The following is a 1,126,545-nucleotide window of genomic DNA, read 5'->3' as shown; positions in this document are numbered from 1 at the left end:
AAATAGGACTTTTGATGTTTAAACTCAATAATTAATTCTCCCGGAACTTTAAAATCAAAACATGAATTTATAAATGACCACTGTTGTTTAAATAATAAATTATTATAGTATAAGACTAGAGGGAAGACAGCCAGTCATCACCACCTACCACCAACTCTTGGGCTACTATTTTATCAACGAATAATGGGAATGACTGTAACATAATAACGCTCCTACAGCTGAAAGGGCGAGCATGTTTGGTGCGACGAGGATTCGAGCTCGACCCTCAGATTACGAGTCGAGTGCCTAAGATCAGTAGTAGTAAGTAAAAAAGACTAGCTACCTTCCCTCTAGTCTTACATTGCTAACTTAAGGATGGCTAGCGCAGATAGCCCTCATGTAGCTTTGCGCAAAATTAAAAAACAAACAAACAATTTCGTTAAACGATTAGCACACAGAAATAAAACTCTCGTCACTAGACGAGTACATGTTACAACTACTAGTCACATTCACATCAACGGTCTGAGTTTCAGATGTCGTGTTACGTCACTTACCTTTAGGTCAAGATCATCTGAATTAGGACCACGTATTGAACCAATAAGGGTCGGGTTCGGTGTAGGACTCTTCTTCTCTTACCTGTAAGTTTGATATAATTTGGTTTATTTTCAATTTCTCTCAAAGCTAAACGAGAGTTATCTACACTAGTCATCACTAATTTTGCAGTGGTATGACTAGCGAAAAGGCAGCACCACCCATTGCAAACTATTGGGTTACGTTTTACCAACGAATAGTGAGCCTAGCTGTTTCATTTTAACGCAACCACAACTGCTACAAGGGCGTCATGTTTATGATGGAAATTTGACCCATAACTCGAAAATTGTAGTTCGAGTGCGTTAGCCATCAGACTATAATAGGTCCTTTACCTTTAAGAACTTACAGCAAATTAGCTGGAATTTATCTTGGACATCACTGTTTAGGAAAAAGCAATCTGAATGAAGCTTTAATAATGTCTCCCAGGTTTAGTTACTGGAAGAATTGGGCCATTGGACAGACTTTACTCATGTTTGTTTCTTTTTTACCTAAAACTTCATAAAAATTATAAAAGGTTCGTGAATAAAACTATAGCACACAATGTTTAAAACTCGTGTTATTTCTACACGGTACAACAATATGCCTATCGAAATAGTAACCTAATCAAAATTATTAAAAAATATGTAAAAAAATAATTTAAATGTATAACAAAATTTATAAGACAATTTATAAAGCCAAAAGTTATCAAACAGTCAGTTTATAATTAAAGGGTATGAGTTATAAAAAAGTCAAACTTTTGTCTAACATACAATATCTTCCCCTTCTTTCCACTATGGTAGGCACTCGGCTCGTAATCTGAGGGTTGCTGGTTCTAGTCCCCGTCACACCAAATATGCTCGCCCTTTCAGCCGTGGGAACATTATAATGTTCGATAATCCCACTATTCGTTGGTAAAAGAGTAGCCCAAGAGATGGCGGTGGATGGTGATAATTAACTGCTTTCCCTCTGGTTTTACACTACTAAATGAAGGACGGCTAAAACAGGTGGCCCTCATGTAGCTTTGCGCAAAATTCAAAAACAAACAAACAACAAACAACCATACACTGAAATTTTCCTGTTCAACTAAACCACAAGGCGTTCCTGACTATTGTAATACTTAACTCATGTATTGAAGTGGTACCCATTAGCTGAACCACTGATTGTTAACGAATGTAGAGAGATTTAATTCATATTCTAAAGTAGTCGTGATAAACTGAACTGCTCGTCTTTAAATGACCGTACAAAGACCTAGTTCATATACAGCAGTGGTCGTAATAAGCCAGTGGAAACTTATTTCATGCGCTGGAGTGGTTCTGATAAGCTGAACCACTGGTACTTCATGACTGAAATGGTTCTGATAAGCTGAACCATTAGTTGTTACTGACTGTAGTGAACGTAATTCATATACAAAATTGGTTCTGATACCACTGGTTGTTACTGACTGTAGGGAACTTAATTCATATACAAAATTGGTTCTGATAAGCTGAACCACTGGTTGTTACTGACTATCGAGCGGACTTGTTCAATGACTGAAATGGTTCTGATAAGCTGAACCATTAGTTGTTACTGACTGTAGTGAACTTAATTCATATACAAAATTGGTTCTGATAAGCTGAAATGCTGGTTTTACTGGAATTAGCTCAAATGCTAAAGTGATCCTGATAAACTGAACTACTAATTCATTATTTTCATAGTATACTTATATATATTATGCAAAACGTTCTCAAATAATAAAATAGTTATTTAATTACAACCGAATATCCTTCTGATGAAAATTAGAAGGATACATTCACAACCGCAATCCTTTAACAATCTACATACCAAAGTCTTAGAAATGCAATCAAGCACGAATCCTACCGCCATCTTGTGGTGACCAGACAATTATCACAGGTGGTATAATCCTATGTTAAATGAGAATCTTAATTAGTTACTCTACTTTTATTAGAAATAAAGGTGTATGATGAAACGTCTGCATTTACTTCATGAGAGTATTATTATTAGTAAAACATTCCAATTTATTACACCTAGTTTGTGGTAAGAGGAAGGAGAGAACATTTTTTACAATGTTTAATCGAGTTTTAATACTTACCTGGATTGAGATTCAGTCTTCTCTTCTTTTTCTATCTGGTAAAAAACATTAAAGAGTAGTATGGTAAATAGCTTCTCGCTTTTCATACAAATTATGCTCCTATTGGTTTAGTTGAATGAATTATATTTTTATCATTAATATTAATAGTAATCGACATATTAATTATTTTGTTTTACTTTTGTTTAGTTACTCCAGTACAACTATAATGTCAGCCACTGGCTGTAATCCATAACTTCACAACCACTTGTTCGTTTCTGTGCCAGCAACAGTTCCATTTCTCCTGCTGAAAGTTCTACCGAGAACCTTTAAAGCACGTAAAAAATCGTGTTCTAGCTATAAACAGGTTTAGTCCTAATTATCTTTATGGGCGTTAGAAATATTTTTAACTCACCATTTTGGCTCGGCATAGCCAGGGGAGTTAAAGTGTTCGAATCCCCGTCGCACCAAACATGCTCGCCCTTTCAGCCGTGAAGGCGTTATAATATTACGGTCAATTCCACTATTCGTTGGTAAAATAGTCCAAGAGTTGACGGTGGGTGGTGATCACTATCTGCCTTTTCTCTAGTCTTTCACACATGAAGGGCATTCTTACTGAATAACTAATGACACTATGTAATATATGTTTTGCTGACAATTAAGGATCTCTAATTGGATATTTCATTATTGTTTTGGTCCCAGTATGTATTCTTCTACCTTAGAATAAGCGCTTTTTTACCTTCTTTCTATAGCTACATACTCTCCTGGCATGGCTAGAAAGTTAGAGCGCTAGACTCGCAATCTGAAGGTTTTTGGTTCGAATTCCCATCCCACCAAACATGTTCGCTCTTTCAGCTGCGGGGGTGTTATAAAGTTACGCCAATCCCATTTTCTTTTGTAAATGAGTAGCCCAAAAGGTGGACTAAATTAGGGACAGCTAGTTCAAAATAGCCCTGGTGTAGTTTTGCACAAAGTTTACATTTTTTTATAAAAAGTTAAAAGGATTAACATATAAAACGCACTTGAAACCTGTGTGACTCACGTGATCGCACGTGACCTAGTTGTTAGCAAAACAGGAATATTAATACGAAGATTGAATGTTTGTACCCCATTACTAGAGGACGCTCTTTACTGTATGGGGTCGTGTGTACACTGTAGAATGACAGAGGAATCCCACTGTTTAGTCTGATGGTGAATACGGTTGACTGGTTGTCTTCCCTCTAATCTCTTAATTCAAAATTAAGGTTTGACTTGTGCACAAGCTCACTTTTTATAGCTTTGTGTGAAAATTCTGAAACAAGTAAACAAATTATCCTATAGTCTATCAGCTAACGGTTAGGATTAGCTATTTGCAGATACCCTGCGTACGTTTGCACGAAAAATCTAAGAAAAACAAAACTTAGTTAATTACCTCTGAACGTCCTAGGTTACAAAAAGTTGTGCATATTTAATTGAATATATTGCACTGTGTGTATTAATTTAATAAATTATGAGTATAATTTAGAAATTTCTTTCAGATCTTTACTAATTCTACAACTAAATTAACAAAATACTATGATAATAACAGTTTATCTGAGTTATGCCTTAAAAACTAGTGTTTCATTAGAAACAGGGTAGTATTTTAACAAGCTATACATCTCTTTCTTGGCGTAAATTTTAGACTTTACTTTAAAGTGTGATATTTGGATATAAATATTTATTTCATATTTTCTTTAATGTTTAATTTTACTTGAAATTTATAATTTGATCTTTTTGCAACAATATATAATGTTTCACTGCTGCCATCTGTTGCCTAATGTAATAGACCAGTTTGATGTCAACAATATATCTGTTTGTTTCAGAACAAAGCCACATTAGACTATTTGCTGTGTCCATCACGGATACTAGTTTTGAAAGTATGTAAACTTACCATTGTCCCACAGGGGTCAATTTCAGTACTGAAATATGTATACACTTGTTCACTGTAAAACTACACAATTTAGAATAACGTTACTATGTATATTATATATTACTTGAACCAATAAAAGTGGAAATGTTTCTAATATAGCAACTCTTATCGAAAACTTTTAAGAGATAATTAGGTTTTCTTTATACATGTTTAACACAGAAAAAATCTGGAGTATTTTTTTAATGGGAAAATAAAACATTAACTTTCGAAAAGTGAACTTATATTTTTTTTTTGGAATATTTATATAACAAACATTTTTCGTGCTCCAGCAAATAAACCTACTGAAGAACGTGAAACAGGTGCTTGTCTCACCTAACCTATAAAATAACAGTTTAGAATGAAACCAAGTGAAACGACACTTGGATAGGTATTTGTAATAAGAGGAAAAAATACATTAATTAACTTACTTAAGTTACATTACATTAATCGTGATTTTCTCAGTTTTCCCATAAGATTAATCTTTTTCATGTTTGTTTAATTCACGTGGTTCAATCTTTTTTATTTCTCACTTCTTTGAAAGATCGACTCCATCACCTGAGCAGAATGCTTGTTCAAACAAGTTGTTCACTTTTCTATTCATATTTTTATCTCAATGAATATATTTATCATTCAATGTGTCTTTTGATCTCATATAATATCGAAAGTTCATAAAAGCTTAGTCACCAGTTAATCTGTAGAATGGAAACCAATGCCCTTTAATAACAAATTAGTTTATTACCTTGTACATACAAACGCATACATTTTAAACACTTGAAATGTAAATCACACAAGAATCAAAGTCTTAAGAAACAATATTTTGGACTACAAAAACATTATATATTTAATAATGCTTAACAGGAATAGATATTTTAATGATACTTAATAGGCATTACAAAAATTAATATAATCTTGCGTTCACGAAAGTCAAATGAAAATTTTAGAGAAGAAGAGAGTTTTCTTCTTGATTAAAATAAACAACATTTTTATGTATGTATATCGGATTTCAGATACATGATAATTTAAAGTGTATTGCAATGCAGGTTTCTATTCATAGGAGTTTTCCGTGTGCATGTTATTTATTCGTTTGTAAAATAATAATATTGATTTTTCTTTCATTATCATTTTATTCCGGCTCGAGAGATGGCAGCTCATTAGAAAGTTTCAACCACGAGAGAAGTTTAGTAACGGGCAGCTGCGAATACAATTGACTGGACAGAAGAAACAAACATTGAAAAAGCTGCTCATGTTGTTAGAAAAGCAGAGTCAGAGAAGCGCTTATAAAGAGAAAATCGGGGTCTAGAGATGAAAGTAATTGAGCTCACGAAGGGTAAATATAAAGTAATAAGGGAAATATGGACATTATGGTCAGCTCCGGAAAAGACATGAAGTGGTAAAGATGCTCAGCCGGGAGACACGACGTTTCTCTGAGGGGTGAATGATATCGTGGAATAAATTTCAAAAGATGTCGTGTAGGTAAAATATACAGGTGGTAAAGAATTTAATACGTAAAAGTAAGATAATATATGGGACAATGAATGCAAATATAAATATCTCAGATGGCAATAAATAATTTAATATGAAAGTAACGAAAGTGCATGGTGGTCCAAAACCTGTAATTAGTCGTAATTAAATGAAAAAAAAACTAAAGTTTAGATGAAGACCTTATAAATGTAGTAAAACAATGAAGTATTCAAACCTGCTGACAAGGTGTCTGTCAAAACACAGAAGAACGATTTCCTACCAGATAGATTACAATTGCCCCTTTCTCGTAACGTGCTTACATCAAAAATGGCACCCAAATATTTGACTGTATCTGAAAGATGGTGACTTTATCTATGGTAACATTAAACGAGAATCGGTTGCTCAAAGACTGTATCTCTGACGCCTGGGACCAAATATAATGGCTCATATTTTGGCATTATTAAAAATAAAATGCTACTTTTGGTACTAGGAAAGAAATTTGTTGACAGTACGTTTTAGGATTTTGTTAAAGTAACCGTGACTGAATAAATATCCATTAAAACTGTGTGCTTAGCATAATTTTAAAGATGAACAGGAAAAAGAGATTGAGGCGTATCCACAACGTACAGAATACAGAGAAGACAGAATAGAATCGAGCCCATGAGAAACTCCAGATAAAAAGAACCACTTTCTGATGGAGATAGTTGCACGAAAACCATCAAGAAATGAGAGCATCAGTCGGATATATGATAATGGTAAAAATGTACTTCGTAGCTTATAGCTAAGAGTCAAAAACTCTTTCATAATCAAAGCAACTGAAACAGAAGAATATTTTTGCATTAAACTCTGTATGGAAAGTGTTTTGTTTTAGCTTTAGGCTTCACAAAGGGCCATCTGTGTTGTGCCTACCACAGGGATAAAACCTGAAGCTATAGCCCAGTAAACTCTCAAGCATACTGGAGCCACCGGAAAGATAACGCAAATTAAATAAGGCTCAGTTAACTGGCCAAATTAGCAGAGCAGACCAATGCATAATATCTTACGTAATATAAATATTTAGGACCCCCGGTCGCGTAAAAAGTGACCAAAATTTAGAAAAAAAAAAACCGTCATAGCGAAGAAACGGATAGGAGATATTTGATTACGTAACTATAATCCAGTAATACAATCTGGAATACTTCTTCTACTGACTGAAAAAAAATATACTCATAAGTGAAATCTGCAAAATACTTTGTCAGTAATATAAACATAAAAATTAAAGAAACTGTGGCCTTTGTAGATGCTATTTATTTTTGGATTTACATACAGCTGTATTTTATTTTATCATACTTAATGAATTTCAAATCTGGCAAAAGATTCTGAATAGCAGAATCAAATAGTTTACTTACCAACCAGCGCCTTCTGGGACATAATATTTCAAACTTTGGTGTGACGCCTAGAAGGGTCGATTTTTCGTGACTAGAGGTCTTAGGAAACATTAGTTTTATCAAATATATATTTTCCGAAAAGAATATCACGCATATTAGTTAGCACAATATTTATAATTAAAACTGTAAATTAGTCGCATAGAAAGGATAACAATTAGTGATGTCGAGAAACCCACTTGTTGAGAAATTAATATGCAAAAACGCCTCTACATTCCGACACTCAGTTACACAACCCCTTTCAAACATGTGGTCAGCTTCCGGTCAGTTACCTCTTTCTTTGTGAACCTGACGATGACCGAAGAAGGTCGAAACGTTGTTCGCTCTTCTATGTAAAATATTTTCTCAACCCAAACGAGCCGTTTATGCATATAAATGAAAAGATAACAGATTAAACTATAATTTGATACAAAGGGTTTTGTTGTTTTCATCAACCTACCTTGTATTTTAATTTAATATACTTAAATCAAACTTTATTTATATAAATACAATAATACTGTCTTTTGTACGTCCATGTAGCTTCGTCACAGGATCCGGATGGATCTTCACCAAAATTAATATAGAGATTTGCAAGATGTATGTAAGGCACATACTAATTTTCAACTTTGCATTTGTGGGTTTTTTTTGGCGAGTTTTTGCGATTTTTACCACTAATTTGCCCCCTATTGATGGATTTATCACCAAATTTAGCATGAAGATTAGTTGGATCACTAAGGAAATAAATACCAGTTTATGATTACACATTTTGTGTTTTGCAGTTTTATGGACGTTTTCGACAATTACATATAAGGGAAGCAAGTTTTTATGTCCTAAGGTAACCTTTAATTAATCATGAATTTACGTAACTTCCGTCCAGAAGAAGAATATATTAACTATTTACTCATTTATGATAATGTATTTACGTACACAGAATACATAAATGGCGTATCAATGTCTGAACAAAACGAGGTACATATTTATATATATTTACATTCTATCATGAAATAAGTTTTTGGACATGCCTCTCGATGTCTTTTTACGAAATAATTTCTATGGATATTAACACGTAGATGGACAGATAGAAAAATGTTATTGTTCAGAATTACGTATGATGTCTGAAAGTGGAGATATTATGATATGATGAAAGCGTAGAAAAATCGATGGCTGAAATAATCACAATATTTTGTCACACACGATCTTACACGCATGAGACCAGTCAAGATACCGTAGGTATTAATGGTTAACCATTTTAAAATCTTCAGATCAGGAAAAACCGATGTCGAAGTGCGAGAAGCGTATTCACGAATGTTTTAAAAATGTGCAGGTCACGTGTTGTTTTCTTCCAGTCCATAGCGTTATAAAAATTCTTGAAGGTGTTAAATGAAGGTTTGGGTCACAGTTCTCCACTAATACACCAAGGCAACAACCAATAAAGATGCCTGTTCAACTATATGCTTAGAATCGTTTTGCGAGTCACTTTTATGTATGTTGTATTACCTGATCCATAATCATGCGTTTCTTCCTTTCCTACAGAATTTTATACATCAGGTTTCAATTTATTTTAGTCTTGTCAGTATCGAGGAAAGTTAATGAAACAAGATACCAAACATGTTACTTCTGAGTTGCCTTGCATTCTTTTTTCCTTTTTGAAAACAAGAAATGATTGTGTGTGTGTGTGTGTGTTTTACTATAGCAAAGCCACATCGGGCTAACTGCTGAGTCCACATAGGGAAATCGAGCTCCTGATTTCAGCGTTGTAAATCCGTGGACTTACCGCTGTACCAGCATGGTAAAATTATTTTGTATATTACATTTTGATGTACTATTACAAAGTTTCAGTACTTTTGAAAATCACACTCTGGACAGTTTCATTCTATAGTTAGACAAAGTGGAGACTGGTATGTTTTAATTGATTGCACCATATTCGACACAGAGGTTAAACGACCAGGTCAGAGATTCCTATGGTTCAGATATAGCCATTCCTAACTGTGAGTTACTAAACAGAGAGAAGGTTTTATATGCTAAAACAAAACAAAAACTCAACATATTGAGAAACCAAATAAACACAGCCATAAAACTATGTTCACCTGATAAAATTAACGATGAATTAGACAAAATAAAACAATACTTCATCAACATCAATAAGTTTCCTCCACAAACTGTTGAAAAAATTATACGCACACATCTAGACCAACAACAAACAAACAATAATAAATTCCAAGATACAAAAAATTACAAAACCTTACACTGCTGGATTCTATATGTTCCCGACTTCAGAGAAAAAATAACTAACACTTGGAAAAAAACACAACATTCCAGTAAACGCCAAATTTATTCAAAAACCACGTACAAAAAGCAAAGTCTATACTCTATAAAAACTACACTGACCTACACAGGAACTACATTATTTATAAAATACAATAGAACAACTGCTACGACTTTTATATTGTAGAAGCAAGCAGAAAAATGAATACCAGATTCAAAGAACAAAGAAAAACACCTTCACACGATTTTGAACACTGCAACTCAAATAAACACAACATAACTATAGAAAACACACAGATATTAAGTAGGGAAACAAATATAAACAAACGCAAAATCAAAGAAGCCCTACTTATACAGCAACTAAAACCAAAATTAAACCAATATAAAGGAACACCTTTAAACCTATACTAATTAATAACCTAACATCTACCTGCAACGCCCCCTACAATCCCTACACGTTTACATTCTGGTTCCTAAGATATGTGCCGGCAACGGTCATTTTCGAACTCTCTCTTTGTTAAGCTGAAAATAACCTAAGAAGGTCGAAACATAGTTCTCTACTTTATTTTAATTAAAGTGTTAATACCCACACCAGCCGTCTTGAGATACATTTTTACTTCAAGTGAGTTTCTCGTCATTCCGAATTAAACCTAGCTGATCTCCAGTGAAATAAAAATTCGAATATTAAAGTTCTTTGTTTCGTTTTCAGACCATTGCAGTATCCGTTCCCGATACACTGATTCTAGTTTGTCAGGATGTAAATCCCATGTGTATCCTCATTTTGTTATCAAATAACCAAACCGTCACGTTGTGACTGACAGCTATTTCATTATGTTTATATTTTGTTTTTTTCATTTTTTCTGGATATACAATGTCCAATTTTTCCTGAATAAAACTTATAATTATCACTGCGCCTCAAGCGAAATTTTACTTCTCTCATAAAACAATGATTTAAAATAGGATCATTTTAAATATGTGGTTTTGATTCATGAACAATGCTATTTTGAGTAAGTGACTAAGCCTAAAGCTATGTGTTGACTATGATCCAGCTAAAAATAACTCCAACAGCTAGACTACTGTCAGAACTAGCCAAAATATAAAATTATATGATTGTATATGATTTCTTCTTAAAATAGCTAAATAATTCATATTCCGGCATGGTCAGGTGGTTAAAACACTCGATTCATACTGTGAGGGTCGCGGGTTCGAATTCCTCTCACACCAAACATACTCTCCCTTTCAGCCATTGAGGCGTTATAATGTGACAGTCGATCCTACTATTGGTTGGTAAAAGAGTAGCCCAAGAGTTGGCGGTCGGTAATGATGACTAGCTACATTCCCTCTAGACTTACACTTCTAAATTAGGGACGGCTAGCGCAGATAGTCCTAGTGTAGCTTTGAGCGAAATTCTGAGAACAAACAATATTTTCGTTAATAAACATGCCCTATCAATAATAAGCTCAAACCTGTATGGTAAAGGATGATGTTATTGGGGTCTATAAAATAACGTTATTAGCAGTTTATTTGGTAAACTACGTTACGTCATTACTGTCTATAAAACAAAGTAGTTTTCACTTTTATAAAAGTGTCCACTTCTTTGGAAAATGTCGCTGATACGCCAAACTTGAAACGATTTTGTACCGTTATAAGTACGTAGTTTATGATATATTTAATAGGATATCATTACGTTCACAAAGTGATATGATCTTCAATTTATAATACAAACTTATTTTGGAATCACATATAATAAAAAATAGATAAATCACAAAATAAGAATCCGTACAAAATGAGAGCTTTCAATTTATTCTGTGAAACGTGTTCTCGATACGAGTATATTAAATAAATGTATGTTGATAGTGGATAATTGTCATCTCTTTCAATTTCATAGCGTTCGTTTATACTTATGATTTTTAAAATACGTTTTAATATGGTGAATGCAAAAATATATTATGCAAATACTACTAAAATGCCAACATTTTATCATATGAAATGGGCTGATAATTTACACTGCGACTGATGGTCATTCAAACAATCAGAAAGTGTTAGGGTTGTGGAAGACTGAAGTAGAGAAAGTTATAAAATGGCCAGTAGTAGTATGATCCATTTAAAGCTCTTAGAACTTAAATTATAATATTAACCACTACCTTAACCCCCTAGTGTGTTTGGCATAGTACATGAAGCCTTACATGTGATAATTACGATTCAATGCTTAGTGGGCTAAATCTCGTCAGGAGTGAAGGGTCGAATACCTTGCTAACAGAGGATACGTCCAGTCGATAACCTCAGACAAGATTGTCATAAAGGCCTCGTGTAGTTTGCCTGTTTTTTTGTATTTATGGCTGTTATACTATTAGTTGTTGATGTACCCTTCTCATAGACGTTATCACGTAATACCATATGACAAGTGTATAGAAATTAAAGTTTTCACTGATCGAGAAAACTCTGGGAGTTACTGAAATACGATCTCATGCTGCAATTTTTCTTAGCAAGACACTGTTGACACCAAAAGTTGTTGAGGTTAAAGACAAAGGTACAGAAATTACTTAAAGTATCTCAGGGTGTATTCTTTACAAGACAGATGACAGTCGAGTACAAATCTCACTAACGACTTTGCCATAAACTCACTTGTGAATGTTACCTCGAAAACATTAAGATACATATTAATACGAAGTGATTTCAATAGACATGTAGTCGATAGAAAGCTACTGCTAAGTGGAGACGAGCAAACTAAAAGTCTGAAGGAACACTGGACCACAACAAATGCAGTAGACAAAGCTGAAGGGATGTACTCTTTACAGATGAATTAAATCCAAATGATTTGGCAACATTCCATAACATTTTGTTCGAATTGAACCACAAGAACTTAATACCGTGTTATAAAACAGACAGAAATGGAATGAAAACTACTGTCAGATAAAACTGATGGTTTTTAATCATTATGGTTAACAATACACATGGATCAGTCTGTATGTATTGCTCTGTGAATTTCGTCTACGGTAAATCTTCAAGCACTTCTCTTCCATTAAGCCTCACGTCATTACTTCACTGATAACACTGAAAATGTATTTATCTTTTTTCTCTTCGCATCTCTTTTTAACATTGTTTTGTAAACAACATAAACATGAATTTCAGTAACGTCACACTTATCTGTTCTAGCGTTTTTTTATTGCGAGTGTAACTTAAAACCCCGTGTAACATATGGTCGCTACGGTAACAGAAGCAATCATAAATAATATATCGATAAGAGACACAAAAGGAATTATTAATAAGTTTATATGGAAGAATCCAAGGCATATATATATATATATTATCTCTACAAGTTTTACTATTAATATACCTTATAGCACCGTGTACATGTGTTTGAAATTGATACATGTTAAAAATTAGCTTTAGAAAAACAAGATTTGTTAATTAACGTACTGTTCGGAAAGTGAGACACAACCACCCTTTTCTAATCAACTCAAAATGAATAATAAATAACAGAGTGCAATGAATGTTTTTTATAGGTCAGGCAGAAGATACGAACATGAGCCATGATTAATTATTGATACTTTCATGTACTACCATTCGTTTGAGGGTTAACTAGTATCCTTCCTTTTAAAGTAACAAAAACAGATACTTTAGTTCCATATTCCACTGTTATTTTATCTTATTTTAAAAACAACAGCTTGTTCACTTCTTAACCATAATAATTATTTTCAATAAAGAAAAAAAATCGGCATGGCCAGGTGGTTAGGGCGCTTGACTTGTAATATGAGGGTCGCGAATTGGAATCCTCGTCACACCAAACATGCTCGCCTTTTCAGCCGTAGGAGCGTTATAATGTTACTGTCAGTCCCAATATTCGTTGGTAAAAGAGCAGCCCAAGTCTCGCCGGGTCTGTAAAAAAACACAACTATACTTTAAGATTAATTATAACCAAGGCAAAATGATGAAATGTAATCATACCATTAGCTTAATTGGAACTAAAACAAAAAAAAACACACAATCATATTATGAAATTATTAGAAACCCATGAAATAAGAAAAAAAAAACATACTATTGGGTGCATTACAGTGAAGTCAAAGTGCGAGGACACTATTAAATTTTAAAGTTGATTAAAACCAACTGAGCATGAGAAACATGGCATTTTGCTGTGAAGTAAGGAAACCCTTCAGTTAAACCTACATATCGATTATCCTTCATACTTAAGTTAACCGTAAGCTAGATTATATATATATATATACCTTTATATCATTAATAATAACACTAAATGTTATATAATTATTGAAACTTTTCTCTCTTTATATATTTATATGATTAACAGTTCTGCATGGAAATATGTAACAGGATGTCATTTACTATTAAGAGTCATTAATAGCAGTAATAATTACAAATATAAATAACAAATAACTGTAATGAATACTTCTGCGTAATTCTATATATCATATCTATAAGAACATGTAGTTATGTTAAGCACTAAATTGAACTAAATCATATGTATATTTAAATGTTATCTTCTGCTGACGACTCTAATTCTATAACAAAAGCAAAATACTTCTATGTCGTCTAGCATTATTAAACCGGAAAAGGTTTTGGGAACATACTTAGCACAATATAAAAATGCTATTTTCAGTGCTAACACATGTTCAACTTCATGTTATATTTCACCACTAATCTTTTTTCCATCGTTATATCAGATAATTCCATCGTGTGATTTAACGTCCGAAGTCATTTATTCTTGAGCTGTGATTAATAACAAAATGTTTAAAATGTGTTGTATTGTAAATGAATAATGATCGTGTTTTCGAACAAGGTATAAATGAATAATAACAAATAAACTCAGTATAGTTATGGAAGAGATAGGTTTTATTAAAACGGTTTAAGGCCACAGCACCAGGCGTTAACAATAGAGTCTATCCCTTATCGCTTTGACTTACGAGAACCAGGCATAACCAGGTAGTTAGGGTGCTTGACACTCAATCTGGAGGTCGCGGGTCCCACCAAACATGCTCGCCCTTTCAGCCGTGGGGGCATTATAATGTGACGGTCAATCCCACTATTCGTTGGTAAAAGAGTAGCCCAAGAGTTGGCGGTGGGTGGTGATGACTAGCTGCCCTTCCTCTAGTCTTACACTGCTAAATTAGGGACGGTTAGCTCAAATATCCCTCGTATAGCTTTGAGCAAAATTCAAACCAAACCAAGCATACGATGAGCTTCTGTCGCAAGCAATAGGCTGTTCTTAGTTGTGTTCGTTTTGTTGAATTTTGCGCAAATCCATGTGAGGACTATCTGCGCTTACCGTAACCCGTGACCCACAGAATGTGAAACGATAATATTTATATTCCTGGAACCGACCCCTTTTTTACATCACTTCTTCTTGCTTCTTGTGTTGTTTTTTTTCATCTTAGTTTTGTGACTGGGTATTAACACAACATTCGAGTGTTTATCTGATCCGACTTATGTATGCATAGTGTATACTGTCTTCATGTTCGCGAGATTGCTTTAACGTATTTATTAAACTTCTAACTTTCCATTTGTATCATGAATAAGTTCTCATTTTTTTCATAAACTGTTGTTCCATGTATTCAACTTGCTTTTTGAACACCATTAATTCGTTCACTTTCCAAGGGTCATTTATTTTCTTTCCAAGAGTTATAGGAATATCATACGATAAATGTTTTCCATAGATAAGGTTGAAGTAAAATTAGTTTATGAGCAAACATGAGACAGCTTATGTTGGTGTGCATAGCAGTTATCCAAGGGCACGTGGTTCCTTTCTTGTATCGCAAAATCCCACTGTTTGACTACAGCAGCTCCAGACCTGATAGTAGGCGCGAATAATAAGCTGTCTTCCTTCTGGTCTGTTATTTCAAAATCATTGACGGCTAATGCATATTGCACGTGTGTAGCAAATCAAAACTACGAACACAACTGACGCCTGATATTAACTTATGGAATCTAAGGCAAATAATAATTGCCTAGATAACAATAGGAGTTAGAAACGTGCAGTAATTGAGAACAAAATGACATGTTGGAAACTTACCTTTTCATTTCTAAACGTGACAGATAATCAATCAACATTTGACTTTAATTTATTAGAAAACGAACTGATCGATAAAGAAAACCTTTCTGCTTCGTCACACATTTTGAAACAACAATGAACTTTACAATATACTAAAAATTTCATTAATGTGCTACGTATGTCTGCAAACGTTTTACGTATTTTTCGTTTTGTGCGGGTGTAATCACACACGGAGATTTTAATTACAAATATCGTATTACGCAACTTTGCGCTTAACAAAAACGAACCCAAATTTATTTTACTAGCAATTGTAATCCTGGACATCTGTACAATATATATATAAATCTGCAAAGATACATAATGCGCTATCTGGGTTGCCGCAACGGGTGTCGAAACCCGAGTTTTAACGTCATAAACCCGACTTACTATAGAACCACCAGGATCGTTAAGGGAAAACACTTAAAGTTTTAAATGTAACCTTGTAAATGCTTTGATACACACAAACACACACACATGTGTGTATAACATTACAGGTATGTTTAATTATTAATAATTTATATTGCCCTTATTCTACACTTCTTTAACAATATCACATATTTTCTTCCATACTATTCAATTAAAAAGTAATTATACATACATAAAAATGAATATTTAAATGTAAAACCAGACAAACATACTTAAATGATATTTCATTATACTATATCGCCAGATTTGTATAAATTATTCAATACAAACAACAGCTAGATTCAATGTGATATGCAGTACATCCCCTGGTGTTGTTCCTGAGAAATTACAGAGCTATGAACAGTCAGTCGATTTGAGCAATTGAGTTTGGAGCCGGTAGTAAGAAAGCGATCAATAACAAGTTTTGTTAGCTTGTTTCTTTCAAGTTTGTTCGGACTGAAATAGGTAGATTAACATTACTTTTGTTTAACTCTTTCCATAAGGCTTCTAAATGTGACACTCTTTAGAAAAACTGTATTACGTCGATAAAGAAGAAAAACCGGTCAAAAAGAACCTCAGAAAATAAAACCTCTAGAAAAGTAGCCAAATATTAATGTAAATCTAGATTTCTCTGCCTTGAAATTCATTCATTCTAAGGCTTGAGAGACAATAAAACGAGCCCTTGCAAATAGTTATGAATAATACGATGCTGTACACAATAGTATACATACAATTATCACACTGAATTTGCACAACAGAACACACTGTGCAATGAGTACAATACTGACATTTAAACTCGGGAAGATACTGGTACAATATAAATATGAACTATTTTGAATTCACTTTTACTCTAGCGATTCCTAGCAGACCAGGAAACAATTTGAAATTTTCATTAGCTTAAAAGCTTAGTAGTTGATGAGATTAACCTGCCAGGTGTGACACGATGATACGCACGAACTATCAGTTCCATCTCCTATTGCGCGGTTCTGTAGATAGTAAACCAATGCTAAATCGCGCTTTTTCTTTCTCCATCAGGCACCAATCACGAAACTCAACGCAAACTAATATTTAGGTCACGTAACATGACCATTTTCACGGGAAATCAATACAAACACACGAAGACAAAAGGTTTTATCTGGTATTTGTCAAACAAGCAGACCTTGAAACGCGGAAATAATTAGATGAAAATATAATTAGAATTTAGTTGTTAACAAATGATATAATTTGATATTAGACTGAGTCGAAATTTATTTCCACAAGAAGATTTGTGTATTTTCGAATTATATATCCCATAAAAAATATATGTGAACATTTTTTGCCGCTAAATTTTAGGTTAATATTTCTTCACATTATTGGATTATTCTACGAATGTGCAGGTGGAACTCACGTGCAAGAATTGTGTAAAATCCGTAAATACAATGCTAAATTTATTAACGTGTTACATCAAAAAATAAAGTTATATTTACGTCAGGTGCAAAGTAATTTTAACAATGATCAGATAGAATGTAAGAATCGAACCCCTGGTTTTAGCGTTGTAAATCCGGAGACATACCGCTGTACTATGATCAGATAGAATGTAAGATATATAAAAATGTATTCTAATCATAATACCCGTTTTTGAATAATTTGTCACATTTATATGCATTAATATAATACTAAACAATGTTCATTTTTTGAGTGAGTGAAATAAATATAATATAAATAAAAATATTGCAACATTGTTGAACAGTCACAACATAATAGTTTCAGATGCACTGTGATATTTTATTGTAAAAGATCAAAATTTCACCTGTTAGAGTTACATTTTTGGTTGGTCCGGCATGGCCAGGTGGGTTAAGGCGTTCGACTCGTAATCTGAGGGTCGCGGGCTCGAAACCCCGTTGCACCAAACATGCTCGCCCTTTCAACCGTGGGGCGTTATGACGTTACGATTAATCCCACTATTCGTTGGTAAAAGAGTAGCCCAAAAGTTGATGGTGGGTGGTGATGACTAACTAACTCCCTTGCTAAAATAGAGACGGCTAACGTAGATAGCCCTAGAGTAGCTATGCGCGAAATTAAAAAAACAAAAACTTTATTGGCTATAACTGTTTTAGTGTGATAAAGGTTATGACAAGTATTGAACGCAGATTGTTTGCTACATTATCAAGCTAGATAACTAGACGGCTGCGCTGTGCCTAGAGGAGGTTTCGAACCTCAATTTTATTGTTACGCCACTGGAGATTAAATTAAATGTAGACACATCACAATGGTCTGTACCACCTAGAAGTATACAAGTGTTACCCTATACCATTTAATAACTTTTTAAATTATTTCAAGGAACACTTAATCAAATTAAAAGGTTCTTTCCCAATCAAAACCGGATAATTTAGATCTGAACTAAAGTTTTTCGTAACAAAATAATTCTTTATATTCCCTGTCCAAGTTAAACGAAGAATTAAATGTTCATAAAATTGTGACAATTCTTTTTTATGTTTACTTTCGGTGTCAAACAATGAGTTGAAAATTTAGATAATTATAACAAAATAATCTAAAAACAAGATTGTTAAAAACAAAATGTTGTCATTCTAATATGAATAACTTTTTATTTAATTTCGCACAAAACTACACGAGGGTTATCTACGCTATCCGTCCCTAATTTAGCAGTGTAAGATTAAAGTGAAGGCACACAGTCATCATCACCCACCGCCAAATCTTGGGCTACACTTTTATCAACGAAGAGTGGGATTGACCGCTCATTATAACGCCCCCCCGGCTGAAAGGGCGACCATGTTTGGGGCGACAGGGAATCGAACCCGCGACCCTAAGAGTAGAAGTCGAACACCTTAATCCACCTGGCCATACTGGGCCTCTAAAAATATTTTTCACACAATAGTTTTAAAGTAGGTGAGAAAAATAAGTGTTTATCCAAATCGTTTACCATTCACATGGTAATTATTACTTAATCAGAACACTTTGTTCTTATAATTTATTAAGAAATTGACAAGTTCGTGTTATTGTTTTGTTTCATCTCTGAATCATAATCGAAATAAAACATTCAAAAACAATTTCCAATCGAACAGACTAAAATGTAAAAAGAGATACAAAAAAGTCTAAGCACATTCTATTGTTTATTACCTCTTTGTGACACTAGGATCAAACATTTTTACAGCTCATATTACTATGATCCTTTATTACTCTCTTCGACGAGGTTGAAGAACATTTGTGTGTGTGTATATATATCACGCACTCACCGCATAGCGTCTCTGTTGAACGACTTGCGTGTATACTGAATTCCATCGTCAGCTGGTAGGATTCTCACATAGATCTATGGAGATAACGGGGCTTCGTTCACGAAAATATAGAAAAAAAGAATCATAAGAAAAATATTCCATGAAACGATATGAAATACATACTTTTAGTTAGATATAAGTCATGTGACCAAGTCGTGGTTTAATAGAGTTCTTCTAGTATTGGTTGCACGGTAAGATTTTTCTCTGTTGATGTGATGTAATGGTTCACGTGGATTAAAATTCAAGCACAAAAAGCTCGTGCTTTTGTTCATCGCCCACAACTCGGAGATTCCTTTACTAATTCCTCCCATTGAGTAACTTATTCAGTCATAGGTTGGCATATTCCAACCAGATCTACACAAAAATGAAGTTTGGTCGTTTACACGGTATCAGCCGAGTTTTTCGCAAAACAGTTTGTTTAGTCGTTCTAATTCTCATATTTTGTTTCGCATATTTTCTTCAGCCTGAAAAAAACAAGATAAAGATTTGTACAAATGGTAAGTTGTAAGTTGATTATTAATTTTCCTGTACCAAAAATGGATATATGTATTTTTGTATATATTTAATACTTTTACATGCGTAATGAAGACTAAAGTTACATAACACGTGCCTATAGAAAGAGTAAACACTCTAATAATTTACATTTTATACAAAACACTTGCTCCCGAATATCTGTTTTTTAAATGTCAGTTCATTAAAAGAAATATGTACTGTGGACTATCTGTACTCTATCCACTGCGGAGAATCATACTCAAGAATATTATATGAAACTCCATAGAATTACCGCAATACTACCGAGAAACATTAATCAATATACCTAGTTTCTTTTGTAACACCAAAATGTAAAGAAAAATATTAATTAAATTAAAAAGTTAATTTAATTTGTTCGATCGAGAACCGATTTTAAAAATGTTTACTTAAACAGCACAAAGTACTTATGAGCGAACCATTTTGTACTTGGTAAGAGTGCTGTATTATACAATATCTGAATAAGAGTTTTTTAAGTTAAAAGCTGCACGATATGCTATATACCCTGTGTCACAGCAGTGTTTGACTCCAGAATTTTTAGGTTGCAAAAACACACGTGTATTACTGAATCGTAGTGAGAAACTAACTAACGGGCGTTAAAAACATTTAATAATTCTCACAGAATGAAAAAAACATTTTACAAATGTTACGGATGCATTTGCTTGTTTTAGAATTTTCGTGTAAAACTACAAAAAAAGTGGACTGTCTTCATATAACCATCCTTTATTTTCAACTGGAAGACTAGTCGGAAGATAGCTAGTCAAAACACTCAAACTCCTACACTCTTACGTGACAAGATTGGCCCGGCATGGCCAAGCGCGTTAAAGCTTGCGACTCGTAATCCGAGGGTCGTGGGTTCGCATCCCCGTCGCGCCAAACATGCTCGCATTTTCAGCCGTGAGGGCGTTATAATGTTACGGTCAATCCCACTATTCATTGGTAAAAGAGTAGCCCAAGAGTTGGCGGTGGGTGGTGTTGACTAGCTTCCTTCCCTCTCGTCTTACACTGCAAAATTAGGGACGGCTGGCACAGATAGCCCTCGAGTAGCTTTGTGCGAAATTCAGAAACAAACGTGACAAGACAGTGGGAGTTTACTGTTTCTCTTCTTGTATACCAACGGCTCCCTAATTAAAACAACAGAACGCGAACCATTGATCTTTGTATTCTGAGGTTGGGCACATTAATTCTTAAGGCACGTTCGGCCCCATTGCAGTTTTAACTTGTATTAATATATTTTTATATACAAACATAATTGACAGTTGGCGACAAATAATCGTATGAGAATAGTTAGATAAGCTATTAGCTAATGAAGTTATCGATAAATGATTATGAGAATATGTAATTGCATGAGATATTATTTAATAGGTTAATTGACAAATAATTATGAAAACGAGATTCGATTCATTATTATTTAATCAAGTTTCTAGTCACACAATTTCTGTTCGTTCGGCCTGGCAGTTAGCAGTGCCGAGCTGAGGTTCCACGGCTGACGTTGCAGTGCCGCAAAAATAAGATACAGCTCCACATTTTGGGCTGTGGCTGCATTAGAAAAGTGACGATAGATATATAAATAGAGGGTATTTAGTGACATCATGGCCGGGGATCATCCAGTTTTCCGGATAACTCGCTCAATCACACCACCACTCCCGGTTTGTCCTTGAAGAAGAAAGGTCCACCTTTTGAAAGAGCTAGAATTATAGGGTTTCTATTTCATTTTTATCAAGACATATTGAACCTACGTGTTTTTAGAATATCATGATTATAAAAGTGACTGTCAGACCACAGTATTCTGTCTGAGTTGATCGTGTTGGGTAGGTAACTAGCTGTCTATTATTTCAAAATTTCTGATGGTTAGGGAGCCCTCGTGTATCTTTAAACGAAATCCAACAAACAGAAACGTGTACAACTTTTAATTAAAAATATTCAAAATTCCGCTGTTGAAACTTATCACCAAACTTTATCAGCCAACAACATGAACAATTCATTCTTTGTTAGACTTACTTAGAATTATTTTGTATAACCAGATTTTACACACCAGAATTATTCTATATATACCAGATTTTATACAACAGAATTATGATGTATACACCAGAATTATTCCGTATACACCAGATTTTATACACTAAAATTATTCTGTATATACCAGATTTTATACAACCAGAATTATTCTCTATATACCAGATTTTATACAACAGAATTATTTTGTATACATCAGATTTTGGGTTTAATTATTAAAATAACATACTTTTTCATTTTGATAGTCGAATCAATTTTGGTGTGAGTGTTTTTCTTATAGCAAAGCCACATCGGGCTATCTGCTGAGTTCACCGAGGATAATCGAACCCCTGATTTTAGCGTTGTATCTCTGTAGACTTACCGTTGTACTAGCGTGGGACCCAATTTTGGTAATAACAACTACAGACGTGGTTCTATATATGATCGTCAACAAGCTCTTTATAAATATTCTGACTAGCACTGTTCGATAAGACATATTACATTCTACTAAATTTTCGGTATTTTCAACCTAAATTATAACTTGAGAATACGTGGACCAAACGAATAATTCGATAACTCCTAGGTTTAGGCAAATTATGTCTAACTTTCAGCCGTTTAGCAGAGAAAGAATATCTAATAAACGGCATTCGCCATATTTTCAGTCACTTCTAACTATCGTAATTAAAATGCTCTCGAAACTGAATGTACGGAACGTTTCTCGCGATAAATCGCAACTCGAAATTAGCTATAATTTTTATTTTGCGATAATTCGCTATTACAAAATACACGTCCCTGAGGAGCCAAGGGTGTCTTTACACTTAAATTTGTTGAATATTAAAAATAAGTTAAAACCGGAAACTATCAAACGAGTGTTTTTGGATTATCTTTTCGAAACAAATTCGAGACAAATTTTAATTAATGGGTAAATTTTTAAGTGAAAATACAGCTTTCTGAAGTCTCCGAGCTGGTTATTACTAAGATGTACCTGCTGGAAGTAAATTCAGTACATATATCAATAAAGTCACATTCTCAGCATCATTAAGTAACCAACTTCCAACCTTTTATACTTCTGCTGTCACCTTTTTAGTGTAGCTTTCAAGTTAGATACGAATGATTTCACCTGTAATTCGATAGGGAAGGTCGAAGTATCACGATAGTCAGCCGTGGGATAACGATACCTGAATACCTCTGCGTGTCATTTGGAGATTTACAAGCTTTTTTTGTTTTGTCGTTAACTTCGTGACGCACTAACGGATTTCAGTCACCTTACCCCTCGAAATTACTTTTCGCAGCCCCAAAGTTAAAAGAATGCGGAAATTGCCTTCTTTTCACCTAATAAATACGTCCAAAAAATTTTAGCTCAATTTAAGAGAAACCTGATTGAGTACTTTTATATCCCCCACTCACTCATGACGAGCCTGATAAAATTGTGTGATATTTTTATCTTCCCTGTGAATATTTTATTTATGAATATATTTTTGCCTTTTTTTTTCAATCGAAAAATTGCACTCTGTCATTGTCTTTCAGGTCTGTCTTGTTCTACAACCAATCATGTGCCAACAAGGAATCCTGAGTCCACTGATCTTCTTCCGCTGCCTTTAAGGGACATTAAATCAATCTACATTCTGCCTGGAGAAAATAAGCATGCGCAGTTTAATGCAATACATAAAGCATCTGAATTATTGTACAAGACCCATAATTCTGTGACTAAAAGAAAACATATAGTAATACTATCGTACTTACGTGGCGGTGGAACTTTCCTTGGTGAGATTTTCAATCAACATCCTCACATTTTTTACTACTTTGAGCCTTTCTACCTTCTGGACCATAAAGGTCCACATAGTGCGATTCAGCCGTTGTTTCGAAACAATGTTCCGCAAGCTCTCAACTTTCTCATTGACATTATGGAGTGTAAGATTTCTCGAAATAAAGAATTAGTTGAAGGAGATCATGCCCTAAGGAGTAAGGCGTTGAGAGATATATATAAGACGCCATTGTGTTTGACAAATAACAGTACCTTGACAAGCTGCTTGGACAAAGCCTGTCAACAGAAAAACGCATCTGCTACCAAGATAATGCGCCTTTACGTTCAAGATCTGCAGCCTCTGATTGAAGAAAATGACCTAAAAGTAATTGTTTTGCAAAGGGACCCTCGCGCCATCATCTACTCAAGACGTCGGAATAGTCTCGGAGGTCGTTTGGAGTTAGAGGACGATTTTCGTCTTCAAGCTCGCAGTCTGTGTGCTCGGATGTTGCATGACGTAAAGATTGCCGAGAAGATTGCGTCTACTACACATCAAGACTTTTATAGAATTGTTCTTCACGAGCATTTTGTTACAAACCCGCTGAAGGTTGTTGAAGATACCTTTCGGTTTTTAAATATCCCTGTAACCAAGCAACAAATAGAAACTTTTCTTGAAGCCATCCACAACCCTCAACAAATGCAACAAAAATACCCTTCTTTATGGGACTGGAAGACAGAAGCCTTGACAAATGAGGTAATGGCTATAGATAAAGTATGTCGTTACTTCTACAAATATTCTTTCTACCAACCGATTACAGAGGGCGAAGACTTGGGAGATAAACGTGGACTATGCACTTATTGTTGATGGAATCATTATCCCAGTTATGTCTACATGCAAAATGGGTTGACAGTTGAGACGAATAATCATAACAATTGTATATAAGTTTTCTGAAGAAATATTTACATCAATTTTGACCTCCAAAGAAAATTTCAAAATTTAATATGAGGACGTACCATCACTTTTAATGACAATAATATTATTATTATTTACCTACAAAACTCAGACCAATTAAATGTTATTTGCAGAGGATATACAAAGTTCTTTCTCAGTTTTAAAATGTTCAGATACTAAATATGTTGTACAAGGACAGTTAATAGTAAATAGATATAAGTACAACTAGTAGTTTCATCATCACTAGTGGCGACAAAGTTACAATAAAACCAGAACATAGAGATAAATGTAACTCGTAGTTTCATTACCTCTAATAACGATACAATTATAAGAAAGCCAGAACGTAGTGTTAAGTGTAACTAGCAACTTTATTATTGCTGATAGTGTCACAGTTACAAAAGAATCAGAGCGTAGAGATAAGTTCAACTTGTGGTTTCATTACCTCTTGTGGCGACACAATTAAAAAAAAACAGAACGTAAAAATAAGTGTAACTAGTAGTGTCATTACCGATGATTACGACACAGTTACAAGAAAAGTAGAACATAGAGATAAATGCAACTAGTAGTTTCATTTTTAACGGTGGTGACACAGTTGGAGGGAAGCCAGAAATGTGACTACACAAGAGTAAACTCACTCCAGTTTTGCTCCTATGAACGTCTTACGAAGTCTTTTGATGGTTCCAGTCCTGAATCTTAATGCCAGCAATGCGTATCTAGCAGGGGTATAAGTCGAATACTGTAATTGAGCTGTATACACGGTGTAACAGGAAGGTGCTTTTTTAAAGTTATTATGAACATTTTACACTAACTGGTCAATGTGGATAACCACGAAACGGTTCATCGAATTTTTTAAAAATTATTCTCAGGTGTATCTTTATTTTTTTCTAAAGTGACTCTCTTCATATCATATTTGATGCCAAAGTAATATTTATTCTACTAAGTATGTTTTATCATGTTTCAATTATATTCGCCTTGAATATAAATCATAGCTCTAAAATAAAGTTCAAATCAATTATGTCATATAAATCATAGCTCTAAAATAAAGTTAAGATCGATTATGTCATACAAATCGTACTTCTAAAATAAAGTTAAGATCACAGTTGTGTTTAAGTTTTATGTTTCATACAATATTTAGAATAAAATTAATGGTCAGAAACTTATAGAAATTCCAGTTTAAGACTAGATTGTTGTAGAATCAGTTGGTCTAAAGAGTTTTAAAATGGGTGAGGAACATAATTAAACAAATCTTTAAACAATATCTTATCTGAAATACATACATGTGTTAAGACCTCCGCTGGTATAACGGTAAGTCTCCGGATTTACGACCCTAAAATCAAGGGTTCAATTCTTTTCGGTGGACTTAGCAGACAGCCTGATGTGGCTTTGCTATAGTAAAACACATGCACATGTTAAGACAAACTGAGCTTGAAACAATTTGTTCTAAAATTCCCTTGAGATAACTTTATTATGCGGGATATTTTAACACAATATTTTGATCACCTTGGCAGACATAACTCAAATACAGCTTTATGCTGAAACAACCTGCATTTTGTAATGTATTTTACCATAGCGTTAATAAGTTATACTTCAAGGGTACAGTATAAACGCAAATTGAAGGCCGGGTTACGTAAAATCAATGAATTCGCCTTCCTTTTAATAGAATTTAATTTTAAAATTATATTCGAAAGAAATACAGATTAGGGGCTCATTCATAATAAGTATTTCTACATAATACAATATATAATAAGATTTTTCAAGGTAGTAGCCATTGCAGTTTCATCGTGTTTCGAAGTCAAAACACAGTTGTTGAAACTTATGATCACAATGAATGTTATGTGATTGAGTTCTTGTTGTCAGTTGTTATTCAACAAACAAGAAAGCTCACAACTGATTCAACTGAATGGCTAAAAAACGAGAATCTTTAATTTTTCGATATATGTTTATTATTTAGTTTAGGCTAAAAAACGAGAATCTTTAATTTTTCGATATATCTTTATTATTCAGTTTAGGCTAAAAAAACGAGAATCTTTAATTTTTGGATATATGTTCATTATTTAGTTTACCAAAATACCAGGCTCATCATGCGCTTAGATAATTGTAGAAGATTTGGTATTTTTGTTCTAATTGTAATTATATTGAATAGTGTCCAGCACTAAACGTATAAAGTGATGTCTTTTGCCCTAAAAATCGTTCGAAACCATCTATAATTTGTTTTTAACGTAGGTAAATAATAATTTATCGGATCGTCATTAAATATTTATTTTCGGTTTTTAAAAGGTATTTTGAGAAAATGAAATATATTTGAGCCGTTTGACTCACAATATACTCTCTCCTACCTTCTGATGATTGAAATAATGTAGTTAAAAAAATGTCTAAACCACATTTAAAAAATCCCAACTGATAATTTGGTTAATGTAAGCATATTGGTGATCACAGAAAACATCAAGGAGTCTTGGTATATTTTATTTTTTTCTGAATCGCGGGCCCAGGTGGGTTAAGGCGTTCGACTTGTAATCTGAGGGACACGGGTTCGAATTCCTGTCACCCCAAACATGCTCGCCCTTCCAGACATGGAGGCGTTATTATGTTACGATCGATCCCACTATTCGTTGGTAAAATAAAGTGTTGGCGATGGGTGATGATGACTAGCTGCTTTCCCTCTAGTCCTACACTGCTAAATTAGGAACGGCTAGCGCAGATAGCCCTCGTGTAGCTTTGCGCAAAATTCAAAACAAATCGTTTTATTATATTAACATTATTTCATTTTTAAATATACAGAAATGTATATATATTTTTGGAAATCGACAAGAAGACAGAAAACCATAAGTCTTTTTGTTGTTTTATTATTAATAGTTATTTTGACCAAATATACGTGGTTTAATTTCGAAGGTTCCCTCAAGTATTGTCAAACATTTTAATATTATTTACGACAATAAAATCAAGATGATATAAATACAAACGCTCTTCTCGTGGAATATGAATAATTAAAAATATATGAATAGAAGTATGCGTTATATTAAGAAAACAATCCTGGAATGTCACCACTTCATTACAGTCTGTTTCCACATTCCTACTGTTTCGGTCTGACGACCATGCATTTTTACAATAGTATTGTAGCATATATCACATTACAAAATGCTCCGTCGTGAGGCTATCATGTTCAGAGCACACCAATCCTCCATGCAGCTTTCTATAGTCCATCATATGTAAGAGAATAATTGTTTACAAGCCCTTTTATTCAACAGTTCTATCGCTTAGAAATCTATAAACATTGTGTTTTAGCCACTTGATTAGTGTGTCTTCGTATAGAATAGCATGAATACCATTTTATTCTTTAACTGTTTTGACTATGTGACGATTTAACTGATATGTCAAGAAACAGCTTGTATCGCTTTTCATTCTTGACTGTATTGCGTGCGGTTGCATCGGGCATGTGACAACTTTTGTAACTAACCTATGTGTTCTGGATTCTTACTTAATATACAACGTCATACTTTGCTCACCATAGATCAGGTACGACTTGTTGTGAGTGTGTATCTGGATGTTCCTGGTGTATCTCGGTGTATGAATATTTTGCGTCAGAAAGAACTGTTATGTATCATTACCAAAAGTGGTAAATTTTCGATGGTATCCCACTACGCACTGTGCCAATCAAAGTCAAATTGTAGTTATGATATTTTTTGTTACACACACCTTCATATCGGCTGTGGTTGCCGCATGAGTAATTGATATTTTTCTTAACTTCATAATAATGTTAATATAACTTACTCAAACCTATACTGTTAAAACTTTAACTCTGGAACAATGTTTTAAAGCGAGGTTTATACTTCATTAAGCTAATGAACCTAAGAAAGTATAAGTGCATTATACTGAATGTTCCAATGTACGTACAAATGAGTCTGAGAAACAAAAATAATACTGTGGAATTTTTTTAAATAGCTGTTTAATATCTTAACTAACATTTAACTTACCTATAAGTCACAGAAGTACAAAAGATCAACCAGTCGTTTGTTTTTAAACTACGACTGATGAATCAATAAACAAAGTCTATGAAACATGAAGAATATGTTGAGTAATGTAAAGATATTTAATTTATAAACTAAAACCATGTATCATTAGTGGCATACCACATAATCAAATAGATCCAATCAATCATAGTCCGTCAACTGATGAATAGGAGAAAGCTAGACTATACGTGATTTAATTTAAAATGTGTTTTTCCTACGCGTAATATTTAATTTTTGATCACTTTATTATTATTTTTGTACATATATTCTTACTGTGGACAAATAAGTTATGACAGTGATATCCTGTTTGCTAACAGGATTAAAATTAATTAGTGGTCTAAACGCTATTTATTAAAAATTGACAATTTAAGGCTATTAATATTCGGCAGTAACAAATAGTCTGCTTTTTTTTTATTCATATTGTACTATAGTGGTATAAAATAATATAGATGGATGCCAGCCACACGTTATTGAGATTTTTTTTCAGAGAAAGGAAATATTTACGACCGATGTAAATTATCGGAGACTGCCTTAGCTTTCTTATCGGAGCCATTAAAGAACGTAATAATATTTGTAGGTGATAAATATAATGCATCTCGCTGGTCCTCAAAAAGACAAGCAGTGAAGTGCGGTAGGCCTCGAGGCCTACAACATCTCTACATAACGTTATATGAGAAAAGTGTTATAAGAAGATATTCTGTATTCAGTGAATAATTTTATAATTAATAAACTATTGGTAAAATTGCATTTTATTTCCGAATTTAACTGAGCGTGGCCTAATGGTAAACATGCTATTCCCATGATGTCGAGTTCACGATCAAAACATGTTCATATTTCTAGAGTGACATAAGAGTAACAGACAAAAATTGCTGTTCGGTTACAAGCTGCCTCTTCAAGGGACCAGTGCTACCAACTGGCTTCCTTTCATCTAGTCAGCAGTTCAAAATCAAGGACAACTAGCTATTCCTGAACAGTAAGAGTATATTTGACGTGGTCATATATTGTATTGTACGTATGAATATTGTTCAGACAAAAAAAAACTTCCCAAAATGATACTTCTTCTGATTATTACACAAAGACTGTTAATCCTGCCACAAATAGACCTTTCCTTCAGGTAATGATTATTATTACTAAGAGGAGCTCAGCAAGAAAATAATAGAGAAAGAAAGGGGGCGCAGTGTTGCATCAGTGTTGCATCTGGAAATGTAATGAGTGTATGCCATTCAGTCAACGCCAAATAAAATGGTTTTCAACTTGCATGTTGTTTTTTTTTTGGTTTATTTATACGTTTCCCGGGTAACAGCAGTAAGTTAATGGGCTTAAATGCTAAAATCAGGAGTTTGAATCCGCGTGGTGAACACAGCAGATACCTAATGTGGGTTTACTCTAAAATAAACCGAATAGTCTGTTTATATTCTTGTATTGCTTGTTATTATAGGATTTACGTCCTTATAAAACCAGTTATACTTTAATGGGCAATAGTCAATGTTCTTGATTAATTAGAAGAAATGCCAGGTATATAACACACAACAGAATATTTTGTTACCTTATATTTAAGTCAGGAAATAACAACTTCTTTGTCTTATATTATAATTGAAGGAATTTTGTTCGACAGAAAACGAGCAAAATACTTGCAGTTTATACAGATGTAAACAAACATCAACTGTATTACTAAATTATTTAGAAACTACCGTATTTTACGCCTAGTAAGACGCTACGTCGTGGAAGACGCATCCTAATTTTGGAAAGACAATTCTAAGAAAAACATATTTTGGCTCAGCAACCAATACCTTGATGCAGCCTTGACTTTTTGTCAACCTACTGAGTAATTTCAGTCAAATACGTTATATTATTCTCAGTATATCAACAATATTAGTTAAATGGATTATTTATGCTATTGAAAATACTTGTAATTGGTAAGTAATGAGATTACGATCTGTATGAGAGGCTGCTTTGGGTAGGCCCTAAGCTAACCTCTTGCCTTAACCCATCATTTTTGTCTTGGAAGACACATGGGGATTTTTAAGGTATTTTAACAGAAAAAAAAGGTGTGGCATCCAAGGCGTAAAATACGGTACTTCTGACAAAAAACAAACAAGGCTTCAAAGCTCTTCTCCTAAAAGGTGCCGCATAGAAAGAAGTCAGTTTAGTAAGGATGAAGAATAAATAAATTTCGTATTCCAAATAATATTTAATTTTGAAGTCCTCCAAAATTAGTATAGCTCTGTAACACACGTTGACCAAATTGTAGTTTGGACTGGACCTTCTTTGAATTAGACTTCGAAATTAAACAATTTTCGGAATAGTAAGTTTATTTATTATATCTGCTGTTGTACGGTTATGTAATGTAAAGAACTGAATAGTGTATAGGTGTTTTTATAGTGACTACGTAGGGCGTTCCAGTGGCACAGCAATATGTCTGCGAACTTACACCGCTGAAGACCGGGTTTTGATATCTGTGGTGAGCAGATCCTGCTCACAGATAGACCGTTTTGTGCTTGATTCCAAACAAACAAAGCATGTTCACACCAACAGTATTTTTGAAGGATGGATCAGTACAAAAACTTTTGGTGCAATATAAATATAGTTACTGTAAAATGGTTTTAAAATGTAGTGCGCAATCTCTAAGAAAGTAATATATATATCACGTGAATAAAAAAAATAATATCACAAAAGCAGGCTCAGAAAATCGCTATGGTGTAAAAGAAATATATTTATGGCTAGATTTCATGTTTAGGTTATACTCTGATATTTATTTCATTTGAAGGTATATTTCTATGTAATGATATTAAAACAATCTAAGTTGTAAACGAAAAGTGTTGTATCTAAATAAAATGATTTGTTTGTTTGTTTTGGAATTTCGCACAAAGCTACTCGAGGGCTATCTGTGCTAGCCGTCCCTAATTTAGCAGTGTAAGACTAGAGGGAAGGCAGCTAGTCATCACCACCCACCACCAACTCTTGGGCTACTCTTTTACCAACGAATAGTGGGATTGACCGTCACATTATACGTCCCCACGGCTGGGAGGGTGAGCATGTTTAGCGCGACGCGGGCGCGAACCCGCGACCCTCGGACTACGAGTCGCACGCCTTACGCGCTAGGCCATGCCGGGCCAAATAAAATGAGAGTTAGATATGCTATAAATTTAAGTACAGGACAGTGTCAAGCACTTCGTGATGAGAACGCTTAGAAACAGTTGAGCTTTTCTTACTGTTATTGCCCCCAGTGGCTCAGCGGTATGTCTGCGGACTTACACGCTAAAATCCGGGTTTCGATACCCGTGGTGGGCAGAGCACAGATAGCTCATTGTGTAGCTTTGTGCTTAATTCAAAACAACAACAACTTACTGTTATTAACAGTAGGCAATAAACTTTATGACAGTGATTGCTATTTACGTTTATTTAATGACTTCCGACAATAAACATTTATAATTAATCAGTAATATGCAGTGTTGAAAACCAACTTATTATAAGACTTACTGGGCCTATTATATTATTTCTTCTCTTTTATTATCAAGTTCAATCCAACTATATTTGCTGTATTATTTGCCAACGGCCTCGCGCTAGCACAGCGGTAAGTCTAAGGATTTACAACGCTATAATCAGGGGTTCTAGTCCCCTCAATAGACTCAGCAGATAGCCCGATGTGGCTTTGCTATAAGAAAAACACACAACTTTACCAACGGACGACGCGTTTCGCTCAACTCAGAGTTCGTTAGTGCGTTTGTGCTTCACTTAGAGCAAAGTCAGATCGGGCTATCTGCTGAGCCCACCGAGGGCAATCAAACTCCTGATTTTAGCGTTGTAAATCCGTATACTTACCGCTCTACTAGTGGGAAGCCAGAGTTCATTAGACCACAACAAACGAGGCAGTAGTAAGAACGTTATATATATATATATAAACCATTTGTTACAATAAAAATTGTTGTGGTGTGGACATCTTTTTTGTTTATAATTAATTATACTTGTCATTAGCCAATAGTATTAGTCCTATTATACTTCTCATTAGCCAATAGTATTAGTCCTATTATACTTGTCATTAGCCAATAGTATTAGTCCTATTATACTTGTCATTAGCCAATAGTATTAGTCCTATTATACTTGTCATTAGCCAATAGTATTAGTCCTATTATACTTCTCATTAGCCAGTAGTATTAGTCCTATTATACTTGTCATTAGCCAATAGTATTAGTCCTATTATACTTGTCATTAGCCAGTAGTATTAGTCCTATTATACTTGTCATTAGCCAATAGTATTAGTCCTATTATACTTGTCATTAGCCAATAGTATTAGTCCTATTATACTTGTCATTAGCCAGTAGTATTAGTCCTATTATACTTGTCATTAGCCAATAGTATTAGTCCTATTATACTTGTCATTAGCCAATAGTATTAGTTCTATTATACTTGTCATTAGCCAATAGTATTTGTCCAATTATACTTTAAACTCTGTATTCCTTATCTAATCTGTCTAATAAGAAAGTAACAAAAACTTTCTACAAACAATGATATTGGTACCGAAATACATACAATTCTACTTAGTAGGCACATTATTTGTTATTTTGTAAGTAAAGAGATTAAATTTAGTTGCTAAGTTTCGTACAGTCCCACAACAAGGGTAAGAGAAATTGATAAATACATCGTATCACTGGTTAAAACCTGAATTCGATTGAACGTGCTGTGATAGCATTAATCAGAGAGAATATATCTTGGCAGAAGAGATTAATTAAACGCATTCATATATTTATATGTATGTACATTAATTAAGTAAACGGAAACATATGAAAATACAAACATACACATGCATATATATCTCATTATACATATAAATAAGGATAAAAATGTAAAATTAAATAATTTATATCTAAATGAAGTTAAATGAATAAACAAACTCATGAGAAAGTACTGCGTTGAAAAAGCAAATAACAAACTCTGATGAATTATATTATAACCATAAAATATTCAAGCCATAAACCAAGACACACAAACATGATTTCTTTTTAAATAGGCTGCATATTTTTTTAAAGGGATCCTAGGTTGTGTGTGTGTTTTTCATGTAGCAAAGTCGCATCAAGCTATCTGCTGAGTCCACCAAGCGAGAATCCCAGGGTACAAGTTACAACGCGGGATTATATAATGTATTCTAGGTTTTGGAAGGGACTGAGGAAGTAGAACCCACATTGCGGTGGAGATACACCGTCTAACAGTCTTAACATCCAATTCACGAGTCTCACATAAGACAATTAATAGCTAATGGGTTTAATAAAAATTTTTAGATACAATTATTAAATTTATCTGTAATAAATACAAGGAAAATAAAATCAGAGAAATTCTATTGAAAATTACTAAAAACATTTTAGTTAAAAACTTGGCACCACTTTATGCGGATGTACCCTTTAAGCCGCATATAAAAGCCCGACAGTCACAGTAAACTATCACTTTGCTGATGTCATGTTAATCAGTGCCTCTACCATATTGGGGGCAAGAATGTTGACTTCAAGAGGTAAGTTTTATCTTACTTACCCTCAACTCGTAGTACCTTATTTTTACCTTTATTTATTTTTTCTCTTTTTTTTTCGTTTTTTCATCTTTTTATGTTTATCTTTTTCTTATTCTAACTGGGAAGAGCAGTCACCTTTCCACAACTGTCTGCTGGCAAGGAAGGGTGATATAGATGTGGGACGTTGTGGGCTTGAGCACCTACATCTCGCTCTCCTAATTTCTAATTTTCTTATGTGAGACTAGTGAATTGAAGTTTAAGAGTGATAGATAGTGCATCCCTACTACAATGTGGGTCCTACTTTCTCAGTCACTTCTAAAACCTGAGATACATTTTAAAATTCCACGTTGTAGCTTGTACCCTAGGATCCCTTTTTTAATGTGCAGCGTATTTACATTTTTTTAATTTCATGTTAATGTATTTTGGTTTATGGCTTCAACATTTTATGGTCATAATATATATATACATGTATATACTAGCGAAAGAACGCGGCTTTGTTCGGGTCATTAAGTTGACGTATTCCAGTTGACAATGTCAGTGTATGTATTCTGAACCGGTTTTAGCATAAAGGTATTTAACCTATATAATTTTGTTGCGAAGAAATACGGCCTCCCCCGCTAGTACAGCGGTACGTCTCCGGATTTACAACGCACAATCAGGGGTTCGATTCCCCTCGGTGGGCTCAGCAGATAGCCCCATGTGGCTTTGTTATAAGAAAACACACAAACGCTAAGTAATATGGACATAAAAGGCATTGCATTGTTGTAAAGCACTGTTACCAAAACACACTGGATTTTCCAACTGCTATAAAAGAAATCACTTTTTTCTACATGGTTTTTCGTTAATTTTCTGCGTTAAAAGAATTTGCAAGAGCATGCGCTCGTGCACCCAAGTTTTTGTCTATCTGTCTGTGATTTTTATTTGTAATATAAAAACTACTTCCTTTCTACGTGATTTGTGGTCAGTTTGCCTCACTAAACAGATGCGCGCACGTACGGGGATAAGCTAAGCAATATACCAGGTGCACACTCTCAGAGTCCACTTGGTATTTTCTAGGCATTTCCTATTGGAGCTATGGCGGTGACACATACACAGACACGCACAAGTGCACGCGAATGCGTGGCTGGCTGCGATTTCTATTTGTAGTATAAGAAACCACTTCTTTTATCATTAGCTTGCCTCTTTAAAACAATGCGCACGCGCGTACATAAAATAAATAAGAATACCTATCTGTACACCCTCAAGGGACCATTTAGTACGGTTGCAAAATTTTAGGATTTTAGGTTCTTTCCTCTAAAACTTCGGCGAGCATATTTGTTTTCTATATGTTTTATGGCACAAAAAGATGCATACTCAAGCATGCGCGTAGATAATTAATAATATCCAGGTACACACTCTCATGGTACACCTAGTATGAGTGCAAGATTATAAATTTCTAGGTTCTTTGCTCTTTGAGCTATAAACCTAATAACCAGAAGTTGATCGGACTATTAGGTTGATTTATTCATGATGATTATGTCAGTGTTTGTGTATGCTGAACCTATTTTAGCATAAAAGTATAACCTATGTACTTTTGTTGCTCTTTTGTGTGATGTGGCCTGCTAGTGAAGGTCACCTTCATTATGGCTTCTCCTCTAATCTCAAACTAAAATAATAAAAACAAACCCCTTTAATTATTTAAGTATCTAAATTAAAAAAGAAGAAATAACTATTTTCGTAGCTTATACATTTCATTTTATCCTTTTATTGCTCAACAACATAATATAAAAACTACTGTTGGGACACACTGGCGTTTCTATGTATTAGAAACTATAATATAATGAACTATTCATTTTCTATACAGTTTTTTTTTGCTATCTTGCTTTATTAAAAAGATGCCTATGCGCGCAAGCACCTAGGTAACTAATAATACTCAGGTGAAAATACTCAGGGTCCACTTCGTGTGGGTGTGAAATTTCAGGTTTGGAGATTCTTTGCTCTTGGAGCAATGATGATCACTTATTCTTTTCTATGTGGTTTTTCGTTTGCTTACCACATAAAAAGATGTACTTGTGCAAGTGCACACGAACACAAATACGTAATAATACCCAAGTGTACATCCTCAGGGTCCACTTAGTGTGTGTGCAAAATTTCAGGCTTCTATGTTTTTTTTTCTTTTGTAGTTAGTGTGATCGCACAAATACACACAGACACGCCCGTTTATCATTATAAATACATATATTCTAAAATTCAATATTGGATTTACCGACAGCTGAAAAACAAGACTGATTTAAAAACAAAATAATCTGTGAACAAGCATTGATGTAATAGTATTGTAAATCTACAGATTTAATTAAGTCAAATTAATGAACATGTTTTGAGAAAATGCTTGTAAATTATATGTAGAATCGATAACTATTGTGATAATGTCTATAGATTTCAATGAAAAGCTGTGAAACTGCTCGTCAACAATGAACTAAGAATAAGCCTTCTTTTTTCTACGATTTTCCTATCATGTATGAGGAGCTAGACTTATAAATGAATTTCTGTATTTACTTTGTGATTCGAGAAACACTATTCAAGTTCCTTACTTTCAACCAAGTACAGAATGAGTCCTTGTTTGGAAAGAAAATACCAAAAGTACTTTCCTACAATTATTAACAATGGAAATATGAAAGATGGGTTTGTTTTAATTTTACGGACAGATAATATTAGAAAATGATTCAGCAGCCTCGCTACTAAAAAATGTCTAACGAACGATAGAAACCTTTCATTTATCGCGACGTTGAAGACAGAATGATAAAAATATTAAACACATTCGCTTCGTATACGACAGTCAACCTCGCATCGATCTTTCCAATGAAATAAGTTTTGCTTGTTTTAAAATGCTTCATTTTTAATTTCATTCTGAAGTCAAATAAAAGTCAATAGTTTTAAGTGAGATCATTTCATATACATGGTTCGAATATCATGTACTAATACTATTGTGAATGTTATTCAATTGAAGTTCATCACAAACAAATAACGTAAATAACTTAAAGATATATTTTTTGTCTTCAGGCTTATAAAGGGACTTATTATTACGTATAAACCACACATAATTAGTCAATACAAAAACCGAGATGTCGATTCTTTTGTAAACATTTAATTAAACGTAATAGTTCATTTTTACACAATGAGTTAAAATATGGGTTTATTTTTGCATAATGTTTCGATTCTGCGTAGCTGGCCGTTTTTGCATAACAAGTTAACATTGCGTTGAACCTACGTAACAGACAAATTCTATATAATAGGTTACGGTACCTGATTTAACATATTATTTGTAACGTATGGAAATAAATTGAATGAAACGTGAGACAGTTAGCATAATAACGAATGCACCGTGCAGGTAACATGCAAAACGAATAGTATCAAAAGTACGTGAACGTGTCAGTGAAAAACAATCCAAAATAAATTCCAAAAGTACATAAATATTACGTGTAAACAAAAGAAACATTTTGGAAGCTTTAAGAATCAAATAGTTAAAACTTAACGTAAGTAAAACATAAAGTGTATCATTTTGTTTGTACAAATTTCTTACACATTTAAAAAAATAACATCAGATGGGGCTAGTATCATCTACTATTAGTTGTTTGGTTTTATATGTAATTTGAATGTATTTATACTTCGAATATTATACGTAATAATGTCTAATCTTTTGAAAAGTAACGTTGTGCTCAAAAGACATATGTAATATCCTCCGGAAATTTACAATAACTTCTGTATATATTTAGGATTTCAATGAGCACTTTAACTCGTAGAACTGTTATAACGTAACAGTCAATCCCAATATTCTTTCGTAAAAGAGTAGCCCAAGAGTTGGCGGTGAGTGGTGTTGACTAGCTGTCTTTCCTTTACTCTCACACTGCTAAATTAGGGATGGCTAGCGCAGATAGCCCTCGTGTAGCTTTACGCGAAACTAAAAAACAAAACAAACCTTTTTATAATACAATTCCTCACATATGATAGGTTATTACACTCTTAATACTTTTGTTTTGCTATTTCTAGCAACTATTACGAGCACAAACAAAACGTTATGTCAGAATGCATAACATGAATCAGAGTAGTAACACAGCTACATTAAAATAGGTCATAAGAAACAAGAAACAAAACACCAATCTGGGTCCTCATTTAGACCAAACCAAACGTAATTTTACGTTTAAAAAAAAAAGTATTTCATAAATCAGTAACTATGTTAAAATTGTATATTAATAAAGGGGCAGTTCTCCAAGTTTCATATATCTAGAATCAATCAAGTGTGCAAAAGTTACTTATTTTATTATTTTTCCCACGATCATAGGACACTGCACATTTTCCTTTGGTTCAAATCAGACATCTCAAACTAGCACTTGCAACAGATACCTAGTGGTCTGAACAAGGAACGATCTAGGCTTAGTTATGTTCAGGGCTTAAAACATTATTCATTTAGTTCAGTAGACGCTTTCTGAATCATGCATGAGATAACGTTAAGACGCTCGACTCGTAATCCGAGGGTCGCGGGTTTGAATCCCAATCGCACCAAACATGCTCGCCCTTTCAGCTGTGGAGACGTTATAATGTAACGGTCAATCCCACTATTCGTTGGTAAAATAGTAGCACAATAGTTGGCGGTGGGTGGTGATGACTAGCTGCATTCCCTCTGGTTTTACACTGCGAAATTAAGGACGGCCAGCGCAGATAGACCACGTGTAGCTTTGCGCGTAATTCAAAACAAATCAATGTATTTCAAACTGCAATAATTTTAAAGATAGCGCATTTAAACTCTTTCGCTAACACTCACATTCCTATAAAGACTTACAAAATATTTTTTTTTATTCTAGTCTGTTCGAATTACAACGACCTGTAGGAAATAAATATATTATTTTTATTCTGATACGTTTTTATATAGAAATGAGTTTTCTTTTTATTCTGATAATCCTGAATATTGTATTTGTTCAACCATAGCTCAAATAAAGTTGGTATTTTAAAAAGCTTTGGAGGATGAAGAGTGCAAAGTTACTCCTTGTTGGCCCGGCATGGCCAAACGCTAAGGCGTGCGACTCGTAATCCGAGGGTCGCTGGTTCGCGCCCGCGTCGCGCCAAACATGCTCGCCCTCCCAGCCGTGGGGGCGTTATAATGTGACGGTCAATCCCACTTTTCGTTGGTAAAAGAGTAGCCCAAGAGTTGGCGGTGGGTGGTGATGACTAGCTGCCTTCCCTCTAGTCTTACACTGCTAAATTAGGGACGGCTAGCACAGATAGCCCTCGAGTAGCTTTGTGCGAAATTCCAAAACAAACAAACAAACAATACTCCTTGTTTATGTTTTCTTACTTAAGGTAGCTTTATCGGATCAAATGTTATTCAGCAGTATCTGGTATAAAAAGTTCTAATAGATGACGATGCTTGAGACTTGAGCTCCAGTTTTATGGTTCTTGAGGGTAAGGTTGTCGTTTTCAGAACTTTGCACTCCAGTTTCACAGTTCCTGATACAGCAAGTTCTAGACAGTAAAAATTAAAGATTGTCGTTTTCAGAACTTTGAACTCCAGTTCCACTGTTCTTGATATAGAAAGACTTCTAGACAGTAAAAAGTAAAGATTGTCGTTTTTAGAGCTTTAAACACCAGTTTCACAGTTTATAATGTAGAAAGAGTTCTAGTGAGTAATGTTACCGTTTACTAAGCTTTGCACAGTTTCTGATGTAACAAAATATCTATTGTCCAAATTCGCAATATTCATAATTCTCTGTTTCAGTCTCCATTCGGGCCCGGCATGGCTAGGTAGTTAAGACGCTCGACTAGCAATCCGACGGGCGTGGGTTCGAAACTCCGTCACAGCAAACATGCTCCCTCTTTCAGCCGTAGAGACATTACAATGTGACAGTCAATCCCACTATTCGTTGGTAAAAGAGTAGCTCAAGAGTTGGCGGTGGGCGGTGATGAGTAGCTAGCTACCTTCCCTCTAGTCTTACATCCCTAAATTAGGGACGGCTAGCGCAGATAGCCTTTCTGTAGCTTTGCGCAAAATTCAAAATGAATAAAATAAACCAGTTTACATTTAATAAATAAAATTTTAATCAGATTATTAAAAGCAAACAGAGTTTATGGCATATGTCGCTACATCTTCTATCAGCTCATATAGTATATTAAAATATATATATTAAATTATATTTGTGGCTAGTTTTATTTAACACTAACATCGTAGCTTTTTCAACACAATACATAAAACAATTGTAGACCTTCATTCATAAAATGTCACTTGAGAATATTTTAATCAAGTTAATCTTGGTTGTCTAAATCTACAAAATCTCTGTCATCAACGTATTTCTAATTCCCGAAATTCATTTATTTAAGTGTCATTTAATGATGCTTTTATTATATGTCAGTTTTAACAAACAATATTTTCCTAACTCATGCTCTTTCGTGTCTTTCAAACTTAAGAGTGACACCAAAGTGTACCTTGAAATAACAGCTCTTAATCCTAAACTAATGAAGTTTCCTTAAGATTATATTATCTAACTTAAGTACGTAGCTATCAAAACAATTAATTTAACTTTGATTCTTTCAAGATTTACAAGTTGAGGTTGGAAGCATCATCTTTTGAACTTCACTTTTTGACAATATCCACAGTATTTAATTTAGTACGTTATTGGTCATTACTCTTTTCACGAGAAAAACAAAAACAATTACGAACTTCTTGTTAAATATGCCTCAACTTGCAGGAGAACTCTCTTGATATTTCTCTTATGTCTTGTCAAGTAACAAGAAAATTTGGCAGCTGTGAATTTGTTTTTGAATACAGAATACCGTTGTTGTTGTTGTTTGGAATTTCGCACAAAGCTACTCGAGGGCTATCTGTGCTAGCCGTCCCTAATTTAGCAGTGTAAGACTAGAGGGAAGGCAGCTAGTCATCACCACCCACCGCCAACTCTTGGGCTACTCTTTTACCAACGAATAGTGGGATTGACCGTCACATTATAACGCCCCCACGGCTGGGAGGGCGAGCATGTTTGGCGCGACTCGGGCGCGAACCCGCGACCCTCAGATTACGAAGCGCACGCCTTAACGCGCTAGGCCATGCCAGGCCCTACAGAATACCAATGGAAATGTAAAAGCCAGTCGATATTTTCGTAGTCCTAAAATATATGCGTTGCTCTCTGGTCGTGGTACTCCCAAACATACTGATTGCTCGTTCAGCTTCAGTTGTAACCTCAAATAATTTAAGAAGAGACAGAAAATATATCACTGTCATTACGTTTTGCCAGAACGAAACGTGAGCCATGAACCTTTAGATTCACACTCCGACTCTGCTAACCTTTAGTCAAGTGTAATTTGATAATTTAAGTAACTTTTTTCTTAGAATGTTGTCTTTGTCATTTTGTTCAACATTTTCTTATCTTGATAAGACAACAAAAAGAGGGAGACAAAAATGTTTTCTTCTTTTCAGTTGTCCCCGTCTAGTACAGCAGTAAGTCTACGGATTTACAACGCTAAAATCAGGACTTCGATTCCCCTCGGTGAGCTCAGCACATAGCCCGACGTTGCTTTAATATACAAAAACACACACAAGCACGCACATTCATTTCAGTTTTAAAATATACTATTTTATAATGTAGGTATTGTTCAGTGAACTCGCAGTCTTCTAAGTTCGAACGCCATCCAATGGTCAGTGCGTAAGGCTAGGAAGAAGTGGTTTTCCCAAACATTCTTTACTCTTTGACATGTAGGATAATTATAAAAGTGAAATTCAATCCCGTTATTCGATTAAGATAATCCAAGTCAGGTGGCGGGTGCTACCAACATGTTGCCTTCTCTTTGAATCATAGGTGTTGATGGCCTAATTATTTGGCTTATTTTATTCATGACATATCATTTAGGTGATCAAACAAACACTTATTTTTTTAGTAGGTTCAACTGTTCCACCTTCTGATTCTCTGAATGTTAATCTAAACATAAAACACTAGACTAGACTGTGTGTACTCAATGCTTGAAATAAGGAACTGGGAGAATAATTAAATTTATATAGCGTTTATATATGAGTGTAATTCACGCAACGCATTTAATATTAGAATTATTAACACATGACATACAGTTTTGGCCAAAATGTTTGCATGTTGATGTTACTGTCCACACGTGAGGAGTAGTTATTGAGTAAATGTCCGAGTAGTAACAGAGAAGGCAGAATATGATTGCAAAAAAATACACGTACGAGTTGTTATTGTGTGATGTTATGTACGAATTGGTATTGTATGATCTTATGTACGAGTTGTTATTGTATGATGTTATGTACGAGTTGTTATTATATGATTTATGTACGAGTTGTTATTATATGATGTTATGTACGAGTTGTTATTGTATGATGTTATGTACGAGTTGTTATTGTATGATGTTATGTACGAGTTGTTATTATATGATTTTATGTACGAGTTGTTATTGTATGATCTTATGTACGAGTTGTTATTGTATGATGTTATGTACGAGTTGTTATTATATGATTTTATGTACGAGTTGTTATTGTATCATGTTATGTACGAATTGTTATTGTATGATGTTATGTACGAGTTGTTATTGTATCATGTTATGTACGAGTTGTTATTGTATGATGTTATGTACGAGTTGTTATTGTATCATGTTACGTACGAGTTGTTATTGTATGATGTTATGTACGAGTTGTTATTGTATCATGTTACGTACGAGTTGTTATTGTATGATGTTATGTACGAGTTGTTATTATATGATGTTATGTACGAGTTGTTATTGTATGATGTTATGTACGAGTTGTATAATAGTGTGCTTCTGGTGTAATTTTTTCTTCTTTAAATAGATCAACGCGTTATTCAGACAATTTCTCTGTACCTGATGTAGAGTCACACCTCGTCACATGCTAGTAATTACAGGGCGTCAAATTGTTTGACTGTCCAGAAATGGTATGAAGCAAACGGACTTTGCCAGAATAGTAGGGTACTTCCAGTATACTGAATCCAGAATCCTGAAACATCATGGGATTACAGGAAACACTCTTCCAGGAAGGCCTACTGGTGAAGCCAAATCAATACTGCCCGATATGACTGTGTCTTCTTGATGTTAAGACGTCAAGATCAAAAGAACTCTTGCAATACGTTACAACAGAATAGTATGAACAGATTCATTCCAGGATATTTAGAAAAAATGGTGAATAGGAGACTGACCAAACAAGGGTATTTTACGAGAAGGGCTATCTGAAAACCGATTCTAACAAAATTCACTGACGTCACCGTTTTATTTGGGCAAGCAGCATGTCAACATAGAGTCAAAACACAGATGACGTATATCTTTCCGGGTGAGTCCTGTTTCCGGCTTGTTAAAGCTGATGTTAGGATTTCTGTTAGTTATTTGCCTGAAAAAACGTGAGGGAACATACATGAGGTGGTAGAACAAATATTTGGAAAGTATTCATGATAGAAAATCTGCTCTTTATATCTTCTAGGGAAAGGTCAACAGCGCCTGTTACGTATTATAATTTATCTCGGACAAGTCTCCGATTTATTATGTTACGTATTATGATCGTAAACAACCTGGAATTTTAAGTTAGAAGTTAATTGAATATCGATATGTATTAAATTTATGACATTTACCAACAAGATAGATACAAACAATTTTCTTTTTTAACACAAATGCATTTTAATGTACAAACAACAATGCAATTTATAATAACTGTTATTACAAATGGTTCTTACAAATAATGATTATATACAAAAGTTTTCACAAACTTACAAGCAATACTGAGTCTTCTATCTGGTCTAGAACTGAAAAGTCTATCGACGTTTGACCGAATTAATTCTGAGTTGATATTGTTACACTTCTTTTAATGACTAACTAGCTCTCTGTTCTTGGCTGGCCTCACGCCGATTACTAGCTAACCTTTCTCCAACGAAGATATCTAATGTCCTCGTAGAAATATTAACGTCCAAAGTGAATTCATTGAAATTAAACGGTTTGTAATGTTCGAAACCTATAAATAATCCCAGTCAAATATATATAGTTTCCCATTTAATAAGCGGTTATCACAGTTAAAGTTTCCTAGACTATAGCACATTGACTGTAGCAAACCAAATGTAAAACTGTCTTTGGGTGTGTTGGTTTATCAACGTTAAGACGAGACTTTAAAAGTTTCAGTTGGCAATAATGTAAAAGGCATACTGTTGATTCTTACACTCGAGAATATTGTACAAATTTAGAGAACAGGTGGAAATTTAGCAACACATATTTAACACCATAAGCTACATTCATTTCTAAACACATAATAGTAAATCCGTTACACGCCTTACGCCTCCCACAAAAGTAGGAAGCACACATGCAGAAATACACATCTTTCTACAGGTGTCTGATAAAAACGTCTAGCAATGTAAAAATAGCTCATGATTTTCACAGAACCTCTCTCATTATATATACTACAAATATATATGATTTTATAATATACATTTTTCAGTTTGACAACATTACGTGAATTTGTACTACAGCTTAATAATAATGATTATATTTGTTACAAAGTGTGCAAACATTTTCTCCAAGACTATACAAGAGTCCTTCTTATTCCGAGGGCCTGGTATGGCCAAGCATGTTAAGGCGTTCGACTCGTAATCCGAGGGTCGCGGATTCGAATCCCTGTCGCACCAAACATGCTTGCCCTCCCATTCGTGGGGGTGTTATAATATGACGGTCAATTCCACTATTCTTTGGTAAAAGAGTAGCCCAAGAGTTTAAGGTGGGTGGTGATGACTAGCTGCCTTCCCTCTAGTCTTACACTGCTAAATTAAGGACGGCTAGCACAGATAGCTCTCGAGTAGCTTTGTGCGAAATTAAAAAAAACAAACAGAACAAATTTCTTATCCCGACAATGTTAGGTTTATTACCTTTGTCACTCTGTAGAGGGCGTTTTTATGCTCTTTTTTTGATAATGCTCAAAATATACATTGTCTCTAAGCATCAAAATCAACACCTGTTTTTTTAAGCCAATATGCTCAATATTCATGTTGATTTGTTAGTGTTTTTTTTTATTCTTATAATTAGCTGTCATCTGATGGCTAATTAATAGTTTATGTTCTTCCTATTGTATCTCACAGAATCTTCTTATCCCGATATTTCACTCGCGAATTAAATCATAAGTGTATACGTATATCTACAATATAAAGCAGTATGAGAATTGTTCTCCATTGGATTTTATCTTATCTTCCACATTTCCTCTCTGTAACATACAGACTCGATTTCAATATGTTTTGTAGACATTACAGTTTGATATTATGATATAATGCAATGACGCGTCGGTGCAGTTGTGAGCCAACTGGCAAGGAATGACAAGTTTGACTAGAGTGATATGTCAAAGCCTTGTCCAATAAATGAACATTGTATGGAATGAACTTGTTAAATCACGTAGAACCAAACTACGTAGCATACTGAAAGGTAGTGCATTCAGTATTTTCCGTGGAAGCGGTAGAGCTTGCACAGCAAAGTTTTTATGATAAAAAAGGTTTCGCAACCGAATCTCAAGTTAACATGAAAAACGTTCTGATCAGCAAAGTGAAGATTATGGTTACGAAAGAAAATACCTCGACCCAACAACACATTACATTAAACATGGGCATATTTCTAGTAACCCTTAACAAAATAATATACAATAATTAAATCTGGCGAAATCTGACAAGCTTCTAGCCATACCTGTTGTATTCATGAGAAAGGTAACCGAGGAAATTGAAAACACACAAATGGCATCCAACCATATTCTGTTAAGTCCCAACTGTAGTTATAGTGTTGTTTGTATCTTTAGTATTCTTAAATTTGGTTTGGGTATTGATACACAGAAGAGTTTGTCACTCATCTTCCAAGATATGTGTCGATGATTGGCCTCGCCGTCAATAAATATGATTCACTCAGCCCTGTTAAAATAGAAATTTAAATGTCAAGCAATAGTACATGGTCTTCACCATCACACTGACATCGAATCGCAATGGAAGAAGGTAGTCGCAAAGGCAACACGGGACCTGAACTATTGTTCTTTAAAAGTGCAATTAAATACAATGTTTTCTTTTACCTTAACAAAGAAAAATTAACAGTTACGTGTTTTTTTCATTCTTAAGAGTCCCCCAGTGGGACAACAGCAAGTCTTCGGATTTGCAACGCTAAAATCAGGGCTTCATTTCCCCTCGGTGGACACAGAAGATAGCTCTATGTGACTTTGCTATAAGAAACACACATACACATTATTAAAACTTAGTTATGGAAAGTACTTACAGAGGTCTCACAAACGTGGGTTAGTCAGTTTAAGAATGATGGAATCAGTAATTGTTTTCTTTATATATTGAGTTTCTAAACCTAAGCGAAACGATAAACCAATTTAATGACAAAGAATATTTGTCAACTTAAATCGCTGTTGTGTCACATAGCATTAAGTATTTTCAAAGCGAACCGAGAATAAAGAAAGTTTGAGTGATATATATATATATATATGCCTAGTACTGTTCGTTTTTCATTTTAATATTCATTCACTTAGACAAGGTAATTATACTTTGGTATTGTTTGTTAAGACTCTATTTTACTGTATATAGAGTAAAAGCATGTTGATCCATAACGTGTCTGTGGTATACTAACAAATCATATGTTAGATCTCACCTCGTTTCCTGTCCCAGAGTAATAAAACAAACAAGACCCAAGTTATTGATGATGTCTGTCTCTCTGTCTGTTAGGACATTTATTATATGTTATATGGCGGTCAAAAGCTGAAATTAATATTAAATATAAACAGATATGTCTTTCACTCTAAGAAAAATTATAATCACTTTACGAAACTAGATAACTATTTAGGTTTACTTTTTGTTAAATATAATACTATACAGAGGGATATTCGTGTTTTGTCCACCATGAATATCGAAACCTGAATTTTAACGTCGTAAGTATTCAGGGTTATCGATTAGCCACTGGATGGGGAGTGGGGGACTCAACTAGAAAACCAGAAGTTATCTTCACTATATGTTCTACAGAATGTTAAGAAATGTTCCATATCAATGCAAAATGTGCAACCATGATTAGTCTAATGCTTCAACTAGTAAGGTTATTATTTATTATTTAGTTATTCTCAAATAAATAATTTTGTAATATTGTACCGAAATCAAACAATACTTGCTTCATTTTATTGTTGCTCAAATAAATAATTTTGTAATATTGTACCAAAATCAAACAATAATTGCTTCATTTTATTGTTGCTCAAATAAATAATTTTGTAATACTGTACCGGAATCAAACAATACTTGCTTCATTTTATTGTTGCTCAAATAAATAATTTTGTAATACTGTACCGGAATCAAACAATACTTGCTTCATTTTATTATTGCTCAAAACAATAATTTTGTAATGAATTTCTTAGTACCAAACATCAAGATCTGCAGATGAATTACTTTCAGGAACCTCAGAATTACTCCGATATTTTTGAAGAAAAAAAAGCGAAATTGATTTCCTCTATCTGGCTACTTTGTGACAGCCTGTATAAATTATTAATAAAGAACCAGAAAACCTGCACGTACATCGATATTCTGATTAATGCAATTTCCTTAATGTACTGTCTCGTGTGCGTACTGTTCTTGACGTTCACAAACCAGTGTATTGATGTCAAGGACAGAGACGTTAACTTTAATAAAACTCGTTATTAAACAAGGTTTATTTAATTCATAGTGGTGATTTCAGATTAGTTTCATATTTCTCTCTGAAATGTCTTTACAAACTACGATAAACATTACACAGAATGGGAGTGGGAGTGTTGTACGACCAGAAGAAATGTGACTGAAGAGCTATCAAAATCCACATACAATTAATTTGGGAAAAAAATGTAATAAAAAAGAACATTAAACTTCAAAAAACAATGATGATATTAATTAATATAATTACTAGATATTTACATATGTTGCTTTAATATGAGACAAATGTCCATAAGTTCATTAAAACTGTTCATTTAGAAGTGTAATAATACCTGATAAAGTTCAGTAAACTTTAATTAAGTTATTGCAGTGGTAATTTCGTTTATTTTGAATTTCGCGCACAGCTAAACGAGGGCTATCTGTGCTAGCCGTCCCTAATTTAACAGTGTAAGACTAAGAGGGAAAGCAAGTAGTCATTACCACCCACCGCCAACTCTTGACCTACTCTTTTACCAACGAATAGTGGGATTGGCCGTCACATTACAACGCCCCCACGGATTAAGGGGCGTGTATGTTTGGTGCGACGGGAATTTGAACCTGCGATCCTCAAATCCGGGTCTACAGTGGTGGTATACTGCAACAAGAAAGGTAAAGCGTCTCGTGCGACAACATGACTCGGGGTAAACCTCGACTCGCAACCATTCACCTACAGATGCTAACCCTCGAATCCACTGATACACCAAATCCTCGACACTAACATTACAATTAATACACAATGATGTTCAACTGTGTACTTTGATAGCGCTAAAGTATACAAATAGAAAAACATGTTCACAAAAATGTCTTATTAACATAACTTAAAATTTATGCGCAATTGTTTTATTTAATATTATTATGAATTATTTTATGAACGGGCTAATATCTGTAAAAATAAGTTTCTAGATAAACTGCCTGTCTGTGATTGCTAATGACTCTTAAAACATAAATATTTAGTGTGGTGTTATCTGTCTAATATGCAGCAAACTAAGTGACACAAACACGTATCACACAGTTGTTTTTAGAGCTTCAGTTTCTAGACTTCGCAGCTGCTATTTTGATTAGGAATCAATTACATCAGTTCTAAACACATTGAAAATAAAAAGTATCATGTATGGTTGTTCTCAGCTTTCATACTTTTCTGATGAAATTAAAGGCTCAAACGAACTATAATTGAATTAGTTTAATAGTGTTTATATTTCAGTTCTTACAACTTCTCTTTTAACTTCTCAGTTGTAGACTTTTCGTTGAGATAAAAATCTCATGTGCAATTTGCAGTATGAAATCTTACATCCATCAGTGTGCTCTTTTGTACACAGAAATAAACCACTGTTTCTTAATGTTTTCTTAGAATATCATATTCAAGGAATATCTCAAACATTATTGATAACAGAAGAACTGCAGTCGCTCTACACATATAATACTGAGAAAACTCAAACTTTAATAGAGAGCTTGATTTGTAACTTGAGGGTCGTGGGTTCGAATTCCCGTCGCACAAAACATGCTCGCCCTTTAAGTTCGTAAAAGAGTAGCCCAAGAGTTTGTGGTGATGACGAGCTGTCTTTCCTCTAGTCTAGCGCAGATAGTCCTCGTGTAGCTTTGCACGAAATTAAAAAACAAACAAACTGCACAGTTCAAGTAGTGTGAATCTGTCCCTAAGTTCGAACAGCTCTATCCCAGAAAAACTACTATCCGGCAGCAGCCTACTGCCCATTTTATATACATATATTATTTTCTTAATTATTAAATAATTTATGTTTACTTTATCCAATTATGTATTGTTGCTTTTATGTAGATTAGTAAGTATTGCGCTTTTACTATGCACAAGTACAAGTCATAAGTACTAAAATCGATACTAAAGCAAATGCAAGCTCAGCCTAGCATCAACAACCTTACGTATAACTCAACAAATTAATACAAATTAATATTGTATTCTCACAACAAACTGAAATTAATTTAAGTATTTTTATGGAATTCATAATAATAATAATAGTTGTAACTACAGGCATAGAAGAACAAAAGCTTTCCATTCGTTAATATTTTAATAGTTAATGAACACGCCTACTAATTTATCATCTAACGTATCATTTCGGCACTATAGAAAAACCTATTATTTACTATGTGGTGGCCGCTAAAACAACACAGCAAGCAAACCGTAAGTCTAATTTAGAATTAATAATTTAGTGTAAGGTTGCATAATATAATTAAAGTGATTCAAGTTGACTATTGTGTTCATATGTAATTATCAACGTTTACAAGACCAACGCTGGGCATGTTTTGAGACGTGTCGATATTGTAATATTTTAATTTAGATGTGTTAAATTTTTTAATTGAGAGAGTTTTGGCATGATAGAGTGATAAGGCACAACACTTGGAAATTTCCTGAATCTGGCACATGGTTTAAAATTTTCTACAAACTTTAGAAAACAAATATTGTATAAACAAGCTACCCAGTTGTTGATGGAGCTGTAACCATTTAAAGCAAACCACAAGCACCAATAAGTAGCCTTCTAGCTGCTCAAATTCAGTATTGTACATTGTGTAACAATGATATTCTTCATTATTGGACCGGCATGGCCTAGCGCGTTAAGGCGTGCGCTTCGTAATCTGAGGGTCGCGGGTTCGCGCCCGACTCGCGCCAAACATGCTCGCCCTCCCAGCCGTGGGGGCGTTATAATGTGACGGTCAATCCCACTATTCGTTGGTAAAAGAGTAGCCCAAGAGTTGGCGGTGGGTGGTGATGACTAGCTGTCTTTCCTCTAGCCTTACACTGCTAAATTAGGGACGGCTAGCACAGATAGCCCTCGAGTAGCTTTGTGCGAAATTCCAAAAAAACAAAACAAAAGAACAAAAATCTTCGTTATTGTATAATTTTGATTGAATAATTTCTACATTAGTTCATGGTTCATTTACTGTTTCAGTTTTTACGTTTAACTTGTAGTACTTTTTAATTAATTCGTATTCAAGGCCAATTACTTTTTAGTTAATAACACTAACACTTAATACAAGTCCACGAATGCCTTTATTGTTTCTTTTTATACATTAATTGTTGTTAAGTTTTATATTTATTCACGATTTTTTAATTTTTTTGGACAATTCTCTTAGTTTTATCCACTTTATATTTTAATCTATCGGAATTATCTACCGGTAATATTATCCCATATCGTAAGACTTTGTTTGTTTGTTTTTTGAATTTCGCGCAAAGCTAAACAAGGCTATCTGCGCTAGCCGTCCCTAATTTAGCAGTATAAGACTAGAGGTAAGGCAGCTAGTCATCACTACCCACCGCCAACTCTTGTGCTACTCTTTTACCAACGAATAGTGGGATTGACCGTAACATTATAACGTCCCCATGGTTAAAAGGGCGAGCACGTTTGATACGACGGGATTCGAACCCGTGACCCGCAGATTACGAGTTGAACGCCTTAACCCACCGAGCCATGCCGAGCCGACGTTCATCTTTTAAGTAAACACTCTCATTCTGTTGGTGGTGGTGTGTTTTTTTCAAATTGATTTGTATTTATACTGTCTTGTAATTAAACAGTATCTTACACTTTAAGAAGACAGTTCCTGAGCCTTTCATGAACAATACTGTATTCTACATTCATTCGTATACAAAACAAAAACAAATTCGTCACCTAGAAGCAAACTTTGTCAGCAAGTGCATGTGTGTTATTTGAACATTATACAGCGTCATACAAAAATTCACTTTGATGGTACCAGGGCCTAAATATTAACTCAAAATAATTTTATCTATAATAGAGATTCTCGCACGCTTAATTCATTTTTTAGATTAACTTCTTTAAGTATTTGAATCTTATCCCATTGAATATTACGCAAAGAGTTTGACGCGTGTACACCAAGGCCGAATCACTAGTTTTAATTCTTCGACAGCATTTTCGTGAAACTTAAGCATATTTTGACATCAGGAGTATGCTCCAATATGGTCTTGCCAATCATTTCTTTTTACTTCCAAAAGTAACACTCCCTTATAGGTTTGTGTCAGCTCCCATGCAATTACTATAGAAAGATTATGATAGGCTAATAATATTTTAAGTTATATTATAAGTTGAAAACTTATTAAATAATCATACATTTCTAAGTTTATGATAGTATGGATGGATGTTTCTATTAAGCACAAAGGGCCATCTGTGTTATCTCCATCACGGGTATCGAAACCCGGTTTTTAGCGGTATCTGTCCGCAAACATACTACTGAGCGAGCATTTGTTTATAGTAACGTAGTGAGAACTAACTAAACATAAAGTATTTATAATTTGTTTGTTTAAAATTGAGCACAAATCAAAACAATGAACTAGCTAGTATCAAAACCCGAATTCTAGCGTTGCAAATTCGCAGACATACCACTATGCCATTGGGAAGGGGACAAATACTTTCTAAAGTTTTCGTGTTAATTTGTCTTTTTTTCATAATTATCAGATGTTCCTTTAAATACCATGCTCTGGTGTTAAAGGTATATATAATTATATAGTACATTTAACCTGGTGTATGAATCGTTAAATTCGTATGTGTATAAACGTAATTTAACTTACTGGAAATTGTGCACTAACTTTTACGTCTCAAATCTAGTTCCTGGTCGTTTCGCCGTTTACATAACGAATATAAATCTCCAGTCTACATTTAAAATTCTAGAAAGCTTTTAAAGCTAAATATTTCATTTTTCCTTCATGTCAGTAAAATGTAAGGCATCTAATTATTTTCAACGTTTTAACCTATTGTTTATTGCTAGTTAATCTTCCATAAAAAGAAGTTCTAAATTATTCACAGTACGCTACTATAACACACCTGATTTCAATGGCATGAAAACAAAAATAATGATTTAGTAGGCGTTTTTGACAAACAGCAACTAGGATTTCTGAAGCCAGCATTGTTTTTCAGTTGTATTTAATGTCAATTAAACTACAAAAGTTTGAAGAATTTTGATATGTCTTTTCACCCCTTTCAATCAGCTTTCTAAAAGTCTACTTATAAATCAACAAATTGTAAGGACTTTTTTTCCTTTCGACAACGCTAGTACAGCGGTAAGTCTGTGGACTTACAACGCTAAAATCAGGGGTTCGATTCCCTTCGGTCGACTCAGCAAATAGCCCGAGGTGGTTTTGCTGAATGTAAACTCACTCACTCCTTTCAATAATATAAATGAAGATAAAATTAAATGAACAGAAAATGTCAGTTTTTTAGTCTGCAGTTTAAATTAATGTTGTTTGATTCAGTTCAATGGATTTGAAAGAAAAGTTTGAATTATTAAAACAAATCATGAGCTTCGGAACTCAAAACAGTTGACGTCATATTGCAGTCATTAATGCAGCGACAAACAATATAAAGCTAATTATTAGCGCAAATAATAGTCGAACTACTTTTCAGGTTTGAATTTTGCACAAAGATACACAAGAGTTATCTTTGCTAGCTGTCCCTTATTCAGCAGTGGTGGACTAGGAAGAAAGGAAACAGTCGACATCACATACTGTTAATTTTGGGTCTACTCTCTTAAAAAATAATAGTGTAATTGACTGTCACCTTATAACGCCACTGTAGCTAAATTGGATAGCATCTTCGATGACGGAGGATCGAACCCGCAAATCGCAAATTGCGAGTCCAGTATCTTAATCACCAGGCTACGAACTATCAATCCAACTCTACCTCAACCCAAATATATTTGTCTCATACAACAAACACTGCGTGATCTTTCTTTAAAACATACAATTATATATATATATATTCGTAAAGCTAAGAAACTACTCAGCCTTTATAGCTATCTGAATTTAAAATTTACTAATAACTTGAAAGATGGATGCACTTTATTACAAATCTTGTAGTGTTTTAAATTGTAAACTATTTCATCGTGTAGGAATAACACATTTTGCACAAATTATAACCATTAATTTTAGTTGGTTTTTGATACAGCAAATCTTCAGATAAAAGTGTATTAAATAAAAAATCCGATATTCAGTGTTATGATGTACTATAATTTTATTTTCAACCAACAAAAATCTAATAAAATTGGCAGACACTGATACCGACTTATGATTAATACATCTTTATATTGGGAATTAGAGGAGTTGATCTGTTTAAAAACCAGTCTAAAAAGTGTTTAGCATCCCCTGAAGGTAGGAGTTTTGATAAAAAATAACTCATTAGTTTAACTTTTCTGTTTATCTAGTGTTCTATTAACATTAAATTTATCATCAAATGTGACAAATATATGTTTTCTTGATGGGACAGCGGTAAGTTTATGAACTTAGGCGCTAAAATCGTGGGTTGGATTCATTGTGATGAACACAGTAGGTAGCCAACTGTGGTTTTGCACTAAACCAAATACATTAAATTTCAATGAATCATTTAAAATAGTAAATAACCTTCTATGCAAAGAGCAACAACATTTTTTTAGCTCTATCTGGTTTCTAAAGTGTTCAAAAATGTCAACCTCTTTCTTCCAAATATCATCTCCAGTTTTATTGCATGAAAACTTAATAAAGTTACATTAAAAAATATATCTCATACATCTTTCTGTTAACAAGAAAGGTTCAGATCCCATCAGTTGAATAGCAGCTTAAAAACTGACCGAGTTGATTATTTCTAGCGTAAAGCTAAACAATAAGTTGTCTACGCTCTGTCCACCGCAGAGAATCAAACACTGGGTGCTAACACTAGAAGTCTGAAAACTTACCAACGACATACTGAAGGACACCTGATAGAGAAACCAGTAATTTAAGATTTTGAAGCAATAACAAATAAAAGGCATAGAACTCTAATTCTTTCTTCAACTAAAGATAACTGATCATAACTTGTGAATTACATTATCAGAGATATACACAAAATGGCATTGATAACTCTTATACAGTTCTGTTTTATAAATAACCCAGGTTTGCTTTAAACAAAAGTTTCTAATCTTGGAACTGTACATAGCATTAACAGAGAATTAATGAAATGGTGAAAACATTTATTCCAGTACTTAATCTTAACGTTCAATTCAGATTCTAGAAACCTGATAACAGAATAAGAACATTGTACCTACTATTAACACACTACGTTTTAAAGATTTAATTTTAATTTCAAGAAAAGCTAGATAGGAAATTTTCGTTAAGAAATTCATTACATTAAATATATAGTGAATTTTATTTGAGAAATGAGTGATTTATAGTGTGTGTGATATAATGATAAAGCAAAATAAGTACGAGACTAAATAAAAAATATTTGCCAATCCACAAAGGATTTAACCTACTCCAAAACTACTTCGTTATTGCGTCCATTTTTATCTTCATAATACAGAAGTGTGAGTTAAGAGAGTGTTAGGAATATTTCTAAATTTAGTACACTAGACTCAAAACACTTCTCTGCTCTGAAGTTCAGCTCTGGGACAGCGGAAAGTCTTTGAATTTAGAACCTTAAAATCAGTAGTTCGATTCCTCTCGATGGACGTGGCAGATAGCCCGATGTGACTTTGCTATGAGAAACATACACCTACACTCTATTGTGAAATACGTGAGTGTTAGAAACAATAAATACGAGAAAGATCGATACATATATATGTCTATAGCTGAATTTAGTTGTTTTTAAAGATAAAAGTACACCAGGCGTTTAAGCATGGTACAATACTAGAACTATGATACACTTATTGCTGAGATGTATACAAAACTTTATCCTTTAAAATCTATCAAGCAAGTGAGATGTGTTCAATACTCAAAAAATGGGTATCATCAACAATTTATAAACTTATAGAGATGATCTGCATCACTTGTACAGAAAGACATATTACCGGATTGTAAGAGCATCACACAAAACACTGTGCTCTATTGTACAAGTATTCAAACACAGTTTTTGATGTAGTAAGCCTGCAGATTTATAACTCAGCCATTGCGGTGGTAATATATTTATTTATATATGATGAAAACGCGAAACCCTAAACGCAATAATTTACCCTGAAAACCACCAGATGGCCCATTACCCCCTCTTTATCTATTTCAATATTTAAAACTCTGTACTTAGAAATTGAATGTGTAACAACTATTGTAATGCAGTACCAACAGTTGTTGTTGTTTTGAATTAAGCACAAAGCTACACAATGGACTATCTGTGGTTTGCCCACCGTCGAAACCCGATGTCTAGCATTGTAAGTCTGCAGACATAAATAAAATAAATAATTTAATTTACTGAGAAAAGCAGTCATTAAATCTTTATGTTTTCGTTTACTCTTGTTTTATATAAAAAAAACAACACTTGGAGAATCTAAAAGTACACAATAATTTAAAGATTCATGGTTACGTTTGTTTTTATAATTCCACTGATAATATGCTAAGAGCCTAGACTTCAGTAATATTTCAAATGTTTTATCCTTTATTTTAGTTCTTTCGCTCGGGTAATAATTTGTTAGATGTTCTGAAGCTCAAGAACGTGTTCAAAAGGTTTGTTGTTGTTGTTTTTTTTTAAGCACAAAATTACACAGTTGGAGACCAGATTTTTAACTCTATGACTTCTCAGACGTACTGCTAAACAACCGACGGAAAGATGGAGGTTTTTAAGAGGTTTACAAACTTTTCATCAGTCTTCTAGAAGGCAACAACACAACAATGACCAACAGCAAGCTATTAAACAACAGTCAGCCATTCTATCGTTGTTGCTTGGTCTGTTTTCCGTCATAACTCTGTAAAAATAAATAAATGTAAATAAGTACTTTAAACAAGCTGTGTGTAATAAACAAAATCTTTCTTGATGGTATTGTTGATTATGATACTTATATTTCGGGCTTAAACACTCGAACTAAAAATGTATTGCAAAGATAGTTTCTGTCGGTATTAAAAACTTTAAATAAAGTACACGAACAACGTCATCTGTTGAACATTTTGCGAACTACCGTAAATGTTTGTTGAGAAGACACTTAAATGTTTTCCGTTAATGTTCATCATAGAAGCCAGTTAACAAAAAGGTACTAAAGATATTCCATCAATAAATATGTATTTTATATTGATTAACCTATATTAAACGTAATCGGCTAAAATCGTTAACTCAGTGAAAGTAATTGTAGCCATTCGTAATTTATCTTACATTAAAATTATATTTTCAAGGCAACCTTTTTCAAACAATAATATTTTAAAATATACAATTTACCAAAATTACGAGTTTCATAGAAAAACTATATGAAGTTTAATTAATTAAATTTGTTGTCACTAATGTTATTTTGTTCAAAATCATTAATAACGCTTAGAGCATAACGTACAATATTAATGTATTACTTTGCATGGCGCAGTTTGAATCAAACGCCACCACAGAAATGTTTTAATGATAGTATCTTCATAGAACTTAATCTATTACTAACAAATTATCGTCCACCGCTAGTACAGCAGTAGGTCTACGGATTTACAACGCTAAAATTAGGGGGCTCGATTCCCCTCAATGAATTCGGCAGATGGACCGATGTGACTTTGTTATAAGAAAACAGACATCTCTAACAAATTCTTATATCCTTAATTGTTTTCGTAAAACACTACTAAAGTTAAAAATTTATATCAATCCACTATATAAATTTTGCTAGTGTTGTATTCTCTAATGCTTAAGCTTTTATATATTTACAAGTGTCGCTTAGCAACATGCACGTGACACAAAAATGAAGCTGCTACAAGAACAGTGCGGAAACATCTGGTAATTTGATTGGCTCGAAATCTGTCAACGAGAATTTTAGACGCTGTTGATCGTCGAGTTGAGTTCTGAGTGTTGCAGATAGAGATTAGTAAGGACGAGCCCTACCCTTTTTGTGCAAATTATTTAAAATAATGTGACAGACTTAAACAACTGTTACTGAACCATGAGCAAAGGTCAAATTCACAAACTTTAGGTACAAAAAGAACATAATTATAGATAGTGCTACGAATTTAGAAGTATTACGTTATAGTAAAAAAGAAAGTAATTCTAATATATTCTTTCGAATTTTATAGGTTTAGTTAAACTGAACGGAGAAAGTCGTCTTGGAACGAAATGGAGAACATGTCTTAGCAGAAAACCCGTTACTTTTTTTGTTCGAGTTTTTAATTTAACTGTAACACCATTAACTCAACTTAAGATTTACATTATTTTAACTATTAGCTAAAGCAAAATTAGAAATATAAGAGTGTTGTTTAAAATAGACTAAATGCGATGAAATGTTTGTTTTTACCTTAAATAAGAATTGTAATTGTACTGTTGTTGTTTTAATGTGTGGTAACTGTCTGATAATACCAAACGTTTTGTGTGAAGGCAAGTCACAGTTGAAGTTATTGTTAATTTCTCTGTTATGTGGCTAGGTTAGGATATACCTGTTGTATGATATGTTCAGTTGTTGTTTTTTATATATTTTCTGTCCATAATTAATGAAATGCTTGTAAAATGCATGTCAAAAGGTCGAGAAAATATGCTTATAATTTCTCTTAGGTAAAGAGTTTTATATGTGTGTAGACAATAACAGGTATCTAATTGAAGCTTGTACCAATTTCACCCTGTGTCTGTGTTCACATTCTTGAGGATGGAAAGCCCATCTCAAGGGGTAACATATTTATGTGCACATGTTTAAATGGATTGAAAGTTCTTTCCTTTGGCTGTATCATTGTAAATAGCTGTCGATGTAAGTGATCTAGTAGTAATATAATAATTCAATTGAACCTTTATCTGACTTGAAAATGTGATTTAATATTATTCTACTTATCCTTGTCCTGTGAAAATGCGTTTGAAAAGCATTTCCTGCTCCAGCAACCAGTAAGAAGTCAACAGGAAATAAAAACTAATTTGGTTGATGAAACACCAAATATTACTGTGAATAAATATTATTTTCTTTGTTCACTTGTTCTTACTTTTTCATGATTAATTTATTCTCTATATAGCATTACTGAACTTATGTTTTTGTGGATGTCTGACCACCTATTGAATATCGTGTGCCATAGACTAGTAAAAAAGGTTTTGGTTTGGTTTGAATTTCGCACAAAGCTATACGAAGGCTATCTGCGCTAGCCGCCCCTAATTTCGCAGTGTAAGACTAGAGAGAAGACAGCTAGTCATCACCACCCACCGCCAACTCTTGGGCTACTTTTTTACCAACGAATAGTGAAATTAACAGTCACATTATAACGCCCTCACGGTTGAAAGGGCGAGCATGTTTGGTGTGACAGGGATTCAAACCCGCGACCCTCAGATTACGACTTGAGGGTCTTAACTACCTGGCTATGCCAGGCCCAGTAAAAAAGAAGGAAATGATGTGGAAAATATTCTAAACTTTCATGCAAAAGAAGGAATCTCGAGAAATTCCTAGAAATTTCTCGTGCGGTTTGGAACAAAATAGAGAGTATTGATACATAGGTAAAACATTTCATAAATAGATTAACAGAAATGATTTTTCAGCCTAGACAAGTGTATATTAGATGTTCCAAGCCTCTCGTGGATCAGGAAAATCATTTAATGTACTTCTCAAATAAACAGAGTATTAACGAGAAAAAGAACCTTTTCTGTTGAGAATAATTGAAAAATGAAATTGAGTCCAGAAACACTGGTGGCTATTCCAGTTTCCCCTAATCAGTCCAGTGACTCCACCTCCTCTCCACACACAATTCCAAGAAAGAAAATTCATTATTTGTTTCCTAGAGGCTTTGATAAAGTGAAAAGAACAGAATGAATAAGCATAACATCACGATTATCAGCATCCATTGTGTGTTGGAATGGACTAATAACATTGATGCCAATGAAGCAGTGAATGGTATCTCGTAGTGTGTAGAACGTTCTAGGTCTAGGTAAGGCTATAAATACGCATAAAAATGTAGCTCTAGTTAGTTAGCCAGAGTTAATTAAAATAAATATATCTAGACTGTGTAATTGTGAGTTTAGACACAAAGAGCGTATAGTGTAAGTGTTAAAATGAAGTTATTACTAATTGTATTATAATAGCAGAGCGCAGGAAAATAATCCATCTTCTCAAATTGTATTACAAAGTAATTGAACCGACATGTGTGGACTTTGATGAAAAACGACAATTATTTAAAGCTTTAAATCTAGCTGTGATAACCAATAATATAACAAATATTTGTATATATGTTTGACTTGTGGCCTGGCATGGCCAGGTGGGTTAAAGGCATTCGACTCGTCATATGAGGGTAGCGGATTCGAATCCCCGTCGCACCAAACAAGCTCGGCCTTTCAGTCGTGCAGGCGTTATAATGTGACGTTCAGTCCCACTATTCGTTGGTAAAAGAGTAGCCCAAGAGTTGACAGTGGGTGGTGATGACTAGCTGCCTTCCCTCTAGTCTTACATTGCTAAAAATAGGAATGACTAGCACAGATAGCCCTTGAGTGGCTTTGTGCGAAATTCTAAACAAACAAACGTTTGACTTATTTTATTACATATTTTTTTAACACAAGTAACTTGTGTAGTATTTGCTTATTGTTGAAATTTTCACCAACAAGTCACAGACACCTACTGTAAAGAATCAGTCTACGCTTTCATAAAACCCTGACATGTTCACACTGAGATTGTAATAAGAGATATTTCCTTATTAGTATATTGAGATTTTGTACCACTTAATTTGGGTTTCGAGAATAAAAGCTCCGAATATTCTCTTTACAATTAATGAGTTCGAGTCTTTAAGATTAAAAGACTCATAGCGCACTGGAAATGTGTAAAACAAATGAAATATAATATCGGTATCCAGCAAGAAATGATAGTAACTATTATACGATATTTGGTTAGACTTAGCCTAGATTTGAGATAACCCGTTTTAGTGAAAAGTTTGATGGTTTTTCTTCTTTTGGCTTTGTAGACGTAAATATCCCATTCTTTAAAGGTTTCTTTATATTTAGAGCTGAGAACATTACCAAAAAAATAAGATAAATTTAAAACTGAAAATTAGAGAAAACTGTAATCAATATGAGAAAAACTGGATGACTTTTAAAAACTTTTACGAAAATATCTTATTTTACAAACATTTTAAACACATTAAAAATAATTTAAAGCGTAAGTAACCTAAAACAAGTAGATATATATAATACACAATATAATTAATTATTTCACTAATATAAATATCCTCATCTTAAAATTCCTTAATATTCTCTTGTATTTAAGTTTGTTTATAAATTTATTGACAACCCATTAAAAATTATTTGAAGCTAATTAACAATAATAATATTCGCTAATTATCTTTTTTTAGCTGTAATAATTACACATTTTGTATTTCGATGAAACGTGTTTAAAATTATTTTAATTACTCAGTAAAGTTGCCACTAATGTATTATATAGTTTCACTTAAGAGAAACTCCTTTAGAAACTACTGGATGGCATTACGTTAATATACACACACTGCAACTTTATTTTCTTTATCATTAGAGGTAAAATAGTAAAATGGATCTGTAACGTAAAAGCCTAATGCTTTCCCTGATTGGCTCTACCCTCTGTTATGGACTGTAGTTTCGCCTATTCAAAGCTCATCAGCACAACTTAGTCTGGCAAACCAAAAAAATACACTTAGATTACTCATAACAGTGATTTGTATGTATATACATAACATTATAGGGGTTTTTAAGACAAAAAAAGCCTATTAACTGGAATATATTGTTTGCTAAAAGCAGGCATTTATGCTATACAAATGTATCATAGGTTGAGGAACAAAACTGTGGATAAATGCCGTTGTAATTTTTACCATATAGGCTATTTTCATGTAACGAAGCTCAAATGGAGTCAAAATTGGTGTTTCCTAAATTTAATATGAATTAGCATTTATTTCACTATAACCTTAAAAACTAACTTTATTTCACATTAGCAAAAGTATCCGACTTTACTCGGGTTATCGATGTATTCCAGGTGACTACGTTGAAATGTATATTCTGAACCTAATTTAACATCCCACAGGTGGACATAGCTTATTTTGGTTAAAGCGAATGAATTGCAGCCTTTCTGTTTCAATTTTGGCGTACATTAGAATATGCTCATTACGATTTAAATGACAGGGTTTGCAAGAGGTCCGTGAAACCTTGTAAGTACTGTGAGTGTTGGTATGATTTACAGAAATTACTAAATAAGCCTAAAGTAGATGAACGGCGTGTGATAAACTAATCTAGAGGCGAGTGCATAAAATTTATCATGGAAATAAAAATATCAATCCATTTTTAAACTTAAATCATTTCTAAATTAAGCTATTCTCTGTTTTATCACAGATGATTTTGATAAAAATAAACTTCTGTAATCAACAGAGACACCAAATTATGAGATATACAAATATTTCTCCACTTTTGTTGTTTATAAATTTCAGTTTTTATTTTCAGTACATAGAATAACAGCAATATTAAGTTATACTTTAGTTATTAAGCAACATGATATAAAAGCCACTGCTGGAATGCATTGTTACCAAAACACACTGGCTTTTCTGTATATTAGAAGTTGTTAACCTAATTGATATACTACAACTATATTACGATGTAATCCTACTTGCTTCGTCATTTTTAACGGGATATGTGTCTATAGTAAAAGAGCAGGTCTGTATGAGATTTCTATTCGTAATATAAGGAAACATTTTCTTTCTTTGTGGATTTTTGCTAGTTTCCACATTAAAAGATGTGTATACTCTTGCGCGCATGCACATAGATAAGTAAGAATACCTTGGTAAACACCTTCAGGGTCCACTTAGTTTTAGGTTTCTAGATTCCTTCCTTTTGAAGCTATGGTGGTCACAAACACAATGAGACGCCCTTTTATTATTATAGATATCTATGAGTACTAACTACTCGATACAGTCGAGTTTTGAATTCATAATGTTAATGTATAACACTATTAAATAAAAAAGTGCACTTTTTTCAAACTGGAATTATACAAGTTCTAATAGCTTTCCAGGCTTTCAACGTGAGTACTCATATTCATATTAAGTAATGTTTTGGACTATCACCAATTTTTAATTAATCAATTACCTAAGCCTTCTACACATGTGAGAAGTTTACTAAAAAGGAGTTACTTGAGCTGCACCCCTGCTTTCAACTGTGATAAGACTAACTGCTGCTGTACAACTGACCAATAAACTCCCATAGTTTTACTCAGCTGACCAATAAATCTTCAAACATGTACAGTAAAATAAAATCCAAAGGTGTACAAAAAGCTTTATGATCGTACTACAAAGATCTGAAATAACTACAGATACTATAATTACAATGTAAGAAAAATACTTTTTCTTCAATTGTGCTATACATTTATTGAATTAAAAATGAAATTGTTTACTACTTATGGTATGGAAACCTATTTTCTATAAAAATTTAAAATATAATAGATTTCATTCGATTTGAAATTCAGAAACCTCCCCTAACTTTTGTGACTTTGAAATTTAAATTCAGGGCTAAAATCAAAAATGGTGTTCATCCATATCTTTTTTTTCCTTACCCTTTTAGTAATTATCCTAGAGGGGATGCCTACTCTTAACTAACAATGTTAGCACAAACCTAAAATCACATTTTTGCCAGTTTGGAAAGCACAGAAAATAATTTGATTTTTCTATTTACATTACAGACATGATACCATAAGGTTTTCACCCTGTACTATGAAACAGAATCGGCTCTGCACTGTATGACAAACTGTGTCAATTGAAGTTGGAAGACAACCATTTTTCGAAGTGGGGTGACTTGTGGTATGTTGGGTTGCTACCTTTAATTTATTCATTATATTGTTATTAAATTGGAGTAAATATATTTTAAGTATAATTTATTGTTATAATAAATTATACTAACATTATAAGGTTAAAATTTCAGTTAAAGAAAGTTAGAAACTTGTACATAATAGCAGGTAAATAGTTCACTTCTGTCAAGCGAAAACATCCTCTTGAATACTTTAGTACGTACTTTGTATTATATAGGTGGAGATACATATCAACATTACACATTGATATGATTGTACTGTTCTTAATATATGTTAATATTAGAGGCTGTTTTTGACTACCTATTATGTCTATAGTGCATCTAAATGTGTTGTTACAACTTGTTGGGGAACTTACTAACAGTCACTTTAGTTGTCATAGTTGTCACTTTATTACCTCTCTGTAATACTACTGAAATATTACATAATAATTGTTTTATATTTTAAGTAAATTCAACCAAGTTTAAGCCCAGAAGATGATTTAGAAAAAAAAAAAACCTTAGAAAAGCTAAAGAAGTTGAAAATTCTGACATTTTTAGATTATATTAACTTCTAATATAGGCAAGAACAAATACTATCTTTACAATTAAAATTACAGTTTACCAATACATTACAATGCTAAACTTACTATAATTACTCTCTTTACTACACCACATTTTGTTGGCTCAATACACTTTACGATTATCCTAATAATTTAATATCTCGGTCATCATGAGATAAGCAATAATAAATTCATTAAAATATTATAGAATGAAAAGATAATTATATTTACACTGTTGTGTGTGTTGGCTGGTACGCAGGGCCCCATCCAGTGGGATGTGGTGACATAACTGGTTGCTGAGGGAAACTTGTATAACCTTGTGGCCCATATGCTCCATTTCCATCCTGAAGAGGCCCTGATAATTCCCGGAAGGATAAGAAGGAGGAACATTAGGATTCCAGCCTGGTTGTGGAGGTGGATAAGGATAATAAGCAGGTGGAGGTGCTGTTGGCGGGTTTTGGTAATAGCCTTGATAGTGGCTCATCTGAAAATATTGTATATACATTGTCAACAAATCATTTCAAACACAGTTCATCAAACTCAACTTGTCTGCAAAACTTATTTCAAGAAGTTGCACATGTTAACATATAGTGATCCTAGGTACAGAGGTTCAGTATGTCATATCCAAACGATAATGGAACAGTCCTTGTCGCCACGTGCAGTTATACATGTCTGTAATACCCCTTCAGTTTAGCTTCCATTGCAAAGACTCAGTCATAAATCTGACAAGTTCAGATTTTTATGCATAAACACGTATTTATGATCTGAATGTGAGAATATTTTGTTGCAGAAATGGCTGATACATACCTTCCCCAAAAAAAAACAATCAATATTCTGTAGCATCAAACTACCAACAAACAATGTGAAAACATAGTTCTGGTTCACACCATCCCACCGCTAACATAGTTCTGGTTCACACCATCCCACCGCTAACATAGTTCTGGTTCACACCATCCCACTGCTAACATAGTTCTGGTTCACACCATCCCACCGCTAACATAGTTCTGGTTCACACTATCCCACCGCTAACATAGTTCTGGTTCACACCATCCCACCGCTAACATAGTTCTGGTTCACACCATCCCACCGCTACTTTATTTTCGATGTGTTTATTAATGATTTACTCATTTACATATTCCAAATTGTTTTAATATACCACAACCAGTCCTCTGTATATTATCATTTATTTATTTTTAAATATTTAATCACAACGTTCAACCTATTGAAAATTAAATGGAACATATGGTCACCGAAGAATACATGTTCGCTACTCATATTACATCTCTCGAGAGCAAATCTAACATATGATGCTATATATTTATTGTTGTGTACATATAACCATCGTTTATTCGCATTTCTGTGTTAATATTTAGGTCTGATGAATTAATGAAATTTTTATTAGATTTTTCAGAGCAACCACTTTAGTAATTTTTCATTATTGTCCCAAACGATTCCCCACCATCCAGTGGCTCAGCTGTAAGTTTAAAGGATCATTACGGGTACAGCACGAATAGCCTGTTGTGAAGTTTTGTGCTTGATAGTAAACAGACAAGCAAAGTTTAGATAATTAATGTCAAAATATAATAATAAAGAAATACGCTGAAAAATTTCTGTTAACCATGGTTTATGACTGTCAGTTAAGAAGTTAGCTGCACATAAAACTGTTACCAAGAACTGACGATTGCAAAGAAACAGTATCAGATTCTAATAGATTAAAACTAAGAACGGCTATTAGTTTTATTATCAATTGCCATGTTCACTTGTTCTGGGTAGTTATTTTTTTTATTGAATTTTATTAAAAAAGAGCGAATTACCGACGAAGTTTCTTATAATATTATGTAATATCATATTTACCCTATGGCAATTTTTGATACAAGCTTAAACCATCATACACTACCGGTGGTCTTAACTTTCTATTATCCATACAGGTTAGAAGGTTACCCGTGAGACAGAGCTACGTTTGCGCATTTACAACGCAAAAAAATCAGGGGTTAGATTCGTTTCGATGGACACAACAGACAGCCCGAAGAGGCTTTACTATAAAACATATACACAGGGTTAAAAAAGTGCAAGAGCTAAATATAACACAAAACCCACATTTTGTGATTCCTCCTTTACCTTTTGTGGAATTATAAGACAGATTGTTTAGTTGTTGTTATTCTTAACTATTTATGTGATTGTTTAGTTGTTGTTATTCTTAACTATTTATGTAATTGTTTAGTTGTAATTCTTAACTATTTACGTGATTGTTTAGTTGTTATTCTTAACTATTTATGTGACTGTTTAGTTGTTGTTATTCTTAACTATTTATGGATTGTTTAGTTGTTATTCTTAACTATTTACATGATTGTTTAGTTATTGTTATTCTTAACTATTTATGTGATTGTTTAGTTGTTATTCTGAACTATTTACGTGATTGTTTAGTTGTTATTCTTAACTATTTATGTGATTGATTAGTTGTTGTTACTCTTAACTACTTATGTGATTGTTTAATTGTTATTCTTAACTATTTATGTGACTGTTTAGTTGTTATTCCTAACTATTTACGTGATTGATTAGTTGTTATTCTTAACTATTTATGTGATTGTTTAGTTGTTATTCTGAACTATTTACGTGATTGTTTAGTTGTTATTCTTAACTATTTATGTAATTGATTAGTTGTTGTTACTCTTAACTACTTATGTGATTGTTTAATTGTTATTCTTAACTATTTATGTGACTGTTTAGTTGTTATTCTTAACTATTTACGTGATTGATTAGTTGTTGTTATTCTTAACCATTTATGTGACTGTTTAGTTTTGTTATTCTGAACTATTTATGGATTGTTTAGTTATTGTTATTCTTAACTATTTATGTGATTGTTTAGTTATTATTCTTAACTATTTATGTGATTGTTTAGTTGTTATTCTTAACTATTTATGTTTGCATGTGAGTTTAAAAGCTTAAAAAATTCAGTTTTGAAGAAAATCAAATAAACGTAAATCCTAATTTAAAACTACAACAGAATCATGATGTGCTAGTTAATTACTTCAAATGTATATTATATGATAGGCATAGCTATCTTTTTCTTATAACTCTTCCATCTTTTGAACTTACTTGTACGAAATTATTTTCAGCTAATTTGGCAAACCCAAAAGAAACATTTTAAATTGTGTTATAAAATTTATTTAGGAAACTATTATTATTTTCAGTTCACTGTCATGCTTTAATATAAACGTAGTGTTTATATATATATATATATATGTATGTGTGTGGAATACAAATACTCTCATGTTGGAAATAAATCAAATTATTTTCCCTATTCCATTCACCTGTAAGATTCATGTGATGAATTTCCTGGGACAAAAATAAAACATTACTAAAATGGTTGTTTTCTAACATCTGATACACATCTTTTTAATTTGTTGGATCTAATCTTCAAGACATAAGATCATTCATTTTCTCTGTTCTTTCTTACTGTTTCTAAACAAACCTGTTAAAGATAACACAACTAGAGATTTTACCCTCTACTGTAAACATTATGCAAATATGGTAGGAAAAAAATGTTCACCTTTAATGCCTTACTTAGATAACTCTATATCACACTCAATGTGAAATATATGTTGGCGACTAAGAAATGGGTGCGTTGTCCAACCGAGGAATCAATAAAAATAATTTCATGGTTTATTTACACTGTCACCTGGAAGTAAGAACATTCAACTGAAGAACTGAAGCATTCGTACGTATATTAAGCAACAACAAGACGTTTGTTACCTGTATTTTACAATGTACAATAGATAGTTAAAAACTAGAATTGATGTATTTTGTTTGTTTTAGAGTAAGGTCATAACGATCTCTCTCATGTTCTCCACGGAGAATCGAGCCTTGGAATTGAGCGTGCTGTTCTGTCGGAGAACTCTAGAATTGATTGAAAGTAATCGCATTCCTCATTGAAAGTAAAAACAAACCAAAAACAATTACTTCAAATAAAACTTAACGAGCACAAAATATTTATCATTAGTTTAATGTTAAAGTTACTCTAACTAAAGCTTCTAGGACTAATAAAATTATCACAGAAGCAAAAAGAAATCAAGCAGTTAAAGAGCATCTTACCAATATTAACAGCTATCCTTTGCAGAAAGTAGGTAGATGTGTGTGACATGTGCGTTACATTCTATCGCCCTGCAGAAGATGGTGAGGAAACCGATTTTAAGTTGGATAATGGTTGTAGTTCACATTACACCAACCAAAATATTTATACTTATTTATGGAATAGATCATAAAAAGTACTTTCTTTAAACTTTGGAGAATCCGTAAAATATAACGGTATCCATCGTATGTATTCTAGTATATTAAAGATAATCAGATGTATCAATAATTTTAAATACATTTTTGTTTCCCGTTTCTGAATTTGCATTACATTTCAATTGTTACACGTATTATCATTTGTCGATAAATGTAAAAAATTATAATTGTTACATGTATTATCATTTGTTGATAAATCTGACCACATTTCCAAGATAATATTGCCAATTCTTCACAAGAATGATATAATGCGCAACGCATCTTGGGGCTGTGGATGCTTTATAAGAATGACGAAATATAAAACCCTACTATTCAAGTAGAATAGCTCAAGAGTTGGCGGTGGGTGTTGTTGGTTAGCAGACATCATTGTACTCTGTCAGTTCAAAATCCGGGATAGTTTTCATTTGGTTTTGCCCTAATGCCTGTATCAAACTGAAGCACAATCATCCGTGTCTTAATAAATTAATATATTGATATATTAGTGATATCTTAATTGCTAATGGGTTAAATGATAAGGTCAAAGATTTCTAGGGTTCAGATATTACAGTTATTTCTAATTTTGAGTTAATGACCACATTAAAGGTGGTATAGTTCTGACAGAGTACTTTTCATGCACTTTCAGCTTTATCATAACGCAACCTCTTCCGATTCCCAAAATTCTAATCACAAAGTTGTTAAGTAAATTGGTCAATAGATAAAGTAATAATACATACTATATATGTACCATTTATTAATGTAATGCCCAACTGGAAGAAACGACATATGCACTGAATTTCTAATGAGAAGGAACTTGAAATAACCATTGTTAATAATAAAACACATCTGATTTTCCTTAAGTTTCACAATAAACGTGGAAACGAAACCTTAGAAACTGTTTACCAAAATGCCAAAAATAAACTAAGCAAAAACGACTAAGTATAGCAATATCATATGTATTACAAACACAAAAAAAAACACATTGATTTTTAATCAGATAATGAAGTAACGTTTCATAGATTGGTCGATATTCAATGCTCGAAACATATTTTCTCATACAGTTTTTCACATTTGAGAAGACTCATGAACAAGTACTATATAAATATACACAACTAGTTATTTTCAATGCAACTAGCTTCTGATTGCCTAGTTCTCATTGTTTGAACTTTATGGCGGTGTATTCTTTGAAATTATCTTCCATAAATCTTAAACAAATATATTTCGGAATTATGTTTTACTTCCCAGACTTCATTATTATGTTCAAATAGTTGACTCCATAATGGCGCAACGGTAAATCAGTGGACTTTTAACGCTAAAATTCAAGTTTTGATAAAGGCGGTGAGCAAAGCACAAATAATCCATAAGGTATCTTTTCGCATTGTAACAAGTACAAAAACAAGACAAACTGAAATAGTTGCATTGGTCATCGATAGGTGGCAAAGCAGTGGTTTAAAAAAAACGCAAAAATGATCATAAAAACCACAAAACGCAAAATTGAATGTTCTTATATGTCTTTCCATAAATCCAGCAAAGCTTCATATCAAATTTAGTGAAGATCCATTAACAAAAGGCGAAACAGTGAAGAAGCAAAAACGGCCGTAAAAACTGCAAAATGAAAAACTGAAAATTTGTATGTATCACCTAATGGACCTAATAAACATCCTACAAAGCATATATGGCATACAACAGACAGTACTATTACATTTATATAGATGAATATCTCGGGAAATTTGTCAACAAATATTATAAGCCGCCTCCAAGAATTAACGGCTGTTCTTTTAATAAATAACGACACTGTATCGAGTAGTTTTTAAAAAAGAAGTTAAGACATAACATCTGATGTGCAAAATGATTATCAGTTTGTTTTTCAATTTTGTCCGATTTTTATAGGCATACAATCATTTTAATAACAAAAACTTTCTTCAAGTGCATAATATCAGTAATGGAAAGGGTTGGACGGTATTATTTTGACTTGTACATATTTGGTTCATAATTCTGTTTAAAACCACAACATTAATTATTTTTTATGTTTTACTAAGTTGTATAACATACATCATGCCACTTAATACAGAGTATTTTTAGTCACTAAATAAACAGCCCAGCATTTCCAGATGGTTAAAGCACTTGACTTCTAGCCTGAGGATCGCGGGTTCGAATCTCCGTCACACCAAACATGCTCGTCCTTTCAACCGTGAGGGCGATATAAGGTAACGATCAATCCTATTATTCGTTGGTTAAAGAGTAACTAAATTAGGGACGGTTGGTGGAGGTAGCCCTCGTGTATCTTTGCGCGAAATTTAAAAACAAACAATCTTTTTGTGAAAATATATTTCCTTCTATACATTAACTCTTTTTGTCACTATCCCATAACTGCTTATAACCCTTGTTGAAGCTCATTCCCTTGGCTCCGCTGAGGGTGTAAGTGATTCACAGTTCCTTCATCTGGTAAAATATCCATAAATTAGTCCTTGATACACCAAATCTCAATGATTTAACTCGGTGTTTGATACACGACCACATATTTTATTACGCGAGTTGAGTTTGACAGTGTTTACGGTTTAATGAGGAAGTGAGATGTAAAAATAAACTCATGAGAGCTTTCAGACTTGTGTTTACCAGAAGTGAATGCACATGTACACTCAACACTGTTCAGAATGTAAACATGTCTTACGTATAATTAAAAACATTCTCTTTGATGGCAGATTACTTGAGCAGTTAAACATTTTTTTTACTATGTAAGTGCGAGGACATTTTATCACATAAAAGCAACTGATTTAGGTTTTTACTTAAGTATTAATATAGAGTTGAAATAATATTGTTTGGTGTCCTAGTGGGTAAAACACTATAATAACTAAGCCAATCGCAAGAAAATAGCTTAATCTTATTATAACATTTACTTAATTATTTTCCTTAAAAGCGTTTCTCTATGGGATTAATTAATATTGACTTCTGATAAATGCAAGCGACCTAAGCAGCTTAAAACTGTAAAGAAATTCATCAAAGAACAAAGCTGATTCAACATACTGTTTTACGTGCTTACTTATAATGATGAGAAAACATTGTGTCCCATTGTAGAATAGTGGTAAGTTTATGTATTTACAACGCTAAAAACAGGGGGTCAATTCCTTCTGGTGGGCAAATGGCTTATAGCCCATTGTGTATCTTTGCGCAAAAAACACTACAGTGAGAACGAATTATTTCTATAGTTGGAAACCTTCATTGTTAGTAATACGAAAAATTTCTCAAAAGTTTGTGAGATTTATAACAGTCCTACAGACATATATTAAGCTAACAGTGTAAAATAATCTTTTCGAGAATAAATATATAATAATAATGTACTAAATGTAATAAAAACATATATATTAAATATTATATTCAATATCATGAGTGACGTAACACTAAGTAAAGTATAACCTACTTACAGAACACATAGGCACGATCGGTTGACGTATGATAAGGGATCCAAGTGGCTCGAGAAGAAAATCTCACATTGGTTTGAATTTCGCGCAGAGATACACGAGGGCTATCTTAAACATACAAATAGGTTTGTGTTTGTTTGTGTTTTCTTATAGCAAAGCCACATCGGGTTATCTGCTGAGCCCACCGGGGGGAATCGAACCCCTGATTTCAGCGTTGTAAATCCGAAGACATACCGCTGTACTAGCGGGGGGGGCATACAGATAGGATATAAATCTCTTTGGCTCTAAGGTTATGCCTAAAAGTTGTGTAGGTATGGTTTGTTTTGAATTTCGCACAAAGGTACACAAGAGCTATCTGCGCTAGCAGTCCCTAGTTTAGCAGTGTAAGACTAGAGGGAAGACAGCTAGTCATTACCACCCACCACCAACTCTTGGACTACTCTTTTACCAACGAATAGAGAGATTGACCGTCACAGTATAACGCCCCCACGGCTAAAAGGACGAGCATGTTTGATGGAACAGGGAATCGAGTGCCTTAACCATCTGACTATGCCAGGTCAGCTTGACTAGTCCAAATAATAATCACATATATTCTAGATGAATGGACACCTTTATGGTGAATTTAATGTGAAATTAGCTCTGTTCTTTTTTGTCTTTGTTTGAAAAATAGAAATTATGTTAAGATCAGTGAAAATGTCAAGATAAAAGTCAGTCACCTTGTACTTTAAGCCACTGAAATAACAAAAATCCAAAACTTGTAGGCAAAATGGATTACTTTGAAACGTTTTCAAGTAAATACTGCAGATAAGAAAAACGTAACACAGAATCACCTCTATAATGTCTTTACTTAAGTCATTGACCGTGAAGAAAGGCCACAAAGTTCCTTCTAAAATCAGGTAAAATTTGTAGTTTGGTTACTGAGGAAAAACGAAATATTTTACATTCGTGAGCCCACACCTACCATGTTAGTGGTGTGCAAAATGTTTACATTTACAGTCACTAGACAGTTATGTATCCAACATTTTAATCTAGAGTTTTAAAATACGTTTGAACATGAAATCACTGAGTCCAATCACCTGATTTCAGGGCTAAGTTCATGTATAACTAAATGCAATTATCTGATGTATGGGTTAAGTTTATACACAACTGAACTCAGTCACATCATCTGAGGTATGAAGTTATACACAGCTGAATCTAATTACTTGATTTTAGGGTTAAGCTTATACATCGCTAAGTTCAATCATCTAATTTTACGGCTAAGTTTGTACACAGCTGAATCAAATCACCTGATCTGATAGTTAAAACTATATACACTGGGTCCTATCATCTGATGTTAGAGCTAAGCTCAGAACCCTGTCTCTGCCATACCCCTTATCCTATGACACAGTAGAAGTCATCATGTCAAGAATTATGAAGTTGTATACGCGTGTTTATCTTTTTATCTAAGCTATAGACAACTGATCCAATCTGTGGCGCATTTTCTTGTACGTTTTTTTTCTTTCTACACCTTGCCTATTGTTAAGACAACTAGCATATTTGTTGAGCAACATGAAAATCGTATAATTCACTAACTCTGTGCATTGATCAACATTTAACGTAATTAAGCACTGAACTACTACATCTACGTAGGGAACACGTAAATTCTAATCCCTTGATGTATGAACAGTACTGTTTTGTAAGTAAATGTTTTTTTCCCATTGTAAGAATGTTTAGACAAAACTATTTTAAATACAGTAAACGAAAAACTTTACATTCAAGAGCGATATTTTGTATTCAGAACAATTATAAAATTATTATCATAACGCTAGTTAGAAAATACTTCGAGCCGTTTTAGTTATATTTTATAAAAGGAATGTGTCATTGTTATAAGTATTACTACCACCAGGCGGGTGAGTAGTGTCTAAATAACAGGAAAAAGTAGTCAATAAATTCAACAACATATATGAGATTATAGTTATGATTCGAACTTGCGAAAAACGAGGCTTACCTTGTAGATTTCGCCCTCTGTTTCTCATGAAAGAAACCAAATTTTGTTATTCCTAAATATTACAAATAAACTCAATATAAAACAACGTCTGCGAAGGTTTTGTAACTGTTGTATATTAAACGTACTTTACTTCTGCATCCCTGTTACCAGTCTACGACTATTCATCGACAGTCACGCGCTCAAACGTCACGAGATTCATGTTCGGATAGATTTTCCGAAACATTTGTACTCTAGAACACAATGCACCAGTAGTGTATATAACTGTGAAGTAGCCGTACAGTGTTAAAACTCGACAAACATCGGCCAAGAAGTAAACTCTCTTACATCTGTTCACATACGTATTAGAGAAGATATCAAACTTTCAAAATATAATAATTGTCTTATCCATTATAAGAACCATTTATAAAACCTGTGACAGATTGGTTTGCAAGATCATATTATCTGTGACGTTTATTTTAGGTATTTTTTTTACTTTGATATACATTTTTGTTTACAACATAATAGCTATTTGTAAGGCTGTACTCCCTATAATATATATCTGTTCTGAAACGTACATGATGAGTTGTTTTAACAACAGATGGCAGTACAGCACGAAATGCGTAAATATTGTCTAAAACAACTTGTTTGAATGATATTGGTTTGTTTTGTATTTCATGCAGAGCTACACGAAGGCTATCTGGGCTAGCCGTCCCTAATTTAGCAGTTTAAGACTAGAGGGAAGGCATATAGTCATCACCACCCATCGCCAACTCTTGGGCTACTCTTTGACCATTACATTATACCTCCACACGGCTGAAAGGGCAAGCATTTTTGGTGCGACGGGAATTCTAACCCGCGACCCTCGGATTACGAGTGAAGTGCCTTAACCACCTGGCCATGCCGGACCGTTTGGATGGTATAAGCAGAAATATTGGTAAAATTTGATATGTGAATTGATGTATAACAAGGCTAGTGGCAAAATACTTATAAAATGAAAAAAAAGTCAGCTGTAAATGAAAATTTGTTGAAATTTTTCAATTACTCAGAATTACATACTTTAAATCATTGTTTTTGTTGAGTTGATATTTGAATCAAAAAGAAAGTTATTGGAGACTAAAATTTAGCAAAGTTTTCAAGAAAAATTTAATTTATGTCTCAAGCTGAAGCATTGGACAACTTTTTGTTATCTACAAATTTGTTTCAAATATTTTTATCACAATATACCTCATATCTATATTTATTTAGAGATATTGTGTACATGTGTAACAAATTATTATTAACAACATTGCGTATTTTTTATATACAAATCACCATATCCACATTAAAGGTCCTTCATCTTAGATAAAAATAAAACTATGGGCATAAATAAACCACACTTTACTTTACTGGCTCCTTATTAGGGGTTCGATTTAATGAGAAAGGCAGAATATCGGAGGGAAATATTATTCTTTGTTTGTTTTTTTTAATTTCGCGCAAAGCAGCTCGAGGGCAGTATGCGCTAGCCGTCCATAATTTAGCAGTGTAAGACTATAGGGAAGGCAGCTAGCTAGTCATCACCACCCATCGCCAACTCTTGGGCTACTCTTTTACCAACGAATAGTGGGATTGACCGTCACATTATAAGGCCCCCACGGCTAGGAGGGCGAGCATGTTTGGTGCGACCGGGATTCGAACCCGCGACCCTCGGATTACGAGTGGAACGCCTTAACACAATTGGCCATGCCGAGCCTGGAAATATTATTAATTTGAATTTTTTTTGGGGGGAGAGATGGTCTGAGACGTTCCCTTACACTTTCGTGTGTCATTTTAGATTTACTAATTATTGAAACGTAAGAGTCACGTGCTGAAAACTGAGACATCTATTAAGAAAACTCCTTCATTTCAATAGGTTTGCATCTTTGTTTTAAATTAACAAATTCAAATGCAGCTCACCTTGATCGAGCGAAAATGGAACGTACAAAATTGATGCTGGATAATTTGTGAAAAATCAAAGCATGTACAAATTCAATGTGTCATAAAGTTAAATTTATATTATGTAACATAACCAATATAATAGTCTTATTTTAAACCACAGTAATCATTTTATCGACATATTTCTTTAAATGTTCATGTACTCCTACAACCCAACCTTCTAACGCTCTTTTAATGTGCTTTGCTATTTGTATTTCTCATCATGCCTCTTGCAAAAACTAATTTCGAAATGTTATTTGTTTGTTTTTTGCATAAAGCTACACGAGGGCTATCTGCACTAGCTGTCCCTAATTCAGAAGTGTAAGATAAGAGGGAAGGCAGCTAGTTACCAACGATTGACCGTATGTTATAACGTCTCCATGGCTGAAAGTACGAGCATGTTTGATGTGACGGGTATTTGAGCCTGTGATTCATAGATTACTAATCGAGTGCCTTAAACATCTGGCCGTGCCGTGCTTGAATGTTATTTCTAAGCATTAGTACTACTAAAATGACATTTCTATTGCAGCATATTAAAATGTTTAATATTCGTAAAAATAATAAATTTATCACGATCTTATCAGGCTATGTAGTTTTAACTTAAATGGCTACAAAAGTAATTTAAAAACAATAAATGTTATGTGTTGAACAAACAATCACTCATGGCCCGGCATGGCCCGATGGTTAAGGCGCTCGACTTGTAATCCGAGGGTTGCAGGTTCGAATTTCATCACACCAAACATGCTCGTCCTTTCAACTGTGGGGGCGTTATAACGATACGGTCAATTCCACTATTCATTGGTAAAAGAGTAGCCCAAGAGTTAGCAGTGGATGATGATGACTAACTGTCTTCCCTCTAGTCTTACACTACTAAGTTTTTGTTTGTTTGTTTTTGAATTTCGCACAAAGCTACTCGAGGGCTATCTGTGCTAGCCGTCCCTAATTTAGCAGTGTAAGACTAGAGGGAAGGCAGGTAGTCATCACCACCCACCGCCAACTCTTGGGCTACTCTTTTACCAACAAATAGTGAGATTGACCGTCACATTATAACGCCCCCACGGCTGAAAGGGCGAGCATGTTTGGCGCGATGGGGATGCGAACCCGCGACCCTCAGATTACGAGTCGCACGCCTTAACACGCTTAGCCATGTCGGGCCTACACTACCAAGTTAGGGACAGCTAACGCGGATAGCCCTCGTGTAGCTTTGCACGAAATTCAGAACAAACAATAATTTTAACTATGAAAAATGTTTCCTAACTTCAACTTTATAACCTATGTCACAACCTGTACATATGGCTCTGATTACAAACACCAGAGCCTTCTAAGCAGTTAAGAATGTAATCATAGAGACCAATAACAGAAAAAAGCAATGATTTTTGTAGTAGAAGTCCGATATGATTGTTGCAATAATTAGTTAGACTCTTATTTGTAAACAAAAAAAGACAATATATTGCCATTATCATAAAATATCGTATTATTATTTTTTCGATAGTTTTGATGTATCAAGTAGCAAAATAAATTATTAATTACAGATATTGTAATATGTGATTGATTGTTTGTTTGATATTACATACAGAGCTACACAATGGACAATCCGTACTCTTCCCGTCACGAGAATCGAAACCCGGTGTCTAGTGTTGTACCACTGACGGTAACATGAAGTTAAACCTAAACATGTACTATTAACAGCACATAAATGACAAATGTAAACCAATGTGAATTTAAAACATTAAATCCGTAACCCTTTTACTTGCCTTGTTTGGGTTGTAAGTCACTAGTTGTTTATGGTTTAAAATACTTTTGTATTTCACACGTATGCCATGCGTATTATAATTTATAACATCAAATATTCCATTTGTTTGGAAAGCATAAAATAATTATTTTAAACTATATTTTATTCCTCAGAGTCTCCAAAACGTGCTCTGTTTCAAGAGTAAATAAAGCCAAAATTAAGAGTAAGAAATATTTTTATTTCTTCCTTTCAAGCTTCACTTGTCATGTTGTTTTATAGACTACAGAGTGCATAATTTTTCTTGTGATTTATGGCATGCGCACGTTTTACTGATATCACGACAGTACAAATTGCAGCGTTAAGTGCCACTTATGCGACGTCATTTTAGCGTCTACTGATTGACAGACAGACAATACATTACTGTATAGTATTGTGAATGGTTGAAATAGGTAACCCCTTCAGATGGCCTCAGGCCCCCCTTTCGAATAACTTATCTAAGCATCTATAAATGTAGAATTAGAGTTAATTTTCTCTGTCATTAAGCAGTTTGCAATATTTTTGGACGTTTATGTACATACGTAAATAGTTTTTCCTGCATTCGAAACAAACTCATGTGACACTGTAGTCTTAAACTGATAAGCCTACTTACAAGAAATAAAAATCGTATATGAGTCATTTCTGGTACTCAAAACAAATTCCAACGATTAATTTTTATAATAAAATTCATAAAGCAAGTTTGTTTGTTTTTTCAAATTAAATAGGAAGGTAAAAGCGAATGGAAACTAATAATGTGCTAAAACGTGCCTAATCAAACAATCAAAGTGGGTATTTTATTGATTTTAGCCTAATTGAGCATAATAAAAAGGAAATGAAGAAATGAACAACGAAGTGGAATTATTTTGCTTTCCCCTGAATTAATGAACAAAATAAAAAATGAAGAAATAGTGGTAATATACTTGTAATATTGGCCCGGCATGGCCAAGCGTGTTAAGGCGTGCGACTCGTAATCTGAGGGTCGCGGGTTCGCATCCCGGTTGCGCCAAACATGCTCGCACTTTCAGCCGTGGGGGCGTTATAATGTGACGGTCAATCCCAATATTCGTTGGTAAAAGAGTAGCCTAAGAGTTTGCGGTGGGTGGTGATGACTACCTGCCTTCCCTCTAGTCTTACACTGCTAAATTGGGGACGGCTAGCACAGATAACCCTCGTGTAGCTTTGCGCGAAATTCCAAAACAAACAAACAAACTTGTAATATTGTCGTATACATAATGTTTTAACAAAACTGAAAAAAAAATAAAGCAAAAATATTTCTTAATTAATTTTGGACGTTATAATACGTTTAAAATTAGATACTACCTGAGAAAATTAATTTTAGGGCTATATTATGCGTTTTTATCATGTGAACATGTTATAGAAAACATTTATTAAATATAAAACATAATGTCAATAAATAAACTTTAAAAAGAACATATAAGCAGAAATAAAGTTTAAATAAGAAAGAATTAAACATGGATCAGTCTGTCAAACTTTTGTATAGAGAGCTCTGCTACATACAATTTAATAACGTCCACTGAAATCTATATGTGAAGTATTCATATTGAACTAAAGTTGGTTATTTCTCTTAATAGCCTTAATTAAATAAAATGCTATATAACATATGTTAATTATAATATGATGAAGTAATTTTTGCTGTTTCTTTTGTACTTATTAGAAATTATCTTCCAGTCCTGTATGAGTAATTAGATACGTTTTTATTCTATCAGCTGATTTAAAGTAATTTTAAACTCGCTCAAAAATTATATTTGATTAGTTTACTAGCATGTATTGTATTCTCTATTCGTTAATATCCTTATTTTCATTAAAAACAAAGCAAACGTTTCTTCGTACAACGCACAATAGAATACCATAATAGACTATGATGGAATATCTATGTAAAGTAACGTCACTTACTGAGCATGCTCAGTAAGATCAGAAAAAGGTCGTTAGAGAGTAAACAGGTTGAACAGGTGTGTCTGAAAGCCAGGTAAGAAAACTGTCTTTATTTTTTCTGGACTGTTTTAGGCACAAATCAGTTATAATAACCAAATTAACATAAACATATAATTGAAAGATACGCTCTCGAAGCTTGGTTTATGGTGGTCGTTTTTTCTTAATTTGTCAAAAACTTTGAAAACAAGAGAACGGGTTCGGTAGGGAGAGGCTTCAGCATTGTTTAAATTTCGTCGTTAAACTAGTGAGAGGAAGACAACCAGGAAAGGCAGGATTAATTATTTTAGGACCATAATACGCATTGTTTAAATTTCGTCGTTAAACTAGTGAGAGGAAGACAACGAGGAAAGGCAGGATTAATTATTTTAGGACCATAATACGCATTGTCTCCAATCTGTTGTTTATAATTTTGTCTGCTAGGTTAAATACAATTGCTATTTTTATTGTGCTCATTGTCACGTCATTTCTAAAACACTATTTTACGTTTTGTTTTTAAATATAATTTATAATCATAAAAATGTTAAAACGTTATTTTTAAGAAGGAAATATTAACGGCACATTTTAATGGGAAAAGAAACTATAACAGCACAGTGAGAGAGAACTTTGGAGAATATAAATCAAATTGTGATGTATATACCTATTAAGTTAGAGTTAGATATTGTGTGACTGGTCATAACTATAGCTTTTATTTGTGTGATAAAGTTGTCGTTAGTAAACTAAGTAATTAACTTTAGTTTTCGACAATTTTTGACATAAATAACTCAGTTTCTGCTGATAATAAAACTAAGACTAGGTATACCATTAAAGTAATTAACCTAATAATTACTTAGCTATAAACAGGGCTGGTGTCATTGAAGGCAGAGTGTGCTTTGCCCTTTCAATTTGAATCGTGTTCTCCTCTCCTTCCAGTTTTAGGTTCCAAGTGATATGAAAAACATTTTGATGAACATAAACCAAAAACATGACTAAACATAATAATAAGTAGTCCAGACGAAAAGGTTTCTAATAGTATTTTAATAATAATAACAACAGTAAAAAAATATCCGGAAAGTTGTGATAGTAGTAAATACACGTTAGCTGATCAAAACAGCCTTTATCAAGTTCTTCTTTCACCCATCTCTTCCCACAAATCTAGTGCACATGCTCTCGCCAGGACTAGATGTAAGTCTGGTGTCTTTGACAGTTGGTATTCTAGTCTCGAATCGTTGGAAAATGTTGCAAAAGTATCAAAATTATTTCTCAGGCATGAAAATTCCGGCTACGAAATAATGTAAGGATATTTATTGCCTACTCTTTACCATTATGCACAGCCATACGTAAACATTACATAATAATAATAATTCGAGTGGAAAACAATATTGCATAGCACATACAACTATTGCGCGAGAGAAATATTCACAACTAAGCATCAGCCTGGGTTCCAGGTTACGGATTTTTTTAGTTTCCGAATTTGATTTTTTTTTCGTCCATAAAATCAACAAGCAATCATGGATGGCATGATTCCCGTCACTCCCCAGTTATGAGCCACAGATTAAAAAAAAAGTAATGTGGTTACTTTACAAAGACTAATGATCGTTCACAGCCTACTCCTGTGCCCAAATAACATTTGAAAAATGTTGGAAGTGCAGAGTTCGAGTCGAATTCCAGTCGTGATAATGACATCAAATTCGTCCAACAAACACAACAGGCCTAAACTGTCAGTCTAAACAATAATGTGAATTCAAATAGCTTATTATTCGTATGAATGGTGGTGTAAGGTCTCAGGTTTATCTTTTCAGCCATGGAAGACACGTAGCTGTGACAAGTTGTTTCAACGATAAAAGTGCACTATATATGTTTAAAAAAACAAACATAAAATGCTCTATAACAGAGTTACCTCACACATACATATTCTAATAGCTAGAGTGAATAACAACGTACGTTGAAGTTGTAGAAATTTGCTGCAACTATATTTAAAGTATAAACTATCAAAACCTATTCATATTTAACACACCAACTTGATTGCATTGTATTATACGAAACGACACTCTATATATACATACACACGATGTTATACATGCATTTCATACATGTTTATACAGTTAGAAGTATCGTTTTGAGTTTATTTACTGACTTATCACAAAGGAATTTCAAAGAGTCCTGACAGTTTAATAGCCAGTAATTTATGACTCTCCGAAAGCGTATAGACTGATATGTGGGCTGAAATGTAACTGTATATACCCGCTCTCTGGACTGGGTTATAAATTCAACACATGTAAGGTGCTCTTATCGTTTGTTTTACACAAACACGTGTCAGTAACTGTCCGTTTTCATGTAATACAGTTTATTTTATGATAGTTATACTAATATTTGTTTCATGGTCACTGGGGGTTAAATGTACTCCCCTCTTCATATGGTTTGTTTGTCGTTGAATTTCGCGCAAAGCGACACAATGGCTATCTGTGCTAACTGTCCTTAATTTAGCAGTTTAAGACTAGAGAGAAGGCAGCTAGTCATCATCACCCACCGCCAATTCTTGGGCTACTCTTTTACCAACGAACAAAGGAATTGATCGGAACACCATAATGCCCCCACAACTGTAATGGCGAATATGTTTGGTGTAACGGGAATTCAAATCTCCGACCATCAAATTTCGAGTCGAGCGCTCTAGCCATCTGAACATGTCGGACCAGTCTCCATATGGAAAAGGTAAAAGGGCAACACTTTCATGTGCCCATCCAGAATGCAAGTCTTGCAAAAAAAAAAAAAAAAGAATTTTAATGTTGGAAAAAGAAAAAATGTGAACCGTGCATTGATCTTATTTACTGATGTGGTTGATTCTATAATTATTGTAATTAACATCTGAACAGAAGACACAGACTACACAAACCAGAAGTTACAAAACTGACCAAAATCTGGACTTAATGTTGCTAATTTTATAAAACGGAATAACTAGTAGCATCTGGAACAATTCATAATAAAATAAAAACTTATAAAGATTGAATGTATTGATTCATTTTTGGGCACCCTCATAACTTTTATCGATATTTTCTGTTTTAAAAACCCCAATAATATTTTACGAGGTTTGGCCATCTTAAAAAGTTAAATTAATCCTACGCCTACATACGTAGTAAGAAATACAAAATAATCTTCGTAATTACCATTTAGAAAAACAACATAAACGTCTGTTTGTGTAGAATTTTTGCGCAAAGCGTCCCTATTTTTTTACTTGATAGCAGTATGTCTGCAGACTTACAAACCTTGAAACTGAGTTTCAAAACCTTTGGTGGACACAACACAGATAGCCTATTGTGTAGCTTTGTGTTTAACTTTAAACAAGTGAACCAGTTTTCATCGTTTGAGCGAGTAGCGAGATTTGACTTTCAATATGAGGACAGACACGGTTCTAACACTGAACGTACCTGTTATTAACTCACTATTTCACTTTACTCGTATTTATATCGTTCCCTTGTATTTACATACCATACGAACTTTTTAGATTATTACATCATCATGATTGGCTCTCTCTCTGGCAAATAAACATATATATTACATATATATATATATATTACAACAGTAAGATTACTTTGGCATGCATCATAACTGCAAAGTTTTACAACATGTCATAAAATCTACCAGTAATTTAATTTTTCCACGTCTTTATCTTACAAAAAATGGAATTCATGCTTGGAATAAACCAAATCATCATTATTCGGGAAATTTATCATCAACTTTGTGTTACAGTAGTTTTGTGTTAAACCACTGAGTTATATACTGTTATGGATGTATTCATACTTTATGTTGTGTAATGTTAAGACAATGCGCTAACGTAAAACCTAATTGTCTTTAGAAGGCCCGGCATGGCCAGTTAGTTAAGGCACTTGACTCGTAGTTCGAGAGTCGTGGATTTGAATCCCCGTCACATCAAACATGCTCGCTTTTTCAACCGTGGGGGCGTTATAAAGTAACGATCAATCTCACTATTCGTTGGTAAAAGAGTAGCCCAAGAGTTGGTGGTGATGACTAACTGCCTTCCCTCTAGCCTTACACTACTAAATTAGGGACGGCTAGCCCTCTTGTAGCTTTGCGCGAAATTCAAAACAAACAAAACCATTGTCACTATTCATTCTCCCCTGCACTTACTGAGCTGGTGCAGGGAAACAAAATGGGATTTTTTTTTTTTTATTTCTTCCCATCCAATTTTGTTAGTCATTGCACTTCAAACGCATGTACAGTTTTTCTCGTGCAAATTACATTCGGAAAACCGTGTTTATTTAATGTCGTGAGTGTAGTGGTTGAACAAGAGGCCCTCGCCGAGTGGGTGTAAAGAATACAGACGCTAACATTTCTGTCTGTCTTAAGGCGAGGTATGCTGTAACCCACTTTGCGAGTTAGGCTCCTGAGACAAGTTTATACATAAGCAAGCTCGTACAGTGAAACTGAAACAGAACGACAACATTACACCTTACTTCTGTGTTGGAATACTCATCTGAGGTGAGGATCATTACATGCATTTTCCCCTATCTTATCCACAGTAAACTTTATAGTTAAATTAATTAAACTTTACTTAAAAGATAACACTTATGTTTTCTTGGATTTCATTCTCCCCTGGATATCATTGAGATTGTATAAATCTTTCTTGTATATGACAGGCTGCTTGTGTCTGAAGTTAAACTTTAGCTACTCATCCGCCGTTCTCGTGAAATGTCTCTCCTTATGTCGCTAAGTCTTATTCTGCATAAAATTTGTTTGTTAATGTCAATGCTATTAAGTCATTACATTTTAGATCGTATATTTTTTCACGGATAATTTTATATTAAGTTCCACGGGTTGGTATCTCAATGTGTTATGTTGTATTAATAAAATATCGTATCATTCAAAAGCTGTTGTTGGTTGTTTGTTGCTTTTTAAATTTCGCGCAAAGCTACTCGAGAGCTGTCTGCACTAGCCGTCCCTACTTTTGCATTGGAAGATTAAAGGGCAGGCAACTAGTCATCACCACCCATCGCCAACCCTTGGGCTACTCTTTTACCAACGAATAGTGGGATTGACCGTCAAATTATAACCCACCACCCCGGCTGAAAGGGCGATCATATTTTGGTGCGACCGAGATTCCAAACCGCGACCCTCAGATTACGAGTCGCACGCCTTAACACTCTTGGCCATGCCGGACCTCATTCAAAAGCAAAATGAGGGCGAGAGAATTCGAATTATGAAAGAACTTGAAAGGGAGGTTAACACGAATATTTGGATTCTTTGTTATGTGCAAGATTTGTCAGCGGCAAGTAATAGGTGCATATCTCACATAAATAACACTCATTATTAAACATATTCTATCTTTTTCCATTCAGTGCATATGTATTTTATATTGGCGATAAAATGTAGGTATGATGTGTAAGAAATATTAATAACAATAATCCACAACTTTATTAAACAATATTTCAGTGCCTCCAAATATAAAACGTTGGAAAATTTTAAAATGGTAAACCTATGTGTTTCTTTCTGGAACTAACTTGCGTGATTGTCAATGATTAAGATTTCGTAATTTATTTGACTAATATTCAAAAAATTGTCTTAATTTACCTAGCTTGCTTTACAGAGTGGTATTCTTATTTGATTTTAATCGATTTTTTCGTATCATTATTATTTGTTTATAGTCAGATGTCCACAGTATTTTTGTATTTTTTTACTGTTTGTCAATGTTACATTTACCACTATCAAATACTCATAACCACTTGGACCTTTGTTTTATGTATTTCATGGTGATAGTTATTGCATTGCTAAAGATAATATATGGTTAAAAGAAGCTTCTTAGTGTATTTTAATAAAATAACTAACTTACATAAAACCAACTTAAAGTAAAATTTATAAAGATGAAATTTTTTCCAAATTTTATATAATAAATAGTTTGACATTTTCTCTATTATTAATAACGTAGCAAATGTTATACCAAGACACTGCTCGGGGTAGGCCTTGCTGATATTTGCATTGATAAATTATTTAAAAAATCAGAAGATGGTTGTATTTTTCTCATGATACCCATAAAAGTTGGCCGATGTTTAACTGAATAAAAGAATCAAATCAGACTTTTATTTTCAATACGCCCTTCTCAACCTCCCTTTTCTCGATGACTTAGAGCCAAATCTAAGGGCTTATATTCCTAAAATCGGGTTCGATATCTGCCACAGAACAGGGTACATTATAGTGGCACAGCGACATGTCTGCGGACTTGCAACGCTAGAATCCGGGTGTTGGTCCCCTTGTTGGGCAGAGCACAGATAGCCCATTGTGTAACTTTGTGTTTAATTACAAACACCTGCAGTGATTAACCTGTAAACTTTCTGCATTGTTTGCAGGCATTGCTTTGTTTACCTTAAAGATGGGTTCATTTTACTTCATAAATAATTTATTTAATTAGCTGAGTTTATTTAATTTAATACAACTGATTAAAATTTCACACCAAAGATAATTTAACTCAAAAATAATAATTGAGCAAATTTCAATCAACTGCAAATTAACTGAAGAACATTTTGTTTTGACTTACAAATCAGTAAATAGTAATTATTTTACACTGAAATTCAGGATATGGTTTCTTATTATTAGGAAATAATTATACTACCTCATAACTTCAACTGACAATGAATAAATACATAATAGAGGAATCAATGGTTTTTTCATATACGTTAAAATTAATCGGTTGTTGTAGTTCAATTTAACTGCACCTTCATGATAATTAATGTAATAAACTGATGAAATAACTTCGTGAAAGTTAGTTCATTTAATTCAATTCAAACTTATGATTTAACATCTCAAGTTTATTTCCCCATGTATACTTTTGCTAAAACAAAATACTCCCCCCCCCCAGTAGCATAGCGGCAGGTATGCGGACTCTCATAACTAGAAACCTGGTTTCGATATTCGTGGTGAGTAGAACACAGATAGCCCATTGTGTAGCTTTGTTCTTAATTCCAAATAAACAAACAAAATTAATTTTGTTTTGGGGACATTGACTTTAATTTTACATTTTTTACAATATTCTACTGTTTGATTTTATATTAGTTTGTAGTTGTTGATTTAATTAGCACAATTACGAATGAACTGATATTGAAACTTATTACAATAATTAGTCTTTTATACAAATATATATAAACGATATAAAAAATCATATTTATACAATAAGATTTTACTTTGATTGGTTCATTTTTCATTTATAACGTTTTTTCTCCCCAGTGAAACATTTTAGCGTGACATCCTGTAGTTTGATCAAATAACAGTTTATTTTGAATTTAAATAGTATTAAAGTAACGTTTATTATCTTTAACTTTGCGCAAAGCTACTCGAGAGATAACCTGAGTTAGCCGAATACTCAAACTCTTGGGGCGACTCGTTTACCAACGAATCGTAAGATTGATTGTAACTTTATAATGCCCCACGACTGAAAAGGCGAGCATTTTCAGTGATGAAGATCTGAACTCGCAAGATGTGAGTCAAGCGACCTAACCACCAAGCCATCTTAATTAAAGTAACGATTGCATTTATAAAACTTTATTTTTAATTAGTAGGCTTCTGTTTCCAGGAGAGTCGAATGACGTTTCACCTTCAAAACTGATGTTCTCTTCTGGTCGAACTGTCCAAAATACCTTTTAAATAATGACTACATTTTTTTGTGATTCAGTGAGATGTTTAGAACTGCAGCCGATAACGTTGTTTAATGTTTGCAAGCATATTTGGTAAAACAAGATACCTTGAGAACGTAATATTCTGTTTTACTTTGACTTGTATCGCTTTGATGTGTTCCTTGACCGGATTACAAGTAATTTAAGATTGAAGTTGATAAAGTTCAGAATACAAATCAAAATTAGATTTTCATTACTTCTCATAAAATTATTCCAATTAGAATAATTAATTTGTAACTCACTAAACGCCCAGTGTTTGTTTTCTGTAGTGTTTTTTTTTAATTACAGGCGGTATAAACACAAGTATGACTCATGAATTTTAAAGTGTGCGTGAGACGAGAGTTCGAAGACACAGGTCATCGTAACACTTAACCATATATATCGCGTTGCTGATTTTGCGTATTTTTGTGACACTACGACGTTCGTTCATTACAAGCGGAATGACACATAATTATTAATGTTCTTAAAAAAGAAGAATAAATTGTTCATAAGTAATATAATATCCACTTAGAATTCCCAAACACTTTGTAGTTAAGGGCTATACTGTGTTTGTACAGTTTTATACCACTATAGATTAGCTGATAAGAGAATACATTGACGATTCTGTAGGCATTGCCATTATAATTTTAGGAGTATGACCGTTTTTTTTTTTTGTTTTTTGTAATAAGCATATAGGGACCATAAACCTACTAAATGCTCCAAAAGATTTTAAAATAAATTTTAGAAATTTGATTAGCTGCTAAGAGAATACATTGACGATTCTGCAGGCATTGCCATTATAATTTTATGAGTATGACAGTTTTTTGTGATAAACATATAGAGACCATAGGCCTACTAACTGCTCCAAAATATTTTAAAATAAATTTTAGAACTTCGAATTACAGTCGAGTTTTTATTCATTTGTTCTTTTACATACATTTCTCGTTGCACTTTATTAGGGTCAGAGACCGTAATGTGATATACTGATGTGCTTGATTATTTACATTGAAGAACCATATATTTCAGCATAACATTTTGGTATTTTATAGGTTAAAAAAATCAACAAAAATTATTAGATCCTTGGAAAAGTTGCAATATGCACTTGTTACACTTCTTCAGCAATGATATCATACCTCGCCTAAATTATTAAAGCCAAAATTAAATATAAAAATTCGAAGTCTTAAACTATACTTTTTAAACAAAAAAGTAACCAATAACATGAAAATAGGTATTCAAGTCGTAAAATAGCTTTGCGCAAATATACATATTCGTGTTGTTAAATGTCCCCCACATATTATGACGTCAAATAAAATATTCCGTAGAATAATTAATTGTAAAATATCCTAAAAATTCTGTAGGTGTACAGTTTCTAATTCATAAAATATTAAAATTGATCAACTTTGTTTCAGGACACGACAATGAGGGGTTTTATTGTGCTGGTTTTCTGTGTTTGTTTTTCCATTGGGGTAAGGGCTGAAAAGGTAAGAGCAATTTGTATCTATTTTTCATTTTGTCGTTATATTTAAGTGCACAACCTTAAATTTGCATAGTTTTTCCTCACTATTTATACATTCTAATAATGGCATTATCGGAAATATTGTTAAATATTTACCTATTAAGAATTAAAATTATTTTTTAAAGTATTGCACTAAGTTTAAATATTTATTATTTGAAGTTATTTATGTGACATTTAAAGTCGTTGAGAATTATTATTATTATACAAAACAATATTTTCAAGTTGCCAATCAAATTTGAAAACACTATTTTTGAACAGACACTCTTATTAATGTATAAGAAATAAAAAAATAATAAATGCAGTGTAGTAACAGCTGCTGAACGTACTTTATGTGTACAACATTCTTCAGTATATTATTAATGTTTTACACATTATTTTATATGTGTGTGTGGTAATGTTTGGAAGGTTTTTCAGTTACATATATATGTACGTATTTCTGTACTTATCTGAAGATGTTTATATTTTGTTAGAATTAAATATAATTTTGCTTGTAACACTTAGAAGGCTGCTCTGTATATCTTTATAATTAGGTTTAAATTAAAAGGAATAAAATTTATGATACTGAAACAGTGTCATTCCGTAAAAGTAGCATTGTTAACAAAGAAGTGGAGGAACTGCTGTTATAACGTGTTAATTAAATGTACATGCTTTAACTACAGTTTTTCTCATCAGGACGTGTTTATCTATTTAAATAAGGCTGTCTACACTTTTGCTTTAACTACAGTATTTAAATAAGTACATGCTTTAACTACAGTTTTTGCTGCAATGAGTAAAATACTTAGAGTAAAATACAAAATTAAATTTAAATAAGGCTGTCTGACACTTTTTAATTTCAATACTGGGAACAAACTTTTTTTCTTGAAGTGGATGATGCCATATTTTATTAGAGTAAATTACTGGTAATGATGCAACAGCATTGCAAGACTAGCAAAAAGTACATGATATATATTTAAGCACAACAAAAATGTTCACTTTGCAGTCCTGTATCTTTACATGACCAACCAGCAAGTACACAACATACACTGTACTTCTAACACTATCAAAAGGTGCATGGCATCACCCTACTTTGTCAGACAGGAAGAATCAGAATTACTTTCAGTTTTGCTAGACGTATTCCGTCTCTTAATAAGGTGCACAACCCTCTAATATAGAGACTGTGTGAAGGTAAATTATTTGTTAAAAAGACTTGGTAAAAGTTATGATCATTTTATTACTGTTGTGTAATGACCACATTTTGTTCATACTGATATAAGAACAAAATGCATATGAAATAACTTAAAGTCAAATAAATAAATTTTTAAAGGATTTGTTTAATAATAAGTTATCAATATTTAAGGGTTAACTGAGTTATATATTGCATTTACGAATACAATATTTTTATTTTAGGACCATCTTGTTGAAGGAGAAAGAGATGAAATAGACCTCATTGCTGAAGATGATGTTCTTCTGCACAGTAATCCTCGTTTAAATGCTGTGGATGGGCTTGAAGACTTTCACAAAGGTGAGCTTATGTCATTATTTCTCTAATAGAACAGAAAAGATTTAATTCCATACTCGGTTAATAGCATTAATGTTGTTACACTTATTCTTTTTCTGATGTATTTAAAGTTGGTTTTCTTTAAGTGTACTTGTACATTAATTTGTGTACATGGTTTCTGAGAATATTGTATGTTAATATTTTGAATATCTTGCACATTAAATATTGATAGGTAAAATTTACCATTGATTTATAAGTACACACAATTCTGTTGTTTTTCTTTTGTGTTTTGTTTTTTTTCCAAACACTACAACATGAATGTCAGAAAATGAAACAATTTATATTCCAAGACTAGATGAAAAAAACATTCCAGATGTTTCTAAATAATACTTAGTTGGCCTTTTATCATTTATTAAAGAAGATTTATATTATTTGGAATTAGTTTTTCCATAACTTTAATGATAATGGACTTCTGAAGTACCAATTAAATAATCAGTAACTAACATTTGTTTCTTTGCTGTAATTTGTGTGAAAAATGTAATTTGTAATTGTTAAACAAACACAAATATTAATTTTTCCAAGTTTTTTAGCATAGTTATAAATGTATAGATTTTTTAAAAGTAGAATGAAATATGAACCATCTGTTTGGCATTACAGTTTACCGTAAAAAGGACCATGTAACCAAATTATTAGAACATTATTTTGAAGATGTTATTAACTGTTTTTTAATAAGTTTATGAATTCTTTTCACATACCTTTGTATTATGTAATTACACATGTGTAGTTGAAATTAAAATATTTTGATATGAAAGTGTTCTTTCATTTAATGACTTAAATAATAAATATAAAATGTTTAAAGGTATAAGTAAGCTAATGAGACTAGAATGAGTTTATTTATGTTTTTGTTTTGTTTTTACATGCATATGAAGACATACTCAAATTTATTAAGTATTAGTCAGAAATTTGGGTTTACTACTATGATTATATTTTTTTACTGGAGTAGCCCACCTGTATGAAAACTAATAATTTTAAAATTTGTGTATATAAATAGCATTCAGTTGGAAACATAATACAGGCAGCAACTTATTACACTTGAACTTAATGTTCCTTTATTTATAATTTTCATTATTTAATAATTATTTCTGATTGCAAGAATAATATGTAATTGTTTTGAAATCTTTCAGTATCTAAACTGCATATTTTCGAGTTGCATCTTTTTATACTCTATAAAATTAAGTAAAATACTTAAAAATTAATCTGAAATATATCTGATTCAACAGATGTTTGTGCCCACCATCACTGTGGAGCTGGGAAAGAATGTATTGTAAATGACCTTAATAAACCAACCTGTGCATGTGTGAGAGATTGTCCACCAGAAAAAGATGAGAGAAGAAAGGTAGCTTCTATTTTTTAATATGCAAGTGTTTTGTATAAATACTTTTTAACTGAATGATGGAAATGAAAATTGAGCTTGTTTCAATATGTAAATAGATTTATTATAGCAAGGTCTCAAGGAACTAATGAATAATGAACATCTGTCGCATGTGAAGTATGTTTTTTTCCACCAACATATAATTCTCAATATCACCTTTAATCTAGAATAAAAGAAATATTAACTTTCTGTGTGATGGTAAGTATGATATGTTCTAAAGTTAAATACAATAGTTATTTTTAGTTTTTGGAATAAACAAAAACTGAGGAAAATGACCTAAAAAAAACTTATTGGTTACTAATTTCATTTTTATCTGTTACATTTCTTGATATGCTGTAAGTATGTGATGGTTCTTACATACATTAATGCATAAGTAGAAATATTTTGCTTTCTCAGAAGCTTTAAAATGTTTTTCTGTTATAGTTTATTGTTTAACCATTATCAGCTTTTAATGTGCTTATATATGTTTGAGGTAAACAAGGTTAAATGGTGTTAACACTAACAGCTGAAAAGATATAAAGAAAACCGAAACAAAAATGCTTTTAGTTGTGCATATGAACATTTTTATTAACATATATTTTAGTTTGCTGTACATGCAGATGATAAAGGAACAATTAACACTTGGAGCAGAATCTAAACAGTCTAAGAGACTTTAAAGTCACAAATGTGTTAGGCATCTGTTATTATGAAATAAAATTTTGTTACTTTGGTATACTAATACACAATATACAAAAGATCAAGATTGTCAACAGAATGTCATGCAACTCACTGACATAACCCATTATTGATTAAAACAACTTAATATCAAAACTCTAGGTACATAAAGCCTTTCATGCCCACATATGTTGCTAACATTTGAAAGATAAAAATATAAAACTTAGTTGAATCTAAACTTCATCACAAGGATAATTTTAAATAATTTTCAACATTATACATCATTCAAGTAAAATCCTATATAATTATCAGGAACTAAAAGTTTAAAAAGTTGAGAAAATTATTTAGGAATCACAACTAATCTTTTTCAGTTATCTCATATTTTCTGTGACAAAATTAATATAAAAGTGAGAAGTCACAAAAAGAACCTATTATTTACAAATAATTAAAATGTTTGTACCCAAACACAAAAATATTTTATGAAATTCAATTATGCATGCAACTCCTGTTTTGTTTTTTTTACAAGTACAAGGTTTTGCTGTTGGCTTTGGTAAGAAAAATAATTTCGAAGATGAATAAACTAATTTGAAACAAGACAATGTAATACCTCTGGATGGAAAGTAGAGGTCATTGCAATCTCTTCTTTTCCCTGAAACTACAATAGAACTGGTAAGGGAGGTGAAAGTTACATTGTAAAGGTGAATGTGATAAGAAATGGAAATTTCTTATTTTTTTTAGGAAGTATCAAGAAAAATCAAGGCAGCACTACTTAAAAACATCAAAATGAAACCTGACTATAGCTGTTCACTTATCTTCTTCATACTGATAAAGAAAGCAATAAACTCTTGTGATCATTAACAGATAGTTCAACATAATCTCATTCTTACATACCACACACAAATAATTATGCTAATAAAAGAGAAAGAGGGGATAAAAAAAACTTACATGAACAGATGAATGACATACATTTTACTTTTCATACACTATGCAAAACTATTAACACTGATGGACAGCAAACTATAAAAATGTTTACAGTCAAAGATTCTACACTATTAGTAATGTAAATGAAAAGCTAGATGTGAAAAAACAAAAATAATTATTGGAAGTCAAACACAATTGATAAGGCTAGTGAAAGAAAGATTTTGGAAGCTATATCATCGTTTATAACAATATTTTAAGATTTTTATCTAATCGTGATACTAAGAAATGATGCAAGGTCAAACATCATGTGAGTCGCAAAACAAGAAACCTACTAATTTAAGAAGTTTAGGAAGGCAGACTTTCCTTTTTTGGGAGAGAATTAGAAATGAGTTGTAAGTTTAAAGTGTGTAAATCAGACTGAGATCATTTTCATTAAATAGGCATTAAAGTTTAACCAAATTATAGAAGCTGTTACTGGTGTTGATGAGAAACCTACTTGGAGTAAAATATGTATCTCAGGATGGCTGGTATGGGTATTAACACTTACTAATAAAGCATAGTTAACTTGAAGATGACCTATGAAGGTCAAAACTTTGTTCTCTGCTTTATTAGTAAAAGTGTTAATACCCATACCAGCCATCCTAAGATACATTTTTTACTCCAAGTAGGTTTCTCATCAACACGAGTAACAGCTTCTATAATTTGATTAAATTCCTGAGAAGTTATTGCTAACACACTGTTTCCCAAAGTGTGAGCCACGACCCCCTTAGGGTACTGCCCAAAAACAAACGTATTGAATTAATTTTAATTCTAAATAAACAATAAGGTGATAAAAATTATGTTGAGTTAATTAAATAATATGTTATTGTTCTTACTATGGCACTGTTTTTCAATAACCATGCTAAAGGTTTTGGTTGGGAGACCTCAAATATTCTTTTTATTTATATTAAGGAAGCCTCAAACTAAAATAATTTGGGAATCGCTGTTCTATATCATATAATATTATGTGGCTGTTTAATCTTTTATAAATTGCACATTTTAATGCTTTTTTACATTTTTAATAAGGTGAATACCTATTTTATTTATCAACAAAAGTGTAAAGGAAAAAAATGTAATTTGAAAGTTAAAATGAACTAACTTGTGCTTATTTTCTGTTGCAAATACTAACAGTTTTATAAATTCAAGAACAAGGTGGTTTTTTTTCAAAAATTAAGAAATTTATCTTTTTGGTTCCTTTAGGTGTGCTCCAACCACAATGAAACTTGGAATAGTTATTGTGAAGTGTATCGTATGCGATGTCTTTGTAAAGAAGACAGTGAAGAATGCAGTCGGAAGAAGTATAGGCATGTACACGTAGAGTATTATGGAACATGTCGAGGTAATATTATGTTATTTAAATAGGGGTAAAATAGGAAGAAAAAATTATGATTTTAGTGAAACTATAAATAAATTTTTTTTACTTACAAATAAATTTTGACTGAGTTATTTGATAAAGAAAACACTGGACAAATTGGTTATACAATTGTATTACTAAAAATGATGAATAATAACTGTAAATTAATAGATTAATTAATGCTGCCTTATAGAGACAGTTTGGCAACTGTATCAGTTGATCTATTAATTGTACAGTTATATGTATTATTAATATGTGAAACATTATTGTTTGCTTGGTGTGAAGAATATTTATAAGGAACTGAATGAACCAACATATTTGGTAGAGCAACTCAGGTAACCCTAAATATCAAGTTTCGACCAATAATCAATTATATATGCAGTTCTATATATATAAACACACATACAGGTTGTGATCATAAGAATAAGTTTCTGTAAAAACAGTTACTGTATTACTAGTTGAATTACGCTGCACAGGTGGTGTGATTCTGGCAGCCATTTCAGTTTAACTTTCTTAATGCTATGAATGAAGGCTTAATTCAGAAGGATGTCCAGTAGAAAAATATGTGAAGCTGACATCAAACCAGGATCTGCTATGGTCTGTTGGTTAGGGTACTAAATTCACAATTAGTAGGCCTTAGGTTTGAATCCCGTTACCAAATATGTTCACTCTTTCAGTTGTGGGGGACATCATACTATGATGGTTAATCCTGCTTTTTGTTGGTGAAGTGTTGGATAAGAATTGGCAGTGGGTGGTGTGGATAAGTTGTCTTCCCTTTACAAATTAGGGACAGCTGGAAAAGAAAGTTAGTTTTCAAGTAGCTTTGGGCCAAACTTGCAAAATGAAAGTGATATTTTATACCCCATGTAATAGTACAGTACTTTTGCATCAGACAAATGGTTTATGTGTTACAGTTTCAAACAATGGGTTAACCCATGTTCACATTTATAGTATTACATTCTAAGTCCAGTATTGCTCTGGTACTTTTACTAGTATTCTAATGTAAAAGACAACATATAATTTTCCCATGTTGTAGAACTCCAAGAATGTTCAGAGGAGGAGTTGGCAGATTTCCCACGAAGGATGCGAGAATGGTTGTTCAACGTAATGCAAGATTTGGTTCAGCATCATGAACTAAAAGGTTATTACGCAGAGTTGGAAAAGGAAGCTGAAAAAAGTATTACTCGCAAGTGGGTTAATGCTGTGATTTGGAAATTCTGTGACTTAGATACTCATCCTGAGGACAGGTATAGGTCAAAATGTGCTTCATTTTTACATTTGAAATACTCGGATATGATTCCATTTATGTTTGTGATTCCATTTGTTTATTTGTGCTTAATTGGTCATCCAATAACAGTTTACTTGTGCATAACTTGGCATCAACTAACCTACTGTTAAATTATCAATTGTTAGTTCAAGTATTGTTTTTCATAATTTCATCACAACTAAAGCGTATGTGTTTTCTCATAGCAAAGCCACATCGGGCTATCTGCTGAGCCCACCAAGGGGAATTGAACCCCTGATTTTAGCATTGTAAATCCGGAGACATACCGCTGTACCAGCAGGGGGCTTCAGAACTAAAGCAATTTTTATATTTGTTATTAGTATAGATGTAGCTAAGTTGATCTAAAACAAATAATTGTATTGTAGTTATAGGTGATTACTATCACAAAAAAAAAGGCTTAGTAGTAGTCCAGATTATAATAATGACAAATTGACTTTCCTCATTTTCCAATATGGAGAAAAGCTGTACATGTAGAGGAATTTATAATGCTTGTGCCATATTTCTAGAATGCTTCCAAAACTTGTCTCACCTTTTAAGTTGTCACCAGGTAACATTCATAATTACTTGGTAATAAGACTTTATTTGTATGTCAAAGATTCAGTATTAAGGACAGATTAAAAAAAAACGTGTAGTAATCAAAAGTTCAATTAAAGTATACAAGTCTTTGTCTTACACTACAGAGCTGTGTCTCGTCATGAACTCTTTCCACTTCGGGCCCCACTGATGGTAATGGAACATTGTATTAGCACCTTCCTCAACCAGTGTGATGCTAATAATGACAAAATGATTACTTTGACTGAGTGGGGTGTATGCTTGGGACTAGAAGAAAGTAAGTAAATCAGTAACATATGCAGGTGGTGACCACAGAAATATATTTGTATACAAACAGTTACTTTATCACTAGTTAAGTTTAGAAAAATATATTCAAACAAATAAATACAGTGTGATCAACAAAAATACTTAAATATTCTTCTTTGAAATTAATGATTAAAAAACACTTTCTGCCCCAATAAATTCTGACTACATGTGAAGTATGGTAACTTACTATAAATTATATATGAAGTAAAATGAAAACAGAATGACTGAAGAATATTAAGGTTGTTCACTGCTTATATTGTAAACGTCGAACACGGGTTCTCAGAAGTAATGGATATTTAAATATTTTATGCATTGCAAACAGACAACTTTTCTCTGTATAAACTCTGAAGTATTTGTATAACTAGATAAATATTTTAATAATACAGTAATTTTACAGGTATCATAATGAATATGTGTGTGTATATGTACTTACATTATGAGGAAACAATTCAATAAATATAAGGTTGTTTGAGATATAATGGTGGATTTTAAATTTTAACTACAGGGTGTTCAGAAAGTGTCATTGTGCACTTATATATTTATTAACAGACATGTTTCAATATAGAATACAGGAGGTAAATATGAATGACAATTATAAACAATTATGTTGAAAGTGACCCCCATTGGCATCAATACAGGCCTGGATCCTTCTTATTTTGTTTCTAAACACTGCTGTCAGTTGCTGGCTTGAAACAGACTGAATAAAATATGGTTACAAAACTGCACAGTGACTTTCTGAACACCCTGTATAATAAGAAATAAAATAATTCAAAAGCAACTTTAGTAATCAAAATATGAACCTAGTGGAACTTGCACACTTTTACCAATGAGAAACAAGATTATTTATGCCATGGTGATAAAACTCTGAAGTCCTAGAACTCAAAAATTCTTTAAAGCCATTCTCTGCTGCTGCTCTGTTGTTGACTCTTTTGTTCTTTAAAAAGTTTTCCAAACACTTGAAAATGTGATAGTTGGTGAGCAACAGGTCTGAGCAATGAGGAGGATGAGGCAATGTTTCATAGTCCAATTTCTTGAGCTTCTGGAGCATTATCATGAAGCAAGATTGGTTCTCTTTGACTGATTAATGGTGGCATTTTTTAATGCAACTTTCTATTCATTTCTTGACAGTAAACCTCCACAGTGATATTATGGCCCTGGTTGAGCAAGCTGTAATGATAATACTGGCCACAGACCACCATACAGTGACCATAATCTTCTGTTGATGCAACTTTGGCTTTGGGAAGCATTTTAGAGCCTCATCATAGTTGAGCCATTGCAGAGATAGCTTTCTATTGTCATAAAGGATTCACTTTTTGTTGCAGGTGACAATTCAGTCAACAAATAGGTAATTTCTGTTGCTCAAAATCAGCAATAGAGCACAGTTCAAAATGGTGATTTTTCTGATTTTCGCTGGGTTCATGTGGAACCCACTTATAAAATGTTTTCACTTTTCCAATTTGCTCAAGATGGTTAGAAATTGTGGAAATGCCAACACCCAATTCTTGTGCCATTTCTTGAACAGTTTTCTTTCCCCTAATGTTCTCAGTTGATCGTTTACTAACAGCAGTAGGACATCATCTGCCCTTCTTATCTTCAAGACTTACATCTCCATTACAAAACTTTTGGAACAAATGCTGTATTGTATGTTTGGAAACATTCCTTCACCCCATACTTGGTTGGTATTGTGAACTGTTTGTTATGCATTATGACGAAGTTTGAATTCATGTAAAATAGTGATGCACAGTTATTTTTTTCCATCATTAATTCTAAGGATCTGATAAAGTTTTAGAAAAGAATAAAAGCACTAATGATTAGAAGAAAGTCTTAATTTTTTAACGGTACATATAAAGTTATAAAAAAGGCATGTTTCTTGTACTAAAATTGTAATATAAAAATCTGTCATTATTTTTCAAACAACCTGATACTTTCTTCTGAAATATAGTTTGATCATTAACTGAGAACATATATATGTTCATATTTTGGCTTGAGCAAAACTTGTATAATTTAGTATTTTAACTAAAACGTTTTTAAAACATATATTCAATGGAGTTTTGCTTGTGAAACAATCAATTTAGTTAAAATTTGTACAGAGGTTCAAACAGATTCAAATTCTGACAATAATCTTGAAACAACAGAAGCTTACTGTTTAATTTTTAAGACACTGTAGAAAAGTAAGGACACTTTAATTCATACAGTTTAAAGACCTAGAAAGTATGAAGTTAAAAGCAAGCTATTTTTAAGTTGAAAAATGTAGCTGCACTTAGCCATTTCAGTTCTGTAACCTTAATGATATCTACTAAATTTCATTAACAAATAAAATACAATCAAACTTGCATCTTTTTCATCAGTAGTCTTAATTCTTTACATTACAATCATTCATACTCAAGCTCTTGTATTTGTCTTTCTTACCAATTTCACCCATTTTTTTCAAACTATGACAATAATTTTGTAAAATTAAGTTCTGAATCTTGTCATATCTTTCATGTTTCCATATTTCATCTGAGTGAAACGTACAATAAGTACTTACAAGACTTACCTTTCAAAATGTTTTTCTTTCCTTCTTTGATAAGACATGATTTTTCTGGAACTATAATATTTCATTCACATTTCCTAGATGAAATACTAGATAAATGTGCAGCTGTCAGACGGAAGCACTAGAACAGATGGATGTTGCCTCCAGCTTGATGAATGGATATTTATATGCAGATTTAACCTGAGTAATTTTGTAGACTTTATTTACAGTGGACATCCATCATTTTTACTTAGTTTGTATGCCACTGTATCTTTTAGTCAATTAAACCTAAAGCTTTTTAGTGAATTTACTGACAATAATTTGCTTAATTTCAATGAGTAAATGATAATGCAGTTATGTATGACCACTTTGACCTCTTTATTTTAATTTGAATAATCCCAATACATGTGTGTCATACTTCACATGAAATGAAGGACAACAGTGTTATAAAACTGCCAAATAAAAATATGGAATGATCTTAATATAAACTTTGGTCTTTTTACGTATATATTATACAAATGTATTTCATTAATTTTTTTTATTCTTGAACACTTATTTTTAACAAGATAGTGCTTTTACAATGTTATAAGGTCAAGAATTTAAAGCAATACTGTATTGCAAATTTTATACTGAAATAAAGCTTCTTTTCAGCCAAATTTTGATGTTCTAATTTCCTTGCCACACATAAATGTTAAATTCAAAATGATTTGATAAGACTGAAACTCAGAAATAATCTCTCAAATTAAAAAAAATATGCCATAGTTTCAGTTTTGTTCTTTACACATCTTTTAAGATAGATTAAATCACCATAAATAAATACCTTTCTAAATTTTCCATGATCTCCATTTTGAACAGTTTTATACAGTGATAAATTTGTAGTGAATAATGTGTCTGAACTGATAAATTTTGGACAAAAATGTATTATAACTTACAATAAAGTTTTCCTAATGTGAGATTGTTTTAAGTATGACATATCTTGAACATGCAAAAACAGTGATTCTTTCACTAAATTTTGAAATGTTAATAAAGGATTGTATACAGAAATAAGGGGGAATAGACAGATCCATGTGACAGAGTGAAGTGAGTTTAATCCAAATACAGATGATGGTTAACACACACATATTCACTTACTGATATGTATATTTCAATGTGTGCAAAAACTTGTGTTTGGAGTTACGTGCAAAGTTACACGATCGGCTATCTGTGGTCTTCCCACCATGGATATCAAAACCTACTTTTTGTTTTGCAAGTCTGCAAGCATACCACTGAGCCATTAAGGGAGTATCTCGCATTTAAAAAGTATATTTTGTTTACTAGAAATTTTAATTTGTAATTCAAAATAAATTGATGATGGATAAAATTAAACTACAAATGTGTAACAAACTTTGCAACAAAGAAAAAAGCTGGAAACATGCCAAAATAAAAACTACTTTAAAAAACTAGTGTAAATATATATTGAATAGTTATACAGAAAACTCAATTTTAAAAGATGCAAGACAATCCAGCAAACAATGAGAACACTTTTAAAAATTAATTAAAAAAATTATTATACCTACAACAACTAACCACTAAAGGTGTGTAAACCAAACTTGATAAATACATCTGAAAAACAATCTCGTTCTCATGGTTTCCATTTTTCAAATTTATTGTCTTATTGAGCATTAATAAAAAGGAAACCTTAGTCAAAGAAAAATACTTTAATTTGAGTAATGCATTTTCTGAACTGGCATTTTTTGTAAAAAAAATTAGAGTTGTATAGGGTTATTTCATGACTTGCTGTAAAAAAGAAAGAAAAACATAATAGATTACACACATTGATTGCACTATTTAACATAAATTTTGTTCCTGGATATAATGTGTTATTTCTTAATTGCTTATGTTGTAAAATTACAGAAAATTGCCATTATTCCTTTCAAACTTTGCTTTTGTGACATGGCTAATGAAATTTAGAAATTAATGTATTTTCTATGTAAAAACAAGCAAATTTGCACATTTTCATTTACGTAAGGTCTGAATAAAACAACATGAATCAAGATTTACATGTATTTACACTAAAGTGTTTAGAAGTGAGTAGTTTTTTTGAGATTTGCAACTGCAATATAAACCATTTTCATGTGTCAGCCCCCAATTATAGTCTCCCATCATGTTTTCGTTACATGCTCCTTGGTAGTGTTCAAAGTGCAGTACATCTGGGTGAAAGTCCTCGCCTTTCTCCTCTGAGTATACTCCCACATTCTCAAAGAATTTATCAAGATGAGCATCAAGAATATGGACTTACAGGGACATCTTGTGGCCCATCTTGCCATAGTTCTCACCAGAGCCTCAACCAATTACACAATTTTCAGCCTTGTGATTGCCCAAGAATCCCCAAACCACTGTGACAAAGCTGCCCCAAGCTTTTTTCTACTTCCTACTGAACTTCTTGGGGAATTATGTACACTTCAGGATTTTATTTATTTGTGGTCCAAAGAAGACACCAGGGAAGAAGTCTGGAAGGTACTTGAAGGCTGCAGACTCTTTATCAAGAGCTATGACAAATTGTTTCATAAGACCCAATTTTATGTGCAATGGAAGGAACCACACCTTCTTCAGGTCCACTAGTTGCTCATACTTCACATTGTGCGTCCCCACAGAGAACCTGGTCCATTATGGTCAGTGCTTCCTGTTGTAGTGCACTGCAGTCTCAAAGGCAAAGATAACAGGGAAATTTGGTAAAGCCTCCTTGGAGACCCATCAGGAATGTCACCATTTTGAAGTCTCCGATAACCTCCGGCCATACTCATCATACTTTAAGGCACATGCTGTCACAGAGTACTGTTTGCTCTTGTCTTGATAAATTGGCCACATACATAGCAGAATGCATCTGGAGAATACTTACAGCTTCCTGATGCCATCTCTGATAAAATCAAATAGGTCTATGTGCTCACATAGGCAGCTAGAACTAAACTAAAGTGGTGAGCCCCTGTATATATATATTACTATGGAAAGTTCTAGAAAATTCTAAAAGGTTCTTGAAAATTCTGTATCAGCTACTCAGCATTAAATCTACCTAGAATGTTCTGGAAAATGGGCAGTTTTGAGAATTTCATTACCCAAGTCACAAAAGTAAAGTTTGAAGATAGAAATAAATCTTTTCCCATTACTTCAGGCATAAGCAATTGGGAAATAACACTTTCTGCCCAAGAACAAGAAAAAGTGAAAATTTTGTTACATAGTGTTATCAAGCAGTTTAAATCCACCTCATGCATTAGAAAGAATAATGAAATTAATTTTGCATTATGCTCTAAATTCAGGAATGCATTTTGTAAGATATTAATTTTCCTTACATTATTTTGGTTTAATGCAATAATTTTTCACATTAGCTTCAATTTTCAAAAGATTTAGTAGCTCCAATAAAGAAATTCAATGTTATGCAGAAAGTAGAATTTAAAACAAGTAATAATGAAACGTTGAAAAAAGAGTTAGTGTTATTATTTTATTTTGAAAACAAGGATGCATATAGATGACAAACAAAAAAAATAATTTTAGATATACACAAGCTTAACAGTGGAAATTAATTACATGAAAATGGAAACACAAATGTGAAGAATAAATGTATTGGTACAGTCAGAAAAGTTTTCCAAACTGATATTTTGTTGTTGTTGTTTGTTTTAACAAGTCATGGCAAAAATCTGTTACTAAAAAAACAATTTCATACAAATAAGCTTGAATCACTTCTCAAATCCATTCATGGAATCAAAGTTTATTAAGCCTTATTTAATGTTTTGTGCCTCCATTCATCTGAATTAACAGTTCAGTCATCAAAACTGTATAAAATACAACTGTTCACAAGTTTGGAAGCAGACACATTTTGAGATAAAATAAACTTATAATTAAATTAACTGTTTATTAAAGAAATACCAATAAACAAAAAAGGAAGATGTAACCAGTATTACTAGAATTTATCACTTTAGAGACAAACCTAAGAGAAAAGAAAGATATTTCATCTGTTTTGGTACATCAACATCAGGACAACTTAACTCCAAAACACCACGATCATGGAAAACAAGTAGCCCAGAAGTTACAAACTGCAGCTGTGTGTGTGCAATCCTCAGATTTGCTTATCAGATAACAAAAATAGCTAAAAAAATATGAACCTGTAAGCCACATTGGGCTATCTGCTGAGCCCATCAAAGAGGGGAACCAGTAACTAGAATTTATCACTTTAGAGACAAACCTGAGTTTAGTGTTGTAAATCTGAAGACTTACCGCTGTACCAGCAGGGTACAAACACTTGTATGTTGTATCAAAGTAATCAAAATAAAGTATGTAATAAATACTGCACTAACACAATTCCTTTGACAAAAACTTCATAAGATATATAACAAAGCCAATGAAAAGGTAGTTGCACTGTTTCTACAAATGTATAAACATGAATCCATTATTGAAGAGAAAGTTCAATAATGTTTATTCAATGTTAAAATGTATGCATCTTTCTTAGCATATATTTTAATATTTTTTTTATATAAGTGCTCTTCAAAGTAAAAGGCACTCTTGTCCATGTTTCTGTGAAGTTGAACAAGGTTAGAGGGCAGCAAGCAAGAACTATTACTATTCTAACTTGCTGGCATAATACCTAATGAAAATGTTGATTAAGAAAAGGAAAATTTTAAAGTTTGAAAAAACAACAACTGATATTTGTAAGAGGACACAAATGACAGAAGAGCATTCTTCACCATGCATTTATCTAACGTTAAAAATATCACATTATATTTATCCCTCTGTTGTTGTTTTTTTTATCAAACAGTTCTGTAAATAAAATACACTACCATGTAACACATATCCAAAACAAACATTTATCACTTCTTGACAAAGACAATCGGAATAATAAATTAGTTACCACCCATTACTTAAGTAGTTTATTTACTACAATAAAAGGAGATATTCTTCTAAACATAACAACTGGGTTATTTAACCAGTTACAGTTCAACTAAAATAGAAGGCAACAAATTTACAACTAAATATAACAATACATATTGCAGTTTCAGCAGATATTCTCCTAATTTAATAAAGTATAAAAAATATATTTTACAATAAATAATATTATAGCAAAACTCTACAGAAAACATATTCAAATCAATCAAGGAACAATACAAAAATGAAATTTATTGAAATAACTTTCATTCATTTCCACATACACGTTTCTCAGAAATACCTGAAAAATTAGTGTTAAACATATTTGAATTTATTACTGGTTAAAAAAGGAAAGAGAAAGGCAGTTCTTTTACATAGGATATATTTTTACTTCTGTTAAGTTTTCTAAATTCTGTTTAGTTGAAGTCTATACCATATTTAAGTTATTCACATGAGTAAAAATACCAATACAATAAACAAAAGATACTAAATACTGTTAATTTAGTTAGTAATATTTCGTTACATTCTTTCAAGTCCAATTTAACAGAAACAACGGATTATTTTTTACAAAACAAAAATATATGATCATATAAGAAACTCAACAATATTACACATCTACAATGAATAACTAACCAACCACTATGTAAAGAGAATTCATAAAAAGAAATGAACAATAACCCATATTGAGAGATGATTAGAGTATTATCACCTAATAAAATAAGGTCACGTGTGATATGGAAAAGGATAAGGTCATAATGAATATATAACAGATGACAATGGCTAATGCAATGACATTTACTGATTTTCAGCTGACTATACTTCATTTTAACACACAAATATTTTATATTAATGTTGATTTTGCAAGATGCTAATATTCACTCAGTATAACTTATTCCCATGACCAAACATGCCTAAAATCCATACCCCAGCATGTTAGCTAAAAAGAAATTTGTGGTTGAAGCTAAAAATCTTACATACATAACTTCTTTTCTTGAAGATTTATGATGCATAATCACATGTAAACAGTGTAGCTGAAACTCCAATTATGATATTTACAATTTATAATCTCATTTGTATGTACTTGATATGTTTATTAGTAATAATCATTTTATTAAGCTTATAAATCTATAAAAATGTTGCTTGGTATCTTCTTGGATTGAAATACTCAGAAAAATATGTTTTTAACAAGACCTGTATTACAGGAAGTGTCATTCTGGCTGTTCAGTGAAGTCTACATCTTTCATGCAAAACAGTGCAAAATTTTCTATCTATCTTTGTACAGATGTACATGACATATAATGTGAATTCAAACAATAAAACTGTTTCTGTTCCCTTACTTATAACTTTATGCTTAAAGGTTAAAGCTGTCTAGGTTTATTTAAAGAAACACAGTAATACACTTCACATTTAATATGCTACAACAAATAACGTTAATAGCAACATATACATATTTTATTGTTGACTTATGCTACTAGTACTCCATTTGCCAAAGCAGTTGTTATGACATCATCTGAAACACAGAGCAACTTTATTACACAAAAATACACATAAAATATACTTTATATAACACTTATTACAAAGTGATTGAGATTAAAACACTAATATGACCCACAGCAGAATCTCATTATTCAGTGAAAGCCAGGATAAAGATAATAAAAGAATTCTGAATTACATAACTTACTCATTTCTATTAATTTTCTTTTACTTATAAAACTTTAATATTTTAGTTTCTAGGAAACTCAAATTCAGTGTGAATCATATTACTAAAAAGAAACTACAATTTTTAACTAATAAAGTGGTGAGTCACATAAAACAAGTTTCCACAAAGTTTAAACCATTTCAATCAAGTTGTCCATCTTATTCTGTTACAAGTTACATCTATTTTACACAATGATTTTCATGTTTGTGGGGATGACCTCAAGTTGCTATGATAGAGATCACATGTATCATCCTTGTGCGATCTGTCTTTTATTTAGGAATGTTCCAAATTATAGATGATTTTATATTTTAATCAAGTACTTGTTTTTATTTGATTTTGATCCAGTGAATATACACTTAGTGGTCTTTTTCCAACTAAGGTATGTAAGAAACATTTTCTAGCAATATTTAAATATTTAAACTATAACTAATAATTTTCAAGCACAAAGAGTTGTAAAATAGGAAAATAACTGTTTGTAATCATGTTGAGAGGATACTGGGGCACAATCCCCCAGTATTTTCAGTGGGAAGCCTTCCTTAAATTATTCATAAATATTTAATAGTTATTAGGATGTCATAAATATATACCGCTATAAACACAATGGAGATGGCTTACAATGGAATTTATCTAGATCAAGCATAGCCATTGCATTCTTACATTACTGCATCATCATAAGATATTCACGTATGAAAGTTATTTCACAATTATTCATACTTCTGTAGTTACCTAGTGTAGTTACCATTAGTATTTAAACTACATTCAAGCACACCTCCTTATTACCATACAAATTACAAAAAACCTCAAAGTATAAGTATATTAAATACAGGGTGTTCAGAAAGTCACTGTGCAGTTTTGTAACCATATTTTATTCAGTCTAATTCAAGCCAGCAACTGATAGCGGTGTTTAAAAACAAAATAAGAAGGATCCAGGCCTGTATTGATGCCAACGGGGGTCACTTTTAACATTGTTTATGATTGTCATTCATATTTACCTCCTGTATTCTACACTGAAACACGTCTGTTAATAAATATACAAGAGCACAGTGACTTTATGAACACCCTATATATACAATTTAACTTTCTGAAAGGAAGCAATCATCAGCTGGTAGAGGTAGTAACATGAAATCCTGAGTTGATTCACGGATATTAAATGCATCAATGGAAATCAAGATGGCAAAACTTTGGAAACACAAAAATACACCCACAAAACCTTGTGTTGGCAGGCATTTGTGTCAGAAAGAGCAGTTTTGTAAATATGACTTTTGGCAAGAAATATTGTTCAATTCCTAGTTTTATGCACAGTTTTTTTGTGATTAGAAACACTGACCAAAGGCAAAACTCTTGATTTTGCAGTCATACTGAAACCGAAGGATAGTTTGGTTTGACTTAAATAAGCACGTCTACTAAATATCACTAGGTATCAGAAGCTGTTAGAAGGTGTCTTTAAAACAGTGTGTAACCTTTCACTGAAATACAATTACTAAATATCTGACAAGAATAAAAAACTTGTTGAAAAACCTTCAAACTACCTTAAAAACTACTGTTAAGAGTTTCAAGTTTTATAATCACCAAGTGATAGCATTAAAAGAACATATAGATGATTCGACATTAGAATATTTCAGTCAACTTTCACATAGAAGTATATGATGAAATCTTAGATGATCACACCAAAGCATGCAACCTAAAATACACAAAACATGTCAAATGATTTTCCTTTATGCTGTGTTAACGATTACATTCAAGGAGTAGTGAATGAAATCAAATTCAAAGCTATTTTGGCCATTGTGTTCTATCCATGTCAATGAAACATCTGAAACTGCAGAAGGACAATCAACATGTACACATATGGCTAGAATTTATGGTTTGTGACAGTATCAACCAGTGAAACCATTTACTCTAGCACTGTAAAAAATACTGGTCTTTAATGTTGAAGACTGCTGAAGGCACACTTGTGGTGGAAATGCTAGTGGTGGGTAAGCAAAAAGCATACACGGTATTTGGAACTGGCACTTTATTCACTATATTTTTTCTATTCTAGCTGTAATTTGGACTTGTGGTTTGGCTGTAGTGCACTGCATATAGGAAAGGGTTTTCAAATATGACATGAACCCATGATCTATAGTTTCAACCACATCAAGTTAAGATGCAACAAAGGTGATTCAGAAACAAAGTCAAAAATATCCTAGATGGCTTAATACCCAAGGTAATTTCACTGAGCTTCATTGCAGCATTTAAGTACTAAGGTATTTTTTGGATATAACAAATCTCTTAGTGTCCAGCTTTAAGAGATGTAAGTATAATGAAAGGATATACTGAAATATATTTAATTTTTGAGATACTTAAATATAAGTGATGTAAGCAAAGATTTCAGGTCTGTGCATACAGACAAGATAGAAATGGTTAAGTAGACTGATGCAATGTCAAAGAACATACACTAGAAACAAACTTGGAAAGGACAGATTTATGTATATTAACAAGTTGTAGACAAACATGTATATACTTTCTACGGTTTCATGTCTGTATGAAAACGTCATACTTCTCTACGTCTCTTCCCATGCAACATAAACTCACAGAAGAGAAACAAGCCAAAGTCAAAAACTTGTATGAAACTGACCTTCTATCAACTTCTTTTGGTCATGAAATCCATCTTTGAACAAATAAGTGGAAAGGATATATCAGCAATCTTGAAGAACACACTTTGTGATATAGGGAGGTCACACTTTTCAGAATTCCATCAACTTTTTACTATTTTACTGATGGTAAGTATCACAAGTGCTAACAGTGCTGGACAAAACACTTCTCTTTTAAAACATATAGAAAACACATTTAAAAGCATTATGAATGATGACAGACTAAAAGTGCTCTTACTTTTATTTGTTCACTAGACATCTCATTATCCTATGGTGTCTTGATTTAAAAAAATGCAAAACTTAATTAGAAAAGAATGATTTTGATTCAAAATATGGAATGATAATGCATTATTTAAGTACTAAATGACCTGAAAATTGACACTTTCAACACATTTGAAATGGCTGACTTTTTTGTAATCTAGTAAATTAATACTCATTAAGCTTTCAATAAACAAGTTAACATCCAGCTTCAAGGACAGAGTGAGCATCAAAAATCTGTTGTAAAAATACAATATTATGTGCTATCTGGGTACTGATAAATATAATCCAGTATCAGTAATAACCATAAATCTTCCAATCTGAAATAAATTTATGATTCAAATATGCATTTTTAATAAAATCAAATCATAAAGTTTCATGTGGTGCCAATTATAATAAAGTTGCTACTTTTACTGTTTACTGCAATTTCTGGTTCTGTAAATGAAAACTACATCATCTTTAAAATCAGTTTAAAAGCCAATTCATATACACACACACATACACATATATATTTATGCAAATACAGAACGTGTACATAAATCAACACACACACACAGCTGAAGGCCAGACAATTTTCTGAAAGAAATCATTTTACTTATTCACAGATTATTATGACAAAATCACTACAATACAAAACCTCAAATAAAAAATATGAACATTGAAAAATTTGCTTCTCAAATCCCACAGTTGAAACCTTGAGATAATGAGATTCTGCTGTCATTTTCTGTGTATAGTTACAAACATAAACAATATCAATTACTACTTTCCATCCTCTTCACTACCGTGAACACTTTGGTATAAAAAATACATTTCATTTCAATGTTTAAACATTGCCAAACTTCAGAATTTCAAATAAAGTTCGTTATACAATAGCTTCTAGGAGTGATTGTAGTTAAATGCATGTACAAATTACACTAAAAGAGTACTGGAAGGTAGACATTTTTTATTCTTGTGACTCTACCAATTAAGCCAAATTTTGGCATGTCAAAAAATCAAAGTGACTTCTTGCTGAGAACCTCTAATGTGCAATGGACCTGAAAAAACACAAAGAAATTATATTTTAAATGAATGAATTTTTATAATCACAATATATGATAATTACAAAGTAACTGGAAATTGGGTACAATTTCAATTCAATATATTTTTTATTATAAGAACAGTGGCAAATCCAAGTTTCAATCAATAATAACAAGAACGTACCACAGAAAATAAGAACCAGGAATTAACAACAATGAAAAGTATTGACTGACACTTATACTTAGAGTATGTTGGATAATAATATAATAACACTACATAAAAACCTTTATTCTTTTATGAAACTTAATTAAGCCAAACAGTAACTTAAGTACTCACCACACCATATAACATTAGAGTGAATTGAGGATTAAATTAAAACATACTAAACACCAGCATCATTTACTATTGGATAGCTGAGGATTCAAATTAAACATACTAAACAGAATAAATTAAAGCACTGACTGTTGGACTGCTGAGAATCGACATAATATATAAAACTAAAGTGAACTATATCATTTATTGTTGGACTGCTGAAGATATACATTACATATAACATCAAAGTGAAGTTTGTAATACACTGCCAAACTGCCGAGGATTCATATTACACATAACACTAGAGTAAATTACATCATTTAATGTAAGACTGTGGAGGATTCACATAATATACTTAACACTTGAATGAATTATATTATTCACAACTGAAATGCTGAGGGTTCACTTTAGACACATTAAACATGAGAATGAATCATATAATTTACTACTGAATTACTTAAAATTCATGTTAGACATAATAATGCTACAATGAATCATGTCATTCATTGTTCAACAATTGAGGATTCATAGTAAACACTAATGAAGTAAACTGCATCACTACTTGACTACAGAGAAGATTTTTTGCACCAGTTTAGGATTGTTTTCTACATCAAATGATTATATAGCCAAGCAGTTGTAATGTCACTTTAGATTTATGGTTAACCACTAATAATTACAAGAGTTGAATTGAGTGATAATTTGGGAAAGACTGATAACAGTATAACAAGATTTGATATTTTGTTATATGCAGAAATAAAAGTAAGGTAAATGAAATTTAATTTTCTAACTTTTGGAAAGCCAATTTTGAATCCATAGGACAGAAAATTTATAAGTAGTAAATTAGAATAATGAATTAAAAGGTGGTGTGGGACAGACTTTGGAAAGTTTTGAAAAATTAACTGTTTTTAATTCAAGATAGGCATGTTCCTAAAAACATGAAAACAATAACAAAGAAGACAAACTGGCTTACTACAAAGTTAAGGGAGAAAATCAGGGATAAATGTCATTTGTTTAAATAGTTTAAACTGCCAGAAAGCAAAGCTAGAGAAGCAATTAAAAATGAAATCCAAAAGAATCATAAGAAACAACTGGGTGACAACATTAAAATAAACAGCAAGATTTTTTTTTTTTGTTATGGCAAAGGTAAGCAAAGTATTCAAAAAGGAATTGGGTCCTTAAAGAATGTTAATAGAGGGTTTTCTGTTGAAGCCTACATGACAAATGAGATTTTAAATGTTTTCTCTTCTGTTTTTGCAAAAAAAAGATATCAATATTCCTGACTTAAACATTCTATGGAAAACAATGAAACCAGCTTTAATCATGTAGATTAAAAACAGATAAAACATTAGGATGAGACAAGATTTCTCCAGAGTTTTAAAGAATACCAAATATTATAGATGTGAGCTTTTCTCTTTTTTTATAGTTGGTAGGTCAAGAGACAGCATGCAAGTGTCTAAAAACTGGAAATATTCTATACATATTCCTAGGATGGAAAGGTTATTATATGAAAACAGGAAATCTTGAATTTGTCTTCTCTTGAAAGAGTCAGAGGAGATCCAAATGAGGTTTATAAAATTGTTAAGGGAACTGATAATGTTGATGCATCACTTATTTTGTACTTAATGGTGAAAAGCTAGGACTAGGGAATAAGTTTGCTGAAAGGGAAAAAGATTTAATAACCACGTGCACAAATCATTTGGTGTGCCTATACAGCATACTGCTAAATTCCAAACATCCCAGAAGAATGACCAATATTCAAACACTTGAATCAGCTGTGAACTATATACTGTAATAAATGTCTTTACAGGTTCAAAGTGCAATCTTATTACTCTAGGGAATTCTCATTGTAAAAACCTGAGAGCCATTTGCAACATCATCAATGTAAATGTGAAAAACAATCATCCGTTAAAATTTTATTACTACAAAGTAAACACATAACCAGTGATGTAAGGAATAAGAGTATAGGTTTGCTATGCAAGTATTTGTGCTAATGACCTAATGTATGTGATGTATAAATATATGGTAACATTTTGCAAGTATACGAATTTTCATAACTATGGAATAGAAACAAATTTAAGAACATGTTTCTTTGTTTAATTTATTGAATATTTTTAAATAAGCACAAAAACACTTCTTTCATACATGTAACAAGTAAGAAGTGTGCCCTTAATGTCATGGTTCTACTGTATCAGTCCTGCATGCTTAAACTAAACAAAGACATTCATAGATTACAGCATCAACCACTGCCTCCATGCCAGCAGCATCCCTGAAGGGACAGCTAAGGTTCCAGAAGTTATTTTACTATATATTGCTGATCTTATTACAGTTAGTGTTAGAATAATAATAATAAATAGAATGTTCTAGAGGGTATGAAAATAAAATTAGAAATAAGATAAAATCACTTTTAACTTTGACTTTATAAAGGCTACACAAATTCACAGACAAATCTTTATAAAGACACTTGATTACAAAATCTACATATTTCACTCTCTTATTGTATATATTTTGTAGTTACAAGATTATTTAAATTCCATCTGTTCTGATTTTGGAATAAAATAAATCCAATTGAGATTCTGAGCAAATTTCAACTTGAAGTATTACTTTTTTGTAGCTTGACTAGTCAAGAAACTTTTCTGATGTTTCATGATATAGTTCCATTGTGTCTTCATTGATCTTAAATATGGGGGCATGTATTGTGACCATTACATGGAGTAGAGATACTTTCACAGTTTGGTTCCTTTTAAATTGGTTAGATACAGAGAAAATACATACTATGAATGTAGTTTTTGCTAATTCAAGTCAAATTCATCTCAATTTCAAAGATTGGATTATCTAACTTATTTTCTCTTGAGAAAAAAAAATAATTTATTTTAAATTTGCTCCATTATGTAGGAGATTGATAGGATAAAGGTTCATGGAATGAGGTGGTAACTGTCACAAATGGAGGCCCTAACATTAGAGGAGATTAAGAGGATAATCAATGATTTTGTTAAAAATGAAAGGTGGATATGCAGAGGCAGCATTGAAAGACCAAAAAACATAATTACCACTGGAAGAAAACCTGAAGCAAATCTTTCATAGAAATTAATCAATATAAAGGAAATTGAAAACTGTTTTACATATACAAATATAACATGAATTAGCAAAGAAATGATATTACTTTTACTGCATACAGTTTGATCTGTTATTTAAAATTTTAAAAAATGTACTTTTTGCATTAAAGTTAAAACCTATACACAGCAACAGCTTATCTTAGATAACAAGTACAGAAAAAGCACAACTTTTATATAGAGAGATATGTTAAGCTTTAACATTTTACAAACTTACTACATGAATTGTACTTCCAAAGTCAAAACAAATACATTTTTCTACATATTTATAACTTATAAACTCCTTCAAAGGAATAATATGACTATTCAAATATAAACCTTTACCTTAAACACCACTTTTTTCAGAAATTGTATATAATTTTTAACTAAGGTTACTTCAACACCAAACAATCACCTGTTTCTATAATATAATCTATAATATCTAAAAAATTATAGACAACTATTAGATAGCATACCATTCAAACAAACCAGTATTAAGTTACAATAAAGTCATTTATTGGCAAATTATTTACAGCTCATTAACTTACTACATGAATATATAAAACTATTACATGGGAGTAAGAACATGAACAGTAATGTTTTGAGTGAAAATATGACAAAGAATACATAAACTCATACCAAACCTCAAATTTACCAACAAATTTTCATCTCTCCCTTTTAATACCTTTAACAGCCTACTACAACCTTTAACTGTTGTGTTGATAAAAGCAAGGTGAAAGCTGGAGAAAAACGTTTTCTGAATATATAAAAAATCTTTTATGTGTGATGTTTATGAATTTCAATAAAATTTCTAAAGATAATATTCTGAAAGATGATGAAATATGTGAAGTAACAGCATATTTTACTCACCATTTTCCTTAATACATAAATATTTTATCACTGTCATCTGTGTAACTGAGTTTCCAGTAGAGCTTCAGCTGTCATTTTCTCTATCTTTGATATTAACTGTTCTGCCTCTTGATCAAATGTACTCATATACTCAGTTTCGTTACTGTAAAATTCATCTACGTACATTACAATGTATTACTCCACACAACTATTAAGCATAGTTGTTATTAATTTTCAGTAGCTTTATACTAGTATCTTAAAATATTTTAATTAATACATAATTTATATACACAAAGTCTGAACCATGTTCCATAAATTTTTATTACGTTAACAAGATATACTTTTTGCAAAAAACATGTGATTGTTTTACAGTCTTGAAAGTTTTACACATTCTTTAGTAATTCCTGTATGTTGAATCTTAAAATAATATCCATTCTCTCCATTACATTCAGATTTTTCACAAAAGGTCATAATGCAGTACATAAAAGATCACAAAACAGAGTTTTCAGACTAAAATATACAGATTTAAAAATATACATCAGAATGGTTGATGATGTATATTTATTTGGCATCAATGTTCTTCCCTTTTTACAGTTTGTTTGTGTTTTTATTAACAAACATAAAAATAAACAATGGTCTAAGTTGTGTTTTTTATTTCTGATTTGTGAAAAATCCTTACATGGTAAAACAAAAGAATATTATTTTCAAACTATGTATAGCTAAATTAGAAAAAAAATCTGTAATTTAAACAAAAACATCTTTAATGCAGTTTAAGATTGCACATTTGTGTTGTTAGTTTTCTATGAAATACAGAATCATTCAACTAATAAAAGCAATAAGAATATACATACTCTAGAAAAACTTACATGAATTTCAAAAAGTAGGCTTATAAAATATTAACATTATAATTATACACAGTCTACAATTTAGAAATGCAACTCATCCATCTGCACTACAATAAACCAGCACCTCTCAGACACTGCCATGGAAGTTTCTGTGCATGTTACAGGCCTTGAACAAAAGCTCTCACTCCTACATGTCAACATATATTGCATAAACCTATAATGTAATTACCATTAGACTATAGTCCTCTGTCAATTAAGAGGGCAACACATCCTTTCTGACGTAATTCCCAGAAAAACTAGCAGTTGAACATCAACTCATTTTTTCCCTCACCACCATTTGTCTTAATATTCTGTTTTTCCCATTAGATTTGCCACAATTTTTGTTAATATTGAACTTTGGGGGCGCATGTCCCATTGTATGGTCCCAATGTTGAATCCAACATTTCATTCACTATTCTTCAAGGTCATAATCCCACCTAGGCATCACTGATATAACTGGCTTATTTTCTTCATTGTTCAGAAAAAACTTTTTGTACATAAATGCATCAAAACGAGTTTCAAAAAGTAATTGTATTATGCACTAATTTTTCCATGTTTCTCAAATCTCTTTTAACATTCCTTCACAGGAGTTACCTCATACTGTAATTGCAACTGGAGACATTCTCTAATGGTCAGCATATACTACTGCTACTATGCACCACATGGTTGGTTATATACTGATCTCAGATAAAGGACTCCTGATTGTGCTACTGCAGCCAAAATTACATCATTCTGTTTAAATCTTCTTATACATCCAGACACTTTTCTGTCATTCGGTACATGGTTGTTTATCTCATGCTTGAAATCAGTGGCAGTCTTTCTTCTGCCACAAAGACTGCATAAACAAAGATACTTAACATCAGTACCACTGAGTTTAGGTGTTCTGCCTCTTTCTCTCCTACTTTAAAATGTCTCTTTTGTTACTAGTCCGAGTGTAAAATGATTTCATGTTTTGATTAAAAAACTATTCTTCGTACCAAAAATCTCAAATATATTTGTGTAATCAAATCACAAAAACCTACTAAATAAGTTTCAAAAGTTTTTCGGTAAGACTTTATATTTTGTCTGTTATTTTTGATATCATAACTATGTGAGGTATGTTAATTTGACCAATCTCGCAACCACCATAAAAAAATTAGGAAATAAATATAAATTATGCTTTTTTCTTGCTAGAATGACTAGAATTTTATAACACAAAAATACAAATGTTTAGTCTAATTAGCTTAAGTCTCATAATGCTATATATTTAGGTGTATTTATTATTTTTTTTATTATGTTAATCTTCTAGTCATGTTTGGCTAACACTATGCAACTTGCATTGTCACAGTACACATGAACTTATGTCACCATACCCAATTATATAAAACTGATGTTTAGTCTTCATAAAGTTACTCTGTCTTAGCTGTGTCTTAATGGACTATTATTTTGTAATATATAGTAATATATATTTTGTTCCTAGATAGGGTGTGTTATTTCTTAATTGTAAAAAAGTACAGAAAATGGCCATTATTCCTTTCAAACTTTGCTTTTTTGACCAGGATAATGAAAGTTAAAAATTAACCTATTTTCTATGCAAAAACAGGCACATTTGCACATTTTCACTTACATAAGGTATGAATAAAACAAAATATGAATCAAAATATACATGTATTTATACTAAAGTTATACAAAAACGTTTAGAAATTAGTAGTTTTTTGAGATTTGCAACTGTAATGTAAATCACAGTAAATTCCATCTCTGATAAAATCAGATAGGTCTATGTGTTCACTTAGGCAGCTAGAACTAAACTGAAGTGATGAGCCCCTGTATATATATTACTGTGGAAAGTTCTAGAAAATTCTAAAAGGTTCTTGAAAATTCTCGTAAATTCTACAACATTCTTGTAAGTTCGAGAAAATTCTCTATTAGCTACTCAGCACCAAATCTACCTGGAATGTTCTGAAAAATGGATAAACTTGAAAATTTCATTACGTAGGTCACAAAAGCAAAATTTGAAAAGAAAAATAGGTCTTTTTCCATTTACTTTAGGCATATGTAATTGGGAAATAACACTTTCTGTCCAGAAACAACAAAAACTAAACATTTTGTTGCATAATGTTATTACTATCTGGAAATGAACAATAACTAAAGAAGTAAAGCATTATCTCTTCTAGCTATGATCTTTGAACTTTGTTACTGCTGGAAATAGGTTGCTAAGCCTTTTAAAATTTCGAACATGGAGAATATTAAACAATTTTGTTGAATGAAAAAAATCATAAAAAACTATACTAATACCATGGAATTCCACTATAATTTATCAAACTTGATGATTAAGTTATACTAAAGCCTAAAAACAAATGAAACTTCAGGCAGACTAAAGACACAACCCACCTACTTAATATTTTGATTTAAAAGAATATTGTAGCCTTTTAACAGATTAAAATGGCTAAAAAAACCACGTGGAGAACATTCTAAGCTGTCAGTCAGTTATTCATGTGCCACATATTGAAGTAAGTGTATATAAGGGACCATTTACAAAAATGAAAAGATGTGAAAAGGACCACCTCTGTACACAAAACGTATCTGAGCAAAAGAGAGATATGAAGTTCTGATTTTATATTCCAGCTTGTCAATATTCGTAATCTGAGTTCCTAATTCATATAAAATTATAGTTTTATTATTTTGACATAACAAACATCTAAGTTAGTGCTGCATTCAACATATCACATGACTCACAAAAATCAATATTTAAGTGTATTATTTTGATATGTACTTTGAAATTAAGAATTTAACTCATATATGATAAAGTTTGAATTATATCTACCGTTTGATACCAAACATTCTGACATAAATTAATAAAATAGTAATTTGATAAAATTTTGAATGCAAGTCAATAAATGCAATAACATGGTCTTCAACCCATTACAAAAGGGTTAACAATGTACTGAACCAATACTGATATAAAAGAGAAAGGCCAGACTCAACCCAACTAGAGAACTGAGCACCAAATGTGAAACAGTATTAGAAGTATGCTGGTGCCTGTCCTACCAGTATCTGAAAAAAAAAAAAACACCCAAGAGACTTGGATGGCAGGGTCCCCAACTTTGTCTCCTTTTCAAAGAGCAAATAAAAGTCATTTGAATGCTCTGGAGGAATATCCTCTGTCCATCACACTAGCAACTGAAAATCAAGCATGTTAAGGACTCCAAAGCTCCATTAGTAAAAAACAAGAGGGGTAATACACAATGGGAAACACCAAGAAACAATGCTCTGGAAACAGTACAATAGATGGACCAAATTCTCTAAATTTTTTAATTAAATTGACCCTAATTTATGTAATCCACTGATCAGCAGGGATGGGCAGGATCACCTTATGCTTTACTTCTGATAGTTCATGAGTGGTGTTCAGCTTAGTTCAGTAACATCTCCTGGCCTGCCTCTAAGTGGTCTTATGGAATACTTCATATATATAGCCTATTGCAACCTAAATAAAGTATATTGTGTTAGTGGTTGCTAAGAAAGAATTGACTTGACAACAGTTCACCTGACTGTGTAACATTCATCATAGAGTGAGATCCTGTGAAAAAGAGAGGTAAAAGACACTGGAAAGTTAAAGAGATGAAATTAGTAATAAAAATAATCACCCTGATTTATAGTCTAGTTGATGTGGTTAATATAACTACAGGGAGTATTTCAAAACCCTCAAAGAAAAAAATTGCCAGTTCATGCAAATAAGGTGAGATAAAAGTACTGGATGAAATTTACATACAAGCCTGCACAATACCTTCTGGTGGGAAACTCAACCACACTGCAAGGAACATAGAAATATGACGAATCTGATGAGATGTGACTTTCAAGAGTCTCCTCACTTCCAAAGAGTCTAAAATAACCAATATGAAGCAATAAGCAACTTACATACCCACCACGTCAAGATAACCAGGAGCATAACCCAGTAAACTGAAGGATCTCAATGAGAAACATCCATTTTCTAACACCTCTAAAAGTTTAGTGTGGGAAACATAGCAATTCAAGGTCCTCACTGTACATAACAAATAATCTAGATCCAATTAATCATAGCAGTAAGACATTGCTGACAGATGAATAGGTGGAAAAGATTTAATCCCTTCCATGACTAACCCTGTGCCATAGGTAAGAAAGATCTGTCTCAATATGAAAAAAAAACATAAGTGCAAAACATGAACCTTAAGAGAAAGGAAGTTACATGAGGCCAAAGGCTCAATAGGATGTTAAGAAAGAGCATCCAACACCACTTTAATATTCCAATTAAGTAACTAGAAAGGTGATCTGGGATGAGGGACTTGAAATGACTTGGAAGCCAGAGAGCACAAGGGACTCAAAGTATATCTCTCTTAAACAATTGAAAAGCAGCTGATAAGGCCACCTTATGTTGGATGATAGTGAAAGGTGCAAAACCCTTGTCAAAGAGCTAAGCCAGAAACCAAGCTATGATTGACACGTGTGGACAAAGTGAAATTAACCTCCTTGCAATACACCATTGTCTGCATGTGTGCTATTTATTTTGATGAATATCTACCATGGAATGATGCAGAGACTGAGACAGGTACATGGCAAAATTAGAACTTAAACCCCAACAGTGTGAAAAGGACCAGATAATCCCTACACTTGAAGCTTCAGCTCTGGAATGGATGAGTGGCAAGATGTTGGATTGTGGTTGACTCCACAGAAATGGTAAAATAGAAAGAGATGGGTATTCCAGAAGACACCACAGAAACAAAAACCAGGGTTGTACTGGCCAATCAAGTACTGCAAACGGAATGCAGAAATGGGTAGAGTGAACAATGCTAGAGCTCTGGGTAACAGATGAATCTTTGGTAGGCATGTAAGTGCAATCCAGTCCAGTCCTGACTAAATGCATCTGAAGCCAATGCCTGAGGGTAAGATAATGGAGTCCAAAATGCTTGAAGTCGATTGTTCCAATCAATAGCAAATGTACAGATCATTGGTGTTCCAAACTGCAAACAAATCTAATGGAAAACTTTTCAATGAAGCATCCATTCTGATGGAAGAATTGGGTTGGATCAAGACAGTTGATCCAAAGTTATCACTCAAGCTAGTAGGACAATATGATGGTAGTGAGATCCTGACAAAAAAATGCCAACACAGAGTGAGGAATTACTCCATTGTAAACTTTGGAGGATCTAGGAATTGATTTAGATGATAAAGATCAATGATGGTATGCCAACCTCCCATCTTTTTGGGTACAACAAACAGATAGGAATAAAACCCTGGAAGAACTCTCTCCATCATTCCTTTGATCAACAAATCTAAAACAGCTAGTAGCACTCCAATGAAATGGTAGAACTTTATGGGTTAGTTTGGTGTTTTACAGCACAAAGCAGCTAGGCTATCTGCACCAAACTTCATAGATATGAAAAGAATCCATTCTGAACACCAATGACTAAAAAAGGTGATGTTGGAAATTAGGAGACTCAAATAGGGGCAGAACTTTGACCTCCTGAAGAAGCTTTTTAAAGTCTAGAAGGCCATGATGAAAAGGATGAATGTATATGGGAAATATCAACCCCCAATTCCAAAAGACCAAGAATGACTACAAAAATCAAAATTCAAGGAAAAGGAACCTCATGGAGAGTGGCAGCAAGTAGATGAATGCCCTTTAACGACATTCCTCTACCCAACAACATACCAGCCAAGAGAATAGGGAAATATAAAAATGATTGTTTATAGGCTAATGAAAAAAGCTGTAGTGATAATAAATATCTTAACACCATAGTTAGGGTCAGATAAATCATAAAAAAATAGTGATCTATTCAAGATAGCCATATTTTCAGATGCAACTCTAGTGTCTCAGATTCTAAATATGCTTCCATCTGGCAATAATAGGCTAAAATACAAGAGAATAGAGATAGAACTAAGTTCCCACACTTAAACCTTTCAGTCATCAATCAAGAAAGGCATTAATTCAAAAGCAACCGGGGAAAGGTACAAAACATCACACACTCACTTTACCGACTGAAAAAAAGGAGATGAAGGTAGCCAATTTAAACTGGCCTTGTGAGAAGCTGACAAAACAAAAGAAGGTGCTGGAAAAAATGAAACAAAATTCTCTCTAGAATGTCCAGGAATGCCTGTATGTGTAGCCTCAGAGTCCCATATAAAAACACCACTGGAAAAAATGTGACAGCCTCAACCAATAGTGACTCAAGGATTTATTTGAAATATATTTTGAGGTAGGAAAAAATTACATCATTATTTACATGATATGATTTTGTATAGCACAATAATTAGCCTAATCCCTACCTATTAAATTCTCCATCCCATTCTAATTCATTGCCATTTGATGGTGGAGTTGATCTTATAGATCTGCTTGTTGTGTCTGACACAAAAGCTGATATTCCATCATCATCAGGAATAAGCAGGCTTGGAGGTGGTGGTGTGAGACCTGCAGTAAATTCCAAATTAAATTTAGTAAAATTCATAAAAGGAAATTAAGGTAAAACAAAACAAAGTTTAAAAAAAACATAAATGGCATAAAACCAATGTTTACATCTAGTCTACAACGTTAAGAGAAAAACTACAGTAATACAAGTTGTAAAGGACTTTCTGTAGCATAATTGTAATTATTATAAAAAATCAGGAAGACTAACAGGTAAGTACAAAAACCACCATCAGTCACCTGAAGTTGGCCTTTCCAGTCCTGGTTCTGAGTTATTTGACGTAATAGCCATTTTCAAAAAGTAAAGTAATAAAACTTTTAAAAGACGTGTAGCAAAATTTCAATAATAACTCGCCAGGACGACTAATGGGTAGTTCAAACAGCAGCATTATTCACCTGAAGTTTGCCTTTACAGTCCTGATTTTGAGTTATTTGATGTTACAGCCATTTTCTAATTTCAAATCAAATGAGATGGACAGTGATTCTTAAAATCACACTAAAAAAGGTCTAATATATAAATTAAAAAACTTAAATGACATTAAAAAGATTAATGGCCTTTAAAAAACTGAAAACATTTTCAAGGTGAATAGTGTCACCATCATCAATAACACTGTTTAATGTTATGGACAAACCTTGGGACAGAACATGTTTAAAATGATGCCATCATTGAGAGTCATAACGACAGCAAGAAAGTAAAATGTGGCTTATTGTGACTTGAGTGTTACACAGACTACACATTGGTGCATCAGTTCAAGATAAAAGAAAACAATAAGTTAAAAACTGTGATCAATACTTAGTCTAATTAGCACAACTTCCTCTTTAAATCCTTACGGAAGCAACATGGCCAAAGTCTAATATAGGGTTTTATTTGGAAAAACTTGTTTTCACATTGCTCACTCCTAGTTAACTGCCAGCTGGCACAGAGCCGAGCCTTGAATACAAAAACAAAGTCCACATTTGGAACAGGCACAGCAGTGATAGTGCCAGAGCAAATAAATTTAACTGATGTGTAAGTGAGCTTGTTCCCATTAATACCAACGTGGCCAGGGATCCAGAAAAACTGGATAAAAGTAGATGTTAAAGAGAAATGGGCTAGTTGGTTTTGAACATCAGCAAAAACAGGGTGTGAACTAATGTGAAGTGATTCCAGTGCCAGTAGAGAACTAAGTGAGTCAATATAAATAGTGCAGTTTGAGTACTGCTTAGCTTCTATGTGATCCAAGGTAAGATAAATGGCGTACACTTCAGTAGTGAACACGGAAGCTGTAGAAGGAATTCTGTGCACAACCACTGAACCACAACAAACCATGGCAGAACCCACACAGTCACCTGATTTTGAACCATCTGCATAAATAGGAGTGGAAGAATGGTTTAAAAAATGTTCAGCAAATAACAGACAGTATTTCCAATTGAAAGTGTCTACTTTTCTCAGATGACTTAACGATAGGTCACATTTGAGGACTGCAAGAAGCCATGGTGGGATGGGCTGACCAGTGGATACAGCAATGTTATCCAAGGACAGATCCAAATCATCCAACTGCACCTGGATACAAAGGCCAAAAGGAGAAATGGTAAATTATCTGTTCTGAAAAAGTATGGCCCTGTATAAGCTCTGAACTGGGGAAGTGTGGAAAGCCCCAGTGCAGAACTGAAGTCCTTGATGATGAATGGGGTCCAGCATCTTTAAGGTCGAGGTTCTGGCAGAGCCACAGACCAGTATTCCATAGTCAAATTTTGATTGAATAAGAGCACGCTATAACTTTAGCACAGAATATCAATCCACTCCCCAAGTGGTAGAAGAGAGCACAAGGAGGATGTTCAGTGCTCTTGTACTTTTGACCCATAGCTGCTTGATGTGTGGTATAAAGATCAGCTTACAGTCAAAGATTAGCCCCAAGAACTGTGGTCTCAGGGACCACAGGCAGCACAACTTCACTGATATGGAGTTCAGGATCAGGGTGAATACCCTGTTGGCAGCAAAAATGCATACAAACAGTTTTAGAGAGAGAGAAATTAAGGCCATTTGCTGTGGTCCACTTCAGTAAACAATTGAGAGCAGTCTGTAGCTGCCGCTCAATATACCTCATGTTCAACGACTGACATGAGATGTGAAAGTTGTCAAAATAAAACCTGTTTGCAACAGTGAGAGGGAGTTGTTCAGTGATGGCATTAATTTTTTATGATGAAAAGTGTGACACTCAAAACACAGCCTTGAAGGGCTCAAAGTTCCTATAGAAAAGAACAGGAAAGTGTCAAATCCACACAAACTCAGAATCTCCTGTCCATTAAAAATTTTTAATTAAAATGGGCAAATGTCCACATAACCCATATATATATAGAGGTCTTGCAAAATGCCATACCTCCATGTTGTACCATACACCTTCTCAATGTCAAAGAATATTGATACAAGATGTTGTTGTTTGAGAAAGGCTTCTTTGATTGATGTTTGAAGTCAAATCAGGTGGTCCACAGTGGAGCACTGTCTTTGCAACCCACACTTGGTAGGCGAGAGAAACCAAACAAAATGAGCGTTAACCATCCTCTCTGAGGTCTTACAGGGACAGCTCATCAAAGCAATTGGACAGTAGTTTAAAGGAATCTTGGGATCCTTCCCAGGCTTAGAGAAAGGTAGGGCAATAGCCTGGTGCCAGACATCAGGGAAAATATTCTCCTGCCAGATCCAGTTAAAAACAATCAGAAGAATATCAAGAGAAGCAGGAGATAGATGGTGCAGCATTTTATAGTGTATATCATCAGGTCCAACTGATGTACTGCCAGACTGATAAAGGGTCAGTTTGAGTTCCACCAGTGTAAAGGGACAATTATAGTCATAGAGACAATCAGCTCGAAAAGAAAGAGGTGATCACTCTGCTTGAGTCTTGATGGCTAAAAAGGTGGAGGAAGAAGCAGAAGTTCTAGATACCCAGCAAAAGCTTTCACCTAGAGTATCAGTGATGTTCTGGGTATCAGCTACTTCCTAGCCATCAGAGAGCATGATCAAGAGGGGGACAGAATTATATTGCCCACTGACCTGTCGAATATTGTCCCATATGACTTTGGAACTGGTGGTAGAAGATATGCTGGTTGTGAACTTAATCCAAGATTCCCTCTGGCTTTGATGTCTAACCCACCTAGCATGTGCACGAGCCCGTTGGAAAGCAACCCGGTTTAAAAGTGTGGGATATCTACAAAAAGTATCCCAGGCCCGCTTTTGAGCCTTCCGTGCCATGTGGCAGGCAGGATTCCAACACGGATGAGGATATCGTGGAAAACGTGTCAAGGTTTTTGGAATACGTTGAGCAGCTGCTTGTACAATACAGTCAGTTACTGCTGCCACACAGTTGTCTGTTAATGGCATACAGACGATGGCAGGACCAAGTTCTGCGAGAGCAGTGACAGTGGGCATCTTTGCATGATCCAACTTCCACCAGAACATGCGAGTCAGGTGGCATCAACCATGGCCAGTGTATCTCAAAATTATAGGAAAATGATACCGCCTCATGGATTATTGTCAACCCTCCATGAAAAATGGGAGAATAATGAAAGGGAGCAAACTGAGAGATCAATAGCAGTAAAGGACTGACTAGATGCATGAAAATAAATAGAAGAACCAGTATTGAAAAAGAGAACAGTTGTGATCAAAGAGCATACGCTCTACAGAGCAACCCCTCCTATCAATATCAGCACTTCCCGGGGGGATGATGTCCATTAAAGTCCCTCAGGATTAAAAAGGGAGATGACAACTGTTCAATGTGAGCATCAAGGTCTGATTGATCATATGTCTCTCCAGACAACAGGCAGAGAGAACAAACAGTGATGGTATGACCTAAGAAAACATGGATGGCTACAGCCTTCAAGGGTGTGTCGAGTGGCAAAGACAGAGTGGGAACATGCTGATCAACCAACAGTGCCACTCCTCCATGCACTTGTCCACCACACAACCTGTCATTTTTGTACAAAGAAAACTGCTGAAAGGTGACTGTATCAATAGGTTTGAGAAATGTTTCCTGTCAGGAAAGACATACAGGATGGTCAGAAGTAATCAGTGTTTTGATGTCATCCAGATTAAAACGTAAATCTTGACAGTTCCATTGTATCAAGGTGGCCATTTTTACTTATGTGCAGGCAAATTGGGTAGAAAACTCTTCTATTTCTGACCACATCTTTTTTTCTTTACTGTCTTTACTCAAGGGAGGTCTATTGACCTACATGGATACTGCCCTGGGTCGAATGGGCAGGTCTTTGCTGTTGGAAAAGGATTCCAGTGACTGAGAACGTGAACGAATGATCGTTTGGCATCTTGAGGTGGGAGAAGAAGATGTATCTGAGGAAATTCCTGTACCTGGAACCAAAGAAAATGGATCTTGGGATTTGTCAGAATGTATGTAAGGGACAGAGATGGGTGTTGAAGTTGATTCATCAACGTTTTAACCATGGAGGCAAAAGACTTTTCATTTGATTTGAGAACGATTCCTTTGGAGGTACAGAGAGATCTGTCTGCACTCCCACTGTAGTAGTGGAACGAAGTGCAGCAGCATATGTCCGAGATGAAGTGGTGGACAGCAACTTTCGAGCCTCAGGATAAGTGATGTTATAAATTGTTTCTAACACTGCACCTCTTTTCCTTCCAACCATTTAGGGCAAGAACAAAAGTAGGAGAGATGAGAGCCATTGCAACTGACGCAATGTGAGTCTGTTTCACACTCATAGGCATCATGGTCTTTGCAACTGCAACAAGAACACATCAAGGAACCACGACATGACATCTTTGAGTGACCAAACCACTGACAATAGAAATATCGGAGAGGGTTTGGTATGTATGACCATACCCTGCAATTAAGATAACCTGCCTTGATGGTGGCAGGTGGTGATGTAAATGTCAGAATGAGGATATTGGTCGGCACCGTAATTCCATCCTTGCAAGTGGAGATATGCCTCACTGCAGAAACTCCTTGAGTGAAGAAACCAGCTAGAATCTCTGACTCGAGGATGTTCTTCAAATCCCTCTCGACAATAACTCAAAGTAGCATGAGGTGTAACCTCAATAGGTATATCCCCAATTGCCTTTGAATGCAAGAGGAGTTAACTATGTCACCAGATTGAAGGGACTAGAGAGACTTGCCCCTTCTGAATGAAAAAGGAAGACATATGCCCCAAAGGTTTGTCTGAAAGAAAATATAAGACAAGTAAATGAGGTACAACAAGTGTTACAGATGTTGAAGATTGCTGCTAAGAATCTTTGAGACGTAATCATTTACCTGTGGACTATTTTTTCACTATTTTATTTAAGTTTTAATTGGGAGGATCCATAATAAAAAAAGAAATTTCAGTGCTCACTGACCCCACCCACCATGAAACCCTATGAGGGGACACACTACAATGTCAAACAAGGATACTGCAGCAACTCCAGAGTTTTGTGAGCACTATACCCAAACACCAGCATCAGATACAATGCCCACAATACCTGTTGAGAACATCTAACACTGGTACTTGGTTGATCCTAGCCCAAGTGGACCAGACAAATGACCCAAGGGGAGCCACCCCAAGGCTGCCCTCATCTACATGAATTCAAGGCCAAAGTGGTGTGTTAGGGTTGAACCCCTCAACCACCAGGATCCTCTCCGCCCCTTCAGGGGTTGCCACGCACAGCAAACACGTGGGTGGATGTTAAGATCCAAAGGAAGGTAAAGTGAATGAACAGGACCTTCCCTGGGAGGTCCCCTTACCACATACAGGAATCCACATCAAGGGGTAAGGCTTTTTGAAGATTTTAAGTTTTTAAGTTACACAATTCTAAAAGTAAACTTCTGATTTTAAATGTTTTCAGTTTTTATAGAAAACTTAGGTTGTAAACAGCATAACTGTTAATAAGATGATGCTTATCTCTCATAGAAATTAATACTATGAAATTTTATTAACAGCTCTAACCTATGAATATGTTTCTTTAAGTTATAAGGTTGGTAATATTAGGTTGAGGAATAATTCGTGAGCGTTTTTAAATAATTTCATTCAAGCATTACATGCAAGACTATACAATACTTCAATGCATGAACACATTACACCCAAAACATTTATTATGATACTTTATTTCATGTAATACCTAGGTATATAGTATGCATTGCTTTAAACGAAATTGCAAGAAATTAAATACGAAAAGCAGATGGTGTTGAAAATGCTCGATTTTGTCCACTTGACATTCCATTTAATGAGCTGAAAATGAAAGCAAAAATTAAAGACATATGAAAATCAAACACACTATCTATTAGAGCAAAAAATTATCTACCAAATGACATGAAATATTTTGCAAAAGCGTTTCATTTATGAATATATTTTGTTAACTTGAAAAAACGCTCACAAATTATTCCTCAACCCAATAATTTATATGCTGAACTAAACTGGCTAATTTGTGGCTGTAATTTAGGAATGAGTGAGCTTTGTTATATGGAGGCTGTATTCATCATTGGTTTTTGTTGAGATCTTAACACTTTTAATTGACAACTATGTTACATTTACTTAGACAATATACTCAACACACTCAATCTGTTTGGCCTTCTTAAGTTTGCTATTTTTTCATTAAGGTCAATAGATTATTTGTTATGGAATAAATATAACCTTGCTTGCAACAAGGACACAAAAATAAATAAATTACATTTAAAGTGTTCTATGAAGAAATATGAGCTTTATATCTGAAGAAATACTGCAGGAAAAGTCCAGATTTAAATATACATAGCATCTGCATATATACAAAGTAGGATGCATAATTTTAACAACCAAAGAATATTTTCCAATATATATGTATAGCACATGATTAAGTAAACTGGATATTTACAAAGGTTACGTGTCAGAAACTTACCAGGGTTTTGTTTATTCAAATAATCATAAGCTATTTTATCAATCAGATAAATAGTAAAATAAATTTAAAGAAACTTTCTGATTTTGCACAATTACGTATGGAAATTTCCCACATACTTGAGATTTTATAAACATAATGACTTAAAAATTTTGCTAGATTTTCTATAAAGACAATTGATATATAATTTTAAAAATAATACATGTTAAATGTGTTTTCTATATCTTATGAACAATCTTTATGTTCAATAGTTAATTTGATAATTTTGTTTACTTTCTAAATGTTCAAAAACTGAGAAACATTTGTTCCATTTAACAAAATAAAAGTATGATAATAAAAGAGTATTTAATGAACTTATATACTGAAGACAACTGAATCAGATTAGTTTAGCACAAACTGTTACTTCCTCGGTACTGATAACAAGACACTTATTTGACTAACTAGACATGTACTCATCTAAAAAAACAGACTCAATGAAGCATAAAACCTTACGTTACAACCATAATGTGTGTGAATGTTTTTTTTTTTTTTTTTCTTATATGTGAGTCTTGTTTTATAATACTAGCAAATGTAGCCACACTTTGCACACTATCTCTTCTGCAACTCTATTGAATATGGTGATCAACATCTGATAAACTAAAATACTAACCTCTGTATAGCATTAAATATCTCTTTGTTTTGTGCTGAGTTCAAGTAATAAAAACAGTAATGCCACTGAATTCAAAATATTTGTTTAGTTGCTTGTCCATTTATAGCTAATATTTGGGATGATCCACCTGAATTTCTCTACCAGTTCCTCACATCAACTTGCAGATTCAAGAAACCAAATAACTCTGCTTTTGATATATGTAAAGATTCATTTTTGTTACCAGCTAGGTTGAAAACCTTTGCCAAAACTGACGTTAGATTAAGCCTTTTATCATTTTTATGAAAGCAGCTGTAATAATTGTGTTTATTTAAACTGGTTTTAATTTCTCACAATTTAAAAAAAAAAGCTCAAAATCAAATAGAACAAAAATAAACTATTACAAAACTTTTCTAATAATTTTCCAAGTAACAAAATATAGTTGTATAATTTTTAAGAACTTTTGATCAAAAGCAATCAAATTATATAGATCAGGATAATAATAAGTTGTTTGTGTATTAAAGAATGAATGTTCATATCCTCATATTTTGATCCAAATAGTTTTAAATCTACAAATATGTTTTTGTTGTTTTTTATTTATGAGATTTCTACATGGAAATTTAATTTTTCTTTAGTTTTCCTTAGCAATTCTGCTATTTTTGTTCAATCCAAATCAACATGAAAAGATCCAGTACTATAAATTCACTTTTCAATAAACTGAGTTCATAAACTTAGCATGGTTAGTTCCACAAAGGAAAGTTTTATTTTGGAGCTAATCCCAATATTTTTCTGTATCAGTTAGGATTTATTTCAGAGATTCAATATTATTCACATATATTTTCCATGCAACTGGTGAATACTATCTTTTAAAAGTGTGTTTTGCACATTACTAACCAAACACTCTTCCAAGTGGCAGATGTTATTTCTTATATACTAACTTTTTTTTAAGTCACAGACAACATTATATTTCAGACAACTACTCCTTAAAACCTAAGTGAAAGAGAGTTAATATTTATCTAACAACAAAGTTATAAAAATCACAGGTTAACTGGAAAAGTGAAATAAGTATTAATTACAACGTATGCATAAAAATAGAATAAGTACATTACACTAATTATTTATGGTAGAAGATTGTTTCAGAGCTTTTAAGTCTCTCAAAACTTACTTAGTGTGTGAAAAATGTTTGATAATGTTAAACATAATAACTAATAAAAAATAAACTTTATTTGATACAAATGGAGGTCAAATTCTCTCACAAGTACCTGCTTCATCTTCCCATTCTAAGTCTATGGATGAAGGTGGTGTACTGTTGAAAGTTGTAAGTCTGTCTCTTGTCAAGAGATGGTTGACACTAGTGTTCAGGGACGTCTGTCCTGATAAAAATTTGATGAAAGCACTCAGTTTCACATTTGATAAACTAAAAATGAAAAATAATATGCCCTATGCCTGTCAACTATGTATAATCCACACATTTAGCAATTTTTTCTTTTTCTGTGAAAAATATTTTTCAGTGTGTTTTAAGTACATGTAGCTATGTTTTTGATTCTTTGAGAAGATGTCTTGAAATTTTCAGTTTTCTACTATACTTTCAGATCAATGTTTCATTCCCTCATTTAACTAGGTAAGTGAGAATCTTGTTTCAATAAGGCTTAGTTTTCACTTATTTGGAATTTCTGCTCAACCAATTTCTTTTTAAAACATTGGCAGAATTTTTATTTCACAACAGTTTTGTTTTTATTACACACTGTGACATATATATATAAAAAGTCATAAAATTACTCCAGTCTTTAAAGCTAAAAGAAAGCTAATGAACAATAATTACATATGATGTTTACAGAAAGACTGTTTTGCTTTTAAATCAAAAATAAAGCCACAAGAATTCAAAAGAGTGAAACCATAAAGAATCACCACAATTTTGCTGCTGAAGTTCAGGAATGGAGTCATCTATGTGTATAAAGAAATCTTACCATAGCAAAAACATTTTGCATTTCTTTTGAGAAAAAAGTATTTAAAAAAATTCCAACCTCTATTTTTACACTAAGACTAGATGTTAAATGTTAGATCATCTTTTCACTCTCCAAATTTCATATAAATGTAAAAAAGAACTTATTTTTAACAGGATCATTTTAACATTTCTTGTAAGTTGATGTAATTTAAAAAACAGTGATTATTTATTTGTATGGTATAAATAGTATTTTTTGAAGAATACGAAAATAAAAATGAAGAATAATTTTATAAATATATTCTACAGCAGACCTAAAACTACAATAATTTGCACATTTTGAAACTAATACCTATTTATTCTAAGCTTATTTGCAACAAAAGTACCAAAAGGATGCTGTAGGAAAGCATTAATGAAACTTGTGTTGATTTTCCAAAGAGACATAATATAAAATTTGAGAAGAAAACTTCCATAATACACTAATATTTGCACTGTATTTCATAAACTGCTTTCCTTTACATTTCAGAAATAATATTTTGTTTTGCAATATATTAGTTGTTTAAATAACAGAACAAAATGAAATTCAGTACATTGGTTCATGAAAAAATATACAATCCTATGCTTCAAGTTATAGCTACCTATGTTCTTATATCTTTATCAACATACACTTAGTATCCAATAGTAGTAACAATTTAACATACAAATTTGTAAGTACTTACTACTCAGTAGCGTAACTAACGAATCATCTACTTTGGAATGATTTGAAGACGTGTCACACTCTTCATCACCACCACTGTGAATTTCAGACAATGTTATAACTGTCAAGCATCAAGTTAGAAAATACTTTTTAAAGATGCTAGCTCGTGTTTCACACAAGTTAGGAGCTTAACTGACATCAATACACCTAAGACATATCATTTATTCATAAATGAATATCAGTAAAAGTAACGTTTTTTTTATACATGATAGCCAAATTTAACCAAATGCACTGTCAACACTATTTTTCATAGTAGCAATATTCTACCAAGAATTTACAGTGTCATTCACTCATTGTATAAGCCTATTAACCAACAGTTTGGTTTGGTTTGAACTTTGCACAAAGCTACACGAGGGTTATCTGCACTAGCCATCCCTAATTTTGCAGTGTAAAACTAGAAGGAAGGCAGCTTGTCACCACCACCCACTGCCAACATCTTGGGCTACTTTTTTACTAATGCATAGTGGGATTGACCATACACTATATGCTAACAATGGGAATATTTTGTTTCCTTAAGTAATCAACATTGGTCTCCATGACGTGGTTTATCTCCATGAACGAGTTTTTCAGGTAGTAATATTTTACTGTTTCATACATTTTTGATACTGAATTTGTCATGGTATTTTACATCATACATACAATTTTAAAAAGCATTTGAATGTGTAACATGTGTTATGATGTGTGTACCAGCAGTCTTTCGTTACTGTAATGTACACGTCCCGACCGGACAACTACTCTAAATGCAAAGCCTACTTTTATTCCATCTAACTGTAAAACTAAGACCCAACCATGTGACTTTCACTTTACATCTTACCTAAAAAAACAAACATATCTTTAAATGATTGAGCTAAACAAAAGAATGAAGATTTTCATGTGCAAATGTAGAGGGAGGATTTGTGCAAATAGGTGTGCTAAACTTCTATTGGTGGAAGTTTAACTGCATGTGATGTCATCATGTAGTGATGCAAATAAACCTGTTTTCACAAGGCTGGTGGCATGTACGTTTTTCAAGCAGAAAGGAAGACTTCAAGAGGAAAATAATTATCTGTGTATGGGGTGAATGTTTGTATTGAAACTATTGCTTAAAAAATAGTTACTATCAATGTTAAGCTCCTATGTATATGTATCAAAAGTGTTCCTCATGTAAAGATTCTGTTTAAGATATTTTTTCTAAGACAAACTAAAGATAGTATAAGTATTTTGAAATTACTAAAACCATTAACTATAGACTCCACAAAAGTTAGAATAACACTGTAAGAGCTCCAAAGCTGCAATATAGCATTAAAACTCACGGGGATATTACTTATAAAAATTTGAAAACATATGTCTAGAGCTGGAAAGTGTGGAGAAACTAAAATATTGGAGCAAATACCTTTTAACCCTTTATCATTTATGGAAGGATTTTATCCATTACAGTAGCTTTGATCATGAAAAAAACAAACCTAAATATAAGAATATTTTAATAATGCACAAGATATGTGGCAGATATATATTTACACACACACACACACCATGGAAAATTATGTCTAAAACACGTAAATATACAGCTAGAGATGACATATAGCATGCATAAACATACAGGTGGAGATGACATTTAGCATCTACAAATATACAGATGGAGATGATAAAGGATTAAAAGACAGCATATATTATCAATTTGCGACAGTTTGTGTACTATAAACTTCAAAAGTTATAACTGTGATTAGTGCTTATTAACCCTTTCACTACAGGCTCTGTAAAATACGAGTTCATCTACACGTCTGCACATATCAAGTATTTTCACTATAAGTTTTTATACAGCATGTCTGTCTTCACAAAATTTGGTATACCTTTGGTAAATATGAATTTTTAATGAGATATTTTATTAAGATTTGCTTATGAAAATAGTCTGAGTGCAAAGTGATTTCATGTTATTATTAAGAAAACTATTCTTCGTCCTCAAAATCTCAAATATTATTTGCATAATACCTAAAATCTCCCAAATACATTTCAAACACTTGTTTTGATTAACACCTTATATTTTATTTTTATACACTATGTGGGTTTATCAATTACAAACCTTGTTATCTTCATAAAAAATTAGGAAATAAATGTAAATTTTGTTTTTTTCATGCTGGAATGGATTTATAATTAGACACAAAAATACAAATGTTTAGTTTAAGTATTATAACAGTATATATTAAAATATATGTATTTATTATTTTTATTATACTGACCTCCCAGTCATGCCTAGATGGCATTACATAACTTGCATTGACACAGCGCACATGCACTCATGTTATGTATCCAATAATATAAAACTAACCTTTAGCCTTCCCTGTCTTAGATGTGTTTTAGTGGACTAGAATTTTGTAACATACAGTCACATTTCAGTTAATATACATTATACATATATAGAGAAATTACTACTATTAAGAAATAAATTATTAAACTTATTTTTCTTAAAATAGAGAAGAATAAATCTGGATACAAATTTGAAATTTCATTCATGGAGAATATGAAAGAAAATTTTTTTAAGGTTTTATATATGCAGTTGAATAACCAAAAAATCATAAATAACCATACTGATACCACAGAATTCCACTATAATTTATTAAGATTAGTAACTAAGATGCATTTTGATTTTAGAAATATGAAACTTCGAGAAAGCTAGACACAACCTAACTTATTGTAAACTTGGCTTGAAAGAACATGGTAGCCTTTTCACAGATTAAAATGACTGAGAAAACCACACAGGGGATATTCTAAGCTATTTACTAATTATTCACATGTCATATACTGTGGTAAGAGTATATAAGGGACCATTTAAAAACATGAAGAGTTTAATGGGGCCACCATGTTCGAGTCAGTACATAATCCACATCTTAGCAAAATAAAATGATACAAGGTTCTTATTTTATACTCTATCTCAATAATATTAGTAATTTGAGTTCCTAGTTTGGACAAAATTATAGACTTAGTATTTTGATATCACAAACATCTAATTTTAAACAGTACTGCATTCAACATACTATGTGACTCTCTAAAATCTATATTTAGATGTGTTCTTTTAATATTCACTTTTAAATTAAGAAAACTCGCATATAACATGAAAGTTTGAATTATAATCTACAATTTGATTTCAAATTTATTGACACGAATTCATAAAATAGTAGTTCTATAAAATTTTGAATGGAAGTCAATAAACATAATGACTTAGCCTTTGACCAGTGACCATTGTAAAAGGGTTAATCAGGAAACTTTAGATATTTGACCATAAATGTTTATAAATTTCAAACATTACAAACTGTTTAACTTCAACAGATTCACATTGAACATTATATAACTTCAGTAGTGAAACACTCAATGTTTAGCAAAGAGCAAAGAACTAGGTAGCTCCCTGTAAAGTGAATTGTACCTACATCAACTCAAAATGAGTTTGCTCATTTTGAACCCTCAATAAAATACCAAGAAAGTTCCATACCAGAAAGATGGCTCAATACTGTTTGAGTTTGTAAAACTCTTTTACATAGATCATTATTTGTAATAATGGTGACTGTAAATTGTGTTGTTGTTTGTATATTAAAATATATTTGTATTAACACGAAAACTGTGTGTGTTAATCTTATTGGCATGTATCATAAATTGAATACATATAATCAACATTAAATTAATTTCTAAATTTAAATTATCATGTAACTCAGTTTTAGGTTATTTTAAATCATAATAAGTAACATAAATAAGAATATAAAAGTACTACATTATTGATGACATAAAAGGAAAACAACTGACAGCTTTCAAAAATAAACTAAAATTAATTAAAATATTTGAAAACAAAATTACTAAATTTTCTCACAAATTTCTTAATCAAATGCTACAAACCTCATATCATTAGAAAGACCTTTGTCCAAAACATCTGTATACTGGCTTTATAATTCAGAATCTCCTTACCTGTTTTTTGCTCAGTCAAACTTTTCAGAACAAGTATGGTACATGATGGCATGATTTAGAGTTTAATTTTCTATTTGAAACATATTTCACACAAACAACACTTACCCCACATGTAATTTGCTAAAACAAATGAAAATCATACTAAATACAATTTATAGGAGCTTTCTTATGATATTTAGGTGTAAGATATGCATGTACAGTTCATTAAAAACCACATGTTTATCAATTTATGAGCATGCATTCAGATATTTCTGCTTATCAGCCAAGTCTGACTTCATTACTGCTTTACATTTACTTTACACATTGCAATAACTTAGCTTCAATTCACTTCACAAATTGTTACAAATAGATTTTAGCCATTTTTTTTTATGTAAAGGTATCATGAACTAAACATAAAATTTGTGGTAAAAGATACAAGTTTCATGCTTTATTTGTGTGAATCTTTTCTTTCATCTCATAATACTTTGTCATACACTGAATGTTCATAGCTATTTCATACTCTTTACACCATTACCATATACCATTACCTTACTTTATTGTTTACTTTATGTATAGTTTTATTACATAAAGTTACATATACATAAGCATATTTGTTTGATCTGACCATGTAAAATTTCTCAGATAAACCAAGATTTATTAATTTAACACATAATTCCAAGAAGAAAGTTTAGCTCAAATGAAATGGCAGAATAAGGATAATTCATGAAAACTACTACAAATGATTTGCAGGTCACAGCTAATTAAAATATAATACCAATGTTTTGCAAATGCTATATATGCTAAAAAAAATGTGGAAAACAGATAATTAAATTTACATTAAAATATATCCAATATGATACTTTTAAAACTTTAGATATAAATTAAAAGCTAATTTGATTCTATAATTAATTGTCCTGCACTCAAACATACATAATCCAGTTTTGAGGTTCATCTCCTAGCCATCCAAAATGTTCACTATGAAAGACTAGCTTGGCTGGGTTCATGATGTCTGGTGACTGGACAAGTCTTTCCATTCTTGCTGCTTCTTGTCTTGTTTCATTACTCACTGTTATTTCCATTTCCATGGATTCTTCCTTTTGCACAAGCTGAGGTTGTATTCAAATAATAAGCAATATGTCAGTGTTTTACAACTAAATACCAAAGTAAAAAAAAAATAAACAAAATAAAATAAAACCATGCCCACATTTCTTCCACTGAGGACTTAAGCAGTGTATTCAATTTATAAAATGTTCTTTTCTAGACTTTTCCTTCCTTTAGTTCAGTCTTAAAATAAGGTTTTTGGATCAACGCTGAGTACTTCATCATAAAACCTAAAAAACTGTCTTAAAACTACAATAAAAATAATACCAAATCATACACCATAAAAGCTTAATTTTCAAACTGAGATGATAATTGTTTGACATTGTGACAAGTTCCCAAATTTAACACTGAATTTCATGAATAAACCACAGAGCATGAATGAAGAAAGTTAATGAAATAAACATAACTAAAAATGCTGAAAAAATGGCATTATCCTAAAATTTTACATGACTGGTACTTTCTGTTATGTTTTATCTACTGTATATATAATAATGTTAATTCTTACATAAATGAAATGAACAGAGTGTGATTTTTAATAACATAAACAACTTTTAAAATAAAACTACTAATCAGTAGTATCCAGGTAGAGCATTTACAGTTCAATACTAAATTTGGACACATGATAAAAAAGCTGCATTTTTTATGTCTTTATTTCTCCTTTGTGTCTCAGCAGTAAGTGTGATGTTTTTATAATGCTAAGAATTGGGTTTAACTACTACAGTTAAACAACAACAACAAAAATTATCTGTTTAAAATTTTAAAGGGATTTGAAAAATTACAAGCAGCAAATTCAGGAAATAAGCCTTGGGAAAATAAAAACTTGTTACAAAATTAAATACAGTAGATAAGGATGTTGGAGAAACAAAATATGACAAACAAAAAAAGGAAAACAAATCTAACTTAAGTTCAGGTACATTAAAACATATATATAATTGTTATTTTATAGTTTATATGTATATATGTATACATACATAAATAAAACAAGAATGTTTGTAAAAATATTTTAAGAGCTACCTCACTAATATCTTGTTTCCTTTGTTCCTCAATAAGTACATCATATCAATGCCTCTGAAGATATGCCTTTTCAAAAGATGCAATAAAATTGAAAGGAAGTCACCAGCATGCATAAAAATAATTTCAACAGATGAAAATAATAATAATATAACTTATGTAAAGTAATACAAAAACTGAAGGCATTAACAGTCCATTTATAAACAAAAATAAAGTACAAAAAATAAATTTATAATAAACTATAAACTGAACTAAAAAAAAGGTAAGAGCTCACTCAAATATTGTTAAGCATGTAAAAGCAATATATGATTTATAATTTATTGATCAAATTCTCAAATTAGCAATTCTGAGAATATATTAATATATATCATGATAAATGAGCAACTGTCAATTTTTTCATGATTTTAAAAACAGTAAGTTCAATAATAGCAATAAAAAAAATTCAAAAGTATCTGGGTGAATAAGCAAAGAAATAAGGGAATGGTGAAAGATAAAATTACTTTTCCTAGTTAAACAAACTGTGCTAAACTGTCCCATATTTATTACATTTAGTTTTTTAAGAATTTCTAATTCTAGAAAATATAACAATTTGGCAACAACTAGTTACTATACTATTGAAAACGTTCACAACATTGATGATTTTAAAAGAGCCAAACTTCACACTGCCATAACCAAAAAAAAGGCACAAAACATATAATTTCAAACACATGCTCAGAAAAAACAATTACCAGATTCAGCTAACTATGAAGGAAAACTTGAAACCAACAAAAAAAAGTGTGAATATGCAAGAAAAAAATCCCAATCAAATACTACATATCTTTGATTGTCAAGAGACAGACAATCCAGTGATAAGCCTAAGTTGCTTCTCATGGAATCTGGTTCCAAACATGTAAGATTAATCTTTGTATTCATGGAAGTTCCAAAAAACAAAGTATAAAAACTATGTAAAAAGTTTGATATTAACAAAATAAGCCAGATGAAAATAAAATGTTACAAGAATAGGCCAAAGAAAATCTAATAACCCATCAAAAAACAACACCGGGTATCCTTGAAAATGGTCAAGGAAGAACATGTCCATAAAATGGAATGTAAACAATAATAAGTGGAGATCTGTTATTGTGACTGATCTTACACTACTACAAAATATATGATGAAGACATATACATATACAGAGTGTCTGTTAATAAATATATAAGTGAACAGTGACTTTCCAAACACCCTGTATATATCTTACTAATTGGAAGAAGAAAATGTAAAGAAAAAGTCAAATTCTTAGCAAAATCAAAATAAATAAAAAGAACTAACAGCACAAGGAAAATAAATTATAATTTTAGAAATACAGCAACCTTTTCTAAGTAATACACTTATGAAAGATATTTACCTACACTAAAAATGTATTTCTGATAGGTCCTTTCCTCCTTGCTCATAAATAGCTATTCTTATACAGTGCTACCCTTATAGGTAAAAATAATTTTTGTGGAAATCACAAGCCTTGAATCTCCCCCATCTTGAATTGACTGATTTCAATACATCTTGCACACAATTCATCATGCAGCAACCCTCCACAAATAAGAGTGTAACATACTCTTTTGATGCATATGATACACTCTATTCAACCCTACCAAACTATCATTTTTTGAGTTTTGGCAGAAAATGGAAGCACCTGTATTTAGTGAGAAGATAGGGTGAGAAGTACAAGAGAGATAAGTACCTATCAGAAACATATTTTCAGTATAGGAAAATTATAACTTCCTCTCACATAAATAGCTAGAATCCCACACTGAACAGGTGAAGGGAAAGAAAGAAGCATCCTTTGAAAGCATTTGTAGGACACTCTCAAAAAGATCTTTAGAGTCAAAGAATAGATGCAGGAGATTGCACCACTTTGCTCATGTAATCCATGTGTGAGGGTGGGCTAGGATAGGTAAACTTATGAAACAAACCTATTGTGAGGATAAACCTACAAACAATGTTGTGGAACACCCCATCTCTGCAGTGTGCATTACATGGCCAAAATATTATAATGGTTAAGACATCATGGCCCTACAGTGTAGCTTTTACAAGTTTAAGCATGTCTGGATAGGCAGCACTTGCTATAGAGTAAGGTCCCTAAAAAAAAAAAAAAAAAGGAGAGGACAATGCCCCTAAAAATAAGTTATATATACTAAAAGGTAACTTGACATTAAAGTCTTACAACAGAGTGAAGGGTGGCAACAGGGGGATGAGGTACCCTGAAAAGAAATAAAGAAATACCCAAAGTAAAAACTGTAGATGAACATATGAATAGTAGTCCCAGTGCTTGACAGAGAAATACCTCCAATATACAATAGCTTGGATATGCAGGGCTAGGAAAAGTGCATGATCTGAATGAAGACTTGAAGAATCAATGATCAGAAGAAGGATACAGGAATAAAAGGCCAGTCAAATCACAATCCAAACCCAATGAGTCAGGAAGGAAGGGGAAATTACAAAGCAGTTGAGTGAGGAAAAGAAATCATGGGAGATAGATCTAATGGAAAGACCTTAAAAAGAATGAAGCAACACAAAACACATTCTGGACCAGTATGGTCAACTGAAACCAATTAAGAAGAAACATGGAAGATGGTAAGAAATGAACCACAAATCACAAAATGGAGGTTAATAAAAATGATCCAGAACAAAGAAAACAATTGAACTGACACAGCAGAGAAATTCAGGTTTAGAGTGATGTGGGTGAACAAACATTTTTTGGGAAAAAAAACTGAAGAAAATAAAAAACAAACAACTAACTAATATGAGGACCTGGATGTAATCCTGTTTGAGTTTCCAGATAGCCAGAGCAAGGGGATGTTGAACTTGGGGCCAGAAACAAAAAAGAAAATTGCCTGAGAATTGAGAAAACTTCAAAAACTTTATATAGAAGAATATTCCACAGGAGTCACAGCCACCAAAAATTTGAAGAACAGAGGTCACTCCTAGGAAGAAAATATGATGGGACTGGAAAAACAAAGAGAGCAAAAACCTGGAATGCAGCCCTCCAGGCAATGTACATGACGTGCATGGGTTCAAATAGGAAGATCCATTGCCTACCATAAATAGAACAAGAAAGAATGTCCTCTTGATGAGTGATAGAAGCCTTCACGATCAAATAGTCCCAATGAAACATGAGTAGTTAAATCCTCAAAAAATGAAAAGAGTGAACAAAAGTACACTGGACTGGATAAATTGCCAGGGTGTGAAGGGAATAAAACTATCTGCCTGAAGACCATACTCCTGAAGTCTCTTACAGATTAAACTACATCCCTAACCAGTGGAGGTGAGCATCATGGAAGAGAAACAATCCAGAAAAGGGAAGGAAGTAAGAAGTTCAAGTCATAGGAAATAGGAACATCAACTCACATAGAAAAAGGGGAAGAAGAAGAAAATGAATTGATAGTCCAAATAGAAGGGTGTGTACAATACCCAACCTAAAGAGAGGAGAATGTGATGTTGGAAAAAACAGAAAAAGCACATCCAGTTGGAAAAATCCAACAATCCAAACTGACTGTGGAAGGAGTATATGAGTATGTGAAGACTATCCCCATTCAGAAGCAGCTAACCGAAAATACATATCCTGTGCACAGCACAGGTGAAATCACCCCTCAAACAATGGAAGTTGGGTAAAATGCAGACCACCCCACAAAAAACAGATGGCATCAGACAAGTCAATAGGGCAAGTCACAAAACTAGGACCAAATTATATGGTAAAATAACCTAAAATAGTATCGCACAAATTGGAAAATAAGAATGTGTACTGCAGGCATACTCTTAACATGAAATAGCATACCAAAATGTGATCAAAGACTACATATAAAATTGGAGAAGATCCAAGAAGCAATTAAGGTGGGACTGATCAACTGAAAATACCTAACAGTACTGACTACACAAGCTGGAGAAAACCCATATATAAGACAGGTAAAGGATAGAAATTTGCCACACATGCAAAAAAATAAAGATTACAGGGGCAATGACAAATGAGAAGTGATAGTTCAGTGGAATTTAATAGAGGGAGTCGCATGTCAAGAGTATGTCACACTCTTATTGGTAGAGAGTTATCACAAATGCACTGGAATTAACCAATTCTAAATAGGGGAGATTAAAGACTGTGGCATGTGCAAAATTTTTTTTGCATATAAAAGACAGCACTGAACAAGAAGAGCTATTTGTGGGAGAGGAGGTAATGTACCATGTTGGAAAATATAAACACTGACCTGTTTTTAACCTCAATTCACATACTGAAAAATTCTTGGAAGTATTTCAGATAAGAACATGAACAGTTGCCTTTTATAATCACCCAGCACATAAAAGTAAAACAAACAGCTTACCCTTTTCTTTCTGAAGTTCAGCCATGAAGATATACTGAAGAGAAACAGAGCAATTAGCATAAATGTTTTAAAAACAGTTAGTATATATATGCAACTGTTTACTTAATAATTTGTATTATGCAAGATTAGATGCAAGTTAATGACTAACTTAAAGAAGATCGGCATTACTTGTAGATACAGACACACAAAAAATCTATATTAATTATAAAACAAAGTTAATTTATTTTGCTCTAAAAAGTTAGCAACATCAAAATTTAAAATGTGACATTAAATTCCTATATAGTTATATAACAGAGAAATATGATGTGTAACCTTACCATTATTAATACTCATAAACACTAAAGACTTTTAAAATCAAATACTAAACTTGCATGTAACAATGTAACATGGGGAATAATTAGTGTCCATAAATTCACTTAAAAATTTATAACATTAAATTTTCCTACAGCTGTGTAAGAAAGAAAAACACATTATTATACCTCACAAACACATTCAAAATATTTTATTTATGTAACAACAAAATTGAGAATGACTAATTTGCATAACTAAATATATAAATATATAAAAGACAATTTTTTAAATGAATTTAACATACAGAACTACTAGAAACCTATTTTTAATTTAAACATGTTTAAAAAAACGAAAGCATAAAAGTACATTTCAACAATGTAATACAAAAGTACTTCCCAGAAAAATCTAATAAATAAATATGTTAACTTTATCAGCATTGATTTAAGTACATCTATATAAATGAAACATATTGCAGCATCAGTACTTTTACGGAAGTAATGCACGTGTAAGAATAAAACTTTAATTCACTAAGTTAACACAAATTATAAGACGTTTCCTAAGGAAATAATTAGGACTAAATCATGTATTTCACATTAAAAAAAATATATAGAGAAAATCTGCAAAATTTAGAAAAAAGAAATTACAAATAATTAAAAAATAACATTTATAGTATTATGTTACTCACTATGCAAGTTTTTAATGATTTGTAAACATACTGCACTACAAGTATCTGTGTCTTTTAGAGTTAAATATAATAATGTTAGCACATGGATTTTTAAACATATTTGAAAACAAATGTCCTGTTTTAAATACCATATCTAAGAGGCATTTCAAAGTACTTACCTATTTGGTCCCTTTGTGTTCTCCTAATATGTTATAAAAAATTTATATATATTTAACATGGCAAATAAGAATGCATATACATATATTTATCATATAAACAAAAAGAACAAAAACATGACAGCTGTTCATTTTACACCACACAGATACATAAACATACACTGTAACTCCAAAATAAGATATTACTCATGATAAATGGATAGTTATGATTAAACAGCCAGAGTTAACAAATAAAAATGTTACACTAAATATAACTGAATACAATACATATGAAACATTACATGCTAACTACATGCTTAACAGCCATTACCCATATAACATCATACATGTATAATACATCTCTAGCTGCATTACCTATGAAACATCATATGTACAATGCAAGCTTCACACCTATTACCCATGTAACATCATATATACAATTCCATACAAACCTACATATCATACATTTGTCACAATATCTATAAAGCCAGACATTATACATGAACATACATTATCTATACAATATGTACTAGAAACATTACCCATGTAACAGTAGCAAACATAAACAGATATTATAGAAATAAGTATTAGAATCAAATTTCTAGCTGAACAAATACAAAATGCTTAACAAAATACTGAAATAAATCAACTTAATACTACATAGTAAATAAGGTACTGACATATGCATAAACATGTATGCACATAATTACTGTTAAAGAAAAAAAATCACTGAAATACATTTACATACAGTTTATTTCATTGTGTCTATGTTTTGTAAATAAAAGTTAACTTTTGTAAATCATCTTTTCTCATAAATACAGAAAGTACATATGGAAATTAATTCTCATTTAACATTAATCTAAATGATTTTTCACAGTTTCTGAAATTATTAATCAGATAAACTTATCCCTTCCTCAATATAATGTATTGACCATTCCTTCATGAAACTGGCTTTTTAAAGGTGTACAATAGCAATTAGAAATACATAATCTACTAGATAATTTATTAATGAAGCTACTGAGCCAATGCTGCAGCTTAAACACTCAGTGATAAAATATACTTCCACTGTACAGCCACATAGGCAGAAAGTTTTCATCTTTTGCAGCTAATCTTAACATTAAATAACTACATTCTTCCATTTTAATAAATAGGATATTAATCTAGCAGTGCAGTATACAGTACCTTATATAAACAGCCTAATATCACAACAAACAAAATGATTTAAGAAAGTATCACTATTTGTTTACCAATATTCCACATCAAAAATAACAAAATTTAGAATGTTAAACCTAAACAGCTTGTTTAACTCTAGCTGAACCCAAACAATGTAATAGTTTTCAATCACATACTAATAAAATATAATTTCTGGGCCTCTAGCTGGTGTTTGGAAGTGTTTATCTTACCTAATCTTATAAGACAAGGTTATTATTTATGTTAAACAAATTATATCAATGTTTTAACTTTAAACACCATTTAATTAGTCCTTATATATGTGTATGTGTGTGTGTTTACATATACATGTGAACATGCAAAAGTATGTAGCCTATGATTAGAGCAAAATATTTCCATTTTTTAAAATACTTGTTTTGCTTTTTTTGTTATAAAACCTAACCTTCTGCCTCTTTCAAGAACATATTTCACCATCTGGAGATCTTCTGTCTTAGTAGCTTGTTAAGTCATTGTTGAAAATACATGATTGTTTCCATTTAAGTACAGTGTGTTGAACAATTTAGGCACAAGTCAGGTTGTAAATACATAGACAAAATGCACTTTTAATTAGACAGAATATATATATCTATACTATGAGCCTATGAGTTTAGCAATAAAGGATATATATAGTGATTTCTGAATTCATTAAGCACTTTTAGCACTAAAACATTTGTACTTTGAGACCATGCTCATTAAGCACTTTTAGCACTGAGCCATTTGTACTTTGAGACCATGCTCATTAAGCACTTTTAGCACTGAGACATTTGTACTTTGAGACCATGCTCATTAAGCACTTTTAGCACTGAGACATTTGTACTTTGAGACCATGCTCATTAAGCACTTTTAGCACTGAGCCATTTGTACTTTGAGACCATGCTCATTAAGCACTTTTAGCACTGAGCCATTTTTACTTTGAGACCATGCTCTGATAACCCTACCTTTTTCTGATTAAGCAATCGTGCCCCAAAAAATAATGACCCAACATTACTACAATGTATCTGGCTTTCCAATTAAGTTATAAATCTGTTTAAAAACTTCCACTTCTACTCATAGCAATGACTATACTCAACAGACAGAAAAATTGTCTTGCAAACTACTATTTTCACCCATCAAAGCTGAATAAACACAAGATTAATGTAAATTATAATGTGATCTTTCTACTGTATAGACATGTTCATCAGTCAAGTAGTTGTGAACAGATAATTGGTTTAAAATGCACAAATAAATAAGGGGCATTTCTCTGGTAGGTGAGACAAATTCACTGATATCTCAACAAATCAAGAAGGTTGAAGGTTCAAATTTTATATTCTATGTTTTCAGTAAGGGTTGTTTATGTTTCTAATTGAACAGGCACTACAAAATTTGTTTTACTGAAGTTATGAAATATAAATGAGAGAGATCAGAGTACAGATGTGTAAGATGACAGACTAGTGAAGACTGAGAAACTTAAGTATTTTCTTTTGAATATAATTAAAACTTAGATAATATCAAAATTTGATATATAAAAGTTTTCATGTCAATTTAATTAAGTTTTGAAAGTAACTCTGTAAAAAATATGAAGGAAATGACATCGACCTTACAAGATTAATACAATTCCAAGAGCCCATATGCATAAAGTTAATAAATGCCTCTCATATAAAAACACTTAGTTCTGTAGCCTTAAAAAAATTAAAATTTTCAACTTACTAAATGTTTAAAACTTACCACTCTGTTCAGATTTTCAAACTGAAAGGAAAGAAATAATTAATTTAAGTATATGTCATAAATAACAAATTTTGTAATCACAAAATTTACTGTGTAATAATGTATTTATGTTTTCAAGTGTTGCATTACAAAACAATAATTTGTGTTAAAGTACTTTAAAAAGTACAATGAAATCAAATACTAATACTGATTTGTATCCATGGTTATCAGTTTTGTTCAGAACTAAAAAAATGAAACAATACCTTATCTTTTAACTAATTAAAATAATGATAAATAAATAAAATATTGTTAAAATAATGTTGTGCTTCTAATTCTTGCAAGAAATCTAATTCGTAAATAACCTGAATATAAATTGATAATAATTACAATGAATTTAAATAATTCTTATACACTCCCTGACAGTTGTTATTCATGAAAATTAATGATATATATGTATGCATTTATAGCATTTACACAAAATACTATGTTTATTATATCCCAGCTAACCTTCTGAGTCCTGTTTGAGGACACAATAGGTGTGGTAGACATATTGTAACCTATTCCATTTTACTTTCATGCATTGCTCTTTAGAATATACTAGTTCAGTATTTGTCTATTTATAATTTTATTTGTATATGTACACTTGTAGTCAGAAGCGTACAATCATAATTTCTTGGCGTTTCTTTCAGAACAGTAACTTGAACTTGATACAAATCACATTGAAATAATGCCTGAACAAGCTTTAGATACTTACCAAGATGTGTTGTAAACAAAACCTCACATGTGAAAGTATTTAATTACTCAAGTTTGCCTTATTAAAGTATAAATCAGAAGTTTTTACATGCAAGTTTCCCTATATCAAGATATTTGTAAAGGTCTAGCTGATTACAACATAACACTTTAACAAGCACTAATCAGCTGACAACCTTTGAGGTATTCACGACAGCAATATAAACTAAAAATAGACAATCACCACTAAAGATGTTTATACCTTAGATATTTAATTAAATGTGTCACAGTATAATAGTTCATATGGAAGTTTGTTAAATCACAGTGTTGCAATAAGTTGTTATGATAGCTGAGCTAATGCTGACAATATTATTATAACTGTCATTTTGTAAGGTTACAATGACTGTGACTGTGTACAGTCACAACAAAATTAACCTGCCTGTAACTACGCTTAGATAAAATATATGATTTTGGAATAAGCATATTACATTAATAAGTATAAATAATTACATATATACAGACTAGAATTAGATAGCTATTTCATCTATGCCTATAATAACTGTTTCATATTTAATATATAAATGTTACCTTCAGTGGTCAATGTAATATTTGATGAAAGGTTTATTTTATACGAACCTTAGACAATTTTATTCTCTTATTTTCAGAGATAACTGTGAGGCTATTTGTGAACTTAGAAATTTGTAACTACCTGGTTTAAGCTAAATCTTATGCAATTCCAATATAATCAGTTAGAGGTTCTTAAGAGGTTGTTTATTGTAGAGTTATATAAATGTATGTTTCTCATGGTTTTAAACTGATTAAGAGCAACTTAAAACTATCCACAAAAATACTTTCAGCTGTGATATGAGTCTTATAAGTGATTGGAATGAAATTAGTAGGCATTTATTTTACTTGTTTGTTCAAATGACTAAGGGTAGTCAACAGGTAGACAATAGTGATGTTCACAATCAAAAGTAAACTAATTTCAGGTATTGAATCAGGTTTTGATAAGAACACCTATTTTCTCAAGCAGTTCAATACAAATGTTTGAGATGAAGTTGACAAACTTCTAAAGTTATAATTTAAATATTAAGGTTCTGCTTTCGAAGAAGGATCACAAATCTTGCTTTAACTCAAGTGCTTTGTCCTTCTGCAACACATCTCAAAGAAGAGAAGTTTTAAAATTTCCTCTTGTTCTTTTTTGCCTGATTCTTATACACTGTTTTCAGTGCTTCAACTTCAAGCATAATTAAAGTACTTTTATTTTCATGTTGTTCATGTATTATAACTTTACAAAACTTTGATTAAAGTTGTTTTTATTATTGAGTTTTGTATGTTTTACATCAGTAGAACTCACAGGAATAAAACAAAGTTACAAGATGTTGATAAGTATAATATTATCTATACATCACCCGATGACAATTTTAACACAGTCCTTGGTAGGTTGGATAAAAAAAATGTGTGGTATAATTTCTACTGTGCTTGTGAAGTGTTTATTGATGGCTTTTCAATGTTGTGGGCTCAAGAATAAATCTTATTTCAGTGGTGAATTTACATAGCAGTCAAGATTGGTAGCAAACTGACTATATTTGAGTCTTGGTAGCTCCATTGGTAAGAGCAGCAGCCTTAGAACATTAGTGTAAGCTGAAGGACCCAGATTCAAGCAAAGGTCAGGAAAACGTTTTTAAAGACACAATATAAAGTCCCTCTTTCACAGCTCAAACATTATGCACTATAAAATTATATACTTACTTCTATTATACTTCTTAATCCAAAGTATTTTGTCTTGGGATAATATCTGTAAAAGTAGTTTCCATATTAAGAAGCATATCACATCATACAGTATATATCAAAGTACACTTAAACATCAAACTAAATTTCTAATCTACAAATTGCATTCAACTCAGCTGCTAATCCATCACATCATCTTTTGTTCAGTGATATTAAGTGATGATTCTTAGATGAATTAGATGTTGAATGTAAATTTAGTTTTATGTCACATAAATACAATGATTTAATATTTGTAACACCAAGTTGATTTATTTTGCTATATTTATGAAATATCACCTACTATTTGAAGTAAAGTAGAATATTTGAATATTTTTACCCCTCAAGCTTTGTTTGGTTAGATTTCATGTTTTCCTGTGTTTCGTTAAATTAACATTTATTTTACCTAAAATATATTTGTGATAGATACCTTTTCACAGAGAATAGTTTGATCCCTCATACATTTGCCTGTGAGATTTGCATATCACTAACCTTCAGCTAAGTACAACCTAAAAATCACCTTTTATTTGAACTGTCCTAATGCATGATGACATCATACCACAATATCCCCTCCAGTGGTCTTCTTGTGCAGTAACTTCCCCTAAGCACTGGTGATCAAAATAACTTCTTTCTTAGGTGAGAAAAGTGCACAGAAGGTGGAGAGGATGGGTAGGAAGATGTGAGCATCCACCAGAACACCATTTTTAAGTAAAGAAAATTTTAACTTCCAAGATAAGATCTAACCTCTACACACAAAATAACTTCAGTGTGGAGGAGTATGTGCAAACATTAAACCTAGTTGAACTTCCTTCAGAACGTTCTTGAAGGGAAAGCCCATGGAGTTCAACCGTAGCTCACTTTGACCAGAAAATACTTTTACCTCACAAGAAAACAGGGATAAAACAAAGAACCCAGGGTATTGCAAGGGTGAGTGGAATTTTAACATGACCAACCAAACACACACATAAGTAGCTGACAAGCCACAACATGTAGTGTTGTTAAGACATGATCAGATTATGTAGTGTGTAGCCTCAACTCAACCTGACAGATCAAAAAGGTGGGTGATAAACCCATCATGCTTTTTAGTTTTTCAGTGAAAACAGTGCAATAGGTCACCTGCAAAATCTTATTTTTAAAAGCTAACAAGCAGAACCCACAGAGGAGAGCTATCATGCCTTTGGTACCAGCTTTTTCCATAATAATCCATGGAATGGTAGTGTCTGTATATGGCAAATTAGTAATATTGAAACAATAAGTATACTTCCAGTGGTCTTGTGCAACACACCATCTTAAAAAGTGGGTTCCAGTCAAGCCAGTTCAGATGGGTTGAATGCTTTTCATTACCCCTGGCTTGATGCAGATTTTGGGAAATAAGCACACTGTGGAAAGCAACATCAGCTACTTGGTAGAAAAGCAGGATGAAAAAGAAAATTGATTTACTGTTGTGAAAGACAATGTGTAAACTGAAGAACAAGTACTATAGAGCTGAAACCCCACAAGAGACAAAATAGCCAGATGTGTGTGGATTTGTCCATATGCTAGCCCAAAGAATCTCATTCAAGGATTGGTGAAAAAGAGAATCTAGAGAGTAAGACAGATAATGAATTTGATGCAACAAAAAGTGAAAAAAAAACCTGCAAACACCAACACTCAAGGGAGAATACACCAATCAGTGGAGTTGTTAGACCCATCTAGTAAAGGACAAAAAGTGATACACATCTAAAATTAACAGGTTCAAGATGTAAAAGCAGAATGTTCTTGAATAAGTAACATCTTGATTGTTGATATAAAAAAATGAATATGGAATTACTAGAATGAATCAAGATCACCTGATCCAAAAGGAGGAGGGGGATATGGTTGTATGCCTGATTAACTGCAAATACTTTGAGTATGTTGATATGGATTGAGAATTCTACCAGAGCCCATACATCCAAAGTCTTGTCATTACTAAGAGATGTACCCCAACCTGACATAGAAGCACCTGTTAAAAGAATGAAAATCCGATCAGGCAAGTGGCAAGAAAATGTACACTGTGGTATTGGCATGGTTGAGCCACAAAGATAAGTCCTCATGAAAAGGAGAGGAAAAGAAAACTGAGAATGTAAGGTCCAGAGAAAAGTTCCACTAATATCACAATGTTCAGTAAAGGAGGCAAATGTGTATGCAGTGGAAAGGAATGAGTGGTTTTAGAGAAGCCACTATCCCCAAAAGTGACAAAAAATTTCACATGCAGAGTGTAAATGAGAAGCACAAGTCTTGGTAACAAGACATTCCAGTGTTTGCAAACAAAATGGTGAAGGCCGAGCCCAACTGAGATGAGAGCTGATGAACATACCCAGGTTTACAAGATATTTGGCAAGCATACGAACAGACTTAGCATCCTTGACTAGCCAACCAAACTGAGCATCCTCCTACAAAAGAATGTAGGCATGAGAGGAGCTCTTCTGAGGATGGGTGAGGAAAAGCCAATTAACCATGTAATAATTCATAAATATGGCAGGCAAATGCTACAATGACACACATAATGACAAGAAACAGAAAGGATGCAAAAATAAAAGAGAACAAAGATTGAAGACTTGGCTTCAATGGATGAAATGAAGAGAATATCTGAAGAACATATAACAGTAATATACAAAAATGTGTTTTATATGTCAACCTTGGTCATTTACAAACTGGGTGATATGGGTCACCAGAAAGAAAACACTTTCCATCTGGAATTATGAGATGACTAAAAACCAGATGCAAGATGAAAGTTTAATAATTTTAGGTTAGTCCCTGGTCTTCATGGAGACCACAAAGAGACAATAGTATTCTTGGCCAAGAAATCTGAGACCACATCCTCAAAACACTGAAGGTAAGAGAGTTCACAAGCAAGGAAACATGAAAAGAAAAAAAATGGAGGAAAAGATAACCATCAATAAATGGGAAGAAGAAAATGATTGGGCAGCTGAACTGGGAAGGGAAAACATGGATTGTGCAGGCTTAGAAATGGGAAGAAAAAGGTGAGAAAGACAAGAAACCAAGGAAGACAACATGGACTAATGCTAGACTGCTTCAGCCCAGTTTGTACAGTCTCAGTAATGCTCCCAAAAGGCTGCAGTTGAAGTAAAGAAGCCCAACAGAGATCACAAAGGTAAAAGTGGAGCAAGCAAACATTAGTTAGGAGAGCATCCTACCCCAGCAAGTCCCAACAGAGATATCAAGTAAGAAGAGACAGAACAGTAGCAGTATGAGCTAAAGTGGTATAAAGAAGAGAACAAGCCTCTCCAGAAAACCCTTCTGAAGTTTGATGAAAAGGTTGGCAACGGTAAACAGTGTGGTATTGGCATAGTTGAGCCACAAAGATAAGTCCTCATGGAAAGGAGAGGAAAACTGAGGATGTAATGTCCAGAGAAAGGCTCCATTAATTTCACAATGTTCAGTAAAGGAGACAAATGTGTATGCAGTGTAAAGGAATGAGCTACTATCTCCAAGGAGACTAGTAGAAATAGGCAAAAGTGTGTAAACTGTGCACTAGAAAGGAAAATAGAAGTTAAAGTGGTCTATCTCTTAAATAGATAAAATATTTCCAATGATTGGAAACCATGGAAAGGAAGAATGACTTTAAGCCAGAACAAAAGAGTTCAGTAGATGAAGAGAAAAAGGCATATGAATACAGATGTGAAACTGTTCAGAACACATGGGTATATGAACCCTAAAATCAGACAAAGAAGAGAAAACAAAGTAATCTTGAGTATGGATTTCCTCTCTTTTTTATGTATGTACTCTGCCTCCTTGCAATTTCTTTTGATAATGTGTGCAAAGTGAACCAAATACATACATCAAGTAATACAGCAAAATATGCCAGGAACACATAGATAATAGAATATCAATGATGGAGCTAGAAAATAAAAAGCAACAGGTAAAACTGACCATACTACACCATCTGAGAAAACTGGAGAATGCTGACCAAAAGGAGGCAAAAACCATAGGAACATGAAATTGCTCAATGATGCAAGTAATGTGAATTGAACATGTTAGGTGTAGTCCACACACCAACCTACAAATCTCCTTTAATGAGAGGCATCAAGAACAGGCAAAAGAGGCTATAGTGTGGCCATTTTGATCAAAAATTGTATGGTCAGACTCAACTAAAAAGGTGTGTGCTAAACAGAAAACCTAAAACACCTAGCCAGCTAAAATGAAAAGGGACAAGTCCATTGAGGAGGAAGCATGCCATTGTAAAAACAGGCAATAGGAAAAGGGTAGTCTGAGCAAGATAGCAATGAACTGGATATAAAGGTGACTGTGAATAGAGCAATCACATAATAAGAGTTTTAGAGCTTTTGATGATGTGCCACACAAGAGATTACCAAGGGAAATCTTAACCAGTGGAAAGACTAGTAAACTGGAACATAGAATTATTCAATGACAAAAGGCAAAACATTATTAATTAGAGTCTAATTAAACTGTACCTTTCTTACTATTGTGGTGCTTTAAGGGTCAGAGTGTGGGTATTTCTAATTATGTTTCCATTAATGATACTGACAGAGGAATAACTAGTAAATTAGTCAAGTCTGCAGATGACATTAAACTCTGTTATTTCTGGATATTTGATACTTTGAGGATGAAGGTATTACAGAATGACTTGAATCAACTGGTTAGTTTGATAAATATCTGACAAATAACTGTTAATTATAGTAATTGCAAGATGAAGTTGATATATTATAATTTTGTTCATACATGTAATATGTGATATCACACTCAACAGTATAGTAAAAGACAAGGATTTTGGCAAAAGTGGTAAGTTTATTCGAATTATCAAGGTTTTGTTCTGTTGGTATTTGTAAAGATAACAGAATTTTTCATTGTATGATTGCAAGTCAAAACAGATAACTGTCACTTTATAAAAATTACCAGTTAGGACTCTTTGAAATATTGTTTCTATTTTTGGCCTCCTCATCTAAGAAAGATTAGTTATTGTCTTATCAGAAAGGTTACTGAGATAATACTATGAGATGGAAATTGTCATAGTGTGGGAATAAGAAAGATCTCTTAATATATGTTGTCTTAAGAAAAGAAAGTTAAAAAATGATCTGACTGGTTTACAATATTATCTGAACTATCAATAAGATAAAAGACCCCAGTTTATTTCTATTATATTCTGAAATAATAGGATGTGAGGACAAAAGATTTGGAAAAGAAAAGCTAGGCTCCATTTAAATCTTATTTATCCATCAAGGTTACTGGAATTATGGAAGAAGTTGCCATTAGCAGTAGCACAGACTGACACTAAAATAAATGTTGATTTTCAAATTAGTTTTCTCAAGGCTGAAGCTCTCTTATCATCCTTATGTTATGATTTTATCTATATTATGGAGATCAAACTGAAAAGGTATTATCAACATGGCCTAACAAACATACATATACTCTTAAAATTTCCATAAATAAAACCTAGCACCTTCCTAGCTCTTTTGACTTCACCTAAATAAATGGTGTAAGGTTGTAAGTGTAGTGTTACACATGTTAACAATCAAGTTATATTTTATCAGCAATTATCATTTTATTTTAAATTAATACAAGCTCTTTATAAATCCAAATGGCCAACCCTTTTCTGTACATATACGAGTTTGCACTTCGAAATGCTAATATACATTTTTGTCAGTTTCAAGACCACTAACTTCTAAGTTTCTTCTAATAATAATATTCTAAACTGGGAAGAAAATCCTAACTACAGGACCTTGAATTAGCAACATGTGTAATATTCTAACTTTTTAATTCAAATGCTTAACAATACTAATATTAACAGAGTATTAGTCTCATATTAATTAAGCTAATTATGGTCTAAGAAGATGAAGAAATTAAACTTCTAATTTTTTTGTTTTAAAGTAGTTTAGGATTTAATTTTTGAATAAACTAATAAACAGTAACAAAGTCCTACCTATTCTTCTTGTTATTTGGGCAGCATCTACATGTAAGCTTACTGAAGCAATCACCCATTCTGTTTCAAGTCATTGAATTTTGAGAATTTAAGTTATTAGTACAAATACAGCTTTGCATAAATACATTTCTATTGCATTCTAATAACAGTTTCCCCTCTTATTCAAACTAAGTAATTATAATACTAATACGTTAATAGTATTAATCTGCTCATAATACATTGACAACTTATACGATTCACAAGTGAATGCAACTTCACATTTATATTTTTGTGGTCTTACTTCACATTACGTATTTCGAAAATTTGTTTTTAATGTTTATTTAATGACTAAAACTATTATGTTAAAATACTAACATAAATAATACTACAAGTTACTCTTTACATCATCCACATTATCACAACTGAAAAGCGCACGCATCTTTGATAGGTGGAGCAAAAATTGCTTAAACGTTCATTTTTCTCTTTATTAGAATAATATTGTGTTTCCAGAAACAAATTCTTGAAAATAAAATAAAATTCTGAATTATATGAAACATGACAAAGTTACTTATTCCTCATTAAACATAGAGTTTTATACCTGTTATCAACAGCAATCAACATTGTTGTTAAAACATGAAATACAAATGTAATTATGCGCGACCAACTGATTCAAAAACGCATTCTACGCTTTGGGACTTTGGGTGAAGATCATATTCTAGTATTCGATTAGACAAGATTACCATAGCTCAAGATTTAGTGGTATGTATTGTTATAACCGCTTTCCTTCTAGTTTATCTGTTTAGAAATTAGGGGCATATATGAATAGAACACCCTTCTGTAGCTTTGAGCAATATTATAAAACAAACAAACAAATATTTCGTGGGCTATCAGTGTAAGGTCTAGTGGATTCCTGATGTTAGAAAATTCTAAATATCAGTATAAGTTCCAACTAACGGCAAAACAAATATAGTCACTGCAAAATAATGGAGATAAGGCAGGAAAACAATAAGATCAGTTAAAGTTATTTACTATAATTTTATGCTTTCAGAAGTTAATTATAACCGATAGCAAGCTATGAACAGTTATTTGTATATACATATATATATTTTCTAATTTAGTGGACTGTATTACACATGCTTTTTAAATTTTCATATTACACTTACATTCGTACATTTTAAATTAAATGAGTGTCTTTGTAACTAAATTTAGTAAATATACTTACAATACATGTTGCTAAATTATCATTAAGTCATAAAACAAACGTCGTTTATTAAGTTCAAGACTTGAAATTATCGATCAAAATAATTACCATGGTGAAGTAATTCGTTATGCGAAGAAACCCACTTGAGGTAAAAATATATTCTAAAGACGGCCGGTATGGATATTAAAACTTCAATTAAAACAAGGTACAGGACAACCTGAAGATGACTAAAAAGTTCGAAATATTGTTCTGTGGTTTATTTTAATTAAAGATTTGATACCCATACCAGCCATTTTGAGAATACAAATAATTACTACTTTAATTGTGAAATGAAGGAAATATTTGTAAAATGAAAATATTAAAGTTTCACAAATCAGAAACATATATGACATTTCGAACTACTGTTGTTGTCTAAATTATTGTTCCCCAATAGGAAACTCAGTTATATTAATAATCCATTTTAATTTTTATGAGCAATAGCAATCTTTATCAATTTAAAAAATGAAATTTAATATTTTTATTATTAAATCTTACATCAGCCCTCTATAAAATATAGCACATGGTATTTTGATAGACGTATCTTAATGGAGTCATGTTTTGAAAGAAGTTACAGGTTGTATCTAGCACGTATAATATCAGGTGCTTGGTTTTTGTATTTTAAATGTGATTACTGAATTAAAATGGTGAGTGTAATCATTTTTATATTATTTTGTTGTTAAAGAAGGTAGTTGCAATTGGATACTTGGTGTAACCCAAGATCTCTGCAAGTTATAACTTCTATAGCAAATTAGTACAATAATCATGTTCTTTGATAGATTGTTTAGGCGGAGTATTCATGACGAAACTTTGAAGAATGGACGGCAACTGTCTGTTGTGAAGACATAAGTGTAGAGGACGATGTTTCGGAAGGCCATCCATTCTACAAAGTTTAATCAAGAATCACATAATTTAGAATTACTTCGAAAAACGTGTGTAGCTTATAGGTTGAACAATACTGTAGTCTGCGTTGGCCAAAAGAGGAGTATGTAAGGTTCAGGTATAGTTTTGATGCATTTGATGTGTTGATAATTTGAATAGCTAAATATTTAATTTTAATACTAATATTTTAATTATATTTATCCATAATTGAAACATTACCTGTTTAAGTTTGAAGTTATACTGTGGTTAATTTATGCCATTGTACTTGTACTCTTATAAGGTATTGCCTAATGAAAGTTTAATTTTACTGTTCTAATAATATGAAACACTGATGTATAAAAGTAATAAATACAGTTACTTTAAATATATTGTTTAGAGCAGTGGTTCTTAACCTTGTTGGAGGAACTGAACCCCGGAAGTTTCGTACTTGCATTAACTGAACCTTTCATAATTAGAAAAATAAAATATGATTTTTCAAATTCAAAACATAAGTACATATTTTATTTGTGCACAAAATGAACCATGCATCAGTTGCACACAATATCTCTGTGTTCAAAGAACAAAACCAACAAAATATGATTTTCACACAAACATCAAAAACATAATGAATATTTACTGCAAATCAATGTGACTTTTGCTGTTGCATTTCAGAGACAAGTTCAGAAATGCACAGCTTCACCTTGGCAAGTGCCACTCTCATATCATTTTCGCAACAAAGTCTGTTCCTTTTCTTCATTTTTATGTCTACCATTTTCGAAAAGGATTGCTCACAAAGATACGTTGTAACAAATGGTATGAGTATCTCAAGGGCTTTCTTAGCAATAAGAGGGTACGCTATGATTTGGTGACACCAAAACGTTGAAAGCGTTGTTGTTCTGAAAAGTTGCTGTTGAACCTGGCTCTGCTGAAGTTCAATGATTTTGTCGAGGTATTCTTCATTGACATCTGCTGTCGCAACACTAAACATGAACGGCTGTCTCACCCATGCTGGATATGACTCTCTGGTGGGGAAGTATCCGCCAAGAGACTTTGCGAGTTCATCTAAGTTCATGGCAATTGCTTGCTTCAGTTCCCTGGGTACAGAAATGTCTTCGATTTCAGACACATCTTCGATCTTACTTACACAGTCATCCAGCAGGGGAAAGTTTGCAAAGTTATCATTCTCTGTTTGTCATTTCCATGACAGTAGTTTTTTTTAAATGCCTTCAGGTTTTCTTCCGCTTCAATGATGTTGACTTCACCGCCCTGCATCTGTTGATTGAGAGCATTGAAGATATCGGCCATGTACACCAAAATGAGAATGAACTCAGTTTTTTCCAAGCAATCTACATGACAATGTTGGTGCTCTCGCAAAAACAGGGTTAATTCCACATGCATGGCAAAAACACGATTCAGCACCTTTCCCTTGGATAACCACCAAACGTTAGAATGGTACAGAAGTACCTCGAATTCAGAGCCCATTTCATTACACAGCTTGTTGAAGATGTGGTGCTTCAGAGAACTATTTCACACAAAGTTTACACATTCCACTACAATTTTTAATACTTCTGCCAGTTTTGAAGGCAAGATTTTTGTTGCCAACGCATGCCTGTGCAGAACACAGTGCGTTACAATGATGTGTGGTGGATTGGCTTTCACCAGCGCACCGAAACCAGAGTTTTGTCCTAGCATGACTGGAGCTTCATCCGAACAAACTGCAGAAACCATATCCCACGAAAGATTGTTGTCTCTGAAGAAGTCATCTACAAGTTTCTTTATGTCAGCTACCTTAGTTGTTGTTGTAAGAGGCTTACAAAATAAAAAAATTTTTTTTTTTTCATTCTTCACATTGCACAGGAATACAAGCTAGCTTAGATTGGAAACGTCGGTGGTCTCGTTGAATTGAAGGCTGAATTTTGCTGGGTTTGAAATCCAATCTGCAACTACTTGAGCCAAGAAGTCATCGCTCATGTCATCTATTCTGCTGCTGATGGTGTCATTTGAAAGAGGAATTTGGGATAACTTATTTTCAGCAGCTTTTCCCAGCATGATGTTTGCCATCTTCAACGCAGCTGGTTTTATGAGTACTTCACCAATGGTGTGTAGTTTGTCCTGCTTTGCCATTAAGTATGCAACTTTGTACAATGCTATGAGGTTCGGTTTGTTGATGGGTACAAAGCTGAGAACAGGCAAAGTAGCTTTTTCATCGAACCTGGCTCTCTTTACCTTGAATTCAGCAAGCGTTGTGTTCTTGTATTTCCCATCTCCATACAGCTTTAGGGAGTGCTCTCTTAGTTTTGCTGGTGCTCAACTTGGCATTGCAAACCATGCATTGAGGACACTGACTCCCATCATGTTCTGTTATACACATGAATCCATGTTGTACATATTCATCCTACCACTTTTGTTTTGCTCAACATAGTTACTATGAAGTGATTGAAAGATTAGAAAAAAATCGCAAATGACACACAATTACTACAGTCACAAGTCAACTGCTAAGCTCACGAAGTTTCCTGCAGCACAGATATTAAGGCCAAGTGATGTGACAAGATCAACTGCAGCCAATGATGGCGAAGTGGAGCATGACATCACAAATCATACGAGTAGGGTGAACGGAATGGACACACACACAGTGTGTGTGTCTTGACCTCTGCCGAACCCCTGAGACTGACTCATCGAACCCAGGCTAAGAACCATAGGTTTAGAGATTCACACACATAAGAAATGTGTATAGCCTTACCATTATAACTATTGAACACATATCAAATTCATCTTAGTTTTACAACAACAAAATATGTGTGTGTGTATGTATATATTGGTGAGTACAAAATAATTTATGCTTCAAAATATTTCTTAATACCAGACTAGATAATTGGAATTTCAAAGATATTGGCCAGTCTTGTGGCATACTTATCCCATTATAATTTCAGAAAGTTTGTTTGTTCTCTAACTCTTCCTAGGATTTTGCATTTGATCTTCTTGTTTGTGATTTAATCAACTACATGTGATTTGGAATGTGTTGATAAGTCATATTTCTTTTACAATGCATTGGTGTCATAGCTTCATTGCTGGCTAAATTTAGGTCAGTTAGTGGAGGTGGCTATCAGTTGTACTGTTGAGATTTCTTAATTTTCTCTAAATATATATATATATATATACACACACAGTCTATGTACTTTCAATCAGTACTGGCATAGTTAGAACAAAAACAAACATCATTTGCATTTATAAGTGGTAACACAATTCTACAAGTTACAACTGCATTTTCATCTTCAAATTTTCTTAATTGTTTGTGTATTTTCCAGATAGACACATACTGATATTTTAGAGTCATGTTATTTATGGCTTTTTGGTATACAAAAAACAAACTAAAATATAACAAAATATTATATAATCAAGCCATTTAAACATGGATAACTTTATTAATATGTACTTTTAGTATTTATATTGCCACTGGCATTTTATGGAGAAAAATCACACCCAAAACGTTTTCACTATGAAATGCTTGGGTAAATTTTCTAGTTATAATTTGCCTGATATCATTAAGAATATTTTATTGAAATTGCAAATATATATTTTTTTTAATTTTTACATAATTTCAGCCTAAAGGATTAAAACATAAAGTTACCATACAGAAACTTATCCATCCAAACAGTAGAAAAGCTTTACAACTTTCACGAAAAGAACATCGAGGAAGCAAAGTTCAAAGGTGTGTTGCTTTTGTTGGTAGTTATTGAAGAGAAGATTGACTGTTTAGAAAAATATTAAAATGTTATTAAAAAGAATGTATTTTTGAAGTTCTAAGATTTAACTTTTGATGAAAGGACAATGTTTAAATAATTTGTAACAAATCAGTAGCTTATCAATAATATTTATGTAATGCAAAACCATTTTTTTAATTATGTATCTTTAACTGTATTTAAAGTGTTGTCATACCTTTACAAAAAATTTCTGTAAATTTTTTGACTTGTTAAAACTACCAATTATTCTTGAAGAGATCTTGTATGAGGTAAACATGTAAATTAATTGTCACAGAAGTAGTATGTTCTGTAAGTCTGAACAAAACTGCCAAAAGGACAGTGCTAAATCTTAGCAGCAAGACATTATATTTACTGCAGTCATTCAGGAGAAAATATAATGAGATGGTCAATCCCACTATTCATTGGTAAAAGAGTAGCCCAAGAGTTGGCAGTGGGTGGTGATGGCTAGCTCAGATAGCTTTACACAAAAATTCAAAATAAATAGATGAAAATCATGAAACTAATTTATCCCAGATTTCTAAAAAGCATCTATAAGATTGGTTAAAACCACTAAAATGTCAAGCAGATAGTCAAAATTTGTTTGCATAAAAATTTCAATTGTATTTTCAGGTGGAAACTAAGATACAATTGTTAATTACTGTCATAAATTAAAGGGATATCTTTTCACAAATAGGTGTTTGTGTTATTATCTTATTCTGAAAGTATTTTTAAGTACATTGGATATCCTTTCCATGTTTGAGTTATTGATTGCAAAACAATAACTTTATCAGTTATTTTTTTTCTGTGAAATATTCATGCATAATTATAATTTTTTGTCCATTTTTTTATAACTTGTCTTGCAGTAGTTTCGTTTTTGTCTTTTAGGAAAAAAGAAGAAACAAATTTGAAGCAGCAAATTAAATGTACGTAAGTACATCATGTTTGAAAATTATAAAATTCATAAAATGAAATGTCTTTTTAAAAATAGGAATTTTAGGGATTTATATAACTTAGTTATTCAAATGTTCATTTTTTTAAAAAGATAAGGTATTGACTTATAGGGGGTTAAAGATGGAAAATCAGGGTGAATTTATAAAATGTGGAACATAAAGTTGCTAAATAAAAGTACATTTAATTAGTTTACTTTTTGGGATAAAATTTTTTATTACATAACCATTCAGAATTATAATATCTTTGCACATTCTGTGGATGGAAAGATTTTTATTTGAATGTAATTATGAACCTGATAATAGAAACCACTCAGCCTATCAAAATCATCCATTTCTACCAGAAAAAGTAACAAGTCTGTTTGGAGGTTCTTTTAAAATACATTTGTCTACATTTATGAACTGTCTCTGTCAAATGTCATGCCTAAATTTTCGACGTTTATCTCAACAGAATGGCATCCTTGAATTGTAAGGTGCATTAGTTAACAATGCCTTATAAATGGATTCTTTCCACCATTCTAAATACAGATAATTGCAAATTGTTATAATCGGTTCAAATGTTTTGAATGCCTTTTCCAAGTTGGCAAAGTATGGTTGTGATTAATTATACTTATGATACTAATGACATACTTTAAGTACTTTAGCCTTTTTTATTTTTTGTGTAATATTTATTTTTACAGTGAAAAAGCTTTTATGGTTCAAAGAAAACCTTGAAGAGAAAGATTATTTATCACCAGCAGAAGTTTTTCATGTAATTGAGAGGTAAGACAAGAATAAGTGTATTGTGTAATTAGATATAGATAATGTATCAGTGTAGCTGCATCAGATTTGTAGGAAAGTCTTTTCTTTTGTTATCATTAAAAAGTATAGACTGAAGTGACCTCAGAAAAGGAATACTTCTGTGTTATTTCTTAAAAATAAAGCTATTCAACATTTACTACTATGCATGTTAATTGCAAAAGTTGTATATTCTGAAATATTTCCCCTTAAGGTTAATTAGACTGTAACATTGAGGTAAATATATTAGTAACTGCTTGAAGTGTACATAACATTTGGATTTTATTTGAATTAACACATTGGTGTCCTTTGCTTTGAAATGTTATTAACTCCTACTGATATTTTAAGATACTTATTTTTAATTATTATAAGTTGTAGTTTTCTCTGTTTGATCCATGTACTTTTAACCAACAAAAGAATACTAATATTTATTCTGATAGTTATTTTTTAATTTATTGAAAATGTTTTTTTATAACTACAGAATACACTTTGTTTAGAAAAGTTTGATATTTGTCAAGTAAGAATAGACAGTTGTATATATGGTCTTGCATTTAATAATAAAACATTCAAGTAAACTTTAATGACTGAATTGGAAGGAAAGCATTCAGTGGCAGCAGTATAGTATTTAACAGTTTATAAAGATAAGAACTAGAATAAAAACTGAAAATTTTTATTGGTTAATTGAGTTGACTGTTTTTTTAAGTAAAAGTAAACCTAAAATCTTGAGTAAATCAAAATATTAAACTTGAAAATAATTATTTTTTAGCTTAATGTTGAGGAAACTCCAGCAAACAACTTAGGGTGTTTAGCAACTGAATAAGCAATGGATTATTAAACTAAAAAAAATGGAAATACAACATGTAAAACATAAGTAAGTGTGAGGAAAATTAAAGAAACAATAGGAAGGGAAACTAAAAGAAATTCCCACTATCAGCTAACATGTTTCTGGGTTAATGTTTTATTAGTTTGATGTTTGTTGTGCCCACTCAGGTTTCATGCATAGTACAGTATTATTTTTGGTTTTAAAATCCAATGTTCAAAGTTTTTCTTGGACATATGACCAAGTTCCAGTATATGGTCTAAAGAGTATGAATTGAATAGTTAATGTGAAAATATCAGGGACATTTTTTGTTTGTATTTGAATGAAGCAAAACGTTGATATTTTCATGTTGTGAAGATTTAATATTCGAAGAAATCAATTGTTGTTTCCACAGGAATGAGAATTTTACTACAGTAAGTTGTCACTTACACTTTTAGGTGAAAAAAAATTACTTTATGAAAAACTGTTATTTTAATTTTTAGGGTAGAAACCCTATAAAGTTATAAACTGATTGTGAGTGGAATTTACTGATTGTCTCATAAGTTCTGATTGTGTATTAAGTGGAATAATAATTTATTTTTATAACTTCTACAAATCAGGTATCTGCATCGTTTTGATGAAGAAATAGAACAGATTGAAATAATCAATGGCATCAAAGGACGTCAAAGTGGACAACACATCTCCCGAAAAGACAGCATTCGGTTCACTTTAGAGCAAGAGAACAGGGAATTTGAGAGTACGGGTCTTGGTAAGGATTTCAGACTAAATAAAAAGTCTGACTAGTTGTGTTATGCATCATCTACACCACAGTAAAAGATTTATCTTTATGATTCACATAACGTGCTATAATTCCTCCTTAAAAAACTATAACTTAGTCACTTTGATATGTAATAACAGTTTTAAGGAATATCTTTCCACTTTATTAATAATAATATAATAAACTAAAACAAATGACTGTATCGTTAAGAATCATAGTAATATAACAGCCATTTTTGACTAATACAAAATAATAACCAATTACATTGCAGGAACTATTCCACTAAAATATTCACTTTGACTGGTGTTTAGTGGTAATAACTATAAGTTATATTTTTATTTTGCTAGAGTTCAAAAGCTTTGGTGATTGTTTTCTTAATATTATAGTATATTATTATGAAGAAAATATTAATCTATTTTCTATTTGTAACAATACATTTAGGTTGAAGCAGTTTTTAATCTCATTAGAAATATGGACATCGATGTCTACATCTCTTATGGTTGAATAATCGATGTTCTTTGTTTGTCTAGATTTTTATTCTGTGCCTACTTGGTAGAAATCTTCATGTCTAAGTTAGATGAATATTTAATATTGTTTACCTGAAAAGTACTGAAAAGCAGTGAACAATTTTGTAATTGGAAATTACATTTTAAAGGACTTCATTTTAAAATGACAAATATACGCAAGAAGATAACTCTAAATGTTGTATTGTAAATTTACATTGGAAACTAACATCATTAATTCAAATATTGAAATAATTTTGTTATAGTTTCTTAATTTGGCAGAAATAAAGCTATAAACAAATGAGGTAATGTTATTAGGCTGTTGCATATGAAATGCTTGATTTTTAAAAGAAAATGTGAAACAAATACATATTTTTGTTTAATTTAATCAAAATAAGTTCCTTCAGACTCAATACACTTCTACCAATGAGTTGTAAGTTTATAAATGCCATGTTTAAAGAATTGGATGTCCTTTGATGCAATGAAGATTTCAAACACACTTTTAATTGACCTTTGGTTTTCAAACTTTTATCCTTTAAAAAAATGTCCAAATGTTTGAAAAGGTCATAATCTCTAGAGGAAAGATGTGAATATGGTGGATGAGGTAAAGCTTCATACTGAAGTTTGTTTAATTTTGGGTCAATGACACGTAAGTATTGTTATGAAGCAGTAGAGGTTCACTGAGATGTTGCTGGATGTTTTGTACAAATTTTCCATGTATAATTTCATGTTCACAATATTACCACGCTGTCATTGTTTCTTCTGAATTTAAAAATGAATAATGGATCATACCTGTTGACAACCACCAAATGCTAACCATAAGCTTCTCAGAGTGGAAAACTGGTTTTGGCATGCATTTTCATGTGTCTTCATAGTCAAACCATTGTACAGATCATTGTTGATTGTCATAAAGAATACATTTTTCATCACATATGATAATTTTATGGAGAAACAGGCCATTTTTGGTGCTAGTAAGGAACAAATTTTAATTCGTTTTATTTGGTTTTCAGTTAATTCATGAAGTACCCACTGTTTGAGCTTTGTCACCTTATCAATTGCTTCAAGACATAGGGAAACTGTTGAATAATGAACATTAAGTTTATCAGCAAGTTCTCATGATGTGGCATGTATTTTATTCAACTATGGCCTTCAATTCTTCCTTGTTAATGGCTGTCTGAGGGCATCACCAAGGCTCATTCTTAAGGCTTGCTTTAGTAGAGTTAAATCTAAAGCAACTCTGTGCTGTGCCATCACTAAATATGTTTGATATTATGAGCTGATGTCGCTGCATTGTGCCCAAGCTTGAACTTGTATGAGAAAATTAGAGACTATCAATTTCATCCATGGTGACAAAAATTAATATAAATATGACTTACTTTCTTAAATAAGAAAAATAAAGTGAGCTTGAAATGAACCAGACAATATATTATATTCTGACAAATTCAAGATATTTCTTCTCTCAGCCAGTAAAATTCAAGTGTCAAATTTGCACATGAAAGTCAGACATGTCATATGCAACAGCTTGATATCATTATTTGAACATCACTTTCTCTTGACTGTGGCTCATTTAAGTGAATTTGGTAGAGATATTTAGAGAACAGCTGTTGTTTACTTTTATTGTTTCATACAACAAGTGTAATGATAGTTTTATCAAGATATGTTCCTAAATATGAATTATGTACATAGAAATATTTGTTTGTATACATCTTAGCATATTTATCAGAAATTATTATATGATCTTATATTTTAAGCAGTGTTTTATAATTTCAGATTTGGGCTAAATATTAAACTTGCAGTTCAGAAACTGAGAAACAAATAAACATGAACATAATATTTATTTTGTTTGGTAACTTTCAATTTTTCTGTAGAAATACCAGATTTGTTAGACATGAGAGCATATCAGTATTTTAGGTAAGTCTTTTCATATTAATTTAGAATAATGATAAATATTTAAAACTTTATTTTATTAATTCTAGGTAAAATATTAGCATTTTCCTTATATATTTACCTTTGGTTTATTTTTTAAGTTAAGTAACACTGAGCAAAAATTAAAATTGTTTTTTTTTTAACTTTCAATAATTAATTATTGGTTTTTTTTTTAGTTTCACACAAAGTTACACAAGGGCTATCTGCTCTAGCCATCCTTAATTTAGCAATGTAAGATTAAAGGGAAGGCAGCTAGTCATCACCACCTACTGCCAACTCTTGGGCTACTCTGTTTTCAACTAATAATGGGATTGAGTGTCATATTAGAATGCTTCCACAGCTGAAAGGGTGAGCATGTTTGGTGTGATGGGGATTCAAACCCGTGATCCTTGGAATACGAGTTGAGCTATTTAACCTGTTAACCTGGCTGTGATTAATGATAGTAAAATAAAAAGTAATCCAAGGAAAGCAAATTGAATTTCTATGATATGTATAACTGAAAATTTGAAGAAACAAATAATGTACTTTTGGTGAATCCAGGCTGATTTCAAGACCATTAACTGTCATTATGTGCCTGTGTATTTTGACCAACATTGCAACCTCCAAGTAACTATGAAAATATTTATATTGTAACTTTTAAGGTATATATCATCAAGAAATTTTACAGACTTTCATTAAACATTTCAAGTCTTTTGTATTCAAAAATTTTGATTTTTTTATATATTTGCACTAAAGATATACCTTTTAATATACAGAGTCAGTGTGTGACACAGTCTCTAACTAGTTTGAGTGCAAGGTGAATTTTATGTCAACGTTAAAATATTTTTTCCTTCTTGCAGCTTTCAAAATTCATTTCCATCATATCTAAAACCTATTAAGTTAATTTCAGACTTTTGTTTAACCATAAGAACTACTATTTATTTACTATTATTTTCTCTACTTTAACTCCTTAATACTATACAGACTTGGTTGATTTGTAATTGACTTGTAATTAAAGTAAGAAAGAAATGCAAAATAAGTCTAAATTACCCTTTTTTCTTTCTAGAAAGATTGTTGTTTGAAACAGAGAATTACAATCATTTATCCTAAACAGCTTAACGCGTGACAATTTATCTTTTTTTGTTGTTGTTCTTTGTGTAACTAATAATTCTGCCTTACAAGTTGTAAATTGCACAGTGAATGCATAGCTTATGTTGCTGTATTGAATGACATAATGCACACCCTGCTTTTGGGCATACCTCATGAGATATTATTTCTTATCTTGCCTATTTTAACTTTAACTTAAGTTGCTAATTCTTACATTTTAGTAATTCTTATGACAGTAAAAAATATATACATGAAAATAAGAAGTATGGTACTTCCATTTCACATCTTGTTTTTTGGTGTTGGTGGCTGATGAAATGTAAGCCTACTGTTTTGTAATGATGGTACTTGTAGATTAAATATTTATTTATTTCAAATATGCACTTAAGAACAGAATAATGTTCTATAACTATATATATATAGTTATTAATATATATAATAACTAATTATTGTGAGAAACTTTAGAACAAATTACCTTTGTTTCACCTTTATGTGGACACCTACATATCAGATTTCAAAATTTAGTTTAAAATAATAATTCTCATTCTATTTAATCCTGCATTAGTACCATTGCTGTATGGAACTACTTTCATATCATGGGGTTGTGCCACACACCACACCAGAAACAAAACCAAAAAACATTAAGTTTTACTTCATTGTTAATCTCTCTGTGTGTTCATTTAAAGTAAACATATTGTGAATTATTCTGTAAGAATATTGTTCTTTTTTCTTATGTTTTAGTAGTGTTAATTAAGGATTAATGGGAAGTATCAGATATTGATGTGTGATATTGCTTTATCTACAAAAGAAGTACATGATTAAAAAAGTGAAATTATTTTTTATCTAAATACCTTCCTTTGAATTATTTTATCTCAAAACATCATTTGTTGGCCAACATCAATGAAAATGTCTTACATTCAATCTAACCTGACTGCTTACTCAGGATCTTCAGTATCTGATAACACCATTTGACACTGAAATCACTGGATATAAACTTATTGTGCACTGAACATTAATTTCAATTAATGCAGTTTTTTGGGTGAAGTAACACATGATCATAATGACAGGAACTATTTTTTATTATGTGCCACTAAATAATTTCTAATATTGTAGTTAATTTAAAAACAATTTTGGAAGTCTAATTTTATTCATGCCAAAAGTTGTAGAATTCATTGGTCTCTTGGATGTGTAACTATTTTAGTGATGTTTTTATGTGTTTGAAAGCACAAAAAAAAAGTTTCTGAACTGAACCTTTTTCTTAGAAGTAATAAAATTCATCATGGTGTGATGCAATATTACAAACTTTTATTTATCATCTACATATTGTAGTAGGTGTTAAATCTTGTAAAAAAAAATCAAAATCGTTTATAAGCTTGTAAGAAACTACAAACTTTAATTTGGTTGCCAAGAAATGAGTTAATCTCAGGATTCAGTTTCATTGTAAAAGTTTTGTATTGCTTTGTCAGATATACTGTAAACAGCAGAATCAAGTGTATTTTTGTATTAATAATGATGACTTTTGTTTTTTGTCATGAGGAAACAAAATGTAAATATTTCCATTTCATTTTCAGGAGGAAACTATTTTAAAAATAAATTATTCTGATATCCTGCCAATTATATAATTTTCAAAGAATTTTTCTGTCATTAATTTCCCATTAATTTTTAAACCTGACTGTCATATGTATCACTTTATTAGTAAAATCAAATTTAAAGGAAAACTGTTTATCTTGCTCCAAATTTTATGAAAGGTGATTTTTTTTTTCTGAGCATGGTTGTCACTCATTAAAAAAAAATTTCATAATTGTAATTATTTTGAAATTTCTTACTTGTATCTTGTGTATAGCAAAACCATTGAACAAAATTACAAACCTGGTGAATTATTTACTTTATGCAGTATAGGAATGGTTTGACTTGTAGTTTGTATGTTATTTAAAATTATTTTTTAAAAATATTTTACAGATGTTGGAGTGGAGATGCTAAGTATTTACCAGCAATAACATTAAAAAAAGTATCAAAAAAAATTATTAGAAGATCTGATGAAGAATGCAGAAGCTACAACATGAGATCCTGAAAAAGTCCAGATGTAGTTGCTGATAATTTCAGCAAATAATGTCCTACACGTAGCCCAGAACAGTTAGTCTCCAAGTACTAAAGAGTTTTAAAATATGGAAAATAATTAATCTGCAAATATTATTTTCACTTCAATAAAGTTTTAGTGGAAACAATTACAGTTGCTGTCAACAAGGTATCTGTTGGTTGTTTATTTTGAAGAAGAAATTGCGTATACGTTAAAACACACAGACAGGAAAATATCTGAAGCTATTGATATTCTATGAATGTAAACCTTTTTCAACTGATACTTGTGTAATATTTTCAATAGAATACATTTTTTGTTTTGTTTTGAATTTCGAGCAAAGCTACTCGAGGGCTATCTGCGCTCAGAATACATTTATGCCAAATATACTTCAAATGTTTGCATATTTAATTACCTAATATATGTAATTAGTTTTAGTTATATGCACTTATGTGTGTTTCAGTCCACAGTCACGTTTGAGTTGTAAAAAACTACAAGTGTTGTGTGGTGTGATTAAAAATTCAGGTGTAATTCATTAATATAGCTTATGTCTAATCTGGATGGTTAATAAATAAAATGAGTGCACTTGTAAAACTGATACTTCAGGTTTAATATAACAATAATACTTCAATTTAGGGTGTTTATTGCAGGTATATTGAGATCTTATTTATGTAGTTTTTATTCCAAAGCATAGCTTATACTAACTGTGAACATTTCAAAAGTTAATATACATGTCTAATATTTGTATCATTGGTATGCAAATTCTCTATAATTATATAAATTTGGAGTGTTTCTTCAATGTATTTCAATTCTACGTTTTTTTCTTTTTCCGTTTATTATGCAAACACTAACTTCTTTAGGTCCGTTAAGATTAATTTAGTTTGGCCATTGGACATAGGATAATTTAATCCATATGTCATGCTTTGTACATATCTAAGAGAGATAGTCCTACACTTTGAAAAAGCATCCTGAAACATTGTAATCTGTCAAAAGTCCAAACAGCACTGAAATTCTTGTGACCTCAGTAAACATTTACCAAAAATCTACTGAGAAGCAAAAGAGTTAAGTGAGCTAAACTGCACATTGTACTAAACTGTACAGAATACCACATTTGAAACACAATTAGTATAAGGTTGTTTAAGTTAGAATTTGAAATAAATTATATAAGAGTTGAAAATACCTACAAGAAACACCTTAAATTGATATATGTTATATTTAATTTGTGTACTGGTTTTACAAATATACCAAGTTTATGCATTAGTTAGGCAAATCATGCCTAAATTATGTTAATGAATTCCATTTGAAGTAGGCAAGAATGGTTTATAAATAAAAATAATTACGTAAGAATCAGCTGAGAAAAGTTTGTTCCTTCACTCATACCAGAATATCAATGATTTATGAAATTTTCTGTCTAAAATATTTGGTTTCTACAACACTAGGCAGTGTCCTTTTGTTAACAAGTTTTAGTTCCTCGTTATAAAATGAACTACAATTTAATATAAAACTTTAAGATGAGTCAATGTTCACCTGAAATTATCAATTCGATATTTAATGCAAGTACTGAATGGTAGTACAGGGAAAATTAGCACTTACATTGTTTAAATAGATATATGTTCATCAAAATATCTTATTTGAAAACTTCTCTCATGCAAAAAGATACAAATCTAACCCAAGTAATATTTTGAAATCCCAGTCAACAGTGGACAACTTTTTGAAGGTTGTTCAGACTTGTTTTTGAGTTTGAAAGATCTTCCAGATCAAACACTTCAGCTTACCTCTTAGCTCAGTGGTAAGCTCAAGTGTTTGTAAAACTAAAATTTGGGATTTTATCCCTCTGGTAAACATAGTACTTAATAGTCTGTTGTGAAATTTTGCACTTAAGAATAAACAAAGTCTTTCAGGTGTAGTCATCATTATAACAGTTTGTGGTTGGTAGAAAGGAGGCAGATGAATATCTGATGCCAACCATTTAAAAAAACGTTTCATCAGATTGTTTAAAAACTTGGTAAGATTTTTGCTGTATATTATTTGTTACTAAAAGTGTTTCATTAAAGAAAAATACATACAAAGGAAAACTGATAATTTCATATTTGAACTCGTATTCCGACACAACTTGGATCAAGCACGTGGAAAGTAACTTGACCCTAGAGTGACCATAAAAACGTATTGCAGAACTGCTGTAAGCATGTGGTTTTGTTGATTAAACCTATTCACGGCTTATGCTGTTGGCTTCTGAATAGACAAAACTGCTGGGATCCAAAAATCTATCCATGTTTAGTAGTTTTTAAGAAATAGTGAACTCACCTACAGTGTAGACTAGTAACTGTCACTTGTAATTATAAATGCCAGTGTGGCAAATACATAAGAAAACAGTCATACTTGGGGAATTGTTAAGTAGTTTTGGGAACTTTGAAGCACTTGAATGCCAGCCTATACAAAGCAGTTGTATGTGCCTGATTGTAACTTTACCTGGAATGGTTTCACTATCAGAGGAGTTCGGAAATCTAGAAACGTATTTTATATTACTTGGTAGATTTAGTGTAGGCTTAAGATAAACTGCTATACGTCTGAACTTACCAAATGCACAAAGTCATGAAGTTTTTTATTAAATTTCGGCAAAGTTACTCGAGGGCTATCTGCACTCGACGTCCCTAATTTAGCAGCGTAAGACCACTCACTGCCAACTCTTGGGCTACTCTTTTACCAACGAATAGTGGGATTGAACGTAACTTTATAACGCCCCCACGGCTGAAAAGGAGAGCATGTTTGGTGCGACAGAAATGTGAACCCGCGACCCTCGGTTTACGAGTCGAACGCCTTAACCACGTGTAATTGTTTTGTTGCTGTACCTGTAGTAGCATTTTAAAAAATGGAACAATTTAATAATTTAAATATTTCCACGAGTACAATCTGAATTTAGTTACTGTGAATTTTAATTTTTTACGTTGTAACCTGTAGACACTGAACGTAATTTTTTATGCGTATTACGTGCTGTGGATGTTCCTCTTTAGTGATGGTACGTGGTTATCTTCCACGTAAAATTATAGCTCAAATGTTTTATTTTTACGATTTGATCCTTGTAGTGACCAAAATGTCCACGTATAATCGGAGTACCTAGTTCTATACTTGAGTAGAGTAATTCGTGTTTTTCGTTACTTGTACACACAGCAAGTGTGAGCAATGTAATTTTCAATTGTGCAAGATACAACCCTACAGTATGTGTATGTCTATACAGGTATGTAATGTCTAAAATGTGCTAGTTCGAAGGTTGAGTGGCTAACAAAACATTAAAACGTATTATAAGGACAAAAAAATCCAGTAACACATAAAAGAGGGAGGTTTGGAGATTGAGAAAAAGTGGAATTTAAACACTTGACTGTGTCAGTCACCCAGCATTCTGAGTGCAAGTACAAATATAACAACTGTATATAGAACCATCTAGAACTATGCGATATTTTATTTTTTGTCTTGGATGCATGTACAAATCGACTGTAAAGTATCTTCTTTAGCGTTACTGGTGTTCATAAACATGAAACCAACAGTTACAACATTACATACACACCATACATCAATAAATAGATTACAATAAAAGTCTTTATGATATGAATTTCAAACTGGCAATACTTATAGAAGTTTATTGATGCGATTTGCAACATCAGTAAAATAGATGATGTAATTAATTAACAATAAGTTGCCAGAATTTACACACAATATATTCTTAGCTGCTGAAAAAACTTCGTAATCCTTATCAATCTTAATAACGTAAGTACATTTTATCTTATTAGTATTTCGATAAAAAATGTACCTTAACTGTGCTCATGGTAACAGATACACACTAAGGACAAACTTGGCAATATGTGTAAAAATATCACCAGACCCAATTATGTGGCTTAAAATTTACGAAATCAAAATAAAAAAAACTGAAGACATTTGAGACCCATAAGAGAAGAAACGAGAGTTAAAATTCGATTTAAATTTAGTGTTATTTGTTTCGAGAACAGGTTTAAGTCCAAAACATAGGACAATTTGGTATGAAGAAGGAAAGTAGAATTCGACACACAAATAAGAAGTTACTAGATTTCTATTTAAGTGTAATCGTACATGTTGGAAACAAAACAGAAAGGATTTTTCTCTCTTTTAAAAAGTCAACTTCCCAATTGTGCAATTGATATTAAAATAAGCAGTATTTAATAATAAAATGTTTAATTAAGCCTGGGTCACTGACGCTTCACAAAATTGTATTATTCAATCTTCGATGAGAATGATCATGTCTTTGAATGGGGCTGCCGTGTACTAGAACATGGCGAAATTTCTACGAAAACTTACTGCTGGGGGTTTTGGAGCCTTTTAAACTAACGCACACACAAGATTTACAAAACTGAAAAAAGCCAAGACATTTCAAAAATTTAAAAGTTTAGTTAATGGACGGCAGCTCTAGCTTAGCAAAATACATTTAACGCTGTATAAATGGCTTTTTTTTCGATAATTTTAAACGAAAAAGATCACCCAAGTGCACAATATCGTACCTAAAATCACCATTGATTGAAGTAGTTTTGTAGTGTAATATTATCATTTTGTTCGCGATAAAAAAGTTATACCTTTTTCTTTTCAGACGTGATAGAAAGAGCCATAGTGTTACAAATACAAATATTTCTGGCATCTTTTTACAGTTTATTTCTATACTTTTCCATTCCTCACTCTTTGGGATGAACCATCGTTGCAATCAATACCAATGGATTGTACAATTAATGCTACGTTTCTCTATTAAATAAAATGCTTATTTGTCCTCTTCCTACTGTTTACCCTTTAAGTTTCTGTGCTAACTATATCTTCTGCCTTTTTTCTTCTTAACGCTTAAAAGCAAAATTCTTCAGAAGTCTTTATCCCAGCCAGTCATTTCTTCTGGAGGATCTTCAAAGTTTTTCGGGTAAGTGTCAAAATTAGAAGTATCTGTTGGCCCTCGAATCTAAACAATAACCCCAGTTTACTAATCTCTCTTGTTATTGATACAAGACAGTTTTAGGTTTTAAACATGGATAGAATTTATGATTATTATGCTCTCAGTTCATTCATTTAGCCTGTGTTATTTGCTGCTTAACTCTAGAAACACGTTTTAATAAATTGATATCTTGAGAAACTAAACTACATATTCAAGTATATTTAACTTCTTTAAAATATTATAACAAATAACATTTAATATCAAAATGTGAAAAGTCACATCCGGGGTTTTTGTGCAATGTCGTTTGAAACTAAAATAGGTTTTTCTCACACTTACCATATTTTTCAAAACTTCTTCAAAAATATAAAGAATGTTTTCAGTGATGTAAATATCATAGCAGAAACCATCAATAATTTTATTCAATTAGAGGCATAAAAACAATCTAAATATTTTATATAAAAACGATAAATTAAAAATATATACCCAGTATTCCAATCGAAAAAAAACACAAACCTTTGGCAGTATCGGTGGCAATAACGTCCTTGCCAAAAGGCCATCCCAATCAAATCCCTGGAACCATCTGTAGGTTGTTATTATTATTTTAATAAATGAAATAAGTACCAAAACTTGGCAAAATAGCTTTCACTTTGTTTTCTATTTCTTTTAATATGGTTAAAATGCCATGTGACTAAGTTTAAAATAATTACCAAAAACCAAACCTTAATTCATAAATAAAAAAAAATATAAGAAAATAGCTCTTAATGACGTCATGACTGTAATTAATAAGAACAAAAGCTTTAAAGTTCTGGAAAAATTGGTTGGGTCTTTTTAATTATAACGGACCTATATTTCTTTTCCTTTTACAATTTTTCATGTTTAAAGCAAAACAAACCCAACAACAAAAGAGAAATGTTGAATTCATAAGCTAGATAAAATTAGTTGCTTAATTTATATAAAATTTAAAATAATTTCAGTGCATGATGTTGTAAATCAACACTGATTTAAAATATTGGTTGTTTTACATTATTCCTACTTACTTTTATTTTCCTTACATGTTGAAGTACTGTAATAAAGTTTACTAAATTACGCTCAATAAATTAATTAATTTAACGACGTTGTCTTAAACTAATCCGAATAAAATGAAATGTGTGTCTTTAAAAGTACTCCAAAAAACAGTTTTCTCTATTTGTGATTTATCTAATTTTTAATGCTACGATTTTTCTAATTATCACGAATGTCTTTTCAAAATTACACATTTCTTCTTTTTTTTTTTCTTTCGGGGTTGAATTGTAAATGAGTCTAAAGTATAAAAGTTAATTTACTTTTGAGTAACGTTGTTATTGCAATTTGTTTATTGATAAACGTAATGCTATACAAAATGATTACGATGGTTGAATAGTAATTTTCGGTATAAAAAAGAGGGTTTGGTGGAAATGGAGAGGTGCGAAACAAATTTGTTTAAGAATAATTTAACTAAATATTAAGAAACAAGTAAAGCAACATTTCAAAGGTAACGCAACTCTTCAGTATCTTTAATACAAGTACCCGTCCCCAGTGATGGGAAGGTTTTAAGTTAATCTATCGGTTTAAATTATTTCATGGTCTGTGAAATGATTAACTTTTGCACTTTAGGTTTCATTCAGAGCCAAAGTTCTTAGCTACTTGTACCGCGAATAGAAACTGTTGAGCATTTTAGTTTTTCTAAACGCCACACAACAAAATACAGTAAATCTACATTTTTATTTTTTAAATTATGTTACATTTTGAAATGTGAATAATAGTGTGTCTGGTCACTGACAGTTTACTGTAGAATAGCCTGTATGAAAAATAAAATTCGGTAGCAACGTTTCTTATGCCTGTTCTCCAGTCATTATCAAAACTGAATGTTGAACTTTATCTGCGTGCGCAACTTTTCAAATGAGAAGCAGACGAACGCTAGGACAGACATCGTGGTTCCGCAGTCAAAGTAAGTGACAGGGAAAATAAATGTATTTTTTATTATTAAGTTACGTTAATACACGTACTTTTAGAAGGCGCTAGGTATGATAAACAGACCTTTTTAGTGCCCTTTATTCTAAGGTACGTCTTGTTTTTTGTGATCGGGTTATTGAAAATATTGAATCGGGATTTATATATATGATTACTTACGTTTTTATTCTTGTATGGCACCAACAAGGTATTTAGCACAAATCGTTAAACCAACATTACAAATCTGTATGCTGTTATAAAATATTAGCTGAATGTTTGGTACGAACATATTTGCAGCAAATCTTGAAATTAAGGGTGCAGTTACAAAATTATTCAAAAACGCCCGTCTAAGATTGACTTAAACTATCAAACATGGCTATTAATAACACATTTATGTGAAATAGTTAGTTATAAAAAGGCATTTAGTGAGCTTACAACTCGGTTCTTACACAAGATTAATGATACATTTGTCAGATAATAAGCATACTGAAGTTAACACACAAATTTGACTTGACTAATGTTGTACGAGTTAAGGGTTAGGATCTCGACCGAGTAGTTTAAGATCTCACGTTTAATATAAGGTATGTTTGATTTTTATAACACACCAAACAACACTGTTAAATATATATCAATTTTAGTGTGGTTTCGAAACTAGAAGGATATTATAGTACCACTCTTTCAGTTGTATCCGTATTTCTAACATCGAGGGAGGGGAAAGTGAACTATTGAAAACATCTACGTTAACGAAACCACACATAAAATAATTCATTACAACATTTATTTTCATAATATTTATTACTTACTTGTGTTTTTTAATATCAGAGATACCACCTTTCTGGTATCCAAGCCGTTCAGTTGGATTCTCCCGACATAGCCGCTTAATAAGGGATTGGGCATTGCGACTGATATTTCTCGGAAAATCGATCATATCGATACCCTTTAGAATAATATTGTATGTTTTCATTGGGTCTGATGCAGTAAATGGTGGCCTGTAGAATAAATTGATAGTATTGTTATAATTGTAGTTTAGTCAGTTTCAATAAAATGGAGGTAAACTTGAAAAACGTCGGTAAGGCACAAAAAAAATGCTAATTCTTGAATTTCGCGTAAAGCTACTCGAGTGCTATCTGCGCTAGCTGTCCCTAGTTTAGCAGTGTAAGACTAGAGGAAGGCAGCTAGTCATCACCACCCACCGCCAACTCTTGGGCTACTCTTTTACCAACGAATAGTGGGATTGACTGTCACATTATAACGCCCCCACGGCTGACAGGGCGAGCATGTTTGGTGCAACCGGGATTCGAACCCGCGACTCTCTGATTACGAGTCGAACGCCTTAACACACTTGGCCATGCCGGGCCCGGCACGAAAAAAAAGACAACAGAACTGGCTTATTGAACACATACTTAATTGGTGACAGCACATTTCATAAAATTAAAATGATACTATACTTCAAGTATATTTCAATAGCGCTTAAAACTTCAGATTTTCCTTTATTTATCAATATCTTTTTTTTTTCAGAGGTTAAACTTATTTTTGAAGTTACATAAAAGATCACAGTGAAATAATGAAGATTTTCACCGGTAATTTGTATCTGTACTGAAGTTAAGATGTTTTGTAACAAACTTTATTGCAGTCAGATGGAGATAAATGACAATTCTAAACCGATCAATTTTCACAAAGTTCTTCAAATATAAATTTTAATCGTACTCTCTAGATACAAGTCACGTATAATACGAGAAGTTATAGATTTTCCATAATAAACATGATCACTGTTCCTATACCTCTGGCCCGGCATGGCCTAGCGCGTAAGGCGTGCGACTCGTAATCCGCGGGTTCGCGCCCGCGTCGCGCTAAACATGCTCGCCCTCCCAGCCGTGGGGGTGTATAATGTGACGGTCAATCCCACTATTCGTTGGTAAAGAGTAGCCCAAGAGTTGGCGGTGGGTGGTGTGATGACTAGCTGCCTTCCCTCTAGTCTTACACTGCTAAATTAGGGACGGCTAGCACAGATAGCCCTCGAGCAGCTTTGTGCGAAATTTCCAAACAAACAAACCTATACCTCTATCGCCTGAATTACGTACTTTTTAAATTTACTACAACTACATTCTTGTGATGATAAAATATTCAATAAATGTAACACTCACATTCCTGTGAAGAGTTCGTACATCAAAATTCCAATTGACCAATAGTCGACAGCTTTGTCATGACCTTTGTTTAGTATAATTTCTGGAGCTACGTATTCTGGAGTTCCACAAAAAGTCCACGTTTTTTGTCCATTGTTTAATAGTTTCGAAAAACCAAAGTCAACCTATAAACGTGATTTTTAAGAGGTTAATAAATATTTTATTTTCATTGAAGAAAAACAACAACATTTATTTAGTTATCAGAAAAACAACAACTTCTAGCATCATTCATTGACTTTTTATATATTAGGATATTTAGAATATCTACTATTAACGACTCTTGTCACTAAAATTTGCTCTTAGTACTTTTATCAACAATATAAAGATAACTTTTATCTTTTTTATTGCGATCTACTTGCAGAGAATTATTTTTGATAACTTTAGTAAAATCCTCTCTGTATATTTTTTATGATAACTCACATTGTAACACAATTTATATTTTTGGAATATGTTAATAATAACTTACGTTACAACATAATATCTGGTATCTGTTGTTCTAATACTTAAATAGTGATTCTTGTTACAGAGAACTTATTTATTGGACATACTGATGGAGACTCATTATATATATTCAAGAACACAAGTGAACTTAAAAGTACGAATGAAATTATTTTTATTATGTGCACACATATTAGTGTACATAACAATTATACAAACTCTGAAAGACTCAAACCTTTAACATAAATTACAAATTCAAATTGTTATGATATTACAACTAGTAAAATAAGATTAGGTAGAGGCATATAAACTGTAATAGTTATCAAAATGTACAAAGTTTTATCAAAGTTAGTTAAAACTGTTTAGTTTCAGACACAATTCGTAATAAAATCTAATCACAGTATAAGAAACTTGTAACACCTAGATTGTATTAACCCTGTAGTTGAGTGGCTTACTCTGAACTGAGTAATCCATGTATTATATTGTCTTTTAACATATGCTACTGAGACTACAGACGATTATTTCTTGTTAAACTAGGACTTCTACCATATGTTACAGAGGATATTAATTATGGCGTTTTCATAGAATATGAGTTTTAGCATATACTACTAAAACTATAAACAGTTATTTTGTTAGAATAGGACTTCTAGCTTATGTTATAGAGAATATTAATTATGACGTTTCACAGAATATGATTTCTGGCATATACTACTGAGACAACTGATGATGATTTATCATATAACAGAACCGTGAGCATATTTCATTGATACTACTAATGGTGATTTGCAATATAGCAAGATTTCTAGTGTATATCACTGATACTGAAAATGCTATTTCATGGTGTAGCAGAATTTGTAGTAACTTTTACTGAGACAACTGATGATGATTTATCGTATATCAGGATTTTTTATACACTAGCGTATAGCCCGTCAAATGTGACGAGACAAAACTACCACTAACACCCCATGGTATATATATATAACCTAACCTCACATTTTATACCTAACTGAAATAGTTCTCTCCCAGTAGCACAGTGGTATGTCTGCGGACTTGTACTACTAGAAACCGGGCTTTGATACCCTTGGTGGGCAGAGCATAGATAGCCCTTTGTGCAAACAATAATTGAAGTAAATAAACTTTGAAAAATCAAGCGTGACTAACAAAGAGACAGAAACAAATGCAGTCAAGACAGTCAAACGTCGGTAAGTTTCTTTGTGAGCCAATCAAAATTAAGATAATTCATTCGTGTCGTATTCATAGAATACGGGCTATCAGTTAGATCACCAACTTCTGGTATATGGGAAAGGCAGCGCATTTCGGCAACATAATGGCTTTCATGTAATGTTGCTTAGCAACAAAAGTATAATTTGTTTGTTTTGAATTTCGCGCAAAGCTACACGAGGGCTATTTGCGCTAGCCGTCCCTAATTCATCAGTGTAAGACTAAAGAAAAGGCAGCTAGTCATTAACATCCACCGCCAACTTTTGGGCTACACTTTTACCATCGAATAGTGGGAGTGACCGTAACTTTATAACGCCCCACGGCTGATAGGGCGAGCATATTTGATATTACAGAAATTCGAGCCCGCGACCCTCAAATTACGAGTCGAGCGCCCCAAACCACTTGGCCATATTGGGCCCAACAAAAGTATAGCCTAATATTCTTGTTAGTCTATGTACCGAAAGTACAAAATGAAGTGCACAGGTAGCGAAAGAAAAGTGTTTATTGATTTCTTAATTAAAATCTTTCTTGATTAAAGAGGTTTGTTTTTTATTTAAAACATTATGATATAATAGAAAATAGACTAATTCGGAAGTGATTTAAGTTTAAAATTGAATCGATATTTTTGCGGTCACGATAAATCTTATGCACTCGGCTTTAGGCTAGGTGATCTCACACCACGTCTTTACTTGACGCTTATTATACCAATACTTACTACACTTATAATGTTTCACAGCATTCCCCACCCCACCCCCACTCACGACTCCTTTGCGGCTCTGTTTCTAAAATCGTAATAGACAAAGAGTAATCGAACTAATCTGGATAAATATATTTTGGCTTTTATGACTCCTCCTATTTGGAGAAAACAAACGTGACGGCTGATGATAATTTATGTTAAATCATGGCGTCTAGCATATTTTAATGCGACTTATAAATTTAGATTATAGTTGACGACGTGTGGTATAACAGAATTACTTCAATTCAATTATTATTTATAAAATAGAATCTTTAGCGTCTACCTTTGGGATCACCTGATTGCCATACACGATACAGCGAGTCCATACGCTTACATCTAATACCTATTGGTGATTATTTATAACATATTCAATTTTTAAACGTGGATGGGTTTTATAAAAAATATATTCTCAGTGCAGTAGTTTAATCTGTAAGCATTACTCGCGTGTTTAACTCTAGAGATACATTACAATAAAGGTTTTATAATACAATAAAAATGTTTTACACTTTATAAAATGATGCACACAAGTTAATTGAAATGTAGTCTAACAACAAATTCAACAGAACAATTATTAACTTGTACAGATGTTCAGAGAAAATGGCCGGAAGAATACCATTAACTTATGCTTCAGTTGATTATATCACAGAATAAAATTTAAATATAGAAAAGTAAAAAAAACCAAAACCTTATTTGTGACATGCCGCTTGAGTTACTTGAGTTTATTAAAAATTATGGCCAACTTACGTTCCAATTTAATTAACTAAACTCAGATATATAGAACTGCTTTTAGATTTGAAATATGTATTAAACACGTACAAAAAACGTGCTTTTAAGTACTAGTTTTACACAATAATTTTGGAAATCCATAAAGCGAATAAGATCAAAAGTTCACCTGCTTACAAGTTTCGCATAGCCGTGGGAGTCCAGAAGCAGGTTTTCTGGTTTTAGGTCTCTGTAGAGAATGTGTTTACTATGGAGGTATTTCACTGCCTCGACCACACAAGCGGTGTAAAACCTGGTCGTAGCGTCGTCGAAAGTTCCTCTAAGAGAAAACATTGGTAAATTATTACACCTCGTAGGGATTTCAAACTTACACTATCATATTTTCAGACATGAAAGCTGAAAAACTGATCACCCTCAGTACAAGTCAGGTACATGTGAACTCGAATATATTTCATGTTTTATTTTCCGGGATAAAAATCATATTTTAAAAATATTTTGGATATTTACGTCAGTTTCATTAGACCTCAATATATGTTTCAGTAAACCATGACATTTCGTGTTTTTCGAATACCTAAACCTTCAACTATCAACTTGATTTTATTCATATATCAAATAAAAGAGTGATGTCATCTTTCTTTTCTGGTGAATATTCTGATCAGAGTTACCTGTGGTTGTGGTGATTTTTAGGTTTGCTTTATAAATTCTCAGAACCCACAGGTGAAAGCAAAAGAAAATACGTTATAAGTCACTCCCCACACGAATCTACCATATCCAGTACCGATGACATCTTTCGCCCGACATCAAGTTCTCATTAGGCCGGTTGAAACACAAAAGACATAGTAATAGTCTGGACGATATATATATATATATATATATATATATATTGTAATGGATTTACTGTCATACATTTATTTTAATATCTGCGTTTTTTTCAGTTTGACGTATGTGACGTATATTGTTGGATGTGCATTGTGCAAGTCCCGCCTCTTCTCTAAATTTGTAGAAAATTATTGAGAGTTAGAAAAAACAATGCATGGTTTACGAAAGTACTGGTGTATTTCGAATATTGTTGAACTTTCTAGAATCTCGCTTAATGAGTAAAGAATCACACATCGCAAGAGGCTGAGAGATAGTAATAGAATATTGTTTGGTCGTTACAATCAGTATACAATCGGAAGTATAATTGCGATTAACACTTATTAATTGGAAAATTGCAGAAATTTGACCAGGAACGTTTGCAGATTTCGAACATCGTAAACTTCAGTGAATTAACTATGTACGTTAGTATTTCTACTAGGACATCAGGTATTGTCGTCAGATACGTTAGGATTTCTACGAGGACATCAGATACTGTAGTCAGAAAAACTCACGTATGAATAATAAAGTTAGTTAGTATTCCCGCGACGTGTATTTGTGTATCAACATAAAAGTAATTTGCGCCTCGTGGCCACGTAGAAGATTCAGTGCATGTTCGTAAATTTGTAACACTTTTGTACATAAATCATTATTTGTAATAACCGTTATTATAAACTGTTTTGTTATTTGTATATTAAAATATATTTGTGTTAATAAAGAAAATCGTCTGTATATATCTTGTTCGGAAATATCATAAACTTAATACATATTAACATTTAATTAACGTCTTAATAAAAATCAAAATTTACGCCTATTTGAAATCCAAAGTCGTAGAATACGTAACAAAATAATTAGGAGACTCGTCTGAAATAATTATAATGAGTAACAATATTTTCATAACATCAATTTTTATGAACAACGATTGTTGTGGTGAGAACCAGATTAGATCTTCTGTATGACTTCACTCTTTCGAAATAATTTATCAATATTTTTTTGTTAATTAAAGAAATAAAGCATTTTTTCACGCTATCTCTGCAAGTCTTTATCTTCAGGGGTGGTTTGATTTACGTGATATCGTACACAACCAAGGATCTTAATGAGAACTATTTTAGAATTCAGACTGACAAAATTAAAACAGAAAACGCCGTTACACCTCCCTCCGAAATTACATGATGATGTTATATTTATGTTTTAAACTGTTTGGTTAAGTTATTCTAGGCGTACATTTCATTTTATTTTGGAATTGGTTATTTCAATCTTTTCTTTTAAGCACACGTTGTACAATCTGACTGCGATGAGATTTGGAGACCTAGGAATGGTCAAGAAGAAGTATACAAAATATTATAGTAGTCATATTCAACATTAATTCAAGTGTTGTACTGCTGAGGTTCCCCGCTGGGACAGCGGTAAGTCTTCGGATTTACAACGCTAAAATCAGGGGTTTGATTACTCGGTGGTCACAGCAGATAATCCGTTGGGGCTTTGCTATAAAAAACTGCTGAAAAGTATAAAACTTTCTTTAATGTCGTTGTTTTGAATTAAGCACAAAGCTACACAATGGGCTATTTGTGCTCTGCCCACCACGCGTATCGAAACCCGGTTTATAGGGTTGTAAGTCCGCAGACATACCGCTGAGCCACTGAAGGGGGGCTCTTTCTTTTATATTTTCTCTCTTACATTTCGAACTTAATCCCATCGAATTATATTTTAGTTGGTATATTTTTACACACATTTTTTTTTCTCCCCAAACGCAGGAAACAAGCATGTTTGGTAGATGGGGATTCAAACTTGCGACTTCGGCTTGTGAACTGAGCTTCTCACCCGTTAGGTTTGTTTGTTTTGAATTTTGCGAAACGCTACACGAGGGCTATCTGCGCTAGCCGTTCCTAATTTTGCAATGTAAGACTAGAGGTAAGGAAGCTGCTCATCACCACCCACCGCCAATTCTTGGACTACTCTTTTACAAACGAATAGTGTCACACTGTAACGCCCCTTTGGCTGCAAGGGCGAGCGTCTTTGGTGTGACGGGGATTCGAACTCGCGACCCTCAGATTACGAGCCGAGTGTCTTATCTACCGGGCCTTACCCGCTAGGTCATGCCATATCCTACATTTTTTCGCAGATGTAAAAGCATGCCCTGTTATGTAAACATTTACAGTGATCTGAAACTCATTGGTTACCGTTCAGTTTTAGCAGTCAAACTACCGAATCTCGCTAGAGAGACGACAGTAACATTTGTTACCCAACATATATTTATTGTTGAAAAAGAAAAGTACAATAGAAAAGGGATTCTCATGAACCATAAAAGGAGGGATAGGGTGTTTAGAGGTGGTGTCAAGTGATATTTAGACGGTTTGTTGTTTTTTTGTAGTTGAGCACAAAGCTATCAATGGGCTATATGTGCTCTGCCCATTGCGGGTATTGAAACCCGATTCCTAACGTTTTAAGTCCGCAGACATACCACTGTACCAAATGGGAATATTAGTTAGATATGACATAAAACTTACTTTTTTTGTTCGGATTAAATATATTTGTTGTTGTTGTTACGAAGAGAGAACAAATCTCAAAAAGAGATTAATTAATGAAACCTGTACTTCAACAACATAAACACAAATTCGTCCAACCATGCGGTCTAGATGAAATTATAGTCCTTCAACATTTATTTGTTTTTGTGAAGAAATCTTGTTATCTGATTGGTTTATTGATGATAATTTTTTTCTCGTGCTTCACAAGCTTCGCTTTAATCAGTTTGTTTGTTTGTTTTTGAATTTCGCACAAAGCTACTCGAGGGCTATCTGTGCTAGCCGTCCCTAATTTAGCAGTGTAAGACTAGAGGGAAGGCAGCTAGTCATCACCACCCACCGCCAACTCTTGGGCTACTCTTTTACCAACGAATAGTGGGATTGACCGTCACATTATAACGCCCCCACGGCTGAAAGGGCGAGCATGTTTGGCGCGATGGGGATGCGAACCGCGACCCTCAGATTACGAGTCGCACGCCTTAACACGCTTGGCTTTAATCAGAACATCCTCTTTGTAAGCACGTTGTATAGAACCGTTTGAAAGTTTTAAATAATTGATAAATAAGCAAACATTAATTAAATTATTTCTTTGAATTTATATTCTACAAGCTATACGCAAAGTAACTCTGTATCTCAGAACGGCTGGTATGGGTATTAACAAAGGTTAACCTGAAGGACAAACTGACTTTTCTCTTTCCTCCGTGGTACAGCGATATGTCTACGGACTTACAAAGCTAAAACCCGTGGTGGACAGAGCACAGACAGCCCATTGTGTTGCTTTGTGCAACACGACAACTTTATTGTGTTTTCATCACAATTTAACGTGATTCACGACGTTAGTTTATTGTACGGCTCAATAAAATCTCATATTTTTCGTAAATCAACCTATTCTTGTTTTAACTTATAACTCCTAGTTTAAAAACACATAAAACATGGCGGCTCCTTCTTTTTTTGGCCCGGCATGGCCTAGCGCGTAAGGCGTGCGACTCGTAATCCGAGGGTCGCGGGTTCGCGCCCGCGTCGCGCTAAACATGCTCGCCCTCCCAGCCGTGGGGGTGTATAATGTGACGGTCAATCCCACTATTCGTTGGTAAAGAGTAGCCCAAGAGTTGGCGGTGGGTGGTGATGACTAGCTGCCTTCCCTCTAGTCTTACACTGCTAAATTAGGGACGGCTAGCACAGATAGCCCTCGAGTAGCTTTGTGCGAAATTCCCAAAACAAAAACCAAAAACCTTCTTTTTTTAAATAAATTGTTTATTGGTCGTTGTTTATTTTTTTTTAAACTACCATAAAAAGAAGTAACGAAAAAAGTGAGATAAAAACTGTTGGTTTTCGTTTTACAGTTTTATTTGTTATGTTTGAAAAGTTTAATCGTAATGAACTCCTGAATTACAAAAGATAAAAATGTAATATATTATTACCTGTCTCGAAGTATAGTCCAGACTTCGCCTCCTAAACATGCTTCCATCATCATGTATACGTATTTTTTATCTTTAAAAGTCGTGTATAACCTAAAAAATTACGTGTAAAAGAGAGTGCGTGTAAAACGACGCTATTTCAAACAAGATTCTTTCATGCTAATATTAACCAACATATGTATTTTGTTGTTTCATAAACATTATCTTGTTGCACATTCCCAGAATTATAAAGTTGCACTAAATCTTCTATTCAGATAAAGTTAATGACATGTTCATTAAGTTCCAGAATATTTTCTGATTCTTACATAGCCTTATAAAGGAATATTTATCCAACAAAATTAGAATGTATTAGCAAATATTAAACGTAGTAATTAATACACGTCACTTGTATATCATCGATATATCGATTATAATTATCGATTTCAAAAGGTACCTGTTAAAACATCTAATTTAGATTGTATTTGCTTTACATCAAATAAAAAAACGCTTTAAATAAAAATATATTACAGAATATTCAAAGACAATTCATTTGTAACAAACATCTTGTTGAATACCTGCAAATAAATGGATGTCGACATCCCATCATGATTGACTTTTCACTGATAATGTGTTCCTGCTGTTGAGTTTCGACGATGTGGGACTTTTTTAGGCACTTGAGAGCAAAGGTCATACTCTTGTCCAGCGTGTATTGCACCTACCAGATGAAAAGGTCGTGGTGATGCTAAATATGATTGTGAATGGACGTCACAAATGAGATACATAGGTGAGTTGTTAGAGTCTTTTCGTTAGTCATTATCGTCAACAGATGGCACTGATTGCATAAATAGTTTCAACCCTCAATTTTTTCAATAATTTTCAATACTGGTGTTTTCTAAGTACTGTATCACAGGGAGTCATTTTATGTTTGCTCCTGTTATAATAGACAGGTTAAGGGCTAATTAAAGAGAAAATTGTGGAATCACTCATTTTATATGTAAGATACACGGGACATTTCAACAGTAATTAATGCAATTAAGGGCAATATTGATAGTTATTGTTTTGAATTAAGCACAAAGCTACTCAATTGGGCTATCTGTGCTCTGCCCACCACGGGTATCGAAACGTAGTTTATAGCGTTGTAAGTCCGCAGACATACCGCTAAGCCACTGGGGGGTCAATATTGATTGTATTTCTGCTTAATGTCCCCCGCTGGTTGAGCGGTAAATCTACGGATTTACAACGCTTAAATCAGGGGTTCGATTCCCCTCGGTCGACTCAGCAGATAGCCCGATGTGGCTTTGCTACGAGTACACACACACACGTTTCTGCTTAATTTTCTTTTGTGTGATGCATATACTATCGGGATCCTTGTAATCAACAAATTTATGGGTCCATAAGGAAATTGTCGCATTAATAATTTAGAAATATAATTTAAAAAACCCGATGGCGCTTTCATTCACCAGTAATTCTGACAGTTAAGGCTTCAACAAACAAATATTTTAAAAATAATTAAAATGCCGTCGCTTGACATCGGTTTCAGATTAAAAAGCATACGATGCTTTAAATGTTATAATCTTTTAAATAATCTGTTAGAGACAAACAATTGGGATACGTCTAGTACACATCTCACAAAACACTATTTATTTGTTTGAAATTAAGCACAAAGCTACACAATAAGCTACCTGTACTCTGCCCAACACAGGTATTGGTTCCTAGTTTTCTAAGTCCACAGACATATCACTTTACCATTGGGGGGGCTAAAGACATTGAAGAGTTAATAAACAAAACTTCCAGATCATCTTGGCTGGCATTTAAAGAAAAACAACAATATATACACAGTAACCTTCGAATTAATATTGTTCACGTAAATCATGTTCACGCGCGCGCACACATTTACTGAAGAAATTTTGCTTTTCATCTATCCCCTGGCAGAGCAGCGGTAAATTTACGGATTTACAATGTTAAAATCCAGTGTTCGATGCTTCGCGGTGGACACATCACGTAGCCTAACGTGTCTTTGCCCTAAAATAAATCAACTTGTTTTGTTTTTTTAAATTTCGCGCAAAGCTACTCAAGAGCTATCTGCGCTAGTCGTCCCTAATTTAGCAGTGGAAGACTAGAGGAAAGGCAGCTAGTCATCACCACCCACCGCCAACTCTTGGGCTACTCTTTTACCAACGAATAGTGGGATTGACCATGACATTATAGCGTCCACACGGTTGAAAGGGCGAGCATGTTTGGTGCGACCGGGAGTCGAACGCCGTAACACGCTTGGCCATGCTGGACCCAATAAGTCAGCAGCAGACAATCTTCTCACCATGGAGTAATTTCCTGTCAGACAATACAGAACTGACACATAACAAAATGTTTTCTATATACAATTGAACGTGAGTTTTTAAGCTATTGAAATTAATGTGAAAAAATTACCAAAAACTTATGTTATCATACGGATTCGTAATTTTGTTGATAACGAAGTTCAGTCTTGAACTGTGCCCCTAACTCTAGAGTTAATCAATAAGCTTTGCTATAAAACTACGAACATTTAAAAACTTTCTTTTCAAAGATATGCACGTAAAAGAAGTGGAAGACAAGTTGGTTGCCAGTTGGTCTATCGAATGACCAACCATTGACAGCCTGTAAAAGAAACTAGCAGTTAACAGTTTGCCATTCGATGCCCATCTGTCAATTTACCAGTTTGCTTAAATAAATACAATAACAGAAAGAATAAGCTTTAATTTACAGTTTTTATTGGTAAAGACTAGAGGATATAAAGATGGAATAAAAAATCTGCATTCGTTACAGATTATCAGAAGTTAGTTCGTTTGCTGTTAAGCACAAAGCGACACAATGTACTACCTGTGCTCTGCCCACCTAAATTGGACTAAAACAAATATTTGTATCTAAATATTTAAAAAAATTAACACACACATCTATATATGTCTAAATTAAACCTTTTGTTTTTCAATTAAACACATACTCAGTATATTCTTTCACACTTACCAACTCAACCCTTCCAAATCCTCCAATTCCTAATGTAGCTATGACGTCAAGGTCATCCAGTCGTATTTCGGTATATTCCGATATTTGTTCAGTGGGGATTGACGTCACACTGCTAGGCCTACGAATACAGTTACACAATTATTTATTGGAATAATATATTTTCAAGAGATATTTGAGTGGCCAAATATTTAAAAACGCTTGTTCAAAATTTTAAGTTTAAAAACATTGTTCTATTTTAGTCACTGATTCAGACAGAATTTAAAGATATATAATAAACAACAATGTAACGGTTATAGCAGAAAACATTTCTTTAATCTAACGTTTTTGAATTTGTAAATTGAATCATGAAAGAACAGTATTGAAAACAAAATTAAAAATGTGATATAAAGTACATGAATAGTAATTTATATATAAATATCAGTGAAAGTGAGAACAAAAAATTAGGCCTACAACTACTAACACTTATGACTGGGTAGAACAGAGAAATGTTAAATGAAAATAAAGCTAACTAGAAAAATTGCTTGTTTTTGAATTTCGCGCAAAGCTACATGAGCATTATCTGCACCAGCCGTCCCTAATTTATCAGTTAAAGACTAGAAGGAATGCAGCTAGTCACTAATATCCTCCATCAATTCTTGGGCTACTCTTTTACCAACGGAGAGTGGGTTTGATTGTAACATTATATCACCCACACAGTTAAAAGAGTAAGCATATTTGGTGGAACGAGAGATTCGAACTCGCAACTTGCGAGTGGGAAGCTTTAACCATCTGAAAATGCTGCTGGTCCGAGACAAAGGGGAAACTGTACAAGGGCCCTGGCCAATGTTTTTGGTTTTTCTTTGTATGTAGTCGCTTGATACATTAAGAATAATCGAAACAATAATTTGAATAATGATTAATATATGTTGTAACTTTATAGATTTAACAGATATTTATTGTTACTTTTTAACTTTTTAGGCTCATACAATGAGCTAGAAACAGATCCTGCTATGATTTTGCTTTGTTTATCAGCTTGTTTATGTCATAATTTGGGATTTTCTTCTTCGTAAGTTCTTAAAAATGTTAAAAAAGAGAGAGAATGGAGTCCTGGAAAGATGTATTTCCCGGGGCCCGTGCTAGCTCTCGACGGTCCTGATAGTTCATCACGACCAATCATTTCAAAACAAAAACACCTCTTTCGAAATGAAGTGAAAACAATACTACAAAGTGATATATGTAGTGTATTGTTCCACGGTCAGTAGAGAACAGCAGATTCTATCTGTTTCAACTATTTGCAGCCTGTCTTGGGCGATGATAATGTTTCTCGAATGAGGCTTAGAGGTTTCAAAAGCATGATACAATATATAGTAGAACTTGTTCATGCGTACACTTTTTCATACACTTTCATAATGATAGAATGTTACAGACTATTTAGCTTTGTAGCTAAATTTGAGGTGTCTAACTTCTGCCGTGATATAGACTGGTGTATGTTTTAGTCTATACTACTGTTTTGAATAACAAATCTAAAACCGTAAACCCCTTTGTATATAAGTTTCAGATGTCAGTTCTAACCAGTTTAGTTTGATTTATGATAGCAAGTTGACTAAAAAATATTTTCTCTAAGCCTTTTCTCACTGTGCAACAATATGCGAGAGCACATATGAATATTGTTCTAATATAATATTGATATTGTTACAAAGTCTACAGTACTTTTGCAGTCTAAGCATACTTGGTAATCTTAAAGAGTGATGTGGTTATAAATAATTTTGTAATGTAGTATTAGTACTGTAGCTTTAAGCTTATCTGTATCTACAGCAATAATAATTCTAGAAACCTAAAATTAACAAGGTGAAAAAAATCGTGGATTATTTACTTTACGTTTTAATGATAAATGAGAATGAATAAATAACATATTTAATACAGTAGCATTAGCTTATTGTATTTTTACAGGATTTTTTTTAGTTGGTCTCTGACAGTATTAACGAGACTGGGAGTGTTTAATAATCATATTTCAACCAAGCTTTTATCCACTGTTGGAAACACGTTTCGCTCAATACCAGAGTTCGTCAGGCCAGCTGGGATACAATAAACATACTAGTGGTTGGATTTTGTCATAATTACTTCTTCACCAACACACCATAACAAATAATATACTTATCCATATCAGCCTAGTAGGGTCAGCGTTAAGTTTACGGACTATAATAGAACGCTTAAATCCAGGGTGAACAGAGTGCGGATAGATAGATAACTGTGTAGCATTGCACTAATAAAACAACATCAATATGTACTGTTATGGACTGCCTGCTCCAGGCTTTAGTAACCATAAAGTAAATAAATATACAACCATTTTTGGTGTTATAAAATGACGATAAAGGTGTGCTTCTAGGAAATGATGTCAGAATTGTTGCAACTTTGTAATGCCTGATGTTTTCCTGCATTCTAAGGATTATTTTCAAACAAGATTCTAACACAATATCATTATTACTACTGTAGCTTTGCAATGTCTAAGTTTCTCTTGTAGTGAAGCTGCTTCTTTGTTGTTGAACTTCGTTCTATGTTGCTGAGTGCTATCTGTACTAGCTGTTTATAATGTTGAAGTGAGAGGCGAGAGGGAAGGTAACTGGTTGGGTATCACCAATTCTACTATAATTTTAATTAATTTGAAAATCACTTTTATAATGATCTATGGCGCCAAAATGCGGAGCGGTTTTTTGGGTGGAGAAAGATAGTAATGGGGTCTGAACTATGCAATTTCAAATCCACAATTTAACACGTTAGCCAATGGTCCACGTACAAGAAGTTTAGTATATTTAAACTAATTTTTAGCTAAAGTTTGTCCAGAGTATCGCTTGTCATTTGTGTATACTCTAATGTATATTAGTTGTAACGGATTTACTATTATGTATTTCTTTTACTACCTATGTTGTTTTAGTTTAATATATATAAAACTTGTTCTCTAAATTTGTAAAAGATTCTTGAGAGTAAGAATCAACAATGTAATACATGTGTATGTAAAATACTAGTGATTGCCAATATCATTGTCAACTAAATTTTCGAGAAGTTTGCCTAATGAGTATAAAAGGTAGCCATTGCAACTCGCGGAGAGACAGTTTAATATTGTTGGTTTGCTACAGTTGGTATACTGTAAGCATCGGAAGCCATAACTGTGATAAACGGTTATTAATTTGAAAATTACAGAGATTTGACCAGGAACATTTATAGATTTCGACCATTTTAAACCTTTTAACTTCAAAGAATTAACTTCGGACGTTAGTATTTCTACGAAGACATTTTATGACTTCGCGGTAAAGAACACTTACGTGTACCTGTGCATCAATATAGGATCCATTTGCTTCTCGCGAACTGTCGATAAAGATTCAGTTCCAGACCAGATAGAAAACTCAGTATGGTTTGTAAGTTTGTAGAACTATTGTATATAAGCTATTATTTGTAATAACCGTTATTATCAATTGTATTGTTGTTGTACCTTAAAATATATTTGTGCTATAAAGAAAATTGTGTGTATCAATCTTGTAGCAAATATCATAAAGTTGATACTTATTGAGATTTAATTATCCTTTAAGTTTGAATTAAAAGTTAACTCGCTTTCATGCTATTTGAAATCGTAATACGTAACATAGTAAACTGGAATCTTATCTGATATAAATTACAATACGTAACATAGTATATAACTAAGTGACAAAAACAAATGGTAACACCAAGGATGATTTTATTGCACTATTACAGTTAGTTTTGTTCAGCAGAAACAATAAGATATTGTTATTGTAGGCTTTACTACAGTAGATTGTAATGGTTACTCTCTCTCTATGGGAATTTGGGTGATCTTATCATTTTGATGATCATGCAGTATGGGTTGGTATGGCTACTACTTTAGGGTCAGAGTTTACTCAGATCCTTTTCAGGACAATGTCCATGTACTATTTTCATACATTTATCGATATAATTTACCTATCAGTAGGAAGTCTACTTTAATGGTGGCCTCTTTTTTTTTTCTGCCGTTTACATATACATATATATATACATATTATTTTTTATTTTGATTTATTTTTGTGTTTAACACTCCTACGAAAATTGGGGCCTAATAGGCCCCAGAGCAACTTGAATGGTTATTAATATTAGGCTAATAATTTTGTATTTAAATGAAATTGCCATTAACTGATCCTATCCCTTTATATTTTAAGGAGCAATAATATTTTGACTTTTCAGACATTTGCGAAATAATATTTAAATTTTTTTTAAAACATCCACAAAGGGTATTTTGGGGCCTATTAGGCCCCAGATCAAAAAACATAAAAATGACTTTATTTATTTCCTAATAATTCTAGAACAGGCCTGGGCAACCGAAAAAAGCAAATTATAGTAAAAGTATATTAATTTTACAACTTCTTTTCAAAAGATGGATATTTAGGATAATAACTCTACTCCAACAATAATTTTAGACGGTCCTGATTATTGCCTAGTTTGCCCACGCCTGTTCTAGAACATTCTAGAAACTTTACAGAAGTATTTAGAATAATCTAGAATATTCTTGAAGCTTCTAGAATATTCTAGAAGAATCCACAAATCCTATATATATAGGAGCTGAAATCTTCAAACCGTGTCAAAAATGATATCTCTTGATGAAGCTGTACATTTACTGACAAAACCATCCGACGATGAAAGTGAACATGATAATGTCGAAGACTACTCTGAAAGTTGTGTTGATGATCCTTCTGAAGCCGAAAATGATAAACAAATCGCGCCGTACCCTTCTGAAAGTGAAGAAAGTAATCAAGAAGATCTTACTACGATGCCTGTGAACGAACTTTTGTCCAAAGATAAGAATTTTAGTTATTCAACAACACCTTCAAGGATCAACAGGAGAACCGCAGCTCTCAATATATTCAATGGGAACCCAGGCATTACAAGGCAAGCTGCTCCAAGAGTCTCTACACCATTCGAAACATTCAAAATTTTCATTTCTGATAATATGATGGAACAGATCATTCACTCAACAAACACCGTCATGAAAGAACCAATTTTTGAAGAAGACCTCTGGAAATGGATCGCAGCTAATCTTTTCCTTGGAATAAGCAAATCCAAAAATGCATCTATAGACGAAATGGTTTCAACCGAATTTGGTTTGCCATTTTTGCGAAAACTGATTACACAAGACAAATTCAAAAAAATGTGCTCAAAAATCAGATTTGACATCCACTCTCAAAGAAATAGAGAAATCAAAGATGCCGCCATCTCTGGTGTCTGGAATTTTGTTCATTGAAAATTGCAAAAACAGTTACAACCCAAGCGAATACCTGACAGTGGATGAACAACTATGTAACTTCAAAGGAAGAGTTGGCTTCAGAACATACATTCAGACAAAGCCAGGCAAATACGGAATAAAGATTTGGTGCCTAACAGATGCAAAGACAAGTTACCTCCTCAACGCTCAAATTTATACTGGAAAGGTTGGAAATACGACAGAAACAAATCAAGGAGAAAGAATAGTCAGAGAACTGAGTCAGCCATTTCTTGGAAAAGGAAGGACAATAACGACAGATAATTTCTTCACAACAATGACACTTGCCAAGTACCTACGAACAAAAAGACTTGTTGGAACCATACGGAAATCAAGAACCTTCCTGCCTCCTGAAATAAATGCAAAATCTAGAGAGTTATCACCAAAGTTTTTCTACCATGACGACATCACTCTTCTCAGGCACTCAGACAAACCAGGAAAATATGTGCTACTACTGAGTTCTCAGCATCAGTCTGGTGAAGTAGAAGAGAATGGAAAGCCCGAAATCGTCAATCTTTACAATGCAACAAAGGCAGGTGTCGACACTCTCGATCAACTGGTGAGATATTATACAACAAAGAGGCGATCAAAGCGCTGGTCAGTCTGCATATTCTATAACATTCTAGATCTTGCTGCGTACAATGCTTTCGCTCTATACTCGACAAAACATCCAGAATTTCTTCGTCGACATAAATCAAGAGCCTGAAGAGAATTTATACGGCAATTGGTGCTTGAAATCAAAGAAATTTACTGCAAAGATAATGACAAAACAACCTCATGTGAACCGCCTGCAAAGAGGGCAAAAAGAGGACGATGCCATTTGTGCGGCAGATCAAAAGATAGACAGTCGAAAATTGTTTGCTCAAATTGTAAAAAAAATGTTTGTCAGAGCCATTCTAAAGTTGTTTGTAATGAATGTTGCTAAATCACCGTGTTTCTATTGGAAAAATATATGGGGCCTGATAGGCAAGAAAGCAGGCGACAGTGCATTGTTTCTTGTTAAAACTATCTATTATTTCTTCAGTTAGTCTGACTAAGTGGTCAGTTGTTTGTCTGAATTTCTGAAGCCATTTTGTTCTTCAGGCAATTTAGAGGTTATTTCCAAGTGTATGGAATGTTTATTAGTAATTATGCGTTTCAAAATTTTTCCTATAGAACTGGTCAGGCTGATTGGTCGGTAGCTATTAGATTTATTGGCTGGCTTTCCTTTCTTATGGAACATTAATATATTAGCAAGCTTCCAAGATACTGGTATGTATCCTGAGAATAGTGATAAGTTATAAAGTGCTTTTAGGTGTTCAAACAATTTCGGAGTGCCCTTTTTGAGGAGGATGGCTTGTATCTCATCTTCACCTGGGGATTTGTTGTTTTTTTTATTGCTTCATGAAGTTCATGTATAGATATTTCTTTCCTTAGCACTGTGTTTTCATAGTTGGTTATGTGTCTTGTATATGTCTCAGATATACTTGTTGAGAAAATTGGTTCAAATTGTTCTTTATTGTTTAGTACATAATTTGTGACTTTTTCTAAAAATAAGCATTCATATCTGGACCACTATGTGTTTTAAATGTATTCTGTAGCTGGTGTTTGAAAGCTTTCACTTTTTATTTATTTGTGTAAGCTACTACATTATTGTGCTTAAATGTATGATATTTTTTTACGGCTGAATTGTCATTGGTGAGTCGTCTAAGGTGTGTCCAAAATTTTCTCAGTCAGTTTTATCAGTTAATTTTGAAAAAAAAATTGTCCCAATTATCTTGTTTTACTAGTTTTATTTGTGCTCTAATGTGATTTCTTATATTGTTTATTTCTGGTTTGGTTTCTCTGTCTCTTGTTATCATGAATTGTCTTCTCAATTGACTTTGTTTTTTAATAAGCGTTATTATTTGTGTGTTTGATTTCTATGTGTTATTTGTTGTTTTATGGTCTTGTTACGGTATTGTTTTATTTGCCACTATTTGAAAGCACTTCGTTATTATTTGACAATAGTTATCCAATTCTGTATGTTTTTTTACTCCTTCTAAAATGTGTGATAGTTACTATTCAATAGTGATTTTTTTGTTTTGAATTTCGCGCAAAGCTACACGAGGGTTATCTACGTTAGCAGTCCGTGAAGAGGACCCACCGTCAACTCTTTTGCTACACTTTTACCAAGGAATAGTGTGAATGTCCGTCACATTATAACGGCATAACACCCCCATGACTAAGACAGAAGTTCGGATTCGCGATCTGCAGATTGCGAGGTCAACGTTTTAACCGCCTGCTCATGTCATGCCTGTATTGAAAAGTAGTGCAAAATATTAGTATGTTAAATGTTGTTGCAAACTTTACGTACTTCGAGCCCAGTAAAGCATCTAACATGTTTTATTTTCACTTGTTAACCCCCTACCAAGGCCCGGCATGGCCAAGTGGGTTGAGGCATACGACTCATAATCCGAGGGTCGCGGGTTCGAATCCCCGTCGCACCAAACATTACCCCTCTTTCGGCTATGGGGGCGTTATAATGTGACGGTCAATAACCCTATTCGTTGGTAAAAGAGTAGCCCAAACGTTATCGGTGGGTGGTGATGACTAGCTGCCTTCCCTGCAGTCTTACACTGCTAAACGGCTAGCGCAGATAACCCTCGAGTAGCTTTGCGCAAAATTCAAAACAAACAAACCACATAACAGTTTTACTAGCCTTAAGGGTATCGTCTAAAAGACAAATAATATATATAAATTGAAATCGAATTTTTACTTAAATAGAAAAATCTGCGCCAATGCAGGGAATAACATAAACTGACAAGGATAATGTTTAGTTATGACTTACCTATGGTGCCTGACAACATCATCGTATTGTTTGTCTTGTAGCTCTTGTAAGTCTCCAATTAGCTGATTGAATGATCTGGATATTTAAACAACAATTCACTTTACTTGTTTCGCCACTTATTATTTAACATCCATCGCTTACGCTAAAACGTTTCATCTTGGTCTAAAAAAACTACACTAAATTTCAAGCATTATATCATGTAGGTCGCTTTACAAAAGCTGTTGATTAAAGTTTAGCTGATTAAATCAACTCTTAATGTAATTGTTTAATGATCTTTAGGATATTTATTTTTCAGACATTATTTTTTTTTTGTGGGAGATCTTGCTAAAAGTATTGTATTTTATTTTGATAATGTTAACGCATGAGAAGTGAATTAATTTTAAGATAAAAGGCTTAAATTCATTATAGCCTAAACATAATAGAATTATACAAGTTTCTATTAAAGAGTTTATTAAGACGTGAAATTAGACAGGAAAAAATACAATTTCTAATTTTTTTTACCAGTTTAATTAGTTCAAAAACATATCAATACTTATAATAACCTTTGTATAGATCTTTAAATAATCTTTATGTGAAATATAATTCACAAATTGTATTATCTGTTTGAGAGATTATCTTCCAAAAGAAAACATTTTCAACTTCTTTATTATTATTTCCAGTAAGCTTTATTATGTATAGGACTAAATGTTTTAAAAATGAAAAAAATAATATATCAATTTCGTTTGAAATGATTCATTGTAAATAGTACTGAAATAAGTGCACGTTAAACCATAAGTTAATAATCCATAGAGAATAATGAAAATAAGTTAAAAGATCTTAACGAAATCGAAAAACTTAAAGTAATAAAGTTACTTACTCTCTGTCTAAAGCTAAACACTCAACACCTGGCTCCAATGCTACAACGTTGGCTGTTCTTCTTTCTTCCCTGTAGCAACCAAGTTGGATTATAATCCATTTAGAAAATAGAGAAAAAAATTGGATTAATGACAAAATCTTTACTTTCTTCAGTGTTTTCTTTTTGATTTGCTGTTGACATACATATGCCATGAGATCTCTGTACAAAGTTCTAGAATCTTCTCTACTCACTAAACCACATCTTACTTATATCGTGTTGTCTTGTTTCTGTTTTTTTCTGCACCACTGGACCAGTGAGCAGACATATATTCATATGAGTTACAGAGTAGTAATATTAATTTAATGTATACCCTGGGGCAACATTCAGGCCATGTTAGTGGTGTTCTGTATTATCAATTCGTAAAGACGTGCTATAAACAAAAGACATTTCATTACTTTCATATATATTACACTCTGTGTTTGAAACTTTAATCAAGTGAAACGAATGAACCACTTTTTAGATTTTTTAGACGGACAACATATTGAAAGTCACATTTAAAATGATCTTATAATATTTCTATTACAACAACAGACTGCTGTTCTATATTCTAGAAATCGGGTTTCGATACCCGCGGTGCTTAAAAAAGCAAATTCTTTGTTTATTATCGTGAAGACTAGCTGTTATTTTTCTGCAGTATGATTGTTCGAAATAATTGTATCTGATGGACAACTGATATGCAACGAACCCGCCATATTAATATCACATTACATTTTGAGTTAACCTGGGACCTACTGGTTTTCATCCTCTAAACTATTTATATACTTGTCAAACTTTTACTTAAACTCACTTAAATTTACTGTCTCTACAACATCCGAAGGCAACCCATTCCAGAGACCAAACACCCTACTAGAAAAATGAAACTGTCTTAGTTGAAGATGGCTTTCGCCCTGCCAAACTTTATATATGTGTCCCATAGTCCTATTATTCTCACTGTTAAATATGAAAAACGACGAATCATCAACACTATCAGTTCCCTTTACAATCTTAAACACCTCAATCAGATCTCCCTAACTTGTCTTTATATTGAATATTTAAAAATGAAATTTGATCTCTAAAGAGAACAACCATCACGAAATATACACATGTATATACATCGTAAGAATATTTCCATAAGTGTAACCATTACTTCATTATTTATATGTATTATGTAGATTTATTTGTTTGTTTTTGAATTTCGCGCAAATCTACACACGGGCTATCTGCGATAACCGTCACTAATTTAGCAATGTTAGACTAGTCGGAAGGTAGCTAGTCATTATCACCCACTGCCAACTCTTGGGCTACTCTTTTATCAACGAATAGTAGGATTGGCCGTCACATTATAACGCCCCCACGGCTGAAAGAGCGAGCATGTGTGGTGTGACGGGGATTCGAACCAGCAACCCTCGGATTACGAGTCGAGTGCCCTAATCACCTGGCCATTACGGACATTGTTTAGTAGTCGTAATCCTATTAAAAATGGCACGATATTTGTTGTTTTTCTAAACAGTCTTAGATTAAAGGCAATAGAAGTTCGTTAAGTGGTTATTTTATATATTTTGCTAACCAAACTATTTGTTGTCATTTCTATATAAACTGACAGATAGGTACCTACCGTAAAGTGCTTGTTCTCCGAAATATTCACCTCTTCCAAGAGTTCTTATGTCTTCTTCATTCGTTTGTCCGAATACTTTTTGGGTCACTTTCACCTGTTAAACGTATACAATTGGAAAATGATTCTAAAGAATCCACACCCTATTGTTATTGGATAACAATATTTTTAGTTTTCAGTTTAATATCGTGGTAGATGTTATTCGTTTCAATCAAGTCAATTTATTTTATGAAATACACACTTTTACAAGCCAAAAGGACTATTTACTCGGTTTTTATATTCAGATACTAAATATCGTTAACATATCTTGCTCAAAATTCTAACATCGTAATTTTTTCACCGTACGAGTTTAAGGAAAATTGTTTAATTTTGGGAGTTATAAATGGCCTAAAATTCATTTTTATTAATGTCTTCTTTGTAAAACAAAAACAACTATAGTAGAATAATATGAATAGTAAAAAAAAACATAATATAAACACGGAATAGTCACTTGATATAAATTATATAAACACGGAATAGTCACTTGATATAAACTAGATAAACACGGAATAGTCACTTGTTATAAACTAGATAAACACGGAATAGTCACTTGATATAAATTACATAAACACGGAATAGTCACTTGTTATAAACTAGATAAACACGGAATAGTCACTTGATATAAACTGGATAAACACGGAATAGTAACTTGATATAAATTACTTTATAAAGCTGCCATTAACAGTTTTGTGTAAAGAAATAGTCAAAGGGCTAAACGCTTGTACACCTCGGCTAACTCTATCAGTTAGTAACGTATGGCACGATTAAAAATGTCTCAATTTACATGGTATCTCATAAGTAAGATCTGGTTTTCGTGGATTGTTATTTCACGCTTATATTTCCCCGTATAACTTGTTTAATAATATTGTTTGAGTCACGTTCGGCTTTCGTGCTTGAGCTATCTTCCCAGTAATATAGAGGGCTGCGAATTAATATATAGGTATTTGAATAACCACACATCTTCCTTGGCAGTTGGTAGAGATATATAAAAACTCATAGGAGACATATCATATTTATATTTGTGTGTTTGAAAAAAACAACCATTCATATTTTCATATACCTGTACCAACTGTAGGTTGTGTGATTTCTTCACCATTTATACCTTTACACTCAAACGAGTTCGTTGTTTTTTTGCTCACCCAGAGTTCATTTCGTTACTAGATGTTAAAAAAACATCGATTAGTTCGAAATTCATAGTCCGATAGAATTAAGACATTACTAAATTCTACTTTCAGTACGCTGATTGATCTTCTTTGCTCTTGTCAATAACAAAAAATAAGTCACCTCTCTTTCATTATCTAAGATTCAGATGTTGTCAACAGTAGAAAGTTAAGCTACCGTCTTTCATTATCTAAGATTCAGGTGTTGTCAACAGTAGAAAGTTTAGCTACCGTCTTTCATTATCTAAGATTCAGGTGTTGTCAACAGTAGAAAGTTAAGCTACCGTCTTTCATTATCTAAGATTCAGGTGTTGTCAACAGTAGAAAGTTAAGCTACCGTCTTTCATTATCTAAGATTCAGGTGTTGTCAACAGTAGAAAGTTAAGCTACCGTCTTTCATTCTCTAAGATTCAGGTCTTGTCAATAGTAGAAAGTTTAGCTATCTGCCTTTCGTTCTCTAAGATTCATGTTGTTTTTATCGAAACAAAATTAACAATCAGAAGCTAATTATGTAACTTGTTCATCTAGATTGTTAGAGTTATAGATGATCAAGTCTCTGTTACATAAAGAGAAGCTTACAGATAGCACTGACTATTAATTATATTTCGACATAACACGTTAACTCGAAATACAAACCAGAATGATATGAATTTATAATCGACGACATTTATACGATGGATACGGTTTTAACTTTAATTTAGATTTTGAGTAAATTAAGAGTTATAGAACTGCATACAAGTAATTGTAAATTGAGAAACAACTCTTATCTTTCTTTAATAAATAATACACGCAGTCTCATTGTATGTCTGATGTCTCATTGGTAAGTTGCAGTATACGAACCTTTCCATGACTGATGATAAAAAACGTATCTCCTGTGGCTCCCTGGCGTATAATATATTCATGAGCTGGGTAAAAGTCCTGTAATATAAAATTATGGTACTATTAGAACATTTATTTGTATCAAAGTTTACCGACCAGCTTAATGTTCTTTCACAAGGTTAACAGAGACAAATATGAACTCAAAGCTTTCATTAATTCATTGTTTTTCGTACGGTATAATGCAAATCAATTAATTGAACTTTGTCTATGTATATTAGAAAACACTTTTATTTTTCTTAATATTTTTTAGCAAAGTGAATATAAAAACACGACTCAGATTTTAAAGTAATTCGTCTAAACCTTATTAGTGGCCCAGAATATTAAGGAATAGGCCACGTCTGGAACGACGTTACAAGTTGATTTAATTTATGATGTTACTTAGGTAACTTTCAAGCGTTGTATAGCAAAAACAAATCTAATTAATTATCTTACACTACTACTCATATTTCTACATGGAACTGAAAAAAAAACAAAAACGAAACCTAACTATGTTAAAGCATAAACGCCAAACACGTAAAGGAATGGCAGGTAACAATATTATTAATTAATTAATATATAATTATGTATTTCGAATTTTGAATGACAGTCATAATAATGTATATGGATGATGGTACAATACTTTTCTGTTGTATAATAAGCAAAGGATTTTAATATTTTTTTAAAGTGAAAATTAATTGATTATCATAAGTATCAGTAGGAAATTCTTTGTTCACAACTGTTGAACTGGAAGTAAAACAAAAAGGTACAAGTAATTTCTTACCACTTCTAGAACATCAGCCATTTTTGCTAGAATTTCGTTGCTTAGGTGTTGTAATAAAGGCACGCTATAATAAATAGAAATACGGACTGATATATAATTGTTGTAATTTTCTATGAACAAAACGTAGCTTTAAATGATGTAAGTTATGATACAAGATAAGCAGTATGTATGACTTGCACGGTTTATAACATTGAATTACGATAATACAGAGCCAGGCATGGCCAGGGGGATAGAGCGCATGACTCCAAATCTGAAGATCGAGGCTTCAAGTCCCCGTCCTACAAAACATCCTCGCCCTTTCAGCCGTGAGGGTTTTATTACATAATGGTCAATCATGCTACTTGTTGATTTAAAAGTTTAGTCTAAGAGTTGTTGATAGTGGGGGTGATGACTAGTCGCTTTCCTTCTAGTTATTACTGCTGAATTATAGATGGCTAGTGTAGAGAGTCCTCCTGTAGCTTTCCGAGGAATTCAAACCCAATAAAAAACCTCAGTACTTGAATGTAAACACACTAAAATCAAGAAGCATAAATTCCACCAATAAAAATAAAATACTTAAAATAAATTGAAGTTGTTATGGTAAAAATATTAATGATTTACAATATTTGTGGCCCGGCATGGCCAGGTGGATAAAGCACTCGACTAGTAACCCAAGGGTCACGGGTTCGAATCCCCTTCGCCCCAAACATGCTCGCTCCTTTTAGCCGTGTAGAGATCACGATGTTGCGGTCAATCTATTCGTTGGTAAAAGAGTAGCCCAGGAGTTGGCGGCGGGTGGTGATGACTAGCTGTCTTCCCTGTAGTCTTACACTGCTAAATTAGGGACGGCTAGCGCAGATAGCGTTCGTGTAGCTTTGCGCGAAATTCAAAAAACAAGCAATTTCTACATACAAGTGGCCGACTGGTGGTTTTCTTGATGAATATTCTCTAACAACAATTTAACGAAGCTAAAATTGTTGATACGCACGTGACTTAGTACCATACAAACAAAACGTCGAAGAATTGCCCTAATTATTCAAGATACAGAAACAAATCATCTTATTTCATTTAATATTAATAAACTTCGATGTTAGCTTAATGTTATAAAATAGGTAAAACATATTGAGAGGAAGCTATATTTTAAAGTTAAAACTTTAATTATTCACGTCAAAAATTGGTAGAATTAAGAAACACGAGGGCTATCTCGGTCACAATACACATAGCGCCACCTACGAACTAAAAACCTATATCAATCAGAATATCAACATAATTTACTGGAAAGTTGTTGTTAGATTGGCCAAGTGCATTACGTCATATATTTCATTCATAAGCTTTTGTAAATTTCTTTAAAAAGATAAAGAAAGTTTTTGTATTGGTTTCAAAAAATGTAGCTCACCCCTGGTGACAGATAAATTACTTTGTATTGTGGTGAATTGTTTTCACACACATATTGTATCTAGAAAGAATACTAAAATGATGTAGCTAAATCGTTATATAAGTTCCAATAGTCTTATCTACTTTTATTGTACTACTTCAAAGTATCTTGATTAATGTTAAAGGTTTAAAAATGTTACACATCTCTTTTGTTCTTTCTTTATTTAGGAACTTTAGCACAACTTTTCTCGTTTGGTTTTATCCCGAAAACATAAATAAAGCAATAACAGAGAGACGATAGGTACCTTTCATAAATAATAATTTCCAAACAAAGAAGGTCTTCTCATACAAGTTTTACGGATTTCATCATGTTACTTCTCATACAAGTTTTACGGATTTCATCATGTTACTTCTCATACAAGTTTTACAGATTTCATCATGTTACTTCTCATACAAGTTTTACAGATTTCATCATGTTACTTCTCATACAAGTTTTACGGATTTCATCATGTTACTTCTCATACAACTTTTACGGATTTCATCATGTTACTTCTCATACAAGTTTTACGGATTTCATCATGTTACTTCTCATACAAGTTTTACGGATTTCATCACGTTACTGACTAAGCTAGTATAAATATAATTATGTTATGATTTTTTAAAGCTTGTCGAATATCAGATCTAAGTAGAATATTTTTTTGGGTGAACTTATTATCTTCTTTTAGAATTAAGTAAACGAATACCAGAGCTAAACATGTATATTTATGACATTGTATACAGAGCTACATCCATCTAGTAAGTTTGATGAAAAGTAGCCCAAGAGTTGGCGGTGGGTTATGTTGACAAGACGCCTTCCTTCTAGTCTACATTTCAAAATTAGTGGGTTGCTGACGCAAATGGCCAATAAACAGTTTTGTGTGACATTCAAAACAAATCAAACCAAATGAACGCTATAAACGATCCCAGTTAAATTCATATTTTATTATGTCTATTAATAACTCAATTCCTGTCAATAATAGAAAATCTGATCAGTTAAGACCAGCCCTGTAGGCTGTGGGTACTACTGAGTGATTGCAGTTGCTATATACGATGGTTCAAAACTAGGGATGGTTGTGCTTAGGCCATTGAATCTGAATGTGCTGGAAAAGAAAGACTACTATAATTGCTGTCATGCTATTTTAATCAGTTTTGTATAGCAAGAACATTGAAAGCTGTTGTATTGTTGTCTTTAAAGAGTCCTTGTTCATCAGCATTGATATGCAGGATTATGAAGTGGGATTATCAACAATAAAGTTTAGTTACATTTAGTCAGTTATTAATCCTTCTAAATAACCCAGAGGAACCAACCCCTTCCACGTTTTCCATACCATTACACCACTTCCAGCAACTTAGGAAGTTGAAACATCACAATTACGGTTTATGGACTCGTGTGGCTCTTTTATATATGTGTTGGTTTAGTCTTCCGTGAGCACAGGAAACGGTAAAACGTGAAACATGCTAAAGCGTAAAAAATAACAAGAACAATCCATAAAATCTATGAAAACATACAGGTAGCATATTTCACGATATTTACGTTTTGTTAACAAAAAATATGTTTTGGAGCCTTATCAAAATAAAAAATATTTTCCATAATTTTACGAAAATTCTGATAATATAACGTTTTTGTTTGTTTGTTTTGAATTGTGATGCGCTAGCCGTCCCTAATTTAACAGTGTAAGACTGGAGGGAAGGCAGCTAGTCATAACCACCCACCGCCAACTCTTGAGCTACTCTTTTACCAACGAATAGTGGGATTGACCGTTACATTATAACGCCTCCACGACTGAAAGGGTGAGCATGTTTGGTGCGACCGGGATTCGAACCCGTGACCCTCGGATTACGAGTCGAACGCCTTAACACACTTGGCCATGCCGGGCCTAACGTTTTTGTGAACACGAAACTTTTTAATTTGTTGTTCGTTAAAACAAGGAACAAGTTATTGAAAACATTGTGTTGAAACTTGTATCGTAGATTCAACTCAGCAGTATGTCTGCAGACTTACAGTATTAAAAATCAAGGGTTTTGATACTCGTGGGGGGCACAGTATAGATAGCCCGTCTGTGACTTCGTACTTCTCTATAAACAAACAAACCGTACTTTAACCAACCGTTATTACTTTTTACAGTTCACAATACACATTTCCCATCGTTTGTCAACGGTTTGCGAAGTGAGCATCCTTGAAGCCATGTCTTTCTATTTGCATCTCGGATAAGTGGTTTTTGGAACCTGCTTTTGGCTGCTGTATGAGATTACGGTATCGGTTCGATTTGGGATAGTAATATACTGACTAACTTCCTTTGCATTTTACAAGCTTATCATATTGTCCTTTCCCTCTTTAAGTCATCATCAGTTGATGGTAGCAGTTTTTCTCATAGTGGCAGACGTATTTCTTTTCATTTGTGGCCCGGCATGGCCAGGTGGTTAAGGCGCTCGACTCGTAATGTGAAGGTCGCGGGTTCGAATCCCTTTACACCAAACATGCTCACTCTTTCAGCCGTGTGGGCGTTATTTTGTACGGTCAATTCCACTATTCGTTGGTAAAAAAGTAACCCAAGAATTGGTGGGTGGTGATGACTAGCTGGTAAATTAGGGATGACTAACATAGATAGCCCTCGTGTAGCTTTGTGTGAAAATTCAAAACAAACCAATTTTCCTTTGTTGCCACTGATACATTTAGGTGAGGATGTGTCTAAACAAGTGGTTAAAGAAACGATTTGGGTTGAAAATGATTTTGCTGGACCATCGTTGAAAAGGTCCTGGGTTCTATTCACTTTCAGGGCCTAAGCAATTATTTAACAAATTAAGTTTTAACTCAATTTGGTATATGTAAAAACATAGAGAAAAAGTCGTGGTAAAGTGCCATGTCAATACATATTCTTAGAATATTATAAAGAAAAACAAACAAGGAATGTATCTCCATCGGTGTTTTTATTTCTTATCAGGATAAGTCACCAACAGAGAAAATCAAAATAATGGTGGCATTCAGTATCCTATTACTGATGCATTTTAAGGTTTAAGTATTCCGTATGGATATATTTGTTTGTTTGCTGAATTTTGCACTATACTATTCGATGGCTTTATGCGCTAGTGTCCCTAATCGAGAATTGATAGACTGGATGGAATGTAGCTAGTTTCATCACCTGTACGCCAAATCTCGGGCTACTAATAAATAGATGACTGGACCCCAGGTTATAACGTCCTCATGATCGAACGGGCGAGAATATTTGGCAACTTGACTCGATCGAACGACCCATAGATTGAAAATCCAGTGCCCTAACCAACAGACCATTCCAGGACCCATGTGGACATAACAAAGCGTAAATGCATTAAAACTCCACATCTAGAAAATTAAAGTCACAAAACGGTTATATTGGTGTTACACCAAAAACTGATTGACCAAAATCATGCACAAGTTTATCACTACCAACCATAGGAGGTTAAGAAGGATATTTACATACTTTTGTTCTTTATTTTTCAGACATCAGAATTATACAAGTTTATGTTTTTGAACCCATGCTGACGAACGTGCAAGAGCACTGGTTTGTTATATTTTTTCTCGAGACACCGATATTCATATAAGAGACCTTAAAAGCAAAATAATTTTGTAGTTGCCAAAACCCAGAATAGAAATTCGCCGTTAGGGTTGTATTTTCTTTAATTCAAGATTCTTTTGTAATTTCTCATGTCGCCGCTCATTCTTGTTGTATGGATTCTACTAACTGTGGAGAGCCTGTCAAAAGAGACATTCAGGCTCTTTTGAACAAGCACGAGCGCACGTGTTCAAGCCCAAGGAACGTGAGGTTCCATACAAGGGCCAACTACATTAACGACAAACAACGTTGATTACACAACCAACTTTGAAAGCCAAAGAGCAATGTTTGTTACTTCTATTCTAACCCTCTATGGTTTCTATGAAAACATGTTAGCTTAAAACTGACGCCGTTTCGAAACTACTTTCGTAAGACAAAAAGAAAAAGCACGAAAAACTTAAAAAATATTAAAACTACACGACTTAAAAAAGTAGATAAAATGTTACTTGTCTTATTTTGTTTCTTATTTTGTATTATAAGTTGCACAAAGTTTAGATCTGTGAAATATTGTAAAAATACTTTATATTATTGAGTGAGGGCTCTGTAGATGGCTTCTTCCTGGTTGGCTTTTGTTTTTTCTCTGAGTTTAATACTAAAATGATTGAATTATCTAAAGCCTTGTGTTCTTTTACAAAGAGGAAGTGGACTTTTCATACAGACACAAATAATACTTTCCTTCAGTAGTAATCGAAATCTTTAGTATCCATTACAAATACAGTAAAATATGTAATATTTGCCACTTTTTGAGACTTACGATTCGCTATATGGTTCTAGAACAGGTGATACAAATAATTGAAATCACATACAGGTTTAAGAAGGCGGAATTTTAAAGTTATTTCTCATTTGTCGGAAATTATTTAAAATAAAATATGAAAATAAGAAACAAAGATAATTATTTTCATAATCAACACAAATTTAAAATTCAGCATGCAATAATTCGCATAAGAAAACAAATGACTTCACTACACGAAATATTTATGGTTTGTTTGTTTGTTTGGAATCACGTATAAAGCTACACAATAGGCTATCTGTGCTCTGCCCACCACGGGTATCGAAATTCCCTTTCTCGGGGTGGAAGTCCGCAGACATACCGCTGTGCCACTGAGGGCGAAAATACTTATGGTCTTAAATAGTTGTAAGTGCATAACAAACATCTATTAAATAATCTCAAATTTTCTAATCAATTTAGAGACGTTTCAGAATCTTATTACATGTTTATACTAGCTAGAGTACACGTGGCCTGGACGGATGTTATGTTAATTCAGGGTTAATGAAAGATTAGCTTAAGACATGAAAAGTCGCTTCCTTTATATGTAATTAGAAGAAAAAAAAACACTCAAAGATCCATCACTAGGGGGCAAAGTAATAATAAAAGCGCAAAAAGCCCATAAAAACCGCAAAATGCAAAACTGAAAAATTGTTTGTGTCTTTCCATGGATTTATAATGATTTGCTTACAAACTTACCTGAACGTTAGAGAAAACATGGTAGTATAACTTTTAAAAATTATGACCAACTGTAAACTGAAAACTTGATTGGCTTTGTTTCGGCGTTCAATGTTGAAAATATTAGCTAAACGGCAGTAAAAGAAAGATTTAAATATACTTACTTGAGAAAGAACTAGAGTTTCTAGTATAGTAAATATATTCTTACTCTTATGACAACTTGCATTGTATATATCTGTATTGTATCTACATTGTATTGTATATATCTTTACAAGGGATCACAATTTCAAATTATAGACATTATTTCTTAACTACTACTGTTGTTTTGTTGTTGTTGTTTTGAATTAAGCACAAAGCTACACAATGGGCTATCTGTGCTCTGCCCAACCATGGGTATCGAAACCCGGTTTTTCGCGTTGTAAGTCCGCAGACATACCGCTGAGCCACAGGGAGGCTCTTAGCTACTAAATAACGTAATTCGAAAAGACAAGATCAACAACTGAAACTAATAACATGAATATCTGTTCATTTATCTATATTTTAAGCGTAATTACAAACCGGGTAATGGTTAGACTGATTTAAACAGCTCATATAACAAAACTGTTTGTTTGTTTGTGTTGAGAGCTATTTGCGCTTGCCATCTTCAATTTAGCAGTGTAAGACTAGAGGGAAGGCAGCTAGTCATCACCACTCACTGCTAACTCTTGGGCTACTCTTTTACCAACGAATAGTGGGACTGATCGTCACATTATAACGCCCCCACGGCTGAAAGGGCGAGCATGTTTGGTGTGACCGGGATTCGAACCCGTGACCCTCGGATTACGAGTCGAACGCCTTAACACACTTGGCCATGCCGGGCCCAATATAACAAAATTACCAGCACTGTCGGAAACACACTTATGGTTGACTTAATATTATATTTATTGGTATAAGGGCAACTGGATAAATTTATTACAAGACTTAACTTTGATAAAATTTGATTATTAAATATTAATTTTGGAGTACATTATGGTGCATCCGTAAGTAATCTTTCTAAGACAGTTACTAGAATGCAAAAAAATTACTACTTTTGATACATAAATTTTACACGCCTAGTCCCTTCCTTTCAACTACAACATACTCTTAGAGTCACAAGAACACAAGCTTAGAAATTACCCTCTTTTGATAGATAAATTTTACAGGTCTAGTTCCTCCTTCTCAGTTGCAACATACTCTTTGAGTCAAAAGGACACAAGTTTAGAACTGACGCTTGTTTTAACAGCTTACATGATAAGCTGATAGCACTTATTCGAAAGGTGATATATGTAACGTTATTTAAGAATTATTTGAATAATTATCATTATCCAGAAGTAAGGTGTAGTCTGAAAATGAATAAAAATATAAGTTAATGTGTGTATAAAATAGCAGAGGTTTATTGTAATCCAAATTACAAAAAAAAAGAACATTTTAATATATAATTACGTATTGTTGATTTTTGTCTTTGTTAAGATACACAACAGGCTATTCGAAAGGAATCGAATTTCAGTATTTACTGAGTCAGATAACACAATTTTATAACTATTATCATATCAGTTATAATTATTTTATGAAAATATAATCGGTATTTCTGAAAGAAGAACTACAGGTTAAACGATTTTCTTTTGGAGTTTGTATTAGAACTAATGAAAAAACAGGTACTAAGACTTACCATTACCTCACATTAATAGTCCATCACTTTTGAAACTTAAAATATCATTACAACGTTTTCTATTGGCCAGTCAGTTATTGTTCTGAACAGGTATCTGTATTTAAGAATCAACTATGAGGTTGTATCCATAAATACAGTCGGGGTTAAATCTCATTACGATATATAAATATAATTTCAAAATAGCAATGGTTAAAATCACTGTAAGATGGGGCAGTCTCCGCAAAATGTATTTTTTAATGATTTAAACTTTTATAATTAATTTTATAATTAATACTCCTATAAATTATTGTTCTGTTTTGCTGTAATCATTTGTTTGTTACCTTGTTACTCAAAATGCTTTGGGACTAATATCGTTAGCCTACCTAGGTGGCTACAGATTAAAGTGTATTACCCTACCATATTCGACAGTATAAACATCATTCTCAGAAAAAAGTTCTCAGGTGTCTTTATGTCATATAATAGCCAGTATACAGCAATTTACTGACACTGCTATAGTTCAGAAAGAGTCGAAGTTGCTCATCGAAGGAACCATTGTTATATTGATTGAAGTAGTATACAATTATAAGGAAAATATTAAACGTTCTACGTTACGTATTTCAACTTTATTATAAGAAAGCCAGAGTTAAAGTCATTCTTATAAACGTTTCCCCACACGCAATATGAACTAGTATAATTCAAATGTGAATTGACACAGAATAAATATTGAACTATGAGTTTATTGTTTATCGATATGAACAGTGTCGTTTATATTTTAACATCTACGTTGCATGTAAAAGTAATAAGCAACCAGTCCATTTGAACGCATAGATTTTCATGTATATTCACACTCTTAATGAGTTTAAAATGTAAAGGAAGTGCTAACACACATTTTAAACCTTGAGAAATGGATTACTAAAACGTGACTTGACAGTTATACCTTGAGAAATGGATTACTAAAACGTGACTTCACAGTTATACCTTGAGAAATGGATTACTAAAACGTGACTTGACAGTTATACCTTGAGAAATGGATTACTAAAACGTGACTTGACAGTCATACCTTGAGAAATGGATTACTAAAACGTGACTTAACAGTTATACCTTGAGAAAAATGGATTACTAAAACGTGACTTGACAGTCATACCTTGAGAAATGGATTACTAAAACGTGACTTAACAGTCATACCTTGAAAAATGGATTACTAAAACGTGACTTGACAGTTATACCTTGAGAAATGGATTACTAAAACGTGACTTAACAGTCATACCTTGAGAAATGGAGTACTGAAACGTGACTTAACAGTCATACCTAGAGAAATGGATTACTAAAACGTGGCTTAACAGTCATACCTTGAAAAATGGATTACTAAAACGTGACTTGACAGTCATACCTTGAGAAATGGATTACTAAAACGTGACTTAACAGTCATACCTTGAGAAATGGATTATTAAAACGTGACTTGACAGTTATACCTTGAAAAATGGATTACTAAAACGTGACTTAACAGTCATACCTTGAGAAATGAATTACTAAAACGTGACTTGACAGTTATACCTTTAGAAATGGATTACTAAAACGTGACTTGACAGTTATACATTGAGAAATGGATTACTAAAACGTGACTTGACAGTTATACCTTGAGAAATGGATTACTAAAACGTGACTTAACAGTTATACCTTGAGAAAAATGGATTACTAAAACGTGACTTGACAGTCATACCTTGAGAAATGGATTACTAAAACGTGACTTAACAGTCATACCTTGAGAAATGGATTATTAAAACGTGACTTGACAGTTATACCTTGAGAAATGGATTACTAAAACGTGACTTCACAGTTATACCTTGAGAAATGGATTACTAAAACGTGACTTCACAGTTATACCTTGAGAAATGGATTACTAAAACGTGACTTCACAGTCATACCTTGAGAAATGGATTACTAAAACGTGACTTAACAGTCATACCTTGAGAAATGGATTATTAAAACGTGACTTGACAGTTATACCTTGAGAAATGGATTACTAAAACGTGACTTCACAGTTATACCTTGAGAAATGGATTACTAAAACGTGACTTCACAGTTATACCTTGAGAAATGGATTACTAAAACGTGACTTCACAGTTATACCTTGAGAAATGGATTACTAAAACGTGACTTAACAGTTATACCTTGAGAAAAATGGATTACTAAAACGTGACTTGACAGTCATACCTTGAGAAATGGATTACTAAAACGTGACTTAACAGTCATACCTTGAGAAATGGATTACTAAAACGTGACTTGACAGTCATACCTTGAGAAATGGATTACTAAAACGTGACTTCACAGTTATACCTTGAGAAATGGATTACTAAAACGTGACTTCACAGTTATACCTTGAGAAATGGATTACTAAAACGTGACTTAACAGTCATACCTTGAGAAATGGAGTACTGAAACGTGACTTAACAGTCATACCTTGAGAAATGGATTACTAAAACGTGGCTTAACAGTCATACCTTGAAAAATGGATTACTAAAACGTGACTTGACAGTCATACCTTGAGAAATGGATTACTAAAACGTGACTTCACAGTTATACCTTGAGAAATGGATTACTAAAACGTGACATAACAGTTATACCTTGAGAAAAATGGATTACTAAAACGTGACTTGACAGTTATACCTTGAGAAATGGATTACTAAAACGTGACTTCACAGTTATACCTTGAGAAATGGATTACTAAAACGTGACTTCACAGTTATACCTTGAGAAATGGATTACTAAAACGTGACTTCACAGTTATACCTTGAGAAATGAATTACTAAAACGTGACTTAACAGTCATACCTTGAGAAATGGATCACTAAAACGTGACTTGACAGTTATATCTTGAGAAATGGATTACTAAAACGTGACTTGACAGTTATACCTTGAGAAATGGATTACTAAAACGTGACTTCACAGTTATACCTTGAGAAATGGATTACTAAAACGTGACATAACAGTTATACCTTGAGAAAAATGGATTACTAAAACGTGACTTAACAGTCATACCTTGAGAAATGGATTACTAAACGTGACTTGACAGTCATACCTTGAGAAATGGATTACTAAAACGTGACATAACAGTTATACCTTGAGAAAAATGGATTACTAAAACGTGACTTAACAGTCATACCTTGAGAAATGGATTACTAAACGTGACTTGACAGTCATACCTTGAGAAATGGATTACTAAACGTGACTTGACAGTCATACCTTGAGAAAAATGGATTACTAAAACGTGACTTGACAGTCATACCTTGAGAAATGGATTACTAAAACGTGACTTAACAGTCATACCTTGAGAAATGGATTACTAAAACGTGACTTGACAGTTATACCTTGAGAAATGGATTACTAAAACGTGACTTGACAGTTATACCTTGAGAAATGGATTACTAAAACGTGACTTCACAGTTATACCTTGAGAAATGGATTACTAAAACGTGACATAACAGTTATACCTTGAGAAAAATGGATTACTAAAACGTGACTTAACAGTCATACCTTGAGAAATGGATTACTAAACGTGACTTGACAGTCATACCTTGAGAAATGGATTACTAAACGTGACTTGACAGTCATACCTTCGTAAAAAGTTAATGTTTTCTTCTTGTCTCTGGATCCCGGTCCTCATCATGATGACTTGGAACGCGCTGCGGTCAAGTACCCATACTTTGGCGTTTGTAACCGCTGGATATGAAAGCAACAAGCATAACAAAGATTAAATTAAAAAAAAAAGTTTAGGTTGATTAATTTTATCTTTTTTGAATACGTAATTGTAAAAATAATTTGGTATTAGTCTTCAAGTGTATTTAGTTTGCAAGGGCCAGTAAGATCCATTTAGAGCTGTGCAAAAATAATTTTCAAATTTTGAATGGAACGTAAATATATAGAAAGAGACTTAATATAGTTAGCTCAGAAATGAGACACAGTAAGTATGAAATTCAAACGTTTCAATCAGATAATTTCCTGTTTACCTGAACCTAAAAGTGGGTGAGTTAAAAATTTCTGTTAAGTAACATAAACGTTTGTAATATAAGACAAAACTTTCTTTGCATCATATGTCATGATTTATAGCTGGTGGATAAAACTAACAATAATCAAATTACTTTTCTGGCTGAGCATAGTAAGTTACAAAGTAATCTGATAAAACTCAAATTCCTTATTTTATTTCATGTTAACACTGAACTCTTTTTCATTTATATTTTACCAATAATTATAAAATATTATTATCATGTATTAGAATTGTACTTTTATTATAACAACACTTTCAAAATAATTTTGTCGTACGTATTTAAATATCGACATTAGTAGAAAACTATTTTATGTGTGCATATAAAACTAAATTTTCTTGGCATACAGCGTGTTTATGATAAACATATGAACCTAACTGACCAAATACAAATACACTGGCATATGTAAGTCGCTCTGCTATCTATAATAATAGATACGAAAACTTAATTAATGTTCGACTTGTTCGACCACAACTTTGTTTTATTTTCCTAATAGATTAATACGAGTATGTGATTTTGAGCAACCGTCAGTTATTATGATACCACGTTGTAAGTCAAGTAAGTTCGGCTGCACAACCATTTAAAGTAGCTAATAATGCTGCACAAACCTTTGACACTTGCTGTTCGGGTACAGTTGTATAAGATGGCTAGTTCACCAAAAGCTTTTCCAGGACCCATTCTTCCTAAGACTTTACCATCCTTCAAAACTTCCAAATCTCCTTCTGTAAAAAACAACAACAAAAAAAACGTTACAGCTGTTACATATTTTCCAATACATTAGTTTTTCACGTAGACGACAAACCAAGGTTGATTTATTTGAAAAAAAAATAAAACAGAACAGATAGTATCATTCAACTACAAACCATTTTATTCAAAGTTTTATACAAAAATATTTTAATTTTAATTTACACAAAAAACAAATATTAGATCACACCAGTACTTCCTATAGCGTTTTATGCACAATACTAAATCTAAGAAATTAACCATATATTTATTTTTATCTTTTCTTAAGAAGGTTTCTGAATAATTTATTATACTATATACTCTTGACTAGTTATATATATTTGCAGACATTGTAAAAATATGAAATAACCTTTTCAGGTGTAAGGTGTTTGTTGAATGTTTGCGTTCGATACAGAGAACGCACTCAATCTTCAGTTATAATAAATATGATTGGATGTTTTTTGGATTTCAGTCCTAGATGTAACCAGTTTCAAAATATTTCATCTATTCAAAAGCATAAATAGTTTAAAGTAGAATTATTTGTATTTGTATCATTTTGGTGAACATTTAGTTTGAAACAACGTGCAAGTTTATTAAAAACTCCAAAACCACGAATAATCATAAACATCTTTATATAAATCGTTTGTTCACGCTTCAAATGAGCATGTGTGGTACAACATTTGAACTAACCGTACTTTCAAAATGTGTACATTTATATCAAAAAAGTAAAGACTGAAATAGATGATATTTATATCATACTAGGGAAGCAGCTTAAAGCCTTTTATATGTTAATATGATTTATATAGAGGCGTTCAGCCATAGGCAGAATGAATTCCTCTTACCATTAATTATATTACTTAGAAATCAAAGCAGTTTCATGTTTCTGACTCATGTAGAAAACACTATGAATATTCTGTTTCTGAAAGGGATAGTTATTGATTTTTTATCTATTCAAGGTTTTTTCAATGAGTTAGAAAGCCGTTTAACGTTTGAAACACTTCGCGCTGACATGTTACACGATTATGTTTAAACGCCCTTTAACTTATTTAAAATATTTGATAAAATATAACTTATTATCTTTTACACTGAAACAAAACTAAGATGCAGGAATGAATGAGAAAAAATACATTTTTTTTTTCGTTTAACAAGCTTTATAAATGTCGTCGAATATTGCGTTCAGTTGCAAACGTAAAATAATAAAATTATTGTGTGTCACTCCAACTCATGTATTGTACTTCATTATTTGATATTGTTCAAAGGAGATAAAATATTAAAAGATACTTTATGCTTTAAGTTAGACCATTCAACTGCGAGATTCTTCACATATCATAAACCTATTTAAAATAGAAAGTAAGCTTTGGCTGTCATACTTTAACATATTTAAAATAATAAGTCAGCTTTCGTTGTCATACTTTAACATATTTAAAATAATAAGTCAGCTTTCGTTGTCATACTTTAACATATTTAAAATAATAAGTCAGCATTGGCTGTCATACTTTAACATATTTAAAATGGAAAGTCAGCTTTGGTTGTCATACTTTAACATATTTAAAATAATAAGTCAGCTTTCGTTGTCATACTTTAACATATTTAAAATAATAAGTCAGCATTGGCTGTCATACTTTAACATATTTAAAATGGAAAGTCAGCTTTGGTTGTCATACTTTTACATATTTAAAATAATAAGTCAGCTTTCGTTGTCATACTTTAACATATTTAAAATAATAAGTCAGCTTTCGTTGTCATACTTTAACATATTTAAAATAATAAGTCAGCATTGGCTGTCATACTTTAACATATTTAAAATGGAAAGTCAGCTTTGGTTGTCATACTTTAACATATTTAAAATAATAAGTCAGCTTTCGTTGTCATACTTTAACATATTTAAAATAATAAGTCAGCTTTCGTTGTCATACTTTGACATATTTTAAATAGAAAGTCAGCTTTGGCTGTCATACTTTAACATATTTAAAATAGAAAGTCAGCTTTGCCTGTCATAATTTAACATATTTAAAATGGAAAGTCAGCTTTGGTTGTCATACTTTAACATATTTAAAATAATAAGTCAGCTTTGGCTGTCATACTTTAACATATTTGAAATAGTAAGTCAGCTTTGGCTGTCATACTTTGACATATTTTAAATAGAAAGTCAGCTTTGGCTGTCATACTTTAACATATTTAAAATAGAAAGTCAGCTTTGCCTGTCATACTTTAACATATTTGAAATAGAAAGTCAGCTTTGGCTGTCATACTTTGACATATTTGAAATAGTAAGTCAGCTTTGTCTGTCATACTTTAATATATTTAAAATAGTAAGTCAGTTTTGGCTGTGATACTGTAACATACTAAACCAAGTGAACGTAGTCCCGTATTAAAGGAATTCTGTAGATAGAAATCATGTATATAAAGACATTAATATAACTGAAGTAGACGTGTTCATCTATGTAAATTGGCCTAGCGGGTTAAGGCGTGCGCTTCGTAATCTGAGGGTCGCGCCAAACATGCTCGCTCTCCCAGCCGTGGGTGTGTTATAATGTTACGGTCAATCCCACTATTCGTTGGTAAAAGAGTAGCCCAAGACTTGGCGGTGGGTGGTGATGACTAGCTGCCTTCCCTCTAGTCTTACACTGCTAAATTAGGGACGGCTAGCACAGATAGCCCTCGAGTAGCTTTGTGCGAAATTCCAAAACAAACAAAAAAAATCTATGTAAATGAATGTTTTCCATTTGAAGTTTGTTTACAGCAACTTTATTTTCGTTTCAGTCTGATTTTGATTTTTATTGGGTCTAAGTTTTCAGATGGCTTAACCTCATTCATCTCATTACCTGTCTCTGGCAATATAATAGTTTTGAATATGTTGCGCATAGCAATATTATATAAATAATTCATTATAGAATAGTAATTTAGGTAAAAGATGCAAAATGTACAATATTTAAATATGATTGCTTTAATGACATTTTGTTAACCAGTTTTCCATGTTATGTGCATGAAAATAAGAAATATTTTTATGTTCGTTCTATTTATTCAGTTTAACGGACATAACTTCCTATTGTTGTATTATTTTCTAGTAACATAATTTATCCAATTTATTTACTTTGTTATGAAAAAAGTTATTTACTTTATAGCATCTATACATAGATTATTTAATATCAAAACATTATGAAGCATATTCTAGGTAATTTTGTAATAACGTAACAACTTTATGTTTGTGAGTTCGTGGCGCGGCATGGCCAAGCGTGTTCAGGCGTTCGACTCGTAATCCGAGGGTCACGGGTTCGAATCCCGGTCGCACCAAACATGCTCGCCCTTTCAGCTGTGGGGGCGTTATAACGTGACGGTCAATCCCACTATTCGTTGGTAAAAGAGTAGCCCAAGAGTTGGCGGTGGGTGGTGATGACTAGCTGCCTTCCCTGTAGTCTTACAATGCTAAGTTAGGGACGGCTAGCGCAGATAGCCCTCGAGTAGCTTTGCGCGAAATTCAAAACAAACAAACAATACTTAGAGAGTTTGTCATTATTAATGATGTTTGATAAATTTCTGATGTTTGTGCTTAAAACATTCAGTGTTGACTGACTGATAATCCTTGGTAATGAAATATTGTAATCTGTGTAATTAATACGACTGTAAAAACAGAACAACTTTGAATCTATATAAACATAATCGTACTGTCTGGTGTATACTCATGTAACTACTTCGCAGGGTGTGTATAGATCTTCATCCAAATTGTTATAGATGTCCATTGGCTCCCTATAGAGATACAAAAAAATCTGAGGTTTCACATTATGTGTTTTGCAGTTCTTATGCGCGACTTTTACAATTACATATAAGAAAAGAAAATTTTCATGTCATAAGACAACCTTTCATTATTCATAAAATTATATAACTTCCGTCGAGGAAAGGGGTGCTCCAGCTGGTACATAATAAAGTCATACATGGCTTCTTATAAGGTACAAATTTACTGATGCTTATCGGTGTTACGCTTAAGTCGTCTCATGCCAACTGACTAGTTGCTATTGTGTTTATTTCTAAGAATCTATCAAGATTGAAACCTATAATTTCTCTATGACATGCAATTTTTCATAATAAAATGAAAACTTTAATACAGTAGTTTTCCACTTGGTTATTTATATATATATATATATATATATACATGTGTCTTCCGTTAGTACAATGGTAAGTCTATGGATTTACAACGCTAAAATCAGGAGTTCGATTCCCCGAGGTGGGCTCAGCAGATAGCTCGATGTGGCTTTGCTATAAAAAATACACACACACACATAAAGAACATTAAAACTGATAGAACTAAGTAAACAAAATCAAAAGGAAGGACTGCGTAAAAAACAGCAAATCCAAACCTCTGACTAATTATATTAGTTTGTTATAACCAAAAATAAATTCAAAAATAAGAAACAAAAACGCTACACTAAATGAAACGATCGCAGGGTACAAACTATAATGTGGGATATAAAGTAAACTCTAGGTTTTAGAGGTTACTGCGGAAGTAGGAGAGCAGTAACCTTCCTACAATTGTTTGAAGGAGTGAAGGGTGATATAAATGTGGGGAGTTGGGGGATTGAACACCCACATCTCGTTCTCCTTATTTCTGTAACTCTTATTTCTATTGCTATTCCTTTACTTTGTACCCCGCTGGTAGAGCGGTAACTCTATAGATTTACAATGCTAAAATCAGGGATTCGATTCCCTTCGGTGTACCCAGCAGATAGCCCAAAGTGGCTTTGTTATAAGAAAACAAACACTCCTTTACTTAATTTTGTGTGTGTGTGAGACTGGCGAATGGAAGTTAAGACTGATAGACGGTGTATCCACACCGCAATGTAGGTTCTACTTCTTCAGTCACCTCCAAAATCTAGCGTAAATTTTATATCCCACATTATAGCTTGTACCCTGGAGTTCTTTCAATTAGTGCAAGATTTTTTAGTTTTTATTTATTTTGTTTCGACTTGTTTTTGGTTATAACAAACTATTATATATCTATATCTAGAACTGTAATTTTCTGTTGATTAGCGTTATAGCAATGTCTAATCAATCAGTCAAAAGTAACAGAACCAGTTTCAGTGTATTTATTTTCGTAAACCACATCAGTTACTTTTCGATTTGAATCAAGTATGTCCCTTTCAACCATACATGACTAACCTGCACAAAGGTTTACATAAAAGTAAAGCAATGAAGTGTAACGAGCTTGTTAATTAGCCACTTTATCTTAAAAATCTACCACCCGCATGTTACTGTAATTAAAGACAATCTTCGTGTTACGTTGTTTTTCTTATACTCGCATACATAATTTCGAAGATTCAGTCACGAGATGCGCCAGTTATTTATCTTAAAACTTGTTGTTCTTAATATCCTATGATAAAAAGAAAACTTAAGAGCTCCTTTCAAGTTTTGCATTGCTAAATGCAATAAATCACTGATGACTAATAGTTTTCAAACTATTGCTAAGTTTTTCATATTCTGTTTTCCGATCTCAAACTCACCAGGTATCCCATCATTCCAGTTGATCTTAGTTATGTCATCTGTATTTCCCTGTCACAGAGATCATTTCTCAAGGGGAGCCACATGCCCAGGCATGGGCAGGTCTCCATTAGCCAGATGACTTAAAGAAATGTCACATTTAAATATTGTAATAATTCATGGTGAGATGGGCTGACCAGTGGATACAGCAATGTTATCCAAGGACAGACCCAATTTATTCAACTGCGCCTGGATATGAAGGCCAAAAAGAACGATGACAAATCGTCTGTTCTGAAAAGTATGGCCCACCGAGGAAGGAAAACACAACCACAGGTGGGATGCTGTGGTAAGTATAGAAATTTCGATAACCTTTTTGGCTTTTGAAGTTAGGATCTATGATTAGTTCATATAGATTGATTAAAAACTCACAAATTTCCAGCTTTATTATATATATACATTTATCAATTGTCGTAAGGTGATGCAATTTGATATGCTTATAAGTATGAGTATTTTTCACAGTCTCGAATACTGGAAAAGTGCAGAAGTAATTTGCGATCGTCTGACCGCTAAGTTCCTCAAATGTGATTTTTCTGATATGTCATGCAGGTTAGCATATTGTTCACATGTTTGTCGACTTTCACGCAAAGAAACACTAGGGGCTGTCTGCGTCTGTACTTTTACAAGTGATAAACTGGAGAAAAAGCAGTTAGTAAATACCGCCTACGGCCAACTCTTCGGCTACCCTTGCCAGATTGAATAGTGAGATTTGACGGTTATTCTTATAACACATCTAGGATCAAATATCGGAAAGAGATTCATTTATTTTTTGCTGTAAGAGGTTGCAAGCTGTGAACCCTTTGATGGATAGTCTGAGCACTCTAACTAGTAAGCCACACCAGACACATTTATAAGAATTCAATCCCATTTTCTACATATCCTATGCTAAAACCAATGGATATAACCTTGTAACGACAGATTTCCTACCGTGTAATATTCTGTTATGAGCCAGCTGTCACTGCGTAAGTGGGGTTAAATTAAAGCCGTTATGCCCTACAACACTGTTAAGCAAACGTGTGTGTGTGTGTGTTTTTCATATAGCAAAGCCACAAAGGGCTATCTGCTCAGCTCACCGAGGGGAATTGAACCCCTGATTTTAGCGTTGTAAATCCGGAGACATACCGCTGTACCAGCGGGGAGCGTTAAGCAAACGTACATTTAATCAATATAAACGAAGCCCTTTCTATTGTTGTCGTTACTCTACTGACATAAAGATGCCACACTGGCAAAAACCGACGTATTCAACAAATGTTATGTTAAAGTTTTTTGTCAAGGGTCAACTCATAAGTTTAAAAAAAATTTGCTCATGTTTTATAAACTTCGTTAAAACGTTAAATAATTGAAGGAAAAGACACACCTTTAAATGTTTCAGCCTTGCCTCATGAAGTTTATTCTACCCACTTTCAGGTAATCGATTGAGTTTCAATTTAATTTCACTTTGCGTGTTCTTGCTCGAAAAACCTAGTATAATTTGTTAAATATAATACAAAATTGGTAAATCAAAACTTTATTACTGCGAGTTTCATTGAATTGTGGAGAATTTACCGAGAAAGTGTAGTTGAATACACAACTGTCCACTTAGTTATGGGGAAATTTTTAAAAAATGTCGGCCAGAGCAATAAGCCTTACATCAAGTTATATTAACGTTGCTAGGAGTGCCTAACAATTTTACCATTTATTTCCGTAATAATACTCATAAACCGTAACAGTAAAACGAAGCGTTGTAGTCATAATTTCTACGAGTGACACTAAACAGTTTTTTCTTGATGACGAGAAACCCACTTGAAATAAAAATATATCTTTTTTTGTATGCTTCAATAACTATTAGTGACAGCTCTCAGAAAATGTCTTTCATTAAAGATCTAAACAAATGGCCATTTGCAGTAGTTTGTTTGTTTTTTAATTTCGCACAAAGCTACTCGAGGGCTATCTGTGCTAGCCGTCCCTAATTTAGTAGTGTAAGACTAGAGGGAAAGTAGCTAATCATCACCACCCACCGCCCACTCTTAGGCTACTCCTTTACCAACGAATAATGCGGTTGACCGTTACATTATAACGCCCCCACGGCTAAAAGAGGCGAGCATGTTTGGCGCGACCGGGATGCGAACCCGCGACCCTCAGATAACGAGTCGCACGCCTTAACACGCTTGGCCATGCAGCAGTTGCTGTAAAAATACAATTTATTGTTTTATTAAGTTTCCCGAGTATTCAGTGAGAATTTTTTTTGTCCCTTCAAATTTTCTGGTTTCCCCTTTTTAGTACATATACCAATATCGTAAACAGTAGGCGTATACTTACCTTGTTATCTTTTAGGACTACAATAGGCTTTCAATTTAAATGTTTCCTATCTCAGGGGTTTTTCACATTTGGACAGCAGAGTCCTAGAGTACCACAGGTACTCAGTGCCTACTTGCTCATTTAAGAAGGGGTGAGGATCTTAGTTGTAATGTGGAATGTTCTGTGGGTTTTTGTGCCAAGAAAGTTTAGAAATTACTGGGATATTTCATTACATTTTAAAATGCACTTTTTAAAAAAAATTCCTACGAGGGATGAACTATCCTGAAATAGACGAGGTCATATGGAAATAATCATAAACATTTGTACATGAAAATAAACTAGAAAAGTTTATTATGCATTTATTTCGAATTTTGATTTAAGCATGATCACGTCTTCTTTGCTACATGCCTTATGTGCTGGAGAATTGATCAATAGTTCTACTAATGGCATTACGCATAATGGATTATCGTTCTTACTGAAGACGTAGTTGCAAAGTTTCAAAAGGTACGTTTCTCAATTAACCTGCGAAACAATTGATTTACAATTGGAAGTAGTTATTTACACAGCTTAAATTTATGTATACGAAATAAACCTAAAATAGCTAATGGACGTGTTTGTTTGGTATTTATCATAATATGTTTGTATGTATTTGGTGCATCACTTGAGAAGTATTCCACAGTAATGTAGAATTATATTTAAGTTTGAAAATAAAACTTAAAATATAAATAAGTCAATTACGCAAAAATAACACGAAAGCATTATTCCGTTGAAAGAAAGACTGTTTTCTTTAAGTTATATGGAAGGTAGAATTGCATCTTACGATACTGCTACAAGAAATGTAGAAAACTGCTAAATAAAAATATTGTTGTTTGTAATTAAGCACATTGTGTAGGTATCAAGTATCGAGTATCAAAACCCAGCATCTAGCGCTGTAGCCCGCCGCTGGTACAGCGGTAAGTCTATGAAGTTACAACGCTAAAATTAGGGATTCGATTCCCTTTTATGGACTCATCAGATAGCCTTTTGTGGCTTTGCTATAAGAAAACACACACACATATACATTCTAGCGTGGTAAGTCCGCAGACGTTCCGCTGTGCCACTGGGGGGGGGGGGTGGAATTAGTTCGATGACTGTACAGAAATATGGAAAATTGTGATGTATAAGAATGTATCAAGTTTACTGTTCTGTAAGGACCTCTCAGTTACTGTTTTCTGATCAACTGAGGTTAGTGTGCAACACTTCATAAAAATGAAATTAACATTACTAAAATATAATGTACTATGAGCATTGAACATTATTTTTTTTAATACAAATTAATATTTAAGTAATTTGTCATAAAAGTGACTGTATTTATATTTTTACTGCAAAGGTACATGATGGTCTATTTGCACTCTGTTCATTGCAGGGAATCGAATCCTGGTTTTTAACGTTGTAAGTCCTTAAATTTACCGTTGACCCATCTGTGTGAATTATAGGAAATATTTTATTTGTAAGATCAATAACTACGTAGAAAAACCAAAAACAATCACATTTGAAGATTTCATTATAAAGTAATTCCTAATTATATAATTTAGAGCTTGGATTTTGAATGTTAATGACGTTGTAAGCTTGATCGTTTGCAAATTGAATTTCATTTTGTTATGGATTTTGTGGAATAAATAATCCTAACTGGACTTTATGTAAATAAGCTTAAATGGATTAAAATATTGTTCCGTCCAATTTTTACATTTTGTCCGTTCAAATTAATAAGGAACGTGGTATTTTTATCATTGCGTCTGTACAGAGATCTGTATATTCAACTTAACAACTGTTTGCTGTTTATTTATAACTGTTCTATTTTTCGTTTCTTTAGAAATACTTACAGCTCCTTGATTAAGTAGTCCAATTGAATACACAGCATCATAACATATGAAAATTAAATAAAGCATAAATGGTTACAATCACTGTAAACAAAAGTGATGAAATTTGTTTGATCAAATGGCACTTGTCTGCTCTTGATGGAGGTCTCTTGGGCACAACGTCCATCGTATACGTATTTTGCTTTTGTAATAGTTTCATTGCATTGTCAAATTACGAAAACAGCTCATAAAAATCTTGTGTAAGCACTAAGAGTCCTCAAACTTACCGCTGTGCCACTGAGGGCTGATGAACGACACTGATTTCAGTGCTGTCATTGTTATTACACTTCAAATGTTCTCAGAAGAAACTTGATAGGCAAGATAAAGCCTTGAATTTCATCTAATTAAGGAAGTACATAAAGCGTGTTTAAAAACCACACGTAATTCTCTCTTAATGAAATAGGTAGAACTCCCACCTGAAATGGAAAGACTGGCGAGTTTTGCATACTTGCATTACTTTAAATGCTAAAGTATCAATGATATGCAATTATTAAGCTGTTGATATAATCACAAGTCGCCTGAATAATTTAGTATAAATTGTAAAAATAACAAAATCTTTGATATAAAACTACAAAGATCACAACACTTGAGTACAAACATGCAATAACGAGAAATACATTGTTATAAGCCTAAAGAGACGACAAACATTTCGGTACAGACATGCAGAGACGAGAAATACTTTGATATACGTCTACAAAAATGACAAACACTTTTGTATAACCTGAAGATATGAAAAATATAAACATACAGAGACGGCGGACATTTTAGTATAAACAATAGATAAAATAAATACTTTGGTACAAACAGGCAGAGACGAGAAATACTTTTATTTACACCCTACAAAGATGACAAACACTTCCGTACAAACATGCAGAGACGACAAACAGTTTAATTTAAACATATTGAAATGAGAAATAGTTTGATATAAACGTACAGAGACGAGACGACAAATACTTTGGAATGAACCATAAATACGACAAACATTTTGGTACAAACCTGCAGAGACGTACAAGTGGCTGCCTGCGTCGCCTTCTTTAATAACTAACGAGTTTGCTGCAAACTCTCGGGCATACATACAGTCTACAATTTCTCGAACCTGAGACGAGTCTAGGTTTTTCAAGAAGTCGTTATCCGTAATGGCATCTTTTATCAGCTGCTTAGACCTATTGCACATAGAAAAAAAACGAGTTAATTTGAAATATACCAGTCTATCTAGTTATATATCTAACTATTTGCAGATATTTTCAGATATATAAATTTTTATAAAGTATTACTCTAGTGATCAGTTACTAATTATCAAGCTAATCTCGCTCTTGTTTTTCTTCTGTTTGTCTGCCTGGATTATGGAATAGTGAGCCCTAACAATTCACTCTTTTAACTTTTCATAGAAGCAAACTAGCTAACATTTGAAACATGAATGTCATTAAATTTTTACCGCAAATACGTTTATTTCAAAATGTACTTTAGTTTATAAACACCGTACGATTATCTAAATTGTTTTTAGGAACTAGAATGACAATAATCCATTGGCGCTTCTTCGTCTATTTCATTGTGTATACATATTTAAAAATGGTAATACGTAGACTCTAATATGATCTTCCTCCATCACAAAAATACATTCATTGTCACTAAATGTCTTGGTTCTTTGTAAATACCTCTGATAAACATCATTTTGTTGAGAGTAGTGAATATAATTCACAAAAAAATGCTCAGAGCAAATTGTTTTGGTTAGCACAAGAAATAAACTGAAGCGGTTGTGAAGTGGATTGAAAAGCTGTCCATGCATCGATGGAAAAATATATAGAATTTTCTACCAGTTAGATTCAGCATTCTGTCCTTCACAGGAGCTTAATCTGACTATAGTTGAGAACTATGTCGTTTGTCGCCCCTAGTTATTGGTTCAAATACATAGGGGAATCTAGGTTAGCGCGTTTAACTCTCTGAATCTGAGACCTATGGATGCGTTAGAAAAGAATATGAGAATGGGAAATGTCACTATTTGATTAGAATAGCCCAGAAATTGGTGTTGGGTGATGTTAACTAGTTGCTTTTCCTATGAGTCTATGAATTTAAAATTAAGTACAGCTAGAGCAGGTATCCTTCGTTTAGCTTCGTACGAATAATCGAGATAACCAATATATATATATATATATATACGTAGCTGAATAGCTATTAAATTTAAAATACTTTTCCAAACTTTCCTCACTAATTGAACTGTTTAACTTTATATTCGTAACTGGATTAATTTTTATTGTGATCTATGTAGTTAACTTACTATGATTGGACGTTATTGATAATTGTGAGAGAAAAATTACGAAAATTAAACTTATTTATGAGCTCGTTCACATTTATCACCACATACATTGTTTGCTTGTTTGTTTTGAGTTTGGCACAAAGTTACACGAGGGTTTGGTTTGTTTTTAATATCGCGCAAAGCTACTCGAGGGCTATCTGCGCTAGCCGTCCCTAATTTAGCAGTGTAAGACCAGAGGGAAGGCAGCTAATCATGACCACCCACCACCAACTCTTGGGCTATTCTTTTACCAACGAATAGTGGGATTGACCGTAACATTATAACGCCACTACGGCTAAAAGGGCAAGCATGTTTAGTGTTACTGGGGATCGAGCCCGTGACCCTTAGCATGCGAGTCGAGCATTCTAACTAGGCCCACCATATATTATCATAAACGTATGAGCGTACGTTAGGGAGAAGGGATAATGATCCCGTATGATATTTTGTCTTTAAAAAAATATTTTTATGTCAACACAGACGTTTTAAATACACCCCGACTCAGATTACTTTCGTTCCTGATTATTTGTATATAAACGAGTGTGTGTGGAAATGGGAGTGATGGTTGTATCTGATACCCAAACTCGCATCCAACAACACAATCTACTTTTTTGATACAATGCATTACAGTTTGTAGAGAAGCGATTCTGTCACGATATGTCTGTGTAGTAAGATGACTGCAAAATGTCTAAAAGTACAGATGATGTGTCGCTAGAGGGATATAATCAACATATTATTACGAAATAATATTAATATTTAAATAAATATTAAATAGCAAAAAACGCATTCAGAGAAAACTTTACTTTTAAACTCTGAAATATATGAATCACTTTACGTTAGTCATCATGCTGGGAATTGAAAAGGACTCCTTGACATATTTAAAACAATAAAATTACTGGACTTTGTAGTACTTATTTGTGAGTTTGCTCGTCTGTTGTAAGCACAAACCTACAATATGGGCTATACATACTGTGCCCACGAGAAGTATTGAAACCCAGCTGTGATTAATCAGGTTTTTTGCTGAATCACTGGGAGGCTACTTTGAAGCAATTTCATTTTTATTATAGTGAAAAAAATAACAACGTACTTTTTTGTGATTAATAAATATATTTTTAAATATAAGCGCAGCGTTGGGAATGGATTGAAATGTTTCTTGGTGTCTGAACTACATTGTAAAATCACATAGCTTATCTTAACTCTTATCTACTCATAACCAGTCTTCGTTGTCAGAAGTCTTATCAGGTGCTACTTCTCCAGATTTCTGTTAGTTCCTATACTAACTCGTGTTTAGTAATCATTGCCTCGTTTTAACATTTTTCAGGAACAAACGAAAGTGAAATGTACGTGTTGAGTACTATCGTAGACTCACTGGTGGTTGTAATCACCACAATATATCAACATTACATTGTGTAATAGCCAAAATGAAAGGATTTCTGATTTTTCGAAACTTCAACATTGTATCCAGCGATATATTAGAGATGGAATTAGGGTGGTCTAAAATTCTTCACTTGGTTGTGAGAAATATTCGTAATCTGAGCTTGGAAGTTTCTTTAGAAACTAATGGTTTATGTGGAAAAAGAGTGAGTTGTACAATACAGGATAGTTTAAAAATCTGTACATAGCTTCTTCATTTTTTTACAATTATCGTGTAGAATGGTGACTAAATTTGAGCTAATAAGCTACCTGAAAAATAGCATCCACCGCCAGTCTTTGGACTGGTTTTGTCTGACTGACTTATTGGATTTCAACGTTACTTTTATGACACAACCAAGGCCATAGAGTGTGCAGTTGGTTTTTGTAGCTGAAGGACACACACAAACACACACCATGTATTCTCGGGATCCAATCATGTTAACTGCTAGACTTTGCTCGGTCCCATAACAAAGACAAACATATATATTTATTCCCTAGCATTCGTACTTAAGAAGTGCAGCTATAAACATGTATCTATATATTAAGTAGCTAAGAATGTAATAAAAGTAAATGAAGTAAATGGCAGAATAGATGATAGGGAACACATTATATATAATTTATCATCTAGGGGTGAAAATTACACAAAACGATTAATGTATATGAAATCTTAATGGCTGTTATTTTGGAATATGGGTCTGTCATGGGGTGGTGGTTAGGGCGCTCGACCCTTAACCTGAGGGTTACGAGTTCGAATCTCCGTCACTGAAACTGTTCGCTCTATATGTGTGACAACTGTGCCAGTTGCTCGTGGTGTATCAATTCTTGGTCTACAAGAATACCACCCGACCCCATGTGAGTTAGGATTAAGGTCGTACAAGAAAAGAAATACCATTCTGCTGAGAAGAAGCGTTCTTTGTAAGACCCCTCTTCAAATAAAAACAAACAACATCTTATAACTTCTTCTTCAGGATTCAATCAGTTACTTAAACGTTTTTCATTTATTTCGGGAATCGAATTTCAAAGATATATTACAATAGCGAACTTATTACGTTTTTATTACTTTAACACACTATTGCATTACTTACATTTTAACATTATACTTATTACAGTGCTCTTCAGGGCTATTACCTACAACTAGAGTATGAACTTCCAGGTACTTCATAAGCACTTGTAAATTTCTAATATTAACAGTTATTTTTAATGGATTTCTACGATTAATGTGCAAAATTATATTATAACTAGAAAGGAAAACATACCGAAAGTCCTTCTCGTGGCTCTGGATAGTGTAGTTCTCAGCATGAGTTCGAGTGCGGGCGCTCTCTCCAGATACGCCCTGCTTTTTTGTGAGGGCACCCTGCCCAGCCATAGAGTGCTGCTGGTGAAGAGTGGCCAAAATATCCATCTTTCCATTCTTGTTTCGTGACGTAGCATGAAGAACCGACTACGGAAATATAATGAACACTGATAAGAAAATACGAAATATATTCATCAAAAACATATAATTTCTTCAATTTTTTCTCCATTATAACATTATAACACCCCCACGGCTGAAAGTGCGAGCATGTTTGGTGCTATCGGGATTCGAACCTGCGAACCTCGGACTACAAGTCGAACGCCTTAACATGCCGGGCCCTCTTGTGAAGAATCTTTAAATGTGACACTGCATTAACAAACACATAGTAGGCGTAGCTCACAGAGGGTCCAGGTAATACAGTTTCATGTTTTCTTCATTCAGGCATACGAAATACTATCTAAAAATACTGTGTTTTGACGAATAAAAATTTGTTATTTCAGGATGTGTTTAGTGAAGACAAGAGAACAGTCGTTTTGAGTGAGACATGGTGACGTGAACAATAGACTGTATTTTGAGTACAGGTGTGTGTGTGTGCGCCATTTATCTCGTCTTTTAACAGCCCATTAAAGTTAGAACAGTATCTGTATGAAGTGAACTGTAAATAGTAATTAGTCTACCAACATACTACGTTTGAAGAAGCTAAATTTACAAACAAGTTTAATGAATTGTTCCGATATTCCGGGAAGCCATACGTGTTTGTTGACTCTATCTTACGTTTTCTCCCAATACTTTTATTTTCATTTCAAGTAAACAGTTATATAATTATGAACGTTACTTTTTAAGTAATTTTCATATTTTATCCAAATAAATACAACATATATTACGATACAAGATGTTGTAGCACGTTACTTGTATATTTTGAAAGAAATTTGCTGGTAAATGCAATATATAAAGTATGTAATCTCGGATATTCTAACAACTTAAAGCTGTATATTTTGAAAGAAATTTGCTGGTAAATGCAATATATAAAGAATGTAATCTCGGATATTCTAACAACTTAAAGCTGTATATTTTGAAAGAAATTTGCTGGTAAATGCAATATATAAAGAATGTAATCTCGGATATTCTAACAACTTAAAGCTGTATATTTTGAAAGAAATTTGCTGGTAAATGCAATATATAAAGAATGTAATCTCGGATATTCTAACAACTTAAAGCTGTATATTTTGAAAGAAATTTGCTGGTAAATGCAATATATAAAGAATGTAATCTCGATATTCTAACAACTTAAAGCTGTATATTTTGAAAGAAATTTGCTGGTAAATGCAATATATAAAGAATGTAATCTCGGATATTCTAACAACTTAAAGCTAGCTATTTGGGTAACTTGCATGCGACTTCTGATAAGAAACCAAACGTTTACAGCACAACAAACATAAGTATGTAAGTAAAGGGTAAAGAATACTTCGTTAATAAATTAATTAAAAGGAATGTAAAGAATGAATAATGCACTTGTTTTCATATGCACCTTACCGCGTCGCTATTCAAGCTTCTGGATAGTTCCCTTAAATATTTTTGTTTGTTTTGAATTTCACGCAAAGCACAGAATTACACAGTTTAAGACTAGAAGGAAGGCAACTAGTGATCACTACCACAATTAGCTCTTGAACAAATCTTTCACCAACGACTAGTGAGATTTACCGTCACATTATAACGCCCTCACGGCTGAAAGAACGAGTACGTTTGGTGTGATGGGAATTCGAACCCACGACCCTCAAAGTACGTGCTGAGCTCCCTAAATACCAAGCCATGCCGGGCCATTCTGTTGAATAGGTTAAGTAACGTGCTATTTGAATAAAACAACATATAGTTTGAATAGTTTGTTGTTATTTAAAGAAATACATGGACGTAAATTTTGTGATTTCAAAATATCAGTAACCAATCATACATATCTTTACTTTTTATATTTGTAGTTGTTTATTGTTTTGAATTTCGCGCAAACCTTTCATTATTCATAAATTTATGAATAATGAAAGGTTGTCTTATGACATGAAAATTTTCTTTTCTTATATGTAATTGTAAAAGTCGCGCATAAGAACTGCAAAACACATAATGTGAAACCTCAGATTTTTTTGTATCTCTATAGGGAGCCAATGGACATCTATAACAATTTGGATGAAGATCTATACACACCCTGCGAAGTAGTTACATGAGTATACACCAGACAGTACGATTATGTTTATATAGATTCAAAGTTGTTCTGTTTTTACAGTCGTATTAATTACACAGATTACAATATTTCATTACCAAGGATTATCAGTCAGTCAACACTGAATGTTTTAAGCACAAACATCAGAAATTTATCAAACATCATTAATAATGACAAACTCTCTAAGTATTGTTTGTTTGTTTTGAATTTCGCGCAAAGCTACTCGAGGGCTATCTGCGCTAGCCGTCCCTAACTTAGCATTGTAAGACTAGAGGGAAGGCAGCTAGTCATCACCACCCACCGCCAACTCTTGGGCTACTCTTTTCCAACGAATAGTGGGATTGACCGTCACGTTATAACGCCCCCACAGCTGAAAGGGCGAGCATGTTTGGTGCGACCGGGATTCGAACCCATGACCCTCGGATTACGAGTCGAACGCCTTAACACACTTGGCTATGTCGGGCCATTTTATATTTGTAAAGTACATTTCTCACGTTAACTTAACGTACGGTTAATAACATTGTAGAAATGCCACAAACCTATTACTGTAAACTTCTTACATTTATACTCACTCATAGAGCAGATCCAGTTTTCCAGACTTTGATAGTTTTATCTAAAGAATTTACTGTGTTGTGAATCGCTCGAATAGAAGTACATAAAGAAGCTCAGGAAACACTGAGAACTCTGAATTGAGACAATGTCTTTGACCACAGTTCAAGCAAGTTTTCAATTGTGGAAAGAGACAACATGTAATGTATGTACAAAAACGGAAAAATCGTCCAAGTTAATACAGTAGTTCAGGTATTACAAATATCCTGTGGTAAACATTTTATTTTAGAAGGAAGAGAATGGTTCACAAATTAGGCAGCACAATATGCCATCCGTCATCACTGACTGGTTCATTGCTTTTCATTCGAAAATATTTAATGCTCTATTCATAGTATCAACAAAACTACACATACCTAAAAGTAATAAACCTTCTGAAGGTCTATGAACAGTTGAAATATTTATAGCACATTGCGTTTTAAAAATCTAGAACGTTTGGATGCACTTTCTAATTAGAAAGGTCCTCACTAGGGTTAGTCGATTAAATTACCACTGCGGGTTATTCTTACAAAACCGAAGTCTATTACTTTTTAGTATAAACTATATTATAAATAGCTCTGAAGAATAACAATCAAAAGTCTGTTCTCTTGGCCTGCTGATATTAGGGAAGAAACTTAGTTCCTCAATAAATGTAACATACAGATCAAACACATCTCAAAAGAGTCCAAGGAGTAATTCATGCAATAGTTGTTGGATAAATTACTATTAGAACGATGACTTTACTTATGAAGTATAGTTATAAATATAACTGATAGGGAAGTAGGTATAAAAAGTAGTAATGTTTAAATAAATAGCTCTGACTCTAACTGTCGAAAGAGTGACTGCTGACATGAACATAAACTGTTTTTGTTAATGTACTGTAGATACAAATAGTCGGTTATTCGTGAAAAAAGGCACTGTTATCACTCAAGAAGAATTAGAAGTCTTAGGGTCGTTAAGAGAAAACTGCTAGGCAAGATATTATCTTCCCCACTAAAAGTATAATATCAGGCATACCTCAGAGAGTAAAGGGGAACCTAATGCTCTTTAAAATGCAAGGCACAAAAGACCATTCACTGCCTGCTATTGCTTCAAATTAGATAAGTGAAAAAGTTTGGTTAAGGCACGACATAAGTTAGATATATCACAACTACCAAGTTTCGACCACTTGGCCTCGTGGGCAGAAATAGTATCCAAACAAAACTATTAGCGCATATCAGCTTCCCTGCAATATAAAAGAAACGCACCGAGATTAACCGATTGAACTAATGATAAAGAAAAATCAGTCATGTATTCATTACATATTAAATGCATTTTCAGAGTCATATGCTAGGACTATTGGTAATGGTCTTTTGAACAAAAACATTTACTCTCTATTGCTAAGTAAACAAAACTTTAGTAATAGGAAGTAAACGTGTTTCAACGTAGAAATATTATAGGGTTGAAACTTTCATTGATGCTTCAATATCCTCTGTGAGGTATTTAATTAATGTTTGTGTTTTGTTATAGCAAAGCCACACATCTGCTGTTTTCCCCTACGGGAATCGATCTAGTGATTTTAACATCGTAAATCCGAAGAATTACCGCTGTCCCACCGGGAGACATTTAATTGATGAATGATCAGAAAATATTCTTATGATGTTATTTAAAGCGTGATAATATATTTCTATTTATCGATACCATGGAATACTTTTTTTTTTTTTTTTCTGGCTCAGGTATTAAACATTTAGATGTACACGGACCAAAAAAAAACCTACTAAAAACCATGTCACTTACAAATTTATTTTCAAAAACACCAAGGAAAACATTCAAAGTCACTATAATTAAAGTGTAATGCATTTCATTTTGCTAAATATAACATGCAATGATTTAATAAGTTTTATAAACTTCTGTTCCACGATGAAAAATAAAAATGAGCGCCACCATCACACCAACTAATTGAGGTGACACCTCAATAAATAGTCTTAGCATAAGTGAACATATTAAAAACGAACATAAAAAGTCTGAAATGGAAAATTTCACAATTATGTAAAACAATATTTAACAGACGAAAATATATAAAGCGAATGTTACCAGAGTTCAACAAACACTTGCTGCCATTTTAAAAGATGTGTTATTAATAGATTAAATAATCAACATTTATAACTAACCACCTAGTGTCAAATCCTGAAAATATGTGAATTTCATACCAACAACAAAGCGAATTAATGTGTCCCCTTCCTTGTTTTTGTTTACAAAAGTAAATGTATACGATACAAATAAGATCTAAATAAAGATTCTGTGAAGTAAAAAATGTCCTGCAAAATCATTCTTTATGCCACATACTGTTTAGAATATCTATACAAAGATTTTATGAAGTAAAAAAATGTCTTGCAAGATCCTTCTTTAAGCCATATACTGTTTAGAAGATCTATATAAAGATTCTGTGAACTACAAATATCCTGCAAAGTCATTCTTCAAACCACATACTGTTTAGAAGATCAATATAAAGATTCTGTGAACTACAAATATCCTGCAAGGTCATTCTTCAAACCACATACTGTTTAGAAGATCAATATAAAGATTCTGTGAACTACAAATATCCTGCAAATCATTCTTCATTCTAGAAGATCAATATAAAGATTCTGTGAACTACAAATATCCTGCAAAATCATTCTTTTAGAAGATCAATATAAAGATTCTGTGAACTACAAATATCCTGCAAAATCATTCTTCAAACCACATACTGTTTAGAAGATCTATATAAAGATTCTGTGAACTACAAATATCCTGCAAAATCATTCTTCAAACCACATACTGTTTAGAAGATCAATATAAAGATTCTGTGAGCTACAAATATCCTGCAAAATCGTTCTTCAAACCACATACTGTTTAGAAGATCAATATAAAGATTCTGTGAGCTACAAATATCCTGCAAGGTCGTTCTTCAAACCACATACTGTTTAGAAGATCTATATAAAGGTTCTATGAATTACAAATGTCCTGCAAGGTCATTCTTCAAACCATATATTGCTTAGTTTTAGGAATACCTCTACAGTTAACCTTGGTGATTTACAAGATTGTAGTATCACTAATTATAGATTAAACAGTAATTAAGCTGTTCTTTTAACAAATTTTATCAGTATATCAAAAGTAATCAATCTATGCTGAAAAAAGTGTTCGTCTGTGGAAGGATTTCAAACTTAGATCACGTAGCCTCACCTATTTATAACACTTAGATTGTATTGCCAAGAAAGAGAATTATTATTAAAGAGGTATGAAAACTCTGCGTGCTGATGACTTATAAGTATATATACATTGTTTGAATTTCGCGCAGAGCTACACGAGAGTTAGTTGCACTAGTTATCTCTAATTTAGCAGTGTGAGACTAGAGGGAAGGCAGCTAATCATCACCGCCCACTTTTAACTCTTGAGCTACTTTTCCTGCCAACGAACACTGGGAGTGACTGCACCTTAGAACGCCCCCCTCGGCTGAAAAGGTGAGCATGTTTGGTGTGATAGAGATTCGAACCCGTGACCCTCAGATTACGAGTCGAGTGCCTTAACCATCTGGCCATGCCGGATCGTACGTATATTAATAAACTTTACTTATTAGTTCGCAATCACTAGTTACAATTGTATTCAACAATCATTATTATGTAGTCACTGGTTAAAATTTTGTTGAATACTTATTAACCCTTAAAAGGCAGCCATCATCAGTTGATGTTGCTACCTACAACATTACCACTGTTTATAGATTAATTCCTAATCACTAGTAAAAACTCTGTTTAACAATTGCTTATTAGGTAGCACTAATTAAAACTATATTTAACAGTTACTGTTATGTTAAAACTGTGTTTAGTAATTATTATTATGCAATCAATATTTAAAACTGTGTTTAAGAATTATAAAGTAGTCATTAGTTAAAATCACTAGTTAAAAGATGTTTAGCAGTTGTAATTACGTAGTCTCTAGTTAAAATCACGAGTTAAAACAATGTTTCGCAGTTATAATTATGTAGTCACTAGTTAAAATCACTAGTTAAAACGATGTTTAGCAGTTATAATTACGTAGTCACTAGTCAAAATTGTGTTTAGCAGTTATCTGTTCATAATTGACAGTTAAAAATGTTTTTAAGGAGAAAATGTATTTACTTAGTTTATAGACAACATCCTGATACGCGAATATCAGTTCTCTATTCATATGCTGTTAAAACATCTTTTAAATCTTTCCCTGTCTGTTTTAAAGACCAATCAATAGACCACACATTAAAACACATTTTTAGTTATTATTTCAGATTTTCCAACATAATCATAATTTAGTCTGTCTAATATTACATTAAGCTCATTTTAGAATATCATCAAGCCTTTTACTCTAATTTTTTTTTACACATATTTAGAAAGGAAAAACAATAACGAATCCTTTAACTGGTACCAGCTGTTATGTGTTATAAATAATCACATTATAAATAGAAGTCAACCTGGCCAGTTCGTTTTGCCTCCGTTTTAAAAATTAATATAAATATTTTAGTTGTTGAAACGCACACACAGCAGTTAAGTTTATAACCTTCATATTATAAAGTTTGATTTAATGGTCAATTTTTATTTTAATTACAAATAACGTACATAAACGTGTACGCGGCAGCCTCAATTTGTATTTTGCGAAAAACACAAACCAAAAAAAACAGTGAAATCAGCAGTTCACGTTTTATGTGATGCTTGCGCTAAGAACGGAAAAATAAGAGAAGGAAAATAAACAGTACATCGTATAAAATGGACGGTGTAACTACCTATTTCTGAGATCAGGGTGTGTCGGGGGGTGACCAGATGGAAAGACAGCAAATGTCTAGTATTCCGAAAACGGGGCCAGTATTTATTGCTTGGTTTACTTATCTATAAATAAGTTTTCATTTATATATCTAAGTGCGTATTTGTATGTCGTGTAATCACCTTAGTTTTGTTACAAAAACACTCGAGGGTTGAATACAGTGCGGCGATGCCTTAATAGAGACGAGGACGTTGGCCTCCTAAATATCATATTTTATGAGACTTATATAGTTAACTTGTATAGTTGTTAACCTATTTTCGCTCGTATCATCAGCTGGTTTGGTACAAGAAGCGTCTAAAATAGTAGCAGCTCGTAGTTTAGTTTCAACAAATGCCAGGGTGGAGTTGGTTGATCAAACATCCTTTGAACTACGAGAAGTTCGCATGACAGAAGAAAATTACTGAATCTTAGATATCTTAAGAGCGTAATCTTAACTATTTTTAAAACATATTATCTCTGTTTATCTCTCTTCTTAAAGAGACTTTTTTGTTTCAGAGTGATGTAGACATTTTCAATATTAATGTATTTTGTGTAAGCATCTCCTTGCAATAATAGCGGGCAAATACATATATTAACAACACTTAAGATAAATCGTTTAAAGTGTTACTGCGGAAGTATATTGTAACATGAAGATATATGCATTTTTCATTTGCTAATATGTGCAATTATACTGGTGTGGTTTTGATAAAAACAAAACAAACTTGTATCATTAGAGCTTCTGTATTTGTTGTCAAGTGCTGAGTGCAATAATGGGCTGTCTATGCTTTGCACTCCGCAGGGATTGAACATTATTTTTAGCGCTATAAGCACTCAAGGTTTTACACTGAGACACAAAGACGTAGAGCTGTTTTCTGTTATTTTTTTATAAAACGTGTTAATAATAATAATAATACATAGATAACAAGTTTCAATAATTATTTTTTATTCTAAAATTAATTTAGTCTCGAAATATTTAAAAGTAATAAACCAAGTGACCGGATATGGCTAGGTGGATTAAAGCATCGCGTCGTAATCTGAGGGTCGCGGGTTCGAATCTCGGTCGCACCAAACATGCTTGCCCTTTCAGCCGTGGGGGCGTTATAATGTGATGGTCAATCCCATTATTCGTTGGTAAAAGAGTAGCCCAACAGTTGACGGTGGGAGGTGATGACTAGCTTCCTTCCCTCTAGTCTCACACTACTAAATTAGGGACGGCTAGCACAGATAGTCCTCGAGTAGCTTTGTGCGAAATTCCCAAAATAAATAAACAATAAACCAAGTTTCCGTTTTTATACAACAAAAAATAACCTGTGCATAACTATAATTTCAAAAGCTGAGAATCTACATGGATGTGACGCAAAAACAACACACACACTCACATAGTAGTACAGCAACAATGGCCTCCGTGTTTTTAAATAGGGACGAATGTGACGTAGAAACAACACATACATATATTGGAGGAGCTATATTAGCCTCCACTTTTTAAATACTGACAGATATGACATGAAAGGAACAGACTCTCTCTCAGACACACATACTAGTGGAGCTAGATTGGCCTCCACTTTTTAAACTTCTGACAGATGTAACATAAAAACAACACATACATATATTGGAGGAGCTATAATGACCTCCACTTTTTAAATACTGACAAATGTGACGTGAAAACAACAGACACACACATCCTGGTAGAGCTATATTGGTTTTAACTTCTTTGTTCATCCATTTTTGGGTCGAATTCAGTTTCGTTCAAATAAAATATAAATTGTCTTAATAATATTTTTCTGTGTAACGATGATATTGGTTACACTATTGATATAAGCAATAGATATTGGTTGTACAGTAACGATATGTTAATGTACTAGTTTTCTTCAAATATATATTTTTCATATAGTGTCAACTTTCGTTGTACCAGCTTTCTTGAAATGAAGACTTACAATATAATCGTTTCAAAGTATTAGATTTATTGAAATCCGGATTGATTAAACAGGGTCAACGCTTCGAGCTACTAGCTTTAAGAAACATATTGATTGTGTTTAATGAACGATTTGCTGTACCAGTTTTCATGAAATGAAGATACGTTCATGGTATATTCGTTTCAAAGTGGCCTTTTCCTTCGAGTGAAGTGGGTTATACATATTCAGTTTACTGAGCAGTGAAATATTTTCCGGTTGAGGCACGTTATATTAATTTAATGTTACCAAGTAGTATGCGTTTCCAAAAGAAGATTTGTCAAATAAGAACAAAGATTTGAGTATCTGCGCTTTTCCAGATATGGCACTGATACAGAAACAAATGTGTCAAGTTACTCTTCATTTTATAGTAAAGATGTGTTTGATAGGCATTATTACTGCCAAACGTTAAAAACAGGGGTTCGATTCTCTTGGGTGGACATAGCAGATTGTTCGATGTGGTTTTGCTGTAAGAAAACACCTACACACACGCATTATTATTATGTGTAAAAGTGACCTCACGAAAATACTGTTTCAAGCTGTAAGTTATGTAGTGAATGAAACTAAGATATAATCTCTTTCTGTGTGACCTAAAAGAGCAAAATGCTGGTTTGGTTCAGATACTCGTACCACAAAAGAGTTGTACTAAACGTTTCTAATTCTGAAGTGATAGGCTTGAGAGATGGCAAAAACAACTAGTCAACACCATCTACTGTCAACTCTTTTGTTGCATTAATCCAGTAATATAATCCGACGTTCTTTTCATAACATGTTTGGGGTTCTAAAGAACATAGCTTAAGGCAACGGGACGCGAACCATGGGTCATGGACACGCCAATCATCAGGTCACGTACTATAAATTTTTTGCCGAGTTTTCATTTACCCATCTTGTTCCTTTGTTGAAAATCATGCACGTGTCATAAACTTTAAAAAAAGGCTGAATATTTTATTATTTTTGAAGTGGCCCGGCATGACGAGGTGGTTCGGGCACTTGACTCGTAATCTGAGGGTCGCAATTCGTATCCCCATCGCACCAAACATGTTCGCCCTTACAGCCATGGGGGCAATATAATGTGATGGTCAATCCCACTATTTGTTGGCAAGAGAGTAGTCCAAGAGTTGGCGGTGGGTAGTGGTAACTAACTGCTTTCCCTCTAGTCTTAAACTGCTAAATTAGAGATGGTTATTTCAGATAGCCTTTGTGTAGCTTCGTGTAAAATTAAAAAAACAAACAAACAAAACAAACGAGTCTTTTAAACGATATGTTAATTTTAAATACAGCTATATGTTAAATAAAACATTTTCGCTTTCAGTTATAAATATATTTATCTATCATTTCGTACTTTTTATATCTTTTTAAGCACGGTTATAACATTATTTAATTCTTATGAAGTAAAGAAACCCATTAGATAATACTTCGCAATGTTTGTTTCCATTAATTCGTATATAGATAAAACCTCATATAAGACCAGAATGTGTCATATCTGAAGGTTTTGCAATACAAAAAATCTAAATCAAAACGATATCTGTTTTTCAATCCAGCAGTTCTGACCTACTAACAACTTTCATAATATAGTATTTGAAATGAACAATAGTTTATATGAAGTGTTTTTGATACTAAATTTTAATTAGAAAGTGTCTACCTGGAAGTCTCGCAGTTTTCAAAAAGCGTCTTTCAAATCGAACTTCTGAAAGGTTATCTTCTATCGAAAAGTAATGATTATGTTACAGTCATGATAAAAATTTAAATCGAGATGTTTTATGCCCTTGTTTTTATTCGTAATTAGGTCTTTTTTTATTTTCAGTATGTAATATGAGGCTAATTTATCATAATGTGTTTGGTTTTCTTATTTTCAAAAACCCACACTTTCTGCGTAAAATAATAGCCAACAGAAACTTCTCTGTTATTGCATTTGATTTAGTGTAAATTTAGTGTAATCGTTTCCATTAGGTTCAGTGAAAAATTAAAAGTCCAGGTTTAGCAGATGTTTCAATACATATCTCATGGTATGACTCATCTTGTGTAATGCTTACGTAAGCCACTGCTCGGAGCAGGTAGTGGGAGTGATTACGTGGAAACGTGTACTTTGAAGTAAACAAAAGTTATCTAGTGATGGTGTCAGTATAAAAAGAGTAAAATAATAACGATATCGCACGATTTTAAAAAATGGTAGAAAATGAAATCCAGAAGTTTAATGTTGTATTCAGTGAAAGACGTATACGTATTGCTCAAAATATGACACTATCAATGGCCAGCACAATCCGACTGATTATCTTTGCGATGAACTTGAACGCCATCTTTGCCAGCTTAGCTCTCTGTCAACATCTGTAAACCAGCTGTAAGCCATAGCCTATATAAATGAGATACAACTGAAAAATAAGTGTAATGGTGTTTACGCCACGACAGGTACAGACCATCTTAGAAGTGAACGGTGTACAATCCAATGAGATGAGGCTCCTATAAAAAATGGCCATTCAGTGTACATTATCCTTTGATGTAACACTTTAGTTTCGGCATTTCATAAAACTAATATTTGATCTGATGGGCCTCCAATTCGTTTAAGTGTATAATTAAATAATCACAAAAACTTTTGAACAAAGATAATAATAAGTAAATAACAAATTAAGTTAATGTACGGTAAAATAATTAATTAAAAAGTCAAATTATTTTCATTACACAAACGTTATTATGACAGTTGTGTACGTAAATCATTTTCACACAGTTACTAAAAAGGTTTAATTACATTTAAAACAATCTGTACATGTTAATAACGTGGTATCACGGCACATGCAAGCGGTGGTGTCTCCGGCGACACTTGTGGTACATGTACAAAGTGTACATATAGTTCATGGCGAATTCTTAAACATCAACAGTCCAACGCTTCCATGGTGAGCATGAATTTAAAACATGATATTTGTATGTCGACAATGTTAAACATGTTGAGTCAAGGGACTGAAACCTTTGAAAAAATAAGGACCTTAATATTCTCTATGGAAGCAGAGGGAAAAAGGTCACAGAATTACTTTCCAAACTCACATCTGTAAGGAAAAGAACCGACTGACCCTTCAAAAACAAAAGCAGTAGTAATAACGACAGACGTTGTTATGAAGATGTATAGTTCTATAAGAGCAGAAATAATGTTTCCAGCCACATCTCAAAATCAGTTATTGTTCTAACGAGAAAACAAAACTCATATAGCAAATCTCATTAGATCGCATACCTTTCAAGTCCCGTAGAGCAGCTTCAAATGGATTTATGCGTCTTTGCTCTACTTAAAATTGGCCTTGAAAACCGATGTTCATTTACAGTAGAGAGTCTGTGAAATATAACTGTCAAATTATGTGACTTTCGTACTTTGTTATAGTGGGAGATGCGTTGCTGCAGGATACTACAAAATCATGGCCACCAGAACAAGCATGATTTACAAAAGACAAAGTAATCTCACGAGTATCATGAGACTTGAATATCGTTCTTACATCACACGACTAATCTCGGGATAAGTATTCGTTCGAGGCTATGCTGACAAACCGACTAATAAAAATCATTATTGATCAACCAATTTACAAAGTGGAATATATTAAAATTTCTTACAACATGTAAGTAACAGTTTATGTCCAAATGAAGAAGGGCGTATCCGATAGAAACGTTTCTTCCGTTTGCTGTTGTATTTATGGATAAATGTCTATTATTAATCAAACAAATGAATATGTCAGAAGAGGCAAAATACGCAAACAACTATTTCATTTTAAGCCACAATGGGATAGAGTAGAGCATAATGATAGAGTAGAGCCTAATGATAGAGTAGAGCTCAATGATAGAGTAGAGCCTAATGATAGAGTAGAACCCAATGACAGAGTAGAGCCTAAATATAAAGTAGAGCCTAATGATAAAGTAGAGCCCAATGATAGATTAGAGCCTAATGATAGAATAGAGCATAATGATAGAGTAGAGCCTAATAATAGAGTAGAGCCTAATGCCCTTTAAAAACATTTACTTTTCTCTATATATTTTTTACATGGCTATTTAATAGGGCGTTATTTTTCTGTAAATTGTGTGTGCATGCGTCAGTGCACATTGAAAAGGTACGTCGTTGCTATGGCTACTGTCTCTCAACTGTACATAATTTCATATCTGTTTTCTATGTATATTAGTATTTTCGTAAGCATTTTTGGAGTTAGAAATATACTACAGTTTTTGATGTTTATTAAACGAAGGTTAAGAGATTAGCTATACTTTCTTTTCTTGGTGCTGGCTGTTAAATTTTACTTTAATACCAACATATTATCTAACATCCTTTTTGCTGACATGGAAACCACTGCGTGGTACGACTTACGCGCGTGTCAGCTAGCATAAGGGAAGAAGCTAACAGTATGAAGACGCATTAAGAATAAGGTACGATTTTACTCTGCTTAGAGGAGCACTTTTTCTCGTTTTTCTAAAATCGCTTAAGCGTAAAACTGAACGTAGCTTCTAAACTTTACTTAAAATTTAACATGCATATAAACACGTCAATATATTTGTGAATAAAACTAGTGGTGTAAAAGAAAATTGTAAAGGCGGGCCTTATTCTACATTATTACAGGAAATAGAATGAAAAATGTCATTAATACCAAATACTGCCTTTTTATAGCTATTTCTATTAGATGTATTAGGGTTATTTAATTAACGTACTACTATCCAGTACGGTAGGATCAGTGTGAGTTTCGCTCACGTTAATGTATAAGTAACTAGGATACTTAGCAGCTTTAGTATTATTTGGTAGTTCTCGATAAGAACGAATATTTTTCTTTCGTAGTTGCTTGTGTAAATGTTCTCATTTCAAGACTGTTAGGTGAACTTATCTTCGTTTGTTAACCCTAGTTTGTGTGGGTCCTTTGGGCCCCGAGAATGATGTATGTAATATTCCTGTGCGCTGCTAAGCGGTTGGATAATGGTGCAGTCGAGTTAAAAGAAAGGTAAACTAAAAGCCGTCATGTTTAACCAGTTCAAATTAGAGGAAATATGTTTATTTCTATAATGTCAGTGATTTCTTTTCTTTTGATGTGTTTCTTTGTTTTAACACGTATCTTATATAAAATAGCTTTATCTTAGTGGTTCACTTACCGAGTAACACCTTTGTTTTCTTAAATAGTAAGTTCTAAGTTAATAAAAATTTTAATTAGTGTTAGATGTAATATAACATCTTAATAAGACTAATCGTAATTTTAATCACATCTTTTCTTTAGTTCTGGAAAAATCGTAATCATTCGTATTTTTATGTACACTTATGGATTGCCGGCTTAAGCATTATAATTATACATCATAATAGATGTATTTGACTTTATTTTTACATTATTTGAAATGATTTATCTGTTTATTTTAATTGCAAATAAGCACTGTTAAATATTTTCACGATAACGATAACCAGTCCATAACAGTTCCAGAGGTACTCTTTAAATGTAACTTTAGCCAGAATACACATAATAGGTTTGAAAACTTTAACGGATTGCAGATGCCTTTGAAAGAAAGACTGGTTTGGTTTGCTTTGAATTTCGCTCAGAATATCTGCGCTAACTGTCACTATTCTTGCAGTATAAGACTAGAGGGAGGCAGCTAGTCATCATCACCCACCGCCAACTCTTGGGCTACTCTTTTACCAACGAATAGTAGGATTTACCGTCACGTTTTGGTTTATGGCTTGAATATTTTATTATTATAATATAATTAATCAGAGGTTGGGATTTTTTACTGTTTTTAACGCAGTCCTTCCTTATGATTTTATTTATTCATTTAGCTTTATTTAGATATAAATTATTTAATTTCTCTAATACATGTATATGTTTTAAGCGTATTTTTTTTTCGTTTTTGTAGAGATTTCAACAGAATTACTGATTGAGTTTTCTTTCCCAAATCTGCAAAATTTTTACTTACTAATTAGAATATTCTTTTGCATTACAACTTTATTCAAAAAGAGTCTTAAAATTTCTCAAAATGTCGTTGCTAAGAGGCCAAAAACTTACAAGAAATAAAAAAAAAACTGCCTTTGTTGATGGAAGCAAATCTGTCAGCTCAAAAACTCTAGAACTGTTTTCGAGATGCTAAGAGATAAATTTCATAATAATGGCACAATCCAAGGATTCACTAAGAAAATAAAGCGCTAGTTCAGAGTAAAGAAGAACACCTTGAAAGACTTAAAGGTATGCTCATTAGCCAGATACAACCACAGAAATAAAAGCCTGAATCTACCAAAAAACTGGAAAAAAAGAAACCTGGATGTAACACAAAACTGAGTATATACATTCTTATAGAAACTGTTTTTGCAATTTAGATAAAATAACTGCGAAAGCTTTTGGATGTAATTTAAATCAGGAACTAGGCTTTATAGATGATACGTGAATATTGAGAAGCGCCATCTGCAGATAACAACATCCTGCACATATACCACCTCAAATTTACCGTTTAGTTCTGATAAAACCGGGATATTGGTATCTGTGTAAAGATATTTTTATTCCTAAATTATCAAGACTTTGATGAAACTTTGTAGTATTTTCGGCAACAGGACCTGAAAACGAAAGGCGGAAGACTTTCGAAACGTCATCTTCCACACTTGTGTCATCACAACAGACAGTTGCCGTCAATTCTACAAAGTTTCATCAATACTACTCTGCTTAAACAGTCTATCAAAGAATATCAGGACTTATCTGTGGCAGGTTTTCAACGCAAACAAATGAAATATCGTTGGCAAGCAATGACTGCAATACGTAAATGGAACGTTGAAAAACCTTTCAAAAAGAGCAAGAGAACATCGTTTCTGGTTTTTGTTAAAGAAGTATAAAAATATAATACTGTGTTGAATATTCGTGATATTAAGAAAACACATAGACGCCAACAGTATCGGCTTAAAAGAAACCTATATAACCCAAGTCCCTTTGGAAATTTGATATATTTAAAGTCTACCTTCCAAATGTACTTGAGTTGTAATCGGGTTTCTTTTTGCTGCATTTATATAAAACAGAAGTAAAATAGAAAGTTGCGATATCTGGTAACAGGACTGGGTAAAGGCTTACAATATTCCTAATAAAGGTGACATCGTAGATATAAAGGCCATTTCACAAAATGATACATCCATAGAACAGGTGTGTGAGTGCATTGTGAATTGGATAAGAATGTAATTTTTTTATTAGATTTGAGGGTGTCACAGTTACATCTGGACATTTTGATTTGTTCTACTACTATTCAATTTTAATAGAAAACAGACTCCGTGCTTCGTAACTGATCTCGAATTTTATTAGACGAGAAGAAAGTATCAACCGCTTTGAAGCAGTTAACACATCACTGAAAATGTTCCTTTAGAAATACGTAAAATCGGGTAAACCATAAATAAACTCACTATCTATCACCCATGGCATTTATCACTACAGTTAGGTTTGCGAAACATATCCTGAACCATGAAAAAACATGCGACCAAATTTCAACCAGACATAATCAAAGAATTAAAAGTAAAGATATAATTTTTTGGTAATATGTTCCTCAGAAATGGACAAATTTAGCCATTAAAAATGGATTTGTCACTTCAAAATAAATCATTTGATATAAAAGTTAATACAATTCGAACCCGTTAAAGCACTTTAACCATTTGTACTTCACTATATAGATCATTAGTCATTCCAAAAGCTTGTTCAAACTAAAGTTTCTAATCAAATTACCAAATCTGGTGCTACATTCCACACGGGTAGATAAGCGATGTTGATATCTGTATCACCGTTGATTAAACAGAATACACTTAATCAAATTACCAAATCTGGTGCCACATTCCACACAGGCAGATGAGCAATGTTGATATCTGTATCACCGTTGATTAAACAAAATACACCTAATCAAATTACCAAATCCAGTACCACACTGCAGACGAGTAGATGAACAATGTATTATTTAACAACACACATCTAATTGGTTTAGGATACTGAAAGGACTAAAATGTGTATTGAGAGAATAAAGGGTATATATAATTATTTAACACTGTATTTATTATAACCATGTAATGCACAAATGCAGAAATGCAGAATATCTACATAGATATATTTATATATTTCAAAATATTTTGTTAATAAATTACCCTAAGAATAAAAACGGTATCAATATTTTAACTGTTCTTCAACCAAACGATAACAGAGCCAAAATTTTGTTTTTGTTTTTGAATTTCGCGCAAAGCTACTCGAGTGCTATCTGCGCTAATCGTCTCTAATTTAGCAGTGTAAGACTAGAAGGAAGGCACCACCCACCGCCAACTTTCGGGCTACTCATTTACCAACGAATAGTGGGATTGACCGTCACATTATAACGCCCCCACGGCTAGAAGGGAGAGCATGTTTGGTGCGACCGCGATTCGAACCCGCGACTCTCGGATTACGAGTCGAACGCCTTAACACGCTTGGCCATGCCGAGCCGGTGCCAAAATTAAACAATATTTTGGGAGTGCCATTTGTGCAATGAAAGTAGTTATTAAATAAGTTCCGTTGACATCAGGTCAAACGGGCGTGTAGAGATATATAGATATGACTTTTTGAGAGCCATTTCAAGATCTATATGATTTTTCTTTCTGCGTTCTAGATAGTTTAACAATGCTCTGAAAGCATTATACCAGCTACAACTCTGCATTCGAACAGAGTATGTCTCAGCTGCAAGAAATACTGTTCAGTTAGGTCGAAATTGCACGTCATCATATTGTCGCGAAGTAGTTTGCACTGTTAAAATTGCTATAAGAACTATGATCAATTATAATTGTGTTTCCCACGCCACATCTTAACCACCAAAATGGACGTATTTAAACATGTTTTACTGAGCGTAATTGTTCATCTTTGGCTCTCTAGACACGAATCCTTCGATCATTAATAGAGACGTCATGCTTGATTTATACATCCAAGTGCCCTGTGGCATTACTTTTCGTTTTGATGCTCTGAACAAAAGTCCAAACGAACTGTGTGGTTAAATACGGTATTCATGGTCTGAAATCGCACTTATGAAGTCTGATTATCACTGCGGTTGCAATCATAAACTCTATGTAGTTTACAAGGCCGGAGAATTGCTTAGTAGCCATCACTGTGCAACGTGGCTGAACTTCTACGACATTATCCAGGTTGTCTCGTGCACAGACCAACTGTCTGGTAACTTCTTGTCAACCTTCTTTATCATGGACTTGGATACAACAAAATAATGTACTGCTTATCTCTGCATTCGTCTAGTTATCAATATTTGAAATGTTCCGAGAGCTACAGAGTTGTGGTATTTAGGTGCACCAACATACAACAAGTATGTTCAAACGTAGCCACTAAACCTAAGTCTCTGAAATACTATTTAGCTAATAAATCGAAAACGAAGAACAACGATAAAAAAATAAATGCGAATGAACAAATAAAAAAGAAATTATAAATAACACTTGTGTGCTTTTACCTCTACATCAAGTGTTTGTTTCGGACGAAGTATTATTTAAGAAAGAGAATCGACTTTTTGATGTATTGAAGTTGTTGCCAATATAGAAAACATTTAGCCTCACTTGTATGAAGCTTTCTTTGTCTTGCGTCTGACTGACACGCATTGTACCAAACAAAAGTGTACATATGACAACAACTAAAGTGAACAGCTTCAAAAACGTCCTATACCTAGATTAGTTCTGGATGTGTGCATAGACTTTCTTGATGTCATGATGACCCGAAGGGTTCAAAACATTGTTGCTCTTATTTAAAGTAATAAAAGTTTTTATATTTTTGTAAGCAGTTTCTACGATATATTTATTTCAAGTGGGGTCTTCGACTTCATAAATAAAATACGGAAGAATCACAGAGATTTATGTTGTTGGACGGTTTTACAAAATTTATTGTTCTCTTTTCATCATTTCTATACTTAGCAAGAAATCTGTGTAAAAATTCTCATGAAATGTTGGTTACCTTATTTCGTCGGAGATGAGTGTTTTAAAGACGATGACTGGCGCTGCTCTTTCTCTCAACGTCACATGACGTCAACATATCACACTCGCTTAACCATATTGAACAGAAAGACAGCTTTAAATAGCAAAGTTAATTAGAACAAGACAAGTTTTTTGTTTTTGTTTTTCTGAGCCTACTGCTGATGCTCAGACGAAAGCTGTAAGATATGGGAACAGTCCATTAACATTTTAACATTTTTCGGCAAGTTAAAAATAAATTTCTTTCGCAAATCACTTGCGGGATCCCTTTGTAATAAGAAACCCTACAGCCCACATACGTTTATTAGAAACACAAACATTTGACACACGAAATCATAAGATATAAATCTTATATTAGTCATACTTCTACAAGTTATTTGCAAGAGAACTGATTTGTGGTAGTAGTAATTACTTTTAAGGCAAAGGCAACACTCTGTTCACCGCGGGAAATTATTTTGTTTGTTTTTGAATTTCGTGCAAAGCTATCTGCGTTCGCGGTCCCTAATTTAGAAGTGTAATACTAGAGGGAAAGTAGCTAGTCTTCACCACCCACCACCAATTCTTGTGCTATTCATTTCCTAACTAATTGTGAGATTGACTGTTGCGTTATAACGCCCCCATGGCTGAAAGGGAAAGTGTTTGGTGTGATGATTCCAACTCGCAATCCTTAGATTACGAGTCCAGTGCCCTAACCAACTTGGCAACTTAGTGCTGAACCAATGGGAGACGGTTTTTCATAAACTGCTACTTTAGATTTCAACAATTTAAAGAGTAACTTAAATTCAGAAAGACAAACTATTAACATACATCGAGTTAAGATCTCAAAATACGCAACTGGTTTTAAGTGGCATGTCCTTATTAGATTAAAATAAGACTTTAAGTGTTCTGCAAACTTAATTAGTTACATTGAAGGTAATAAAAAAGGCCCTAAATGTACATGAAAAAAATGTTTAACCGTTTCTTTTTTAATTATCACAAATTCTTTTACGTGCTGTGTTTTGAGGATTGTGATTTAAAATATCAGGACAAGTGACGCGAAAGGTGGCATAAATCATGACTCAAAACTTGTATATTCGTAGAAAATGAGTAAAAATGGCCATATACTTGTGTCATTACTTTCTATGTATTACTCTTAAACATTGGTTCAAATTAGCGTTATAATATTTTATTTAGTACCAAGCAGCTATACCGACTGCACCAACCGTATAGTAACTTTAATGTTTTAGGTTACGTTTCTCCTGATATTAGTCTATACTCTATAACTACGGAAGTCCCCGTCCCCCACTGGTACAGCGGTAAGTCTACACATTTACAACACTAAAATCAGGGATTCAAATCCCCTCGATGGATTCAGCTGATAGCCCGATGTCTCTTTGCACACAACTACGAGAAATGTAATTTAAATGCTTTAAACACACTTTTCGTTCTGGTGCCATTTGAAAGCAAATCATTCAAAATTATTATTAATTTTGTGTTTCGTTGATTTTTGACCCACTATTTGTGACCTTCTACCTTATGCACATTTTATTTGTAGTGAGGTTTTCTAGTTAGTCAGTCAGTCAGTGGTAGGCACAAGGGATTATAATGTTAAAGTTCAAGATACGATTCATGTAGTGAGCACAGTTCAGACAGCCCTTCGTAGTTTTGCATTGAAAACAAAGCAAAGTTCCAAATGAACAGAAACATTTCTGGTTGTAAACAATACCTTCCAAATTGTATTATAATAAATATTGTGATGGTTTAGTTTGTTCAAACAACTTGTAGATGGCACTGGCTTTCTCTATTGAAAATTTCTAGTTATTATTTCAGGTTTTATTTCCTATTTTGTCCCACATGGCCAGGTGGTTAAGGCACTCGACTCGTAATCCAAGGGTTGCGAGTTCGAATCCCCGTCACACCAAACATGCTCGCCCTTTCAGCCGTGGGGGCGTTATAATGTTTGGTCAATCCCACTATTCGTTGTTAAAAGCATAGCCCAAGAGTTGGCAGTGGGTGATGATGACTAGCTGCCTTCCCTTTAGTCTTCAGCTGCTAAATTAGGGACAGCTAGCGCAGATAAGCCTCGTGTAGTTTTGTGCGAAATTATCGTTTTGTTTACTTTATTCTGCAATACTTGATTTGTATTTGAGGTTTAATGACACGTTAGGTTATATTCAGCTTTGGATGTCCATTCGTTCACCTAAAACAACTGAAATTTTGTTGGAAGGGTTGGCTATTTCCGATTTATTTTTTCTCTAGAAATCCATATTAACTTTCTTGTAGTTGCAATTTAGCGAAATAACGGTTGTTAATCACTTACGATGAATGCTCCAGTCTACTATACATCTTTCAAAATCCTTCAACGAACACCTGTTGTAAATTTTCAGCTTCACACGCTACATCACGCTCCGTGCATTGCGTCACTGCGTGCGGTTATCATCTCGCGAGTTACAAATACACCTGAATGTTTTCCCAGAGTCTAGTTATTTTCGGTACAGTTTGGTGATATATACCTTCCTTTATTTCAAGGCAGTTATCTGAAAGATCCAAGAGTAAAAGACGGAGAATCATTGGATCTAAGCAATTTTTTGCAAACGTAGAGAACCAGTGCCGCCTAGTGGAAATTATGATAAACTAACAGGAATGCTCGAGATGTCGTTGGACGATTTCTTTGTGCGAGTTCTTAACTACCAAATGTGTTTATTTTAGTGATAAGCTGTATAATAGACTATTTATCCCGTGTCCACCGCGGGGATATAAACCCAAATTTTAGCGTTATTAGCCCTGAAGTTAGTTGTCGATCAACTAAGAGAATGAAAATTAACATACTTAGGCTCAGAATAAATGTCATAATAAAATAAATCACATCAATTCATATAAAATAATTTATAAGCTGTAAATTAAAGTAATTAAAAAAGACACTAAATGAATTAATTTACTTAAAACAGCATTGGAAATCATTAACAAAATGCGCACTAATATAATTGAGCTTCTAATATAAATCATGATTTAACAGTAATATGCATTTTTTAGGCTTAAGAGTTTATAAAATAAACGTATAGCTAGATAAACAAAACTGTATTCCGACGCAATCAACGACGACGTTTCTTCTTTCAAAATTGTTGAAGTAACTTATTTCAAGTAGTTCTGTAAAAACTTAATTGGTCAATTGTTAAGGTTATGTATGTCATTTTATTTACTATAATTAAGTGTTATTTCATGACTGAACTTAAACAGACAAAGAATAATAATAAACGAGCAAAGAATAGGGTCAGGTCGTGAAAATAGAATAAAACTAGATAAACATAAAGAGCAGAAATAAAGGCATACAATGTTTTATCATCATCTGAAAGGGACGTTACTATATCCCATTTTGATGAGAACCATGCTTAAAATTCTTAAATAAAGATTCTTTCATTTCTGTAAAACTAACTGTTCCTGAAAAGCATCAGCTGTTCTCTGATTGCACTTTCGATACTAAAACATCTGCTTAGAATTGATTTTCTCGTCGTGGACGAGGGTCGTCGGTAAAATATTCAGTTCTTTACCGGATATAAACTTCAGTATTGTTTGTAAGTTTGTAAAATTCTTGTATATAAACCATTATTTGTAATAAATATTAATAATAACCATTATTATAAATTGTATTTTTTGTTTGTACATTAAAGTATATTTGTGTTAAAAAAATTGTGTGTATCAATCTTGTTAGCGAATATCATAAATTTAATACATATTAACATTTACTTAACTTCTAAATTCAAATTCAAATTTCCAGCTATTTGAAATTTTAATAAATTGTAATACGTAACATAATAAATTGAAGAGTCATCCGAAATAAATTATAATACATAACATATTTGCCTGGCATAACCAGGTGGATTAAGGCGTTCGACTCGTAATCTGAGGGTCATGGGTTTGAATCCCCGTCACACCAAACATGCTCGCCCTTTCAGCCGTGGGGGCGTTATAATGTGACTGTCAATCTCATTACCCGTTGGTAAAAGAGTAGCCCAAGAGTTGGCGGTGGGTAGTAATGACTAGCTGCCTCCCCTCTAGTCTTGCACTGCTAAATTAGGGACAGCTAGCGCAAATAGCCCTTGTGTAGCTTTGCGCGAAATTCAAAAACAAACAAACATAACATAATTAACAAAAAAAAGTATTTTTGTGTGATATGAACGTGCAAGAAGTTCAATTATTAGGAAAAATTTCAAAAGTGAGGTATTAATAGCTTATATATTATTAGGATGTAAGTTTCACCGCGATATTCAGTTGAAACGCTAGATACATTAATAAAGAAAACTCGTTATTTAAATCATGAGATAAATTGTTTAGTTTTTGCCCATTGGATATAGTCATATTGAACTATATGTAAAGGTTTGTTTGTTTTTGAATTTCGCACAAAGCTACTCGAGAGCTATCTGTGCTAGGCGTCCCTAATTTAGTAGTGTAAGACTAGAGGGAAGGCAACTAGTCATCACCACCCAACGCCAACTCTTGGACTACTCTTTTACCAACGAGTAGTGGGATTGATCGTCACGTTATAACGCCCCCATGGCTGAAAGGGCAAGCATGTTTGGTGCGACGGTGGTTCGAACCTGCGACTCTCAGATTACGAGTCGAACGCTTTAACACACCTGGCCATGCCGGGCCTATATGTGAAGAATACGGAACAAGTAAACATTTTCTGAATGATATAAAAGGTAAGTTGTATGTTCTCTATGATTGACATTTCTTGTCGTGATACAAGTAGTAGCAGTGCTTGTTTGTTTGTTTTTGAATTTCGCACAAAGCTACTCGAGGACTATTTGTACTAGCCGTCCCTAATTTAGCAGTGTAAGACTAGAGGGAAGGCAGCTAGTCATGACCACCCACCGCCAACTCTTGGGCTACTCTTTTACCAACGAATAGTGGGATTGACCGTCACTTTTAATGTAAAACTTGTTTCTTTGTTTGGATGAAAAGCAAGATCTGAAGAGGGAGAGAATATTATGTTAGATGAACGACTTCCTACTTGTATAAAACAGGAGATATTACGAGTACACTTTATTCGATAACCAGTTTTCAGAGGTATAAACCACCAGGATATAAAATTCCAAATACTTCTTTTAGCAAAAAATAGGTAGAGAAATTGAACGTGAGGTTCAAGAGAAAATATAATTTTTACAAGCCCTCTTGTAACAAAAACATCAGAAGAGTTGATCCACAACTTTGGTTTGAAAATCTTACCCTCAGGAGTGGAGGGTACAACGCGTGATAGTTCTTGACACACATTCAACGCGAATTACGACTAATGAAGAAAGTATGAGATGACAGTTGACACGATTGTTAACAAGAGGTTGTAAAATATTTAGAAAGAAAACCAAACCTTAAATTTGTCCAGAAAATTCTCACTTAGCGAAAGCGGGAGCAAAAAATGGAACCATCATTGGTTTCACGATATAAGTTGGACAAGATTTCTCAGTTATCATCACGCTCCACATTTTGCAGCTGGGAAGTGTGAAAGACGATTAGATTCGTCTGTTTGATTAGACGATAATAGCCAATGAGCTAACGGTGAGATCTGTAGACTAAGCGTCTTCTCTTAACTCTATCAGTGCAAAATTTGAAATGTTTATACGCAGATATATCATGTGTAACTTTACGCCGAGTTATTTCTTTGATTTTTCGAAGCTAGTCGAGGGAAATTTGTTTTTGTCGTTCCTAACTTTGGAGTGATAAACTAGGTGGAAGGCAGCTGGGCAAAACAACCAACCGCAAACTCTTTGGCTGCTCTTTATCAACGAAGAATGGGATTAATTATCACATTATAACACTCCCATGGAAAGCACGTTCGACGAGAAGATTGACGTCGCAACCTACAAAATGGGAGCCGAGTGTTCCAGCTACCAAACTAAACACGAGAAAACAAAACAACAATGAAGTATGCTGTAAGACATTGATACTTGGCACAATATACACTGGTGGCCAAAATCTTAAGGCCAACGAACATAAAGAAAAAATATGCATTTTGCGTTGTTAGACTCAACCACTTATTTGAATAGAGCTTCGAAAGATAAAAATAAGAAAAGGGAAAAGAAAAATTAAAAAAAATTAGCATTTAATAGGGAAAATGTGAACACTATGAAATTAGCCTAAATACTAGATGGTCAAAAGCTTAAGACCATACCAAAAAGAAGTCCTAAACAGGGTAGGAAATGCCCAACAAGAGGTCTCAGTAGTGAGTTGCATGGCCGTCATTGCGAATAACTGCAAACATTCGCTTTGGCATGGTCGATATAAGCGTTTGCAGAAGGCTGGCTGGAATGATATTCCAAGTGGTGAAGATGACTTCACGAAGATCATGCACTATTTGGAATTGACGTCCATTTCTATAGACTTTCCTTGCCATCCACCCCCAAACATTTTCAATGGGGTTCAGTTTGGGCGAACACGCTGTATGGTCCAAAAGAATCACGTTATTCGCCATGAAAAAGCCCTTTGTCCTACGGGCATTGTGGATTGCAGCGTTGTCCTGCTGAGAGATCCAGCCATTTCCACACAAGTGAGGGCCTTCAGTCAATAAGGATGCTCTCTACAACATGCCAATGTGGCCAGCTGCTGTTTGAAACTCCTGTATAACCTGAAGCTCCATTGTTCCATGGAAGGAGAAAGCACTCCAAATCATGATGGAGCCTCCTCTACTGTGTCGTTTAGAAAATGTATCCGATGAGATATTCCTATCGTGCCAGTAACGTTGGAAGCCATGTAGACCACCCAGGTTAATTTTTTTTCAGAGAACAAAACCTTCATCCCATGTTTTGTACTTCTCAGCAAAGTTTAACCGAGCTGTTTCGTGGTGGGGAAAAAGGCGTGGCCTTTGAAGACGTTTACGGTTTTTAAAGTCTTTCTCTCGTGAATGCCGTCTTATTGTTCTTGAGCTGCATTTTGCGTCCGTAAGGGCCTTAATCCGGTTCGACGATCGGCTGGTGTCTTGCCAAACAACCTGTCGAATCCTTCTGCTCAACGCTGGCGAAATTTTCTTGGGCCGACCACTTGAAATTTTCATTCCATATACATCAGGGTCTTTTAAGAAATTTACAACAGCAGTTATACTACGCCCAATCTCACCAGCGATGGCATGTTGAAAGAGACCTTGCTTTTGCAGTTCGACAATTCTGCCACGTTCAAACTCTGTCAACTTTGTAGCCTTTGATATGTTTTTACCCAATGTAATGCAGGAGATGCCAGTGGGAGATGTTGACAACACTAATGCTTGAACACAAATGACTAAATTTCGTTACGTGTTTAGAGATTAACGCTTCATTTCAGTGTGGTCTTAAACTTTTGACCATCCAACATTTAGGCTAATTTCATAGTGTTCACATTTTCCCTATTAAATGCTTAAAAGGTTTTTTATCTGATTTTTCCCTTTTCTTATTTTCATCTTTCGAAGCTCTACTCAAATAAGTGGTTGAGTCTAACAACACAAAATTCATATTTTAACTTTGTATTCATTGGCCTTAAGATTTTAGCCAGCAGTGTATTTCGTCAGCTGTAAACGAAATACTTTCGCCATTAAATTTTAAAACGTGACATATGGATAATAATTATATTATTAAGTGTTCATACGTAAAAATATTGCGGAATATAAAACAGTGAAAGCCTCCGATTATTTACTAGGTTTCTTTCCATTGATAGATCGATGAACTCTCAAAAAAATAGATGTTTCTTGTTACAAACCACGCAGAGAAAATGTTTCTTCTTATAACCCATACATGTTTTCAACGAAATCGACTTTTCAACAGATTTCTATAAAATAACAATTCGACAAAAGCGCTAGAGTACAAAATGCAAATATATAAACTAAATCTTGAAAGCGAATAATTGAATAGAAGCGTGTCACATGATATACAAACATATTTCATTTACGAACGCATGTGATCGAACTTTCATTTCGTATTAAAATTGAATTCTTAAAAATAAGTAAGTTGTGAATGTGTTTGTTTTGTTTGTAATTAAGCAAAAGCTGCACAATGGGCTGTTTGTGCTCTGCCCACCACACGCATCGAAACCCGGTTTCTTGCATTGTAATATATTTTAATTTTACAGTTCAATGGCGGATAAAAGTTTTATAATAAAACTACATTAGTTAATATTGAAAAGAATATTATTTCATGAAATAATTTTCATAATATAAGGAAATTGACTTATGAGAAATAACGTTGGACAAGTAGCTGTGCAATCGAGAATTACATTTTTGATATTAGCGCAATCTCAAAATTGTAAACGAGCACGTATAATTTCGTTAATATTTTTTGAAATATCATACCTATGATTTAAAAATATCAATTGCCATTTATTTGAAGACTGATCTTACGAATAACACGAAATTTCATTTTCAAAGCAAAAGGCGATTTAATATCAACAAAATAAAAAATAAAATTTCATTTTCACCCACAATGTTTCATTGTTGAGCACGAGAGCATAAAACCAGTTCTCTTTCTAACTCCTCTATCAACTGCAAGGCCCTGTTACACCAAATATGCTTACCCTTTTAGCCGTGAGGGCGTTATAATGTGACGCTCAATTCTACTATTCATTAGTAAAAACGTAGCCCAAGAGTTGGTGGTGGGTGGCGATGACTAGTTGCCTTCCCTCTAGTCTTACGTTGCTAAATTAGAAACGGCTAGCGCAGATAGCCCACGTGTGGCTTTGCGCGAAAAAAAAACCAAACAAAAATCAAACTTTTGGTCTTTCGAAACATAAAATTCAGGGTTCAGGGAAAGGGCGAGAAACTAAGAAAAAACGAAAAAAAATTGCTTAAAAAAGAAAAGAATACAACAACCTGTTATATACATATATATATGCCAAATTCAAATACTGAATTGAAATGTTTAAATATAAATTCGCTGTATACATACAGAAAAAAGGAGAGAGAAAATCGCCCTTCAAGTTCGGTATAGACATGCTTACTTAGCACTCATGTTTGAAACAAAGCTCTATCATACTAATTTTTACGCCACTACAATTTTAAGGCAGTTAGGATTTATACTTTTTATTTATTTAGAGGCTGAAGTCTGAAATTAGATTTTCAGATTCGAATTCACGTGAGCACTGAAACGTGATTTGAACGTCTATTATAATATGTTAATTAGAATTTCTTAACTAATTATTTTAGGGAACAACAGGTAATGACAAATTGAAGAGAATGTCTCTAAACAGCTTACACGTTTCTGTGTGATCCAAAAGCAACGTTCATGATTTTTCCTACCTGCTTTCATTCGAAACTAAAACAGCGAAGACAACAACATCCAAAACGCTAGTAAACAATATGCAGAAATGGTAAGCTTTGCATACTTGTTTAAATACCTTTTAGGCAGATATTTCCCTATAATGTAGGCTTAACCGAGGTGTGTTCAGCTAGCTGAATTAATAAGATAGGAAGAGAACACAATAAAAAAGTTTTATTAAAGATTGTTATGTTAGGAAATGGCGTACAATACATGACACGGAATGATATTAATATAACTTGGAAGCATAAATTTATTCTCACGACGTTTGGTACAAAATACCCTCCGTCAGGGTTTTCATGCTCATAAAATACAAGAACTTCACATTAAAAGAAAAATAATTTTGTAAATAGATAATTAAATATTCGATTTCAAGTGGTATTAATATTGCACCGTTACTGGAGTCACTGTTGGAGTAGTATACGTAATGTTGGATGATTTATTATAATGTCGTCTTGGAAAAGCTTTTGTCCATCAAGGTTCAAATGTGGTATAGCAGGGTGGAATGCCCGGTAATGGCGTTCATGAACACTAGATAACACTTGCCTTTCTGTGCACCCTTTCGCCTCTTTCAGAAACGTGCGCAACCGTAGAAAGACAAGTAAGGCAAAAAAGTCTGAACTGTGGCTCATCACCTTTCACTGAAGGTATCGAACCCTTATTTTCAGCCCTAGAAGTAAATTTATCGCTGATCTAGAGCGAAGCATAAGGTAGTTAAAAATGTAATAATTAAATATATTCTGCTGTTAGCGATACGGTGTGTATAATACGATGTGTATAATACGACAAGGTATAAATTAGATACCATAGCTCTAAAGACTTAGAAGACTACAATTTAAAGTTAAGAATATTTGCTAATATCAAGTAATAAACACAATTCATAAAATTAGCATCTACACTTTAATTATTCTTTATTTATTAATGACCAAAATTTGACACTTACAAAGATTAAGCAGTAAAAGAAAAAGGCTTATAATTGTTCAGGTAAAAACATGGAGAATTTTGTTTGTTGTTAAGTAAAAAACTACACAATGGGGTATCTGCGCTGGGTATCGAAATCCGATTTTTAACATCGAGAATTTTGACGTAAAATTAATTGCCGTGTTTAACGTTACGCAAAAAAATATAGCATTTACGTTGTTAATCGATTATCATTCTGTTCACTTAGTATTGGTTCAATAAAAATGTTTCAGCTGAAATTTTTTTTTTCACTGAGTTTCGTAGGTATGTTACTAAGCCCCATTCTTATGTTGTAATAACAAAAGTGGTTGAAAGCTTCAATTTTTAGATACACCATTGATTTATAGATTAAAAATATGCAAGAGGGCAAATAGCTACTACTGGTAAACACAACGTACTTTCAACATGAAAGAAAATTATAGCTTTTAAATTGACCAAGAGCGCACTTCATCAGATGTAAATACGTTATTAAAGGAACACTGTAATATAAACTCTCATTATTAAAATACTATACTAGCTTTTGCATTTATAGTCCCACTTTATTCACTGTCTTTTAGAGGTAGTAAGAAAATGAGTAAAATTGACGTGTTTTTGCTTTTTGTTTTACCAAAATAATCCGGATGAAAACAGCTTTATCTGTCGAAAGACGGGCACATCTTGACGTGAATAATGTGCACTCAAGTCATATACATATATCCTTTTATTTCCTAATTTGAATGCCTTCCTCTGTTGAAACAGTTGTAAGTTTACAGATTTACAGCATTAAAATCCAAGATCTGATTTCCCGCAGTGTATATCCCAGTGTGATTTTGCTCTAAAACAAATAAATTATCCTGTTGTACTTAACTTCCTTTAACGAGAATTGGAGTTTGCTGCGAGAGACTTCTCTAAACGCAAATAACGTCATGAGATACATATCCAGATATATTTTTTCCTAGCTCAATATTTGGTTAATGAATAACTGAGCTAGTAAAGATACATTCTGAAGATATAGGTTATGATTTTAGTTACGTTTATAGAAATCCCATTGTAGCCATTAAGGTATATAAATAACTTTTTTGTGTATTGTTAATTAGATGAGTTATTCTAAAAGACTCCACCTGTACAGATTTTTCCCTGCCCAAAACTTTCCTTTCTTAATAATTCGTTTTGGTACTAACTAACTCCTATAGACCTTCAGATCTAATACGGACTGTTTTAGCAGCTTTAAAACAGAAAAACACATATTTTAAACGTCAAGCCATTCATTAATGTCACCATCTTTAGCGTATTTTCTAGATATGTGCAAACAAGGAATGTAACACTTCCTTGAGAAATAATTGTTATTAAACGTCCGTAATATATTGCTTCAAATAAAAAACACTTGAAGCCAAGGAAGCGTATAGGATCTCAGAAATTTACACATAATCGATAAAATTCAACAGCTCAACACACTTGTTAAAGGCCTTTATAACTAAACTCGTGTGCAAGCTTTATGTCTTCATTACCCACATAAATATTACAATACTTTCTAGTCATACTATCCTTGTTCGTGACTCTCTCCAACTCAGATTTCTTTAGTATTTTTACCTCATCTTTCAGCTTCAAATACCTTATTTCTAATTATATCTTTCCAAACTATGCAATATGTACCAATACTCATCTACATTTAGCCATTGTAACTCTTTACGTGTCTTTCCAGAGGAACATCTCTGTCAAATCTGAATCCATTATAGATTTCCAGTTTGTCCTTATCTTATGCTTCTGTTAATAAATCCTTGTCTACTAAGAATTTTCCAGTTTATCTCTCCCTCTGTTTAAAACTCTAACACTGTAATGCCACCACTATAGCTCTATTAAAAACTGTATGTCACATGACCACTACAGCTCTAATAAAGACTGTGCGTCACCTTTTTTAGCAATGACTGATTATTTTCCTTCCTTCTTCTTTTAACTAGAAAAAAAAACTCTCTTAGTAAACTTCAATCTATCATTATCCCTGTTTCTAACCATCTCAATGAAAACAACTCAATCCCAGGCTGTTATGTCCTCCTATTAATTTTCACCGTTAAATGAAACTTTTACTTATCTTGTTGATATTACACAAGATAGACTACATACACAGAAAACATTTTCAGGACTTCAGAAATGCATGAGAAACACTCAGAAAACCATCAACACGCACTGTTTCTTCATAAAACCATACACACTAAACATAAATTATCTATCAAAATGAAAACTCCTATCTCAAAGGAGCAGGTGATTATTGTTCTTTAAAACACATCCTTAAAACCAAACAAAGTAAAAAAATAAACCATCCGCGAGAAATAGCAGTTGTAACATGTCTGTTTGGTTTGGTTTGTTTTGAATATTTGCGCAAAGCTACACGAGGGCTATTTGAGCTAGTCGTCCCTAATTTAGCAGTGTAAGAGTAGAGGGAAGGCAGCTAGTCATCACCACTTACCGCCAACTTTTGGGCTACTCTTTTACTAACGAATAGTGAAATTAACCGTTACTTTATAACGTCCCCACGGCTGAAAGGGCGAGCATGTTTGGTATGACGGGAATTCGAATAATATGTATGTAATTTATTTCTTCTATTAAGAAAACCACGTTACTTGAAACCTAAGAAGGAGATAAGATGTCACAAAATTTGATCAGTAAGTTACAGCAAGTAGCGTAATAATACATTATTAAACTTTATGTGGACGATTATCAAACCATTTGGCCTGGCAGCTAATGTGGATGGGCCGCTGGATCAAGTCAACATACATGTTCGCCCTTTCAACCATGTGGACGCTATAATGTGACTGTTAAACTCACTATCCGTTGGTAAAAGAGAAGGCGGTAGATAGTGTTCATTATCTACTTTTCCTCCAGTCTATCACTGCTAAATTAGGGACTGCTAGTATAGATAGCTCTCAAGTCGCTTTGTGCAAAATTCAAAAGCAAACCACTTGGTAATTAATGTTGATAGCCAGACACCAACTACGTATATCAGCATCAGTGTAACGTTTAACGTGATTATCAACATTTATTTAGTGTAGTGATATATTTGGTATAATACTTTTCGTCAAGTTTCTTAGAGTTTTGGTCGTTTTTCTCTCATTTTGTTGGCCCGGCATGGCCAAGCGTGTTAAGGTGTGCGATTCGTAATCTGAGGGTCGCGGGTTCGCATCCCCATTGCGCCAAACATGCTTGCCCTTTTAGCCGTGGGGGCGTTATAATGTGACGGTCAATCCCACTATTCGTTGGTAAAAGAGTAGCCCAAGAGTTGGCGGTGGGTGGTGATGACTAGCTGCCTTCCCTCTAGTCTTACACTGCTAAATTAGGGACGGCCAGCACAGATAGCCCTCGAGTAGCTTTGTGCGAAATTTAAAAAAAAAACACAAACAAACTGTCTTACACTGCTAAATTAGGGACGGCCAGCACAGATAGCCCTCGAGTAGCTTTGTGCGAAATTTTAAAAAAAACACACAAACAAACTGTTTTTTTTTCTTATTTAAACAGTGGTTCAAAAGGTACTCAAATATAAAATTGATCAAAGTTTACTAATTTTGGCGTTGCATTTAGGAACCTATGTAAAAGTAGACATTTTCATCATTACATTTTGAAACAAACGCGTGAGACTTTGGGTGTTTTTCTTATAGCAAAGCCACATCGAACTATCTGCTGAGTCTACCGTGAGGAATCGAAACCCTGATTTTAGGGCTGTAAATCCGTAGACATTCCGCTGTACTAGGGGGGAACGAATTAAGTTGTACAAACAATTTATACTTAAAAGTGACAACAAATAAAAATAATTTAAGAAAGAAAATGTCGCAATCAAATATATCTTGTGAAGATATTTTACTGACGTGATCCTATTGGTTTATTGTATATTTTACTGACGTGATCCTATTGATTTATTGGATATTTTATTGACGTGATCCTGTTGGTTTATTGTACATTTTACTGACGTGATACTGTTGGCTTATTGTATACTTTACTGACGTGATCTTGTTGGTTTATTGTATATTTTACTGACGTGATCCTGTTGGTTTATTGTATACTTTACTGACGTGATCTAGTGTAAGACTAGAGGGAAGGCAGTTAGTCATCACCACCCACCGCCAACTGTTGGGCTACTCTTTTGCCAACGAATAGTGGAATTGATCGTAACGTTATAACGCCCCCACAGTTGAAAGGACGAGCATGTTTGGTGTGAGGAAATTCGAACCTGCAACCCTCGGATTACAAGTCGAGTGCTTTAACCACCTGGCCATGCCGGGCCATGGAGATATTATACCCTTAGTAATTTATATGCAAAAACGGCTCGTTTGAGTTGAGAAAATATTTTACATAGAAGAGCGAACAACGTTTCGACCTTCTATGTAAAATATTTTCTCAACCCAAACGAGCCGTTTTTGCATATAAATTTCTCAACAAGTGGGTTTCTCGACATCACTGATTATACCCTTAGATTTGTTTAGATAGCCAGTAAAGAAGATTTTTTTACAAACATATTTATTGTGAAACAAAGTATTTATATGTGGCGTGTTGACGAAATATCTTTGGAATGAGTCACTGCAAATATGATGCCTATAGCGACGTGGCAAGGCTAAAAATCGTTTTAATGCAAGGTACTTAACCAATGTATATTATCGTCTACCATATTAGATAAGCAATATATGTCTATTTTAAATTTTAAGACATTCGATCAACAGAGCAAGAAATCCTTTCTTATAAAAAAAAGCTTTTACTTACTCTAGTAGTCACCAGGTGGTTTATCATATCAAATAAAATAGTTGTGAATTTTGTAAGTTAAGTTAAATTTGATCCTCGTCTACTGCTTTGAGTATTAATGCATTCACCTTTAATTTTTATTGCACAATTATAACAGTTTATTGTAACAATTTCATTTTGTCTCTTTCAAAACATTTTCAACATCAGAAAGGAGAACAAATATACTAAAATAGAATGCATTGTTTTTACATTTTTCAATCATAATTGATTTCAAATACCATAATTTAACTTTGTGATTGAAACTAAAAAAATGCTACTTGTTGTTGAAAGGAAACATAAAATAAGCTGAGGAAAAAATATTTTCCAATACTGAATAAAGATAAAAATCTTTATAACTCTGGAAGTGTACAATTGAAGCTAAGTAGAATAAAGCATTTTATGAATTTCTCTTATCAAAGTTAAATTGGACCACAAAAGTCTCACTCTTATTAAAATTAATCACTTCTAAAGTGTCGTTTATATTTTGTATTTTCAACATGTTTGGTACTTTATGTAGCACATAGGCTAAACAACAATGCCCAGGATTCCAGTCTCCCGTTGGGACTGCGATAAGACGGCAGACTTACAACATTAAAATCTCGAGCTTTCTCTTAGAAACAACAACAAAAAAAAAGACGCTGCATATGTTTTGGTGTTCTGTGACACCATTTTCAGGAGTAACGAAATGCGTATAATTAGAGCTTATATACCCACCCCCACTCCCACACACATGAACGTTTACATACCAACAACGACATTTAGGCTTAAACTATCCAGAGTTACAAAATATATATCCAGTATTTTATTATTTTATTATATTTAGCCCTGGATCAGTTTCCTTCGTTAATACGACATATTTGTTGTTGCTTTGTCAAATTCAATAGTTTTTTATATTTAATTAATCAATTTACATTTTCTGATAGGTTGTCAAGGTAAAGAAATTTTCTCAGTTGTAATTAAGTTTCTTTTGTAATTTAGTAGTAGCATATTTAAACAGTAAAGACTGTTTGTTAGTTAGTTTGCTTGTTTGTTTTGAATTTCGCGCAAAGCTACTCGAGGGCTATCTGCGTTAGCCGTCCCTAATTTAGCAGTGTAAAACTAGAGGGAAGGCAGCTAGTCATCACCACCCACCGCTAACTCTTGGACTACTCTTTTACCAACGAATAGTGGGAGTGACCGTAACATTAAAACGCCCCCACGGTTGAAAGAGCGAGTATGTTTGTTGCAACCGCAATTCGAACCCGCGACCCTTGCTGTTTGCTAGTTTTTAGACTATTCACGCAAATCCCACAAATGTGTGTGTGTTCGTGTTTTCTTATAGTAAAGCCACATCGGACTAACTGCTGGGTCCACCGAGAGGAATCGAATGCCTCATTTTAGCGTTGTAAATCCGTAGACTTACCGCTGTATCAGCGGGGGACGACACAAAAGGACTATTTGCGTATAGTCTTCTGTAATTTTGAAACTATAGTTTGGTTTAGATTAAGCACATGTGCTCTGCCCACCACTGGTTTCGAAACCCAGGTTTTAACAGTGTGAGCCCGCAGGCAAACCGCTGTGTCACTGGGGGTGGTATTGAAACTATAGATTAATTAGAAAACAACTGGTCAACAGCACTCGCTCTCATCTCGTCGGTTACTTTCATATACCAAACAGTGGGATTTAGCAGTCACTGTTTCAAAGTGTAAGGTGAGTTTTTTTGCTACAATGGGATGCGAACCACTAGACTGTTTACAATATATTAAGTTAATGTACATACAGAGCAGCGATAATGTTCCATAAAAGTATCAAAATTCATTGTGTAAGTACACTTGTTTTTCGTTCATTTGTAACATAAAATAGAAATATTATTTAAATATTTTGTTCTAAGCCTTTAACATTTCGTTGTTAAAGGGATTTAAAATAGCAAATACATTTTCCAGTTGGACGAATGATTCTGATAAATATTTTTAGTTTTAACAGTCTCTTTTCATAAAGTAATAAATAGCCAATCTAGAAAGCCAGTGGTTCACAAACCTGTAGTATAGTAATATCACAAGTGTATTCTACACTTGAATATAAACCTCAAAATATTGTTTCTTATAGGAAGTTGATCACATCCCGAAAAAAATAAAACAAACTAATTCACAAAAACATGTGGGTAGAAAAAGTATTTATTTTTTATATTGTGAATAAAAAGTATATAGCGTAGATTTTAAATCCATCGTGTTTTTACAAGGTATAATTTACAATTATTAACATGCTTTCAAGAATTATTAAATTTCTCAGAGGATTTATGATGGAAAAAAAAAGACATTTTTGTTATGATATTTATTGTGCCAACGTCACTGTAGTTAAAGCTGATACTTGGAGTTTGTTACAGCTTTCAATTGATTCTGCTGCCTGTTTCATGATATACATCTATTATAATTCACGAGAGCATTTGCAATCAAAAGATAACAGATCAAAAGAACACTCTCTGACAGGATTCAATCTCTATGACAAACACAACACAGACCGCCTAATATGCAGCTAGATATGAACTAAAAAAAAAAAAACAACTAGAACTAGGACATCACGCAAAAACCCATATAGGAACTTCACTGATACAGATGAGCATAACAAAAAAAACCAATAAAGTTACGATTACTATAAAACTAGTTTTATAAGACATCTTTATTTAGGTTAAACAGCGTAATATATTCGAATATGAGAATGTATTTAAAAAGTAAAAAAAACAACTTATATAAGAGCTTTACTGCCAGTTGATAAAGGGTTGATTGCATGACGAAATTGTTCGTCGTCTGACTAGTTTGTGGTATGTAATTCGGCTGCCATTTCACGCCTTCCTCTTTCAGAGTATTATTAGGCGCAGATAACCTTGTTGCTTTGCGCTAATAAATGCCAATTAAATAACAAACTTTGTATTAATTTCGCCATTGTTAGATATCTTTTTCTAGATGTTACAGTTTAATCGAACCAATAGTAACAATATTTGTTTGTTAATCTTCAGATTTATACTTCTATCTTTATTTCAAGGCAACTGAAATACTTATGAACAGCAAACTCTACTAAATTAAGTGTAATTTCGATATTGAGAACTCGTATTTTACAAAGTGCTGCAAAAGTGAAAAGTAAGAGATATTTTATCACAATTCACAAAATACTAACATTATCCCATGTACCAATTCTAAAGAGATACAACGGTTACAGTCACTGTTACTCACACACACAAAATATTTGTTTCACATGAGGAAGGTGTTACAATCCTTCATGTAATGTTCCATAAAACGTTGCTTAGCAACCGTCTAGATAGGCCAAATTCGATTTATTACTGGACGAAACTTTCAACCTATTTTAAGCAACGTGGACGGATTCTTGGTACAGTTTGATACTGTATATTATAAAAGCTCTTCTACCAACCAAGCATTATCTTTCTTCATTCCTGTCAATACAGATAAACGTTTAAGATATTATCATCTACAGCAGTACGTGGTTATCAAGTCAGCTTGAATTTTTAGTGAAGTTCACAAAGCGAATGAGTAATAATTGCTGGTTATAAATTCTCTCGGTTATAAAACATGCTGTTCTCCGTATTTAGAAAAAGAAGATTGAGACTAAAACTTTTTAACAAACTCCACTTTGAACGTTTATTTTTCTCACATTCGCTCCGTGTCCTCTAGTGGCTCACTGGTAGATCTGAAGGTTCATATCGCTAAAAATCGGGTTTTGATACTCGTGGTGGACACAGCATAGATAGCCCATTCTGTAGCTTTGTGCTGAAAAAATCATTCAGTACGCACGTGGAGAATGCCTCATAGGCTAAAGTGTTTACAAATTACACATCTGTGTTTTATATTTTTGGTACTTGTATTACATTATTTGACTACAATGCTTAAATATTACACATTTGTGTTTTATTTTTTGATACTTGTATTAAATCCTTTGACTACAAAGTTTAAAAATTACACATCGTGTTTTATATTTTTGGTACTTATATTACATTATTTGACTACAAAGTTTAAAAATTACACATTTGTTTTATTTTTTGATACTTGTATTATATCCTTTGACTACAAAGTTTTAAAATTACACATCTGTGTTTTATATTTTTGGTACTTGTATTATATTATTTGACTACAACGCTTAAAAATTACACATCTGTGTTTTATTTTTTGATACTTGTATTAAATTTGTTGACTACAATGTTTACAAATTACACATCTATGTTTTATTTTTGGTACTTGTATTACATTCTTTGGCTACAATGTCATTTGGTTAACTCCTTGGTAAGACTACCTCTATTATTTTTTCTACAAATATCTATAAAGATATCGCAATTAACATATAAAAGAAGGCCACTGTAAGAATCATTTTCATAATTTCCATTTTGCATTCATGCACATATTTATGTTTCTTACAGAATTTTTCTGAAGTTCAGAGGTAGTCCGAAGCTTTATGTCTGTTTTTCTTTGTCTACTGTAGATAATGAATACTATGTTTGATATTTCTCGAGAAACGTAATGTAAGATTGTTGAATAATACTTGGAGTCCTTGATAATTCAAGCGCCACCTTTGCGTGAGAAAGATCTACAAGTAAGTACATTTGTTCTCTTATTTAACTATGCAATTATGGTAGTTTATACTTTGTGTTATATTTTCTCATGTCGGAGAATAAGTGTGACTTCCCACATACCAGATGAGTGACAAACCAATAAACCCACTAGTGCTCGTTATCTGTATAACCCTTTGTGTAGCATTGTGCTAAGTTCAAACAAACAAATGTTAAAAGATTACCAACAACTACCACATCCTTCCACTCTTAAAAAGTGGGATTCCCTCTTGGGTCTTATTTCAAGGTCGTAGGAATACCATTAGTTGAGCGTTGGATTTTCAATGATAATCGTTTTTCTTGTATATCATTGGGTTGGTATTGGACAATATTTTAATAAAAACTTTTAGAAATGGATTTAATAAATATACTATAAGCCTAACTATTTATCTAAATAAACGTATTTGAAGACCAAATTAATATATATATATGTTACAGGTTGCTTTTATTTTTTCACTTTAGAAGCCTGTATTTCTTCGGTTTGCTAGCCCAAGCCGTACTGATGAGGCAAAACTATAGTCCACAGAAGAGGATATAGCCAGCCAAAGAATGCATTAAGCCTCTAAGAAATAGATTCGTCTTACAATTTTACATTAATGGAAAATGAAATATTTAATATATAAATATATAAAATCATTGAGCTGTTAGTCTGCTATATAATATTAAATAATGAATTAGACGCAATGTTCTAACATTATTTAAACACCTAAATCAACTTATTCTATGGTAATTTCAAAGGACTTGAAAACTCATAGATATAAATTGAGTGTTTGTTATGTACTTGTCTGTGGAGTATGTTATCAAATATTTTATTTTCCACTCTAACAGTCATTAATATAATAATTTTTTTTCAAGTATGATACTAATCAAGCTTGTATGGAGTTTCATTATTGTGCAGTGTTTGTCGAATTAAGTAATGTATACACACAACTGGAGAATATAATGTGATTGGTTAGTTATTTAACGCAAATTTACACAATGGGCGACCTGCGTTAGGCTCACGGAGGGGGAATGAATCGAATTCCGGGTTTATCATTACAACTCTGTAAACTCACCATTGACCCACGAGAGGGTTTTTGAAGATATTAAAGTTTGTTTCTTTGTTGAATTTTGCACAAACTTACAAAAGGGCTATCTGCGTCGGTCTTCCTTAATTCAGAAGTGATAGCTTAAAGGGAATGGTGCTAGTAAAAATTATCGATTCTTAACTCTTGGGCTACTTTTTAAAAAGCTAGTGGAATTGACCCTACCATTACAACCCATGTTTGGTTATCGAATTCGAATCTGCGAAACGAGCGCTTTCACAACAAGCCCATCGCAGGCCGTCGAGTAAAATTATTTGTAAATATTATTATTTCATGTTATTCATTAACAGATGGCGTTTTGGACTCAGCAGGTTGCTTAGTAACGGTTGACTGAACCCTTGGTACATTGTTGTCTGTGGTTACTTTTAATTAAATTCACCGTACGTGTAACATTAGATAAAAGTGAGTAGCAGATTAAGACAAAATATAGACATGCATACACCGAAAACAAACAACGTGAGACATTTTACCACTGTATTTCTTAAATTATTCTTTAACGATTTTATAGCATTGAATGGCCTTTTTTTATCTCTCAAAGAGTGGTTATTTTTTTGAGGGTTTTTATGTACGAAAATCGTAAACTACTATCCCGATACTTTCATTATTTTTAAGAATATGTTTTTATCAAAACATGGTTATGTTTACATACATCACGCTACTAATTGTACATTAAAGTAGCCACTTGAAGAGATTCCACGCTTAGTTCAACAGGCTGTTTAAACAAACTGAAAAGAAACGTCACATCCTTCTTAACGGTGACATTGTAGCCTGAGCCATAATATGTTTCTAAAGTAACCTTTCTTCTCGCAGAAACTGCGGAATTGTGTTTGAGTGGCAAAGACGTCACACGAGGTTTGTTTGTTCATTACGTTTTAAAAGTGATCAAAGCAAGCACAGTCGAACCTGGCTATGCGTAGAATTTCTTGGACTCAAGTTAAATAATGAACTTCTTTCAGACATTTGGCGAACTAGAAAAATATTTAACTTATAGGCAAGTTCTGGTATTCCCTGCTTTAACGTTTTAACTGCAAGGGGGAGGAGGGTTGTTTATTTATTTGTTTTTGAGTTTCGAGTAAAGCTACACGAAGCCTATCTGCTGAGCCTACAGAGAGGAATCGAACCCCTGATTTTAGCGTTGTAAATCCGTAGACGTACCGCTGATGTGAATGAAAAAACAATGTATTAGGGAAAGTTTGTTTGTTTGTTTGTTTTGAATTCCGCACAAAGCTACACTAGGGCTATCTGCACTAGCCGTCCCTAATTTAGTAGTGTAAGACTAGAGGGAAGGCAGCTAGTCATCGCCATCCACCACCAACCCGGGCCACTCTTTTACCAACGAATAGTGGGATTGACCATAACATTGTAACGCCCCCACTGCTGAAAGGGTGAGCATGTTTGGTATAACGGGGATTTGAACCCACGACTTCCAGATTACGAGTCGAGTTCATTAACCACCTGGCCATGGTGTCAGGGGGAGTAGGAAGGGAGAGATATATTGGAACCAAATTAGATGAATAGATGGCACTGACTTCGAGGGTCAGCAACATTTCAGGGGTTTTACCCACTGAAATCCCTTGCTAGCGCTGCCCCTGAGATCTTGCTGGTTCCGTCTTTTAGATTAGTTTCAACTTAACATAGTAAAATATTTAAATAATACCATACCTTCGGATATTTCTATGTATGAAATAACAAAGACCAATTATGTTTGTACATGATTTAAAATAGTATGATAAAATGAGAAACGTGCAATTTGTTCAAATAAGCAATTTTTGTTATGCATCATAGAACAGTGGAGTAAATAAGTATTTCTACTGTTACGATTTTTACACACTTTTATGTTTAAAATACTAATTATTATAACTGCAGATAATTTTTGGGGTCGTTAATTTCTTGAAGGGTTTTACCCACAATCTGTTATTCAAAATATTCCTAACTTAAACAAATGATATTTTAACATTATACAAACAATACGAATAATATAATTGAACATGAAAACAAAACATTTCATTTTCTTATACTTTATCGATAACGTGTGCCTTATAAACCTGAACCTTTATTATCCTTTGGGAGACTTTCTCTGCTATATTTTTATAAATTGTACAATAGGTGTTGCTGTTATTGTTCCCCTCCTCAAAGTTGTAACTATTTCGTTTCTCTCACTCACACTGCATATACTAGGTTTATAAGTCTTGTTACACGGTTCTTGAACAAATAGACAATTCCACAAATAATAACTAATGGAACAGTTGGATGTTTTTTTTCTTAAGTTCCTACACTGGAGTTTCATTGCGTTCATGTGAATCGAAAATTGCTCATAGTTAGTCCTACACTGTGAAGTATCTATAGCAGGTAATATTCGACAGTTTTTTAAACATAAAGAAAACAAATGTTCTAATATTAACTAAGTCCCTTCTCTTCCCTCGATTACAGCATAAGTTAACACAGTGAGAGTGAATAGCCCACTTGATTTTGCTGCACATTCATGTCAAGTAATCAACAATGTATCACTCCATTAGCTCCCTGCCATAATAGGTAACTAAGCAGATAGGGTAAAACGTAATTTATAAACCTGTGAAATTTATTTTTTTACAAATTGTAACCAAGCAAGTTATCTTCAGTTTATGGCTCCGCTAACTATATACAAAATGTCGTTTGTTTTTTTGTGCTTCTAAAGATATAATATATATAAATTGAATTGTTCCAGTTAGTATTTCATTAAAGAATGTATTTAGTTTAACTTTATAATAATTGACAAATACTACCTTCCTACTTAAATGATAAGAACAAAAGTCCTAACTTTTTCATTTACGGTGCTAGTAAATAAAATTCATTGGATCATGTAGTGCTTATTTGTTGTTGAGGGAAAAGCTGCGCTCTGTATTCTAACTCTTTAACGATTTTGTATGAGCCTTTTTTTTTATGTAACAAGGTTTAAACCGCCTGACGAATAAGGGCCTTTGCATGAAACGTTGTAAATAGTTTTTATCATAGACGTGTGGTTTGGCTATTTTGAATACTTTTTCGTAATTTCATTATTTGTCCATGTCTTGCGGTCTTCCCTACGATGTGTTTTGTTCTACACAAAGGCTGTGCTCACTGCGGATATCGAAACTCGATTTTTAGAGTAATAAGCTCTAATACGTACTACTCAGTGAAGTTTTGTAACACTACCACGAGCCTACTAGCAAACCTCACGATATTGTGTAAAATATTTTATTTGTTCCTTTGAGATTTTCATTCATGAAAACAACAGTGACATCTATATTTAAGAGAGATCAATCGTAAATTTCTTTTAGCAAAAAATAGGATAAACAGTATCGCATTATATACGTAAAACATGTTTCAACTTTACAACGAAAGTTAGGTTTACCCCTTACTCAAATAATCACTCTGGAATTTAATACGAAGAATACTATATCACAGAGAGAAAAACAGGAATTTAAAAACTTTTAATACAATTTTTTTACTATCGTTTAATGATAAATCGAAAACAAAAAATAGTGCCAGATATTTCAGTTTTCTTCATTTTTGGCGATTTTGTCATGTTTTGATGGTTTGTATAAGTTCACTAGTACTGTTTTCACGGACTTATGTATCTATCAAAGCATAAACACCCCAAATTAGACAAATTTCCAGGCAAAAAGGGAAAACGAACCGAGTATAAATACTGTAAAATAAAACGAGTGTATGCGCGTGCTTTCGTGAGTCTATGGATAATCTGCATTAGTCCAGCTGTAAAGAATGTTAGCATGGAATTGATCATTATGTAAACACAGTAAGAATTCAAACTATTCAAATTATTGTTTACATAGTGTATCCATTTCCATTACTAGAATTGTAAAGTATCTGAGATACGCTACGCGATTATTACATACATCGCGAGATCCATTTTCTTTAGTTTAAGTCCTTTAGTGCCGAACGTCGAATGTTTATTTAGCACGTGGGGCCCGGCATGGCCAAGCGTGCTAAGGCGTTCGACTCGTAATCCCAGGGTCGCGGGTTCGAATCCCGGTCGCATCAAACATGCTCGCCCTCCCAACGGTGGGGGCGTTATAATGTGACGGTCAATCCCACTATTCGTTGGTAAAAGAGTAGCCCAAGAGTTGGCGGTGGGTGGTAATGACTAACTGCCTTCCCCCTAGTCTTACATTGCTAAATTAGGGAAGGCTAGCGCAGATAGCCCTCGAGTAGCTTTGCGCGAAATTCAAAAACAAACAAAAAACAACAATTTAGCACATGCAGATTTTATGATGTCTTATAAGTGTATGTATCGCAATTACTAGTGATTAGCTTTCCACGTACAACTTTATTTGGCTTTGTGTGTCAAATCAACACGTTTCGAAATCAGATAAAATGTGTGTTGCGTTTCCTGTTTTATGTTTTTATATTTCGTGTGTCTAGCTAGACAGTTACATTTCCACTGAATTCTCGTTAGAGTTTTTTTTTTTTCACAATTTGTGCACAAAGTTACACTAAGGGCTATCATCTCTTATCCGTTCAGACTTTATTAAGTGATAGACTAAAGGAACGGTACCCATTCAACATAATTCACCGCCAGGTCTTGGGCAATTCTTATTTCTTTAAATCGTAACACTTATAGCGTATCCACGGCCCGAAAGTCCGGAACTGTATTTTTTCCAGCGATGGAAGGCCAACTCGGAAACCTTGAATTCACAGTACGAGCAAGCTAACCAGCAAACTACGCCCAACCCTTGTGATAGAATACTGGAATTTATTTTGTTGTTTCAAAAGCTGAAACACAGCTATTTAAACATTTGAAAAATTACCTTTGCTTTAAGATTGCTATGAAGTTATATTTCTGTTCAAATCTCAATCAAAGATAAAGCAACAGCTACAATAAACGAAAATAAATAATTGCTTGTATCTTACGACAATAATATATACATATTAACCAGTTGATGCAGTGATTGTGTGTGTGATTATATATGAAACTATTGTACGACGTATTGAATTCACACACTGTGTGTCATGTGTTGTGCTCAACACAAAATTCGGTTGTGGCTATGGACCAACTGGATAAGATGGAAAGAAGTGTGAAAGGTTGTACGAAAGATTAGCGAGAGAAAGTGGTGATATGAAACGTAGAGGCATTGTTGCTTTTAACGCAGCCAGTCATTCTAAAGTAACTCGTCGCTGTTAGCGATAAGACATGAGTGATCAAACAAAGGCAGCACGCGGAGCTTGTCACGTATTCAACTGGACATTTTTCCTCATGTTGCAAAACGTAAGAAATGTCCCTTCTTTACATAAAATGTTTTGGGAAAAGAAATCATCAAGTTTACGATTTTTTTAAATATTCTTTTATATTTTCTAATCTTTTAGTCTGAAATTAAGTATAAACCCTTTTGAGTGGAAAAAAAAAACGAACAGTCTGAAACTTCTGATTTGTAAATTGAAATCGCAAATCATCCTGTGGTAGAATAGCAGTGTTTAGTGTTTTATGGCACAAAGCAGCTAGTCTATTTGCGCTGTAGAATAGCAAACATAATGATCTAGCTTGTGTTAGAAGAATAGATAACTTGATCCATTTTGTATTGGAGGAGCAGCCGTATACCCCAATCTATATTGGAACAAACATTACATAGTGCGAACCTTATTGTAAGATTGATCTTATAACCTGATCTATTCTGAATATCTGTCTTATGACTTAATAAATAAACTCAGTGTTCCAAAAATTGTTTAAGCTTGAAGTTTAAGTTCAAGGAATGTTCAGTTCAGTCTACATTTTGATTAACGTGTGTTATTGTGTTATACTGGTTTCGACGAATTCCACTTCTCATCAGTAGCACTTGGACCTATAGTGTGGGGTAACAAGCAAAATGTTGGTGTGAACATGCTTTGTACTCACCATAAGCATGTTCACATCAACAGTCTGTTTGATATCTTATGACTTAACGCGTATTGGAAAAACGATAATTTAGCTAACCTTTATTGGGAGAGCGATCATATGACGTAATATTTATTGAAGAGGCAGTCATTTGACTTAACCTGTATTGCTAAAGCAAGCGTATGACGTAACCATCACTGAAAGAGTATAAGAAGAGCGATGATATGACAGTCTATAAGCAAAGTGATCCAAAAGCATATCTTTTACTAGAAGACCAATCATATAACCTGATCTGTAATGGAAGAACAATCTTACGGTTTAACCTACATGTAAAAAAAAAAAGCAATCATATGACCTGACCTTTAATGACATGGAAAAGCGATTCTATGACTTAAAATGTATCTGAGGAACGATCGTATGGCATAACCTGTATCTGAGAAGCATCCTGTCTATTATTATTTGTCACTTCCTACATTTAATGAGCATGTATTGTATGGTCCTATAGTTCTCACGTGCATTGGAAATTACGAAGCTCTGGCTGCATGGTCTTCCTTTAATGAAAACCGTACCTTTTTAGTCACGCGACCTTTCTGTGCTGATGGAGCACGTGTTTTACACTTTTGTAAAATGTCACGGACAAATTCTGGAAAAATACTTAAAACTCCAAATAAATATTAGTTTAGAAAGTCGTCTATAAAATTATTTTTTTTTGTGCTATATTAAAAGCAACTCATTTACTATAATTAAGAAATAATATGAGTGTGTGATTGTCTTACAGCAAAGCCACATGAGATTACCTGCTGAGCCCACTGAGGGGAATCGAAGCCCGTATTTTAGTGTTGTAAATCCGTAGACATACCGCTGTACTAGCAAGGGACGAAATAACATGCGTGTATTAATGTATGAAAATATTGAGATTATACGTTTAATATTTTCCGACACTCTCAAAAGTACTTTATAAAGTAGACACGCAATGCAAGTTCTGACAAAGAAAAATATTTCCTGAAAGCGTAAGATAAGAAATTGCATTTCATTTGGAGTCCCGGCATGGCCAAGTGGTTATGACGCTCGAATCACAACCAGAGGATTGCAAGTTCGATCCCCCATTACACCAAAATCCTCATTATAATGTGACGGTCAATCCCGCTATTCGTTGATAAAAGATTTGCCCAAGAGTTGGCAGTGGGTAATGATAACTAGCTCCGTTCCCTCTAATCTTATACTTCCAAATTAGGAATGGCTAGCTCAGATAGCCTTCGTGTTGCTTTGCGCGAAATTCAAAACAAACCAAACCTCTCTAAGGAAGGAAGTAGAAGATTATTAAAACCAGAGTCTCCTTCCAGAGGCACAGATGTACTAAAGTACAACATATCTCGGTGGCAGACATATTGAGTTAAGAAGTTCAGAGTGTAAGCTCTCCTTTACGCGTGGTTGTGGCATTACTAGCGCCATAAAGTGATTTTAAAGTTTAAATAACTGGAAAAACGCTGATGCTGTGAAACTGATTCATTATACTAGTGTTCATTTGTTATTTTACAATAGATAGACTTTCAATCATTTAAAATCCGTTACAAGAGTGGTTATTATATAATAAATATGTTTTTAAAAAAGGAAACTAAACTAACTTTGGTTTAAACACTGAGTAAAAACAAAATATTTGTTGAAAAGGATGTTCAAATGATGACATAGTTTAGCATTATGTGTTGAATACTACACTTCAAATGATGACATAGTTTAGCATCATACGTTGAATACTACCGTTCAAATGCAGTGTAAAATTATTTTAAATAATGTAAACGTTTGGATTCAACAAATTAATGTACTATTTTGCATTAACTACAACTCGATAAAAATACATTTGATTTTGCTTAATTAAAAGTATTTTATACTTGAAAAACAGTTGCGTTGATATATAAATAATGATTAATTTGAGTAACGCCTTGTCTTTAAGGTGTAACTTATAGGAGAGGGAGAGAGTAATTTGGAAAACTTGTGAAAATAAGTTCATAAATATTATAAATGTAAATCTTTTAGCCCATGAATATATTAAACTATGAAAACAGATCTGGTACTTTGTATGAATTGAGACTACAACTTAATTATGATAGTGAGTGTTTCTCTATATTAGATAAACCTAACCAGTAGAGATGCTATAATGTATTGGAAGACTAGGTATGTTATATAACTATGTTACAAATGTATTGGAAAGCTAGGTATGTTATATAACTATGTTACAAATGTATTGGAAAGCTAGGTATGTTATATAACTATGTTACAAATGTATTGGAAAGCTAGGTATGTTATATAACTATGTTACAAATGTATTGAAAGACTAGATATGTTATACAGTTATGTTACAAATGTATTGGAAAAGTAGGTATATTATACAGCTATGTTACAAATGTTTTGGAAAACTAGGTATGATATATATTATATAGGTATGGTTATATAGCTATGTCACGAATGAGAATCTGAACCATTTTTAGATTTAAATTGTAATTTGCTTTACAGATGAGGCCCTGCATGGCCAGGTGAATAAGGCACTCGACTCGTAATCCGAGGGTCGCGGGTTCGTATCCTCGTCACACCACACATGCCTGCCCTTTCAGCCATGGGGGCGTTATAATGTCGGTCAATCTCATTATTCGTTGGTAAAAGAGTTGGCGGTGAGCGGTGAGGACTAGCTGCCTTCCCTCTAGTCTTACACTGCTAAATTAGGGACGGCTAGCGTAGATAGCCCTCAAGAAGCTTTGCGCGAAATTCAAAACAAATCAAACTTTACAGATGAATTCAGCCATGATCAAAATTTTGAAACTTCGTAGGAAATATATAAATATTAATTTTCTTTGAGTCAAATTAATGTCACGTTCCCTGCTTCCGTCTCTAGCCTAGTGTTGTCACTCCACTGTAATAAAATATAACATAAAATAATTTCACCGTTTAAGTATTTTAAAGCGCCCAATAATTTTCACAATTAGAGACTTTCAACTACGCTTTGTTATATACACTGTCATTTTTATAGATATAAGCTATTGTTTTTGAGAAAGTAAACTGGCAAACACGTTACTATTTACTTTACCTAAAACATATGTAGTTTATCTCCACTTTCTTCACAGTTGCTTCTTCGTAAATATTGCTTGACGAAACCTTTAACAAGTTAACGCCTGAACTGTGTGAATTAGGAATTGTTAATTTTACGATATTTTAGTTTTAAACAAAATTATTAAGTAAGTGAAGTAAATATTGAATGTTATTTTTCATTTATATGTTTAAAAATTGAGCAGCTCATTGAACTTATCCTGATATTGTTTGCCTTGTTGACCAGCCGCATCCCAAAATATAATAAATTTGCCCTAAAATTATTTTTGCACAACAGAATTTTAGGGCATATTTATTATATTTTGGGATGCGGCTGGTCAACAAGGCAAACAATATCAGAATAAGTTCAATGAGCTGCTCAATTTTTAAACATAACGATAATATTGTTTTACAACACCTCACATCACAAAATAGTTTTTATGTTCGAAACAAGTCACGCAATTCCTATTTATACCTTAGACTATTTTTGTAATGTTTAGTGCAAGTTATCGACGCTATTTAGAATATATAAATATACTTATCTTTCTGTTTCAATTAAGGATAAATATTAAACACATGTTTAGGTTATAAACAATTTTCAATGAATTTTCGCACTTGAAATCGACGGAATACGATATGAAAAAAAAAACGCGAACGACTTATTTAGTGACTCTCTGTTTATTTGAGAGTTAATTCGTTTTGCAAGATATTCGACTGTATTTTATTCCATGAAATTCCAAACTTAAGTAAAGCATAAGTTTTCCTTTCAAGCCGATTATAATAATAGTATGTTACTCTTTTAAGTTAAATCTAACTTTCTGATTTACATTTTGTCCGCAAACAGATGTGAACTCGAAACCTTTGGACACAAAGTCCGATCACGTTAACCACTGGACCACGTCCGATTCAAAGGGAAAATGATAATGACGTAACAATTTAAAATGAATTACTTGTAATTTGATTTTATTTGTCTTAGGATTTCATAGTCATAGAAACGGATGTACTTTTCGGAAAGCATCTCTCTTTTCTCAAATACCATATCTGACCTCATAATAAATTGAAATAGGCGTAAGTTAATTAGTGGATCTCGTTCAGCATCAAATACTTAGTAGCGTCAGTGGTATGCTCGACTATAGGTTGTTTTAATAAATGGGTAAGTGTGAACGGAATATAAGATAAACCTTCATATTAATAACAAGACCGTTAGTGTCATATTTTTTAGGACGACACTACATGTATTGATATGATGTTATATGTTAACCTACTATATAAAAATGTGAACGTAAACAACAGAAGTTTGTTTCGATTTAGCTAGCATGACTAGATGTAGTCCGAATAATCAAATAGTTAGGCCTGGTGGTTAGGGGCGCTCGACTCGCAACTTGGAAGCCACGGGTTCGCATCCCCGTCCCACTAAACACGCTCGCCATTTCAGTTCTGTAACCAAAATGTTGTCCGTGACTGATGATGACTAGCTGCCTTCCATCTAGACTTTCACCCCTAAATTAGAGTCGGCTAGCTCAGATTAGCCCTCGTGTAGGTTTGCATGAAATTCATAACAACCAAACAATGAAATAGTATTAAATAGTCTGCTCACTACAATAAGGAACACATCCAGATGCGTGGGCAGGTTTCTGGGTTCTAACAGAGATAGGCATATCTGAATTTTAATACCATATTTACAGCGTGTAAATGAATAATTAAGCTTCACTAGTATTTTAAACATTGGAAATGACTCCGCTGTTGGTTTGTTGTTAAATACGAAGCTTTATAATTTGTACTGTGCCCAGTGCAAGTATCGAAACCCTATTTGTAACATTATAAATACTCAGAACTGCTGCTGAGCCCCCGTTTGAGGGAGAGGCACTCCGAAAGTTGTAGTATGCTTTTGAAACTATCCACACTGTAAACCGTCGAAATGAAGAAATAACTGGACTTTTACGAGGAGAAAAAAGGGCGTTTAGGCTTTAAATCAGTTTTAACTTTGGGAGTAGAATCTTACCACACCGCGGGAAAGACACGTGTTCAACTGAGTTTTGTTAAAAATTGGGTCATACTTTAATATCTGACGTCAACATATAAGTACGGCTCAATTAATTCTGTCTCAATGTGTTGCTTAATTTCTGTCTTCTGAAGATTGTAGTGTTCAACCAACATGTGTAGGATCGTTTTAACGTGATTCTCTAAAGCTTAAATTTGAGTGTCGTGTCATGAAACACAGATGCTCACAATTACAGTAGTTTTCCTAAACGCCTTTCAGTCAACTTCAATCCTCATTCAACTCAGTCATCAAGCATTATTGAAGTATGTTTTAACACTAATACTTGGTGTATTGTGCCCATCTCTCTCGTTTCTCTCCAAAAATAGATCTGATTCTTTGTACTTCATTTAAGAGCATAACGAGAGCTAGCTTGTTCTGATCCCAAACAAACTGCATATGCACTGATAAAACATGTTGCATATATCTATACCATATTAAATTATCTGTTGCCCGAATGGCCAGGTGGTTAAGGCGCTCGACTAGTAACCTGAAGGCCGCGGATTCGAATCTCCGTTACACCAAACGCGCTTGTCATTGCAGTCGTGGGGACGTCATAATGTAGGTCAATCCCACTATTCGTTGATAAAAGAGTGAGCAGTGATGACTAGCTGCCTTCGTTGTAGCCCTACACTACTAAATTAGGGACGGCTAGCGCAGATAGCCCTTGTGTATCTTTGCGCGAAACTCTAAAACAAAATTATGTGTTCTAGAACATCGGATAAAAGTAGCCCTTAAGTTAGAGGTGGGTGCTATTGGCTAGCTTCATTACCTCTAATTTACCACTTATAAATTAGAAATAGCTAAGCGCAGTTATTCCTTGTGCATCATACAATAATGGAACACTTGCTTATATGATACTGGAAAAAAACGTTTTTATTACGTGATGAGCAAGTCCCAACTTTGAGAAATTTTTACCCTGTGTACATGCATATTTTCAATAGAGGCCACGATTTTCCCGTTTTGCCTCCGTTACCCGTCACGGATAAATTTATTTTTTCATTCTCAGGGTGGAGACATGACTCCATGAATTCGTCACACGCAGAGCTAATGCACTGGCGCCACGGGTCATATGCTATTCTTTATAACACACATACTTTTGACACCGTTATTTCTACTTGTTAAACTAATTAAGCAAGGATTCGGCGCTTTGTAAGTAATAGTGTAATATACTAAGTTATAGGATTATTATAATAGTACTATGTGGATAAAATTGTATTATTTCACTCTAAATGTGACTATTTAGCTTATAAATATCAGTGTAGGGTCTTAAAGATGCTATACGACTATGATATTAAGTCTCTACTAATGAATCATGCTGAGAAAGACTGTGATAACATACACACGAACACATTAGTGTAAAATTCCCACACTGGACACTCCTATTGCTGTACCCTACATTGTACGTAGCTGTAGCATCGCGATCAAAGAAAGTAGATTATCCCAATAATGATGAGAAGAGAAACAAAATGTAACCATTGATAACCTTTATCAATGATAATAAACTTGAAATGAGCATAATGTACGACAGAAAGAAGAAACACAGACAAACAAGGATGTTAAGAAAGTGGATTTACTTCGAATAACTAGTTCTTTCGTGAGAAGTGAGTTCACTGTTTATTCAGTTAGAAAATTTCCAGGAAATTAAAATGTTCTGTTTTTTCATAATTTTAGAAGAGACTATTTAATGTAACACTGAAATCGTCCCAAAACGACTTAATGGGAAATAACACACCCTTAAACACTTTTAGCATTTGGGACATTTATTATTTTGAAACCTATAACGTTGAAGTTTCAAGACCACGCACGTGATTGAGATTCTAAAAAACAACCCTTGTTAATACAGAAACGTTAGTCGCATTAACCAGAAAAACAAAAGAACTGTGATGACAGAATCATGGGGCTCGGCATGGCCAAGTGTGTTAATGCGTTCGACTCGTAATCCGAGGGTCGTGGGTTCGAATCCCGGTCGCACCAAACATGCTCGCCCTTTCAGCCGTGGGGCCGTTATAATGTTATGGTCAATCCCACTATTCATTGGTAAAAGAGTAGTCCAAGAGTTGGCGCTGGATGGTAATGACTAGCTGCCTTCCCTCTAGTCTTACACTGCTAAATTAGGGACGGCTAATGCAGATAGCCCTCATGTAGCTTTGCGGGAAATTCAAAAACAAAACAAATCATGAATTTCAATTACGAATTTAGCATAAAACATCGTGCGGTGCATACATAAAAATAAATTCACGTGACCAACTCGTTAATTGTTATATTTTCCTCTACCATACACAAAGAAAAAAAAATAGGTCGATTTCATAGATTTAGAGGTCAGATGACTGCTTTGTTATTACCTAAATCTTAGTTACCAACTGATAATATATATAACTTGACTGGGTTTGGTTTATTGTTTTCACTAATTTAAAATTTTTCTCATGAAGCTCAACAAACAAGGACTTTGTGCTGCCCTTACACTTTAACAATTTCACTAGTCTCTTTAAAACTTTTAAGGTATTTCTCTGGCTATACTTTACCACATTTAGACAAGAACTGTAATACTACCCGCAAACGACAGGTAAGAGTTATCCAGGAAAATACTTAGTCAACATAACTGTTAAGCTTTTTACTTTCGTTAAATATATTAAACACAAATGCCTTTAGCTTGTGAATTCGCATACCTTTAACTTGTGAATTTCTCTATTCAGTCGTAAGATCTCTTCATCCCGATTTTCCAGGATTTTTCTTGTCTCTCCCAGTTCCAAATCCAGTCGTTCTACCTCTTCTTCTTTTTCTCGGAGTTCTTCTTTTAGGACGGGGATCAGGTCTTCACTAAAAGCTGGCTCCCCTAGAAAGTTCTTTTTCTCAAACTTTTCAGGGGAGTCGCTCCGTATACTGGAGGACCGCGAATCCCCAATACTATTACTGGGACCACTAGCACCGTTCCCCATGCTGGTTGCTAGTCGCCCAGCAGCCCTTAGAGCCCTACGAGCACTCTCCAACCAGTTTCCTGCTTTTGCAAAGGCACTATGAGTCTTGGGACTACGAAATCTGTTTCTTTTACACTTAACGGAAGGCTTAGGTGATCCCTCTAAACCCTCTCTCCGTAGGTCGGGAACTGATTTGGCAGAGTTTTCCTCGGATGTTTCGACTTGTTGACAGCCTTTACCCTCAGCGATGCCCAACTTACTCGTCGTAACGTGGCGTCGCGCATCCACGTTAACCTGCAAAGGCATTTTGAAGCCTACGAGTATCTGTTAATAAGCTTCTGGGCCACTTGAGGTATACCTCAATACGGAGTTACTCCTAGCGATAGTAGCGCCACATGCAGGCCAGAACCAAAGTAACCAAACTAATAATACTCAAATCCCAAGTTACGAAATAAATAGGCCTTCCTAAGTCTCAGTTTATGCTATTTTGATCAAACAGTTGGTGTAGTTAAGCGGAACTCTTCTTTCGATGCCTTGTTTATTTTTCTACCTATAACTATTTGCTGTAAAACTTTCTGATAGAAAAAAACTAGCTTTGTGGCTTTTTCACGTGTATTCTACGGTAGCCCCTGTAAACAAACGTTGAGAGGAACGTCACACTTGAATAACTTGAGAGCACGAGACGCCACTGAGTCTTTTACACGTCACGCACGTGAAGAAAGTAGTTCTCCCTCTATATATAGGTTCTGTGATGACGGATGCTCCTGAAAATAATAAATAGAAAATGCTGTCTGCTGCTTAGTGCTCTACGTTTTCCACTTATTATTTTTCCTACAAAAAATAAGACCAAAAAACATCAAATAATGACATACTAAATTAATTAAATACAATTAATCAGTGACCTAAAATATTTTATAATATTTGCACATTCATTATAGACATTGTTGGCCAATGCACCAGAATTTATTTTACCCAGCTAAAATTTAAATAAAGTAGCTTTTTTTTAATTATTATAATGCTGCTGTGACTATACATTATACATCAAATGACCCTTCGTAACCCCTCTACTATTGATAGGTTTATATATCATTAGCCAAATGACCATTACTAACCCTTTTGCTGCTGCTCGGTTTGTATATCATTGGCAAAATGGCCCTTCCTAACCCCTTTACTGATGCTAGGTTTGTATATCATTGGCAAAATGGCTGTTCCTAACCCCTTTACTGCTGTTAGGTTTGTATATAATTGACAAAATGGCCCTTCCTAATCCCTCTGCTGCTCCTAAGATTGTATGTTATAGGCCAATTAGTGCTTCCTTACTTCTTTGTTAGATTTATACATTATTATTTAGGTGACTACCCTTAACTGATCTGATGATGATAAGTCACCTTTTTAGTCAGGTGATTCTTCCCAATTAACTTTCTCCTATTAAAAATAGCTTATTATGTTCAATCTATTTTTTGCTAAAAATAACAGTCTAGGTTGATAATATTTTGTAATTAATAGAATTGGATATATTTAGTCCAACAGCTCTTTAAACTGGTTTGCTGACAAAGATGTTTTACAAACCGGGAAATTAAAATATATTAGTCTCGTTGATAACTAACCTGATTAACCACGTGACTGAAATATAATAGATTTACAAAGTTTAATACTTTGTAAGTCAGTGAAATGTAAATATATTTTGTTGTTCTTGATCTGGAGTAAAGCAACACTCTGTACTATCTGCGCTTTGCTTAATGTGGGGAGCCGAACCTCGGGTTCTAGCATAGTAAATCTGGAAAACTGTCGCTGGTCCACTAGATAACTATCGTAAAGCATATTAAAAGAATTCAGTTTATCTCAACTTATCCTTAGGTATCACTATTCCTGTTTGGGTACTAAGTTCACTTATCATTATTGAAATGCCCCTCGCTAGTACAGCGGTCAGTCTACGGATTTACAACGCTAAAATCAGGGGTTTGATTTTCCTCAGTGGGCTCAGCTGATAGCCCGATGTTGCTTTCTTTAAGAAAACACACACACACTAATTACTCAAAATTTGCTTTCCTGTATCAAAAATTAAACTATCTAATTGTTGATCACTTTTATTCCCATTTTGGACGTTAGATGAACGTCGGATTTAATTAATCAAAACCGTATTTCATGCTCATAAAATTAATATTTTAACCTATGCAATGGCCATTATTATTCTCGTTTGAACAGTTTAAAAACACCAGATCTAATTACTGTGCACTTCATTTTGTGTTCAAGAAATTAAAACTTCTGAACTAAAAACAGATGAACTTTATTCCCGTTTTGGACATTAGCTTAATATTAACTACTTCACTCCTTCTTTCGTCTTTCAGAAATTAAAATTTGTGCTCTAAACATAGATCATTCTTATTCTCATATCGGACAATAATCTAGCATCAGAGCTAACTACTGAAAATTATCTTCTATGTCGTAGAAATAGGAACTTCTACTCTTTATATTGACCAATCTTATGCTTGTAAAAATCATCGTTTATGTTTTACAAATTTAAACTTCTACTGTTAATGTTAGTAATATTCATTCCAATTTCGACCATCAGAACTAAATACTAAACATTTCTACTCTTATTCCAGAAGCACAATGAGGAAACTATCCCTGGTTACTATCTTGCTATACGGCCTAACAAAATGGCTTCCATGTCATTTCTTGAGAGTAAAGCGTTAGACGTCCACTCCAATTTTGAACACCACGAAGGACATCTGATTAATAATTGGTTACCTTTTACTTCTATCCTGAACACAAGGGTATTGTTCTCGTAACTGCATTATTAATTAAATGATATTAATGAATTATTTAGTGTGAAGTGCATTCAGAACAGTTGTAAGATGCATAGCGTCAAAGACTTAATTTCTCTCTTGCTTGAATATAAGAATCTTTGTATACCGTCCTCTCTAGAACTTAGAGAAGTGTCTTTCCCAAGTTTCGATGTGTATTCCTTAGAAAATGAGTATATTACCAACCATTATTTGACATTGTTGGGATACATCCAAGTATCATGTTGGTTATGAACCAAAACTAACTTTTTCAGGTATGTATCTATCTTTTATATTTCAACATACAATATTACAGCATTACTGGACATATTGGAAAAAAAACTAGTTTTGCAACAACTACAACCATCTATAGAACTATGGTGTAACTACAATATAATAAAAAATAAGATAAAAAGATATTGTTTAATTGTATTAATACTAGCTAAACAATTACCAATCACTTTTAAACATCTCATAAAACTTGTTTTATACATGAAAACTGGTATTATTTAACGACCCATCATTTCGGGAAGCTCGTTTTACAATGTTTTAGCTCAAAAGATTCTATTTTACTGACCTATGACTTAAATGTCTCCAACTGATAAAAACTTGTACCTAACTGACCTTGAAATAATTTCAGTTGACTCTATAGACTCACAATCTATCGAACCTCGCTGGTACAGCGATAAGTCTACGAATTTACAACGCTAAAATCAGGGTTCGGCTCCTCTCGGTGGGCTCAGCAGCTTGCCCGATGTGGCTTTGCTACAAGAAAACACACACATACAGGCTATTGATGTTTTGTTTTTTAATTTCGCGCAAAGCTACTCGAGGACTATCTGCGCTAGCCGTCCCTAATTTAGCAGTGTAAGACTAGAGGGAAGGCAGCTAGTCGTCACCACCAACCGCCAACTCTTGGGCTACTCTTTTACCAACAATTAGTGGGATTGACCGTAACCTTATAACGCTCCCACGGCTGAAAGGGCGAGCATGTGTGGCGCGATGGGGATCCGAACCCGCAACCCTCAGATTACGAGTCGCACGCTTTAACACGTTTGGCCATGCTGGGCCTCAGGCTATTGAAATAATCAGCTTGTCTATGGATCGATGTTTCCTGCTTTTTACATACTCTGAATCTGTAATTATAAATTGTATAAAACATGCTGCGTTTCTTCGCAAGTTGTGCTTCAGAGCGAAATTTTCGAAACATTTCGTCAGAAACAGCAGTTTGTAATTCAAAGGACGGCGTTTTATCGCTCTTTATTTGAAGAAGTTTCTCTTACATTTACGTAATGAATTAATTTGTCTCTTAAATGCTCTGTTTTAGCATGCAGTTAGGATACGTCATCATTAAACCATAAATGTTTTATCTAATTAGGATTAAAATACAGAGTAACTAAACGGAACGTGTACAGATGAGAATATAAATCTGTCATTAAATCTAGAAATAATCTGAAGACGCACATATCGTCCCTTGTTACTTTTGTCAAATCTTCGTGGATGTAATCAGCCGTTGGAAACAAATTAACACATAGATTAACTCGAAAAATGGATCCCTTTTACAACCAGTTGTCATGTTTTTGATATTTTAAACTTTTATCTTCGAAGATAAAAATGGCAGTACAGTATTAAAATTATAGTCTAATCTAAAGGATAATAAAGGTATAATGCCATTCTATAAAATAACTAGTGATAGGTTATTGAGACGTACCAGATTAATTTTAATTTTTTGTGAAGGTTATTAAATAATAAGTTTAATGAGTAGTTTTGCTCTTTTTGGGCTACATGATGTATCCACCGCGAGGAATCGAACCCAGGATTTTAGACTTACCGATGTCCCTTTGGTGGACAAGTTTATTGATCTGAGTTGTTTTCCACAGAAATCATACTGGTTGTTGTTTTGTTTTTTATGTACAAATATAAGATATATTAACTATTAACAATGTATACTGAATGTATGGGAAAATAATTAAGTTCGGAAGTCATCTTACGGTTTTGTTGCTTTGCTGGTTTCTATTCTAGATAGAATTTCATTCACCATTTTTATTAGCACGTTTGGTAGCTACTCATACGTTGGACGTGAGTAAAAAAACACTTTTACATGCTTTCTTATAAATGCTTAACGTATTCAGTCTTCTTGAAACACTATAATATCGTACTATTAATGTATTTATATAGGATAGTTTAGATTTAATAGGTGTGGCTTAAAAAGGAAATATAACATTTGTCACCATAAATTGGCGAGTACCCAAATACTAATATACATCCATCAAGCCTGTCTATTAAATAGACTATATAAATAAGTTAATAATTTTGCAAGAACTAATGTTTATTCTGAAAAAAAAATAGCTCATCGAATTTCATGGATTTTCTAAAAGGGTAATGCTCTCTCTTCTGGTGAACTCGTTTTTAATCTTATTAAAAATTAAAAAGTTCTCACCATGTTTTGTTCGTAATTGTAATATGACGATAAGTAAAGCGTATTTCGCATGCGACTGGAATTAGTGCAGTCGAGATTCATGAACTTAAAACTCCCTTTATGTAAGTACTTTACGTATGAAAACAAGAAATACAGTATGACAGAAACTGCTAATAGCATACCTCGCTCACTCAGAGAAAGATGCACTGTTTGCTGTTTCGTCCTGTAAGTCTGTACAGCGAACACGCCAGACGATTAATTAATAGGACAACACTAACACCCAAAACAACAGTGAAAGTACGTCAGGTTACCTCAACCTTCTCACTAACACGTGTAAAGCAACATCATGCGCACCTGACTAACTCGTCTTCAACCGCGCTCTATGTACTGACGCGTGGACTTAACTTGTAGCGCGAACCTCAACAGCTGTAATAAACGTAAACAAATTTGTTCCTAGCTAATCTTGTCATGGCATATCTGTGGAAACAATTTATTTTTGTCAAAACATCATAAAAACGAGATTTTGCCCTCCACCATATAATTGTTCGAATTTATTTCACGACCGAAACGTAGAATGAGTTTGTGTGTAATTCACTACTTATTACTTTAAAATCGATTAATTGACAAGTGATTAAAATGAAATGTGTTCCACCATTGTTTATAGTTATTAATTTTTATTATTGATTTTGTTTCTACTCTGTAGGTATATGTTGCTGTTTACATACACGTTTGAATGGTGTGCGTGTGTGTCATAGATTTATTCTGTTTTCTAACCTCTCTCCCCAGGATTGTAGCATTGTGCTTAATAACAAACAACAACGACAAAAGAATCTATTTTAGAGATATGTGACATCTGGTAAACTGTTAATAATATTTAGCGAAATTATTTCTTTGAAGGTAAGCTCAAAGCAACACAATGGGCTACCTATGCTTTGTCCACCACGGATATCGAAACACGATTTCTAGTGTGGTAAGTCTGCAGACATACCGCTATGCTACTGGGAACGGGGGTTGGAGTTAATGAAATTATAGCTGTTCTTACCGAAACCGTGGAAACTGTATAATGCCGGTGTTACATAGAAGTATGTAAGCTTCTGTTTAAAAATGATTTTTGTTTAATGTGACGAAGCAGTAGGAACATTTTTTCTCTATCGATTCTTGTGACGAATATTTATCTAATCCATTGAATGTATGTTTTACGTGACTGTAAAATCTGGACATAAACTGGTGTTAGTATTTTTACATTACTTTTGATAAACTTTTGAATTGAAGTAAACGAGGCTAAGGAATGTTTACACTTTGACAATTGTTTTTTATTAACCATTAATACTTTCGTCATTTATTTATTTAGAGGGTATAAACTCCGTCATTTTATGTTGTTTGTGTACTCCAGTGAAACGGTGTCGCTTAGTAACCGTTGTCTTGACGTATTATATCTAATTCAACGGCAGAACTGGCTATCAATAAGGAACAATGAAAACTCCTGTGTATCGTTTCACCTACCATATTAAAAGCTTTTAAGTTTGATATCTGATTGTTACGAAACCAGAACCCCCGATAAAACAATAATACACTGTGTTTATTGGTTAGATATCAAATCAAATTGAATATGAAATGTCACGTATGTTTCAATTAAGAGCGAGCAACCTGTCCGGATTTTTACAAGTAGAAATAGTATTGCTTAAAACAGCTTTTAGATCCAGCTTAATGAACCTAAGCTAGTTTCGCCGCACTACGCTGTGGCTATTTGAAGCAACTGCTTTTACAGGCTCATTTGTTACGTCGTAGCTTATTATCTCAGGAAAGAAAATAGTTTAAACCCTATGGCAGTACTTCATATCTTAGGTTCGCAGCCAACACGCGACTGTTGGGAATTATCGAACCAGCTTCACACGTGTTATCGACGTGTTAGAAAGGTGTACATAAAAACGGTTTTAGTCGTATGGTGTAACCGAAATAGTACTTCGAAGACTGGAGATCTTAGTCTTAGAAGTTAAAAATGAATTACAGTTTGTTCAAGAAGAAGTACAATTATATAAAATGTGTGTGAGTATGCCGACGAGTCGATGTGTTACGTTCAACCAACGAAACAGCTCATTTGTAATCTATGATTGAGTTATTTTTAGATGAGTAATTGAGTCAATTATGCATCTGTTATTACTTTTATCTAGGGGCGAACTACTAGTCACCGTTGAGACATTTTTCTATTGAACCATTGAATTAGTTATGGATATCGAACTGAGACTGTTCATTGGTGAATATCAGAGCAGTAGTGAATGTATAATTTAGTCAGCTTATGAAAGAATTATATGATATAGTTTTATGGGTGTACAAATAAGATCCTTTGCTTCGTATATGTTTGACTGGATATTTGAATGAGAGATTAAATGAGTATTAAAGACACACTGCTGGCTAAAATCTTAAGGTTAATGAACATAAAGAAAAAATATGCATTTTACTTGTTAGATTCAACCACTTATTTGAGTAGAGTTTCGAAAGATGAAAATAATAAAAGGGAAAATAAAAATAAAAAAAACTTTTCTAGCATTTAATGTGAAAAATGTGAACACTATAAAATTAGCCTAAATACTAGCTGGTCAAAAGTTTAAGACCATACTGAAACGAAGCGTTAATCTCTAAACATGTAACGAAATTTAGTCATTTGTGTTCAAGCATTAGTGTTGCTAACATCTCCCACTGGCATCTCCTGCATTACATTGGGTAAAAACATGGCAAAGGCTAAAAAGTTGACAGAGTTTGAACGTGGCAGAATTGTCGAGCTGCAAAAGCAAGGTCTCTCTCAACGTGCCATCGCTGGTGAGATTGGGCGTAGTATAACTGCTGTTGTAAATTTCTTAAAAGACCCTGAGGGATACGGAACGAGAATTTCAAGTGGTCGGTCCAAGAAAATTTCGCCGGCGTTGAGCAGGAGGATTCGACGGGTTGTCCGGCAAGACACCAGCCGATCATCGAACCGGATTAAGGCCCTTACGGACGCAGAATGCAGCTCAAGAACAATAAGACGGAATCTACGGGCGAAAGGCTTTAAGAACCGTAAACGTCTTCAAAGGCCACACCTCCTTCCATACCACGCTGAGAAGCACGAAACATGGGACGTAAAAATGTGGACAAAGGTTTTGTTCTCTGATGAGAAAAAAATTAACTTGGATGGTCTAGATGGCTTTCAACGTTACTGGAACGATAAAGATATCCCACCGGAGACATTTTCTACACGACACAGTGGAGGAGGTTCCATCATGATCTGAGGTGCTTTCTTCTTCCATGGAACAATAGAGCTTCAGGTTATACAGGAGCGTCAAACAGCAGCTAACCAGCTGCATGTTGGAGAGAGCATCCTTATTGACTGAAGGCCCTCATTTGTGTGGAAATGACTGGATCTTTCAGCAGGACTACGCTGCAATCCACAATGCCCACAGAATAAAGGACTTTTTTCATGGCGAATAACGTGATTCTTTTGGACCATCCAGCATGGTCGCCCAAACTGAACCCCATTGAAAATGTTTGTGGGTGGATGGCAAGGGAAGTCTATAGAAATGGACGTCAATTCCAAACAGTGCATGATCTTCGTGAAGCTATCTTCACCACTTGGAATAACATTCCAGCCAGCCTTCTGCAAACGCTTATATCGACCATGCCAAAGCAAATGTTTGCAGTTATTCGCAATGACGGCCGTGCAACTCACTACTGAGACCTCTTGTTGGGCAATTCCTACCCTATGTAAAACTTCTTTTTGGTATGGCATTAAACTTTTGACCAGCTAGTATTTAAGCTAATTTCATAGCGTTCACATTTTCCCTATTAAATGCTAGAAAAGTTTTTATTTTTATTTTCCCTTTTCTTATTTTCATCTTTCGAAGCTCTACTCAAATAAGTGGTTGAGTCTAACAACGCAAAATACATATTTTTTCTTTACGTTCATTGGTCTTAAGATTTTGACCAGCAGTGTATTAGTTTGGCTTGCGAGTGAGCGATTCATCTATGAGTACCGCATTGTTTTAGAGTACAGATAATTTTTAATATCCATGAATATATAAGTGAACAAAAGTATAAACATTTTAATGTCTGATTGATTCCATTTATTCATAAACAATACAACGAAAGATGAATGAATCATTATAAATCATAGGTTTAGTAAGTGGTGGTTTGAACGACACAGTCTACGTTTATGTTCATGTGCCCAGAAACAAACGTTTCTTTTAATTTAACTCCATCACTTCATGATATGTTCTGGGTATGTGCTTATGGAAGTCACTAGATGTTTCGATCTTTCTGGACTTTTGACAAAATTTCAATATATTTAGAGTGTGCGACTATGTCTCTCTGTTTTATATATATATATAGCATGACATATACGTAAAGTTATGTTATGTTCAAATAGCCAAATTAAGTTAACTTCCATTTTCGAGGGTGACTGACATGAAAGAATTGGTTAATAAGCAACATGTATACACAAATTTACTTTATGTCCAATGGCCAGATTAAGTTAACTTCTTTTTTCAGAGGTTAATGACATGAAAAAATGGGTTAATAAACAATATGCGGATATTACTCTGATGTGAACGTTAACATTATGATACACTTAAACTTGGTCAGTACAGACCCATTCTTTCATTTATCTTGTCATAACAAAATGATAGGTAATCTGCGTTCCATCTAAACTAATAAAGGAAATAAAAGAAATATTTTCTTTGTAAAAGCGCTTCAATTATCTGGTTTCTTGTTTAGTAATTTCTACAAATATGTATTTATTTAGTATAGTTGTTTCTTAATATCATAAAATACCATTTCAGGCATGTTTTTTTAAGTTTTATTTTAGAGTAAAGCCATGAGCAATCAAACCACGAATTGTAACGTTGTAAGCCCGAAAACGAAACGCTGTCCCACACGGAACTTTCTATTATATGTATATCAGCATATAAACCCATATTGACGAATGCAGAACATGAACTACTGTTGTCGTTTCCACCGTTTATCGTTAGTAAATAGAAAGATATTCACGCGACTCTCATTAAAGTTCAAGGCGCGTGGCTCGGTGACTTCAAATTTTGCACTCGTGATCCAAACTTGATAGTTGGAGGTTGACTCACAATGTGTTGTTCTGTACTTTTCCTAGCTGTTCAGCCTATCCAGCTGTATGATGGGTATCACCTGTTAGTTGGTATTTAAACTGTGATGAATTGGCATCCCGTCCGGGAGAACAGTGTCGCTGTTTTGATGTCCAATTAAACCGAAGTTCAGCACACGATATTATTTCGAAATTGGGAAGATTTAATCTCGAAGCTCAAGAACAAATTCACCCCTCAACTTTAATAACACGTAAAAAATAGAATACAAGTCTGAAATAAGTTTAGAATATATATTATTTTTTGGCCAGCTTTTGAAATCATTTATCAGGTATCTGACAGATTATTCTAATCACATAATCAATGTGCTTTACGACTGCGATTACACAGGAAGGTTCTAGGATTTACCTTAGCACCCATAACAATTTGTATTTTAGTAAAGAATTTCACATCAAGCAAAAAGTAAGTAAAATTTGTAATTTGATGCACGTGTCTTTTTAATCATCCAATCGTTTACACATATGGCTCAACTCTCGAGTCAAATCTACGTGTCGCGGAATCGAAACCTGTCGACAAACATGGTCGCCCTTTTAACTATGGAAAGTTATAATGTAATGATCAATCCCAACAAAAGGTAACAAGAGTTGGAAGTAACTGATGTTCACTATCACTTAAAAATTAGTAACAGTTGACCATTTGAGGTTAATAATTAGAATCGACCATATGATACAACCTATCAAACTCTCTAGCATTAAGCCTGGCATGGCCAGGTCGGTTACGGCGTTCCACTCGTCACCTGAGGGTCTCGGGTTTGAATCCCTGTCGCACCAAACATGCTCACCCTTTCAGCCGTGGGGTCGTTATAATGTGACGGTCAATCCCACTATTCGTTGGTAAAAGAGTAGCCTAAAGTTGGCGATGGGTGGTGATGACTAACTCCCTTCCCTCTAATCTCATACTGCTAAATTAGGGACGGCTAGTGCAGATAGCCCTCGTATAGCTCTGCGCGAAATTCAAAACAAAGCAAACAAAATTTCTAGCATTAATTTAAAATTATTAAATAAAATAGAAATGGTCAATTAATTTATTAAATCAAGGATTTTCTATAATGTAAAACTATGTGTTCATATTACAAGTTAAACAAGAAGACTGGGATATATTTAAAAAGCTGAAAACAAGAACACGATTCTATATTACGCAAATCAGGTTTGATAAATCTCATTTTAATTACGACTGATAATTTCACGGACACTAATCTCCCCATTCAGCAAAAAAAAAAGTATTTAAAGATTATCTTCAAAATGTGAAGGACAGTTATTTGTGTGAAGCATAAATGGGCTTTTAGTCGATTACTTCTGCTACAGTTGTCAGCGACCTTCGAGAATGGTATTTATTCATCTAACTGAATGGATTCAAGCAACGTAGTTTTAAAAAAAACAACTGTATTTAAGATACCCAGTATTCATTGTTTGTATTTCTTTCAATCTAATATGTATTATTCAGAGTGATGTTTGAAAACACTTTGAAAGACTTACTCACGCACAATATATATTTAAAATCATTTTACATTCATGGTCAGTGATTTCACCAATAGATCGTAAATACTGTAAAAATTGTTTTAAAAGACTCTGAAAAAAACATAGCATTTTCATAATTAACTATAAGTGAACACAGCAACATGATGGATGTATTAGGTTATCCAGAAATAAATGTTGGAATTCTCACGAAGACATTTAAGAGCTGAATATTGAGTTGGTTTAATCATCATTTGTTGCTTACAAGGTGTCTTAATTGTCTCTTGTTTCAACTCTACTCAGAGTAAGTTTTGCAACCCACAAGGCAGCATGAACAAGAAGGACTTTCGTCTGATTTTCTCTAGGACTTCAAACTTGGACGGAAAGCTACCAAAAACTACACAGAACATCAATTAGGCATTCGGCCATGAATCTGTTACTGAACGTACAGTTCAACTTTGGTTCCAAAGGTTTCGACATGGAGATGAAAGTCTTAAAGACTATGAAGGTCTTAGAAGGAAGCCATTTTTAGATGAAAACTCATTAAGGGAAGCAGTTGATAGAGACCCTCACACAACAGTACGTGAACTTGCAGAACAGCTCGGCACAAGCAAATCAAGCATTTCGAACCACCTGAGTGCGATTGGAAAGACGAAAAAGTTGGATAAGTGGGTTCCGCATGAGCTGACTGAAGATCAACAAAATCGGTGTTATGAGACCTATCAAAGATGACATTCCATAAATTGAACGAATTGGGAATCGAGGTTCTGCCTCATCCACGTTATTACCCAAACATATTCCCTACAGATTTTCATTTTTCAAACATTTTGACCATTTTTTGAACAATAAACCCTTTAAAACCAAGGAGTTGCAGAAGAAGCTTTCAGGGAGTTCGTTGACTATAGAAACTCTGATTTCTAGAAAAGGAACGTAAACAGCATCGTTGCATGTTGATAAAAGTGTGTTCATGCAAATGGTGCTGGCGTTGATTAAAGTACACTTTATAACATTGGTTTATACGTTTCAAAACTTCGCAGTTTAAAAAACATTTATTTCTGGATAACCTTATAAAGAAAGAAATATAAAGTTAATATACAGAAAGACGAATCCACACTATCAGCCTGATAAAGACGTTTATTTAGGTTAAAATAAAGGCTAGTCAGACGAATCATGATAATAGATTTCATTATAATGTTTTATAATAAGTTTGTAGCCAGTACCTATTTGACGATGTTGAGGTTATACCATCTTCAACGTCTCGGTCGATGAAACGTGACGACAGGTGAACAAAACATTTTCCATCGACCGTGCATGGCCAGGTAGTTAAGGCGCTTGACTCGTAATCTTCGAGTCGCGGTTCGAATCCCCGTCGCACCAAACATGCTCGGCATTTTAGATGTGAGGGCGTTATAATGTGACTGTCAATCCTATTATTCGTTGATAAAAGAGTATCCCAAGAGTTGGCGGTGGGTGGTAATGACTATCTACCTCCCCTCTAGTCTTACACTACTAAATTAGAGACGGCTAGCGCAGATAGCCCTCGTGCAGCTATGTGCGATATTCAAAAACAAACAAACAAACATTATTCATCTACTGTTTATATCAGGTTTTGAAAAATAAAACACCGCGAAGTTCAAAGCAACTTGGAAAACGGCTAAGAATTTGGCATTTTAAATGTCGTGTTTATGATCCAAACATTATAAAAAAATCTTCGAAGCTAATCCTGCGATGTTCGATACAATAACATTCCACTTTTAGAAATCTTTGAAATCAACGCTAAGTTTGAGGACGAATTTAGCCTTGTGCATACCAGTGGTAGAAGAGACGTAATTCCTGTTTGGCAATAGAAATGTGTACTATCTCACAGCAGCTTTTCACTTCTACTTTTATATGTGCATATATAAACTCTCTTTATCTTCTATTAAAATATCAGTATATATTAATTTTTTGAATTATTTTATTAATTGCAAAGTAACGTGTTTAGCCAGTCAATGTGATGTGTGTTCGTATCTCCACTTACGTACCCATAAAGTTAGGAAGTAAGTCCTTCAAAGTTATAGAGTACATATCCTAGTGAGTATATACTATTGTACTGGTTAAGGCTTCTGTAGTTACATTACAGATGTGAGTAAGCTTACTTCACTAAATAAATAACCTATCAACTGCTTGCTTTATTTACAATGTACTTGATATGTTGACGACAGCAGTAATTGGCCTCACCGATAATTTGAAGTGTAGTTGATGGTCTTGAAAAACTTGCCTCATTAATTACGTTCAGTGTATATTACTTACAAGATACGCGTTAAAACTTACAATGTTCGTTCATTTATTAAAATATTAATTTTGTTGTTTTCCATAAAACTATATTTTTGTCAACTTTCTCGTTTTGAGTCAGATTAAACTGTAAACAAATTTTTCTTAGTTTAGTTTGGTTTGGCTTGTTTTGAATTTCGCGCAAAGCTACACGAGGGCTATCTGCGCTAGCCGTCCCTAATTCAGCAGTGTCAGATTAGAGGAAAGACAATTAGTCATCACCACCCACCGCCAACTCTTGGGCTACTCTTTTACCAACGAATAGTGGGATTGATCGTCACATTATAACGTTTCCACGGCTAAGAGAGCGAGCATGTTTGGTGTGACGGGAATTCGAACCCGCGATCCTCATAGTACGAGTCGAGTGCCCTAACCACCTGGCCATGCCGGGCCAATTTGTCTTAGTTTTTTGAGAAATAAGAAATAACCTATCACAGCATACGAAAAATAGTGCAGTTATGGTGTTTCGATATTGGCCTGACTAACACAGAAAACAAAATTTACACTTCAGTTAATCCTGTAAAAGAAAACGTTTGACTTCTCATTGCGAAATTCTGAACAATATATCAGTACTGACAACATTTTCTGTTAACATACGTAGAAAAGAAGGCACTGCTCTAGTGTGTTTGAAAAACTCCTAGTAGTAACGTTAAATCAATCATTTTAATTAGTTCTTGAACAACGAGGACAACGAGCTCGGTGGATGGTAACTCCGGATACGTTGGATTGTCTTTGTAAAATGCACCTAGTAACACATCTGCCTGATTTAAAGTATCCTCGTGACCTTCTGGCTACAAACTCCACAAGATGTGTGACAGTTAATCTATGTCTGTAATATATTGTAATGTGTGTAAGTGTCACACAAAATGGTTTATGCACAGTCTTAAAATTTAAACAGAAGGTGAAATGACAACAAACTCTAATAATTTTTTTAAATTCAAAATATAAAATATTAATGAAATGTGCAGTTATCCAAAAGTATCTTTTTGAAAAATTTGGGTTTGAGTAGGTATTTAAACCTCTTTTGTGACATTTAAATTATATATATCTTTTTAAAATATAATAAAGTACATTACCGTTACTATGGCAACAAAATGCATCATTATTACCATGGCTTATTAAAATATAATAAAGTACATTACCGTTACTATGGCAACAAAATGCATCATTATTACCATGGCTTATTAAAATATAATAAAGTACATTACCGTTACTATGGCAACAAAATGCATCATTATTACCATGGCTTATTCTCCTTTTTGGTAAAATCAAATGAGAAACTTGTTGTATATTATACAGACTGTTAGCCTCATACATGATGCTTCAGCAGTAAGTCTGAGACATTATAAAGCTAAAAATCACTTAACCCAAACCGCTGATCTTAGAATAAACATAACTAAAAAAACAAAAACAACATAATTACACACATAAAAGTTCACAATCACGGGTTCGAATCCCCGTCACACCAAACATGCTCGCCCTTTCAGCTTTGGGAGGCGTTATTATGTGACGGTCATTCTTGCTATTCGTTGGTAAAAGAGTAGCCCAAGAGTTGGCGGTGGGTGGTGATGACTAGCTGCTTTCCCTCTTGTCTTACACTGCTAAATTAGGGACGGCTAGCACAAATAGCCCTCGTATAGCTTTGTGCAAAGATTCAAAACAAACTAACACTTTGATTGTTTTATTTGTTTGTTTTAATTTCGCGGAAAGCTACTTGAGGGCGAATCTGTACTTTGATAAATTATTAAAATACGTTAGTAGTATCTATGAATCGTCGTAGTCCATTAAGTTTCTAAAAGAACTTCACTTCCAATTCTTGGAATTATCATAGACGAATTTTAGGAAAACGAATACGTTAAAGAGAAAGACAAGCGTCGTAAGTGTCATACGTGTATATACGACGTCTGTTCAAAAAATACGCGGACTCTTTGAATTGCGCGCCTCCAGTTGGTTCCAGGGAAATCCGCTTGGTGTCGCTAGGTTTACACAGATCAGCTGATTACGACGCCATTTCTCGATTGCAGATATCTTCATTTGTGTATTATCTACGCGGTTTTAAGTGAAGTGCGATTTTTTCGTTTGGCGGATTTCAGAATGAATGACCTGAAGGAGCAACGACTTGCTGTAAAATTTTGTGTTAAACTTGGAAAATCTGCGACTGAAACTTTTGCTATGCTTAACACGGCTTACGGTGATGTTGCTATGAAGCGTACGGCATGTTTCAAGTGGCATGAACGTTTTAAGGATGGTCGACAGTCCATTGAAGATGATGAGCGTCCTGGACGTCCTTCCACGTCAACTGACGACCCACACACGTCGACAAAATCGACACCCTGGTGCGGGCAAATCGACGTCTGATTGTCAGGGAGCTTGCTGAAGAGTGTGGGATATCAGTTGGATCTTGTTACGAGATTTTGACCGAAAAATTGAAGATGCACCGCGTTGCTGCGAAATTTGTGCCTCAGAACTCGTGAGTTTTTGGCTAAACACTCGATCACTGTTCTTCCCCACCCCCCTACTCACCTGACCTTGCTCCTTGCGATTTTTCTTGTTCCCCAAACTCAAAAGACCCTTGAAAGGAAGAAGATTTGAGACGATTCCGAAGATTAAGGCAAATGCGACGAAGGAGCTGGAGGACATTACAAAAGAAGCGTACCAGGACTGTTTCAACAAGTGGAAACACCGTTGGGATAAGTGTGTGCGTTGGGGAGGAGAGTACTTTGAAGGGGTTCCAGACCTGTAACTTCTAAATAAAGTACATTTTGTTTTATGACGTCAGTCCGCGTATGTTTTGAACAGCCCTCCTATGATTGAAGATACGAACGTCTTATTCAAGAAAAGATCAGACATGAAGGAAGAATTAGAAGTTACTAAATATTTTGTTTAAAAAACAAAAAGGAATAATTTATTACTGGGCAGTATTACGATTAGACGCTGAAATTAAAAACATGTATTAACAGAAATAGACGAGTGTGAGTTTTGTTCATGAGTTAGATAGATTATTGTCAATAAGCAATGAGGTATGTGAGAAAATTGGAAAAGAAAACAAGTTTAAGATAAAAATTAACAAAGTTAAGTAGCACTTAGAAAAAAACAAGGAATTTGAATAATTAAAATGGAAAATAAATCAGCTTTATCAGTACTTTAGTAAACCCTAACAAGTAAACACTAGGTATTCGTAAGACCGAGTAAGAAACTATAGGTGGAGTAATTGACAGCATAACAAATTTACTAACAATCGATAAGAGAGATATAGATATACAAGTAATTGAAAGGGTTAAATTATAATAAAATAAGACTAATTATTATGCAAATTTAATTACTAAAGTAAGAAGAACAAGAAATAACGTTCGAAAGCTGGAAGGTAATTAAAGATAACATACTCTGACGAGGAGTATAACGAAATAAAATACGTTTGAATGGTTTCTTTGTTCCTAAATTCCGCGCATAGTTACACGGGGGCTGTCTGCGCTAGCCGCTTCTATTTTAGGGGACAGCAGCTAGTCATCACTGCCAACTCTTGGGCTACGTTTTTGCCAACGAATAGTTAGATTGACCATCACATTATAGCGCCCCCATGACTGAAAGGGCGAGTATGTTCGGTACGACGGAGATTCGAACCAGAGCCGCTAAGATTACAAGTCGAGCTCTTTAGTCACCTCGCCAGGCCGAACCTGTTTTAATGGTCATTAGTCAGTTGAAAATAATCACTATATGCTGTTAAGATGTAACAGAGAAAAAGATATTTCAAATTTGTTTGGGTTAAGGATGCAGTATAAGACTAGAGGGATGGCAGCTAGTCATCATCACCCACCGCCAACTCTGGGCTACTCTTTTACCAACGAATACTGGGATTGACTGTCACATTAAACGCCCCCACAGCTTAAAGGCCAAGCGTGTGTGGTGTGAAAAAGGAATCGAACCCACGACCCTCGCATTACGAGTCGAGTGCATTAACCACTTGATAACGCTTAGATACTCAATTTAAATTTTTTTTTAAATGCAAATGTATGCTCCTGCATTAACTGTATTTCAAGCCATTTTTACTCAATCATAAACGGTATAAAATAAAGAGTAAATAATCAGTTGTAGCAGTATTTGATTACATGTACTTTAAATACATTTATTAAAGTTTTGCTTATGGAATTTTGGAATATACTTTTAAGCTGTTGACTGCCGAGTATTTCAGCTTCTATAATACAACTCTAATACTTCTTCATTTTGGAATTTTTTCGTAACACCATTTTGAATCGAAAGTGAAACAATTTGTAAGTAGGTCAAATGCATATATGATGCTGACATCTAGCGTTGAAGTCAGGTACTATTAAGAACGAATTAACTCGTCCGTGGCACTGTGTTATCGATCGGCTTGGGCGAGTTATCTCGTCTATGGCACTGAACAGGTTAAAGAAGAAATCAATTCGAATTTATTTCGGACATTCGCTCAAAGCTACACAAAGACTGCTTGCGCTAACCGTCCTTAATTTGTAACGGATAACACTTGCCATTAACTCTTTGCATTCTCTAGTATCTAATGGTGCGAATTCAACGTTGCAAGTACAACGCCCTCACGACTTCCAAGTGCGGAACTCGATATTGGAGCACCAAGTCATTTCGACGCACTCGAAACAAGGCCACACCTGGCCCTCGAATGGAAGAAGAAATACGAAACGAGAAGAAGACTATTTGTTTGTTTGTTTTTGAATTTCGCACAAAGCTACTCGAGGGCTATCTGTGCTAGCCGTCCCTAATTTTGCAGTGTAAGACTAGAGGGAAGGCAGCTAGTCATCACCACCCTCCGCCAATTCTTGGGCTACTTTTACCAACGAATAGTGGGATTGACCGTCACATTATAACGCCCTCACGACTGGGAGGGCGAGCATGTTTGGCGCGACCGGGATGCGAACCCGCGACCCTCAGATTACGAGTCGCACGCCTTAACGCGCTTGACCATGCCGGGCCACGAGAAGAAGACTAAATTTTCCTTCAATGTTATCAGAGAGTATCATGTTTGCGAAATATAACATTATTTTTGGTGTAACTAAACTTCGTTCCCTTTGAAACGCCTGATAAACAAAATCTCAATTAATTCATAAACTTTTTTTCTATAATTTCTCATAAATATGCAAATAATCAAGTATAAAATTTGGTAAACTAATTCTTATAAAGTTTATTTGTTTGTTATTTTAGTGCAGGCCCGGCATAAGCAGGTGGTTAAGGCACTTGATTGGTAACCTAAAGGTTGCGGGTTCGAATCCTCGTCACACCAAAGATGCTCGCCTTTTCAGCCGTGGGGTCGTTATAATGTGACGTTCACTCCCACTTTTCGTTGGCAAAAGAGTAGTTCAAGAGTTGGCGGTGGGTGGTGATGACTATCTGCCTTCCCTCTGGTCTTGCACTGCTAAATTAGGGACGGCTAGCGCAGATAGCTCTCGTGATGCTTTGCGCGAAATTCTAAACAAATCAAATTTTTGTGCAAAGCTATCATTACAACCGACACACACCCAATAGTGGGATTTGGCCATTTCCCTTATGTTCAGGGCCCCAAAGTGAAGAGCTCATGTCAACGAGACATGAATCACCTGATTCATAATCATTGCATGCTTACAACTAAATTTCTTGGGATTCTTGAAATAAGAATGGCTTTCTCATTTAATAGTTCATAACAAGATATACAAATTAATTTTGGTTTATTTGTTTTAGAATTTCGCGCAAAGCTATCTGCATTGTCCTTCCCTAATTCTGATACGATGTACCAGCGGGAAGACACCTAGTTAACACCACCCACCACCAATTCTTGGACTACTCTCTTAGTAACAAAAAGTAGGATTGATGGACTGTCACATTGTAACACTCCAGACGTCTGAAAGGGCGAGCATGTTTGGTTACGGAATACGAAATCGCGACCCGACAAATATGGATGTTTTGTGAAACATAACATCTGCAATAGGTTTCAAAACGCAGAAATTTTTAAGATGTAATGTTGTTGTTAATAAACTTATCGCTAAATCAATGATACCATTGAAAAGAAATTAACAAAAAGACCAGTTACTGTAGTGAGTTAAAATTAATTTTATTTGTATAACGTTTCAGTCTTCTGTAGTTGATGATGGTCGTACTGACAACCGATACGTTATATAAATAAAATGTTTTTCTATAAACTCTATAACAGCTGGTCTCGTAAGACTAATGTACATTAATTAGCATGATACTCTAAGCTTACACCCTATGCATGAAACGAACGTTCCTCATCTGGCTAAGCCAACAATTATACACTATTTACTCTTCAGTAAGACTAAAACTCCAGCTAATGGGAACAGTACGTTAAAATGCCACAAATGCCGCATGTCTTAAAGTGTTATCACTTTAACAATTAGTTATCGAGGTAACAAGAATCTAAACAGACAATTCTTGTTAATCTTCCAAAGCTACAATAAAATATCAACTACTGAATATCTGTTTCAATTACAGTTGTGTCTCAAACTTATCTATTACATTAACATTTGAATTACACGTTCATAATATTGTGTTTTAAATAAAATAACAACTTCATAGCACATGCACCCTCCCCCGTGTCACAGCAGTAACTTATAACGTGGACAGATCACAGCTAGCTCATTGTGTAGAAAATTACTTAAAAAAGAAACACACATAGTATACAGACATTAGTTTGTTTGGACTTTGAGCAAAGCTGCACAAGGACTATCTGCGCTAGCCGTCCCTAGTTTAAGAGTGTAAGACTACAGTGAAGGCAGCTATTTATCACCATACACCGCTAACTCTCGGGCAACTCTTTTACCAGCAAACAGTGGGATTGGCCGTAACAGTATAAAGCCCACACGACCAAAACGTTTTGATATGACGGTGATTCGAACCCATGGCCTTCAGATTAGGAGTCGAGTACCTTAACCACCTGATCATGCTTGGGCCCAGACATTGATATGTAAAATAACATTATTAATTATTCATGTCGGCCCTCGATGTCTTAAGGATTCTTAATTAAAGTAAATAAATTAAATGATCAACGTAATACAATGAGAGATGTTGAGTGATAATTTTCCTTGTGCTCTATTTAATTGTCTGCTTACATGACAAAATACGCCTTAGTCTTACCTGATCGTGTTTAAATAATTAGCAAAGACTGACAACATACGCTAGGGAGTCAGGACTGGTGGCGACACCGATGGATTGGCGGTAAGTTTACGGACATACAAAACTAAAATTAGAGGTTCAATTATTGTAAAGAGCGCAACAAGTTCATTAAAAGAACAACAGAAAGACAACTTCAAGTCGTGTTGGTTGTGAGAACTCAGTAATGCTGCATTTCGTATACACAGTTTGTTATTTTGTTTTTTAATTACAAAGTCGTCATCGGTTATCCGTGCTCTGCCCGTCACGGGTGTCGAAACCTGAATTCGAGCGTTATAAGTCTGCAGACATGCCGCTGTACCACTGGCGAGCGCTTAAACATCTGAGTTCGTGAATGAAAACATGTTTATAAGGTTTTTTCTAATCAATCAACAATTTTGACAATAGCTTAAGACGAGGCATAAAATGAATATATATATATATATTTTGATTCATACAATATATCTTTAAGAGAACCTACTAATTTGGGAGAATATTAATTTTCATTTAATGCCATATTGAGCTATAAAATGGTACGGTGTATATAGTTTCATTATTGGTGGGTTTCTTTAGGAAGTTTGAGAGTGAAACCATGACCAAATGTTACTGTGAGGAATGTTTCCAACTTATGTAAGTAAATAAATTTGATACTCAAGAACAAGTGTGTGAAATTAAAGTTATTTAAAGGAATAGGTATTATTTTAAATAAATCATATTAATTTATAGTAAAATATGTCTCACTCAAATATATTCTTGGGTCAAAAATATATTATTTTTTGGGTCAAATGCAAATTGTCCCCCGCTGGTACGGCGGTAAATCCACGGACTTACAACGCAAAACACAGGGGTTCGATTCTCGTCGGTGGACTCACCAGATAGCCCGATGTGGCTTTGCAATAAGACATCACAAACACACAAAGAGAAATGGAAATTATCAAATAGTAATTTTAATATGTGTAGACCAGAAACATATATATGTTACGGATCAGACCACCTGGAACAGGTGGATCTTATACATGTACCGTTATGTACATACACAGAAATGTGGTCCAAGGAGAAAAGTTACACAGCGGTTTTTTGGAATAACAGGTGTTCTATAACTGAAACACTGAATTGACAAGCATATCAAACAAGTCACGCTGGAGGTCTATTTCAGTACTATGATTTCAAGGCCAATCTTTTGAAGTTATATCAGTTTAATGAAGTACAAAATGTGGGCCAGAATAATCTGTTAGATTCAAGCTATTTTGATAGCTTTTTAACACTGTATTAAGTTTTAAACTTTAGAATTTTATTTTGGGATTTAATTATGTTCTACAACTAAACTGCATTGATTTCAATTACTTGTACGCTTAGTTAGAAGTGTGGAAGGTAGCGGCAATCGTTTGCCTGTTTGTTTCTTTTTGAATTTCGCGCAAAGCTACACGGGGACTATCACCACTAGCCGACCCTAATTTAGCAGTGTAAGATTAAAGGGAAGGCAGCTAGTCATCACCACCCACCGCGAACTTTTGGGCTACTCTTTTACCAACGAATAGTGGGATTGACCGTTACTTATAACGTCCCCACGGCTAAAAATGCGAGCATGTTTGGTATGACGGAGATCTAAACCTGCAATCCTCAGATTACGAGTCGAGTGCCTTAACCACCTGGCCATGCCGGGGCCTGGCAGCAGTCGTTCGTGCAATTATGATTTTGGGTGATCCCCGTCGCAACGTTAAACACTGAATGTGGTCTTGTAATGAAAAAATATCACTATCACAACTGTTTTATTACTTTATCTGCCGTTTTACAATTGAAAGCTTAAGAACTTCCCTGAACGTTGTAAAACTGTATATTGTTTTATTACTTCATCCTCAATTTCACTCTTAAAATTTTATAACCACTCTTATAGATACCACTGTTTACTTACCCACTTGATCAATAATTTACTTACTGAGTTACTGATTATTTTACTAGCTAAGATTCAATAAAATAAAATTTTCCTAACGTCATATATTTTTATGTGGCCAGATCAGAAAATAAATTATAAAATAAAAAACCGAAAACCTGGATACATAATCGACATGCAAATATACCTTTTGTAAAAAGAACGAGCTATAAACACAAAAGTGCAAACGTTTGATGCTATGTACACAGTTTATCTCCATGCTTTCTTGATTAATATAAAAAAAAACACAATGAATAGTTATTGTATATTAATTTAATAGTTAGAATGTCTCTTAGTTATGTTTTCCCTGTCGAATTTATTTGTTGCTATGTTCACTCAGATGCCATCTGGTGTAAACTATAGGAAATAAAATCATGTTTTTGTTTTACAACAAAAATTAAAGCGTACGTTTCAGTTTGTAATAACAAATATAACCAGCGAATTTGTAAAACGCTGAATTTACTTTCCGACTGAACGTAATTTTACGAAATAAAATAGAATATAATAATTGCTATGGAAATAATCAAAATCCTCACGCTATTATGTAAATTTCCATAACTTTATTTTTGTGACTCATGAAATTAAAAACATGCACATTTTTGTGATATTCAAAACGATACCTTTAATTTCCGACAGTTGTGTCTTAAAACAATTTGTAAAAATGTTGACAAAACGATTGTCTATACTGTTTATAATTATATAAGGCCTATATAAATGTGCTTTGATATATTGTTTTCTTTTTAGTTGTGTGGCAAAATGGAGAATTTAAAGTTTATAAAATGTCTAATACAACACGAACGTTCAATACCAGAACGAAATTAGTATCCAGATATGTGAAATTAACTCTGAATTCTAAGAATATCTTGTATGTTTTTGTTTTGGAATTTCGCACAAAGCTACTCGAGGGCTATCTGTCCCTAATTTTGCAGTGTAAGACTAGAGGGAAGGTAGCTAGTCATCACTACCCACCGCCAACTCTTGGGCTACTCTTTTACCAACGAAAAGTGGGATTGACCGTCACATTATGACGCCCCCACGGCTGGGAGGGCGTGCATGTTTGGCGCGACTCGGGCGCGAACCCGCGACCCTCAGATTACGAAGCGCACGCCTTAACACGCTAGGCCATGCCAGGCCCTGTATGTTTTTCAATATCACTTTTCGTGTTAAGTTGAATAAAAAAAAAGCCTACTTATAGTTTCGTGATCACTCCAACTGAATCTATAATGATTTCATGTTATTTGTTCATTCATATTCACCTTACTTGTAGAGTTAAGAATGAATAGTCCCCTAATGGATCTGTGATAAGTTTACGGACTTACAATGTTAAAATCCGAGGTTCGATTCTCCGTAGTGTGCAGAGCGCAAATAGCCTATTAAGTAGCTTTGAACTGTAACAAATACGGCTATTAAAGACGTGTTTTTCCATCTATTGTTAAGTATCATAATTAAATTAATTAATTTTGAAATAAACACGAAAGCTTGAGTTAAGTTTTCTGAAGCTGTAATACTGTAGCATTCGTCTGAACCTTACATGTTTATGGTTGTGTATAAATATGTTTAACTTTATTTTTTCTTAGTTACGTCCTATGAGCACATTTGTTACATGGTGCTCCCAGTTTTACAGTTTTGAGCACAATTACAAATGTTAATAGGACTACTTATATATTATTATACAAGAACAAGGCCACTCATAGCTATACACATTCATGTAGCTAATGTGTTGATTTTGCACAAACGTTATCTAATTGAATTTAATTAAATATACTAAGTTTATTTATTTGTATATTACTCTTCTCGCACATATTTATGTGTAGAAACATATGTGAAGTATCAATCATATAAACAGCATTAAGTTAGTAAAAAGTAGAATATTTGTAACATACGGTTCTTTATACGTTTGATATACAGTTCAGGCAAAAACTGCATTTCAAAAAAAAACTCAGTGGCACAGCGGGAGTTCTATGGGCTCACACATTAGAAACCGGGTTTCAATATCCGTAGGGAGCAGACCACAGAATGCCTGTCGTATAGCTTTGTACTTATTTCCAAAAAATAAATAAATGAACAGCAAGTTTTCGGTTAGAACTTACAACAACAGTTAGAAATTAATGTCTGTTTGTCAGTGTATTTAAGTAATAAAAACTTGAAATAACGAGCTAATAAAATAAAAGTAATAAATACAAGGAAGCCTGAAGCACGTAAACAAAGTAAGATTTATTATTTTCTAATTTTCATTAACAGAGCAATTTTATTTCAAACGTGTCGAATAACATATTTGTTTCTTTGTAGTGAATCATAAAACTACACGCATGAATGGCTTATCTCTGCTCTGCCCTGCCCTGCCCTGCCCCCCCCCGCTAGTACAGCGGTATGTCTCCGGATTTACATCTCTAAAATCAGGGACTCGATTCCCCTCGGTGGGCTCAGCAGATAGCCCGATGTGGCTTTGCTATAAGAAAAATACACAAAAAATACACACTGCTCTGCCCTCTATGCTGATCGAAACCCGGTTTCTAGCGTTGGAAGTCCGTATAGGTGTCGCTGGGCTACTTAGGGGGTCCTCATAAAGAAAAAAAAAAAGAGAAACGTGGGCTAGACTTAAATATCATTTTACTTCAATATGAACAACATGACTCTAGAACAGAAATATGGACAAAATTATTGTGAAACTGTTTTCCGGGATTTCAGTATTATTACGTCTTACGGGCTGTTCTTTTCTGAATGATGCTATCAGCCCTGGAAAAAAATCTCTTTAAAGATATCAAACATCATGTTTCGTACGAGGAGGGATAGCGCGTTTCTCTACGAAACGTTTATAGTTATGTATTTCACTGAGTTCTTAACATGAAAATCATGCGAAGAAAAACAATAATACTCCAGATTTGTTGAAATTACGTAAACATGAAGGGTTAACCACTCATCAGTCTTCTCGTTCAAGATAGGTTACACAATTATGAAGACAGATGTCTCTGTAATATAAAAATCATAATATCAGAAGATGCGTGAAACTATACTTTTTTAAATAAACATAGTAACAGTTTGGTTGGTCTAGTCTTGCTTTGAAGCAAGGCCACGTTGGGCTATTTGCTGTGCCTGTCGTGGGGAACAGAACCACGGATGCTAGTGTTGTAAGTCCATAAACGTACCAATGTCCCACCCCAGAAATGGGTGGTTTAGAGACGAGCCGTCAAGTGTCGTATTCGTCTTGTACGGAGGAATATTAACGCTGCAATTCATTAAAACGTACTAGCTGGACAACCTACTTAAGATGCTACTGTACAAGTGTACGGGTTATTCCTAGAAGTTACATCAGTTATGTAACTTAGCTTGTGCTACAGAAAAAAATAAAACAATTTTTATATAGTTACATAATTTCTATGTAACATATTTTCGACCGTTTGTTTGTTTTTAAATTTCGTGCAAAGCCATTCAAGGGCTATCTGCGCTAGCCGTCCCTAATTTAGCAGTGTAACACTAGAGGGAAGGCTGCTAGTCATCACCACCCACCGCCAACTCTTGGGCTACTCTTTTATCAACGAATAGAGGAATTGATCGTCACATTATAACGCCCCCACGGCGGAAATGGCAAGCATGTTTGGTGTGATGGGATTCGAATCCGCGACCCTCGGATTACGAGTCGAGCTTCTTAACCACCTGGCCATGCTGGGTCTGTTAAGCGTGATATCTTTGCTCTCCCCAATGTAGTATCGTATTAACAAGAATTTTTAGAGTTATAAGTTTCAGGGGCGTTTGAATATGAAAGTGTATTTTGTTTGTTTGTTGGCTTATGTACATTGTTTGTCGCAGGGAATCGAACCCCGTATTTAACGTTGTAAGTCCTTAAGCATAAAAGTATAACTATTAAATAAACATTTTTTATTTCGAGTTGTTACTATTGATTGATCAGCTTTAAAAATATCGATAACATGAACTGAGTGCAAAAAAAAGATGTGAATATTGATACAGAATTTATGGAAAAGTAATTTGAACTATTGATTGTATCGAAATAACTCTTTTAAAACTATTTTATTAAGCGTCGTGTATGCAACAAATGACATAATATAATTTTGATCAAGTGTACAAATACCTCGTTTTAGAAAGTAAGAAATTTGATAATGCAACTGTGAAAGGATCGAGTTATAAAAAAAAACTATATCACATCAAAGGACCCGTTTCGAATTTGGAAATTGCGCGTAAGTATCCACGAAAAAAAAACACTGAATAATGACAGTTTTGCCTCAGGTGGCGGATAGCAAGTTTTAAAGTCTGTGATTGTTCTGTGGGGCGTTTTCAGAAACCCACTGAATATAATATATATTTGTAAAACTTTTATTGCTATACCATTGGTTTCGATGTTTGCGGACTTCCAATGTTATAAACCCATGGTGAGAAAAGCGCAGACAGCATTGTGCAGCTTTGTGCTTTACTTCCGACAAGCAAACAAGTCTAGTCCTCTGGTGGGATGGCAGTAAGATTACAGACTCGCATCGCTTACATTCGTGGTTCGATTCCCTGCGGTAGACACAATAGATAGTCAACGGGGTTTTGTTAATAAATAAACAAAGAGTTGCTTTAATTTTTTGTACACTCAAAAAATATCTCGACTCAATATTTCTATGGTGATTGTAATGTCTTTAACTAATTGTTTTTATTTAATATTTTCATGTTTTTTTTTTTAAATAACATGCATTATAGACAATACCTTTAACACTAAAATGATGTGTGGCTTTTCTATTTATAACATAAGAAGCTATGTGTAAGGACCACATTTTTAAACTTCAAGCTAAAAATGTAATGTATAACAGGTTGGAGGATTAGTGTTAGTAAAAGATATGAATCATGATGTGCACAATTCCAACTACGCAAATGAAGCGCTAGATATTCTATTTAACTGAGAAAAAAATCTAGCATTAGCGGTGATATTGAGGGGAAAATTTTTCATAAATTTGTTGAAAAGTATCAAAAATGAGAAACTGTTTTTTCTGCTATTAAAATGTATATTTCATAATTAAACAAGGAACGTTTTGAAAGTGAATTATGGTAAGACTTTTACAAGAAAGAAACCAATTTCGATAACATTACTAAATATGCTATGTCATCAAAATATATCGAGATTATGGCAAAGCTCATGAAAGTGGTTGCATACAAATTCCAAGTATAACAACTTGAAAGTCGTTGTCGAAAAAGTTGGATTTGTAATACCTAAAAGAAGACAGTTTCTCGAGCAAGTGTAGATGGATATTGGAAGCATTTGTCCAGCGAGCATATCATAAAATATTCAACAATTAAAACTGTAAGAATATGAGCATATGACTACCAAACCAGAAACAAATTCTGAGTTCTTGAAGAATGGTTGAATTGATATCATCGTTAGATCAACACGGTTTACCTTCGTACATTTTGGTTGCTGCTATTGTTTGAAGTTGAGCACAGAGCAACACAATGGGCTATCTGTGCTCTGTCCATTACGGGTATCGAAACCCAGATTCTAGTGTTGCAAGTCTGCAGACACACCGCTGTGCCACTGTAGGGGGCGTTGTTGGGTTGCTTGTTACTTGTTGTTGTTTCCAAATCATAGCAGGTTTATGTTCATCAAAGATGTATGTGACAAAACAAGTAGTTAATGTACACAAGAAGAGAAATAATGTTAAAAATCCAGTGTGATTAAACAGAGAGGATGACTTCAAGTATTGAAAGTCATTATTAATAACAACATGAACACGACTGGAAAGTATAATTCAAGCAACAAACACCAAGTCGCAGCCTTGTCAAAACTACTATTTAAAACAGATTGAGACCAAGTCCTAAGTGTTTTAAAGAGAGTATGAAGCAAATTTATTCCTTGTATCCAACATCATATACGAAAAAGTACCATTATTACGTCACTGGAAACGCTGTATAGAACCACAAGACATAACTTTAAATACAGTGGGAATCAGCTTGGAGCCCTGAAGAATCCTTTTAGTAAAAGTTATTATATGAAAGCGAGTATACTGCACTCTCACAGCAAATATTTGTCTATTTAAGTAACTGCGTAGTCATCGCAAAAGTTTACTTCTGTGCTAAGTCTATTAATCGTTCGCAGTAAATTATCAATCCAAACATAGTCGAACTTTCTTGGATTATCTAGAGAAAACAACTATTGAATATCCCCGAGTGACCAGAGGTAGATAATCTATTTCCGAGGAATAACTAAACAACCAAGAGTACTTCTCTCTCTTTGCAAATCTCTTTCTATTAGGATAAAACATTTATCACGATGTTTAAGACATCAAGTTATATAGACTTAACCACATGTTCTATGATTTTATCAAAATAATAAGATAAATAGTTAAATGGAACGACGTCAAGAGTGAAGTTATTTTTTCTTTCTGAGGAAATGAAATATTCCACGTGCTGCCAATCGCTTGAGCAAGTATCCAGTACAAAGCAACTGTTAAACAGATTCAAAACAAATCCCTAAGCATGGGCATAAATCTTAAAATTATAGAGTAAACAACATCGTATCTGCCCCAGGAGATGAACTATTAGAAAATGCAAACTGTAATCCCAATTCTGCCAAATAATCACTAGTTTGTTTATTTTGAATTAAGCATAAAGCTACACAATGGGCTATCTGTGCTCTGCCCACCACGGGTATCGAAACCCAGATTTTAGCGTTGTAAGTCTGCAGACATCATGCTGAGCCACTGGGGAACAATCACTAGTTCATTACCGAATTTTCCGATATTCCATAAGATCAAACAGATAAATCGTACAGCAAAAAGGGAAAGACTAAACCCTATAACAGTCAAGTAGGTTGCAATTACATTACTTCGATCTGTTGAGGTAGTAAAAAGACAATCTCTCAATAGGGTAAACGTCATAAAATATTCGAGATTTTCTGTAGACAAAACATAAATACGAATCGTATTCAAAGAGAGCCAAAATGTTTTCCTGCACAATACTTTTAACTACTCATGTGTCTCTGAGGGTTTATCAGAACTCATCTTAGTGGTTAGCTTGCCAAACGGTGGATCTTAGATATACTTCAAAATTACAGAAAGGCTAGTGCAGATAGCCTTCGTATATCTTAGCATGAAACCCAACAAAACAAATAAAGGTCTCTAAGAACTATTTTTAATATATCCTTAGTAATTCAGAGCACTTTTAGTAAACGTTTTGCTGAGAAAAAATAGATATACGCAACTACTACATTCAGTATTCTATCAAGAAACACATAAACACTGAACTTATAAGCAGCATCAGTCATAATATATACAAAAAGACTTGGACTTGAAATAACTGTAGCAAAGGGTCTGAGACAAAATCATTCTTGTTGGAAATATATTAACAGACAATATTATTTGGAAGTAAGAAAGTAAAACAGGATTTGTATAGAAGTGAAATTGTTTTGTAAAGGAAATAATCACTTCGAAAAGGGTCAGATAAGAGTTAACTCCGAAAGGTTAAGTCTTCCGGTTTCAGAATCAACTTACAAGAATCAGTAGAAGTCCCAACTTCCATATCATTGGAATAAAATGGTCAGAACCTTTCTATGAGTGGTGTACGTTTAAATTTTACAAATAAGAATATAAAATTGAATTTTTGAATAGTCCAAAGTAACTTCTCGCAAACGATAGCCCCCAAGCGGCACAGCGGACTTGCAATGTCAGAAACTCGGTTTCTATACCCGTGGTAGACAGAGCACAGATAACCAGTCCATTGTGTAGTTTTGCGCTTAACTACGAAAGCAAAAACACGAGTAATGTTAATACAGGGATTAAACACAGAATCAAGAGTGAGTAGTAAATGGAACAATCCAAAACTTTCAACAGGTAGTGGATAATACATTGACCAACAATGAACAAAAAGTTCTCCGTTACCATCACGAAAACAATCACAACTATATACAAATATACCATTTCTGTGTATAGTCTTCTTATTAGTATAGTTTGAACTCAGTGTTATAAACTCTTGATCTCTGTGCAATCCATTATAGAGCTTTAAGGTGGGAGATCATCAGTAGAAATGTCATCAACACGCATAGTATCATAAAAATGTGATATTCCAGATACTTGTTTTCTCTTCTTGTAATTATTTTTATTTTTGGCGAGATAGTACAAACCTTGTAACAACCATTTATAACTTCCGCTACAAAATATAAAATATCTTATTGGAAGAAAACAAAACAGGCAGTTTGGGTAGAATTATCAACATTTTTAGTCTGAGAAGCAACTGAGGCTGTTTACATGACACCTGTATTAAAGATGCTACATTTAAACTATTGAAAGAAGAACCTTTGTTACCTCTGCTTAATGAAAATGGCTTTTTGATTTAAGATTTGTTAACAAGCAAGCGAATTTATCTTCTGCTTTTAAATTTTCAATATCCCTAGCTTGCAAATAAACTGAGCACCTTGAAATTTGTGCAGAATATGCTCCATGACAATTACCACAATTGAGGGAGTTGCCAGGGCCCTATTATTCATGTTCCTTGCCACATTTGAGACAGTGAACTCCACCATGTCAGTGAGTATCAGCAGAACCGACGCTACAACAATAAAAACACTCTACTGAATTATTAATGCAAGGTCTTCCAGACAGGCATTCAAAACCAATGTTTGAAAAAGTGGATGAAACTGTTCCCTTAAAAGTTACAATGTCCTAACCATTTGATGGCTGACTAGGAGTGGAAACTATAAGGCACTGTAAACTAGAAATGCATGCTCTCGTGTAGGTCTGATGTGTTTATCTCTAGTTAATAGTCTCTAGTTAAGAGTTCATAACGAACTCTTCCGTGTCTTAAGTTGGTTTTGGTTACTAAGTAACCAGATAACATTCATAACGTTAAAGTACTGAAGCAAAGAGAACAGTATAAAGGCTTTAATTTTACCGCTACAACTTCGTGAATAAATTTTCGCACGTCCTGGATTTCAGAAACAATACACGAGCCTAGACCAACTAACTGCATTTACTATGATTCACCTTTGTCAAATGAAGCAATATGATGGGATGCATATTATAGACCAAGCATTAGTGTTAGTGCCATGAAGTGGAGTGTCTTATGGTTTCACTCAAGGTTGTTCCAGATATAATTTATTATGAGATCTGGAAGTTTTATTAAAGAACACTAAAGTATTATCTCAGGAAACGTCATAAAGACCATCTAAACCTGTACTATCAACTACAAAGCCATTTTCTAACATTAATCATCGTTTGATTCGACCACGAACATATACTTAAGAGAAATTTAGTAAACAGTACAAAGGTGGAATCATTTTGAGACTTTGAACCCACCCAGAGTCTGGGTGGAAATCCTAGAATGTCAGAATGCTCACAGAGGGTTAGCTTATTAGTTTGAAAAAAGTAACTAGTACTGGTCTAAGAGACCAAGTGTTAATTGACAAGGTATACAAGGAAGAAAGTGTCGATAAATAAATGTGTAAATAATACTAGAAAAATAAAATATAAAATGTATAACTCATTGCCCGCTTCTTATTTACACCAATCATCCAATAAACCAGTTTAGTATTAAGCCTTATGATAAAATTCCCTTTCTCATCTTTCAGTTTATAGCTGTTGAAATACCAATAAAGATATTTACAAACTTTTGTCCTTGCATGGTTCGAAGATGATTGTTATAAACAGGAACCAGGGGAGATTCACGCTTTGAGACCCTCAAATTAATTACTAATTGATGTCTTAAAAATATATGCTTATAATAGTTTTAAGAAAATATAACAAATTAAATTTTCCCCTTTCTCAGTAAAGATTTTCAGTTGGAGCTAACTGGAAAGCTAAGAAAAGTAAAATTAGTTGAAACCCTCTACTCTAGCTTAGTGACAAGAAAAAAGTGTTTCTTATCACAGAGGTAATTTTTATTGTTTATTCTGATATGTTCGTAAATTTGTGTGTATTTAAAAATTAAGTAAATAGAATTATTTGCAATCACAATTTACGGTAGGGGATTATTTTCAAAAGTAAAATTTTGTAGTTTTAAACTTCATTTTTACAAATATATATACATAATCTTATTTGATTGTGAGGGAAGGATAATAATTAGAAGTGTTAATGAGTAGTGAATTTCGTGCCTGTGGTGGGCAGAGCACAGATAGCCTATTGTGTATCTTCGTGCTTAAATGCAAACAAAACTTTAAAATAGTGAATATTATTTGATTGTAACGCCCTCCTGTGATACTAAAATAAATTAGGATCTTGAATTTCCTTTTTTGTCACCGAGTTACGTATTTTGAGAACGACAGGACGAAGTACTAAATATATATTTCTGGTACACGATTTTTAGTAACATATGCTTTTAGATCATCATTTCTTCTTCTTAAAAGAAAAAGAAAACAAAAGACAAATAACGATATTAATAGAAATCTCACTCAACTTCACGTTGAGGTAAAGATGAAGAAAATAACGGAAAAAGAGAAATTAGAGTGAAAATAACAAATTGTCACTGTAGTTATGTCTTGGGCAAACAGGCGGGTATCTTAAAAGACTCGGCATTTAAATATTTTGTGGAAAACTAAACGGAACTTTTGAACAACAAGAAAATAATATATTGAGAACGTAAATATCATAGATTCCAATAAAGAAGGGACATGATTCGAATAACTAAAGACAACAAACAACATGAGTTTCAACATGATTTACTGAAGTGCTTGGTCTCGGAGACAGAAACGCATCGTCAAGATACCAAGAAAAACGAATATAATCCGAACACTTTTCAATATTCTTCACCATTAAAAATTCCACACTAGTATAATAATGGGTACCTAAAAGAGTGATTGAATACTTTGAAATAAATCCGCTTAAAAGATTAAAGCGAGTAAAAAATTATGGAGTGAAGAAGAAATTGTTTTGATATAACAAGTGTGATAAAAAGTTATTGACATTAGATGTTTCTATTGTTTAGCTATTCACAACACTAGGTTTGAACTATTTACCTCATAGTAGGACATTATTCAGCAACATCTGGATAACTGGTTTCGAAACCTCAGTATTTCATAAGTACATTCACACTGAACTTTACGTTCCTTGGAATTACCTACAAACAAAAGCATAAGTTCCAACATCGATTATATCAAAAACACAAAACTGTAGAGTTCAGTATTGTGTACAAAACGACTTTCCACCCACTGTCGTTAATAAAGTATTTGCTTCTTTGCAAAATAAGCCAAAAATTGACGAAGAAAATGATTCTTCTAAAGATTCCTCCTGTGACTTGTATTTTACTATTCATCCCAAACTTATCTCTTGCCATCAAACAAAAGTGGTTACAAACAGCCAGGGAATATACAATTGACATTGAAGTACAATTTATATTTTTACCTGGAAAGAATCAACTTCACATGCTGTACACACATTATATGGATAATGACACTTAACGAAACACGTATACAGTTGAACGTACAGATTGCAAAAGCTGTTATATTGAAGAGACAAACTAATAACTTTCTACGTGTCTGTCGGAACATTTAAAATCTCCAGCTCATGTTTTTAAGCTTATGTCTACGAAAACCATTATATTGATTCTTCCAGGTAAAAATCCTCAGCAAAGAGGGCAACACTAATAAAATAAAATAAAAAGCCCTGCTAATAAAAAACATAGCCTTGTTTTTAACAAATGCAAAGGTGTTCATTTATATCTATCAGGTCATCCCATAGGTAATGTCCGAAAATTTAATACAGAAAGTGCATCATCATTTCTATCTTTGTAGAAGGCTTTAATGACTAAAATATGTAGTAGGACTTGTATAAAAATATTGAGACAAATAACAGAAACTAACCCAACTCCACTTTTACAGATCATTAATCAAATAAACCCTTGTGATGATGGACGTGTCTGAGGAGCACATTAGGCATATAATGCTAAATGAGTTTTAAAAAGGCAATAGTGCAGCAGACAGTACACGAAACATTCAAGGTGTTTATGACGTGGAGTCTCTCAATGGAAAAATATGTTGAAGGTAATTTCAGAAGTTCAGATGAGGTGAATACAGCTAAAGTTATGCACCACGTTCAGGTCGTCTTGTTTAATTTAATGATGACTTTCTGCTGGCTGCACCTGATGAAGATTATGCTGTAACAGTTGAAGAACTAGCACAAAAGTAGTTCTTGGTATCACGAGTTCACTGTCATCTGCAACAGGTTGGAAAGGTGTCAAAACTTGGAAAATGGGTCCCCGATGATTTGACAGAAGCCAACTTTAGAGTAAGAGTGGACATTTGCACTTCTCTGCCCTCTCGTGAACGTAACTCACCTTTTTTGGATAGGTTAATAACTGGAGATGAAAAATGGATATTTTATAAAAATGTCAAGCGCTGGAGACAATGGCTCAGTGCAAGTAAACTGGGCTAAAGCACAGCCCAGAATGGACCTCCATCCTAGGAAAGTCTTGTTAAACGTTTGGTGGGATATTGCTGGTGTGATCCACTTTGAACTGCTGACATTCAATAAAACGCTTACATCAGGCTTCTATTGTCAACAAGTAGAGAGCTTGAATGTTGCACTGAAAGAAAAGAGACCTGCTTTGATCAATCTTAAAGGTCTTGTGTTACACCAGGATAATGCACGACCCCATACAGTAAGGATCACATCTGTAAAGATTGAAAAGCTAGACTTCCACATCCTCCTTATTCTCCAGACCTCGTCCCATCTGATTATTATCTATTCCGAAGTTTGCAGAACTAACTTGATGGCAAATAACTTGGAACACATGAAGATGTCAAAACTACCTTCTCTACATTCTTTTCCTCCAAACCCCAAGAATTTTATAGAAGTGACATTCAGAAGCTTGTGAATCGTTGGCAAGAAGTAATTAATAATAATGGAACATACATTATTGATTAAATAACACTAAAAGCATTTGAAATCCTTTATATTTATCTGAAGTCACACGTTACTTAAGGGATGACCTGATATTTTAATTCTCTTCTCTTTTGTACATAGAACGTATTTTCAATACTTAGAATTATGCTGATAGCTCTCAAAAGATGCCGTTTCTGAAGCTATATAAGAATCACATAAGAGTAAAATCGAATATTCTGGAAAGAGTACATTAGATTAGAGTGTATAATTGTATGAACGTTTTTGAGACATGAATTTTCCTTACGCTCCACAGGCGCCACTACTTGAATCAAGTCTACTTTATCATGGACTTCAATTTTTTACCCACACACAACTTTGTCTACTCATTGACATTATTATGTTCCTCGTGATTAGGATCAGAATTTTAACTGTTCGAATTTAAACAACACAAATTAAAACCATCTGATAATGATGCAAATGGATGTTTACCATAATTGGGCAACTAAGTAGCTAAGAGTTAATATATAGACGTTACTGCATTTGTCCAATGATGTAAAACAGTGTGAAAGACAAACAAAATTTCAACAAATTAAATAAAAAAACATCTTTTGCGTCTGTCTCTTCCTATCAATACTTATACGCGTATATTTAACAACATAAAACTTTAATTGAGTTACACTATTATTGTAATAAGTAGTACATTCTCACTGATTGTTTCCCTCTTTGTTGATTGTTTTTTTGAAAGCTACTAAAATCCTAAATACTAACATTATTAAAACATAAATTGTAAGTGTGTGAATGAATGCTAAGAGCGTATTTACAGTATATTAATCCATTTTGTTTTTATTAGAAGTTTTTCTCCACATCCAATTGTTTCTGTTGCCTTGGATGAAAAATTGAAAGGGAACATGTTTATTTAAGTTTAAACGCAAAACTACAGAACGAGATATTTGCGCAGTGCTCAATAAAGGGGTTAAACCTCAAATGTTAATGCTACGAGCCCTTAAAGGTCGGGCCGGCATGGCCAGGTAGTTAAGGCAGTCCACTCGTAATATGAAGATCGTGAGTTCGAATCCACGTCACATCAAACATACCCGCCCTTTCAGCCATGGGGACGTTATAATGTGACGGCCAATCCCCACTATTCGTTAATAAAAGAACATCCCAAGAGTTGGCGGTAGGTGGTGATCACTAGTTACCTTCCCTCTAGTCTCATACTGCTAAATTAGGGACGGCTAGTGCAGATAGCAAGTATCCAAACGTGTATTAACGTCTCTAACAGGGCACACTGTTAAAACAACAGGCAAATGTAGTGTTCGTTTAAGAACAGGAAATTTGGACACTTGTTCTACGTTTCTAAGCAGATACGTTTAGATACAGATGGCATTTTAGTGCAAGATTTATTACGAGATTACGTCACTGAAATATCTCTTGCCATAGAAATGGAGATCTTAAGTCTTTAGGGAGTTGTACCTTCAGACGTGAGTGCTGGAGTTACGACCTCCGATACCTTATCGCTGACTAAACATAACAGCCAACGCCAACCACTGGTATTAGCAAGTCTAAGGATCAACCGCCAATATACCAAAGCACTAATCCTTCTACATACAGTGATACATAACACGGTCTGCATGGTAGGAATACAAAGTGCTCACAGACAAATCAAGTTAAAGAAAGAAAAACCCCAATCCTAGCAAAGACATTAGTAGTAATAGTAATAATAACAATAGACATTAGCAGTAATAGTAATAATGACAATAGCCGTTAGCAATAATAGTAATAATGACAATAATTTCAAGAATACAAATAAGAGAATAAGTGTAATTAAAGTAAGATTACAGAATCTGGATTGGGAAACAGTAAGTCAGAACCCTTATATAACTCTAAACGTACATATGATATAAACAACAGAGCTTCCGTTTAGATGCTCTGTTGTTTACATCATGTTAAAAAAATTTATAAAATTCTTAAGCAAAATTAATAAGCATTAATTAAGTCTGTATACTTATAAGATCTTTTTGTCAGTAAAGTATCTGAGAGAGAGAAACACTGTATCAAGTAACCTTTTTCGTTTCAGCTAAGACGTATATTTTTAGCCACACTGAAAGAATTAAAATATTAAATATAAATAACGACAAAATAATACCTACTAAGCCTATTGTGGTCGATACAGCTAGCAATATAGAGAAAATAGAACAGGATAACCGATACGTCAGCCAGAATCACACAGTAAAACAGATTGGAATTTTATCTTAAGAGATGTAGAAGAGACATATAAACAGAAGTTAATAAAACTGCTAGATTAATATAGAGATATATTGGTAGGAGAAACTGATTCTAATAAGATAGTGTTTAAAGGCAATAAACCCATAACACAAAGATCTTATAGATTGCCAGAGAAGCTCAGGGTAGAACTATAAGAATGTGTAAAGGAAAGGCTTGAACAAGGTGTAACAGAGGAAAGCTGTTGTCGGTATACATCTCCAGTTATATGAGTTTCTAAAAAGAACAGCCATTTAAGGTTTTGTGTGAATATTAGAAAAGTGAATGGTGTAACAATCAAAGACCTCTATCCGTTTCTTAATATCCAGGAGACACTAGATAGGTTAGGTAAAAGTAAGTATTGTTCGACCATGGATTTGCAAAGCAGATATTGATTGGCAAGTAAAACTCAAAAAAGGAGATAAAGCTATAATAACGTTTGGACTGACTTCAGGTAAGAACAGATTTTATAGAATGACATTTTGGTTTATGAAAGACCCTACAACATTTCAGAGATCAAAGAATGTTGTACTCTTGGCTTACAAGAGTCAAAATGCTTTTGTTATTTACATGATGTCGTCTTAGTATTTTCTGTGAATTTAGAATAACAATTAAGATTAGACATATCTTTAAGAGAATATGAAAATCAAATTTCAAACTAAAACCTAGTAAATGTCAGTTTCTACGAAAAAAAGTAGAATATTTAAATCATATGGTAACTAAAGAAGGTGTAAAACCTGATCTGCAGAAACTAGAGGTTTGTAAAAAATATCCAGTAGCAAAAACACTGAAATATTTCTGTGCATTTCTAAGAGTCATAAACTTATGTAAAAGATTCACTTACATTTCGCGAGTCTAGAATAACTCTTAACGAATTAACTAAGAAAAACATAATAATTCGATGGGCAGATAAAAGACAAGAAACATTTGAAGAACCACGAGGCTCATAACTCACCAATTTTAAGCTATCACAACTTTGATAAAACTTTCATTTTAAGTATGAATGATTCAGGTTTTACTTCAGGTGGATTTTTATCTGATTTAGTTTTAAACGGAAAAAAAATCATCCTATAGATTATCGCGAGCAGACAGCTAGGAAACCAAATAATAACCCACAGCTGTAGCTCATGGTATTAATACCTTCAAATGTTATCAAGTTTTTGGAAAAATTACCGAAATCATAGACTATAAACCCTTGAGATGGCTGAAGACATTAAAGGATCCATCGCCTAGATTCGCTAGGTGATTATTGTTACCGTACGACTTTGATTTTAAAGATATACACACACCAGGAAGAAACATTCGAATGTAGCTACTTTAAGCAGGATTGAAACTGAAAACATAGAAGACAACGAACAACAAGCAATTAATAAAATTTCAGAATTACAATCAGAAATTAACGATAATTATGAGATATTCTGGGAGTTAGATCCTGTTGACGCTCGATTCGTAATATGAGGGTCACAGGTTCGGATCCTCATCGTACCAAAACATGCTCGCCCTTTCAGCCGTGGAGGCGTTATAATGTCACGGCAATCCCATTATTCGTTTGTAAAAGAGTAGCCCAAGAATTGGAGGTGAGTGATAATGACTCACTACCTTACCTCTAATCTCACATAACTAAACTAGGGACGGCTAGCATGGATAGCCGTGGTGTAGCTTTGGGCGAAATTCAAAATTAAACAAACTACATCTTGTCATCAGTTCATATAAAAAGGATGAGACGGTAAATGCTATCAGAAATAAAATTTTACAGGGAAAATATACAACATGCATGTCATATAATGCATTGCTATGCAGATAGAAGACATGTGGATAAAATATAACATGGAGTTGTACTTCACAATTTAAAGTGTAAAGTTACAGAAACTTATCTTTTGCATCTCACTAAGCGTGTGCAAAAACCTTGAGTATGATTCATAAATTCTCATTTTGGATGAATATGGTAAAAAGACATTACTGTGAGTCATGTTTAGAATGTTGAAAACGAGAAACTAGTCCCTACTTATAAATACAAGCTAAGTGAAAACAGCTAGTACATGTTAACAGATTAAAGTTAATAAGAAATTCCCAACCATATAAGTATGAGCAATTAACTGGCAAAACGGAAGTAAAAAATAGGGTAAGGATTTACAAAAGAAAATTAAAGTAAAAAAAACAAGATAAGGACTTACAAAAATAACGGAAGTAAAGAGACAATGTAAGGGCTTACAAAAAGAAACCAAAGTAAAGAAACAAGGGAAGTACTTACAAAAGTAACTGAAGTAAAGAAACAATGTGAGGACTTACAAAAAGAAACGGAAGTAAAGAAACAATGTAAAGATTTACAAAAGAAACGGAAGTAAAGATACAAGGGAAGTACTTACAAAAACGGAAGTCAAGAGACAATGTAAGGGCTTACAAAAAGAAACCAAAGTAAAGAAACAAGGAAAGTACTTACAAAAGTAACTGAAGTAAAAAAACAATATAAGGACTTACAAAAAGAAACGGAAGTAAAGAAACAAGGTAAGAACTTATAAAAATAAACGAAAGTGAAGAAACAAGTTAACGGCTTATAAAAAAGAAATAAAAGACGCCGTGAGACTAAAATAACCCCAGATGGTGACGAAGCCATAGAGGTGGAAGAACCTATACTAGAAAAATATGTATACCAGTAACAACGCAAGCTCATACAATGATTCATGGTTACAACCTTACACCTAGAACAGCGCGAGTGAGATTTGAACCCCGAGTTATTACGCATACACCTAAAAGTGATCAGATAAAATGAAAGCGAATGTATTGCAAGCATCCAATAGTTTGATATATTATCTATAATAAGTAAAGTGAGCTTGTATATACTGTTGTACATGATCTGTGTGTAATAATGCAATATCATATTGTTATGAACACTGATAGTAGATATATCCATAGTTATGCGAGGATCTTTGTGATACTAAAGTTAGAAACTGTGACAGGAGAAAACGTAAGTATCGTTCTAGTAAAGAATAAGTTGGGTAGGGTATTTGTAGTAGAAGGTAATTCTATATCACTCGGAGATGGATGCACAATGATGGAGAACGTAGCGTTTCCATAGTACATTTAGTTGTTTGTTTGTTTTGCGTTTCGCGCAAAGTTACTCGAGAGCTATCTGCGCTAGCAGTGTAAGACTGGAGTTGCCTCCAGCAGCTAGTCATCTCCACCCATCGCCAACTCTTGAGCTACTCTTTTATTAACGAATAGTGGGATTAACCGTTACATTATAACGTACCAATGGCTGAAAAGGCAAACATGTTTGGTGTGACGGGGATTCGACCCAGTGACACAGCGGTACGTCTACGGACAGATATAAGAATGCAATGATTATTGTTATTATAAGCTATTAACTAGAGTCTGCTATATTATATGTGTTTGCGTGTTTTGTGAGCAAAACCACCGTGAACTATCTGCTGTGTCCACCGCAAAGAATCGAATCCTGCATTTTACCGTTGTAAGTATCGCATATCCACCTGAGTCATTTATTTTGTAAGTCAGAGTTAGCTAAATAGTGTCGTCGAAGATACTGACTACCTATTTCATCTTTCACGACATAGGTGTTTAAAGGCACCTTTATTGCAATGTTTATATGTTTTTAACACAAAGATACACATTAGGTTATTTGCACTCTGTCCACGGCAGATTTTAGCATTGCACGTATGGAAACTTACCGCTGATCCACCGGAAAATGTGTTATACTGCAATTAACAAATCAGCACAAAGCTTCACAAGGAGCTATCTGTAAAGCATTATATTATGTTTGTAATTAAGCACAAAGTTACACAAAGGGCTACATGTGGAACAATATGTTTCTAATTAAGCTTAAAGCTACACAATGAGCTACATTATGTTCTTGACAGCTTGAAACTAAGCAGTTTAATAAATGTAGCAGTAATTCTCACATCTAAATGAACTATTAACTTTGGTTAAGTCTGATGCCTGTGTAGGTCGTACTTCCACCAATACTGGGCCCAGCATGGCACTCAACTTGTAATCTGAGGGTCGCGGGTTCGAATCCTCGCCACACCAAACATACTCGCCCGTGGGGGCGTTATAATGTTACGGTCAATCCCACTATTCGTTGATAAAAGAGTAGCCCAAGAGTGGGCAGTGGGTGGTGATGACTAGTTGCCTTCCCTCTAGTCTTACACTGCTAAATTAGGAACGGCTAGCGCAGATAGCCCTTGTGTATCTTTGCGCGACATTCAAAACCAAACCCTTCCTTCTAAATCTACCAATACTAAAACAGTTTTTGTCGTTTTGATTTTATATTTTCCAAAATCCAGCAAACAGATATTTCCCAAGTTAAACTTTTATGTAAACCAAGCATACAAAGAAACAATAATCTAACATATTCAAAGTTATATATATATATATAATAATGTATTTTTATGCGGATTAGTGTGCTATTAAACATCAAAAGTCTGTAAACTTATAACGCTAAAAAACGAATTTCAATACTCGTGATGGGCAGAGTACAAACAACTCATTCGAAAGAAATTTGTAAGCCAAATCTTCTAACTAACTTTATTTATATACAAAACAGCTATTTTTCCCAAACTGGCTGCACACAGTCAGGCCTTGCTATTTTGGGTAGCCTTATCACATTCTAATTTTATTTTGATAAGAATCCTTTATGTGAGGCTCATGAATACATGTAAAATATGGCAGAGGGTTATTCTTACATCTGTGATAGATCCTTCTTCGACAATAACTTTTATCACGATGATTTGTTTGTTTCAGAATTTCGTACAGGGTTGCTCTAAGTCTGAAGAATACAACAGCTAGCTTGGATAAGCTTGCGTAATTTGTGCAGTTAAATATCAAGTTTTTACTGATAGGCTGTGCATCAGTGGATTTGTCCAATGACTGTGTAGTGTTCAGTAATGGATAGTAACTTTGACCCCCTTTTTTGATGTGAAAAACACGGTTCTCTGTTACTTACTCAGAATCCATTGCAAACTTAATCAATTACTAAAAGTAAATAATTAAATAAAGTAAAAATAAATATATAATATATATAAATATATATTAGTATGTTGCTGTCGATTGGTCCTGAGGTTTGTGGTTCAATGTTAGGGACACCTCGCTGCTGTTAAACACTTATTGTTTACGCTCTTCTGAAATAAACGAAATACACTTCTAATTAATTTAAGTTTATGAAACAAAGATGGCCAGCTTTACCGAGTAACATATATCTTTCTTTACATTTCTGTTTCTGCAAAAATAAATAGTTAAGTTTGAAAGGATTCTTGTGTAGTCATTTTTAAAATTCATTTTCGGTTCTCTCATGAGACAAAGACAGTAGCGCCCTCTATCCCGTCAAATCCTGCAGCAGACCATCGTTTCGATATTCGAAGGACTGAAGCTGCTTCCGTTTGTCTATCGTAATCGATTACACTATAGTGCCAAGTTATATATATATATTCTGGTGACGCATTATTTGTTCCAGTACGACGTTATGTGTGTGTGCAGCCGTTAAACGTCTACATATTTTCAACTCAGGTTAGTTTATAGTTCATTATTATGTACCATCCAGCGTAACTTTAAAAACATTGCTCATTTAACCATTATGTCTCAAGAACAGACAATTAATACGTATGTTATTCACTTCTTATTATGCGATTATTTCGAGTTTTTCGGCTTTTAATTCTCAGTAGAATTTGTCAGGTTAGAGCAGGTTTATTTATGTCAGGCTTAGTGCTTAATAATAACGTTATGCTTTTATTACTTACAGTAAATTTATGTTTAGTTTAAAATTCGTTGTTCTGGATTATAGTCTCCACTAATATATGCGTTCTCCATTTAAGCCACTGACATTGCTTTTTTTTTTATTTTTAAACAACTTATTATTTATGTTTGAGGTTAATTAACTGAGCTAAGATGATGATTACTGAGCCACAAAAAACTGATTAATTTTCATACTAGCATGTAACTAATTGATAATGTATTTTGTTTACATGTTATGCGTTTTAACCTTTTACCTGTACGTGTGATTTACGTTTTTCTGTTATATACGTCCGTACATTTGGTTTTTCAGGTTCAGGGAATTTTTTTCACACCCACTCTTATAAAAATTAACGTCAATTTATACTTAATTTATGTGACTTTTAATTTCTTTAACATGCAGAACATAAAACTAAAGGAAAGAATACGTTATATACACAATGAATACTTAAACCTCTTGATAAAACTGCTATCAGTTAAAACCTACTAAGGAAATTGATTATCATAAAACAAAAAGTAACGCAACGTTTAGTTAATACATTCACGAGAATTTTGTAAAGCAACTCCACAGCCTTCTTACACCAGTCCGTTGTTTCTTTGTTCGTCCAAATAACAAGTACCATCCCATACATACTGGATATCTTAACGGTCCTGCGTATTTGATACGACCCCTATCTTCCCAACTAGGGTATCCTATATCTGTAATATGAACTGAGCAACACGGCTTAAACATAATATACGTATGATCCGAAACGTCCACTTTCTTCAGGAAAAAAAATGCAGCTGCTGTTGTTATTTTTATGTTTTTAAAAACTCAGCTAATTACAAAGGCTCAGAATTTGATATCATAATTGAACTATATAACTTACAGTTATTTATCAACCAAAACGAATGAGTTACAAATAATTCCCGCTCAAGTATCAACTGAAATTCTAACAGGTTGAGGGCTTGCTAACGTCACTCCTGTTTTTAAGGAGTGATAAGAATTCTACTGGAAATTATAGGCTAGTTAGGACTACTTCTATAGTAGGAAAGAATCTGGAAAATCGGGCGAAAAACAATTAACTAGTTATATTTTTTTAAGTATCATAAAAGAAAACGGACACGTGCGCATGATTGTCTGACGTAATTCTAGGTTGATAGTGAAGATCGGTGAAGTAGCCTGCGAAAACCTGTCTTGATGTAAGTTCCTCCAATGTTAACTTTGAATGTCAAATTCAAAGTTTTATCACCCAACACATAAAGCCTTTTCTATTCTATACCCCTCTCTCCCTTCATCAAATAAAGCTTCATTTGTTTTCATCATGTGTTTCATCACTGCCTTGGAGTGTGGATTATACCAAAGTTAAGGGGTGTATCACGGATTTGGGTGGGTTGGTATAAGCTAGAAATTAATCTTTCTGTCATAAGTAATGAGGTTTCCACAAGGTAGGTGACCTATAACTGTTATATGTCGCACTTTGATATACATCTGATAAAAAAGTGTGGTATTATCAGAATTCTGTATGTTCTTTGTGGAATAAAGTTGTCCTCCATATAACTTCAACATCTCCACAGAGTTATTTAAGACTCGAGAGACCAACCAGTGAGTTCTAATATTGTGAGTTAAGACCCAATAATGTGTTATAAGGAGATGTGTATATATATATATATATATATTCACTTTTCTCAGCATATGTTTTTCTTTCCCTCTCTGTGTTCATTCTTCTGCACAAATTGTGTTCGAGCTTCAAGATTGTGGACCTCTGACTAATTTATTATTTACAGCTTTACCTGTTAATAACTTTGTTCCCAGTTTCTTCACTTCCTCAAAAAAGCCAGTAACATTTTATTGCTATAGATTTTGAGCGACTGTAAAGGATTAGTTTGTTAATTGGATCACTAATTTCAGTGAATACTAGTACCATCTGGTGCTTTAAACTATAAACATCTAACCTTTTTAGTATCCTTCCCACCTTTTACTGTAAATGTATAATGTTTAAGTACCAATTATTACAGTAAACTTAAACAGGCAGAATATCAACCTCATTAATTACTACAAAAAAATCAGTTATTTTATTTTTCTTATATCGTCCATGTGAATTTGTTCATTACCCCCACTCTATTGGGAAGGTGCACATTCTTCATACTAACATGTTTTACGTTACTACTTCTTCCTTTGATATTTTGGAAGCCTGAAGACAATCTGTAAATTTTCTAGCTATCCATATTTGTATGCTCGTAAACGAATGGCCCCCCGCTAGTACAGCGGTATGTCTCCGGATTTACAACGCTACAATCAGGGGTTCTATTCCCCTCGGTGGGCTGAGCAGATAGCCCGCTGTGGCTTTGCTATAAGAAAAACACACAAACACACGTAAACGAATGATTGTGGTACTTGTTCTGGGGTGTTCAATGCTGTGGTTTTATGATGATTGAACTATGAAAGTATGCTAACTAAAAACATTTGTAATTTAAAATAGCGCAAATCAAAAATAATGTGCGTAACAAAACACTAATACAGTCACTAAAATTGAACTTGCTAAATTCATTACAGCTAATGACAACAGTCCAGAATTTGAGATCAAAAGTGAATTATATAATTTATTATATTTATCTATGAAATCAAACTAAATAAATTTTAAGCGAATTCGAGTTACAAGTAATTTCCACTCAAGTAGCAGCTAACATTCTAATAAACAAATTACAGTTGCAGTTCGGAAACAACTTTAAACGTAAACAAGGACCAGGTCAGAGTGAATGATACGTATTAACTGGCAGCGGGTATTAACATTAAATTAGAACCGAACTGTTTAAAATGTGTGAACATTGTCCCCATCCTATGTGTGAATACTACCTATATCCTATGATAAGTGTACTTTCAAAATAAAATTTATTTCTCATTCAGTTGACTTGCATTTTGTTCGCCTTTATATCAGTTATCTGAAAACATATAACTAATTGCATTATATAGCATGCTTTAACATCAAAACTCACTTAACCAGCAAAGTATTACTAACTCTACTGGCTATTTTTGCAGTTATTATTGGACGTGTTTAAAGATACTGCTAATGGTACATAATAATGTACTTTATCGTTACTGTGTTATTTGCATAACTTTAAAATTTTAAATGGACTGGCTAGGATCCAGTTAAGACAGTTTGGCTTATGAAATTAGATGTCAATGCTAGTGTAGGTCGATATTTCACTTCATCTTATGAGATAGCTTTGAGGGACCAAATGGCCTAATGTTGCCTGTATGTTATTTTAAACAGGAATAATATATCAAAAAGGAGACTAATACGACGGTATGTCGTCATTCATCAAAACTGACACTTTTGCTGTAGCTTGTAATGCAAAATTATTAGTATTATTCAAAGCTAATAGTTTAAGCCAATTGTGATTTTTCTACTTTTGATCTGTTTGTTTGTTTTTTAATTTCGCGCAAAACTACTCGAGAGCTATCTGCGCTAGCCGTCCCTAATTTAGCAGTGTACGACTAGAAAGAAAGTAGATAGTCATCACCACCCACCGCCAACTCTTGGGCTACTCTTTTACCAACGAATAGTGGGATTGACCGTAACATTATAACGCCCCGTGGCTGAAAGAGCGAGCATGTTTGGTACAACTGGGATTCGAACCCGAGAATTACGAGTCGAACGCCTTAACACACTTGGCTATTCCGGGCATTTTTGATCTGTTAGCGAATTGGTAGTTTATTCTAAAATCTTGCACGTTACTATGATATATAACAACTCATTTCATGATTAACTAATATATTCTCTGTTTTTGAAATTTTGATGTACAATCACATGAAAATTACTAGAATTTCTATCAGTTGCAGAAAATACATTACAATACCTTGAATATGGCACTAGAAAGTGCTAAAAAACTTAATTTTATGTGTTTGCCAATTGCACTATAACTGTTTTGTTTTTTTGATATTCTACATACGGTTGCAAGTTCAAAAAATACATATGTGCTCTGAGTATTCAAATACTTATCAAGTATGAAACGTTCTTTTGTTAATGGGAGAAGTCAGGAAATGTCGCGACATCGAGATAACATTCTATTATCATTTTCTGTTCAAGAATTTCGGGCAAGCATATTGTAATTACAAGTCCATGTTTAGACCCAAATTTTAGGGAAGTGACACTTTGTGAAACGATTAAAGTATATGATAAAAAATTCTTTACGAACATTTCCGTTAAACACCATTGCAACCAAAAGAACCCATAATTCAAAGCAATTATTTACTCGTATTATCAAGAATTCTGCAAAACAGATTACCGCTTCTTGGAGCTCGAACTAATGTCCTAAAAAAATAAACACAAAAAAGGGAATTTTGCGCGATGATAAACGAACGTGACTGGATGTGTGTGTTGTAACAATGACACGCACGCATTTACACCTGAGAGGATACTGGTGACTTACAGTTTTAGTGTTTAAAAAAAAAAACAAGTAACACCATACACTTGTGTACACATTACATACGATAAGCCTGTAGAGATAAGTCTCTCAAGGCCACTGTCGACTACAATTAACAAACACTATAACAGAGCGAGTTAGGTCACGTGCTGGTTTAAGATGACCAAGTTCTCTCCACCTGATGTGGTTCTAGGAAAATCAAAAATTTGGAAAACCACTCCCGTCTTTCAGTTTGATAATGTAACTGTATATGACATTTATATATAAACCCAAAACTTAAGCAAACTAACATCGTTTAACTCAACAATGGTGGGACGAAAGGTGTCCAACGTAAGGGCGAGATTTTCCCAAATATTGATCCGAAACCATTGAATTTTTGAGAATAAAGTTTTGTAGTCATAGAATATGACTATAGAATATAGTCTAGAATATAGGACTATAGAATCACTGATAACAAGACGGTACAGATATTCTCGTCTTGACGCTTCTTATAATATCGTGTGTCAACCAGATATTCTCGTCTTGACGCTTCTTATAATATTGTATGTCAACCAGATATTCTCGTCTTGACATATCTTATAATATCGTGTGTCAACCAGATATTCTCGTCTTGACGTTTCTTATTATATCGTGTATCAACTAGATATTCTCGTCTTGACGTTTCTTATAATATCGTGCATCAACCAGATATTCTCGTCTTGACGTTTCTTATAATATCGTGTGAACCAGATATTCTCGTCTTGACGTTTCTTATAATATCGCGTGTCAACTGATAACTATTGAAGCCATCATTTGTGCAAAGTATAGAGAGTAAACTATTCCAATACTCATAGTAATATTTTCATTCACTAAAAAAAATATAGGTTTCAACGTATATATGTATAATATGTATCAATAAGTTAGCATATACACACTTAGTTTTCCGATAGGACAACTGTAAGTCTAAGGATTCACAACGCTCAAATCCGGAGTGTAATTCCCTGTGGGGATCATAACAGATTTATTCCAGTGTGGTTTTCCCATAAAATCAGCACACATACACACGTACATTTGCAGTAACGTTTGTTTACACAAGTACGTCATATCTTAGCAATGCATATGTGACTTTATAAACAGTAACGCTGACAACTAGAACGTGGATGGTCTTTAAAAATAAATGTTGTGAAACTGTATGGTGTTAGTAATAGAAACGTAAAATAAGCTCCTTGAAGTAAAATTCGAAATATTTATTTTGTTTCTTCTTTGTTCATAGATGAAAATCTTGAGAAAGATATCAAGATATTAAAATAATTAATTGCTTTTATGTGAACTTTCACAGTGTCATTTTCTATTACGAGCCAGAAATACCGATTATTGGATGAATTACAGTTTACAGACGTGCTGGAGAATGGTAACTACACTTGGTAAATTACAGTTTCTAATCATGCTAGAAAATGGTAACTACAGTTGGTGAATTAGAGTTTATAAACATGCTACAGAATGGTAACTACAGTTGGTGAATTACAGTTTATGAACATGCTACAGAATAGTAACTGCAGTTGGTGAATTACAGTTTATTAACATGCTACAGAATGGTAACTACAGTTGGTGTATTACAGTTTATAAACTGCTACAGAATGGTAACTACAGTTGGTGAATTACAGTTTATAAACATGCTACAGAATGGTAATTACAGTTGGTGAATTACAGTTTATAAACATGCTACAGAATGGTAACTACAGTTGGTGAATTACAGTTTATAAACATGCTACAGAATGGTAACTACAGTTGGTGAATTACAGTTTATAAACATGCTACAGAATGGTAACTACAGTTGGTGTATTATAGTTCATAAACATGCTACAGAATGGTAACTACAGTTGGTGAATTACAGTTTATAAACATGCTACAGAATGGTAACTACAGTTGGTGAATTACAGTTTATAAACATGCTATAATCTTTGCCATGGTCGTTCTTTTTGTTCATTTTTAAGGGTATTCACTTAGTATGGTTTCATTTACATTGTATTATCTTTTCAGGATTGTGTTAAGTAATTTCAATTGTAAATAATGAAAACGAAACCACGTTCTTTTTAGGTCACAAGTTATTTGGACTTTCATGGCCAAGCGTGTTAAGACGTGCGACTCGTAATTTGAGGGTCGCTGGTTCGCATCCCCGTCGCACTAAACATGCTCGCCCTTTCACCTTTATAATGTGTCAGTCAATCCAACTATTTGTTGGTGAAAGAGTAGCCCCAGAGCTGGCAGTGAGTGGTCATGACTAGCTGCCTTCCCTCTAGTCTTACACTGCTAAATGAGGGACGGCTAGCGCAGATAGCCCTCGTGTAGCTTTACGCGAAATTCAAACACAAGTCATTTAATTTTGCGCATGGGGTACATATTCATATACCTGTTTCGCGGGTGATCACCAGTTTATAAATATTAAAGATATTATATGTTGTTATATTTCATCTTAAGATCTTTGTAAGTTTTTAAATATTAATATAACTTATTTAGTTGTTAATAATGTAGGCCTACTAAATAAAGCTATTTTTTATATTCTTATCATCGGATTATATTCGGTATCATTACCGTCCTCTGATATATAATTCTACTCTAACTTTGATAATGACTTATTTACAGTTAGTCCCAACAGGCTTTATAAATAATTCCGTCATGAATGTATTACACTATATAACACAAATTTTGTTCCTGGATAGTATGTGTTATTTCTTAATTGTTTATGTTGTAAAAGTACAGAAAATGACCATTATTCCCTTTAAACTTTGTTTTTGTGACCTGGATAACGAAATTTAGAAATTAACTTATTTTTAATGTAAAAACGGGCAAATTTGCACATTTTCATTCATATAAGGTCTGAATAAAACAACATATGAATCAAAATTTACATGTATTTGTACTAAAGTTATACACAAATGCACAAAAATGTTTAGAAGTGAGTAGTTTTTCGAAATTTGCGACTGTAATGTAAATCACTTTCACGTATCAGCCCCCAAATGTAGTCTCCCATCATGTTTTCGTTATACGCTCTTTGGTGGCGGCGTTCAAAGTCCAGTATATCTTGGAAGCGCTCGCCTTGTTCCTCTGAGTATGCTCCCACGTTTTTGAATTTATCAAGATGAGCGTCAAGGATATGGACATTCAGGGACATTTTGCAGTAGTTCTTCACCAGTCTCAAACAGTTCCACATAATATTTGGCCTTGTGATTGGCCAAGAAGCACCGAACCACTGTGGCAAAGCTACCTCAAGCTTTTTTTCCTTTCTACTGAGCTTCTTGAGAAATTCTGTGCACTCCAGAATCTTCTTTATTTGCGGTTTAACGAAGACACTAGCTTTTACCTTTGCCTCAGACAGCTTAGGGAAGAAGTCTCGAAGGTACTTGAAGGCTGCAGACTCCTTATCAAGATCTGTGACAAATTGTTTCATAAGACAGAATTTTATGTGTAATGGTGGGAACAACACTTCTGGAGGTCCACTTGTGCCTCATACTTGACATTGTGCCTCCCCACAGAGACCTCGGTCCGTTGTGGCCAGTGCTTCCTGTTGTAGTGCGCTGCGGTGTCACTGCTCTCCCAAAGGCAAATATAACAGGGAAACTTGGTAAAGCCTCCTTGGAGATCCATCAGGAATGCCACCATTTTGAAGTCTCCAATAAAATCCAAGCCATACTCATCATACTTCAAGGCTTCTAGCAAGGTCTTGACGCTGTTGTATTCCTCTTTGAAGTGCACCGAAAGATATTTAAATTTTAAAAAGTCCAAAATTTGTGTAATGTAAAATCTTACTATTCAAGCAAGCAAAAATTGTCCGTCTTACATTCTAGAGTTTTTGCAGTGCTCACATGTAAAATGAGGTTCCCAGGATTTGTATTGATCCACAACAGGCATGCCGAAATATGTCTTGTAGGATTCACATAGTTTATCAGATGCTGTCACAGAGTACTTTTTCGCTCTTGTCTTGATAAGTTGGCCACATACATAGCAGAATGCGTCTGAAGAATGTTTGCAGCTTCTTGATTCTATTTCTGATAAAATCAAATAGGTCTATGTATTCACTTAGGTAGCTAGAACTAAACTGAAGTGGTGAGCACCTGTATATATACAACTATGGAAAGTTCTAGAAAAGTCTAAAAGGTTCTTGAAAATTCTCGTAAGTTCTACAACATACTAGAACGTTCTTAAAATTCTTGTAAGTTCGAGAAAATTCTCTATTAGCTTCTCAGCATTGAATCTACCTGGAATGTTCTGGAAAATGGGTAAATTTGAAAATTTCGTTACCCAGATGACAAAAGCAGTTTGAAGACAAAAATAAATCTTTTCCATTTACTTTAGGCATAAGCAATTGGCAAATAACAATTTCTGTTCAGGAACAAGAAAAAGTAAAAATTTTGTAACATAGTGTTATTTAATGAATCTGTATCATAGGGAAAAGCACTTTATAAAATTAGTAGTGGTTAACGTTTTAAGCCGGAACGCCTAAGTAAATATGCTAAGAATTGTCCCGATCTTATACTGAAATATATATGTAGAGAGCATTTCAGACACTTAATTTCTTTTCAATTATTAGACACTTATCAGTTAAATTTATGTAACCAAGTGTCATATGCTTGTAATAAAAATACAGTTAACACAGTATATGTAGCTTATAATAACGTTTAAATATAAAAGTTTAATCTTATAATATATCGTATGTAAAACTTATGTTTATATTGTCGGCCCGGCATGGCCAGGCGTGTTAAGGCGTGCGACTCGTAATCTGAGGGTCGCGGGTTCGCATCCCGGTCGCGCCAAACATGCTCGCCCTTTAAGCCGTGGGGGCGTTATAATGTGACGGTCAATCCCACTATTATTTGGTAAAAGAATAGCCCAAGAGTTGGCGGTGGGTGGTGATGACTAGCTGCTTTCCCTCTAGTCTTACACTGCTAAATTTGGGACGGCTTGTACAGATAGCCCTCGAGTAGCTTTGTGCGAAATTCAAAAACAAACAAACAAATTTATTTTGTTGTTACACAAAAAAGTACAAGCGCATACTCAGATCCCCTAATACCCCTGGATATAGTTTTATTTCTCACAGTATTAACATTAATTGTAATTACTCCCAACCACACACAACACCCAGTGACACAGCAGTAAGTCTCAAGACATAATTTCAGAAACTTGGTTCCGATACTCGTGTGGGCACAGCACAGATAGCCCATAGTGTAGTTTGTACTTATCAATAAAAACAAACATTAATTTAAATATTATTGTTACATTATGATTTTAATTCATCACTCAGGTCCTTCATGCTCTTAGCCATTATGGCAGTCGACGTTTGAGAGTCGTGACTTCGAATTCTTGCCCCACCAACCATCGTAGCCCTTTCATGCAGGGACGAGTAGGATTATAACGAGAGGGTCAATCTCACAATTCGTTTGTAAAAAAGTAGCCCGAGAATTGACTGTGAGTGGTCATGACTAACTGTCTTTTTTATTTGTCAGAAACACTCAGTACGCACAGAAGCTCAGACTTTTTAATCATTATCCTTGTGTTTCAATGTTAAAATTGATAACTCATAACATTAGAATTCGGGGATCGATCCCTACGTTGGTCACGTCACAGAAGGCTTATTATTAAGTTTTGCACTTAACAAGAAACAAGCTAAACCTTCATGTTCACTGTTTATCGCACACATTAAAAACTAGGATTTCATTGTATCTGTATATTTAATAATATATATATAGATATATATATTTCACCAGCACTACAATTTTCTTGTATTATGCTTGTATGCTTAAGGTGTATTTACATAAATATCCGTATATATTCAATGGCTGGCGTTTTCGTTTCTCTACTCATACTAAACACTGTGTCGCACAAACTTCCTGTTAAGAATGCTGTAATGTTTTTGGTGGCACGATAACCAGAAGAATCTTCCCTAAAATAACTAAGACAAAGTTGTTCTCACTTATCTGATTTATTAATAATTATATGTTATCCAATCGGTCTATGAACCTCGTTTTATATTATGTCTCCACAGATACTGTGTTTCTTTCTCTTCTTCTTCCAAACACATATCCCGGTCGCACCAAACATACTCGCCCTTTCAGCCATGGGGGCGTTAGAATATGACGGTCAATCCCATTATTTGCTGGTAAAAGAGTAGCCCAAGAGTTGGCGGTGGGTGGTGATGACTAGCTGCCTTTTCTCTTGTCTTACACTGCTAAATTAGGGATGGCGAGCGTAGATATCCCTCGAGTAGCTTTGCGCAAAATTAAAAAAAACAATCTTCCAAACACTTTTCAGTCAAACACCACTCCTTCATTTCTGCCTCCATTGGCACAGCGGTATGTCTGCGGACTTACACCGCTAAAAACCGAGTTTCGATACCCATGGTGAGCAGAGTACAGATAGTCTTTTGTGTAGCTTTGTACTTAAATATAAACAAACCATCATTTCTCAGGGAGGTTTATACCCTGGTCCGATACGCCAGAAACATTTTTATTTAGGGCTTTTTTTTTAGATTTTATGGGATGAAAGGTAAAACAACCCATAAATGTATATTATGGGCTCCTCTGCTGTTATTTTCGCAGCCACCAAGATGAAAATTCGCACAAATTGGGGACGGGGGCATAGGTCACAAAAATTCATAGTTTTGAGGGTTTGTTCAGTTACTCGGCCGTATTTTTCCAGTTTATATGAGACATGGTATAAAGATATTTTTTTTACAGGTCTCATGAACATAAGTACAAAAATGGTGGACATTACTCTTTATTTCAAATTGTAGACAATGTCAAGATGCCAAAAAGCTGTATTTCGGCCAATTTGCTCAAAGATACTTATTTTTTTACAGGTTCCAAACGGAGATATGGACAACTTTGGAATTTTTGTCATTTGCTCAATTTTTCAGCTGGAAAAACAAAATCTGAGGCTTTCTGAACCAACTTACATGGAATTTGGCTCCAGCAGTAATATGGGCAGGTTTTGAATTGTCTGTTTCTCACCTTTTTTGTTCTGCTGGGATTGTATGATGAAAACATATCGCATTCGTCCACGAATGTTGGCCTCTTTAATTTCTAATATTTTACGCTTTCGTAGCATTAGTTCTACTACACTAACTAATATCAAGAAAAGAGCAATCTATTTAGTGTGTATTGAGAAAAGTTCTTGATTGTGGTTTAATCCTATCAAGAACTTTAGAATATAGGAAGCATGTGTATCAACTGTAGGCCTTGGTGGTTAGGACACTCAACTCGCTAACTGCAGGTTGCGGGTTCATTCTAATATTCTCTGCAAGGCATGTTTGTCTTTTCAGTTGTAGGAGCATTATAATAGATGGTTAATCCGACTATTTGGTGGTAAACAAACAGTCTAAGAGTTGAGGGTGGTAGTTGTCGATTAGCTGCCTTCCGTCTAATCTTTCATCGCCAAATTAGGGACGCTACCTGGAGAGGAGATGCACACCAAGAGCTACATTTGTCAGAGAATTGCTGATGATCCACCAGCCTCTAATGTACTCCAACGACAGCACCGGGGTTGGGACCAAAAATAAAAAAAAATCAACTAGAGGCTGAAGATCTTCGTGACCGTGTGAGAATTTAATATCTTAGCACCAGCTGCGGAGTTATTTATAGCCATTCAATGTCTTGAAGTGGAGTATACAGAACACATTGTTACAAGGTCTGTCCAGTCAATGTCTTGAAGTGGAGTATACATAACACATTGTAACAAGGTCTGTCCAGTCAATGTCTGTAAGTGGAGTATACATAACACATTGTAACAAGGTCTGTCCAGTCAATGTCTTGAAGTGGAGTATACAGAACACATTGTAAAAAGGTCTGTCCAGTCAATGTCTTGAAATGGAGTATACAGAACACATTGTAACAAAGTCTGTCCAGTCAATGTCTTGATGTGGAGTATACAGAACACATTGTAACAAGGTCTATCCAGAAATTTTGAAAAGAAAGTGGAAATTCTTGCTCGTAACAAAAGGTTTATATGATAGTTTGTGTAAAAATATGCTGTACACAAAATGGCTTCTTTGTGATAATGTCTTACACTAAGGAGATTGTCACGGAGAGGCAGATAGTAAAGAGATAAAAACACGGGTGTGGTTAACATATAAATAACCGTTTTCAGTGGTTTCATGTGAGTACAAAACATCTCGAACCATCATACGTGTATTATATACATTTCTGCTATATGAAACCAAGTCTTGTTCTTTGGATTTGTTCTTCTCCATGGTTAATGACAACATGTAGAATTCCTCTAAACTGGTATAACTCAGTGACAAGTGGTAAATCGAATGATGAACTGGGATTTACATACACCTACACTGCTGGCCAAAATCTGAAGGCCAATGAACATAAAGAAAAAATATGCATTTTGCGTTGTTAGACTAAACAACTTATTTGTGTAGAGCTTCGAAAGATGAAAATAAGAAAATGGAAAATAAAAATAAAAAACTTTTTAGCATTTAATAGGAAAAATATAAACAATATGAAATTAGCCTAAATACTAGCTGGTCCACAGTTTAAGACCATACCAAAAAGAAGTCCTAAATAGACTAGAAAATGCTCAACAAGATGTCTCAGTAGTGAGTTGCACGGCCGTCATTGCGAATAACTTTAAACATTCGCTTTGGCATGGTTGATATAAGCGTTTGCAGAAGGTTGGCTTGAATGTTATTCCAAGTGGTGAAGATGGTTTCACGCAGATCATGCACTGTTTGGAATTGACGTCCATTTTTATAGAGTTCCCTTGTCATCCACCCCCAAACATTTTCAATGGGGTTCAGTTCGGGCGAACACGCTGGATGGTCCAAAAGAATCACGTTATTCGCCATGAAAAAGTCATTTCTCCAGCGGGCATTGTGGATTGCAGCGTTGTTGTCCTGCTGAAAGATCCAGTCATTTCCACACAAGCGAGGGCCTTCAGTTAATAAGGATGCTCTCTCCAACATGCCAGTGTAGCCAGCTGGTGTTTGACGCCCCTGTATAACCTGAAGCTCCATTGTTCCATGGAAGGAGAAAGCACCCCATATCATGATGGAATCTCCTCTACTGTGTCGTGTAGAAAATGTCTTCGGTGGGATATCCTTATTGTGCCAGTAACGTTGGAAGCCATCTGGACCATCCAGGTTAAATTTTTTCTCATCAGAGAACAAAACTTTCCTCCACTTTTCTACGTCCCATGTTTGGTGTTTCTCAGCAAAGTTTAACCGAGCTGTTTCGTCGTGTGGAAGGAAGCGTGACCTTTGAAGGCGTTTACAGTTCTTAAAGCCTTTCGCCCGTAAATGTCGTCTTTTTTTTCTTGAGCTGCATTCTGTGTCCGTAAGGGCCTTAATCCGGTTCGACGATCGACTGGTGTTTTGCCGGACAACCCGTCGAATCCTCCTACTCAACGCCGGCGAAATTTTCTTGGACCGACCACTTGAAATTCTCGTTCCGTATTCCTCAGGGTCTATTAAGAAATTTGCAACAGCAGTTTTACTACGCCCAATCTCACCAGCGATGGCATGTTAAGAGAAACCTTGCTTTTGCAGCTCGATAATTCTGCCACGTTCAAACTCAACTTTTTAGCCTTTGCCATGTTTTACTCAATGCAACACAGGAAATGCCAGTGGGAGATATTGACAACGCTAATGCTTGAACACAAATGACTAAATTTCGTTACGTGTTTACCGGGCCTGGCATGGTCAAGTGTGTTAAGGCGTTGGACTCGTAATCTGATGGTCGCGCCAAACATGCTCGCTCTTTTAGCCGTGGGGCGTTATAATGTGACAGTCAATCCCACTATTTGTTGGTGAAAGAGTAGCCCAAGAGTTGGCGGTGGGTGGTGATGACAAACTGCCTTTCCTCTAGTCTTACACTACTAAATTAGGGACGGCTAGCACAGATAGCCCTCGCGTAGCTTTGTGAGAAATTCAAAAAGAAACAAACGTGTTTACCGATTAACGCTTCGTTTTAGTATGGTCTTAAACTTTTGACCAGCTAGTATTTAAGCTAATTTCATAGTGTTCACATTTTCCCTATTAAATGCTAAAAATTTTTTTCTCTTTATTTTCCCTTTTCTTATTTTCATCTTTCGAAGCTTTACTCAAATAAGTGGTTGAGTCTAACAACGCAAAATGCATATTTTTTCTTTATGTTCATTGGCCTTAAGATCTTGGCCAACAGTGTATATACTTTTTAAATTTTAACTCTAACGTGATCTACACAGTAAATTAACAGGTTCATAATTATAGAGCCCTGCGATGGTTCTATTATATTGACATTGTTACACGTTCTGCAGTAATTCATGTACGCTGAAAACAGTATCCATTTTTTTTTCCAACGGTTACAGATATTTCACGAAACGTCATATGTACTTTTACATAAGTGAATCATTTTAACTGAATTCGTGTCACATTTTGTTTTTCCTAACATGTTGACAACCACTAATTACAGATGTCTATAGACTAATCGCGACGTGAGAGCGTTATCGGTCGTTCTAGAACACAAATGTAACAAACATAATAAAAATGTTCATTCGGTTAAACAAAATAATCATCTGATCTAAGTAATAGTTTTCTTTTCCTTCCCGATTAAAAAAAAATCCTTACGTGATAGGAAAACATGAATATTATTTTAGAAGTTTACATAGCTGAATTATAGAAAATTCGTTATTAAAACCAGAATAACTTTTATGGAGTTTAAATTCTCTGCATTATGAGTACCTATGTGGGACAACGGTAACTCTTCAGACTCCAACGTTAAAATTCGGGGTTTGATTCTCCGCGAATGGTACAGAAGGTAGCTCAGTGTGGCTTTGTTTTAAGAAAAACTACAATTAGAACTTTAGACGAACACTAACCTTGATATGATCATTTTCATTGACGAGTTACCTTTGTCTCTAAACATCGATAAGAGCTAATAACGCCAACGATAACGTTATATGATATATTGTGACGTCACTGGTTATATTCTTATTATGTGTCAAGATTAGATGTTGCAGATAAGATATCTAGTCCAGTGTTAGATGAATGCTTCACATTATGACCAATGATTCATAAGTAGAAATGAATAACACGCTAAAAATTAAATATGATTTTGTATTACAGTATTTTCAAAATGTGAAGGTCTGTTATAGAAAGTAAAGAGAATCATCTCATATTACTTCAGTTTGCTCCTTTGCATACCCAGCTAACCTCTCATAGTTTTGGACCTAGTAAGATCAAACCTGACAGGGAGACTCAGGAAGACGTGGTGAAAGTCCTTATCTATATGACGTCTTATCTTTCAAAAAAGTATAAAACGCCCTCGGAAGTTCTCGTAGGCTTAATAAGGATTTCAATGTAGGTTTTCAGGATAGCGGGATCCGACTCTGAGGTTGAATTTTGTGTTCCTTACCTCCACCACCACCCCTCGGGATATCGGGAACGCTACGGACTCAGTGTAATATACACGAGTTCGTCTACACATTTGCACCCATTAGTTGCACTGTAACTTTTGATACAGCACGTGTATCTGCATAAAATTTGGTATACGTTTAGAGAATATTACAAGTATTTTGTGTACAAAAAATCAGATTTTTTATGAAATATTTTACCAAATATTTGTTTGTGAAAATCGAGTCTTCTTCGTTACTACTTTCAGTGCAAAGTGATTTCATGTTATAATTTAAAAAATCTCTTATTCGTCCCCAAAACCTCGAATACTATTTTATAATCACTAAAACCTCCAAATACATTTCAAATGTTTGTTTTCAGCAAGACTTCATGTTTTATATTATTTTCTGTACTCTAACTATGTGGGGTCTATCATTTGATCAACCTTGTAACCATCATAAACAAATTAGGAAATAAATATAAATTGTGCTTTTTTCGTGCTAGAAGAACTACATATTATAATATGACAATACAAATGTTTAGTGTAAATAGCTTAAGTCATAAAGTTATATATTTATTATTATATTGACCTTTCAGTCATATCAACCTGACATTACACAATTTGCATTGACGCGGTGCACGTGTACTCATGTTACGTTTGTTTGTTTCTTTGTTTTTGAATTTCGCGCAAAGCTACACTATTCGTTTGACTCGTAATCTGAGGGTTGCGGGTTCGAATACCCATCGCACCAAACGTGCTCGCCCTTTCAGCTGTGGGGGCGTTATAATGTGACAGTCAATCCCACTATTCGTTGGTAAAAGAGTAGCTCGAGAGTTGGCGGTGATTGGTGATGACTACTTGTCTTCTCTCTAGTCTTACACTGCTAAATTATGGATGGCTAGCGCAGATAGCCCTTGAATAGCTTTGCGCGAAATTCACAACAAACCAAACCAACATAATAAAAAGATGTGAGGTTCTTATTTTATATTCTAGCTTGATAATGTTAATAATTTGAGTTTCTAATTTGTACAAAATTATAGACTTAGTAATATGACATCACAAACATCTAATTTTAAGTAGTGCTGCATTCAACATACTACGTGACTCACTAAAATCTATGTTTAGATGTGTTCTTTTAATACTTACTTTTAGATTAAAAATTAACTCATATATAATATTAAAGTTTGAATTAAAATCTACAATTTGATTCCACATTTATTGACATAAATTCTTAAAATAGTAGTTCGATAAAAGTTTGCATGGAAGTCAACAAATGCGATGACACGGCCTTTATCCCGTGACCTGTAGCGAGAGCTAAATCTACACTTACAACCTAGCGACACCAAACATGGCAGGCGTGCTTAGATACCACTGGCGAATGTCCTAACGGTTTTATTCGGGTATGAGTAATTATAGAAATAATGGAAGAGCTTGGTCGGTATATTGAAATTTCTGTGAATCATATGAGAGTCTTTTCGCACCGCAGTATTGCGCGAGTAGTTTATTCTAGTGACATAGAAGCACAGTACTTGGAGGTGATAGACATTTAGTACCATAAGATGGAAAAAATAAACACTTTGTGTTCATTTGTTATGATGTGACTAACTGGTAAGAGTAGCCCAAGAGTTCGTGGTGGATGGTGCTGACTAGCTGTCTTCCCTCTTGTCTTTCATCACTAGCCTCATGACGTCTAGTTCAGATAACCTTTGCGTAGCTAGCTTGCTGTGAGCGAAATTCTAGAGAAACCAAACCAACTCTGGCAATTCAGATTTAAGTAGTTTTAATGAAAATTTTACAGTTCGACGTGAAGCGTAAAAACGCTGCTCATATGTAATTTACTGTATATTACAGCATATTTTACTAACAGAATGTTTATTTAATTTATATTAAAATGTTAATTTTTTCTTTTAATTGTAATGTGTATTGGAAAGTAAGTGTAATGACTTTAGCTGTGTAAGTGTAATTTATTATAACTGCACATTCACAAATATTTGTGGCAACTTTGAGCTTCAAATTAAAACTTACAACAGGTTCCTTTTACTTCATATAATCTCATCATAATTTAGGTTGACAGGTTTGCTTGTGTTACACTTCTCTGCTACAACTTAATTGTGAAGTATAAATTACTCATTTTTTGGTTCGAATTAAATATCAGTTCTAGGTACAAAACATTTGTCTGTTTGCCAACTTCTCTTTCTTTTGGCCTTCAAGCGGTTCAGCGGTAAATCTGAAGGCTTATAAGGCTTAAAACCGGGTTTCGATGCCCTTGATTGCTACAGCACAGAAATACCTCATGCAGCTTTATGCTTAACAGCAAACAAACTCTTTTGTTTAAGTGTTATGCAGACAAATTCAATCTAATTGATTTCGAAAATTATAATGTTTGAGAAAATGCTTTCTAGTGCTCATAAATTGAATACAAGAAAGTGTCATGTGAGCTTACTGGACTTTATAGAGTATTACATACAATAAAATTGACAGTGATGAGACCTGATCGCCGCAGATTCTGTCCACTCTCGTGATCCGTGCCATAATGTTCTCTCGACTTTCTTCCAATCATTGACCTACCCCCTGGATTTGTTTTTACCATTAGAAAAATGTCAGCGTCCTATAGACATTTTTGTGCCAAAAACATTTTTTTCCAAACACGTGTCATCCAGTGATTCTGAGTAATGTTGATTAACATTTAAATAAACCAAAATAGTTTGTTTGTTTTTGAATTTCGCACAAAGCTACTCGAGGGCTTCTGTGCTAGCCGTCCCTAATTTAGCAGTGTAAGACTAGAGGGAAGGCACCTAGTCATCACCACCCACCGCCGACTCTTGGGCTACTCTTTTACCAACGAATAGTGGGATTGACCGTGACGTTATAACGCCCCCACAGCTGAAAGGGCGAGAATGTTTGGCGCGACGGGGATGCAAACCCGCGACCCTCGGATTACGAGTCGCATGCCTTAACACGCTGGGCCATGTCAGGCCACCAAAATAGCCCCTTAATCAAAGATTAGGAACAATGAATTGGAAAACATGTACTAAGATTCTAATGGCTTCCTCTTCAACTTAGGAAGCACAAAATAGTGCAAATGTAGTATGCATATGACTGCCTAACACATATTAGTAATACAAGCTTTAACAAAAATATACATTTTGTATACATTCCAATACTATTGAACATTCTGTGGGATATCACCATTTATAAATGTAACATATAGCAAACAACATGGCCACAGCAGTATGACTGCTATAAATACTGCCTATTTTTGTCGTTCAAATGATTTTATCAACCAGCAGCAAAAAGCTTTGAGCACAATAAATAGATGATTATATAGAATCTCAAAATGACTTTGAGAATGGATGTGCGCTAGTAACGTGATAAACACAGACAACATAAAGCAACGTTGGAACAGGCTGAACATTTTAACATTGCTTGGCTTTCGAAGGTTGTGTAATGCCACCAAAAGTTGATCATTTTTGGGAATGTTACATCACAGCACTTTCCTATCAAAAGATTCGTATATTCTGGTTATAAAGGTGTGTTCAGATCAGGATTTAAAATTTCGAAGATGGGAGATCCAATGTATTTCAACATTTGAAAACAAACTTTGGACTTCAAGACATTCCAGAAAAGACGTACAATAAGTCATTCCCCAGCCGTAGAAGACAAATTGCTAGTGTTATAACACGTGAGAATCCACAAATACAAAAATCAGAAGTCAGAGATAAAAACCGTCCACATGACCTAGTCATTAGCCCTCAACATTATATCAAGAAAGATCTTTGTCTGGAAAAGCGACGCAAGTCACATATACGTAGTTTGCTCCCACAACATATCTGTTCAACAGTCAAGAAGCTGAAGAACGAATGATCTATTCATGCTGTTTTACATGAAGAAATGAGAGTCAAGTCACTGGATTTCTGCACGATTGGACTTTAACTGTTGAAATCGACGCTTGGAAACAGAAGTCCTCGTGCAGTAGATAACTTATGAAAACAAACAGGAAAATGTAACGTACTTCCAGCGGATATTTTTTACAAAACAAACTACTGTAGGTCTGTTGTGAAAATGCACGAGTTTAGGGTTCTCATGATGGAATATAGTGTTAGAAGTGTCATGATCCAAACTCCTTAAGAAATGGAAAGAAGTGGAAGAGATGTGTTAATATAATGTATTTATATTTGTAAATCAACATTTGTTCGACCTTTTAGAGTGGACAAAATGTGTCTCTGAGAGGAAATCTGGCCAGCTGCAGCAAAACCATTACTGGCCTTTGCCCGGCATGGCCAAGCGCGTTAAGGCGTGCGACTCGTAATCTGCGCGTCGCGGGTTCGTATCCCTGTTGCGCCAAACATGCTCGCCCTTTCAGCCGTGGGGGCGTTATAATGTTACAGTCAGTCCCACTATTCAGTTGGTAAAAGAGTAGCCCGACAGTTGGCGGTGGGTGGTGATGACTAGCTGCCTTCCCTCTAGTCTTACACTGCTAAATTAGGGACGGCTAGCACAGATAGCTCTCATTTAGCTTTGTAACTTTATAACGCCCCCACGGCTGGGAGGGCGAGCATGTAGATAGGAAATACGTGTTTTTTTGTGTGTTTTTTTGCTTCCTTATGTTTTTAAACACTCTAATAATGGTCAATAGATGGCAGGGCATGTGAATTAGAAGTCATGAAGAAATTAATTTTCAAAATGCTTTAATTTACATGGAGCATTTTTTAGCACTCTGTAACATTAAAAAAATCAAATTAGCCTCGTAATAAGATTATTACATTTTGAATAAAAATTTTAGATCAAATAAAAGTTTAGATAATAAAATAAATTAAAATTTTAATATAACAGAAATATTCACTAAGCTTAGAGTTGTTAGTGAAGAATTACTGTAGTTATGTTTTCGTTAAATTATCTAATGTCATTAGTCATAAAGTTTGAGCTTCCATGTCCTCAAGTATATGTTTATCTTGTAAAAAACGTAGAAACACGTGTGATGTTCTGAGCAAAAGTACTTTAATATTGATTTTTGTTCGCAATAAAACTGTCTACCCAAATAGCTTTCCAAGCGAGCTTTGTCAATCCATCACAACTCCTGGTTACCAAGGTGATACTGCTATCCACATAACCTAGACAGGCACTTTGGACAAACTTCTTTCTGGGCTCGAAAACGTGTTATTTTTGTTTAAATAGTTTGTATAAAGCAAGTGTTGCCATCTACAGAGTATCTGATTTGCTGTTTAAATGATGCAAATTTGGGGACTATTTCATGATCTCGTGCTTCATATTTATATATATATAAATTTTTAGTTTTTTAAAACAAAGAATGGTAATTTTATGGTAATTACAATTACGGGGCGGCTTTAATTAGGATACGAAGGTTCAAACCCGAATGAACTACATATACATGAATATAAAGAATGAAAATACATTCTTATGACGAATGTAGCTCCCAATAATGCTTCCATCATCCTGTGGCACAGCGGTATGTCTCCGGACTTACAACACTAGAAACCGGGTTTCGATACTCGCGGTGGGCAAAACATAGATAGTCCATTTTTGTGCTTAAATAATAAACAACAACCCAATAACTCCAGTTTTCTCACCCAGCTAGACCAAAGGATTCAGAATATCATATTTCTGTATAGTCTTCTGAAGCTGAGAACGGCGTGTAAAACGATATTGGATTTCTTTAAACTTCCGAGACCGGGTAGTACAAGTTTAAGCAATATTAGTTTTTGTTGTTTTTCTCAGAAGGGCTAGTCTTAGGGTAGTTTGTTTGTTTTGAGTTTCGCGAAAGCTACACGAGGGCTATCTGCGCTAGCCGTCCCTAATTTTGCAAGGCAGCTAGTAATCACCACACCCAGCCAACTCTTATGCTACTCTCTTACCAACGAATAGTGGGATTGACCGTCACATTATAACACTACCACGGCTGAAGGGGCGACCATGTTTGCTGCGAAAGGGATTCGAACTCACGACCCTCAGATTACGAGTCGAGCATCTTAACCACTTGGCCATGCCGGGTCTTAGGGTAGTGGATTTGAATAACACTAACCTCTTAGACCACCAGTGTTTGTGTACTACAGGCTTGAACAATATCACCTTTTTTATCATGAGTAATCTTAGGGTTATGTGTTGAAATAATAATCTCTTAGGATATATGTTTATGGACTCAACAATGTCACCTTTTGCCAATCCATCTAAACTGAGGAAACGCATATTTGTACAATATTAATCTCTCCCTTCAATTTGACAGGTAGAGTTCTGTTTTCTTATACTGTGTATTAACAGGTGTATTTCACTCTTCAATGACGATCTGGTAACTCTAAATGAAAGTGAAAATTGCAAGAGAAGTGGAACCTACGAAACAAAACTTGATATAAATTACTGAGGGAAAGAGAAAATTAAAAATAGTATATTGCGTAATGAAATATAGAGCTGTTAATACTAACAGTAATAGACTGTTGTTTTGTTATTTATGGGCGTGAAAGAGCAGCGTAAATAAATTACAGTTTTACCTGAAGGGATCATCAAAAAGATATATAGTTTCAGTCGACGCTGAACAAGAGGTTACTACTTTTACACAGCTGTATCCAGTCAGAGGTATTACGAACATTTTAAATAACATATAAGAGTGTGCTCAGTGTAGCTTATAGGACCAATACCAAATCAACAAAAATATGCTTCTTATAAGGGAAGGTTTCAAATATTAGCATCAAAAAAATGTCTGATTAAAAGAAACTGATTACTTCATTATAAAGATATTCTTATTACTTTGATATGTCGATATTAAACAGTAAATTAAGTTTTTGAATGATTTCGTATATGAGAACATTCGAGTATCACTTTTATAATAACGAGTGACCTGAAAATCTTTTCTCCACGGGCGAGATGCTTAACTTTTACAACGTTAGTTCCAATCCATTTGACAGCGTAGTGTTGTCACAGATAAACTTATGATTCAAGTATATATCACAGCACTTTCCAGTGAAGAATATTCGTAAAGAGGGGGGACAGTGTGGCTCAAAGACTTCACGCTTTTGACTCGTAGAGTGGAGTGGTTATAAAATACTGTTGTATCCGTGAACAACGTACTTTTTCCTAATTCTTTCAATCTACCTAACTGGTAGGTGGGAGGTTAATTTGCGATGGATAGACATCTCATCCGTGTAAAAGGTATCACCATTCTTATCCGCTTGTGGAAATAAAAGCCGGAGTACAGCAATGTTTTTTAAATTTATGTCGGCTCGCCGAATGAAAAGTTTCCTTTTTATATTGGTAGAGCAAGGCTATTAAATGATATACAGCTAAAATCCATATTTGAAAACGGAATACCTTTAATGTTTTTTGTGAAAGTATAAAAACTGACACAACGAAGCGTTTAAAAAAGCAATGAAGCCACATTTCGATTTCATTCGTAAATCTCCTCATCTGGTGGACTATGATAGTAAACAAGAATTCGAATCTGATGAAGGTTTACAAGTCAAAAGCTCACAAGGTCTTAACCATGTGTCAGAATAGGCCATTGGACAGTTTGGTTAAATTTCCAGAATACTTTAAGTTTAATAATACCTGGCAGTATTGTTTTAAGATTAAATAGTTGATTCAAGGACAAAAACTGTATATAAGGTCCATCCATACGCTATCGTTTCTTCCAATAACAAAAAGGCTTAAGCCTATGTATACAATATTATATTTTCTAAATAACAGGTAAGGACCACCCAAGTATTGCTGTTTTTTGGGGGGGTGTTTTTATCAATAACAGACTTAGGATGGCTCACCAATACTTCACCATTTGTTGTATACAATAGGAAGTGGAAAAGTCCATCCGAGCATTAGTGTTTCTTATTAACAGCAGATACTCCACGCAAGGTCCACCCATCATTGTTTTTGTGTCAACAGCTCTGGATAAGGTCAACAAAAACAGCATTGCTGGTTATCAACAAAAGATACTACAAAAAACGTCCAGGTGGTAATTTCTGTCCAGTGTCGTAAAATAATAGTGCGAGGTTTCACATTTATATTACTGTCTCTCACCAACACTGGGTACTCTATTGCTTCTGGTGCCAATTACTACCTATTATGACCAGCAGAGTTTAAATGATTTTTCTATGTCTGTTACTAGCTATCATAACGAAGAAAACTAAATCAGCTTTTATTCTTCTTTACTGAGAACTAACAACAATATAGAATATAAATGTACTTCTGACGTCTGTCATTAACTGATATCAATAAAAAGACGTTAAATGCTGATCTACTCTCTGCTGCTACTTTCTATCAGTAATAGAGTTTTAATGTTGATTTGCTCTCTATTGCTACATTCTATCAACAAAAGAGGTTAAATGTTGATCTGCTCTCTGTTGCTATCTTCTATTAACATTATCGATAACAGAAAGTTTAAATATCTGCTGTCTGTTAATGCTTGCTCTCAACAACAGAATTTAAATTAATCTGTCTGTCACTGCTTACTATCAGCAATACAGTTTATTCAACATCTGCCGTGTGTCGTTTCCTATTCTCACCGACATAGTGTGAGTGAACTTTCGTAATCTGTTACTATCCCACGTCGGTAAGAGAGTGTGTATGAATATATATTACTACATACTAATAAAATAGTGTTTAAATAAGCTGTTATCATCTCTTACGTCCTTCTGTCAAATACTTAGTTTAACGAATTGGCCTAATTTTCTATCATTAACAAATAATACACCTGAGTTCCACATTTTGTTATTATTTCATAAAGTAACAAAGATTTGGAGAAATGAACATCTTATTTACTTCGAAAAACTAACAGAAAAACATGCTTGCACCTATAATAAAGCATACGATAAAGCAATGTGTACAAAAACACCTACAAGGAAAGTTAAGTTTTGATCAAAAACCATGCAAACTTCCGTTTTCCAAAGTTATTACAACAACCCTTATATATATTTTATTTATTAATTTTGGATTCGTGTCTTGGGGCATTAAAGTACAATCATTTTAGTTTCCTTTCCAAATTGAACCCTTAAAATAATGGAAGGTATTTTTGAGGGATTTCTTTCGCATTGCTGGGAAAGAAAATAAAACACCATCTGGTAGTGACAAGGCATAACGTTGGTATTATATTGGGGTGGGTGGCTAGACGCCGTCAAGCAGCATGGGGGGGGTGGGTGGTGTTGAACGAAGATCTACAGTCGTTGTCAAGACAGAAAAAAAAATATAGATGCTTGTTTGTGGCTATGAAAGGGGGCGTTGTTTTACTTAACTGAATATCTGTTTTAACCATTAACTTACTGTTTATAGTCTTCAACCGAATTCTTTCGTCGCGTTTTTCGTGAATAACGGTGATTTTGTATTTTTGTAATTATAACTTTGTGTCACGAAGTTTCGTTATTGATGGAAAGGAAGATGTGCTGTCGACCGTGTAATACAGCAGTGCGAAACGTTCAAGTCGAAACGTTCAAGTCGTATTCTATTTATCTATTGGTAGAACAGGACGCACGAATTTCATGCTTAATATGCTGAAAACAAGCTACAGTGATGATAATTTTGGTTCAGTCGGGAACACTTTATTAAATATTGTAGTTCCCTTGTTATGTTCACAATGCGACTTTCACGGATATTAAAATTTGCTCAAAGCGTTAGCATAAGAAACGCAACATCTTAAGAATACTGACAAACATATTGAAATACTTTAAGTTTTCAGGATGACACATCGTCATGTGAAGCTAGAATTTCACTTACTTAGAAAAAAAGTTTTCGAAGAAAATTACAAATTTCAGAATATAGTTAAAAATACACAAAGTGTACAGAATCAGTTAAAGTACAACAGCTTTGGACTGGTTACAGTCTAAATTTGTTCGCGTATCCTTGGTTAAGTAGGAGTTTTATATAAATATATACATTCATCCTAGTCCCTGAGAAATTAAGATTGTATGTATATGTAAAACGTATCTTTGACCAAGGGACTGGAATGTTATATATATATATACATCCTAGTCTCTGAGAAATTAAGATTGTATTAGCAAACTAGCGATAAAGCTCAAAATAAGCCAATGTTTATAACTCCTATCGCTAATTGTTTTGTAATCAATTTTAATGTTTTAAATCGCTTACGGGAGTTGATAATAGTCTAAAACAATAAACTGGAGACCAGTGTTTATTTCGTGAAATAACGTGATTATTAAAAGAAGAAAATGTTCTCATATTTGTTACTGATTTTGTAAACTAGCCGCTGTAAACGGTAAAACATTAACCACGATTTGGCGGGTTTCTCGCAGTATTTATAATATCCATATAAAATCAAGAAGTCATTTCTTGAAAAGAGCTTTTGTTTTTTAAAATAAAATTCCATCTAACTTGCTACTTATTTTTCCGTAAGGCCTCGGTTTATATATAAAATTATATAACTGATTGCTTTTCAACACTTGACAAATTGATTTTAACACGTAATGCATAACTCGGGGTAACAAAATTTCCTGACATATTACCGATTGCTACGTAACGTTAACTGAAATAAGGCATTTAGTACTGAAACAGAATAGAAAATAAGTATTTTCAAGGGCGTTTTATTTTTTGTTTTAGGATGGCTACTCGAAGTTTTATGATCGTTTGAAAACTGTAATTTCGGCTACATTTTCAGGAAAATGCACCCTTTTTCAGGCTGTTTTATCTTTACTTTCTTGTTTTTTAAACTTTTTCCTTTTTTATTCACAAATATGAATACAAATAAATAACAATTATTTTACAATTCCTTTGCGTTTTTTTTGTTCTTTTTTTATTATGTTGACCTTCCAACAAGTACAAAGTTCATAACGAAACATCTGTTTGGACTCCTAATTCAGTCACTTGCCTTTTCTCTTTGGCCTGGTTGATTTTAATTTTCTTCTAATGAAAGAACTCTTCCATGGGATTAGGCATCCTACATCATCTCATATCTTTCTTGCAGAGTATTAGTAGATTACGGTGTAATTTCATTAGGTTCAGGAAGGCCCCGGACTTAACTCCATTACGTTATGAGAGAATAATTGGAAAATAGGTTTAGCAGATTTTTTTTTTTTCCCGTGGAACTGAGAACAAATTTGTACAATGGAGGACTGTTTTTGAATTTCTCACAAAGCTACACGAGGACTATCTGCGCTAGCCGTCCCTAATTTAGCAGTGTAAGACTAGAGGGGGAAGGCAGATAGTCATCACCAACCACCGCCAACTCTTGGGCTACTCTTTTACCAACAAATAATAGGATTGACCATAACCTTGTGACGCTCCGACGGCTGAAAGGGCGAGCATGTTTTGTGTGACGGGGATTAACACCCGCGACCCTGGGATTAGGAGTCGAATGCCTTAACCACTTAGCTATGCCGGGTTTACCCTGGAGGTATACCTGTTAATATTTATAGAATAATAGACGACAGGATAAACAAATAAAATTCAAACGTTTGAATTACCTTAGGGAAGCCCCTCCAGTGGCTCAGCGGTATGTTTGCGGACTTACAACGCTAAAAACCGGGTTTCGATACCCGTGGTGGGCAGAGCACAGATAGTCCATTGTGTAGCTTTGTGATTAATTCAAAAAAACAAAACAACCACTACCTTAGGGAAAGAACACGTTAAACATTATACAAACCAATTAAATAGAATTCTACATTTCATTATCCAGTGACTCATTTTATGGGGGCTAGAAATCGTAATCAGTTGCAACCCGATTGATAAGCGGTAATGTAACAGTTTGGTTTCTTGTTTCTCGTTGTTAGCGAACGCTTCTAATGTGTGTTTTTTCTTTCTCTTACTCTTTAGATATTCACAGAGAAACCAGTAAGTTAGTAAGCTGAGTTAAATCCACTGTCAAGCCGAAAAGAAAGATTTCTTTATATTTAGTAGCGTCTATGAAATATTCACCTACATGTGTAGTAATTTAAATGTTCGTAGTTGATCGCAGGCTTATAAGTCGGTGAATGTCATATATATATTATTCATAATAGTGTGTAACAAACATGCAAATGAACAACAGTTAAACAAGCGAGATATGCGGAAAATGTCTTTTTCCAATGGCATCGAGGGTTTAGGAAAATACCCATTTTTACTTCTGCAAAAGTGAATAGGACTTCTCGTTAACAGTCAAGAAGAAACTGATTTACGTTCTTACTGAAATCCGGGTTGTTATATTGATGCATACTGGGTCAACTGTTAGAAGTCCACTTGGGAGTTCTGTGTAATTATGTCCGTTATAAATCATTGATAATTTATTTACACGGAAAACATTTATTTTCTCTTCCTTACATCTTTTTGCTTCTTGTAGGACAGAAAGAAAACTGAAATATTCATGTAGCGCAGTAATTGTACGAATTTCCTGTGACTCATAGGTTGCACGTTTTTCGTACAGAAAAATGGTCTTTGCAGATCTGATTGCTTTGTTGCTATTTTAACCAACCTATTTCTTTGGTATTCCAAACCCGGAGTAGTATGAATATATTTTTTTGTGTGTATGCTTGTAGAGTGTTTATTCGCACTTGTTCACGTGAGTGTACAAAGTATGTCTGTTATACTGCCGAATAAATGTGCGTGATACGTCTATTTCACTGTCGCGGGAATGTGTATAATGTTTACTCCGTAATCGCGAGAATGTATACATTGTATTTGTTACACTGTTGCATGAATATATATGCGTAAATGTAACATGGAACATTAAAAAAGCTTTGTTTCTCATTTTCAACACTGTATAACATTCCATTATGAACCAACAAACATTATGTTGATATTCTTATGGGATCTTATTGTATTAATGTATACACTTATGTTTGCAACATTAAACTCCAGCCCAAAGAAATTTGATTAGAAATTCAAAAATACCGATGACTTGTTGTCAGAAATAATGACAATTTGTTTTCGTATAATACTTCTCAGCACAGTTTTAACAGAGCTTCGTCTAATATTAAAGAATATATTTCTTGAAACTGTTTTGAATTAAAGAGTCATTATAAACATGTAAGTCTTTGATTTGAAAATGTATATTAAACATTCATTTGGATTTTACGCTCTAATGGTTTCCCGTTGGTACATCAGTAATTTTTCAGATTTACAATGCTAAAATCACAGTAGATAACGGCATGTGGCTCGGCTATATGAAAACAGATACACATACACAATACACTGAAATACATTTTTATATTTTAATAGAGGTATTTGTCAAGTGCTCTGGAATATAAAAAGCAATGAATATATTCTATTAATTTCTTTTATCGTACTTTTCATTTAGTTTTGTTAGTATTTTGGTTGTTTCGATGTGCGTTATTGGTCATGAATAATGAATGACAATAACAACTTAATTGTAACTGGAAGATAGAGCATCTAAAATCACATTAGTTTTTATCTACTTAGCGTAGCTTTTGATATGGAAAGTGAATAATGGACGTTTGAAGTACTTAGGTAAATCATTGTATTTAGTGTACGTGTTGTCCTACAGTGAGAAATATTAGAACACATGTACTGGTTTGTTTGTTTGTTTGTTTGTTTGTTTTGAATTTCGTGCAAAGCTACTCGAGGGCTATCTGCGTTAGCCGTCCCTAACGTAGCAGTGTAAGACTAGAGATAAGTCAGCTAGTCATCACCACCCACCGCCAACTTTTGAGCTACTCTTTTACCAACGAATAGCCACCACGTCTAAAAGGGCTAGCATACTTGGTGTAACGGAGATTCGAACCCTCGACCCTCGAATTACGAGTCGAGCCACCTGGTCATGCCGGACCGATTCTAGAATCCTAGCAAACATGCTTAATTTTTCTATATGAAAGGGTTACAAATATCCATTAGAATCAAATGTCAGTGTTTTGACAGTATATCGTTGAACACTGTGCGTGTGTAACGTGTATTTCATGTGGGCACGTGCATTTTACTAATATAAGAGTTATTTCATACTAACAGAAGTTTGTAGATTTTTTGACCTAATTCTAGCCTAATGGAATGATCGAATCAGGGCTTAATTGTGTTCCTGAAAATATATCAATCGAAATCACTAACGACTGGACAGAGTCAACAGCTATTAATTAGTATATTTATGAGTCAAACTCTCACATAACTGTTGTTGTGTTTAAAACATAATTCTAGTGCAAGAGAAGAGACAGCTTATGCTCTAGAGCACGGGAACATTCCTGATATCTTGGTAATCTGGCTTGTAAAAACGGCTTTGTCAACCAGACTCGATAAACCTTTTTATGAAGCACCTAGCCAGTATGAGACAATATCAATAATGGGTTATCTGCCATGTCATCAAACAGCTAGAAACAGCGGTTTCAGAATCACAATTTTTGTTTGTTTAGACGATCCTACTATCAAGTTAGCTATAGTTGCGGTGGAAACTGCACGGAAAGCGCAACGTTTACTGTTCGGGAGCTGAACATGGCAGCGTAGTTTTATTTATTTATTTTGGTGGTATGGGGAAGCATCTGCTGTGATACACGTACTGATATGTTCATTACTAGGAACGACTCTAGTGAGCATTAGCTGCATTGAATAAGTTGAGATCCAAACAATAATTACCAGATCTTTCGTTGGTTTCGTTTAGATCTAATTCTATTTGCTGTGTGTACTGAACAAAACCTATTTGGAGAACGGAGTGAGCAACATTTTCGTCAAACTTCAAGCTAAAATAGCACATGTATGGCACATCTACTTTATCCGTGAGACATATTTGATCAATTGGGAAGCATCATAGATAGAAAACAACAACAACTAAGAAACATTCCCAACAGTTCTTTTTGGAGACGGCCCGGCATGAATAGGTGGTTAAGATACTCAACTTGTAATCCGAGGGGCGCGGGTTCGAATCCCCATCACACCAAAACATGCTCGCCCTATCAGCCAGAGGGCGTTATAATGTGAGGTCAATCCCACTATTCGTTGGTAAAGGAGTAGTCCAAGAATTGGCTGTGGGTGGTAATGACTAGCTGTCTTCTCTCTATTCTTACACTGCAAAATTACGAACGGCTAGCGCAGATAGCCATCGAGTAGCTTTGCGCGAAATTAAAAACAAACAAACAGTTCTTTTGAGAGATGTATTAAAAGTTTGACAGCTATAATTTAACCTCTTGCGAAACGTGTGCCAATAATTTGTTCATCTCTGAGTTACTTAACGCATTGATGTGAGAAGAATTCTTATCTAACTTTCGTCTTAGAACTGATACAACTTTTGTATGCGTGAGATAAATAGATGAATACACACATAGCAGTTATTTGATTTGCTGAATATAAATAAAATTCGCAATGTACTGAGGTCGTTTTTTTTTCTGCCGCCTTTTTATTTTGATTCTTTTGTTTTATCAACTGAGACTCTCGTTTAAAAATCTATGACGAGACAGTAACTAGTGTTGTAAGTTTTATTTTATGAGGAAGTGAGAAACTTTGGTTCATTATTCGCGACGAGCCTTTGAATGGTTGAAATAAATGTTTTTATAGGACAAAACACCGATGGAAACAAATTTTTCAGATAACATTAATCAAAGTTACAGGTTTCAGAAAAACATCGAGGTAAATAAAAAGTTTTGTAGATTTTCGCAGTTTCTATGCTAGACAGATGAAATAACTATAATTCATATACACATTGGATCGTTGAGTGTTTGTTCGATAGTTTAACGGTCTTCAAATGAGGGTGGAAACCAACTGTGAGTCCGATGGAGCTATTTCTTGGATTCATAATAAACTGTAACTAATGTTTAATTTGTGTCTGTTAGAAGCTTTTAAAATAGATAATATATAAATAGATAGTAGCTCTTCTTTCATTCTTCTTGTATATAAAGAATAACTTAAAAATAATACAAACATTTAGAAACAACATATATACTTACAGGAAACTTCGTTGGTTCAATGTACACTATAATTTAATTTCCTTATGAGAAACTGGACGTTAGTTTATAACGTGTATACCGACAGAAGTTAGTAGAGGAGAAGAACACAGAAACTAGGTGCTAGTTTATAATCTATGTACCGACAGAAATTAGTAGAGGAGAGGAACATACAAACTAGGTGCTACTTTATAATGTGTATACCGACAGAAATTAGTAGAAGAGAGAAACATAGAAACTAGGTGCTAGTTTATAAGGTGTATACCGACAGAAGCTAGTAGAAGAGAGAAACACAGAATCTGGGTGCTAGATTATAATGTGTATACCGACAGAAGTCAATAGAGGAGAGGAACACAGAAACTAGGTGCTAGTTCATAATGTGTATACTGACAGAAAATAGTAGAGGAGAGGAACACAAAAACTGGGTACTAGTTTATAATGTGTATACCGACAATAGTCAGTAGAGGAGAAGAACACAGAAACTAGGTGCTAATTTATATTGTAATAACTGACAGAAGTTTGTAGAAGAGAGGAACACAGTAACTGGGTACTAGTTTATAATGTGTATACCGACAGAAGTTAGTAGAAGAGAGGAACACAGAAACTGGGCACTAGTTTATAATGTGTATACCGACAGAAGTTAGTAGAAGAGAGTAACACAGAAACTGGGTACTAGTTTATAATGTGTTTACCGACAGAAGTTAGTAGAAGAGAGGAACACAAAAACTGGGTGCTAGTTTATAATGTGTATACCGACGGAAATCAGTAGAGGAGAGGAACACAATTGTAATTTGTGTTGAGAGACTGCATGTAGCGTCAATCCTGGGAAGAGAATCAACACTGAACGAAGATTATGATGACGGACTGATGAAACATCTTGTGTATGTAGCACCTACCCAAGGTTAGGGTATTTTATCGTCAGTAAAAAGCAGTGAAAACCGCGTCAGGTTTCAAACTGTAAACTACAAGCGTTCGTTCACTGAATCCAAATAAGGAGAAATGGGAAACAAGAAAATACCAGTTCACAATCCTGAGTTTTTTAAAAAAGACAGTTAAATCAATACAAGTGAGGTATATAAGTAGAGCAATCGAAAGTTTTTTGCTGGTTTTAAAAATCACATTGAAAAATGTATCTCTAGAGTATAAAAAATACGTAATTAAAAACTACTATGAAACTTAAACTTTTTGGACGGCATGGGTGGCAAAGACTACTATAGCACATTGTATTTCTTTACCAAACTTAATTAATGACTGGAAGTTATTTTACTTGTCGAATTGCGTTTTAGTCCAAATAATAACACTAACAATTTGAAGTAACTATAACTTTGACCTATGTAAATTGCTAAAAATGTTTATGGCTATTATTATTCCAAATGTTCATAAAACTATCATCATGTCTATGGTATGAATTGAGAGAACTAACCTCAGGTTTTCCATACGTATAGTAACTAAGTGGTCTCTATAGCATTAGACGTTGTTCTTTCAAAGTCAAGCCAGAAGAAAATAACCCTTAATTGTACTAAGTAATATCTTTGCGTTATGATTATTTGTTTTCTCAGTACAATAAACTTACCTTGTGTTACAATAGACTGTTATTAATAATATTGTATTTGATAAGTTATTTTAACAAAGGGTTACTTTTTGCACGCGTGGAGGAAGGATTAATAAAACTATTGACAGTTGGTTCTTATTCCGAGAAAAAAAACAAATTGGTTTCACCAATTGATATTTTTACGAGTATCTTAAATTCTAACTTTATGGCTCAATTTTCTACACGTTTACATTGAAATATAGGAAAAATCTACCAAGCATTACGTAACAATTTCTAATTTATACTTGCTATAAGAACTGTAACGAACTATTCATTTTGTGACACATTAGGAACTCCAACTTTCAAAAACACCAAGATAAGTTCAAGACAAATTATGTTGGACATTTACTAAAGAAACAAAAATATAGGAATATTATAAACTTGAAAAAAAATTACTATTGAGTAGCAGAATTCAAAGAGAAATTAGTAATTTATTTAAAGAACAAAATTATATACAGTTACAAACTTGATTTCTATCTTGCGTAACGTTTGGGTGTTTTTGTAAGTTTCTTTGTTTTAAAGGTTAAAATATTTCGGTAACCGTAATAATGTTTTGGATCAGAAAAGGATCTTGAGTGATACCACATGAAGGGCTCAGACCACTAGGTCTGTATGGAGCCTGAGTAGCGTCTTGGATTGAAACAGCTAGGCGGTACTTTCACTGCTATGTTTGAGGCATACTGTGAGCTGAGACATATAGATGACATGAATCTTTCTTTGCTTTGGCATAGCCGATATAAGCGTTTGCAGAAGGCTGGCTTGAATGTTATTCCAAAAGATGAAGATGGCTTCACGAAGATCATACACTGTTTGGAATTGACGTCCATTTCTATAGACTTCCCTTGCCATCCACCCCCAAACATTTTCAATGGGGTTCAGTTCGGACAAGCACGCTGGATGGTCCGAAAGAATCACGTTATTCGCCATGAAAAAGTCCATTGTCCTGCGGGCATTGTGGATTGCAGCGTTGTCCTGCTGAAAGGTCCAGTCATATTCACACAAGCGAAGATTTTCAGTCAATAAGGATGCTCTCTCCAACATGCCAATGTAGCCAGCCGCTATTTGACGCCCCTGTATAACCTATAGCTACATTGTTCCATGGAAGGAGAAAGCACCTCAGATCATGATGGAACCTCCATAGAAAATGTCTCCGGTGGGATATCCTTATTGTGCCAGTGACGTTGGAAGCCATCTGGACCATCCAAGTTAAATTTTTTCTCATCAGAGAATAAAACCTTCGTCCACTTTTCTACGTCCCATGTTTCGTGCTTCTCAGCAAAGTTTAACCGAGCTGTTTCGTGGTATTGAAGGAGGCGTGGCCTTTGAAGACGTTTACGGTCCTTAAAGCCTTTCTTCCGTCGATGCCGTCATATTGTTCTTGAGCTGCATTCTGCATCCGTAAGGGCCTTAATCCGGTTCGACGATCGGCTGGTGTCTTGCCGGACAACCCGTCGAATCCTCCTGCTCAACGCCGGCGAAATTTTCTTGGGTCGACCACTTGAAATTCTCGTTCCGTATCTCTCAGGGTCTTTTAAGAAATTTGCAACAGCAGTTTTACTACTCCCAATCTCACCAGCGATGGCACGTTGAGAGAGACCTTGCTTTTGCAGCTCGACAATTCTGCCACGTTCAAACTCTGTCAACTTTGTAGCCTTTGCCATGTTTTTACCTAATGTAACACAGGAGATGTCAGTGGGAGATGTTGACAACGCTAATGCTTGAACACAGATGATTACGTGTTTACCGATTAACGCTTCGTTTCGGTCTGGCCTTAAACTTTTGACCAGCTAGTATTTAGGCTAATTTCATAGTGTTAACATTTTCCCTATTAAATGCAAACAAAGTTTTATATTTTTATTTTCCCTTTTCTTATTTTCATCTTTTCGAAGCTCTACTCAAATAAGTGGTTGAGTATAACAACGCAAAATGCAAATTTTTTCTTTATGTTCATTGACCTTAAGATTTTGGCCAGCAGTGTATCTCTTCACATCCCGTTACCACAAAAGAAAAAGATTGCGCTTTGAACTTTGAGGCGTGGCGAGTTATAAGGATGACAGCCAAGTCCAACTATTCGGTCACATAAAGGTAGCTATAGAGCTGATAGGTGCAGTTGACTAGTTATCTTCTCTTCAAAGTTAGGGACTACTAGCGTAGACAGTTGACTGTTAGATATTATCACCAGTTGAGCACGAACATTTACTTTTTAAAACTTGGAACACTAGTTCTGAGATACAAATCAAATAACTGTAGTTATTGAGATGGATTGTGAGCTGTTGTTTCAAGATGGTTTATTTATAACTAATGATATTTTCTATTGACTCAAATGTTCAAACTTTCTGCTCAGACATGCACGAGAGTTCGCAGCGTTAGTAGAAAATGTTGTGAAACAAGTTAGTTTTTCATATTTAATTATTCTGGAAAAGACAGTTTTCTCACGCTGAAAGATTTTTTTTTGTATTTTGCTTCGTTGTTAAAATAATTAATTAATTTAGTTAATTAAATGCCGATAAAATAAGTTAATAGTTCAGTCGTGCCAGGATGAGTTTCAAAGACTTGCTTTTAAGTTTTTATGTCAGTAGATCCTGTGGTTCTGATGGGTTTTTTTTTTCGTTATTTTGCCTTCCTTCTAGTCTTAAACTATTAAATTAGGGACGGAAAGCACAGATCCCTCGTGAAACTTTGCGCTAAATTAAGAAACAAACAAACAGTAATAACTTTCCAACTATGAATAACCCATAAATATCACAAAATATGAAATACATGACACAATGAAACAAATTCTTCAACAGTATTTAACATTAAGTTGTATTTAACTTCTTATAGAAAAAACGGTATAAACGTTAGTCTGTGTAGTTCACTTTCCAAGTTATAATTTGCTTGTAAACCTTCAGACTTTTCGTTGCTAAATAGAATCGTTATTATTTCCTAACAGACCTCGCATTGATTTTATCGATTATTTACCCTTCTCGGTGTAGATTTTGAAGTGAAAATCGAACAGACATATGTAAATATAATTTCCGGACAAAATACAATGAATAAGTAACAAACTCAACTGAGTTGCTATAAGACATTAAGTTTTTTTTATTGCAAACTTCCAGTCCCTGCAGTTAAATCTTATATAATAATATTAGATTATACTTTAAAATAAAGTTAAGAGAAAAACGGGTCGAATCCTGAATTTTGATGTTATAATGTTACAGCTGAGCAGCCGTGAAAGGAGATTTTTTTTTTGTCAAATTGAAGCTCTTATGGAATCACAATTGAAATAAACCATTAAAGTTTTAGCGTCCGAAGTAGTCTACCCCACTAATAAAAGAACATAATTAAATTTTAGTTTTGTCAAATATGTAGAAAAGTTGACCCAAACTCTATTTCAGTCACTACTCTAAAACACAGCTTTCTGTTGCTATAGCAGCCGTATCCATGGCTTCTAACATCGGAGATGAAGTAATCACTGTAAATGCGTTTTCAGAATGTTGGTACAGTGTTCAGGAAGAAACGTAAATTATTACCATTTAGGGTAGGAAATATTGGTGAAACAACCTGGTGATATAATCAGAAAGTTACATTATCAAAAATCTTCGAGTGGTACAAATAAAACAGAGAAGTATAATATCGTGATTAAATTAAATATTAATAAGTAATCACAAATTTTTCATTTCAAAGCAAAATATAAAACAATATATTATAAACATTTGTCTCAAACTCAGAATAAAATAACAAAGTAATACCGTGAGCAAAACTAAGTTTTAAATTTAAGAGTCAATAGTTGATACACACGGTCTAACGGAAATGTTTTCTAAGAAATAAGTAAAATGAAATATTATTGATTGATTAAACAAGTACAAGGAAATTATATATCCTCTGTACAATAAAAATGTAAACATTATTACACAAGCAGGTAAAGGGAAGCTCCGTTTTCCATATTCGTGTAGAAGAAAGGGAAATATTATTTGCTGTGTTTTATTGAAAACGGAAGTGTTACTGGATAGGTAGACGGAAGCATGCGATAAAACTAAAGTCAGCTAAGCCTTTAAAAATACCGATTGTAGTCAAAAAACACTTAATTGTTGAAAGCTTCTATAGAACAAGAGAATTGTATATAATGTTTCAGTTTATAATGCTGTATGCAGTTGTTGACGAGGGTTGTTAATGTATATGGCTTGCTCCAAAGCCATAGTTTAAATGATATTTATGCCAGTCATGTATCGTATAAATATTAAATACAGTGGGGCATGCTGCTTTAACAGTCTGATACGATGATATAATAACACGACTTTACATAATTATAAACGTTGGTTGTTTTAACTATAATTCTAAACGCTACTTGTTTTAAGCTTGTTAAATGAGCTCTACAACATTTCGGTAAATCTTAGTTGGAAAGTTATTACTGTTTGTTTGTTTCTTAATTTAGCGCAAAGTTTCACGAGGGTTATCTGTGCTTTCCGTCCCTAATTTAATAGTTTAAGACTAGAAGGAAGGCCACTACACATCACACTCACATCTAACTCTTAGGCTACTCTTTTACCATCGAATAAGGGGATTTAACGTTACATTATAACGCTCCCACGGCTGGAAGGGTGAGCATGTTTGATGTGACTGGGATTCGAACCCACAACCCTCATACTACGAATCAAATGCCCTTAACCATCTGGCCATGCTGGGCCTAAAGTTATTAAAATCATTCTCTTAAAGAGGAGTTATTTTATTGGAGCGATATAGACTAACATCTTACAAATATCTTAATTATTATCTTATCATATAGATTTTTCTACTGAGGCTGTTAAGAGTAACGTGCTACAAATTATTAGCAAAGTAGTGTCACACATGTTATCCTGAAATGAAATACATGTGATTGCACTTTGTAGGAATATTGGGTTATTTTACAGTTCGACGCGATAGATAGGTAAAGTAGGTAATTTATTCTAATATAAATTAAAACAAATAAATACAATCAGGTGCTTACTCGAATGTTTTCACTGCAGACAACAGACACAAACAATGAAAAACTTTAATAGTCGATACTTGAATAACAAAGCAAAAAATCGAATTTTCACTTAATATTTTGGTAGACGTACACCAATGGATCTCAACATGTAACGATTTGTTCAACAGCATTCAGGTCTATAATCAATCCTTTAACCATAACAGAAAGTAGAGAGAAGCACTATTGCCGATGAATGTCTCTAACGCTTAAGCAAGGATACTTTTCTTTTGATGTTTGTACTTGAAAGTAATTGTTAAACGAAGTCTTAAATCTACAGAGGCGGGTTTATTTATTCACCAAATCTTTAAATCAAAAACGTCTAGACGAAAGAATAATCAAGTGCGTGTGCGGGTACAGATTAAGTGTTTACTTGAAAAGTGCTTTGATACCTTCATCATTCTGGTCGTTAATGTACATGAAAATAGTAAGTTGAATACGTGTGTTCTATGTATACATTTTTATGTAAGTAATTTGTGAGTTGTTGTTTTTTTCTCTGAGGAAAGTTAATTCTTGTAAAGTAGGGTTACTATGTTAATATTAAACGCAGCATGCAGTTAGACACAACTAACATCCGTGAGAACAGATGGAGATAAAACACTAATAATAGTAGTATAGTAAACTTGGCAGAAGGGGAAACAATTGAGAATATCATTGTAAAAGGAACAAAAATAATTTAATGAAAATGATTGTAAATTGTAGAAGACAAATTGCTAGTCTTATAACACGTGAGAATCCGCAAATACAAAAATCAGAAGTCAGAGATAAAAACTGTCCGCAGGACCTAGTCATTAGCCCTCAACATTATATCAAGAAAGATCATTGTCTGGAAAAGCGACGCAAGTCACATATACGTAGTTTGCTCCCACAACATACCTGTTCAACAGTCAAGAAGCTGAAGAACGAATGATCTATTCATGCTGTTTTACATGAAGAAATGAGAGTCAAGTCACTGGATTTCTGCACGATTGGACTTTAACTGTTGAAATCGACGCTTGGAAACAGAAGTCCTCGTGCAGTAGATAACTTATGAAAACAAACAGGAAAATGTAACGTACTTCCAGCGGATATTTTTTGCAAAAGAAACTACTGTAGGTCTGTTATGAAAATGCACGAGTTTAGGGTTCTCATGATGGAATATAGTGTTAGAAGTGTCATGATCTAAACTCCTTAAGAAATGGAAAGAAGTGGAAGAGATGTGTTAATATAATGTATTTATATTTGTAAATCAACATTTGTTCGACCTTTTAGAGTGGACAAAATGTGTCTCTGAGAAGAAATCTGGCCAGCTGCAGCAAAACCATTACTGGCCTTTGCCCGGCATGGCCAAGCGCGTTAAGGCGTGCGACTCGTAATCTGCGCGTCGCGGGTTCGCATCCCTGTTGCGCCAAACATGCTCGCCCTTTCAGCCGTGGGGGCGTTATAATGTTACAGTCAGTCCCACTATTCAGTTGGTAAAAGAGTAGCCCGAGAGTTGGCGGTTGGTGGTGATGACTAGCTGCCTTCCCTCTAGTCTTACACTGCTAAATTAGGGACGGCTAGCACAGATAGCTCTCATTTAGCTTTGTGAGAAATTCAAAAAACAAAACAAACCATTACTGGCCTTAATTACGGCTAATGGAGAAGGATGGATGAAGAAAGGGGAAATATGGCAATTATGAGAAATGTTAAAAATACTTATGTCTATACGTATCCTATTATGCTATAACACATTTCTTTTATTTGCATCGAATATATATGCATCTATCTATATAACGTGTTTGTTTGTTTTGGAATTTCGCGCAAAGCTACTCGAGGGCTATCTGCTCTAGCCGTCCCTAATTTAGCAGTGTAAGACTAGAGGGAAGGCAGCTAGTCATCACCATCCATCGCCAACTCTTGGGCTACTCTTTTACCAACGAATAGTGGGATTAACCGTCACATTATAACGCCCCCACGGCTGAAAGGGCGAGCATGTTTGGTGCGACCGGGATTCGAACCGCGACCCTCGGATTACGAGTCGAACACCTTAACCCACCTGCCTATGCTGGGCCATTAGACATAAATGACAGAATTTCATTGACAACAGAAGAGTCTACTCCTGATCAGCTCTACTGTCCTCCTTACACTTTTTATTTCTGCTGTGTGAATTTCGTTCGTTCTATCACACATACATCTATTGGTGACAGAATTTATTTTATTTCTAATAGAAAAAAAAAAAAAGAACAAAATGAAATATGAAGTTCGTGCTTTATCACCACTAACCAAATCCGCAACATCATGAGCTTTCGCCGAAACGGTTTCTTCCAGTCTTTCCACAGCATTTAAGATGGGGATTTTTGTATCTTATTTTAGAACAATTTACCACAGAGATCCTATTAAATCTTTGTTGTTATAATAGGTTACTTCCATAGAAAATAGCAGGAAATATGTTTATCATTATAATAAACACAAATGCATTTACAGATTTGTCGCTGTGTGCACAGACACGCATGCGCGTATTTTTAACGTAACTGCTGGAGCTCATCGTGCGGCGAAGACGAAATATAAAGAGTTAGAATACATTATTATGAAACGAACAGTGGTTCTTTGGTGTAATGGTTCGAGAGGGCGCTGCATACAAGCTACGGTTCGTGCTTGTGTTGTCGCTTATGTGCGGATCTCTCCTCTCGTAAAGACGGCATAACCGTGAGGAGTTCGGTAAGACGAGTGGAGGTTAGAGCGTCTAACAGGGCGCTGAAGATTTTTTCTCGTTACGATTTCAAAATGCGAAAATTTTTCTGCGGATCAGGGGTTTTCAAGAAGAAAAAGCGAGATCAGGTAAAATATCCTAATTTTCCTAATGTAGAGCGTGACAACTGATGAAGGCATATTTTACATGTGGTTATTGTGGGCGGTAAAACCTTCCATTTAATCGTTTAGATTTCGCGCTTTTTAAAAAGATGATTCGAGGAATTGCGTGTGATGTCATATTCTTAAATTAAAACTAATAAACAGTCCATAAAGCACGTGTTTGTGGAACTATATCGGTGTAGAGTAACAAACTAAAAAAAATATGTGAATTTCAGTGTGGGAAGAAAGCTTTTCCTGTGCAACATGTTCGGCATCCTGTTTCTTAAAGATACTGCTGTATAAAAGCACGCAGTTATACGTATCGTATATTAAGTATCACAGCTGTGTGTGCAGTGATAGGTGCGAGTGTTAAACTTCTTCGTTTTCTATGTTAAACGTGTACAACGAGTGCTCTCAGTTCAGGGCCAATATTATAGGAAAGTTTACAGTGTCCATAAACTAATGTATTTCCTTTTGTGGAGGCATCTTAACAAGTGTTATTGCTAAGAATTTCCTTCCTTACCGTCTTTTTATTTTTTGTTGGCTGTGGATTTTTCCGAACCTCTCAAGATTCACGTGCAATGATATTAATATACAAATTATACTCATTAAAACTCGTATTATAAGAGAAATAAAGTTACAATATTGTTTTTCTTTATAGCAAAGCACAAATCTACAAAGTGGTCTAGGCCCGGCATGGCCAAGCGTGTTAAGGCGTGCGACTCGTAATCCGAGGGTTGCGGGTTCGTATCCCCGTCACACAAAACATGCTCGCCCTTTCAGCCGTGGGGGCGTTATAATATGACGGTTAATCCCACTATTCGTTGGTAAAAGAGTAGCCCAAGAGTTGGTGGTGGGTGATGATGACTAGCTGCCTTCCCTCTAGTCTTACACTGCTAAATTAGGGACGGCTAGCACAGATAGCCCTCGAGTAGCTTTGTGCGAAATTTCCAAACAAAACAAAAACCAAACAAATACAAATATCGAAACTTATTTTTTGCGTTATACATTCGCAGAGTTGCCGCTGAGTCACTGGATGGGACCAAATATTAAATAACGAATAATTAAAAGGCGATATTTCACACTCTGTGAGAACATTTTGTATACGCTAATATAGTGGCACGTCTCCCGCGGGTTCAAGCACTGGTACCGTGGGTGACGTGTTTAGCACTTGTATATTTGTTTAATGATTCTTTCAGTAGCATTCAACGGTGCAATACTGCTACAAATATACTTCTGGCTGGGTGAATCCGTAACGGCTTTTTTTAAGGAAAGATACTTTTAAAACAAGATTATACGACAATGAAGAACCAAAAAGCACACTATTTGGAAGAAGAGAATATTCGATGCTTGCTGTACAACGGATAAACTCGCACAACGTAGCATTTTGAGTAGGAATTTATTCTGAAGCAGACTAGCTCTGAATAACAGCTTATGGTTAAGAAAGATAACCCTTTGATCCAAAAAGTTATCACGATGAAGATAGTCATATTTACTTGTACTATTAATAAAATAATAAACAAGGACTGAAGATGACTAAAGCTCATAAACGAAATATTTACTTACTTCCAGACACACCTGTTTTATTTCTTTGGGGGGGGGGGCTGAATGAACAAAATAGCCGAAGAAACTGGGCTTCAAACAATCCCATTAGAGGGAATATTTTGTCAAGTATTTTCGTAACGATCCATTTGACCTTTATGCCTTTGATCTGCTTGAATGTAGTGTCAATGTCACAAGTGTGTGTGGAAAGATTGAATAAAACTGTGACATACATTATCATTGGTATCCTTCTTAGAGTCTTGTTACAATTGAAATTGCGGAGCTGGACAACAGTGCGCAACTATGACCAACAGATTCAAGTAGTTTCAAGAGCAGCACGCCACCTAGAACTCTGTTCTCATGACATGCCATTAAAAAATTATAAAAAAATTAAAAATACTCCTTTCTATCGAACAATACATACAGATAACGAGGGGGCATTTTGTTTTTTCAATATCGTCCATGCACATCCACCTTTGAGTTCAAATAAATAGTTAATAGCGCTCTTTATTTTCAAACATTTATAGATTCACCCTTTAAACTTATGTAAAATTCCAGCCTTTACTATTACCAACGACAACGCGTTTCATAAGACAGTCATCCTGCTGGGAAGTTAAAACTATCTAAACTGGACCCTCGACCGTCTTCTAAAAATCTTAAACTTTGTCCTTTCTATTACCTTCAGGCGGAACATGAGCTATATCAGGTGTCAAAAGCTAATGTAACAGGTATGCTACAATACGACCCAAATAATCTGTTTATTAAAGGATATCAGTAAATACTATTAGCAAATTGTATTTAGTAAAGAAACTATATGTCATAAAAAACTAAATAAAGTGTCATCCAAGTAACTGGAGAACTTTAAATAATTACAGAAATAATAATAACTGAAACGTATCGTGCGTTTCACATTCAAAGTAACAGTTACTACTACCTCACAAATACAAAGTCCATATAGGTCACAAGGTATTATGGGATGCAAATTTTGTCCGGTATTGTAAGAAATCGTCTTTTTTCAATATGTGGTTTTTCTTATACTGCAACCACATCGGGCTGTATGCTGTGTCCACCGAGTGGAATCGAACCCCTGAGTTTAGCGTTGCAAATCCGTAGACTTACCGCTGTCTCAGGGGGGAATTCTTTCTTCGGACTAAAAGGGCCTAGCATGGTCAGGTGGTTAGGGCGCTTTACTCGCAAACTGAGAGTCGCGAACGCGAATCCCCATCATACCAAACATGTTCGTCCTTTCAGCGTAGGGAGGTTATAACGTGACGATCTATCTCACTATTCGTTGGTAAAAGGGTGGTGATTAATAGCTGCCTTCCTTCTAGTCTTACACAACTAAAATAGGGACGGGTAGCGCAGATAGCCCTCGTGTAACATTGCGCTAAATTAAAAACAAACAATTGGACTAGAAAAGCGTTTGAACAATGAACCAATTCCGTGTCAGCTTGATGATTAAACCTGCGTGCTTGTTTTTCCGATTACTTCAAAACTCTATATGCATATAAATAAATTATTTTTTACACATCTGTCAATTTTAAACCGGCTTATTCCGCGTGTTCACCAATATTAAATATAATGATTATATATAACAGGATTTTCCATACAAAGTTGGAGGTTTTTTTTCATATTGTTTTAAGTTTGTTTGTTTTTTTTTAGTTTTGCGCAAGGCTACAAGTAGCCTTGATAGCGAGTATCGTGTAAAATGTTATTGAGGAGTTTGGGTTGAACTTCGCGCAAAGCTACACGAGGGCTATTTACGCTAGCCGTTCCTGATTTCGTAGTATAAAATAAGAGGGACGGCAGTTAGTCATCATCGCCCACCGCCAACTCTTAGGCTACTCTTTTACCAACGTATAGTGGGATTGACCATCACATTATAATGCCCCCACAGCTGAAAGACCGAACATGTTTGATGTGACGGGGATTCGAACCCGCGATCCTCAGATTACGAGTTGAGCGCTTTAACACGCTTTTGTTGTCAGATGTAGAGTCATAAACCAGTTGCCATATGTGTATATATATATATATATATATTCAATATATTATTAACGTTTGTAAGAAAGCAGATTGAGCGCTCTAAGTTAATATTTTGGCAATGTAAATGTTCAAACTAACTACAGTTGCAATTTGATCATTTTATGGTCGTATCTTATAGAAAAATTATTGTAAAGAAAACTAAAAAGGAAAAACTAACTTGTAGTACATTGTTTGTGAAATATCACACCGATCTTCTTTTTTAAAAATAGTTTGAAATTTTTCACGAATTACAATTCAAAGCATGAAAGCTTTACAGCTTCACCTTATTTGCAGGTGTATTGATTTCCTCTCGTATATCGTGATATTAACGGTCTTAAACATATTGGGAACAAGCGGCTACAAGACGAACCTGGTGGAATGTTAATGCAATATAACACTGGTGTTCAGAGTTAGAAAGTTTTCCATTTTAAAGGGTTTTACGCCTTTAGAATGGAGTGTTTATATTCCTTGAACAACAGGTATATGAGTGAGTAAAACGAACACGTTTAGTGTTGTCGAATCTTGTTCGCGTTGATGTTAAGCGAAAGCTACACAATGTGCTATTTGTACTCTCCCTATCCTTGGTATTGAAACCCAATTTGTAGCGTTAATAAGCCCTCACACTTCGTTACTGAGCCGCAAGGGTTATCGAATTTAGTAAATTATAGGTCTTTCACATTTGAATTGAGTGATGGGTGAAATACATATGACGTAAGACCACAATTTCAAGTCTGACAAACCTTATCTGTTAGCTCGGTTTATTTGTATTCATTTGTAACCGAACATTAATTATCTTTCTGTATCTTGAGAAATAAGTAATTAATATTATCTTAAAGACTCTTTCTTTGAACCTCTAATAAGTGCATTTTTCTCAACACTTATAATAACACTGTTTTTCACTACTGTGTGTGTGTGTTTACCACTGTAGACTTACCACTGTACAAGCAGTGGACTTTTCACTACTAAGGAGTAAAAATTAGGCCCTGAGAAACAATCTTTTTTCAATGTATTAAAGGAAGTCGCGTGTACCTGAAACAAAAATGCAGGAACTTGTGTGGTTAATTCATTTAGACTGAAGCCTAACAGTCGTGTATGTACAGAACAAACACGCACCAAATTTGCGCGTTCGGTTCACTCAGGCTGAGAACAGTTTTCTGGATCGCGATTTCGATCTTTTTTTTTTTTTCAGGATCTGAGAGAACCAGATCTTCCGAAGACCTCTTACTCCTTCTGGTACAGTTGTTGTAATCATCGCGAAAAATACACAATCGTGCCTGCTAAATATTAAACGAATTATATGTGAAGGCTTTGTGTGCCATATACAGCTCTCAGTTACAACAACCACTTTCAAAGCCATGGCCATTCACATATCATGTGTTGTACTTTCTACAGGAATATACGTTTCTTTGCTTGGTGTGTATAGTGCTATACATGACGAATAGTTCCTGTATCGCGTCGTATTTATTTCAGTAATTCATAACTAGTGTATTAGAAATAAATACTCTAATTAATATTTTTATTGTAAACTAGTTAAATGAGACTTATATTTAAAGTCTACCATTAGAAGGCCAATTGCTACTACCCTTAAAATATATTAACTTGAGAGGCACTTAGACATATTTTCATCATGGATGACACAGCGACACTCAGCTAATTCAGTAACTTCTTATTCAGATTTTTAGTTAAATAATTATTTAAACTATGTAAAAGTCAGTCGTTTATTGTCTGTATATTTGTGTAACAAATTTAAACTTGTGGTTCTTGGTTCTTTACATGCTATATATGTAGTAAGTACGGGGTGTTGTTGTATTGGTTGTAATTGCCTTTTGATTAGGATTAGTGAACTGTTTATCCATGCTGGACTAGAATGTTCGATTTTGGTTGTACGTATTAATTGTGTATTTTAATATCATTCTGTGATGTAATTTCTGAACGCTCTTGATATACTTTGTTTGTCTCCACATTTTGGTTTGGATCTGGTTAACGTGGCTTTTCCAGTTTAATTTAGAATCATATGTGATGCGTAAAAAGTTAGCTGACGTGACAGTCTGAAGAAGAGCTTTATTCGTGCACATTTTTGGTGGTTTCTTATCAATTTTGTTCTCTTCGAAAATAAGTTCGATTCCCCTCGGTGGGCTGAGCAGATAGCCCTTTGTAGCTTTGCTATACTAAAAACACACACACACACACACTCGAAAATCAGACTTTTTTATCTTTTAGGGACATTGATTTTAATTCCATGTTTTGGCAGTGCTCAACTGTTTGATTTAATACGGATTGTAGATTTGTGGTTGCTATTGACAGTGTTAGGAAGCTCTTCCAAACTGTCACGTCATCTACAAAATGCGAACTGAAGCAGAAATTTGCGTCTGTCAATGAATTTTGCTTACACATATGATGAATAATAGGGTTAAGCACACCTCCCTCGGGGACACCTGCCTCTGAAGTGAAGTCCTCTGAGTAGATGCCTTCCTCATTATTCTACATTTTTTTATTGGCCAAAAAGTTAGATAACCAGCGGTAGGTTCATCTGGCACATTCGGAACCTCAGACTATTGTGCCATAACGTGTAGAATGCTTTATTTATATCAATAAAACATTTAACAGAGCATTAATTTCTATCATAACTTTTGGGGATTGTTTCTGTCAACCTGTCTATACAGTCAGTCGTTTGTCAAGGCTTCCTGAAGCCGTTTTGTACTTTAGGTATTTTGAGTTATTTTCTAGATATGTGTTTAGTCTGTTACCTATTATTCGTTCTGATATTTTCCTATACAGCTGGTAGATTGTTTGGTCGGCAGTTTTCTGGTTTATTCGCTGGTTTCCTTTCTTTAAAAACATGAGAATTTTTTGCAAGCTTCGAAGAGTCTGGGATGAACCCTAAATCAGGGATAAGCTAAAATTGAAGTTCGGATTACACTAATATTTCAGAAGTTTGAAATTTCACTTCAGATGTAAAATTTATATAAGTACGCTTGGATCCACTGTACTTATGCTTTTCTAACACTAGCATAATGCACATGCCAAGGGCAAATCTTATATTTTCAAAGAGGGGGCATCTACTGAAGACTCTCATCAAGAACATGTTCTCGATAATAGCAGAAAATATTGGTCATTTGGATTTCTTACTGCTAATTTGCAGGAAATTATTTCAGAGATAGTTTAACAGTAAAGAAGTCTTCAGTTTCTGAGAGTGGACAAGTACCTCTTCAAAATTTTTTCCCTGGGTGACTAGCATATCCCTTCATTTTTAGGTACCCCCTCCTTGAAAATATTAGATTTGCCCCCGGAATGTGAATTGTGTTAGCATTTGAGAAGTGTAAGTACAGTGGATTTAAACGTACTTATACAAATTTTACATCTAAAGTGATAGCCTTGGGTTAACCACATATAATATAATATTATAATATAATTGGGTATAATATAATTATACAATTATATTAGTATAATTCAAGAATAACCTAAAAGTCAAAACAACTGTAATCCGATCAAACACAAGTCATTGCAAGAGTTAAACAAACAAAAACCAAGTTCCAGGAGACGGCAGCGTACAGGCCATACTACTCAAAAAAGGCAGTCATGTGTTGTTTAATTATTGCAATGACTTGTGTTTGGATGATGTAATCAGTTAGAAAGCTTGTTTTGTTATCTTGGCCTTCTCGTATGGATAGACTGTTGTGTGTTTATACTGAAAGTAAGGGTTGCTTGACGTTTCATTTTGTGCCATGGGTTAATTCACATTATTAAAGTTATATTGTTTGTATATTGTTTCCAGAATAGTTTGGAATCACTAAAATAATTTGATTTTGCGCAAAAATTGTCTCACCTGTCTTATTTTAGTGTTTTTATTTCTTTCTGTATTTTATTTTTTAGTTTATTGATTACTTAGGACTGGCAGTTGCGTTTGTCTAAAACAAACGTGCACGAAACTCACGCGTTTAATTTACCTGAGACTGAAGACAGGTAGGGTTGGGTTTACCCTGACTACATGAGGTTTACATTACTAACGGGGACATTACAGTGAAACATGACTAAGTATAATTCTTAATAATGTAAAATCTTCATTATTAAAGTGGTTGTTTGGTTTTCACTTGAAGCCTTTGAATTTGTATTCTGCACTTTGCACAAAAATCATCCAACGTTTAGAAAATAAGGAATTCAGTCATGTTTCAACCGGTTATAAAAAAAGACTTAATTTGGTCTCATTTAGGTATTTTTTTTGGGTATAATAAAATAGGAGGAACAGTCGTAATTGAAATGCTTGTTTGAGAAATGAATAAAATTCTACAAGACATACGTCAACCATAAATATATTAATCATACACCAGAGTTGCTTCAGAGGCACTTAAAAGTAGACAATCCAATTACCTTTTTATTTTATACCAGTATATTTCAAAAGAAATTACAACTAAGACAAGTTAACGTAAAAAGTGTTTACTTTAAAACCTATGCTATTTTCATTTGCAAAAATATTTTCCAACAAAAATAGATGTCTTGAAGAATTATCGAACGATTTTGATTTAAGTTATTGGAGTAGTCTGAGATTTGTGTTTTTGTTTAAACTACATTGTGATTGTGTCAGCCGCGAGAAGCATACTCCGAACCTTAACATTTTATGTTCGTAGACTTATCCGGAGGACCACGCTCAGGGACATAAAACTCTAAAATTCAGTGTTTTATTTTCTGCGGGAGGGGCAGATAGAGTCACTTCTGACTTTGCGTTAAAACAAACACACAAACAAACATCAGATGCGCTCCTCGATAATACTTTATTTCAGCTTCCCAATGGTAATATTTTGCCGTATTATAATTAAACAGAAAGAAAGAAAGTATTATAATTTCATAAACATGTTTAAAATACGTGAAAAGTTTATGAGTTCTCATAAAAACAAGGCCATATACAAGATTATCAAAATTCTCGAAGGCTTTGTTCATGTGTTTTAATTTTCAATATTTCTGTTTGTAAATGATGTCGTTGAGGGAACAAAGTGGTCAAATGAAATAAACCAAAACTTTCAAGGTTTCGTTTTACGTTTTTTATTTCAAAATTGTTTTTGTTTTTATACGTTTAACATGCATCTAACACGTGTTAATGAAAACAACTGTTTCTTGCATTGGCTGTTTGTAATTAGTTTTAGAAATGGCGTCGAAATCGATTATTAATGTGTATGTGTCTTTACGCGACAAAAAATTCCTTGCACTGCTTGATACGCTCAGTATGGCCAGGTGGTTAGGGCGTTCGACTCGTAATCTGAGGGTCGCGGGTTCAAATTCCTTTCCTACCAAACATGTTGGCCCTTTCAACCGTGGGTGCATTATTATTTACAATCAATTTCACTATTCGTTGGTAAGAGAGTAGCCCAAGAGTTGGCGATGGGTGGTGATGACAAACTGCCTTCTCTTTAGTCTTACACTGGTATCTTAGGGACGGGTAGCGCAGATAGCTCTCGTGCAACTTTGCTCGAAATTCAAAAACAAATAAACAAGTGGCTATACGAAAAAAAGGAGAAATAAGGTGGAGTCGTTACTAGAAATGTGTGGATTTAATAGTTCTCACAGAGAATAAGTTAGAGACACATGGAGCGACACACAGAAATCAATATCGTTGCCTCGTTGCAGTCCAGGTGTGAGCAGTGCGCTTCAGTGTCCGTTAAAGAAATGTTTTATGCGCTAAATCAGCTTTCGTTATATCTTTAAATTACAGTATAGAAATTATTCTTTGTAAATCACTCAAAATGAACCGTATAGTGTCATTTTCCGAAAGACGAACGCTGTGACTTATCGTAGCGAATGACTTCAGTACACTTTATGTGTGAATTCAAGCCTATCTGGACAAAAAAAAGAGACAAGAAAATTTATTTCCTTACTAAACACAAAGCTACACAAGGAGTTATCTGTCTTATGACCACAACGAGTATCGAGACCCGGATTTTCGCGGTGTTAGCCCTCATACTTAATTGTTACTATACCTATGTTTTCTCTCCCCTTTCCCTTCAGGCTTCACATCCTCACCCCTATGTTTACACAAAGGAGGTAATGTTTTGGGTGATTTTCCTAGAAGTTCTTTGTGTCACTACATTATTGTTTCTGTAACTGTTGAAGTCCATTTGTACAGGACTTTGCTCTTTGTCCTTTTTCTTTACACACATACAATAATGTGAAAAAAATTAGGACACCCTATCAAATTAGGACGCCTGTGTATTTTTGTAACATTTTTGGATATATAGATATTTAATCTCAATTTCAACAATACTGAGAGATTATAGGAATATAACTAAACAATTAAAACTTCTGTAAAAGTAATTCTACAAAAATCCATATTCTAACTGAAGAAAAAGTTAGGACACCCTACCCCCTAATAGCTAATTTTACCCCCTTTGGCTGAAATAACTGCAGTGAGACGCTTCTTGTAGCCATCTACCAGTCTTTGACATCGGTCTGGAGAAAGTTTGCCCCACTCCTCAATGCAGAATTTTTCAGCTGTGAGATATTTCAGGGGTTTCTTGTATGTACAGCCCGTTTCAAGCCATCCCACAGCATCTCAATGGGATTAAGATCTGGGCTTTGACTCGGCCATTTCAGGACTCTCCATTTCTTAGTTTTCAGCCAATCTTTGGTGGGTTTACTGGTACGTTTTGGGTCATTGTCGTGTTGCAGAGTCCAGTTCCGCTTCAGCTTTAATTTTCTTACAGATGGTCTCACATGTTCCTCAAGTGCCCTCTGATATCAGTAGTGTTTATGGTGGATTCTATGTTTGAGAGCTGTCCAGGACCTACTTCAGCAAAGCAGCCCCAAACCATGATACTTCCACCTCCATGCTTCACAGTTGGTATGAGGTTCTTTTTCTGGAATGCTGTATTTGGTTTACGCCAAACATGTCCTCTGTTTTGGTGTTCAAATAATTCAAATTAGTACTCATCTGTCCAAAGAACGTTATTCCAGAAGTCCTGGTCTTTGTCTACATTCTCTTTGGCAAACTTCTGTCTGGCCTTCATGTATCTCATAGAGAGCAAAGGTTTCCTCCTTGCACACCTCCCATGCAAGTTAAACTTGTGCAGTCTCTTTCTGATTGTAGAGGCATGCACTTTCATATCAACTGTAGCCAGAGCCTGCTGTAGGTCCCGTGATGACATGTTAAAGTGTTTGGAGATCTCTTTTAGCATCTTGCGTTCTGCTCTCGGGGTGAACTTGCTTGGGCGATCAGACCTGGGCATGTTGGCAATAGTTTTGAAAGCGCTCCACTTGTTGACTATTTTCCGAACAGTGGAATGGCTGATTTCAAAATCTTTTGAGATCTTTTTAAATCCCTTAGCAGACTCATAAGTTGCTACAGTTTTCTTTCTGAAGGCCTCAGACAGCTCTTTTGCTCTCACCATGGTGCTCACTCACACTTCAAAAGTCAGGAGCATACCCAACTAAATGTTTGAGGTTTAAATAGGGCAAGCCTCATTCGAAATGCTGAGTAACGATCTTCTAATCATGTGCACCTGGTGTGATACACCTGTGTGTGAGTTGAGTCATTTTAAGTGGGAATAAATGTGGGGGTGTTCTAAATTTTTCCTTAGTTAGAATATGAATTTTTGTAGAATTGTATTTACAGAAGATTTTGAAAAGTCTTTTTGTCAGTTTTAATTATTTAGTTATATTCCTATAATCTCTCAGTATTGTTAAAATTCAGATTAAATATCTATATATCAAAAAATGTTACAAAAATACACAGACTTTCATAGGGTGTCTTAATTTTTTCATATGACTGTATTAGTTTGCACACAAAGTAGTTTCCTCTTGTTTTTTCCTACTTATTTTCATTTAGGCTTTTTGTGGTCGTTTGGAATTAAGCACAAAGCTACACAATGGGTTATCTGTGCTCCCAGCATGGGTATCGAAACCCGGTTTCTAGCATTGCGATTCAACAAACGTACTGTGGTGCTAGTGGGAGCCGTGATTCATGCATTTTTTACAATAGTTTCTCACGGTAATGCTTAATACGTTTATCTTTAATGTTTTATGGTAAACGTTAAGTAAATACTTGTGTTTTCATGTTATGAATCTAATTTAGTGTATTCTTTTCTGGCTTAAGCTCTTAATTCGCTTTTTATTACGAAACACTCGAATTTGTAATTATTATGAACTTCTGCTTGCTACCTGTGAAATATTTTAACTCAGGAAGAACAAAATAGGTTAAGAAAATACGATTTTTGAATCCATAACCAGAATTTAGTCTGAGTAAAAGCATGAAACATAGGACGTTTGTATCGCGGAAGTTGCCATCTTTCAGTTCCACTTGTGTCAAGAAGAACTAAGTATGGAAATTCTGCGCAATTCCACCTTAACACCAACACTTCTCCGTCTCACTCGACATGTGACGCTCATTGAGAAATAAACGAATTCTAACGTATTGTTTCGTCACAAGATAGAGTATCCAAAGTCCTGAAAAGATGGTTCCTTGGTGTGACAGCGATAAGCTTACGAAAATCGGAGGTTCGACTCCCCGCGATGGAAACAGCAGGTGATCTGATGAGGCGTTGTTTTAAAACAAACAAACTTAGATAAAATGATAGATATGTTGTAAGAGATAGCCTGAATCTGTTTGTATAGCCTTCCTTTGAAAATCAACTATAATCTGGATACAAGTCTTGTCTCTGAAGTTTGCTTCAGTCGGTGCTCATGATGGTTTACATTATAGGTCCTGAATGTAAAACTCACGTCTGTATCGATTGATAAATACGTATTAATCCATATCTCAATGCTGTTCAGGATCTAAGTAAGATTTAAATGCGAATTTGAGATATCTTCGTAGGTGAATTAAAATAACACGTGCCTGGTATGTTGTCTGAAAGATATATCTTCATCCTAAAAGGAGCAAAGTAAGCTATGGAGTTTGAAGTCGAAATTTGAAATAAATGTATGTGGATGGGAATTGAACATGGCTTCTCGAGGCATTCCCATCTTAAACTAAACGGTATGAAATAGATCGAGTGTTCAATGGCTGAAACTGTCACCAGGTGTAATCATTTATCCAGAGTTCTCCACTGTCTGGTAAACTTTTCTTAAGCCTGTCCTTGCTGCTAGGCAATGGATAAAGTGAAAGAATGAAAACAAGAGATACTTATTTTCTGTATATACTGCCATATCTGAAGTAGATATTCACTCTTGGTATGTGCACGTTTTATTGACATCATGACAGTACAAAATGTAACGTTACGCGTCCCTTATGTGACGTAATTTTAGTGTATACTGAATGAATGACAGCAAACGGCATATTACTATAAATTGATATGAATGGTTAAAACAGATGACCCCTTCATTATGTACGTATGCATGTACCATATAATGTAAAATATATATCACCATTCTTATTTATAAGGCTTACTTACTTGACGAAAACTGGAGAACGTAGACGACGTAGATAAATGCAGCCACACGAAGGTGTCTAGATGCTTTATGAAACCTCACAGAACTAATAACAAGAACAGTCCTGGGGAATGCAGAAATTGTTTGTTAAGGTGATCCTAGAATGTCTGAAAATTAAGTGTAAGTTGCTGTATAAGAGTGGGGTGCACCATAAGTTGTACCATATAGACGATTCAGGGAAGATGTTGCTCCTGTAACCTGCAGCTGGAATCACGCCCCCTTCATCTGTGTTATTTAGATATTCCCTTCGTTTTATTTTTCTAAGTTTTTTGTAGTGTTAAATATTACTCTAGAGTAAGATTGTCACTGAATACCTCAGTTTCGATAATCTCCGTCTTTGGTAAATGAAGAGTTATGTAAGATGTTTTTGTACATTCTACTATTGAAGTTTTGAATGTGTAGAATCTCTCATAAAGTTGTGGATAATTAACAATGGATTAACATGTCCCATTTGTCAAATAAAATTTAGATGTATTATAAATACGAGGTGTGTCTTGATGCTGGCCTTTCCATTTTCTTGTTTATCACTGAGTTGTCAATGCAATTTATCTTTAGCAAGTTTATTGGTAAATCTATTAGCTTACCGTCCACTATTCTATATTTTAAGTCGACGTAGGAGTAAGTAAGTTTGTTTGTTTTTTTTAATTTCGCCCAAAGCCACATGAGGGCTACCTGCTCTAGCCGTTCCTAATTTATCAGTGTGAAACTAGAGAGAAAGCAGCTAGTCATCACCACCCACCGCCAACTCTTGGGCTACTTTTATATCAACGAATAGTGGGCTTGACCGTGGCTAAAAGGGCGAGCATGTTTGAAGTGACGGAGATTCGAACTCGCGACCCTCAGATTACGAGTCGAGCCCCCTAACCACTTTGCCGGGCCGAGGAAGTAAGACATTTAGTTCAGGTGATTAAGAATGGCTTATAAATCCAGGTTTTAAAGCAAGCCAATGAAACTCTGGCTACAGCAAAAAGTGTGTCATCAAAAATAAAAACAAGGAGACGTCTCGGTGCCTTAAACTGTCATGGAATAGAGAAAAGAAAAATGGCACAAAGACTACAATGACAGGTGAACAAATGGCACGGAAACTGTTAGCAAATTGAAGTCACTTCCAGTATCTCAATTTACCATAAAAAAAACGAAGTATGGTGGGCCTTTAAACCACATTAGAAATAATAACACACATTAACTTCCCATCTTAGAAATTTATTACTGTAGTACGTCAGTTGTGGTTTTGTTGCCACTCTGAAGTGGTTAACAGGGAAATTCCAGCTAATAATGAGAAAAGAGAATCACACACGTCCAGATAGTGTCACAAAATATGCCCTGTTGTTCGTGAAAAGACGTCTGAAAGACAAGAAACAAAACATCTTGGGTTATATTGACAAATAGTAAGATCGATGAATTGAGCGAATGTTTCGTTAAATGCTGTTTTTTTTATGTGTTGTTTCAGCTGCATATATTAGTGTTCTTGAAACACTGGTGTGTTTTCTATATAAAGACGTAGATGGAAACAAAATAAAGAAATCTGACAAAATAATTATTGTATAATTAATATAACATTTCACTTAAAACTTAGTTGGCTAGTTCACAAGATTTATTTCTGTTGATTCATTGGGATAATTCTGATCATTAATAGTTCACATAAGTTTAAACTATTCATTCTCTATACTAACTGAGCACTGGAATAGTAAGTAATTCGAGGGTCGCTAGTTCGAATCATGCTCGTGTTTTCAGACATGGAGACGTTATAATGTTATTGACAATCCCACTATTCGTTGGTAAGAGAGTAGCCAAAGAGTTGGTGATTGTTATTAATGACTAGCTGCCTTCACTCTAGTTTTACACTGCTAAGTTACGAACGACTAGCGCAGATAGACTTCGTGTAGCTTTGAGCGAAATTCAAAAAACGAACAAACTGAGCAATATAAAAGGGTGTTATATAGTGAATGCCGTTTTTAGTAAGCGTTGTACCACAAGAAATAGCTAACAAAAGCAGTTCACACCTGTTGTAATTATGGGTTGATGGCCTTCTTGTTTGAATAATGTAAAATCTGTTGCTGAAATACTCTAGTTTGAATATAAAACTTACAAATAAGTTTTGTTTGTTATTTTTTTAATTATGATCACTCAACTCTTAGCACCTTCTGGGATTCACAAAATAGTTGATCTTTTACTTCCACTTGTTATATGTAATTAACAAACTAAAGGTGGAAGTGCACAAATATAGACTAAGTACATTAAAAATCCGAGAGTATTCATGCATTACAATATGACAGAATAAAAACATTCTAAAACCGCTTTTAACGTATGTCACAAAAGTGATTATAACGTTTCACATCCATAAACATATTTGTGTCATTTGCAACGACTGTTTGGATATCGAAAACTAAAATTACTTTTATATTGGAGATTATTTAAACAAACTGTCGCAAGTTCCATTGGGTATATCAATTATCTTTATTTGTAAGAGGTTGTTTTTAACCATTAAAACAGACACTTCATCAGATTCGTGAGATAAGGTTACATTTTTCTCCTGTCTGCAATGGGTCTTTGTTAAAACAAGATTTGTGCACATTGAAGCAGTTTGGATAATCGATTATTAATATACTAGTTAAACAGAACGTATAGAACCTCTGATGTAACTAACTGTGAAACTCTGTATTATTAAACTATAAGCGACCAGTAATAACATTTTTGGGGTTGTACACAGGGTGGAGAAAGTTAGTTGACCCTCGGTGACCTACCTAAATAGTACCCTAATTTTTACGGTTTTGAGATGGACTAATTATTGATTAACAGATACGGTAAATATATTTTAAAATGGCACATTTTTATGCTTTGGCTTTAACAAATTTGAGCATATGATTACACGTTTGAACTACATCATATTCATTTAAAGTGAAGAGACGAAGGTAAACAAGTTGTGTTTTGTGTTTTGAATTTCGCACAAAGCTACTCGAGGGCTATCTGCGCTAGCCGTCCCTAATTTAGCAGTGTAAGACTAGAGGGAAGGCAGCTAGTCATCACCACCCACCACCAACTCTTGGGCTACTCTTTTACCAACGAATAGTGGGATTGACCTAACATTATAACGCCCCCACGGCTGAAAGGGCGAGCATGTTTAGCACGACGGGGATGCGAACCCGCGACCCTCGGATTACGAGTCGCACGCCTTAACACGCTTGGCCATGCCGGGCCCCGAAGGTAAACATTACAGTTATATATTACACCCACAATAATCTGCTACATACCTTGCAAGTGGTTCGCGAACACTGTTAATTTATATCGCACTTACACCATTACTATGTCTGCCTAGCCCCCAAAGGCTCAGCGGTATGTCTGCGGACTTATAACGCTAAAAACCGATTTTCGATACCCATGGTGGGCAGAGCACAGATAGCCCATTGTGTAGCTTTGTGCATAATTCAAAACAACAATGTCTGTCTTATCGAATTCGCCCGAAAGAGTCCTGGTATTAAGCGAAATACCTCGTTGCAGCTGGACATAGTATGTAGTGTGGTTGACATATTATAACATATTGACATTTGCTTTCAGTCATGCTTTCTGATAATTATATTATTAGGTTCTACTGTCAAGTTTTTAAATGCAAAAAAAATAACAAACAAAAAGAAAGAAATTCACACGAGTCGGAGGCTCAAGTAGCATTTAATATTAATTTATCTCTGTTTTTAATTTCAGGTTCAGTTAATTTGACTCAATGATTGTTTTTAGCACGTGCCCCCAGTGATAGTCCTTAATAGTTATAACATGCTGTATGTTCAAGTTCTCCCTTCCACCTTCTGTGGTTTCGATTTGGAATAACTTACAATCGGATAACAAACTGTCTTACACATATATATTAAATTTATTATTTTGTACTTCATGTATTTGAGATGGACAAGAAATTGAAGGTCTGCTATCGATGGTAATTCTGTAATATTTCTAGTACTGTGCTCCCCAGTGGCACAGCGGCATGTCTGCGGACTTATAAAGCTAAAAACCGGATTTCAATACCAATGGTGTGCAGAGTACAAATAGCCCATTGTGAATCTTGGTGCTTAATTCCAAGCAGACAAACAAATCCAGGACCATATTGTTCCTCTCGTCTTCAGCTTTATACCCTTTCTTTCCACATTCATATTGTTACATACATTTCTTAAACTTATATTTAATATACTTTATAGTTTTGTGTTAACCGTCTCGTATGCTTATGATATACTTTATAGTTCTGTGTTAACCGTCTCGTATGTTTATGATATACTTCATAGTTCTGTGTTAACCGTCTCGTATGCTTATGATATACTTCATAGTTCTCTGTTAACAGTCTCGTATGTTTATGATATACTTTATAGTTCTGTGTTAACCGTCTCGTATGTTTATGATATACTTCATAGTTCTGTGTTAACCGTCTCGTATGTTTATGATATACTTTACAGTTCTGCGTTAACCGTCTCGTATGTTTATGATATACTTCATAGTTCTGTGTTAACCGTCTCGTATGTTTATGATATACTTTACAGTTCTGCGTTAACCGTCTCGTATGTTTATGATACGCATCTGAGTTATACTCTTAAATCCATTCGCGTCACTTTACAATTCTTTCGTGCTAACTAGAATATTCAATTATTGCGTATTTTTAGAAGGTTTTCCTATGTAAATATTAATAATTAAGAGTGTCACATGTTCATTCTATCTATAGAATGTGATAGAGTCAAGAAATAAGAAATGTGGTGCAAATGAATGTTAACTTTGACGTTAATCTTGTTGTTACGTGATTTTCAACTCACAGCGTGAACTCAGAAAACTATTTAAGAGACTTATGAAGTATTTTTTGTCTAAAAGCTCCTATAGAAATACAGATATAAAATATTTCTACTTATCCATTGTTTTAACATATACACATTAAGTACTTTAAACAACTGTCAAATAACATTTTAAACAACTGTCAAGTAACATTTTAAACAACTGTCAAATAACATTTTAAACAACTGTCAAGTAACATTTTAAACAACTGTCAAATAACATTTTAAACAACTGTCAAATAACATTTTAAACAACTGTCAAGTAACATTTTAAACAACTGTCAAATAACATTTTAAACAACTGTCAAGTAACATTTTAAACAACTGTCAAGTAACATTTTAAACAACTGTCAAGTAACATTTTAAACAACTGTCAAGTAACATTTTAAACAATTGTTAAGTAACATTTTAAACAACTGTCAAATAACATTTTAAACAACTGTCAAGTAACATTTTAAACAACTGTCAAATAACATTTTAAACAACTGTCAAGTAACATTTTAAACAACTGTCAAGTAACATTTTAAACAACTGTCAAATAACATTTTAAACAACTGTCAAGTAACATTTTAAACAACTGTCAAATAACATTTTAAACAACTGTCAAGTAACATTTTAAACAACTGTCAAGTTACATTTTAAACAACTGTCAAATAACATTTTAAACAACTGTCAAATAACATTTACTCGTCTTTTCAGTTACTTGATACACAGATAGTTCATCTGTTTATCACTCTACCAAAACCTAATTTTGCCAAGATAATTTTGATTATATTTGTTATTACGACCGAGGTTAAAAAGGTTTATACTCGACGACGCTAAAGAATTACCGTTTCTCATTACACTAAACAACGTGTATACATTATAATCGATAACAGACTTGATACTGTATTTGAACAGAGGCTCTATGTTAAGGAGACTTTCCTTTGGATATTCTAGTTCGTTTGTTTTTAACTCGTTTCACGTTTTCGTGGAGTAAGCTTGAAAAGTATTTTTTACTGCAACATTAGCAACTGTTAATTGGTACCTGAGGCATAATTTTCCGGGAAACAAACATATGTTGAACGATAAGATTGTAGTCTTAAATTTTAATCACAAGCGGAAGTTTTCTCATTTAAGGATTTATATGGCAATACAAAGAAGGTTTATAATACCGGCAATTAACTCTAACAACAACACGGTAAAAAATCAAACATTTTAATAGTGAAAATTACGATTTAACGATTTTCGTCAAAAACTCAACAGTAGACTCTACACGAATAAATTTCTTCTGTTTTATAACACAGAACATAAAGTATTTATATAAAGACGTATGTTATACATAGCGTTATAAAGTAGGAATCTTCAAGAATATTTATAAGCAATGTGAAATATATAAAAACATAGTAAAACACGCACATGTATGTACAGAATACTAAAGAAATATAGCTTTATTCTTGGAATATGTGTGTGTAAACGTATTTTGTGGTCGAGCAGGTACTATTGTCTTCTTATTGGAACCCGTATACGGAAAAAAATGTAAATATATATATATATATATACATTAAAAATTATTGTCAGTGTTATGGTATTGAATGTTAAACAAACACTTTATCTGGTGACCATGTTTTTCCGACATATGGCGTTTTATACCATAATAAAATGTGGTATTCATGTAACAACTGTTAGAAATAACAATGATACTTCATTTATTTATATTTCTGCACAGATAGGGAAAACTGCTTTAAAACACTTTATGCGCTAAGTAAATAGCTACAGAAGTCTAAACACTTTCAGAAATTATAAAACCGAAATAAACACTTCTATAATAAATATTTCAGGTAAGTTGACAGAATCTGCTTGACGTGTAGAATACATTTTAAGTATCTTGCTCTATTTTTGTTAATAAGAGATACTACAAAATTTTTATCAGTTTATTTTAGTTAAACTTCCATCAGGCAATTCGCACAGTCCAGTAGTTTTTAACAAGTTTAAAACACAATAACTTTTAATATGTCAGTTACTTGTTATTTAGTTAACTAGAGAGTAAATTAACAAAAACCTTTTTATTGCTTTTCGTAATTTATATAACACTTGGACAACACGTGTTTATTCGTTATTGCATGTTTTTAGTATCAGTCTGCCCAGACTCTCTGGTAAGTTACAGCATAGATGAACTGAGAACGTTGTGCGTGTTTGTTTGTGGGTTTATTGTCATTTTCTAAAAGTCGGCTTCATAAACTAAGAAATGTAGTGTCGCGTTGATGATGTCATTGGCGCCTTCGAATCAGTAGCTCTGTTCCTGCGTCAACGAAGCACGCTGCTGGACAGTGCTACATTATTAACCCTCATGAAGAGAAACTGTGTGCATGAGCATTTTAACTAACTAATAAAACTCCACAAAAATATCCCACTAAAATCATCGACTCACAAAGGTCAACGATAAGCGAACACTGTGACGTTTCCTGAAGAGAGCGACTTTCTTGTGTGAAACGAAAATTTATTTAGATTTTAGTTACGATTTTACGAAAAGTTTTCCTTTTGTTTTAAAAGATATTTTAAAGTTCTGTTAATAGTAATAATAATAAAATCACTGCGTCTTCCATGTGCTCTTACGTTTTATTTAGGTCCGGCATGACTAGGTGGTTAGGGCGCTCGACTCGTAATCTGAGGATCACGGGTTCGAATCCCTGTCATCCCAAATGTGCTCGCTCTTTCTATCGTGGGGGCGTTATAATGGGACGATAAATCCCACTATTCGTCGGCAAAAGAGTAGCCCAAGAGTTCGTGGTAGATGATGATGACTAACTGCCTTCATCCCAGTCTTACCTGCTAAATTATGGACGGCTATCGCAGTTAGTCTTCTTGTAACGCTGTGCGAAATTCGAAACAAATAAACGTGTTATTTAATGGACCTGACTATTGATCGTAAAATAACACAAGAAAGAAATTCTTTCGAATGTCTATGCAAGACAAAACATAGTCTGAATTAACGAAGCAACGTGTTATCGATTCATAAAACCTTCGAGCTAGATAGGCTATACTCGTAATAAATAAATAAATTAGTCTTACATCTTACCGACAAAGGACTACCGTCGTTTGAAAGTCCAGAACATTAATAATGTGTGTGGAGTCTCCACAATGCGCGTTATTGATTCATAAGCTTTTCTTATATCAGTTAAATGTATGCAATCTCTTGCTATAGTAAGGTATTACTGTTAGCAATAACCTTGCATGAAATGGGTTCGCAACTAGAAAACTGTTTTCGTTCGTTGCGCCATGATAGATTTCATAAATGTTCCGGATTATTTATTTATCGACTGCAGTTTGTAAAGTATGTTATTATAAAAAGTATTTGACTTGAGATTGAAGGAATAGATTGTTATTCATTATTAATCACAAAGCGTTATCTATGCTCAGCCCACCACGGGTACCGAAACACGGTTTCTAGCGCTATAAGTCCACAGACATTCCACTGTGCCGCTGTAGAAATAGAGGTGCATAGTCAACGTTTTAAGCAACTTCTCCTCGTAAAGCATAAAATGAAATGCAACGAATGGCTCGAAACGTTGGCAGATACATTTGTCTCTATTTCATCTTTATGTATTTACAATGGTTTTACAGGGAGATTATTTTACAGCAAATAACATGCATTTCAGATTGAGAATACCAAAATATCCGTTATTAATTGTATTACCACCTCCTTACATATACAACTACAATTCAAAAGAAAAACGAAATACGATACAATGGTACAAAGCACATATGTAAATTAAAAATGTAACCTACTTCTTATTTCTGATGCCTTAACGTATTATTGTTAATATTACTAAAGATCCGAGTAAATTAACCTATCGTTTATATCCTATAAATTTAGATTTTATTTATGAACATGAAGCAGAGAAATGAAAAACAAAATATGCGAAACTTTTGAGTTAAAAAGCATGCTATTCTGAAACTTTTGAGTTAAAAAGCATGCTATTCTGAAACTTTTGAGTTAAAAAGCATGCTATTCTGAAACTTTTGAGTTAAAAAGCATGCTATTCTGAAACTTTTGAGTTAAAAAGCATGCTATTCTGAAACTTTTGAGTTAAAAAGCATGCTATTCTGAAACTTTGAGTTAAAAGCATGCTATTCTGAAACTTTGAGTTATAAAGCATGCTATTCTGAAACTTTGAGTTAAAAGCATGCTATTCTGAAACTTTGAGTTAAAAGCATGCTATTCTGAAACTTTGAGTTAAAAGCATGCTATTCTGAAACTTTTGAGTTAAAAAGCATGCTATTCTGAAACTTTTGAGTTAAAAAGCATGCTATTCTGAAACTTTTGAGTTAAAAAGCATGCTATTCTGAAACTTTTGAGTTATAAAGCATGCTATTCTGAAACTTTTGAGTTAAAAAGCATGCTATTCTGAAACTTTTGAGTTAAAAAGCATGCTATTCTGAAACTTTTGAGTTAAAAAGCATGCTATTCTGAAACTTTTGAGTTAAAAAGCATGCTATTCTGAAACTTTTGAGTTAAAAAGCATGCTATTCTGAAACTTTTGAGTTATAAAGCATGCTATTCTGAAACTTTTGAGTTATAAAGCATGCTATTCTGAAACTTTTGAGTTAAAAAGCATGCTATTCTGAAACTTTTGAGTTAAAAAGCATGCTATTCTGAAACTTTTGAGTTAAAAAGCATGCTATTCTGAAACTTTGAGTTAAAAAGCATGCTATTCTGAAACTTTTGAGTTAAAAAGCATGCTATTCTGAAACTTTTGAGTTAAAAAGCATGCTATTCTGAAACTTTTGAGTTAAAAAGCATGCTATTCTGAATTTATAACCCAGCGTATAAAAGTGCTTGAGTATGGGTAAATAAATCTCTTTATCTATCTGCCCAAACAATCATCCATAGTTGTTATTCATTACTTTCTCGAGAGACGTGAATGTGGCATAAGAACATGTATAAGGTACTAGTAGGATTGCTTAATTTGTTTTTGGAGGGGTCGAGGAAGATGTTACTTTTTTCCTTAAGATAAAGCTATTAAGAATATTCTGATGCTGTAGCAAACTTATTGTACAAATATCAACTGTTTTTATATTAACATGTACCAGGTGGTGTCATTGCTTCCGATTTTAGCCTTAAACTGAAGGCTAATAGCACTTTAAAATAATGATGATTCAGTGCCCATGCTGTTCTTGAAGCTTCGTTTTCCCTCGTTGATCCACTCAGTGCTCAGTCTGATTGCAATGTACACTACTGTTATTCACCTATATTTTCATGGTAACAGGCTTCTGGTAGGAGTAGCGAGGTCAGTTTTGGACTTTACGTCATGAGAAACTTTTCATTGCCATTTCATTGCATTTTTAAATACCACGCTTGAATAAGTCAACTGTACGTAATAACTTGATCGTTATGTGGTCGAATGCGGCCATCTTTGTCGTGTTGATTTCAAGACGAGGCAGATTATACACTTGACATATGAACCCTTGTCAATTTTAAAATCTTGTTTACTATGTTGTTTCTCCTGTAATATCCCCAGATTAATCACAATGTTCGTTTTTGTTTGATTAAGTTCTATCCTTTATTAATGAGATTATTTGGGTCTATGGGTTTGTTGCTATACTAAAAGGTATATTGTATTTTTACCTTTTTAAAGAAAACCCTGAAAGCTTCCTTCTTGGAGCTTTTGTGTTTTTAAGCTCTGCATAGCTTAACATCAATTCTTTACACAAATATTCTTTCTTACATAAAAACTGTGACACAACCTTCAGCCATAAATCTTCTTTGACAGAGCTGCATTATTGAATAGCTGATAATTCGCTGACAACCAAATACATTTGTACAAAACATGTTGTCCATGGTTTCACTACCTGCATATGTAGCAAAATGCTACTGCATTACCATCTAAAAATCATTCTTATGTAAGGTGTTAAACCCTCTATATAAGCTTAATATATACAGCAAAGAGAATAATGTACATATTTATACATACACATATAGTATAGTAAGCACATGTGTATGTGTACGTGCTTATAGAATTGAATATCCATTGCTTTACTCAGTTATTTATAGATTGTAAACATTAATAAGGTTTCACCTATGAATAAATAAATAGTACGTAATTATGATACAGTATAACGTATGAAGTAATAACAAGAACGTGAGAGTGCAGTTAAGGACAAAAAAAAAACATTGTAATGCAAGATTTGTTTGTAGTTTTTTTTGCCAGACATTTAGATTTGTCAAGTATAACATGGTAATGTTGTTTATCTGTCTGTTAGTATACTGAACATCCTACGTTTATAAACATACAAATACGCGTATAATTCTCACAAATGATCCGGCATGGCCAGGTGGTTAGGGTGCTGAGCTCGTAATTTGAGGGTTGCAGGTTCGAATCTCCGCAATACCCATTAACCCATACCGATATTAACCCATTTCAGCAGTGGGGACGTTATAGTAATCGATCAATCCTACTATTCGTTGGTAAAAGAGTAGCCCAAGAGTTGGCGGTGGGTGATAATGACTAGCTAGCTGCCTTTCCTCTAGTCTTACATTGTTAAATTAGAGACGGCTAGCGCAGATAGCGCACGTGTAGCTTTGCGCGAAATTTAAAAAGCAAGCAAATCTTCCTGTTATACGTTTATCTAATTATTATTTGGATCAATATACGATTTATTGGTCTTTCCAAAATAAATTCGTTTTTATTACTAAATAATCGTATTAGAAAATGACACTGCCTAAAACTTAAAATAAACGTTATTACCTTTCATATACGTACTGCAGTTCTATAGTTATAGAATTCAACTTCTGAACAAAATATACTAATACTTCAACACATATATTCAGCAAAGTTTTATCAATATTTTGTTAATTTATTTAAGCTCAAACCTTGATTTATCTCCAAACTCTAAGCTGTCTCAGACTATTTTTCTGCCTTGTATATTTAGTTAATCAATCTTTTCTGATTTAAATAAATTAGCTTGAAAACGTTAATTTTTGATTATGCGTTAGTTCTAAGTGACATTTATAAATAAATTACTTGTTGTGATGAATGAGCCATCTTGATGACCTTCGAACTTTTCGCAAACACACTTCACTAACAGCACACTCCCCTCCAGTGGCACAACAGTATGTCCACTGACTTGTAACGCTAGAAACCGGATTTACATACCCATGGTGGGCAGAGCACAGATAGCCCATTGTGAAGCTTCGTGCTTAACTTCAAATAACAACTTGTGGCATTGCTCAATTTCAGTTGATTAAATGATAATCCATTCTAAGCCATTATGGAAAGAAATGTCGAATATACCATTAATTTTAAGAAGTACTCCATGCTAGGGATTTGGGTGCCGTATCCAGTGATTTCATAGTAGAATTAGGGATGGTAATTCACTCGAAGCTGTACAGTTTTGTGAAATCATTTTTTTAACCTTCTATCACAATGCGATGCGCAAAATAAAAACAGCTAACCCAGTATCTGAAAGATATAATTCGATTTGTATGTACTTCTGTAGCAAATATTATCATTATTCAAATAATTCTTATTGTATTACGTTATGTGTTATTATTTTTATAACCTTAAGGTAAAAGTTTAAAAAAATGATTTTTTAAATTACTGGACAAACGAATCAACTGAAGAATGGGCTAATTAATCGTATTTCGTTGGGGCTTGTAATACTTTTGAAGCCATTGGATACGATAAAATTGTAACACCGCGAAGTAAAGAGTACCAATTAGCGATAAACATAATTAAGATCTTAGTAATTATTTAATATATATATATATTATTATATAATTATATTTCTTTCCTTTCTAAAGCCTGGAAAATTTTAAAAAATACCTTTTTCTTCCCCATATTTGTGATAACCGTCACTGCAAGTATAAAGAACTTAATTTGCGCTTAGTTACGTCTGACGTCGAATGTGCTTTAACCAACTTTCAGCACGCTGATGAATTAAAACTTATTTTCCAAGTCGTTCTAAAAACGATTTTTTTATTATCTTTTAAACTTATTTCATTAGTTTTCATAGATAATAGACGGTCAAAATTAATCCGTACCGGCCCATTTTAGAAAACTGAAATTACCGTGTTAAGTTTTGCAAATACTTTAACCCAATAAGTCGCTCAATTGCGTGTATGCTAACGTCATATAACTTTAAGATAATCCAATTTAAGTCATACACATATCACATAGATTTTTACTCACAGCTTGTCTGTATACGCACGTTTTCACTTGATTTGTTGTTTTTGTTGTTTTGAATTAAGCACAAAGCTATACAATGGGCTGTCTGTGCTATTCCCACCACGGGTATTGAAACCCGGTTTTTAGCGTTGTACGTCCACAGACATACCACTGAGCCATTGGGGGGCTTTTCTTTTGATGATTTGTTTTGTCGAATTTCGAGGAAAACTTTGTTTTATATTGTTTGTTTTTGAATTTCGCGCAAAGTTACACGAGGGCTATCTGCGCTAGCTGTCCCTAATTTAGCAGTGTAAGACTAGAAGGAAGGCAGCTAGTCATCACTACCCACCGCCAACTCTTGGGCTACTCTTTTACCAAGGAATAATGCGATTGACCGTCGCATTATAACGCCCCCACGGCTGAAAGGGCAAGCATGTTTGGTGTAACGGGAATTCGAACCCGCGATCCTCAGATTACGAGTCAAACGCTTTTACCCACCTGGCCATGCCGGGCCTCGAGGAAAACTACTCGAGAGCAATCCGCGCTAACAACACTCACCTCCATCTCTTGGGCTGCTCTAATCAAATACATGGAATGAATGCCACATTATGGCGCCTCTACAGTTCAAAACGCGAGCATGTCCAGTGAAGAGATTCGAACTTGTGACCCATTGTTACCATCGTAACAACCAAAATAGAAAAGTCGAGAAAAGACTTAGTGGCAGTCTCAATTCAGAAAATAATGAAATACGTTTTCATTGGCTTTAGGATTTACATAATTGCTTTTCGACAAATAACATGGTGCACTTTATCACAATGCGGTTTTTTAAAGTGGCATACCGAACCTATTAAAATACCACCCCGTGACTGAATTATTGGTTTAAAATGATATTTTTATCAAAAAGATTTAGTAACATTTGTAGTTGATTGACAACCTACATACATTGTCAACAAAACCTGAACTTTACAGTCGTTGAATTAAAGTGTTGAAAGTATTATATTGAGTTCCCAGTTTGCCCCTGAAGAAGAAACGTTCACCTTTCGAAAGCGCTCTGGAAATATAGAGATTTATATTAAGTATGATAATATTGCAAAACTCCCAGTAGTGTTAGTCTGATACTGATAGTGTTTTAAATTTGATACTGAACGCCGTAACCTATTAAAGCTCTCAGAAATGTTAACTACGGTGTAGGGGATAATTTTATTGAAAGCAGTAAAAGTATCAATGTATTATGTTAAATAAATTTTATTAATAAATAAAGCTGGCTCACAGAATTTGTGTAGGCACACTTAAACACAACTGTGTTACGCGATGTAAGGACTACTTTATGAAACCTACTTTCCTCTTTAATGTGAGTAAAAAGTTGCCCACCGTTTTAGGTAAGCTTACATTACCTGAAACAGGAAATGTATATGCGTACATCAGGCATTAAAGTATTTATTACAACACGTGAAAGAATGAGTCTGAAGCAGTATTATCCCTTAGCAACGAAACTTAGCTGGATTAGTAAATAATGGAGTCGATTCTTCTTCAATGTGTAGAAATTTATCTGGTTTGTTCTTTATACATCGAAAGGTTTTTGTTATTAAAATTACTGTTTAGATTTATCCTGTTCCCTTAATGTCTTTATATCCATCTGGTTAATGTTATAATAATAAGCAATGTTATAGAACGTGAAATTACATACGTTAAACCGTCCATTTAGTTCCGTATTCAAGATATCTTAAACATATTGTATCATGTTTCATATTTATTTAAATGGAAATATAGATAAGTATATCAACTTTTTGATTCGTCAGTATGACATTACACACATTAAGCAACCAATCTATTAGATCCGTGTTCAATGTTTTTATTTATATTACGGTATATCTTAAATTCATTTATGTAGTGCTTTAAAATATATAATAATATTTTATCCTCTGACCTTATTTCAAACATACAATGTAACCTTTGAATTAGCATGCATGGTGTTACGAACAATCCGAGTCTACTTCACTAAAAGAGGTGGCATGGTCAGATGGTTAGGGCGCTCAACTCGCAATTTTAGGGTCGCGGGTTCGAATCTATGTCACACCAATCATGCTCATCCTTTCAGCCGTGAGGACACTGTAATGATTAACCTCCATAACTTTAGGAACATGTTGAGTTTTCTTGTTGATGTATTCACGCGGTGATTTAAGCATGATGTTACGGACATATTGAATTAATATTATATTCAACAAGATAGCATCATGGATGCCATCTTTCAGATCGTCCTTATGGAATCATTTTCTTAGTTGGCTGGATGGATGACACAGACATCTTTATTAATTCTTGGTGGGTCTTTATTGTGTCGTAAACACATTTCGCCATCTTCTAAACAAGTTTATGCTTCACTAGATGTATCTTCACATGAACACAAACAAGTCAAATAAACCACAATATTCTTAACGTTTCTCGTTAAAAGTAACGGCGGAAGCACAAAGTCGATAAATCAAATTTTAAAGACCAAAAAGAATTTTCATAGTGAAAGTTAGTAAATGAAAGTAGACAGATACGTTCCATCAAATTTTTATTTAACTCAAGCGTAAAAACTGTATGAAAAATACGGAAATATTACCATATTCTTTTCAAGTTTTTCATAATGGATTACAACATATTTTATTGATTTAAAATCAGATGGCGGTTTTATCTTCAGATGTATTGAACTGCATCTGTTTGCTTTCACATGGCATATTTTGACTCAGTTATGTTTTTTTTTATTCGTATACTGTGTACACAAAGCGAGTGATATTTGAAACCGGCAGTTACAACAAATGGCTAGCTTAATGTTTACTTCAACAAAGTAATATTGTTAACGTTTTCAAACTACTTTCAGTTGTTATTAAATAATATATGCCAGTACCTTTTGTTTATCTTGACAATATGAATTATATCCATATATAAAAAATAAAAGCTGTTTTAGTGTACCGATAAAGTTTCGAACATATTGTTAGTGTATCACTAGGTGCAAATAATAATATGTAAATTGCCGTATTTCAGTATATTCTTATGCAAGAAAGCAATTTATATGATTTTAATTAATCTGTAAGGTGTCATGTTTCCTTCAGTTAAGAGTTCGTTTAAAGTGTAGTTGCTGAGTTTCTATGAAGCACAAAGGTTGATTAAAGACCAGCTGGAATTACTTAACCCCCAGTACAGCCTGGAGTGGCAATTATAAATAAATTGAGTATGATTAAAATGTCTATAGAAATTCCACTTGAATACTTAAATAACAACATGAAGTTTTTCTGGAAATGAAAATTGTTTGTTAGTCGTTAGGCACAATACTACAAAACCAATTGTTTATGTTGACCAACCTCGGGTATCTAAATCCGACTTTCAGCGTTATAAACCTTCAGACTTAGGCCCGACATGGCCAAGCGCGTTAAGGCGTGCGACTCATAATCTGAGGGTCGCGGGTTCGCATCCCCGTCGCGCCAAACATGCTCGCCCTTTCAGCCGTAGGGGCGTTATAATGTTACAGTCAATCCCACTATTCAGTTGGTAAAAGAGTAGCCCGAGAGTTGGCGGTTGGTGGTGATGACTAGCTGCCTTCCCTCTAGTCTCACACTGCTAAATTAGGGACGGCTAGCACAGATAGCCCTCGAGTAGCTTTGTGCGAAATTCTAAAACAAACAAACAAGAACCTTCAGACTTACTGCTGAACCACCTAGGGGGGGGGGACGAAATAGAGAAAAGGCGGTAATTTTAATTTCTTTTTACTCATTAACAAATACGTTAGGAAAATAATTACAAGTGATATTCAAGTATCAATAACATGTGTCGAAATTCTACTTGAATACTTAAATAACAGTGTAAACTTTTCATGAAGCGAAAATTGGAAACAAGTGATTATTTTTAGAAAATAGTCTTTAATTATTTTTCTCATTAATACGTGTATTAGACAAATGCATTTGGTAAAATATTTAATATTCTCTTGATTTCCAGGTGAATCGGCGGTAAGTCTGAGAGTCAGATTTCTGTACCCGTGATGGGTAAGTGGCAGATACCCTATCGCATGGCTTTGCACTTCACAATAAAACAATATATTTTCTTTTAGCAAATGAATGCTCTCATTTTTCCACATGTTATTTATTAAATTGGTGATGGTATAGAGACTTAAGTAGTTTAAGGTTCGTACTACCTCTGAAGAAACGCAATTCCTGCAGTAATTATTTATGGTTTTCTTATTTGTACGTGACTTCCACGTGAATTTTGTGTTTGGACGCCATTAGTTTTTTCCTAATGACTAAACTGTATTATGGCATATGCTAGCTCAACCTGAATTAGGAAGCTTAATACGGCATTGGGCATTACGATATAAATGTATACTACAGAAATTATACGCATAGATAAGTAAATATATATTTTTCATGCATAAGGCATGAGATCATGTTCAAAGTTTTCCATAAACTTAGCTAATATTTAAATTTCTAACGTAATAAAACTTAAATAGGTAAATTTATGAAAGTTAATCGTATAAGAATTTTCCGTTTCATTTGTTAATTCATTGTTGAATGCATATGGTTTGTTTATTTTTTTACGTAGGACTAGACAATCTTAATTAAGTGTTGGCAAAGTGGAACATAGTTATCCTATTACATTAGTGTGTTTTTGGGTGGCCAAAAGATTAGCGTATCTGAAAATCATTCTTTGATTTGAAGGCTAAAAGTGGTTATAATGTGTTATACCCATAGTAAATTTCTTTTTACATGAACTGAAGAGGTTAATGATTCATTACAGGAAGTGCCCCTGGTGGAAGATGACCAAACCAGCGATATTAGTATTTCTTTACTTTCTCATTTCATTAGCATGGTCAAACTTTGCACTTGAAGCTTAAAGCACTATCTATAGCTTGTTACTTATTCTGTTACGTAAGTGACTGCTTGCCTACTTCTTATGAAACTTTTCGGAATCAGTCATACCAGAGGTTCCTAGAGGCTGGCCAAATCATTTCCAATTTATAAGATGTGGTAGTGAATTTACGCATTTAAACAGTTTTTTCATTATAAATAAATAAATATGTGCATTTTTGGTTATTTTTTACATCCCGATTGTTAATTTTAATGTCGATTGATTAAAGGCTACGAGAAAGATTTAATTAACGACAACAGACCAAAAGCTTCAAATCTCTTCTTTGCTACAGTTTTTATTTACATGAAACCTAAACAAGAGCCCAAGACCAAATGTGTGTGTTACATTATACAGGAGTAGTTTTATTGTTTTCAGCTGAACTCAGACGTGCATCCAGACAACCAGGAAACCAAAGTGGAAGAATACTCAACTACTGTGAATGGAGAGCCTCCAGAAACAGTCACTGGCTTGGTGGTCCAAGAAAAGACTCAAAAACTGAAAACACTGTAGAATCATCACCACCACCCAGGTAACTGTGTGGTTGTATTTCTTTTATAACTTATCCGTATATATGTCGAACGCAGTATGGTCAGATGGCGCTCGACTCGTAATATGAGGGCGGCGGGTTCAAATCCTCGTCCTGCCAAACATGCTCGCTTTTTCAGCTGACGGGGCGTTATAATGTTATGGCCAGTTCCACTATTCGTTGGTAAAAGAGGTAAAGAGTTTGCGGTGGGTGGTGATTAATTGCTGCCTTCATTCTCGTCTTACACTGAAAAATTAGAGACGGCTAATGCAGATAACAAACTACATATTAATCCATCTACATTTATATTTTTTTTTATCTGTACTTATTTTTTAGTTATTAGTGTACGTTTCTATTTATAATTTTTACAAGAACAGAAAAATATATTGCACTCTTATGCTTTATTAATATATATTTTGTTGTTCATGGCCTTATATGTTTATGCAGGAATTTATGGATACTTTTGGATTACTTATTAATTTTGTGTTTTTGGATTTGAAAATTTTAATCAGTATATGTTTTTCTTATAGCAAAACTACATCGAGCTATCTGCTGAGTCCACCGAGGGGAATCACTAATAAAGTTATATCTTAATTTTTACTTTGGACTAATATTACATTACCACGATCAAAATCAGGTAAACAACACTGAGTATGTGTACGCCTACACGTTATCAGTTTATAGGTATGGTTGTTCTCTCAGCACGCCTGTTTTTTGAATAGATGCTATTGTGCCGGGTAATTACTTTCATCAGTAACCCGATGTGTGGTAAAGTAAACGAGTTATGATGATGTCATTCTTAACGCGTTCATTAGTTTAGAAATGAGGAAAACTTGTTTCGTCTTCTAAGACTGTGCATTAAAAGTTTAATGTTCTGTCCTTAAAGACTACTGCCTTTGGTGACTTAAACCTTGTCCTCTCAGAAGTTACGGTGAGTGTAAATGCACTATATATGACTTTATAATTAGGTTATTTTCTTCTTGTACTTTGTTCTTTTTGAGGCTACTGTGTCTTTAGAATCCTCCAGATTTTTTTAAATGAACTTTTTCAAATTATGTTCACATCTTACTTTGAGACTTAGAATTTTGAATAAATTAATAGTCATAAATGCTGTTGAAAGGTTTTTGAATAATTTTCTTTGTAATTTTGAATAGTTTTACTTGCATTCGAGGGTAACTCTGTGACCAAGTAGACTTTTTAATTCCTATCAGTCTTGGTATTAAGACATACACGTTTCGGGAGGTTAATCCATTCTTTGGAATAAGGGCTTTGATAAACCTTGTTAAGTTGCAATAATACATTTCAAAATGGTTTAAGTTTTTGTCGCAGAAATTGACGCGACTTTTTCGGAAAAAATTAACCAAAATTATTTGAACCTTTAGAGTATGATAGCTTTCCTCCAGTAGGTGACGTTCGATGTTACAGGGTAGACAAATGTTATAATCATTAAAGCAGAACCACTGCCTCCAAATAAACCATTTAATGGATAAGTATTTTACCAAGGGGTATTCGTCAGAATTACAATAAAATATACACTGCTTCTTTCGCTATGGTAGGCAACATGGCAAACATATGGGAAACTTTTGTTTCTAATTTAGCAGTGTAAGACTAGAAGGAAGGCAGCCAGTCATCACCACCCACCGCAAATTCTTGGGCTACCTCTTTTACCAACACATAGTGGAACTGGTCGTAACATTATAACGCTCCAACAGCTGAAAGCATGAGCATGTTTAGTGTGATGAGGATTCGATCCCGCGACCCTCAGATTACGAGTCGAGAGCCTTAACCACCTAGCCATGCCAGTCTGCAAGATTTTTTTATGCATTAAGTAAGGCATAAACAATTCAATCTATTATCTTCAGACATAATCTGCATCAAAGGATAAAACATGAATGTATCCATCTCAGATGCTCACGTAAACAAGAACTTAGACCTGCTGTAGGAGGGTTGTGTATACCGTGAAATTTGTGTACCTGCTGTAGGAGGGTTGTGTATACCTTGAAATTTGTGTACCTGCTATAGGAGGGTTGTGTATACCTTGAAATTTGTGTACCTGCTGTAGAAGGGTTGTGTATACCGTGAAATTTGTGTTTGGACGCCACCAGTCTTTTTTTTTCTTAAACAATTTGCTCAGAAACAAATGTTATTATATCTTATTCCCTAAGAATCTGTCAAGTAATATTCGTGTGAGAGTGAAAACAGAGACAGATTGATTTCGGAGTGTCCATCCTCCACACCCTGAAGGGGTTTCGTAGATGGTGTGATTTGCCGAGAAGTGAAGTCAGACGCCTTTAGATATGGTACATCCAGCGATCAAGTGGTCGTAACAATCAAGTTAAGCTCACAAAGCTATGCATGCTTTGTGTTGAAGTTTCTGAATGAGTAACTTAGGACGAAATTCATATTGAAGAATATATTTACACGTTCCACTAACACAAGGTGAGAACTGTTTGTTTTTTATTTCCAAAGCGAGTGGTACATAGCTTAGTAAAACAACCTTGAACAATTTACAGAAAAATGATCCGATAATCGTTTTCACAGGCTTAATATCTGGCCTCTGACATACTTCAAGATTTACAACACAAAGCTACGCAATGAATTGTCTGGCTTAGACCGTCGCGGAAATAGAACCCCGAATTACAGCGTCATAAACCACCGAGATTCCCGTTGAGTTATCATTGAGCAATATGGAATAGGAAACTAAATAGTAACACATCTGTCCTATAATATTCTGTTTACTTTTATTAAAATGATAACGTGTCTAATAGGGTTGATATTTCCTGAACAGAAAGATAAATGCCTATTTTACTCAAAAACATGTCATCAGTCTCATTTCTTACCCTTCTTAACAGCCCCGAGATTGGATGTTTTTAACATATAATTTAAAAGACCATTTTTAATTTTGTCAATTTTGGTAATACTATAGAAGTATAATAGTAATAAGTTATTGTCATTTGTATCACCCGGTAGATGAGCGATAAGTTTGCCGTCTTATAATGCAAAGGTCCGTGATTCGGTTACCCCCTTCATAGGCAGAGTGCAAATAGCCCATTGCAGAGGGCGAAATTCAGGTGTGAAATGAAAAGAGTATTACTAGTTCTATACACCACAATATTCATTGGGTTGGACTGTGAATCAACTGGATCCTGTTTCGTATTCCGTTGTCGCAAAATTACGCTCTGCACTTTGAGACCATTGGTGTTATAAGAGTGACGGTCAAACCCCACTATTCGATTACAGTAGTCCAAGTATTGGTTGTAGGTGCAGTCGAGTATCTGCCCAGCTACTCGTATATCAGTTCAAAATTAGCGACTACTAGTGAAGATCATCCTTATGTGGTCTTACCCGAATATTATAAAACTGATTCTCGTCTGCCCGTACACGAAAATTTCGACTCATGTACTTACTATTTTGACCCTATTTTTTGAGTGTGTGTTTGTGTAGATTGAATCAAGCTCAATTCTTCATTCATAACTTAAATTTTCTGTAATTTTTGGAAATGTTAAGCTAGTGTTAGCTAAACGTTGCTCTGATTAATCTTACCTCCTGTGTAATCTATAGCATTCAGTGAACCAATGAATGAGATAACCTATTTCAGAACGGCTGGGCTGGTATGGTATTGTATGGTACATTCTTTATGACGAGAAGCCCCCTTGAAATAAAAATGTATCTTAGAAGGGCAGGTATGGGTATTAACACTTTTATTTGTAAGGAGAGAACAACGTTTCGACCTTCCTAGGTTAACCTGAAGATGACCTAGGAAGGTCGAAACGTTGTTCTCTCCTTATCAATACAAGTGTTAATACCCATACCTGCCCTTCTAAGATACATTTTTATTTCAAGCGGGCTTCTCGTCATAAAGAATGTGATAACGTGTTATTTGTAGGTCTGGTAAGCATAGCTCATACACGTCTTCTAGAAATTTCTTGTTGTTTTTCTACCGTTTCTTTTTATTTGTAAACACACATATTTGAAACTGGCCTTTATATTTTCTGCTTGTTTTTACTTTAATCTTGGTGACAACACCTTCATTATGGGTAATTTAATTTGCTGTTCTCCACCTGTAGTAGTTCAACGGTAATTCTGAAGGTAGCTAGTCATCACCACCTACCGCCAACTCTTGGGCTACTCTTTTACCAACGAAAAGTGGCATTGACCGTCACAGTATAACGCCCCCACGGCTGAAAGGGCGAGCATATTTGGCGCGACGGGGATGCGAACCCGCGACCCTCAGATTACGAGTCACACGCCTTAACACGCTTGGCCATGCCGGGCATAGCTTATAATGCTAAAACAGTTACACGTGGTGAACACAACACAGATACCCTATTGTATAGCTTTGCGCTGAACAGCAAATAAATATTTTGTTCAAGATTCGTTGTTAATGCAGATGCAGTGAGGCAAAACATATTTTAAGAACTATTTAGCTTTTATAATTTAAATTTTGGAATTCCATATCTTTAAATCTTATCTGCTAATAAAATAAACAACTGAAGAAATGACACAGACATAATTTTTTTTCTGTGAGTTTAAATCTCAAAACATAACTGTCCAGTTCACGTCTTAAATTCTAGCAACTTAATTTAACCAGACCTACGACCTGTCAGGTTATATGTCGATTAAGTTATTTGTGTACTTTATAAAAACGTCTGTCTATATATACACCAAAATTATTACAGAGTGAGAGAGTTGTTTCAAAATATCCTGCTATTGATGTGATAAGAGGAAATTAGGATACTTTAAAAAGATATCGCTTGTTTTCAACAGTTGTTGACAGGAAATATTTCGTTTTAACCCTGTAACCGTACTGAGAAAAGAACACACAAACAGAAAAAAAACTGCGTTGATAAAAAGATACAGGGTGGATACAAAGATACAAAGATGGGTAGGGACTTACGGGCCACCCTGTATATTTATCTTTTTGATGAATCTATCATTTAGTTGTAAGGAACGTTTACACCTCAGTTTTCAATTTGTATTAATTAGTTTATCTGTTTTGAGAACTTATCTGCACAATAGCTATATTTTTATAATCACAGTGAGCTTGGTAATAGTGTTAAGCCTACATATTTACTTTAATAAAATTCAATAGCAAAATTACCATTAATGTCTAGTTTTAACTACCCAACTCAATACTTTAGAACAATAAACGTTGTGTTTTGTGCGTAACCAAATGATTCAATATTGTTCTGACGTCATAACACGCGTCATGCTGTTTTATGAGGTGAGGCAGGACCGCAGTTGGTGATTCGTAAACGATTTTCGATTGAATGTTGCAGGAACTTATACCACATCTCCGACTTTGTTCGGAAATATATATATATCTGCTCGATAAATAAGTGGTTTTAGGTAATTCAGTTTTCTCGACTTGTTTTATACACACACACATATATACATATATATATATATATTTCACGAAAGCAACTGAAAATGAACATGTGAAGTAAGAAGATGTGTACTTCTAAGCTTTTGAGAAATTTCTATCATGTGCTTTTAAGGCGTAATGCTCTTGGCTTTTACATATCTGTTATAACATATTCAACCAGGAGTACCCCAGTGGGACGTCTACGGATTTACAACGCTAAAATTAGGAGTTCATTTGTCCTCGGCGAACACAGTAGCTAACCCGATGTGGCTTTCGTATAAGAAAAACACAAGCGTCAAATATGATTTTATTTTACTATTAACAATACTCATACGTTTTATAAATATTATGAATGACTTTTGTTACGTGTTATAATTTATTCTAGACGAGCTTCGAGTTTATTATGTTACGTACTATGATTTATCTTGGACGAGTCTCCGAATTATTATGTCACGTACTTCAGGTATTACGATTTCAAACAGCCGGAAGTTTGAATTGTAATTTAGAAGTTAATTGAATATTAATATGTATCAAATTTATTATATTTGCCAACAAGATTGATACAAACAATTTTCTTTCTTAATACCAGTATATTTTAATTTAGAAACAACGATACAATTTATAATAAGGGTTATTACAAATAATAATTTATGTACAACAGTTTCAGAAACAAACAGACAACAGTGTTTTATTTATCGTCTAGAACTGAATATTTTATCGCCGATCCAGGTCCACGATAAGCAAATTAATATTCAGTTTATATTGTTACACCTCGCTTAAGCTGGCGAACTGTCGTTTCTTAGTTGGCCTCATACCTCTTACAAGTTCTTGTTTTTCGGCGAGGAATATATCTAATGATTTTTCGAAATAATAACGTCCCAAGTAATTCACCGAAGTTGAACAGTTTGTGATGTTTTAAATCTATAAACTTTCCTGGTCAAATTTTGTACTTTTCTAATTAATAGGCATTAGTTATTACCATAGCTTCCGAGACTTATAGCACACTGACGGTAGCTGACCAGTAATACTCTTACTGTCTCTTGGCGTGTTGGTTTGAGGCTAGTTTCTGAGAATGTTCTACAATGTTTGAACACGTTAATAATTTTTTTGAAACAAATAGTGTTGATTCTTACTGTAACGGATTAACTGTTATACATTTATATTAGTATATATGCTTGTTTCATTATAGTTTTCTTTTTGCATGTGACGTCTATTGTTGACTGTGTATTGCGCAAGCCCTGCCTGTTCTCGGAATTTGTAGAAGGTCCGTGAATGTAAAAATCTACAATATTTGTTTTACGAAAGCGGGCTAGAACACAGTTGAAATTTTTACAATCTCGCGTAATTCCTATAGAAAGCGCCTAGCCAAGAGACAGAAGAAGAGTGTTACTATTCGTCAGCTACAGTCCATAGGCCTTGAAAGCTATAACTGCGATTAACGCTTATTAATCGGAAAACAACAGAATTTGACCAGGAACACTTAGAGATTTCGAACATTACAAGCCATTTAAGTTCAGTGAATTAATTTTGGACGTTAATATTTCTACGAGGACATAACATATCTTCCTCGGTGAGAAGGTGTGAGGCCAACCAGCAAGCTAGCTTAAGCGAGGTGCTTAATTTGCTTATCATGGACCTGTATCCTCGATAAAATATTCAGTTCTAGAGCGGATATAAGACTCAGTATTGTTTGTAAGTTTGTCAAATTATTGTATATAAGCCATCATTCATAATAATTATGAGTAATAACTGTTATTATAAATTGTATACTTTTTGTTTGTATATTAAGGTATGTTTGTGTTAAAAAAGAAAATTGTGTATCAACCTTGTTGGCTAATATCATAAATTTAATACATATTAACATTTAATTAACTTCTAAGTTTAAATTCAAAGTTACTGTTACCAGGAATAGTAATATGTAACGTACGAAATATACTAACTCGGAGACTCGTCCGAAATAAATTATGACACACAATATTATTCTCAAGAATCTTCTCCAAATTTAGAAAACAGGCGGAACTTGCGCAATACACGTCCAACGATATACGTTACACGCGTCAAACCGAAATAAACGTTGGTGTTAAAATAAATGTACAACGGCAAATCCGTTGCGCTTTAAATCATTAAAATAAGAACCAGACGTGGCATAATGGTTCGATTAGTTTGTTTTGAATTTCACGCAAAGCTACTCTAGGGCTATCTCCGCTACCCATCCCTAATTAAGCAGTGTAAGACTAAAAGGAAAGCAGCTAGTCATCACCACTCACTGCTAACACTTGGGCTACTCTTTTATCAACGAATATAGGGATTGACCGTAATATTATAATGCCCCCACAGCTGAAAGGGTGAGCATGTTTGAGTGACGGGGATTCGAACCCGCGACCCTCGGATTACGATTCGAGTACCTTAACCACCTAGCCATGCCGGGCTAAAGTCGAACTGTGAACCAGACGGTCCATGATTCACATTTAGTTGCCTTAAAATTATGCTTCACGTGTTCGAACTTTGAGTGTGTTATAAAAGTGTCAATTCTCATCATATCATTGAAATAGCCCTAGAGTTGGCGATGTGTGTTATTAAATAAATAATTTTCATCTCGGCTATCAATTCATCATTAGGTGTGGTTGGCGTAGGTAACTCTTGTGTAAGTTTATACACGAATATTTGAAACAAAAAAGTCATAAACAGAATTTTTATTTTGCTGTGCAAAAGTGGTTCTAATTAGCGTCATCAGTATCTCTTTAATGTTTAAAATTATCTTGATTAAATTTGTAATATACAGGTTGTTTAAACTCTACGCACCTATGATTCATGGTTATAGTAAAGTATCCAATTTTAGTAATCGCCATAGATTTTAATTTTGTATATTTGCCGCGAAGATTTAAGCAACTAAAAACAAACTATTAGGTTGAGGAATAATTCGTGAGCGTTTTTAAATAATTTCATTCAAGCATTACATGCAAGACTATACAATACTTCAATGCATGAACACATTACACCCATTTTTTGTTTGTTTGGGAATTTCGCACAAAGCTACTCGAGGGCTATCTGTGCTAGCCGTCCCTAATTTAGCAGTGTAAGACTAGAGGGAAGGCAACTAGTCATCACCACCCACCGCCAACTCTTGGGCTACTCTTTTACCAACGAATAGTGGGATTGACCGTCACATTATACACCCCCCACGGCTGGGAGGGCGAGCATGTTTAGCGCGACGCGGGCGCGAACCCGCGACCCTCGGATTACGAGTCGCACGCCTTACGCGCTAGGCCATGCCGGGCCGAACATTACACCCAAAACATTTATTATGATACTTTATTTCATGTAATACCTAGGTATATAGTATGCATTGTTTTAAACGAAATTGCAAGAAATTAAATGCGAAAAGCAGATGGTGTCGAAAATGCTCGATTTTGTCCACTTGACATTCCATTTAATGAGCTGAAAATGAAAGCAAAAATTAAAGACATATGAAAATCAAACACACCATCTATTAGAGCAAAAAATTATCTACCAAATGACATGAAATATTTTGCGAAAGCGTTTCATTTATGAATATATTTTTTAACTTGAAAAAAACGCTCACGAATTATTCCTCAACCCAATAATTTCCTTAGAGAATATCAGTACAAACATATTTCTGGGAACCTAGCTGAAGCTTTTGGCAGCTATACGGACTAACAAAATGAAATTTGTGGTTCAAATTCAATTTACACAATTGGCGATGAAACCCAGGTTATCGTACGTTACGTAGGCTTACTTCATCAATGTATTTTTACTTGGTGAGTGTTTGTTCTTTGTTTAATTTTCAAGGCCTGTAATGGCATACACTAAAACTAAAAAAAAAAAACACAACAGAATCAAAGTGGGAAAAAATGCGAATTTTCAAGAGTACTTGTGTTTCAAGTTGTGTGAGTGTTATTTTTTCGGCGACGACAGAATTTCTGAGGACCGGATCTCAAGCCGTTACATTACATTTTGTCAACCACTACAACTAAAGACGACAGCTGACGAATCGATGTCGTAGATAATTAGGCCTAACCATCTGTGTTAGAATCGTGGCTCTATCCAAGGTTGTTGTTTTTTTCAGTAAGTTGAACTCAATTAGTAAGGATTTGGATTATTTTAGAATTTCAAACTAAGGTTAACTATCTCGTATTTGTCTATGTTTTCAGCTACGTATTATTCATAACGGAACTTGCCGACAAGATGAATATTTCAAAGAGCTAGGAACGTTTCTGGAGTGATTGAATTTTTAGGCACATCGGAAAGCACGAAGCTCTCGCCTGAGGAGGGAGATAGTCGTAAATGGTTAAAAATTGTCTGGCAATCAATAAAAGTGCTTTAGAATTTTATGAGATAGTTGCATACACTAAAATGTACTGTATGGTACATACAAAAATATACAAATACAAATTCAATTTTCTCCTGTATTACTAATTCCAAAGTCATACGAAATGTAAGAACGTTTCACATAATAACCAGTATACACATTATAAAGATAAACAGCGTAATATTTAGAATTTATAAAAGATTTCTTAGTCTCCTTTCGTTTCGTCTGGCACAGTCAGCCGACTGCAGAATTTTCAGTAAGATATTGTGGACAAAGATATTAAACCTAATTTAACTAAGCGGTGTATTTTTCTTGTTTACAACGAAATGTTTTTGGTCAAGTTTTGGATATATTTTTCATTTTGACACAACAGAGTAATATACGTTTGAACGAAATATTGTATAATATTAAAGTTGTATGGATTCAAAATAACTCGTTACACTAAAATAAATAAGTGCATTATAATATTAACAAAGTGATGTGGGTCCAAAATAACTTGTTACACTGAACAATGTACGTGGATTATAACATTAACAAAGTGATGTGGGTCTAAAATAACTTGTTACACCAAAATGAATATGTGCATTTTTACATTAACAAAGTGATGTGGGTCCAAAATAACTTGTTACACCAAAATGAATATGTGCATTATAATATTAAAAAGTGATGTGGGTCCAAAATAACTTGTTGCACTAAAATAAAGTACACTTTCAGATAATAACTTAAAGAAAAAAGACCCAACGCAAATACATTAAAATATCATATAAGAAAGCCCTTTATTCGCCAAAAATCACAAACGAAAATTTACTTATTTTTCAGTCTGTATTACGGAAATTAGTGAGTAGAGTGTCTACTTTCACCGAACACGTATGTGTTTCATCAGGGGTGAAAGTCTGTCGGTACTGACTGGTAATAAGTACCGGAACTTGTTTTCTAAGGCGATGCTCGTACCAGGACATATCTGAACTGCGTTGTCGTTTTTTTCAAAAATGGTCCACTTCATCCAGCTGAGTACCTCTACTTTTTTATGAGTATTTCATCCATGTGTTCCGTTTTAATTATTATGTCTCTAAAGACTCACTGCAGAAATCGATAGTCGAAGTGAGAATCTTGTTATCCATGGTTATCCTGTTATTTAAAGTGTTTTCGTCATTAAGGTAGATTTTCACGAGACGAGATTGCATTCAGTGACATTCTTCCAATTACATTAACAGTCATAATGGTTTTGAAACTTCCAACTATCATAATCATATTCTACAAAAAACTTCTTCGGCATTGGATTTCGCAGATATAGTTTGGTTGGCGTATAATCGTGTTCTTCATTACGCTCGCTTCAAATTTCTCACAACTGTACTGAAGGTTTAAAACTCAGATGATTTGGAAATTTATGAATCTAAACGTTTAAATGTCATTTAAATATTTCTGATAGCATAGCGAAGTCAGATAATCATGAAATTGTATATAGGTGCGCATAAATATATTTATTTGTAACTTAGCGCGCATGGTGACATATGATACGGTCTCATGAATTTCTCGTTACTCGTGCCTCGCACCATGTGTCTTCTGACCTGTCCTTAACCCTATTACCATAAGTAAAAATGTGTACACCAGTGATGGTGTTGTGTGTATTCGGAAACTTAGTTCTTCGATCTAACATCTGTTTGTTTGTTGTTGTTTTTTCTGTTTCTCTTTAGTGCACGCTGTTAGAATATTTCTCGGTGGGTTTTTTTTTTTCCTTATCGTTTATGCTGTAGATTTAGATATGAAAGGTGTTTTAAAGTGTACAACGTGCAGAACAATTTTAAATCTTTCATTGAAGTTAAAGCACTGTAAATCGAATATGATGAACCCTACAGTGGCACATCTCTATGTTTGCGGAATAACAACGGTAGAAACCTGGTTTCGATATCCTTGGTGGACAGAGCAGAGATAGCCCGTTGTGTAGTTTTGTTTTTAATCACAAATAATCAAATACGAACAAAATAAAATAACAATAAAAAAGTCCTTTTTTCTGAACAAAGACATTTGGAGTTAAACACTTAATTTAATAAGGTCTTCAATACAGTGCCACTGTATTACTTTGTACAGCTTTTTATTCGCAGCAAAATATAAAATTCATTTACCTTCTCTATTTTTTCACTTTACCTATATTATTATCACATCTTGTGCTTTACAATGGAAGCTCAACTTAATCACCAGTCTTGTCTTACCTCTCTTACAGGTGGGGTTAAACCTCAAAATTCCACACCAAAACAAATAAAGCGATTTAACTCAATACTAGCGAGTTTGACACGATATAGGTACCTAGGCTGCCGAATGGTCTTCACGATCTCGTCACCCTTGAGTGTTTAAGTGACTCTAGATGGCGCTGACAAGTTTCCTGATATGAAAATCCAAAATACTTGACTGAAGTTTGTTTTGAATTTCGCAGAAAGCTACTCAAGGGCTATCTGTGCTAGCCGTCTCTAATTTAGTAGTGTAAGACTAGAGGGAAGGCAGCTAGTCATCACCATCCACCGCCAACTCTTGGGCTACTCTTTTTCCAACGAATAGTTGGATTGACCGTCACGTTATAACGCCCCCACGGCTGAAACGGCAAGCATGTTTGGTGCGACGGGGATCGGTGTATGTGTGTGTTTTCTTATGGCAAAGCCATCTCGGGCTACTTGCTGAGTTAACCGAGGGGAATCGAACCCTTAATTTTAACGTTCTAAATCTGAAGACGTACCGCAGTACCAGCGGGGGACATTTGTATCGGAAGAGAAATAAAAAATAGGCTTAAGTCTCACATCTATAGCGCCGTTTAACTCCCAACAAATCACTGATGCTGCGAAATTTCAGCTTTTGAAATATATATCAGCTACTGGGCCGTTTACAACCGAAAACAAACGGAATTTACTTTGCAAAAATATTATTTTTTTGCATTTGTTAAGTTTTGTGACTTGTTTTTATGCACAGAAAAAAGGCTATAAAAGCATTTATCAAATGATAAACAATGTTAATAAATATATGATAAACAAAAATAATCAAATTATGCCTAACTTTACTTTTGGGCTGATGATTGTCTTACTTTCTTAATGTGTTATCATTTTATTTTTATTATAACCATGGGCTTTATAAAATAAAAGTAGTCAAGGCCTCTCTGAGAGGGTCTGGGTCCACCCATTTCACTTTTGTATGAGTCTATTGTCTGTACGTCGTATTAAATTTGAGTATACATTCCAACATGGAACAGATGGACTGTATTCTACGCTGCGTACTTCAGTATGTATATATCCTCTACACATTATGATTTATTACGTACGTTTCGCTTATACATTGCACTTGAGCATGGCACAAAGAGCGGCCCAGGAGTTAGAATTCTTGAGTTCTGTAGTTTGTGTCCCGTTAGTAATAAAAACAAAATCGCACTCCGCACTGTTGAGTAGTGAGTACGTTATAAGAGTAATGGTAAAATCGCACTACTTGGTCCGATAAAAGCTGTTAATAGATAATGTTGATTCGGTGCTTTCCATGTAGTTTATTAGTTTAAAATTGCGGACGTTTAAGACAGATAGTTCTCGTGTACCATTGCACGAAATTTAACAAACAATCAAAACACTTAAACACTAGTGTACATAGTCTTTTCACACCATTTTAAAATTTGTCTGTCTTCAAAATATCATAATTAAGTACGAGTTTATAGTCCATTCACCCCACTTTTGTATAATAGCATTTCAATCATGCCTTGTTCATAATCATCAGTGGCATAAAATAGACAAAGTATAATTGAAATGGATATATCAAAACGATTCTGAGTGTGCGAGTTATCTTAGAACCATAACTGGTAAAAAGTCGCAGTGAAATGTAACATCTCAGAACTACATTTTGTCATTGTTTATTGTTGCCTAGGTAGTGTGATGCCACCAAAAATGTATCGCTTTCGGCAAAGGTGTAAACAACCCTCTCCAAAACAGATCATAAAGATATATCCATACATGTGATTGAGAATTTCCTAGACGGGGATATCACTTGTACTTAATGGCGTTGAAGCACATAGGAATATGGATTAATTTGGTCACTAGGACCATCCAGAAAGAGACCTGCAACATGTCATAACACAGACGTGGTAAGCAAAAGTATCAAAAGTGCTTTAGATAACAGTACGCAATATAATCAAGAAAGATCTCAATCTGTAAACGGTGCCAACAGTGCATATGTTCATTTGGATATGGCTTCCAACCATATCTCTCATGCAACCGTCATATACGTTAAGCAGCTGAAGAATGAAGCAGTACCTATTGATTTCAGTGAATTATTGTTGTTTAAGCGCATAACTACACAATGGGCTATCTTGCTCTCTTCACCGCAGGAAATCAAACTCCGGATTCTAGTATTGTAAGTTCAAGAAGCTTACAACGGACCCACCATTTTGCACATTTGGAGTTGTTGAATTGGGATGCTGGTACTCTAGATTAATTCTGAAAAAACAGGAGAATGGAGTGGCGTACATTGGACATGACAGTTTTACAGTGAAGCATTTTGCAAAGGAATTTACACTGTACCATTGCGAAGATGCATTGTCTTCAGGTAAAGTATAGCCAGACATGGATACTATATAATGCAATGAAACTCTAAACTAGTTTTAATACAATGTATTCCACCCTCTGTTTAAACGTTTCGTACTGGAAACCCTTATTGGATCAATAAGAGATGATGGTATTTGAAGTGTTACCAATCATACTGTGGTATTCTACCACTTCCATTTTACTACAAAATTCACTTTTATCGTTATGATTGTCACTGAAAATCACCAAACTAAAACATCCAACGAAAGACCTTAGTCTGAGCAAAGAAATAAATTATGTTGATAAAAAAATTATATCAATGATGACTATTGATTATAATTGTGACAGTAATGGTTTTAGCGAGATTCATTTAAACGTGTTATGTTCGTTAATTTAATGTGTGCATACGTATATTTACGAGATTAAGTTTTCTTGTATTTTGCTGTCCTCATTTTGTTTCTTATTATAATATAACTCGATTTTATCATGACTTTGAAAAAAAAAAATCCAATTCCATTTTTGTGAGTGTGTTTCAGTGACAACGTTTGACAACTGAATGTTTATATCACACCGAACTTCCAGTTCTTAATGATGTTAAGTATGTTGCTGAAGGAATATTTTTTTAAATAATAATTATTATTACAACCAATTTAAATTCAATTAGGGAAAAAAGGAGCCCCGAAAAGACGACGATGCACAAGACATGTGCTTCAATAGAACTTAATGGAGGTTTAGAACTCTCTGAGAATGCAAGTAAGTTAAGTTTGTTGTATTATATTATTGATTAAACGTAACTCTAGATAGTTGGTCGCTTTGCTCAACTGATTAGTTTAAAATGCATACTACGCTAGTAAATGTAATTTTCATTTAAATACGGCGTTCGTTTAGCAAACTATTTAAGAAAACGAATTTTTTAATATTTCTGCAGGTTCTGAGAAAACACATCAATAATCAAATTATAGTTCACACTTTAATAGTGTCTATTTTATATTTAAAAATTATTTTTGATAAAATGTCTGAATTACAAGCGTATATTAGATACTGCAACAATTGCCCATGATATATCGGTTGAAGAATGCATTATTCGCCACTAGAGGAATATGGAGCGAAAGTGAATATCTGTATTTGTATTTTTGGGGAAAGTACCTTATTTACTCGTGTAATAAACTAACTTGTGTGACCAAGTGTCAAGCTATGATTTAAGGGTCGCTTTATACACGAGCAATACTTTAGAGAGGAAGAAATGTAAAGTCCACTAAACATGAAACAAAACCACAATTAATTTAAAAGACAGTACTAAAAAGAAATTTAATTTTTGATTTACATAAAAAAGTAACCATGAAAACTGACATATTATCTTAATATTTGTTTCAGATAAACATGTTACATATCTATTTACCAGTAATGTTAGCATTCCTACCTTAGAGTATATTAATTTCTTTCAAATTACAATATTTTGATATTATGGTTGCAATAGTTTTGTTTTTTTTATTTCTCGCAAAAATACTCGAGGACTATCTGCGCAAGTCGTTTTTAATTTAGCAGCGTAAGACTAGAGGGAAGGCAGCTCGTCATCACCACCCACCGCCAACTTTTGGACTACTCTTTCTTCCAACGAATAGTGGGATTGACCGTCTCATTATAACGCCTCCAAGGCTGAAAGGGCGAGCATGTTTGGTGCGACAGGGATTCGAACCCGCAATTCTCGGATTACGAGTCGGACGCCTTAACCCACCTCGCCATACCGAGCCCAGATTGCAATTAAAAGTTAAGTTTTTACGTTTGTTTTGACAAATTTTCGGTCTAACGTGTGACCTGACCTGAGGTCAGCAATTGCTTTCTTAGGTTGAAGGGAAAACTGGGACGACCTTTACACGATATTTGTATGATAAAATAAGATTGTTTGATCAAAAATCGGGTGTCGACTATTACATAAGTATATACGATATTAGGGCTGTCTGCCCTTCCTCTAATTTGTGGACTACTAACCAAAGAGAAAGAAGCCAACCAGTAACACTCTAATACTCACCATTATCTCTCTGTCACACTTGTAGCGCACTTAAAGTTTAAACTGCGAGAAAAAGTTTTGTAGTATCACAAGGATTGGAACACAACACAAGAGTTTGAGATTCAGAGATCTAATGTAGGGCGGAGCCAAACCGCGCAATGATGTGAATATTAGTAAGATGAGCAAATTTATGTATAGTAAGATATACGTTTCGTATTATAAAATACCATGAAATAAAACCTCTAAAAAATTTTAATTACAACTGGTTACTGTTTAAGTGAGCTGTTGTGTAAAGTTTTACATATCCATGAATCTTAAGCCATATGTTAACAAATGTAAGGCTTCAGCAAGAAAATTCTAAGATCACTTGATGATACATAGTTTTAAAATTTTGAAACGTGTATGACAGACCGTGGCTTAAAACAAGTGCTTTTAAAGAGAAATTTTAAAACCATATAATTAAATCATTATAGCTTGAAAACAAGTTTAAGTTTGATAATTCAGTCTTTGTCTTCTATTGCCTTTTGTGTTATTCATTAAAAGGGATAAGGTACTCGACTCGTAATATGAGGGTCGCGGGTTCGAATCCCCGTCACGCCAAACATGCTCGCCCTTTCAGCCGTGGTCACATTATATTGTGACGATCAATCTCACTATTCGTTGGTAAAAGAGAAGCCCAAGAGGTGGCGGTGGGTGGTGATGACTAGCTGCCTTCCCTCTAGTCTTACACTGCTAAATTAGAGACGGCTAGCGCAGACACCCCTCGTGTAGCTTTGCGCGAAATTCAAACCAAACCAGGAATATTATAAAGTCATGTGAAAAAGTTAGAACACCCTATGAAAGCCTGTGTATTTGTGTAACATTTTTTGATATATAGATATTTAATCTCAATTTTAACAATACTGAGAGATTATAGGAATATAACTAAACAATTAAAACTGAAGAAAAGACTTTTCAAGATCTTCTGTAAATGTGATTCTACAGAAATGCATATTCTAACTGAGGAAAAAGTTAGGACACACCCACATTTATTCCCACTTAAAATGGCTCAACTTACACACAGGTGTATCACACCAGGTGCACATGATTAGAAGATCGTTACTCAGCATTTCGAATGAGGCTTGCCCTATTTAAACCTCAAACATTTGGTTGGGTATGCTCCTGACTTTTGAAGTGTGAGTGAGCACCATGGTGAGAGCAAAAGAGCTGTCTGAGGCCTTCAAAAAGAAAATTGTAGCAGCTTATGAGTCTGGTAAAGGATTTAAAAAGATCCCAAAAGATTTTGAAATCAGCCATTCCACTGTCCGGAAAATAGTCAACAAGTGGAGTTCTTTCAAAACAACTGCCAACATGCCCAGGTCTGATCGTCCAAGCAAGTTCACCCAGAGAGCAGACCGCAAGATGCTAAAAGAGGTCTCCAAACACCCTAACATGTCATCACAGGACCTACAGCAGGCTCTGGCTACTGTTGATGTAAAAGTGCATGCCTCTACAATCAGAAAGAGACTGCACAAGTTTAACTTGCATGGGAGGTGTGCAAGGAGGAAACCTTTACTCTCTATGAGACACATGAAGGCCAGACTGAAGTTTGCCAAAGAGAATGTAGACAAAGACCAGGACTTCTGGAATAATGTTCTTTGGACAGATGACTACAAATTTGAATTATTTGGACACCAGAACAGAGGACATGTTTGGCGTAAACCAAATACAGCATTCCATGAAAAGAACCTCATACCAACTGTGAAGCATGGAGGTGGAAGTGTCATGGTTTGGGGCTGCTTTGCTGAAGCAGGTCCTGGACAGCTCACAATCATAGAATCCACCATGAATTTACTGCGTATCAGAGGGTGCTTGAGGATCATGTGAGACCATCTGTAAGAAAATTATAGCTGAATTGGAACTGGACCCTGCAACACGACAATGACCCAAAACGTACCAATTAATCCACCAAGGATTGGCTGAAAACTAAGAAATGGAGAGTCCTGAAATGGCCTAGCCAAAGCCCAGATCTTAATCCCATTGAGATCCCATTGAAACGGGCTGTACATGCAAGAAACCCCTCAAACATCTCACAGCTGAAAAAATTCTGCATTGAGGAGTGGGGCAAACTTTCTTCAGACCGATGTCAGCGACTGGTAGATGACTACAAGAAGCGTCTCACTGCAGTTATTTCAGCCAAAGCAGATAACACCAGCTATTAGGGGGTAGGGTGTCCTAATTTTTTCTTCAGTTAGAATATGCATTTCTGTAGAATCACATTTACAGAAGACCTTGAAAAGTCTTTTTTTCAGTGTTAATTGTTTAGTTATATTCCTATAATATTTCAGTATTATTGAAATTGGGATTAAATATCTATATATCCAAAAATGTTACACAAATACACAGGCTTTCATAAGGTGTCCTAACGTTTTCACATGACTGTACCTCCTGGTCAGTCATGATACATATCAATCTACTTGGTTGTTAGAGAACACTACGCCATCAACTTACTATGTCTTGTCACATTAATCCTTCATTCTTGTTTGATACACAATTATTTTAAGAAAATCATAAATAAGGTTAAAACAACGATCATTTTCGGCTTACACAATAAAAATAATTTTATTTGAGCCTGAACTAAAGTCTAAAAAATGTTTACATATGTTATGTCTTTTGCAATACGTCACCCTCCTTTAACTTCTGGTAACTGATTTTTGTATCATCTAATATCAGTAATGTTTGATCAATTTTTTTACTATATTTTTTGAAACCATTAATTAATTATTTTATTCTAATTCTAGAAATTTAGATGACCGAACTAACTTATATTTTAAACTTATTAAAATCTGAACGCATTATCTTCCATTTATATAAATATATATATGTGTGTGTTAAAAATATTTAGAGAAAAGTTCACGTTATAAATTCCATTAGTTTCTTGTGAAACTTTATACTAATTTTAATGGAGATAAAAACAGGCTTAAACACAGAAAGAACAGAGATTAAAAAGTAGATGATAAATGAGATTTTAAGTACAGTTTTTTAGGCTTTTCCGCGAAACCAAGATTAAGAGCTCAGTGAAGAATTTTCGACAGAAACCACTGGGACTGAAATGAATTGTAAAGAATAGGACATCTTGGACCTTGGAATTACGTTGTTCACAGCTTCGTCCCACAAACGAACGAAAGAAAAGACTGATATGCAACAATAAATCTTGAATAATTAGCTTCCGACAATATTTTTAATACATTTACATTTAAATATATATAATATTGATGTTTCAAGAAACTTCTATCCTCATTTGCATAAAGTCATGGTTTCTATACATTGCTAAGATTAATCCAAGTCCTGTCGTGGTTTGATTTCAAGATAGATGCTGCAATCAATACACTATCGTTGTTAGTGGTAAAAGTGTTAAATATTTACTGCATTATTTCAAAATGTTCCCTTTTTGTTTTTACTTGTAATTCTTTACTTTTTTGCCTAAGCTACCTGTCTGTCTGTTTGTTTGCCCCTTGTGTTGCGTACCCATCAATTTTAAAATTAGTATTTTTAAGACAATAGAAATACATTGAAATTAAGTACGGAATATCTTCTAATTTAACTTAGTTTACAACGCATCAACTGAGAAGTACACGGAACATAAAAACACTCCGAATTTTCAGAGAACTATAAACTATTGTTTTATTTTTCTTTCACTGTAACCCATTAAAAGGATTTCACCTTCACACCATAAGACATCGAGATTTTGTGTTCTTTGATTTTCGAAATTGGCATAATATTCTACGGCTATTTCAATCCCGAAACTTATGACATAAAATTTGGAAAACTTTCTGTTGTATTTTGTTTACGACATTTTTCCAGCAACGGGCAGATTACAATTAAAACTAAAAGTATGACTTACTGCTATTCTTCCTTCAACCTAAGTACTATGATTATTAGCTGACATTATGGGTGTGCTCGATTCACCTATCCATGACATATTCTGGATGTTCTTTTCCAGTAGATGAATCAAGTAAACCGGAACAGGAAACTGCTATTTCCAGTATGGCGAAAATATCATTGGCCCTCTCTGTTGTTGTTGTTTAAAGACGTGTTTTGTGATAGTGTTAGTGATAAATAAAGAAATGATGAGAAAGTCCAGGGTTATTGCAAGGGACCATACTTGTTTTGTGATCGATTAGAATAATTATTATGTGATCAGTGTTCTAGACAGAAATGAGGAGATATAATGTTGTTTGCCAAACATATTCTACATTATGCCGAATTAACTTAAACATGCTGCATTGATACAGTTCCTCTCCTTACTGATTACGTCAGTGTCCACTTTACACCATGTGTAGAACAGTTGGAAGAAATCCGGAACACTGTTCCAAATCACTTTATTGCTATGCAAAAGTTTTTGTGTTTATCGTGAATCGATTGTACACTGTTTTCATAAAACAACAACAACCTGATTGGATATTACCAAAGTACAAGTTCTTTCGATGTCACAGTCACATTTATAGTGTAGTCACGCAAGCATGTGTTTGTCCTACGTTGACCATGGTGTGTTTGTATAAGAGTTGAACGGGAATGTTAAATGTTCAAGCAACTCACATTATGCTAGATTATCTTTACATATCGAATCACTGACGGTATGGAGTGATGTAATGGATTTTCGCAGTCCCAAAGCAGTTAAGGACGAAAAGAGTGTTTGTATATTATAACAGAATAGAGAAACGGAACATGAGTTAAGCCGAAGAACTACAGTCACGTTCATGTGTAACGTTCGTAACATAGTTCTCTCAAAAACGTTGGCGCGTAAGAATCAGACATTGATGTGTATGGTATGGTTGTGAACACAGTCACACTCATATTATTTTATATTATTTCTCTACTTTATTTTAATTAAAATTTAATACCTTATCAACGAATAGTGGAATTGATCGTCACATTATAACGCCCCCACGGCTTGGAGAGCGAGCATGTTTGGTGCGACAGGGACGCGAACCCGCGACCCTCGGATTACATATCGAATGCCTTACCCCACCTACATATATATATGCATTACTTGATCCAATAAGAAAAGTATTTTAATGTATTGTATAGACATCTAAGAACTACAAAAATATGTTAATACTTTAATGGTGTGTTTAATATTATAATAGTGCACTAAAAATATCTTAACAAAATCATAAAGGATTCGCAATTTAAAAATCTCACATGAATTTAAATGACTAAGGTTTTTATATTAAGAAAGTGTATCTGTATTATTTTTCGACGTATGATATATCTGTTTCAAGTTTTTACGAGAATAAAGTATTTATATGATAATACAAGTTCAAAGTTTTACTTCGATAACTCTTAAGATTTCGCTGAAGATGAGCTGCTCTCTATATGTGACTCTGATTAAATATTTCAGCAAATCATGATTTCTAAATTGTTAATGTTTTTTTAAATGCGCGTGAATCTTGAAGAAGTTAGCTCAGTTAGAGTAGAGCACGTGTGTGTTTTCTTACAGCAAAGCGACATCGGGCTAATTGCTGTGTCCACCGAGGGGAATCGTAACGCTGATTTTAGCATTGTAAGTCCAAATACTTAGCGCTGTCCCACCGGAGGACCTAGACTAGAGAAAATTTAATAAAAAAAACGTATTTAGAGAATTAAAGACTTCGCGCAGAGAAATAACAATCAGAATGAAATGAAGATGTTTCTCATGCTTTAATTGAAACTTTTAGTGAAGACTAAATAGTAATAACATATTAACGATTGTCCTGCTAAAGATCAAAATCCATAGGTTTCAAAAAATCAGTTTTATTTTTTCCTGATTATTAGTGGCATGTTAGAATAAATTGTATTCAGAAAAAGATGGAAAATTATCTAGAAAAAAAATCTATATTCTGAAGTAACTTCCTTGTTTGTTGTTTTTCACCTAGAGACATATATTATACGTATAATATGTATGTATTTCAACCTTTTCTTTTTCTAAAGAAGCTCATGTTCTTTAGATTGTTTTGTTTGAAACTGGTAGCACTTTGCAATCTGTACACAAGCTAAACACGATACGATGGATTATTCTAAGTTAAATTGAACACTAATCATGTGGAATGTTACGACATGTTTGTGTGATATAATTTTTAGACAACAACGAGGTACGTTATGATAATTATTTTTATATCATATCTCTTAATGGACTCTATAACACTGTAGGTCAGATAAATGTCAATGAGCTGGGCTGTTTTACAGATACCAGTACTAATCATGTAATTTTAACAATTTACCCTAATGACACAGCAATTACTGATTTAATCAAATCAACATTAAACCGGTTATTCTAGCCATTGTTAGATCATCACTGGCTCTGTCGTCACGTCACAGCGGGGCTGCTTCTTCGGTAAAACTTCGTTGTAATTCGCTTGAGGCCTCATAAAGTTTCAAATGGGCGTTAATCTATCTGCATAACATTGCTTACATATGTTCATTTCTTAAATGAAATAAACAGGAAACAAACGTGTCTGCTTATGTGAGAACAAAATTATACTCACTGATGAATTTTTACGGTTCAGTCACTTGTTATCGGAAAGCAAATACTAATTCAGTATAACAACGCTAATTCAGTATAATTATTCCAATTATACATGGCCTTGGGACCGCTTATTGAATACGTAAACTAATTTTATAATGACATTTAATGTTGTATAGATAATTGCAAAAGTAATTCAATAAAGAGAAAAACAAGCGTCGTTTGTCTGCGTTCATGTAAAGTTAGGCCCAGCATGGCCAGGTGATTAAAGCACTCGACTCGTAATCCGAATGTCGCTGATTCGAATCCACGTCACACCAAACAAGCTCGCCCTTTCATCTGTGGAGACGTTATAATGTGACGGTCAATCCCACTATTCATTGGTAAAAGAGTAGCACAAGAGTTGGAGGAGGGTGGTGATGACTAGTTGCCTTTCCTCCAGTCTTACACTGCTAAATTGATTTTATATTACCTATCTAAATGAGTCACCTGAATAAAGACTAGTTTTGCAAACCAGTTGATTTTATAAAACTTATATAAATGAGTCACCTACCTAAACAATGGATTTTCTAAACAAAATTGATTTTATTAAGTCTATCCAAATGAGTCAGTCACCTGACTAACTGAACTATTTTAAGAGTACGGGATATTCTACAACACCTGTTCAAACGAGTCATTTCATTGAAAACTGAGTGGTTTTTACTAACAGTTTATCATATAACATCCGTGAAATTAATAGACGACTCTTTGTTCAGATCAGTTTAACGTATTTAATGATTAAATAAATATACAGAACGGCTCTACGTCTGACGACTAGTTGATTTTACAAGAAATTGTAATGTGTATCGTCTTAATAAGTCACCTTACCAAGATAATGTGAAAGTATCTTTTGTAGTGTCACTTGTGTTGCAAATTTTGTGACTTTAATGCATGTGTGAAATGGTGGAATATTTTAAGATTACCAGAAAATTTTAATAATCTTATTTCTATGCCATCTAGTGTTATACTGAAAAATCTTTATAAAGGCATTTAAATTGGATATGGCTGTAGGCCACGAAGTCACTGATTACAGTGTGTGTTTTTCTTATAGCAAAACCACATCAGGTCATCTGATGAGCCCACCGAGGGGAATCGAACCCCTGATTTTAGCGTTGTATATTCGTAGACTTACCGCTATACCAGCGGGGGGGGGGCGCACTGATTACAGAGGATATTGAATTTAACTAGTCATTGTAACTTTTTGCTTCTAGACATTGGTATCACTTGCACTACATTTCTTCTTCAGTGTTCATGACTTCAACATAAATGTGGAGTGATGAAATTTCTTAAGGTTATCAGAAAGATTTTACCTGCTTTTACCTGACAACTAAAATTGGTTTCAGATACAATTGATAACTTTTCGCAGCATTACATCAAAGTTGAAGAAAGATGGGATCGGCATGACCAAGTGTGTTAAGGCGTTCGACTCGTAATCCGATGGTCGCGGGTTCGAATCCCGGTCGCACCAAACATGCTCGCCTTCCCAGTCGTGGGGGCATTATAATGTGACGGTCAATCCCACTATTCGTTGGTAAAAGAGTAGCCCAAGAGTTGGCGGTTGGTGGTGATGACTAGCTGACTTTCCTCTAGTCTTACACTGCTAATTTAGGGACGGCTAGCGCAGATAGCCCTCGAGTAGCTTTGCGCGAAATTCAAAAAACAAACAAAGAGAAGAAAGAATAGATTATTTTCAAATTGATTTATGTGATTGTGTAATAGAGAATGCGCTTTCATAGACGCCACATTATGTTTAAAATCTTATTAAAATGTATTGAAATCAAATACTTGTAAAGCCTATAAGCACAATGAACTAAACATATTTGACTTTCATGGTTAGAATTGATGACAGTTGCGTCCTGGTGTATCGCACGTGTACACACTGTAGGGAGAACTTGTAACGTAATTGTTTGCTAAGTTTTGGTTTTTCAACCTCATCTCCCCAATGAGTGACCACTAAATTTATGGACTTAAAACGCTAGAATCTAGCGTTCGATTCTTCGTGGTGGCTAAACCGAAGATAATGTACTGAGTAGTTCTATATTAAAAGAAACACACGACTTGTCTCCATCTGCAGGCGGAATTAATACAGCCATACTTTTCTTCCTTTATTACACGTGCCGGGCGTTGCCGAGTTCTGGGCATGCTGCACTACAGATATACGGGACCAAAAGCTCGTGTCCTGTTGCTGCCGGAAAATGGCCTGGCATGGCCAAGCGCGTAAGGCGTGCGACTCGTAATCCGAGGGTCGCGGGTTCGCGCCCGTGTCGCGCCAAACATGCTCGCCCTCCCAGCCGTGGGGGCGTTATAATGTTACGGTCAATCCCACTATTCGTTGGTAAAAGAGGAGCCCAAGAGTTGGCGGTGGGTGGTGATGACTAGCTGCCTTCCCTCTAGTCTTACACTGCAAAATTAGGGACGGCTAGCACAGATAGCCCTCGAGTAGCTTTGTGCGAAATTCCGAAAACAAACAAACAAGCTGCCGGAAAAAAAAACACACGAAAAAACGTACTTCGTAAATTGAAGCCACAAAGACCTTTTCGTATGTTAAAAGAAACACGCGTTGATAACTACAAGCGGTCACACGCGCACACTCCATGTACTAACTAAAGAGTGAGAGTAATATAATTGTTTCTTTTATAAAACCTTGAAACATTTAAAGAAACATTTACGCAAATTAAAGGAAACCGTGACTTTATTTATTACTAAATGTGGTGTGTATCGTTCCTACGAGTCGCTGTAATCAGGCGTTATTAATATCATTCCACAGAACTATTTTATTGTATAACGTCTTTTTAATTAAGTCTCCCGAAAACTAGTTGAGCTTGTTTGTTTATTTTGAATTTCGCACAAAGCTACTCAAGGGCTATCTGCGCTAGCCGCCCCTAAGTTAGCAGTGTAAGACTAGAGGGAAGGCAGCTAATTATCACCACCCACCGCAAACTCTTGGACTAGTCTTTTACCAACGAATAGTGGAATTGACTGTAACATTATAACGCCACCACGGTTGAAATGGCGAGCATGTCTGGTATGACGGGGATTCGAACCCGCAACCCTCGGATTACGAGTCGAGTCCCATAACCACCTAGCCATGCCAGGCCCTAGTAGAGTTTTGAAATAAAGTATAATATGTTTCTTCCTTACACAGAGGCGGTAAGTGCTGTTGTATGGCTGTTTTTTGTCTCACAGTTCAATAAACGTCCCCCCTCAGTGTCTCAGCAGTAAGTCTGAGTGCTTACACCGGTAAAAATCTGGTTTCGATACTCACGGTGGATCAACAGATAGCCCATCATGTAGCTTTTGTGCTTTAAAACAAATAAACAAAACACAATATTTATCAAACTATATCATTATTATATTATATGATTATATCATATAAGTATAAGTATAAGTAAGATAGTTTTAACATAAGCTGAGTTTTGAAACTGGTATCAAAACCCCAAACTTATATCCAAACGTTGTATAGTTTATTTTAGGTTGCACTCACACTTATTTTTAGATTTCTTCCCATCTCTGTATACTTAACTCTGTTATTTATGGTGCGTCTTTATAAGGTTTTACTCTAAATTTGGATCTCTCCGTCATGTCTCAGAAAAAGGAAAGAAACAGTGGTTTCATAAACAAATCTTTTCACTTAATATGAGCCAATAGTAAAAGTGCTTCAAGAATATATAACCTTAATGAAACTTCTGTAGTGTTTTCGTTTTAGTTTCTGTGTTTTGTTTACAAGAGTGATTTCTATACAGTTATTAAATCTTTTGTATGTTTTTTTTCCTGCGGTAGGTGGTGTATTAAACAAACGAACAGCTATCGTAAGCGCAATTTCAGCTTTAGAATTAGGGGATAAAATTGTTCGTGTAAATATGTCCAAGACATATTATTTTAATTCATTCCGTAAAGTGATGTCCATCAATTTAGTTTTTCAAAAAAAATTCAAGTCCATTCGCACGAGGCAAAATCAATATATATATTGAATATGCTAAATCCTGTCATCATTTCTCACATTATTATTTGTCTGTTTTGTTTCGTGATTTACTGATCACCTTTTTAATGAGAAATCCTTGAATACATATAAACTCAAATAAATTAAAATATTAAAGAATACGTATACATTTCAAATTTAAATTACAATTTGATATTACTAAACTAAAACATTCGATAGACGAAAGTTCGAAAATAAACGTAAAGTTACTTACAAATTATCGATATATAGGTGCATTACGATCGACCCGGCATGGCCAGGTAATTAAGGCGTGCGACTCGTAATCTGAGGGTCGGGGGTTCACATCTCCGTCGCGCCAAACATGCTCTCCCTTTCAGCCGTGGGGGCGTTATAAAGTGAAGGTCAATCCCCAATGTCTTCGCTGGTAGAAGAGTGGGCGGAGGGTGGTAATGACTGGCTGCCTTCCCTCTAGTCTTACTCTGATAATTTAGGGACGGCTAGCGCATATAACCCTCGTATAACTTTGCGCAAAATTTAAAAAAAACAACAAACGAGCATTAAGATCATCTTAACAAAGTGCCCTGTATGTTTAATGAGTGATGTTTGAAGAACACTGAGATTTTCGGTGAAAAGAAAAATTAAGTACATTTTAATGACTTAAAATATCAACCATAATTTGTTTTGAACTTAACATAAGTCACAGTTCGAATGTCCCTAAAACTATATTCTTTCTCAATTATGACGTTAAGATCGCTACATATGTAACTATATGGTGTTTATAAATCACTGTTCCAAACAAATTCATTCTGTATGATCTGTTTAAATATATTATAACATTAAATGCATTATTATTATATTTCTTTCTTAGACGATGTTACTTCGTTATCCACAACGTCAAGCTCCAATGGGTCCTGTGCAACTACCGTTGTCGCCAATATTGGCCACCAGGGGTCTCCGCGGTATGATGAACGAGCTGATACGCCCAACGCAACGTGGAACAATAGTAATTTGCAGACACCTAACAAAGAAGACAATAGTTAGTGTTATCTTTCACTCTTATTTTTATCAAGAGAGAGAATACTTTGGTGTTCAGTAACATATCTAGTAAAAAATCTAAAACATTCCAAATGAAAAGAAACATTATGTAATTTATTTCTCTTATTACCAACGTTGTAAATTGGCGAGAAACACAAAAGAATTGTTTGTGGTGGGTAAAAGACAATTTATAAGCTATAGACATGAAATGAACATTATTTCTTGTCAATAGAATACAGAGATTCTAAACAGCAGGAAGCTCGACATGGCCAAGTGTGTTAAGGCGTTCGACTCGTAATCTGAGGGTCACGGGTTCGAATCCCGGTCGCACCAAACATGCTCGCCCTTTCAGCCGTTGGGACGTTATAATGTGACGGTCAATCCCACTATTCGTTGGTAAAAGAGTAGCTCAAGAGTTGGCGGTGTGTGGTGATGACTAGCTGCTTTCCTGCTAAATATGGGACGGCTAGCGCAGATAGCCCTCGAGTAGCTTTGCGCGAAATTCAAAGAACAAAAAACAAACAAACTAAACAGTAGGCATGGAAACTACTTAAGAGAATTTACAAAATGGCTGAAAAGTATGAACATGGTATGAATTCAAGGTTATGTATTGTTTTATCAAAAGACACAAAACAATTGTAAATGCTTAAGGATATTTTAATCACTTCCAATTTAGGGTACATTTAGGCTCGTTAACAACGACCTACGATGTAGTAGAAATATTTTGTTACTATTAGCATTTACCATGAAAGAAATTTTCAAATACAAAGAGCGTAATATCCAGTAACATAATGATATTATACATCTACAGAAGTGAGCATTCAGTGTGCTAGATATGGTATGTCAGGGAAGAGGTCGTTCGATGTGATAGACATCTAGTTAGCGATATGCACATTTGGTGTGCTAGATGTACCTGGTGAGATTTGTTTGTTTATTTTTTTTGTAATTTCGCACAAAGCTACTCGAGGGTTATCTGTGCTAGCCGTCCCTAATTTTGCAGTGTAAGACTAGAGGGAAGGCAGCTAGTCATCACCACCCACCGCCAATTCTTGGGCTACTCTTTTACCAACGAATAGTGGGATTGATCGTCACATTATACGCCCCCACGGCTGAGAGGGCGAGCATGTTTAGCGCGACGCGGGCGCGAACCCGCGACCCTCGGATTACGAGTCGCACGCCTTACGCGCTTGGCCATGCCAGGCCACCTGGTGAGAAAAGAGCATATTTACTGTGATAGATTTTTCTATTAAGAGAATAGAATAGTCACTGTGTTAGATATAGTCTGTAGTCAGAAACTATTCATTGTGATATATATACTCTTTTAACAGAGAAGAGAAAATTTGTGTTACGCATATCCTGCGTAGCTTTACGCGAAATTCAAAAACAAACCAATCTTTCAGTTGAATCTTCTGTTAAATACGTTACAAGTAAACTTGCGTATTTAAGGTAAACACATTATTGGTAACATGCTCTGAATTTCGTAAATTCGCAAGATCTTGTTTAAAAAGTATTAATCTTTGGTGAAGTTGAATCCCAGATTGTAGATGTGTTGTTGACGTCCTTTCGCATTTCACGAATCAATATATTAATGGTTCTTTTTTGTTGCTATCAAACCAATCTTTGAAGTGTTGCATTTACCTGTTACCTACAAAGGAACTCCTGGTGTGATAAGAGTCAATAAATAGATTCTTTACTTAGGACTTTGAAAGACCAAACTTTATTTTAATCTATAAGACTTAATGAAATTCAATATAGCGTAAAGATTAACCATTCTTTCGGTGTTCGATGAAACGCTGGATAAGTTGGTCTCTGCAGGACTTTTCTATCTGATAAGGACAGACCAAGAACAGGATCAGGAGACAAAGCAGGCAATAAATCTTCCTTTTGTGTTACTTACTCATGTGCTGGGAAGCTCTCCATAACGGAAGTTTGTTGAGAATTCTGTATTACGAAAGTATGAGTTAAAATACAACAGTGTATTGTATTAGTTCCTTTGAAACAACGAACAAGGATATTGCCGAATAAAGCAGATTTTTTCTAAATTGCAGTGTTAATAATCTCACTGATGGTAAGGAATTACTTTTTTCATGTAAATGTTTTACAGTATTCCATTTGCATCAAGAAAGAACATTCTTTGAAATCGAATTTTTCATTTATGCGTGTTGAACTGAAATTACAAATAACTGCATTTAGTTATGCAAAATGATTTGAATTTGCGAACATTCAAGCATTAGGGGATTTTCCTGTCGTGATAAAATATTAGAAATGCTTAGAAATAAACTTTAAATCAGGCTTACTGCCAAAGTTAACGCATTGTTGGATATGAGTTAGTAATAATTTAAGGACTTAGCTAACGTTTAGGACTCGACGGACAGAAAGAGTATAGACAGAAAATGGTGTAGCTTTGCGCCCAAAAACAGGAAGTAGTGTCCTCCGATTGGTAAGCGGTAAGGTTATCAACTCGCCACTCTAAAATTCAGAGTGTGATTCCTCTCTGTGGAGAGAGCGCAGATAGCATATTGTGTAGCTTTGCGCTAAAACAACTCGAAACGAAAACAGAGATTTAAAGACATTATGCCGGCCATTTGAATAGATATAATTAGAAATAACGACTGCGCCATGCTTTTATGATGTATGTGATGATATACAGTTACCAGGTAACTTGACTAAGTCTAACACGTGTGATGTTTAACCATTTAGTATAACCTTTAATATGTGTCTGGTGATCGATAACTACAAGTTTACTCTGAAAAAAACTGGCTAATAGATTTGCAAAATGTAATGATTCTATATGATTGAGATTAGAACAAAATATAATAAATCCATATCACATTACACGAGAGCCTTGCTTTTTCTTCCCGAAATTACTAGCATTTCCTTCAATCACTGAACAGTAAATTATGGAGTATATTCAGAATAGAACAAGGTATTTTGAACCTAAAACATAATCTAAAGCCCGTAATCGTTATTACATTAATACGTTTTCAATGACATTTCCTCAGTTGGTCAGTGACTTACAACATTAAAATTTGGAGTCCCAATACCCGTGATGGACAAAGTGAAGATGGCATATTGTGTAATTTTGTGCTACGAAAACAAATAAAAATAATATTCAAATATAAATACTAAAATTTTGAAAACACCCACTGTTATACTTTTCAAGGTAGAACATCAGCATCATTTAGAGTTAAGATTGGAATAAAGTTTTAGTTTTTAGTTTTTGAACAACTAATGAATTATCGAATATTTCTAATTTTACTGCACCTGAATTGAACCTGACGATGACCGAAGATGGTCGAAGCGTTGTTCGCTCCTCTACATGAAAATTTTCCCAACCCAAACCAGCCGTTTTTACATATGTATAAACGTGTTTCGAAAATCTTCGTTGTTCAGAAGATGTTATTTATCAATATTTAATGTGAATGAACTTTCAGTTTTTCTAGAATACTTACATTCTTTTACACTGAAATAAATTGAAAAAAATTAAATGAATGAAAAATCACTTTATTCGACGAAATAAATATTTGAACGACTATGAGCTACAGACTTCACAAATCATTTTGTTTGTCATGACAATTAATCTAAATGCTATTAGTTTCCTTGAGTACTTAATAGATGGCGCTTCCATGTTAGAATTTTGGCGTTTCATTTAATATGTCTTAAATTTCTTATGGTAGGTTTATCCTAGTGTGTTGTCGACAACATGTTTGCCTTGACTTATTAAAAATTGATTTTATTACTAATAAAAATAACCACACAATAACTACTTTTTTATTACTGTTTTTGTGAATTTGTGGACAAACACTTGGTAGTCCAAGTTTGTCATTTTGAAGATAATAGAGAACCTTGAATTATTTTTGGGTAATAGAAGGACCAATTAGACATCTATAGCGTTTTCATTTAACAATGACCACTGTTATCTGTTTGCGAAGTCGAACGTTACAATTATCTTTATACACTTTCATCTAGCTAAAGAATACGTAAAAGGAATTTTCAGGGCACTTCTTCTCAACTAGTCTTTTGTATGGAATACATAAAATGTAGTTTCATTGTATCCAAAGTTTCGTTGGATGGTATTACTAATAACAGAATAAGTTATAATTCTTTAACGACAGTGTTTTGCGAAAATAATCTTAACTGTTGTAAACTTTATGTTTAAGCCAATGTAGTAAAATTCACCTTTGTTGAGCTAAATATATTCAAAAATAAGAAGTTCGTTCTCGAAAACAGCTACATGTTTAAAAGTAAAGTTGCAAGCAACATTGTTCATTAAATGCATCAAGTATGAATAAGTAGTGTTTTTAATTAATTAAACTATAATTATGAAATCATTCGATGGCACTATCTGGGTGTAATGAAAGTGTAATATGTTCTTATCTCTAATTGTTCCACATAAATGTTAAATCCAGGTATTCAGACGGATCAGAAGCGGGAAGAAGATATCAAACTAGCGTCGTCTTCTCCTAAGAGCTACTCACCACTTAAGATCACCGTTTCTAGCTCCAGTAGAAAAGGTGGATATAAATTATTTTTGTTTCATTTAGTACTAAGTTATACATTACACTTACCATTGAAACAACCAGAAAATCAATGTACCTAAAACGACAGACTTAAACATTTAAAACTTCCATTGTACACAAAACTGAATATTGAAATATTATGAAGGACTTAGTTGGGATGATGGTGTTTAATGGGACGATGGAGTTTAATATCATTGTCACCAACTTTCTTTCCAGGAAATATAAGTATAAACCTTTTTTTTTGTTGTTGTTTGTCTTTATACTACATGGTGTGTTACAGACCATCACAAATCAACACGATTCACATTGTTAGACTAACGAACAATAATAAAAATCCAGTAAAGGTTCTCAGTGATTTAACAAATAGTTTTGAATATATCACCAGGTAAATTTTCACAGTACGCTGTCTGCTAATAATCTGACAGCTTTTACTTCATTAAAGCTCCTTCTTTCGATATACATCTTAAGTAAATGATTAAGTTATCTCTTCATTGAAATAAAAAAGTTATATTTATCTACAACAATGCATTATCCTTTTTTTTTTCTTTTGAAATTTCGCGCAAAGCTACACGAGGACTATATGCACTAGTTGTCCCTAATTTAGCGGTGGGCTACTCTTTTACCAACGAATAGTAGGATTGATCGTGACATTATAACGCCCCCACGGCTGAAATGGCGAGCATGTTTGGTGCGACGGGGATTCGAACGTGCGATCCTCAGATGACGAGTCGAACGCCATGGCGACGTTATAATGTGACGGTCAACCCTACTGTTCGTTAGTAAAAGAGCAGCCCAAGAGTTGGTGGTGGGTGGCGATGACTAGCTGTCTTCTCTCTAGTCTTACAATGGTAAATTAGTGATGGCTAGTGCAGATAGCCCTTGAGTAGCTATACGCGAAATTCAAAAACAAACACAAACAAACCTTTGTTTTAGCAAGACAAAATTTAAATTAAATATGTATTACGTTAATATTTTACACATAAGTTTTAAAATCTGAAGGAATATAATGTAAAATAACAGAGGCTAACTATTTACAGCTAATTAATCAAAATTCTTTCCTTTAAAATATTTTAGGCGTAGGAGTTTTCAAACGTTTCTTTAGATAAACAACCAACAAAGAATACATGATCTAGGCCTTTTTTATCGTTTCAGTAATACCATCTAATTTTATAAGAAGAAAGAAAGCAAACAAATAGGTATTTGTTCTTTGTTTATATAAAAGGTAATATGAATTTAAACAAACATAGCTTTTGCAATCAAAGTCGTTTGGTCGTAACACTAAACACATAATTATTTTTTCTATTACAGTGGCTTTCGTTGTTTCGTTGTATTATTAGCCAATATTTCCTAGATTATTCATCATTTGATAGCAACATCAAGTAGATCGCAAATTACGTGAGATTCTTTTTACGCTATATTTTTCATTGAAACATGAAAACATAAATTTGCCTTTACGTTATTTTATCACTTTTATGTTTTCTTGTTTTATCACTAACTCCCATGAAAACAACATTCCTATTTAAAAACATACTGCTTTAGCTTCAGATAGCAAGTGATTTGAATAAACCTCTCATATTTCCCTATTATTTCTCAGCTTGAGAATTTACTTTTAAATTTCAACTGCACGTAATTAGACACTCGTCTTATTTCGTGTATTGCGTCTTAAAGATACGTTTTTTTACAAGATAATACACTTGTGAGCATGTTGCAGATAGACCAGAAACTTGTGACGCTCACGAACAGCGACAAGTATAAATGTAACCCTACTTTCTGAACCCTTGTTACCTTTCGCTTCATGACGTGTTTCCGGATCTATTTTGATACCTTAATATGTGTTTGTATGACGACACAACGTTGTCCTCAAGGGCATGTCTTCTTCTATCAAGTGAAGAAAGCGAATATTCTTTGAGAACTTGACTTACCTTTAGCTGAAATAGACAATGTAACAAGAATAACGAACACATTTGTCTCTCGAGCAAGTTTTTTCTGCCTCTTCTATATTTTCGTGCTGTCATACAACTGGAACGAGACATATCACTTCAGTGAAGAGCTGAACAAGCGGTTGAAAAGCTAAGGGCAAAACTTTTTTGTTGTTATTATTATATTTTATTGTGAAGATATATTTAAATAATGGAATCGTGTTGTTCTGCGTGTTTATGAGCTGTTGAGCAATGAACAGAATGCCAGTGAAATAAGTACTTAAGAAATTATTTTATATTACTTGCTACCGAATCTGGTTTATTGTTATGTTTAATTAAGCCCTTTCGCGATGAAAAATTTTCCCGAAATAATACTTCTGCGACATATTTTTAATGCTATTGTCATGAAGGAAAGTTTCACGTGCGTGTGTGACGTGTTTGTTTTCACTAAAGAAAATTCGACTTAATTTGAAATGTGGAGTTTGTAAATTATAGAATGTCACACAATATAAATATCATTTATTTAGTTCTCTTCGACACAGGACTTTGATACTCAGTGTTCGAGTTAATGCTCATAATGACTTCAGTTGGAGTTCAAACAGATCTCTTTGAAGATGCATGCGATAAAGGATGTAGGTGTAAAGAGAACTTAGAAAACGTATATCAAAACATTCCTTATACAAGTGATACCCAGTCGATTGTTACAAGCTACTCTTGTCATGAACCTCGAGATGTGAAGAATCAATTGAATAATAAAAGACCAGAAATATTCCAACAAAATATGCATTTTACCCAAAAAGCCAAAGTTTCCTCGACTGATGCTAAAACACGACCATCATCATGTTGTCCAGTTTTAACTGGATTTATTGACCATTTATATTCGATGTCTCCAACGATGGACTCTCTTGATGAGATGGAAAGTAAATCACTGTCATTTGAAGATATTTCTGCATATAATCAATCTAAACTAAAACGTACTGAGAATAATTCATATCCTCCGTTTTTTAGATCCAACATTCATCATCTTGAGCAGAAAACAATTCACAATGAGACAAATAAAGCTTTTGTGGGTTGTAGTGGTTCATCTCTTGTGGATGAAGAGTTTAGAAATTTAGCAAAACTTTTGTTACAGCCAGAAGCAGTTCTTTCATCAGAATCTCAGAGAAGACATCCTTTCTCTCTTACTGATTATACAAGCCACTCGGAAAGGGTTGATGTTTTCTTTGTTTCAAGCCCTAAAAACACAGCTTCTGATAAAACGTTTTCCGCGTGTTTGAGAGACGTTAATTCAGAAGGTTTTAATCTGACAGTCAAACCTGGTTTTTACAACACGACGTCGTCTTTGTCTCTTAATCAAGAGGAAGGAAGAAAGACAAACGAAAATAAAGAGATTGAGAACTTGAAATGTCCTACTTCTGATAATGCACAAAATGAATCATGTCTTCCAGATGAAAACAGAAAACCATGGTATGAAGTGGATAAGAGTGACAATAATGGCTTTGAACATCTTTTAAAATCAATCAAACAAGAAAAGGTCCTCCCTCGTTTTTTGTCTCGACTTAAGTATACTTATCCAAAAAGTTTTCACGCTGCTGTAATTCCCAGTTCAGATGAAACGAAAACACTCTCACATAACATTGTTGAAGAAAAGGACAAAAGCACAATTTTACAGGGAAAAAATGACCTTCGTTTAAACGTTCAGGAGAAAAACAAGAAAGATTTAGTTGAAGAGTGGCTGCTGAGAACTGCTTTTGACCAAAATGAAGAAAACTTGAAGCAAATAGAAGAGGAGATTATTCATCATCTGCAGTTTCCCAGTAGTGATGATGAGCAAGATGTTGGAGACATTTTGAAAGAATTTCACGTAAGAAGAGATATTGACGACAAGTTTAATGTGGTTAACAATTATACTAAAAACCAAGAAAGATTTAGCAACAAAGAAACAGCTGATGAGAAACATGAAGATAATGAAGGAAAAGATGTTGAAGGAAAGAAAGGGGACAAAAACGTCTGTCAGAAATCCAACGAACAACCACGACGAATGCGTCATAATTCACGACGCTCGTCTTCCGTTATCAGCAGAAGTCCAGTTTTGTCACCTGTATTAGAAGAACAAGAAATTTCTGGAAACTCTGAGCAGAAGAATTCTTCTTCTTGTGGACGAAGCACTCCTGAAATACTTATAGACGATAATTCAGTTTTTAGTTCCAGTGCTAGCTTTTCTTACAAAGGAACAGACGTCTTACAAACGAATACTTCTTCTCCAATAAGAATGGAAAATACCTTGGAGCACCATGGTCATAACGTTGACGCAATACGTGGGGAAATAGATGACCAGTATGATGAGGAAAGAGTCGTATCAAAGCTTAACTATGAAATGAAACCACAATTTACTGATTCATGCGAAATGAATCAGCAACCATTGAGTAGCCAAGTATCAAAAGAAGAAAAGGAGGTAAAGCTGGAAGGAAGGAACTGTAAGTAAAGTTATGCTCAGTAAAGCAACACGACCCATTTTTTGAACTATGCAGTGAAAATGAATTCATTCATGAATAGAAACATGTAGAGGAAGGTTAAATAAATGTTTATGTAACATGTTAATGAAGGTGGTATATAGCGTTCTGAGGATCTAAACAGACCTTTATGTTCAATTTTACTTTTTACAATATTAAAAGTATCAGCAAACCCACTTTTTAATTTCATTGTTATTTTAGGAAACCATTTCGGTTTTGTACAAAACCTAATTTTCTCATTTTTTGTAGGTTTTTTTGCATTAAACACTCGCGTTTTTTTCTTTCCTCACATAAATTATTTATGCTTGTTATAGTTGTGAGCATTTTTAATTACAAGAAACCTTAAAATATCCCTAACTGACGTCTCCCGGTGGGACAGCTTTAAGTATACAGGCTTAAAACGCTAAAAGCTGGGATTTGATTCCCCGTGATGGGCAGAGCAGATGGCTTAATGTGGCTTTATCTAAAACAAACACTAATATTATAGTCCATAATGAAATAATAATACGCAAATATTCCATTAAGATATTCAATTACAGCTTACGTTTACCTTTAAAGTTCACCATAATATAATAATAAATCACCTTAGGTAACGATTAATCCCACTATTCGTTTGTAAAAGAAAAGAAAAAAAAAAAGGAAGCCCAAAAGTTGGCTATGGATGGTATTTACTACCTGCCTTCCATCTGGTCTATCACATTTTAATCAAGAAATTAAAAACAACTATTGCAGATGGCCTTCGTGTAGCTTTTCGCGAAATTGAAAATAAGTTTTAAATAAACGATCCATAAATGTTAAGCGTTTCAGTAAACGATCTTTACATTTAAAAGGGTTTGAAGAAATTATCCAAAATGTATCAATAGTTTTTAGGTTTACTAGTAAAGCAAAACAATGCCGAAATATCTGACAGTTCGCAGTTGTTGGTGGCGCCGTAAAACGTGGATTAAAAATAACTATTATAAAAACTCTGAAGTATGTCATTTATCTCATGTTCTAAATTTAAAACATTTTTAGATAGTCACATAAACCGTCTTTTGGCTCTGGTGAACTACTTAAATATATGTTTTCAAAACCCTTCAGCTGATTTCTAATTTGGTATACAAACTATAAACGCCATCACGTGTTAGAAGCTTTTGTAAGACGAAATATATAAATATAATTGATGTATAATATCTGGGGTATTATCTGCTACTCTTTGATCATGGAAAATAGTTGTTATGGTATAAAACTAGTTCACGAAAGCCAATTGATACTTTGGTTAGAGATAAACGGCACTAACTCTACGAGGCCCGTTATGGCCAGGTGGGTTAAGGAGTTCGACTCGTAATCTTAGGGTCACGGATTCGAATCCCCGTCACACCAAACATGCTCGCCCTTTCGGCCGTGGTGGCGTTATAATGTTCGGTCAATCCCACTATTCATTGGTAGAAGATTAGCTCAAGAGTTGGCGGTGGGTAGTGATGACTAGCTGCCTTTCCTCTAGTCTTACACTGTTAAATTAGGGACCGCTAGCGCAGATAGCCCTTGAGTAGCTTTGCGCGAAATTTAAAACAAATAAACATTAACTACACGTTTTTTCACACGCGAATGGGCAGTTGTAAGTTAGTTATTTTTTATTGTGTTCTTATTGTTTCAGCGCAAAATTACAATTGGTTTCTGAATGCTTTATCCATTACGTTGTAGCATCGTAGAGTTATTGTTGACCTACTGCGAGACTTGTATTAGAGAGACTTCGCATACACTAATGTTATTTTGACATAGCAGATTTTAGGTGCTATATTGTGCCTCTGAAAACATGACATTGTCCGAAAACAAACATGATAAAGAGCGATAAGTAACTTACAAAGATTTTCTAGTTTGCTAATCATTAAATGGTACATTTTTAGCCGCGGCATAACGGCTTACAGAATGTCTATGGTTCTTTTTTTTTTTTTCAAGTACTTAACCAATTTTAGATCTAATTACAGTTTTGGATTCAGGAAGTCGAACCTTTTCAGTCGACATATTTGACCACGTCTGAGGTCTCATAAGCTAATATTACTCTAACCTTACTTAAAATAATTTCGATTTGAGGGTAGACTGGCAAAGATCCTAAGTAATAAATTCAAATCGGGTATACTTGCCCCACGCTTGTATAATTGTGCAATTGAGCATGTACTCTTTCTACATGGGCACAACAATATAGCTAATAAAAATGTGGAGAAAAAGTGTATCATAGATTAATTTACTCAAATCCTGCCTAAAAACGAATTCAAGTGCTGCCGCTATTGAGGATTCCTCCTTGTTGCATAATGTAAAATTCTCAAATGTAGTAAAGGAAGAGCACAGAAAACAATGGACTAATAATTTATTAAACCTGATAGTTTTGTAAAACTTTAAGCGTGCCAACATCTGTAATGATAAATGAATACTTTCAAGATAGTTCATTCTTCATGCCTTTTCAATAACAGCCTGGCATGACCAGGTGGTTAAGTCACTCGGCTCGTAATCTAAGGGACGAGGGTCCGAATCCCTGCTACACCAAACATACTAAGCCATTTCAACCCTGGGGGCGTTATTATGTGACGATCAATCTCACTATTCGTTGGTGAAAGAGTAGATCACGAGTTGGCGGTGAGTGGTGATGACTAGCTGCCTTTCCTTCTAGTCTTTCACTGCTAAATCAGGAACGGCTAGCGCAAATAACCCTCGTGTAGTTTTGCGCGAAATTCAACCCAAACTCCTCAATAACATTTTACACGATACTCGCTATAAACTTGATCTTTTCTGGACAAAATCTGACATAACTTTTCTTAGCGATAATTTGTATTTTATTCTAAACTTTAAAAAATGCACGAGGTTCATTTTATGAATCTCTTTTTAAACTGAGTTTGCAGAAATTAGCCGGGCTACTGGTATCAAAACCTGCTGAACACATTTATTACTTTATATATCCATCAAAGCCAATCCTGCATGAGGTTAAAATTATTCACTGCATGTTAAGCAGTGGCTACTGTTGACTGTTCCTCTTTCTCATCCTGCCTGCTTATTACTTTATATACCCATCAAAGCCAATCCTGCATGAGGTTAAGATTATTCACTTCATGTTAAGCAGTGGCTACAGTTGACTGTTCCTCTTTTTCATCCTCCCTGCTTATTACTTTATATACCCATCAAAGCCAATCCTGCATGAGGTTAAGATTATTCACTTCATATCAAGCAGTGGCTACAGTTGACTGTTCCTCTTTCTCATCCTCCCTGCTTATTACTTTATATACCCATCAAAGCCAATCCTGCATGAGGTTAAGATTAATCACTGCATGTTAAGCAGTGGCTACAGTTGACTGTTCCTCTTTCTCATCCTCCCTGCTTATTACAGTAATAAGATTATTCACTTCATGTTAAGCAGTGGCTACAGTTGACTATTCCTCTTTCTCATCCTCCCTGCTTATTACTTTATATACCCATCAAAGCCAATCCTGCATGAGGTTAAGATTATTCACTTCATATCAAGCAGTGGCTACAATTGACTGTTCCTCTTTCTCATCCTCCCTGCTTATTACTTTATATACCCATCAAAGCCAATCCTGCATGAGGTTAAGATTATTCACTTCATGTTAAGCAGTGGCTACAATTGACTGTTCCTCTTACTCATCCTCCCTGCTTATTACTTTATATACCCATCAAAGCCAATCTTGCATGAGGTTAAGATTATTCACTTCATGTTAAGCAGTGGCTACTGTTGACTGTTTCTTTTTCTCATCCTCCCTGCTTATTACTTTATATACCCATCAAAGCTAATCCTGCATGAGGTTAAGATTATTCACTTCATGTTAAGCAGTGGCTACTGTTGACTGTTCCTCTTTCTCATCCTCCCTGCTCAGCAGTTTTTAAACTACGGATAATCAACTGTGCCTAAACATGTTGGTTCTCTGGTCTGGTTACTTATCTCGTGTAGTTAAGGTTGAGATTGTTAAATATTTGAAGATGAAATAAATCAGGTTAAGAATCAATTTCATACAGTTCTTTTAAAACTCATAAAATTCTGTTTGCACTTTATCTTTAACTTAAAAATAACAAACCTGTATTCGTCGAAGTTTCTCCAGCGCTGTTTTATGTTGTTTGATTTTGTAATTTTATGTTGGTTTTTTTTGCACATGGGGTTATTTGCGCTTTGTCCACTGAGTTAAATCGAACCCTGGATTTTTACTTGTAAATCTGTGAATTTACCGATGAACCACAGTGGGCTCTACGGTTTGAAAAATAAAACTTTTACTGGCATACTGAACACCTTTAGTGACCTAGAATTTGATACGTAAACAAAATATGTTGTAAAATCATATTTACCATAATCATTACAGTATTAAAAAATGATATACTAACCATTTTAAATACAGTTCTCGGCCGGTAGTTAGGGAGCTTTACTCCCAATCTGAGGGTTGCGGGATCGAATCCCTGTCACAGCAAACATTCTCGCGTTTTCAGCCTTGGGGACATTATAATGTGACAGTCAACCCCACCATTCGTTGTAAAAGAGTAGTCCAAGAGTTGGCTTTTACTGCTAAGTTAGGGACGGCAAACGCAGATAACCCTTGTGTAGCTTTGCGCGAAATTCAAACCAATACAGTGCAATAGTAATTCTTTTTTTAAAGTTTCGTCGTCAATGTAACTGTTTGTATCGTTAGAATATGGACCACTCTAGGACTATATAATATATGAATATGTTACTTACCTTAACACACACTAACCATTCCCGTATCTGTATATGAAATGTAAAATATAATCATATTAAATAGTAGGCAATACGTTTAACTCTTTGGAAGTGGAAATGGAAAAGGCGTAGCTGACGTAAAAACAAAGTAGGTTTGTTTGTTTTTGTAGTAGTTGAGTACGAATCTACACAATGGGCTGTCTGTGCTGTGCCCACCACGAGTGTATCAAAATCCGCGGACTTTCCGCTGAGCCACTGGAGAGGGAGAGAGGCAATAGAGTAGGTGATGTAGGTGATTATATTTCTACTGACTACTAGTAAGGATATTTGATTTTCTTTAGCCCTACAACTATAGAAGGTTGTGATTTTTGGAGAGGAGATTTTATTTCTCTCTGTTTTCTAAAACGTAGTATAGATAGTTCTGAACCTAGTAAATTTAGTTTTGATTTGTAGTCTTCGAGTCATTTAGGTGTTTGTTCTAAATAATGTTGGGTAAGATGCTTATTACCAAACACACATACATTAACATTTGGGATGAAAATTCCTTGTAGGTGTATGGTTACTTCTGATCGTCGTAATTAATATTACATAACAAAAACCTGTTCATTAGAACACGACACACAAATCTTTGGACATCATTCTGTCATCACAAACGAGTTTGTAAGATAAAACATTGTACATTATATCGTTCTTTAGAAGTGAATGCTATTCACTTTCGACATCGTAATATTCATCTTCAATCAGACCATCAGGGTATTCAAGATAAGAGTCATTTCAGTACGTTAAAGTGAGAAAATTCAGGAGTTAAAATGACATCGTTGTTTTTTGCGAACATATAAAGAGAGACCTTTGATACTTTGCTGACAATTTCTAGTACAATATATTTTTGATATTAATTACTTATTTTTATACCATTCATTAATGAGGGGGTAGTGTAACATATATTTTGTTTGCTACAACACTCACTGTTATTAACTGCTGTATTAATAGTTTGTTTTTATTTATTTTCGAATTTCACGCAACGCTACACGAGAACTATCTGCGCTAGCCGTTCCTAATTTAGCAGCATAATACTAGAGGGAAGGCAAATAGTCATCACCACCCACCGCCAACTCTTGAACTACCATTTTAAGAACGAATAGTAGGATTGACCGTCACATTATAACGCATCCACGCCTGAAAGGAAGAGCATTTTTGGTGTGATGGGGATTCGAACCCGCAACCCTCGGATTACGAGTCGAGGGCCTTAACCACCTGGCCATGTCGTGCCTATTGATAGTTTTTTGTAATTTTTGGGTGTGACTCACGGATAATAAGGAACCCTTTAACCCAAAATTGTTGAACACACAAGCAACTTGAGTCATAAAATGTTTAGAAAAATGTCTTTCAAAATCTGATGGAAGGGCCATCGCTAATCCCATGATAACGTACAAAATTAATAAAACGTTTAACGTTATATTATTTACTACTTTTGGTGTCATTCTGTACTGTAACACCTTTTCCGTTTTTGTAAAAGGTTCCTACAAATCTCATTTACAACGCTAAAATTAGGGGTTCGATTCCCCTCGGTGGGCTCAGCAGATTACCCGATGTGGCTTTGCTACACGAAAACACACACATGCACTATAATTTATTCTTTGAATTCATGTAGACGTGTGTTTGGAGGTTTCTATTACTATTCAAAGATCTACAGTAGTGACGTGGGTGCAGTCATTACACTTTTGTTAAGATTGATATTGGTGTGTTTTATAATATAATGTAATTCAGTGTAGGAGTTCTTCTCTGCACTTGAGTGTCTGTATATTGTATAAAGAAACTTACACGAAAACCCTACCCCTAGTCTTCACCACTAAGCTACTTCAATACTTACTTCATAATGATACTTAGCTTAACGATGATAAGATAGTGAGTGGAAGAAGGCTTTTGAAAATGAAGATTTGGCTAGCCTATTAAAAAACAAATAGAAGCTCAACAGGTACATATTTCATATTGTTACTATTAATATCGGAGGCCTGACTTCTCCCACTTGACAAAAGTGTATTTCGCGGTTAAACCACCATCCTATAAGTGCCCAAGTTTAGATGCGTTTAGAAGGGTATTCCGAAATTGCTACCCATCATCCAATCATTTTAAACTATTTCTGATTCATGTTAATTACACTTGCTGGGCATGGTTAACATAATTATTCTCAAGGCCAAGTCATGTTTTGACAAGCAATGCGCTTGTTTACTTAAGTGTTCATATACATTTGGTTCCAGTGCCAAACTTTACACATGGCTACATTTACCCGCTCTGCTGTTCTACTCATCGTTATATCTTCTGTCTCTTTGATAGTTGGAACTAACCTGAAGGGTTAACATCGAGTAGCGTTCACTTGCTTATGATATGTTTCCTTCCTTTTCATTCACAAGGTGGTGTAAGTTAACGCCAAACGAATTTTCCCTTGCTTGTCCCACCCCCCAGTGCTACAGTGGAATGTCTGCGGACTTACAACTCCAGAAAGCGGGTTTATCTGCGATGGGCAAAACACAGATAGCCCATTGTGTAGCTATGTACTTAAATTACAAGTAAAACCTCTCTTGCTTGTAAAACATTACATGGATTTGTTTTAATGTTTACGTATCATGCACACGATCTTGTGGTTTCAATTTATTATTTCCAGTAATAATAATAATTATAACAAACTATTAAGAAACATTGGCACAGCTGTATGTCTGAGGACTTACAACGCTAGAAACCGAGTTTCGATACCCGTGGTGGGCAAAGCAAAGCTAGCCCAATGTTTAGCTCGGTGCTTATTTTCAAACAAACGAACCATTCTGTCGTTGTTTCAATACTAATCACTAACTTAATTCGTATTCCATAATACCATTTTTAAGTTATGAATATATAAAAGACAAGTCACGTATCTTCTTCACATAATTCTTTAATATTCGTGGAAGTTTATGAATGAACTAATATAATTCTGTCATCTTATAGATGTACCGTTTTTGTTTTTTTACCATTTACGTATTTTTGTTTTAAGTGTAATGTTTTATGAAGCAATGTCATTTTATAATTTATTTTATCTTAGCTGAAAACATCGGAAGATATTTTATATAAATATATGTGTACTAGATAGAGAGAAGCAATGATATAAAACCCCAAAAGCACAGAGGCTACAGCAGACGATATTGTTCAAAAAATAGGCTCGCATGTACGTTACTGTTAGTGGTGATGGCCTTTACAGTCTCTCCTAAGTTACCGAATCACGTTAAAATTTCCGAAAATAGAGTGTATCGCAACCTGGTTATTTAGACTCGGCACATAACTGAGTCATACAGAAGGTTAATAGCATATGTGTAAGAACGATATTCTTGGTACCATGATGTTCTTAAAACTGCTTCCTTCGTCATCGATCGTGCTCATAATTAGTGTTATAGATCAGCATTGCGGTTCTCACTTTCATATGCTTCTTGACAAATGTTTCACACACTTTCATGTAAATCACTGGAGCTGCACTGAGAAGCATTGACAGGTATGTGATCGAATGGTTTTACTTAATACTAGGGCCCGGCATGGCCAGATGGGTTAAAGCGTTCGACTCGTAATCTGGGAGTCGCGTGTTCGAATACCCGTCGCACCAAACATGCTCGCCCTTTCGGCCGTGGAGGCATTATAATGTGACGGTCAATCCCACATTTCGTTGGTAAAAGAGTAGCCCAAGAGTTGGCGATGGGTGGTGATGACTAGCTAGCTGCCTTCCCTCTAGTCTTACACTGCTAAATTAGGGACGGCTAGCACAGATAGCCCTCGAGTAGCTTTGTGCGAAATTCCCAAACAAAAGAGACCAAACTGTGCCAAAGACCTTCGGCCCGCAGTATATAACATATATTGTTATATATATGTATGTCAGATTCTGGTGGTTCTGACTTGAGGTATGATCTATTCACACGTCCGAAGTCACAATGTTTCCGAGAATATAGTTCAAACTGCTAGTTTCTAAGTTAACAATAAGCTCGCAAAGAAATAATTTATAAAATTTCACCTTAAAATAGAAAGTACATTTTTTCAGTAATGAACTATCTTGAGCAGTTTTGTTGTGTGTGTGTGAATAGCATAAACAAATTATGAAAATCAATTATAATTTTGGAAGTTGGATCTGTAATTAGTTCCTTTTTAGTTTTAAACAGTCTAATTTAGACTGATAGACCTCGTGCAGATTTGCGCGAAATTCAAAAACAAACAAACTTAATACCAGTTTCTTTGGCCATCTTTTTTCCTGAAACTAACTATTGATTTCAAAATGTCTTTGGAAGCTTGTGAGCCTTAGCCTTTTTCAAATCTTTATTTACTATCTAATCAACAAAATCAGGAGATCTGTTCACTTTCACCGCAGAGGATTTTATTTGGGTTGGAGGGTGCTCTTTCGTAATAGCTATCTTATCTTTCCATACGAGAGCATTCCTCTGTATTGTCTCGTATACGGCTTTACGTATGGCCAAGCGAGTTTTTCCGATTCGACAGATAACGTAAAAGGCTATCTTTTTTTCGAAATGTAATAATCTCGCTGCTTAAATACATCTCTTCAGAAAGGCCTTTTGGTTGTTGTTATTTATTCTTCTCATAAATGAACACCTGGAAGCAATTCTTTGTCGAGACATCGAGAACTGAATATTAACTAAATATATAGATACCGAACATGTCATCCAGGGTATCACGTATACTAGCATTTGAGCTACATTATTCTGCATCGGCCTATAGAAATCGTTCCAAAAATAGTGTGGTTACTTCAATCAATGAAGTAAGTTCCAAACATTTTCCATTTACTCCCTCTATTTTTTAATATAAATTCAAACATAGTCTCTGTGTGCGTGTGTATATATACGGGAAAACTTTAAATGTATACCTTGTAGAAGGTAATTTAAGATAATGTTTTTTCTTCGTTTCAAAAGAAAGACAGCGGGTACATTCAATAAAATACACTATTTTCTGACCTACGATAAATAATTTCCTTATTTGTTTTTGTTGCCCGGTATGGCCAGGTGGTTAAGGCACTCGACTCGTAATCCAAGGGTCGCGGGTTCGAATCCCCGTCGCACCAAACATGCTCGCCCTTTCAGCCGTGGGGCATTACAATGTGACGGTCAATCCCACTATTCGTTGGTAAAATATTAGCTCAAGAGTTGGCAATGACTATTTGCCTTCCCTCTAGTCTTACACTGCTAAATTAGGGACATTAGCGCAGATAGCCCTCATGTAGATTTTGGCGAAATTAAAAAAACAAAAAAACTTGAGATTGTTTTAGCGCAAAGCTACGCAATGGGTTTTCAGTGCTCTGTCCATCATGGATAACTGGACATCGATTTTTAGCGTTATACGTCTATGAGCTGAGCGCTGACCCACCCGTGGACTAAATAATTCAGTATATATTCATGTGTGTTTTGTGATGTAAAAAATACTGCGTTTGAAATTGTTTTATAACTGTAATCTCACGTATAAATGTGGTAATAATTGAAGTACTTTGAGTTACTTGTGTATCTGTATTCTGTATAATTATGCAATATCGCGGAATATTAGAATCATACGTTTGTTTTGACTTGTTTATACAATGTAATGTCTTATCACGGAACACTGACGTCATCACTGTGATGTATGTTGTTTAAAAATGTTTTTATATAATTTTTCTGGTAATTTTTTTTTTACTACACCATTTTTCACCCTCACAACTAGCCATTTTATGTTGTTCAACCTTTACCGTTAATGAATATATTAAAAGATAACTAGGACTAATGTTGACACTCACTTTTCGTCACATTAAATCATTTATACGAGCCTTCACCTTTATCGAATACATTAAAAAATAACTAGGACTAATGTTGAAACCTGCGGTTCAGCACATTAAAACATCAATATTAGACGCACTTAGCAAAAACTCGCCGTATAAAAAGGCCACATCGTGCAACGTTAGCCCTCAAGGATGTGGGAAGTAGGCTTAAAGTACGGGGGCGCTGCGCATGCTTGATCCGAATTGCATATACACAGGGTTTGAGTATGTTATTGATTGGCTTATGATGATTTGTACTTGAGTTATTCGACCTGTAGACAAAGGGAAGCGAGAGAGAAGAAGATGTGCAGATATTGTTAACGAAACAAGATTTTGGTATTTACGAAGCTGTTGAAGGCAAACATGGCTTTGTTGGAGGTTCCAGTATCTGAATGGAGCTTTTTAAATGTAAATACTGAGTTCCAATGACATAAACTTCGAATTTTTCTATGGTTTTTAGACCCTCCCCCGACTACGAAAATGATCCTAGCGTCAATGCAAATCATATTTGTAAGGTTTGTTGTCTGTTTCCTTACCAACTTTATATAGAAATATTATAATTTCAACTCCTTTTTTTTTAGTAATCTACACAATAACGTAAGATTAACCCAGCCAAAGCAGTTGAAAACATTTCGTAATATCCATTGCGTGAGATACGTTCGTATGTCAATATAGTACATTGGATTTTGTTTGCTTCGTATCACGAATTATGTATAAGGGAAACTACATAGCCACGAGGCGAAACATTTCTTAATCGACAAATCTATAGCTTCCATAGACTAACGTTTTATATTGTCTAGGAAAGAAAAATGTTTCCTTTAATATAAACAAACTTCATTTTGTTCGCATAATAAATGCAATAGTATTACCACCTACCTACTTCCTTACCAATTTATAATATTCTATTTCCTCTCTATATCATAATAAACAGCAATTTTGAAACTGTGGTTTATTACATTCACGAGGAAAAGGTGGTTGTGCTGGAGAGTAATACAATGAATGTATCATGGTAACTTGTTCTTTATCGTGGAAAATCAGGTGGTATGATTTGTTTTACTTTTAAATTAACATTGTCTCTGCTTATATAGTCTTAAGTACGAACATTTGTTTAATCGTCTTACAAGTTTAGTGTACTGGTACGAAACATTTAACAAAATATGTGCGGCAGGTGCATTTATTATATTACTGATAAACTCTTTTATACTCTCTTTCTCGTTTCTTCTTCTGAAGACAGAACTGTGTTCAGATACACATATTAAAAGTGATTTAATCTGTACGATAAATGATTTATTATCTTATGGATAAAGTTCTGTATTTCTCTTCTTGTTTGGGACACAACTGTATTAAGAAATACATAATGAAAGTGACTTCTCTATTTTTCCTTTTATCACACCAGTTCATCTTGATTTGTTTTATTGTATTTCGTCTTTTGTTCCCACTATTTTCCATCTCCCATTATTCGTTTCACTGTATTTCTTTCTACCTCTTCTACTGTTTCATATTCTCTTCCTCTCTTTCCTAAGAATCTTTCCCGCACTTTCTAACTCCTCCCACTGTTTATACTTTTTATGGTAGTGTCTCGAGCTGCGTCAGCGTTCTGTGAGGTGGGTGCAACAGTGAGAAAGTCGTGGAAAACCGCCAAGATCTGTAGTTATATTTATAAAGTTTGTAACGTCTACTAGTTTTATAGAGCTCAGTTACTTTTTAAATTGAACAGTTTGCGTTTAGTCAAAAAGTTAGTAAAATTTTTAATACGAAAAGAAAATTTAAACTAATTAAATTGTTTTGCAAGAAGAAAAATATTTTAATTATCTAAGATTTATCTAGATATATGTTATTTATAAACGATTGAGAAAAGTTTTTGTAGTGACATATCTTCGCGATCAGTGACGTTTGTCCTCAACACTGAAGTTTGGCTTCGGCTTTTTGTATGAATTATCTTCTGAACAGCATCGTGCATACTAATTTATTGAGTTATTTAACAATTATTTAAACTCTTAACTGTTAAAAGGCATGCCCGTCCCTTGTGTTCTGCCTGCAATGCCTTCTGGCCCGTCTTTCAAAGCAAAGCCTTGCAGCAACGCTGGTAAGTCGTACAGTGTATATACATACCTCTGGTTAGTAACTAGATTGTCACCTCCCAAAATTTCAAAAATTATGTAAGATAATAAATCACGTATTGTGATATGCATTACTATAGTTACAGTAATTGTTGTTTAATTTCATGTTGTAACGATGAGTGTGAAGAAAGTGTGGAAGTGTAAACGGCCCAATTAACGATGTATTCATGCACTTTGAAATATCTTAGAAACATATCTGATAATTGTAGGTTCATTTGCATTCATTAACATTTCATGAGGTCACGTGCACTTCATCTTCTCTTTTTTAACAAATGGGATGCAAGAAATATACTCAAGTGTAATATTTTAAGCCTTAATTTCTATAATCGTGTCACTTGTGTTAAGTGTGTATGTGTTTTGCTTATAGCAAAGCCATATCGGGCTATCTGCTGTGTTCACAGAGGAGAATCGAACCCTTGATTTTAGCGTGGTAAATACGGAGACTTACCACTGTCCCATCGGAGGACCACTTGTATTAAGATATGCATTAAATGTAGCATTAATTTTAACTGTCATTGTATTATGATATGCAAAATAACCTGATCATTTGATAAACCATATAGAGTTAAACTTGCTGTTTCTTCTGGTATACGACCGTTTCAAATAGTTTGATGAGAACAGATCCTCGAGGAAAATATTAATTCATTTAATAGTGGATTTTGTCATGCTTTAGAACGATTACATAGTAATACATTGATTATTAGGTTTAAAATATCAAATCTGAAATGTTTAAATAAAAGTAGCAAACATCAGTTATTAAAACTTTCAATAGATTAACAGTAGTTCTCAAACTGTTTGCACAATTGTTGAATTTTTTTGGGTGGTGTTGGTAGACTGTGTAAACGTGATAACAATATAATTTAACAAAACAGAATAAGCGCACAAAAATAACTATAATATTAATATTAACTTTTCTACCTTTGAATTCGATGGACACGTCTGTTTTTGTGGGAAAGGTTTTGTAATGTTTGTTAGCCCTGGCCTCAATTCAGGTTCAGCATTTATCCATATTCTGTGCTTGGAGCCCAAATGATGAAAATCCCATTTTGCTCGGATACGTAGTAGCAACTGGTATCAAGAAGCAAACAGCTTTGTCTACAAGTTCTGGGTACTCTCCAGTTCTCTAAATTAAAAACTCTAATAGTGGATTTTTTTCTCCAAATTCTAACCTTGATTTTTCGACAAAAGAAATCTCCAAAAAGCTTTTTTTTTTTTTTTTTTGACCAGCGTACAGGTCATTGTTTTACGATCTCGAACACTTCCATGTAAAAACTACGTTTTCCTACTTTAATTCGAAAGCCATATAACGTAGCGTTAGACTTTCTTTTTCACATGCTTTATATTGAGTCTTTTTGTTTACAATCCTAAAACCAGGGGTTCAGTTCCCCTCGGTGTGCTCAGCAGATAGCCTGATGTGACTTTGCTATAAGAAAAAACACGTACACTTTCTATTTATGCAGCTGAATGTTTAAGGTCTTAAATTTTGAGTTTACTATGTATCTACAAATTCTTTCCATAATTATAAAACCTTTCTGTGGACTATCTGAAGGTATCTGTCAGATAACTAGTCTTTGGATTACAGTTTGAGAACCTCTGGATTAAATGATTTAGAAAACAGAAATTAATACTAGGATTGAAGTTCTTATAGTCAGCCCATTTGACTTAATCAAAGATATAGACTTTCTTATTCACATTTATAATGTTCTTTCCATGGGTTCTAAGCGATCAGTTTTTAGCACTTGATGTTTTAACAATGTTAAATTAAGACGAAACTGTTGCAATTACAGCATAAGTTAGGTGATATTTTTCAAGACATAGATCGTTTTGGCTACAACAAAATATTTTTTTTAAACTTATAAGACGGAACAACATGTATGAGGACTACATATTGACATTTTTCGGGATTTTGTGGGGAGTGTGACATTACCGAAACATTTTTGTGTTTGGGATAGCTGTGTAACAGTCCTTTCCAGTACTAAATATTCATACAGTCAGATCATAACGTGTGCTCAGATGGGGACTTAGAATTTATTGTACTTAAAAGTACTGGAAAACAAAGGCATACGGATCGTCTAGGGTCCAGGGACCATTCAAAACAAGCTCTGCAAAACTCGCACCAGAGCCAACGTGCTATAACGAAAATGTTCTAACACAAAGTTCAGTAGCTAAAAGCCGTCCCAGGCAACTGCACTCAGTATAACCAAAAAGGATCTCCATCTGAATAAACAACAAGTCACATGTACATAAGTTACTTCCATGACGTACATGTTCAACCGTGCCATATCTCAAGCAGTTGGAGAATGGAACTAGTATTTATGTTATCTCACATGAAGGCGTATGCTGGTCAAATCGGACTATTGAAACAGGTGCTGTGAAATCGTCCTCTTCTTACGTAATAGATTAAATGTGAAGGCGTGCAGAGAACAATGGTGTGCTTTTCACATGAGAATCTTATGACGAAGCCATTTATAAAGAAAACTACAATATAACTGTCAGGACGCACGGCCATCAGATACAGAATATGACCTGACGTGGCGACGTAATTTGTTTGTAGTTAAGCACAAATATATACAATGGGCTATCTATGTTCTGTCTACCACGGGTATCGAAACCCGATTTCTAGTTTTTTTAAGTCCGCAGACATACGTTGTGCCCCTGCGTAGGGGGGGGTGGCGACATGAACTGTTACGAAGTGGTGAGACTTAAAAATCATTTCAATATCACGCACTTCACCGTTGTATTGTCTGTAGGTGTATGCATTCTTTGTTTAAAACTAAAAAGGAACTAATTACAGATCCAACTTCCAAAATTATAATTGATTTTCATAATTTGTTTATGCTATTCACACACACACAACAAAACTGCTCAAGATAGTTCATTACTGAAAAAATGTACTTTCTATTTTAAGGTGAAATTTTTATAAATTATTTCTTTGCGAGCTTATTGGTAACTTAGAAACTAGCAGTTTGAACTATATTCTCGGAAACATTGTGACTTCGGACGTGTGAATAGATCATACCTCAAGTCAGAACCATCAGAATCTGACATACATATATATAACAGTATATGTTATATACTGCGGGCCGAAGGTCTTTGGCACAGTTTGGTCTCTGTTGTTTGTTTGTTTGTTTGAGAATTTCGCACAAAGCTACTCGAGGGCTATCTGTGCTAGCCGTCCCTAATTTAGCAGTGTAAGACCAGAGGGAAGGCAGCTAGTCATCACCACCCACCGCCAACTCTTGGGCTCCTCTTTTACCAACGAATAGTGGGATTGACCTTCACATTATACACCCCTACGGCTGGGAGGGCGAGCATGTTTAGCGCGACGCGGGCGCGAACCCGCGACCCTCGGATTACGAGTCGCACGCCTCACGCCCTAGGCCATTCCTGGTCCGGGTTTGGTCTCAGAGGAAACTATATAATAGCCCATAATAATGGACTACATTCAAGTAACATTCTTCAACTTTATAAAATATGTAATTAAAAAAAAATTCCGAACAATGATAAACCAAATTTTAGAAAGCAATGAAAATTGTTTTTTATATTATTAATAATTGTTACACGGGAGGTTTAAGTGGTAAATGATAGAAGAAACCGCTACAGTTAGTTAAGCACGAGATAAAGTATGAATTATGATTTAACCTAACAGAACTTCAAGAATTTAAACTCGTTTTTTAAATGCACATCCTGTTTTAACAATTTATTTAGCTGTATTAACGTATTTACATTATAAGCTCTAAAGGATAAGCAGGAGATCTTGTTCCATTACTAATGTTGCGCCTGCGCTCTTCGTTCCCGGTGATGAGCGGATATCAGGTAGTTACAGCTATTTAACCGAAGCGACAGAAGCTAATTTTATCCTCATGGTAATAATTGCACATAGTACTTAAAGTGTAGGCGACATCTAAGCACTGCGTACGAAGTTTAATAATAACACCCAATAGTTACGAGTAACTATTATTCTTGTGCATGATTAAGCATAACGTTTTTCTGTTTAAATCTTAATCATAGACGATCTTCGCATAGTTTCAGTGTAGTGTACAGATGACAGTTACGTCACTCTGAACATATTATAGGTTAAGTGCAGGTTTGTTTATGAAGGTCTTCTGTTAACGCCAACTAATAAATTTGTATTTAAAAAGTCACCCACACCGTAAGAAGTTTTTAAACATAAATTTATATACATTTAAATAAAAATATTTATTTTTCACTTGTTTATCTTATTCATGTTGAAAGCAAAAATCATAAATATGCAACTTTTGACTTTAATCAGTAATGACGAGAAAACCCATTTGTATAGAAAAATATATATGTAAAAACGGCTGGTTTGGGTTGAGAAAATTTTTTATGCAGAGGAGCGAACAACGTTTCGACCTCCTTCTGTCATCGTCAGTTTCACAAAGAAAGTGGTTTTAATTGTTTAATTGTTTTTGAAATTTTCACAACGCTACTTGAGTGCTATCTGTGCTAGCCGTCCCTAATTTAGCAGTGTAAGACTAGAGGGAAGGCAGCTAGTCATCACCACCCACCGCCAACTCTTGAGCTACTCTTTTACCAACGAATAGTGGGATTGACCGTCACATTATAACGCCCCCACGGCTGAAAGGGCGAGCATGTTTGGCGCGATGGGGATGCGAACCCGCGACCCTCAGATTACGAGTCGCACGCCTTAACACGCTTGGCCATACCGGGTCATAACACAAAGAAAGAAAGAGGTAACCAAACCAGCCGTTTTTACATATATAACTTTTGACCTTGTTTACATAAAATCAGTGGCTATTGCGCATTTGTGACATGGGAACTTTAATTACAATCGTATACGAAACATCGATTTTTGTGTAGTTGTTTCATATACAAGTTAACATTCGCATTGCTAAGCAAATTTATGTATACTTTGATTAGTCTACAGTTCGAAACTTAATTAATTGCACAATTATCACCACTGTCGTAATGCTCAATCACGTGTTAAACTTTATTATCTGTCAACGAATACAGGATTTTAGGTCTAATAAGAATATCTCATACTGCAGGTGAGTCGAGTTTAGTTATTTGTTTTTTTGGAATCAAACTCAAAATTACACCATGTCCACCATGAGTATGAAAACCCTGTTTTTAGCGGTGTGATTCTGCAGACATGCCGCTGTGCCACTGGAGGGCGTCGGGTTTAATGATCGTGGAAGGGGTTTATATAACGTTTATTGAATGATAAATAACTGTAATAATGTTTTTGTTGATATTATAATTTTATTGGGAAAAAATGGAGCACACCTGTCACGAAAGCTGCAACATTACATTGTTATAAATAATATAACAACTTATGACAAATATTGATAAAATGTCTTTGTAATTTCTACTTTCATGGAAAGTATGGACGCCTGGACAGCCAACGCCGTGTGTTACCACGGGAACAGTAAGTCAAGCGATAAGATATCAAGATGAGAAGTCTGAGCTTATGGATGTGTCTCCTGTGTGGCAGCCGTTTGGAGGGGGGCCAGATGAAAAACCGCAGTTTAAGAGCGTAAAAATGCCCACAGTTGAAATGAAGACAGAAAATGTTAAAAACCAAGTGAGTTTTATGTGCACAATTATTTTTTCCTGTTTCAGTGGCATGGGGTGCTTATCCGCGTATTATTTATTTTTTTTGAATAAATTTTTGTATTTCTCCACCCAAGATGGTTTTTAAAATATGTTTTTCTTTCACGTTGAACAAAGTTTCATGTTTCAATGCATAATCTGCAAACATATTTTAAAAAAAATAAATACTGATGTAAACACATATCTTCGTTTTTTTTAATATTAAACAGTAACATAAATTTAACGAAACTGAAATTTTGTTTGTTTTGAATTTCGCACAAAGTTACACGAGGGTTATCTGCGCTATCCGTTCCTAATTTAGCAGGGAAGACAACTAGTCATCACCACCCGCTGCCAAATCATTGGCTATTCTCTTAGTAATGAATAGTGGGATTGATCGAACTTTATAACGCCCCACGGCCGAAAGAGCAAGCATGTTTGGTGTGACGGGGATTGGAACCCGTGATCCTCGGATTACGAGTCGAGTGCCTTAACGACGTGGTCATGCCAGGCCAAGAAATTTTATTAGTAATAGTCTTTTGTTTAGGCACCAACTTTAACACAACTACTAGTAATTGAAATTTTAGCATGATTCCATATCAGAAACAGGAGCTGATTACAAGTGTGATAAAGTAATGACACTGAGTATTCTATCTCAAATTGTTTTGCTTATTGACACCCAAGAGTAAGTAGGAAGAAAAATTAGGTTTTTGTCTGTAACTTGTATAAATATTTTAGTTACATTTAATGTTATATTTATTATATACAGATAATTTTTATTTTGAATTTTTATAAAACTGTAAGTCTGAAGCATTGCATTTACTAGTGGTGCACTATAAAATTTCATATGCACTTTTTAAATATAAATTTGTCAAACAGCATTTAATTCTTTTTATATCATGAACAGATACCTCAGAATGAGTCATCCTCTAGTTATAACGGCTATTATGCACAGAAAAATTTGGAAACACCATCAAATCCACCATCATTATCAGTATCCAGTGTTTCTTCCAATATTTCACTGCAGGAGGATTCAATAAGAAACGTACAATTACAATCTCAGGAGCCAAATCTTCAACAAACTTCATGTTCAGCTTCAGAACAACAACCTACAGAACACTCAACCCTCATTTCAGAAGGAAGCAAAGGTTCTAGATTACCTCCATCTGAAAACCCTACTATCACACTTCTAAAAAAAGCTCGAGGTTTGTTAGTTCTGTCCATTGTTGCATTTCTTTGCTTTATTAAGTCAGAAACTGAGTGATGCTCCAGGTACAGAGAAAACAGTATTATCTTTTTTCCTGATATTACAAAGAAAAAATGTTATTGTCATAATTCATGCATTGATAATTATTTGTATTTTTGTACTAGGAACATTGATTTGAACATTTAAAGCTGGAATATTTTCACTTTTGTATTTTTACTACAACGTACAGAGCAGGTTGAAAACTTCAGTTACAGCATTTGTATAGCTTATCAAGCTGTAATATTTACTAAGTATAGTTTTTTTTATAGTTATACATTATTACTCATTCACTGCAGCTATACAATATCATTTGAAACATGAACATTGATCTTAAACACATATAAAGATAATGCTATTATTGTGGACATGTATTGATGTGTAGTCAGGAAGCAAATAATTATTTTTATTGTAATTATTAAATGACATATGACATAAAGAGAGAAGTTTAGGGTTATTCCATGTCAAATCATCCAGGGGGCTGCAGGTGACCCCCACAGAATGCCTTGAAAAAATTCACATGTGCTCATCTACCCATATAATGAACAATTGCCAAAGTTTAGATCAATATCTATAATAGTTTCTGATTTACAGCCCTGTAAAATTTAATTAATTGTTTTTTATTTTTGGCAAATTCATTTTTGGACAACTTTGGCTGCTTAAAGCTGTTAGAGTAATGGTGGTAGAAGGCTGACATTTGCTACACTGACTGAATTAATCTCACAGAATTCGAAACTGGTCTCAAACCAAGTTTATCTCTCTGAGAATTTGCATAGTGAGGCTGTAAAATCACCTGAAAACCCAAAATCATAAGAAAACATTGGTTTATGTAATAAGCCATAGCTCTAAGACTTAATATGATACAAAGCTGAATTTTTTTGTCAAATTTTCTATAATATATCAGTTGATAAATCAGCAAATGTTGTAATTAAAAGTCTGTTAGATCTCCTATAAAACAATGTAGCTGCATGCAACATTTTATGATTTAGCTAAAAATAGCCCTACTTCAGGCCACAGTTTGGATGTCAAACTTTTAATATTTTCACCAGGTTATTTCATTCTTATAGAAGTTTATAACAGAAGTTATTTTTTTATTTTTATTTTGCTGTAATATGCCACTCAGAAAAACAAATTATATTTGGGAAAGTTCTGTGATCACAGGAGACAATCTTAAGTGTTATGGTGTTCTTCACTTGGAAACAATATATCAGTTTATTTAAATGTATTATAATATATTACTGTGTTGCTTTTACAGCTTGTTTTGTACAAATTTTGAACTTTTTTTATGGACTTTTAAGGGTAAACAACAACAAAATCATGAATTATAAGTAGCAAGTAGGAAATAAATAATGTATATATTTCAGCTTTCAGAACTTTTAACATAAAGGTATATGTTTTTCTATATCCATGCTGTTTCAACCTTTAAAGTATGTGTGTGTTTTTATAGAAAAGGCACATTGGGCTATCTGCTTAATCCACTGAGGGGAAACCTTTAAAGGCTTATCTTTATACTACAACCCTGTGTAACTTTATCCAACTGGATATTCAGATTAAAAATTCATTTTAAAATGCTATTTCCAAACTTCCTGAAATTAATAAATTAAAATATGAAAAGAAAAAGAAAATATCGTACTGTCATATACTGTTACTTATATGCTCTTATGAAGTAGTAGCATTTCTCAGCAATGTTTGGTTGTTGTTTAATTCAAATATAAGTTATTGTTTATTTTTAATAACAGAAGGCCAGTTACCTAAAGGGGCACTGTACATAGATCCCAAAATACATTCTCAGGGTAAGTTGTTGTATTGTAGTGAATTATGATTACTTGCATTATTTAATTGCATATGCCATAAAACTTTAAAGTACAATTTTACTATTTAAGTTTTTAATATTGAATGATGTAATATCTGGATTAAGGATCAGAAAAACATTAAAGTAACATATTTAGTTATATGTTAGATAAGAATTTCACTACATTTAAGTTTGGAAAAAAAAATTGAATTTCCAATTTATTAAACATGTTATGTCCTTTAGTAGAAAAACTTCTTTATATTTAAAAAAATAATAAAATTATTTAAAAATCTGCTTTGATGAAACACTTTTTTATTATTTTATTAATATGCTCATTTATTTCCAAAATTATGAGATAAAAATAACAACTAAATATTTGAATGTACTAGAAACAAATATCACATTAGATGTACCAAGGAACAATCATCAAAATATTTCAGAATCTTAAAGGTTCTTTCTTAAAACCAACTTATATATGATTTTGCTCTCAAAAGTGAATTTGGCAAGTATAATATACATATTTGTTCATCACGTATGATGTCTTATATATTTAAGTTATATCGGAACTCCTGGAAGTATTGTGATACAAAGTTATGACTACTAAAGCAAAATTATGCTGTAACTTTTCCGAGATAGCCCTCTCCATTTTTCAGCACTGGACATTTACAGTATTTACAGTTTTAATTCTTTGTTTTGCCAATAAGCTTTTAGCTACATCACAGTAACTGTTATCAGGCTTAGGAGGTATTATTCAAAATTCCTTACTATCATAAGTTTGATAATCTCTACTACAATGTAACCAAAAGTTACTTAATAAAACCGTTTTTAAGTACATAAATATCCTATGTAACTTTTTCAATATGTATTAACTTGTGTTATGAATCTTAAACAACACACATTTAGTACCTGTCTGAGAGTCATTGATCCAACAAATATGAGTGAGGTAGTAAGAGAACATCTCAAACTTTTTTATACCACAAATAGAAAATATTTTATTCCTGCAAACATGTGGCCATGAAATAATGCTTTACCTTACTTAGCTTTATGATTTTATAAATTTTAAAACTGGAATCTTTACACTATCAGAACCTTTTCAGCTTTAATGTTTGTTTATGAATGTTGTAGAAAAATGTTAACTTTAGTTTACTCTGCAAACGTTGACATCTAAAGTTAAGTTTTTAAGTATATTTATTAACCTAATATATTTTCTTAAATTTCTCAAACTGTTTTTTAAAATAACTTGCTTTAGTTTGGTGTGTTTTGTAATTATTGTTGTTATTCTTAATGTCTGAAAAGTAAGTTGGAATTATTATAATGCAAAAAACTGGGGTTTGATAACCACAGTGAACAAATTGCAAATAGTGCATTGTGCATCTTTACACTGAACAACATGTAATTTATTGTTTTATGTTTAAATAAATGACTAAGAAATATGCAGATGTTTTTTCCTATTTATATAAATAAAGGAATGTATATATATATATATATATGTTTTTCTGTTTAAAGATACACAAAATAAATATGAACTGGTTGACCAGATTGGAACATTTGATGGAGACAACATCTCCAGAGACAAGTACAATTATATTAATACATCTCAGGACATTATATCTTCAGATGGCAGAACAGATTATGATAATTTTGGTTCACGAAGAAAAGGGGATCCTGTTCATTGTCACTCTGTAAGCATAACTAATATAGCATTGTTTTTTTTTTTTTTTTCATTACAAAGTTAAGATTCAAGATTGTCTCTCTAACATTAGTTATTCTTTATGAACTCAGTTTTTGTAGTTTTTACAGTAAAATTTTAATTTCTGTAATCCTTATCATTATCATTTTAATACAATTTTAAATTAATTCATTAGGTTTGCTGTGGAAATTTTTCAGTAGGAGACTACAACAGTACACACATAAGATGTTTTACTTTGTAAGATCAATTTTGAAATGCAGGTATTGTTAATTTAAACTGGTACATTTGACTTACAGCTGTTAGTATAAGTTTCTAGAAAGTCACAAGCTAAATTTCAACTTAATATACTTAAAGATACTAAAACTTCATCATATTGCTTAACTGTAATAACCAGAAATTCCTTTAAAAAATTAAGCATGAGTAGTCCATAGATGTCTTATTATATCAAGCAGATATGTTTCAGCAACTTAATTTATGGAACATTAATTTCTAAGTCTATGTTAAACTTTAATCTGTGCATAAGAACAGTGTCATACATGTAGTTTATTTTCTGTGTAACTTGGAACTGGAAAAATATCTTTATCTGTAGTTATTCTTGAAACACTTGAATATAACTGAATTATATGCTTTAGTATAACTCTGTTGTTAGTTTATGTTTAACTGAAGTGATGTTTTCATTCAGATTTGTTGCTATGTTTTTATTTTTAAATAAAAGAATTACAGAAAATCCAGTGGGACAGATTTGCAGTTTAAGTCCTTATGATGGACAAAGTATAGCTAGTCTACTGTGTAGCTTTGAGCTAAAAACAAAGGAATTTGTAATTACCTATAATTTGAAATTTCACCATTTTATATTTCTTCCATATTTTCTTAGTTATTTGGATTAATAAATAGTACATAAAAAGTTTGGAGAATGTTTGTTTCACAATTGTATGAAATAAATTTTATGTAGTAATTAAAATTAATATTGTGGTTTTGAAGTTAAGAATTTGAATTTTCAAGCCCACTACTTGTATAACTAAGTCTCATTGAGTGCTATAGTATAATATTTGTATCAGTCTATTATCTTGTATGTGTATACCTCAGATGGCTGGTATGGGTATTAACACTTTTACTGATAAGTGGAGAACAACATTTTGACCTTCCTAGGTCATCTTAACCAGAAGATTGTGTTAATACCCATACCAGCCATTCTGAGATACATTTTTATTTCACGTGGGTTTCTCGTCATCAAGTAATACGTGTGTTTCCAGTATCATCTTAGGAGATAGTTTACTCAAACTTTACTGAATGTTTGCTTAGATTCAAAAATTTGCATTTCATGTTTATAGTTCAAGTAATATGTATGGATACATGTAAGTCTCAATCTCTGATAACTAATGATACCTATGAAATTATTCATGGTGTTAATTTTAGCTTTTGATTTGAGCAAGCTACTTACTTAGATCAAAACTAAAAACCAACCCAGTAAAAAGCATAACTATTTGCTTTCACAATCATGTTCGTATTTTTTTACATGTATGACTATGATGAATGTTTGTGTAAATTTAAAATGTACTTCTGATGTGTTTTAGTCTGAAATAATATAATGTATAAAATATAAAACAATATATATGTGTGTGTGTTCAGATATTAAGAGATGAAAAAATGCTTTTATGATAAAATATACATAATAGAAAGTATTGTATAGCAATGTTAACTTGCAAAGATGATTTTAATAGTTCAAGTGTAAAATTTACATCATAAATGTATTATGCATTGAAGATGTTTTTTTTTTTGTATTTTACTGCATATCTTACAAGGAAAAGAAATATAAAAGTAGGGTGAGTTTGCAATTCATGTAAATAGCATGACTTTTGGATTTCATGTTTTTCATAAACTAAATCTTACACTTACATGTTAACACATTTCTAGCAGTAAAGAAGCACATTACATGTCATTGTGTATTGATTAATTAGTGTTTCAGTTTAGAGATAGGTCATATAGTGTACTGCTCTAAATGTATATTGCTATATGACATTTGTAATTCTCATTAGTATTGGTATTTGTATGATGGCCATAAAATTCTTCCTTGATATACTTACATTAAACTCATTTGTAAATAACATGTTTTGGACAATAGAAGATATTATGGACATGATTTACTTTCTTAATTAATTTATCAAGTATGAAATGTTACAAGAATATAAATATTTTGAAGAAAATTAATTTATTCTTCAGTCACTTACTGTTATTTGAATATATTTTTTTAGTGAATGAGATCAGTCATAGTGCTTGATGCATTCACTACACACCCATATATATTAATGAAGAAATTCATTGAATGCTGCTAAAAATAAAGCTTAGAGCTTGAGACATTGTCAGGTTGGCAGTAAAAGTGTAATTGCTTAGTATCCAGTATTTTCAACCCAAATGACCTTATGAAACATATAGGGTAATTGATTATATCACAGATCCCAAGGTTTAGATGTGACAATCATGATTTAGTACTACTGACCAAAAAGAGGGCAGATCCTGTCACCTGTGGTTACTTTAAACTCATAAAAATATAATTGATTGTCACAGTTATAAATCTCAAAGCACTGAACATGCAGAGCTCTGCAACATATTACATCTTAAACTTTTTGACCTACAAATCACAAAGTCATATCCAGCCCCATTCCATGCCTAGGTATTTCCTGCTAGGTTCACCTACCCCTTTGTTGTTATTGTATTTTTGTTTCATTTTGTAGCCAACTGCTTTTTTTATGATTTAACGCTTTAAAATTCTAATATAAATGAAAATTATTACCTTTTGTATGTTTTAACTTTTTTTCATTCAAGTCTTTTTTGTTTGTGTTTTGTTCTTTGTATTTGCATTAATTCAATATTATTCTCTTACAGAGGGTTCAAGATCAGTATATTAATGATTGGTACAGAGCTATGTACAGATCTCTGCACAGGTTGGAAGAGCTAGAAGGTAAATTCAAAATTGTTTTTCTTTTTTTTTTGTTTCTCTTTCTGAGTTACAGTTGTTTTCTTCTTATTGCAAAATAGAGACATTGTTCACAAAAAATAGTAAACTGAACATTTTGTTCTAATAAAAGTGATAAACAGATATTTTTAAAATACTATAAAACATTAATGTTTTAACAAAGAAATAAAAAAAATATAGTCACAGTTGTGATTTTTACTAAGTTGTTGTACCTTTTTATCAGTACAGAATTATGAAAAGCAATTTCAAAGTACTTCTTTTATGACATTTTTATAATATGCCACCTAAATTTTATAGGAGTATATCTTTATATCGAAGAAATCGTTTTGTCTTGATAATAACACAGCTTATTAATGAAAATAGTTACTCTTAATAAAATTCTAATTCTTATGTTCCTGTTTATTAAAGGATCATAATTTCAATACATATGTATTTTATTTGTATTTTTCTGATCAGTTGCTTCATAAGTAAATATTGGTATATTAATTACATGTTTAATTTTCATTGTAAGCTATTTAATTTCATTTTCCTTTATTTTTGTTAATGTCACTGCATATTATGGATACGGAACCAAGAAAATGATAGATATTTAAAAGTTTTAATTAAAAATGTTTGTTAAAACTGGAATTGTTTAATATGACTGATTTAGTGCTTTCTAAAACAGTTCATAGATCATTGAGGTAGATGATATGATCAAAAAGTATTTTACGGTATTTGGTGCAAACACGTTTTTGATCACTTTTCTTTGCTCTCATGGGCATTTTAGTTTTTGACACTATCATTTATGATAACAGTTGATAGTTATTAGTATAGGGCTTAGATTTATATTATTGTTGTTCTATTGTTACTTTGTTTGTATGTGATTAGAACAGCAAAAGGTGCATGAATACCAAGCAACATTCAAACCACTTTACTGTGAATGTTATATTGATGATACTTTTATCAGTTATAAGAACATATGAAGAAGATGACATATTTGAAATAGCAAACATGTTAACATTAAATTCAATAAATACACAAATAAAAAAATCATGAACATGAATTAATATTTCTTTTGTAGATGCTTTAATTTATAATCTGCATTATAATATTGAAGTGAAAGTTTATTAAGGACAAATATTTGTTTTGGATTGTATGCTCATTTTGAAAGTTATAAATATTATTTAGTGAAAGTTGTATTTCATCAGGCTATAAAATTTGTGTTGTTACCCAACAGTAGTGAAAACATTTTGAATTTAGAATTGTTTCACAGTATGTTTTATATGGAAGTGTAGGAATATTTGAAAAATAAGTGTTTTAGTTTTTGTAATGTGCTGCTCTAAAGAAACTTGTGTTCTTTGATAGATTGTTTAGGCAGAGTATTCATGATGAAACTCTGTAGAATGGATGGCAACTGCCTGCTGTGGAGATACGTGTAGAGGACAACGTTTTGAAAGTCTTCTGCCTTTTGTCTTCAAGGCAGAAGACTTTTCGAAATGTCATCTTCCACACTTATGTCTCCACAACAGGCAGTTGCCGTCTATTCTACAAAGTTTTATCAAGAAACTTGTGGTTTTTTTTACTCTGGACAACATTCTGCACTTGCAGAAAAAAAACAAAGAAACAATTCCACTCCAGGTAAACTATTTTAAAGTGTTCTTAAAATCTAATTTGGCATATTATTTAATGTTCTGAGAGGTAAGCCTTTTTCTTTGTTGTTTATAAGTTTTCTAGTGATTTTGAATGGTCTAAGTCATCACAGCAATCTAAGATTTTACTTTATATTTTGACGCCATGGTATTTATCTGCATTGAGGATATTTTTGACTCATCTATTTTTTCATCTGTTCTGATTTTGAGTTTTAGTTGTACTATGGAAGCCAGTGTAAAGCATTCTAACCTGTTCTTTTATTGGTCACTGGAACAAGGGAAGACTGTTTAGTCCAAACAGATCTTGAGTAACTATTGTACATGCTTTTACATGTGAAATGAGAATGGTGACTTGGTAAAAATGCTATTTGAAAAAAAAATATTCATGAAACTAGACAATAGAATAAAAATACCATCATAGTGTGACTGGCTTGGTAAAAAGTAAATGGTGTTTGAGACAGTTACTTAGAAAGTTTCTACACCAGGAAAACCCATTGTAATGTGTGGTGAAAAGAAATGAAATATACTAATAGAGGATGTAATTGGTGTTGCATATGTTGCTTTGAAGGGCTACTTTTTTTAACATTTTTGTGTGTGTATGATCTTTGTTTTTCTAACCCATTTATTTTTAGTATAAATTTTTGACTAGGTCAAATGATTTTAGAACAAAATTTATTCAATTTATTTTGAAAAGTGCAAAATGAAGACAGTTTCTCTTACTTTGAAATGCTAAATTGTATTTGTTTAAAGGAGGATTAGTCCTCCTGGACCCCACTGGCTAGTACCTAGGTATTTATTACATCCCACACCTATTTTCTCTGATTTAATGTTTTTCCACCTGCATCACTGGTTTGTTTGTTTGTTTTGTCATGCAAAAGAATAAATGGGACCCACTACCAGTGTAAAACATAAAGACCAAAGAGATCTGAAGATACTTCATGCATATTTCAGTATATATTATCAATGCAATATTGCAATCATAGATACAGGTAGCAACCCTTGTATAATGTGTTCCAGTTAAGTATTAGTGAGAGTTTTGCATCTGCTAATATGAATGTTGTCTAAGATATACAGAAATCTACTGATATCTGTACTTCATTCTTCTTAAACTGTTTGTTTCTGTGTGTAATTACATAATTTTATCTATTCTTAGTTTTGTTGATTCACATATTTAAAAAACCACAACATCAAATTATATTACTTTACCTGCACCTGTATAAAACAGAAAACTACTGATAGTCTTTACATTTAATAACTTTTTTGTTTTACTTTAATTATTTTTACTTATCTTTAATTACTTTGTTTTTTTTGTTTTTGTTTTACTTTAATTATCTTGTTAAGTCCCTCAGTAGACCAGGTAACATGCATATTTTAACAATTTCCTGGTAACTAAGGTATTCGTTCTACTGTAGTTATCTTGTTAAGTCCCTCAGTAAACCAGGCAACATTTTGCATATTTTAACAATCTTCTGATAATTAAGGTATTTGTTCTACTTTAATTATCTTGTTAAGTTCCTCAGTAGACCAGGTAACATATTACATATTTTAACAATCTCCTGATGGCTAAGGTATTTGTTCTACTGTAATCATCTTGTTAAGTCCCTCAGTAAACCAGGTAACATCTTACATATTTTAACAAAATCCTGATAAACTATGTATTCATTCTACTGTATTTTTTAAATTCCCCAATAAGGGAGATATATATTATTTACTTTACGTTGGTAAGTCTTCTATTACAGTATGGTTAATACTCTTAACAAGTATGTGCTTCTATTAATTTTTTACCATTATATCTATTAAATGTATGTAAACTAAATAAATATATATTAGCCAGCTTCTTTATATGAAAGTTGATAGAACATAAACATGGAAAAGCTACAATCTATTTATTTTGTAAAGCTAATTAAAAGCTATTTTATTTTGATGCTGTTCTATGTAAAGGTTTTAGGCTGATTATTTTTTTTTTAAACTCAATGTTCTCTATTTTAACAGGTCTTAAGGAAATTCAAAAAATCTGAAGTTTTAGTTTCTTGTAATTTCTGAATAATAGAAATATGTATTTACATATACTTGTAACAAAGAAGTGGGATATTTCATTAAGCAGGTTTTGAAACTGTTGTATTTCAAATGTCTTAAATATTAGATGATTGAGAACCTTTGTTATTTACCTTTTAAATAACCAGTTATATCAAGCAGTAAATGCTTCATACCTGAAACCATAATCCATAACAAACTGATATAATAAGATCAATTATAGTGGATTTTTATGAGTTCTGTGTTGTTTGTGTAAAATAACATTTGTACAAATGCACCAGTAGTGAGATGTTTCATCACATTAAATAACTTAACTAGCTGAATATATTCATAAATGTATAAAGTAATTATTGCCATTAGATGTATACATTTTATATATCTGAAGATTCTTAAAGTAATTGCTGCCCTATATATTAGTAACTGTGAGTAATGTAAACCTAACTGCAATATACTAAAATTTTAATGTATCAGAATTTAGTTGGTAATGATAGATACAAAGTTGTTTTATATTTTCTTTCAAAACCATTTTAGGAAATATTTCCTTTTTACCTTTCAGGTGATTATACAACTGTGAAATACAGCAGAGGAAAAGGTTGTTTTCAAATGGTTTTCTGCATGTATCAGTAATGTGTGTGTGTGTATGCATTTATATGGTGTTGTGTGTGATTTTTTTTTATTGCTGCAGAATGTAATAAGAATTTACAAGTAGATTGTTTTCAGGTGTGACTCCTTCAGTCATTTTTCAACTGTTAAAATTATCTCTGTATTTTAAAACTTTTTTCTGCACTTAATGACATATAGTTTTGTGAAACTTCTAGTAGTCTAATATGATCAATTAATCTCTCTTTACTCAAACTCTAATTTGAAATAAATGTGACATGTGCTGTTTAGTATTATCACTAAGCATGACAGTGCTTGGTATATAGGGATGGGTCTGAAAAAAAGAAATGATAACCAAGTATTACCTATTGCTAATCACAGTTTTAAATCTATCTTATAACAATCTAAGTAATATTTATAAACACCTAACTTAAGTTTTCAAGAGACATTAAACCAGTTTAGCCAAAAAACATCTCTAAAGTAGAGAACTGGTGAGTAGGGTAGCAGCCAAATGTTCTACTAATTATTCTGATTCTGGCATCAGAAGTGCTAGCTTACCAGTGCTTGAAGGTATTGTGATAACTTACATAGAATGTTTCATTTCAACATATGGAGCTCAGAAACATTATAGCATTTCACTAACTTGAACACATGATGTCCATTAAGACAGCTCATCATGCCAAGCTGATACTGCTGCCTACTTGGCAACTGCTATTCATTAATATTGATTGTTTAAAAAAAAAGAAGAAGAGAAACAAGTAATAAAAAATTAGGAGAAAATAAGGATGATATACGAATGATATTGCCATAAAATACAGGAACAAGGCAGGGATGAAAAAATCGAGAAAAAAAATGTAAGCACCAATTGTGAAAAATAATTTTACATGACAATGTTCATAAAATTGTAATATATGAAAGTTTATTATGAATAATTTCATATTTCTCTTCATATACAACATTCACACTGAAGTGAATGATGTACATGTACACAATTGACACTACATTGTAATAATAAACAAAGGTTTAAATCTGAAAGAAAAAAAAACAATAAAACAGTGTGAACAGAAAGGTAGAAGAAGGTCTGAAGTAGAACCTAGTGGCACTCTTTTCATTGTTAATCTTGTGAATATTATGATTAATGGCATAGTATTGGAGCAAGATTAAGTTCTATTGTTCTGTTGGACTTGTACGGTGGAAGTTGTTTTGCTTGTATATTTGTAATTAGAAACGTTGTTCTCACTTTTAATTGCTTGCTTGTTTAAACAAAGACATACTGTACTTAATTAATCAACAAAATGCACATGAATGAAAAAACATTTTGTCTCCTTTCTGTGTGTGAATGCTTTTTGCTTTTTTTAGCTTCTATGTCAAGTTAAAAGAAAGATAATTAATTTACTCCATATTGTTATGTTGTACACTCCAAATTTATAGACTTATTGTGCTGTGTTTGTTTTTAATTTTAAAATATCTTATAAAACCCGTATAATTAATTGTTAAATATTCACTAAAAATATTTTAGATAAAGTTTCATGTGAATAGAAATTTAAACGTATATAGAAAATAAGTGAAATATTAGTTATCTTCCTGATTGTCATCATAAAATAGAATGCTTGTATTATAGTCAATTTAACATAGTGTATTCTTTTAAGAACGTTATTTTCACCATATTAGAATTTTCACATGATTGTCATACAATTTTCATAACAGTTCAGTAGGTTTAGCTATTTAACTACTTTTGTCAATTATATTGAAAAGAACATATTGTTATGCACTACCCTGTAAGGATGAACTCATCCAAGTAACATCTTATTACTGGCATCTCAAAGTATTTTTGTAGCTATACTTTTTGAATTTAGTACCATTTATATTTAAAAAAATATATATATATTCAAGTTAAAATAGTATTTTTCCTGTCAAATTGGAATAAATATACTGACCAAAAATACTCATATCTGTCACTTTAAGAGTATATATTAATGCATTGTACTTTGTTTTGACCATCTTACAAATGATAGTGTCATATCAGAGTACTGTTGTTTTTGTGTTCATGATGAAATTTTCTCATCTGAGAACAGTCGTGCCTTATTTTTCTGTTTGTGTTAGTTTAGAAAGCATATGACATCTAAAGGTATCCCTCTCAAAATGCTTTCACTTACTTCAGCGTATTGTTGTTATAAGATTTTAAGAAAATATACATACACAAGAATACCATTTTATCTGCCACCTTAAAAAAACATGCTTGGTTCTAAAATCCTAGAATGATATCCTTACCCCAAAACCCACTAGTTCTGTAATTTTAAAGAAGGTTTAGTCACTTAAGGTTATTGTTGTAAGTTTAATCTTCAAAAATATAAACACGTGGTTGCTGCTAAATTACTTAAAAAAGAAATTACTTGCTGTTTAAAAAAATTCCCCATTTAAAAGTACTCTTGTAGTAGTTATCATAAAATATTTACATAATAGATGAGATTTGTATATTAATTTAGGCTTGAAAACCCATAACACTACTTTTCTTTTCATTTAACATATTTATAAATTAAATACTTTATTTAATTTTTATTTTTGATATGGTATATTGTCTCTTCTCTCATAAATAACTATTCTCAAGCTTTTTACCTCCCTTGATAAGAAATGACTGATGTCAATGCATCTCTCATGTGAATCATCATGAAACAATCCTTCACTAATAAGAGTGTGGCACACTCTCATTACGTATGTGATTCCTTCTAGACATTTATGCTTAACTCTCACTTCTCATATGGTAGCACTTTTGTTCAGATGTTTTTTGTGCTATTTGCATTTGTAAATTTAATAGTTCTAACTATGAAGTAGTTTCTTTATTAATAATTTATGTGTATATTGCTAATACCTTTTACTTTAACTTCATTTTTCAGTCCTTATTAATTTTTTCTTGCATGTTTATATTTGTCCATCAGACATTTTTATTTGATTCATTCTGTCAGTTTTAGAATGGTTGCTTATCTCAATCATTAGGGTGGCACACATTCTCAATTCCTGTAGTTTTGTATGTTGGATCTTTTTTGGGCCCAAACACAAGATATTCATATCATTCTGTGTCGTGTTTCAGGTACTTTCAATCTTTTCATGGATGGTATTTCCTGTCCAGACAAAATCTACATGACAGAGTTGTCTCTCAATCCTCTTGTTTTCCAATGGCTTTGCCTTCAACGTTTTCACCTTCTGATGGGCCCTTACTGGATGGCACAGTTATGGTTTAAGTGATATCTCCAGCTCCAACTTACTTATTTGCCTACCTCTTTCTTGTTTCCTTCTGTTATTCATCAGCCTTGGCCACAGGTGTTTTGTTTTTGTCCAGCAGTTTTTGTCTTCTGTTTTCACATTTGGATTTTATCTGGTCCTTGATGAGGAGACCCAGCAAGGTTAGGTGGTTAAGGCACTCAACTCATAATCTGAGGGTCTAGGGTTCAAACCCCCGTCACACCAAACATGCTTGCCCTTTCAGTCATAGGGGCATTATGATGTTATGATCAATCACACTATTTATTGGTAAAAGAGTAGCCCAAGAGTTGATGGTGGGTGGTGATGACTAGCTGCCTTCTCTCTAATCTTACACTGCAAAATTAGGGGCAGCTAGCATAAATAGCCCTTGTGTAGCTTTGTGCAAAAATTCAAAAACCAAACCTTGATGAGGAGGATCAGGCTTATCCTGATGAATAGCTTTATTTCTGGCCTATTCCATTTGCCCTTCCTGCAAAGAAGTTTATTAGCCCAAACAGAACATTTTCTGCCATTAATGTTTGAGCCAAGAGTTTTCAGCTGATCAGCCCACTGTTTCTCATGTTACAAATTTTCTTACATGACTTTTGTCAGGGATCCTCTGTCTCTTCAATCTCCTCAGGTTACTGGGCAGCTTTATTCCACAGCTTTAATTTTTTCTGATAATGTAGTACATTCACCTGTACTACACTTTTCCTATTGATGAGTTTTTTTCTGGATTCATCATCCTTTTCTGGGCTGGGATATTAATATGGTCCTTCATTACCTCACTTTGCCTCTGTTTGCCCAACTTTTCACATGTTCCTATGGATAGTAACTCCTCCTTTTCACTGATTTCCTTCCTCTCCTCTATTTGTGATCTTTCTTTTTCCATCCTCACCATTTAAGTTCATTTTTTGATCCAATTGCCTCATTCCTTTTCATTATTTTCCTCCCATATTTTGTTTCAGGTTCTTCTCATGAAATTTGACACCTCGCCTTTTCTCTGGAATCTTATCTTTGTCATAAGTTGGAGGTAACTCTTTAATCAAGCATGTGAACTACTCTTAATAAATTTTTATTTCACTATTTGCTTAGGATCACCTTTTCTCCCTCTGTGGGGTATTATCTTCTGTCTGTAGCTATTCTTCAGACTTTGAGTAGGTGAGTTTTTTAAATTATTCTTTCTTTTCTTGTCAGTGGCCTTATTTCCCTTTTTAATTATTATCCCTCATAGTTTGAATTCTGCTCTGTGGTGGCTGACCAGTTATTCTTTAACTATTCTAATCTCTCCTCTTAAGCCATGCTATTTTGGATATTATAATTACATGGCTACACAATGCATATTGCTGAGATGAGGTGCTCCACAATATCAATGGTAGGTTTATTCTTGTGATAACATTGCTTCATCAATTTCCCCATTGTGGATGGTACCAACCCATGGTCTACATGGGTACAGCAGAAAGGGTTAGCTGCTTATCCATGTTATATCCTGTATTAAATAAATCGGTATGATCAGCCTTTACAAATAGGGTTTTATGGTCATTTATTGCACTGTCGCAGGTGTTGATGTTTCTCCAGACTCCCCACCATATTTTACCTACTGTTTTTTTCCAGTGTAGTTAAAAGAGTCCATACCTCTTTCCTGTTCCATGCAATTGAGATGGTGGACTATGGATGTATCTTTTTTAATGTGACAGTGAAATATAAACGGAAATATAGAAATGATTATAAAACTATTCAGCTGAGAGTATAGTGATGGTATTCTATTAGTGTAGATGATGTGATATTCTCCAATAAGGAACAAAGGAAGTGAGATACAAAAAAAATGCAGTTCACCATTTTAATGTTATTTCAAAGAAATTTCCGTTTGTGTAATCCTAAAATTAATATTCTGAGAACACACCAAAGACTGTTCTCTCATTTATAACATTCAAATAACTTTTGTTCATATACCAGTCGTTTCATTATTCTGTCTATTAGTAATAAATAATATTATACCTTCATAAAATTTAAAATATGACCTAAAGCTTTAATGCTATTGAAGAATTGCCTTTCTTTATGTCCCCTGCTGGTACTATGGATTTACAATGCTCAAATCAGGAGTTCGTTTCCCCTCAGAAGACTCAACAGATAGCCAATGTGACTTTGCTATAAAAAAACACATACACTTATTTTTCTTTACATTCTAGATGGAAAAAGATACTCTTCTAATGTTCTCAAGCTATTACGTTATTATTTGTATATTTATAACCATTTTGTAATGATAATACTGCCACATTACTTCCAAATGTTTTTAAACTGAACATTTTTAATGAATTATATTAGTTTCATCATGAAAGTCATACTTGTAAGCACGGATATATAAGATATATATATTGAATATAGTGCAAAATGTGAGTGGATCCTGGTAGCTTTAGAAACAAACACAAATCCAGAATACTTACCTAACTGACCCATAACACATATGAGACACACGTTTTCAGTTTGTATATTAATTTATATTTTTATTTGCTTTCATTAAGAAGAAAGAGAAATATTTTTACAAATGATTTCTATATATTTTTTCTACTATAGGGAGAGTTCCACGTGCTGGAGGTTATGTGTCTGAGCCTGATTATGATTTAGAAGGTGAGTATCTAAATTAGGGAGATTAGCTTATGCTGGTATACACTTGTTTCAATTTGAGTTTGAATCTAATTTTGAAAGTGAGTTCCTCAACACTGAAGGATACAGGTCTGTATTTGAATAAACACTTAAAGCATAGTTGAGTCCTTTGTTAATGAGATGTATCTCATCTGTGTTTAACTGTTGGTCAGATCTGTTAATTATGAGGTTAGGCAATGGTTTGTCGACAAACATTTAAAGTGTTTAAGACACTGGTTTCTATACACAAGTACTGTGATAATTAACTAATTGGTTACAATTTTCACATTGACTAATAACTGTATGTATAAATAATCTTTAATAATTATCATTTAAAAATTGTGATACACCATTTTCAGACATAAATTCTCAAGTTACTGTTTACAGCAACAAGGCTAATCAGCCTTCCTCCATTCCATCACTGTTATCTAGCATCTCTCAAAGGTTGCAGGGGATCACATTCAACTGAGTCTGTTTGTGATCTTATTCATTGTGAGGAGGTGACGTATATTTGGTCCAGGGATTTATTTACTAAGTCGACTTCTCATGAAACCAATTTGGATCAGCAATCTTCTGCTCCATTTCTTGAGTTAGTTCATTGGTTTTGTGAGGTTTGGGGGCTTTCTCCAGTTGCCAATGAATCTACCTCTTTCTTGATGGCTGAAAGGTCTGGCTACTTTGTTTTCTCCTTCCCCTGATATTATTGTTCATGAATTAACTGCTGTATTATGCAATAGAAAATATATATATTGTCCTCCTTATTTGATTGGATGGCATGCTTTGGTTTAACTCTGTATGTTTCAATTTCAAAGACTAGATTCTCTTTTGGTTATACGAGGTTCCAGACTGGATCCTGTGATCACAATTTCTTGGATTCGTTTTGCCATCACTCCTGTTCTGAGATATTGCCTCCTCTCAAATAATTTTTTTGTTGTTTAAAGCCTATCAGACAACTTGAGGACGAATTGGACCTTTTGCTGTCTTTTACCTTGCTAAGATTACCAGCTTATTTTCTTTCATTGATTTCCTAGCTTGCATAGTATTGGAATTTATTGGGTAGAGAAGATGCTTTGTTAGAGGGAGTTTTTCTACCTGCTTTAGTCCTCTATGAATTTCGTAAAGCTCCTTTTCTTCGTCCCTTGGTATTTGTGAGTGTTTCAAAGGTATTGGAATAACAAATTGTCTCTTTTTGATTTTACTTGTTGTTGTTAGCTTCTAAACTTTCTTTGGCTCCTGTTGGAAGTTATGGTGCAACTGTTCATCATGTATCCCCTCCAGCTTCTGTTCCTTGCTCTATTGGCACTAAGAATAAATTCCATCCTTATATTCAAAGCACCTTCATTCAAGAAGACCATCGCTAATGATGTTGGTGACAACTCCATGTGTATGGAGTCTGGGGGAGTGAGGTTACAAAAATTGAAGGACACCTGAAATTTCTGCATCACAAATTCATGGGTACTTTAGGTTCTGGTGTGTGGGGTAGTCATTCCGTTATTTTCTCTACCACCATTATCTTTCAAACCTGTGTTTTTTCCATCCAAAACAAATCCATTAAGTGTGTATCTTTGCTCTAAGATTATCAGAAAGCTATTCATCAGGGCAGTGATAGAGAGAGTTGATTCCTTTCTTCTGGGATTTTATTCTTGTTTATATATTGTGCTTAAGAAAATGTGAGATTGGTGGCTGATAGGCAATCTTTCTTGTATCAACCAATTCTTCAATCCTTCCAGGAGTGACTTTTCTACCTACATTGGCATTCATCAATAGTTCTGTATATGACCAAGTTTGGTGTTGCTGATGCATAAATCCATATTCTCATAACAAAATCATCCTGCTACTTTGTATGTTTTATGTTCAGAGGTCAGGTTTTTCGTTTAAAGGCTCTACCTTTTGGCCTAGCTTATGTACCATATGTCTTCTACAGAGTTGTATGAGAGTTTCTTGTGACCTTCATACTTTGATTATGTACACATTTCATGACTGGTTACTTTTTCATCATTTCTTCAGTGTGCAGAACAACATACACAGATTTTCCTTTTAGAAGCCATGAAGTCTGGCTTTTTATCAGAACTGAGTGATACATTCTCTTGCTGACTTAATATATTATGCATCTAGTTGTCTTTTTCAACATGTTTTAAGCCACACTCAGCCAACTGCCATCTGGTCTCAGGCTATAAAATGAACTGAAAAGCTCTTACTCACATGGATGGTGTTATCTCCTTTGGGGATTTGGGCAACCCTCAAATCTCAGATTTTTTTGGGACGAACACATGCAGTCCCTTCAATAATCACTGTGTGACCAATCAATTATTATTTCTGATCCACTAGATCATCCAGTCTCCTTAATCAGGAGCATCATCTTAGTTCTCTAGTGGTGACTGCATTGGATCAACAGTTCCATCCATGTTTCTATACCTTCCCCTTGTCCTGAGTGCCATCTCATCACAGATGCCTCAGTTCAGTGATGAGGTGTATTTACTGAAAACCAGGAATTCTAAGGCCTATAGATGGAAGACGAATCTTCCTTCCACATCAATAATTTAGAACTTCTTTCTGTTTAACAAGCAAATGTTCAAGGTCTAAATGTATTGCAGGGGAAAAGAGTCATGATTAATTTCATCAATTCCATAGTGATCTCCTACATTTCCTGTTATGATGGAATGCATTATTGGGAACTTTGTTTTCAAACTTTAGATATTCTGTACTGGACTCACTCTCGTTGTATCAGAAACCAGGCTTGCTGTGTTCCAGGAGTGATTAATTTAATAGTAGATCACCTGTCTCGGCCCAATCAAAATTTTCTAACTGAATAGATACTTCATCAGGAAGTTTTCTGGTAGATTTGGTTTCAGTTTGGAACTCTGAGGATTGATGCATTTCACCCTCATTGAAACTCTCAACTATAAGTGATTTTGGTCCAAGGTACCTCATCTGCAAGCTTTGGTGATTAGTACATTCAGTCAAGATTGGATAGTATGGCACTTCTATGCCTTTCTACCAATTTCTCTGTTACCCAAACTTCTGACTATGATTCGATTCTTTACTGGAGAGCTGTTGGTAGTTCCAGACTGGCAAGCCCAATCATGGTTTTCTCTTTTACAGCATCTTCAAGAGGGTTTACCTCTGCCTCTTTGGCTATATCTGTTGAAGCAACCTGAATCCAAGATTCTACACCAAAACTTTCCTGAGATCAAACTTCATGTATTGAAGTTATATGATCCTTTGCATAGCATTGGGGTTTACCTTCTAAAGTTGCCTTGTATATGTCTCAGTCCATTCATAGACCCACAATGGCCATTTATTAATAGATGTGACACACTTATAAGTATGTCATTGTATAAATGTGAAAACACATTGGAAAGTTTGAATTTCCAGTGCTACTTAGCCTTTCCCAATCATTTTGTGTCCTTCATCCAAAATGGCATTTTCAATTACTCAACTGGGATATTGGAGTGGTATTGCATTCTTTGTCTCAACATCCATTTGGGCCTTTAGCCTCATGTACCATGTATCATCTTTCCCTTAAAGAGTATACTTTGTTGCTGCAATCATGTGGGTTCCATAGGTCAGAGTTGTTTGCACTACATGTGCAAAGTACTCTTATCACTCCACTTCTGTCCTGATAGATCCATTATTCCTAAGACTCTGGCAGTCAAGGAAGTGGGTTAATCCATCTCACCAGTTCTTTTGCCAGCTATTTCTTACCTCTGTGACCAATCAAATACAGATCAGTTGTTATGTTATGTTAGACCCCTGAGACATTAGGTGGCTTTCACAAACTCTTTTAGAGGTAATGGAACTCGACTCTTAATTTATTGAGATCTTTCTGTTTCTGAGATTTATCAACAATTACTTTTACAAGAGGGTTTTGCAATTTCACCCATATTACTTTTTCTGGACTTTCGTTACAGGTGAGGAAATTTCTGAGAGTCACATCTAATCAGATTCATCACATTTCTGTGTCTTTAGCTACCTACTTAAACTACTTGCTAGAGGATTTTCTACAGGCTTGTATGTGTCCTTCTCCAATACTTTTCTCCCACATTGAGGTTATTGAAAAGGATGCAGTCTAAATCTGACTGTATAGTTAGAGAGTCAGTATATTTGTAGAGAGAGTTTTATTCACATTAAAAGCTACATGTTTAAGTCTGATTTAGATGAAAAAATATCTTTAAAGAGAGAGAGAGAGTTTCTTACACTGGAAAATGTGTTTAACCTAATATAGAAGGTGTCTTAAATTTTGGGAGTTTTATTTAGATGGTAATTTTGCATGAGGCTTGGTGTGACTATCATTAGGGAGATGCAAGGTGAATCTAGAGAAAACGTATAATCCACAGTAGCCTTGTCAAAAAAGCATAAAACTAACAGAAAGAAATAGGGTTCTTAGCTATTGACTTTTACATCTATGTTACAATTACATTAATAACTATAACCTTGTAATTTGAATACAAGTATATTTGCTGTGTAGGTTTAATGTAACCTTTTATTCTTTTTTTTGTAGATTATTTTACACATGGCACCAAATATGCAACTTACACACATCGCTCTAAACCAGAGAGAAGTCGAGGGCCAAAAAAGGAAGGAATTATTCATGAGAAGCAATAGTAAGTTTAAAATATTATACATAATGAAAGCATTGAAGTTAAAAATACCTTTTCTTTCAAATAATAGAAGAAACATGACATAATTTATGAATTTTGATTGTTTGTTTTTGAATTTTGCACAAAGCTACATAAGGACTACCTGCACTAGCCATTCCTAATTTAGCAGTTCAAGACTAGAGGGAACGCAGCTAGTCATCACCATCCACTGCCAACGTTTGGGCTACTTTTTTACCAATGAATAGTGGGATTGACAATCACATTATAATGCCACCACAGCTGAAAAGGCGAGAATATTTGGTGTGTCAGGGATTTGAACCCCTGATCCTCAGATTACAAGATAAATGCCCTAACCACCTGGCTGTGCTGGGCCTATTAATTCTGAGTGGTTAGGAACATAAATTAATATAGTGGCATTCTTTTCATCCTACTATTTGATTTCATTATAGTATTGAAACCAATTATGACTAGGTTTTATGTATTAATATGCAAGTCTGCAGTATCTAATGATAATGTATTAATACATGTATGTAATAAAAAATATAAATATTTTAGCACAGAATACTTATGACATTTAAACTGTTTTTTTTTCAACGAAGCAGTCACTTTAGGAAGACCTGACAATGTGGAAACTAATGAAATCAAAGACTAAAGCTTATAAAATCAATCAAGGAATTTTGTAGACATTTATAGCTGCTGTTGTTTTTAGCTTTGATGTGATTATCTCATTTTTGTGCTTCTTATATATTATTTATTACTTTTTATGAGCTAAAAATTAGATTTTTCAGGAGCATTATTTTTAGTGTTATCTTTTTATCACCTAGGAGACTCAGATTTTGCCTCAAAAGCTAATGGATTAAATTATCTGATTCATTAGCTGAGTGATCCTCAATTTTTTTTGTTTATCTTTTATCAAAGTTTATACAAAATCTGGCCTTGTAGTTAGTATGCCAAACTGTGAATCAGAGTGTTTGTAGTTAGCTTCTCATTGTTGTAAAATCAGACATATCACTTTGTGGTATAGATGTATTTTAAGAGTAATGGTCAAATTCTACTATTATGGTAGAGTACCAAAGCATTGGAAATGGTAGTTATTGACAAGCCAACTTCCACTTGATCTGTCAGATCCAAATTAGGGACATCTAGCACAGATAACCCTTGTGTCATTTTCTGCATCTGTGATGTATTTTACCAATTAAATATTATTTTGTAAAAGTGAATTTCTGTATATAAAACTCATTCCATACTAAACAGCATTTTAAAATGTGTTTTATTGAGTTCTTAGTAAAGCTTAATACGTGTGTGAAATTTTCATATAATGAAGTGACTATTATTATTTTCATTTTACTTGAAGAATTTGATTAATTTACTAGCACATTGTAACATACTTTGATTTTGAAAAAAAAGTTTAATAACCAATTTGTAAAGGTTTATTTTTTGTGTGTTTGTATTGTTAATAAAAGCACAATTATTATAGTAATGATTTGAGTTTTATTCACTCAATATTAAACTCATTTTATGATATTTCTATTTTCATAATTTTCACTTTATCAGGTAATAAATTTTCTTCGTGTTTCAAGATATGTACACTTACATTGTACAAGAAATTTAACTGTTCTAGTTATCTATGTCCTCATACCTTATTTTGTATATATTTGTTGGTGTTTGTATTAGCTAATTCTGTTAATTTTCATCATGATAACATTTTAACTATGTCAAAGTTTGTCTTTATTTCTTTATTACCATTCAAGACTTTTTTAGCTTGTACTGTTGAAATTTTAAGAACAGAACACTTTGATTTCCACTCAGTTTTGAATCACCTCTTACTTCACCTGTGTCAAGATCATGCCAAGAAGTGTACAAAAATCAGCCACATAGCATAGAAGATTACGAACCTGGACATTCTTCCATTGCACAGAGAGAAGCTATATTGGTAAGTGATCAAATAAGGCCAAGTATTTATTATCATTTTGCTCAAAAACTGTTTCTTCATCATTGGAAGAGAGGTTTTGTTGGATAAATGTTTACATGAAAGTAAGTTTCAATATTTTTTATTGTAAATGATAAAAACGTGGTTCATTATGATTTCACAGCAATATGAATTTGTAACTTAATAGTTATTAGTTTTAAATGGAAAGAAAATAATTTTTTCAGACATTTTATTACACTTAACATTAAGATGAACTCACAAGGGTTGGTAAGTTCTAAATATTTCATTTAAAAATTGTAGTTGTGATTCACATTTAGAAATTTGCTGTTTGATTAATTTTTTATTTTTAAACGGTAATTTACCTCTCAATCTGTTATAACCATTTAAATTTTTTAGTTTGCATTAAGAAGACTGTGTTGCTTTATTTCTTAAGCCATATCCATAGGAACAGTAATGCCTTTTTTTATAATTTTAAAATAAAGGATTCGAGTTTTTCACCAATTTCACAGAAACTGAAAACATATGATACACATTTTTTTAAATGTAAAATCAAGTTTTTACAAATAACAGCAACAAATGTCTAATTCAGCTATATTAAAAACTGCAGTTTTGTACAATTTTATCTTATTTTAAGCTGTTGTTTTGAGTCAGTATTTATTTAATTTTAGCATTTTTGTAATGTTTCAAAAGTCCATAATTTTTGTAGCATTTTTTGTATTTTACTGTGAAATTTTGAGTTATTCTTAAGTTAACCAAGCTCATTCATGTACATATAGTTGTTTGATAACATATTGTTTCATCAGTGGTTTGATTGTTACATGTATGTGTATGTTAGGAAAATGAATATAATTTATTTTAAACTGAACTTCCAGTATCTGCTTCTGTTTTTGTCATGCATTAATGGTTTTATTTCCACTTCCAAATACTACTGTTAATCAAGATTTGATCCCCTCTCAAAAAAAAAAGCTGCATCAGCAACTTTCTTTGCAACAAAGAAATTCTTGTTCTTTCATAATAAGTTTTATTTGGAGAATATATTGTTGATACTTATTGTGCAATAGTCATGAATAATTCAGAAAACAGCAACAAAAAGAATCTTTGGAATTACATTTAGTTCACAGCAAAGAAGATAGGCTATTGTTCAAAGCTCTCGTCACTGACACTTGGTTAAATATAGTAACAATCAATAAGCTGTTCCCTGGTAGGATAGTGATCAGTCTTTAGATTTCCAATGTTACATTCAAGGGTTTGATTCCCTTCAGTATAGCAGATAGCATGATGTGGCTTTGGTCTCAAACAAACAAAAATATATAACTCAGTGCTTTTATGAAGGTGTGTAATCTACGAAACACACACATAAGTAATATAATGATAATTTTTGTTAAACCATTTTTTATAAAGCACTTTCCAGTTGGTTGAGCCCCTCCTGTTGCAGGAGAAATTTGTGTATGGTAACTTATGTCTTTTAGGTGGTTGGTTGCAGGTTCTTGTTTATTTTGTTTATATTAATAGGACTAACCTTAAAATTAGTAAAAAAAAAGTCTTTGAGTTATGCAATGTTTTTGAAATTTATGATGCACTTTTGTAATTGCAAAATCTTTATGGGGTGAAATTCTAAGAAAAAAAAAGGAGTAGAGATACTTAGCTGGATAAGGTGGATTTGTTTTTGAAAAATAAAAAAATATATAAATCTAAACATAACAAATGACAAAGAAGTTCAAAGTCCTGGTACTAGTACCACCTTAAAAATAAGTTTCAGTACTCAGTATCAGTGAGTTCTAAGAGAATTTCACCCTTGAATTATATTCAGTGAGGTTAATATTCTGCTTCCTGTTAATGATACATATATAAATACTTTTTCCTGTTGTTTTGTTGTTATTTTTAATATAGAATATAATTCTATAGAATATAAAAAATAATTCTCTTTTTGGGTAGCAGTGTAGTGACTTGAATTACAGTAATTTTGTTTTTTTAAGGTCTGTGTAATAGTCGCAAGGGGTACTATTAAATGATTTTATGTTACTTGCTTAATATTGGATATACATAGATATGTTACAATTGCTCCAAATGTCTGAATAACATTCAGTCCAAATTTTAGTGTTTTTTGTTTGTTTTTTTTACAGTAACTTTAAGTGACAGCAAGTTGGTGTTTTTATAAATCATAAAGTCAACTTTGATACTATACTTGCTAGTTTTGAGCTTTAGATTGAAGCTGACGTTTATTCAAGTGGTTATTTATACTTATAGTTTTTATTAGAAAGAGAAAAACTAATATGTATATCTCAGTGGTTCTCAAACTAAGAAGTGCACTCTGCATAGGCAAGCAAAGGACTCTGCCAGAAGAGATGCCAGCTGCACATTTATTTTTAAAGCAAAGTTTATTGATTTGATAAACAAAATGTTTTAAAACATCCAAATAAGAAAATTGTTGAGGAATATTACAAATAATTTGATTATCTCGTCGTATGGCATCTCATAATGATCATGATACATCAGACTTACACTGTATGGTTTTCTTCCCACTTAGTTACTCACATTCTAAACCTGAGGGAATTGTAATTGGTTTTATTTTCTTAATGTGGATAGGTTTACAGTTACAGAGTTTGAGAACTACTGATACAGCTGGTTTGCTTTGTAATTTATATAGTTAACAAAACTCATGATAAAAATTAGGCATAGGAAAAATATGATTATACATGTATGTCCATGCTTTATATGATTTTAAATAATCATAGTTTTATATGGGTTTGTGTTAAATCACTGAACAAAATGCATAATATACTTTAAGTAACATCAGTAATAACTTCTGTTTTCAGTTTTGGGCAGATTTCTGGAGAGAAATTGATCGACTGGTAGGATTTCAGTATGTTAGCATGTAATGGAATGATAATAATTTGCCTGTTTATAAACTAGTTTTTAATAACATTCTAGTTGGTGCTAGCTAGTATGTAGTATATACTGCATCTGTTCCTTTTTTATGTTTTTGTACAAGGGTTTGTTCCTTGATGTGAGCCAAATATATTAGATTAGATAAATAGTGTTTTGATTAAGTACAAAATATTTGAGTAACAGTGTTTATACCATATTCTTATGTTGGGTAGGTAATACATATTCCATATACTAGATATTTCATGACTGACTGATATGCATATAATTAACCCTTTTACTGCCCCATGCATTATATAATATTTCCCACGTTAACTGCTTTTTGCATACTATGGAGTTTTAAGTTTTTCCAACACAGTTTGAAATCCTAGCTGATATTTGATTGTACCAGTGACCTACAGATGTCACCCCAGACACTTATACACAGCAATGAAAAATGTATCTATCTGTAAATATTAGGTACTTATATAGTTGTTTTAGTGATTTATATTAGTGTGCTAAGTGTAATATTCGTAAAATATAGTCACGTTATTTACAACCAATGCTGTTCTAGTCAGTGAGATAAGATTGGAGTGTGATACCACATATGGAAAAACAAACAAATTCTGCTCACCCTCCTGTCTTATTTCGCAGTCAGTAAGGTTACTCAGACCCAACGAACCCTTCCTGCTCCCTCCTCATTTGACACATCATTAGGCCTACACAAAGGCCATTGTATGATTTTTTGGTATTTATTCCTCACTTTTGTATGCTATATGATGAGTTCATAAGGTAAAAAAAAAATCAGTTATTTTTCGTTTGTGCAGCATGTAAATAAGGATTTTCCACCCCATCTGCATAGTGAAAGGGTTAGAAAGGTAATATGTAATACTTTTTTGAACGAGATACACATAACGATTGATAAAAGTACGCATACAAGATACTATTAATTTGATAAGTGCTGTATTTACTACAAGTGACAAGGCACATGATTTATTAATAGCTTGTATTGCAGGTACAAACAATTTTGATCAAATCAAGATAGAAAATAAATGCATAGTTTAATAGTATCTGATTAGAATGCAGTTATATTAGTCAGTAATAAAGTTGGTTACATTTAGTTATTATATGTCAGAAGAACTGATCATCACAGTTGTGAAAATGAAGTGAATTATGATCATGATATTGTTATGTACATCATTAACCAGTGAGATGACTTGAAATATATAAATTTTAGGTTGAATTTAAATCAGCTGTCGTGTAAATTTACTGTACAAATATTCTTTGCATATCATATGTAGATTTGGTAAATGGTATGCCTAGTAGTTACAGCATATTGAGTAAAAGGTCCATGTTTCATTTTGGTAAGGTGAATAACACAAGCTTTTTCATTGCTGATATGTTGACCATGTAACTTGTTTAGGTAGACTAGATAAAGTAATTTATATGTTTACCTGCTTGAAAATAAAAATAATGAGCTTTCTGTTCAGGACTAAGACCACATTAGCTCTGATTGGAAAGCATAAGTCACACAGCAATGGTGTGAACCAAGGTTCTATATCTGATATCAAATGCTGGTTGAATTAGATCTTTCAATGTCATGTTCCACACCTTTGTTACTGTTTGGGTTAGTAGTTTGTTTAGAGTTGTACATATATGTTTGTGTATTATTGACACATGGTTACCAGCTGAGAATGTTTTGTTGGCTCTGAGACTATCCAGGATGTGTTGCTGTCAGAGATAGGTGTTAAGTTCAAGTCTTTTTCATGGTAGGTTTTTAATTTCCTGGGTCTGTGTACTGGGCTTACCATATTTTGTATTTGTGGGAGTATTAACCTGATACTTTTAGACTACATTAGATAAAATATAGATATACTAGGTATAAATTGTTTAATCAGATCTGGTTCAAAATATGCAAGATTGCATACATTTTCAAAGCACACAGTTTCATGCTTGAGGTTATGTTTGCATTTATCTGTTCTGAGAGTTAGTTTATTTGTATATGTGTCTGATCTGATAACTTTTACCTTGAAATAGTAAACCTCTTTTATTTGGATATTTATTTAGACTTAGAACTTTAACTGTTACATCTGATAAGAATGAAGCAAAGTTTTAATTCAAGTGGATGTAAAACTTAGCAAAATTTGGTTAATTTGCAATGTACACCACACATGCATTCAAACATATAAAGATTAAAGTGTTCACTTCTTTCATTTCCATGCTTAAACTAAATTTGATAATTTTATTTGTTGTGTGATTACCCAGCTTAACAAACTTATATCTGTATATTAAAAGTTTACAATTTTATTTATATGCATAGCAATTCCAGTTTTTTTTTCTTTCTAGATTTATGGTTTTTTGTGAGTATTAAATTAGGCAAGCTTGTGTGAGTATAAAAGCTTATGTTAATTTATATACTTAGTTTAACAAATTATTTGTGAATATGCTAGATCTGAGGTCACATTGAGTTTTTGTATATGTATACTAAATTTGCTTGAGTTACTTTTGTACATTCTAATTTTGGCACGTTTTTCGTATGTAGTAAGACTAGATTTTATTTTTGTGTGTGCTAACTTTGACTGTGTGATTGTTTGAATTCTGATACTATGAAATATATTTTTGACTAATTTCATGACAAAGTTTTATTGTAAGTCGTAATGTAACATGAAAGTAAATTCTGTTTAGTTCAAATTTTATAACTCATTGTACTAAAATGGTTCATGTAGTTTTATATTTGTGTGACATGTATTTCGGTTTTTAATACTTATTCATTTACTCTGACCATTAGGAAGATGAAGTCTACAATGAAGAGGTTAGTATTGTTTGTGATAATGATTTAAACTAGCATTTCTTTTTATGTGGTAGAAACTATCAAGGATTAGTAAAATTTGAAAACTCACTGCTTCAGATAATTTGTGCAAAAAAGAGCTTTGTTCAAAACCACATATTTTAAACTGTTATGATTACATGAAACTTTCTAAATCTGTGCTTCGTTATGGTGAAAATCTTTGAATTATCTATTCATATGTTTGTTAAATAAATATTTTTTGAAGATTTGTAAGACAATCACTATAAAAATGATTCAAATAAAAAATAATCAGTAGGTGTAATACTTGAATTTCCAAAGCAATAAAAAATTTGACCAGGCATGTACCAAACGGATATCTGCACTTTTAAATAAAATATGAAAATTATAAAAAATGAATAAGGAAAATAAAAAAAATGTTAGGACAAAGTTAAAAAGATGAACAGTGTTCTGAAAAGAAGCTTTCCAAAAAAGAAAGTATTTTAAAGTGATGGTAATGTTATTTACAAAATGTAAAGTTCTACAAAATTGAAATGAGTATTACAGTTTCTTAGCAACATTGGAAGTTTTGGGAAGAAAGTATTAAGAATTCTAGAGAAATTTTGTTTTAATTTTACTATGTGCACTGCTATCTATACTAACATAATATATATTTATATATGTTTCACAGTTGTGTGGACTGATTGCAGTAACATAAAAATATTTGTTCTTACAGTGTTTTTGTTCTTTGTTAATAAATTCGTTTATAAAGCTTTATCCTAATTTTGGTTTCTAACTTATTAAAACATTCTGTAATTTAAAAATGAATTTTCCTTTAAAAGTGTATCATGCATAAAAAGTCAAAATGAATGGTGATAAGGTTGTAATTTGTACATACTACAACTGATATGTGACGTTCAAGCATGCTGCAAGTGTAAGTTTACTTGAGTATAAGGCAAGACTACAACATTACACTAATAAAGTTTTAAAAACTACAAAAATTATTAAAATATCGTTGATTGTTTATATCTAAAGATTATGATTCACTTTTAGAACAGGAAAATAAGCTGATTGAGTTTTACAGCAGATGAGTGATATTTTTGCTTTGCAATCAATATACAAAATTGTGAATCATAATTTATGTTGCTGCTCAATAGAAATTACTAAGCATAGAATTTTATTATCATATACACTGGTCTTATTGCTTTACATTTTCTGTCCTTTCAAGAAGATTTTATAAATAAATCAGAAGTGTTTCTCAGATTTGGTGTGGTGAGTGAGATTCATTGTAATTTGTGTACTTTTTGTGTTTTTAAGCAACAACAGAGGTCTTTCCACCAAGAACGTTGGCCAAAACAATCCTTGTGAGTAGGTTTTCTTTTCCTTTATTTTTTTAAATCTATGTATACTATAATTATTTTTGGTACAAAGATGAACAGGTCTAACATAGCCAGGTTGTTAGGATGCTCATTTATCCCAGGAAAATAATGACTGAGATTCATAGTCAAATAAGCATAGATTTTGTAGAATGGTTACTGTAGTATATAATTGTATCTCACTGTGATGGTTAATACAATTTCATAACTAATCTACGGTTTCAAAAAAACACTTTAACTAATTGCAGGAAATGTGCATGAAAAGTTTATGTGAGTACATATAATGATTACATATTCTTCTATTTGAAGAAGGATAAATTCTAGGAATTTTAATTGGTACACTCACTAAAAGAATTGTATCTTTCATGTTGTTATAAGACTATTATTTATGAAACTTTGAAAGACTACATTTTGAGTGTTCTGAATTACTAAATAACATTTTATAGTTTTACATGTAGTGGCTTGAAAATTTAACTTTAAAAAAATCATCTTTTGTCCTGTTGTACATGATTATTATATTACTCATTATTTGTTTGCACTGTCTTAAACATTAACTTATGAGTTATTTGTGATGGTTTTAAAGGATTAACTAGGAATAGCTTGTGTTCTTTTAAAGGCTTTAATTAGGAAGTTTCTTTATATCTATTCTCAATAAGTAGTCCTTTGATATTGTACCTGTATTTACATGATCAGAAGGGTTAACCTAGTAGTGTTTTTACTTCTCTGTTCTGAGGGATTAGTTTGGATATTCATCTATTTATTGTTGTGAAGTCTTAGCTTAGGCATAATTCCGTGTCATCTCATGATTAACTAACTTACTTTTGTCATTTTGAGAATTATCTTAGGCATATTTCTTTTGTTATATGCTGAAGGACAAGTTCAGGTTTGCCTTATTTGTGTTATTCTGCAAGATTAGGTATATGACACTTATATTATTGTAAAGGATAACCTCAAACATACTTCTCTTGTAATGCTCTGAAGGATCACTTTAGGTTAGCTCTATTTGTATTGTTCTGTAAGATGAGGTACAGCACTTATATTTTCAAGGATAAGCTTAGATGTACTGATGCTGTTAAGTATCATTTATAATATTCTAAATAATTACCTTACTCATATATTACTTGCACTGCCTTAATGCTTCTGTTAAGCTTGTGCTGTATTTCACCTGTCTGGTTGTAAGAATTAGCTTATACTTTGTTTCCATTAGACTACACAATTAGCACATGTGCATGTATACATCACTTGCATTGTTTAAAAATAATGACTCTATTTGATTATTATTTTGGAGACTTGTTAGTAATTGTTTATTTTCATTCCTTTCTCCATTGAAACATCTTTCTTGTTTTTTTTATGAAACCTCTTGGAAATATTAATTCATATAAATAACTCACACTCAGAATCACTTGATTATTCAGCCATCAAACGTTATATTCAGTCATTTTAATCCTTTAGTGTCTTCCCTGATGGTTATGAAAGTGATTCCACATTATTAAAGAAGACAGGAAAACCTCACACTTTAAATCCCCAACAGCAGAAAGCATGGTATCGACAGATTCAACGTGGAGGAGAGGTTCCTTTCACAGGTCTTGGGAAACCAGCCCCTGAAAAACCCAGAGGTAGGATATGATGTTTCACATTGCTTGCTAACCTTTTCATGAATACATGGACAAATAAGGAACCCAAAGGTAGGATATGAATACTTTGCTCAACCATATGAATCAAAAGGTTATTTTTCTTCTGCCACTAACTAATAAAAATTGTGGATATAAAACTAAAACTCAGGTTAAGATGAATCTTTTCTCTTTCATCACATTCAAAGTCAGAGGCTAATTTTCTTTCTGAAAAATATGAGGAATATACCCTATTGAACATGATTTCTATTATGAAATGTTTTTACAGCTCAAAGATATGGTCTTTAAATGTTAGCATGAGTATTGGCACTTCTTACCAGCGAGTTTGGTAAAACTAAATTAATAATTTTCCACCTTCTGGTAGTAGTTTTGATATACTTGAGTAAATGGATGTCTTTTGACTTCAGAAAAAATACCCCCCTAGTGGCACAGCTGTATGTTTGCAGACTCACACTGCTAGGAACCAAGATTTGATACCCATGATGGGGAGAGCACAGGTAGCCCATTGTGTAGTTTTGTACTTTATTTAAACCAAACAAACAGAAAAAATAGACCTTTGTTTCATCTGAAGTTGTACAGTTACTCAAGCTTAAGTTAATTCTAGTTACGTTGTTATCAAAATATCTGTTTACTTGTCTTTGAAAGGTGAATTATGAGACTGTAAATGGAAAGAATTTTGGTTAATATTAATGAATAAGCTTTATTTAAATTAGTGCATTAATTAGTAATTTAGCTGTACAGTGTATGTCAGGTTCAGCAGTCAGGGTGCTTTCATTCAATAATCAGTGACTTAATATTTAACTATAAATTAAATTATTTATTATTAAGTATAAATATGACAAAGTCAATATAAGGATAAGCAAGCCAGTTATTATCAGTTTCTTCTGTGAAAAGAAAAACTGATTTCTGTGGTCTCATTTTTGTATGTTTGTTTTTTTGCGATGTATTATTACTTCAAAATAAAACGTACATTAATAACCCTATCTGTACTGGATGGGCATTCACTGATATCCTTTGTTTTTTTTGCTTTTTCACTTAATCCAGTTGCACAAAATTTAATTCCAACACCACCTTGCACACTAGCTTCTCAGAGCCTAAGTGATGTTGTCAGTTCACAGATACATTATTAATACATATATTCTGTCTGATTTTGTGTTTAACAGACTTGTGCATATAATATATAGCAAATTCAGAATCACAGTAAACATTCTTTCTCCATTAAAGAGTTTGCATTTTATCAGTAAATAAAATTATTTTTTTTAATCTCATATCTTTTTCACATGTTTGCAAGTCCTCATTTGACTAGTATACATGTATAACCCTAGACTCTTGTTCAGTTTTAAAGTGTTTTACTGTGGGTCTCTCTGTGATGGATTCTTCTTTTCCACCCCTTGCAGACAAAGATCTCCACCAAAAGATCTTCTCTCTCATTTTCAAATGGGATTGCTTATTGAGGAGTTGTTGTGTTCATAGCTGTTATTTATTCTCACATTTTTTTTGATATTCCAAACAAAGTGAAGAGAGGAGATAGTTGATATTTTTCTTTGGATTCCTGTCTTGCAATAACCTACTTCAGAATGAAAGCAGTTCTTCTATTATGTCACACCTGAATGATAAATTAGATGTCTAACTGGATGTGACAAATGATATTTTCACATGCCAGTTCTTCCATTTAGTTGGAGATATGCTCATTTTATTCATCTGTACTGGAATTTTCAGTTTTAGGATGGTCTAAACCCTTTATGTCTTTACCTGACATGTAGACTCTGTATCAGGCTGGTTTCATCAACTAGGTTTTGTTTTCTAGCATTATTTATTGTGGATGACTGCCTTCCTCTGTCTTTAGTTGAGGTTTTTATACAGAAGGATCTCCTAGACGTTTTAGCTACAGTCATTGAAATGGATAATTAAAACATTCAAGTCTCATCTTATTCTGATATGGTATCTCAACCACCAAAATTTCATTATTTATTCCAGGCTAGAATATCTGCAAATATCTTCATAACGTGTGAGAAACTTATAATTACAAGTGATTTGTTTGTAGTGAATGCAAACCCTTTTCAGCACTGTATCCATCATTGTCCATTGCCCTATTTGTTGATCTAAGAACTGCTGGCTTTCAGCTACTGTGGTAGGAATTATCTCTCTAATAGATCTTTACAGACAACCTTTCAACCTTACTAATTTTAGACCTTGGTAGGTGATTGATGGGCTGGATCTACAATATTCAGGGAATACTTCTTGAGGTACTACTACCATCTCTTCATGAATTGTTTTACCACTGTTTGGTATACTACATTTTATTTTCCACAAAGCATGATATTGGTAACAATTGTCAAAGAACTGTAAGCAATTCATGATGTATGCTTTCAGTCAGTTGTTGTTGCCTGTGTGACAATGGTATGGTAATGTATTATACCAATAACCAAATGGCTACCTTTTCTCATAATCTTTTCAAGACACTGGATCTTTGCTTCTGAGTTCAACTGAAATTTATGCTGTGTTCTTGGCATCATGAATCATCTTGAAAACAGCTTTTGTATGTGTTAATAGTAGAGGTATGATTTCATTTTATAATTGAAAAGAATTCTAAGACATTTATATTTTATATTACCTTTCCTACCCACACAGACAAGTTGACAAAAAATGTAACCATAGAAGTTATTATGTGAGTCACTCAGAGACCAGGGACATGTATAGCCTAATGATTGGATATTGTTTTCCAGACATGCAGGAAAACACATGATAATACACATTTAAATTTCATGAGAAGTGATACTTTTACCAGAATACAGATTGAAAATAGAGAATGCTAGAAGAATGAAAAAGATAGATAGGTGAATCAAATTTTTGATATTAACTAAGAGAACAAGTGTGATAATAGTATAGGTAAGTATATTTTTGACTTTCATTTAGTTCTTAATGCTAATTTCTAACAGTTTTTCCTATCTCTTTAAACTGAATTTCTCTTACTTCAGTCTGTGGCTGATGAGGGTACCTCTGTCTCTTCTGTTAAACTTTTAAGTTTGATTTCAGTAGTTTTTTTCCTGTTTAGATTTAGAAACTGTAACTTTTATAATTTCTCATTAGTACTTATGCTGGTCAGTAGGAGCAAATTTGATGTGTCTCTGGGCTTCAGCTGTCTTTTCTTTGAGATGTTTCACTCTTCTTAAAATGCTTTAAAACATTTAGTAATTGTTTTACCCCACTACTGTTTACCTTTATCATTTAACTTCTTACTTGTATATATGCTTAGAACCTGTGGCTTACTACTGTTTTGACAAGAAGATGTTTTGTTAATGCTCAGTCAAAATAATTGAGTGATCTTAGATATAAATGACTTTCTGTATTGAAAAACATTTTTATTTGGCTGCTTACTATACTACAGTCTTCAATTTTGGGTATGTATTGACCCAGTGTATTTATTATTCTTTTGATCATGAGACCCAAATGACCATTGTGAACAAGACTGGCTCCATTTATAAGTGTCTATCACAACACTTCTGTCTTTCATAAAGTAGCACAAAACCAAATCCAAATTTATCATAGTAGTCATTTTGGTTTTTTAAACCTTCATGGGAAAATCCAAAAGGCAAACCAGGAGCACTCAGAAACTATTGTTTTTCTTCAGCTCCACACGTGTTCAGAGGTTAGACATAACTTGAGAGGTAATACTTTATAAGAAAACTAGCAATACTGAATATAAGCAATAATGGTAGTTACCTTGATTGGTATTTAGTGGTCAGTAGGTCGGATGTAGCTGCAAAGAAGTCTTGTCGAGCCGAACTAAGTTAGGAAGATCGAGTTTTGCTTTTGTTATAGACATGATGTCACAAACAAGGGGATGCAGAAAGAGCACATCGACAGAGTTAGGTATCGTGTTAAAATAGATTCTACACTCATTACTAGAAAAACGGACCTCTTTTCAGGGCTTGGGTAAAGAAACACCCAAAATGTGCTGTGGGGGGAAACGGGAGTACCCCGAGACAAACCCACTTTCACAGCCAGGGTGCTGAATAATGGTTCCCATGCCGGGAAACAAACCAATACCCTTTGAATTTTTATAAGTTCCAGGTGAGATTTTCGTGGTAAGTAATGAGTTAGTCTTCACTTTCCTTGTTATACTTGTCTTACAACAAAGTGGTCCAAAGGTGCTTCATACATTTGGTTTAACACATTTTTATGGTATAACATTCCATAATTGTGGGATAGATTAAGATTTAAAAAATGTTCATATGCATGTTTTAGACCTACTTCATGGAGGATTAATCTTATAAAAGTACATATGATGTTACAAAATGGCAGGTGGGAATGATGGCAGCTAGGATTAATGCTACAGCTATAATTTGGACACAATAGAAAATGTGAGATAAGGATAAGTTTACAGATTTGTTTTAATTTCTTTAATATTAAATACTAAGCAGGAATAAGTTTTACCATGGGTTGTACCTTGATTGACATTGTTTTCTTAGAAATGGTGGATGTTTTTTGTGACATAATTTTTCCCTACTTCTGAAACTACATTAGGAAGCAATGAAGTGTAAGTGTTTATTCTAGTATCAGTCATTACATAATAACATAAATTATTAACTTGTACCACATGTGTTAAAATCTTAAAATTCCAAAATAGAACCACTTTCTCTCATGTCAAGCTATCTTAATCCTTGGTCCCAAACATTGCTAAAGAAAAATGTTTTTCTACAGCACACCAATCTTTATACCCCATTGGATTTGCACCATTTCAGAGCATGCTTATTATGTGACAACTGTCCAACAATCAGATTGCAACATCTGTACTGGCCCAGCTAGTTCCCTCTACAATTCTAGAATAATCTTCAATTTTTCAATTACCATTCTACTGTGTAGACATGTGTTTTAACTTTACATGTGATTACAAAATTGTGACTGTGTTTGATCAGAAATTTACATTAGTTTCAACTTCAAGTTTTGACTTCTTGTGTTTAATTTCCATTGTTTATATTCATTTGTGTTAGAAACGTTTTCTAAATTATTGTTTCTTCATATGAATTCAACATTTAATATCGCAGATTATGAAATTCCCATGATGGTCAACAAAGGTTCTCACATGAATTCCCAGCTTTCTGGGTTGATGAAGTCTGGTGGGTAAGTACAGGCTTTAGTTTGTGGGAGTTCATGTCTTGTGTTTAGCCAACTATTTACTCCTTTCACATTATGAATTTTTGTAAGGAAGGATATAATTACTGTATGGAAATTTCTTTGTACAGCACCTTCCATCTGTTAACTGACCTCCATGTAATCTCCTAGATTAGATATTGTTCTCTTTTTTCAGGATGTCTATGGTCAGTTTTTCAGTATGTATTCTTCACTCCCAGGAGGCATGTCCATATTGAACAAGTTTATGTGAAATTGTATGCATTGAAATAATTTCCTAACATGATAATTTAGGTCTTTTGTGTTTTCTCTGTTCAGTACTTGGTAAGTTAGATTTTTATAATTCCTTTACCTTCTAAGGTACTTCAGTTGAAATTTGCATTTAGAGTTTGATTATTATTTAATTTTTGTTTAATTTTCAGTATATGTATATGTTTTGCACAATAGTTACTTTTCCCAATGTTATGGATGTGTTGGTTCATAATTTATACTTTCTCCTACTATTTATACTAGTTTATAAATTCCTTTTTCTTTGCAATTAGTCACATCTAATTGGGAATTAGATTTGATACAAGTTTTGTTATTGTTACTGAGTGCCTTTTCATCCTTATGTTATTCAAGATAAGTTTTACTTTTATGTCTTTTGTCTTTGGTTCTTTGAATGGACTTAAGTTACATATTTACATGTCTTTTATCTTCTAAATTCGTTAAATCTTTTGTCCTTCAGATGTTACTTACTATTTTATGTTTTAGGTAGAACTTCATAGTTTTGCAAGTTTGTTATTTTACATACTTTGTAGACTCTACACATTTCTTAGTTTTGTTGGTTAATTAGTAATATGTACTTTTTCTAAGTATGTTTTATTTATTTATCTTTTTGACTGCACTTCATGACAGTCGTGTGGGTTCAGTCTAAAGGTTTCTACCTTCATTTCTGCCCCCTTCATCCACTTTTAATATCTCCTTCCCTCCTTCTTGGGATTGTACCTGTTACATTTGACTTGCCTAGTCTTTTTTAAAATCTAATAAATAAAGTGACTGTAGAATGAGTATTACCCACTCAACTGGAATTTTAGCCCCATATAATTTCATCCATCAAAAGATGAGAGATTGGAGACCCATCATAGACCTGTCCAGATTTAACTCTTATCTGGAGCTATCTTGTTCCACCATGGAATATTACTTGTCACTTCAGTTGTTGTTTTTTTCTAAGGTCTCTGGATAGACACTTCATCATAATGGATGTCTATCTTCATATTCCAGTGTCATGTTGGTTTCTTTTGTTCATTCACAAAGATCATGTTTTCCAGTTCTGGACACTGCCAATTGGTTCTTCTTCTGCTCTGGATGTTTTCTTGAGTCATATGCTCTTTTACCTGTCATTCTCACTTGTTGGATCTTCAGACTCTTCTTTTCTTAGGTGACTTGCTTTTGCTATCTTCTTGCTATGCCTAACTGGACAATCATGTCTGTTAACTTCTTCAGGAAGCTAATGGAGGAGACCATTCAGAATGGGATGTAGACAGCTCCCAATACATTCATCACACATTATTTGAACCATTGATTATGTCTTTCTCATGTAGTGATTCTACACACTTCTGTTCACCTTTTACTAAGGTAAGTTGACCTATTACTTTTCTTATGTATTTTTTGTTGATACTTATCATATTTAAGGATCTCACCTGGTGGCAGGTGTTGCTGTGGTCAGATATGCTTCATATTATATTTGCACTAGATATGAATAATTAATAATCAATATTAAGATTGAATGTTTCTGTGAGGTGACCAGCAGTTATTAGTTGTATATTATATTTTTTTACTGAAAATTACTTGTTTCATTTATAAAGGACCATCATGCATGGACTTTATGAAGAAAGCAGATTGGGTATGGTTAAATGTTGTTGTTATAAGATTTGTTAAGAGAATCTGTGGTGAGGTATACAGCGTACTTGTCGTAGTGTAGTACATGAAAGGTAATTTAAAATGTTAGGATAACTTTACTGAGCCTCTGAACCTTAACTTTGTATTTTTAGAAGCATGACTTGTTTAACTTACTCTTAGGAAGTACATTTTATATTTGAAGTCAACCAGTTAAATATAATAAAAAAAAACATTGAGTTGCTTTTAAAATGGAGCCCATTAAATGGTTCTAGATGTCATATGAATTAGACCTTTATTTGTAAAAGTATAAATTGTACACAAACATATTTTTTTGTTATTTATAGTTAGAGGTTATGCAGGTGATACAAACCTGAAATCACATTATTGTGTATAATAATTTTTTGAGTTATTTAGTAAATGCCTTTATATTCACCTATAAAGAGATTGTAGTAAAATGTTTTATTATTTACATGTGTACATGTAGAGAACATGGTATCAGAGAGCGACAACAGCTACCACATTTATCATTCAGTTTTTCTTTGCATTGGTGAAACCTCACATGTATACATCTGAGATTATTATCTTAAAATAGTGATGTCAAACCAACTGATCTTTGTTTTCAAATTCAGCATAAGTGTGTGGTTCACTTATTAAATAATGTGGGTTGATAGGATGGCTTATAAACTATATCATAGCTGATACCGTTAAGAAAACTTATGATGTGAAGAATGTGATGGTGCTGTCTTTTTTAATGTTTTAGTACACATTTTGAAATGAAAGATTTTGTTGTTCTGTCGCTTTAGTTTGAAACACTGAATTCTAGTATTAGTACTGTCTACTAAGAGGATTATTGTTCTGATACTTTCCTTTGAGTAATGTTTGAACTAATTTTACTAGAAGTTTATGTGTGTGTTTTTAAATATTCAATGAATAACTATTAAAGAGAGCATTTTAAAATTGTAACAAGTTTATTGCATTGTGTACTGACCTGTATTGTACGAATGCATTTTGATTTTCATTCTAATTTTTATCTGTATTTATCTCCATAAAAATGCAACTATTGTGACGATGTTTTAGCATATTTATATATTATTTTTGAAAATATGTTTTACAGGGAGAAAAATTATTTTTTTATGTACACTTGTTTTTAAAATTTATAATACTGCTCAGTACAGTGCAGTGACATTGTTTTTGCTTAATTATAATCTTATGAAATTCATTATATTAGTATATGCATGTAGTTTCTGAGAGTTTTAAGATGTGCATATTATTATTGTTTTACATGAAATTATAACTGTACTAGCTCATGATAAATCCAATTTTATAATGATATTTAAAGAAGTTACTTTTATTTCTTCCATAATGTTTTAACTCCTCTTCAGACCAGATCCTTTCATTGAGTACAAAGCCACATCATAATGTTGGCCTCGAAATAAAAATGTTAATAAAACAGTTTTAATTATTTGAAATAACACATATAGTTAGTTATAATAAATGAACATAGATACAATGTATATTAAAAATATGATTGTTAAAAGGTGACGTCCAACTAGACTGTGAATCTGATGTCCCATGGTTTGTGTTCCATTACCAGCAAAATAAAATCGCATGCTGTACTTTGTGGCTGCAAATGCATTATAAGAGTGACAGTCAAATCCAGTTATTCAGTTTAACAAGACTGCCTCATAAGTTTGCAGGAAGTGATGTTGACAAGCTGCTCTCCCTGTAATCAGTTGCTTCAAAATTGGGACAGCTAGCACAAATAGCCTTATGTAGCTCTTAGTTTGAACATTAAAGAAACTCACATGTTTCATTGCTTATTGATTTGAAACTTCTCTGAGTGTGTATGTGCATGTGTTTTTTATAGCAAAGTCACGTCAGGCTATGTGCTGTGTCCACCAAGGGGAATTGAGTCCCTGATTTTAGCATTACAAATCCATAGACTGACCACTGTCCCATTGGGGGGGGGGGGGGCAGGAGCCTAAGAAGAAGTATAGTTTACTGGAACTTGTTTGTAAAACATACAGTATCTTTGTCCATACTGTTCTAAAATTAACTTGAGGCAGTAGCAGATGAAGTCCAGCATTAAGCATGCTGTGCCAGTCTGTAACGGGTTATGATCACACTTGTTTGAGTTTTTTTATTATATTTTTTTAATACACTTAAAGCAAAATAACAATTAGTGTAGTGTATTTATTATATCAGTACTTAAAGCTTAGTAATGTCACTGAAACTCAAAATGTTAATAAACTCCTTGCATGGTGAATGCTGCTATTGCTATTTTACTATAAAGAGACTTGTTTGAAACAGAACCATTGATTGGCCCACCACCATCACCATCCAGGCATGTAGAGACTGACTTCTTATAAGCACATTATTCTAGTGCTACACATGGACCAGGTAGGAGAGAGTAAATATCAGAAATTCTATGCTTTATTAATTTTTTTGCAACTGGACACAAAACTTACTGTCTTTTAACCTAACCATCCATTTATTTTTTTAACTGTTTCTCTCTTATTAGTTTTTTTGGGTGTATTTGCACTTAATTTACTTTTCATCTTGTTATTCCATAACCATTAATTTTTGAAGCTATTCTTGTGAACTATATGATGTGTCAGTGTGTATATCATTGATCTTTATACTACAATAGTATTCATGTTTTAAATGTAACTTGCTAAGCTTATATATTTATGAAAAATTAAAAGTTGAAACAATGTATAGAACATTCTTATTTGTAGAAAGCATAAAAATAAACCACTGCATTATAGTTGGAAGTTTATTGGAATATAATGTGGTAGTGTTCTTGGATGAATACCAGTGAAATTAAATACATACTTAAAGATTCAGCTGAAAAACAAACTTTACCCCAAGGAACAATTTTATTAAGCTACAAGTATTTCTAGAAAACCCATAGGTCTGTGGTTCACACTTACAGGGCAGCTATAATACAAATATAATGCTTGAACTACTATTTTAACTTTTTCAGTTTAAAGATCATTACTACTATAATATTAATTTATATTTCTATAAACATCAAATTATGAATACTAATTAGCAGGCATACTTATTTATGTGTTATAATGCAAATAAATGACAAATCTGAGGTCCACTTTCAAGGAATCACCATAAAAGTGATATGATTTGTTTGGCACCTTTTAGTAAATTCATAGGCCTATGATCAAAATTTACAGGGCTGCTATAATACAGATTTGATGGTTTAATTACTAAGGGCCTGAATGAAAAGTGTTTTTTTTTTGTTTTTTTTACCTTTGTGCAAGTTTTGGGTCTGAGCCTATTCATTTGGCACCATTTAGAAGTCAGTAGAACTAGCAGTGTAGAAGGAATAATGTGATACACACACACACTGAATCTTATTATATAGATATTTTGCATCATGCTGTAGATTTCTTAATAAACTATGCTTATTTAACTTCTAAAATGTGAGTAGCTATGTCTGTCTGAAAAAAACACACCTTAAAACAATAAAAATCTCTTCATACACAGTTGCTGTTTATTTACATTTAAAAGAATTAGCTTAGTAACAAGACTCTAATCTGATTTTAAAAATTAATCCTAACAAAACAAGGCTTAGTTGTAAGAGCTATACATAAGATTTCTCAAAAAATAATGGAGAGTCTTATGTGAGTTTCAAGCAATCAGATACACTAAAAGGATCAAAGTAACTTCACAGGTACCTACCACACTTTTATTATAAACAAGCAAAACTACCTGGCTTTGCTTGGGCTATTAGGTTGATTTATTTTAGATGACTATGTCAGTGTTTGTATTCTGAAACCATTTTAGCATAAAAAGTATAACCTATAAGGTATATAGGTTATAACAAAAGTGTTGTTACTCCTTTATGGGATATGGCCTGCTTATAAAGATAACATACCCTCTGACTTGTCTTCTGATTTTAAACTTAAATAATAAAAATAAGCCTCTTTAATTAATGGTACCTTTAAATTAGGAAGCAACAAGTATTTTTGAAAATTTTGTAGTTTATATATTTCATTTTATACTCTCAGCACATAGCTTCGTAACAACAATATTAGGTTATACTTTAATTTCTAAGCAACATAATATAAAAGTCCTTGTTGGAACACATTGTTCTTAAAATCCACTGGCTTTTCTATTTATTGGAATTGTTATATAAGGAACCAGTTTTTTTCTATGTAGCTTTCTGGTAGATTGCTGCATTAAAAAAGATATACACTTGCGTATATGTCTAGCTAGCCTAATTAACAAGATGCAAATACATGAATGACTGTGAATAAGATATGTAATAATACCCAGATGCTGACCATTAGGGCCCACTTAGTATGGCTGCAAAATTTATGATTACTAAGCTATTTGCTGTTAGTGCTAGGAAGGTTAAATTTTTTTTTTTTTTTTTTGCTTGCTTACCTCATGAAAAGATGCTTGCACGTTCATGGATAAGTAATAATATCCAGGTGCACACCTTCATGATCTGTTTGGTATGTGTGCAAAATTTCAAGTTCCTAGGTTCCTTTATCTCAGAGTTATGGTGGTCACACGTACAGACACACAGATATGCCCCTTTATTATTATAGATTCTTGTTAAGTATGTGCTGAACATTTTATGCTGAAGTATCAGCCCAATTCTGTTAGCTTATAATTACAAAAACAGTAACTTGACAGAGATACAACAGTAAAAATTAAGTTTCTCAGAGGTTCTCATAAACAAAATAAACAAATTATGTCTTACTTTGTCGAGTAGCTGTTGCTTGTTTAAGCTCTCCTCTTTCAAACAAAGCTGGGCTTCTATGATACCTTTCAAATCTGTACAATTTTGTAGCTTTCTTTTTTGCAATAAGAAACGATTTAGAGACAAAGTAATGCAGCTTTGTTCTTTTAATTGTTTCAAAGACCAAAAAGATTCCTGTCAATGTTTTATAAGTGAAATATGCGATAATGATCTTAGTAAGTAAGAAATTTTATGACTGAGGCTTGTATACTGCAAAAATATAATTCAGTGCAAAATAAATATTTCATACAAATGGATTTACAAAATATCTATATATTTTAAAATAATAGCTTTTTTTACAGTTATGATTATGATTTTGCTTTGGATTATGACTGGTATAAATTTCTAAAATGTTAGTTTTGCACACTGGCATGTCATATTATCAGGAAACAATAATTAATATCCAGTACCAGAGGTGTGGGAAAACAGTTAAAGAAAAATCTTTATGGTGATTGTGGATTTTTATCAGTCTATTGCTCTAGCAATACCTTTTTGTCTAGATTTATCACTATCAAGGAAAGTAATATTAAAAAGTGCATATATTATATAAGCTTTAGTGATTGTAGATAATAGAGAATTGATGGTTAAACATAAAGTCAGGTAGATTACAGGGATGTAATATGATTATGAATTTTTGAAAAATATTGTATTACTTGAATTTGTTTTTGTTTTAGGGTAATTAGCAAAATATTTTGATATGAGGAGATGCTTTTTTATTTTATCATATTTTAATTAATGGTTATTATGAGACATGATATTTAACTTATGCCACGACAGAATAAAAGTTTTATTACCAATATGGTGAAATAGTTTTTAAATTTAAAACTTTCACTATCATTTTAAATCCATATTAAAGTAATGTTATCTATGGAAAGTTTTCAGAAATTATTTAAATTATTTTCACACATAAGTATCATTCTGTCTCATAGTTATAAACACTAAAAATTGCTGTATTAATCTGATTTGGAATGTTTTGAAGTATATGTTTCTATATACTTTAACCTTAAATGTGATCCATTATTACTCTAGTATTTTTTAGTACAGCTAAGAAATTGGCAACTTTCCAAGCATTTGGATTACAGCTAAAGGTGTTTGTAAGTGACCTTGTTACACTCATAAAGTTTCACAAATAGAAAAACTGTTACTTAATTATATCATGTTAAGCTGTTATTAATATTGATCGGGAAGGAATTGTGCCAGTGTATCAAGTGCTGAAAATGTGAATATTATTGCTCAGAAAAGATGTAAACACATTTTTCATCAAGGACCACTCAGTATTTTATTTCAATTTGTCCTTCAAATAGAAAAAAGACAAATGGAAATTTCTTTAGAAATGTATTGCTTAATAATTTGCTACTTTTGCTGAACTTTAATCTTTTTTACTTTCATGGATAAATATTAAGCTTGTATATCAGTGTTCTTACTGCACAAATATAGTTAAGAATATACAGCTCTAACTCCTGCCGTTCTTGGAAAGGATAAGCGTGTCATCCTGAGTGAGAATCTCACGTGTTTTTAATCTTTAATGATGCAGTGGATAAAAGTAAATGTAGATAAGTGTGTCTGGTTTGTTTATGCTGTTTTCTTACCTTGAAACCATTGGAAGTGTATGTTCTGATGCTTTTCAATTAGAATCGATTGGTAATCATAAAAAAGCATACTGTATTATGTACTTCAAGTTCAAGACCTTAGTATGTAAATATAATTTCTGCCATTTATAGATGTTTTGCAACAAAGTTCAACCAAGAAGTTAAATTTGGATGTGAATGACAGCTTCATAACCTGGAAGTTACCCTTCTAGGTTCTGTTTTTAAAGCTACAGGATATTTAAAATTTATAAAAACAGTATATTAAGACTTATGTTGGTATTCTTGCAAAAGTAAATTGATTGTTTTTCCCCATAAAATCGAAATTCTTTTGCTAGATAGTTTTAGTTATAGATATAATAACAGCTAAAAGTTTTTTGTTACATGTAAATTGAAAATAAATTCTCAACCTCCATGGTTACCCAATTTTCAGTAAGTATTTAAAATTCTCCTACATCCATGTAACCTACTTGACATGTGTTATTATTTTTTATACACATCCACAGACTTTAAGAATATACAGGGAGATAAAAGTTGAAGTTAGAAAAAATCTAGTTCATTAGATATCTTGTATTCTTTTGTAGAAGGAAAGCCAAGAGAGACAGGTCATTTAATTTTCTTTTTATTGCGATGTTGTTCATAACATTTAGTATTAACAGAAAAAATTGTCATATTCAGTTATGTAATTTCTTTGAATAAATTAATTCTACTACTCTAAGTGGCAAAAAGTATTTTTGAAGGCTGTTCCATCCCATTAGAAAAGGTTTCTTATTTCATGTGAGAGATATTCTGTTAGGATCCTCAGAAGCCAATGTTATGGTAATTAACTCATAGTGAATATTAATTATAAAGCTTTTTAAGTGAAGCTGAATTATGTTTAAAGTTATACTTTGTTTTGGGGAATAAGTGAACTAGGTTAGGTCTTAGTTTAGTAGATAAAATCAAGGGATAAAATATCATTTCAAGCCAAAACACAATATTAAAAAACAATTTATAACTTCTTTAGCTCTTTTCTGAAGTAAGTGTAAAGTGTTAATTAAAAATGAAAATTTTCAAATAAAACATGCATTTAGTTTTTCTAACACATTAATTTTACATAATACTTTATTATTCTGTAAATATCAGAAATGACTTTGCAAAAACATATCTCATTTAATAATAAGGAAACAAGAATTTTGAAAGTTTTCCTAAACATTTCAATCAGAATTTGTTCTTTACACTGTTAAACTTGCTCATCAGTACAAAACTGGAGTATACTTATTTAATTGAGGACTGCATGCCAATAAAATATGAAAAATATTTGAAAGACTTATATTTTTACTTGCTAATTTTTCAACAGATCAGAAATGTAAAAACCTACAATCCAGTGTTTCAAGAAACATTATTATGACAGATCTTTCTAACATTTCTACACTTCCGTTTTGCCTTAAATGAAATTCTTAAAGTAATATGATGCAGTAATAGTAAGATATCAGAAATATGTATATACAGGTGTGAATTAGATGGGAAATTTTTAATGAAGAATAGCTGCTCCATAAAGTTGGAAAGGGATATCATACATTAGAAGTTAAGTATTATAAAGTTATTTCACTGTATGTTTACACTGGATTTAAATATCTGTTCACTAAGCTGTTTCTTTCAGTTAATGTAATATGATGATTATTGTAGAATATATTGTGTTTAATTATAAAACTTCTTATATTCTGTTTAATAACTTTATAGTTTTAAGAATATGTTAATTCTGGATAATTCAGAAATTATGTTAAAAAGCACATGTATATCATGGATCCCGTTATGTATAAAGTTGGTTTTTGCTCTGTAATTTAACACTCTTTACTAAAGTAATAGTTAGAATAAAATGCTAGTTTTTCACATTTTAATTTGTTTTCAAAAGAATATTATCCAATGTGGTTACAGAATAGTAAAACCAATTAAATAATATTTTCTTACACTTTAGTATATCAACTGTATCAATATGTACAGACTCTGAAAGTTCTAGTTATTTATTTATTGAAATTAATTTTTTTCCCTAGCACCATTTATTGGAAAGCTAAAAATAAAAAAAAATAAGTAATTTCCTTTGTACGACATTCACACCATACTAACCAGAAATTAATAGATAAAACATGTTTTTTTCTATAGAAATGAATATTTGGTTATAGCTTTGAAATATCAATTTTCTTCTAATGGGTAAGAGGGGTTACAGAGACAAAACAATTAGTGTAAATAGGAAAAAAGTTTCTGTTTACCATTTTATTATTTCAGCTCCTGCTCATCGCTATCAAGAGTCAGAAGTAAATATCCATTATCGAAGTCCCGTAAGAAATTTGGAAAAAGATTATATTGAGGAGAAGGAACTGCAGAGAAAACAAGAAGATGCAGTGAGTTTTCTGTATTGTTTACATCAACATGTGTGATAGAATTTTTATAAATCAAAAAAGGTAAGATTTTCACTATACAAGTTTTATATGTATCAGGAATTCCCAAATCTCCCAACTTTGAAACATGCAGTTCAAGAAGAGGCATAGCAATGAAATGGTCAGAGAGGTCATAGCCTCATCCTAGCTATGTTTTGGATAATCATAATCATGGTTGTCATAATCATGACAACAGCTCATGAATGGAGTAATTTTTCTGAACTACTCATGCTGTATATTCCCTGTAATACTCCCTTATTTTTCACCCAAAAAAACTCAAGTTGAGTCACAAATTTACTATAATTGAATGTTCATTGGGATGGTCTAATTGACCACCCCAAATTGGAAAAAGAATGTTGTCTATAACTCTGAATTTACTTTGTGTATTTACATGAAGTATGACAAGCATTTAATGAAACATACACGTTCTTTGTACACAAAAACGACTGATATGTTATGCAAGTATATATACTCAAGTATATATGCATGTCTCTGAATGGAACATTTCAGTTGGATGTAGACTCTGATAAGTCTCATGTATACCAAGAGTTCTCATATTTCCCAATGTAGTAATAATGTGAGGAATAACCTCTTAAACCTCTGAAGTACACATCTAGTTTTTTGGTAAATAGAATACTATTTATTTTTTTCTACCATGAACTGTGACTAAATCACTAGTGTAGGGTAAAATGAATAGTTGATAACTCTAACATAAAAAAAGTAATACCACACTGAATAGGACTCTCTAAAAGGTCATGAGGTGTGTTATTTGACCCCAATCCATACAATTAAATTGTATCTTATAATACTAATTTTGCTAACTGTAATGTAATATTAATCATCTAAGTTGTATTATTTAAAGTAAGTTTTGATTCAGATACACTAGTGAAGATTAGTTTGGTGTCTTCACTCATTAGGTGCAGCTTGAAGCTCATTCTGTCATATAATCACCACTTACTTTTAGAATGTATTAATTTCCTAACTTGGCATTTTGCATACCACATGTCCATTTTACTGTACAATTAGTATAAATATTGCTGGTATCTTGGATACCTTGCAGTTCTTTCACAGGTCTCCCAACTAACTGTGAGGGATGTACCTTCTTCCTTAGGAGATTTTACCCCATCTCATGAAACTGTTTCTATCCATTGTGTTATATGATGTGTAATAAAGTGCAATATTTTTGAGTTAATACAATTGTTTCTGCTGAGTCTTTGCTTACATGTGTGGTATTTACTGAATTTGTATTTAATAAACAATTGCCAAAGTATCTGGATAAGTTTACTTAGGAGTTTTCTAATTTTTAGATGAGAAAATTCTATGAAGAGGAAAGATACAAAAAACAACTTCATCAGCTGGAAGAAATGGAACAGCGTCGACATAGTGACAACTTTATGTGAGTTAATCTCATTCTGTAGTTCTAGTGTAACATATTTGGTAAAGAAGGTGGTTTGATGTTTCTTTTAACTTTTGAAGAATGAAAGTTGAGATAGTCAGGTACTGATTTTAAATTTTTACCAAAAAACATGATACAATAAAACTCAATAATTTCTTGATCTTTAGTTTCCATTCTCATTTATCTGTTGTTTGTTTTTAATTTTCCAATACTGTAAAAATAGAACTGACAATACTATTTGTAGTATTTATATCCCTGAGTTTAGCATGATTGTTTAAGCTAATGTGTAGCCATCTGGTGGTTTAACTTAAATAATTATTTTTAGGACAAGCAATGACAGTGAGGGACTAAGGAAGTTTTAAGATTTACTAGATTGTCCTTTAAAATGAAGTGGAAAAATATATTCCTGCACGGGGTTTTAAGAAACATTTTATCTATGTATCTCAGAACAGCTAGTATGGGTATTATCACTTTTATTTCAAGTGGGTTTTTCATCATCAAGAATTTCATCTATGTTTGGATATTTCATCACATATCTGAGCCAGTAATATACTTTTTATAAAACTGGATACCTTAGCCGTATGTTAGTCTTCCAGAGCCTTCATGGATCCTATATATTTTATGAACAGTAGCACTGACAGGTAGAAGCATGTTGATGTTTGTTGTTCTCAGTACCTTCTATATTTGGCTAGTATGAGTTAAATTGTTACATTTAGTTTAGGTGGTAAAAAAGAACTTATAATATTCAATGTTCATTTATTGATTAATGAAAAAAAAAATCGAGTGTAAGTGATTTTTGTTTCCAATATAGTGGTTAATTAGTATTTATTATTGTTTAAGAATTTTTAAATTAATTTTTTATGATGACCCAGAAGAGTGGCTATGGAAGAATGTTACAAAAGACTAAAATAGGATTAAAGTATAGTTCTGTAAAAATAATAAGTTTCAGAACCATTTATGTTTCATTTGGAAGAGAGAGAAAAAGTGTGTGTAGCTTTTATACAAGTTAGTCAGTGGATATTTAATTGTTATCTTATTCCACAATGTTTTTCATACTAATATTTTATAGAATTGACTAAAACTATAAGAATTTCACTAATTCTGTTTTCACAATTAGTGGTAAGTTTGCAGACTTATAATGCTAAAAATTGGATTTTGACACTCATTGTGGGTGAAGCACAGATAGCCCATTATGGGCTTAACAAAAAATATATATATCAATTTCGTTTGAGTATTTCTGTGACATTTTTAGGTTATGTATAGAATACTACAAATAAACCTCTATATTAATATTTTCACTATAATTTATGTTTATCTAGGTGTATTAAAAAGGTGTCTACAATTCCTCCACGTATACTCTATAGTGAAACAAATACTTTAAATTTACCATTGACGTAGGCTTAATATGATCATATCTAATTTTTCTTATAGCATTGAACACTTTGAATAATGCCCATTAAACTCAAATTAAACACAACATTTTACTTACTCAATGATGCCATCATCTTGTGTTTGGTATAGTAAAACCAGTTTCTAAACCTTTATTAATTAGTATATTTGCAAACTATTTACATATATATTACATATCTACAAAATAGGAAACACATGCTGTTTAACATTGGAAAAAAGTTGAAAAAATAAAATGAATTAAAAGGAAAGACAGTCATAGCTTTTTATGGTTTTGGTCTCTTGAACATGAACACATTATGCTCTAGCAAATTGATTTGCAACATCAACAATCAAAACAATGATAGAAAACTATGCTATATATAAAAGTTTTTTTTTCTATTCCTTATTTAATATTCTGAGTTTCCCATGTGTAGAAATAATATGAGTTAGTGTTGTAAAAAGGACATTTCTTCAATAGGAAGATTTATAAAACATAAATCATCTATTTATTTAGTATTGCTGCTTTACATTATTATACACTGTTTCTTGTAAATTAACCATATGAGTGTACAAAATGAATGAAACAGTAGGAATGATTAGTATTTAACTGTTAGTTGTAAGATCTGATCCATTATCAAAAAGGATTTATTTTTTGCAATGTTTTGTATATTTTCTTTAGTCCTTCCCAGAAATCTCCAATACCATTAAATCGTTATGAAGATCCATTTGGTCCTCCAACATCTCCCTTACCAGTTTCTCCCGAACTTCGAACTATGGCTCGAGCATTGTACAGTTTCAAGGCACAGACAGCTAAGTATGAGAAAAACTAATAAATTGATTCATTAGTTTACATAGTTTTTAAGGAAAATCAACTAAGTTTTGAAACTTGTAATTTGTAACTGGCACAGTTTTAGAATAGTTTCAGATTAAATTAATTTTCAAGTCAGATGGTTCTACCTCTGAAACACTAAACGTTTCTTGATGTGTCTATACTCAAGCTGTTAACTTCATTGCTCAAAGTTTTCAAATATTCATACACATTATTTCATCACTTTGACATATTCTTACTTTCCATGTAGCTTATTGTACAACCATCATGAATCTTACATAAGCTTTGCTTTCCCATTGTAATTTAGATTTTCTTTTAGAGGCTCAGAGTTCCCTCTAGGATCAAATATGTTCTCTGATGTTTTCATTGCTTATGAGTCTTTTACCATATGGTTCTTATGATACTTTTTTTAATCAGCTAACCTCAATTAAAAATAAATAAATAAATAAAAAGTTCCTACTTCATTTTGTTTTTGCAGGTATTTTACTTGTTTCCCATTTAGGAGAAGCTTGTCATTAGGGTTTTAGCATCTTGTTTTGTTTCTGGTTATCATTCTCTTCCAGAATACTGTTTGTAATGTTGTTTTATTTTTTGCTATATCTACTCAAATGTTTTGTGTGACTTAGCATGTCTCACCCATTCACCCTCTGTTCTGGTTGACTCCTCTATCTGGGCATTTTGTTTATCTATAAACTGTTATTTTCGTGTTCCTTGGATTCACTGAATTCTTCAACTCAATTTTTTGTTTGTCATCATCTTCCAATTTTGACTTTTCTAGTTCTTGTTCAATTTTGCATCTGGAAGTTTCAAGCCTTTTCTTCACTGGGATACCTTCTGGTCTTGAGTTGTTTGGCTTTTCTTCATTTTAAACCTTTTGCAACGTGTTTGTTCTACCATCTCTTCCTGAAATCATATTTTTGTTTGTTGCTTGCTTTAGGTAGGAAATAATCAAACATTTTTGCCAGTGATTCTATTCATACTCTTTCTTTTTCCAGGAGAGCTAAATACTTATATCCTGATAGTCTTACTAAAGGGGAAGTGAGGAATGTTCATTTCTCTATCTCAAGATGGCTGGTATGGGTATTAAAATGTTTATCCAAGTAAAGTAAAAACAACGTGTCAATCTGAAGATGACCTAAGACGGTCGAAATGTTGTCCTCTACTTTATTTTACTAAAAGTTTTAATGCCCATACCACCTGTCTTGAGATACATTTTTCTTCAAGCAGATTTCTCATCATCATGAATGTTCATTTCTGTTTTTCTTCTTTCATTTTCTTTTCTTACTGACCTTGGTTTTTCTCCTGCTCCGATATTGTAAGAACAGAACATTTTTTTGGGAAAACAACATTCATTGTTTATACTTATAACAATTCTCATTCCAGAGATCTTGCTCACCTACTTTAATGAATTAACTGATACAGCTGAGCTGCTTTGTTTATGTGTTTTTGTTGATTTTTTATTTATTATTCAAAGAACATAAAAAGTCACCTTCACACGTTTTCGAACACTGCAAGTCAAATAAACACAACATAACCATAGAAAACACTCAAATACTAAATAAAGAAAAAAACGCAAAATTAAAGAAGCCTTACTTTTACAACAACTTAAACCCAAAATAAACCAATATAAAGGAATGCCTTTATACCTATATTAAATATAATAAAATAAATAATATAAAATTATATATTCAAACATCTAACACCACCCTCTACATTTTGACACTCAGTTACACAACCCCTTCCAAACATGTGGTCAGCTTCCGGTCAGTTACCTCTTTCTTTCTTTGTGAACCTGACGATGACCGAAGAAGGTCGAAACGTTGTTCGCTCTTCTACGTAAAATATTTCTCAACCCAAGCGAGCCGTTTTTGCATATATATTTCTCTACAAGTGGGTTTTCTCGACATCACTAATTTTGTATTTTTGTTCTATTGCGCTATCTTAAAGTTGTAGAACCCATATTTGAGAATGTTTGGGTCTATCTGTGGTTCTTCCTGAGCTCTTGCTAACTTGGCCAGTTGCCTGATTCACTAGTCTTTTTCAACAAGGATAAAGGGTATGTCAACTCCTGATATGCTCCTGTTTATACCATATCTTGCATTGCATTGTTGTTATTTCCACAGGTAAAATGCAATATTACCACTCACAAATCTGAGACCTTTTCCTGAATTGAATGGAATCATGAGCAAAGAGGCAACTTGCAGGGAAGAAATGTTTTACTTCTGATTGCCCTTTATATCTTCAAGGCTGGATGGCTCCACTCATTTTTCCTCAAATCTGGTTATATTAATTAATTTTATGTTTCTTGTTTTTACTTGGTTAAATCTTTGTTGTAGTCTAGATTATTGTCTTTTTATGTTGTAACTTGTAGTTTATAATTTTCTCTTTCTTTCCTATTCACGAGTTTCCACATCCTTATAAATATGGATATTTTGACTTTCATTATTTCTATATTTTTGAAACTAAATTGATTTTCTACAAGTTCTTGACTCAAAATTACCTCCCCATAACCAGGTTTATGTGATAGCTGTAACTTTCAAAATGTATAAAGTATGGCCTGAAAGCAGAGCTTATGTAAAGTGACCTGATGCTTGAGACACATGAAAGGTGGGAGAGTATAGAATTATGGGTAAGTAATGCATACTCTGCAAGGAGTAAAGTGAATTTGGAAATTTTGAGTTGCATCTTTTGCTGACAGCATGGGTTCAAACTGAATAAGAAAAGGCTTTCAGTATTTAAAGAAATTTGAAATTCATTTCAATTTGAAAAAAATGTAAAATCTTGTTCTTAGAATATTTAAAATAAAACTTTCCAAAGAACCAGTATTATTTGATTTTTAATTACTAATTTACATTTAGTAAACATTTTGTGTCAGTCAGCTAAAGTTCAGTAGTAAGATAGATGGCGCTTAAACATTAATATCAAACAAATTTTTTATTTGATTAGCCTCAAGTCTTTGTATTGAGTGTGAAATCAAATTTCAGTAAAGACTTAGATTATTGTATTTACTGTAATTGACAGATACTTTGTAGTTTAAGATTCTTATGCTGTACAAAGAACTAGTAAACTTCTGACAGTTTAATCAGTTAAGCAAGACAGATGGTAATTATGGGCTTGAGCCAAAAGAAGCAGCAGAGTTTATTGTAATTCACAGAAATAAGAATATAATTTATCAATTAGAGACTTTTATTTAAGTTAAAACTTTTACAGTTTATCGGTTATAGTGGGAAATGATAATAATTTATTTTGGACATCAATATTATTTTTTAATTACAACATTTGATACAAACTGTTATGAGTCTGAAAAAAACTGGTAGTAATAAGTTTCAGGGCACCAACATTAGTTTAAAATACAATGACTTTTTTCGTGTTGTAATTATGGAACTAATATCTTGGGGCTTATATATGACTATATGATAGTTTTGAATTTAGGAAAAGTTATTTTGGAAACTTTTCATAGAGTTTAGTTGGAATAGTGTACACAGTTTTATAACTTTACAAATAAGTTTGATTTTTGCAATTAAAGGTGAAGGATAGTTGGTCTATGGAAAATGCTAATAGTTGTTTTGAATAAAATGTAAAAGTAATGTAATAATATGTTATTAGAAACAAAACTTTTAAATAATGAATGTCTTAAATAGACTCTTGTTATAAAACATATAAACAGTTTTTATTCTTGTATGTTACTTCATGCAGACTGCCTCAGACACTGTAAGCTAATAGTCATATTTATTTAGTATTCAGTTTTCACAAAACTTCATTTTATTTCTCAATGTAATTTGCTTTTATCATAGTTTATTATTACACTTCAAACTGTTCAATCCATATAAGTATTTTATTGGGGTTTGTTTTTTTTAATTTATAGAGAAAAAGTACTAGTTTAACACATTACATAATATGAAATTTTAAAATCTTTTGAATACATTTTTTTAACTCTTAGAAAATCATGTATATTACAATTTACTGAAAATCTATTTAACCATTTAATGGGAAAAAGTTACCTTTTTTGAAGTGATTTAAAACTGAGTGTTTTATGTTATGTTTTCAACAGAGAGCTCACTTTGAAGAAGGGAGACTTGATTTACATAAATAAGAAGATAGATAAAAATTGGTACTTGGGTGAACACCATGGTATGGTTGGAATATTTCCTGTCAGTTATGTTGAGGTAGGTTAAATATTCTGTTATTTCTTTCATTATGCTGTACTTGTTCTTGAGAGACAATTATATCATAAAGCTGAGTTGGTAAAAAGAATCACCTTTTCCATTCTTTACCACCATATTTTATTATTAAAAATCATCAACTGCTCACAGCATGTAAATGAAAAAATTATATATAATAAATAACATGCTTTTGCCCATCATTCACTTCTAGAAGCTACAAAACTTTATTAATACATTTCAGAGACTTTCTTTGCCAAAGCATTTTCCATTTAAATTAATTAATTGAAATTCCTATTACAAAGTCTGAAATTAGAGAACATAGTTTTGATTCAACCATGTATACTCTTCATTCTCACATTTTATGGCAAACAAAATAGTGACTTCAGAACTTCAATTTTTCTTAAGTATACAGGGGTTAAAAAACTATTTAGGTTGAAGTGAACTTAGCAGGTGTTGAAATTATGCCAGGTTTTGATTCAGTAACTGTTAATGATTCTTCTTTTATGTAGCTATCAATTTTATGATTTTATTGAAAATTCTTCTTTTTTATTTTCACTCAAGCTCATGGCCAGAAACTTTCATATGAAGAAAAATAGATGTTTATGTTTCCATACATGGTTTCTTTTTTTTTCTTTATGTTCAGAAACTCTTGTGTCAACACTTCTTTCAGTTGTAACTAAACTACACTGCTAACCAAAATCATAAGGCCAATGAACATAAAGAAAAAATATGCATTTTGCATTGTTAGACTCAACCACTTATTTGAGTAGAGCTTCGAAAGATGAAAATAAGGAAAGGGAAAATAAAAATAAAAAACTTTTTTAGCATTTAATAGGGAAAATGTGAACACTATGAAACTAGCGTAAATACTAACTTGTCAAAAGTTTAAGACCATACTAAAACAAAGCGTTAATCAGTAAACACGTAACGAAATTTAGTCATTTGTGTTCAAGCATTAACGTTGTCAACATCTCCCACTGACATCTCCTATGCTACATTGAGTGAAAACGTGGCAAAGGCTAAAAAGTTGACACAGTTTGAATTTAGCAGAATTGTCGGGATGCAAAATCAAGGTCTCTCTCAACATGCCATTGCTGGTGAGATTGGGTGTAGTAAAACTGCTGTTGCAAATTTCTTAAAAGACTCTGAGGGATATGGAATGAAAATTTCAAGTGGTCAGCCCAAAACAATTTCACCGGCATTGAGCAGGAAGATTCAATGGGTTGTCCAGCAAGACACCAGCCAATCATCGAACCAGATTAAGGCCCTTACGGATGCAGAATGCAGCTCAAGAACAATAAGACGCCATTTACGAGAGAAAAGATTTGAAAACCCTAAATGTCTTCAAAGATCACGTCTTCTTCCACACCACGAAACAGCTCAGTTAAACATTGCTGAGAAGCACCAAACATGGGATGTAGTAAAGTAGACAAAGGTTTTGTTCTCTGATGAGAAAATATTTAATTTGGATTGTCCAGATGGCTTCCAACGTTACTGGCACAATAAGAATATCTCACTGGAGACATTTTGTACATGACACAGTGGAGGAGGTTCTATCATGATCTAGAGTGCTTTTTCCTTCCATGGAACAATGGAGCTTCAAGTTATACAGGGGCGTCAAACAGCAGCTGGCTACATTGGGATGTTGGAGAGAGCATCCTTATTTATTGAAGGCCTTCGCTTGTGTGAATATGACTGAACCTTTCAGCAGGACAATGCTGAAATCCACAATGCCCGCTGGACAAAGGACTTTTTCATGGCTAATAACATGTTTCTTTCGGACCATCCAGCGTGTTTGCCTGAACTGTACCCCATTGAAAATGTTTGGGGGTGGATGGCAAGGGATGGCTAGAGAAATGGACATCAATTTCAAACAGTGCATGATCTTCATGAAGCCATCTTCACCACTTGGAATTACATTCCAGCCAGCCTTCTACAAAGGCTTATATCGACCATGCCAAAGCGAATGTTTGAAGTTATTCGCAATGAGGCTGTGCAACTCACTACTGAGACCTCTTGTTGGGCATTTCCTACCCTGTTTAGGACTTCTTTTTGGTATGGCCTTAAACTTTTGACCAGCTAGTATTTAAGCTAATTTCATAGTGTTCACATTTTCCCTATTAAATGCTAAAAAGTTTTTATTTTTATTTTCCTTTTCTTATTTTCATCTTTTGGAGCTCTACTTAAATAAGTAGTTAAGTCTAACAACGCAAAGTACATATTTTTTCTTTATATTCATTGGCTTTAAGATTTTGGCCAGCAGTATATTTGAAAATATTTTAGGGATTTTGTTTGTGATACCAGTTCATAGATGGCACTACATTTCGGAAATTTCTATTGCCACTTCTGACATAAACAGTCTTGTATTTCAACACAACAGATTGCTATACTGTGTATATTATTTCACTCACATTGATACACAATGGTTACACCATTGCTTCATTATAATAAGATAACCTTTCTCACAAGATTGACATGTATAATATAAACACTTTTTTCTTTTCAGTTATTATGTTTGAAGTTAGGTTATTTATAATGGTGTTTGGATATTTGTACATGATTATGGAGCTATTCTTTATAATATTTCATCTTGGGACTCTCTTTTCATGTTGAAGCCAATAGAGAGGGCTTTAATATTAGTCTTTCTTTGTTATTATGGTACAAGATTTCTCTTGTCCTAAGATGGTAATTTTTAATTAACCATTGTGAAAATAGAGTTCTTTGAAAATAGCAAATATTTTTTTATTTCATATTCAATCATTAATAGGTCTAAGAAAAAATCAATCTACAATAGCTTTCTGACTACCTGTATGGAATTCAATGTTTTGGGTCCATAAAGACATTTTTGACCAGTTTTCCTGCCAGGAAGCAACATTATACCTTAAAGAAGCTACACAGATGTTCCAAAATTGGTTTCTCTAATTTTATTTATTATGTGGACAGTTTGTTTCACTTAAATCCATGCTATGTATGTTATTGTGTACTGTTTGAAGTTTTTCTTTAATATATCTTAAATTACCTTAGAAACTCAAGTGAACAGAGAAAGTTACAATTTTATTGAAGTGCTTTATAAGAATAACTGAACAATATATTTCATTTGTCATTAGTAAATGCTGGTTATTTTTACTTTAATAAAAATTAAAAGTGCATTATAGTAGGTGCATCAGGATACTTAGTTTTACTTTCTCGCTAAATTAGATTCTGCAAATTGTTTGTTTATAGTTAAGCACAAAGCTACATAGTGGGCTATTTGTGCTCTGATCTCCAAAGATATTGAAACTCAGTTTCTAGCGTGACAAATCTACAAATATACTACAGTGTTTCTCGGGGCTCTGCAAACAGATCTGTACACATTAAATATATATTGCTCTTTCTACACTAACTTGTTAAGATTTAAAGGTAATTTGTTATATTTGTAAATATAAAACTCATTACTTGAGCTTAAAACTAAAGTTTTAGAGTTTTGATGCTTATAACAGTCAGAATGTTCACTCTGTTCAATCACAATACTGACAGAACCTAATAAACAGCAGTACATAAATATTTAAGAAGATTTTCTTGACACTTTTATTACATGTGTCAAAAATGGTTTTGTTATTATTAACATCATAAAACTAAAAAATAATGGGAAGTGATATTTTTTGTGCAGTGCAAGATGGAGGACTGTGGATGGTGTATGTCAACAGAATTTTTGACATTAATTAATTTCGATGAATATTTGACATGATTTTCTTTTAATTTAACTGAAATTGTATATGTTAACGAATAACAAAGTATAGAAATTTTAATAAATATGTTTTACGATGTTGAAACTCAAGCCCATTATATCATAGTAGTAGAGACCTTCAAAACATCTGTGGTCAAATTAGTGTCTTTATTATAACAGTACTTCTTTAAATACAGGATTTCTAGAATAATTTTTAAAACATTCTAATTGTAGACACCAAAATCTCTAAGTTCACTTGTCTTTGGCCTAACATTAGTTAAGTTTCTATTAAACATGGCCTATATTTGATAAAGAGATAAATTAATGCTGAAACTCGTGTACCTTTTTTGCCTGTGGTTTAGTTACAATCAAACCTTACAATGCTTAATACTATCAGTAAATAAACTTAAGGTTATTCTACAACCTAATATTAGACTCTTTTACAACTTTTGATTTATTTTTAATTTGTTGTTACACAAAATGCTTACTAAAGTATATTTACATTTGGCTTTTTTTACATCTTTTGAAATTAAGTGTGCAAGTATACACATATGGTTTGTATGGTGTGTGCATATTTTTAGAACAGACAAAAACTGAGTGTTATGATAATTGATTCAAACAAAATTTTACCATTGAAGATAGCAGGATTTATACTGTACCATTTAGTGAAAATATTGCTTTTACAAGACATTTCTAGCCTGCTTGATATTGTTTGTGCAACTAATTATTTTTTCTAGCTGATACCACAAGAAATACCTCATATCCAACCTCCCAAGATGTCTGATGAAGGGCGAGGTCGAGCTAAGTATAATTTCTGTGCTCAGACACCATTGGAACTTTCTCTATACAAGGTGTGTGCATTTGCTAAGTCTTATAAAATAAAATTTTTAACAAGGCATTTTAATATTTTGTATGTATGTTATCTATTCATCTATACTTTAGAAGTAAATTTTGTTACTGTTCAATACTTGTGTTAATTAACCTTTGAACTCTATATTAATAACTTTTTTTACATACCAGTATTTATATGTGTTGTAAACTTTCTATATGAGCAAAATTGAGTAAACTCACTTTTTTGCAGTGTAATCAATATATTTTGGAACTGTTGTTTGTTGCAATCGTATTACTGTTACTATATTCCCAGTCTATTAGTTTTCGATGAGGCTGTTTTACGCTTAATGTAATAATGTTATACTAAAACTGAAATTGAGATTTGTGTCATGGGCTACATTGTTTATTATCTATTTTTCTGAGTACTGGTTTTTCTGTATTAATATATCATAATCCATAATATAATAATAATAATGACAAAAATGTATGTTTCATAAGATGAAAATGCTTGTGTAATAAAAGTTATTTTTCTATTAGAAAAATAAACTTTCCTGGGGTTGAAATGGCCTAAGGGTTAGTGTACCCAAATTTTGAATTTGAGGGTTAATATCCCATGTCCACAAAAGTTTCTTCACATTTTAGGACTGTAGTGACTATTTGATGAGATAAGAGTAGCTCAAGAGTTGGTGGTGGGTGTTTTTACTAGATACCTCCATATTGTTTATCAGCTCAAAATTAATAACAGTTATTTACAGATAGTCTTTGTGTATTTGTACACAAAAGTTCTGAATCAAGTAATTAACTCTTTTTCAGCCAAGTGAACATATTTTCAATCCTAAAAGTTAATGTCTTGCTTATTCTTATGAACAAAATTGTTTTACTTTAATGTCCTCAACTCTATAAATAAAACTGAGTATGTTAAATTAAAACAGTTTTTGAAGCCTCACCTTATTGTTTCAGTTTGTGTCACAATGCCCAGACATGCTCAGTCTGAAAGTTGTTTGTCTAGACAATAGCTCTGCAATATAGTTTATGTTATAAAATATTTCATTTTATAGGCTGTCATATCTAATGTTCATGAGCTCTCCCTGCCTTCTTTAAATAATCCATCTAGTGAATAAAGATGACAGATTTCTAGTACATGTTTCAAGAGTCCAATCACTCAGAAACCCTTGGGTACTGAATGTAGCAACTTGGTTGTTGTGGTTTTGTGTGCATTAATATGAAAAACCTGTTTCATTCTTCAGCTGCTGGAGCATGTTTGTGTGACAGTTGAATGCGAGCTAAAACTAGAAGCCTTATGCTGGTGAGCCCATACCCCTATGCCTTTATTTCAGATGAGATCCTTCTTAATTATGTTCCATGCTTTTGCCTTTATGTTTATGGATCCTTATCTATTATAAAATATTTCTCATCACTCACCACACCTGACGTATGACTTGTTATACATCTCTTTCTTGATGGTCTTGGTACCCCAACTTGATTCATATTCCTTTTTTTTCTAATGTAGTTAAGCACAATGGATATCTCCATATTGACAATTATAAATCCCTGAGCTAAATGCATCTTTATGATCAGAGGATATGAATATTTTATGACAGAAAGGGCTCTTGTATATTCTTCCTGAAAGAGAATAATTTTTGGTGGCTTTAAATTGAAATAATGATAATGTCAAACTGTAGTTCTGTTATATATCATTCCTCCATGACTTTATATTGGCTGTGGTTGTCATGTATCATATGTAAAATTGTTTGAGTTAAACATAATCAATCCTAACACACTGTTTTTGAAACATAAATATTTTAGTTTAAAAAATGTATGGTACCATTAAACATTTCTGAATCTAAAATAGAGTTTTTTTAAATAAATATACAAACTGCAATTAAATAAAAAACATACTGTATGACATAGTTGTGTTCTATGCTGTTACATATTTGTTGACCTGAAAACCAGGTCTAACACTTACTTTATCACCAATAACACAATCACAGACCTAATTACTTCATGTACTAACCCACTGTGTTAAAAGGAACTTTGCAATAAAATGTCTTTATATGTGTGTGTTAAAAAATAACAAATATATATTATTTATCTTACTGTATGTTATTTATAAACAATTATGTATGTACCTTTTCTTTTAGAAATTATGGTTGTTTAAATACACTTCCTCATTAATTTGTGTACTTGTATTTAAGTTTTAACAAAAACAAACTGTAAAAGTAATTACTTTAACAAAATAAACAAGCAGGAGAAACAGTAAAATTAATTAATTACCATTATGTATCATACATAAAGTAAAAAACACAGAAAAATATCTTCTGATAATCAGAATATGAAAACTGGTAAAAACAAATATTTCTAAAACATCTATTTTGTATACTAATACATGATAACTGATCTAGCTAAAAGGTATATTTTCACATACAAATATACCTTAATTACATGTCAAATATATATCTTAGTAGTGAGTCACTGGATCAGTTGTCTCATATATGTATACATTAGTAAGGTCTGTGTGCCATTATGTGTAGATAACTACATCATTATTTTTATAGAGCAATAAATTAAAGATTTATTTCACTGTCCTTCACAGTAGCATTATTTTCTTTGTTAAACTCTTGGAATTTTAGGGACAAGAATTACTGTTGCTTCGAAGAGTAGACCAAAATTGGTATGAAGGTAGAATTGGGAACAGCAGAGGGATTATTCCAGCAGCATACATTGAGGTGCTAAAGGAACCTGATATTTCAGGTAAGGATTACAAGATTCATTAAGAAGTTGTTTTTTTACCCATTAATAAAGAAGCCGTATCATTTGAACTGGTTTTAGAATTTTAATTTTATGCTAGTATTGAGGTTTTTAATATTCTAAACTGATGTGAAAATGATTATTTACAAAATAAAATTAATGTCCTGTTTATCTTTCTTTCTTTTTTTGGAAAATTTAATGGATTTATTGCAAGTTTTGTTACTACTTATGTTTATTTTCTTTAGCTACAAAAACAATTAAATCTAGAAACCTGGGGTTTCAGGTGAGGAATAAAAGATTCACTGGAGAAATGTTGTGTATGTTTCATTTTGAGATGCTAAAGAAATATGATACTCACGACACGTGAAATATCAGTTTCATTAAAGGGATTTTTATTATTTTTTTATGTTGAGCAAATTCTGAAACCTAATATCACTGGTAATTCACAAACTTCATTAGAGATTGTTTTGCTGTCTTATTTTAAAATACTATAAAGACTGAAGCTGAAGGATAGATAAAAATTTTATCAGTTGCTCAACTTATTTCATGTAAGATACAAGTTTTATGAGAGGTTGCTCCTGTTAAATGTGTGTTTTAGAGATATGTGGGTTCATAAACACAGTACATATGCATTTTAGATCTACTTGTATCCTTAAATACAATATATATCTATATTCCAAGTCTACTTGGATTCATAAACACAGTATACAAGTGTTTCCTAAATTTGTTCTGTTTGTTACTACTTTCTTTTTTACAGTCAGTGTAATGAACTACACATATATATTAAATTTATTGATGTAACCTAGTATTATGGGGCTTTATGTTTAGCCTGTCTTTTAAGTTATGTAGAACAAAATTCAATCAATATAACTTTCCAAAACAGATAGTAATCTGAAAATATTGTGTGATTTGAACTATGTTTGAAGTTATTAATTTTACACCAGTAATGACTGCTGTAAAGTTTGAAATTTTGTAAGTATTTTTTTTCTCATTTAAGAAGAACAATTCACCGGTAATTGCTTTCTTTATAAGAGTTAATGGACTTACCACATATACCTAAACTACAAGAATAATAGTTAAAACAAAGATGTTTGAAAAGCCTTCTTACAGTAGTGAACTTTGTGTATATTTACATTGGATTCTACTCACCACAGTTAACCTATTTAGGTATTTTAAGGATAAATACTAGCAATGCTGTGATTACTTTATTCATATTGCTCAGAGGTTATATTATTTGAAAATATGTTTCTTTTTGTTAAAATCATTATTTGTTTCACATTTCAGCAAGAAGCTCAGTTTCTTTCAAGCCTCCACTTAATTCTATAAAGTAAGTTCTTAAGAGTTTATTGTAACAAACTTAACCATTTTTACAATAGTAGTGGTATAATTATTTCTTAATTATTTTCTTTAAAAATAGAAAAGTAAGAATCTAAGTTATATTATTTATATTTCTGTAATAAAAAACATTATTTATTAAGCACAGATAAGTTTCTTTAGTATTTTGCTTTCTAAAAGTCAGTATGAGTTTTTGGTGTTTTGGTTTTTGAAACCCAGTGTTACCTATGTATATATCAGTATCTTAATTATGACTTCTTTTAAATTTAAATTATGATTTTCCGAACTTTAACAGTTTCACCTATAATAGTAAACTTTAGAAACACGTTTTTAAAGAATTGTAAATTGTAGAATTACCAACCTTGTTTATGTTAGAAATTTTTTTATAGTATGCTATTTTGGAAGTTATTCTAGTACAACTAAAGTGAATTAATAAGTTAGATGTTAAACATGTTTTACCTACTTACTGTTTTTTTTAATACTCAGTTATTATTATTATTGTTAGTTTCAAATGTGAATAAAATTTAAATTGTGATTTAATCTTGTTATTTTTAAACACTCAGCTGTAGTTAACACGTATAAATAATAAACCAAATACAGAAAAGTAAGGACACATTTGGTTAAGACAGCAAAATAAAATCTTTTGACATGGATTTAGGATATGCTCTTTAATGAATATTTTATTCTACATTAAGAGCAGTCAAAATATTAATACCAGAATTTTTATGAAACAAAGTACTTGTTAGAAATTTCATGAGTTGAACAAAGTTTCCAATTTTTTAAATACTAGGTTCAGACTTTTAAAACTCTAAAGCTCTGAGTAAGCGATATAACTTTGTCTCAAGAATTTGAGAAGCAGAACAAGAAATGAAGTAACTTCTTATGTTATCACAAAATCTGCTTAATGATACAACACTTACAAATTTTATTTAATTGTAACTCACATCACACATAACTGAGTTTCAAGCAATATCCAGTCTAAAACTCCATGCTATAAGGATCTGGTTTTTGCAGTCTTCAGTTCTCTTTTTTTTTCTTTTGTAAATGCTACGAGATTCACAGAGTGACAGAAAAAAACTTATTCACATTTGACACTAAATTATTTTTATAACTGTAGTTATTATAACAAAGACCTCATCACCACCCAATATCAATCGTGTTGTTTCAATGTGCGAGTAAATGCTAGTTAACACTTAACAGGTGTGAATTGGCATCATGTATAAATAAACTTAAGAGAGAGCCCAACTCAACAACAGAAGAAATATGAAAATAGTATTAATTACCATTTCACAGCATTTATTTGGCACTGTGAGTGTTTTCTTATTAAATTCTGCTGTTGTTGTTTTTAGTTTTAAAAATTACATCGTATCATAGAAAGAGTCCATATAAAAAGCAGTGCCACAAGAAGAGAAATTTAAATTTTGTTAGTTCTCTTGCAACTCACAGTTCTGACAAGATACAAGCTTATAAAGTTCATATAAGAAACAGTATCAACAAAAGTAAAGTGTAATTTTTATTAGTTCTAGTAATCCAGTAACAAATGGAACCCATAATTTGGACAAGATGCCAGCTTACAATAAAAACCAACAATCACAAGATTGCCAACGATCCTCAGAAAGTCGTTATCCTATGCTGGTAGGTTTTTAACAAATTTTATGAAACTACTTTAGATATAATAATGTACATTTAGATAAATAGTAACATATTACCTTCACAAGGTTTTCACTTCTCTTCTAGCCAGTCACAGTTTTGTTTTATCCTTGGACTTTTGATGGTCTTAGAAGATGAATTTCTTAAGCTCAAAGTATTATTTCCTAAACCTTCATTTAGAAAACTTGTAAAACGTGAAGATGCATTGTGTAATAAAAGATATTTTGTGTTAAAAGTACAAGAAACTTATTTTACTGTTTCTAACTCTGATCTATTAATTTCTACTACTGTAGGAAGAAAAATTGCATCCATATATAGAATACAGACCTGTTTCTTTCTGTTAGTAGATCCATACTTAAGAGAGATGTTTCTTTGAACCAGTGTTTTTCAGACAAACTTAGTACTTTGTTTGATATAGTGTAATTCATGAGAAAATAAAAAACATAATGTTAATCCTTTAATGTGTTTGTGATATTACAACTCCAACATCTGCTCTCAGAAAACTTTACCAGAAAAGTCTTTTTATGCATGTCAGCCCTCTTACAAGCTCTTGTGCAATTAAATGTATTTTCAAGGTCTCAAGAGACTTAAAACCGACAAGAAGAATGAATGAAGTTAGGAAAGAATTGTGAGTATTTAATGTTATTTTTCATGTAAGCATTATGGTTGTCTTTATTGTGTATGTGTATTTTATATAGTTTTATGTGAAATTCTCCCTTACAAAAACATAATTAAATAAAAAAGCATAAGGATTAAACTTCTTATATTTTTCTTTTCAGATGTTTAGTTATCTTAATCATATAAAGATTATAAATAATAACTGGCTTAAGTCTCTTAGGTCCTTCTAATGGTGTTTATGCATGTGGTTAAAAAAATAAAGTAAAATCAGTGAAAATACTGTATTTATTCACAATGTTTTAGCCATAATTAACAATATGTAACTGCTTGATTAGACAAATGGTTAAGATATTGTTAATAAATTAAGTTTTTTTGCTTGAAAGCTGTAGACATACTACATCTGACTTTACTGTATATATTTAGTTAAATGTATTAGAAGTAATAACTTGCTCACTCATTAACATTGTTGTATTTTTACATGGTTTCGGTTGTTATTATCTGAATGTCATGTACTTTAAGCTTGAGTATATAAAAATTTACATGACATCAGTTTTCCAGGTCTATCAGCTGGTCTTGTTTTATTGCTAGTGAAAAGCTTAGAATTTATAATACCAAAATGTTGCATGTTTAATTTTTAATAGTTTTATCAGTTTCTTATGACATTAAGCACTCCTTTTATGTCAATAAACATCAAGTTTTTGGACTTACTTTTCTAAAATCTGGATTTGATTCCAGACAGTGGTTAGAGCTGAGATAGCCTAGTGTGTAGCTTTGCACTTAAAAAGCACAACCATGACATTAAGTACAATTTTTCAAAATTTTAGGGAAATAATGCTATAAATCCTTCAATAAAGTTAACATTTGCTTTCTGTATTCATGTTTACAACTATAACAAATGAGTTGAAAATACATTAAGATATTTTCCTTGTTGAAAACCATTGAAAAGGATATGTTGATATAATAGTTTATTTTCATTGCATACTGTTGTAAATGATATTTAAGTTTTTACATACTTGTAGTTAGTCTGAGATCTCTTAAAAAGTGATCAACTCATACATTCTATTCTGAAATTATTTTAAGGTCTACAATTGCAAAACAATTGTGAGTACAGCTTGAATTTCTTTCTTAATCTGATTTTAAACTAGCATATGTTAATATATCTATTCTCTTAGAGTAAGTTGTTTTTCAAATATATTTATAGTTTAGTCCTGATGTCTTTCTTCAATTTCTACAGAAAATGAAAGTGTAGCCACAAACTTTAAACATTTGATCAAAATAAAGAAGGTTAGTAACTATTTACGTTTTTCTCTTATGATTTTTTATTTCAGGTACAGAGTTCTGTACTCATACAGACCACAGAATGAAGATGAACTTGAACTTCAAGAGGGAGATGTAGTTTATGTGATGGAAAAGTGTAATGATGGGTGGTATGTGGGGACATGTGTTAGGACAGGACTGTTAGGGACTTTTCCAGGAAACTATGTTGAGAGGATTTAGCTGGAACATGTAAGATATTTTATTTATTCTTTGATTTGAATTAAAGCTTGATCATTAGTTGTATTTATTAATTGAGTAATTAATGGACTTGTTAATCAATTTTCATACCAGCACCCTTACAACCTGTGTAAGAAAAAAAAAGTATTATTCTAATGTGGTATTAGTTTCCCTATTTTCTTTTGTATTGTTTTGATTTTTAAGTAATTTTTAATCATGTTTGATTTCAGATGATTGATCTATTTTGAAACTAGCTACTTGCTTTTTTGTGAAAAACATTTTTCCCATAAGTTTTATGGGCATTTCCCACTTGATGGATGAATTGTTAATATTGACTAAATATCACCACACAATAACTATTGTATTTCAAATATCAGTTAATGTTGCACTAATCTTCTGTAAATCAAATAAGGTGATAATAACAAAAATATGTTTTACTCTCATGATAAGGACAATAATGTTTTTATTTAAAATATATCAGGATTAAAGTTATAATTAATTAAATGGCTGTTTAACTTATTTACATATGTTGTTTGAATAGGATATAAACAAATGTGATATTCAATAAAGATCTGTCCTCACAGTATTTTTAAGTTGCCTACCACATTCACTAAACAGTTATTTTATCTGATTTGATGATTATTGTATTTGGTAGACATAATAAAAAAATTAATGTTTACAAAGACTGCAGCTTAATTAAACTATAGTAAATCTGTTAAAATGTTTAAAAACCATAAGTTAAAAAAGAGAGACATCCTCCACTCATGTGACTTCTTGCATTCTTACTATGCGTGTGTGTGAATATATATATAAACCTTCTCCAATAATGTACACTAATTACTGGGTAAAACTTTTGATAAAGTTTTCTTTGCTACCCATTCAACCAGTCTCTCAACTGTATAAAATTATCTACCTCATCTTAAATTATTTGATTCATTTCCTTGAAAACAGTTTCTCCAACTTTCAAACAAGTATAATTTAACACAAAACACTTTCACAATTCACAACAAAGGGGAAAAACAACTACTTTTAAATCTATATATTTACTTGAATAATATGTGATAGTCTACATACTGCTCTATCCATTTGCATTTAAGTTTCATTCATAGCTCTTTTCAAAAGATGTGGCCAGCACAGAAGCTAAAGAAAATGCTGAAAAATCAGGAAATGGATAATATATTCTCAGTGAGTGATAAGTTCTTAGTAAAAGTAACATTTTTCCTTGGGATAGGCAGAATTTTTTTTTGTTATAGGCAAAATTCTGCAGCTGCATAGCAACGAATATATTAACTTTTTTCTTCATTAACTACATTAAATAAGGTTTTAGAATATGATAAAATATCAGTTATAAAATATTTTTGAGTTAAAATTGTTTAAGTACTTAGAATTAACATATAAAACTATCTTTAGTACTTGTGACAAAAGTATATGGAAAGTTACATGAAATCCTGTTTTCAAATACATTAACTTAGAAGAAAGTTACTTTATGCATCATAAGCTATAGCACATGAAAATGTATCATATGTAGTACAAAGTAGTACTGAATGTATGACAACCTATAGTAATACAGTTTATAATGTTTCATGGTTTTAATTAAAACTTCAACAAACCTACTGTTCTAAAACTGTTGAATTTTTGTTGACAAAAATAAACATTACTTTGTGACATTTTCAAATAACACTTAAAAATATATATATACTTAACGTTAATAAGCATCAGTGTTCAAATGTTTATGAAATGACTAGTTTTTGTTATAGGCCTATAACCTGTGTAAAGTAGTTAAATATTTCTTCCACTGTTGGAAATAAAATTATTTTTCAAAACATCTATAAAAATTAATGCACAATATTTGATGGACAGTAATGATGCTCATTAAAATGGGTCTGGTGGTTTAGTCACTCAACTGTCAACCTGTAGATCATGGATTCGAAGTTCTGTCACTGAACATACTAACCCTGCAGGGTTGCTATCAGGGCAAGACACTCAAGCTTAAGAATTATTGGCTAATTAAAAATACCTGAGCAGCTGACCTCTAAAGATGGGGTTAAGGTCAAATGAAGAAGACTAATGTTCATCAAACTAAAATAAAGGAATATAAAAGCTTACTGTATGAAATAGATATGTTAAATAGTTTGAAACATGATTGATGTGTGTTTCAAATTATGTTAGAGATCCATGAGTAACTGTTACTCAGAACAAGGGTGATCAAGGATGAGTAAGGGATGTTGAAAGTCCAACTAAATCTCTACTTGCACTACTGAATTTTTTATATTTGTAACCTTGGTAATAAAATTACTTAAAGCCTACAGAATCATTATGAGTTGTTCAGAGGTTATAATGATCAACAGCTTCAAAGCATATATCTTTATTTCTAGTAAAATGATTCATGCAATAAAATAGTTAAAGATGAACATGTTTAATTCAAATTAACTGTTATAATTATATTTATAATAAAATATAATGTCTACACCTAAATTCATATCTTAAATTTCATAAGCATTATGCCTGTTTCAGTTTCTTTAAGTCATTACTTATATGTTATAGCACTTGTTTTTTCACTTATTTTGGACATCAACAATACAAAAGCATTCTCTTGCAAGTATTACAAGTTTCATACAATGAATAATCAATTTTGTAACACTTATGTTATATGAACTAGAAATATCTTAAGCAATAGTAACTCTAATGAAAATGGATCTTTAGTCTTGAGCACATACACATTGTTAGTGTCCAGAGAAAACTAATACATTAAAATTTACTATGGCATTGTTTAATTGACATTAATATTGTTATATTTATTTAGAAATAATCAATTATTGACCAGTCAACTGAAAACTTTTATGTAATGTGTCTTTGAAATACTACATGTCTGTTTTATTATTGATTTCTGAAAAAACAACATAAATAGTTTTTAACACACACACACACATTGTAGATCTATGTCTGTTTATGCAGCATTAAATAACATAGTTATTAATGTATGGAAAAGATAGGCAAAGGGTTGAGATGGGATTTTGACCCCTTCCCTAAATCCACACCTTGTATAACATTAGATTGCACAATTATTAATTTTTGGAAAAAAATGGATGGTAGTATGGACTCATTGAGCTCCTCCCTTAGATCTGAGGTTGTTCATACAATGTTAAATAACATTAAAAGATTGATGTGGGGGTTTTGACCCCTCCTATAAATCTGTATCTGCTTATACAACATTATATAGCATAGCTATTAATTCCTTACAAAATACAAATAAATTTCAGTTAACCTTCTGCTCTTTTTTAATCAAAAGATTCTGTATGTGTTTTAGATAAAAATTACTTTGGTGGATCTGCAGTAATCATGCAATATGTAATTTTGAAACTTTGGGTTTTGAACTCATTGTCCTCACAACACAAACAGTCCACTGCATAGATTTGATCTTCAAACAAAATAAAAATTACTAACCAAAGTTAAAAATGTATTTGCTGCATGTATAAATTTATGATTTTACACAATACCTTCTTAAAACCAAAGTACAAATTTAATCAGTAAAATGTATTTGCTGCATGTATAAATTTATGATTTTACACAATACCTTCTTAAAACTATTTCAGTGACTGATATAGTGCAGATTTAATCAGTAAAACTTTGTAAAACTATTTCAGTAACTGATATAGTACAGATTTAATCAGTAAAACTTTGTAAAACTATTTCAGTAACTGATATAGTACAAATTTAATCAGTAAAACTTTGTAAAACTATTTCAGTAACTGATATAGTACAAATTTAATCAGTAAAACTTTGTAAAACTTTTTCAGTAACTGATATAGTACAAATTTAATCAGTAAAACTTTGTAAAACTATTTCAGTGACTGATATAGTACAGATTTAATCAGCAAAGCTTTGGTTATTTAATCCTCTGAAAGTTCTTAATAAATATTAAGGGGTTTAAGGACAAAAAGTAAAATACAGACTTTGTTAATTAAGGGAAGTTCAGTAAAGATAAAAGATTTTTGCTGTACAAATTCAAACTGATGTGCTGGTCCTAAGAAAAATTTATAATTGTTTTAATAAACTAAATAAGTAAAAGCTAAGTATTCAGTAATTTATCCTAAATATTTCAAACAAAGAACATCAAGAGTTCAAGTTTGTTAACAGTTTTTAATGTTTCTAGGTGAGCTTCACAATTCTGTGTATAAAACTTGCATGATTACGTCCAGAAGTGTAACCACTAGTGTTAATTAATGCCTTGTTTTCAGTTACATTACAATTTTTAGTAGATCTTTTTAAAACAAAAATTTGAATTGTGTTAACTAACATTTTTTATTTTTCCAGGTGGGCTTCACAAACTCAGTATATGCAAAGCCTGCATGATTGCTTTCAGAAGAACAATCAACTGTATCAATAATTTGTCTTCTATTACCTTGTGTTTTTGTATCTCTTGCATCAGAGAAATTATAAACCTAGGTGAATATAAGCTTCTGTATATTACCATAAATGTGGTAGAAAAAATTTAAACTAGAATGTGTTTGTTTGTGCATTAGACAAAGAGATTACTGAAATCTGAGCTTAAGTGAGAACTTTTTATTTGTCTGACTGTTGTACTAAGATCTATAATGTAAGTAATCTTCTGAGATCATTGTTAATTGTATTTTTCAATAATAAGGAAATATATATGATTTCATTAAAAACAAGCCTACAAAAGGTGCCTTTTGGTATGGGTTATGAAAACGGAGCATGTAAATTTAAAAGTTATTTAAAAAAAGCCAAAGATATCACATTTGCAGTTATATTAATGTAAAAATGCCTTTTATATACCATATGTAGTAAAATATTTTTTTGCTTCATTCAATATTATTTAGAAAGGTAAAGATAAAGACTAGTAAAAAAATATTATGATGATGATAACAAATTATAATATATGTATATATTTTAAACATTCTACTTTACATAGTTGCAAATCTTATGCCTTAGTAGGTTTCCGTTTCATAGAATTACCTAAAATATAAATTTATAATGACAGTCATTACTTAAAAAAGTCAGAAAATTCTAGTTATACATGGAGAGCATAGGTGATAATTTTGTAATGTTATTTGTGCTTCAACCTAGTCACTATTACTGCAATAATATACAATTAACAAAAAAAAACTTGTTAAAGGTCCACTAAATGGAAACAAAACTTCATTCTGTGTCAAAAATGAAAATTATTAATATAAAAACATGATATATTTTGGATAGAAATGAGCCAAATGATGTATATATATGTTTATTGAACTTGAGGAATGTTTTCTTCTAAATTCTATGTAGAATTATATATTTCATGTTTCTGGTTTTAGAGACAATGTAATATAAAAATGCTGTTGGCTATTACTGTGTAGAATTCTGTAGGAAGATGGAATAAAAATGTGGAAATAAACACAAAATATGAGATTGATGTTAACTACTTTAACTAATTTAATTATTAAACATACTGTTTGGATACAATAATAAAGTTCAAAGATTTTATGTCAAAAATGTGAACATGAGTAATAAAACCTTTTTATGTTAATTCTATGTATATTGACTATGGCAAGACATGTTTAAACATGTATGCTTATAATTTCATGCAGACTCCAATATACAATAAAGCAGGTATATTTCTGCTCAATAACAGTTACTAAAGATAAACTGTTTTGTAAAAGAATGAAATTTTGAACAAGTCACAAACTTGGCACTAACTAGATTTACAGCAGTGTTATGTGCATTGGCAAGTACATATATATATATATATACACATATAATTATTTAAGTAAGTTTTAAAGAGATTACATTGAAAGAAATTATAGAGTGAAATTTTCACAGCATATCCAAACCTTCAATGAAATATGATTAATTTAATTTCACACAGAAGGAAAAGAAAAAAATAAGTAAATAAATAAATGAAAAAAATAATGTTTCACAAAATACACTTGCAGTAAAAAAATAAATATTCAACTAAATAAAGGTTAAACTGGATATATAGTGCATTCCCAGTGTAATTTGATAATTTGAGTCTTGCTTCTGCCAGTATTTTATCAAAAAACAAAGCAAGGCACATTATGTATGGTACTTCACTCCTCTCACAAGATTAACTTTTCCCTTTTCTTGTTTTGTGCTTTGACTCATAATCTAAGTGTTGTTGGTTTGAATCACCATCGTACCAAATATGCTCGCCCTTTCAGCTGTGGTGGCATTATAATGTGACCGTCAATCCTACTATTCATTTGTAAAAGAGTAGCCCAAGAATTGGCAGTGAGTTGTGATGACAAGTTGCCTTCCCTCTAGTCTTTGCTAAGTTAGGGATGGTTAGCACAGATAACTCTCGAGTAGCTTTGTGCAAAATTCAAAACAAAAAAACTACATTGTGGACAATCTCTAATGGTGGTTGGAGAGAAAATCTTAGTTTCCTTAAGGCTTACGACACTACCTAGAGGTACATCATATTGCAGGACCTCCACTTGTTTGAATTGTATGGCTGTTTATCAATTTTATTCAGAACTTTTCACTGGACAAATAATTTTAATTCTTTGTGATTTGATTTGACATTCTTTTCCATAGGAATTTGGACCTCCTCAGGACTTTATCTTGAGCATCACACTTTTCAGTATTAAAATTAACACTAGCACCACACAACTTTCTCCTACTTTTGCAAATGAGCTCTATTTCAATGTATCCCACGTCTCGTGTCCATTGTCCAACATGAGGTTTATTGAGCAGCAGCTTCAGGCTGCTCTCAGTTGCTTGTTGAAGTGGACCAGAGCAAACAGTTTTTATTTCTTTCTCCAAATCTCTTTGCTTATACTTTTGTTACCAACAGGATATACACCCTGTTCCTGACCTCTGTCTTGGTAATATTGTTCTTCCTGTGGTTCCGTAGGCAAAGTTCTTGAGGCTTATATTTGACCATAAGCTTACTTTCATTCCTCTTATCAAGTAGTTGCATGTCAAGTTTAAGAGGGTGCTAAATATTATCCATGTTTTCTCTTCCACCTCTTGGAAAGTGGATCAATTTTCTGTGCTCAAGATCTATTGTGCCATCATTCAGTCAAAACTGAACAATAGATCTCAGGTCTATGTTTTTGCCAGAACTTCAGTCTTGAAAATGCTGGACCATGTTGGACTTTGGCTCTACACTTCTTCAGTCCAGAGTTTGTACACAGTCCCATGAATCTTTTCTTAACTTCTACCATTTGCAACATTCTTTGGAGTATCCTACTAAACTTTCATCCTTATCACAGCATCCCACCTGGGGTTGCGTCTTCCTTCCTTGGTGGGCTATGGTCTTTCATTCTCCCTTTTGGACTTCGTATCCAGATGCAGTTAGTAGAATTAGGTCTTCCTTAGATGACGTTGATGTCTCCACTGACCAGCCATCTTATTACTATTCACATCTGTGACCTTTCTCAGAGTTATTTGAGGAAAGTGGATACTCTCAATTGAAAGTACCATCTTACATTTGCTGAATATCTTTCAAACCATTCTTCTATTTCTATTTATATGGATGATTCAAAATCAGGTGACTCTGTGGGCTCTTGCAGCGGTTTGTAATGACTCAGTGGTTGCTCACATAATCTTTTCTACAGTTTCTGTGTTAACTGTTGAGTTGTATGCCATTTATCTTGCCATGGATCAAGAAGAAGTTATGTAATACACAGGTTGTACTATTTATTCTGACTTTCTTACCGCTCTCCTGGCTCTGGAATCGCTTCATGTTAGTTCACACCCCATTCTAACACCACTTGCCTGCTTATATCCAGTTTTTCTGGATATTAGGTCAAGTCAATATTTGCAGGAACGACTTCAGTGACACAATCGACTTGGACGAAGCAACATGATAAACGTTTTGCGGATCAAACTTCCTGTTGCTCTTTGGTCATCTTGTTCTTCATTTTGCTGTCATGCCACCACTATGACTCTGAGAAACAGCACCATTTTAGACATGTATTTTTACAGGTTTATCCCTGACATTGAACAGTGTTATTGGCGGTTGTGACATTGTCTAACATGTATTTTTAAATTTTCATGGGCCATTGGCCTTTTTAATTTCATCTAGTTTTGTTACCTACTTTTGAAACTTTATTAGGTTTCTAACGTGATTTATTTTTACATTTTATAATATTTTACTTTTGTATTTTTACAACTTATTTGGTGCAGATAACCCCATTGCTTTGCGTCTGAGGGCAAAAGGAGAATTAATTAAGCCTTAAGGAATAGGTGAAATAAAGAACACGAGGCAATGAGCTCAAAAAAGGTACAGTAAGGCTGTTGATTGGTTGTCAGGGAAAAAATAGATGAGAATGGGAACCCCTGACAACCCTTTTCCTCTCGTGATCTTTCACCCTTCACCCCTATTAATTGGATTCGTTGTTTAATCCATTTGGCTTATTACACTTCTTCCTCTTCTCAACATCCATTATTCTGTGCTACCTCTAATCAAATCCACCACGTCATCTTTTCTCTTGCTTCTCGTTTTGGTCAGACTTTGGAGAAGATTCTAGAGTCACATGTGTAGGCCACACCTCAGACGTACATTTTCCACTATCTCCACCACATTACAGTTTCTGCATCTTTGGATTACTGCCTACCACCTATGGCTACATTTTAGGCTTGGGTGCACTTATATCATGAGGTGAGTCTTTATTACTGCCTTTTCTTTCAGAGGTCTTTGCTTAAAATTTCGTCTTTTGGATCCCACTCTATGACGAGTGATGTCTAACCAGGTATTCTTTCAGCATAAATATTCACTGTACACCATGTTTATTCAAGAGTTCTTTTTCCGTGGCTCATCATGCTCACCTTTGCAATGAATGTTTTATAACATCACAGGAGGATCAGTAACTTATGATATATGCTTCATAAATAGACCTATCCCAAACCATATATGACATGGGGAAATCATGCCTTGATTGAATAAATTTGTATGGGCGGCTTTTCAAAATAAGGTTTTGTGATCACTCATTGCACTGTGTTGGGTGTAACAATCCTTCTGGACTCTCCAATGCTTTTTTTCCACTTTCTTCCAGTGGATTATGGAAGCCCTTACCACTTACAAGCTTTTGGTGCAGTTGCCCATAGAGGCATCTTGCTGGATGAGTTCCACACAGATGGCTATAACCATGCATTTCAGGGTAGGGTGATGGTGTTCTGCCAGAATGGAAAACATACCATCCTCCGAATTTAATGACACATAGGTCTCAGTGCAGTTCAACCCTTTGATTGGGTATCCTAATCCTATCCTTACACAGATTCCAGTACCCTGTGGGCTGGTTTTGGATCTTAAACCAATCAACATATATAGGTCCTTAAACAGGTTCGAGGTTGACCATTTTCTTCCCTCTGATTCATGGGTCACAAAGGGTATACATGAGTTCTTTCCTTCTCTGTCTTGGGCATTCCCTCATTTTCTCTTATGATGATGATATTATTCACCTTTAGATTTTTGAACCAAATTCACGGTTGTGGGATTTGACTGCATGCAATGGACTTTCTTAAATATACAAGTTGCTACATTTTCGGATCCCTGGCTCAATGACACTGAAGTGGTATTAAATTGGTCATTTTCTCACATTAACGAGTTTAGAGCTTGAGATGAATCTGGTATGATCCTCAATCAACCCTTGTGATAACCTTTGAGGAGGATTTGGATTAAGTTGACTTACAAAGTACAGTGTGCCATGCTTTAGTCATTGTACACCATGGGATGCGTCATTCTTTACCCATTTTCCTTCTATGGGATTCATTTATTTAGCTGATTTGGATCACTTTCCTGACTTATCCTCTTCTACTCAGATGTGCTCCCTCCCTGTTTTGTCATGTTTGTTCCTAACTGTTCATGGACAGAAGATACCCGTTTCAGAAGTTGTGTGGTGTTCTTCCTCAAATAACGTTTATGACAGGAATGAGTAACTTCCTACACTAATTTTATATTTCTTCCGTTCTAAAAAAATGTTCTTTTTATTGGAATACAACTACAACTTGCCACTTTCATCATTTTAAAATGAAATGATATTTACTGGCTCATGTTAAAATTTCTGTAACTGAAAAGAGCACTTCTTCGTCTGTTAATTCACATTTTGATGAAATGAATAAGTAAAAGAAAATGGAAAAAAAAACTAAGAAAACGCAAAAATCTGTAAATTATAGCAAAGATTCAATGATACCATAACAGCTGAAGTAGAACTTAATGTGGTGTTTTAAGAAAACAAAATGTACTATAGTTCCCAAACTAAGTCCAAATGTGTTGCTATTATGAATAATTAGCCTGAAATATACTCTTCAAAAAAAAGAAACGCAAAAGGCAAAATATGAGACAAATTGTTAACAAGTTTATTCCGGGTAGTTCTGTATGACATGTGTGAAACTTTGCATATTCACTGCTAAACATCCAAAGTCTGCAAAGGCGAAGTCCACGCTCACTAGTTGAAGTTTAACGTCAATAACGAGTATGCCCCCCGTAAGCATCAATAACTGCTTGGCATCTCCTGCCCATGGAAGCGATGAGATGACGAATCACATCCTGTGGAATGGCTGTCCACTTAGCCTGCAAAGCTGCTGCAAGCTGAGGTAGAGTCTGCAGTTGAGGTTGTCGCAGACGTCGGTCCAACTCGTCCCAAAGATGTTCGATGGGGCTTAAATCTTGTGATCTGGAAGGCCAAGGAAGAACGTTGATGTTGTGGTGTCTCAAGAAGACAGTGGTGAGTCGGGCTATGTGAGGACGGGCGTTGTCATGTTGAAAAACGTCGTTGACGTTCATCATGATGGGTTGCACATGGGGCCTAAGAATCTCGTCGACGTATCGTTCCGTACGGTCTGATCGAATCTACGCAAAAGGTATGGTTGAGGCAGTAGACGTCGCAGTGGTGGTCCTATCCCGAAGGTGACGTAACCGGATGTAGCGATCTTGTGCGGGCGTGGTCACGCGAGGTCTGCCAGATCGTGGACGGTCACGAGTTGATCCATGTTGTTGAGGACGATTCCATAGCCTTGTGATGGTGCTTGGGTGGACATTCACAGCTCTGGCAACATCTGTTTGAGATTCGCCTGCTTCCAAACGACCAATGTCGTTGTTGCGTTGTGCTTCAGTCAGTCTTGGCGAAACTGTATTGCCTGTCGGTGGCTTAACATAGAGCTTTGGAAACCCGTCACTTTTATATGGATTTTGCACATGTTGCACTTGCAGAACATGCAGATCTCTCAAACAAATTTATTGGACACGCATGCGTTTTGGCGAAAAATCCGATGTTTTCCTCCGTTTTCAAAGTGCACAACTTTTATTGTCATTTTGGTCTGACATTCAGTACCTTAACACGTGTAACATCACATACTCTGAGCTTGTAACGTTATTACATATATTTCTCTTTAAAATAACAAAAATATCCCTTTTGCGTTTCTTGTTTTGAAGAGTATACATTTACTACGACAAATGGGGGTGAATGACCTGTTTAACAGCAACCATTCAGCTGCAGCTTTCGCTTGCACATAGACTCTTTGAGGAACAGTGAGAATAAATGTCATTGTTTGTTATAACACTCATAAGAAGGAATATTCAGAACCATAAAATGGGCTACACCCTAGCTCAGCAGCTTTGAGAAATGTATAGTTTAAACAATGTGGTAAGACCAATCCCCCGTTGGTGCAACGGTAAGTCTACAAATTTACAACGCTAAAATCAGGGATTCGATTCCCCTCGGTAGGCTCAGCAGATAGCCCGATGGGGCTTTGGTGTAAGGAAACACAATTTGGTAAGACCAGTACTGTACTGCTCTCGTCTCGATTTATAAGTTTCCAGTTATGAAGTATTGTATTTTTTCTATTTCTCTAAAAGTCCACTTGAAATTTATAATATTGTATTGCCTTATTAATTATTCCATTACCAAGTTTATCACTGTATTATTATTCTAATTTACTAAATGTTCAATTTTCGAATCTAGTTCCATACTGTTATATTTTATTAATGTCTTGTAGATAATTCTATCACAATTTATTCAGAAAATCTCGATACGGTACGTTTTTCATTTATTTTTCGCCTAGTTAACACGTTTTCTTTCAAATTCCAAGTTCAGTACCGCTACTGGTATTATTTTTCGTTATGTGTCTCGTTCGCCAACTTTATTTCTGCACTATAATAGCCTACTACGTTTCTAGTTCTTCAGTCAGGTCACACTAATATTATTCTAGTTCTTCACTGGTATAATTGCCATTTCAATTTTAGCTATAACTAACAAGTTTGTTTATTTTTTGAATTTCGCGCAAAGCTACACGAGGGCATACCTGCGCTAGTCGTCCCTAATATAGCAGTGTGAGATCAGAGAGAAGGCAGCTAGTCATCACCACCCACCGCCAACTCTTGGGCTGCTCTTTCACCAAAGAATAGTGGGATAGACCGTCACATTATAACGCCCCACGGCTGAAAGGACGAGCATGTTTGGTGTGATTGGGATTCAAAGATAAAAGTATTAAAATGTACTTAAAATTGAATTAGTGTAGAGAATTACCACCTAACATACGAGGACCTCTTACTTTATGTATACTGCTCCAAATTCATTCTCTAAAGGTTTCACATATAAATCATTAGATTACTGGTATGTATAGAAGTCAGAACATTTTTACGAGGGTAATACACTGTTAGGGCACTCGTGCTGTCATCTAAGGTTAACTTTATTAACTTGGACACAAACAACCCGAAACAAAACACCTTTCACAAAGATCGATAATTTACAATATTGACCTGTTCCAAGCTCTGTAAATCAACTTGTTCAAATATCCTAATATTTATTTGATTTTATATATATTGTAAAATATAATTTAGGTTATTTATTTTTCGTTTAAGGTTAAGATAAATCAAATTCTCGCTTTTCTTCTCGTTGATTCTTGTTATTTATATTTAGAACAAAATTAACTACACGAAAAACTGGAAAATAACAGCAACCAATATCATTGTGTCTGTTAGGGTGTTGGACTTGGACCTCTGACACTGAACATGCTTGCCCTTTTTATGGGGCTGTTATACTGTTACAGTGACTTCCACTATTCGATGACAAAGGAGTGGCCCAAGAATTGGCGGTGAATGATGCTGACTAGCTCCCTTCCATCTGGTTTATCAATGTTAAATTTGGGATGGCTAGTACAAGTAGCCCTCTGGTAGCTTTACATGAAATTCAGATACGAAATAAACAAACATTATTATAAATTAGTTTAAAAATAATATCAGCAACATTTTCTTTTTATAAATAGTACTTTTATATATTTATACAAGATAACTCTAGCAAATGTTTTTCTGCAGCTAATAAGAATAACATATAAGCTAATAAAATAACGTGTATCAATATATCTCGTGACTGTGTTAGAGCCCGGTATTTTATTTATCCATTTATTACAGTCATAGGCCATTATAAAATGAAGCTTTATCACAATATTTGGCAATAGAGAACATCTTAATATCATGTAAATTAAAATATGCTCAAACTGTCATATCCCTCTTACTTAGATGTTGTCTTAGAATTATTTTTTGTTTAAATATCTGTAATTATGTTTAGATTATCTTTGTGTATCATTTTACTTTGAGTTTGTTTTAAAATGGTTTAACACTAAAAAAGAGAATAGCTGTTGAAAGGTAGCTCTATCGGAGAATTTATTGAATTTCGATATCGGAGATAGAGAATCGTGGTGAAAATTTCCTTTGTAACAACTATGAAATATTTATTGTTGAGAATAAATACTTTGGATATAAAAACAAATCACTTACTCTCGTACAAATCAAATATAAGTGAAAAGCTAATGTCAGTACTTGGCCATTAAATTGTCGTTAAATTTCGGACTACATTTCTAGCAAGGAATAGTGAGATTAACGTCACATCTTCTCCAAGAAAAACAGCATGAGCAAACGTAACAATTATAAAAGGTGTTATACCCAATAAATAGTTCTTTTATCCAACTATATATAGTTTTCGGGTAATTGCACCTATAATAAATAAATTTTGATAAGATGCTAAAACTGTAAGGAAAGGTCTCATAAATTGTTCGAATATATACTATATGTATGGTTTGATTAAATTTATTTTACATTTTCGATATCCAATGTCCATATGAGAAACATATAGTATAGGCTACAATAACCTTACTAATTAATTATTATGTATTATTTAGCTAGATATTGTGTCCTCTCTATACAAATTAAAGGTATAGCCCGGTTTATCATTTTCGCCGAGTTATGCTTGATTTAGTATTCTCCATATTGTTATTCATTTCAGAGAATCTGTAAAATTTATATATCTATGTATGTATATTAAAATATAGAGATGCTATATCACGCCCCTCTAGTACAGCGGTATGTCTCTGGATTTACAACGCTGAAATCTAGGGGTTCGATTCCCCTCGGTGAACTGAGCCCGATGTGGCTTTGCTATAAGAAAAACACACTTAGGCATTATCTTGGAATCAGTTTTCGTTTAAATATCTTTAATTTTTCTATCCGTAGTTTTTAGAGTGCTATAAAATGTTTAGCGTGATGAATATAACATCTGTTTGCATGCCACTTTACTGGAGAATTTAAGGATTTATTTACCGTTGAAAATGCTTTTCATATAAAATATAATTTCTATCGTTCGTAGAAACCACAGGTAAAAGTGAAAAGCTAATTAATTGTCAGTACGCAGCCATTAAACAATCGCTAGATCTCAGGCGTCATTTTTACTAAGAAATAATGCCCCTCATTGCGGAAAAGAACGTATTATAAGCAAACACAAGAATCATATGAGGTGCCATCCCAAGTAAAACTTTTGATTCACTACTTTTTATCCAACAATATATCTTTCAAGGAAATCCATCTATAATGAACATATTTTGACAGAACCTCGTAAAGGCTAAAAGAAGGCCTTATACAGTGTTTTAGAGTATATTATATAATGGTTTACTTAGACATATTTTACTTCTACACTAATCTAATATTCATATAGTATATTTTAAATAATCATGTAGTTAATTTTTGTGTGTTATTTAGGTATATAATATGTTAACTAAATAAGAAATAAACGTGTAGTCCAAAGGTCTAGCACACCAGTCCCTCGTTTTCAAAGTGAGATTTTATCTTATCTTGCGAGATTCATAACCTTAAAATGTATTTACGATAGGTATTCGTTTCTTCTCATCAAACTTAGAAGTGTCGATTTGGTAGTGACATATAAAAACGACGTAACGTATATCACGTGATCGTGGTGTATGGTTAATGTTGATTTGGGTGAGATACACGTTGGAGTCATTCATTCCCATTTGGGGGTTGCAGAAATGTTTTGTCATGCATTGTTTTTGGGCTGTTTGAGCAGAGTTTATTCTTACATTTACACCATATCTGGAAGAGGAAGTTGAAGAGTGTGGTTCTAGGTACGTGTGTAGTATTGTGAAAAACGAACTTATCGCAAGAGAGCTAGAACCGAAAAAAGAAAAGTTGAAAGGTAAGAAACTCTTTTCTTAAGAAGGTTATTTCGAGTGTTCTTGAATAAATAGAACTGAGAAGTTAGTTTTAAGTGCCACTATGGCACAAGAAATTAAAATTAATAGAAGGAATTCGGTGTGTACCGATATTCCTGAAGGTGCCCTGCCGCACGATGTAATAAACCCAATAGAAGAAAAGTTAGGTCCCGAAGCAGTGGAGTGCCTCCAACTGTTAGGAGGTAAAAAGTTATGTTGTACGTTTTCATCGTACAACTTTACAGTCAAGGCATTGAGTACTGGGTTTTTTTACCTTTGAAGGTAAAGACTACAAGTATATTCCAGCAAGTTCCAACGTTTCGATAGTGAGAATTAGGAACCTCCCTCACGAAGTTCCTAATGAGTTTCTAGCAAGTTCCTTAATGTGTTACGGCAAAGTGTTAAATGTGATAAGGGAAACTCACATTAACAATAAAGTCTTCAACGGTGCCAGAAGGGTACGGATCGACATGTCGACCCCGATACCCAACTTTTTGAACATCGGCCAATTCAGGGTAATGGCAAATTACCCAGGAATGAAGAGGCTGTGCGCTAAATGTAAAGAAGAAGACCACTTAGCGGCCGAGTGTATGTCCTAAGTGCAACGAAGTCGGTCACCCACCCAGTGATTGTAAAAAAGGGTGTAAGAAATGTGGAGAAGATCACCTCCACAAGGTATGTAAAAATAAATCTTCTCTACAGCCCTTAAATCGGGTGAGGAGAAAGATCACGTAGAAGTAGTTGAAGAAGTCGTAAAAGATATAGTCGAGAAAGTTCTCGAAAACGAAAGTAACAACATGGAGGTAGAAGGAGAAATAAAAAAAAATTGTAGAGAAAGCAGTTGAAAAAGTCGTGGAAAAACAAGAAATAAGAAAAAAGGAAAAGAAACAAGAAACAACTAAAGATGTGAAGAAACGGGAAAAAACAGACATGGAAAAAAATCAAGTTAAAACAACATCAGAAGTGCGTTCGGGAAAAGAATGGCTGATTATAAAGAAGAAGAAAAAAGAAAAACAACAGCCAAAGAAGTCAGCAGAGAAATTCAAACAAAGTAGACCTGGAATAGAGCTTCTGGCCAAAGACCTTCTACTGTCGGAGTCATCTTCTGACAGCGAGGAAGGTATGGAAGAAGAATCTAGAACGATTTGTTTGTTTGTTTGTTTTGGAATTTCGCACAAAGCTACTCGAGGGCTATCTGTGCTAGCCGTCCCTAATTTTGCAGTGTAAGACTAGAGGGAAGGCAGCTAGTCATCACCACCCACCGCCAACTCTTGGGCTACTCTTTTACCAACGAATAGTGGGATTGACCGTAACATTATACGCCCCCACGGCTGGGAGGGCGAGCATGTTTAGCGCGACGCGGGCGCGAACCCGCGACCCTCGGATTACGAGTCGCACGCCTTACGCGCTTGGCCATGCCAGGCCATCTAGAACGAAGAGGTCAAGATCAGTAACATCGTCGGACAAGAATATAAAAAGGTACAGAAGGAATGTAAGTAGGAGCCTCATTGTTTAATTTTAATAGTAATTAGCCCTAATTTCCTTTCCTTTCTAATCTACTTCTCACTTCAGGTTTTATTATAAAATATATTTATTACCTTTTAATGAAACTTAAAATAATAACCTTAAATACTCAAGGTTTCCTAAAAACCTTAAAACAACGTATGGTAATTGATATGATGAAGAGGGATAGAGCTGACATTCTGGTGGTACAAGAATGTCATCTCAATAACGTTCATCAGATCAAGCAGTTTAATAAAAACCATAATGTCCTATCGTACTGGTCATTGGGAAAACCTAATGAAGCAGGCACAGGCATTGTAGTGAGTAAAAATTACCCAGGTAAAGTTAACTCTGTAAGACATGACTATTATGGTAGAATAATATATATAGATATAGAGCCTAATAACCAGAAAATAAGATTAATTAACGTATATGCCCCAGCAGATCATACTATTAGAACAGCTTTTTATGATAATCTGAAACAATACCTATATACCACAAATGAAATTATTCTAGTAGGGGATTTTAACTGTGTATTGGATCCTCTAACAGATAAAATAGGTAGTAATAGGAAAAAAATAGATCTTGGCTCTAAAACTTTAAAAGACATTATTGAAAATTTCCAATTAAAAGACTCATGGAGACACCTGGAAAAAGATAACCCAGGTTTAACCTTCTGGAGTCACACTGGAGTGGGAAGTAGATTAGATAGATTCTATGTATCTGAAGCCCTACTCCTAAAGACAAACAGAATAACAGTTAGACCAGTAGGTACTTCGAACAACTATGTCAGAGACCATAGTTGTGTTACTTTAGAATTTAATATAGGCGAAACTCAACAAAGAGGCAGGGGATGTTGGAAGGTTAACGTATCTCTGTTAGAGAAAGATCATGTCATAGAGGTTGTTAGCACTTTGCTGACAGAGCTCTGTGACACGACAGAATACGATGCTGACTGGTGGGAAGATGTAAAAACCAGAATAGCATCTAGGTTCTAACATCTCGGAAAAACGATAGCTAAAGACAACAGGAAAAAAAAAAATACATAAAATAGAAAGACAGCTAACCAGCCTATCTAGATTTGCAAACGGTGACTCAAATTTTCTAGAATCAATAGAAATTTTGAGACACGAATTAGACTACTTTTGTAGCGAAAGATTAGAAGGACTCAAATTAAGAACAGGTATAAGAAATGTAAACAGTGAAGAAACTTTTACTAGTGAATTCTATATACTGTTCAAAAACAGATTGAATAAATCCAACATTACAGTATTAAAAAACCCAGACGGACAAACTACTACCAACCAGAAAGAAGTAGAAGAGATTATAGTAAAATTTTACAAAGAGTTGTACAAACCTAAAGTAACTGATGAGAGTAAGTGGGCAGAAGTTACAAAATTTCTTTCCTCCCTTTCATCAGAAGGAAACAATCTTGGTGAGCCGTTTCAATGAACAGAGATCACTACTGTTATGAAACGGTTCAGCAGGAAAAAAGCTCCAGGACCGGACGGACTCCCAGTGGAGTTCTATGAACGTTTCTGGGGTATAATAGGAAAACCTTTTACAGAAATGATTAACAATAGCCTAGAAAAAGTAAGTTACCTCCATCTTTTACGGAAGGTGTAATAAGTCTGCAGTGTAAGAAGGACTCCTCGGATCTTATAACAGATTACAGACCTCTTACACTGAGTAACGCAGACTATAAACTATTTACTAAATGTATAAATAATAGAATTACAAGCGTACTGGATCAATTAATTAAATCAGCCCAAACTTCTGCAGTACCCGGAAGAGACATACTTTTTAATGTCAATATGCTCAGTCATATAATTCAAATAGCAAAGGCACTCCTACTTGGATGATCTCACTAGATCAGGAGAAAGCCTTTGATAAAATAGATAATAAATTTCTGTTATATATTTTAAAGAAATATAACTTTCCGGATAAATTAATTAGCTGGATAGAATTAATATATAAAAAGGTGACAGCTAGAACAAATATAAACGGACACTTGACAGACAAGTTAGATATTGAGACAGGAGTAAGACAAGGATGTCCGCTCTCCCCAACTTTATATGTTCTAATAATTGAAACCTTTCTTAGTAGCGTTAACGCAGACCCAGACATAACAGGAGTCCACATTCCAGGCAATTACGGCACTCGGCAAAAGTGCCTTGCACACGCTGATGACGTAACCCTAACGTTAACTACAGAAAAAGCAACAGGAAAAAGCATGCTGTCATTAGAAACGTATTGTAGTGCGAGTGGAACGAAAATAAATAAATAAAATCTAAAGGTTCTGGCTGGAGAATCAGAAATGACTCCCCATCCAATATCAGCTGGACAAAAAAAAAAAACATAAAAATTTTAGGAATATGGCTGGGTCCATACGACCCAATAGCCCATAACTGGCCTTAAAGTTGCAGAAATAGAAGAAAAAATAGAAAACTGGAAAGAAAACGAGCTGTCTTATCAAGTTAAAGCAAGGCTGTAAAACAAGTCATATACCCAAGCATAATATATTTAGGCAGAACACTTCCGCCCCCAGAGACGGAAATCAAGAAAATAAATAGGATAATATACAGTTTCATATGGAATTCAAAAAGAGAACGCCTGTCACGAGAAATAGTTAATCTTCCAACCAACGAAGGAGGCCTAGGTCTACCCGAGTTGGACATCTACCTGACAGCAGTTTCTATCCAGAACACATGTAAAATTATGGGGTCTGAACACAACTGTGCTATTTTCTATAACTACACAGTTGGTTTCAACGCCAAATTTTACGGAAATAAAACCAGACCTCAAGCACTACGAGCAGAAACTCCACCAGCCTACTTAAAAAAGATGATTGAAGAAACAAAAAAAGATGACAATAAAAAGCCCAGCAATAGAACTACATAAAATGTTAACAGAAAAAAAGTTCGAAAATTTAACAGATAAAGTAGAAGTCAAAATAGTAATTCAATATCCGCACATAAACTGGAAGACAACATGGTCCACAACAAGCAACAGAAAAATTGAAAGCAAAAGAAGAGACCTTAACTACAAAATAGCACATGACATAGTTAGCACAACAGAGAGATTAAACAAGCAAAAAGTCATGAAAACAAATAAATGTCCGTACTGCCAGTTCATAGAAACAACAAAACATGCTTTCTATGACTGTGCGTACGTTAAAGTATATTGGAGGAAAATATCTGATATTTTCCACACGGACCTGATAAGTTACGCTACAGTTCTCTATAATACCCCACTACCAGTGAAAAGCAACCAGAAATTCTCCTTTTTCTTTTTGTTGAGTGAATTTAAATACTAGATATGATCCGCAAGGTGTAAGGCAGTGTACGAGAATGTAAAGGAAAGTGTTCCGGTGGTAATGAGAAGAATAAGAACTAATACAAGAATAAGGTTAAAAATCGATTATCGGAAGAGGAATAAAACAAGAGATGGGCCCCGGAAGAGTAGAAAATCATGGAAACAAAAGGCGGTTACATAGATCTGAGATTTTAAAAAATTCACTATGTTGAGACAAGCATCACTCGCTGACTTCAAGTGGATAACGAAGGAGGGGACCACAGCGGACCAGCCAACGCTGGAGGTGCAAACCTGTTTTGCGAGTGTGTTTGTGTACTTCACTTAGGTAGGTGCTAGGACAAATGGCTTATGGACCGTAAAAATAGTGACTTTGACTACACATGTGAAGTTGTATATTGTGTTCCCCAAAAGTGAAATCAACGTACGACAGGAAATCAAGATGTTACTATGACGAAGGAATTCTACAGTTACAGATGAAAAGGAAACTAAGGTAAGTAGGGTAAGTATTTTTATAACCTACGTTGTGTTGACTGGGGTTGCGGGATAGGCTAGAGATATGCCCTATCCTCTTCCCACAGTAAGGGTTTAGTTAGATTAGTCAGTGTGTTCTCTAAGCTGAAGGAACGGAGGCGTTGTCCAGAAGATGGAGTTAGGAGGCCTATCCCTAGGGTACGGATCGCATCCGGGGTCCTGACGGGTGGCAGACAGTCCTCGGCGGCAGACGGCGCTGGGAAACCTGCGCGGTTAGCTGTCGAGTTGAGGGTTCGTCACACTGGCGGGTGTTGGGTACGAGAAGGTGAACCCGGAATTCTCAGATCAGTGACGGGAGCCGACTCTTTGAGAAAGGAAAGACCTACAGGGTCAAGTCAAGTACGGATTCGGAATATGGAGACCACACGAACTTGATGACCCGGAGTAACAATCCGAAGTCGCTCAGCATAGGTAAGAGTTTAAATTCCGAGCAGAAATCGAATGTTGACTACAGCCAAGTTCCGACGGCAAGACCAACACGTAAAGTTAAAACGTTTATGTCATTGGCAAATGTGCTACTTAAAATAAAAAATACGTAATTGTTACCCTGGCACAGGGATCTGGGTATCAGAGAGCTATCTTATTCACTCAAGCCTCTAGAGTGCTTAGAGCAAACATCTGTGGGAAGATGACGTTGAAAAAATAGGAAACTATAGATAAATTTTAGTTAGGGTTACGTAAGCGTGTTGCCCACAGAAACAACGCATTATAAAATAGTCCGCGTACAGGGGGCAGCACAAAATGGGAAATAGTTTTCAAAACTATATTTTTTTAAATTTTCTTTTTCTAGAAAATGAAGTCGTTGTTGTTGTTTTGGAATTTCGCACAAAGCTACTCGAGGGCTATCTGTGCTAGCCGTCCCTAATTTAGCAGTGTAAGACTAGAGGGAAGGCAGCTAGTCATCACCACCCACCGCCAACTCTTGGGCTACTCTTTTACCAACGAATAGTGGGATTGACCGTCACATTATACACCCCCACGGCTGGGAGGGCGAGCATGTTTAGCGCGACGCGGGCGAAAATGAAGTCTAATTATACATTTATATATAGTGCTGTGCAAAAGTGTTAGGACAAAGTAGAAAATTAAATTTCAGGCTATTTTCAAAAAACAATGGAAGGTAAATCACAGGTGAATCATGAAAATGTTATTAATTTTCAGATTTAGTACAACAAAAATTCAAGTTCAGCAAACAGTTAATATTTTGTTTAATAACTGCAAAGAGTCTTCAGGCATTATTTCAATATTTAATCAAAGTGTCCTCTAAAATTTTACTCCAAATATTTTTAAAGTTTCTATAGACATAATTTTTGATTTCTCAAATTTTTTACTACCAAATCCCAGATCTGCTTAACAGGGTTGTAATCGGAGATCTGCGGAGGCCATTCTATTATTTGGATGATTCCAGAATCTTCTTTCTTAATTAAGTAATTTCTGCATGGGTTCATACTGCTTCTTCTATGTTTCATGGTGGGCGCTATGCATTGAGGTACATTTCTTTCACCTTTCTCTGCCAGACGTACAACCTAAGTTTTAAACCAAATATTTTGAACTTTAATTCATATGTCTACAACACCTTTTCCTAATCATCAACAGCCAAGTTTTGTACTTTTAAACAAATTTCAGTCTCTTGACGATGTTTGGAGATCGGATTAAATGCAACACGACCAACTATTCCCTTCTCTTACTTATACATCTAGACACCTTTCTGTCAATTGCCACATGGTTGATTACTTCACGCTTGATATTAATAGCAATCTTATTTCTGTCCCAAAGACTGCATAAATGAGAGTATTAATATCAGTATAATTTAATTCAGGTTTTTTCAAATCTATCAATTTTGGTCTCACGATCTATGGTGTACATGACAGTTTTTAGAGAATATTTCAACTCTGCAGCAATTTGTCGGAGAGTCCATCCAGCATCAAGTAAAGCTTTTATACAAACTCTCAGCTCTACTGTCAATTCTCTATGCTTTGGGGGCCGTCGAATGACAACAAAACTTAATATATAGTGCTAAACACTGTTTATTTGTGGAGTGCTATTAAATTGATTTTTTAGCATATAGCGTTACTATTATACTAGTTTCTTTTTATATAGCTAAGAAACTGCATGTGGTGCCATGACATTTATTTCAGACGTCAAATTTGGTCAGTATTTTCATTCAAGCAGGACCCTTCGACATGCCCTTGGTACAATATTCGCATTCTGGGCTAACACTTTTCTACAGTACTGTACATAAGAAAAAATGTATCTCATCTCCCCCATTGATGTAATGTATTATTTTTTGCTGCTTTTTTGTAAGAAACCACCTACCCACATCTGGCTGCAGACAGCAAAATGTGGGGTAAAGCACCCACATTTTCTAAATGTTTATCAGTCATGTGAAGCTGGCAAAGTTGAGGTTAAAAATTCGATAGACACTGTACTCCTAATGTAATTTGAGTCTTACTTCCGCCAATACCTCTAAAAAGCAAGGGACATTATATGATGACCCATCATATGATTTCTGCCCAGACATTGGATGTTTTTATTGTGACTGTGATCTTTCCTCTCGAATTTAAATTTAATTGTACTTCATTTTATATTTGGATATGCTACATAAGGTTCGCGTTATCCTTCCTTATGATATTTAGTTTATATGTATGTATACACACACACACACACACACTAGCGAAAGTATCACGTTATTAAGTGTACGCATTTTAGCAAGTGCATTAAATTTATAATGAAGGTGAAAATATCGATCCAATTTTAAAACGTAAATAATTTCTGAACTAAGGTATTTTCTGTTATATCACTAACATTTTAAATAAAAAACCTCTTTAATCAATGGAGACTCTACATTAAGAAATCTACAGATCATTCCAATATTGTTTTTTGTACAGGGTGTTCGGAAAGTCACTGTGTACTTATATATTTATTAACAGACATGTTTCAATATAGAATACAGGAGGTAAATATGAATGACAATTATAAACAATGTTGAAAGTGACCCCCGTTGGCATCAATACAGGCCTGGATCCTTCTTATTTTGTTTCTAAACACCGCTATCAGTTGGTGGCTTGAAATAGACTGAATAAAATATGATCACGAAACTGCACAGTGACTTTCTGAACACCCTGTACTTTCAGCACATAGAGCTATGGTGGTCACACACTATTTTCTGTAATTTTTTCGCTAGCTCACCTGATTAAAAAGATGTGCATACCTTCAGGTTTATTAGGTTCTTTCCCGTTGGAGATATAACAGTCACACATATACAGACTCGTCTCTGTCTGCGATTTCTGTGTGTAATATAGGGAACCACATTTTTCTGATGTGGGTTTTCGCAAGCTCACCTCACAAAATAATGCTGTAGTGCAACGGCATGAATAAGTAATAAAACCCAGGTGCATACCCTAAGGTTTCACTTAGTATGGATGCAAAATTTAAGGTTTCGAGGTTTTTTCTCTTGTAGGTTTGGTGGTTACACACATACACATCCTTTTATAGTTCTCAGTGCAATAGATGGCTTCAGCTTTATGTGTGTGGTTACTTTTAACCCTTACCACTTTCAGATTAGTCATGCCAAAGATGCAAATTTTGTTGGAGAAAACCGTGGCACCTAAGTGAAAATTGGAAACAAAATTAATGCATAACAATTATGAATTGTTTTATTTTCTGTATTTACTACGAAAAGTGAAATTATCATTTGTTTGATCATATATTTTTTACGTGAGGAATCAAATGTGTACATTGTTTGTTTTTTGACTTTCGCGCAAAGCTACACGAGGGTCATCTGCGCTACCCGTCCCTCATTGTGTGGTGTAAGACTAGAGGGAAGACAGCTAGTCATCACTACCCACCACCAATTTTTGGACTACTATTTTACCAACAAACAGTGAGATTGACCGTCAGTGTATAACGCCTCACGACTGAAAGGGCAAGCGTGTTTGATGTGACGGGGATTCGAACTCGCGACCCTCAGATTACGAGTCAAGCGCCCAAAGCACCTGGCCATGTCGGGCTAAAATGTGTACTTATCTCTATTACAATACTCCTGAGATGTATATTATAGTACCCTTGTTTGTTTATACATACAATATCAAAATGTGAAATAAACAGTTTTGTATATTCATGTTTAATTAGAATGTTCCCCGATTTGTTCATATATGAGGTTTATTAAAATACTCTGTAAATATTTTACTTGTTTTTATATTTTATTTAAATCGTTAGAAAACTTGACATGTTTAGATTTTATTAGAATACTAAGTGGATATATTTATATGTATTAATTATAGTACTCTCTCAATAATTGCTTATATTCAGATATTACTATTATGTTTTATGGACAGCTTTTATTAGTATATTTCTAGATAATTTGTGAGTTTCAAATATATTCCTGAGCAAATGAAAACTACGATGAATACATCCAAGATAGATTATCCATTTAGGCTGCAATGAAATCTCCCTAAATATCTTTTAATATTGGGATATTCTAACGGATAACTTTGCGCGTGCATGTTTGAACAAAATTCTCTCTGTATAGTTCACAGAACTAAGTGTTCCTTAACATTTTTACTAGTTTCTAATTTTTATCTAAAATTACTAAACGTTAAACAGACACAAACAATTACAACAAAAGAACTATCAAAATGTATTAAATACTAAAGTTAAATGTTTTCTAATTTGTAAATAATACAAATTTTATTTAAAATAGTCTCAGTGAATATCCAGTAGACTAATCACCCCTTTTAATAATGCACGTTTCATATATTTTTATCCAGGTTTTTAAATGCCACAACATTAGGATGGCAGAAATGTGGTATTCACAGTACAATGACGGAATACTGCACCTAAACATCTGTTCGAATAGATAAACTACACTTCAGAACAGAACGTGTTTTATTTGTATATCCATTTTGCTTTTAAATTTTTATTGAACACAAATGTCTTTACAACATGACATTGTGATATCATTTACAACAAGTGCACAGTAGACAGGAAACAGGCCTGAAATTTTATTGGCATTAAAATTCTTGAAAGAGAAAAACTGTTAAAAAGTATTTTTTTTATAAACTTACAGACATACAAGAACAATCACTGATTAGCTGTAAAAAAATAAAAAAAAAAAACAAAACCGTTAATAACAGCTTATAGAACAAAACTTTGAAAGGGAAACCATATTCTACATTTTAACAAAATTAAAGGTTTTAGAGATACTATACAATAACACTATAATTTCTATTCAATATATGATACCAACAAAGTTTTTTTATGCAGACAACTAATTTTTACATAAGTAAAATACATGAGTAACTGAAGAATTAATTATGAATATATATATACATATATATTTTATCTACTGTACTCGCATAAGAATCTGCTTTTCATACAAAGCAGATAACCTCACTAAATATTTCTCTAAAGAAAAAAACATTTATTCAGAAATTCTTTTTTGAAAATGCACAGAAAATTTACCACAGTGTAGATTGTTCTTTGAATGTCTGTTAGCTGAATTTTATTTATCATAAAACATCTACATCAAGACTGCAAGGAAGAAAAAATTGACATGGAAGTGGAATTGTAGTTTTGACAAACAAGGATCATACTGCAACAATTGTATTTTGAAAGGAACAAGAAGTGGATAGAATCTCTTATAATTTAATCATACATAAGCCATCAAGTACATTTTGTTTTTCTCCTGGTAAACCTAGAAACATTCTAGACAAATGTTTTGACATGTTTATAAGTCTTCTGAAACTATCATTCAGGTACTGTACGATAAAGAAGAAAGTACAAAAATTAATGTTTTAAACAGTAAGTTAAAGACACAGACATAATTTAATATGGGGATATCACAAAGAAAATGAAACTCTGAGGTGCATATATATAAATTTTGGTAAAGTATGGGGCAGATATCAATGTGCCTAATGATCTGCATTTAAATGGTAACATAACAGTCAGAACATTACAGAAATAGCACTATTTTAACTCATAAGATTATAAAACAAAAACAAAAAATAAGACTCTTGGCTTGAGGCAAGTTTGGCAGGCCATAACCTTTTTTCTCTAATTTGTTTCATTACATAAAAAGGCATATCAACCCTTGACCAAAATTTTTATCTATGAAACCACCATCTCTCACATAAATATTATTTATGACTAGGCAGACAATGTCCAGTTTGTAAATAAAAATAATCTGGACTACAATTACCTGTTTATCTTTAAAGAAACAATGACAACTATTCTTAAATAATCAATGAAAACTAAACAAAAATTAAGGTAACATTTTTAAATATTACATTATTCTAATATGCTAGACAATATTTTCTGAAACAGTTTTTAGAAAGATTTTGTTTATCTTAAAAAACAACAACACATTGTGCATTGAAATAAATGACATTTTTAGATGGTTTGTTCAAAAAATTATCCACAAACTATCAGGAATTTAAAACATGTGAGAATATGAGTTAAGCAGTAATAATACAGCCCCTAATATATGTTAGAAAGGAATTTAAAAGAAAACATCAAAAAAGACACATCTGGTAGTAACACCACTAGGTTTTCTTAAAAATACATGAAAAAACTTTTTAAGGCCTGATTTCTGGCTTTACCTCATTAAAGCATGTCTCTGCTTTGACGTTTTGTTTTTTATTCATACATGTTAAGGCTTTCTTGTATTTAACAAAGTATACCACATACCTAAACAAACCACAGAAGCATCCCTAGCTCTGTAAAGCCATCAAATGACAAACGTCTATGAGACTGTAAGGCCCATGCCATGTAACTGTACAATGTAGGAGAAGAGATGAGAGGAGTGGGTCTTCCCACTCCAGAGAAAAACTTGGTATTGATAATAAGTTGGAACTTTATCACTACACATATACAATAGTTATACAATGTGAAATTTGAAAATGTTCTCAAAAATGGGAAAAAAGGGAATTCTTAAAGCTTATAATGTTTTATAACAGAACTAACATTCCATGAAAATGTTAACAAAACATGCTCAACTATGCTTGAATGGACATTAAAAGTGCTCATCAAATCACTTGTATATATATATATATATATATATATATACCTATGAACATCTGCCAGGGGCTGGAAGGACAAGCAAAGTAGATGGCAAGTAGAGTTTTGCTCTAAAATGATGGATAAATGTTTCTGCATCTTTTTATCTATTCAAAAAGAGCATAACTGAAAACATGATAAAAAAAAGCATAAAATGCAATAAATCAGCAGCAAACAAGTAAACAAAAGGCACCCTTTTGTAGAAAATGTGCAATTTTTGGGATAAAAATTCAAAACTCACTTTCCACAACTATGTGCCACATGTTTATTGTAAAGGTGTCTCTCATGCAATAACTTCATTTAATTAGTGTTAGCTGCCAAATACAACAAAATACAGAGATCATAAATTGAAATGCCAAGCACTTGATGGGTTTTGGGCAGGCTGAGGGGATTAACTGCAGCTCATATCTGTAACACCACCAAATACTTTGGGCTACCTGTCTTCCACAATAATGCACAAAAAGTCAATAACAATAATAATTGGGGAGGAATAATATACACACACACACACACACACACAAATATATATGTATACTTCCAAAATGGAATAATAGGTTCTGATGTCACACAAAAATTTTTCAAAGTAATGAATTTATAACACACCTTTGATTTGAACACATTATTTTCTTAATATTTTAGAATTCACTAAAACAAAATTTTAACATAAGCAAATTTGACCCAACACTTGTGTAATTAGGTAAAGGGACTGTCAAGTGTTTCATTCATTACAAACAATAAATGACATTTGTAGATTGGCATTGTTAAAGGTTTCGTGTAAAAAAATAAACAATGCTGGTATTTCAACCTTTTCTACCTAACGTTATACAGAAGTTGTGAAAACAAAGCAAAATTTTTATTTCGACAAGTCAATATCAAATATCACTTGGTTTGACACAGAATGCACATCTGTCTCTTCCAGATTAGTCTGAGACAGGTAGCCCAGAACCTGAAGATTTGAGCCAAGACAACTTTACATTCTTTCTGGGAATGTGAAACAGTCTGTTATTCCTACTGCTCACTATATTTCCTCCCCATTTGCTTTCTTTACAAATCTCTTTCAATCCCATGATTGTCTTTGACAGTTTGTAGATGGAAAAAAAAGATTGGAAAGGTGCCTTGGCTCTAAGGTAAAACAGGTGAATAAGAAAGTAAAAGAGACCACAGAAAACTGGAAAGAAAAGCAGAGACCATGGCACTCTGTGCCAGACTTCCATTTCCTAACAGAATGCAGGACATGGCAGGGTGTTATGTAGTAATCAGCTGCATTTCCTTAACAGTACCAGGCTGGGATGTAAATCTGGCGAAGTAAAGTTTCAAGGCTGCCCCTCGCTGGTTCCAAAGTCCAGTGTGCTTGGCCTTATCATAGGAATTGTCTCAAGAACTATGGCGTGTTGCATTATGCTGAGCCATGGATGCCTGAGACTGAGAGTATGTTGAGTCATCTGTTGATCCGTGGCCCACTGGAGATGGAGTGTGTGCTGCATCCTTGCGGGGTGGCATGCGTTCATTTATCTTATCCAAGCCTTTGGCCTCTTCAAAGCTGGTAATTCTGTGATGTGGTGAAAATCCTGCCAGTTCTGCAGAAGAAGCAAGTACTGAAAAATTCACAGATGTTGCAAAAACATCAGAATGTGAATCTAAAGTTATTCATTGCTAACTATAGCAATAAAACATCTACAAATTAATAACAGTTTATTTAAGCTTTGAAATAAATTCCTTTTCATTGAGAGATCACATTACTAAGCCCATTTAAAAAAAAGTTTATGTTAGTAATGCATAAAACTAAACAGTACTTGGTAACATACGAATTAACACATTTACTTCCAAAACCTGCCTTACAGAGCAAATCCATATAATTTAACACCAGTCTATCTTAATGGTAAGATTTCATTAAAGAATCCTCATAAAGAGACTATAGAGTGTTACTGAAAGTACCATTACTACATTTAAAAACAGAAATTTTTCTTATGTTACAATTAAGAACATTTAGGTAATGTTTAACTGGAAAAATAGCTTCCATCAAGTCCAAGCCAAGTCCTTTGAGCTAAATCACCCACTTTGCCAACTAGATTTTAAAATATTTTTGTATTTTTCAAGATTTTGTGTGCTGAAGTAATTAATTTTTCTTGCAAATTGTTCAGGCAACACAACAAAATGTTTATACAATAATTTCCTAAACTTCATGAACACTAGAAATTTTTACTAAAAACAAGACAAAAACCTCAATACTATTCTCTCCCATTGCTAGTAAAAATAATATTAGTTACATTTTTACTAAAAACAAGACAAAAACCTCAACACTATTCTCTCCCATTGCTAGTAAAAACAATATTAGTTACATTTTTAACACTATGCTAAAATATCACTTTGCTATCTGTTTTAATACTATATTAAAACATCACGAGATATCTTTTTTTTAATAATACATCAGAACATAGCTGTACATCTTTCCCATTTCAGATTAAAACAACACCAATAGGTAGAAATGCAGATTACCATTTTTCAGTGATGTTCTGCCACCAGAGAGTGCTCCTAATGGTAAAGTTCCAGTTGGGGTTAAGCCTTTCAGTTGAAGAACACTCTCGCTTTCCTCTCTGTGTTGAAAAATTTTCACAAATTTATAAATTTCAGATAGAGAATATTTACAGATATTAATACGAAATTTATCTGTTAATTTTAGACAAAACATCACAGTGACTACTACAATATTTAACAAGTGAACTCCACTGACTAATCTGTTATTGAAATAAATAATACTTTTGCAGTGTAAACAGCCGAAATGTAAGGAACGTTTAAGTAGCAGGTAATCTGCAAAGCAATGTGTATATCTATACATTTAATTACTTATTTTTCACATTGCATTTCATAACAATATTTAGCTAGTTATTTCAACACACATTTACAAAATAATTAATAAATCACAGGTGTGTAATTTCTAAGCTGAAAGATTAACCAGGGTATAACACTTAGTCCTTTAATATTTCTAGCAATAAATGTAAATTAATCAAGATATCTTGAATGTAATATATTTTTTCATTATCTCTTCATCATCACGCATTTGAGCACCATTTGACTCAGTGATGTCGAGAAAACCCACTTGTAGAGAAATATATACGTAAAAACAACAATGACCGAAGAAGGTCGAAACATTGTTCGCTCCTCTACATAAAATATTTTCTCCACCCAAATGAGCCAGTTTTTACATGTATATTTACCATCTGACTCACTTTCGTTATCTTCTAAACTACCCGGTCAAGTACATCAAGCAAATTTACAAAGTAATCAGGGATATTACTCGCCACATTAGTGACGTGGGCATGATCGGTACACAATTATTGCACATTTCATTTAGGCACCTTGTTGGCTGCTGAAAGGCCGAGGGGAAAATAATGAGGTAAATCACATATAAACGTTAAGTGCGATGACAATAAATATTTTCCAACTAATTTTACTCCCATGTGTCACAAGCGGCAATTCTGAATGACAACAAGAGACACTTATCTCAGTCTTAAGTGTGTGGTAGCACTGAAAAATATACATCTCAGCTGCAGTGAAATGGTTCACAGGTTAAGGTAACAACTGATAATACGTAGCTGATAACAAAAACAAATCAAAATAACAGTCTTTAAAACTTTGAATTGTTTTATTACTCCTTAACCACCTAGATTGAATTTATTCTTATTAAAGAGTAGTGTTTAATGACTAAAGATACCAACAATACAGGTGTTGTTGAAATGGACTCATTCTCTGACTATACAATGATTATCTTTACTGACATTACCTGGTTAACATGATAATGACACATACCGAAGCACCGAGAACACTCTGGCCATCTTTCCTATAGCTCTAATCTTGTTTCGGATAACTTCTTTTCTAGCTCCCGCTGTGCCACCTTAGAAGAAAAAAATCCATTAGAAGGAAAATGTTACTTCTGAAAGACCATAAAAATCAATTTCACCAGTCTGAAATACAAGTAGTAGTTTATATTCAATTACAGAATGCTACAAAAAAGCAGTTTTAATAATGATGACAAGTCAAAACTTATAGCAAGACATATGCAGGATGGAGGCTCAGCATGGCCATGTGGTTAGGGTGCTCGGCTTGCAATCTGAGAGTCATATATCATATCCCCATCCCACTAAACATGTTCTTGTTTTTCAGCCATGGGGGTATTATAATATTACAGTCAGTCCCACTATTTGTTAGTAAGAGCATAGACCACAAGTTGGTGGTGGGTGGTGATTACAAGCTGCCTTCCCTTTAGTCTTTCACAGTTAAATTAGTGATGGCTAGAACAGATAGTCCTCAGGTAGAATTGTGTCAAATTCAAAATGAACAAACAAATATAAATTAGGCTTATACTTTATGTACATAAAAACCTAATCTTGCAATTACAACATTTTTAAAGTTTCATAACTTAATGTAAATCAGTTTTAATTTTTAATGTTAGAAAATTTTTAAATGTGAAACTTGTATTTCAAGGCTGATTTGTTGACATTTTTAAATGATTCTCTATGTTCTTATATAAGTAACATATTTTAACACAGTTTATGTTACCATGGTGATTTCAGAAATTCATCATTACAATGCTGTTGTTGTTTTGTTTTAGCATGAAGCTACACAATTGGTTAACTATACTTTCTCCACCAGGGGAAAACAACCCTCAAATTTTAGTGTTTTAAGTCCATAAACTCATCACTCATCATTATGCCCCTTTAAGTTTTTCTCTAAAATTCATACAGGATAATTTCTGACAAGTTTGAAAACAGATTATGTTAGATACTGAAAAAATTACCTGGAATCAGTCAGATTGCTTTAAATTCATTCAAATGAAATGCTTCTTATCAATTAATGAAAGTTAAGAAATTCAAAATTAACCAGTTAATTCTTAATGTTTGGAAATAAATGAATACATTGCATGTTTAAGATGAAATTATAAGTTTGTTATTTTAGTATGAGGAATTCCATTAAACTAACACTAAAAAGTATCTGAAACACGGTTATTAGTAGGGCAGAAACTGTGACTAATTATTAAGTAGAACATAACAACCAAACAACGCAAAGAGCTTAATGAACTCGAACAAATGTTAGTAAATGCAGAGGGTAAAGTAAACTGGGTGAGTTGGTTATTGTTAAACTGAAACTGAATTTAATGAGCAATTACTAGAAATAGCTATCTTTCTGCATATGTATGTGTGTGTATACTCATATATACATCCACACATATAAATTAAACATGATTCAGAGGTAGCTGTCTTTCTGCATGTGTATGTGTGTGTATACTCATATATACATCCACACATATAAATTAAACATGATTCAGAGGTAGCTATCTTTCTGCATGTGTATGTGTACTCATATATACATCCACACATATAAATTAAACATGATTCAGAAGTGTAATCATTAAACATTTTTATAATCCTTATTTGTAACATTAAATAAACTTGGCCTTATTCCAGTATTTGATGCACACATTTTTTATCTTTACTTTCACAATTAGATCAAAAAATTAATACTACAGTCATGCTTGACATACATGTTGAAGACAGGACCAACAAATTTTCTAGTTTTACAGATGCAAAAAGGGGTTATAGTTTAAAGTAAATCCACATCCAATTTTATGCACTGAAGATTTACAAATCCAAATACAGTGAAAAAGAAACAAATATCAATAAACATAATCTACCAAAATTAATGTATTTTAAAACACAGAAAGATAGTGACCTTTACTTCTGTGAAGGTTTTAGTTGAAAATGGTTGGGGTCAAACTGTATTCACATAACCATATTTTATATTATGCATTTTTAAAATTATTGACCAAGTCACATAAGCACCTTCCACTAGACTTCAAGCAGATGCAAAGTATTCTGGGTTTAATGCTGGTAAAATTAATAAATTCCACAATAGAAACTTTGATAAGTTTCTCGATGCATGATAAGCATATAAAATAAAGTGGCACTTCCCAAACTTGCTTTAAAATTCTTCCACCACTGAACAAATTTAATAGTGACAAATTTTCTTAACAAAAAGAAAGAATGCTAAATTATTTTTATTCAGAAAAAAGAAGAAAACACATTCTGTCTGTTTGTTTTTAAATACACAAACATTTTCAACCTTCCTTATTTAATTTCAGCCATTTCCATTCATTTTTCTTGAGGAAGATGAAACAAATATTTTAGGCACTTTAACATTACAGTAACATAATTCTTCACTTTTTACTATACAAGCACACTTAAAAGTTAAATCATTTAATTAAGGTACAAAAATACACATTCAAAACACTCTATACTGATATATTTGTACAAGATCTACTTTCAGACATGTGACTTGAAGAAATCAACTAAAGTTTCTTCACAAACAATTTTTAAAACTAATAACAATACTAATACACTACAACTGTTCTGGTCACACTAAAGTCTCATGCAAACTACTAGTACATGTACAGAGAAATTACTTACGTCCCCATTCAAGACATCGAGCCAATTAGGAAGGTAATCATGAAAATAAAACATCACACTAAAGAAACAACCAACAGACCTAAATGTCAAACTAAAGGTTAACATTATGTCTCTGCAACCTTTAACAGTTACTTTTGGTATTCACTAGAACATCCTGTTTCCATCAACCAAAAGAGAAGAGAGAAACATCCTATTTTCAGATAAACATACAGTAAGAACAAAAAATTATTTTAAACAGTTTGCTATTAAAAATCATGAAATATATTAAATTTTGATTATTATCACAGTTAATGAAACATTTGGTTGATTATATTTCAATGACATGTACAGATGTATCATAAAATTACTATAAAAACTTAGGAACAAGATATCTGCTATATGTATAAAAATATCTAAGACTTCTTACACAAAGAATGAAAACCTTTTTCTACTCATCTTCATAAAATATTCTCTTGCTGGACACAAGTTAATAGTTCACACATTTCACATAATTATACACATTTTTTTAAAAGTTGTGAACTGAAAAAAAAAGTTCTTTATTGGATAATTAGAAACTAGGAATTAAAATAATAATTTCATTAACTGGAGCTCAATAAGATAAACTGATAATACATAAAATGTTCCGAGACATATATTTAAATTTCTTGTTTTTACAGGTCATAAAATAGAGGAAAATAACTGACTGACAGTCAGGGTTATTGTGAACAGAGTTAATACATTCAAGAAAAAAGAGAAATGAGGCAGTGGAAAGAGAATGGGTGAAAGTGTGTAGCTTGCATTTTAGACACTGGATGATGAAATACAAGATACCTGTAAACAAGAGAGAAGTCACCAAAATAATAGTTATTATGTATTTTAATACATTTAACAGTACATCGGTCAGTGAAGGACTACATTTTACATCGGATGGTCTGTGTTTTGTTACAATAATGGCCCACAAGTAACATGGCATTTAATAACAAAATCTTCCATTATAAATGGCTATACTGCTGCAAACATATTGTATGAAGTTTAGCCTTCTATAAGAAATTATTAGCTGGAATATTTATATTACTTGCTTGTTTTAACTTACTGAAACTGACTACTTTACACAGTATTTCCATACACTGTTTAACTTAATTCTTGTAATGATGACTCTCCACATGACTAATTTACTTAATATTTCCTTGAGCAATTTTTATTATTATTATGATGACTGTTTTTATAATGACAATTTTTTGACATTTCCATCTACAATTTAAACGTACTTATTGTTACGATTGTGACATATATAATCTTTTAATGCAGAAGATGTCTAGTCTCTAATTTTGGCTGAATTATTGTTACAATTGATGCTCTTCTCATGACCAGTCTATGTAATATTTCCACCTATATACTTCAACTTTATTATTGTTACAAACACTATCCTTCTTGTGACCACTTTCCTTGATATTTCTATCTATAATTTCCAAGGTTCAGTTTTGGTTAAGTTTTTTGCTACTCTTAAGATGCTCAAAAGACTAATGAGAAAAATTAGCTATAAATTTACAATAAACAACTTTTCTAATTACACTTTTAAACTGCAGATTTAAAGTCTATAAATTATCATATGAAGCCTGACAGTAACAAAGATTACCTATATATTTAAAAAGAAAAGCACAGTAAAAACCCTCACCTTCAAATGTGTCATCTCCTTCAGACATCAGTTCATCATCCGAACAGATGCTCAAAACATTTACCAACATCTCTGTAACTGGAACCATAAAGAAACCAAAACATTACTAGTTCTGGAATTTGTTCAGGATATTCAGAAGGAATTCTTTAGCTATTATCAAACTGGAATAAAGAAACATATTTAAACTCAAATCATCCAAGAAATAGATTTTTTTTAAACTGACCACTTTAAAAACCTAAAATAATTAAAAGCCATAACTGAACATCAAAATAAAAAAGGAAATAATTCATACAGTTATTTCTAGACAAAATAACTGCTTTTAGAAATAAACACCTTATGTGCATTAAAACACAGTGAAATGTTACTTTATGAGCCTCTTGCATTTGTTACACTTTTCACCTAAGCATAAAAGCACTTATTTAGCATAATCTTAACTTCAATTTGAATAGTATTAACAAAGTAATATTCCTATCTAAGATACACAAAATTTGTATCAGAAAAAGTGAAAATGATTGATGTTCACAAATAAAATCCCATTATATGCTGCATAGCACTACATTAGCCTTTCTAATTCCCACAAAAGAACATAGCACCGTTCTCACTTTCTTAACACGTAATAGTACGACATTGAGCTATCTCCACAACATTCCTCCCATGAGAACAGAGCACAGTACTGTACTCACCTTTCTCTCCCACAAAAGGCAAAGACCATGTAAAGACATCCATGAAGTTTGGTAGCCAATATGGATGGGGGGAGCAATTGAACTGCCTAATGTTCATGACATTATTTTCATACTTTAGAACTGCAGCTGAAATTAATAAAATGATTTATTTCTGCAGTTATTCTTCATCAAATAACCCTTTCAACTATCATGCGATTAATATAAAATAACTAAAGTGTTTATTGGAATGACTTTTTAAATTTGAGAATGGAACAATTATTAAATGAACATACTTATTTAGAAAAAAACAACTTCCAATCTTGAAACCAGCCTATTCAGAATTATAAGGAAATACTGCCTTAACTTTTATATCATTATTTGATTTTAATAATTACAAAGGCCAACATTCATGGACAAATGCAACATGTCTTCACCTGGCATTCCCAATATAACCAATTTTAATACCAGAAAAATAAAAAAAAATGTCCATGTCACTGCTTGAGACCTGCAAGAGTGTATCTTTGCATCATATCCCATGTAAATTGGTTAACATACACATGAATAGTTCACAAAAAAACCTCAAACTGTGCCTTTCTCACTGAAAAATTGAGCAAAAGCAACACATTCCAGAATTAACCACATCTCTGTTTGAGACAGGTAAAAACATATCTTGTATGAAATCCCATGTAAAGTGGCTAAAACAAGGCAGAGTAATTGTCAATAAACCCTAAAATTATAGTTTTATTTAAACTATTTATCCTCCACCATCCCCAGTATCTGAATTCAACATGTTTGTATGTGTATATGTATGGACCCTGTACAAAAGTAATCTTGTACCAAATTCCAAGTAAACTGACTAAAATATGGTGAAGTAATTGTAAAACAAAACCTACAATTTTTTTTGTGGCATCATCAACCCATATGAATACTAAAAGTGAGCAAGTGCACAGTTTTTGCTTGTCAATGTGTGAGACCCATATAAAATTATGTCTGGACCATATCCCATATAAACTGGTTAAAATATGGCAGAGTAATTGAACCCCCAAATTATGTGTTTTTGTGCAAGATGTGATCCCCTCTCCCCTTTTTTTTTATGTCAATACATTGGGTACATGAACATTTACATTTGTGCCAATTTTCATCTTGATAGTTATAAATACAACCACACAGAAGCCCAGTATATAAATTTTTGGTTTGTTTGGCTTCTCACTCAATAAAATCCTTAAAAATGTCTAAATAAAAAAATCTATCTGGGTATATTGGACCAAGGTATACCCCCCCAAGTTTCAAGTCAAGCTACAGAGAAATGAAGGAACGATGGTCAATTGAAATGTGTTTGAAAGAATAGGAAACAACAATAACAAAAAACGTACATCTCTCTGTGGAGAAATAATTAAGTTAGAGAAATCAGCAATCTACTACATTATCTAGTGTAAATACTGCTTGGATATGATAGCATATGTTACACATGTTTGACAGCCCTATGTAATATATATTCATAAATCTAGACTATTCCAGTTAAAATAATAAAAGGAATTTATTAAATATTTCTTTTTGTTAAATAAAGTTCTGACATACTATTTTACTTTATTTAGCACTTAGTGTGCTAAATTGCCTTTACAAATTATAAAATTTCATTGAAGGAGCTCAATTAGCAAGTGAAGCAAGATACTTGAGTGTAGGCTGACTTGAATATTTACATGCTATATCTATGGAGGCAAACAAATTAGAGTATAAGTCTTTACTTTTATTTCATATAAGTATTCTATTTACACAATGGTTAATTAGAAATTCATTTTATAGTAAAAATTAGTTTAAAACAAATTAAATGTGTAGGAAGACTGTGTTATAGTTAAAACAAGTAATATTTGTTTTATGGATAGACTATGAAGATACTTTTCTTCCTTAATAGTTTAAGGTTGAAATTACTATTATAAAGAATGGTGAATCATGATTATTTATCATATATCCAGTTCAATGTTTGTCACTCCAGATCAGAGACATAGATGGACTTAAAGGATGTCCTAAGTATGATGATACATAGGTGTGAATTTAATGGACAACTAAAGCAGACCCACTTTAAAGGTGGGCCCCTTTATGTGTATGTGTGTGTGTATATATATATATATACACACCTCATACATAAATGTATATTTATATTATTACCATATATATATATTTATATCTTTGTATGTATTATTTAATCTGAAACATATAATCCCTATATAGTTTGTTTTGACTTATACACATAATTAATATCTCATCATTTGTTTTCCTTTATGTTTTTTATTTGTCTATGCATAAACTATTTCCTATCAGTTTAATATTTAATAAATACCATTCTTTCTACTAAAATGTTATTACTTATCTCTAGGTATATTATCCTCTCTATTTTACACACCACAGAAATCTTAAAATGCAATGTAAGTTGCTCAGATGAACCAAACCCAAAAATCAGACCCTTCCTGTCACTTACTCTCTTTCAGGATTTATTTATAGTAGTTTCTTAAGTTTAATTATATATCATCTACAAGTAATAGAAAACCAATATTTGTCAAATGACATGTTGTATTACACTGTGCTGTGAACACATACATGTCAACTTCAATTATAAAATGTACCTTCATGGTATGAGAACCTTAATGGTTTGCTTAGAATTTGTAGCATAGTTAGAAAGTCAGAAAAATTTCGAGAGGTAGGAGAAATCATGTTAATTGAAAGACTGCCACATTTCATGAAGGTATATCTACTATATTAGAAATTAAAAGTATTAAATGTATAGAGACTTTAAATGAATGCAAGAGGTTATGTGGTCAGTCAAATTGACCAAACCTGTGTGAAAAGACTTAAATCAAGTAGAAAATTTAACACTATAGTTTTTTAAAAATATGTTTACAGATATATTTTCATTTGTTTCAAATGATAAAACAAGTAGTCAAAAAGGGCAACCACAGTAAAAGTTTTACTTGAAGAGCAGGCTAAATCATTGAGAAAATTATCTACCTTTTTACAGTCTCAACATAAAGACACGGTTACCACAACCAATCTTGATATACCTTTAACTGCTGTATTAGTTCACCAACATCTACATCAACTGATCTGTTACTTTTTTAACATACTTAATCAATTTCAGCACCTGCACTAAATACAGAACTGTAATAATAATGTAGTGACACATTATTATTAAAAAATCTACACCTACTGCCATGTTTGTTGGCTTTCTGAGGATATTGCAGCACAACAATCATCATAAGTAAATGATACATGAGACTGGAAAATTATTTTTAAAAGTTTTCATTTTCACAGAGGCAGTGCTTCTCACTGTAGATCAATGATGTATGCAGCTGAACAATAAACTGATTTTAAATTAAAGAAACAACCCGACAAGGAAACAGAAAAGTTAAAACATATTCTAGCTGTTCAGTTTGAGTTGCTTCAATCTTTCAGTGCACTTGTTTTACCACTGCAGGGTCATAGAGAAGATACTGATTGTTCAAATCCATGAGTATATCTGCTGATTCTCAGATTCATTTCAACTGTAGATCAAGTTCTTGCAACTAATTTGGAAAATCAGTCTTGCATCATATACATAAGCAAGACCATCAATAATGAGCAAATAATATATTCTTGGTAATGGTGTCCAGGATAAAATTGTTTCAAATTGCAAATAATACAACTTTTTCACAGTGATTGCAGGTACTACCACAAACATATAAAACAAAGATCAACTCACAATTTTACTGAAATTTGTAAAAACTGACTACAACATTAAGATCACTATGATAAATGAAAGTTTTACAGGATTTTATCATTGCAAGGATGCAACTGAATGGGGAATTTGTGATGTCACCAAATGTGTTGTTTGAAGATTTAAATCAGATAAACCTTTGCTTGAGAGAGAGATGTACAATGGTGCCTCTACCATGAGAGGAACAAGAGGTGTACAAAAACCATTCAAAGATGAACTGGCTGAAGAGGGATGTTGTTTCCTTCTTTATCCATCACATCAGCTAAACTTAGTTTTAATGAATGTTGAAGAGTTTGTGACAGAAAATTCATCTCTGCCTGTAAAAATTACTAAATTATTTGCTTTGGCACAAGACATTTAGAAGGTCTTTAATGCCTCTGATAAGAGATGGGATCTAATCTTGTCCAAAGAAAGCAATAACATCACAAAGGCTATGTGTGCAGATATATATGATGTTGATCCCACACCCACATATGAGGATGATTATCAGCTAGTTGAAACATCAGGTAGCTCCCATATCTATCACCTACAGAGTTTCTGTACAACTAGATAACAGATGCCTTCAAGAAGCAAGGTTGTATATGCTTTGAACAGAAATTTTCACACTATTGTTAAATGCATTATGCTTCTGATTGAAATTAAACATGATCTCAATGAAATAAATGAGGCATCTGAACTAAATGAAAAAATGAACATGACATTTGTTTTCAACCTTGTATTCTGGAATAAGATACTTCAGATCATAAGTTCCCTAAGTTTACTGCAGTCAAAATCAGATGACTTGCACTTAATTTGCGACTACTTTTTTTCAAACAACGAATAAACTTAAAGACCTCAGATCTGAAGAATGTTAAAGAAACTAAAGAATTATAGATTACATATGATTTCAGTGAAATTGAAGCCTGTTTCAAAGAGCAGCATATTCGTCGTATGAAACAAAGGCCAGGAGAAAAAGCTATGATGAAACACCCACTAATTTCTTCTCCCCAAATATGAAGTTGACGTTTATTTCTGAGTTTGAGATAACATCAGTGCAGAAATGTCTGCTTGTACATAGAAGGAATAATGCAAGTTTGTGAAAAATTTGGATTTCTTCTGCCTGAGAATTTATAATCTATGGCTGATAGCCAACTTGAAGAACATACAGGAAACTTTCTTTCCTACCCTGCTAAATATATCACATTTCTTGTTTCATACAATTTTGTAAAATCTTATCCACAAATGGTCATTTTGCTCAGAATCTTTTTAACTCTGCCAACTGAAATTTCCAGCACTAAGTGTGCTTTCAAGCATACTGTGCTGCCTAAAAACATATCTCTGATTTCTAGTATCTCAGAAGAACCTTTATAATCTTGCAACCAAGAAAGATACATCTCTGGAAATGATTCTGGATAAAGTCAAACACTTTGCTCAAGTGAAAGCAGATGAACCTTCAGAACTTGATTGATTTAATAGAACTTTGAATTATGACAATCTCTATTTATTTTGGATATTTTGCATTATAGAAAACTTAATATTTTATTCTGCATAATGGCGTGGCACCACTTACAAACATAGTTAAAGTTGATTTATTTCAAACATAATAAATGCTCAATAACAGCAATAATGATGGTGGTGTGAAGGTTATTAAACACATTCACATGCCTGTTGTTTTAAAATATCATTCCATAATGTTTGGTTGAGATTTAAAGGTCAATGAAATTTGGCATTTACAAATTGTGAATACTTTTATGAAAGTTTTAAATATTTTGTTCAGAAATATCCTGGCTAGGCTTCCAATCATATTCTTAGAGTCTCCATTATACAAGTTTTCACAAAGAAACACAATCTCAGAAAGTAAAATGACACAGTTGATCAGATCTTAAAGACTTTAGTTAGGAGACACGTTGATAGTTTGAACTTATATCCTACAGAAATGAAACTACTCTATAAATAAAATATTCATATAAAAAAGTCAAAGTTGAGTTGAGTTTTTACCCATAAATAACTGTTGTCTTATTAATTATATTAAAATAAGTATGAGGTTCTAGAATTGAAAACTTCATAAATAATGTTAAAAAAGTTTCAAAGAACAGACCTTTGTTATTGTACACATCCAAATAATTTGGTGCTGAGAAAATGGTGATGAGAGAAGGGAAACCCGTTGTCTGACTTTTCCTGTACATACGATAACTGAACAAATAGAGGTCCAGGTCAAAAAATGTTTTAATCTTCATAATATTACCTTTAATGAAAATAAACACTCATTGTTTGATTCCACCTGCACATGTGAAAATAAGTTGTCTTTAAAGAACTGAGAAGTAAACTTACTGACATGACTTTCTTAGTCATCACAAAAACATGCAACTGTTTTTAATGATTACATGAGTACTCAACTGTTGTAGAGAAATAAACTTCACACATTTTTTCTACTCAACACTGAATGATCAGATCAGTACTTTTAGTTATTATAATTAATGAGTTATTGTAGTGCAGAAAACTCAAGTCTCATTTACTCTTATATAAGAAAGAAATTGAAAACAAGTTTTTATGAAGCACCATTAACTAACTTATATAAAGTCACTGCTTTAGTCTCTGAAAAAAAAACAACTCAGGTTGAAATTTCAAAAACAATAGTTTTCCTTCGAGTTTACTTACTAATAAAGTAAATTTTATTACAACTCACAGGTTTTACAGTACATGAAATTAGTTTTTACAACAGGTGTGATGTTTTGATTAGTAATGCATTCATTATAGTACACAAGGTTTTACAGTAAAGAACATTTTAATATTTAAATTAGTATTCAAAGTTTAACGATGTATTTAAATTTTAGAACTGACTGTAGTTAGTTATTCATATAAATATCAATCAGTTTTACAGATTATTTACATACCCTTTCTAGAAACTAATCTTTCTTACTGTAAAATCTGTAAATTGTAAAAAAAGCATTTAAAAATCAGTTTAAGTATACAAGACTTAAACTCTATTTCTACATATACAAATATTAAAAAAGCAAAACTAAATTTAAAGAAACAGAGTGAATATTTTCAACTGCAAACACACAAAGTAATTAGCAACTAATGCTTAAATAGTCTACACACAGAAAAGAAGCTATAAATTTGAATAATGGAAAACAATAGGATAGATAAAGAGATAAAACTATAGAGAATATGAGTGAGACAATGGACATTCTAAAATATCAGAGGCAGAAAAACTGAAGAGAAAAAGGATGAATATTTTCTACAATAAAAAATCACAGATGGGGAAAAAATCTTAAGATTCCAAGTCATGATAAAAGAGAGATAGAGAAGAGGCTAAACATCAGTGAGGAATATCTTGAAGATTCTAACACAAGAAAATGAGGTGGGTGGGTGTTATAATATTACAAACCACAACAAAAGTGAGTTTGGTGACAACACACAAATTTGTTTTATTTATTTCTGTAAGATGTGTTTGTACATTTTTCAAAGTACCTTACCATATACAAAAATTCATGCACAAACAAAACTGTTATTTCAAATGTTTTCACTAACAGTGGGAAAACTTAAGATACAGTGTACTAGTTTTCTAACTTTTTTGTTACCATATGTGCATAGATGTCCTGTTCTACAGCAGTGAATATGAATTTGGATTTTTGTATCATCATAAAGATAGGTTATACTCCTTCAAATTCCTGTAAGTTCCCAGTTTCATATAAGTAATGTTTCGAAACATTTGATGTGAATTTGAACAACCATACTTTCATAAAAGTCTTATGAGGGCAAACTATCTGAATAACACTGGTTTAATGTAACAAGCTCCAGTAACTGTATCTCTTACATAATCTCATCTTATTTCTTGTGATGAAAAAGTAACAGTTAAAATGGACAGAGATTTCCTTGGTTTAGTATGTTTTCTCACTTCAAATACACAATCTGTACGGTGAGTGCATGTTTCAAGCTTCCCCACTATGAAAACATAATCCAGACAGTAAGGTGTCTATAACAATCTTACTTGTTACAAATACAAGTTATATACAGTAAGTGTCCATAACAATCTTACTGATTACAAATACAGATTATATACAGTAAATGTCTATAACAGTCTTCCTTACTATGTACACACAATCTATACAGTACATTTGTAGCTACTTGACAAACGAAACCAATCTTGTTTCTACAAAACAGAAGAACCTTAATAAAATCACAAGGAAAACTAAACAAATACTCTTTTTTGTTGTAATACAATAAAACTATAGTTATTCATTAGCTGTTAAAACCAATAAAACTAGTTATTCATAAACTGTACTCACCCTGCATCTTGAGCTTCATGTGCTCTAATTATTGAAAGTAAGTTATTGTGTTGAAGAAATTCACAACATGCTGCATAGCTGAAACATAACAATAACAGTTATACTGAATTTGCCCTTTTTATTTGATTCTTGAGTACTCCAGTGGTATACTAACAAAATTAATCAAGCCACTTTTTAAACTTAGTGAATTTGTAGGTAGCATTATCTTTAAATGAAGCAGACAATATTTTCAAACAGTTACTTGTTAATCCATGTGAAACATATGTATGCACACAAAGTTCACATATAAACACATTCTATATTCTAAATTTCAAATATATATATTTTGTAGAATGTACAAGAGCTTTAAAAAATGGGAGTCCACGATTTCCTGAAAAATAAAGGATGGGTGCACTGCCTATACATTAGTAAGCTTTTGAGCTATGTGTTACCCAAAAAGAATTCACTCAGCCGTAATTTACTCTATGATTATAATGAAAAAACATAAAGCAAAATACAGTTCAGTTTTGATACCAAATATCACACCAAGACCAGCTTAGAACTACCAAATATCACACCAAGACCAGCTTAGAACTACCAAATATCACACCAAGACCAGCTTAGAACTACACCCTAACAACTTTGGTCAAAGTTGTGCAATGTTACCAAATGGGTTTTTACAAGTACTAAAGTGATGAGAACAGCTTAATAAAAAGTGTATTTATTCACATTTATTTGTGGTTTTTAAGCAGTTATTTAATGCAAATTGTAGTTGTACAACTAGACAATGTTAAAAACGTTTAGAAAACATATATAGTGTGTGTATCAGTAAAACCTGCAACAACCGAACAGAAATTACTCAGCTATTTATCAGTCTGTGATCCTTACAAAACTTTAACACATTTTTAGCAGACATGACTGAATCTGTACTTGACAATGCCTTTATTGGCAAAACCATAATGTATTTGTGAAATGTACAATCGTCTTGTTTGTCCTCAATTCTATAATTATCTGGTTTCATCAAGTACAAACAGTTTCAAGTGTATCACATCTATATAGCATGTGATGATGCTTAAAAAAAATATCAAATGACAAATGATTTCACTGAAACTTTAACAACTAACTCTTATAGCAGCAGTGAGAAAGGTGTAAACAGACAGAAACTGTTTTCTCTTAGTTGATATATAAAAACTAATCTATGCAGTTCTTTAAAACATTTTAATAATAAGCACTGATATTTTTCTTCTACACACCTCACTATCTCCTACAAAAAAAACAAACCACTTGTCTATATAAAGTACAGTACTTTACTATTGCTGATAACACTATGCAACAAAATTTTTACTTTTTCTTGTTCCTGGGCAGAAAGTGTTATTTCCCAATTGCTTATGCCTAAAGTAAATGGAAAAAGACCTATTTTTCTCTTCAAACTTTGTTTCTGTGACCTGGATAATGAAATTTAGAAATTAACCAATTTTCTATGTAAAAATGGGCAAATATGCACATTAGGTCTGAATAAAACAACATTTGAATCAAGATTTACATGTATTTATACTAAAGTTACACAAAAATGTTTCATGTGAGTAGTTTTTCAAAATTTGTGACTGTAATGTAAATCACTTTCACGTATCAGGCCCTAAATGCAGTCTCCCATCATGTTTTCATTATATGCTCCCAGGTCACAAAAGGGAATAATGGCCATTTTCTGTACTTTTACAACATAAGCAATTAAGAAATAACACGTTATCCAGGATTATAATTTGTTACATAGTGTAATGTACACTTATATTACAAAGAAACATTACATTTCTCTTTCACTACTAAAATACATGGCAAAGTGTACATATAAGTGCTTATATCTCAGAAAATTATTTTGACTCCAAATTCTATGTAGTATGTACAAATATAAGGTTACAACACCAACATTTTCCTTCTTCCACTCATCTTATCTGATGAAAATTATGACACAAAATTTATAATTATATTGTGGGATCAAAATCAATAGTGAATGAACCATAAATACTTTATATAAAAAAAACAACGTTAAAAAAAGGTTAACATTAGTAACAATTGTTTCATTCATCTTACTGAGAAGAGCTGCCTAAACTCTAACTTACTATGCTGCTGCCATCATATCTGTTTGTGTGGCTACAAATGAAGTACTGTAAAGAGGTCATAATGTTGTAACAAAGTAGTGAACAACATTTCGACCTAAGAAGGTGGAAACATTGCTGTCTGCTTTATTTTAATAAAAGTTTTAATACCCATACCAGCCATCTTGAGATACATTTTTACTTCAAGTGTTTCTCATCATCACGAGACCACTATGAAGCTAGTACACAATTAATTGACATGAGATGACTGCCTCTACAAAAAAACCTCTTGTTAATTATTCATTTTTTTCTTTCCTTATCACAATAATACATTCATAACTTCAACTATACAGCTATTGGTTTATTCTCAAATGGTGGTGAAGCTTGTAATTCCGAGCTGCAGTTCATGTTTTGCGCAGAATCAGTCAACAATCCTGACATTTCCATCACAGAAAGTTAACACACAAAAAAGGGTAACTCTAAAGTATTCACATTAAATGATGATATCTTAAACATGATGATAAATCACTTTTATTGCAAATAAAAAATAATGTATTTGAATCATGATTTATGAAGCCAGTAGTTGGAAATGTAAGCCTTTTGCAGAATGCAAGTTAACCATTAAGCTGTGATAATATTCAATTAACTTTGTTAATTTCAAATGATACTTATGCAAGCATACATGCATGTGTGTATGTATTGTGTTCCATTACTGATCATAGGAGAGTCACTGTTTATATCTTTAAAAATTATGTGTTTTTAAGAATGTTTACCACATTTTACTTTCTTATATGAAATTATGAAGAACATAGGAATTAACTGATGTGTTTTTACTTCTCCCAGAGTTTCTAATCAGTTTAAATGCAGTATTTTTACTGAAGCACTTTGCAAATTTAATGACATCTACATTTGGAGAGGAAGTGCAAAAATTATTACAAATTTAGTTTTACAACTGTAAAAGTGATAGATGTTCAGTACAATACTTAGCACCATAAAGTCAACAAGGAAGTCTCTTTTTAACCTTTGAAAAATGATATACAATTACATATCTCTCATTGTTGCACTGCTTAGGTTTGTTTGTAACAGAATTTATAAAAACATACATATGGTACTATCTCAACATAGCTGCCCAAATTTTGAGCTAATCAACTAAATGTGATCAAGACAAGTAATCAACAGCATAAACACCAACTGCTACTTTTGACTCACCAAGTAGTATGATATGTCAATCATTCTTATAATGCACCACAGGCCCTTAAGTTTACTAACTACTAGGGTTCTGTCCATCCCATTACTAAAGTCTTTCATAAAATGCAAGAAAAGTAATTAAACAAAAACTTCAAATATATAATTAGTTGCAGAAGAAAACTACAAAACACTAAATGTCACACTAGACTGATTCATCTGATGTCATACTTCTCTAAAAATTAAAAGTGCATGCTCTTCCTTTATTGCACAACTCACAGATATAGAAACTACAAAGATCATTAAATGCTCCACATAAAATTCTGAAACATAAATGAATATGATTTTATTTATTATTTTCTTGGAAAAAATTGAGTTAACTGGTTTCATTATTGAATTGCCAATCACAATCTGTCAAATGAAAAAATTAATACAAAATATCTTTCAAAAAATTTAAGGTAATGCTCTTTCGTAATATTCTTTCAGGTGGGAACAGTTAAGATATATCAACTGATCTGGACTAGAATGAAGTAAAAAAATGTTGGTTAAGTATTTTCTAAGACAGTAAAAATAGTTTATGTAAGTGTCTTAGGCATTAAAAATATTTATTGTATAAACATGATACACAAGATTTGTTTTTTTTTATTAGTCAACAAACTTTATATTGAACAATTATTATTTTCTCATCATGATGACAGATGCACACTTTCAGAAGAACCATAATCATATCTATCACTATACTATTTCAAAAAAAAAAGTTATTTCAAAATGATTTGATAAGAGTCTTTGATGCATTTTATGTGGGAATTTTTAAACATGACTGAGTTATCATTATGTTTTAATGGTGGTGTTTTGTCCATTAATACTTCCACAAACTGTCCTCATAAAAACTGGAAGCTTAGAAAAAAATGTTACTTGTTTAATAATATAGGCACAAACTACCATAGGATATATGTATCTATGTACTCACCTATAGAAATATGAGCAACCCCTAACACTGTTATGACTGAAGTGTTCTGCATTTTTTTCGTTTCCAAAGTCTTCAAGAGGATCTGACCACAGAAGGTCACACATAGGACCAAAAGCTGGAGGTTCTTTGAATCGGTCCAGCTTCACATAGTAAGAAAAACAAAAAGTCATTTGACAGTGCTCAAGAATTTAATAATACTTGCTTTAAGTTAAAGTATTTCATATGAAATGATAAACAGTTATGATATTTTCAACTGCACTTTAACAAATGTTCATCACCTAGGGATGGACTGTACACTGGTTTAGTTATAATGTCTATAGGAATGTAAGTACAAGCAACATCACTTCCTATGAAATGTATAAAATTAATGATGGCAGAATTTGTAATTTGAATACTTTGGACATCATCCATGAATAACCAATGAAGGAATTAACCATATCTGTTACATTTTACTGACTTGAAAGAAAACAATCTTGTGAGCAAAGACTTTTCCAAGTACTTAAATCAGAATTAAAATGAAAAATGACAACATTTACAATGAAAATCATACATCTAACATCCCTCCCCCAAAAAACAACACATACACCATGTGATATGTCAAGAAATAATATATGATGGAAAATGAAACATACTATGATTAGAACTGTTTAATCATTGCAAATCAAATCGTATGTATGCATGTATGTTTCTTCTATATATACATTTCTATTCTAACTAGTTGCAACGTGTATTCCATTCAGCTGAAACTTGAAACTAAGGAGTCTACAAGAGTTGAAACACGAAATGCTTTCTGATTTTATACTATAAGTAAATAAACATTCTCAAAATTAGTGAGCCAAAACTTTTCTGGAGGGTTTTAAACAACCAAAAGTGCAGATTTTTTTTTTATTTTACTTTTTCCCCCCCAATACGAAATGAAAAATTTCTTCGACATTTTTTGTTACATGACTCAAACATGACTGCCTTCAATCTATTAAAACTTGAGTTAATAAGCAACGTTGCATTCATTCCTCTTTAATAACTCATACTTGCTATAGCTAGTCATGATCATACAATAAAAGCAAGTAGTTTAAGTTGTCATTAAAAGCTCACGGCAATAGAATAAGAAAGAGATAACATACATACACACAATTCTGAAATTATTCCTTATATTTTTATGGAGAAGACGACAATGTTAAGGCACTTTATTCATTTCATACAAATATCAATACACAAATACATCAACACAGAAAAGAGAAAGCGATCATCTATTCTCTACTGGATATCAAAGAACTGTAAATGAAGTTGTATATAAAGATAATTTAAGGTGGCGAAGTTAGTCGAACTAAAGATACGGTTTACACTGTTGTGGGGCGTACTTTGCCGTCGTCGATCGATATTACGGTCTCTTTGCAATATTTACTGAATACCCCCCTCTCCTGGTTTATTTTGCGGAATGGCCAAATGTGCAAAACAAATATTCATCGTGCATGACGAAAACATTACTAAACAAATGAATAAACTCACTCTGTCTACGCATACGACCAGAAAAGGTCAAGACGTATTCACGGCTATATATAAGAGCCCGTTAAAGTTACTTTATTAAATATCCATAGCCAGTCGTTAAACAAACACAGCTGGGATGATTAATACGTCAATTACACATTGGTTGGCTACGATACATAAACCACGTAAAAATAAAGGCCTTGAACAGACTTACTATTTGTTAAGAAAATGCCATCTATCAAACTCTTGTTCGTTAATTCTTCGCGGGCTATGTGGTACAGTTTAAAAAATAAAGTTTACACCATTACCACAAGAATGTGTTTGTAATTTAACAAAATCGAAACCGTAAAATAACAGAAAACCTTATAATTTGTGGAATTACACCTTTTATTTATTTTTCACGGAAATTGAAATAACACGAAATTTATTAAAAAGTTTACCAAATCTAATAATCTGAGCTAGGCTTTACATGAAAGTTCCTTTATATTACCAACATGTGACTGTACTTAATAAATCTAGAGTGCCCAAGCTGTCCCCTCCAGTGACACAGCGGTATGTCTAAGGACTTACAACGCTAGAAACCGAGTTTCGATACGTGTGATGGGCAGAGCATTGACAGCCCATAGTGTAACTTTCTGTTTAACTTCTCAAGTATAAGGTAATTAAACATTAATTTTTCTGTTTAAAACCTTCGAATTACCACTTTTTCTTAATCTAAAATGTATATCATGGACAAAACTGGGATTTGTACCTAATACAAACATTTTACTGTTTTCAGGATTTCTATTTTTATTAACACTTTAACTTCATGATTAATGTACACTTTAGACTAAATAAACTGAGAAAATGTAGTTGAAAAGTTATGACACAATCTTCTTTACTCTAATTTATATCATTGTAGTTCAGCTGTAACGATCCACTATCTTACTGTAGTCCAGTTAGTGTGGTTGAATTAAAATGATTCATTATCTTATTCTAGTCTAGTTGGTGTAGTTGTATTAAAACGGTTCAATACCTCACTGTAGTCCAGTTAATGTGGTTAAATTAAAACGATTTAATATCTTATTGTTATTCACGTTCACAACGTTATACCTCAGAATCCACTTTTCTTATTGTAGTGAGACCGGGTTGTAACGAGGCTTTCTTATGGTAGACAAATTAGTGTAATTGAACTGTAGTGGTACACTGTTCTCACACGTGTCTCAAAGGTTTGTGGGAACGTTATGGTATACTCACAACTAATCAAAAACACCTCAAGTGTGACAAAAGGTGAGGCCAAAAAAGCAAAACACACACACACACACACACACAAAACTGAGTGTGCGATATAAAGGAATGAAATCAAAACTAGCGGTCAAATCGGTAACTACACTTAAAGCATTAATGAGAATTATACAGCAAATATTCATTCATATTCCTGTGAATGTTGTAACTGTAGCTACTAGCCTGACTGTAATATTTTCTCAATACACACCAACAAACTACAGCAAGTAAAAAAATGATACCCGATACTAACCTACATTTACTTTACAATCGCAACTTTAGTATTTGTAACACTACAGAACCAAACACATTCTTTAAAATATATACGGTGGTGGTGTTTTCTCTCTTAAAATGTCCTCCGCTGGTACAGCGGTAAGTCTACTGATTTACAACGTTAAAATCAGGGGTTCGATTGCCCTCGGTGGACAACAGCAGATAGCCCACTGTGGCTTTGCTATAAGAAAAACACACCCTCTTTAAAACATATTAATAAATTTCTTTATAGTAACGCCATGGAATTTAGATTAAGTTTCTTGTCATCAACCGCAAACACTCTGTAAAACTGTACCAAGCATCATTACACTAACTGTTCAAACTAACATTATTAAACGCTCTTAAATGAGAAGAATTTCATAAAATTTAGTAAATTTGTGCCTAAACGTTGGCATTAAATTATAAATAATTATCGTCTACTCATATGATTCTTTTGAAAACTTAAGTTAAAAGCTGATAATCTAGTTTGCTTGGCCTAATCAATTCAACGTATCTGCACGTTCTTTTACCGTACAGTTTTGCTGCTGCAAGTCAGCTGTCTTTAATTCAAATGACAAACTAAATCAAAACAGTCCACTTTTACTCTCAGGTAAAGCTGTCGTCAAAATTTCAGACCGATAGCTCACGTGACTTTCTGCTTAGGCGTACGCTGAAACTTTGGTCAAATTTAAGGGGGTTTTGTTGAATGACTTCGCACACGTGGCTTATTGTAAAACTAAATTTGACATCTAATTGTGTGTTGTAAAGCTTTATTAGTGTACCAAAGGCAAAACAAAATCTATAAAAGTATGCTTTTCTATGAAATAAATTTTCCATATTTTCGGTGCAAAGAAAAAAACAAGAAAAATTCATTCAATATTGGAGAGTTTATGTCTAGTGTATTTCTTAATGGACTGCACGGAGATCTGGTATATGAAGTAGCGATCCAGTACAGTACATCCACTGACAATACGTGGGAGTTTGGATTACAACAGTCTGAACTACAGAATGTGAAAAATCGATGAACTATCACTCATGTTAATAGCACAAAGTGTGTCTTGCAGGCTTTTTAGGCCGCACGACACGCTACCCATATGTCTTTATTACAGTCCTTGTCAATGTAGTAGAAACGTTATGACATATTCTTATTATTGTCCTATTCAGCGTAGCGGAAATATAATGATATTTTCTTATTATAATCCTCGTCAATGAAGTAAAAACGTTATGAAATATTTTTATTTCAGTTCTCGTTAATGAAAATGAAACATTATGAAGTTGAAAAAACACGTTGACTCAAGAAGTTTTGACAGAAATAAATAAAAATCCTATAAACCGAGCGCTTTTGAAAGGTGGATCTTTCGAAAGCGTTTGGGTTGTACGGTTTCATTTCTACGAAACATTACGATATCTTCCTGTCACTGCATTTATCATCGGTGTGGGTGAAACATTATTAAACACTTTTCATATTATGGACCTTCTTACTGTTGTTGGAATGTTTTGATGCATTCTTCCTTTTATAAGTTGCATCGAGAGCAACCAATAACAAATGAAAAGTGGTGAGCATGTTATAATAATAGTTCGCATTATCGGAGATCCGTTAGAACTGTTAAGTGCGTGCTGAAAATTATTTACAGGAAATGTGGCAAAAAACAACAACGCAAAATATACTTTATAAATATACTGAAAACGAGAGTGAAAAGATAAAAGGTTAAGTTTCAGGTTTCACTTTGGAATGTTCTGATACAAATAAAAATGTTCCACGTTTATCCTCAAGGCCGGTTGGGTTCTGAGAACGGTAGTTAGTGTATCTTCAAACTATTGATTTTAGAAGAGCAAAGTTTCTGTGATAAGAGAGCTAAATGAGCGACAAACAGGTTTATGAACCTCGGTCCGAGCGAAACGTCAAATTTCGATCATTTTGTGATGCAAACACACGCACGTGGACACGGCGGTTTGAATGTGACTAGGTAATCTCTTAAGCCAACATTATAAAACAGATATGCACGGTTGGAAATCCTGTAAAATTTCAATAACTGTAATTTTTCCCCTCGTGTTCCTTGCACGCGTTACAGATAGCTTCTCTTATTTGTTTCGTTAACTAACATTAGTTCTTAGTCACGTGACCAACGTTCTGATATCTGTTCCAAACATCATTTGGAATGAGTAGAAAAAAATCTTGCATCGTTAGAGGATCTTTTGTGAAGCAAGTTGAGAAAGAAGTAAATGTCATTTGCTAATGTTTACCGAAAGTATGCAACAGTTCTTTTATCATCCAAAACGTACTGGAGTGCTAACATTCTTCCATTATTTTTAGCTTGTACACTTTCTAAAGTAAATGTGAAAAGTACGACACTATTTAAATATTAAAAAGGAAACTTGTTTTACAGTTAGATACTGAACGAGTTTTCTTGAGATAACAAAAATTGCATTTCAGTCTCCTTTGTTTCGTGATTTTATTTTTTTTCCGAGCTTACTTGCCAAGATACTCTCATTAAAAGTAGTCGAGTTTCTTTTCGTAAACGAAAGACAAACTATTACCCAACAAATACCATTTAAAACAAGGCATTAATGTATTTTGGAGCGACTTTCTCAAATATACTATAAACACTTCCAAGAGATTGCTCTTACATTTTCTCAAAGTACCACTATTCTAAAGATAACTATTTTCATCCGCAACGAACGTTGTATTTGTAATATTGTATTTACGATGAAGCAACATGGCACAGTTTCTAATTTTAAACAACTACTGAGAGGAAAAGCAGCCAGTCAGCATTACTTTCACATCAATTATCCACGCTAAAATACTGACTGTTACTCTTATAACGCATCCACAACTTAACGTGCATGTAATGTTTTGAGACTTCGAACGGATCCGTGACGAGCAAAGGACTGTACATTTGAACCAAAGAAGTTGTTTGCATAGCTACTATACGAGGTATACTTTACTTATATGCTTAGCTTTTCTAAGCAGTACAGATGAGCAGAGTTTGCAGTCGGCACCAGAATATAATCTGTTATCATATGTCATATCTTCAAAGTTTTTACTGAACACCTCCCCTATGATATTTCAGTTTGGTTTTTCATTGAATTATAAATGTGCTGTTCTTCATTTCCTACAGTAGGGTGTTGTCTGTTAGTCAGTCAGTAGGCGCTAAAGGGAAGCTTAACTTTGCAATTTGTAATGTCGTGACATCGGTCAAACGAGTGTATGCCACGAACCACGAGAAGAATTGTGCACTCTGTACGTTTCAATACAGCATAATGTACAAACTTGAAAAGCAAGAAAAAATATTTGTTGTTCTTAATTTTGGCTTTATTTAATATTGAAGCAGAACACTTTCGACTGACTTGCAGAAGTAAATCCAGTTTAGACAGATGTGTACACAAGGTGCATGAGATTGTGGGTTTGCTCAGTAACATTCACCAAGCTCACTAAAGCAGATAATGATAAATCATTTAGTGCTTTGCATTCAGTTTGACTTGAAGAAATCCCACTCGCGAAAAAGGATAGAACTATTACTGAATTAATACTGCCTTTACTGAAACAGTTAGGTAAAAGACTTATTGAACAACAATACTGCAGTAAAAAGAGTGAGAGAATGGTTCTTATTTAGCAATTATCAAGCCACATTGTTAATCTAAAAACTTCAGGTTCGTGAGACACTGCCACAAAAACGCGCTCCGTACTCCAAGGTCATGCGTGCACTATAAGAATGGTCAAAAGTAATTATTTGGTAAAACAATAGTAAATCAAGTTTAAGCTGGGTGCTGTTGACTAACTGGTTTCTCTTCAATCTATTTGTTTAAAAGTAGGAAAGACAGCCCTTCATGTAGCTTTTTGAGAAAATTCTAAAACAAATACGCATAACATGTATCGAATTTCGTGACATAACATTAATTCTAAGAAATTAAAGGTCAATAGTTTAGAGGGCTAGTACTTTGTTTTTCTGAACAAAGCCACGCTATGCTATTTGTTGTGTCAACCGCGTGAAATCAAACTCCGAACTTTGGCAAGTCCGTAAACTTACCGCTTTGCCTTAGGGGGACATAGCTCGTGCACTCGCGTTACGTCATCAATATCAGGCAGAGAGCAGTGCTGCATATGTAGGTATGGCTCGGATTATTTAAAAAAAAAATTCCATGAATATCTCCTCAACAGTCCATCAGAACACTACAACCCTCTACAGTGATACCTTTTATAATTATATCTATATAATGACTGAGTCACATGTTCTGAGAATGTATGTAAATATTACAGCAAAAATATGAATTTCTTGTTCTTCTTAATTTTGTATTACACGATAACTCAAAAACCAAAACAATTACTACTAATTAACAATACTTACAGATCGGATGTTCCATTTAAAACAAACTACAGTTCTAGTGTAAATGATGTTATCATTACCCTTTGATATTAGCTTTCCTGCAGAAATTTCGAGTTCTTTATAAACTTAAGTACAGGGTGAAACAGGAATTAACAGTCTATGATAAAAACCAAAACAATAAATATTACAGTTAGAACCCCACTATATTTTGAATATGGTTATAAATAAAGCCTTCTTATGTCTACTGAAACACTACATTAAAAAACAAGTAAAGAAAACATTTCGAAAAAGGAAGTAAATGTATGGATGGCAAATACCAATCGTTTGAAAACATTGGAAACAAGATTATTTATTTTTGAAATTCGCGTAAAGCTACACGAGGGCTATCTGTGCTAGCCGTCCCTAATTTTGCAGTGTAAGACTAGAAGGAAGGCAGCTAGTCATCACCATCCACCGCCAACTCTTGGGCTACTCTTTTACCAACGAATAATTGGATTGACCGTCACATAATAACGCCCCCACGGCTAAAGGGGTGAGCATATTTGGCGCGACGGGGATGCGAACCCGCGACCCTCAGATTACGAGGCGCACACCTTAACCCACCTGGCCATGCCAGGCCACAGGAAACAAGATAGTTGGGATGGCGTTTGCACCATCCCAACAGAATAACACAGACACACTGTGTAGTGGAATGTTAAAAGATAAAATCAAATCAATTGTTATTGAATAGTTTTATATGGCACTGCTGTATGATAATTCTTGCTTGTGCCACTACGTATGGATGATGCAAATGTAATCCCTACTATCTTGTAACTTGTATGTCGCTTAGGATTTAATGTTTTCATTAAAATGTTGTTCACTTTGTACAAGTCAGAGAAACAATTTCTCTGAAAGTTGACACAATTATAAACAATATATCTTGCACCGTTATAAAGCTGGTAGGACATGAAGAAAACGATATCACGTTTGTCTCAAAAAGTCATGCAAAACTACACATGGGTGAGTCAGAAGCATCCACTGACAACCCTTTAGTTATACCATAAACCGAACCCACTGAGATCAACAGTTACTCTTATAACGCACCTTCAGCTCCAAAGAGCATGGCACGTTTTGGCGGCAACGAAGCACGATTCATGGACCCTAAGACTGAAAGTCCGATCCAGTACTCACTAAAGGCCATGCATGGCCCACCACGTTGAAGAAACAACTGTGATTTGTAAACTACACGCGACGCCATGAAATATGATTGCTTTTCCAAGAAGGAAATCATTATTGAAAGTTAAGTTTCATAGGAATGTAACCTGGCATGGCCAGATGATTAGGGCGTTTAACTCGCAAATGACGGTCGAGGGTTCGAATTCTTATCCTGCAAAACATGCTCGTCCTTTCAGCTATAAGAACGTTATAATGTCACAATCAATCCCACTGTTCGTTTGTAAAAGAGATGTCCAGGAATTGGCGGCGGGTGCTGACGACTAAATGGCATCCCTCTAGTCTTTCACTGCCAATTTAGGGATAGCTAGCGCAGACAGCTCTTACGAAACCCAAGACAAACCAAACCAGTAGTAGAAATGCCTTAATGGTGAATGTACCATGCCTTTAAAAAGTCCATTCAACTAACAGTTGGATGATTTGAAAATCGAATAATATCCATAACATGCAGTTGTTTTAATATACTTACATACCATTCCATAAAGTAATATATTTATATTATAAATATAAACCGAGTTTTAATTAACCCTTAACAACAGGCTTTGAATCTGTGCAAGGTAACTTGGCTACTTACAAACCTCGTGTAACGACGTTGAAAGTTGATCCTATATGTATAGTAGTTCTTTATCACCACTCAGTGGATGATTGTAATTCCATAGGAGAAACAGACAATGAAAACCTCTTGAGAGTAAAGAATGTCCATTTGGTGGGAAGAAAATCATGTTCATGTCTCTTCAGAGCATAAAATATTTGTACAGAGAGAACAGAATGGTGAAGCATGGGTAGATGTCAGTAGTCTCACATTCAATGCGTTTGCTAAGCTTTTGCTAATAAATTTTGAGTACATAAGCACAAAATTAATTGTTGTTGTTATTGTTGCTGTTATCGTAATACAATTTTGTGTTGATGCGACGTTTAACCGACTGGATCCGAATACGGTTAGAGCAAAATAAGCACGCATTTTCCGCATTGTCGGAATGACTTTTAGAAGAACTCGTTAAAGTATATTATAAAGGCAGTATTACATCACTCGTAAACAGCTTATACGTTATACTCGTTACATATGTTTTGCATGACTGTGCAAAGTCCAGAAAAAATTCGACTCCATTAATAAATATTTTACTTAACAATAACTGTTATCACATACCGTTAATGTTACTACACTCTTAGCGTAGGCCGCGTCTGTTTCCAAAACAAACACACGGCAACCGGATTAACAAACACTTTATAAACTATCTTACTACAACAGATCTCTCGAAATCCCCGCTTTCCTTCGACTATCATTTGGAAACCAATAACCATTCTGACACCAGTGTAACATTGATAACGATTACATGTATATTCCATGTCTTTGTACTGATGTTACATGGCATTAAACATTAATAACAATATTAACGCTTTATCACATCGAGAAAACGCTATATTTGCAAACGTACATAAGCCTATCGAAATAATCTATTATCATATCGAACCAGGTGGAATTGATACGCCCAGCTGTTTCCATCCTTCAGTATTTGTAGGTCAGACATGGCCAGGGTGGTTAAGGCGTTCGACTCGTAATCTGAGGATCGCGGGTTCGAATCCCTGTCGCACCAAACATGCTCGCCCTTTCAGCCGTAGGGATGTTATAATGTGACAGTCAATCCCACTATTCGTTGGTAAAAGAGTAGCACAAGAGTTGGCGGTGAGTGGTGATGACTAGCTGCCTTCCCTCTAGCCTTACACTGCTAAATTAAGGACGGCTAGCGCAGATAGCCCTGGTGCAGCTTTATGTGACAGGGGATGTTTATTATTCAATGTCCAGCTAAAAGACCGTCAGATTTTAAATTCTGAACGTGTTTTCTCATTATAGTGTAGTGTTTCTCATAAAAGTGAAAAGCGTTGGAAGAAAGTCATAAAAAAACAACTTATAAAAGATCCATGATGGACCCATATTGCTCCTATCAGTGAAATCTGTTGAAATAATACAACTTCAAATCCATTTGGTAAATTTAGTATTATTTTTCTCCGTGTAGCTACGAAATTCGACACTAGGTTATTATCTCAGCTATATGACAAAAGCGATTGAAATCAATCACTTGCTTTGTACTCGAGTAACCTATAAAAACTTCACAAGCTCTTCGTTGCCACAAAAATGTCTTTTATCATTACTATTATTAATAATAGCACATCGAACGACAATACTGTATCAGTATAATGCAACAAGAACTCTGTTTGTAGCGTGTTTTATTTTACGTACCAGGAACTGAAACAATGTGGAATGTTAAGGCACTGATGTCCCTTATTTCATGATTTACATCCGTGTTTCTTAACGAACTCCTTTTAGCAACATTTGTTTAATGGACAAACCTTGTTCCTACAAGGTTTAACAATCATTTTGTGTGGTGTTACTAGTACACAAAAAACATTTTATCTTTAAATAGTGAGAGAAAGCCTGAAATTCTTCATTTGTGCAAAACAACTACAAAAAGTGCAACTTTTATTCTTCACACAAAAGACAATATGTTCTGACAAAAGTCACATCATGTGTTTGTAAAAGAATGCCTGAATTTTTAAGTTAATCAACTTATTTTTTTCATTTATACATCGATATTGAAGTATATATCTCTGAAAGAGATTTCACTTTATTCGATGTAAGTTAAATTTTGTTTTTAACTTAATTGGTCAAAATCGCACGTGTACTTGTTAATGAATCGATGCCTTTAATTGTTACATTAGGTTTAAGGATGTATGTAAAACATAGCTAAGTCTTAGACTGTGACAAAGCACTTAAGACCATTACAACTACGTTATGCATCAACGTTATATTTTTAATAATTATTATTTATTTACATTATTAATAGTAGTATTTTGCTTGATAATTTCGTAAAGGATACAACAGAACCCTCTGTATCTCAATACGATACTAGTTTTTCCACCATCAATCGTATTTGTCCTGATGGGCATGAATTTCATGTACTGTATCAGCAACAGCGCAATTACCACTACAACATTCACCGAAGAACAACGAACGAAGTGAATTTAGCTCGTGCATTTACACAAATTTTCATATACTCTCTACACTGGACGTGGACGTTGGTTTCCAGGACAACGTTTTAAAAAAGTGAAAGATCACTAAGTCCATTAAAGCTACATCAGGGTACTTGACAGTACGTGGTTGAATAAGGGTTCCTGTTTCCCTGACCATCTTTCTTGTGAAATAACTCTTAATTTTTAGGTGTGGCTGGAAACTTGTAAACATCTTGGTTCCGTAGTTTCATCAAGTTCAAATCTGCGCTTATTACCATGGATTTTTTTTTTCGGCGGAAGGGTTTCCTGTGTTAAAGATTAGCTTTTACTTCGCTGTTAGAAATATTGCACCCCCATAAATTGTGAGAGTGGAGTCAAGTTATGATATAAACGCTTGCAAGGTGAGTTTATTAACTTTCATGGAAATCAGTGAAGGCTTTTCTTCTAAGTGTTGCGTCTCCTAGTTCTACGCAGTTTAGTAATAGCGTTGTGCGTATATCATTCCCCAGAATGGTTTGCTTTGAAGTTAAGCTAAACAATGGGCTACCCATACTCTGCCCACCACGAATATCGAAACACGGTTCCTAGCGGATCAACAAACATACCGTATTCACAATTTAACTGTCGACTGTAAGGTGTATTTGAGTTTTTCTTTAACATGACAAACCTGTAAAAGCTCGACAGTCTAAAAAAATTATACGATAACCTTTTCAAATTGCCAATTCAAAAAATAATACAACATATTATAAGGTTTCTTAAAACACTGTTGCTTTGTTTCAAAGGGTTTTTAGTTTCATGTATTCTTATTATATTTTTCGTTTTTTTACTCGTATCCTTTACTACTTTTATTACACTCTACTTGTATCCCACTTTCCTTCTTTTACTAAACTTGTAAACCCAAGTGTACTGACACTTACTTACCTTTTTAATGTCTTCTAATGTGTGAATCTCGGGAGACAGACCACCGTGAACACAGAGGAACTGTTGGTTCATGAGTGCTGCTAAAGGCAAACAGTCAAAAGCCGCCATACAAGCATCGTATACCCTTTCCGAGTATTTGATTTTGCCTGTAAAAGAAATAACATTAATAAACAATTAAAGTGATAGAAACAGTATAGTGGCATCAGCAATATTCTTTTGATCAAAAGAACTACCAACTGAGCCTAATTAGATGGAGGTTCTCAAACATTTATGAGATTTATACGTATGGACTGCTACACTTCTTTTTTGTTGTTGGTGGTGAAAACTGTAATATCTATTTTCATAACACATTAACGAACGCGAAGAATGCGATATATTTATACACTCAACTGATTTTGTTCGCGAGGAATTCCACTCAAGGAACAAAAACATATTTTATCATTCCACAAACTGTCAAAAATATACGCATAGTGGTTCTAATGTCACGTATATTTACGTTACTACGACGTCTTCCGAAAGATTTTTACAACTGGTGCTACAAGGCGAGTAGGTATTACAACAGGTTACAACAACGATTTAAATATGCTCAAACAGCTGTAAATGTTGTGATCTTCTTCGGTTCTGGCTTAATTGAGTCTTATTAGGTTATACGACAATACTCTCTCTTGTCTTTCATAAACTTAACACATAAACGTTTCGCGTGTGTATGTGTTTTATTATAGCAAAGCCATATCAGGCTATCTGCTGCCAAGTATTTCAGCTGCTACGGCAACTCCGAACCAAGTTCAAAATACAACTCTAATGCTTCTTCATTTTGTAACCTTTTTCGTGACGCCATTTTGGATCGCAAGTGAAACAACATGTAAGCAGGTCAAATGCATGTATGATGCTGGCATCTAGCGTTGAAGTTAGGTATTATTAAGAACGAATTAACTCGTCCGTGGCACTGTGTTACCGATCGGCTTTGACGAGTTATCTCGTCTACGGCACTAAACAGGTTAATTTTAGCGTCGTAAATCCGAAGACTTACCACTGTCTCACCGGAGGACCACAAACGTTTCGTTAATACAATATATTAGTCTATAGTTGGATGATAAGCGTAAACACGGACAATATTTTGGAGGATAATATTTAGAATATGTCATGGATTTCCTCACAATTAATAAATTTTGTTACATACGAATCTTTCATAATTCGTGCTCTATCTTTGTAGATATATCTACCACCCTAGGTCAACACTTCAGTCATTCGGGAATATATTATTAAGTTGATAAAAAAAAAACACACCAAAAAACTGACAACATATAAACATACTTCAGTAAAGAAAACGAAACAAATAACTCAAATTATGGTTCGAAATATATTTATCAAATACAAATGAAGTCGTAGTTCATCAATGATGATTTACAAATTTTCAATAACAAAAAAAAAATGTCTAGAAACTTACATTCTGTTTTGAAAGTGAAATATTCTGTTAAGTGCCTACACTCGTGGTTTCCTCGTAATAAAAATAATGTGTTAGCATACGTTATTTTTAATGCCCACAAATAGAGGACACACTGCAAAGAAAGAGAGAGGGAAATTAATGGCAATAAACACATAAAAACTTTAAGAACATATTAATAAAAATTCAATCGTTTACTGTAATCCGTTTTCAGAACATTAAAATGCAAATAGCCCATTCTGTAACTTTGTGCTTAACAAACAAAATTTTACAGAATGGGCTACAAAAACTTGGTTTATAGCGTTCGAAGTCTGCAGACATACAATTGTGCCACTAGGGGGCGATGAATTTAAGGTTTGATACCATTATTATAAGATTCGGCTTCTAAATGTTTAGTCAACAAAGGCGTTTAAAATAATGTTTGACTCATAAAATCTGGCTACAAAATGTTTATTGACAAAGCAAGGTTTTCAATAAGTGTTGTGATTAGTGAAGGTAATCATAGTTAGTCAATGAAGAGGTGATTTCTAAACATGTATTTAATTAAATCCTTTAGGACAAATTTTGTTCAATGAATTTGTAACTTCGAATACATTTACTTTATGAAAGTTCAATTGCGTGTTCTTATATAAATATTGGTTATTTTAATCAAGTGTTATTAATATTATTTAATAAAAACATAATATCGCTCATACGTCATATAGAATAAATTTACTTTTCTAGTCAATTTTCTTTGTAGTTATAATTTTTCTGTAATGAACTTTACTGTCATAACTCGTTATAGCATATTTACAGTAATATTTTCAATACAACTATTTTTATTGTCTTTGTTCAAATATTTTTGCGAGTAAATTGCAAATTAATAATGATGTTTAATGTTTAAAACAAATTTGAGAATGAAAATTTTATCCAAACAATTTTATTGTCGTTAAATATCAGACAGGATTTTACACACATCATTGCTGAAATAAATTTTACGTTTAAGAACCCTTCAAAATTACTTTAAGGTCTGACTATTAATTCTTACAGTCGTATGTATATCTTTGGCAAAACGATGTTCAAAGTCATGAACATTTTAATTTTTTTAAACAGAAATAATATTACAACATAATTTTCACAATAATTCCGTTATCAGAAACATGACGTTATTCAGTTATTTAAATTTGCTTCAGTCATTACTTGAGATAATTCATATAATAATAACGTTGCTAAATTAAGCATTAGCAGTACGAGGTTCTTAAATATACTTCTCTTTACAACCATGACTTTTCCACAGAAACTTTTACATCTAGGTTTCATAGACAAAACATTCGTCAGAGCCAGGGCCAAGTTAACACTTCGAGTGATGAGGCATGCTAAACCACAAGGATACAATCTAAATATGTAAGTCTACATATTAGTTATTGGTATGAAACTGACAAAAAACGATTTTATCAGACACTTTATTGACCGAAAATAAGTAACAGTTTTAGAAGAAATGAACTTGTCGAATTGAAACTAACTGCAAACATTATTTAGAAATAACATAAACACCGCTTTCTAAACATAAAAAATGATTACTCTCATGTTTATAGTTGCATCAGAATAAGCTGTGAATGTTGAAGTATCTCATAATTCGATACAAAAAGCCACCATTTTCATACAGCAAAAATTAAATATATGGCGGTCAAAAAGAAAGCCAAACATCACAAGATTACTGAGTGGTAAGTTACTATACAGAAGAAAAACAAACATGTATTGATTATACAGCAAACCTTAAACATTACACTATTCTTACCTAAAGTAAAAACAGCTTGAAAATAATTATGATACCATGTTAGACACTACTAATGTACCATCAACAACAGTTTAACACTGACATTTCTGATAATCTGTTGATAGCACTGATCAAGCTGTCTCGTCTAAAGGCACTATTTGCCAGTAAAGTCATAAATATGGTAACACTGACGTAGACACGATTTGGCTAAGTCTAGAAACTCAGACTTTGGTTATAAAGTCGACCGCTACTCATGCTGTCATATATGCATAAAAAACGCATATATATTGTGGCTGCGTAATCGCGTTAAACTGGAGCCACGTTTTATAGAACGTTCTGCTAAAATAATTACTCCAAAGATACACTTCCTTTTTAATAATGGTAAATGGACACTATGGTTCTCTTTCGTCATACATATTTACATATAACATGAATAAACGACAAAGTAATTACTGTCAAAAGTCCAACGAACCTGTTTTAGGATACAATGACTTCAATAAAGGCAAATTTTCTCATGATGATTTGATATGTTTGGGGCATGTTATCTCGTAATTTACACAGACATTCACACTGGCATATGTTTAAGTTAATTAGCACCCAAGAGTTGCGAATTAACCATATATAAAACAACAACATGTACATCTGGTTAAGCAGTGCTAAACATGTTACCATAAGAATTAAGTATCATATAACCACTCAAGCCATAAATGACGAACAAATTGAAACTCTAGAATCTCGGTCAATTTAAACTTGTTTCCATCATTCACGTTTCACTCTAACTGGCCGGGGCTTGAAAAATAACATCCACTCACATACAGATAATGTGTGTTAAGTTGAGTTTCGCCTTTCACATAAATTGTCTGCAACCTTTGACTTTACTTAGTTGTTTTCACAAATTTTCGCGTTTTTTTTCTTGGTTATTTTACAAGTTCCAAACAGTTATATAACTAGATGCCACACTAAGAAATAAAAAATAAAAGAAACAGACTCACCTCTATGCTAAAATAACCCCTGTCTACATAATCTCCAAGAAAAAGATATTTAGTTGTGGCCGGTGGTCCACCTACTTCAAATAACTTCATTAGGTCGTAGAACTGTCCATGAATATCACCACATACTGCAATAAGAATACGAGTATTAATTATTTAAAGGTTTAATGCAAGGAATTCCTTTAAGACTTTAAAAACGTAATGTTATATATAAGAGGCGCAGTAAACAATATTAAGTTACAAAGATTACTGAAGTAAAATATAAATTATAAAACCGTAAAAAATTCAAATTAATGCTAAGCTAGGTTTAAGAAAACGACTATCTGTTTCATTATTAAAGGTCAAAAATAATTTGAATATTTTTATAAAGACCAACTGGAACACAAATATTTTGTTAGTAAAGTATGAACGAAACGATGGGTTTGGTGCTGTTTTGTGGAATTTCGCACTCGAGGGCTATTTTTGCTAGCGATGTTTAATTTTGAAATTATATACAAAGGAGAGGAAACCAATCCGTGAGCTACTACTCTAATCGAATAGTCAAATTTGACTGTCACTTCAATAACGCAACCACATTCTTGAATCTACATTCCGGCACACTAAGTCACTCCCGGTCCGGGTTTGTGTTTACACAAGCTTATTCTAACGAAACGTCACATTCCTGTAATAACTTTCTACCTTAACAATTAATGCTCCATAATTACAGCGTTTCGCTTTAATGTTAAAATCTAAAAGTGTGGATGAAGAAACCGGAACGCAAACTCCCCAAAATATTATGATAATCATCGTTTACGTAGGTTAAAATATACAAAAAGAAAAATAAACACGCCATCTTTAGCCTTTTATATTTACAGCACCATTTCAACCAAGTGACTGAAACTGAAATTCGAAACTAAAATTGTTGAACACTTAACGTTTTTCACATATCCCTCATTTGTCCTGAAAAATATATGAGAAAAAATTACGTCATCTACTAGTATATATCAATAGTTACAACAAGTTACAATAGTTACAACAAGGTAGCCAGGCAGACATGAGAATAGCTGTGGAAGAAAGCATAATGAAACATTTAGCATCATATTCAAAATAGACAAACACATGCACAAACATTTAAGCACTGGCTACTCATATGTATATTATTGGAAATAAACGTAGTAATACTTTTAATTAACAAACAATTTAACAACAGTCAACACATAAAAAAAACATTTACAGGGGTTGCCTATTCCTCCATCAGCCTACGAGTAGTCTCCCCCGAAATCATGACACGTGCTTTTTAACTTTCGGTATTAATTTAACTGTCTAATACCACTTGCAGTAATCAAAGCACATCTAAGTGGAGTACAAGCTATGACTAATGAATAATTAGATTCAAATCTGTCCGTACAGTAATATTACAGCTTTTCAATCGACCTTTTGGAAAATATGAAAATATTTCACTCCCTCTGCAAAAAGAACATTCCTTTGTACAGCTGCAGTATAACAAAAATCAAAACAATATTACCAATAACCCATTTAAAATTTTATCTCCACATTTAAACCCCCCCCCCAAATGCCCAAGTAAATGTTCCACATAAATTCCCTGTCTGGGCATTCACTGGAATGTGTATCATATAAGTAATCAAAGTTTATTACTGCGTGACAAAATTACACAAATAAAAATTAGTCTTCATTAATTATAATATACAGTCTTATTTGGTCTATTATCCCGCAATTTCTTTTAACCAGTGTTCGCTTTATTTCATTATGTACATACAGCATCATTACTGCATTCGAGGATAATTTTGAAGAAAAACTATGATGGTTGAGAACTTTACGAATAACACCATAAGACAAACATTTTACTCTCGAAGTTTAAAGTGTTGGAATTATTATGAGTAATAATAATAATAATAATAATAACTAAACAAAACTAAAGTATTTAGGGGTTTACAACAAGGCTTTCATCGAAGTAAACGTTTCTGCCTTTTAACATTTTTTCATTTCGATAACACTGCAATTTAAAGAATTCCATATTAGTGAGACAATAAAGGTTTTGTTTCAATGGAGACAAGAGAACTTCGCAATGGAGATTCAACCAAGACCCTAATGTTCCAATCAGGAGACTACTTGCGCGAATCCAGCGTCTGACATGTATTTATCATAATAACTGTGTAATTAACACAAAAGCGATGCAATGCCGCCTCAACTTGGTTGAAGAATTTAAATGCAACAACTTCTGCAGTAACTTCGCTGATGAAATCAACAAATCAAAACTATCTCCCGGATCTCTTTGTGTTGTGGTTTTATGAGTCTGTATTTAAACAAGTGGATAAAACAAAAACAACTATTTCTTAACTTTTTTGTTTGTTTATTTTACTGAATTACAGCATTAACGAGAATATGTTAAAACAGAAAAACCTTCGTTTATAATATTTCACTGGTTCATATATATGTAAAAACGTTGTTCGCTCCTCTACATAGTGCTTTCTCTACCCATACCAGCCGTTTTTACATGTATATTTTTCTCTACAAGTGGGTTTTCTCGTCAACACGGACTTCACTGGTCCGTCTGATTACCTTTGTATGAAAACTAATTTATGAAGGAAACATAAATGATGCGTCTAAAATGATATCTGCTAACGTTTGTCATGCTTCAACTAAAACAGCTGGTATATTACTCACAAATAGCTCACGTGTATAACACGGTGCATTCTATGGGAGGCGCCTAATGGCAAAACGCGTGTTGTTGGCAAGAAGAAAAATGTGTTATTTTCAGTATCATCAAGACAGAAAACCTTGCGATCATCATAAATGCTGTATACATGACACAAGCTATAAGGAATTGCACGTTCCATTTACTGGAACTTGTTTTTAAACATTTTTTACCTGTCCAACTATTTGAATTGGAACATGCACTCATATGTTACCTAAGAATTGCACAAGATACATGGCGTGAACATAAAATACCCATCTTCTGTATATAGATTATAACGTTAACTTACCCGGGGCACCTTTTGAAATTCGTCTAAGATGCGTTTATAGTTATTGTTCTTGGATAAAGTTTTAATGGTAGCATACGATTTACCTGTGTATTACATTCTGCGTTTTGCCGACTTCGGGTCTTTTATCACCCAAGGAATGTGAAACTGCACGAGATTTTCCATTTGTTAAGCATTTGATTGGACTTTACTGAAGAATTGAATCGAATTCGTCAATAACTTTTATGCATTGTTCAGTGTTTAACTGTATGTTGTGATTTAAATTGTTTGATGCCTTATAAAGGTTTACACACTACATAAATAAGCCGTCGTGTTAGACTTTTAAAACATGTAACACCATTCACATGACAAATACAAATAAAGCCTCCGAATCAAAAGATCATTACATGCAAACAATTTTTCTGTTAAATGGCTCAGATTCTGTCAAAAAATAATCGTTTTTGATCTCAGTTGTTTGTTTTGTTTTGAATTTCGCGCGAAGCTACACCACAGCTATCTGCACTAGCCGTCACTAATTTAGCAGCGAAAGATTCAAGGGAAGGCAGCTAGACATCACGACACACCGCCAGCTCTTAGGCTACTCTGTTACTAATAGTGAGATTGATCGTTACATTACAACGCCTTCATGACTGAGAGGGCCAGCATGTTTGGAGGGACGGACGATAGTTATTAGTTTCACTGCTCCATATGACCTTTATATTTATAGCCAGCCAATCACGCATAATAAAATATCAATAGCCTTATTAAAATGTTTTAGGAAATGGAAATTATAGAATGTAATGTGTGAAATACACTTTCTACTCAACGTCGATGTAACGCAGGAAAAACAAGATGACAAAATGTGGGAAATAAAAAAAATCAGGTGATAATTTAAAGTTTCATATACTCTTCGTAATTATGTAATATTTACACGTAATTATGTCATCTAATCCACAGAAGTTTGTTTTCCGTTACGAAGACTGTTATAAAATAGTGATAATAAAATCCTTTGTCATAATAGAAGTACATATCCAGTCTTCTATATCGGATCACTCACACACAAAAGGAGATATAATGCGTATCGATCCCTTTTCAAATACGAGGATCAATGGTTACCATACAGTATAGATATAAACAAATGTTTTGTGTTTTGTAACAATAGCTCAGAGAACTTCAAACGGTTTTTACTGTTAGTCAACAATAAGCAGTTATATCTAATCGAACAATACCTCGTGTTTAGAACCTTTTTAATTACGTAGAAGTACTGAAAGTAAGCCTGGGCGAGGCTTGATGAAACAAAAGGTTTTGGAGCTGGCGAGCCAGGTTCGAATCTGTGCAATACCACAAAATATTCTTCACATTTTCAAGCCGTGGATGGGTTATAAGTAGTAGTTCCTGGGCTCAGATTAATGGGTGATTGTGTGATGCCGACTGACTGCGTTCCCCCTTGGTCAGTAGTCCAAAATTAGTGACGATGGTTTTGCCATAAATATAAAATACAAATATATCAAAGAGAAATAACTAAAGAAAGATGGCTGCTTAATTTAAGGTTGCACAATAGGCTATCATCTACGATGTGTCCAAAGCTGGGATCGAACTAAGAACTTGACCGTTAGAAGTCTTACATGTTACCATTTACTAACTGTGGAACAAGAAAAAAATATTTTAAAATGAAGTTTAGTAGCTTTAGTGCTAATTAATAGTGATATTGATTCTAAAAAATCACTCAAGAAACACCTTTGAAAAAACGCATCAATAGGCTTCATATTTGCATTATATTAAGTTAGTTTGTTACATGAAATATTACAATACCAATCCATAAGGAAAACAGACATTTTCCTTCATAACTGACGAAACATATGGCTACTGTCATGGCATACAACAGAAGTAATCGTACTGGTCTGTTATCTGTCTGTCTTATTTTTCTCTAATAAAGCTTAAGTACTGTGAAAAAAGTGAAAAGTTATTGTACATTTCCTTTCTTTGCATTGCTCTTCATATAAACGCAATCCTCCACCTTTCTTTACATTGCTCTTCATATAAACGCAATCCTCCACCTTTCTTTACATCGCTCTACATATAAACGCAATCCTCCATGGTTACTTTTAGCATTAAAATAATTTTTTTCCAATTAAGGCACAAAATGTTTGAAATTTTATACCATATGGAATAAAAAAATCTCTAAGCATGACGTGTTCCTTATTAACTTTCAAATTACTATACTTCTTTTTATACCATTTACCACAGACGGGCCTAACATTGCATGGTATTGAGTAATATTATATGTTTGTATGTTACAACACTCATTGCAGACACTGACCCAAAAAATACATAAAATTACTGGTTTTCAACGTAAAAAAATAAAAGACTTTAACAGTAATCTGTAGGAGTAATTATAACGTTTTTTTTTTAATTTCGCGCAAAGCTACACGAGGGCTATCTGCGCTAGCCTTTCCTAATTTAGCAGTGTAAGACTAGAAGGAAGGCAGCTAGTCATCACCACCCATCGCCAACTCTTGGGCTACTCTTTTACCAATGAATAGTGGGATTGACCGTCACATTATAACGCTCCAAGGCTGAAAGGGCGAACATGTTTGGTGCGAGCAGTATTCGAACCCGCGATCCTCAGATTACGAGTCGAGTGCCTTAACCACCTGGCCATGTTGGACCTATTATAACGTGAACGGAAATTTTATTTAACCTCATTCCTGTCCAGTCCATCACACGTTGTTCAAAGTATATAAAGTTATAGCACTTGAGTATCATACGTAATATACAGCTATATCAACGTACAGCTGATCCTCGTGAACAATATGTTCAACGTATGAGATCAGAAGAGAGACTGATAAGTTCGGAACACACGACCCTCAAACGTTATCCATAAATAACTTTAACTCACGAAAGCAAAGGGTTAAATTTATGTCTCATTCATATGTTAGCAGGAATTTGGTAAGGAACAAAGTGATGCGCCTGTCTATTTAGGTGCATAAACTGTTTAGAAAAAAATTAAAAACTCTTTTAAAGTATAAAAACCGTATTATTTGCAAATAAGAATAAACTAGAGTGGTGTGTCCATTGGCATATAAAATGTATTTGATTAATTTTTACGCAATACAATTCATAAGCTAAAGAAAAACGCAAACACCTGCTTATCGATCAATATATACTTACTGACTGTTCGGTTAAAAAACAGACAAAAATCTAAGATCTTATTGAATGGTAAAACATATACAAGTTACTTTTTTATGTCCGGGATAAACATTATTTAACAGACAAAAATAACCTATATAAAAATATTGGGAGGTCTCTGTTCTCGCACTAAATATCGATTATTATGTGGCGTTTCACTATACTGCAGTCGAGTGAAATGTGATAAAAAGACATAGGATAACAAAACACGCAACACTGGATGCATCGTACAGGTCTTTCAATGTAAATGTGCACGACAGAAAATTAACATAACTTTTGTAGAATTTTCATTATAATATTTTTAATTCCAATATTATTATAAATGAGCTAAAAAATACAATTATATTTTCCCTCATTTTAATGGTTTAATTTCAAACATTTATCCATTACAATTTTTTTTACAATATTCTTAGTGTCAATACATATAGTCCTCCGTGTTTTACAGGTGAGGTTAGAGATGTATAACACTAAAATTCAGTGTTCGATTTCCCGCTGCGACCAGAATTTTAGTACTGCACGGAAACAATAAATTAATACACGTCACTCTAGAAAACAAATTATTTAAGAAAAAAGCTGTTTCAACAGTACTAACGTAACTTACGAAATTATATCTTAAAACTTCGCGACAGTTCTTATTCGCTTGGCCCGGCATGGCCAGGTGGTTGAGGCACTCGACTCATAATCCGAGGGTCGCGGGTTTAAATCCTCGTCACACCAAACATGCTCGTCTCTTTTAGGCGTGGGGGCGTTAAAATGTTACGGTCAATCCCACTATTCGTTGGTAAGAGAGTCGCCCAAAAGTTGGTGGCGGCTAGTTAGCTGCCTTCCCTTTAGTCTTACACTACTAAATTAGGGACGGCTAGTACAGATAGACCTCGTATAGCTTTGCGCGAAATTGAAAACAAACCAAACCAATCTTATTCGCTTTTGTTGTTTAATATCTGTAAAAACGGTGTTCAGCAATAATGATACTGATAAAAAACGGAGTCATTACTTTTGGAAAGTGAAGAAAATTTATTATGAAATAGTCATAACCATACAGTATTCCTATGTATTTTTCCTTTTTTGAGAATAAACCTACATTGTTTTCAACTCTGTAGTATTACTTTTCTTAGTATTAGAAAAAACTTTTGTTTCCTATGATAACAGCAACGTAGTTATAGCCGCTAATTTTGTTTTAACACGTTTCTACTGTTAAATACTATTACTAAACTGGAGCCGATCCGTAATGAAAAGCAGTAAGATAAAAATTTAGCATTAACCCTTTATTATCATTTATTATCTTAAACCAACTCGTTTTTCTTAGATTTGCTTCTTTAATTTAAAGTCTCGCGCAAAGCCACATATGTCCATCTGAGTACGTTCCTAATTACAGAAAGAAGAGTACCAACATCCTCCGGTACAGCTTATACTATCGTAAAGTGTAATAGCCAGATTTGACAGTCACTCTTATAACGGCTCCTCGCTAGTACAGCGGCACGTCTACGGATTTATAATGCTAAAATCAGGGGTTTAATTCCCCTCGGTGCGCTCAGCAGATAGCCCGATGTGGCTTTGCTATAAGGAAACACACACACTCTTATAACGCAAATCTGGCCTTAAAATGCAAAACATTCCAAGTTTTTTGGATTCAGGATCTGGGTACACTGACTACTTGGCTACACTAGGCCCGATATCAAGAAAGGATTACAAAATAAATAGAACAATAGTATAATTAATAATAGCGCAACATCACAGATTAGATGTGTCTAAAAATGTAACTACTAAAAATAACTAATGCTTCAGCTTCACAAACGAAAAACAAAAACTTCAGATCTAATCATAAGTTTTTAATGACAGTACAACTCCAGACGAGTTGTGTTATTCAATATACATATAACTTAAAACACTTGGTTAAAAAAGAACATTGAAATAGTTCAATGTAGGTGTGGTTTTGACTGAGATGTTTTAAATATTCGTTGAAGCTTTACATTAAAGATAAAGTAGTCCCCGAATTTTATTTTATTATCAAATAGTTGCTGTTTTTAATTAAAATTACTTTAGTGTCAAGTGCATTCCAAGTGCCTTCCGTTTGTAGAACACATCTGTTGTGAGGATTTCTAGCATTCAATAACAAACTTTCTAAAGGTACAATCGTTCTCCACGTATAACTTGAGAAGAATCTTTAAGAGGAACGACAATATATTATTATATGGTTTACAACATTTAGTACATTAGTAAACTTGGGCGACGTTAATTTTTCGAAAGAAATATGAAGCATTTTGTTGTTTGTTTATTCCTTTGAAATAATTAAAAGAAAGCTTTTGAAATGAGTATTGTGGAAATACCCATCTGGTTAAAAAATGAAGGTGAAAAAAAAATTCAAAGTTAATGTGGCACCTGCCATAATATTTCACGTGATCGTTTCTCTTCATTCCTTTCTATTCTTCATGTCAAATGCCACATAGCAACGACTACTGGCTAAAAATGGAGCACGTGCGCTTTTGAACAGAGATTTGCACATGCTCACGCGCCACACGTAAGCGTTTTTTTTCTTCTAAATAATGTAGTATGGTTTGTGATTGGCGTCCTATCATCAACGTGCAATGTTATCAAACAAATAGGTTATATCTAATATAAATATGTAACATGAGGAAAACCCATTACTCCCAATTCAACCATATAACCGGAGGAAATTTAATGCTAGTCTGAGAAAAGAAAACATTTATTTTTTACATAACTAAATTATCTATCTATTTATATATATAATGCATAACAATGGACAAATATATGAATAGGCTAAGACACAATCCCTATTAAGCGTGTAAAAACATTTACCAGTAGTAAAACAGCCTTTTAAAAATAAAACATATACATATAAAACATATTTTTAAATAAACCTACGTATATTGTAAAGTAGTTATTCTGCGAATGTGTGTAATAAAATTTAATATTATGTTCACTGACTTTTGTTTACTAAATTACTCCCCACATAATACAGAGGTTAACTCCCTAAAGACATCGCTTTACAGCGTAAAAAGCACTGATTTTTTAACATGTTACAGTCGTCTACGGTTCATCTATTTCTAGCTAGTAATTTGTTTCATCCTGTGCTTAAGCTTTTTAAAAGAAACATCAAATATCTGTAAGAAAGCTGTCTTCAAAACGTAATGATAACATCGCTTACACCAGAATGATGATTATTTTAAGTATTATATAAAATACAGACCAAACAAATCAGCTTTTCAATGTCCCTACAACCTTCGCAGTACCTTATTTAGTATATTTAACAAAAGGTTTGGGGTCAAAATACCAAGCTGATTTTATTGTAGGCTAGAACATAATGCTAAATATAATAAGAATTAGAAACGGGCCATTTTGAATTGATTTTTTTTGTAAGTCTAACATACATACTATTTGTGCATTTTTATGTGTGTATATTCTTAGCAGTCAACAGTAAAGGTTTTTAAGTGTTGTCTGGAAGGAATCTTTACTGATTAAAGTACTTTTTTTCCCAAACGTTCTATTAGAATTTTGTTCAATTCCTTGCGATACCTGTTATGAACCACTATCGTGATTCACGATTACCAGAATTAAAAAAGTTCAATAAATATTTAGCTGAGCATCAGGGCATCCAGAAGTTCTGGTGAAACTGGTCTGAAACATATTGAAGTATCGTTCAACATAAGAAAATGTTAGAGGCCCCCGAAAATAAATCAGAAAAATCTCACAGTTGCTTCATTTCTCTGTCAGCAACTACAACTTGTCAATATCAGATGTTAAAGGTTAACTCCGAATTGGATAACTCATTTCAGTGATAACATTTTTTTCGCCCGTGTAGAGAAAGTCATTATCCAGACGATTTGTTTTTTTGTTTGTCTTTTTTTAATTTCGCGAAAAGCTACACGATGACTATCTGCGCTAGCCGTCCCTAATTTAGCAGTGTAAGACGAGAGGGAAGGCAACTAGTCATCTCCACCCACCGCCAACCCTTGGGCCACTTTTTTACCAACGAATAGTGGGATTGACCATCACATTATAACGCACCCATAGCTGAAAGGGCGAGCACGTTTGGTGCGACGGGGATTCGAACCCGCGACCCTCGGATTACGAGTCGAACGCCTTAACCCACCAGGCCATGTCCGGCGTATCCAGACGAACTCTCGTCTATTTTATTTTTATCCTAATGTAAACTGTAAGGGATGTTGGACATCATGGAAATTGTGAAGCAAGCTTCGTTTTACTGCACACACTCCAAAACGCCGCTTGAGCGCACTTTTAAAGTTGAAGACAAATGAATGTAAATACCGGACGAAAGAAAAACGTATATGGCTTAGGTGTGTGTTATTTGCGTGGTTTTATAAGACTTTCTTTTTGGGGATGCTTTCTTCTTCAAACGATAAATATTTTAAATACAAACTAGCTCTACACTTGCTGTTTTTTTGTACAATGAACAAATTATCATTATTCTTGTTTCCATGGCATGCTAGGCCTAATACCATAAACATATAAATTATTCCAACACAAATTTTAAGCTTGAGCGAATATTCGAGTCTTAGCAATGTTTTATGTTGTCAAGTTCATATATTATACTTCACAGCCATACGTATAAAACAACATTAGGTGTTTTATGTTGTTGCCATGGCAACTGCAATAATACAAAATTTCTCATTTCTTGCAAAATTGACCCGAGAAACGGAATACGTTTCGAGAGCACTTAAAATTAATTAAATGCCCTACTTAGCGTTCTCTCACATGCATGTAGTAAAACTACAAATGTTAATTTATGCAGCGATCTAGAAAATGACACTGGGTGAGCTCCACGCAAATGTGGTCCGGCATGGCCAGGTAGATTAAGGCGTTCGACTCGTAATCTGAGGGTCGCGGGTTCGAATCTCCGTCGTATCAAACATGCTCGCTCTTTCAGCCGTGAGGGCATTATAATGTGACGGTCAATTCAACTATTCCTTGGTAAAAGAGTAGCCCAAGAGTTGGCGGTGGGTGATGATTACTATCTCCCTTCCCTCTAGTCTTACACTGGTAAATTAGGGACAGGTAGCGCAGATAGCCCTCGTATAGTTTTGCGCGAAATTCAAAAAACAAACAAACCACGCAAATTTCCTCGAAAAACGAATTACTATGCGAACTAGATAGGTACCTCATACTTGATGAAGTTAGTCCTAAACATCTCTCCCCGGTAAATATATAATTTAAACATAAAAAATAAATAAAATAATAATAAATATATAATAAAAAATGTATATATACACACACACACACACGAATAATGAATAAAAAAAATTTTTTAAGTTCCACCAACAAACTTGACATCCAGCTGACAGGGCAATATAATAACCATATATGTACCACAATACATGGACATTGCCCTGAAAAGGATCGGATTAATATTCAGTTCACTCTGACCTAAAATAAAGTAACTATCACTATCAAATACTGCAAGACCACATAAGTACGGGGAGAAGGAAAAGGTCAAAGAGAACCTGACCCTCCAGGGTACGAACATACAATACCCAAACACCAAGAGAGATTTCCTCGAACAAATTATGAATATGAGAAAACTCGTGTACTCACCTTGAATACAGTTAAAAACAGATTGTAATATTCTGGAGATAATTAGTGTTAAGTCAATTAACATGTTATACATAACCACCATTCAGATTTTTCCATTTGACTATATAATATGTCGCCGATTTTTATACAGCCACCACAGAAAGGGTGTGGCTGAAGATGTTGAAATTCGAGAATTTTTTTTTTTTTAATCTTGAACAGTAAACAAACATGGTGTTCATTAGACCCGGAAAAAAACCTTCAAGCAGAACTGATTGATCAAGGCAGAGGAACATAGGACATGACCTAAAAGACTGGGAGAAAAATCCATTAACTTTGTTAACCTGAAACCTACTTATGAGTTTACATGGCTCTTCTCACAGTGTAACACTGAACTGTAATACTTCGTATCACGTAAAGCTGCTATTTATAAAAATAAACATTTAAAGACCCCTACCTTGAACAAGAAACATTATGAAGAAATTGGTAAACGCATATTTTAACCTTGAGGTATTAACTGAATTATTATAGGGGAAACCAGAAGATACGTTTCAGTACACTTTCATAAGCTTTGCAGGATCCCCATATAATATTTCACTGAGGTTCTTAATTATTCGTTTTCAAAGGTGTTTTAGCTAGTTTATTTCAATATGCACGTGCATATGTGCATGGTTCTGTAAGTATAAAAATATCTTCATTAGTTATGGGAAAGAAGGGAATCAGTTTCTTCCTTTTTAACGTAGCTCCAAACTTGTTCCTGAGTATTATTTTATTAATTTATTTTCATACCATTTTAAGTGTTATACGCAACGCATAATTTCCACAATTTTTAAATAATTTCTGTGGTGCATAAGAAACTGCAGAATGTGATTCGAACAGTACAGGAAGTTTGTTTGTAATAAACACGCAACCATCTCGGAAGCACTAGAGAGAGAGAGATATTTCTTAGCTACCACTCTCAACGTATGACACTTCTGCAATCAAACAAATCGAGTATTCTGTATGACGAGCATTAAAAGAAGTATGCGATTTGTTTCAGTACAGTTTGGTTTGTTTTAAATTTCGCACAAAGCTATACGAGAGTCATCTGAGCTAGCCGTCCTTAATTTAGCAGTGTAAGACTAGAGGGAAGGCAGCTAGTTATCACCACGCATGATAACTCTTGAGCTACTCTTTTACCAACGAATAATGGGATTGATCCTCATATTATAACGCCCCCACGGCTGAAACGGTGAGCATGTTTGGTGTGGTGGAGATTCGAACCCGCGACCCTCGGATTACGAGTCTAGTGCCTTAACCATCTGGCCATGCCAGGCCATTCAGTACAAAAGTATGGTTATTGATTACATTATGTAAATTCAAATCTAAGGCACAGAGCTATGGCGAATAATGACAAAAAATGTAAAATAAACAAAAATATTAAATGGTTCCCGGTCTCAACAACTCAGTAAATAAAACTATAATTTACACGATTCGATAATCCATCGCAAGTGTTAGTACATTTATTTTATAGAGTTCGCAGTTAATAAGGCACACATGAACGTCAGTGTCAAGTAATTTGTTCCTCTTGTAAGAGAGGAAACAAATTCGTGACAATGAATATTCTTAAAACTAAATTAGATTTCTATTTTAATGAGAAAGTCTACAAAATGATAAAAGGTATAGTTCACATCATCCATACAAACAGCTTAAACTTTTATTAAGTATACATATCTTAGATTATATCTATTCAGATAACATCACGAACTTTAAACTGACTGCCTAAAAATATCTAATTTAAGTGAATATACCGAGAATCAATACGTTGTCGTTTACTTAAAATTACAAAAAAGAGCTATTCTGTATATAACAATCAGTTGTCCACTTTGCACTTTCTAATACGAAATGCTTTATCACAAAAAAATTATTTTCACTTAACAGTAACAAATTTTTAGCAATTACATGATGCGTTAAAGAAATCCCAAAAGCTTATTGTGTTTTGATACTTACCTATACGTTTCAAGTGTTTAGGAAACGTAAAATAAAAGTCTGAATTTTATTCTCTAGATTCGGATAACTTTAAAATATAAAACTTAAATTTAATGTTAAGTTCAAGTCATTCTTGGAAAAGCTTTGGATTTTTTAGAGCTCTTTCTTTATCTCAATCATTCTGAAAACATAACTGGACATACTTCAAATTCCTTACTAAAGTACTTGTGAAAATATTGTAAACGTAATGTTACGATTCAAAAGTTAACAATTATGTGTTTTATTCTAGAACCCCCCGTTCCAGCATTTTAAGCTGCACTAACAGAGAACTAAACTTCTACCCTAACCAGTTACCGTTGAAACAGAAAGTAAATTATTTACCTTTTGATAACCAACGTCACTGTAGAAACCGTAACGTTAATTAAATATATACCTCATAGCATGTGGTCAATGAGTATGATACACTGCAATTAGACTTTTATTTTAATTATGTCTGAAACAATGACATTTGCAATATTTGTATTTCCTTCACCATTCGAACATCGTTTGAAGTTACCACTTAGTAATAAGAACATATATATATAAAACCACTGACTACCTAAGAATTATCATCACTGTACATCATGTCTATTAAACTAAGAGAAAGTACATTTTCACTGTTACGTTCTTCCAAAAATTAACCCAGCTCCAATCTAATACCGCAAGGTTCCAATCTTTGAGACCCACACAACTCTGAAGGATCTTGAAAACATGTAATCTTTACACTGCATTAAATGTAATTTTTTTTATCCAAGGCTTTACAGCTTTTAAAAAATAACAAAAAATCCTTTAAATTTATGCTGAGACTCATTCTAAATGAAGCATTTAATTTGACAAAATCATTTTTTAAATATAAAATTAATGGAAAAAGAGGCAACCCGAGAATAGCGAGTATTAACTAGTAAAGTCAAGTCTGTAACATCGAAGGGGTAACTACAAGTATAACTAATTAAAACGATAAAAAAAAAACGGTTTAACGGCTTGGTTATCTTGGCTTCGTATTTAGTCATTCAAAAATTAGAACAAAATTAACAGTAATGTTGAAAAAAAACTGCACTAGTTCGTTAATAATTTTATAAGGACGCCGTTTTCTAAAAGTTAAATTTGTGTTTGAGCAAATAATGTTTACAGTATTTCCAGCCTTGTTTGCTTACATTTTTGCGATTCCTAATTTTATATTCCAAATTCTTCTAATTTTATCTTGTATAAATAGGACTAAATCATCGAAACTTGCATTATAGATAAGATTTTTTGTATATCACCTGAATAATTTTCGTAGAACATGTTTGCTTTTAGTAAAAAAGATAATAAAACACAATGAGAATGCATACTAAACAAGTCGGTTATTTCTATTCTATTATTATTCTATATAACATTTTGGACATTGTCAAGTTTCGCAAATAATAAATTATTTTCGCGTAGCCCGGAAAATACTTTAGATTTATCATCAATAATTTGTTTGCTTTTTGTTTTCGAATTTCGCGCAAAGCTGGTCGAGGACTATCTGCGCTTCATCAATAATTAAATAAGTTATGAAATAAAAGAAAGATCACGTGATACGTTTATCTATATATACCATATTTCTTTAAGTAAAATCTTTCTACATAATCCATGAACAATTACCCCATAATCTATGATAATGAATAATTATCATATTAAGAACTTATCGTTCCTTATAGTTTCGAACATGTTATTAACAACAATAACTTGAAATTCATATCTAAGATGAACGAAAGGGATTTATTAAAAGTTTTATTACAGCAGTACAATTAGAAATGAAGTCGCTTCAAATGTTTTTGTACATGTGGATACTACACGACAATCAGAGGAAACTATCTTGTTCATTTTCACAGTGAACGTGCTAAATGAGATTGGCGACTTTGAGCGCCCTATTACGAAATGTTTGACCAGATATCCAAACTTAATCATCGGTTGATCTACGAAAACCCTGAAACGTGATGTGAAACGAAACAACGCATTTGTCATCAAACCCAATCCATCCGTTAGAACTTTAATGATGGTTCAAAACTGGAAGTCAATACATCTATTGTGCACAGGATGCGACTTAAAAGTTACTTGTCTTGGCTTTGGGTGCACATCTTTCAGCAAGTGTTGTTTTAAGCGTCAAAATTTGAATAATGATAATAAATTGGTAATTATAATACTAACCGATGTATCCACTGTTCACTTTTAGATTTAGAGTAGCCCCCCGCTAGTACAGCGATATATCTACGTATTTACAACGCTAACATCAGGGGTTCGATTCCCTTCGATAGGCTCAGTAGATAGGCTGATATGATTTAGAGTACGAGTTTCATAGGAAGTTCAGGAAGCTCTGGATATTGCTATATTATTCCAACAGCAAAGGATGGTTTTGATTGTTTGTTTGTTTTTCAATTTTGCGCAAAGCTACTCGAGGGCTATCTGCACTACCCATCCCTAATTTAGCAGTGTAAGACTAGATGGAAGGCAGCTAGTCATCACCACTCACTGCCAACTCTTGGGCTACTCTTTTACCAACGAATAGTGGGATTGACTGTCACATTATAACGCCCCCACGGCTGAAAGGGCGAGCATGTTTGGTGCAACCGGGATTCGAACCCGCGACCCTAATATTACGAGTCGAACGCCTTAACCCACCTGGCTAACCCGGGCCTACGAAAGATGGTGAGGATTGTGTTATAGTTTTATTTGGTTGTGACTTACTTCATTAGTTACAGTCAATGAAGTCATTTCCATGTTTGGTCGTGTTGAAACATCACGAGAAATGATGCAATGCTTGTTTTATACATGTTTCTTCTATAAGGAAGGTCCAAAACTATTTTATTCTATTATAACATACAGCAACTCATATCTATCCATAACTACAGACAAATTACGTTCAAAGTTTGTCCACTTCGAGCAGTCTAAAGACTTAACCGAATCTAACTGAAACACTATGAGTTGTCTAGCAACTTACTTTAAGGCACAGAAAACACGAAATTTCACTGCAGTTGAGCTGCTTCGCAAGAGGAGTGGCAGTCTATTCCAACAGTTACTATACATCAACAGTTGGTAGCTAAGGTTAGGATTAATACTCTAAACCAATCAAAAACAGAAAGTTTATGTACTCTGATTAAAATGGCTCATTTTTTAAGTGTGCTGTCCCAGTAACTCTCATTAATTACAAGTGGATTTCTCCTTCTTTGCTATATAATTGTCCTTCGTTTTTTACCTCCTCATTAATGTGAAAATACGGTTTCAATGATTTCCGTCCATACTTGCTGTATATGACAAGAAGAATACCAAGTTTATATAGAAGTGAAATTTTTTTATGAACTGATATAACTCAAAAGTTTGAAGTGTAAGCCAAATAATTTAAAAAATGGTGCAAATTATATGATATGGAAGAAACTATTACAACTAACTACTTAAATGAGAAGAACTCATGCAATGTAAGTAGTCTTTAGCACAAAGATTAACATTTCAGAAATTACAGGAATAATTGTGTTCTTTGCTAAACAGATGGTAGCATGAAGTCGTAATATGAAACCTGCAGCCTAGTCTTTCATCTTCGTCACAATGGAGAAAGAAAGGAAATATACAAAAATATCAGACAAATCTTTTAATTAATCTTTCGAAACCTTCACAACACATTTTTAGCATCAATTTATGTTGGCAGGTGAAGCTTTATAATAAATACTCAGTATTATGTAGACATTCTGGCATTTTCCAGATTAGAAAAATAAACAATCTTCTGAATAATGGTGAAGCCATTGTAAGAATATAATGGATTCCTCATGTTCAATACTAGTACATTTTAATCGAAAATATAACCATTTCTACGGCCGTCCAGACAGAAATTTATCGAAATTTAAATTAAACTAAACACAAGCTGTTTATTTTGTAGATTTTCTAATAGATTGAATAGTTTGTATAGTTTTCTACATTGTATTTTTCATTATTATTTTTATAATGAACATCGATCTGATATCAAATGTTAGCATTCCTTGGAATATAAATACAATTTTGTACCTGTGTACAGACAACGTGATGTGAATGTTTAACATTAGAATGTTTTGAAACTGTTCAGATTAACAATTAACTATACTCATATGTAATTGACTGCATACAGATATACATCATACACACATATATGGATAAACTACAAAAATTTCATGTACAACACTGTGCAAAGTTACACAGACAAAGTTAAAATTTAGATTTCAGGCTATTTTCACAGAACAATGGAAGGTGAATCACAGGTGAAACAAACTTTTATTAATCTTCATATTTATTACAACAGAAACTCAGTGGAAGTGTTTGATTCAGGCAAATAGTTATATATTTTGTGTCCTCCTGTTTGTTTTAATAACCGCAGACAGTCTTACATGCATTGTTGCAACTATTTAATCAAAGTGTCCTTTGGGACTTTATTTCAAATGTTTCTAAAGTTTCTTTGGAAGTAACTTTGACTTGTCTAGTTTTTGATCTATCACATTACAGATCCACCCAGCTGGGTTGAGATTGGGGCTCTATGAGAGCCATTGTATCAGTTAAATGACTCCAGCAGCCTTTCCTTAGCTAAATAATTTCTGCATAGGTCAGATGAATGTTTGGGGCCATTATTCTCTTGGTTGTACACAAACTACTGGGTATAACCAATATCTAATGGTACTTGTACTGGTCCATTTTTCCATCTACTTTGCAAATATCTCCTGTTGCCTCAGCAGAAAAATACCCCTAAACTACCACAATGCCTTCTCCATGCATCATGGTAGCTGCTATGCATTAGGGTAAGTATCTTTTACCTTTTTTATGCTAGAAGTACAACCCTTGCTTTGAACCAAATCTTTCCAACTTGGAATCATCTGTTTATAATGCACATTTCCAATAATGAACATTCCAGTTTTTTTGTTTTTTTTAGGAAGTGTCAATCTCTTAACAACATTTAGAGAGCTAAGTAAAGCTTTTTTATATGTTACATAACCAAATATTCTATTGTCATTAAGACTTCTTGACACTGTAGATGTAGAAAATTTCTGTCATCTGGTACTTGGTTGTTTATCTCATGCTTGAGATAAGTAGCAGTTTTATTCTGTCCCAAAAGCTGCATAAACAAAAATACTTAACATCAGTATCATTGAGTTTAGGTATTCTACTTTTTCCTTTCCTATTTTTAAATTTATCTGTCTTGGTCTCACAATCTAGGATGTATTTGACAGTGTTTGAGGAGTATTACAAGTCTGCAGCAATTTGTCAGAAAGTCCAATAAGCTTTAATGTGAACTCTCTGCTATATTGACAATTAATTCTCTATGCTTTGGGAGTTGTGGCATGACCACAAGACATAATATATAGTGTTAAATACTGTTGTTTTTTTTTTTATCATAGTTTATTTTTACAGTGCTATTATAACATGATTTCTTCTACTTATATCAGTACCATATGCTAGCTTCTTTCTATATATTTAAAATACTGAATGGAGTATCATGATCTTATTTCAGATCCTAAATTTGATTATTATGTTCATTCAAGCAAAACCTTATGATATGCCTTTGGTATAAGTATATGGAAATTCTAAAGAATAATCAAGATTCTCACTGGCTCATTCAATTGTCAACAGGGATCAGGTTAGCACTAGAATAATGTTGAAATGTACTCTGTGTAACAGTATGGAAGAATTTATCCAAAACAATGACAAAATATTATCTTGTCCCAACACTTTTCAACACTACTGTGCATGAAGGAAAAAAATGTCATAATTAGTTTTCTCAAAGTTTATTTATTGTTTTCAGAACAACCCTTGTCATCTAAGTCATAACAAAGGAACTAAGTAAATATCATTATAGTTATTTCTCTGTAGGGTAGAATTATGGTACGTTTGTTGAATGTTGTCATTATTCCACACTTATAAATAGGAATAACCCTAAACTTTATATACATTTCAATTATATTTTCATGATAGAGCTTTCTCAACATGAAAACCTAAAAATTCTGAACATTTATTATACAAATTCAAGTCAACTCCTGTGATGACATTGTATATGGCCATTTTACGTTCAATCACCACCAGTTAGAGAGAGAAAAATGTATATATATACTTTTAATTAATATCAGGAATTTTGTAAAGAAAAACTGTTAAATCGTCTTTTGTTTTTTTAAACGTACTTAAAATTATTTGGGAAATGTATTGTTCTGATATATATATACATATATATATCAGGTCCCTTAACTATACATTACTACATCTCTAAGGTGTATATTAATCTTTCACATCAACTCCTTCAACTATACATTACTACATCTCTAAGGTGTACATTAATCTTTCACATCAACTCCCTCAACTATACATTACTACATCTCTAAGGTGTACATTAATCTTTCACATCAACTCCCTCAACTATACATTACTACATCTCTAAGGTGTACATTAATCTTTCACATCAACTCCTCAACTATACATTACTACATCTCTAAGGTGTACATTAATCTTTCACATCAACTCCCTCAACTATACATTACTACATCTCTAAGGTGTACATTAATCTTTCACATCAACTCCCTCAACTATACATTACTACATCTCTAAGGTGTACATTAATCTTTCACATCAACTCCTCAACTATACATTACTACATCTCTAAGGTGTACATTAATCTTTCACATCAACTCCCTCAACTATACATTACTACATCTCTAAGGTGTACATTAATCTTTCACATCAACTCCCTCAACTATACATTACTACATCTCTAAGGTGTACATTAATCTTTCACATCAACTCCCTCAACTATACATTACTACATCTCTAAGGTGTACATTAATCTTTCACATCAACTCCCTCAACTATACATTACTACATCTCTAAGGTGTACATTAATCTTTCACATCAACTCCCTCAACTATACATTACTACATCTCTAAGGTGTATATTAATCTTTCATATCAACTCCCTTAACTATACATTGCTACCTAGTTAGAATTTACAAAACTCTGATACATAAGCTTTGCTTCTTCATCATAAACAAAAATCTATATATACACAGTAAAACTTGTCTAAGGCAGAATCGCAGGGACTGAGTAAAATTTCCAGCTTAAGCAGGTTTTCTGGCTTAGACATAGTGAACATGTATTTCCTTAATTATATATAATTTTTAGCAGAACGTTATACTTGCTTGATTCAAGGGAAGTAAGACGTTTGTGAACAAAGTTATTATACTGTTTATGCTATATTTATTTGAATAAGAACAAAAATAGACATTCAAAATATACACAAGTACACAAAATCTTAAATTATTTGAAGAAAGTGTCCAATTTCAACTGTTTCATTTTTTTTAATGGGTTTTCTCATGTGGTTAAAAGAGAAGGCTAATTCTACGGCCTTTTCATGAAGTTCATTTTCCCCATTCATTTTTGCATACAATTTTATAGCATTACTATAACTTAACACTAGCAATGAAGTAGAAATTTCTATTTCCCCACTATCTTTTCCATTTTGTTCATCTTCTGAATCTCTCACACTGTTACTATCTTGCAATTCTATTACATATTTTAAAACAATTTCATCAGTTTCTGTTAAAACATCTTGTCAATGTTCACAAAACTTTCTGTGTTCACAGAATCATCTGCATCAATCTTCTTAATCAGAATTAGGATTTCACTCAAATCATCATAACAAACAACTTCTCCACAATCTCTGCCACTATCAAGAATAAATTCACAGTTTTGAGAGCACTTTATTATGCATTTGACTGAATGACTTAAAAATGCAATTGCATCTAACACGTCAGTTTTCATGGTAATTTCAGATGCTACCTTACATTCGTTCATGTTTGCAATAATATGCTGAAGCATTAATTTTCTGTATTTTAGTTTTATGCACTGTATAATTCCATTATCTAAAGGCTGTAGAACTGATATTGTACATGGAGGTAGAAAGACTAAACGAACATTTGAAAATTGAGCTTTTGGGTGGCAAGTTGCATTATCTAGGAAAAGTAGAGTATTCCTATTTTCTTGTTCCATTCTTTTGTTTAATTTGTTCAAAAATTCCTCAAATATAGCACTTGTCATCCACACTTTATTATTTGCTTTCCTTTGCACAGGAAGTTGATTCTTCCTTACATTTTTGAAACAGCATGAATTTTCACTTTTACCTTATTACCCATGGTAAATTTTCCCTACATTCTAAAATTAGGGAAGATAGGAATTTATTTTTTTTGTAAGAATTATTTAGAGAGTAGAATTTTGCACTTAAAAGACAAATATATTTCCACAAATCATGAATCTAATTTAACTGCAAAAATATTGACGGCAGAAAATGAACAGAATATATTTAACCAATACTTACTGTAACAAAATGTCTGAAAATTTATTAATATTTAATCAAATTATTAATTAAATAAGAATTTATTAATATTTAAACAAATTATTAATTAAATAAGAAATAATTATTTAATCAAAAACATTTTTTCTGCCTTACTCAGGTTCTAATCCTACTTGTTGATAGATGAGGTAGGTGAAAGATAGTTTTCTTCTGCATTATGCAGCTTCTGCCATATAGAAGGCCTTTTATAAGAGAAATCTTAAGATAATGCTGCAAAATTTTGATATTTCCAGCTTGTACAGGTTTCCGCCCTATGCAGTTTCTGGCTTAGACAGGATTTACTGTATATATAAATCCAATAATGTGTTATATTCCACAGTTATAAATACTCATATCCAATAAAAAAAAATGTAACTTGATACTTTCAAATTAAGTCAAAATGTACAAAAGTTTAAAGAAATGTTATTTGAAGAAGTACCAATACAAAACTATATAAAGATAACTGATCACATAGATGAACAGATGAATAAATCCACCGATTTATCATGAGAAGTTTAAAAAGATTATTCAAATGAAATACAACCACTGATATTAAGGTGTTGTAATTTAGGATCAAAAACATAATGTAGCAGGAAGAAGAATTTAATTTTGAAGAAAATTATTGTATAATAAAATTAATATATTTTTGTATTATTCTAAATCAGTGAAACTTAATATATGTCAAGATGTGTGTAAGACTAATAATCACTAACTATTGTATTACTATATAATTTGAGTCTACATACAAGCACTACATGCTGGGATAAAGTAGTAGTTTTTGTTGTTGTTATTGCAAAAAAGCATTCATTATAAATTACAAAAATAAATGAAGACAAAATCTGCAAATTTTCACAGAACATTTATATTTTCATTGCAATGGCAAAATTGTATTTTTAAAAAAGCTTCTTGCAATAACATGTGTTTTCTGTTTTGTTTCTTAATACACATAAAAACGACAAGCAAACAATTAGTGATCGGTATTATGTTTTGGGATACAAATCTAGGATTGTAGTCACAAAATAAAATTACATTCATTTGATAAAAACTGTCATGAAGATTTCCTCATATAAAGCTTCATTTCCTCTTGAATTTTTCTTTTCTTTTTTATTTAATCCACGTGATATGTTCACTTTCATTGGTCATAACTAAAGGAGTGCAGATAGATCATGCATTCCCAATCTGGAAAGCCAACTAAAAAGATGAAATTCCTCAAGAAAAGTTAAATATCTTGTAATGCATGAATGTTGAATTTTGATCCCTGTAGTATCTTGTCTTGATTAATTTTATCAATGTAACTTTTTTATCTTTGGAATATTTCAAAATTTGATAAGCAAAAATTCATTTTTAATCTGAAAAAATAAACAAAACAAAAGTATAAACTGTCATCAATGTATGGTAATTACTATTTCTGATGTTTTCAAAAGAGATAACTGTATAATCGAGTCAATTTTTTTGTAAATAAACACATACAACTCATGTGAAATGTACCCTATTTTACCCTCTTTGTTGCAACGATGTTATCAGCCGGAGCAGCATACTGAAAATAATCGTCAAAGTATGTGGGTCATAATTTTTTTCCGTCGTATTTAAAGATCTGTCATACCTCTGTTTTAGACAATCCCAACTGTGAAAGTGATTCACAGAAGTACTACTTAAATTAGGAACAAAAACTAATTATTTAAGAGCCCTGTAATAGAAGCTCATGAGTAGCTTAGCTGCATGGATATCTAATAATGAAAGTTTCCATCCATAATTTAATCAACTTTTATCACTGATGTTAAACTTGCAGAACTGTTAAAAGGCTTTTGGTATCATACTGACCAAGATGATCCATAATTTTTTAAAAGTTTCCTTATAAAGGATAGGTCAAACTTTTTATCACATAATTGGGGTTTATGTTTATTATTCAGCATCATTTTTTTTTATATTCAAATTTATGTTTCATGCACAAACAAATGCTTTATATCTTTTGATAAAGTCTAGTAACCACCCAAAGAGAAACGAGATTTCAGACAAAAAAACAACAACAACACATGAGTAGACTTAGATAAACCAATACAGATATACAGAATTAATCAGGACTTCACGTTGAAAAACATCACACAACAGTATTAAGTGAATGAATAGATCCAATGTAATAACCTCATAGCACACTATACTTTCATAGAAAAAACAAACCAACAACATAAGATTTCATGGAGTTTTATGGTACAAGTCATATTACAACTCCCTTTTAATAACTCGTGGAACACTATAATCTGAGATGAAACAAAATAACATTTCATGGAGTTTTGTGATACGAGTTACATTGTAACTCCCTTCTATTCCATTTGTGTTCTCTGAAAGAAGTAAAAATACTTATTATTCCACTCAATACACCTTCATTCATGTCTGCTTACTCCTTTAAGGAGTAATGTTTCATATCTTCTATATAGAATTTCTGTTTTTCAACTCCTCTAGATAACTGTGAAAGTGTAGCAGTAAAGATATAGGTATACTGCACTTTATACAGATGATATTTATGTGTCTTATGGATGACTTTACTTACTGGGAGGGAAAAGTTTAGTTTGAAGAATTAAAAATGAGTAAGGTTGTGGTATTCCAACACACCTTTCTAAGAAGTAAATCTATCTTGAAATACTTTTATGCAAATAAATTTTGTATTTCCTTAGACGAATATTTTTTTGTATAGGACCAAGGCTCTACACAGGTTTTGTTGTACACAAAAAAAAAACATTTCCTTAGGGAGTTGGAGCTACGTGTAGAAAACTCATTCCACTTTAGCCTTTGGAAATAACCAGTGTATTTGCATATTTATTCTTTATTTTCTTGGTTTTAAGTGTGTGCTACAGCAAGAAAGGGTTTCATATGTATATAACATTTTTGTTGATTCAAAATTCACACCAGTAACAGAATCTTGTCTAAAACACACAACATTCTACAATTCATGCATGATGTTAATAGCTACTTAAAATTTTAAGTGTTTTTTTTAAAAACGAATGTATGCCAGAAGTTAAATTTCTTTATTAATTGTATGTAGTAACTTTAAATGTTTTTGTCATGATTCAAAGGAGAAAATATAATGTTAACCTTATTTTCTTGGATACTTTTGATGGAAATATTGTACAATATCATACTGAACAACAACTGTACTTTATGATTTTTTTTTCATAAACCAATTCCATAAACACTGCAATAAATATCTGTTGTTTTTACATGTTATTATTCTGGGAGTAGCAGCTCTGCTTCTTCCAGGAAAATCTTAAGCTCTACAGGGTACAAACATATATCTTTGGAGAAATACCAAACACCATAGGCCTAAGAGGAATAATGGAACTTGTACAACCTTAGAAGAGTATTAAGGTTGTTACTTCTTAATAATGTAAGTGTAGTACTTTTAAGTAAACTTGGTGGTGATAGAGCTGTTGCTCTCTCTTTCGTTTACAAATCAATGAGTCCCAATGGATATGATTCAATGATTTTGATATTTTGAAGTTGTGCAAGCCTGTGTTTACAAATACTGGAAAACAAAGTTCGAGCATTAAAAAAAACAGAATGAGAGACCAAGTGAATATAGTCACCACTGTTCAACTATATGATATGCAACAATATTAACTTAATGGGAAAAATGTTGCGAGGTAGTATTTTAACAACAACCAACAAAACTTTCAAATTACTCATAATATTTTACACAACTGTATAATAGTTACATATCTGTATAATGCCTGTTATAATATTTATTGTTTCCTACAAACAAAGAATATATTACACAACAGTTCCTCCATTGTAGAAATCTTAGTTTCAAGGTTACTCCCTTAGAGAAATGATTTATTTCCTTTGTTACTTATGGGCTTAGTAAACTGTGACTGAAAGTAAAAATGTTTAACACATTGGCTCCCACAGGACCCATTGGTGGGTCATGATAGTTTTCCAGTAAGACCCACTAGTGAGTCATGTGCTATTTTCTTTTTAGAGGGCCACTTATTTGGCTGGGACACAATGACTACAAAGACACTCCTCCTAAAGAAAGTAATTGTAAAATGACTAGTGGGACCCTGGGAAGTATCAGCAAAATAGGCTTGGAAGCCAACATGTTAATGGAAAGAACACACTCTCTCTCTCATTAATACACAGAAAAATAAATCTTGAATGTGCATTGATATTTTATAATTTCCTTATTATAAGATTTGTCATGGTTATCTTATATCCTGCTACAAAAATAGATCATTTATTAGGTCTATCGTTTAATATTCCATTTAAGTTTATCCTAAAGCGTGCTTTAAGTACACAGTTTAAATGACCTTACTTTCTCCTCTATATGTGTACATATATACACAACTATAAAATGGAAAGATTTGGATGAGACATGTGTTAAAAAGTTAAGAACTGCACCTCTCACTGATTTAGAGTATAAAACAATATCCGTAGTTTATTTTTGTAAAATAAACTTCTTACCAACAATTACCCTCTTTTATATTCGTTTTTTTGAAAATGTATATATTATGTTAAAGCATAGTTAAATCTGAAATTTCAAGAACGATAAAATAAACTGTACATAACAAATAGCATGGTAGAATGGACAACTTACTTTAAGAAAATTCTTAATAATAATTGAAACAGAAATTACAAGTAAATAAATAAACATTTCAGATTTTTAAACTTCCAATTTTTTATTTATCTTGTTTGCTGACTTTTTATGTTTAACTATAGGCAGTGAATTATTTGATATGGTAGCTAACTTTATGCACTGTAATGGTAACAAATATAACTAGCAGCTAGATGATACAGCTCATGATGATTTACTGTACCGATTGACTATCTTATTTACATTTGTTTGAAATATAAAATGGGAAGCTGTAGCTGGAGAATGTCATGGAAATTTATTTGAGAATATACTGAGTATTTATAGTTTCTGTGTAATTAAATTACATCTCTCTCTATTTAGGTTTATAAAACATAATAAAGTACATATAAATTCAGACATTTGAACAAAGTTAACTCCTATACATTTCTTTATTGTGGTATGACCTGGTGATCATAACAAAATTAGTCAGATATTACAGTCTTTACACAATATAAATGTGTATGTGTAGAAATAAAATTTGCACATTCATTAATTTTCCAAAATTGAGCCAAAGGCGAATGATCTGTTAAAACATTAAATTCAGTGGCACCTAGTGGTAGACAAACTTTCATACAAATGAAGCCTTCTTGTTTAGATGGTGTATACTGACAAATTTTACAATTCTTTTTTATTCCAAATTATTCGCTGTAAAAATTACAAATGTTTACCATTCTAATGAAATTTGACCATTTCTTATTTCTATTTATGATTAATTACACTTCAAGAAAACAGTTTTGCTGTATATCATCTGATTGATATATGTGTTGGCCAGGGTTTAATATTAACATTGTTCTTTTTCCCTTCCTCATTTTTACTAAATCATTGTTTCTAGTGAGTGATATTACCTTTTTTCTGTGTAATTACAATCTCTTTGATAGATATGTTTTTAGATTTCCTGATGTATCAATAGCACAGCTTGCACCCACAAGAAAAAAAGAAACAAACATAATATAACTAGGGTAATCACATTCCCATTTCAGTTGAGTAAGGGTTAAAGCATTCATGTTTTCAAATAAGTCAAGCATGGTGATGGAATTCATATTTTGAATGTGCATATAAAGCCCTTTGTATACTAGTGTAATGTGGCTCCATCTTTTGGAAAAGAAATAATATTTAAAATTCATAATTCATAAAACTTTTAAAATGCAAAATGTAGCTTATTAGCCCAACAAGATGCCCCTCCCAGCTCCCATCTGTAACCACCTCTTACCACCCTCAAAGTCAGCTCATTCCAAAAGCCAACCACCCTGTTTGAAAAAGAATAATGCAGAGAACTCCTAAGTTGCCAAAAATTGAATTTATGACCCCTTGACCTACTGTTTTCATTACTAAATGCTACAAGTTTGATGAATCTATATGATCAATATCCTTAAAAACTTTAACACCTCAATCAAGTTTTCTCGAATTCTTCACCTCTCTAGAGAAAAGTTTAGATATTTTAATATCTCCTCATAGGGTAATTCCACCATCCCACATATCATTCTGTGGTATCTTCTATGAACCTTCAACATTCAATGTACTTCTTGAGGAAAGGAGCCCAAAACTGTAGACAGTACTTTAAGAGTTGCCTTATATGTGATCTGTTAAGTGAAACAATAATATTCCTTATCTTATATTCACAGAGAGACTAGTTTCTTTGCACCATAAAACACCAACCAACCAATTTTGTATTCATTACTTCTACTAATGTTACCCCAAATCTCATTCGCCTTATTGCTAGCTACAATAAATATACTGTTTAGATGACTTTAGTGACTTTTCAGTCACAACACCAAGACCTTTTCCTTCAATTACAATATTTAATGCATTCTCATTTAAATTTTAACAATAATTTCACTTCTGGAAACCTACATGCATCACCTCACACTTTGTACAGTTAAACATAATCTGTGATGTACCGCCCAATGCATCAAATGATCTAAATTTCTCTCCAAGTCTACAGTATCTTTAATATAACTAACCACTTTAAAAATCTTGATGCCATCTGGAAACTTCAATATTTTGTTAGTCATTCCAGAGTTAATATCATTAATATAAACCACAACAGCAGAGGTCCCTAAGGCACACAGCTTGTAACTGAGATCCAGTCACATCTAACTCCATTTATTAATACTTTTCAGCCAGTTTTCTACCCAATTTAACATCATTTCCTCTTACACCTACAGATTTCATTTTGGAACATATGAAATTGTGTTATGCAGTTTTAAGTAGTTCATGAATAAAGCTCATTAAACACATTAAAAATCTCCCCCCCACCATGACTCAAGACGGGTTAATGTATGCTTTAGGCAAGCTGCAAGAAAGCATGTTCTATTAAATGATACTAATGCAGGAATTTTTATGAATACGCATGAAATGTTAAATAAAAAAAAAGAAAGAGTTTGAAAAGCATTCACAACATGCACTCGACTACTTTTTGCTGTTGCAACCCTATTCTGGTCATGACAAAATGGCTTCCACAACATTCAAGCTAATTTCAAATTAGCGGAATGTTCAGCTGAAAACTTTAATTAAGATGGAAAAGCGCAGCCTTTTTGAGAGGATCTACACTCTAACCGGCATGATATCTTTGATATCTATTTACAATGATTTAAACCTTTTGAATATGTATAAGCTTCAGCTGAATTATGTACGTGATCTACATTAAACAATGAATACAGCAGACAAATGAGCCCTTGTATTTGGATTTCAAACATTTCAGTTGTTTAATCCACGTTTGGGAATACAGAGATAAAATAAACTAGTACCAACTAAATTACTAAAACGGATATATCACCCTCGGCACGTACAAAGTGAGGTACGGAAAACTATGAAAGACAAAATCTGACTCAATTTTAGAATTGCTTAACATATTTCTGTACGGACGCAGCAATTCTGAAATGAATGTATAACGACTGTAGTAAAAGATTTTATATAGTACTGGTTATTTTTGCTAGTAAAAACTTTGCATATAAAAACATTAAAAATTCACAACACTAAAAGGTTACTTCAACAAAAGTAATGCCCGAGATACAGTAACTGTTATATAAATGACAGTTACACAACGAAAGAACATACCATAACTAACAAACTGGCAGAATACAGGTATAGTTCCCAATGTTGGGAGTTGGTGTTCAATCTTTATTAATTTCAAGTTTCTTTGTTTGTTCTTGAACTTCACGCAAAAATGCACGTGGGCTTTCCTCACTAGCCATCCTTAATTTAACAGTGTAAAACTAGAGGGAAGGCAGCTAGTCATCATCACCCACCGCCAACTTTTGGGCTGTTCTTTTACCAATGAATAGTGGGATTGACTGTCACGTTATAACACCTCCAAGGCTGAAAGAAAAAGTATATTTGATGTGACGGGGATTCGATCCCGCGATCCTTTGATTGCGAGTCGAGCGCCCTAACCACTTGGCCATGCGGGGCTTAATTTTAAATAATTATTTGTAACTTCCAGTAGATTGTAAACCGATACAAGAATTAACTATGTAACAAAATTTTTACTTTTTCTTGTTCCTGGACAGAAAATGTTATTTCCAAATTACTTATGCTTAAAGTAATTGGAAAATACCTATTTTTCTCTTCAAACTTTGCTTTTGTAACCTGGGAGCGTATAACGAAAACATGATGGGAGACTATATTTGGGGGCTGATACGTGAAAGTGATTTACATTACAGTCGCAAATCTCAAAATACTACTTACTTCTAAACATTTTTGTTCATTTTTGTGTACCTTTAGTGTAAATACATGTAAATCTTGATTCATATAGTTTTATTCAGACCTTATGCAAATGCAAATGTGCAAATTTGCCCGTTTTTACATAGAAAATAGGTCAATTTCTAAGTTTCATTATCCAGGTAATAAATGCAAAGTTTGAAGGGAATAATGACCATTTTCTGTACTTTTACAACATAAACAATTAAGAAATAACACATACTATCCAGGAACAAAATTTGTGTTACATAGTGTAATCGAAGTCCGTGTCTTTTTCAGCTGCATGAATCACAGAAATAGACGACAGACGTTCTTGCATGTTTTACAAGATGGGATAAGATGGTTACTTTAACACTAAATACGGTTTTCACAAATGAAATTATGAAAAAAAATTATAAATTTAACCCTGTTTTATTATAAAAGCAGCTTCTACTTGAAACAGAGATTAAACACATATAGCTATATAAAACGGACTCCTGTGTGAGAACTGTTTTACCTTCTCTATCAAATAACAACTGTAATTTAAAATAAATGGTGCTCCCAGCAGTGACCAGAAAGGTCATAGGCTAGTGATCATCCAGACCAATAGCCCTAATGAATGCGTATACTATTATGGGAGAAATGAAGTACACTGAAGGAAATGGCTATGGCGGAAAAATAAGCCACATTACAAAAAATTAGAAACCTTGAACTGTAGACTTCGTTCGGGTCATACGCTGTTTGAAATAAAAAATTGCAATTCCCCGAAACAATTACTCTCTAAACATAAAAAATTCAAAGTGATTACCGGAGATTAAAGTTCTTAAAAAAAAACAAACTAATGTCGCACTTTGATCATTCAGATTCGCACCTATCTGCCAGTGTTTTTATGATAAGAAGAAGACAGATCAACAATAGTTATGTACAGTTCACTTTAAATGGTAACGCGTCATAATTGATGACAGAGAGGTGACCGTTTTCCCAAATGGGGTTGTCTTACTACATTTTCCACTACTTTGTATTTTGTATTTATTTTCACAAACAATTACACATTCAGTGGCAGAAAATGTGACTATTTTGAAAAGCAGCGAGATATTAAATTAGATCCGAAAGTCTAAGAGTGAAGTACATGGTTATGTACGGCATGATCAAGTGATTATCTTCCCCTGATGTCTTTGCTTTAAATAGTCGTTAAGGTGTTACTGTGCAACCTGCACGCAATGATCATGAGATTTTGTCATTATTTTAGTACTGCTATCTCCTCTGATACTCGTAATATTTTTACACTTCACGCACAAGATGGCTTCGTATTCTCCGTTCTTTACTTGATATTGAATCGATTTCTTCCTTCGCATCGTCGAGATTCGCACCACACCGAAACGACTTCGCTCTCTTCCTCTTTTAGGTGCAAGTTGTCGGATATATTCATACGTTTACCTTTACCAGATGTAACTCTCTTCGCAGCACCTTCTCCACAGAAACTTTTTGGCCTCTCTTGCTATTAAATTTTTGCTGGTATGTGACCATGATCGCATCCACACCTGCTACACTTGTAACACTTCTTCTGACGTGTGGATGCCTTACATTTGTAAGTAAGCTTTAAATTCCATCTCAACAAGAACAAATACAAGAACAAAAGATTCTGGCTTATTGTCTCGACAGTTTTCACAGGTTTCACAATGAAGTCCAGGAATGGCGAATGTTTCACAGATAATTTACTACAACAATGGCATGACTAGAGACTAAGTTAGGGTAAATAATCACCTAATTCTAACAGCAAAAAAAAACCCATAAATTCTTTGGATGTTATCCAATAATAGATCGGCGTAGACTTCCGTATTCCCGTAGATTTCAGAAGAAAAATAACATCAACAATTGGCGGACGTGGTTCCTATAAAGTGCTCTACACATTATTACTACCATGAAGTCAGAGACTGATTGTTAATTACATATAATTTTTTGCATTATTTCTAATTGTGAAGAATAATTTACGAACTTTGTATGTATATGTATATATATTCACTTATTTAAAATTAAACAGTATCTGTTAAGACAAATGAATTTCGTGAGTTTTAATAGAATTATGCCCGAAAATATCGTTAACGTCAAAAGTGTCCAACTGATGATCCAATGCATTCTACGCGGTACAGATCCCAGTGCTTTTTGTCAGTTTATTTGTTATATAGAATTGACTGAAGTAGTTTCACTTCTAAATTATAGTGTACTCACTTTAATCAGTTTATTAATTAGTATTACGTGTAACCTGTTACCATTTGTTGTATGTTAACGTATAATACACTCATACGCCGATACAAAGAGTACCTACAGCACTTTTAATTTAACTTAAATCTACAAATATTAGGAAGCAAACAAACAAAACTACAACTTGTCTGATCTAAGACAGGAACAAAAATATATTTTACTACATGTATTTACATATTGAAAGATGTATAGTATACTATTTGAAAGAAAAACTGTTGGTAGTAAAAACAATAACAGGTTTAGCACTGAAAGTATATTAAATCTGGTGTATCTAAATCTCACGTTAGGTAGAGTGATAATTGTATAAAAAGGATCGGCTATAGTGAGGGAGAGCCCTTTTTAAAAAAAAAATATTGTTGCCCCAAAAGTCGTCTATTAAACTAATTTCAGATTTGGCCCATTACTTACCCACCCTCCACACGCACACAGTTAAAAAGTTGGAGCCAAGACTATACGCAACATTAAAACTTGCCCCTACACATTTACGTGCTTACGTATTTAATAAACACATTGACCGAGATGAACTGCTGTATCACACAAACAACAGCACTCACACTAGCTGCTATCACTACGACACCGTTACATAAGACGTGTGAGAAGCAAATATGGCGGTACGAAAAATAGAAAATTACTCACGGTCAGTGGGGCTTAGAAATCATAATTATTTTAATTTTACATTTGTCTAAATACTAAACACGTATAGAAGATGAAAGAACTGTAAACAGCATGTTCATACATGTTACTCGTGCTTTTTAATACCAGTAGTAAGAACAAACCAAAGACAATATGTTATTGATAATACAGGTATCATTATCCAATCATTTTCTTATATTACCTCACCAAATTCTCAACATAATACAGTCAAACGTATAACGTCCTATATATTTTAACACATCCAGCAGACGATTCAAAATCAAATATGTAAATATTCTTACTAATTTATCGTGCTTTTGATTATTATTGTGAAAAACAAATGTTGTATATAATGCACGTGCTCTTCCGTATATTAAACCCGCATCTTGAAATCACTTCAATGTAGAATTTTACTGTCTTCGAAGTAAATTTTCGTAAAACATTGGTTAAACATGTTTAAAACATTCATACTACTTTTTATGTTTCAATAGTAGCCCACCAAGTTATAGAATTTGGCATTAAAATGTTTGAAAGAGAAAACAAATGTAAGGAGGCTAAACTTTAAGACATAACAAGCAAACAGCTACATACCGGATAATCAGCACTGTCCGTCAACCGATCGATGTTTGTGAAACAGTTGGCCGTCACTATAGATACAGTACCATATGATCATCTCAAAATTACCATTACATAGTGTGTACATAAAGCTCAATGTAAACATGTTTATTATCGTCATGTTGTATACAATCAACTGAATGTCACCGTGTTACACACCGTCATATTGTGTACAATCAGCTGAATGTCACCGTGTTACACATCGTCATATTGTGTACAATCAGCTGAATGTCACCGTGTTACACACCGTCATATTGTGTACAATCAGCTGAATGTCACCGTGTTACACACCGTCATATTGTGTACAATCAGCTGAATGTCACCGTGTTACACACCGTCATATTGTGTACAATCAGCTGAATGTCACCGTGTTACACACCGTCATATTGTGTACAATCAGCTGAATGTCACCGTGTTACACACCGTCATATTGTGTACAATCAGCTGAATGTCACCGTGTTACACACCGTCATATTGTGTACAATCAGCTGAATGTCACCGTGTTACACACCGTAATATTGTGTACAATCAGCTGAATGTCACCGTGTTACACACCGTCATATTGTGTACAATCAGCTGAATGTCACCGTGTTACACACCGTCATATTGTGTACAATCAGCTGAATGTCACCGTGTTACACACCGTCATATTGTGTACAATCAGCTGAATGTCACCGTGTTACACATCGTCATATTGTGTACAATCAGCTGAATGTCACCGTGTTACACATTGTCATATTGTGTACAATCAGCTGAATGTCACCGTGTTATACATCGTCATATTGTGTACAATCAGCTGAATGTCACCGTGTTACACACCGTTATATTGTGTACAATCAGCTGAATGTCACCGTGTTACACATCGTCATATTGTGTACAATCAGCTGAATGTCCCCGTGTTACACATCGTCATATTGTGTACAATCAGCTGAATGTCCCCGTGTTACACATCATCATATTGTGTACAATCAGCTGAATGTCACCGTGTTACACACCATCATATTGTGTACAATCAGCTGAATGTCACCGTGTTACACACCGTCATATTGTGTACAATCAGTTGAATGTGAACGTGTTAATTGCCATCATAATGTATACAAGTAGATAAATACCAATGGGTGAGGTCAGATCTCTGTTGTGCATAAAGCCAAATGAAAAACAACAGTTGAGTATCACAGTGTACAAATAACTGTCAAAATATGAGTATCAACACTGTATACAAACAAGTGAATCCCGGTGTGTATGCACTGTACAACTACCTGAAGGTCAGCATGCTAGTTAATCTTCACGCAAGTGTCCACATGGTCATTTGAATGTCTAAATGCCGCAGTCGCCTTTTTCTGGTGTTCTGGACAATAGATATAGTTTACTTTCAAAACTGTTAAAATATTGAAATAAAACTAGCAAATGTGTTTGTTTGTCGTATAACTATTACTTTCTTGGTTCTCTTTGTAAAGTCCTTTCAGTAAACAACACGAAACTGACTATTCAGCTTCTAGTGACGGGTTTTCATCTGCAAATGGTAATGATTATTTTGTTAATTTCGAAACATTTTTCGATACATTCTCTTTTCTGTATAGATTTTTTAAAAATAAGTACACCAATTAAACAAACATTCTGAATTCATTTGTGTATAGAATTTGAACACCTACAGTTTCAGAAAAGACATACATTACTTTGGAGTTTTCTTGTGTGCGGCACGTAAAACGTGCAATAATAAATACAATAGCGAAATTGCCTACCGAAATTGTGGTTTTATTTATATTCCTTAATACAAAATATTTTTCCTCTATTCTCTGCCTTCAGTGCAGTTTTTCTATGGCCCATGTATCTTCAATCATTCAATACTTAAGTGAATTCTTCTGTAGAAACCACCTGGAAACGTCAATTTTGGCAGAACTGATTAATTCGAACCAGCACTGAAGGATAAAAGCTTCTGTAACCGCGGTAATGAATAAACTTTATTCAACTATGACACAATGGCATGATGTTAACTCAGAACATAATAAATAACCTTTAATAAAAATCAGCCAGATGTCGTGGACAGTATATACCTTTATAAACACTTTGAAAAAAACAAATAAAAAACTACATAAAAACAAACAGCTTGAAAACAAAACACTAACCCCTGATATACAAGGTGATGCTTTATTACCTCAGTTCATTATTGTTTGTTTTTGAATTTCGCGTAAAACTATACGAGGGCTACCTGCGCTAGTCGTCCCTAATTTAACAGTGTAAGACTAGAGAGAAGGCAGCTAGTCATCACCACTCACCGCCAACTCTTGTGCTACTCTTTTACCAATGAATAGTGGGATTGGCCGTAACATTACAATACCCCCATGGTTAAAAGAAGCGAGCATGTTTGGTGTGACGGGGATTCGAACCCGCAACCCTCAGATTACGAATCGACCGCCTTAACCCACTTGACCATGCCGGGCCTCATTTCAATAAATACAATTATAAAAAAAAAAATGCATGACGAGTATTTGTGTTAAAGGTTCCGTTAGATTCAATAACCAGATGTACAAGCAAGTAATAACTAAGAAAAAACGAGTTATGTTTTAACTTTAATTAATAATATGTAAATACGGAACAACAGTCAGAAAATAATTCAGTGAATTATCAAATATCTCACATTCAATAAACAAACTCATATACTGATGCAAAGTGTATCAAACTTAGGTTTTTGTATAGCATAAAAATTGGTAAACGCAAACAGGAAGTTTTCCAACTAAATATACTTAAAAAACGTTATTTTTGTTTCTTTGTGAGCGAAAGCAGTGTGTAATATATCCTAAATTAAATTGCTTAGAAATCAATTGTACATTAGAAATATGCTTTTAAGTACTAACGAAAACAAAATCAAAAGATAACGAAAAGTTAGATAAATGAACTTGTACAGATGTATTACTTGAAACCTTCTTGTATATATGGGTTAAATATTCTTTTGCGCTTCCACCCAGCCTGTATCATGTAAAGGTTAAAAGGTCAAAAGCCCAACCAGCTAATTTATCACTGTCATACGCAGGGAATTAAATCTGAAAATGTTATCAGAAACTCCATACACTGTTATAACTACGTATGTAAAGTTCACTAAATGTTAAAATGTTTATATTAGCTAAGGTTCCCGGTAATTCAAGTGTTACAGTATTGATTTTTTCTTTTATAAAAAACATCAATTAGAAAAACCCAATTTCGTGCGTGACTAAAACAAGAAGTTTTAATATTGTTGATTGAGAATAGGTCCAAAAACAAACACCATTTTTTTTACGAAAACGAGGATAGTTTTGTTAATGAGGCTGCAAAACGAAATATTACCCCATAAAATGTGTATTTTTCTTATAGCAAAGCCACTCGGACTATCTACTGAGCCAACCGAGGGGAATCGAATCCCTAATTTTAGCGTTGTAAATCCGTAGACTTACCGCTGTACTGGCGGGGAGCACAAAATATAACAAAACACTTGTTTCATAAACGGATGCAAACGTTTAGTCGACTGAAATGTCCTATGTTTCAGAAACGAAAAAAAACTTGAGTTGAAAAGGCAACTTTTAAATATCTAAGGGCATTTACTGATAATTAAAGGTTTTTGTTAATGGATAAACTTCAATGTTCAACTATGAAATACATAAACGAATGAACAACGTATAAAAATATTTAAAAACGCGACAAAAATCGCATTTTAACATCAACAATTTTATTCTAGAAGGTGAAAAACAAATCCTTCTTGGTTGGTTGTTTTATGTTTTGTTTATAGATGTTGCCTTGGTTGGTTGTTTTATGTTTTGTTTATAGATGTTGCCTTGGTTGGTTGTTTTATGTTTTGTTTATAGATGTTGCCTTGGTTGGTTGTTTTAGACATTTGCGCAAAGCCACACAATAGCTCTCTATTTGCAGTAACCTTCCATAGTTTTGAATAGCTAAAGTAGATAAATGGCAGTTGATCAAAACAAACAATGCAAATTTGTAAGTTAACGTAACCCACCAACGAGATTCGACAGTTACTCTTATAACATGCCTTAAGCTCCAATGTGCAGGTACGTTTCGTTATGTGTGATGGGCTCGCAGCTAGCTATACAACATGATACACTAACCACGCCTAGCTCTAGATGTTTATTAGGACCTTCACTACGAACTACAGTTTGGTACCAATAAATACAAATGTCAACTTGTTCGACTGCAAACAAATGAGAAATGAAAATTGAGACGAGACTAAAATCAAACTCTTGAAAAAATAAACAGACGGAAAAATCGCATTTTCACGTCAACATTAACAAAATGATAGAATAATAATAAGCCACACCTAACGAATTAGCAAACGACAACATGCACATGAAAATTTTTCTTTTTTCAGGCCTTCCTGGCGCTAAAATCAAAGTTAGGTGGAGATTATTACCTGAGGCCAAGCAAGACTAATGTGTGTATTATTCATCTGAAAGAAAAAAAAATCTCTTCTAGTTTATAAACAAGTTGTATTTCAAAATACATGACACACTGGAGGAAGGTAGAAACTCTTCCTTCCCCTCTTAAAGTTGTAGTAACTCTTTAGTCTCGCCTGTTCTCTAAATTTGTGCAGATTTTTGAGCGTAAGAATCAACAATATTTGCGTTTTTTTAATGGCTGTTATTAATTCTACAAGGATATATGTCAGCTTGTAACAGGTGTGAGGCCAGCCAAGATTAGACAACGCTAGCTTAAGCAAGGTTTAACAATATCAACTTAGAATTAATTTACTCGTCGTGGACCTGAACCATCGATAAAACATTCAGTTCGAGACCAGATAGAAGACTCAATATAGTTTGTAAGTTTGTAAACTTATTGTATATAAACCAATATTTGTAACAACCGTTAATATCAATTCTATTATTATTTGTATGTTAAAATGTTGTTGTGTTAAAAAGGAAAATTGCGTGTATCAATCTTGTTGGCAAATATCATATATCTGATACATATCCACATTCAATTAACTTCTAAATTCAAATTTCCAGCTGTTTGAAATCGTAATACGTAACATACAAAATCGAAGACTCGTCCGAGATAAACTGTAACACGTAAACACACACACACACACACACACACACACACATATAAATAAATACACACACACATTGAAATTTTTTAGAGCCAACATAGTCAGTAACACTTTTCTCGCTAAGAATACTTCCTTCTATTGTACAGAAAGGTCGAAAATATCTTTAGAACACTGACTTAACCAAGTTCACTTTGAAAATCTCTATAGTCGCTGGCATTTGCCGCCTGTAGATCAATAGTTACTCCCCAACTGTTAAGAGCACGTGGTCTTTGTTTCTACATTAAAGGTCTTTTTCACTAATATTTTCTTCCACAATCGTATGTACACACACATACAAGCACAGACACACATGCTGTTCAAATGTGGGTACGTTGTTACTTTGGGAGAATCAGTAATCGCCTTATTATGTTTCCTTTAGTGATAAAAGTCTCACAACTGTATGAAAGGAGCATACTGAACGTCTTATCAGCATAACAAAATATATTTAAGACTCGTACGAAGGAAAATTTTTACATACAATTATCAAATCTCCTATTTAACAACAATTAAATCTCCTATTTCACAGTATTCATTTTCAGACGTCATTTCACATACGGGTGTATATGCAAAAATATTAACTAACTAAAATAAAGAACCTTGTACAGATACAATAAACTGTGTAGCACATTTTAAAAAATCAGCTCTTCTCCGTTTTACTGCACATTTGTATCATTTCCTAGTTTACACACGTAGGTTCTTTTATTCTCATTCAGGTACAATTTCCTAATCTATTTTTCATTTTTTTTAATTTAACTATTTTCATAAAAGTTCTCTGTTGCTGTTGTTGATTTTGTGTGATGCGCAGAAATTCTAGTATTTTGTTTCAAATATAATTAAGTAATTGTGAGTTTCCATACGAAAAAAAAAACAACTTCGCTTTTAACCATATACTGTAAAATTTCTATTTTTACGTTCCTGTCTATCAATTGCGTTTATGAATTTCAGAAGAATAGCAGAGATTCTAAGAGAACACATAATTTTCTACAAAACGTTAACTTTTTATGTTGGTACAACCAGCCAGTAGACCGCTGTATCTCCAATACAGTACCTGGTAAACAACGTGAACCTATTGTTTACAAACACTAAAGTGCGCGACATACAAATAGTTTCAGTTCTGTGAAACTGTTTACTCTGTTTCCATGGTGATAATTAATTTGTCATTCCTAACTCACCGTTGTGCTGACCTTGAATATGGACTTTATATGAACAGTGATGGATGGGTCTACGTTGAATATTTCGCGCTTGCCCATTAGTTCAAACACGTGAAAAAATATTATAAAGAACCTCGAAAATTCTCACATTCGGATATATTAATTACGTATGTGTAAGAGAAGAGAATGCAAATTTAATGATAGTTATACTCTTTTACTGTATTTGCTGTAAAACCTACAGTTATAACTCAATACTAGACTACATTTCAGAACGTCCTGGGGTAATATCTGCAAGGATACGCTCTCCCCTAAATTAAATATGAACTGGCTTTGCTGCTGAAATTAAAATACACCCTTGTTTCCCCAGTAAATTGTTCGTTCTTCGAGAACGCTATGCGTATAAAAATCTCTAAACAGACGAAGCTTATGAAAAGTTTCCCTGGGAATATTGTAATCTTTCTCAATTATTGTCGCTAATCGCTCAAAATTTGTTACATATGCAAATTTTCTTTCACAAATTCATAAAATTTAAAGAGGCAAAAAGGAATTTATTAGCCCATCAACAAAGTCCCTTCAAGCTTCTAACTGTAACTACCTCCTATTACTACTGATGCATTCATCCAGTCTTTTCTTGAACTCGGTTACATTTGTTGCCTCCACCTTCCTTGGAGGCAGCGCATTCCAAAAGCCAACCACCATGTTTGGAAAGCAATATTGTTTAGATTACAGACGACTTCTACGATGACAAAATTTGATTTATTACTGACCTTATATTTCCGTGGGTAAATACAGTTAACTAACCTTACAAATGTATAAAACATGCATTGTAATACAATGAATAAAGTACGATGAGACGTTTTTGATTTTCTCCTACACATTAGGATATCATGCAGGTATCACAGAGCTGAAACTTTGATCAGCCAAATAAACTGAATTGCATTTGAATGGGAAAAGGTTTCACTTGGTTTGGATTTTGAGCAGAGCTACAGGAGAGAGACCTGCCATAGCTGTTGGTGATTTAGCGGTAATAGACCAGGCAATGAGGCAGCAAATCAATACCACCCTCCACTAACTCTTCGTCTACTTTGTTTTTTAACCAGCGAATAGAAGGATTGGAGTTACATTATAACACCCTATGGCTAAAAGGGCAATCATGTTTGGTGTGACAAAGATTCGAATCTGCGACCCTCAGATTACGAATAGAACGCCCTAATCACCTGGCCTAGCCGAGTCTTCACATTTAACGACAGGGCGACTTCTTTATTCATACAGTAATAAACTGTTTGCCAAACAGGAAAAAAAATACATGTTCAGTTTCATTTCATTTACTCAACATATTCGTATCACTAGCTTAATTAATTCCTACACGTCTATACCAACTAATACTCACAAGTAATGGGTCTGTTAGATCAATATCCCATTTAAAACTATTATAAGACCAAACTACATATTCCTTGTTGCATCTTGTTTAACCTCATTATGCTTTAGAGGTATAGAAATAAGCCTCACACTGTATTAGAGAAAAGGATTTGCTTGTTTGTTTTTGAATTTCGCGCAAAGCTACTCAAGGGCTATCTGCGCTAGCCGTCCCTAATTTAGCAGTGTACGACTAGAGGGAAGGCAGCAAGTCATCATCACCCACCGCCAACTCTTGGGCTACTCTTTTACCAACGAATAGTGGGATTAACCGTCACATTATAACGCTCCCACGGCTGAAAGGGCGAGCATGTTGGTGCGACGGGGATTCGAATCCACGACCCTCAGATTACAAGTCGAACGCCTTACCCACCTGGCCATGCCGGGCCAGAGAAAAAGAACAAATGGAAAACCACAAGGCTATTTCAAACACATTTACCGATATATCTTCTAATAGTTGTTCAATCAGAATAAATGTATGAGACAAATCTTTTAACAAATTCCCTTTACAGAATTTATCGTACTAGGCAATTACTATTTATTTTTTAAAAGCATGTGAACAAGTATTATGAAACTTTACAAACCACCGATCGTTTATGAGAATACGCTTACACAATACGAAAGTATAACACTAAACAACATTCGCAGAATATTCCGGTCTATACGAACGCATCCTAGCAGGAAATATTTCAATACAATATTTTAAAGTAGTTTATCAAACACTATAATTACAAAGTGTGAAGTTTCGCGATACGGAGGTGTTGTCGATCAGCAAATAAAACATCTCGTAACTAGACTTAACCAGAATTACATAAAAGTTGTTGGACGTTTCAGAATCAAATAAGAGTCGGTCGGAAAGGGCAAACAAACAAAATAAAAAATCACCATATGTATTGCACCACATCTTCGGGAAAATCTTCGAAGTTGCATATCAATGAATCGAAAATCAGTGTTCCGATTCATGAATGACGTTAAAAAAACAGTGGAAACACTTCCCAAGTAAAGGTGCAATCACTATGAAACAACCGTTTGTAAAATTACAGTGAACTGATTCCATGTGTAGGTAACAAAGAGAAGTATTTTGTAAAGGTGTTTTGGGATGTATAATGCCATAATAATGATCACAACCATAACTTGCATGACTACTGGTAGCACAACTGTGTTGGCGATAAATTTTTTGTGTTACAACAAAATCTGTATTTATTAGTAACACACTTTAAAGTCACACAATCAGACGTGTTAACGTCAACACAATGTAACTCTTTTATCTTAAAGTCTTTCGTTTGGATCTCTTCAAAATGATACACGATCTCATTTTTACCCCAATTTCCATGAGTAGTTCTCAGTTTGAACCTCGACAGAAGACCATATAACCATATCAGTAACACCTATTATTATTTTCAGTGTGGAAATACGAAAAGTATTAAAGCAGATGAAAAACTGTGTCTTGGAAAGTTTTCAGCTTGCATACAGCCCTGATTAAATAGGTAAAAGTTTACATATATGAAGGGCTATCCGAGGTTAAAAGAAAAAAAACAACATTATAAAACACAACCTATCAGATTCGTACCTCACTATACATCAGCATGTTTAGAGTTTCTACAAGCTAACCAATAGGCACTGACTGGTTCAGACTACATGCTCCTTGGACAGTTTTAATAATTAGCAATTTACGAAACTTTTTCAAGGATCGTTGGAAACAATATCTGCGTTATGTTTTATTAATTTCCCATGTCTATAATACAGAAGACTAATTATAACATAAAACACATCTATAAACCGCTATAACCTTTCCAAAATGTACATGGTCATTACAGCTAATTCGGTAGTTTATCTTGGACTAGATTCAAACGTGAGACATCTCTCACACCAGGCGACTCTCCTACCAATTAATTTAAAATAACAGCACCATAGCGCTTTCTAGTTTAAGACCATGTTGTGGGGTCTTCGTAAAAGCTGGTCGGCAGAAAACTATTTGTTCTGTTGAATACTTTAAAACGACACGTGTTGTGCTTTTTTCTTACAAAGATATCTTTATACGAATATTAACAACTTTTATTGGTCGCAAGACCATGGACAATATATGAATGAATTTGTACTACTCAAACGCCTGCAAAAATGGTCAATTTCTGTTACATTCATTAATGTTCCACCCGCCAATGTTACAAAAGTACAGATGCGAATTTACCATTTCATTCAGAAATAATTACTTCCGTACTGAAGGGGCAGTTATAAGTAACACCTACAGTCAAAGTATTGCCTGTTCCAATCATTACAACTGAAAATTTTCAAAACATTTTTATTTTGAATTTCGCGAAAAAGCTACACGAGTGTTATCTACGCTAGTCGTCCTTAATTTAGAAGTGTAAGATTATAGAGGGAATGGAAAGCAGCTTGTCTTTTTTTTTCACCACACACCGCCAACTCTTAGGATACTCTTTTACCAATGAATAGTTGGTTTGACTGCCACGCCTGAAAGGGGTTGTGTGTTTGGTGTGACGGGGATTCGAACCCGCAACTTTCAGATTATGAATCGAGTGCTCCAACAACTTGGCCATGCAGGGCCTAATTCCAAAAGAAATATTTAATTTGTGGTTTTCTTCAATAAACATAAGTACAAACTAATGTTATTATTACAAAGATTTGTTTGTTTGTTTCTGAATTTCGCACAAAGCTATTCGAGGGCTATCTGTGCTAGCCGTCCCTCATTTAGCAGTGTAAGACTAGAGGGAAGGCAGCTAGTCATTACCACCCACCGCCAACTGTTGGGCTACTCTTTTACCAACGAATAGTGGGATTGACTGTCACATTATAACGTCACCACGGCTGAAAGGGCGAGCATGTTTGGCGCGACGGGGATGCGAACCCGCAACCCTCAGATTACGGGTCGCACGCCTTAACACGCTTGACCATGCCGGGCCATATTACAAAGAAAAAGGTATATTCTTGTTTCACTGTTTAGATGCATATTTAATACGCTGTTTCTGAAAAACACGAAATTCGACATATGTTCAGTTGGAAAAATCGAAAATTACTTTGCGATATACTGAAAAATAAAATCTTCATTTTTTTTAGTCAGTGGTGGTTAAGGTCTAGGAGATTTATGCCAGCCTAAGCAACACAAAACATCATAAGTTAAATATAAAAACACACAGGCATTATAAATACTTTGGTTAAAAATCTGATACATGTTATACAGAAATTAAGAATGTGAGATTAAAATGCATTTCCAATTCACCAAGACCGGTAATATCCTACCTGATGAATATGCATCTCAAAAACAACCTGCTGCGTGGTTTCCATCGTAAAAGGTTTCGTCGTGAGGGTTTTGTTTGTGGGAAAGCTACTTTGCTATATGTTGCCATCATTACCCACCGTCAACTCTTGAAACAATCTTTCACTGATAAACAGTAAGAATGACTGTCACATTACAATGCCTTTTAGAGCTGAAAGGGCAAGTACTTTTAGCATCGGGGTTTCGATCTCACAATCTATGGATTGCGAATTAAGTACACTGACCAATCAGTCATTTTAGGCCCTCACATCACTATTCTTTACTTGCTTTCAATACTCCATCTCATGTACAAAGATTACAGTTTTCCTTTTAGCGTTCTAATTGCACAGAACTTCATACGGCACTTGACCAGAATGACTTCGTTCATTCTCTATCTGCTTGAACGAGAAGTACAAACGGAGGCTCCAACTATAGGGTGAACCTATACCCTTTAGCTCCGTTTCCAGTGAGTGGAATACCTATTACATCGTGTACCTTCTGTTCTGGGGCACGTGGAAGAATTTTGCCACTAATTCGTGTAGTGGAATACCACCTGTTACAAAACGCTGCATACTGCTTTCCATGACTGGAGTACGACTTGTTCCTTGTTTGTTTGTTTTTTATAGATGATCGTTGTTCTAGTCCGTAGTTGATCCACATTCCTTTGTTTTTCTATTAAATACAACGGATATAGCTCCGTCTTGGAAATTCCAAATCTGAACTCGTCTTTATTATCTTAATATAACTTTCAGCGCCAATAAGGACTTTTACAAACTCTTCTTAATAGCGATCAATATTCCGTGGCATCACACTACCTACACAAACCATACAAAATCAGAATGCACCTCTGATACACGCCCTTCAACCACATACATGGCTACGTATTCACAACATATTTTTTATCTTATTCTTGGAGTATATATTCAATTTCAAGAATAAAACGTTCTGCACAATATCGTAATGAAAGTTGACTGAACAATGATAGAGGAAAAAACATTGTGTTGTACAGAATGGAGAACATATACATACATACATGGTTTAAAGTTGTACAGAATGAGGTACAAATATATACATGGTTTCTTCACTGGGCTTTACAGAATTCACTTCAAAAGGCTATCATCTAGTTATTCGACTGGCTTATTTTGTTTGTTTGGAATTAACCACAAAGCTCAACAGTAGGCAACCTGTGCTCTGCACACCACGGGTATCGGAATCCGGTTACTGGGATCGCAAGTCCGAAGACATAATGCTATGCCACTAAGGGGCACTATTTGGCTACGAATTTTGTTTCATTATCTTAACATAATACACAGAGCACTTATACCTAAATAAATAAAATTAAACTTAATAAACAGCTTCATTTAGTATTTTTAATGCACCTGTAACGCATATTTCACGTGTTAGCATCACTGTTCTTACCACAAGTAATGTTGGTATTTATAAATACCACCACAGTGCTGGTATATACCAACTGAAAATAATTATTCGTTTGCATACACAAAATAAAAACACATTCACGCATTGAACTTGTAGTTCTCTCTCAACCAGCGTTACACATTGACATAAGTAACGCAAGTACAATACATCTACACATATATTCACGAAGGCAGAATCTAAAGAAGTGAAACCCACACAGCGGTGGAGATAAACCATCTATCGTGTTTATTCGAAAGTATCATAGTGTACACACAAACGTACGTCCTTATATTACCGAAGGACCAGTTAGTTGCTAACTGTTCTGTTATGCTTTTGGTTCCGTTTAATTTCGAGTTCAGTTGTTAGTATGAAATGAATAAATTTATATGTCAAAAGTTTCCAAATCATACCGTGGAAGTAATATACTGATGATGGCTCACAATTTCCAAACTGGAAATATTTTATTAAATCATAATTATATAGCTGTTTTCAGAAAGTCTTCAAATCAAATGTAATTACAATTTCATGCAAATACGTTTTAAACAATGTGGTGCACTATTATAGAGCACAGTTTCCGCCAATTCTAGGTTCAAAATATTCAGTAATAAACGTGTCTTTAAACCATTAATTAACGGTACAAATGCGTGGTTCCTCTACGTAATACGTTCCCTTCTCTACTAAACCAAAAATTGGGTTCACTTGATAACTCATACGACGCGTAGGAAAACATTATTTTAAAGCCATTTTACCATGCTCATAAACCTACCATGGTAGCGTATATTGTTCGGTTTCTATGTTATCAATAATTTTACGCTATCATTTAAGCCCTTTGCGAATATAGTGTCATTTCTCTCTTAAACAAAGCAATTAAGGACATTACATATATATATGCGTTACCTTTCGGTAGGCTTATACATTACTTCTGCTCGCAAACATCCGAAATCTTAATAGTAATGCATTCTTTTAAAATTCATTCCAGTGGCAGTAATTTAGAACTGAAGCATCTCCATGCAAATGAACACTAGTCCCTTCATATAATCTACATGATCAGTTAACTGCAGAAATTGGCTACTTGAAGAATCTAACATCAACTACCTAAGAGCGACAAACTCGTCCTCAGGAGATTTTGTTTGCTTAGGAAACTTGCGCAAAACTACACAAGACCTATCTACAATAGCTGTCCCTAATTTTGAATTGATAGAACAAAACAAAGGCAGGCAGTCAACACCATCCACCGTCAACTCTTGGGCTACTCTAATCAAATATTGAAATTTGACAGTCACTCTAAATGTGCATTCAAGTTTTTATGTCAAAGGGACGCGAACCATGGATCATTAGATTCATTATCTGACACATTAACCACAAAGACATGCTCACCCTAATGCTTTAACTCCGAATCTTAATCTAAAGGAGACGTGACCTTGCAAACCTGCATCTACATGTTCTAGAACACCACCACCAGTCAATCGAAACGGTACTTTCAGTCAATCGAAACGATACTTTCAGATGAGAGTAAGAGGTCGGAATGGCAACATTGATAAACTTCTGTGTTAACCTTTACGAATTGTCACAGATAATTGACGACCGTTCAGTAAAACACATCTTTTGATTTTATGGCTCATGAGGTCCAATGAGCAAACAAACATGTCACGTCATATAATCCAATTAAAGCAATGATTGATGCGCACTTCGTAAGAGAAAACACGATATATGTAATCACATTAACTTAAGCGAAAAGATATGGATTACAGTAGCTGCTAATCGAACATTGGACGATACGCTTTAAAACGTAACGAAGATCGTGCGAACTGAAATAAACTCAGCGAATACATATATGTAACACATACTATTCACCCTTAACTAGATAATACTATTGACGATTAAAAAACACTTACCAGAACAGGAGATAATTTCAGTGTTTTGGATATAACGTAGAATAGCACAAAAACCAAATACATTACACAGAAAGAAAATGTTCACGTTTTCGTCATTATTTGTAGCATCTTAAATCATTCCACTGTTTCGCAGTTCCGTGATTCGATTACACACATTTCTCAACAACTCGTTGGCATGCATTACAAATCATTTAAGGAAACAGCCCCTATATATATATATATATAGCTGTGTTTCCTTTTTTTTCTTTTCGTGTTTAGTTCCTGTAGTGTGTGAAACAGTTCAATTATTAGAGAGAAACGCGAAAAAATATTGAAATGAAAGAAGGGGAGAAGGAACATCGTAATACAGTAGAATGTAGGTAAGTGTCGGTGATTTACTGTACAAACGTAAGTAAAATGAAATTATCAGAACTGAATCTCGCAAAAGAGAATGACGTATATATACAACGGATATAACCTCCATTTGATAACCAAAGTAAGATTTACTAGATGAAAAAAACAAACTTAAAATTAAATTTGATCACAACAGAATATATAAATATTGACGACATTGCACAAGGTTCTAGAAAGTACCGTAAAACATTAAATATTATTTACGTACTCTTTAGCTCTCACAAATGTATTTACACATAAGGTGCGTAATAAAAACAGAAGAAAACAGCTATTAATGTTACCATTACTCAGTAAATTACTTGTGTTAAATATATCTCTGATAACATTAATATATAAATAATTGAAATGGGTGTAATATCTCTACATCATGGATGGCGAAAAACGAACGACTCGAAAACATTCAAAAATGACTTCGTGAAGGTTGTTCCTGTAATATTCCATGAAGTTTAGGTGTTTTATCTTAAACATGTCATCAAACTGGTGTATGTTCGTTGTTATACAATACATTTAATATGGCATAAGCTTTCCCGTCTGACTGCTTTCCATAAAATTAATTTTTTGTTACAGATATTTTGTGGCAAGTTGTCGATCTTCTAGGAGTTTTATTTTTTATAATCAGCTCTGTGCCAGTTTGCCTTTGTAATTTAACGGTTTTGTCGACATTTCTGGAGTAGTTGATTTAATTAGAGTGTCCTTGTAATTCTTTCCAAGGTCAGTTTTTGTTTGTATAAATAAAGAATACAACACTTTAATTCCCATCTAAGAATTGTTCACGTCAATTACGCCCAACAGCAAAATTATTACAGGTGCGTAAGCACAAAACTGGATTTCTGGATAACTGCACACTCCATAACGTTTTGACTAATATACCTGTAATAAGCTACCTATGTTTAAAAAATAAATGAGTTTACTAAATATACATTTACTGCTGAAACACGTTACTGGGACAGGTCAATTATTCAAAGGCATGTAACTGAATGTTAGTTTTGAGTATTTCTTAAATGTATTAAATATTCTTTTATATTACTTGCAAACAATTCATTTATCAGTACTTTAGGAGTTATGAAGCCGCTATATTGTCACGGTGACGGAGCATTACAAGTTTGATGTGTTACAATACTATTATTGACTGAAATGAAATTGTATAGAGAACAAATTACATTCAGGTGGTGGACAAAAACAAGTGGTCTTTTTGAAAATGTTTTTAATTTGTTATAACTTTTATTAGATAACTAAAATGTATGTGAAACTATGTTGTTGTTTTTAGAATGCACTCGACGAAATCTGTTCAAATATAATTTCAAATCTTAACGCTCGCTTTCGTAAATACCTAAAATGTCCATGATTCTAGTTGTATATTCTCAAAAATTTTGTGCACCTACTGTAGTTTCTTAAATCTTTTTATTCCAAGTGGCCCACCAGGGTTAAGACGCTTTACTCGCAAACTGAAGATCGCGGTTTCGAATCCCCGTCACACCAAACATACTCGCCCTTTCAGCCGTATGGGAGTTATAATGTGACGGTCAATCCCATTACTCGTTGGTAAAAGAGAAGCCCAAGAGTTGGCGATGGGTGGTGATGACTAGCTGCCTTCCTTCTAGTCTTGCACTGTTAAATTAGGAACGGCTAGCGCAGATAGTCTTTGTGTAGCTTTGCGCAAAATTCAAAACAAACCAAACAAATTATTCCAAGTAGTCTACAAAATCACCAAACAACTTTCTCTGCAATTGTGAAGTCATTAAAAGATATCTTAGAAATAAGAGAATTGATGTCCTGGAATGGCCACGTCAATTACTTGATATTAATACAATTGAAAATATATGGGGCGAGTTAAACCGATTAATGAAAGATCACAATCTAAACAAGGAAGATGGACTTTTTAAAGTACTCGAAGAAGGATGGCAGCCAATCACTCAGGAATGTCTACATAAACTCATTGAAAACATGCCACGTCGATGTGAAGCAGTAGTGAAACTCAAGGGAATGCCGACTAAATATTAACTTGTGAAAAACCTGGCTTGTGTTATTTTGAGTTTCATTTTTAAGTTTGATTTTTGCAGAGAAACGTGTTTGATCATTTTTGTGGGCCAACTGAAATAAGATCTAAGAAACTACAGCAGGTACACACCATTTTTTATGAGAAAATATACCTAAACTCACGAAAATTTCGGGTATTTACGAAAGACAGTTAAAATTAATATTTGAGCTCATATCTGAACAGATCTCGTCGAGTTCGTCCCAAAACCATATAGTTTTACATATTTTACTCTTATTTGATAGAAGATATAACAAATTAAAAACATTTTCAGTGGGAGACCACATTTTGTTGCCTAGTCCCTGAATATATTAGCGCACAGGCAGTTTTCTTTTCAACATTTATGTGCTCTTTGTCAAGTTTAGCGAAGAGTAATAATCATAAATACTTCTACAGAACCAGGAATAAGAAGAAAAAGTTTTGTGTTTTTTTTTCATTAACCGATTTTTTTTTTTTTTCTATGCACTTTACGGCTCTCCATATACAACAATCGGCTTCCTATGACGTACTTTAAAATAACAATGATACATATGCATTTGGCAATCCTAACTTGACCGATTTTGACTTCTGTTTTAACTTGTATAATGGATGTTAATACTGAAACACTTAAATAAATCAGGAATAAATGTAACTTTGCTGAAGATTTGTATGTGATAAAGGGTTTAATCCAGATGTCACATCAACGTTACCACGATGATTGTCTATCTCTCAATGCATTGACATTGTTTCAACACAGCATGACAGTCCTCTCTTCTGCAACCTAATATCTACTAAAGGAAAGTTTGTTTCCTGGTCCAAAAGCACAAACTTTAGGAAAACCCACGTCATTTCTGACGCAAACTGTGTTCCCCAAAGACCTGGCTCAGCATTCCAGAAGCTCGCATATAGCAATTGCTTCAGGTTTATATCTTTTGGTCATGTTTTATTAATTTAAGCAAGTAATGCAACCAAAACAAAAATAATGTCTTATTATTTCGTCACTCAATTCATTGAAACCTGTTATTACTCTATTTGTACGTTTAAAAGACGTAGGAAAATTCTCGAGAGTTAACAGAAATGTCAGAAGTCACTTTCTTGTTCCTCACAAAACATTGGTGATGACATTCTTTATAATGCTTACATTCGAAAGAGGGATTTATTTATTTATTACAGGAAGAAATTGATTCAGACAGAATGGGTGGTAGATGGCTGCAATGTAGCCATCTACCACCCATTCTGGTTTATTGATCTGTTTCTCATAATTCAGACGAAGAAGAAAAACTGTTTGTGCAACTTTGAACACAAACCTATAACACCATTCCACTGCAGAAAAGTGTAACAATGTACACGTTAAAACCTATAACACCATTCCACTGCAAAGAAGTGTAACAATGTACACGTTAAAACCTATAACACCATTCCACTGCAAAGAAGTGTAACAATGTACACGTTAAAACCTATAACACCATTCCACTGCAGAAAAGTGTAACAATGTACACGTTAAAACCTATAACACCATTCCACTGCAGAGAAGTGTAACAATGTACACGTTAAAACCTATAACACCATTCCACTGCAGAGAAGTGTAACAATGTACACGTTAAAACCTATAACACCATTCCACTGCAGAGAAGTGTAACAATGTACACGTTAAAACCTATAACACCATTCCACTGCAGAGAAGTGTAACAATGTACACGTTAAAACCTATAACACCATTCCACTGCAGAGAAGTGTAACAATGTACACGTTAAAACCTATAACACCATTCCACTGCAGAGAAGTGTAACAATGTACACGTTAACACCTATAACACCATTCCACTGCAGAGAAGTGTAACAATGTACACGTTAAAACCTATAACACCATTCCACTGCAGAGAAGTGTAACAATGTACACGTTAACACCTATAACACCATTCCACTGCAGAGAAGTGTAACAATGTACACGTTAACACCTATAACACCATTCCACTGCAGAGAAGTGTAACAATGTACACGTTAACACCTATAACACCATTCCACTGCAGAAAAGTGTAACAATGTACACGTTAAAACCTATAACACCATTCCACTGCAGAGAAGTGTAACAATGTACACGTTAAAACCTATAACACCATTCCACTGCAGAGAAGTGTAACAATGTACACGTTAAAACCTATAACACCATTCCACTGCAGAGAAGTGTAACAATGTACACGTTAAAACCTATAACACCATTCCACTGCAGAAAAGTGTAACAATGTACACGTTAAAACCTATAACACCATTCCACTGCAGAGAAGTGTAACAATGTACACGTTAAATATTCACATGTGAGCTACTACAAGCGACACAGACTATACAGTATTCAACAAATATCACTCTGTTGGGCTTCAATCATTCCTCACTTAATGTACTTGGCGATGAGAATGTACAGCTGGATAATGAATAGCCACGTGCAAAACAGTAGTCGAATTACAATTGTTACAAGGTTTTCCATTCCACAAATAGCCTCACTGTCTCACTTAGGTGTACAGATAGAGATCCTGCCAATTTTTTTATATTTTTTCCCCCACATCTGAAGCAAACGAAACACAAAACTGTCGTATTTTGCCTTGTTACCTAATTCTTCCTGATGTAAAGACATGCGCACGCCTGATATTTTACAAGCAATCAAGCTGAAGACTGGCACACTTCCCGCCACGCCTAAAACAACGTACGAAACCCTACAATTAAATTTATAAGAGCTCGCTATGAAAAGAAACTCGTTCTCCTAATATTACAGTACTGTATATATCACATAATTATATAAATTTGATGAGCTTTCATTATGCTAATGCTTGCGCCACAAAAAAGGACAATGTTCACTTCATCTTAAAAATTTCAAAGGTACAATATGAAACACAAAAGAACAGATCTCATGTCAGCGTGGGTTTAACTTTATGTATGTGAAGCAAATCTATTTGAGGTTGAAAGATAAAAACTCGGTAAAATATTATTTCCTCACCTTTTCTGCTGTCCCTCGACTACAAAATCGTGTATAAGAAAGGTCTGATATTATGCCAAGTAAAACAAAAAACATTTAGCGTTTAGAGTTTTTGACAAAAAAGGAGTAATTTTTTTAAATCACCTCTTTTAAGGAAAATTTACATCGTTTCTTCATGTTAAACAAAAGTCTTTGTTTAATTTTTTAATCAAAATGACATAGAATTTATGACAAATTAAAAGAAAGGAAAATGAATTACGTTCATCTCATTTTTATTCGGAAATCTTTATGTTTTGTATGGTCGAAAAAGGATAATTCGAAACAAAAATCGCCAAAAAGGTAAAAGAGGCGGCTGAAAAAAGGATTTTTTTTTGTTTTAATTTCGCATAAAGTTACACGAGGGCTATCTGCACTAGCCGTCCCTAATTTAGCAGTGTAAGACTAGAGGGAAGGCAGCCAGTCATCACTACCTACAGCCAATCTTTGAGCTACTCTTTTACCAACAAATAGTGGGATTGACCGAACGACTGAAAGGGCGAGCATATTTGGTGTGACGGAGATTCGAACCCTTGACCCTCAGATTACGAGTCAAGTGCCTTAACCACCTGGTCCTGGAGAAAGGAAGTTGGTGGAAATGCTAAAGATGTTTCTTTTCCCACTTAGCCTTAGTAACAAAAGTAAAAAACAACAACAAAAACTGAGATACAAACAGTAAGTCTGATAGTTCGGAATTAACAACAAATTTAGACAATGGGCTTTCTGTACTCTGCCCTTCACGGGTATTGAAACCCAGTTTCTAGCGGTGTGAGTCTAAAGACATACTGCTGTGCCTCTGTGGTGAGGAAAGAGATAAATTTGTTTATTTGTGCTTCTAAGCTCAAACCTAGAAAAGGTGATTTCTGCGTTGTCCTCACTACGGGAATGGAATATCAATTTTTAGAATATAACCCTTCAAGCTGACCGCTGGGTCATTGACGGGGGCCAAACAATGAGGGTTAGCGATCTTATTTCAAAACCGAAGGTCCAACAAACAAATAATAAAGTTGTCGGACATGAAACGTTTCTCTCATTAAAGGTTTGAAGACATATTTTTGATTTGAAATGTTTTTCTCTCTATGGACCAATTGCAAATTTTTAAGACTTCGTCCAGTATTCAATATTAGACCACAAGCGCATTCAACGCACAGGGAAAACATAAAAAACACCGGAGAGTGAGGAGAAAAAAAAAAAAAAGAGGTCATATCTACACGCCTACCTCCTTGGTCATTCTTAGGTGGGTCGTAAAGATACATTCCAGATTTTGTAATAAATCGGTACGGTCGTTTCCCACTTATAAACGGACACACGCACGGGCTTTCGTCAAATAATGGTCTAGATTTAGATTTAAAACAAATAATAACGTAATAACTATTAAGAACGAAAAGAAAGATGAACAACATATACACACATATTACTAGCTGATGAGTGTACCTTTATAATACATACGATGACACAGGGGCTAGTTCTTGATCCGAACGATGAAGACCCCATCCCCTATTTCACTCCCCCAGATTCCGTAAAAGGGCCATGGTTCATTAGCGATCAATAAAATAGTATGAGAGACCTCTCCCCTTGGGGGTAACCATATTGGATTAGCTTTGTCTGTGTGGTAAACAGTTATCAGCTAGTGTAAATATATTACAATCACACTTACTCACAAGCCACATGAGACTATCCTACAATTAACTAGTTTTTGTTAATATATTTTAAACATGCATATCATACATAAAATATACATTTGCTTTTCTTACATTTAACACAACAAGATAAGCAAATTATATATATATACGTATATCAGTAACTCCCAAAGGAATATGTACGTAAAACGATGTTTTTATATAATTTGTCTCCAGTCTGTTAAAACTCCAGTGGACTTCTTCCCTTTTACTTGGTACCTAATTTAAACAACACTCTGTATTCCTGTAAAACGTAAGTTGAATTTAGTGGCCAATCAGATTAACGAGAGTTGTTGAAGTGTCATAGCTATCGATGGATACAACTTGTTTTGTTGTATGTATTTTCTGATTTTTATACAATAATTTATCTTTATAACTCTGGGGCAGCAAGACTAATTAGGTAGAACTTACAATTACTTGTGACAATTTTGTGTTTTTAAAACGCACGACAAATTAAAGAAACCTAAGAGCACACCAGATAGTAAATGGTCGCACGAGAAGACCTTTAACTATCCTGGTGAAACTTTCCTACATTTTTGTAACAGTTATACTTTGGTATTTACAATCTATGTGTAGTTTTATAACAAATACATACAGCAAACAGACCTTATTTTAACACACATGATGATGCCACGTTAACTTTGGTAAAACGTTCTTTTATTCAACATTTTTCGATTCAATTTTAGCTGTTTTCTAAATTTTGAAAATGTTACAGTGTGTGTGGGATACCTCCAACATTTATGTCCATAAAAAACATACCTGTTACAGGAGCTTCTATATCAATCATTGTTTTCTCTTGGCGTAACAATGCAGCTCCTTCATTGATGATACGCAAGGCAGCAGCTTCTTCTATCCTACCTTCCAAAACAAAGTGTTGTTTAAGAACTTCTATTCGGGGCTTATTAGTTTTTGGATCGAACACTTCATTCATTGTCAGTTTATGACTAGGGGGAAATGGAACACCTAGAGAAAAACAGAAAAGATGGTTAACTGAACACATTCACTACAAAGCGTAAACTATGTAAAACAAACCAATTTATTAAACTACTCTTTAGGAGCTTTAGAAAAGACGTGTGTGTGTGTGTGTGTGAGACGATAAAGAAGTAAAATCTCGGAGAAAAGTGTATGTATTTGAAAAAATATTCGTGTACCTGTATTTTTCATTTATGTCTATTTCATTTTTGCATTTTGATACAATTATAATGCAACACTTAAATGATACCATGATTCCTAATCATCGCTTGGGTAAAGATGTCATTATCTGTCCTCTCAAACCATTCGAGGTTTTAAAAATGCTTAACACTCCTACGAAAAGTGGGGCCTAATAGGCCCCAGAGCAACTTGAAAGGTTATTAATATTAGGCTAATAATTTTGTATTTAAATGAAATTGCCATTTAAATCCATTAATGAATGGATTAACGAGATTCCCACTGTCCCTATCTACTATCTAGCGAAACCACAGCCAGGGGAACGGGCTTGGAGAAATCAGGACTAGAAACGTCTTTTCGTAGGAGTGTTAATTCTTTCACAGCTCTGCATATATACATAATCATATATATGGATATATGGGCAAACACAAACCAGATGAATCAAAAGCCCACTGAGGCGATAGGCAAATAACTGAGAGATGGAAAGGTATCAAAAATTAATTATTGGTTGTATGGAACGACGTATTGTGGGTCAACTTTGTCACAATACTACTAAGCTCATTGATACAGTAAAGTGTCAAATGAAAAGATGTAGACAGTAACTAATGAAATATTTGAAGTAAAAAATTACCAAAATCTCTCCATAACACCAACAGTATGGAAAGAAAAGAAGACTAAGTAAACATCTTATTGGTATTTCAAAAATGGTGAGAAATAATCAACAGCTGTGTTCTAAGTTTGGCTAAAATATGACGAATGCCATTATGGCGAATTCACTGTCTAATAAAATATTCTCTGTTTTTAGAACATCAACATGACGTACATGCGTAAGTTAGACCGTAATACAAAACTGGTGATACGTTGCCTATAATCTAAGGGCCGTTCTTTGATCCGAAAATCCATTAGTCCATAAATACAAACTGAATGATGGAAGGATCGAGCGTGAAAAACTGAACAACCTAGAAAGCAACAATAATAAAAATATTATCAATATATCTTGTTACAGTTGATTTTGTAGACTTGTAAGTTTCGTTTTAACTACCTTGGAATGTATTTTCCTCTGAAAGTGACAAGATAATGGCTTTATAATGACAATTTTCTCTACTGTCATGCTTATAACAGTAGAAACCGTTATGTTAAAATGACGATTTTCACGACTGCTATGCTTATTACAGTATAAATCGTTATATCAGAAAGACGATTTTCTCTATTGTAATGCTTATTACGATAGAAATCCGTTATGGTTATTACAATTAGTTTTATAAATGTATTTAATAGGCTTTATTTTACTTTTACTAGTAATTTTACTTGTATCTATGCCTGATGACAATGAGATAACTTAGAAAACACCGCCATGTTTACTTCCGTTGGCAAAAGTCTTCTGCCATTTTATCAATTGCTTCCGTCAAATTACTTGAAACCGTTCGAACTAATAAGCCTTCAAAGTAATAAAACAACGGACAACTGACATGACACCTGTAATCCCGTGTAAAGAATGACGTTAGTCTGGAAACAGTTGGACATGTTTGACAATCTGCAATTGTCTAAGTATTCTTACTTAGATGGACTGGGAGCAGATACATCATAATGTCCGTGTGCTTTTATTTTAACATTTTTTTTATAATTCTGATCGTACGAAACTGCGATGACATGATTATACAAACTTCTGACTATGCACCTCACACCATACCTGGGATTTGGGTAATAAGCAGCTTTTACAATGATCAGATATTGATCTTCTTTTGCACAACTCTGTACGCATGGAAGAGAAGCACTTTTCTCCTTGAGAAGTCCTTTTGGTAATTTGTGCTTTATAAGGCTAGAGTATATATACACTTGCCATTCACATTTTTGGTGTAGGATACATATCATCCTTAATGTTTGTTCGTTGGAGTTAGCGCAAAACTACTTGAGGACTAACTGCGATAGCCGTCGCTAGTTTTCAAGTGACAGACTATGTGGAAGGCAGCTAGTCAATACCATTCACCACCAACTCATGGGCTACTCTTGTTACACCAAGTGATGGTATTTGACAGTCATTCTTATAACACTTAACACACCCACGGCCCCATGCAGATGGCGTTTGTTTGTTTGTTTTTTGTCATGAGAACAAGACGCGAACCAAAGACTGGTAGGATCAATGATACTCTTATAGGGTATGTCCACTTAACCTCATTTCATATTATTAACAATTATTTTACTATGCCTTTCCATTTCGAAACTATTTAATTACCCTTTATACAGGTACAGAGGTTAGGAATATAACGGAAATACCTGTTAATTTCAACATTATATGTTAGTCCACAACAAGCAAACAGTACAGCACTAATACGACGTTAAATTGATACAACAAAGTGTTATACATTACATAATGATTTATTTGTCCATTCGTACATTAAAGCTTCTTGTTTGACGTTTTCAGAAGTCATATGTTGTCACTGTCTTTCCGTGAAAGGATAAGCCCTTCACTATTCCATCAAAAACAAAACTACCCATACCATCAGTTTCCATCATGCTTAACTAACTGCACTCAGGGTTTATAAACTTTTTTTTTGTTTGTTTACGCCGCATATAAACTCGTCCCTTTTATGAGAATTATGTAAACCGTTATTCATCATGCCAAAACAACATTATTTCTTTGATCTTCTGTCAAATGTTTACATTCTTGGGGCCATTTTTCCCGGGTTTCTGCATTCTTTTTCTTTGGTGTCACTAGATGATTCAGTAGGTTAGAACTACCACGGAAACCTAACTTGTACAGTTCATCGAGTGTTTTTACAGGTTGCACTGAGCACAGTTTTGACGATGCAGTCTTGTTTATATCTCAACACTTGGGTTATTGCTCTTCTATTACGTTATATTTGGATATCAATGCTGAAATCACTTTTGACACTGTTCCTTAGGATACACTCATTATTTCAGGTATTCGTATCACTGAGGACCCGCCAGATGTTCACCTACTATCAAAATACTTAAATATATGGGATGTTTTCTTGCTCTGTCCAACCTCCGTGTGTGTGTGTGTGTGTGTGTGTGTGTAAGTGGACATACATTATTTAATATAAAAGAACAATCTTAATATGTGGCTTAGTAGTTAGCGTGCTGGGCTGAAAGGTTTATGGTTTCAGCGGTGATATGTTGCTGAACATGCGCTGTTCTTTCAGCTGTAGATGCATTTAAAACTGAGTGGTCCTGTAGTTTAACACTCCTACGAAAAGTGGGGCCTAATAGGCCCCAGAGCAACTTGAAAGGTTATTAATATTAGGCTAATAATTTTGTATTTAAATGAAATTGCCATTTAAATCCATTAATGAATGGATTAACGAGATTCCCACTGTCCCTATCTACTATCTAGCGAAACCACAGCCAGGGGAACGGGCTTGGAGAAATCAGGACTAGAAACGTCTTTTCATAGGAGTGTTAAACAGCAAACAGTACTTCCAACTGCACTCCCTTTGGTCAAATAGTTATGAATTGAGTAGTTACGCCAAACCTTGTGGTTTCTGATCCAGCCATTCAAACGCATGTGTTGTATAAGATGTGATTACAGTTTAAAATACTATACCAAAATATGCTGATGTATCAAGTGTCTAGTGGCCGTCATCTTTGAAAAAACATCACAGTATTACAGCTATACACTTATCATAAGTTTGTTTCGAATATTTGCGCAAAGCTACGCAAAGGCTATATGCGCTAATGTCTCTAACTTTGAACTAACAGACCAGATAGCTAGTCAAAAGCATCCATTTGAAACACTGAAGTATTTCAATCGAATAGTAGAATTTGAACATCAATCAGATAACTCACCCACGGCCCCAAAATTCGGAGCACAAATTTGCAGTAACGGGACGCTAACAACTAGACTACACGTGGCCCCGCTCCTGTTAAATACAATGGATTAAAAACATGATGTGTCTAAAATTTGGTCTCCTTTGATCTTGTGGTCAAATATACAACAAAACACACAAATGTTATGATAATAATATGAAATTGGTTTAATAATACATAACCTGGAAACTTGTTATAAAGATCTGTGTTAATATACAGTTCCACATTTACATTTTAATAAGGAAAACGAATGGAACCCTTCCATATATCATTAACAAGCAAATAAATCGTTCCTACTTAACAATGCTAATTTTATTTATTCTATGAAAATTATATAAAGTGCATTTTACTCCGCAATATGCAAGTATATTTTGACATGCTTTTTGTTTGAAGTTAAGCACAAAGCTGTACAGTGGGTTGTGGTCTGCCAATAGGAGTATCGAAATCCGGTTTCTAGCGTTGTAAATCCACAAACATACCGCTGTACCACTGGAAGGCGTTTCAATAAGCAAAGCTAATTAGAGTTAAAAGAGATATCACAGAGTGTTGCAAGAGCTTCCACTAATTTAGTGTTAATATATAATTATAGCATGTCGCAAGACCTTCCTGTAATTTAGTACTAACATATATAATCACAACGAGTTGCTAAAGCTTCCACCAATTTATTGTTAATATATATATATATCAATAGCACGTTGCAAGATATTCCTCTAGCGTAGTGTTAAAATATATAATCACAGTGTGTTGCAAGAGTTTCGTATAATTTTTTTACTTAGTTTCACACGCAATGTACCAACATGCAATTAATTTTTATGGGCCTACAATGTAACAGCACAATAGGACGCCAAATAAACTCTTGCATGAAGTGGAAGAACACGTACGAGACATCCTGGTTCTAACATAACAAAGGGTTATTATTAAAACAAACATTTACTATTCACCAGCCAATGCAAAAGTTTGATAAAAATACGAGAATCAAAAATATCTTTCGAGTTAAGCCTGTTCTGAATTAGTATGGCTGTCGTAGTTGGAGAAAGCATGTCGTGCACAGAGTTAATAAAATAGTTTTGCATGTGTTCTTATCTCGATGCACATCCAGTGACAAGGTTATACAGATTAAACTATAAGTTGATCTTAAAATGTCACGCACGCCGGGAAAATACAAACGCAATATCAGTTTCTTTCTTTATTTGGATTCTTTTAATAAATTCATGATATTAAAATTTAAAATGCACTCTTCTCTGATCACATACAAAAATTATATATTAATAGAATGTTAAAATACACTGCGTACAGGAAAAAACATCGTTTCAGAACCTAAGTTGTAGACGCACTTCGTGTTTAAACACATGGCTAAACAATGGGTTACCTGCACTTTGCCCACTGCAGATATTAATTACGTTTCACAACAGCCTTTGCTTTTTAATAACTGGTTTATATATATGTAGTATATTTTTACTTATCACATATTTTAACATTCTAATATATTTTATTTTACATTTCGCATGGATTTATTTCTAATATTAAATTCGAATTTCCATACTTGTTTTTAGCGTTTAATAAGTTATCTTAAAATTCAAAAGTCAAATCTGCATATACACGGTATTCCCCCCCTCCTTCGGTTTAACTTTACATACAACTTACAACCCTCGCTACAACTATACTAGTTCCCATCTTTTATTTTGAATTTCTCAAATTTTATTTTTTTTAAATGTCACTGACTTTACGATCGAGTTGAAATGTATGAAATTCAATATTTTGAAACTTAATTTTAATATAATGTTTGTCTTACGTTTATAAGTTCAAATAGTATTTGACTTTATACCAAAATCTTAATTTTACACCTTTAACTTTACATTTCAAAATAACCTGTAAGGTTCATTACTTTAGGCTATAGGTTAAGTAAGAAAGTGTTACACTTGAATTTTCAGTTCTTTATAAAATGTGTATTTTTTTCTATTCGATTCTGAATTTCAGTTGAAGCTTAACATTTTTTCTGGTTTTTAATTTCCAATTTCCAAACGAGTCATCATAATCAAAGGTAATCATATGTCAAAACAATTCTGACATAAGTAAGGTAAAATAAGACCTCAAGTCGATAATCAACGCATACATTCAGCGATTGTTTTTGCTCATAGTATATACATTTCATAAATTCTGATAAAGAGTATTCCGACTGTAAACAACGCATTTTTATGGAAGGTGTTATAATATATTTCGATTTCGTTCCCAAACACACAACACTCATACCACTAACGTAACGTATCTATAAGTATATATATATATATATATTCACAGCTTGTTAGATGTCAATAACGAATACATAAATTATTTAACTATGACACTTTCTTACATTAGAAGACAAACTGATAGTAACTACAGAAATCTGTATATAAATCTGCCATACTTTTGACTACGTAACTGTTTAAGCAAAACTTATTGGAAAAGATGTATTAATATTTCATTCTGTATTCGAAACCAAAGTATTATCATATATATTGTAAAACACTGTATATTCTTTTTACTGTTGTTAACACACGTATACTTACATGTAATTTGATCATTTCAAAACATTCTTTAGGGGGGAATTCATTACTGTTTGCATACGAATAGAAAGCCACACCGACTATCCACACACGTCAGCATCATCTCTAATTGGCTGGTCTAAAGTTTGTTGTGGGCCAGTAATAGTAACTTATGTCTCTAAGTGCAATAAAAATAACTTTATTCTTAAACTCTATGAAAATTTTCTTATGACTGTGGATACTTTTGTTTTCTTTCAGTTAGTTACTTATCACAACTAACATCCTTAGCTGCTACGTATATAAATAACGCTACCTACCTACACTGTATTAATGTAACTAAAAACATCCTTCTAAATATATTTGCCTTTCTCTCTCACATTTAGTCTACGACACCCTTATAGAATCTTAAAGGTTATCTGAGTTTTACGCGTTCAAATTAAGAAAAAACACGAAAAACATAACAATACTACTTTTACACAAACACTTAAATATAAGAAGCTAATGAATATATACCACCGTTTAATACCATTAACATATCCAGCCCTTAATAATTATGCAATTAACAAACGGCACATGAAAATACCTAAGCACTATCAACCGTGTAGTTGTTATACAACAACAATCCTAAACGTACATTATAGACTTCTGTACAAGTATTCACTTATTTTCGAAAAGTTTGATTAGTGCCTCGTGTCACTTGTTCATATTGGTATAACACTAAACAGAAAATACGTTGTATACTCAAGCCCTAAAAGTACCAATGATTCAATTAATATCTTCATGCAGTACAGCAATATAAAAACTTCTGTTTCTGATAAACACGTTGAAAAGTGTATTAACTGTCTGCATGTTATTCAACTGTGTTCATTATTACATATATTATTGGTACATCTAAAAGAAATATCACATAGACGGAGTAAAATGTTAATTTTTAATATATAATCAAAAACTTTACTTGTATACGTAAGTGCAAAATAAAATCGCTTTAAACTGCAGTCTTCGTCGCATTATATCCTGGTGTTATGCATATCTTTATAATCTTATATCATACAGTGACTGAGAAGTCGAGCTTATGGTTTTAAAACTCGGGTATCGTTGTGTACAGAGGACTGATAGCCCATTGTGTAACTTTACGATGACAACTTTGAATGAAAACTACCAACGACCCATATTCTAAAGTTAAGGTGGTGACTTAATCTACTGTTCTAACATCGATTGTAACAACACCTAATACAGTAAGCAACTGATGGAGAATCCAACAAACAGATCAATATACGAAATTCAGTGTAAGCAACTGATGGAGAATCCAACAAACAGATCAATATACGAGATTCAGTGTAAGCAAGATATCAGTGTAAGCAACTGATGGAGAATCCAACAAACAGTGTAAGCAACTGATGGAGAATCCAACAAACAGATCAATATACGAGATTCAGTGTAAGCAACTGATGGAGAATCCAACAAACAGATCAATATACGAGATTCAGTGTAAGCAACTGATGGAGAATCCAACAAACAGATCAATATACGAGATTCAGTGTAAGCAACTGATGGAGAATCCAACAAACAGATCAATATACGAGATTCAGTGTAAGCAACTGATGGAGAATCCAACAAACAGATCAATATACGAGATTCAGTGTAAGCAACTGATGGAGAATCCAACAAACAGATCAATATACGAGATTCAGTGTAAGCAACTGATGGAGAATCCAACAAACAGATCAATATACGAGATTCAGTGTAAGCAACTGATGGAGAATCCAACAAACAGATCAATATACGAGATTCAGTGTAAGCAACTGATGGAAAATCCAACAAACAGATCAATATACGAGATTCAGTGTAAGCAACTGATGGAGAATCCAACAAACAGATCAATATACGAGATTCAGTGATGGCTTTTTTTAATCGTTACACATGCGTGAAATACTCGTAATCAATAATATAGAAATGTAAGAGCTTAAACTGATAAAACTGATGTGTAGATTAATGAATAATATTTATAACAACAACAAAGGGATTCCTAAATAATACCATTATGGTAGCTAGACCAAGGCCAATTTCTAACTTATCGATCGACCTCTTTAGATCCGTCGTGTTTTAGGTTTTCCGATTTTACTTGAATTTCTCAAGCATTTTTTTTAACCTAATGATAACCACATCTCTCTTGTTATTGCTCGATGGACAAGAAACAAAACTCTGCTCCTTATGGTTGTTAGGGTAAGGTTATTGAAATTTTTATTAGGTTTCAGCTTTGATTTCTCCCCATGCTTACTTGGATTATTCAAGCTGTTGTTTTGGCAATTAGATATTACTGTAGATACGCTTTCACAAAATGATACGTTTTTATAGAGTCGCTTGGCTTCTGTCTGTAGTTAGCAACATTTACGTCAGAAAGCTTATTACTTATACGAATTATTCAATTATTAATATTTTACAGTTGAGTAGTCAATTGAGAAGACCCCCAGAAAATTATCGTTGTATTTTTTTATAATTATATATGCCAGTGGAAAGATGTTCAAAATTATTTCATCGCGTCTCTCAAATTGATTTAGATTCTCCAGTCGTTACTTTTATTCATTAGACATTCCTGTGGAAAAACATTCAGAAAAATAGTTGCATTCACATATAAATACTAGGATGTTCTAGTTGTTAATATACACTTTTGTGTAAATGTTACGTTTGTTATAACACAAAACTACACAATAGGCTATCTTCGCCCTGTACACCACAGGGAATCGAACCTCAATTTTTAAGGATGGAAATCCGTAGATTTACTGCTGACCAACTGGGGGACCCGTGGGAAAGCTTTCAGAAAACATATCACATTTTTAATGTATAAACACTGGTGTGGAAAATATTTAAAATATACCATTGTATTTTTCCATATACGTAAATACACTTTGATTTTCCGCCGTATACGTATTGTTTTTGTTTTTCAATCAGTCAAATCTGTAGTAAAGCTTTAAAGAAAGAGTGAAAAAAAATACCGTTATGTTCACTTTGGATTGGTTTTAATCGATAAGCTGTATGATATAACTGTTCTTCGTGGAACTTTAGTTCAGTCCTATTTTTCCTTTAAATGCAATCTTCGTCTGAGCACAACTTCAAGGAAAGTGGGAAGAAATAGCTTAACTACCAATTACACTAACTGTTTATCTATCTACTTGTTTCACGTTCTAAGCAAAATAATAAATATTATCATTATAAGAACGACTGTTTGAAAATTAAGAACACGAGATATGTTAACACTCCATCTGGTGACGAAACTAGGTTGCAAAGAGAAAATATTAATCACTGTCAACAAAAAGCAATTACGTTAATTTGCAAAACTTGAATATCGTAAACAAAAAGTTTGCAAAGAAAGTAAAGGTGATTAGCACTAGTCTTTTTTATTGTTAGGTATGAAACAGAAAACCTAAAAATAAATTGTCGTATCAGGTGAAGTAATTATTTTCAGATCGAAAGTTATATAAAGACCGCACAAAACATCAATACGCGTTAGGTTCAAGTGTATGTATTTACAACACCATTGACGCAACATGAACGAAATACAAAATATCTCTATAAAGAAACCACTAAGCTGAGCATTCTTAGCGGCAATCCTGATTTTCTTTGATGTTAAATAAAACTGCAGGACTTAGAAATTCACTGAAAGATTAGATGGATTATCAAATACTAATTTAAAGAAAACACATACACACAAATATAAAACATGAAACTATCTCACCCATGCTATATATCATATATTGGGTTGAGGAATAATTCGTGAGCGTATTTTCAAGTTAACAAAATATATTCATAAATGAAACGCTTTCGCAAAATATTTCATGTCATTTGGTAGATAATTTTTTGCTCTAATAGATGGTGTGTTTGATTTTCATGTCTTTAATTTTTGCTTTCATTTTCAGCTCATTAAATGGAATGTCAAGTGGACAAAATCGAGCATTTTCGACACCATCTGCTTTTCGCATTTAATTTCTTGCAATTTCGTTTAAAACAATGCATACTATATACCTAGGTATTACATGAAATAAAGTATCATAATAAATGTTTTGGGTGTAATGTGTTCATGCATTGAAGTATTGTATAGTCTTGCATGTAATGCTTGAATGAAATTATTTAAAAACGCTCACGAATTATTCCTCAACCAAATACATTAGAGGAAATTAATACTGATAAAGTAAATAAAATCAAAAGGGAGAACGGCATTAAAAACAGCAATTCCAAACCTATGACTAATTATATTAGTTTGTTATAACCTAAAAACTCAAGCCGAAATAAAAATGCATTTAAAAATTAATAATTTAATAATAATAATACTTTAATTAGTGCAAATATTTTATCAAAAATATTTTGCCTTTCCAATTTACGGTTTACCCTTTTTTAATAGTTTGTTAATTTGAATTTCGCGCAAAACTACTCAAGGCTATCTGCACTAGCGGTCCCTAATTTAGTAGTGTAAGACTAGAGGGAAGGCAGCTAGCCATCACCACCCACCGCCAACTCTTGGGCTATTCTTTTACCAACGAATAGTGGGATTGACCGTAACGTTATAACGCCCCCACGGCTGAAAGGGCGAGCATGTTTGATGAGACCGGGATTCAAACTCGCGAACTTCGGAATACGAGTTGAACGCCTTAACCCACCTAATTTTTTAATAATAATGTACCATACCCTTTATAACTTCGAAGTTATTCAGATATTGTAAAATCTGGAATAAATTACAATATTTTATCAGTAATGTTGAAATACTGACACAAAAATTAATAGTTAATGGATTTAATAAAGAAACTTTAAATAAAGTTATTAAATTGTTCTGTAAGAAATATAAGAATGTATTAAATAAAAAATAGATAAAAAGTAGAGAAATTTTACAAAAAAATTATAAACTATTTTTAATGATGAATAAAGCCATTTAACAGCTTGGCACTACTTTATGAATATGTAACATTGCTGTATATAAAGGGTTGTTTAGAACATGATAGTCATAGTAGACTTAATAAATGGGTGGTGGTTGGGTGCTATACTAGTTTATTTAGATAACTGGATGAGATTCTTCATGCCAGTATAATTCGTTTACTGGGCTACCAATTAGTGCCTTTTTACCATAATGGGGGTTGGAATGCTAATTTCAAAAGGCAAGTTTTAACTTCTTAACCCCAAATGGTGGTACCTTATTTTTATTTTTCAATTAATTTTTTCTTCTTTACTTTGGAGAACAGTCACCTTCCCACGACTGTCTGCAGGCAGTGAAAGGTGATATAGATGCGGGACGTTTGTGTTTGAGTACTCACATCTCGTTCTCCTAATATATATTTCTATATTCATTGCTACTCGTTTATTTTATTTATGCGAGACTCACGAATGGAAGTTAACACTGATAGAAAGTCTATCCCGACCGCAATATGGGTCCTAATCTCTCAGTCACCTCCAAAATCTAGGGTGCATTTTATATCCCACATTATAGCTTGTACAGTAGGATCTTTTTAATTAGTGCAGCGTTTTTTGTTTCAGCTTGTTTTTAGGTTATAACAAACTAATATATGTGTGTGTGTGTGTGTGTGTGTGTGTGTGTGTACTCAAAAACAGAGCTCACTACAGTGCTCTTGTTTTGACTTGGTTTTGAATTTCGCACAAAGCTGCACGCTATTTACATTAGCCGTCCCTAAATTAGCAATGTAAGACAAGAAGGTAGGCAGCTGGTCATCATCACCCACCGCCAACTCTTAGTCTTCTCTTTTGTCAACGAATAGTGAGATTGACCATCACATTATAATGCCCCCACAGTTGAAAAGGCCAGAATGTTTAGTGGCACGGGAAATTGACCCTCAGACTGCGAGTCGATCACCCTAACAACCATCTGTTCATGTGGGATCCAACGAACTCTTGAAAAGGAATTCATTAAATAATAATGAACAACTATATATATTGCATGAAAGTCTGCATGCAAAAGCAATGTAACAGGAACACACACTATTTACGAATTGTTGATATTTCGAAATGAAATTCGTCAAATATGAAGACGACCTGAACTCTACATGCGAACACAAATTGTTTGCAAATTTCTGAAACTGTTTAATACAAATCATAAAAAAATAGTAATTAACACCATGTTACTACCATTTTACGAAAACTAGAACGTCAAATTTTTATCCTTTAAAACCACTGTTTTATTCGTTTTTTTTTCACATTTTGCCTAAAAAAATAACACGCGCTGCTGAAAATTGACTTAGGTTACTTAAAGTTCAGCATAAAACTTCTTTCGCCGTTAATGATAAAGGAAAATGATGTATTTATCAAAAAAAAAATTGTGTAACAACGTTAGTACTAATGAGAGACCAAAACGAAAACTGCGACATCTTTTGCAGAATTGCAGTAGTAGTTACGTGAATATTTTGCTACGTAATAATTAACTATTACGTAGTGTCTGTTTCTGTTGACTTAAGTATTTGTGGCATTTTTCATGTTTCTTTTTATTTCGTTTTTTCATGATAACATCTGGAACTTCACATGATCTGCTCAACAATACATCATAATGTACTTTAACAGAAGTGTATCAATACAATCAGTCTCAGAAGGAAAATAAATATCGAATACCAAATGTGAATATCGATTTTCCTTTGGCATAAAATTATGGGTAATACGTATAGCGCAAATTAAGTTTTCACACTTAATTGTTTGTTTTGAATTTCGCGCAAAGCTATACGAGAGGTATCTTCGCCAGTTGTCCATTAATTTAGCAGTGTAGGATTAAAGAGAAGGTAGCTAGTCATCACCACCCAACGTCAACTCTTGGGCTACTCTTTTACTAATGAATAGTGGGATTGACCATAACATCATAAAGACCGAAAGATTTATTGGTTGGTCTGATTGGAATTCGAATCCGCAACCTTCAGATTACTAGTGGAATGCCCTAACCACCTGGCCAAGCCAGGCCTTCACACTTAATAACGACAGGGCGATTTCTTTACAAATATAATAATAAACTGTTTTCCAAAGAGGGGAAAAAAATCAGTTTCATTACACATTTACATTACTAACTCAATTAATTCATACACATCTATACCAAACTAATACTTACAAGTAACGGATTCGTGAAGATGAAGTCTCATTTACCACTATTATAACATCTAACTAAATATTCCTTACACTCAATTCTGATAATGATAGCAATGTATATATTATGATGTGCTTTCAACAATACACTACAAAATCCAGGCATTCACAGCAAGAAAAACAAACCATTTTAACAAAATATTTTAGTAAATATTACCATATAAAACGAACCACAAACTACTTAGTTATGCAAGAAAGCCTATAATATTGGTATTTGTTTACCTTAAACACACTTGTCTAACGAACAATAAACTGGTTTCATTATTTCGGCAGAAATGTTGACTGTTGAAAGTATCATGCAACATAATTTTCCATCACGGGTGCATGCAAATAAGATCACATACACAGAACACGTCAAATAACGGAACGAACATTTCTAATTTTAACAACTTATAAAGTGGATCATGAGAGTACACAGTCAAAAGGCTTTCCTCTTATACAACTATGATTGAAACACGGAACATCAATTATATTCAAAATTTCGAAGTGAAAACAATAAAACTATTTATACAAACAATTCATCATCAGATTTCTGATATGAAAGCGTAATATATATAAAGCAAGCTAGTGTTTTGTGTGTGAAACCAATATCAATATCCATCTTCACCGTATACGAACCCTAAAAATAAATGTCATTGCTTTATGGATGTCTTTATATAGCTGATTATCTTTTAGTTATAATTACGTAGAAATTGTGTTTGCTCGACCCACATAAACTGATTCTTAATATCCGAGTTTGAGCACTTATTAAACCACCTACACGTTAAAACACTTGTAGAACAAAGTTAATGGGTAAAAATTTTTTCTTCCTTATTGTACACACATAAGCAAAAATAAGTAGACGACTTTCTGACTCATTGCTATATTTTTGTATACTAAATTACCATATCAAAGTTAAAAAATCGCACAGACGCACTTAGCGATCAGAATTTAATAACTATACCATCAAATAATGTTTCTAGTTGCTGTTCTGGATTAAGCACAAAGCTGCACAATGTGCTATCTGTACTCTGCTCACCACGGGTACTGAAACCCGGTTTTTAGCGTTGTAAATCAGCAGACATACAGTTGTGCCACTGGGAGGTAATACTCTTAGTAACCAGAATTACTTACTTAGTTACAAAAGCACTAACTATTTTTATAATAATTAGCGTTATTTGTATTTAATAATGATAACCAACGAATGGTTTTTCAGTAACCAGAATAATTTGCATTTCATAACGATACCACCAACGAAATTTTTTAGTAACCAGAAATATTTGTTTTTAATAACGATACCACAAACTATTTTGTTTTTGTAGTAACAAGAGCTACTTGTATTTAGTAACGACATCGTTAAAGGATAGTTTGTAAGGTGGATTATTTCGTGACTTTCAACTCTCCCTGCTCATAAGTCATATAGTCTACAACTTGTGCGTAACACGCAAATTGTATTTTTTCTCAACATCTGAAATACAAAAGTTTCTTATATCATAAAATTAGCCGTGTTCACGTTTGTGTTGTGTGTGCGTGTAACGAATGATGTTAAAAATTGCAAATTAGTAAAGTCACAAGCTGCATTGCCATAGCGTGTGTGATGATGTTGAAAAGTTCTTAGCTGTATAATATTTTAAAGTAACTAAAGTAGTATTTTATTAAATATTCAACTGAACAGTAAGTTTAATAAATTATATATATTAAAATGGACAAGAAATTGAGAATAAAACACGTTTAGTCTGGACCCACTGACGACACAAGTTTTGTATCATCAAAAGTAAGCTCGAGTGAAAAGCTGTACAAGCTTTAACAACAACAACAAAAAAAAAGCCTTAAATGAACTATAGTTATGAATTTACGTGATTCATTATCCCTACCATTGCTGCGTGACGTTATACGTATAAATTCGGCCACGTGCTGTCTACACGCATTTTATCAATTTCATTGATTAAATGTTCCTGAAACAACCGAGTTCATCTCACACATGTCAATGAACTCGAATCTCCACACACCACAAAGGGACTGCACAATTACTTTTATGAAGTACATATACGAATAGAAAGGGTGTGAAAAAGAATCTATGGCTTTCGCTCACTCTTTGTTTCATAATATGGAAGCACACAACGCGCAACCTACACTTACAACTATGAAATAACTTACAATGTTACGGATTTTGCATCAAAAAATTAGCTAAAAAAACATTATACATATATTAATATAATATTATGCAAATGACTGTGTCACTGAGCATTAAAAAAACATCAATTTTGTTTGTTTTCATAGATAACTAATTTGTACGGACTGTGATAGTATAACGAATACAAAACTTAAACAAGAAGGAATAATCAACAGCCGTGGACCTTGAAATTCTTTTAGGCAGGATTGGAGTAAATTAATCGAGGAGACGTTTTTCTATATTTGTTGTAATACCAAGCGTGGGGACGCATATACCCAATTCAGTTGTATTACTCATCACGATATATACTAACCTACTCTTAAACAAATTATTTTAGCCAGGATTAGAGACAATTAATCTATGAGACCTTGGGGCGTGGTCAAATATATTAGTCGAAAGGGTTTGACCTCCTGAGTCCAGAACTGTAATTAGATCTCAAATTGATCAAGAGATGACAGAATTATGAACTAAATGTCTGTACTTGAGATAAAATTCAGAGCCATTTTATGAGCCGCTATGCCGCGGTTGAAAATAAAATACACAAATGCCACGTGATTTTTTAATCGAATCACCTGTTTTCGTTTCTTAATGGATTGTTTTTCCGGGCCTTTTGTGCGTTGTTGTTTTTTTTTGTTAAGACACATACTATACTCTTCAAAAAAAGAAACGCAAAAAGGATATTTTTGTTATTTTAAAGAGAAATATATGTAATAACGTTACAAGCTCAGAGTATGTGATGTTACACGTGGTAAGGCACTGATTGTCAAACCAAAATGACAATAAAAGTTGTGCACTTTGAAAACGGAGGAAAACATCGGATTTTTCGCCAAAACGCATTCGTGTCCAATAAATTTGTTTGAGAGATCTGCATGTTCTGCAAGTGCAACATGTGCAAAATCCCTATAAAAGTGACGGGTTCTCGGTTTCCATAGCTCAGTGTTAAGCCACCGACACGCAATACAGTTACACCAAGACTGACTGAAGCACAACAACGCAACAACGCCAGAGCTGTGAATGTCCACCCAAGCACCATCACAAGGCTATGGAATCGTCACCAACAACATAGATCAACTCGTGACCGTCCACGATCTGGCAGACATCGTGTGACCACGCCCGCACAAGATCGCAACATCCGGTTACGTCACCTTCGGGATAGGACCACCACTGCGACGTCTACTGCCTCAACCATACCAGGGATGCGTAGGGTTTCCGATCAGACCGTACGCAACCGTCGACGAGATTCTTAGGCCCTATGTGCAACCCATCATGGTGAACGTCAACGACGTTTTTCAACATGACAACGCCCGTCCTCACAGCCCGACTCACCACTGTCTTCTTGAGACACCACAACATCAACGTTCTTCCCTGGCCCTCCAGATCACAAGATTTAAACCCCATCGAACATCTTTGGGACGAGTTGGACCGACGTCTGCGACGGCGACAACCTCAACCGCAGACTCTACCTCAGATTGCAGCAGCTTTGCAGGCTGAGTGGACAGCCATTCCACAGGATGTGATTCGTCATCTCATCGCTTCCATGGGCAGGAGATGCCAAGCAGTTATTGATGCTCACGGGGGGCATACTCGTTATTGACGTTGAGTGACGTTAAACTTCACCTAGTGAGCGTGGACTTCGCCTTTGCAGACTTTGGATGTTCAGCAGTGAATGTGCAAAGTTTCACACATGTCATACAGAACTACCCGGAATAAACTTGTTAACAATATGTCTCAAATTTTGCCTTTTGCGGTTGTTTTTTTTAAGAGTATATTTTAAAAATGTTATCGCTTTGATCTTTTATCATGAACCATTCACTATTTCTATGGCAATTTTAGAAATATAGTTTTGTGTTCGGTCGATAACAGGCCATTCAAGCAACAAAAGAATCGATTCTTTTTTATTTATACTTCAACAGCATGGAAAGCTGTACATATACACACACACACAAACATTTAAGCTACCGATTTCACTTTTTCTGGCAGAAATCAATCATTTCAGTAGTTTTTCATTTTTTTGTGATATTTTAAAAAATTGTCAAATAGCTAAACACGAAACACGCCACTTTTTATCATGAATGTGAACAAATATCCACTGAAATGTAAGAATAATGTTAACATACACGGATTAACATGTAGATATATTGTTGCATGTCAGTATAGTTGATTTTCAAAAATCTGCAACAGAATCTGTAATAGTCGTCCATAATTTTGAAGTAATAGAATAGAGGGAACTTGTCAACACCATCAACTGCCAATTCCTCTCACAACGAATAGCGAGATTTGACTGCCACTCTTATAACGCATCCGAACCCCAAAATGCAAAGCGCGAATTCTTCATTATTATCATTTAGTGAGTCGGTAACGTGACGGAAACTGAAACCTCTGGTCCACGGTACAGCATGTAAACCACTGGGACACGCGCAGCCCTAAACATTAGTAAAACAGTCTTCAGGTTTAGGCTTACGATATAATTCGCACGTAATATTTATCTATGCAAAGAATGAAATGCATATGAAAGTAAAAACTTCCAGGCAATGAACTTCAACGCTATCAAAAGTTAAATCACAATTGAACATGAAACTTTAATTTTGGCAATGATATATGTTGCCATTATAACTATATCTTAAGTAAAAAGAGCGACAAAATCAGTTGCATTTCAAAAAAATGACTAATGTTCAATCACATTTTCAAAATGTTGTTCCATTGCCTTTCAAATAACCTTTTAAGTATTTGACAAATGTAAATGAAATATAATTAGTGGCATACCGAAATAATACATACCATAATAGATAAAACATTAACACTACATAAGTTAATAATATATGATGCAGAGGGCATCTTAAAATAGCACTTATATATTTATTTTTTCAATGATTGTTCTAAGAATATGCTCAGAAAAAACAACAATTCAAATTATATATATATAAAACTGAGGAATAAATACTTTTACATTTCTGTTATATTAATTTTAAATGAATTAAGTAAAACAAAGACAACTGGATATTCCTCAAATATTTAATTTATTAGTACCATGATTTTTCCAGTAAAGGTGATCAGATGGTAAGTAATAAATGAAATACTTGTGAAACACAAGTTTTTGTTTTCCTCAATTCTAAAGAGTTTCACAAGCAGTTTCATGTATTAATTACACAAATTTGTAATGACATAATTCAAAGAAACATTGTGTTTGTTGAGTTCAGTGAGTTACATTTCAAGAACCAAGTGAGAGTGATTTTTCCAAACTCCAAAAATGGTTCTCAAAATTGGAAAAGCATGAATCATAAACAGTATTTGTAACAGCCTTAAAGGTGAACTTTTTCTTGTTACTTCACAGTCAGCTTGACGATCATTAAATTGTTGTGAACTGTCTTCCTGAATGTTTTAGAATAGTTCTGCATTCCATATGTGTTGCTAAAATTAGGCTCCTGACTGTGCATGAACCAAATGTGAAGCAGTGGGTCCTTGACAGTAAAGGTAAAAGTGCTCAAAAATATGCAGAAAGATGTTAGAGCTTTATCACATTGCAAAAAAAAACAACTCTTAGCAAGTTTCTGAGCTACATAAAACAATAAAAAAATACTAATCTCAAATGTAAATTACAAATTATAAAATATTACAAATCACTGAGCTTATTTTTTTAAAGAATAAAATTATATTCCCAAGAACCCATTCACAAATGCTAAGGCTTAATATATAATTATATTCACAACACTGACAACATTTGTCAAGAAACATTCATGTTGAGCTGATTATTCAGAGAACTAGAAAAGGTGAAGTGTAGGGAATTACACGACAAATACAAACAAACAGTGGTATCAAATAAATCAATATTTCAAAAAGAAACAACTTTAATAGCACCACAAATCTTTAAACATAAAATATACAATATTTAGGCCTTGTATTACATTCACAACACTGACAGTATTTGACAAAAAACATTCATGTTGGGCTTATTATAAAGAGCTAGAAAAGATGGAGCATATGGAATTACATGCTAAAAAAAATCCTGTTAGATCAAAGAAATCAAAATTTCAAAAATAATTTTAATAACACCACAAATCTTTGAATATACAATATTGATACACAAGTTTAGTGATTATTATAAGTTTGTAATAAGTTATTAGTGTCTATTAACCAGGAACGTAATTATATCCTGGTACCTTTTCTTTTTTAAAATAATCTCACTTTACTGAACTGTGCAAAGATTGAGACTATTAATATCTGGTTTTGTTTTACAAACAGAGCAATAAAACAAAATGAAAATTGTGCATCCCTGAACTTACAAGTAGGTCTAACCATCATATACTTTACATGGTAAGCTAATTCCCTTAATTTATTCCTGACATTTGTAATTTGTTTATGGAAAAAAACAAACAAACCACATTCAGATATTTTATTTACAACTTATTTCAGGTAAAATATTAATAATTTAATGACTTCAAATATATACTTCCTTCAACTTTGTTGTGTAGCAAGATGACAAGAAAACCAATTAATTTGAGCCTCTATATATTTTCTTAGTATAAAAGCTATAAAACTTTTTTTTTATTTATTTATAGATGTTACAAAGAACAAGACCACTGTTAATAATCCATTTGTTTTTAAAGTGTATGTGAGAAGTGGATAATGTAATTTTAAAGTTGCAATAGAATATTAATTTTACTAAAATTTGGTAATATATAATTGCAATATCTTAGTGATCATGGCATATTTATTATTAAAATGCAAAGAATCCCTGGTCTTACTAATACTTAATCATAACTGTTTTTCACACTTTTCATATATGAAATACTACGATTTGGATAGTTAAATCAAAAGATATTCACTTTTCAGAGTTGCTTTCTCTACAACATTTTTCCCTTGGGCTTTAAAACTTTCATAGCCTTGGGGGGGGGGACAGATTCCTCTACAACTTTTGAAGAAAACCATTTAAGAAGAACAATACAAGTTATACAAACAAATAATGTCACTAAAGGTAATACTAAAAAGACTAGAATACAGAAACAAATATTTATTCAATCAAGTTTTTTTTAAAACCATTCAGGAATTTTAAACTAAATGGCATAAACTGTAATAAACGGTACACAGTGAATGGTTTGATTTGTAAGAATATATTCAGTTACATTTAAATAAGATACATTACTATGAACCAAAACTGTATGAGAGTGGTAATTAAACATGAGAAAGTTCATATTATAAATGCACTTCTGAATATTTCATGGTAAAGTAACAGTACTTTCAAGTGATTTCATACCTAACCATCTATAATTTATTATTTTGTGTTAAATATTGTACTTTTATACAATATAAAAAAATTAAATAACCCTTAAGTAAATAATACACGATGCTATCATTGTAACTGGCATATTTTCAATGCAACTTTTTAACTTCATGCTATCACTAAGTTAAAACTTAGGCATTTATGTTGCTAATTGCAAGATAGAACATGATTTTCTCATAATCCAATTCGATAAATACTGTAATAAACATCTGTTGTTTTTACACTCTTATTCTGGGAGTGGCAGCTTTGCTTCCACAAGAAAAATTTTAAGCTTTACATGGTACAAATTTATGTCTTTGGCAGATATACCTAATATCATAGGCCTTAGAGGGATAATAAACTTGTACAACTTTAGAAGAGTATTTTTACTCCATAATGATGTAGATGTGGTACTGAACTCTGTGATGACAGAGCTGTTACTCTCTTTCATTTACAAATCAAAGAGTAAAAGAGTTCCAATGGAAATGATTCAATGATTTTGATATTTTGAAGTTGTTTAAGTCTGTGTTTACAAATACTGGAAAACAAAACTGGAACATTAAAAAAAAACAGAATGAGAGATAAATTTATGTCAATACCAAATGAATATGATACATGACCATATTAATGTAATAGCAGAAAAACTGATATAGTGTTTTAACAACAACCAATAAAACTTAACTTTCAAATTACCCATGCTATCTTAAACAACTGTTATATATTTGTTTAAAGCCTGTTACAATATTTATTGTTTCCTAAAACAAAGAATATATTGTACAGCAGTTCCTCCATTTTAGAAATCTTAGTTTCAGGGTGTTTCTTTTTCACAAAGCAATTTTATATGCATATAGCTGCCCGTAATCTTCAACTACCAGACAAGAGGAACAACAATTAGTCAACAAAATCCATTGTCAGCTCTTGGTCTACCCTTGTCTAATCAAACAGTGGGACTTCATCATCACTCCAACAAGTATTAGGAAAAAAATTTTCCTGAATAAAAACATTAAACAGAGATGGCTAATGAAGTTGAAAAAAGAAAACAAACAAGACAGGAATGGAAGTAAATACATTACTTAATTTGTGTAATGATTATATAGCAGACTAACCTATCTCAGCTTTATATGAAGAATAAAATACCTATGTTATTAGCTTCTCCACATTGTTTACCAAAAGCTTGGTGTTTGAATAGAATCTCAGCTTTCACCATTATAAGTTTTCTTTATTTAACTTTAGAATACCAGTTTTATGACTATTTTACAATAGACTTACAATTTATGACTGGAAATTCTGATTATTTTAAATTTTAATTTTCTCAGTTGTAAAGTGTATTCTAAAGATTTATAAATCTTGAATATAATAATAATAAACTAGGTAGTTAAAGATATGAAGACTGTTTTGCTCTATCTAATGATAGTAAAATTACAATTACTGCTAGGACTAGATAGGCACTAGGCTTGTTGAAAAAAGATGATAAATGAAAATAAGAATTCTCGATTTTGGTTATTTGCCAATTTTCAACTTTGGGGTGTTCTGAAGAGCTGAAAAGCTGCATATACACTAGAGATATAGTGACTATGTCAGGTAGCTCATCATATCTAGCACATGATGACCCTAAAACACTGATTGTACAGTGTACAAAGTAGTGAGTATTGTACATGTTAGAGTAATCTAATTTTCATCTATTATTAGCTGGTAAATCCTGTTTCACCCTTTACTTAAGCATTTAAAGGAACACCATAATTCTGTAAGAATACTAACTATATGGGTTATAACATCACTACAGGTTTTGTTTTTCCGTTAAAATTTTGCATATAATAATAATAAAATAGATGTTCAAAGATTATAAAGCCTTTTTCAGTCCATCAAATGGTGATAAAATTATAATTATTGATAAAACTATGTAGGTGCTGAAGAAAGATGATGATAATGAATGAAAATAAATTTCAGTTTTGGCTATTCACAGGTTTTGACTTTAGGATAATCTGGATAGTTAAAAAGCGACATATATGTAGCTTCTGATGACCTGTAGAGAAGAAAAACCACATGATTTTTGTATTACTTTAATATGGGTGTATGTGCTATCTGTACAAAGACAGAGCACTCTCCAATAAAACTCCCTTGATTACAAATTCCCAGGAACTTATTCTTATGGCAACTAGCAGCAAACTCTGAAACCTTAGAAACACATCCAACCCTGTCACAACAAGCATAAGAAATAGCTCTGAAAACATTTATACTCTAAAATAAAATGTACTTTAATTTATATATCCTTAAGTATATTCAGCTTATATTTAGAGAAAGTTTCAAATGAACAGCAAAACTTCAGTTTCACAATTATTTTTAAATTCCATTTTTAGCTGTTTCCATGATATAACAGAAGAAATAATAATGCTTATTGTGAAGCTTCTATAACTTATAAGTAATACATTTTTAAAGTTTTCAGCAATCTTTTGTAACTGAATTACTGCACTACAAGAGTTTCATCTCCTTTGTGCCCTATCTGATGTTGAATAAAGTCCTTTTATACAAAGATAATTTTACTAAACTGTTCTCCTCAATTATGCAATCCTCATATGTAAATTGTGATGTAACATGAGTTGCATTGAACCATTTTTTGTAAACAGTAAAAGATAGAAAATATGTTAAAATATGAAATTCTGAAAATTAAATACAGTTAAACATGCTTGTATTATTTTAATTGTGCAGGTTGCTGGAGGTGGTGTTATAGTTTGAACAATACCATTGTGGTGAGGTTACTAAATTACTTTAGAAGGATGAATGAGATTTGCTAATGTGCTTAGAAATTGTTGACAATTATACCTGATTTGCAATTATGCAATTCCAACATTATGGACAATGATTTTTCCAAAATGATAATGTAACCTCCTTTACATTTTTGTGAAATATGGTTGTGACAACTCACTGTACAACCTCAGGATGAACTATGGACATCACAGTCACCTGTATAATATCAGTATCTGTGAACCAACTGCATGCACTATTCTGTTCATCAAATGGGCAAAAGTCTTGACCAAACAAGACATCTGGCATCTTGCAGAGTCTACATACTATGTTGAGTCCAAGCTATCATCACTGCAAGAGATGATCCACCCCAATAACAGATGAAAGTCCTAATAAAGTGCCCAGGAAGTATATAGTTGGTCATTTTTGGTTATACAAATTATTGCTATAAATTTAGAACATCAAAATGAACTGCACAGACAATATTAAGATAGCTGTGAATGATATAGCCACATTCACAATAAGTTGCCTTTCTTTCAATCAATGTGATGGTGTTCCTTTCAAAAGGATAAGAAAGTACAATCACTCACCCCATACTATCAAATGGGTACTTTAAAGCCTGTCTGGTTATTTAATAAGCAAATAAAACTAAAAGAAATTATTTTATAGATTGTTATATTCTCTTTAACACCAAATAATCACTTAAACTACAGTATCATATAACAAACTATGCTTTTGTAAGTATCAGTAATGCCTAGTTCACAATCTCAAACATTTCTAGGCTCTGTTATGCTGTTTATGATCAATTACTAACATATTTATAACTGCTTTCATTGTTTGTTGAACTTTGCTACTAGCTGTATACTAGAGGTATAGATTATCTACACTAGCCATATCTAATATGAAAGTGATAGACCAAAGGGTTTTCCTTTAGATTTTATGCAAAGCGACATAAGGGCTATCTGCACTAACCATACTTAATTTAGCAGTGAAAGACTGTCATATAGTCATCATCACCCACTACCAACTCTTGTGCTACTCTTTTATCAATAAATAATGGGACTGACCATCACATTATAATGTCTTTTAAGGCTGAAGGGGCAAGCTTGTTTGTGTATGGGTTTTGATACCATAGCCACGATTGCAAATCCAGGCCACTTTGATAAAAGACCTGTAATACTATCATGGGCATGACATGACGACCCTGAAGCATTGCAAAAAGAAAGGGTTTGAGGTTAGTTGGTTTTTCCACAAATATGGTAAGCTCAACAATTAGAAGACAGAATCTCATCATCTGTTCTTCAGGAAACAGACTCAAAAATTAAAATAACTGACGAAAACTTTATAACTTTAACCATTGTAATACCCAAAGGAGTTACAAAAGATAAGAATACAGACTGCAAAATAGGGTATAATTTCAATATACTTGTTCACATTCACGGAATATCTCAAGTATCTCCCACGTTTACGTGTATGTGGAAGAGGGAGAGAGAATATATGTCAATATATATATATATAATACGCTTACATGCAGTGAGCATAGTGAAACAACACGCATTACGTTACACAGATAGATAATTACTGTTCTGTACTGATGGCCCGATTCTTAGTGGCAGGCCATAATTTGGAACAGCTCTTCAAACTTGTGTCTGGACATCCTTATTCAAACTGGTACAATCTAGTTTAAAGAAGCAATTGCATTTCCACAAATGTTTCCTTCTTTGCACTATTTTATGTACACAGTGTTGCTATCTTTAGATCCTACAATTCATGATTATCAGTAATAAATTATCTTTTACCCTCTTCTCTGGCCAACATTCAGTTTTGTATTATCATCTAACATCGTAGTCATAGTGCAAGTACTATATTTTAGCGTATGAAGCAACTGGTTATGGTTGAAATGTTGCAGTATATTATAATTTCAGTTGAGGGAGGGGCAACACGTGAATCAGCGACGACGGTTGATTGGCTACTACGTTCTCACATCCAACCATGTATGTAGATGTAAATACAACGTGACATTCTACTTGTCATATTCATGGCTATGAGGTATCAGAACAGTTCAAAATTTTTTCTTTATACAAGTAATATGAAAAATGTATACATATTATTTCATACTTATTCGAAATTACTAGCACTGAACTAAAAACAAACAAACAAACTTATTATACACACACTGTCGTTTGTTTAGCAATGCGTGAGAAACGAAAACAAAATCGGTAAAAATATATACAACAATTGCATGCAAATAAGGTTTCTTTAAACCGAAACCACCATAGCAAACAAAAGATCGGATCTGTTGAAACATGCTTTTCTTCATGTGATTAAGTGCTTTAAGATACTCTTTTAGAGAAGAACTGGTCTTATGAGAGATCAATGTAAAAGCAATCATGAAATAAAAATTTTAGGAGTCATAAAAAAAATGCAATTCATAAATAACGTCAAAACACAGGTATAACCTATCTATCTGAAGCTTCTTTCCTATTTGTCAGTTGTTAAGCTCTCTCTCTCTCTCTCTCTCTTTATATATATATATATATTAAACACACACACACGAATCCTTTTACGTACCATGCAATCTCCCAGATTCTAGAACTCCATCCTATGAAACAGCTCTTCCGAACAAGCAAACAAGACTTGTGTAATTTCAGTATCAAATTAAAATAAAAGTCTACAGTGAAAACTAAAAATGTTAACGAAGTTACTTGACTGGGTTCTACCGATACATAAATTATCTGCGAAATTATTGAACTACACGTGTGGTACTAATTAAAGGCTTAAGAAGACTATACATATCATGAATGGGTAAGGATGTGGCTGGATACATCATATTTACTGTAATCTAACTTATGCCAGCCCCACTAAATATATATATTTTAGCACATATCTGTTTATTAAGATAATATTAATTAATCTAACGGAGAAACATTCTAGGCTCCCTCGAAATAAGATTAACTCAAATGGTTAATGGCGTCTTACTGAGCGTACAGAATAAACGAACCTAAGCCTAGGCTCCAGAAGATAACGTGGAAACGTCGTAACATGTGGGCTGTTTATTAATAGGAAGCCATTAAAGGCTTCAACATTTTGTGTACCAAAAAACAAAAGTTGGATTTTAATTGTTTATTTATTTTTAACTACTACACAAGTGACAATCATTTCATAGATATTAAAAACAATTAATTACGTTTTCACTCAGTCACTGCATTTATGTTAAACCGTTTCGCTCTTTTGGCTGGAATTCAATAAATGTAGCTTAACGAAAGTTATGAATGCAATCACCACAGTTCTGCTGGGAAAAAAATACGGCCACCTGTGCTTTAAAAAAATATTATGCTGACGTGGAACTACCTGAATGGTTGGGTGACATGCGACTGTACTCTGGTGCAATTTGTTTTTGTATAGTACAAATTGAGCAATCCCATATTTCCATTTTTATTCGTTGTTTATGTAATACTATACATCCATAGTGTTTGTAAGATTGCATACTTTACTCTAGTTCTGTATTCAACTGTAATGCACTGAAAATTTAATATCATGATGCGAACATTTTTTCAGTACAATTTTCTACAGTAGAATATGAAGATGCTCTGAGCTAATTAATTTTTCCCAATATTTTATTACATTCGTAACGTAATAAATATTAAAAGTGCAATAAATTACGTAAAGATACCAATACTAAATAGAAAGGCATAGTCTTCAAGAGTTCTATTATTATGAAAGTAGAAGAACGGTCTATCCTCCCCCTCTATAACCTTCTTCATGTCATTCTGTAGTACTTTGTGAAGTTTGGTGTTGACTGATCAAGAAATGTGAAAACGTATGAGGAACAAATTCGAAATAGAAGATATACAACAGTATTTCTTTTTTTTGCTAACAACTTTGCTTTCTATAGTATATTTTGTAATATTTACATGCCGTGGTACGTCAATATATTTTCGTGGTTTTTGAGCTTTTAAAATAGAAATTTTTAAAATCACTCACAAAATCTCAGTCTTTCTCTTTATATGGTTGATTGGTCGGTTAGGCGTTTTATGGCGCAAAGCAACAAGGCTACCTGCGCCGAACATCCGGTAAAAAGTTAAAAAATAAGTAAAATTCATAAGGGGAAATTAAGGTAAAACAAAACAAAGTTTAATTTTTAAATTAAAAACAAATAGCATTAAATCCAATTTTTATACCTAGTCTTCCCCTTTATGTGTATTTGTACAGTATATTCACTTCACGACAGCAGTTTTTATCTTGGTAAAAATACAGTGGCTCGGTAGAATTGTAAATAAGAATGTAACAGGTTATAGGTCAACGCAAATTGATTTATTTCATCGCTGAAATTGCTTTTGCTACAGCTCTGATATTAACTAAAATACTTATATAAGTACATTATATTTAAGATGCATCAAATCCTATTATCTCTGGACTATCCTACTAACTACATCGTAAAAACGTATCACATAATAGGGAAAGGTATGATAGGAAGATTTTTTTTTCCTTAAACACAAAGTACATGATGGGCTATCTGTACTCTACCCACCACGGATATCAAAACCCTGTTTCCAGCGTTGTAACTCCGCAGGCATACCGCTGTGCCATTAAGGGCATGATAACAAGAACTTAAGTTACCATGAAGTTTCATGAATCTATCACGGCTTCAATGTAAGTGCTTTCAAAAAACCGCCTAAGTCTGAAGCATTTAATTATGAAACAATTAATTTCACAACCTGATTATATAATGTTATCAGCGCGTCTGTCATGCGTATCTGAATATGTATTCACACAGACACAGGATAGCATTACTCATACGACGCTTTCCAATCATTTCAAAAGTAACTCAGTGCCACAGTATCCTAAAAGACATTTCACGTTACCACTTCCTTGTACGATGTCCATATTTTACGAAACTGATACATCATTTCAACGTATTCGAGGGAAATACACAACGGTAACCGTTGGCGTCTATACTTTTAAGATATTTACCATTTCAACAAGCTGATATACAATTTAACTTACCATTTCCAAGGAGCAGAGAACAGGTTCTCAGTGGAATTCTAAAATGGTTAAAGTCGTTTAAGTAACTATTCCTTAGTGATATTTATTATACTTCAATATCCGAATCCAACAAAGTGACATCTCTAATATCTAACAGAAGCATGCAACAAATGGTAAAATATCTTCAATCATGAAAGTAAACCATACATGTGTCTGACAATATATACATAAAAGCCAAATAAACTGTGTTATATGAACAGTATACATTTCGTGGTTCTGAATATATATATTTTTATTGCGAAACTTATTACAAGTACAACAAAGACTAGACAAGCCAGATGTTACAATAAATAGAAAGTCGTATGGTGCAACCTTTCTCTATATCTCGGTGTACGAGTTGCTCTTAGCTCATGAACCGCACGTGGTAATACGCAGTATTAACCCCTTTTATATCTGCCTGATATATGAAATCAGTACACCCACCAGTATTCAAAACTGAGAAGTGAAAAATCTGAAGATCTCTTTCACCCATCACATATTTGAAACAGAGAAAATCATATGTTTACGTACATGTTTTAATTCATACCTTCAACAATGTATTTGTTGTAATTTAACATTTCAATTATTATTATACTAAAAGATATACACGTATATCTGGGCTTGTTTTTTTAATTATTGTTTTCATCAATAAAATAGTTATTAAGCCCGAAATCTTAGGTCGAAGCTGGGATTTAACATTTCATCTTGTAAAATAGTCTTGTTTGTAGCTGAGAAACATTACTCAACGTTCTTTTAATCTCCTGACAAGTGCACGAGTTACTCTGGAAGTAACCTCGCAACGATTACCAGCTCTCATGTAACACTTTTTTTTTATCGAAAGCTTACACTTCAACATAAAACTATTATGAATCACTGAAAGATATACTGTTTAAGCTGTTTTCTACTGATTCGCAGTGTCATATCCAATATGTCAGCTGGTTGCGTGTAAACTAACAAGTTTTATTCTCTGATTAACATGGGATCCTCAAAGAATGAAGTTTGAACGTCTTCCAGAAAACATCATGGTTGTGTTATCTGAAGCAGCATAGATATTTTTTTTTTTGTTTTGACAGTATTCAGTTGATTTCCCAAAACATGTAATCCCACTTTTTTCTTTCTTTACTTTCTTAATTATGTCTTATTGGATATTATAATAATAGGTAAACACTTAAAAGTATTATTCCCTGTAAGAAATAACATTAGCGATACCTACCTATTTAATGTGTGTGTGTGTGTGTGTGTTTTTTTTTCTTATAGCAAAACCACACTGGGCTATCTGCTAGCCCATCGAGGGAAATCGAACCCCTGATTTTAGCGTTGTAAATCTAAAGACATACCGCTGTACTAGCGGGGGGCACTTATTTAATAGCAGTAACTTCTTTAATGGGGAATTTGATTTACATAACAACTTATAAAACAAATACGTCTAACAGTTAAGCGTTAAGTTTTTCAAGAATACTCTTAGTTTTCATTACACTTTTTAGTATTTAACTATTTATAAAACTCAATAATAAACGGTTTAGTTACTAACTTTTCCCACGCTTATTTTCAAAACGAAAACTAAGTCTTTCTATTATTGGCTAACGCAAAAACACATACATGTGTATTGTCTTGTGTGGTGGTCTGAAGTGTTTTATTGATTCTTGTGTTTTTATTCTACATCAGTATTTTTCCTCTGCTTTACCCGTACAAAGAGGTCCGCACGTGTGGTGGGCCTACTGATCAAAACATAGCCTGTGAAACCATATCCACATACATACATGTGTGTGTGTGTGTGTGTGCACTTGGTGGTCCAAAAAAGTACAAAATCTGGTGATTACCAAATAATGAATGCATTTATTTAAAATCTAATAATAAAATTTGTTTCCATGATCCATTTTCACACCTCCTGTTAAACGTAAGCTTCACATTTACCAACAGGAGCCTGCTTCAGACAGCCATACTGTTCATCGCTTCATGATGTTTGGCATGTAACCTGGGATGCTCGAGTACACCTGGACCTTGACTAGTGGTTTGGGTCTCGAATGTTGGATGAAGTCAACATCAATTTTTAAGCAGAATACGGTCTGGTAACAATCACTGCATACGTTACTGGTACACGCGAGTGACCCTCTCTCCTCACGCGATATCCATGAATATATAACTCGAATTTTTCTGATATAGACTTCTCTTTTTCTTTGTTCACTGTCAATATAAAGTTTTGTTCACAGTTCCATAAATACCAACTGAAAACATATAGCACTAATCCTATTTTCACATAAATTGGCTCTTTTAAAATAAAATTAACACCGTGTCTTGTTACCAGTTTGTCCAGTAGAAGATAGCCACTCCTTATGAGTTTACTAGATTCAGTGGTGAGAAGTACTTAGGTCTCTTATTATCATGTATAATAAAATTTTTCAGCGTTCGTAATGATTCATTTTTGTGAAGATTTTTACGAAAGTAATTTATCGAGCCGTTTTGAAGTCTATCTGACAACAAAAAAATGATTGCGTAATTATGTAAACATGTTGTGTTTTTGTATCTAAAAGCTCTGAATTCTTTAGTGATTATTGACTTCTGTATTGTTTACAGCTTGTTTTCAGTGTTTTGGTTACTTCCAACTCATGCTGGGTTGGCATTCTCTGCTTTTGGACGTATGTAGACTTTATAATTTTGAGTATGATTTCGACTGTAGTACCCTGTTGTTGCCAGTCGGTCGTTGTAAATAATTCACACTTTGCCAGATTTTATTTCTTATTTCATTTATATGCTCAGTCCAAGTTAGAACAGGATTTTAGGTTAAACCCAGGAATCTGACTGATGTGGCTACCCAGTGGAGTGTTACTGGGGACTGTTTCCCCTTCGTTCTTGATCTATCACACCAAGTAATGTTTGTAAAGGAATGTTCCGAATCTCCCGGCGGATACTGTCTTTGAGATTATTAATAGTCCAAAGCTCGGGGTTTGCATAAACTATGCCTTTTAGATAACCCAAACCTCGAACTATTAATGAGCTCAAGGACAATATCCGACTAGGGATTCGAAACATCCCCCTACAACCATTCCCTGAAGTGATGAACCAGATGGAAGACCGAATGCAGGCTAGTGTGTGGCCCACGCTGTGCATGTGATGTAAAAATGGATTACGGAAACTTAGTCTTCGAATAAATGCATTCGTTATTTGGTAATTACCCAGTTTTCGTACTTTTTTTTTGGGGGGGGGAGAATAAAATGTGCACATTTTGTGGGACTCCTTATACATTAAGAGAGTAAATAATTGGCCCTAAAAATGACAGAAAAGATTTAATGTTGATTTTAAAGAAAGTTGTTTCATAGTATCAGACCCGAAGAAAAAATGTAAGATGATTAGCTGTTACAGTTAGTCAACGTTAAACTGGTTATTCCTATAAAATCAATATCTATTCCATGTGAAAGTTTATTGATAACATTATCACGGAAGGCCGAGTTCTATTACACACAACAAAAACATTTGCTGTATATTTTTGTTCTTTCATTCTTATTGCTGTATCAGATGTTTCAGATTCCATGCTTTATTTTTTTCTTCTAGGATTATTTTTGATAATTTTTATTGTTTACATGTTCTTGGTGTTGTAGTTTGGTCGAGTTTTTAATTGCAAGATGGCCCTACATCTCGGCGCAGAGAGTCTACTTGCTTTGCGCCATAAAATGCCAAACCCATCTACCTACCGACTCTACATCTCCACACTAATGTGTGTGTGTGTCGCGGAGATATCGAACCCGTAATTATAGCGTTGTAAACACGGAGACTTACCGCTGTCCTAGCGGGGGGCCCACATTAATGTTGTGTTCAGGTTGCTGAGGTTTTGCTTAATCACACAGAATGTTTCCAGATATATTTCTCACACTTACATAATGTTAGATTTATTTTCTTAGCGTCCGTAAATAAAATTTCGCAGTCTTTTTACAGCCTTGTCCATGGTATGTGCTAATATAATCAATTCTACGTAATTACATATAAATCGCTGATGTAGATTTACGCAATAGTTCACACTACAGACCACTGCAGTACTAATGTAATATACACAAATTTATCTGTGTATATATACAATAAAAACGCTTTTTAAAAATAAATTTATAAATGTGTCGGAAACGTTCTGTCACGCCTAGCACTAATTTGTCGCTTTAATAATGTTAGTTATATTATTTAATGACGAGAGGTACTTCCAATTTTGTCCATCATGTACGATATACCTTTCTAAGTTGCTCATTAGGTCGTCGTTGTTTTTATTAAAGAGTTCGATCGAGTTTTCAAGGAGTCTGTCATATAAGCGAGAGACGCTTGAGTATGTGCGTAGACTCGTTTTCTTCTATAACAATGAAGACATCTTATTGTTTGTTAAATTTTACGCAAGACTACCTATGCTAGCCCCAAGTTTCAAGTAACAGGATGAAGGGAAAGCAACTATTTACCACCACCAAGTCGTGAGCTACTTTAATCGAACAGCAGGATATCACTCTCACTCTTATAATGTTCTCATATCCACCAAATGCGGACTGCTCTCCTCCCCTTTTGGAGGAAATAGGGCGCGAACCAAACAGATTCTAACCCACAGCACTGCACACTCACCTCTGAAGGCGTAATGTGTACTTTCTTATAGAAAAGCCACATCATGCTATCTGGTGAGTCCACCAAGGGGAATCGAACCTCTGATTTTAGCGGTGTAAATCCGTACACTTACCGCTGTACCAGCGGGTGACGAAGACCTATAATATTAACACAAACTAAAGTGGTTGTACTGATATCGCATTCCTATCATATTCGTATATTTTGGCCTTTGGAATTAAACTTGCATTTATGGCAAATTTATTGTACAGTGATCTGCAAATGGGTTTTGATTTTGAACTACTGACTACAAGAAAGGCAGGCAGTCAGCAGCACCACATATCATCAATCATCCACACTAAGGAACTGACTGTCACTCTTATAACATACCACATCTTAAAGCGCTGGTAATATTTTGCAGTATCGCACGGGCTTTAATCCCACTCGCCAGTTTGTAAATCCAGAAAGAAACGAAAGGCCCAACCAGTACCCTTGCCCTTTCAATTAAAAAGAATATATAAATAAACCTTTGCATGCGTATGTGTGTATATGCTGTAACAACATATATTAGAATAAAGCATATAGATATACACACACTGAAATAAATTTCACCACTTCCATGCCCTTCAAAGTAAAAGTACTGGAATTCGAATGTTTTGCTAAAGTTGTTTCCCTATTGGAGAATATATGGGACACACATTCCTCCCTCAAACTCGTTGAGTTTTTTGTATGTAGTTAATATACATGAAACGCTACTGTTATGTGATACCGTACAAGGTGCAACGCCATCTTCAATCTTTATCCATAGTTGCATGCTTCATAAAATGTTTTTCATGTTCTCATTTCTTCGGGTTTGTAGTATGTATATATCACGTGACCTGTAGAGCTGTAAGTCTACACGAAACTTTTTTTTTTTTCAAAAAAAGTTGATCACGAGACTTAAAAGTCTTCTTGTGGAAGAAACTGAGAGCTAAATATAGCTAGTTATTTTAGAGTGAATAAAAGGGTTACCTTTGAACTCTCAACAGTAGAAAAAATATACTCTTAGCGTAGATTACCATCCTCAACATGTTCTTTATTCAGACAGTGACTCAGGACCCAAAAGAAAATAAAACATGATAGAGCAGAATTCGTTTCACATAGCATATAAAAAGGATGTGTTATTATTTATACAAGACTTTCATCTTACATGACTGCACTGTAACGGTCGTCAGAAAACTAAACCTGTGTATACCGTCCATTTTAAAGTTTTTCCTGCATTAAAAAAATCAATTGCGACATATGTACACACAACACTAATGTTATTATTGTTAGGAGCAACTGTGTTTACGCATTATAAAATATAAAAGTGATTTTCGCCCGAATATTTTATTGGGTCAATATAGTTTTATCGCCTACTTTACATGTAAGAGAAAGGTGTTAAAGATGATGGACCTGTTAGTGGAGAGAAAGCAAGATTTGAACGAAACAATACTATTGTTTGTGATTACGTTTCGGTGGGTTGACCCCTGTATGAAGTCTTAGTGTCCGAAATAAAGGTGAAAGCAGCAGTTTGTGTAAATTAATATCGTTTATTTGAACCCATTCACTATAGTTACTACTTAAATTAGACATTTGACGTTTTCAGAGACGTATGTTCTATTCATTATCGTTCTAATTCAGTAATGTTTAAGAGCACGTTCATTTGTACATTTTACTCTCTCCATCTCGTATGATTAGTGTCAACAGGCCTCCATGGTACTAATGAGATTTTAACCTTTGCTTTACTATATACTTTATAAAGTTTAAAATTCTTATTGTAGGAGTTTATTTGTTCAGATATTATGTGCAAAACTGCACAAGAGCAACCTATGCATAGCTGTATCTAATTTTAAGCTATTCTAAGGCGACACTTGTCAGACCTAATAATGGTATTTGACCAGTCTGTAAACACTGGCAGTCCTATATGTGAAGAGAATACTATTTAAGTTATTTTACGTCCACATACTGCTGACCTTCCCTTGATCATCTCATTAACTATGTTCTGCAATTTCTTTAAACAAATATCCTTCCGCGAAAAGGGGTCCGTAACATTTTTATCCAGCAGTAAGTCAATACGTATCGGCATTGCGCTATTGAACGATCGGAATACGTAGGGAATTGGCTAGATACGAAATAAATGCATCTCAGTCGTGCTACGGCTCATATATGCGGCAACACACTACTATATTAGGATACGCAAATCTCTACTATAAAGCGGCTCGGGTCTGTATGTTTGTTAGTATCGAACGTTTTCCGACTTTCCCACTGTTGTCACTGTGGTTTGTTTGTTTTTTTGAATTTCGCACAAAGCTACTCAAGGGCTATCTGTGCTAGCCGTCCCTAATTTAGCAGTGTACGACTAGAAGGAAGGCAGCTAGTCATCACCACCCACCGCCAACTCTTGGGCTACTCTTTTACCAACGAATAGTGGGATTGACCGTCACATTATAACGCCCACGGCTGAAAGGACGAACATGTTTGGCGCGATGGGGATGCGAACCCGCGACCCTCAGATTACGAGTCGCACGCCTTAACACGCTTGACCATGCCGGGCCGTCACTGTGGAACTCAGTTTTTCGATATATCCCCCCCCAATTAATTAATTATTTTTCTCTTTTGTTATGAAGTTAAGACCCATTTCTATTTTTCTCCTCACTACTTGCTTTAGGCTGGTGAATGAATACGCCCGACGTCAACATGAAGCCAAAGAGTTAAATGGCATGCCTGGATCGGGTACCTTTGTTATTGCTCTTACAGAGTACGTTTAATACTGTACAAGTAAGAAACTAATATATCTAATATATAATAGCCAGGACTGTCACTCATACAGGGCTATATCGTAACGTTTCATCCGACAAGTTAAAAACTGTTTCATCTGAATCACAGCATGTACAATATATCGAACAGCTTGATCAGAGAGGTTTTCACAATCAAACCACTGCCAATATGCACTATTACATACACGCAACACACGAGCCGATACTAAACTGTGGGAGTGTTAAAGAGGTAAACATACCGTCATAAAGTGTAAGTATATAGCAATATTGATTAACATGTTTCAGTACTGCTAAGTTAAGAGCAACAATTCTCATACTTTTGAAACTACACCTATTCGGAAATCACATTACATCGTACCATTTATTATTACACTTGCTCTTACAGTCTATTCACTCTATTGTAAACACGGAGGTTAAGAGTTACGACAAATTAAATAATACGTTTCCATTTAGCGGTGAGTAAACAATTTGACGCAAAAAGAAAGAAGCGAAGTCAATGACACTGTGCCACAAAAGCTCATGGTTGTAATTAAAAAAAACAAGTATTTATCCCAGGAACATAATTAACTGATACATCTCAGTAAACCTCCCGTCTAGATGTACTTGAATAAAAACTAGTTTCCAAGTCCATGTTCCATCAAACTTTACAGTTGCCCTCTATCAATGACCTACGAAACTTAGCATATTTGAATAATAATTAGAAATGCTCAGCAGTTGACATTATTTCTTTTATATTAAATGGTATGATTTACAAACTATGATATTTTATATTTTATGATATGATTTACAAACTATGATATTTTATATTTTATGATATGATTTACAAACTATGATATTTTATATTTTATGATATGATTTACTAACTATGGTAATTCTGGAAAATTTCAAATAAAATAATTTATTTTAATAGTCTTGAGAAACACAGAACTAATCAGCAACGTGAATCATTGATCTCGAACTTCACATTAAATGTATTTAAAAATAAATATTGTAAAAGAATAATAAAACAGAGCTTTTGTTTGTTTAAGCACAAAACTACACAATGGACTATCTGCTCTCTGCTTACCACGTGTATCGAAACCCGATTTCTAGCATTGTTAAGTCCGCAAACAAACTGCTGTGCAACTGAGGAGCTGAGAACAAAACTATACCGCGTTTTGAAGAGATAAAATCATGTATTGGATACAAAATGAAAATGACTAATGTGTTTCAACACTATAATCGCTGTTCATACATTGGTAATACATCATGTAATTTGGGTCACATGTTTATACAAACACAATTTCCTAATCTACAAAATAAATTATTTTCCGCTTTGGTTGCCTTTTTTTTTTTATTTCGCCCAAAGCTATTCAAGGGCTATCTGCTCTAGCCATCCCTAATTTAGCAGTGTAAGACTAGAGGGAAGGCAGCTAGTCATCACACCCAGCGCCAACTCTTGGACTCCTCTTTTACTTATAGATAGTGGAATTGAGCGACACATTATAACGCCCCACGACTGAAAGGGCGAACATGTTTGGTGTGACAGGGTTCGAACCCACAACCCTAACTACCTGGCCAATTATCCACCACCACTTGTGATTTTATAAAGCAACTTACGATATTTATAATGTTCACTGAAAGACTTAGATCCACGTGTACAAAATACCAACATTCCACCACAGGTGTTCGAAGACCTCATAAAACATAGAGACCCCACTATACCGATCACGTTCCAACTACTTCTATAACTATCTCAAGATGGGTCTCCGTCCCTAAAACATGTCCCCTTAGGACACTCGCGCGTGGTACGCAAGTGCGTGCCATATTTTGTCCCCTGAACTCGTGAACAGAGATCTTAAAAAAATTTGAAATAAGGGGCTGCTGGAGGAGCCTACATACACAAAATCCAATACCAGATTCGAGTTCAATGATTTTTTAGACTCCTATAACTCCGTAACGACCTCTCGAAACACGTTTCAGCCCATTTCGTGAGGGACTGCGCCATTAATATACGAGCAGCAACTAAATCACCTTAAGCCCATGTTTGATTCTGCTAGCTCCAAAAATATAGAAGTTCGAAACACAAAGCATGAATTAAGATGTGTTAATCAACCGATCCTAACTTACAGTAACACATATCAATAACAACTTGAGTCTTTCTAAACACCACTTAAGATCATCCACAACAGATACAGTATCTCGTTAATTTAACACGGTACTTGTACTTTTGTCTCTTTGCACGTTGAAATAATTTAATATGTTGATTTCAGGTACGGCATCCGTTTTAAACAATCTCTATAAATCAAAACACATATGGCCATTCTGCTCTTGGATATCTTGTTTTGGATACTCTCTCGCCACGATATAACATAAGAACTCTAAAATTACAGATACTGTCAATTTTGGAAGGAATCTTTTTTTTTCGAAAACTTCACTAAATCACAATTTAAGTAGAACTATTTATCAGTAAGTTTTTTCGGGGCTTACTTACGATACACAATAAGATTAAATTTGAACATCAAAAATAAAAATTTTGATCTGTAACAGTTAGAAAAATGTATATAATTGTTTCTTATAATTTAGTGTGTACACTTACGATATCGAGGGTCGCGGGTTCGAATCCCGGTCGCACCAAACATGCTCGCCCTCCCAGTCGTGGGAGCGTTATAATGTGATGGTCACTCCCACTATTCGTTGGTAAAAAATTAGCCCAAGAGTTGGCGGTGGGTGGTGATGACTAGCTGCCTTCTCTCTAGTCTTACACTGCTAAATTAGGGACGGCTAGCGTAGATAGCCCTCGAGTAGCTTTGCGCGAAATTAAAAAACAAACGAAACAAACATACTTACGATATATGCTAAGTGTTACGTGATTCGCTTCTCTAACAATTATACTTTTACAACATATGGGCTGTTCTCTTTCTTTGACGTTGTCATTACAAATACCACCAACGTCGAATATCGGAAGATTAGCCGAGCTAGTTGAAAATTACAGTGTTATTTTTCATGAAAGTTAAAGATGTGTTAGAGTATTGTCTGATAGTAATAAAAAAGGGTGTAAATAGATAATTAATCTTCAGAGACTAAAGTGTAATCAGTCAGGAATTTAAAACCAGAAAACGAATGTCATGAATCGTAAAAACTAGATGACAATGACTCAACTCAGACAAACTGGCACCAACGTAACGCCTAAACCAGAAAATTATAGTTTATCCACATAAGAACAAATCGATTTCTAAATTATGAACATTTTCACCATTAAAGCTAAAAAATCTGTTTGAGAAATTCAAAGCGATTTTTAAAATGTTATATCCGCAAACCAACTACGAATGAAAAGGTTCATGTAAAAAGACTTTTTCTGGTTCCTCCGAAATAATAAAAATAAAATATCAAAGAAATACATACAGTTCAACAAAAAAATTCCGAGTTTTAAATATCGAATATTAATCACATAATCAAAAATTATCCTTATAAATTAAGCCTCGCTGACTTTTAAAAAATAGTTATCTTACCCTAAACAACCTAAAAGTACTTTCGTTAAAGTCATCCTGCATTTCAATTTTTAAACACAGAGTTTGTTTGTTTTTTGAACTTCACATAAAACTAAACGAGAGCTATCTGCGATAGCCGTTCTTAATTTAACAGTATAATACAATAGGGAAGGCAGCCAGTCACCACCACCCACCGCCAACTCTTGGGCCATTATCTACCAGTGAATAGGGGAATTGACTGTAGCATTATAACGCCACCCACGGTCGAAAAGTCGAGCATGTTTGGTCTGACGGGGATTCAAATCCGCGATCCTCAGATTTCTAGTCGAGCGCCTTAACCACCTGGCCATGCCGGGCCTATTTTGACAATGTCAAGAGATTTAAGTTGGTGTTCTTTCTCCTTCGAATCGCCCAATATTACACCAGTGGAATATGCAATAATCACCTACAAAACGATATAACTACCAAAACAATACAAAGTTTGAAAAATGCCTTATACACACACCCATGTTGCAAATACGTAAATGTGAAGTTCGGACAGGATGGAACATGAAGTTTCCCTGTTTTCTGTACTTCTGCACCTAAATACAGGATCAACTGATGCTTCCAATGATCTCGAATATCAGTGAATATTGAACCCACAACTTATTTCCCGCGTTCAAATACTAGAGCTATTCGCAGCAATTTTTATTAACCAGCCACCAACTTTCTTTCCAATTCTTACCACGGTGTAAAATTCAACAAAGTAGGGAAACAGTCTATAACTTTTATTATCGTCTTCCTACTGATAAGCCCCTAGTGGTGGGCCCGGCATGGCCAGGTGGCTAAGGCACTCGACTTGTAATCCGAGGGTCGCGGGTTTGAATTCCCGTCACACCAAACATTGTCGCCCTTTCAGCCGTGAGGACGTTACAATGTTAGTCATTCCCACTGTTCGTTGGTAAAAGAGTACCCCGAGAGTTGGTGGTGGGTGGTTATGACTAGATGCCTTCCCTCTAGTCTTACACTGTTAAATTAGGGACGGCTAGCACAGATAGCCCTCGTGTAGCTTTGCACGAAATTCGAAAGAAACAAATCATCATTTTCATCCAGACAAATTCTTCGCTTGCAATCTATACATGTCTGGATGCAGACAACTATCAGTTCAAAAATTTCGTTCTATTCGTTATGTCTGAAAAACATGGCGTGTTTTCTCAAAATGGGGTACTTGTACAGTCTTTCGCATTCCAACAACCTCAATACAGTTTCATGAAATTTCCGTACATCAACTACCTATTTCGCTTTCACAAGCTTTCTTGGAATGCCAAAGCTATTTTAGCAGATTCCACATATTAAAATCAATACAAATCACAAAATAATGTTAATTAAGTATTGGTTAATAACAAATACAGCCACCATAGTTCAAGGCAAGCGGAAACACTAAGTTCCTTTATAGTATTCTGTATTTCCAACTTGAATTTTAAAGGCCGTGTCAAAAACCTCAAGATTCACACAAAATTGTAAATAATTTAGTGTTATTGACCAAAGGGCAACCTTACAGTAGTACTCGTCGCTTACGGGATTAACTATTAGGTTTTTTGTAATATAATGGCGAAATTAAATTTTCAACTGCAATAAGAAACACAAAAATTCAAAAACAACTTTATTAATCAAAATAGAAACTTAGTTAATCTACACACTTTTACCAATGAGAAACTAGATTATTCATACCATGATGATAAAACTCTGAAGTCCGAGAACTCAAACATTCTTTAAAGCCATTCTCTGCTGTTACTCTGTTGTTGAATCTTTTGCCCTGTAAAAATTTTGTCTTAATGCTTGAAAAAATTATAGTTGACAGACGACAGGTCTAGGAAGTAATGATGATGAAGGAATGTTTCGTAGCTCAATTCGTTGAGCTTCTGGAGCGTCATCTGAGTAGCGTGTGGCCGAGCATTATCATGCAGCAAGATTATCCTCTTATTTGCTGGCATCTTTTTACGTAATTTTCTATGAATTTCTTCTAATTATTGACAGTAAACCTCCGCAGTGATATTCTAGCCCTGTTTGAACAAGTTGTAATGGATAATACTGGCCACAGTGACCATAATCTTCTGTTGGTGAACTTTGGCTTTGGAGACTCGTCACAGTTGAGCCATTATGCACATCGCTTTTTGTTGTTGTAAAGTATCCAGTTTTCGTTTCAAGTTACCATTCAATCAGGAAATGCGTAAGTTCTGTTGTGCAAAATCTTCTAGAGAAAGTTCAAAACAGCAAATTTTCTGGTTTTAACTGAATTCGTGTGGAACCCACTTGTCAAGCTTTTCCACTTTCCAATTTGCTCGAGATGGTCCAAAATTGTAGAAATATCAAATCCTAGGAGGGTTCGGTGCACAAGACCTCTTCCTCCAACTACGTCCAATATTGTTACTGTTTGCTTGTTTTTTAAATTCCGCGCAAAGCTACGCAAAGGCTATCTGCGCTAGCCGTATCTAATTAAGCAGTGTAAGGCAGGTATCATCACCACCCACCGTCAACTTTTGGGCTACTTTTACCAACGAATAGTGAGATTTACCGTCTCTTCATAACTCTCCCACAGCTGAAAGAACGAGCATGTTTGGGGTTAGGGGGATTCGAACCTGCGACCTTCGGATTACGAGTCGAGTGCCTTAACCACCTGACCATGTCGGGCCACTTAAAGACGTACTACCGTTATATTTTGAAAACGTTTCCGAGATTTTGTGTTTTCAACTCTTTATTTCATGTATCAGTTTTATATAAAATAATGACAATAACCAGTTACAGATCAAATTTAAAAGCTTTCACTAAAGGAAGCGGATGTGATAACCTGGTTGCACACTTTTCAGTATACAATATTCGCCTAAAAGCCATTAAAGCACTGGATGAAAATTTTGCTGACGGCTGTGATATTAATTTCTTTTACTCTGATTAATTTTGGCTTAGTGACGCTATGCTTCTGTACTGGAAAAGTTCCCTACTCGTATGAAATTGAACTTTAATATTTAAATAAATCACAATCCTGTTATCGTAGTTAAACTCACTTCATAGAACGATACTGTCAAGAATATCAGTAATAAAAAAAATCTTCGTGAATGGCAGCGCTCCCACTCCATAAGTGCATTTAACATCGATTTAAATGATAGTCAATAGAAAACCACGCAAACAGCAAGTGGTACTTAAAAGCCTGCATGGAATTCTATTACAACGCAATATATGTTTATTACAACTTACCTCAGCTACACTTTTATTTATCCAGAAATACTTTCGTGGAATCTCTTTGTATAATTAATTTCTTAGAGATTTAGTTTGTTGATAATATTTTAAAAGTGTACAAAAAGAAACTTGCAATTACGAGCCCCCCCCCCCACCGCATGCCTCTTATCAATACAAAGAGTAAACATTCATCAGTCAGTTCTAAGCAATAGCTTTTACTACTAAATACTTCAAAAATATTCTTGTAAACAAATTGTACTAAATTAGTTTAAACACTGCAACTGTAACAATCGCAAAAGTCGAAAAGTCTTTAGTGCAGAAAATACACGGTAGGGTAGTAAATGTATGTGCCGAACGTGCAACTTGGCTCCCTTACTTAACCAGTCAAATATATAGCACCATTGGAACTACAATTTAAAAAAAAAAAGTGATAAAACATAGATCTACGTTTTTAAAAGTTTCTTGAAATTACTGACCAAGGATTTCCAGGATTTATTTAATACGAATTGGGAACTAAAAATGGGAAATAAGCACAGTTTCATACACAGTGTAATACTCATACTATGGAAACTGACAATTTTAACATCATTCAGTACACTGCTGAAAAATCTAGAAGCAGATGAAACACGCTGACAGTGGAAATCTCTTAAGTACAGCTTCCTGCTATTATCTGAATAAACAGATTATACAGTAACTGAGCCTGGTCTATTTAAATACAACAGGGTCCTTAAAAACTGTTTTCTGGGAAAGATAAAATATTTATTTCTGGTAAAATCTAAAGTAAGCAACCAAGACAATTAAAGTTCAGAACGTGTCTCTTTGTTAGCTGCAACACCCAGACAACCAACCAGATAAGAAAGAACAAAAAGAAACTGGAAGATATTCTTAATATGATTAATGACCACAAACAATAAATCTAAAACATGATTCAGTTTTTCTTAGCCCTGAAAACATACCCAAAGATGAGGTAAATTTATCTGTTTTATGCATTACCCAAATTCAAAAACAGATTAAACTAGTGAAAGTATCTCAGAGTAAGTTAGCAGCTCCAAATTAATGAAAACACACACAAAAAAAAAGGGAAAATTTGTTGTAGAACTCATGAAACAAAACTAGAGACAATTAAGTAAAACATGCTGATTTTAAAAAGAAATACAACTCTGGCATACAATGTTTTTCATATAATTCAAAGACAAAATAATATTAAAAATGTGAACAAAACTGCTGATGAGTAATTCCTTGTCTAAGGATATTTAACAACAGCAAAAAACTGAATAATATTTTAACTCAAAGTTGTTAATAACGTATGGGTGGAGTTTAAGTGGAATGTGAAAACCTATGTTAAATTAATAAGTATAATTAAACATTAACAAACAAAAAATTCAAGTTTATGCTTTTTCACATACCTAGACAATATATATATTACACCAAACAACTAGAAAGAAAAGATAATATAATGTTTTGATTTAAATAATAAAGTTCTAATAAACATTACTGATATTCTTTAATGTTTTTCCTTTCATTATCTCCTACACCAAAAAATTTTCAAAAATAAATTCACACTAAAGTTATAAAACAAATGCTTAAAACATTTGTCATAGAATAGTTACAGAACTAGAAAAAACTATTTTGACACTGTGTAAAAAGAGAGAGAATGCCCAACTTAAAGTGATAAAAATTACATAAGTATTTAAAGGTTAGGCATTTTAATATTTTTTAATGAAATCTATCAACACAATCTCACTCAATAAATACTAAGATAAGCTCACTAACATTCACTTATTTAGATCTCTTATGATACAATTTTTCAATGACAAATGTGTATAAACTTAAATTTCAATCATCTTTTAGTCAGAGGCAATGCCTTGCTTAAAGAATGTAAATGGTTTGTTTTATTCCAAATAACTATTATTTTGTTACATGATTTTACTTACTGAAGCCAATCACAAATGTTGAAATAAACTTGTTTGCCAGAATTAATTGTATAACAGAATTTAGTAGATATTTTGTTTGTTTGGAATTAAGCACAAAGCTACATGATGGGCTATCTGTGCTCTGCCCACCATAGTTATCTACACCTGATCTTTAGCTTATTAAGTCTGCAGACATACCACTGTACCACTTGAGGGCTTATCAGATCTAAATATATAAAGTATACAACTTATTGTACTTTTCCATTCTAAAACATAACCATATTGACCCTTAAAAGTACAACTCATACAATAAGTATGGTTCTCTAATCACTAACTACTTCCTGTACATACACTACTACTTGTAACCTCTAGGCTTAAAAACATTTGTTAGAAACAAAACATTATAAATGGAGGCATTTCCCATACATCTGCAGTAATAATCCATACAAGAAATAAAGTATAAAGCCAAATAGTAATGAACAATCTTATTGAATCAATTATAATGCTAGTAGCTTAGTTAACTGCTTAGATATCTGCCAAGCTTTCCAGAATAACCTGAAAATGCAAAATTGAATACTGAGAAAATAAGTTTAAGTTCTGAAATCATAACCATTTCTCTACTGACTTAAAACCTGACAGAATATTATGCTGGTAGTGTGTTGTATGCCATTTTATAATTTAAGTTTTTGTTTTTAAATTTTGTTCCTATGCATGTGGCTATGAAAAGGTGCCTTTAATATGGTTTTAAAATTTTAGGGGTAAAAGGGTGATCTTGATGGGCTAAATGGCCTTTTATACAATTACTGACCAGAGAAGCACTAAAATGCAATACAATATTTGATTTTACATTATTCATAATAACTTTGCATAAATAACATATAATGAAACACAAAGCCAATCAAAATAAGTCCTTACTTCCAATATTCTTTAACAAACACAAAACCAATCTCTAAATCTGACTCTGATCCCCCCAACTATTCATCAACTCTATTCTGAAACATGAAATTGTAGTTTGATAATGTGTTTAAAATTCTTTATATTCTTATGATAAGAGATAATATTAGAATATATTATGTCTACCAAAGCCACCAACCAACTACTCAAGTAATTGATCCTCTCAGTGAATACAATAACATCTTTTTTATTCAAAATCTTTTCTAACCTTTTGACATCATCTAAAAAAATCTGAACAATTAAGGCAAATTAGATTATATTTAAAAATCTCTGAAAATTGTAGAATAACTTGTTATATGTAGCTTTTCTCACAGTTCGGTATATCAGCTGAACATTTTCAATAATTATAGTTCAGAATCCTCATTGTGTTGAGCTGCTTTTAAGATAAAAAAAAAAGTATAGTTATGGTTGCTAAATTTAAATTTTTTGTGATTATTAATGAAGGGAGCAAGCAGATAAATATTCAAGCACAGCTGTAACCTCCCACAGTTTTATTCACATAAAGTGGATAACAATGCATTGCAATGAGTTCTATACAAAAACTTCAATAACCTACTGATAGAAAAAAAATTAAGTATAGTACTTTTTGAACAAATCAAGTTCCCCTTGAAATTATTATTTTAAATAAAGCCACAGTACACTGGGATGATAAACACCCTTTGCATTATTCCTCAAAGAAAAAAAGACTGCTTCAAACACAAAATAATGTTTCACATATACCATGTTTTTTTATAATGGTAACAAAGAACATGCAATAGACATTAACAATTAACACTAAAATCAGTATATTTTGTAATTAGCTTATAATAACCTAAGTACTGACAAAAAAAATAAAAAAAAATATTAAAAGAACACACTGAATGAAATATTTTTTTCTAAACACATTTTCCTGTAAAATTCTATTAGTTTTTTATTTTTGTTTTTTGATTCTCTCTGAATAGGTTAAGTAAGTATAAAAACCTCCAAGTTTCATGTTTTGAAGTAATAGGCTTTCATAAAAATCACTTAACTCCAACATTTTTCTTAACCTTTTCCTGTTGTAAACTTTATTATTCTTCATTAAAACCAGCAAATTTCACCTTTTTGAAAACTGTATCAATAATTTATTTCTCCTACTCATAACTTAATAATGAACACTAGATTAGAAAATAATGTTTTAGAAAGAATACAGCCCTTTCTTGCTCAGTTTGAAAAGTTTGGTTTATTTTGAATTTTGCTCAAAGCTACTCGAGGGCTGTCTGCACTAGCCATCCCTAATTTACCAGTGTAAAACTAGAAAGAGGGCAGTTAGTCATCACCATCCACTGCTAACTCTTGGGCTACTCTTTTACCAACAAATAGTAGGATTGACTGTCACACTGTAATGCCCCTACAGCTGAAATGGTAAGCATGTTTGATGCAACGGGGATTCAAACACGTAACCCTTAGATTACAAGACAAGTGCCTTAACCACCTGGCTATGCCAGGCCCAGTTTGGAAAGCTTTAAAAGCATCATAGTTCTACATTTTTCTTGTTTTTTTTTTCAATTTTAAAAGCCTACACTTCTAAAATTCTGGAAAAACATACACTAACACATACAAATTAATATTTAAACAGTTACGCAAAATAATATCAAAGGAAGGACTGTGTATAAAACATTTTGTGATAAGGATAAAAAGGTATTAAATAAACAAAGAAACAAAAATTAAGGAGTTTTTGCTGAAAGTTTCTGGTAAGTATTTTAAGTATGGTTATTTAAATGACTTGGCATTACTTTTATGTGAATGAACACCTTACCGCATATAAAGGCTGCTGTGGTTGAAAAGTTGATTGTTGCAGTGGACTTGATGGTTGGGAGTTATACTAGTTAGTTAAATAACTTGATTGTGCTTTCATAACTATATTAGTATAATTTATATACTGTACTACTAATTAAATAAATGATTCACTACTATAATGGAACTAAAATGCCAAACCTCAGGAGGCAACTTTGCCTGACTATCCCCAAGTAGTAGATATTAACATGTTTTGTGAACAAAGTTTTCATTTTTTGTTCATCTCAGGCATGATGAGATGATCATAGTTTGAGATGCAATAATGTAGCTAGTTGGAAACCTAGGCTGAACAATCAACTAACAATGTCACTGCACTTCAAGTTATGATCAACTCATCATGTCTAACATGGACAAAAAGTCATCCAAAATTTTCATGGAGTATTAGCTTACATCTTTTTTTGGAGAGCAGTCACCTTCCCATAGCTGTCTGCAGGCAATGAATGGTGATACAGATGTAAGACATTGTGGGCTTGAGCATCCACATCTTGCTTTCCTAACTTGCATTTCCTAACCCAAAGCACATTTTATATCCCACATTATGATCTATATCCTAGGGATGCTTTTAATTAATGCAGTCTTTTTAATTTAATTTTGTTTGGGCTTATTTTCTTCCTTTAAATTTACACATATGTATACACACACATATATGTATATATTTATTATATCAAGAGACTAAAACTCTCTCTTAAGAAGTACCCTACATCTATGTATCACATCTTTTCTGAGTATCAGCCAATTTTTGACAAACAAATAACATCTCTTCGTCTTTACTTGGTCTAAAAAAAGAGCAGTATTAAAAGCATGTATATACAAATTATCCAGTAATAATTCATGTGTAGGAGTTATATGTTTTATACATATAAAAATAACTTGCAAAATCCAGCTGGTAACAAGACAATATTCAATCCACTGAAGTCATCAGTCAAACAAAACCTACATCTGTCAAAACAGTAATGTAGCAATATTATTTAATTAATATTATACTGAAGATAAAGACAAATACCTTTTGTATAAACACTTCATTGGTGTTAATTTTAAACGAGCTCTGTAATAGAGCTATGTTTTGTAAACACTTAAAATTCTCATTTCATCAACAAAATGTTCACTAATTTTATGGCTACAGACAGAAAAAAAATATGTCTTCAACATATTTGTACACTTGTATAATGTAAAGGTACTAGGTGTATTTCACCCTTAGTCTCTTTCATATTGTACAATGTTATAATGTACAATGTCTTTATTAAATCACCCTATATTTGACACAATCATCAAGACAACACGTTTCAACCCCAGCACATGAGCCCCATGGTCCTTCTATATGCACACTGCTGTAATAAAATATTATTAGTAAATATTTCTGTTGTAAAAAAAACAAAAACATAATATATCTCACCTTATGCAGATACACAAATCAGTTAATAAAACCACAAAGTACTAATCCACAAAAAGCTTATTGGTAAATAACCACTGGTTCAGACAGTTTTTTTCTTTTTCTAAAAACTTTACATTCTGTTATTATAAACCTTCATAACCCTTGCAAAATAATTTATCATAGGTTTTATTCAATACTTAAATTTCATCTGTTACAGTACACGACATTTCACATTTTCCTAAATACTGACTGCAACCAGAACACTACAGGTATCAATTAACAGTTACTCTCTCCCTAACACACTACCTTCTTCTCCCCCATTGAAAAGAAGTGTATATACACACATACACTAATACATTGTATATGCATATACACAACACAGCAGTGGAAGCTCACATCTTACAAGTTTAACAAGAGAACTGATGATTTCCTGATAAATAAAAGGGTTTAGTGTTTGCTTTTCTTAGGGTATGCAAGGGCAATCTTGAAATACTAAATGGTTTCTTTGGTCCATATGTTACAATGAGGATTAAGCCTCATGCATGTGTGTGTATATACACATATACGTATCAAAATTAATCATAATACAATTTAAAAACGAAGCAGACAAACCTTGAATTTGGAACCTATAATAATACTATAACTTAAAGTCCAACTTCTGCTTTCCTGAATCTCTGTGCTCAATTTATAATTATTCTTATTAATTAAATAAGCTTAATTTTTCTTGTAATAAAATTTTTGACTATATTTAAATTAATCAACAGATTTATTAAGTTCATTAAACATAACTATTTATTTTTACACTTGAAAATAACACTTAGTCAGTAGTTACATCTTACAATTTACAGTCACACGAGACACAAATCCTGTGGAAAGGGCATTTTTAAATTTAATCACATGTAAGCAAAACACGCATAATTATTGCACCAGAATGATCGACGTTTTTTTTGTAAAAGTATAACAAATGTGCTTCAAAGTTTTATAACAATAAGACCCAGTTAAATTTTGCTCAACAAGATTTATTTATGAACTTTGTAACAGAAACACGGTAACACAATAGTTGTAACTTCACCGCTTTAGGTAACCTTAGTTAAGCCTATCACCGACAGGTTTCTGCCGGTAAAATAAGCCCACACCCAGCGAGCTTTAACAAGAGATACATCAACAAGACAAGCATTAGGTTCGTGAAAGATACCCCTCGTAGGCTACACAAGTTTAGACTTGACACAGTTTGGAAGCGACCTTACACGCATTGCATACACTACCTACTTCAATAAGAATTGTACTTAAATACATTTTAATTGTAATAATCCCTCCATGCCCCATCAAAATGGCGGAGTAGTTTAACATCTTGCTTAAGTTGCTATGCAGTATTGCTACCATTGAATTTCCAGAAAATGTGTTAAGTCGTTCTAGTTTCTATTATTCATTCAGACAGACTTACTTTTGACGACTCTTTCTGTAGTCGATAATTTGGTGTTGTTCGCAGACATTTTTAAAGTCTCTGATATCTCACTTTACAACAGACATAAACAGATGAAATTACTGAAAACCTACTTCACGACGTATATAATACAATATCACGAGCACCACAAATGGCGTAAACAACAAATTTCTGTTTGCATCCTGCATTGCGCATAAATTTACGCGCATACAACCTCAATCCGTGTGCTCGGAAAAGGAAACATTTGATTGGACAATATTAATCGATGTCATCCTCCTAGGGATTACACTCTAAAAGTTAGGTTACAAATATTAATATAACCTTTTATTAACACTGAAGACTAGCGAAGCATTGGGCAACCAATAGGACTAATACTGAATATTAAAATCACGCTAGACTGCAGATGGTTCTTTCTGTTGTATATTACTGGCATTTAAGCATTACGAAGTATGATGAAGAAAAATATCTGCAGTCTGGCGCGATTTTCATCAGGAACATCCGGCTTGATAATAAAAGCTTTTTTAAATTTTGTTACAATCAGTTGTTATTATTACAATTATAGTTTTGTTTTTCATTAACGTATGTTCAAGTTTTAAGAAAAATAACATTTGGCTTAAATTAGGTCAACTCTTCGAATCGTAATAAAACGTTTCAAATCTCAAGGACTATTACGCCCTCTCGTAGTTGAAATGAAAAACCACTAATCTCTCTGTTTCGTGGTTGTTTCTTCCTATGCTGCTTATTAAAATAAAATAATAATAATAAGATTTGATATTACTTACAGGTTAGTACTTTAGAAATGTAGCAGTTTGTCAGAAGTGTAATGTAAATATTTAGCTGCGTTACGTTATATGAATTCATATTAACTGTAATCGCAAATTTAACTTATATTGTCAATTGTATATTTTAATACATCACTTGTTTGCTTTTGCACTCACGCAAGATCAATTACACTAGGTTTCGTATTTTAGTTTGTAGTCAGGATATTTGCATCGAACTTAGTTGTGCCTTTTTTTCTGACGCAAAGCTTACACAATAAACTATCTGCGTTCTGTTCACCGCGGAGAACTGAATCTTAGATTTTAGCATTGTAAGTCCAAAAATTTACCTCTGATCCATCAGGGAACCAAAATTGGTTGGGCGTTTTCAATTGAGACACAAGATTAAAGATCGGAATTTCAGAACCAGTGGGTCTTGTTCAAATTCGTGCAACATCGCAAAATATTGGTTTAGTTTGTTTTGAATTTTGTGCAAAGCTACATCAGGGCTATCTGCACTAGCCGGCCCTAATTCAGCAGTGTAATACTAGAGGGAAGGCAGCTACTCATCATCACCCACCGCCAACTCTCGGAGTACTCTTTTACTAACGAATAGTGAAATTGACCTTCACTTTATAACGCCCCCACGGCTGAAAGGGAGAGCATGTTTGGTGTGACGGGGATTCGAACTCGCGACCCTCGGACCTTGGCATGAGTCCACGCGAAAATGCATGCAAAGTTGCGGTTTCACATTTTGCGTTTTGTAGTTTTTATGGAGTCAAAGGGAAGCAACTTTTCATGCCCTAAGATAACCTTTCCTTAATCATGAATTTACATAACTTCCGTCTATGAGACAGGTATTCCAGCTAGTGTAAAAATATTTTACGAGTTTTGGATGATATTTATTTGTATATTTATATATCTAATCAAATTAACTACTGAGTTAGTTGTTCTCAGTGTAGCTGGAAAATTATATGTGCTAGTGTAATGATGAACAATAAAACCACAAAAAGTGACAAATAACAACATATTTAATGAATGTTCGAAACACATACATTCCATATTCAACAACTTCCTACAGTAAACACAAGACCACAATTACAAATAACAACTTGAGTATTGAATATAAGTTCATGTACTAGGATAAACGTTTGTAAGTGCAATGTTAGGACTGAAACGAGAGAAAATTTTAAAAACCAGCAAGTGAACTTGGATATAGACCCACAATAAATGCATTAGTAAATGTATTTATACATATAATGATGAAATAATTTAAACAAGCTCAACTCAATAAAATTTAGAGTATTTTTAAGCTAGGGAAATTTATATTCTTTAAACAGGAGTTCTATGTTTATGCGGCTGCTAAAACTTTAAAAATCGTTGAAGAAGTTCTCGTTGTTTGTTTTGTTTTCTTGAATTTCGCGCAAAGCTATTCGAGGACTATCTGTGCTAGCCGTCCCTAATTTAGCAGTGTAAGACTAGAGGGAAGGCAGCTAGTCATCACCACCCACCGCCAACTCTTGGGCTATTCTTTTACCAACGAATAGTGGGATTGACTGTCACATTATTTCGCACCCAAGGCTGAAAGGACGAGCATGTTTGGTGCGACGGCAATTCGACCTCGCGACTCTCAGATTACGAGTCTAACGTTTTAATCCCCCTGGCCATGCCGAGTCAAGAAGTTTTCTGTCCAATAATTTGAATGTGTGCGAATAAGGAAAGACCCAGTGGTGATTATAAATTACCTGTTCTGTAATAAATACCCATGTGTTTTTGAAAACATACAGTTTAAATAGCTCTTGGTTTTACCAACGTAGGTAGCTTTAAAGCTACCGTACGTCCACAAGTAAATGACTTATAAACAAAAAGGGGTTAAAATACAGTCCTCAACATGAACGAAATATCTTGCCCAATATGCTGGTTTAAAGACACTCGGTATAAATTTATATGGTGTAATTATGTAACAGTTTAATGTGTTGATTTTTTTAAGAATCAAGCATTATTTACCAAAACAAGAATACTCTCGTTGGAACAGCGACAAGTCTACTGATTTACAATTTTAAAATTTGAAGGGGGTGATTATACTTGGTGGATACAGCAGATAGCGCGATGATATTTTGCCACAAAACATCCATATGCATACCTAAGTAAGTAAGACATAAGTACAGAAAACACTTATTTACGTTTTGCTTTCTTATTTATGTCTGGTAATTTGTTTGACATTATCTTCGTCTCATGTTGTCTAAGGACTTCCCTCAGGGGTTCAGTGTAAAGGATTCAAAAGTGAGCGGTACATATCATTTTAATCCGAAAAATAAACATGCAAGTGGTCGTTAAACTGATACCTTTAAGAATCACGGGACTACACCAATAAACATTCTATGCTTGTTTTAGAACAGGTTTTTGAAAACATGATATTTCTAAGTATGCTTTGGGTGTTTAGCTTTAGATTTTCATACATGTAATACATTTTACAAGATTTGATTCGTATATTCATAATAAGTCCTCAGTTTTTAATTAAGAAAATGGAGAATAAATGCTAATAGCTTTATATTGACAAGCTTCTAGAAGATTCTTTAGTCCTATATAATTTCACGTGTTTTAAAATTAATGTACTTCTTCAACATCCATATGCACATGCTCTACATAAAGCTGCATTTCTTGCTTTACGATATTGTTAAGTAACAACACCTCTTTTACAGGGGCTTGCAACGACACCTGCAAAATTGTTTTTAAATAAGATGGCACATAAAAAGAAAGAATTGCACACAGAAATTTCTGATTTGATCATTTTTAGAATTTGTTTTTCATGTTTCAGAGAAAAGCTCTCGCTCTGAATTGCTTGGTTTATCGAGTTTCTCCTATTCAATAAAAAATAAATTTTCGATAATCCAAATGGCTGCTGCTAGTTGTTCTGTATACTCTTTTAAACTTGGTTGGCGTTTTGTACTTGATAACTTTAGCCAATAACTCTTTGATATTGACCAAAGAGTAAAAATAGGTCTTGCGCCAAAATCACCCGTGGCTTTTCCAAGAAGTATTACCATATTTTACATTGAAATTATTGTACACAATATAAATTACCAGTAATAAAGCCCTTGATCTATATGCTTATTAAGTGAAATATAATAATATTATGGTTAAAACCATGACCAAGTACGCTTATCTTTCTTGTGTTAAATTATTTACAGTGTTATCCATCTATAATCATATATTAAAGGTGTTTTGCCAAACTGATGCTTGAAAGTACGAAAGTATTTTAATTTTTCTAAATATTTTTGAATGTTGTTTCTTAGAATATCTTAAATAAACTTTCATAATTAACTATATGCGTATACTATCATATGAACAGATATGAATGTTGTTTCTTAGAATATCTTAAATAAACCGTTTATAATTAACTATATGCGTATACTATCATATCAACAGAATTTCGTTCAAAGTTACTCCTTTGTTATTCTTAAAAGCAATTAAATTATATCTATAGCATTCTGACCTTTGAATTTTCTTTTTCTATAAAACCTTTATTTTGTATACTAAATTGTTAGAAAATGGTTTTAAATAGTCCTCAAATTCAAGCGACGTATTGGGCATCACCAGGTAATGTTTATAAAATTCCTAACAGCTCTTATTATTGTTGTTATTCTTATATATATACACTTGTGTGTTTCTCATGTGTGTCTGTATGTGTATGTTTTAAGGTATTAAAACTTTAGTTTGTGGTCTAACTCCCCCATCACTTATTACTTTTTATCATATTGTGTTGTGTGCTGTTCTCTATAATGCTTTAATTAATACTTTAATTAAAAAACAAAGAGGCTATGAAAACGTCCAGGCATTTTTTCTGGAACATACAAATAGATAAGGCTCAGCATGTTTTGATGAAGATTAACTGAAGTAAGCAGTTCGTTATAAACATTTAACAACTTGTGAAATACTGCTAATAAGTTTTAATTGTTAAGTGGCGTGTCGTTTTACATAGCCCTTCTCCAGACTGCAGGATAATTTAATAAATTCAAATATAAAGATTGTTAGAAATTTAAAAAAGATGTCGCGAAATTCGGTACAACTATCCACTGGATGTTAAAAAAAATTATAACGTTCAATTTTTATTTTTTGAAAAAAAAATAACAAAAAAGAATAAATCCAAACATTAGACTTTATCGAGACTTTTACATCTTTTAGAAACTTGAACAACAAAACTATGCCAGAGAAACTGCAGGCTGAAACAATATGGCAGCCCAAATTTCTTTCGTGGTGAACCAAATATAAAAAAAAACATTTGTGTTTTAGAGTTAAAATTAAACTTTAATACTCTCGGATAAGATCTTGCTATAAACATACGTTTCCAGTTTTAATACCTTACTATAAACATACGTTTTCAATCTTAATACCTTACAGGCATGACATTAACATTTCTTCTCTCACTTTTTTTTTTGTAAGCAGAACGTTAAAATTTAACGTCCATGTTTGAATTTACTTGGTGCGCAACATTGTGAATGACAAAAGTGCATAACGTTTGAATAAATAAATGATACTATTGAAGTCCATTCGAAAAATTAGTTTCAGTATAAGAAGTTTGGAAAGTTTAGTTCCTGGTGTGTGACTCAATGGCTCACTGTTGGTCATATCATGTTTTGTAGAAAGCAAACTGGATGATGAATTCTGAGACAGGACAAATGTATTGGCAGGAATGAAGTTAACTGTTGTCTGTTTACATACTTAATCTCGAAAGCTACTAAACTGTCTGTCCGGCGTCTCATTTCCCATTTACTAATGGATACCTTTCTGCTCTGAGATACAATACCTCTACAAAGAAGAAAGCAAATTATTATAACAACACCGAAAAAAGAAAAAACAAACAAACCCAATAATAACAACATCGAAGAATGTGAACACCTATAACAGCATTAAACAAGAAAGCAAATATATATTTGGGCAGCCAGCAGTCCTTTTTTACGTTTTTCTTCACGAATTTACTACAGCATTGATATTTTGATTAAGACTTAGATAAAAGTTTTCAGACGGTTTGACTGAGTAATGAATACATTTATTAAAAAAGTACGATGACTAATAATGACAACAAAAATTTATATTCATTAGAGCTGCCATGGGAGAATTGAAAAGAATGAAGACGAATGGAATTATTGTGATTTACTTCTATCTGCTCTTTGACAATGATGTGCTGAAACAATTTTGCTGCCTTATCACGCCGTTATAGCTCATGTCGCCACGTCTGGTAATGCACTTTGTGATGACAGTAAATACTGACAATAATCTTGCAAAATGGTTTTCATTTAAAAAGGCTCCGTCGTAATATTTTCATTTTCAAAGCACGTCATTCTTTCCTGGTGCTTTCCATAACCTATCTAGTGTACCAGTGGCCATTTTAGCAGATTAATCACATATAAAACTGTAATTACAGCGTTTAGGGGCTTGGCAAATATATTTTCATATGGAATAACATAAATCCCCATTTCGTTATCCAGTTGCTTGAGCTGTTTGTTGATTGACCGCATATATCATGGAAGCAGCTTGTATACATGTAATGTTTCGGAACTTTTCCATTGGGAAATTCTTCTTATTTATATTGTGAGCTGTTGCTTGGGATACGTGAAGAACTTGACCTTTGTGTTCGTGAATTATCACGCCTGTTATAAGATGCTGTACTTTGATTTCCACGGCTGGAGAACGACTTGTTGTAGTTATCTTTCTTAATGGCCCTGTTGCCCAAAGTTGATTTATATATTTTTGTATTTCAATACCATTAAATAGATATCAACGTCTTGGAAATTCTAAATTGTCGAACTGAACACATTGTTATGATTTGGGTATAGAAATTTTTATCTGTGAAACTAGGTTATAACGTATTTTTCCCAAAAAGGGATTACACTACCCATGTAACACCAATATTTTGATAGCTCAGCGGTAAGTCTTAAGAAATATTATGCTAAAATTCGGGTGGCGATGTCCGCAGTGGGAAAGAACATATAGTTCACTTTGTTTCTTTGTGCTTAAAAAACAAAGAATGTTAAAATGTAGTTTTGGTATAGTCTGTTCCACCTCATATCGGTAATGCTAGTTACATGACTTGCGTATTCAAAATATTTTAATATAACGAGCTTAACATTCTGTATTTTTCATGAGACTGTCTGAGCCATTTTTCTACGTATTATTTATGCAGCCGCTTAAAACGGGTTTTAAAATAATAAGCTGTTTCTGAAACACTTACACTGACTTAACTTCTTCTCATTTCGATACTGTTCTTTTACACTCATTTTAATTGGTAATGCGAAAGATTTTAGGAGTTTTATTGCCCTTATTCAGAAAATGAAATAAGTGTACTTGTTTGTTTGTTTTAAATTTCGCGCAAAGCTACTCGAGGGCTATCTGCGTTAGCCGTCCCTAATTTAGTGGTCATCACCACCCACCGCCAACTCTTGGGCTATTCTTTCACCAACGAATAGAGGGATTGACCGCACATTATAACGCCCCCACGGCTGAAAGGGCGAGCATGTTTGGCGAGAGCGAGATTCGAACCCGCGACCCTCAGATTAGGAGTCGAACGCCTCAACACGCTGGCCATGCCGGGCCAAGTGTACTTGTACTAACACAGAATTAATTTGCTCATCGTGAACCATCAATAAAATATTTAATTTCAGAACAAATAGATGACTCACTGTTGTTTCTAGGTTTCTAAAACGTTTGTACATAAATCATTATTTGTGAAAACTATTTCTAATACTGTAAGTTATATTATTATTTGTATATTAAAATATATTTGTGTTAAGAAAGAAAATTGTTTGTATCGATCTTATTGATAAATGTCATAAATTTGATACACATTGACATTTAATTATTTCCTAAATTAAAGTGATAATTTAACTCTGTTCTGCCTATTTGAAATTGTAATACGTAACACCATACACTGGAGGCTTGTCCGAGAGAAATTATAATACATACCAGGAGTAAGTTGGTTTGTTTTGAATTTCGCGCAAAGGTACACGAGAACTATCTGCGCCTACCGTCTCTAATTCAGCAATGTAAGACTAAGGGGAAGGCAGCTAGTCACCAACACCCACCGCCAACTTTTGGGCTACTCTTTTACCAACGAATAGTGGGATTCACCGTCACGTTATAACGTCCCCACAGATGAAAGGGTGAGCATATTTAATGTGATGGGGATTCGAATCCGCGACTCTCGGATTACGAATCGAGTGCCTTAACCACTTGGACATGCCGGGCCAATTGTCTTTAGTAAATTATAAACAAGGAGACAACACGATTAAAATTACTTTGAGATAGTTTAGTTTTGTGTGAAAACAAGATGTTCTTGAATATTATTCCTCTTATAGATAATTTACACACGTTTATGAAGATGATAAAATTCTTGAATGTCTATAGAATAACTTCTCTTTTATGCTTCTTTACGAAAAAAAAAAGTATTTTGCTTGTGATAAAAATGTTAATTTTCTTGTCGACATGTTTCTTTAGTACTAGAATTTTCATTGTAAATTACTGAGATTTATGTTCATTTTTCTTAAATAATTTCAGTTATAAATATCTATATTTTTGAAAGTTAACGCCAAGTCCCTACTCAATGTCATAATTTTTTATTTTGAACCTGGAGAATATCTTATGCCCTCGTGAGCTAAATAACTACGTCAGAGGCTCCCAAGCTTCAGTTATCGTATTTCAAAATTTTGAACTACCGACCTTGGAGAAGACAGTTAGTCAATAGCAATCGTCGCCTCAGAGGCTGGTACAACTCTTTGAACTTAAATCGGCTTACAGTAGACAATGTTGAGTATGTTTAGAAGCATAACGTCTCGAACCACGGATCCTACGAACCGTGGCCGGACAGACTAAAGTCCATGCCACATCAGTCTTATTTCGAACAAAGATTTATAAAGCTTGCAGAAATTAGCTAAAAACTTCAAAAATGTTTATTTCGAAGTAAGTATGGTTTCTTTTATAAGAATATAAATATTTCATTGCATATTTTATTTCATATACTAATTCTAACTTAACTCGAGATTTCTTTGCCAATAATATGAGTGACTCAAACTGTAAGTGAAAAGCAATACTATGGGAATATACAATGACTTCAAGTAAACATCTTTATTTTAAGTTTTCCACCCAAAAGAAATTACATAACACGCATCAAGAACGCGATGCCACAGCAATAACATTTATGTTTCACTTCCACCTCTTATTGAACAGATAAGTTTTAAATAGCAACCTTTAAAAATAGTGTTTTCCAATGGAGTCTTTCAACACATATGAACAAACCAGTATTATTTTCGGTTGTTAGGTTTCTATGAAATATTGGCGCATATACTAAACCTCTAAGGCACAAGTAAGCTTATATTATACACGAAACCATACAACATTATAGACGCTGTAATCTTCTGACATTTTCAGACTTTGCACAGATGCTGCTAAGTTTTATCTGTTGACATGCTTCAACTAAGGACTTTAAGGGCAAAATGTAAAAATAGTAAATTTTACTCAAAATAAAAATGAAAACGCACTGATTGCATTTTAAAAGAAGCCGAAACCCTCACACAGATTTAAAATCACAGTCAACAAACAATAGTTATACTTGACCTATGCAATTCATGTTATAAATAGAAAGAGGCAAACAGTCAAAGAATGACACTTGTGTTTCGGAAAGAGTAACAATATAATAAAAAATATTTTAAAACAAAGAACAAATAATTAAAGAAACGCAGCCTTCTGTTAAACCTAATTTGATACATTTGTAATCGCAAGAGTTTTTTTATGTATTGTTAGTGTTAGTTTCTATTTTAATGCTGTTTGTATTTTTACGATAAGTTTAAATAACAAGTCGAGTCTTAATAATATAAATAAATAACCTTGTAACATCTTTGTTACAATTCAATACAACGTTTCGCGGAAGCGTTCCACCAAAACACATATCGTAACTGACATCACAAATGGTTTAAATAATTAATGCTTATCGAACTTGTTTCTATATAGTTTTCATTGATTTTGTTTGTTTGTTTGTTTTTGGAATTTCGCACAAAGCTACACAAGGGCTATCTGTGCTAGCCGACCCTAATTTAGCAGTGTAAGACTAGAGGGAAGGCAGCTAGTCATCACCACCCACCGCCAACTCTTGGGCTACTCTTTTACCAACAAATAGTGGGATTGATCGTCACATTATAACGCCCCCACGGCTGAAAGGGCGAGCATGTTTGGCGCGACCGGGATGCGAACCCGCGACCCTCAGATTACGAGTCGCACGCCTTAACACGGAATAAAAAATTATTGATCACAACTGTAGTGAAAGAAAATCATTACATACTCTGAACTAAAATCACTTCTACTGAGCAACGATTATCAGTCTAGTTACATTTTCAATGGACACGCAAAAAACCAGAATCGCACCTCCAACATGGAAAACACAGATAAACAAGGGTTTAAAACTTTTCAAAGACAACTCAGAAAAGACTACTTTTACGACATCTCTAACTAACGAAAATATCCCCAAGAAAATAAGATCTATAATCAAGAAATTTGACCTGCCGATTTAAGTTGTTGAACAGCCAGGTCCAACCCTAAAAAGCCAATTTTCAAAATTTAAGTACTCTATTCTACAATGTAACAAAGCCGTCTTACAAAAACGTATTTACAATCTAAAGATGGGTGACTTGTCTCCAATGTTGTTTACCACATTGCATGTAACACCTAACATCATTCATACGTATATTGTGGAAAACCGGAAGAACCCTACAGACAAGGATTGAAGAACATATTGACTCTCTTTATAAACAATATGAAAAAAGCGCAGTTGGAGATAATTTGACAAAATATTGACAAATAACACCTACAATGGAACCACCAAAACCATCAAGTACAGAGACATAACATTAAAGACGATCTTCCCATCGAACAACTAAGACCACAGGTGAACAGGATCAAAAGCTTTCGCCTATTAATATAATTATTTCATTTTTTAACCTTATCCTTTGTTATTTCAACCCATAACTTGGACAGAACTTTTGTTTCATACAGGAAACAATGCAAGCCTTTCAACAATATTTGTTTTTTGAATTTCGCACAAAGCTACACAAGGGCTATCTGTGCTAGCCGTCCCTAATTTAGCAGTGTAAGACTAGAGGGAAGGCAGCCAGTCATCACCACCCACCGCCAACTCTTGGGCTACTCTTTTACTAACGAATAATGGGATTGATCGAACATTATAACGCCCCCACTGCTGAAAGGGCGAGCATGTTTGGTGCGACTGGCTTTCAACAATAACCTGTACTAACTGTATCTCAAACGAACGCTGTGGAAATGCGTGCTGTAGATTCGATTAAAATTTGTTATTTAAACCATTCGTACTTTAGTGCAACGCTCACGAAGGAGATAAAAGTGGAAAAAGTGTAATATCAATTTAAGGAAAATTGACCAATTTAGTATTATAAAGGCACTTCTTTCTAGCATTAAGTTGTCTTTTATACATCAACACGCACTAAAGAAATTAAATGAAATTATAAGAGCTTAATCAAAATATTTCGCAAAACTGTAACACCGCAGTAACGCTTTAAAATTCCATATATTATATACGTACAAATATTTAAGTGCTTTGAATCATTAGAATAAGATACATCATTCGATCAACATCAACTGCCATAAATTTACGAGTTTGAATAATAACAAAATATTTTGATTGTGCCTTAAAAACAAATTTTCAATGATTATTCTACGCTGCTTATACATGTAAAGAATAGCACACACACAAAAATTGTCAAAAACAATAAAAAGAAAACATTTTGGCAAATAATCAACGCGTTATTTGTATCAGGTATTGTTTTAAATTAATCACACTTCATTCTGCTTTGAACATTTATTTATGCAGTAACGTTATCGTTGGCAGTTATCGAACATGTGCCTTGCAATAAGGGCGTCCATCACGGCTAGTGTAGAAAGTTTGGCCTTCGAGGTTTTTATGGCACGCCTGAAACAAACATAAATTGCACAGTAACGTTAAAGTCGTCGTGGTGTAGATTGATCAATAAATACACAAGTAAATATATAAACAATTATTTTAGAATAAAAATTAGCGACAATGGCTTAATGATTTAGAACAAGCACATCGTAAAAGAGATTATATCGAAATCTAAATATTATTCTAAGGAAGCCAATTAGAGCAACATGCTGAGATGGTGTTATCAAATATTCAATCAGGAATCAAGAAATTGCGTTAAGAAATTCAATATTTAAAAAAAAACTCGTAAAAAATTTAGATGAAAACAGGAAGAAGTCCAGATATTTTTTAAAGTTCTCTAACCATTTGTCAGATACCACTGTTCAGCTGAATAATGTTTCATTCTGCCTGCCTGGTATTAAAGCTCGTTTTAGGTAGTTTATATTTAATAAGAGGTAAAAATACCTTTCTCAGGCAGTACAAATACCTTTCTCAGGCAGTACAAATACCTGAATAACAATTCATTCTGCCTGTTTGATATAATTTTGGTAGTTGACCTTTTACCCGAGGTCAATATTCAGATACCATTATCTAAATAATTTTCCATTCTTCCCGCTCACATCGTATTGTTTATTTAGGTAGATAATCCTTTACTTAAAACAAAGATACCATTATCTCAATAAAGTTTCATACTTCTTTCTTTGATTCTTATCGAATTATCGTATACTTTTAAAATTCTCAAAGAGACAATTGTGCTTCAAAAACAATTTTTCTAGTCACTTATTTCAAAATATCATTTATCTTTTATAAATGAATTTTTCCGTGGGTATAAATAAGTATATCATAAATTAGACAGTTCTTGTAATGTATTAGCAGGTTTTAGACTTCGAACCTGAATATCAGAAATTTGATCATACTGTATTTGAAGAAAAAAATAACAACCTTACTTCTGAGTGTAATCATATTCATACCCAAGTGTGATAATGATCATTTATTAATGGCTGGGCGTACGCAGTTCTGTTCAAGCCAAAAAACTTGAAAATTATATGGCGAAAGACTCAACACTAATATGGTCAGGGCTGTAAATTGTGATAATTCTAAACGCACAGATGTTGTTTTCACACTCAGGCTAAAAACCTACCATCTCACGCGATCTAGTTACCCTCTTAGACTTAGAATCACTTACAGAACACCTGAAGCACTGGGAGTGGTAAATGTTGTTTAAGGCTTCAACCCAGCGGTCTCCAGCTTCAATAGAAAACCCACAATTTACACACTTGTTAGTGAAAAGTTCTTTCCAATCTGGATAAAAGAAGAAAAAAACACACTATATCTCAGAGCACGTAATCTGTGAATTATTTATCATGTGTCATCGTAGTTAATGACTGAATCCACTTAATATGGGTACAGAAGACTAAACAATAATTATATTGTAAATTTGTTCTTCTTATATATCCATTTTAATGCTATCTCGTTTAACTTGAGCCTTATTTTATTTTAATGGTTTTTTAAAAGACTGAAGGCAGTGTTCTCTTTAATCAAGCATTTATAGATCTTTACGTTTTTCTCTTTATCCTTTTTATGATATGAAACATCCACATGAGTACTCATCGTTTTCATAGAGTATTCCAACTATTACTTTATTAAGTTTGAACCGTGGGTCTCTTCGTTAGCTTCCAGTCTTCTGTAAAGTGTATATATGTGCGAAAAACTAATAAGTATGGATGATATAAACTGAGACTTATTGTCCAACTTTGCGCTGAACTCAAGATCTAATATTAACTATCGGCTTTTCAAACTGACTTAAATTAATCAAATATTGTGATCGAGATTATGTTTAATTCTTGCTGCTGTAAACGAACGTACTCGAAAATGTTTAGAAGTAACCAGAACTATACAAAATTCTAAAGCATTTTTATATCATTATTTCTTACCTTTTTCACAGTATGGTAGTCCATCCTCAATGTAAAATGGATCGTTACCCAGAAGTTGTTTGCAATAATTACAGGTAAAACAATCAGGGTGCCACTGTTTGTCAAGAGCATTTAGGCAATCCTTAAAAATAAATTAGTAAACAGAAAAGTTGACAAACTTTTAAGTATTTATAAGACTACAAGCTACATTCAATATTCCCTACTTAAGGTTTCGTTATCTTAGTAGCACTTTAATGTTGCACGCATTTCTTACTGTGTGTGTGTTTTTTGAAATTAGCGCAAAGCTACTCGAAGGCTATCTGCGCTAGCCGTCCCTAATTTAGCAGTGTAAGACTAGAGGGAAGGTAGCTAGTCATCACCACCCACAGCCAACTCTTGGGCTACTCTTTTACCAACGAATAGTGGGATTGATCGAACATTATAACGCCCTCACAGCTGAAAGGGCGACCATGTTTAGTGCGACATGGATTCGAACCCGCGACCCTCAGATGACAAGTCGAACGCCTTACCCCACCTGGTCATGCCGGGCCATTTCATTACTAATTTGTTTCCAATATTTAGTTGAAAGTTACCAACCAGGCGGTAACTAAAACACGTATTTCAGTGGCTTAACATCATGCCTGCAACGTAAATGTCAGAGGTGGAATTAAGATTAAAATGTTTAAAACCTTATGGCATTTCCACTCTTCAGTGTTTGCACTTTTAAATTAATTTTAGAGTTCGTCTGGTATGTCGTTATTTGTTTATACAAACTGTAACACTTGTTGTCAACAGTTTATTAAAATAAAAGACGCCTTAACCACTACCATATTTACCATATCCCAGCCAATCTTAGGAGCCCTGGTGTTAGGTGAAAAACCTCTTCGGCAGTAAATACAGCAGATATAATATAGTTGACGTATTATTCTTATACACCATTCTTTGCTTTCTGTTGGAAGTTCTTATTAACAAATATTTTAAATGTGTTTTGAGATGGGTTGATTTTAATTTTAATGCCTCATAAGATATATACTATTTCACTTAACAAAATTAATGTGATTATGAGTTACATAATACTGAAACTATTTGCGTGATAAATCCGATAAATGGAAAAATAATAAAAAGTAATAACAGAGAATAAATGTGTGTGTGAGGGTAAAAATAAGTTAATAGAAATAAATCTCATGATATATAACTAGTGATGTTTTTCGTTATTTAGATGGTAAACAGATTTTATACACTATCACATATTACGTTTTGAGACTCAAATCTGTTCACTTTGTCATTCATCGCCCTTGAATAACAAATCAACACAAGTTCAGTTAAGTCAATGACGTCTGAAATTTCATTCTAAATCATATAATTAACAGTGTCTATTTCGTCTTCCCATTCTATGAAGAAGTCAACGTATTTTCACTTTAAATAACAAATAGAAACACGTCAACACCACGTGGAATCGTTCCTCAGTTGAATAGGTGAAATGGAAAACACGAGTTATTGACGTCATACAAAATAAGTATATATATTTTTTTTTTTTTTTCTCAGTTAAACCTATTCGTGGCACAGTCAACTCAGAAAACGATCAACACATTAATGATAAAGTTATTGGAAGAGCTTCAAATGATATACAATTTGAAAAAAAAAAACATACAGAGGGTAGCTCAAATGAAAAATAGTAAAAAGCTTAAAAATAGTAGACATTGATACCAGGCCATGATTGCGATTATAAGCAGTACTTATTAGAAATCGTGCTAATCAGAAGACAAGCATATTTACAAGCAAACAATTTATATTTTTAATAGACGTTCTTAAAGTAACTATGAAAGTAGAAAATAATTGATTTTTCGGTAACTAGAATGAATATAGTTGTACAGCTTTACTAAATTGTGTTGTATGTCAGAAATTTGAAGATACAACTCTGGTTAATTTGATGAGCTTCTGTTTTTTATTGTTAGCTTAGATGCAGTTTCACTAAAATAAAAATTAAAACTTCATACTTATTTGCAGTTCCCTTAAAGCTTGTTTTTCCTCTATAAAAATTTCAAAACCGTCAGAGATTAAAAATAACTTATACAACATTACATTACTACAACTTTAGAACACCACTCTTTTCATTGGCAACACCAAAATCGGTCCTCACCATGACAATTGAGTGCATAGCCACTTTTCCAAAACTGTGACCAATTTGTTTGTTTGTTGTTCAATTTTGCGCAAAGCTGCACGAAAGCTACCTGCGTTAGCCATCCCTACTTTAACAGTGTAACGCTAGAGAGAAGGCAGCCAGTCATCACCGTCCACCACCATCTACTCTTGGGCTACTCTTTTACCAACAAATAGTGGGATTGGCCGTAACATTACAACATCCCCACGGCTGAAAGTGCGAGCATGTTTGGTGTGACAGGAGTTCGAACTCGCCACTTCAGATTGCGAGTCGAACGCTATAACCAGCAAGTCATGTCGGGCCTAAAACTGTACCCACTACTCCAGTACATTGCTGTAGCCTTTATGGACCTAAAATTGTACCCACTACTCCAGTACATTGCTGTAGCCTTTATGGACCTAAAATTGTACCCACTACTCCAGTACATTGCTGTAGACTTTATGAACCTAAAATTGTACCCACTACTCCAGTACATTGCTGCAGTCTTTATGGATCTAAAACTGTACCTACTACTCCAGTACGTTGCTGTAGTCCTTATGGACCTAAAACTGTACCCACTGCTCCAGTACATTGCTGTAGTCTTTATGGACCTAAAACTGTACCCACTACTCCAGTACGTTGCTGTAGTCTTTATGGACTAAAACTGTACCTACTACTCCAGTACGTTGCTGTAGTCTTTATGGACCTAAAACTGTACCCACTACTCCAGTACGTTGCTGTAGTCTTCATGGACCTAAATCTGTACCCACTACTCCAGTACGTTGCTGTAGTCTTTATGGACCTAAAACTGTACCCACTACTCCAGTACATTGCTGTAGTCTTTATTAGTCTTTTTTGTTTTATCCTGCAATTTTCATTTCATAAAGACAAGCAACGAATAAAACTGTTTCCATAGTAACTAAATGTATAAACTGAGTAAAACATATCAACTATTATTTAAAAACGCATAATGTATATATACTACAAAAAAAGAAAGATATAAAAAATATTTCTCCTAGCCCGTTCCCTTGGCTGTGTTTTTATCTATTGCAAATCGCAATTAAAATAATATGAATAACTGGAAAATCTCGGAATTTCATCGCAATTACTAAGCCAAATCTGTTAGGCTTCATATGTTCAGATAGAGTTTGAGAACTGATAAAGTTTTGGTGCCTTTAACTGGTTTAAGTGTTAACCTTGATATTTAACACTAGTAAGCAATGGTTAGAAACCACTTCTGTTTGAAGTAGCTTTAGATCGTTGAAACAGGATAGGCTATCAACCATATGTTTGTTATATAAATGTCATATAATTCCATGTGACGTTCTACATCAGTGAAGTTGCTATTCTGCCTTATTACAGGAAGTTACTTTTCTATTACAACACTGAGATAACTAGCTTTGAGCAAAGGCTTCTAATAACATTAATGTTTTCAGAATCTTACCCCTTTAACACGTTTTCCACATTTGGCACAGATTGGAGCCAGATAAGCTTCGTAGCAAGATTCGCAGTACATCTGGCCTTGTTCTTCAACGAAACCCACATCTTGCAATGGACGGCGACATTGGGCGTTAGAGCAATGGAAGTGATCAGGGCACCATGTTTTACTCATTGCAATTATGAAAGGGCCTCTATTGCATTATTAGAAACATAGTTACAAACACAAAAATACAAAACATATACACACATATTACATTATAAAAAAAACAACAGAACTTTTATATAGATTTTACTAAAAGTGTCATTCCTACCTCTAATTTAAATTTTCAATAACTTAAAACATAAAATATAAATATTTCCTGTTGTGGAAAAAGCATTCTGTGAAGCATATGTAAGATAACAAATAAATGAATGAAAGTTTTGGTACACTTTCCACTTTGCTGAAAACTATACTGCATATAATTTTATTAGTGTTTTAAATTCATGTCAACTTGTCAAATCTAAGAAAATGTTACCCCAACTTCCACAAAACAAATGAAAATAAGGTATACGGATGGTAATATGCGATATCTTAATGAGGAGGTAATTATTGTCAGTTTCCTGGAAAGAAGTGTTTTTCAACAACACAAAGATAATATTTAAGTTTATCCATCGCAAATAGGAATACATACTCCGACTAAGACATGAGTTTTCAGTTGGCTTCGTCTATGTTGAGAGAAGAAACGAAAGATGACGTTGGTAAGTTCGCTTACAATATGACCAGATGATGACGACAGTCATGCGGAACTCGAGAAAGTGAGGTTTAAATACTGACCCAGCTTATCACAGTTAAGCAGGCATTTATTATTATTATGTTTGAAACTTTAAACGTTTAAATAATCTAAATAGATAGCGAACAAATTGTGTTTAGTTGTTACTGATGGGGACCTTACGAAAACTTAGAAACAAGATTCTAATCAAAAACTTATACATTTAAACTACATCAATAATTTGTTGATCTATAAGCTAAATCTTTTGTTGAAATATTTTACACTGTACACAATAAAAGACAACTTGTTCATAATTTATAAATAAATAAAACTATTTGAGATGTTTTAAGGTTTGTATATTCTATAGGTTTGACACTGTTAATATCGAACTTGTGGGTTTAAATCTGCACAAAAGAGAATTGCTAGTGTTCCATTACGTGTTCCAGTATATCTCTTACTTATCGAATGCCATGTATTTTGTTTTTCAATCCCGTATAATAATTCGCAGATAACATATATCTGTGTAACGAAATATCAGAGTCAATACATTTCTAATTTTTTGTGTTGTTGTTAAGCACAAAGCCACACAGTGGATTACCTGTGTTATGCTTATCACTGATATTAAAATATAATTTTTAACCTTATTAGCTTACTGACATACCACTGAGGCACTGGGAGGACGCAGTTTCTTTCAGTTTGTACTAATTAAGCTCTCTCGTGTTATAAAGATATATAAAGCTTTCTAGTTAAATTAAGATAGCAAGATGAAATGTATTTCACTAATGTTAATAATTTTATGGTTCATTATAATACATTTATTGTATCTTTAATACAAATATTAGTCTAAAAATTGCACCAAGTTATACCTTAAATGTTTTCTAGATTTATGACAGAAAGCTAAATAAATATTGAGCATTTGGACTGTACTACTTAATAAACGCTAAAAATGTTTATTTAGTCTTAAATTACCAGATTTATAAATAGCTGGTTGTGCCTTAGCTATACATTATCGTCAATTATTTGTTTATGTTCGCAGAAAACAGAAAAAGAACATGCTAATGTATAGAGTTAGTATTTATTTTTGTAAATGTGGCTCAGCTCATTATCCAACTTGCACAACTATTAGTCGTTTATTAAGGTTTAATAACGTTTTTAAACCAGATATCAGTTTGTTTTATTTATAAGTTAAGGTGTGTATAAAGTACAAGTTTCAGGCTAAGTCTACACAATTGAGTTTCTCTATCCTCAAAAACTTAGTATTGTAACAGATTTGCCAGTATACGTTTATTTTAATACCTACGCTTCTTTCAATGTAGTTTTCTCTTTTGCATGTGAAGTATATCCTTGACTGGGTATTGCGCAAGTCCCGTCTGTTCTCGAAATTTGTAGAAGGTTCTTGAGCGTAAGAATCAACAATGTACTTATTAGGTATGTATGTATTATTAGTGATCGATAGTATTGTTTGCTGCTAAGCGAACTTTGATGATTGTTCTGGAGTCTCGCGTGATTGGTATATAAAAACTGATGCGCCGAGAGACAAATATTATTATTATTACTGGTCAACTACAGTCAATGTGCTATAGGCCTAAGAAGCTATAATTATGATTGACACCTATTAATAAGAATACTACGTAGTTTAACCAGGAACGTTCATAGATTTCAAACATTACAAACAGTTCAATTTTAGTGAATTATTTCGGACGTTAGAATTTCTAAGAGGACATTAAATAACATTATTGGTGTGATAATAAGTCAGCGGTGTGATGCCAATCGAGCTAGCTAGCTTAAGCGAGGTTCGATAATAGTAACTCAGAATGAATTTGTTCGTCATGGACCTGGATTGGCAATAAAATATTCAGTTTTAGACCAAATATTGTTTGTTTGTTTTGTTTTTTGAATTTCGCACAAAGCTACTCGAGGGCTATCTGTGCTAGGCGTCCCTAATTTAGCAGTGTAAATTTCAGCTCACGGCTGAAAGGGCGAGCATGTTTGGCGCGAGGGGGATGCGAACCCGCATTACGAGTCGCACGCCTTAACACGCTTGGCCATGCCGGGCCATGCAGACCAAATGTAAGTTTGTAAAACTGTTGTATATAAATCATTATTTGTAATAACTATTAGTGATACCGTTATTATAAATTGTATTATTTTTGTTTGTATATTAAAATATATTTATGTTAAAAGAGAAAATTGTTTTATATTAATTTTGTTGACAAGTGTCATAAATTTGATACATATTCACACTTAATTAACTTCGAAATTCAAATTTCTGGCTATTTGAAATAGCAATACGATAACCTTCATATCATAAATCAGAGACTCGTCCGAAATAAATTATAACACGTAACAGGGTTAAATATCTGACATCTGTTTTAGAAATCTTCTGATACAGTTAATATATTTAGTTAACTTACTTTAATCAGATGAAATAAGTGAAAACTGATAACATAGATAAAAAACAACTTGATAATTCAATTAAATATTTTAAATGCTTACTCAAGAAGGCTTAGCTTAGCTTATGCAGCAAAATATATTTATCTTGTAAGTGGTAACAAAATACTTAATATAGTTTTCTGTTACCTACATCCAATACTAGGAAACCCATAAAAGTTTGATTTTTGTGTGCATATTAAACACTAAAAACATTTATACATCAACTGAGCTGCAAAATTACAATTTTAAAAACTATTCTGTTAAGATTTGATATTTGACCATCAGAAATTATATAGTTTCAGTAGTTATTTTTCGTTATAGTCATGAAGGTTCTACAACAGCAAGCTAAGGGACAAAAGTTACTATACCTAATGGGTGATCCACATGAAGCGCAAACTGGAATACGTGTTCCGGGTGAAACCTGGGGCTTCAGTTGACCCTTTCCACGGCGAGGGATGAAAAGAGAGCTTGACTGATGGAGTCCACCTAAAATGAGATCAGATGATAATGACAACCATGCAGAGCTGCACAAAAAGTTAGAGATGGAGACAAGAGAGAACAGTAACTGAGCTTTAGGAGAGAAAAATGTAAAGAAGTGTGTGCTAATATTTTGATAAATTGACTGAGAGTGTGATAGGGCAATCGCGCGCCACCTAGGTAGCGTTATGGGAGAAAGATAAAACGAAGAAACAGAAAGTTATTAAGTCCGGCATAATCATGTGGTTAAGGCACTCGACTCGTAATCCGAGGATCGCTGGTTCGAAATACCCTCACACCAAACATGCTCGACCTTTCAGCCGTAGGGGTGCTAATATATTCGGTCAATCCCACTATTCGTTAGTAAAAGAGTAGCCCAAGAGTTGGCAGTGAGTGGTGAGTGATGAATAGTTGCCTTTCCTCTAGTCTTCATTGCTAAATTAGGGACGACTAGCGCAGATAGCCCTCGTGTAGCTTTGCGCAAAATACAAAACAAACCAAACCAGAAGTTTCTTTGTTTCTGAATTATCGTTTCTAAAATTTATAAAAAAAATTACATTTTGCTCCTTTCCTTTAATAATTTATATTTTGGTTGAAAAGTACAATTATTTGAATTGTAAAAATATTAATCAAAATACAGCTTGGTTAAAACTGAAAAGTTAAACTTCTCAGATAAATTACGGTAATATTTATCAGATGTTTGTGTTTTCTTATAGCAAAGCCATTTTTGGTGAACCCACCGAGAGGAATCGAACGCCTGATTTTAGCGTTGTAAATCCGTAGACTTACCGCTGTACTAACGGGGTGAATTTATCAGATTTTCCTAGTTTATACAACTCCTCACTTAAAGAAAAGTCATTTTCTTAGCGACATTATACAATTAAAAGTTTTTTTAGTTAAGTGTTCAAAAGTATAATGATGTAGGTGGCATTACATACATATTTTTTCATTGTGGTAAAAACTCATAAAACAAAAAAAAAATTCTTAATATAAAATATTAATATAATTAATATAATCTGCGTAGGAAAATAGGGGTAAAATGTTAAATATTTAAAATAGTGACGAAATAATTAAAAAACACAATTTTTTTCTGTTTCTAGACATTATTTTACGTTATGAGGAAAAATAAGTTTTTCTCAACTTAAAAGTAATGGGAGAAGTTATTGAAATATCATTGTCTCCCACAAGACGAAGTATGTTAACAAACAGAGATATGAAATAAGAAAAGTGATGGAAGGAATATTAAGAAAAAAACAACCAGTGCATTTCATGCATGGTTCAATGGACCACAGATAATTACCTTGAGCTGTGGAAAAAATAAATGTAATAATAAACTAAGACATATTAAACACATTAAAGAATAACAAATAAATCTGATAAAAGTAAACTGAACTCTTATGAAGATGCTAATCATAAAAAATTACAACTTAGACGACGAATGAAATAAAAGGTACTTAAGAAACCTATCAATTCTACGGATTAAAAGCTCTGGCTAAAATACAGTCTCTTCAGAGCATAAAAAGTCACTGTTCTTTAAAGTAATAGATTATATGTAATTATATTTGTACAGTTAAACAAGATTAGGTAATACAAATGTAACATGAATACAAATAAAAATGTATAAGTTACTAATGCTGTAAATACGCTGCTACACGAAATTATATAAACTCTGAGAAGAGAAAAAGGGGAATATATATTTATTAAAATAAATTATTTATTTTAGAAACTTTAAGAGATTGTATACTTAGAGTTTTTGAATAAAAATGTTATACAACGCACAAACTATATATATTTTTAACAATTTTGATTTAAACAAAATTCGATTCCAAGTGAGTGAGGGTGAAATTAGTCATTATCTATGTAATTTTTTTACAGTGATTATTTGCTACCTAACACAGTGAGAATGAACATGTTTAATATACATTAAGATAGAGTTTTTGATTGGCCTTAAACGTGTCTGTTAAGATTCATCAACAAATCTTGCTTCATTTAATAAAATACTTTAGGTGACTTTGATTGTCAACCAAAATAATTCTTCGCATCGAATGTAGTCAACCCTTAATAAATACTATGATAATAACAAGCATTATTTCTCAATGGGTGTAAATTAATTAGTGTTCTTGAATACTGATGAGGATAAACAAGCAATACAATTTCAATTTGAAAAAAAAAAACTTAACTAGATGAGACTATATGAATGTTTTTGAGCAAATACGGTGATTCTAAGTTCCCATATTATGTTCTTTTGTTTCTTTGTTTTTTGAATTTCGCGCAAAGCTACACGAGGGTTATCTGCGCTAGCCGTCCCTACATTAGCAGTGTAAAACTAAAAGGAAGGCAGGTAGTCATCACCATCCACCGCCAACTCTTGGGCTACTTTTTTACCAACGAATAGTTGGATTGATCGTCACATTTTAACGCCCCCACGGCTGAAAGGGCGAGCATCTTTTAGTATAACAGGGATTCAAACCCGCAATCTTTAGATTACGAGTTGAGTGCCTTAACCACCTGGTTATGCCGCGCCTATTATATGGTAATTAACTATTGTCAAAAGAACTGTATAACTCTTGCTTATCAGTGTTTGTCAAATAACAAATATGAACATATGCCAAATACATACGTAAAAAACATTCGTAGGTATGTATAAAATAATATTCATATATATATATGTAGAATAATGTTAATAAGTACATCTATAAAATACTGTTCATAAATATGTGTAACATAATGTTCATGAGCATATATAAAATAATGTTCATAAATCTATGTGTAAAATACTGTTCATAATTATAATTCAAAAAATATTAATAAACGCCTGTCAGGTAATGTTTGTAATAATATGTCAACTGGTAATCACGAATGTATATTAAAAAGCAGTCATGAACATACGTTAAGTATTGTAAGTAAATAAAGTCAACTTTCATTCATTAACTTGTAGCCAACAATTTTCATGGCCATGTTCATCATCAAAGTATGCAAAAAAGTCAGTTCGAAACTAACAAGAAATGAACGATATAAGAAAGTAGCACGTGATATATGAAATAATTAATCATTACCATATTTACAAAAAATATTAAAAAACCAGTTTCATTAAATTCTACTTGTGAGAAATAGTTGTAACATTCGACCACAAACTTGAAATCTGGCTTCGAATATCAGCAGTTGAAGGTTGGGTGTTCTGGGTCATCAACGGAGGCGTTGAAGTAAGAGCAGGTCCAGGAGGCGGAGCCTTAGTGGGCTGCAATAAACATAATATTTTTATTAATTCCTTCATTAGAACTAATCTACACAATACTAGTATGGATAAAATAATTTACAACGTCTCAAAACGTTCGACATATACAGTTATCATTGCAAATTTTTTCCAGTAAAGTTTGTATTTTTACCTTTAATCTTTCTGTGGATTCTCTAGAATTACATTAAGCTTTTGATAACTACAATAAGACTAAATTTCTTGCGTTTTTTTTCTTTACTTGTTGAAGACTAGAAGCATGGTTATACACGGAATGACTTGTTAGCATTAACTGGTGTTAGAAAGTGTTATATTCATATGCACCTGTATGCCATAAACAGCAAATCTTTTCACATATTTCATCGCACTTCTGGTTCAGCAATCCTGATGCATTGTTAGTGTTATCAGAATGCGTTGCGTTTCCGGTATATGATAAATAAAATCAAAATATTATGTCTGTTGATTGGTAACAGCATGAAAATACGTTTTGTTTACGTTGCGTGATTAATATTGTTAATTAAAGTCTTTGTATAGTTTTTGATTAACAATATGAAAGTGTGATTTAGATGTGTAGCTCGTTACCACTAACCGAAAATACTAAGTGTTTGGACGACACGTAACCATTGTCACAATTAATGTTTCATTACAATTCAGCAGACTAATTAGCTATTTCGTGATTTGCAACAAACTGCTTATATCCCACCACTGTATGAGACCAACTTTATTTATGTGTTTCGCTCTTCCAAGCACCACTGATGTGCTGTGAATTCAGCGAAACTAATTAATGAACTGGAATTCAAGTTTTGGTGAGAAAAAAAGTTCAGAAATAAATATGAAAGCTCTTGTTTTTGTTTATGTTGTATGCTAAAAAATATTAATGTTTATTTTGTTGATATAAGATAAACAATTATATGTCGTATTTATGATACATTCTAAACAATATCAATGTTTGGTTTGTTGGTAGAAGATAAACAGTTATAATATATGTCATATTTATGATACATGTTAAACAATGTGAAAGTACCGTGTGCTGATTGATAAGTTGCAAAAATGATTTCTTGTATACAATATATTGGAATGAAAGCAAGTAAACAGCAAATTTTGTTTAGGATTTTTAAATAACAAAATACATTTGTATTTGTAAGAACTGAATAATTTTTTTTTCATATATATGTTATTGCAGAAAGAAATATTGTATGCAGAATGCAAATTCAATGATATGCTTGTGAAACAAGCTTAGCACATTAAAATAAAAAAACGAAAGTTCAGACTTAACTACAAAATGTTAAAATGCAAGCATTTAAAGCACAAAAGCAAAAAGTGATATAAGTGTGTTAAAGAAAGCAAAACAACAATAAATAAGTTCATTAACTCACACAAAAAAACTGCTTCAAATCAAGCAATGTATACCAAAAACAATAATCAATAAACACGTAGCAGTAAATAACCCTAATTCAGAGCTTTGCCAAGACCGTCCGATGAATAACAGTAATTAGGGGCTACGTTATGCTTAATGCAAACCATTTTCAAACCAAAAATTCACATTTGTCAGAACACACGAGTCTAATGTCTGTCAGTCATATAACCACATCCGAAGGTTAAACAGTGATTGTTAGATATATACCGACAATTACTAATCGTAACATATGCATACTTACCATTCGTAAGTGAACGCTTCTTATTACATGTCAACACTGACGACGAACAGATCGATTCTTAACCAAGCACATTACAGAAATTGTCAATACTACAATGTTACTTATCTTGTTTGTGAGCACAATTTTCTTTAATAATTTTTGGTTTTCAAACGTTTAGAGTACATTACCAGATGTTTACCGACTACTAATAACCAAAGGCCAGCGCTTTAGTTGCATGAACCAGAAGTATCAGACGTCAGATATGAAACATAAATCCACACTGGTCAGACGTATTTCCAAATCTTGTTTGACACAGATTTTGTTTCTTTACGCACCAACAGAACAGTTCACGTTGTTTAGTTTTCCAGCTGATTTAATTAATGTTCATATTTCTTTTTCTTTCGTTTTTTTTTATGTGACAAACAGACTAGTTAAGTACAGATCCGTGTTAATGTATTATATTGAATCGATAGTAAAACATGACGCTCAGTAAAGTTTCATTTCACTTTAGAGGGGGAAGTTCTCTTAATCACCAAAAAGCTAATTGAACTGCAAATTGTGATATAATTATTATTTTCGGTCTTTCTAATTGAATTCTCAGGACCTTGTACCGTTGTACTAACGGATTACAATAAATTAATCATGAGGATCATTATTGAAGATCCAGATCCACAGTAGTTTTAAGTACATAATGTTTTCTTTTTCTTACTGTTCTTCACAGACACGTTGACTACAACATACTTACTACACGTTGACAACAACATACATTAAAATAATCGTAGAAAAACACATACTACAGAGAGTTTCTCTACTGATAAAATAAATATTCAGAGAAATAAGTAAAATGAATTATAAACAGGGACAAGTCAAGTCACTTGTAATATTTGTTATCTCTGAGTTTATTATCAACTTACTGTGAGAACAGTGTTTAAATGGACTGGACCGTGTTTAAATGGAACGTGTTTCGTGTTTCATTGTACAGTTTCTATCCCTTTTTCTGAACATAAGTTTTTACTGATTACGTATCAAAAATGGAAAAAAAAAATCTCATTGTTTAGAGGACTAGTTTATTTTCGGTAAGAACTTCTGAGCTGAGCTGTGATTGTGTGATTTTTTTCTTATAGCAAAGCCACAGCGGGCTATCTTCTAAGCCCACAAGAGGAATCGAACCCCAGATACTAGCGGGGGGGGGACTTCTAAGCTATGTACTAATCGACGTGGCAGAAATACACTAACGGTGGAACACTTAAAACGTGGGTTGGACAGCAGCTTTAAAATAAGTTGTCGTTTTCTGTACTTGTAGAACGCTAACTTTTGTTATTTAAGTAGGCAAATTATGTGAAGAAAAGATACGGTGACTGTTATCAGAATCCAATTTCTGATACCAAGTTATTTCTGTATTATCTAAAACTTTAGATTTAATATTAGATGTGATATAAAACGCTGTTGTTGTTTTTGGAATTTCGCACAAAGCTACTCGAGGGCTATCTGTGCTAGCCGTCCCTAATTTAGTAGTGTAAGACTAGAAGGAAAGCATCTAGTCATCACCACCCACCGCCAACTCTTGGGCTACTCTTTTACCAACGAATTGACCGTCACATTATAACGCCCCCACGCTGGGAGGGTGAGCATGTTTGGCACGACTCGGGCGCGAACCCGCGACCCTCAGATTACGAAGCGCACGCCTTAACGCGCTAGGCCATGCCAGGCCATAATATAAAACGCATAATAGGCTTTTTTAAAAAAAACGATTTTATAATTTTTTGCACATTCTGTTAATTGTTCTACTATACATCTCCCAGCCTTTAAAAAATGTAACGATTCTGTACTTTTTAAGGCTTAACTGTAAAAGATACGTATTTATATTTGTATACAATCGGGTGTACATTTATTTGTTTTGGGAAGTTAAGCTCCCCCATACTCATAAACATATATAGATTTTTAAATGTACACGTAGGTATACATTTTTAGGAACATTGCTTTTATTTTTAACACTTATTATGTTCTGATTCATTATGAGGATGGCGCTGAACGTTGTTTTAACTCATTTCTCGTTGACATTCAGTTAAATATTAAAATATTTTTATAGTCATTATCAATACATAACTTCATTAAAATAACAATAATTTTCATGATTGTAAGTTATTTTAGAGAATAAAAAAAACTGACAACTTTCTATTATTACCTTTATGGATCAAGTCACATGAAATAATAGACTATTGTCTCTTAGGTTTAGTTCCAAAATTACTTTACGCAGTAACATACATAGTTAACAAGTATGCTTATATAGAATTACCTCACGTTTCGATGGAATTACAGATGAAAGAAAATGAATAGCGCCAGAGCGATCCTGGGTCGTTTGGGTATGTTTAAAATCGGGTTGGTCAGTGTGTTCTCTGACCTCAGACTGGTTAGTTTTTGAGGGAGCATCGTGGTTAGTCTGTGGTGTGTTTTCTGACTGAGTAATCTGTAGTGTGACCTCAGAGTGATTAATTTCTTCAGCTTGGCCAGTCTACGATGAGGACGAATCCTTTCCTGTTAATCAACTTGTATAACGGTTTTTCAAGAAATGTAGTTCGAAGAGTAAGTTTAAAAACAGATTAATCACACATACAAGAACATTCAATTGTTTTCTCTGTATATTTGTTTGCTTGTTTGAATTTCGCGCAAAACTACTCGAAGGATATCTGCGCTAGTCGTCCCTAATTTAGCAGTGTAAGACTACAGGAAGGCAGCTTGTCATCACCACCCACCGTCAACTCTTGGGCTACTCTTTTACCAACGAATACTGGAATTGAGAATCACATTAGAGCTCTCCCACGGCTGAAAGGGCGAGCATGTTTGGTGCGACGGAGATTCGAACTCGCGACCTTCGGATTACGAGTCGATCGCCTTAACCCACTTGGCCATGCCAGGCCACTTTTCTGTATAATAGACTAATGAGTAAGTTATTTTGATAAAGAAATATTTTGTTATTACACACAGAATTTATACATTATTGAATAAGTAAATAAATATATACATTACACACTTTTTTATACAGTACGAGTTAATAGAAGAACATCAGTTGTTAATTGGTTTACAAGCAGGTTCCCCAGATATATTTTAATGCTAACCAAATGTCTTTGTCGGACGTATGTTAAATGGCTTACTATTAATGTAACAAAACTATTTCAACAGAAAATTCTAAACGTTATTAGTCTTAACATGGGTTATTTGGCGCACTCAATGATGACTCATTTGCAACATTATACAATAAGTTATCTGTATCTAAAAGTAATCACTAGGAAGATACAACATGGACAGACTTCCAACCAATCAAGCAACAACTCAAGGAGTAGTATATCCAGTAAAGAGCATCTTTTCTTAAGAACGGGTGTGGCATAATATGTGGCTCTCAAAATAATTTTACTTGGGTCATTCCTTATGGACCCATTTGTGCTTCCAGTGAAATGATTCACCTGCATTTATCTATTTACCACTGCCGACGAGACCATTCATTCAAAACCAGTACTTATCCAGCCGCCTGTTTACGTCATAGATCATCTTGGTTGAAACATAATTTGTATCAATTGTTTATTAAATATCAAGTCCAATAGTCCAATAGTCCAATAGAGTATACCACACCAACTGAAAAGGCATGATTACATTTCTGGATATTACTTATTACTCACCAAGGTATAACGCTTTGTCTTTTTAGGTGGTTAGGATGATTGACTGGTAATCTGAGGGTCGCGAGTTCGAACCCCTGTCCCATCAATCATACTTGCCCTCTCAGCTGTAGGGGTGTTATAATGCGATGGCCAATTCCAATATGCGTTGGTAAAAGAGTAGCCCGAGAGTTGGCGATGAATACTAGCTGTCTCCTTCTAGTCTTTCACAACTAAATTAAGAAGGGCTAGAGCGGATAGTCTTCGTGTAGCTTTGCGCGAAATTAAACAACAACAATAAAACAAAACAAAAAATCTTCTTTAGGCTTCATAACATAGGTTTTACGTCTCTAAGTGGCTTGTACAAAAGGCTCATGCATCATTACTTTTAAAGACCACATTTCCGGAAGTATGTTTACCATAAAAACAAAAATATTTAAAAAAATCAACTTATTTTTTTACTACATAACGTTTCGAACCAATTCATTATGTATCAAAGGATTAAGCACATACATTTTCACGTAGCACTACGCTTAATAATTAAATAATACATTTGCTTATAAATAAGCAAAATACGGATTCTTCAGTATATAATAACGTGAGAACTAATCCTTCATTCAGTAAAAGAAACCTAGTCTGGCATCAGTGTTGATACTTTAGGGATAAGAAATACTAGGAACAAACTTATTGTTTCTAATACCTGGTTATAATCTTGCGCATGCTCAGTTCATTGGTTATGCTGAAAACATGCTCAGCGTTAGAGAATACTTGGGTGGTTGAAAAACAAATCATTCACATGAAGATAAGTTAAAGCTTATGTTGGAAAAAGACATGTAGGACTATTTGCAGCAACAAATATATATATATATATAGTCGTTTTTGATCAATGCTGTCAAAATACTTAATAAAATTGTTACTCCAACGTTTGTTTTAAAATAACACATGGTTTCCGAGAGGACTTGTAACTGTAAAACTTTATTATATATCTCTTCTATTTGGCAGTAAAATTAGATAATAACAAGAGTCAAGATCAAAACAAAAACCTGTGAACTTTCAATTCGTTTCTTTTTATTTTTCTAGAACGCTGAAACTAAACTTTAAGTAAAACTCGAGTTACATTTTTAGTGAGAATGGATATAATATTGCATTGCATTACACTTTCTAAAGAAAACCGAATACTGTTTGATTTATTTTAAAAGCTACGTACTAATAATTTAGCAATAAATTATAAAACGAAAATTATTTGTGACTTTCTTTTTTAGTTGTGATGACAACTTATTTATACAGACAGTGCTTGAAATGATTGGTTTTGAAAGTCGTAGGTGTTTAAATAGATCTCGACTTTATCACCACCTAACTCACTGTCGTACAGCAAAGACTGGACTAGTTTTGCTGATACCTTAGAGACCACAGAAGAAGCAACATCAGGCTTCTCAGCCCAAGGAGCACTGCTTGTGGGGCTGAAAACTGACCGCAACGGCTTGGGTCGAAAACTTGTACGGGAGTTGACGTGATGCACCTTTGTGGTGCCACGCTAGAAAGCATTGGCAAAAAGTAAGGAACTACTGATGACATACATCACAGCAGAAACATACTAACTATTCAAAAAATTCACAAATACTTGCATAAAAAACGGAAACCCATCTCTAAATAATGTAGGCGGCGCTTTTCAAATGATTAATAAACATTTCATTCATCCATGATTTTACTTACAATGTTTTTTATTTTAATTTCTTGCTTTACATTTCTACTAGGACCCTTTGAAGCACATGAAACTGCAAAAAATTTATACCATCAATTTCATCATTAAAATAATGTTGTTGTTTTTCATAAAAACTTAAATGTCGATATAATTTTTAAAAAAATTGAAATTTTCAAATACCTAAACTCGTCTCTAAATTCATCAGATTAATACAACTGTATACACGTTCGAATACCGCACGTTAATAAAATGTTCTTTCGTTGATTTAGTAAATAATAAAACAAATCATGTTTGCGCAGACCCCATGAAGCCTACATCATCAATAATTTTAAACACGTGAAAAACTTTGCAACAAACAGAGCTCTACATAGAATACAATAAGTCTAAAGAGAAACTTAAGTGAAATTATTATTTAAAGCTCGTGCACTAATAAAACACATTCTTCTATTTCGTTTTCTAAATCTTTCTTTTCGATTCGTCTTTGTAACTTAGTTCCAATGATTTCTGAGAGGAATGCACAAGGAATGAGAATAAGTGGTTTAAGGAACATGGTAACAAAACTAAGTTTTAGCTTCCGTTAAACAGCATGGTAACTCTGTGGTAACTTTAGAGCCGATTGTATGCGTTTTGGCAAGAGATGCTGCAGTCAGAACTAACAAAATACATTTCGTGTTCGTGTGGAGAGCGTTTGTTTGTTCCTCACAAAAATGATTAATATTGTACTATTAGAAATAATAAGCTAATAATTCGTTCTATGTGTAAAATGTCCTGCCTTATTTACTTGTGTTGAAATCGAAAATGAACGGAAGTAAGAAAAACAAAAGTCTGATCAGAAACTACAAGTACAACAATTAACAAAGACGTTAAACTATTGAAAAACTACAGTTTTTGAACACAGATATTTTAAAAAGATGATATGCAAATCTCTATTCAAAGAAAAACCTTAAAATGTGTAGAAATATATTCAGAAGTGATAACAGATGTGATTTAACGGGCAAATATGAATATCGTTTTGACTCGGATTTACAATTGATGTTAAGCTTCCCAGTTGATAAAAGTTAAAAAGTGACAAATTAAAATATCATCCAGGGAAGTTTAAAAGCCGATTTTTATTTATCCATTCTTAAGACGTATTTAAAATGTACCATCACATAAGTTATAGACGTGTATCATGATACCAACTGATCTAACATTTGGTTTAATATGAAGGACTTTAAGGAAATCCCTTATTGTAAAATATAAATTAGATACAAAAAGAAATACGAACTTTCTATCATTGTTAATGTAGAGGAATAGCCAAGAAAGAATGTTATTATTACTGAATTCAACATGATGAAGGGAAAACTATAAAGTTAATACTTACTGTTGTTTTTGTTACCATATTCCATAAAGACTTATAACCTTCACGTTTAAGGTTTTAATTAAAAAGCATAATAACAGTTATTATTTTGTTCCAATAAAAAATCCATTAAAGTGGTACCATTTTGTAAAGGTGTTTCAGTTAAGTTACACATTACACATGTTAAACAATGGTAAAACTGGGTTATGATTAAACAAACTAAAAAAATGTTCACATCATAGAAACGAAATATTCGTGTTTCTTTATCGACATGGGTTATTATATGGCTTTATAAGGTAAATAATAGAACAATATGTTGGACGGATTCGACCATATTAACAATAGACATATATCAATCACTTTTGATACTAAATATCAGATTTACCCTTTATTTTTTGACATTGTTTTTTCACATTATGATTATGTCTGATAGCATTATATGATTACTTTTTCTTATTATCTTTAAAAGGTATCAAAGTAAAACAGCTCAATTTTGTGAACAAAAGTATTAACTACTTCTTTTGTTTGCTCTAGCTATACAATAGGTTACCTATGTTCTGTCCACTACGGAATCCGTTTTACGTTTTAATTTACCACTGACCCGCTCATCGACAAAGCTGTTTATAAGTTAAATATTTACTATAATCTTAAGGGGTTCAGTCGTAAGCCTGAAAGCTTATAACACTAAAAGTTGAGTTTTGATATTCTCGGTGAACAGAGTACAGATAGCCCAATGTGTAGTTTGCGCTTAACAATAAACGAATAAACCTCATCCCACATCTTGAGAATTTATTAGTGGTTAGGTGCTGATAATGTTCTCTATGTGTCTCTATTCTAGAGTGAAATAAAAGAAACAAACATAAAGTAATAATAAAACGAAAACAAAAGTAGCAGCTCAAACCAACCTTATACCACAATTAGAAACCTGGAAAGAAGAGCATAATAAAAGTGAAACAAAACTGGGCTTTCCACTGAAATAAAATATAACTGTAACAATAATTCAAATGAAAAGATATCAATCAAAGATCGAAATACATTTCAATACGTAAAATAGTTTTAACTTTAGAAAACAAATGTTAGTTACACGATAAATTAAAAGGGTAAATTTATATTTCTAGAGGAATGATCAGAGGGTTTTGCAAATAAATGAATAAATAAATGAAAATAAGAAATATTTGTCCTCCGGTGAGAGGGCAGTAGAGTTTCAGATTTACAAACCCTGATTTTAGCGATAGACACAAAAGATAGCCCAATACGGCTATAATGAAACACATACTCGTAATATTTTATTTTAGGCTAGTTGATATGGGTTTCAAGTTACGCTAAACCGAATGGATTTTATATGACTCATCCTTGTACAGATACTGTTGTATTTCTTTATGAAATATTTACATATTGTAACTTATATATTCGTTTGAGATATATTATGAAAAATGAAGATGTCAGTGCTTTTATATATATATATATGACTAAAAATATATTTTTGAATTTAAAACTTCCTTTAAATAGGCGTACAAAATATAAGCGCTTATAAAAAGATAGCACTTCCTCTTAACTATTGTTACACGAGTTTAAAACAACTTGTGTTACATGCGCTATAGTTTGTTTTATTAAATTTTAACAAACTCAGAAGTGTCAAAAACATATTAGAAACATCTATTCAATTAGAGTCTTTTTACAAAGTAAGACAAAACCCATGCACACAACAAAATAATTACAATTTTAAGTACTAAAATAAAACGGTTCGGCGATAGATTTTCACAATTTAGCTGTGACAAATGTTTCATCCTTTGGAAAAAAATTTTGGTGATTTTATAGCTGGAGTTTTAATACATGTTGTATTTATTAAATATTTTAAAGAATAAACTTCCCAATGTAAGTAGCATACTAAGGCTTAAACAAGGAAACGACACATATGAGCCATATTATTCATCCCAAATGTCAGTACCGCTTTTAAAGACGCACTGCCATCTATTGAGCGTAGATAAAATAATTTTGGTAATTTCTTAATTAAAAGATCGAGTAATAATATATATAATGGGTGTTTCCGTGTTTTTCTTATAACAAAGCCACATCGAGCTATTATTTGAGCCCACCGAGGGGAATCAAACCACTGATTTTAGCGGTGGAAATCCGTAGACATACCGCTGTACTAGTGGGGGCAAACATATATATAATATCATAAAGTTACTATTATGTTGAATGTGTTGCTCATTGTTCCAAACATGTTTGCTAATCATTATAAGTAATAAAAGAGAATCCTTCATCGATTAACATATTGATAACCAGTAAAAGGTAAATAAATTTGAGTTTTAAAAGAGCACAAAAAAAAAACATACGTAGAACGGCAACGGGGTTACGTTACTGTAACTTGAAGGGCTGGCCGTAGAACTTGGAAGTTTCGTAGGTGGAACAGGTGGAACCGAACCAACTCCAAGGATGGTATAGTCTGTAGGAATTGTACTCCCACTAAAAAATAATCCAAACTTGGAGAGTGAAAATCTGAGAAACAAAACACGTGAGAAAGGTTTTAAAACTTGTAAACATTAAAGTCGAAATTTTTAACGTATTATTAATTCTGTAATTGAATTTCTATACTTCTATTACTCGTTGTACTCTGATTCTGTCTTCCCACCAGTGGAGTTCGGTCTCTGTATCGAAAACAACACATATAGTTCATTGTGTATCTTTGTGCTTGTTTCTGAGAGAGTTGAGAAATAAATATAACCTGTGAAGGAGAATTCCTTGTAAGAGAAGTGGAAAGGCATTGAAAAAACTTTATACATCTGTTTTTCAGGAGTAGTAAAATAAGTGGGATTAATTCCGTGAAATTGAGTTTACATTTTGAACGGTATGTTAACTTATCCAAGCAAAAATGAATGGTTAATGAAAGGACCTAAGGTAGATTTCAAAACCAACAACTTCTTATATGTAACTGTTCAAAACTGCGTTTAATTTCCACAGTGGTATCGGCTGTAGTGGAAGAATTGATTATATGTTATTGGTTTATGTTTTTTAAAAAATTGAACTTAGTTACTGGAGCTCTGGTGTATATAATAGTATTTTTGATATTTCAGAGACTCCCACTTATTGTTAAAAAATTTTCTCAGACGCAAATCTTATGTGCATATAAATAAGCAACTGTTTCTGAGATATCAAGCTTTTCGAGGAGCTAGAATTAAGTTTTAAGCTTCCAGTATTTTCTGCTGTTCTAAAAAAAAAAACATGAGATGTTAAGATTATCCAAGTAAGCAGAGCTATTTCCGAGTCATCATCGTAACGTTAGTAGAAACAATTTATTTTTGAGGCTCAGTGACTATTCAGTAGCTGAAACTACCTCTGAAAATGGAATATTTTCCACTTATTGTTCATACTTTAACAGAATACCAAGAAATTTACAAGTGTCTCATAAACAGTATAGCACATTTCAGAAAGATTTAAATGTTTCGAAAATCCAAATATTATTTAAAATAGTTAATATTTATCTGAGAATTTAAAGCTCTTTATATGTTGTTAAAATTTTTAAGATTTTTTTTAAAAGGAACTAAAACATTTTTAGAGGAAATGTTCTCGAAAAATTAAATCATTTCTAAGAAACATGGCTCTGCACAGAGAGACAGTCTTCCTGAGGAAGATCAGGAGATTCAACTCTTGATGACGAGAAACCCAACTTGAAATAAAAATGTATCTCACAACGGCTGGTATAGGTATTAACACTTTTATTGATAAGGAAAGAACAACGATTCGACCTTCCTAGGTCATCTTCATGTTGAAAAAGAGAAAGTTTGCAAGTAACCGTTGCGGGACACATGTCTTAGGGACGAGAGTATAAACGGGTACAGGATTGTAGGTGGCGAGGCAGGTGGATGTTAAGTTATTAATTAGTATAGATATAAAATTATTCCTTTATATTGGTTTGATTTTGGTTTCAGTTGCTGTAGGGCTTTTTTGATTTTGTAAGCGTTATAGGCTAAAGTATCCTTGGAAAAGAAAGTTCTTCAAAAGACTGAGATGTTCCCAAGAAACAAGGCTCTCCAGGGAGATTTAGTATTCGTAAGAAATAAGCCTCTCCGAAGGCCACAACTTATTCCTAAGAAAGAAGGTCATATAAATATTAAAGATTCTTAAGCATTGTTTTTGGAAATGTGGGGTTTCTTTCTTTTACCAAAGTATTTTTCTCATAATACATTTTCTGATAACTTATTTATTCTAAAACAATATTAAGGCTTCCTATGTAACTAACAACTTTTGAAAGAGGCTTAGGCTCTGCAAGTAAATACACTTGTATCCTAGTAGCAAAAGTAGCATATGTTACAGGTCCCACACTAGCTTAATCCGACTTGCTTGTATATCTGAACGGCTGGTATGGGTATTAAAACGTTTACTAACTAACCTATTCTAAGTGCTATGGATGATTTAAAAATAAGTACGTTTATTAAAAATGTTTGAGGTTCTTAGGTTTACTTCAAAAACTAAGGTTTCACAAGCGATTTTCAGACACTGGAGTTATTCAAGTGGTTATAGTGGTTTCAAAAGTCCGAATTGGTTTCGATATACCTACAAGTATACCAGGGAAATGAAAAGTTTCTAGACAACTACAAACATTCATAAATTGTTGGTTACCAAGTGGGCTAATGCTTTACCAAAATATCAAAGTTCTCCGGAAAGGAAATTGTTCATGTAGTTACAGTCATTTCCAAAATCTAAATTAGTTTCAACAGTTATATAAATGACTTAAGGTTTAGCCAAGAAACCAAAATTACCAGTGTAATGGAAGGTGTTTTTAAGAAACGAAGCTCTTGAAATGGTTGCGCACGTTCTAGGAGAACCACAGTATTATAACAAGTATTATAGTAAGTATTATAACACGTATTATAGTAAGTATTATAACAAGTATTATAACAAGTATTATAGTAAGTATTATAACACGTATTATAGTAAGTATTATAACAAGTATTATAATAAATATTATAGTAAGCAAGTATTATAGTAAGTATCATAACAAGTATTATAGTAAGTATTATAACAAGTATTATAGTAAGTATTATAACAAGTATTATAGTAAGCATTATAACAAGTATTATAGTAAGCATTATAACAAGTATTATAGTAAGTATTATAACAAGTATTATAGTAAGTATTATCACAAGTATTATAGTAAGTATTATAACAAGTATTATAGTATTATAACAAGTATTATAGTAAGTATTATAACAAGTATTATAGTAAGTATTATAACAAGTATTATAGTAAGTATTATAACAAGTATTATAGTAAGTATTGTAACAAGTATTATAATAAATATTATAGTAAGTATTATAGTAAGCCAAACATGTTTCTGAAAGATTAACATTAACGAAGTTGTTAGAAATGCTAAGATTTTTTATAGAAACTTGAAAATTCTTCGGGTATTCAGGGATGTTGAAACACAAAAGTTCTTGAGATAGAGAACGGCGTTTCTTAGACACAAGTATTTTCAAAGTGGACAAAGATGCTTATGGAATGATATAATGTTCTTGCATAAAAAGGTGTCTTTTTAACAGCAAAGTTTTCCAAGTAGAGAGATGTTTCTGAAATGATATACTACTTTTAGTATAAAAATTATTTCTGAGACTTATAGTTTTCTAAGTATAAAAACATCTTTCTGAGAAATTATAGTTCTATTTTGTTTGTTTTGAATTTTGCGCAAAGCTACACCAGGGCTATATGCGCTAGCCGTCCTTAATTTAGGGAGTGTAACACTAGAGAGAAGGCAGCTGGTCATCACCACCCACTGCTAGCTTTTGGAATATTTTTTACTAATGAATAGTGAAATTGACCGTAACATTATAACGCTCCCACGGCTGAAAGGACGACCATGTTTGTTGTGACGGGGATTACGAGCTGAGCGCCTTAACTACCTGGCCATGCCTGACTTACAGTTCCATTAATATAATAAAATGTTTCTCAAACACCAAAGTTTTCAAAGTATAGAAAATGGTTACTGAAATAATTCCCTGGATAAAGAAAGTTAGCATGTTTTAGAGACAATAATTTTAAGGTAGTTTGAAATGTTTATGAAACGTGAGGTTTTTTTCCATTCCATTGAAATACAAATATTGCGATAACTAATAAAGTTCTTAAGGTGATTAAAGCGACCTCTAGATAGAAAGATCGCTGTAACATTTTATGATTTATCAAGGTTGTTCTAACATATATTACTTTTTCATAGTTACTCAAACATTCAATGAATTGCCATATATATATATATATATATGTATATGTATATATAACTTTTGAATATAATTAAACTAACCCCATTACTAAAACTAATTTTTTTAAATAAAATATACGTTGATAAATAAAGTTTATTAGACAGTTTGCTAGTTTCTAACTAGGCACAAATATTCATAATGGGCTATCTGTGCCCCCCACGGGTATCAAAACTCGGATGTTAGCGTTAGAAGTCCTCAAATTTACCGCTGATCTAGATGGCGTTATCAAATCAGAAATATTCATTACATAAACTTGTATTAAACAATTATTATGACTGACAAGCTTTACATGATTAGTTTTTATATTTATCACGATATTTTAGTAATCTGTGCATTTTTATAACATCTAATAATTATTTATTGTTAACACTGACATAACAGAAATTAAGCTAGATTTTAAATTCATGAATTAACCAACAGACATTCTAAAGAGGATGCGTCACGGACAAAATTTCGATGTATTTACATTAAATCACCATATTAACTTATATTACATTTCATATTATCGTGTAAAATTAGACAGTGTTATTGAACTATATCCAGATTCAAAATACTGATTATGGCTTTACTCTAAATTCAACTTTTCATGCACAGACAGTTTTAGGAAGCAAAGTGTTAAAATAATTTGGATTCAAACTATGAAGTTTATTCAGAATAAGCCTGTTTAATGTACTCATATTTTCATGAGTGTTCACATCCGAACCACCGAGTGAAATCAGATTCATATTACTATGATAATTTAAATTCAGATTATGAAGTATGCTCATATTTCGATTAGTAAATACAATATATCCAAGAAATTTGGAAACATTCTTGAGGTCATTCAGGATAAAACATTTAACATAGAGACACAAGGTTTGTTGAACGTGCAAAAAAATAATAGGTAAAGTATGTTGCTGTATTGTATTTTTTTATTCTTACACAGCCAATAGAAGTTATTAATGTGTTACTGGACAGTACTCTTTCCTTATCATCCATACCATAATGAATGAAATATTCTCCAGTCCGAAATAGAGGCTTTATCAACAAAACATTCTGTTTTCCGGGTACTACGAATACGGTAGTTTTTTTTTTCTTTTGTGGCACTTCGTAAAGGATATGGATTATATTAGTGTGGGTGTTTTATTACAGCAAAGTCACATCGGGCTATCTGATGAGTCCACCGAGGGGAATCGAACCCCTGATTTTGGCGTTGTAAATTCGTAGACTTACAGCTGTACTAACGGGAGACAATTATATTAGTAAAGCTGAGAGTAAGTAACAAACTGCTTTAACATATCCAAGAACCTTCACAAAGATTAGTCCTGCAGTGTTGTAAAACACTTGACAAGAGACTGGGTACTTTATATGTAGCTGTGGTGACTGTATGGTGCTGAAAGTTTTCAACGTTACTTCTTGCACGTGCAACAAAACGCGTGTTTCTATGTTAACGGCTTAACATTGCCTGATGGTTAGGGCGCTCTACTCGTAATCTGTGGATCTCGGGTTCGAATCTTCGTCATACCAAACATTCTCGCCCTTCAGCCGTGGGGGCATTATAGTGTGACGATCAATTCCACTATCCGTTAGTAAAAACGTAGCCCAAGAGTTGGCAGTAGGTAGTAATGACTAGCTGCCTTCCCTCTAGTCTTCCACTGCTAAATTAGAGACAGTTAGCTCAGATGTCCCTCGTGTAGCTTTGCACGAAATTCAATACAAACAAAGAAACAATTAAGTGTGATAGCCTTTATTTTTTTAATCAAAATATAAAACAGTTTTTGGTAGGAAATTTCTTTTTTTCTTTTAGCACGGTGCGAGGATTTTTCCTAAATGTTAAATAAGTGGTCAGAAAAATTACGTATCGCATTTCAGCGTTAACTCCTCACAACATTGGTTAAAAGAACTTGTTTAGTTCAACAGTTTGGTACAAATTAGAAATCGGGGAAGGCTTAAGATAGGTTTTTAGTAATGTTGAAGACATAAAACGGGAAACATAATGTTATAAAAACGTTCAGTATTAAATAACATAAAAGTAAAAATAAAACGATATACTACGCGTAACTACGTAACATAATCTTTACTTAACGAAACAAAATACGTGTATAATAAGCATGACCGATAAGTTGCGAAAACACATAAAACAGTATAACAGAAATAAAACAAACAAAATAGAAATATTAGAAAAATTATGTCATAACAAGTTGTACCATGAAAACGTATAAGGTTAACAGCAGTATAAAAATACGTTATATTCAAATTACAAGTTATATAAAATACACAATAAAGCATTTCACGTGACGTTTTGCTTTTTCTACTTAATGTTCTTTATAAAGCCACATCTTCTGTTGCTATTAAATCATCAAATTTGACACTTTTTTCCTTAAATTACTAAGTTTATTTATTCTCTGCCACAAAATATTAATTTAGAAAGAACAATTAAATTATTCTATGAATGAAAATCGCTCCAAATTCATAGCGTTAATTAAACTGTACTGAGTTAACCTAGCCATTACAAAAAAAAAATAACACTTCAGTTTTGTAACGAGTAAGTATGAAACTAGTTAAGTTGTATTTCTATTTTCAAGTGCTCATGGTGTTATTTGTTATTTGTTTTCTTAATCCAAGCTCAAGTATCTAAAAACAAAATATGTTTAATATCCGTAACTGTGGTGGACAACCAAATTAAAAGACGACACGTTTTACGCAAGTAGCGCATATAATTTTATACGGTTTGATATGTAGTAATAAATACACGTGATTCAATTAAAATCTATTACACAGATAACCGGAAAATAAGAAATATTTTGTATCACTGCCACCAGGACTACGAAGGTAAACAGAGGTTACAGGAAACATAGTGCGTACATAGAAACAAACAAGTTGAACAAACAATCAGAATGTATGTAAACATATATGTTGTCATAATATCTAAAAACTGGTATATGACCGCATCGATAAGAAGATAATTAACACCACGTGAGAGTTTTTAAAGTTTCATCAAAGTTTATAATACTTTGCCACACTTGATCAAACACGTTAATTTTATTACAAAAAGGCCTAATCATCTAGCCAAAATCCCTTATTAAAAGTTTGTGGTTCTTAATTTATTGTTTTAAGAAGTTCTACTTGGACTATGTCCATTAAAACACGTATATAATAGAAAATAAAATATATTATAAACACATTTCATCCTAATGTAACGAGAAGTAAGGAAACTTCAGAATAATTAATAATTTATTTTCGATTAATTGTAGAGCGCAGGCTGACCCTATAATAAATCTGTAGATGTCGCAGCTAGCTAGTCGGACTTAAATTCATGCGTTACAACAAAATATTAAATGCATACAAGCTATGGAAGTCATGAAAATATAGTATGTCTGATTATGCATACTGTTAAAGATGCAAGTACAAGTCGCACTTACGTTTATTATCAGCAACCTATTTTGAAGACTGTAGTTAAAATAGATGTGTGACATTTTTATCATTACAATATTCGATTTCCTAATATGGACAGAGCGCAGATAGCTCGCTGTGCATTCTTGCACTAAAAAAAAACCCTAACAACACGCAGTATTATTATTAAAAAATAAAAGTGTTTTGTGACAATTGTAGAAATATTTTTGAACAGTGGGACTGGGCCTGTAATAGTAATGATTACATCCTGATATATGAGACAACTGGGCCTGTAATAGTAATGATTACATCCTGATATATGGGACAACTGGGCCTGTAATAGTAATTATTACATCCTGATATATGGGACAACTGGGCCTGTAATAGTAATTATTACATCCTGATATATGGGACAACTGGGCCTGTAATAGTAATGATTACATCCTGATATATGGGACAACTGGGCCTGTTATAGTAATGATTGCATCCTGATATATGGGACAACTGGGCCTGTAATAGTAATGATTACATCCTGATATATGGGACAACTGGGCCTGTAATAGTAATTATTACATCCTGCTATATGGGACAACTGGGCCTGTAATAGTAATGATTACATCCTGATATATGGGACAACTGGGCCTGTAATAGTAATGATTACATCCTGATATATGGGACAACTGGGCCTGTAATAGTAATGATTACATCCTGATATATGGGACAACTGGGCCTGTAATAGTAATGATTACATCCTGATATATGGGACAACTGGGCCTGTAATAGTAATGATTACATCCTGATATATGGAACAACTGGGCCTGTAATAGTAATGATTACATCCTGATATATGGGACAACTGGGCCTGTAATAGTAATGATTACATCCTGATATATGGAACAGAGTATCGAGACTTCAGATACATTTGAAAATAAATTTCAATATAAAAAAACGCACCAAGTAAGGAAGAAAATTTGACATCAGATTTAAAACGTATAATATTTAAAATTATAATATTTATAATATTATAAAATTATGATTGTAATGACGTATAATTACCGTTAAGCACAAACACTACCATATGGAGGAACTTTCACTCTCTCTTCTCGTGTGTCAGGTTATAATTGATATTTTTCTATTTAAAACCTATATCCAGTTAAAGTTTAATATACAATCAGTCTTTATGAATCAACTTTATGCCATTATCTGAACATCTTCCATAAAAGGCAAGAAGAATACTTCACGTTGGTTGTTATTGGCAACGTTTGGATAATTGTTAGGTAACAGCAAGAAACAATGGATGCTGTAACTTACTGGAAGAAATATAAATTGTATACGAGAGTGAAGGGCAACTACAAGTAATATGAAACTTTTGCTCGAATAACCCATTGTAAATATCAAACAAATTTTTAATTAATATTTATTTCTTCTGTTATATTTATGTTCGTGTAGTTTTTTGTAATCTATATTTTCATTGATAGTTGAATTTTATCTTCTAGACAAATAACACACTTGAGTCTTGAATTTTAAATTGTAAATAAAAATTTGCGAAAACAAAAAAACGATTTCATTTCTGAACAATGCGTTGATACAATTTTATCAAACTGAAAATTCTTTAAATTTTTTTTCACCAATAAAAATTTGATGAGACCGAACGATCTTCAAAGTTATTTTAAGATTCATATAAGACAAACACACCGATATTTAATGTCATTTTCTAATGTCTGTAAGACAGCTCTGTTATTTTTAAAGCTCCAAAGGCTAAAACGAAAAAACGAACAAACAAACTACAATTGTCTCTGTAATCCTGTAAACGAGACACTTCACAGGAATTTTAGGAAGAAGGCATTGTCTCTAAACAAAGAAACTTCTGGAAGGAAGTAGGGAGACAGAGGCACATAAAGAAGCGGAAGAAATGATTTATTCCATCACTTTTCTATAGGAAAAAACAACATGAGTTTTCTTTTAATTTCGTTTTAAGAACTAAAGATTACGTAGAATGATTTCTCACAAGCACTTATAAGGAAGTTTTAAGCAATATAAACAGTTGAGGAAAGTTTTTTTTATGGGGGGGGACAGAGTAGACACTGGTCAGCAGAGAAAACTCCGTTATTTTTGCTGATCCACCACAGTCACGGTGTACACAATCTTTGGTAAAAGCTTCTAATGACTTAAACATTCTAGCAAAAGTATGCGTAGACAGTCTTACGGGGTCACGGTAATAGGTTCAAACTTGGGGGCTATCATCCTGGCTGCTTGTTTGGCGTGGATGTCACAGTACAACTTTTCACCAATGTTGAAGTACCCTGAAGAAGAAATGGAAGATTCATATGTAATTGTGTTTGTTTGTTTTATATTATAGAAAGTAATTAGTACACAGAAAAAGAAGTTAAAATAGGAAAACATTTCTACATTACAAATTAAAATGATCTGGTATGATATGCATATTACAGACCATATTGCTGTTACTACTGAAACCATGCTATTGAACTCACTACTAGATGAAATAAGAAAGTGTTATTTAATTTCAATTGAATTCTATTGTGTTAAAGCGTGCTTACATACTATATATATATACTTTGTTATTTTAACTCAAAAACAAGCCAAAACAAAAACGCTGCATCAACTGGAAAGATCACAGAGTACAAGCTACAATGTGGGATTATAAAATGTACCCTAGGTTTTGAAGGTGACTGAGAAAGTAGAACTCATATAGCGGTGAGGATACACCGTCTATCAGTTTTAACCTCCATTCGCCAGTCTCACATAAGAAATAAAGAACAGAAATAGATATAGAATTAAAATTGAAATTAGAAGAGCGAGATATAGGTGCTCAAGCCCACAACGCCCAACATCTATATCACCCTTCCCTACCTGCAGGCAGTTGTGGAAAGGCGACTGCTCTCTCAAGTAAATGAGTAATTGAAATAAAAATAAAACACAAAGAAAAAAGGTACTACTAGTAGCGTTTCTTTTGTTTAATTTGTTTTTGTTTCGGCTTGCTTTTGAGATAAAATAATAAATTATATAATTAGTCAGAGGTTTGGTTTTTTGTTGTTTTTAACGCAGTCCTTCCTTATAATTTTACTATTTAACTTCATTAAAATGTAATTATTTTCACTAATATATATATATATATATATATTTATTAGCAGGGAAGTTCAATTGTTTATAGAACTATTGTAGTTCAAGTAGATACAGCTTTATACCAAGTAAGGAAATTTCAATCATTTATTATAAAAGAACAGGGAACGCTTCTGTTGGATAATATACATGAAAGTTTCTACTAGACAATTTACATGAGGTTCTAATGGAAAGTGTACACGAGATCTTTCACTTAATTAACATACATAAATGTACTTTGGAATAAAAATGAATAAGGTATGCCACATAATTGGTCTGGCATAGCCTAGCGCGTTAAGGCGTGCGCTTCGTAATCTGAGGGTCGCGGGTTCGCGCCCGAGTCGCGCCAAACATGCTCGCCCTCCCAGCCGTGGGGGCGTCAATCCCACTATTCGTTGGTAAAAGAGTAGCCCAAGAGTTGGCGGTGAGTGGTGATGACTAGCTGTCTTCCCTCTAGTCTTACACTGCTAAATTAGGGACGGCTAGCACTGATAGTCCTCGAGTACCTTTGTGCGAAATTCAAAACAAACAAACAATCGTTATGATGTAGATTTTATATTCCTACTAATTATGAACAACACCTGATGAAATGTTAACCATATAGATTAAAATTAAAAGTAACTTACAGATTAATGAAGCCAGTTCTATATAATAATATGAGAGGAAATAGGTAAGATAAAAATCAATAAGCTAAAATGTATGTAATTATAATAGGGTTATCAGTTATAAAATAAACACCTGTATGCATATATGGGCTGTTTGCTTGCAGAAACTAATACTGTGATTGTGTTAAATGCATTATCTGCTCCAGTAGGTTGATGTACTTTTTTCTAATGGTCTGAGCTTTACTTTGACCAAGCTTACTTTATAAAGGAACTGGTTATTGAGTGTAGTGTCTATTTTTCATTGGTAGCTGTTCTTTCTTAGAATCCTTATCAGTTTCTTTCAATTGCTTTTTATCTGTCTAATTACAATGTGCTAGCCCTTCCTAATTTAGTAGTGTAAGACTAGAGGGAAGGCAGCTAGTCATCACCACCCACCGCCAATTCTTGGGCTACTCTTTTACCAAAGAATAGTGGAATTGACCGTCACATTATAACGCCCCCACGGCTGAAGGGGCTAACATGTATGGTGTGATGGGGATTCGAACCCACGACCCTCGGATTACGAGTCGATTGCCTCAACCACTTGGCCATGCTGGGTCTACGAATTTAGAGGGTCAAGTAGTAGTAAGAAACACGATAATCTCTGACTTCTTAACTTTTAACTTTGTGTATGAATTGTTTGGCTTTTACAATAGCGATATTTACCTCTTGAACCCAATTATTTTATCTAATATGACAAGCATTGGTTGTCTTAAACATTAAATTTTCATTCGTTTAATAAGGAATTAAAAACAAACGCGCTAACTTGTTATCCTATAAATTTATTGTTTGTTTTTTTTGCAAATTTCACAGAAAACATTCTTTAATTTTGATAGTAATGGTTCAAGAAACTCTTTTACTGTAAATATATATATATATATATATATATACGCAAGCTGGAGTAGCCGTCCGTTGGACGAATGAAATAAAAATTCGTTTGTAACAAAGGATAGGAAATTATGGTTTTATTTATTTTCTTAAAATACATAAAGGTGCTAATCCTGAAAAGAAAGACATATCATTTTCAAGAATTCTATCAACATAAAATTAAATGGGGAGTTGAACCCATCATGATCTTTCTCATGTCACCCTTTATCACTGTGTCAAGTTCGATACTGATTGATTAAGAAATGTGAAAACGTATAAGGAACACATAATCACCCACAGATTGACGTTTGTTTGTACAAACATTTAGATAACTATATTCTCTGACAAGCACAAAGTTGGAAACACAGTTTGTTAATAGAAATAGTCAGGTATAAAACTTTGTGCCTTTTATATATAATATACCGTTTTTACCAGTAATCATACATACATTCATCAGAAATACGGCTTTAGTGTGTATATTTACTTATGTTTGTTAATAAAAATAGTCAGGTATAAAACTTTGTGCCTTTTATATATAATATACCGTTTTTACCAGTAATCATACATACATTCATCAGAAATACGGCTTTAGTGTGTATATTTACTTATGTTTGTTAATAAAAATAGTCAGGTATAAAACTTTGTGCCTTTTATATATAATATACCGTTTTTACCAGTAATCATACATACATTCATCAGAAATACGGCTTTAGTGTGTATATTTACTTATGCTATTCATTAAAAAAGTTTATTTATTCACTGTTAAAAATACACAGTTTCTCACAATATTCGGGTTTGGACAAATTTCTTTTAACAAAATGTTGTACTCCTCTCATATTGCACAAAATATAAGTTCGATCTCATTTAGATACACTACTTTTAGTAATGAATTCAAGCTTTTGTTCACAGAACTTCAGAAATATAAGTTGTTAGGACATATCGCTGTTTCTCCGAGGAATAATTACTTCAATCGATATTGTATTAGCAGTACCCAAATTAACGAATCATCCATTCGTAAGATGTGACTTTTTATTATTTTCCAATAAATAAAATTTCCACTTATCGTTTATTTTGCACTAAATTTCAAATATAATTTATGTTAGTTATATTACTTTAGTTGGATATCACAAATACAACCTTTTGAACGTTACTAAAGACCTAAGAAGACATGCATCAGATGTTTGAAACTGTTTACAAATGAATCCAGAACAAGAAATAGCTTAGAAACAAGATCCACAAATATTCTGACAGGTATAGACAAGGGATAACTTTATCAACTATCAATTCAAGAAAAGCTTTATTATTCAGTTTGTTACCGAATCATCAAAAAGAAATGTGAAGTAATTTAATGTGCGTACCTTAGGATTGCTTCTCAAGATTATTACTACTCTTGAGTAAGCCTAAAACAGAAAACATAACTGACAAAGAAAGCGAAAAATAGCAATAAAGGTCCTTAATATAACTCTAGGCAGCAGAAATTCAAGTAAAATAAGTTACCTCTCCTACTGTTTCTTTCGAAAAGTTGTTCTAAGGTCAATCAGTGTTATTACTATAGTTCCAAGTTTTCACCAGTCAAAAGTTAAGTCCAAATGTCAACTGTTTAGAGAAATACCTTATCTCTAAAGTACTTGATATTAATATTCGCTGGATATGAGCTGTTGAAAGAACTGTAATCTACGTATAATAAATTCTCCTTACCTACGTTCTTCAACGAGTTACCGCAAGTACTACACTTGAAGCAGTCCGCGTGGAGATTTTTATCCTTCACTCTCACGAATACCCCACTGAAATGCACGTGTAATAAGACTAGTTAAAAAAAAAAACACTATTCGGAGCGTTTTAAAGTTTCTCTTGTAATCGTATATCTATAACAATAATAGGAATATTAATAAAAAAAATGCACGTCATACATTAATATATTGAATGGTCTTAGATATTAGGGAACTTGTTTAATTTATTGAAATGTTGGATTTTATACAGGTCTCTCGCCTTATTAGCAACGAAATATTAAAGTCAAAATATATGGTTGAAAGCAACTGACTAATCCGCCAAGAGAAGACACGTTTTATGATAAACTAAGAAAAAATGAACTGACAAAACTATAATTTACCAGGTTGGCAAACGCTGTAAAAATTAACACTTATGAGTCATTGTTGAACTTTTGTTCTCATGGGTCAGTGCTTAAGAGAGATACATTTTAAAGTTAAGATAATATAAATGTTTGTTTATAACATAGAATTCTACGATTCCTGGTGATCGTATAACTGTCAGTATCAAGTCTTATTGTTGTTTCATGTGCCAGGTGGTACAATATTTAATGGTGACAGAGCTATCAGTGTTGAATTTACGTATTATTACTGTTTAAACAATACAGTTTTTGATGGTGCTATAACTAACAGTATGGTGGAAGTTTTACATTGTTAATTACGAAATCACACAATACATATCATAAACAAGATGATGTAATTATTAAAAGTTTTGTATTCTTTAATTGTGAAGTGCCACATCACTTGGTTGTATCAGAACTAGCAATACCGGTCAACACGTTGCTCGTGTTTACGGGAGAGTACAGCATTCGGTTATGAAAAAGCTGAAAGTATCGTATCTGCTGGCTGTACGTACATATGGGGTAGTATAGCAGTGTTGTGAAAGATCTGGAAGTTTCGTGTATTTTACATACTATATACAATGACACAATAGTTACTACGTTCATCCAATACCCTGAAAGGATATTCACATTCATCATTCGAATATTAATTAATTTTTATCATTGGTAGCAAGTTATTGATTAACATATGGTGTTGGCTTATCATCTGTAATAATGCCCACAGTTTAACTCTATCGTTCCGTTTAAGGATTGCAGTTTTCCAAAGATACATTTGAAGTCAAAACTTCATTTCTTTAGAGCTGAATGGTTTAGGATATTTAATATTCTTAGTATTTTGAGTACAGTGAAATGAAATATTGAAATTAATTGCATTTTAACTTAACAGAAAATAATACGAAGAAAAATACATTAATGTTGAAATTCGCCATTTAAATTGCAAGGAATTGAAATATGTATATATATATATATGTGTGTGTGTGTGTATGTATGTATATATATATATATACATAAATTTATTTATTTTAAACAAAAGATTAAAAATCAAAGAGGTCGCTTGCTTCCAAAAATTAAATAAACTGCCCTGAATAATTTTAACTAGGATACTTTTTTTTTTTAATTTGAATTGCGCCTACATGAGATGTTTAGGCAAAACAAGTATTTCACTATTGTACACGTATTCAAAACCTTAAGCAACATTAGATAAATTTTATTCAAAATATAATATTTTTGGCAAACTATAATCTTATTTCAAAAATCAAAATGTGTGAACTTTAAGCTATAGTGGTGTATTTTAAATATATTTTTAACTTTATAAATAGAGTAAGAAAATATGAAAAATACTCGGACTTACACTAGCAATCGACCGCATTCGGAACAAATATTTTGATTGGTTGAAGGTTCAGCGGGTTTTTCCAGAGCAGGTTTCGTAATCGGCGTTTCCACGTGTTTTATAGGCGTAGCATGAGGCTCTAGGAAACAAACAAGACAGCGTCAGGTCAATGGAATTATCTCGATCTCGAGAAGCACTGAAATAACTTTTATTTTTGATCTCTCTACTAGTTTTAAATAATAAGTTTCAGAATAGTTTACTGCAGCATTATCATTTGTTTCTCTTTGAAAACGTACAAAACAAGCATATTTGTGGCACTTATCGTTTGGGATTTGTATTCGATTTAACGTTAGGTTAATGAAATTCAACCAATGCAGAGAGAAAGTTTCAAAAATTAGGGCAAAATGTAAAAATAAACTACATTGGGATTTGTTCTTACACTTTTAAATAACTCGTGTAATGTTTTTAATTGATGTGGCATGTCAATATGAAAATATACTAAATTATAATGAGAAACTAGCCGGAAAAACAAAACAAAAAATCTTCGCCTTATATAAATCATTAGTGAAAACTGTTATGTCTTTGATTTCAACAAACATGGGTAGCAGTTTATAGTAAATTGTGTTAACTTAATACATGTAGCATATATAATTGCATTAACATGTACAATAATAAGAAAATCTCCAGAACATGTTGTGAAATACTGAAAATGGTTAATATAAAAAGACTCAAGGAAACTTAGATATTCCATTGCTAAGAGATTATTTGAGTATAACAAAAAGATTTAATTTATCATATATATATTAGTTTAAAATAAGATTAGTGTGGCTTACTGTTATACTTAAATGACCATTAAAATTGATTTTCGTGTTTCTTTTATCACAAAAGTAGAACGTGGATATGGTATATTATATTACGAATAAATAAAACATACGTTAAAATCGTGATACAATAAACACAAGTTAGTAAAAAAAATTGGGCAAAATTAATATGAATATGGAAACTTCAAACTTACCACTGGCTAGACGAGGCTTAGACCTAAAGCTAAGAGGAAGAAGGCAGGCTTAGATATTAAAAGAAGAAACAAAAAAAAGAAGACTTACTGTCAGACAAAAGAAGGCCAGGTAGAGAGGTACAACAAATAGTATACTAGCTCCCTCTGGATAAGAAAGATCAACTTTAAAATTCAGTTATTAGTTGAAAAATAGGCAGTAGACATTTATATCTGCTACGAGTGGAAATATATCTAGTCGGATTGAAATTGCGCAAAGAGCGTGTTAGTTAAAGTTCTTTCGAACCAGAGGGAATAACGAAAAAGTGAGAAACCTCAGTGAGAACAGCATGAGGACCATTAATTAGTCAATATGAACAAGGACAAACACACGAACTACCGTGTCAAGTTTCTTAATTTTCTTATTAATATTAAGCTGATAAAAAATCGAATATTAAAGCGACTATTGACAAATTTCTCGGTATGAAGGTTCTAAGTGCTATATAGAAAAATAACCTCAAAAAATAAGAAAAATATAAATTAGAGTTTGAATGTTTAATTTCAAAATATATAAAAATTTAGTATATTTTTATTTTTCCTGCTGGTTTGCACATGTACTGGCAGCAATTGCCAGTAATTTTAACGATTTATTTTATGTAAATTGGTGTTACTGTTTATAAAATATTAAAATTACTTAAATAATTTTATTTCAAATACATGTTAAGATACTTAAACATCGTAAACTCAACTGAAATTTGATATATTCCAAACACGCTTGGAAGGGATAGTTTTAATGTTTTTATTATTTGTTTATTTGTTTTTGATTCATATTTGTCGATATAATAATGGTCATTTGAGCGTTCTTTGCTTATTTTTTAATTGACCAAGTGACATATTGAACCAATCATCTTTGTATACACGGTCTTATCAAACCAATAAAACGTGTGAATGCTTTTAGCACACGTACAAGAGAAGAACTCTGAGTGGTTCAATGACTACTGTTCCCTTTCAATACTCTGGATTAGTAAAACATTTAAATCTTTGAGAGTAAATATGCTTGATATTAAACGCAATAGTTTTCTCAGAATGTTTAAAATAATAAACTTTAGAATAATATCATCTCATAGATTTACCACAGGACTGATTTGTTTGCAGTTAAACACAGAGGATTACCTGTGCTCTGCCAATCACTGATATCGAATCCCGGTTTCTAGTGTTGTAAGTCCGCAGACACACACAACTATATCACTGGTGGGGGCTTACCACAGGAAATAATGTATTTTTTTAAATTATTCTGATTTTGATTGTATTTTACTTTAGTTTATGTTTGTATTGTATTATAAATCTTAACTTTCTTTGTTTTTGTTTTTTAATCAGTTCAATACCGTGCATTAGTAATAGTTTCATTATTAATTTTTATGAAAATATGTAATACGTTACATTCCTTTTTCACTCCTATTCAAAGTATGCCTTTATCTGAGATAAATTATATTGTAAAATGTAATTATTTATCTGGTTTTCTTATTTTGTAAATAACCGTTAGCATTAATTTTAATCAAAGCTCTTTTTCAACCTAAATATTTTTTTTTTCCTTTCAATACATTCCACACTTAAAGTTTTGTCTGACTTATTGTAGCAGTTCCTACAGCATGGACATAATTCAGTATTTACAATAGGAATAAACAAATGTCAGCTTTTTGCTTTATTTGTTTAAATATCCGCGTTAATAAATATTATAACACTGCGAGTTTTGCAAATGGTTTCCACGGAAGCTTCAAATATCTCTTAATTGGGCTTTAGAACAGAATGAAAGGAACACAGTATTAGCAGCATACCGCAGTGTATATGCAACATAAAAACAATAACATTAAGTTTGGTTTTGCACACATAACAAATATTGTAAGAGAAAATAAAATACTGGCATTTACTTATAATAAAATGCCAATTCGTAATCAACGAAGTAATTAATAAATATACTATTTTCGTAGCTTCTTTAGATATTTTTGTTTCCCTCTGGTTCAGAACAAACTTACCTTTACCCCTATCTAAAGCCATTTGCAGCTTTCGAAAAGCTTGTGACTGAGTGTTGGGACTGAGTATTCCATGAAAGTTCATTTCATCACCTGTAGCAGATGGGACGTCTTCTTCGTGGACCATCCTATAGACAGCGGAGTCTTTATTGATTGGCTGGTCGCCCTTCATGAAGTTAATCCTACGCCACAACCAACAGTTCCAGTATCAATACTTTTCTTAAAAGTACTAAAAGATAAAACTGAAAGTTTGTTCTAATATGATGCTAACCATTTTAGTGCTTAGTGACATCTAGAAGAGAAGACTGAAGACATGTCATTTGTATTATAATAACTAAAGACTAAAAAAATACCAAATGTTAATCAGATGATCAGTTAGATAGTACATCTTAACGAGACTTAGAATTATTATATTACAAAGAATCGTTAAAAAGCAAGTCGTATTTAAATACAAAAACTGTTGGTAATTATCAGTGCTAAACGTTCTGTACTCTCCTAACATCAATAAAACGAATATGATTTAAACTACATAACAGACACGAGAAAACTGGTATTTCACGTGAATACCGTGTGAATGGTGCTGGAAATATCATTACCTGTGTACATCATAAGTTATAATATACGAATGGAAACTTGTTTTATAACACTTATGAGTTAATCTGAATGAAACAAGTGTCTGGAAAAAATTGACTTCCTAATTAGCTATTGATGTTATTGAAATCTGTTCAGTTTTCATTTTTATTAGTATAGGCTTGAGCATCTTAATTCATTTACGAACTGATTTGTGTTTTTAGTACACTAATTTAAATTTGCGATGGATGAAGTATTTATATGGTTATCTTCTTCAAAGTGTTTTCATTTTTTAAATTCTTTCATCTGGTACAATTTTAAATCGTTTTATTTGCAAAACAAACAACATTTTATGATCTAACAAATTTAAGATAATTTTCAGCCCCAGTTTATAGATGAGTAAGCTAACATTTTTGCACGTGCTTCGTTCATCATTAGTCCTTGTTGAAATAATGTGAATGGTCTACTACGTCACCTTCACCTAGGGCGTGCTCCAGTACACTTGATATATTTAAAGTTCTTCAAATTGCATTCTCTTTCACTGGCGTCAGCAGTTTTCTTGTCAGAGAAACAATGTAACCTTGTTTGTAACAAGGTTAAGTAAGTTCGTAAACTATATTTGATGTTTTAAATGAAGAAATGTGATCTTTATATCTGAAGAACTATTGTAGATAACATCCTGGTTTAAAGGGCAAAAAAAAGTCATAGTTATGCATATACGGATAAATGCTATAAAGTTTGGGGTGAAGTTATTTTTTAACATACAAAGAGTATTTACTGATATGTATAGCAAGTTTATATAGACTGGTCATTTTGGAACTTCTTACGCTTACTTAGTTTTATTGGTTCAGATAGTCAATAATTATTCGATCAGTCAAGTAAATAGGAAAAAAACAATTATACGTAAGTAGAAAATTCTTGACCTTTCCAAAGTCTTTATGAAAAAACAGCAACTATTAGATTCTTGAAATTTTGTACGTACGAAGAACTAAAACCTTTAAAGTTCATATATATCATGATTTGTAAACTTCAAGTGAAGCCCAGTAAATGTTTTTGTTTTTTTTATGGTGGACTTCACGTTCAGATTTAATATAAAAATTATCAGAAGTGTCTAAAACGTTGATTTTTCAACAGTAAATTTAATATTTTTATGTTTGCTATTTTGGTCCTGGAATATGAAAAGTTTCATCCACATATCTCCCATAATGGTCTAAAAACCTGTGAACACTTCTACAACCATTGTTTATCATAAAAACATAAAGATATTAGCAAAAGAAGGAGTTAATTCTGAAATCCATCAGTTCGTGAGAATGACTGTGGAATTTATCAGTTCGTGAGAATAGCTCAACTCTGGAATCCATCAATACTACCATTGAGCAAACCATAGATTCCTTAGTTGCAAAATTAATTAAATTCAAAAACACACCTACTGGAATGCATAACTCATTTGAATTCTATTAATAATTAAACCTACACTTAATTGCATTGTTCCCTCCAAACGTATGCTTGTAATACACACGTTTTGTTTTATTTATTGTTAAGTGCAAAACTTTGCCAGCCGCAGGTATCAAAACCTAATTTTAGCGTTATGAGCCCTCATAGAATACAAGGTATCAGAATTGGAAGTATATTCGTTAGTGGTACACTTCAAAAAAACAATTAAATATCATGTCAAACTATGGGTCTTAATGGACAGACATTCATTCTTCTTTATATATATATATTTGGAAGGCCAAAGAACTTCCTTGGAGACTGATAAGTTAAAAGATGTGGTATGTAAGGTGTTGGAAATTAAAATAAAGGTATTTTTTCAGATTCTGAGGCTCCAGATATGCTGCAGTATTTAAAGTTTTATTTTATTAACCGTGAACCAAAACATTTAAAAAACACAGTTTTTCTTGAAATTATTTCTACTGTGAATCAATGTGATTCCTAGTATTATTGAGGTGACCCAAAATATTTGTACCAAATGTTTTATCTAGAATCATGGAAGTGTTTGTTATTCACATATATTGTATAGTTCTTAATTTTGCACGAGAAGATCTCCAAGATTTTATTTTGAAAACCTTCCATAACTGTACCGTGGAAATTATTGGTAATATTTCATTGTACTGGAACAAAACTACGGTTATACAGAGTGCTGACGAGAAAATCTACTTGTAGAGAAAAATATACATGTAAAAACGGATGGTATGGATAGAGAAATCACTATGTAGAGGAGCGAACAACGTTTGTGTTTATGTCTTTTAAATATTTATTTTCTTTTTCACCAGAGGTGAAATTGAAAAGACAATCTGTTGTTCAGAGGCGTAAATGCATTCTTTGATTAGCCGTATCTTCTACTGTAGACTGTAGTTTCGCTTTTCTGTAGGCTTATCAGTACTACTTGAGTCAGGCCTCTTATAATGGTGAAGTGTATATAAAGTCTATGAGGTTTGAGTTTGTTTTACTTCACCAAACAGTAAACTAAACTACTTTAAATGAGCTACAAGTTGCTAATTTAATTTAGGTTACTACATGGTGAAGTAAAACAGATTCAAAACCTCGTAGATAATGTTATAACTGTTTATCGACCCAGAACAACTTTAATTCAAACTCAGTTTATCCAAAAGATCTAATCCAGCCCAAGAATAGGATTAGTAACGTATATCAAATTTCCTGTGAAACATATTATGACGTGTATTATGGTGAAACTGAATGAACATTAAATACATGTCCTGAATGATACAAACACTATATTAACTTCCGCAGGATCAATACTTCAGGTTCAGTACATCACATTTCATATTGGAAATGTAGTACATTTATAGCCAAACCCAATAGTAAACTTCAACATATTTTTCTTGAGTCACGACATATTCTAGTCAGCAAAATTCACATGAACATTGATAATAGTACAACTATTTTACCAGAACACCGCGTATTACTACAGTAGTCACATTTAACCACCTACGATTAACCACAACACACAGTAGCCACTGAGAAAAGCAGTTAGATGTGTTGTAACATTTGGCAGGCTTTTCGTCATTTGTTTTCTACGCAATTGTTTTACACTTGTGTTCTAAACCTAATTTTATCCGGTACGTCACTACCCAGCCATACTTTTAAACGGTTCAATAAGTGACAAAATTTATTTTATTGTGCTAGTTTTGATATTGGATCCTTCCATTCTAAAATCGTTTTAGAAGAAACAATGCGATGTAGAGTAGTTTCAATTTTTAATAAGATTATAAATGAGTTATGCATCCAAAAATTTTTATTTCGAAACTGGGTGAGTTTGGTAAATAAGGGATCATATATTTCTTCACTAGCAGTCTTTACGGTCACATTTATGAGTTCTAGATCTTCAGTCTCCACTTTGTTTTGAACACTTTTTTATTTTCACAAAGAGCAGTGGTTGGAGGACTGATCATTATACTAACTATGGATGACACTTTTACCATTTATAAGGATCTTATTCATGTTTCTCAATTTTCAAATAATTTAAAATAGTAAACATTACGGTAATAACTACGCTTTGAACGTCAGAAAGTTCGTAAACTCGAACGTTAGACGCATTAGTTCAAAACTGAGATAATAACTTTGAATGCGAAGTTTCATTTTGAGCAAAGCCACATTGCGCTATTTGCTGTGTCCACCGTGAAAAATCGAACCCTAGATCTTAGAGTTATAAACTTGGTGACTTAACCCTTTCTTAACAGGAGACTAAACGTGAAATTTACGATATAAAAATAATTTATCAACCGTTATTTTAATAAGTTATGTTTGTTGATAAGCGCAAAGTTGCATATTGGGCTACTTCATCCATGTTCACTTCGGTTACCGATTTAGAAATTTTAACATGATGACTTCTCAGACTTACTGTTGAGTTAACGGGGCTAAAATGTATATATAAAAACAGTGTTTAAAGAAAATTTGGCAACGTGCAATAAAATCTCAAGTTTCTATGAATTTTTATATAGAATTTGAAAATCTCAAATATTTTCAATGCAAAAACGGTTTTCTGAGTTAAGACTAAACAAAACTTTGGTAAACTATCAACATGTGATGCTTTTCACTGTCCACTCTTTATAAACTCGCAATATATTAGTAAATATTATTTGTATATTAACCAATATGGAATCACAAATAGTCGCTGCACTTGAAATTATTTCAGGCAAGATTAGCGTAAATTAATCTGTGGTACTTTTTATCTATATTTTTTGCGGTAGCAACATGAAGCTCGGAGCGCGCGTATACCAATTAAATTGTATTTGTTGGTCGGTTAATTAAACGTTAAGCGCAATGAGCTATCTTTGCTCTGCTTGAAATTGGTATCGAAACCCGATTTATAGTCTGTAAGTCCGCAGGACTCGGCATGACCAGGTGGTTAAGGCACTCGACTCGTAATCCGAGGGTGGCGAATTCGAATCCCTGTCACACCAAACATGCTCGCCCTTTCAGCCGTGTGGGTGTTATAATGTCGATCACACTATTCATTGATAAAAGAGTAGCCCAAGAGTTGGCGGTGGGTGGTGATGACTAGCTGCTTTTCTCTAGTCTTACACTGCAAAATTAGGGACGGCTAGCACAGATAGCCCTCGAGTAGCTTTGCACGAAATTAAAAAAAACAAAGAAACAAGTCCGCAGGCATACCGCACTGCTACCAGGATTAGAATAAATTAATCTGTGATACTTTTAGCGTTGTCAGCTATATTAATCGAAAAAGTTTGACTTCCTAAATTTAAAACTGTAATTAGATCTCAAATCGGTTAAGAGATGACGTAGTTATGGGGTAACAGTTTGTATATGAAAAGTAAATAAAACTCAGAGCTGTCCTACGAGCCTCTATGCCGCGGCTGAAAATAACTACATCCCCAACATCAAAAGAGTATCTTTAACTCTTTATTGGAACAGAATTTCTGATGAAGTTAAAACAAACAATATATGGTGTTTTGGCTTTGTTGAGTTACATCAATTACACATCTTGTAGCATGAACAACAAACAAGTGTAAGGCAAAGTTTAGTGGCTGTCATGAGTAACATTTTGGTATTATATTTTGTACGAACACATCTGGTAAGCCTAACAACAAACACAGTTGTTAAGTTTACACACTAATCTTATAGTGCTGTACTTTTTTATCGATCACTGTGCAGAAGCAATTATCCTTGCCTATCATTAGTACAGAGTAACTCGCATCTAATATCTGTCTATAAATATATTATTATAAATGGAACGTGCTAACATCTAATATATCATGTTCTCCTTACCCTTTAGCGCCTGTTGTTAAGACTTCGGTCTGCGCCGACAGGGTCTCAGCAATATTGCTCATGGAGTAGATATTCACCGGTGAATTGTACTGTTTGTTGACAATAGTTTGGACCCGACTGTCCTGTCCAGCTATGAAAGGTTTGGCGCTCACGTTGTGCTTACTTCCGATGTGAAGAGACTCCTAAACAAATAAAATCATAACTGTGACATTTCCTCCAGATATTTCCATCACAACTTAAAAGCCGCACTAAACTGACATATCCTTAAATGTTCTCAAATTTTATCAGATATCAATAAATCAATTATTATGTTGGAACAAACTGATAGTTATGTAAAACAAATGGTTATCGTGATTTAAGAACTATTATATAATTACATCAACTCACCCTTACCCAGTTGTATCAAGTGCCTCATTTGAAGCCGAAGATTTGTTATAAACTGTACTTTTATGTGTTTCAGTCTACTAGCTCGCTGAAACTAGCGTCTTTTACCGTAACTAATAATCACCGTTATTGTATTTTTCTAGAGCAAAACAGATAATTGAATTTCATACCAAAAAATGATCGCAACTAGACCAACAGGATATCAGGCACCATTAAAATTCTCACTTTAGATGCTGAGGTAAATAAGTAAGCCCAAACCACAGGATGTAATTAACAACCACAGTGGATCAAGGTTGGTAATGAAACTTCGTAAAATAAACAAGTAAACATTGGTGCCTAAAGAGCGAGTTCAGTATTTATTATATCTTATCACAAACCCAATGTATGTTCTTTCTATATCTAATAATTCCATGCCAGTACTGCAGTTGATAACATGATAAACACGTTTTCACTTCTGCTGTGTGATGTTTGGAACGGAATGTAGTGGAAGGGCAAAAGTCAACAAAGCGCACAATTATCTTCCTACAGCAATCTTAGGATAAGATCCAATAAATAAGAGGCTTAGCCATTTCAGTATCATTAAGTTATAGTTGTCTCAGTGTATGTTTATGCAAGACACGTTTATGATAATACTGTATAAAGTTTGCTTCAGTTACTTTTACCTCAGAATGTATAACTGCCACGATGTTTGTTTGTTTGTTTTTTGAATTTCGCACAAAGCTACTCGAGGGCTATCTGTGCTAGCTGTCTCTAATCTAGCAGTGTAAGATTAGAGGGAAGGCAGCTAGTCATTACCACCCACCGCCAACTCTTGGGCTACTCTTTTACCAACGAATAGTGGGATTGACCGTAACATCATAACGCCCCCACGGCTGGGAGGGCGAGCATATATGGTGCGACCGGGATTCGAACCCGCGACCCTTGGATTATGAGTCGAACGCCTTAACACGCTTGACCACGCCGGGCCGAAATGCTTGTAAGAAGTAACAAGTGTATATAATGAATCAATGTATTTATCATACTTAAAATTCATAAAATGATGAATTTCCTGAACGTGATACCAGGTGCCTTAAGAGATTATATAGATATATATATAAAACAGAACCTTCTTATTCTTTGAACACATGTAAAGTTTTAGCACTTACAAGTCATATTTCATAAAAAATATATATAAATGAATTTTGATAAGATTCTGAAAAGTACACGTAACGCGTAATGTTCCATAAAACCTCCTTTATAACATATATGTTATTTTTAAAGACTCTATGATACCAAAACTTTAAGACCCATATGAGAAGGTGAAAATATCGTTAAACTAAGCCTGCGAGTCTTGCTATACTGTTGTAATACATAATAGCCAACCTATCTTACTGATTGTAAACTTCATCATCAGAGAGTAATTTTAAAGTAAAATTAAATTTTATTTTCATGTATTTTAAACAAGTACAAAAATGGTGCTTTCAGTTCCAGGGTATTTTTCATCCCATATTCATGTACGTATTGGGTCACAAGTTTTTAAATGTGATTAGAAAGCGCCATATTAACAAAACTCTGTTAAAAAGACACTGAGGAACAATACGACATTTTATCAACAAATATGCCCGGCATGGCCAGGTGGGTTAAGACTTGTAATCTGAAGATCGCGGGTTCGAATCCCCGTCGCGCCAAACATGCTCGCCCTTTCAGCCGTGGGGCGTTATAATGTGATAATCAATCCCACTATTCGTTGGTAAAAGAGTAGCCCAAGAGTTGGCGGTGGGTGATAATGACTATCTACCTTCCCTATAGTCTTACACTGCTAAATTAAGGACGGCTAGTGCAGATAGCCCTCGAATAGCTTTGCGCAAAATTCAAAAACAAACAATCAACAAATAAAATTATAATATATTTTTCCCAGTTCTATATTCTGCCACCAGTTGACGCTCGAAACGAAAAACTCGTAAAGTGTCTATTATCTCTTGATTTATCATACATCATGTTTCACTACATAGTTGATAATTTTTAAACGATATGCTTAGAATAGCAAACAAAAAAATGAAACGGTTACTCTCTTTAATGCATAATGTTTAGTTTCAGTCAAAGGCAAATTATAAAAACTTATAATAGCTGAATTGCAACAATCCATCAGCTAGTTTCCTTTTGTTGTAAATTTAGTAGGTAAAATATTGATATGAAAATTATATTTCAGTAAAGACATTCCACACAGCTATTATCATAATAAATTTGTTTGTTTGTTTTGGAATTTCGCACAAAGCTACTCGAGGGCTATCTGTGCTAGCCGTCCCTAATTTAGCAGTGTAAGACTAGATGGTAATCAGTACCCTCAGATTACCAAGCGCACGCCTTAACGCGCTAGGCCATGCCGGGCCCCGTTTGTTAATTTAAAGAACATATAAGAAAAAAAGTAAATTATAAGGTCGTTTTAAGATAGGGTCGCGGGTTCTAATCCCGGTTGCACCAAACATGCTCGCCCTTTCAGCCATTTGGGCGTTATAATGTGACGGTCAATCCCACTATTCGTTGGTAAAAGAGTAGCCCAAGAGTTAGCGGTGGGTGGTGATGACTAGGTGCCTTCCCTCTAGTCTTACAGTGCTAAGTTATGGGCACAGATAGCCCTCGAGTAGCTTTGCGCGAAATTCAAAACAAACAAACAAAACAAACGTTTTAGGATAACACACAAACTTAATAAGTTTTTCGGTTTTTTTATTTATTTTTCCATTAGTATTTTTCCCTGTCTTTTACGAAGTTAGTTATAATAGTACATCTTTCACAGAAACTGTTTCTATATAAACGTACTTTTCTGCAATATACATATATTTAGTTTTCTGTTCTGTTGTACAAAAAAATAATTTAAATGGCATTTTGCATAAGGTATGATATGAAGAATCACAAACAAATCTTTGATATAAAATGTGAATATCTACGTTTTGTTGTTGCTGTTTTTCTTACTCATTGAAAGTACCTATAAACATTTCCCTCTGCACTAGACATTGGAAAAAAACTGAACTGAACGATAGCCTTTATGAAATACTGGCAATGTTTTGATAATAAAACCATTTTATACCTTTATTAAAAGCTTTCTCATACAAATCTATGTACCTTGTAATAACTTCTTAACTGTATTTTAAATTTTTATAAAGTTATAGCAAATTTATGAACTTTGTAATAACTTTTTTAACTGTATTTTAAATTTTTATTAAAGTTATAGCAAACTATGCACTTTGTAATAACTTTTAAACTGTATTTTAAATTTTTATTAAAGTTATAGTATGGAATAGCTTGGCAAAACCATTGGCCATTGCATTATCACATTTTCCTCAAATTCTGGTTGAAATTGTTCAGATTACCTCAAATCTTCTGGTTGAACTTCACGCATCAAACTTGTATTTCATATTTTCGTTGGAATCTCATTCGCGTTGCAAATACTTTGTTAGTTCTTCCATTTATTTTGATATATTTTATGTTTAGTGTGTTGTCTATTGTTTCCATTAATTATAAAAAATGTTTTCCAGTTTCTTATAGTGTTTATTTGGGTATAAACTATTTTGCGCTAAGCAGTCTGTCAATGATCCATAAATAACCCAGAAGATCGCAGAAAAAAATAGCCTCGTAAATTATTGTAAAACTACATAAAATGACAAATTAACTATTTTATCTTCATTACCTACGAAGTAATCATACCTGTTTGGTTGCAGCCAGAGATGTCTTGGTAACTGGTTTGACATTAGGACCACTACCAGGGACGTTTCCAATTGCTGTCACTGTCGGTTTCCAAATCTTCATATCTCCTCTGTTTGATACAAAAAAAAAAAAATTAATCAGTTTTAATCCGCTATAAGCATATGGACCAGATTATTAAATGCCACATTCAGCTACTTGTTGCGTCCACCCGAGGAGTTTAGCCTTGTAAGTCTCTAAGCTTACCACTGTTCCACTGGATGATTGTACTCCATGAAACAAAGTTTATTATCGTTAAAAAGGTGAATAAGTAAGTAAAAAAAAATATATTAACATATGGTTTTATTGTTAATGAATTTTTTTCTCTTCTTTTCAGATAACTGACTTTCGTTCTTTGTTGGCGAAAAATATTCATTATTCTGAAACATTGTCACTGCATTAAATAATACACACATCAGTTGTGAGATTTCAGAGACAAAACAGATCACACATTTGGTTTTATATGACCTCAAAGCTGCTTGAGGGCTATCTTCGTTAGCTTCCCAAATTTAAGATAGAGTAGAAGGAAAATAGTTTAGTCAAACAACACTATTGTCAGCTTTTAGCTACTCTTTTAACAATAAATAGTGGGATGGACCTTCACATTATAACACCCCTCCTACAGCTGACATCGCGAGTGTTTTCAGTAACGATGACTAGAACCCACATCCAATAGAGCTAGATCATGGAACACCGAAAAACAATGGAGACAGACAAGAATGTTCGAAATATACTTTTCAATTGTTAACATTTATCCATTCAAACTAATTAATATCGTTTATTTAGAACCTCGAGGATTACATTAATTGTCTAAATTATGATAGCGTGTTGGTTTGAATTTCGCGCAAAGCTACACGAGGGCTATCTGCGATAGCCATCCCTAATTTAGCAGTGTAAGACTATAGCCAAGGCAGCGAATCATCACCACCCACCTCCAACGTTTAGGCTACTCTTTTACCAACGAATAGTGAGATTGACCGTTACGTTATAACGCCCCCGACGGCTGAAAGGGCGATCATGTTTGGTGTGATGAGGATTCGAACTAGAGACCCTCGAATAACGAGTCGAGTGTCTGAAGCACCTGGCTAAGCCGAGCCAATAATGTGTCAATGTACTTCAGCGTATCAACAGCTCACGTTTTCTAATTGGACTAAAGAAAACACTATAGCACCACACTTGAATAAATAGATGGAAATTAAAAAATGCATTTCCAACCTCAGCTTTCGTGTTGATTTATCTTTCATGAAGAACTATCATGAAACAGTAATTAAAATTTCAAAGACATCTTTGTATTTTTAATCAATTTAAATTAGTCCACTTAGAGTTAGCGTCTATTTCAAATCTGTTTTTTGTAAGAATAAGACTAATATTAAGCAAACACGGATCTTACGCACAACATCACCTGGTTACCGGATACTAAGCCTAGATAAAATATAGCAGTTGTGTGAATACACGGGAGTTTTCTTACTGCTAGCAGATGATCCCTTCTTATTTAACACCAACTGGAATTTTTGAAATACTAATGTGTCTGAAAGTTTTGCCTGACGGTTACCTCCTTCAGTTACGTAAAGAATCAGGTAAAAGAAAATAACAAACTACGTAATTAGCGTGTATCAAAATAAGTTTGTTTGTTTTTAATCTCGCGCGAAGTTACACGAGGGCTATCTGCACTAGCCATGCCTTGTTTAGCAAAATATGACAAGAGGGAAAGCAGCTAGTCATGACCACCCACCGCCAACTCTTGGGCTACTCTTTTACCAACAAATACTAGAATTGCTCGTGAAATTATAACACTCTCACGATTGAAAGGGCAAGCATGTTTTGTCTGACGGGGATTCGATACTGCGACTCTCAAATTACGGGTCGAGCTCTCTAACCACATGGCCACTGAAGTAAGTAGTTTGAGCTATCTAACCACATGGCCACTAAAATAAGTAGTTTGAGCTATCTAACCACATGGCCACTGAAATAAGTACTTTGAGCTATCTAACCACATGGCCACTGAAATAAGTAGTTTGAGCTCTCTAACCATATGACCACTGAAATAAGTAGTTTGAGCTCTCTAACCACATGGCCACTGAAATAAGTAGTTTGAGCTATCTAACCACATGACCACTGAAATAAGTAGTTTGAGCTTTCGAATTACATTCGTATTATCTGTTAGCACAAATTTGAGTGTTTAGTTTGAAGGAAAATTAAAGTTCAAGTTTTTGGATTCGTTGGTATGTACCATAAGATTTTATTTATTAATACAAAAAGCTGTTTATATATATATATATGTTAAAATTCGGGTTTCGATACCTTTGTTTGACAGAGAAAAAATGATACATTGTGTAGCTTTACGCTTAGCAACTACTAAACCAAAACGAATAATATGTGTGTGTGTATTAGTTGCTTAATTACCTATTAAATGCTGAGTTCATAATGAGATTTTCAGTTTTTTTCTTATATTTCAATAAAGAAAAGTTTTCAAAAAATATTAGATGAAATATCTATTACATTGAGTATCATATTTCAATGTAAGCTTCATGACTTCTATCCATATACAGAATATTATAGCTTGAACCAACTACATGTATTAGAGATCCATCTTCATTATCAATATAGTGACGTCAAATATTATTTTCACATTGTAGAACCTGTATAAGGAAACACTATGTACCGAAAAAGGTTAACCTCCTTAACTGCAAAATAATAATAAACGGCAGATTTTAATTGGTTGAGTAAAGAAAATCTATAATTACCTTTGAATAGTATGTAGGTTTGTCATTTTAGTAGGTTTTAAGTATGTCTGTCATTTTAATAGGTTTCATGTATGTCTGTCATTTTAATAGATTTCAAGTATGTCTATCATTTTAATAGGTTTTAAGTACGTCTGTCATTTTAATAGGTTTCAAGTATGTCTGCCATTTTAGTAGGTTTCAAGTACGTCTGTCATTTTAATAGGTTTCAAGTATTCTGTCATTTTAATAGGTTTTAAGCACGTCTGTCATTTTAATAGGTTTCTGTTATTTTAATAGGTTTCAAGTACGTCTGTCATTTTAATAGGTTTCAAGTATGTCTGTCGTTTTAGTAGGTTCAAGTATGTTTGTCGTTTTAGTAGGTTCAAGTGTGTCTGTCATTTTAATAGGTTTCAAGTATGTCTGTGATTTTAATAGGTTTCAAGTATGTCTGTCATTTTAGTAGGTTTCAAGTATGTCTGTCATTTTAGTACCTTTTGGACCATTTTCCCATAATATTTATCTCGCTTTAATAGAAATTTGGATTATCTGAAATCTAGTTCGTATATCTGAGAGTCAGATGTTAAGTAATATGGCGTGTAAGTGAATATATTTGCTGGATTTGATCGTATTCGTAATAAACTCACTCAAATAATAAGGTGTTACTTTTGCAGTGTATATGTTAAGTTGTCAAAATGTCAAGTTGTTATTTCTCCAACACCAATTATCAAAGGCTTCCTCAATATGTTACCGTTCAAGCAATCAAGGATTCCTGGAAGATTTTAAAACGTAAAACCTGTTGGTTTTTACTTTCTTCACCAGTTGTCACCATTGGCAAGATTATGGTGTACTTGTTCATCTTACAGTCTGTTGTGTTTGCCTTTTTTGTATCTGTAGTTGACAGTAAGATCACTTTACTTCTGCTGCGCGTCTATTTTGGTGGTTCGTCTAACAAATTCTCCTTACCATACGTCTCTTCGTTCTCTCTTGATTTTCCCTAGTTACAAATATTAGTAAATGTTTTCAACGAAAGCTTCCAAGCTCACGGTATTTCAGAAATAACGTGATTTTTGTTTTTTAAATTTAAGTTACAATAGGTGTCACTCACGATTCTAACGAATTAGAACTTAACATTTGACCTAATGTTTTAGTGTTCTATAAAATAAATATAAATATACAGTTATAGAAATATATAAATTAGGACTCATTATTTGTTTTTAAAAAGGATTTACGGAAAAAGAAAAAATCTTAAACATCAGTAAATTATATCGAAGTTTGCAAATTACACATTGCTTAGGGATATTTTTAAACGATAAAAAATAACTCAATACATACGCAAACTGTGTTTCATATGAATAAGTCTTTCAAATTAAATTAGGTAAAACCATGCAGTTAATTGTTAATGAATGAAATACGTAGCCACAGAGTAAAATTATCGGTTTTGTATAGCTTGCAGAACAATAAAGATATTTATGCATAAAGCAAAGTATCGTGCCAAATTTCCTTTAATATTTTGTGTTATATTTTCTTATGGCTTATAGCGTTTTGTGTTAATTTTCCGTTCATACATTTAGCTGCTTGAGTTTATTTAATAAGCAACAGAAGCACCTTATGTGAGGGGGGCAAGAACTGATGGAAATTAGAAAAAATCACAATAGAAATTAACGGGAAAATAACTATTTAAGTGGCCTTATATTTTTTTGATTTATCTATTTATCCTTCTTACCTAAAACGGACACCACTCTGCTGCTTTCAGGTCTGTATAATAATGTTTAGATCTGTTTAGAAACATAAGAAAAATAGTGCCATTCTAGCCTTTGAACCAGCTAATGCAATACACAATATTTTGCCAAACGTTTAGTCACACATATATAGTAAGGGCGTTCTCACTCCAAATTATAACTGGGTTGAAATCACTACTATGCATCTATATATCGTAGAAGGTGTTTCTGCCTAATGAATAAAATATTCAACAATTAACATGTAGTTTCACTTACTAAGGGAAAAAATTTCTTTGAAAGCAGTTATTTGGTTTAATTCGTAAAGTAATGGTGTACAGCTACAAAACATACAGAAATTGGTTTTGTTACAATAAATATCATACTATAATGGAACTATTGCTTATATGATACTGGGAAAACGTTTTTATTATGGGATGTATAATCCTGAAATTTACGAAATTTTATTCTGTGTACATGGAGATTTGCAATAGGGGTCACAATTTTCCCGTTTTGCCTCCAATTTCCGTCACGAAGGACTCTATGTTTCTCCATTCTCAAGGTGCAGATATGGCGTAATGAACACGTCACACGCGGATCTAATGCACTGGCATCATTTATTTAAATATAACAGTACTGTCCCTATAAATACTTTACAAGGTGTGGATATAAGAATACTTATGGGGAGTTTTCACCACTACTTTGCCCCTATTAATGGATCTCCACCGAATTTATCATGAAGGTTTGATGTGTCCATGAGGAGATACATGCAAATTTACGGTTTCACATTTTATGTTTTGCTGTTTTTATGGGCGTTTTGGTTTTATAAAAATATATTTATAAAGGAAAAAACTTTTCATGTATTTAGATAACTTTTCATTAATCATGAATTTGGGGTACGAGTATCCCAGCTGTTGTTTTATAATAGAACTTTATGCCGTCGAGCTGAATCACCACTTAGCACTAAGTAAGCTTAGTTTTATTAAGATAACAAAGAGTAAATATCCAAACGTCTAAGCCAATGGTCAATAGAGGGCACTACGTTTTCGATATGTAAATACTAAATTCTTGTTAAGCGCAAAGCTTCACAATGGTTCCTTTGTGATGTAACCTCCACGGGTATTAAAACTCGGTTTTTAGCACTATAAGTCATCACACATCCTACTGAACTACGGGGGGGGGACTACTTAATTAGACAGAAACCAACTGATACCGCCAAGTTATTTGAACACAATCGAAGACAAGTTAACCGCGTGGATTGAAGGTAATTTCTTCTTATAACAACAGATGTAGCTGAATACTCGTTTCACACTTGTAAGTTAAAGTTTCCCGCATGTCTTTCAAATACCTGCTTGGATAAACATTTATCTGAAATATTAACAATGGTTAAAAGTAATGGATAATACATAACTTTTAACGGTAGCCAGAGGCAGGAAGCATCTCTATTATCCATTAGTTACACTTAGTAGAATTCCATCACTTTGGTATTTATAGTACCGAAAAGTTAAACTCAAAGAATAAAGAATATTATTGCTTTAGAAACATCATAGAATATCATTGATCCTAATGAAATTAGTGGTTTGGGCATAAATTATACCATGTAAATTCGATATCAGCTTCAGATGAAACAATATAACTATTAAAATATACGGATATACGGATATAATAATTGGCTTTAATTTTTTTAAACAAAACCATGACACAATCCCAAAGAAATATAGCATAAAAGTTTAATAATTACTACTATAAAATTAAAATTAATTTTGAAGTAATGCAAAATAAAACAAATTATGAAGATAATTTTGAAGAATGTGTATAGTGCCATCTAACAGTAAAGATTACTGTGATTCAATACTGGAAACAAGAGGAATAACAAGTGACTAATCACAGTCAGAAGTAGCAAGATAATAGAAAAGAAGGCAATTACAGCTGTAAAGATAACAAACTAGGCATAAAACTAGGCATACTAATAAAAATATATTTACAAAGACTTGCAATTCTAAGGTTCGCTGGTGTAAAGCTTAAGTGTTACTTAGAACTTTAATGATGTCTGGTGCTTAATTGAAGATAGGAAGAACAAGGTCAAATGTATACTTTGTTGTTGTTGTTATTTTGTTAAATTTCACGCAGTTTGTTATAAGGTAAATTACTCGAGGACTATTCCGCATTAGCCGTCCCTAATTTCGAAGTGATAAACAAGATTGGAGGCTGCCCTAATTGAATAATGGATAGACCGTAACATTTTAATGCCCCTACAGCTGTAAAAGTGAGTATGTTTAGGGATGAAATTCGAACTCGCGACACGCACATTGTGAGACGATGGTCCTAATCACCAGGCCTTGCGAAGGTCCTTACTGTACTGAGGTTTAATAAATACCTCAACATATAATTAGCAACATATCAATATCAGGAGTTCCCAAACATTCTGAACATAAGCCCCAGAGGACATTCCGCATCCTTACTGAGCAACCATTCCATTTTATTCACTGAACCTACAAATACTTAGTAACTTTACTTTCATTGCAATATATATATTTAATGAACAAATTAAACATCAGGTATTAAAATAACAGTATTGTGTATCTTCTAAAGCCATTCTTAAATCTTTACTTCGGAGCCCAGTTTAGGAAGTCTGGTCCCAATTATCCGTCTGCAAATACGGTACCAAGGACACAATATTAGACTACTATATATGCAAAAACGGCTCGTTTAGGTTGAGAAAATATTTTACGTAGAAGAGCGAACAACGTTTCGACCTTCTCGACATCACTGATTAATATTAGACGACTATTCGCTCTCGCTCAGTTACTGAATTCTCGAGGCGTTACGGTCAGTTCCACTATTCGTTGGTGAACGAGTAGTCAAAGAGGTGTTGATGGTGGGTGGTGATGACGATCTCTCTTTGTGCTTAACTCCAAAAACAAATCAATTTACAGATAAAATTAACTAAACTTTCCTATTTAATGTAATATTTTGACATTTGTTCATCAATTAACATGCATTTTCGACAAAGTGCCAGGTAGTCGCTACAACCCAAGGTATTGAGTTACCAAACTTGTTATGTACCAAAGTTATGAGGCCTGGCATGACCAGGTGGGTTAAGGCGTTCGACTCGTAATCTGAGTGTCGCGGGTTCGAATCCCGGTCGCACCAAACATGCTCGCCCTTTCAGCCGTGGGGGCGTTATAATGTGACGGTCAATCCCACTATTCGTTAGTAAAAGAGTAGCCCAAGAGTTGGCGGTGGGTGGTGATGACTATCTGCCTTCCCTCTAGTCTTACACTGCAAAATTAGGGACGGCTAGCACAGATAGACCTCGAGTAGCTTTGTGCGAACTTAAAAACAAACAAACAAACAATTAGAAATAGATGATTTTGAAGAGAACAAAATTAAAGTTCGATCTCGCATTTACATATTTTGTGGAAAATAGTAACTTATATAATAGTTTTATAACTGAAAAGAAAAATATTTCCAAGCTTCTTAAATTTGATTAGAGATCCTAAATTTTGTCAGATTCTATGTCTATTGGGATATAAAACTGGAGTCGTTATCTAAGGGAACTGGATATGTAGCTTTTTGTTTTTCTACAAATTTTACGTGTTTTAGTTTTATAGTTGCCGTAATATGTATATAACCAGTCGTGTGCCCTTCAAATTTGTGTTTAAAGGATGCCGCCCCTGTAGGAGAGAGCCTTAAGGGGTTTAGATCAAAATATGCCGCGCAATTTGGGATGTCATAAGCGTGTATAGAGACAGGTTAGTTTATATTGGATTCACTAGGGTTGGGCTACTAGTAACAGTTTTACAAAAATATAGCTCTTCTGAGAATAACTATACTGATTTAACCAGCTTTACGTATTTATGTATTCACATTTCCTTCGTTATCGAATAACCCTCTTTTTAAAACATTTCCATAACGTAATAAAAACAATAAACACTTTTCCCCGGTTATAATAACAATAATTTTTAAGAGTTGTGTATTTGCCGTATAGGTACAAAAAGTGAGATTTTAACAGGTTGCAATTTCATCAAAGTATTTCATGTATAGTAACTTACGGATTCAATTTAAATTCACGAATAAGCTACAAGTCGTACTTTGTTATAACCAATCTTCATCAAGTATGTTCATTGCAAGAATTATGTTTGTTTGTTTTTGAATTTCCTGCAAAGCTACACAAGGGCTATCTGCGCTTGCCGTCCCTAATTTAGCAGTGTAAGACTAGATGGAATCAGCTAGTTATCACCACCCATCGACAACTCTTGGGCTACTCTTTTACCAACGAATAGTTGGATTGACCGTAACTTTATAACGCCCCCACGGCTGAAAGGGCGAGCATGTTTGGTGCCACGGAGATTCAAACCCGCGACCCTCAGATTATTATTCGAGCGCCTGAACCATCTGGCCATGCCGGGGCCCAGATTTATGAATCAACACATTACAAGGAGAGAATTAAGTAAAGAATAAACCACGAATGAAACGAGAAAGTACGTGAAAAATAAATAAGAATGTTTTACACTTCATATTTAACCGACACGTCAGGACTCGGCATGGCCAGGTGGTTAAGGCACTCGCCTCGTAATCCGAGGGGCGGGAATTCGAACATATTCGCCCTTTCAGCCCTGGTGGTGTTATAATGATCGGTGAATCCCACCATTCGTTGGTTAAAGACTAGCCCAAGAGTTGGCGGTGGGTAGTGGTGGCTAGCTGCCCTCTCTCTGGTCTTACACTGCTAAATTTGGGAAGGCTAGCGTAGATAGCCCTCGTGTAGCTTTGCGCGAAATTCTAAACAAATCAAACCAAACCGACACGTCGGTCAGAACAGTTATTCTACATTTTCAATAATTTATCACTCAGATTTTAAAAACCTGACTAGCTTTTCTCAAAAGGTTTTACGTTATAAATAAAAGTAACACACCGCTTAACTTTCCCACTTGCGTAAATAATGCCAGTAATATTCTGTGGACCATGATCGATGGATGAGTGATATTCATCGCTTTTGCACTTCGCATATTGTCGACGGTACTCCGCGAGCCATGGGACTTCTTTACATAACTTAGTATGCATATGGTTACGCGTATACGCCCATTTTTGTTTGTTTCTTTTGCTTTTTAGATATTTTTTATATGCGTACAGCCCCCATCGCTATATCCGTGTTAAAGTTTATTTTTATATTTGGTGAGACCGAAATTATATTTACAGGTCACGACATCCACGTAACCAGCTGTTCAACAGGTTGCCGTGAGGTTAAGACATCGCTATTTGTAAACGATTCAAACTAGTCTTCCCTTTGACGAAATTTAGTGTGCAATACCACATACATTCAAGGCATACGTGAAAAGAGCAAAAGTGAACCTGAGTTCCAAGTCTGAAGGTCACGTAGCTTACAGTTGAATGACCAATCGTATCTCATGGACCATGTTTGTACAATTTACGAGGTAGCTACTCAGAAAAGTTTCAAACTTTATTATGCTGAAAAATGGGTAGTTAGTTCTGTCAACTTGTTTATATTAAAGCTTTACTTGCACAGGTTTGTGTGAGTTTCGAACTTCTCGGTGAGCAAGCATATTACGCATGCCACACTGTTTTATAAAATGCGCGTGGCTGTGTAATTTGAAGATTCTAAGTGACGAGGTTTATATATTTCATATTTTGGGAATAACGTCCTAGTCATAAATTTTACATTTAATCATTTTCAAATGATCAAAACAGAAAAAGAAATTAACCCCTGTATCTGGATGGTTCATAACCCCTGTATCCGGATGGTTCATCTAAACGCAGTTTTTAATTTTAAACTTTAAGTTCCATGCTGGACACTTCTCTTATATTTTCATATGCACTACAAACTAGTTTAAATAAGCACTACAAACTAGTTTAAACAAGCACTATAAACTAGTTTAAATAAGCACTATAAACTAGTTTAAACAAGCACTACAAATTAGTTTAAATAAGCATTACAAACTAGTTTAAACAAGCACTACAAACTAGTTTAAATAAGCACTACAAAGTAGTTCAAACAAGCACTACAAACTAGTTTAAATAAGCACTACACTTACACGTGCAAATAGTTATCTCATTTAAACCTCATACTGTAGGTATAAAAAATGTTATGTCTACGTTATTCTCAGTACGAAACATTTACTACAAAGAAAATTAGCAACACACTAGCAAAGCATACTTATCTCATGAACAGATGTTCAACAATAACAGTATGCCGTAATCAGCGCATAACTCCTGTCACGTATGTGTATTATTCTACTAGGCCTTGTTAATCTACACACTGACAAGACTTTAGTATTTTAAGTTCTTTTTGCATTGTTATCAAAACGCAAATTCAGTATTCGAGTAAGTCAGCCTCAGAATATGGTTTTGACGTATAGCAGTATCTAGAATAACAATGAAATGTCCTCAGTAAACAAATATCAGTGCGGATATTGAACACGTTATATTAAAACGACTTTGAACCCTCACCACATCATTTTAGTCTATATCGCCACGGCTGGCGCACTCTATTTGACAATCACATATCTTGACGATGGTGCAGCGCAGCTTCAGTTGCAAAAGGCTCCACTGTAAGGTTGTCATTGCCTACACACAGTCTTCTTTCCTGCGTGCCTTCTATAACACATCTAACGTACAAATATGAAGGTTTCCATGCTCGTTTTAGCAGTCTGATTGAACAGAAATCTATAAGTGTTATGTACGGTGCTCTTACCACTATGTCTTCATATGGAATGTCATGAATACTCATTTCATTTTCTATCTCCTTGAGATACGCATATGTCGTAGAAATAACTTATGTTCACTTTAGTCAGAATTGTTTGTAAGTTTATAAAATTGTTGTATATAAATCATTGCTTGTAATTGCTATTAATAATAACCGTTATTATAAATTGTATTGTTTGTACATTAAAATATATTTGTGTTAAGAAAGGAAATTGTGTGTATTAATCTTACTAGCAAATATCATACATTTAATACATATTAACATTTAATTAATTCCAAAGTAAAAATAAAATTTCGGGTTATTTGAAATAGTAATATGTAACTTATGTAACATGATAAATCGGAGACTAGTCCGAAATAAATTATGATATGTAACAACATGAACATCTTGCTTCAAAAAGAGCTATTAAATGTTCATCCACAAAACGATCAGTTCTTTGTAGCATCGCACTGTCTGGATAACGCCAAACAATGAAAATATATAGTTCTAGAACATACCTTTATATTGTCTGTAGCTGTTACGTTACTTTCGGATATGCATATTTAAAATCGTTATAATACAACACTTGACCTTCTGTATAAAGGCTTCCATTGGTTATATTCTATAAACAAATCATTCATGTTTAGTACATGCTTTCTTTTACTCGTGTTTAAAATACGGACAAGAGAAATGTATTCACATGTTTTTAATAAATCCTTTGGTATCCCATACAGTTCAATACGTAATTCATTTGCTCTTGCTATGAGCATAATACAACTTCCTTCATACAGCATTTATTAAAAATTCTTATCTACGTATCTCATTGTAACATTTTACAACCACGCATGTTTGTACACGATTATACGTGAGGTGCATATACAGCCTTTAGTTCACATAAAAAGAAGGATAGTTGCTTTAGATTCTAAATGCCTTCTTTTTTTTTTTTCCTTTGCCGTATCGGTTAAAATATGTAACGAAAGCACAAAGCAAAAGATTGGTCTTTTCTTCTTTTATTGACCAGTACAACGACCACGAAAATAAACTAACACTAACCGATTACCAGTGGCGCCAGTGCACTAGATCCGCGTGTGACCTATTCTTTTTTGATGTCATATCTGCAACATGAGAATGGAAAAAATAAAGTTCTCCGTGACGGAAAACGGAGGCAAAACGGGAAAATCGTGATCCCTATTGGAAATCTACATGCACACAGGATATAAATTTCGCGAAATTGAGGGTTGCACACCGCGTAATAAAAAGTTTTTCCAGTATCATGTAAGCAAGTGTTCCATTTCAGTATAATGATTGGCATTAAGTAGCACATCCTGGAACGACAATGCGAGTGTTTTTATGTGATAATTCACACCTGAGTAGAGTTAGTGAAGCACCAAAAATGGCTAATATTAAGGGATCACTATAAGAGACAGAAAATGTACTTACCTCTACTCATTCAACAGGATAAAATCCTAACCCCTCTTCAAATTGGCATAATAAATAAAAAAACCGATTTAGAGTGAAATAAAAAAATCTTATCATTTAATCTACATGTTAAGGATATACGAAATGCAAATGTATATAAATGGTGATTTTGTGTGTGTATTCCCAAGATTTAAGAATAAAGTGTTATTAATCCCAAATGGGATTATACCAAAAACTTTAATTTTTACCTTAGTATGGTTTGGTAGTTAGGGTGATCGACTCGTAATCTTCGAATGGCAGGTTCGAGTCCTGTAACCTAAAATGCTCGGCCTTTCAACCGTGGGGTCGTTATAATATTACGTTCAATCTCACTTTCCGTTCGTAAAAGAGCACTTCAAAAGCTTCCTGTCTTCTAGTCTATCACTGATAAGTTAAGGACGGTTAGCGTTGATGGTACTTTAATAAATTTGTGTAAAATTCAACAAAGTAGGGAAACAGTCTATAACTTTTATTATCGTCTTCCTACTGATAAGCCCCTAGTGGTGGGCCCGTCATGGCCAGGTGGCTAAGGCACTCGACTTGTAATCCGAGGGTCGCGGGTTCGAATCTCCGTCACACCAAACATATTTGTCCTATCAGCCATGGAGGCGTTATAACGTTAAGGTCCATCCACTATTCGTTGGTAAAAGAATAGCCCAAGAGTTGGTGGTGGGTGATGATGACTAGCTACCTTCCCTCTAGCCTTACTCTGCAAAATTAGGGACGGCTAGCGCAGATAGCCCTCGAGTAGCTTTGTGCAAAATTCGAAACAAACCAAACCAGAAACTAGTGGCTCAACTGTAAGTCTGAAGACTCGACGCTAAAAAAGCAAAAAAAAAAGACAAATGCTGTTTACACGAAAAAAAACATTTGTTATTTTGTGTTATTCGTGAACAAAACTGGAAAATTAACTTACATTTCTGGTGAATGTGCATTTTATTACATATAAACTGACATCTCAGTGAGTAGAGAACTTTCCAGCTGCGTCGTTTGAAAGCTCTGGTTAAGAATTGCTCATTTTGAATATCTGCATGCCTTTCTTCGTTGTCGGGTAGGCCCAGTGTTATATATTTATTTGTCTTTTTTTTGTGTGTACCTTGTAAGTAGTTTGCGAGGACTTTTGTTTCCTTTATTGTTTTTGTTGTTGGTTTCGTTCTTGTATGTACCATAATTTTATGTTTTTGTTTTAATATAAAACGCGACTCACAAATGAGATAGGAAATTCCTCAGTCCTCTTGCCCAACTTCTCTGCCGGATCCGCCAATACGTTAGTGTATTGTTGAATTTTAGACGTTTCTGAACAACTTTTGCTAACCTATTGAAGTGAGTTATCTGATATTCTTTGTTTAGGAGTACAATTTATTTATGGACAAACTGTACACAACAAAATGCGGAGATAGAATTTATCCCTTTCTTAACTCGTACTTTGTGTTTCTTAATATTGTTTTTACATCTTTAGAGGTTTGCTTTAGCTTCAGTTTTGTAAATTTCGAGTTTGAATGGCTGCCATTTTGCTTCTTTCTCTGAATATATTATGTTATTTAACTAGCCCTAAAACAATATTTTTTCGTAGTTTAATGTATTTGTGTTCAGAACTCTATGTTACTAACCTCATAGTGAATAGTGTAGGCAGGCCACTTAATTGTTTTAAATAGACTGCACTATATTTATATTTTATGATATTTATGTTTGCTTTCTTATATCAAAGCCACATCCGGTTATCTGCTGAGTCTACCGAGAGGAATCGAACCCTAATTTTAACGTTGTAAATCCGTAGACTTACCGCTATACCAGTGTCTTCCTTTACAGATAGTATACTAGTAATTCGCCCTTTATGCAGTAGTAAACGTTTGCTTCTATTACACATTGGTTTAGTTAATTAGTTATCACCATTAGATTCCATCTAGGAACAAAGGGACGCAATCGCTTGCGGATTCTTCAACGAGTATTTAAGTGAGTAGGTTGTTAGCCCATTGCACCGAGCCGTCCCTAATTTAGCAGTGTAAGACTAAAGGGAAGGCAGCTAGTCATCATCACCCACCGCCAACTCTTGGGCTACTCTTGTTATCAACGAATAGTGGGATTGACCGTGAACTTATAACGCCCCCACGGCTGGGAGGGCGAGCATGTTTAGCGCAACGCGGGCGCGAACCCGCGACCCTCGGAATACGTAAGTCTCACGCCTTACGCGCTAGGCCATGCCAGGCCTCTATTACACATTACAGCAGCTAAACTACTTTACGTGTCGTGCTAATCCCACGTCACTGGAGATAAACATTAGGACTGTTGACAAACGATTTTACTATGACTGTGATAGAAAGAACAACTAATAATAATAAAAAAATTCAAATAATAATTTCAGATTTTAGCTGACGTAACTCACATTAAAAGCATGATACCCATAAACATATAACAATTTGTATGACGACTAAGACATTCCTCGAAAGCCAGCACATTTTATATCGCTAAAACCAATAGGTGGGGTAAATAAGCTCTCACAAAGACGATGATGTCATTTGCAGACATAGTTTGAGTGTGTTCAAGCTATCTAATATAATCATGACGTCATCGCAACGGATTTACGCTCATTTATTAATGTAAATCTACATTTAGCGATATTAAATGTAATACATTCTCTTTTCTCATCGGCTAAATCACAAGATTAAAAATCTGAAAGAAACACTGACGAACAAAATTAATTTCGAACATACGTTTTATCAATAAATAAAATAATATGGATAGAATCCATAGGTTCCAATGGTTACATCGTCTTTAGTCACTTAACAAGTTCTATTAGCGCTTTCATTGGAATTCAGTTTAAATAAAATTGTGCCTGTCAGTATTTTTCAATAATAATATATCAATATTAACTTCTGATTAAAGCAAGCTTCTCACAGAGACTAAAATTACAAATTAATGCAGTAGTTAATATAGCTAATTTAATATATTGTTCTTAAAAACGATCACAAGAATACGTTGATTTATCGGTAGGGTAGGTCCACTGCTAACTAAATTTTTAGGCCTAATCCAAAAATGGCAATACATAAAGGTGGCGGTTTTAACAAAGTTTTCCTTGTCACCCGTGTACTTAAAACTTATCGTTGCTGCATTAAGCACAGGAAATACTTCGTTAATGTAATATGCCTCATTGTTTAGTGTTTGAAATTGTTAAATATGTTTGCATGCTTGGATAACGTAACTACATGTGACAGACGCCACGTGGCACTCACGGTGGTTAATTTAGAGACCACGTGGCGGGGTTCAGACTTTATTATTTGTGAAGTCCAAGTTGAAAAGTTGTAGCTTTGTCACTGATATGCATTATAAGATAGTAGTATGCAACGCGGTTCTTTTAATGGATGGTTTTTCACTGGTCCATGGCCCGGCATAGCCTAGCGCGTTAAGGCGTGCGCTTCGTAATCTGAGGATCGCGGGTTCACGCCCGAGTCGCGCCAAACATGCTCGCCCTCCCAGCCGTAGGGGCGTTATAATGTGACGGTCAATACCACTTTTCGTTGGTAAAAGAGTAGCCCAAGAGTTGGCGGTGGGTGGTGATGACTAGCTGCCTTCCCTCTAGTCTTACACTGCTAAATTAGGGACGGCTAGCACAGATAGCCCTCGAGTAGCTTTGTGCGAAATTCCAAAACAAAGCACAAAGCATCACTGGTCCATAATTAGCGTTATAAGAGTGGTGGTCAGTTCAAATTGGGACGGTTAATACAGATGGTTGATGTGTAACTCTTAGCAAATGTCAAAAAAAAAAAAATTTTATAAGGTTTTTGTGCAGTTTCGCGTTACTTATATGCAAACAATATATTCACGAAGTTGTTATATAATCATATTCTGAAAGCCATAAAATATGTAAAAAGTTGAAGTTTCAGTTACAAATATACTATAATATGATATATTTCACCAAAAACGTGTACCACAGTGATAAAAATAAATATCAACAAGGTATATTTGTTTGTTTCGGACATTTGAAAACCTAACAAGAGCTATCTGCGCTACCTGTTCTGAAAGGTAAGAGAGCTAGTTAATAGAACCAATCGACAACTATAAGACTATTCTAATAGAAGAATGGGATTTACTATCACTCCAATAACGCATCCACTACCCAAAGTGCGAAGAGCAATATTGCAAAATAGGCACGAAGGTGAACCTTCGGACTCACAGTGAGACATGTTGACAACAAAGCCACGCTCTCTTCAACCACAGTGTGCAAGAGGTTTCGAGACCGAGTACAACCCAATAGTTATCTTTCTGGTATATAATTATGAGTGCATGGTGGTCAAACTACATTATTCAATCTAAAATAAACGTCCCAATAGTTCAGAGTGTATGGTTACTATACTAGCTGCTTTTTTGTCTAGTCTATCATTTCAAAATTAGGGACAGCTAGCGTAGATAACCTTCGTGAAGCTATGAGCGAAATCCAACAAACAAACAACACATCCCTTCTGATAAATATAACTTTATCCCAGTAAATTAATTTTAAGCCACTGATATTAACTGAAACATAAAAACTGTGTGAAAGCGAAATTAATAAAGTACTGTTTTAAATAACTAAACACTATGCATATAAATAATCTTAAAAAAAAGTACCATAAATTTTTAAATATAAGATTTATAATAGCACCTGGTGATGAAAGTGAAAATTAATGAGTCTTGAACTCCTTGAAAACTAGTACTGAAGCATTTTCTGTGCAGTTATCAAAAGCAAACTGTAAGCTCTTTAACCCATATTTTTTATAAAAATATATTTTTATCAAGCAGCCACGTAATCTTCAACTTACTCATTTTCTATCACTTGAATTTAAAAAGGAACAAGTTTTTTGGACTTTAGAAGTATTTAATACTTGTTTGTAAAACGTAGGGGCTGGCTGTCATGTTTAACTAGGAGAAAGTTCACATCCGTCAAAAGGTACTTTGTTCATTAGACGAATGAGCTGAGCCTTTCATATTTTGTTTGTTTTACTCCCATGGTGTCAGTCTTGTTAGAAAACGTCAGTGCCAATTAACGCGAAATAATGTTGACTCAGCTTTATTGTAACAACCACAGCTTAGAATAACTCAAGTACACAACTGGATATATTTATTCAATACACGTTAAATTTATTCAAAATGGAAACTGTTAAGAGTCTACTTTATATCTTTTGGTCTGTCTGCCTCTTTGGTTATTTCTTTTAACCTCAAAAGAAATCTGATCAAAGATAATACTCACTGTGTTCTGAATGATCACCTGATTTATTTGTTGGTTTGTTTTGAATTTCGCACAAAGCTACACGAGAGCTATCTGCACTAGCCATCCATAATTTAGTGTAAGACTATAGATAAGGCAGCTAGTCATCACCACCCACTGCCAACTCGTGGGATACTCTTTTACCAATGAAAAGTTGGATTGTCCTTCACGTAATAACGCCCCCACGGCTGAAAGGACAAGTATGTTTGGTGTGACGGGGATTCAAACTCGCGACCTTCAAATTAAGAGTCAAGCGCCATAACCACCTGACCATGCCGGGCCAAACGATCACCTGGAATTCGACCAAGCTTCCTGAATACTGTGTGACTTTTGGGATTAGATTACTAGAATTTGTTATACGTAGGTCACATAGATTAATAATAAACAACACCTAAAACAGCTATTCATAAAAACAATGGGTTTTTCTTATGTGGAAAAATATTTAAAATAGGCCAACTGATTGATGTGCAGAATTTAGGCCAACTTTTTTATTTATTACGTTTTGAATGCCGTGGGCAGTGACTTGTAGGAGACAAAGATGGATTTGAAATATTATTTCTATGCGTGCCTAATTTAGAATCCTTATCGGACATGTTAAAAAGACTCTGTGGAAAAACGTCTGAAGTTTACGTGGTTTTTATCACAAGTGTCAGGCCTATTGGCTTTTGTCTGTGTTTCTACGATAAAATTTTTTGTATTTGTTGTTTGTTCATTTATACGCACAAAGCTACATGATTGATTATCTGTATTGTGCTAATCGAAGTATCGAAACCCAATTTTTAGTGCTATAAACCCTCAGACATACCGTTAAACCATTGGTTTCTTCATTAATATTTATTTGATAAAAAAGACAAAAGCTAGAAACATCTAAGTCAAAGCTATGTATAATACAAATAATAATATATATTTCCAAACGAAATGTGTCTAGACATCTTATTTCAAGTCGTCCATTTCAGCCTAAAGAGCGCATGAAACGAAGCTGGGATGAATTGAAGAAATTTACGACAAAATTTGTGAAATACCAGTTTTCACATTCAGTGTCCTCTATTAGCAAAACTTTGCAATTCACATTATTTGATTTATGTAGTGTTTATTGATGTGTAGAAGACATTTTACTACTAGAAATAAACGACCTTGTAACACCACATTGTTGTTTATTTCTTAATTAGATACTCAACGTTTCACTTTACAGTTTTTTTAGAAACGTTCCAATAAAACACAGATCATAACTAACAGCATAAAACTTCAAATGGTTTAAATAATGCAAACCTTCTGATAAAACTAGACTAACCATTAACTTGCATAAGAAACGTGCTACTGACATGTGTATGGAAGTTGAGCTCATTCAGAATGGATTAAATGTGCGTTAACCTTTAGTTAACAATTTTACAAATTTTACTATATAATGTAATATAGTTTATCTGTTCTACTACAGGCTAACATTGAAAAAAAAAGGTCATTATTAAACTTAATCTTTAACGCAAGGTTAAGAGACTTAAAAAATATGAAAAAAACTGTATTCTACTGACCTCCCCCTTCTCTGTTTTATTTGTGTTTTAATGTGATGGTATACCTTGCTTCAGATAAGGCTAAGTAAGAAGTTATAAACTATTGATCAGTCCTTTGTATGTTTTGTTTACGTTTTAATGTTATGGTGTAACTTGCTTCATGTGAGGCCACGTAAGTAAAAAGCTGTGATCTACTGACCAATTCCTTCTTTGTCTTATTTATGTTTTAAAGTAACGGTATAATTTGCTTCAAACGAACCTTTGTTATAAAGAAGCCTTGGGTAGTACATGTTCTGTTTTGTGTATGTGCCATTTGTGATGGTATAATTTGACCTAGATGAATAAAAACAACAACAAACGAGACTAGTACATTTGTTTTTTCGCTTACATTCTAATGTGATGACTTACGTTGGTTTAGATTAAGTTACATAATACGTAGGCCATAGTTTATTGGTTAAAGCCTCCTTTTAGCCTGGCCCGATATGGCCAGGTGGTTAAGGCACTCGACTTATAATCTGAGAGTGGAGGGTTCGAATCTCCGTCACACAAAACACGCTTGCCCTTTCAGCCGTGGGAGCGTTATAATGTGAAGGTCAATCCCACTTTTCGTTGGTAAAAGAGTAGCCCAAGAGTTGGCGATGGGTGGTGATGACTAGCTGCTTTCCCTCTCGTCTTACATTGACTGCTAAGTTAGAAATGGCTAGCGCAGACAGCTCTTGTAACTTTGCGCGAAATTAAAACAAAAACAACAACAAAAAACCAAACCTTTTAGCCCAAAAAACAGAAAGGGTTTGTTCTATTATAGTGTTTGTTTTCGTTTATGATCTTCGCTCGAATGTTAGAATAAAATACTTCTAACCAAACTCATTTGTGAAATATTCGCCTCAAGGAACTGGAAATGACTACATTCCCAGAAACTATCGGATACATGTTACACTTCTGAATGTCTCTCAAAGCGATTCTAACACAAATTTTTTTTTGAAATACTGCACTTGCGCTGCTATATGTTTGTTTCATCTTTATTCAGGAAATGTGCTTTCCTAGGATTGGTGTATATGTTTCAGTGGTTATAACTGTAGATAACTTAAATGAGCAAATTCATATATGTAATTTTTAAGAACATATATTCCTACCACCTATTTTGTTTTTTCCTTTTAAAAACTGGAAATTTCTGGTATTTTATATAACGTGGCGTTTCTTTGTCAGTAACATGGCTCCTCACACACTATGAACTTGAGAAATACAATCCACGTGGCCGGTCCCAGCACTTAGGGCTCTTGATTGATAACTTTCATAGTCGCTGAGTAATGCCACGTGCTGGAAGTCAGGGAGGATAATATGTAATATAAATGTACACAAAAGAAACAGAGAGTCACATGTGTATAAGAATAGTGAACAGGATTACTGGTAGACAAAACTGTGGTTACTAGTTTCCAATACACATAACATTTAAATTCGTGTAACACACTGTTGTTTACCCAAAAGCGATAAACTTCCCAATTTATTTAAAACCAGTTGCTTATACCATTTGATCTCGTATCCTACAAAATTAGTTCTAGCCTTTGCTGACAGATACATATCGTATGAAAGACGCAGTGTCTTGTTCCGAAATCGCCCCTCCCCTAAAAAAAAAAAACAGGCCAAATCCTGCAGTACTTTTGGTACATATAGGCATATCACGTGTAAAAACACTTGAAATCCTATTTTTCTTCCATTTAGAACAAATACTCTTACGCCACCTTCATGAGTTATGACGCTTGGTTCTACATATTTAAACTGTTTAGTATATCAACTCAAACACGACAAAAATGTTTGAGTCGAACACACCTAAGAGAATCTCTTGTGTTCATGCCTGATAAACAATCTTTACTTCTGATAAGAGTTAATATAAGGACGTCTCCTGTCTCACTTTCTTTCAGGAGCAGTTCTTACCTTTGAACTAAAAGTTCTAGCGAGTTTCCGGCTCGGATTATGGTATCTTGCGCTTCTTTATGGCGCATGTTCTCCGTGGCTTGGCCCTGGATCTTGAGGACGCCATCACCAGTCTGCAATCCGGCATTCTCCGCCAAACTTCCCGGATTAACCTAGTTCAGGAGCCGGGTAGAAATCCGTAAAGAAAGCCATGGAAAAGAGAGAGACAAGAGAAAAAAAAAAATGTGTTAAAAATAGTTGACTGCACCACAGCAGAGCGTCGTGTAAAACAACCCGAAAATAAAAGACAAACAATAGAGACTCGCGAAACCAAATATCGAAAGAGGGATTATCGTGCCAAATATGGTGCATCATGGCTTACTCTGTTGGCTACAACAAACAGAAACTTTTAAACTAAGCTTGTTCATGAACTATTCTCTGGAACTTAGCCCTTAAGAGAAATCGCTCACAACTGTTCACAGCATGAAAGTACGAACACTATATTTAAGCCACAAGCATACAGAAATAAAGTATACATTATAAAACCATACTCCGTACAGTTTATACGAATTTACTTCAAAGTTTATCAAATGTGGCTTTTTCTCTGTTGCAAACTTAATAAATTAATTTACAACTGCGGCACGTGGATTCAAACCACCACAAACAAACAAAAAATTGATGATAACATTATAAAATATTTTATTTATTTATTTTGCTCTTTAAATTTCCAACAGGTGGCAGTATGAAATATATTCATATTTATTCATATAGACGTAGATATGTTTAAAAACAACTATGTTCCGCTAATCGAAATAAATAATGGTGCGTTTCTCATCATGGTCGATACAGTAAGGTTTGTTACAAATTTTTGACAGTTTTGTCTGTAAGTTGTTATCTATTTTACTAATATTGTCTTCTTAAGTACTTCATACTTTAGAGTGCTTTTCAAGTTTATCAGGTTTGATCAACTAAATGGTTGCTGGCAACAGAAGTAAAAAAAAAAGTTAGTATCTTTCTATTTATTATGTTATTGTTAGTTTGTTATGTTTGTAATGTTTTTGATAAAAGAAATGAAGACGACATGTAGTACTCAATGTCATCTCCCTTCATTGAATCATTAATTTTTAGGAAAAATATTGTACTAGAATTTCTGATTTGTTTCTGTACAAAAAACTTGCAGTGTGTACTGGAAGCTTGCCACATTTTCGTGAAGGTATATAAATCATATCGTATTGGACGGTATATTGATACAACCGTATCAAGGTTTCACGATATGATACTCGTCTTGTATCGCTGTATCGCCACACCTTGACAAAGAAACGTTGTTTCATGAAGTTATATCATTACCAGTCTTGTAAAACATGACAGTTCGAACAGCTGTGAAGCTTCCACTGAAGTCATATCACCTAATAATGCTAGATAAATCTAACGAAACATGGTGCTTTCAAACGTTTTAAAACATAGTTATTTCTATGTAGATATATAAAACATTTATTAAATTCGCTGGTTTCCTCTAATTTATTAAAGACACCAACACTGTAGACCTTCATCAAAATAATTTTCAATTTTTGTGGCGTGAACGCCTTTTTCAGACTGAAGAAACATGATTATAATTAATTATACGTCATATGATACGGAAATAGGGTAATTGTAATATAGGCCTGGCATGGCCAAGCGCGTAAGGCGTGCGACTCGTAATTCGCGGGTTCGAGCCCGAGTCGCGCCAAACATGCTCGTCCTCCCAGCCGTAGGGGTGTTATAATGTGACGGTCAATCCCACTATTCGTTGGTAAAAGAGTAGCCCAAGAGTTGGCGGTGGGTGGTGATTAGTAGGTGCCTTCCCTCTAGTCTTACACTGCAAAATTAGGGACGGCTAGCACAGATAGCCCTTGAGTATCTTTGTGCGAATTTCAAAAACAAACGTAATTGTAATACCATTGCTATGCACTTTTTTAATTATTAAAAATCCCTAAGGACCAAGATAAAAAATATAGTGTTAAAATATATAATAAGCCTAAACCTATTGTATAATGACTATTGTATTTTTAATTGTATTGCTCGTTGTTCAAAGTATTGTTGAAGCAACAGTAATAGGCCCGGCATGGCCAAGCGTGTTAAGACGTGCGACTCGTAATCCGAGGGTCACGGGTTCGAATCCCCGTCACACCAAACATGATCACCCTTTCAGTTATGAAGGGCTTATAATGTGACGGTCAATCCCACTATTTGTTGGTAAAAGAGTAGCCCAAGAGTTGGCGGTGGGTGGTTATGACAAGCTGCCTTCCCTCTAGTCTTACACTGCTAAATTAGGGACGGCTAGCACAGATAGCTCTCAAGTAGCTTTGTGCGACATTCAAACATCAGTAATTATCAGTGTATTTTTGTTGTATTTCAGTTGTCCTTAGTCTCTAAATGCTAATAAACGACTGGAAACAGAAATGCTGAATCTTCTCGCTGAAAGTGTGATCAGAAACTTGTGAGGCACATAGAAAAGCAAAGTAGAAAAGAAAACACTACTCTTATTTTTAATACAGATGTATATGTATCACTCGTGTTATGAACATGTATTGACAGCCACATGTAAAGTGTTAATAACTTCGTGAAGGTCTGAAATGAACGAGTTGGCGCAACACTACATGAAATGAAAAACAAAATTTCTTTAAACAAAATGAAAAACGTGTCCAGTTCACTAACAACTTTGCGTCTGCTAATCTAGACCTTTGTTCGACAACTTTCAAGTTTGATGTATAGTTTGTGTCAGATGAATATTATTTAAGATTATTTTCCTACACTACATATATCTACTTTACAGATAATAACACAAGCACAACTGGTTGTCCTGAACTACATATATATGTTTTAAATTATTGTCACTACCTCCATATAGTCGATATTTCAGAGCTCACAAAATCATTTCTCCTGTGAAGTTCAATGCCTAAAGCGCTTTAATCTTGCTCGAAATTCCACATGCAAACCCCCTATTGCTTATAAAGAACTATACTTTAGAGTAATTCTTACGATTTCATCCAAAGTGCCATATATGAAACACAGTCATTAAAATGATATATATGTTACAGTATATTTACAAACGCAACATCTATCAGGGGACATAATGCATGTGTACAAAGCCGATAGGGCCCGGCATGCCAAGCGTGCCTATCTTAGGTAGGCTTGTTTTATATTTTATTTAAAATACTTTATCTACGTGTTTGAAATTTGTCCGAGGACAAACAAATAACAATAAAGAAGCTATCTTTAAATGACACATCTGTTTAATATGTTGGGACTATACTACAGTTCGGTCAATGCGACTTGTAATCTGAGGGTCGCGGGTTCGCATCCCCGTCCCGCCAAATATGCTCGTCCTTTCAGCCGTGGGGGCGTTACAAATGTGACGGTCAATCCCACTATTCAGTGATGTCGAGAAACCCACTTGTTGAGAATATAAGCGGCTCGTTTGGGTTGAGAAAATATTTTACATAGAAGAGCGAACAACGTTTCGACCTTCTTCGGTCATCGTCAGGTTCACTCTTCTATGTAAAATATTTTCTCAACCCAAACGAGCCGTTTTTGCATATAAATTTTAAAAATCCCACTATTCGTTGGTAAAAGAGTAGCCCAAGAGTTGGCGGTGGGTGGTGATGACTAGCTGCCTTCCGTCTAGTCTTAGACTGCTAAATTAGGGACGGCTAGCACAGATAGCCCTCGAGTAGCTTTGTGCGAAAGTTAAAAACAAACAAACAAACAAAGCCGATAATGTAAAGGCTTGTGAAATGATGAAAACAAAATGCAAAATGGATCACAAAAGTCCTGTTAATTTTCTATGTCTTTTTATTACATATATCATTGAAACATAGCAACTAGTGTGGCGTCGCTCATGAGATTTTGGCAGTTGTAAACCGTTTGCCTTTATAAATGAAAATATTTGCTACTAGCCGCTAGAAGGTGAAACACAGTATATAGTATTTACTGAACACTGGGGCGAAGCTGCGAGCGAAGTGTTGAAAATTGTTTGTATGCCCTCAGGTAACGTTATTTCACACTTCCCGCCTATTTTCCTTATTTATTTTCTTCCCCGTTAGTCAGAGTAGATAAGTTTTGTTAAGTTAGGTTTTGCCAACAAGTCGAAAACAGAACGGCCACGAACCTGTTAAGCCAAAAACTTAAGTTGCAACCACACGAAAAGAAAGATATTCGTAACGGTAATAAATCAAAGAAATCCAACTAAAACGTGGTTGAAAAAATTATAGATGTAAGAAACTGATGTGTCTTCAGCATAATAAACACATCTTCCTTTGTGACATGCTAACATGATGAATTTAAAAAGGGTTGGTACATTAGCGTCATTCTTTAAAAGTTGGTAATAAAGCTATATATATATATTAGTAAGACAATATAGTCCACAGTTGATGTAGTTTAGCAGGAACCATAGAATTTAGAATAATATACTGTAGCTTGGAAAATGTCTGGATATTTACTTCACCTACGCTTACAGATGATTCTAAATTGTGCAACGATTTAAATGTTAGTTTCTGGGGTTTATTCAAGATTTTTATGTTAAATTATTCATCTAACAAAGATTTATTTGTTGTGGTTGTCTTTAATGGCACTTGTTTATTTGCTTTTTATTATATGCCATCTATAAAAGCTATCTGACTCCAAATCGCATGTCCATGGTTATTTATACTCAATGATCTACAGTGTAATATTGTTTATATTATCAATGTGACCACAACAGTTAGTATATTTCTAGAAATTTCTGTAAAACTAGTATTTGTTCTTCGAAAATACCATTGTGTCAATATCTAAGTTTTATTACGAATAATATTAGTTACGTTTCTATTTTAGTAAATGTTTCCTTTCAAAAAGGCGTGTACGATAAGACACAGAAAGTTTAACTCTTTACTGTTTGTTTATAGTTGACTTAAGTTTTCTTCTAATTGTTATAAGTATACGTTGTCACCGTAGTGTAAGGTCTAATAAACCTTAGGTAGGCTAGTTTTATATTTTATTTAAAATACTTTATCTACGTGTTTGAAGTTTGTCCGAGGACTAACAAATAACAATAAAGAAGCCATCTTTAAATGACACATCTGTTTAATATGTTGGGACTATACTACAATTCGGTCAATGTTTTTGAATACTGTTGTAAATACTAACAAATGTTGATACATAAATTATTTCCATTTATAATACACGCCAAGTAATTTCACTGCGCATGCTCGGCCTCACAAACCACACTTCATCTCTGATGTAGTTTGTCAGAAACAGTTTTACTGTTTTACGAGTAGTTAATCTGTTGTTTCAGCTTTATACTCTAAAAACCTTTTTTTATGTTTATCTCAATACTTGCCAGGTGTATTTTAGTAGTTAGCGTGCCCAGACTGTGAATCGTGGTTTGCAATTTGTTCTTGCTGAAATGCACTTCGCTCTTGAAGACATAAGCGAACGATAATAGGGTGGGGCTGGGGGGTTTAAAGGTCAGTTGTGGCGAGTCAGTTAGACGAGAGTATCCCAAGAATTAGTGATGGGTGTTGATGGCTAACTGTCTTCCTTCTAGCCTACCAATTAAAACTATGGAAGATTATGCTCTTATAGCCCTTGTGCAGCGTTGAGCAAAATCCTGAAATATACACACAAGCAACAAACAGTCATCTCATTTCAGCATGCTACATCTTGGGTACAAACCAGATATATAACAATACGTAAAACATATTTGTCACAAGCTATTAAAATGACAAGTATGTTTAGTTGTTTAGTTTTTTTGCATCAAGTAATTTGAATCATTTCGAAAAGGAATAAGAAGACCTGGTACATCGTTCCGGTGGTTTAGATACGTCAAATAGTAACCTAATAGATCGTTCCGGTGGTTTAAATACGTTCAATACAACGCTATACACTCACTCTAATATAAAAGTTTACACGTTTCTGTAGCAAGTTATTCAAAAAAGTTCCAAAGTCGTTTTTTTAGAATCTGCCGAAAGATTAATTTTTTAATGAAAGAATCTCCCATAATTTAAAATGCCACCGTCCTTCTATCGAATATTTTGTTTCTAGTGCAGACTTTAAAGTCTTCACAAACACTCTTCTATGACAAAACATAGGAGGATATTACAAATAATAGACTATTCACCCAAGTATTCTGCCTACGTGCGGAAACACACTTACAGTTTTCAGCTACTTTTCTGTCTTTAATTAGATAATTAAATCAGCTGGGATTAATGAAACAGACTATATGCGATGAAATGTAGAATAAACCAAAGCATCCTCCACTTGGGAAAATCCGTGGTCTCATACTATGAAAGAAGCATTATTGAATTAGGTCCTGCAGAGTGTATGCACCTGACCTTGTCTGACATCTCGGTTCATGGTTAGTAAACGTAGCAGAAACACAACACATGTCACCAACTCAGTGCTGTTTCTTGACATTCGTTCTCTTCCAAATATGAATATCAAACATCAGATGTGATATCTCAGTGGTATAAAATATAATGGAAAGATTATATATCTTCGTCATTTGATTCAAAAACGAACTTTATTTTATTTCATGAGGGGGGTCTGTACGTTACGAGCTGCATTTAATAAAAATTGAAAAACAAAATCACATAAAGCTAAGGAAATGTCAGATTTTGATTATTTATCAGGCTCAAGAGGATTAACAGACCACCCACTTGATAAAAATTATAATTATTGAGAAAATTATTAACACCAGCTAATATTTATACACTATATTTACATATTACATTTTCACAAATTGTACTTAATTGTTTTATAAAACATAGGTAAATGAAATGCCCGAAAGCTGCCAGAAAAGTTATTCTCTCGTTTTGGAAATGTAAAAGTTGCGTTGTTTTTCATCGAACAGTCATAAACGGGTCACGTCTCTTTGTATTTGTCGACGGAAGTCAAAATATGCTTATTTTGTTTGTTTTTTGAAATTGGCGCAGAGCTACTCGAAAGCTATCTGCGCTAGCCGTCCCTAATTTAGCAGTGCAAGACGAGAGAGAAGGCAACTAGTCATCACCACCGACCGCTAACTCTTGGGCTACTCTTTTACCAACGAATAGAGGGATTGATCGTAACATTATGACGCCCCCACGGCTGAAAAGGCGAATATGTTTGGTGCGACGGGGATGCGAACCCGCGACCCTCAGATTACGAGTTACACGCCTTAAAGTACTTGCCCATGCCGGGCCTCAAAACATGCATTACGTTTTTCACGATAGTTAAAGACATCTTGAAGTTGCGGATCCAAGATTTACGATGTTACAAATTTTAACTCCTTCAGAAATGCGACACAAACTCATTTATAAGCATTATTTTCGTCTGGGATTCCATTGTTCTTGACCGATATGTTTTCTCATTTTCAACGTCGTGTATATTATAAACAAATTTAATACAAGTAGACAGCAATCAGAATCATCAAACAAAATAGAAAAAAAGAAGTCACAACATAACAGTAAGGATATTTCAAGAGGAAAATGACGTAGTTAATAATACATTGTACGAAAAATAACAAACCAAAAACGTTCGCATGTTGTGAGAGAACGAACTTTGCCTGGCTGCTGAAAATTTAAAAACAGCTTTCTATTCTTGCACATCTTACCTTAAACCAATCTGAAAAACAACAAATGTGATACTTCGTTTATTTATCTAGTTGAAATATGTCAGTTATTAAGACAATATTAAGTAAACAAACTGACAGAGATGGTCAGCTTCTCTTTCGGCAAACTTGTTTAAAGAACTATACATATATATATATACTAGCAGAAGACCCACAAAACGTTTGCTGTTAAATTAGTATTTTTATTGCAACAGTATTTCTTTAAATACAAGATTTATGGAATAATACAGACAAAATGTAATGGTAAATATCGAAATGTATAACTCCGCTTGTATCTCGGTCGTTCTAAATAAAATCTTAGCTGTCATTAGGCCTAAGTTCGATAAAGAGATAAATTAACACTGTGCTGTATAGTTAGGACCAAACTATACTGTAATTAATACTATCAATAAATAAACTTATATTGTTATTCTAAGACCTAAAGCGAGATCTTTCGAAAACTTGAAGTTTTTAATGCTTTTGTATTAAATGATTAGTAAAGAGTAATTATGCTCATCTTGTTTTATGACTTGTCCATTGAGCTTTCTAGCTTTTTAGCGCAGGTAGGCGCAGGCAAGCGCTTGCACTGTTTTTTTGGGTAAACGTCTTATAGCGCATGCGCAGACTTATAAGGCATACTTACAACATAATTCCCGGTCGCACCAAACATGCACTCCCTTTCAGCCGTGGGGGCGTTACAATGTGACGGTCAATCCAACTATTCGTTAGTAAAAGAGTAGCCCAAGAGTTGGCGGTGTGTGGTGATGACTAGCTGCCTTCCCTCTAGTCTTACACTGCTAAATTAGGGACGGCTAACGCAGATTGCGTGAAATTCAAAACAAACAAATAAGACAACAGAATTATAGTATGAAAATATTTCGGTGTTTGTCTTATTCTAGAAATATTGCATTTAAAGAAGTACTTTTGTAATAAAGACATTAATCTGAGCGGATCTCTCTCTGATAGTCTAATATAATGATACTCAGGTTTTACTAACAGGTAATGCGGACGCACCTAACTTTCTAAATCCTCATGCACACAAATGTTATATTTGTAACAGATACACGAACAAGCGTATTGTATATATGTATACAGACACTAGCGGGAAAATTCGTGCTTCCTGTAAAAATATTTTTGGTTGTAACATTTTGTATTTGAATACACAAAAATATTATAAAATATAAATACAGTGCAGTCTAATTAAAACAATTAAGTGACCTGCTTACACTACTCACTATGAGGCTAGTAACATGGAATTCCGAACGAATCTTATGGTCGTGAGGGGCATCTCAATGACTTCGAGGTTAAACCTATGTGATACAAAAAAATTTCTTGTATAAAAAGTACTTTGACCTGAATATCCTATTAAAAAAGTTACTAATCGAACGACTTATCTAGTAAGAGACTCCAGATTTAATGAAGTTTCAAAACCTGGGCATTTTAACTTAGAAAAAAGTCCGCGTAAAATTCTATATATTAATTTACCTACGTTATGAGTCTTAAAGAACAAGTGATGGTACTGGTTCCTTACGTGCTGATAAAAAAAATGAAAAAATTCATATGCAAAACCTTAACATACGAACAGTGATGCCCGTGTTTGGGGCTCTGAGGGATGATTGGTTCATTTCTCAAATATCTTTCCCTCTGCTATACATAATGTCATCTATACCAGTGTTTCCCAAACGGTGGGAGTTACGGGAAGTTTCCAGAGGGGCATGAGCTGACCTTGATGATTCAACACATCGTCTTTGTTACAAATTATGACGAATTACGCCAAGAATCATCAATATTTTTTTCAATTCAAAAGAGATAACGGGTGTCGCGACGACCACACCCTTTATGCGGGGGTTGTCTGACAAATCCTATTGAGAAACACAAATCTTCACCCACCCTTCCCTTACGCATATAATGACATCATCCTTATTTTCCGATTCACAATTTCATTTTTGCGTAGTTTAATAAAGTTTAAAAAAGATTCCCGCTCACGCGCACACGTTTCCCTTTCAATTATATAGGAAAGCTGGAAATGGTTTAAGATAACAAAGACATGTTCTCATCAAATCAGCACATTTCTGCACGGGCTAACATGTGGTTATAGTCCACGTTATTATATAGAAGCTTAGTTGCTAGGTAACTCAGATGACTCAGAAAATCAAGCCATATGTAAATGGTATACACATCTCTTGTTAATTAGACAGTATAAATACCGTGATAAAAAATTATTCTACATGTACAAAACTAGCTACTTCCAGTGAGGTAACAGGCGAGGGATATATATATTAGATGACTTAACGACACTCCCAAGCCAAAACAAAGAAATCTTAACACTTTTATGTATACGCAAAGTTCAACACACGCGCACACATATATATATTTAAACATATGTTAATTTTCCACCCATAGTTTAGCAACACTCATATACGCAGATGGTATTTGTTTAATTTTTTTTACCATTCTCTGGGATCGAACTCAAGACCTCTAGTCCACCATCTCTATAAACTGAACTAAAACGTTGCTTTTCTTGCAAATGCTATAGTAAGAGCCCCCCGCTAGTACAGCGGTATGTCTCCGGATTTACAACGCTAAATCAGGGGTTCGATTCCCCTCGGTGGGTTGAGCAGATAGCCCTTTGTGGCTTTGCTATACGAAAACACACACACGCTATAGTAAAGAACTACTTCAACAACTCAGTAATATAGTGACCAGTGATTAGCGTGCCGGACTATGGATTTGAGGATTCATTGTTTGAGTCTAATTACTGCCGTAATAATAAATAAATAAATTACGCTCCATACTTTGAAACCGTGGTTGAGTTTTAAGAGTGACAGTCAAATCCACTATTCTTTCTTACAAGACTTGGCGGAAAACGATGTTAACTAGTTGCCATCTCTCTTGACTATAATTTCCAAATTAAAGGGGGCCCGGATCCTCTAAAATTTCGCTGTTCCCCAAGTTAATACCATTCATTAATACTATTTTAGATTTGTCCCATTATGTGTCGAATTACTTTCCCTGCAGTTAAGAAAAGTTGGATCCAGGACTGAAAAATATAAGTGATATTTTCCTATGGATAAGAACAAAAAGTATTAATATACTCAGACAGTCACTTTAAACACTATGCTGTTAAATAGCATGGACAGTTAGCTGAATATTCGTAAATACTCACGTGTTCTTGTTAAAATGTGATAGTTACAAAATTACAAAATTTAACGTTGTAAAATATATATATTAAAAATATATATTTTTTATTTGTTTGGAGTTAAGCACAAAGCTACACAATGGGTTATCTGCGCTTTGCCCACCACGGGTATCGAACGCTGTGCCGTTGGGGACACTTCTTTTGATATAAAGCAGTTTAATTACACAATGTCTGCCTTGTAGCCTCGTGTTATTCATCTGTCTTTCATTCTGTAGCCTTGTTGACTGAATAGTCATTTGACTTTTTTTTTTTAAACTTAGTTTAATAATTTCGCGCAAAGTTACACAAAGGCTATTTGCATATAATCGACCTTTATTTTGAACTCATAGACAAGAACGCAGACAGTTAGCGAACAGCATTCATCGCAGTATTCCTTACTCTGCATCCTTACTAAATGTAAACAGGATAGAACAAGATTATCTCATTACTTCTGGGATTATTAAGGAAAAAAAAGAAAAACTTCCTAGTCCAAATATACTTTCCCAAGGGCTTTGAAAAAGGTTAAAATTGGGTATGTGAGTCTTTGTTTGTTTTATTTTGAATTTCGCGCAAAGCTACTCGAGGGATATCTGCTCTAGTCGTCCCTAATTTAGCAATGTAAGACTAGAGGAAAGGCAGCTAGTCATCACTCCCCACCGCCAACTATTGGGCTACTCTTTTACCAGCTAATATTGGGATTGATCGTAACATTATAACGCCCCCACGGCTGAAAGGGGGGCGAGCACGTTTGGTGCGACTGGGATTCGAACCCGCGACCCTCGGATTACGAGTCAAACGCCTTAACGCGCTTGGCCATGCCGGGCCTTAGGTGAGTCATTTGCTATGATTTTGTTTTTCCAATCCTTGAATAATGGATAGGTGTCAGAAGATTAGAGATCGACTAATGCTGGTCTTCTTTTCAAGGAATATAAGAAAAGTTTTCCCAGTAATTATAGGTTTGTTAATCATAGATCAGTGATAGGAAAGGTTCTGAAAGTCTGATAAAATATGCTTTGCGAAACCATTTAACAAATTTAAAATTTTGTTGGACAGTCAGCACGGTTTCACACCATTGGTAACCTAATGCCCTACTAACCTTTCGAAGAGATTACTGTTTGGGAACTGATTTGGATTTGGTATATTTTGATTTTCAAAAAAGCATTTAACAAGGTACCTACCATAGAAGAAAGCTTGTTCAAAACTTATTTCTGTAGGTGTGAGAAATACATTGACTCCTCGGAAGAAAGCAAGGGTTGTTATAAATATACTTTCTTCAAACTGGGTTAACTTCACGAGTAGGGTACCTAAGGGTTCGGTCTTAAGAGTTTTTCTCATTTTGACTTGCATCTTACAATTTACACTACCATCTTAAGGAGTAAAAGCTAGAGTTCGGTCATGAAACACAAAAATGTGTTAGAAATATATAAAATAAATGAGTTGGCTTTAGCAGAATATGTGATAAGCTGAATTACAGACTGGAATGATGTTAAACTAATAAATGGGACGGAAATGTGAAGTAAATATCAGGAACAAATCAGAAAAGAATAAATTCTAAACAAAGGGGTTTAAAATGAATGAATTACTAGACGTATGTTTTATAGAGTGTTTAAGTTGAGATTAAGCTGAAAGTATGCAACTTATTATATAGTGATATAAGTTATGATCGAACTTTACTTCTGCTCCTGAAGATAGTGGCGTAAGAACACCGAAACATGTAGTCCTTCTATGGCGGCCCGGCATTGCCAGGTGGGTTATGGCATTCGATTCGTAATCTGATGGTTGTTGGTTCGAATTCTCCTCGCACCAAACATACTCGCCCTTTCAGTCATGAAGGGCTTATAATGTGACGGTCAATCCCACTATTTGTTGGTAAAAGAGTAGCCCAAGAGTTGGCAGTGGGTGGTGGTGACTAGCTGCCTTTCCTCTAGTCTTACACTGCTAAATTAGGGATGGCTGGCGCAGATAGCTCTCGAGTAGTTTTGCACGAAATTCAAAACAAACAAACAAACAATCCTTCGAATTTAATAGTGAAAATGACAAGAAGGAAATACACAAATATAACATTTGGCAGACTAGGAACCTTCTTCGGCTAAAACAGCTTTATTTAACTAACAGCATTTAATGTTTAGTTTAATGCCTTTATTGCATGTTATTTAATTGCAAAAAAGTCTCAAATCATAAAACTTTGGATTCATTGTTCGAGTACTATAAATATTAGGCCTTGCGCTACCCATTGTTTACATACACAGAACAAAAGCATATCTAAAACACACATTCAAAAATAAATAAATAGTTTAGGCCACTACATCTTTTCATCGTATGAGTTTATATAAAGATAGGTATATATTTATTGAAAATTAAACATTAAAAACCAAGAGATTCGAAATTAGTATAATGTCTTGCTCGAAAATATATCTAAAACATTACTCAATAATGCCGATAAAGAGCTATAATTATATTTGATTTTTTGCGTGTAATATTTTAACACTTGGTTTTTACACCAGTTCGATAATCATTCCTATGGACGTTTTTACAAAACACAGTATTATTTTAATTTCTTGTTTTTAGTAGATTCCTAATTTATCTATCAAAACGTATCATTTATTATTACACGTGAAGTTTAATATAAACATCACCTTATTAACTTACGAATTTCACTTGCTAATTTACAGAGAATTGTAGTTATCAAACAAAATTGGAATAATAATAAAATAATTGGAATAACAAAAAAGAACGTACACTGATTTCTTTGAACTGAAAATAATAAAACTTAAGAAAATAATGCATTGTTCAATTTAATTTTGTTGGAATAATAGAAAAATCCATAATTGTAATCTCTACGAAGTGTACGAATTATTAAAAACTATATATGAACGTTTGTTTGTTTGGAATTCAGCACAAAGTTACACAATGAGCATACATGAACGTATTACCATTATAAAAGTTACAAATATATTTTGAATGGAAAATACTGTACGTGAATTTCTGTATGCTCAACTAACTTCTACAGTAAATGGTAAGCTCTATCCTTTCAATCAATTTATTTGAATTGCCGACAGAATCACTTAAATTATATTCAATGTCTTTTTTCTTTCAAATAAATTCGTGGATTTCGTTACGAAAAATATACACTATAAAATGAACTATGAGTCACGTTTTCTAAATAAACAAAGTTTTCCAGACATTTAGCGAGCATTATCTGAGATATCTAAATAACTATGTTGATAAAAAATATATATTTATAAGCAGAAAATAGATTAGAGGTGTAGTTGACTTATATCCGTTTACTCTATACAAAATAAGGCCAACTAAAGCTCGCATCTCAGGAACATAACTGAACCGAATCATGCTGACTTCGGCAAGTTCCAAAAAAAGGTACGTGAGTTCCAGAAAGGAGCCCCTCACAGAGTTTCCCTAGCAACCAAGCATCCGAGAAACGCTACACTATTTGATCACAAGCACTAAATAGTCATACCTGAGGTATTCTTGCCTGGCAGTTTTAGATTGTTTGCATCAAATAGACCTACATTATTGTTGTTGCTGGTTCCAAGAACGGAAACCAGCTTTGAAAGAAATAATAACACGAACAATATGTACTGTGAAATTAAAGGTTGCTGTTGAGCTCAAAATTACGTAATGAGTATTTTGTCTTTTGTTCATCTAAACCCGACTTTTTAGCTTTGTAAGGCCTTTGGAATTACCATTGAATTAGAGGAGAGCAGTTGGTAAGCAGTACAGTCAGGAAATAGACAAGATAGAACGTCCTATTTTGGTGCAAAATCTCAAAGTGAGTATTAAATTTGACTTTGGTATTTACGGAAAAGATACTAAGGCTGTGTGCTCCGTCACCTAATTTTGACCAGAAGGAAGAAAATCAGTTAACAGCATCCTGTCATCTGCCATTCACATTAACGAATTGACTGTTAGTCTTAGAACATATTTACATCTGAAGATCCGGCAATACCAGGCTGTTAGGGCGTTCGACTCGTAATCCGAAGGTCGTGGGTTCGAATCCCCGTCACACCAAACATGTTTGTTCTTTCAGCCGTGAAAGCGTTATAGTGTAACACTCAATCCCATTATTCATTGGTATAATACTAGCCCAAGAGTTGGCGGTGGGTGGTGACACCTAGCTGCCTTCCCTTTAGTATTACACTTCAATATTAGGAACAGCTAGCACAGGTAGCGCGAAATTCAAAACAAACAAACAAGCATTCTAATCTGGTTCGCCAGCTCCAAAATAAAGGGCTGTACCACAGGGCCAATCAGCACCTTCACAATAGGTAATGAAAATTGCTATGAATACTGCTTAATTAAGTGTTTACAGATATATTAAAAAAACATTGGGGAAATTTCTTATTAATCCTTTTAAATGTCACCCGCTAGTACAGCAGTAAGTCTAAAGATTTTCAACGCTAAAATCAGGCGTTCGATTCCCCTCACTGGGCTCAGCAGATACACCGATGTAGCTTTGCTATAACAAAACACACACACACACACAGATCCTTTTCAAACACAAAAAATGACTAAAAATTCTATAAACTACGAATGGAAATAAAAACTATTATTTAGATGTGTTATTTTGTTAGAGCACGTCTCTATTTATTACATTTTACAGTCGATGGTCTGACGAATAATTTAAAAAAAAAGGTAGCGAATAGCGTGTAAAAGTTTTCAGTAATACATAAAGCTTTATCAAGGCTCTAACAATGAAAACATACACAATAATTTCCTATTGGAACATAATCTAATAGGATAATATACAAAACTTTACCAAGATGTGTGGTGACATATCTTAAAGCTCTTACTGTGAACATTAATAAAAAATGTAAAAATTTCACAAGCCGTATATATAACCTTATCTCATAGCAATAACTCAGTCACAAACATTGTTATCTTTCCCTGTGCTTAAACGTAGTTGTTAAATACAAAGAAACGAAAACGCGATTCATTATGGTTAAATGGTATATCTGTCTTTTACTAGAAACTATGACCAATTTTATAGATACTTCCGTCACTAGATGTCGCTACATTTTATCACAGAATTTCCCTGCAATACAACATTAGAAAATTTCTTTTCAAGGGCGTGGATTTGATTACACTGACAACTACACTGTACCATAAACGTGTTCTTGTGGTTTTATTTTTAAGACTGCTGAAGAGAGAAGTATAAAAATAGCAGTGAAATAAATAGAAAACGTAAAGAACTAGTAATAAGATATAAATGACTTAAATGACTAAACCAAATTGAAACCAAACTTCTACAACAATTAAAAACACAAAAATTAAACATCCAAAAGCATTGTTTTAACAGTTTTTTTTCGATAGTTTACAAGTTTTCAGTTATTGTTTGTTAAGTGCACAAGTTTTTGTTTTCAACTTATCTTATGAAGATGACAAGTTTTACTCACTTTTTTGAATGGAAAGTGGTAAACTAAAATCTTTTCCTCCTTGTAAACGAAAACCCCAAGGTATGTTTTCTCCTCTTAACAGTTTGACAGTCAACATTTGAGAAGTCATCTCGAATGGCCTCGGGATCAAGCGGTTGAAGCGTTACCGTAACTAACCTTTAAACTCACTGACAAAACTTAATTTTCGAATCAGCGGAAAAGCTTTCACTCTAACTCCCGATTATCGGCGCTCTTGACATCCAGTCTAGCTACGTTGAAGAAAGGCAGACCTCCTAAAGCAGACGATTTATTCTACTATGCTTATAGTCTCGTAACCAGAGTTCCGTGTGCAAAGTTGTGGGAACAGTTTGTTAGCAGGAAGACCCCCCCCCCCCCCCCATCTGTTGCTCAATGACGTCATAACTTCTAGTGTAAACAAGGTGAAGTCGCTTAGCAACAATTGGACCTTAGAGATAAGAGATGAAATCATTCAAAACCAACGTCGTCAATGTTGAATTACGCTGGTGTAGGTGTCACTCTTATAAATGATAGTAAAATTATAAACGTTTTTTGTTAGTCACAAAACACATCTATACCTTCTTTAAAGGTATTTTTCAGTATATGGGAATAAACTGATACAAAGATACTAGTCTTTATTTTGTCTTTCCTTTTTTTTAATTTAGGTAATACTGTTAAACTGAGGATAATACTGTGATTTTACCTTAACCTCTTACTTAGGTTAATAACTTACCATACTTTAAACAGTTGTTAAATATATTGTTTCTGACTTTCTGTTTACTGTTTTGTAATGTGTATTTTCATGAGTTATGAGAACTTTATATTTCTTGTTCTACTGTTTCATTGTCACTGCAGGTTCGACCTTAAATTTTCCTAATTGAACGAATCGTTTGAAAATATATAGGTTTCGAAAAGTCATTATTATAACTGAATTTGTGTTTGGAACAATAAATTATGCGAGGTTAAAAAAAAAGTTAATTTGAATGAATAAGTTATACAGACATGGAAATCCGAGGTTTGATTTCCTTTTGCAAAGTCCATAACAAATTAAAGATAATGGGAACTTAGATAATGTTATTTCCCTATTTATGACATAGAACGTTCGTGAGAGCCTGCACTCAATCGTATTGCGTCCTGTTAAGAGGTTCCAGACAATGAAGATGGGTGAAAACGGCTCTTTCAGAGGAGTGGTCAGTTAATATCAGGACCTTATCAACACCACTTTTGAGTTTATAGCAATGGTGCCAGCCTGCCCTTTCCGTTCATGGTGTCCAGACTCCATACTGAAGTATAGTGCCGTGATAAATCAAAGCCATCTCTTTCAAGGATTCACTTTCGAGCATAGTCTGAATGACTAATTGTTTGCATTTCAGATTACATGACCGAACTGAGGGTTTAATTAACATTATTTCATATCAATAGTTTTGCTTTGTCTTAGCTATACTATCGAAGATTGCGATCATTCGTTAATAGTACCGTGTAGCGTACTCTAACGTTGGGAACTCTCCACATATATGTTGTTTGCATCCATATGCAATAAAAGTATTTTTAGCGTCGCTTGATCTGATTGGAGGTCAGTATTAATTGCTACAAATATGCATATCAATATCGACCGCAACAGACGAGGTTGTTCAAATTTTGCACGAGACAGAACAATGTGTTTTAGGTTTCGGTACAAAAATAGAACCAAGATATCAAATGATGGAGAGGAAGAGGAGGGATATTTAAGGTGCACAACACCCTCTGTGTGCTTCCATTGTTTTTAAATTATCTTTTCTTTCTGCTGCGCTAATTTGTTCATGTAAACTGTTTAATACACGCTGTTATGGTTGTAACATTTAATATTTAATGTTCTGTTTGATTGCTTTTGCAATATATTTTTGTTTTGTTTTATCCTGCTGCGCTGGTTTGTTTCCATAGGTAGTGTTTCGTGTCTTAAGCAGTTAAGCAGTACTTTACTCCTGTTTTAATGCATTATTCTTCTGTAGTACTTCATTTAATTCCTCTGTTAATTTTTTCTATTGTTTCTTTCCTAATAGAGAGCTTCCGTTCCCACGTGTACTGCTTCACACTTGTTGTTCTGTTTCGTTTACAATGAATCCTGTCGTTTATATTTTTCTGCTCTGCTCACGACCTTTGAAGTTTTATCATCAAACTAACAAGCTCATATTAAACGTTGTAAGGAAGTACATATTGAAATTACATTTAATATGTTAACAGGTTTGAACATAATAAAATATTTCATGTATAACTTATCATTTATTAGTTCTACATTAGACGTTGTATGATACGATGTTAGTCCAACTCTTTTTTGTTTTAAGTTAATTTTAACAGTTAGGCTACGTTTTTTTCTTTAATTCAACGATTGTAAAATATTCTCCAAGTTAATTTCCATATTTCCATTAATTCTAGCTAAATAGTAAGTCTGTTATTTTAGTCACAACCGAAAACTGTTGTGTTCCGTTAAAGAAAGATAAGATAAAACAGCTTAAGTTATAAAATTAACCCTTAAACAGACAGATAGGTAGAACAGCAGTCGTGTAATCCATTTCCCACCACATAGTTTCTCTGTGGAGTATTATACACAACAGGTACATGCAAACTGGAATTGTATACACACTTTCTTTTTTCTACTTCTTGCTTCTAGCCAGTTAGAAGAAACCTGTTTATTTTACATTCTTCACTCTTTATATAGTTTAATCTACACCATTCTTGTTTACAAATGACCCGTTCCTTGTGTTGAAATATGTTTTAATTATGTCTTTTAAATAATTCTATGAAACCAAACTTATATTCTTGAAAATGTTTTAGTGAGCTTTGAATTAAAGGAATCTTGTATATGAAACGATCGCTTTCTTTTAGGCGTAACCACGTCTGGCAAAAAGAAAATTTTACGCTGTCCTCACGAGCGCACGAGTGAAAACAAGTTTACTGAATTGGGAAATTTCAGAAAATCGCGTTTGTCTACAGACCTTTAGCAGGGGTGAATAGCACACACTTCTCACAAGGGTGCGACATCGTAGCCCGAGGAAGTCAAATTTTCGCATTATCTTACTTTATTTGTTCTATTAAGTATGTTTTTCCAAAAACTGAATGGAAAGGTTTACTTGGTAAATAACTTAGAATTGTCATTTGTATATATTTTTAAATATTTAACTAAAACTTCCAAGAAAAGCTAAGAGGAAAAAATCATTGTTGTTTGTTGTTCTATTGTTTGTTTTATAACAAAGCTTCAATGGGTTATCTGCTCTGTCCACCCAGGAGAAATCGACCTTCGGATTTTGATATTTTAAGTTTATAGACTTAACGCTGTTCCACCAGGGGACAAATTTTCAGCGTTTTTGACACTCTTATTTTAGTATTTCAAACCAAACGAAATATCTATAGAAAATGATTTAAAAATGAATGTTTGATTCAAAGGTTTAAGCATTTTTTAGAAAAAGCTAAACATTCGTAGGAATAACAAAGTAAAATTTTAAACTGATCAAGGAATTTAATAAATATTGTACAACTTGATATCTCCTAAGAGAAATAAGGGGAAAAAGTTAAACTTTCTTATTCAAGGGGTTTAGAGTAAAATTTAACGTTGTTAAAAAAGAATAAAATTAATTTATATTTTTAAGTTTTAACTGTTTACAAGAAGGTAGTAATAATAATAATAGTTGCGTCTTCTGACTCAATGTTATAGTATACATATCTCGTAGAACTACCGCCAACTATCGAGTTACTTTTTTATTGACGAAAAGAGGGATTGATCGTCATATTGTAATGCCCCCATGGCTGAAAGGGTGAGTATGTTCGGTGGACTAATAATGAGTTATACCATTTATATTGATACTATTAAGCCACTGCAGGTCAGAGTAACGGCTGACTTAGTTAAGGAACTGATATCAGATAGTTTTAGACTCATAATCTAAGGGTAACGGATTTGACTCCTCCTTCCACTTAACATGCTCATTTTTTTTGCAGGGGCATTATAATGTGACGATGAATCCCAGTTTTTATTGGTAAGAGTAGCCCAAGAGTTGGCGGTGGGTGGTGTAGCTTTGCACGAAATGAAAACAAACAAAAAACAGTATCACGAAAAATGAATTTTAAAACAAACAAAAAACAATTGAGCCATCCAATTGGAATCTTTCGCTGTTACAGCGGTAAGTCTAGGGATTTATAATGCTAAAATCAGGGATTCAGTTCACCTCGATGGACTCAGCAAACAGCTCGATGTGGCTTTGCTATGAAAAAACACATAAACATTCACATCCAATTGGGTTTTAACATTTCCCGGTAAGAATAAAAACGAACAGTTAGATATCGTAGATCAAGACTAACCTGAGCCCAGTAATGAATGTAGCTTACTTAATATACCGGTCTTTCTAAGAGCATAACAAAAATTAGAATCACTGAATGCACTGAAACATCGGCGAGCTACACTCGCTGTTAACGATATTTTCAACTGTAAGAAGAACAGTTTTGATTATCTATAATTTCTCGCATCTAATTGATGAAACTTGAAAATCTCCAAGATTTCTAGAAACAAGATAATTTGAATAAAATTTTTCGCATTGGTTCTTTAAACTGAGTATTGGCTGCCTGTGGTGAATTTTTATCCTTTGTCGTCTTCAAATCCTCACTGAGAGGCGAAAGACTTTCGAAACGTCGTCCTCTACGCTTGTGTCTCCACAACAGGCAGTTGCTGTCCATTTTACAAAGTTTCATCATGAATACTCTACCTAAACAATCTGTCAAAGAATAAAATCGTATCATCATTCAATGACTATCGTCCTCTAGCGGCAAAAAATCGAATTTGTAAATATTATTTTATTAGTTTATTTAATACCTTTTTTTGTTTGTTTGCTTGTCATTAATGTGTTTGCTGGTTAAGTAACTTAATTTTTTCAGTTCAGTGTAGGTTTACACCTTGATTGCATTAGGAGGTGAAAAATATAGCTTATAATAATCGCTTTTTTAAAAATTAAAAAATAGCAATTTTTAGTAGAAGATATACTTAATCTGTACTTAAAATTAAGAAATCATGTAACACGGTTTAAATGATGAGAATTTAACTAATTAGCACATAAACATTGATATGTTGATATCATTCTTTAAAGTATGAACATATCTTAAAATAACCTAAAACTAAAGAATTTAATTTGTACTTGGACGTTGAAATTAAATTATCGTTTTTAAAAAAAAATATTAGTATCATAACGAAGACACAAGCACTAAAAGTCCGTAATTAGGTTTACATTATTTATTCAAACATATGAACATAAATAACAATCTATTGTTAAAGGTTAAATAAGTTTGTGTTGTTAAAACAATTAATTTTATAACAGAGATTTTGTGTGATTGAATTTCGCGCAAAACTACTCGAGGGCTGTCTGCGCTAGCCGTCCCTAATTTAGCAGTGTAAGACTAGAGGGAAAGCAACTAGTCATCACCACCCACCGCCAACTCTTGGGCTACTCTTTTACCAACGAATAGTGGGATTGACCGCCACATTATAACGCCCCACGGCTGAAAAGGCAAGCACGTTTGGCGCGACGGGGATGCGAACCCGCGACCCTCAGATTAGAAGTCGTACGACTTAAAACGCTTGGCCATGCCGGACCGTATATAGCACATACTTTGCAAAAAAAAAAAAAATTAAAATACCAGATAAGAAATTACGTGTGATTATTAACATTTTTAAAATTTCTCATGAATCGATTTAAACATGAAAAAAAATGTCGACACAAGTTTTGTCGTTTTTAGCGAAACGCTTTGCAATGGGTTATTTGTCGGGGCAAAAAATTATAATTCAAAAGTAAGAAATTTCTTTATAAATTTTTGATTTATTATCCTTTGACAAACTGTTTGTTATCGAATTTCGTGCAAAGCTACACGAGGGTTATCGGCGCTAGTCGTCCCTAATTTAGCAGTGTAAGACTAGAGGGAAGACAGCTAGTCACCACCACCCACCGCCAACCCTTGGGGTACTCTTTTCCCAACGAATAGTGGGATTGATCGTAACATTATAATGCCACAACGGCTGAAAGGGCGACCATGTTTGATGTGACGGGGATTTGACCCCGTGACCCTCAGATTACAAGTCGAGGGCCTTAGCCACCTGGCCATGCCAGGGTCCCTTTGATGGATAAAACAACATTGTTATGTACAAAATAGAGTCTCAAACAATCTTGGATTTCAGCGTTATGAACCATAACACTGGTTCTGATATGAAAGCTCAATAGTTTTATCACATTAACAGATTTACTTAACGTAATCGAGTAAATCCAACCAGTTCTAGGTAACAAGATACATTAACATATTTTGACTATGACTTATCAGGTGTGAATAATTGTAAAGTTAGTGTTATAGTGATGGTATGGGTACGGATTGGCTTATGAAATTGGCGAATTTTACATTCAAAACCTATACGTCTTTATTTAGATAGCAACCTTTGTGTAGTTGTCAGGTTATTAAAATCGTATTAGTAGTTTTCCGCAATTCTAATATTTAGTTTCCTTCAATATTCAGGATAATTATTTTCTCTAGCAGGTGGAAAAAATCAGGGCAAAATTTGTTCTGGTAGGTTGGACATATGGTGCCATCTAGTGTGAATTAATTTAAACAGTGTGAAGAAAAGTTTTGAATTGCAGCGTTTAAATAATTATTAATAATCTTTTTTGGTTATAAAGTCTAAGTGAATTTAGCCATTTCGTGAACGTGAAAATTGCTCAAACTATAGCAGTTTGATATTTTGTTATTTTTCTTGTAACCCATTGAGCTCGTACAGCATTCTAAAAAAACAGGTTTCTAGTTATTTTTTTAAACATACTACTTGTAAAGAATAACACAATGTTTACAACTGTTATTATTCTTTACGCAATAATGTTTTTGTTTTCTTGAAGTATTTGAAGAAAGGAATGTTAGCTTTAAAAATGAGTTCTTCTGAAGAAATATTGCATATTAACATTATTATATATACGTATGATTAACTAATAAGCGACGTAAGTAGCCCCCAGTGGCATAGCGGCGTATCTCCGGATTTTGATATCCATGTTGAGGTAGCCCATTGTGCAGCTTTGTGTCTAAATACAACAAACACGCTGTTATAAGAAACTTTTTGTCTTGTAATAACTATAGTTTAGTATTGATATCCTTCTATACTACTGATTTATGTAGTATATAATAAGCAGAAATAATTCATACACATGAATTATTGTTTTTTTTTCGTTTTCTTAAAAATTTAGTTTCCTTCCATCATTAATGGGGACCTTTCTTTCTGTATTTTGGTAGATTAAGGAATAATGGAGGTAAGAAAATAATATTAAACTTAAATCTGATAGGTAGGAAGAATAATATTAAACTTAAATCTGATAGGTAGAAAGAATAATATTAAACTTAAATCTGATAGGTAGAAAGAATAATATTAAACTTTTTTCTGATAGGTAGGAAGAATAATATTAAATTTTGTTCTGATAGGTAGGAAGAATAATGCCAAACTTTTTTCTGATAGATAGGAGGAGTAATGATAAACATGATTATGATAAGATGGGTGAATAATGTCAGACTTTTTCCTGATAGGTAGAAGGAATAATATTAAACTTTGTTCTGATAGATAGGAGGAGTAATGATAAACATGATTATTACAAGTAGAAGGAATAATGTTAACATTTGTCTTGGTAGTTAGGAGGATTAACGTTATTAAATAATTCACTAGTTAATTCTGGTAAATCCTCAGACGACGCAACTGCCAGTCTAGAGTTTGTATATATAGAAACGAACAAAATCTTATTCATATAATTATATGTATTATAACGAAGATATGTTGTGACGTTATTCATATACTTTTACTCACACTGGGTTATAACGTTTCGACGTATTAAATGCACTGAATTATGTTTATCAATGCAAAAACTTTAACTATTTGATAATAGCTTGGATCAACTATACAGAACACAATTATATGTATCACGTCATTTAGAGAGTAACTATAGTCAAAAGTCAATTTCAAAAACGTTTTATATGTATCGTTCGACCTTGAAAAGAACAGTTAGTCCTATAACAGAGGGCGTGAACGTTATTTTGTTGTGCTTGTTTGTTTTTAAATTTCGCACAAAGCTACTGGAGGGCTATCTGCAATAGCCGTCCCTAATTTATCAGTGTAAGATTAAAGGGAAGGCAGACAGTCATCACCACCTACCGCCAACTCTTGGGCTACTCTTTTACCAACGAATAGTGGGATTGATCGTAACATTATAACGCTCCCACGGCTGAAAGGGTGAGCATGTTTTATGGGATGAGGATTCGAACCCGTAACCCTTAGATTACGAGTCGAGTGCCTTAACCACCTGGTCATGCTGGGCCACATTATAAGGTAAGTTTTTATTTGGGAGAGCGGTTAGGGAGGACTGTTAGGACTATAGGTAGTCTCTGTTTAGCATAAGAAGCAGATATATTCTCTTATATTCCTATTTCAATTTATTTTATAACCCTTTTTATAATCTAAAACTAAACAGTAAATTCTTGCATTTTAAAATTTTATACCATGTTTTTTTTTTTTTTACTGTAATATCCTACAAGTTCATTTTAAATCTGAAATGACTTTTTTTCATAATAAGTTCTAGCAAACAAAGTACGGAATTAGATTAATTGTTTCATAGTTGTTGACAATTCTTATTGCAGAAAAAGAGAACTGTGAGGGTGCAAAAGAAAAAAAATGTATGGGATTGAGCCCGTCTAGCCAACCCTCCCAACGTACACGTGACTGTGGCTTGCACCTTAAAATTAATTACAGATTCTAAAAATATGGATATTCAGCAAAAGAGAAGTATGACTAAGTTAATAATATTTACTGTTTATATTATAATCAGAGTGAAAAAAAGTTACATTTTCGTTGTGTTGGGAATTACAATTATTCTTTTGTTCACGATAAATCCCATGTTCCCTATTCTGAGCAAATGTGATCGTTAGTGGTCATCCGACTGTCTTCATAGCTATTACTTAACGACAATTCACTGTCTGACTTTCTAATAATTTAAGGCCACACTGGTTTCTCCTTTAGTGTCTGTTATTATCTTTTATGAAGTTAAAATTATGCCAAAGACTTAAGAATAATAAATGTTTTGAAGTAGTAAGAATATTGGGGAACTTGTTTAAACAGTAATGGTAAGAATAATCATTACAATGTACATGTATTACATTAAATGGGTATAATTTCATCGTTTATCTGATATGTTAATAGTAAAACAACCACTTTTCGTACAGTTGTTATTTACAATATTTTAAAATGTATTTGCGGAAGAAATATAAGTCAATGCTAATTCATAGATTAAGCGTGTTCTAAAATGAAAAACCAGCGTACAGATTTAACCTTAAGTTACAGGTAATTTATAATTCGATTACACTCGTTTGTTATTGATATTTGGTATTTTCAACTTGACTGACGCATTATGCGACATAATGACATTTGTGGTTTAGTTTGGGTGTAGCTGCCCTATTTCTGATTTACTGGTCAGAAACCAACCAATAACACCGGCAGAAATTATATCTCTGTTCGGATTTGAATTGGATAAGGGAATTGACTGTTATTCTTATAAAGGACGGCGGTTGAAAATGCGAAATGTGTTACGAAAATGGTGGCGCGAACTTTAAGCCGTCCGATCAGTAGATATATACACTAACCACTAGGGCTTTTTTTTTTATTTCTCGCAAAGTAATACGAGGACTATCTGCGCTAGCCGTCCCTAATTTAGCAGTCTAAGACTAGAGGAAAGGCAGCTTGTCATCACCACCCACCGCCAACTCTTGGGCTACCCATGGATTGACCATAACATTTATAACGCCCACACGGCTAAAAGGGCGAGCATGTTAGGTGTGACTGGGATTCGAACCCGTGACCCTTGGATTACCAGTCGAAGGACCACTAAGGAACACTAACTCGAACATTTTGCTGATTAAATAGTCATAATATCAGATGTCTGTACCTTTTCAAATAAGAAAATGCCTTTATTAATTTGTATATACCAGTTACATGTATGTAGTATTACACGCTTCAAACAAACTAACAGGCGAAATACGTTCTTTAATTCCTTACTGAAATCGTACAAGATGCCGATTACATGAACTATTTAAAATCCACGAACTGAGATACAAAATATGACGAAGTTTTTAAATAATTCATCTAAGTGCGATTACAACGAAACAACGTTTACCGCAATCATCTTTGATGTAAATAAAAAAAATCAAGGTTTTATGATAAATTACGTAAAAAAAATGTATGCGTAAATAAGCTTGAAAACCAATACATTTGGTCAGGTCGTTCCAATTTAGGGTTACACTCTTGCTGAATGTTTCGTTTTTGAAATTTATTATTAAATTTTCTGGCCTCAAAAATCTTCTTTTGTGATTTCGCTAAAAAAAAGCAAACTTTGAAGTTGCAATATAAAACAGTTCACGAACAAAGCATCAGCTAACAAGTTAGATTTGTAACCTAAGTTGCGTTGAATTCATTGAATTGACAGAATTTTTCATTAAAGTCACATATTTTAACAAAAATAAATATGGCCGAATAATTTTATTTCTGGCTATTCATCATCTTCTTCTTCCTCCTCCTCCTCCTCCTCTTCTTCTTCTTCCTCTTCTGAATAGTACTCTGCTTCCACGTGTTGTGTACCTGGGGGTGCATGATATGTAGGAGGCACAGCTAAGCTCGCGTGTTGCGTGACGTATTCGTTAAAGTCCCTGACTCGACGGGTTGGCTTGGTAGTAAACTCTTCATCGGTCCTCTGTAATCTTTGGGGAGGAGGCCAAACAATATCTTTTGACCGGCGATTCGGAATAGGAGATTGTGGGGCAAAAGGAGGAGGCCGAGAAGCTTCATCAGAGCTCGTGGGATTCCAGGTAGTAGCTATGTTTCCCCTTGAAAATCCAAATTGTCGTGCGTCGTAATCATTGGATTTGGGAGGTGGCCAAACAAGTCTCTTCCCTTGGCCTGAAGAATACAAGAATAATTTAGCATTAACTTGTGTATTGTGTCGCCATCTATTTGTTTGTAACGAAAATTGGCGTAGAACCAAAACAAATTTTTCATTTTAGTTTCCAGGTAAAGTTGGCGTTGTTGTACATTTAGGTTTACAATTATATGCAAGTAAAAGACATCAATATTTCCTTTTGTTTCACTTAAAATTCATAATTTTTAAAATAAATTTCTTAGTAGTTCCCCGTATACTGTAAATAATATCATGTACGTTTGTACCGTCTTAAGTTCTAATTTCTGCTTAGATTAAACACAAATTTAAATATTTGGTATATTAATTCCTAGCAAAGAACATCTAGGTTTTGACTTATGCTATTGACTTTGCATTTTACATTTCACCATCATCATATTTCACAGTTGGGCGAAATTTTATATTCTAGTTAGAAATAGTTTTACAGTTTATTAACTATTATTTCGTAACTAAACGCCGCTACAGTCGAATATATCTATTGTTTTTTATATATATGCTTTAAATAGGTATGAATTTGGTATCTATCAGGTAATACCATAAGTAATGTCCAAAAATTTAATACAGAAAGTGCATCATTATTTATATTTTTGTAGAAGGCTTTAGTAACTAAAATATGTGGTAGTACGTATATAAAAATGTTGAGATCATTAATCAAATAAACCCTAATGAAGATGAATGTGTCTGAGGAGCACATTAGGCATATAATGCTAAATGTGTTTTAAAAAGGCAATAGTGCAGCAAACACTACACGAAACATTCAAGGTGTTTTTGGTGCGGAATCTCTCAATGAAAGAAAATGTCAAAGATGGTTTAAGAAGTTTAAATCAGGAGACTACAGCTTAAGTGATGAGCCACGTTCAGATCATCTTGTTGAGTTTAATGATGACGTGCTGCTGGCTGCACTTAATGAAGATTGTGCTGTAACAGTTGAAGAACTAGCACAAAAGCTTAATTCAACCCATTCAACAGTTCACTGTTATCTGCAACAGGTTGGAAAGGTGTCAAAACTTGGAAAATTGGTCCCCCATGATTTGACAGAAGCCAATCTCAAAGCAAGAGTGGACATTTCCACTTCTCTGAGCTCTCGTGAACATAACTCACCGTTTTTAGACAGCTTAATTACTGGAGATGAAAAATGGATATTTTATAAAAAAAATTTAAGCGCCGCAGACAATGGCTCAGTGCCGGTAAACTGGCTAAAACACAGACCAAAATGGACCTTTACCCTAGGAAAGTCTTGTTAAACGTATGGTGGGATATTGTTGGTGTGATCCACTTTGAGCTACTGCCACTCAATGTAACGATTACATCAGACTTCTATTGTCAACAGTTAGAGCGCTTAAATGTTACATTGAAAGAAAAGAGGTCTGTTTTGATCAATGGTAAAGGTGTCGTGTTACAACAGGTTAATGCACGACCCCATACATCAAGGATCACATCTGTAAAGACTGAAGAGCTAGACTGGGAAAACTTCCACATCCTCCTTATTCTCCATACCTTGTCCCATCTGATTATCATCTATTCCGAAGTTTACAGAACTATTTTGATGGAGAAGAGCTTGGAACACATGAAGATGTCAAAACTACCATCTCTAAATTATTTTCCTTCAAATCTCAGGAATTTTATAGAAGTGGCATTCAGAAGCTTGGGAATCGTTGGCAGGAAGTAATTAATAATAATGGAACATACGATATTGATTAAATAACATTAAAAGCGTTTGAAATCTTTTCTCTTTTTCTGAATCTAAAATCGAACATTACTTAAGAGATGACCATCAGGTTATCTGTGATATAACCTGAACAGTATTACGTGTGTACATTTGCTTTGCGGTTAAGTTAGTTAGTTAGTTTGTTTGTTTTTGAACTTCGCACAAAGCTACTCGAGGGCTATCTATGCTAGCCGTCCCTAATTTAGTAGTGTAAGACTAGAGGGAAGGCAGCTAGTTATCACCACCCACCGCCAACTCTTGGGCTACTCTTTTACCAATGAATAGTGGAATTGACCGTAACATTATAACGCCCCCACGACTGAAAGGGCGAGCACGTTTGGCGCGAGGGGGATGCGAACCGAACGAATCGCACGCCTTAACACGCTTGGCCATGCTGGGCCCGATAAGTTAGAGACCGCCAGGATTCAGATATAGGTTCGCTCATTTGAAATACTGATTAAAGGAAGTCAACCAATGAACAGCACTTAATCTAACATTTGACTTTGTTCGCTCTGCACCAGTTAAGGAATTAATTACCACTTTTGTAACATCCTCACAGCTAAAGGTGCAGAGTATGTTCAGCGACGTGGTGACACAGGACTTGGAGTGAAATAGTAAATTTGAAATTTTTAGATTTTCGTTATAAACTAAATTTTAATAATATCTTCCATCAGTTTTGTCTCATTTAGGTTATCTTGCATTATTAGTTTAGTATATGGATTTAAGACTAATTTAATTATTCTAAAACGAATGAAACTCGGATATGACATGGATTATGGCTGACAGTATTGTTAACAGCGAGAACGCCTCAACTGGTCAATGCATTTCGATTGTTAAGTTTCACCGATGATACAGCGCAAGTTTGTGGATTAATAACACTGGAAACCGAATTTCGACACCTGTGATGAGCAGAGCACAGATAGCCCAATGTACAGACAGTGAACTATGGTGAGCAGAGCACGGATAGCCAATGTACAGACAGCGACCTATGGTGAGCAGAGCACAGATAGCCCAATGTACAGACAGCGACCTATGGTGAGCAGAGCACAGATAGCTCAATGTACAGACAGCGTAATTAGATTTCTAAGTTATATGAGTATATATGCTAGGAAAAGCAGGATTCAAAGCAACACATATAAGTCACTATCCGTACAGAAGGAAATCACTCTTTTCAGATACATTTATTTGTGAAATAGTACCTTCCCATCTCCCTGTGTTAAAATAGCATTACCACAATAAAATGTGGATCTTTTTCACAACAGTTAAGATATAAAAGATATATATAATTGTTTTCAGTTCTTTATTATTTACACAACAATAGTAAAATATAGATATTTCACAGCGAGAACTGTTGAAAATATAAAAAAGAAAAGCACGATACATCCAAACAAATTGAGATTAGGTAAGTTTTGCTTTATTTATTTATTTCTCACCTTCCTGAGACCAGCCTGGTGAAAATCCAACTTTTGGAAGTTCTCGAACACTAGGATTCTACAAAATAACCAATAATGTAGTAACAGTTACCAACAGGATCGTAATTAATATTAGTCAAGTGTTTATATCTGAAAACATTTAAACACAACATATTCCGGAAATAAAGGGGACCATTAAAGTCGTTTAACATGATAAAATAATTCATATAAAAGATCACAATATTTAAGAAGACAAAACTGAGTGTATTCTCACTGAGTGAGGTTGTAGCCTTTGTTTATGAACGTTTCAAACTTTCATATACGAATACTTAAGTATATAACCACTAAGTATGGTTCACTTTTTTTACATCCACACAAGTACAAGTTTAATGTATTTAATTAATACATTTCTTGATGCATTATTAACAGTAGTATAACTATGTATGGTATTTATAATAATAATAATACAAGAAATGCGATAACTATGACTGAGAGGCAGCTAAGTATTTTTTAAAATAAATAATTTTTCTGACTAAAGATAATGGATTACGCCTTCTGTTGCTAAGGTTCAAGGTATAATATTTTCTAAGTTAACAAAGTGTGACAGATACACGATGTCTGTAAGTTATTTCAAACATTGTAAAACGATCTTAGGACGTGTACAAAAATTATTGTAAATTACTTAAAATTTATTTTTTGTTACTTAAGTGAGTGAATAACAAGAAATTTAAATAGTTGAAACATTCTTTGTATAAGAATGATATAACTGCCACTACCTTCGGGGGCCACATCCCCTGAGATGTTCTGACTTTTCTGACAAACGAAGGTGATCCGGCAGGAGACGGCGACATCGTTTATATCCTGGAACGAAAGGCCTTCAGTTAAATCAGTGAGGCACCTGTGTTGATAATTGAAAAAAGAAAAAAAGTATTTAATTTAAATAGAAGTAGGATTTGTCACTATGGTTTTATCTGATTGGTGAAATTACTCGCCTGAGTAAAAGCGGTGAATTCTGTGGTTAACTGAGCTGATTGGAGCTCGATCAATGTGCGTCTTCCTCTAGAGGGCTGATAAGAGTAGGCAGTGACTGATCAATAGACCTATCGTATTATAAAGAGTTAATCTTGCTGGACTTGCGTAGTTTGACGTCAGCAGCACGGCCCTTGTCTGAGCTGAATTGCAATAGGCTTTAGTTTCAGTTGAAGATGTTTCCTGTGAAAAACGCAAAATGGAATTGTGAACATAATGAATTTTTAGTGGCTTTTGACTTAGATTGTTTTAATAAACACGTTGTATGTTAAGGTAATATAGAACAGTGGGTTCTCAACTTTATCGAACCCACAGAACCCTTCACATCATTAATTATAGAGATCATTACCGCATTACCATTTCGATAATTCCAAAACACGACTGTGTACTGTAACTCACAGCTATATACTCACACACATACATGGAAAACATAAAAAAAATTATCGAACCATTTTGGGACAGACAACGAGAAACGTGCTCTGTCAAATGATACATTCTTACCTGACTAAAGCATCTGCTTGTACCTACTTTCACTCTCTAATTTAAAACAACGCAACGGTTTGTTGTTGTGTTGCGTAATTATGAAAATTACTATACTAATGAGAAAGATACGATGTAGTCGGATTGCTGTTATGTAATATTATGTACTTAAGCGTTAGAATATACGAAAATCATGCATTTGCACAGTTGGGAAGCACTGACTTTGAACAAAAGTCATAGGTTTAATAGCATTATACTTCATTGTAATAATATTAATTAGTTTACAAACACAAGAGTCCATAAAAAAAATCCATTATATATAGAGTTATATACTTGTGCGACTGCTTTTTACTTTTCGAAGAAATATGTGTATATTTCAATTTATTCTATGAGTTCAACCATACCTACTGTCTGACTACTTCACTGAAAAGTTGCTTATTTAACACTGTAACATGTGTTTTCGTTTTTTCAGTAATAACAAACACTAATATTCCTGTTAATTGGTGGATCCTAGCCTTTGACAGTAATACCAATTTAAGCCTCTTAGTCAGAGAGATGAAAATAGACAGTTGATATTAAGTTAGAAAAGTGCAAGTATCAATATGTTTGTGTGTTTGTTTCTTTTGTGTCAAAACGATTAAGACTTTTTATATTTCAGTGTCCCCAATTTTGAACTGCTGACTACAAGAAAGACAACAGGTTGGCAGCACCCACCGCCAACTTTGGGCTACTATTTGTAAAGGAATAGTGACCTCGCATTATGAAGTTTCTACTTTAAAGAGAATGAGCATGCCTGGAGTTGGGTTTCGATCCCGTGACCAGCAGCTTGCGAATTAAGCGTCGTAACCTTCACAAGTCAAGTACTAATATAAAATAAAAATATCCATTTAAGGTACTTTTAATGTAATGTACAAATACATGTAAAGTAACTTATACACACCGATAAATTCATTGCGAATAATAAAATACCATTCTTAATCTTTCACTGTTTAATATAATGGTCAGTTCAAGTTTTTTGGCTTTTGACTGGATAAAACTTTTATTTACTTACATTTCTCCTAAACCATGTCTTCGTTGGTGCTAAACCAATAATAACTGTAGACGAATGTTGTGTGAAACTAGAAACTATTAAACATATCAAGAGTTGTTAGTATTAAACCTGATACAGGTGTAGAAGAAAGCTGTGTGAAACTGGTAACTATTAAACACATCAAGTGTTATTAGTATTAAACCTGATACAAGTGTAGGAAAATGTTGGGTAAAACTGATAACTATCAGAGATATCTATGTTGTTTGTACTAAAATGTAACACAGGTATAAAGTAGTATTTTTGAATGTTTGTTACGCCTTAGCTTTATAAGTAAATTGCTATGAGTTCTGAAACCCAATATGTGAAATACCGGTTTTCACGAGTGAAGTTTTGTTGTGAGTTAAGGTCGGTTTCAACTATATTTTGTTCAACCAGACATGCCCCCTAGTGGGATAGCGGTAAATCTACGTATTTACAACGCTAAAATCTGGGGTTTGATTCTACTAGTTCGACACGGCAGGTAGCACTATGTAGTTTTGATCTAAAACAAACAATGTGTTATTTGCTTTCACCATTACGTGTTACAGAAACCCACAACTATTTCGGCTATCTTAAAACAACCAAAAGTTATTATTACTCGCAAGGTGTAATTAGTGGTTACTAATCTCATAACCGTTTAATCTATTAAAGCAATTCATTCCTACATTTATAAAGTGGGAGTAACCAATTATATTAATAGATACATAATCTAACGACTGTTTAACTTAGAGGTGGCCCGACATGGCCAAGCGTGTTAAGGCGTGCGACTCGTAATCTGAGGGTCGCGGGTTCGCATCCCCGTCGCGCCAAACATGCTCGCCCTTTCAGCCGTGGGAGCATTATAATGTTACGGTCAATCCCACTATTCGTTGGTAAAAGAGTAGCCCAAAAGTTGGCGGTGGGTGGTGATGACTAGCTGCCTTCCCTCTAGTCTTACACTGCTAAATTAGGGACGGCTAGCACAGATAGCCCTCGAGTAGCTTGGTGCGAAATTCAAAAAACAAACTTAGAGGTAGCCAAATTAGCATATCAAAGCAGGAGTCCATTTAAGTAGGACAAATGGGGGCTATCCTTTTGTGTTTAATGACATTTGTTTATTTTAGGAACAATATATATATATATATACACATAAAACATGTAGTTTGCACTTCTTGACTGGTTATTAAAAACCAGTTTTTGTTTGTTAATATAAAAAAAAACAAGACAAAACTTTCAATAAAAGTTGCTCTACCCCATCGAAACGGAAAGAAAGACACGTGACTTAACGGTTGCTAAAATCAGAGTTCGCGAAACGGTGGTTCAGGATCCGCATATGATCTTTGCGTTGTTGTGGCTCACATTACCCTTAAATTGTAGTAAAAATAATAACTCATACTTTAAAATAACAAACAAGTAATACTTGAATAATTAATTAAAGTTAATTTGACGTCTTGTTTTCTTATTTAGTAATTTCAATTTAATACTGGGGCCACCAGATTGTTAGGGCGCTCGACTCGCAGTTTGCAAGTCACGGGATCGAAACGTGTCTCTGAACACGTCCGTCCTTTCAGCTGTGGGGGTACATTCCACTATCCCTTGTTAAAAGGTAGCCCAATAGTTGGCTTTGTTTTCTTGTTACTTTCTCTCTTGTTTATTAATTTGTAATTAAGAACGGAAGTTTGAGTGAAAATGCAACAAACAAACTAACAATATGGTGCTTGGGAAACAAGTATATAAACAATTCATTTTTATTTTAGTAAAAAAAGAAACATGTAGAACAAAGAAATTTAATAAAAATGTTTCAAAAAACCCTGGTAAACCTCAGCGGTTTTCACAGGTGGATCTGTGTTTTGTAGGGCTAAAGAAAAGGCAAGAATTCTGTCCACATCGGATTATCGAGCAAGTCTTTAAAGTTACCGCTAGCCCACCAGGGATCTTTAAGCAGAGGTTTTAGTGCAGGACTTGTTGCAAATCAAAGAATTTTCAGCATCAAGCCCATGTTTATCTGAATCTTTTAGCCTAGTTATTTATCATTTAAGCCATCGTTTAATTAAAAAAAACTTAACATGTTTTGTTACATAAAAACTGTTGCACTACACATCACTTCATAAAGAAGTGGAAAGTGAAATAGACTATGCAACCGAGATAGATTAAACGAGATTTCTCACAAAATCAATAAGAAAAAAACAAACTACGTCGTTGAGATAGAACAACGTCTAACAATTAAAAATAAAGTAAAAACATTATATATTTAAAAACTTTGTTAACCAGACGATGATTGAAGAAGGTCGAAACGTTGTTCGCTCCTCTACATAGTGATTTCTCTATCCATACCAGCCGTTTTCTCTACAAGTGGGTTTTCTTGTCATCACGGAAAGTGAAAACATAAGTGCAAACTACAGTGTCACAAACACAATAGACTCGCACACCAGAGTTCCAAACCATCCTAAATGTATAGACAGTTAGTTATAAAAAAAACTAACTTTTTAATGCTGTCCTAAAATTAGTAAATTGGAAAATAATGACTTCTAATTATATAAGTAAAAAAATACGATGTCAGTAGAAAAAATAGCCACTGTACGTGTAAGTAAAAACAAAAAAAATTTAAGGTCGAAAACATGTTATACACGTACATACATACACAAATAATTTGTTGTTCAAAACTCCCAAACATGCGCAGTATGTCAAAATGCATAAAATATGTAATTTCAATATATATATTTGTATGTACATGTAGGTATATATATTTAATGAAGAAATCAGAAGAGGCTTACCAAACAATCGGTTTAGCAACTCACGCAAATAAATATTGCATGCCACGTTTTTATAGTAACAGTATAAATTTCCTTAGTCTAAATAAATATAAATCGGTAATTACTGAGTATGACAAAGGAACGGTATTTATTGTCCGTTTATTGCTTCTTCTACTCTGTGATACCAAACATATGAGTAAAGATAGTTTATGTGCGTTATAGTACTTATATGTGGACTTTAAAGTTAAAAAAATTACGTATACGATTTTATGTTTCAATTATACAGCTGGTTGTGGTGTTGCTATCCTAGTTCCAAGTTAGGGTACAGCAAAAATCAGTAGATGTCAGTTTCTACTTGGAATACAGCAAAAGTCAGTAGATGCCAGTTTGTAGTTGGCATACAATAAAAGTCAGTGGCTGTCAGTTTCTACTTGGGATACAGAAGATGTCAGTGGATGTCAGTTTCTAGTTCGAATACAGTAAATGTCGGTAGATGTCAGTTTCTAGTTGGGACACAGCAAAATTCAGTAGATGTCAGTTTTTAGCTGGGATACCAGAATGCAGTCTTTTTTCATGTTTTATTCGGTTGTATAAATAAATTCGGTTCCTTTGAACAGAAGGTTTTCTTGACGGGTGACGTATTATTGTCAGTGCACGTGCCCTATTTTCGCATAGGTCTTCTGTACCAATAATCTTAACAGGATCTGTTATGTAATATGATTTTTTTAAAATATACTTTAATTATATCCTAGTGAAAATACGTATGAAGATGAAATAGTATTGGGAACATAGTAATCTAAACGTTACCAGAGTGAGTAAATTCAACTTTGTCTACAAATTCAGTTATTTCATCATTATTTTTTGATTATCACAAACGTAAATATAAATTATAACCATAGTCGACACTTTAACACACAGTTTTAGCTTGTAGTGTCCATCCAAGCATGATTTATCAAACAAGATCAAGAATGGCTATCACACACCCTGTTAGCTGGCTTCCCCGTATACTATGTCAGGAGTAGTAATAACTGTCGTATTCGATACGTATTATATAATACTCACATTTCAATGGATAACTTGAATAATTGCAACTAAAAGGTGTGACAAACAATTGAAAATTATATTTGAAGTGAAAACAGGATGTGATAAATTCGATAAATGACATTTCTTCAAGTGAACTTGGCGTCATTAGTTACACACTAATTACTTAAAAAAGGCTGAAATGGAGAATGTGGTTGAAAAATAAACATCCAATATTTTTCCCAAATTAAACGTCATATTGTATAATTCTCAATTAATATTAGTCTATGAAAAAAATGGTTAAATTTGTAACAGTGTAGAAATGCAAAACAGACAGTATACTATGGAGAAATATGATAAACATAGGAAGTTATACGATGGTTCACTTAAAAATGGCGGTATGTTAACTTTTTATTGGAGTTAGCGAACTTAAATTTGGCATTTCGAACGGTTTGTTTGGAATTTTACGTAAAGCTACACGAGGGCTATCTGTGCTAGCCGTCCCTAATTAAGCAGCGGAATGTAGCTAGTCATCACCACACATCGCCAACTCTTGGGCTACTCTTTTACCAATGAATATAGGGATTGACCGTCATATTATAACTCTCTCACAGCGAAAGGACGAGCATGTTTGGTGTGACGGGGATTCGAATCCACAACCCTCCGATTAGGAGTCGAGTGCCTTAACCACTTGGCCATACTGAGCCATACCATTTTGACTTATAATAAACAGTTTACTAATGACCCAACGTACAGGTTATTAAAGTTTTCTGTACAAGTTTTAGGTTTGTTTTTGGAATTTCGCACAAGGCTACTCGAGGGCTATCTGTGCTAGCCGTCCCTAATTTAGCAGTGTAAGACTAGAGGGAAGGCAGCTAGTCATCACCACCCACCGCCAACTCTTGGGCTACTCTTTTACCAACGAATAGTGGGATTGACCGTCACATTATAACGCCCCCACGGCTGGGAGGGCGAGCATGTTTGGCGCGACTCGGGCGCGAACCCGCGACCCTCAGATTACGAAGTGCACGCCTTAACGCGCTAGGCCATGCACAAGTTTTAAGAGGAATACTTCACTGCATCTAGAAGCTTTACTAGGTTTCTATCAATTTAAATATAAGTCATATCAAGGGGTTTCTTTCACTCTACTTAGAAGATTTAAGGGTTTCTGATGGTGTATTTCTTTCCCGGCACCTAAAAGAAGTTTTACCTGGCTTCTATCGTTTTATAGAGAAGGTTTACTGCACCAACAAATTTTTACCGCGTGTATGTAACTATGGGTAGAGTTCTTGTCTCCTGCACATTTCTTATTTGTGTTCGTTGATTCATTGATCAACATTTTATTTATTTGTTTCAGCTTTATCGCAAGCACTTTTGCAAAGTTGTTAACAGTTAATTACAATGTCGCTCCTGACGCTTCCCAAACCATACTCGATAATTGTACTGACTCATATTTAGTTCCTCATTAAGTAATTTCATACGAGGCAAACATGGGATTGTAAACCGAGATGCTATTCGATATAGTTTCAGTGCCTGCTTCCACGTTTGGTAAAAGTTAAAGGAAACAGCATGCTGTTAGCTTTCTGGTGACTTCACTTTTCTAGTATCTGTGATCTAAAGCTAAAAATGCCAACCATTACTACAGTGGAACGTTGCCAAGTAACTCTGTGCTCACCTTATTTAATTATTTCTTTAAAATGTCTTCCTTCTGATGGCGACAAAGTTTTACCTTTGAGTAAAAATATTATATGTGTACATAAACGACTTAACCGTGCATCAAAAGTCTGAATAAAGCAATGAAGTTAGATATGCATCTCGTAACCACTTTCATTCGCTGAAAGTTTTATTACAGTAAAATCTGGCACTAGTATTCAATTAACATTTCTATTACCAAGAGGCCCGGCATGGCCAAGTGTGTTAAGGCGTTCGACTGGTAATCCGAGAGTCGTGGGTTCGAATCCCGTTCGCACCAAAACATGCTCACCCTTTCAGCCGTGGGGGCGTTATTATGTGACGGTCAATCCCATTATTCGTTGGTAAAAGATTAGCTCAAGAGTTGGCGGTGGGTGGTGATGACTAGCTGCATTCCCTCTAGTCTTACACTGCTAAATTAGGGACGGCTAGCGCAGATAGCCCTCGAGTAGCTTTGCGCGAAATTAAAACAAACAAACACTATTACCAAGACAGCAAGCACACGTGTATGGCCGGTATGGTTAGTGGGCCTCGACTTCAACTGCTTTATGTAATATATCAGTGATGAGTGTAAAAGCCTGGCGACTAATTTTCAATGAATTATTATCAGGTGTTAGACCAAAATTTTATATTTTTCTAAAACATACTTATAATCAAATTACCACATGAACTAGCAAAAATTTAAAAAAAGACTTTATACGTACAGGCGACTGTTAGTAACTGGTGGCATATCGTTCTAAAACCAAACATACACAGTTTGTTATCTACTTTCATAAACTTTTATCCCTAGAGATAATTCCCAGAAGAAGAAAATTGCTGCTGAGATTAAAAAAGATATTATTCCCGTAAAAAACATAAAATATCTATGGTTCAGAAATAACGTGATTATTAATTTAATATCTTCCTTAAACAAGGTTTAAAAACCTTTCTTATTTCTTTTAATGTAATTCACCATAATTGCATATAGAAATGTAACATTGCAGAAATGTCGTTTTACATGTGTATTATTGTAGAATTCATGTCTGGTGCTGCAGAAATGATGCTTTTACATGTGTATCACTGTAGAATTCATGTTTGTTGCTGCAGAAATGATGCTTTTACATGTGCCTCATTGTAGAATTCATGTTTGTTGCTGCAGAAATGATGCTTTTACATGTGCCTCATTGTAGAATTCATGTTTATTGCTGCAGAAATGATGCTTTTACATGTGTATCATTGTAGAATTCATGTCTGTTGCTGCAGAAATTGCATACAGAATTTGAAGCGCTCCACCAGCTTAGGGGTAAATCTGAAGAGTTATATTGTTAAAAAGTGGGTTTTTATATCGGTGGTGGGCACAGCACAGACAGCCCATAAATATCTTTATGCTTAACAAACAACAAACAACAAATGTTCTTAATAACAATGCTGTAATCAACCTCATGAAAACTTAACTCACCAATTTCAAATTAGTTACAAAAATAAAAAAACACGTTATTGTTGTTTATTTTTAACCATCAAGCTATAGAAAGGCTATCCGTGCTCTGCCCACAACGAGTATGGAAACCAGATTTCTAGAAGTATAAATCCGCAGACATATCGCTATGCCACTGGGAGACAAAAGTCCCTAACCTAACACCAAAATAATTTCCTAGTCTTATTAGCTTACTCATAAGGAAAAACGTATTTACAAAAAATCTTTAAGTTATATAATATCACATATTTCGCACTGACATACCTTAATGAATTGATGGGAACACATTGGATAAAAGTGGCAAGCTTCAGGGAAAACGTTTTTTAGTTGAAAACTTTTATGTTTTTACCAAAGAAACGTGTAAGATCAGAGTTCATATTTTTATAAATTATGCGAAGACAGAAATAATGTGTTCACTTCGGTATTCCAAAGCACGAAATTCTTTAATTTGGAACATTACTGACAGTTTAACTCTTTGTAGTGATAATTTGAAATGTTTACTACGCTATTACCGAGTCTTCTTGTCAGCACATTTTCATCCAAGAAGTTGTTTTTTGCAATCAAAATTGATCAAATGATTGCAACCTTTGGATTTCATTATAAGAATGGTCACTTATTTACATTCATCATTTGCAATGGTTATTTAGTATCTTTTGAGTTGATGGAATGTTTGTTGTTAATGGTTTTTGGGGGATTTTTTTTGTAGAACTCTTAACATTCTTTATAAACAGAAAATGTGTTGTTGGTTTTACTGTGAATGGAAACATTTAAAAAGTTCAAGATATTAAAGGTGGAGACATTCTCTGTTTAGATTAATTAAAGAAATTTCAAACCTCCTACACCATTGTCTTTAAAAAAGTTATAAACTGCGTAAGAGAGACAGATCCAGAGATCTGGCACTGTTCAGAACATGGTGAATAACACTGAAATAGATATTGTATAAAATATTACAATATGGTGACTAAACTTACAATATGTTCATGCTCCATAAACTATAGAGAATGCATTTTTTCCTTACAGGCCACCTTAAATGTTATTTACTAACTAGTATAATTTATCGTAAAATATAATATTAATTGGTTCTTCTAGTTTGAATCTTAGCAAATGGGTCTGGTGTGGAGATCTGAAGGTAAATGTATTTCGTAATTATAGTAATAGGGAATTACTATCGCGTTACACACATTACATTAACACTCAAATTCTTTTGTATTTTTGTTGGTTTGATTTCAGCACAGATTATTACATGCGTAGAAGTTATTTACACAATACAAAAACACATAATTATCATTATTATGCCATTTTGTATCACTTATATCATTTTAGTATTATATACAGGCTAAATTACTGTAAAATTGTTACGATACAGAAATACAACCACGTTTCTATTTTTCAATCATTTAGTTCAGTAATACACTATCTATACGAGTCACATCAGTTAATCTATTATTTCTTTTCATATCTGTATTCTATACGGTTTTGCGCACTTGTACCAACTGGCTAAGCTTCAAATAATGTTCTCCCGCCATGTATGCACTAAAACTTATTTTCTGATCCTCTTGTATATTCGGGTCCCCGATTGGTCGGCGGTAAGTTCACTAACTTACAATGCTAAAGTCCGAGGTTCGATTCCCTCGAGGTAGAGAGAGAGAGCTCAGATAGTTAATTGTAGTTTCGGATTAAGTAAACAATATTTGTGTATATATAACAAAACTTTACTTACTTAAACAAACAGTAATTATATTAAAATATTATCAAATATGTCGTAAATGTTTATTATTTATAGAGTACACAATAAATAGACCCGGCATGACCAGGTGGTTAAGACACTCGACTTGTGATCCGAAGGTCGTGGGTTCAAATCCCCGTCACACGAAACATGCTCGTTCTTTTAGCCGTTGGGGCGTTATAATGTGACGTTCAATCCCACTATTCGTTGGTAAAGGAATAGCCTAAGAGTTGGCGGTGAGTGGTGATGACTAACTGCCTTCTCTCTAGTCTCATACTGCTAAATTAGAGATGGCCAGCACAGATAGCTCTCATGTGGCTTTGAGCGAAATTCAAAAGAAATCAAACCAAACCAAACCACAATAATTGTGAGAAGTTGAGACCCCAAATGTTAATTAACTTATTAAACACAAGTTATTCAATAAAATAAATATCTTCTAACACTCTTCTCGTTTAAATACTGTACATTTTATGCTACATAAATATAAATACAACAGGATAAAATTCTTATGATACAAGATTTTCTGCAAAGTTTTGTCAGTCACTTGTGACAGAAAACGACTCCAGGAAAGAACAGTGAGTATTGTTTTATCAATATTCAAATCAAGTTGTAATATGACATTTCAGTCTTCCCCCTTCACCGATTTTATGAAGTAAAACAAAAACAAGTCAGAAATATAGATACTTGAGCATGAAAAAACACATTATTTTTAAAACCACCTGCACAAACACCAGCATAAAGAATACATAAAAAACTTTGTGTTGCACTATTATTTTGATATGTGATATAAGGCACAGTGAAGGTGAAAACTGTGAAATGCTGCACTTATTTAATTTTAATCGATTAATATTTCACACAAAACATTCAAACGTTAAATACATATGTATATATATTCTCAGTTTTAGAGACGCTGTCCATAAGTGTTTCTTACGTGGCTACGTTACTAATTTTACCAGTTGTATTGACAATGAGCAGTGTTCAGGGTTAGGAATTCGGGAAGGAACAATATTCACAATTAGCTCTCCTGTATGACTAGCGAGTTCAGTATAGTTTGGTACAAAAACGTTCTTTCACCTATAAATGTTGGAAGATATGAACCATATTGAGGCTAAGTGCATGCAGAAGTCATGAAAAAAATTGAGATATGGTCTGTCCTTATATGGTACAAATTGGTTACAAAACGGTACAACTATCTATATTTGTGGTATTTATACTCCAGTGTCAACACTAGATCGGTTTCCATCCATCACTACAACTCTGTGATTCATGGAGTCAGTTGTGGTTATAAGAACTGATTTTATTCGTTGATGCTATTAGTCTGGTATATGGGTTCAGACATTGGTGTTAGAACTGATTTTGTTTATTGATGCTAATAGTCTGGTTTATGGGTTCAGACATCGGTGTTAGAACTGATTTTGTTTATTGATGCTACTAGTCTGGTATATGGGTTAAGACATTGGTGTTAGAACTGATTTTGTTTATTACTACTTTCAGTTTGGTCTGTAAACTCAGGTATCGATATTAGACGTGATTCTGTTTATTATTGCAGTAAATGGTACGCGGGCGGTTCAGGTGTTGATGTAATATTTGATTTTGTTTATTATTACCATTAGTCTTGTTTACGGGTTCATATATCGATATTAGAACTGATTCTGTTTATTACCACGGTTATTTTGGTTTGTGGACTCAGGTACCGATATTAGAACAGATTCTGTTTATTACCACCATTAGTTTGGTGTGTGGACGCATGTATCGATATTACAACAGATTCTGTTTATTACCATCATTAGTTTGGTGTGCGGACGCAGGTATCGGCGTTAGAATTGATTCTGTTTATTACCACCATTAGTTTGGTGTGTGGACGCATGTATCGATATTACAACAGATTCTGTTTATTACCATCATTAGTTTGGTGTGCGGACGCATGTATCGATATTAGAACTGATTCTGTTTATTACCATCATTAGTTTGGTGTGCGGACGCATGTATCGATATTAGAACTGATTCTGTTTATTACCACCATTAGTTTGGTGTGCGGACGCATGTATCGATATTAGAACTGATTCTGTTTATTACTACCGTTATTTGGTTTGTGGACTCAGGTATCGACATTACAGTTTATTCTTTTCACTACCAACACTATTAGTTTAGTGTTAGATTTGAATTCATTCATCGTCAGTTATATTTTAATCCGTGGACTCAGGCATCTGTGTTTTACCTGCTTCTCTTGTACTTAGCGCATATAAAACAAGGCATGAAACTTTACAAAAAATGACATAGAGTGTATGTAAGTTGATCATTCTACTTTTAAAGGTATTTCACAGCATCGTTTCTTAACGATTGTCTAGTTACTTTATGCACACTTGTTACATATGCCTACTTTTATATCTATATAAAATATACATTTGTTTTTAAACCTCAGAAAGTGATATCACGAATTACCCTCGAAGGAACGTTCAGAGAACAAGAACAACACAAGTTTTTCACCGTGGAGAGCACGAGACGGTAGATCGTGAGTGTAACACGTTCTACTTTCAGTTTATATTTGTAAAGCTCACTCGTTGGCTTTTCGAACATTCCAAGCCCTAAAATAGACTCCGTGGCCGTGCAATTCTTATCTTCCATTACATCGTGACTGTTCATGCCTCCTAGATTACTCATGTACGTGGTTCTGGCCGAGTTTAGAATATAACATCTCGGTGCCACATAACAGTAAAGTTGGAAATACGGGAAAAAAAGTCTGGTGCTTAGGTGCTCGTGCCAAGTTAAATGTTGAGTTTATGCACATATAAATACTAATCCGTTACCGAAAATTAACGAGGACCCAGATGAGGTAAAACATGATTAGTTAATCTTGGACTACTTTCTTAAAAGTTGTGATAATTTCTTTACAAAAAGAAAGTAAACCAGACAAACGCTCGAACTGGTGTTTGATATCCCAGACTAGGGAAACCTGATGCAACTTTCTATCTTTCCATACTTGAGTCACCACAAGTTAACAGTTACGTTAAGGATAGCGATTAAGTCCAAAGATTTCCGTTATAAGAGATGCAAGACTTGTTTTCAACGATTGTGTTTGTTTGTTGTTGAGCGCAAGCAACATGATGGGCTCTCTATGCGCTGCCCATCATTGGTAGCGAAAGTCGATTTCTGGCGTCATAAACCTGCAGCCTAAGTGCAGAGTCATCGGGAGAGAGAGGGGGGGCGTGCTCATTGCTAGGGGAAAATACAAAATTACTAATACCATAAAGTGTTTCCAAAAATTACTAAGGCAAAAGCATCGAGAATGCACAGGATTTATAATTCTATGAAGGTTTAAAGAACATAAACTTTCACAAAAATAGCACCGTTTAGAGCATTGAAATAATTTAATGCCAGTTCATAGTTCTATTACTCTACTATTACTCGCTCGTCTTCTGTTCATCAGGATTTGTACTTTCTTGCAAATAGGATGTTTTAACTGTGTGAAGCAGTTTCCACTTGTTAAAAATGAACTTCATGTATTAATATTATTTTGCTATCCGTGTGAAAAACAACAGGTAACAAAGTGATCTGTTCATGATAAATTAACTACAGTGAATAGGTAGAATGTGATTATGGGTTTTCATATAATTTTAACGTTGAAGGTAACTGGCAGTAAACAGATAGTTAGAGAGTGATATTTTTGTTAGAAGTGGTTATGGTCATATATGAACATCAAGGAGTATGTAAAGGAGAAGGAAAAGACTATTGAATTTAATGTGATCACAATTATCCATTATTTTCATTGCGATAAGGTGAGATATTGATCAGTAAGGCAAAACCTCGCCTGTATTGATTCTTGAGCTAGAATTCAACACAATAACACTACAGTCAAAATAATTAAAAAACAGCTTGATTATGAGTTTTAGACCGGTAGCTATATTTAATAAAACTATTCAGGATGTTAGAGACACACGTAAGCTCAAGACGTTTTGATAAAAATGAATAAAAATCCTATAACCCGAGTGCTTTTGAAAGGTGGATCTTTCAAAATCGTTCTGGTTATAGAGTTTTTATTCACTTTTATCAAAATTGTACTTGTAGTTCCTCATGATACATGAGATGTTGGGGACAAAATCTGTTCTACACAGCCAATAGCACAAGAGGTCAAAGGTTTAGTCCAATATACAGATCTGAGTAGGTCTTGAAACTGGTAAAAAGTTGTTACTGGGGTTTATCGCACTTTACGACAATGGTGCTCCATGATGTCACGTGCTCGTGTTGGAGCTACTTCCGCCTTCGATAGAGTTCAGTCAATTGCCATAGCAACATTGCAAGTCACCGAAGTTTCCTTTGAAACAAACTTTTACAAAGAATATGAGATCAATCAATTTCTCAAATACCTCCATTATAATAAACATAGACTTCCATGTTTCAGTAGACCAAGAGTATAAATATCTATTAAAGCTACATCAGTGGATTTTATAAATGTTACCTAATAGGGTTGCTATGATTCAGTTTTCCTGCCACCTTTCTAATAATAACAACCATTAATTACAAGATGTAACGGAAAGCTTATGGACATCTGGCTCGTGCACAGAACGCTTGTGGACATCTGGCTCGTGGACCTTTTCTAACTTTAAATCCTGGTTAATTTTCTAGTTTGAAATATCAGAAGGTATGCCAAACGTGATAACAATATTTTTATGTGTCGGAAGACCCTCTTCTATAACTGTAGCTTTCATTTTGTATATTAAAAAGGAGATGCTTTCAGTTTGCTTGAGGTACTAACTGATTTAATCTGTTATTGTTCAAAATGCTCTTCTGTACGAGCTTTGCTGTTTCCATGGAGAACACTAAAGGATTCTTTTTTTCAAATAACATCTTTTGGCTCTATATTGTTTAACACCTTGCTGTATGAATATTTTTCTCGGAAAGAGGTATTGTATTCACGGATAATAGTGAATTAGCGGTTAATTAAATATATAGATGTTAAACTTGTCTCTCGAAGCGATGCGGTTTATATCTGTAGCAACATGTTATCTATTTCCACTTACAAATCGTTAACATACAAATCAATTAATGTTTCTTACTTACGAAATTAATAAATAAATAACAAAACAAATTGAGAAGATAACCATGATCGTACGAATAAAGTAAATATAGTTTTAGGGTTATGTACGTATTTTAGAAAGTAATTGCCTATAAAAGTTGAGTAGGACTGTTTTGAAGAAATTAATTTCAAGCCAATAGACGAAAGAACTGTAAACGACTTAGCTTTGCTGTTGGTTGAATCTGTTTGTTACTTAATGATCAGGTACATTGGTATGGGTTGTCAAATTATTTTATAAAAAATGATATATGTGTATATTGAACCTAAACTTTAGAACGTAAGCTTGTAGATATAATAAGGTATAGTATGGCAAACAATTTGCACAAGTAATAAGTTAATCACTAACTGTTCTACTGCAAAAAATATCTTTATTTATGTATACGGTCGTGTTCAAATTTATTACATTATTCCATTGTACAAGTAGTTTAGATTTTTGTACGCAAGGAATAAAACAATTGTAATATAAAATGTTTCAAAAAGTATCGAAATAAGAAAACTATTGTTTTTTTCCACTTTATAAATTGCTCTAATATTGAAACGATTTAGACTTTTAAGAGGAAAACAAATAATTAAGTACAGAATATATTTCTCAAGTTGTTCAAGGTTCATCATCTTAATACGAAGCAATATAACATTGTCAGTTCTTTAAGATATTTACATTCTGAGTTTTATGTAAATAATGGTATTTTTTCTCTCAAAAATATCATCCGTTACAGCTAATACAATGTGTTGTTACTGTTTAAACGCCAAAACCGAAAGAATTAACACATTCAAAAAATAAAAGTAATCCAGTTCCGCAACAACAGACAAGACACGAGACGTAGACAAAAAAAAAAACTCCGTGAAAAGAGATATCTATAATTACTTTATTGAAAAAACTGAATGAGGGAAAAATTTGCTGATGAGATTAACAAGTAATGCAAAAATAAACTTTTAACAAATAAAATGTGGTGCTGGAATATTGTTTTTAGGGAAGAAAGCGAATATTGCCAAAAAAACTAGTTTACCGAAATAACTTGCGTTCTTGTCATTGGAATAATGACGTAAGGTGCTTTAGACAGACAATTTTAAATTCGAAGAATGACATAAGGGCTTTGGACAGACAATTATGAATTGAAATAATGACAACAGGTGTTTTGCCGGACAAGTATAAGTTCAAATAATGACGCATGGTACTTTGGACACACAAGTCTAAATTGGGATAATGACACATAATACTTTGAACAGACAATTCTAAATTGGGATAATGACACATAATACTTTGAACAGACAATTCTAAATTGGAATAAATAATGACACACGGTACTTTGGATAGACAATTATAAATTTGAACTGTTTGTTCCAACAAGCGTGTAAGTGTTTTCTGATGAGTCAGAGAGATTCTAGAACGTATATCTTGTATCCAACCATCCAACATGTTGAATGAAGGCTTTATGGTTTGAAACGCAATATCTACAAAGGTTGTGGTCATCTTCACACAGTTTATAGAATATTGAATCAGTATAAATATCACAATCTAAAAGATCATTAGCCAAATTTTGATATGTCTAGAAGGAAATAACTCCAAACACACATGTAAAAAAACACAAGGTTATTTTTCAAAGAAAGAAAACTTAGATATTCGGAGAATGGAATGGTCGCCATAATGCCTATATTGTAGTTTCACAAAACAAACCTGGAACTTGTTTAACTCCACGTTTGCAAAATACCAATGTACTGGAGACAACCTCTTGATACAGATCCTCGAATAATGAAATCAAATTACTACATATACTTTGAGATACACAGACATAATTCTATAAAGATTTCAAGTTATCACTAATGTCAAAGATATGTTTGTAAAAATACAATAGTTTGTTTGTTCTACAGTTTTAAAACAAAGCCACATTGGGCTAACTGTTATGTCTATCGCAAAGAATCGGTTCCTGGTTTTTCACGTTGTAAGTCTGCATTCTCACCGCTGTCCCAACGTGAGACGAAAAATAACAGTTTTTCTCACACATTTATAAGTGGGAGCTTATATAGTTTTAATATTGGCTCTTCACAATAAAATTATTTATTTCAGTTACCTTTGTAACCCATCATGATATAGGGTTAAGAAGAAACTAAAGATATATGAACATGAATCTGTAAAACAAGGTATTTCTGTCATGTTGTCGTTCGTTTTACTATTTGTTTGTTTGTTTCTAATCGCAAAGCTATACAATTGGCTTTACGTATTGTTCCTACAATAAGAATCGAAGCTCTGTTTTTAACGTTACACGACTCCAGAACTACTTTATTAGAGGTATAAAAGTCGATATTCAACAACATTTTGTTCCCAGTGGAACAGTGGCATGTCTGCGTACTCACACCCCTAAAAACCGGGTTTCGATACCCGTAGTGTGCATAATATGGTGTAGCTTTGTGCTTAATTCCAAACAAACAAAAACATTTTTTTAATTAACATAAATTAATTTGAAGCTTATTGTGCAGTACATGTTTTTTATTAAATTCAGGGGCTAATAGACATAAAACACTCGCTAATGATTACTTAACTCTATCTGTTGACGTTGCATTAACATGTAAATAAAAATCTTTTTGGACAATGAACGGGTTTTTAAACAGCGTTTTAGCTGTCAGCGAAGAAAGGTGAACAAAGCGCTTACATTGTAAGCCTAACTAGACATTGATGTGTTTATAAAGGAAAATTCTCAAGGCATGGAGCTTATGCAACATTACAGATGTTTGTAAAAACGACGTCTAAAAATAAACACCATCTTCAAAATTCATTAGATAACAGTTTGCTACAAACAATCGCCCAGTGTTTAACTTCCACATAGCAGACAGACAGATGCAAGGGTTAGATAAATCGAACACGGAAAATAAGAAGTGAGACAAGAAAGTGAGATGATATATATATAGTAAGGTTTACGTATATATAATTTTATTTTTCATTTAGGCGTTTCACAAATAACGATATTTACAATATATATGAGTCTTTTCCAGTTTTGTAACATATGTGTTAGAACCATACTAAAAAGAAGTCAGAAGTTAATTAAAGCTTTAGCAAAATTTCCGTTTAATGACATAAAAAAAGAAAGTTTCTTTGACATGCTAATTGATGAAAAACAAAGAAACCGGATATACTTTAACACTTTGTTTGGAACATTTACAGAAATTAGAAAAAAAATCAACTTTCATTTTAAATGCTGTTCGAAACATTAAAAGAAATGTAAGATAAAACGTTAAGCGAAATTATCTACACGAAAAAAAAAACTGGTTTTGTTTAGCATTTAACTGACATATTATAAAATAAAGACGAGATTTTTGCCTTCTGGTTAAAATATTTTTAGAAACTGTCAAATCAAGCTTTAACGTTTAGTCAGAAAGCTTACAAACGATCTGCTATGCTTGTTAAACATTTACACAATATAGGAAATCAGATTCTCTTTAACATCTGAGTTAGATAAAGTATTTATTTAACATGTTTATTGATCGTTTATAAAAGTAAAAAAAACTAATGTTTCTTTTGAGTTATAGTTCGCGTTATGGTAATATATACACTGTGAGAAACTTTCATTTGTTTAGCTTGCCGGTTGAACGTTTATAAAGACAGGAAATCAAAGTTCCATTGGTGTTCTGATTAATTAGTTAAATAAAAGTAGAAAATCCAATTTTGTTAACATGCGTCTTGAAACATAAATGGAAAATGAGGAGTAATACGTTTGAGATACACATATAATGTCACCATTAATTTATACAAATACGTGATCCAGTTGTATAAAACTATCTCTGAAAATAACTACGTTTTGTCACGCGCTTCTATTTGTACATTCTGTTTTATGTATCTAAATATAGAAGGTTTACATATAAATAACTATGATGCATGCAAGCAAAAAAAAATGAATCTAAAAGCAGACCACTGTTGAAGTACCTTCAAGCATGGCACGATAAGATGTATCTCTATTCTATAAAAGATGTAATATATCTATTCTGGAGAAAATTTTATTTATTTTAGAAAATGTTTATCAGTTTTTAGAGAAATAAACGTGACAATTCAAAAGAGATAAGTACTTAGATTCTAGAGAAACAATTGTATCTATTCTAGAAAAAACAAGTGTGTATACTTTAGAGAAACAAGTGTATATATTTTAGAGTAACAAGTGTGTCTCTTCTAGAAAAACAAGTGTGTTAGCTTTATAGATTTAAATGTATCAATTGTGTAGAAAATAATAATTTTATTCTAGAAAGTTAAGACTTTTTATTTTATAGAAATAGGTGTGTGGCAATTCTATAGAAAAAGTTTATCTACTATAGAGAAAAGTGTGTTGATTCTAGACAAATAAGTGTTTTAGTGTAAATAAACTGGTGTGTATTTTCTAGAGAAGTAATGGTTTCTATTTTAGATAAGTGTATGTGTGGTAGTTTTAAATAAACAGTTTACCTATTATAAAGAAGAATGTATTTATTCTAGAGAAATAAGTGCTGATATATTAGTGTGTATTTTTCACAAAATTATAAATTTCTACTTTAGATGAATATGAGTAAGTGAATTCCACATAAATTACTGAGTTTTTCTTCCAAAGCTATTGGATCTGTCAAATAAAAGTAAGGGTTTCTATTTCACATAAATAAGTTTCTCCATTATAAAGGAATGAAATTATCTATTTTAGTTGGAGGGTGCGTTTTGTTTTAGAGAAATAAATATGTTAATATTTGTTTTCTTTCATATTATCATAAAAAATCATAATTGATTTAACGAAAACTAAAGTTTGATACATACACAATTTTGCAACGATCCCAAAAAAGTCACCCCCCATACAGTTATTTTGTCTCACTAATGTGCAAAATATGATGCTAAGTAACTTATCCAATAATAAAACACGCACTATATCTACGAGCGAAGGTTTTTAAAGACACTTACCCAGAAATCTTCTTCAGACACTGATACCTAGTGCATCCGCTCACGCTCTCCAACAGACCTGGCGATCTCCCATTCGCACCACTGACTAAACTTACCAATGTCTGCGCGTGCAGCGAGTTGTGAGCACAGAGGCACGTGACAACACATGCCTCCGGCCTTATTAAGACGTCTTGTAGTTGGTGACGCACATTATAATAATGGTCCTAAGAAGGAAAACGAATAAATAGTCTAGTGAACAAACAAAAACGATTCTCATTTTAGCAGTCATTAACAATAACTGATGCTCAAATCAAGCAGTTTACATAAACTGAAACTGAATATTAGTCTAGTAAATAACGAAGCTAATTTAATATATTGATCTTGCTAGGAGTACGCCAAATAAATAAATAAAGTTTGGTTTGAATTTCGGGCAAAGCTACACGAGGGTTATCTGCGCTAGTCGTCCCTAATTTGTAAGACTAGCAGTTACTCATCACCACCCATCACCACCTCAATGGGCTATTCTTTTACCAAAGAATAGCGGGATTGACCGTAACATTATAATGCTCTCACGCCTGAAAGGGTGAGCATGTTCGGTGTGACGGAGACTCGAACCCGCGACCCTATGATTACGAGTCGAGTGCCTTAACCATACCGGATTAAAAAAAAAAAAAAAGCTTTAAAAAGTTAGAATGCATACGTTCTGTTGTCATTCCAATAATGGAAATCTTTATTTCAAAACTTACTGAAACTGGGTAAAGAAACACTAGGACACGGTGTGTGTGTGTGTGTTTTTTGTATACCAAAGCCACAAAGGGCTATCTGCTCAGCCCACCGAGGGGAATCGAACCCCTGATTTTAGCGTTGTAAATCCGGAGACATACCGCTGTACTAGCGGGGGTGTAGGACACGGTAAAATGTAAGATAATAAATTTTTCATAAAAGACTATTTGCATAGACTTCTGCAAGTATAAATATATTGGAGTCTAAAGGCATGGTTTTCATTTTTAATAAGAACTAAAGGTCAAGCATCATAGCGTGAACAATTTTTGCGAATACCGAGCAATAATGAACTGGGTTATGTAGTTATTTTATTAAATATAACTTCCAATTCCTGATTTCATACATAGATCTCAGTGCACGAGCTAAAATAGTTGATTGCAATCATTAATCACTTCTAACTATTAAGGAGATTAAAAACTCAAGGATAACATTCATAATTAGTTACAAGTTTTTAAAACAATGTTTTATTAATTGTAATGTTTTAATATATTGTTTACGAATACAAAATAGCCCCTGGTCAAAACGTAAGTTAACGCCAACTATTAGAATTAATAAATAACATACATTTTCGAGGATAATTCTACATTAGAAAATTTCCAAGCAGTACATAATGTCATAAAGCGATACATAAATAAACTAGAATCTATAGAAAGATAGAACATTAACTCATCAGTTGTACATTCGTAAGTATTAGCGACATTCTCAAAAGTCTTAGCCAGATAATACATATCACGTGTAGCGTGGTCTGTTTGATTTTATTCAATAGCCAACTATCTAGAGATCGTTAAAGTAAAAACAAATTTTATAAATGACAAGTGTATCCTATAATATATATAGTTTTAATTATAACACTAAAGTGTGTGTGTATTTTCTTATAGCAGCAAAGCCACATGGGGCTATCTGCGGCGGCCACCGAGGGGAAGCGAAGCCGTGATTTTGGCGTTGTAAATCCGTAGACATACCGCTGTACAAGCGGGGGGACGACACTAAAGCACCCAATTTAATTACCCTGTCTTCTTTTAACGAGTTTTCTAGGCACTCTTGTTATTCTCTATTTTAAATATTTCACCAAAGCAAAGAATTATTGTTCGGTCATGTTGAGTCAGGTATTGGACATTGCGAAAGGCTTAACTCACTCTAATAATTATTTTACCCTCTCTTACCTTAAAGTAGTATGGACAGTCTTTCATTCTGATATTAAAACCTGTATATAACTAGCATACATATTCATCAAAGAGCCTTACGTATAATTCCACGTACTACAGCTTCATTTTGTTTAAAATGTTCAATGTTTGAGAAAACTCATGATTATTTTAACAACAGACCCCGTATGGCCAGGTGGGTTAAAGTACTCGACTTGTAATTCAAGAGTCGTGGGTTCGAATCTCTGTCGCATCAAACGTGCTCGCTCTTTCAGCTGTGAGGGCGTTATAATGTGACAGTGAATCCCACTATTCGTTGGTAAAAGAGTAGCCCAAGAGTTGGCTGTGGGTGGTGATGACTAGCTGCCATTCATCTAGTCTTACACTGTTAAATTAGGGACGGCAAGGGCAGATAGCCCTTATGTAGCTTTGCGCGAAATTCAAAAACAAATAAACAATTTTAACAACGATTATTTAATACACAATTCTAAAAATAATACAATTTCCACTTCAAAAAGTACAGTAAAATACAAATAATTTACTATGCAAGATTAAAATCAGTAAAACCCCGATGAAACTGGAAAAAGCAGTCTCATACACTCTACATGTTTCAACGTATATCAATGCGATATCCTAAAAGCGTAATTTTTTTGTAAAATATTACACTTATTTATAGAATTACCAGAAGACCAATTTGCATATTGAAAACTTTCTTGCCATCTACGGACAACATAAATATCAGATCCATCATCCATTTTGATTAACATTTTTATTTCTAATTACCTCAATAAATTCATATATATTCATATTAATTAAACTTCCATTTGCGCTAAGATAACAGTTTTTTCCCAGTTAATTTTGTGTTTAGTTTCACTGATGTGTTGTGCTAAATGGTTTTAAAACCTGATTAATTCTGAATTTTAAATTTCATTTAGTTTGTCCTATTTAAGTTATTTTTCATTCATATGAGATTTTATATACACCAAAATTTTCCATTAAATCCATATTATCTTTTTTCAAGTTAGTTTGTATTTCAGTTATGATATCTTTTTTAAAATAAAAAAAATATTATGCTTTGAATAAAATATTAAAGTGGGATATAAAATGTGTTAATTATTTCAAATGAAAAAGAAAGTCCGTTGTCATTATCGCATACGAGTAATTAACACGTTTTACTATATATCGTTTTATTATATTCCTATAACTTCTCACTAGATTCATGTAAAATGTCTCCAAACTGTTTTCGTTTTCGCGAGTCATAAACTCGGAAGATAATCGTTCAATATCGACTTTCTATAGTCGTTTGGTTTGGTTTGAATTTCGCGCAAAGCTACACGAGTGCTTTCTGCTCTAGCCGTTCCGAATTTACCAGTGTGAGATTAGAGGGAAGGTAGCTAGTCATCACCACACACTATCAACTTTTAGGTTACTCTTTTACCAACACATAGTGGGATTGACTGAAACATTATAACGTCCTCAGGGCTGGGAGGGCGAGCATGTTTGGTGTGATGGGGTTTCGAACCTGCGACCCTCTGATTAAGAGTCGAGCGCCCTGACCACCCTGCCTATTATTTAGTCGTAATTTGTGTTAATCAATAGTTCAGCTAAATATAATATTTTTATGGACATCTCACAGCAGCTCATCTACGTGTCTTCTTATAAGAACAACGTTCTTTAACTTCACAGTTAACACGGTTTGGCTCAATTTGCTCTTTACTGGTTCGCTTTAGATAATTTACTTTGCGTGTTTCTAGCCAAGTAAAACTGCTTGTATTTTGAGTTTTGGCAAAATATCGAGTTGGCAACCTGTCTCCAAGAGAATTCTCTTGTGCGCGTGACCTACTTCTGTTTCTCCTTTTGATATTTTGGTTATTAAGCTCACCTTGACAACTAGTTGATACTCGGTATGCCTGTGAAGGACGCTTCTCTGCCTTACAACTTGTCTCTTACAAAAGATACGCATACGTGTGTGACAGAATTCTAAGTTCTATAATACTGAAGAAGTTATGTTATTGGAGGATCCGTTTTATTACACAAATAAAGAACAGAATCATTTTCTACTTAAAATTTGGAAAAAATCAAAGAAATAACAAGAAAAATAGGTATACAATATACAATGATCACGTGATATTACAAGCTAATTTCGAAAAGAAATCTCTCACCGTAGAATTTCTTACACAACGTATGTTCAACCAACTGAAAATTGTTACTAAAGCAGACGACATTATGATTCAGTGGAGTGACTGTAGTGCCATAGTTCTTTATTTGATTTTGTATTTTTTTGCTGTTGTTGGATAAAGTGGTTCTTCCGCTCTTTCCGTATTCTAGCCAAGTTTAAGTTCGGTTGTTGTTAGCAAAGTTATTGTGGATACGAATCGTGTATCTCAGGTTTATTAATGGTCTTTGTTTTCAAGAAAACCTGACATGGATTCAACTATTTAGCTTAAACAGCATGTTTTAGATTAAAGAGTACATTAACGTGAAATGTCACTTGAATGCATTACTGTCATTCCAGTGTTAATGACTAGGATACCTTTTAGGTCTATTGCGTGAAAATAAACATTAAGTTTGATGGCAGCTGTGTTTTAGGGGTTTTCTGTTAGTCACTTTAATTTAGGTTTCAAACAATAAGCACGTAAAAATAACAGAAAAAAATTCAAATGTGAAACGTTCGAAACATGTATTACTCGGTATAAATAAATTAAGAAATATTCGATAAAGATAATTTGGGATCCGCTGTGATATATCATGCCAAGTTAAGTATGTTAGACTTTAACATAAACAACGTTTGGTCTTCAACACCTGAATGGATCCTAAATTCATTATTGTTACCAGGCAGGTTTACTTTTTTAATGCGTTTTTAAGCGCTTTTATTATTCTCTATTTTAAGTATTTTACCCATGCGCAATATTATTTTTCGGTAATTTTACATCCAATATTGCACATTAAGAAAGGTACGATAAACAGGCTTAACATCGTCTAATAATTATTTTCCTTTCTTTTACCCTAAGGTACACTGAAGAGTATTTTATTCTAATATTAAAACCTGTATATAACTATCATACGCACTTAACAAAGAGCTTTACGTACAATCTCATGCACTACATAATTAAACTACCGTAATTACCCAGAATTTCGAATATTTAATATATCACTAATATTTCTAACTTAAGAACTTATGACGCTAAAATGAAGGGCTTGATCTCAGTGGTGGGCACAGCATAGATAACTTAGTGTGCGTCTTGTGCTTTGTAACAAACAAAACAATAAAGTTTAAATAGTGCATTTACTTTGGTTTATCGTTGTTAGCTACTTCGTATATTCTTACATCTGGATTCAACTGGGTGCATATATATCAAGTTAAGTCGGTGCTTTTGCAGTGGTTAATACGTTCCACTACCGTCTTCCTCGCGCGCAAAGGAGAGCGGTAAAGATATTTATAAATTAAGTTCCATTTCTAAGAAATAACAGAAATGAACTAAACAGATGTCATCGCGATTGAAACTTTTGTAGCTAATTCACTCACATTTAGTTATTTCCATGAGCATTTTCTGGTTTGGAAAAATTATAGAAATGTCTTTGAAAACAAGAATAAATTACAAAGCTTTTCCATTGCAATTCCTGTACCGTACTCTTTCCTTAGACCCGTTAACACTATACAGGTTATTCTAATTTAATTCTTGTACTGTATATTACTTTCCTTAGACCCATTAACTCGCTGTATGTGATTTTGTTTCTTTCAGATAAGTGCTACTTAAAGATATACAAATAATTTTATTGAAGTATTTTTATACTGGTATAAATAAGAACTAATAATATACACAGTACTTATCTCTCAAGAATTATCATTGATTTTTATTGAAGTATTTTTATACTGGTATAAATAAGAACTAATAATATACACAGTACTTATCTCTCAAGAATTATCATTGATTTTAATTGAAGTATTTTTATACTGGTATAAATAAGAACTAATAATATACACAGTACTTATCTCTCAAGAATTATCATTGATTTTTATTGAAGTATTTTATACTGGTATAAATAAGAACTAATAATATACACAGTACTTATTTCTCAAGAATTATCATTGATTTTTTCGAAACAACCGCTCCTTGCAGAAACGCAAATTACATGTTATACGTTTATAGCATAGTTGTTTCTAGATATTATGTGCTTAACTTTGAAAAATCTTACGTTTTCCTTTCGAAACTACGTAACTATGATATATTCTTCCAAGCTGTTGCTGTTAAGTAGAGAGAACTTGAAAAAAAAAACAACATGAAACACTTTTACACCTACACCTAAAGATGTGCTGACAGAGGACATAATTTTCTGAAATTATAATAACTGTACGTATTTTATTAGAGCAAAGCTACTTAATTTTTTCTTTTATTGCCTTAGAAAGAAGAGGTTTTTATTTTTTACTTTATGATAGAATTCATCATTTGGATTCGTTTCACAACATTATTTCAAAAAGTCAAAATTTATTCAAAATACTAGAATAATTTAAGTAACTTTGGCATTTACTGTTAACATGAAGTCACTCTCGACTGTTATTAGATATTATTGACTCGTGTTTAGTCATCAAACGTTTTTACATAATTTTAAAGTTATAACGTGTTACACAAAAAGGCGCTTAATCCAGAAATCTCACTCAAAAGCTCTCACAACTAAAGTGTTTGTTCTTGCTTGTGATCAAGTACAACGCTACACAATGAACTATCTGTGTTCTGCCCACCACGAGTATCAAACCCAGTTTCTAGTGTTGTAAGTCTGACGAAAGTTTTAAAGTTTGTACATCACCACTTATTTTAATCCATCTATTTAAAGCGTATTGATGGAGGTACTGTATCAAAACTGTTAGATTAATGTATTTCTCACCGAGTATACACAGCTTTACTGCGGTATAAATGGTCATATCTTACACTTAAAGAAAAAGAGGGATATTAGATATACGTGTGTACTTTCCAGGAAGAATATTTTTAAAATAATAAACATACTGCTTTAATATACATTAAATATATTGATATAATGCGCATAAAAAGGTATCATAAACTATAATAACAAAACAATGATGTCATTAACACATCTCATAAATTTGTCTTCAAGATCGAACTTTCGAAAACACTTCTTTCTCCATTGATAAAAGATCCAATGTGTATCAGATCCAAATATTTTCTGGTAAGCTATAGATAATCTCGCCCTATGCTAAATGACATCAAATTGTAGCACTTCTCGTGACCAAGCGAGTTGCGGCTTTGAGCGGGATATACTGTGTAAAACAAATCTGTGTTGTAAATTAGCACAGACTTGAATGAACTCTATAACACAACTGGTTGTTGCAGCTATATAAACGACCGAGTTTTGTGTTTTTTAACAACACAAATAACGTGTCGTTTTCAGTTCTAAATTGTGTTCATTTAAAAGCGTTGTGTTGTGAAGTTATTTTTTTATGTACATGTAGATGTTCTAAACTTCGACACAAAGTTTTTAGATACCCATCGCATTTGTGTTATATTTGGTTAGTCTAGAATGACTGTTGTTTTTAATATTAACTTCTGATGTGAATATTCCAACATCACACTTGGGTTTCACAAAACTTGTGTTATTTTCATCACGATTTCATAACAGTGTTTGAGGCCCGGCATGGCCAGGTGGTTAAGGCACTCGACTCATAATCCGAAAGTCGCGGGTTCAAATCCCGCCACACCAAACATGCTCGCCCTTTCACAGGTGGGGGCGTTATAATGTTACAGTCAATCCCACTATTCTTTGGTAAAAGAGTAGCTCACGAGTTGGCGGTGGGTGATGATGACTAGCTGCCTTGGCTCTAGTTTTAAACTGCTAAATTAGGGACGGCTAACGTAGATAGTCTTCGTGTAGCTTTGCGCGAAATTCAAAAACCAAACTTTACAGTATTTTCCGATAGACAAACTTTACAGTATTTTCCGATAGATCAGGGAAACTTGGTCGTCGTTTTGTATTTTGTAACCCTGCCCACTGACAGGTTTTTAGTCCTAAAAGTATCGTATCTGCTGAATACAAATATGATAATTAAGATGATTACATATTTTAGCATAGCGGTTGCTCTCTTTACTATATTCAGATAATCGTGAAAAACAAACAGTATTGAATCTCCTACACTGTCAAATCTTGAGCACAGTGTGTATGAAACAAACAGTGAATCTCCTGCACTGTCAATTCTCGAACACTGCGTTGATAATGCATTGAATATATTTATACTTTAAGCACCATAGTTTTATATATATCTGTTTATCTGTGGCGAACATTTTTCACCCTTTCAACATATAATTACCAAGAAAGTTTCAGAGGTTCTTGTGGTCCTGAGAGATTCCAAACTCTTTACTTTATTCATTTTTACGAGGCTTACAGACATTTTAATCTCTTGTACTAGCTTAGTGCCGACGAAGCACGTCGTCCTATTATTCATATGAAATCAAAGGGGAAACAATTACCTTTACTAGTCATTTTAATGCAGTAATAATACTACTACTACTACTAAAGAAAACGGGCTCGGAATGGCAAAATGGTTAGGGTGCTCGACTAATCTGAGGTTAACGGGTTTGAAGTCCCGTCACAACAAACATGCTCGCCCTTTCAACCGTGGATGCGTCATAAAGTGACGGTAAATCACACTATTTGTTGGTAAAAGATATCTGGGTGGTGGGTGGTGATGACTAGCTGTCTTCCTTCCAGTATTTCACTGCTGAATTAGGGACGGCTAACTCAGCTAGTTTTCGTGTAGCTTTGCACGTAATTCTAAACAAACCAAACCAATCTAAACTTATAATTGAATCCAGGTATCGTAAAGTAAATAGTAAGCAGTGTTATAAAATTTGTTACCTGTCAGAGTTTGATCTGTACTATTGTATGTTTTGTTAGACTTTTGTAGTATCGTATTTTCTGTCAAAACTTGATAGCATTTTTACTTTCTATAAAAAGTTGGTAATAATGTTTTCTCTCAAAAATCTGGTAGTAATTGTATGTTCTGTCAAAATCTGTTAATACTCTATGTTCTCTCAAAATCTGGTAATACTCTAAGTATTGTCAGAATTTGATAATATTTTATGTTCTTTCAAAATTTGGTAATGCTGTATGTTCTCTCAAAATCTGGTAACACTGTAAGTAATGTCAGAATCTGATAACAGTTTATATTCTTTCAAAATCTGGTAGTACTGTATGTCCTTTCAAAATCTGGTAGTAATCGTATGGTCTGTCAAAATCTGTTAATATTGTATGTTCTCTCAAAATTCTATTTATATTGTACGTTCTCTCAAAATTCTGTTTATACTGTATTTTCTTTCAAAATCTGTTAATAATTGTATGTTTTGTCAAAATTTAATAATATTGTATGTTCTTTCAAAAATCGAGTAATAATGTGCGTTTTCTCAAAGTTTATAACACGTATCTAAGCTTTGTCACAACCTTCGTCAATACACTCAAGTTTATACTTTCTTATTCCAAAATAGAGAAAGAGAGAGAGAGAGACCGTTAAACTTTCAAAGTAGGTTTAGCATCCGGGTTTTCTAAATAAAAACAACCCCAAAACATCTTTATCATCATATCTTGAAGATCTGCAATAACATTTCCTCACACTTTCTAAAAGTTAGATCTTAGTTATAAACATACATTGCTCTATTACTACTAATCAAATCAACTATTTCAGGATTCCACATTTTATCAGCATTCCAAAATTAAGAAAAAGGAAACTATAATATTTTACGTTCTTCGCTAACTGTACTCGTATACTACTACACTTACAGTTTAAGGCTTCCATCTGACTTGTTAAAAAATATGTGCCGAGCAAAAATTTACACGTACTTGAAATATACATATATATGCGCACACAATTACCAAGGTAATTATAACTGTGTGTCATTTTGAAATTATGTGTGGTATCGGATGTAATTTTTTTAGATCAGGTATTTTGACGATAGGGGTCTTTCTTATCGGAAGTGACTTCGTGGAATGGATGTATGTGTTGTAACACAACTCTTTGCTGACTTAACTTTAAACCACTTATATGGCCTCTAACTTGGTAAAATGAATCGGCACTAGTTTCTTTTTGACGTGATTTAAAAGAAAAATCGTGTCCTTCTAGACCTGACATACATAATACGTCACAGGCCCCAGGGTCTCTTTTGAAAAATAACATTCGAGTGACTATATTCTCAAGCGACGGCACGTTATTGGTAAATATATTTACGTTTTGGTCTAAAAAAGGTTTTTTTTTAATATTTTGGTAAGTTCATTTCTCGAGAGACTCAAAAGAGCTGCGGAAAACTGAAGTTTCAATTTTAAATCCTTATTTACGATTTGGTTTTGCTTTTTGAATTTCGTACAAAGCTATAAGAAAGCTATCTGCGCTAGCCGTCCCTAATTTAACAGTGTAAGACTAGAGGGAAGGCAGCTAGTCATCACCACCCACCGCCAACTCTTGGGCTACTATTTTGCCAACAAATAGTTGGATTGTCTGTGACATTATAACGCCCCTACGGCTGAAAGGGTGAGCGTGTTTGGTGTGAGGGGGATTCGAACCCGCGACCCTCAGATTACGAGTCGAGTGTCTTAACAACCTGGCCATGCCAAGTCCCTTAATTATGAACAACACCAAATAAGTGCTATCTCAATTACAAAATATCAATTCCATATTTTTTTCAGTTAAAAATTACTGAAATAGAATTAGGGTACCAGATATATTTATTTAATTTTACTTAGCCATCTTTGATTCTTGGGCCACTATTACTGAAGATAGGCAAACCAAATGGTTTCACTCAGCTGTTGGTTGTTAAACGTAGTTACAGTTTTAAACAATTTCTTGACTCCCATAGGTCATAATTCTAGTAATAATAGAATTTGACTTGTTGAATGCCAGAAAACAAGTCTTGTGAACAGATACACACATTTTCTAGTAGAACCTGTTTGTTTGCTTTTTCTAATTTGTTTGAGAATTGGCTATTTTAACGCAAACACTTTAGAACCCTAGAAATAAACTCTCTAAACCAAATTTACATTCAACATTTTTGCCTTGTTAATATTTCCACAACAAATGTACCCGAAAGTTCATCTAACATTGTATGAAGCCAACGCTTCTAATGGAGTGATAGAACAAGTAAAAAAGAAACATCCCTTAAAATGTTCCTGACTATTTCATGGAGTAAAATAAACCTATTACTGTGCAATAATAACAAATTACATGCTACTTCTCAATCATAATTAACAAAATATTACAAAATATCTACTTGTATACTGAGTACATACAGAATATTGTGCGATCTGAAATGAAATTTGGATCCACTAGTACGAATCAAGAAGTTCCAACACTTTTGCATCTCTTGGACCGAAAAGGACATTTTAACCGGAGTTATCCTAACGTGGATCTAAAATTTATGTTGTTCTGTAGTGTGAATCTAATATTTACTTTGCTTACTCGTGTTTTTAAATATTTCGGTTTTTAGTTTAAATAAACCTGAGTGTTTTTTTAATGTACCAGGAAAATGTTATTTGTGAACCATTCTAAGTTTGTTTGTGTTTAATTTATTGCGCATAGCTACACAAATGCTATCTGCTCTAACCTTCCTCAGTTTTGTAGTGTAAGACCGGAGGGAAGGCATCTATTCATCAGCACCCACTGCCAACCTGAACCATTCTAAGTTTGGTTGTGTTGAATTTTTTGCGCATAGCTACACAAATGCTATCAGCTCTAACCTTTCCTCAGTTTTGCAATGTAAGACCGGAGGGAAGGCATCTATTCATCAGCACCCACTGCCAACCTGAACCATTCTAAGTTTGTTTGTGTTGAATTTTTTGCGCATAGCTACACAAATGCTATCTGCTCTAACCTTTCCCCAGTTTTGCAGTGTAAGACCGGAGGGAAGGCATCTATTCATTAGCACCCACTGCCAACCTGAACCATTCTAAGTTTGTTTGTGTTAAATTTATTGCGCATAGCTACACAAATGCTATCTGCTCTAACCTTCCCCAGTTTTGCAGTGTAAGACCGGAGGGAAGGCATCTATTCATCAGCACCCACTGCCAACCTTTTGGCTACACTTTTACTGAAGAATAATAGGATTAACCATCACCTTACAACGCGTCCATGGCTGAATGAGCCAACATGTTTGGGGATACGGGAATTCGAATCCTCAACCCTCAGATTTCAGGTAAAGAGCCTTTCTAAAACTGATAACAGTAGTGCACGTGATTTAGCTAAATTTGAAAAGGAAATGCTACTCTGACGTGCAGTAGCTAATAGTAACGATATAAGTAGTATAACTCATTATTAGTTCACCGAACATACTCACCATTTCAGCCATGGGGCATTATAATGTGACGACCAACCCTTCTTTTCGTCAATAAAAAATTAGCTCGAGAGTTGGCGGTAGGTAGTGTTGACTAACTGTCTCCCATCTAGTCTAACAATTCTAAATTAGGGATAGCTCGTGTATCTAGCCCATGAGTAGCTTCGTTCAAAATAAACAAAGCTATATTTACTTCAATTCTAAGCACCTTACATAGAAGCGGTTAAGTATCTGTCGCTATGGGCAACAGATAGGGAGCCACGAAGAAAGACATAGGGTAGTTATATTCGGTTTCTGACATGGTTTCTTCCGGGAGGGGGGCTTAAGAGCACAAACCAATTTTATTTGAGATCGTTCAATAACAGTAGGGGTGAATATGGACAGGCAGGCGACACTTCAGCTTTGTGTGTATATATACAGAACTTAATCACTAATAAGACGTATGAATACAAATGAGAAAACACTGGAATACAAGAATATTCTAATTCTTTTTCTCATTTATTAATTTCTTAACCGATTCCGTGACTTCAGTGGTTATTTTTCAAGATATAATTTTACTAAGATTATATAACGAAAAACATTCAAATAACGGTTTTCAACTAAACACGCCCCACAGTGGTACAGCGGTAGTGTGCCTCGGGACTCACACCACTAGAGACCAAGGTTTCGATACTCGGGGTGGATAGAGTACAGATATTCCATTGTGTAGCAGTATGCTTAATTTGAAACAACTAAACATGAATAATCCAATTTAAATACATATATTTTCCAAATTGCAACATTAGGGCGCATTGTTCTATTAGAAATAAAGTAAAAGCCCAAAATGGTTGGACTTGTTAAGATATACAGTAAGTGAATAAATAATACAAATTTCAATCCTGAACATCTTTCTAGTCATATAATTTTAAGACAATAAATTAACATTCAATCTATTTCATCCAACATTTCTTGCTGCAAACACAAGTAGTGTGGGTTAATTTGATAAAAATAATGCCAGCTCCAATTTATGTAATTACAATACAATAAATTGTTTCTTCTATACGGCCCAACATGGCCTAGCGTGTTAAGGCGTGCGACTCGTAATCTGAGGGTCGCGGGTTCGCATCCGCATCGCGCCAAACATGCTCGCCCTTTCAGCCGTGGGGGCGTTATAATGTGACGGTCAATCCCACTATTCATTGGTAAAAGAGTAGCCCAAGAGTTGGTGGTGGGTGGTGATGACTAGCTGCCTTCCCTCTAGCCTTACACTGCTAAATTAGGGACGGCTATCACAGATAGCCCTCGAGTAGCTTTGTGCGAAATTCAAAAAAAAACAAACAAACAAACAGTTTCTTCTATAATGTTTGCTGCAAACAACGATAACATTGACACAAGTTGTAACCATCAGTTCAAACTAACTATTGTAACGTTGTTTTATCTATCGTTTGTTGGATTTTGTTTTTGGATTATTCGGTCAAAATTATGTGAAATCCATTCCATGTAACAATAATAAAATAACTTATTTCTTCTTTAATATAATGTATAGTTGTGCTCACCAACAGGCCTAGCTTCATATACAAAATTTTTCAACAGAAACTTGAAAACAACTGTAGGGCGAGTACACTGATAAGGTTCAACAATTTTTCTGTTAGAGAACAAACTTAAACAACTTACTGATTAGCTGATAGGAACACTAACTCTGAGTGATCTGAAAAACTCTATCCTGTCATTGACTTAATAAATCTTTCATCGCTCTTGTATTTCTACTGAGTTCTCACTTTTATCAAGCAATACTCCAGATTTTGGGACTACTTTCATGAATTTTCTAGATACAGCGTCATCTGTATGATTAGCAACTACCTCTAGCAAGCAACTAAATCCTAGCATTAAAAATATAACTTAAAACGCAAACAGCGTTTGAACAGAGATTAATAGAGACTAATGGTATGGCTCACAGGTAAATACAAAACTTACACAACTCCCTAATCAATCGAGTAATATAATAAAAGCGATAACTCTCATTACTAACATTGAGATGAATCACTCAATGAATGTTTGATAACTCATTAATCATCAACTGACTACTCATATTTATATCATAACCTTGTTTCATAGATTTTCTAGATATGTTAAATCATGATTGATTAGCTTCCTCTATAAATTGAACAATTCTAATATAGAAGATTTAACAGTGAAACAAAATGTCCATTCATCAAGCTTTTTTGGCAGCTTTACTTTTTGGATAGTTATACTATACAAGTAGGATGACCTCTAGTCCCTTATTGTCAAATGTTGTACTGTCATTGGAGAAGCTCTCCCTAAATTGGCGTTCCAGTAAAGTCCCTGGTGTTTCTATCTTAGACGATTCTCTAGTAGTGGTATCGACAGGAACTCTGACCTTCTACAGATTGGTTTTTTCATACAAGTTAATCTTTGAAGTTACCTCGTTGGCTGTTCGTTCGTTGATGTACTATCAAAGACGGCTTGATGACCTTTGGCTTGGGTTGCCAACTACATAATTTACTTTTTGTACAGCAAATAAACTTTCCCAACACCTGCTTAACTATGGAGTTCAACTTTTTCGCAGAGTGGTCGTAAAGCCATACCATATTACCTCATTATAACACAATGTTATCAGCATTGAAATTATAGCGACTTTCCTTTCCACAACTTACTAATTTAACCTTTCTCTGGCAAAGTGATGTATAAAAATAAGTAGAGTATACCCTCACCTATTCGCGGTTCCCCATTTGCGGCCCCGCATATTCGCGGGTTAGGCTCTTAACCCTATCGCATCGTATGCCGGTATACCAGGCTAGTGTCATAACGTCATAAAAACGAATGCTCGGTAAACCGGGTTTTTGTATGTCATGGAGATTAAAAGCGCTTTTCGAGGGTATGTCTGTATTTACTCTCTCAAGCAGTTTTATCGATTGACGTCATTATCGAACAATTATTACTGAATTGTACTGAACTGTATTATTATTACCTGAACTGTGCGTACTGTATTCATCTATCTAAGTTTGCCTTTAAATTTGTTCCACTTTTTGTCAATTCTTATACATGTGTTGTACGCATAGAAAATGACTTTACGGTACAGTAATACAGTATGGGTAACTATACTATGTACGTTTCTTTTTGATTAAAATATTGTTGCAGTACAAAATTAAAATGTGTTTACATTATCATTACTACATTAGTGAAATACATGACTGCATGCAATATTACTACATTATTACTGTATTAATGAGTAAGAGTGTCTTTAGGAAGTGTCTGGGAAGCATTTAGTACCGTATATAATCTCATACATAGAAGTCTTAAAACTGCATCCAATATTCGCGGTTTTTCGCTATTCGCGGGGGGTTAAGAACGTAACCCCCGCGAATAGCGAGGGAATACTGTATTTAGTCCCTCTGCATATTCTGTGTAAGATTCTGCTGAGTGAATATTTTCAGATGTGAATACAAAAGATCCAGCACCACTGAATGTCCTCTCTAGAATGTCAGTAATGATGATATGTTGCCTGTAGCTTTATGTACTGCTTTTTTATTTCACAAGTATCAGTGGATGTTTTTCATTTCGTGTTTCATTCTATTCTTCCACATAAATACCTAAGTGATTTAACAGGGTACAGTTGCATCTCTCCACCATCCTGTCGGATGAGAGATGAAAGGATATCGTTCTGGTCTTTTTCATTTCAAGAACCCGATGAATTTCCACAGACAAAGTTGGTTTAGAGTTTCATCCGTGATCTGATATGTTGAATCATCATCACGATTAGCTCCCTCTGGAAATGTCTGGTGTTTTTCTTGTTTGATGGTTATGTTATATAAATGGGATGGCCTTTAGGAAAGTATTTGAATCTATTTTTCTTGAGTGGAGTTCCACAGGCACCTAAGCCTTCAAATCAATTCATTGACTTGTTTCTTTGCCATTTTCTACTTCCTGGTTAGGAACAGCACATGTTTTTTGGTCATTTGAATGTTACATAACTACTATGGTGTATTTATATCCAATGTTACTCTGTGCCAGAGAACTAATCACATTGATAGCAACTCTCTCCAGTGATGCTCCTACACAATACTGCTTTTTCTCCCAATTTGGTTTCTTTTGTGGTCCTTTCAACACACAATTTACACCAATTCTCTACATAACCCTGGTAACCCAACCAAAAGAAGTGTTCTCTTACTTTCTCTAGTGTTTTCTTAACACCTAAATGTCCAGCCTTTGGAAGATGGTGGAGGTAAGGAAATGCTTCAGAATATAGAAACTGTAGTCGTTGTTATGCAACAGGTGTATTACATAATACAAACTGCAACATAAAAAACTGCCACAATCTATTTTCAGCAATAAATTCCGTCTATTCTCTACTTGCTTCATTGATTTGCACTTGTAACGGATTTACCAATATACGTTTATTTTAATACTTACGCTTCTTTCAGTACAATTTTGCTTTTTTGCATGTGACATGTATTCTTTACTATATATCGCGCAAGTCTCGCCTGTTCTCGAAATTTTTAGAAGATTCTTGAGAGTAGAAGTCAACAATATTTGTTTCATGAAGACACTAGTGCGGTTTCGATCATTTTTCAAACTTCGAGAAACTCGCGTGGTTCGTATAAAAGGGGCTAGCCGAGAGGAAGAAGAATATTATTATTAATCAGCTAAAGCCAGTATACCAGGAAGCTATAATTAATCAGAAACTAGAGAATTTGACCAGAAACGTTTATATATTTCGACATTACAAACCGTCCAGCTTCAGTGAATTATTTTGGACGTTATTGTTTCTACGACGACGTTAAATATCTTCGCCAGAAAAGGTTAACTTGCAAGAACGTTAGGTCAACCAACCAGCTAGCTTAGATTGGTTTGTTTTAAATTTTGAGCAAAGCTACACGAGGGATATCTGCGCTAGCCGTCCATAATTTAGCAGTGTTAAACTAGAGGGAAGGCAGCTAGTCATCACCACCCACCGCCAACTCTTGGGCTAATCTTTTACCAACGAATAATGGGATTGACCGTCACATAATAACGCCCCCACGGCTGAAAGGGCGAGCATGTTTTGGTGCGAACGGGATTCGAACCCACGACTCTCGGATTACGAGTCGAACGCCTTAACCACCTGCCAGTCTTCATCTAGTATGTTGATTGCAAGAATTATGTTTGTTTGTTTTTGAATTTCCTGCAAAGCTACACAAGGGCTATCTGCGCTCGCCGTCCCTAATTTAGCAGTGTAAGACTAGATGGAATCAGCTAGTTATCACCACCCATCGACAACTCTTGGGCTACTCTTTTACCAACGAATAGTGGGATTGACCGAACGACTGAAAGGGCGAGCGTATTTGGTATGACGGAGATTCGAACCTGTGACCGTCATATTATAAGTCGAGTGCCTTAACCGCCTGGCCATGCCAGGCCCCCAGCTAAGTTAAGCGAGATGTGAAAATATCAACTCTGAGTTAATTTGCTTGTCGTGGATCTGGATCGTCGATAAAATATTCAGTTCTAGACCGGATATCATATTTAGTAATGTTTGTAAGTTTTTGAAACTATCATATATAAACCAACATTTGTAATAACTATTAGTAATAATCGTCATTATAAGTTTTTATTGACTTTTTGTTTATATACTCTTCAAAAAAAGAAACGCAAAAGGCAAAATATGAGACAAATTGTTAACAAGTTTATTCCGGGTAGTTCTGTATGACATGTGTGAAACTTTGCACATTCACTGCTGAACATCCAAAGTCTGCAAAGGCGAAGTCCACGCTCACTATGTGAAGTTTAACGTCACTCAACGTCAATAACGAGTATGCTCCCCGTGACCATCAACTGCTTGGCATCTCCTGCCCATGGAAGCGATGAGATGACGAATCACATCCTGTGGAATGGCTGTCCACTCAGCTTGCAAAGCTGCTGCAAGCTGAGGTAGAGTCTGTGGTTGAGGTTGTCGCCATCGCAGACGTCGGTCCAACTCATCCCAAAGATGTTCGATGGGGTTTAAATCTGGTGATCTGGAGGGCCAGGGAAGAACGTTGATGTTGTGGTGTCTCAAGAAGACAGTGGTGAGTCGGGCTGTGTGAGGGCGGGCGTTGTCATGTTGAAAAACGTCGTTGACGTTCATCATGATGGGTTGCACATGGGGCCTAAGAATCTCGTCGACGTATCGTTAAGCCGTAAGATTCCCTCGAATCTGCAAAAGGTCTGTTGAGGCATTGTAGGCGATGGCAGCCCACATCATGACGCTGCCACCACCAAATCTGTCAACATCCTGCGCACAGTTTGCTGCAAAACGTTCACCTCGGCGACGGTAAACACGGGTCCTTCCATCCTGCCTACGAAGCATAAAACGTGATTCATCGCTGAACCAAACATGCCTCCATCGTCGATGAGGCCATACCCGATGTGCCCTAATCCACTGCAGCCGTGCTTGACGATGTTGCTGGGTGAAGATGACGCCTTTGACTGGATGTCGAGGTCGGATTTCTGCATCTCGTAGACGGTTGCGTATGGTCTGATCGGAAATCCTACTCAGTCCTGGTATGGTTGAGGCAGTAGACGTCGCAGTGATGGTCCTATCCCGAAGGTGACGTAACCGGATGTTGCGATCTTTTGCGGGCGTGGTCACATGAGGTCTGCCAGATCGTGGAAGGTCACGAGTTGATCCATGTTGTTGATGACGATTCCATAGTCTTGCGATGGTGCTTTGGTGGACATTCACAGCTCTGGCAACATCTGATCGAGACTCGCCTGCTTCCAAGCAACCAATGGCGTTGTTGCGTTGTGCTTCAGTCAGTCTTGGCGTAACTGTATTGCTTGTCGGTGGCTTAACACTGAGCTATGGAAACCGAGAACCCGTCACTTTTATAGGGATTTTGCACATGTTGCACTTGCAGAACATGCAGATCTCTCAAACAAATTTATTGGACACGCATGCGTTTTGGCGAAAAATCCGATGTTTTCAAAGTGCACAACTTTTATTGTCATTTTGGTCTGACAATCAGTGCCTTAACACATGTAACATCACATACTCTGAGCTTGTAACGTTATTACATATATTTTTATTTAAAATAACAAAAATATCCTTTCTGCGTTTCTTGTTTTGAAGAGTATATATTAAAATATATTTGTGTTAAAAAGTAAATTTCATGTTTCAATCTTGTTGGGAACTATTACAAAGTTGATACATATTAACATTTAATTAACTTATAAATACAAGTTTAAATTCCCAATTATTTGAAATAGTAATACGTTAACTTACGTAGCATAATACATGGGATTCACTGAAGACATGGGATTCACTGAAAAAGTTATTTTGATGTTATATGAAAAAGTCATGTCATTTATGGCATTGATCAGTTGTAGGATCTCCACAGCTTTGGTCATACAGCTCTTGTATACAGTCATACAGTCATTTCCACTTGTATGTTAAGTGGTAATCTGTTCTTATGCGAAGATCTTCTGCATTCTGCCTTGACTACATCTGGTGTAGAAGTACTACTGTACAGTTTCACGTCTTGCAATGTCCCATTCAGAGTGTACTACAATTTAGGGTCTGCTGTGCTCCTGATAGGCCTGGCATGGCCTAGCGCGTAAGGCGTGCGACTCGTAATCCGAGGGTCGCGGGTTCGCGCCCGAGTCGCGCTAAACATGCTCGCCCTCCCAGCCGTGGGGGCGTATAATGTGACGGTCAATCCCACTATTCGTTGGTAAAAGAGTAGCCCAAGAGTTGGCGGTGGGTGGTGATGACTAGCTGCCTTCCCTCTAGTCTTACACTGCTAAATTAGGGACGGCTAGGACAGATAGCTCTCGAGTAGCTTTGTGCGAAATTCCAAAAACAAACAAACAAACTGTGCTCCTGAACCTTATGATGACACTTTTATCCTTCAGATCCACGAATATTCTTCCAAACATTAATTCGTTTGACCAATGCTGTCAAAGAAAAGAAGTCACAAGATTATGCTATCCACTGAACAAAAAACATATGGTGATATTCGAAATCCACACTTTCTTTGTTTAATTTTACTTGACTTCTATCGCCGTGACAGAGATTCATCGTGAGAGATGGATAGCTGATGAGTTATTCGCTAATCTAGCAGACAAAAGTTATACATTTGTCTATGCAGGTACACATAATTTTTTAACGTCGAGTCTCATTAAAGACTGCTTTTACTTTCATTTAAAAGTGTCAAATTTTTTATTTCTCACGCAATTTAAAATTAGTCCCCCGCTGGGACAGTGGTAAGTCTTCTGATTTACAATGCTGAAATCAGAGGTTCGATTCCCCTCGGTGGACACAGTAGATAGCCCATTGTGACTTTGCTATCAGAGAACTGGTACACAACTTAAAATTAACGTCACGCTATTACTATAAAACACTCCCCTTATTTCTTGATCGAATCTACTGTTATTTACGCGTTTACATATATGATAGTTTTGGAGAAATGGATTTTACCTAAAAACATCACAAACACGTAGTAACTTTGGAATTATAGCCAATATGGAATTGGTCCAATGGATCAAGCCTGTGCAAATTCAGTTTAATGGGCAGTGAGATAAATACCTTTCACCAAATCACTTTGGTAATTGTTTCAAACTGAAAATTGATACGTTTCTCTTGCTATCATTCCATTATAGTTGTTATGTATTACAATCTATCTCGGACGGGTCTCCGATTTACTATGTTATGTATTACGATTTCAAATAATCGGAAATTTTAATTTAGAAGTTAATTAAATGTCAATAAGCTTTAAGGTGAGGTTCGAAAAAGTTCAGTTCGCCCAACAGTGCTGGTATTTACGTACATATGTACATTGTTAGTTCTTTGCTCGAGAATCTTCTACAAATTTAGAAAACAGACAGGACTTTCGCAATACAAATTTAACAATATAAGTTACATGCATTTCTAAATATATATTAAACTGAAACAAACATAGGCATTAAAATAAATATATAATATTAAATCCTTTACATAATCATTGATTTTTCAATTTGATGACGTTTTGAAATTGGCCAATTAAGTTCTGGAAATGATAATTTGATGATGATGTAATATTTCCTATGTAATATTGCCTTAAAAATAGTTCTTTTGTTTTCTAACCAACGTGTATTTTTAATATAAAACGTTATACAATCAGAAGCTTCATTTCACGAAAATTGGTTGTTGTTGTTTGTTCTTTTGAAATAAGCACAAAGCTACATAATGGGCTATCTATACTCTGCCCACCACGGGTATCGAAACGCGGTTTTTAGCGTTGTAAGCCCGCAGACATACAACTGAGCCACTGGGGGCACACACAAAAATTGGAGAGGGGGGACAAAAAAAACTCACCTTGCATGATCCCACCACTTCAACGGGCAACCCTACGCTATGGTGTAATTTTTATGTGTGTATTAATCCGACCAGACCACAAATGTCTTACAGAAATCATTATTTGAGGAGCCTCCACGAGCTTGGGAAGGAGCACCCCTGTCGTCCCTAAATCACGCCATTTTATACAGTTACAAATTGAAATTGATTTAAGCAAAAATTTCCCTTTAATGTTAGCTCGGCATGGCCAGGTGGTTAGGGCAGTCTACTCACAATCTGAGTGGTGCACGTGTGAATCCCCGTCCCAGCAAGCACCCCATTTCAGCCCTAGGAACGTTATAATCTCACTGCAATCCCACTATTAGTTGGAAAAGAGTAGTTCAAGAGTGGGTGCTGATGACTAGCTGCTTTTCCTCTTGTTTCTAATTGCTTAATTAGGGACGGCTAGCGCAGATAGTGCTCATGTAGCTTTGTGTTAAATTATTGTATTTGTATTTTGAATTAAGCACAAAGCTACACAATGGGCTATGTGTATAATATCAAAACCTGGTTTTTAGCGTTGGAAGTCCGCAGACATACCACAGAGCCACTGGGGGGGGGGGGCGAAATTCTAAACAAACACACTTTAAACTGTTAAACGATAAATTATAAGAAAACTTAATTATATCCGATTATAGCAGATGTGGTTTGACATTCTTCTTCAATAAAATAAAATATCTGTGTATCTCTGTACAGTTATCTTAGAAAACACAATTTAATATATTATTGTTTGTTTGTTTTTGAATTTCGCACAAAGCTACTCGAGGACTAGCTGTGCTAGCCGTCCATACTTTAGCAGTGTAAGACTAGAGGAAGGCAGCTAGTCATCACCACCCACCGCCAAATTTTGGGCTACTCTTTTACCAACGATAAGTGGGATTGACCGTTGCTCCCCGCTAGTACAGCGGTACGTCAACGGATTTAAAACGCTAAAATAAGGGGTTCGATTCCCTTCGGTAGGCTCAGCAGATAGCCCGATGTGGCTTTGCTATACAAAAACACACACGGATTGACCATCACATTATAACGCCCCCATGGCTGAAAGGGCGAACATGCTTGGCGCGACGGGGATGCGAACCCGCGACCCTCAGATTACGAGTCGCACGCCTTAACACGCTTGGCCATGTCGGGCCGCTTTAATATAGTAAATGAACACACAAGTACAGATATAATGCAGTTCAGATATAGAAAAGCGTTGCATATAATGTATGTCTACAAAAAAAACAGACAATCGATAAAAACTTTTACCACATCCTCTTTCCTCTTGTTTAAGGGTCTTCCTGTAAGACAGCGTCAAAATCAAGGGTTTGATCCCTCTCAGTGGACACAGCAGCTAAAACCCAATGTGTCTTTGCAATAAAAACACACGCACACATATTTCTCAAGGCATATGATCTACTTCCGGTACGGTAGAAGAGCCAATGTGACATCTAGTGTTTGTTTTACAAACTATTAATCTTGTACAAATTACATTGATGAAAATACTGAGTAACAACTGGCTTAAAAACTTTTTAAACCAATAATGTTTAGGTGTGTGTGCTTTCTTATAGCAAAGTCACATAGAACTATCTGCTGAGTCCACAGAGGGGAATCTAACTCCTGATTTTAACGCTTTTTCAACCAATAATTATAGATCAAATAATTATATATGATTTTTCAAAGTTATTTTAACCTACAAGTTGTCTTCTACTAAGATCCAATAATACTTTTTTGATCCAGCATCAAACCAAACTTTTAACCAATGATGAGGCAAAACTTTAAACTAATGATGATGTTTACTTTTCTATGTAAAGAAGATAAACGCCATAGATGGGTGGAAAAGATATATTCGTTTTCAACTAATAACGCACGAATTTTTGTTCGGGTTGATTAGACACTATCAGAGTTTGTGGCTATGCACAACACTACATAATGAGTTATCTATGCTTTTTCTCCAACGAGTATCGAATTGACATTTCTGTTAGTATTAATTAATAGATAACTATTTCGTGTTCCACAAACCAACGTCGTTAGGTTATACTATTGTTAATATTAAATTTATGTTCGGTGTTTTTTATCTTATTTTAAAATACTTGTAATCAGTTTTCTGAAAACTTTATATTCGAGATTCGAGCTGTTAACGGTAAACATTCACTTTACTGTGCATCCTTAAAAACCACTAAGTTCAACTTTATACATTTATGGACTGATTTTTAATAACTCTGTTAAAATATATACATTAAAGATTTAAGATATTTAGAATTAATCACTTTTTATGAAAAATAATGTTCCATGTCCTATGATGACCTTGAACCAAGTGCTACCTCTTTTTTTAGTTGTTTAGTCTAACGGCCGAAATTGCACGCTGTTGCACGAAATTGTAGTTTTCATTGCAAATGAACTAATCTCATGTGGAGTTCGCAATGGTATAAATCTCAGAGAACAAACATTTCACAGACTCTCTACAATACGTGGACATCGGCTTCAGGGCTAGGTTTGAACATATGATGTCAATCTTAGACCACAAAAATTTCACAGACTATCTACACTAAGTAGACATCAGCTTTCAGGACTAATTTTAAACAGATCAAAAGCAGAAAAATCCATTGAAACTGCATTTGGAGGCATGACAGGTAGTAATCGGAGACGATTGCAATCATTCCAGTTTCTTGATACAACAGAGTCAATACTAGAAGCTAATACTGAAAACAGTGCTACATACTACAGAATCAATACTATAAACTAATACTAAAAACAGTGTTACATACAACAGAGTAAATACTAGAAGCTAATACTGAAAACAGTGTTACATACAATGGAGTCAATACTATAAACTAATACTGAAAACAGTGTTACATACAACAGAGTCAATACTAGAAGCTAATACTGAAAACAGTGTTACATACAACAGAATCAATACTATAAAGTAATACTAAAAACAGTGTTACATACAATACAGTATTCTTAAAGTATTCTGCTGAGCACATACTCCTTTACCCTCCAATACCCTCAATATCAATGTCAAAATAGGTTTCTCTACTTTTCTTAAGGCAACGATGTATAGAGCTATTATTATGTAGCAAAACTTGTTTATAAGGCTAAAATTAATTTTAGTCTCAAAATATGTCTTAAAACTGCCTAACGAAATTAATACTTCTTTGCATGGATCGTGTCAGCCATTTGTACGGGTAACAAGAAATTTTAGTACAAAACTACAGAATGGATTATATGTATTCGAAAGCCCCGCATAGCCAGGTGATTAAGGCACTTAACTGCTAATCTGAGGTTTGTAGGTTTAAATACCAAGAGTTAGCGATGGGTGATCATGACGAGAGGCCTTTCTTCTAGTCTCATACAACACAATTAGGGACGGCTAGCACAAATAATTCTTTGCACTGAAAGTATTTTTTTAAAATAAATTTTAAAGAAACACACCACATAGTTATGTGTTACCGATATGTCTAAATTACTTTTGCAATTTGGTAATGCTAGTTAAAGTCATAAGTCTTCTACAAATAAAAAAAACAACACAATATTTTCGAAAATTTAATAAATAAAAACAAACATGACATTCCACTAGCTAAATGGAATGTAGTTTATACTTTTTGAGTGTGTTTTGTTTTAAGCTTGAGAATATTAAGTTGTTTCTTTATTTCTAGTCTAATTAACTGTCAAAGTAGGTCTCCTGTTGTAATGTTAGGCCTTGACTTACAAAACAACAACAAGTAATAATAATGCACAGACCAATTTAAAACGTGGTAACATTTCTGGAAAGAAAATAGATATGATATATTAAAATCAACACTTAACATTCATTGCTTTTATTTTCATAAGAAGCAACTATTCGAATGTTCATCAGTGTCATTCGTCAGTCTTACACTCGAGTAGTTTGTTTTTTTCCTTAATTAAAAGATACTGAGTGATGCATGTGGCAAGTGAAATTATTTAGGTGGAAAAATATGTTCTGTCACAGTAATGAGCTTTTGTTTGTTTGTTTATTTGTTTTTGAATTTCGCACAAAGCTACTCACGGGCTATCTGTGCTAGCCGTCCCTAATTTAGCTGTGTAAGACTAGAGGGAAGGCAGCTAGTCATCACCACCAACCGCCAACTCTTGGGCTACTCTTTTACCAACGAATAGTGGGATTCACCGTCATATTATAACGCTCCCACGGCTGAAAGGGGATACGAACTTGCAACCCTCAGATTAGGAGTCGCACACCTTAACACGCTTGGCCATGCCGGGCCAGAGTAATGAGCTATAATGGGTAATTTAAACTTAGGGTTTTGAACACTAAAACTGAACGTATGTATTTAAATTTAATTTCTGATAGCATTGTGTTGTGAAATATCGTATTTATGATGTTATTGGTGGTAATTTATTTGGTTAAGTAAACTTATGTCAGAATGATTATAGACAGGTAGATGAACGATTATAGATGAAGAAATAGACTTTTTCATCTATTATAGAAAATTTAAGCTAAGTAAACAATCTCGACTTAATGCATTGAGAAGGTTATTTAAAGCCGAATTTAATCTTTTTGAATAATCCAGAGAGAGTCAGTGAGTATGATGAATTTAACACCTAACGAGTGTGTATGATAAGACATCACAGTTCAAAGGACGTGATAAAATATTATTAGTAATCAGTAATTAGTTGAAGAGTTGTGCTTTTGTTTCAACCATCGAATATTATTTAGGGCTAAGTGAGGATAAGTTCAAAAAAGTGCCCAAGGAATTGTGAGTATTTTGAGATACATTATGTGTATAATACCGAAAACGTAATACTGCAGTAAGTTGTTTTGTTGAATGTAAATATTTACACAATCGTCTGCTTCAAATTAATTATTTTTACATTTAAGATTACTAACAAAGTTTTTATTTCTCCATTAATATGTGCATAAGCTATAAATTTTCATTGGAATCAAGCTAGATATCAGATAAAGTAAAATTTGGTCCACGGAGTGGGATAGAGTATTAAAACTTGCTATAAATTTAAGGGTCGAACAGTGATGGACTCAATGAGGCTGATAATTTAACAGAAATTTGACCTAAGATGAGGAACCTCAATCATTGTGTAAAGTATTTAGCTGAGGTTGCTAGAAGTAGCCGGAATTGATATTATTTTGAGATAGCTTATGTATTTAATATTTATAAAATGAGAAACAATGAGAAACATATCCAGGTTTTATGCCTAAATTATGAATCTCATTATATTTTTTGGATATTTTCAGTAAATCATCAAATTCTAATCTCTCAGTTAATATATAATGTTTTTGTCAATCCACATAAGTACTCAGTTGAAATGCTGGTTTGCTTGTCATTAAGCGTAAAGCTATACAATGGGCTATCTGTGCTCTGCCTACTATGTAGTATCAAAACCCGGCTTTTAGCATTGAAAATCCGCAGACATACCACTGTGTCTTTGAAGGCGCTCAGTTTAAAGCATATAACGTTATTTTTACATGCTCTGTAGTAAGCTATTTACGAAAGAAAGTTTGCTTTTTATATTTTAGACTAATATATTTCAACAACCTAAACAGTAAAGGCTTTATGTGATGTTTTATATTATACCTCCACATCTGGCCATATTAAGAAAAAACACTTAATGTTTTATGTAGTATACATTCTTAGCGTTAAACTTTATAACAGTGTTTTTTAGATTTTTCCTTATATTTTGTTGCTCAATTATCCTCCTATGAAAGTAATAAGTGTCATTAATTTAAAATATATAAATTTATTATATTTACTTTCTTGTAATTTTGTGTTTTAATATTTTAGCTGTTATTATAAAAAAAGAAAACTGTAAAAAAAAGCCAACAGTGTTTCAGTTACTGAGACATGAAGCGTTCGTACCATCTGCGAAGCCATCAGAAATGTTTAACTATACTACTAAAATTTTGTTTTTTAGAAAGAAAATTAATTTGCTAGGAAATATGAAAATAAGGTGTTAATAAAAACTTCAGGAAATATTAGAGTTTAAAAACTATACATTGAAATACTATTTATTTTTTAAATATTTTACTGTCATATTGTGTATTGTGCTTAAACACTTTCGCTAAATTTAATAATACGTTGCCTAAGCTTTATTTGGGTTCAAAGATGATAGAGAAACAAATATTCTTGTATATGTTAAATTAATGTGAATCTATAAATTGTCTTGAGATGGCGCTACATTCTAAGTATCATTGACCATGTGACGTCAAAATTCACTTGACCTCTAGTGTTTGAACAGTATAATGAACAAAATGGCGAATAATCAAGATGATTTTATTCGGTTGCTGTGGTATAGATTTTTATCAGTAACTTTAGTAGTTATCTTTTATTCTCTGAAGAGCAAAGGTAAGTGTTTTATTTACAAATTATAATGTTTCATATATAATTTTTAAAAAGAAAGTAACTTTAAGCTGCTACTGTTTCAATTTTTCAACTTCTTTACACTCCAGCAGCAGGAGCATGTTTCTCACTCGGATCTCATTCAGTTTTACATTTTCGCGTCTTACTATGTAGACCTACTACGTTGATAGTATTCTTGCAGAAGAAACATAAGTTCAACTACTATTAATTAATTATTAGTAATACTATTGTAATAATGATACTTGCTTTATACTGTTATCGAGTTCGGTAGACGATTCCTAAAGTAACTAATAGTATTAGTAGTGCAGTAAACTTAACAAGTGAGTAGTATATTACGTGTTTTGGTCAGAAGTTAAAACTTACGCACTAAAGACAGTGAAAGTGGCACAAATAAATAGTGTAATTAGCACTACTAATACTACCAAACTGTCGTTAATGGAACATAGTAAACAGCTTTACTTTAATAATTTTATTTTTATTTTTAATATAACAACTTTTCAGTCCATATTTTAGGACTGGGCTTTGACAACTTAAACTGCACTTAGAGGTAGTTCTCTTTGCTTTGTTTCATAATTTTAGGGATAATTATAAATATAATTATTTACAACATAACAGCAAGAACATCTTAAAGATCTTACTTTAAGACTTAAGTTGCATTTGCATCCTTTATATTGTGAAAAACATGGTGCAATACATTATACTTCATAGAACATAGATCCTACTTGAATGTTAAACAGGACAGGGTTTAAATTGTTACTCTAGGATGCAGTACTAAACAAAGCAATCATGAACATTGGATCCAGGCTATAAAAACCAATAAGCAAATACTATTTCTTCATAAGACTTAAATAGAAAAAATACCTTAACAGACAACATATTCAACCTAATATAAATTATCTTTGTAATATGACATTATGTTCTATGTTTCAAGGAAAGTAAATGAAATTTACATAATCTCTTCTGATATTTAAATGAGTCATTTTTATAACTCCTCTGTGCAACATTTATTTTAAAAAAATAGAAATATTCTTTTGATAGTATTATTTCAAAGTTAGATGTACTGATTTGATGTCCATGGCTTCAAAATCAAACATTACAGGTAGAGTTATGTTGAATTTGAACTGATAAGATTGAAGAAAAGCCTTTTTCAATGCTAACTAACAAACTACACTGAGACAACCAGTGTGATGAGAAAGATTAAAGTGGTCACCATATCTGCTATAACTTGCATTTATGAGGGATGTATGTATACATACAACTAAAACATATAGCATGCTTTACAGTAGTTGCTCTTTGGATTGTTTGCCATGTTTCTGGTGGTTACTTGACTCGCCATTTGTATGGGTAAGGGTTCATTTGTGTGGAAATTTTTTTCTGATGACATGTTAGGTTTTCAAAAGCAAGGTCTTGGTAGACAGTGAAATTTGGGGTGGAATATGAGCTTGAGTAAAGAATGTCCTGTTTAAAAGTCTGTTTCTCTAAAGTGTAGGAATGACATCATGTTCCAACATGGATCACTAATGTTTACTCTCACTTCCTAAAGTTCATTGTTTGTGAAACCATAAAAGATGAGTAACTGATAAACTTGCATGTTAACCCAGTCTACACAGTAACTTTGTTGTTATGCAACAACTGCTGTACAAATGCATGTGAATTGCATCCCTTCCAAATGAAACAGTTGTGAGTGTTGACATGGCCACAGAATGAGAAGTAAACTGTGTCACTCTATTAGGTGTCCTCTAACCAGATATTACTGATTCCCACTTAACTTATTAATATGCAACATTTGGACTTTTCATTGTGGGAGCCTATTACACTTGGCAACTTGTCAAATACTGCATTCCTTCAGAGGATTTCCTTCATTGATGGTGACTTTAAAAACTTTTACCACAGTATCAATGGACATATGTTGAAATTGTGAGTTATACCAAATGATAATCTTGTTTGTTCACTTTTGATTACTTAATGAATTGCTTGTGCCTTTTGCAGTTTGATGCAATGTTAATGGTACACTAGAGGTTATTAAATATACTGCACTACTGATGTTTTAAGAAAAAAATTGTATATTCCAAACTAACCTATGAGAAGTAATGTATAAAGGCAGAATAAATCCTTGTATGTTTGATGCAAGTTTTATGGTCATCACCATTTGCTAACAATTAGTTTTGGCAGTGGAATTGCCTTTCCCATAGTCATATTAATCCACCCATTCAATATTTAAGATTTTTTACTGTTGTCAAATTGCAGGTATTAGGATAGGCAAAACAACAGTGTGGTAGATGTGTTATAATATTCTTTGCTTTCACTAATGGTTTCTTAGAATTACTAATGTAGTTCCCTCACAATAATGTTGTGATTGCTCAATCATTTCCAAAAACAGGAATACTATTATCTGGTTTGCCAGCTATTGTGAATTGTAGTAAAGTGAATTAAAATAAAGCAATTGATTCTGAAAAAAAGTAATTGTGTTATTAATTCTTACCCAAAATAGTTTATATTTTATTTGTAGATTACTTAAGTACAACTGAGTGATTACCATTCGCTCACTTAACCTGTTTCATGCAGTAACAGTTTTTGAAAGTTGATAGATAGATCACTATGTGTCAGTCAGTCTAATGAGTCCTGGTTGATGGGCCTTGTTAGCACTGCATATCACAGACGAAGTGGGATTGACAGATTATAATATTTTTCTTTGCCTTCGCTGATATATTCTTAGCATTTAAAATAATTATAGAAAGACCATAGATTACTGAAATGTTCCAAACAAGTTACTATACTCTAACAATGATATTACTTTTAATTCAAAATTCTTGTAGAAAAGTCTCAGAACCTGTTCAGTTCTGATTGTCAAAGCCAGACAGCTTTGCTTGCTAACTATAATGGCTATTCTTTATCTAATTAAAACAGTTTTGTTTTTTTTTAAATCTGGAATGAGCTAACTTGCACTAACTCAAAAATAAATTTTTAGCTGTTTTCATTAATCTGAATTCAGTTTACTTGGTACAGGAAAAGTACCATCTCTTTGCAACTTTTTTTATCACTGTCATATGAAAGTTAGTGATTGTGTATGAATGCAATTGTAAATATGAAGTTGTGCAAGTTGATACAGTGAACCAAAGGCCTTAAAGTTGGATAAAAATGATTATCAGAATGAGGCCTAAGGAGTTATCTTTATTTTTCTCTATGTTTAAATAGCCTTTCTTTAAAGAAAGAGATTATTTTTTTGAGCTTCAAAATTTTGTGAACAGTGTTTTTAGACATCATCCAATTCACTTGTTAAACTAAACCACCAATATTATTGTAAACTAACATCTCAGGATTTAGATGAATTTTTTGTTTTATTATAGAATAAATGACCTTCATTTAGTTTGTATAAATGGATCATTTTAACTTTCCTTTCATGACTCACATTTTTGAATGAAGTTATGTATCCACATTTTTGATGTGACTAGTATAGATTTATTGTAGATTTGACTGTTACTTTTCTTTGTCTTTCTATTTATTTAAAATCACTTAATTTTGTAGTACTACAATTCAGGTTATCAGTGCATGTCATTCAAGGGGAAGAGTACCATTTTAGAAGATTCTTACTTTTTCATTGCTGAACCTAAAGTGTGTTGACTATAGAGTTGTGCAATTCAGCCAATGCCAATGGTGTTTGATTAACAAAATGGATTAAATTACTGTATGCTATGATTTGTCAATGTCATTTCCTCTTAGTTTTTGTTTTTGATATATAAGACACAGCTCAGTACTCTTAGTACAAGAGGGATAAAAAATATGTTAATCTATAAAAATTATGATTCAACACCAGATAGGTTTAGTTTTAAGTACTGAACAGCATATGTTGTCAACTTCATGCTTTTAGATTTTTGTACTCTTAGCTGCTAGTTATTTATGAATTCATGAGTGAATAAAGCCAGTCAATTTGTAGAATAAAGCATAAGGACTTTCTGTCTTGATGATGTTTATTGTAAAATTTGAGATATTTGTACAACCACTTAACTATTTGGATTACTTCATGTAATTATTATTATATGCATCTATATCTGCATAAAAAGTTTGTTTAAACTTGTATAATTAATATATTTTAAGCAAACTATCACAAATACTATTTCAAGTTATGCTTGCCCATTAAGCCTAACCTTGAAATATTTATTTCAAAAACTATAAAGTAACTCGAGAACAAGTTTTATATATTGATTATTGATGTATAACCACACTTTGAAGTAACTCTCTGCATAGCTCATAGCATACCTTTACCTTTCTTCAAACAGGATTGGCAAGTTTCATTGAAGTTTCATTTAACTTGCAACCATGACATTACTCTGTATGTATGTGTTTATTATCTCAGTGGATGTTTTAGCAGAATTTTTATGAATGATGTCTTTTGATGTTATCAGTCAATTATGGTAGTTTCTATAGTGTACTAATCATGACCATCAGGAGGCAGAATCTAAGAATTTGTTAACAGAATTTCCCAATATTGTTTTTTGAATTAACAGGAGAATATTAATTTGTCTTTTGTTAACTTTTGATTTATAAACATAAATGCACATACATATAAAAGAGGTATATTTATAATTCTACTGTGTTCCAGGTAGATAGAATCTTCCTTTGTGTGAAAAACTGTTGTGTTTTATTAGTCTGAAAATGTTTCCAGTAACTCATTCCATAGAATGAGTGGACCTGCTCTTTCTATTAATTCAAGTCTCAACTGTGGACAGTACATTGCCTCTTAATGAATCTCATTATAAAAGAATATACATAAAAATACACTTAAAGCTTAAATTTCAAGATGTTCATCAAGTTGTTGCCTAGTCACACAAGTCATCACAGAGTTCCTATGGATGACATATTTCATGTATGATTTTCTTCTATCAGAATCATTTTCATTATACCTAGATTAACTGTGTCAAATGCTGTCATGATAACTTTATGAATGTGTAATTTAAAGAGCAAATTAAATGTTCTCTTTTGTCATTTGTTGGCATACACGTACTTACACTTTCCATTCAGTTCAAGTTTGGCTTTCTTGCATCCCGTATAAAATTTTTAATTTATCTGTGAGTCTTCTGCTACATGTGGATAATTTTACTTTTGACGTTCCTTTGTTGAAGCTTTTTTCTTATTTTAATGGTTTATCTTGGCAAAAACTTGCAGCAAAGTATTTTTATCCAACAGAAAAACTTGCCTTATAGAATATATTCTAAGAACACTAAAAAATTTGATATTGTATTGTGATACCATTGTAATCTGGATGGAGTGCAAAAGCTGTCAAACTAATAACTTCTGTTTACTTAAGTTTTCATGGATCTTTTAACTAGAGATGGGCAGTAAGTGGAATTGTAAATTGATTAATCATTGGACTCAATAATTGATTATATTTGAATGATTAATTTCTCTTGTGGTTGGAATAATTGAAAACACTAATTTTGATTTATAGTTTTCATAAGTCATGACATTAATCAAAATGAACTACTATGAATAGATCAAAAATGGTAATAATCAGAAACCAATTTTGATTAGTTTATTATTTTTGTGAAATTAATCAGTTTTGTAATTTTGATCAATCAGATATTTTGAAAGACACTTGTCAGTATAACTGATGATCCTAATTAATTAACTATATGAGTTAATCACCCAACTATGTTGTTAACTTTAAGTTAAAAATAATACTTCTTAGGTTATGTTAAGACTAAGGCAGAAAAAGTGGAAGATGTTATTGTTTTGCATTAAATTAAACAGATAATTGTATTTGATTAGGTTTCTTGATACTTGCACACATAAACATGTAGCATTGCATATTGTTTGCCATAGGCCACAGCTGTAGTCTTTGGAGTTTTAAATACTCTATTATCTTTAAGGCAAGTTTAATACTGTGGATCAATAAAGTCTTGAAGGTAAGAACTTTAGTCATATTACTGTTGTTAGAGCTGGGTAACCACCCAGGAGAATTTAACAACTGATTATCCACAAGATTTGGATAGTTGGAATAATAAAAAAAACAATACTAATTGAAAACTGATTTTGATTAGTTAATGATTTTTGTGTGTCACGACAATAATTGATTCAGTTGAACAAACGTAAATTAATAAACAAGTAATGAGAAATCATAATGGCAAACTTTTGATTACTTGGATTGTGGGATTAATGAAAAATAATTTAATTTCTATTAATTACTTATTTTACATGAAACTAATGGGCATAATATAATTGATGACCAAATTATTAAGAGTATATTATTATTTCAGAGTAAATTGAAAGTTCAACAGTATGGTTAACAATGTACAGGTATAAAGATTCGAGTTTTAAAGTAGTCTAGTATTTTGTAAATTTTGCTCTGTTGAGTATGTTGGCATTTTAATCATGTGTATAAATCTTGTGTAACCATATAAGCTTTTGAGCTACCAGACTATGAGATTAGCTGTCTGGCTTGTCAGTTATTATGATTGTTAATAAAGTTAACTGAAATTAGAAATAAACAGATTGTCAGTTATAAATTACAAATATATATGCTGGTGTACCTGACCTTTGTCCAGGTTATGAACTTAAAAAAAAATGTATGGGTGGATGCTGTGATAAATCACACAAAATTCCTAACTTTCAAACAATTTATTTATAATATATAATTACAGTGTTCATTATTACGTCATCAAAAGTTTTGTATAAGGCTTAAGAACTCAATTAACTTAAAACATGATATACATTGTTCTATGGTCATGGTGACTTAGCAGCCAGTGTAGTTGCTTTTTGTTACCCACTTTCAAAACTAACCTCTTAATGCCCTTGCACAGTGTTTCACATTATTAATTAATTGTTAGACACTGGCTGCAGAAGTGTCTTATTGACAAAGTTGAAAGGTCACTGGTCACAGTAGGAAGTGAGTGTGACTAAAAAAAATCTTCATATTAGCTGTTGGAGTAGAAACTTCAACTGAGTTTGTGTATTACTGCTATAGTTGAAAGCATTTGTGTGATCTCCCCCACACTGTGTTTATGTTGTTACAGAAAATTTACTATTTTTTTTATGTAAGGATGTAGCACTGTCTATGTAAGTAGTTAATATTAACTTACGTCAAGATAATAAATGCCCAGTTTCAGCAATAATGGCAGTGTAGAGGTTGTTATCCTTCATTAACCTGCCCTTTCTTCCAAACTATCATCCCACAGGTATGGTTGAGATTGGCCCAGCAACCTAAGAGTAGTTGGATAATGGATATACAGACAGACACAGTTATTTTTTGTGTGTATATATACAAATAAAGGTTACAAAATATAACAATGAAGAGAACTGGAACCCTTTAACATAGGTTACTGTATGAATTATTACTCCACATTTCTTGTGTAGTAAATTTGAATAAAAAAGTTTTTGTCATTTTAGAACCTAGATGTTTCACTGATAGTGTTCTATAAATTTAATTATCTAATAGTTTAGTGCCTCGAGTAAATAAATGTAACTATCACTTGTACACTGCCTGTTCAACAAATTAGCAACCATATTGGACCAAGATGTGCTTTAATTACAACCCCAATTTCTCATGATAGAAAACTTCATTGGTTTCTGAGCCACATTGTTTTCAATTTTCACTCATTCCTTAAACAGTATTTTCTTAAGATTTCTAGATTAAAGGTAAAATGGTGTGTACTCTAATACATTCTACAGATTCTAAATTAGGTTAAGTTCTGAGGGTTGTATTAGCTGGAAAAGGTGATAAATTCATTTTCATGTTCTACAGTGCTAGTATGATGGATGGTAGCAATGTTGTCTTAAAATATACTCTTTACCTGGTGGATAAAAATGGAACATAAGAAGATGCATATGGTATCTAAGGACAATAAGATAATTGCATACTGTAATGACATATTTCTGTAAGCACAAGTGCCCTGGAGTACATATTTACTGCTTTTATATTTATTTCAGAGAAAATTGTTGACCACTTTAAAATGCACAAATACTTATTTTTGCCTCAAAAATGTCAGCTTTCTGGAAAGGGCATTCAAATAGCAAAAATATTACATCAAGTATAATGAAAGTACACAAAGGCACAATAGGATGTATCAAGATGTTCTTGATCATATGGTAAATGCCCATTGATCAGTATTACAATCCAGTGATTTTTGCACTCCATTTTTAGTCATGTAGTTTCTTTCCTTCTCTTTTTGCTGTACTAAAGAATGTATATTGGTCATCACAAGTTTTATTAATTACCATTTATTTCTCTCTTTCAGAACACTTTCTTCTATTCACAATTTTTTTTATATTTTTATCACATATTGTAGACTTGCGAGATGGACAGTTTTGTCAGTCAAGGCTCTGTCAGTAATATATCTTTTGAAGTGAAATGTATTATTAACATTCCCCATCAGATTGAAGTCTGAACACATAAAAATCTGTTTGTTTGAACCAGCACTTTAATCAGATGGAGAAAACTTGTCTGTTTACTCATCAAATAATGAAAGTGTCCAAAAGGCAAGTTAAAATTGAAGTTTCTCATATTTCGTCAGGTATTGCCTTTACTTCTTGGAGGGGGGAATATTCATTTTGCACTTGAAAAAAAAGTATCAAATTGGGTGAGAAAAAGAGAGAGAAATAAAGTCTGGTTCATGAATAGTTAAATAAACTGATAGGTAGTTGTTGTTATTCAGAACTGGCATCTACATAGTATGTGTATGAAGCCATCTCACTAAGTGAAGAGAATATAGTATTTTCCTCTCAGTACCAAATTAATATTGAGAAAAAGGACATTTTATAGAAATCACTTAAGGTATTCTTTATACTTACAGTATTAAACTAGAATGTAACAATATGTGCAGCTAGGTTAAACCAGAAAGCTTGTGTTACAGGATGTGTATTTTTAAACTTACATTTTTATTGGTGGTGATTAGCATTTAAAAAGTGCTTTTTAAAACACTGACATGATGTTTTGTTTACAATATACCTTGGATTTAGAGTGTCAATGTGTGTATTTCAGACACTGATATCTCTAATAACATGTTGCATAATCAGAACTGACAAATATAGAGGTTACAGGAAACACTCAAATTCCTCATTTAAAACAAAGATTTGAGAAAATTGGAATTGCAAATGCACAAGAAACATCATTAGGGAAAAGTGGCTGTTAGAAAATTTTTATGCTCTTTACAATACAAAAATGTTGTTATAATTTTAATGCAGTTTTTAAAGTCAAGAGCTCAGAGGAACTGAGCCATGTGGAGGTATATCAGTTTTATCAGCTAATTACCAAATGTGTACAAGCATATTTTTATTAAGTGGATGAAATTAGATCTATTAAGCAAATGCGAGTAATATAAGCCAGAAATTTAGTAATGACAAGTATTAATTAGTTGTAGTTACAAGTTTTGTTGGGAGGAGAGGGTGGGTTTCCTTTTTGTTTTTGGTTCAACAATAGTGTACATATTATATATTATACATTGGTATTGACGTATTTACCCTAATAAGGTGATGAACTGGTCAAATACGTAAGCTGATAGCCCATGTTCCAGTGTGTGCATGTAGAAGTGGTTAGATACATTAGTTCATTTTATTTTGTTATCAACAGATATAGAAAATAAAGATATTTTAGACAGCAATTTAGTCATCCTACATTCAAAAGGTTTTACACTTCTACAAAAAATTTCACTATGTAAACTTATTTCAATACCTATAATATATTGTGCCTTTATATTTTTGTTACACTTAATAAATTTCATTCAGTAGTAATCATTTTTGTGTGATATTATTTTTAATGTGATCAAAACATCAATTTTTTTTAAAATAATTGAGGTCAAAGGTGAATTGGTTGTGCTGCCTCTTAATTTACCTGAAACGTCTGTTTAAAATATATTCTTGAGAGCTAAGTGTTACATTACACAATTCTCATTTAAATTTTATTTATAGGAAGGTTTTATAATGTGATGGTAGTTCATATTCTGTTTCTTTAAATTCTTGTACAGTATTTTTTAGCCATACATGTAATCACTTTATCTTAATGTACAGTATAGTATAAAAACAAACAGTAAAATTACAATGTTATGAGATTTGAGTTAAGTATTTGACAAAAAATTTCTTCAAGTGCTAAAAATAGAATTTATTGATTATTCTTTAGCCCAGTAATTGCTCTTAAAATAAATTTTTCATGTGCCAATATTTGTTAAGTTAATACCAAATCTGATTGTATTCTTACCACTGATGAATAGTTTTTAAAACAATATCAGTGGTATTCATTGTCATTTTTTTGTTTTACTTGAGTAAGAGCAAACATTATTACTGGCAGTCACTTTCATTTATTATAATTATTTTTTACTTAAATAAAAGCAAAAAACTTTACCAGCAGTTGGTCTGTTTTTTTTTCTTGAACATAAGCTATCTTTGCTAAATTATACTATTTATGATTCTTGCATTTAAATCCTCTGGATGCATCTTTTTTTGAGAATTTGACTCAAGGATGTGTTTTATGCAATTAATATCACTCTGAAACTTTGTTGAAACTACATGTCTCCAAAGATATTTAAAAGTTTTATAGTGTACAGATAAATATTATGCATGTACTGTAAAAAGTTTTAACTTTGTACTAACTTGACATCTTTCTCAGTCTCTCACGTAGTCTTACTGAATAAAATAAGAGGTTTGTTAGTGTACTCATACTTAGCATAAATACTGTTGAGATTGTAATAATGGAAATTTGAAACTAAACTTAATTTTTGTTATTTTTTATAGTGGTGACCCTGGAATTTACAAACCCACTGTGTAATTAAAGCTGCTACATTATAGATATCTTGGTGTATGATATGAAAAACAACCTTGAAGTGTACTTGATTGTTCAGAGTAGGACATTAAACTTGCTTTTTATCCTATCTTGTCTTTCTTTTCCTTTCTTAATCATCATTGTTATTAGTAGTGGACTGTGGTTTTATTCATTTAAATAAGCTGTATATATTCAGATTGTTTTCTCTTTTAAGACTTAATATAGCTAGGTTTTATTAACAAGAATTTAGTGAGTACCTGTGTATGTGGTCAAGTTAATAAATGAACAACTTGAAATCATATGATACTTTAAACACCTTATGCAAGGGATTCCAGTGAAAACATTAAGAAAAAAAAACTTATATAAACTGCATGTATTATCAAATGTTTGGCCATTATTTTAAAGATGTGCAATAGCCACACCATTGGTGCAATAAGACTACTGAATATTCAGTTTGGAAATGTTTTTTGAAACTTGTTTCATTGCGAGTGGAATATAATGAATGAAACTTGATGTCTGGTGAATTGTGTTTATCTTGACTACTTACTACCTTGTGCAGTAAATATCGGGTAGCAGTTATTTAATATGTATTGTATTCTCAAACTGTTCTTTCTGTAATTACTTTTAGCTTTGAAATCACTCAATACTAAATTTGATATATTTTAACCCTTTCACTATGGGCTCAGAATAATGTACACAAGTTCTACATATTTGCACACACTAATGTTTGCACTATAAAGTTTCATACAAGATGGGTATTTTCATAAAATTTGGTAAACCTTTAGTGAATATTACAAGTATTTTGTATGCAAAAAATCAGATTTTTTAATTAAATATTTTTATTAAAGATTTGTTTGTGAAAATAGTATTTTTTGTAACTAGTCTGAATACAAAGTGTGATATTTAGGAAACTGTTCTTCATCCCAAAAATCTTGAATATTATTTGCATAATTTCTAAAACCTCTCAAATACATTTCAAATGTTTTTTGAGTAAGATTTTATATTTTGTTATTTTCTATACTGAATGTGGGGCCTGTCACTTGACCAACCTCACAACCGTCATAAGAAATTAGAAATTAAATATAAATTGTGCTTTTTTTCATGCTAGAATGACTATATAAATGTTAAGTCTCAGTAGCTTAAGTCTCATAATGCTATATTTTTACATATACATTTATTATTTTTATTATATTGACTTTCAAGCCATACGTTCCTAACATTACATAACTTGCATTGACACATTGCACGTGCATGCATTCGTTATGTATCCAGTTGTGTAAAACTGACCTTTAGTCTTCCCTGTCTTGGCTGTGTTTTAGTAGACTAGTATTTTGTAACATACACTTGTATTTCAATTATTATACAATATATATACACACACAAGTATACACTGTTTGAACTACATTAGTAAACTCATTTTTCTTAAAATGTAGAACAATAAATCAAGAAGAAAATCAAACAATTATCTCTTCTTGCTATGACATTTGTACTTGGCTGCTAAGCCTTTTAAAATTTTACATGTGGAGGATACCAAACAAGATTTTTTTAGGATATATATATATATATACATACATTAAAAAAAAATTAAATAACTACACTGATACCATAGAATTTTACTCTAATTTATTAAGCTTAGTAACTAAGATGTGTTTATATTTTTAAAAAATGAGACTTCGAGCAGACTAAAGATACATCATACTTAATTGAAATCTTAGACCAAAAGAATGTGATAGCCTTTTCAAAGATGAAAATAGCTCAGAAACCCACTCTGGGGACATTTTATGCTGTTGATTGGTTATTCACATGTAATGTACTGTAGTAAGAGTATATAGTTGACCATTTCAAAGAAATGGAAAGATGAATTGGACCACCATATTTGATTCAGTACATGAGCCATATCTCAGCAAAAGAAAAAACATATGAGGTTCTTATGTCATATTCCAGCTTGATAATAGTAATTTGAGTTCTTAATTTGTACAAAAATATAGACTTAGTATTTTGATATCACAAACATCTAATTTTAAACAGCATTGAGTCACTAAAATTGATATTTGGATGTTCTTTTAGTATTTACTTTTAAATTAAGAAATTAACTCATATATAATATTAAAGTTTGAATTATAATCTACAGCTTGAATCAAAACTGAAATTCATAAAATAGTAGTTCGATAAAATTTTGAATGTAAGTCAACAAATGTAATGACATGGCCTTTGACCTGTGACCCATAACAAAAGGGCTAATAAATCCTTCAGAAAATAATATTGATTTGAAGTTCAAAATTAAAAACCAAATATAACTAAGATTTGGTGTGATGTCTGACCTTAATGCTTTTATAAATCTAATCCACCAATAATTCTCAAAGAAATAAAAAGTTCAAGTTTACATTCTATGTTATGTATGAAGGATAAAGTACTCTTAATTTAAATATTGTTAAAGTTGAAAAGTAAAACAAATCTAATCTTTACAGTAAGAAAGTTTAGTGTAAGCCATAGAAATTGTGAGAAACAAAATTTTCATGGCAAAATATTTCAAGTTGTAATTTTAACTACAAAATGTATACAGTACTGGTGTTCCATTCAGGTGGAAAATTATGGCACATGTACAGTTGGTGAATGGTAATAAGTAAAGGGGACTCTCAGATAAGATGTTTTTATGTGGCAAGTACATATGGAAATCTTCAGCTAGTCCATCTTTAGATACTCTTTGTTTTGAGTGGGAGAATGGTAACATTAAGGTGTCATATTATTGTTAACAGTGTTTACTAAACAGTGGTGCTTGTTGCATTCAAACATCTTCGTGCTCTAAGAGTGCTGTAATATGCAAATGCACTGTAAACTTGGAGTTTTTGTCAATAAGTTATCTAAAAATTTACGAAAATTTTCCCCATCATTATTATTGGCAAGTGCTTTTATTTTTAATATTTCTTTAAATATACATTCCTGTATACTTGTGATAAGTACTTAACCCTTTCACTGCAGCTGGGATGTATATATACATATAGTAAACTTGTATATAAATGTTGTACCATTTATAAGTAGAATACTTTTTATGGGCATATTGTCTTACAGATGTGCATCTACAGTGTTGTTATTTTATATTTAACATTCAGTGTTTCCCTTAAGCTTATCTTATGTTTAAAAAAAATCAGTGCCCTCTAGACATACAAATGCACATGTATATATATATATAAAAAAAATCGTGCTTGGCTATTCTTTTCATATCCTCCAGCATACCCAATTGCATGAAGGACTTTCATTTTAGTTACCTTTTGTAAATCCTTTCTCTCATACTAACCTGTCAGACTTGTTTGTATACTTCATGAACTTCCCTGGTCAACTTTTTTTCTGAAGTTGACATGTAGATATTGCCACATAAGAACAATTCAAAACAGAAAAAATCAACTAGATCTGTATAAAAAAGGTTTGTTAAACTTGATATATTCAAGTTTTTGTAGTCTTGTTTTATAGTATTATTTTATTACATGCAACATTGGTTGTGTTTTGTTCCTTATTTTTGCAGCTCAGTAAACTATGGCGTTCAATTTTTCCTCATTTAACTGCACATCATTTTTGTGTTTTTCAGATTAAAAGTTAATTTAAATGCAGGTTGTTGCAGAGACATTTTTGCAAGGCTTACTTATGATTGTTACATACGAAAGGTGTTTTAAGATGCTTTATTTCTTTTGCTAAAAGACATTGTGTAAGTCAATTTATCTTATATAAAAAGTTCACAGAACTGTTTTAAATGCTCTAATAATTTCCAAAATTAACACAACATTGACTCAAGAATATAATTTGTTTGCTGAAGTATTCTTACTGTAATAGAAGTAACTTTGTGTGATTGTACTTTCTTTTAATGATGTCATACTTTATAGTTTGTTGAATAACATGGTACTTAAATATTTTGCACTGAGACATAAAGCATATCTTCAAAAATGACCTCAAAATCTATAATTATTACTATTACGTAGCTTTTGATATGTGGAAAAATAATTAGAAATAGAAGTGACTGGAACCAAGTAACATAACATTAGTATTTATAACATTCTTTAAGAAATTTAACTTAATGTTTTCAGATATATAAGTTTAAATTCACCTTTTTAGAATCTACACTTTTATACTTTGTTAGGTTTCTAATAATTTCACATCATATTTATTAAATACAACATTTTGTTTGCTAGTGAGAACTGAAAACTTCTCCACCATATAAACCACCAAGAGGAATGGTTTTCAAATGAGAGTCAAACTCAAGTATTTTCAAGTTCTGTAGAAGAATAATGAACTGTTTGAAAGTGCTTGAGTTGTGGATCTCATTTGAAGACCATTATGATTTTTATGCGATCCTATGTGCTAACTTCTAATCAGAATTCACATAATGTTACTGTCACTGTAAGAAATGTGTGTAGCATTGTAAAGCATGTAGTTATGACACAAGAGAATGTGTATATAGTACATGCATGCACTTGTCAATATTTGTCTGTTGATTAATGATACTTCCTCACTTTATTTTGACATTGCGGTTCACTTAAGACATACATACTGTATTACCTTTTCTTCTACATACTTTGTAAAGCAGTTATCAAACTAAATTTTGAATTTCAAACAGGTAAAAAGCATAAGATGATAAGAATTGAGGTTTATAGTACTGAATATAATGAAACTGATAAACAGAATGTTGGTTTGGATATCATCTAAAGTAAAATGCAGAAAATAGTACTGGAGTTGGTGATTAGTAGAAGTTTATAACTAATCAACCATTCTCACATGAACTGGCTAAAAGTAAGTGAATTCAAATGCTATAATTCAGTTTTTAATGTCCATGGTAAGTGTAGCTTTGTGTTTAACAACAAATAAACCTAGTAGCAATACTTTGGTTTCTTTAACAGGTGGAACAATGAAAAGTAATAATAATTGAAAACATTTTTTAGTTAATTGATTATTTTCATGACTTATTGATTTATTGGCAATTTTGCTTACTACCAGAGTTGGAATATTCAAAGAAATAATAATCAGAAATGTTGATTTAATTGTACTTTTGGTTAATTGTTTACAATGAGTTAATCACCCAACTACTGTTAGGACTAAAATGTGCATGATTTTAAAGTTAGTAAAATATTGATGTAAAAATTCATTAAAGAAGAACAGTTTATACTTGTATAATTTAAGAAATGTCCACTCATATTTAAGATGTAGTTATGTCAATTCATATACTGAAAAAAATTCAGTGTTTATACAGGATCTTAAATTTTAGGAATTACTTTTATATAACTTCTGAAATATATTCCCAAATGATGAGCCAGTTTTTGAGAAAAAAATATATTATTTGTAAGAATTAATGTATTGGATGGATACAAGCATAAAACATTTGAACAGAGAAGTCATGGTGGTTATCTTTTGTTAAGAAAAAAAACTGGCGGCAAATACACTGAAAAGTGTAACCTAAGCACCTTAAAGACCGACAACCTCTCTTAGCTGGTTTGGGCGGCTCATATACTATAGATTTCACTGGCTGTAAAACTTGTACAAGCAGAAGCTGCAGTTTACATTATAAAAAACTGTTTATTAAAACCGTGCATCATTTGAAAGTTTCCATGTAAATTGATTCCAAAGAAGGGGTAGGATTGGGGGAAAGCACTGTTGTAAGTGTCACAATCTGTTCTGTGGTCCATGGATTAGCTTGAATGACATAACTCATCAAGAAAAAAAACTGCACGTGTTTATCAGTTTTATATATACTTCAACAGTAATAAAAAGTTACATGTGTTCATGGTTTCTCAGAAGGAAAGAATAAGAAAACAAACGGAACTTTCAACATGTATCCAGAAGACACAGCTGACTATCATGTTTCTGAGAAATAAAAAGCAATTGTTTAATTCATCATGAAGTAGAATGAAAAAGTACTCATAGTTTATGTATGGAAAAATATCTAGCATATTGGTTTAATGCTTCATTTAAATCACTTGGAGTACTTAAAAAAAATAAATACTTTTTGCCCTAATAAAAAACAAATGTCATGTTTGTTATTTCATTGTTACTAAAGCTTTAGTTATTCATCTATGAAATAAACTCTAGTCTGCACATTTTATTGTTTAGATGTAGTGTTACATATACCTTTATAACAACATTTATATTCTCCAAGTATTAGCTTAGTAAATGTTATTTAAGTTACAGCTCTTTGACAAGAGATTTTGGTAATTGAAATATTTGATAAAGTTTGGAAATGAGGTAAATTGGTAGCAAAGTAGTAGCTTCTTTCACTACCCATTTAAGTTGTCTCCAGTTTTGTTTTTCTAAGAAGTGGGTTTCTTGTCATCAAACTTGCATTTAGGCATTTGTAAGTTTTCATAGATCAGTTACACCATTTATATAAACTCAGCACAAGCTAATATTAATCCTTTTTCATGCAGTTAAAAAATTGTTTATTGGAAATACAATATTTTTTTCTGTTCTTAATTGAAATAATAATTTTCATTTGTTATTGTGTTATCTAATAATTTTAAACGTTTAGTGAATTAGAGAGCATTGCTACCACGTGAACTTACATTACCACATAAAGTACAACACAAGTTCAAGATATGAAACTTCAACTGGATAACTATTATGTGTGTGTGTGTGTGTGTGTGTATATATATATATATATATATATATATAATTCAGTAAATATTCAAAAGTATGTCACCATTTAAAATTAAATTTTAAACAATTTTACTTAACTTGCTAGTAACTAGCCAAATTTATTTATATTGGAAAATTCATAGTAAGAAAAAAAAACATGTCATTCAAGTAGAATGGCTTGTATATCTCACACTGTATACAAATACTTTAGAAAGTAAAGTATATGAAATAGTTTCATTATGCTTATTGTAGGTAGAAGCAATGTAGGAGAAAGGTGCTTTCTTCCTATAGTCTATACATTAGTAGAACAGTTTAACCTTGGGCTGTCTTTTGATAAATTGTGCAGTGTTGGTTTTACCAAATGATTTTTTCTATCTGATAAATTTCATATTCCTAACTTAAAGATTTCTAAATATACAAACCAAAATAGAAAGGAGAGTTAACAGAATTTATAAAGATATTAAGTGGCAGATGCAAGCAGGATAATTTCAAAAAACACATGAAGATGTTAATGTATGTTATGTAAATGATTACCCAAAGAATGTATTATTCTAATGGTCTTTACTGAGCCAAAGTAGAAGGATTTTCAAGATGTTTGTAAACTAGTATATGAGTATTGTTAAATAACAAAGGCAGTTAAAAAATGTATAGAGATAATTATGTTAGATCATAGTAAGAGTATAAATGATGTATTTATATTAGTATTGGTTAAATGATTACATGTAGAATTTAGAAAATACTACCAAACTAACTGCATTTTAATGGAAAATTTTCATTATATTTCATCTACACTAAGTAATAAATAGTAAAAATATTATTAATACAGTGTTATTATAAGATGTTATACACTTTTTTTTTATTTCTTGGATCTGTTTTTTTTAAAGACTGGTGAGATAGATCAAAAACTAGAATTTAGTGTGTTTTTAATGAACTTTTTAAAGCATATATTAAGTGTCTGAAGCTCACCTAACTGTGTAAACCAATGGCACAAGCATTTTGTGGAAAACAGTCACCTTCTCAATTATTCTTTCAATAATCAGTGTATGGGCTGCATGTATTGCCATATATATCTGTCCATCCAAGTTAGTTCCAAACTATAACTGTCCTCATTTTGTTACATAGGACTTTTTGCTGTACATCAGAAAGAGGCATAATGATATTGTATGGACATAGATCACTCACATAACTATGAAGAGAGCAAAATCATTAATATTATAGTGTCTGAAATAAATTTTCTGATTTATATTAAAAACCCTTCCAAAGAAACCTTTAGTGATAATGAATTTGAAATTATAAAAAGTAAGGACTTACTCTAGGTTGTTCTGAGAAAATTGAGTCATGATTGTATTTATGTACAGTCACTACTGGAAGTTGTGTGGAGTTTTTCTGACCACAATCTCAGCATGATGACAGGTGGTGCTTACTGATAAGTTATCAGAGGAAGGGTATGTTAAAGAAATGGCAGGAAGTGAGGGGCAGTTAGGCCTAAATGTTATTACCAAGGCAAATATCTATAAACTGAAATGGTTTGTCATCCATAGTATAAAGCAAACTTCAAAATTATAGTCAAAGACTTTTGAGATGACTGTGTGATTTAAATTCTTGTGCCTTATTTTGCCATTTCTCATTCAGTGATAAGAATTTCCCACACTTTATTGTCTTTGGCTTGTGACAGTTTTCTTTTAGAAGCTAATTTTAATGAGTAAATTCAAAAATATTGGGAAAAATAAACCTGTCTACAGAATGGTGTCACTGATTGTAAAATTTCTTTAGTTTTGCTAATTTAGTAAGTGTGTAGAAATGTAACATCCATCATCATGGCTAGACAATCTGCAGAACAACATTTTTAGACAGTAATGGATTTAGAAAAAAGACTTGCTTCAAAATCCCTTTCCCCAGAATGTAAAAACACTTTATTTTGTTCTATCTATTAAACTCTGAAACTATATGTATTAATACAATTGAGAAATCCCACAACAAAAAATCGTGCATCTGTTACTGATATCAGTGGACATAATCTCTGTCAGTAGTTGCAATGTCTTTAATTGTACTTAATACCATTACTGATGACTATAATCCAGTTTCAGATTCATGTCAGTTTCTAATGCTTTATCAGATTTTGGTGTTTAAAACCACATATTTCAGACCCTTTTTATTGTTAATAGATGATAATAAAATAAATGGTTATCATATGTTTTAATGCTCCAAATGCACAAGATGTGTCATTTTGTTGTATTGTGCATGGATAATAATGGTGAACACCAAATAGCTATAATATTAAACTAATTTTCATGTAAATTCAGTCTAATTGTGAAGAAATTTGTTGGTTACTATGGCTACCATGTATTAGTTATAGGTGAAAAAGTTGAAAGGTTGGAGGAAATTGTCCTAAAAAGACTGGATGATACAAAATGTGGAGTAAAATTTAAGATGTGAGATAAAATATATATTGCAGAAACCTCCTAACCTCCTTTGGTCAAGGTAGACTTTGGTGTCCTTAAACTGTACAATGTTAACATAAAAATCAAAAGAACAAGAAACTGTAAAAATGCATTGAAGTATGTTGAAAATATCAAGTTGTCTGGGTTTGTGTGTTTTTTGTTTGTACAGACCAGGTATATTTCACCATTTACAAAATGCGAGTCTACTTTCTCAAAATGTTAAAAATCGTTTACAGTAAATGACAAATACCATGGACATAGGGACATAATTAAATACTTTTTTCACTATTAGGTAAAGGAAGTTTCCTCATCAAATATTTGTGGAGGATATCAAATGTTTTGTAGGATAGGTGGGCTCAAGATATGTAGATATCCTTGTGAATTGAAAGTTAGACAACAACGATATTAATTTCTTTTTTTTTGCATTAAATTTGAAGTTTTCTTTACAGGAATGAAAACTATAGGAAAAATTATGATATTCAATATATATTTGGAATTAATTCATTTTACTTTCCTCTGTATGAAGATATTTTGATTTTTTTTATGGAATTATGTTGGAGTTGCCACTGTTAATAATGTGTTGGTTTAATGTTGGTTCATATTTTCTTGTGAACGATGTATGCGTCCTGATAAGTATTCAAGCTTATATGCACAATGGCGAATACTAACGAATAGTAAGTACATTCACCTAACGCGTGAAAAAGCAAGCACAGCATGGTGGTATTATTACAAGAGCTATGCTTTTGTTTGTTACTCTTGTGAATTAACCTTACAAAACATGTATGACATTTAACCAGTTTTAAACACCAGTTTACTACGATTGTGTGTATACTCAAATACGTGATTTTGTTTAAGGAGATTAAAAAAATTCTATCCAACGCTGAAAAGCTTGTAGATGGCATGCTTGATAACGAATGTAAAATCAGGGGTTCTGCCGAGCTTGCCAAAATTGCAGATGAACCCTTAGACTTTGGCGCCGTAATCTGAATAATTCCTTGTGAATGTAGGCGTCCATGTTAAGTGCGTGCACCACTTGGATATCCATATTGCCTGCGTCAGGGGATGTATAAGGTTGGGGAATAAACATGGATCACTTGTGTTTTAGTTACTTCTTAAGAAACTTTCTGCGCTACTAATTATACTACTTAGATATCAAATTTCAGTGTGGGGGGGAAACCCCCTCGTTGTTGTTACAGTCTTTTCTCACCTCTCACACGTGAATGTTTCTTCTTTCTTTTATTAAGAACTAATAAGAATCTTTTCTATCCTTGTAAGATTGAGAACCTTGAATTTCAACACCACAACAAGTGATTGTTTGTGTTATGAAAAGTGTACATGTGTGGTGGGAGATTCGAATTCTTTACGTCAGTCTAGGGGTCACCTCGAGTCCACCTTACTGGCGTCGTTGACGTCATCAAACAGTTAATGCAACAACTTGAAACTTAAAACACACGTTTCTCTCTTTCCCACTTGGGAACGTGAACGGTATAACCTTGTTGTTGAAGGTTTGTTTAAATAAGGACGACACCGTGAAAATGTTAAAAGAAGTTAAATAAACACAGTATAGATCATTACTATGAATACGTACAGTAGCGGTTACATCGCCCGTTTGATTCTCTGTGATGTCGAGAAAACTCACTTGTAGAGAAATATACATGTAGAAACGGCTCGTTTGGGTTGAGAAAATATTTTACTTAGAGGAGCGAACAACGTTTCGACCTTCTTTGGTCGAAATTATAATTTCAAACATCTAACACCACCCTCTACATTCCGACACTCAGTTACACAACCCCTTTCAAACACATGGTCAGCTTCCGGTCAGTTACCTCTTTCTTTCTTTGTGAACCTGAAGTTGTACGCTTCTCTACGTAAAATATTTTCTCAACCCAAACGAGCCGTTTTTACATATATAGTTTGATTCTCTGTTCCACTCCTCTATCTTTAAGCATTTTTATAAATATTCTAATATGAATCGTTTGAGTCACAATAATATCCGGTAGATTTCAGAATTGTCAACAACTCTCATTAGTATAATTTACTACAGTTATACTTGTAGGCGAGTAAGTGATTTTTTTTATTATGTCATTCAAATACTTGTCAAAAAGTGTCTTTCGAATTTTGACTGCCATGAACAAGAGATAATATTCAGAATAATATTGAATACTTTTTTTTTTTAGCTCTAAGGTTCTTGTTTTGAACAGTTTATGGTAGACAATGAACGCTATATTTATGAAATGACATAATTAGTCAAATTAATGTCTTCGTCAGAAATACTTAGGTCAGAGAAGAATCTTTTGTTCGGGCTTCCCTCCCACAAGAAACTTCAGGTTTTTAACCGAGACATCTTCACGTCACTTACCCACAGAAAATGTTTTGGAATATCTTATTGTAGCTTGTGTGTTAAAAACACGTCATTTTTCTATAAAAACACAACTTAAAAAATCTACCCCTAAAGAAAGAAAACAACGTGTTCACATTTGTTTTAGTGGTTTGTATATTCCCGGCGATAATGTAAATTTTGTATAAAAAATAGCATTATATACCGGTATGTTCGTTACAAGTATTTCGTGTGTACCAACTTGCATTATAGATATTACTGTAAACTAGTGTGTGTGTACCTTGTGTATAATTACCTTTAATATAAAGAGTATTTTGGTGTGTGAATTCGCATTGATACACGTCATACCAATCTAATACACTGTACAATAGCTTTATCAAAATGAACAGTGAACTGTTGTTGTTCAATAAAACTGCCATTATATAAAGTTAGAAACATGGTGGTACACATGTGATAAATTTAACTGTATGTTATCGGATTAACACTAGTTAAACTTCAGAAAAATTTTATTTCTAAGACAATAGAAAAAAAAAAGTAATTTCCTAATGTGCCACTAAAGATGTGCTAAACTTTCAGAAGTTTCGTGAAAGTGCTGATGAAAACGTTTCTTCCGTTTCTCTTACCGCGAAATGGTTTGTCTAAACACCCTTTTATCAGGAAATATCAGAACTCAGATGAATATCAAACGGTGTGTGTACGCTGATAGACAAGACCGAGGCGGTTGGTTACACTGTGAACTGTAGGGTTTTACAAACCTGATGCTTTAGCGTAGGCCAAAGCTGTGCGATTTCCAAGAGGCTCGGCCTTCGAACAAGTTACCTGGTTATTCATTCCTCTTTCTGGGCAGCATTGGGCAAAATGTGTAGAAACATAGCTCTTCTGTTACAAGTCGTAATGAGATACGAGGATTGGCAAGATATTTAACCCAGATGCAGTATCTGAATTAGTATTTAAGCAACATGCCATTGAAATACACTAACTTTTTTACACCAATTTCTGGTCATTGAGATGAAGAGAAACAAAATCACAGACCTTTATATTTTATACAAAAAAGGTGTTTCTATACTTAAATAAAACGATTATTAAAAGTCATTTTATGGCATTTTTTTACCAATCTTTAATTATAAAAAGTTTAATCATATTGTGGTTTAATTTGACCAATATGATTTTCGCATTATTTCTACCAATTAGTATTGTGTTTGAAAAATGTATGAAAAATAGAATTTACTTCCTAATGTAAAATAAATGGAATTTTCTCGTCATTCACCGTTGTGCCAAAACCCACGGTTTTGAGTGTTCGAAATAGTTTTCAACAACACAATATTTTATGGTATCTCAAAATATCCAAGCAGCACAAGTTGTAGAGGGATTAAAATGTATTTTAAACGTTAAGAAACCTGTCTGGGCTTAATGAAGTAAAATGGTATAGTACCATGAGTATGACCTAAATTCGAGTACTGAAAAAAGTGTTTAAAGTATATATTTTGTGTTGTGTAATACTTGAAATATGTTTTTGTAGTAATTGTAATTATTACTCACGAAGTATTTTAATCTTGACTAAGATATTTTTCTTCTGTTCATTTGAATGTTTTAACCATAGCCTAGTTTAGCGTAACGTACATAGGAACCAACAACTGTTTCGCCATTTTGCTTCTGTTGAGCCATTCGCGTGAAATTTGTTTATAAAAAAAACAAACAGTTTTGCCTCTATATTTCAATGATACACTGCTTGAAAAGTAACTGCTATTGGCTTTTGGTCATTGAATATACTACTTCTAATTTTTTTCATGAAGTAAAGACTTCTGGTGCGTCAGTCGTTGTGTGCATTACACTTCCAAAATTAAGTGATTGCTCTTTTTACAGAAACTTTGGTAATTTTCTTGACTGCCTTTGAAATTTTTTCAGTTGATTTCGATGCCATTTCGTAATCTAATTTTTCGTGAATCATTTTAGTCGACTGTGTCAGAAAATCGTAAGTAAATACAACTAAATTTATTACATCTTGTTACTTTACCAAAAGGGACAATAAACAAATTGGGTAATCAAACGAATTACTCCAGTTGAAAATTAAATCATCGGATATTTTCAATTTTTTTTAGTGAAGTTAAGTTATTACCATGAAAATAATCTCATGATTAGTATGGTTTTAACTTTTATTAATATAAAAATGAGAATTTTAACACCTATTAAACTGTTCAATACAGCATCTTTTAATGAACATTTCAGCAGAAACGATACGAACGAAGAATAGTTGCTTTTATTTTGATAATGGCTGAAAGTATAATGACGAAGGTGTGTATAGATTCAGTGTATTTTAATCGTTTACGTTTATCATGCTCTTTTGTGTATTCGGTATTATCAATATGTACATGTATTTTGTTATATATTGGTTTCATTAACTTATAATTTGAATTTTAGTTCGGAACGTTTTTAGTGGTTTACTTTTAATCTAAAAATATTAACAGAGTATCTCTCCCTCAAACAGAGGCAGTGTTTCTGGGTGGCAGGGTAAGATACAAGATATTCCACTGGCTGTGGAAGCGTCTTATACATCTTTAGAAAGTCCGGAACAACCTGCTGTATCCAAATATGTAATCCATATGATAGTAACGTATTTCAGTAGGAAGTTGTGATCACTCAGAGACAAAAGGATTTCGCATTTTGTTTTTGTATTTAATTTCGTGCAAAGCTACACGAGGGCTATCTGCATTGTTTCGCATTGACTGCACCACGTTACCAGCAACGGTCGCGTACACTCATTGATTTATTTTTTTGTCAATTAAACTGTGCAACCTTTCTTCCTCTGTTTGAGACTGCAGACTTTGTCCTTGATAGTCCGATACTACTACTGTTATCCCAACTACTCTTAGCGCCAAACCTATTTTCGAATGCCGACACAAAATTTTTGAGCTTGATAGATGGACTTGCCTAAACAAGGATTATCGAAAAGTCCATCTTGATAGCATTCACAGCGGCTGGATAGGTCACAAGTCCAACACTTTAGAACCTTGCACGTGCTGGTAATCGATGATTTATGATGACGGGCTGAAGAGAAGCAAAGTTCCAGCCAGGGACATCAGGGCTTGAAGATGTCTGTTGAAGACCTATTTGGTTCTGGTCTGAAAATCAGATGCAAAAAGAAGGCTTGAATAGCGGTCTGGACAGTTGCAAAACAATTAAGTGCTGTCGTTAAGTATGGAGCCCCCCGCTAGTATAGCGGTAAGTCTACGGATTTACCACGCTAAAATCAGGGGTTCGATACCCCTCGGTGTGCTCAGCAGATAGCCCGTTGTGGCTTTGCTGAAAGAAAAACACAAACACACGTTAAGTATGGGGTTTCTGCTGATGTGGTCAGTCGTTGTCATAAATATAAATTATAATCGATATATTTCATTGTATACTAAATTCTTTGTAAGGTTTTTACTAAAAGTTGGATAAATGCCGGACTTCTTTTTACGACTGATCCCTATCACTGAGAAATATTGTGGTAATAATACATTAACATTGCATTTATTTATCACTTTAACCCGAACATATTAGAAACTTGCTGTGACTGGTTTTAAATAATGTAAAAACTTTCGTATGAATAGTAATAAATCGTAAGAATGATGCTTTTTGTTTGTTTAAATGCAATACACATACACTAATTGGCGTGGGTGCTGTTATGCACGCGAGTAATAGCTAGCCCTTTTTACCCCAGGCTCAGGGTATAGTTCATTCGTGATCAATGACACGTGCGAGGCTTGAGTAACCGCCTCAATCATATACATAAAAACTTGTTTCGCAGAGCTGCGGCTGAGATACATATCGCCATTCTTAAGCGTTTCGTATGACAGATTGGAAAAATAAAACGTTACCTACATGTAACATTACCATACAAGGGTTGATTATGGAGATTTGTGTTTTACGGTATGTATGTGATGCATATCGCATGGCGCGAAAAATTTATTCTAATTACCCGGTAATCTTTTATTATGTGTCAGTGTATTTCTGTGTTTTTCTTTTTAAGTTCTAATTAAACACATTAGAACTGACAGTTGGTTGGTTTATGGTTTTATATATATATACATAATTTATTTTTCAGCCACGTTAATAATAACTTGTAGATGACATATAAACGAGTGGTCTGACTTTTGTCGCACCTTTACACATATTTTACTTCGATTTAACGATGTTGTCTGCGATTTATCTGATTTATTTTTTTTAACATGCGTGTTTACTTGTGGCTTGAGTTCATTGCAGTTAGAGATCAGATTTCAGCCTGAGAAGAAATTTTCTGTTTAGAATGTTTTTAAAACATATTTTGTGTGTTATTAATCTATGTCGTGATATATATTGAATAATTGAACTCGACAGTAACAGCATCTGTTAGTCATATTTAAATTTTCTGTAATCACAAAAAATTGAACGATCGTTTTGGAAAACTGCTACTTCATTGTCAGCATTCTAAAATATAGTTGATGCAGTGAATTGTAATGTAAAACGATAAATGAATAGTACAGTGAATGTAATACGAAAAACAAGTTAATATAAAGAATAAACATGAAAATTACTTGAGTTAAAGAGAGCTGAGATTATTGTTCAGAGTTTGGTATTATTTTAAGGTTCCATTAACTTCGTACACTCGTTTGCATATTGCATGGATCGAGATTCCGAACTATGTTTTGTAGGATTAGAGTCCATAGTTGTGTGGTATTTGGAGTAATGTTTAAGAATTGGAGCTTGCTTGCTCAGTCGTTAGCTCACTGATATAATCCAAAGTTTGTGGATTAAAGACTTAAGTATATTCCCAAGAAAATCGACCTTTCCGGATTAGTGGAATGTAAAATGTGAAAGTTCAAAAAATGCCAGTGGGCTAAAACATCTCTATCTTTTCATGTTATTTAAAAAGTGTCTTATTTCACACAGGCTTGTATTACTCAAAAAGTTGGAATAAACTAATGATCCGTTTCTTAAGAAAACAAAACAAAATACAAACTAAAAATGAAAGCTTTATTTGTTTGTAATCCTCGTGAAGCAAAAGTTAATTATTATTAACAATAATGGTTTTGAGAACTTAAAATGAGATATGAGAACGTATAGGAAAAACATCATATGTCAAGTCTAAACTAATAACTTATTTCGCCACTTAATGTGATAATATGAATTAATTGAATTACCTATTTTTATAATTTTTCATGCAAGTTACTCTGAATCTATGAAAAACTTTTTCCTTTATATTAGGGGAAAAAAGCGGCAATAGCTTTATAATTCAGGTTTTTGATGCTGCTAAGCCACTTTGCGTATATAACATGTATGTAACCAATGTGTTATGTTGCATATAAACGTTAAATTGTGTTATCGTTTTATTACTGTAAAAACTGGACGTTTAGTTGAGACTCTAGAGCAGTAAGGTCGATTTTCTGCCTTTGTTTTTAAAGTGATTTCTCAATTTCGCTATGCGTGTATAATGTAAAGCCGATCAGTATATTGTAAGTTGCTTTTTTACGGTATGTTTAAAAACCTTCGAGGTCGTATATCTATGGCTTTAATTCACTATCGTTTTAATTTTTATTATCAGTAGAGTTAAAGAATAGGAAAACTAAGTGCTGTAGGTGGCAGTACAGTCGCAAATGTATTGGATTTTCTTCGTAAGCCATTGGATGTTTTGGAAAGTTCTGTGAATTTTTGGATGTGGTTTATTTTGGTCTCCATTGTCATGTGATTTAACCCCTTGTTACTTTTTCTTTAGGGTTAGAAATATATCTCTACACTATGAAAAGCATAAGGATGTGGTAACTTGGAAAGTGTCTGGAATTTCGTAGAGTTTTCACAATATTGTGAACTATTATGGGTTCATTTACATCACAGGAAAGAGGATATTAAACATGTCATTCAGAATCCATTGAGTCTTTCAAGTGTGTAGTGCATTACTTCTGGCCCGGCATGGCTAGCTGGTTAGGGCGTTTGACTCGCAAATCTAGGGCCGTAGGTTCGAATTCTCATCCTACCAAACATATTCGCTCTGTCAACCGTTGGAGTGTTATAAATTACGGTCAATCCTACTATTCGTTGGTAAAAACAGTAGCGCAAAAGTTGAAAGTAAGTGGTGAAGTCTGTCTGCCTTCCCTGAAGTCTCATTGTTCAATTAGGGACGACTAGCGCAGATAGCCCTCGTGTAGCTTTGCACACAATTCCAAAACAAGCAAGCAAGCAATGTTTCTAAGCTTCATACCGTTCGTGTATCATACTAGTGAGTTACCACAGACACCAAATGTAGGATGTATGATAGAACACCCTGTTTATGCCTTTGTGCTGCCGTTCGAATCATGAAAATAACCTTTATATTAACATGTATTAATCTCACTTTGACCTCAAAATACAGTATCATAGTTAGCGAGATTCCAGTATTAGTAAATGATATTATTGCGTCATAAGACTGTTAATATATTTATTCAGATATAGCCGGGTGTCTCCTTTTGAGTAGGCTGCTTTGATTTTGAATCTGTGGACTTGCGGTTCGCGTCACTTTTCCGCAAAATACCCTCTGTATTTTTTTTTTTATCATTTCAATTAATTCTCATTATGCATAGAAATTTCTTTTGTAGCTCTGGGCGGAAATTCTGATGACATCATTCAAATAAAATGTTTGTCTGTTGCTGTTTTGTTTTCTTCCAGCACAAACTTGTACAGTGAGCTAGCTGCTTTCTATATACCACGGGAAACTGAACCCCGAATCTTAGCATTGTAAATTACGAAATTTACCGCTGACCCATTGAGAGCAATAAGAGCTCCACGGTCCAGCATAGCCAGGTAGTGTAATGTGAGGGTCGCAGGTTTGAATACTCGTCACATCAAACATGCTCGCCCTTATAACTATGGGGGCGTTATAATGTGACGATCAATTCCAATATTCGTTGGTAAAAGAGTAGCCCAAGAGTTGGTGTTTGTTAGTGATAACTAGCTACCTATCCTCTATTTTTATACTGCTAAATTAAGGATGGCTAGGGCAGATAGTCCTCATGTAGCTTTGCGCGAAATTCGACACAAACAAGAGCTCCACACAACCTGTGTACAATGGTGTATCTATCATCGAGGAAATGCATTTGGCGGATCTTAATGTGATGCAAAAAAAACCCATACATTTCTCTATCTATAGTTGATCAATACGAGCAGGTCTCTATAACAAAATTGTTTCCACTTGGTTAAAGTAAGTGTTAAAAACGCGTCTTCTAACCGTGTAGGTCGATATTTCATCGGTTAGTTTTGTACTTGTTTTATTTTTTATGCTTTTATATTATACTTTTGTTCTTCCATATAAAATGTCTCCAACGAAAAAAATTAGGTTTCATGTGGAAGAATCTCATGTGATGGCTATTATAACCGTGTTTATATACTCTGCTGTTTTATATGGAAGTGTCTCACTTCCGTTTAATTTTTATTCTGTACATGTAACTATATAGCACAGATCCTTTATTGTTGGGAAATAACTGGTGGATAACAAGTTTAACAATGATACACCATTTACCATTTTTTGTTTGTTTGATTAAGAATGTACCTAGCACTCGTGGTTGTGAAAATAGGTTTTGCTTGTGGTTCTTTGCTTCAGGACGTCCTTGCAACTTTTTTTTTTTTGTTAAAGCGTTTATCTTTTATTTAAATAAGGTTTCGTACACATTATTAATTTATGTAAGTTATTGCAAATGTTTTAAATTTTACTTTATTTGATATCAGTGGTGACCTCGTAACTCTAGTCGATTTGTTCGGGTTACATTGCGTTTATCACGTATGCTAAATTCAAAGTACATGCATAAGTGTTTGTGAGTGCAGTGTTATTTCAGACTTGCAAATTGGAAAGCGTGTAATTGATTACAGTGCACGCAAATTACCCCCTCGTTGTTGTTTGGAAGCAACCTTGTTTGTTTATTTATTATTATTATACAGAAAAGTTTTGCCCCTTCCTTTCAATTTTTTTTTGAAAGATAATTGTTACCCTAAGAACGTGTAAACAAGAAGACGATCCCTCCACACAATATTAAAGAAACCCGCGAGGGAGAGCCACGTGTGTTGGGCCTCCTGTCACAGTTGGCGCCAGAATGTAGTGCCTTTTGGGCACTGAAGGCTAGTTGAGATTGGCTTTCTTGTTATAGAAGAAGTCATGGACTTTTTTAAATGAAGTTAATTTTAAGTTTTGGTATAAACAGGTTGTTGTGGGACAGTTTAGAAAAATTTTTCAATCTGATCAAGAAAAAACTAGAGAAGATGGGACTTTTTTTGGGCATTGGTCAAGACTTTTGGACGAAATATAGTGAATCCCAGTTTTAATTAATATATTTGTCTCCTGTAGACTATTTTTAATGCATTGTTTATTAAATCATTGAAATAAAACAGAGATTATAACTTTAATTAACATTATTTTCAGTGATAATTAAGAAAGAAATTACACAAAAATTAATGTTACATGTTAAAATACAGTTAGTAAAAATTATATAAATAGGTATAAAGAATTATTTCTAATTGACTGGCTTATTATATAAGGCACAAATAATGGGAAATTTTTATATATGTTAGTATTAAGGACAATATTTGAAAATTTGAAGGTTTACTTTTATGGCTTTCATTGAAGGAAGTCTTATCAATAACTCAGTAAAAAGTTAATGTTTTGCTTTATATATATATGGGTTATATTGGTAAACTGCAGTATCTTGTGTCACATAGATGTTCTAATATATGCTTTAATCAACTTCAATTTGATAATCCTTCATTTACAAGCAGCAGTTGTGATAGACATCATAAGAAACAGTCTGTATGAAGTTGCTGTTAACATAAGAAGTGACCAATTTTGTACGAGGTTTCCGAGGTTTCCGTAGATCTAAAGAAAAAGCAGTATAAAGAGTTGGCAAAATTGAAGCCAATTAAAACTGAACTTTCTATTTTGGTAATAGTCTTTTCCTCAGTGATATCTTCAACACATTTTGGAGTGAAATGAACTGCTTACTTCTTTAAATTGTCTATAGGACATTATCTAAAGAGTGAGAATCCCATTAAAAAGTTGAAAGCATTACTGACATCTGACAAAGTTTAAAACTACCATTTCATCTGTAATATTAGAGTGTCAAGGATATTGTTACATTGTGTTATTAATATCTGTTCAGTGATTGATGTCTGTTCTCATCCCACCTTCTTTTATCTTTTTCTTCAAACTTCATTTCCAGCAAGACTTTTTGACAAACTTGAGTTGCCTTAAGTTTAATTTCTTTTCTACTAAACTAGTGTGTGAATCTTTTGTATGTTTCAAAGCTTGGTTGACTGAATTGCAGTATATATATTGCTTTGCATGTCAAGGAGATGAATGAATTTAAAATACGAGCAAAGGAAATCCTGTCCCTGGATTAAAGTTATCTAGATATCTCTTGTAATCAGTTTAATACACCATGAAGTTTAGTGTACGGTATTGTATTTAGGATTGTGCTATTTATCTCCATGTGTCTAAGTTTGCACTTCAGTTACCCCATTCTGTAGAATTTCTTCATTTCTGACATGATGTCATGAAATGTGGAAAATCTGTGTTTATCAGTTGCATTTCAATATTTGTAAGTTCTAAAGAACTCTGTTCAAACACAGCATTGGGCTAGCTCATTGTTTTTTCATGAAACTAATAAATTTTAAACTATTTATAAACAATTTGTATGCTTCCTTATAAACATGTAAGTAGCATTTCCTCAGTTTGTTTTTGCCTTTTGTCCCACTGTGAGCTCATCTTTAATCCCTAGAGTTGTGTGCATAACACAGGTAGTAAATCTTTTTCATTATGTGTTGATAAAGCACATTCATTTTGCTGTACCAACTTCTGCCTAACTTTTCTTCTTATTTGGGAATATTAGAAGTAGTCAGAAGAAGAGATTTAACAAGTAGTGTTTTGTTTGAGTATTGATCATCTGACCAAGTTTGTTCTTAACTACATCAGGAAAAAAAGTTTTTTGAATTGTTTTACTCCTAATATTTAATATTTCTGGTATTGTGGTACAACCTTCTGTATGTGAAATATTTTTTTAATACACAAAATTTAGGGGCTGCATAGTGACTCAAGTTTTGATAAATATTACAATTCAGGTTACTTTCATAATAATAAACAAGAGAACTTTTGGTGGCTTAAAACATAAGCCCTGGGATTTCCCTCTCTAAAAAGGGAGTCTTAGCCATCAAAGGTAGGGATATTATGGTTACCAGCCACTCTTTGCCTGATAAGCATTGATTTCCTGGAATCATAAAACTTCCTGTGATCTTCTGCCACAACTTGAATCATATACTGGGTTTGCTGTTCATCCCTTGTCAGGAGACTATTGTACTCTTCAGTAAGAGAAACTCCATGCTCTGCATGATTATTTGTGACAGTGAGGCTGTTGACAATCATGAGAGCTTCCTTATAATCCTCTCTTGCTGGCCAAGTGTCTGGATCCTGGTCTATGAAGTCAGTGGACAGATGAAGCTTTGCAAAGAAAGATAGAAACCCTCTAGTCACAAGATCAAAGAGCTGAAGCTGTTGGATTGACTGTCTGTCAGTTAGGAACATCTTCTGTTCCTTCACATTCTCTTGTTGCCCTTGCTATAACTTCTTTGTAAAAGAGGACACAGATGGATAAAAAAAATCAAGTGTCACCAGCTTCTCTGACAGGTACCAGAAGCTGTGTTATGAGAGCTTGTCTAGAACAGCTTTTGATACAACTGTGTTGACAGTGGCATAGGCATGAGAGCCTTCAGAAGATTCAGTTAATTGTTTGATTCTGATGCAGACAGGAACTTCAGTCTATTCCTTGAGGTAGATCTTAACTGCAAAGACATGCATCTGCTGAAGACCATTCTTTACCCTGTGTTAATTTAAACTGATCATGAAAAAGCCAGATCTTGAGTAAGTATATTACCTTGGACATTCACCTGGCATTGTGCAGGCAATTCCTTGCCATTGAATGCCCCATGGAGGAGTGATACTCATGGAAATCAGTGAGAACCCTATGAATTCCTGGTAAGTCATCACGAAGATCCTTTTGCTCTGTCAGTGACTTTTCAGCCCAAGCCACTAGCTCTGGGTCGTTAATGAGATCAGCTATCTCCTTGTCATCAGCTGCAGTTGCATATGAATTTCTGTCAATAAACTCCCACTGATCTTAAAATCTCTTAAAAATCAAAGCATTTGGTCCTTTGGTAGTACTCATGAGTGTGATAAAAGCTCCCTCAGCAAGAAGCTCCAAGATGTAATGGTAGTATGCCAGATACAAAAGATCCTTCTGCAGCTCCTGTTCTGTGATAACCATGCACCTAACTTTCACCCAGTTTTAGCAGCTGTAGTGTCAAATGACAATCCTATAACCTTCTCCTTCAAACCACTTTCATTAAAAGCTGCTATTACAGTTTTGGCTTGTTCTGATCCTGTCCCATTTGCTAACTTGGTAACTTCCAGCAGCTGGGATACCTCATTACCAGTGACAATAATTGGTAAGCAGTCAGTATGTTCCTTGGTTGTCAAGTTTCTGAGGAGTTTTTCATCATCTTGAAACTCAGCCTTCAAGGTTTCTTTGAGCATTTTCTGGTGATTCTGATGCATCTGTTAGATGGAAAAGTGGTTTATGTTGAATTCTTCAGGATTTTGAATAGTTGAGTGTATTGTTTCTGTTAGAACATAAGTAGCAGCCCCGTCTGACAGCTTTGTCCTGTCAAAAGCTATGGACAGTGATCCAAGATGTTGTTATTTTTGACTCCAAGATGTTTTGAACAACAGCAACAATAGAGCCTTTCTCGTCATTTGCAAATTCATCTGTGCTGCTGTTGGAAGATGACTGTTTTAAGGATTCTGCAGCTTCCTTCTCTCATTGACTTCTTCATTCTTCTTCCATAATTTTCCTCTTCAGAGATTGGTTCTCTTTTGCAGTTTGCTTGGCATCAGTTGGTCTCATTATCCTCTATGGCATGCTTGATTTGTTGTTATTGTGAGGGCATCAGAAGTGGCTATGTTAAACAAGTTGGACATTTCTCTCTCAGTCATTTTCCTTCTATATCTGTTAGGCTGATCTTCTGTTTTTTTTCCTTTTTCAAACTATGGTAAATTGTGCACAGCTTCTCCACTTTAGTAACTGCATTATCTTTGTGATCATTGGAATTCTTGCTTTTTCCCAGAAATCTCTTACATGCATGATCACTGTTGTGGCACTTTTCCTAATTGTCTTCCCTTCCTTAATATGAAAGTGAAGAAGGAATGAAAGAACTTGTCATTTAAATGGAAGTTTTCCTTCAATCTCATCATCTGGTTTGCAAAGGTAATCCTTAGAATGAGTTGTCTTGACCAATTAATAAGTATCAATTATTCTGAAAAAAATACATGAAATTGATTAGAATTTCATGAAAAAATTACAGTAAAGAATAAATAAATGATAATATTAATAAAATGAATATATTTGTCCCACTGGTCTGCATGCACCGGGTTACAGCTGTACTGTACAGAGTTAAAAACAACTTCAAAATGTGCAGTACATAGAAAGGGCAACTGGAATGGTCAAAATCACAAGTGTAGCAGTGGAGATTGATCAACTTCAAACATTTATGTGAATCACATGTGAAATTACAAACACTGTGTAACCCTAAATTTAGTCCAAATGACTTAAAAGCTCACCATAAGGGTTTTTCCATACATACAAAAAAAATTTAAGGGTTAGGAGCATGACTTTTCTACCATTCATTTTTGAAGAACCACCTAAAAGGATGCCTTAAGTATAAAATTTTTATCAAAGAAGAGTAAAACAAACTACATGATGAGTAAGATACATTAACAGTACTTTAACAAAGGGTTGTATAATAACTCTTAATAAATATTCAGTTGACTGTCTAGTGTAAATACCTGACAGTCTTTTTTTCCCTTTACAGAATTATAATATTGATCTTGTATGAATACATATATTACTACTTTAAACCTTAAATATTCAAATTACTGAACAAGCATATCTCAATGAGAAATCCTAATCAGAAAATAAACATTCAATGTCTTTAATAAGTGATAAGTAATAAGCTTAATATGATAAACTAATAGGAGTGTAAAAAAAAAAAAATGTATAGATCTAAGTAAATTCTTTGGGTTGATAACTCATCTCCAAATACATTAATGCTATTTCTTCATGCATCCTGAATATTAGATTTGCATGTCACTGGTCTTGAACTGACTTGTATCTTATCTTGTGTGTTGACATGAATTGCTCTGATACATGATAAAATTATGCAATGATAGCCCTCTACAAATAGGACAGTGAAACTTTCCTTGTGCAGTAACTCTTCCCTGTGCATTTGCACTTGATAAATTTATTCTTTTCCTCAGAGCACATTGAACAGGTATTTTCAAGTTTTGGAGAGACTTGCTTTTATTAGCAAAACTTTGATTTTTTTTGTTTTTTCAAGCTTTTATGTCAAAAATGTAAATTTTTATCCAAAATTCTCAAGTGATGGTAATTTCAGGTTTTATCTTATGTGGATGATGTTACGCACACAAACTGTTTTATTGTGATTTTGAGAAGCTCATTCTTCAGCATATTTGTGGAATCTATCATGCATGGGCATTCATGTGATATCCCTCCCCTTAGTTTGAAGTTGAACAAGAGAGGAAGATGAATTTGATCATCTGTTCTTTCTACCTGGATTTGTTTTTGGCATCTCCCTGTTGGTAAAGAAAAATTATCAAATGTCCACACTATTTCGAGATTGATTTTTCAGGTATATTCATTTTTTGTTGTTGTTGTTTTTTACCTGTATCTTATGGTTTTTCATTTTCTTTGCTTAATGTTTCCTCCCTCACCAGACACTTGAGTTCATGCACATATTTCCCTTGAATAACTTCACATTGAAACCAATATGCCTTGTCCTCCTTGCATTCTTGATTCTTATGTCCTAACTTATAGCCATTCTTCCTTTCCTTTCTAGATTTCAGTCTTTGAAATCTCCATCATCTGTTTGAGGAAGAGACCTCTTGTCTTCTGTTCTGCTTTCAAGTGCTCAGTTTTTCTCATCTACAGATCTTTTGATTAAATACATCATTAAAAAGGTATATGACCCTTCTCCAGGGTTTTACTTTCATCTCTGTATGGTCCCAAAGAAGACCAGCGACTAGCTTCTGGTTATTGACCCGTAGTCCTTCAGCTGATTTTTGGTCATTCCACAATTTTGGATGGAGAACTTTTTTCTGTTGTTGTTGTTTTCACTGTGGATATGAATAACCAAGGTCAACATGCCAGATGCCTTTCTGCACATTTTGGTTGCCTCATTCTCTTAATTAAATAAACATTTTCTATAATTCATCTATTTCTCTTTCCTTTTATGTAATAGTTGACCTCATTTGAGTAATGGGGACCTTTGCTCATCACTATCATGGCATGGGACTGACATTCCATGTCTGCATGGACAATTGGTTTCTCTTAGCTCATTTATAGGAATTAAATGTTTCTTACATCTCTTATCCACCACAGGAAGCTGATCAGTTGGGGTGGCTTGCCAAGATTTCCAAGTTCTTTTTGTGCCTACTCAACATATAGTACATTTGGGTGTCTTCAACTTTTATTTCAGCCAAGATTAGCCTCTCTCTCCCTGGGGCTTATGGAGTGTTTGGTTATTAAAAATTCATGCTTTTCCTTGTCATCCTGTATGAGAGATGTTTGTTATGTGAGACTCTGGTTTATCTGGAACTCTGCTCATTTCGTGAACTCATGCATGTGCCTCCAATTGGAATCCATTGCTCTCAGTTGTGAATCTTTCCTGTATTAAAGAATAATTTTGGTGGCTGAACTGTACCAGTAATACCTCTAGCATTATTGCATCATCTACTAGACCAGATCTTCTCTTCATTGATGCTTCCCTCTCAGCTTGGTACACTTCTCTGAATAACAGCATGATTTTTGGCACTTGGTCAAATATTCACTTCCCATCAACATACTGAAACTTCTCACTGATCATTGGGTGTGTTTCCATTTCTTGTGATTACTGGTGGGCACTTTTAGGCATTGTAGTTACTTTTCTGGGCTAGTTCACATCAGGTTCTTCTTGTCACCTGTTGTGCCTATAGTTATGAACCTAATGGTAGATTGCCTCTCTTGGTTGGACTGTATTTTATCAATAGAGTATTCCTTTGAACCTTAAGTCTTTTGTTGAACTTTCTTTTAGTTGAACATGCCTTTCAGAGATGCTCTTGCCATCCCTCCCAGCTCCAAGCTTCCTTTCTTCTGGTCCACTGTTCCTCATTCTTTGACCTGGCTGTTGATGGTTTAGCCAGAATTGGTCTCAATCTCCTTTATATGCATATCCTCTTCTTTGCCTCTTGTAGGCCCAATGATCCCTCTCTGTAGCTTCAACCTCACACATCATCTTTTCTCATCAAAGAGTATAATCCCTCCATTTTCATGTGTGGACATTGCCTGACAGGCTAGACTTTCTCATCATGTGAGCCTGGCAAGGCCTAGTGCGTTAAGGCGTGCGCTTCGTAATCTGAGGGTCATGGGTTCGCGCCCGAGTCGCGCCAAACATGCTTGCCCTCCAAGCCGTGGGGGCATTATAATGTAACGGTCAATCCCACTTTTCGTTGGTAAAAGAGTAGCCCGAGAGTTAGTGGTGGGTGGTGATGACTAGCTGCCTTCCCTCTAGTCTTACACTGCTAAATTAGGGATGGCTAGCACAGATAGCCCTCGAGTAGCTTTGTGCGAAATTCCAAAAAAACAAACAAACAAACTGATCATGTAGCATTCTTCTCACCCTTCTGTTATGTCCATTAATCTGACCAAAATGTGAATATTTCCTTCTTGTTTTATCTCCTTGCCAGTCTGAAACTGTCATGTGCTTTTGCACACATTCCTTCATACACTGTTCAAGCCATGGACTTCTTGCTCTTCTGTGTGGAAATATTTGCTGAAAATATATTTTCAGAATCTGAAAATGTTAACTTTGACAGCTGATTGATAAATGTGCATTAATAATCAAATTGTACTTAATGTAAAACTTGAAAAGAATATTAAGTCCTTTTAAAAAATGAAGAATGGTGATGTATATTTAATAAAAGAAACTGATTAAAATAGACTCAAACTGGTGAATATTAAAGTGGTTGCTTAAGAAACTATAGTATTCACTCAACATCCCAAAATTATATTAATATACTTTCAAGTTTTCAGAATTGCATAATGTTTGGATAATGTGAAAGCTAATCACAGAGTTTAATAATTTTTTGTGTTTACAAAAACATCAATAATTATTAATCTTATCAGTATTTGGTATTAATTATCAGTTAATTGATCTGTTATGTGCTACTTTGTTGTATGTCATTTATAAATTTCTCATACATATAGCAGGTCTTTAGGCTATGCACCTCATAGCAGATAGCATGAAAAGTTGTCAAATAATTACTAATATTCAGCAAAGCACCCAAATAGACCTCATACCAAATATTAGCTAAACATTTGCTCAATTGTACTTTAAGTTTTCAATACTATTTATCTGCTACTTTCTGTAGACTACTAGTACTTTATCAGTGACTTATTTCTTTGGCACATTAGCTTTCCCTACAGCTTCAGTTTTTTTCCTTATAAGTTTGAAAGTTGTGATGTTTTGTTTTTTTTCCTGTACTTTTTTTTTTTAAGAGTTACAACTCCAGTCATTGCCCTTTTGGTGCTTGAAGCTGATTGGATGATCTCAGATTCTACTCTGTCAATTTAGGATGAAATCAAACTGTTCTAATGCATATTGGTAGTAATAATTAGCTTTGAATGTGTGTGTTTAATAGGAACAGTTCACATAAGCACACAATTTCTACAGAAAGTAAGTTGGTACAACTTTTATGATACATTTATCTAATGATTTCTTTAGCATAAATTTGTTTTATGTTCATCTGGCACAATTGAATATTTTTGCAAAAACTGTATCTTTCATAATTTTTCCAAAAAGTCATTTTCCTGTAAAATATTTATAGTTTAAGGCAATATTTCTTAAAGTTGATTAACTTTTTACAAAAACTACAAGTATAAAAGCTCTCTGAAATGACATAAAATGAATTTTAGAGAAATACTTTGTATTTTGTTTGTACTTTACTTTCTGTAGAGTAAAAGGCAGTTAAATTCACTTACATTTATAACTGAAATACAATTACCAAAACAAAAAGGAAACCTAATTATTTCTTTCAAGATTTTTGTATTTGCAACTTAATTTGTATTAACCAACTTCAACATTAAGATTAATGGTTCCAACCCATATGTTGGCAATATTAAAGTTGATTATGCATGGTTACCTCTGTGTGTGGATTACTCGTTGAAGTTAAGCTAACTCTTGATGAATGCCTCACCTTTTACTGACTGGGATAAATTAATATAATATTGAAATTTTACAAAACCTGGAGAAATTAGTGTATGTCAACATGTATTGAGAAGCTGCAACTGTACTTCCCATATTAATTATAAATTCAAGTTATGCAAGTTGATAATTTTTTTCCTACTTCTATATTGGAAGGAATGTTTCTTTCAGTAATGGATTTTCCTTTACAATTGCTTTGTTTATAATGTAGGTACTGGAATAAAAAACACACACACACACACACTTTTTTTCATCTTTTTGTGTTGTGGTTGGAACAACAAAGAATTTTGATTCAAACATTCAACATATCTATTCAAAATAATAAAAAGCTCAAAAGAAGCTGGATCAATGAACTTTTAATCTGAGAAAAGTACTTTGGAATTTGAAAGTAAACAATAAGTGATGATTCTGTTCATATTGGCCTTAATGCCATTTTAACACTAGATCATATAGTAATACCTAGTTTGGTTAAGTCAATAATTTGATAGTCAGCAAGCTTATTATTAGTTTTTATTATTTTAAACATTGTATTTTTTATTTATTATCTGATTTGAGTCTTGTATGTGTATTTGTGTATTATAGAATTTTAAGCAAGTTTAATAAAAGCCAAATTGTGGGATTTAATTGGGTGATTTTTTTTTTTTTTTTACTACAGTTGTACTGTTCAAAATTCCTTTTTGTATGTGTTAGATGTTTGCTGGATTTATGTTTTTGTTGGAAACACTAGTTATTGGTTACAGTTAATATACACCTATAGTGTATGAAAGTTATTACAAGTTTTTAACAAGTTAAAACATTAACTAGTGACTGCGTGAGTTAAGTACCATCATTTAATATTAAAAAGTGTTATTTTGTAGCTTTGAAAGTTGATTTAAAATGTGCTACTAAAGTATTAAAATGTTTTTGGTATTGCAATGTTTTGATTTTTATTCCAGTGTCTGGGCTCAAATGTTATTGTGTACAACACTGTCCAAATAATGAACTAGAAGGAACGTGTACTGCGAGAAAAGGTGGTCGATGTTTTAGTGCTGTAGAAGAAGTTGTTAATATGGCTACTGGGCAGTTAGAAGCAGAACGCACATATGGCTGCTTGCCTCCAAATGAAAGTGGCATTTTGCAGGTAAGTAGATATTTGATAACCCTAAAGAACTGGTTATTCTATCAAAATGCTGAAAGTATCTCAAGAGCAACAATGAAAGTTTAAGGTTAATTTGATGTGCTGTATAGTTAAAAATTAATACTTCTATAAATAACATTCATTGAGTTGTGTACACTTTTATTCTGTGAATCAATAATCCAAAGTATTTTGTATATTAAGCATGAATTTAAAGTTTCTCTTATTTGTGGTACTTGCAAAGGTCTATGAAACAGTGGCATTGATTGATATATTTTTGCAACAGTTCATCTTTAAATACAGAATATCTAGAATAACAGAAAATAATTCTAATTGCAGTCACCAAAATCTTAAAAGTTCATTTGTCTTAAGCTTAATGTTAGGCCTTTTATTAAGTGTGGCCTATATTCAGTAGAGATAAATTAATATTGCAGCTTGTTTGTTTTATGCTTTAATTTAGTTAGGGCTAAACTTTACCATACTTAATATATCAATAAATAGACTTATGTCATTCTATAACCTAACATTAGATTTTTCTAAAACCTTAAGTGTTAATGTCTATTAAAGTATATTTACACCTGCTTTTTGTTTATATCTGTTGCAATGACGTGCACTCTTGTGCATTTTTTATGATGATGTGTGTATATTTTCAAGATACACAAAAACTGTGTTATTATAATAGATTGTGTAAACATGAATATAGCTGTTTGTCTTTGAAAATACAAATGTAGGTGTACCAAGAGATAGTATTAATCATTATTGATACACTTTATTTTCACATTTTCTGATTCTTTTACTCAATAAGATACTAATAGTCGAATAGAACACAGTATGAACTTAGTAAGCGATTTCTATACTATATGTAAATTGGCATATCGACATCCATATCAAAGGATTTTAAAAGTATTGAGCAAAAATATTGTCTTATGCAAATAGCACCAAATCATTTTTATATTAAGAAAGCTGAATGTGTATGTCCAATAACAGTAAAGTGTTTTTTTCCTACTGTTATGTTTTGTGTTACTGCTCACATATATACATAGAGAGTTGGAAGAATGTTTGTGGGATAGGTAAATCAAATGTAAGAGGAAATTATGTGTAAAGAAATCCTATGCAGTAATAAGGTACATCATAATAAAAATCACGTTAGGTAAAATGTAAATAGTGGAAAATATCGACCCAGATCTCAGATCTGAACCATCAACTATCAAAAGTCATTTGTAGCAAGATGGATATTGGATGTAAAACGAGGAATTGAGAAACACAGTGAGAGAGGTTGTAAAATAAAGACCATTGGGGATAACAGTCAAATATTTGGCCTTTGATATTGGTATTCTTGCTCCAAAAATGACCAGCAAAAACTTGGCATTATCAGTATAATGAAGCAAGATCAATAAATATATGACAAATTAATAATGTCAGACTTATCTCATTATACACACAGAGGGTGTATCTGAGTGACAATGCATCATCATTCTATTTTCCTAGGAACTCCCCTACTGTTCCAGTTCAGTTACTTGTATGTGGGTTTTAGATTTTTATATATGCAAGTGTCTTTGATTTTTTGGCTCAATATTTTATGTCATTTTAACAAAAGATGTTCAGATTCTGTTGTATTGTTAGTTTTTTTTGTAAATTCTAAAATAACATAAATTACTACTGTTATAGCCTAGTTAATTGAACACATTCATAATGTATTGTAAAGTTACTGTTAGTTTTACACAAACACACACACACAGCAGTAACTGGTACTTGAAAAGTTTTGAGCATTCAGTATGGTACTTATGATCGTAAACAAATTCAAAGCCATAATTTAGCTATGGATCTAAGTTGTGTGTGTCTGAGTTTCACTTTTATTTGCATGAACACAAGTAGGTAATGAAATGTATAACAAAGTAATATGTTAATAAAAGGGAGTTTAACACCTTGTTATTTGGTTCATGCTCTATTTCCAACAATTTAGTGATACATTGCTGCCAAGTAGACTTATGTTTGGAGAAATAAGTCATAGCTCTTTCCAAGAAAAGATGAAGTATTGAGGTTTGTTAGGTGGTGTATGTCTAAAAGAAAACATTTTAAAGAAGAAACTTTTCAGTAATCTCCATGGAGGTGAAAATATTTGCCTAACAGGTCACGCTGGATGGCAATGGGTTCAAAAACTACTCCCAGACCGACCTAATAACCTTCACCTATAAAATGAAGGTTATTTTCACAGAATAAGCCTTCCCCCTACCAAAAGAAAGTTATTGCAATGGATCTGGTATTGTTAGCATGGTAATATTGATGCAAAATTTACAAAGGTAAACAAGCTTCCAGCCAAATTTTGAAATACATGTCTGTTTTCTTTTGTTTAGGAACTCGTATTGGTCAATTGATACTGTAAACTGTATGATACTTTCATTCAATTATTTAGTATTTAAAAATCTTTTGTTTCCCATAATAATAATAATTGTATAACCTCATATTTTACACTACACAAGGAAGTGTCTTTATTAAGACCATTTTATTTTCACACAAGACAACTCAGTAGCACGGTGCCTCCTTCATAAAACAATGCAACAACAGCATTTTATCTCTTTAAGTAATCCTTGTGCTATCTGTGTAAGGTAACTTAGTAAAAACTTTTATCTGTTACATTATGTGTAGATTTTGTGACTGCTCTCACTATACGCTAGGTAATTTCTTCTAGTAGCTAAACACACTTCATAACCTGCAACTCTATATGAAATAACATAATAGGAATGTTACAATAATACTGTAAGATTCACCTTTGTGATTTTATTTTTAATTGCTAAGTTTATACCCTGTAACAGAATCAGAATGGGAAATAAGTTCTAATAGCAAACCTGTGGAGCATTTTGGCATTTGTATAAGTAGCACCACATTACAGGTCATAATACTGGAAAAGGAACACAATGTGTGATTTCTAATTGTTACATTTAGATTGTATCTGTGCTTGTAACAACTTGGTGAATTCTGCCTGTTATAAAAAATGTCATTGTGTTTATTACTTTAGCCTTTAATGTGAAATTTTCTAAGTACATGTTCAATGTTGTTATGTACATGCTTAAAATGCTCTTTGTACTTATGATTTTTATAACTAAGTACTTCATAAATTATGTACAGAACCCTGTGAACATTAACATGCTCTAGATGTAAATACATATGTATTATGTTTATGTTAACTAAATCATAAACATAATAAATACATATTTAAGTGTATTTTCTTTTTTTGCATGCTGTAATGTTTTTGATCCTATGAGTCACCAAAGTTGCATACTTGAAACTAAATTGAAATTGACTTTGTAAAAAAATATATGTACCTTTTTTTGCTTACACATGACTTTAAAGATGTGTTTATACTTGAGATTTTATTCTTCAAATGCAAAAGCAGTAGTTATGTTTATCACATAATGATGTCAGCATATTTATGAGAGTGCAGCTGAACTGATTTCAATCAGCTTATAGACTGAGCTGTTAAATTGTAATAATAAAATTAATTTTAAGTAATCTAACTGAATATACCATTAACTTGGGTATTATTTTGTAAGTAGGTCATTTCTGTTGGTAATAATAATTCAATTTTTGGAAAAAAAAATCTAGTATTTTAAGTACAAGCTAAACTGCAATGTTGCTCAACAGTTTTCCAAAAGAAGTTATGCTTTTAAAAAGTGGTTATACACAATGCCACAGCTTTAGTCAGATGTTCCTCACAATGTTTACTCTTCTATTGAACACTTTGTTACTCTTTGGAAGTCAATTTTATTTCAAGTAATAATGTAGTTTATCAATGCATAATGTGTTAGTGTACATATATCCTTTTGTCTTTACATGTTAATATAAAATTTAACATTTATCTTAGATATATATTGTTCATGCATAACGTAATTGGCCTTTAACACAAAAACAAATCAAGGCTGCAGATTAATTTATTTTGGTTACTGTTCTTTCAACAACTTTTGTTTTTGGTCCTCTTGTTTTATATTTATTTCCATAATTTGGTCCATTTACTTTCCCAACTTGTAATAATACTGATTTTATGAACAAACGTTGGTATTACACTAATCTCAAATATCCCCTTTAGTGATAAATTATCAGTAACAAATGTTCTATTATATTTGGATGAATGGTTTGTGTACTGTATGTGATAAGGTGTTTTCATTAGCTTGATACCTATAAGCAAATATCATAACATTTTCTTGGATTAAGATTTTCTACCAGTAATAGTTTTCCTGGCAACAACTGTATATGTAATAAGTTGATACAAATTTTGTCCTTCATTTTTACTAACATTTTCAGGGATGGGTCACATTGGGCTGTTTTTGGAAAACAGGATGTCATCAGTGCATATAAAGTATTCATTTGCTAGACAAAGAAAGGAACTTGTGTTTCAGATTACTTGATATGCAGATAAACACCAATTATGTGCCATAAATATTTTTATTTATTTTTTCCTAATATAGAACTGTTGGATTGTATTTTGTTCTTTTTAATGTTACCCAGAAAAAAAACATTTAATACAATATTTTTGTTCTATGTATTATCATATATTGAATTAACCACAATTATTTTTAACTTCATGGTTAGGGCTAAAGCTTATGTGAAATTATTTCAGTGCAAAGGAAATCTTGTTCCTCATCGCATACCAAAGTCTATAGCATGCTGTGATGATAAAGATATGTGTAATGAAGCTTTAAGTCCTGTGTATACAGTAATACCGACCACTCCAGGTCCAGGTGAGATGTGATTCAGTGCATGAAGCAAAAAACAATTTTAATAAACAGAAACATTTTGACCTTAAAGAAACTTAAAGTTTTGTGAGGAAGAATGTGGTAAAAACTGAATTTTTATTTATCATTTTCAACATTTTTATTTAAAAGAAATTATGGATTATTTCATCAGTGGAGTTTAATTTTTTTTTGCTGCTCAAAAAACATTTATTAAAATGGAATGTTTTAGTTGAAAGTGAAGTGTTAATTAATTTCTTACACGTTTGATTTTCAGGAGAATTCTCAAGCTTTGATGACAGTGTACACCAAATTGCACTTCTAATATCAGTGACTGCCTGCTTTATCTTCCTTATTGTATTTGTATTAATTGCCTACGTAAGGTAAGACTTTTACTTTTGACATTGCTTAAGTTTTGCATACGTATGTATGAGAAGGAATAATTACAGTTTAAGAGAAAAACCAAAGTGCTGAGAAAAAAAATTTTGCCTACATTATATATGTAATTCTTTGTTTTGTTACCATTAATGTAGGAAATGTGAATAACTTTTGATCTCTTGAGGCTTTTCTTTATATTTTAGTTCATATAAATTTAAGCATGCCACATGTTGTCAGGTTGAACAAGTTTCCAACTAAAAATGTGAATTTGTAAAAGCATAACTGAATATCTACAGCCATTTTTGTTAATGTTTAAGACAACAAAAGATTTTTTGTTTGATAGTTATTGTGATGCAAACAAATTAAAGATATGAATACTCAAATAAAAGTAACACGTGTACATGTACTGTACATTCTATAAGGATTTTAACTACGTATAAGTTTTGTAATTGTTTAAAAAGTACAAAGACCTTCAGCTTTAACAAAACAGCAGGTAAGGGTATGTAAGTCTACTACCTACAGGGAACTAATTGTGTAAGATTACAAAGTGGTACTTGACATCAGTGTGACTCGAGTGTTTTTCTGTTGTTGTTGTTGTTTTTTTGTAAAAGTATTTAAAATAACTGTTGCTGAAAGAATGCATACAAGAAGTATTATAATATTTGAAGGGAAAAAAGTATAATCAGTAGCCACAAACTTATCTCAACCAAAAATATCATTGACAAAATATAACCTAAGTCTAACAAAGGTAACTGTTGTTATTTTCAAAAATGAAGTCTTTGTTTATCTGTAAGTAGCTGTGGCATGGCCAGGTGGTTAAGGCACTTGACTCGTAATCCGAGGGTCGCGGGTTCAAATCCCTGTCACATCAAACATGCTCACCCTTTTAGCCGTGAGGGCATTATAAGGTGATGGTCAATCCCATTATTTGTTGGTGAAAGAGTAACCCAAGAGTTGGCAGTGGGTGGTGATTACTAGCTATCTTCCCTCTAGTCTTACACTGCAAAATTAGGAACAGCTAGTACAGATGGCCCTCGAGTAGCTTTGTGCAAAATTCAAAACAAACCAAACAAATCATCTGTAAGCATTTGTAGATCATGCCTTGTTTTGTGTGATTTGCAGGGTGAAATACTGCTTTCACCTGAAAAAAAATAAAACTATAAAATAAGTGATTTATGAATATCCAACAAGTTGCAAGTAATTGAAGATATGAAACAAATCTTTCTGATCAATAATGTTAAAAAAGAAAAACTTGTTTACTTTATTTCTTTCATACTGTTGAACAGTTTCATTATATTTCAGAGATCATGTGTATAGGCAAGAAAATCATGTATGCTGTTGTATAAATAAAGCCACAGAAAAATTTAGTTAAGTTGAAACTACAGGATGCATTTACAAGGCTGTAATTTTATAGTGATAGCAGAAAATGCCTAAGGCAAAAGACTGTTTTTTACAGAAAAAAAAACAGTGCTTCAGAACATAGTTTTTAAAAACTTTCCTATATATTCTTGCAGATAATTTTTATTTTACATCTAATTAATTCAATGCTGTTGATTAAATAGTCACCAAACCAGTTTTATCTGTTCAGTATTCAGTTTTTCAAATTAAGATTGAAAATGGATTGAAGCATTATATATTTTTTGTAGTTGAACCAAACTTAAAAGGATGAATTTTGTATGTAATGATAACTTCTGTATTAAAGTGAAAAGTAAAATTTCAGTGTGTTATTACTAAAAAAAATTATCTGATACTAGGTGTAAAAAACGAGAAGAAAGACGACAGACTTACATTGCTTCAGAACAGTGCAACTCTTTTATAACCACAGGAGAGACTATTAAAGACTTGATAGATAAATCCTTAAGTTCTGGAAGTGGATCTGGCCTTCCTTTATTAGTAAGTTAGAAGTGCATTATAATAATAATGATGATGAAAATCTTGACTGATCAAATAAAATATTAAACAATTTATTATCCCCAGGTTTTAAAGAGAGGATGTGACTTATCAATGAAAGATTGCATATTAGTAATTTGCAAATAGGACAGTATTAAAGTATCAATGTATGATTGTATATATACATAATGCAGTGAATTTTTTAACTATCCTATTCATCCTGTGTTTTTGGAGAGGATCCAAGTAAATAATATTTAATGCATGCTAACAACTGAGATTTATTATTATTTTAATTTATGTATTAACATTTGTAAGAAATTATCATTTGAACTCTTGTGTTATAGTTGTCTACGAACAATAATAGACATTTTTGATACAGCTGAAAAATTTTGTTCAAAAATAAAGTTCTTGTAAAATACATAATAATGAAATTATGTAGATATTTTGATGGTCCCTCAGACTTTGAACAACTTTAATTCTTAAAAAAGTAAATTGATATAATTTTTATTTACAAATGTCATAAAAATAACTTCTAACTGATTTATAAGTGATAAAATTACTTTTTGCATTATTAACCACATTTAAATAAATGTTTGATAAAATATGCAGTAATAAAAATGTTTAGAGAATCAGACCATTATTATTAGTATACAACTTTGGAAAGTCAGTTGTTTTATTATATAGGTTAACTGAAGGTTGTACAACTCAAGTTTCACTTTAGTCATTAAATTAAAACAACTGTACACCAGTAAGAAATCTTTATTTGCACAATAGGATGTCAGTAATACTTTGACAAACAGTTATACCAGAATTCTCATTATCCAGTAACTTTCAATATGTCAACATTTGCATAGTTCAGTCTTTTGCTCTTGTAAAATTGTAAGAAAATTTAATTTTCAAATATTTTGTTTATTTTTCATTATGTGTAAAATTAGTGAATATATTGCTATACAGTTCCAAGCTTAAAATTTGAAATTTTACTTGCTACCAAAAAATAAGCAAAGGGAGGCAAGCCATTTTCTCAGTTTATTTTATCTTTTAAAACTGGAATAGTGAATCAAATGTAATAATTGTATATTTTTTAATGTAATTGATCTATCTTCAACACATTTCTATTTGCAATAAAATGTGTTAAAAGGACCCCTGCTGGAAAGTTTATTTATTGTAATGTTAATATTTGAATTCTGAATTAAAAACTTCATGTGAGTGCTTGTGTTTTTTGCCTTTTCTGATAGTTTCTGATCACAGAATAACTTTTTATATTTAACTGTTCCTATTCTTTGTTTAGAGCAATCTTTCATCTGGCAATCTTTTGCAGAGTAGGAACCTTTTTTCCAGGAGTTAGGCATGATATCAAGAAATTCACAGAGCTACAATATACATTAGATTCAAGCTATTCGTGGAATACTTACTACAACTTATTAATAGCACAATGCAAAGGAAGATGATCAGAGTGTCATGTTTTTTTTTATATATATATAAGCAGTTACTCAAGCACATGCAACATAAAGTATTTTTTTAAATATGAGGAAAATGTACAAGAACCAAATGTATGTTGTCAGAGATCCACAAATGGACAGAGGGCTACGGGTTGTTGATACTGTTTTAGGGTAGAGCCAATATAACCTCCCAAATGGTTTATCTCGGTGTTTTCATTATCACAAAGTTTGTTATTAATGAATTTATGTATTAAATGATCCCTCCCTCCTTTTACCTAACAATAAGCTTTCTGCACATTTCTGTCTCCGTGACTTTACCACTTTACACTGTATTAGAAATACTTGACCATATTGTACTTCCGTTTCCTTTCCTTGTGTAATACTAATTTTTTGCTGTTTCCCAGTCATCCAGGAAATAGGCCTCTCTATCTTTTTTGTTTTCACTTCCTTTTCCTTTACTATATTCATATTGATAAAGATAGTATGGCTTACATATTAGTCAATCTTTTTTTTTTTTAATCTACATTTAATAGTATTTGTGGATTAAGCATTATGTTTTTACATGTTTTTCTTTCAGTACTTTTTTCAGGTTTGTTGAGTTGGTAGGCTACAAGTAATTTCTGTTTTGTGAATATTTTCTATAATATATGGTTAAACAGTTTTGGCTGTAGAATTGTAAAATATGTTCTTCTGAAGTACTTTTTCACTGAATCTGTACTCTGTGTTGTAAGTAATATCAGTACCATTTTAAACGTTTTGATCTTATCTTTCTCAGATTTGACTTTCTTGGAAACACTGAATGGGTTAATGTGAGAACTGATGTACTCCTAATATTTTACCCCTAGTGTTATGAAACTGCACTAGCTAGTTAGAACATATATGTAATAATTTTGTTGTGAACGTTTTATTGTTTTTTTGCATATTTATTCATTTTCACCATTAAACACTAAATGTGATTTATCTTTGGCATGAGTTCCTTGTACTTCTGCTGGTCAAAATGTGTACTGTTTTGATTGTGCTACTGTAGATTTGTGTGCTTTTGCTGCTGTTCCAAGGTCTGTAAATACATAAACAACTCTGTATTAATCTTTATCTGTATATTAACTAAATAGTCTGTGCTAATTAAATAAGTGAATTTGAAGGTCTGTTGCTAAAGATTTTTTTGTTTCAGTTTCATTTTAAACTAAAGACAGTAACAAGGCCATTAATTTTATATGTAATATTGTTTTAGCCCTTTAGAATTACATTATGAGAAATTTTCAAATAATATCTCCTTTGTTATTATCAAATATTTTCACACCTGAAAATGTGAGAAAAATTTATTTAATAATAGTATCCAATTACTTGTGTAAGTCAAAGCATTCTTAATTGTAAATAATTAGTTCATCCTTTGATTTATTCAGTATTCTAATTTGCATTTAAGAAGAAAGCTTCAATTTTAAAAGCAAAATGTCAAGATATTTCATATATAAGGCTCAATTCCAGACTGAAAATAATTACCTATGAAAACACATTTTTGCCTTTTTGAGTTTGTAAGAGCAAAGGCAAAGACTTGGTTGTCTTTTTATCATTTCATCCTACATTTTTTTCATTCATAGGTTCAACGAACAATAGCAAAACAGATTGAGCTGATCAACAGTATTGGAAAGGGGCGGTATGGAGAGGTGTGGAAAGCTAAATGGAGAGAAGAGAATGTAGCAGTCAAAGTATTCTTCACAACAGAAGAAGCCAGCTGGATCAGAGAGACTGAAATCTATCAAACTGTGTTGTTAAGGCACGAAAATATTCTTGGTATGTTTATGTATAAAATAATTTTAATTTTTATAGTTATTGGTTATTTGACTTTTATGTTCATATATATAGTTTTTAGTGTCTTAGTAAGCACTAAATATTTTTGGTTAATTGAAAATTTCTAATGAAGTGTCAGCTATTTAACAATATTTTGCATACCATCCTTTCATTACAAAGGTTTAGGCTACTTTCAGTTTTCAAAATTAGATTCAAGAGTCATGCTTTAATTTTGTACATCTGATTACTAAGGCTCATTTCAAAACCATCAACTGAACCAGTAATCTCTCATCCTAAAATTGAAGATTTATTAACTTATGTTGGTTATTGGGTTGTATTATTAGTGCCCTCTGATGGTAAAACTGACAGTTTGGCATGAGTATTGTTACAGTAATTTCTTTGTTCAGCTAATCAGACTAATGGGTTTCTGGAAATTCAAATATTAAAAGCAACAAATGTTAAGAATAAAACAAACTTGATATTGGAGATTAGTTCAGGATGAGTAAGTAACATAAGTGTCTAAGACTCTCTGAGTAGTAGTGAAGTATATCCTCTTACAATATACAGCCATTCTAGACAGAAAATGGGAATCTAAATTTATTTCTTATTCTTCACATTTTCCTTTTATTTTACATTGCTGATTTTGCTACAGTTACTGTTAGGGTTGAGAAAATAAAGTTTTGCTGAAAAAAATTGATATTCATTTAGGAAGTTTGAGAAGTTATGCAAATGAAATATAAAAATTGTAAAATAAAAAGAGTTATTTCATTTATAACATTAAAAATCATCTTGCACTCACTGATCTAGAAAAGGATTCATAAGCTCAGAGACCAATTTTTCAGTAAAAAAGTTTAATAAAAATCTTTTCAGATGTAAAAAACATTCACTATGTTTAATAAAAGCTTGCCACATTTTGTGATGATACACTTAATAAATTCAGAGCTATTTTATGTATAGTTTCATGGTTACATGATAGCTACAGTGTTAGACAAACAAAATAACAAAACACATGTATGAAGTGTTGATATGTCTTGCACACAATGTAACATTTTGAAAGATAAATTATAAATGAATGTAATTTTTTTATGCAAAAATTTTAATTTCATAATAATAGTTACTAAATGATTATATATGCTTCAAATAAATAATGTTTTGGTATGGACCATTTTACCTTACAGGTTTTGTTGCTGCTGACATACGTGGTACAGGTTCATGGACTCAGTTACTCCTAATCACTGATTATCATGAACGTGGTTCATTACACGATTACCTGAAACTACACACACTAGAAGTTCCTGATCTACTTAGAATGACTTATTCAATATCCTGTGGCCTTTCACACCTTCATAATGAGGTGTTTGGAAAGCAAGGTAAAAATTAAGTTGTCTTTAGGGCTGTGCATTTCATAAATAACGGCATGCTTTAGACAAGAGTTAAAGAAAAATGTAGGCCCTCAACCATTGGAATAGAGTTGTTGTTACTGCCTATTTTTATGGTTTATTAGACTGTTCATTTGTGATTTGTTTGTGCATCTATGCATGCTGTATATTTTCTGATGTTGAATTAAAAACTAAACTACTTATAATTACTTTTCCTTTTCAACTCAATTTGCTTTTACATAGGTAAACCAGCTATTGCCCATCGAGACATCAAGAGTAAAAACATCTTGGTAAAGAAAGATGGAACTTGTGCTATAGCAGACTTTGGTTTAGCAGTGAGATATAACAGGTAAAGTGCCTAATAATCAAGTTAAAGTTACTGTACATACATATAGTTTTTGTACAGCTTTGCATGAACATCTGAGAAAACAAACTTTGTGATTTAACCAGCTACTCTATTTCAAATAAAAGAAAATATATGAAAGAAAATGTATATGTTTTAATAGTGTATATCAAGTTTTTAAGTTTTTGAAGGTATTCCACATAAATATGCATTATCTGAAACTCATCCAGTAATTTTGGCAGATCTGTTCTTAGCAAATGTCAAACACTCAAATAACCAGAAGCTTCTGAAATAACCTGCTCTTTGCCAACTATCTTGCAATAATTTTTTTTTTCAATAGAGGTGAATGTATTATAAATATTATCAAACCTATTTATAAAAAGAAAGGTTATGAAGTAATTCTAAACAATCAGCATTTTGAACTTGGTGTTTGAACTAAGTTATGCTGTTCAGTCATAGTAGATGACACAAGTGGTGTTTCTTATAAAGTATAATTGGCTAATTTGTATTGGTAAAACATTTATAGTTAAGGTTATTCTTTTAACATCAACTCTTTTGAACTGAAGGTGTTAGATCAGGCTTACCAGCATGATAAGGAAAAAAATAGCACATTTTTGGCATATATAGACCAACAAACAAGCAATGTGTTCAATTACATTAAAGGTTTGTGCCACCCAACTAGGGGTAGTTAGTTTTATATGAATGCTGTGTCTTGTCGACCTGTTGCAAGTGCAGAAGTTTGAAATAACTGAAATGGTCTGTTGTATGGCTTGTGTGTGTTACTCTTTTTCATAGGATTTATGCATTACATACATCATTAGAAATCTCTGTATATTTCTTCTGTCTTTTATACAATAGTTATGATGGCTTTTAATAAGTAGTTAAATTTATATTAATTAGTCTTAGACAGTTTTCAAAGCTAGCATAATGAAGCTGGATAAATAATTTTACCATTCCTAAATCCTTTTTTTTCCCTCAACAGTGAGGTAAATGAAATAGATATAGCTGCCAATCAACGAGTGGGAACTAAACGGTACATGGCACCTGAAGTTATTTCAGAGACAATCAACACCTCTCATTTTGATTCCTATAGGATGGCAGACATGTATTCATTTGCTCTTGTTCTTTGGGAGATTTCCAGATGCTGTTTTACAAATGGTAAGTAAAATATCACACTTTTTATTTTCAATCAAATTTTACATTATTTTAAGTTTAAGAATGCCATTTATTTACAAGTTATGAATGTTTAAAGTGAGTTATTTATTTAAGAAATTGCAAATTTTGATTTTTCAACAAAATTATTGATACTTAAGAATTTCCTAGATTGTTTTTAAGTGTGACCTGTTTCTTGTAGAACCTAGAAGGAAGAGACTATTTGCAACTTCGATACAAGTATAGTATTATTAATTTTGAGCCAATAACTGTTTTTCAACCTCAGTTGTTATAATATAATTATCTGTCTGCTTGAAGGCACTATGAGCTTTGGGCTCACATAACTTAGGAAAATTGGGTTGTGAATTTCACTTGTGCAACATGCAGCAGTACGTACAGTAACTCAGATTTCTTAACTTATTATCTGGAAAACTTTCTATGTGTGTTTGAATTGTAAAAGCAAATAATGCACTGTAATCTTCAGTGATTTACATTGAGCTTTTGTTGATATGTTGCTAGAAGAAAAGGCATCTGTAAACAAGTTCCTCTACAGTTTTAGTGAAGATTTGTCTTTTAGAGCTTGCTCTATCATTTCATACGTCATCTTAAATATGATGTTTTAAGTATCATAGGGAAAAATTATGGAAAAAAAGGTGAGGTTAGGCTTGGTTAAGATTATCGTGCACTTGATTGTATCAAATTAAGACTGCTTGCTATGTCAGGTCTTATTTGCACTAAGCCATACCAGTCTGCATAACTACTTGGATGAGCCAGAAAATCACTGTAAAGATGTCTAATAAATATGTAAATGAGTATAAAACAGGTTTATAATTTATTACATGCATATATAAACTTGGTCAATTTGATATATTGTAACCACCATGTAACTATGAAACTTTACACACTATAACTCTGAATATTTTAAGTGTATCTTCATAAGGTTTGACAAAGTTTTAGTAAACATTACATATATTGTACAATGAAAAAATTGGATTTTTAATTAATTATTTTATTAAATATTTGTATGTGAACACATGACTCCTTTACTGAGTCAATTTAAATGCAGGATGAGTTTTCATTTTATTTTCATGTTTCAGTTTAAGTGCAGGGTGAGTTTTCATGTTGCAGTTTAAATGCAGGATGAGTTTTTCATCTTAAAGTTTTCGTGTTTTACATGCATAACTTTTACAACTGCCTCAATAAATATCAAATTTTTTTTCTTAAAATATTGTATTTCATCTCTTTCTGTCACTGCCCTTACACTAACTGCAGTGAACTCATCAATGTGCTGTGAAATAGAGTAGAAATGCTTTTAATAAAATCAGTAATACTTTTTTATGTAGATTGCAACAGATTATTTTAATTAATTATCTGAACAACCTTAGTTTGTAACCTTTTCACATCTGCTTTCTTTTAATTTTATAGTTATATTGTACTTTTGACCCTCGCTGAAGTGAAAACTCAGGTTATAAACTCGGTGTAAATAAAAGTCAGATTACAGTCATAACATGCACAGAGTTTAAGCTTTACCATCATTTCATTTTACCTGTTTTTTTAACTAATCTAAGATAGTTCTAATTTTTATATTTTAGTTACTTTTGAAAAGTATAGATAAAAAAAGAGTTAATTGTTCATTTCAGTGTTGGAGCCAATTGGACTTTGATTCTGTGCTTTGCTAACCCTACTTTGTTTTTTATTGATGTATTGGTTGTTTAAAAATAATTCATAAATCTTTTAACTTTGCATTTTAGAATACAAAAACGTTTTTCAGGCAATAGAAAATAATGGTTCAAAACTAATATAGTTTATCTGGCTTTCTAACTTTAATCAACACCCATCAAGATTTTCCTGCAAACTATTGTCTTTAAGTGCCAAAACAAAACAAATAAACTTAGGATTTCTGCACACTGCTGCAGTATAGTGGTTGTAAGTATATCCATTATATAAGTAGGCATAAGTGAATAATTGACTTGAAGTGCATAAAAAATATAGAGTTCTGTTTAGTGGGTTTAACAAATGTATTGATCTCTTAACAAAATAAGAAGATATGATGTTCAGATTTTATCTTCATGCTTATCAGTATGTTCAGTTTGTATTTGTAATTAGCTAGGCTGCATAGAAGCTGTGTTAAAGTTATAAAATCTAAGTCAGGATAAAATTGTGTTATTTTACACAGAAAAATTGTGAATATTTTAAAATTTTCAGCTAAAACATTAAAATTTGTATTATAAACTATGCTAGGTTTAGTGACATATATTGATAATAAAGTTCTTTAACTCTTTCGTGTTGGGTTCATAATTTGTGGAAATCGACTTGGGAATTTCACATGTTAAGTACACAAGTACTTTTCTTCATCTTATAGTTTCATGTTTCATTTGCATAATCTCTAGAATTTCCTAACAGAATATTAAAAGTGTAACAAAAATGTTTTTATTTAATTTAAATTTTTTACCATGTCACCAACTCCAACCATTATCATCAACGTGCAATACAAAAAAATTATTAAAATTAGGAACTTATTGTCTTTTAATTTCTCTGTAAATATCTTCAAAGATTTTTCTTTTGTTAAATTTGTAATTTTAGGGTTTTTTCCCTTCTCACACAAAGTTCTTTTTTTTTCTCAACAAAAGATTTATTAATTTTTTTAGTGTTTCTGCTTACCTTATTGGTTTATATTTATTAGATTCCTGTTTTTTTATTCACCTGATTTTCTTCATCTGTCAGTGGTTTTATGATGCCGTAGCATGTAGTCGGTAAATTTATCAGTGAAACTAAGCTTTGAACTAGAACTAAGAGTTAAAATGATTGGAAAGAAAAGATTTTAATCTGTAGACATCAATACAGAGTAATTAAAGTGGTAAGAGCAGTAATTTCTAATTTGTTAAAAATATTAACTACCAAGAAGCTGTTTAGAGATGAACAGGAAAAATTATTTCATAACATTTAGTCACAAACCAAACATCTGCAAATGTTTTTAGATTGTTTTTTTTGTTGTTGTTGCTGAAAATTTTTTCATGTTATTGAAAACTTAAAATTCCAATATTTATTGATAAATACACAATTTTCTTCTAGGATAAGACATTAAGTCAACTTAGATTTAGTGAAGACTGTAAGCAACAGAAAGTATTTGGATGACTGAACTCCTTTAGCTATTGAATATTCATCATATTCAAACAACAATTTGAAATGAAATAACTCATGTAGAGCACATAGACCATATTTATTAAATATAAATTGGTCTTGAATAAGAATTCTCATGGCAAAATTTAATATCTAATCTATGCCCCAGGTCAACAGTGAATTTTTATCAGTTTTTCATTTTTTTTAGTAGTCAAAAACAATTGCTGCTTTGTTGATAAAATCAAGTATAAAAAGAAATGTTAATGTGTATTAGACAAGTTGAAATTAAATAGGTATATAAAATAAAATAAAAATTTAAGTTCTGATTTGGAAGTTAGTACATTTCATATTTTTTACCAAAGTACCTTTCACAAACTAAAATAATGATTATTATATTAATTTATATGATGTTTTTAAATCAGAAACTAATATTTAGATAAAACATTTTTACTAAGATTTACTGGAATTTGATTAAGTATTTACATTGTGAGAAAGAAAATGTCAGATGGTGTAATGCCACTGATATAATCAGACTAATACTTAAGGTCAAACCATTAGTTCAAGTGACAGATCTTGTTGAATAGTCATTACTTGCCAGTCATCCAGCAGCTAATTTAATTTCATTTAATCACTAAACTAGCTGTCTGCTAACAATAACTGCCATTAGCTCAAGTAACAGATCTTGTAGAGTTATTATATAAGACCTTTAACATCCAACTGGTGTGGCTAGGTTCATTTAATAGCTAGACTAGCTGTCTACCTACATTGACTTTGCCATTATTTTAAATTATAATTTTTGTTCAGTAGTCATACTAACCCTGTAAAGATCAGTTAAAGTACTTAGTTTCATTTCACTGCCAGCTGTTATATTCCTACAAAGACTTTGCCATTTACCAAAGTGCCTAATTTTGTTAGTAGATAATTTAACTCCCTACCTGCCTACCAGGTTTTTGCTACATAACTGAAATTGGTTGGTATTAGATTGATATTCATTTCCTTAGGATTCTTCCACTTGCTAAAATATTTTTTTTTTGTATCATTGTCAACAGTAGAAGTTACATTACTGGTTCAAAAGGTTAAACTCTATCATGTGGTCAAACTAATTCTCCATGTCATACATTTTGTTACCAACTCAAATAACCATTTTGTGTGAAATAACTACTGCACTTTCCTTCCCCCTTCTTCCAAGAACTTGTCAAACTTTGTTATGGAGTACACCAACTGTAATAGTTATCATGTATATAAGACTATTTTTAAGCTGAGCAAATAGTTCTGGTTTCAGCTGTGTCACCTGAAATTTTTTTAATTGAACCACTACCATTTTCATATGATGTATATATATATATAGTTTTATAATAAATTCAAATTAATATACTATTTTCCATGTAGTTGTCTGTGTGTTTACATAATTTTTACCTTTTCTTTTGTTTCGATGAACCTTCAAAATGACTAAGTGTGTGTGTTTTCTTATAGCAAAGCCACATTGGGCTATCTGCTGAGCCCACCGAGGGAAAGCAAACCCCTGATTTTAGCATTGTAAATCCGAAGACATACTGCTGTACTAGCAGGGGGCAAAATGACAGACAAGTTCATATAAGTGTATAGGCTACCACACAATTTTGATTTTTATATGTATTTCCAGCCCGTAAGTTAAAAAATAACAGTTAGTACTACAGTATGACATTGTGTACATGTGTTATATCATATCTAAGGATAGGAGCTATGAGAGGCTGCACTTGAAAAATGAGAAGTGAGGAGACGACTGGATTTTGCCTTGATTAGTATTTATGATTCAGCAAAAACATGTATGTTAATTTAAACAATATTGATCATGCAAATCCATTATCAGGTTTTCAAGTATCTGATTTTTTTTTTCTAATTCAATAAAAATTGGGTTAATATGAAAATCTACTATCTGTTGCATAACAGTGCCTACCACTTTTCTGGGCAGCTGAGAAATGAATTTCAGGAAAAGAACTGAGGGAGTTTAACATGTATCATTGGTTTCAGGGTTTGTGGTACACATGTAGCTAATTTGCATGACATGATTAAACTGTTTATTTTTCATGGTCTTCTAACATTTTACCTCAAAGTTTAGGACTTTAGGGTGTCATCTTCCCTACATCTAGGTTTCATATACAGGTGTAAAACTTGCTAGTCACATCTTCAACTACTTTTTCAGTATGTTTGTTTACTTATTGAAGCCAGCATCTAAGAAACATTTTGTGATATTTAATTTAAAGGAAATGCATTCAGATAATAGAATGTTCAAATTGTGTCACAAAACTTTTTCAAAGACAGATCATCAAAATGATAGGAATATTTACTGAAAAACTATGTAGATATTAAAATATTTATTTCTGCTTTATTTCCTATCCATTATTTTCTTAAAATACAATAATGTTTCCTTCTTGTATGTTTCTACAGACATTTTAAATGAATATCTAACTTCATTTTTTTAGGTGTTGTGGATGAATATCAGGTACCTTACTATGATTGTGTATCATCAGATCCAAGTTTTGAGGACATGAGAAAAGTAGTGTGTGTTGAAAGTATTCGACCTGCTATCCCTAGCAGATGGAACTCTTGTAAAGTAAGTTGATAAAATTAACTTTTACAAGTAATCCAAGAAAATACAGATTTTTAGAGGAACACTTTTATATTTTATTATTTCTCTCAATCAGTCAATTGCTTTCCCACATTTATTTTTGATTTTCTTTTTCTCTTGCTTATGCTATAAACAATATATATATGAATTTCTTTTTGTGTTACTGTCTTAAAGCACTTAAAATTAATGTTGTTGAATAACTATCGCAAGTATATGTAATTTCTATGCGAGCTGTGAGCTGTAGAGGTCATGTAAAATGCCATAATGTTAGGTAGAAAATATCAGAATTTGCTGTGCCATTAACAGTGTTAGTATTTCAACTTATAATATTGCATTAAGCAAACTAACAGGATTTACAGTAACAAATCTTGCAATATTGATAATTTTGTAGTTGAATGATGTTGAATGCTTTGCAATAGCATTCTTTGGTGCACTGAATCATGTAAAGTTCCATTGTAAACAACAGTTTTTGTAAATAGGAAAACAAAAATATTAGGCAACAAAATTGGAAACGTTTTTCTGAGAGAAAGAAATTTCCATGTGTTGAAAGTTTAGGAATAAAAACACTTGAAGAAAATATTCTGCATTTTTCAATCTCTATTTTTTTTCCAGTTTGTGTGTGTGTGACCAAAGTCCACATGCCCCTGAATTCATTTTGCTATGGCCTTTGTTTATGTCTTTATTAGGACCACTTTTGTGTGTGCCTTATTCATAATTCAGCCTTTGATTCTTCTCATTTTGCAGTCAGTGCCTTATTCATAATTCAGCCCTTGGTTCTCCTCATTTTGCAGTCAGTGCCTTATTCATAATTCAGCCCTTGGTTCTCCTCATTTTGCAGTCAGTGCCTTGTCTGAATTTCCCATTGTTTTGATTTTTTTTTTTAATCTTTTAACATGCCCCTGCCATTCATAGGGTCATTACAAATACAGGCTTTAATCTGCTCGATAGATCAGTGCCTAATTTAAAATAACACTTGTTTTAAGATAATGTATAGTAGTTACATGGAACTATTACAAGATTATCACCAGTCCATAATTGTTATCTGGAGAAACCAAACTGATTGAAAAGATTGACTGTTGAAAATATTACTGTTGAAAATATTATCGTATCTTTTTCATTAGTTGTACACAAGTATATGATGTACACAATGTAGAAACAGTCACATTAGTATTAAGTATGTATATGATGTACACATTGTAGAAACAGTCACATTAGTATTAAATATGTATATGATGTACACAATGTAGAAACAGTCACATTTGTATTAAGTATGTATATGATGTACACAATGTAGAAACAGTCACATTAGTATTAAGTATGTATATGATGTACACAATGTAGAAACAGTCACATTTGTATTAAGTATGTATATGATGTACACATTGTAGAAACAGTCACATTAGTATTAAATATGTATATGAAGTACACAATGTAGAAACAGTCACATTAGTATTAAATATGTATATGAAGTACACAATGTAGAAACAGTCACATTAGTATTAAATATATATACAGTGGAGTACACTGTTAAGTATTAAATATGTATATGTAGAAACAGGTATTTATGAAGTACACAATGTAGAAACAGTCACATTAGTCAACCTGCTTAACCTGCGCGGCTTAAGTGGTCCGCGGCTTAAACCTTTGTGACTGAAAAGCTAAAGTCGCCAACAGCTCCGCCGAGGAGCCTCATCCGGGCCATTGCGTGATCATTATATCATTATATCGAATTAAAAATAATACTTTAATTATTGATCACTTTTTTCACGGATTTATTGAGGATTAACTTTAATGTATGGAGAGGTGTGATTTGGTAACAATGGCGGCCTCCATAAAGCTGACATAGAGAGCGGATAAGATAGATTAACAGTCGATTTCTATTGTAATATATTTTATTTATTTCCCAATTTAAAGCAAATCCTTTTTAAATATCCCCTTGAAGTTATAAAACCAGGATTAAATTTGTAAGCCGTGTTTTTACACGTTCTTAAATTAGCGATGAGCTGCGATAATCCTCGCTCACATCGCTCACAAGACTTGCTACAGCGCTTAAGCAATTTTGCGGTTTACTGGTCTGCGGCTTAATGGCACTCCACTGTATATGATGTACACATTGTTGAAACAGTCACATTAATATTAAATATGCCTACATATTTAAACATTGAGTTAAAGCACACTAGATTTGTTTTAAATATAGTTGAATTTTTACCCTCCTTATGTCCCTCCCTTCTGGTGTCAACAGTGCATTGAACCATGCTTGCAACTGTGCTTGCTTTTAAACTCGACTTTTTCAGCCTGTCCTCTATGTGTGATACATAAAGAGTGAAATTAACAATATTAGATGTCTTTGCTTTACATAATTTAGTGGTATACTTTGTTGTTGTTTTTTCCAGTGTCTTGTTTCAGCAAGATACTCAACTCCATATAAACATATCCTGTTTATGATATTATAAAGCTTATTTTATGTTTGCCAGTCTATATGTCATTTGATTGTTTTAAAATATATTCTGAATTTGTATGGGCTGAGTAATGTTTAACTTTTCACGTAATCTAAGATATAGTAAAGTTGAGGTACACTCAACTTCTAACAAAAATTTTAGTTCTAGTTGAACCTTGATCATGGTATTATCCTTTTTATTTTTTGACTAAAAATTAAGTTTCCTTAGTATTTCAGGTTAGCTTAGTTACAGATTCTATATCCTGTTTCACAACTATAAACATGTTTTTGAAATTAAAAACAAACTGTTAGATAATGTTATTTCTTTAAGATATTTTTTTTCCTCTCTCAGAATCAGAATTTTTAAAATAATATTGGAAAACCTAAAACCATCATGTGATTAAAAATTTGATATAATAAATCCAGTAATACATATGAAAATCAGTAAATTCAAAATTGGTAGGGCAGGGTTATTTGAAAGTATTTAGGGAGTATATGTGTATATATTGTATGATATTTTTATAGGTCCTTCAAACAATCAGTAAAGTCATGCAGGAGTGTTGGCACTCAAATCCATCTGTCAGACTTACCTCCTTACGGGTGAAGAAAACATTACTAAAGTTGAATAGTAGCCAAGACTTTAAAGTTTTTTAAGGCCAATACTACCTCAACTTTTGAGCATTGTCAGCTTCAGTAATACAGGCCTTCTCCACCTCCTCTGAGGAGGCAATTGCATGTGCAGGTCAGAATATTTGAAAAGTGAGTGGCAGCCAGTGGCAGTGTTAACAAAAACCAAATCAGTATGAATCTATCCACACTGTCATCCATTAAAAAGGAATATTTGAAGCATGCCAACAATGCAAAGCCTTGTGTCAAGGCTCTTCACTAAGAAAGCCTGGAGTGAGATATTCTCCCTCACCTTAAAGAAACTTTGTTAAAAGATTTTCGAGATTTAGTGCTTAAGAGGCACAAACCAAGCTCCTGATGAACAGAGATTTCTAGGGAAATGAGCTTCCAGTACAACAACATAAAGTTACATTTATCATAAACTCTACTACTGCTGATCTAGCAGAAGGATGGTCACTGTAAAATATGCAATTTTGTAAGGTAGAGTGCCATTTCATTAAGTTATCAGACTTGTAATTACAGGTACTGTTAAATAGTACTGTATGTGAAGTGGTGTTTTGCAAGAATTGTTTTTTTTATATGCATCAGTTAAAGAAATCAGTGGCTTGTTGGTACAAGCTTACTTAACTAGATACAAATATTCAAACAAAATCAAACATTTTATTTGTGTTTAAGTTTTGTTTAGAGAATTCAAGCATTTGAATTTCATTTATAGAAAGTTTTACAATTTGAATTAGTACATGAAAAAAGTGAGTTCACACATCACAGATGATAAAAAATGGTCCATAATTTGTGTTTTAAGTGTAAGTGTTAAATAGTATGCTTTTTTTATTATTCACCCTGATTTAGTGTCAGAAAAATACAAGATAAATGGAAAATAATAGTGATATATTTTAATCATAAAACATTGTTGAATGTATTCCTATGTTATCCTTTTTTAACAACAAGTAAACGTTAAGGTCATAGAGTATTTAATTATCGGAGATTTTGATCATTTCAGAGTTTTTCGTGTGTTAATATAGACAGTGTATGACTTTTAGATTTGTTGAATATTTTTATAATTTGTGTAACAGTTAAAAATAACATGGTTCCTTTACTACCAGTGTTAATAGCCAGCTTAGCACTAAGTTGAGTGTAGGTCAGTTACCAGAAAAAATGTAAGGTAAACCTTTATCATTATATCTGATATTTACAGAAAGTATATTCACCAAACATGTTCAGACATAAAACTGTTCCAATGCACTTAACATGGAAATATTCCACATTTAGAATGTATACTTGATCTGTAATATTTCCACCACAATACAGGTTTGTGTGCTAAGCACATATATCTGTTTCAACATTACACACTTGATGTGCAATATTTCCAACTCCAGTAACATACATTTGATGTGGAGTATTTCTAAAACAAGAAAGGTATGTTAGCCAATGCCATAAATTTGTTTCAACAGTGCACACTTGTTGGGGAATATTTCCAACTACAGTAATGTATGGTTTTATGTGGAATATTTCCAGAAAAAGAAAGGTATGGGAAACAAACATGACAAATTTGTTTCAACACTATCATCAGGGAATATTTCAAACTCTAGTAATGCGCATTTGATGTGGAATATTTCCACCTTAAGACAGCTGTAATATAGCTGACAAAAAAACTTTTCATGGAATGTAGACTTGTGTGGAATGATTCCAATACATGAAACAGTTGTGTATTTACCACAAAAATTGTTGCAGTAGTTCACATCTGATATGTAATATTTTCACCATAAGACAGCTAGATATGATTAATAACAAAACTTTTCCAACAGGGCTTATTCTTACTTCATAAGAATTAATTATACATCATTGGAGATACAAGTGACCATTCACATAATATTTTGCTCCCAAAACAATAGTATTGCTTGTGAGATTTCTTTCTAAAGAGGGCATGAGTTGTGTGGGATATCAAATTCTATACAATTAATTTCACAATAACTTTTATCAGTCAGTATTTTTGAAGGTTAAAAAAAATGTTCCTTGTAATCAAGAAACTCATTTCAAGCTGAATCCAGAAATACAATAAAGCAAGATAAAACTTATTAAATTATTTTTTTGGAATTTCAGGAACAAAACAATTAACTGGAGAAAGTATAAATATTTCTTTATATATTTTGTAAAAAAAGTATGGAATATTGTTAATAAAAGTGAATAATAATATAAGTATAAATTACAAGTCCCTCTATGGCAAACCTGCAGTGTTAAAATCTATGGTTTGATGGTCATAATGGACAGAATGAAGATAGCCCAATGTGTAGCTTTGCATACAAAACAAGAAAAAAAACCCAAAGAAATGTAATAAGTTAATAACATGGAAATGAATTGTCACAAAGCTTTTCATTTAGTTTGTAATATATTCTGTTAAAGTTTCTTGGTTCTGAATTTTGTGAGATTGCAATTCAAAGTGTAAAACAATTGTGTATAGTGCAGTTTGCCATTCTTATGTTAAAGACTGTCAAGTCTAGCTCATACTTCAGATTTTCATGGAATTCATGTGTACTTTAATATTGAAATTGTATTCATAGCTTTGGCAGTTTTTTATATATTTTTATGGTAGCATTTTAAAGTTATTTAAATGAACCAGTTTTTAACAATGGATGTGGTAATTTACTCAAAAGTTAGAAAAATAGGTTCATGCATTGTAATTAATAGAGTGAAAATATTTCAAAATATGTGTAAATTTGTTTGTTTCTAAAGATGATTTATTTTAATATAACTATTAGACAAAAGTATTAGTTAGGTAAAGCCAGGCAGTCCAAAAAGGATTACGATAAACTTTTTACAAATATATAATTGCATTTAAAAAGCTAAAGTTACTGGTTAAGTAACAATAGTTATGGACATAAACATACGTATGGAAGTAAATTTCAACTGAAACAACATAAACAAATGGGAAAAAATACCAGAAAACTATTGCCTGGTTTGATTTTTTCATGTATTAAAGTTTTGCTGATGTGCAATATTTCAATCTTTCTATCTTAATTGTGCTATAAAACAAGTGTACAATTGATATACTACCTCTCTTTAATTTTAATCTGTATAATTTCTGAGATATCTTCCTAGGTATTTTAAGTATGATGATGTAAATTGCAGTATTACTGTAATGTAATGATTAGACAAGCTAGTAATATGAGGCAAGAAGGATTGGATGCAAGATATCAAGGTAATGGAAAGCGGAAATCTTCCAGTTATATCTGTGAAAGCAACAGGTTTTAGTATGCTCTGTTTCTGAACTTAACGTTATTCCCTACACTTGATAAATTTTAGTCAGACTTATTACAGTTAAGATATTCACAATACTAAAATGAGAAATCGGTTTTTATTGTAGTTTCTCTTTGTGCTTATTAAAAACTAAACAGATTGTCCATAAATTAGGATACCAGTTTTTTATTTTTATTTTTTGTTAAACTAAAACTTTTATTTACCTACTCTTAAAGAGGGGACAAGGTGTTTTATAATCTGATGGTAATTCTACATTTCTTGGTAAGGGGAAGTCAAACACCAGTTTCATTTCTTAAGCATGTATTTGACCACCACTGATTATCATTGCATTTAAGAAATAATATACAAGTAATAAATATTTTTGCATGGTTTTTGTTCTTTCAGAGGTGAATCTTCGGTTCAGTTTCTGCTGGAATATTTGAAAAGTAATTTGGTGATTGTAATCGTTTATGCTAGTGTTACCTATTGAGAAAGATACTTTAATTTTGCTGCTTGAAACTTTCCTATAAAGTCTTGTTCCAAGTGTTATCCTCTTTAAATCTCCTGTGCGTATATGCGTGGATACTTTCCAACATTAAAGGTAATACGTACTAGAAAAAAAAGGAAGTGTTACAGCTATTTGAGTTCAGTTGAAATTAATTTTTATTATTGCTCTTTTCGACTGATACTTACTTACCTGTGATTCTTGTTTGTATTGTCTTTATTTATACATGTAGATCAATTGTATTGTATTTTAAAATGTATTTAAATGTTGGTAAAGTGTCACAAACTGGAAGAAAGTCCAAACTTGCATGAATCCAGACAGATGTGTTTAAATTTATTTTGTTGTTTGAAAGAAATATCCACTGGGGAGTTGTTTCTTTCAGTTAACAATACTCATTCCAACTTAGTTGTGTATCTTAGAACAAGAAAGGTCAGGTGGATGTTTCTGAAAGAATTGATATTATTTTTCCAAACACTGCCTTATTCAGAAAAGTGGATATGAACAACTTATTTGTACAGTTATGTTTTGAACTATCATCCAACAGTTATCTAGTTCAACATTGTTTTCATGCTGATAAGTGACTATCTGTTCATTCTTCGTTTGTTTGCATTTACGTAGCTTATTGAGATGTTTTTCCTGTTGCTGGCAGCGTATACATATACCATTGTATGGGCAGTCTAGTACTGATTTTCATTTTCATTTGTTCACTAATCTGAAGATCAGTGACAACCTAATTTCACAAACTTTTAGAAATCAAACTTAAATGTATTATAAGCTTACTAAAATACTTAGTAGGTTTTTTTTTCAGAATTATTTGTGTAAATTAGTTCTAAACTCATAAAGTTTTTTTTCTGTTTGTATGATGCCATTCAAGAAATAGGTAATTGTATAAGTGATAGGAAAATTAAAAGAACAGTTGTAGCATCTTGCCAAAAACTGGAAGATTCTAAGTTTGATTAAATAAGCATGTTAAAATACTGATCATTACACTCTTGACGATTTTCAAATGTTTAATGCCAAAATCTGTACATAAGAAAGGAACTTGTAAGCACTTATGAATAATATGGTGTTTAACAACCACATTCTAATTGGTTGGTTCATTTTAATGAAAACGTTTAAACAGTTAATTTATGAGTAATAATTTTCTGCTGAAAGATAAGTAAGGAACTACCTGAAATAAGTCCCCCAGTACCACGGCGTTATGTTTTTGGACTTTCAATACTAGAATTCGGGTTTCGTTACCTTGTGGGGCAGAGTACAGATAGCCCATTGTGTAGCTTTGTGCTCCGTTTAAAATCAGCAAACACAACAACCTGAGGTAATCCTCTATAGACTTCTGGCTTTTTGTGCCATATAACTAAAGAAATGTGTATGATATTAGATCTCCACGTTTTTATTTAGTTCAAAATAGACATACAGCTGTTTATACAAATATAAATAACCTTTTTGTTAATACATTGTAAAGATGTAATCGTAAGTACAGACTCGGTGTGTTTTCATATATGGTTTTTATCTTATCTCCTCGTGTTCCATGTACTTTTTGTTTTTTGAATCATTATTTTAAACCACAAATAAATATTAAAATTGGATCAAAATCAAAATGCTATTCCTAGTTTGGGGTTAAAGGTAGTTGTTATACCCAAGTTCTTTTGAGTGTATATGAACAAATAACTTTTCTTAGGACTGAATAGGTGTTTAGACAGCACTGCTAATAATTTAATAGGTAAAGAAGTTTTACGCCTCATCCGGCTTGTTTACTTATGCATCAAAATTATAAACAGTCTCTTCAGTATTTCAGAAAATGGAATTTTAGTTTATGTTAAATTAATGTTTAATTAATATGCAGAGCACATACATACATACATACATATTCCAGCAGAAATATTTTGGCAAACAACCATTTATCTGCGAAATTATATCGGAATCGGTGCCTGATATGGAATATCTTTTTTTTTATATATAAAAAAGATAACCTAACAATACAGCTACATATTCTACGTAACGAGTTTCGTACTTATGATAACTTGTGTATTGTCTGTTTAACTGAGTATTGTTTAAAATGGCCATAGGTTTCTGTTTTTTGTTTGAGAACAAACATATCTGTACAAGAACTACTTGTCAGACTGTTATTTCCAGTTGCCAAGATTGTTTTTCCTTCATTCCAAACAGTTGAACTGTTTATGTAATTACGTGAGAGGTTAACGTTATCAAAGTGACGTTTGTAATGGTGATTTTTAACGGGCATGTATGTACATAAAATATGGTTACATTTTAAAACCAAAATGTTTTCAAGTTTAAAAGTCTTATGGAGTTGAGTTATTTTGAAAGGCATCGACACAGAATTACTAAGCGACAATTTTAGGAGAATGTTTTATTTGTTATTTCCTTGTTATATCAGTATCAACTACTGTTTATTATTTGTTCAGAAACATAAATAAAAGTTATTCTACGTCTACTAAAAATAAAATGCTACCTGTGAACTAAGTGTTTACCCACAAATACAGCAATTATAATGAACACTGGTGTTCATCGTGTTTTAATAACCGTTATAGATTCAATTCAGATTATATTTACTGAATAGTTAATGCTGATATTGTCACAGAAAATAATAGTATTATTTTATAAAGAACGTAGGGGGCAGCAATCTTATGGAACACAAGGCTATTGTTTCAGCTGTTGGTGTGTTGCTGCAATCAGTAGAATTGCATCAGTGCCTTCAAACTCGAAAACCTCCACTCTGTACTTAGAATACGTGTAATACGACGTTAAGACGGGCTATTATCAAAATTAAATGCACTTGATTATCACAGGTGAAATATTTGGTGCCTTCGAGCTATTTAAGTTATATATAGTTATTAGATTTCTCAAGAATAAAAACTAAATTAATTACAGCTTGAAGTTTTGGGCCAGTTTTACGAGAACTTGCTTTAACTCAATATTCAAAGGTCAGAACAGTTGGTTTTCTTATGTTGTCAGCAGGATAAACTGTATATTGTATTATTTTCCACAGTTTGTTTGAATTAAACTCAAAATGTTTCTCAGTATATTGTGTTCGTTTTGTTTTTTACTGTTACGGTTGTCTTTGATAATACCAAAAACAAGGACATTTCGTCACGTTAAATTTGAACGTTTTTAAAGTTTATTCAACAAAAACAGTAAAATAAGTAATTGTACAATTCACATCAAGGTAAAAAGTGCAATAGACATAAAGATGCTAACGACAAACCATGTATGTAAAAGCGCTAAAAGTTTATCTGATCTATGAACAACTGAAAACCACGCTATCGTAATGAGCTCCGAAACGATGTTATTTTTGAATGGCAACCCTAAAAAATATTCAGTTATTCCCCCCTTGCATTTGAGCCTCATGCTTCACTGTTGGATAGTTTATAACAATCACCAACTCAAATATGATTGGTCAGACCTCAATAAAGATTATAAAAAACGCCTCCAACCACGTGGCCATGAATTGTAAATGACATTATTTAATGCAAATCACAAATGTATTAATTAATTAGAAATATCTGAATTACATTAATACAACTGATATGGAAAATTACTTGGTATTTTTGGAAATATTATGTGAATTGTTTTTACATAAAAAAACGCCCACTCCAAAGTGATTTAGTGGTAAATCTGGAAACTTGTAGCACTGAAAATTGAGTTCTAATATACGTGATGGGCACAGCAAAGATAGTCCATTGTGCATGCGTGCCATTTTTCCGCTAAAACGCGGATTTCCGCGGTTTTCAAACGGCCAACGATCACCCACGAGATTCGTGTAAATTCGAGGAGAAAATATGAGCGATTTGGGAACCGGGTAGGTGGTTTTTGAGGAAAAATCGTATTTTTTCAATGTTTATTGCAGAAAAAAAAAATCTGACCGCCATCTTGGAGGCAGTCTTGTTGCAGGCCTCGTGGTCTGGTATCGTGTGCATACCAGACGATAAAATATTCTCTACGCTCCAAAGAAACAACAGCGATTGAAATGTTTAAAAGGAAAGATGTTCATTTTGATCCTGTAGACAAGAGAATGTGTAAGGACATTAGAACAGCAGCTTCAAAGTATGCCTCAAAGCTGAGGGAGAATCAGAAGAAAAGGGCAGAAAGGCTTGAGGCCTATGGTTCTGTGAAATCTGGCCCAGCCACCTTGGCTAAAGAAAAAGCCTAGAAAGTCGCAGAGGCACAGAGAGCTGCTCATTCAGAGAAGGAGAGAAAAAAAGCTCTGAAGAGAGCACTGGAAACCCTTGTCTCGAAAAAGAGGAAAGTAGCCAAGATTGATTAAAGGAAATTTGACTGTTATTTATGCAGCAGGGCAGAAGTTGATATCAGTGACTGAAAAACATTTTATTATTATCTGCAGCATACAGTGCCAGTGGTTTATTTTAAAGCATATCATTACTTTTATTTTGAAGCAATGTCAAAGCTTTCCTTGATTTGCTGTTTCAGTTTGTATTGTGAAAGAATGAAAAATATACTGTTATTGAGGTACCAGTTATTTACTGACAAGATTGTATAGATGAACAAGTTTTGCTGTAGGTAGTCATGTAGAGTAATTTTAATGGAATACATGCAGCAGAGCAGTAGTTGTTGATGTCAGTGACTGTACAAAATTTAATTTCTGAGGCATATCACTGATATCAGTAGTTTAATATTGAACCATATCAGTAGTTGAATTTTTAAGCAATGTCATAGCTTTCCTTCATATGCTGTTTTAGTTTGTATTGTCAATTTGTGAAAGAATGGAAAATTCACTGACATTAAGATACCAGTAGTATAATGACAAGATTGCATATATGAACAATTTGAACTGTAGGTAGTCATGATTAGCCAAAAGAGTAATTTTATGTGATTTGAAAATTGGATGAATATATGCAGCAGAGAAGTAGTTATTGGCAATGACTGTAAAACATTTAATTGGCAGCATACCAGTAGTTGATGATGATGATGTTATTGATGACAAAAAGGATAATAATGAAATGATTTGTATTTGAAATATTTACTGAGTTATTTTGGCTTTATTAACTCATATTACTAATATATTTTGATTTAGAAAAAAATTAAACTGAATAAATAGCAAATAAACAATCTTAAATTTCATTTATTTACTTTTTATTTTATTTGTTAATTTTAGATATTTTGATATATCTTCTAAAAAATGAATGCAAATTAAAAGAATAAATCAATCTGCTAAAAACTGTAAATGAAAGTTATAGTTTTTATTAGTTTGATTTAGTCTTTTAATTTCCTTTTGTTATTTTATATGACATATATTGTGTACTTTTCCAACATTGCAATGTCAAAAAACATAAAGAAATTATGTTCCAGATTGCACCAAATCACACCAAATAGCATCCATTTTTTTTTTAATTTCCCGGGGAGCATGCCTCCGGACCCCCTAGTCAGGCGCTGCTGCGCCGCGCTGTGGCGCCAGGTTATATACCATTTCCTCTTTTTTTCATAAATGTCATTGGTATGCCTGATTGTGCAGCTTTTAACTTAACCATAATAAAGCAAAATATTTTAAAATATGTAAATTCTGCTCTTGCCTTCATTTAGATGATTTTATAAATGAGTAATGAAGGCTATATTTAGATGAAACAAATAATTTTACTATTTAAGATGCAACATTCATAGAAACTGAAGTAACAATAGTAACTTTGACATTGTGAGCAAATCACTTCTTATAAAAACAAGGATACACTTCAACATTGAAATAATGGTTTTCATCTTTAAATAGCAACACATCTCATAAAGTTGGTAACAAACCCTTGAACTGAAAAACAAGGCATGGGCTCACACTATAAAGATTCTTCTTAAAAATTATATTCAAGTTACGGTCACACAAAAACTAACACTGAAACAATATTTAAAAAACTACATTAAAATCAAACAGATTTATTGGTACTGCGAAAATAATACACACATACATCTATATATATGTTCAGTACACACATAGTACCCTTAAATTACAAAGAAATATACAAAGTGTTACAACATACTTGAAGTTAAGTCGAGGCTCCACTCCCTTTCACCATTAGACCACCAGTTGATCTTCGATGGTGTCTGTGGTTTTACAGTTATTACTGTCTAGATGGTTGGAACCTTAGTAATGGCTGATGTTACTTCGGCCCTTGGCCCGGCATGGCTAAGCGTGTTAAGGCGTTCGCTCTCGTAATCCGAGGGTCGCGGGTTCCAATGCCGGTCGCACCAAACATGCTCGCCCTTTCAGCCGTGGGGGCGTTATAATGTGACGGTCAATCCCACTATTCGTTGGTAAAAGAGTAGCCCAAGAGTTGGCGGTGGGTGGTGATGACTAGTTGCCTTCTCTCTAGTCTTACACTGCTAAATTCGGAACGGCTAGTGCAGATAGCCCTTGAGTAGCTCTGCGCGAAATTAAAAAAAAAGCTTCGACTCTCATAAAGCCAGGACAATTCAAGAGAATATTGAAGGTCTAGAAAGGTTTTCTTTAGCTTCAAAACGTAGTGTACCAACAAAAGGTGTGAGCACATTTGGTAACATCAGCAAGTAGTTGAACTGCGTTTCTGATAAAGCATCTTTTCAGTGGACACCACTTCTTCTTTGCCAGCATAGGTGTCCTCTTTGGTGTTGTTTGGAATGGCAACAAGGATAGCTGCTAGATTACTTGAAGGATTAACAAGTTGGCTATACTGTGACTTCCTCAGTAACTGGTATATTCAGTAAACTTGATTTTTAGAAGACCTACTGCTTCCGAGGGGGAAGAGCTTAATCACTGAAAATTTCAGAGCTAACTCTGAGAGATAGAGAGAACTTTTCAATGTACAATGCATTGTCTTTCACACCCTAAACCAAGATAAAACACGCAGACCATCTTCTGAAGTCCAGTTTTAACAGCACATACCACATTTTTAATGTGGAAAAAGTTTCAGGTATACTCGTTTTCATTGAATTAGTGACCCATAATACAACTCATTCAATTTTTCGGGATAATCTGGCAAGCAAGGCATGATGATTGATCTAAACAAATAGTTAGTTGAAGGAAGAGATGGTCAAGAGAAATTGGGGTGTTATAATGTGACAGTAAATCCCACTATTCGTTGGTAAAAGAGTTGGCGGTGGGTGGTGATGACTAGCTGCCTTCCCTCTAATCTTTCACTGCTAAATTAGGTACTACTAGCGCAGATAGCCCTCGTGAAGTTTTGCGCGAAATTCAAAACAAGTTAAACCACGTACTTAAGATAATTTTAATCCAGTATTTCATCCTAATTTGAAAATACGTAGTTTATACGAAAAGGTAAAGCTCAAAATTTTTCTAAAATGTTCTGGGGACTTTTGGTATATTTTAAATTTGTAAATAATAATGTTAAATAATAAAAATCATTATTTCGTCGTGAGTACTGGTGTGACAAAGGACATTACAGTGACTGGTAACAGACATATACGATAACATTAGCAGGACAACAGCTTAAGGAATTTTCAAGGATGTTGAATGGTTGCTGAAATTTGTTTATTTGGCAGGGAAATTTACATTTGTATAAGTTGCTTTTTGTGTTGTGACAGATAGGTATATCTCTTTCATCTTCACCTAGTAAAAGAAATATTTTACTTCTTCTGACATCCTGCTGGTAATCAGGAAATACATGAAACATACACGTAACATGAATTTGTATGTCAAACATACGGATAAATTAAAATAAACTCATCCATAAATTAAAAATTTAAATTAATAAGTTATTATCTTAAATTTCAAAAATTGTAATATAATATAATGTAATAATGAAGCACTTTAACTATTAATAAACATGAACACTATTCGTTTATTTTTTTTATTATATTAATGTTTGAGACATTTTTATTGATTTTGAAGTATTTCACTCTGGTATTATGATTCCTGGTTTGAGTAAAAACATCGAAAACACGCCGGTAAAACTCAGACGTGGTTAATTAAAATTCGGCTTTTTCATTGGACAGTAGTATTCCGAGAGAACATTATAGCTCACTATTCTTGTAATAAAAGCGAGCTAGAAAGTTATAATCCTACATTGATTGTCATATTCCAATATTCATTGATCATGTTCTATATTAATTCACGTTATGGTTTTGCAAACATGTTTGTCAGCAAACTTCTCCCACAATTTTAAGGTAGTAAGACTAAACTTGACAGACGGACTTGAAGTGATCTGGGAAGTGCTTTTATCTATAGGATATTCTCTTAAGTACACTTGGAAGTTCATACAGGTGTTGTGGAGTCTGTGGTAGGTTTTCTAAGTCGCTGAACAAGAATCTGACATAATAAGTCAGACGCCATTTTAAAAACTGTTTATACCTTGCAGGTTAGATTTACACGACTGTTTCGTTTAAATTTGATATGAGAGTAATGATTTAGATAATTATAAAGCCTGAGTGTTAAATTTAGTATTTTCAAAAGCGATAATTTACGCCAAGTTTGCTTAATTGTTTACGAATCATTTATTGTGTAGTTCAATTGTTGTGAATTGACCTCCTGTCACTCGAACCTTCTGCTATTGCTTGTTGCTTTAAGTGAGTATTGTAGTTTGTAGATCTATGAAGCCAATCTTTTGAAAAGGTTCTTCGAAAAGAATAAACGCCTAATGAATGCAGCTACTGAGGTACAGGTGGACATGACAGGTGTAGCTATCATAGACGCAGAACCAGAAGGCAAGGGCTTTGTCACAGAAAACCTACTAGACCTAAGATCATTGTGTCGAGATGAGACATATGTTGTCGAAAACATAAGTGAAAAATTGACTGGCAAGTAGAAGAAAGACCAATAAGAGATGCTGTGTCAGTACGCAAAAGTCTTCATAGACAGACCAAGCAAGACAGAACTTGTGCAACACAAGATCGAGACCGAAAATCCTGTCAAGGCGAAACCTTTGTGTAATGAAATGCAAATGTTGATGTAGACTGTATGAGGAGTCTTTGTGTATGAGCTCAAAACATTATCCGAACTTTAAAGTACAAAATAAGACAAAATTTATGTCAAGTTTATTTGGAATAAAGCAAGATGAATTGTGAGTGAAACTTGTCTTCTCCTCACCAATTCTGTCCGTAGAAGATTCTTTTGGTATACGGTACAACTCTGTTGATGTTTGTTTTCGGTAAAAGTACAAAACTTAGAATCATAAAAATAAATCGCTATGCTATATGAACAAAGAAGAAATTTGGTCCACCATTAAAATAAAGTAAGGTTTGTTTGTTTGTTTTTCAGTTGATCCAAAACATAAATCATGTTTGATTAAATGTATGCGAGATAATCTGTAAGGGCTAGACGCGACGAGTCATAAGAGTTATGGTTTTGTTTGTTGGTTTTTGAAGTTCGTGCAAAGCTACACGAGGGCCATCTGCGCTAACCATCCCTAATTTAGCAGTGTAAGGCTAGAGGGAAGGCAGCTAATCATCACCGCCAACTCTTGGGCTACTCTTTTAACAACGAATAGTGGGACTGATCGTCACATTATAACATCCCCACGGTTGTAAGGGCGAGCATGTTTGGTGCGACGGAGATTCGAACATGCGACTTTCAGATTGCCACTCGAGCGCCTTAACCACCAGGCCATGCCGGGCCTAGAGTCATATTTCACTGTTCGTTGATGCAAAAATGGTTTGGTGCTCTTTGATGGAGTTGGTGCAATATAAAATAATAGCCAAAGCTTTATCTCTGAGTGCTGTCAACGAGTTGTCATCTGTTTAGTCTTTCAGCTCAGAATTTTCGTACAAGGCTACAAAAACTTACTTCATAGATCTAAGTGAATTTTTAGATGATACTTACAATGATAAACAAGCAACCTAAGAGTTTCCGTTTGATATTTGTGACAGTCAGTGAATTAGAATTCTAAAAACACAGATAACAAACAAAATTCAACTGCTCATCATATAAGGTTTTTAACATGACAGACAACAGCTATAATATTATTGTAGAATTAACTGCCCCCATTTAACGTCTTTATTATTTCAAAATCTAATCAAAGGCAAGTTATAATGTTTGACTGGTGAGCTGACGAGGTGGTGGAAATGATGTTTTCAGGGATCGTAGAATCAACAGATATTCTTCCATGAACATGACCACAATTCCCAGATATCTCTCTCCGCCTCTGATTCTTTGCTGTTGATCCACCCTAAAACACTGAGTTGCTCTGATGCGTCCACTGCTTTAGTTGAGCTAAACGACATCATACCAAATTAAGTGCAACTCTTCTAAGTCGGACAGTATTATTTAGATGTGTGTCACCATCTCTTACGGATGAGAACAATACAGGACGTGAATGGTATCACATTGAACATTGTCAAAATGTTGACCAGGTGAATTTCACGATCAATGCCCTCCGGTTATGATCATTTTTTAACTTTTCCATCTAGACGCGTTCCCTCTAGTTTTACACTGCTAAATTAGGGACGGCTAGCGCAGACAGCCTTCGTGTAGCTTTGTGAGAAATTAAAAAACAAACAAACCACCCTCTCTTTTTTTTGCTTCATGTATTAAATAATACAGCTTTATACTGATTAGTTTGCGAATTATAATGTTAAAATAAACCAACTAACTTTACAATACTCTTGTCATTATGCCACATGTTTAGTGCATCTTTAAAATATATTAATCATTGTTGTGGTTATTAGTTCATACAATCTTTCATAGTCAGATACTATTTAATAAATAGTTCATATCTTACGTCTCAGCAGCTAATATTCTGTTCTCCTCAGATATGGGGCATTATTCACATGAACAAATATGTTTCTTGTTATAACTTGTATAATTACAAAATAATGTTTATAATTCCTGTACGGTATTACTCAAACAAGCAAACATGGGGGAAGCTCAAAATAACAATGGCTAGCGGTAAGTTCCTGAACTCATGACTCTAAAATTCGGGTTTTGATATCTGTGGTAAGCACAAAACAAATATCTCACTGTGTAGCTTTGCCCTTAATAGCAAACATTTTTTAAATAAAAATATCTCTTAAAGTTTGGTGAGTTTTTAAAACCTTAATACATTTTATGTTAAAAACATGTTTTTGTTGTTGTGTTTTCAATCTGACAAAATTATGAAAGAAAGCTAACAGTCACTTCAGTGACTAATTTTCCATTATTTTTCAGACAATGATTCTTAATACGTACGTGATTATTTTCATGTAATTTGTAGGTGACAAGTTCTCACTCATGTAGTATGCAGGAAAATAATTTTCACTTATGCAACATGTAGGTGACTAGTTCTTGCTCAGGTTGTATGCAGGTGACTAGTTCTCACTCGCATAACATGGAGGTGACTAGCTCTAACTCACATAACATGTACGTGACTTCTATCGACTATATCGTGTAAATTTCGTTAAATAAGAATCATCTTTCTCAGGTAAATTGTAGTGTGGTGAACTTTAAGTGTGGTGAAACATCTCCATGCCATTCATTAAATGGTTAAGAGTATTTATTTCATAACACGAATTGTCCCTCACTGCTACAGCGGTAAGTTTAGGGACTTACAACACTGAAATCGATGGTTCGATTCCCCTCAGGAGAGTCAGCAGATAGCCCCGTGTGGCTTTGCTATATAATAAAAACACACAAATTAGTGAAAATATTAATAAAATAACTTTTTCTCTCAACAGTAAAAAGAAATTATGTTATAAATTAATAAAGAAATAACAGTATTTATTACAAGCTATCTTTACAGACCTAGTTCTCGAGAAATCTCATTTTACGACGTTTATTTAGTCTTGTGGAGTTAGTGAGATTTTACAGACTTAGATATGTTTATAAACTTGATTTTTTTTATTTCAAAGAAACTTTATGTCTATAATAACACAATCATTTCATTAGCATTGTCATTATTTTTTTTACATAAATGATTTTTACCTACATCACTTGAAATGTGCACTTAATCCAAACTAATCTTCATCAAGCTTTAGTTTTCACTGAGAAATCTCAATAGACAAAGTCTAAAATTAAGCCTTACGCGATTGGATTGGCTAGGTCAAAAGTAAATCTCTCGCAACTCGATTTGGCCTTTAATGAACCAAGCTCAAAACAAGAGTCTTACAATTGACTAGAATTTTAATAGACAAATTCGAAACTAAGCCTCTCACAACTAGCTAGAACTTTAATAAGCAAAATCCAAAGTATTGTTTATTTTTCGAATTTCGCGTAAAGCTACACTAGGGGTATCTGCGCTATCTGTCACTAATTTAGCAGTGTAAAACTAGAGGGAAGTCAGCTAATCATCACCACTTACCGCCAAATCTTGGGCTACACTTTTACCAACGAATAATGGGACTGACCGTCACTTTATAACGCCCCCACGGCCGAAAGGGCGATTCGAACCCTCGACTCTCAGATTATGAGTCGAGCGCCTTAACCACCTGGCCATGCAAGGCTAACTTCAAAGTAAGCGACTCACAACTGGCTAGGACTTTAATAGGAAAAAAGTCCAAAGTAAGCGTCTCACAACTGGCTAGGAATTTAGTAGGCAAAGTCCAAAGCAAGCATCTCACAACTGGCCAGGACTTTAATAGGTAAATTGCAAAGTGAGCTTCTTACAAAAAGGTTGAAAGCAAACCTTTTAACAGTAGGTTTAAATCTTAAACTACATCTGTGTAGTTCTTTAATTTAATTAATTAAACAATGCTGATCATTGGCTAGACTTTCAGTAGAGAAAGACCAAAGTAAGCTTCTAAACTCTGGATAGGCCTACAGATGTGGAAGTAACTTGGTGAACTGATCTTTAACGTAGAAATATTTAAGTTAAATTCAAGTTAAACGAAAAACAATTTAATAGGGTTAGATGTGAGAATCAACAATAAATCTAACGAAACAAGGTATTGAATCATGTGGCCCAATGCTATGAAATTAAAACGATCAAATAAACATAACAGTATATAATTTTAAGGAAGAAGCTACGTATATTACAGCCACTTGTAATGTAAGTTACGACTATGGTAAACTTGATGTATATATGCATGTGTGTGTTTTGTATGGCTATATATATCAATTCCTCAAGTATATACATACGTATGGTACCTTTCTTTTTAAAGCCAGTTACCGCGGAAATCTTATCTTAATGTAATTCCACACATATATACACTGAGCTATGAAAGTCATAACTAGTTTTTAACATGCTGTATAGAAAATGGACACGAGAAACAAATTAAATACATGATCTTGTCTATTCTATTACTGTTCCATCAAGATTAGGTTAATACCGTATGTTTCCACGTTCGATTTCTTATCGCATTCTTTAATATTCTTTTTTTCATTGTAAGATGGAAGACTTATGATTAACATTTTTTACTGGTACGTTAATATAATTTTCTATATACACAATATTTTACTTATTTATGCGTGTGAACGAATGTTTAAAATGAGCACACATTCTTTCACACATATATTGTCCTGCTTGGCCTTATTTAACGTTTTTTCACGCGTGTCTTAACATGTTCTTGATATTTTATCATGAATTAATTAAATATTCTTTCAAATATATTAAAATGTTAGTTGTTTAAGTGCGACATTGTTTTACGTATACTATAACGTAGGTTTATAGTTAATTACTCGGATACATTTTAATACGCTGCTTCTCGTGTTTAAACGGTTACTTCTTCATAAATGAGTTGTTTTCTTCGTTTATGATCTTACACTTATTTTTTACGCTTCATCTCACCGTCGCAGTTTTTATTTGTTTAACCATGATTATGTTTTGTTTGTTTGTTTGTTTTAATTTTGCCCAAAGCTTCACGAAGGCTATTTGCTCTAGCCATCCCTAATTTATCAGTGTAAAACTAGAGGGAAGGCAACTAGTCATTACCACCCACTGCTAACTCTTGGGCTACTATTTCACCAACGAATAGGGGAATTGACCGTAACTTTATAACGCCTTTACAGCTGAAAGGGCGAGCATGCTTCGGTGTGACGGGGATTCCAACGCCCGGCCTTCAGATTACGAGTCGAGCGCCCTAACCACCCAGCTATGCCGGGTCCCCTGATTATGTTTGGTAAAATTTGGAAATTTCATCTCTTTAAGTACTTTTGTTGTATTCATTTTACGTTATTTATCTGTACATGATTTACGTTATACTAAATATGGCTGAACAATGATACTTTTAACTTGTCTACTTTAGCACATCACTTTTAAGAATCACACGCTTTCTTTCTTTCGGACAAAACAGGAAACTTTACGGGTATTCGGAGAGGTCAGAATGACCAGTGAAATACTATATCTCTTTCTTTACCACAAAATATGTTTCTTTTTTCACATTTTAGATGATACATGCTTTGCCTAATAATGCTTTAATATCATAATATGCGATTTAATTTGTTTTTATAACAACACTTCTTTCATATACCTTTGTCTGGTAGTGTTACATTCCCATTCCTTTATAACATATTTCTTTACGTAACTTCTCCGTTTATTGTTTCAATCAGTCAGGGCGCTCGACTCGTAATCCTAGAGTCGAGGGTTCAAATCCCCGTTATACCAAACATGCTCGCCCTTTCAGCCGGGGGGGGCATTATAGTATGACGGTCAATCTCACTATTCATTAGTAAAAGAGTAGCCTAAGAGTTGGCGAGGGGGTGATGATTAGTTGCCTTTCCTCTAGTCTTCACTGTTAAATTAGGGACGGGTAGTGCATATAGCCCTCGTGTAGCTTAGTGCGAAATTCAAAACAAACCAAACCAATCAGACACGTCTTAGTACAGTTCTAGGATTGGTCATATTAACTGAAGTATGACTTTCTCAAGTACACAAAAATTACTTGTTTGGCACTTTAACTTATTAGACCTTCTCTACGTCTAGACGTCATGTACTACAATGTGCTTAATATAATGAAGAATAACCTTAAATTTCCTTCTTGCTAACTATCAAATATATCCACTAAACAAGATGAAAACTCCCCTCGTCTTTAAATTAACCCATTAAGTTACCTTTGGGTATCATTTTATTCACTTGATGAACGAAACTTCGTACTTTAAAAAATCTGTTTCATTACTCTTTAACATAAACAGATTTATCTACGTGACCTAATATTCAATACTGTCTCCATCTTTACTCAAATTATAAGTATTGAGTCACGTTAGCTATAGCACTGGATTTGAAAGTTTGACATTAATTTTAGTGAAAACATAATCATTCAACTAGCTCCATACAAAGTGCTGAATAACATTAACTATGACATTGAGCCTGCAAGTATTTCATTGGTAATTAATAACTGTCAGTCATGAAAAATATGTCAGGATCATAATTAATTTTAATTCCGCATTAGTTAGATTCAAGATAATCTGTCTCTGTGGTTACTATAATTATATTGAGTAATATAAATATTAGATTAACTTTAATTCTCTTGCAGCATAAATAACATAGGTTAAAACCATACAAAGTATAGCACTTTATAATGAACCCGGAGAGTATAGCACTTTATGATGAAACCGGAGAGTATAGCACTTTATGATGAAACCGGAGAGTATAGCACTTTATAATGAAACCGGAGAGTGTAGCACTTTATGATGAAACCGGAGAGTGTAGCACTTTATGATGAAACTGGAGAGTATAGCACTTTATGATGAAACCGGAGAGTATAGCACTTTATAATAAAACCGGAGAGTATAGAACTTTATGATGAAGCCGGAGAGTGTAGCACTTTATGATGAAGCCGGAGAGTATAGCACTTTATGATGAAACATACTTTTTTTCAGAGATAATAGACTGCCTTAATAAGTTAGGAATTCCTAAAATATAAAACTCTACCAAAACCAGTTTTAATGAGAAACCACTTGTAATGTAAAGTGTGTTTGCAATTCTCTGCTGCAAAATTAAATATTAGTAATCAAAGTAAATTTCAAAAAGTGTAAGACTGTGCATTATAACATCAAGTTTTTAATTTTGCCACCTATGGATATTTGTCCATTACACCATCTTCCGATAGTTTTCTGTCAACTACTTACACTTATAATACTCAAACGATTAAATTTTAAGTTGAGTTTTTAAAAACTTTGAATATTTTAATTGAATGTTACACAAGTACCTTTACTTTCTAACACTGGCTTATAGTTTACATACAAGCTAAGTTCAACCAAGTCACTTCTAACATTCATTTCCTAATGCTGAAATCTTCCTTGAAGTCACATATTAAGACTTTGGGTCTCTCCCACTTCCACTTTATCTCAATTAACATATCGTCTTCTTAATAAAAGCAATCATTGTTAATAACTAACTTCCTCATAATCAGTTATAAGCAATGGACCAATTACGATAGGAAAAAGGAAATTGTTCTGCCCACTTTATCTACAAGTCCATCCTTCTAAAGACAACGTTCCCCATGTTAAGTTCACGCGAAGTATGTGAAACAAAAAAGTAGAAATCATATTAGAGCTTCTGATCCTCTGATACTGATGTGATAATCATTAATTTGTTTATTCTTAGTACAAATATAACGTTTTCTGTATCTCTTGGTATTTTGTTACCTCCAAACACATTCTCTTAATTTTCGAGGAATAATTCTATACCTAAATGAGTAGTGATGTTTTTAAGCCTGTTGGTATTTCTGTGTCACCCATTAATTTTACTAAGCCGAATTTTGTAAAATGGCTCCAAAAATTTATCAACGTTTTTGATATATTTCATTGCGAATCTTCACCACATGACGCCCCAGTTTCTCTTTAAATGTGCGAGTACTAATTTTTAAACGTTTTATCGCGGTTTGATAATTAGCAACTGAGGAAGTACTTTTTTTTACTTTAATCGATTGAATTATTTTTTAAATTTTTTTCCAAAGAATGAATCTTGAAGTTGATATTACTCAGCTCTCTTGTTTCGTTCTAATAAGATAAATGTAGGAGACGTTTTTTTTATTTCACATGGAATATTTTTTGTTTTACATTTCGTAATCAATACATAACAACATTTATAAAAAGAACGGTTTTTAACATCCCATTTTTTCTTTAATCTCTGACCTTAATTATCAGGGTCAACAACAATTTCACTTAATTCAATGAAATTAAATTGCAAGTTAAAAAGTACAAAATCTAGACTTGAATAAAGTTTCTTTTTAACTGTATTCTTCAATGTGTGAATGTTAATGTTTCTTTTCAACTGTATTCTTCAATGTATTAATGTTAATGTTTCTTTTTAACTGTATTCTTCAATGTGTGAATGTTAATGTTTCTTTTCAACTGTATTCTTCAATGTATTAATGTTAATGTTTCTTTTCAACTGTATTCTTCAATGTATTAATGTTAATGTTTCTTTTTAACTGTATTCTTCAATGTATTAATGTTAATGTTTCTTTTAACTGTATTCTTCAATGTATTAATGTTAATGTTTCTTTTTAACTGTATTCTTCAGTGTGTTAATGCTTTACTTTCTCACAACGCTTTCTTATTGTTATACGTTTTTGTTTTATGATATTATATGCTCTTAGTTAGACTGGTATATTAAATTAGCGAAATTATTCTACTGGTAAAGTATTTGTTTGATCAATGTAAGTTGTTTGTTTAGATCAAACATAATGACTTTAAATTTATAATTTGTCTTTCTTAAGTTTAATTTCATACTAAAAGAAACTTAGTCAAATTTCGCTTATCAAAAAGGGTAACAAATCAATTAGTTATTTCAACCACCCATCAGTCTACTCACATTTGTAATCTTATTTAACCCACAGTTGTATTAGATATAAAAGAAATCATTCTTATGCGTAAACGCACGAATTTGAGTAAACCGATGGATGGTTGAAATGACTATTTCATTTGTTACCGTTTCTGATAAGAAAAGTTTGACTAATTTTCTTTCAGCATGAAATTAAACTTAAGAAAGACAAATTATAGATTTAAAGTAGAGACGGTGTACATTAAAATCCACATCACGGATGTACCGTGGCTATTTTATACTTTCATGAAAGATCGACTAATTAAAAATTTATATGTATTCTCCTGAGGAATAATAGCCAACTGTCAAATTTGCTCGGGTTATGAGTTTCGATTTTACACATTACAACTTTTGCAGGTGATCATGTGTGCTGTCTTCTTAACCAGAATTTAAAACGAAAACGCAGATTTTTCTTTATTTTGAACTAATTTATAAGCAATCATATTGTAAAGACGTATACTAGCAATAGAGTGAGTTGAAATATTAATTTATCAAAATATTTCTGTTTTTTATATATATTTTTAAACATATTAATATCGTTATTTTATCTATTTTCGTTTCAATTCCCGGCATGGGAATTCAGATTTTTGTTCCCCAGTGGCTCAGCATTATGTCTGGGGACTTACAACTCTAAAATCCGGGTTTCGATACCCGTGGCCGGTAGAGCATAGATAGCCCATTGTGTAGCTTTGTGCTTAATTCAAAAACAACAACAATTTATTTTCGTACTCGTGTGCTCCTTCGAAGTTGTCCCCCGTTGATACAACGGTAAGTCTGCGGATTTACACCGTTAAAATAAGGGTTTCGATTCCCCTCAGTGGACACAGCAGATAGTCTGATGTGGCTTTGCTGTAAAAGAACTCACAAACACATACAAAATCGCTGTGTGGAAATCTACAGTAACATATATATGGCAGCTCTCGTCAGTTCAAATAAGAGATAGTTTTAATTGCTGTCACTAGATGGTAACACCAGTCCTGAGTATTATTTTAATGCTTTGAAATGCAGTCTATCACTTCCTCATTAGGTTGTCATTACACATACTTCCCTTTGTTGAATTAAAAGGAAGACTGTTGAGTTCACCTCACCACACCATTTGCAACAGATATTCCTAACCTAAAATATTTAGTCTTAGCATGAAGTTACTGAGCTTGAGCCTTCACTCTAAAAGTCGCTATCTAACATTAACTTTTGATTGTATTTTTGTTGATAATAATATATTTCTGATTCTTTTTTACAATGCAATTAGTGAAAAGTAGTGTCTTTGTTACACTTTAAAACATTAAAAACATTGTTGAAATTTCAAAAGTTTAAAGACTTGAAAAGCCTAAACAAAAATCCTCTAAAGATCACAATGTTCTGAAACTTTTAAAAAGTATAAGAAAAATTTTATTTTTAAGATTGGCTGTATGCTTGTAATCAAATTCGTGTTCTATTAAAGTGCATGAATGAGTAACTTGGCTTAGTTTTATCGTATGAAAGGTATAGCCGTATGACCAATTGGGTTTTCCTTCTGAGGTTCAATTTGCATAGAAGGCAAGTAGACTTAAGATCATTACATGCCATGCTGTTTGAGTAATCCTATGTGACTGAATATCTCAATCTCTACAAGATTTCTAAGCATATGCCGGCCAGATTAATCCAGTTTTGGCTTTGGTCGATCCTACCTTAGACCAGTGAAAGAGACTGGAGGTGATACTAATGGACTTTGTCCTTTAGCCAGAGTTGTTTAGTCATAATGTTCTCATGGGTACCTGCGAATATGGCTTTTCTAGAACATTGAAGTAGACACACGAAGAATGTCTGGACCACTTTCTGAAACATTTCAAACGGATCATTGTCTGGAATGAATGAATTTTGGGTGAAGAAATACAATGCCTGGTGCTGAACTCGTATGGGTTGGCTTGACTTGATAAAATGTTTAGGTAAGGAGGAAGATGCTAGTATCATTCGTCTGTCTGTCTGTCCGAGTAAAGTCATTTAAGAAAATTCAAATGAATGAGAAATATCACAACTCCAGTGACTGGACATGAAATGTCAACTTCTTGGTGGTGAATGAGTTAGTGCTTGTGAGATCAATGACTGAAAGAAAGCAGCATTCCTTATTTTAAGCCATCAAGAGGTGTCTCGTTATGAAAATGTAAACATTCCACTCTCCGAGCTACTGAGAAGAGTTTCATTGAGTGATATGTTCAAAATATTGGGTGATAGCTTTTTGATTATTACACAGTTCGGACGACTTGTGTCAATAGGCGTAATACATAAAACATCAACGACTTATACAATTGAATGTAATTACTAAACGTTTAAAAAACAGCTGAAAGGGCATTGTGGACCTTACTTTCCTAGCTACTGAACGATTTTCTCTGACAAATTAGCCGTCCGAAGTTTCACAAGAACTGCTCGCTCTGTGTAGCAGAAGTTCTACAAAGACTCTCTCCATTACACTTAAGATCCCTTTATGTGAAGTGAGAAAATTGTGTTGTATTTCAGAACAGCAGATAAACTGGGTTTTAAATTCTAAGTAAAGTGGTCTTTGTTTAACTGGATATGTCCATATTCATTTTTCTTTTACGCCACCTGAAGCGAATGGATGACTCACATGTGACCATAGGGAATCTGCTAGAGTTTGGTTAACAGTGGCCACCTAGATCGGTAAACGTGTATTTCTGTGAAATATTTAGCCTTGACTGGTCTGAATGTGTACTTAAATTTTCTGTAGTATTATCATGAATATTGATCTTGGTTACAATAATTTGAGCTTAAAAGTCTTAGTTTAGTTGAATTTGTTACGAATTTCGCAAAGCTGAGAAAATATATTATGTTCAGTAGTTTGTAGACAACAGTTCAATGTGGCACTAACTAACGAAATACAGGTATCAAATGGTAAGAGATGTCCCATTAAGTTGCCATGATAATGACACACAAGCCAAAGATAGCCTCTACAGCTGCAAGTATGTGATAATATGTGATGTTCGTATATATTTATATAACAATATACATGCATGAATATGCATGTGGTATTGTATATGAAAGTTGCGCAAAGTCATTAATGAATTTTGTGTAACATGAATGAATCATTTACATTGAGAATACCAGTATCTGGCATGTGAAATTTTGTTTTTATTTGTTTTTTGTTGATATTTTGCAGATCTACTCGGTGACAACATGTGCTAGCCATCCCTACTCTTGATGTGATAAACACAATGTCATCTTTTGGGATACTCCTTATCAGCAGATAATGTATTGACTATCAGATTGTAATAGAAGCAGGGCTGAGAGTATAAACATGTTTTGTAGCGGGATTCGATCCAGTGATCCACACATTACGAATCTAGAGCCTTAACCACACAGGTCATGTTAGGCCCTAAAAAAAAAAAAGAAGAGTGAAAACAAAAGATTTGAACTGGGTGTTAGTACATTGAAATATGATGTGACTGTGATCACTGGTCTTTAAAAATATTTGAAGACATAATGTACTTGTAGTGACAATGGATAAAAGTAATGTCTAAACTCACACACTTTGATCAGGTATTCTTAATAGCAGCAGTGAATAATGTTTCGATCGGACTGAATTGCTAAAATTCTTGAGCGGGTGAAATTATCTGTAGAAAGAGAAATTCACAAAGTGTACTTGGTACATAAAATGTTTTATTTTGAGTGATATAAGTTGAATAAAGTGTATACGTACACAGTTTTACTGACATTTTGAACATTGTTTTCAGCACGTGGTGCCGTTGAAACGCACTAAACTGTAAACTGTGAGTGACAGCAAACAACGTGTAACATCCGCGTAATGCTACTTTGTAGTTATTTTTAGCCTGTACCAAACTTGTATCTGGAAGGGGACTGATAGGAAATTAATGCGCTTGTGTTAATGAAATATTTTTTTCACACAACAGAGTCCAGCACCTGTGTTCTGACTGTCTTGTTTTGGTTCATTGTGTCGGAACCAATATTTGGAGTTTCTCCACCAATGTAATGGCTTCTCTTTCTTGTAATAATCGAAAACTTAATGTTTTTTTCAGATGGGATAGTTAACGATTTCTTTAAATGCTAAAAGGTTGTCTTGAATTTGATAATAAATATATTTGTATAGCATATTTGTAGTTATAAGACCAAGATAGCAGAACAAAAAACATTAAACTCGATTTCTTAATGGCGCCGTCAGGAGAAATGATAATTTTTAGGTGTATCATTGTTTTAAGAAGTGTCTAAGTAAGTATATAGCATAAAGTGATAGGTGCTCTTGTATTTACCTATGGAACACTTGTTTAGATACAATAATACTAGCACTTGATAAAGCAGTATTTTTGGTGTGTCAATAGCTCTATAGTGACAGAGTGGAAAGGTTTGATTGTTTTTGAATTTCGCGCAAAGCTATCTGCGGTAGCCATCCGTAATTTAGCAATGTAAGACTAGAGCTAGTCATCACCACACACCGCCATCTCTTGGGCTACTCTTTTATCAACGAATAGTGGGCTTGACCGTAATATTATAACGCCCCACGGCTGAAAAGGCGAGCATGTTTGGTGCGACCGAGATTCGCATCCGGAACTCTAAGATTACTAGTCGAACGCCAGGTTACCCCCTGGCCATATCGGGCCGAGCGGAAGGAATGAAAACATTTGTTAGTTTTGTTTGTTTGTTTTGGTCTTAAAAACGTGTTCCAGAGTGCCATGTCAGAGGGATTTTTCGTTTTTCCAGAAAGTTTCTAATGTTAGGAAGATATGATTGTGAGATTATCCCAACTCTATAAAAGAGGTGTATGTGACTAGTCTAAATTCTTGTTCCAGTTTGCACTGGTTACTTCACGCATCCGAAAGCACTTACAATGGAATGTTTTTGGCACGTTAAAATGAATTAAACGGCGCAGAGTAAGAATCGAATAAGGCAACGCTTCAAGTAAAAATTTGAAGAAGAAAACAAGATGCCGTTCTTGAGGAAGTTTGGCAGCAGGAGATACAGAAAGGAAATTAAAATAAAAAAAAACAACTTCCGACAACGATCACTTGAAATATTGATACCATGTCATCTCTTTAGCAGCTTACTTCTGTTATCCTTTATTTCCACAATTCGGCACTGAACAACGCTTCTCCATCAGTTTCATTCTTATGGTCTCTTGGTAACCACTTACAGTCATCAATGGCACAGTTCAAACTAAAGCCAAAGGTTGAATATTCAGATAATTGTTTTCAAGGTGAAATTTCATCGTCATTTAGGTATAGTTTTCTAATATTTCTTGCAGTTCTGTGTAGAGAACATATTTATATTCAACACTGGATCTCTTCATATTCCCTCTTCTCCACCAGTAATAACTGCATAAGTCTTTTGACATTTTAATAAGTAGGAGGAGGGAATTTCTATCAAACTGAAGTGTTAAAAGAGGTGCGACTTACAGTAATTATAGTTAATGTTAAAATTGATACATGAGATGCTGTTTTAACAAGCTTTATTGTATTTATCTCCCAGACTGTTTTTGCATCGAAACTTTGTTATTGGTTTTAGTCTCCCTTGTTGGCCTTCGACAAGGCACCACAATGGACCCAACGTGTTTGTTGTTTTAGAAGGTGGTTTAGTTTCTTTCTTTTCTGTTTCTATCTTTCTCTAGTATGCAATATTTATTTGAGCGCCTGAAAAAAAGCTCTAAACTGACAACTGAACAACAATCACAGTCTTGAAGAAAACGTACTGGAGTGTTCGTTTCAGCGATAAAACCTTATTATTACCTAGTTTTAAGTTTTACTTTATTTTCAGGACCTGGCAACAGTTTAATAAAAACAATAAAATAAATAAATCATTTGAGTCAAAACTGGGTGTCGGAACAGTCTATCATTCACCATCTAACAAAATGAAAGAGGTCTTGAGCTTTATGAAGTTACGTTACTTAAGCCATCGTTAAATCGTAACATATATATAAAGAAGTAAGAAATGACACAGTATATCAAAATGAAAAATATCCGATAACGCTTCGTATTTTAGCTTACTTTCAAAACAATCTAGAAACGTGTAGAGATCGTAGAAACACGAAGGTATTTAAGTCTTTCTATACAATCCTTTTTTATCCAAACAAGAAACAAAATAATTACAGCATTGCTATTAAAATTTAAGAAACCCGAAACCTCTCGCGCTTTACGATTTAAATTTCAGTAGAATAACATACAATAGGTAAAATCCTCCACAGAAAAGTTTTTTTCTTTTCGCTGTGGCTCTTCATGAATTTGAAGAAACAGCCGTTAATAGGAACAAAAAGAAAACCGTGCGGTGATGTTTTTTATTACCACATCTGTTTTGGGTCGCTTCAGTGCTTAAATAGAGTGTTGCTCATTTGTCAGAAACTGGGACCCAAAACCCCCTGTTGCGTCTTGTTTTACAGTAAAACTTGAAGGTTACAGTTTAGTCTTTTCTCAAGTCCAAGATTATCTCTGGTACGGTAAAATTAGCAGAGTGGGTTTCTGACGCATTGACTAAAATGTAGCTCGAAAAGATGCAAAGATAAAAGATGAGAACATCCTGTTCTTTTTATTTTTACAGAAATTGAAATAACCTGGGAAATATCTGGCTCACGGATACACATCTGGGTGGCACGTGAAATCATGGAATATTCCCTATTATATTTCTTGGAAAAACTCTGATGTAAGAACGTGACTCTCATATCATGTTTTTGTATGTAAAAAATGCTTTCATTTTGTACTTTAATGTTTACTGTTTTAGATACACACTTGAAACAGGTAATGTTGATGCATAATATTATAAAGGTAGAGAGAACAAGACACCATCTTAAGTAAAGAAGCTCGGTAAGTCTTATGTTTTACAGGGCTGTGGTGTAACATGTACCTTTGTATAAACATGCTCATGGAAATCTTTATTCATGTCAAATATAAATTTAAGTATCTGTAAATTTAAATTATTAGGAGCTAAAGGAAACTAGTTTATTTATAGGTATTTGATCATACAAGGCTCGACTACAACCTATTCATATTTTCACAACGTTAAACAAAAACTTCGAAATCTTACGTTTGGGTGTTTAAATGCATAGTAGCACGTGCAAAAATAAACAAAGTTTGTACTTTCTTCCCAAAATATATTTTCCGTAAGGAAAAGAAAAAGCTAGAAATTTTTGTCTATAAAAGACCCTCATATAATTCCATAATTTCATTAAGTTCTAACATCTAACTTTTACTGTTCTTTATTTAAAATTTTTATCTTGTATATCAAACATCTCCTTAATGATAATATAACATCCCATTCACATAACTCGAAACATTGCGCTCAACGTTCGTATTATATGCTACATGGCCAAAAGTATTTAAACACCCGACCATCACACCGATATGTGCTTGTTGAACATCTCATTTTAAAATCACGGGTATTAATATGGAGTTTGTCCCCCTCTTTGCTGCTATAACAGTCTCCTCTCTTCTGGGAAGGCTTTTCACTAGATTTTGGAACATGGCTGTGAAGATTCGCTCCAATTCACTCACAAAAGCATTAGTGAGGTTGGGCACTGATGTTGGGCGAGAAGGTCTGGTTCGCAGTTAGAGTTTTAATTTATCCCAAATGTGTTCGACAAACACGTCTTTATGAACCTCGCTTTGTGAACGGGGGCATTGTCATGCTGAAACAAAAAAGGGCCTTCTCCAAACTGTTGCCACAAAGTTGGAAGCAGACAATTCTCTAGAATGTTATTGTATGCTTAATACTTCCCTTCACTGGAACTAAAGAGCCCAAACCATGAAAAAGAGCCCAATACCATTATTCCTCCTCCACAAAAATTTACAGTTCGCACTATGCATTCAGGGAGGTGTTGTTTTTGATTTATAAGCAATTCTGTTGAAAATTAATGAAGAAAGAAATTTCGTCTCAAATGATGGCTGTCACATTTATAACGGTTGTTCATAGTGAATTTTTATTTTCAAACAACATAATGTGTGTTTTATTGATTCAAAACAGTTTTGGTTCAGAGAATTAGTATCCCTCTTTGCTCCGCGCATGAAGATTATTTTTAAGTCGGTTTTTAATAACTGTTTTAGGAAATCAGTTTTGATTTGAATGAAGATCGGAGCTGACATCTTGGATTTCGACAAACATTGAAGACTCATAATCATACAAACTCTTATTAAAATAAAGTAGAGAACAACGTTTCGACCTACCTCCTTAGGTCATCTTAAGGTTAACATAACCCATACCAGCCATCTTAAAATACATTTTTTACTTCAAGTGGGTTTCTCGTCATCACGAATTACGTCAAGCTTTGTTTATTGGACTTTTCTTGTGTTACTTGACAAGATGATTTCCCCTTTACATCAGTTATTTATTGAAAAACAGTATCAATATACATTATTTGTTTAGTGAACTGATTTAGTTAAATTTTGAGTAACATTTAAGTTAGAGAGTCAAACAATCATTCATCAGCAGTTCGTACGTTTTTCACTAGATGGTTTATGGAGTTTTTATCAATGCTTTTAATCATTCGTGTACCATTCTAGTATTCATTTTATAATACCTTTCGATAACTTTGCAACTCGATTATAATGATAAATAGACAAATGCAAATGTGCATCTAAGCCTTACAAGTACACACAAAAACTCAGTTGACCCATGACTATCTTCTTGAAATTTGTGGACTTTAGACAATCGTTTGTGTTTCTCTATTATGTTTACATATAACTCTGGCCCGTCATAGCCAGGTGGTTCAAGCATTCGAGGATTGAGGGTTCAAATCCCCGTTACACCAAACACGCTCGCCCTTTCAGTCGTGGAGGTGTTATAATGTGACGGTCAATCCCACTATTCTTTGGTAAAAAAGTAGCTCAAGAGTTGGCGGTGGGTGGTGATGACTAGCTGCCTTCCCTCTAGTCTTACACTTCTTAATCGGCGATGACTAGTGCAGATAGTCCTCGTGTCGCTTTGTTTAAAATTTAAAAACAAAAAACAAACATGTAATTCTATAGAAACTTCTCTCGTTGGAAACGTATTCTATATAAACAGAAGATCTCGCAAGATGACAATTTTATAAAACTATTTTTTTTATAGGGGTTCGTCACTGATGACATCACATATAATTTCTGAAAGACACTATACATGCCAGAAGGTTTATATTACAGAAAACAATTCCCGAAATAACAAATGACACTGGAGCGACAGGTTTATTGCATGCCTTTAATGTACAAGTCTATGTTGTTTTTCACATGTTTTATTGAAGACATACAACATTTAAAAAGAGTCATTTGGGGTTTAATTAAATTGCTTTAGATGTTACTTAGTGAAAAAATGTTTTGCTATCAAATGTTTTTAAAATTTCCATTTAAAAATTCTAATATTAGAATTAATTTTAATCTTATGAAATGCAATAAAACATCTATTATATGATGAATTAGTTTGTTATCACCCAAACTTCAGGTTAGCTTAGTTAGCTTAGTGTTCGTTAAGACATCACTGTCAGCTCATTTAGACAAGAATCAACAGTAGTACTTTATAGTATTTTAGTTGACCACTTCTATTATTATTAAAAGTAGCTTTTCTAACAGCTGCATCATTTTTATATTAATAATAAAATAAAGAATTAGAAAAATATTATTCGGGGCTTCGATATTCTTTGATATGCAGTAGCTTCTACAAGAAGACTTGCTAAAATATTCAATAAAAATATAATTAATAATAATTAATTTTAATTATGAGTGACAGGCGAGCAACAAAAAGTATCTATAGTCACTTTGCTTTAGGGCTTTAAAGGGATATCCTCACTTTTAACGGTGTTTTCGGCCTCTATCCCAAGAATATCCCCTAAAATGATATAATTACTTTTGTTGCAATAATTTTTCAATATTTAGATCTCCCATGTATGTTAAACATAACTATCTCATCGATGAAATAAGGTTCGAGGAAACACTTTTTGCTGAATTTTATTCTTGTCGAACCAATAGTGCAGAACACACACTCAGTAATGCTCGTACAAATTCTTTTATCATTAGAGATTCATTAAATTTGGCGTGATATATTCCACATCTTTCAAAGTGGCCAATAGATGACACTTCATTTAAGTATTTATAGGAGGATTTCCAAATAACTTAATTACTACGAATCTATTTGCACTTTGCTCATTAGGGGGAAGCAAGTCATAGGTTTTTGTGCTTTGTGAGTTTTCTTATAGCAAAGCCACATTTGGCTATCTGATGAGTCCACCGCCTAGATTTTTGCTTTGAAAATCATGAAGCTAGAGCTGGCCCACCGAAAGTGAGTGATATATTATGTAGTATTATCTGATATTGGAAGTATAAAGTTAATCATATCCTGGCTTAGATTTGAAGTGTTCACACAAATATACCCACCGAAGTTACCCCTATAATACTTTGACTGCCTGAAGAGGGGGTTATTGTTGAGAAAGATTAAAAGAACACTGCCTTCTCGGAGATCCTTGCTGATTTCTTCAGCCAAGGCATTTCAGAGGTGCGCCATATCTTCACTCATATGGACGGAATTATGCTGCTTAAATATGTTCTTATTTTGACATTTACATCGCCACGCCCACCCGTCACTATTAAGGCAGTTTACTTGAACTGTAAGATGCAGCCATATATTCCAAACCATCTCCAATGTTTCCAGTGTCAGCGGTTTAGTCATTCGAAGACGTTCTGTTGTGGTTCTTTGACGTGTGTTTGTTGTGATGGCAAAGACCACGATGGCTACAAGTGCGAACTGGAACCTCACTGTGTTAAATGTAGTGGTTCCCATTCTTCTTACTTTTGTTTTTGTCCTAAGTGGCTGGAGGAGAAGGAGGTCCAACAATTAAAACTATGAACAATATTTCCAACCTTGAAGCTCGGACATATGCTACTGCATTACGTTCCACTGCTACAGTGGGTGTGCAGACCATTTTTTTTTTGGATCCAACAGAATAATCTTGCAACCATGTTAAGAGTCTTTTACTCTCCATAGTTAAAAGAGTTGCCGAGTCAATGTCTACTCCTATTTCTCTCCTCCACCTTCTTTCCAATGATTCTCCTAATCTACTTTCTTCAGCTCAAGCTTCTGACGTCTGTGCAGATCCATCTTCTTTAGTCTCAAAATGCAGAAAAAAATATTCATTCGTGCCCTCAGTCACTAAAATCTTAGTCCAACGACAGATAGCTGCCAACTCGACCCTGGACAGGATCCATGAAAGTCGACAGACCTTCTTCTACTAAAGAAAAACAGCGTGGTTGAAAAAAGAAGAGATTTCTGCCAAATTATCCTCCACCGAAGTAAAAATAGTCATTTTGATACAGTGGAAGTGTCGAGGTTTCCGATTTAATACGGATGACATTAAAGTTCTGACTGATTTTTATCATCCTATTTGGCTTTCTTTAGAGGAAGTATTTTTTTTAATGACAACTACAAACACTTTTCGGCAGTTTTCGTTGTACAGGAATGAAAGGTTATGTGATGGATGAGTGTATGGACAAGTGGCACTGCTGGTCGACTAGTAAATACCCACCTTGTCTTTTCCACTTGATACACCCTTGAAGAGTGTAGCCATTCGTGTTTCCTTGGGTTATACTATCACTGTTTGTTCTTTTCTACCTGTCTCCCGGAGAGACATATGATCAATCAGACTTTGATGCTCTCATTAAACAGTTGCCGTCTCCCGTTTTAATTCTGAGCGACTTTAATGGAATGAATTCTCTCCGGAGTGGTACTGATACTGATGAGAGGGGTCGTTCCACAGAGTGGAATCACAGCCTTTCTCTCTTTAATACTAGTTCCTATTGTTATTCTCGTGCACTTTCTCAGTGTTTTACTGGTATTGTACTCTTTAACTGCTTCTCTTCACTTTTCTTGGAAGGTTGACAGTGACCCACGGGACAGTGATCATTTTCTTATAATTTCGAGAAAAACTGGTCGTGGTTGATGCTACCCGATCCTCGAACATCGGTGGAAGTTGAACCAGACCAACTGGCTCTCTTTCACTGCTTTCCGATTCAATCAGTTCGAGCGTAAAGGCATCTTACTCAAACTCCAAACAGATATTTCGTGAGGGATAAATTAAAACTTTCGAACTCTTTGTTTAGATAATAAATTAGGGACAAACGTACACGTGTTATGAAGTGGATTATGGATGAAACCGTCTGAGCATCATCAGTATGTTTATAGTGTAAAGTATCTATTGCGATACCACTTAAGCCGAAACTCGAGCAATAAGAGGAAATTGTCAGAAGCTTTTGAAAATTGATATGTCTGTTTGTTTGAATTTAAGCACAAGGTTACACAAGGGGCTATCTAGGCTCTGCCTACCAAGGATGAACAAACTCGATTTCTAGCATTGTAAATCCGCAGATATTTTGTCGTACCACTGGGAAGTAGAAACTGGTATAAGCCAACTGAGTGTTTATTTTGTTTCATTAGATTTCTTGGCAGCGAAGACATAAGAAAGCTGAAATTATTATATTACTTACTACTGACTTACCTCTTTGTGAAGACAATGTTTACAGTGGTGTGATGGGATTCTAATGATCGGTTAATAATAATGTGTGATGTTTACGGTGCTCGACTTACAGCCTGTGAGTCGCGGGATCGGATCCCAGCTTCAAACATGCTCTACTTGGATGTTTGTTTGTTTGTTTGTTTTTTTGAATTTTGCACAAAGCTACTCGAGAGCTATCTCTACTAGCCGTCCCTAATTTAGCAGTGTAAGACTAGAGGGAAGGCAGCTAGTCATCACCACCCACCGCCAACTCTTGGGCTACTCTTTTACCAACGAATAGTGGGATTGACCGTCACATTATAACGCCCCCACGGATGAAAGGGCGAGCATGTTTGGTGCGACCGGGATTCGTACGACTTAACCCACCTGGCCATGCCGGGCCCTTTACTTGGATGCGTAAAAAATGCAACAGTCAATCCCACTAGTCGTTGGTAAAGAGTAGCCTAAAAGTTGACGGTAATGGCTACTGGGGCGAATGTGTTTCGTCTGGTCAACAGACCAAAATTAGAGCCAACGACAGACATTTTTAATATTTTTTAACATAAAAAATAAACGAAACAAAGATTCACAGTTAAAAGTTCACTCTTTCATTATCCTTGTTCCATTTTTACAAGATGATTACAAAATTTCATATGACTATAGTATTACTAAGATATTCTAATTCTAACAACAGAAAATACCACTCAATGGCATGCCCATTCTTATCATTTCTACGATATATCAAAGAATAAGTACTCTAAAATATCATATATCAGTCATTTGTGCAACTTACCAGCTAATCAGCAACAGAAGTTAAACTATATTTCATATAGTAAGCTTGGAACTTTTTAAGTAGTCGTATTGGAAAGGCAGAAAGCTATATATGGTATTACAGCAAGCTAAATTCACGTGGCTGATTTATTCTACTTTCTTGCAACTGATTAAGCTATAGCACAAGTGACTAAGTTCAGTAAGTAAGTACAATTCTATAATTACGTAGTATATACATATAAACAGAAATTTTCTGTAACATTATCACAATTTTAAGGTATACCACAGCAAAGTATATATGGGAATTGTTTCAAAAACATTTGTAAACAGACACATGTCTCCGTTTCTTTTTATTTCATGCGGAAATATTATATTTTCGCAAAGCAATATTTTGGAAATCTTTTATATATCCAGGCAATTTTTTTGTTTTAACACAAAGCTACACAGCATGTTATCTGTGCACTGCGGAGAATCCAACTCTGAATTTTAGCGATTTTTAGTGAGTAAGTCTGGCTCTTTTTCTATCTTATCTTTTACTGAAGAGAAAATTGAAAACTAGATTGCGTAATATATATATATATATATTGGTACCCTGAAGCTTTTAGTACATTTCAGTAAAATACTGAAATTAACAAATAGCTTCACTTCATATTTTGTTTTAAAATACGCGGTTAAAGATCTTTTTTAAAACTTTATGATAAGTGTTTTTGAGTAATATCAAGCACTCTGAATGTGATGCACATATTTGAGACTGTTTACCAGAACGGAAAGATATCTCAGTGTACAAGAAAGTGTATCTGTCTTTCAGATATGACAGCTTACTTCTTGACATGATGTTCTGTGACAGTTATCCTGTCTCTGTCAAACGAATGTTCATTATTTGCCATCAGCGCCATCTCACTGCTTCCTGGGAATCACACAGACACCACTGACACAGCGTCGAGCTTCACATCACTTTTATTACTCCGTGATGACTGGTTGTAGTGAGGGCAATCGTATCATTATTTAATGAGAAGTGCAGCCGTAACGGTTTATTAGAATCAGTACTTGAAACCACTATGCTGACTTCCTGTCACATTTGTATTACGTTTTAGAATTACATATCTACTTTATTTAAATCGAAATATATTACAGGTTTCAGATGGATCATAACTAGTGCGGTACAGAGTGAAGTATTTCTGCACGAACCATGTATTAAAGACTGTAAACAGATAAACATATCGAACACTGAAAGTCAGGAGGAAGCAGATGAACTTAGTATATTACCACCATGAGAGACGTCCGACAATATTCCTGGTCTGACAGACGAACATCAAGTCAATCTAAGACTAAAAGTAAGAGGGTATCGTTTATATATTTCTTGTTTGATGCGCCCATATTCACTAGCATAGTGAAGGTTTTTCAAACATCATTAGAAGTTCAGGTAGTTCAAGCTGGAGTTGTATGTTTGATATCCTTAATGAACTGTTCTCTTTACTTCTTAGATTTTTAATACTATAGCAGTAGTTAAAGTAATAAAAATGGCTTAGATAGTTGTTACTATACTGTTAATATTCCGATCAGATGGCGTTTATGAAGACCCCCATCTCAGTTATTTATAATACGTAAAAATTTCTGATAATTAATGCGAAAAGCTTTTCACGATTTACTACGTTGCTTCAAACGCAGCTGTGTTCCAATTTCAATATTTATTTATCATTATTTTATAAGGAGCGAAGCTTTTCCGGGTTAATAGTTGCTTCACTTAAGCCTACTTGTTTTGTACGTTTTGCATACGTTTTTCGTCTGCCAATTCTGTTCTAACTGCTACACAACATTATTAGTGAAGTCAAGCTATTATCAAATGTTTTATTTTGATTCTTTAAATCTTGCGTTTCGTGAACATTTTAATATAATGAAACATTTTTAGGGGGGCTCTGGTATTTTGTATGTAAATTTACAAAGTTTTGAAATGTGAAGGCAGGTGTTGTGTATTTAAAATAATTAACATTTAATAATACATTGAAAGAAATATATTTCTATACACACATGTGTTGTGTGAAAAAGGTACTTTCATATCAAGTTCGGTCTTAAACATTGCTTCAAACCGACTCTCCTCCAATCGGAAGCTAAGTTAGAGGGAAGTACAAAATACCGCCAATCAGGATAATTCTGTTACCCTACTTAAGTTACCTGTTTAGACTACTCACATAAAGGGTATAGTTAGGTAGAGTACTAACCGAATATGATGGTCATGCGGGGCATCTCAGTGACTGTGAAATTAAACGTGTTCTACAACACGATACCCACCAAACACCTCTTAGCTCAAAAGACACTGAGCCGAAAGGCCTGATCAAAAATGACAAACCAGTCGACTTTTCTCGTAAGAAACACTAGGTCTAGGAACACTTTCAAAACATAGGTAAAGAGAGCAAGTATTAAAACCCTGTGATACTGCTCCAAGGTTCCTACTCAACGGGTACTCTAAGTATCTATAAAAAAATGAAGAAATGCACATACACACACAATTTTTACACACAACCACTGCTGTTTGAGATGGACAGATCCATTCTCAAAGTACTATCTATGCCAACTCCTCTATTATCCTTATGGTGACGTCATCCGCACTTCCTTACACCCAAAATGATTTTTGCAGCCAAAGAAATTACTACTTTAATTACATAGATGACTGATCGCTACATGCAGGCTCTAAACGAAACGCTAAGTGAAAAACTAGGTTCAAATGCTGTTTACTTCACCCATAAAAATAGAAGCGCTTTTACAACAATGTATATTCATAGAAACACGTTTATTTCAATATCTTATTAACTTCACGACAGGGAGTTTTCATTTTACTATATATAGATACCACGTATATGAAATGTTAAACAACATACTCTCAGAAACATACCGCTGGCCTTGACCTTTGACATACAAAGTAATTTATTATCGGAACAAGCAGGTCGTTCAGTTATGTAGCTGTTAAAATGCCAGAATTGAGGTTTCATATACAGTAGCCTATTTTCACTTAATCTGAGTTCTCAAACTGGAGGCCCTGTAAAAATTCCGAGAGGCCCGCCAAACACTAGTTACAAAAAATAAATAAATGAAGTTATAAAGAGAACCGTACCTGACTTCGAGAATTAGTTGCTTAATGTCTGCATCTATTGTAGTTTTTACAACACTTATAAAAGTTCATTTTAACAACACAGAAATCATTACTGCTCTTAGAGTTTCACCTTACAACAAAAATAAACCATCATTTTGTGATTTACCTCGGCACAAAACACGGAAACTTGGATGAAAGGGTATCTTAAGTGTTTCTTTGTTTTTGAATTTCGCACAAAGCTACTCGAAGGCTATCTGCACTAGTCGTTCCTAATTTAGCAGTGTAAGACTAGAGGGAAAGCAGCTAGTCATCACCACCCACCGCCAACCCTTGGGCTACTCTTTTACCAACGAATAGTGGGATTGACCGCACATTATAACGCCCCCATGGCTGAAAGGGCGAGCATGTTTAGCGCGACGGGGATGCGAACCCGCGACCCTCAGATTACGAGTCGCACGCCTTAACACGCTTGGCCATGCCGGGCCGTATCTTAAGTGTGTGACAGGTCCTGACATTGAAACTACCTAACCACTAAATACACACACCTTTTTCTACGGAGTAGCAAAGTATGTTTTAGTCACCTCTCTTCATACAAAGTCGGAAACAAGATTTTGGAAACGGTTGACATACAACTAATGAACCATAACATTAATTTAACCTTATAAAAATGTATATAATTTCTTACCGAGTTAATCAACAAATATATAATTATTATTTTTAAAATAATGTTAATAACTGGCTATATGGCTACAATTTTCATTAATGATATAGGACAATTATTACTTTATAATTTAACAAACTAAATAACAGTCTATACACTTACTTGTCTGTTAAGGGGGAGGTTTGAACCCCCCCCCCCTGTATTCGTCGTTGAAAAATATAATAAAAACTGTAGCACGAAACGAAAAATGTTGCATTAAATAAACACACTTTCACGTGGGTCATCAGGTTGGTTGGTTGTTCTTCTTCAAGTGTGATGAGTACTTGTGCTTTGCCCATCACTGGTAGAAAACTCGGTTTCTAGTATTGTAAGCCTGCATAATTACCACTGATGATTCAAAATTAGATTATTCAAATAAGAATTTTACCTGATCTGACTGGACTAGTTTAATTCTTGTTTTGTCACTTATGTGTTAATTAATCTGGAATTATATACAGCAATTAAATGGCTGAATTATTAGATTTACTTTAAAATATTAATAGCATTAAATAACCTATTACCGATGAGCTGAATGATTGTGAAATTATATTTAACACCAATGATCTTAACCTATTCCATGTAGATACTCGTAGCTCAAAGCTATTTTTTGATAATATTGGTGTTATTATAGCAAATGACAATATGGCGTTTACTGAAATGTGGTTGGAATATTCAAATTCATAATTTAAAATTCAGGTTATTGATTGTATAATAATTATACTGTGATGATATTTCAATTTATATACTGCAAAAACATAACCTGATATTTGTAAAATATTGATGAAATTGGAGAATGTAATTCTGCAATAATTACAGTAAAGTAATAAATGTTTTTAACATTTATCCGTTGTTCTTCTGATAACGATGCCACATTATTATGTATACGTTGTTCTTCTGATAACGATGTCACATTATTATGTATCCGTTGTACTTCTGATAACGATGTCACATTATTATGTATCCGTTGTTCTCCTGATAACGATGCACATTATTATGTATCCGTTGTTCTCCTGATAACGATGCCACATTATTCTTAAGTAGTTTAGCTAATCATTTGCTTTCTTTATCAGTTAATACTGACAACCGTATTTTGATTGATTATGTTAATATGAATATAAATAAGTCAACTGTAAACTCTAGTGATACCTAAGTTTAACGAATAAATTTGGTTAATTTTCACGTATTAGTCTGTCTAATGGAAACTCTCTGTCTTGTTGTGGTCCTATCTATTAAAAGAAAACAAGATTTAGAACCGCAACCACCAATTAATTATTAATATATATATATGACTTATCATTAATTTAAACTATTACGAATTAATAATAATTATGTTGAGTCTAAACAATTCGTAATACCATCAGTATTAAGTACAGCTAACCACGAAATACGAAAATATAAGTACGAAGTTGTTAATAACTCATGAATAAGCATTCCTAAATAATTCTTACCTTATACACTATTGATTTCACCATAATTAGAAACAGAGAAGTGTAAATATGTACGTTACTGAAAGATCAAAGATGAGTAATACAAACTGTAAACAGATTTACGTATAACATGAACCTGAGACTAAACAGGATGTAGTTAACAGGATGTATTATTGCAAACAATGGAATCTTAATTATCGAAGATAAATAGATAACAAATTCAAAAATAGTTTTTCATCAGTTGTAAAACTCTGTAAACAATTATCTCTAGATCAAATAGTAATATCTACGTTTTCCGTAAATAAAGATTTTTTTTCTTCTACAGCCAGTTAGTAATATAGAAACAATGTTTTAGAAATACTCTGAAGACCAACGCGCCCTCTTGCGCCGAAGCCGTGCATCATTTTATGTTGAAACCATTAGAACACACTACTAGCTTAAGTTTTAGTGATAGTATGTATCCAACCAAGCTAAAAACAATAGTAGTCATTCCAATTTATAAGACAGGTGAAAAGTTACGTATGCATAATTATCGTCCAGTTTTGTTGATTTTGTTAGTTTTGTTACTAACGAACTATCTCCTAAATTTTAATACTTTTAAATTCCGGAAATACAATCTACTACTGGAATGGATTTTAGAAAATTAATTAATCCTATTTACGAAGGGTTTCATAGTAAACGTAAAACATCAAGCGTTTTCTTAGGTTCGGCAAAGACATTTCATATAATCTCTCATAAATAACTAGTGGACACTAGAAATAATAATATTTCAAGTATTATTTTAAATTTGTTTAAAAATTACCTTACAAAAAATTATTCGACGTGGGTGAATCAATGCTAAATTTAGTCACTCAAAGTATTTTTATTTCTCTATTTATACCGATATTCTTAGAAAATTTAGGTAAACAATATGTGTACTGTAAAGGATCTAACATTTGCCGATATAGTTACCTGCACTGACTATAAAACCTTAGTTCTGAAAGATAATGTATAGCGTTATTCAAAACGCATATCCGGGAAAAGGACAGTTAAACATTGCTCAGATAATAATATTTTGGCATTAAATGTTGAAAAAAACAAAACGAAAATACATGATTCTTTCATTTAACAAATTTGTATGACCGATTAACAAAATATTAAGATATTAAGTGCTATTCTAGTAGTTACAATGAAGGAGATTGCGTTTGTCTCATTCAAGTCAAGTGAAGACATTTAAACAAACCAGAATAACAAGTCATTCATCTTAACCTTGTTGAAGTTAATTTATTATGTATTTAAAAATTTGATTTTGTAATAGGTACAATACGTGATGGAATTGTACAAAAATGATCTTGAATATTTAATTAAAGTTTAAAAGATTATTTAATTTATAACCGTCCCCAGTGTCTCAGTTTTAAGACTGAAGACTTATACACTAAAAACTGGGTTTTCATACTATTGGTGAACAAAGCACAGATAACTCATTGTGTAGTCTTGTGTTTAACAATAAACAAAGATGTAAAATATTTTTATCCAAAGTTCTACTTATTACTCTACATGTGCATTTAATTGTTTATTTCATTGTTTGTGTTTAAGAACGAAGCAACTTAACTGGTTATCTGTACTTTGGTTACCATTGGTATCGGTTTTTGTCATATAAACCCTCAAGGTTAACCACTTTGTGGAGGAGGTGAAATCTGCCTTAAATATATATTTATTTGTTAATTACAAATATCTTACCAGATTTCGATCTGATAAATGGATTCAAAATTTCATTTGTGGTCAAAACTATTGTTCGAGGAACTCCAATGTGCTCGTCCCTCTGTGGGATAGTGGTATGTCTTTGGATTTACACTGCTAAAATCAAAGGTTTCATTTCCCACGGTAGACGCAGCAGATAGCCCGATGTGGCTTTGTTGTAAGAATACACGCTCTCAATATACTCTGGATCTAAGATATTTTGCTTGCTACCGTATAAGAATACACACACTCGATGTGCTCTGGATCTAACATGTTTCACTTGATACTGATCTTATTAAAAATAATCTAAATAATGAAAAGAAATAAAAATGAAATTGTGAAAAGGCTAACAATTAGTTCAGCCTTCACTTGGTTAAAAACTTGTAGAAAGTTTATAGATACAAAACACAAATGTTGTTTTAATGTTCAAGTTATTTGTTTATTTATTTTCTTCCTCGACTGAAGGAAACCACGCCTACTCACGAGTTTTCACAGGTGGTCATGCGTGTCTCAGGTTTCGTTTCATTTTTCTTTGGGTATATATATTTTTTGTATAAGATTATTTATTACTGCTAACCTCTTTGTACCTTGCATCCTAAATTTGTCGTAGAAGTCTTTGCACACTTCTTATTTCGATTCTGTCACATAAGAACAAGTCTAAATAGAAGAACAGTAAGTCTAGGTAAGGATTATTTAGCCACTCTTGCTGGTATGTTGACAATGTATATTGTTTTCTGATGCAAAACCTTATTACTGTCATTTTCAGGCTTTGTTTTTCTTGATGGATGTGAGTTGGTGGATATAGTTTATTCATAAAATCAGAAAACTATAATTAATGTTGTCTATAAGCAGTTTATCGTTAAATGAAATACATTGACATCGGTGGAAATAGGAAATATTTATAAAAGAAATGGTTTTAACCGAATGACATCTAATAAAGAAAACATTTTAGCACCCTAAACTTTAATAAAATACTGGAACGTTTTTAAAATTATAACTACTGTGCGTACCTTGATACTGTTCTCAAAATAATATGTGAACCGTCGTTGAATCTGGTAATATTATTCCCAGTGTTTTTATAACTGCTGCGCGACAGGAAATAGTGCAATAAAGATGTTTCCCAAGACCCAACGCTAAAGCGAACAGACCGTAATTTTAGTGTGTTCTCACGCTAATGTGAACACACTCAAGGTGTTAGTAATGCGTACACCTTCTGTAGTTTTTGTATAATGCCTTTTCTGCTGCACCCAACAACTCAAATTTAACAATGTTTTTGAAGTTTCTCTTTTTTCCTTGAAACATTTGTTGTTACAGCAGGTTTGAACATAAGATTGCCATTCGTGAATTATGTTAAGATCTGCCATTAACATAAAATTTTAGTAGTTCTCCAGCTGTTGTATTACTTGATTTATTTGAATAATATTTACTGACATTACAACCCCAGTGGTATGTCTGCGGACTTACACACTAAATACCGAGTTTGGATACCCGTGATGGGCAGAGAACAGATAGCCCATTTTGTAGCTTTGTGCTTAATTCTAAAAACAATAAAAGACATTACTGAGTGTTTTCGCACTTCATAGTCAGATGACTTGTAAGCAGTGGACATTTCACTGACCGAAGTGTTAAGAATTTGCTTTTTAAATAACAACTATGATTTCACGTTGTAAGCAATATTAACGATTTGCTTGTGTGTGTGTGTTTTCTTATAACAAAGCCACAAAGGGTTATCTGCGTAACTCACCGAGGGGAATCGAACCCTGGTGTTAGCGTTGTAAATCCGGAGACATACCGCTGTACTAGCGATGGGCTAACGATTTGCTACTTCAAGATCAATTTTTACATGACTTATTTAAACAATTACATTGTGGTCATTTACGTAAAATAGTAATATCATTAAGATAAAAACTCTTCATTTATTTATATGTGACCAACAATTTATATACATCAATAGCTGGTTAAATGTATAGTGTTTGTTTGTTTTTGAATTTCGCGCAAAGCTACACGAGGGCTATCTGCGCTAGCCGTCCCTAATTTAACAGTGTAAGACTAGAGGGAAAGCAGCTAGTCATCATCACTCACCGCCTACTCTTAGGCTACTCTTTTACCAACGAATAATGGGACTGACCGTCACATTATAACGCCCCCACTGAAAGGGCGCGCATGCTTGGTGTGATGGGGGTTCGAAACCTTGACCCTTGGATTATGAGTCAAGTGCCTTAACCACCTGGCCATGCCGGGCAAATATTTATTGATAAAACCCCCCAAGATCTTCCTTATTCCCAGCATACTAAAGATCAAGGTACTGTACTAAAGACGAACATTAGATGGTGCTAATTTACACAAAGCCGGAAGGGTGTAACTCTAAATATTTGCTTATCAGGAAGTACACAAATATAATCAGAGGTGGATTTTATAGACTTAGTGAGCTTGTCTTTGTACAGAACCACACATTGGGAATAGAACTTCAGCAGCGGAATATATACTAAGAATTTATGAATGTCATAAACGCGATGTCCTGTTTCATTAAGATATTCTGTCAAACGTTATGTATGAACCATAAGGTTTTTCTCAAATTTCTGACACATTTCTATGATTAAAGAAATTCTTTTTACCGAAGTAAACACAAATAATGTTCACAGAGAATATGAATATTTTTGTCAAACACAGTACCCACTATTCTAGAACTTTCCCAAGCTAACTGTGAGCTTTTATTTACAACATATCCTTAAAATACTGTTAGATACTGTGAATTACTGCTGATAATAATCATTCTTTCAGTAAGAGATAGTTCAGGGATCATGGCCGACGAACACAGGAAATCGACACTTTAAAAGAGTACCAGTATCCTGTCTGTAATAAATGGTGTTATTTCTTGTGGCCACGTGCCAAACACATGTAGATGTGAAACAGAGCAGGCTAGTGGCGTTTGTATGTTTTAGTAAGGAGAATACTTCATCTCACCTTTTCCGAAAAAAAAAGGAAAAAAGAAGCATAATCCCACAAATTAGATGAATGGCGAGATTTGTTTAGAGTGGACTTATATGCTTAGAGTATTATTTTAAACTCTTATAATTCCTAACTTAATACATAAGAAACGTTTAAAGCTGTTGTTTCGTTGCGGAGCGACTTTTCATACATCGGTTCCTTGTCATATGACTTTGTCAAAGTGGAAACGACGCGTATGTTCACCAGCTGGAGGTCCTGTCTTGTCCAAGTCTGTTATAAGATAAATAAAACTGCGAAGTTTCATTCACATCCTGTTTTCTTAACCTTCAATTATCTGGTAATAAATGGTTTGTTAATATAACCGATACTGTACAGGTACAACAATAATAAGCCAGTATCTCTGGTCAGGAACATTGATGATTAGCTTTTCTATGGCTAGTACTTTGAAGCCATAGTAAAGAGGTCTAGTTTATTTTGAGTCGGAAGTTGTAAATGGTAAGAAAGGTTAAAAGTCCTGTCTGCATAATATACAGTTGTATTTTTTATATATTTTATATATTTTACGCAAAGCTACACGAGAGCTATCTGCGCTAGCCGTCCATAATTTAGCAGTGTGAGGCTAGAAGGAAGAGAGCTAGCCATCGCCACCCACTGCCAGCTCTTGGGCTACTCTTTTACCAACGAATAGCTGGATTAACTGTATATTATAACGCCCCAATGGCTGAAAGGGCGAGCATATTTGGTGAGACGGAGATTCGAACCCGCGACCCAAAGATTACGAGTCGAGCGCCCTAACCACCTGGCTATGCCGAGCTCAACCTGTTTATAAGAAAAATAAATTATTGCATGACTCAAATAAACTGGTCAAACTTGGTTGATCAGTGGAAAGAAAACATAGAAAGGAAGCAGGAAAAGAAATGGTAACATTATGCTAAAGTAAAATATTCCCACTTCTTTAAGTGATCTTCAATGCAATAAGGATAATTTTAAACAAGTGATATCGCATCAAAGAACTAGATGTAAACCTGCTAATTAAGTTCATCCGGGAAGCAGGGAGACGAAGAGTTCTCTTATTTATACGGGAAGAGTTCATAATGTTGATAGATAATGTTCTGAACAAAAGTAACAAATAATATTGCATTTCTTTCAACAAATCTTTAACACAAAGTCTGTATTAATTACACAGAAAATATTTTTAAACTGGGTTGTTAATCCAACTGATATTAATCTATAACGTGTCTGTTAGATAACCCTGGAAAGAAAAGTAGATCAAACTGTACAACTAAAAGCTGGAGATTAACTTTTAAAAATGAAACATTTTCTAATGTAAGTTAAGCATTAAATTCGTTTCTCACTGTTCTGTACATGCTACAGAAAATAATGAAATTAGAAATATGCTATAATAGTTAGGACTATCGAAATAATTTATATTTTAAAATATACCACAAGCCTGTATTCAAACTGGACTGAAGTTGATGTATAAAGAGTGTGGTCTTTACTGGGAGTGTTCATTCATTCATTCATTATAAGCTTTTACTTGTGCTATGGGATGCTTACGTTCTACAACCTAAACGTCAAAGATATATTGACAAACATACAAAATACGAAATTATTTTAATTCATTCTTAAAGTGTCTTTTCTAATTTCATTTTATTCTAAATGTAGTGGAGGAGAGAGGCATCTTTTACTTTCACAGAATGTAAAGTTACTATACTTATTTTAAAGTTCGGAAGGATCAATGGTAAAAGAAATATTGTATCATATTTAATACTAAACAAACTATATAGAAAGAAGGTTTCAAAAGAAAGAGACTGAACATTCAGATTGAACATAATTCTGAGTTGTTTAATAATTATCATAAGAATCCGTGAGTAAAACCCAAAGTCTGTGTGTATGTTTTCATAAAGCAAAGCCACATCGGATAATCTGCTTGTTTATCGAGAGGAATCGAGCCCTTGATTTTAGTAATGTAAATCCCAACACTTACTGCTGTTCAATCAAAGGACACAACCAAACTCTGTTAAGTACTGAACTATCAGGAAAATCTCCTTTTTGACACAAAACTAGAAATTAAATAAATATTATGGACTTTATAGCAGCTATTGAATAATAAATAAAAATAAAGGTAACTTACAGAAGAATAGCAAAATTAGAGGAAGCAAGGAAGGTATTAATTATTGAATGGTGAGGAAGCTATGTGGTATTATAAGGATAATTTATCGTCCTGAAAGGAATTGGATAGGAACCACAGAATAACAGGAGGTTTGCCAGATTATGTTTCGCGGAACTAAATTATCCGATTTGACAGAAAAGGAAAAGGACAGGACATTATGTACACAGCTTCTCAGTGGCACAGCGGTATGTCTGCGGATTCACACTGCTAGGAACCGGATTTCATTACTCGTGGTGGGCAGAGCACAAATTGTCCATTGTGTAGCTTTGTGTTTAATATCAAGTAATCAAACAACCGACAATCAGTCACAATGTACAACAGAGTTTTAAGACAGGTGTATTTTGTGAGAGCTTTACTGAAGAGTTCTGTAATCTCTTTAGTCTTAAATCTTTTTTTCCTTACTGGAAAAACGTGGCATTGTATACCAGAAACAAAAATGAACTGGTACTATTCACATTATTGATGGCTTCTCTAACAACCAAATAAGAAGTTTTTGCCCTTGAAAGTTACATATCTTGCTAGTATAAAACTGACACTGTCTATTTTATACACTACACTTCATGTTACCACAATTTTCCTCACAAGATAATTCATGTGATACCTTAACCAAATGATCCATTTCCGAGAATAACTAGGTCAAAAGGAATATAGTGATTCGCTTGATCAACTTTGTATATTATGCATACATACATACATAACAAGTAGAAACAGTTATAAACATTCACTGTTAACTTAACTGATTGGGCAGAAGTGCATGCTGTGCCTGCATCTTACAACTACAAAAAGCGAAAGACATCCGCTTGTGGTATTTCTTTATATTGAAAGATTAGCAATCTATAAGAATTGAATGAAGTTTGTGGTTTGTTCAATACTCACCCAAAGATAAGAATACTACAAAAAGAAATAAAACTCTAACTCGCCAACTATTTATCAAGCGATCAGAAAGTAGAATAAGGAAAGAAGGTGTATTGTTTTTGTGTGTGTAATTTACTGGAGGAAATTATGACATTGAAATGAAGTTTCTTGCTTGTATGTGTTGCTTACTGAAGAATCAGGGAACTGTAAAAATGAAATGACGTTCCCTGTTTGTGTGTTACTAAACGATCAGTAAACTGAAAATGAAGGGCAGAAATTTGTTACATAGCCAGACAGGTTAAATTGTTTGTTATGTGCTCGTACAATTAATATATCTGTGCTAACTGTTTGCCATGCACAATATTTGCTTTGCAACATTAACACACTTGCTAAAATCCACCCCAAAAATAATTAATAAGCTAATTTTCTTAAAAACAGTTTGTATTAAAAAAGTCCTAAGTTCAATCAAATAAGATTATTAAATCTTGTCGTTTTCAAAACATTTAACGAATTATTTTCTGGTTGATATTATAAATTAAACCAATAATAACACTTAAATACCTTTGTCGCTGATGTTGTTCCCTGCTTTTTTGTTTTCTAAGGGCAGAGAGGAAATATTAACATGACGTTCAAGAAATTTAGGCGTGTCTTTAATACGTGTGGTTACGTAATGATGACGTACATGACCGCAATAGCCTATTTTGAAAGAAAATGTGCATAACATCCCTCTCACCTATAGAAGTAAACTTCACACTCTTACTTCCTCGAGTCAGTAAGTGCCCACTGTCTGTATATATACCGTGTGCAGCGGTTGGCTTCGAGAAACTAGTTAAAAGTCAATGGAATATGTGATAAAGTTTTAACCTAACAGACAATAGGTGAGTACGAAGAAAACGGTTAAAAAGTATATAACGAGGAGTCAAGTATAGATACTCCAAATATCTTTACAATATTTCAAAAAAGTATAGATAACAGACAAAGACCAATGAGATTACTCTATTAAACAGTATATTTTAGCATTCATCGTGTTTGATTATTAGCGTGTAAAAATAGCCTAATGATCTCAAAGGTATTCCCTTTTATCATTTCAGTGAACCTAGCATGCCAGCTGCACGCGAAGTGAAACCTGATGTTAATAGGCTTCAGACAGCAGTTTATAACGAAGCATTTGATTTCATTCTGAGAAACGTAGATCCAACATATCACTATACATTTAAATATTTGTTTGTTTGTTTGTAATTAAGCACAAAGCTACACAAAGGTCTATCTATGCTCTGCCCACCGCGGGTATCAAATCCCAGTCTCTAGCGTTGTAATTCCGAAGACATACTGCTGTGCCACTGGAGGGCGCATTTAGCATACTTAGTATGTTGTGCGTATTCTAGTCGTGTTAGTTCTTTAATCGCACCCTAATATTCCTATAAACCGGATCGTATTTAAAAAATACAAAATTCGTTATAAATTAAATGACAGTCTATTGTAGTAAAAATATGGAAGGAAAGTAAGAAAAATGATTGGTATAGTACAATCCACAAGCAAGTAGACTAATGAGGTAATTTAACTCCAACTTTATAGGTGTGTTTAGAATACTACACAACCAACAAGCGAAGCTGACTGTAATTCTCTCCTTATAACATTCAGTATAAAATGTATTGAAAAGTTCGTTTCAGTGATAGGCAAGAATGAAGCGCTTTGTTGTTGTTGTTTTTTACGTTACAAAAAAACACAGATGTTCGAAAGATTCACTTTGATAAATAAACTGAAAAAGAAATTAGTTTAACTGAATGGTGTTGAAAAACCAGTTCAGCTACAATGAATAGCTTTTTTCAGTATAAAGAAATAAATATCCTTGTGTACGTTTTATCGTTCGATGTTTAATATCACGTTTTTAGTATAACGCTATTTGTTGAGAAATTTTTTCATACGAACATATGTAAATTTTGCAACAAGCTTTCTTTCCCTATTGCTCAACGGCCCGGCGTGGCCGGGTGATTAGGGTGATCGACTCTTAAGTTGAGGGTCGCGGGTTCGAATAACCGTCACACCAAACATGCTTGCCCTTTCAGCCGTGGAGGATTTATGATGTTCGTTCAATCGCACCATTTGTTGGTAAAAAGTAACCCAAGAATTGGCGGTGGATGGTGATGACTAGCTGCCTTCCTTCTAGTCTTAAACTGTTAAGTTAGGGACGGCTAGCACAGACAACCCTTGTATAGTTTTGGGCGAAACTCAAAATTAAAAAAAAAATCAAACATTTGCTTCAACAAAGCATCGGTGACAGTTATATTTCGTGTTAAGGGTCCAGGGTCTACTAGCGTTTCCAATGCATTATTTTATCACCTTATATCACGTAATAATTCTTTTCAAAAACTGTTTTTAACTAATGTTTTGATTTAAATATCACGTAATAATTCTTTTCAAAAACTGTTTTTAACTAATGTTTTGATTTAAATATCACGTAATAATTCTTTACAATAACCGTTTTAAGCGATGTTCTGATTTTACTTTTGATCTTTGACCTGAGTTAAATCATTCAAATGGTTGGTATATAAATTGTTAATGTTGCCAAAACCTGAAACGATTCTAAGTTTTTTTTTTCTTTTAAATCATAAAGTTTCCGATCAACTATTCTCTATATATCTGTATCAGTGTCTGACAGCTTATTGTATATTTAACGTGTTCAATAATCAGTTTTATAAACGTATGCATACTTTGATTATTTTATTTAATAATAAATAATTTTACTGTATAATTCTTTGCAGCAGGTACACATAACAGAGTATCTATGGCTTCACCGGATTTGACCATTCTTTTCTGTGGCGACGCCAAGGAGTGGGCTCGCTACCTGACCCAAACGTTTTGTTCTCATGGTGGACCTCAGGCTTTGCCTATTCATCAAGAGCGCTTAGAGAACTTAATATTTCCTCTCCCCTCTGTTTGTGCACAGAGTTTCACGTCTGCTAAAGTTGTACTCGTTATACTGTCTCCTGCATCTTTAGATTTCATTGATAGTCACGCGGAAGTTTTCGAACTGGGAAAGTTGTTACGACCAAACCAAACTGTTGCCATGTTGTGCGGAGTGAACGAGGGAGATATTACATCTTTTCATAAGGCGGCGCTAGTGTCTTATGATGCATGGCCACGTTTTGTTGCTCGCGATCAAGACAGAGAATGTGTGGAAAACGTATTAGGAACGACGTTCGAATTTCTGAAACGCGCTCAAGAAAGCCAGGCTTATCAGAAGCCTCAGTTCAAGGTGTCTCCTCGAAAAGTTAATGAGGTAGGTTCTAGTAAAGTGTGGTTGAAATGTTGTACGTGTATTTGGAAACTTTTTTTTTAATATTTCACAGTTTTAAAATGCCTTATCGTTTTATCACTGAAAAAAAAATATTTTTGAGGTTTAACATTAGGTCATGAACTATTTTTGCGATAATGTGCAAAGTAACTTCTGTATGTAACTTCTAATTTTGCATCAGATATCGTATGGTTAAAAATTAAGTGCTAATCAGGTAGTATTAAAAATATCTCACTTCTTCGATGTCGGCCCGGCATGGTCAAGTGGGTTAAGGAGCTCGACTCGTAATCTGAGAGGCGGGGGTTCGTATCCCCGTCACATCAAATATGCTCGCCCTTTCAGCCGTTTGGGCGTTATAATGTAACAGTCAATCCCAGTATTCGTTGGTAAAAGAGTAACCCAAGAGTTGGCGGTGGGTGGTGATGACTAGCTGCCTTCACTCTATTCTTACACTGCTAAATTAGGGACGGCTAGCGCAGATAACCCTTGTGTAGCTTTGCGCGAAATTCAAAGAAACAAACTTGGGTGTTTTTGGTACATAATATTATATTTATGATTAATAATCTGTTTTAGCGTTGTGTTTAATATTTTAAAAATAATTATTCTCGTCTTTTAAATTATGTTTAATTACAAACTGTTGAAGTCCACCTTTCAGAGAATTGACTAAAATATACCACGTTGTATGTTTTCTTTCTCAGACAGATTTTATTGTATTATACAGACATTTGTTAATATGTAGGTCAAAAAGTTTTTTTTACGGAACACTGTGACACTCAGTGAAACATAAACAGTGGCAGTTCTTCCATAGATAAAGAAAAAGACCTTTTACAAAGACGTTGAACATTGTTTATTTTCATGTAGTTACTTGAACAGTCTCTTTATTTTAAAATAGTATCACTCTACTCCTGAATGGCTGGTCTTGACGTAATATTTATGTTGGGTAATAAATTTTTAGATTTCAAGATAATAATAGTGACAGTTTGAACTAGTTTTTAACCCATTGAATATTAATATAATTAAACCGCTTGTGGTTGTAACTAAAGCTCAATTATATACTACAGCCTCTTAATACAATTTCTATAAATTAATTTACAGGGCAATAGAAAAGTATTCGTCATCCTAGACAGGGCTATTAGAGTTAACCAAAAAGTTCAGGTTTTGCTTGAAGGTAACGGAGTCCATGAGTTACCAGTAAAGAAAAGGAATCCATACACGTTGCAATTTGTTGTGCCTGGTAAGATTAGATTTCGTTCACGAACATGCACTAGTATTCTAACTTACATCACTACCTTGTAAATGTTAGTATGTGAGTATATATATATATATTCCCTGCAATCCATTTTAAAGTTTCAATGGTACTAGATCTAATTAATAGCTAAGTGAAGGAAATCACTTGTAGAGCTGAGATCTGTCGTCAAAACATTACTTGTATAAGAAAGATTTCTTGAAAGCCTGTGTAAGAACCAACAGTAATACGCCTACAAGTATTTCATTGAAATAATCAAATAGTAAGGCCTAAGGAGCTGTCAGAATTGGTTTCAAAGCAGTTTTTACTTACTATAAAAATGTATTTTAACAAAATATTAATGAAAACTTAAACTAAAAAAAGATTATTGGTTTGGAACTATGACCAAGATGTGGAATATTTCAAACTACATACCTTAAAATTGTTTTTCGTTTACTTACTATATCTATTCAAAAAGTGGCTTTTGCCATTTATAAATGTAAAATTAAACAATAAGAAACACACATCGGCGATTATACTACTGTGAACGAGTAATTAATAAGGCCCACCCAAAAATATTCACCATTATATACTTTGGGCTGTGTGATACTGTAGTTGTTGAGGAGATTCGATTGCATACAATACGTCCTTAATTAGATAATATATTAGTAAAATAGTATTCACTTGTCTCTCTGCTCCGATACGTCCTTAATTAGATAATATATTAATAAAATGGTATTCACTTGTCTCTCTGTTCCATTTAAAGTAATTCTTGTTACTTTCATTTCAGACAACTGTATGCAGATATGTAATTTGATAAATGTCCACGTTAAATGTGATGACTATTTTTTGGGTGTCCGAGCTTTGAAGTGTGAGTCTAAAATCGGAGAACTCTACACGTTACTTCAGAATGTAAACTCTCCCTATGAAATGCTTCGACAAACGATGGGGGTCGCTTCTTGCAGCGAAGTGGACAACCTAATGGTAAAAAACTTCCGACGAAATCTTCCACCAATTGGCTTCGACATGTTAGACCCTGATGTTAATTTAGACCAAAATAGTAAGAGTGTTTAATAATTATCATTATATTTCAGTCTTTTACTAATTATAAATAAATATGGGTATCAAAAAATACGAATTACAGATTCAGTAAAACATCACGAAATAATTTGATGTGCCTCGAAATTAGTTTATCTCATTACATGAGATCGGGCGAGAACTAGTGGTTAACATATTCTGATGAGAATTCGAGGGCTTATGAGTGGCGTGTCGTGGCCCCAAAAACGTTTTCCACATTTTGGTGCACTATAGGAGTAACAGTCAAATAAGAGTAGCCAAAGACGGTTCTAAACAAACAAATTTAAAACAAACAAACATATCAACAACAGAGTGCTTAAGTAAACAAAAATAATAGGCCTTACAGACGGGATCAGAAAAAAGAAAAGTCGAATTGTGTAATAATGTTAACTAATTTAACAATATTCATTTTCTTCAGACAAAATGCAATTATTAATATACAGTTTTATTATCACCTCGATTTAATGATTCTTGAGTTTCAGTTTCAAATAAGAGATTATCAGGAATCTAATACTGTAAATTAGACTAACACGTGCTTCTAGCAACTTGGATTTAGCAAAACCTGCACTTAAACAACATAATCCTAACATGTGAACATCCGAGTTAAAAGAACTCAGTATCGAAGACAACGAATGATTTTACTGGAATGACACAAAGATGTCACTCGGATATGAACAATACAAACTCTTGGATCAAAAAAAAAGATTTCTAACTGATAAAAATCAGTATCTTAGTACATAATATCTCTGAACAAGAAACATGTTTCTATGCAACATTGTAAGTTAACATACAACGTACTTTGCTCTGGGGTTTTAACAATACGTGAAGTTTACAAATACGTTGTTCTAGAATAAATAAAGAATTTTCCATTAGGAGCATACTTTTTTTTTTTTGTAAATAGTACAAACTAAAGTTTACTCACATGAAGGTCAAATTTCATCGATTTATATTTCGAAATTCCTTAATGTGATAAATTTTCTCGTGGAAGGCATTGTTTTAAAATGCACAATAAGTTTAAATGCAATTTAAAATAATATTCATGTACTATGTGAACAGTATAAAGTCAAACTTCTTAATTTTAGGGTTGTAACTATTTATATGGTAAATTTTTACAAAACTCTCACATAATCATAATGAAAAACTATTATATTGCAATAATATCTAAATATTTCATATGCTACTACGTTAGAATTGAATATCCTTAGAAATATAATTTTACGGAACAAAACGTTTTTTTTTCTGGTTCTGGTGTTTTGCATTTGAGTTTATTTTTAATTTCGCGCAAAGCTACAAGAGCGTTATCTGCGCTATCCGTCCCTAATTTAGCAGTGTAAGACTAGAGGAAAGGCAGCTAGTCATCATCACCCACCGCCAACTCTTGGGCTACTCTTTTACCAACGAATAGATTAACCGTCACTTTACAACGCCCCCACGACTGAAAGAGAAAGCATGTTTGGTGTAAAGGGCGAATCTGCGATCCTCGGATTACGAGTCGCGTGCCTTAACCGCCTGCCCATGCTGGGCCTTTTGCATTTGAATACACAAAGTGTATGAAATCTAAAGGCAGTGGTGTGTATTTAAAGTAATTAAAACAGACAAGAAACTTCCATAGACTACTCACATATAATGTTAGGTACGTATATTTCTAAAAAAATCTGATGGCCGTGTGGGGCATCTCAATGGCTGCGAGATTAAACCTAAGTAGGTTAATACATTCCACAATACATAATATCCACAGTACCGAAATAAAACATTAACACCGTTACGTGCTATCATTTCTCTCGGATAAGCCTTCAATTTATTATATTACCTATTTCGATTTCAAATAGCCTGAAATTTGAACTTAGAAGTGAAATGAATGTCAATATGTATTTAATGTATGATACAGGCTAACAAGATTGGCACATACAGTTTTCTTTCTTAATACCAATATATTTTAATGTACAAACAACAATACAATTTATAATAATAATTTTTACAAATAGTAATTACAAATAATGATTTATATACAAAAGTTTTACAAACTTATAAACAATACTAAATCTTCTATCTGGTATGGTATTTTATCGATGATTCACGATGAGCGAATTACTTTTGAGTGGATATTGTTACATTTCGATTAAGCTAGCTAGCTCTCTATTCTTGACAGCCATTTACAAACTGACTTTTCTTCAAAGAATATATCTAATAACATCGTTGAAATACTAGCGTCCAAAGTTAATTCACTGAAGTTAAACGGTTTGTAATGTTCGAAAACTATAAACGTTCCTGGTCAAATATCTGCAGATTCTCAATTAATAACGTTAATCACAGTTATAGGACAATATTATACTGACAATATATATATATATAAACTGTTTCTCTGCTTGTCGGTTTATAAACGTTAGAGCAAGGTCCTACATGTGTCTTTTTATTATAGCAAAGCCACATCAGGCTATCTATCTGCTTTGTCCACTGAGGAAAATCGAGTCCATGATTTTAGCGTTGTAAATACGAAGACTTCTCGCTGTCCCAGCGGGAGTCACGAGGTTCTATAAATTTCGGTTGACAACAATTCAAGACATATATTGTTGGTTCTTGCACTCGCGAATCTTCGCGAAATTTAGAGAATAGGCGGTAATTTCACAATATATATTTAAGGCTAAGTTACATGCCCTTCTAGATGTATCTTTGTCTAAAACAGACATCAATATTAAGATAAATACATAATAGTAAATCCGCTAGACAAAAACATTGCTGTCTGAGGAATGAGAAATCCATCACCCAAATATATTTTCATTTTCAATGCGTACCACTACGTACATCCACCTCTCTCATACACATGTGGTGACGTCATCCGCAATTCCTTGCACATAATTTCTTTTTTTTTTCACAGTTTAATGAAGGTTAAAAACTTCTCACTCACGCACAGACGTTACTTTTTAAACTGTATGGATTAAACTTTTGAAGTGGAAATAAAGTTTGAAAAGCAAGATAATAAATGTTGAAACTTTAGAAAAACGATCAAATACACATAATACAGATTCATCATGTGTAGATTTGGGGTGGGTGGACTTTCTCACAAAGCTACTGAAGCTACCCATCTCATGTTAAGCTGATGAACTACAGGGAAAACAATTAACCAACATCACCCACAATAACTCTTGCACTGTTATTGTCTGAATGAACAGCGGAATTTGAGAGCCACTCTTATAAAGTATTGACGGTCCCAGAATTCGGAATGCGATTGATGAGGCTGTCAGTCTACAAACTGGTACGCTAACAACTGAGCCACGCCTGACCTCAATCGTTTAGAATTTCTGTTAAAGTTGGTAGCATTAGAATCATTGTTCGGAGAATAATGTCCGGGCGTGGCCTAGCATTTAGCTTGTCAGGTTGTAGGATGAAGGGTCAAGATCTGGGATGTGATGCTGTTGAATATGTTCTGCATTTTCAGCTTTAAAATGCTATAAAAGTAACAATCAGTTTTGTTTCTCAGTTTGAAAAGCAGGACGTAGCTCTTATTGTTAAGGGTACATGCTAGCTTGCGCTCTTTCCTCTGGTCAGTAGTTTTAAACTATAGATAAATATCGTTTATTTCATTTACACATAAAGTGCTGTTAGATCAGATAGAAAATTTTCAATTATAGATAACAATGTTACAAACTAGCGTTTCCCAAAGTTTGGGGCGCACTTCATCAGGAAGTGCAAATTATCTCTTGTAAAGATGGCGGGGCGGGAGATTCGGGTAGAGTCAGTAGTGAAGCAATGGCAAATTAAGCGTTTTAACAGTGCTGTTAATATATATATTTCTTATTAAGCAATTTCCACAACACATATAGTATTTTAATGTGTATTCGTGTATTATATCTCGTCACTTAACTCACTCTTTCACCTCTTTTAAATGAGAAAAAGTAGCGTATAATAAACTATATTTATTAAGAGAAAGGGCGTAAATGAAAAGAGCTTTGAGATAACACTGTTATAGCTCACATACAGATAGAATTACATAATATATCGAATGGTATTAAATGTAATGTAGGTAATCGGTAATAGGCTTAATGTACATGGGATTACAGTTACAACCCTCTTCATTCGTCATTGTGACTTACAAATTAAGAGAAATGTAAAAATAACATTGTAGATCTATTTTTCTTTTCTCACGAGCCAATGCCCAGAAAACATTTCACAATTTGTCAAATGGGCTGAACTACGATAGCTAGAAGTTTATCAAAAACAAAGTTTATAAACATATGTAGTTTAAAGCTAAAGTTGACGATGTTAAAGTCTAAAACTACATTCATAATACAAGTCACTTTTTTCAATTTAACTTTTAATCTGTTCAATCACATTAAGTGAAACAAATATAAGCATTTCGTCATACCTGTCTGGAGTCACAATAACATTTAAAGTATTATAGCTTTTAGGATCCAACACTAAGATTCTCGGTCACACGTTGAATTGACATTTAAGAAAAACATAATTAAGAAAAGCTGTTCCCTCTTATAATTTAATATGATATAATAACAGTTTCAACCTTTTATACCCAAACACAAAAATTCAGCTAGGTTCTGATACATAGCTAAATATTTAATTTGGAATGTGGTTTGTTAGACATTTTTCAATGAGCAAGAAGAGAAAAGCCGTATAGTAAAGGTGAACAAGGAAAGAGAAGTTAAAGTGAATATTTAACCCAGTAAACACAAGAATAGCTCTTTTTAACTTTCTGTTTCATAATCTGAGGGTCGTGGGTTCGCATCCCGGTCGCACCAAACATGCTCGCCTTTTCAGCTGTGGGGATGTTATAATGTGACAGTCAATCCCACTATTCGTTGGTAAAAGAGTAGCCCGAGAGTTGGCGGTGGGTGGTGATGACTAGCTATCTTCCCTCTAGTCTTACACTGCTGAATTAGGGATGACTAGCGCAGATAGCCCTCTTGTAGCTTTGCGCGAAATTCCAAAACAAAAAACTTTCTGTTCGACATCACACTTGACCTGTCGAACAAATCCACGATCCTTCTTATGAACATCAGGAAATATATATTCTTATCATCCTTCTTTAACAAGAAATAGTATATCTTAACCACCTAATGGTAGAATTAACGCAGACTGTACTTTATTAATTAAGATCGCTTCGATACAACCTATGGAAAAATAAAACATTAAGAACTGCAGAGATTAGTAAGGAATGTTTTACATAAAAGTAATTTGCAGGCGTCGATCAAACTGCTTTTGTACTACCATATCTCATATTCAGTTTACGTCATTTCCAGTCAAATCAATATTTATGTCACTTCCCGTGAAATTAGAGAGATCTTTTCGGTTCAAAATATCAAAAGGTACTGGGATCGGATGTGAATAATAAACTCTCCTACCCCCTCCTCGAATAAAACTCACATCATCCGTATGGGGCTCCAAGGCAGTTTTATTTTATTATTAGAATAAGGTACTCTAAGCATTTTTATTCAGAATATAAAATGTATTTTAGTGTATTTGAAAGTAAATTCGTTACTACGAAAGCGAAACATTCACCTTTCCTCACTGTTATTGATAAACAGCTTATTTATAGAAGTTTCTCAGGCGATAGGCCCGACATGGCCAAGCGTGTTAAGGCGTGCGATTCGTAATCCGAGGGTGGCGGGTTCGCATCCCTGTCGCGCCAAACATGCTCGCCCTTTCAGCCGTGGGGGCTTTATAACGTGACGGTCAATCCCACTATTCGGGGGAAAAGAGTAGCCCGAGAGTTGGCGGTGGGTGGTTATGATTAGCTGCCTTCCTTCTAGTCTTACACTACTAAATTAGGGAGGGCTAGCACAGATAGCCCTCGAGTAGCTTTGGGCGAAATTCAAAAAAACAACAACAAAGAAAAACGAACAAACGCAGGCGATAATGTTCATATGTTTTTGTGGCATAAGATGCATCTTATTATTTTAACAACCAGTACTTTTGCACCTTGTCATATAGTACTTATCTTTTTCTAAAGTCTAAACTATCTACTTCTAGGTGAGGAAGAAGTTCCCACACTTCTTCACTTTTCATCAAAGTACGGTTTGAGAGAGCTGACGTCACAGTTGTTGCAGTGTGCCGGAGCAGCACGAGCCTGCCGGCTTCAAAACGTCAGTGGTTGCTGTCCCGCTCAGCTTGCTAAACAGGAAGGCCATAATGATATAGCAGGACTACTGGACGATTTTCAGGTATAATTTTCAAAAAGTGTGTTTCAAGGGGTATTACAGAAAATCATAATTAGGGGATCTTCTAAACATTTGTGAAAATTACTTTATCAAGGTTTTAAATCATAAGCATTGCTGTTCAAGCTGCGGACTTAGGACTAACCGAGTTATTTTAAGGTGGAAAAAAATCTCTTAATATTTTAGTAGAAACGAGGTCGAAAATGTCGTTAATAGGGAGGATATCCAGTTGGTGATTCAAAGCAAGGATATCTCTAAGTTTTACTTTTCTATTGGTTCATATCATTCAATATTTCAACTCAATTATGACATTTTTTTCTTAATTAATAATTTATTAACAACATTAAACCAGTAATTGTTTAACTAAATGAGATGTTACTAAAACTAAATGTGAGAAGGAATCTATATTTTTTAGATATTTTATTTATAGTTGTTATAAATAAGCTAAAATATAATTATTGGTTAAGATTTTAAGGAAATTATAGTGTGGAGAAATAGTTATAAACAACAAAAATTTATCAAATTTAAAAACGTATTTGTCTTCATATTTGTATTTATACTATAAAGTTCGTTTATAAAGAAAATGTTGCATGTTTTAACTAGTTTAAAAATTAATTAATTACTTAGGAAAATAGTCTAAAATATTTTCTACATCTGTTTGTTATGCTTGTAGCTATCATTATTACAGGATTTCAAGATTTTATATTTCTATATTTCATGTATAGAAGTTGACAGAAAGCGAAGGTTACAATGTGATTCTTGATGGAAACGCGGAATCCGACTACGGTAATAGATTAAGAACTTTTTTACTAGAGCGTGTTTTCATCATTGTATATATATGTGTGTGTGTGTGTGACCACAGTGAGAATGGTTCTGGATTTTCAAAACTAGAGATTAAAAACAATCACACAAATCTCCGTATAACTAAATCAATTGTTTAGTGTTATCTCTCCATTTGTTATGCTATTTGGGATAGTAGCATTAATTCGAACTAACAAGCATTTTACTTTTTTAATGACTACTTCTCTAAGAACATAAAACCGCTGTATACTTTAGAAGTTTTTTTTTTGGATTTTTAGACGTCTCAAATTTAGCAGCGAAAAACTAGAAGGAAAGCAGCTAATCATCACCTCCCACCGATAACTCTTGGGCTACTCTTTTTAACAATGAATAGTGGAACTGACAATCACATTATAACGCCTTCACAGGTGAAAGGGCGGAGATGTTTAGTGGGATACAGATTCGAACCTGCGACGCGCAAATTAGGAGTCGAACTCTCTAACCAGTTGTCTATGCGAAGCTCGGTTTAGAAGTAAAACAGATTTTGGCAAAGCTATTATTAGGCGCATACGCATACACAACATACAACATCTGAATAATTTTAGGTTGTAGGTGCAAATGTCTTTATCCACATACAATAGATGTATTCATGAAAATGAAGGTCATGTCGGAACAATGAGTTAGTAGAGTTTGAAATATTAATGACTTTCGCTTTATGTTATTGTTATTTGACATTATGGCATCAGTCTTGGCTGCATAACTCACATTTTATCAAATGAACCTATATGTATGAAATAAACGTTCTCCCAGAATATAAACAAGTTAATAAAGATAGCTTTTGTCACGATCAAAACCAGGAGGCTCGACATAGCCAGGTGGTTAGGGAACTCGACTCGTAGACTTGAGGGTCGCGGGTTCGAATCCTTGTCACAACAAACATGCTGGCTCTTTCAGCCGTGGGGTGTTATCATTTGACGATCAATTTCACCATTCGTTGGTATAAGAGAAGCCCAAGAGTTGGCGGTGGGTGGTGATGACTAGTTGCCTTCTTTCTAGTCTTACTCTACTAAATAGCCCTCGTGTAGCTTTGCGCGAAATTCGAAACAAACAAACAAAAAATTCTATTCAATCAAGGGTGTAAATCCCGGGCGATGGGGCAAATATATCCTCAGTTCCCGTCGAGTGTGACATGAACAATAAATCACTCCCGCCAGATTTTATTGCTGCAAAATGGTGAATGGACCAATAAGTCTAATGACGAACCGATTACTAGTCTGGTTTCGTACTCTTAATCTATTCCTCCAGTTTTTACAGGAAAGTTTTTGGCCCTGTTTTTCAACCATAGCCTATGAACGCAATCAGGTCAGTTTAATTTGATACGAATTATTATTAATTTTCGCCCACATTTAAAAAGGAAAGGAGTAATTTTATTCACCGTCACCCAATACATATTGTTAGTATTATGCTAATTATTCAAACTTTAAAAAAAATGTGTCCTTGGACGTCAAACTGAACATAAGTATATTTACATAATACAAACTGAACATAAGTATATTTACATAATACAAACTGAACATAAGTATATTTACATAATACAAACTGAACATAAGTATATTTACATAATATTGTTTATGACGGACGAAAACTTTTTTCTGATAAACAGGAATTACTTATTCTTCCTGCTTCCAAATATATTTTTTTCCAATTTTGTAAATTTTTAGAGAACGCTCATGATGTAGATTTTTCGTATTTCCTTCAGTTTTGAATTTTTAAAAGAACATTCAAGGTTAGGTTTTCATATTTACGACGTCCCCTTTCCTGTACCAATTCCTTCAATTTTGAATTTTTTTAGAGAATGATCAAGATGTAGATTCTCATATTTACGATGTCCCCTTTCCTGTACCAATTCCTTCAATTTTGAATTTTTTTAGAGAATGATCAAGATGTAGATTCTCATATTTACGATGTCCCCTTTCCTGTACCAATTCCTTCAATTTTGAATTTTTTTAGAGAACGATCAAGATGTAGATTCTCATACTTACGATGTCCCCTTTCCTGTACCAATTCCTTCAATTTTGAATTTTTTTTAGAGAATGATCAAGATGTAGATTCTCATATTTACGATGTCCCCTTTCCTGTACCAATTCCTTCAATTTTGAATTTTTTTAGAGAATGATCAAGATGTAGATTCTCATATTTACGATGTCCCCTTTCCTGTACCAATTCCTTCAATTTTCGGCAATTTAAATGATGTATCCATTACAAAATCTGAAATGGTCAAGAAACATGAACACATAGAATCTCATTTCTTGGAACTGGAAGCTGATTGTAAATCTCAGTATTCAGGTAATAAGTAACTTGTAAATATTGGCCTTATTGAGTGGAATAAAGTAAGTGATTATATATAAATGTAGTATAACACATTAACGTATTGCAAAATAATAATTTGAGTTAAATAATCGTTTCTTTATTATATTTTCCATATGATGTATTCCCATAGTGTATTTATGATCAACTAATTTAAAAATATGAAATAAAAGTTTCTGATCGACCCCATTTGACACGATCTAATAGTTCTATATCTTAAAAGAAATATTACTTCAAAGAAAATAAAATAAAAGTAATTAGATTATTTGTTTGTTTGTTATAAAGTAAAAACAACACAACGGGATATTAATACTCTGCCTATTATGGGTATCGAAGTCCAAATTTTAGTGAGAAATGATAAGTTACAATTTGCTCCTAATACTATTAAACTTAATCTATACCTTGGTAATCTTAAGAAAACCCATACTGAATTACTTTTATCATTTCAATACAAAAATTCAAAGTATTATAAGTTTCATAAAGTGAGTTGTAATTTTGAACCTATTTTTAAAAATAGTATGTGTGTTTGTGAGTGTTTTCATATAGCAAAGACACATCGGGCTATTTACTGAGCCCATCGAGGGAAATCGAACCCCTATTTTTTTAGCTTGTAAATCCGTAGACTTACTGCCGTACTAGTGGAGGGCGAAAGAGATATGAAAACAGCACTCTCGTGAAAACCAATATTCCGAACTCTTGACCAATAAAGCAGCAGAATAGGTTGATACTAGCATTACTTAAATACGCTTTTCAGAATTTTGATTTAATAATTAAATATTAACTTGTGTGACATTTTTAAATTAAATGTAATTTATGCAGAACCAAGTTAGTAATTACCGTAAAATGTCATTCTGGGAAACGACCTGCAAAGTACGTTTGTATATGTTTATTTAAGCCTTCATTTTACATAAATTATACAGATTTATTTGTATATACAAAATTTAGAAACCGTATTTATTCGAGAGGGAAGAAAGAAAACAACTAATTATGCAAAAAACTACAAGGTGTGACCATAAGAATAATGCAGCTTGATTTACGTTTAAACCAAGTATCAGTCACAGTTATATCAGAAAAAAAAAAATGTCTCCGTTTGTTTGCTTGCTTGTTTGTCCGCTGCTTTCACGGGTCAATTCACATTTCCCTGACGTGAAAGTGCGCAAAACACCATTTTTTCGTTGATATAACAGTCCATCGTCTGCCCGAGGACTGGTAATTTTATCACATATAATACTGTGCAATAATGTTAGGAAAAGAGAATATGTTTTCCTTTTTTTTCCATTTCGTTGGACTAATTCTTTCAACACTATGTTTATACTTCACTCATCACTTTTGAGAACTGAATGAGTCAGAGTAAGAATACTTAACACACTATATTATACTTAACACACTATATAATCCCCATAGACTTGTACGAAGGGTTCTGTTTGAATTAATGTACTGATCACATTTAGTGTCATGGTTTCCCATGCAGTGACTTAACTAAACAGAAAGAAATTAACAAGGAGCTCACATATGGTGCTGGTATATGCTAGAAGAAATCATTTTAATAGCACTCCACAAATAAACCTTGATAAAAACAGTGTTTAACACTATATATTAAGTTTGTCATGCTACGACCCACAAGGCATAATGAACTGTCAGTAGAGCAAAGAGTTTGCACAAAAGTCTTGTGTGATGCTAGTTGGACTCTCTGATAAATTCTGCAGACTTAAAACGCTTCTTAAAAACTGTCAAGTTCACAATAGATCGTAAACTCCAGATAGGTAAATTTTAAAAACATAAAGGGAAAAGACAGAACACCGAAACTTAATTATACTGATGTTAAGTATCTTCATTTATGTTGCCTTCAGGACAGAATGAAGACAGCCAATGATATAGAGCATAAGATAATCAGACATGTACCAAATAACAGAAAAGTGTCCAGATATATAGCACCAAGAAGACTCAACAGAAATTGAATATTTAGTTGTGTAACAATTTAAAAAAAAAACAACCTTTATATCGATCTTCAAATACTGTCAAGAATAGAAAAACTGGAATTTTGATGATTGGAAGGGAGTGATATAGACGAATGAGTCCAAGATTGAAATCGTTGGTTGAAAGCGTAGGTTGTACGTCGAATGGAAGAAAAGTGAAAATAACTTACCTCAATTCATAGCACCTACAATGAAGCATGGGGAAGCAGTGTGAGAGTTTTGAGGTGTTTTCTGCTGAAGCAACAGGAGATATTTGTAAAATATATGAAATAATGGACCATCACAAGTGTCATCAGATACTGATCCATCGTAGTATACAAAGTGGTTTGCGTATGCTTGATAAAGAATTCCACTGCCAGGAAGATGATGACCTTAAACACTGATCCAACCTATGCAGAAAGTACTCAGTTAAAGAGAAGTTGTTGGAGTCATTTCAGTGATATAATGGACCCCACAGAGTTCTGATCTTAACCCAGTTGAACAGATTTGAGATTTGATAGATCAAAAACTTGACAAATCCAGAGTTACTTTCAAAGACATTTTATGGGAATGTATTAAAGGTATTTGAAGCAAAATCCCGAAGGACACTTTGCTCAGATACGTTGCAGCAATGCCAGAAAGACTGTCAACAGTTATTAAAGCATGAGAGGGTGCACACAAAATATTAACTGTTTGCTGAACTCAAGCGCTTTCACTGAGTCTCTGTTGTACTAAATATGAAGATTAATAACATTTTAATATTTCACCTGTGATTTACCTTCCATTAATCTTTGAAAATGGACTGAGATTTATAATTTTGAGTAACAATGGTATTATCTAAAATACAGTATAATTCATTTAGAAACAAATGAACTACTTAAAATATTCGTCGAAAAATCGACTTTTACAGACGTGTTCTCCTTTCTTTTATTTTCTTTTTTAATTAGAAAAGTTGATGCCACAAGATAAGGTTATTTTAGAGAATGGAAAAGAAAAACTTGATGAAATTGCAGAAGACGGGGAATCAGTACTTAGTAGTCCACCCCTAGAACCTTCTATCACAAGTACGTCATTGTTGAATCTATTAAGCTCTGTTTTGATGCCATCTTTAACATATAATAAATTTTGGTAATTAGTGTTGTTGTTGTCTTTTAAACAGTTGACATGACGCATTTTTTTATAAATCCAATAAAAGTGCTTCATCAGTAAAGAAAAATGTGTATTTTCTGTAATATTAATCTCTCAACTTAAGACAGAAGAAAACAGTAGAAAAAATATTTATATTTGTCTTGGTAGCTTAGTGTAAGACCTGGCGCTTCGAAACCCAGTAACGGACACACTAAACTCAATAATAAAGTTAACAGAGTTATACGTTTATGACGATTGGTGAAATTATTGTATAATAACAGGAACATTTATGTGTCAGTCTATGAAAACAAATCTAATATATGAGAATTAGTGTATTGGTCTTTAAAAATTATAGTACTAATCTACGACAATTGGTAAAATAAATGTTTTAATCTTTGAGAATCTGTGCACAATGATTTGTGAAACAGTTGTATTAGTGCTTAATGATTAAAGTTGTTAGGGTGTTACTCAGTAACACATTTAACAGGGGCACTAAATTATCGTATAAAAAAGTTAACATATCTCGATAATGTTAATTTTCTTCTTAAACAAATATCATCATATTTAAATTGTTAGAACATAGTAATAATTTGTTGTATTTTTTGAGTTCAGATGAAATATATAATCAGCATGGGGTGATTGTTCCAAGCGCAGGACATTCTAAACTTTTGGATATTTTGGAGACTTACAAAAGAGGAGCAAAACTTTCAGAAGTGGAGCAGATGCTTCGTGAATGGCAAATGTGTCACGTTGTGCCATCTAAAAAATCCATAGTGAGTTTATGTGTGTGTCTTTAAACCATTTCCTCACATCTTATTTTTTTTTAAATTTTGTTCATTATATTTATATGTATTTAAACTAACAACTGTGGTTATTAAACTACACGAACTGTTTTATGTTTCGTGCTCTTTATTAACTAACTGTTTAGGTTGTTAAGCTTGGTTAAATAACAGTCTAAGCCTATTGGACTTTACTAATTAACTGCTTATGCTTTTATACTTCAAGAACTAACTGCTTACGATGTTATAGTTCGTAAAGTATCTCCCCCAGGCATTTATGCTATTATGCTTAATAAATATGGTATACAAACAACAAAGGGCCATTTATTCGTTGAAGGTTGTTTCTGTACAGTTAATTTTAAGAAGAAATAAACACATGATCCTACCCTATTTTTCATGAGATTTTTGATATAAAATGCAGGCCTCCATTGCTGACTACAGCGACTCGTTTCGTATAACAAACACTCTGTTCCAAAAATAAAACTGTCTTAAATGAACTTTGACCTGTTTTGTTTTTTCCAAATCGTAAACTTGTGTCCGCATTCTATGATTTGTATAACACAGCACAAAAAAATCAGATGCCTTTAAACTACGATTCCTTTGCATAATCTTGAAACTTTAATAGGATCACCTTTTACCTTTTTCTATTTAACATGATGATCTATATCATGTTATATTACCAATTATTAGTTTTTTACCATCGAAACCCAAAAAGATCCAACTTCTTGACTACTATTTTTAATGTCTTCATGTCTAACAAGATGTAGTTTATTCCTCATATTAAGAGCCAAACACTACCCCTCTTTTAACAAGGTCTATCATTAAGAAATAACTTACAGTATGGAATTTTGAAATAACTTATATTATCATAATCATTTAAATATAACCAACTTTTAATAATTGCCTTTATAATCACAAGTTCACATTTCAAGCTGAACCCTGACCTCAACTTTCTCGTTCTTTATACAGCAAATATTGAAATAATACCTCCTAAACTGATCACTAAGCCTGGCAGACCTTTCTTTAAAATTATTTAAATAAATAACAGTTTCTTATACTTTAACTTATTTGGGTTGCTGTAATCCAAAACTAACTATTGGAGTTATTGGTAAACTCAATAGCAGAGAAACGAAATTCTTGATTTGTTGTACGTCCTACAGAAAAAAAGAAATGCTGACCTTGTTATTGTTATACTTCGTTACATATAAACAAAATATTAAGAGTTTCATACTCCATATAGCAAAGAAACGAAATGCTGGAGTTGGTGTAACACACCTTACCAAGAAAAAATACTTTTCAGATTGTTATCATTCATAGCAGAAAAAAAAAAAAATGCGCTGTTGTAATTATGGTATGTTAGATTGCCAAATCCTATGTTCTATAAAAAAGAACAATCTGAGAATTTCGTAATTCACTATACGATAGGAAGAATCAGGTAAGTTAACCCTTTTGTAATCACATTTCGTATTCTCAACAATTATGACAAAGTAGAAAATTTGGTGAAATGTTGAATATTTATATCTGAATCAAGTAAGAACCTATAATGTACACATTATTGGATTTAGTGTGTAATCCGTTATCAAAATACGCCCATATGGTCCCTTATTGGAATAAAAATACGTATTATACCAAGTAGGTCATTATGGTCCCTTACTGAAATACATATAACTTTCATACCAAGTGAACCATTATGATCACTTGTTAAAATAAAAATCGCTGTCATACGAAGCAGGCTGTTATGGTTTCTCACTGGAATACAAATTGTTGGTTTATTTGAACGTGTTTCAAGTTAAGCACATAGCTACATAATGTAATATGTGTACTCTTCCCACCACTGGTATATAAAAACCGGTTTCTAGCAAGATAAGTCCGCAGTCATACCGTTATGTCACTGGAAGGCTAAAAATAGTTTTATACGAAGTTGTCTCTTACAGCAAGCAAGATATTAACTATGGTAACTATGGCAAATTATTTTCTATAAGTTACCAAAATATACTGGTTTTTGTACACGAGTAATACTTGTTATTTCTAAGTAATGTATTTTTTATTTTAAGGTATTTACTTCTGTAATCTTGAAACTTAGTCAGTAAAAATAATTGTTATGATCACATTATATATATATGAAGAAATATTTTCTGATGAAAATACAGGGGATACTGAAAAAGCTTCGCGAGATTTACAAAAAGTCTGAGAACCAAGGATGCAGGAAAAAAGAACCAAAGACCTTTTGCGAGCTTCAGGATGTTTTCACTTCAAAACTTGGCCGAAGACAAATTATTTTAGCTCAGGTAATGAACTGGGAGTCACATTTTCCATAGAATTTGATAACAAAATAAAAATATATATTTGATTTGTGATATAAAGTTAACAATGTAAAGAGCACAATATTTTGAAATGTTTGTATAAAATATTCGATTTTATCTTCTAGCACAGGAACAAAAATACACATAAGTTAATTATTATTGAACAGCAAACTTGACAGCCATTCTGCTTCACGTTTATTACTACTTGTTTTATAAATAATCGTACTACGTGTATACGGTTAATTTCAATAACTGATGCATTCTTAAATAAATATCGAAAGTATGACGAATATTAAGTTAGCCAGAAATACAAGCACGTTGTACATACAAAATTCGTTGCTGGCCAGTTTACTAGTATATAAGCTTAAACGTATTTCCGCACACATAACTCTACATTCAACACTGTGCCACCTACCGGTAATAATGTTAAACATTTAAAGTTCTGCGACATACACATATATAATAAAATATAATTTTTAATTTGCTAAGCACGCAGACTTGCTATAGAGAGTGCAAAATATAATTGTAAAAATGTACTCATTATTTATTGAATGTTTGAATTATTACAGTAAAATTAGTAATGTTTTGTTATCATCAAATAATAAGTATACTCTGTTATTGACCTCAATTTCCATTATCTTTCAAGCGTCAAGAAAGTAGTAAGGATAGCAGAATCTCTGATGTTGTTGTCCTGGAGACAGAAAATGAAAAAGTTCCATCGCAGCTTCTCAGTTCGTCATCTTTTACTAGTAGCTCTAGTGAGTATAATAACACCTGTTCCTTTTGTAATCAACTTAATGAATTATGTGAAACAGCAGAAAATATAATGAACAAGAAAAATAACTTATCACATGTAAGAAGAGTTGTTTTTGCCTTAGATACGTTTTAAATTTTAACCGTAAAAAATTGATATTGAAAAATCTTGAAATTTATAATAAAATAACCTCCACCCTGCTGGCAGCTAATTGCACTACAAATGTTTTACTCAGTGAACATAGCCTGTCCCCTGGTGTGACAGCAGATAGTCTTCGGACTTACAAAGCTAAATTCCGGGGTTCGATTCCCTGTTGTAGACATAATAGAAAAGCCCATTGTGGCCGTGTTCTAAAAAAAACAAACTAAATTACTGATTCAAGACAAATAAAACAAAGGTTATTGTCGAGACTGTGAATGAAATACAGTTTAGTGTTGTAAACAGCGACGTTCCAGAATCATTGGTTGAATTATACCTAAACCTATAATTTCTAAACGTTACAGGTTCGTCTTCAGTGGATGGTGTGAGCATTTTAAGTACATACGACAGCGACATTGATTCAGGGGATGACATTGTTCCTTCTCAGGTGTGTATATATCAGTGTGTGTGTCCCACTATATTTGATCCACTATGGCTCTTTATTGTTTTGAATATTTTTTCCACAGAGGAACATATTTGGTAGAGTAATCAAAATAGGGTAGAAAATACAATATTAATAGTAGAAAAAACCTATTATCATATTACATAATTATAAGATGTCCAGTAGAAACGCTAATTTTTCTACCCAATTGTCACAATATTTCTGTTTATTTATTTTTAAGGATTTAATAAATGTTTAAGATACATCAGTCTATTTACCCTTAATACAATAAGTTATGCAGTGGTGTAGGTAGCAGCAAAGTGGGTGTGCTTGGTTAGACATGTACATTTTACAATGAGTGACTGAAAGTATGTTGTTGCTAAAAGCAGATTCCTTGCTCCTAAAGGCATTTCAATCTAAATGGTCTGGGGGCATGCTCCCCAGAAAGTTAAAATAACTTACAATTGTTATGTAAGTCAAACATATAAGAATGGCGGTTCAACAAAACCCTCTCTTTCGACGCATCCTTTTATGTAACAGCTAATAATATGACTTAACTTGGAAAAAGTGATACATTGCACAAGCCTTTACTGTTTAAACCTACAGCAGATTAGAAGAAAAAAAGAAAAAATGATAGACGCATGTTTATTAAATAAATAACAATCTCCAATTAAAATAATGTGTTTAAGAAAGCAATCGAAAATTTTTAATACTAATTTTGTTATAGTTCTTAATATAAAAAAAAACATTGCCTGTAGCATTTTAGATGTAAGACTGTTGTATGTTTCTTTGTTTTTTATCTCACAAGAATGATTTTAAAATGAAAAAGACGATAACTCTGGTCGAAGGACAGGCGAAACGTCCTCCTGTTCCCCCTCCTCGTCCTCCAAATCTTCAGAAATCTTCTAAAGGAAACGGCTCATCCAGTGGGAGGTTCCAGACTCAACCGCTCTCTCCTAATCAACAAATAAACGAGTGCGAAAACCTCAACTGTAAGAATGCGCCTCATGTTAGAATGAGTTTAGACCATTCTAATACTGGTTACTACAACATGCTTCCTCAGAACAGTGCTCTCAACAAAAAGGCAGAATACGTATATTATAACATTGGTGTTTACAACATCAAAACAAGTGGAGAGTCGGCAGAGAATACCACAAACTTTAGAGACTCTTTACCAACTTTCCTTACAGGTATGTCACTTCAGTTACAGAATCTTTCAACATGTGATCATATCTACAGTTATAATGGTGTTTAAAGCATGAGTTCAAAATGAACTTATATTAAGAAAAATGAGGTATATTGACAGAATTTAATACGAATGTTCACAAAGTTCTAGTAACCTCATTTAATACTTTTCTGTTTGTTTGTTTGTTTGGAATTAAACACAAAATTACACAATGGACTATCTGTGCTCTGTCCACCACACGTATCGAAACCCAGTTTCTACTGGTGTGAGTCCGCAGACATACTGCTGTGTCAATGGGGGAGAGTCGATACTTTTCTGACAGCATCGAAATTTCCGAGTAACGTCGATACAAACATTTACGTCTTTAGGTTTGAATTAATTCCAAAATGAACCTGTAGTAAAACAAAAGGTCATTTTGCGAGTTTGGATACAAATGTTCCTCATTTCAATTCTTGTGTGTGTATGTGTTTTCTTATAGTAGGGGGCTATCTGCTGAGTACACTGAGGTTAATCGAACCCCTGATGCTAGCGTTGTAAATCGGTAGAGTTACCGCTGTACCAGCGGGAGGACTCAATTCTTGTGCATACTTTTGATGAACTTCGTATTTATTTTGTTTGATTTTTAAACTTGATTTTGTAACTAAAGACTTTTTAACTAAACTAAATCCGTTTAGAGAAAAATAATACTAATACAATGTCCAGTTTAATTTAACTTTATGGTCTAAAGTGTATATAAATACACGTCTTTTATATTTCATTTATTGCATGTAGTTGGTTAAATTACATCAACAAAAGGCCCTGCATGGCCAAGTGTTTAAGGTACTCTACTCGTAATCTGGGGAATGCGGATACAAACCCCCGTCATACCAAATATGATGCTCGCCCTTTCAGCCGTAGCAGCGTTACAATGATATGGTCAATCCCACTACTCGTTGATAAAAGTGTAGTCCAAGGGTTGCCGGTGGGTGATGATGACTGGCTGCTTTCCCACTAGTCTTACAATGCTAAATTAGGGACGGCTAGCGCAGCTAACCCTTGTATATTAAAAACAAAACAAACCCAAACCCAAAAGTGGCAAATTTTCTATAGCATCGTAATACCTAAAAAAACACAGATAAAACTATTAGTATGATATATATAGTTGGATATCGTTAAACAGGATCCCTCTGGTGATTAGAGAGCGACTCACAACCTAAGGATCACGGGTTCGAATCCCCGGCACACCAAACATGCTCGCCCTTCCAGCTGTGGTGGCGTAATAATGTGACGGTTAATCCCACTATTCTTTGGTAAAAGAGTAGCCCAAGAGTTGGCGGTAGGTGGTGATGACTAGCTGTTTTCCCTCCAGTCTTAATTGCTAAATTAGGGACGGCTAACGCAGATAGCCCTCGTGTAGTTTTGCGCGAAATTCAAAACAAACAAACATCAACAAAATAAAACCTGTTATCCTACAAAATTAGACAGCATGAAACGGTTAAAACTTTCTACTTCAAATTACCGATTGTTTCCAGACGTTATTGGCTTTCTAAGCCAATTTTTCTCAATTAATTATACACTAAATTACTAGTTTGTTGCAGAATCCATAATAACAAATGGATCACATAAAATCCGTTAAAGAATCTCGATAACATTATATTAATCCCTGCTACTACTGGTGTGATCACTTCATTTAGAAAAAAAAAAAGTGTACATAATTAGTAGTCAGTCCTTTACACTGATTCCTGTTAGAAGCAGAAACGTACCCAATATAATGTAACATGTAAACCTCTTCATTGTGAACATAATGAAAATAAATCAGTAGATTAAGGGTTAAGTTGTGATATAATTACATTTACCGAGGTTCAGAAAGTTAAATTTAAAAGAATTCCTCTTGGTAAATTTTTCCCAGAAACTGAGGTATGCTTAGATAAAACTTTGTCATTGTTCTTAACGTAACCAGTAGAATAGAAGTACAGCTTTACAAGGATTTGTTGGGAATACTCCACAACCTCAAGAAGTACTTATATCGATGTGGCTCTGATATTTCAATACTACTAGAATAGTATCAGAGTAGACTATGAGAACCTTGCACCAAAGTACCTTTGTAAAAACTATCTGGATATGGAAATAATAAACGGTTATCAACGTTTTGTGAGCTTACGTTATAGCTATACAGATGAATAAGGCTACTAATCATTAGTATGGTTTAAGATACACAGACATAATGCAAAACTTGTTTAAATTACTGAAAACACTAATATTTGTATAAATAATAAAAATTCCAGTTATTATGAATCTTTAAACAGTATTGGGAAAATTACTATTAACATATACATGCATTTTTGAGTTTCTAAGGTATGAATTTAACAGTAAGCAGAAATGGACATAAGCCCTGTGTATTGTAAACTACTTGGCCAAAATTTTGGAAATCCCGTCATTAATTTTTTTAATCTCCCTCTACTTGATGAATAAATAGATTGGTTTGTTTTGAATTTTGCGCAAAGCTACTCGAGGGCTATCTGCGCTAGCCGTCCCTAATTTAGCAATGTAAGACTAGAAGGAAGGCAGCTAGTCATCATCATCCCCCGACAAATCTTGGACTACTATTTTACAAACAAACAGTGGGATTAATCATCACATTATAACGTCCCCATGACTGAAAGAGCGAGCATGTTTGATGTGACGGGGATTCGAACCCGCGACCCTCAGATTACAAGTCGAGTGCGTTATCCACCTGGCCATGCCGGTGTAACAATTTCAAATTACTCCCTGTAAATGTTAGTTATCACCATCAGATTCCATCTAGGAACATAGGGCCGGCCGCAATCGCTTTCGGATTCTTCACCAAGTATTTAAGTGAGTAGGTTGTTAGCCCACTGCACCGAGCCGTCCCTAATTTAGCAATGTAAGACTAGAGGGAAGGCAGCTAGTCATCACCACCCACCGCCAACTCTTGGGCTACTCTTTTACCAACGAATAGTGGGATTGACCGTTACATTATAACGCCCTCACGGCTGGGAGGGCGAGTATGTTTGGCGCGACGCGGGCGCAACCCAGGCCCCCCTGTAAATGTTACTCCCGGTAATTTGAATTAGTTTTCATATTACCGGGGGGTAGGACAAAATCGATTTCAGGTTACCTCCGGGGGTAGTCTGAAATCGATTTCATCTTACTCCCCCCTTGATTTCAAACTACCCCCTTCCCGATAGACTCGTTTTAGCGGTTTATTAAGATGCCAGACGTTTTTATCGCACTCAGTGTGTGTAAATGAAATTAACACATTAATAATAATGTAAAAATTCGAATATTTATCTCATGCTATCAATCACTCATTTTTATTTCAGTGCGCATATAGAAATATAAAAAAAAATTAATATGCATAAATTACAATATACTGAATGAAGACAGTATGTAGACCTTGTGGTCTGGCGAGGAGGAGCCCTTAAAATACCTTTTATCATATATAAATCATCAATTTTAATAAAAGAAATAATAGACCTTTTGCCTATTATCATGTACTTAGATACGTACTCGACACTCACTACAAATATTAAATATTATGTTTTTCATTTTGGCGTTAGAAGAGGGGGTAATTTAAAATCAAAGGGGGTAATTTAAAATCGATTTCTTGTGGCTCCCCCGGTGCTTTGAAAACGATTCCATAATACCGAGGGGTAACTTGAAAACGGGGGTAATTTGAAATCGTTACAACAGGCCAAAATAAACAGAAAAAGAAATGTATCACATTTAACTATTTTAACAGTATAAATAGCTTAAGCAAGCTTCTTTGTTATTCAGTATTCATTGACATTAAAGATGTGTCTGGCTTCTAATAGGCATTATTTGGTCCGGCTAGCTGGATCCTCTTTAATGAAAATATTGGAACTGACTGCGAAATGAAAGGCATACGTCTCATGGTTGTGATAGAAATTTCATAAAAACCATAATAATTAAAATAACCTGTTTAAAAGATGAATAGACGACAATTAGATAAAAGTATGAACACTATTAGGTGTTCACAATTAAAGCATTTACGATAAGGGCCAAGAACTTTAATTTCAGTAAGGAAATTTCATGGTCAGGCTAATCTCAATACACATTGGTTTGTATAGATGAAAAATTCGCATTATGGTTTGTTTGTTTGAATTTCGTGCAAGGGCTAACTGCACTAGCCGCCCCCAATTTATTGGTGTAAGACTAGAGGGAAGGCAACTAGTCATCACTACCCACCGCTAACGATTGGCTATTCTTTTACGAACGAATAGTGAGATTGACCATAATTTTATAACGCCCTCACGGATGAAAAAGCGATCACGTTTGATGTCACTGGGATTCAAACCCACGGCCTTCAGATTACGAATCGAGCGCCCTAACCACCTGATCATGCTGGGTCTTCCTATTATGGTGAGTCTCGTAAGAAACTTTATAAAGTGCTTGTTTGATTTAGAACACAAAGGGCTTTCAACGCCTAGAATTTACTAATTTAAAAATAATAGATTATAAAGAAATTAATAAATAGTGACCATCAACCACCGCCAACTCTTGGGCTACTCTTGTCTTACCATATAATGGTATTTTATAACGACTCTTATAAATTATCCTTAGCCCTAAAGTGCAGAGCGCGATTTTCCATTAACAGAACGCAAACCATAAATTCTCGAATTTATAGTCAAGGAATGCTAACAAATAACCACTAGTTTACGCCAGACCAAGATCTTTGGAACGTAAAGGACAGCTTACTTTAATAAATCAAGAAGATTTTCATTTGAATTAACAAGAAAGTATCTCCTTCTCATGCTTTTCAAACCAATCACTGGCTCGTGGATGGTCGCACTGCATCCCGTAAATATTTGCTATCTCAGAAACCAAGGGCACCCACTTATATTCCATTTTCACCATAAAGTTGGTGAGTAGTTTCATAATTATAATACCTCTATCTACGAGCGATGACTTGCTGGAAAAGTATGAAAAAAAGTTCTAACATTTTTATAATACAACTGAGAACCTACAAAATGTTTTAGAATATGTTGTCCTTTTCTTTAAACTGTGAATGATTTAGAGACAATATAGCTGATGAATGGCTAAATATACCGCAGAATCTAGTGGAGTCTATGCAACGACTGAACCAGATCTAAACCTAAAGTTTAAAGCACACCATGGTTTTACATTTATTAGGACATGGATATATAATTTTTGGCAGCTATAGAGATGCAGTTTACATTTGGTTTATTGGAAACTATTTAAAATTGTTTTGCGGAAACACATTTTTTATTAACTTTAAATTTCTTTTAAAGGGTTGTTTACAAATTCCTGGCATGAAAAGGTGATTAGGGCGCTCGACTTGTAATTTAAGGGTTGCGGGTTCGAATCACCGTCACACCAAACATCACTATTCCGTTGCTAAAAGAGTATTCCAAGAGTTGGCGGTGGATGATGATGATTAGCTGCCTTGCCTGTAGTCTTACACTGCTAAATTATAGACAGCTAACGCAGATAGCCCTTGTGTAGCTTTGCGCTAAATTAAAAAAACAACAAAAACATTCAGTTAAAAACTATATATAAAACAATGAGAAGTATCAGAATTCTGTAATTTCGTTCACACCAGAACTTTTCGAAGTGTAAAAGCACAGGTTATTTTTTTCTTGGGGCTGTTGATCTTAACTGTCAAAAACTAACTGAAATCCTGACCACATCATTTTTACTGATCTATAAGCAAGTTGACAAACATTTAACACCTTTGTTTATGAAAACAATGTGCTCTTCCACAAATTATTGTTTTTATTTGCGCACAATACTTTTTTTACAGATCATATTCCACAGGAGCCAAGCGAACAACTGTCAAGGAGACGAGGTGGGCCTGTTCAGTACAAGTCAGTTATCGAAAGAACTAATTCGGAAAGCTCCACAAGGTCCAATCCTCACCATATTCCACGATACCGCCACCTAAAACCACCAAATAGCAGTTTGTTCCTGAACCACTTGATTAGCACTGAGGCAAATATCACGCAATTCACCAAACAAAAGAAAATAGTCCGTGGAACTAACCCAGATTGTAATATTCCATCACATGCTTCAGTTCCAGTTATGGTGGAAAATCAGTTAAACTCTGGTTCTTTTGATCATGACTACGCAGTTCCTAGAAAACTTTACTCTACATTGGAGTGTTCTGAGGGTAATAAGAAAGTACACAACAAAGCAAACACAAGTAAACCTGCTTTGTTGTGTAAATACACTAGATACAACTTACTTCCATCCAAATCCCTCAAAAGCACAGAAACAACTGACAAAATACCACACGAGTCTCCCACTTTCCAAACAGAGAATGTAAGTATTGAATCTGAAACAAGTTTTAACTCCCCTGCTCCATTTGAAAACTCCGAAGCTCCACCTCTTCCACCAAGAGGTATCAGTGCTCCCAGACCTCCAGAGAGCTCAGATGGAAGACTTTAATTCTCCTAAGATCAGTTAAAAACATTAATTCGCATAATTACTACATGTATGATGTCTCACTACGTTGTATTAATTACACATACATAATAATGAATACTAATTAGATTTGATTTAATTTACAGAATTACTCTACTAGTATTTCAAATACTGGAAGTAAAGAGAAAAATATCACCATAATAAATAATATGTATAAGTACGTCTATAGCTGAAAAAATATTAGAAAATGTGTTCAGTTACCAATATAACAGATAGAAAACTAAAATATTTGTGAGAACGTGAAAGACCGCAAACTATGTATTAAATAGCTGAAATTAGAATGATGTGAATGAAGCATCTTCATTAATAGCTGAAACCAGAAAGAGGTGTATGAAGCATCCTTCTTAGTAGCTGAAACCAGAAAGGTGTGTATGAAACATTCCCCTTAGTAGATGAAACCAGAAAGATGTGTATGAAACATTTCCCCTAGTAAATGAAACCAGAAAGGTGTGTAGAACAAGCAAGGCTTGGAGATATAATAAAGTGTCTTAGAAGTGAAAAGCCTAGAAAGTTTCAGAAGTAACTGGAAGCCTGAAAGGTTTTAGTGTATAGCAGTAATTGATGGAAGCGTAGAGAATGCTCAACAGATTGTTGCCATGAGATACAGAAAAACTGTAACTAGCGATATTTAACAACTGGGAGATAAAATAAGTATTATCTAGTGACAGAAATCTGAAAGAATCTTTATGGAATATCGAGACCTGTAAAATAATCTAAGATATTAATTTTTTCATTAAAAACTTCGAAAATATATATGAAGTATCATCTTAACTGATGGAAGCCTTGAAGATAGTGAATCATATTGTAAGAGCCTAAAGAACAAATTTAAGTATGAACTTTATAATTGAATGGTCAAGCATCTGTACAATGTATCACTTTACTAAATGAGTGCTCAAGAGAGTTTAAACTGCATCACAGTGTAGATAGACGCCTTGAGAAACGCGCAAGAAGTGTCGTCTTACTAACTGAATGCCCCAAAGACGCGTAATTGTATCACTGTAGTAGACAGAAAGAAGTTCAGAGAGACGTGTAAGAAGTATCATCTTACCAGCTAAATGTCCCAAAGATATGTAGTTGTATCACTGTAGTAGACAGAAAGAAGCCAAGAGAGACGTGTAAAAAGTATCATCTTACTAACTAAATGCCCCAAAGATACGTAGTTGTATCACTGTAGTAGACAGAAAAAACCTAAAGAGACATGTAAAAGTATCATCTTACTAATTAAATGCCCCAAAGACGTGTAATTGAATCACTGTAGCAGATAGAAGGAAGCCTAGAGAGACGTGTAAGAAGTATCGTCTTACTAACTGAATGCCCCAAAGATACGTAGTTGTATCATCTGTAGTAGACAGAATGCCCCAAAGAGACGTAAAAGTATCATTGTACTGTAGCAGATAGAAGGAAGCCAGAAAGAAGTCTTACTAACTGAATGCCCCAAAGACGCGTAATTGTATCATTGTAGTGGAAAGAAAGAAGCCTAAAGAGACGTGAAGAAAAGTCTTCTAATAATTTTGAAACCTGGAAATACATAAGAACTACAATTTTAGAAGATATGGACTTTAACGTCTGTAATTATTACTACCACGTATTTACGAAAGGTTTAAATATATGCATATGTAACTCATGCATTATGATGTATCTTGATCACCAAACATACTTTATTTGAGCTATAAATATGTAGAAAATATACGAATAAAAACGTTTTGAGTCGAAGTTTTAAGTTTGTGTAGTAAGACCAATACGAATGTGAATCTGGGAAAATATGTTAACAAAATAAAATTAGTTTATTTTGAAATATTAATTTATTTTATTAAACTTTTAGTGAATAAAATATTAAAGAAAGTTTCTTAGAAGGAAAAGATAAAAAAGCCAATATATTAAAAGCTTTAGTTTTTTAGTTCGTTAGTTTTACACGAACTCGTTTTCTATCTATCAAGGTCTTATCTACATCACATAATTTTATTTTTCAATCTTAGAATCTTTTCAATCTTTTACGCCTGAAATATGGCTAGAGCTCAAACATGTAGTTTTGTTTATCATTATTCGAAACGTATTTTATTATTAATCATAAAATAACAGTAATAAAATTAGATATATCACACATTCTAACTAGTAGTGTTAACGAAGGTAATAAAAAAGGAATAGTGGTGTATATTTATATTTGTCTAATCATAACTACGTTTATTTCATTTGTCATTAAGGCTTTCTTATAATAAAAGCGTTACGTTGATACACACTCAATGGAGCTTGGTGTCGTCAAATTCAATTCTTTTTCAGAATATTAGTTTATTTTCATTACTGAACACGTCTATTCAGTTATTAACTAAGGGAATTTATTGAAACATAACGAATTATCCGATTTATTAAAAAAATTAAAGAATCTTAGAATTTTCTAAGTAACAATCTAATATAACTTAAGTTAATATTACGGCTGTTTTGAATGAGTTTTTAATGTCGAAAGAATTAGAAATATCTCTACGGCAATGCTGATTGAGTTAACATTTTCAATACCTTAAGGTTAAAATATAATAATTGAACTTATTGTTTATAACTTTATCGGTTCACAAATTAGGTATTCTTGTCATTCAGTTAACTAGAACGTACGGTTTGGTTTTGTTTGTTTATTTCACGCAAAGCTACACGAAGGCTATCTGTGCTAGCCGTCCCTAGTTTAGCAATATAAGGCTAGAGGGAAGGCAGCTAGTCACCACCACCCACCCCTTACTCTTGGGCTACTCTTTTACCAACGAATAGTTACATTAAAACGCCCCCACGGCTGAAAGGGCAAACATGCTTGGTGTGACAGGGATTTGAACCCGCGACCCTCGGACTACGAGTCAAGTGCCTTAACAACCTGGCCATACCGAGCCACTCAACGATAGGAGCTGAGGGATACAAAAGGAGTTTTTGGTAATTTCATGTTATGATTTACAATTACTCCTAATCTCCGTAATATCTCCTTTTCAAAAGTTATTCTTACACCTCATCTCTGTGATACGTAAATTTCAATAGATATCGTTTTCCTCATTTGCGTACCATTTCAGTTTTCATTGTAATCATTGTGCTTCCTCTGTGTATTATTTCAGTTTTCATTTTAATCATTGTGCTTCCTCTGTGTATTATTTCAGTTTTCATTTTAATCATTGTGCTTCCTCTGTGTATTATTTCAGTTTTCATTTTAATTATTGTGCTTCCTCTGTGTATTGTTTCAGTTTCTTATTTATTTCTTCGTTCTCCCTGTATGATTTGTTAGTTCTAATTATAACAACAAGAAACTGGATAACGAGGCCATGGACAGAGAAGGAAATAAGATATCAGGAAGAGAAACTGGTGCTAATGTCCCGAAATGTAATTCACTGAACTGGTGTATGGGAGATAATAACCCATGAACAAACTCCTCACACCATACACTGGGTCAGGGGAATAATAACCCATGAACAAACTCCTCACACCATACACTGGGTCTAGGGGAATAATAACCCATGAACAAACTCCTCACACCATACACTGGGTCAGGGGAATAATAACCCATGAACAAACTCCTCACACCCATACACTAGTTTAGAGGAATAATAATCCACGAACAAACTCCTCACACCATACATTAGTTTGGTGAAATCACTCTACTTATTAGTAAAAGAGTAGCTCAAGAATTGGTGATGGGTGATGGTGACAAGCTGCATTACTTCTAGTCTTACACTGTTAAATTAGGGACGACTAGCGCAGATAGTTTTGCACGAAATTTAAAACAAATGAAACTAATTATCCCTGAGAGTGCAAAAATTGCTTTCGTTTTTTTATTACCTTGTCACAAAACTGGATTTTAAGAATAAAAAAAACAAACTCTGATATGACAGTCGTAAAGAAGTTTTACGAAAATGTCTCTCGGTGGAGCAGTGGCTGATCCATGGTTCACTTCCCCTGTGTGGACATAACAGATAGCTCTATGTGGTTTTGCTGTAAGAAACACACAAACTTATGAAAATGAAATAATACAGGACACCACACAATTAACACAGTGTTGAGCTGGCGTACAACTTGGACTGAATTTACCATTTTCCAAATGAAAGTATAGAAAAATTAACAAAACTACGAATATAAGTTAAACGGTATAGAAGAATAAGATATGTAATGCATACCTCAGTCTCTTCCACGTTTTCTAACACTTGTCCTCTACATACCCCAGTCTCCTCCACGTTCTCTTAGACTTGTCCTCTACATACCCCAGTCTCTTCCACGTTCTCTTAGACTTGTCCTCTACATACCCCAGTCTCTTCCACGTTCTCTTAGACTTGTCCTCTACATACCCCAGTCTCTTCCACGTTCTCTTAGACTTGTCCTCTACATACCCCAGTCTCCTCCATGTTCTCTTAGACTTGTCCTCTACATACCCCAGTCTCTTCTACGTTATCTTAGACTTGTCCTTTACATACCTCAGTCTCTTCCACGTTCTCTTAGACTTGTCCTCTACATACCCCAGTCTCCTCCATGTTCTCTTAGACTTGTCCTCTACATACCCCAGTCTCCTCCATGTTCTCTTAGACTTGTCCTCTACATACCCCAGTCTCTTCTACGTTATCTTAGACTTGTCCTTACATACCCCAGTCTCTTCCACGTTCTCTTAGACTTGTCCTCTACATACCCCAGTCTCCTCCATGTTCTCTTAGACTTGTCCTCTACATACCCCAGTCTCCTCCATGTTCTCTTAGACTTGTCCTCTACATACCCCAGTCTCTTCCACGTTCTCTTAGACTTGTCCTCTACATACCCCAGTCTCCTCCATGTTCTCTTAGACTTGTCCTCTACATACCCCAGTCTCCTCCATGTTCTCTTAGACTTGTCCTCTACATACCCCAGTCTCTTCCACGTTATCTTAGACTTGTCCTTTACATACCTCAGTCTCTTCCACGTTCTCTTAGACTTGTCCTCTACATACCCCAGTCTCCTCCATGTTCTCTTAGACTTGTCCTCTACATACCCCAGTCTCCTCCATGTTCTCTTAGACTTGTCCTCTACATACCCCAGTCTCTTCCACGTTCTCTTAGACTTGTCCTTACATACCTCCAGTCTCTTCCACGTTCTCTTAGACTTGTCCTCTACATACCCCAGTCTCCTCCATGTTCTCTTAGACTTGTCCTCTACATACCCCAGTCTCCTCCATGTTCTCTTAGACTTGTCCTCTACATACCCCAGTCTCTTCCACGTTCTCTTAGACTTGTCCTCTACATACCCCAGTCTCCTCCATGTTCTCTTAGACTTGTCCTCTACATACCCCAGTCTCCTCCATGTTCTCTTAGACTTGTCCTCTACATACCCCAGTCTCTTCTACGTTCTCTTAGACTTGTCCGCAAGCCGAGTTTGATCTATAATACCAAGTCAAAATATTCAACACTCGCTTATAAAGGAAAATAAAAATAAGCTTTGCCTGTTTGTTTGTTTTGAATTTCACACAAAGCTACACGAGGGCTATCTACGCTAGCCGTCCCTAATTTAGCAGTGTAAGACTAGAGGGAAGGCAGCTAGTCATCACCACCCACCGCCAACCCTTGGGCTACTCTTTTACCAACGAATAGTGGGATTTATGGTCACATTATAACGTCCCCACGGCTGAAAGGGCGAGCATGTTTGGCGCGACGAGGATGCGAACTCGCGACTCTCAGATTACGAGTCGCACGCCTTAACACGCTTGGCTACTACAAAAAAACTAATCGATAAATGTTTTAAATATTCTTCAAACGCTCGTGTTGTTGAAGAGCTATCTTAAATGCTAGCACTTATACTTTTATTTATTTATATATGAATATGTTATATAGAGTTTTATATGGGTTATATATACGTATTTATATAGACATACAGAAGTGAGACATTATAGAAAAACGGCGGAATCCATTTAACAATACTGAGACAAGGGAATATATACGTAAATATTTATATATCACAGAAACGTCAAAATACACAGTTAATGAGCTTTTATCCACACCGTACAGACATCAGTTGAAACATATATATTCCCTAAATCCAAGGCCACATTTTATTTGCTCTGATCTAATTTTTCTGGTCTCTAATATCGTATACTCATGTTTCAAAAATGATCAAATGAAATTTAAGTGCATAACTAAAAATAAACACTTTGTTATAGATAAGAACAAACATACTTAGCCAAGTGAAGAAATAGACGTAGCTTAAGAATTTCACTAAATTGTTACGAGTTATTATTATAGCAAAACTGCAATAGTTAACACTGAGAAAGTTTGAAATTATAATGCAATCAGCAGCACTCATAGATTACAATAGACTCTTGTTTAGTAAGTTAACTGGTAGGACCAGTACACAAGTCTTACTCTGACTTGAACAAATGAAGAGAGAAATAAAAAAGGCACAAATATAAACGTCTGTTTAAATATTTACTGGTAGCCTACACAAGTAATGATTTTGTTACTTAATCACTTGTTTGCCGTGTTCGTTTTTCTAAACATTAGCTCTAAGGAGAATATCACTGGACAAAAAATAATAGAACTGAAACTGAACACTAATAATGTCTCATTGTTTTCACACTTGGGATTTCCTAGAATGAACAAGTAGTTGTGGCGTGGATACATGTGTAACACAAATCTCCTGAGTACATTAGCAAAGCCACACAAGGCTATCTGCTGTGTTCAACGAGGGGAATCGAACCCCTAATTTTAGCGTTTTAAATTCGAAGACTTACCGCTGTCTCACCGTGGGACCCGAGTACAAGAATCAGTGATGTCGAGAAAACCCACTTGTAGCGAAATTTATATGTGAAACGACTCGTTTGGGTTGAGAAAATATTTTACATAGAAGAGCGAACAACGTTTCGACCTTCTTCGGTCATCGTCAGGTTCACAAACAAAGAGGTAACTGACCGGAAGCTGGCCACATGTTTGGAAGGGGTTGTGTAACTGAGTGTAGGAATGTAGAGGGCGGTGTTAGATGTTTGAATATATATATAAAATTATATACCCAAACCAAACGAGCCGTTTTTGCATATATATTTCGACTAGAAGAATGTTCTAAACGACGTATTTGACAAGACTACCAGTTTTAAGCATAAATATCAATGTTAAAGGGTCAATAATAAATTGTATCGCAACAATTAGTTTTGTAACCAGAAACCTCAAAATTCAAATATCCAAGGAGGATTAATGTGTGTTTTCTATTTCCCATATTTCCTGATACTGTAGCATCATCTTGTTCATTTAAAATATTATCGTCTTATAAAATATGTACTCACTATTTATCAAAATTAGTCAACTAATTCAAAATATCGATAAAAACGAAATATAGTCCATATTTCAATAACTATGAGATTACAAACCTACATGTATAATCGAACCGACGAAGGCTTTTCTGAAATACGAGTTAGTTTTTGAGCAAAAAAGTCAACTAATAATTTATTAAAATGGTTAACTTTATCTTTTTATGTCTTGAAAATAACGTAAAAATATACACATACGTTTTCATGTATTTTAAGCAACGTTTACCAATTTTCGAATCTATCTTTTTATAAGTGCAGAAATACAAGCACCACCACAAACAATAATAATAAAAAAAACGTGCTCTGTTAATTTTTTCTTTCGGGGACTAATGCTAAAGATGTTGGATTCCCAAGTATTGGAAAAGATAATTGCTATCTTCCTCGATAAAGGATATCATCTCGAAACTGGGAAACGTCACACCTGCTGTTTAGGCTTAATACATTGTATGCTATTTCCGTAATCTTTCTACGGATGTGTTTATCGCTAAACCAGGTTTTGATTCCCAAGAGAGCTATGATTAATGTATTATTATTAAATGTGGAGATTATTGAAACCCAGCATTCTTCACAAAAAACTCGTCGAATCATGTTGTTGGTACTTTTTTGTGTCTTCGGGAGTGCTTTGGCACTCCCAGAGTCATTATATGACAACTTTAACGAAACTCACTGGAGTCCGTTAGAGGGCGGTAAATATAGCTTTGTAAATCTTTTAAAATCTTTTTTATTATAAAACCTATAGTTTAAAGTTCAGTGTACATTTGTATGAATATAATACATAAGGACATGTTATTATTTTAAAACTAAATAATTTCTTCCCGAAATGGTGTTGATAATGGATCGGTTTCTCTGCTAAGAAATACCATAATAAATGAATTTGAAGATCATTTTCATCTGTTATATTATGGAAACTATTATACTTATATAACATTCAGTTGTACGATTTACAGAATTTGCGTCCAATTGTCGAACAAAAATTAAAATATCTTGGTGCTTATATGTGGAGTAGATGTTTTTACATTTTATTTTGTGTTTGCTTTACATCAGAGTTCTTTGAGGGAGATATGATGTTGTTGCCAAGCCAGTACGATGAGGTAGGACATTTTTGTACGTATTTTTACTAATATGTGTATTTCAAAGCATACTTAGAAAAAAGTCAAATAAATGAAAAAGTCGGTTTATCGTTAGTGCAAATATAATTTTGATTTTGCAAAATAGTTTTTTTTTTTGTTTGTTTGGGAATTTCGCACAAAGCTACTCGAGGGCTATCTGTGCTAGCCGTCCCTAATTTAGCAGTGTAAGACTAGAGGGAAGGCAGCTAGTCATCACCACCCACCGCCAACTCTTGGGCTACTCTTTTACCAACGAATAGTGGGATTGACCGTCACATTATACACCCCACGGCTGGGAGGGCGAGCATGTTTTAGCGCGACCCGGGCGCGAACCCGCGACCCTCGGATTACGAGTCGCACGCCTTACGCGCTAGGCCATGCCGGGCCCTTGCAAAATAGAAAAGTATTTGTTAATATCAATGGTCATTATGTAAATTAGTACAATAATTAATCTACCAATTTTAATACACAGTAAGCAGATGCGCCTTATCACGCAGAAAACACATATTTCTTGATTTTAATAAATTATTTGACAGAATGATATAATATTTTCAAATACGTTCTTGCCACATAAGAAACACGTAATGACAAAAACGTAAAAAAAATTCTCTTTTGTAGACTGCATAGCATTTTGAGACTACTACCGATGTTGGAACTCGAATATTTGAAGTTGTAAATAGCTGTGTAATTAGTTATTAACCTTTAAAACAATGTATGAAACTTATCTCAACACGCACTGCCGTAATTCACGTCTTTACATTTATCTTGCTTTTATAAGGTGGGTATTAAAATCATATTATTTCAGTCGAATAATTCCACATATTAGAAGTCATAATTAAATTTAACATAATCATAACCAGGCTTAGGAATAATTATCACTGTTATTGTATCCAAACATGATTTATTCCTATATCAATTATGTTTATTTCTGAATTTTTTTTTAGGTATTTTGCGATATATGTAATCGCTGTTCAAATAACATTGTAACTAAAATACAGTTGTTTGCTGCTAAAGTCGTATAATGTAAGTTAACTATTGTTCAATTACTGATAGCTTGTCGTTCTTTTACAGAATCGAAATGCTCTACGAGACAGAGCTAAACGATGGACAGGAAAAACTGTTTACTATCAGATCAGTTCCGCTTATTGTAAGTATAATACCGTAGCTTGCTTACTGTGTTTGCTGAATCCTTTGTTTTGTTTTATTCATAATTTCTGTAAATTTTGTTTTAGTTTGGAAAAAACTTACCCCCATTCTTTTTTCGCCTTGATAACATCTATCAATCTCAACTACAGAATAAAGAATTTCACTTTCATTGGTTTGCAATTTCTAAGAAATGTATCTCTAATCTTTGTTCACTTCCACGAATATGAAGTTACTTTCACTTAACTACAGAACAAAAAAATCACTTCTATCTGTTTTTCATAGTATATAGGCTTATTCTATCCTTTAAATTCCATAATATTAAATTAATTCCTTTCAGTTAGAGAATAAAACATAATATTACTTCTATTTGATTTTCGTAGTATGTAAACTTATTTCTATTTTTTATTCACTGGCATTAAAATAAGATCAATTTATTTCAATTATGGGCTTCGCCAGTGATGAATTGGTTTGTCTGCGGACTTATAATACTAAACTTAGGTTTCAATAAGCGTGGTTGGCACAGCACAGATAGCAGCTTAATTATAAAAAAATAATTCAACTGCAGAACAAAGATATTTCACAAAGATATTTTGTATTTTGTAATAAAATTATTTTTATTCTTTTTTCATATCCACAAACATAAAATAATTCCTTTTAGGCTCGGCATGGCCAGATGGGTGAAGGTGTTCGAGTCGTAATCTGAGAGTCGCGGGTTCGAATCCTCCTCGCACCAAACATGCTCACCAGTTCAGACTTGGGGGCGGTATAATGTTATTGTCAATCCCACTATTCGTTGGTAAAAGAGTAGCCCAAGAGCTGTTGGTAGATGATGCTGCCTTCCCTCTTGTCTTTCACTGCTAAAGGCCCGGCATGGCCAAGCATGTTAAGGCGTTCGACTCGTAATCCGAGGGTCGCAGGTTCGAATCCCGGTCACACCAAACATGCTCCCCCTTTCAGCCGTGTGGGCGTTATAATGTGACGGTCAATCCCACTATTCGTTGGTAAAAGAGTAGCCCAAGAGTTGGCGGTGGGTGATGCTGCCTTCCCTCTAGTCTTTCACTGCTAAATTAGAGACGGCTAGCGCAGATAGCCCTTGTGTATCATTGCATGAAATTCAAAAACCACAAATGAATTCCTTTCAATCACAGAACAAATAAATTTTATTCATATTACGTGTGTGCCTTTTATACTTTGTAATTAACTTTATATAAGTTTTCCCATTTTTCAGCCTCTGCTCAACGCAGTTTGATCCTACAGGCAATGGAAGAATACCATAAAAACACGTGTATCAGATTCGTTCAAAGGACAAACCAGCAGAATTATCTCAACATTTATCCAGACAGTGTGGGGTAAATATACTTTAATATATTTCCTATAGAAGTTTCAGTCAAAACATCCACATCGATATTGATGACAGACCTGTTTTCATTACGAGGAGCTCGCGCCATCTTCTGATAAAATTAATTACTAACTTTCAAACGTTAGTTCAAATAATAATAATTTTAGGTTAATTAAAAATATGAAATTGTGTGTGCAATAGTGAGATTTTTAATAAAATTTTTATTGCTACCTAATACAGTAATATATTTTAACACAATTCATTTACAAATTGCTTTTTTGTAAAACTTAACTTGTTTTTGAATTTCGCACAAAGCTACTCGAGGGCTATCTGTGCTAACCGTCCCTAATTTAGCAGTGTAAGACTAGAGGGAAGGCAGCTAGTCATCACCACCCACCGCCAACTCTTGGGCTACTCTTTTACCAACGAATAGTGGAATTGACCGTCACATTATAACGCCCCCACGGCTGAAAGGGCGAGCATGTTTGGCGCGATGGGGATGCCGCTTGGCCATGCCGGGCCCGAGGGGAATCGAACCCCTGATTGTAGCGTTGTAAATCCGAAGACATACCGCTGTACAAGCGGGAAGCCCCATGTAAAACTCAACAAACACACATTTATTACATATAAAGATAAGCCGAGACATGCATATTACCCTAAGGTTAAACGTGAAAATAACTTGTTTGAAATTTATAAAAGTTTTTTTTAAGAATCCTTTCTCATGTGTATGAAAACATGATAAAATACAAAACTACTTTCTTACGTGTGTCAAATGGCCAGGTGGGTTAAAGCGTTCTACCTGTAATCTGACGGTCACGGGTTCGAATCCCCGTTGCACTCTCTTAGTCGTGGGAGCGTTATAATGTGACGGTAAATCCCACTATTCGTTGGTAAAAGAGTAGCCCAATAGCCCAAGAGTTGACGGTGGGTGGTGATGACTAGCTGCCTTCCCTCTAGTCTTACACTGCAAAATTAGGGACGGCTAACGCAAATAACCCTCGTGTAGTTTTGCGCGAAATAAAAAAAAAAACAGATACGTCAAGGCCTGGTGTGTCCAAGTGGTTAGAACGCTTGACTCGTAATCTGAATGTCGCGGGTTCGAATTCCGGTGTGAAAAAACACATTAATCGTTTCAGCAGAGGGTACATTACAACGAGACGGTCAATCCCACCTTTCATTGGAAAAATAATAACCCAAGAGTTGGCGGCAGGTGGTGACTACTTGCTGCCTTCCCTCTGGTCTTAATTAGGGACAGATAGCGGGGATTGCCCATGTGTAGTTTTGCGCGAAATTCAAAACAAACAATTTTATAATAGTTTTTAATACTTTCAAAGGTGATTTTACACATAAATTAATATATATTTCTATGTTTTCTCAACCCTTAAAGTTACATCTTAATAATCTTATGGAAAATATTTTATCTACAAGACCGTAATAAAAAGGTACAAAATGAGCAAGTTCAAATTTTATTTTTATTTGTTTGTTTTAGAATTTTTACGCGGATTTTCTCTACATAATAATTCCTATATTTAATTTTTAAACTAGAAGAAAGGCAGCTAATCCAAAGCACTTATGGTTTGACCATTATTCAATTTATATTTACGGCTCGAAAGTGCAAAGCGCGTTTTTTTTTAGCAAGAGTGAATCTTTTGATTCACACTTCAAGCATGCTAATCATTGGGCCATGACTTACCTCAAATGTTTTTCGCTTCTGATTATTACATTCTTGAAAACGACAGAAATTAATTACAATAATTAGTATAAAAATACATATTCCAATGAACATAGTTTTTACTGTCAACTTTGACTAGAATTAACCGATTTAAGAATTTAATAACAATAATGTTAATAATTTATTTAATATATTAGCCAGTTATATTTTAATTACGTATAATCAATCTTACTTTATTTGAACTGTTTGCCTGAACTAATGGCAGCAATGTTTTCGCAAAAACTTAATACAAAACCGAAAACAATGCTTTTATCACAGACACCACAACAAATAAAATAATTGGCCAATCACAATTTAATATATTGGCGCGTAGTTTCATGGGAAAGTGGCTGCAAAAAGTATACAAATGATAAACAATTAAAATAAGCTGTTTTATAAATTTCCATCAACTATATTTAAAGAAGGTCAATTTGGTTTGATTTGAATTTCGCGCTACACGAGGGTTATCTGTGCTAGCCGTCCCTAATTTAACAGTGTAAAACTAGAGGGAAGCAGTTAGTCATCACCACCCACCGCCAATTCTTGGGCTACTCTTTTACTAACAAGTAGAGTGATTGACAGCCACATTATAACACACACACACACACACACACCCAAGGCTGAAAGGGGGAACTTGTTTGCTGTGACGGAGATTTTAAACCCGAGACCCTCAGATTACGAGTCGAGTGCCTTAACCACCTGGCCATGCCGGACCAATAAAGAAGTAGTAATTACCATTTGCAAAATATATTTTCGTCTCTATCTGTTCTTCTTTAACTTTAATTGTAGTTTGTTATACATGTAGAGCACATGATTCACTGTTTAGCGAAGTTTGATTGGCATTCAAAATGGCACTATTTTGAAACAACGCCTATGCTGTCAATCAATACAGCGCCCATACAGTTCAAATTGTCCAGTAAAGATTATTCTGTGAGGAATGTGTTTGTTTGTTGTTACTAAATGCAAACCTACACAGTAAGCTAGCTGTGTAGTACCTATTGGGGTTTCAAAACTTGATTTTTAACAACGTTAGCCCATTGTCTCAGCGCTAAATCATCGCGGGTATATAAGAACAAACTCTGACTGCTGAACATTTTGAACTATTGAGGGATGGATAAATCTTAGAAGTACTACATTTAACAGCTACAATACTAAGAAATCAGTCAAGATGCAGGTCCTCTAATGACTACTACATTTAACAACTACAATACTAAGAAATCAGTCAAGACGTAGGTCCTCTAATGGCTACTACATTTGACACCTACAATACTAAGAAATCAGTCAAGACGTAGGTCCTCTAATGACTACTACATTTGACACCTACAACACTAAGAAATCAGTCAAGACGTAGGTTTTCTAATGGCTACTACATTTGACAACTACAATACTAAGAAACCAGTCAAGACGTAGTTCCTCTAATGGCTACTACATTTGACACCTACAATACTAAGAAATCAGTTAAAACGTAGGTCCTCTAATGACTACTACATTTGACAGCTACAATACTAAGAAATCAGTTAAAACGTAAGTCCTCTAATGACTACTACATTTGACAGCTACAATACTAAGAAATCAGTCAAGACGTAGGTTCTCCAATGACTACTACATTTGACACCTACAATACTAAGAAATCAGTTAAAACGTAGGTCCTCTAATGACTACTACATTTGACAGCTACAATACTAAGAAATCAGTTAAAACGTAGGTCCTCTAATGACTACTACATTTGACAGCTACAATACTAAGAAATCAGTTAAAACGTAGGTCCTCTAATGACTACTACATTTGACAGCTACAATACTAAGAAATCAGTCAAGATGCAGGTCCTCTAATGACTACTACATTCGACACCTACAACACTAAGAAATCAGTCAAGACGTAGGTCCTCTAATGGCTACTACATTTGACAACTACAATACTAATAAATCAGTCAAGACGTAGTTCCTCTAATGGCTACTACATTTGACACCTACAATACTAAGAAATCAGTTAAAACGTAGGTCCTCTAATGACTACTACATTTGACAGCTACAATACTAAGAAATCAGTTAAAACGTAGGTCCTCTAATGACTACTACATTTGACAGCTACAATACTAAGAAATCAGTCAAGATGCAGGTTCTCTAATGACTGCTACATTCGACACCTGCAACACTAAGAAATCAGTCAAGACGTAGGTCCTCTAATGGCTACTACATTTAACAACTACAATACTAAGAAATCAGTCAAGACGTAGGTCCTCTAATGGCTACTACATTTGACACCTACAATACTAAGAAATCAGTCAAGACGTAGGTCCTCTAATGACTACTACATTTGACACCTACAACACTAAGAAATCAGTCAAGACGTAGGTTTTCTAATGGCTACTACATTTGACAACTACAATACTAAGAAACCAGTCAAGACGTAGTTCCTCTAATGACTACTACATTTGACAGCTACAATACTAAGAAATCAGTTAAAACGTAAGTCCTCTAATGACTACTACATTTGACAGCTACAATACTAAGAAATCAGTCAAGACGTAGGTTCTCCAATGACTACTACATTTGACACCTACAATACTAAGAAATCAGTTAAAACGTAGGTCCTCTAATGACTACTACATTTGACAGCTACAATACTAAGAAATCAGTTAAAACGTAGGTCCTCTAATGACTACTACATTTGACAGCTACAATACTAAGAAATCAGTTAAAACGTAGGTCCTCTAATGACTACTACATTTGACAGCTACAATACTAAGAAATCAGTCAAGATGCAGGTCATCTAATGACTACTACATTCGACACCTACAACACTAAGAAATCAGTCAAGACGTAGGTCCTCTAATGGCTACTACATTTGACAACTACAATACTAATAAATCAGTCAAGACGTAGTTCCTCTAATGGCTACTACATTTGACAGCTACAATACTAAGAAATCAGTTAAAACGTAGGTCCTCTAATGACTACTACATTTGACAGCTACAATACTAAGAAATCAGTCAAGATGCAGGTTCTCTAATGACTGCTACATTCGACACCTGCAACACTAAGAAATCAGTCAAGACGTAGGTCCTCTAATGGCTACTACATTTGACAAGTACAATACTAATAAATCAGTCAAGACGTAGTTCCTCTAATGGCTACTACATTTGACACCTACAATACTAAGAAATCAGTTAAAACGTAGGTCCTCTAATGACTACTACATTTGACAGCTACAATACTAAGAAATCAGTTAAAACGTAGGTCCTCTAATGACTACTACATTTGACAGCTACAATACTAAGAAATCAGTTAAAACGTAGGTCCTCTAATGACTACTACATTCGACACCTACAATACTAAGAAATCAGTCAAGACGTAGGTTCTCTAATGGCTACTACATTTGACAAGTACAATACTAATAAATCAGTCAAGACGTAGTTCCTCTAATGGCTACTACATTTGACACCTACAATACTAAGAAATCAGTTAAAACGTAGGTCCTCTAATGACTACTACATTTGACAGCTACAATACTAAGAAATCAGTTAAAACGTAGGTCCTCTAATGACTACTACATTTGACAGCTACAATACTAAGAAATCAGTTAAAACGTAGGTCCTCTAATGACTACTACATTCGACACCTACAATACTAAGAAATCAGTCAAGACGTAGGTTCTCTAATGACTACTACATTTGACACCTACAATACTAAGAAATCAGTCAAGACGTAGGTCCTCTAATGGCTACTACATTTGACAAGTACAATACTAATAAATCAGTCAAGACGTAGTTCCTCTAATGGCTACTACATTTGACACCTACAATACTAAGAAATCAGTTAAAACGTAGGTCCCTCTAATGACTACTACATTTGACAGCTACAATACTAAGAAATCAGTTAAAACGTAGGTCCTCTAATGACTACTACATTTGACAGCTACAATACTAAGAAATCAGTTAAAACGTAGGTCCTCTAATGACTACTACATTCGACACCTACAATACTAAGAAATCAGTCAAGACGTAGGTTCTCTAATGGCTACTACATTTGACAAGTACAATACTAATAAATCAGTCAAGACGTAGTTCCTCTAATGGCTACTACATTTGACACCTACAATACTAAGAAATCAGTTAAAACGTAGGTCCTCTAATGACTACTACATTTGACAGCTACAATACTAAGAAATCAGTTAAAACGTAGGTCCTCTAATGACTACTACATTTGACAGCTACAATACTAAGAAATCAGTTAAAACGTAGGTCCTCTAATGACTACTACATTCGACACCTACAATACTAAGAAATCAGTCAAGACGTAGGTTCTCTAATGACTACTACATTTGACACCTACAATACTAAGAAATCAGTCAAGACGTAGGTTCTCTAATGACTACTACATTTGACACCTACAATACTAAGAAATCAGTTAAAACGTAGGTCCTCTAATGACTACTACATTTGACAGCTACAATACTAAGAAATCAGTTAAAACGTAGGTCCTCTAATGACTACTACATTCGACACCTACAACACTAAGAAATCAGTCAAGACGTAGGTCCTCTAATGGCTACTACATTTGACAAGTACAATACTAATAAATCAGTCAAGACGTAGTTCCTCTAATGGCTACTACATTTGACACCTACAATACTAAGAAATCAGTTAAAACGTAGGTCCTCTAATGACTACTACATTTGACACCTACAATACTAAGAAATCAGTTAAAACGTAGGTCCTCTAATGACTACTACATTTGACAGCTACAATACTAAGAAATCAGTTAAAACGTAGGTCCTCTAATGACTACTACATTCGACACCTACAATACTAAGAAATCAGTCAAGACGTAGGTTCTCTAATGACTACTACATTTGACACCTACAATACTAAGAAATCAGTCAAGACGTAGGTTCTCTAATGACTACTACATTTGACACCTACAATACTAAGAAATCAGTCAATACGTAGGTCCTCTAATGACGTCCCTGAACACCCTCAATCACAAATTGAAAGCTACTATTACAAAAAGAATACCTCTGTCCCGTAATGCCATTGCTATTAAGCTGGATTTGACTTTTGGAACGAGATAAAAGAAAAGTTTGATGTAGAGAAAGGTTTACTTACAAAATAAACGGTTGGTTTAGTTCGTTTTGAATTTTACACAAAGCTACTTCAGGGCTAGGTGCACTAGCCGTCAATAATTTAGCAGTAATAGACTAGAGTGAAGGCAGCTAGTCAACACCACCCACCACCAACTCTTTGACTACTCTTTACCAACGAATAGTGGGATCGATTGTAACATTATAACGCTTCCAAAGCTGGAAGGGTGAACACGTTCGGTGACAGAAGTTCGAACCAGCAAATTGCGAGTCAAGAGTTCTAACTATTAGGTCGTGCCAGACGTTCAAAGATAGGCTTCGTGAGAGAAATAGCTGACAAAAACTAGAATCATAACAATAATTCACCAACCTCTGTAAAGACCTCTGTGCACTTTTTGTGCCTCTGTTCTGTATAAAAACAGTCACGCGAAACTAAGTGGACAACAGAGAAATAGCTCAACGAAACGTCTTCCAGTGGAGTAGTGGCACGTCTGTGGACTTAAAACGATAGAAACTGGGTTTCGATACCTGTGGTGGGTAGAGCACAAATATCATATTGCGTTGTTTTGTGCTTAACTACACACAAATAAACAAACACAAGAAAAAAATATATTTTGTATTTAATTCGTAAGACTAAGAGATGTGTTTTGCATGTTTTGTTTTCTAGTTGTTGGTCATATTTTGGAATGATAGGCGGCGGTCAAAAGCTTTCACTTCAGATTCCAGGATGTATGTATAAAGGACTTATCATGCACGAGCTAATGCATGCTCTGGGTTTCACGCATGAACAGTCGCGAGCTGATCGGGATACTTACGTCACAATTAACTGGAATAACATTGCAGAAAGTAAGTTTTTTTATTAATAATAATTATCAACTTCAGAAAAATTAAAAGAAAATTAATTGAAAGAAATTATTCTCAGTGAGAATTATTTTTTTACTTGAATTGAAAATAAATATTGTTACTGACAAGTTAATTTCTATAGTGCATGTTGGAGTATGGAAGAAAGTTTAATACTAGAAATAAGTTTTGATACCCGTGATGGGCAAAACACACATATAACTCATTGTGCAGCTTTGTGCTTAACTATAAACAAAAAACAGCAGAAATAAATTACTTTGTTACACTACATTTTTTTATTTTCTATAACTGACATTTGAAAGAGTCAAAATTCTCCACTTATAACTATAATTATTCTATTTTTTTTCATTTTGTTATTTCAATCCATAACTTCAACAAAACTTTTGTTTACTACAGGTAACAGTTATATATTTCAACAATACAGGTCTTTCAACAATAAACTTTACTACTTAATATGTCAAACATATGTTGTTGAAATAATAGAATAGCTTAGAATATAACTTATTATTTAAACGACTTTAAGTTTTTTACTTTCAGCTATGATTTATTTTTTTGGTAAAACGTTCCTGAAGAAGCTGTTAAGACAAACTTTAAGCGTTCAGTTAAAAAACAACAACAACTTTTGTTATAAGGTCGTTTATTTGTAGTGTTAAAATAGTCACTTGTTAAATTAAGGAAAACGTTTAATTTCAAACATAAAACTGAGGTGAAAAGATATTCTAATTCCTTTTTCGTAAGAGGAAGTTTTGGTTGTTTGTTCTGAATTTCGGGCAAAGCTACACGAGGGTTATCTGCGCTAGCCATCCCTAATTTGGCAGTGTAAGACTAGATGGAAGGCAGTTAGTCATCACCACTCACCGTCAACTCTTGAACTACTTTCTTACCATCGAATAATAGGATTGACCGTCACATAATAACGACCCCACAGCTGAAAGGGCGAACATGGTTGGTGTGACGGAGATTCGAACTCGTGACCCTCAGATTACGAGTCGAACATCTTAACCCACCTGGCCATGCCGGGCCTACATGAGGAAATATTGCTCACATCGAATCTCACTCACTAGGTGACTTGAAGAAATGAATCTGTATTAGTCAGTTTAGTTAAATTACTTTGTAGGAAGGATTCTTCAAATACTTTGTTCATTCCTGACTAAAATGTTACGTTTACATGTAAGTTATTCGTTTAGCTGTTGGTACGATAGTTAAAATAATTGTTAAACGTTCTGAGAACAATTAGTTTCCACTGCATATCACCAAACTCTATCTACCTCTATATATTATATACTCTCTTGAGGTAGCATATATTTTACCTAATATGGAGCTTTCTAAGTTTAAAACTATTTTATAATTGCAACTACATTTCTTTCGAATAATACACAACTATATCCAGGAGTGATTTTGCATATTATATCAACTTTATCACTTATCATTTTCATAGCACATAGTTTTCGCACTGTGTAGACGTACATCATAACAATGCTGTAGTTACTCTGGAGTTTCAACCAGCATATGATATTTAATCCAATAATTAAAAGAGAGTTTTGCGTGTCATATAGATATATAACAATACTTTAGTTGCTTTGAACTTTTAACTAGCAGGTAATATTTCATCCAGCAATTATTACGAGAGAGTTTTACCTGCCATAAGCATAACAATGTTTTAGTTGTTCTGAAGTTTTAACCAACATATGAGATTTGATCCAACATTTAAGAGGGTTTTCCGTGTCATATACTAACTTTGCCTTAGTTCCACCTGATCTTTATTGTCGTTATACTGGTGTTTCAAGAACTAAGTTATTTGAACATAGGCAACAAGCTCCTTAATATTTCATTAATGACAATAACGTTGTCAACCAACTGCAAAATTCACTTTCTAATCTCTTCTATTACGGGCATTTTGTTTGTAACGCTCTCTCCTTCCTTGGGAATACTATATAGTTCGACAGAAACGATCACCAATTTACCCATCCACAAACCATCTTCTGTACAGCTCTCTTCATCCTAGTACATTGACGATGGTGTTTGGTGGTAAAGAAGAATAAGAGAGATAATTTACCAGAGAAGAAACTTTAAATTAATTAAAGAATGGATGTCTTTCAACTTTCAAGAGAGTTCAAACAATTATTGTTTAGGTTAACTTGTGAACACCTCGCTTTTCAAAGTGCCCTGATTATCACAAGGAGTACAAATTGTGTTTGGTGATTTCTAAAGTTAAACATGTTTTATTAGGTCTCTCCTGGATCTCCTGCTGAAAACTATTACTTATGACTGGTTTAGGGTACATCTTTAAACAACTGTATTTGGGTTGTTTCACTGTGTTTTCACGCAGGTGATCTTCATGTATTTATCGTCTTCCTGTAAACAGAAGGCCCATCATCAGCACACTCCTTATATTATTTCACGACCAAATAGTTTTTTGTTTTCGTCACCACACAAATATTTATTCCCCCTCCAATCTGGTTTACCAGATATTAGCACTTTAGAGCACTTACGTGATATCTCTTTCTGGTTTTCGACTACTAAGGAAGCTGCTTCTCTAATTTTTTTTTATGATATAATATCTTAATCCTCTTTTTCCATTTTAGGTCGAGATAAACTGACAAAAATCGAAATATTAAAAGCATTTTCTTTTTGTACAACTACTTTCACGTATTTTTCAAGCATCAAATACTATTTGCAGTTCTTTACTATTTGTGTACATTTTCTGTTAAAACTGAGCCCTAGATGGTACCCGACTCTCTCTCTCTCGGTGTTTGGGTATGATATGTTCGTACCCTGAAGGGTCACGTTCTCTTTGACCTCTTCCTCCTCCCCCTACAAATGTGGTCTTGCAGTATTGAAATTTGTAATTATTTTATTTTTAGGTCAGAGTGAACTGAATATTATTCTGATCCTTTTCAGGGCAATGTCCATGTATTGTGGTACATATATGGTTGTTATTTTGCTCTATGAGCAGAACGTCAAGTTTGTTGGTGGCACTTTTTTAAATTAATTTTAAAAAATTAATTAATTTTTTTAAATTTTTATTATTTTTATTTATTTATTTTATATTTTATTTTTTTGAAATATAAATTGACTGGAAAGAGGTATTTAGGACTAACTTCATCATGTATGAGGTACCTGCCTAGTTCGCATAATAATTCATTTTTCATCCAATTTTTATCGAAGTACATTATTGTACTATGTAGGAGTCTATCTGGTATGGTTGGTATGTTCGAATATTTGTGTATGAATTGAGATGATGTAGTTCTTGGAACTCTGTATGTTGTTGTGAGGAGTGTGTTTTGGATTGTTTGTAGTTTGGTTTTAATTATTTTGTTGCTTACAGTTATCCATGCTGGAGATGCATAATCTATTACTGGTCTAATGTATGTTTTATAGATTTTTAGTATGTTATCTGTAGATACTACACTGTTTTTACCAGTTAGACTCCTAGCATAGTTAATTCTTCGCCAGACTTTATTTTTAATTTCGTTGACACGATTAATCCAAGATAATTTTGAATCATGGGTTAGACCTAAAAATTTTGCCGATGTGGCAGTCTGAAGTAGTGTGCCATTTATATATATTTTTGACTGCTGTATTTTGTGTTTTGTCAATTTCGTAAAGACCACGAGTTGTGTTTTTGCTGTGTTTATTTTTATTCTATATTTTTGACAGTATTCGCTTATTCTATTTAGTTGCGGTTGTATATTGGTGGCTACTATCATGGGTGTTATGGCACTTTTCCAGACTGCTACACCATCAGTGAACTGTGAAGAGAATCCATGATTTTTTGTTTACATACATGATGAAGAGTATAGGGCTAACCACCCCTCCCTGAGGGACACCAGCTTGTGGAGTAAAGTATTCAGAAAAGGTGCCCTCAACATTCACTCTACACTTTCTATTTTCAAAAAAAGTTAGACAGCCAGCGAATAATTCCACGCGGTAGTCCCATTTCATTCATTCGGAACCTCAGACCATCGTGCCATACAGTGTCGTATGCTTTCTCGAATTCAAGGAAGCAAGCGACAGTGCATTCTTTTTTATTGAAGCTATTTATTATAGTTTCAGTTAATCTAATTAGGTGATCTGTCGTTTGAATTTCCTGAATCCATTTTGTTCTTTTGGTAATTTTGATGTTATATCCAAGAGTGTGGAGAGTCTATTACTGATTATTCCTTCGTAATTTTGCCTACACAGCTGGTCAGGCTGATTGATCGGTAGCTATTAGGTTTATTTGCTGACTTTCCTTCCTTATGGAACATTAATATATTAGCGAGCTTCCAAGAAACTGGGATGTATCCTGAGGATAGAGATAGATTAAAAAGTGTTTTTAGGTGGTCAAACAATTTCTGAGTGCCTTTTTTTAGAAAGATGGCTTGCATTTCATCTTCACCTGGAGATTTGTTTTTTGTGTTTTTATTGCTTCAAGAAGTTCTTGTAGGGATATTTCTTTCGTTAGTATCGTGACTTGTAATCTGAGGGTCGCGAGTTCGAATCCCCGCCACACCAAATATATTTGCCCTTTCACCCGTGGGGGCGTTTCAACGTAAAGAGTAGTCCAAGAGTTAACAGTAGATGATGATGACGAGGTACCTTCCCCTGGGTTACACTGCTAGTGTTGGCTAGTGTTTATAGCCCTCATGTAGCTTTACGCTAAATTAAAAGGAACAAATAAAAAGAAATCTGTTAAACTTAAGAACACTCATTAAATTCGATTGATAACTAGACTTCATTGGCTAGTAGAATAACTGTTATCCCGTGCAGTGTTTTTTGAAAACATTTTATAATTTATCGAAATCTGTTATTAAAAAAAGGACAATAATTCCTGGTTCATATAACCAGTAAAACCAGTACTTTTTTTACTTGTTTGTAAGAATACGTCACAGAAGGCGTTTAAAAAATCTCAAAATTTGAAAATAATTCACACAACCAGCCAAATTTTCTTGTTATATTCTTTAAGGAGTCTAGTAAGTTGAATTATGCTATTACAACATGAGGCATGTTTTCTTTAGCATCAAACAGCAGTAAACAAGAATAATGTTATTTCGACATTTAAGTGACTTACGATTCATAATTGGTTTATTTCTGATTGATGTGAGATTGTGAGTTCATTATAAAACAATGTTTATCCATTTTGTAGTGAAGATAGGCATTGTTCTCACAGATTGTATAACATGTTCATGTCATGTTGTCAATGTTACAGATCAAAAATACAACTTCAACAAGTTTACTCTGAGCTACATCGACCATTTAGGAGAGAGTTATGATTATCGTTCTATTATGCATTACCATGCTTGGAGTTTTGCCCTGAATCGTAACTACCCGACTCTGACTCCAAAACTGTCTGGTTTTACCCTGAGTGACCTAGGAGCAGGCCAGCAAAATAACCAATTCACTGCCACGGACATCAGAAAAATCAGAAACTACTACCAATGCTGATGAATAGCTGCCAAAGTTTTCCAGTGCGTTTTAACTTGAATACAGTTAGCTTCGAAACAACCTATCTTAAGAATACGATATCAATAAGCTATAAAATAAAACTGGTTCTGGAAAACAGTTAAAAGAAATAAACTTCTGAAAAATCTCAGTACTCGAAGCCATGATCTTATTGTTTTACCCTGTTCAGTGCTGTAGACGAGATAACTCGTCCAAGCCGATCGGTAACACAGTCCCACGGACGAGTTAATTCGTTCTCAGTAATACCTAACTTTAAGGCTAGATGTCAGCACCATACATGCATTTGACCTACTTTCAAATTGTTTCACTTTCGATCCAAAATGGCGTCACGAAAAAAGTTACAAAATGAAGAAGCATTAGAGTTGTATTGTAGCAGCTGAAATACTTGGCAGTCAACAGGTTAACATTTCTGTACTCCAAAGAAAGGTCTTATGTTTTAAAAGACTAGTATTCCATTATAAAATATCTAATGAGAAAAACTTATTTCACAGATATTTAAAAATTTAACGAATTCAGTTCTGGAAAAAAAAAATTATAAAAATAGTCTTAAAAATCTCGGTTTTCGAAACCACGGTCTTATTGTTTCAAAATTTCTGTATTTCAAACCACGATCTTATATATTGTTTAAAAATCTCTCTACTCCAAAGAATGGTTTTATTGTTCTAAATTTCTGTACTCCAAAGAATTTTATTATTGTTTTAAAAATATCTCTATTGAAAAGCATGGTCTTATTGATTTACAAAACCATTATTCTACTATAAAGTACCTAACGAATATGTATTTTCTTATAGCAAGGTTACAGGAGGCCACCCACTTTGTCTATGAACCCCTAACTTTAACGTTCTAAATCCGAAGACTTACCACTGTCCCACTGGGGGACGTATGTAGTGAGAAAAAAAATTTTACAAATACTTAAAACTTTTTAAAAAGAATTCAGTTTTTTTGTATCCTGTTAAATGTTAGATAATATACACATAAATAAAATAGGAAACTTTAACAGAAAAATCCTCCATTCATCACTGTAAGAAACATAACTATTTCATCTCAGAATATGTATCCAAGTCCAGCATTGATAAACATTATATCGTTAAAAATAATTTTGACATCTGGACACAAGCTATTATTTATTTGTATTAATAAAAAGCCAGATGTTAAAAATGAAGAGCACAAAGATGGCACAGTTTAAATAACTTAAGAAAATATGGTTTATTACATCAAAATAATAATATTTTTTAATTACTTTTAATTATCCTATAATGTTAGACCTCTAAAAAAGGATACTATTAAAATTCCTATCAGTCGTATTAGAATGTAATGGTTTAAAGACCACGTGTAAAACATGATTTTTTTGTTAAAGCATTGTATGCTGTGATGTGGCTAACCTGATGATTTCAGTAACTGAACTTAAGACTTCGCTGACAGTGGTGTACAATAAAAAGATGGGTTGGGCACTGAGATTGCGTTTTCTTTCTGTTTCTAACATTCTGAATGAGCAAGTGCAATGGTATTACGGGATAGTTTGATTTACTTACTTCCTAGAATAAAACAAACAGTTCTTTAAACGGCTCAGAAACTGTATCTCCCACACACCCCAATTTTGTTTCTACTCCTTTAATTATAAGACGCGATTTATTGAAATTATCTTTTGTATACTAATTTACGTATATAGTAGTACTTTCTTATCAACTAGTGAAATAATTTCACGAAATAATTGAGGTGATGGTAAAGCCACTTTAAGCAGGCTTATTATAACCTTTGATTGTCTACTTTATGTGAACAAAGCTACATTTTTTAACCATATTCTAGGCCAGTGGCGGCGCCAGGGGGTTGGGGCTTGAGCCCCCCAAAATGAGCCAAGCCCCCCAATATTGTTACCTAGATATATTCATAAAATATGGAAAACACTTCCTCTTTTACATATACGCATATTTTCATAAACAGATTATTTCTAATTTGTAATAATGAATTATTAATCAGAGTATGAGTTTCCAATGAAAACTGCATTGAAACCGCAGTTCAAAATAACACACCTTTCTGAAATGTATCTTGGTATTTACATTATTATAATTTACCATCTATACTTCATATTGATGGCATTTTAGGAAGCCCCTTCACAGTTTACCTCAGCCCCCCTAACAAAAATATCCTGGCGCCGCCACTATTCTAGGCATTAACCATTCTGTTGTACATTAGATGGTAAGTATGATACATTATATACCTTAAGATACTACATTTGTGCATAATAGTGATATAATTAATTACTTTGAGAGATAAAAATGGTGAGTAGCATGTCAATCTGTTAAAACGAGTCAAAGCACCTCCTAAAACAAAAGTGGAGAAAAGCATTATTGGTTCTCCAGCCTCTGATTGTTAATAATAGTTAAAATGGTATTTGCTATATTGCCACTTAAATACACTTCGTACTAGATCCGTGTGGGTTGTATACGAACTTTACAGCAAGAGTATCATTCGTGCCGTATCTGATGTAGCAAGCTCGTGGGTTGTTTTTCGAATGTTGCACCATATATGTAATCTGTGTTATTTATGACGAAATATAGCAAAATACATTATTTGAAGTTTTCTAATATTTCCTCTATCTTCAGAAAATGATAAATTCAACAGGGAAGACAGGACAAACTACAAACCTTCACCTCGGAATTGTGAGAGAATCTTAAAACATAATAAATGTAAACATTTACAAATATTCCATTGGTATTGTATTAACTAAAATACAAGGACTAAAAGGCGTAACTGTTTCGAATTTAAAACACAATGAATTTGTTCGTTATTGTGGGAAGCTATTCCTTTATTATAATTTCCATACCTAAGCGACTTGTGATTAAAAGTTTGCAACTACATAAACTCCAGGAATAATAGTTTCATTCTATGTTTGGACTGAAGGATAGAAGAATGATGCTTATCTTTACTTACACATCAACACAAATCTCTACTTTTTTAATTACCAAGCAGCTAAGTGTTAGTTTTCTAACATCTGGTGTTGGCTTGAAAAAGCAAAATGCTCTTCGAAGAAATAAAAATCTCTTGAAAATTCGTGTGGTCAACTCTTTAGAGTATAACCATAACGAACGTATTGTAACAATTCCAAGACATCTGTTTGACAGAAACCACATGCGTACATCTAATGGATGCTGATGATCCACATGTACTAACATGAAAACGTTTTGCTCTATGAGCTTCTATTACTTTCTGTTATCACCTCGATACAAGAAAACAAAACAAAAATAGCCATTAAAGGTAAGATAGTGAGATTCCGGTAAAGAAATGTGGAGATTTGTGTATGTGTATGTAAGCAGGACTATTAAATGTATAAATTATAATGACTGTATTTTAAAACAAATATTTTTAACTTTCTACAGCTCCACATTAAAACCATTCTTCGTAATAATGATAAAGAGCTGTAACTAAGCGATATCCCTGGTCTTGATTTTTTAGGCTTATTATTTTGTAAACAGATGTCACTGTTGGTCATGTGCAAGAGATGACATCGTCCTATCTCATTGGTACGTAAGGAGGGTATTCAAATTTATAATCCCTCGTTGGGACAGTGGTAAGTGTACAGACTTACAACGCTAAAATCTAAGGTTTAATACCCTTTGGTGGGCATGGAAAATGTGGTTGTGCTGAACGAAAACAAACAATTAACTAATCAGGACTTATGGTACTGTAAAATTTTGATAAAGAAAACAAGGTGATTAAAACTGTAGTCGTAATCACTTCATATAAATGATTTTTTTTGCAATATTTTCAAAATTATTTTGATAATAATTTCCAAAATTACAGGAATAACCACGTTTTTTGTTATATTTATAAACTTTTTATACGTCGCATTGGATACTTTTTAGCCTCTAAGTTGCAAGGTTTGTTTGTTATAAACTACAAAGCTACACAGTGGGTTGTTTGTACTCTGCCAATTGCGAGTATCGAAACCCGAATGTAAATACGTTAACGATAGTTTTTTTACGAAGCACATGGTATGCAAAAACTACTTTGTACTCTGTATAATTATCGTTCTATCACTTTTTTAAACTGTTTGTTTGGTTTTTGAATTTCGCGCAAAGCTACACGAGGACTATTTGCACTAGCAATCCCTAATTTAGCAGTATAAGAATAGAGAGAAGGGAGTTAGTCATCAAGACCCACCGCCAACTCTTGGACTACTCTTTTGCTAGCGAACAATGGGATTAATTGTACCATTATAACGCCCCCACGGTTAAAAGGGCGAGCATATTTGATGTGACGTGGATTTGAGCCCGCGACCCTCTTTAATTTGTATGGTAGAAGTTTGGAGAGAAGAAATCTCTAATGTGTATTTTAAAAAATAACAACAGAGAAACACTAGATCAAAATCAAGTTTTTTATTTCTCTTTTTTTGCCTTTTTTTCACCTAGTAAAAAATCTCCTTTCCGTTTAACACGATGTTCGCAATAATACATTTATTTATCCATTAAATTTGTATGTTTTTTTGAACATCCAATTTTCTCTCAGATCCTTTTGGTAAGTTTGAATCTATAAACACTGTTAAACATGTTAGATTAAAAAACAAATTAACTTGCAAGAGTTTAGTTTATATCTTTTTTATATATTTTTTTTCTCATCAGTAAATATACGAACTGAACGTATGCTGTTCGGTATGCGTCACCCAACTCCTACGTTGTAGATAATACATTTCAAGTGGCTTATAACTAAATATCTTTCCATTCTCATGGAACGCTGCTATTTAGTTTGTTTGTTTAAGTAAGTATCGTCTAAGGTTACACGAAGAGTTAAATAACCGTATTCACCTCTAAATTTGAGCTGATATACCAGCTGGAAAGCAGGGCCAGGTTTAGAGTAGGACTGTAGGGTCCATCGCTTCAGGATCCCCAAAAGCCTTACCTCCTTCTGGTTTCAAGTGACTCAAAATAATAATTGGGGCACCAGAAGTTTTAATACAGCTAAATATTCGCACATTTATGTTGAAGTAACGAAAGTTTCGCTTCAAAAACTTTGTCCTCGTGTTTCGTATAATTGCAGCAGTTTTGAAACAAACGTTTCGGTAACATTTCATCTTTGAAATGACTTGTACACATGTACGCATGTTTCTTTCCCCTTTTTGGTTGGTTAAAATATTTTAAGAAAAAATTTCAAGAGCGTTGTTGTTTAGTAATAATTCGTAAGTTAGCTGTCCCTAAAGCTAACTCTCTTTATTATCATATTAGTGTATGTTGTTTCTCATTGAAACATTGTGAGGTTTCGTATTTTATTAGTATTAGTCTGAAAGTAGTTAACCCTGAGGTCAGTATTTTAGAACATCATACTAGATGAGAGTATCTGTTAAGAAAAGAAACACTGGGTAAAGGACAGTGTTAAATAATGTCCCTTTTCCTTCTTTCTGTTGTTACTAAGTCTCTAATGACTTCATTAGGTGCTAATTGCCTACCCTGCTTTGTGGAAGGAAATACTTGACTCATTTAATGAATTAAAAACTTTTGTCTTTAAATTAAAAAAAAAAGTGTTTTAAAAAATAGAAATGTGTCTTTATCAGGCTAAAATTTTAAAATAGAATAGCCTATATACACCATCAGGCTGTTTCCAGTTGCTATAAAAAAAAACGATAATCGAGACAACCAAGTCTGGATGGCGTGAGTCAAAGTGTCTTAAAAAGTAGAAATATGACCTATTTCATTATCCTGCTTCTCGGATAAAAATCCTAAAACAAAATAACTCATCTATTGTTTCCTCTTACCATAACTAAAACTATGAAAAATTAAATGTATTAATATTAGTCTAAACGCAGCACACCTTACAGTCAATATTGTGAAACATTTTAACAAAAAAATATTCTAAAATACCACATTTCACGTATGTCTAATCAAATGTAACTGTTTTAATGTTACTTAAATCTAGATAAATGTAAATGCTCACAATATAGGTTTGTTCTACGACTTTCATAGTTAATGATTTTATAAAACACTGAGGTACATTACGCACAGTTGTCCAGATTTAGTTACGTAACACAGAAGCTGAAAGAATAATTTATCATTTTTGTTGAATTCGTTAATTAATTTAATTTTTCATAATCTTAGAATACGATCCACCCTCGTTAGTACAGCGGTATGTCTCCGGATTTACAACGCTAAAATCAAGCGTTCGATTCCTCTCGCTGGGCTCAGCAGATAGCTCGATGTGGCTTTGTTGTAAGAAAAACAACAAGAATACGATCCTATTTTCATTGGTGCACTTTGGACCAATCATATAATTCACATGCCTACCTTATTCTTTATTAAATAACTAAAAATAGATGCATTTTCAACTAACAGATCTCAGATCCGTCTCCCCCTTTATCCATCTTTCTCATGTTTTATATATTATGGGTTTATAATCCAGTGATGCTCGGTTTATACAAAGTAAATCATGTTGAATCCAAACCTTTAAACTAAAATGCTATGTGAAGTGTCGTAAATACTGGGTGAGTTTCTAAGCAGTTAGAAAACAAAAACAGAGTCACTAACGGTGCTTGCATGTAGATAAACATTGTGTGTGTTAAAAGACTTAAACTTTGTAATCAATGAACTGAAAGTGCTATTATATCAAATTAGTAGTAAAGTCGCCCCTTCGTGGCACAGTGGTATGTACAGCAAAGATAGCCCACTGTGCAGCTTTGCGTTTGGCTACAAACAAAATGGTACAGTATTTGAAAGTTAGAAAACTGAATAAACATATTACATAAGTAATTTTCAAATAAATCATATTATGTTATACATATATATATATATTGCTATATTTTGAAAGAAAACTGGAATTGGGGAGAATAAACAACATGTTTGAAACTGAATTTAGCAGAAAGAAATAACAGGTTTCAGACAACTGAAACCAAGTGACAAGAAAGTGAGATGAAAATGTTTAAGTACAAAAGGTGTGCGTATTTTTGAAAAGTAAACTTAAGATATTTTAAAAGAAAAACCTTTTGTTACTGCGAGAATTTTTGATGCGTCTGGCGTTATTTTTGTTTGTTTTTTTGCTTACCTCAGAACTGCACTTTAATCAATCTGTACGAGTCCAAATTATTAGTGTTATAAGCTTGCGGGCTTACTACTCGGCCACTAGAGGGTGCTTGGGGATACGTGTTCGAAAACATTAAAGAAGGGAGGATAATAAATAAAGATAAATGCACACATTGGTCCAGTTCTTACAGTTATGTTCCGATGATATTTTTTACAGTTTATTCAATAATCAGAAGTTCATCAGAATCATTACAATATATTTTTAATAAGTTAATCTGACCTAATGTCATGGAAGAGAGGTTTTCTATATTTTAATCACTTAGTTATATTACATTGTACAATTTCCCGTATTCTAATAAAATGGACGACTAAATCTAATTATTTCATACTTGGCTAGATGTGTGTAATGATTCTCATCAATTGTCGTCCTTAAATTATATTTTTTGTATGAAAGTTGTAATCAAATTAGCATCAAGTGTATTAACCTCTGGTGTCCTGCCATCTATTGGAACATAAACTAAGCTTAAGTATTTCTGATTATAATAACTTTAACAACAAGAAAAACAGACGGCTGGACTTTTCTAAACAAGTGTAACTCTAGAATTAATCTTAAAATATTACATGATTATTATAAAAGTTACATATACGATATTTTATTAGAAATAAAAATAATTTATTTTCCTAGAAATATGCTTTTCATGGAATTTCCACTAGGTAGAAAAAAACGCGTCATGTGATCACATTCATGCACTCTTCAATGAGTTCAAAGAAACAGTTCTGAAACCCAACAAGTACAAGAAAACGAATTTATTCTTATTGGTCTTATATTGCATGCTTTAATATGTTTTAAAGTATCGCGAATTGTTCAGATAAAAAATAACGAAAGTTACTAACTCAGCACTAAAGATTCGTGGATGTTCTACATTTCAGTCCTGGCATAAAAATATCTACTTAGTTATCTTGAAATTATGTAGAGCAAACATGGCTGATTTAAAATATTTAAGTTTAATTATTATTAAATGTACAATTAGCGATTGTATCTTAGAAACTCAGTATATACTTCGTCTGTTTTAAATTTCACGCAAAGCTACATGAGGGCTATCTGCGCTAGCCGTCCCTAATTTAGCAGTGTAAGACTAGATGAAAGGCAGCTAGTCATCACCACCCACCGCTAACTCTTGAGCTACTCTTTTACCAACGAATTGTGGGATTGATCGTAACATTATAATGCCTCCACCTGCCCATGCTGTACCCCAAGTATGTTCTTAATTACGCCTGTATAGAAAGCTAGACGTGTGAATATCTTTCGAGAGAAATATAAAATCACGTTTCTCAAACTGTAAAATAAATTGCTGTGATAAAAATAAATAATTTTTGTGCTTGTATAATTTTATTAAATACCTTCTCACAGGTGGGTTTAGATAAACATAATGTTTAGATGTCGTTTTTTTTATTAAACATAAAACTACACAAAGGGCTATCTGTGCTCTACCCACCACGGGTATCGAAACCTGGATTTTAGTGTTGTAAGTCCGCAGACGTATCGTTGTACCACTGAGGGCCCATAATGTTTAGAATAAATTATTGTCACTGCTTACAATACGTAGGCATGAACAATATAATTAATTTAATGCTAAGTAATATCAGAATCTTTCTTCCATTGACTTGGACCAAACTGGCAAAGTCTTCAGTTAAAAGATTTCTGATTTTTATCTTATTACAAACATCCCCTTACTTTTTACTGTTTCTTGTAGCTATTTTATTGAAGTACAAAACTTCAAAAATGCGTATGCTAAAACATATAAAATGGTGCACAGTAAGACAGCAAAATTCGCACTGAAACCTGGACTACAAACACTAGGGCTGAGATGTAAAAGGATGTGATGTGTTAGGGAGTATGATAGGAAAGGCTGGAAAACAGTGTGTAATAGATGAGAGAAAAAGGTAAGAAATAAAGATAAATTACTTTTTATTGATAAATATAACGTTATTATAATAAAATATATAACTGATCTGCTCGGAATCATACAGATCAGATCCGGCATGCCCAGATTTGTTAAGACACTCGACTCGTAATCCTAGGGTTGCGGGTTCGAATCCCCGTCATACCAAACATGCTTGCCTTCCTCGGATTACGAGTCGAACGCCTTAACACGCTTGACCATGCCGGGCCGTATTCGTTGGTAAAAGAGTAGCCCAAGAGCTGGCGGTGGGTGGTGATGACTAGCTGCCTTCGCTCTAGTCTTACACTGCTAAATTAGGGATGGCTAGCGCAGATAGCCCTCGCATAGCTTTGCGCAAAATTAAAAGAAAAAACGCTTCCCAAACTTACTTAGAACGTTGAATCTGTGGTATTTTATTGTTACAGTGTTTTCTATTGTTTTATCATTAATCAAATTGTTCGAACTACAGCCCCAGACAGATGGGATGTTTTCTAACATTCTTGTAGTCAGTCAGAGGAGAAATCCTTGGCCTTCCCTGACAGTGTAGGCAGGGTGTGTCCAATGAGACCTGAGAGTTCATATAAAATGGTTGAAAAAATAACTATTGTCATTCATATTGTAACGAGTCTTTGTTTATGAAAGCTGAAAGAGGTCTTTATAGACATGTTTATTCAATGTCCGATATCTTCTTTAGGGTGGAGTTAAAAGTCAAATGTTATTAGTGAATATATAAATAACTTTGATAAAACTTGGAGATAGCTTATTATAAAATGAATAATAAAATCAAAACAACTCAAGTGGGAAATGACAAAAAAGTCATGTTAATACTTTATAAGTATCCAATTTTAGCTGCTTTAGTTTAACTAGAAATAACTATTCTAAACGGACCCTCTAGAAAAGTTTGTCAAATTTAGGTTTAAAGTATAAAAAAATCAAGTTCACGATTTATGTTGTTATTAGTTGTTATGTTGTCTATTAGCTTATTTCTTTATTTATATTAGAGCTTCAGTATGTTTTTTATTTCGATGATCAGGGTTCTGGGTCGTAATAAAACCGATGTTGAAGCCCGGATGTTTTCTGAGTAACTACGAAACTCACACAAATCAAAAATAAAAATGATGTCAAACGACAAAATACAATTTTCGATTGTCACGGTAAACTGAGCTGATTCTGTCAAAATTGGCTGAAACTATTACATTCGTGGTTTCTCGTTGCTTACGTTGATAAATAGTTGGAGCAAGAGGTACGAAATGGTTGGACTCGGCATGGCCAGGTGGTTAAAGCACTCGACTCGTAATCCGAGGGTCACGGGTTCGAATCCTCATCCTCTCACTATTAGTTGGTAAAAGAGTACGCCAATAGTTGGCAGTGGGTGGTCATGACTAGCTGCCTTCCCTCTAGTCTTTCGCTGCTAAATTAGGGACGGCTAGCGGAGATAGCCCTCGTGAAGCTTTGCACGAAATTAAAAAAAAACAAACGAAATTGTTGAGGGAAAAACAGGTTTTATGTAAAATTGTTAACGTCTAATATCGTGTTAATACCATGTATATCAAAACTGCTTCATATGATCCAAGTGTTAAACATAAAATATTAAAATCATACGTAAGGTAAATTCTATAATGGTATTTTACTGTTCGTGGAAGATCAGTCATATAGCAAACGAAGTACACGATTTTTCTCATTCAGTCCTGGTTGAATCTATTGGTTAACAGACTCACCCGAGTATTGAATAGACAAGATAGTACGGTTTATTTATATTATTGAACCTGTAAAGTGTTGGTTTTCTTTGCAAAGATCTATTACAGACTCTTTCGGTGCTCTGGGATATTTAGTTATCTAGCCTAACGAAAGCTGTATGTTCAGTTATTTGTTTCCCACGTATTGACTGAGCTGTCAAAAGCACTTAGAGTGCCTTTATAAGTTGCAATTGTACCATCACATTCTCAAGTAAATTTTCAACCGTAATATGTTCTTTGTCTCTTCCATGTATTTCTTACCTTTTGATGTACCTCTAAATTAAACATTTTTTTAGAAGACCTCATTTGTGTCGGTAACAGTTCGATAGAGTATGTTTTTGTGACAAGGTATGTCATATTTTCTGTTAGAAGTTTAGAGAAACTAAATTAGAATTATTCTAGTGTACAGCAAGCTATATTTACTATATTTACTGACAGAAAGAAATTTAAAATGCTTATATTTTCAGGTTTATTATGTTCTCGCAAGCATTTCCGTGTTACTAATTTTAAGTTTCATTTTAGCACTTCTTCACAAAAAAGTACGAAAACTTGGAAGATTCTATGCTATTCTAAGTAGTAGTATTTAAGTATTCGCTATATTGTTCTTAAGAATTTAAGTCTCCAATCGTTGAAAAGCAATCAGTATAATGTAATAAAACTAAACATAAATAGTTTAGCTTGCGTTCTATCATCTATTCTTACTACCCTATTGAAAATTTTTACAACTTTCTTTATCGTGCTTATTTAATGGCTTCTAATATTGTTTTAGAATTAAAATAAATTATTACAGCAGTTACTTCTTTTCCAGTGTCATGGTTGTGTGCAGGTGTTAGTAATCACGGTTTCCATTTCTCTCCTTATTCATCAACAACTCTATGTTATAACCAGTTCGTGAGTTTATCAACAACTTTATGTTACTAACCAGATCTTGAGTCCATCAACACTTTATGTTACTAACCAGTTCGTGAGTCCATCAACAACTCTATGTTCTTAACCAGTTCGTGAGTCCATCAACAACTCTATGTTCTTAACCAGTTCATGAGTCCATCAAAACTCTATCTCCTTAACCGGTTCGTGAGTCCATCAACAACTTTATTTATTGTCTTCCTTTTTTCGTCTCTTCCACTTCTGTCTTATCGTTGTTACTATTTTCGCCATCTTTTCGTTTCTCATCACGTAGTCTAAGAACTCTGTCTGTTTCTAACATTCTTATTGATATTATGTGTTGTACTGACTTGCAAGCAATACCTGCTTGTTACTTTGTGATGTTGTGTGTCGTACTGACTTGTAACAATACTTGGTCAGTACTTGATGATGTTGTGTGTTGTACTGACTTGTAATAATACTTGCTCGTTACTTGGTGATGCTGTGTGTTGTACTGACTTGTAACAATACTTGGTCGGCACTTGGTGATGCTGTGTGTTGTACTGACTTGTAACAATAGTTGCTTGTTACTTGGTGGTGTTGTGTGTTGTACTTGCTTGTAACAATAGCTGCTTGTTACTTGGTGATGTTGTGTGTTGTACTGACTTGTAACAATATTTGGTCTGTACTTGGTGATGTTGTGTGTTGTACTGACTTGTAACAATACTTGGTCGGCACTTGGTGATGCTGTGTGTTGTACTGACTTGTAACAATAGCTGCTTGTTACTTGGTGATGTTGTGTGTTGTACTGACTTGTAACAATACTTGCTCGTTACTTGGTGGTGTTGTGTGTTATAGTGACTTGTAACAATATTTGGTGGGTACTTGGTGATGTTGTGTGTTGTACTGACTTGTAACAATATTTGGTCGGTACTTGGTTATGTTGTGTGTTATACTGACTTGTAACAATATTTGGTCGGTACTTGGTGATGTTGTGTGTTATACTGACTTGTAACAATATTTGGTCGGTACTTTTCTTCTTAGTCCATGATATTCGCAGCATCCTTCTTAAGAAATACATCTTAGCTGCTTGATGTCTTCTCTTAGTTTCTTCTCTTACTGCTTATATTTTACATCCTTACATAAGTATGAAGCTCAACGTAACATGTAAAGACATATTTTTACTTCTATTTATATACTCTTGTTTCTCAATGTACATTTGTTCTCCGACGGAACAGCGATAAGTATAAGAATTTATAACGCTAAAATCCAGGTTTCGGTTCCCCGCAGTGGTCACGTATCTTTCATATTTGGGCATTATCCTTCTTTTAGTATCTTCTATGCATATTATAAGTGAGTCAAGTATTTACCATTGAGTCTTATCGACTTTGTTTTCCTGCACATTTTATATAACCTCAAGAACCAACAGTCAGTCGCAAGCATTCTCAATTATGATACTATAGTAACTTTCTACAGTCATATGAATCATACGTGATATTAAGTCAACACGTGATTGTAGGTGTAATAGGTTTTTCGATTCTGAAACTGCCGCGTGTCATCAGAATCACATGAAACATTCGAGCTGCTCCATCCACGTCATAGTGTTCATAGAAAAAGTACTGATATACTTGAAATAAGAAAAATAATTATGAAAAAAGATTTTGCCATACGTTTTAAGACCAGTGCATATCGTGATAAAAACACGTCCAATTTGACTTAATAAGATAAAACACCATTTATTACGTCAGTGAACAAATAATTAGAAAACTTATGTAAGGTGAGGTTTACGATGTATTTTTGCAAAGATGTTTAGCGTTTAGCATCTTACTAATAGGAAATAATCAATTTATAATGACGCTTTCCATGAAACCACTTTGAAGATATCAAAAACAAATGTGAGTAGATGTGTGCACACGTTTAGATCCAATATTTATTTGAATGAAACGAAGAATTAAAACGCTCGTCTTACACTGAATACCTGCTGAATGAGCTGTGGTCTTTTTTTTGATACTAGATACAACTTCCAATAAGACCAAAACCAGAATTCCCAACTAACGTTAAATACTTATTTAACTGTGCCACTGTTTATTTGTTTTTGAATTTTGCACAAAGCTACACGAGAGCTATCTGCGCTAGCCTTCCCTAATTTATCAGTGTGATGCAAGATGGAAGGCAACTAACTATTCATCACCACTCACCTCTAACTCTTGGTCCATTCTTTTACCAACGAATAATGAGATTGATCGTCACATTATAACGCCCTCACGGCTGAAAGGGCGAGCGTGTTTTGTGTGGCAGGGATTCGAACCCAGACCCTCTGACTGTAAGTTGAGCACCCTAGCCACATGGCCATGCCGGACCTTCTGTTCTGTTCAACTGGTGGATAGTTAGCAGAAACTAAGAATTTAAAACAGCAGTTAGATTCATTCAGTACCTGACCTAGCATCATCTGGTGGTTAAGTCGTTCGATTCGCAAGCTGAGGGCCCTGGGCTCCAATTCTTACCCCCGAACATGCTCGTCCTTTCAGCCGTGAAAACCTTTCTTCATTTCTACCCACACTCAAACACATTTTTCTTCGTTTAATTTCCCATAAGAACTCTGTATTATTCCTGACCATCTATTATGTGCGTCTCTGACTCTTATTCTCTTCTTTCAAAGTCATGTCTTCCCACACACGATTGTCTATCATTCTTAGTGTGGCCTGGCATGACCAGGTGATTAGGACGCTCCACTTTTAATCTGAGAGTTGCGAGTTCGAGTCCCCGTCACACCAAAAATGCTTACCCTTTCAACCGTGGGGACATTATAATGTTTGCTCATTCCCACTATTCGTAGATAAAATAGTAGCTCAAGAGCTGGTGGTGATGACTGGTTGTCTTCCCTCTAGTGTTAAACTGCTAGCACAGATAGCCCTCGAGTAGCTTTGCGCGAAATTCAAACAAACACTCTCGGTGTGTTACAAACTCAGGCTGGTGAAACATCCTGACAAACTCCCGCCTATATACAGACTTCTTAAGTTTACCTAGAAGTACTTTGAGTTTATATCAAAAAACATATATAATGAAGGATATAAAGAAACTACCACCTTACCAAGATATGTAAATTAGTTCAATACTTGAACTAACTTTGCTTCACGAGTAATAAACCTGAACTACAAGTTGTCAACCAGATACAGTAAAAAGTCTGAGTGTACAATTCTAAAACGTTTGCTACAGCTTACTCGGCATGTTTAAATGCGTGTGTGTGTTTTCTTATAGCAAACCCACGTCAGGCTATCTGCTTAGCCCATCGAGAGGAATCGAACCCCTGATTTTAGCGTTGTAAATCCATAGACTTACCGCTGAACTAGTGGGGGTCATATGTTTAAATTAACATATAGTGATCTCCGTCACTAGCAGGTATTAACCCAGTCATGTTTATTTACAAAATTCAATAGACTCGAGTTTCATAAAGTAATCACTTCTGTAAAATGAAGTAATTCACTTACTAACATTAACTCATTGCCTTTTAAAAAACTGCCCAAAAAATTCATTTCATTACACTTAAAATCAGCGATATTCGATAGAAACTTTCGTACCAAGTCGGACACTGTTTTGGTTTGAGGTGTAACTAAATCGCTTTGTTTTTTAACAGTATACATTCGGTAATTATCAGACAAAACGTGAAGCCGAAAGCTGTTAAAATGGGCAACAAACCCAGAGAACCGATAATTACATTTTGTTTCGATCCACTTTCGTGCACCTCTCCGGGTCACTGTGAACATTTAGTTTAAACCTGTATGCTTGTTAACACGACTTACAATGATCTCTTCAGCCATCAACAAATGATAACAACACTTCTTAAGTATAATAAAATAAAAAAAACTCCTGAGCTCTGTAATGCTCGGAAGTTGTCACGTGGTATTATAATTATTATTATGAAATCCTACCATTTTTAATTATATAAATTGTTACAAATAAAGGGTTGTTAAAAGGAAGATACAAATCAAGAAGGTTATTAACAAAACACTAGCATTATATGTGCACGATCCAAGCAATAGAGCCTTATACGTTTATGTTTAAAACATGCGGGAAAATACGATAGTTATCTAAGCGTTCTTTGAACGTACACTGTTGCAGATACAAACAAAATATTATTTGTTTCTGTTTAAAAATATGTGAGAGAAGAGATATTATAATTTAATATCCTGTAAATTTACACTGTTGTACATGTATAAAGTATTCGAAACGTATAGATAAAACCTATTTCGTCGGAAACATATTGATGCAATAACACTATGTAACACAAATTTTGTTTCTAGATAGTATGTATTATTTTTTTTAATTGCTTATGTTATAAAAGTACAGAAAATGGCCATTATTCCCTTTAAACTTGGGGCCCGGCATGGCCTAGCGCGTAAGGCGTGCGACTCGTAATCCAAGGGTCGCGGGTTCGCGCCCCCGTCGCGCTAAACATGCTCGCCCTCCCAGCCGTGGGGGTGTATAATGTGACGGTCAATCCCACTATTCGTTGGTAAAAGAGTAGCCCAAAAGTTGGCGGTGGGTGGTGATGACTAGCTGCCTTCCCTCTAGTCTTGCACTGCTAAATTAGGGACGGCTAGCACAGATAGCCCTCGAGTAGCTTTGTGCGAAATTCAAAAAAAAAAAAAAAACCTTTAAACTTTGCTTTTGTGACCTGGATAATGAAATTTAGAAATTAACCTATTTTCTACGTAAAAACTGACAAATTTGCACATTTTCATTTACGTAAGGTCTGAATAAAACAACATATGAATCAAGATTTACATGTATTTTTATTAACGTTATACACAAATGCACAAAAATGTTTAGAAGTGAGTAGTTTTTCGAGATTTGCGACTGTATCAGCCCCCAAATATAGTCTGCCATCATGTTTTTGTTATATGCTCTTTGGTGGCGGTGTTTAAAGTCCAGTATATCTTTGTGGAAGCGCTCCGCTCGCTTTGCTCCTCTGAGTATGCTCCCATGTTCTTCTTGAATTTATCAAGATGAGCGTCAAGGATATGAACTTTCAGGGACATCTTGCAGCCCATGTTGCCGTAGTTCTTCACCAGTTCTTCCACATAATTTTCGGCTTTGTGATTGGTCAAGAAGCCCCGAATCACTGCGACAAATCTGCCCCAAGCTTTTTTTTCCTTCGTACTGAGCTTCTTGGGGAATTCTGTGCACTCTAGGAACTTCTTTATTTGTGGTCCAACGAAGACACCAGTTTGACCTTTGCCTCAGACAACTTAGGAAGAAGTCTCGAAGGTACTTGAAGGCTGCAGATTCCTTATCAAGAGCTGTGACAAATTGTTTCATAAGACCCAATTTTATGTGCAATTGTGGGAACAACACTTCTGGAGGTCCACTAATGGCTCACACTTGACATTGTGCCTCCCCACAGAGAACTCGGTCCGTTGTGGCCAGTGCTCCCTGTTGTAGTGTGCTGCGGTGTCACTGCTCTCCCAAAGGCAAAGGTAACAAGAGAAACTTGGTGAAGCCTCCTTGGAGACCCATCAGGAATGCCACCATTTTGAAGTCTCCGATAACCTACCAACCATACTCATCATACTTCAAGGCATCTAGCAAGATCTTGACGCTGTTTTATTCCTCTTTGAGGTGCACCGAATGAGCCAGGGGAAGAGACGGATACTTATTCTGTTATGGAGCAGCACAGCTTTGAGACTTCTGGATGAGCTATCAATGAAGAGGCGCCATTCGTTCGGGTTACACATAATTCCAAATGTTTCAGCACCGTTTCTACCTGGAATGTTCTGGAAAATGGGTAAATTTGAAAATTTCATTACCCAGGTCACAAAAGCAAAGTTTGAAGAGAAAGATAGATCTTTTTCATTTACTTTAAGCATAAGCAATTGGAAAATAACACTTTCTGCCCAGGAACAAGAAAAAGTAAAAATTTTGTGACATAGTGTAATCGTCTTCTGGCTGAAAAAATTTAATTTTGTGATTAAACTTACAGCCTTTCTAAAACACGACAGTCTCAAGGTTTTCAGCTACTTTAAAAGGTAAAGCCCTCATTTTTATAAATTGCACCAAGTCGAAGTTCTAACTTTTAATCTTGTAACTTTGCTAACATACTTGCTTAGAGTATGAAGCATAGAAATTTTCTATCTCTAGATTAAGTGATATGTATGTTTTACAGTGGCAAATAAATTACTGTATTTTACTTGGTTAAATAAGCCTGACTAACTAACTTCCAGGATCTGAAACGTAGCTACCATTTTTTAAATTTGGGTCAAAACTTCATCGTTTACGATATTCTTAATTTCATGTTTTAGATACAAACTAATATAACACCTGATAAAATCAGAATGGTTTACAATAATTATCTACTATCACCCAACGCACAACAGGACTGCAGTGACATGGTAGATCTGCTGTAAATGTGTAGATTCTCGTGTGAACATGTTTTTATATTTAAGTATCGCAGATCATGAATGTGATTGGGGTCATACGACACACATTTAGGGTTAATTGGCTCTATTAGGGCTCCTGCGCTTAACGAAAGTGTTTCACCATCAATGTTAGGTCTAATTTAATGTGGTAAGTGATATATTTACTTCTGGTCCTTAAGTTTAGTTTATAATCACGCATCTAAGTTACAACATTGTAAGGGTCTTGAGATATTTCATTTTCTCTATTTTAAAACACTTTTAATCTTTTAATATTTGTAATAAATTCCTATTTAAGTTATTTTAAAATGTAATTTATGAACAGATTGCACTATGGACGTATAAAGCTATTGAATTCCGGGTTTCCATTCCTACCTGTATTTAAGTTTAATAATACCATCACCAAACATACCTCTGCCTCAAAGGCGCCACCACATATACTTTCTTGTAAATATAGCCCTACTAGTATGTTATTTTTCGCTTTGTTTGGAACTAAACATAAAGCTACAGAATGGACTATGTGTGCTCTGCTCAACACGCACGGGTATCAAAACCCTATTTCTCGCGTTACGAGTCCGCAGACATTCCTCTGTGTCCCTGGGGACAATATGTTATTACTTCCTTTATCACTATAACTAGAACAGTGCTAGCAATGAAGATATACGGATTGTTTTCTTTGTTCCTATCTGTTGTATCCAGCTTCGGATTTTAGTATTTTAAGTCCGTAAACTTGTCGCTGTCTTACGTGGGAGCATGAATGATTGGAGATGTGATTAAATCACCATAGCAACTGTATCTTCATTGTTATCTGAGTTGCCATCAAGAAACTTGGAACACGCCAATAAAAGCGAAACAGAGAAAAATAAGAGCTGATATCATGGATTTCTACTGGAATTCCACACTAATATATTGTAGTAAATATAATGTATTTTACGTTTTAATAAACCCTGAATAATGTTTTACCTCAACTTTACGACTGTCATACAACCAATCCATAATATACAGAGACTGTTGCGCTACTTCAAAGGCCCGACATGGCCAAGTGTGTTAAGGCGTTCGACTCGTAATCCGAGGGTCGCACCAAATATGCTTGCCCTTTCAACCGTGGGGGCGTTATAATGTAACGGTCAATCCCACTATTCGTTGGTAAAAGAGTAGCCCAAGAGTTGGCAGTGAATGGTGATGACTAGCTAAATTAGGGACGGCTAGCGCAGATAGCCCTCGAGTAGCTTTGCGCAAAATTTAAAACAAACAAACAACACAAGCTACTTCAAAAAAAGACTATACTTTATATATATTATTGTGTGTGTGTGTGTAAGCTTTATTTAAGAATAAACTGACTTTTATTCTAATTCAATCGCCTTGGATTAATCAGAGAAAATGTTTTAAAATATATAAACGTCCTAATGCTGGATCTAAGAACTCTTTCTATATATTTATTGTAGAAAAATATATATTTAGCATTTACAAAAATCATAACTTCAAATCAATTAGGTCGCTGTATACTTTGCATATACCAAAGCAATGTTTTTAATGTTGCGATGCGACAAAAACAAGAGAATCAATTTCAAACTGTCTCACTTTTGTTAATAGTGTGTGGAAATATCATTATATGTTCTGTTTTACTATATTTAACAACTGTATACAAAATTAGTAGTAATATAGAAAACAGTACACTAAAGATCAATAAGTTTATTATTAACCCTAATTAACATTAGTATATGTTTCTCTCGTGCGAATGAATATTCACGATTCTTTGGTAAATCCATAATCTTATCATAATACGTCACTTCTGTTGAGACTTTTTATCATACACGTGTAGAAAAATAAAAGGTTTATATTTCTCAGCATTTAGCTTCTTCTCGTGTGTACTGAAAAGAGAAATATTAATTACTGGTAGTCAGTCACATTAAGTGTGGGTGGGATTGACGTCACTAACAGTAAAATGCACATTAATATTATATGGGATTTGTTGTAAATGATGAAGTGGTAAAATAGTACTATGCAGAGCCTGACACGACTCGTAAGAAATGATTGAGATGTTCATTATTTTGATCACAAAATTTGAATTTATAGTAAAATATTTGGTCCTGATACTGAAATATACAGACTTTCTAATCGCGCATCTTTATGAACTATTTTATACAAAAGGTAATATTAGAATATATGAGCAATATTATGAAATTTATGTGTATTATATTGACTGAAGTTATATATATATATGTCTTCACTGGTGCATTTTCTAAACAACGAGTTAACTCATCTTAAGAGAGCTGGCTTAATTTAAAACGTAGTTTTCAGCCGGTTATGTTTTAAGTTCTATTACCTAATGTTCAATCTTTATTTAAAGAACGGTTCAGAAAGAAATAGGACATTCCTTTCTGTAAGCCACTCATGTTAATTCATTATAACCAAATGTACATTAACAGTAATGCAAGTGAGAACAAATAAACATCTCAACACAATATCCGTTAATTACAAACGGATTTCTCCATCACTGTTTAAACTTCATCACACCAGTTCTTTAAAATGTAGGCTTAGTATTACAAAGCAATTATGTAGAACTACTTTGAGAATATCGGTTATCTCATTGTAAACCGCTATCAAAACAAGTTTACCCGTACGAATTTAAAACTAATAACGCTCAAACACACCTATTTATCAGACTTCAAGTGGCACAGCGGTAAGATTGAAAACTTGCAATGGTAAAAGTAAAACTTAGAGAGCCCATTGTATACATTTGTTTAACAACAAACAAACATAACCTATTTATCTTAATCCAGCGACAAATGATTTTTTCTTTTACTGCAAAGAACTACCATGTTTACTAGCAAAACGGACTGATACTTTAAGCACAAGAATCTATTTATACACTATTATACATCAAATTTTAAAATTGTCTGGAATTATACATTTGTTCAATCATTAAAAATTTAGTGTAAAAAAAAACCAAGCTTACTAACTACCGAATTTTACTAACTACGCAATTTACATATGATAATTATAGTATCAATAAAACCTGAACCTAAGCTTGACTCGAACGAAATAAGCATTTCAATTATTTAATTTATATTCGAGAGGTTGTTAGCTTCTTGAATTTTTATAGAACATTACCACTATGGGGAAGCAGACACTTCTGGCACTTGATGTCAAGGTTAAAGCTCCGCAACAGAAATCAAAACACTTTCAAGTGCACGCACGTGGTGGTTCCCGCGGAGAATATTTGGCGTTCTTACTTGATGTGTTTTCTTTACGACTTGCTCTCGTGCTTCTGGTAAAACTTCCCTATTGCTCCTGCAACATCGCATGAACGAGTATTTCTGGTTGCTTTCAACAGAGGCTGCGCAGACTTTGACTTCGAATTAGTAAGAAGTTAATTGGACCCAATTATTTGTCTTACTTACAAGCTAGATGTAGTCACGTGACCCTTCATTTTCCACACTTGTCCCTTCTTTTCCTCCTTTCAGCTGCACTCTCCCCTTCTACCTCAACCCCTCCCTCGGTGCTCGGCGCTGCGTTCGGTAGATGATCTTAGCCATTTGACTGGTTGAGTCTCTCTGTGCTCGTGTACGATGTGAAAAATTGCGAACTAATTCGTATGATTTAAAAATAATGAGAGCAGAATTCTGAAGGAACTTCAAACCTTTCACTCAAGAAGTTCGGCGATATTAATGTGCATAAGTTGAACTTCTAAAAACGCTTACCTCCGTATTTGTGTTAGGTAAGTAAATTTTCCCAATTTTTGTAGATTTATCCATTCAAATGTGTTTTATTTTTTGAAAGTTAACTCATGTTTTTAACTTATAATTAACGTATTAACTAACAAAATTAAATTATTTTTTCGTGTGTTAACCAGTTTCACAATTAATGTTAGTCAAATAAGTTGAAATAATGCTCTCGGCATGTTTTTAAACAGTTAACTGCTCGTGTTTTGCGTGTATGTGTGAGCGTGCGCGCGCGTCGGTCAATATTTATCACATCCAAGAGATCAAATAAACTGTTTCAAGTTACAAGAATAGTTTTTACTGTTTTTAATAACGTGCTGAATATTTCTATAAGTTTGTATTTTTCCATATAAGTATTCAAAAATAATACTTTCTTTGAGTCATCATCACGTGTATGTTTTACACTTTGTTAGTATTTCCTTTATTCACCGTATTTAGTGTCATATATGTATAACATAAATAATAATTCTATGACGATTACGAAGAAGAAAACATATCTCATAGCAATGATCTTATGAGCGGAGATTACAGGCTTTTACAGTAGAACATAATCTGCTAGGCTTAAGTTTATGTACAGAGCTACACAAAGGGCTGTGAGTGCTGAGCCCGTCAAAAGTAACGAAACATGAATTTTAGCAGAATGAGCTCTTAACTTATTGCTGAGCCCCTGGTGGGAAGGAAAGGGGCAAAGTTTATGTGAGAAGATTTTTAAAACTACTTATGAAGGATAAAACGAACAAGGTATTCTTTTGTTAATTTTGATAGTTACGATAGTTATGACTATTACCGTGTTTCTCCGAAAATAAGACAGGGCTTATATTAATTTTCACTCCAAAATATGACACTAGGACTTATTTTCGGGGGATGTCTTATTTTGATATATTAAAAAAAATGAAGTCACAAAGTAAAACTATTAAACTAACCATTTAAAATAAACTATTATTAAACTATTAAACTAACTGATTAATACTTAAACAAACTAATTAATAAATTATTTTTTTTTATTTCTTTCCTCTTCCTGCCACTCTTAACTAGGGCTTATTTTAAGGGTAGGGCTTATATTAAAACTATCCCCAAAAATCACACTAGGTCTTATTTTATGGGTAGGTCTTATTATCGGAGAAACACGGTAATTGTTGCTTTTTTTACTTTACAAGTACATAAAAAGTAAAACCGTATGTTTATTTTTATTTACCTCACTAACCGTCTGGATGGTTCGAAAGAACCAAGATTTCAGTGTTGATTATGTCGGTAAAAATAGAATTGTCCCCTTTAGAATTAGGCTACTTGCCTGTGTTGTTTACCACAGTACAACCAAAGGTCCTAAAAGAGCAGTTGTCTGGAGTTGGGACGGGATGGGGGAATCACTAGAAAAGGTTACTAATCACTAAAATAAATCGTCAACATGGATATATTGCCTACATCTGAGTTATCTGAGGTTTTGGAAGAAAAGCATTGGAAATAAGATACACAAATCTCCAGTTTCTGTTATACGTTCATAACCACGTGTAACACTAACGTAGTCCTAATTATTTTTTATCAAACACAGAACGGAGTTATTGCTACTAACCCTTGTGATAAGAAATGAAGACTTTGTACGATTTTCTCTAACCTTATACAATTAAAGTTCATTACTGTGTCGTATCCAGCTTATTTTATAACTTCTCTTTCCAGTTCTTACCTTTAAGCCTAAATCTTCCATAAAATGGAAGTATGAACTGTGTTTTAGGAAAGACCAGATTAAAGTGACATAAGACACAACATATAGTGGCTAATGTGAGCATGTTCTATATTCTATTACATATCAGTAGTATGATAATTTTATCCTATGTACTTTTTTTCAACATTTTTTGCTCATCTTTAAAATAAAGAACCTCCAGATAAAGTATTGACGTTTGGACATAAAAACACTATTGTATTACAACACACAACCAATATTTTCAAAATACTGTGCATGAAAAAAATCGATCTTTATATAAATTATGATCAGAAGTGAATTCGGATATGATGTATTTAAAAACTAGTGTAATTAAAAGAAAACATGGTAACTCATTTATATCTGTGAAACATTCGTGCTCATTTTACTAGAAAAGTGAATGTCTTATGACATATTACAGTTCGAAGTTCTAGACGTTTCTTTTTGTATTTTTCTTTCAAAACTCATGGCTTGGATGAATACTCACTTAACGTTTGACGCACTCTAATATGCGTAACAAAATGATAATCAATAATAATATTAAATTATAAAACCTAAAACTGAACTTTTTGTTTGTTTGTAAAATTTTGAGCAATGCTACTTGAGGGTTATTTGCAATAACTGTCCCTAAATGTAAAGAAGTAAACTAGAAAAGGCAGATATTCAACACACCCACCGCCAACTCTTGGGCAACTTTTGTACCGACGAATAGTAGTAATGACTTCTACATTATGATATCCCAACAGCTCAAAGGGCGACCATATTCGGTGACGTGATTCGAACCCGTGACCCACATATTGCAAGTCAAATGACGTAACTCAAATGCTCAACTTATCGATATTAAACAAATCAAAGTAATGATTGACATCAAACGGAAGTTACATGACCTGAACTTTGGATCAGAACTGTTAGACTGATACCACAAGTACACAGCTAGATCTTAGTTACAGATTCATAGAGTAGAAATATTACTATACCAAAAATAGAATGGGCACTGATAAGCATGTTTATAAAGATAAACTAAACTTATCTTGAAGGAACATATTCCATGTTCAGAATAAAATAGAAAAAAAACACAGCAAGAAGTATGAACAATACTTCAGTCACTAATGGTAATAAAATATATACCTCAACGTATATATATATATATATATATCTTCATTAATAAGAAAGGCTTCTATAATTAGTAATTCGCTGTCATTATAACAAATTTTCAACACTGTAATTCCATTTCTGAGATCAAAATAATTTGTATTTTAAAAATATGTACAGTTTACTAAAGATGGAATTTACTTATTTCAAAACATCCGTATAAACAATATCCTTCAACTCCAAATAAACACACTTTTCGCCTTATCTGTGGTCATTCTATTTTTGAATAAATCTTAGAATTAGTTCATTCAATTATTTGAATGATTACTTGTTATTAGATTCTATTACAGTGAGTGTAGCTCAGTTCCTTTAAAGTAGCACACAAACATTACACTACGTAACAACATTTTTACTTTTTCTTGTTCCTGGGCAGAAAGTGTTTTCCTAATTACTTATGCCTAAAGTAAATGGAAAAGACTTATTTTTCTCTTCAAACTTTTGCTTTTGTGACCTGGGAGCGTATAACGAAAAACATGATGGGAGACTATATTAAGGGGCTGATACGCGAAAGTGATTTATATTAAAGTCGCAAATCTCGAAAAACTACTCACTTCTAAACATTTTTGTATAACTTTAATATAAATACATGTAAATCTTGATTCATATGTTGTTTTATTCAGACCTTACGTAAATCAAAATGTGGAAATTTGCCCGTTTTTACGTAGAAAATAGGTTAATTTCTAAATTTCATTATCCAGGTCACAAAAGCAAAGTTTAAAGGGAATACTGGCCATTTTCTGTACTTTTACAACATAAGCAATTAAGAAATAACACATACTATCCAGGAACAAAATTTATGTTACATAGTTTTATATATCTTTATATTTTATTATATGCCCTTCTCTTATTATACGAATAATGATTCAGGAATTTCTATGTAATATTGTATTAATATATATTGTATGTGAAACGTTCGTTAAATACTATTGAAAAGCGTCGTTTTATTTGGTCTTGTAGTGACTAAAGTGGTAATGCATGGTTTTTTGGGTAATACGTGTAATAAAACCATCATTCTAAAACTGGTATAAATTTTAATCTGTTAAAACTATTCTTAACTGAAAAGCATCAAACAAACCACTTCAGAACGTGGCGACTGAACATTCGATTTTTATTCATTTATTGTATTTTACACATTTTTTCAATGCTTTATAAGTCGTGATGTTCAAACTTTTAGCTTTCTTATATCAACAATGAAGCTCAGTTTGTTAAGAAATCGATATCAAATCTTCATGTATTTAGCTTAGAATCTTCCTTTTGATACTATGATAGAACAAACAATCTTTACTTTAACGCTTTAGTCCTGTGTAACCATGTTTTGAACAGTAGTAGCTGATATCAGCATTTTTTACCCTGTGTGAGCACATTTCATAAGCACGAACTGACTTCAAAATTTTTAATTCTGTGTGAACATATTTCAAACATTACAAGCTCACTTCAACACTTTAATCCTGTGGGAACATGTTTCGCACAGTACTAACTCACGTTGACGAGTTAATATTTTGTGAAAATATTTCACACAGTACGAACTAAAGTTCAACATTTTGATACTGTGCGAGATATTCACTGATGACCGTTCATTACGACGTCTCGCTGTGTGTTTATAAACAAGTAGGAAGTTCTCATAAATGTTCTTCTTCAGTAAAATTGAAACAAGTTCCAGCTTTCTCCACTCCAAGGTTATCCATGTATGCCTCTGGAGGCATTTGCACTAATCACTGGCCAAGGCTATTCATCTGAAACACATGGTCAAAAACACAAACAAAGAGGACACGTGATATTGCAGAAACAAATTGTTAACATGTTTTTCTTTTCAACTGTATATCTATTAAAAGTTAACCTACAAAATAATATGAGACCGTATTTAAACTATATAATGAAAACTCTCACGTTCGTAATTTGTCGTTTAAATCTCCTTAAAAATATTATATAAAATAATAAAACGACTGATGCTAACATTTAATGAATACCAAAACAGTTAATATGTATGATAACAGTGACTAAAACAAATCTGAGTTTCGCTTGTCTTTATTAATTGTTGAAAACAAAGAAGCTCTTTCTATTTCTAGTGATGAAATTATCTTTATAGAAATGAGTTTTTAAACTTGTTATAGAAACGGTTGTTAGACTTGTTATAGAAACGGTAGACTTAATATAGACATAGTTGATAAACTTGTTATATTTTGTTTTGGAATTTCGCACAAAGCTACACGAGGGCTATCTGTGCTAGCCGTCCCTAATTTAGCAATGTAAGACTAGAGGGAAGGCAGCTAGTCATCACCACCCACCGCCAACTCTTGGGCTACTCTTTTACCAACTAAAAGTGGGATTGACCGTCACATTATAACGCCCTCATGGCTGGGAGGGCGAGCATGTTTGGCGCGACTCGGTCGCGAACCCGCGACCCTCAGATTACGAAGCGCACGCCTTAACGCTCTAGGCCATGCCAGGCCAAACTTGTTATAGAAATGGTTGTTAGACTTATTATAGAGATGGTTGATAAACCTTTTAGAGAAACGGTTGTTAGACTTATTATAGAGATAATTAATAAACTTGTTATAAAAGTGGTTAAGAGGTGGTATGGTACTATAACAGTGAAGGCTAGAGCAAACCATCTTCATGGTAGGGATGGCTGACGATTTTCCGTAACCCTGGTGGTACACTTAATTCATGCTACGTTACGTAATGACGAGAAACTCATTGAAGTAAAAATATATTCCCAATACGGCTGGTATAGGTATTAAAACTTTAATTAAAATAAAGTACAGAACAATGTTTCGACTTTCTTAGGTCAGACCTCAAGACGGCTGGTATAGGTATTAAAACTTTAATTCAAATAAAGTACATACTACGTATCACGTATAAGCTGTACATCTGTTGAGTTGGTTGCTAAAATTAATCACTATTTTTTATATTTGGTATTTACTTTTATCTAGTTTTATATGGTAGTTGTGAACGGTCGTGACTCGACCTAATCAAAATCTAGACTGATGCACATTAATGTATTTCAGAAACTTCTTAAACGCTGACAGGCAACGTGTGACTTAACGCTTAAATTGTGAATTTGAAAACTCATGGTTTGTTTCGTATTACTGCAAGCATGCACACAGTACTCTAAGACGGTCGAACCCCACTATTCTGTCAGAGTAGAGAAGTTTAAGGTTGCGCAGCCAATATTGTTGAATAGGCTTTCTTTTAGTTTATCAGTTTAGAACTAGAAGCGGCTATCTGCAGCTAACTTTTTGTGTAGCTTTACATGAAAATTCTGAAAATACACAACAGATAAACTTGATACACGAATGGTAAATTTGAAACTATTGTTTCGTACATTATGGTCACTATTCTAATTGCGATTAATCTTTAGCACATAAAATTCCATTAATAACCAAAACTTATATTTGTTTCAGCCACTGTTATCATACATATTATTTTGGTATTCACTGATAACCAAGTGGTTCATTTACCTTTTCCAGAAAAGCACTGATCAGTTCCAGTTGCATTACCTTAGAGACACCAGAACTTATTCGACCAAATAATCAACACCTGGATACGTTAGCAATCTGTATATCTCAAACTAATGTGCTAGCATCCTCATATATACATACCAAACAAATAACATAAATTAGTGGCAGATCGAGGAGTTGCCACTCTCTCCAGCACACCAGTATTTTATTATTTCTATAGTAGGTTTAGGAAAAACTACGCGTTGCTACTAAACCTTTTTTATCTTAAAATAATGGTAGGTAAGTTTAAAATAAAATGTACGTTATTAATAAGTAAATATTATGCTATTACGGTAGTAAGTTTTACAGTGAGCGTACATAACTTGTGAATTGGTATTATCCTGTTGTGGTGGTAGATTTTGGAGCGAGTGCACGTAGTTAGTAAACTAACATTATGTTATTGCCGTGAGAGGCTATCGGTTGTGTCCACCGAGAGGGGTTGAACTCCTGATTTTAACGTTGTAAATCCGAAGACTAATCGCTGTCCCACCGGGGGACAAGAAAAGTCTTGGAGTGACTGTACGTAGCTAGTAAACCTTATTATGCTACCTAGTGATAGATTTTAGAGTGAGCGTTCGTAACTAGTGAAGTAGTAAAATGGTATTAGCATGTTAGGACTTTCAGTGATTGTACGCAGCTAGTAAACCATTGATATGTTATTGTTTTGGAGATAGTGTACTTAGCTGGTAAACCAATATTATATTATTGTTATTTTACGTTTTAAAGTGACTGTACACTGCCAGTAAATCAGTATTATAGTACTGTCATAGTATGTTTTAGGAAGAAGTGTACATTGCTAATAAACCCATATACCATATTATTATACATTGGCAAGTTTTTCATTTAGTGTAAATTATAAGTAAACTTAGTAGATTTTAGAGGCACTTATCTACTAAACTAGTATCTTGTCGGGATAGGTTTTTGGTGACTGTACATATTAAATAAACTAGAATTATGCTGTATATAAAACTGGAAACTTATTTAAAAAACAGCAGGTTTCCAAACCCGTGGTGAGTACGCTATAGATGGTTTATTCTTTAGCTTTGTGCTTAGCAATAAAACAAGAAAACAAATAAAATCTTTCTGTTGATCTAAGTTATACAATTTATTGGGTTGTTAACCTTCATCATCCAAATACCATGCATCATATATCTTTTGCTTTAACGTTATATTCGTAAAAATATATTACTGTACCATATTCTTTGGACACAATGACAGAATGTACCAATACTACTAACCTTATCCTGATTTTTTTAAATTCTCGAGAACTGCCATCCATTACTCTTCAATCTATAAAGATGTGAATAACAATTATACTTAATTCAGTAATCAATCAGATACCTGTGTCTGAGTTTTGGTTTGGCTAATGTAAAAACAAAGAAACTTAGTTGAACATATCTGTTACATTGTAGCACGTCTACAATTATCATGGTTAATAATATGAGTTTTTTTCAGTGAATAACGTGATCTGATTTGTTGGTATTTTTTTTTCACCACTTATGGAAGTCTCAATAATGTACGTAAAATACTGTAATATTCACCCACTCGTTTCTAGTCTATTAATATGAATTTGGAAGACTCTTCCAGCGATATTTCTAGCATCGTTTAGAAGAAACATTAATCACCTATGCCTTGTTTCTGAGTTCATTCTTGTTTTAACATCTTAAGTCTTTTATTCAAAATATGCGCTTTGCTTATTGTTATGTCTAAGTACGTGTATTACCGCTACAAAAATTTTAATTATGCCTATAATAAAATAATTAATATTATAGTGTCACAATCTAGTTATAGAAAAATTTGTCCTTTGGTTCTTATAACCACCATAGAAGCAAAATCTAATTTTATTTGTAAAATTTGAAGATGGGTAACCCAAGCTTGGACATGGCTTGAACGGGTTTTGTCATTATCGGGTACATAAACAATATGTATTGTACATTTGTAATAGAGTTTATTTCGCTACCCATTCATGCCGTCTACAAACTTTGTTGTTTTTTTACCCAGTTATTGATATCCCTTAAGTATTTAAATTTCAAAAGTAAGAATACTTTATTACATGTCTAAAATTATCACAATTTGTAACCGACAGGGGACAGTAATATTACCTACTACATTTCTACAGTTGAAATATAATATTAATTTTGTATTTTCTTGTACTTGTGTTACAGAAACTCCCAAAGAAAGAACTTCATGTCAGTTTATTTATTCTATATTTTGTTAGTGGCTCACTCTTACGAATGTTTTCAAAACTAATAGAGGGACTTGGACTGGTTTTCGAAGATTAACACAAACTTCGTAAGCAGAAACGTTAGACAAGTATATTTTATTATCTAAGCTACTTTCCAAGTTGATTTTTAGCTTTGCACAAAGCTTGCTCTGATCAGAAGCTAATATCAATGCTGGTACAATAACACTGTAACTGTAATAAACGGATAATTTCAAACTTAGAGTAAATTTCAAACACTATAAATTTTACCTAAGTATATCAAATGAACAGGTGCTGTAATAGTGCATTGAATATTTGATCATCAACTATGCAACCTTTAACTATAAAAAGACTTGGTCTGTGCTTACAGTATTTGATTTATAAATCACGAGATCTCCTATTGTGGTCGGGTATTTGGGTAATTTTGTATTTTTATATAATTTTTCGGTAATTCATTTTATAAGATCAAATACTACTGAAATTTCCCACCATGAATAAAAAACTGGTTATGGCGTAGCATGCTTGAAAAAAAACGTATGAAGTAATACTGAGACAAACTGTTTAATTATTATGGAATTTATTGTATTTCTTTTTTCTTTTTTTTTACTTTGTAGTTAGAAACAATTCTAATACGAGTATAGAGTATGTGGAATGTTATGTTTTGAGAAACGTTCGTAATAAGAAAATAACATAAATCTGATCTAACTTAATTCTCCTTGCTTAAAACGTTTCTATCAAGTACAAGGTTATTATAACATGCCCAAAGGTATCGTTATGGTTATCAGATATCTAAATTGAAAAACAGGAATTTTTTATTTCCATATGAAGTAGTACAGTTACAGCTCCGAAAGAGTTTAAATCACAATAACACATCTTTTACCACTTATTACATAATCTCATATTAACTGCATTGTGTATTAAAACCATGAATAAAATTAGTTAAAAACTTATCACATTAAAAATAATAAATAAAATATAAAACGCCTACGTTGTCTTGAACCTACTCAAAATAAAGTTTTTCTTCGTTTTCTTCTTTTATAAGCCCGGCACGGCCAGCTGGTTATGGCTCTAAATTGTAATCTGAGGGTCGCGGGTTCGAATCCCCGTCACACCAAACACGATCTTCATTTCAGCCGTGGAAGCGTTATAATGTTACGATCAAACTCACTATTCGTTGTTACAAGAGTAGCCCAAGAGTAGCGGTGGGTGGTGATGACTAGTTGCCTTCTCACTAGTTTTACACTGCTAAATTAGAGACAGTTAACGCAGATAGCTCTCATGTAGCTTTTAACAAAATTATAAACAAACAACAAACAAAGTTTTTTTTTTTGTGGTTGGGCGGGTCTTGAAACTGCAATTCCTGCAGATTCCCAATAACAGATTAGGTTAGGAAAACACAGCAGAGAAGGAGAAAACACTGCATCATGTAATCTGTTTTTGTCAAGTGATTCTCGCAGCAAAATTCAAAGGAGCTGTATAAAATGGTAAACCATGTACATCAAACTCACGCGGAGGTATAGAGAAACAGGGACTTTTGTCCTCTCTCATCAGGATAGAAAATAAACCTAAAAACTAGAACGATTAGTAGTCATTGTAAAATAGTTTAATTGTATAAAGTCTTAGTAACACAATGTTTAAGTGGTAGTTTTCAATCTGAGCACTGCCTTATGCGATACACTGGCTACATGGCTAAAGCAGAAACTCTCAGAACTCGGGACTGTTGAGTAATTGGAGAGCAATCAGTCAACAGTACACGCTTTCCAGACTGCTGCTCTTAACTAAATAGCGAAATTCACTGATACGATGGAATTGGCTTTTAAAAATGAAAGTGCGAAGCGTATTCAGTGGTATATCGTGGTTCGTATCTTGCAATTTTGGATAAACATACAAGCATATTAACTAAAAGACCGTGTTCGACTCAGAATGTTTATCTGAAAAGTTAGTTTTATTCGTTAGGTGTATTTTTTGCCTGTATTAAATACATAAGTTATCAAGGGTCAGTTTTAGCAATTTTTTTTCGATTGGTGACAAGTAGATCAATGAAAATCATATAATGATGATGGTAGGAAAACTCTGAGTATCAGACGTGAAGTTTTAAGGCATTAACATATTAATACCACTTGTTACCGACGTCTTTCCAAATCCCTTCTCTTTGATCGTAACTCAAGTGAGTATAACGAAACCAAAACTAAGCGTTGAGTATTCTAGAAAACAATGCGATAAAGCATGCAAGGTTTTCTACACATTCTTTGAGTAAGTTGGCCAAATCTAAAGATTAACCATTTCCGCCCTTTTGCGTTGAAAGTAAAGAGATAAGATTTGGTAACGCACTGGAATACGCTTTTCAAACTTCAAATTGGTATAGATAAGAAACTATGTTGTAGAAATCTAATGCGAAGCAAAAACGATATGATGTTGTAAAAGTTAATTTATTCCAAGTTAGGAAGCAAACGTATCTAATATATACATATATATAATTCTTACGATTTCAATCAATAGCTCAAATGTTTAACATACTCGCTATCAGAATTCCGCAAAACAAATAATAAATAGTACTTAAAGAGATTCAATATCTTAATACTTTAGTAAAAACGGTTTAACTAAAAAGTAGGTAACTAGCCAACATTACAAACAACGTCGTTGTTATAAAGTAATAAGACTGAAATTTAATAAGAACCTAGTTTATTCCCACACGAATTAACATTGTGACGTTGTAAGACTAGTTTCTCCTAAATATTTCACCCTACAGCTGTTAAGTATTTCTTCTTTTTAAATAAAACTAAAAACTATTTCACGTGAAAAACGCTGGTAAAAATAAATTAGGATTCCTGATTCTCTCAAGATATTTTGTCTCCTTTGTTGTTTTATAGTAGAAAACTATTGATACAGCATTCAAAATAATACTTATTCTGAGGTATGAAAAAGGCTTCATTATATAAACCGAAATGTCATCCTCTTTTCATTCAATAATCGGTTGCAGTCCATTACAATTCCCCATCTTATGATATGTATTCTATGAATTTAAATGTCATGAACGTTTTACGACAAAACAATTGAAGACGGACAAAAGTGAGATTTATTAGAAGATTGCAGACTATCATGACACGTAAGAAGACGCGAAATTTGTTATGGCTGCAGTGTTTGGTTGCTGTAGGGGTAAATAAGAAACTTGTATTTTTAGGTTGTTTGTTTAAAGCTACGTAATGGGTTATCTGTGCTCTGCCCACCACGGGAATGGAAGCTCAGTTTCTGGTGTTGTAGGTCTGCGAGCATACCGCTGTGCTACTGGAGACGGGGTGCTATATTTATAGCAGAATGTCACTTGAATTACATTCTTAAACTCTTACAAATGTTGTGTTTTAAAAACGGCTAAAATCCTAAGTAATTTTAGCGATCAGTAAACCAAGCATTAAGTTTCAATATGACTTAATTCTCTATAACCTTTGCAGGTGCTGTTGGTTCGATATTTTTCCATCGTTAAAGCAGTTATTATCTTCGAAGTGTCAAAATACAGTTAAAGAGTTTTGTTATTTCCGTAGTTCTTTAGCATCTTAACATTTCATTACACCAAAGACCGGTTTGAATATTAATTTCTGTTACTGAGTGAAATGACTCGCTGGAGGAATGACCATTGAACAAAGTGTGTGCGAAACGTAGCACACTCATACTAAAAAATCAGACTGAGTTAGTTGAGGCTATGACGATTACATTTTTTATTAATCTTATTGCTTGTTTGTTTTCTGAATTTTGCGCAAAGCTACATGAGGGCTACCCGTCCTTAATTTAGCAGTGTAAAACTAGAAGGAAGGCAGCCAGTCATCAGCATCCACCGCCAACTCTTGGGCTACTCTTCTGTCAACGAGTGGTGGGATTAATCGTCACTTATAACACCCCCACAGCTGTAATGGCAAGAATACTTGGTGTGACGGGGATTCGAGCCCGCGACCCTCACATTACGAGTCAAGCACCCTAACCACGTGGGCCTGCTGGACCATAGTCTTATTGTGTTGTTACGGATTTTCAATGGAAAGCTACACAGTGGTTCTAAGATCTCGCAGGGAATCGAACTCTTTCGTTGTAAGTCTACAAATTTACTAAGATGTTTTTTGTGACATTTCGTCAAAACATTATAGTTGATAAAGTAAATACACATTGAAATAGTTGTAAATCCATGTGTAAGTCAGCATAATGTGAAAAAAAAGCTTACGCTTACAAACATTAGTTGTACATCTGTTTTCTTGTTGAGATGTCATTTATGGATCTACATATAGCACTTACAACGCTAAAATTCGGGTTTCGATACCTGTGATGAACAGAGCACAAATTGCGTAGCTTTAGGCTTAACAATATCGAAAAGAATCCCTCTTCGTTTACATTTTATCTTAATTTTTCTGCTTTGTACAAAAGAGCGTCAAGTAAGCTTGACTTATTTAATTTATGCTTTTGTTTGTGTTTCATATTTGTTTTGTTAAAAATATAAGGTAAAATAATTATATTTCTATAATTATATACGTAGATCTTCTATGTATTGATTTCACGAAACGAAATGGTCTGTCAATAATAATTTGCACACACATGTGTCGTGCTTTTTAACCCTAATATTTGAAGCAATTAAACGTTACCGGTTTAAAATGTAAACACAATATTCAACTTGGATTTTTCTGTTAATATATATTGGAAGGATGTCGTTGGCCCCCAAAAAAAAAACGCAAAAGGATTTTATTTCTCTGCTGCAATAAGGAGTGACTGTTTCGGTTTGTTTGTTTTTTTGGTCTAGTGTTGTTTTTTTTCTGTGTGCCACAGCTATTTAGATGATTAATTCGAAATGACAGCAGCTGGTTACTAGCAACTAATCCGATATCGTTTGTATTTCATCTCTAAGGGTAATTGCCAATTCCAAGGACGCCGAATTATTATTGCACGCTAATGAACTCCAATTAATCAAGTTTACTTGTTTACTCAGTGTCATCTATTCCGCAACAGTATTTGAAAATGCGCCCTAAAAGGAGCAATGAACCGAAAAAGGTTTTACTTTTTTTTTAGTGTGGTTTTACTGTCCATTGTTTTCTAGAAGGCTACGTAGCAGAAACCACTAAATCTCTATTATGTACGCTTTTTTCAGTATACTTTTGCATAATAAGTTAAATGTCTCAAATAAAAAGAAATGGCGTAAATTACAAATGATAAACATTTAATGTAATAATGAGGATAGTTATAAACAGAGTAGCGTCTTATACACGGATTATGATAACGTATTAGGATAAGACACGTTGCTGGGGAGAAGAGAAAATAGTGAAGTTTAACACACCATGAGCTGTATCAATATAATACAAATAAATTTATAACACACCATAAGCTGTATCAATATAATACAAATAAATTTATAACACACCATGAGCAGTATGAGTATAATACAAATACATTTATAACACACTATGAGCTGTATCAATATAATACAAATAAATTTATAACACACCATGAGCAGTATCAGTATAATACAAATAAATTTATAACACACCATGAGCAGTATGAGTATAATACAAATACATTTATAACACACCATGAGCTGTATCAATATAATACAAATAAATTTATAACACACCATGAGCTGTATCAATATAATACAAATAAATTTATAACACACCATGAGCAGTATCAGTATAATACAAATACATTTATAACACATCATGAGCTGTATCAATAGAATACAAATAAATTTATAACACACCATGAGCAGTATCAGTATAATACAAATACATTTATAACACATCATGAGCTGTATCAATAGAATACAAATAAATTTATAACACACTATGAGCTGTATCAATAGAATACAAATAAATTTATCAGGCATTGTTTCTACCAGTTTATCATTACAGTGCGAGATGACTGATACTTCTTTCTTCTGATGGTTGAATACAGTGTTTACAACACACTTATAAGAATAATCGGAAGCCACGAACACTCGTGCTAGTAATGAACGAACAAACTTAGATGACCAATTTAGTTTGCGTGTCTTTTTCTTCTTATAGTCTTTTGATATTTCGAACTGGAAGTGTATATGGCCCTAAGTAGCAATAACAAACTTTACATCAAAAGAGTAGCCCAGCATAGCCAGGTAGTTATTGCGTTTGACTCGCAATCTGATGGTTGCGGGGTCGAATCACACCATCACACCAAACGTGCTCGTCTTTTCAGCCGTGGGGTGCATTATAATGTTACGGTCAATTCCACTACTCGTTGGTAAAAGAGTAGCCCAAGAGTTGGCGGTAGGTGGTGAAAACTAGATGCCTTCCCTCCTGTCTCACATTGCTAAATTAGAGACGGGCTGACGCAGGTAACCCTGTTGAAGCTTGGCGCAAAATTCAAAATATTAACAAAAAGCAGTTTGCAAACTTTGTTCGTTTTTTTACTATTGTAAACCCATATAGTAGTCAGCATTATGTGATAAAGCAGGTTCTTTATACATTCATCTTTCAATCTGTCACCAAGATTTGCACATTAATAATCTGATATGCAACTTAATTACACCTACACGAAATTATAAAGAAAGAAAATGAATTGTAATTTACTTTATAAAACCTTGATAGAATATTCAGTTTAATAAAAAGTCCGATTAAATCCTTTTATATCACAACCAAAACTATTTTAACAATGATAATTATAGTAATACAGCCAAAGTAAGTGCCTTAACATGTCACACTAGGTAGGTTCGTGTGGAAGGAGGTGGATAATTGGACACCTTTCCACAAACTACCCTTACCCACGTCTATAATTTTTGAACAATCATTCAACAGAAAAACAATATAAGGGAGGCGTATAATTATTACCAATTTTAATACCTATCGCAAACACGACTGAGGTGGTGGAAATAATTAAAATATATATTTCTACATACACTCGGTCAAACCATCTTTACTCACATTGTATTTGTTTGTTTTGAATTTCGCGCAAAGCGACTCGAGGGCTATCTGTGCTAGCCGTCCCTAATTTAGCAGTGTAAGATCAGAGGGAAGGTAGCTAGCCATCACCACCCATCGCCAACACTTGGGCTACTCTTTCACAAACGAATAGTGGGGTTGACCGTCACATTATAACGCCTCCACGGCTAAAAGGGCGAGCATGTTCGGCGCGACCGGGATTCGAACCCGCGATCCTCTGCTTACGAGTCGAACGCCTTAACACGCTTGGCCATGCCGGGCCCTCACATTATAACATGCCCTTATCAGTAACATCTTATGGACATCTATTTGAAGTGAACTACTGATGTAGAAAAATTAGATTAAGTTGTTGATTTTCAAGCGAAGTAAAAGAGAAAGATGGTGCTGATCTCAGATTTTTATGTGGCCAATTTTGAATTTTTATGGTTCAGATCAATTATTCTTTATATAACTAACAGTCGTGTAGAATCGTTATATTTTTTGATATATTGACGAGCCTCTGCTGGTTAAGATTCTACTTTTTCTACTATTTACGAATATCTTTGAGAATAAAACACTTTAAAACTCATTTCTTTCTTTCTTTGTTTTATCTTTTCTATTGGTCTCCGATTTATTTACGTATTACGATTTCGGATAATCGGACATTTGAATTTAAAAGTTAATTAAATGTTAATATGTATAGAATTCATGATATTTGCCAACAAGATTGACACACACAATTTTCTTTCTTAACATAAATATATGTTAATGTACAAATAGCAATACAATTGACTTTAACAGTTGTTACAAATAGTTATTACACATATTAGTTTATATACAAGAGTTTTGCAGCTTTACAAACTATACTGAATCTTCTATCTGGTCTAGAACTGGATATTTTATCGATGGTCTAGGTCCACGACAAGCAAATTAGTTCGGAGTTAATACTCTTACACCTTGCCTAAGCTAGCGCTGTCTTTTCTTGGCTGGCCTCATATCGGTTACAAGCTGACGTGTTTCGAGCGAAGATATTTAATGTCGTTGTAGAAATAATAAACTCCGAAGCAATTCACTGAAATTCAACAGCCTGTAATGTTCGAAATCTATAAACGTTTGTGGTCAAACATCTTTATTTTTCCAATTAATAAACATTAATCATAAGTTTAGCTTCCTAGGCTCATAGTATCTTGACAGACAAATATTAACTGTCTCTCGATGCGAGATTCTCGAACGTCGTTAATGTTCGAAAACACGCAAACCGCATATTGTTGATTCTTGCTCTTGAGAATTTTCTACAAATTTAGAGAACAGGCGGATTTGCGCAATACACATCCAACAATATACGTCACAACCATAAAAAACAAACTTAGGTATTAAACTAAATGTATAACGGTAAATCTGCTACACCTCCCTCTTTAGAGAATTAAAAATTGGAGTTAGACAATTTTATACTAAGATATTATTTACATACATATACATTATGAACAATATATTGAATATAATACATTATCAAATAATTATACAACTTCAGTAATCATGACAATATACGACACAATCAATACAAATAACCATTATGATAATAAAATTACATATCGCGTAAAAGTGCTTAAATACAAATGTTAACACAATCAATAATTACACTTCTGATGTGTTCTTTGGAAGCTGTTTTCCAGCCAATTGACATACATTACAAGTTTTTATGAAACTGAAAAACGTCTTCCCTAATTGTTTGCTAAAACAAATATCTCATAGTTTCGTCACACGTCTTTATGACCTCCCTATTAAAAAATGGAGACCAACACGTGTACCAGCTTCAGAGGACTGGGTTATAGCTTATCAAATTGTTGTTCCAAAAGCGTATCGTTACACCATTTTTCAAAACGTAACTGTAAGGATCTTTCTCCAGTTCATTTTTTGTGGGTGCATATTTAAATAGTGATGAGATCTGTGGATCCTTTTTTTTTTTTTTTGCTCATTGACAAGTTTGCTTCTAGCAAACGGAACTTCACTAGTGAACCAGATCCATCACGTCAATCATTGTTACTTACCATTGAACTTTCAGTAGGAAAGTTATTCACAAAATCCCTGTTGGGTCCAAAAATGTTTGAGACAAGTCCATAATATCATCCTCTGAATGCATCTCTATCATTTGTTTCTGGATTAATTTCTTATCCTGACCTGCAGTCAGAAATCCCAAGAGAAACACTTCTGGTTTCTTCTCAACAACAACATGATTCTTAGATGAACCAGTGGTCAGCTCACTAACCAGTTTAGGTTCGACAACTACTTCTCCCAACCAAATCATTTCCCAACATTAATAATACACCATTAATTGGTAAAGTAGATGTTACTCCACCCACAACTGGTCCCGAAACTAGGTCTGATGTTAAATAAATGTTATGAAGCGAAACATTAATAAAACCACCTTCAAAGCCCTGAGCCATAATAGATTCATAATTCATTAGAGTGGTAGAACTCGAATTTAAAGGCAGTTTACCTTGTAACAAAAATTATTGAGTTTATCATTCTAAATTTTGAATATTTTATATAAAAACTTGATTCCAATAAATTGCCTTCATTTACTGCCATTCAGTGGTCCAGCTGGAAGTCTGAGGGCTTCTAACACTAAAATTTGGTGCTCGATACTACTCATATGCAACCAAATCTTCTTTTGAAGAACCTCTTAGCCATAACTGAGCTAAAAGTGGTTTTAAGACGATACATATTTTCAAAGGTTGCACTCGTAACTGGCCAGTTACTAGTTCCTAATATAAAGTAACAGCATGAAAGCTAGGGCTCATCATGTCGCCTTGGTTACAACAGAGGAAGTCTTAGCTGAAATGCCATGAAACCTAATGTAATCACCGAACAACGTAACCTAATTCAGGAATCATACTATTTTCACTCATGGAATGTTTCTACAGACTATAAAGTTATTAGTATGATATGTATAGTTGAATATCGCGAAACACGATCCCTCAGGTGGTTAGGGCGTTCGACTCACAACCTGAGGATCTCAGGTTCGAATCCCCGTCACACCAAGCATGCTTGCCCTTTTAGCCGTAGAAGCATTATAATGTCATGGTCAAACCATTTTCTATTGGTAAAATAGTAGCCCAAGAGTTGGCGGTGGCTGGTGATAACTATCTGCCTTGCCTTTAGTCTTACACTGGGAATTAGGAACAGCTAACGCAGATAGTCCTCGTGTAGCTTTTCGCGAAATTCGAAACCCTTTTAAAATAGCACACATTTTTTGTAATGCCCCTTTCTGATTTGAAATTTGTAATTAATCAGTTAATAGCAAACTTTCAAAACATTTCAGAGTGATTTTAACGTTTTTTACACTGCGTGCCTTTTGAGGATCATGGAAAAAGTAGAGCTACTGAACACACAAATTTAGACGAAAGTCAACGCTGCGAATACTATACGTTTGATTTACACTTCACAAGTACAAGTAAGAATACAGAGAGCAGATCATTCACATCAAATGTAAAGTCTCAGCTGCACATAGTAGCTAAATGGTTTAAAACGATACAAATCTATAAAATGAAATATGGTGCTTGCGAACAGTATGTTTTACCAGGGAAGATGTGTTATAGACGATGATAATATTTCTTCCTAAGGTAAGGGCTTATTTTTTTTTAAAAACAGACTAATTCTACCGCTGTAAAGAAATGGTAAAGTGAGGCCATTTTGTATTACAGCCTTAAGATTTCACCTCGGACAGAACATCGCAGGTGATATGTAAACGTTTAGTCGCACTTGGATGACACTTTATGTGACACACTAACTTAGCAAACACACACACACACACAAACACTTTTACATTTTACTAATGTCTAAAGAACTTTGAACATTGTTAGGCACAAAGACACACAATGAACTATCTATGATGTGCATACCGCTGGTATCGAAACTAATATCTAAAAAACTGTGAATATCGTTAGGCACAAAGATACACAATGAACTATCTATGATGTGCATACCACTGGTATCGAAACTAATATCTAAAAAACTGTGAATATCGTTAGGCACAAAGATACACAATGAACTATCTATGATGTGCATACCACTGGTATCGAAACTAATATCTAAAAAACTTTGAATATCGTTAGGCACAAAGATACACAATGAACTATCTATGATGTGCATACCACTGGTATCGAAACTAATACCTAAAAAACTTTGAATATCGTTAGGCACAAAGATACACAATGAACTATCTGGGATGTGCATACCGCTGGTATCGAAACTTGATTTCAAGTGAGATAATCCCCAAGAGTTACAAATGAGCCAGCGAAGGAGAGGCGGACATACGTGGCAGTAGATGATTGAAACGAGCATTAACTTTTCATTCCTTAATATAACTTATCTCATAATACATGTTATTCTATCTGTTTTATTCGTAGACCTCCCAGGTTTCAACTTAGGTGGGTGTATTAAAACAACTTTTCTTCCGTTAACATATATAATGACTCATAGGGTCATTAAGAGGTATCGCAAATTATATGTGTTCATGCAGCATATAAATACCTTCGTAAATAGTATAATGCCCTATGGCAGAACATATTCAATTTGATTATACACTACTAAACCTCATTAATTTATAAGCGCTTGTAACATCATTTTAACAGTGAATTGCATTAACTCTAAACCTCATCAATTTTCATTTTTTAAACATAAATGACATTCAAATTTATGTCAAACTTTGCGTTGTATGGCTCCAGGTTTTTTTTTTCATAATTAGAAGTTCGCTCTCTAATGTGTATAATAAAAAAATTGTGGTATTGCACAAAACATTATGAATTATTGCTACAAAAATAACAAAAAACTAATTCATAAAAATAATTTCAAATATTTGTTCACTAGTATGATCCTAAAGATATTTTTAAGAGCACTTAACTCCTCATAATATTGAAAACTTTAGATCACACATCTTTTCACCCTATCAAATTTTAAAAATTTCTTCCAATAATTTGTGTCAAGGTAATTTTATTAGGTATTTTGTCGTTGTATAAACTCCATGTAGCTTATACCAACATTTGATAATCCATAGTTTCATAGCACATTCAACTAATGCGTATTAATGGCTTTTGGTCTGTTACCATCTATTAATGTTTATTTTTTGGTGTTTTTTTTACGTGTACAAACTGAGATATGTTTATTAAACTTCGCAACAGCGTTTAACGCGCAACACATCTGTTGCATTGATAAATATGAGATAAATGAGCAGAGTAGGATTACATTTTCCACGTGACAGCATTGCTAAGACACATGAAGATTTTAACAGAATTGGTGTGAAAGAAATGTTTGTTTGTAAGCAGAATTCGACAGTCCTGCCATCTGTGTTTTTCATGTACGCCGTGTTAATTATTTAGTAATATTGTAACTAACTCAGACTAGCAGATCGCATGTTTCGGAGTGATTCATACTTTGAACCCATTAAATTATTCAGGACCTATATTCTCCGGCGTTAACAAACATCAACAAGGAGGTGCATTAAGATCGATTCTTGAGCAGAGCTTGTATATAAATATAAGATTAAGTTGCCCAAGTAATGAGTCCCCCGCTGATACAGTGGTAAATATACGGACTTAGAAAGCTAAAATCAGCGGTTCGATTCCCCCCGGTGGACTAGCAGATAGCCCGATGTGGCTTTGCTATAAGAAAACACACAGACACACCAGAGATAATAGCAGAATAAATATGAATTAGAAAGTAATTTCGTCTGACAAATAGTATTTATTAAATCATTTCTTCTTGTCATGATTTAAAAACACATGATTATCCACAAATATGTGACATTTGACATATTTGTATCGCATACATTAAATAACACAGCCTGATATTTGTGGGTATTTTTTAAGTGCTAATTTTATCGAGAAAATGAATATACTGTTAATTTATACTTACTGTCCGAGAGATGGATAGTAAGGCACTCTTCGCGTAATCTGAGTGTCGCGGGTTCGGATTCCTGTCACATCAAACATGCTCGCCCTTTCACCCGTGGGAGCGTTATAACGTGACGGTCATTCCCACTATTCGTTTGTAAAAGAGTACCCCAATAGTTGACGGCGGGTGATGATAACTAGCTGCCTTCCGTCTACTCTTGCATTGCTAAATTAGGGACGGCTATCGCAGATAGCCCTCGTGTAGCTTTGCGCAAAATTCAAAACAAATAAACAAGAGACGGATAGACAGACAAACAGACAGATGGATATTCAAGAACGAGGTCAAACATAATAAGCTGAATAAAACCAGGACAGAAGCTGCAGGGTGGAAACAATAAACTATTCCTGGTGAGAGAAGTACCTACAAAAATAAGATTTTCAAACTGACACGAATAAACCATCCACTAGATTTAACTTCCCTTTCCACACTTAACATATGGAATAGAATTGATGTCAGGACAAAAGAGCTGGTGTAGAGAGATATTTGGTCTTAATGAAACAGTGTGAAGCGCAACACTAATTTCAATGTTATTCGATATTTTAGACAGGTTACTGGGTGTAATAAAAAATCCCATTCAATGAAGTTAACCTCCCACGACGACAATAAATCTGAAAACCCACCAAACTGTAGAAATAACTAAAGCTGTTATCCGCCGCTATGATCTATAAATGCAAGGATAATAATCAGTCGTGCCGTTTGTTAAGTTTATTAAGAAGTACTACGTTCCCACAGCTGGCTGGCTGCAGACGGTGGGTGGTAGCTTGGGCGTTAAAGGCTTAGTGCTAAAGCATCTGCACATTAACTCAATTTAATCCGCTTTGAAGGTTCGCAATATGGAATGTATCCACCATCGTGAGAGTTCAATTTCGACTGATACATATATGAACGTGTCACTAGGACACGATTTACTACACTCGCCCTAAAGCTATTGTTTGCTCTGTATCTACCAATAATTCTTGTTTTTGACCCGATTTATGAACTAAAAAGGACTGTTTAAGGTTTCAAGATATTGTTCTGGTGCTTTCTGTCCCCTAGCTAATTTGTACACAATGTGTTGTTTATTTTTACATTTAGTTTTTATCTTCTCGTGTATATATTACATTTCTGTATGTATTACTTCGTTGTCTTGCTGCCCTGATAAATATCGCTCGCCTACACATGGTGTTAAGTTCAGATTATTGTGTGTGTGTGTGTGTGTGTGTATGTGAACACATTTATTTCTTTATACGTAAATTATAACGAAGAAAACAATAATTATGATAGGTTAATTCTTAGAGTGTTTTCATAAGTAATAAGAATAAAAAATATATGATACAACTTTTCCTGCTTTGTTGGCCAAGCGTGTTAAGGCGTTCGACTCGTAATCCAAAGGTCGCGGGTTTGGATCCCGGTCGCACTAACCATGCTCGACCTTTCAGACGTGGGGGCGTTATAATGTTACGGTCAATCCCACTATTCGTTAGTAAAAGAGTAGCTCAAGAGTTGGCGGTGGGTGGTGATTACTAGCTGCCTTCCCTCTAGTCTTACACTGCTAAATTAGGGACGACTAGCGCAGATAGCCCTCGAGTAGCTTGCGCGAAATAAACAAAAGGCAGCTAATTCGATAACTACTGTTTCAGTAACAGTATCTCCTGGATAAAGAAAACAACCTCTTCTGTATTGTATATCTGTTATAGGGACAAATGGTAACTGTTCTGTAACTACAGTTTCAGTGACAGTATTTGTTATAGGGACAAGTGGTAACTGTTTTATAACTACAGTTTCAGTGACGGTCTCTGCTGGATAGAAAAAGCAAGCTGTTTTATGAGTTATGGTCTCTACTCGAGTTGTTCTATAACTAACTGCTTACCATGGTATTGTGATAGGCTTAAAATTGTAGCCTATTTGTTATCTTTTTAGTCAAGAAGGTATTCTGATAATCATAAACCAAGTAATCGAACAATCTGAGCTTCGCACAGTCGAAAAATAAATGACAAACTTGTTAACTTGCTTATTACCAAACTGTTTTACTCATCTATAAGGAAGTTATTATGGACAAAACGTTGTTTAAATTCTAGTGTGAATGCTTTATCAAATAATTTTGTACCGTACTTTTATCTTATCAATTATGTCATAATGTCTTATCATTCTTGTATATCACCAATAAGTATATATTTCATTCTTTGAGATAAATTTTATGATAAGAATGGACTGAGCGTGCCCTAGTGGTTAGTTACGCAGACTGTGAATCCAAGCATACTTAGTTTGCAGCCCATTACCATTACCGTAAGGTCCAGCATGGCTAGGTGGTTAAGACGCTCGACTCGCAATCTGAGAGTTGCGGATTCGCATCCCGGTCGTACCAAATATGTTCACCCTTTCAGCCGTGAGGGCGTTATAATCCTACGGTCAATTCCACTATTCGTTGATAAACGAGTAGTCTAAAAGTTGGCGGTGGATGGTGATGACTAGCTGCCTTCCCTGTAGTCTTACACTGCTACATTAGGGACGGTTAGCACCGATAGCTCTCGTGTAGCCTTGCGCGAAATGTAAAAACAAATAAACATTGCCATAAAAACGCGTTCCGCACTTTGATGTCATAGATGTGCCATGAGAATGAAGATTAACTCACAGTGTCTGGTTATACACAAGGAAGGCTCACAAGCTGGTACTGTTAACTATCTGCCTTCATTCTAGTCTCTCAGCTCAAAATTAGGGACAGCTGTGAGCAGATAACTTTTTGTGGCTTTTCGAGAAAATATTAAAAGACATAAATTGATACAAATTGTGAACTTTTGGTTATTAATATGATTGCGGAAATGAACATTTGTGTCCTTGTGCGCCATTTTTTGTAATTAACATTAACTTCCAAGGAAATCCCGCTAACTACGAAAAACAAAACTGAAAATCAACCCGATGATGAGTACAGCTAATCAAATATGTTTTACCTTCTTATTTAGAATACGTTGTTTCATTAGCTGCTATTAGCAATATGTTTGACTGTAAATACAATGATATCCCAAGTTTAAGATATTTAGGTTAGTCCTAAATTTAAATATCAAAGTGAAGAAGGTATTATGAAGTTAAAAACAAACTAATGTAATGATATACTGGTAATAAATTAACTTAATGTTCGGATAATGAATTGATTAAACAACGTTATATAAAAGATGTGTGTGATTGCAAAAACAAACCTACAGACCTGAAGTGAAAAGTAAAAGTTTAATTTCATAAACATATTTTTGGTGAAAACTGCCAATACAGAAAGCTAAAAACGAAAGATTTATATATATGTTAAGTATTAAAAATATATAAGAAATTACAAGCAATATGATTGGTCGATTAATAATTCATGAAGAAGTAAGTTACAGGAACCAAGTAATAAGTATTAAAAATGTATGCTTTGAAATGTATTCCACTGGTTTATGGATTTTCTTGCAACTTTACAAACTTTTATTTCAAATTAAGTGTACAAGAAATAGCGACGATTAGTTGCTCATTATAAAACCAATGCTCTGCCTTTAGAAGTTTGTCTTCTATCTTCGGCTGTCCCCGTTTTAATGGCTGGTTGTTGTTAAACACAAAGCTAAATAATTAGCTATCTATGCACACTGGTGGACAAGATTAAGAGCTAGCAGAACATCGCAATTTCAGTTTATTCATGCTATTGAAAAAGCAGCTAGGTCAATCTTAGGATATACACAAAGTAACGGATTAACTCAAAGGCCACTTAGGTCTGAGCTAGGACCATGCAAGGGCCCTCTCGGTCCACACAAGTAGAAAGTTATGATTCGTAAAACTAGCGGAATAGAGGTAAGAGTAAATTATTTTTTTATTTTTTTCGCAAATATTACCTAAGCCTAGGGCTCCACTAAACCTTAACCTGGCTCTGCATACACATCTTGACGGGCTTTCCACAGACACACTCTGCTATACACAAACGTCCACTTCCACGACCATTTTGAAGCAGGTTAAAGGCACAAAAGTCCTTTAAAATGTGTCCCAGCAATAGAATTCTTTAATTTTCGTTTCTTCAGTGACCTTTCTCGGGGAAAAGAAAGACAGATTTCGAGAAATGGCTAGAAAGTTATGGAGTTTAGACTCGTAAGCTTTGTCCAGCTTCGAATCCTTGTTCATCAAAGAAAGTGAAGGTATCTGATGTAACTGTGTCCTTGTAGGAAACTAGTTAACTTTATATATATATGTAAGGTGTAAGATAAAAACAAACACTAAAAACATGTTCATAATTTTTGTAAGCCTCGCATTGAACGTTTTAGAAAAATCGCCTTAATGCTGGGTTGGACTTTTGCTTAAATCCGATTTTAAGAAAGTGTACAACTTTATCAATATAATGATTTCAGAATGGGTGATGAAAACAATTTCGTACGTGCACTAATTTGACTGCTGCTCTAAGCCAGGCCAAAGTTCGTTACCCTAGTTGCAACCGTCTTGAGTTTCTTCGTGCTTAAGTAAAAGGATTCCTGACCCATTTAGTTCACACTGTCTTGGTAATTTTTAACAACGTGTTCAGTACCACGCGGCCTGATAACGCGTGCCCTCGAGACTTTACATATTAGAGCATGTTAAATCAAACGACGTTAAAATGGAGGTTCGTTGCAGCCATCTGTAGCTTTTATTAAGGCAGATTCTTTCTAAAACTGAACAGAGAAACTGAGAGGCCAGTAAAGTCACCTTGTCTTTCGTTAATTAATGTGTTTTACTTACTTGCTTTTCTTCGTTATGAACAATAAAAAATAAGCAATTGTTTAGTGTACAGCAATGTGGTTGATGAGTGAAAGCAATATTGCTGTGAGAACATGATTTTATTTGTCTCATTTCGTCAGTCTCGCTGTCACCATTATAGTCAGACAAAACCAACCTGTAACGTTGTTTTAAAACGTGGCAAGCATTTCTCCGTGTTACTAACCTTCTCTGAAAATCAACCGTCTATCCAGTGTCTGTACATTAAAAAATAAAGTCGTTAATGTAAAGAAAATAGCTTCAATATCTACCGGTTACATACATACTCAAGGAAATTTATTAATTTTAATACATACAAGACTGTATAAATAATTATTTGACATTATTAGTCGAGCGGTTTTTACAAGAACAGAGTGGGTTCATCATTCTTTGTCAAAAAGTCACTGTAGGTAAAATGGTAGCGAAAGGATTTTTTTGTGCTTAGCTTCATCATTTTGACACACAGTAAGGTATAATTAAACAATAAATTAAAACAAGACCAGACTGCCGTATATGATTAAAGAATCCTTTAAACGCAACTGGCGTACGGAAATGCTAATGATTTTGACTCAACTTTTTAAGTTGAAGGAGACCCCTCAGATTCCAGTACACACACATATATATATACATATATTGATCGTACTGTTAAGGAATAAAAACGAGCATTGGCGAGAAGCTTTAAAGAAACACCACCGACGGAAAATTTATTATAGCTCATGAGCATTTGTGCCATATTTTTGTTGAGATATTTCTCTCTATTTTTAGAGATCCTCTGGCGTGTCATCGGTAAGTTTACGGACATACAACGCAAAAATCCGGGTTTCGATTCCACGCAATGAGCAAACTGAAGATAGTCGATTGACCATACAACATTTCTTACAGAACTTTTAATTTAAATGACTTAAGTTCGTTTATTACTTTAGAAACTATAATTTTTTATATCAGAATTTCTAGTAAATTAATTCTCTTTAATAAATTACTGTTTTCACAGGTATAAAAATGCTATAGAAATCTTACCTTTTTATACAACATTCCTTGTTCAATACTGTAATTCATGCACTGTATGCTGAGCCGGTGTCAGTTGAAAAGTTTTATCTGGCATACATTTGTGCAGCAATCCTCGCAATGGTAGAAACATCGCTAACCAAATAAAACAGAAATCCAGACAAAGAAATAGCAAACAATATGTGTGTTGCGTTACTTCTTGTGGTATCTATTGAACTTCAGGGCTGTATTAATAATTATGTTTGGAGTATGGTCATTCTATAAGGAAAAAAAGAGGAATAAAAATTGTTTATCAAATATACAAAAACAACTTTTAAATTTAGCGACATCTTATCTGACTTACATTATCAGAAAGATCACGTTCCAAAAGAAAGAAAGACAATTTAGAAAAAGACTGAGATAATACTTCTCTAGGACCCATAAACGAAACCGAAATTTAAAATATTTCGAAAGTAAAATAGAAAAGACTGAAAGGCTACTTCTCTAAGGCCGATAAACGAAACCGAAATTTTAAATATTTCGAAAGTCAGATATGAGTGGCTGAAAGTATACTTATCTAAGACTGATAAATGAATCTGAAAATTTAAATATCTGGAAAGTGAAATAAAAAAGCTTCACTCATCTAGTTTGATACTTCACTTTTAAACTGTAAACTTTTAATGTCTGAAACCTTAAAACCAGAACGACACGTTATTCTGGTCTATGGAAGCTCGATAAGTTCTGTAAAAATTAAACATGCCACATCAAAAACCAGTTTCGATTTGAGATCAACTGCAAATCCTTCCTTTATATAAATATAGTTATTTACAACACTTCTCTCCCTCCCTAGTGCCACAGCGGCATATCTGCGGACTTACAACGATAAAAACTGGGGTTTGATACCTGTGGTGGGCAGCACAGATAGTCCTTTGTGTAGCTATCTACAAACAAGATCTCTGAATAATCACGGTAGCCTATGGTTGACTGTCAATAGATAACACATAATGCAAGAAAAATACCTGCTACTACCAAATCAGAACGGTTAATTATAAATCTTATTTAAAAAAAAAAGTACTTGAACATAAAAATAAAATTATTAACCACAACATTCAATAGAAAATGTTCACAACAACGAACAACAATCAATTAGCGGCGGAAGATTAATTACATCCTACTTTAACAATACCTACAAGTTTGTAGTTCTTGAGGACATGCTATCGTATACACACACTTAGGTCTAATGTTTTAAAGCACGAATGCAACAATCATTCACATAAACTTGTTTGTTTTTTTGGAATTTCGCACAAAGCTACTCGAGGTCTATCTGTGCTAGCCGTCCCTAATTTAGCAGTGTAAGACTAGAGGGAAGACAGCTAGTCATCACCACCCACCGCCAACTCTTGGGCTACTCTTTTACCAACGAATAGTGGGATTGACCGTCACATTATAACGCCCCCACGGCTGGGAGGGCGAGCATGTTTTGGCGCGACTCGGGCGCGAACCCGCGACCCTCAGATTACGAAGCGCACGCCTTAACGCGCTAGGCCATGCCGGGCCACACATAAACTTTATCTCTTATGTATGTATGTGTGTGTGTGTGTGTGTGTGTGTGTGTGTGTGTGTGTGTGTGTGTGTATACATACACACAATAATGTAATTGTTTTTATACCAAATATTTTTATGAACATAATACTTCGATATGGTACTTTAATATATGTACTACATTAGGTACCACTTCTGTCTCAGGTATAAAATCTTCATAAAATTCTTGAGCCAATCACAGGTTTAATTAAACTTTGATAATTAATACCCATCTGCCCTTGGGGGAGTGATATCCCACAATTTTACGCAGTAAAAAACTGTGTATTACGTCATCTCATTTGTACTTTTATTAATATAACATTGATTTTTTTTGCATAAACAAATAAAAATATAGTGTTTACTGTATTCTTGCAACACTGTTTATTTTCAGTGCTACCGTATAATGTAATGTCATTTTACGACGCTGCAAGAGATTTCATATAAAAAAATTAATTACCAACGTATAAACCCAAAATAATCCAAACATTAAGGTAATAAATTTCAAATATCTCCCCAATAAACCGACACTAAAGGCTAGTCCAGAAAGATATAGTTTCGTTAAATTTATTGTTTTGTGTGTTTTTTGTTTGCTTGCGTTTTTGATAAAACTGATAAAGTACACAAGCATCACATTGTTCAAAAACCTACAAATAAATAATGTTTAGATTTCGTTTCTGTCCCAGTGACTTAGCGATAAGCTAAGGAAGCTTATAACGTTAGAATACGAGACTTAGTGTACGCGGCTGTCACGGAACAGACAGATCGTTCAGAAGCTTGGCGTTTTAAACAAAAACAGACTTGCTCCCAACTTTTTGGTGACCGACTCTTGCTGATTTCTGTCCAAACCTGCAGGTATCTGTGGACATATACTACTCTATATACAGTAAGTCGTGGATTATACAGTAGAATTATAGTAACTATAACGTCGCTTGATAATTACGCTTTCCATCTACATATTTTCTTTTACTTTCAAATGTTCTTGGTAAGTAAACACCTTATCTAAGTAACATGATCTTACAAGTGTAAGTTCACATAAAAACAATATGAAAGAGCTCAGAAAAGTGATTGTCTTTTGCAACTGGAGAAATGAAAAGAAAAATACATTATTGGACAAGGCCTAGATGTAGTAATTTTCATACCAAAATGTCATCTCAAATAAACAACTGATCTAAGACGTTTTACAGGATTACGCACATTTACGATCTTTAGTTGTAGCGGCAAGTCTTTTTATTTTTTTACAGTCTTTTTATTTATCTAGAGCAGTTGTTTAAGACGTATGTTTATAGATTGTTCAAGCGCTCACAGCAATGAACTGAGGTCAAACTCTATCAGTAAAGTCATCTACTTTACAGATGAGTCTTCGGGAACAAACAATAGAAAATTTCTTGTTTACAGCATAAAAATTAAAGATTATCATTCGTAAAACATAAAGATATAATTATCTCTTACATAATTGATATTGTTAAATCATCTAATATACCAATACAGGCGTTTTTATTCAAAGTTTTAGAATTTAAATTAAAAATTTCAGGTTTGAAATATTTCATAGTAATAATTTTATTTTATTTGTAAAAATCACCTAGTTTGTCACTAGTAAGGTTATGGAGTTACAATTCTAAAATCTGGGGTTCGATTCTCTGTGGTAGACAGAGCGCAGATAGTCTGTTGTGCAGCTTGCGCTAAAACAGACAAACAAGCGTTTGTCAAGAAATAAAACACGCTCACTCGTTGGGTTTTCTGTGTTTATAAGTTCGTGTAATTCATAGCACTCTAATGCTTTCTTTTCAGGAACATCGTGCTAACATATTAAAAGTTAAAAAACCATAAAAACTTACGTTGTGTTTGGTACAATAAAATGTAAACTCTTTACTGTTAATTATTAATTACAGCCGACATAGTTTCTATTATCAGCAATATTACAAATAGTGAAACTCACTTCTGACAGTCTAATTTCTGATGAATAAAACTGTTATATGTCCTTCCTAAAAACGATTAGTTTTTAGTGGAATAATTCTACCTACGTAACGCCCAAACATGCCAAAAATTATTTCTGATACATTCCGCCCTACCGCAAGTTGTGATTGTCACGTGACTTTCTGATTTGCACATTGCGTATAATTTCCAAAATTTGACACTTATTATTTATATATTATATTTATTATTTGATTATTATTTCTTTTCCAACAAAATACCTAGTAACGTCCATCCTATGATGTAAGTTTTAATGAAAAAAATCGGGGAAGATTAGGATTGAACCATGAATCATAAGGTGCAAGGTTCGAATATGCTAAAAACGCTCCATACTTTCAGGAAAAGTCGCCTTATAAGAATGACAATCAATTCCGCTATTAACGTAAGAGTAGCAATATATGCAGCTGGTACTGTTTACTTACTGTGTTCTCCCTCTAATTAACTGTTCTAAGTTAGGAGCACCTATACCTTAAACGCCGGGTCTTTGATCTGGTTGTTTCTCCAAGAATCACCTTAACGTGATGTTCAAGTTGAACATCGATACACTGGCGAAAGGAAGACTGGATATTCCTCTGATTATTTATATGATTGGGCATGACGCAAAGTGTTTGTCAGTCAACAGAACATAACATTTATTTACAGTTCACTTAAAGTGTCTCTTTTATAAGTTCAATTGAAAACAATATATTAACCCTGGATTGGTAGGGTGGGGTCAAACTGACCCACGTCGACTTTTTCAACTCGATATTTCAACTCTGTCAGTGCTGCTTTCTACCTCATATTTTCTGTACTATATCCTCAATCAATGAACAGAGCGGATGTTTGTTGTATTTATCTTTCTCACTGTTGTAATAATTTGTTTGTCGTTTGTAGATCATTCTGACCCCTCGTATTTTTAAGATAATATTTTTGTAGTTTATTACACATGGATCACTTTGATTCACTGTAGTACTTATAATATTTAACCCTACCAGTTGAGAGTTAAATATCCTAAGTAAAATAATTCGCAACTTCCAACGATTTCGCTATATACTGGTTTAAAATATAGTTTATCGCTATTATATCATATAGTGTTCACATCATTTAACAAATAAAATACATTTACAGAATCGTAGCAATGTAAAAGCATAATTACTATAATGGCTAATTCTAAATTTTACTTTGAATATTACACGATGTAACACAAATTTTGTTCGTGGATAGTATGTGTTATTTCTTACTTGTTTATGTTGTAAAAGTACAGAAAATGGCCATTATTCCCTTTAAACTTTGCTTTTGTGACCTGTATAATGAAATTTAGAAATTAACCTATTTTCTATGTAAAAACGGACAAATTCGCATATTTTCATTTACATAAGGTCTGAATAAGTAATTGGGAAATAACATTTTTTGCCCAGTAACAAGAAAAGGTAAATATTTTGTTAGAGTGTTATCAGAGAGAATACATACAAAACTACACAGGCGTTCTATCGAGATACAAGATGTATTAATGATATATAGTTACAGGCCTTCAAAGCATTGTGTATTAGACATTAATATATCAAACTTAGCAAATACGTTATTTCGACATAAGTAATCCTCGTTATACAACGAAACCAAATAAACCAGACATTAAGGATTTAAAAGTACGATACAGAATATAAACATAAACATAAATACAAAGACCAAACAAATTATTTGGGTTCTTTTGAAACTGATAGAATAAACCTATTAATATTTAGGTACTTGTTTGTTTCTGAATTACGCGCAAAGCTACACGAGAGCTGACTCCGTTAGCCATCCCTAATTAAGCAGTGTAAGACTAGAGGGAAGGCAGCTAGTTATTACCACCTACCGCCAACTCTTGGGTTACTCTTTTACCAATGAACACAAAAAATATCCGTTACATTATAACGCCCCCACGGCTGAAAGGGCGAGCATGTTTGATACGACAGGGATTCGAACCTACTACCCTCGGATTACGAGTCGAGCGCCTTAATCACCTGGCCATGTACACTTTTAGGTTAACCTGTATTTCTAACTTACACCCTTGTGCAAATTAATAGAAGCAAGACGGAAAATTACGATTTTTCAATTTTTTGCGTTTTATTTCTGAGAATCCAAAAATTACTCACAAATTAAAACATGGTATGACCGCCTTTATTTTTCAGAAGATCATTAATCCACTTTGGCATTGAGTCCACGAGTTGACTGCAATCTTTCCTAATTTTTGTATCGCGGTACCACACCTCAATTATGGCCTCAATTAGCTTATCTTTCGTAGTACTGTCTTTTTTCCCGAAGTCTTTTTTTTACAAATCGCCCAAAGATTTTCAACAGGATTTAAGTCCGAAGAGTTTCCAGGCCAATCCAGCACCTTTATTCGCATTGTAGTCATAAAATTCTTCACAAGTTTCGATGTGTGGCACGGAGCCAGATCTTGCTGAAAAATCCCAGATCCATCTGGAAATCTCTTTTTCAATTCTGGAACGACTCTTCTCTACAGAACTTCGATGTACTGTGGTCCTCGCATCATACCTTCTATGATACGTAAGCCTCCAATGCCATAGTAGCTGAAAAAGCCCAAAACATCTTCTTCAAGGAATGTTTTACGAACTGATTGATGTGAGATTCTTGACGTTTCTCACCTGGAGATCTGGGAACATGCAAATTTCTTTGACCCTGTACGAAGAAATGAATCTCGTCACTGAATAACGCCTTCCTCCATTGTTATTGCGTCCAGTTCTTGTATTTCAGACCCCATTGATACCGTCTTTTTTTTCATTGAGTTGGTAAGAAGTTGTTTTTTGACTGGTCTCCTTGCCCTTCTAACGCAATTTCGAATGACGTAATATTCCTCAAAATTTCGTCATATATCCCAAAAATAGATCGACCGTAATGCAAAACACAGCTAATGACGCCGTCTGTGTGAAAAAATGACTATTAAAGGAAATCAGCGGGTCCAGCGAGCCTACACCGGCCGCCATGCTAAAAATATTGTAAAATGACCATTTGTTTTAGTTAATTTGCGATACTAATACATGGAAGTATGAAGATTTTAGTTTTTACAACATTTTGATGTAATATTCATTACTAACATTACAGGTGTATTCGTGAGAATTTTGAAGATGGATATATAAATTCGCATTTGTTTTTAACAAAATGCTAATTGTGTGTGTGTGTATTTTAGCTCTGCATGTTGGTGTTTGAAGGCACAATTTGCTCTATGTGCTTAAAAACCTTTACAAACTTTATACTTGAATTGGTTCAACAATAGAAATGCACATGGGTGGTAAAAATGCATGCAACGTTGCCTGATGTCTGCTCTTAAAGTTCTGAATCATCTTCATACACTAAAGGGGACAGGTTTAATTCGGCTTGTTGATTTCTATCCCACGTCCTTGCAAGACTGAAAGGTGATGATCAAGTACCTCATCATGTTATGAACTGATAGGCTATAATATACTTCGCTTTTCCTTAATACAAAAACTGCATTATCTGGTCAGAAATTAAACCATGTGTAACATTTTCAATACTTATAACTGCAATATCTGATCGGAAGTTAAACCACGGGTTACATTTTCAACCCTTATAACTGCATTATCTGGTCGGAAATTAACCATATGTAACATTTTCAACATGCACAACTGCAATATCTGATCGGAAATTAAACCATGTGTTACATTTTCAACACTTATAACTGCATTTTCTGATCAAAAATTAAACCATATGTAACATTTTCAACACGCACAACTGCATTATCTGGTCGGAAATAAAATAATGTGTAACATTTTTTACACACTTCCATGATCCTTAAGTGACAGTGTGTTGTGATTTCACATCTAACTTTGTTATTGGATCACACTTTTATAACTGACCTGCATAATCAATGTTACAGGAACCACACAGTTCTCACAACCAATGTGACTTCCAAAATATGACGAACATAACATGTTGGTAACCAAGTGATTCACGGGAGCACTTTCAGGACAAAATCATTTACGTCACTTTCCTTGTGAATGGCCACTTCTTTGACCGAAAGAGTTCTGGCTGTGAAAGTATCTGAAGTCATGCGTGCAACACGGAAATTCTTTTAAAAGATGCAGTTGTACTGTAAATGGTCAGCGTACGAAATGAGATGGATATTGTTGCTGTAATGTTCGTTTTCATGTAGATACAAAGTATTCTGACCAGGACATCGGAAAATTTCTCAGTAAGAAGCGGTTCACTGAAACAAAAAAGTTTTAAAATACTATTTAATTCGGGTATAATCGCGTGCCCAGTTTTCCATTAACGACTTATGTCGCGACGTAAATATAATTTTAGCGGAACAAAAAATGGGTAACTACATTACCCATTTAAAATATCTTTGTGTGAGTTACTTCTATTTCGTGTTCACACAAGTATATACCTTATTAGTACAGATAATAAAGATAACAGGTGTTGGGTTCTAAATGAAAAACTTTACACAATATATTTTTGTTTCATTTATGAACTACGTGAATTGTAATAGTACGTTATAGGTATGCAGTATTAAGTGCTGCACTTTGGAAAGTTTTCTAGAAAATTTTTGGGATATTTTTAGTCCTAAATCTTCCTTCAAATGTAGATCTTGAAAGGTCTAGTAATCAGGGCACTCGACTCACAATCGCGGGTTAAAATTCTTTCATCAAATGCACTCATCGTTTCAACCATGTTGGCGTTAATATGTAATAATCGATTACACTTTTCGTTGTAAAAAAAAAAAGTAACCTAAGAGCAGGTGATGGGTAGTGACGATTAGTTGTTTTTTATAGTCTATCACTTCTAAATTAGGGATAACTAGCCCATACAGCCCTGAAGCAGCTTTGCGCAAAATTCCAAAACAAACAAAATTATGTATTGAATAAAGAAAAGCACGATGTTCTGCCTCCATTTTCGTCCTTGAAAATCGCTTTGGCATCGGAAAGAATTAGTTCGATTTTTAAAAATTCCTTGTAACATCGAAATCCAAATTCAAACGGAGAACAATCTACAAAGAATAATCTACATAAGAGTAAACTCTGGTTTCTCTGGGCGGTTTGTGGGTATTAAAACGTTTATGAAAATATAATAAAGAACAACGCTTCGACCTTCTTAGGTCATCTTCAGGTTAACAAAGAGGGAGTTTACAACTGACTATTGCTGGACACATGTCTTAGGGACCAGAGTGTAAACGTGTACGGGGTTGTAGGGGGCGTTGCAGTTGGATGTTAGGTTGTTAATCAGTATAGGCATAAAGGTGTTCTTTTATATTGGTTTAATTTTGGTTTTAGTTATTGATGGCCAGGTGATTAAGACACTCGATTCGTAATCGAATTCACATCAAACATGTTGCTGTATAAATAGGGCTTTGATTTTGCGTTTGTTTATATTTGCTTCCATACTTAGTATCTGGGTGTTTTCTATGGTTATGTTGTGCTTACTTGATTTGCAGTGCTCAAATACGCGTGAAGGTGCTTTTTTTTTTTTTTTTTGTTCTTTAATTCTAGTATCCATTTTTCTACTTGTTTCTCCAATATAGAAATCGTGGCAGTTATTGCATTATATTTTATTAAATTATGTTGGTGCTGTGTTTGTCAGTGTAGTTTTTACAACTTTACACTTTGGTTTTTTACCTCTTTTTCGAATGAATTTTGCGTTTACTGGAATGTTGTGTTTTAAGTTGTTTTTTTTCCAAATGTTATTTGTTTTTTGTCGCTGATGTCAGGAATGTATGGTATACAGCAGTGTAAGGTTCTGTACTTTGTTGTATCTTGGGGCACAACCAGAGTAAACTCTGTTTTCTCATCACTTATTGTCTCTCAACAATTAGAAATCAAAACGGTTATTCCGTGCGACTAGAAACTTTTACAGAATAAACATGATTATATAAATAGTTCAAGCATTGTTGCAGCTTTGATGTCGTAGATCATAATAGCCTCAGAGTTCTTAGTTTTTATTATCTTATTCTTGGCAGGTTCTTAGCTTTAAAAGGAAAGAAACTTTCCAGCTCAATTATATTGTTATTTGTCTTTTTCCCACTCGTGGAAGATTTTGCGAAGCCATCGTTAAAATTGTGCAAAATACAAATGTGTGTACATACATATTTGTTTTTGGTTTACAAGCCTAATAATTAAAATAAACATTAAAGGACCATGTGTCTTCAAAAGCCCGACAGACATCTTACACATCGTCTCCTCTGTTGGTGGAAACAATCACAATAGGAAAACTTAGTTTAAGACAGCTCTATAGAGTTCATAAGCGACTATTAAATATAAAACTACACAAGGTCAACTTGATGTTCACCAAAGTCCTCACAGACCGATGAGAAGACAGAGACAGCCTAAACTGCCAATAGTAACTGAAATATGACATTCAGAAGCTCACGCTTGCAGGTGAAGAGCACTTGACAACAGGGCCGCCCAGAAGTTAGAGGGCGCCCAGGGCAAAATTAAAACATGGTCCACAAGGGCCATATATATGTATGTGGACATAAATTACTGTGTGACATATATATATACAATCTATGACTGCTTTTTAAAGTTAGTTAATTAATTAGCGCGTTCAGTAATGCTAATGAAATTACCAAGGTGCGTTTTCAGATAAAAACAAATATGTTAATAAATTCAAAGGGAAAGTACCTCCGGGTTGTCGTCTTACCAAACACTAATTTTCAAGACAGTCTCTAAAATACGCCTTATGTTTCAGGAAATTCTATCTTATATCATTCATATATATTGTTTCTCATCGAATTCATTTCTCCTGGCCGATTTTTTCTATTCTCTTTTTTTAGTTTTATTTAACAATAATTAATACTTTTGGGGCCCTGACCTCTGACTAAATGCACCAGAATCCCTTCTGTCCCTGGAACTCAGAAGAAAAAAATTGAATTTTGTAATAGAAAGAATATTGCAAATATAAGTAAAACGATTAAGTTGATTATGTTAGATACCACTTGTAAATAAAGATCTAATGAAAAAAGTTCTTATGTGTAAGACTGATAAAAATTATATAATGTTTTCATTTCTGTGAGTTTGGTTACAGTTAGCATTACGCTAGTTAGGGAAGAGGGCTCAAATTACTGCTAGGTTGCAGCGAATGATAATTCTCGTTTTCAGAGGTTACAGATCACGTGGTTACAAAAATATGAGAAATAACCTTAGACTCTGAACTTAGTAATACACTAATTAAAACCGTTTTGAAGGCTAAATTATTATTACTGTTCTTGTTATTGCTTGAGAGAAAAAACCCAGAGGACAAGATAATAAAACAAAATTTAATTTTTAGATAAAATTTGCAAACCATATGATATGTAGAATTCTTAAGAATTTCGTAATTACAAAGTTCATTGGACGTAGTTACTGAACTGATGTCATATGATGTTTAAACAAATCGTGATTGGTCAAACGAAACAGCTTTTAAACTTTTATGTATGTTTGTGTGTGTGTCCTGATTTAAGGGACTGAACAGTAACGTATATAGAAGCAACGTATACAGTGAATGTTTATGCAACTAGATGTAGGTAACTAAATCACAATAGTGGATGTGACATTTTAATCACATGATAATTACACTACGTTTTTGTACACACAGAATTTGTTCTTCTTTTAGTGATCATTTGAATAAATTCTTGAGCACAGAAGTTTTCTAGCTGGTAAAGAAATAATTGGGTTTGGTTTGTTTTGAATTTCGCACAAAGCTATACGAGGGCTATCTGCGCTAGCCGTCCCTAATTTAGTAGTGTAAAACTAGAAGGCAGCTAGCTAATCATGACCATCCACCGCCAACTCTTGGGCTACTCAACGAATAGTGAGATTGACCGTTACATTATAACGCCCCAACGGCTGAAAGGGCGAGCGTGTTTGGTGTGACGGGGATTCGAACTCGCGACCCTCAGATTACGAGTCGAGTGCCTTAATGCCTTAACCACCTGGTCATGCTGGGTAAAGAAATAATAGCTGTTCTTCTTAGTGGAATTTAAAGCGCATAAGGCTTTGAATTCAATACAATTGTAGATTATGAGAGACAACATTATATTTTTGTTGTTGTTGTTATCTTAGTGATAATATAAATATATATATAAAGATTTAGGTTTAATACATTTGTAAATCATATGAGCTGTTGTTGATTTTTTTTTTTTTTTGCAATGGGTGAATGACGTTTGTGTCAGTTGTAAAGCGTTTTTTCGAAAAAAAAAGTCGATTCTCACATTTTATCGAATTGAAGAATTATCTCTTTAGTACAACTTCAAGTGATCTTTAATTCAAGGATTAATATAAGTAATTTATTTAACCCTAGTGATAGTTGTTCTCTACTTGTATTAGAAACTGGTGGCTCATTCAACATAGATAAATAAGAACACTCGAGTAGATGAATTATCAAACACACGAGACATCCTTGGAGATCGATTGTTCTTGGACTGTTTTGGTTTTACTTTGGATTTCCCACAAACCTACACGAAAGCTATCTACGCCAGCCGTCCCTAATTTAGCAGTGTATGACCACAGGGAAGGCAGCTAGTCAACAGCACTCATTGTTAACTCTTGAATTAATCTAACGTTTGAAGCAAAATGGCACGATCCACGAATCCTCCGATCACGAGCTGGGCACTCTAGTTGCTAAACCACACATAAAATAATTCATTTGCGTTACAACCATAGAAATGTTGCCTCTATAAAACTGATATGTTACTACATTAGCCCAACCCTGTTGTTTTAAGACTCACGATAAAATGGTGTTTTGGATACTACATAAGGACAACGCATATATTGTTTCATATTATAATTTAGCTTCAATTAAAAATTTAATCGCTACTGCTGGTCAAAATTAATTAATTGAAATTATATTTAAAATTACTTTATTCAGTTCGTGTATAGATAATTATCTATATAATTAGCACATAAGATACAAAAGCCGATCAGGTAGATATCTTTACTGCATGCAATATATCACCACACTCCCGTTTTAAACCTTTCATTAGGACTCTTAAAATTTCACAAATAATGCTATTTAGTATGTTTATATGCGCATAAAGAAACATAAAAGTCTTAAGCAAGATAATTTTCAAGCTACGTTTTGAAAATAATGGTTGGACTGCTACATGTAGAATTTAGATACATCAGTGCACTCCCTTCGAAAAATATGGCCTGGCATGGCCAGGTGGGTTAAGACGTTCGAGTCGTAATCTGAGGGTCGCGGGTTCGTAACAAGCATGCTGGCTCTTTCAGCCGTGGGAGCGTTATAATGTGACGGTCAATCCCACTAGTCGTTGGTAAAAGAGTAGCCCAAGAGTTGGCTATACTGCTAAATTAGGGACGGCTAACACAGATAGCCCTCGAGTAGCTTTGCGCGAAATTAAAAAAACAAACAAGCAGAAATATATTTTGAAAGCCTTTGTTAAACGTAAGTTCACACTATGGACTATTTGTACTGTGCCCACCACTGGTACCCACACCCAGAATTTAGCATTATAAGCTTTCGAACTATTCTCTGAGCGTATGGTGAAGGGTTTCTTTTCATTAATAAAAAAATATTATGTCATCATTGAATCCGTTTTCTGGTAGTAATTAAAGAACGTAATACAGTGAAATATTGCATGTATGTTGTCAAATTTCCATACTTTGAGTGATCGGTAATAGCCGTTCTTAAATCCTTTACACTCCTTATTATACTTAAGATTATAGTAATAATATAACCTGAAACACAGTTGTAGTCCCAGTTATTGAGGGAAATACAATTTAATACTATAACATCTCTATAAACAAAATAATTATAGAAGGATCTCAGAAACTTGCTTAAAAATATTAACTGTATGATGCTTATTATTTGCTTCGAAATGTAATAACGTGTCACTAACATTTATCAAGAAATAAGATAGTATAACTAAAAAGCACCCAATATCTATAATAGTATGCTTACATATACAATGACAAAAAGAAAAAGAAACTGAACGTAAAACATCAATACATTGTGGAGGGAAAATATTCATTGGTGAAGAAAATATATTTTCATATGAGTCCGTCATATGTGCAAGTTTGCGATCTTTGTGCTTTTTTGTGCTAAATGATAATTTGATACACTACAAAGAGCATTCAAGTCCTATACCAAAATATCATACGCTGGTATTGTTTAACCCATCATATGTGTATGCAATATGCTATTGTTTAAGTAATATTCCAATGATACATGCAAAAAACATGACATCAGTATGGTCAATATCATTGGTTTTTGTTACGTTTTTGCTGTTTATAAGCTACCTACTAATTCGCAGTTGTTTTAGCATGTTAGGTATGATTTTTAAATCCTGTACATGTGTTGAAGTGGGTTCAAATGTTACAAGTGCTTACCTTATTTGAGAGTTAAACACATACAGTGGAGTACATGTTCCTGAAACGAAAGATCAGGTGCTGCATTTAAACGTAAATACTGAAGAAACTGTTCTGAAGGGTCACCTTCAATGATACCAGAATTACAAGTGAGGATTTCTGCAAAAACAAATATCCTTTGTCTCGTGCTTCAAAGAGGTTTTAACAATTGCCGATTTCAGTGTGTGAAGACAAAATTGCAAAAAAAAAACAATGTTGGTAAAAATAGGTCTGGTGAAAAATGAATGAGCAAGCCGTGTAGTTAAACTGTATATAAACTTGTTGAAGAAAATGCATAGGACTCCAGTAGTCAGCTGCGTATAGAAAAATGAAAAAATGTACTCTCCAGGAGCAGATGTGATGTACTTTGAAAAATGGACCATTCCACGTCTTACTTGAGCACCAAAGTGCCGGTCTGCTTTATGTGGAAAATGTGAGGGTAGTAAATAATCCAACAAAACTTTTGGCCACAAGTTCCACTAACATTAATTATTTAAATACTAGACTGTCTGAATTATTTATCAGAAAAACAAAAAATAATGGAAAGTTAATTATTATTAAAAACGTGTTTCACCTCATGCCTGTAGATTCTGAGAGGAATCCACATAACAAGGACAAAAGAAAAGAATGAAATTTTTGAAGTCAAAATCATAACAAACTGGTTCGTTTCTTCAAATACTACCGGAAATAACAGAGTGGAGAGATTCAGCACTTTAAAACTTAAACACCTGCAAGTCTGTTTAAAAGGTTCAACGAACCAATAACAGAAGTCCAGAAAAAACAGTCAAATTTTCCCAGAAAAAAAGGTCTGTATGATATTTCTACTAAAGAATGAACATATATTCTTCTCCTGCCTTCAGATCCACCTGGATAATAAAGCTCCACCACTTGTATAAAACAGTGGGCCTGTGTATATAATTGTGTATGTGTATATTGGTCTAAACAATCCATGACGGTAGAAAGCCATAAGGCCAGTAAGACCACCTTTTCATAGCATGTATAGCTACAGCTTATGTATTTATGCTGTATTTGTATTATTCACAATATCAAGATTCATTCTCATACCATTAAATTTCAAAATATTCTGAGGGACAAGCCCCCCCCCAAGACTCATCTAGAAATGACAATGACAATGGTCTGATCATTCCAAACTTGCTTCCAACGTTAGTGAACTTCGTATGTTATTATAAATGCACTATGCAATCTTTATTGATGTTTCTATCATCATGAAACCACTAAGCAATCTAGCCGTAATAAAAAATAGAACAATGCTACTTAATAATACGCTAACTGCAAGAAAAAAGAATTCAACAGATCATTGATGTATACAGTACACACGGGTAGCATGAAGTAGATTACTTTTGAGTTTATGACTCATGCCCTGTTGTCGTACTTTGCGGTCGTATGTGCGCTATAAGTGTGACAGTCAACTCTTCTTATTCGGCCTGTTATGGTCACGTGGGTTAAGGCATTCGACTCGTAAACTGAGGGTCGCGGGTTCGAATCGCACCAAATATGCTTCCCCGTTCACTCGTGGGAGCGTAATAATGTGACGGTCAATCCCACTAATCGTTGATAAAAGAGTAGCCCAAGAGTTGGCGGTTGGTGGTAACGACTAGCTGCCTTCCCTCTAGTCTTACACTACTAAATTAGGAACGACTAGCACAGATAGCCCTCTTATAGCTTTGCGCGAAGTTCAAAACAAACAGTCTTCTTATTTGTCAAGGCAAGAGTTGGTGTTGTGTACTGCTGACTAACTACCTATCTTCCTTATTTCTGGTCTATCAGTTTGAAATTAAGGATGATTAAATCCAAATTGTCCTTGGTTAACTTTATTGGGAAGATCATAGAGCAAACAAATAGATAAAATTTTATGTTTTCTTGTGCACATATCTTGTGATCGATCAGGATTAAAGTGATACAATTAGCGTTTCTTTACATAGACATTACCGTGGCATTTAGAGAAACGTTATCAGACTAAAATTATTTTCATATTTTGTACAGAGTGACCTTTGTCTAGAAAACATTCCTGGGCGTGGTTCGACTCTGTGGTTTGGAGCTCCGGATTTTGCAAACCTTACAGAATGATCTTGATTGCCGTAAAGAAATGAACTGTCACTGTTATGTCTTTTTGAAAACGTAAAATTATTTTATACACATATAATATATATGTGAAGTTACTCAACTTTCGTGGAATATTAGTCTTAGAACCACACTTGAGTTATATAAATACTTCAAAACAGAAAGATAATGTATAGTTATTGTATAATCCACGGTAAATAGTTATGGCATATGTATAGTAAATTATATTCACATGTGAAGGTAAGTCTGTACAACTCAGATTTCCAGCTAGTAGTTTCTTACTGTCAAATATAAAAATCAGATAGAATGTTGTAACTATTGTCACAAGGTATAATGACGCAAAGTATTAGTAGTTTGACATGAGTGAAAACAAAGAGAATATGTTATAATATGCTAACCAAAATGCATCTGCGATTTCGGTAGCGGTCTTTTCTGGCACTCCGTTAAATGACAAAAACCCGGGTTATTCACTGGGAAAAAAGAACAAATAAACTTTCGCAGCTACTCAGTGAACCTGAGCGCTCTATTGTGCTAAATACGTACACTACCTTCGAAACCTAAATGTATTTGACAACAGTTCCTTGCAGTCAGTCTCTTTTGCTTAAAAACAAACGTAATGCAAGTTTTGTTATTGAAATAACACGTAATGACAAAACATTGTTGAAAAGGGGACCACTAAATTATCGTACTGCATAATACTCTAATTCAAGGAATTGGATTGACTGTACATTTAATATTTATTCATCACTATTTCATAGTGGTAAAACAGTAAATAATATATATATATAACATGCAGTGATAAGGCAATACACATAAAATATAATTCACAGAAATAAGGCGATATATATTATCAAATACAAATTGCTGTGCATAGGTATAATTCACAGTGGTAAAACAGTACACAGTGCATATATTTATAATACATAGTGGTAAAGTAGTACATAACTACATATTATTCACAGCCGTAAAACAGTAAACGTGTAAAATTTGCAGTGTCAAATTAATACATCCTACACGTAATTCATAGAGGGCACTACACATACACAAGTGTTGGGAAATAGTACAAAGTAAGTATACATAAATATCGAATACACAGTGTTAAAGTAGTACACACCATAAAGTGGTAATGCAATACATGGTATATATCATTTACAGCGGTAAGTGGTACACGGTGTATACATAATTTACTTGATGTTTGATATCGATACCTTGTATTTATGTACATAATTTACTTGATGTTTGATATCGATACCTTGTATTTATATGCTTGATTTACAGGAATTGAATAAAATGTCGTTCAAGGAACAGCTTCAAAAAAAAAAAAACAACTGGACCCGTACTTTCATAAACAACTGATAACAAGTTAAATAGATGTTACGTACATCTTTTCACTTGGACCCGTACTTTCAGAAACAACTGATGACTAGTTAAATAGATGTTACGTACATCTTTCCACTTGAGCTCGTACTTTCAGAAACAACTGATGACTAGTAAAATAGATGTTACGTACATCTTTCCACTTGAACAGTTTGTTGTATAGTATCAAAGGTTTTTTTAATATATAAATAAATAATGAATACGCTTGCGTTTATCTGTCCGGAACTTCTCTCGCGAATTTATCGATCAAACGCTACAACTCCCATATCCTTAAAAGGGTTTTCCTAAGTAGTCCATATTCGATTTCCTATTCAGAAGAACCTTTCCTGTTTTTACCTAATTAAACTTCGTAATGAAACGAGTATATTACACGATGGAACAAAGTCCTTATCATAACGTGACGACAGACCTCGATTTCAACTTGAGTTTTTTTCTATTTGCAAAGTGCTTCATACAAACAATACTATCTCACGTGAAGATGTTAAAAATTACGTAAACGTCATATTAAGAAACACACAACTAACATAAAATCATCTTGCAAAAGCATTCAGTAGCTTCGAATTTTAGCATCATTCACTTGATGATTTTAACATCATGCCTTCTAACTATAAGAAATGGAACACACCCCAATAGTTTAGTTATTGCAACACGCACTTTCAAATTATTTAAATAGAATATACCATTGCTGATTTCACGATTGTAACATCTTACTTATACTATACAAGTAGAATATATTACTACTGATTTTATGGTTGTAGCACCGTATTTACGTCATGTAAATAGAATATGCATCAGCTTGTTTCATGGTTGTAACATCATATATCACGTAAGTATAATATGCCACCTCTTATTTTCATGGTTATATAATACCATTCTTATATATGTCCTGTATAAATAGAAACCAAATTTAGTGTGTATATGATAGTTAAACCGAGACTGAATGTTTTTATAAAACCTTTTCAATGGTTTTTACTACGTAGATAAAATATGCCACCGTTGGTTATAAGATTGTAACATCATACTTGATTATGACGTAATATGTTATGACTGCGATAACCTAACTCTAACTGAACTGCTTTCGTGGTTGAAACCTTATGGTTTCTCGCTGTGTAAGTTGAATGGCTGCATTGTATATATTATAAGTCAAGCAAGATTGAAAGCTTTTACAAAACGGCAGTGTTGGCCGTTTTCAACTGTTTATATACGGGTAAATTAAAGAGAATTATTGGATGTTATAACGATAATTTAGTGAAAGACAAAACCAATAAGTCTTCCTAGTGACAGCAGAATGACCGATTACCACCCATGAAAGGATAAATTTTGTTTACCTTATTATTTACAAAAGTTCCGAAAATAAACCAACAACTTCTGTTGACATGAAAGACAGTATTATAACATAAACACTTTTTTTGTAAAGACAGTATACCTGTGGATGAATAGACTTGATGTTCATGTTATATCATGATAAAAATTACAACAGTTTAGTAGAAGTTACTTTTGACTACTCTTTAATATAGTAAATTGAAGTCTATAACTTCAATAGGGCAATGAAGACAACGTTCAGAAGTATTTTAAGATCATTAGTTTAAAGTTTATCGGCCATAGTGAACTAACGTCTATAACTTTAATAGGATAATGAGGACAACGTTCGGAAGTATTTTAAGATCATTAATATAAAGTTTATCAGCCATAGTGAACTGACGTCTATAACTCCAATAGGATAATTAAGACAACGTTCGGAAGCATTTTAAGATAATTAGTATAAAGGTTATTAGCCAGTATCATCAAATAGTTTTCATATTTCTCTTCTCATTTATTATACAATTTTGAGATGTTCCCATACAGTGAGTTTTGACACTTGAAGAAAAAATAGAAATTACTTTGCCTTGAAATTAAGAATAAAATTGCATATCGACAATGCATAAACCTATCTTAAGGTATATAGTTTTGTGTACGAATAGTGATAGAACACGTAAAAATGTTTAAGACAAAACTTTTGTTATTACTCCCTCACTCCTTTCCTTCGCTGATACAGCAGTAAGCTCGAGAGTTTATTGCTAGATTTTGGATGCGATTTCCGCAGTATCAGCAACGCAAGTTGGTCATTGTACAGCTTTGAAATTAAACAAAACAAACTCGTGTTATTCCCTCAAATCTATAAACTGTCCTGGTTAAATATTTGTAGTTGTCTTTTTAATAAGCGTTGATCACAGTTATAGCTTCCGAGGTTTATAGAATACTAACTATATATAACAAAGCAATAACACTGCACAATAATTTTTTGAAAAGTTTTGCTTCCTGAAAAGTTTTGCTGATTGTGACAGATACCTGGTGGGTATACACAAATATAGCTTTGGTTTTGCTTCATCACGTAGGAACTCTGAGAAATAGACAGTTAACAGTTTACCGGCAATAACATATTTCATTGTGTTTATGTTTCTAATACGCTATTAAGTTCAACATAATTAAAAGTGTTTTGCTCCTGATTTTCGTTTATATTCAATGTCCGGTGCATCACGTTGCAGTGTCCAACAGTAGTCAGCAAGCACTGACGGATTCCAGTTGCCCTGATATCGTTTTTATATTTTAGCAATGTCCTGGTAAAACTGAAGATTTCAATGAAACAGTAAGTGTGGGCAAATTTGGATGTCATTTTCGTGATCAGCAGCCAAAAATCTACAAGAAACACCCAAGAAGCAAAAACTTTGTTGTGCAGTGTAATACATACCGTCTCTTGGTGCTTCACGTTGATTACATTTCATTGAATCGGCCTGAGGACAGTTTCTAGAAATTTCAGCCTGCACACCAATACTAACGATACATTAGTGTTTACGTACACACATAACTTGTTGATTCTAACTCTCGAGAATCTTCTACAACTTTGATGAACAGGTGGACGACATTTTCAAATACAAATTTCACAGTATAAGTTATGTATATTTCTAAATATAAATTTAACTTAAACATCAATATTAGCATAGATACATGATAGTACATCTGTCATAATGCATATTACTACAAGATATTGGTCTGTTATACCTGTGTTGTTTTTTTTCACATTATTAATGAGCCTCAATAGAAATCATACAAAAATGCCCTAGTGTAAAATTATGAGAAAGTAAATGCTCTACGAGCTAATGTTTTTTTCCATGAATCTATTAAGAATGAATTATAACTTGATTCAACTGTGCTAACTGGTTATCCTACTAACTATAGCCATACAATAAGACACTTTTTAATTACGTCACCTGGCAATCAAACTGATAATAAACAGAAAGTACGACAACAATACAGACAGATTAATAAATAGGAATTCATTCGATAGGAAAACAAGAAAAGTGAAAGAGAGTAAGCTAGATTAAATAATAGATAGACAGGCGTAGTAATAGAATATTACAAGTACACAACTGTTTGTTTCAAAGTTTAGCATTTTGACTGTCTGGATAATTACATCCATTATCAGAAATACAGATCGAAAAAATATGTAAATATGCAAGTCATAAGACGTCGTTTTGTAAATACGATATGTTGACTGGCCTCCTCACTGCGTATGTTCTACTGTTCACACACTTGCAAAACACTCCATTTATACTTACCGTGTTTCTCCGATAATAAGACCTACCCATAAAATAAGACCTAGTGTGATTTTTGGGGATAGTTTTAATATAAGCCCTACCCTTAAAATAAGCCCTAGTTAAGAGTGGCAGGAAGAGGAAAGAAATAAAAAAAATTAATTTATTAATTGGTTTAATAGTTAGTTAATTAGTTTTTCTAAGTATTAATCAGTTAGTTTAATAGTTTAATAATAGTTTATTTTAAATGGTTAGTTTAATAGTTTTACTTTGTAACTTCATTTTTTTAACATATCAAAATAAGACATCCCCCGAAAATAAGCCATAATGTCATATTTTGGAGTGAAAATTAATATAAGCCCTGTCTTATTTTCGGAGAAACACGGAACATACAAAATATAATGATCACATACTATGTACGATGAAAATGCTTAAGTGCTACATATTCAAAAATGTAGTCATTAAATGATTAATGCGCAGGACAAGGAGTGTGTAAGAATGAGAATTTCTGAGGAGTAAGATAGTGCTCGTTCAGTAGGATTTGTTTAAAGTGGCAAATGAAAGAGATTACGTTTGCCCAAATAAGAAATGCTTCTGTCGCCACCGCTGGTGATTGACTAAGGGAGGAAAGAGGTTTCATGCAAGCCAATAAAATTCAAGAGACGTCAAACTGTGTACAAAGTGGCCGACTTCTTCAACAATAGCCAGGATTCGAGTACCATAAATGAATTATGGGAAGAATCAGGGGTGTAGATTCTGGGGGGATGGGGTATACACCCCTTTATTTTAGGTGGGGGGTATGGTGCATACAATCATCCCCCCTACAGTTTGGTCTGTTGAATTGTTTTATTGCATCACAGGCCTACAAATTATGTGTTTGTTCTTGTGATTCTCGTGTTCTTAGCAATCGAGTTACATAATTAAGCCTAGATGCAGGCTTTTTCAACAGCCGAAATGTGCATCTTTAATATAGACGTGCTTTTAAGCTTTTCGATCTAAGCGACAGTTCGTAAGTATCAGTCAGTAGGCCTAACTATACATGCAAGTATCGTGGCAACAAGATTACTCTGTGACTGCATGTTTACAGCTTTCAGGTTTACGTAATCAGATATTACCAATTTGCAAGTTGAACAGTCCACACAAGTGGTTGCAAAAATCATCTCCCCCATCGGGTGTAAAAAATCTACGCCTCTGGGAAGAATATTATAAAACTGTCACACGTTATCAGAATACCAGTCTAAAAACACAGTAATCTCAGATTCAAATAGGAAAACATAGTTTTACAGATGGATGTAAACAATGGTTGTTTGAACAATGTACGACTACATCGCGTTAATGGTTGATAAGTTGCGTTTTTTTTCTTCTTGATTGATGATCTACTAAAACATTATACACTTGAGCCTTCTTGAATTCTTATGTGGTGATGTAATGGTTCCCAGTATCGAAAGCAGTTGCATTCATTTATTCTTTTCGAAGACCAAAACTTTCACATAGAACATTAATATTGTTCCTGACCATGTAATACTAACACAACATTTCTACTTTTGATGGACAAGGGCTCTTCCAAATCAATGATTTGATGATTTACAATGTTTATTCTGTCCGAAATTGGTTTGAAGAGCATGACAGAGACCACGGTCATCATCTTTAGCTAGCAAAATAATCAGACCTCCATCTCATTGAGAATATTTAGAATGAGGTTGAACGCTTCTATACCATTATAATGTTTTGCCAACATCTATGAGTTAAATGCAGACCAAGCTCTTTGACAAATGAGCTATAATTTAACAGTATAAGTATGACATCTTCTTGTGTATGTCTATACCACGCTTTCTCTAAGCTAGTATTCCGGAGTTAAGTGGTCCAACCCAATATTATATAGCAATTATGAGCTATCATTAGTAAATAATTTTAACACGTCAAATATGCAATTAACAGTACAGTTTAATTTTTCGAAATAAAAAGGAACTATGATTCAGCTATTATTGATTATATGCGAGTTTACGTTTATTATTTTATAAACAGATATTTAAGTTAAAGTTACAAAGAATGGTTGAAAAAATAAGTGTAGATTAACTAAATATATATATATGTATATATAATAGTTATTAGCTGACAAAAATAAATATATTACTTTGTGACTTAGCAAGTAGCTACAATTAAGAGGAAATTTTATACTGGTTTTAGTTTTATACAGTTAATTATAGTTCTATTCTCTTGCATTTGAAATAAAACATCTTTACGGTAATCTGTTTAAAAGTAAAACTGTAACCGCTTTATCAATAGTTGTTGTTTTACGTTTTTTTTAACAAAGTCGACTTTAACCAACTTCCCCACGCAGCACTAAAGTACTCATCTTTTCATCTGACACAAATACTTAACATTTATGCTAACAGTGACTCAAGGTCTCAATCATAAAAAACAACAAAAACCAAGAATATAGGTATTGTTGTCTTTTTTCAAATTGTAACTGTATTAAAAGCAACATGCTATATCACTTTGTACCCAAAGCTTTCAGTCACATACGCGATTGTATAACAAATAAGAAGGAACTGATGCGCCAACATACGGAAGTAATCGCAAGAAAAATTATTCAAGAATTTTTTCTGTTTCTGACAGCTTCAGTCCAGACATATACATCCAACTCCTTGGCAGCGCGCAAACAGACAGTTATTATTAGCGTTGAAAACGACCGCTCTAGCTGCAAGTGACTCCTACAGACCGCCTAGCGGTGTATAGGCTAGGTCCCCACTCGTCTTAAACTGGAATCAGGTAAATATTTACGGCGAATGACAGATACTAATCATAACAGATTCTAATTAAACATTTATTAACTAGGCCTAAGGAAAAAGTTTACCCGTAAAAGATAAACAACACTTATACTAATGTAATTCGAAACAGTTATTTAAGCCAAGCGAGCAGACTAATAGTTTTTGTTTGTATTGAATTTAACCTTAATATTTCTGCTTTTTGTAAACGAGTAACATTCATGTTACACACTTTCTTTAGAAATCAGTAATTTACTCAGTGTTTGATGAATATTTATAAAACATAATACGACAGTTAGTTATGCCTCGTCTGAGAAGGTGTAGCTGTGTTTATAATTAAAGTCTAGGTTTGAAATTAAAAATTATAAATATCTTAAATGCAAATAACATCTCCTTTCTTCTTGTTTATTTTTTCTTTCTTTTTTTATAAATGATACGATTAAAAATATATAACAACCCAGTATGGACAAAATCTGTCAAGCAATCACCCCGTTATTAACTAAGCTAAGTTTAAACACGTTTTAAAAATGGTTTGTTTGGTGACAGAAAGCTACAGTTACGACAGAAAGTGTTCGTACCCCTGCCATCGAGTAGTTTTTTGTTCATACCTTAAAAAGTATCATGACTAGACTAATAGACGTATGATCTTTTATAAATATTATAATAACACACATCTACATAGAGTTTTATGTAAATTAAACGACAAATAAACTGTTTATAAACAAATAACCAAAAATAGGAGGAGCAGAAAGTGTTCGTACAGTTCCAAACGTGTGAAAAAAACTGATATTCCCGTAAAAATTTTGTTTAGTTTGGCGAATAAACTACATTATACCATTCCAGAACTAGACTCTGGGTTCGTAATTATTGGAATTTAGCCAGCAAAACATTTACTTTCGGCAATTTAGCGCCGTCTCCGTCATTATCTGCTTGGTCATCATGGCGAACAGGAAACAACTGTCCAGTGATTTAAAAAAACCGAATTATTGTAAAATGCAAGTCCCGTGTGTCTCTTTCCGGTATTGCTACACAACTTAATGTGCCGAAATCTACTGTTTAAGCTTAGAGGATCAACTGCTAACCTCCGTCGTTCCAGACGCCCCACCAAAATTCCAGAGAGAACCAAGAGGAAGGTTCTCAGAGAAGTTGGTAGGAACTCTCGTTTAACACGTAATGACATACAGAAACTGGTAAGGGAAACGACAATGATCCTAAGCACACATCGAAATATGTGCAATCCTGGTTGTAGAGGAACCATATAAGCGTTCTGGAGTGGCCATCGCTGTCACCCGATCTCAACCCAATTTAAAACGTTTGGCATGAGTTAAAGACCAGGGTTCATCAGCGTCATCCGAAAAACTTGCAAGATTTGGAGGCCTTCTGTGAAAAAGAATGGAAGAAAATACCAGTCGAGTACTGTCAAACGATCATGGAGGGCTATGAGGAGAGATTGCGCCAAGTAATTCACCTGAATGGCGACACAACTGACCATTAAAGTAGACACACGGACACTTTCTGCCCTTCCTATGTTTGGTTATTTGTTTATAAACAGTTTATTTGTCGTTCAATTTATCTAAAAAATTATGTAGATATGTGTTAGTATAATATTTATAATGTACTCTACTTTCATTATCCTAATCGTGATACTTTTTAAGTTATGAAGAAAAGACTACTCACGACGCAAGGATACGAACACTTACTTTGCAAGAATATGAATAGCAAGTCGTTATATTTATTCAATAATAATTTCATTCAATATCAATCCGCGAGTTTATGATGAAACTTGTATCTGTCTCCGTGAGTAAACTTTCGACAACGAAATAAATGACTGAAAAAAAAAATTACAAACTTTGATTCAACTGTTAGAAGTTATATTCTAAATATTGTACACCAATTGACTGACGAGATCTTGTGATTACATAAAATGTCTCTCAATATCAGTGTTGTATTGCGAACCGCATTGATGTGATAGGCTGGATAACGACGTGGTAATTTTCACTGCTTATCTACGTGTATCTAATTTATCATTATCAAGTGTAATTGTTTAGTCAGATGCAAACGACACTTCACTAATTAATATGTATTTATAGTTTCTCAAGCGTAATTAAGATTATTATTAAATTAATATACCTGGCTTTGCGTTTACGTTATAATGTAATTGATTCTTTAGGAGCAAGATGATTACTGGATATTTTCCAAGGGTAAAGAGCTGTGTTTTTATTTTACAGGAATGTACGTAGCGATTGCTGGGTGTATTCCAAGGATTAGGAACAGTTGAGTCTCTGTACAGCTAAATGTGCTTAGCTACTAATTTGTGGGCATTAACGGGCCTATTATTAACTGTGCTTCGAAAACTTATTTCAGCTTTTACTGCCAGTTGCGTTCTGTTCTTATTAATTAGGTATTAACGGCACTATAATTAAAACCTGTATTTTACATGAAGACTTATTCTAGCTTTTACTATAGTGTCACTTGCGTTCCGTTCTTATTAATTAGGTATTAACGGCACTATAATTAAAACCTGTATCGTACATAGAAGACTTATTCCAGCTTTTAATATAGTGTCAGTTGCGTTCCGTTCTTATTATTTATATATTCATAGGACTATTATTAATTCTGATGATTTATTTAAACTTTCACTGTATTGTCAATAGTATTCGGTTCTTTTCATTTAAGTATTAATGACACCATTATTTGCTGTAATTTAGCTATATATTCAGTTATATTCTGTTCCTAATTCATAGTTAGTTATCTATATTTAAAAAAATGGGTTCTTTGAAGCCACTTGTAGAGTAGTACAAGTTTCTGTATTATTCTACAAATACTATTTACAGTGGTCTCTTTACGATATTGTTTAGTTGCCATGTAATAACAGAATGTTTATATTCTGAAGATTAACGGCAACTGTGACTTCGTTTTGAAATGTGTTAAAATATTTTCCCTGGACCTGAATTAATTGGTTATCTAATGTATGCTAACGTTTACTATCATTCGTTGTATCAGTATCGCCAGAATAGGTTTCTATGGTTTTTGAATTTCGCGCAAAGCTACACGAGGGCTATCTGCCCTTGCAGTCTCTATTTACCAATGTGTGTTTTGCGAATTTTGCGCAAAGCTACTCGAAAACTATCTGCGCTAGCCGTCCCTAATTTAGCAATGTAAGACTAGAGAGAAGGTAGCTGGTCATCACCACCCACCGCCAACTCTTGGACTACTCTTTTACCAACGAATAGTGGGATTGACCGTCACATTATAACGGCCCCAGGGCTGGGAGGACGAGCATGTTTGGTGCGACCTGAATTCGAACCCGCGACCCTCGGATTACGAGTCAAACGCCTTAACACACTTGTGTGAGACTAAAGAGAAGACAATTAGTTATCAACACCCACCGCTTACTCCTTCACTGACGAATTGTGGGATTAATTGTCGCGTTATAAAGCCCCCAGAGCTGAAATGCCGAGCATGTTTGGTATGAAGAGGATTCGAACCCACGACTTTCACATTACGTGTCAAGCGCCCTAACCACCTGGCCATGCCGCTCTCGGTAGAAAAAGGGAGCCTTATAAAAGTGATTGATAATGTAATAACTTGTATCAAGTAGTTTTGAACAAACTCTATCATCCAGTCAATCAATAAACATTTAGGGTAATTTTGAGTTTTACAGGTTTAATGACATACCATACAAAACACTTGATGCCTGTGTTATTTCACGTTATTTGTGTTCTTGAAACATGAATAAATAATAACAATGCGTAAATCAATATTTGTTTGAATGGTTTTAAGAATTCATTCTGAAAATAACTTAAACATATACGCTGCTGGCCAGAATCTTAAAGCCAATGAACATAATTGCAATGAACAAGAAAAAATATGCAATTTGCATTGTTAGACTCAACCACTTATTTGAGTAGAGCTTCGAAAGATGAAAATAAGAAAAAGGAAAATAAAAATAAAAAAACCTTTTTAGCATTTAATAGGGAAAATGTGAACACTATGAAATTAGCTTAAATACTAGCTGGTCAAAAGTTTAAGACCATACTGAAACGAAACGTTAATCAGTAAACCCGTAACGAAACTTAGTCATTTGTGTTCAAGCATTAGCGTTATCAACATCTCCCACTGACATCTCCTGTGTTACATTGGGTAAAAACATGGCAAAGGCTAAAAAGTTGACAGAGTTTGAACGTGGCAGAATTGTCGAGCTGCAAAACCAAGGCCTCTCTCAACGAGCTATCACTGGTAAGACCCTTAAGGATACGGAACGAGAAGTTCATAAGGTCTGCCCACACAAAAAAAATTCGCCAACGTTGAGCAGGAGGATTCAAGGGGTTGTCCGGCAAGACACCAGCCGATCGTCGAACCAGATTAAGCCCTTACGGAAGCAGAATGCAACTCAAAAATAGTAAGACGGCATCTACGAGAGAAAGGCTTTGAAAATCATAAACATCTTCAAAGGCCACGCCTCCTTCCACACCACAAAACAGCTCGGTTAAACTTTGCTGAGAAGCACCAAACATGGGACGTAGAAAAGTGGAAGAAGGTTTTGTTCTCTGATGAGAAAAATATAACCTGGATGGTCCAGATGGCTTCCAACGTTACTGGCACGATAAGGATATCCGACCGGAGACATTTGCTACACGACACAGTGGAGGATGTTCCATCATGATCTGGGATGCTTTCTCCTTCCAAATAACAATGGAGCTACAGGTTATACAGGGGCGTCAAACAGCAGCTTCATACATTGACATTTGGAGAAAGCATCCTTATTCACTGAAGGCCCTCGCTTGTGTGGAAATGACTGGATCTCTCAGCAGGACAACACTGCAATCCACAAGACAGGACAAAGGACTTTTTTATGGCGAATAACGTGATTATTTTGGACCATCCAGCATGTTCGCCCGAACTGGACCCCATTGAAAATGTTTGGGGGTGGATGGCAAGGGAAGTCTATAGAAAGGGACGTCAATTCCAAACAATGCATGATCATCGTGAAGCCATCTTCACCACTTGGAATAACATTCCAGCCAGCCTTTTGCAAACGCTTATATCGACCATGCCAAAGCAAATGTTTGCAGTTATTCGCAATGACGGCCGTGCAACTTACTACTGAGACCTCTTGTTGGGCATTTTTTACCGTGTTTAGGACTTCTTTTTGGTATTGTCTTAAACTTTTGACCAACTAGTATTTATACTAATTTCATAGTGTTCACATTTTCCCTATTAAATGCTAGAATTTTTTTTTTATTATTTTCCCTTTTCTTATTTTAATCTTTCGAAGCTCTATTCAAATAAGTGGTTGAATCTAACGACGCAAAATGCACATTTTTTCTTTATATTTATTGGCCTTCCAAAGAAGGTAGATATTAAAGCATCTGATTATAATTAACTCTATAAATCAGACTTAAAAATGTAATTTATAAATTAATTAAACATCATCTAAAAATATTATATAAAGTAACAAATCGGTACAAAAGAACACTAAAACCAGTAATGAAAGCCCGGCATGGCCATGCAGTTAAGGCTCTCTACTCGTAATCTGAGGGTCGCGTGTTCGAATCCCCGTCACACCAAACGTGCTCGCCCTTTCAGCCGTGGGGGCGTTATATATTACGGCCAATCCCACTATTCCTTGGTAAAAGAGTAGCCCAAGAGTTGGCAGTGGGCGGTGATGACTAGCTGCCTTCCCTCTAGTCTTACACTGCTAAATTAGGGACGGCTAGCGCAAATAGCCCTCGTGTAACTTTGCGCGAAATTGAAAACAAACCAAACGAAAACCAGCAATGATAAGAACGCACCTTACCTTCATATGAGCATGCTTACTGTCAACGCCACCTGTAGCTGTAAGTCGAAGGTCACCTATTAAACTTTGACTGATAAATGAATTAGTTAATTAAGTTTGGTGTGATAAACATTTTTTTGCTTCCAGAATTCAAAATGTAAGCTCAACAATATATCAGTTTCTTCTACATTTTCTAATACTGTGTCGTTATGAAACTGTATAAATCACAGTTTAATTTTTTGACACTAACAATGTGTACTTGAAGATACCGGCGTTCTGAGTCTTCTTTTCAACAAATTGTTTTCTAGTAACGCATACGTTTCTTCTTACGTTTTAGATAATAAGAATAAATCAACTTGGCACAACTGAGCGGCTTCATCCAAAAGAGAGAAAACAAAAAGAGCTAAAATAGCATTTTGGACCCTAAGAAGTTTAATTGTTTAATTAATGACTTGTGTAACTGTAATGGATAATCTCGAGTTTATGACGTGTAACCTATGGAATACTGGTCATTTTTTGTTTAGCGTATATCATATCTTATTGAGTAATATAATAGATAATATAGTTTTTCGATTTTCTATTTTTTTTTTACAGAAACACGAACTCGACATGTCTTTGTCGGTCACGTGGCTCATATTTGTCATCGTGCCTCATATCTTTATTTCTTCATGTGTGTCTGAAATGTCCAACGAAGATACTTCGAACTTTTATTTCAGGAAATATCGTCCAGAAGTGTTTTATGACAACAAAGTATTACCGGAAGACACAGAAGTAAGAGTGTTTGTATTCAGAGATGAGGTTAAAAAGTGAGTTGTTGTTTTCATATTTTTAATGAATAACTGAAAATAATTTTTATTCAAGAGAAATGTAATTATTTTTACTTACACAGACCTAGATTTGTTTGTTTGTTTATTTTTGAATTTCGCACAAAGCTACTCGAGGGCTATCTATGCTAGCCGTCCCTAATTTAGCAGTGTAAGACTAGAGGGAAGGCAGCTAGTCATCACCACCAACCGCCAACTCTTGGGCTACTTTTTTACCAACGAATAGTGGGATTGACCGTAACATTATAACGCCCCCACGGCTGAAAGGGCGAGCATGTTTGGCGCGACGGGGATGCGAACTCGCGACTCTCAGATTACGAGTCGCACGCCTTAACGCGCTTGGCCATGCCGGGCCCTAGATTTGTTATCAGTGTAACATTGTAAGCTTCTTTTCAAAACAAAATAATAAATATTTATCATGGTTCGTAAGACTTTTAAATAATGGATTATTTTTATGGAAACAGTGAAGCTTAAATAACGACCTTTAATATATTTTAATTAATAAATAAACTCAGATTTAAATCTAACTATAAATAGTAAGTAAATTGTTTTTTTAATCTCAGCAGACTCATATGGTCATTCTCAAGCAACACCCTCTGTTGATGTATCCTAAAACTATAAAAATAATATGTAACATAGTGATGAGTGCAACTTGGTGTACAGCCACGTGTCAGTATGATGTTCTTTGTCGTTGACGACTTGTTCTAAACTGCCGTTACAAATGTAAGATAATATTAGTACAAACACAGTAAACCAATCTAATTTATTTATGCCCGATAGTTGAATAACTGATGTATTTTTCAACATTTGAGAGGTTACCTTGCATCCCCATCCCCCCCATTGGCTCAGCAGCAAGTCTGTAAGTTTACCTCGCTAAGGTTCGACTTTCGATAATCGTGGTGGGCAGAACGTGAATAACCTGTCTTGTAGCTTTGCCCTTAAAAACAAAACCAGCCAAATTATAACTGTTGGTCACTAATGACTGAGTATACTGCATGATACATCTCGTATAGGATTCTCTCTCAGTGGCATTGCTTGGCATTTAAGTACGTTACCACTAGTTGGTAATTTGAACCAGTAATTACCTAATGTGACGAGTGTAGTAAACGATCAAGTCTGACTCGAACCAAGATTAAGTCATTGCTGCATCTCCTTTGCTATTCTTAATCTGATAGCTAGATTGACTACCACTTTTATAACCTGCTCATAGTGAAGAACATGTTTAGCGACGTATCGTGGACTCGAACCTTCAGCCTAACCAACCACTATCCTCACACCCGGAATATCAACTTTCTAACAGCTTTATGTGTTTAAAATTTACCCGGAATATCAACTTTCTAACAGCTTCATGTGTTTAAAATTTACCCGGAATATCAACTTTCTAACAGCTTTATGTGTTTAAAATTTACCCGGAATATCAACTTTCTAACAGCTTTATGTGTTTAAAATTTACCCGGAATATCAACTTTCTAACAGCTTTATGTGTTTAAAATTTACCCGGAATATCAACTTTCTAACAGCTTTATGTGTTTAAAATTTACCCGGAATATCAACTTTCTAACAGCTTCATGTGTTTAAAATTTAACCGGAATATCAACTTTCTAACAGCTTTATGTGTTTAAAATTTACCCGGAATATCAACTTTCTAACAGCTTTATGTGTTTAAAATTTGTATGTAAAGCTTAAAAAGTAATAATCTGATCAGCAGTAACACAGAAAGTTTTGAAGTAACGTTTACAGAACCACCCGCTACATGTGTTTGAAGTAACGTTTACAGAACCACTCGCTACATGTGTTACCGCTACACCAAAGGGAATTTTCTTCTAGATTTTAGAATTTCCATGACATTAATTATAAAGTATTTTACGTATTGCCGATATCTTCCCAACTTCCACTATGAACCTTACTGGAGTAACGTTCTTAAAAGATAACATTATAGATCTTTTTATGGTTATGAAAAACAAAGTACTTTAATTACTTGAATGTTTTTAAGACTACATGGAAATAAAACTATTCTGATTATTCTTTTTTAGTATTAATAGTATACTTGTGTTTAAAATAAGTTTTCTAAAGATTTGATATCCAAAGTCTTAGCTAGACGAAAGCTATACATGGTGATAAAAGTACAAAGTCTGTATTTTGTTTTCAAAGCTCGTACAGCAATGCAAACACGAACCTGGCTTACCAGTTCCAAAACCCTACACGAGGACCAGCCCGCGAAAAAATTTAAAATAAAATGTTATTTTATATTCTCGAAATGTGTTGTTTTCGTGTAGTTTCGTAACATTTTCATTTTAAGTTTCATCAGATATATTCTAATACTAAAATTTTCGTGGTAAGGGCAAGAGAATTTACAAGATATGACATGGTTACAGAAGAAATACAAGGACATCGTTTACAGTGAGTATTTTATAGGTGAAAGCTGCCGTATGGATATATATATCAAGGTGTATTTTACTCAAAAAATGTAAAGGTTGCTCATTTCCTTCCTGGATATGTGTTTTTTGTTCTTAAAGGAAGTTTGATTCAGTGGTTAGCATGCTAAACTGTGTACCTTAAGTTCTGTAGTCCCTCCCAAAAAAAATCGCGCCTCGCACTTTATAGCCATGGGTGCATAAAATAGAGACAGTTAATTTACACCATTTGGTATAACAAAAGAGGCTTAAGAGTCAGTGGTGAAGTTGTTGACTGATTCTCTTCTCTCTAGTCTATCACTTAAAATTAGGAACTGTTAATACAGATAGTTTCTCGTGTTTGTTTAACGAAATTTAGTTAAATAAACGACGTTCTTTAACACCAATCACGCTATGCAACGTGAGTACAATCTTAATACAAAACATTCTGAAATATTTGTTGTTGGTTTGTTGGCTGTTAGCGTTCATAAACAAAAGTGTTTGTGTGCCTCTTTGTTATAGCCCAAGTTTCTACTATAAGCTGTCTGCGATACGTTTGCCATAAAAATTGAATCCCGATTTCTAATTTTACAAGCTAAAAAAATATCTGAGTCATCAAGGTACATGAAATAGTAAATAATGTACTTTTATAACAAAGCAACATTGAGCCATTTGTTGCGTCTCCTAAAGGGAATAGTTATAAATTCTTACTTACTACTACCTTACCGGGAAATTTAAATTTTTAACCAAAAGTTATGACAATTGTGTTCGAAAATTTAAATATATATCTATCTATTACAAATTCTTTGTTGGTGTTTCTTAGAGCAAAGCCACATTAGATTATCTCGTGTGGCTATCGCGGTGAATCAAAACCCAGATTTTATTATTGTAATTCTGTATAGTAAGTATAGACACATAATGGTCAAGGAGATGTTCTCTCACTCTTCGTATTTTTCTGTTTCTTGTTTTCTTTTGTCGTTATTCTTTATATTTACATTCCAAATGACCAATTGCACATCACACTTGGATCGCACGAGAAATAACCTAAACTTATTTAAAATCATATAAGTACGCCTTATTTTAATATACAGTTCTGGGCATTAACTAGCATTACCTAGAGTAAAATGTCGTATTAAGAACTAAAATGTATAAAGATGTTACCATATGGTAAGATTATAAACAGAATAGTTTAAAATACAAATAAAAATGGCAAAATAAGTACAACTCCTAAAACTCGCATGGTTAATCACCTTGACTTATAACAAAGAAGAGGCTTATTTACTGTGAAATTTTGTTTCTTTGGAATTACGCAGAAAGCTACAAAATGGGCTATCTGTGCTCTGCCTACCACGGGTATTGAAACCTGGTTTTTAGTGGTGTCATTCTGCAAACATGCCGTTGTGCCACAAAGGGACTGGTGTAGAATAACTTGTATAACTTCTTAAGTATTTCAGCAACAGAAATATCTTAACTTATAGAATAAAATCATAACCAATAATAAAGTGTGACATTTTAGAATTTAGAACATGGTGTATATATACCAAAGTTAACAATATTATATTCAATATTAACTGAAATCCAGTATAAAAAATAATATTGACACAAAAACCCTTTGTGCAGTATTTTCTACTACAGAGTATACTTTGGTTTAAATGATTAAGAGAAATAAATATCAAACATATGAAAATTGTAAAAGTGGAAGGGAATTCAAGCTAAGGAGTGAAAAAAATAAACTGACGTTATTAGTTTTTACACAGTCATCAATCTAGTTAACTGCTGCCATCTGAATACCCTGTAAGAAACGTGTAGCTGTTGTTTTATAAATTAATTAAACAAGTCCGAAAAAAACGATCAGACGTTGCCATCAGACTACATGTAATAAACTGGTAGTTGTTTTAAACGACAGCTGCCCGTTTCTCATTGGGTATTTCTGTGAGCAACGACTGATCGTTTTCTGCAGATTAATAAAATTATTCTATAAGGAAAAGTAGCAGTTGTTTTGCACATTAAATAAATTACTCTACAGAAATACCGACATTTGATTTGAAAATCAATGTATTACAAGCACATTTAAAGAGATGTTTTAATATTTCATATCGACAATAAGGTTATACAGTACCAGTTGATTTACGTACTTGGATGCTTTTTTAAGTCAAGAAAAAGTTAATCCAGTTTTTCTGTTGTAACAGGGGGAAAAGACATTACACCATGACACATGAAGATGGAAGTTGAGGGGGTGGGGTAATTTTATCAAAGATGACGAGTTCGACTTTGCTACCAGAGAACAAAATGAAATCATTAAAGACGTGATGCCTGGTGGTTATTACGACAAATTTTGTTACCAGGCCCCAAGACTCGTACATTAAGACTCATCATGTCCATAATTAATCATTAATTAATTAAATTGTTCCTAGAAATGATGCTTAACATTCATTTATTTGTAATTAATTCGTCCAAAAGAGGAGGATTAACACTAGTCAATTAGATCATGCCTGTAGGTTTAAACTGTTCTAAAAAGGACAGTATCATACAATATTTAAAACTTTATACAATACTTTACGTCGTCAATAAAACATATATTGTGCAATAACACTTTTATTAATTTGACTTCATGCACCAAAATAATTTACAAGTTTTAAAAGTTTACTTTCACATACACTCAATCTCCATTATTACCGTAGGATTTTAAAAAATACTGTGACACTACTTTTACAAGTCATCAATGTCTAGATTTAATTATGTTAAAAATAATTATTTTGCATATTTTAACATCTGTACTAAAATAATAAATTACTGAATTACTGTATCCGTCCATTTTCTAAATAACCATTGATCACTTCCAAACGCACACGGAACTTGTGAAAGTGTGGAGTACATTTCTAAACTGTTCACAGCTTCTCTCAGACAATGTTCTATAAGACTCTTACTATTTCACGAATCATAGATAAATAATAATTGCCCTACAGCTAAATATAATAAATGAATGATGTACTGGTTGCTAATATTTAAAATACCACAAAACAAAGATACATATTTTTGCATATTGTTTCTATTATAAGTTCATAAAACTAATGAAACCATTTCTTGGTCGACTCAGAAAAAACTTTGGAACTAATTACTTTTGATAAAGTAAGCAAACTTCGTTTTATCACATTGTTAGTCACAAAAAAATCACCACAATACCGAAAATTGTGTTAGCAATCACAATCGTAAAAGGAGCTTTAGTTATAAATCAAGTAATTAGTCTTAAGTGTCCTTTTTAAAACATTTTTAAGGACGAATTAATTATAAATGAATTTGTGCTTAGCGTGTATGTTTGTTTGTGGTTTTCCCGCGCTGTTCACGAGTTCTATAGGTGGTGATGGTCAAAAAAGACTTAAAGCTTACTTGCTACTGAAGAGTGACTAAATATAGTTTCTGCCTGCTTATGAGCACTTTTACTATTTGTGAAAGAGGAACACACTCTGGCAAATCTTTTAAACCCACATATTTGTGACTAAATCTCTTCAGAGGTTATGTTCTTTTAACAGTACGTGTGTGTTTTTAAATCAACTGATCGAGACCTTTATTGTGACACACATTTTTTGTTTAACTTGAATACGGAACATCTCTCTATAACCTATCCAATTTCTCCAGTTGACCGGCATACTGGATGCTAAATGTGACGTTTTAAAATAAACACCAACACACTCAGAGAACAAAATAATCTTCTTTTATTGTTTTGATTATTTTTGCAAGAAACTTCTAAATGATTACAATGTTATAAGTGTCGGTTACGTCATAGCACGTGTGAATGAAGTTAAAACAAATTGAAGGTTTGATACTCTCAATCTTAACATTATAAATACCTTCCAATGAAGGTAAGCAAATCAGGATAAGATGTCTGATTAAAAATGTACATAATAATATACATAAGTATACATAGCAGTATTCTGGTTTATTTATAGTGTTAATTAGGTCTTCTTAAACTAGATTATTCCCAGTGATGACAAGAAAACCCACTTGTAGAGAAAAATATATATGTAAAAACAGTTGGTTTGGGTTGCGAAATTGTTTTATGTAGAGGAGCGAACAACGTTTCGACCTTTTTCGGTCATTGTAGTGAACCTGACGCTGGTTGAAACGTTGTTCGCTCCTCTACATAAAATATTTTCTCAACCCAAACCAGCCGTTTTTACATATATATTAGACTATTCCCAGTTTTCTCGCTTAAATTTTGTTCTTTTACAAATATATATTAAATTTGACAATTTCTAGTCGTTTTTTTTTTATTTATGATGTATAATAACGTTTTATCTTTCGCGGAGGCAGAGTGAAGCATGGATATTTTAAGATTTCGCAATCATAACTAAAAGTCATGACACACAATTCAAGAGAACGACGCATCTGTTGAAAATCTGTTTTCGAACGATATGTTATCTCATATCTAAATCCAGGACCGTAATTTAAATACAAAGACTCATCAGAAGTTTGTATTGGATATATTCCAGACTCACTACACGTGTCTGTGAATCAACACAGCCTAGACATTCGAAATAGCAAGTCTGCTATTCAGCATTCTAACGAATTTAGTAATTCACTTACTTAATCTTGCAACCCAGAACAAACTACGAAACAAAATAATACAAAGCATATGATTGGTATGAATCATTTCTAGTCTTTGAATCCTTCTGTATTTTGAAGTCCATCGAGATCACACATCGTTAACTAAAAATACTATATATCTTTATTATCTCTAGAAGTGTTTAGTGTGGTGTTTGTTGCCAACGTGTTGCCTTGAACTAATTATAAAAAAAAAAAAAAAATTCAACTGACTTAAGATTGTCTCCGTGATGAGGATTCTTCCATAAACAACCCCATTTAACCTTTCAAAGACTACAGAAAACATACATTGGATAATAACTTAATAATTTATGTATTTCAAACGATGGGCGTTAATACATCTGGAATTTATAGTATTCGCCTGTTTCCCAATAGAAGTCTTGTATATAATTCATAATTTGACTTGATATCTTTTACAAGTATCAGTCACCTCAGAAAGAACTTTATTGTTGTTCCGAACATGAGTCATGTTTTTAAATAACGCAACTCTTAAGGTGATTAAATGACAGTTTTATATATTCGTAAACATAATGCTTCACTATATCTAACTGTCTAAGAATATTTGAAGTTACCAGAGAGAGATGCCAGCTCTGTCTTTTACTCAACTTTTTATTTCTAGACTTCTTTAGTTTTTACAAGTCATGCTAAGTGAATATTTGGGTGAAGTTTCAGTGTGTTGGCAGAGCGCCTTGTCAGATAGAAGAAAACCTGAAACTGTCTAGACATGGCTTAAAGCAGTACATAAAAAAACGAGTTAACCTACCGATTCCATGGGTGTCTAACATGGAAGAGTGGAGTATTATGTAGCTGGCCTCATTTCTATATACGGAGATCATACATGCTGCTGCCTTAATATGCTTAATAAAAAAATAATACAATTATCAAAATCCCTATAGAAAAGTGACTATTGTTTTTGTTTACAATAGGATGAGCTTTGAAATGAATATTTACCATGATATTTTATAAAACTTTCTACAAGCTTAGAATATCTTTCAATCTTATAACCTATTCAGACAACAACTGTTTTTCCCCAGCTGATTCAAGAACTCATCATATGCTAATAGAAATGTAAATATGCAGACTTCCCTAACTTCTCCATAAGGGTTCAGAAGGCAGAAGTTAGCGAGTTTAGTACAGCTCAATTATTGTAGATATATTTTAAATTTCAAGCAATCATGACTCTATGATCTGTAGATCCTTTGTTCGCATTTCTTTACCGTAAAATAATAATAAATTCGTGCTCCGCACTTTGTGGCCGTGGTAGCGATATAAGGATGATATCCAAATTACACTATTTGGTTAGGCAAGAGTAACCGGAGTGTTGGCTGTGGGTGGGTCTATTAGTTCAAAATTAGGGATGACCCTCGCATGTAGTTCTTGAGTAGCTTATCACTTATAAACAAATATACAAGAGCTGACAAAATATTAAAATGTTTTTTGCATGACTGTGATAAAAAGACAAACAAGTTTCTCCAGTTTTTTAACCGTTTTGATCTGAAAATATGTATCTAATTTATAACAAAACATTTCTTGTCCTTTTCTTTGTTTGTTTTTTTTTTGTCTTGAAACTAACAGGCAACTTCTCTTTAAGAGAATGAAACTGAACACTTAGAAACATTAAACGTGGCTTCAAGTATTTGATCTCAAATCAGTAAGCTTATATTTGGATAACATAATATAACTCATATGTGTTCTGAACTCTAACGTTAATTGATATTTTCTCTGCTTCGAATAAATGGTTATTCATAAATAACCCAGAATATTGTAAGAATAAGGTATCACATAAAGTAAGCTAGTGTAATAATAATAGGACATATAAAGGTAAATTTGTATAAAAATAAAGTATCATATAAAGGTAAACTTGTATAACAATAAAATGACATACAAAATTAAACTTGTATAACAATACTCAAAACAACTAATACACATGACATTTTTCTTGGAAGTTACATACTGTGATCCATTTTAAAAGAACATATAATGTTACTTGGTTTAGTGAACAATTTTTAGAATATTCATATATATATATATATATATATACACACACGTGTGTGTATTGAAAATGATTCTGAAGTTCTATGGTTTAAACTCATATTCTTGGTCCTAAACTTTCATTTTTAAGCCTGTTTGACTCTCAAGAATTCATGTTTATGATTAGATTTTTTTGTACAAAAATTCAAACCCATGCTTGCATCTAAATATTTTTAACCTTTAGTGGCTTATAAGACTTTACTTACAAACATTCAGTTCAATAAAACCAAAATTCACAAGCATTGTTAGAATGATGTATTATCTGAAATTAACCCTACAAATAAAATATTTTGTAATGCTTTCTTTCATTATTGTTATTTTTATCAAAATCTTTAAAAATATTCTTTTAAAAAAATGGGTGTCTGAATACTGCTGGTTTTATATGAACACCCTTTATCATGATATCAGCAACATCACACAAAAAGATAACTAAAATATACTTTTCAGTCTTATTTCACTTAAATTATGAAATATTTATATTATCCTTAGCTTTGAGGATATACATTTAGACTAAGCTTGTAAGCACCACACAAAAAACTGTGATGACAGTTATTTTATAATTTTCTATCAACAGTGGTCATTGTGACACCATATTCTAAGCTATATTATTAAGTCTGCTCTTTAGATTAGTCTAGCATTGGATAAGGATCAAAACTGAAATCAATGTATCATGAAACAAAAACATATTGTTGACCTAAGGTCAGAAGTCCAGATATACAAGTAAAACAGGAATAATATAAAACTGAACAGAGACAACAAAAAGTTACACTTTGAATTTCAGGTCCAAAAATCATACAAATAATTTTTGTCTGTAATGCGCCCATCCAAATTGTAATCTTTGTATGTAATGTCCCTGTATAAATTGTAATCTTCGTATATAACACGCCTATTAAAATTGTAATCTTTGTATGTAATGTGTCTATACAAATTGTAATATTTGTGTGTAGTGTGCATGTCCAAATGATAATCTTTGTGTTGAATATACCTGTCCAGATTGTAATCCTCATGTAATGCACCTCTAGAAACTGTAATCTCTGTGTTAAATGTACCTATATAACTTGTAATCTCTGTGTTAAATATACCTATACAACTTGTAATCTTTGTGTTGAATACATCTATACAAATTGTAACTTTTGTGTGTAATGTGCCTGTACATTAATAAGTTACCATACCACTCTATTCAATTAAATTTTATGTATTTCTAATAGATTTACAAGACAAAGGTCTTTTTTTTTACAGTTCTCATTAATGGATGGCTGTTGTTCAGCACAAACCTACACAAATGTCGTTTTAGTACAATAATTAATTTGTAAATTTATATATATGTAAAGACGAAATGTGTGTTTGTTTGCACCCTAATGCATCCTAGCTAGTTGGGCCAATCTCAATCAAAACTTATACGTAAACACTATGAACTATGTGGAATGTTCTAATAGGTAAAAATTGAACTTAACCCTATTTCTATTTTGTGGAGCTTGTCTCAATTAATTACCCCAATCTCTTGAGTCGTTTTCGAACAATCTAGACAAGTTGACACTTTAGACAATGTTGAATATTCAAAAGAGGTTTAAGATCAAAATATGAAAGTTGCTGGACTGTTTCTCAAACAACCATGCTTTTTACATGGTCAGTGAGATCACATATGATGTTAAAGTGTGTGATCACCTCAAAATCTTTATCTAATGGTAGGTAGAAAGTAAACTGTAAATGTTGTTTATGAAGAAGCTTTATTATCATTTTAAGATTTTGAGGTAAAGTTTATGTTTAAATCATCGCTTTGAAATATATGAATGCTGTTAAACCCACATTGTTTTAACTACGTTTAAACATTCTCTGTCGGTTGAAGAGTATTTCAGCTTGTAATTAATAACATTAACTTGATACATTGATACTTAATGGCTAGTGAGCCAATTTGTGAATTCGATGAAACATATCTCTCGTTCCACCGCAGGAAAATCAGGCTCAGCATCTCTAAGCAGTGGATGTTTTATGAGAGTGACAATTAAATCTTATTGTTCGATTAAAGCACCCCAAAAGTGTTGTCGACTAACTGCTTTGCATCTACTGTAAAAGCTCAAATAATGAATCTTTATGTAGTATTGTGTGAAATTATGAACTGTATAGAACATATTCACACTGTGACTGGTACTGCAGTTTGCAATAGTTTACTAAAATGTTGTGTACCCAAACAAAACAAAAAATCTCATTACGATATAACCTGAATAACTGTAGCAAGATGAACTATCAACTGTTACTATAGTAATAACCCAATTCATGAACTAAAAGTACTGTTTCTGTTGTGATGACACAGACTTTGTTGTTTAACTAAAGAACTGTTCAACAATACAAATAATAACATCTTCTTTAATGTTCTATTAACAGGAATATTAGTTTTTGGCTAATCATGACAACCTTTTAAGGCTAGTATACTTGCTTTGTGTTTATACAAGTTTCTTTTTTATTTGTTAGACGTTTATTTCATAGTGCACACAATAAAATATAATAGAATCATTTCTTGTGGCCTAACTAGAATATCTGGAAAAAACATTTCTATGTTTCTATTTCAAGATTCACTTCCAATGATACTCAAAGAGTAAAGCAGAAACTTCTCTTTAGATATTTTAAAGGTTCAGTATATTGATAGGACACATTGTTATCATTGAAATAGGTCTGTTGATGTAGAAATAAAAGAAAGGAAGATAAGGCATAAATGAGAACTTACTTCTCTCCTTTCATCTCTGTAAAGTTTGGAGTTTTTTCTTGACATATACTTCGCTGTATCAACAAGTAACAACTAGATATCCTCATCATTTACTTAAACCTTATGTAACTACTAGATATCACCACCATTTACGAAAACCTTATGTAACTACTAGATATCACCACCATTTACTAAAACCTTATGTAACAACTAGACATTCCCACCATCTACTTGGCCTTTATGGAGCAACTAGACATTCCCACCATCTACTTGGACCTTATGGAGCAACTAGGCATTCCCACCATCTACTTGGACCTTATGGAGCAACTAGGCATTCCCACTAATTACTTGGACTTTGTGTAACAATAGATATTCTCACCATTTACTAGGACCTTATGAAACAACTGAATAATCCCAACTAATGAAAAAAAATAACCTTGATCGAAACATCTAACATTGTAACTTAAAAGCGTTTGTTACTCTTACTTCTTAGAATTGTCATTGTACCCTCTGGTATTCTTTGTAAATCATGTTGTGATAGTTGTGTTATGGAATGAATTTTATATATAAGAATATTTTAAGTTTATTCTCAGTAATAACAAGCAAGTACTCGCTGATTTATGTGAGACATTTTAACAGTATATGTTAACGTTTAGTTCCTTAAAGACCAGGCCTAGCATGGCTAGATGGTTAGAGCGCTCCATTCATAATCTGAGGGTAGCGGGCTCGAATCCCCGTCGCACAAAACATGCTTGCCCTTTCAGCAGTGGGAACGTTATAAAGTAACGGTCAATCCCACTATTCGTTGGTAAAAGAGTACCCCAAGAATTGGCGGTGTGTGGTGATGACTGGCTGACTTCACTCTAGTCTTACACTATTAAATAAGGGACGGCTAGCACAGATATTCCTTGTGTAGGTTTGCGCGAAATTCAAAAACAAACAAACCTTAAACACCTCAGTGTCTCAGTGGTAAGGGTGATAACTCTAAAAACCGTGTTTAGATGCCTGTGGTGGGCACTGAACAGATAGCCCAATGTGTAGCTTCGCGCTTAACAACAAAGTAAAAAAACAAAGTTTTCTTAAAATCCAACCACGTCACACGTTTCTCAGTATTAATACAGTTTTCTTTAAGTAGCCATCTTAACCATCTTATTAGCATATGTAATTTATTCTTAATTGATCTGCTATAGCACACTTTGTTTCTATATTTTTAATTTTTCTCTACCGTACCTCAGCAAACTCGAAACACTCGAGATCAGATTTACATGAGGATGTTAGTGTTGTGTTAGTTGATGAAGTAATAATGACATGGGACACCTCAGTTAAAAACACTAGAAGTGAAGATAAGGGCGTTTGTGGATGATTAATTAAAACACTTGGAAATGTATTTCCATTAAAAAAATACACTTTCAGTTGGTTGTCACGTACTTTCTTTACCCGGCTTAAAACTATTTGTGTTTCAGAAATGTGTGATGTATTACTGCTCATAATTTCGAAAGTCAGAATAATAATACTTTTCTTTTAGGATATTCTTCCTGGTCGAACGAGAACATGGGCCTTTATCACTTACCATTACACCTTGCTCAGCTCCTGTACAGTGGAAACTATCGCTTCGTCACTACCCAATAGCAGATAACCGTCAAGAGCAGAGTAAGTACCAGTATGTGTTTAGGGAATAAGATTATACCAGTGTAGTTCCGTGGTATTTTCCTACTAGAGAACGTAGTTGAAAGTGTTAAGACTGTTCTTGTGTATCTGAGACATCCGCTGAGTAATTTTAAACGTGTATAAGCACGGTGAATGAACAACGTTATGAAGAGATGAAGACACAGAACAATACTAAAGCAATTCAAGTACTACTGCAAAACATAGAAAATACAAAAGTTTGAGTACGTTATACTATAATGGTTCTCAATATGCAAATTAGCAAATCAACAACCACAGCCGATGTAAGGCTGCAGTGTAACGGTATGTATCAGAACACCATTTTGGACGTAATTTGTGTTTTTTTAGACATTACGATGCTACAGAATATTTTCCGCTTTGAGGTTTGGTTTTGGTTTGTTGTTAATTTCGCCAAAGCTACACGAGGGCTATCTGCGCTAGCCGTCTTTAATTTAGCACTGTAAGACTAGAGGGAAGGCAGCCAATCATCATCACCCACCGCCAGCCCTTGGGCTACACTTTTACCAACGAATAGTGGGATTGACCGTTACATTATAACACCCCCACGGCTGAAAGGGCGAGCATATTTGGTGTGACGGGGATTCGAACTCGCGACCCTCGGATTACGAGTAGAGTGCCTTAACCACCTGGCCATGCCGAGCCTGCAGCTTTTGGGAATAATATGTAGCAGATCTTTCCGACATAAAATATTCATACAATGAAATCATGAAAATGTGTTTAGATTGGAGATTTAAAATTTCCAGAATGGAGATATCTATTGAACTTAATTACTTTGGTAAAAAAAATTAATGTGGATCAACTTAGAACACCAAGACTATCGAGAAAGAGATCCGCAATAAGTCCTACCCCAGCCGTAGTAAGAAAGGTACGGCTTTTTGTAACAAGCGAGAATTCATGGACATAAAGCTGATTGGCAAAAGCCATTCATATGCTCCAGATAACAGTAGGCAATATGATAAATATGGATCTCTGTCTGGAAAAGCAACACCAATCACATGTCCGCAAGTTGTTTCCACAACATATCCGCTCAACTGTCGCGTACCCCTAACAACTAGAAAATATAATCGGTGTTCATACTGTTTTATAAGAAGACACAACCATCAATTCGACAGAAAAAGTGCAGAGTTTTCTGCGATTGGGAAGTTGAAATGAGCGCTAGAAAATGGTCGTTCTAGAGAACTAGATGACTTGTGAGAAAGCTTGCTCTTTAAACATGACAACTCTTACTGCGGAACCTTTTTACATTAGGCAATACGTTGCAGAGCTATTTCGAAGTTTTCAGTCGCCAGATAACGCGTGACCGGACGTGACAAGGTGCCAGCTGTAAAGACAAAGTTAAGCTCCAAAACGGTTTTAATATAAGATGTTTGGCCTTTGTAGTTACAGTAACAGAATAATACTACAGAATATTTGAGATACGATAACTGAGCGATACTACAATGTATTGAAAAAACAATACTATAGAATACTTGGACACAACACGTGACCAAAGCTACAGAGTAGTTGGACACAACGAGTGAACGACACTACATAATATTTGAACACAATGCGTGAGCTATGCATATTAATATTTTAATAGACTGATTGAACAATACCACAAGATATTTAAGTTTGGTTTTAAAAAACCTACAAAGCATTTTAACACAGTGAGTGAATTACACTACAGAGTAAATGTCCGTACAGAATATTTTCACACAACAAACGAGCAACGTTACATAGTATATGAATACGACGTACACTATATAATTTTGAATACAGTGACAGAACAGTACTCTAAAATAAAAAGTATTTCAGATTAGTGATGAAACAATAACTGTTTTATGTCACTGACGAGATTAGGGATGAAACAATAACTGTTTTATATCACTGATGAGATTAGTGATGAAACAATAACTGTTTTATGTCACTGATGAGATTAGTGATGAAACAATAACTGTTTTATGTCACTGATGAGATTAGTGATGAAACAATAACTGTTTTATGTCACTGATGAGATTAGTGATGAAACAATAACTGTTTTATATCACTGATGAGATTAGTGATGAAACAATAACTGTTTTATGTCACTGATGAGATTAGTGATGAAACAATAACTGTTTTATGTCACTGATGAGATTAGTGATGAAACAATAACTGTTTTATGTCACTGATGAGATTAGTGATGAAACAATAACTGTTTTATATCACTGATGAGATTAGTGATGAAACAATAACTGTTTTATGTCACTGATGAGATTAGTGATGAAACAATAACTGTTTTATGTCACTGATGAGATTAGTGATGAAACAATAACTGTTTTATGTCATTGATGCCTTTAGGTGTAGACAAAAAAAAATCGAAAACAGCAAACACGTTGTGGTGTCTTACTTACAGTTTCATTATCTGTCAATTTAAATATCCGCAAGTGCTTTTGACTGAACAAACTAGATACGAAATGTGTGGCATATGTTAATCGAATATACTGACAGAAAGATGTGTTTCAGTAATAACATATGTAATAATTTCACTAAACACAAACTATCTGTAAATAGAAGGGGGGAACGTAAATGATAAGAGTAATTAATATTTAAGTATACAAAAAGTGGTAAGTATTTCAAATGTATTATCTGTACATCAGTGATAATAATTATAGAAACACACACAAAGGAGTCACAAGCAATAATAATTTCAGCTGGTAGGTGTAAATATAAAAAAGCCAATAGGTTGTACAGAATACTAGTGTTTTATATGTGTGCCACTTTCTTCACAGAGAGAACGTTATTCTTTATTCTGCCCTGCTGTTTGTCAATCCATGATTGTGCAATATAACTCCCCACAATTCAGCCATGTTTTAAAGAGGAAATATTAAACACAGTTCCAGTTAATTTTAGGCTATTAAATGGTATAAGTTTCGTTGTAATAAAAATAAACTTAACCCTCAACACACGTGTTTTAAAAAATATATATTAGTTACAAGGGCAGCTCCCAAACCTTAAATCGTTTCAGTTTCCAGTTAAACCACAAGTCACATTCCTAAGCTACATAATATGTGAACACACATACATTTCTATGTATTATTTCTATTTGTGAATTTTAAGTATGAAAGAAAATGCAATTAAGATAAATAGGTAGGAAATTATTTTGCCTGTTGACTTGACTAGCGTAAAAACATTATTTCAACATTTAGCAGCAATAAACGTTAATATGAATTAAGCACAAAGCTATCTGTGCTCTGCCCACAACGGGTATCGAAACCCGATTTTAGCGGTGTGAGTCCGCAGACATACTGGAGGGCTGAACACATATAGACAAAGGCTATGGTGAAGATAAAGAGAAGTAAAAGTAATTGTAAAGCGAAACGCTCGAGTTGAAGGTTTGGCCCAATAAGTCCCATTAAGAACGTTGAACGTATAGTAGAACCATCTAAGAAAGATAAATAACAAGGAATAGAAGTTACACATTATGCTGGATTATAACAAGTAAACGGCGGTACTTAAAGAACGATTATATTTTAAAACTACTTTCTTAGGAGATCGAACATTCATCAAAGACACATTGCGAATCATAACTATTATTTGACAAAGTTTCAACATGACACAACATTTTTCAGTTTAATTATACAGCATTACATTTACTTCTCTTCTAGGGTCGATCATGACCTAATGGTTATGGATCCGGACCATGGATTAGAAGATCCCAGGTTTGCTTCCTGTTGTAGCAAAAAAAAGTCACGCTTCGCTCTTTGAGACCGTAGGCGTGGTATAAGAATGTTAGCCAAATCTCAACTTTTGATTAGAGTAACCCATAATCTGACTATGGGTGCTGTGCACTGGCTATCTTCCATTTAGCTAATCATTTTAACATTATGAATGTCTGACGTTGATAACCCTCGTATTCCTTTGGGCGAAATTCACTCAAACAAGCAAATAAATCTTTTTTTATTTTTCAATTTTTTTTAACATTACACGACTTGGGGCATCTCAGTGTGCAGAATATCTAACAGTGAAAATGGCCAGGTGGTAAGAAGCTTGACTCATAATCTGAGGGTTGCGGGCTCGAATCCCTATCACACCAAACATGCCCGCCCTTTCAGCCATGAAGGCGTTGTAATGTGACAGTCAATTCCACTATTCGTTGGTAAAAGAGCAGCCCAAGGGTTGGCGGTGGGTGGCGGTGCCTAGCTGTCTTCCCTCTAGTCTTATACTGCTAAATTAGGAACGGCTAGCACAGATAGCCCTCGTGTAGCTTTGCGCGAAATTCAAAACAAATGAACAGTGAAAACTGTCCAGAACAAACAATGCTTCAAGCAGCTTCATTTAACTTGTAAAAGAGCAGCCCAAGGGTTGGCGGTGGGTGGCGGTGCCTAGCTGTCTTCCCTCTAGTCTTATACTGCTAAATTAGGAACGGCTAGCACAGATAGCTCTCGTGTAGCTTTGCGCGAAATTCAAAACAAATGAACAGTGAAAACTGTCCAGAACAAACAATGCTTCAAGCAGCTTCATTTAACTTGTATTCTGTAAGAGAGTAGCAGAAAACATAATGAACACGTTCTGTGGCTGGTCCTGAAACACATGATATCATAGCCAGAGTTTTCTGAATAAAACTTATGATTCTCAATATACAATTTTTGCAGTTTCCCTGGTACAATTATTTTTTAAAATGTACTCATTTTACACGTGGCTTTTTCGTTATAATTACCCTGTAAACCAAAAAAAAATATATGTAATATATATATATATACAACTGGTGTAAATGATCACATTAGTCCGGCTTTCACAAAGTTAAAAAACATTCATTTTCTTCATCATATGCTTAAATTATTTTTGTTTATAAACAGAAGTTGACTGTTCAAATGAACCGACGTAGTTTACCATATAAGAGCTTGATAGCAGTCAAAGTATGAGTCATTTGTAGCTAATATGATATCAGATATTTACTGACACAAACAGAAAAAGAAAACCATTTTTTCTATTTACCATAAACGTTTATAGGACACTTGTAAACACTTTCTGCTTAGTTTTTGTTCTTAGAAACTGTTTTACAGAATAATCAAATTGAATGTACATCTACACTGGCGAAATTACTTTCGGTTTTCTAAACACGGTGACTAGATTAAATGCCTCGTGGTTTGTTTTTACATCAGGGCTTTCTATACAAAAACCTTAACACTGATGGATAATAACTATTCAGTTATTGTCGTGATCCAAATAAACCCTTCACTGAATCAGAATGTTCTGTTATCCAGATAAGCATTTTTATAAGAATAGAAGGTGTCGTGTGAATAACTGTATATTAAATCCCGAAACCAATCAAACCATTATGAGCCTAATATTCACTCAGAATGTTCTAGCAATTCATTTGTTATCTATAAACAGTTAGGGTAACTTTAACGTACCCGTGTCTTATCGTCTAAATAAGGAACGGTCAGATTATCCATCTCAGTACAACATTATTTTAATATAAAATAATAGTAACATAAACAAATGGGAGCTGCAAAAATAATTAAATTATTATTGACCAAAACAATTTGTGAAAGTCTGTTTAGTATCTTTTCAAAACTATGACAGATAAATAACATTCTGCACGTATAAACTAATGTAGTTTACTACTCGCAGCCGTCATAATATTAATGATTTATATTTCAGAAGAGCCTACAAAGATGAAGAATAGAGAAGTTGCGCCCACACTAACAACACCTTGGTTTCTTTGAAAGTATCTGGAGGACTTTCAAATGAACCGAGTTTCGTTTGTGAACGAGCGTCAGGGGATTAACTTGATATACCATAAAACCTGAGAGTTCGTTTAAAAAAATCCTCGAGAAATAGGCAGAAACGTTTATTTTTATAATACGCTATTCGAAACCTCGTTTAAGAACAACAAAAACTAAAGCGTGCTGGCGATTCTTTTCCCTTGACTTTGCCAAGTCGTGGTATGCGAGCAGTGTGACTCTTTGATTTCACGTGTATTCAAATAGTTAAACTGAAGAAATCTGCACTAACCAGGACATTCCTGGCGTTCAAGTAAGAAAATTTGAGTTTCAAATGACACTCTTAAGTGACACAGACAACGATCCGTGGCTCTAAAACTAGTTAACATTCTCAGGACACTTTTTCATAACAGCTTCATATATCATGCAGTTTGGTGAACAGTTTAAAGTATACGTCATACATGATGTGCACTTTAACAGAATAGCTTGATTTTAATGAAGAAGTGACTTTTAATCTTTCATCAATGCTCTTTGAGGCCCGGCATGGCCAGGTGGTTAAGGCACTCGACTCGTAATCCGAAGATCACGGATTCGAATCCCCGTCGCATCAAACATGCTCGCCCTTTTAACATGTGTAGGGGCGTTATAATTTGACGGTCGATCCCACTATTCGTTGGTAAAAGAGTAACCCAAGAGTTGGCGGTGGATGGTGTTGACTAGCTGCCTTCCCTCTAGTCTAACACTGCTAAATTACGGACGGCGAGTGCAGGTAGCTCTCATGTAGCTCTGCGCGAAATTCTAAAAACAAACACACATCGAAGTTAGTAAAGCACTACCTAGTGTTAGAATTTTAATGAAAGCAATATTTTTCATTTGTATTTCATTCAAACAATAATTCAGAAACATGCATTAATGATTGTGCATTATTTCTTGTTAAGGTACAAAGAAATAATAGAAAATACGATATTGCGAATGATTAGTGCATGAGACTGCGAACCCAAGGATCTCAACTACGAGGCCAAACACTTGAAATTCCAAGTGTGAATGCGTTTTAAGAGTGACAGTCAATTATCCTTTAAGGTTAAAAGCAGCCGCTTCAGGCTTGACCAGATGATTAGGGCACTTGACTCATAATCTGAAGGCTGCGGAGTCGAATCTCCGTCACACCAAACATGCTCGCTCTTTCAGCCATGAGTGCGTTTTAATTTGGCAGTCAATTCCACTATTCGTTAGTAAAAAGTAGCCCAAGAGTTGACGGAGTGATGACTAGCTGCCTTCCGTCTAGTCTTACACAGCTAAATTAGGGACGGCTAGTGCAGATAGCCTTTGTAGCTTTGCGCGAAATTCCAAGCAGAACAAAAACAAAAATGTACGTAGCTAGTATTATACTAGCTAAATTTCTGATACACATGATGGTATTCAACATAAAGGATTTTTACATGATAAAATTAACTATTGCAAATAATCAATTCAGTTAACTCTAGATTATGTAACTTAATTACTTGCCACGTTACCTGTAATTTTGTACCCTTCATAAGTTCATCTTTTTAACACCATTAACTAATAACGTAATTATTCCAAGCTTAATTATCACAGATACTCTGAAGTCAGTCACAAAAGCTTATATAACACGATCGTTGTAACGAATTAAATAAACAATTTAATACCTCGAGCACACTGAGTTTAGGTATTAGAAACGGAAACTCGTATAGATTTGTAACGTTGAAAGGATATTTCAAAGTGTTCCTGAATTAACGTTAATTGTGTGTGGGTTTTATAGCAAAGCCACATCGGGCTATCTACTATATCCATGGAGAGGAATCGAACTTCTGATTTTAGCGTTGTAAGTCCGTAGACACCGCTGTGCCAGCGGGGAACAGCGTTAATTGGAAATGTAAAAACTGTTTTCAGCATTTTCATTTATATTCCTATAAGTTTGTGAAAAAGGTAGAAAAAATATTATTTGTCAAAAATTTAAAAATTGGTGAAATAATTTTCACCTTATGCTAAAAATGGAATGATTCTAAACGTGTAGCTTTTCGCAAAATCCCACAACACAAATAAATAATAGTCTTAGAAATGTATTACAAATTATGACAAGCTTGTTTTTAACAAATATATATCGATATTACTATGCTGGAGGCTAGTCTATACATACAATGTACTGGTATGCCAACTTTCATTAGATAGAACTTCTGTAAATAAGAGGAATATTTATAGGCTTACTAGGAAACTACTACATAGGTTCCTCTAAAACTTAGGAATGATTAGTCGTCTGCTTAAATCTTACTGCATACGTATTCTCAAATGCGTCATATGAAATAAGTGTTCCATACATATGAATACAAAATTTGCTTTCCTGGCTTTCTTTTAGGTGTCACCAACTACGTCAAAGCGAAAAAAAACATCACGATTTTAAATATAAAATGTCATGACATTTACTATTTTGTCTTCTTTCTTAACACTTTCCAGAATACGTTTGGAAACTTTTACAAATTAGTGTTTACGTTTAAAAAATAACACTCATTCTTTCATCTTTTCCGTAGATACTCTTCAGAATGATATAGGAAACGGTGACGTTGCGCCCACTTTCTCTGTTCTTCAAGCTACATATTTCGGCCAAGAGCAAAGAACTTACACAAACCTCAATAGCTATGCTGGTCTCTACATGATAGAAATGGACTCCCATGGAAACGATACCAGTGTGAAAATATTCCTTTCTTCCAGTTCTAAGGATCATTCTCCTCATCCATTGTTGCCTTCTAACCCAAGAGTGGGGATTTTGAAAGTTCGGAGAAACCGTGTTCTGGTCACCTGGATGGCCAGTCCCACCGAATCACAACACAAACAAGTGGTAGAGTATTGCGTAGCAGCTAACCCAAGGAAGAACTATAAAACCCAGTGCGAAGTGGACAGTGATATCAACGGAGACATTCCTCCAACACCTCCACCGTGGGCGGGGTTTGGCTTCTGGTGGGAGAAACTCGCTCGAAAGAAGTTGTTGATGAAAGTGAGAGACATTCAGAAGTCTGTGGTAGTACAAAACGACATAACTTATGAATGTATCGGGAGAAAAACCTGGCATATGTTTAGAGGTCTTCGGGAAGGAACGACTTATTACTTCGACGTTTTTGCTGTAAATCCAACAAATAACGCTAGTATTGCCTACTTGGGAGCCAGAACGGCTACTAAAATCCCCAAAAGTGGAAGAATAAGAGACCATTCATTGACGACCGTTAAGTTGCAAAGGTCGAATGACTTCTCGTCAGTTTCCACTTATATGCTGAGACGCAGTACAACTGTATTGTATTTCTTCATCCGTCCATGCACCGGACCAGGTCCAATAAAACTGAAAATATCCCAGAATAGAAAGACTGTCTTAAACACTCGTGTCATGAACATTGAAACCTTAACCATAAGAAATGCATCCAGTGGAACTTACATGGTTACTGTATCTTCTCTGATCCATCAAATCCGAGCCGTTCAGCTTCTTGTCAGTAGAAGGTACTGGAAGTTCCCATTTCCAGATCTTCCTCGAGATAAACGAGTTAAAGTTTTCGATACCCTTACCACACACGATTCTGTGACGCTGGCATGGCAAGCGTCCTCTGACGAGAAGGTGCGTTACTGTATTTACCAAAGCAATGACACCAGTAGCCTTATGCCCGTATTTTCGTGCGAATCAAAAGCTGACAGTGAAGAGAATCACAAAGAAGTGATGTGTCGTAGATACAATCGTTACAGTAGAAACAGGTTTCAGGGTTTAATCATGCAGAAAGTGAAAGGGCTAGAACCAGGAAAGAGTTATGTTTTTAAAGTACTTGTGACAAAAGCAAGAGGGAAAACTCTTCCGTATGAACAGGTATGGGTCACCACCAGAAAACAATGATATCCTAATAGTAAGAAGAAATAATTATCAGAGGAGTAGCTGCCTAATAATTATAAAAGTTTGAACACTAAAACAAACAACTCTTTAAAATTATGTTATAAAAGGCTGTGTAGTCCAAAATAGTAACAGAAAGTGGGACAAAAGAAATTAGTGGTGTGAACTGTGTCATTGGCTTATAAAGAAAAGGCAATATGCAGTGTTTTACTAAACCAAGTGTATCGTCTCGTCCGTCTTTTTAGAGCTTCAAATCTAATTAAGTAATACAGCAGTAACAAGGATAATAAGGTATCGCATAGATTCTTCTGCCTTGAGTTCAAATAACAAGTTTTCTTTCAACTGAAGATTGAGAATAATATTACACCCCAGAGAAAAACTAATTTTAAGACAAATAAATGCTATGTTGTTCTAACATGTGTAGCGAGATATATAACAGTAAATCAGTAAAGATAGTTTGCAGTCTGAGATTTTAAAAAAATGCGTGCCAAAGATATCGTGTCAAGTGTCCAACGATAGAACGTATTGATTAGATGCATCGTTTCGCATGAGACAGTTTAGTCTTCTTTATAACTAATATGCTTCCAACAAATTACTTATAAAAACTTTTGTGCGATATAGACAATTACTTGTTGTCTTACAATGTAAGCTACCTATCGGCATTGTTTTGTAAAATAAACACTGGAGGATATTCTCAGGTGAACATTCAGGTAATTACAGAAATAACTGTGGAATAAGATATGAATTCCAAAAACCATACGATTTACACAGTGACGGCTCTCGTTTTAAAAATCAACTTTCCTTGTTTGAAACAACCCAGTAAACACTACTTGACAAAAGTACATCAACATATATTAAGTAATGGTTAATCTTTAGAGTGTGTTTATAAATGAACAGTTTAAAACAAACTAGAGACCTGTTTTTTAACGTTTAAATTCGTTAATCTT

The 1,126,545-nt window shown here is 33.5% G+C and overlaps 14 protein-coding genes and 4 long non-coding RNA genes across 84 annotated transcripts; 11 read left to right on the top strand and 7 right to left on the bottom strand.

Annotated features, from left to right (window-relative positions):
- The first annotated feature begins 19,400 nt into the window (after positions 1-19,400).
- LOC143255827 (carbohydrate sulfotransferase 1-like) lies at positions 19,401-29,449 on the top strand. Its single transcript, XM_076512127.1, has 2 exons — positions 19,401-19,887; positions 23,441-29,449. Exons 1-2 carry the CDS (start codon positions 19,755-19,757, stop codon positions 24,520-24,522), a joined length of 1,215 nt encoding a protein of 404 aa, XP_076368242.1. The 5' UTR covers positions 19,401-19,754; the 3' UTR covers positions 24,523-29,449.
- Positions 29,450-54,257: 24,808 nt separating this feature from the next.
- LOC143255826 (uncharacterized) lies at positions 54,258-73,904 on the bottom strand. The gene is made up of 3 exons (XR_013030887.1): positions 73,657-73,904; positions 64,222-64,474; positions 54,258-56,471 (listed from the first exon to the last, which is right to left on the bottom strand). It is a non-coding gene; the product is annotated as an uncharacterized LOC143255826 (long non-coding RNA).
- A 5,586-nt stretch (positions 73,905-79,490) lies between these two features.
- LOC143255832 (SPARC-like) lies at positions 79,491-99,644 on the top strand. The gene is made up of 8 exons (XM_076512135.1): positions 79,491-79,574; positions 88,350-88,421; positions 89,843-89,957; positions 91,214-91,329; positions 94,180-94,318; positions 95,370-95,580; positions 96,299-96,447; positions 99,091-99,644. The coding sequence occupies exons 2-8, from the start codon at positions 88,359-88,361 to the stop codon at positions 99,132-99,134; spliced, it is 837 nt and encodes a 278-aa protein (XP_076368250.1). The 5' UTR covers positions 79,491-79,574; positions 88,350-88,358; the 3' UTR covers positions 99,135-99,644.
- Positions 99,645-104,113: 4,469 nt separating this feature from the next.
- LOC143255831 (uncharacterized) lies at positions 104,114-154,420 on the bottom strand. 3 transcript variants are annotated; one of them, XM_076512131.1, is made up of 11 exons: positions 153,991-154,418; positions 148,056-148,101; positions 145,578-145,616; positions 142,707-142,729; positions 141,573-141,606; positions 136,048-136,223; positions 131,171-131,244; positions 129,772-129,882; positions 120,899-121,040; positions 113,757-113,898; positions 104,114-109,502 (listed from the first exon to the last, which is right to left on the bottom strand). In XM_076512131.1, exons 1-10 carry the CDS (start codon positions 154,047-154,049, stop codon positions 113,790-113,792), a joined length of 813 nt encoding a protein of 270 aa, XP_076368246.1. In that variant the 5' UTR covers positions 154,050-154,418; the 3' UTR covers positions 104,114-109,502; positions 113,757-113,789. The 3 variants fall into 3 exon arrangements, with proteins under 3 accessions (XP_076368246.1, XP_076368247.1, XP_076368249.1); XM_076512132.1 differs by having other exon boundaries at positions 145,596-145,616; XM_076512134.1 differs by lacking the exon at positions 104,114-109,502 and having other exon boundaries at positions 113,779-113,911; positions 153,991-154,420.
- Positions 154,421-155,714: 1,294 nt separating this feature from the next.
- Positions 155,715-168,861, top strand: LOC143255828 (translation machinery-associated protein 16). Of its 2 annotated transcripts, XM_076512128.1 has the most exons (7): positions 155,715-155,853; positions 159,670-159,776; positions 160,693-160,730; positions 161,435-161,516; positions 162,951-163,099; positions 165,480-165,522; positions 168,580-168,861. In XM_076512128.1, exons 1-7 carry the CDS (start codon positions 155,851-155,853, stop codon positions 168,689-168,691), a joined length of 534 nt encoding a protein of 177 aa, XP_076368243.1. In that variant the 5' UTR covers positions 155,715-155,850; the 3' UTR covers positions 168,692-168,861. The 2 variants fall into 2 exon arrangements, with proteins under 2 accessions (XP_076368243.1, XP_076368244.1); XM_076512129.1 differs by lacking the exon at positions 165,480-165,522.
- Positions 168,862-172,123: 3,262 nt separating this feature from the next.
- On the bottom strand, positions 172,124-284,312 carry LOC143255829 (cGMP-dependent protein kinase 1-like). The gene is made up of 18 exons (XM_076512130.1): positions 283,374-284,312; positions 229,608-229,792; positions 225,645-225,811; positions 214,830-214,943; positions 213,793-213,898; positions 202,088-202,151; positions 201,289-201,366; positions 199,249-199,346; positions 197,620-197,688; positions 196,764-196,838; positions 188,677-188,794; positions 186,252-186,391; positions 185,701-185,790; positions 181,080-181,221; positions 177,746-177,909; positions 176,405-176,590; positions 174,147-174,213; positions 172,124-173,660 (listed from the first exon to the last, which is right to left on the bottom strand). Exons 1-18 carry the CDS (start codon positions 283,926-283,928, stop codon positions 173,565-173,567), a joined length of 2,514 nt encoding a protein of 837 aa, XP_076368245.1. The 5' UTR covers positions 283,929-284,312; the 3' UTR covers positions 172,124-173,564.
- LOC143255830 (uncharacterized) lies at positions 223,167-269,235 on the top strand. The gene is made up of 3 exons (XR_013030888.1): positions 223,167-223,254; positions 268,529-268,639; positions 269,118-269,235. It is a non-coding gene; the product is annotated as an uncharacterized LOC143255830 (long non-coding RNA).
- A 42,920-nt stretch (positions 284,313-327,232) lies between the features above and the next one.
- Positions 327,233-529,140, top strand: LOC143255824 (uncharacterized). 35 transcript variants are annotated; one of them, XR_013030873.1, is made up of 32 exons: positions 368,314-368,529; positions 399,722-399,875; positions 400,403-400,509; positions 414,779-414,867; positions 427,454-427,621; positions 432,030-432,134; positions 454,555-454,754; positions 455,670-455,967; positions 457,745-457,798; positions 459,304-459,479; positions 461,290-461,310; positions 462,371-462,446; positions 466,680-466,715; positions 472,538-472,591; positions 477,108-477,210; positions 479,017-479,140; positions 481,954-481,989; positions 484,791-484,814; positions 486,105-486,151; positions 487,616-487,779; positions 503,428-503,543; positions 504,887-504,975; positions 507,044-507,178; positions 511,245-511,359; positions 515,800-515,913; positions 518,524-518,644; positions 519,926-519,968; positions 521,497-521,611; positions 522,202-522,254; positions 523,573-523,750; positions 524,861-524,923; positions 528,053-529,140. XR_013030873.1 is itself a non-coding variant. In XM_076512124.1 (27 exons), the coding sequence occupies exons 3-26, from the start codon at positions 414,807-414,809 to the stop codon at positions 523,739-523,741; spliced, it is 2,724 nt and encodes a 907-aa protein (XP_076368239.1). In that variant the 5' UTR covers positions 368,296-368,529; positions 399,722-399,875; positions 414,779-414,806; the 3' UTR covers positions 523,742-523,750; positions 528,053-529,140. The 35 variants fall into 35 exon arrangements, 3 of the variants coding, with proteins under 3 accessions (XP_076368239.1, XP_076368237.1, XP_076368240.1); XR_013030874.1 differs by lacking the exons at positions 368,314-368,529; positions 400,403-400,509 and adding an exon at positions 327,233-327,375; XR_013030872.1 differs by lacking the exon at positions 400,403-400,509 and having other exon boundaries at positions 368,296-368,529.
- A 14,649-nt stretch (positions 529,141-543,789) lies between these two features.
- Positions 543,790-548,727, top strand: LOC143255822 (uncharacterized). The gene is made up of 2 exons (XR_013030853.1): positions 543,790-544,960; positions 548,313-548,727. It is a non-coding gene; the product is annotated as an uncharacterized LOC143255822 (long non-coding RNA).
- A 691-nt stretch (positions 548,728-549,418) lies between these two features.
- LOC143255821 (serine/threonine-protein phosphatase 2B catalytic subunit 2-like) lies at positions 549,419-696,006 on the bottom strand. Of its 8 annotated transcripts, none has more exons than XM_076512113.1 (13): positions 695,803-696,006; positions 645,217-645,420; positions 589,285-589,409; positions 586,540-586,651; positions 585,093-585,238; positions 572,626-572,765; positions 568,399-568,476; positions 566,205-566,299; positions 560,401-560,526; positions 559,718-559,795; positions 555,410-555,494; positions 554,099-554,196; positions 549,419-553,197 (listed from the first exon to the last, which is right to left on the bottom strand). In XM_076512113.1, exons 1-13 carry the CDS (start codon positions 695,849-695,851, stop codon positions 552,977-552,979), a joined length of 1,557 nt encoding a protein of 518 aa, XP_076368228.1. In that variant the 5' UTR covers positions 695,852-696,006; the 3' UTR covers positions 549,419-552,976. The 8 variants fall into 8 exon arrangements, with proteins under 8 accessions (XP_076368228.1, XP_076368230.1, XP_076368229.1 ...); XM_076512115.1 differs by having other exon boundaries at positions 549,419-553,179; XM_076512114.1 differs by having other exon boundaries at positions 555,410-555,485.
- Positions 637,637-669,817, top strand: LOC143255823 (uncharacterized). The gene is made up of 3 exons (XR_013030854.1): positions 637,637-637,727; positions 667,342-667,550; positions 669,197-669,817. It is a non-coding gene; the product is annotated as an uncharacterized LOC143255823 (long non-coding RNA).
- An 8,660-nt stretch (positions 696,007-704,666) lies between the features above and the next one.
- LOC143255820 (PDZ and LIM domain protein 1-like) lies at positions 704,667-796,644 on the bottom strand. Of its 9 annotated transcripts, none has more exons than XM_076512103.1 (17): positions 796,316-796,644; positions 780,144-780,295; positions 758,830-758,938; positions 754,765-754,946; positions 748,948-749,126; positions 745,945-746,062; positions 744,185-744,270; positions 740,062-740,158; positions 730,569-730,698; positions 726,588-726,722; positions 723,835-724,050; positions 719,805-719,907; positions 716,561-716,678; positions 713,015-713,201; positions 709,452-709,572; positions 708,704-708,819; positions 704,667-707,547 (listed from the first exon to the last, which is right to left on the bottom strand). In XM_076512103.1, the coding sequence occupies exons 1-17, from the start codon at positions 796,421-796,423 to the stop codon at positions 707,467-707,469; spliced, it is 2,238 nt and encodes a 745-aa protein (XP_076368218.1). In that variant the 5' UTR covers positions 796,424-796,644; the 3' UTR covers positions 704,667-707,466. The 9 variants fall into 9 exon arrangements, with proteins under 9 accessions (XP_076368218.1, XP_076368220.1, XP_076368219.1 ...); XM_076512105.1 differs by having other exon boundaries at positions 749,038-749,126; positions 796,316-796,642; XM_076512104.1 differs by lacking the exon at positions 796,316-796,644 and adding an exon at positions 788,369-788,410.
- Positions 796,645-806,283: 9,639 nt separating this feature from the next.
- On the bottom strand, positions 806,284-831,804 carry LOC143255819 (uncharacterized). 3 transcript variants are annotated; one of them, XM_076512099.1, is made up of 5 exons: positions 831,607-831,804; positions 811,418-811,637; positions 811,202-811,323; positions 810,447-810,504; positions 806,284-807,289 (listed from the first exon to the last, which is right to left on the bottom strand). In XM_076512099.1, exons 3-5 carry the CDS (start codon positions 811,274-811,276, stop codon positions 806,883-806,885), a joined length of 540 nt encoding a protein of 179 aa, XP_076368214.1. In that variant the 5' UTR covers positions 811,277-811,323; positions 811,418-811,637; positions 831,607-831,804; the 3' UTR covers positions 806,284-806,882. The 3 variants fall into 3 exon arrangements, with proteins under 3 accessions (XP_076368214.1, XP_076368215.1, XP_076368216.1); XM_076512100.1 differs by having other exon boundaries at positions 811,202-811,286; XM_076512101.1 differs by lacking the exon at positions 811,418-811,637 and having other exon boundaries at positions 831,607-831,753.
- Positions 831,805-859,345: 27,541 nt separating this feature from the next.
- Positions 859,346-928,764, top strand: LOC143255818 (bone morphogenetic protein receptor type-1B-like). Of its 7 annotated transcripts, XM_076512095.1 has the most exons (12): positions 859,349-859,483; positions 870,218-870,325; positions 899,915-900,099; positions 904,709-904,829; positions 905,098-905,203; positions 906,953-907,091; positions 910,126-910,318; positions 911,494-911,685; positions 911,938-912,043; positions 913,020-913,195; positions 918,772-918,902; positions 921,880-928,764. In XM_076512095.1, exons 2-12 carry the CDS (start codon positions 870,289-870,291, stop codon positions 922,006-922,008), a joined length of 1,515 nt encoding a protein of 504 aa, XP_076368210.1. In that variant the 5' UTR covers positions 859,349-859,483; positions 870,218-870,288; the 3' UTR covers positions 922,009-928,764. The 7 variants fall into 7 exon arrangements, with proteins under 7 accessions (XP_076368208.1, XP_076368210.1, XP_076368213.1 ...); XM_076512093.1 differs by lacking the exon at positions 870,218-870,325 and having other exon boundaries at positions 859,346-859,483; XM_076512098.1 differs by lacking the exons at positions 859,349-859,483; positions 870,218-870,325 and adding an exon at positions 861,188-861,415.
- Positions 928,765-957,488: 28,724 nt separating this feature from the next.
- On the top strand, positions 957,489-1,001,248 carry LOC143255817 (uncharacterized). Of its 4 annotated transcripts, none has more exons than XM_076512087.1 (14): positions 957,489-957,897; positions 972,237-972,754; positions 973,865-974,003; positions 974,785-975,054; positions 981,054-981,244; positions 981,964-982,024; positions 984,188-984,364; positions 987,288-987,404; positions 988,081-988,241; positions 990,398-990,535; positions 991,197-991,308; positions 991,808-991,890; positions 992,693-993,074; positions 998,856-1,001,248. In XM_076512087.1, exons 1-14 carry the CDS (start codon positions 957,834-957,836, stop codon positions 999,497-999,499), a joined length of 3,057 nt encoding a protein of 1,018 aa, XP_076368202.1. In that variant the 5' UTR covers positions 957,489-957,833; the 3' UTR covers positions 999,500-1,001,248. The 4 variants fall into 4 exon arrangements, with proteins under 4 accessions (XP_076368202.1, XP_076368203.1, XP_076368205.1 ...); XM_076512088.1 differs by having other exon boundaries at positions 992,714-993,074; positions 998,856-1,000,883; XM_076512089.1 differs by lacking the exon at positions 957,489-957,897 and adding an exon at positions 970,210-970,352.
- A 6,054-nt stretch (positions 1,001,249-1,007,302) lies between these two features.
- On the top strand, positions 1,007,303-1,023,637 carry LOC143255814 (astacin-like). Its single transcript, XM_076512085.1, has 6 exons — positions 1,007,303-1,007,500; positions 1,007,859-1,007,905; positions 1,008,995-1,009,070; positions 1,010,298-1,010,418; positions 1,017,869-1,018,047; positions 1,023,254-1,023,637. The coding sequence occupies exons 1-6, from the start codon at positions 1,007,329-1,007,331 to the stop codon at positions 1,023,487-1,023,489; spliced, it is 831 nt and encodes a 276-aa protein (XP_076368200.1). The 5' UTR covers positions 1,007,303-1,007,328; the 3' UTR covers positions 1,023,490-1,023,637.
- Positions 1,023,638-1,039,828: 16,191 nt separating this feature from the next.
- Positions 1,039,829-1,044,719, bottom strand: LOC143255815 (uncharacterized). Its single transcript, XM_076512086.1, has 2 exons — positions 1,044,582-1,044,719; positions 1,039,829-1,040,828 (listed from the first exon to the last, which is right to left on the bottom strand). The coding sequence occupies exon 2, from the start codon at positions 1,040,371-1,040,373 to the stop codon at positions 1,040,068-1,040,070; it is 306 nt and encodes a 101-aa protein (XP_076368201.1). The 5' UTR covers positions 1,040,374-1,040,828; positions 1,044,582-1,044,719; the 3' UTR covers positions 1,039,829-1,040,067.
- On the top strand, positions 1,044,708-1,126,298 carry LOC143255813 (protein NDNF-like). 4 transcript variants are annotated; one of them, XM_076512082.1, is made up of 5 exons: positions 1,044,757-1,045,188; positions 1,095,864-1,096,016; positions 1,102,386-1,102,597; positions 1,115,868-1,115,992; positions 1,124,262-1,126,298. In XM_076512082.1, exons 3-5 carry the CDS (start codon positions 1,102,401-1,102,403, stop codon positions 1,125,602-1,125,604), a joined length of 1,665 nt encoding a protein of 554 aa, XP_076368197.1. In that variant the 5' UTR covers positions 1,044,757-1,045,188; positions 1,095,864-1,096,016; positions 1,102,386-1,102,400; the 3' UTR covers positions 1,125,605-1,126,298. The 4 variants fall into 4 exon arrangements, with proteins under 4 accessions (XP_076368196.1, XP_076368197.1, XP_076368198.1 ...); XM_076512081.1 differs by lacking the exon at positions 1,095,864-1,096,016 and having other exon boundaries at positions 1,044,708-1,045,188; XM_076512083.1 differs by lacking the exons at positions 1,044,757-1,045,188; positions 1,095,864-1,096,016 and adding an exon at positions 1,074,648-1,074,782.
- Positions 1,126,299-1,126,545: the final 247 nt, after the last annotated feature.

This window comes from Tachypleus tridentatus, chromosome 7 (genome assembly GCF_004210375.1).
Source record: "Tachypleus tridentatus isolate NWPU-2018 chromosome 7, ASM421037v1, whole genome shotgun sequence".
Lineage (NCBI taxonomy): Eukaryota > Metazoa > Arthropoda > Merostomata > Xiphosura > Limulidae > Tachypleus > Tachypleus tridentatus.
This window is presented reverse-complemented; position numbering and strand designations above follow the sequence as displayed.

Excerpts from the sequence above, each read along its gene's own strand:
- LOC143255827 (XM_076512127.1), top strand. The coding sequence starts at position 19,755 with ATGAAGTTTGGTCGTTTACACGGTATCAGCCGAGTTTTTCGCAAAACA. Across the intron at positions 19,888-23,440 it reads GATAAAGATTTGTACAAATG|GTCTGTCTTGTTCTACAACC; the intron begins GTAAGTTGTAAG and ends ATTGTCTTTCAG.
- LOC143255832 (XM_076512135.1), top strand. The coding sequence starts at position 88,359 with ATGAGGGGTTTTATTGTGCTGGTTTTCTGTGTTTGTTTTTCCATTGGG. Across the intron at positions 88,422-89,842 it reads TTGGGGTAAGGGCTGAAAAG|GACCATCTTGTTGAAGGAGA; the intron begins GTAAGAGCAATT and ends TTTTTATTTTAG. Across the intron at positions 96,448-99,090 it reads ATGCTTGGGACTAGAAGAAA|ATGAAATACTAGATAAATGT; the intron begins GTAAGTAAATCA and ends CACATTTCCTAG.
- LOC143255831 (XM_076512131.1), bottom strand. The coding sequence starts at position 154,049 with ATGGGTGATTGCTTCAGTAAGCTTACATGTAGATGCTGCCCAAATAAC. Across the intron at positions 142,730-145,577 it reads TGGTAAGTTTTAAACATTTA|GAGAACACAAAGGGACCAAA; the intron begins GTAAGTTGAAAA and ends ATAACATATTAG. Across the intron at positions 121,041-129,771 it reads AGAATGGGAAGATGAAGCAG|GTCTCACACCACCACCTCCA; the intron begins GTACTTGTGAGA and ends AATTTACTGCAG.
- LOC143255828 (XM_076512128.1), top strand. Across the intron at positions 160,731-161,434 it reads TTTGAAGCAGCAAATTAAAT|TGAAAAAGCTTTTATGGTTC; the intron begins GTACGTAAGTAC and ends TTATTTTTACAG. Across the intron at positions 165,523-168,579 it reads AGAGCATATCAGTATTTTAG|ATGTTGGAGTGGAGATGCTA; the intron begins GTAAGTCTTTTC and ends AATATTTTACAG.
- LOC143255829 (XM_076512130.1), bottom strand. The coding sequence starts at position 283,928 with ATGCCTTTGCAGGTTAACGTGGATGCGCGACGCCACGTTACGACGAGT. Across the intron at positions 225,812-229,607 it reads AGCCACGAGAAGGACTTTCG|GTCTAAGCAGCTGATAAAAG; the intron begins GTATGTTTTCCT and ends TATGTGCAATAG. Across the intron at positions 188,795-196,763 it reads GATGTTGTCAGGCACCATAG|GCCTAGCAGTGTGACGTCAA; the intron begins GTAAGTCATAAC and ends CTGTATTCGTAG.
- LOC143255824 (XM_076512122.1), top strand. The coding sequence starts at position 434,628 with ATGCTCATAATGACTTCAGTTGGAGTTCAAACAGATCTCTTTGAAGAT. Across the intron at positions 462,447-466,679 it reads CAGGTTGGAAGAGCTAGAAG|GTGATTATACAACTGTGAAA; the intron begins GTAAATTCAAAA and ends TTTACCTTTCAG. Across the intron at positions 479,141-481,953 it reads CACAGAGAGAAGCTATATTG|TTTTGGGCAGATTTCTGGAG; the intron begins GTAAGTGATCAA and ends TTCTGTTTTCAG.
- LOC143255821 (XM_076512113.1), bottom strand. The coding sequence starts at position 695,851 with ATGTCTGCGAACAACACCAAATTATCGACTACAGAAAGAGTCGTCAAA. Across the intron at positions 586,652-589,284 it reads GGGGTTATTTTAGCATAGAG|TGTGTCCTCTATTTGTGGGC; the intron begins GTGAGTCTGTTT and ends CTTTCTTTGCAG. Across the intron at positions 555,495-559,717 it reads AGGAGATGACACATTTGAAG|GTGGCACAGCGGGAGCTAGA; the intron begins GTGAGGGTTTTT and ends TTTTCTTCTAAG.
- LOC143255820 (XM_076512103.1), bottom strand. The coding sequence starts at position 796,423 with ATGACTTCTCAAATGTTGACTGTCAAACTGTTAAGAGGAGAAAACATA. Across the intron at positions 744,271-745,944 it reads GAATGCGGTCGATTGCTAGT|TGGGGTATTCGTGAGAGTGA; the intron begins GTAAGTCCGAGT and ends CGTGCATTTCAG. Across the intron at positions 707,548-708,703 it reads CCCAGTGCTTCAGGTGTTCT|GCGTGCCATAAAAACCTCGA; the intron begins GTAAGTGATTCT and ends TGTTTGTTTCAG.
- LOC143255819 (XM_076512099.1), bottom strand. The coding sequence starts at position 811,276 with ATGTCGCCGTCTCCTGCCGGATCACCTTCGTTTGTCAGAAAAGTCAGA. Across the intron at positions 810,505-811,201 it reads AGGGGATGTGGCCCCCGAAG|AATCCTAGTGTTCGAGAACT; the intron begins GTAGTGGCAGTT and ends GTTATTTTGTAG. Across the intron at positions 807,290-810,446 it reads ACCAGGCTGGTCTCAGGAAG|GCCAAGGGAAGAGACTTGTT; the intron begins GTGAGAAATAAA and ends TGTATTCTTCAG.
- LOC143255818 (XM_076512092.1), top strand. The coding sequence starts at position 889,791 with ATGAAGTTAATTTTAAGTTTTGGTATAAACAGGTTGTTGTGGGACAGT. Across the intron at positions 889,927-899,914 it reads AGACTTTTGGACGAAATATA|TGTCTGGGCTCAAATGTTAT; the intron begins GTGAATCCCAGT and ends TTTTTATTCCAG. Across the intron at positions 907,092-910,125 it reads GATCTGGCCTTCCTTTATTA|GTTCAACGAACAATAGCAAA; the intron begins GTAAGTTAGAAG and ends TTTCATTCATAG.
- LOC143255817 (XM_076512087.1), top strand. The coding sequence starts at position 957,834 with ATGAGAGACGTCCGACAATATTCCTGGTCTGACAGACGAACATCAAGT. Across the intron at positions 972,755-973,864 it reads CTCCTCGAAAAGTTAATGAG|GGCAATAGAAAAGTATTCGT; the intron begins GTAGGTTCTAGT and ends ATTAATTTACAG. Across the intron at positions 984,365-987,287 it reads TTGTAAATCTCAGTATTCAG|AAAAGTTGATGCCACAAGAT; the intron begins GTAATAAGTAAC and ends TTTTTTAATTAG.
- LOC143255814 (XM_076512085.1), top strand. The coding sequence starts at position 1,007,329 with ATGATTAATGTATTATTATTAAATGTGGAGATTATTGAAACCCAGCAT. Across the intron at positions 1,007,501-1,007,858 it reads CTGGAGTCCGTTAGAGGGCG|AGTTCTTTGAGGGAGATATG; the intron begins GTAAATATAGCT and ends GCTTTACATCAG. Across the intron at positions 1,007,906-1,008,994 it reads TGCCAAGCCAGTACGATGAG|AATCGAAATGCTCTACGAGA; the intron begins GTAGGACATTTT and ends GTTCTTTTACAG.
- LOC143255815 (XM_076512086.1), bottom strand. The coding sequence starts at position 1,040,373 with ATGAAACAATTTGTCACAGCTCTTGATAAGGAATCTGCAGCCTTCAAG.
- LOC143255813 (XM_076512081.1), top strand. The coding sequence starts at position 1,102,401 with ATGTCTTTGTCGGTCACGTGGCTCATATTTGTCATCGTGCCTCATATC. Across the intron at positions 1,102,598-1,115,867 it reads TTCAGAGATGAGGTTAAAAA|GATATTCTTCCTGGTCGAAC; the intron begins GTGAGTTGTTGT and ends CTTTTCTTTTAG. Across the intron at positions 1,115,993-1,124,261 it reads AGATAACCGTCAAGAGCAGA|ATACTCTTCAGAATGATATA; the intron begins GTAAGTACCAGT and ends TCTTTTCCGTAG.